The sequence below is a fragment of the Ambystoma mexicanum genome, chromosome 11 (genome assembly GCF_040938575.1).
Source record: "Ambystoma mexicanum isolate Mex_15411 chromosome 11, UKY_AmexF1_1, whole genome shotgun sequence".
Classification (NCBI taxonomy): domain Eukaryota; kingdom Metazoa; phylum Chordata; class Amphibia; order Caudata; family Ambystomatidae; genus Ambystoma; species Ambystoma mexicanum.
In genome coordinates this window covers 1243178035-1244331467 of record NC_090934.1, presented here as the reverse complement: position 1 = coordinate 1244331467, position 1153433 = coordinate 1243178035, and the positions used below count along the sequence as shown (strand labels likewise).

General features: G+C 46.8%; 1 protein-coding gene across 4 annotated transcripts; it reads left to right on the top strand.

The window, feature by feature from the left end:
- Window positions 1–390684: 390684 nt before the first annotated feature.
- On the top strand, window positions 390685–1018841 carry PARP6 (poly(ADP-ribose) polymerase family member 6). 4 transcript variants are annotated; one of them, XM_069624644.1, is made up of 25 exons: window positions 390691–390891; window positions 447489–447663; window positions 531582–531659; window positions 562855–562949; window positions 592518–592578; window positions 598528–598618; window positions 637380–637446; window positions 639935–640084; window positions 641116–641293; window positions 686726–686779; window positions 720650–720745; window positions 721143–721235; window positions 804404–804529; window positions 804639–804704; window positions 805423–805490; window positions 824968–825016; window positions 832807–832916; window positions 865132–865204; window positions 865961–866030; window positions 901051–901130; window positions 906092–906151; window positions 940876–940962; window positions 946864–946927; window positions 959634–959718; window positions 1018263–1018841. In XM_069624644.1, the coding sequence occupies exons 2-25, from the start codon at window positions 447661–447663 to the stop codon at window positions 1018363–1018365; spliced, it is 2007 nt and encodes a 668-aa protein (XP_069480745.1). In that variant the 5' UTR covers window positions 390691–390891; window positions 447489–447660; the 3' UTR covers window positions 1018366–1018841. The 4 variants fall into 4 exon arrangements, with proteins under 4 accessions (XP_069480747.1, XP_069480745.1, XP_069480744.1 ...); XM_069624643.1 differs by having other exon boundaries at window positions 390732–390891; window positions 832804–832916; window positions 1018263–1018502; XM_069624646.1 differs by lacking the exon at window positions 940876–940962 and having other exon boundaries at window positions 390685–390915.
- Window positions 1018842–1153433: the final 134592 nt, after the last annotated feature.

The following is a 1153433-nucleotide window of genomic DNA, read 5'->3' as shown; positions in this document are numbered from 1 at the left end:
GTCTAGCTCCTTCATACTACCCATAACGTGGGAATGATGTGTATCATTTGAAAGATTTTATGTCTATTGGGGTGGAGATTGTTATCACTGTGAAAGGGTGCCTCCATCCCGCATAACAAAACAGGTTCTAGGGGGCGTGGCTTGGCAGCCATGCAGTAGGAGACACGATTGAGAAGCTCCTTCGAGATCCTGAAGCAGATCCAGTCAAACTGGTGCATAACTATTGAAATAACATTTAAATTAATAGAAGCAGACGTCGGAACATCTGTGGAACACTCGCTGAGTCTCCCGACAAAAATCGGAACCAGGATTGGGGAGAAAAAGATAAACGAAGACGCAGCAGGAAACAAAATGGCGGGCGCGAGCGCCCGAACCGCTGGAGAGAATGCCGGCACTTCGTGACCTGGGAGTGAGGAGACCACAGGTGAAGAGTCAACACCCAGCATAGCAAGGGACCCTCCGGAGAGGCGGCCGAAGCCGAACAGTGACGATCCAGGAAGGGGAGCCCAGGGTGCTGATACGGACACAGCGGAGGGACGGGGAGTGGAAAAAAAACAGCAGCCCAGCGGCACAGCACAACAGCCCAGCGGGGAGAGCGCGCCTGGGCTCCGCTCCGACACAGGCGTGGCGGCCCACGGGACCATCCCTCCCCGGAGCCGCCCCACCCGCCAGAATAACAAAGCACACGAGCATAATCGGCCAGAAGCGCCCACGGCTGGCAAAGAAGCTTACCCAGAGGAGACACAAGAAGGGGAGCCCGTGGCACTGACAGGGACGCTGCAGAGGGACAGAGCTAGAAGAAGCCCAGCAGCCCAGCTGCCCAGCCCAGCAGAGAGAGCGCAACCGGGCCCCACTCCAACAAAGGCGCAGCGGGCCACAGACCCATCCCTCTCCAGGGCCACCCTGTCTGAAAGGAAATAAAGCACACGAGGGCCACGAAAATCAGCCAGAAGCCCCCATGGCTGGCAGAGGAAACATACCCAGAAGTTGGAGGAGGCAGCAGGAGGAGAGAGAGGCAGACAACATAAAGGGAAGCATACCCTGCCGTGCCGGTGACCTGCGGCTAACTGAAGGCACACGGGGAGAAGACCACACAGTGCCAGATGAGGAGAGCAGATAAACCTGGGAGAAGGAGGGTACACAGGGGACGAGAGTCAGTGCACACTGAACAATATTGAACACAGGGCAATTCACGCAAATAATTAGTGAAACGGGACTGCTACTCGCCCTGTAGGCCTGAGAGGTTTGTGCCGCAGGAAGAACTATGAAGGCACACGGAAGTGCACTAGAGAAGGGACAGCACAATAAGCTCCCCCAGTAGATAAAGAGGGCGCACAACAACCCACAGAAAAGCTAGAACCTACAGCTGAGAAGCCCAGGAATCGAATCCAGGACATTCAGAATCCGATAGGGCTGGGACACGGACGAACCCAGACCCACTGACTATCGAGCAGTATCAAAGAGGGCTCCACAGAGATAATGCCAAATCGGAAAACAGAGGGAAAATCTAAGCAAACCAGCATAGAAGCCTTCACTAAAACACCCGGAAATAAACAACCTGCTCAGCCTAATACAGCAATGGCTACCTCAGGCGCAACACTACAAGCGGGAAACACAAATGAAGGACCGATCCTAGAAGCAATAGCTGCCCTGAAAGCGTCCCTTGAAGCCAAAATGGACACAACGATAGGCGCCCTCAAGACATCCTTGGAAAATAAACTTGATACGATCATGGTAGACGTGGGCCTCCTTCGCCAGGATGTCAGAAACTTGACAGGCAGAGTAACAACAACGGAACAACAAGTGCGGCAAAACACCATGGACGTCTCTGTCACACAAACACAAATGTCGGAGGTGATGCAGAAGATCAAGATCCTTGAACAAAGGGCGGAAGAAAGGGCACGAAGGAATAATATCCGCATAGTCGGGCTTCCAGAGGGCGAAGAGGGCAGGGATCCTACAGAATATGTCGAAACCATGCTCCAGGAGATAGGGACTGGAACACTGTCCCAGGGTTTCGCGGTGGAGAGGGCGCACAGAGCACTGACTAAAAGACCTCAGCCAGGTGCCCCCCGAGAGCGAAGATCGCCAGGATCATGAATTTCAAGGACAGGGAGAAGATACTATCAATCTCAAGAGAAGGGGGAGTGATTACAAGAAACTCCTCCAAGATCACCATCTACCCAGATTATATAGTCATGGTCCAAAAACAGAGAGCAAGATTCGGCCCGACCAAAGAGCGCCTCAGGACTGCAGGAGTGCGATACATGCTCCTATACCCGCCAAACTTAAGGTAATACATCAAGGGAAATCGTGCTTCTTTGACTCAACCGAAGAAGAAAGTAATGCCACTCTCTGGGACGCATTTAAGATAGTGATAAGGGGGGCAGCAATTGGGAAAAGAGGAGGGTTGAAAGGAGCTATCATGGAAGAACTGGACAAACTCGAAAGGGAGATAAAAACGGAGGAACATAGAGCAGAGAGGGTGGGCGAGGAACCCAGGGAAATACTGGAGTTAAGAACAAGATGCATAGAACTCTGGGAAAAACTAGGAAAGCTGAATTAAGGGAAATATTTACAGAGATTGCATGCAGAAGGGGATAAACCTAGTAGACTCCTAGCATGGCTTACTAAACAGGAAAACAAGAGAGACCCCATAGTTGTACTAAAAGATGGAAAAGGGACAGAGGTCAGGAATCAGGAAGATATAAACAATCTATTCGCCAGCTTTTATGAGCGGCTCTATGCCCCTAATCCAGAAGTGGAGCCGGAGGACATCGTAGATGCCATAGCAGAGACTAGGCTAATGAAACTAACAGTAGAACAGGCCCAACTATTGGATGCCCCTATTATGGTGGATGAAATCAAGACAGTTATTTCCAAGCTTCCCTCGGGCAAATCTCCGGGCCCAGACGGGCTCACGGGCGAGTTTTATAAGACATATAAGGGCACTATCGCCACAAAATTGCTAGAAACATACCAGGAGGCATATGAGAAAGCACAACTACCACACAGCATGTTGGAAACGATAATTGTACCGATCCTCAAACCAGGGAAGTCCCCGGTAGAGTGCGCCTCCTACAGGCCTATCTCCCTCATCAACCAAGACACTAAAATGCTCACAGCGGTCCTAGCTAACCGTCTGAAATTAGTAATCCCCACATTGATCCACTCAGACCAAACGGGCTACGTCCAAGGACGCAACATGTCATGGAACCTCCACAGATTTCATCATGTCATTGATCAGACGAATCAGAGGCAGGGCGAATGCGCAGTAGTGTCATTAGACGCCATTAAAGCCTTTGACTCTGTGAGCTGGAAGTGGTTGCTGAGTGTCTTGGCACACTTTGGTATAGGGGAAGGGTTTCTTAGATGGATCCGGCTGCTATACAGAGACCCCAGAGCAAGAGTGAAAACGGGAAGACATATTTTGAAAGCCTGGAGAATATACAGGGGAACCAAACAGGGCGCCCACTGTCACCAATGTTATACATAATGTCTCTGGAACCGTGGGCGGTCTTACTCAGGGCAGAATACGGGTACACAGGGATAGATATAAATGGAGTGGTGCATCAGATGTCGCTGTATGCAGACGACATCCTTCTCTTCGTAGAGAACCTGCGCACTAACCTACCTTGCCTCCTAAAAGCAGCTGATGCATACACCAGACTCTCAGGGATAGCCATCAATAAAGAGAAGGCCGTCCTATTCCCCCTGGCTGACTTGAAGCAAGTCCCCCGAGACAAACTTCCAGATATGGGTCTAGCATGGGCACCGCGCTCCTTCCGATATTTGGGAATAGAGATACATCACAACACCGCCGAGTCACACTAACGCAACACACAGGCGGCCCTACATAAAATACAAAAGGCCATGGGCTTTTGGGAGACGCTCCCACTGGGGATGATGGGAAGAGCAGCCATTCCGAAGATGGTGGTACTCCCACGGCTGTTATATTACTTTACGAACATTCCGCACGCCATACTCAGAAACTTCTTCATGAAGCTGAACACAATAACACGGAAATTCCTGTGGGGAGGGGGGAGGTGTAGGATCGCTATGACAACCCTGCAGAGGGAGTATGAGGAAGGAGGCATCAGATTGCCAGATTTCAAAAAATACTACCTAGCAGGGCAACTGCAATTTTTGGTCAAATGGCTAGGGGAAGATGAATCAATAGACAAAATACTCTTTCAGCCAGCACTGAAACTATATTACCTATGAGAATTACCATGGATTGACAAATCCTTGCACAGGACCCTGCCAAACATGCTCAAGCTCGCAACAGACCTGTGGGTGAGGGTGTGGAGAATCCAGAGGGCAAAAGATCCCTGTTCAACACAGATCCCACTAGCGGGATTACTAGGCACAGACACAAATACATTAGCAATATACAGATCCCAATGGGAAGCCAAAGGGGTGGTGCAAATAGGAGATCTAAGGAAGGACGAGCAATGGGTGGAGTTCCAGGACATGGTGGATGAATATGACATACATGAAGGCCAATTCATCCTATATAACAGAATAATACTGACAATTAAGAAGAGGTGGCCGGAACGGCCAGAACAAGACGATATAGGAGGTGAACTAGATGATTGGTATGATATATCAGAAGGGGGACACACAACCTCCAGGCTATACGAACAAATGCTCAGACCCAATAACCAGCAGGAGCTACACATAACAGGACGCTGGGAAGAAGAACTTTGAAGACCCCTTAGCGACCAGGAATGGACCAGGGCGCTGAGATACCCTAAAAAAGTATCGAGGAACGCAAGGTTCAGGCAAGCACAATTATACACCACGCATAGGGCGTACCTCACGCCCAAAAGGATGAATAGAATGAAGCCGGGAGACCCCCGCACATACCCCCGCTGCCCTGATGAGGAAGCAGACATGATACACATGTTCTGCACCTGCCCAGTGATACAGATCTTTTGGGACAGTATCAAGCACAGAGAGACCGGAAGTGGACTCCAAATACAATTGGAGAACCCAGAACTGTACCTGCTAGGCCTCTTCCCGAGAGGAGGCCGACATAGGTCGCATCTTGCAAAAATGAAAGACCTAATATGCATACCAGCTAAACAGCGGATAGCAATGGCTTGGAACTCAAAGGAGGGCCCGACAGTAGACTCATGGTGGGCAGACCGCAAGAAGTGGGCAATGGCAGAAACGACGGTGTGGAAGAGAGCAGCGCAGAAAGGAGAAGGGGAAACAGGACAAAAAATAACAGCATGGAACTCCCTGATGCAGAACATATTCGAACAAAGAGAGGAAAGTGAAGAGGACGATCCTAGAAGGGAAGAGGAACAGTAGAGGAAGGACATAAAGACACTCGAGGAGCCCCCGGGAACAGGAGGGCATATACCGAAAAACTCTGAAACTACCACAGGGAAAGAGGCAGCCCGAAGCAACACGATCGCCTAATCACTCTGAGATGGAAGATATGAAGTGATACCCACGCACAGTGCCAAACAACCAATTATGTTATATGTTATATGTTTTTTTGTTTTTGTAATGTTATTATAAAATCAATAAAGAGTTTAAAAAAAAAACAGGTTCCCAACTGGGAAGTGCGTCCCTAAGCGTTATGTCATTCTTTAATACACTGTTATCATTATCTTGTGTCACAATACTTCCTACCACAACCTCTCCTCTCGCCCACAGAGTCCTCCTTTTCTGTGCATACTGACCACACCTGTACAAGGGATGTTTCGTCACACAGGCTTTTTGCACCATAAACCATCGTAACATCATGAGTAAAATTTTCCATTAGCGTCCATGCTATGGTGAGGTTTTTACTCCTAAAATGAGCACCTGCCCCTTCTAATATTGTGAAATTACACACATCACTGATTATTCCTTCCTTCTTTGCATTTCTTAACTAATCATCCAGTTTTGGTTTCTTTCTGTTAATATCCCAAAAATTGATTCTCATTATTTTGATGTTTTTCCTTTTTCCCAACTTCTACTTTACCTTTTGATTTTTATTTTCTTCTGTTAGTGTTCAACTCTCCCTTTCTAACAAGGTTTTCATTCAATACTGGTTCTTTACGCAAAGCTTCAATCTGAAAATCAGTAGGTGGATCCCTTATTTGTGCTTCTAGTGTACAGGTTTCTTTAGAATCTTCAAGTACCAACTTTGACCCCCATCTCAACCCAATGTTTATCCCTAGCTTGAGGGTTAACACTGCTGTTTCCATTATACACTCTATCACCCCAGATTTCCTTAAGGAAGAAGTAATACAGCAAGGATAATTTATATTTGAAATCACTTAACACGTGGTATGTAATCTTTTATCCTCAGCCAACATTTCATACAGCGACATTCAGGATTTCAACACTAAATGTAATGCCCCCCACCTTTGCGGTAGCCATACCAGAGGTATTATGATATTATTCTCCTTCCCAATACTTATTTCAAAGCCACTCACATTAGGTTACTTGTACAGGTCATTTTGTGAGGGCCTTTGAGTTGCGTACATACCTGTGCTATTGCTACTGGTTTTAGGCACTTTATTAAAGGTATGACACACACAAGCATTTCAAAATAAATCAGATCCTTATTTGTGGATCCAGTGTTTGTTCATACTTTCTCTGTCTCCTTCCTCGTCTGTTCTCTCTTGGTAAGTTGTTACTTTTTTTAAAGTTATTTTCTCCGGGTTACCCGGCGCAAATAAATCACTGATAGTCGTTTTTGCCACTAAAACTGGTAAAGGAGATTTTAAGCCACATACTGGCCTCATTACAAGTTTGCTGGTAGAAAATCGGAATTACCGGCATGCCGGTGCTACTGTGTCCATGTGGCACTGCTGCCGGTATCAACGGTTGATTCTGTGTCGGCGTGCACATGCATTCCGTCATGCCGGAAACGGTAGCACCGGCATGCCGGTAACACCACCAAACGGCCCCAAAAACCCCCATACCGGCAGCCTCGCTGCTGCTGACTCCGATTCTGGCTCTGCGCTCCAGGACCTACAGGCACAGTTGTTACCGGTACCAGTATTACCGTGATTGGAAATAACGTGATTGCCGGAACAGGAAATGTACCGGCAGCCATTAACAAAGCACAATCCATTGCAATCCTCAGTGCACAGGAGTCAGAGCCATATCCAAAGCACTAACAAAGTACCCCAGACATGTCCTCAAGGCAATCAGCTGCACAGAGGCGCAAGCCGAGTTTCAGCGAGGCTGAACTTAACATGTTGGCGGACACGTTAGCGGAGAATGCGGAAGAAGTCTTCAGCAGTGATCTACACCGGCAAACCCAATTGCGGAAAAAGGCCATCTGGTAGGAGTTGGCCCGGAATATGTCAGTGATCGGGAGAACCCCCATAACAGTCAAGGACTGCCGCAAGAGGTGGGACAATCTACATCGCCAGGTGCGGAACCTCCTTTCTGCACAGCACGCCCAGGGCACGGCCACAGGAGACAGACCTGCACCACCTATCAAACTCCAGGCCTGGGAAGAAACATGCAGCAGCATCATGGAACTGGAGGCTATTGAGGGAGTTGGAGATGCGGAGGCTGGAAGTGTCACGTATGATGAGGCTGGTGAGTCCCTGTAAGCCCAATGTCAGATCACACACTTTGTAGTCTCTATGCAAATGAGTAGGCCAACATGTCAAGTATGTTGAACCCAATGCCAGTCCAGCCCTGCTGCCAGACCACCCACCTTCAACCCGGTTGCACCCATCCACATAGAACTTGCCCACAACCCACATACATATACCACCCACACATAACACAGGTCCCCTGTATCACCCTCACAAGATGCACCTGCAGGCACTCAGTCACACATCCCCTGACACTGCTCAACTGCTGTTGTCACTGCCGTGCTACCACATGCCCAAAGCCACGTCAGTGTCAGAATCCGCCGGGTTGTTGACCCTGTAGTGTAGCCGACAAATTCTTTCTAGCAATAGAAACCCCTGTCTGTAAATACTAACAGAATATAAAGGGAAGGAGGGAGGCACTATCAAGTTTGATTTGGACTGTTTAATATTTTGAGAGACCAAGTTCAATTCATAAATATTAACTCTCAATTGGTCTTCAGGTGCACCGGGGCGGATGTCATGGGGCCACTCGGACTGCGCCCTATTCTGAGGTCCCTTTGCGGGTCCTCCCTTAACGCCTGGTTTTACCAGGCGTTATGGACGGGACCCGCAAAGGAACACTGGGGTCAATAATGGTAACGCAATTTGCGGTACCGTTATTGCCGCCTTCCCCCGTCCCATTGAGCCCTATGGGGGCTCAAATGGGAATGGGGAATGGCTCTGGTGAATGGGGAATTACCGGTCCCACCAACCTCGGACTGGACTGGTAATTGCTCCCTTCACTAGACCGGAGTCAGACCGATTTTGGAGGCGGCTACCTCCAAACTCAGAATGAGGGCCTATGTCTTCCTAAGGCACTCCGTGCTATAATCTTACACATTATCAATCTCAAATGTGAACGTTGGTTAATACACTTATTTCATACATTCCTTCCGTCATATACACTCAAAACTCCTTCAGGATCTTAGTTGACGTTCACAATCTAGGCCACTACAGGCTCGATAGTCCGCCCTTCACATTGGGCTTAAACCTCACACGTCAAATTCAGATACATCTTGAGTCAATTTCAGGTCCACATTACATCCAAATTTTAACACATCAAACATAGCACATTAGATCAAAGTCTACATTCATGCCCCTGGGGCTGAGACAGTCAAGTGAATCGATCCACATAATTTTCCTCTGTTGTAATGTTCTCACTTTGTCGCCACCTCTAGGGCTGAGTTTGACCTGTTCCAATATCACACATTTCAGTTGCGCTATTGAGTGTCTAGCTTCTGCAAAATGCATTGCAATTGGTGATTTCTGATTCTTTGTTCTGATATTCGATTTGTGCTCTGACCAACATATTTTTGCCTTTCTGATGGTCATGCCTACATAAAACGGGCCACAGGGGCATTTTAAACCATAGATAATGTTGGATGAATCATATGTACAGGAATGCTTAAGGGGGATGGTTTTCCCTGTGTGTGGGTGTCTGATAGTGTTTCCTTTTATTATATTGCTACAATGCTGACAGTTTAGACACAGGATAGTTCTTTTGTGGGTAGATACTCCAGTTCTTGTGGTAGTAATGTCCGCTCTAATCAAACTGTTGCGTAATGACTTGTTGTTTCTGTAAGCAAATGTCGGAGTATCCGGAAAGAGTTGTTGGAGTTTTGGATCCATTTGTAACATAGACCAATGTTTCTGAATTATTCTTTTTATTCTCTTACTCTGAGTTGAGTGTGTTGCCACATATACCAGTTTCTGATGTTCTTGGATAGGTTTAGGTGTCAAAAGGGTTTCTCTTTGGATAAAGTTCACTTTTTCTTTTACTTCAGAAATCAGACTCCTGTTGTATCCCCTTTCAATAAATTAAGTTTGTAGAGAGGATGATTGCCTTGAGTACTCTGTGGCTTCCGAGATGTTCCTTCTGTACCGTAGGAAATGGCTTAACGGTACGCTTTCCAACGTTCTTTGTGGGTGGAAGCTCGTTTCTAGGAGCAGGCTGTTCCTGTCTGTTTTCTTTGTAAAGATGCGTGTTTTCAGCCATTTTTCACATAAACTTCAACATCCAAAAAGTGCATTTTTGATTCACTGGTAGATGCCGTGAATCTAATTCTTGGATTCATTTGGTCCTTCATAGAGAAGAATTGCTGTAGTTCGTCCTTTGGACCAGTCCAGATCCCAAAGATTTTGTCGATATACCGTGTATAAAGTGACAAATGGCGTGACCATCTGGGAGATGTTAGTACGTGCTCGTGTTCTAAAAAGAACAAAGATGTTAGCGTAGCATGGGGCCATTGCTGCACCCATGCTGGTTCCCGGGATCTGCAGAAAGTACCGTTCCCCAAATTTGAAAAAGTTGTTCATTAACACTAATTTTAACAAAGTTAGGACAAAAACCTGATCCGCTTTACAATCTCCTGTTCTCAACAACATCCACTCCACCGCCTCTAGGCCTGTTTCATGGGTTATGTTAGTGTAAAGAGACATGAAGTCCATGATGAAGAGGACGTCACGACCCTCTACGAATTGAACATTTTGTAGTTTTCTCAGAAAATCTGTGGTGTCTTTTAAGTAAGTCTCTGTACCCTGAATCAATGGTTGCATGATGCAGTCTAAATATTGAGCCAGAGGTTCCAAAATACTGTTTGTTGCTGCAATGATTGGACGTCTCGGGGGTTTCAGTAGTCTCTTGTGGATCTTAGGCAGTATGTAGAGGACAGGCGTGATTGGATGCTTGTTATTTAGAAATCTGTGTGTTTTCTCTGAGATCTTCCCCATCTGTTCCGCTTCATCAAGGGTTTCCTCAATTAGTGTCATGATCTGATTAGTGGGGTTAAAGTGTATTTCCCTGTATGTTTCTGCAAATCTTGTGATGTTGATTTACTTTTCTTTCTTGTTTGAAAACATTTACAAAACAAACTGTTTGGTGCTTTAATTGATTAAAATAACCCGCGAAGGGTACTTTTCTTTTTACTAAAGTCTGTATCATAAAATTGCTTCATTGATAACATTGAAAAATGTATTGTACGGAGAAATCTTAAAATTCTAAATTGGATGATGTATAATATTTACCTGCTATAATAATACATTTGGGATTTTTTTGTCCCATTGGAGTGCACTGAGGGTTGACGTGTAGCAATACACGTCTTTTTCTCTAGTGTAAATACTAACAGAACAGGAGGATGGATTCCTTGAAAGAATGGAAGCCAGCAAACACCCGTTGACCTAGGACGCAAAAGGACACAATCAGTAACTTTAACCACAATTCGATAATCAAGAACCTAATGGATAAGGACTGACCTCTGCACGTGAGGTGGAGGAACCTTCCTCGTTGAGGGCCAATGGTGGAAGAATGTTTAACCCCGATATCACCAAGATCTGTAATAATGAACAGAAATAAGCTAAGTGTAACATACTGTATAATGAGGAATTTCTGAGTAAGGAAGTATATGGTGTGTAAGGTGACAAGACTTAACAAATAGATAGAGAGTGGCAGCTCTGTAGTTGGTACTGAAGAAGAGGGAGCAACCCAATGGAGCTATCCCGATGAAACGAGGATGCCTGAAACGGGAAGACAGTCTCTAGTCCCAACGACTATCCCGACGGCACGCGTACGCCTATAGGTCTACTGCTAATATGGGGTTCCAGTCCATGCAAGGCAGTTGGGCAGGGGTTTTATGCTCCACTTCACAGTACCAGTTTATCGCGGGAGAAATATCCAGATGAAATTGGGTGGTCCACTGGTGTTGGCAAAAGGATGCTGGCTCCGAGAGGAGAAACACAGAAGAAGTTCCAGAAACAGTCCGGGTCGAGTACCAGAGTGGCAAGGTATTCCACAATCACACGAGGCAGAGGAGTTCCAAAAAAACAGTCCGGGTCGAGTACCGGAGCGGCAAGATAATAGTTCCAAGGCGCAGGACAAATGGGCACAACGTAGCAATCTGTGGGGTGGTCCGATGATCAGGCAGGAGGTATGCAAGCAGTATCCAATCACGCCAAAACAGACTAGAGGCAGACAAGAAGGAATCCGGTAGCAGACAGAGTTCGTAAATAAGTAGACAAAGAGTATACAAGAACAAAACACTTCAGTAAATCAGAAGTGGCGCCGTCAGAGACGGAGTGGACTAAATAGGGCGAACCTTGTCATGTGATCGCAACGAGTGTCGGAGCATTGCAGCTTCTGCATGCAACCTTAGTCTCCACGGCAACTGCCAATCAGCACCATAGTGGCTCCTGGGGATAGAACGCCGGCATGTCTGAGAATTGTAGTGCGGGCTGAATGTTCTGATATTGCGATGCATGGAAGGAAAATGAACATTGCTGATGTTTACATGGATGCGTGTTGTACTGTTCTGTGGCATGTTGTAATCAGTGTGAGTAAAAGGGCGTGAATTAACCCTAAATGGAACCACAGGCCTGACAGTCAGTGTCAATCACCTCCACCACCAGAAAATGACAAGATGCACACATCAATGATACATGTAGCCCACTTGTCCCATCCACCATGTCCCATCGCGCTAAATCATCATCAACGCAGCAACTGCCATAGGCAGCAGTCACATGTGTAACACATCTGTGTCACAATCACACAAAACACCATGTCATACAGCTTGTGTGGCACACCCATTACACCCAAACCGGGAAACCCCAGTAACCCGGCAACATCCACTACACACACCATGTCAGCACACCACACATGCACCCACACAGCATCCCCGACACATGCATGTGTGCACCATGCCATGGCCACCACCATGTCCATGGCAACGGACATACATCTGAAAGTACTAGCACTTATGTCTGTTTGATGAATCCACACCCATCACTGATGCCCTGTCTTTCTGACCCACACAGGCACATCATCTGCAAATACAGATGAACAGCTGACCACATCCAGGAAAACCAGGCCACACCGCCGCCGGACAACCACCACCTCCACCCAGGATTCAAATGCATCCACCAGCAGACCGGAGCGGGCAACTACTCCTGCCACCCAGCCACCACCCAACCAGGAGGCAGATGCCACCCAGCCACCACCCGACCAGGCGGCACCTGTGGCACATCCAACACCCCAGCAGGAGGCACTTGTGGCACATCCACCACCCCAGCAGGTGGCACCTGCACCCCTTCGGCAAGGGGGTCTACCCAACAACATTGGGGACAACGGTGGAGTCGAAATTCTATCTAGCGACCAGAGCTATGTGGAGATTGAGGAATTGAGTCTTGTGGGCCCAATGAGCCCTCAACCCACACAACCACCACCCCTACGCAATGTTAGGGATACTGAGGGGCGCCTGTCTAGGATGGAGGCCCAACAGGAATCAATGGCCAGAATGGTGCAACAACACCTGCATGAGGTGCAGCTCATTCGTGAGACACTTCAGGCCACCTCCAGGAGGTCTGCACGGATGCAGAGCCTAGCCACAGCAGCCATCTGGCACGGCACATGAGGGATGGAAACAGGGTAATGAGATCCCTGGTGGAGTCCATATCCGTGTTGGTGCAGGCACTTGTGGACCAACGGCACATGCCCTTGCCACTGGCACCATGCACAAGTTCGACTACTGGAAGTTCCCTACCAAGCAGCCCAAGGAGTAGATCAGAGCTGCTGACTCGCCCTGCCGAAAGGCACACCCCTCAGCCTAAAAAGGGACGTAATTAGGACATAGATTGGGTGTGTGTAGGGAGGGATAGTGGGGAGAGGCTGTGGGGAAGGATAGTTGGGGAGGGGGCGTGGGGAGGCATAGCTGGGTGGGATGGTAGAGAGAGTTAAGGCCTTTTTCAATTGTAAATATTTCAAATCACAATATATTTGGTGTTGGTAAAAGAAATCATGACTGGACATTGATCTTTCAGTGTGAGTGCATTTATTCATGTACAGTGCCCAGGGCCCAGTGTGCTCAATGTCCTGTGCCGTGTGTGTAAAATGTGCTCAAAAGTAGTGATCAATAAGTTCCCCACATGTGGCAAGTCCATCCCTGCCATTGCGGCGCTGTCCAATAGCCGCCTCATCATCAGTGTTCTCATCAGCCTCTGGTGGCAGCATGTCCATGTCGGGGGAGGGGGACGGTGGCCTGATGCACATGTTATGCAACATGGCACATGTAAGCACAATCTTTCCAACCTTTTCAGGGCTGTACATCAGCACTGAATTGAAAAGTATCCGTAATGAAGACATGTATCCGGTTCTAATAATGCAAAATGTACCAGTCACGTGTGTTCAGCAAGATGATGTTTTGGGGGTGGTAGCCTATGCATTCTGTGGCTGTGCATCAATAGTGTGTTTGCAGGACTGCGTTTTTGCTTGTTGTTGTAGTCACAATGGTGAGGTGCATTCTGGTACATGTAGCTTTTAGGATGTTGCAGTACAGAATAGATGTAGTTATGAATGCACTGTATATTCATCATACGTGGTGGCACAGCTGCCAAGGCCTTCCACTCTGGCATGGTACTATTCTGTTGCTCCTTGACTTACACCTACACACTTGCACATTTCATGCATTCACAACACCGAGTAGGGTCCTGCGCACTTGAATGTTTGCGGTTTACTGGTTTGACAATTGTGGGCCTGATTTCACCTTGCTATTGTTCTTCATTTACCTTCCCCATTTAACACCCTGTGTGGCCTCTGTGCGCCTTCACAGAAGTTTGCTAATTGATTCAGAAGATTGCAGTAGGAGTAATGATGGTTTAATGCATGCAGTGTGCACATCCACTGGTCATGGGTGTCAAACTGGGACATGATTCAACACTGCACAGGGCCTAGTAGTTGGACTCACCCAGCAGCCATGTGTGCTATGCTAGTTACTGCCCCCTAACCCCCAATTCAACACTGCACAGGGCCTAGTAGTTGGAGTCACCCAGTAACCAGGTGTGCTATGCTGGTTACCGGACACCACCTTCACTCAATACTGCACAGGGCCTAGTAGTTGGACTCACCCAGCAGCCATCTACGCTGTCCAGCGTGTCGTGCCATGTACCGAGGCAGCGTGGAGTGTTAAAGACTCCAATCAAGCAGTCCCACTAAGTCAGTGCCTTGTCTGGGATTGCTCAAGGAAAGCCCTTAATTATATATTTGTATGTCCAGTTTGTGTACTCTGGATGACAACCCTTATATAACACCCCTCTCTTAGAATCCCCCTGACCCCACTGAGCCAATAAGTAAGTTTGTTTTGCAAATTTAAAAGGTTTATTTGAGAATTAAACAATATATATATATATCATACTTTTATAATAAATTAATAATTGATATCACACTTGTGAATATGAGCAGTAATCAGCAATAGGTAATCCTACAATAGCACAGTTCTGGTGACTTATGACTAGGAACAGAGGACTAAGGTAGCAGAGAATGCTTTATATGGTTCAAGGAAATGCCAGGTGAAAAAGAAGCAACACAGGAATAAACTGGATATGATTTCAGCAAAAACTAATATAATCACTTTTCCCCTTTTGGCAATTCACCCCCCCTCTATGCAATGTAAGGTGGCGGAAGTAACACACACAGTCTTCAGGAATACAATCCAAATTCAGTTACCCCCTAGCAAGCTTAGATCACAAGGCTGATTTTAAAGACAAAGACAGGACAAAGACTGATATGCAAATGGATATTTCCCATCTGTGAAAGGCACAGTGAGTAAAAGCAGTGGCTGCGAACTCTCAAATGGTTAATAACCACTGAACAGGTTATCATGTCTGTTCTTGCGAGAGAGGGGCGCCCGCTACCTTTGTAAAACTATTTTTTAAGGAACCTGGGATTGGTAACCCTAGGTCTCCTGGGGGCAACCAGACGTGGTCTCCCTCTCACTGTGCTTAGAGAGGCATCAGCTTCACCTCACTGATGATCCCCAACAAGGGTGAAACACGTGTATGGGGTTGCTGGTGGTACTCTCGTTCAGATTGAAATTGCCATTGTATTTCGGTGCTGGACTGCCCCTGGGCAGGACAAAGACTGATATGCAAATGGATATTTCCCATCTGTGAAAGGCACAGTGAGTAAAAGCAGTGGCTGCGAACTCTCAAATGGTTAATAACCACTGAACAGGTTATCATGTCTGTTCTTGCGAGAGAGGGGCGCCCGCTACCTTTGTAAAACTATTTTTTAAGGAACCTGGGATTGGTAACCCTAGGTCTCCTGGGGGCAACCAGACGTGGTCTCCCTCTCACTGTGCTTAGAGAGGCATCAGCTTCACCTCACTGATGATCCCCAACAAGGGTGAAACACGTGTATGGGGTTGCTGGTGGTACTCTCGTTCAGATTGAAATTGCCATTGTATTTCGGTGCTGGACTGCCCCTGGGCAGGACAAAGACTGATATGCAAATGGATATTTCCCATCTGTGAAAGGCACAGTGAGTAAAAGCAGTGGCTGCGAACTCTCAAATGGTTAATAACCACTGAACAGGTTATCATGTCTGTTCTTGCGAGAGAGGGGCGCCCGCTACCTTTGTAAAACTATTTTTTAAGGAACCTGGGATTGGTAACCCTAGGTCTCCTGGGGGCAACCAGACGTGGTCTCCCTCTCACTGTGCTTAGAGAGGCATCAGCTTCACCTCACTGATGATCCCCAACAAGGGTGAAACACGTGTATGGGGTTGCTGGTGGTACTCTCGTTCAGATTGAAATTGCCATTGTATTTCGGTGCTGGACTGCCCCTGGGCAGGACAAAGACTGATATGCAAATGGATATTTCCCATCTGTGAAAGGCACAGTGAGTAAAAGCAGTGGCTGCGAACTCTCAAATGGTTAATAACCACTGAACAGGTTATCATGTCTGTTCTTGCGAGAGAGGGGCGCCCGCTACCTTTGTAAAACTATTTTTTAAGGAACCTGGGATTGGTAACCCTAGGTCTCCTGGGGGCAACCAGACGTGGTCTCCCTCTCACTGTGCTTAGAGAGGCATCAGCTTCACCTCACTGATGATCCCCAACAAGGGTGAAACACGTGTATGGGGTTGCTGGTGGTACTCTCGTTCAGATTGAAATTGCCATTGTATTTCGGTGCTGGACTGCCCCTGGGCAGGACAAAGACTGATATGCAAATGGATATTTCCCATCTGTGAAAGGCACAGTGAGTAAAAGCAGTGGCTGCGAACTCTCAAATGGTTAATAACCACTGAACAGGTTATCATGTCTGTTCTTGCGAGAGAGGGGCGCCCGCTACCTTTGTAAAACTATGATTTTAAACACAGGCAAAGTACTTTAAAGGTGGTATGCAATGAAGTGAACAATATACTAAAATGATTTTTATTCCCTCTAGAGGTTCAGGGTGAGTGATGGCTACTTTAAATTAGTTCAGGATCACTTTAGCAATGCTCTACGAATGAGTGTCAGGTTGCAAACGAATTTCAGCAAAGGAAAGCAAGGGTGAATATTTTTACACGTGGCTGAAATGAAGCAAAATGTCAAATCGCGGCAATTTAGTCACGTGCGTCGAGCGCAATTACAGAGGCACTATAAGGGGTAGCAAGTCGGTTTTAGGCTCGTTGGAAAGCTTAGAATCTTAGCTGCAGAATGAAAGTTCGTTCCTAGGACAAACGGTTCCGGAGATACAGACGATTTTCTGAAGGTAGATTCTCAAAATAAAAGTAAAGCTCAGAATGACAGATGACAATTTTTCAGCTTTGAATCAAAAGGACACACAATGCTATGGTGTAGTTATAGATAGGTTAAATAGTTTGAATTATATTATTTTAAACTAAGAGATTGGTTTTGCACAGTCCTGGCTGAGTACTCACGCTATAATTTTGAAAGGAATGGGCCTCCATCACGGATCTGGTCAGGTTTGGACTGCTAGTGGTTCTGGATACAGCGCTGCTTTCTGGGTCTCTCTGGTCTCTGGAGATTGATGGATTTGAAGTCTGGAGTCTCCCTGCAAAGCGTCCCGCAAGAAAGTTGAAAGTGAATCTCCTGTCTGGCTTCCAGTGGCTCTTTTTATGTGTTTAGAAAGTGGGTGGGTCGGCTCATTTTGCATGCCCAACCCTCTCAACTTATCATTGGCCAGTTCCTCCTCTCTCCCTTGATTGGGGGAACTGGGTTGTGAGTCAGAGTGATGAGGTAGGTTTATGGTCAGAGGATCCTCCCCTTGTCAAATTGCACACAAATCTATTTCTGACCCAAATACATATTTATCTATGTACCATTTTTCTAATATTATACGTCCAGTTAACATATTTTCTGTAGCACCAAACCATCCGATCCCTGTCTTTGTAAGATATCGTGTCCACTTATGACAGAATTCTCCCCTTTTCATCCAGATAACGACCTCTAAACCTTTCCAGATTTTACACAAATGTGCACCAGGGATATGGGTTTCAGATGATAAAGTGTCAGATTTTTAACATGCATACATTTGGAGTAACAACCTTTTTTCCGCTACTATCCCCAAGAACACACCACAGAGTCCTAACACCTCTTAAAATGTGCACAGAAAAATTGCAAGAATGATGATGTTATTTATATAATTTTTACAAGTCCGCACAATGAACTATCCATCTTTTTAAAATTATGCTCTGGCCCCGAGGGGTGTGGTTTTCCAAAGCACATGGTGGAATTTCTGGTTTATCCACTTCCCCCAAGCTCAGCTGGCTCACAGATGCAGTGCCCTCCCCGATTCCTTCCAAGAGGAAGCCATTTACGACCCTCCTAATTTAACATTTGCCTGGGCCAAGGACAGTGCTTTGTTTAGTTTCCTGTAGTCCCCAGGTGCTCCTCCCCTAATTCAATCAGAGAGGTGTCATCTCCTGGCAGGGGTAGCAGAATGCAGCCAGGCCTGGGAACACAGCTGCTGATCAAGTTTCAACTCCTGTCGGGGGTGGTTTTCAGGCAGAATTCAATCTCCTTAAGCCAGGCTTCAGCTAAATGTCACTTTGGTACCCAGTTTTCTACATTCAAATCAAACTGACAATTTTTACACATGCAGCTAGAACGCTGATTCTAAGTTCAAAACTATGACATTTCAACAGTTGCAAACTATGTGACACTCAACAGTAGGTCACTCATTTATTTTAAACATTTAGATTTTAGTGTCTTTCAGTCCACTTTCACTTCAGCTGCTGACATCCACAGCTCAGCCAGTTTTGTTATGAACATTGTTTTGGGCTCTTTCTCTTTCCAGATTTTGTATGCACACAAGACTACATTCTGCCAAATGTCTGCTGGTGTTCATTGAGATTTTTGAATATCTTGCAATGTTTAAAATAGGCATTTTTAGCTTGCATTTCAGAGAAACAAAGGTGAATTCAAAGCGCTTTTTTTTGTATTCTAGCCACCGGCACTGCTGTTTTTCCTTTGGCACACATTTCACTCATGGCACTCCTGGCCCCTCACGCTCGCACTGGTGGGTGGCAGGTCAGGGGACCATTTTGCTGTGCGCAAGACTGCACGGTTCTCCAGGATTCTGGCGCAAATGTGGGCTTTTCTGCCCTCTTGGATTTCCTAAGCCCACAGCACCAAGTGTTGCATCATAATAACTTGAACGGGGGCTTGTTGCACCCAACAAGCCCCCCCGCCCGACTGCGCTTTGATTTCGAGTCGAGGAGGAGTCGGGTGCAAAGGATGTTTTGATCCACGCGTTGGTATGTTCGCATCCTCTTCTTCCAATTCCGCAGATGGCACAGTTCAGCATCTTTTCCTCCATCCGGTTGGATCGATCGGTTCTCCTCGCCTGTCCTGATGGGAATATTGGGTGGTACTATGGGCCCCTCGGATCTTTGCTCCCGGTCCCTGGGCCGTTCTCCTTGGTCAGTCTCCATGGTTTCATCTCTCCTAAAATGATAAAGCAAAAGCGGCAATACTTATTCGTAGACATTTCTCCCCCACTATTGATATAGTGGGGCGGCATATGCATTTTATAGTCAAAAACATTAACATATACATTATGTAAATCAGGAGGCAAGAACATGTTCAAGAATCATAGAATTTTATAGGCTATATGTGGAATATTTTAGGGTGGAACTGAATTAATCTGGAGCAGTCGCCTCTGGTATTGCAGAGGACTCTTCCAGTTGCTGCAGAGTGTGCCTGGGATGGCAACACTTTAGCTGATTTATATGTACCCACTTGTCTTCCCCTTCCGCCAGACTACCTTTGGGGATGCGGATCTTATACGCTACTGGGGAGACCTTGGCCCTCATTCCAACCCAGGCGTTAAGGGTTTAACGGCGCCGTCAGCGCCGTTAACCCTTAACGCCTGATTTCCACCTTAACGCCTGCTTTTAGCAGGCGTTAAGTACCAAGGCGCTAAGCGTCCTTGGTGCTAATTACGGCACCGTAATTTACGGTGCTGTAATTAGAGCCTTCCCCACTCCCATTATGCCCTATGGGGCAAAAATGGGAATGGGGAAGGGTAAACGGGGATTGGGGATTTACCGCCCCACTCACCTTGGAATGGGGCGGTAAATCCACCATCCACCATGGTGTAAACAGAGTTTACACCATGGTGGTAAAGTAGGGAACTTACCACCTGGGTTGGAATGAGGGCCTTTGTCTATAATTTCAAACGGTCCCTTCCATGTAGGCAAACATTTTCGCTGTTTGGCCTGGTTTCTGTGGAAAATGTACAGATAAACCCGGTCTCCCACATTATATTCCTTCCTGGTGGTCTTCAGGTCGTAGTGGGCCTTCATGCTATCAGCTGATCTTTGTAGATTCCGCTGAGCATAGGCAAAAGCATGTTGGAGGTTGGAGGTGTTTCCTTAAATTCTCCACATACTCATGAGTTGTGGAGGCATTTATCAACGTCTGCTCTTGGGTCCTGTAGAGGAAATGTTGGGGAAGCACCATTTTACGTCCAGTCATCAGCTCAAACGGTGACATGTTGGTTGCAGAATAAGGGTTCGATCTCATGGCCATTAGGACCAGAGGTAATCGGATATCCCAACTTGGCCCACAATTTGCCACAAACTTTTTTAAGATGCTCACAATGGTCCGGTTGTAGTGTTCTATTGACCCAGACGAAGCTGGCCGGTAAGCAATATGTAACTTCCTTTTGACCCCCAGTATCTCCCACATCTTTGTCATTACCTCGCTGGTGAAATGGCTACCTCTGTCTGACTCAATCCTTTGAGGTAGACCAAAAAAGGGAAAAGATGTGGTTAATCATCAGGGCAGCTGCTGTTTCTGCCTTGCAGTTTGGGGCCGGGAGACATTCCACCCACTTGGTAAACAAGCATGTGACGGTCAACATGTACTTGTTTCCTCTAGACGAGCGAATTACAGGGCCTACAAAGTCGATTTGCAAATCTGACCATGGCAGTGTCACCCCCCTCTTTTGGAGAGGCGCCCGGTGTGTGAGGGATGTTGGCTGAAATTGTGCACACACAAGACACCCCTTCAAGTATTGGTCGAGGTCCTGCCCCATGTGTGGCCAGTATGCAACCTCTCTTAAGATTTCCAGTGTTGTGTGAAACCCCCTATGACCGGCGGTGGCCGCATCATGGGCGTGACTTAACATCAGGCTTCGGAATGAGGTAGGGACCACCCACTGATCATGGCCAGCTTGGGATTTCCTTACCAACAAACCGTCTTGGATTCGGAACATCTTTGGACATTTCATCAACACTGTAAGGTCCTCCTTCCCAATGAAATCGGTATCCGTCAGGGGAAAGTTCTCAGGGTCCTCAATGTGTTGGTAAAATTTACCAATTATTGGATCCCCCTTTTGAGCCGTAATTAAATCAGCATCAGGGGTCTCCTTACTCCATTGTGCAGTTGAAAGATCATTGTGAGCATTTGTCTGGGACCTAGTGATAGCAGTGACCTGGATTTCCCCCAACAGGGACTCTATTTCTATTAGATCCCCTTGGATGGCCCCAGTTTTGGCCAGCTGATCAGCTAAGTCATTTCCAGTTTTGTCTGGTCCCTCTACTTTGGAATGGCCCTTGATCTTTTTCCAGTAGATGGTCATCCCATTCGAGGTGACCAGGTCATCAATGTTTTGGATTAACTTCCCATGTTTCAAGGGTTTTTTTATTAGCACATAACATGCCTCTGGTTTTCCAATTAACCAGGTGCTCCACGAACCCGTTCCGTACATAATCCGAATCTGTGATTATGACCAGTTTGTGGAGTTGCTGTTGGACAGCAGTGAGGATGGCTTGATGCACAGCCATCTACTCTGCTACCTGACTACTTCAGGGACCAATTTTGTACCCAGCGGAGGGTTCTGGGGACTCATTCACCCATGCATTCCCTACGCCGGCCACCAGTTCTTTTTCCCCGTTGTTGTCAACATGGTAAGAGCATCCATCCACATAGACAGTGGGCATTCCCTCACACTTGTCTTCTTCAAAGACTTTGTGGGGGGAATTAAGGTATGCCTCCATGTTGTCCTTGATTTTTAGACTTTCGTCCTTGAGACAGTTTTCTCTGGCACAATCATGCAAGTCAGCCAGACCTTGCGTGGGGGGGACTCTTCTTGTTTTGCCCATATCTGACCTCCACAGGAAAGCCTTGCATTGACAGAATCCAGGAAGTAATTCAGGAATTACTCACATTTCCGGCCCAGATTCTGTCACTTAGGAGATTTTGCAGAGGCTGGTGTGGAGTCTCCACTATGATGTGTTCCCACCTGGATGAACGGGCGGTAATTCTTCAATGCCCACACCATTGCCAGGAGTGCCTTCTCACAATCGTTGAATTTTTCCTCCACAGAGGATAAAGTTTTGCTCGCATAGGAGATTACTTTATTGACCTTGTCATGCTTTTGGTATAATACTGCCGTCAAACACGTATTAGAGAACCCCGTCTCCAGGAAGAACTCCTTGTTTCTGACAGGGTAAGCTAGGCAAGGCACTTGTGAGAGGCTTCTTTTGAGTTGTCTTACTGCCTCGGCTTGTTCTGGGCCCCATTCCCACTTGACCCCCCCCTTCAGGAGATGAATCAGGGGTCTGGTGATCTCTGCGTAGCCCTCAATGAACTTTCTGCTGTAATTAGTCAGTCCAAGGAGGCTCCTTAGTTCCCGCAGAGTTGTGGGGTCTTTCAGTTTCTGAAGTGCTTCCACTTTCTTTTCCTGGGGACAGAGACCCTGAGGAGTAATCTCATGCCCCAAGAAATTAACACGGGTTCTACACCACTGTGCTTTCTGAAAGGAAAGTTTTGCTCCGGCGGCCCTCAATTGTGTCAGAACATAACTGATCTCCGCTATGTGTTCCTCCGCAGATGAACCTTTGATGAAGACATCATCTACATAAGCCAGGTTACCCCTTGCACCCAGGTCGGGCATGGCCTTATGTAGGAAAATGTTGAATTCATTGCCGGAGTTGAGGTATCCGAAGGGAGTCTGGGTCCATGTGTATTGCTGGCCCCCAAAGGTGAAAGCCAGTTTGTATTGGTCCTCCCTACTGACAGGCATGGTCCAGTATCCATTGGTCAGGTCTATTGCAGTGAATACCTGTGACCCCTGAATCTGGGCCAGCCCTTGGTCAATGTAGGGCAGAGGCCATCGGGAAGTATGGACCCGTTTGTTGAGCTCCCTAAGGTCGGCACAGAGTCTCCACTGGCCGTTTGGCTTCAATATTCCCAGCACCGGATTATTGAAGGTGCTCTGTACTGGACGGATTATTCCCCGGGACTCAAGGTTCTTAATTATTTCAGTAAGGGACTCCAGGGATGCGAGAGGCAAGTGATATTGCTTCACAAACACTTGAGTCATGCCAGGGTCCGTGGGAATTGTTGTTGTGTGGATGTCGGTGCGACCACAGTCATATGAGTCTACCGCAAAGAGATCTTGGAAATCCAAGAAAACTTGTTTCAACTTTTGCTTCTATTCCAGAGTCACACAGGCATCAACTAGGTTGACTCTCTCTTCCACCATCTGCCTGAAGCCTGGAAAGACTTCTGGTTTTGCTATCTCAGCGGCCTCCTCCAGCTGGGTGGAGGAGTCCCTGGTCAGAGTGCTGATTTGGACTGGAGGCTTCAGGTGGGAAAGGCAGCCCTCATGGACCTGGAAAATCACCTCATCCCTTCTAAAGTCACAAGTCACATCTTCCTTACCATAAGGGCAAGAAGTGTACACCAGGAAGTTCCCCCCATGCCGGATAAAGATCCTGTCTGGTGTTGTATTGTCATCACTGTGACTGTCAAAACAGTCCTTGGGGAGTGGTCCTAACAGTTAATTTCCTAAATCAATGGAGAAATGTCGGTCATCAACCACCATTCCAATAATGGTGCCTGCGGCTAGAGTAATACTCTTTAAGTCGCTGTTATCCAGCTCTATTGGAATGGTGTCATGTTCTATGTTGACTAATGGTGTTGGGTTTACCCCTAACCCTTGCTGTTGGAGAGAAGCATTTAGATGAATATAGGCATCAGGGTTTTTCAATTTTTGTCCTCTTTTAACTTTCACTTCCAGGGAGAATTGTCGGGTCCTTTCTGGGATGGTGACTTCCTCTTTAATCTGAATTTCAACTGCATAAGGTAGCAATTGAGCTGACCTAAATGCTTTTTCTGGATCATCAAAGCCCATGGGATTATCCGCTAATTGGGACCAAGCTTTGAAGTTTAATAGGTCCAAACTAATGGCAAAGCGATTGAGAATGTCACTGCCTAAGTAAAAGGCGGCAGTGACGTCTCGCATGACCCAACAATTATGGACTATGCTCTTGTTGCCAATGGAGATTTTGAGCATACACCTGCTTGGCAGGAGATGTTTCGAATTGGGTGTTTCCAGATCCATTTCCCATTTGTCTATCAGTTTGAATGTGGGAATGGCTGGATCTTTTGGGAGTTGGCGGAACATGGCTTCGCTGATGAAGCTCTTACCGTTGTTCACACACACTCGAGCGAGAACAGAGTCCTTCCCATCATTTAACTGAACAGGGATGAACAACTGCTCTCCAATTTGCTGAATATCAGCCAGGCTCTGAGCTGATTTCACATCTTTCTGGACTATAGGAGTGGGAGTGTTTGATTGTGGATTGGTAAAGAATTTCAGAGTGTTTCCTTCCAGTGTGGAATACCACCTTAAACTGGAAGGAAGGTTGATTTTCAGAAATAGAGAGGACCCCCCATCACCAGTCTGTTGTCCTACTGCTATTACTGTCACGTCTGGAATTTGGTTGTTCTGGAAGTGAAATTCTACTTGGTCAGATTTTTGTTCAACCATGTGGCAGGTGCCATTTAAACTAACATGGTTGACACTCTGTTTTAATTTTATTGGTCGGCTAGTCTGGGTCCAGAGGACCTTGTTTACACAATCTATTAGGGGTGACAACCTTCTCAGGAGGTCATTCCCTAGTAAACAAGGGGTGCCCTCTGGGGTCACTACTATGACCGGGTGTTTCACCTTGTGTCGCCCAATTTTGATGTCCAAATCTGCAGTCGCCTCGACAGGAATTTCCTTTCCGTCAAAGTTCTGCAGTTGTCCAGGAAGAGAGGTGAGAGGAATACGGTAATTATCCCCCCTTCCTACATTTAGTGCATCAAAGGCCCTTCTGGACAGAACGGTAGCTTGGCATCCAGTGTCCAACAGCGCCAAAATTGTACCCTGCCCCGGTACTTGTACCGGGGCATAATATCTTCCCTCCTTCACCTCAAGGGGGCACAGATAATGCACATTTTTGGACAACTGGTGGGCTAACTTTCTGGTTTTGGACATGGGGAGAGAAGAGATTTGGGCAGAATTCTGTGGAGAGCCTGGGGAATCTGAAAGAAAAAGTTGGCAACTGGAAATGGTTTCGGGTTCTGGGCCGCCCCCCCCTTTTTGGATGCAGTCATCAGGATGGGTTTGACCCATGGGATTTGGGTATTGTTGGTTCTGGGATAGAATGATGGGCGGCGACAGCTCAATCCCGACATCTACCCAGTCTATTGATTCGGTTTTAGGTTCCGCTGGTTCCGGTTCTGGGCCGTCCCCCGCTCTTTGGAGGCAGTCACCCGGATGGGTTTGAACCAGGGAAGTTTGGTTTTGTTGGTTCTGGGATAGGATGATGGGCAGCGACAGCTCAATCCCCACATCTACCCATTCTGGATTGGAATCTCTTGGGACCCATTTTTCCTTGGGAGGAGTTCCCCCATCTCTGAAGGAGAAGATCCTTTTCCCAGGATTCTCTGAGGATCCCTCTCCCTCAAATTGGAAGACCTGTACCTTCTCCACAAAATGGGTCTGTTTGGGTCCTTTGTTTCTCCTACCTCCTCTCTGCTCCTTGGGTGGCAGACTTTCAGGTGTAGGAGATTTTGTTTCCGGTTCCTGGTTTTCCAGGGGCTGTTTACAAATTGGGAAGGAAGCTTCCTCCAAGGCTTTACACCCCCCTTCCCCTTGTGCCTCCTCCCTGGGAACCGGTGGGTTATCGGGGTGCTGCCCCCGTCATTGTTCTGGAGCACCAGGCCCAGGGTTTGGGGCATTCTGCGGTGGCATGCTCATCTGAGGTGTAACGCTCACCTGATTCCCACGGAGGCGCTGATCCTGGCTGGGCTGCTATCGTTTCTTCAATTGAGAAGCGTAGAGCTCGGACGACTCTCAGGACTGGGCTTCCTCTTATCGAATGTCTGACTTGCAGGGTAAGTTTTCTGCAGGTGGAAGAAAAAGGGTTAATCACTGTTTAATGGGATTCCTTCTCCCACCAATCGCCAGTTTCTCCCACAGCCTAGCTTTCTACTTGTCTCGGCGAGCTCTCACCTTAGGCGTATAAATGCTGAGCTCTCCATCCTGCGTCTGGTGCAGGGGTGCGTGGATTCCAGTTACGTCACTGGATGAGTTCAGTGTTGAGGCTCAAGTCTTTTGCGGCCTTAGTTGTGGCACTGGTGCTGGGATGCCGAAGAGCGATGCCGCCGTTACTGCACGAGCGGATGCCTGTAAGTATACTGTAGTCTTTAGGCTTTAAAAGATGGGCACCTCAATAATGTCCCTTTTCCTTTGTTTCAGGCCTCGGGATGCTGTGGGCGTAGTTTTCCGTTGCCACTGCACGTGCCGATGCACGTAAGTATAATGATCGTTGGCCGCTTTTAATGGCACCTCTAATAATGTACTTTTTCTAGTTTTCAGGTGCCGGGATGCTGCGGTTGATGCGGCCGCTTCTGCGCGTGCAAAAACTGGTAAGTTAAGATGAATGCGACTGCCTTCACCCGAACCCCTTTTTAATTATGTCCTTTGCCTTTCAGGTGCAGAGAAGCTGCCGAAGAGAAGACCGCGGTTAGCTACGTTGCAATCACGGATGGATCAGGTAAGCGGGCGCGGCTGCGAGCGAGTTGCACTTTTCTAACCTTATGTTTATTCTTTGCAGGTTTTGCCGGTGACTGGATTCCGGGATCTGGTAAGTATTGTTCTGTGTCTTTCTTCATCCACAGTTTGCTGCGCGGAAGCTGAAGATGACTCTGGACCTGGAATGCAGGAGCCGACTCGGTGAGCGTCCTGCTGCTGCTGCAGAATAACGCAAAGCACGTGTTTTCCATCGGGCGTGGTTTAAATAGCAGAGAAGTGCTTCCAGTGTGTGTTCTTCCACCGGTTCCACCCAGGGAAGAAAAGAGTTCCTGAATGGAGGGAATAGTTCCTCCCAGCCCTGATGGCTGGGGACTTCAACCAGACTGGATTGTTCTGGGTAAATATGCAGCATGGTCTGCCTCAGGTAAGTCCACCCAAGCATTATTACACTGTTTATCAATATGAGCCCGGCGCCTATGGCGCCGGGACTGAAACCCTTCATGAGCCTGGCGCCAAAGGCGCCAGGACACGGTCCAAAGGGCCCCTGTAGGGGACTGCTGGGTCCGGAGTAGTGGAAGACGGGTCTGCTTCCGAGGGCGCTGGGCCAGTCTTGGCCCCTCGGGAGTAGCGCCCATGACAGCACCCCCCCCTCAAGGCCCCTCCCAAACTTGTCCTCCCCGGGGGTTTTGGTTTATCGGGAAAGGTTCGGTGAAATATCTGGACTAGACAAGGAGCATGGACGTGGTCATAGGGTTTGTTTGTTTGTTTGTTTATTTATTTGTATGGCGCACCTTACCCAGGGGCAACAGGGCGCAGGCAGAAGATAATTCGAAGCTTACAATGTTGCAGAAATATACACATTGAGGTAGTGATAGAGATAATCAGAATTACAGAATAAGAAATGTACAAATCTTCATACATACAAAGTCAATATCTATGCAGGGGTAAATATACAAATATACAAATATGTACAGGGCTGTTAGAGGCGGGTACTCCTGAGAAAAAATATTCAGGATTACAGGAATAGGAGGTATGGAAATGTATACAAATCTTCATACATAAAAGGTCAGTATCTATACAGGAGGTAAGTGTATAGATGTGTGCTGTAAGGGCTGTTAGAGGCGAAGGCGAGGTCGCGAACAAGGTATCACTATCTATGCTTATAGAAAGTGCAGCTACATACAAGGGTTATTGGAGTTAAGGTGACTGATGAGGTGTCTTCTAAAGTGTAAGTATGGTTGGTCAGCTCTTAGGTTGTGTGGCAGCGAATTCCAGAGCATGGCAGCTTTCACCGGGAAACTGTTCCCACCAATGGTGGAGAGTTTGAATCTGGGAATTATCAGGCGGTTGGAATTGATAGTTCTTGTTTGTCGGATGGAGGACTTTCTCTTTACCTTGTCCATCAGGTAGCTGGGGGCGGCATTGTTGAGGGCTTTATGGGTTAGGGAGGCCAACTTTAGTTTGATTTTGTTGTCTGTGGAGAGCCATTTCTGTTGGCGTCTGGTGGTAGAGATATGATCTCTCTTATTAATGCCGAGGGCAGCTCTCAAGGCATTGTTTTGTAGGATTTGAAGCCTGTGGATAATGGCTTTGTTAGCGCCACTATAGAGGGCATTACAATAATCGAGCCTAGATAGTATGAGTGCTCTTGCCAGGATCAAGCAGCTGTCATTGGATAGGAATGGTCTGCCTGCCCTTATTAATTTGCAGGTGTACGCAGTGGTAGATGCTAGTGAGTTGACCTGTTTAGTGAATGACATAGTGGCATCTAGATAAAAGCTGAGGGTTTTTACTTCCCTGGATACTCTAATGAGATTGCCATCTATGTTGAATTCGGCATATTCAAGGCCTAGTTTGTTGATATTAGCGGGGGAACCTAAGATGATGAGCTCTGTCTTGTCATCATTCAGGCATAGACCATTCAATGCCATCCATGCCTGAATGATGAGATATACCCTATTCACCAACTCTCTGTCCTTACTGTGATCCCCTGAAAGTGGGAGGAGAATCTGAGTGTCATCAGCATAGTTAGTGTAGGTGACACCCAGATGGTCCAGATCATCGAACAGGGGTTTGGTGAAGATGTTATATAGTGTGGGGGAGACGCATGAGCCCTGCGGGACTCCACAAGTAATAGGAGAGGGGTCTGCTGCTGCTGAAGGGGAGAAGACTCTCATGGTTCTCTCGCTCAGAAAGGATTCAATCCATTTGATAGCTTCTGGGGAGAAGTGAGCAGCTGAGTCAAGGTGTTTGCAGAGGACCTTGTGGTCGACGAGGTCGAAAGCCGCGGAGAGGTCGAGTAAGAGGAGGAGTGCTTCTTGCCATGACCTTTCCTGAGGTCCGTAGCCTTTCCAGTCGATTAGGTAGAATAGCTTCGATCTGATGATTTTAGAGTCCAAAATGTCTTTTACTTCAAATTCGGGCTCCCTATTCACTTGAATGGGCTCTGGAGGATTGGTCAATCTGGTTCCAGGTTGCATGGGTTTCAAAAGAGATACGTGAAATACAGGATGTATTCTCATATGGGTTGGCAATTCTAATTTAACGGCCACTGGATTAATTATGGCCATAATTGGATATGGTCCCAGGTATTTGGGGTTGAAGGTGCGAGGCCCTTTAAGCGATAAATGTTTGGTGGACAGCCAGACTTGATCCCCAACCTGGTTTTGAGGAGCATTGCTTCGGTGTTGATCTGCTCCTTTTTTGTACCTCTCTTTAGCTTGTTGTAGATGTGCAGTCGCTTCCATAAAATCTTGGGTAATAACGGTGTGCAATTGATCCACGGCGGGTGTTCCAAGATCTTGAGGTGGATCAAGGTTGGAGGTTTGAGGATGAATCCCATACAAGATGTAGAAGGGACTCTTCCCGGTACCCGAATGAACTGAATTGTTGTAAGCATATTCAGCTATCCAAAGGATGTCCTTCCAGTTACTCTCCGACTGTTGTAGCATGCATCGTAAATATTGCTCGAGAGTCTGGTTTGTTCTCTCGGTTTGCCCGTCGGTCTGGGGATGATGGCTGGTCGAAAGTCTTACATCGATTTGAGCTAATCGACAACAGCTACGCCAAAAGTGGGAAATAAACTGGCTCCCCTTATCTGAGATTAGTACTGACGGGAAGCCGTGTAGCCGGACGATGTTTTCAAGAAATACTTTGGCTAGGACTGATGCTGAAGGTAAGCCTTTTAGCGGAATGAAGTGGGCCATTTTAGAAAACAGGTCCACAATAACAAGAATGGTGTTGTACCCGGAACAGGAGGGTAAGTCTGTGATGAAGTCCATGGAAAGGGTATGCCAGGGACACGGTGGGATGTCTAATGGTTGCAGAAGACCAGCCGGCCTCTTCTTCTGACCCTTGTTTTGAGCGCACACACCGCAGGACATCACAAATTCCTTTATGTCTTTTCTCCACGAAGGCCACCAGAAGTGTCTCTTCACCTTTTCTGTGGTTTTGGCAATGCCAGGGTGACCCTCAATTAATGAATCATGATAGCAGGAGATTACCTGTCTTTGTAAATCGGCGTGTGGTAGGAACAATCGTCCTTGGAAATAAGGCAAGTCATTGCTTACGGTGAAATCTTTTCCTTTTTGTAACCAGTTCAGTAAGTCTGGTGAGGTTACAAGTTGTTTAGTTTTTTCTTCAATATCCTCAATGGATTGTGAAGAAATCAGACCCACGATCCTTTGTTCAGGAATTATTGGTACAGGTTCTGGATTGGCAATGTTATCTCCCATTCCAATTCTGGAAAGAGCATCCGCTTTGCCGTTCTTGTTGCCGGGGCGATAAGTGATCACAAAGTCAAATTCAACAAAGAATAGAGCCCAGCGAAGCTGTCTGGAGGATTGAGCCTTGGCGGTTTTCAGATACTGCAGATTTCGATGATCGGTGATCACTGTGACGGTGTGTCTGGCCCCGAGGAGATAATGCTGCCATGCCTTAAAGGCTGATTTAATCGCTAGAAGCTCTTTGTCTGTGATGGTGTAGTTGATCTCAGGCGCCGAGAACTTCCGAGACCAGAATGCTACAGTATGCAGTTGGTTAGTCTCTGGATCTCTTTGTGATAGGACTGCTCCCATTGCTAAGCTGAAGGCGTCGGTTTCAACGATGTAAGGGAGGTCCGGGCGTGGGTGTTTCAGCATTGGCGCCGAGGTGAATTTAGCCTTTAGCTCTTGGAAGGCTTGTTCTGCTTCTGCGGACCATTCAAAGCGTTTATTTTTTCTTAAGAGGGCGGTGATGGGTTGTACCACTCGTGAAAACTCTGGAATAAATCTACGGTAAAAATTGGCAATGCCTAGCATGCTTTCAACGCCTTTCACAGAAGTAGGAGACGGCCATTTGAGGATAGCGTCTACTTTTCTCGAGTCCATTTGGACTCCTTTGGGTGTCAGAATAAATCCCAAAAATTCGACCTCAGTGACATGAAAAACACATTTTTCGAGCTTGGCAAAAAGTTTATGTTGGCAAAGTTTTTCAAGGACCGCCCTAACATGATTTCAATGGTCAGCTTCTGAAGATGAGTACACAAGAATGTCATCTATGTAGACGACAACGCAGACATCAATGAGCTCTCTGAGGACATCATTCATAAAATATTGGAAGGCGGCCGGTGCATTGCATAGTCCAAAGGGCATCACTTGGTATTCAAATAGCCCATACTTAGTGCGAAAGGCCGTCTTCCATTCATCTCCTTCCTTGACCCGTACCAAGTGATAAGCTCCCCGGAGATCAAGCTTAGTATAAATACAGGCGTTTTTTACCTGGTCAAGGAGTTCCGGGATCAGAGGTAAGGGGTACCGGTTTTTTACTGTTATCTGGTTCAGAGCACGATAATCTATACAGGTTCTGAGGTCACCTTCTTTTTTTGGTACGAAGAACAGAGCCGAGGATGCAGGGGACTTCGACAGACGGATAAAGCCATTGGCCAGGTACTGGTCTAAATACTGTCGCAGATGAAGGTTCTCAGGCTCGGTAAGGGCGTAAATCCTACTGCAAGGGGGAGTTGCACCGGGTAGCAAATCTATCTGACAATCGTATGATCTGTGGGGTGGCAAGGTGTTAGCCTGTTCCTTTTGAAAAACATCTTGGAACTCTTGATACTCTAGAGGTAATTGTGGACCGTCAGCCGTTACTGACGCTAGGCCAATGTTGGGTCGTGGATAACAAGTTGGTGTGCACTCTGGGAACTTTATCGTCTTTGCTCGCCAATCAATCTGAGGATTGTGTTTCTCCAACCAAGGAATCCCTAGAATTACTTGGAATTGAGGAGCCTTGATCACGTCGAACACAATTACCTCCTGATGCCCGTCTTGGCCTAGTATCGTCACATCAGTAGTGGTATGGGTCACTGGTCCGGAGGCGATTTCCGTGCCATCCACCGTGGTAATGACGTCTTTAACCACCTTTGGACAAAGAGGTAAGTTCATCCTGGAAGCCAATTCGCGGTCCACATAATTTCCAACTGCTCCGCTATCAATGTATGCCTTAATTGCATGCAAACGATCCGGTTGCTCTGGGTTTACGAGGACCATTGGCATTATGAAGTGCGAGGTCAAAGAACTGGTTTTTACGCTCGGCAAGCGGACCTCTACACTTGTCGGGCGAGGTCGTTTCCCGGCTCAGGCTTTTCAGAACTCTTATCAGAAGCTCCCACTGTCTTCTTAGGTGGTTTCACCGGGCAATCTCGAAGAAAATGTCCTGAATTTCCACAATAGAGACATAGTTGCATTTGTCGTCTCCTGTCGCGTTCTTTCTGGGTTAGGGGACCCTTTACAACCCCAATTTGCATAGGTTCGACGGCTTCAACTCCTTTGGTGTGACTTTGAGGCTTAGGGAACACTTGTGTTTCAAACCTGGATCGATCCGCCTTTCTGTTTTGTAGTCTGTGATCCAATTGGACCACCAAATCAATGTACTCTGAACAATCCTGAGGAGGATTCACTACCTGGGCAAGGACGTCTTTGAGTTCGCCACGCATACCCCTGTGAAAAAGCGTGATTCTTTTGTCCTCAGGCCATCTGGTTTCCACGATTAGCCTATTGAATGATGCAATGTAGGCCAAAAGATCTTGATTGCCCTGTCGTAGGGAAAGGAGTTCGTTGTCCACGGCCTGCCCCTGGGAATGCCTTGCAAAAAGACTTTCCATATTTGCCTGGAAGGGCGGGAAATCACAAAGGATCGGGTCATCCTGTGTAACCAGAGGGATCGACCAATCAGCGGCACTGCCTCTAAGATACGAAAGCACAAAGGCTACCTTAGTCTGGTCAGTTGGAAAGGCTGCAGGTCTACAAAGAAAGTGCAATCGGCATTGATTTATAAACACTGCAAACCTTTTAGGGTCACCAGAGAAGCGTTCAGGCGGTGCCAATGGCACATTTCCGGGTAGGTTGATTTGAACAGGATTGGCTGAAGCTGCTGGGATATAGCTCCCTCCTGAATTAGGTAGCGGGGTTTGCCCCGCTTGTGTCTGTAATAACTGTCTGGCGAGATCATCAGTTCGTTCTTTTGATATTATCAATTCCCTCCTAAGGGCATTCGTTTTCTGGCGGGCAGCATGAACTTCAGCTCTTAATTCCCCTAATAACTGGGCCGGTTGGTCTGTGTCGGAAGTTTCCATAGCGCCTGGGTAGGAGGTTATTGGTGGGCTTCGCGTTCTGTAACGCTCACCTGATTCCCACGGAGGCGCTGATCCCGGCTGGGCTGCTATCGTTTCTTCAATTGAGAAGCGTAGAGCTCGGACGACTCTCAGGACTGGGCTTCCTCTTATCGAATGTCTGACTTGCAGGGTAAGTTTTCTGCAGGTGGAAGAAAAAGGGTTAATCACCGTTTGATGGGATTCCTTCTCCCACCAATCGCCAGTTTCTCCCACAGCCTAGCTTTCTACTTCTCTCGGCGAGCTCTCACCTTAGGCGTATAAATGCTGTGCTCTCCATCCTGCGTCTGGTGCAGGGGTGCGTGGATTCCAGTTACGTCACTGGATGAGTTCAGTGTTGAGGCTCAAGTCTTTTGCGGCCTTAGTTGTGGCACTGGTGCTGGGATGCCGAAGAGCAATGCCGCCGTTACTGCACGAGCGGATGCCTGTAAGTATACTGTAGTCTTTAGGCTTTAAAAGATGGGCACCTCAATAATGTCCCTTTTCCTTTGTTTCAGGCCTCGGGATGCTGTGGGCGTAGTTTTCCGTTGCCGCTGCACGTGCCGATGCACGTAAGTATAATGTTCGTTGGCTGCTTTTAATGGCACCTCTAATAATGTCCTTTTTCTAGTTTTCAGGTGCCGGGATGCTGCGGGCTTTATATCCGTTTCCACTGCACGTGCCGATGCACGTAAGTATAATGATAGTTGGCCGCTTTTAATGGCACCTCTAATAATGTCCTTTTTCTAGTTTTCAGGTGCCGGGATGCTGCGGTTGATGCGGCCGCTTCTGCGCATGCAAAAACTGGTAAGTTAAGATGAATGCGTCTGCCTTCACCCGAACCCCTTTTTAATTATGTCCTTTGCCTTTCAGGTGCAGAGAAGCTGCCGAAGAGAAGGCCGCGGTTAGCTCCGTTGCAATCACGGATGGATCAGGTAAGCGGGCGCGGCTGCGAGCGAGTTGCACTTTTCTAACCTTATGTTTATTCTTTGCAGGTTTTGCCGGTGACTGGATTCCGGGATCTGGTAAGTATTGTTCTGTGTCTTTCTTCATCCACAGTTTGCTGCGCGGAAGCTGAAGATGACTCTGGACCTGGAATGCAGGAGCCGACTCGGTGAGCGTCCTGCTGCTGCTGCAGAATAACGTGAAGCACGTGTTTTCCATCGGGCGTGGTTTAAATAGCAGAGAAGTGCTTCCAGTGTGTGTTCTTCCACCGGTTCCACCCAGGGAAGAAAAGAGTTCCTGAATGGAGGGAATAGTTCCTCCCAGCCCTGATGGCTGGGGACTTCAACCAGACTGGATTGTTCTGGGTAAATATGCAGCATGGTCTGCCTCAGGTAAGTCCACCCAAGCATTATTACACTGTTTATCAATATGAGCCCGGCGCCTATGGCGCCGGGACTGAAACCCTTCATGAGCCTGGCACCAAAGGCGCCAGGACACGGTCCAAAGGGCCCCTGTAGGGGTCTGCTGGGTCCGGAGTAGTGGAAGACGGATCTGCTTCTGAGGGCGCTGGGCCAGTCTTGGCCCCTCGGGAGTAGCGCCCATGACATGAGGGTTCTGTTGAGCCCTCAGTATGTGACCCAGATCCCGTGCCATATTTTGGACCTGGCACTCTAACTGTGAAACCCGCTCAGGCTGATACGGGGTCCTGTTTTCTCCCCTGGGCTGATCCCGGGAAGGGTAGCTATCCCTTCTCTGGTAATACCCTGGGTTGGGAAGATTTGGGTACCCCTCCACCCTTGGCCTCCCCTCTCCCGGATTAGGTTGTCTGGGCTCAGGGAATTGGGGAAAGAAGGATGGATGGTTTTGGGGTTGGAAATTGGGTGGATACCTGGGGAAAAAGTTCTGCCCAGTGTTTGGGGAATTTCTGCCCTCCTGTGGGAAGTTAGGAGGGAAGTTCCCTGGGTCAGGTGCTTGGCTGGATCCCCCCCCTTGGGCTGGAGGAGTCCACACATAACCCAGGATTGGTCTGTTTCCCTTGTAGCGGGGACTTACATAGTCAGGGGAGCGGGGGACCCCATTTGTGGGACTACCTCCTCGACTCCCTGTCTGTGACTGGCCCGAGGGCCTTCTGGGCTGTGAATTATTTGGTGCAGGCAGGTTTTTAGGTCCCCCCATCTCCAAATCTAAAACGGGGGCAACCTTTACCTCTGCCACCTTGGCAGCAGCAGGGGTGCTGTTGGTTTGGTATTTTTGGGCTGATTCTTATTTTCCTCCGGTTTCTGCACCTCATAGATGCAGGTGGCTTGCTCAATGACCCAGTCTAAAGATCTTTTCTCGTGAAAATCTCTCACGAGCTGGGTCATTATGTATTTGGGGAGAGCATGGAAAAATGTGTTGATGAATTCTCTGCTGTCTGTGCGCACCCTTATGGTGGTCTGCACAAAGGTACGCTTCAATTCTTGCACACATTCTTGTGGGGCCTGATCCTCCCCACATTGCAAATTGTAGGCTGCATTGCGAGCCTCTTGAGGATTCCGGTGAACAGAAAAATGTTTCAAGATGGCCCCCCTATACGTGGACCATCTTGAATGGTTTTGGTCCTCCAGCCCCGCAAAGAAACTGGAGTATTCTGGGGAGAATGTCCATTTGACGTACTGGATGCAGCTACTGCTGTCCTTCAAATGGAAGGTCTCCATCATTTGCTCAAAAAGCTCCAAGTGTTCCCACACAGAATGCTTGGAGTTCTTGTGATAAGGCGTATGACACTCCTGATTGCCTTAATCTGTTTTAAGGGGTCCTTAAGCAAGGCCCTTTTTGCCTTATTGGCCTTTTTGGTTCGGGTAACCCTGGTCCATTCATCCTCCGACTCAGAAGCACTGCTCCCAGAGGTGCCCGTCTGATCTTCCAGGTTTTCCTGGATTCTGCGAGCCTGGGAATGGCTGGCAGAATGTGGGGACCTGGTCTCCTGTGTCCTGTGATGCTCAGAGGAGTCTTCAGATCCCTCCTTGCTACCAGGATTTGCTGGGTACCCCCCCTCCCCCACTGATCTAACTGGGCAGAGGTTTTCAGGATGCCCTTAGTGGGCCTACTCTCCTGGGGTTCCCCACTAAATTGCACTGTGCTTGGGTGCCCATACCCGGATGCCCGCCCCTCCATTCCTGGGTGGTACTGGCCTATGAGCCCCATCCTTTTCGCTGGATAGTAATCTGCCCTCCTGTGGCCCCATGCTCATGTGCGCCAGGGGACATGAGGGTGGCAGATTCCAGGGACTGGGAGAGATGAAGGCCTCTGGTACTAGGGCTCCTGAGGTTATGCTCAGGTGTTTCCCTTTCCCAGCGAACTTCATCTCTATCGGCCCCTACTCCTGGTTGCAATGCAAGAGCCTGGGCTTTCAGTTCCTCAACCAAGGCCTTACTAGACTCTATCAGTCTCTCCTGCATGGCTACCTGTTGCTGGAGCCTATCATTGTGCTGACAGAGAGCCTCATTCTCTCTCTGTGCCTCCTGATTGGTCCTGGAGTACTGAGCCAGCCTTTGCTGCAGGAGGGTTACCTCCTGAGTCCCATCCCTACTGGCCTGCTCCTTTCTTGCCAGAGCATCTTCCACCCTCCTGGTGTGCTCTAGCAAGTCGTGATGCTCTTTTTGGAGGTCACCCAGCCCCTGGAGGGCCAGGTGATTTCCTTCAATTTTTTCTTTTAATTGGCAGACTTCCTGGCCTAAGGTGTCCCTTTCCTGACTAAGAGCCTGCCTCTGTGCCTCCAGGTCGTCCCTCTGCTGTTGAAGGGCACCAGCTTTCTGGTGCTCTTCATCAAACTCTGCCTGGGTATCCAGGTCTTTCAAAATCATTTTATTGTTTTCCTCTTTCTCTCTGTCTAGTTGGATTTGCAGGGTGGCTACCTGCTCTGTGCATGCCCTGTTGAAATTGATCTGTTGCTCCAGCTTTTTCTGGCACTGCAGTAAGGAGTCCAAATTGTCTTGGTACTCCTTCTGCAAAGCCAGGATTCTGGTATCCTGGTCAGCCTTTTCCTGTTGCAGGATATCCATATCCTCCTTTATTTTAATGATGTACTGTCTACTCTCGTTTTCTGACTCCTGGCTCCTGTGCAGCCTCTGCTCAGAAGAGACCAGGTCAGATTGGGCCTTTTCTAACGCCATCTGTTGCCTATTTGCCATATCTTGGCCTTCAGCACATTTGTCCTGCATGGCTCCCATATATAGATACAAATATGCCGCTATCCTGGCAATCTTATTGTGTTCATCTTTGGCCTTAGGGGCCATATATAGTTCACTCAGGGCCACATGTAAGGGACCCTGATCTCTCCACGTATCTGACCCAGTGGTAGTGACCTGTTGTGTGATCGCCTGCAACCATACATTTTGGTCCTGTTCAGACCATCCACCTCTCACAAACAGTTTATGTAAGAGGTGCTCCCTAGCTATCTTCATATCTATCAAGGTCGTCATTCTGGAGATTGATTTCCTTCCTGATTTACAGAAGTTTGTATTTTATTTTGCAAAACAGACCGTTTCCTCAGAGCGTTCCTTTGAGGAGTGCTTTACAGCGTGACACAGCGTGGTGATCTAACCGGATATGTATCCTGTCAGCTGGCACACTGTATTAATCTGCACAAGTGATAGATCTAATCCAGAATCCCGGACGAGTCCCCACTTTGTTAAAGACTCCAATCAAGCAGTCCAACTAAGTCAGTGCCTTGTCTGGGATTGCTCAAGGGAAGCCCTTAATTATATATTTTTATGTCCAGTTCGTGTACTCTGGATGACAACCCTTATAACACCCCTCTCTTAGAATCCCCCTGACCGCACTGAGCCAAGAAGTAAGTTTGTTTTGCAAATTTAAAAGGTTTATTTGAGAACAATCTATGTATCACACTTTTATAATAAATTAATAATTGATATCACACTTGTGAATATGAGCAGTAATCAGCAATAGGTAATCCTACAATAGCACATTTCTGGTGACTTATGACTAGGAACAGAGGACTAAGGTAGCAGAGAATGCTTTATATGGTTCAAGGAAATGCAAGGTGAAAAAGAAGCAACACAGGTATAAACTTGATATGATTTCAGCAAAACATAATATAATCACTTTTCCCCTTTTGGCAATTCACCCCCCTCTATGCAATGTAAGGAGGCGGAAGTAACACACACAGTCTTCAGGAATACAATCACCGTACAATCTGAATTCAGTTACCCCCTAGCAAGCTTAGATCACAAGTCTGATTTTAAACACAGGCAAAGTACTTTAAAGGTGGTATGCAATGAAGTGAAAAATATACTAAAATGATTTTTATTCCCCCTAGAGGTTCAGGGTGAGTGATGGCTACTTTAAATTAGTTCAGGATCACTTTAGCAATGCTCTACGAATGAGTGTCAGGTTGCAAACGAATTTCAGCAAAGGAAAGCAAGGACGAATATTTTTACACGTGGCTGAAATGAAGCAAAAAGTCAAATCGCAGCAATTTAGTCGCGTGCGTCGAGCGCAATTACGGAGGCACTATAAGGGGTAGCAAGTCGTTTTTAGGCTCGTTGGAAAGCTTAGAATCTTAGCTGCAGAATGAAAGTTGAATTTCGGTTCCGGAGATGCGGACGATTTTGTGAAGGTAGATTCTCAAAATAAAAGTAAAGCTCAGAATGACAGATGACAATTTTTCAGCTTTGAATCAAAAGGACACACAATGCTATGGTGTAGTTCTAGATAGGTGAAATAGGTTGAATTAGATTATTTTAAACTAAGAGATTGGTTTTGCACAGTCCTGGCTGAGTACTCACACTATAATTTTGAAAGGAATGGGCCTCCGTCACGGATCTGGTCAGGTTTGGACTGCTAGTGGTTCTGGATACAGCGCTGCTTTCTGGGTCTCTCTGGTCTCTGGAGATTGATGGATTTGAAGTCTGGAGTCTCCCGGCAAAGCGTCCCGCAAGAAAGTTGAAAGTGAATCTCCTGTCTGGCTTCCAGTGGCTCTTTTTATGTGTTTAGAAAGTGGGTGGGTCGGCTCATTCTGCATGCCCAACCCTCTCAACTTATCATTGGCCAGTTCCTCCTCTCTCCCTTGATTGGGGGAACTGGGTTGTGAGTCAGAGTGATGAGGTAGGTTTATGGTCAGAGGATCCTCCCCTTGTCAAATTGCACAGAAATATATTTCTGATCCAAATACATATTTATCTATGTACCATTTTTCTAATATTATACGTCCAGTTAACATATTTTCTGTAGCACCAAACCATCCGATCCCTGTCTTTGTAAGATATCGTGTCCACTTATGACAGAATTCTCCCCTTTTCATCCAGATAACGACCTCTAAACCTTTCCAGATTTTACACAAATGTGCACCAGGAATATGGGTTTCAGATGATAAAGTGTCAGATTTTTAACATGCATACATTTGGAGTAACAACCTTTTTTCCGCTACTATCCCCAAGAACACACCACAGGGTCCTAAAACCTCTTAAAATGTGCACAGAAAAATAGCAAGAATGATGATGTTATTTATATAATTTTTACAAGTTCGCACTTGTCAGGAATGGCACTGTGTCAAGAGTGGCACAGGGTACCCAAGTAGGGTTTGGGTGGCTGTGTTGAGGTAAGGTAGCAGATAAGCACACACAGCAGGAAGTTCAACAAGAAAGAAGAGTAGGAAACAGTAGCTGTGAGCCAAAAGGGGCAAAAGATACAAAGGTACAAACAAAATGGATTCCCTCTTGGGGTGTATGCTGAAATGGGAAAGAGTGTTCCACGAACCTTAGGAAACTCCAGCCTTCTGCATAGATTGCTATAACAGAGGCCCACGCTGTATGCTCATGGCTGGGAACAACAGCAGTGGGTGTCTGTAACACTAAAACGCGACAAAGGAAGGGGCAGAGGTTGCCTGCCGGAAACCAGCAGGCAACCTCTGTACAAAGGGATTACATAAGACACATGAGAAGACAAGAACAGAAATATCCAGCAAAAAAGGAAGTCAATGAGCAATCTAGCAGAAGGAAAAGAAGGAAAGGCAGTTAGACTGAAATAGATAACCTAAGGTGGAGTACAGAGGGCTCAAGGAAGAGAACAAGGAGCAGCAGTCAGGAAAACAGAAGGCTGCAAAGTAGGAAGCAGGTCTGCAGTCAAGAGTGGGACTAGGTGCAGGCAAACTGTATTGGACTGCAGAGGACTGTAGTAGGCTGAAAGGCAGGGGGTCCAGAAGAACAGGACAGAGAGAGATTAGTAGTAGGCGACAGACAGAGAGCCCAAAAGAATAGGGCCGCTAGGTAGGGAGCCCGGAGGAGCAGGGCTGTAGGCAGCGAAGAGGTGCAGGCTGCAAGGTAGGGAGCCCAGGGAACAAGGGCTTGGAGACAGCAGAAGGTTGCAAGCTGCACGGTAGGGAGCCCAGAGGACAAGGGCTGTAGGCAGCCGGAGTGAGGCAGGCTGCAGGGCAGGGAGCCCAGAGGACAAGGACGGTAGGCAGCCGGAGTGAGGCAGGCTGCAGGGCAGGGAGCCCAGAGAACAAGGATTGTAGGCAGCCGGAGTGAGGCAGGCTGCAAGGCGGGCAGCAGAGGACTAGGACTGTAGGCAGCCGGAGTGAAGCAGGCTGCCGAGCAGGGAGCCCAGAGGACAAGGACGGTAGGCAGCCGGAGTGAGGCAGGCTGCAGGGCAGGGAGCCCAGAGGACAAGGATTGTAGGCAGCCGGAGTGAGGTAGGCTGCAGGGCAGGGAGCCCAGAGGAGCAGGGCAGCAAGGAGTGAGCCCAGAGGAGCAGGGCCGCTGACTGTAGAGGGCTGCAGGGGACTGTAATAGGCTGCAAGGCAGGAAGCCCAGAGGACAAGGGCTGTAGGTAGAAAGCAGCGGAGCGTGATCGGCTGCAAGGCAGGGAGCCCGGAAAGGGCACTGGAACAAGACAGGATAATGCAGCGACAGGAACAGCATACAAAGTAAAGGGTCAAGGCAAACAGGAGCGGGGAGAACTTAAGATGCAAGACACTGTGCTCCTGCAGGAAGCTGCTTATGTACAGCCCTGCCCTGTTCTGAGGCAGGCTAATTGACAGCACCTGTAGCAGCACACCTGAAGACAATCTGCCTCCTCCCTCTCTGGTCCTGAGCAGGTGGAAGCAGCACTGGCCGCTAGGGCTTCTGGGGATTGTGATCCCAATAACGATGAATGAGAATAGCCAGGAATTGAGGACTGCAGCCAGGTGCATTATGGTAAATGTAGTTAATTGAATAAAATAAGAAAGAACCAAAGTTGAGCAAATGGAAATAAAAGACCCAGGCGTGAAAAGGAGTTGTTCATGGAGTATTAGGAGGATAAATGAGTACCAGGTAGTCCATGATGGTTGCCAATGCGTGCGCCAGCGGCGCGGGCATGACAGTATGCCCCTCTCCATGCCCCTCTCCAGGCCCCCTGAAGACTGACCAACAAGAAGAGCACATCCAAGGCCTGTCACACCGCGAGAGAGTCTTATACCAAAAAGGCACATCATGAAGCACCAAAAACTGTTTAATGCTGCAAGGTGAGAGTCTTGAAGGGAGGAGACATTACCAATGTTTCGAACCTTTGAGGTATATTTCAGAAAAGACAACTTCTTAGGGACCAAAAACCCAACAGTGCGTTCATGAACTGAGGAACTGTGGAGATGTGCTGCAGACTCCATGGCATATATTGCTTTGAAAGAAGTGGTCTTCCTTAGGACTGGCAATGGTACAGTGCTGAAAGGTGGAACCAGAGATTCAGCTGAATTGGTTGCTCTAGGACGGTCGTCCAAATAGTCAGAAGCAGCAATGGCAACATGATGGTTTGCGACAGAGATTTCAGGATTAACAAATGTTGCAGGAACACCATGAGTTGCAGGAAGATCAGGAATGGCAGTAGGAAGTTCAGATGCTGTAACAGCTGGGAGTATAGGTGTCACAAGAGCACCAGCCGGCAGGGACGCAACTGAGACTGATGGTTTTGTGACTGGTAGTTTAGGTGCTGCAGAGGCACCAACAGGATCTACCGGAGCGGTAGCCTTAATAGGAGAACTTTTAACTGGCTTAGCAACAGGTACTGTCCTTGCAGGCAGAGAGGAAGGGGGTGCTTCGACTGCAGTAGGAGTGATCTGAGATGAGGCATCAGTAGCAGATTCAGGAGTACTAACAGGGGGAGCAGCAGAGATAGGACTAGCAGATCTTGTAACAAGTAGCATGGTGGATGTAGGGCCAGGAAATGGTAAGCCTTCCGAAGGCTGGCCTGCAAAGTCTTGTGTGCCCAAGTTGATACATGGATCTGGGGTATTGACAGTAGGCAAAGTTGGATTCCAGACAGGTACTGGGTATGTTTCAGGATCTGACTCCTGGTCAGGAGTGCCAATGTTCATAGAAGCAGAATACATCTCAGATCTGGTCACTTCAGTAGAGGCTGTAAGTGGGAGTAAAGGACTGACATCAAGGGCAAGAATGGAACAATCCTTTGACTCAGCGGAATGTCCAGTCAGATGATTACACTTGATCTTTGGTGCAATGGCCGTTAGAGCGATCTGGCCCACTGGAGGAGTCCATTCTTCACTATCTGAACGGCAGCCTGTGTTACTGTGGCTAGTAAGTGAATGAGCAGTGTCAAGCTTTAACTGGTATGTATATGCCAAGTTCAGGTCTTCCAACTGCTCTGTATAAGTCTGTATCCTTTTCTGTGTTACCAGTACAGGCCTTAATCTGTTAAACTCTAAAGACAGAATGTCGGGTGTTGGACATAGTGTCAGATGGTCTGGTAAATTGTGTCCCTTAGCTAGATTCTTATAATGCAGATAGACAAATTCATCATAGAGGTCTTCGGTTTGTCTTTTAAGGCTTAAGAGTTGTTCTTGTAACGGGTATGTTCCATTAGCCTGTTCTACAGCTTCAGAATCTGGTGCAGCAGACAATTCGGGTGTTGCAATAGGAAGACTGACCTTAGAGTTATCATGGTTATTAGTTACTGGGGAAGCATTAAGACAACCGATGGTCAGTATTGGTCTTTTGTACGCAGGACCAGCTGCACTAACCTCAGGATACTGAATGCCTTGTGCGGTTAAATGAGTGTTTACAGCAGTCAGGGGAGGTTGTGTAGCTTGCCAAGCTAATCTTGAGCATATTACTTTGGCAACAGCATACTCTGGTTGAGAGTCAGCCACAATGAGTGCAATATCCTTGGCTGTAGCAGTGTTACGACATTGGTCCTGAGACCGGGTAGCCTGGGATAAAGGAATACAAGGTTCGTGTAACGGCTGAATGTCGAATGTAGTGTCAGAAGAAATGCCAGAAACCGCATGAGTGTTTTCCACTGGTTGGGCTAACAAAATCTGCAGGAATTCATTTTCTTGCTGGAGCTCTTCTATAGATAGAGACTGCGGATCATAGTTGCAAATGTCATAGTAGTTACACATGGAAGGGTCAGCGAGCCAGTGAGTGTAGTACTGTGCTTGTAAACCTTTGTTTACTAGGGCAAGTCTGTCTTTTAAACTATGGTTTCTGTTTGCAGTCCTTAAGAAAACTTTAGATTTTTGCAGAGGTTTCTTGAACCGAAAAGAAAGCATCTTTGGTCTGTGTGTGCCCTTCCTGCCTATGGAACAAGAATCTTTTTGGTCTTGCATTCTGTCAGGAATGGCACTCTGTCAAGAGTGGCACAGGGTACCCAAGTAGGGTTTGGGTGGCTGTGCTGAGGTAAGGTAGCAGATAAGCACACACAGCAGGAAGTTCAACAAGAAAGAAGAGTAGGAAACAGTAGCTGTGAGCCAAAAGGGACAAAAGATACAAAGGTACAAACAAACTGGATTCCCTCTTGGGGTTTATGCTGAAATGGGAAAGAGTGTTCCACGAACCTTAGGAAACTCCAGTCTTCTGCACAGATTGCTATAACAGAGGCCCACGCTGTATGCTCATGGCTGGGAATAACAGCAGTGGGTGTCTGTAACACTGAAAACGCGACAAAGGAAGGGGCAGAGGTTCCCTGCCGGAAACCAACAGGCAAGCTCTGTACAAAGGGATTACATAAGACACATGAGAAGACAAGAACAGAAATATCCAGCGAAAAGGAAGTCAATGAGCAATCTAGCAGAAGGAAATGAAGGAAAGGCAGTTAGACTGAAATAGATAACCTAAGGTGGAGTACAGAGGACTCAAGGAAGAGAACAAGGAGCAGCAGTCAGGAAAACAGAAGGCTGCAAAGTAGGAAGCAGGTCTGCAGTCAAGAGTGGCACTAGGTGCAGGCAAACTGTATTGGACTGCGGAGGACTGTAGTAGGCTGAAAGGCAGGGAGTCCAGAAGAACAGGACAGAGAGAGATTAGTAGTAGGCAACAGAGATCCCAAAAGAATAGGGCCGCTAGGTAGGGAGCCCGGAGGAGCAGGGCTGTAGGCAGCGAAGAGGTGCAGGCTGCAAGGTAGGGAGCCCAGGGAACAAGGGCTTGGAGACAGCAGAAGGTTGCAAGCTGCACGGTAGGGAGCCCAAAGGACAAGGGCTGTAGGCAGCCGGAGTGAGGCAGGCTGCAGGGCAGGGAGCCCAGAGGACAAGGACGGTAGGCAGTCAGAGTGAGGCAGGCTGCAGGGCAGGGAGCCCAGAGGACAAGGATTGTAGGCAGCCGGAGTGAGGCAGGCTGCAAGGTGGGCAGCAGAGGACTAGGACTGTAGGCAGCCGGAGTGAAGCAGGCTGCAGAGAAGGGAGCCCAGAGGACAAGGACGGTAGGCAGCCGGAGTGAGGCAGGCTGCAGAGCAGGGAGCCCAGAGGACAAGGACGGTAGGCAGCCGGAGTGAGGTAGGCTGCAGGGCAGGGAGCCCAGAGGACAAGGATTGTAGGCAGCCGGAGTGAGGCAGGCTGCAAGGCGGGCTGCAGAGGACTAGGACTGTGGGCAGCCGGAGTGAGGTAGGCTGCAGGGCAGTGAGCCCAGAGGAGCAGGGCAGCAAGGAGTGAGCCCAGAGGAGCAGGGCCGCTGACTGTAGAGGGCTGCAGAGGACTGTAATAGGCTGCAAGGCAGGAAGCCCAGAGGACAAGGGCTGTAGGTAGAAGGCAGCGGAGCATGATCGGCTGCAAGGCAGGGAGCCCGGAAAGAGCACTGGAACACAACAGGATAATGCAGCAACAGGAACAGCATACAAAGTAAAGGGTCAAGGCAAACAGGAGCAGGGAGAACTCAAGATGCAAGCCACTGTGCTCCTGCAGGAAGCTGCTTATATACAGCCCTGCCCTGTTCTGAGGCAGGCTAATTGACAGCACCTGTAGCAGCACACCTGAAGACAATCTGCCTCCTCCCTCTCTGGTCCTGAGCAGGTGGAAGCAGCACTGGCCGCTAGGGCTTCTGGGGATTGTGGTCCCAATAACGATGAATGAGAATAGCCAGGAATTGAGGACTGCAGCCAGGTGCATTATGGTAAATGTAGTTAATTGAATAAAATAAGAAAGAACCAAAGTTGAGCAAATGGAAATAAAAGACCCAGGCGTGAAAAGGAGTTGTTCAAGGAGTATTAGGAGGATAAATGAGTACCAAGTAGTCCATGATGGTTGCCAATGCGTGCGCCAGCGGCGCGGGCATGACAGCACTATGAATTATCCATCTTTTCAAAATTATGCTCTGGCCCCGAGGGGTGTGGTTTTCCAAAGCACATGGTGGAATTTCTGGTTTATCCACTTCCCCCAAGCTCAGCTGGCTCACAGATGCAGTGCCCCTCCCCAATTCCTTCCAAGAGGAAGCCATTTACGACCCCCCTAATTTAACATTTGCCTGGGCCAAGGACAGTGCTTTGTTTAGTTTCCGGTAGTCCCCAGGTGCTCCTCCCCTAATTCAATCAGAGAGGTGTCATCTCCTTTTGGCAGGGGCAGCAGAATGCAGCCAGGCCTGGGAACACAGCTGCTGATCAAGTTTCAACTCCTGTCGGGGGTGGTTGTCAGGAAGAATTCAATCTCCTTAAGACAGGCTTCAGCTAAATGTCACTTTGGTACCCAGTTTTCTACATTCAAATCAAACTGACAATTTTTACACATGCAGCTAGAACGCTGATTCTAAGTTCAAAACTATGACATTTCAACAGTTGCAAACTATGTGACACTCAACAGTAGGTCACTCATTTATTTTAAACATTTAGATTTTAGTGTCTTTCAGTCCAATTTCCCTTCAGCTGCTGACATCCACAGCTCAGCCAGTTTTGTTATGAACATTGTTTTGGGCTCTTTCTCTTTCCAGATTTTGTATGCACACAAGACTACATCCTGCCAAATGTCTGCTGGTGTTCATTGAGATTTTTGAATATCTTGCAATGTTTAAAATAGGCATTTTTAGCTTGCTTTTCAGAGAAACAAAGGTGATTTCAAAGTGCTTTTTTTTTATTTTAGCCACCGGCACTGCTGTTTTTCCTTTGGCACACATTTCACTCATGGCACTCCTGGCCCCTCACGCTCGCACTGGTGGGTGGCAGGTCAGAGGACCATTTTGCTGTGTGCAAGACTGCACGGTTCTCCAGGATTCTGGCGCAAATGTGGGCTTTTCTGCCCTCTTGGATTTCCTAAGCCCACAGCACCAAGTGTTGCAGCATAATAACTTGAACGTGGGCCAAGACACCCAACAGGAGTTCCACAGCACCATGGAGTCATGTGTTGAGCCGCGGAATCTTGCACAGCAATGGGTGATGATGTGGTGGGCATCACACACCTATACACACTTGGAGGGAAATCAGGTATACTAGAGGTAGTCGGGGAGCAAACCTGACATATCTAATTAGAAAACAATAGACCATAAAGGCTCCCGTACCTAATAGGGGTTTGGACACTCAATTTTCTGGTTGAACACGAATTATCACACTAAAACATGATTCAGAACAGTGACGCTTAGAAGTGCATGGAAGATACAACCTAACTTCATTGCTAATTCTGTTAAAAACAATTTTAATACAAAGCATATAAAGTTAAAAAAACATACACATAAAATTTAGTCAATAAAATGACTAACAAAGTGACCAGTGCTGTCGAATAAAGTGCTGTTTGCTAATCACCAAAAAGTGCAAATGGAGTACAAAATACATACTATAACTGTATCTAACTTCCAAGTACATGTGAATTCTAAATTGACAGGTACTTGTTTACAATTTTGATATAGAAACTTTAAGAAAAGGCAATCTTTGACTTGTTTTAGTAAACAAAAAAGCCACACAAAATACAACAAATGAGACCTATCCTTTTCGAATGTCTCAAAACATGGTGCTTTGGTTACAAAATACCTAAAATACACCTTGGCGGGTTTTTAATCCTTATTCAGGTACTTGATATTAGTATCTACAGTAACCCCACACACACATCACACACCATCTGTACGTTCAGTGAATGGAACAGCTTCCTGTTGCGGTACACTACCTCCACAGCATGCCTGGCCACAAACTTAACATGCGTGCAGTCCACCACACTAATGACATTAGGCATGCCTGCAAGGGCATGGAAGGGTATTCTTGTGTTCACCTCGTAGGCAGTCTGGGGTAGGTGGTGTGCTCTCGTACATAGCTGAAAAGAGCACCAAGCACCTGGAAAAACACACGGGAGAAACAGGGTTGTGAGATACCATGCAGCTGCCCAACTGTGTGCTGGTATGTGCCTGTGGCAAGGAAGTGTAGCACAGACACTACCTTTAGCAAGGGGGGAGGGGTGGCTGTGCGGATATTAATGAGGCTCACATGGCCATCATGTATCAGGCCCACTATTGTGGTGATGGTGTCCCTGTGGGCTGCAACCTGCTGGACATTGGGGATTTGCCGGGCCATGATAACCCTCCTTCTCCTCAAACGCCTCTACTGCATCCTCCGCCTCAGTGCCTCTTGAATTAATAGCTCCAGCAACTGCTACCATTGTTGTGTTGGAAGAGGTGTGGGGTGTGGGAGTGGTCCTTTTGTGCTGTGCAACAGCCCTTTGGGTCCACCTGTGCTGATTTTCAGCACCTGTGGCATGTTTCTACACACCAGAGTCCACTTATCGTCTGGCCCGCGATGCCAGTGTTTCCAGCATCGTTTTCACATTGTTACCGGCATGTATATGCCGGGTATTGCGTGTCAATGCACCTCGGAATAACCACTTACTTACGCCATGCCGGTATCTCTGGCACGACTGCCGCGTGTATCCGCTGATACAGGCAATGATATTGCCAGTCACGGTGCGTCACTTGTGATACCTGGTGTACTTGAGTAACGCTGTTACCAGCATCGCAACTCGGAGTACGCCGGTCTGGAAAAAGGTGCCAGTACGGATATACCGGCACTGCTATTTCCGGAACGGCATACTTGTAATGAGGCCCACTGCCTCTGAGGAACGGATATTAAGAAAGCCAATGGTCTCCCTTTGAAGCTTTTTCACTGCAGTCCTCCTGCTCAATATTCTGAAGGAACAGTCTTTGCAGTTCAAGTACATTCTGATAATGCTGCGACTCATTCATAACGGTTGAGACCTTACACAGCCCTTTATTGCTGCATACGTTATGAGCCCTCTTGTACGCTTTCTTAAGGGCAGGGGCGTCCCCCCAATTTTTAAAGTAATAATGATGCAAATCAGGCTCACCTTCCAGCAGACCAAGGCGGTGATACCTAAGGCTCAATAAAGGGAGAGGTGGCGCTTACACCACTTCAGTAAACTACCATGGAAGTGTTTCCAGCAATTTGCTGCCGGTACTGCCCCTACTTGGCCCACACTTTGCACTCCCACTTTGCATGAGCACTGAGCTTTTATCCACCTCTGGGGTCAATGTGGGGAAAGGCACGTTCCCAGTTCCCTGAGCCCAATTGTACCAAAAACAATTATCTGGAATCAGCCTGTTTTATTTAGATCAAATAGTTATTTTTAATTTGTAATATAAAATCAAGAGCAAATCATCAAACAGTTATGAAAAGAAACACAACTAGAACTGCAAATACAAAAAATGCATCAATGAAATGTCACTTATACGTGTTCACCCATGCCATCATTTGTATCATCATTTAATAAAAAATTCTATCACTCCAAATATATAGATAAAAAAAGAAAGCAGATATATCTAATTTTGCATACTTGACATATGGATGGTAATATGAGTGTTGCCCCTTATCTGTATTTTCTTATAGGTTATTTAGTGCCTAAAATTTATTGCAAAGGCAGCTGCACACAAATCTACCTGTGACATGAGCCCCGTAAGTGAGGGTCTAATTCGAAGAAAAGGTGCAATTCCTTCCAGGTAAGTATAGTGCGTTTTTGTTTTTGAGTGCATGTAGTTAATTTACTTATACAAAATCAAACAAAATAAAATTAATTGAAAGTTTTGTGGAACCACCTCCGGGGTCAGGGTAAAAGTTGGGCAGAGATGGAGAAGTCCGGCACGAAATGCGGGCATCTACATGCAGATTCTGCTTGCGTTCCTGGCCTCTCCTGCAGGTGGTAACATATAAGGTAATCGTAGAGCAAAGCGAGCTTTGGAGGCTGTAAGGAAGGCATGGTATCAAACAGTGAAGACAGACACACGTGATCACAGTTCAAGGGTGTTTATTGAACTTCAATGGGTTGGTTGAACACCTATCTAAGGAAGCTACAACCATCCAATAATAATAACGCAGTTCTAGTGGAGTCGCTGTCAAAATAAAGGGGCCTATACTAATAAACGTATTGCCAATCCTTACTTCTAAATACAAAATGGTGTGGGACAATAGTGTATGCAAAAAGAAAAGTGAAATAATATGTCAGGATGGTTGAGCAGTTAGCTTCCCTTACCCATGTTTTCAGCCCTGGGCAAGGCGGCACGGTCGAGCTTCGTATACACTCTGGCTTCTGTGCCACAAGGATACAGTTCAAAGCATAGTTATCAGGGCCTTCTGCCACAGCCTCTTCTGCAATAACAGTCTCTTACTGTAGAGGGCCTGTCGTAAAAAAAACCAGCACCACATTTTCACAGGCACACGTTTTCACGTCCAGTGTTCATCATGGGTCTCCTTCCTTCAAGCCTGGACCCCTTTTTACTACAATGTTTACAATCGGTCTCCCTTGTTCGGGTTCGGACCATGGATCTCCCTCGTTTGGGCTCAGGTCCCTTTCCCACAATTTTCACATTTGGTCTCCCCCGTTCAGGCTCTGACCACGTAATCTCACTCTCTAAATTTTCTTCTTGATATCAAAAATCGAAGACCTTCAAATGTGTGATGGGTTTTGCTTTAACCATCGCAGGACCACTTTGATTCACTTCACACAATGTTCTTATCAATTTTCTACTTTTGTTTCTGCCACTTCTTGGTGGGATACCTTACAGAGGCCTTCGATTGAGCAGACTCGCAGTGCCGTACCACTCTATCACAGGTGTTGTATCTTTCTTCTATTCACAGTTCAAACATCCATTAGCAATTCAGCTTTCCTCATGTCTTTCATCATATGTGTTACAAATCTTCCTTCTTGCACTCTTCATACAATGTTGCCGCTTGCAACCTTGACTTCAACACAGACCGGTCTTGTATCAGTCTTCCCATCTCACCGGCTGTGTTAGTCTTACTGGCGCTGCTTTAATCTTGGAGCCAAGGACGGTACCAGAGCGGCTGCTGCTCCTCCCTGAGTCGATCAGTCATGCAGGATGGCCTTGTGTATCTGCAACACACAATGCAGGGTTCTTCAGTCTTCTTTCCTGGCCTTGCGCATTTCGATCCGAGTAACGGTTTACTGACGGGAAGGTCAGGGGAATCTCCCTCCTAGTGCACCCTGCTTGGTGTGTCATCTTTCTCCCCTCGTTCAGGTGCGTTGTGAAAACACTGTTCCTTTGTGTGCTTTGCCTCGCTCAGAGTGTGCTCTCGTGCTCTGCCTTTTATGCGTGTGGGGAAGTTTAATGGAAGTCAGATGTTGCCTGACCATAGTAGTGGGACATGACAGGTACAATGCTTGTGTGTGAGTCTGTTTTCTCCCAGAGCAGGCTGTTCGTGTGAAAGTGTTTGTGTAGGGAAGGGGGGTAGAGTTCCTAAATATCCTACCGGGTAGGATGGGGTTTAGGTGTTACAGGGAAGGGCAAAATGCGTCTCACCATCAGGTGTCCTACTCCCTGAAGAGCCCTCACCGAAGTGATCCTCCCGCACCAGTCCACCCCCAGGGTCTGGATCCGAAGACGATGGCAGTGCCCTGGCCACATGATGGAGAGACCCCCGGGGACTAACTGGTGAGAGACCTTCTGGTTTCTCACAAGGCTAACTACGGTGCATAGAATTACAATAGATCTGTAGATGTACAGACTGGATGGAACTATTGATCATCTAGTTAGCTCTGCATATTCATTATGTAGGAGGAAAGAAAGTAAGGGACTAAGCACAGTGGATGGCGTAACATGCATAGAACTGGGCAAACAAGGTGGAATATTGTAGTTTGCGGCCATCTTACTTTCAGTGTAGCTGGTATAAAGCAACGGGCGATAAGATAGAATGTCAAGGAGTTTGAGATCAGCTCATGGGTTGAGCACCTGTTGCACAGATGAATGCAGCCAGCAGGTCACAGAATTAGATTTGCCATCAAAAGCTTTTGTCAGTGTGATCATGTACCTTTTCAAAAGTGTTCATTCTTCAATATGATGCACCTTCCCCAACAAAATGAAATATAGTTGACAGTATGAGATTTAGATACACTAACCTAAACTTTATTTGAAAACAGAGACAATACATTGTTTTACTGTATGAATACTGTAATTAAGCAATAGGCATCAACATACATTTTTAGCAATGGAATTACAGGACTGTCTTTTAAAAAAATAAAGTAAACACATACTGGTCTTTGCCAAACAGGATATAGTTCCCTTAATAAAAATATCATGCCAATTACTTCTGTTTTGCACTTATTTGAAAAAGAAAGAACTTTACTTGCCTAGGATTCTCACGCAAGCCTTTGACACTAAGAGTGGAGGAGAGGATTACTTTGGGCACTCTCTCCGGTAGCCCCTTTGAACTTGCGGTCAACAGAGAAATGAGGGCGAAAAGAGCCCTAAGGGCAAGAGCAGAATGCAGGGTGAGCTTTGCTTTCATTGAACATGTAATTTAAATAGCTAGCTATGCTACACAAGTGTCAATTTAATTAGCAAACCTACAGAATTGCATAGCAAAGTGCTATGCAACACTGCTTAGTGTATGCCTTGAATAGCGTTAACACTTATGGCTGCTACCCTTAAAAAGTTACAAGAAGTGGAAAGACCTAACCCTGATAAAGTGAACTACATGTCCCAGAATCTCATAGGGACTAAGATGAAGAAGAGGGCTGAAGAGGCATGTAGAAGTAGAGGACATGCAATTAGTCCTGACAGCCTTTGCTAGGGTCAGGACATTAACAATAATAGCCTGCACCTGAAATCAATTGCCCCACCTAAGAGGCATAAAAGGATGTAGCAGGATGGGGAAGAGAGAAGAACCTGGGAGAGGAGTTGGAGATGGAAGGCTGGCAGTAGTAGTAGAAAGAGAAGAGCATGGAGCTGACAGTGCATGAGGAAGTGTGATCACTTAAGGAGCGCCGGGACGTGGAGCGAGCAGATTTGAACTGCAAGTTCTGAGAGGGTCCCGTGTTCACAAATCCTTCCTTGCCGTGGCTGCACTGAGAGAGACATGCTGAAAGTGAAGGTCTTCAGGGGTGCGCCTAGTGGCTGTAATTGCAGAGCTGTGCTGAAGCCCAGGGTCCGTAGCAAGAATCAAGCCAAGGGACAGAGGAGTGCAGGATACTCCCAGCTAGCGTGGTCAGACAGGAGACAACCATGCTGCAGAGAGGTGTGGGTCCAGAGGGGGACATAAGCCACAGAAGAAGAAGCAGAAGTCGGGAAGTTGAAGCAGCCCGCAACCGCATTGTTCCTGGATCCGGTGAGTGGCGCTTGGCGTTCAAGTTCACTCTTAGGGCCTCATCACAAGTTGGACAGTAGCCCTTAAATGCAGCGGTAACAGTGGTACCGCTGCATTTACTGGTCCGCCCAATCTCAAGTCTGGCGTGTTTACCCCCAGCACACAGCTGGGAGTAAACACTCCAGAAAAGGCCAATTTTCAACACAATTACCGCCGACAGTATTATCGCACTGTAATTGTGCCAATAATTCCCCACTGGGTCCAATGGACCCAATGGGGAGTAACAGTTAGCACCCAACCCGTGATCCACCGGTAATACCGCCTGATGGGTGAGCCGACCCAACTCATGATGATGCCCTTAAACTCTTGCCGGTAACTGTTACCACTTCTAATGTGGCTCGCATATGAGTGGAACTAGTAGAAGTTGTTAGTCGTTGTGAGAGCTGTTCTTTTCTTCTTCTTTTTTTAAAATAGTATTTTATTGATTTTGTAACCAACATTAGTTCAACAATTAACACGTAAGTACAGCTACATCAGATATCACATACACTTTAGAACATTACAAGGTCTGAACAAAATTTCTTGAAATGAAACTGATCTAGAAACTTGGCATTTGTAGGACGTGACCCTGATGGATTTTTAACTTTTGGTAACCAAGGAGAAGAAGATTTCCCCTCCCACCCCAACAACCCACCCTTCAAGTATTGTTCATTTCACAACACAACTTGCTCTTCTGATCTAGCTATGTACATTTCAAGGAGAAGACTCACTGGTACACCTTTTTGTACAACCAAGGATCACGTATCTAAATGGATAGTCTGATCTTTCATACATTTTTGGGTCACCTTTCACATATTACAGCGCTGCCTGCATGTGTGCGTCTTTATGTGCATTGTGATATTCCAGGAAGGGGAGCCATGCCATAGCTATATCGGAGTGTGATTCCAGCAATGCAGCTGTGATGCTCTCCATCTGGTATATCTTGTAAGCTTTGCTCAACCATTCATTTTTTGGGGGTAGCATGTTGCGTTTCCTGTGAATTGTGAGGCAGACTCTTGTCGCCAGAGGCAGGTTTCTAGGGTATCAGGTAATAAAATTGCGCAAAAATGTCACCAGTAAAAGAAATTGCGGCAAAAATGCTGTGGTTTGACCCGGTAAAGGTGTTCCCCATTATACCATTTAAGGGGAGCGGGGGTTGCGGGGGTGTCCCCCCACATCCTTTACATGATTGTGGTGCAAAAAACCATAGCATTTCTGCCGTGAATATTTTGTATTCACGGCCATTTTTGCAGCGATTTTAAGACATGGAACCGTTTCTAGGCACTGTGCTTGCCCCCTCTGCATCCGTTTCTATCCCGAATAACATTAATAACAGGGATACGTTTCTATGAATCCCATTGATGGCTCGCATCCAACCCAAAATTTCCTTTGAATATGTCTGAACTTTCTGACAGCTCCACCACTGGTGCCAGTAATCACAGACTTCAGGGCAACATCTGCAACAATATAGGGTAACACCTGGATACATTTTTGCTAATCTTTGCGGGGTTAGGTGCTATTGCATTAATAACCCCCCATATGCATCTTGTACTGCATGGAAATCGAAGTGGACCAAACCGCTCTGTATATCACTGCCGAGGTGTCTCGGCTGTCTTGTAAACCCAACTCTCCCTCCCATCTGGTTTGTGTGCCTGGTGTCAGCAAATCAAGGAGGAGTATAGCTTTGCAGTGAACCTTCTTGAGCCGTGGCGTTTGTTCAGAGCGCGTTCCACATGAGTGAGTGACCGTCGGAGTGACTCGCCCCAACGCGGGTCCAGTAATGCACTCCTCATTTGTAAGTAATGTAACACAAGACTGCAAGTACTGGGTGTTCACAGATTCTGTGAGGCATGGAACCGCGAGGGACCCATAACCATTTGTCCAGGGTGACCGGGGGGAACAACCCATTTTCAAGGCCTACCCACTGCTTTTATATATTTTCCCACAGGTGGTATGGAAGTTTGCATAATTGTGATGCTCTATAGTATTCAAAGATATCTGGGTAGCCCATACCCCCTTATCTTTAGGTTTTATCAATGGGCTGTATGATATCCAAACATTCTGGTCTGTCCACAGAAATTTGAGTAATGTTCGCTTTACCTCTACGTGAAATGGTTCTGGGATTACCACTGGGAGCGATTGGAAGAGAAACAACAACCTTGGTAGTATATTCATCTTGATAAATGTGAATTTGGAGGTCGAACAGAACGCTATTTTGTACCACCTTTGCAAATCCACTTTAATGGTTTCCCACAGGGGTAGGACGTTTGCATGGAACAAATGTATTTACTCTTTAGTGATCACAACTCCCAATCCCCAATCTGCCACCAAATGACCTGGAAGGGCAGAGGTTTGCTTCAACGTGAGCGCTTCTGTTTTGTTTTTTAAAAGTTAGCACAAAACCCTGATAGTGTGCCGTATTCTGCAAGAGTTGTGAAGAGGGCTGGAATAGACACTGTTGGTTGGGTTATGTATGTCATAATGTAATCAGCAAATAATGCAAGTTTATATTCACGCCCAAACCTAACTAACCCTCTTATCTGGACATTTGCACAGATAGTCCGATCTATGAAACTCATCAAAACAGGTTCATACCTGTTCCTCCAAAACCATCAAGGACCACATTGACTCCTTGGCTCCTGCACTGGCCGACTTCTGCAATCATTCCTTCGCCACTGGAGTCTTCCCATCCCCCTGAAGCAGTCCCTTGTGCACCCTCTTCTTAAGAATCCCTCTGCCGACCCGTCATGCCCGGCTAACTATTGCCCAATCTCCATCACTCCCTTCCTGGGCAAACTCCTGGAAAAGCTGGCCATCTCCCAACCTAATATCCACAACAAATCTGTTGGTTGTCTTCATGACCATGAGTCTGGCTTCAGAGCTGCCAGAAGCACGGAAACTACTCTCCTGAACATCCGTGAAGACCTGCTCTCGAACCTTGATTCCAACACCCTGTGTCCTCAACTTACTTGATCTCTCTTCTGCCTGTGACACGGTCAACCATGCCATCCTGCTCAACCGTCTCCGTGATAACCTGGGTATCACCGGTCACGCCCTGGTGTGGGTAACTTCTTTCCTCTCTGATCAACCCTCCCAGGTCAAGTTGGGTCCTTCCTCTCCTCTATCTTTATCTCTACCTATGGTGTTCCCCAGGGGTCTAACCTCTCTCCCTGGCTGTTCAACCAATACCTGGCACTTCTTGCCCACTGCATTGCCATTCTCTGCCCCAACTTTCAGTGCTATGCAGATGACACTCAGCTCATTTTCAGGCTGCCTTCGGCCACCTCTTCTCTTTCGCACCCGCTCCCTCCTTTCCTGTCACTCTCTGGCCGGCCTCTCTTGGCCCTCTTCCTGCTCGCACCTGCGAGGCTAAAAACCTTAGGGTCATCTTCGACTCCACACTCTCCGTCTCTCCTCACATCTCTGACTAAGAAGTCACACTACCAGATCCACCTCCTCAGAGGTATTCTTCCTTTCCTCTCCTTCCCCCAGAAGCTCACTGTCTCCAGAGCTCTGGTTCTCTCTAGGTTGGACTATTGCAACAGCCTCTTTCTAAATCTGCCTGTCTCTACTCTCCGCCCTTTGCAACTCAACCAGAACAGGACTGCAAGACTTGACCTTGGCCTCAAGCCCAGGGATCGTATCTCTCCAGGACTGAAATCTCTGCACTGGCTCCCAGTGGCTGAGAGGATTAAGTTCAAAACCCTCTGCATTGTCCGCAAGGCCATCTGGGACCTAGGGCCTCTATACCCTCAACTCTCTCTTCCTAAATATCTTCCTTCTCAAGCTCTTTGCTCATCCACCTCCAACTCCCTCAGGGTCAGTCGCTTCTACAAGCAATGAGTTGGTGGTAGATCTCTTTTTTCGGCTGGAGCCTCCCTCTAGAACAGCCGCCCTGCCTCCCCGAAACTTGAGGAGAGCCATCTCCGGTTCCAGAAGCACCTCAAAACCTTCCTCTTTGCTTCTGCTTTTTCTCCTCCCTGTTGAATTCCTGGCAGAAACTGTACTGGTTACCTGGCCACCCTCTGAACTTGGGGACTGTTATCTGTAATTCTACATACCCCACCAGCACTTGATACCTGATGTCTGCACGTACCCTTGCACTTCCCACCAGCTGGCCATACTTCTATTATTGTTTTTTTTAAATGTATTCTATTATCCCATGTACTGCACTGTCCCCACCCCCTTCCCATTCCGTACTTTTCCCCTTCCTGCTTCCCCTGCACTTGCGCGATCTGAATGACACTTGGCCTAGTAGGATCGCTGTGTCTGTCTTCCCTCTGTTCCCCCTCCCTTGCTGCATCACGCCTTGAAACACTTGTTTATAGGCACGTTATGATATGATATGATATGTTATTTATAACGCGCTTAATACCCAGAGGTTTCTAAGTGCGGAACCGGGGATCGAACCCGTGGTGCTCAGTGTCGTCTTGCTTCCAAGGCAAGCATGCTGCCCCTGAGCTATCCTCCCGAGACAAATGCCATATCATATATCATATCACAGCCTAGGACTAGGACAAACAAGACTAGGGCAAGCAAAAGGGATGACCGGGGACATCCCTGGCACATGCCTCGAGTCAAAGCAAAGGTCCCTGATGAGATACCATTAACCATTACTTTAGCTTTGGCGTCTTGATATAGCACCTGATCCCCCGGTATCCCTTGTTGGCCCAACCCTACCCGTTGCATAACTATGCAAAGAAAAGGCCATTCCACCCTATCATATGCCTTCTCTGCATCAATCGACAGCAGAGTAGGACAATCATGGAGGTTATTAATGGAGGCTATCAGATCCAGGGATTTGCAAATATCGGTACCCTGCCTGCCCTTAACATATCCAACCTGGTCTGTATGTACTAATTGGGGTAAGACCTGGGAGAGCTGCCCGCCAAAACACTTGCATAGATCTTGGCATCTACGTTTATTAGTGATATGGAACGACATGAGGCGCATTCCGTGCCATCCTTACCCTCCTTCAGAATAACTATAATTCGAGACTCTGTAAATGGCACTGGGGCTTGACTGGTTTCTAAAATGTTATTGAAGAGTTTCACTAAAAAAGGAGCTAAAGAGTTACTATTGGCTTTATAAAAGGCCGACATGAACCCACCCTGCCCTTGTGCCGGGCCAGCTTTAAGCTTAGATACCATATTTTCGACTTCTCTAATCATTATTGGGGCATTTAGTAATACTAGATTATCATTAGCTAGCGGAAAGCAAGGAAATTTTGATAGGTATCGCACCATGTCTTCTTCTGAGCTTCTCCCTCAGTGGTGTATAGCGAAGCATAAAATCGGGGAAGCGTTTAGTGATCTCAACCAGATGAATCAGTTGTCTCCAATTCTCATCTTTAACCTTATGTACAGCCCTGTCTGCTCTCTGATTTCGCAGGCGTGCAGCCAGCATGGTATGTGCTTTGTCACCACTTTCATAACATTTTTGCTTCAGGAACCGAAACTGGATTAACGCTTTGTTGTGCCATATGTTGCTCAATTTTTTCAGGAGCGTTCTAATATTTGTGAGAGTTTCCTCTTTGAGGGCGGTTTGAGTTTGAAGGAGCTGTTCCTTCTGTTTGATTTTTTTTTTAATGCTGATTCCTTCAACATCCTGGTTCTGTTTCTAAACGTCAGATATCAGGACACCCCGAAAAGTGGCTTTAGCCGCTTCCCATACTATAACTAATGTGAGTTCACCCGTGTCATTGTTTATAAAATAACTTTTCATTTATTCAGTGAGGGTGCCTCTGAAGATCATGTCTTTGTAGAGAGTGTCATTGCAAATCCATCTACAATCTGTCTGTGGAGGCGGCCCTAAATCAAGTTCCGATAGAGACATTTCATGATCAGACCAACCCACAGTCTCAATAGTAGCTGTGAGCATGGCATATTCGTATGCGGCTTCTAATAAGATGTAATCGATTCGTGAAAATGTCAAGGGTGGCAGTGTCACAAATCAGCCGTGGAGACTTTGGAACCATTGGAGGCTTCATTGATCACCCAACACATTGCCTGTATCTTGTCCATCGGTCTAGACTCCTCCCAACATGGCCACCGCCATGTGTATCCCGAGAACAGTGCATCACGCATGTGCATTGAAACCCTGCTCTGGCTTGGTCATACACTCCGAAGTAGCGCTATGTCCTCTCAACTTGTGTGTGTTTTTCCTCCTGCATTTCCACAGTCCCGGCTCCTCTGGTACTGACTCTCTCGCTCTCCCTTGGTTTTCTCCATGCCCTCTGCACCGCTGTGCCTTCCCCTTTTCAGCAGCTGCCACGGTCCGTATCCAGTGCTTTCTCCACCCTCTCCCAGCGTCCTTCTGCTGACCCAGGTGGTTTACTTACTTTGTGCTTTCTCCTCTGTTTGTATCTTCTCCCTCCTATCTCTCTCGTCTGGCTTTCCATTACCTTGTTTGCTCGATCTCCTGTTTCTATACTTACCAGTCTCATACCTGGTATTGTGGTTCCCGCCTGCTGCATCTTGGGTATTGTAGTCCTGCTTCCAATCCTCCATCTGTGCGAACCTAAATAAGTCACTAACCTGGAACCCTTACTTCAATGGTATTGGTTTCCTACGTTTCTTAGAATCCTCCTTTTGGATTACAAGCCTGCAAGTCACTTTCTCTGCTCAAGACCGACGACACCAGTGTTTTTCCAGCTGTCTAAATAAATAAAGAGTTCTCTTCTGAAGGCTAATTTCTTTGATTGGGTGCATATGTTTAGCAAAATGTACCTCCATCCTAGTTTCTGTGAATCTGTGTTACCTGGAGACTTAAGGAGTTCCTGTATATGATAACCACCCCTCCTCTTTTGTGTTGACCTGACGCCCACAGTACCCCTTCCAATTCCTTCTCAGCCACTTTAAACTCTTCTCCCCTTTAGAATTTAGTTTTTGAAGAAACAACACGTCTAATTTGGAGAGTTTGAATTCCCTCATTAGCATAGAGCACTTTTGCGGCGAGTTCAAGCCTTTAACGTTAAGGGACCCAAACTTTATCCCGTCAGCCGGCGCCATGATCACATGTCAGTTACTTCCTTTCTGCCTTGGTCAATCGAATGATTCTCCCAGTGATCGCATAGGGAGGTGCACAGTGCTTGAGGAGTATATGTTTACAAGGCTGTTTCTTTTCCACCAAATGTGTGTTGCTGGGAACGATCTTTGTAACCCAACGTGAATTACCCCCTCCCCAAACCTAACCTCTCTAAACAAAAAGTGCCTCCATGACAGACACTTCTCTCCTGACAGAGACGGCCTAAAATAATAAGGGCCACACTTCAGGAGCTCCTCACTGGGCTATGTACAACATGAGTCTACCTATTTATAGAATGGTAGGAACATACCACCACTGCAATTTAAGGTTTCACAAACAAACATAACTTTATGAGGACTGAAATAAGGAGCGTGCATTGAAAGGTTTCTTTTGCTTATTTTGAACCCCTCCCCTCTCCTTCCATGCCTTCCATGACTATCTTAACAGTTTAAACTCCTTCCTAAAAGTGTTAGGCCTGACCCCTAAGGCGGACTGGGAGACAAAAAGAAAAAAAGAGGGTATAATCTTGGTCATTCAAGCGTTCATTGCATGTGTAGTCTTCATGCAGTAGTGAAACGTGTGTACTTCCTGGAGCCTTGTACATGGCCTCTCCGTGGTGAAGAGGTCTTTGCTCTGTCAATTGGACCCGGAGGAATACCAGAGCCTTCCTGGGTTGTTGCTTGTGTGCCTGATCGCAGACCCTCCAGGACCCCTCGAGCTTCGTCCTCCGAACTGATGCGATATTCTTCTCCGCCATGTTTAGAGTTTAATGAAAAGGTGAACCCCCATCTATACCGCACTCCTTGCTCTTGCAGCCAAGTTGTGAGCTGCGCTAGCCTATTTGCTTGAAGAGTATGGTCGCTGACAGGTCTTGGAATATTCTGATGCTTGATCCATCAACATAGCTCTCAACCATTTGTGTTGCAAAGGCGGGTGAAATGACCTGATTTTGTTTTTGGCGGGTGAGACGTCCATTGAAATGAATGGGAGTGCTGGAGGCTTGGCAGGTGAGTCAGCCTTTTACAAGGCGGGTGACACCCGCCAAAAGCGTGTGAGTTGAGAGCTATGCATCAAATTCGATAGATTCTTTTTCCCTTTCTTTTTGTAGCATGGCCATTTTTTTGTTTAAAGTAGTGGCACTTGGCAAGGATAGACCTCGGGCCATTTGCTGGACCCCCAGCCCTGAGAAATCTATCAAACTCTGTGGACATGGGGGTGTCAAAAAGCGAACCAATCTGGGCCTTCACTCGTTTCTCCAGGGAAGATGTGGACTCGCCTGGTTTTTCGTTTAGGCCCGTTATGCAAATATTTGATCGCCACTTCCTATTTTCCAAATCATCAATTTTCAGTGCTAAGTCTCTCTCTTTTTGTTCCAGATCTTGGAGACGTGTTTCATTATGGTAAGGTCTCCGGATAGCTGATTATTTTCAAAAGCCTCTATCTGATCCTCAGCTTTAACCATTCTAGATTGCAGGTCAGTAACCTTTTCAGTTAAGCTAGATTTAATCGATCGTATTTCTCCTAGATGAATTCGTATGTCTGCTTTGGTTAAACTATCGGGATCTGCCCCTGGGATGTACGGTGGGTTCGCTGTCTGTTCTGATTCCATTTCTGTCGACTTGCAGTGGAAACTCTGCAGCCTGAGTTCTGTGCGTGGGTCCAGGTTGGGAGTAGATGTGCACGTTAGTAATTTCCTGCAAGGCCAGTGGTCATTGCTATGCTGATAGCGTTTGCTGTGCTGTCCAGTTGGTTTGCTAAGAGGCCACCTCAACCATGCAAACAATATACTCTATATTCCAGTATTGGTGCACCGCTTTTCAAAGCAGTTCTGCAGACTGACTGATTTTGTTCATGAGAGAATTGTCGGAGATCTGCGCAGGGACCTATTTCCTCCCAAATCTGAAAGAGTACTTTTTTTAACATAGGGTGCCAAAGTTCTTAGCAATTGTCAGGTTTAAAGGGCTGACTCTGGGTGTTATGCGTCTTGTCAGTTGCCGCTGCGCTCCGGTGGGTTCATAACTTAATAGGCTTACATGATCTTGCAGCGACGAGGTCTCAACATTCCCTGCTGTGTGCTAGCGAGTCGAGCCACTTCCTCCACATTCTCGTCGCAGCATCAGCCATTCATGCCTTGTCATCTCAGGCCACATCTCACTCCGGGCAGCATTCAGAAGGTTAGAGGGCACTGTTGTGGCTCTGGTTCGACCGTTATGTACCTGAGGGATTTCAATTTCATTATTTAATGGCTGTTTGTGCAAGGCAGTGAGATTTATAGGTTATTCCACCATTGTTCTGCGCTCAGTGAGGGAGAGGACGGCTCAAGCTGCCACACAGTCTGCAAAGCTGTTCTTTTTAATAGAAATGTATCACGCACAGACTTTGAGTAAAAGCTATAGTGCTCATGTATGACGAAAAAACTTTAATTTCCCATTGTTGACCGTTTAAATATTACCTGAGTGGCCACGTCTATCCAATTACGTTGTAGAAAGACTCAAACTCTGATTTTAACATTTATTGCAAGACCTTACGACATCAAAGGAAGGTCACGTGTGACCAATTACGATTCCCGACCGGAGTAGAAAGTATCTCCATGTTAATATGTGAGAATACAAGCCCTTACAGACAATTAAAGTTGAAGATCTATCTGAAAGAGTGGTTGCGTATACCTAAAATACCTAGAACCTTGTAACTCTAAGAACTAATGTTCTTTTAAAGCAGAGGTTGTTGTATTAATAAGGAGAACACACATTACACAAGCCAAGAGGTAAACCCTTTCTACAGTGAAGAAAGCTCTGTTTAACCCCTTAACTGCTATGTGTTTTCGCTCCCAGTGCTAAGCCCTTTTTTGAACATTTCGGTATGTCATAACGCCACCAAGAATTGGTCGTTTGCTCTAAGGGTGTATTTTTTTCAGAAAATGTCAATAAATGTTGCGCCACTCACTTGATGGACCCGCCACATCCCTCTTCCGTGTCATGTCCGATGGTGACTCCGGCATGGTCGTTCCTTCTTCCTGGGGACCACCATAATAGGCACAGTGCGCATGTGCCAGGGCCGAGCTGCTGCTTTCCGCGTGTTGCAGAAAACTTGGTCCGTAGCTAATGTGGACCGCGAACATGCACACAGCCTGCCTTTCTTCCCTGCAAAATCATTACGATCACCAGCATCAATGCGTCGCAATCACATCTGGTTGTGGGTTCACGCTGCTGAGTTCTTCTCAGTTTTCTTTCCTTGTTCCAATGCTGTTTCTCTGCTGCCTTTCCAATTGACAGCCCTAGCATTTCTTGCAGCTGGCCATCCTGGTACCTGTTCTCTTTTGTTCCTGAATCCTGTTAACTGCTAATAACAGTAATGCCCTCCCTTTTTTCCTTCTGCTGTTTCATTTCTTTTTCTCTCTAGCTCCCACGTTCAGTGTTTACACTGCCTGGCACCATGTTAATTATGGGGAGATTCTTTTTCGTGGTGCTTTTTCCTGCTACCCGTTAGTCAGGTGGTGGACTCCCACACTGCACTACCTACGAGACCTGATGGACACCACTTCCCAGCATTATCCTGGACCGGCAACCACGCCGAACAGCCGGTACGCAGCAGTCATGTGGGGCACACCTTGACAGATTGCGATACCTAACTGATTTGCTTGATCCATTGCTAGAATTAAGAGATGAGCTACAAGACCTGTGTTCTGAAGTGGCAGCATTATGGTCTGGAACGTCACATTACGAGGGGCATTATCTACAGCAACTTCAACTACATGTACGGCAAGTTTAGTCGGCCAAACCGGTGCTATGAAATACGATGGGGACCCCCAAAAGTTACAGTGTTTTGCAACCACTGTACCATCCAGTTCATGCTCCGGCCTACCCATTTTTCTACTGATAAGCCAAAATAGGGTGTATAATTAGTCATCTTGTCAGAAATGCATTAGCCTGGGCTGTTCCATATGCTTCTTCCCATAGCCATATACTGGATGACTTTGCAGGATTCAAGAATGAATTTTTCTATGTGTTTAAATCCCCCAATCAAGCCACCTCAGCACAGAACCATCTCCTGGAACTCCAACAAGGCGCTCAAGACATCATATCCTACGTCCGAAGGTTCAAGCAGCTAGCCACCAAACCTTGTGGCCTGAAATTACCCAACTCACACTGTTCCAGAGGAGATGACGTTATGAATACAAGGATGAGCTGATACATATACCTGAGGCTACTACTTTACAGAGTATGATCAATCAAGTCATCAGAATCGACCATCGGCTGAATGAAAGAAGAACTGAACGTAGACAGACAGATCGTCTTTCCTCCCGTGTTGGTGCAAACCTGCCATTAACATTTGCTCCCACGCCTCAGAGTAAGTCGACAGGCGAGCCCATGCAGATTGGTGCCTTACGTGGTCCACTGACTGAAGCAGAAAGACGATGTTGCAGAGTCAACCGTCTCTGTATGTACTGTGGAAGATCGGAGCACTTTCTGGATACATGCCGGTATGTCCATCCAGAAGTTCGGAAACCTAACAGCCCCACCACACTACGGGAAGCTTAGGGTGGGCCTGACTAAAACTGAGAAATATCTTCCCAATGTGTCAGGATATCTGAGGTACCCATCTTCTTTTTGTGTCCTTCTGGTACGTCTGTCATGGGGCACCAAACCCACTGAATCGGTTCTTGTATCAACATTATTGGATTCCGTGGCAACTGCCAATTACTTGAACAAAAATGTTGTCCTATCCTCTTCCATTCCTCAGAAGCTCAAAGAATATAACACTGAAGAACAATTTATCGATGGGACTCCGTTGACATCTGGACCCACAGACCATCAAACTCTATTGCTGCAATTGGACATAAACCAGCACCACGAAATACTTGCGTTTGATATCATCAAATCCCCTGCATATCCAGTAGTATTTGGACTACCTTGACTCATGAGGAAAAAAGAGGGGAACACAAACTGCCTCCTACTCCTGCATTGTGTGCAAAGAGACATACATTTCGAGCTCGCGCTGTCACGACCCTCGCCCAAAACCCCCTCTGGCAAACCCATTGGCCAGGTGGAGTCAGGACTCGGGCCTCTAGAGCCTGGCATCCTTTTCAAAAGCCCTCATGGGGCCAGTGCTGGCGCCTATGGCGCCAGGCTCATACACCATGAACAACAATGTGCTTGGGAACTACTTTATTGTATTGTCAGCCAACATGGAGGCATCCACATAGCTTGGTTCCTAAGAACCAAGCTATGCGGTCTAGTGTTTTGGGTGTGGCAGGCCTGGAACTACTTTCCCTGGTACTACTTTACCTGGGCTATATAAACCACACCCTGACTGCAGAACATGCTTTGTGTTACTTTGCAGCTTGCAACGTGACGCTCACTGTGTCCAGCTATTCCCTCGAACCTCGGAGAAGCAGAACCTGCAAGCAGACAAAAGGAACATCATTAGCAGCAGCATCTTACCTGCAGTCTTCATCTTTAAACACTTGCAGCTACTGAGAACAGCTTCCTCGAATCTACACGCCTCCCGGACAGAACGACCTGAAAGAGGAAGATAGAGGCAACATTAAAGAAAGCTGTAGAGACATTTACAAATTACGAACTGCTCAAAAGGCTTACGTGGCTGGTCGCCTCTTGGCTGGCACCACTCCGGACATTCCACTCACGCTGAAGAGCACTGCGACCTACAAGGAAGGAAAACACAGGTTAGTAAAGGCAAGACTTCGCAGCGCTGCGCATAGCGCTTACTTACCGCATCATAGCGCTCTTAATGCGCCATCATTTACCAGCGGGGCTCAACCAAGCCAGTTCGCCGCGCTGAAGCTCGGCATACCTAAGGGAAAAAAATGAGACATTTTAAACAAAGAAAGGCATGCAGGATAGCAACAAAACTAAAGAACAGCAATAAGACCTACCTGAACAATATCAAACGGGCCGGCGTCAGTGAAGTAACTGGACTGCACTCGCCCATGAAAGACAATGCGCCCCTGCAAAGAAGGCAGGATGCAGAGCACGCCTAATTCTACCACAAGGTGAGGAGAGGGCGCCAGAGGGACTGAAAGCATACGGGGGTGGAGGGAGGATACTTACCCCAGTCGGTCAGTCTTGAACACAGTCCTCCTGTATTTTCAGGCAGAACCTTCCCCGCAGACCACATCAGGGCAAAGCTGAGAAGCATACAAGCGAGTAACCCAGCTGGGTTGCATCCCTGTGGATACCAGGTGAGCGTAACACGCGCAGACCGAGGACAAACACGGCTGAGAGAATAGGAAGCGGCCGAAAGGAATGAGGCACGAGATACATGAGCTGTATGAGGAGCTCCTCCAAAAACGAGACCTGAGTGATAAATCCCTCAGGTTGATCAACAACACCTGCCTGATACTTAGCAAGAATTGACTTTCTGGGTATCAGGATTTCAAGAGGCCATCAGAGTCAGCTGCAATCAACAAGTGACTTTCCTCTGTCCCTGCTTTGCTCATCATATTAAGAAAGAAGAGAAGTATCAGATGGGTTAAAAAACTACAGAAGCCCGATAGATAACTAACTCCCCGTCCTGATGAAGGCCCGGCACCACTAAAGGAGAAGACCACGGATGGATGCGGTCTATCTCATGCCGTAGGGGCCGAAACACACCGCCTTGACACAATAATCTTGCAGCTTCATCCACTGCCCAGTAGTATCCCTGAGAGGAGATAGGTTAAGAAAAAAAAATAAAAAAAACATGAATTCTGAAAGTAGTCACAAATGTGAGTAATATAGAAAGAATGATATGTGATTTAAGTGGCATCTCACCTACCCAATGTTGTGATACATTTTAAAATTGTATATACATAGGTATATGTCCTGACTAGATGGTATATGTTACACTTGTTTTGTATGTGAAGTGGTGTCTCAAATAGTGAGCCACTTTTTATACTTTGATGAATAGGAAACTAATGAAGACAGGTTAATAAAAATGTTGTGTACCCTGCAGGCTCCTATGATTCACATCAGCTCTCTTTTTTGAAAAAGGCCTGGTTTTGTTTAAAGAAGTTGTTTTTTGCCCGCAACTCCTGTGGGTTCCAGCTTGGTTTAGAGATTGAGTGATGTATGTCTCTTTGCACACAATGCAGGAGTAGGAGGCAGTTTGTGTTCCCCTCTTTTTTCCTCATAGCCACGTTCACCCAACTGTAACACAAACCTCTCATTATAAATAAAGTTTGGGTTGACCTGTTGTATAAGATACTTTGGCTCATGACACATAATTTGTGCATTAACTGGTCCACTTGTGTCTTGATATTTTCCTCTGACTACTGTACCACCCATTGCTGCACTACCGACTGTACTCCATCTGCTTTAAATACTGTCCTGCCACTACCTGATCGTGATTCGAGCCAACGGATTTCATGCCTTTTTCTGTCAGCAATATTTAGATGTATTTCGTGAACCTGCCGCTATTTGCTTGCCTCCACATAGAGACTACGACTGTAAGATAAATCTGGAACCCAACCATGTCTTGCCCAATGGACGACTTTATTCCTTGTCAGATGCAGAAAAAAGAAATTGAAGAAATACTTGTCTGAGTGTCTTGATCATGGTTATATATCACTTTCAAATTCTTCTCTTAGCTCTTCTAACATCACGATTAAAGACTGTTATTCGCTGCCCTTGATCTCGGATATACTTGAATCATTACGGGATGCTAAGAACTTCTCCAATTGGATCTTCGTGGGGCTTACCACCTGGTCAGGATAAAGGCATAACACAAGTGTTTAATGGCATTTAAGACTCCTTTTGGGCATTTTGAATAAAAGGTGATGCTGTTTGGTCTCAGCAATGCCCCAACGATCTTCCAACGGTTCATGGATTCCGTGTTTTCTGACTTGATTGGTCTATCCGTTTGGGGGTACTTGGACGATATATTGTTTTTTTCTGCAACCCCAGAACAACATGTCACTCAAGTAACAGACGTATTGAGACACTTACGACAAGACCATCTCTTTGCCATATTCAACAAATGCCAGTTCCATGTAACCACTATGGACTTCATGGGCTATGTTATCTGCACGGAGGGAGTACAGATGGATCCACAAAAAATACAAGCCATACTTCAGTGGTCCTCTTCCTTAAATCATAAGGCTTTACAGCGATTCATTGGATTCGCTAACTATTATAGGGGCTTTATCTCCAATTTTGCCCATAAAACATTGGATTTAACAAGACTTATGAGTACCAAACAACCCTTCAAATGGAATCAGAAAGCTGAAAAAGCATTTCGTGACCTCAAGTGTGCCTTCACTCGAGCCCCCATCCTACAACATCCCCACAACAACTGCCCATACATCATAGGAACAAAGGCGTCATAGCAAGCAGTGTGCACCGTTCTTCTTCAGATGGATCGGAGAACTCAAACTGAATTACCAGTGGCTTTTTCCAGGAAGTTGACACCCTGTGAGCAGAACTGCACGATTATCGAGAAAGAACTATTGGTCATCAAAGTGGCATTTGAGTAAAGGCGGCAGCATCCTTTCGGTGGACAGTTTCAGGTTGAAGTCCGCACTGATCACCAAAACCTGCAGTATTTACGATCTTAACAGTATCGGTATGGAAGACAGGCAAGATGGGCTTTCTTGCCCATACAATACAGCTTTTTTGTGACTTACCTGAACACTGAAGCCGACGCTCTGTCTCGCTCCTTACAAACCTCCAAGAGTCCTGAACATCATGGTTCCATCTTATTTCCTTTTTCACATTTCTTAGCAGCTGTACAACCCCTGCTGGATCAAGTATTGCATCAAACCACCATCGACCCTAACGTACCAGTCTTACTTGGACAATGTTGTAGCACAATGAAAAATGGTCTGCTCTTCCATGACAACTGCCTTTAAATACTCACTTCAGATCTTTCTCAGATGCATGACTCTACCCTGGTTGGCCAAAGGAGCATTCGGGCCACTGCTGAACTAACCAGCCGTTAATTCTGGTGGCCAGGATTACTTGAACAGGTATGGCAATATGTATCCTCTTGTCCTACTTGTTCCCAAGCAAAGTCCGAACACAAGAGAACAGTAGGACTCCTGCATCCCTTGGACATACCTCGCCATCCCTGGCATACCATCGCCACAGATATTATTGTGGATCTGCCTCCTTCAGATGAGTTCACTTGTATTATGGTGGTTATAGACTGTTTGTTTTTCCAAAATGGCACATTTTATTCCATTACCTGGTCTGCCCTCCGCTCCACAGATGGCAGGAGTCTTCTCCAGCCATCACCTCTTGTGTTTTGCTATAGTCACCACAAGTGGGATGGGTATTCCTAGACGTGGGTCCCGTGCGCTGCTGGGATTAGAGACCCAAACTACTCCTCCCTGATGAGGTCCAACGAGGCTGAAACATGTCTGGGGATGCTTGTGCTCTTGTGCAGAAATGATGTTGTGGCCTAGCAGTTCAGGCTGGACTGCCCCTTCGGGGGTGAGACCAAGTCTGATTTGCATATGGTCTTTCCCCTTCTGTAATGGCTTGGCAGGTGAAGAACAATGGTCTGGGGGGTTGCCCTGAGCAATGCCAGGGGTTAAGATTCATTCTAAACCTTCCAGACATCACCCCTTGTGTTTTGCAGGAGTCTTCTTTAACCATATTTTTCATTTACATGGCCTCCCCGACAAAATCATCTCCGATAGGGGCACTCAATATACATCTCGCTTTTGGACATCTTTATGCAACCTCATTGGCATTTCCACTGCTTTCAGTTCAGGATACATGCCCTAATCAATGGGCAGACAGAGCGTATAAATCAGACTCTTGAGCAATATCTACTTTGTTTCACTTGTGGCATGCAATCGGATTGCAGGTCGGGCAACAACTATGTACCTAAAATTCCCATAGTTTGGGGAAAAATTGGAAAAGTGACAGAAAAAAGTATGTGCTGGCCATGTTTGCACTTGTAAGGTAATGGCTTCTGTGAATATTGAGAAAAGCAATGCACTGCTACATTCCTGTTACGCTCACCTGGTATTCACGGGGACGCCACCCAGTCGTATGGACCCTGGTATCCTTCTCAGTGGTTCCCAGATGTGGCCAGTGGGGAAGGTTATGCCTGAAATACAGGAGGGCTATGTTCAAGACTGGCCAACGGGGTGATTAGCCTCCCACCACCCTGTATGATTTCAGCCCCTGAGGGGCCTCTCCTAACCTTATTGTTGATTCAGGTGTGCTCTCCTTCCTGCCTTCTTGGCAGGGGCGCGTTGTCTTTTGTGGGCAGATGCGATCTAGTTACTTCACTGATGCCGGCCTGTTTGATGTCTTTCAGATAGGTCTTATTGCTGTCAAATAGTGCTGTTATTCCTGCATGCCTTTTTTGGTTTAATAATGTCTCTTTATCCTCCTTAGATATGCGGAAGTTCAGTGGGGTGCATTGGCTGAATTGGGTCGCGTCGGTAAATGATGGCGCGTAATGAGCGCTATGAAGCGGTAAGTAGGCGCTATGAGCAGTGCAGTGATGTCTTGCCTTTGCTAACCTGTTTTCTTTTCTTTTCCCAAAGATTGCGGTGTTCACCCAGGGTGTAGGATTCCGAGACGATACTGGTCGAGGGGCGACCTGCCAGGTATGCCTTTCGGCGCAGTTTGTGATATTGTAATGTCTCTAATACCTTGTTTCTTTCCTTTTTTCAGATCCGTCGGTCCGGGAAATGCGCTGATCCTAGGAAGCTGTTCGCAGGAGCCGTGGGCAGCTAAAGATGAAAATTGCAGGTAAGAGGCTGCTGCTGACAATGTTCCTTTTGTCTCCTTACAGGTGCTGCTTCTCTGAGATTCGCGGGTATATCAGGACACAGTGAGCGTCACATTGCAAGACTGCAAAGTAACGCAAAGCGTGTTATCCAAGTCGGGTGTGATTTAAATAGTTTCAAGAAAGTAGTCCAGGTAAAGTTGTTCCTGGGCTACCACACCCAAAACACTCTACTGCATAGCTTGGTTCCTAGGAGCCAAGCTATGTGGATGCCTCCATGTTGGCTGGCCGCTTCAAAATAAAGTAGTTCCCCAAACACATGTCTTCACTATGTATAAACCTGGCTCCAAGAGGGCCTAGGCAGTGGATGCCAAGGTTTATTGGAGACCCAAGCCAAGACCTCTCCTGGCCCATGGGCTTGCCAGAGGGGTTTTTGGATGTGGGTCGTGACAGCACCCCCCCCCCCAAGGCCCCTCTCATAGTGTTTCTTCTGTCCGGCCCAGGTTTAGTTGGAAGGTTTTGATGATATTTTTTGATCAGGCGTGGTGCATGAATGTTCTCACAGGGTTCCCAGGATCTATCTTGGGGTCCAAATCCCTTCCAATCGATTAGATAGTATAACTTGCCCCTAGAATACTTAGAATCCAGGATACCTCTGACTTCGAATTCTGGTTTTCCGTCAACAAGTATGGGCTTTGGTAGTGTCCCAATCCGTGTACCGGGCTGCATTGGTTTTAAAAGGGACACATGAAATACGGGATGGATTTGTACGTTAGGTGGTAAATCTAGTTTGACGGCCACTGGATTGATAATTGCCTTGATGGTATAAGGCCCTAGGTACCTGGGTTGAAAGGTCCGGGGTCCCTTGATGGGTACGAATCTAGCGGCCAACCAAACCTTGTCTCCTACCTGATAGTCAGGGGCTTTCTTCCGGTGTTGATCAGCAAATTTCTTTTGCTTTTCCTTGGCAAGAATAAGATGTTCTTTGGCCTTTTTGAAAGCCTGAGTGATGGTGGTGTGAAGAGTTTTCACTGCTGGCATTTCCAAACTGGCTGGGAGATCCAGTTCAGAGGTACATGGGTGTCTACCATAAAGGGTATAAAAGGGTGTTTTTCCCGTACTTGAATGCAAGGAATTGTTATATGCATACTCGGCTATCTATAGTCTTTTCAGTTTCTTTGTTCATGGTGTAACATGCACCTTAAATACTGCTCGAGAGTCTGATTGGTCCTCTCGGTTTGACCGTCCGTTTGGGGGTGATGACTGGTAGATAGCCAGACGTCAATCTGTGCCATTGGACAACACATTCTCCAGAAGTTGGAGACAAACTGGCTACCTCGATCGGAGATCAGGGCTGATGGGAAGCCATGTAGTTTAACAATACCTTCCAGGAATACTTTGGCTAGAGTGGATGCGTCTGGGAGGCCTTTGAGCGGAATAAAGTGTGCCATCTTTGAGAATAAGTCCACGACTACAAGAATGGTGTTAAACCCTTGACTGGGAGGTAGGTCAGTGGTGAAGTCAAGGGAAAGAGTGTGCCAAGCAGTGGGTGGAATGTCTAAAGGTTGTAGAAGACCGGATGGTTTTTGTTTTTGCGACTTATTTTGTGTGCAGACTCCACAGGACTGAATATATTGGATGATGTTTTTACGCCAGGCAGGCCACCAGAAGTTCTGTTTTACCTTAGCTAGAGTCTTGGTGATCCCAGGGTGCCCTTCGATCAGTGAATCGTGATAATATGAAATTATATGTTGTTGTAATTCCTTGGTGGGTACATACAGACGATTCTTAAAAAAGGGTAAGTGGTCTTTGATGGAATATTGTTCCCCTTGCGCTTGCCATGCCAGGAAAGCCTCAGGATTCATGGTCCGTTGAATCTCGTTTCTCAGGTCTACTTGAGTTAAGGCTGTTGTGAGGCCCAAGAGTTTGTCTTCAGGTATAATGGGTACTGGGTCTGGAGTCGTATATACTATATCATCAGTGCCCATACGAGATAGTGCATCAGCTTTTCCATTCCTGACCCCTGGTCGAAACGTGATGACATAATCATATTCGGCAAAGAAAAGGGCCCACCGCAATTGACGTAATGACTGGGCTTTAGCTGTTTTAAGATATTGCAGGTTTCGGTGGTCTGTGATAACTGTAACGGTGTGTCTGGCCCCCAGAAGGTAGTGCCGCCATGCCTTAAAGGCGGACTTGATAGCCAAGAGTTCTTTGTCAGTGATGGCGTAATTAATCTCCGGAGGTGAGAATCTTTTTGACCAGAAGTCCACTGGGTGTAGCTGGCTGGTTTCTGGATCTCTCTGTGAGAGGACAGCTCCCATTGCCATACTGGAGGCATCAGTTTCTACGATATCATGGAGATCTGCGGGAGGATTTCGCAGCGCCTTCAGACCATACCAATGGTATATAAGGCGCTACATAAATGCAAAATAACATAACATAACATAACATAACAGGATTGGTGCGGAGGTGAACCTTTTCTTGAGTTCCTGAAAAGCTTTTTCTGCTTCTTCGGTCCAGGCAAATTTTGTATTGCTTTTTCGTAACAATGCTGTGATTGGGTGTACAACCTGAGAGAAGTCTGGTATGAACCGGCGATAGAAGTTCGCAAAGCCCAACATACTTTGTACCACTTTCAATGAAATTGGTGATGGCCATTTCAAAATGGCGTCTACTTTATGCACGTCCATCCTGATGCCTCCTGGAGTAAGGATAAAACCAAGAAACTCAACTTCAGTGACGTGAAAAAAACACTTTTCAAGCTTTGCATATAAACAATGTTCACGGAGCTTGGTGAGGACTGAACGAACGTGCGTGATATGATCTTGTTTCGAGGTTGAGTACATTAAGATATTAATGAGAGCCCGCATCCAAACCCGCATCTCTGCGGCATCTAACAATTCGACCGAACTCTTTAAAATCTGCAAGGAGCTGGCCAACCCTGCTGCAGTCTCTACCGCTCCTGTCCTGTCCCAGGCCCTCTGCACGGCACTGGCCTCTCACTTCATTTCAAAAACTCAGGACATGCTGTCCTCACTCTCCTCCTATCACCTCCCCCCCTCTATTCCCTGCTCTTCCTCTGGCCCTTCTGCAGCCACCCCTCCTCCCTCCTTCTCTGCCTTGCCCCTTTTTTCTGCTGACAAGGTTTCCAGACAAGTCCGATCCATGAAAGTCTCGTCAAAACAGGTCCACCCATGCTCCTCCAAAACTATCAAGGACCACATCGACTCCTTGGCTCCTGCCCTGGCTGACCTCTGCAATCACTCCTTCGCCTCTGGAGTCTTCCCATCCCCTCTCAAGCACTCCCTTGTCCTCCCCCTTCTTAAGAAACCCTCTTCCGACCCTCCTGCCCGGCTAACTATCACCCAATCTCTATCACTCCCTTCCTGGGCAAGCTCCTGGATCTCGCAGCTTAATCTCCATGCTTAATCTGTTGGTAGTCTTCACGACCATCAGTCTGGCTTCAGAGCTGCCAAAAGCACGGAAACTGCTCTCCTGAACATCCGTGAGGACCTGCTCTCGAACCTTGACTCTAACACTCCATGTGTTCTCATTTTGCTTGATCTCTCTTCTGCCTTTGATACTGGCAACCATACCATCCTGCTCAACCGTCTCCGTGATAACCTGGGTATCACTGGTCAGGCTCTGGCGTGGCTGACCTCTTTACTCTCCAATAGAACCTCCCAGGTCCAACTGTGGTACTTCCTCTCTGACATCTTTTTCTCTACCTGCGGTGTCCCCCAGGGATCTAACCTCTCTCCCTGGCTGTTCAACCACTACCTTGCACTTCTTGCCCACCGCATCGCCGCTCTCTGCCCCAACTTTCAGTGCTATGCGGATGATACCCAGCTCATTTTCAGGCTACCCTCGGCCTCCTCTTCTCCTTCCCTCATCTCTGACTGTCTTTCTGCTACCCATGAATGGTGTGCCGCCAATGACCTCTGTCTTAATGCCAGTAAGACTGAGATTCTACTCATCGGCACACCCACTCCCTCCTTCCCTGCAGTTCTCTGGCCGACCTCTCTTGGCCCTCTTCCTGCTCCTACCTGCAAGGCAAAAAACGTCGGGGTCATCTTCGACTCCACACTCTCTTTCTCTCCTCACATATATGACGTCTCTAAGAAGTCACACTACCAGCTACACCTCCTCAGAAGTATCCTTCCTTTCCTCTCCTTCCCCCAGAAGCTCACTGTCTCTAGAGCCCTGGTTCTCTCAAAGCTGGACTACTGTAACAGCCTCTATCTAAATCTGCCTTCCTCTACTCTCCGCCCTTTGCAACTCATCCAGAACAGGACTGCGAGACTTGTCCTTGGCCTCAATCCCAGGGACCGTATCTCTTCAGGACTGAAATCGCTACACTGGCTCCCAGTGGCTGCGAGGATTAAGTTCAAAACCCTCTGCATTGTCCACAAGGCCTTCTGGGGCCTTGGGCCAAAATACCTTCAACTCTCTCTTCCTAAATATCTTCCTTCTCGAGCTCTTCGCTCATCCGCCTCCAACTGCCTCAGTATCAGCTGCTTCTCCAAGCAACAAGTTGGGGGTAGATCTCTCTCCGCAGCAGGAGCCTCCCTCTGGAACAGCCTTCCTGCCTCCCTGAAACTTGAGGAGAACCATCTCCGGTTCCGGAAGCACCTCAAAACCTTCCTCTTTGCCTCCGCTTTCTCTCCCCCTGTCCCCTGCTAAAATGACTGAAACTGCACTGAATCTGCATTTGGGCCACTCACCGAACTCAGTCTTTGGCCCAGCCAATCTCCCCTGCACTGCCTCCCTGGCAACCCCTGCACTGTGGGACTGTCTCTGTATCCCTACAGCCCCCCTCCCCAGCACTTCTCTGCACTTACCTTGCACTTGCCACCAGCTGGCCCTTATTATTTATCTTGTTATTTTACTAACCCTGTACTGCACTTCCCCTCTCCCTTTCCCCCTTGCACTTTTCCCCTCCCCTCTACCCTTACACTTGCGCGATCTGAATGACACCTGGCCTAGTAGGATTGTTGTCTGTCTCCCCTTGTTCCCCCCGCCTCGTCGCGCCTTGAAACACTTGTGTATAGGCGCTTTATAAATGCCATATCATATCATAGCATATCTATGTACACTAGGGCACAGACATCAATTAATTCTCTCAAGACGTCATTCATGAAATATTGAAATGCTGCAGGAGCGTTGCATAACCCAAAGGGCATGACTTGATATTCGTACAAACCGTATTCGGTACGGAAAGCAGTTTTCCATGCATCCCCGCTTCTGACTCAGACCAGGTGGTACGCTCCTCGAAGGTCCAATTTGGTGTAAATCTGGGCATCTTTGACCTGGTCCAGCATTTCAGGGATAAGTGGCAAGGGATAACGGTTGTTCATGGTGATCTGGTTTAATGCGCGGTAGTCAATACAGGTTCTCAAGTCCCCTTCTTTTTTCGGTACCAAGAACAAAGGACTGGCTGCAGGGGACTTCGATGGACGGATAAATCCGTTTGCAAGGTACTGGTCTAAATAAGACTTCAGATGAAGGTTTTCAGGTTCTGTAAGAGCATAGATTCTGCCGCAAGGGACTTGTGCACCTGGAATAAGGTCAATCTGACAGTCATAGGGCCTGTGCGACAGCAGCATGTTTGCTTGGTCCTTCTGGAATACAGCCTGGAAATCATGGTATTCCTTAGGCAAGGTAGTAGTTACTCCCAGGGTTGATGCCATCGCTCCGGGAGTCGTAGAAATACTGAAGGCAGGTTTCTGTTCTTGATAATAACAGGCTGGGGAGCAGTCGCTAGGGAAGGTTAATTTTCGTGTCCGCCAGTCAATCAAAGGGTTGTGAGCAACTAACCATGGCATCCCTAGTATTAGCCAGAATTGAGGTACCTTGATGAGATCAAACGAAATAAGTTCCCGATGTCCGTCCTGGCACAGCAAAATTACCTCGGCTGTGCATTGGGTTACAGGTCCGGAAGCGATTTCTGTCCCATCCACTGTGGTTACCTTGTCCATAGTTGGCTTGGAACATAGGGGAAGCCCCATCTCTGCTGCCAGGTCTTGATCTATATAATTCCCAACTGCTCCGCTGTCGATGTATGCTTCAACGGCATGCATTCTTGACGACCGTTAGTTGTTAATTAAGATCACTGGTATTGCAAAGTGTGAGGTCAGTGACTCTTTCCTCTCACTCGACAAACTGACCTCTACGTTTGCCGAGCTGGGTAAATTTCCGACTTCGATTCCTTCTCTTCATCTTTTTCTGTGGCCCCGACGATCTTCCTTGGGGGTTTTACTGGGCAGTCCTTCAGGAAATGTCCTGGTTTTCCGCAATACAGACATAGTTGTTGTTGTCTTCTTTTATCTCGCTCTCGTTTTGTTAGTGGAGGTCGTACCCCTCCGATTTGCATGGGCTCCACAGTGTTCTCTTGCAATCAAGTTACGTTGTCTCTTGGTCGAATATGCTGTCATGATGCCTACCCCCGGGGACCCAGACCAAGTCCAGCAACCCCAGAAGCAGGCATCAAGTTATTCCAAGCAAGCCCAACAACCCCTGCTAGGGGCTTTTTGGGTGCAGTTCTGGCGTCTATGGCACCAGGCTCATATGGAGAGTCAGTCCTGGCACCATAGGCATCAGGCTCATAGATTAAAACTTACCTGATGCAGACCATGCTGCAAACTTACCTGATGCAGACCATGCTGCAAGAGCTCCAAGCTAAAAGAGGCTTGGAAGGGACTACTTTACCTAGGGACTATTTTCTTACTCGGGTGTGGCTGGGGAGGAATACTTACCTGGGACTACTTTGGAGGCTATTTAAACCACACCCGAAGAGCAGCATACGCTTCACGTTATTCTGCATCCAGCAGCGTAACGCTCACCGTGCCTGCAAGTCTGCATCCAGTCTTCTGCCACGCCCGCCTCGAGTCTGGAGCTCCTAGAAAAAGGGAGAAAGAAAGAGAAAAGGTTAGAACAAGAGCAATACCTTTGATCCTTACCTGAATTCCCGATCCATTGCGCCTTCGAGCTGGAAGAAAGAATTTATTTAATGCGTGACGCCTCGCCTGCTGCAGCGCCGCGCTGAACTCACCAGCCTTCGCAGCATCTTCACATTCCACCGCATCCTTCTGCATGTTCCGGCCGCACTCCGGCACCTAAGGGGAAGACAAGAACAGCAAGGTGAGCCAAGGGAATACACAGAGGCAATATTAGTTACCCCCCATAGACTTACCTGATTTTACCACCGGGGGTACTATTCCTCTTCACGGGTCGGCGCAGCTTCCACTGCATCCTCGCCGAACCCCGCCCCTAAGGAGAAACAAAAGGACAGCAAGGTGAAACAAAGGAACAAACAAGGGGAAACCTCCTCACCACAATAGACTTACCTGATTTTACCGCCGGAGGCATTATTCCCCGAGACTTCATACTTTCTCTCAGCGCCTGAATAAGGGAGAAAGCAACAGGTTACATATTGACATTATTTTATCGAACTGTGTTGGATAATACAAATCCTTACCTGAATATTACCGGTTGCCAGAAGGAACTCTTCGCTAGGGTCAAGCTGCAACCTGCAAGGAATCGGACAGAGTGAAAGTCAGACATTTGAACTCTTACGACCTACATACTTACGGCGTCTTGCAGGGAATCTCAGAGTCAATATTGTTCTGGAACTCACCAATTCCTTCGAGCCAGTGAAGCAACTGGTTATCTACGCGCCCTTGCGCTCAATGCAGGATGGAGAGCTCATCTTTCCAAACCATCAGGTGAGACTATAAGAGGGGACATCAAAGGTGATTAGTGGGGAGAACAGCGGGAGTGGGGGGGGGTTAACGCTCAACTCCACGGGTGGTTAATTCCCTTTCTCCATTTGCAGAAGAATATTCCTACGGGCCAAGCAAACGAAGCTAGGTGGGCCAGTCCAGTCCGTCATCTCGGCACTACGTGTCACATTGGTGGAGACCGCAGCTGTCCAGTTCAGATCGACGCCCCTGTAGGAGCCAGGTGAGCGTAACACATACACGGCCCGAGGGTCCATTTTGGAATGGTCTGCTTTTCAGTCTTGCAACCGGTGGTCTAGTTGCACAACCAAATTTATGAATTCAGAACAGTCTGTGGGAGGATCAACCATCTGGGCAGTACGTCTTTCAATTTGCCTCGTAAGCCCTGATGAAACAACGTGGTTCTTTTGTTTTCAGGCCACCTGGCTTCGGCAACCAATCTGTTGAAATTGGCAATGCACGTTAACAAGTCCTGATTACCCTGTCGGAGGGAAAGGAGTTAAATGTCTACTGCTTGTTCTCGGGTATGGCGAGCAAAAAGCTTTTCCATTTCTCTCTGAAACCCCACAAAGTCCTGTAATAAAGGATCATCATGTGTCACCAACTGCACCAATCAATCTGCTGCACTACCACTCAGGTATGATAAAACAAAGGCTACCCGAGCTAGGTCATTTGGGAATGCTTCAGGCCTGCAAAGAAAGTAAAGGTGACACTGATTCATGAAGGTTGCATACTTCCGTGGGTCGCCTGCAAACCACTCCGGTGGTGCCAGAGGAACTGTTCCCGGTAGCATGATCTGTACCGGAGTGGAGGTAGTGGATGGTATGTGGGGTTTTGCATTGTTGGATTGCTTCCAGGTAGAGGCGTCTGTCCTGCCTGTGATTGCAAGTATTGCCTGCTAATCTCTTCAGTGCGTTCTTTAGTCACTATTAGGTCTCTCCGGAGGGCATTAGTCTCTTGTCGGGCGGAATGAACCTCAGCATGGAGTTCCCCTAACAATTGGGCCAATTGGTTTAATTCTGATATCTCCATGGCGCCCTGATGGATTGGTTTTGGAAGCTTTGCGTTCTGTTACGCTCACCTGGTATCCACCGGGACGCCACCCAGCCGTATGGACCCTGGTATCCTTCTCAGCGGTTCCCAGATGTGGCCAGTGGGGAAGGTTCTGCCTGAAATACAGGAGGGCTATGTTCAAGACTGGCCAACGGGGTTATTAGCCTCCCACCACCCCGTATGCTTTCAGCCCCTCAGGGGCCTCTCCTCACCTTATTGTTGATTCAGATGTGCTCTCCGTCCTGCCTTCTTGGCAGGGGCGCGTTGTCTTTTGTGGGCGGATGCGATCTAGTTACTTCACTGATGCCGGCCCGTTTGATGTCTTTCAGGTAGGTCTTATTGCTGTTGTATAGTGCAGTTATTCCTGCATGCCTTTCTTGGTTTAATAACGTCTCTTTATCCTCCTTAGATATGCGGAAGTTCAGTGGGGTGCATTGGCTGAATTGGGTCTCGCCGGTAAATGATGGCGCGTAATGAGCGCTATGAAGCGGTATGTAGGTGCTATGCGCAGTGCAGTGATGTCTTGCCTTTGCTAACCTGTTTTCTTTTCTTTTCCCACAGATCGCGGTGTTCAACCAGGGTGTGGGATTCTGAGACGATACTGGTCGAGGGGCGACCTGCCAGGTAAGCCTTTCGGCGCAGTTCGTGATATTGTAATGTCTCTCATACCTTGTTTCTTTCCTTTTTTCAGATCTGTCGGTCCGGGAGACGCGCTGATCCTAGGAAGCTGTTCGCAGGAGCTGTGGGCAGCTAAAGATGCAAATTGCAGGTAAGAGGCTGCTGCTGACAATGTTCCTTTTGTCTCCTTACAGGTGCTGCTTCATGAGGTTCGCGGGTATTGCTGGACACGGTGAGCGTCACGTTGCAAGATTGCAAAGTAACGCGAAGCGTGTTATCCAAGACGGGTGTGGTTTAAATAGTTTCAAGAAAGTAGTCCAGGTAAAGTAGTTCCTGGGCTACCACACCGAAAACACTATACCGCATAGCTTGGTTCCTAGGAGCCAAGCTATGTGGATGCCTCCATGTTGGCTGGCAGCATCAAAATAAAGTAGTTTCCCAAACACATGTCTTCACTATGTATGCGCCTGGCGCCATAGGTGCCATGACTGGCTCCAAGAGGGCCTAGGCAGTGGATGCCAAGGTTTATTGGAGACCCGAGCCAAGACCTCTTCTGGCCCATGGGCTTGCCAGAGGGGTTTTTGGATGTGGGTCGTGACAATTCCCCCGATTCTTCTAATTAGGAAATCACACACTTTTCTTAATGTTTCACAAAACAAGCAACGAGCCAAAAACTGAGCCATGGTACACAGGATTATTATGCTGACGCCCTAAACAGACACACTTAGCATTTGAAAATAAGGAAATCAATGTTCCAAACGAGTCAGGTTACAAAAGAGTACAGTGCCTAAAGCAGCAATGAAATGTAGGTCACATTTCGGAAATGAAAGGGTTGTGTAACAAAGTTCAGTCGTAAATGTATGAAAACGTTATCAAAACCAAGAGAAAACAACAAATGTCTGACCTTCCCATATTCACACACGTGTCCCTATAAAAATGGTACCTCACATCAGTGGGTACACTGACCGGGCGCAAACGGAAAAGGCTAAACCAATGGTACATCAAACGCCCTGGGGAAGACTGGATTTGGCTTTGTGGACATCCCACAGATTTGGGCCTCGGGTGTCGCAGCCACCAAGGAAAACAGGGAACCACATGCATTTCTGAAAAGAAGACACCTGTGGGAATCCAAAGAGTTCTGACTTGCGCAAATCGCCCTAGAATGTATTACCCACAACGCCTGGCAAAGTCCAAACTGTAGGGAAGAATCCTTAATTTTCAGACATTTGGCTCTAGGAAACCATTGAAACATGCCGGCAACAACACATGTCATACCTTCCCACATTCCCACAGGTGTCCCGACAAAAACAGTATCTCACATGTGTGGGTGCACTGACCTGGGCACAAAGGTAAAAGGCTAAACTACTGGTACAGCAAACGCCCTGGGAAGACCACATTATTAATGTATTTGGTCTTGTGGACAACCCACAGATTTGGCATGGGGTGTCGCAGCCCCCAAGGAAAACGGGAAACCCCATGCATTTCTGAAAAGAAGACACCCGTGAGAATCCAAAAAGGTCTGACTTGCGTGAACTGCCCCAGATTTTATTACCCACAAGGCCTGGCAAAGTCCAAAATGTAACGGGAAAAAACTAAACTTTCAGACATTTGCCACCAGGAAACCACTAAAACACGCAGGCAACAACACATGTCTTACCTTCCCACGTTCCCACAGGTGTCCCGACGAAAGCGGCCCCTCAAATGCATGTTTGCGCTTCCCTGGGTGGAAAAGAAAAACGGTTGACTGACCCCCAAGTCCAGCAGAAGTCCCAGGGAGCCCCGGCAGGGTCACCACCCCTCCCCAGAGGGAAAAGCTATACCGCAGCCCAGCTAGAGGTCCAGGATGGCCGGGGCCACTGCCTCTGGCACCTTTCTCCCATGTGGGTCGACCATCCCCAATTCTGGCGGCGGTCCCAGGGAGCCCTGACAGGGTCCCCATCCCTTCTTGGGGAGAAAACACGTAACGCAGCCAGGCCAAAGCTCCAGGATAGTCAGGTGTGATGTCTCCAGCCTTGGGCACCTTTCTGCAACGTCCACAAGTCCAGCCGCGGTCCCTGGGAGCCCGGCAGGATCATCATCCCTCCCCAGAGGGAAAAGGCATAACATGGCACGGTTACAGACTCCAGGACGGCCTGAGGTGCTGCCCCGGCCTTGGACGCCTGTCTACAATGTGGGACGACCATCCACAAGTCCAGCCGCAGTCCCAGGGAGCCCCAGCAGGGTCCCCATCCCTCCCCAGAGGGAAACTCTGTAACTCTGTACAGCCAGAGCACCAGGCCGGTCATGGGTGATGTCACCAGCCATGGGTGCCTGTCTCCCATGTGGGTCGATTGTCCCCAAGTCCAGCGGCGGTCTCAGGGAGCCCCGGCATGGTCCCCCATCCCTAACTGGAGGGGAAAGCTGTAATGCAGTCCAGTCAGAGGTCCAGGACAGCCAGTGGGTGCTGCCCCTGGCCTTGGGTGCCTGTCTCCCATGTGGGCTGACCATCCCCAAGCCCAGCAGCAGTCCCAGGGAGTCCAGGCAAGGTCCACATCACTCCCCGGATGGAATAGCTGTAATGCAGCACAGACAGAGCCCCAGGACGGCGGGGGTTCTTCCCCCAACTTTGAGCGCCTGTCTCCAATGTGGGTCAACCATCCACAAGTCCAGCGGCAGTCCCAGGGAGCCACGGCAAGGCCCCTATCCCTCCCTGGAAGGAAAACCTGTAACACAGATGACAAGAGCTCCAGGATGGTCGGTGGTGGTGTTCCTAGCCATGGGCACCTGTCCCATGTGGGTCGACCGTCCCCAAGTCCAGCAGCAGTCCCAGGGATCACCGGCAGGATCCCCATCCCTCACTGGAGGGTAAAGCTGTAATGCAGCCCAGCCAGAGCTCTAGGATGGATGGGACTGATATCCCCGGCCTTGGGAGCCTGTCTCCCATATGTGTCGACTGTCCCAAGTCCAGCGGCAGTCCCAGCGCGCCCTGGCAGGGTCAGCATACCTCCCCTGAGGGAAGACCTGTAACATGGCACGGCAAGAGCTCCAGAATGATCAGGGGTGATGTCCCCAGCTATGGGCGCCTGTCTCCCATGTGGGTCAATCATCCCTAAATCCAGCGGCGGTCCCAGGGAGCCCGGCAGGGATCCCATCCCTCATTGGAGGGAAAACCTGTAGCGCAGCCACACCAGAGCTCCAGGATGGTCGGGGTGATGTCCCTGGCCTTGGCTGCCTGTCTCCCATGTAGTTCGACCACCCCCAAGTCCAGCGGCAGTCCCGGGGAGCCCTGGCGGGGTCACCATCCCTCCCCATTGGGAAAAGCTGCAACGCGGCACAGCAAGAGATACAGGACGGCTGGGGGTGCTGCCCCCGACCATCGGCACCTGTCTCCAATGTGGGTCAACCATCCACAAGTCCAGCGGCGGTACCAGGGAGCCCTGGTAGGGTCCCCATCCCTCCCCGGGGTGGAAAGCTGTAACACAGACCAACTAGAGCTCCAGGACAGCCGGGATGCTGCCCCTCGCCTGGGGTGCCTATCTCCAGTGTGGGTCGACCGTCCGCAAGTCCAGCGATGGTCCAAGGGAGCCCCAGCAAGGTCCACAAACCTCCCCTCTGAGAAACGCTGTAATGCTCCATGGCCAGAGCTCCAGGACAGCCAGGGGTGCTGCCCCGCCCATGGGCATCTGCCTTGCACATGGGTAGACCACCCCCAGACCACCCCCAGTCCAGCAGAGGTCATTGGATGACCTGGCAGGGTCCCTGTCCCTCCCCAGAGGGAAAAGCTGTAATGCGGCATGGCCAGAGCTCCAGGACAGCCGAGGTTACTGCCCCAAGCCTTGGGCGCCTATCTTCCATGTGGGCCACGTGTCCCCAGGCCTAGCTGTGGTCCCAGGGAGCCCTGGCAGGGTCCCCATCCCTCGCCAGAGAGAAAAGCTGCAATGCGGCATGGCCAGAGCTCCAGGACAGCTGAGGGTACTGCCGCCAGCCTTGGGTGTCTGCCTTGCACATGGGTCAACCACCCTCCAGCTCAGCGGCAGACGCAAGGAGCCCGGCAGGGTCCACATCTCTCCCTAGAGGGAAAAGCTGTAACGCAGACCAGCCAAAGCTCTAGGACAGCCAGGAGTGCTGCCCCCAGACTTGGTCGTCTGCCTCGCACATGGATCGACCGTCCCCCAGTCCACTAGGGGTCATGGGACGTCCCAGCAGGGTTTCCATCCCTCCCTAGAGGGAAAAGCTGTAACATGGCTTGGCCAGAGCTCCAGGATGGTTGTGGGTGCTGCCACCTTGCTTGGGCAACTGTTAATCATGTGGGTTGACCGTCCCAAAGCCCAGTGATGGTCCTAGGGAGCCTCGGCAGAGTCGTAACGCAGCCCAGCCAGAGCTCTAGGACGGCCCTGTGGTGCTGCCCCAGGCCGTGGACGTCTGCCTCGCACGTGGTTGCCCACCCCACAGCCTAGCAGCTGTCTGAAAGATCTCCTGCAGGGTCTCCATCCCTCCCTGGAGAGAAAAGCTCTAACATGGCCCGGTCAGAGATCCAGGACGGTGGGGGTTCTGCGACGGGCAACGGGCAAAACAGCCCCCCAACCCCAAAATCTTTTCCCTGGTGTCTTAGTGCGCCTTACTTCTTCCCAGGGTTGGCAAATTGGAACTAGACCCTCAATTCCCCCCCCCACCCCGCCAGGGAAGCATGGAGGATCTATGGGAGGATTCCTGAGGGGGCTGTCAGTCCCCTGATGCCCCCAAGTGTGCCTCTGGCAAAACTGCTCTATTTAGTTGTACCTTCCTTGGGGGCAAATTGGTGGACTGGGAACTAAAAGAGGCCCTGGAAATAATTACTGGGGACCGAAAGAGGCCCTGGAAAAATGTTCAAAGTGCCCACATACGACACATTTCCAGCAAGCCCAACCCTTTTCCTATGGGAATATTTGGAAATACCACTCAAAAGAGGCCAAAAGTGCAGAGGCCCACTGGGAAATCTCCAGAGTTCCCTATAGGCCAGTCCACCCCTGATATAAAATGTTTAATTCTGAGAAACATACAAGCAGTTGTCTGCCTCGCATTACTGGCCCCTCACAGAGGGAACTGCCAAGGGGAGGTGAGCGAGGTACAGCCCATAGTAAGCCTCTTCTCAAATCATTTAAATAAAAACCTTTGAACTGTCTTTGAGAGTTAGTGTGTTCCTGAGGCCATCTGTGACATGTGGCGTCATCATGGAATTCATCAAGTCCCGATACAGAGGCAGCCCACGTGAGAACAAATCAGATGATAAAATAGAGATAGGAGACTCCTGGTGGCTGAACCCTGTCACAAGACTCCTGGGAATCAGCCTGGTTGGGCAGATAGAGTCTCGAAGGCTCAGAGCCAGCCATCTCCAGCTTGATTCCTGTTCCTGGAGGCTCTCTGGCTCTTTTTTTTTACTCTGTTCCCCCAAATAACCTGAGCGAGGGAGATCATATTGGCTAGGTCCTTCTTGCTGTTGAGAACCTTCGCCAAAAATCAGTATATCGAATCCTCTCTTGTTAAACTGATCCAATTCCCCTAAAATGCTCTGGAATACCAGCTTAGAGTGAAAGACTATTCTCACATGGTCAAAACACTGGGGATGAATAAAATCCACCCTTTTAATATCCGCCAAGCTCAAATTTGCCAAGGCCGGAATATCACTGAAGAGTGACAAAGGCCTATATCTGTTCATTGCCAGTTGCATACCACACTCAAATAAAGGGTAGAGTAAAATACTTGGGAAATTTGGAAGACACGGTTTCCTCCATGGGATATGTTTAAATTCTGTGTCCAGATACATTTTGGGAGGCCTTGTCTCTTCCTCCCCTAGAGAGACTCTCGGCAAGGGCAATGTAGGATCAATAGATGACGGCATGTCAGCTAGGAGGGCTTTATCCAAAGCTACAACATTGGGTGGGCTGACTACAGCTCCCGCCATCTCTTGTTGATCTTTGGGCCTTGCTGCGGTGGGGTCACTGGAGGGCCGGCATAACATTTTGTCCTCCAATGGAAGCCTACCCCTCAGTGCCTCCTCCACTGCTGTGCGAATCATCATAGCCACATCATTGTTACTCAATGCAGTTTTATCCTTCAACCCAGTTGATGGCTCACTCAACATATCTATGTCCGCTGAGGGGTCCACTGTCTTTCGAGAGCCCCCCTCCTGCTGCTGAATTAAATTTGATTTTCCAGTCCCCAATGAATTCACGTTTGGTTAAAAACAGTTTTTCTAAACAACTCAATATAACAGGCACTTTTCCTTGATCAGAGAGGGTTGGCCTCGACAAGAGGCCATAACTTTCCTTCTGTCCCACTGTCTGGGCGGGTTTATCCCTTAATGGTTGTTTGTCATTTAGGCCCTTATTCATTTTGGTAGAGGATGATTTATGAGTCATTTCTTCTGAGAGGGAGTTGGTCGGAAGGCTATATGCATCCCCCTTAAAATTGTCCCCCAAATCCGCAGGCTCTATTATTTCAACCTCTGCGTCGGAGCATTGCGCCTTTTCCTCTCTAATAACATTTCTCCAGTTATTTTTAGAATGTTTATCCTTTTGATTAACAGAGATAAATTCCTGGTTTTCCTATTTTTCTTATTTTTTTGGTTATTTTTGTTTTTTTGTTCATTTGTCCCCCTTTTTCCTGTCAATATTTTATTCCATGCCGGTGCCTCCTGGATTGTTTTATTTTGTACAGGAATGATTGCGGGAGATATAGGACTCACTTCTGGGTCCGATTTTTCCTCCGTAGCCCTCGATATGGGCATACCCACAGCCAGCAATCTAGTAACCATTTTTGTAGGGAAAAGTGCTTCTATAAAAGTTTTGGATAGGGAATTCTGCATTTCCATCAATATTCTTACTTCCATGAACCCAGTAGAGTGTACTTTTAATTCTTGTAAGATTGAGGAGAGCAGCCCCCCAATATCTGAAGTCTGACCATATTGCTGGGATGGTTGGAAAATGGGGGTATCGTGCATATGTTGCGACAAATCCCACAAATCCGCCTCTGCAGAAAAGAAGTCCGGCGATGTGTCCGACATGGACATCTCTGGCAACATCGGCATACCCTTCTTGGGTAGCGAGCCAAACATACATGAGCTGGAAGTTTCCTCCTGCAATGCTTGCGCAATGCCACCCGTTGATATCATAGAGGAATGCGCCATTGTCTCAGACTCTAGTAATAGCGAGTCGCTAAGTTCTGGTGGAGAGGGTGGCAAAGGCAGATTCATTGCCATTCTTAACATGTTTTTTACCGGTTTAAAGGTCAGAGGGGCAGACAGTATGTCGTCATACAACCTTAAGCCCTGTGTTGTAACACTCCTTGTTGCAGGGCCTGCGAAATTCGGCCGATTATATACATATTCAATGCTGTTTCGTCGTCTCGATGTAACAGCCACTGAATAGGTTTCGATGTGCACGCTTACTATGATAGCCTCCAATCTTTCGATGTGCACGCTTACTATGACAGCCTCCGATCTTGGGCAGCTATTCCACTGTGATAGGATCAGGTACTGTACACTCAGGCAATGCTATTAACTTGATTCGCGTGGAGTGTTCCGACCCTACCAAGAATCAATGCGTCAAATACTGGTTTAGGCTCAAACCGAATCCCGTGCTTGCTGATATCCGATAAAGACTAGATATGTCAGAATTTCCACGACACTGCATCACACCCAGTTAACCCTTCTAGTATCAACATGCAGGGTAAAAACAAGAACCTCAGTTCCACTGCACCTCCTTTCACACTTCAATACAATTAACTTAGCAGCGTAACTTTCACATACGCTAATAATGACCACGCAATGGCCAGGAATTTCAGCGCAAACAAGTACAGGCTTTATCTCTCAGAGGACCATCCCATTAAGAGTACAGTGAATGACAGGCATAAATAGACGAAATTATGTCATCCCATACAGGTGATACGCCCATGTCAATCTTGTTGTATACTCCTCCTCACCTGCCTCCTCTATGGCACAGGCTAGAAAGCCAGTACAAAGCTTCAATACAGCTCCATTACCAACTCATGACAGGCCCCGTGCATCCGCCGCACACCCGAACAGCCAAACAGCTTCACTTGGCGTCCACTTGGGTGCGCGCACGGGTGCGCGAGCCTGCTACAATTGTAGAACGTCAGAGCAGGAGGGGGCGGAGCCCTGTAGCAGTAAGACGCTACAACAAAGGGAGAAAGGACAAGTTGAGTGCATGCAGTTTGAGTGAAAACACCCACCTCTGGCACCTTACAAACAGTAGGAGAGATCAAGGTCCCGTAAAAGTCCAACTAAAGGGAGGAAACAGAGTTTGTAATTATTTCAGTGTGTCCCTTCAAAGTTTCGCTGCATTCACCTTCCTCTTGCCGACTAGCAGTGGCAGTAATCCATGAGGGTCACGCTGTTCAGGAAGCAAGGCGAAGGACAAAAATAGCAGCGAGGACATCCAAACAGCTCCACTTGGCGTCCACTTGGGTGCCATGGATGTTAAACGCTTACCTCAAACTGAACCTCCAAGACCGAGGTTGTCCCCATCGGTTCCACAACCAAAAACCACTTGTGCAACAATGGCTGGATGACAGGTACCTGCAAGGATTTACCTCTCTGCTGTCAAACTCAGTCAAATTCTTGGGCTTCATTGTTGACAGTAACCTTTCCTTCAAAAGCACATAGCCAAAAAGGCACAAACTGCATGGCTACAGATCCATACATGCTGCAAAATCAACCCTTAATTGCCCCGAACAAATTCCGTATGGTGCTCCAAGCCCTTGTTATTTTGCACAACAATGAGGGAAATGCACTCCTTAATGTGTTTACAGCAGCACACCTGGCTCCCCTCAAAGCAGCCCACCACGCTGCAACCCGCCTCATTACAGGTGCCTGCAAATTTGACTGTATCGCTCTAAGACTGTGCATGCTTCATTGGCTCCCACTCCCCAAAAGAATCATATTAAAAACTGCTTGTTCAAACATAAAAAAGCAGTCTCAAACAGAACACCAACATACTTGGTGGCTAACTTCCACACATCTGGAGGCTCTCGCGCCTCACGTAGCAAAACTATAAAAAGGTTGGAGACAAAGCTAGCCCGCAAAGAGAAGACATGCAAGCAATCCTTCTCCTGCTATGCCCTGACGATCTGGAACTCAATCCCGGTACAGGTTTGAAATGCCTCTGCCATCACACAGTTCTACAAAACACTAAGAATGAGGCTCTTTCAGCAATACCTGTCGGACGAATAAAAATCCCCCTCTCCCTCCACCAACAGTACTACACTACTGTATAAAATGCAAAGGCCAATTCTGGCACCTGCACGCTGCACTAGAGCTAGGTTTGCGCTATAAGCAATAAAATAAAAATAACGTAATCCTAAATTGTTGCAGATAACCTCACAATGTACGCTGTGAAGTTCTACACACAACCTCAGTTTTTGTGTCTAAATGTGACAGAATGCCATCTAGTGAGGAAGGGGTAGCCTGAACTTTTTTGATTTTTAATAATAAATGTATGCACATATTTCTATTTCTGGAAGTGGGCTCTGCCAATCAGACCCCATTTTCATAATGCGGCATGACAAAAAGCATAGTGCATCCATATACCTTTGCTGTGACTTTCTACTGATATCCCCTGCAGCTGCCTTGCAGTGGCAACAGGGCAAGTTTAAAGGCCACACATGCATTCCTGAGCACAGCTTTTAGAAGCCAGTAAGTTCCAACAGACAGAGGTGGCTTTTGAATTGTATGCACCTCTATATTTAAAATATATTTTAAATGTATTTCAGACTTTTATTCAGTTTTACATACCTTTAAGTCAATGCATACATTTTAAAATTACATCATAATTCATTTGATTAGAAAAAAGAGAAAAGAGAAACCATAGAAGACATGTTTAAAATCATTTCTCATAACCTCAAATTATCGTTTACTTTCAATTACAATTAGATGGAAATTAATTGATCAATATACTTTGTTCTTAGCAGCCATGACCTATAATTGTGTGTATCCCAGCAACCTGTTGGCTTATGTTTAGTTTTTACCAACTGCCAACTCTGGTTTTGATATGCTGGTACCTGAGATTACACAAAGATACCAGTACAAGCACTTGATGTAATTCTATTGTCAGCATGGTGAACAGTGACTCATTTATGAAAGGGCCTGGTGTGTATTGAGCGGTCCGGGCTGGCTGTACCCACAACAACCATGTGGGTCCCACACAGTAAGCCTCCCTTTTGATCCCCCAAGAAGGCTTTTCATCTTGAGGGAACAGGAACAATTCCTAGAGGTTCCGCTGGGAAGCGGTACTTCAAAGGCAATCCCTCCATTACAATGACCATCTCTCACCAAGTTGCTATTTACTGGAGTGATTTTGATGTAGGCAGACAGAGGGAGAGGTAGAGTTAGAGTAGTCCAGGAGGGAGAATCAGTCCACAGAGAGTTCTCAACATCTTTGGTTTTGCCAGGAACTCCCAAACTTTCTGTCCGCCTCTCGACTTCTGGAGAGATACCACTGTGGTTACGACATCAGAAGGCAGATGATATTTGTTACAGCAGCCTGGCTTGGACCCTTCACTACAGGCTTGCCATACACCAAATCAATGTGGCATTCAGCCTATGTTAGTGGGGAGGACCCTCTACTTAGTTGATTAATTTCTGGACTGTTCTTGAAGGATTCATCTGGAACTCTATTGGGGGTACTATCTGCTCGATAGTCATCTGCCATAACAGTGTAGACAGGAAGCTATAAGGAAGTGGCAAGCTTTTCTCCCTACCCATCCTAAGGACCTATTTGGGATGACTAGCTGGCTTAACAAGGGCTCGTGCAACTGACACATTGGTACCCAGGTCCCTGTCACTGGAGGTGGCAGAACCCCACAAGTACTCTCCAGAAAAGTCCTGGTTGGGAAAGGCCTTGCCCATAACATCCTGGACTGGGCCTCCCATCAACTGCAAAGCCAAGAAAGCATGTCAAAGCTGGTATACTGCTTCAAGACACCCTTTCAGACTGTTTGACCGCGTTCACCTCACTTCAAGCTACTACATGACCTGGGGTGCTGCCTGTGGCACTCCAGTATTTTGGACCGCTTACCTGGCTTTCGAGTCATCTAGATTCTGACTCGACTCACTTAAGCGCATCGTCCTAACTCAACTTCACCACCAGCTCGGCTCTGTGGAAGCACCTGACGTGCTGTGTCTTGACCACCAACTCAACCCCCTAGAAGACATTGACTCACCTGTCTCAAATGCTGTCATTACCAACTGCCAACTCTGGTTTTGACATGCTGGTACCTGAGATTACACAAAGATACCAGTACAAGCACTTGATGTAATTCTATTGTCAGCATGGTGAACAGTGACTCATTTATGAAAGGGCCTGGTGTGTATTGAGCGGTCCGGGCTGGCTGTACCCACAACAACCATGTGGGTCCCACACAGGAAGCCTCCCTTTTGATCCCCCAAGAAGGCTTTTCATCTTGAGGGAACAGGAACACTTCCTAGGGGTTCCGCTGGGAAGTGGTACTTCAAAGGCAATCCCGCCATTACAATGACCATCTCTCACCAAGTTGCTATTTACTGGAGTGATTTTGATGTAGGCAGACAGAGGGAGAGGTAGAGTTAGAGTAGTCCAGGAGGGAGCTTCAGTCCACAGAGAGTTCTCAACATCTTTGGTTTTGCCAGGAACTCCCAAACTTTCTGTCCGCCTCTCGACTTTCTGGAGACATACCACTGTGGTTACGACATCAGAAGGCAGATGATATTTGTTACAGCAGCCTGGCTTGGACCCTTCACTACAGGCTTGCCATACACCAAATCAATGTAGCATTCAGCCTATGTTAGTGGGGAGGACCCTCTACTTAGTTGATTAATTTCTGGACTGTTCTTGAAGGATTCATCTGGAACTCTATTGGGGGTACTATCTGCTCGATAGTCATCTGCCATAACAGTGTAGACACGAAGCTATAAGGAAGTGGCAAGCTTTTCTCCCTACCCATCCTAAGGACCTATTTGGGATGACTAGCTGGCTTAACAAGGGCTCGTGCAACTGAGACATTGGTACCCAGGTCCCTGTCACTGGAGGTGGCAGAACCCCACAAGTACTCTCCAGAAAAGTCCTGGTTGGGAAAGGCCTTGCCCATAACATCCTGGACTGGGCCTCCCATCAACTGCAAAGCCAAGAAAGCATGTCAAAGCTGGTCTACTGCTTCAAGACACCCTTTCAGACTGTTTGACCGCGTTCACCTCACTTCAAGCTACTACATGACCTGGGGTGCTGCCTGTGGCACTCCAGTATTTTGGACCGCTTACCTGGCTTTCGAGTCATCTAGATTCTGACTCGACTCACTTAAGCGCATCGTCCTAACTCAACTTCACCACCAGCTCGGCTCTGTGGAAGCACCTGACGTGCTGTGTCTTGACCACCAACTCAACCCCCTAGAAGACATTGACTCACCTGTCTCAAATGCTGTCATTACCAACTGCCAACTCTGGTTTTGACATGCTGGTACCTGAGATTACACAAAGATAGCAGTACAAGCACTTGATGTAATTCTATTGTCAGCATGGTGAACAGTGACTCATTTATGAAAGGGCCTGGTGTGTATTGAGCGGTCCGGGCTGGCTGTACCCACAACAACCATGTGGGTCCCACACAGGAAGCCTCCCTTTTGATCCCCCAAGAAGGCTTTTCATCTTGAGGGAACAGGAACACTTCCTAGGGGTTCCGCTGGGAAGTGGTACTTCAAAGGCAATCCCGCCATTACAATGACCATCTCTCACCAAGTTGCTATTTACTGGAGTGATTTTGATGTAGGCAGACAGAGGGAGAGGTAGAGTTAGAGTAGTCCAGGAGGGAGCTTCAGTCCACAAAGAGTTCTCAACATCTTTGGTTTTGCCAGGAACTCCCAAACTTTCTGTCCGCCTCTCGACTTTCTGGAGACATACCACTGTGGTTACGACATCAGAAGGCAGATGATATTTGTTACAGCAGCCTGGCTTGGACCCTTCACTACAGGCTTGCCATACACCAAATCAATGTAGCATTCAGCCTATGTTAGTGGGGAGGACCCTCTACTTAGTTGATTAATTTCTGGACTGTTCTTGAAGGATTCATCTGGAACTCTATTGGGGGTACTATCTGCTCGATAGTCATCTGCCATAACAGTGTAGACAGGAAGCTATAAGGAAGTGGCAAGCTTTTCTCCCTACCCATCCTAAGGACCTATTTGGGATGACTAGCTGGCTTAACAAGGGCTCGTGCAACTGAGACATTGGTACCCAGGTCCCTGTCACTGGAGGTGGCAGAACCCCACAAGTACTCTCCAGAAAAGTCCTGGTTGGGAAAGGCCTTGCCCATAACATCCTGGACTGGGCCTCCCATCAACTGCAAAGCCAAGAAAGCATGTCAAAGCTGGTCTACTGCTTCAAGACACCCTTTCAGATTGTTTGACCGCGTTCACCTCACTTCAAGCTACTACATGACCTGGGGTGCTGCCTGTGGCACTCCAGTATTTTGGACCGCTTACCTGGCTTTCGAGTCATCTAGATTCTGACTCGACTCACTTAAGCGCATCGTCCTAACTCAACTTCACCACCAGCTCGGCTCTGTGGAAGCACCTGACGTGCTGTGTCTTGACCACCAACTCAACCCCCTAGAAGACATTGACTCACCTGTCTCAAATGCTGTCATTGCCAACTGCCAACTCTGGTTTTGATATGCTGGTACCTGAGATTACACAAAGATACCAGTACAAGCACTTGATGTAATTCTATTGTCAGCATGGTGAACAGTGACTCATTTATGAAAGGGCCTGGTGTGTATTGAGCGGTCCGGGCTGGCTGTACCCACAACAACCATGTGGGTCCCACACAGGAAGCCTCCCTTTTGATCCCCCAAGAAGGCTTTTCATCTCCAGGGAACAGGAACACTTCCTTGGGGTTCCGCTGGGAATTGGTACTTCAAATGCAATCCCGCCATTACAATGACCATCTCTCACCAAGTTGCTATTTACTGGAGTGATTTTGATGTAGGCAGAGGGAGAGGTAGAGTTAGAGTAGTCCAGGAGGGAGCATCAGGCCACAGAGAGTTCTCAACATCTTTGGTTTTGCCAGGAACTCCCAGACTTTCTATCCTCCTCTCGACTTTCTGGAGACATACCACTGTGGTTACGACATCAGAAGGCAGATGATATTTGTTATAGCAGCCTGGCTTGGACCCTTCACTACAGGCTTGCCATACACCAAATCAATGTGGCATTCAGCCTATGTTAGTGGGGAGGACCCTCTACTTAGTTGATTAATTTCTGGACTGTTCTTGAAGGATTCATCTGGAACTCTATTGGGGGTATTATCTGCTCGATAGTCATCTGCCATAACAGTGTAGACAGGAAGCTATAAGGAAGTGGCAAGCTTTTCTCCCTACCCATCCTAAGGACCTATTTGGGATGACTAGCTGGCTTAACAAGGGCTAGTGCAACTAAGACATTGGTACCCAGGTCCCTGTCACTGGAGGTGGCAGAACCCCACAAGTACTCTCCAGAAAAGTCCTGGTTGGGAAAGGCCTTGCCCATAACATCCTGGACTGGGCCTCCCATCAACTGCAAAGCCAAGAAAGCATGTCAAAGCTGGTCTACTGCTTCAAGACACCCTTTCAGACTGTTTGACCGCGTTCACCTCACTTCAAGCTACTACATGACCTGGGGTGCTGCCTGTGGCACTCCAGTATTTTGGACCGCTTACCTGGCTTTCGAGTCATCTAGATTCTGACTCGACTCACTTAAGCGCATCGTCCTAACTCAACTTCACCACCAGCTCGGCTCTGTGGAAGCACCTGACGTGCTGTGTCTTGACCACCAACTCAACCCCCTAGAAGACATTGACTCACCTGTCTCAAATGCTGTCATTACCAACTGCCAACTCTGGTTTTGATATGCTGGTACCTGAGATTACACAAAGATACCAGTACAAGCACTTGATGTAATTCTATTGTCAGCATGGTGAACAGTGACTCATTTATGAAAGGGCCTGGTGTGTATTGAGCGGTCCGGGCTGGCTGTACCCACAACAACCATGTGGGTCCCACACAGGAAGCCTCCCTTTTGATCCCCCAAGAAGGCTTTTCATCTCCAGGGAACAGGAACACTTCCTTGGGGTTCCGCTGGGAATTGGTACTTCAAATGCAATCCCGCCATTACAATGACCATCTCTCACCAAGTTGCTATTTACTGGAGTGATTTTGATGTAGGCAGACAGAGGGAGAGGTAGAGTTAGAGTAGTCCAGGAGGGAGCATCAGGCCACAGAGAGTTCTCAACATCTTTGGTTTTGCCAGGAACTCCCAAACTTTCTATCCTCCTCTCGACTTTCTGGAGACATACCACTGTGGTTACGACATCAGAAGGCAGATGATATTTGTTATAGCAGCCTGGCTTGGACCCTTCACTACAGGCTTGCCATACACCAAATCAATGTGGCATTCAGCCTATGTTAGTGGGGAGGACCCTCTACTTAGTTGATTAATTTCTGGACTGTTCTTGAAGGATTCATCTGGAACTCTATTGGGGGTATTATCTGCTCGATAGTCATCTGCCATAACAGTGTAGACAGGAAGCTATAAGGAAGTGGCAAGCTTTTCTCCCTACCCATCCTAAGGACCTATTTGGGATGACTAGCTGGCTTAACAAGGGCTAGTGCAACTAAGACATTGGTACCCAGGTCCCTGTCACTGGAGGTGGCAGAACCCCACAAGTACTCTCCAGAAAAGTCCTGGTTGGGAAAGGCCTTGCCCATAACATCCTGGACTGGGCCTCCCATCAACTGCAAAGCCAAGAAAGCATGTCAAAGCTGGTCTACTCCTTCAAGACACCCTTTCAGACTGTTTGACCGCGTTCACCTCACTTCAAGCTACTACATGACCTGGGGTGCTGCCTGTGGCACTCCAGTATTTTGGACCGCTTACCTGGCTTTCGAGTCATCTAGATTCTGACTCGACTCACTTAAGCGCATCGTCCTAACTCAACTTCACCACCAGCTCGGCTCTGTGGAAGCACTTGACGTGTTGTGTCTTGACCACCAACTCAACCCCCTAGAAGCCATTGACTCACCTGTCTCAAATGCTGACTCAACCCAGCGGAAGGATCTTCTCGACCTGTTGAGAGCCATTGACTCAACCCGTTGTCACGATTCCTGCCCCCATTCCCCTGGCATATCAGGCTGGAGCCAGGTCACGATTACCTAGTCGGCCCCTAAGGGCCTCTCCATCTCCCCTGAGACCTACTTGACTCAGACTTGGCACTTTTGGCACCAAGCTCACACACAGTCCTTAGATCCACTTAGCATTGGATTTGCAATGTATTTTGGGCCAATGGGTGCCTCCATGTAATTCAGTTCCTTGAACTGGATGAGCAGTCTAGTCTTTCGGGTGTGGCTCAGCCCAGGGATACCTGGGATACCTACAGACTATTTAAACCACGCCTGGCCTGAGAAACATGCTTTGCATTTCTCTGCACCTGCAGCGTGACACTCACTGTGCTCAGATGTCCTAAAGAGGCCCACTTCTTTCTTCAGCGCCAGCGCACCTGCAAGAGCAAGAACATTGTTACCAATACTCACCTTGAAGAGCATCCAACTTCTGTCCGGCTCTTCCCAGTCTTGCGGATTCCTACGGCAGAGTCATCTCCATCTCGGCACGCCGCGGTCTACGAAAAGGGGAGAAGAATAGAAGAAAAGACGTTAGTAAGCATTCAGCAATACTTAGCTCTCTCGAATTTGCAAAGAGAGTTTGATCCTTACCTGAACTCCAGTCGATCGGACAAATTCTGCTCCGGAGCATCCCGCCGATCTGAAAAAGGGGAAAAGACACATCAGGTTAGCGCAAAAACATTTAAGAGGCGCCGCACATCGCACTTACTCACCGCCACTCATATCCTCAACTCGCTTCCATGCTGGGTTACTGCGGCACCTAAAAGGACACGGAAAAGGCGAACATTGGTTAGTGCGAAGGAAGCCAATAAGCATCACGCTCCGCACTCCTACTTACCTCAGCAGCGCGTTGCCATCCTCAAGACCTTCACCACCTAAGGAAAGAAAGACACAGTATTAAAGGGACTAGAGCCATCAGAACTTTCGTAAGGCTCATTCCACTTAACGGCCGGGCTGAAGTCGCAGCAAGCCCCATCTGCCGGGCCCGTGAAGCAACTAGGCACCCTCCAGCCCACATCACCCAACGCACCCCTGCACCGAAGGCAGGACGGAGAGCGCCCCACATCAAAAAACAAGATGAGGAGAGAACCGGGGTAAGGTTGGGACCCACGGAAGAAGGGGGCCAGACAAGCACGACCAATAGGGAATTGACCTCTGCTAATCCTGTGTTTCAGGCCCAGTGCTTGGTTGAACAAAGTCCATTGAAGGGTTCGAAGTGGTCGGAAGTCCGGACCGGCTCAGTAGCGTCCCTGTGGATATCAGGTGAGCGTTACACCTGTCTGGAATGCCAACTCGATCCATTGAGAACGCAATCTTAAAATCGTCTTGATGCCACTTCGCCATTGCGACAGCAAGATTCCACCACCTTGAATCCGGCTCGACCTCAAAAAAGCACCTATCTAAAAGCTTGATGCTATTGGAACGTGGAAAGAGAAGAAATAAAGGTATTTGAGGAGGCTGACATCTTTGCGTGAGCTCGCCTGTCTACAAACCCAGAAAACCCTTTATTTTAAAGTATGCTTTCTCTGTGCTTACCCTTACAGGGTTGGACCAGAAGTGTTTTAATTAGATGTGTGCATTTTTGTTAGCTGAATTAAAGATCCTATTTGTACAGACCCTTGGTTGGCCATTCCTTTGATTAGTACCACTCTAAGATTGTTTAGTTTGCTTCTGTACCAGCTCACATCTCTTCTCCAGGTTTACAGTGTGAGGGGTCAGAAATGAAAGCCGGACACTAAGTTGTCATGTTTTTGGTTAAAGACTTTTAGTAACATAAACGGGTTGGGAAAAGGCCTCTGTGACCATGCTCTAAGAGGAGTTTCTCTACCTATAACCAAAAACGAAGGTTCTGTCTGTGCTAGAATGTCAGAAACGGAAACCGTCCTTGTGTCCAAAAGTTGTATCCTGTCCTTTTGTGAGGAACTCATTGTGGCAACAGTAAAGACAGACACGAGTGATCACAGTTCAAGGTTTATTAAACTGTTTGCAGGTTGGTAAAACGCCTACTCTAAACCTAAATCTAAGATGGGAGAAAGCGTCGACCATCAAATGAAAATAAGGCAGTCCTTGTGGCGTTGTGTCAAAATAAAGGGCCTATACTAAGAACATTTTAGCTTTTGGGGGTCCAATCAATCAAGACGACACAAATAGATCATTGAAGAACCAAATGATTGTTGTGCAGGTGTTCCACTTTTGTCACAGTAAGATATTTGTCGCGTCTTGCTGAGTTGTGGTTAAAAAGCCAAGTTAAACCACTGTAAAAGAATTATATTGTGAAAAATACTCAGCTGACAGACAGCGCCAATGTCATGTTCACACATCATGTTTATTCATGATTGCCCTTGATGATGACACGTGTTTCATAAGCCTTTATCAAATCTGGGCTTATTGCGTCGTATAAATCAATCTTCAGGGTATAAGTCCCCGACGCGCACAGATTCTAACCATCACAGAAGGAAACACGGGATTGAACCCATTTATAATGCATTTTCCAACAACACAATACAACAGGGACTTATACCCTGAAGATTGATTTATACGACGCAATAAACCCAGATTTGATAAAGCCTTATGAATAAGCCGAAACACGTGTCATTACCAAGGGAAATCATGAGTAAACATTATGTGTGAACATGACATTGGCGCTGTCTGTCAGCTGAGTATTTTTCCCACTATAATAAGAAAAACCTATTGCCAATTTCTTATGCTAAATACAAAAGAGTGTGGGATAGTTTTGAAGAAAAAAAGTGTTCGCAAAATAATATGTCAGGATACAGTAGTCAGGGTTTTCCTTCCCCACGTTTTGAGCATGGGATAGGTGGAACCTCTGAGCACAGCACACTTCTCGAGCTTTGCTAACGCAAGAATACATTTCACTTCTTATCTCTCAGGAGCCTCGATAGCCAATTCTCTTTTTCAATAAAAGTCTCTTGCCTTCGAGGATCAGAAAATAACAAACCAAAAAGTTCCTTTCATACAATGTTTTTGGGTGATAGTCGCTCACCCCTGGGTCCCCCTCTTCCGGGCGCTGACCCATCTCAATTCTCAGTGCCCGTCCACTGGATTCAATATGGCTCTCGATTTGGGTGATTACAGTTCACCCCTGGGCCCCCCTCTTCTGCGCGCTGACCCTTTGTTCCTTGTGATGTTGGGCGATAGTTTTTCACCCTCTGGATCTCCCTCATCCGGGCTTGAATCCCAAAACAGTTCTTCCCGATATCAGGGCCTTCAGTGGTTGCTTCTCCTGGTTCCGAGGGCCTGATAGGTTTAAGAAGAACAACAAACAAAAGTTCCTTTCGGATTGCGCTTGAGGTGATGGTTCCACCCCTGGGTCTCCCTCTTCTGGCTTCAGACCCCTCGCAAGTCGAGTTCAACAACTTTATCCAAAAAATATATTTTCTCAATGAGCTTTGGGTGGTGACTTTCCACCCCTGGATCTCACTCGGTCAGGCTCGGACCCCAAATGCAATGCTTCTTGCTTGCACACATCTTCACCAACAATTCCTCATGGGCCTTTTAGACTTCGCTCCTTTCCATTAGCATCCCTTGGCCGGGATCACTCTTGCTAATCTCCATGAACCACAGTTCATGTGCTATTTTCCTACATGCGGGATTCACTTCCCTTAGCTTTCTTCCACACTTCTCTGTCGGTCAAAGACTTTTGAAGGTACATAAGATTTTACCAGACCCCTGTATGACCACTTTGACCTTTCTTCACCTCTTCCCAAGGCCTTCTCGTTACAGTAGTCTTTTACTGTTGGGTAATAGCCTAGAGATTCTTGAGTGAGCACCCACGTGGTGCCAGACTCCTCTACTGCTGGTCTTCCCCCTTCCACAATATTAACAGTTCTTTGCTTGTTCATAGTTCAAATAGTCACTTTGCTACTTTTTGTTCAACACAGTTCCGTTTGTTATCGACTCACTGGCTGTGATGAACCTTTTGGCTTTCCTTTTCCTTGCAGTCAAGGTTGGTACCATCGAGACATCTCCCCTCGGCTTGGCAATTAGCAGAGGAGGGTCTCATGTACTGTACAAATCTGCTGCAAAACTCGTTGGCTATTGTTCGCAGACATATCATTTGCTTGATGGAGGCTTCACCGGCCTTGGTCGAAAAGGACAAGGTCAACTCTCCCCTTGTCACCGTCTCCGTCTGTGCCGTCTTTCTCCTCCTCATGCTTAGTTGGCTCTTACGTCATGCTGTCTGCCTTTGCTATTTTTCTCCACCTCATATCCCTGTGGCTAAAGAAAAGAGCCTTCAGGGGTGTCCGATTTTGGCCAATTGTCTGACTTTGCCTGACCCTTGTATTGGGACACGTCAGGTGAACGGCTCTGGTGTTAGTCCATTGTCTTTCGTAATTGTTACGCTCACCTGGTCTCTGCAGGGACGTTGGGGCACGGTTGCAGCCCTCCCGGGAAGTAGGACCCCTGATCTGCTTCCTCCCGCTGCAAATAGGCTGTGGGCTGCTGCAATGAATTGGAATTGTGCTCCTGCGTAGATATGAGAGGACATAAGTTTACTGGTCTGCGAGTGAATTCCCTCTCAAACCCTTCCTCCCAAAGCGAGGTGAGCATGCATCGTCCCATTAAGGCTCACCTGTAGATTATTAAGGGTGAACTCTCCATCCTGCTACTTCTGGCAGAGGCGCATGTAGATTGAGGACCGAGTTCCTTCACTGGTCCTTTTTATACGTGGTTTCGAGTCCAGCTGCGACGATTCCACGCCTTTCTGGTAAGTGTCTTTCTGTTTTCTGTTTGTCTTGAAGTATTAGTATTAGTATTGTCTTGTTCTCAGCCTGTTGTCAGCTCTGTAACAATGTCTATCTTTCTTCCCAAATAGGTGTGATTGCGGACCAGCAGAGCAACAGAGCCCGAGGTGGCTCCAGATGAGGAGCAGAGGATTTCACAGCGTTCCGGCAGCAGGCAAGTGAGCTTTCAAGGACAAGCGCAAAGAATTTTGCAAGCGCGACCTTAAACAGCAGGTTCGTATGTCTAACCTTGCCTTTTGTCTATTTACAGGGTCCGCCTTTGTGGAAGAAGAAGATGTCGTGCTGCGGAGCCCTGATCCGAAGTTCCGCGTGTCGGAGATGAAGAAGATGTCATACCGCGGTGCCGGGAGCTCGAGTTCTGCGTGCCGGAGATGAAGAAGATGTCGTGCCCAGAGCTGAAGATCTGTGATCCGGAGGATGAAGAATGGATGCCAGGCTCAGCGGTAATGAATACAGATGTAAACTGACTCCAGGAGGTAAGAGTATGGATAGGAGACTGGATTCCCAAGGTAAGTGCTACTTAACCCAGGCGTGCACCTTGGGGTTGGGCTGGCTTTTATAGCTGATCTCTTAAGGCCATGCCCACTAGCTCAGTTCTGCTTGCCACACCCTGCCACTCCTCGAAGTTGCACATGCAGCAGAAGATCAAAAGCCACACCCGGGCTCATTGCACACAAGTGGAAAGTTCTTGAAAGCACTCCTGCCCATAATAAAAGAGTCTTGATTATGTTTTTCCATGAGCCTGGCGCCAAAGGCGCCAGGACTGAGTCCAACCGGGCCCCCAGTGTATAAACGTCCCATAGGGACGTGGGTGAACGATGGTGCCCCATGCTCCCTCCACCTGATGGTGCAGCTCCTGTGATCCTGGGCAAGTAGCCGTGACAGTATTGTGCGAAAGTGTTCCTGTAAGGAAAGGTGGGGGGCAGTGTTATTGAATGTCCTACGGAAGAGGATGGGGAAAAGGTTTGGAAAGAAGGGGAATACCGCGTCTCACCAGTCAGTGTCCCACCTGCACTCCCAGAAGACCCCCCCAATCCAGGTGATCTTCCCTCACTGGTCCACCCCCAGGAACTGGATCCAATAGCGATGCCCGTGTCCTGGTCACCTGGATGACAGATCTCCGGGGTTTATCCAGGGAGACACCTTCAGGTTTCTCACACCTTCACACTACATAGTAAATAATAAAGGTAAATGTCTTTAACCTGGTATTTGCAAAAAGTGTTCATACATGAAAATAGAACAGCTCCAACATGAAAGTTCCCAAAGGTAACAGTACTTGGTTCCAGAGGGTGGTTCCCTTCCCCTGGATTCTTCAATGGTATGGCAAAGTGTCTTGTTCTAACAGTTCTTTGTGTCTTCCTTGGCCCACAACAACCCTGTTAAGTACAAAGCTTGCATAGCCTTATAATTTCCTCTTAAAAAAATTCCTTCTTTATTCAACAAACACCGTCCCTTCTTTGGACTCGTTGTAGGTTTTCAATTGCTGGTATACTCCCCTGCCAGCACTTCTTATGCACTTCCAGCTGTCTGGTTTACTCCCCTGCTAGGACTTCTCACATACTTGTATCTGTCTGGTTTACTCGCCTGCCAGGATTTCCTACTGCCATACATATATAACAGTTTCTCTTTACATCCAAAAATTGTATATATCTTCATTGGTTCGATATCGCTAGTATTTTCAATATTTGCCTTAAGTTTTCCCCATATATCCGCATTCCATGCTTTCATATCTTATTCGGGGTCGTGTTTGTATTCTGCCTTTTTGACTCACATACAGCGTTCTTGTTGTTTCTGTCTCTGCAGCTTTACAATGTTCAAACTGTGTTTGGCTGACTCACTGGCTTTGTGTGGTGTCTTTGGTCACGTTTGCACTTACACAGCGTAGCTTTGCTGCCTGCTTTCCACTCTGGACTACTTTGACATTTCTCTGGCTTCTCTCGCGGCTCTGCTCCTGCATGCCTGCTTTCCTTCAGGTCCCAGTGAGGGTAACATTGCTTCCTCCAGCTGCTGAACATCCATGAATCGTCTTGTGGTTCCTGTCGTCCCTGCAGCAGGTCCTGTTTGTGCAACATTACTGTCCCTCTTTGCTGACGAGCTCCTTGGCTTTGCCACACCGGCTCGTCCCTCCAGCTTCCACACGCATACGAGGGGGATGCAACGTCTTCTCCTGAACAGCCTCTCTCAATAGTTTTGTTTCCATTTTTTATTTTCCTATGCAAAGATGCCTCCTCAAAACAACTAGCATAATAATTGTTCTTGAGGCTCCTTCTGCTCTGCATCCTTTCCTTCATCCTCCTTGTCCCAGTACTTATGTGGTTGTGGGAATTGGAGTCCATTGATGTCAACTGATGCATAGTACTTGGAAAATATCTCTCAAAGGTTCCAGATGAAAAAACAGTTCTATATGAAGGGGAATTACAACTGAAAAGGGTATTATTGGAGCTTTTATATTTTAGACCAGGTATGGGGTTTTGGCCTAAAGGGTGTTGGGAAAAGGTTGTTCTATTTTCCCTAAAGGGGGGAACAGATGCATGGCAGTAGGCCATTAGGGTATTGGGTACCAGGGGGTCTTTTCCATGGGCTGATGGGGAGACCATGTCTCATCCAATGAAGCAATGACATCTCCCTAGTGGTTGTTTCCTCCCATGTGATCCTCCATCATATAGCCACCCGCAGGGTCAGGATCAGGTAGTGGCTGCCATCCCCTGGCCACATGGGAGGAGGTCACCGCCAGGGGAAATCTGTGATTACTCCATTGGATTAATCACAACAGCCTGCTTCCAGACTGAGCTACCTTAAAAGGTGATGGAGGTATACCTGTTGGGCTTCGTCTGCTTCACCTTTATGATTGGCCAGTTTGGTAGTAGTGTGGGGCTGAGTAGGAGTTTTATTCAATACTCATCCCTGCACTCCTGCAGAGCAGTAGTCATTTTGACACACTCAGTCACACTCAGCTTTCCTTGTGGTTATTGTCAGTCTGAGCAATCCAGTCTGTTCATCGCAGTTGTACTGACATTTTCTCACTCTGCCACAGTTCTTAGAGGATGCCCATTGATATGATGGTGAAATTGGCACCTGAACTACCCAACATTTGCCCTCTTGTCCCTCCTGAGTGTAATTTCCACATTGGTTTGACTACCAGAACTCCTCTGCCTTGTTTCTTGGATTACGTTGATCTGCTGGAGCCCTCTTGTCGATGGGCAATCATCGTTACATGTTGGGTCTAGCAGACTTTGACAAATGTCTGAACGTAGAGCATTTGGTGCATTTTGCATATTTGGCTGTACAATTTGTGTTGCTGGCAATGCATTATTTTTTTCTGCACAAGAAGTGATCTTTCTTGGCTTTTTGACTGGCATCTGGCAAACAGTGTTAAAGATCATTTATACCGCATACTATAACCACTGGAGTGGTCCCTTGGCGCCCTGGCGGATCTGAAAAGGATGGAGTCTGGGGTGGGTTAGTAGGGCAAAGTGGAAAGCGGTAGAGTGAGAGTTGTCATGTCCTGTTGACAGATTCAGTACGGTTTGCACCATTCACTGGGCTTGGGTTGCGATTTACAGCTCGGTAAAATCTCCCATGTGCTGTTGTGCAGGACTATGTGTGGTTTGGTTTGTTGTTACAGTGTAGTGAAGTGAGTTTGGATTGCTGTACAGAGAAGGGGTTGTGTTTGTTTAGTGTTTAAGAGGTGTGTGTGGAACTTGAGGTGTTATGGTTGGGCTACTGGAGCTTTTCTTACCTCGTTGGTTCGGACTTCTGTGCTCAGCGTCTCTGCCTGTGCTGTGCGTTTGTAGCGGTTCATTAGCCGGGTTCTGCGCATGGTGGTGGCTTTCCTCTCTGTCTAGTGGTCTATGGTCATGAGGTGGTGAAGGTCTCCCCCCATCCATGGGCGGAGATGGGTATGGTTGAAGGGTTTGCTCTTAGGTTGCCAAGGGTGTACCTACCCTTGCCTCCTCCCAGCCCTTGGTGCGTGGTCCCAAGCCCTGATGAAGGCACTTTGGGCTTGCAGAGGTGTTAGATAATTGCGTAATGCTCCTCCCTCTGCAGCCATGGTGCGCGTCCATGGGGTGATGTCTAGAGTGGAGTTATTGTTTGGGAGTGGGTCTTTTTTTAGTGTCCCTCCCTTGCTTCTTCCATGTGAGCTTGCGGCGGGGTGTTCTGTTTCCAGTGGTGTCTTTGCCATTCCTAGTCATTCCTCTCTGATTCTGAGGTGAAAAGTTAGGTTTTAAGTCGTTTTCTGAATTTTTGGTGATCCTTGGTATTGCGTATTTCTATTGCGTATTTCTTTTCGGGAGGGAGTTCCACGTTTTTGCTGCCAGGCAGGAGAAAGATGACCCCCCACACCCACCCCAAGTTTTTTTCTTGTGTAGGGTTTTAGTTCCAGGCGAATGTTGTTGCTTGATCGGAGTGGTCTTGTTGGTCAGTAGATAGTTATTTTCTTTTGTAAGAATTCTGCTCATTGGCAATGTATTGCTCTGTGCATTATGCACATTGTTTTGAACGGGATTCGTTGTTTGATCAGCAGCCAATGTGGCATTTTATAGTGCTGGGATGGTGTGTTCCCTTAGCGGTAGTCTGAGGAGAAGTCTGGCTGCTGCATTTTGGATATGTTATAGTTTCTTTAGCATCCGTTCCGGCATTCCGAATTATAGGCTATTGGCATAGTCTATTCTGGACATGATGCGGGAGATGATGGCGAGTGTTTTATGGGTGAAGGGGAGGAATGGTAGGATCCTTTTTACTGTGTGCAGGAGGAAGAAGTATTTGTTGATTATTGTGTTTATTTGTGGTTCTAATGTTAGTTTGTTGTCCATCAGGACCCCAAGGTTTTTGACTGTTTTCAATGGCATCAGTGCTGTTCCTAGTTCTCTGGGCCATGGGATGTAGTGGATGTTTTCCTGGTTTTTGGGTATAACCATTATTTCTGGGTTGGGTTTGAGGCTGTTTGTGTTAATCAATTCAAAGATTTTTTGTAGATAGTCTTCCAGTGTTGTTTTCTTCTTGTGCGTCTTTGATTTTGTAGATGATTTGCGTGTCGTCTGTATAGTTGTAGCATGTGATGTAGTGTCTTTTTATGAGATTGATTAATGGGGTCAGTTAGATATTGAAGAGCAGTGGTGATAGTGACGATCCCTGTGGTACTCCATAGTTGGTTTTCCTTGGAGTGGATTTAAAAGATGTATCCAGATGGTTTCCGTTCTGTCGGTTAGGAATGATTTTATCCAGAGTTGGGGTAAATCAGTGATTCCTATTTCTTGTAGTCTTTTGATGAGGATGTCGTAGCTGACTGTGTCGAGCGCTGCAGAGAGGTCCAGCAGTATCAGAGCCGAGTTTGTGTCAGTGTCCGCGCATGTCTTTAGATCATCCCAGATTGAGGGGAGTGCCGTCTCTGTCCCTCTCTTAGGCTTAAAGCCGACTTGAGCCTTGTTTAGCAGCAGGTGTTTTTCTATGTGTTCCTGTGTTAGTCCGTAGACATAGGTTTCGAGTAGTTTTGCTGGTTAGGGAATGTTTGATATAGGTCTGTCATCAGAGAGGTCTTCCACGTTGCCTGTTGTGTTGTTGAGGAGTGGTTTGATGTACAATGATTTGAACGATCGCAATGTTTTCCCTGTTGCGAATGATAGGTTAAAGAGGTTGCTGAAGCATTCAGAGGTGTGCCAGTGCCATGATTGTCTTGTAGATATCTGGAGGGCTGGAGAATATGGGGGAGCCTGCTTTGTTGCTCTTTCTTACCAGCTTGATGCATGTCTCTACTGGTATTTGGGGGAATTTTTTTATTGACATTCCACGATTGGGGGTGTGGGTTGAATTTTATGTTTGACTGGTCTGCTTTGTATGATTCCGTGGATGCTGCTGATTTTATTTTTGAAGTGGTGTAATCTTTAGACTATCAATGTACTAAGTTAGTTTCACTTAGATCTGATTCTTGTTTTATTGGGGTAGTGTGGGGAGGGGCGTGAATGCAGCAAAAGAAAAAAAAAAGAAAAAAAAAGAGGTCTGTGAAATGGACACAGGCATGAATCCTAATGGCTGAATCGATGTAACATTGCAAAAAAACAACACAAATACCCACAGTCCAAAAAGCCTATCGCAACAGTTGACAAAGTAAAAGTATCACCTTCTATATTATCAAGGCCCTATTCCAGCAGAACTAGCACAGATATGGCCTCATGTTCATCAGTGGGCAAAATGGCCCAGATGCGGGTACGTATGGATCGCCTTCATAAGGATTTTCTTATGCGTCTAAAATGAGGATGATCGTCTGAGGTGCCACTTTAGGAAAATAAACGGCTCCACCCAAATTCTCCATCCTCACAAGAGGTAAGCTACTGTTTCCTTTTATACAGATTTTATTGCATTTTAGGAAGTGGATTTGCATACAAAGGCACACAAAAATAACAGTGTGCAACATTATATATCTGTGCCATATATACAGTTAAGCTATAGAAATATGGCAATTTTCAAATCCAGTTTTAGAATTTATGATCATTGGTTTTCTCCTAGGAATGACCTGTTCCCCTAATGCTGACATCTTGGGTAGATAATCATCCTACCATTGAGTGGGGGTGGTGGTTAATAAGCATGACTGGTTACAGGAAGGAAGTTTGGTGCAACTCTTTCCTGCCTTTGTATGATTCCTCCTTCTCGGCTATGGTTCTCAGCTATGGTTCCTCAATCTCTTAGGCTATATACTTTCATTGTTACGAGGGGTTGAATTATGTCATTGGATATTTCCCCTATTGTAGACAATTTAAAGGAAGCAGGTTGTATTCATTTGAACAATGCGGAAAGATAGTTGTGACCGATATTGCCTAACATGGCCAAGGGCACCAGAGTCACAGGACCAAATAATCACCAAACAAAAATCCACCCTCCGGCGAGCAACAATCTTCTTTCCTTAAGGTGAGCCTTGGTTCATAGTGGAAAAGAAACAAGACAGGGGCCTGGCTCCTGCAAAGGAACCACTCCCTCCTCTGGAGCAGGCACAGTTACAATGAAGAAACATGATAAAAAACTCAAAGCAATCTAAGTGTGCGAACCTGCTCTTGCCTTCAGCTTGGACATTAATGCTCAAGGATGTCCAAACAGACTAGCTGCCAATGTACCATAATGTATATGTCTATAGACTAGAACACCATTGACTTATGCAGTAGGTCAGAAGGAGGAGACAAACTATCATGTGCCACTTTCAACTTGTTTTTATTTTATTAATAATAATAAAAAGGAAATGTCTCACTAACCCTAATCTATGGGATGCCATACCTAACAAAACTAAACTCGGGTGCTGGTCGTCAAATGTGAGGTCCAAACTTAATAGTCTGTCCTCTGTCAAAACCGGCCCATGTCAGGAATCAGGGATGGCAAAGGCGTGGTGTGCTAAAATATGCCTAGTAAGACAATAAGGACTTGGAAACTACAGTTACCAGCATTCTTAGTGCTTTTCTGTAGTTCTGCACGCACGCGCCCTGCCAGCTGTCTTGAATTAAGAACAGCTTATTAGCAGGCAACGGCAGCGTGGAGGTGTGGCTTATTTTGGATTGTAGTCGGAGGCAGGCGGGCCGTGTGTGGAGCGGAGCGATGTACGCAGGAACTCTGGAATTATACACAGTCGCGGTCCGGAGCAGGAAGGCTCGAGGTTGCCGATAGAATCATCGCATTACACTCGTTGTCTGGGAAGTCCTGCGGGGCTCCCCAGACCAAAGATAAGTATTTGGGGAACGCATGGTGATTACATGCCTACATGGAATGGTGGCGGGAGTGAGTTACCACTGGTCATTTACTGTCTGGGAAGTCTTGAGGGGCTCCCAAACCTAAGTTAAGTGTAGCAAATTAATTTCATGTACTGCTGGGAAAATCCTGTGTGTGTGTCAAGTTACCCTTACAATTCATTCTGAATATGGCATATCTCGTAATTTGGGGCATCCTAGTATACGGCTGTGCAAAGGAATATCCACGGACAAAAAGAAACACTATATGCCACATGGAAATGTTGTTAATCTTCACTAGTGCAGCGAACTAGTGGAAAAGTATCATTTATGTTTGTATGTTGCTTCTGCTGCCCGAAGGGCCATGCGTACTGTCTAATCATGATGGGAATGTTGCCGTATGTGTGTCTTCATCATATTGCTTGCTTATATGTGTGCTGTTGAACCGGCAGGGTGTGGTACACGTTTTAAGGTGTGCTATTTTAGGAGTTTGGCAAAACTAGTAGCGCAAGTTGTATCTCTGGTGGGTACATGTTAGATAGGGTAGGGCTCTTTCCTGGTGTTTCCCCGTTCCCATCCAACTTAGGAGCTCCTTACCCTCTCTCCGGTGTTCCTAAATTCCCCTTCCTATCCACAAGTGGGACAAAAGTACTACTGCAGTGCCCTATATCTGGGCTGTACAAAAAAAGATATTTCTCAATTATCACTGCTTCTGAAAAATTGCTCTTATAGTAGGAAATGCTTCTTTGTTTGCCCATTTCAGGCCCATTCCACATACATTGCACTGGCTCCTGAGTCAGACCCATATTCCGATTAAAATGGCTACTTTAACACATAAATGGCTTTTCTTTTTACACCTAAATACAAGTCTACTCCAATTAAGTTTCACCATCATAATCTAACCATTAGGTGTGCCCATGCTTAGCATTTAACAACTTCCGTTCTTAAGTTCAAATATGGTGACTGTAAAACGTTAGTGATACAAGTTCCTCTTTGCTGAAAGGCACTTTTGATCAGACCTTTATGTTAATAAAAGCTACCAAATTTAAAAATATCTAAAAACATATTTGTTTCTTCAATATCTGAGTTGCTGACTATGGTTTAAGTTTGCTATAGTTGACTAAACAGGGTTCCGCAGAAAAACGCTTTCAATTCTTCTACAATAGACAAAATACTCAAACGCAAAAATACACATGCAGACCCTGCTATAGCTTCCAAATGAGCTTCGCATTGCTACCGTCAGACTCCAATAAAGCTCCCAGAAGACATTCATATATTCATCAAGAGACCCTCATAAAGCTACTTTACCTGGCCTTAAGTAATTCCTAGTACTGAAATTCAACTGGCATTGTGCTGCTTCAATACCCTAGACTAACAACCCATAGAAGACTGTAAGAGCATTTTGATGGTAAATGAGCTTTAAAGTAAATTATTAATATAGCATATTCCCTGACAGACTCTCACATAAATAGCAGCACACCTGTATAAAGCTGTACCTTTAGAGAGTACAATGGCCTGCAGCTTGCCCACAACAGGCTTTCACATATCTCCCAGTGACCCTGTGAGAAACCAAAGGGTGTCTCACTAGTCACTCAGGTGGCCAGGGCATGGCCATCGCCTTTGGAACCAGTCCCTGGAGGTGGACCAGTGCGGGAGGATCACCTGAGTGAGCGGTCCTCGGGGAGTGGTGTGGGGACACCCAGTGGTGAGACGGTGTATTCCCCCCTTGCCAACACTTCTGTCCCATCCTATTATGTAAGATATGATGACTTCCCAACACCTCCCACCTTTTATTTTACACACACACTGAGACGAGGAAGAAAGGGACTGAGAGGATGAGGAATACTGACAAAACACACACTAAAACACGGAGGACAGACTCTTCCATCTGAACAACAGACTGTCCTGTTAACAAGGACAGGCAAGGTCATGCAGGCCCAACCCTAACCACACACCTGCAACACAATAACCTTTCACAGGTGTTTAAAAGGAGACTGCCAGGGAAGAGAAGGCAGTTGCTCTTGGGAAGACAGGAGGTAGGCTGCAAGGCTGAGTCCGGCAGAGGATCCATACCAAACACCCAAGCACTCAGCCAGAAGGACTGGGTACAAGAGAGGACAGCTCTTCCTGGGCTGATGCAAGCCGGGCTAAGGAAATTAATTTACCCAGAGACTGAGCAAAAGCTAATGAGAGAGAGCCAATCGAAGGGAACTACATTTGCAAGATGCCACAAGGTTTTCAAGAGTAGAGACCCACAGAGTGGAGGAAGTCCCTCCTTGCAAGTGTCACAGAGATGCCTGCTTTTCCCTCCCGGGTGAACGGCAGAGTTGGGGAGGACGGACAACCAAAGATAAATACAGTCAGTGAGTTGCCCAGAATACGGCTGATATGGAGAAAGTGAAACAAATTGTAAAATGAATGAGGCTTGCGCCTGAGAGAGGGAAGCCTATGCAAGTTGTTGAAGAGGACTCAAAGTACCATTCGGGTAAGAGAGAGTGAAGGTGACACATATAACAGATAGGCGCGAATGAAGGGGAACTAATGGGGTGTGAAGAAAAGAGATTAAACTCCCAGAGAAGGGGGAAAGCGAAAGTTGAACTGTGTTAGAAAGTCAAAGTGGTCATGCGAAGGTCTTTGTAAAAATCCAACGCACATTCAAAAGTCTCCAACATCCAAATAGAGGTCCAAGCCTGGCAGAGGGAGACCCGAAGGGAGATAAACTTGGGGAAGGGAACCCACAGGCTTGTTTTGTGAACATTGTGCTAAAGGGGTCCGAACCCGAATGAGGGAGATCCATGGTCTGAGCCCGATCGAGTGAGACCAATTGTGAACATTGTGGTAAAAAGGGGTTTGAGCCTGACGTAGGGAGACCCATGATGAACACTGGAAGCAAGAACCTCTGAATGTGAAAATCCTGATAAGAAAGACACTTTGTTGCTTGAGTAAGAGACTCTTATTGGGAAAGAGGCTTTGGCAGAAGGCCCCAATACATGTGCTTCGAACTGTATCCTTGTGGCAGAGAAACCATAGTGTGTGACACCTTGCCCCGTGCTGAAAACGTGGGGAAGGGAAGCCAACTGCTCAACTATCCTGACATAGTATTTCTTGAACACTTTCCTTTTTGCATACATTATTGTCCCACACTGTTTGTATTTAGAAGTAAGGATTGCCAATAGGTTTATTAGTATAGGCCCTTTTATTTTGATAGAGTCTCCACTAGGACTGTGTTATTATTTTTTGATGGTCGTAGCTTGCTCCCATCCTTAGATTTCGGCTTATATAGGCGTTCAACCAACCCATTGAAGTTCAATAAACACCCTTGAACTGTGATAATTTCTGTCTGTCTTCACTGTTTGATACCATGCCTTCCTTACAACCCTCACATAGCTACTAGTAGCGTTCCACATCTGACTCCCTTTTGCGTTCTTCTAAGGGGTTCCCTGTCCAGCTACTCCCCTGATCAGCTTGTAAATGAAGATTAATGTTCTGCCTGCACCGGCTCCCAGCCCCTTTCTCTCCTTTCACATACTCTCGCTCTGTCATTTCCTTGATGTTCTTACATTACACTCTATCCTGCTCTTGCTCTCTCCCTCCCACTCTCTACTTCCCAATTCCTTTTGTGGTGGAAAATATATTTGTGCTGCTTTTCATGATTATGTTCTCAATATTTTATTTGCTGAGTTGAGCTTCATCCATGTGTGCCATCTAAGCTTACGCTGTGGTGCCTCTTGCCTGCCTAACCCAGAGTTCTTATGCGCATGTCCAAACCAAATGTACACTAGGTACTGTGGCGGTAAGGAATGAAGAGACTGACCGAGTGGTGCACTAGTGATGTAGACTTTTAGTAAATGAAAACCAAACCTATCTATCCCCAACTCTAAGGAGGTTTCCCTACCTAAACTAAAGAAACTTGGGTGCTCGTCAGGAAGTCTGTGCGAGTTAAAACAAAAATGCACCGTCCCGGTCATAAAGGCACTGAACCCTGTCACTACAACAAAACACCATAAAGTCCAGCTACTGTTCATAATCAATCCAGGAGAATGACTCCCTTCTCCTGGCTCAAAGCATCCAAACGCCTCTCAGGTTGTTCAAAGAAAAAGTGCTGGGTTTTCCGTGACCCAACAAAAAAAGTACACATTCGTATCAAGTTCTTGTGGGGCTAGCTGGTTCCCCAATGTCTTTCGCGATTCTTGATCTGCCCCACTGGGATGATGAAGCTGTTCCCGGAGTTCTTCTCGACTCCCCAGTACTACCCTCCTTTGGGACTGGCCAAGGAACTGTATCACACAAAATGGTTTTACTGTTTTCTCTGTTTCTCTATAGTTTATTTTGAAAGGGTTTTTGCTTCTTCCTGTTTTTATTATCCAAGCGCGCAAAAAATAACAACAAAAAGGTTTTCTTTGTATATTCAGGTAGGCAAGGTTTAGGCATGCGTTGCAAGAACGGGACTCTTGGCAGGACCTGGTTTTGAAAAATCGTCAAGGTGTCACAGACTGATGACAGAAGATGTTTGGTTTGGCTCACTGGTCCAGCCCTAGATGATTCTGGATTGTGTACAGTGCTTCTCTCCTTTGACACGAGTTCCCCCCAGCTATTAGATGTTAGCATAGCAAAGGAGAGCATAAACTATCCCTGGGCCTCCAACCCTTTTAGGCCCCTCAGTTGTATTTTCCTGGGTCGATAAGATAACCCCCTTTTATGGCGTTTTCGGGGATTTGGGATTTTGGATTCAACGACCACGTGTCTTCTCAATCGTTAAAGTAGGTACTCTCTGTTCATAATATTCACTGTTCTACCTTGTTGCCTTAAGTTTCATGAAACGTCTAAAGAGTTTCTTAAACAGCTTGTCCGTTCCCTCCTGGACTTTTGTTAACTGCCATTACTTGTACTTGGTTCAGGATGCCTGTTAGGAAACGCTGTGTCAGTGCTAAACTGTTACCAAGTGGCACTTCTAGTAAAGTCAAAATGGCACATACTTTGTCTGCCAAAACATGTTTTCCTCTGAATCACGGCTGCTGGGTCAATGGGTCTTTCTGACTACCAGTACTCGTGTTTTGGAACGTTGTAGGTTGCCATGGCAACTGGGAAGGCGTCCACACGTGACCATAGACACATAAGCAATCCTGGAACTGTGCCGTGGCGCTCCTGATTGTTGAGCTGTTACGTTCCTTGATACCTTGTTTAGCATTCTGTTTTTGTGGACTTCGTTTTGTGACAAGGACTTGTTCTGCCCGCCCCTCGTCTGTTTGCCAATTGCTCTCTTGGCTTTTCGACCTCTGGCTTGTTTCCTGGAATGTCTGGGCTAATCCTTCTGTGCCTCTGGATTCTGCCCATATGTTACCGAACCCTTGCTTTTGTCCTCACTTTCTGACTACAGTCTTGTCCTCTCCTGCTCCGATGCTTCGGGTGCAGGCATTTGTTCTCGCTTCCTCCACGAACTGCCATCTTCAAGTACTGTGCATCTCGAGCACACAAGCACGACAGGAACATTCTTTGCCCAACGGATTCCGGTGTTTAACGCTTGTCTGTCCTGAATTCCATCTCCCATTAGAAGGATACATCGGTGCAACACTGTGATTTCCTGCTGACCCTCCACTGCTAACCAGGTGAACACTTCGGGGGAGTTATACTACGGACTCTAAGACTTTTTCACTCCAATCCTCTGGTCTATCAACAAGGTCCGCCGTATTTCAGGCGTCCTCGTGTTGTCGTGTCCGGTTGTCTTGTGGGGACTAGAAACTGACCACCTTAGGGTTAGGCGTCCTTGTGCCGTCGGTCTCAGTGGCATTATGGACTAGAGACTTGCCACGATTAGTTACTCTTGGACTCCTGAATCGAGATCCTACGGTGGACATGGGGTAACGGCCTTCGACAACTAGGATAGTGGTAAGTTCATTCCCACTCCATTGGCAGGAATATCTCTTTCATATGCTTTCTGTGTTTCCCTGTTTCTTCTTATTCACTCATTCCACGATTCTTGCGTTATAGGAGAGATTGTGATCTGGAGTCTAAGCTTCTGTCTCTGTCGTTTTGTCTACTCCCCTAAAGTACAGGTTAGTCCACTTACACCCTATTAACATTCTGTGGAGATTGTGTTGCTGCGGTTTTGGTGGTAATTGTACCTCTTGTTCTACAGGTACTCCACATCGCCTGCGTGTGTGTGTGTTTTGGATGATTCTGGGACAGTCCTCCTCCGCGTCCACTGGTCTCCATCTTCTGGACAATATCTTTCTCAGTGTGTACAGTATTCGTCCTCACACAGGAGATATATTGCCTTCAGGAATACTACACTACACTATATGTACAAGGCCGTCCAGTTTCTTAACAATGCCTCACCGGGTTGATAGGTTTTCAGATGACATCAGCATTCTCTGTTGCAGGGCGACATTTCTTCGAGCCTCGCGCTGCTGATTGCTATGATATTGATAGTGGCTTTGACCATCCTTTTTATATATAGGCACGAGCGCCACCAGCAGACTCCCTACTTCTCCCCGGCTAGTTCTCACTTCTCTGTAGCAAGCCTCCGGTAGCGGTCTTGCTGTAGTTATCAGACCTGATGGTCCACCCACTACAGGTGATGCCACCACTGTACACTCTCTGTATTCTGTCGGACCCTCTGCCGGCCTTCTGAGAAGACTCTTTCCACACATCGGGGGAATTCGTTCTTGGCTGCAATCTTAATTTCACCTGCCAGCCACCAAGTGCAATTCTGATAACGTTTGGCGTCCTATCTTCATACAGAATACATGCTCCAGTTTCCGCTTGTACTTCACATCACAATACCGGAGGGGCCTACTGGGTGTCCTTCTGCGTTCTCCTAAACCACACCCTCTACGCCCTTCCTACTGAGATGAAGAAGAGGGAAGGAGGAGCAGAGATCAACCTACAAAGACAAACAAAAGACTCTGCTGTCACACTGGGAAGGGACTAGCAGCACTTGAATAAAAGAAAGGACTAACCCTCAGTGTAGAAGGAGCCTGGGAGATTCGAATGAAGAGCAGCATTGAAGCCAGAAGTGAGAACCCGGAGAATGACAGCTGGGACGGTGAGTGGCACATCCCGACCACGCGATTAACGGGAAAGCAAGCTGCCAACCCCGACCGAAGAACAGCTCCAGGCAGCGGCATGACCCAAGGAGGGTAGGCCGGCTGGTCCATAAACAACACAGATACTGCCAACGCCTCAAGCGAGAGGAAAACCACCAGGAAGGAGACGCAGAATTGCTGCTGTGGAGAGAAGTGGCCTGGACCCCACAGGAAGAACCAGTGATGCTTGCCTGCAACATTGAAGGTAAAGGGCCTAGCAGGAGACCCGGGAGAGGGCCAGGATATAACTGCATCAAGGTTGCACATCCTCACCTGTGTTCATGCCTGTGCATCTCAATGTAGAAGAGGAGGTGCTCGATTTCAAGGTTAGTGGCTGCTAGTGGCAGCATGGGGTTGGAAAGTGTGCTTGGGGAAGGTGTGGGCCTTATGTACCCTTTATGAGTCACTGGGTGTGGCTGTGGCTTCCTAGGACTCAAGTGCTTGCATTTAACTCCTCCTTTTAGGTTAAGGTAACTGCACTGTGGTTTTCTTCGAAGGTATTTCGGTGCTATTTTAACTTTTAATACTGCATGTTTATCATTATGGTGTTAAGTCTGCTGACGGAATTACTACTGTGCCTATTCCGCCAATTTGCAGCGGTAATTCCACTGGCGGTAATTCTGCTGGTGGAATTAACACCCAGTTACTGGAAATCCCTAATTTGGCAGAGTGGTAACAGTGGCAGTGATTCTATTACCGCCATTTTTACCACTTACCGCCCAACTCGCAATGAGGCCCATTGTTTTTCCAAGGGTGGGCAGAAACGGAGATACTTGCTGAAGCTGTGTCTGAAGCCATAGTGACCTCATCAAGCCAAGCCACCCAATCCATGTGCCTGTCCCTCATAGTTTTTCTGGACAAACTTTGACAGATGTTGCAGGCCTGCATCCATGGTTCGAATACAAGCAATACAGGGATTTATCTTGCCTGTCCTCAATACAAACATTCTTAGGGTGACATGTCACATGTTATTAAACAGGCTTTGCCTTGACTTGTCCTCAGATATCATGAGTACAGTGTTATTATAGCACTGGAGTTCACACCCTGAGGGGTAGAAGTAGATCTTCTTTCCGCTGCTTTGAGAACACCCAGTTTAGCAAAGAAAGTACCCACAAGATCTGTAGCTGGTACAGCTCTTCAAAGGTTTTCATAAATTGGCACTGTGGATAAATATTATGAAAGAAGATGGGATAAAATGTCTAATGAATGTAGAGCTTTCCTCAGGACACCCAACTGCCAAATGTGTGGGTAAAGAATCTGAAGATAGCCTCCAAAAGCAAAGATAAGGATTCTTGTAACCTGTTGGATGAGGGTCAAAAGGCCAAAAATGAAGAAAGAACACTAAAGCGGAAGAGGTACTTGGTTTATGAGCTTGTACACTGCAGTGCTAATAAAGATACCAATTCTGGAGAACTTTAGTTACACTTAAGTGACTTTTTCTCTTCTTTCTTTGTTACTTGTGCAAAGTTCAAAGGTTCAACAATACTCAATAACAGAATTACTTGTCCAAGTATAACAATCACCACACCTTATAAATTAACATACAGAAACAAACATAAGAAATCTAAGCTTATTACATTACACAAAAAATATTCAATCTAATAAACCTTCTAAACTTGATTTTGCAAATTGGAGTACAGCTAAAATCAATGGTGCTTGATTTCCTTCTAAGATACGATACCAAAAAGAAATCTTGTTCATTTTTTCTGAATGATAACCACTTTTTTTTTAATTCGTTTTTGTAAATGATATTCTCTTAAACATTCTAAAAAATTACATTGACTACAGTTGAGTTACAAAATCGGCATAAAGGATTCAATCCGCTTGTTCATGACTGACGTCAGGTTCTGAATTTCTCTTGTAGGAAGTACATTTAACCTCAGTCTTAGAAATGCGCTCCTCTCAATAAAGCAGGGGAATTTAAATAAATATTGGGGAAGTTCTTTCAACTTTTTTTCTTCCCTAGCAAGATCTCTAAATAGTTTATATGTCATCACATGCTCCACTCATATTAATCCAAACAAATTCCCTAACATTTTTCTTCTCTTTCTTTTGGTCAAAGATTAGTAACTCTGTAAATATCCCAGCAGTCTCCATTAGCAATTTACGGTCCTGTATGAAATCATTGAGGACCCTAGAGGACGTTTTTCCTACTTCCACTGCCAGCATCTCATACAGAGAGGCTTTGACCGGATTTAATATCTTAGAAAAAAATCTGCAATTTTTTCCACCTGAGGTTGATCATCCAAGGCACTAAATCCAACTCATATCTGATTATACTAATAGGAACACAATTGGGGAGACATAATATTTGCAGCCAGAGAAATTCTTCTAAAATATTTAATTTCTGTAAGTAATTTTCTCCCACCATCTCTAAGCCGCACAGCATTGCTGGTAAAACATTTGGCTTATAAAATGTTATAACAGCAAGCAAAAATAACTTTCCAAAATTCATATGAACTCTTTTCATTTGGGCCAATAATTTTAAAACTTTTGCTTTTAGCCTTACAAATTCCCATTTTATAGTACAAGGACTAGAGAGTGGAATACCCAAGTATAGCAGTTGTCCAACTTGATTCAGTCTATAGGTATCAATAAACCAGGTGAATGTAACCAATCTTCCTGTTTTATTGAATACAAACACATTCAATTTATCTAAATTTATTTCCAGCTTATTCCTCAGTGCACACTACTGGAATCTGTTAACTGCTCTTTGGAGACCAATCGGGGTATAGTTTAAAATTATTAGATCATTAGATCATCTGCATAGCTAATCCATGGAATTTTAATGTCACATACACAGGGGATCTCTATCCTCCAAATCTAAATCCACATCTGATATCAATAGATTGAATAGACCTAGAGCTAGAACTCAACCCCGTCTAAGTCCACGATTGGTGGCAATAAGTAATGACAAAGTCCCCCGATTATCCAGTCTGATCTGGATCTTTGTTTTAGTATCTAAAGCTAATGCCATTTGCAATAGAGCATGGGGAATACCCCAATTTGATAGATTTTCCTAGAGAATTCTTCAGTCGAAACAATCAATTGCTGCCTTAAGATTCATACTTGCAGCAAACACTGGTATGCTATGGTCTAATTGTGTTTGTCTTTGCACATAAATCATGAGAAACTATGTGTAACATACCTCACAGCATTATGCCATACTCAGCAGCTTGCACCTTTGCAAACAAAATTGAGATGTTGCTAATTGTTTGTATGGGAACAAAACAAATAGGTTTTCGCCAATTCATATCGCCAAGATTTTTGCCTTTTTGCATTAGAGCAGACACATTTCGTGTTGTATTTGTGGCTTATGGGAGACAGTAACTGTTTTTGCCTCAAATATAGTGCCATCTTTCACATTTGAAAAGCGGAGTCATGTTTATTCATAAAACTAACAGTAAAAAAGAGGAAACTCAAGTTGCTCGAATTGTGGTCCAATGCCAACCCCCATGTAATATACTTTGGACTAAACTGTGAGGAAAATATTATTTTCACCCTTTTACGAAAGCAGTAGAAAATGTGCAAAATTGAGTCGCATGAACTAAATTCCATCTGCATTGTAGAAAACGTAATATTGTTCTGTACATTTGAACTTTTACACTTTAAAAAGTTCACTAAAGCCACAAATGAAATCTTTGTACCCTTTTGGTGACATTAAAGATCACCTCTGTATTCACCTGTGTATAAGCGCTGTACAAATAAGCAATAAATAAAGATGAAGAGAAAAAAGGAAATGAAAAGAGGTCTTTGTATATCTTGTAAAGAATGATGTGAACAAAGGAGTCTTCATTTTCTTTTTGAAAAGGGGAACATTTGTATTTTCGCTGTCACTCAATGGAATAGAGCTCCGAGGAAGAGGTACTAGAAAATGGAAGGACCTACCACTGACTCGCATTTTGGGGTAAGAAGATAGAGGGAGGATGATGACTTAAGTTCCCTACCAGGCAAATATTTAATTTCTCTAGAATTAAGCTATTGATGTCCTTATAGACTGCATGGTGAGCAGTGGAGAGCACCTTAAACTTGACTCTGGAAGTTACTAGAAGCCAGTGCAGGAAACAGAGTGTGAAGGTGCCAGTGTCTAGGTTTGAGTAGAGAGATCATCAAAGCGCAGCTTTCTTAAGTGGACAAAGGAGATAGACTAGTGGAATTGTGGATTTTAAATCGTACCAGAGCAACAATAGCTTTAACCCTTTGATAGAGTTCCTCAGAGGAAGAATATATGGTTTAGAGTCCATCAGTGGAAGAACCCCTTTTGAACTACTGCAGTAATCTGGTGGGGTACTTCCAGAAATCCGTCCCAGGACTTTTAATGGGGAGCATTTGTGCGAGAATCTAAATCGAAAATATGAGGGGTTTAAAGCACAACCTTGGGGTAATTCGCATTCCAAAGAGGGCGAAAATTGTTTTAAAGTGAGTGCATTTTTTTATTTTGTTTATTTGGGGTTTTTGGGAAGCCTCTTTTGGCCACTTCACAATGCTACGAGGTGCACTTGGTGGAGAGGAACCAAGGTTAAATGTGGGATCGGGTAGCTCAGCATCTAGTAGGAGCATTCACCCACTGGTGTCCAGGTGCAGGTGGGGTGGGAGGGTTTTGTTTTTATGTGCTAAGTTCCGCTCTGAGCAGTCGAGGTGTCGGTCACTTGGAGTTTCCTCAATGATGGGAGAGTCGACGGAGTAACAGAGCATGGTGCATGGGTGGTGCATTCAATCGGCTCATCCTCTGCTGACCCTCTTCTGTGGAAGGAAATACCTGCTCTCTTAAACATCTGAGCTAGATGCAAGCCGGGGAGTTCCCAGCTATGTGTACCTATTATTAGCAGTGTCTGTACAGTTTCCAAAGGGCAGTATGTGTAGGGCGGGGTTTTGGTAAAGTTATACCGGGTGTAGACCTGATCCTTTTAAAAGCATAAGCGGGGAATGTGGAGCGCGACTTATTTTACACTGACAGTAAAATGACATATCCTGCAAAGATGAGTTTGTTTAGGCTCACTCGTATTTTTGTCTGTTAGCTTTGAAGACCACTTATGTCTCTGACATTAGGCCTCATCACAAGATAGGCGGTATCCCAGCGGTAATTGCGCTGTGATACTGCCAACGCAAATAGCGTTACTGCTACTCGGTCCGGCGCTATTAGCACCGGATCATGAGTAGCGGTATTGAGATTAAGCCCCATTCCCCATTGGGACCATTGGACCCAATGGGGTTTCTCAGTGCAATTAGCGCCACGCTAATAGCGCTGAAAACGGGCGGAAAGTGGAGATTTTTACCTCCAGCCAAAAGTTGGAGTAGAGACTCTAAACCTTTCCGCCCAACTCATGACTGGGACAACCCTTAAATGCAGCGTTAATAGCGTTACTACTGTATTTCAGGGCTACCGCTCAACTCGTGATGAGGCCCAAAAATTGGCTAATACAACCCTAATACACCTCAAACCAGGTCTGTAGTTTCTGTCTGATATTCCAGTACAGGGAAATCTAGCACAGTTGTATCCACCAATGCACCTTAACCCTGGTATGCAGTACTTCCTGATTGTACCGTACAAGAACGCTTGGAATGCCTGGATTATTTACCGTAATTTGTATTACCACTTCATAAAACAGCAGTACAGCAGCATCACAATACTGCCCTGAATTAGACTGCTAGTCCTGGGAGGAATGTCCTGATAGCTCCAATCGGCCTTTGTAGCTCTTTCCCAGCAGCCCAGTGCTGGCACCACAAGTATAGAGGGGTACACATATCGGGATATGTTCCACTGAGGGGTTCTGAGTGACGTCTCATACACACCAAGATCAAAGCTCGTGTTCCCAGTGAAGTCACTCTGAACTCTGGGGTGGAATACACCCCAAAAGTTAAAAGCCACCCATCTATAATTGTATGCTGTGGATGCCCCCCGCCCCCCTTGAATAACTTTGCCAAACCATAGGCTGTCCCAATGGAACAGCTTTGCAGGGGGGGTGTAGAAGTTGAAGCATGAGGAAACGATCCATAAAATAGAACGTTCCAGCAGGTGCCCTCTCCCCTCACAACCCAGAAAGGAGACACATATCTGGCAGAGAAAGTACTGCATAGCCCTATTAAGATTTCCATGATCCTCCGCCATGACATTACATTAGAAGGTCGGGTAAAACATTCACAAAGGGAAGACGTTAACAATACAAAGCTCTACCAACGCACCCAGGTCCGAATCTGTACCCCTGCCCCCTTGTTATTCAAGCAATGCCACCCCACGTATCTCTGCCAAGGCACCTGCTATTCCAGCGTTGACACTTCAACACAGCGCCTCCAATTCACCTCAACCCAAACCCTCATCACAATGGATTCCTTCAGTCAGTAACCAGAACAACTGGCTCTGCCAATGCACCTCCGTTTTATTCTGCCGCCCTCACCTCGCTTCTACCGTGTAATACTCTCTGCGATAACCACACACACTGCTTCTCTCTTTAAGCTGCACTACATCCAGCGGCTCCCATTTCAGAAGCCCTCCTCCCTCTCCCGCCCTGGCCGGTGCTCCAGTCTTGACCTTCTGCGCCCTTGCTCGCACGTAGCCGTTTGCCCTTCATATCCAACCTGCGCATCTCCTCCAGCTATTCTGGCCCTCTGACCCACGCACTGCATGACCTGCGCCCCTCTCGTTGTACTATTTCTGTACTGGAGCTGGCTTTGCGGCCCTGTCTCTGGTTCCTCTGCCAGCTGTCGCCTGGATAAATACTTGCATGCCAGCCCTTTATGGAAAGGTCCCTGCTGCTGCCCTACATGCGTCTACCGGCGCTCACAGAGCGGCCCAGGCCCGGTGCAGGGCTCCCACAATGCCACGCGTATGCACTTCCAGGCAGGCCGGGAAAAACAAATGGAACGCGTGGACCATATTTCGTCTCTTTTGATACTCCACGACCGTTGAGTCCAACACGTCCTATTAAATGTGTGCTCGAATGGGTATTTCTCTTGGTGGCTCCGTTGCCAAGCATTTTGCGTGTGATGCTGGTGTACATCACAATAAATAAACAATTCACGCCTTCAAACAACAAAGCGCAGCACTACACTTATTACTTTTTCTTTAATTTATTTGAGTGTGCATCGTTTAATTGTTAACCTTTCACACAGATACAAAACCTATAATAATAATGTACACGTGTACATTATTTAAAAACAACATGCTTATTTCCAGTGCATACCAGTTCTAACTTAGATTATTATAGTTAAAAAGTTAATCTTTTGATTACAACATGCCATAAACCTCTCAGTGCATTTGTAAGCGAAATGGATGTATCGGAAATACCAAACGGCCAACACATGGTTGTGGTGATAAAACCTACTCGATATGCATGTTTCCCCAGGATTTCCTCTGAGGCAAGGCTAGAGCATTGCATAAGTTGGTGTTGTGTACGTTCCAATATTGCCTTAAAACCACCGTAGCCGCAAATCCCTTGATCCCTGCGTCGCCCTATTTAGCTCCTTTCACAAGGAGTCATGTTAAGAGGTTAAGCCCCAATAACACGAGGAATGTTCGTAATTCCGGTCCTGCATACACACTGATATATTTCTGAGCTTGTGTTATAGGAAATGATTCCGTCGCATATTCCCCTAATCATTATTGGACCAATCCCATCTCCAGGCCTGCCCCTGGGTTTTAATTGTGCATTTAGATGCTTAAAATCCAAATTCCAATCGATAGTCCATCCAATTCTATCATGAAAATGTCCATAAGCCTTTACATATTGTCTTAAAGTTTTACCCATATTATTATGGGTAGAATCCCCAAACATGCTAAGTATGCAGTTACCATTGGCTTTATATAATCTGAAAAAGAACAGTTCTCTATTCTACCATAGTTTAGAGTGAAATTGGGCCTATTCTAAACGTATAGCCTGCATAGGTGCACAAGAAGGCAAGCACAGGATCGGGCACCGTAGCCTGCCTTCTAGCTTTGTAAGCCAGTCCAGATTTCCCTGGAAACGAGTTTCCTGGGCATAAAGTATTTCATGAACGACATTAGCTGTATACATTGTAAGTAGACCTTCTAATGATGTTCAATAAAGGTATTGATATAGAAGAACGTCTCTACAGCTCTGGTATTGATATTTTCCAGGACATCCGGCTTCCTACACCTCTGCTTACTCGGACGCATCTTCCCTTGCCTCTCCTACCCCCACAGAGTGACTGCAATCATGTCCGTTGTCCTCTCCCAACTAGACTATGCCAACTCTGTTTACCTGGGTGCTCCTGCCTACCAACTCGGAAAGCTCCAAAGGGTCCAGAACTGAGCTGCTATGCTCCTCCTCGCCCTCGGTCCCAAAGAGCATATCACCCCCACCCTATGTGTCCTCCACTGGCTCCCCATCGGATGACGGGTCACTTTCAAAGCCATATGCATCACTCAATCAGCCCTAAACAAGACAGTCCCAAAATACCGTCAACACAAAATCACCCACTACTATCCAAATAAAACCGGCGGTCTTCTCTGTCCAGGCCCCCACTATCTGGAACTCTATGTAGCTTAGCATTCAATGCATAGAGCATAGATGACCACATGGCCTTCTGGAGGGCCCTCAAGACATGGCTACTCCCACCAGCACCATGACTATCCCTGTCCTCATGAGCTAACCCTTTCAACCCAGGATGATCGGGACAGGAACAAACTCCCATACTTTCACCAAAGGACATTAAGATCTTCAAGAACGAACCTGATTAACAATGTCCAGTAGAAAACAGGAGGAATTCCACCCTGTAGATATGAATCCAAGATGCCAGCAAGAACAGACGGGTATGTATCGCACACACTACTTATGAAAGTTAGCCCAAGGCAAAGCAACTCCCCTGCACACATCTATTACCATACACCTTTCCCAAAGACTTACTGCACAACACCACTGCCACTAGAACGCAGCTATCCCCATGACAAAAATTCAGTGTAGCTGGACACATAATGCACCTCTTCTACTGGCACATGCTCTCGTATCATCTTCAAAACATCCATCCACGTGCCTGCTTAACATGGAGCTAGTAGGGACCTGGACACCCTTACCCAACTTAATTTTAGCTAAAATGCACACACGCATTCTAAACTCCTCTGATGAATTTCCCATACCTGCCATTCGACCTACAGCGCGTTGGGACCATACCAATGGTGAAAGGCACTATACACACATTTTAAAGTGTTCTGCTTGCTGTATGGTGATGTTGTTTATTGACACATTTTTTAAGTTTCAGGACATTCTTTTACCACACATCATGATTTTTGTTTTGTCGTAATTTATTTTAAATCATTTAGTGCATAATATTGAATTAATCCAGAAATTGATCATCTAAGCCGTACGGGAGTGTCTTCCATATGTCATTCGCATATCCCACCCAAGTGATATGCGTGGGACCAACCTTGGGTGGAAAATTATTTACTTTATTGATGGCTTATTGGATGTCAGCTGTATATCGATTAAAAAGCAGGGGGGACAATACACAGCGCTGCTTAAGGCTAACATTCTATGTCAAGACCGGAGGCAAGCATTATGCCTGACTCTTTAATGCCACTTTTCACAGCAGCCTTTTTTTTTTTTATTTCTTTTATTTTCTTTTTCTTTTTTAAACGATAATTAACCAAAACAACAAAACTTCCATTTATCGTGAGGGACTACCACTCCCCAGACGTCCCTAGTGTTCCTGTCGTTTTGTGCTTCTCCAAACAACCAATCCTGGCGCAGCACACTAGGCATTTCTTGTCCTGTCCATAACTCCTCCTCTTTCTTTGCTGCTCTTCCAAGCAGATAAGTATTATTTGCAGTGCTCTCATGTTTTTTCCCCATTAGCATGTTTTGATAAATTCTACTTTGGGTGGGTTAGTGATTGACTGAAATCATTTGGTAGCTGCTAGTTTAGCCTACAGTACGGCGCAGCAGGAGAGCACGAGCGTCAGCATAAGCTTGACAGACCTGTGCTCTGGGCAAAGGAGGCGCGGACTAGGCTTCTGGAGACGGTGCTCCTCCACCCACCATAGCAGGGTGTGAGAGTAGGCGTGGCCACCAGTGCAACGACTGCTTAATAAGCAGTTGGCTGAGGAACACTAAGCAGCGCTCGCTTTTGGTGACAGGTGCGCTCCCCAGGGAAGCGTCACGAATTACATGAAGGCAGAAAGGACCATCTCTCCCTTCGGCGCACATAGGCGCAAGCAATACTGGCAGTGATAGCAGATGCCTAATGGGATACGGGCACTAGAGGAAAGGACGTAGGTTTTCAATATGCGCACATGCACAGTAGTAGTTAACACGACCAAAATCTCAAAAAGTTGTCAGCTGGTCACTCCCAAGATGGCCGCCGGCAGGAGAGGTCGCGACTGAATCGCGCTCCCGCCGGGCCCAGACAATAAAGCACGCCAAACGAGGATTACCATGTAGTTCTGCACAGGACTGGTGCCGGAGACTTTCCCTGGACACCGGGGACAGAGCTGACCCTAACTCTGTCCAGGAGACCCGTATTGGGGAGTGCAGCACTCGCGCGAAGCGACCAGTCCATCCCCCACCGTTAGAAACCCCGCCAGGAAGACAGAGACTGCGGGCTGTGCCGGACGGGGAGAAGGCGCACACAGAGGACGGCAGGCGCCCAAAGGAACGGATTGTGCGCCTCCGGGCGATTGGGCAGCGGCTGCGCCGTCGGCGACCCCCAGCGCACCGGCTGGGGACAGGCTGGAGACCGCCTCCCCGGATCCGGGCGGGGAGGAGGGGCGCAGCGTCTCCCCTTCGGACGAAGAGCCTGCGCATCGCTGCCGTTGAGGGGCAGAGGGCAGTGAAACTCTGACTTGTCCTCTCACACGGGGACGGGCACAACAGGGAGACGCCGTGGCGGGCTGCTGGGCTGCTGCCCCCCCCGGACTCCGCGGCGGCGGGAAGGAAACAGGAGAAAGAGGTGAGTGCGCCGGCGATGGCGCTCCTCCTACCCCCGCGCGCGAGTCCAGGGGGGCACGACTAATTGTAAAAACACTGCTCCATAATCTAAAGAACCGCGCCCCCCCTCGCCTTCTCCTTCAACAACAAAGGGGCACTCAGCAAGGGGGGGCAGGGGCACCAAGGGAGGAGGAATAGGCCCCCACATGAACAGTGGCCTCCGGACACAGGGGAAAACATAGGGGACACAGCACAGTGTTTCCCCTCATCGCGGCAGTCATAACTCCGACGCGAGGGAAGCAGAGCAGGGAGAAACAGAACCTCACGTTTTCAACAAGCACAGGGGAGACACCCGGGGGCTTGGCAGGCCCTCCCCCACTAACAAGAGATGTCAAAGGCGAGGGGGAAGGGTGGGGCATCCCAGTCCGCAGCGCAGACACCCCGCCAGGACACAAGTCTACTACAAATGTGGTCGGCAGATACCCACACGATCACAAAAGACCGGCTAGGTGAAGAACATGCCAGTCATAACACCCTTCCACCGACAAAGGACGAAATGAGGGCATGGTTTGTGGAGCTTCAAGACAAATTTATGTCCACGGTGCAAGAACAATTTACCTCACTGAGGAGCGACATGAAGCAGGCTGTCCAGGAGCTGAAGATAGATGTGGCCAAGTTAGAGGAAAGAACAGATACTCTAGAAAGAGTTGTGCAGAATGTGGAAGAGGAAGCGACACAGAGCAGTGAAACACAGGAGCATCTGGTCCGGTTAACCCATAACCTGGAAATCCAATGCGAGGACCTCGAAAACCGCTCCCGAAGGTCCAATATCCGCATATATGCCCGAATCAGTGATGGATAAGGATCTAAAGAGTGCGGTACAAGAGGTCTTCAGGGACATAATTGAGGAGCAGGAAGCGGAGAGTATCGGGATTGACAGAGTCCATAGGGTAGGCCCGAGAAGAACAGGAGCCCCAGGAGAAAGACCAAGGGATGTCCTAGCGGCCTTTTCATCATATCCGCAAAAGAAGCAGATTCTAAGGAAGGCGAGACAGCTCGACCACATTAGGAGGAATGGGGTGGAAATCCAACTTTATCAGGATCTGGCCTCAGCAACACTTCTAAAAAGAAGGGAGATGGCCCCACTGGTGAAAGTGTTGGTTGCGAAAGAAATTAGGTAGAAGTGGACGTTTCCTTTTGGTCTTCTATTCGAGTGGGAAGGCAAACAGAGAAGGGTGACCACCAGTGAAGAAGGACTCAACATAATGGGCCTGCAGGCGGAGGAGGTTGGCACAAGAGGGGACAGGACAAGGTCAGACCCGAACAAGAGGCAGCAAGGCTGGGAAGTGGATCGTCACAATAAGAGGCAAAATGGCCGGGGGAAAGCAGGACAACCAGCGGGAGACTAATAGGAAACTCACTGAGGATAGGGATGGGATAGAATCATAATTGGAGAGGGCGGGAGATGAATAGTTTGAAGAAACACAGTATTACAAATATTCCGCGGCCAGGCAGGGGAGCCGGAAGGGACACCATCTAGGCTTGGGGGTGATGTGGGGTTTAGGAGCCCCCACAAAGTTAATCCCGAGTCATGAGAGGGCCAGGAGCGATAGGCGCAACGCCCTAGCAACCGTAGGAGCCTGAGCCCCCCTCGGGATCAAAGTTGAGTTACGATTAACGGTTGGGGATAAATTGAATAGTTGGGGTGGTAATTGGGGGAGGAGAGACTCTGGAAGAGGGAGGAGATCTCATATAGCGGGAAAGAAGGCGTTAGCAACAGACTAGACGAGATGGGCAAAGTTAGAATCTTCTCACTAAACGTAAGGGGGCTGAACTCGCCGGTGAAGAGGAAAAAAGTGGAGGCGTTGGCTAGAAGGGAGAAGGCAGACTTCTTGCTCCTCCAGGAGACTCATATTAAGGCACAAGATAAAAAAAAGATACATCTGAGAGGGTACACGATCTGGGCGCAGGCGAATGCAGGGGAAAAAAGAGCTGGAGTGATGATTGCGGCAAGGGGGGACTAGGGGCAATCCTCAGTGATACGCAGGTGGACAGGGAGGGGAGGTTCGCCTTTGCAAACCTCACATTAGATGGGTCCCGGTTTACCCTAGCGGCAATTTACTCGCCGAACACGGGACAAGACGGTTTTCTCAGAGACACCATAGGGAAACTAGAGGGATTTGCAAAGGGAGAGATAATACTGGGAGGAGACCTAAACTTAGCCTGGCTTCCCAAGTTGGATAGGAGCGCGGGGGGAGATCATTTTCAGGGGGCCCCTTCCAAACAACTTAAGCAAAAGATGGAAGATATGGCGCTACACGATGTCTGGAGGGAAAAAAGGGGCAGGCCAGCGGATACACGTACCATTCGCACGTGCATAACACGATGTCGAGTATAGACTACTTCTGGGTGTCGGTGGGACTGCTGGGGAAGATCCAGGATATTGAACTGGGCGCTATTGCTCTATCAGATCACGCGCCGCTATGCCTAGACATCCAGATTCCAGGTAGAGGAAGGGGTCTCTGGAGTTGGAGATTGCCTCCAGATATTCTTGCGGACCAGGTGTTGGGAGCGACAGTGGGGGACAAAATTAAAGAATATTTTGATCTGAATGACAATGGAGAAGTACCATTGGGGTCAGTTTGGGATGCATTCAAGGCAGTAATCCGGGGACATATAATAGCAGTAAAAGCCGCCAAAGATAAGCAAAGCCACGAATGGGAGAGAACTTTAGAAAAGAAAATAGCGGACATTCGAGGCGAGATGGTAGTTCATCCTACAAGAAGCCTCAAGAAGGCTCTGAAGCACGTGCAAGGACAGCTCGATATTGTTAGGCGATCCTCTGCACACCAGTCCGCTACACACCAGAACACTGCTCACATTTCCCCAACATCTCCTCCCACGGTTCGAGGCTCAGGTGATTCGGTGAACCCAAAGGACCGGAAACTCCGTACCAGCTATGGTGTACGGGCTGGATTGCAACCCTTTCTGCATTGGCAATTGCCTTGGAGAACGTACAGCAGAAGGGGCGGTGTTACGTCTCCACGTCGATCACGTGATCCAGAGTGGCGTTCCTAACGTGACCTTGGTGGACGTCACGTGACCCAGAGACGTCACATGACCCAGAGACGCACAGTATAAAGATCTGAGAGACAGAACACTTATTGCTTCTCAGCTGTCTTCAGACTCTGTTTGGCGTTACGCATTGCTCCACTGTTGCCTTTGATCAAGGAACTCTACCTCGGACTCCTTCGGATACCCCTTGTACCTTTGCTTGGAACTGTTTACCTGTTGCCGGACTTTGGACTACTTCCTGACTTGTCTTTGGATCATCCTTTGGTACTTCACTGAACTCCTACGCCATTTCCCTTCTGGGAATTCAAGTCACACCTTCACTCCTACAGGTGGCTGTTCCTACATCCACGCTATCTTGCGGTCCTACTATTTCAGGGACTGCCGCATCATCAGAGTCTCGAACCTCTACAAGGTTTCCTGGGTTTTCCTAACACCCGATAGGTAAGACCTTTTAGATTCTTGGTTTACTGTATATGTATTGTAGTTGCCTGGTACTTAACCTCGTTCGTTTTTTACAGCAGCATCAGTGTTCCAGAGGTTCCATGGATCTGGGAAGTCATCTCCCACCTGTGGCCTCAAAGGTCATACAGCTGGTTTCTTTAGTTCCCCTGTACGTCACTTGGGGACGGAGGTCTCATTGGTCTACACGACACTCAAGTCAGAACAGACTGAGAAGCCATATAGTCGTGTCAGACAATGCAGGGATCCACGGAAGAACCCATAGCTGCTTTAGTCCAGGCGATTACAGTATTAAGGGCAGATATGGCCGCCGCGAATACGGTGATCCACCAAAGGTTAGACTCCATACAGAGTGTTCAGCATTCCCTTCCTGCAGACCCTGAGTTCGGAGACGCTAGTTCCTCAACCACACCTCCTCCCTTGACTAATACTACAGTCCCAACTCCGGTGATCCTCCCAACCCCTTCCCCCCTGGCCGCTCCTGAACGTTTTCAAGGTGACCCCAAGAAATTCAGGACCTTCATTAACCAGTGCAAGTTACATTTTTTGTGCAGACCTTTGTCCTTTCCTACTTCCACTGCTAAAGCCGCCTTTGCCCTTTCCCATTTAGCCGGGACAGCTGCCGCTTGGGCTAATCCTCTGTTGGAGAATAATAACCCAGTCCTTTATGACTTTGATCTGTTGGTTCTAGAAATGTCTCGAGTATTTGATACCCGACACAAGGCACCGTCTAGGGATTTGGAGTTGTTAGAACTAACCCAGGGTAGAAGGACCTTGATAGAATACATCACCCGGTTCAATCAATTAGTAGCTGAAACATCATGGCCAGAAAACAAGCGGGCAGTTGTCTTTTATAGAGGGTTGAGTAACATAATGAAAGACGCTTTAGCAGTGATCCCTTCTATGCCCACTCAGTATCAGGAACTAGTTGATCTTGCACTACAAGTAGATGCACGGCGATCGCAGCGTAGAGCCGAGTTGGGGGTTTCTTCCCATCCTACACTTGCCAGTACTCCTGCTTCCAGTATGGAAGAACCTATGCAAGTGGGAGGTTTACGTAGCCCTATTACAACATCGGAGAGGGAACGTAGAAGGGTGGATAATGCCTGCTTTTATTGTGGCACCACGGGACATTATGTGAAAGAGTGTCCTCGACGTCCCAAGAAGAGTCAGGTTTTTCGGACAGCTCGACCTTAGATCCGGAGAGCAGGTCGAGTGTTCAGTCTCCATCTCCGGGTACCTCTCTTGCCTTTGCTCGGGTTCAACCCGTCTCTGTAAACGCTACTCTGTGTCCCTCTACAGGTCTTCTTCATGCAGTCACAATCATCATTGATTCAGGTGCCACTGGAAATTACATAGACATTGCGTTAGCCCATTCCCTCAATCTACCTTTAGTGGTAAAAACCCGACCTGAACCTGTTCAAGCCGTAGATGGTTCTGAGTTAGTTTCTGGTCCTGTTAGACACCAAACTGCACCTCTCTTGTTGACCATACAAGATATTCACACAGAGACCTTAAGTTTTGACTTAATCACCACACCTCAATTCGGTATCATATTAGGGATACCATGGTTACGTGAACACAATCCATTGATTAATTGGCAATCAGGCACTGTGCTCTTCGAATCCGAGATCTGTCAGAATTATTGTCTCCCGACCCATCAAACAACTGATACTCCTTCTCGGGCTTTGGGAGCCTTAGCTCAACTCACGCTGAGTGTTGATGGATCTGAGTTGGGGGGTTGGTGTCTGGGATACCATCGGAGTACAAAGCATTCGAATCAGTTTTTGATCGTGGCTCTGCTGAGGTACTACCTCCGCATAGACCATACGACTGCCCAATCGAATTAATCCCTGATTCCTCTATTCCTTCGGGCAGGATTTATTCTTTATCTCCTTCGGAGGAACTATCATTGAAAGAGTATGTACAGAACGCCCTTCGTTTAGGACACATCCGCCCCTCTACTTCATCAGCGGCAAGCCCTATATTTTTTGTACCTAAGAAAGAGGGGGATTTACGTCCTTGTGTGGATTATCGACGTCTTAATGCCATCACAAAGAAGGATAGGCATCCAATTCCGTTAATCACACCCCTTCTGGACCACTTATCACATGCTTCTGTTTTCACCAAGCTTGATCTGCGCGGCGCATACAATCTAGTACGCGTTCGCGAGGGCGATGAGTGGAAAACTGCTTTCTGTACTCGTTACGGCTTGTATGAATACCTAGTCATGCCCTTTGGTCTGTGTAATGCCCCGGCCACATTCCAACGCTTTATGAATGACATATTCAGGGATATTTTGGATGTATACATGGTTGTGTACCTGGACGACATCTTGATCTTTTCTCGTAATCTTGATGACCATGTAAAACATGTCCGAGAGGTATTATCCCGTCTCAGAGAACATTCCTTATTTGCCAAACCTGAGAAATGTCAGTTTCATAAAACGTCTGTTGAGTTTCTGGGATTTCACATTACTCCGGGAGCATTATCCATGAACGATTCCAAGGTCAGAGCAGTCTTAGAGTGGCCAGTACCTCAAACACTCAAGTCATTGCAGTCCTTTTTGGGCTGCACCAATTTCTATAGGCGTTTCATTTCCTCCTTTTCCACAATCGTTGCCCCGCTCACGGCCCTGACCAGCCCTCAGGTACCCTACCGTTGGCAAAGAGAACATCAGGAGGCTTTTGAGGCTTTGAAAAACGCTTTCACTACCGCACCGGTGCTCCAACACCCCAATCCTGATCTTCCATTCATAGTTGAGGCGGATGCCTCTTCTTTTGCTCTCGGTGCGGTATTGTCCCAATCATGTCCTACAACAGGCAAATTACACCCAGTGGCATACCATTCCCGTAAGTTCTCCAGTACTGAGACACACTACACCGTTACGGAGAAGGAACTCCTGGCTGTCATGGACGCCTTTCGTGTTTGGCGCCATCATCTTCTGGGGGCTAAACATCCCATCACTGTATACTCAGATCATCGTAATTTACAGGATCTGGCTTCATTGAAGTGCATTAATAGTAGACAGGTTCGGTGGCATCTTTTCTTTTCCTCTTTTGATTTTCATATTACGCATCGTCCTGGAACTTCACATGGTAAAGCAGACGCCTTGTTACGTTCCCCGGGTGCGGTCCAGTTGCCAACATTCCCCGACACTGTTCTCGGAAAGAGTCATGTAATTTGCCTCTGTACACCCTCATTGTCATTATTAGACTCGATCCGATCCTGGACTAGCATTCATTCCGAACAGTTGCGAGAATGGGACCCCGTGTATTCTGATGGTTTGCCTTTCGTGCATGAACGTCTGTTCCTTCCCACACCTGACACTCGTAATCTGGCCCTTGAGTGGTCTCATGATGCTCCTTTTAATGCCCATCCCGGTCAGGAGCGCACTTTAGATCTTCTCAAGCGCTGGTGTTGGTGGCCCTCTATGAAGCGCGACGTGGAGTGTTATGTCAATTCGTGCGCAGTGTGTGCTCAGGCTAAACATCGGAGAGGCCGACCGGTTGGGTTGCTACTTCCGCTTCCGGTACCTCCCAGACCTTGGCATACACTGTCTATGGATTTCGTTACCGACCTCCCCAAGTCACAAGGTTTTGACTCCATCTGGGTAGTGGTGGACACGTTCACTAAAATGGCTCGTTTTGTTCCTTGTAAGGGTATTCCTTCGGCTCCGGTCTTGGCGGACTTGTTTTTTGAACACGTGTTCATGTTATTTGGACTCCCTTCGGTCATTATATCCGATCGGGGATCACAGTTCACCTCTCGTTTTTGGAGGTCGTTGACTAAATTGTTGGGCATTGATACCAGGTATTCTTCGGCCTATCATCCTGAGACTGATGGGCAGACTGAAAGGACGAATCAATCCATGGAGCAGTATCTTCGCTGCCTTATATTGCAACACCAGACCTCCTGGTTGGCCGTTATACGGCTTGCTGAGTTCGCATACAATAACGCGGCTCATTCAGCTACAGGTTATTCGCCTTTCTACGCCCTCTACGGCCAACATCCCAAGGTCTTGCCGGTCCCCGATGCTTCTCTTTCTTCGAATCCTGCGGCCACGACATGTCTTAGGGATCTGTCTGCTATACATGCTAGTACTGTGGTCCATCTCACTGAAGCAAAGGCTTCTATGAAGGCCCGTGTGGATGGAAAACGTCTAGCTGCTCCTCCTTTGGTGGTGGGTTCTCGGGTATGGTTGTCTTCACGTCATCTTCGCCTAGTGGGTTGCCGGAAATTGCTGCCTCGTTTTGTCGGCCCATATGTGATTTCTCAGGTTGTTAACCCGGTGGCGTTTCGTCTAGTGCTTCCTAGTTCTTGGCGTATCCATCCTGTATTTCATGTCTCCCTCCTCAAGCCTTGTCCCGACTCTGTCCGTCTCCGTACCCCTGTTGCGCCGGTGTCCCTAGCCTCTCCTGATGTCTTTGAGGTGTCGGCCATTTTGGGGTCCCGATGGTTTAGGGGTAGGCTCCAGTATCTAGTGGATTGGAAGGGTTACGGCCCGGAGGAGCGTTCTTGGGTTTCCACCTTGGATCTAGACGCCCCTCGGTTAGTGGCCCGCTTCCATAGGGATCATCCGTCCTGCCCACGGGGTCGTGGGCCGTTGGGGAGGGGCTATGTTAGGCGATCCTCTGCACACCAGTCCACTACACACCAGAACACTGCTCACATTTCCCCAACATCTCCTCCCACGGTTCGAGGCTCAGGTGATTCGGTGAACCCAAAGGACCGGAAACTCCGTACCAGCTATGGTGTACGGGCTCGATTGCAACCCTTTCTGCATTGGCAATTGCCTTGGAGAACATACAGCAGAAGGGGCGGTGTTACGTCTCCACGTCGATCACGTGATCCAGAGTGGCGTTCCTCACGTGACCTTGGTGGACGTCACGTGACCCAGAGACGTCACATGACCCAGAGACGCACAGTATAAAGATCTGAGAGACAGAACACTTATTGCTTCTCAGCTGTCTTCAGACTCTGTTTGGCGTTACGCATTGCTCCACTGTTGCCTTTGATCACGGAACTTACCTCGGACTCCTTCGGATACCCCTTGTACCTTTGCTTGGAACTGTTTACCTGTTGCCGGACTTTGGACTACTTCCTGACTTGTCTTTGGATCATCCTTTGGTACTTCACTGAACTCTTACGCCATTTCCCTTCTGGGAATTCAAGTCACGCCTTCACTCCTACAGGTGGCTGTTCCTACATCCACGCTATCTTGCGGTCCTACTATTTCAGGGACTGCCGCATCATCAGAGTCTCGAACCTCTACTAGGTTTCCTGGGTTTTCCTAACACCCGATAGGTAAGACCTTTTAGATTCTTGGTTTACTGTATATGTATTGTAGTTGCCTGGTACTTAACCTCGTTCCTTTTTGACAGCAGCATCGGTGTTCCAGAGGTTCCGTGGATCTGGGAAGTCATCTCCCACCTGTGGCCTCAAAGGCCGTACAGCGGGTTTCTTTAGTTCCCCTGTACGTCACTTGGGGACGGAGGTCTCATCGGTCTACACGACACTCAAGTCAGAACAGATATGCTCCGTAACAAAAAAGCAGAAAGGTCACTACTATACCTTAAGCAACGACTCTACATCAAGGCCAACAAGGCAGACAAATATCTTGCAAGACAACTCAGAGGGAAACAAAACTCCTTGGCAATCCTGAATGTTAAGGATGCTAACGGGGAGACTCAAACAAGCAATAGGGGCATAGGAGCGGCCTTTAAAGCCTTCTACCAAGATCTATACGCGACGGAGCACCCGGACGAAGAAGAGCAGGACAGGTTCCTACACTCTCTCCCCATTCCAACAATACCAGAGGAGGTCAGAATGTTACTGGACTCCAGGATTACAGAAGAAGAAGTCCATAGGGCAATAAAGGACCTCCCGAACAACAAGGCTCCAGGTCCAGATGGCTTTACGGCCCCCTTCTACAAACAGTATGCAGACACTCTAGTCCCCGTGCTAACAAGGCTGCTCAATTCATTCAGAGATGGTGGAAATGTAACCCCATCCATGAACGAGGCGAAGGTCCTGGTTTTCCATAAAACTGGTAAAGATCCCACTCTCCCTGGCTCATACCGCCCAATAGCCCTGATTAATTTAGATGCGAAAATTTATACCAAAGTACTCGCCGCCAGGCTCTCACCACTCCTCCCGTCCCTAATTAACACGGATCAATCAGGCTTCATCCAAGGCAGACAAACACATGATAACCTAAGAAGAATAATTCATCTGGTAGAAAAAATAGGTTTCACCCATACACCAGCAGTTCTCCTCTCCCTAGACGCCGAAAAGGCCTTTGACCGGGTAGAGTGGTCCATCTTATTCAAAACATTAAAACGCATGGGATTTGGAGACCAGTTTATCAACATGCTCAAAGCCAACTATAACTCTCCATCGATACGAATATCAATAAACGGGGTTGTAACGGATAGGGTAGAGATTTCAAGAGGTACGAAGCAGGGTTGCCCTCTGTCCCCTCTTCTATATGCGATCTTCCTAGAACCTCTCCTAATTAATATCAGGGAAGCAGTAGGGATTAAGGGGATTGAGATGGCGGGTAGCCAACATAAAGTCATTGCATACGCAGATGATATGCTACTGGCCATGGAGGACCCAGAGAATTCCCTAGTACAAATATTAAAAGAGCTGGAGGTGTTCGGGGGGATATCAGGTTTGAAAATAAACAGGAAAAAGTCAGAAATTATGCTCCTAGCGGGAGACAAAGGGGCGCTGGGTAAAGTGGCGGGCAAATTAGATCTAAAAATAGCAGAGGAAGGTATAAAGTACCTAGGGGTGACACTCACATGTACGGTGGACTTGCTCTATAAAAATAACTATCCTCACTTGCTGGATGGGATAAAAAGGGACCTTGACAGATGGTCCCCCCTTAGGGTCTCCTGGTGGGGCAGAATTCAATCAGTAAAAATGACCATACTTCCCCGGTTACTTTACTATTTCCATGCCCTTCCAGTGTCCATCCCAAACTCTTTCTTTAAAGCCCTGTCCAAGACCATTTCACTATTCGTCTGGAACAGGAAGCCTCCCAGAGTAGCCAAGGCCATCCTTACTGCACCAATCAAGGTAGGGGGTCTGTCACTTCCGCACTTCAAGAGATATTATCATGCCGCCCAACTCTGGGTCTTGAGGGAATGGCTGGGGGAGGACCAACGTACCGTGTGGGTATCTCAAGACAGGGCGGTAGCTAGGACCCCACTGGAGGAATTACTGTGGAAACATAAACGACACAGACACCTGAATCTTCGTATCAGTGAGGTCTTGAAAACCACCATTAGCGCATAGGATGATCTAACTAGGAAAGGGATTATGACCACCCCGTTGGGCCCCTTCACACCTATATGCCGTAACCCACTGTTCCCTCCGGGATGCGAAGCCGGAAGATTTGATAAATGGGAAGATGCAGGGTGTAGGAAAATTGGAGAATTGATCCTAGACAAAGAAATTAGGACATTTACGGAATGCGAAAATATGTGGAAGTTGACAGATGGTGATAGATACAAATATGAGCAATTAAAGCACTGGCTCACAACTCCGGAGATTTTCCAGGCAGCTACAAGGGATCTCACACCTTTTGAAAAATACATAATAACCAATTCTGGCGACAGGAAACTGGTGTCAACATTGTACCACTTCATTAATACACCAGAAGAGATATGCAAGTGGACCTGCATGAAACGTTGGGAGGGCACGTTGGGGGCAGAAATAACCAGACAACAATGGGAGGATCTGTGGGTCGGAGTCTCAAAACTCACCAGGGCAGTTCAAACCAAGGAAATGTGGCTCAAAATCATCATGCAATGGCACTACACTCCAGAGAGGCTCAAATCAATGTATCCGGAATTGTCAGACCGCTGTTGGAGAGGGTGCCCGGATACGGGCACATGGAGGCATATCTGGTGGGACTGTCAGGGTGTGAAGGGCTTCTGGGGGGAAGTACAAGCGGAAATGACAAAAATATTCCCAGCGGCAGCCCAAATGGGGGAGAGAGTGTGGATGGGCGGATTCACAGATCAACAGGCCAAAAGACTCCATAAAGTACAAAGGAGAAGTTTCATGGGCCTAGTTATTGCAGCATGGGCCACAATAGCCCAAAATTGGAAAAAACAAGAACCACCATTAGTATTTACCTGGCTACAGAAGGTCTGGTCGCAAATGACAATGGAAAAGATAACACATCGCCTTCAGACTCAGAAGAACTCTTTCACGAAGGAGTGGGGGGCAGTGCTGGATTATTTGAAGTCGGACTATATGGAACAATGGTGCCCACATAATATTAAAATCTCAGACATTTTTGGCACATAAACTTTCCCAGAAAGCACACCTGCATGGGTTCCTACTCTTCCAGGGGGGGGTGAGGGGGGGGGGGAGTTAGTGGAATTGTGGAATTGCTGTTATGTTAATGAAAACAATAAAAATATGTTTAAAAAAAAAAGTTGTCAGCTAAGTGCTATGGTCCACAGGGACGATTAAGAGTGCCTGCTCTCCTTTTAGCCTGCAGCATCCAGGCGTAGATTGCCACGTGGCACCAGTTCCACAGAAGGAAAAAAAAAAACGTGCCCAATAGTAAAATGGCGCACATGGAGCCAGACAGCTCTCCCCCTGAGTACATTAAGGAGGAGCTGGATGTGGATCAGGATTTGTCTCTGAGTTTCAAGAGGATGCTGGGGGACTCACTGGCCATGGCCGTGTCACAAGGAGTACAGCCCATCCAAGAGCGCCTGCAGGCGCTCAAATCCCTCATTGTGACAAACAACATGGCTCTAAAGAAGAGAAAGAGAGCTCAGCCCAGGTGAAGGGACCTCAGCATCGTACCCCAGAGGAAAAGGGGTGTCAAGGGGGAGTCAAAGACCCGGAAGACCGCCCCATATTCTACCCCCGGCTCACCAGACTGGGGGCCTTCAGCCACCCCAGGAGGAAGCCGACATTCAGTAAGGGAAAATCCACTTTTCTTGGGAAATCGGCAGTGCCAGTCCTTTTACCCCCTAACACAGGGGCAAAAAATACAGGGAACGCCAATGATGGCGAGACTCCCTCAGAGGAGGAGGATGTCGACAGCTATCAGGACGATAGCAGTATGGTGGACCTTACTAGCACAGGCAAAGTACTGAAGTTGTCCAAGGCCACGCCGGAAGTAGGGGACGACATGTTTGATCATGACAGCATACCACACCCTAATTTGACAGAATGGCTACCCTTGCTGAGGGTGGCCCAATATATAGCACAGCGCATTAGGAAGCCCTTGGAGAAGGAATTGCGCTTTCGAATGAGGGCCGAGTGCCCGTGGCCAGATTTGCCCAGCAAAGTAATGGACACACCAGAATTGGATGCAAAAATTGTCACATTTGTGGCAAAGGCAATTAAGGACGTCAGACGAGGGGTGGGCCGAGCTTGGAAGAATTGCCAAAACTAGGTCTTGGACATAACCGGACCCCTGACAATGATTATGGACGAGGCGGAGAGAGCCATGGATATGGGCAAGCCTGTAGATGCGGCAACACTAGCGATCTGGGCGCAGAGGGCAGTATGCCTGCTGGGCAATGCAAACTGCGCTCTGTCTTCAGAAAGGCAGCGCAGTCTGCTGCTTAAAATTGACAGGAAGCTGGGTGATCTGGCGAATTACGAACCAGGCGAAGCTGCACAAGGCATTCTATTTGGGTAAACTGTCACCAAAGAGATGTCCCGCTTTGTAGGGACTTACACAGTGCTAGAGAAGGCACAGTCATCTATTTGCAAAAACTTTCCAGGACGTGTTTTCGCTGGGACCGGTCGACATAGGGGTCGATCGACCGGTCGGTTTGGCTTCATGAAAAGGCCCCAAGGCCCAAGAGCCTAATACTGAGAAAACCGGCAAAAGGACCCCTTCCTCCCATCCAGAGGGAGAGGAACCTGTGGGCGGAGAGGTCATGGCAGATACAGACAACAGAGCGCCTCCAGTGGTAAGTGCGCATGGCAATGGTTATCGCAGAGTGGGAGGAAGGATGCAGATGCGTATAGACAAATTGCAGGAGCTATAAAGCGATGCTTGGGTCTTGCAGACCGTCACAGGATTCAGGCTAGAATTTATGTTTCCCACACAGCAAGAACGATTCCCAGCAAAGCTCAGAATGACGAAGGAGGAGGAAGTTACAGAATATGGCGGCCCAGAACGGCAGAGCCATATTTGGAGACGTACCAGAGTTAGTGATAGACTCAGATGCCAGCAGAGCAGGCTGGGGCGCAAGGTGTGCAAGCCTGCAGACAGGGGGAAATGGTCCCGGCAGGAGCTGCGGATGCACATAAACTGTTTGGAGCTGTTGGTGGGCTCATTTGCAGTAAACGCCTTTGCCTGAAAAAGAGTGAGCTGCTGCATCCTGTTGAAGATGGACAACATCTCAGCAGGGAGATACATAAACAGACTGGGGGAAACCGTTCGAAGATGCTAGTAGAGCTGGCAAAAGACTTCTGGCATTGTTGCCTAGAGAAGGGGATAGCGATCACAGCAGAATATCTTCATGGGAAGCAGAATTTAGTTGCGGATACGAACCACAGATACCTGGAGACACGAGCGACTGGAGGTTGCACAAGCCAGTGTTCTTACAATTACAGGATCTCTGGGGGCAGGTAGACATAGACCTTTTCACCTCCAGGTTGAACATGCAGACGCCCAGGTATTTTAGCTGGAGGCTAGACCCAGGAGCGTAGGGGACAGATGCGTTGCTCCACAGTTGGGTGGGGGAGCTGCACTAAGCCTTTCCCTCGTTCATTATGTTGACGAGGACCCTGGTGGAGCTGGTGATAATTTGTCCATTGTGGAAGTCGCAAGCATGGTATCCGATTCTGATGGAACTTTCTTTGGATTTTCCCAGAGTGATTCCATATCAGCCGAACCTGCTTACCAACCCAGGGGTCAGGAGCTCCTGCTGATATTGGCAGGGACACTACGACTAATAGCGTGCAGAATTTCAGGCAACGCTGGTCCTTGCCTGGCATTTTGCTGATCGCTGTAGACTGTATCAGAGACTCCTGTGCGCCTTCTACCCTTAGGAGCTATGACACCGCTTGGGCCAAGTGAGAAGAGTGGTGTGCGGCACAGCATATTTATCTTGTTTCTGCCCCTTTAGTGCAGGTACTGAACTTCTTAGCGAGCTTGGAGCAGGATGGTAGAACCTTCCGCACCATAGGGGTTTATAGGTCGGCTATTTCCGCAGGTCATGAGACGTGACTGAGCGCCCATAGGGGAAAACCCAGTGGTAGTTAAGCTCTTACGAGGTATTAAGATGCAAAAACCTCCCACAGCCAAGTATTCGGTGCTTTGGTACGTGGAGGTGGTATTCTGCCTTTTTAAGTAATGGCTGGAGAATGAGTTCTTATCTATACATCGTCTCTCTAGTAAGCTAGCGATGTTGCTGTGCCTGGTATTGTGTAGGTGAGTTTCTGACGTGAAGACACTAGAGATCAGCAGGAAGATCTTTTATCCGGAAGGGGTGCCTTTCACATTACTAAAAGGACTGAAAGCGGGTTCTCCGTCATCTTGTATCTTTATTTTCTGGAGGAGCCCAAGTTGTGTGTAGCCCGATCCATTAAGGTCTACAAAGAGGCTACTCCGTGGAGTGGATCAGCTATTGATCGGACAAAGGAAACCTTTTCATGTGGTAGCCTCCGCTAATATTGCTAGGTGGGTGTGAGAAGTGATGCACATGGCAGGTGTAGAGTTGTCTGGAGCACATTCAGTTAGAGGGGCGATTGCATCTAAGGCCTTTGCAACAGGCGCTTTGCTGCAATACATTATGAAGTCGGCTGAAGGGTCCTCGGAAGGGACATTTAAGACCTTTTATTTCAAGCCTGTATCCTCTGTGGCGGCAATAGTGATAGACAGTTTTGAACAAGGATAATGGTTGCCTCCGGTCTTGACATAGAATGAAGATTACCCAGGCTTATAGCGCCAGGTAGTCTTGATTCTATTAATGACATGGAAGCGAGCATTATCCCACCCTGAATACGCAGGAGGGATTGGCTGGGACACATATGTATGAAGAACTATGTGGTGGTATGATTTGATTGATTTATTATGTGCATATGGATCGAAGTAAAGAAGTATGATTTGCATACGTATCTTAGTGTAGAAGTATTAATTCTGGATGTGTTACCTGAGCTGCGTATTCCCTCCCTAATAATGCTCCTTTTTTTGGTTCTTATAGGAAGACCATAAGAGCAGTTGAGCGGAGTCGATGGAGGTAATGGAGGAGAGTCCAGGAGTTAAACCATGGTTCAAGGTGGAGCGAGTTCCTGCGTTCGTGTGGAGTTCACGTGATGGGTCCGCACTGGTTGGAGTGGTTGGACTGTTTTTGTTGGATCATCAAAGAACGAGGAGTTAGGGACAGGACATGACATGGTTAATGTGCTGGGCCAGGAATGGTTGTTTCGCAAAGCACACAACTACAGGAACACTAGGGACTGCTGGGAAGTGATAGTCCCTAACGTTAAATTGAAGTTTTGTTGTTTTGGTTAATTACTGTTTAAAAAATAAAATTACGAAAAAGTGAAATTCGTTTTAAAAAGAACAAAGTTGCTGTGAAGAGTGGCATTAAAGAGATAAGCATGATGTTTGCCTCCGTGTCTTTAATAGAATCAAGGCTACCTGGCACTATACGCCTGGGTGTCCGAATATCTAGTGCGAGAACCAGAGCCATCCAAATGGACTGTCACACTTTTTTCTGTGTAAAGCTGTTGATCATATTGAGCAATCCTTGTGGGAACTCCCACGAAGCATGCAATTGATGCCATCAAAGCAGTGCTGAAATCAAATGACAGCAATATGCAGCGGAGGGAATGCATCTGTTTTTGGCTATTTGTATGAAATACTGCATAACAAGTTTATTGGGTGAAGTGCTAGAGCCAGATCCGAAGCCGATCTGTGATATGTGGAGCAGCTTTTTCTCAGTTGCCCATCTCGTTAGGGCTTTCAAAAGAAGATCCACAAACATTTTATTATTTGAGTATATCATTGTAAGTAGTAGATAATTTGTTGGATTAGTCCTGTCTCCATTTTTAAATACTGATACCAACTTGCAATTTTTCCAAGATGATGATATATATCCTTCTTCAGCAGTTTTAAGAAATAATGAATGTAAAATCTGTGCCGACATGATTGGGTCCTTTTTTCCTTATGATATTCGCTGGACCATCAAGGCCCGGAGCTCAAGAGGGTTTTATTCTTTGAATAATTTCATAACTGTCACCTTCCGTTTCTTTATAATGGCATGTGTGACTAATCATATTATTTCACCCATGCTCCTGATGAATTCTGCAATGCAGTGCTTGTGTTTCGGTCCTCCATGTGTCTTCCAATATCAGGTTACTTTTTTAGTAATTTGCCAATCATTTTTTTAAATCTTTTGCTAATAGGATATTAAGAATGATTTGCCAGCACGTGTTTTCATAGAATTTTATAGTACCTAAGCCTATTTTTAGATTTCGTTCTTGCTTTTCATTTTAAAACAATGATCTCACCATCATTTGCCATATCATGTTTATTATAATGACGTTTGGTCCGATGCAGTTGTCGCTTAAATTTGACGATTTCTGCATCATATGCTGGATTACTCTCTCCCTTTATGTTCAATATGTACTATTCTTAATACAGTAACACAGAATCAGCAAGCAGGTGCTTAGAAGAAATATGGGTTTGTGTATTTTCCTTAATGTCACCCTTTATTTATTTATTGGGTAATTATAATGCGCCTATGCAGCAAATGGTGTTTCAAGGTGCCACAAGACAAATAAGGAGGGGATGGGGACAGGGATGAAGAATAACAAAAATGGTCCTACTAGACCTTGTGTCAATCACACCGTGCAAGTGCAGTAACAAGACGTGCGAGGACAGGGCTATATTGGGCTCAGTAGGGGGTGTAGGCCTTGCCATATTACAGGGGGAGGGAGCCCGGTAGGGCAAGTGCAGTTTTGAGGCGGTCGGGGGGGGGTTCAGGGGGGGGGGGGGTTCAGGGGAAAACAAAGTGCTTGGGTAGACTTGGCGAGGAGGGACTGGTGCCCTGTAAGACTCAGAAGGCCCCAGTCAGCCAGTGAAAATACAGTAGAGGGGGACATTAGCAGAGGAGGGGGAGAGAGAAGTAAGAAGACAAAAGTAGGGTCTTGAGAAGCTTCTGGAACTTAAGGAGATGCGGCTCAAGCCTGAGAGTGGCAGGGAGGCATTCCAGAGGGAGGCTCCTGCGGAACAGAGAGCTCTACCCCCCACTCTCTGCTTGGAAAAGTGTCTGATCTGCAGAGAGTTGGAGCTAGCAAGGAGGTATTTAGGGAGAGAGAGTTCGAGGTAGCAGGTTCTTTAGATTTTAGAACCAGAGAGATGCTGTCCCTGGGCTTGAGGCCAAGGATAAGTCTCACAGTCTTATTCTGGATTAGTTGAAGGGGGCGAATGGAGGATTTAGGCAGATTGAGGAAGAGGATGTTGCAGTAGTGCAGCCTAGAGAGGACCAGAGCTCTGGAGACAATGAGTTTCTGGGGGAAGGTGAGGAAAGTGAGAATGCCTCTGAGGAGATGCAGCTGAAAGTGGGCCTTCTTGACAAGATCTGTGATGTGAGGAGAGAAGAAGAGAGAGGAGTCGAAGATGACACCTAGGTTTTTTGCCTCACAAGAGTGTGAGGGGAGGGGGCCCATGGAGGGTGGCCAGAGAGTAGGAGGGAAGGAGGAAGCAGGGGTCCGAATGAGAAGGATCTCAGTCTTACTGGCATTAAGGCAGAGATCGTTAGCAGCACACCATGCCTGAATATCAGTCAGACAGTCAGGAATGAGAGATGAAGAAGAGGAGGAACTGGAGGGAAGCTTGAAGGAGAGCTGCGTATCGTCTGCATAACACTTGAAGTGAGGAGACAAGGCAGAGATAAAATGGGCTAGAGGGGCAAGGTAGATGTTGAAGAGCCACGGCGACAGGATAGAGCCCTGAGGGACACCACAGGTGAAGAGTGTGATGGGGGAGAGAAAAGGGCCCAGTTGAACCTGGGAAGGTTGGTCAGAGAGAAAGGAGGTCAACCAGTCCAGTGCCAGGTCCATGATGCCAAGGTATCATGGAGCCGATTTATAAGGGTGGCATGATTGACCGTATCAAAGGCAGAGAAAAGGTCAAGAAGGATGAGAACGGAAGGAGATTTGGTATCGAGATTTCAGAGCAAGTTTTCACTGGTGTTCAGGAGTGCAGTTTCTAGGCCTCTGGCTGCTCTGAAGCCAGACAGGTGGTTGAAGAGACGACCAACAGATTCAATGTGGTGGATCAGCTGGGAGATGGCCAGCTTCTCCAAGAGCTTGCCCAGGAAGGGGGTAGTGGAGATTGGGCGATAGTTAGCTGGGCAGGAGGTGTCGGCAGATGGCCTTTATGAGGATAGGTTGCCCAAGGGAGTGCTTGAGAGGTTGCAGAAAGGAGCCAGTGGCAAAGGAGTGATTGCAGAAATCAGCCAAGGCTGGAGCAAGGGATGCTATGTTGTACTTGATAGTTCTGGAGGAGCGATGGGAGCACATGTTTGGAGAAGACTTTCATAGAGAGGACGTGTCTAGAGATCTCATCCAGTGGTGTGGGCGAGAAAGGGGAGAGGAAGAGGGAAGAGGAGAGGGGGGCCAAGGGAGGCCTGAGAGCAGGTGAGGGAGAAGGGATGGGTGAAGCGGAGGGTGAGGACAGGATGTCCTGAGTTTTGGTTATGACGGGAGAGGACAGTGCAGTGCAGAGGGTCAGGGATGGCAGAGGAGAGGTGGAGACTGCAATAGGATTGGCGAGTTCCTTGCAGATTTTGAACAGATCAACCATGTTGTTAGTGGCCCCAGTGTAACGCTCACCTGGTATCCACTGGGACGTCACTCAGCCTGTTCTGACTTCTTACGACCTCAAACCCTTCCCTGGAGGATATTCGACTGGAGACTGGGCCTGAAACACAGGATTGGTAGAGTTTAACTCCCTATTGTCTCTGTGTGCTTGAACCCCTTCTTCCCGTGGTCCAACCCATCCCTTTGATCCACAGCTCACCTTGTTTTCTTGGATAGTGTGCTCTCCGTCCTGCTTTCAGCGCAGGGGCACGTTGATTAATGCGGGCTTGTTGCTGCCTAGTTACTTCACTGGCAAGAGTCCGACAGGTAAGTATAATGAGTCTTTTGAACACTTCTCTAACTTCATTCCTTTCCTTCCTTAGATGATGTCGGGCGTCCGGGGATGGCGGCGTGCTGCTGAGATGAGTAGCGCTGAAGGTGAGCGAGAGAGCGATGCGTGATGCACCCCTTTCGTATTTGCATTGAACAGAGTTCTTTTTCTGTGTCTTTTAGGTGCCGCGACGTTTTCAGCGTGGATGCCGATTATGAAGAACAAATGGAGTGGGTAAGCGCGGTATGTGGCGCCTCTAGATGTTTCCATGCTAACCTGGAGTGTCTTTTCCCTCTTGCAGATGGAGGAGAAGTTCCGGAGACCGAGTTCCCCCAGAGCGGCTGGGATTCAGGTAAGCATCTGAAGCTCGTAGAGTATTTAAAAATAAGCGAAGATTTGCAGAATGCTTACTAATGCCTTTTTTCTGTTCTTTTCCCTTTTCCTTAGGAAGCGGCGTGCCGGGATGGGAATGACTCCGCCGAAGATGCCTGCAGAACAGAAGGAGCGATGAATGATGGGCAGAAGCGCCGCAAGGTAAGGCTGTTCCTAACAGTGTTCTTGTTCTTGCAGGAGCTGAGCACAGAAGAAAGATGCAGGCCTACTGGAGACCGATCTGAAAACAGTGAGTGTCACGCTGCAAGCATGTTTCTCAGCCTGGGTGTGGCTTAAATAGTATCTGGGTATCCCATGTGTCTCTGGGCTGAACCACACCCAAAAGACTAGACCGCACATGCAGTTCTGGGAACCGAAATATGTGGGGGCATCCATCTTGTCCCCATTAATGCACTACCACTGTACTCAGGGATACGTCAGCCAAAGAGTTATGTGATATGTCTGATGGTTTGGTTGGCACATCACTTTTTATTTTCCCTCCCATTATACTCAATTAGCATTCTATTCTGTCCCCAATGTTATCCTATGGGAGTGAGTGAGTCTGGTGCCACAAGCTCCAAGTCTGACTCCAAGTGGGTCTTTGGAGGGATGGAGAGGCCCTTGAGGGCCATGTAGGTGATCGTGGCCTGGCTCCAGCCTGACATCTTGGAGGGTTGGGGACATGAGGGGCAGGAATCATGACACCCAGAGATGCAGACTTAGATATAGGCCTTCTTTTTCAAGCAGATGGAGAGTTTGTATTGCCTTTGGCTCAGGCCAGTCTGTCAAGAGGGTGTGCTTGAGGCCAGTCACTTCTGCTCAGCAACACTGCACTTGCGTTTTAGAGAGGCTAGATCGGAATCATGTCAGGCATTGTGCTTGGAGGCAGGCTTCATGCAGATCCTCATGACAGGGTCAAGGATGTCCAGAGTGTTGGAGATGGAGAAGTGAAGGTTAGCAAGAGCTGTGTCAGTGTGAGAGTCAGTGGCTGGAGTGGGAAGGGGAATGAAAGTGGTGGCAAAAGCAGCAGCTGGCACATGCTTCATCAGTCAAATGGCAGAGAAGGAGACTGGATGTGCGGGCAGAGGCTTAGCCGGAGGGATCCAATAGATCGAAGTGAGAGGATAGGAGATCATGGTCAGACCAGGAGAAGGGTGTAATGAGAGGGTTGGAGATGGGGATCTTTGCTGAGATGAGGGCATCCAAGGTGTGTCTGGCTGAGTGGGTCGGACCAGAGGGAAGAATGGTGAGGGAAAGAGAGTCACAGAGGATGCGGAAAAGTCTAGAGCCTGCATCAGGAGAGTTGAGGTGAATATTGAAATCTCTGAGGAAGAGAAACTTGGAGGTGAATACCAGGAGAGAAGAGGTGAGGTCCGACCAACATGAAAGGAAGAGGGGGACAGGACATTTCCAAGAATGAACAATTTATCAGGTGTGAGAAGTTAAGCACAGGGAGCTAAAGCAATTAGCCCACAATCACAGAATATTTGAGTAAAGCTCAGGTCTTCCTGTGCGATTTATTGAATGGAATGACAAGAGCGAATCATGGAATGGAAAGCCAATGGAATATAATGGGTAAGAACATTTAAAAGTGCCACACAGACAGAATCCTGAAACAAATTTTGCATGTTGTAAGATTGAGATTAACTGGCAGATGGAATCTATGTGTTCACTGCTCCGCCGGTAACTGCGCTGACGAAAATGTCGACGCCAATTACGGCGCGGCGCAGTGATCAAATAAATCACTTTACCCACATCCCCCACCCTGCATTCCCCTACCCGACCTCCCCACCCCACTTAACTTTTACGGCGGCACACTTCTGTGTGTGCCACCGACTCCCCGCTTTCCCTGCAGCGTTGGTTCCTCCCACTTACGTGGGTCGGAGCTGACAGCACAGGGTGCTTTTTCTTTAACTTTCTTGTCCCCCATTTACCACAATGGTAGGTGGGGGACACCCCAGCAACCCCCGACTACAGTCACTGCCCCCAAGGAGAGCAGGGGACACCACTGCAACCCCCGCTCTGCTTTGGCGCAGTAATGGGAGTCAGTAAATGTAAATGCACCAAAGTCACTGTAACTACGTAGTCGCAGTTACGAGGCCAACATTTTGGTGCATTTCCGGCAGATGTGTCACACAGAAGACAGGGGAGAATGACAGAATAGAATACCCATAGATTTTAATGAGAGGGAAAATAAAAAGTGATTTTGCAGACAAAACTCCGAGACATATTACATAGATCTGTGGCAGTGTTGCTCTCGGAGTGCAGGCACAGGTTCTAAGATTGAGAGTAACTAGAATTAGAGCTGTGTTCCATATGATAACAAGAATAACAGACTATGCCAATTGAGTATAATGGAACGAAAAGGGCGTGAGATTAAATGGAATCAGTGCTGTGTTCTACAGAATAACATGGAGAATGGAATGCAAGTTGAGTATAATGCGATGGAAAAGTGACTTGCACCTAAAACCTAAACAAATGTAGTACGCATCTATGTGTCAATGGTACTCCCAGAGTACAGTGGCAGGGTCTAAGCGTGGGATCCACTTGCATTACCGAGGTGTTCTTTGGAAGGTCAAGGCTGAAGGACTGGATAGAATGCCCATAGATTATAATGGGCTAGAAAATAAAAAGTGACTTCCAGACAAAACCATGAGACATATCACATAGCTCTTTGGCAGAGGATCCATGAGTACAGTGGCACGTTTTAAGAGTGAGATTACCTGAAATTACAGCAGTTTCCAGAGAAGGACAAGGGAGAATGACAGAAGAGAATGTCAATTGGTTCTAATGGGAACAACAAACGTGACTTCCAGATACATCCCTGAGACTTTTCACCTATATCTATGGCAGAGGGACTCTCTGATTACAGAGCATTTGTAACGGAGTGCTCAAATGGAATTACAGCTGTGTTCTATGGAATGACAGAATAAAATACCAATAGGTTATAGGAGAGACTGTCACGATTTGCTCCCGTTCTGGCTACTTGGGAGCCTGATTTAGGTTTAGTTTGCATAGGTTTACCTTTCGACACAGTGCTGTAGGGAATTGGGATCGCTTAAAACATATTTTCCATTTCACTTCCCTTTCAGATCCGTTCTGGAATTTTAGCAGCCAGTATGCTTCTTGATTCAAAAGTCTATGCTTCCCAGAATTCCTTGCCCACTGCTTCATCCCCAGCCTAGTAGAACAAGGACCTTGTAGTAGAACAAGCCTCAGTTTGCTTGAGTCCAGGATTGGTCATTGTTGCAGTGTTCCTGTTTGCGGTCAGTCCCTTGTCTCTGGTTCTTTTTGCTTAGTTTCTAGTTCCCTTTTTCTTGTTCCTGTAAAACTAGATTTCGAATTTTGTGTGCCTGGATTCCCTTTCTGTTTTCCTCGGTTTTGCACTCTTTACTTCCCAGTGATTTCCTTTTCCTGTGTAGGCCAGTTTTTCTGTTTTGTACATATCTTTGACCCTGCTCTGTTATGCAGTGTAAAGATGACCGTTTATGCACTCCTCATTGAGATATTCCTATTTTTGTACCCTTTTTCTTTCCTTCCGGAGGAGGGGGGAGGTTTTGGGCTTGCATTTCATTTTCCCTGCTCCTGTTCCTTGCCTTCCTCTTGGAGTCTGTTCCTGGTTTTCCCTTGCACGTCCTTCTGGGTTCCCTATTGATTGTTAGGTGTTGGTCGCTGTTGTGTCCATCTTCTGTGTGAATGCATATGCTTTCCTCACTATCCTGTAAGCACTATTCCTATGTGTCCCTTGTCAGGAGTCTTATATATTAAGTTATCTTCTCTGCTTTTTTAGCCTTCCTGGCTCTCTGTTTGATAAACAGGATTTGTGGGCTTCACTGGCTTTCCAGGTGGTGTTTTTCCTCTGTGCGAATATTGTCTTTAAGTTACCTTCTACAATACCGTCAAAGGTGTCAGTTCACAAACCTTGTGATTGCTTGTCCTGTAAGTGAGCTTTGCACTGACAGTACCTGTAACAGTAATTGTGGGTGAGGAGCTTGCTGACTTTCGTGGTAATCATAAGAAGTGTCTATATTTGTATCACATTCAGCTTGAACATCTTGGGTTCCTGAGTGCATGTTGTTTGATACATAATACACACTGCGTGATCTTGTGCACAGCTTCCTAGCCATGCCCACTGTCCTATGTCTTCCCATGACAGGGACATTAAAAAGAGGCTTGTACACAGACCCCTGAAATATATTGTATAGCTATTTGGCAGAAATACTCTGAAAGTACAGTAGAACCCTTTAAGAGTTAAATTAACTGGATTGACAGCTCTGTTACAAATAATGGCCAGGGGAAATGACAGAATAGAATGCTAATTGAGTGTAATGGGAGGGAAAATAAAAAGTGATGTGCCAACCAAACCATCAGACATATCACATAACTCTTTCGCTGACGTATCCCTGAGTACAGTGGTAAATTCTAAGAGTGAGATTACCTGGAATTCGACCTTTGTTCCTTGACATATAACTACAGAATAGAAGGCCAATTGAGCATAATGGAAGGGGAAAAAAGTACTGCGATAAAACCCTGAGAAATAGTATATAGATCTTTGGTAGAGTTATGGTAGAGTTCAGTGGCAGGTTCTAAGAGTAAAATTAACTGGAATTACAGATGTGTTCCACAGAATGACAAGGGCAAATGACAGATTAGAATGCCCATAGATTCTCATGGCATGAAAGAAAAGTGACTTGTGCAACTTGCAGCTGGGTAGGGACAGCCACCACGCGTCAGTGGTTGGAGTTCGAGGCCATGGGCAGCCTCACAATTGTGCAGGAGAGGTTCCTGGAGCTCTTACTGGGACATACTTGCGACACCCCTCCAAAGAAATCAGGGACACCTCTCAGGCTCATGGAAATTGGAATTGGTTAAGGAAAGCCCCCCTGCATCACTGACAGGAACCCTAGTTTAAGGGCAGCAACCCAAGTGTGCTGGTGGGCCTCTTGGAACATTGACTGGGACACATTATTGGTTACTCCTCCACAGAAGGCTGGGCCTCCTCCCGAGGCTCGGGGAACTCGCAATCAGGTACGGACAAACACGCTACATCAGCGGCTGGATTCTAAGGCCAGGGGTAGCACCCCAATTGTGCTCATGGGATGCCTGGAGCTCTGACTGTGACTTGGATTTTACCCCCGATGAGACTGAGGCTCTTGGGCTTTTGGAACTCATGACTGTGGAGAGACAAGAAACTTGGTGGGTAGTTGGACCTCAGGACGATGGGTAAGGACCTAAGTGCATCTCTGGTGCCCTGGAGCACAAACACAGCCTAGTCAGAGCTTGGATCCCCGGAGGAGGCTGGCAATCCTCCCAGAAATCATGCAACTCTGTCCTGGGTAGGGCTGTTGTGGAACCAGTAACACGGGGTAGCAGTCGAAGTGTGCCTTTAGACCTACTGGAGCTCTAATTTTGGTTAAGTCAGAGAGCTGCAAATCCTTCTGTGGCTTACAGACTCTGTAGTGGGTAGCAAAAGCTTCCGCCTGTTAGTGGCTGGAAGCTGGATGCAGGGCAGAAGCCCAGATGAGTTTATGGGGCTTTCTGGAGCTCCAACTCGTACATGCTTGTGTCCAATAGGTGGCTAGGACTTCTCCCAGAGATGACGCAGCTCTGCCCTGGGTATGAACAGCCAACTCACGTCAGTGGCTGGATGCCAATCCAGCGGCATCACCATGAAAGGGCTTGTCGGCTTGCAGGAATTGAAACATGCTCCTAGGAAGACAACTGGCCGCCTTTGGGTTTCATTGTACATTGCTATTATGAATTTGGAGGGTGGTGACCGGGCTTTTGTGTAGGCTGCTTACCCTAGGAGACAAAAGAGAATGTGTCTTGTCAATGTGCAATGTGTCCAATCTCCTTATGGACCTTCCTGGGGATACATGTCAGATGAGCCCCCTTTGGGACGTCTCAGGTGGCTTTGCCCACTGGTTGTACCACTCTTTCAAATGATAACTCGGCCTGGAGGTACTGCTTGCATTTCTTATGTTTTCCTTTCTCTGCCTGGGTGTCTTTTTTTTTTTTTATCAATTTGTATTGATTTTTCAAAACACATAAACAAATCAGGACAAAAAATTACACTGCGATATTTCATCATGAGCAAGGCAGTAAATTACATTTCCCAATTATAGCGAACAAAGAATTGTAGGAACACACATCACTTATGGTGGTAGGGAAACCGCCCATCGCCACCACTGTATATTCAATTGGCTCAACTCATTTATTCCAGATCTTTCCGAAATTATCGGGGCAGCCCCTAGCCCTGTACAACCGTTCCTCCATCACCATGCAGCTGTCCATAACCAGCAACAATTTGGACACTTTAGAGGCCTCATTTGCCCCCCAATACATAGCAGTATTCCTTTGTCATATCTCGAATAGGCTGTCCAACACCCAATTTCCAAGCAGTAGTAGTTTCGGTTCCAACGGAACCGGAGGCAACACTACTTCTAATACTTTCCTTGAAATCTTCTACCAGAAGTTTTGAATTTTCAAACACAACCATATAGTGTGGTAGAATGACTCCATGTGGTACGGCAGCGTAAACAATTAGAATCATCTGCCCAATCGTAGCCAAATAGTGCTTCCCTGGTGTAATATATTCAATACAGTATTTTCAGTTGGATCAATCTGAGTCTGGCTGGCATCGCTATTTCTCAGGGCTCCATAGGGGCTTCCTGCCATTCCTCTGCCTCTAAGTGACCAGTGCACGCCTCCCATCTAGTTTGAAGACTCATTAGGGGGCGTCTCGTAAAACTACAGAGCACCTGGTATAGGGTTGAAATTACCCTCCCAACCAGAAGTTCAACGATTATATTGGCCTCCAGTGCAGATTGTGACAGGCAGCCATAGGTCCTGCAGAATTGGGACCACATGGCATGACCAAACCAGATGTTCTGGTAAATATCCTGGCAATAGTGAGGCCCACTAATCATTTTTAGGTCTGGGAGACAGATCCCACCATCCCACACCAAACCAGAGAACCAAGAGCTATTCTTGGTTGAGACTCCCGCCATAACAGTTTCAGCAGCATTTTTTCAATGATCTGAAATTCTTCGTCTGGAATCCTAACTGGGGTGTTATGTAAAATGTATACAAATCTGGGCAATGTAATTTTAAACATTGCAGCTCTCCCCGGTATAGAAAGGGGCAGGGCCAACCAGAATCAGGGATCTGCTGCAAATCTTTTAGTTATAGATTCCAAGTTATGATCAAAAAAGGCAGCAGGGTCCAGACCCACATGGATACTCAGACACTTAAACAAGTCTCTCACCACTCTAAAAGCAGTACATTCTAGGATCATCGCCCTTCACCGGGAATACGTCCGATTTTGACTGGTTGATCTAGAGGCCGCCATGTCACCCATACATCTCTAGGATTTCGGTTATCCTCAGAATCGACCACTGGGGCTCGTCTACATACAACAGCAGATCGTCCACATAGAGGGCTACTCTGTCTTCACATCCTGATGGCCACACAAAACCTTTCACGAGAGGGTCTTCTCTAACTCAAATTGCCAGGGGCTCCATTTCCAGAATGAACAGGGCCAGGGAAAGGGGTCAGCCCTGTCATGTGCCTCTCTTCATTGGGAAAGGACTAGACAGCACTGCGTTGACCCAGACCAACGCCCGGGGGCACACATATGACAATTCAACACAGAAGTCAGTATTCTTGTGCAAAGCCCATGCGCAACGTTGTTTCCCAGACAAAGCCCCAGTAGACTGAGTCAAAAGCTTTCTCAAAATCTATGGCCAACTGTGCCAGTGGACCAGAGATATTGTTGGCCATGTCCAGGGCAGCGTGAAGCTGCCGTGTATTAATATGAGTTGCCCTGTTTGGCAGAAAACAGTTTTTGATCTGGGTCGATCAATGCTGGCAATACCGCAAGCAATCTTGTCTCCAGGACTTTCTCCAATATTTTGGATTTCATATTGAGGAGTGATATGGGCCTATACGAGGCACAATCCTCCGGTGGTTTATCCTTTTTAGAAATGACTACGACTGTCGCATGGCACAGGTCCGGTGGGAACACCCCCACCCACAAGCTGTCGCGAAACATTGCCAACATAGGTCCCGTCTCCTCATTGCTGAGACGTTTCCATAACTCCACTGGGAACCCATTGGGTCCAGCCACCTTCCCGGTTTGGAGTGCTGACACTGCCACCGACACTTCTTCTCTTGTGATCTCCTTCTCTAACTCCTCTGCTTGTCGAGTCGTAATTTGTGAAAGAGGAATCTCTTCCATGGGGTCTGTGTATGACCGAGTTCCCTGGCCCACCGGAACAGCATAAAGTTTCTTGTAGTATTCTGTGAATGCCTCAGAGATCTGGCTATCATCACTGACCATTTGGCCCAATTTGTTGATGACTCCCTGCCCGTATCTGGTGGGCTTGTCTCGCCGCTCCGGCAATGTCAGTAACTTCCCAGCTTTGTCCCCCACTTCATATACCCTAGCTTGAGATGGCAAGTAAGCCTGTTTTGTTGTGTCAGTTGTAATAGTATGGTAAGAGTTCCTTGCTTGTAACAGTAGGCGTTGCGTATGCCAAGAGCAGTCCGTCAGGATATAACGTTGAAGGCGCAATACCAACAATACCGACAATTCAGCATTAATCACCATTATTCGCCTCTCCTTCTCCCCAGCTGCCAAAACCGAAATTGCCCCCCCCCCCCCGCCGCCTTCCATATAACCGCCTTGTATCCTTGTATCTCTCCCAGAGTGTTCCGGACAACAGTTTCTGGAAACCCCAGATAGTACACGTTTAAGTGCCCATAAGAACGGCCCCTTCCTATATCCGATCCCATCGAAATCCGCAGGGGAGAGTGGTCAGAAATACCCCTCACCAGGAGCTGTGCATCAGCCACTTTATGGATATCTGAGTGAAACACAAACAAATAGTCAATCCTTGAAAGAGAGAGGTGTACCCCAGAATGAAAAGAACAGCCTGACTCATGCAGGTGTCGATCAGCCCATTAGCAATTACAAACTCATTTAATGGTATTTGCCTCATCCGCGTCCCTTTCAGGCCCGGAATCTGTCCTTGCTACTGTCCATTACTTCATTAAGATCGTCCATTACTTCATTAAGATCTCCGCCGACCAGCCATCTGTCAACTTCATGTTGAATGAACAATCCCTGGATGTCATGTAAAAGATCCCTATTCAGGGGGGGTGGGGCATAGACATTCAGCAGTCCCCTAATCTCTCCTCTGCGTGACCCTATCTATCACCAACCGGTATCGTCCCTTTCCCCTCAATTCCTTTTAATCATTCCACTATAGTACTAGGACGAAGAAGAGGCGACTAGGAGTAATTCACACTAACAGATCCTTTCACAATTCTAGTACTGAGACGAGGAAGAGGCCTACAGAGTGGTGTAAGGTTCAGGCATGTCCAGAATGCTTCACTAATAGTGGTCATGCAAATGGGCCTGAAGACTCACACCTGCAACCTGTGAAACAGTTGCAGGTGTATAAAAGGTGGAGTTGGGGAAAACAGAGGGAGAAATCCAGAGGGAGAAATCCTGCGGCGTACAAGGCAGCCAAGGGTGTTCCTGTCGGGAAACTAGGACGCTGGCAAAAACTGGAAGAAACTGTGACGCTCGGGCCAGGAAGGGCAGTGCGAAGGACACAGTATTGGGAGCCTCATTGATTGGTGCCTGCAGCAGGAGCTGCAGCCCAGAAAAGAAATCTAATTGTAGTAAGTCACTGCCAGCCTCTGCAGGACGTGAGCATAGCTGTCGGCAACCAACAGAGAGAGAGAGAGAGAGAGAGAGAGAGAGAGAGAGAGAGAGAGAGAGAGAAAGAGAGAGAGAGAGAGAGAGAGAGAAGAGCGAACTACGAGCGGGGCTCGCCGTCCACCGTAGGAACCAAAGTAAATGGTTTTTGATGATTACTGCAAAGAGTGAGAAAATAAGAACTTGAAACTATTGAATACCGAACTGAATGAAAGCTTTTGATGAGCATAAGAGAGCTTTTTAAAAAACAATGTTCAAACGACAAGTTAGTGTGAAGAGCGAATGCCATATATTGCAAGTTAAGAACAAATCTGCTGAAATGCAAAAATAAATAAAGCAAGTATGGAACTTTGCTAAGGAGTGTGAGAACAACGTGGTGAAGGGAAAAGAGCACCACAAAGTGAACTGTATAACTAAACTCATGATGGCAAAGCCCAGAGACTGGCAAAAAGTGAAACACGTTGCGGCAAAGCCAAAAGGCTGGCAAAGAGATAGCCAAGTGAGTGTGAATCAGAACACAGGGGCAGCTACAATAGAACCTGTGTGGGCAAGCAAGCCCAGGGTGACCGGTTGCGTGACCTGTGATGGGTGGACCGTGTGGTCCAACAACTGCGCCTAGACCGGGTATACCCTATCTGTAAAGCCAAACAAATATACAGAAAGCAATTACAAGTGCCTGAAAGAGATTGCTGAAGTGAAGCGGAAAAAAGCAATCTGCATGAACTATCAATAACTAGAAGTACAAGGTTAACCTGGAACTGGTTTTGAATATTGAGAGACTGACCTTAAGTACACGTTGGCAAGCTGAGCAAGCTGGGAAGGAGAATCCTGAGACTCATTTTGTAAGTGTGTTGTCTTCTTGGGGAAGGGAACCCTGAGATTCCTATTTGAGACTTTGTGGAACTGTTGAACTTTCAGAGGGGAGCTGGAAAGTAAGCCCAGAGTTGGAAGAAGCTCAGAACTTTATTTGCAACACAATTTCTTTTGATGCTGACATCCCTACACATTGTTTAGCTTTAGTTGTGAGGGCAATTATAGGTTTTGGCCACAGACAGACTTTTAAGTTGAACTTACTGACTCAGACTATCCTTAGTTTCTTTAGTTGAGGAAGTCCCACCTCAGCATAAGGCAAGTTAGGCCTTCTACCATCCTGACATTTAAGTTAATAAATCATTTTATTTGAACGTTGAAGCTGTTGTCTGTGTCTTGCTTCATGATGCCTTCACAGTGTGCAAACCTGAAGGTCTTGAGGTCGGGAAATTTGTGGATTTACCCTCTAACATTATGTTGTCCTGTTGTAACACAATAAACACTCCCCTAAACCAAACAATGTCCGTTTGTTGCACCCAACACCTCCCACCCCAAAACAAAACCCCTCTCATCCCAAGAAACACCACTCACCCCATACAATCGTTGTACTAGGTCTATCTGTCACCCAACGTAAAACATTTGACTCTGACTTCAAAGTCGTGGACCACTTCAACAATGCTGGTCTGCTCGGACCCACGTCCCTCCCCCCTCTGACGCACCTCCATCCTCTCCTGCAACTGCCCAGCGACCTCAGCTCCCCACTATGTGTTGCCAACCACCCCGCCCGGCAAGCATAGGTCCTAATAATGAGCTCATATTTCCAATAACTCTTCCACTACGAGCACCTCTGCCCGTGCTGGCAGTTCTGACCCAAGTCACCATCCCATTTCTCTCATGACCCTCCAGAACATTCCACTAACTCTGGACCAGTCACAGTTTACGTGTCTGTGACCCCCAAACTTCCTTCCATCTCTTGCCGCATAACCAATGATCCGTCCTGTCTCTTCTGGGGATCCCAGGCCATTGTCCATGTTCCTCTCTTCTCCTGGCCTGACTTCCCATCTCCTTTTGTCTGCCTCTATCATTGTGTTGGCTGCCCATTTTGTCTTTCCAGTCCCACACCTCCTCCGAATTGTTGAAAAAGAAGGATCTTTCGTTTGTTAGGACCTTGAGCTTGGCTGGATAGAATATCATATATCTGAGATTCATGTCCCTAAATTTCCTTTTCGCCGCTTCATAGAACTTTCTTTGCTGTTGTACTTCTTGGGTGAATTCGGGAAATATTAGGAGTCTGGTGCAGTCGATCCCATTCACCCCTCTTCTCTTGGCATCCTGAAGTATTACATCTCGATCTCAGAAATTGAAGAGCTAAGTGATTAGTGCCTGAGGTGGAGCACCTACCGCCGATTTCCTGCTAGGAATTCGGTGCGCCCTCTCAATTGTGAATCTTTTAGACACACCTTTAATTCCCATTATTCTACTATGAGCTTCTCCAGGTAGAGTTCCATGCTGCACCGTTCCTTCCCTTCGGCGATTCCCAAGATTTGAATGTTGCATCTTCTGGAGCGGCCTTCTGCATCCTCCTCCTTTGCTTACAGGGCCCTTGTTGCTGCCACCAACACATTTATTCAAGCTTGCAGGGTTGTGACGGCCTCTTCCGTGTCTCCAAACCATTACTCCTCTTCCGCGACTCTCTCATTGACTTTGTTAAGATCTGCATGCACCAGGGACACTTCCACCCCTACTTACTGAATCTTGGTCTCTAATGAGCAGCGCAAGTCCTGTTTAGCAGCCATGATTTGCGCCAGCATCATTGGGTTAGTTTCTGGCATGTCTGTTACTGGCTCGCCTTGCATTTGTTGGGGTGTTCCAGCTTTTTTATTCTTCCCTCCCATGAAGCGGTCTAGGCTTTGCTGCTGACCTTTCACCATGTTTTGGGGCTATCTGCTATAGGCACTGCATTCCACTCCATCTGTTGGCACTTCAATGCATGTGGGACCTCCGCATGTGACCACAAATCATACTGCCACACGGGGGCAGGGGCTTCTCCCCAGCCACACACACAGCATCGCTTCCACTGCTCCCTTTAACAGTTGTCACTGTATAGCTCACCCCAGAGGCCTGTTACTCGTCTCAGTGTGTGATCTGCTCCCATGTGCTGTGCAGTCTACACCTTCCAGATAATCCAGTCACAGGGCTTCGCCGTACTCCTATGTGCCCCTAGGCGTAGGCGCCTTACAGTTTATAGCAGGCCGTCGCAGCACTACTCCTTATTGCAATGTCACTTTGCCGCCTCCACCTTCCTCAATGGAACCCGCACTACGATCCTTGCTGCGAGGGAGGTCCTCCTCACCTGCCCTGAAGCTGCTCTTCATCTTCTTCTCCTTGGGGCCTGATTGCCCAGTGAGAACAGTGCCATGGGGTTCCTTGGCATTGGTGCCCCGCCTGAGGGAGCGCAGTGGACTGTCCCCTCTCCCAGCACCCGGGCTGCTCCTCACATTGGCAGCAGTTGCCGTCCCGATGCAGCACATCCACACTGGATCAAGCATAGCCCTCGCTGATCACCAATGCTGTAGTTAGGGCAGGTAGGGTGGTTACGGGGCTGCACCCGCCCTGCACAGCTCGTCTTCCGTCGACTGAGCCATTCCTCTCACCCACAGTCCTCCAAGATGGTGGCTGTACACGGGAGACCGTCAGTGTCTTGATCTCCCATCTCTGCCGCACCTGCGGACTCTGGGAATGCTCTCCGGATAGCTAGCTGTTATCTCGGTCACTAGCAGCAATGGGGAGCCCTAACGGGGGGTGTTTCTCAGCATTTACATGTGCCGACAGAGTGCAGCTTGGAGATTCACACTCAACACTCAGCCATGCCTCCTCCTTGATCCATCCTGCCCCGAGTGTCTTGGTCACCTTTCTAAATCCCCTGCTCTGACCCTAGGCACGTTGGGTCAGCCAACTCTCAACACTTGCCTGGCATGTGGACACAGAGGAAGATGTAGAGCCCTAAATCGGCCTGATACTTTCCTTCTGATCCATGGGCATGTCTTTTGCTTTACTTGGTCAGCCTTGTCCTATGCGTTGGCGCTTTGGGCTAGTCGAAGATAACCACCTGCAATGTGGGGTGCCATTCTGGATGTCCCTGTGTACCTCATGGAGCCCTGAGTTGGCCTTGGACTCCAGCCCCAGCCTCACAGAGTGCCTGCTGCCACTTTGTACCCGTCAGAAACCTGGAATTCTCTTGCAAGCCCCTGGCACAGGAAGGTATCTTCTACTGGAATTTGTCAGCCTTGCCCTCCACTCTGACACTATTTGCCAGTTGGCGATGAACAACTTCTCTACGGATGCCAACATGGAGTCCCCGCCCACCTTGTAAAGCCCTGACTCAGCCTAGCACTCGCCCCTTTCCCTCAGGTGCACAGGCGGCCTTCCAGTAGCCCTTGTCTGAGTATTGAAGACTTTTAATTCCCCTGCGTAATCCACTTCTCCCACAGTAGGCCATTTTTTATCAACAAGTTAAGGAACCTGGCTGGAAACAAATGTTGACGTCGGCCTTGCTGGATGAGACTCAGGCCATCTATTCTGACAGTCACAACCAGATGGGCTGGGGGCCTAATCCAACAAGATGTACTATCATGTTAGCAGGCATGCCACTTGCTCACCTGCTGTCTGATACAAGGTGGTCCTGGAGTACTCAACCAGGGGACCTAGCTTCCTGCCACCTACAGACAGGGTGGTTCACGCTCTCTTTATCTCATAGCTTGGTGACCCGCCGAATATGTGTCTCTGCTATCACTTGCTGGGCGGTGGCTATCTAGTTACCATAATTGACCAAAGTAAGCGGCATTCCCGTCACAACCCATGGTGCATCCAGGTTTGTGGTTGGTTCCTGTGTGCCCTGGAGTACAGCAGGAAAGCAGATACTTTTGAACCACTACCTGTGTTTGAGGGACAGAAATCACCATGAGATAGCGGTTCTGCTACTTATTAAACCCTGACGTAAAATCAGTTTGTCTACAAATTAATTTTCAGCAGGTCCCCCATGGAGATGCAGAAGCAGCCCACTTCTGCCTACACTCAAGTCCAGAGAGGAGCAGCTTGATGCACCGGCCAAGAGTATGACTATCAAAGGCCAATTTAGGATTTAGGTTTTGTTACGGTTTAGTAGGGTGTCACAAAGACAAGAGACCCCCACAAAGGAATCAACTTGTATGTATACTTCAGAAATGCTTATTTGGGTCTATACACAATGTATGGGCAACTTAAATGGAATCACAATGGCAAAACACAGAAGTCTTCTTGTTTCAAAAGGGTTTCTCCAGTAAGTATTGTCCCAACATGACTCACGGTCTTAGATAAGAAAGGTTGCTCTGACACATTTGGCTGGTCACTGGTTGGCATCCTGGTATGCCACAGATATTTGATGATTCCACCGGTGTTCTAGGTATTCGTGCTGAAGGTCCAAGGTGTATTGCAATACGTTACACAGAGTCTCCCAGATCTAAGGGAGATCAGAAGGGTTTCTAGGTGATTGGCCAGGTTTGGCCCCACTCCCTATTTTAGGGACCTGAACCTCATGCCCACACTTAACCAACTAGCCTCCTCATTGGACTGACACCCATTCGTACCTGGGGGCATGCCACTGGGCATTTCCACTAGTCCTTGCGCAGACTGACATCTGACTTCCTCAATGTGTTGCCCTGGTCTCGTTCTTCCTTCTGTGTCCCCCAGACAACGGGTTGAATGGTGTTGTCTTCCTCTTTGCCTTTTAGTGTCCCTGCTCTGTCAAGTGACCTTCTGCTTTCCACCTTTCCTACTTCCACTCAACTCCTCCATACAACATCCCCACTCATTCACCTCTGCCAATCTCTTCTGTTCTCTCCCCTCCTCCTACATAATCTCTTTCACCACCTCATTCTGATATCGACTTCCCCAAAACACTTCTGTTCCCTCTGTGAGAAACCAGAAGGCGTCTCACCCACTAGTCCTCGGGGATCTGTCATCCTGGTTGCCAGGACACGGCCATCGCTTTTGGATCCTGTTCCTGGGATTGGACCAGTGCAGGAGGATCACCTGGATGAGGGGTCTTTGGGGAGTGGGAGTGGGACACCGGATGGTGAGACGCGGTATCCCCTTTCCTGTAACACCTTTTCCCCATCCTACCAGGTAGGATACCTAGGAACCGAACCCCCCTGCCCTTTCCCGACATGAACACTTTCTCACGGACAGTTCACCATGAGCAAAAACAGACTAACACCAGAGCTGTATACCTGACATGTCCCAATACAATAGTAAGGCAAGGTCAGGCAATTACTGATCATTACACACACACACCTGACTTCCATCACATTTCCCCACACGGATAAAAGGCGTAGTACGAAAGCACACTCTGAGCAAGGCAAAACACACGAGGAAACAACAATTCCAAGATGGCAGTTTAATACGAAGACAAAAGACGGCGAGACCAGAAAGGATTGAAAGGTGGGGAGTGCCCTTGACCTTTTCAGACCGTTACTTTCGTGAACCTTGGAAAATAAGAAACCTAAAACCTGGCACTAAAGCTGAAGAAACCTGCATTGTGTGTCAAAGGTACCCAGGGCTTTCCTGCGTCGATAACCAAGGCGGGGAAGAGCTTTTGCCGCTGTGTTACTGTCCGAGGCTCCTACAGCAAAGCAGAGCCAGTAAAGACACACTGCCGGTGAGTCGGAGAGACTGATACCAGACCAGCCTGTGTTAACACTGAGGTTGCAAGTGGCAACAATGTATGATGGAATCTAAAGAGAACAGTGTGTGAAATGTTTTTGACGAGCAGCGCGAATATGATTGAAAACCAGATGAGTGACTGAACTTTGGAGTCCAAGAGACATACCGTAGACAGAGTGGTCCGACGCCATGTGAGTGCTCATTCGAAGGTCGCTGTTAGGTATCCAATGGTTGGCAACTGTCAAAAAGGGAATTTTGAGAGTTTGAGGAGCTGACGATGCGGACGCCTCACTGAGAGCTCCGTGGGACGCCCGGTATTTGTGGCCATAGAATGCCCGTTTAGCAACATCATCCCCGGCATGAAGATAGCCTGAGGTGCGGTGGAACACCCCAGGAGCCTGTAGCCCGATCCCGAAATGAAATCGGAACAGGGAAGCCCCCCGTTCACCTACTCAAAGAGCCCACCCCGGGGCATGAGATTATTTCCTAAAATGGCGGCTCCTGCAGGCCCGCACTGAAGCCTCCAGGCCAGCCAACCAGACCAGCATGGACCTCAGTGGCTGAGGTCCCAGACATCCAGACTGAGAGTGACGAGGCGGCCGCAGCACTTGTCTCAGCCCTGCACCCCGCACCCAGCGACAGAGGAGGAGGTTGGTGCCTGGTGCGGTGGGGAGCCGGGGCTTGGCGCCTGCTACCCCCCGGGACCCAGCAGGCAGAACAGCGGTCACCCCCCCACCCATGGTCTGTGGGGCGCTGCAGGGGGTCCCCAAGGCCCGCCTGCCTTTCACTGCGCCTTACTTGGACCCGCCGCCTGACCAGCAAAGGTGATCCACGGCGGCTCCCTCCTCACGACTACGGCACCTGCTCCAGCTCACCATTCCGCGACGGACGGCTTCAGCAAGGAGCCAAGTACAGGGAAGCGGGAACCGGGCCATGACACCACCTAGTAGCCCAAGCAATATCACGCGCCTCCCCCACACCCAGGCAGTTCTCCAGAACTAGAACAGTACCTATACGTCAGGACCAGGCCCACACTCTAAAATGGGGCCTGCTACCATAACATCACACTCCCTCGTGATCCCAGTGGAACCAACTGCCTCCCCCCCTATGCACACCACCTGGGGGCTACAGTGGCAAGGCGCCGGCCCTTCCTCACCGCGTTCGGCAGCCTGGCAGTGGGATCCCGACCACGCTCCTGACACATATGATCCTTCGTCAACACAGACAATACTGGAGAATCTGCCTTGACAGTATTGTCCCACCACACTACAAGCAGTACAACATTGAAAACAGCAGGCAAACGAAATTGGCAAAGCAGCAGAAAACGTCCCAGTCAGTGCAGTAAGCTGCAGCAAACACCAGTCTGCGGAGGATCCTGAGGGGTCTGGGGAACTGAGGGACGCGGCCTAGGATCCAACCCTTGGCGCCAATAACCCTCTGGGGCTGCCCTGCATCAGGCGTCCCTCTCCCCTGTCGGATGCCAGTAGAAGTTTGCAGTGGCGTGGTCCCAGCTCTAACCCGTCGCGCCAGCCTGGACCATTCGGACCTTGAAGAGGATCTGGACCCCATCGCCCACCTGGCGATCTGACAAAAGGAAACCTGACACACACTGCAGCCAGCCATACAGCTCTTCCAGGACCTAGCCGCCTCCACAGTCCAACGCCGGAGAACCCTTCGACCTTTGACAACCCTACTGCAGGATCGGAAAATCAAATATCGATGGCTCTACCCAGCCTCGCTCCAGTTCACACTTGAGGGCCAAACAAGGATAATCCACGCCCTTGAGGAAGCATGCCGTATCATGGGGCGGAGCCCTCGACAACCGAGGAAGATACAGCTACCTCCCCGACCGATAAGCCATGCAGCTCAACACCGAAACCCCAGCACAGCCGCTGGATGAAAGTCCCAAAAGGAGGAAAACCTCCCGCCGCACACGATCAGTAACCATTCACCAACGCTTCATGCCGGAACCTGCACTCTTGGCACCCGGGCGTCCCACGCAATGCCCCAGCCGAGGGATGGACAGCCACTTACCGGGCCTCGGTTGGCCGTGATTTGGACAAAGTTAAAACTCGGTTGCAGCTGACTCACGTCAACACCGGCTCCCCGGTGGACTCCCCTGAGCACATGATTAACCTGTTACGCTCACCTGGCTCCCACAGGGGCGTTGATCGGAACTGGACAGCTGCGGTCTCCACCAACGTGACGCGTAGTGCAGAAATAACAGACTGGACTGGCCCACCTACTTTCATCTGCTTGATCCGTAGAAGTATTCTCCTGAAAGTGGAGAAAGGGAATTAGCCACCCGTGGATTTGAGTGATAACACCCCACTGTTCTTCCCACTAATCACCTCCGATATCTCCTTTCATAGTCTCACCTTATGTTTATAAAAGACGAGCTCTCCATCCTGCATGGAATGCAGGGGCGTGTAGATAACCAGTTACTTCACTGATCCGAAGGAATTGGGAGAGTTCCAGACCAATATTGACTCTGAGGTCCCTGGCGAGGAACCGTAAGTATGTAGTTCGTAAGAGTTCAAAATGTCTGATATTCACTCTTGTCCGATTCCTTTTGTCTTGCAGCTTGACCCTAGAGAAGATTGCCTCGTGGCAGCTGGTAGCATTCAGGTAAGAGTCTGTATTACCCAACACTGTCCGGTAAATGATACCTGTGTTTAATCTGTTGCTTTCCCTCCTTTTACAGGTGCGGTGTGAGAAATTATGACGTCTTGATGAATAATGCCTCCGGTGGTAAAATCAGGTACGTCTATGGTGGTAAAAGAGATTGTCTTTGTTTATTCTCTCGGTTCACCTTGCTGTTCTTTTGTTCCCCTTAGGTGCCGAAGTTCGGCGAAGATGAGATGGAGACTGCGCCGGAACGTGGAGATGAAAAATGCCTCTGGCGGTAAAATCAGGTAACTCTATGGTGGTAACAGAGATTGCCTTTGTTTATTCTCTCGGTTCACCTTGCTGTTCTTTTGTCCCCCTTAGGTGCCGTAGTTCGGCGAAGATGTGATGGAGACTGCGGCGGATCGTGGAGGTGCTGCACAGGCTGGTGAGAATAGCGCAGCGCTACAGCGGGCGATGCAACGCGTATCAAATTAATGTCTCTTTCCTTGTTTGAAGGCGCGATGGATCCGGAATCAGGTGAGGAATAGAAGTAATGTTCTTGTTCTAACCTTTCCTCCTTCTTCCCCTTTTCTCTAGGAGCTCCAGACTCGAGGCGGGTGTGGCAGAATGCTGGATGCTGACTTGCAGGCACGGTGAGCGTTACGCTGCTGGATGCAGAATAACGCGAAGCGTGTGCTGCTCTTCGGGCGTGGTTTAAATAGCCTTCAAAGTAGTCCCAGGTAAGAAGTTCCCCGAAGACCACACCCGAGTAAGAAAATAGTCCCTGAAGTAAAGTAGTCCCCTTCAGGCTTCACGTTGGCTTGGATTCTTAGCAGCATGGTCTGCATGAGGTAAGTGTAAGCATATGAGCCTGGCTCCTATGGCGCCAGGACTGACCCCTTCTATGAGCCTGGTGCCTACGGCGCCAGGACTGTACCCAGATAGCCCCTAGACAGGGCTGCTGGGCTTTTTCTAAGCATCTGGATGCATGTTCCCGGAATTGATGGGCCTGGTCCGGATGCCCGGGGGTAGGCATCATGACAGCACTCCCCCCAAAGGCCCCTCCTAAGGTCGTTCTTCCTCTTGGCCCTGGTTTGTCTGGGAAGTTCCGATGTAATATTTTCACCAATCGAGGTGCATGAACGTGGTCACTAGGCTCCCAATACCTTTCTTGTGGTCCGTAACCTTTCCAGTCAATTAAATAAAAAAGTCTTGAGTTCACTATCTTAGAGTCCAGAATATTTTTAACTTCAAATTCGGGTTCCCCATCTATTAGGATGGGGTCAGGTGGTTTGGTTAATCTTGTCCCGGGTTGAACTGGTTTCAGAAGTGAAACGTGAAAAACGGTATGGATTTGCACGTTAGAAGGTAATTCCAATTTGACGGCCACCGGGTTGATAATGGCCTTAATAGTGTAAGGTCCCAAATATCTAGGGTTAAAGGTCCGAGTTCCTTTTAGGGGTATGTGTTTTGTAGCTAGCCAAACTTGATCCCCAATCTGGTATTGTGGAGCATCACTCCTATGTTGGTCAGCATTTTTTTGTATTTTTCTTTTGCTTGTCTTAAATGTTCTGTTGCCTCCTTGAAGGCTTGTGTAATAGTAGAGTGCAGATGATTCACCGCTGGCATTTCTAGGTGTTGGGGCAAATCAAGTTCTGAAGTTCAAGGATGATGCCCATATATGGTATAAAAGGGGCTTTGTCTGGTTCCTGAATGTACAGAGTTGTATGCGTATTCGGAAATCCACAAAATATCCTTCCAATTGCCTTCGGTTTGGTGTAGCATGCAACGTAGGTATTGCTCAAGAGTCTGGTTGGTTCTCTCCGTCTGACCATCGGTCTGGGGATGGTGACTGGTAGATAACCTTACGTCGATATGCGCCAATTGACAGCATTTCCTCCAAAATTGCAAAATGAATTGACTACCTCGGTCTGAGACCAATATGGAAGGGAATCCATGTAGTCGAACAATATTTTCAAGAAATTCCTTGGCCAAAATCGAAGCGGAAGGTAATCCCTTCAAAGGAATAAAGTGGGCCATCTTGGAAAAAAGATCCACTACAACTAGAATGGTGTTAAATCCACTACATGGAGGCAGATCAGTAATGAAGTCTAGGGACAAAGTGTGCCATGGTGTAGGTGGAATATCCAAAGGTTGTAAAAGACCGGCTGGTCTTTTCTTTAGGCTTTTGTTTTGGGCACAGATCCCACAAGATAGCACAAATGACTTTACGTCTTTTCGCCAGGTGGGCCACCAAAATTGTCTCTTAATTTTAGCTTCAGTTTTTGCGACTCCTGGATGTCCTTCAATCAGCGCATCGTGATAATTGGAGATAACCAATTCTTGTAGTTCCTTGTGTGGTATGAATAGACAACCTTGATAGTAAGGTAGGTCATTGGTGACTGAATAATCTTGGCCTTTCTTTATCCACTTTTCCCCCTTCCCCCAGGGGTGTCTAGTACTCAGCTGTCCAAATTAGTTGTGAGCTAGACATCTTAGTGGGATCGTGGGACTCAGCAGCTCCTGCGTTGGATTAGAATATTATCAGCCCTGACAGAATGAAAGGCCCAAGTAATTAAATTCGCCTGAGCTGCTGAGACCACTTCCCAGAATAATTATGGAAGCCTTGGGGGATATGATTAAGGAGTTGAGGGAAGAATTAAGGGTTTCTATTAATGAGAATGTCCTTTTAAATAAAAAGATTGAGGAGTTAAATATTAAGGTGACTCATATTCAAGAAATGTCAGAAGAAAGGTTGGTAGGTAGGAGAGAAGAACTGATTTTGGAACCTCCAGTTTTGGAGAGAGAAGGTTCTAGACAGAGAGGAGATTCTGGGTTAGGAGCAGTTGGAGGTTTGAAATCTTTGATTTTACCAGTGCCTCTGGCACCACCTGAATGTTTTTCTGGTGAGGCTAAAAGATTTAAAACTTTTATCACTCAATGTGAATTACATTTTTTAAGTAGACCGGAAGTGTTATCTTCTGATATGTCAAAGATAACATTTATGATATCTTATCTTTCAGGGGAGGCTGCTAGTTGGGCAGGAGTGTTGGTTAAACAAAAAGATTTAGCATTGTATGATTTCAAATTATTTAAGGAGGAATTCAGTAAGTTATTTGACAAACGTCAGGAATCTTTACAGGTAGATAGTGAACTACTTGAGTTAAAACAGGGGAATCGAGAGTTAGTAAGTTATATTACTCAATTTAAGACTCTAGTTGTTGAAAGTAATTGGCCTGAAGGGAAGAGAGCATCCCTTTTTTACAGAGGTTTAAGGGATGAATTGAAAGACGCTTTGTCTGGGGTGGTTAATAGATCAACTTCTTGTGACGCCTTGATGGATTTCGTCATTCAGTTAGATTTTCATCTCTATGAAAGAAGATTGGAGCGTAGGAGGGGAGACAATAAACAAGAGAATAAATCAAATCCTCGATTTGATAGAGCTAGGCTGGAGTTTGTAAATAGAGACTAAAGGTCAAAAAATTCAGAAAATTCAGGAAGAATTAGAGGGCCTCTTTCTAAGGAGGAAAGAGATAGGCGAAGAAGTAATAATCTTTGTCTTTATTGTGGAAGGAGTGGACACTTTCTTGGGAACTGCCCTTAGACTCCAAAGAAGGAACAAACTTTCGACAGCAAGAATCATCAAGTAGCCAATACTCTTCAGGCGGCAGTTCCTCACATAACAATTAATGTATCCTTGATTTTTGAAAAGAAATTGGTGGGTAGTGGTCCAGTGGTTATTGATTCCGAGGCTACTGGGAATTTTATGGATTGGGGAGTAGCAAAGAGTTTAGGTATTCCCTTAGTGAAGAAGGCTTTAATTGATCAGGTTAGTTCTGTGGATGGATCAGAATTAACTTCAGGACCTATCACACATGAAACTTCTCCCTTATTTATGATTATGGCAGAGAACCATGGAGAGGAGTTGATTTTTGAGATTATTGATGTTCCACAATTGAAGATTATTTTAGGCATGCCCTGGCTTACGCATCATAATCCTTTGATTGATTGGGGAAGAAGGGTGATTGAATTAAATTCCAGTTTTTGTAAGGAGCATTGTTTTGAAGTTAAATCATTTGATGATATGCAGATTTTGGATTTTAAAGGTGCAAGGTTTTTAGGAGAGGTTGGAGCTCTTTTTCATTCTCATACTATTGGAGCTGTTATGGGAGAGTTACCAGATTGTTACAAATAATATAGTGATGTTTTTGATGAGGTAGTGGCAGGTTGTAAAATAGAACTTGAACCAGGAGCCATTTTACCTTGTAGCAGGGTGTATGCACTTACTGAAAAGGAACATGATTACCTTAAGGAGTATTTAACTGAAAATTTAGCGAAGGGGTTCATTAGACATTCCAAGTCCCCGGTGGCATCTCCTTTATTTTTTGTACCTAAGAAAGAGGGAACGTTAAGAACTTGTATTGATTATAGAGCGTTAAATAAGGTAACCATCAAAAACAGATATCCACTTCCTTTAATTTCAGTTATGCTAGATCAAATACAAGGAGCTGACATTTTTTCCAAATTGGATCTGAGAGGTGCTTATCATCTTGTTAGAGTAAAAGAAGGAGATGAGTGGAAAACAGCTTTTAAGACTAAGTATGGATTATTTGAATATTTAGTAATGCCTTTTGGCTTATGTAATGCTCCAGCTTCATTTCAGTTTTTTATTAATGAAGTTCTACGTGAGTTTTTGGACATTTTTGTTGTAGTCTACATCGATGATATTTTGATATATTCACAAGATTTGAAACAACATCAAAATCATGTAAAATTGGGAGAAAACCACTTATTTGCAAGATTGGAAAAAAGCCAATTTCATACTTCTTCTGTTGGATTCCTTGGTTTTGTGATGACTCCTGGTGGGTTGGAGATGGTTTCTAAGAAGATTCAAGCTGTCAGAGACTGGCCATCTCCCACTAAGGTTAAGGAGGTGCAGAGTTTTTTGGGCTTTGCCAATTTTTATAGGAGATTTATTGAAGGATTCTCTCAAATAATTACTCCTATTACTAAACTATTAAAGAAAGGAGTAAAATTCATTTGGAGCAAAGAAGCTGAAGAGGCTTTTCAGCTTTTGAAAGATCACTTCATTACAGAACCTGTGCTTTTACATCCTAACCCCTCTAAGCCTTCTTTTGTTGTGGCAGACGCCTCCAGTCTGGGTATCGGAGCGGTTTTATCTCAAAGGGATGAAACCACTGGACAATTGCATCCAGTTCCTTATTTTTCCAAGAAGTTTTCTTCAGCAGAAGTAAATTATACTATTATGGATCGAGAGCTTTTAGCCATCAAGGCAGCTTTTGAGCAATGGCGCCATTATTTAAAAGGAGCTAGACACACTGTGACAGTTTTGGCTGATCACCGAAATCTTTTATTTTTAAAATCAGCTAAAACTTTAACACCCAGACAATTAAGATGGTCATTGTTCTTTTCAGATTATGATTTTGTAATTACTTTTAAACCTGGAAGTCAAAATGGAAAGGCAGACGCTTTGTCTCGTCAGTTTCCAGGTAGTGAACAATTGAAGGAGATTGATCAACAACCTGTGATTTCTTCTGAACGTTTTTTTGTGGCTGGAGTTTTTGATGAAGGAAGTTTTTCTAAAGGGATTCAAGACTGTATGACTTCTGAGCAAATGGATGAATGGGTTAGACAGGACCCAGTGAGAAAAATTAAAGATGGTTTACCATATTTTGACACTAGATTATATCTTCCTTCAGAGAAGCTCCGTGAAAATGTTTTTATTGATTGTCATGAATCTAAACTCTCAGGTCATCCTAGGTTTAGAAAAACTTTAGAGTTGGTCAGGAGGAAATTTTGGTGGGATACAATGAGAAGTGACATTTTAAACTTTGTTAAGACTTGTGAGACCTGTATTCGAGCTAAGTCACATGTGGGTAAGCCAATGGGTTTATTAGAACCTCTTCCAATTCCGCCGCATCCATGGCATACTATTTCCATGGATTTTATAGTTGATCTCCCTAAAGATCAGGGTTGTTCTACAATTTTAGTTGTTGTTGATTTACTTACTAAAGAAAGTCATTTTATTCCAATAAAAGTGGAAGTTACTGCAGAAAGATTGGCACAGCATTTTTCTCAAGGCATTGTTAGATTGCATGGATTACCTAGTCAGGTGATTTCCGATAGAGGTTCTCAGTTTATTTCTAAATGTTGGAGGGCCTTTTGTAGAAGTCTTGGGGTTGAAGTAAAATTAACATCTGGATATCATCCTGAGACGAATGGTCAAGTTGAACGTGTAAATCAAGAGTTGGAAAAGTACTTAAGATGTTATTTGCAAGCAGGAGACAGTTGGGTAGATCTAATTTGGATAGCAGAATTTGCATATAATAATTCTATGAAGGACTCTACTTCTATGTCACCTTTTTTCTGTAGTCGTGGTTTCCATCCTTGTTTCCATAGGGAACAGATTGGGAAAGACATTAGTAGTCCAGCAGTTGAGACTAGATTACAGTTAATGAAGGAAAATTTGGTACGAGCAGTTAAGGCACTTCAATTGAGTAAGGCTAGTTATAAGAAATTTGCTGATGTAAAACGCAAGTCTGGGCCAGAATTTTGTGTAGGAGATAATGTCTGGTTGTCTACGAAGAGTCTGAAAATCAAGGGTCGAACTAAATTTAGTCCAAAATGTGTAGGACCTTTTGAGGTAGAGACTGTGATTAATCCTGTTGCAGTTAGATTGAAACTTCCCGAAAATTTTAAAGTGCATCCAACATTTCACATTAGTCAGTTAAAACCATTTTTGTAGGTACAAGATTATGAGTACCTCCTAGTCCAGTTTTAGTTGAGAATCAATATGAAGAATTTGAAGTCAGAGCAATTTTGGTCTCTAGAAGAAGTCGTGGAAAATTACAGTATTTAATAGACTGGAAAGGTTTTGGGCTGAGGAACGCTCTTGGGAATTTGCTAGTGATATCCATGCTCAAATTTTAGTTGCCAAATTTCATAGAAAGTATCCTTTCAAGCCTGGTTCAGGAGGGAGGGCTTGGAGAGGGGGTACTGTCAGGTTCCAGAGTATTTAGGTGGGTAATTAAAGAATTATCATCATAATGTTCTTTGTTTATTTTTTGTTAAATTTTAAAACTAAGTATAGTCCTTTTCACTTTAAAACTGGTTGGGCCTTAACTTTCATATTCAGAATACTGCAGATACCCCAAGCCAAGATGGAGGGCAGAGGCAGAAGTTCTGATTGGGTGACAGGATGACAGTGTGGTGACTCTCAACATTCTAAACTGCCATTAGTTTTGTCTCCAGAGCTGGTCATGTTTCTGCTTTTCTCCTGCGTTTTGGGCCTTGGAGAACTCTCAAGAAAATATTTCCAAGAAGAAAAGAAAACCACACCTTCAAGTTTTCATCTATTCCGATGAAATAATCTTTCTATGAGGAAGAATACGCTGTGACATCTTCAATTGCCCAAAATAAGCTAAGTACTGTTAAGTAAACAATCTTATGAACGTTTCAGGTTAGCCTTTTCTCTGCTGTTGATTTTTTCTTTTCCCTGAAGTGCAAGGGTTAATGCTTCGAGTATTTTATGTGATAACATCAGTAACTCGGAAAGCTCAGGTTTATACGTGGTTCGTGCGCGCGCATGATGGAAAGCTCAAGTTCAAACGTTGCTTGCGCATGATAAACTGTTTATTTTAACTCTTCACTTACCTTGTCAGAGTCTTCGTGTCCGGGTTCCTGTGGAAACCAGCTGCAGCTGCGTCACGTTTCGTTTCCTTCGGAAGAAAAGGAAGTTCCCGCGGTGACCGTTGTTCCTCGCGTCGGCTGTAACAAAAGACCGAGACTTTACCGTCACGTTCCAGAGGAAGAAAAAAGGTTAACACTTAATTTCTTTAAGAAAACAAGGTAAGATTGCACGTTTATTTTTATTTAAAAAAAGACGTTGTGTTGTGAATTCTGTGTTCTTTCATGACAGACTCTTCAATAAGAGACTGGGTCATGAAAACAGCAAACTCAAAAGCAAATAAGTCAGAGCCTTCACAAGCAAGAATATTTTAACTGCAACGCAAATAAAGATCTGTATTGGGAGCAAAGGATTGTTTTAAAAGAAGAAGGGAAAATGTATTAAGACTTTGAGTCATTTTAAAACGGAGAATCTTCTCAATACATGTCATTACAAACAAAAACATTATTGAGGCAAAACGTTCAAGTTAAGAGACAGCAACACAATTTTTTTTGTGTAGAATTTACCTGCTCAATTTATCTAATTAACCACAAGGTTAAACTATTCTGTGTCTTCAACTATTTATTTTAAGTGTGCATCAAAAAGACTCATCTTATAAAGATATTTATGGAGTTTAAGTTCACTGTATACAACGGCATTGTTTAAAAACTCATATTGATTTCTTCAAGTTCATTTATTTCTACAAACCAACTTCTATAAGTTTAGTCATTGGATATGACTCCCAGTTCATTGATTCTCAGCAGCACAGTTGTAAAACATGAACATCAAAGTTTGCTTTTTTGGGTAAAAGAGAAAGGAGTCTTATTTAAAACCACAGTAAAATATATAAGAATAATTCATCATCTTCTCGGCTAGTAGCAGAGGATATTCAGGTAGGAAAGTTGAAGTTTATTTATAATTAATTATCTAAGTTTTGTGATTTATATTTAATGTTTAACAATTTTCATTCATACAGAGACCGGATGAAGATAGAAGATCCAGTGTCTGATTTTTTTATTTTATCCACTTTTCCCCCTTCCCCGAGGGGTGTCTAGTACTCAGCTGTCCAAATTAGTTGTGAGCTAGACATCTTAGTGGGATCGTGGGACTCAGCAGCTCCTGCATTGGATTAGAATATTATCAGCCCTGATAGCGCATTGTGATAATTGGAGATAACCAATTCTTGTAGTTCTTTGTGTGATATGAATAGACGACCTTGATAGTAAGGTAGGTCATTGGTGACTGAATAATCTTGGCCTTTCTTAACCCAGTCCTGTAGGGCTTCTGGATCGAGAAATTGCTTGATTTTTAGATGAATATCTTCTAGAGTCTGTAAAGTAGTTATGCCAAGAATTCTTTCTTCTGAAATTATAGGTACCGGTTCTGGGTTCGAGTATGCTTCTCCCATTCCTATTCGGGATAAGGCATCTGCCTTGCCATTTTTACAACCTGGTCGATAAGTGATCACGAAATCGAATTCTGCAAAGAATAATGCCCACCTACGTTGACGTGATGATTGGGCCTTGGCTGTCTTCAAATATTGCAAATTCCTGTGATCAGTGATTACAGTGATGGTATGCCTGGCGCCGAGAAGATAATGCTGCCAAGCCTTGAAGGCAGATTTGATGGCCAATAACTCTTTATCAGTAACTGCATAGTTTAATTCGGGTGCCGAGAATTTTCTGGACCAGAATGCTACTGGATGAAGTCGGCCGGTTTCAGGATCCTTCTGAGACAGGACAGCTCCCATGGCTAAACTGGAAGCATCCGTTTCAACTACGTATGGAAGCTCGGGGTGTGGGTGCTTTAAGACAGGTGCAGATGTGAATTTCAATTTTAGATCTTGTAAGGCTCTTTCAGCTTCTTCGGTCCACAAGAAGCGCTTGTTCTTTTGCAAGAGCGCTGTGATGGGATGTACAATATGTGAGAATTCAGGGATAAATCTTCGGTAGAAATTAGCGAAGCCAAGCATGCTTTGTACTCCTTTGACTGAACTGGGTGATGGCCATTTGAGAATGGCGTCCACCTTCCGAGAGTCCATTCGGACTCCTTTTGGGGTCAGGATAAATCCAAGAAATTCGACTTCTGTAGAGTGAAAGACACATTTTTCCAATTTTGCATATAACTTGTGCTGGCGTAATTTCTCAAGGTCTGCACGAATGTGCTTAACATGGTCTGATTTTGAGGAGGAGTACACTAGAATATCGTCTATGTATACGACAACACAGACGTCAATGAGTTCACGAAATACATTGTTCATAAAATACTGGAAGGCTGCAGGTGCATTGCACAACCCGAAAGGCATCACCTGATATTCGAATAATCCGTACTTGGTGCGAAAGGCAGTCTTCCATTCATCGCCTTTCTTCACACGTACCAGATGATATGCCCCTCGGAGATCTAACTTAGTGTAGATACAAGCATCCTTAACTTGGTCCAGTAATTCAGGGATCAGAGGCAATGGGTATCGGTTTTTTACCGTAATTTGGTTTAATGCGCGTAATCTATACGCGTTCTAAGGTCACCTTCCTTTTTAGGCACGAAGAATAGAGCTGAGGATGCAGGAGACTTGGATGGGCGAATGAAGCCATTAGCAAGGTATTGGTCCAAGTATTGCCGTAGGTGAAGGTTTTCGGGCTCCGTAAGGGCGTAGATCCTGCTGCATGGGGGTTGTGCACCGGGTAAGAGATCGATTTGACAATCGTAAGATCTGTGAGGTGGTAAGGTGTTTGCCTGTTCTTTCTGAAAAACATCCTGGAATTCTTGATATTCCTGAGGTAACTGCACGACTGGATTAGTGACTTTGGCCAGGCCTTTGTTCAAGGTTTTTTCCGGGTAACAGGTGTGTGCACAATCTGGGAAGGTCACTCTCTTCTCTCGCCATTCGATACTAGGATTATGTGTTTCCAACCATGGCATTCCCAGAATTATTTGGAATTGCGGAGCCTTGATTAGGTCAAACACAATGCTTTCTCGATGCCCATCTTGACCCAACAGTGTCATCTCTGTAGTGGAATGAGTTACTGGCCCAGAGGCAATTTCAGTTCCATCGACGGTAGTGATGATGTTTGTAGTGGTCCTTTTGCAAAGAGATAGGTTCATTCTTGAAGCCAGTTCATGGTCCATGTAGTTTCCTATGCCCCGACTATCGATGTACGCTCTTACTGCGTGCATAAGTGAAGGCTGCCTTGGATCAATAAGGACCATTGGTATGATTAGGTGCAAGGTCTGAGTGTCCTTCTTTAAGCTCGGCAAGCGGACCTCTACGCTTGTCGGGCGTGGTCGTTTCCCTAATCAGACTCTGTATGGCTTTTGTCCGCAACTCCTACCACCTTTTTGGGTGGTTTTACCGGGCAATCCCGTAGAAAATGTCCCGAGGTTCCACAGTACAGACACAAGTGCAATTGCCGTCTCTTTTCTCTTTCCTTCTGAGTTAAAGGTCCTTTAACCCCCCGATCTGCATGGGTTCTGGTGCATCTGTTCCTTTGGGGGTAACGTTGGGTTTAACCAACACTCGATTCTCGAACCTAGCTTGATCAGCCTTTCTATTCTGAAGTCGGTGATCCGACTAGTGGCCACTAAGTCTATATATTCAGCGCAATCCTGAGGTGGGTTCACAACTTGAGCCAAAACATCTTTGAGTTCTTCTCGCAGCCCACGATGGAATAATGTAATTCGTTTTACCTCGGGCCATCCGGTTTCCACCACCAACCTATTGAAGGTAGCGATATAGGTTAGCAGATCCTGGTTACCCTGTCGCAGGGACAAAAGTTTGTTATCCAGGGCCTGACCCTGTGAATGTCGGGCGAATAGTCTTTCCATGCTCATTTGAAAACCCTGAAAATCCCGAAGAAGAGGGTCATCCTGGTTGACTAGTGGAATTGCCCAATCAGCTGTGCTGCCACTGAGGTATGATAGTACAAAGGCTACTTTGGCTTGATCGTTTGGAAAGGCTCCAGGTCTGCATAAAAAGTGCAGGCGGCATTGGTTCATAAACACGGCGAATCTTTTGGGGTCCACAGCAAAGCGTTCGGGTGGAGCTAAAGGAATAGTTCCTGGTAGAATTACTTGCACAGGGTTGCTTGATGAAACAGGAGTTGGGTTTCCCCCGAGTCCAGGTAGGGGTGTTTGCCCAGCCTGGCTTTGCAGTAGTTGTCTAGCAAGGTCATCAGTGTGCTCTTTTGATACAATCAGTTCTCTCCGGAGGGCATTAGTTTCTTGGCGGGCGGAATGTACTTCAGCCCTAAGTTCCCCTACTAATTGGGCCAGTTGGTCAGTTTCAGAGAGCTCCATAACGCCTGGGTGGGAAATTGTAGGGAGGCTTTGCATTCTGTTACGCTCACCTGGCTCCCACAGGGGCGTTGATCGGAACTGGACAGCTGCGGTCTCCACCAACGTGACGCGTAGTGCAGAGATGACAGACTGGACTGGCCCGCCTACTTTCGTCTGCTTGATCCGTAGAAGTATTCTCCTGAAAGTGGAGAAAGGGAATTAGCCACCCGTGGATTTGAGTGATAACACCCCACTGTTCTTCCCACTAATCACCTCCGATATCTCCTTTCATAGTCTCACCTTATGTTTATAAAAGACAAGCTCTCCATCCTGCGTGGAATGCAGGGGCGCGTAGATAACCAGTTACTTCACTGGTCCGAAGGAATTGGGAGAGTTCCAGACCAATATTGACTCTGAGGTCCCTGGCGAGGAACCATAAGTATATAGTTCGTAAGAGTTCAAAATGTCTGATAGTCACTCTTGTCCGATCCCTTTTGTCTTGCAGCTTGACCCTAGAGAAGATTGCCTCATGGCAGCTGGTAGCGTTCAAGTAAGAGTCTGTATTACCCAACACTGTCCGGTAAATGATACCTGTGTTTAATCTGTTGCTTTCCCTCCTTTTACAGGTGCGGCGTGAGGAATCATGACGTCTTGATGAATAATGCCTCCGGTGGTAAAATCAGGTAAGTCTATGGTGGTAAAAGAGATTGTCTTTGTTTATTCTCTCGGTTCACCTTGCTGTTCTTTTTTTCCCCTGAGGTGCGGAAGTTCGGCGAAGATGAGATGGAGACTACGCCAGACCGTGGAGATGAAAAATGCCTCCGGCGGTAAAATCAGGTAAGTCTATGGTGGTAACAGAGATTGCCTTTGTTTATTCTCTGGCTCACCTTGCTGTTCTTTGGTCCCCCTTAGGTGCCGGAGTTCGGCGAAGATGTGATGGAGACTGCAGCGAATCGTGGAGGTGCTACGAAGGCTGGTGAGAATAGCGCGGCACTACAGCGGGCAATGCGACGAGTATCAAATTAACATCTCTTTCCTTGTTTGAAGGCGCGATGGATCCGGAATCAGGTGAGGAATAGAAGTAATGTTCTTGTTCTAACCTTTCCTCCTTCTTCCCCTTTTCTCTAGGAGCTCCAGACTCGAGGCGGGCGTGGCAGAAGGCTGGATGCTGACTAGCAGGCAGGGTGAGCGTTACGCTGCTGGATGCAGAATAACGCGAAGCGTGTGCTGCTCTTCGGGCGTGGTTTAAATAGCCTTCAAAGTAGTCCCAGGTAAGAAGTTCCCCCAAGACCACACCCGAGTAAGAAAATAGTCCCTGAAGTAAAGTAGTCCCGTTCAGGCTTCACATTGGCTTGGATTCTTAGCAGCATGGTCTGCATGAGGTAAGTGTAAGCATATGAGCCTGGCGCCTATGGCGCCAGGACTGACCCCTTCTATGAGCCTGGTGCCTATGGCACCAGGACTGTACCCAGATAGCCCCTATCCGGGGCTGCTGGGCTTTTTCTAAGCATCTGGATGCCTTTTCCCAGGATTGATGGGCCTGGTCCGGATGCCCGTGGGTAGGCATCATGACATAACCCAGCTCCACCACCCACTTGATTACTAAAGGCACCCCGCAGACCTCCCCCCAGCACACACTAAGCTACGCTACATCTCACTGAACGTTGGGGGCCTGAACTCTCCCACAAAACGTAAGTCCATCCTTCAACGCCTGCAGGACCTTCAGACGACCTCAGTGGGGTTCCTTCAAGAGACCCACCTCCTGGCCGAGGACTTCGCTAGACTGAGATGCCAAGTGTTCCCAACACAATACCTGGCCTCTGGCCCCAGCAAGAAAGGGGGCACAGCGATCCTGCTGGCGAAAGGCAGCCCCTTTAAGGAGAAGGAAACTCTGCGGAGCCCAGATGGCAGATTCGTAGCAATTAAGGGGGATTTCAATGGTCAACTCCACACGATGATCGCGATCTACGCACCGAACGACGGCCAGGAGGCCTTCTACACAGCCCTGGAAGCCACTCTCCTCTGCTTCCTCGAGGGACAGGTGGTCCTGGGCTTGGGACTTCAATGGGGTGCCCAACTCCCCACTGGACAAGACAAGCGTCCCATCCACCAGGGACTTCAGGTTAGCTCTGGGCCTCTGCCATCTATTCAAAATGCTGGGCGTGGTGGACACTTGAAGAGTCCTTCACCCGGATACAGCGAACTACTCATTCTTCTCCCACGTCCACCGCTCCTCTTCCCGAATCGATCTGATTTTGGCTGGCCCGCAGCTCCTGCAGTTCACAGATGAAGTGGAAATCGGCACGAGGGTGCTGTCGGACCATGCCCTGTTTCTCCTCACCACAAGGATCTTTGACCCAGACCCCCCAGAAAGACGCAGATGGTCCCTATATGAATCAATGTTGCACGACATGGCGGTGCGTGATGCCATAGCCACAGCGATTAGCAATTATTTTAAGGAAAACCCCCCCAACCTCACCTCCACAGCAACGAGATGGGAAGCCATGAAGGCCGTAATCAGGGGGGAACTGATAGCTCAGGCTGCCCCATATACGAGGAGGCGAACTTCAAACAGAAACAAGCTAGAGAAGGAAATGGCGGAGGCAGATGCAACCCTAAAAATAAGTGGTCACCCAAAGCGGCCAAAATGGTGCGGCTAGCTCGCACGAAATTGGATGCTCACTATGCCGAGGACACAGCCCAGACCCTGCTCCGGACCAAACAGAGCTACTATGTGAATGGCAACAAAGCTTATAAATATTTGGTGAGCAAACTAGCCAAAACCCGCCGTCGGAACCATATCATCGCACTGAAAGACCCGAAAGGTAAAACCATATACGGAGAAGAGGCAAAACTACAAGTGGCAGCAGCCCATCTGGCCAACACCCTGACCTCAGGCCCCCACCGACAGGCCCTCCCAATTTATAGCAGACACCCGGCTACCACACCTCTCAGAAACGGACAGATCCACCCTGGAAGCCCCTATTAGAACCGAAGAGGTGGAAGAAATACTCAAAACTCTGAAACCCAGGGCCCTGGGCCCAGACGGCTTTCCACCAAAATTCCACAAACTCTTTCACCCCTGCTGCTGCGCCCGATGACAGAGCTCTTTAACTCCTTTCGGGACATGGGCACCATAGCGCCCTCTATGCAAAAGTCTACCACAATCATGCTCCTGAAACCCGGCAAGAACCCAAAGGAGTGCTCTTCGTATAGGCCGATATCACTGCTTAATGTGGACGCTAATGCATACTCAAAGGTCTTGGCGAACAGGTTGGCGTTAATCCTACCGTCCATCACAGATCAGGACCAGGCAGGTTTTATCAGAGGGAGAAGCACTGAGGACAACATCCGTCGAGTGCTCAATCTCATCGAAATTGCAACCCAAGAACGACAGGGCATGGCAGTCTTAACCCTGGACGCCACCAAAGCCTTTGACAGGGTGGACTGGAACTTCATGCACCTCACACTGGAGGCATTCCGGTTCGGCCCGATATTCCAAAAAATGGTGTTGGCAAACTACAAAGCCCTGAATACATCACTCCGGCTGAACCGGAAGAACTCGACCCCGATCCAGCTCTCGTGCGGGACAAGACAAGGATGTCCGCTCTCCCCACTGATCTTTGCCCTGGTCATGGAACCATTTGCCCAAAGGACACGAGCCAACGATAACATCGCTGGGCTAGAAATAAACGGGGAACGATTCAAGATCTCCCTGTATGCTAACGACGTGATGATCTCCATCACCAACTGTCAATCCTCCCTGCCCGCTGTCCTAACTGAGTTGGAGGCGTTTGAAAGAGTGGCGGGATTCCAGGTGAACTACTCCAAATCAGAGGCACTGGGCATCAACCTGTGCGCCCCCCCCTTATAGCCACTCTTCAGGCACTGTGCCCGCTAACATGGAGCACCTCCTCATCGGCCTACCTGGGTATAGGCCTCACAGCGGACCCGAAACAGCTGTGTTCCGCTAACTTCCCGCCGTTATTCAAGGAACTGGTGAAGGACCTCAAACGATGGGACAACCAAGAAATATCTCTGCTGGTACGGGTTACAGCATGCAAAATGAACCTCCTCCCTAGACTTCTGTACTTGTGTTCCGCTCTCCCGGTCCCCCCCCCTCAAAACAGGCCTTGGAACAACTACAGAGAAAGCTTGCAAAATTCATATGGAGGGGACGCAGAGCCAGAATACCTATTAGGGTCATGACCGGGGCTGCAAAATGGGGTGGCTTCGGGCTGCCCAACCTGATGAACTATTTCCTGGCTACCCAACTAGCGAGCATGGCTGCCTGGGCGAGCCTGGAAGCCCCCAAAAATGGTTCTGCATTGAGCAAACCAGATGCCAGCCACAACTATGCTCCCTACCACATATCCCAGGGCCCCACCGGAGCTACGGACCACAGATGTTATCGTCCACCTAAGCGACCCTCGAGGCATGGTTGTGGGCCCTACGAAGGAGGAAGGTGCCCAGGGGCCTGAGCCTGCTCTCCCCGGTCATCTGGAACCCTGACTTCAGGCCAGGAATGGAGGCAGCTTGTTTCAACCAATGGACTGCACGGGGCCTCCGAACTTTCTCTCAACTCTACGAGAGCAACAATCCGCTCAGCTTCGAGGAATGCAAAAAGCGCTTTCACATGACAGAAAGAGAGATGTTCGCATACGCCCAGCTACGCCACTGGATCTCGCAGCCCATGGTCCGCCTGGGTTCTACCCGTGACCTCCACCCACTTCAACAGGCGCCGGGGGAAGGCACATGCCGTTGTTGGATCACCAAAATGTATCGCCTTCTCCAGGAGGACATGTTGAAAGTTAGACCTCCATTTATGCCCGGATGGGAGGCAGACCTGGGACATCGCATCGAAGACCAGAAATGATTGGAGATATGGTCTACGATCAACTCAACATCCAGATGTGTTACAAACAAGGAATGCGCCCTAAAGCTTCTTCACTACTGGTACTATTCCCCAGTTCGCCTGCACCACTGCAAAACGGAGATGGATCCGAGTTGCTGGAGGCGATGCAGCGAGCGGGGATCCTTTTTCCACATGTGGTGGGGGTGCCCGAGAGTGCAATCCTTCTGGAGGGAGGTTCTGCGGATCATGGAGGACATCACCCAGCGTAAACTACTGATGGACCCAGAGGTGATCCTTCTCGGGGTAGCAAGCCCATACTGCTATCCCAAAACAGGTTGATCCGCCAAACTGCTTACACACCTACTGCTAGCAGCAAAAATCACATTGGCATGGAAATGGAAAGCGCAGGAAGGTCCTCTTTTGGCCCTCTGGTCGATAAAGGTTTGGGAGATCTTGGTGGCGGAGAAGGTCACAGCGGCTAGGGAGGGGGCTCTCCACCGCTTCACCAACTGCTGGGCCCCAGTACTGGACTATCATTCCCGATTCCCGGCATTAACATTTCAATCCCACCTGGTGTCGAACTTTCTGGGCCCCCAAGGGCCTGATGGGTCCCCATCCCATCAGAATATCACAGACTAAAGGGCAGACAGGGGAGGGAAAAATGGGAGGGGGTATTGGGCAGATCGTACATATACGGAATGTAAGGGGAACCACGATAAGAAATGTAATGTATGACCTCGCTGTAGCCGAAATAAATAAAGTTGTTTTTTAAAAAAAGGGAATTTTGAGATCACAGTGGTCCTGCAACGGGTCAAGCTAAACCCTGCACACATTCGAAAGTCTTCCATAGTTTAATGCGAACGAAAATTGGTCTGAGTCCGGTTGAGGGAGACTAATTGTGTGAGAGGAAGGATCTGAGTCCGGCTGAGGGGGATCCGGAGTGACTTGGTGGGAGGAGAACAACTTAAGAGGCTGGTATTTCAAACGGTCAGGTTCGAGAGTGTCTGAAAGGAGAGAGCGTGACGCTGGGTGGAAGAAGGCACCATATGTTACTCCCCAAGACTACTAAACGGAGATAGGTGAGGGGCAGTTAGAAAATCCTTCGGGAGTCAGTTAGACATTGTATTAGGGCTACCAACACCAGCCTTAGATATAGAAAATACAGCTAGGTCTTACCGTTGGCAAGCACCAACATGCCTGATAAGGGTGCCAGGGCAGCGGAGGAGGAAAACCAGGGGAAAGTTGAGCCAGAGAGGGACAGCCCTAGCGCCAAAACCCCCAAGCCCTGAGAACCATAGAAAATATTCTCATTGAATATCAAACCAGTCTGTAAATCAAAACTAAACAGCCTTGGACTTGCCATCAGAGTCGGCGTGGTTCTTTGTAGTGGCCTACCCTGTCCAATGTGGTGTCAGAAGTGGGATGCTTCAGGCCCTAATACAGAGGTCAACCCACATCCAAATGTTGTGAGTCCAAGGAGTAACCACTACCGCTCAAGTCTCCACACGGGTATCCTTGTGGGCTGCCGAGGTAGGGGCAGGAGTGATTGATCGGGACTATCGTGGGGTGATCAATGTCCTTCTGCAGAACTTTTGGAATACAGATCATCAAACAAGGACAACTCATAGCACACAAATTTGTGAACTCTTGCTTCTCACAGAAATTGAGGGGGTCGAAACATTGGATAGCTCTGAACGTGGAGAAGCTGGATTTGATGAAATGGTCAAGCTGCAAGAGGCCGCTGATAGGTCCAAGACCACGGGACCTGCTTCTGTCCAATTCGCAGAAGCACAAAGAACACGACCACTCTTGGAACAAGCACAACGAAACCTGGTATCCCAGCAGTAGAGTCGTTCTCTCACTTCATAGACAAGAATGGGCTCTTATATAGAGTCAATGTTACCCCCTAAGGGATTGATATTAATTACCATCAACTCCTGATACCATGCCAGTTTTGGAAAGCAGTGTTAGAATTGGCGCATTCAAATTTGATAGCGGGACATTTGGGACTGGAGAAGACACTGAAAACACTTCTTAGCTGGTTCTACTGGCCCGGGGTCTATGCAGAAGTCAAACAATTCTGTGCCTGTTGTCCAGTGTCTCAAAAGACCTCAAGACAATGTACTCAAAGCCCCACTACAACCGCTACCTGGTATACAGTCTTTATAACAAAAATGTAATAACGAATGATTTTATAACAAAAATTAAATAACAAAATAAATTACAAAAATGTATGTGGGGTGGGGCAAAGTGTTAAATATTGTGGAGAAGTGGTTGGGGTGGGTTTTTAGCCAGGGTAAGTGGGGGTTTGAGGGTGCCCCCCGCCCCAAATTTTTTTTAAAAAAACATTTATGTTTTGTCGCTGTTTATTTTCCGTTATATGTGCATTAGTTATTAAATGGTTCATTATAAAGACATGTAACCCTGCTACCTATCATTGAGGTACCTTTTCAGCATGTTGGCATGGATCTGATCGGTCCATTGGAACCCTCAAAATCAGGGCATTCCTACATCTTGGTACTCATCGACTATGCCACTCGATACCCAGAGGCCTTTCCACTAAGGGCCAATACGACTAAGGCAATCCTGAGGGTAATCATCCTGTTTTTAGGTACTGGGTCTGGAGTTGTATATACTATTTCATCTATGCCCATGCGAGATATGGCATCCGCCTTTCCGTTTCTGACTCCTGGTCGAAATGTGATTACATAATTGCCTTGGAAGCAAGATGACGTGGAACAACACAGGTTCGATCCCCGGGTCCACGCTTAGAAACCTCTGGAATTAGGCGCATTATAATTAACCAATTACAATTAGAAAAGAAAAGGGGGTCTAACAAAATAAGTCCAAATGTTGTGAAACGTGTTACCCCTACTTGTACAGCATTGGGTAGATGTTGGTATAAACTCACATTGCCAAAGCCAAGAGGGAGGCAGGGTCCTATGCTTGTCAATATTTGGTTACCTATGCAGTGGGAAACAGAAACTGCCCTTCTGGGAAGGATATTCAGGAAAGGAGCATTATTTACAGAAGAGTATTAAAGAGCACACATGTGAATCTTGTTTTCTCTAAAGAGTTGTCAAAATGTTAAAGGTTTTGAAGATGCAAATTGTTGAATATTGCAAAGCTGTTGTGGACCTCTTTTAAATTGACCTTAACCACAAGAGCAGTTGTTGTCGTGAAACACTGTTCGGGCAGGGGAGTATGCTGTCACGACCCTCGCCCAAAACCCCCTCTGGCAAACCCATTGGCCATGTGGAGTCAGGACTCGGGCCTCTAGAACCTGGCATCCTCTTCAAAAGCCCTCATGGGGCCAGTCCTGGCGCCTATGGTGCCAGGCTCATACACCATGAAAAACAATGTGCTTGGGAACTACTTTATTGTATTGTCAGCCAACATGGAGGCATCCACATAGCTTGGTTGCTAAGAACCAAGCTATGCGGTCTAGTGTTTTGGGTGTGGTAGCCTAGGGACTACTTTACCTGGACTATTTTGTTGGGGCTATTTAAACCACACCCGAGCAAGACAACACGCTTCGCGTTACTTTGTAGCTTGCAACATGACGCTCACCGTGTCCAGCTATTCCCTCAAACCTCAGAGAAGCAGAACCTGCAAGGAGACAAAAGGAACATCATTAGCAGCAGCATCTTCCTGCAGTCTTCATCTTTAAACACTTGCAGCTACTGAGAAAGAGCTTCCACGAATCTGCATGCATCCCAGAGAGAACGACCTGAAAGAGGAAGATAGAGGCAACATTAAAGAAAGCAGTAGAGACATTAACAAATTAAGAACTGCTCAAAAGGCTTACCTGGCTGATCGCCTCTCGGCTGGCACCACTCCGGACATTCCACTTGCGCTGAAGAACACTGCGACCTACAAGGAAGGAAAACACGGGTTAGAAAAGGCAAGACTTCTCAGCGCTGCGCATAGCGCTTGCTTACCGCATCATAGTGCTCTTAATGTGCCATCATTTACCAGTGGGGCTCAACCAAGCCAGTTCGCCACGCTGAAGATCCGCCTACCTAAGGGAGAAAAAAGAGACATTTTAAACAAAGAAAGGCATGCAGCAGAGCAACAAAACTAAAGAACAGCAATAAGACCTACCTGAACAATATCAAATGGGCCGGCGTCAGTGAAGTAACTGGACTGCACTCGCCCATGAAAGGCAACGCGCCCCTGCAAAGAAGGCAGGACAGAGAGTACGCCTAATTCGACCACAAGGTGAGGAGAGGGCACCAGTGGGACTGAAATCATACGGGGGTGGAGGGAGGATACTTACCCCAGTCGGTCAGTCTTGAACACAGTCCTCCTGTATTTTCAGGCAGAACCTTCCCCGCAGACCACATCAGGGCAAAGCTGAGAAGCATACCAGCGAGTAACCCGGCTGGGTGGCGTCCCTGTGGATACCAGGTGAGCGTAACATATACCCGGATGGCAAACATTTGGAGGTAGTAGGCCTATCATGTATAAACCAGGTGGAAGTTGAAGAAATGCTACACAGTGGTCTTGACAGAGACAATGTATGTGCTTGTGCTACTGAACAGTTGTGGCAAATCATCCTGACCAAGACAACTATTGTTGCTATTAATGAACTGCAAAGTTATCCTTTATCTAAGGAGGATACATTGTATAAGGAGGAGTCTATTTTCTTTGTTAATACATCAGAGTATTGGAACTTTCTGTTGATCAATTGAACTGGCAAAGAACTGCATTGGAACTTTGTTGCAAACCAGGATTTCCTTATTTTCTTTTCTTGAACTGTGAAGCAGAATTCTGTTTAACATCTGGGGAATGGGAATTCTCCCAGGTTCTAAGAAGAGACTGTTGTTGTTATACAAACTCAATTGTTCTTGTTTTGAACTGCCATGCATTTCCTTATTTATTTGTTGTATGTATAAGTGTGAGGGACATATATCATTTGTTAGAGTGTTTCCTTTAGTTTATTTTAGATGGGAAAATCCTCGTTGGGGTAGGGCTAGTAATGCGTTCATCCAACCTTCTAATTTAATAAAATGGCATTTGTTGAGAAACCTTCACAAAGTTCTCCACCTCACATTTCTGACCATTTCTGACCCCTCACAAGAGACATTAAAACACACTACCACTGGCAAGAATTTCTTACCATTGCCATGAAACACTACTATCAGTAAGAATTTCATCCCTATTGCCTAGGACGTTTATCAGGCTGTGACATTCTCATCTACCATCTACGTGTTGACCTTCTGGGCAAAAGTTTTAATTTTTACCAGGTTCGTACATTTCCTATTTATCTTCTTGCAGCCCCTTTTTCTTCTTGAGCTATAGTCTCAGCCATTCTCTGATATACTGCTCCCAGATAGATTGCAGTACGCTGTTCTCCTTGAGCTCTGGTCTCATCCAGTTTCTGAGACACAACCCTCATTAAGTATAAGCCTGTCTCTTCCATTTCACCTTCCCCTTCTCAAACTCTCTCCTGGTTTACCACGGACTGCACCAAACTGAGCATTGGGCTTATGATCTACCATGATCCCTCAATAAGTCACCTGATTGCTTACTCTTTTTCTGATCACTGATTGGTGCTGCTCTGATCACCTGTGGTTTATTTCAGGTGTTTCCCTTGCTCCAATTGCTTCCTGGGAGCCGGTATTCACTTGTCGGATGGTGTGATTGGTTGAATTCATTCCTCTGTTGACAGTGACTCTTGGTTTAAAACTCTGTTATTATGAAATCACACAAAAGTGCCTCAGTGACAAAACCGCTCCACAGTATGGTGGTCTACCATTGTAGAAGCGCCCGCCTCTTTGGCCCGCGTTAATTTTACTTCAGCAAAAGAGTCTTTGCAAGCACACATAAGAACCAGCTTCTTTCTCTCACTGAGACTGGAGAGTCTCTGTGTGAGTGCTCACTGCTGGTGATCCTAGAATCGTGCAAACTTGTGAGTGTGTATATGAATGGAACTGTGCTTGCTATAAGCATGATACCAGTGTGGGATTCAAAGAGGGGGGATGTCCAATGTGTTGAATCTGAAAGAAAGCACTGTAATCCCCTTCCGTCCTTTCTGGTACATGACGCAGAGCTTCAGGGTGTTTTTCATGGATTCCTAGTCTCATGATGCATAAAGTATGTGAAGTTTGAAGGCTCCTGAGGGACCCCCATTGACTGGCTCCAAGTAATACATCACCAAGCCTGAGGGCTATCTTGCCCCTCACAATTCCTCTTACTCGTGCATATTGGTTATGTATTGTGACTTTGTCACACAAGCTTGTATGCAGGATCATCCGAGGAACCTAGTGTGAACAAAAACAAAGTTATACAGTAGCTAGTAGGCATGTGCAATGGAAATCTGGTTAATGTTTTCATAAGTGGCTCATTCTGGATTTCTAGTACTGCTCATCAGCATCAATTCAGAGTTATGGCACCTAACATGTGAAGAAATATCTGAAAGGACACAGTGGCTTAGTGAAATTCAAGGTACGAGACAGGGCATATGGAAAAATAGAATACACCAATCAATATTTTTCCAACTTTATTTTACAATACAAAACACATTCATATACTAACTTAAGTAAACTAACTACCCATGCTGAATACTATCCTAAACTATACACATTACTATTTTATCTAAGCACACATAACCTCCTGATAACAAATCACCCAAATATATTGTGGATATTACTATTGCTATTTACAGTGATGACATCCCCTGCCTATCTAGTGGATGCTTGCCCCAGAGAGGCATACAGTCCCATCAATCGACATCTTTCATAATATGGTTATGACTGACCTCAAACAACTGAAAACTGGGAAAGCCAAGCACTCTAACCTCAACAGAGGAGAAATATCTCAGATTAAATCACTATAGACAGACCCCAACATCACTATATTCCCGGTTGACAAGGTTGGAGCATTAGTCATACAGAACACCAGCGATTACAACCTTGAATGCATGAGACAATTTAGCCACCAGAGGGTGTACTCTCCTATCGAGGACGATCCGACTCCAGATGTCAAATCCAATATAGATATCATATTACACAAAGCGAAGACGCTTGAATGGATCACACACATAACCAAAGCATTCTTGACAACCACACATCCATCTGCATCCATTTTTTACTTGCTACCCAAGATTCACAAGGGACGTGTCGACCCCCCCAGGGGAGACCCGTCGTTGCTGCCACAGGTGGTCTCTTGGAACCTTTGGGCACCTATGTAGACAATTTTCTACAACCGTTGATCCAAAATACCCCCACATATGTAAAAGACATGTGAGGAACCTGAGGGCGTTCTCACTGCTTTTCCCCCTGTACCCTCCTTTTGGGTGGCCAGGGAAAGGCAATCGTTCTTGGATCCTGACCCTGGGGGTGAATATGCAAGGCAGGATCACCTGGTTGGAGGAGACTTGGAGAGTGGGGAGAGGACGTCCTTAGGTGAGACATGCTATCCCCCATTTCCATTTCATAATGAACCCTCTATCCCTCAAGCCTTTGTAGGTTTTTTGACAGCGCTTTCCCTGTTCTTCCTTCTGAGCTTTCCCCAAGAAACATCAGCTCAACACTGGGATGGGGAAGAGACCAACTAGGAAGACACATCCTCATTTTGTTGAGACAAACACATATCAGTTTCATTTTGTGTACACACACATCGACCTCTGCAAAGTACTGGGACGAGGAGGAGGACTACAAGGGCAAGACCAGACTACCGTTCTAATGGTGAGTGGTCTAGTCTTTTCTGGACTAATTAGGGTGGCAGGAACTTTAAAAACCAACATCCTTTGGTAAATGGTGTGAGCTGTGAAGGCGGAGTCGGCTGTGGAAGGAGAGGCAGCTGTGGAGGAATCTCGGTGCAGGCAGCAGTGGTGTGGCAAGTGGAGTGCTCGAGACCTGAAAAAGAATGCAGAGTTCATGCAGCGGGAAGCAGAGCTGAAAGACGCTGGAGGCAGACCAAAGGAAGGAGACCGCGTGACCGAGTAAAGCAGTCGAGCAAGTCCTGAGCTGCAGGAGGAGCATCGCCAGGTGCGCAGAGCCACAGAGAGCTACTGGAAGAAGAGACAGGGACAATGCAACAAAGCCGTAAGCTCAGACCAGTGAGTGGATCAAGACGGGGGGAACACCGGGTTGGCATGGGAATATGAAAGGCAAGCAAAGGACATTGATTTAAGTTGAATCAAGGATATGTATGAATACCGAATGAAGTGAAGGTAAATATAAGTAAGCAACAAATATTGATTTATGTGGAATCAAGAATTTCCATGAATGCCGGATGAAGTGAAAGTAAATATAAGTAAGCAGCGAACATTGATTTAAATGGAATCAAGCATTTCTATGAATGCCGAATGAAGTGAAAGTAAATCTAAGCATTTGTGAATGCCGAACAATGTGAAAGGGAAGGGGACCCCGCTTTCTAATAAGATTGTGAACTGTGGAAAAAGGCAAGTGTGAACCCGACAGAGGTATGCCGAAAGAAAGCTAGGAGAAGGAACACCCTGCTTTGTGGTGAAAAAGAGCAAAACATGAACTGTGTTAATATTACATGAACTGTGTTAAAGAAAGGCCATATTGAACCCGACGGAAGGAGGCCCATTTTTGCAAGGAGGATCTGAGCCGGGTGGAGGGAACTCCTGGGGGCAAAGAGCAATTGCCCAAGGTGCAAGAGCACAGAGAGAACTCTTGTTTGTTTGTTGTTTGTGAATCAAGAGTAATACACCCGTGAACATTGTGCTAACAAGCGTAAACACGGTCGAGGGTTGTCCGCAGTGGGAAGTTGTTAAAAAGGACATTTGAATATTGCAAGCAATATATGAAAGGCTGTAGTGAACCCGACAGAGGGAGGCCCAAGCTGCAAGAGAGATCTGAGCCTGGCGTAGGGAGATCCAAGGGGAGAAGAGCAGTCGCCCAAGATACAGGAGTACAGAAGGAACTTTTTATGTGTTAGTTTGTTACTTTGAATCAGCAGGCCTTCTAAGGCAAGAGACTCTCGGCAAGAAGGAGACTTAGCCTCTGAAGGTTTTGATATCATTTAACTTAATCTAAACCTTGTGTTGGCGAGGCCAAGCAGTGTGCAAACGTGGAGAAGGGAGACCCAGCCATACAATACTGACTTATCATTTTATGAACACTTCTTTCTTTTCTGGTGAACATTATCCCAAGTACTGCTTGGCAATATTTCTTTTTTTAGTATAGGCCCTTTTTATTTGAAAAGATGCCACTAGGACTGCCTTATTATTATTTGATGGTCGTAGCTTGCTCCCATCCTAGATTTATGTTTAGGTTCTCCCGTTTACCTCACCCATTATAAAGTTCAATAAACACCCTTGAACTGTGATCACGTGTGAATGTCTTTACTGTTGCCACCATTAGTTCCTTACAGTCATCAACAACATCATCTCTAACACATTGTACACCAAGACCATCTACTCCACGGTATGAGCTTCCACCCACCGAACAGTCTTAGGAACCTTCCTTGTGGTCAACTGCTTTGGAACCAAAGGATTGTTAGCGATCCGATGAATGCAGGGCAGAGTTCAGGAAACTCGCACACAAATTCCGACAAAGGGGTTACCGAGCAGAAGAATTTGAGGCTGCCAACACCAAAACGACCACGCACCGAACTCTTGTTGACGAGACCTAAGAGGACGACTCCCCCGCTGGTCTGTCTCTAAATTCTCGCTACAGAGCAACAAAGTGAAGCAAAGTATATACAGACACTGGAACATCCTGATTAGTGATGAGAGAACTAAGCACCTGTTCCCTGAACCACCTGTCTTCGCTTACCAGAGAAGTGAGAACTTAAGAGACATGCTAGTGAGCACCAGGGAACCTAAATCCAAAGCTACCAGTATAGGAAGGCAGGGCACCTACCCTTGTATTAATTATGAGAATTGCAATAACATCACGAAAGGCCCAGAAGTCTCTCACCCATGCACAGGGGAACGCATCAAACTCGGAGATGTTGCCGCTTGCACTTCTGAGAATGTTATATACTGCATTAGGTGTCCCTGTGGAAGCCACTATGTTGGAGAAACCAAGAGACTAGCACGAATCAGATGGAATGAGCACAAATCGAACATACGCACTAAGAACGCAAACCCGTCCGTAACTGACATTTCAATGAGAAAGGACACACCATTGCGCAAATGAGATTCCGAGTGCTAGAAGTGATAAGCACCAAAGGATATCGAGGAGACATTGTCAAGAAAAGAGTGCAGAGAGAAGCTTTCTGGGTGCACAGGCTTCAGTCCTTGGCACCTGAGGGCATGAATGAAGAATTGAACCTACACTGTTGTCTGTAATATGCATCTTTTATCCGGGGATACATTTGCTGATTGTCACCGTCCTCACGCAAAAGTACTGCATGCATGTTTGGATAGTTAGTGCTCTGTACCTGTCACACAGAATCTGTTTATTTAGGTTGACATTCTGCCTCCTTACCATCTAGTGGTGAGCGGACCTTGTGCTAACTAGACATCACCTTCAAAAACTGCACTCTTAAGTCTACATGATCCTGGTACTTTGTAGTTTTACCACATGCCCTCACCACTATTAACTCCACCTCCGGCGAGTTAGGTTACCCACCCTTGCACCTTCAAGCAGCACTTGAGTCTGCATATGAGGCACTAACATACCAAGCTAATTCTAAGACAAGGCACCTTTTGACTCATTTAGATACCTTAGCAGTTGATTGGGCATGTAATTGCACTAATACAAGTAAATTTGCACTGGCATTCTGACTAGTTCACTCCTATCTGCAGTTCTAACCATTGTGGTATCCACATATCCTCTTATGCGTTGTATTTTCCATGAACATAGTTTTACACACACGGGACAGGCACTTCTGAGGACACCCTCTTGGGGGCCTCGCAGCTTCTACCAATTCATCTTCATTATTACATGCACACACAAGACAGGCACTGCTGAGAACATCCTCAAGGAGGTCTCACAGCCACTAGACTTAAAGCAGGTTACAGGTGAGGCACTTCTCTCTAGGCGAGTCGGATGACACATCCCCACTGCTTTCACAGGTAAGGCTATGACATGCAGGTTGAACTGTAGTGATAAAAACGTAGCATTCTGTTACCTCAGTTGCAACAGTAGAAGCAGTTGGTTGTGACACACGCTTTGATTCACTTTTTGCTTTCATTGGCAAGCACATGCCACTGGGTGCGCAGCAAGATGGGCAGCTGATTATTGTGACACATTGGGACACCCTGACCACCACGTGCATTCTATGTGCCAGGTAGATGGGATTTTGCAATAGATGTGTTATTGAGAAACATTACCCACAGTTATGGTGCATTTCATTTCAAGTCAGTTACAACACGGTACTGTACTGTTCATTGCTTAATTCCAGTCTGTTTATTTTTTCTCCCTTCTCATTTCCTTCCCTTTTCCATTGTTCTCATGGTTTTGATTTATTGGTGCCCATTAAACAATGATATTGTCTTATTGGACCGTTTGATCACTGACATTTTCGAAACGTTTTGTCTCCTTTTACCCATGCTTTTTGACATATCGAATATGTAATTGCAGTGGCAGGATGTAACCACTAGATGCAATTTACGACATTTCAACACAGTTTACCATTTATGTATCTTTCTGTTATCGGCCAGGGGTTTGCCTTGCTCCACAGATTGTTGATGGCACGTAAAGCTATATGCACCGATGATGGACCACTGGTCCGAAACTGCATAGGCTTTGTAGCTTTTTGGCATTGGCTGCAGTATAGTGGTCAAAGCATTGAATACAACATTGTTTTGTCTCAATAAGAATCTGAAGTCATGTACCTCTTTCAACAGGATCACTGACACCATTAACGTAAATTGCACTGGCTCTTTAGCTAGACTAAGGGTGTGCACCTCACACTGCTGGCTTTCACTAGCCAAGGTCCACAGTTCTGCCATTATCTTGATTGCCCCATGCAGAGGCATTTTCCAATGGTTATGCACCCGTCACTTTGGCATTAACCAGAATAACCAATAAGCAATTGAGAATACCGAACCTGCCTATAGCGGCACCCGCTTACACCTAGAATTTGTGCTCATCCGGATGTCACACAACATTTCTGTCATCCATCCAAACTAAGGTTCGCTCCCTCTTTACTTGGCTGTGGGTGGCTGGTTTCCGACCCCCACCCAAAGGTGTTGTTGTCTCTCGCTCTCTCTCTCTCTCTCTCTCTCTCTCTCTCTCTCTTTCTCTTTCTCTCTCTCTCTCTCTCTCTGTCCCTCCTTCTCTCTTTCTCTCAAGCTTCCGCCTGCTGTTACAGTTCAAAGTGGGGTCCTTTACATCTTCCTGTCTTCTTAGAGAAGGTTGCTTAGAACTGCCATGCAAATGTTCTTATCAGTTCAAAATGTTCATCTCCACATTGGAGTAGCTGTTCTCTAAACCTGATCCTTGTTTGCAAGAACAATATTGATGAGTCCGATTGTTTTGATTTTATATTCAGTCTCTTGTTCACCCCTATCTTTTAAGTTTCTCTGGCTTTTCACATCTTTTAGTCCCGTTTGGACTATCTGACCCTCCAGGTTGTCTGGATACGGGATAGCGTTCATCTACTCATGAGGTATTCTTTGGCTATGCCTCTCATGGGCTATCCAACCTCTCAGGTTGTCTGGTTATCGTATGGCTTTCACCCCGTTGCGGGATATTTTCTGAGTCAGCCCCTTGTTGGCTAATCTCTGAGTCAGCCCCTCATGGGCTTTCTGTGTGCCTAACGGCCCTCCTCCCGTGTATTCCAATCAGCCACGCACCTGCTCGTCTGTGGCGGTGCTCGGGCGGGAAGGCGGCTTTTCCCTTCATTGCTTTGATGTCTTTGCAGTCTGGTCTTTTCCTTCGGTGCCTCCTGCAGGCAAACAACAGGACTTCGGCACCAAGGCGGCTGACTCTCTCCACTTCTGCATGGCTCCTGTGTCTTTTAACTTCCTTCCTGGAATGAGAGAGGAGACCCCATTGGTGTTGTTCTTCAGAGATGGGAGTTAACAGAACCGGGTCAGAAACCAAGCCAGTCACCTTTAAAGGGCCCTCCACATTATGGATATGTCCAACAAATACTTGGGACTCAAAGTTAAAGGAGAGTGTGGTAACAGCTTTACTTGGAGATTCGTTGTCCCCTAAGGGGGTTCCCCCCAGTGAGATCCTACTTGCCATGTCCCCTATGGGGTGTTAAACTGAGCGGGTTCATCACCTTAGTTCCAAAGGGGGGCTCCTCCTTGGGAGGAAGGGACGAATTCCCTGGATTCGCCACAGTTCACTGATAAACTCTCAAAATCCCCATTTAAACTTGCTGAGGGACACAGGATGACTGCATAAAGGAAATTATGAGCAGATAGGTGCATAACTTAGCTTCAAACCTGATCAACTTAATTAGTTTTTCTGCAGACTTTTAGATGTGTAGCTTGGCTTCAAAATTGATCATCCAAAAGTAGATATGCAGATGTTACTGAGCGTAACATACCACACCTGCTCCTTGGCTTGAAGGGGGTAATTTTCTTTCCTTTGCTAATTGCAGAGAGAGGACCACTCTCCTTAAACTGGCGTGTTAACAGTCCCTCCATGCAATTTTGATTGCTTGCACCATGATTGACAAAATTTGTAGTGCAATCATAAATGCTTCCTGCTGTGTAGTAGCATGACATGAGGCATGTCTATGAATTCCTATAGAATCCGTCAGCTTGTACCATTTGCTAAAAGCTGGTGGAGTCCATAGGAGTATTATACATATCTGCCATCACCAGAATCAGATGCTGATGGATATCCATTCGTTTTTGAAAGATGGAGCAGGACAGGTGGTGGGCAAGTACGTTTTATAATGGGTACTCACCCGGGCCAGTCAAAACCTTAAAAATCAATTGGAGTGAGAAATGGAGTAAAAAAACAAGTGTAAATCTTGAACAAATGTTTTTACTCTTCATTTACCACTCCGGGAGATTGCACAAGGACCCCCTAAATCTGGCCCAATGTTGGGAGGATTTGTATCTCTCAAGACTCCTAATTTTTGCAGATAAGGCACAGTGAGAATAAGTGATTTGCCCAGGAACACACACTTTTCTCAAGTGGTGAAACCAGGATTTGAACCCAGTTGGTGATTTAAGCAGTTGGCCACATATCTTCCCATCTTTATTTAACGTAAGCAATGTGATCATGTTTGTGTTTGAAAAGCTTGAATAAAAGGTTTATAGCAATGCATTTAAAAGTACAGACATTACACAAACCACTAACATGACATTATATACATCATTTCAGAAACATGTCCAGCAAAAAGATGATTATAGCTTTATTTTACCCATCCTGAATAGATCCCATAAAAGCCTACACAAGTGGGCATGTTCTTAAAACTGTATTCACAGTGAAAGAAAATGCCACACGGTGTAAGGCCATCTGCTGCAGTCTTTATTTCACACAGAATGCAACGTTACTCGCCCGACCCATTCATTATCACTCCCCCATTCATACCTTTAAATGGACACTAGACCTTCCCCCAGACACCCCAGTGAATTGGCTAACAACCTCAAATCACCCTTATTGTAATGCTTTGTTGACACAAAGCGAAACATCAGTGCTGTGCTTTCCTGCACTTTGACGTTTCATGGACAAAGTATGAATGCCTAGCTGGGAAGGCGTGGGACGTTTGGCATGATTATTATTGAGTACTGGTACTCTCTTCAAGCATGAAGATGTCCCGGTCCTAGATACGGCCAAAAATACTAAGTACAGGTACTCAGAGCCAGTTAAAGCGCTGAGTGGCCCCGATAGCTTTCTTTAAATTAACAATGTTTCCTAGTTCCTAGTCTCCATTTCTTATCGATCCTCCAGGTTTTCCTAGTTCCCCAGTGCATATATCTGACAGAGGGAAGATCTAGAAAGGGAAATGTGGCTATTGACCCCTTCTAGCAAGAAACACAAGACCTATTTTCTTGTGTACATTTTCGTGGATTTTCACCTAGCTCAGTGAAACATTCATTAAGAACCATTAACGGGCAATGGGAATGGCGAAACATTGGGGGATTGGGGGATTTCATTTAACTTCTCAACTTTGGCCCAATCATGGAGAGGCTCAGAATTGTTGACTCCTCTGGGGTATTTCAGGATGGCAACCAGGAATCAAAAGACAAACCAAACTCAAAAGTAATGTGTAATAAGGTTTTTTTTCAGTGATTGTGGACAGGTTAGGCAACATAATAAACATGATTGAATAAAGACATCTGAAAGTCTTTGTCCTTGATGTGCCCTCCAGCCCCCACCTTCGAGTCTTCTATCTATCCATACGGGAGCCTCTACTCTTGTTAGTCTCTTGAGTAGTCTTCCCTCGAAAACAAGTTTCCCCACTTACAGACTTTTCGTTAGCCCCCTTTTGACTTTGGTAATATCTGTTTGATTGTATTTGCCTTATTTCTAGTTGCTTTTGGCTGAGGTAATACTTGCAGTTCGTAATTCTCAACTCTTTCGTCCCATTAGGTTGTTGGTGTTTCCATGAACTCACGGGTTTAGAGTTACAGTCATTTGATTTCGTTATACAAGACTTTTGCTGCTGCTTAATAGTTCGGTATTCAATTTCACTCGCACGTGAGTGCTGCGTTCACTGCTTTCCAATAGTTTTGTATTCAAAATTACTTTCAGGGCTGCTTTCACTCATACATGGGTGTGGCTCTCTTGCTCAATGCTTATTGTGCGCAGTGCTCCAGGGTCGCTACCAGCATGTCAACTCACGGGTAAAATGTGCACCTCCTGTCCCCTCGCCGCTCGCAGGACTTCTTCTGTGGCTCCTCGCGACCTGGCAAACTACTTCTTGAAGTCCGCCTTTGCCCACGCCACATGCAACTGGAGCCCTGTCACTCATGGCTCCCTCTGGTGCACGCCGGCCACCAGAGGCAGCCTTGCTGTTGCTCTTGAGGCCCTCTGATGCACACCTGCCACCAGAGACCGCCTCAAGGCCCTCGGGTGCACCCCAGCCACCTGGGAAAGAAATATTCCCTCGCCTTTGCTTCTAAATGTGTAGCCTCTGCACTTCTGGATTCGAGAGGCACAGACCCTCTCAGGACCGGCAGACACTTTCTGTCGCACAGTGGTTCCTGGCGTCTTCTCTTTCTTTAAGCTTTTGGTTTGGCTGCAAGCACATACCCCTCTGCTTCTGCTGCTTGCTTTCTCTGCTACTCTGCTTCTCTGGTTTCTCTTGTTTTTGCTTGGCCTGCAACTGAGCTTGCCTTTTAAGCCTTGCTGTCTTCCTCAGGTGTAGGTCATTTGAATTAATGGTATGACCCCCTCCTGCAACATTGTACCCTTTCAGCTCTCTTTCTCGTCCCAGTACTGCGGAATTATGGGACTTGAAGAAGTCCCTAATGGCAAAGTCAGTTTTTCGAGTTTGAATTTTACTTTTCAGCACAAGTCTGTTTTTATCATACGGATTAGTTACTATGTCGTAAATCTCCCCCCCCGTCTCACCTGAGATCGCTTCTTGCTCTGTTCTGCGGGAGGATTCCTCTTGTGGACGATCGGGTCTTGTATAGGCTCGCTCGAGTCTCGTCCGGCTGCAGAGCGCGTTCAGAGTTCCGGGAAGGCTGCTGTTCCAGGATGTCCAGAAAAAAGGTAGCGGTCGCTAGGAATCAGGATTCCGGGAGCAAATTAGAGGGAAGGGGTGAAAGGAAGGAAGAAGGAACCAGGAACAAGGAATAGTGGATTCGCCGAACAGCACACACACGTCAAGTCACTACCTAATGATAGCGTTGAGACGCGCGGGGCCGCGGGGCGTGGCCAATTTATAGAAAGTGCCGTGTGCGACGTGAAGGCTGGTGCGAGGCAAGAATACAAGCCCCTTTGGGATAAGGACCAGGAAGTCCAGAAAGGGCAAGTTCTATGGTTCATGACATACTAGGCTTGATTGAAAAGTGGAAGGCAGTTCTTTTAGGTCATTGTTATTCACAGATTTTCTTTCACAATACATATGGACGTTACAGTGGTTATTAGCTTTACAAGTCTCTAGGATTTTGGATTGTTGTTTATTTCTCCTAAGGCCTAGCAGTTGATTGCGTTCACCCCTATTTATATGTGTACCTTGTGGAACAAAAAGCTGATTATTATAACAAGCCATTACATACATTTGCAATAAGGAGACATCCTCCCTAGAGGAAGACAAATACTATGTCTCATCCCACAGAGTCCTCTCATTCACCGGGCCTTTTTACCTCCCTGGTGATCCTCCCGCAGAACACCACCCCCAAGGTCAGGATCAGAACGTGACTGCCTTTCCCTGGCCACCTGGGAGGAGACCTAAGGCAGGGAATTAGTGAGGAGTCTGTAGGATTCATCACACTTGCCACCGGCTTGTTCCTCCTCCTACCTCTAAATCCTGCCTTGGTTCATTCAGACCCTCTCACACCTTTTTATGGTATCTAGGTACTGGGCCTTCCCTAACAATTTCCTTTAACTTCTCAGTGTGGGTCTTCCACTCTTTATTCTCTCCCACTGTTTCTTTTGGGCATCTGATAACCTTGTCTCAAAAAAAATCTTTAGGGCTCTTAATTTCTAACCTCAATAGGTCCTTCCTCTTCAACTCCTTCCCCTTCTGAGCTTCAATTCCTCAGCACCTTCCAATACCGAACCCGCTTTAGCTGCTTCCTCTCCTATCTCTACATCAACCTCTTTCTCTGAATAAACAGCATTCTCCCCTCTTCAGGTTGCACTTTACCTCCTCTCCCTCACTCTCTTCTTCTAGCTATGAGATGCCTTCTTCAATCTTCTCCCTCAGCTCTGCTACTTGCTTGATATCTTCTATATTCACCCTCCATGTCACTGCATACATCAACTTCCAAGATCTTTCTGCCAACCATAACATTATTGCTCTTCTCTACGGTCTCATACATTTTTCCTCCTTCCACCTCCTTGTAACTCTCCTCCTCCCATTCTCGATCTCTACTGCACTCTCCTGTGTCTCTCTCCTAACCACCTCCTCTGCCAAGTCTCCAATCTCATCCTGCTTGTGCCCAAACTCCTCAGATGACTCTCCGACCTTTTCCAACAACAACAAACTTCCAGTCCCATGCTTTTAACTTTTACTGCCAACCTCTTCTCTTAACGCAACCTCACCAATGCTCTCCTGATTTCTCACATCCTCCTCCAAAACAGCTTTTACCTCCACATCCTTACTCTCACCAATCTCTATCAAGGCTGCCTCCTCCTCTGGCCTTCCAGCACCATCTTTCCTGTCTCCTTCTCCAACCTCTATCCAGCTCTGTCTGTAATCTTTCCTCCTGCTCTCTCCACATTCCTTGTTCCTACTCCTACTCCAACATTAGGGGCCAAGGCATTAACAAGTAGAGATGTCAATCTACCTCCCTGTTATACTGCCTCCCAAGCATTCATCGGATGTATGGCAATTGAGTAATGTTATGATGTGCAGAGCCCTTTTAACAGGTTCGGATTGGGTTCTGACTTTGTGTTGTTGACACACCCAGCTGCAAATGAGAACCAATGGATTCTCTTTTCTCATTCAGGGAGGAACTGAAAAGACTCAGCACCTGTGAGAGAGCGGGACGAGTAAGCCAGCCGGAAAAGGCCAGCAATCTGTGCTGCAGCACAGTGGAGGATTCGCCTCCCTTGCTGGAGCCTGGACACAGGACCACAATGGAAGTGTAGTGGGCAGAGAGCCACTGGAATACTGCTAAGTCCAGGAAGCAAGCATAGACCTGAGGACCACCTCCCAGACCAGTAAACAGTCACAGCTGAAGCAATGTGCCGGCGTCTAGACACCCCGATGCCAGAGTACTGTCACTGGCAACAGGAGGAACAGAGGAAGAAGACCCAAGCGTGGGGAAGATGGGGCTGTCGTTCCACAGTGCCTGAAGATGCCACTTCCCCAATACACACCACCCCTGAACACAGACAGACAGCTGGAGAGATGGAGTTTAAGGACGGCGGAGAGGCATTGAAAAAGCCCTAGAGCAGGGGAAACTGAACTGAGAAACCCACAAGGGGTGAAAGCTGAGAATATCCCGCAAATGGGTGAACGCGAATCACAAAGTCAAAGTCCTGAGAGGCCAACGAGCAGACAACGGGCTGGAACACAAAACAAGAAACAGGTGGCCTTAAGGGTCAGATAGCTCAGGTCAAACTAAGAATGTCAAGAACAGCAGTAGTTTTGTTAAGGAGAACATAGAGATTTATTGTGTTGCTCAACGACAACATAGTCCAGAACATAGTCCAGAACAACTACTATGAGTTTGAGAAGAACTTTGCACATGGGGTCCATGTAACCTTTCCAGGCGTTAAATTAACCCATCTTTAAAAACATCAACAGGCCAGGGCCTAAGAGATATATTGGAGACTAAAGACAGAAGTGGGTGGAGGTCAGAACCTAGCCACCCAAAACCAAAGTATGGTGAATCCTTACTGAGTTGGGCCACGTTATTTCATTTAGCTTTATTGGTAAGCCAAGTATAGGTTAGAATAGGTTTTAGGTCAGTGGACAGTTATGGGAGACATCCTGACAAATACCAGTTTGCTATTTTCTTTTCTTTTTTCTTTTTTAGTTTCTTCATAGTGTGAGAAACCTGAGGCTATTCTCCTAAGTAGACCTCAAGAATCCTTTATTCAGGTGGCCAGGGAAGGGCTGGTGCTCCCAGATCCCAATACTGGGGGTGGACGAGTGAGGATCATCTGGGTAGGGGAGCCAGGGGTTATGCTTGGGGAATATCCAAGGTGAGACACTGTTTTATACCTGGTAAGAAGGTGAGGTTGACGAAGTCCCTATGGCTTTTGTAGGCTGCTCTACAACTACCTCGCTTCTGCCCAATGAATCTCCCTTATTAGAATCCATCAAAAACCACATCCCCCAGAATCCCTGCTATCCTGTCTTCTACCCGGATATTCCCAATCATTCTTCTCCACATCCCTATAATTATTCTTTCCTGAATACCCTTGACAAAACCCCACCAATCCCATCCCTCTGATTATCATTTCCAACCTGCTCAGATAAAACACTACCATTCCCACAAACTCCCTTGTTTATTTTGTGATAATAATCCTGATCATTCTGGTTTGCTTCGCAAACCCTACCAATCCCACCCTTCTGAATTTACCAACCCCCCTAGGACGAAAAATATAATTTAGTCATGACAAAAAAAACCTTTTGATACAAACCCCTTTTTACCCTGTGGAAGACGGCAGACTAACCCAGGAGCTGTTTACCTGACATATCCCGACACAAGGGTCAGGCCGAGTGAGGTAATTAACCAGAATCATCCACACCTGGTGGTTATTTCCTTTCCCCACAGGGTTAAATGGTGGAGCACAAGAGCACAGGACGAGCAAGGCAGACAGCACGACGTGAGAGCTAACTCAGCACTGCAGCTCAAAAGGAGGAGAAAGACGGCACAGACAAAGAGGGTGACAAGGTGAGAAGCGAGCTTGCCCTTTTCAACCAAGGCCTGTGAAACTTCAGAAGAAAATATAAGAACGTGAACAATAGCCAATGTGTGTTGCAGCAGATGTCTACGGTACACAAGACCCTCCCCGCTTATAACTAAGCCGGGGAAGGACGCTGGTCTTGGAGGTACCGACCGTAACTCCAAGGATAAAGAAAGGCAAGCATTTCATCACAGCCAGTGAGTTGAGGGGTGAATGGATAAGAAACTGAACTGTCTTGAACGAAAAGTAGCCAACGGCTAATTTGAACTTTAAAATTGTAAAGATACGATTGAAAAAAGAGGGGGAAGGCCAGAAGCAACAGAGGAGGCTGGTACCACGTGGGCGCTCAAGCATGAAACTCTGGCCGATTAACTGATGGTAGAAACTACTGTATCCAGAAGCCCGTTGGAAGAGGCGAAAGAGGTCAAAGTGGGCATACATGAGGTCTAGCAAAATCCCTGTAGAATCGAAAGTCTTTGACCGGCAAACTGTTGAGAGGGCAAGGGAAGTGAATCCTGCACCAAGGGAAAGCAAGGGGAGTGAATTCTGCAATCATAAAAAGTAAAAGGATATTCAGAAGAGTGAACCCGCTGAAGGGATGCCAATCGAGAGGAGCAAAGTCTAAAGCCCCAAGAAACAGTGTGTGGACAAAATTAAACCCGGCAGAGGAATGTCCACGAGAATTGTTTGAAAAGACATTAAGACTGCTGAAAATTAAAAGGTGAACTGTCTTTGTGCAAAGCCACAGTGAACCTGGAAGAGGGATGCTGAGAACCGAGACAAATATTCGAAAGGGGTCTGTGCCCGGAAGAGGAGGACCCAGGGGGTGACGAATCCTCACCTCGAGGGCAATCCGAAAAGAACTTTTGTTTGTTATTTTGTTTTGTTTCTTCTGGAACTATCAGACCCTCGGAAGCAGTGGACTCAGCCACCGAATGTTCTGATATCGATAAAGAACTCTTTGAGGGGTCTACCCCCGTAAGAGGGGGACCCAGAGGTGAAACCGTCACCGAACGTGAACAGTGGAATAGAACTTTTTGTTTGTTTGTTTGTTGGATACATTAGGCCTCAAAGGCAAGAGACTTTTTAATGAAAAGAGACTTTAACATCGAAGAACCTGATTGCTGGAATGGGACTGTCAGCTCGTGCTAATGAAGCTCGAGCGTATTCTGTGCTTCAAGGTCCCACCTTGTCCAGTGCTGAAAACGTGGGGAAGGGAGACCCCTGGCAATCACATCCTGACTAATTATTTGGAACACTTGTTTTCTTAATTGAAACCCTATCCCACACTCTATCTATAATTAGTTGTGAGGAATTGGCAATAAGTTTTTCTTTAGTACAGGCCCTTTTTATTTTGACACAATGGCACTAGGACTGCATTATTTTTCATTTGATGGCCGAAGCTTGCTCCCATCTTAGATTAAGGTTAGGCGTTTTTCCACCCTGCATTCATTGCTCAATAAACACCCTTGAACTGTGATCACTTGTGTCTGTCTTTACTGTTGCCACCATGAGTTCCTTACACTATACATAGGGCTAGTTCAGACTTATTTTCTTTTAATAAAGACTGTTGAATGATGTCTTATTGTTGGTATCCTACATCTGACCTACCAAGCAATTATCTTTCTTTATCAAGGTTCAATGTTTTCTCTCGTGTCTCTGTGACATTTCTGCACTATGCTGTGTCTCCCACAGTGCAGCACTTTCTGTACTGTATTCTCTCTATATCTCTACAAGAGAGTTCAGTCTCTCAATATTCCTTCCATTATTAGTTTTGACTATAAGGTGTTGCTTTAGCGCCACCTATAAGCCAAAACGAATGCATTGGAGTCCAACTAGGGGGAGATGGCATATGAGGAGGGACACAATGCTTGTAGGTGTTGTTTAGTTATTTACACATCCATTGACTGCCCATGCGCATGTTAATCCCTATGGCCATTCCGACCCATGTTCTGCCGCTCCCTGCCCAAAACACACCCTCCTGGGATCTCTTTTAGCTAACATTATCAGGCCTTCCAATCAGAATGTGTTTAAAGTGCCTGCTAGGAATTTCTCAAAGCAGTCTCCTGAGAACTAATGGTTTAACCAGATCTGCCTTCAGCCACTCAATTTCACAGGAGTATGCGTGTCCTTCACTGAAGTCCTGGTACAAACAAGCATTAGCAAAGCCAACAGTTTCGGCTTGTGTATAGATATTAGATAGGCTTTTGGCACAAACTAATTGTGGTCCGTCCATCCCAAAGATGGACATGTAAAAAGTGATCCAATGCAGCGGTCTTCAAACCTTGTATGCTGAATCCCCCCCCTCCTTGAGTAAAAACAGTTCGAAGACCACTGACATAATGTGCAAGGGTTAGTCATTGTAGTAAATGATGTTAGAGGATTAGGTGTGTTAGAGTTAGAGGCTGGGATGTGAATGTTGAGGTTAGGGTTTGCAGTTAGGTCTCGAGGTTACAGTTTGGGGCTGTAGATTGCGGAATGGTATTATAGATGTTACATGTTGGGGTTACCTGTTAGAAGTTGTGATTACGGGCTTGGGTTACAGGATAAGTGCTAGGTTACAGGTTGCCACCTTGGACAAGATGTAGACAGACCAGTAAACACGACATTACTCGGAAGGATAGCTCAGGAGCAACGTGCTCGCGTTGGAAGCAAGACAACACAGAGCAACACAGGTTAGATCCCCGGGTCCGCGCTTAGAAACCTCTAGGTATTAAGCGTGTTATAAATAACCTATCATATCATACCTCTGTTTAGAAGCCACTCACCTTTCCCTCGCTGCATTCAACTCAATGAGTGTTCAATCCTTGCCTGTTCGTCTGCAAATCCCTTTGTGTAGGATTCCATTTACAGAAAGCTCCCTGAAGGGGATGACAGATAATGCGTCTCTATGTAGAGCGCACTCACATATGAAATTGCCACACCGTTAGTCTGCCCCTCTGCAGACTGCTGGTGTCTAAAAGCTCTGCCAAATAGTCTTTTTAACACACAGCTGTAAAATGGAACCTGTGTGCTCCCGCCACAAACATCCCAGGAGTGTGGGAAGCTCAGCCAAACAGGGAATCCTCTGAGGGAACAAGAACGTTTGTCAGTGAATGCTTCGCATATACTATGGGCGTGCCCTTGAATGTGTGCCTCACTCGTGAAGGCCAAATGACTCCAACGCCAAACTTCCATGGCCTCGGGGCCGGGGAGTGTCTTCTTAACTACCTCTGTGTTGGCTGGAGTCCGCAGCTGTCAGCATCACGCAGGCGGCGAGCAGAAAGAACAGCTCCGAGCTAGAAGCCAGTGTGATGCGGTGGATGATTTTCGGCCCAGGTAGTTTGTGCAGGTGTGGTACTTTGCCTTTAAAGGTGTGCCACGAGTCTTATAGGCTACCTTAACGTAATGTCGAACATTTGTCCTCAGGGGATTTCGACACTTAAAATGTAGGTCTTTTGCATTAAAAACAGGAAAATTACCCTCCGTCCAATAACAAAAACACTGTATTTTACTGCCTACTTTTGGAAGTGAGTAAAAAAGTAGGTGTCTTTTTTTTTTCTTTTAGTCAAGTAAATGTACATTTCATAAAGACATATATAGAGTTTTCTTGTAACCCATACTAGCTTTGTGTCCAGTAACCACCATAAATGAAACTATTTTGAAGGCCCTCTTCATATCAGTTAGCACAATAGTTGAGCTCCTTCGTGTGCCACCCGCTGCTGATGCAGCAAGGAGCAGACAGCTGCCTCTTTTTCCCTGTTTTTTTTTTGTTTAATATTCACCTTATTTTAGGGAGCAAAACAGACAGGTGTGCAGATTGTACAGGGAGGCAGGCTGCAAGCATCATAGGAGGAATCACATTAACTCATGCAATGGCAGATTTATCCCCATCTGCCTAGGGACTATGACAAGGAAATCCAGACTCACATATGTTATGTTTCTATGTTTTCATACTGCGCCATATCGCCTCCGTATCTGAGTACCTTGGCTTGTCCCTGGAGTTGTGTACTTTACCCCCACCAGGGATAGCCAGAACTTAGTCTTCTGGGTGAAAAAAATGAATGGTGAGAAGATAAGAGGATGTAAAAGCAGTAAAAATGTCCACAATATCTTGTTAATGTTAAAGTCATTTGTACCACGCCCTATCACCACCTGGGTGGTCCCCTGGTGCTCTGGCAGATCTGAAAAGGAAAGGGGGTGGGTGAGTGGGACCGAGCGGGAAAAGTGAAAGAGACCAGGGATGTGCTGTTGGCAGCTTCAGTTCGGTTTGCACCGTTCGCTGAGCTTAGGTGTGCTTTTAGGTTGGTAGCCGTTGTGTTCTGTTGTGCAAGACCATGTGTGATTTGTTTTGTTGCTGCGGGCAGTGCAGTTTGTGCGGTTTGCTGTGCTTTAGGGGTGTGACTGTGTTTGGTTAGAGTCTGAGAGGTTTATGCAGAAGGGTGTGATTGTTAGTGGGTTGGTTAGTGGCCTCGCTATCTAGATATGATACATGCTAATTTCCAAATTCTTTCTAGATGTGGCGTGTAAATATCTCCACATTTCTATCTAGATGCAGCACTGGCTAACATTCACAATCCTGTCTAGACGTGATGCAAGCCAACATTCACAATCCTGCCTAGATGTGACGCAGGCCGATAATCACAGTTCTATCTAAATGTGGCATAGGCTACTATTCACAATCCTGCCAAATGTGACACAAGCTGATGTTCACAATTCTATCTAAATGTGACGCAGGCTAATACTCACAGTTCTTTCTGGAGTAGCATATACAGTTAGGGTACAGGTCATCTAGATGTGAGAGATGGCTAGGCAATTCAGTGGACAGCCTAGTAGATATACATAGGTTGACAGTTGATAAAAGAAGAGTGGTGCCACATGCAGGCCTCCAGCTAGTGGGTGGCAGGGATACTAAGGTAGGAGAGAGGTTGGTGGGGCACAGTGCTGGCTGAACCCCCTTTTCCCACCACACCTACTTTGTCTGTTGCTGCTGGTTGATGGCGCCTGCTTCCCCTGCTGACACCGGCAGACACCAACTCTAGCTGCTTCTGTAGTAGCTGCCCTTTGCCTTGGGGCCCTTAGCCGAAGGGCTGCCCAGGCAAGGCTGCCCTGTTAGTGCCTTTGAAATACAGCTCTTCCAGTCACAGGTGTGGCACGGACAAATGAGATTGAAATGGGCAAATAGACAAGTGAATGTTCAAGCCTATTCCAAGGAGGAGGGTGGGGAGAGGAAGAGAGCCAGAAACGACCAACAAAGGGCTACACCACAAGGACAGCACAGCCTAGATGCACACCACCTCAGAAAACAGGTTGGGAGTCCACTAAAAATTAAAAATAAACCTCACAGAAAAGCACAAATAAGGCAGAAAACTACTGCAAAACCACACAATTCCCTCCATAAAATTACCTGAAAAAAGACTAAAAACGGATTGAAATCAATTCAAAACCACTCACTGATCATCAAACAGCCCCTAAGACTGCGTTTAAAGTGGTTTCCTTGCAGTATGCTTCATGGGTACAGATACTCTCCAATAATCCATGCGCACTACATACATCCTTGAAGAACAGTCTAGGTGCTCTCTCCTGGGAGCCAGCGCATAACTTCTATGCACTCAGTTAGCTGAAAATCATTGCATGCTACCAACACATTCTACCTAAAAGCATCCTAACAGACATTGCCTGTATCACTTTCACAGCTGATGTAAAACCCTGCGCTCTACTGCTGATAGTCTACTAAGATAGCATAGCAATTACCTGCACATTTAAGGTCATGCTGATTTCGACAGTCTTTCCACCAGGGCCTTCCTGATTGTCGGTGTCTATGGATGGGCACGCAGCAGTCAGCATATGGGCCACACTTGTACACTAGCTCATCCTGAAAATGCCTGACTACCGACTCTCTTGGCAGCCATGCATGACTGTACACATCCGCTATGTTCCATTCTGATTGTCACTGCAAGGGGATAGATTTGCAAAAGTCAACTCATGGCCACATTTATATGCAGGTTCATGCTAATGTGTACTGCCAATGAATTGATGCACCCCCTCATATGCACTTTGAGTTCTATGTAGAAATTGACCAATGTAGCATTTGCATTTCTATTTCCGCCCCAGGTCTTCTCATAGGCTGTCCACCATCTTGGATTTTCAGACTATGAGTGTGATGAGGAATTGTCTGGCTGTCGGCAGGCCCTGTGTGATGCTCCTGTCTCTTCTGAGCCTGAGTGATAAGAGTGAGGGGGACTCCAGTATAATTCCAGTACATTTTCATAAGTTACTGAGTGGCATAATATAATTATAATGAGATTCCAGTATTCCAATCACTACCTTGATGGTGGATCAAGGATCTTGTACACTGTACCTGCCTTGGGAAAGCTCATATAGAGCGAAACAGGTGTAGGCAGAAAGTGGACTTTTCCTAATTCCTTTGGAGGTAATGGTAAATGTATTGGAAATAGGTGAAAGGGAAATCAGTGTGTTCCTAAGGGATAGTGTTGATGTAGAGTTTGATAACAGCTTTTCGGAAGCTCTTCAGTAAAATTAAGTCATTTTCTTATTTTAATTAAGAATCAGGCTAAATCAGTTTGGGCAAGAATTCACGCAGGCTGGTTCTCTCCCTCCTTTAAGTTAGACAAGTAACATCTTTTTTGTGCTTCCAGGACATGGCTGAGGGACAGGGCAGCGATTGACTTAAACCACACATTATAAAACGGTCTGCAATCAGGCACAGAATGCCTGGGAGAGACTAGAGATGACCACAGGATCGAATGATTGCCAAGCTTCCTGGACTGAATAGGCCTGTGGCTTCTCATTAATGCCCACTAGGTATACTGAGCAACATGTAACAGCAGCTGCATGGGTTAATTTTTTCCACAGAGATATATGATATGCAGTGATTATGACGAATAACAAAATAACTAATCCCAATACAACAAACCAAAAATAACAAATTCCAAAATAACGTATTTGGAAAAAAACAAAAAAGGTGTTGGGATTGGGAATAGTGGTTTTGGGGGTCGGGGAAAAGTATTAGGAACAAAAAAAGTGGGGTTTAGCGGTGGGAGGCGTACCCCCCCAAAAACAACGAAAATTAATTTAGTATTTTGGAATTCGTTATTATGGTATTAGTTGTAATGGGATTACTTATTTTGGATTCGTTAAAATCACATGTAACCAGATATACAATCCTGGTTATAGCAGCTCCAAAATGGTTACGCCTGAGACTTTGGTAAGCAATTACATTGACCAGCGTTGTGTGGGGTATGGATGGCTCTCCATTAGAGGAATCTATGCATATAATCAAATCCTAGCCCTCTAACACGAACCCTGGTCCAAATGCTGTTCCATTGGACTTATTCAAAGCGACTTGTAAGTTCTGGTCTCTTTTACATATGCAACTTTAACAAAATCTGGTGCATTGGCCATATTCCAGCTAGTTGAGATAGGGCCCTGAGAGAGACAATCTTTAGGAACTCATCTCAATTATATCGACCAGTCTCCCTTCTTGATTCCATCTCAGAACTCTCAGTGAGATTGTTATGTTCAAGACTGGGAGCATGGGCCCATGACAATAGAAGCATGACTGTTGCAATGGGCAGCTGGCCAATTTCTACACGCTGCCTTTGACCAGGTTAACTTGTCAAGGCTGTCTGAGAACCATGAATATATCTGCTGTAAGAAGCCCAAAGGTGTCTCACCCGCTAGTCCCCGGGAACCTGTCATCTAGGTGGCCAGGACACAGCCATCGCTATTGAATCCGGTTCCTGGGGGTGGACCCGTGCGGGAGGATCACCTAGATGGGGGTCTTTGGGGAGTGGAAGTGGGACACCGAAGGGCGAGACAGGGTATCTCCTTTCCTGTAACACCTTTTTTTTCCCATCCTACAAGGTAGGATACTTGGAAGCCCAACTCCCCCTCCCCCTCATCCGACACAAACACATTCTCAAGGACTGTTCATCGTGAGCAACAATGGACTAACACCAGAGCAGTATGCCTGACATGTCCCAACACCTTAATCAGGCAAGATCAGGCAATTACTAATCATTACACACCTGGCTCCTATCACACTTCCCCACACGGATAAAAGGCAGAACACGAAAGCACACTCAGAGCGAGAAAAAGCACACGAGGAAGCAGCAGTTCCAAGGTGGTGATTTGACACGAGGAGAAAGGCAGCTAGACCAGAAAGGATTGCAAGGAGGGAAGTACCCTTGACCTCTAGAACCCGCTCTTTATACGAGCCCTGGAAAGTGAGAAGCCTAAGACAAGGAACAAAAGCTGAGCAGACCTACGCTGTGCATCAAAGGTATCCGGGCGCTGCCGTGTCGATAAACCAGGCCGGGAGGAGCTATTGCCACCGTGGTACTGTCCTTGGCTCCTGAGTCAGAGAAACCGATACAACATCACCCTATGTTTGAACCAAGGTTGCAAGCAGCAACATTGTATGAAGAATTCTACACATGACTGTGTTTGAAGCGCATGTGTTAAAGGGTGCAAACAAGTGGAAACTAAAGGATTGAATGATCTGTTGAAAGCTAAAGTAGATACTGTATACAGAGTGGTGAGGCATCAAGGGGGTGCTCATTCAAAGGTATCTGTTGAGTATCTCACTGTAGGGAAACTGCGTTGTCAGAAAAGAACTTTAAATCAAAGTGGTCCTACAGCGGGTCAAACTAAAACCTGTACACAATCAAAAGTCTTCATTACGTATAATTGAATTACAATTGGTCCGAACCCGACTGAGGGAGGCTAGTTGAATGTGAAGAGGGATCTCAGCCCGGCTGAGGGAGATCTGGGGTGAACCGTGAGTCACCTGAGAAGGAACAGTTTTGGAATTAATACAAGGAAAAGGGATCTGAGCCCAGCTGTGGGAGATCCAGGGAGAAACATCCAAGATTGTTTAGTTACAAGAAGAAAGGAACTTTCTATGTTTTAATATTTATATATCAGGCCCTCTGAAACAAGAGACTTTGATGAAACAAGGGACTTGAGCACGGAAGGCCCTGATACTGGAACTGCCATTATAGCCTTGCACTGCAGATGCCAGGATGTGTGCTTTGCTCAGAGTGAACTGCCTTGCCCGTGCTGAAAACGTGGGGAAGGGAGGCCATCGTCCCAAATATCTTGATTATTATTTTGTGAACACTTCTTTCTTTTTCTGAATTACACCCCACATAATTTTCTGAGTATAGGCCCCTTTTATTTGACAAGACTCCAACAGGACTGTGTTCTTTATTATTTGATGGCCATAGCTTGCTCTCATCTTGGACTTGGGTTTTATCACCCCTCTTTGAAAGTTCAATAAGTATCCTTGAACTGTAGTCACTTGTGTCTGTCTTACCTTGCTACCATGCCTTTCTTACAATGGTCACCTGCTAAAAGTTCTTCTACTTCTCCATCATAATACCATGGCATGTATCAGGTCTGGGGGTAGGAGGGAGGTGTACTGAGGATTTCTCATTGACTAAGGGCATGTGGCAGTGGTGTGTTCTGGCTGCCCTCCTGTTTAACCTGTATACCAATGCTCTTAAAAAAAAAGGGGAACTGATTGACAGGTCTTTTGACGTACCATCTGCACAGAGGGTGCCTTGTTCTGCTGCTTAGCTATGCAGATGACACATTCATGTTAGTAAGGACCAGAAGAGATCTTCAGGCTTAATGAACCCTTATGGAAGAGTTCATTAAAGAGCTAAATGTCACAAAATATAAATGCCTGGTGTGGTAAGTCATACTCATATTCATACAGCAAGCTTTGTTCAATAAAGAAAGTGAGGTCTATTTTGTCGCGATCTCTAAGAAGGTTTTTTATACTACTCTAGGACGATAATAATGAAGGGTGCTTTGATCAACACAACATGGTCCTCTGTCCAAAGCCTAGTCTATGCTGAATCCTTTCCCTACCACTAATAAAAAGGATAGCAAAAACATACCCAAACTAGGTCGGGTCAGGATGTTCTACTGAATGTAGGAAGCGGTGGCTGGCTTCTGATCCACACCCAAATGTCTCTGTAATTTCTGCTGGGTCACTTTTCCAGTGAGATGATTAAAAGTTCAGGTTTGCCCAATGTCCCTTTATGCTTCCTCTCTTCCTGGGGTAACAGTCTCTGGGCATCATTACAAGTGTGGCAGACTTTCCGGGCTTTTTACGCTACAAGTTTGCCTGCATGGGCCGTTGTGCCCGGCAGGTCTAACCTGCCAGGCGCAACGGTCACGGTAGGCAGACTTGTCATGGAAGCACCGGCAGCATAAGCAATGGCGCTGGTTCTTCCTTCTCCCACACTCCCATGGAGTCCTATGAGTCTCCACGGGAATGGGGAAAACATTTTCCGGCGCCTGACTTCTCGATCCGCCGGGACTTGTTATGTCCCAGTGGCAATGGGATATTAGGTGCTGGAAAAGTGTTCCGAGTCCGGCAATAACCTGTCGGTAGCCCTGGAGGGTTACCGCCAGACTCGAAATGAGGCTGTCTTTTTGGGTCGACTCGTAATTACGCAGTCCTGAAATACAGTATCTCTCGCCCCACATTGGGGTATTTCTTCCTTTTCCCCACCTTGGAGGTTTATCCCTATGGGGGCTCAAATGGGAATGGGGAATGGTTTGTTCAATGGGGACTTACCGGTCCCTCCAGGGTTGGAATGCACCGGTAAGTCCCCATTGAACAAGACCGGTGCCGGACTCGGTATTGGAGGCAGCCATGGCGCAAATAGCGCCATGGCTACCTCCAATCTCGGAATGAGGCACAAGGTATCCCCCCTTTCCTAATACTGACTTACCCTCCCTTCCCACAGCCTTTATGGGATACTTTCACTCAGCACTATCTCTCCTTATTGGAAGAATTGGAGAGAAAGGGCCGGATGGCGAGATATGGTATACCCCCTTTCCTAATACTGACTTACCCTCCCTTCCCTCAGCCTTTATGGGATACTTTCACCCAGCCCTGTTTCTCCTTATAAATGCTTATAAATGCCACCAAGTACTGAGAAGAAGAAGAGGCAACTAGGTACAATGCACACTTCCTATGACCAACAACACTGTAGTACTGAGACGAAGAAGAGAGGTGTAAGAGCATGCAGTACTGAAGGTCATGCATGTCCCACTAATTGGGCTCATTATAGTCAGGCAATTCAGTTTAACAAAACACATCTGCAGGCCCTTAATAGGGTTCAGGTGTATAAAGGAAGGAGAGGCAACTGTGTGCATGAAGAAGGAGAAAGAGAAGGAAAACCTCCGGATTGGAGCAAGACTAGGCTGTCTGACCTGCAGGACCCGAGGAGAATGAGTAGCATGGCGTTTGCAGGAGCCTTTAAAGGAGAGTTCCGGGACTTTTTTTTTATTGTCCCTACGGTTCGGCCATGTGTTTTTAAGCATAACTCGGTAGATCGTGGAAAACTTTCCTATGGACCTTACCCGACTTTTCGTCCATTAACGCACTCGAAATCAGCCGCCATTTTATGATAATCCTATCACTTGCCGCATCGCCCTGGCTCACCTGCTTTTGCGGCACTAAATCAAATCCCCCGCCCCTGAAACAGACTTGATCAAAACATTCATATTCCCCGCCTCTATCCGTGACGTGACTGTGCTGCGTAGGCAAACGCGCCCAGGCGTCTTCTACGCGACTCCACACAGAACCAGGAAATCAACACAGATGAGCTCAAACAACACAGCGCGCCACAATTGGGAATATGAAACTGTACTTTTAAATTAAACCGCAAGATTGTAAATTTGGTAAAGTACATTTATTTGACATCAAATGTTTTGAGAATATTCAGCGATTAGCATTTTTATTTGCACATGTTCCAAAAAGTTCGTTTCGAGGCACACGATGTTCCTTTGCTGTACACAGGGTCTTAGATCATCTCACAATACAGCGCCACAATTCGGAATATGAAACAGTGGTTTAAAAGCAAACGGCAAGATTGTACATTTGGCAAAGTACATTTATTTGACATCAAATGTTTTGAGAATATTCAGCGATTTGCATTTTTATTTGTTCACGTTCCGAAAAGTTCGTTTCGAGGCACACGATGTTCCTTTGCTGTACACAGGGTCTTAGATAAATGAATTTTTATTTGCTCTCGATCCAAAATATTTCGTCTTGAGGCAAGCGATGTTTGTGTGCAGTAGACATGGTGTTGGTTTACGATAAAATAAGCTCTTCGGTCGCACTGATAATCGCATGGCTATTCCAACAACGAGGCACTAGGGCACCACAACGGTCTGTATGTTGCATCTAGCCGTTAGTACCGCGTAAGGGCATACTTGTACTTGGCGATCGTCCCACAAAATGGTCAGGGTGCTAACGTTGTTCACGCGGAGAAGCAACTGGCGATTATAGAAGCCATCCGCCGGTGTCTGGTACTCGTGACACAGACAATAATGGACGATGTATCTATTTGAAAAACATAAAAAAAGGAAATTAGTCTCACCATCAGATCTTTATTAAAATTATTCATTTTATATATTAGGTCTGGAAATTATTTCATAGCTAGGACAGTGCAACTGGGTTTTAAACGTCAAGGGGGGCTGTAGGATACTGAGACAGTCCCCCAGTGCAGGGGTTGACAGGGAGTGCAGGTGGAGAGTGGAAGGGCCCAGGACCGAGATCGCAGACAGTGGACCAGTTGTAGCAGGGGAGAGGGAGAGAGAAAGCAGAAGCAAAGGTTTTGAGGTGCTTCCGTAAAAGTATGATATGATATGATATGATATGGTATTTGTAACGCGCCTATACACAAGTGTTTCAAGGCGCGACGAGGCAGGGAGGGAGGGGAACAAGGGGAAGACAGACAAACGATCCTACTAGGCCAGGTGTCATTCAGATCGCGCAAGTGCAGAGGTAAGGGGAAAAGGAGAAAGTGCAAGGAGAGGAGGTGGGGGGGAAGTGCAGTACAAGGTAAGTAGCGTAATAAAATAATAAATAATAAATAATAAATAAAAAGGGCCCGCTTGAGGCCAAGGACAAGTCTCGCAGTTCTGTTCTGGATAAGTTGCAGAGGGCGGAGAGTGGAGGCAGGCAGATTAAGATAGAGGCTGTTACAGTAGTCCAGCCTAGAGAGAACCAGGGCTCGGGAGACAGTGAGCTTCTGGGGAAAGGAGAGGAAGGGAAGAATACCTCTGAGGAGGTGCAGCTGGTAGTGTGACTTCTTAGAGACGTCAGATATATGAGGAGAGAAGGAGAGTGTGGAGTCGAAGATGACCCCGAGGTTTTTAGCCTTGCAGGTAGGGGCGGGAAGGGGGCCAAGTAGACGGTTCTCCCCAAGATAGTGCGCGGTACAAAACAACATGCCACATAGAACGAACAAGTACAACTTAACCCGTCTTTAAAGCAACTGTATAGTAATTAAATTGCGGTATAAACTCATCTAAAGAGTTACTTACATTATATTTGCATTTTCCATTGCGTCTGTGCGTAGGGCAGCCCCGAAATACCACTCCTTCTATGCCGACGTTATTTCTTCTAATGAACGAACATGAAATGGCTTTCGTTTCTGAAATTATATTCATTATCGTTTCTTACGTGGTCCAGGCCTGTCAAGGTCAAAATACAATAGAACCTTATTCTGAGTCGTGGGCCATTCTGGCACCCGAGAAAAAATCAAAGTAGCTGACCTTCACTTCGAACGAGCACACATTCCAAGTTAGCTACATTCAGTGTAAGGCATTCTCACAGGACTTGAAATTTACACTCCATCTTTGCATTTTGTCTGCGTGCTTTGCAGCCACACAGAACCATAAATACGGAGAGATTCTATATTTATTGAAAAATTATTTATATTACTGTTTGGTTTAATTTAATGCGCAAATGAACAAGGTTGGCTAGATACACATATTCAATGGGCCTGCGACATGAGGAGACTTGAGAGAACAGACAATCAAATTACAATCATTTAAACCGTGATGTGTATTTCTCAATGAGTTCTTCTTTAGGTGGACATGGAACAGATGCAATGTTGGGTGGCAATGCAGTTGTCCCCTGCACAGGTTCGTTCACAACTCCATTTATGTGCCTATCTAGGACGTCAACAATAAGTTTCTCAATAAACTCATATTGCATATCCTCAAACACTGGTTTGATCACCCATTGTTTACTTCTTTTAGTGAAGGCCTTATTGTAGCGAAGCGTCCCTAAAGTTCCGGTCGTCCTACTTTGTTGACGGCCAACATTATGGTTATGTGCCAAGACCGCTAAAAGAGTCCGATTTATCATGCCCTCCATGCCAAAATGCAATCGTTTTGGCCTGTACTTTAGGCACATATTGTGGAACACCTCCAAATCTCCTGTGTGACAGAATTCCGTCAGTCCTCTCAAATCTCTTGATAGAGTTTTGTCGAATACAATCTTTTCAATGGCTTTGTGAGTGGGTGATGAAGGAATCAACCACTTCTTCTTCCGTGCCTCCTCTGTGGACAAATGGCCATGTTCACAATTGTGGAAATGTTGGTTCGTGTTCCATCGGTGAACGTTCGTACAGTGTGGCATTACTGACCGCCATTTTTCCAGTAGAATTTCCAACGACCCTCCACATGTTTTTGAGCTCCACCAAAGATGGTTGCTGATTGACTTGGACCACTGTGAAATACCTTGCAATTCTTTTTTTTTACCTGCAGCCGACAATTTTTTATTGATTGATTTTGCAAGATGCCAAACGTCAAATTGGTGATTTATATTTTTGTACTGTTCTCTCATTGTCTTGGCAATTGAAACGTGTCTGTCCGTGGCTATCAGGTCGATCACCATTCCCCGCGATTGTAGTTCTTGCAATGATGCTACAAAGCCAACTTTCTCCATGGCCACTGAGGATGTACTTTGTGACACCTGCACGACCACCGAACTCACAATTTTCTTACTTTCCATGTCCTGAAAGTGGTAGGTGCAGTACTTGGCTGAAAATCCTGGGCTGTCGCACTGTCCATCACCGGCTAGCCTGAACCGTTTGCCCGCGAATGTACTATCAATAGACATTTTTTCCATTCTCCAAGCTTCGCTAATGGCTGGAAATAGATAATCGGTTTGGTATTTGTAGAACTGAGTTTTCGCAATGAAACGGATTCCCACAAACTGAAAGAAAGACTCTAATTTTTTAAAACTTGAACCACTAAAAAGTGCAGCCGCTGCACAAAGTAGATTGCCTGCTGGCAGTTGTCCCAGCATAGGTTGTGCAGACCATGTGAAAGGATGATATTTTGTACAGGTGGCATGTATTTTAAGGTTAGTGCCTCGAATTGCACGAGTCACATTAATCAACGGCTCCCCACATACTTCCCCACCTACCAAATGCCCACATTTAATCCGAATAATAATATCAATCAAACAACTATCGAATACAATGAATTTGGCCTCTTTCCTTATACTGTCACTCTGCATCCCAGCTGGTTCGGCCTGTAACGTTGAGGACATGTCACTCACATGAAAGGTAGAATCTCTGATATCGTCTTCCGCTATGTTCAGTGATATTGATGGTGTTTCATTGTCGTCTACTTCATTCTCTTCCATTGCAACATCTGTTCCTTCTCCGGCGATGGGTGAATAAAACAATTTCTTCAACTTTCTCGCCGTCTTAGTTTTTGCGGGTGTGGATTCTGTGAATTGATCTCCGACTGCATCCGAACTACCAGGAGGACATTCACTATCAATGGCTGGTGGTGGTATAGCTCCGTTGTCAATCACTTCATATTCTTCCCATTGGCACGATGCTTCTCCAGTCTCAAGTCCCTGCCAAAAGGTTTGACAAGCAACATCTCTCGTTCGCTTCACTGTCTGTGTAGATCTAGTTCGTACACCCACTCGCAACTAGAGGACAGATTGGAAAAGGGTTGTTCAGTTTAAACACAACTTACAGTATTGAACTATTAACAGTGAAAAACAACATAATATAGTGACCAGGACACTAACCTTCTTTTGCTTTCTTTTCTTCGAAACTTTCTTGCCTCGAACTTCAACATCAGGACGCTGTTGCTCCGACTCGTGTGTGCATGTCTCCACTTCCTCTTGCGCTGCAACGACTATGTTTTCCTGATAAGCACATCCATCACGCACTGACGCTCCATGGACTCCCTGAAACATAGAACTTTCATTAGTATGTATAATAATATCGAAAACACAAAATGTACTTGGGGACCAATACCCACGTACTTCTCAATAGCAAAACACGAATGAACGCTTTGTGTAGAACATTCAAACGACAATTATTCACGCATTGTTGATCTAGTTAGATGGAACTGTCAAGATCCATACCTCGGGCTCCTCATAGACTTCCATTGATGATATTATTGAAGATGATGCTTCAGTGACTCCCTGAAACACAGTAATTGCATTAGTATGGTTTTCTATTTTGATAAAAAGAACAGAAAGTTTGTGCAGGCGTGAACGGCTCATCTAAATAGACCTGCACAAATGATCAGTTGTCTAAAATAAATAATGGATATCTAAATATGATTCGATTTGCTCGATCGTTGGAAGTGTCACCACCCAGAAATCTGCATCAACTACTAGGTGTGATGTTCTTGTAGAAGAAGCTCCGTCATCTCCCTGAAACATAGTACTTGCGTTAATAAAGAAGGAAGTATAGCGGATGTAATCACGTCATATGATTTCGCTTCATCGAACTGTCAGTATCCATACCTCGAAATGCATAAGAACATCAAGGGACGATGTAACTGCGGTGCACACTTCTGCAAGCTGTTGCGCCGACCCGTAACTGCACGCTCCCCCTTCTTCTTGGACTAATGCTCCATCGACTCCCTGAAACATAGGACTTTCATTAGTAATGAACACAATATTGAAAAAAGAAGACACATAGGAGGGCGACGACAGAAGGACATATCAATGGCTAAAAACGAAAGAAACATTGTGTGTAACAATCACGCTACAAGAATGCAAGATCTGATGATCTCCATCGATGGAACTGTCCTGAAACGTACCTCGAGCATCTGAGTGACATCAACGGTAGTCGTCAATACGTTGGACTCCTCAGCATCTCCCTGAAAGACAGTACTTGAATTATTTTGGATAACAATAATTATAACTGAAAACAAAGACTAGAGGACGAGTACAAGGGTGTACCATTAGGTAAAATAATTACACGATAAATTAAAACTATTGATTTACATGCCTAAAACAAGTCAGTGGCAGAATAGCCAAGTAAGATTACCCGATAGGCGCTTGAAGTGGCTGATGACTGCAATAACGACACGGATGGAGAATCTTCCGCCTTCATATTGAGTGGATACATAAATGGGGAAATTATTGTTAGCTAATGCTACACACTACCGGAAGGCCGAGAGATAAATACGTAAACTTGACTCACCAGTGGAGGGATGTGGACGAATAGAGTGGGAATAGCGGTTGAGAGCAATTTTCGCCTCGCTCGCGGTGTGTTCTTCTTTATTAGCAATGATGTGGAGTACATGTCAGAGGTAAAGTGCCTGCTGCAGATGCGGTATCGATCACCCCTCTTGTCCGCAAAGACTTCTAGGACTCTACTTTCAAGCTCAGAGGGTGGATATCCGCAATATCGGACCCATTCTCTTATCTGATCTATTGTCTTAGGGAAAACATGCATTATAGTACCTTCAGATTTATTATGGGTCTTCGAAGGACAACCGCCAATGGAACAGGCAGGCATTGTGGAAAGTTCTGAAAAGTAAAGATCAACAATTCTCTATGAATACCAATGTGTTAAAAAATTAAATACATAAAAGGTTCAATGCAAGGTATGTTTTGGTTCTTGGAACGATACACGTTATTCACATGCGGATAAGTATTTGAATAACTTTAAAAAAATACAAAAATAATTTGACTAAACTCAGAACATGTGACTAGTTCCTTGCATGTACTGTCTTGAACGAAAAGAAATTGGACGCAAAATGAGTATGGTACATGGCCTTACCTTGAAGAGCAAACAGTTAGATGCAGGGATCAGAGTAGTTTCTTGTCGTAGAACAGGGAGCAGTTCACAGGTTGCAAACTGATGAGTTTGCTCAAAGTGGTCACGGAAGTTCACAGAGACGAAGAGCAGACAACCAGCACCTTCACGGGTTGACTAGCAAAGCGCAAAGAAGTTCTCATTAGAAATATGAAGTGGGTTATAAAGAATTCGAAACAGGGGTGTGTTTGTGAATGAATGACGTGTATATGTCGTGGCATTATGCGGTTTGCAGGGGGGCGTCCCGCGTGAGGGGAGATGCTTGGCAGGAGACACGGGGTCTGGCGGTAGACATGGGAACAACAACCCATGCTCTATAGACCACTTTGAAGTGTACATGGTCTTTGGCACCTCTTGGCCTTTATCGCTCCCTGACAGCTCCACTTGCCAGCGCAAGTACCCCGGTGCGAACTGCCTTTGATAGGGCGGGGGGTGGATTGGGGCGGTGGTCGTGCAGACAAGACACAGGAAGACTCGTGAATGGAGACACACTTATGTGGATTGCAGGGGGCCGTCCAGCGTGAGGGGAGATGCTTGGCAGGAGACACGGGGTCTGGCGGTAGACATGGGAACAACAACCCATGCTCTATAGACCACTTTGAAGTGTACATGGTCTTTGGCACCTCTTGGCCTTTATCGCTCCCTGACAGCTCCACTTGCCAGCGCAAGTACCCCGGTGCGAACTGCCTTTGATAGGGCGGGGGTGGATTGGGGCGGTGGTCGTGCAGACAAGACACAGGAAGACTCGTGAATGGAGACACACTTATGTGGATTGCAGGGGGCCGTCCAGCGTGAGGGGAGATGCTTGGCAGGAGACACGGGGTCTGGCGGTAGACATGGGAACAACAACCCATGCTCTATAGACCACTTTGAAGTGTACATGGTCTTTGGCACCTCTTGGCCTTTATCGCTCCCTGACAGCTCCACTTGCCAGCGCAAGTATCCCGGTGCGAACTGCCTTTGATAGGGCGGGGGGTGGATTGGGGCGGTGGTCGTGCAGACAAGACTCGTTTGCCGTAGGGCCTCACCAAGGAGAGGCCATCTAACTGCATGTAAGAGGCAGGCTGCAGGATCTAGTACATGGAAGGCAGGGGGGTGAGTTTATAAATACCTCAGCCTCCCAGGAGAATATATGGGTGCAGTTCACCCTGGAGACCCTGAACAAAGTGGTGTGGTAAGTATTTTTGGGGGAGGAAGCAAGGCCGGGAGGCTTGATGCCAACCCGCAAAATAACATATGTATGTCTGCTGCATATGGGTTCAACGGTTATGTGGATTGAAGGTGGGCGGCCAGCGTGAGGGAGGATGCTGGCCGGAGACATGTGGTGTGACAAGACAAGGCACAGGAAGACTATTCAATGGAGACACACTAGATTCATTTAAAAAATCAAAACAACCATTGTTAAAATATATGTTGGGTTTTATTTTAGATCTTAATTTCAATTGAACATAAATAATAAACATTACACATTGTAAAGTTGCGGTTGCAGCACATCCCGGGAAAAGCCGCGGTATTGTCCACTGCCGCTGGGGAAATGTTGTCTAATGGCAAGTACCGCACAGGCAGGTATTACTCTCCGAACGCGGTGTCCGAGCCTCCCGTGAAGCCACCAAGTGAAGCAACGATAGGCCACCAGCCTGTACCACCTGTGAAAATGAAAGATGCAAACTGTATTAAAATGACAACTTTCTTATCACTGTCGATTCAGGTAAAAAATGTCATTCTGCTTTGAAAAAAATTCTATCTAGAAAATGCACAACATGGAACCAATTTACATGCATTCGAATGATATGTAGATGTAGTTTTATATGTGGGAGACGACCATGAAATAGTAGTGGCATCACTGACATCACAACCAGAGTATACTTACTCGTTACTCGGATTACGCGGACGAACAGTGCCGCAAAGTTCGTGCATAAGCACCATCATCATCCTCAACACGGTCCGTGAGAGGCAGGCTTCCCTGAACTCTGGCAGCTCGGTGATGCATTGCGGACTTGGCTCGCCTTCCGAAATGTAGGCCAAGCACCCAGAATTTTCACGGCAGCAGCAGTTCTCCTCCTCAGTTGGCATTAGCTCGCACCGATTGCACGTGCACCAGGTGGAGACGCCGTCCATGCGACATGGTCCAGGCTCTTCATCCGTTGACTGGTCCTACCAACTGCCGTCCGAATCCCCATCGTTTTCGCGTGCTTGCCTTTCCAGTAGTTCTTCCTCGGTGTACTCGGGCTCGTACATATACGGCATTATTGTAGCCATTGTGTGGTAAAGAAAGTAAAATAATTTATAGCGGTGGTACTGGTATCTGTTCACACGGGCTACAATCAACGAAGGTAGCTGACCAGAGCACAGAAACGAGTCACAGAATACTCAAAGTAACACAGCGAGAGTAATGGAATCGAAAATCTGCTGCTGTGTGTTGTGAAACGGTGTGTTTATACTTATTGAGGAAAGAGGCGTCCTGCCGTTTCCATGGCGACACTTCATTAGCTGAGGCGCAGCGATTGTTGACACGAAACGTGCTTTGGCGTTAGGAAATGGGCGGTACGCGTCTGCTGATGTCAGCCTCGGGGGCGGGGGATTTGATTTAGTGCCGCAAAAGCAGGTGAGCCAGGGCGATGCGGCAAGTGATAGGATTATCATAAAATGGCGGCTGATTTCGAGTGCGTTAATGGACGAAAAGTCGGGTAAGGTCCATAGGAAAGTTTACCACGATCTACCGAGTTATGCTTAAAAACACATGGCCGAACCGTAGGGACAATAAAAAAAAAGTCCCGGAACTCTCCTTTAAATTGGAAGGCAGGCAGACACAGCTGCCAAACAGCTGACTTGCTGCAGAAAGAAGCAGGGAGAAGAGAGAACACGGTTTGCGTTAGTTGTGAGGGCCTGGGAAGCCGGCATGTGCGAGGATGTGCCCAGCGAGTGAGTAGAACCAACGCGGTCTGCTTCCCAACTACGGTAGAGGTGATCGGGAGCAGTTGGGACTGCTGCTGGGGAGAAACAAACTTCCGGTGAGTGTCAGAGGACACAGGAAGAATGAAGCACTCCCATACGACCGCAGACAAGTAACAGCCCATAAGCATAAGTAAATGGGAATTATATTGTATGCCAAACTGAATGGAAATGGCTATTTGATTTAGAACCAATAATTGTGAATACCAAACTGTTATGTTCGGGCCATGGAAGGTCTGGCATAGATGGTCCCTTTCCCGACTTAGGTGATCGATCTATGGCTAGAACCGTTACGTACGGTCTAGTCTTCTTCCAAGATGGCCGCTTCATGCGGCGTTTCTATAACAACGCACTGAAACCTACGTTCAGTGCGTTGTATCGCTCCCACTTCCTGTTTTTGCTTCGGAACTCTCGTTCACGTTGCCAGCTGTTCGCTCTTGGTCCTTGTCCTGCTTGCGGGAGTTTCTCCGGCTTCCGCCCCTCCTCGCTCTGTACCTCTCTGCCCGGCTCCTTCCCTTGCCTTCTCTCCTCGCTCCCGCTCTCTCATCCGGCTTCGGTTCAGTGCGCTCCTTCTGCTCGCCTCCAGCTTCCAGTGTCATCTCTGTTCGGGCCGCAGGATTTCCTTTTCTGTGCCTCTGCACACACTACAGCCCCTTTAGGCGTTCATCCCTATACCTCGCTCTGTTCTGTCTTCCTCCTCACTTTCTCTCTGCCTTTTCCTATCTACAATTACCTTTCAAGGAGCTTCCCCTTTAAATTGGATAAATTCTACTGCTTGCTGGATCTCTACCGCCAGTCCGATCAAGCTCCACATACAGCCTGTGTGCTTCAGGGTTTTTTGGTGCCGCAGAAGCTTTTTCCCTGGATTTTTGGATGGGCTTACTGGGGGTCCCTCTTGGCGGTGAGTTCCTCAGTTGCCAAGGTGGCCTCCAGCGGAGCCCGTCCCTACCTCCACGATAAGAAGGTAAAGGGCCAAAGAAAGAAGACCCAGAAGGCTACTACTAGAGGAAGTAGAGAGACCTCACGGATACTGAGCACGTCTTCAGGAACCTCAGGTGAGGAGGGGTCACGGGAGAGAAACCTAGCCGTTAGCAATCACGACACAAACAAACATTTGGATGTTAGATCAACATAGTGAAGGTCAAATTGGTTATCAGCAACATTGTGAACAAAAGTACAGCAAGTGGCAATTTGAATACAAATGTGAGGAAAATGTATGAATTTGTGGCAAAGCAAAGACTGGTGCAGAAAAGGGTTGCACTAGGCAAAAGGAAAGCCAAGTGTGGAAAACCCCAAGCGCAAGGCAGAAGAGCCTGTGAGGGGCAAAACAAACACAAGGGGGAGACTTATAACCTGAAATGGGTGGACCGTGCAGGCCAACAACTGTGCCTAGGCCAAAGAGCTCTCTAATGTGAAGACCACAGGCATCCTGAAGCAAGCCAAGCAGAAGCCTGGGGTTCCTGGTTGCATGACCTGTGATGGGTGGACTGTGTGGTCTGATAACTGCACGTAGACCAGGGAGCCCTAAATGATGACCAGCAAAGAACATTGTAGGTAAGCCACTGAGAACTGTGAACTAATTGGTAAAGCAAGACAGAAGGCAAATCAAGTGAACCTGTTTTCTTGCATTGAACATTGAACAAGTGACTTTAGAATATTTACTACATTAACATCTTGGGGAAGGGAACCCTGAGAACCAAAGGAACTGAGAAGCGTTGTCTTGGGGATTGGAACCTCAAGATTTTCTTTTTGTGTGAACTGTACCATATTGAACTTGGGGAAGAGAACCTCAAGGCCTGGTTTAACATTGGTGAAACAAACAGCTATTGGAACTGTATTGAGCTTGAAATAAAAATCCCACGAAAGATATAAGCTGAAAGCAGCTGCAACTTTACTTTTCAACACTATATTGGTTAAGAAGAATCCCACCCTTTGTGTATTTTCATACGTGAAGGCAAGCATAGGTTTTGGGCACAGACAACTTTGATGTGGACTTATAAATACCGACTTTCCTTGGTTTTCTTTGGGCAAGAGAAATCCATACCTTAGTTATAGGGCAATTTAGGACTGACACCATCCTGACATTTTAATAAAGTTCTTTGAAACTTGAGTTCTGTTGTCTGTTATATCTCTATTGATACCGTGCCTGTCTCACACCACACACAAAAGTAAAAGCACGAGGGAAGAGGACAAGCTGTTGGAGAAAACAAATCAGTTACATTTTTCAATCATACTATATGCTCAGTTAGAAGATTATTTAGTATGGGTTACAGAAGTCATGCTACTCAACTTCCTATTACTTCTCTTGTTCTCTCCCGACTGGATTATTGTCTAGATCTCCTGGGTGGCCTTCCTGCCTGTCAGCTCACACCATTATGGTTCATCTTTAATTCAACTATTTGTATTCTTTTCCAGCTTTCACCCAATATCTGTATTTCCTCTTATCTTCTTTCTATTTTTTTACTTTCTTTTGAGTCCCGTCTTCTCTATAATTTTCTTAATATCGTTTCAAATGCGTACATGGTCTTGCCCCTTCTTACTTGTCATCTCTTATATCTCTTTATATTCCTCCTTGTACTTCACATTGTCGAAATCAATTTCTTCTTGTTGTTCAAACCCTCCCACCCTCCTGTGCTGAATCCTGGTTGTGTTCTTTTTCTCTATTGGCCCTCAAACATTAAAATTCTCTGAGAACATTGGAGCACTAGACATTTTGAAACACAAGTTCCTGAAACAATTGTTATTACTCCCACAGAGTGCTCCATCTGCACTGGTCCATCTGGATCTTGGTGTACTCCCTGTTGGTGAGCAGGTCACCCTGAAGCCAGTCCTGTATTGGATTAGATTATGGCTGAAGGCCTGTAATTATTGGGTGGCCCTGATACACCTTATGAGTCTGGAAGGGGGTAAGAGTATACAATGGGTTTCACATGTGAAGAGCACCTTACTTGCTCTGGAGGAGAGAGGTCCTTGGGATAACCCCCAAGGACTAAATGGCCTGGCACTCACGAAGTTGAAACAAAACGCTACTACCAGATCGATAGAACATTTGATGGAGAAAGACACCAGATTAAAATTGGGACTAGTTTACCTTTTATACAAAATGGGGCCTGGGTATGAATAATATCTTGACTTAATTGTGCTGCCATTTGAAAGGTCATTTTTTTCCAACTCAGGTTGGGGCTACTGCCCCTAGGATCTTTCACAAGAATATGGAGTGGTTCAGGAAAAGGGGAATGCCTGCTATGCGGGGCACAGAGTGAAACAGTGGGCCTCATTATAAAGTTTCCCTGAAAAGAATTGCTATTACCGGCATGTCAGTGCTACCGTGTCTGTGTGGCACAGCTGCTGCATTCTACGGTTGATTCCGTGTCAGCATTCACGGTTGCACCGGCATGCCGGTAATACCACTAAACCCCCCAAAGAAAACCCACACTGGCACCCTCGCTGCCGCTGACTCTGATTCAGGCTCCGCGCTCCCAGACGTACCGGCACCGTTGTTACCGGTATTACCGTGACCGGAAATAACATGATCACCGGAACAGGAAATGGACTGGCGGACATTAACAAAACACAATCCATTGCAATCCTCAGTGCATAGGAGTCACAGCCACATCCAAAGCAGTGACAACCAACCACAGACATGTCCTCAAGGCTACATCAGCACAGAGGCGCAAGCCGCGGTTCAGCGAGGCTGAACTAAACATGTTGGCCGACACGCTAGTAGAAAACGCTGATGAAGTGTTCAGCAGTGACCTGCGGCGGAAACCACAATTGTGCAAAAAGGCCCTCTGGGAGGAGGTGGCCTAGAAGGTCACAGCGGTCGGGACAACCCCCATAATAGTCCGGGAATGCCGCAAGAGCTGGGGCGATCTACGTCTCAGGGTGCAGAACCTCCTGACAGCACAGTGCACCCAGGGCACGGCCACAGGAGGCGGACCTGCATCTCCTATCCAACTCCAGCCCTGTGAGGAAACATGCAGCAGCGTCATGCACCTGGAGGCCATTGAGGGAGTAGGAGCAGCGGAAGCTGGAGGTGTAACATCTGAAGAGGCCGGTGAGTACCTGTAAGCCCAATGTCAGATCACACACCTTGTACCCTGTTTGAAATTGAATAGGCCAACATGTTAAGTATGTCGTACCCAACGGCAGTACAGCCCTGCTGGTGGCCCACCCCCTTCAACCTGGTTGCACACATCTACATAAAACCTCCTCGCAAACCATATCCATACACCAATCACACATCACACAGGCCCCCGGTATCGCCTTCACAAGATGCACCTGCAAGCACTCAGACACACATCCGCCTGACACAGCACAACTGCTGTTGTCTCCGCCGTGCTACCACATGCCCAAAGTCACGTCAGTGTCAAGCACCTCCACCACCAGCAAATGACAAGATGCACACATCAATGATACATGTGTCCCACTCGTCCCATCCAGCATGGCCCATCACGCTAAATCATCACCAACGCAACAACTGTCACAACCAGCCACAACACCTTGTCATACAGCTTGTGTGGCATACCCATAACACCCAAACCGGGAACCACCAGTAACCCAAGCAACAGCCACTGCACACACCATGTCCTCACACCACACATGCACCCACACAGCATCCCCGCACATGCATGTGTGCACTATGCCATGGCCACCACCGTGTCCATGACAACGCACTTACATCGGAAAGTACTAGCACTTATGTCTGTCTGATGAATCCACACCCATCACTGATGTCTTGCCTTTCTGACCTCCAAAGGCACATCCTCTGCCAATGAGGCTGAACAGCCTAGCACATCCAGGACCACCAGGCCATGCCGCCGCTGGACCACCACCATGTCCACCCAGTACTCTAGTGCATCCTCCAGCAGACAAGAACGGGCAACAATTCCTGCACCCCAGCCACCCAAATCCAGGAGGCACCTGCGCCCAGCCACCCACAGCCCAGGAGGCACCTGCCACCCAGCATCACCCGACCAAGTGGCACATGCCCTCCAGCCACCACCCGACCACGTGGCACATGCGCCCCAACCACCACCCGAGCAGGTGGCACATGCCCCCCCAGCCATCAACCAACCAGGAGCCACCTGCACCCCTCCTGCTGTCATGATTCCTGCCCCTCATGTTCCCAGCCCTCCAAGATGTCAGGCTGGAGCCAGGCCATGATCACCTACATGGCCCCCAAGGGCCTCTCCAAGCCTCCAAAGACCCACTTGGAGTCAGACTTGGTGCTTGTGGCACCAGACTCACTCACTCCCATAGGATAACATTGGGGATTGGACTTCATGGGCATTGATGGGGACAAGATGGATGCCCCCACATATTTCGGTTCCCAGAACTGCATGTGCAGTCTAGTCTTTTGGGTGTGGTTCAGCCCAGAGACACCTAGGATACCCAGAGACTATTTAAGCCACGCCCAGGCTGAGAAACATGCTTTGTGTTTTCTGCACCTGCAGCGTGACACTCACCGTGCTCGGATCGGTCTTCAGTAGGCCTGCATCTTTCTTCTGCGCTCAGCTCCTGCAAGAACAAGAACACTGTTAGGAACAGCCTTACCTTGCGGCGCTTCTGCCCATCATTCATCGCTTCTTCTGTTCGGCAGTGTCATTCCCATCCCGCACGCCGCTTCCTAAGGAAAAGGGAAAAGAACAGAAAAAAGGCATTAGTGAGCATTCAGCAAATCTTCGCTTATTTTTGAAGACTGTACGAGCTTCAAACGCTTACCTGAATCCCAGCCGCTCTGGGGGAACTCTGTCTCCGGAACTTCTCATCCATCTGCAAGAGGGAAAAGACACTCCAGGTTAGCGTGGAAACATCTAGAGGCGCCGCATACCGCGCTTACTCACCGCATTTCTTCTTCATAACCGGCAACCACGCTGAAAACATCACAGCACCTAAAAGACACAGAAAAATAACTCAGTTCAATACAAATACGAAAGGGTCACATCGCACATCACGCTCTCACTCAACTTCAGCGCTACTCATCTCAGCAGCAGGTCGCCATCCCTGGACGCCGGCCATCATCTAAGGAAGGAAAGGAACGAAGTTAGAGAAGTGTTCAAAAGACTCATTATACTTACCTGTCGGACTCTTGCCAGTGAAGTAACTAGGCAGCAACGAGCCTGCATCAATCAACATGCCCCTGCGCTGAAAGCAAGAGAAAACTTTCCAAGAAAACAAGGCCCAGTCTCCAGTCGAGTAGACTCCAGGGAAGGGTAGGAAGTCGTAAGAGGTCAGAACAGGCTGAGTGACGTCCCCGTGGATACCAGGTGAGTGTTACACCTGCAAGGGGGTCCAGCTGACAACATTGGGTACGACGGTGGAGTCGGAAGTGTTGATAGCGACCACAGGTATGCAGAGGCAGAGAGCTTCAGTACTGAGGGCCTAATGAGCCCCCAACCCACAGAACCACAACCCCTGCACAATGTCAGGAATTTTGAGGGACGCCTGTCCAGAATTGAGGAACAACAGGAATCCCTGGCCTCAATGGTACAACAACACCTGCATGAGGTCCAGCTCATGTAGGAGGGACTTCAGGCCAGCTACAGGAGGTCTGCAAGGTCACAGGGCAGAGCCACAAGTGCCATCTTGCATTTGGCATGACGTGTGAGGGAGGGGACAGTGTCATGCCCACCCTTGTAGAGTCAATATCCGTGTTGGTGCAGTCTCTTGCGGACCAAAGGCACACGCCCATGCCGCTGGCTCCCTTCACAAGTTCGACTACAGGGAGTTCCCTTCCAAGCAGCCCAAGGCGTCGATCTGAGCAGCTGACTTGCCCAGCAGAAGGGTGCACCCCTTAGCCTAAAACGGGACAGAAATAGGACACTGATTGGGTGTGTGTGGGGAGGGATAGTTGGGGAGGGAGTGTAGGGATAGTTGAGGAGGGGGAGTGGGAAAGGATAGTTGGGTGGGATAGTAGAAGGAGTTAAGGTTTTTCACTAGTGTAAATAATTGTTTTTGGCACAATGTATTTGGTGTGGAAAAAGAAATCATGACTGGGCATTGATTTTTCAGTGTGAGTGCATTTATTCATGTACAGTGCCCAGTGTGCTCAATGTCCTGTGCCGTGTGTGTAAGAGGTGCTCATAAGTCATGGTCTATAAGGTCCCCACGTGTGACATGTCCATCCCTGCCATCGCGATGCTGTGCAATAGCCTCCTCCTCATCAGTGTCCTCCTCAGCCTCTGGTAGCAGCATGTCCATCTCAGAGGGCAGGGGGACATTGCGCCTGATGCACATGTTGTGCAACATTGCACATGCAAGCACAATCTTCCCAAGCTTCTCAGGGGTGTACATCAGCACACTCCCCGATCTGCGGAGGCAGCGGAACCTGGTCTTCAAAAGGCCAAAAGTCTGCACAGTGGAGTACATACATGGGCACAGTTGTACGCCTGCTCGTGGATGTTGTTGGGTTGTCTGCCGGGGATCTTTAACCATGGCATCAGGGGATACCCAGCATCACCTGCACAGGAGAAACAGAAAGTTTACATGTGAATTCCCTGGTCATGTCATGTAAGGCACAGTCTGTATAGTGTTCGTTTCAGAAGACTAACATGTACAAACAAAATTGAGTTTAGATAGCATATGGTCAATTGCGTGCACCAGAAGGGCACTTTGTCAGGATGTGTGTGGGGTGTGTGCTGTGCAGTTGCCTTCACATGGACCATTCACAAACAACATGACCTCTAACACTTTACGTACAACTGACACACATGGAATGGATGTAAATGTCACTAATGTGTTACAAATGAAAACTATATGTCCATGTACCATGGTACATTTAGCATTTAGATCATATGCATTTGTGATATTGTGGTAGTAACGGTATGCAGTCTTTATTACAAATTCTTTATATAGACATGCTTTTATGTTGTATCTCATATGTTAAAAAAGACATATTGATAATATATGTGTGTGTGGGGTGAATGTTTAAATCTTTTCAAAAAGGGTGGAGAGGGTATTTAGGGTGGGAAACCTAAAAACCATACATTAATGGGAAATAAATAGTTACGTGTTTTTTCATTTTGCAAGTTTCGGTCTAAAAGCATTCCATTTAAAAGGTTTAGTTCTAAAGACATGTAACCGGTACTAACAGGCAGTGTACCTGTCAAATGTGTGTGCAGGCCAAAATTGTTTTGGGGTGGTAGCTGCTGGATTTGCTGGCTGTGCATCATGAGTTATGGGTTTGCTTCACTGTGTTTTTGCTGGTTGTTGTCACTATGGTGTGGTGCATTCTGGTACATGTAGTTTTCACTTTACCGCTGTATGGAAAAGATGTAGTTATGTATGCACTGTATATTTTTCATACATGGAGACACGGCTGTCAAGGTCTTGCACTCTGGCATGCTACTACTGTGTTGCACATTGAGTTACACCTACACACTTGCACATTTAATGCACTCACAACGCTGCGTAGGGTCATGTCCCCTTCAATGTTTGAGGTTTACTAGTCTTACAATTGTGGGTAATGATGTTCCTTGCTCTTATATTCATCTACCTTTGCTTTTTAACACCCTATCCGGCCTCTGTGCACTTTCAAGGAGGTTTGGTAATTGTTTCAGGAAATTGCAGTAGGGATAATGATGGATTAATGCATGCAGTGTGCACATTCAGCAGCCAGTTATGCTATGCTGATTACTGCCCGCCCCCCCATTTCAACACTGCACATGGCCTTGTAGTTAGACTCACCCAGCAGCCATGTACGATGTCCAGCGTACCGTGCCATGTACCGAGGAAGCGTGGAGTTCCGCAGCACCATGGAGTCATGTGTTGAGCCAGGAAATCTTGCACAGCAATGGGCGATGAGGTGGCAGGCATCACACACCATCTGTAAGTTGAGTGAATGGAACAGCTTCTTTTTGCGGTACACTACCTCCACAGCATGCCTGGCCACCAGCTCCACATTTGTGCAGCCCATCGCACCAATGACATGAGGCATGCCTGCAAGGGCATGGAATGCTATTTTTGTGGCAGCAGTCCAGGGTAATCTGATGTGGTCCCGTACGTGACACAGGAGTTTATCAAGCACCTGGAAGAGCACACAGGAGAAACAGGGTTGGGAAATACCATGCAGCTGCCCAACTGTGTGCTGGTATGTGCCTGTGGCAAGAAAATGTAGCACAGACACTACCTTCAGCGAGGGGGGGGGATGGCTGTGCGGCTATTAATGAGGCTCACCAAGTCATCATGTATCAGGTCCACCATAGAGGTGATGGTGTCCCTGTCTAGCCGGTACAGGGTGTGGATCTGACCGGGGGTGAGGTTGAATGGGGTGGCCCTTAGGCGAGGGATTGGTGGCTGCCTGCAGGCTACAACCTGCTACACATTGGGGATTTGATGGGCCATGATAGCCCTCCTTCTCCTCATTCGCCTCCGCTGCATCCTCCTCCTCACTGCCTCTTCACTCAATAGATCTGTAGGCAAGGCCTACAGCTCCAGTACTGCTACAGCTACTGCTAGCATTGTGGTGTTGGAAGGTGTGTGTAGTGTGAGAGTGGTCATTTTGTGCCGTGGGTCAACCTGTGCTGATTTTGAGCACCTGTGGCATGTTTCTACAAACCAAAATCCACTTAACGCCTGGTCCGCGATGCTGGTGTTTCCGGCATCGTTTTCACATTGTTACCGGCATGTCCGTGCCGGTGATTGTGTGTCCGTGCACCTCGGAATGTGCATTTACTTACGCCATGACGGTATTTCAAGCACGGCTGCAGCATATCTCTGCAGATACTGGCAACAGCGTTGCCGGATGCAGTGGGCCACTTGCGATGCCGGTGTTATGCAACTCGGACTACACTGGTCCGGAAAAGGGTGCCGGTTTGGATATACCATACAAATACTGCAATTATCTATAGAATAGTGCACCCCCCCATTCATTTATGAGACAATTCATGCGTGAAGACGCTGACAAACATCCTTTCCAAAAGGATAGCCATACTCAAAAGGCATGTGTTATAGACAAATCACAGTAAGTATGTTTGAAGTTCATATCTTGCATTTATTTCTCAAAATTCATTATAAAACGTCCATTTATAGAAAGGCCACACATAGCACATATCAAATCAAAACCAGTGATCACATTTCACCCATTCTTACTCACATACACTTTCATCCACATTCATACCATCCACCATTCGTACTGTGCAAAAAAACGCTGTTCTAATCACTCTGTTCTAGAAGTAGAACACCTATCTATTAGGGCTCCAATATTGTTGTGTAATTGCAAAGACCTATTTGACACTGAATTTTTCCTTTCACAAAGTTAACAAGACAAATGTTCAAAAATAGCTTCCTCATGAACATGTATCAATTGCCTATATATTTTACAGAAACTCAAAGTGGCCCAAGTCAGCAAAGTGGGCTCTATAGTGTTGTCTACTCGAGTTTCGGGCACCACAATAGACATAATATTTCTATCTGGTCCACCTCATCAGGACATATACATTGTTAGATACCAAAGAACCAGTTCATATTAGCGTAGTTCAGTTCGATATGTAACGCGTGTCATCTAGGTGTTCAAAATATGATTTCTTTCCATTTTCAAACAGAGTTTCATGCTTCTGTAGGTCAAACAGTGTTTCTGTGAAGGCCTCCAAAAAGGGAGATAGGCTGGAGGGAACCTGAGCACACTCAGGTCCAAGGCGTTCTCAATTGGATGTACTTCATGTGATGGGTCTGTGTTGGCTGTCAATACCTGCCGAGACTGCCCTCTGGACAATTTGTTTCCGTCTTCTGGCAGTAGCCTCTTCCTTTCAAGTTGATGTCACCCTGCCACATTTGTTAGTTCAACACGGCTACTAACTCCATGAGGTGTTGATCTCATTTGCTGTATTCCTCCAAACGGGTCACACACTCGCATTTGTGGATCCATATTGCGTGTGTCCCCAGAATTTACCCTCAGTCCTGGTCCAAGAGGTGCCCCTGCCACGCGTACAAAGTTCTTCCTCAGATTCTGCCGATCTCCCTTCACGGTACAGATATACCGGCAATGCTATTTCCAGACCGGCATAATTGTAATGAGGCCCAGTGACCCATTTCTTCCTGATATATGCCTTGACTCTCAAAATAAGATGCATCTACCTGAGACTGGTTATTAGTGTAGCCGGAATGTGCACTACAGGAGACGCTATGAATTTCCTTATATATTCTCTGGTGCCCCACATTGTTTTTGCAACGGTATGATATTTACATAGAGCCTGGATGTAAAGAACTAATGCCCTAAAACAGGTGACCCTAGAAATGTGGAACAGGAAGGTACATGACCATACTACGCCCATACATACATATGGGCAGCCTGTTTAGACATTGCCAACTTTGCAAGGCTGCGAGCATGCTCTCCTCACAATTTGTTCTCATTGGCACAACTGCATACCTGTGTTTCCCAGGATCTTTGTTTGTACTGAAGAAATGCTGTATTCTCTTTTAACATTAATCATTGGACCGCAATTGTGTATTGTTCTTATTTTTATAATTAAATAGGGAAACACGTTTTTAGAAACTGTACAATATCTATTTTAGTATGTTTTATCAAGTCATCTGGCCTCATTACAAGCCTGGCGGTCTGGAAATAAGGGTGCCGGTAGCATCGTACAGACACCCTTTCTGGACTGCCAGACTACAAGAATGCCTGCAGGGGCCGGTCCCAGTCCCTGCAGGCATGGTTTTCGCTGAACCACCGGCACCGTTAGCATGGGTGCCGGTGCGTCCATGTCCCCATCCCTGTGAGTTTTATGGGACTCCAAGGGATTGGGGCTTACACTTTCCGCCGCCTGACATCCCGGCCCGACGCTACCTGGAATTTCCCGGTAGCACCGAGATATCAGGCGGCAGAATGGTGTTACGAGGTCAGCAGCAACACGCCGATAGCACCGGCGGGTTACCGCCAACCTCGTAATGAAGCCCATTATCATACCATTAACTTTCGTCAGCAATCTTTTTTTTTATCTCCATGTTCCTAGTGGAAATTAATATTTATTTTTATGTGCGTTTTGTACTTGATGATTTTTATGCCGAATTTGTTCTTCCTGTTCCATTATTATGTACCTTTTCTTCACATCTGTACAGCGCTTTGGTGAAAGTGCTTTATAAATCATTAAATACAAATACAAATGGAGAATGGTAAAGGACTAGATTGCTAATGTTTTATTTCAAATGGATTGTATCCTCCCACGTATTCCTCATCTTTGATATTCTCTGATATCCTGCTTGCAGCTCAGAAACTTTTCACAGCAGAGGGTGCCGTGCATCGTCGTCACCGACTTTGTGGACGGTCTCTGTCGGTCTCAGTTATGACATCAGTGTCAGTTCAGGTGAGCGGGCTCTGATCAGCCAATTGTCAAGGTAGGGGTGGATGTGAATCCCTCCCGTGCTGTTCCCTCCTTAGATTTGCTGCCATCACTGCAGTCAACTTGGTGAACACCCTTGGGGCGGAGGTCAGCCTGAATGGCAGTACTGGAATTTGATAATGATAACTGCCAATGGTGAATCTCAGGTACTTCCTGTGCTTGTGATGTATTGGCACATGGAAATAAGCATCCTGAAGATCCAATAGCACCATTCAATCCTGGAGCTGAAGGGCCTGGAGGATCTGAGAACGAGTGACCATCTTGAACTTGTCCTTCCTGAGGAACTTGTTCAAGCATCTCAAGTCCAAGATGGGTCGCAATTCCAACTCCTTTTACAGGGTCAGAAAGTAAAGAGAGTACCAGCCTTAATTCCTTTCCACTGCAGGTACCTGTTCGATTGCACCTTTCTGTAACAGGGTTAATACCTCCTGGAAGAGGAGTGGGTCTGTTTGTTTCAAGGACTGGCCTCTTGGGGGACAGTTTGGAGGTCTTTTCAGAAAAGGGAGGCAGTATCCATGGGCAACTGTTTACAGTGCCCAGGCATCAGAAGTAATACTTCGCCACTCTTCAAGGTGCTGGGTTAACCTGCCCCCTACCACAGTTTTGTGACTTAAGGTCTCAAAGTGGTTTTGGAGTCGCAGAGGTTGTGGATGTCAGAGAGGCAGCACTTCTCCCTCCACGTCCTCGTGAGGTCCAAGGCTGTCTCCTTTGTTCCCTCTGAGAAAACAGTCCTCTCGTTCTTTCCGACAGAGGAATAGAAACAAAATGACTGACCCCTCCAACCTCGAGAGGAACAAGAGGAAGATCGACCCTATTGTGGCTGCTGAATTGCAGTACTTAGAGATTTAGTGTCCCCCTTAGGGGTCTGCAGTTTCTCTAGACTTTTAGCTGCCCTGGATCCAAAAAGTTGTGAGACCCCGAAAGGCATGTCCAAAAGCCTGATTTTCTCAACCAAGCAAACCGTCTCAGAACAGTACTGGCAGCAATGGTGTGACTCACACAGTCTGCTGTGTCTAAACCCGATTGTAGTGACTGACACATGGCATCCTTCCCATCCTGTACGATCTCTCTCCTCGCTCTCAGCGACATGTGTCGCCATAGCAGCCACCTCCCACAGAGTATACGTGAACTTGGCCAAGGCACAGGTGAAGTTGACCGCTTTACGAGCCATGCTTCCTGCCGAGAAGGCTCTCTTTCCCAGTGTGTCCACTTTTTTATCATCTGTCTGGTGGATTTGTAGGATGGCCCTCCCCCTTGGAAGTAGAGGGGGCTGACTGCACCACCATGCTCTCCGGGCTTCGGTGTTTAGAGAGAAAATCTGGGTTAATGGAGGAAGGCCTTTTTTGTGTGAAATTCTTATTCACTGCAGGGGTGGAGTCTGGTTTCCTACAATTTTCCAGCACTCTATTCTTGACTGTTAAAAGGGAGTATGGAATCTTTTGGCAGCCCCTTATCCAGGATATCAATTAAATCATCCTGCTCAAACTCCACATCAGCTCTACCCCATCCCAGATAATCTATGACCTTTGATATCACAGATTTGTATGATGCATCAGCATGCCCAGACCCTCAGGTGTGCCAAATTCCACTTCACGGGAAGTGTCTAGCCGACTAGCATCCCTAAGTGTGTCAACCAGGTCTTTCATCTAAGATTCCTCTGAGATGAGCTCTTCTGGTACACCAGAAGTGCTGTAATCCAGGCCAAACCAAAATACAGGGTGTTCGTTCATATATTGAGCTCATAGATTTAAAGAAGTCTTTTTTCATTAGCGGTTGAAATACCCTCGACAGGCTGTATGAGGATGTCAAAGGTTTCGACAACGTTGACTTCGAGCGACTCAACGTCACAACCGTCAAAGGGACAGACTGGAGTGCAGACAGAGTATTTACTTGAGGCGTCGAGACTACAAGTGTGCTCGAGGGGCCATTGATGCCTTTCCGTCTGGGCTGCTTGAACAGTGGCTTTTGTCAACACCCTATTGGCCTGACGTGGCACAATGGGGTCGGAAGTCTTCTTGAACTTCTCCAAAGGGGTAAGTGTTGCCACCTTCACAAATACCTCCAACATTTTCTGTCGAATTCCTCCAAATGGGCCTTAGAAGCCATATCTTTAGGGAAGCTTACCCATTTTCCCTCGGGCAAAGAATCCAAAGAGGTTGATCGAGAATTATGGTGTCTCTTTCTCTACTTCCTTGAGGAGGACAATGAAGAGTGACGAGACGTCGACCTGGAACGTTTTGCATGTTTGTTGCATTTTTTGGATCGGTGAGGAGAAACTGCTTGGATTCCTTATCGGACCAGGAAACCAGATTTGGAAAGGCTGTGTTACACATCGTAAATCTAAAATAAACTCTCCTTTTCCCACCCCTACAGGGTCCTGCTATGGGAGTCTACCAAAGATAGGGAATACGTGCGAGGACACAACCCATTCGAAGAACAAATTACTCACCCCTGGCCATGTTATTTTGACTGGATGTTTCCCCCACGTATTCCCCATCGCCCCCCGCCATCCTACCCCTCTATCAGGAGAGAATTTCCGTGATTTACAACTGAGGCAATGGGCGCAATGCGTACCTTTTATACTGACACCAATGTCATTACCGAGACTGACACAGGTAAGGCAACAAAGGCGCCGGTATCACTACCAGCACTGTTGCTACTGTACCGCCATAATAGGGAATGGGGACGTATCGGCTCCGGCACCCGCTCAAGGGGAATTACCGGGTTTGCCGAGGTCGGAATGGCCCGGTGATTCCCCTTTTGCGGGTGCCAGAGCCGGATGCAAGTTTGGGAGTAGCCTTGCCGGTAAGACCGGCAAGGCACCTCCAACCTCATAATGAGGACCACTATCCCCATCCCCATCTAGAATCGGTAAACAGTTAAATGGTGTCATGTCCCGTGACCATCGCTTCCCCCCCTCTCACACCTCAGTGAAATCCTTACCATGTTGGCGACTGGGACAGGGATGAGAGCAACAGGTGAAATCCCTAGTAATCCGCCTTGCACGGACACCGACATTGTGATGGGACACGCATGCACAGAGGCCCAGCTCCACACATGTGTGTATGCCCCTACTGGTGGGCATCCCAGTTTCCATGGACAACCCGGAAGCAGGCGAAATCCTTGATTCCATGACGGCTGGGTATTTAACCCAGTGTTTCCTTCAGCCAAGCGCATCTCAATGCGCTCCATATCTGTGCCTTGGTTAGCCTGCTAACCCTGTTTTCTCAGTACTGTGAGAAACTCATGCTGACAACAACTAAGACAGACACAAGTTATCACAGTTCAAGGGTGTTTATTGAACAATGAATGCTGTATGCAGGTTAGAAAAAATGCCTAATCTAAGCCTACATCTAAGATGGGAGCAAGCGTCGACCATCAAATGAAAAATAAGGCAGTACTAGTGGCGTTGTGTCAAAATAAAAAGGGCCTATACTAAGAAACCTATTGCCAAACCTCACAGCTAATACAAAAAGGGGTGTGAGATAATTCTCAAGAAAAGAAAGGAAGTGTTCTCAAATAATATGTCAGGATATGGTAGCCTAGGTCTCCCTTATCCATGTTTTGGACACAGGGTGAGACGGGAGCTTCGAGCACAGTGACGACAGTTCTAATGGCAGCTCTCAGTGCACACTCTTGAGCTTTCAGCTATCAGGGCCGTCGATGGCCAAGTCTCGTTTCACTTGAAAGTCTCTTGCCTTCAAGGACATGACGTGTTCAAATAACAAAACAAAAGTTCTGTTAACAAATAAAAAGTTTGTTACCAATATTCGCTGGGTGATGGCTTCACCCGTGAGCCCCCCTCTTCTGGGCGCTAACACTTCTCGTATCGTATTTCACAAATCTTTGTCTTTTTAAATAATTCCAAAACACACTGTTTCTTGGGACTTTAGACTTTGCCCCTCTCGAGATTTGCTTCCCTTGTTTCTACTTACTGCAGGATTCACTTCCCTTTCTTTCACTTAGTTTGTAGATCAAAGTCTTTCGATTGTACAGGGATTTTGCTTGACCCTCAGTATGACCACTTTGATCTATTCCGCTGGCTCTCTCACGGCCTGCTGGTAACTGTAATTTCTCTCATACAGGGCTTGACCAAAGTCTCTTGACTTAGCACCCACATGGTGCTCGTTTTCCCCCCTTTAACACTTGTTACAATTCTTTCACAGTTCATGGAACTTGGTTCAAACTTGCCACTTTGCGATTTTCATTCAACACAGCCCGGTTCTTATTGTTTTCCCTTTCGACTCACCGGCTGTGATGAACTGCTTGGCTTTTCTTCTTCATTGGAGTCAAGGCCGATACCATGGTCACTGGAGCTTCCCTCGCTCCTGCTTATCGGCATAGGCTTGCCCCATGTATCGTTGAGATCTTTGTCAAGACACTTGCGCTATTGTTTGCGGTCATAGGCTCTCTTCAATGAAGATTCTGCAGGTCTGTGACAAAATTGGCAAGGTCCCTTCTCTCCTCGCCTCCCTCTCGACTCCTGCTGCCTTTCTCATTCTGTTGAACTGCTGCGCTTTGTTAGCTATGTCGTTGTGATGCCTGCTGTGCTTGTACTGTTCTCTCTGGCTCCACCTTTTATCCCTGTGGGGAAGGGAAAGAGCCGTCCGGTGTGTTCAATTCTGATCAATTGCCTGACTTTGCTTGACCCTTGTATTGAGACATGTTAGGTAAACGGCTTGGGTGTTAGTCTATTGTCCTTTGTGTTGTGCGAAAGTGGTCATATTGGAAAAGGGGGGTAGGCAGTGGTTTAGAATGTCCTAAGTTAGAGGAGGGGAAAAAGGTGTCAAAGGAAGGGGATTACCGTGTCTCAGCCGTCGATGTCCCATTCCCGAGGACCCCCCCCTCCAGGTGATTCTGCCTCACTGGATGACAGATCCCTGGGGACTATCCAGGGAGGCACCTTCAGGTTTCTCACAGTACGTTCGCTTTTCCTTGCTTGGTCCTGCCTTCCCTTTAGCCCTCCTGTTCCTGCATCTGTTCTCTTCCGCCAGCTCTCGCTTGCTTGTTTTCCACTTTAGTCCTCTTGATCCTGCTTTGCCTTGCACCAGCCAGCTCCATGGTTCAGCGCACATTGCTGTCCCTGCTCCTTGTTGATCACTGTGGAAGCTGTTCTGTGGTGCAGGGAGCGGATTTTTAGGTGCTGCGACGAATCTGATGATCTTGCCTCTTTTATGGATGGTAAAAACCCTTCTTATATGAGGAAAATAGGACATTGTTATGAAGGTTCCACAAATCTTACCCATTCTTTCCCTAGTAAACTGGTGACCATTATCCATATGGGCATGACTATGACGAGGAAGAGCAGGGAAGGTCTCATGAGAAGTAATGTTGCAACAGCTGAGACAAGGAGGCCCTGCAGGAAGGTGAGCAATGAGCAGGAGAACTACGTTCAATGGTTTAGTTGTCCTCTTGTATATTAAAGCAGTTGAGGGATAAAAAGGGAAAAGGGACAAAGACAAAGCATTAGTAGCAGTAGTGGATCAGGGTTGAAAGCCAGCGATCCACATATTCGAGGGAGAAAAGACCGAAGATTATTTTTCTTAAATAATCTTTGGTCTTTTCTCCCCCGAACATTTACAACTTGCACCCCAGCCACCCCCCCGAACTTACCTTGTGTCCCTGCAATGCTTGTACCCTTTCACTTCGGTGACCAGGAATCAGCAGCGCAGGGTCCTTTTCTTTTTTTGGGGGGGGGGTGGCTGCGGGGGACACCCCCGCAACCCCTGCTCACAATATAGTGAGCAAGGGTGTGGGGGACATACCCGCAGCCCTCTTTTTTTGGGTGCATTTTCAGGATCTACTGTGGGGGTCAACCCTGCAGCTCCTGCTCACAATATAGTGAACAAGGGTGCGGGGGACACCCCTGCAGCCCCCAGCACCGAATGCGCAATCTGGTGATACTTTTCAGCCGTTTGGAATTTCTGAACGGCCGAAATTCGGCCAAATCACATATTCGGTCATTTAATTTTGGTCATTTTGGCTGATTCTGCAGTAGTAGCAGTGGTAGCAGTGGTCCAAAATGTAGAAGCAGTAGATACCGACGAAAGTAAGGTAACAGTTGAAGAAGTAGTCCAAAGTGTAGTGGACGGCAGAATGGGCGAACAACGGCAAGAAGAGGAGAACGTGAGAGAAGTGATAATCAAGCCATGGCCACTAAAACAAACGAAAGGCCAGTGGGGGAATATCGGTTTGTTCCAAAGGAAGGTTTGCTGGACTGGAGGTACCGCAAAAGCAAGGTGGGATACCGTAGTGCAGCCAGCGCTGTGTTTTCAAACACTCACGGCAGGAAGACAAACAGCCCAAAGAAACCGACGGGCTTATATCCAAACAGCCCAAAGAATTTGACAAGCTTATATCAACCGGGGTCGCAGGAGAGATACTAAGTCGCAAGCTCATACCCTCATGATAGGAAGGCAGATAGTTCAGAGAAACCGACATGCTTATATCCGCAAAAGCCATCAGCACACCACACAGGAGACACAGAGGCTTGATGGGGAGAACTAGGGTAAGGAAAGTCTCCCACCCACAACAATAACTTGGGAACTTTAAAGAGCAACAAGGTAGTGCTGGGCAGGGGAATAAACCCAATCTATCTAAAAGAGCCAAGGTAGTAAATGGGCTTATTGTGAATTGCACATTAATCCTCATTACCTCTCTTCCACATCGCAGTCTTCTGAAAAGGGGAGGACACACTTGGCACGTTTGTAAACCAAGTGATTCTGAATATGAGGGATAGCCAATAGAGGACACCATTCTTTTGGCACTGTGAGAAACCTGAGGGTATTCTCACTCCTGAACCCCTTAGATCCTCTGCATATGTGGCCAGGGAAAGGCCATGGGGCAGCAGAAGCGATGGAGGAGTGGGTGGAGGATCCTTGGAACGGGGAGTGAGGTGCCCTTGGGCAAGACATGGTATCCCCCTTTCCCTATTGACAACCAACACAACCCCTTCCCAACCTTTATAGGCTATTATAAGTCAGCTCCCTTCATTTCTCCACCGTTGACACATGACAGTACTGGGACAAAGAAGAAGCAACTGAGAGCAATGACGACTGTGCTCTTGTACCACTCTAGTACTCGGAAAGAGGCAAATGCCTGCTAGCAGTAGTGAAGGTCAAGCATGTCCCTTTAATGGGAATCAGGCAGGACTGGATAATCATTGAAACCTGCAGCCTGTCAGGGGGCTGTAGGCATATTAGTGGAGCCCAACCCAGTGGCAGAGGGAATCAACAGGAGAAGGACCAGGAGGCCGGTGCATGCAGCAGAGCACCAATCTGCATGGAATAGGAAGGTGGACTCCCTGGAGCGGACCAAGACAGACGAAGGGAGCCGTACTCGAAGACAATCCCATTCCATTCTTTTTAAAGTGCTTGTTCCTCTGCGGTGGAGGACCACGCCAGGAGTGTGTGAGGGTCAGAGAATGGAACCCCAGCAGTAGAGGAAGAAGGCTGTGTGGTCTGTGCTGCAGCTCAACCATCGACTGGTAAGTTTCTGGGGCTTCAGAAACCAGTGCGCGTGTGTGTGAACTGAAGCATTTCATGAAATACATTGTATCGGAGTAGTCGCATGAGGCAGAAAGCACATCTTTGAAGGTCTCCGAACAGTGAACTCCTTAATTAGAGTGAAACAAACATTTATACCTGTTAAGTATACAAGCAAGGGAAATACTTTGTATCAGATTGATCCCGGTAACAGCAAACTCGTTCTCGAAAATCTCTGAACACGGAACTAGCCAATTAAAGCAAAACTAACAGTTATATTTTTCTATCAGTAAACAAAGGAGAATATCTTGCATTGGAGGGTTTGTGTGTAATGCGAAGCACGTTTTCGAAGGGCTCTGCACATTGAATTATAAACTTAAAGTGAAATTAACAATTATTGAACTCCATATAAAAGGAAAACAAGCCTTAAGGCAGAGGTTTAATTTTTGAACACCAAATTGAATTAAGGCTTTGTTGCTAAACAGAACCAAAGCTTTAAAACCAAAAGGTGACAAGAACAGGCAGACAAAGGACACTGCAGCCTGATACACGGAGACAATTTCCACCTGTGCGAAAACTACAAAATCATTTGAATCGTGCATTTGAAAACAACATTAACCAAACGGTATAAGATAAGACAATTTTGTGTTTCTTTGTTATTGTGATTTGGAACTTGGGGAAGGGAATCCCGAGTCCTAACTTGGGGAAGGAAACCCTGACACCTGAAGAGACTTCTTTGCATTATAATTCTAAATAAGGGGATTTTGAGACTTTACCTTGTTGAACTGTTTTATACTTTCTGAAGCAAGTGAGCTGAAAAGAAGCTGGGAGCTGGAAGAAGCTCAGGACTTTTTGTTGAAAACTGTTTTCTATTGGTTGCTGACATCACTACACGTTATATAGTTATAGTTGTGAGGGCAAGCATAGGTTTTGGACACATACAGATGCCTAAATTGAACTGTTTGACTCGCCTTAGTTTTATTTAGGTAGGGATATGCCACTTTATCATAGGGTAAGTTGGGCCTTATTCCATCCTGACATTTTAGTTAATAAAAGATGATTGTTTGAATTTGGAATCTGTTGTCTCTGTCCTTCTTCATGATGCCTTCACAGCACACACAGGAGCAGGAATTGACCAGGAAGAGGAAGAGGAAGTTATTTGTTTTATCATGATCCTGGAAATTGGAACTTTATTTGGGGAAGCCACAATCATAATTGGACTTCAAATTTGCCCTATTGAAAGTTACTTATGGGTTACATCAGGATCATTGTTTGAGCAATACTAAAGAAACTGTTAAAAAGGGAAATAACGCCTTTTGAACTGTGTGGAGCTATTTGTTTGGAACACTACTGTGTTGGAACTTCTGTTTTGGAAATTGCCAGGCTGCAGTTGGTCAGCCATGAGACATTTTTCCCCATCACTTTTTATTGAGTTTAAAGTGTGAGGGTCAGATTAGGATTTTGGACACAGGACAGAGAACTTTACTATTTTGGGACAGTTCAATAGTTCGTTTTGTTGAGGCATGCAACCCCCTCAAAGAGATAAGATAAGTTAGAACTTTTCTCCCAAACCCTGTTTTTGATTTACTTATTAAAAGACTTTGTCAATCATTATATGATCCTTGCGTCCGAGTCATAACCCTGCACCTTTACAGTGCTCTTCTGTGCCCTGTCACGGTGGTGTTCTGGGGTCTCCTTCCTCACTACTCTCTGGCACTCTGGACATCCGAAGCAGCAAAGAGCTGAACTATCAACACAAGATAATATCAGCTTCGCAACAATGTCATATTGCTTGACAAATGGTATCTTAGAACATGGACATTTCAGCCTGACAAGGGAGAAGAGGGGTAGATGACCTAAGATCAGCATGCACGTTTTGAGTTTTGGCTCACAGGTGATGTATTAGCGCCACCTAGTGGAGCAGAAATGATTGGGGTGGATACTGGTAGATGGCAAATACATATGCATAAAGTGATTGTATGTGGTGTGAGGAACCGGAGGGCATCCTCCCATCTACTCCCCTTGGGTCATTCTCTCAGGTGGCCAGGGAAAGGCCATCACTTTTGGATCCCGACCCTGGGGATGGATATGCGAGGGAGGATCACCTGGGTGGAGGGGCCTTGTGGAGTGGGAAGAGGATGTCTTTATATGAGGCATGGTATCCCCCTTTCCCTTGTCAGAATACATCCTACCCTCCCCCTGCCCTTGTAGGTTATTGTTATTCTTTCCCTCTTTCACACACACAAAATGTCCCACATTCATATTCCTTTAAGACTGGGATGAGGAAGAGGCAACTGGGAGTTATACATACTTCAATTCAGGCACACCACTTTGGTACTGAGACGAAGTAGATGACTATGGAGCACCACTAAAAAGGTCAGGCATGTCCCAATAGCAATGTAATCTATGGCCAGGCAAATGACTTGCACCTGCAGCCAATTGAGAGGCTACAGGTGATAAAAAGGAGAGACTGTCAGGAGGAAAGGGGAAACCTGCCTGGGAAGACGGAGTCGGCAACCTGACGTGGAGCAGGCTGGAGGGGAGCCGGTGAAAAGGACGCTGAATGGTGCAGAGGGTTGAATAAGACGCAGAGGCCTGAGCGGCCCATGAGAGCCCTGCATTCCCCTGTGCCGTGTGTCCACAGCCAGAAGACTCCAGTGTACCGCAGAGTGCAGCAGCAAGATTCGGAAGAGGCAAGCGCTACTCGCCGGAGCTACAAACAAGTGAAGGGGGAGCGAGAGAAAGCCATAGAAGAAACCGATGGCACCCAGAGGAGCGGCTGTGCACCTGTGAGTGACAGAGAGCGAACAATCATGCTGGGACGCTCCAGGGGCTGGATTTCCGCAGAGGAGAATGCTGATCGAATGAGAACCTATAATGAATGGGTCTGGAGACCGAATGGAAGAATTTTGAATACCAAGCAAGCTGCAAAGTACTTTTAAGTTACAAACAGTATTAATACCGAACTGAAAGAAAGATATGCAACGCATGAGTGAAAAGAAAGTAATGTGAAATTTTGAAAAAAGCGAAAAACTAGTGATCCACACTTATGGAGTAAGTGAAAGCAAGATATACACTGATGGATAATGTGAAAGTATGAATAAAAGTGAAAGCCTGTAACGAGTACTTATGAAATAAGTGAAAAGCAAGTGAGGAACAGTTAGGGACAATATGAAAGCAAGGTGGTGAAAAAGAATACACACTGTTAAGCAGTTGTGTGAAAGTCACATTGTGGCAGAATTAAGAGACTGCCAAGGAGAAACATAATTACACAAGTTCAGAGAAAAAGCTTGTGTTGGTAAGAAAGTTAAATGAGAACATGTGAATATAACAAAGTGCCAAGGGTTATCGGTTGCGTGACCTGTAATGGGTCGGCTGTGTGGTCTGACAATTGCGCCTAGTCCGAGTAGCCCCTATATGCAAAGAACCAAGGAAAGTTAGGATACTGAAGCTGTTTTACCTAACAAGTGTTGAAGTGATGAATGAAAGATGAACTCTATGTGAACTGTTGAAAAGCCTGAAAGGTTATAAAGTTGAACCATGATTGAAGCTGGATAAGCTTCCTTCTTGGGGAAGGGAACCCCAATACTTTGTGAACTGTGTTGAACTTGGGGAAGGGAATCACAAGACCTTTTGGAACTGTGTTGAACTTTGTGAAGGGAACCCTGAGGTCTTTTTGTGGAACTGTTTTGAATTTGAGAAAGGGGGAGCTGAAAAGCAAGGAACTGGAAGAAGTTCAGAACTTTATGTTAGAACACTGTACCCTTTTTTGTTGCTGACATCCCTACAAACTGGTTATCTCTAGTTGTGAGGGCAAGTATAGGTTTTGGACACAGACAGACCTTTGAATTGAACTTTATGACACAGACTATCCTAAATTTGTTTAGGTAGGTAAAATCCCACATTAAATCTCAACATAAAGATAGCTTGTGATGTAGCGCCAGGACCCATAGTAAAGATTATAATTGCGGCAACCATTTGAGAGAGATCTGCATGAATGGTGGAGGCGGGGTGTTGAATGAAGCTGGCCAGAGAGGAGTAGACCCTAGTGGCCTGATTGAGCCACATTCTCAGGGAAGGCCAGATAAGCAGGCCTGGGGCAAACAACTGGGCAATCCAGCTGTATCAACCATAGAAGCTCACGCTGATAAACCTCATCAGAACAAAGAAAAACATGCCTTTTTTAACAACTTAAAGCCTATTTGGGGAATGGCCCACGATGGAAGAATGACCATTCAAACTAAAAATGGTTCATTTGGACCTGCGTACAAAGACGACAGGGACCAAGGGGGGAAAACAATACCAGCGAAAGAGTCTGCACCTGAGAATAGGTTTACCCTCAATGGTCAGCTGTACCACAAAGACTCCACAGTTTAAGAATCTTCTAATGTTGAAATATGTTCTTGATCCTAGATTGTGTCCAGGCTTGGTTCTGAAATGCAGCAATATATTAACGTTAATCAAAGAAGTTGCAGAGTTATGCTTGTTTTCGAGTAAAGATATTGCTCAAGTAAAATTGCATGACAACAAAAGGCTGGACACAGCGGTGATAAAGGTACCATCTAATGGTGTTTACTCTATGTTATTAAATGTAAGTGCACAACTTGAAGGGCTAGGATTTAGAATCACTCCCAGCCAAATCCTAATAGGAGACTTTTTCAGGGAAACCGGGAAGAATGACTTATTGGGAAAATTGAGTTATGGAGTGAGGAGTCAAGGGCATTATTCTGACTTTAGACTTGTGGCCCACGGCAGTCCTGCTTCCTGGAGTAGGTCCCCACATACACTCGCGAGTTGACGTCGCTACTGGTAATATTACAAATAAGGAGATGGTGAAGGGAAACTCAATTAGCCATGATATAACGCTGGCATCTTGGAATGTAAGGGGATTTGGGAATCTAATGACCCACTCATCCCTATTGGAAGTTTTGGGTACCTATGCCATAGTGTGTCTACAATAAACAAATGCTATGATGCCATTGGTATGGGATGGATAGCTAAGCATCTGTCAGGGGCAACAAGATTAAATGGAGGTAGACCCTCGGAGGGGACTTTGCATTGCATTAAAACATTCCTTGGGCAATAATGGAGCTTTATTCAATGATATTACTATAGGGCTTTTGGCAACTGAAATGGAATTGGAAGTTGGTCAATCTACCAGACACATGCTGCTAATTAACATCTACTGGAATCTTGGCCACCCAACGCTAGTGAACTGTCTGGAAGCTCTAGAAGATATCATTGAAATGTATGAATTAAAATACCCTGTTTCTGAAATAATGTTGATGGGAGACCTGAACTCCCATTGCCTAGATCCGAAAGTTGCCTCAGGATGGTATGGGTGAATCAAAGTGAATATCGGACTCGACAAATCACATTGGGCCAAAAATAGATAGGATTCTGTGAGGGATGGGGGTTACAAGTACTGAATGGTCAGAATTTGGGGGATGTTCCACCTAAATCGACTTGGCATAGAGATGAACTTAGATCCAGGATTGACTACATAGCAGTATCAGAGACAGTCTTTAAAGAGTCAATCTATTTTGAGAGAAAGAGCTCCGACCTTAGTGATCACGATATTCTAATTTTACATCTCGATCTAATAGCCAAAACCCAGGGAAGGCCGATCTGTAAAAACTTAGTGGTAAATGCCCCAAAAAAACGGCTTAGTTGGAATCCCACAAAAGTCTTGACCATTTCAATAAATCCATCAAGCGTTTCTAGTCTGAAACCACTGTGTTAGACAAACTAGGGACGCTTGAAGTGAGTAATATTCCCTTCCTTCTTGATAGAGGAATGTCAGAACAGCCCACAAATGGAATTAATCATTATAAACCGGCCCGCCCCCACCCCTTTGACAGAGAAGTCAGGTAAGGAAGACCTCTATGCGAAAGAGTATAAGAGCACTTAAAACCCTAAATGGCCTAAGTGTACATGACAAAATCACATTGATTAAGAACGAGAAACAATGTTACAAGAACTGGATCATAGCAAATAGACACTTAGTAATGCATAAAGAGGGGGACAAATGCTGGAGGCTATATTGAATCCCTCTAGTCAGAACTTCTGGTAAATACCCAACACAGAGAAAATGCTGTGGAAATGACTCATACAATCTCAGGGGCGAATTGGGTATCCTATTTTGGGGACCTATTTCAGAAGACTAATGGTGCATGCTTTACTCTTGAGTATAATGGGAAATGGGACTTCGACATTTCTTTGGAAACACTCACAGGAATAATAAAGGCAGGATCAAACTCTCGGGCTCCAGGACCTAATGGTCTCTGTAATGTAATCATGAAACAAGACCCAGACCTATGGGCTGCTGTTTGTCAAGACTTGATTGTTGTGAAGATTAGAGGGGACTCCGTCCCCAAGTACCACACAGGGAGAGATAAAATTACTCTCTATGCGATCCTTGAGGCCACAGGTGGGAGATGCTGGAATGCCGGAACCACGTAACAATGGAAACCCCAAGGCCGTTGTAAGACAAACAATCATCAATACAAACAATCACAGTAACGGTATACAAAATGGGCTAGTAATGTCAGGGAAAAGGCTTACCTAAGTGTAGTAGTAAGGTCACTGCTAACCACACAGGGGCCTGAGATACAGCTACGTGGGGGCGCGTGAGCAGAACCCTCAGTTGATGATAATGGTGACTTGGAAAGGTGATTGGAGTGGTCACCGCTGTGTATGTGGAACACCAGTTACTGGGCACACCTGCAGTTGTTGGTGTGATCCTTGATGAAACAAAATAAACAACCAGATGACTGATCCGAGCAAAAGACGTGGATTCTAGTTAGTTCGTGAGAAGAGCAGATCAATCCAGGGTAGAGCAAAAGAGGTCCGGTAAGACAGTCCTGAGGTCAAAACAGCCAGGTATCCACAAGAAAAAGCGCCAGTTCCAAAGGAAGAGCCAAAAGAAGTCTGTAGTTTGAGATCCGAGGTCGAGTTATCCAAGAATCAAGGTTGAATTACAAACGCCAAACAGAGTCGTGAAGAAACAGCTGTGAAGCAATGTGTGATCGCGGGAACTCTGCTTTTATCCCGTTTGTTTCCTTGCCACGTGACCCAAACAGGATCACATGATCGGGATCTCCTTGTCACGTGGTCCGGAAACGAACGTGACCACCTGACTCTGCCTGACCCAATGCGCCACAGCAGTTGCCAATGCAGAAATGGATACAAACGGGACCGAATGTGACCTCTGCTGTGATGTAAGGTACCATACCATAATCGAGGATTACGGGCCCCAAGCTGCTCACGCGGCCCCCGACCTGCATGTGTACTAGAGGTGGTAGATGTTGGGATTGGGCGTGCTGCGGGGAACCTAGCAGGCGTGGGGACATGATGAATGACAGAGCCCCCCCCAAAGGCCCACGAACCCGTGGGCAGGACGGATGCTCAAGGTGGAAACGGAAACGAGGAGAGGGGCATGGATTTTTTTTTTAAAAATATATTTTTATTTTATCTCAACCAAACAACATTACAACGAAACATAAATAAAACACTTCAAACAACAAAACCAAACAAACAAAAAATAAGGCACTGCAATCCCCATCCCTCCCCCCTATGAGCCTGTAGAGTGTCCGCCATCAGTGTCCTTTCCGTGCGGTGGGGCCACATCGCTCTCAAGTCCAGCCGAGGCCGATCCCGCTCCGAACAGCTCAGCTAACAATAACTTCCATGCCGTGAGAGAGCCTATTTCTTCCTCATCCCCTGCCATACTGCCATCTTGCCACGCTGTCGTTTTGGCATCCGCCCATTTTTGGAGATCCTGCCACCAGACCTCCACTCGCGGCTTGTGACATTTCTTCCACTCCATGGCTATCCTACGTTTGGCAAGCACATAGGCCAGATCTTTAAGTTTCTCAACATGTCGAAGCTTACGCGCTCTGGGATACCCTCCCAGCAGACAAGCCCAAGCCGAATCCACCTTAAGTGTGATACCCCTCCCTGCCAGCCTCCGCGCCACTTCACCCCAGTAAGTTGCAATCACTGGGCACGCCCAGAACATATGTATCATGTCCGCATTCTCTTCGTTACACTTGGGGCACGCCTGGCGCCCACTACCTAGGAATTTGGAAATTCTAAGGGGGGTCATATATGCCCTGTGCGTAATATAGAGCTGTATCTGCTTGAACCTGGCGTTCCTCGATACCTTTTTGTGATACCCCAGGGCGCGCTCCCACATCCCATCCGACATCGCGGCCCCCATCTCTGCTTCCCACTCCAGTCTCAGGTGCCCCAAATCCTTCCCAACCTTTGTCATCAACATCTCGTACAACCTAGAGACCTCGTGCCCACCCTCTGATGCGTCATACATTATTTCCAGCGTGGCATCCGGTTCATCGGCCAAAGTAGTTTCGGGCCACGTGCTCTGGACCTCCCGGACCACCCTATGATATGTTACATATTGATCCCTGTGTAGCCCCGACCCTGCCTCCAGTTCATCGAACTCCATCAGGGTCCCATCCTGCCAGATGTCGCCCATAGTGATCAATCCCACTGACTCCCAATACGTCCGGATAATAGTTCTCAGCTGCCCGTCCTCCTTTGCCAGGGCGATCAGAGGCAACTGCGACATACACGGCAAGGGGTCACCCATCATCCGACAGGCACGCCGCCATATATTCCTGCCAAGGGCTAGCATCTTAGGACGCTCTCTCATCCATGAGCCAGTCACCCAAATCACCTCCCGCAATAGAAGGGGGAACAGTCTCTCCCTAGCAGCCTATGTTCGGGGTCTCTTCATCTGAAAGCCACCTGGCCACATATTGCAGTTGCGCCGCAATATAATAGGCCTCAAAGTTCGGCAGCTTCACGCCACCTTTCTCGTAAGAGTTCTGCAATTTCCATAATGCGACCCTGTTCCGCGTGCCGTGCCACAGGAAATTCCTACACACACTATGTAACTTAGCGACAAACTTCCTAGGTATCATATACGGGATGTTATTAAAGTAATGCAGGAGCCTGGGCAGCACCACCATTTTAAGCATAGCTCCGCGACCCATCATAGCTAAAGGCAATCTTTCCCAGAACCTCATACACCTCTCAATCTTTCCCACAGCTAGTTCAGTATTATACCTGTGTTCTTCCTCGGTCGTGTGATACACGTCAATGCCCAAGTACTGGAAGGAGCTCGTTGCCCACGGAATCCGCAGCACTGGCAACCTCTCCGCCGGTATCCCCACATAACTGCCTAGCGGGAATAGTACGGATTTCTGAGGGTTAACCGCTATGCCGGACAACCAGGCGTACCTCTCCAATACCTCCAAGATATACTGCAAATTCTCTTCCGGATGTTTCAGGTATAACAGCATATCGTCTGCATACAGGGATATAAGATGGCACTCTCCTCCCACCTCTATGCCCACCGGATCAGACTGCTGCCGGAGGTAAACTGCTAAGGGTTCGAGGGCCAGTATGTACAACATTGGGGACCAAGGACACCCTTGCCTGGTGCCTCTGCCTAACTGCCATCTATCTGACACCACTGCACCCGTACGGACCATAGCCAGAGGCGCACTATATAATAGCTCGGCCCACCTCATGTAGCATGGTCCCAGTCCGAACTGCCCCAAAGCCGCCAGCAGCCATGGCCATCGAACAGAGTCGAACGCTTTAACCGCGTCCAGCGCCACTATCGCCATTTCGCTGTCCTCACTGCCCCCCCATTCCACCACCCTGTGATGGCGTCTGTGATTGTGAGTAATATTCCTGTTCGGGACATAGCCCGTCTGGTCAGGATGGATCATCTTGCCTATTACCCTCCGCATTCTGGCCGCCAGGACAGCTGTCAGGATCTTGCTGTCCTGGTTCAGCATCGACAGGGGCCGGTAGGAGCCACAATCATGCCCCGGTTTATTGGGTTTGGGGAGCGGTACTATAATCGCCTCCCTGAGTGATTCCGGCAGCCGCCCCACCTCGAACGCTTCATTAAACATCGCCAGCATGGGCGGGAGCACCTCCTCCCCATAAGCTTTATAAAACTCACTGGGGAACCCGTCCGCTCCTGGGGCCTTGCAAGTGGGTAGCTGCCGCACAATCTCCTGCAGCTCCTCCAGAGTGATCGGAGCATCCATCTCCTCTCGCTCTTCGTCACTTATCTTGGGCAGGCCTATGTCTTCAAGTACTACCTCTATCTCCTCCCGGCTTCCCCCCTCTCGATCCTCATATAATGCTTGATAATATTCCGCGAATGCTCCATTCACCCCTTCCTGGGTGTCCTCCTCCACTCCCTTTTCAGTGATAACTGATCGGATCGGGGATCTTGGGGTCTCACTCTTATACAGCCAAGCAAGAAGCCTGCCCGTCTTGTCTCCCCCGGCATGCAACCTCTCAATGTAATTCCTGTAATTCAGATTACAAAGCCTGTCCCAATGTTCTGCGCACCTCTGTTGCAGATTAATTACCTCCTCCGTGTCCGTCCCCGCCTCCCCCAGCTCTCTCTCCAACTCAATCTCGGCTCTACGCAGATCTGCCAGGACTCCTCCCATTAATCCCTTGGATTTAGCAATGGCAACCCCCCTCATTACAACCTTAAAGGCCTCCCACAAAGTACCCGCCGACTTGACGCTGCCTGTGTTCGCTTCAAAGTAAGCAACTATCTCCTCCCTCACTTCCTCTCTGAAGACTGGGTCCCTGAGCGCTTCCGCCCTAAGGCGCCATGTTGGAATTCGCGCTCGTGGGGGACAAAGCTGCCAACGTATGACCAGGGGCGAGTGGTCCGAAAGGACTCTCGCCCTGTAGTCTATCTGGTCACACTCCGCGACGACGTCCGGCGTGGCGAAAAAGTAATCTATCCTTGTGTGTAACTGGTGCGGGGCCGAGTAATGCGAATATTGCCTCACGCCAGGGTGTCTCGTCCTCCACACGTCTGCCAGGCCAAGGTCTACCAGCAGCGCCTGCAGTACCCTAGCCGCCGGGCTGGGCCTGTCCACCCTGTCATCCGACCTGTCCTCTTTGGGGTTTAGTACACAATTAAAGTCCCCTCCCCAAATCACAGGACCCCCCATCCCTTCACCCAGTCTTGTGGTCAGTGTCCTAAAGTATGTCGCCGTGTCACGGTTGGGAGCATAAGTATTTATAATGCACACTACTTTATTTTCCACAAGCCCCCTTACCATGACCAGCCTCCCATCAGACTCCACAACCTCCCCAAGTAGCTTAAACGGGACATGTGGTGCAACCCAAATCAGCACACCTCTAGCATAGGCAGAATATGTAGATCCAACTACTGTCCCTCTCCACTTTCTCCCCACCAGTTCCAGTTTATCCCGTGTCCGATGTGTCTCCTGTAACAAGGCGATATCTATCTTTTGTCTTTTTAGGTACAACATGACCTTGTTACGCTTAAGGTAGCTGTTAAGCCCTCTAACGTTCCACGTTAGTATCCTAAGGTCCCCCATGATGTATCAGTAGCTCCCATCCCTCTCCCAGGTCCACTCGCCTCCCCCCTACCGCAAGGGCCCCCATCCCCAGTTTCTCTCCAAGGCTCATATAAAAAACTGACCCACCCCACCCCCCTAACCCAACCAACTGCCCAGCTCCATCCCTGGATCTCAGGCATCCCTGTGTTCGGTTCTCTCTGGAACCCAAGTAGAGAACCCGACAGGGTGTCACCCCACACACCGTGACTAACCTAAACTCAAACTGGGGTATAAAGAACAGCCCCCGGAGGCTCCCCTCCCACACTTCCGTATCCGCGCACACGGACCATGTTTCAAAGTCCTAACGCATACACTTCCATAACAAAGTCCCACCGACTATATTCCAGTCCCAATATTCATAGCCCAACCGGGCCCGCAGCGTCACTTATCTCTTCCCGTTCCATCCGCCATCCGCTCATCTGGCTCTTGAGGACAATTTTGTGCATCGAGCCATTCCATGGCCTCCTCCGGAGTGTCAAAAAACAGTGTCTTAGGGCCTCATTACGACCCAGGCGGTAAGTTACCGCCTGGGCCGTGACTTTACCACCATGGCGTAAACTACGTTTACGCCATGGTGGTTGGCGTACTTACCGCCCCATTCCAACCTTGGCGGGGCGGTAAATCCCCAATCCCCATTTACCCTTCCCCATTCCCATTTTTGCCCCATAGGGCATAATGGGAGTGGGAAAGGCGTTAATTACGCCACCGTAAATTACGGTGGCGTAATTAACTCCATGGTCCCTTAGCGCCATGGATTTTAACACCTGTTAAAAGCTCCATGGCGCTAAGGGACCTCGTACTCAGGCGGTAAGGGTCGGCGCTGTTTACGGCGCCGTAAACCCCTTACCGCCTGAGTTGTAATGAGGCCCTTAGTCTTGAAGAATATCTTCAATCTGGCCGGGTAAAGCAACATATACTTGTACCCCGCTGCCCGCAATCGCCTCTTGACCGCCCCAAAGTTCATGCGACTACGCTGCACTTGCAGGGTGTAATCGGGGTAAGCAGTAATGGTCGCCTCTCCTCGCTGTATGGTGCCCCCCTTACGAAAGTGCTCAAGGATCCTTTCCCGATCCCGATAGTTAAGGATCTTGGCGATCACAGGCCTAGGTGGGTTCCCCGGCGGTGGTCTCCTGTTCAAGGCCCTATGCGCCCTCTCCACCGCAAACCCCTGCGACAGGGCTCCCCCAGTGATCTCCTGCAGCAGCAAGTTCTCAATAAACTCCGTGGGATTCTGGCCTTCAGCCCCCTCCGGCAGGCCCACGATGCGAACGTTATTTCTCTGAGCGCGTCCTTCCGCCTCTTCAGCCCTACTTTCCAAGTTACCCACCCGCTGCACTAGGGCATGGATATCGCGCTTATATGCAGTGCAGTCCGCCACAGTAGGGCCCATCTCCTTTTCCAGAGTTTCCGTGCGCTCAGCCAGGGCTCGTACATCCTGCCTCAGGAGGTTCACGTCCTCCTGCACCGCCCCGACCTGTAGTTCCAACGCAGTCTTCAATTCGAACACAGCAAGTTGGAGCTTGGTCTCCCACGTCGCCTTCAGGTCCGCGATCGCAGCGAGGACCTCCTGGTTCGCACCCCCGGCGGCCATCTCCTTGGTCTGAGTCTTATCCTTGCTCCTGGCACCTTCCAGGCCGGGCGACGTCTTGGCGTATTCGTCGAGCGTAGGCTGTTTATTCTTCGCCCTCAGAGGTTTGTTCGACATATCTCCAGTCAGGAGCGTCCTTCTGGCCGCGCTCCGGTCCAGGCCCGGGAGGCACCGTGCCCATACACCACGACTCAGTTGAGAGTCCCAGCTCGCCCGACAGCCTCAGGCACCGCTGTTGTACGGCGCTCCCCCCAGATAGGCAGGGTCGCGCTGCCCCCTTCGTTCCGCTGAGAGGGCGCACGTATGCTGTGGTCCCGATCTACCGCTCCTTTGTCCCCTCGTCAAGCGGCGGCGGCCATTTTGTCGTCCGTCGAGATCTCGCCACCAGTGCTTCATTCGGCTCTTAAGTACACGTGGGCACCACGAACCCGTGTAAAAATGTGTCCTCGCATGCAGCCGGACTTCATGTTCACAGTCTTCCCACTTTCCGCCAAATCACAGCGGTCCTTGCGCGGTATCAGTCGGATTATGTACGGATCAGCGGAAGCTCCCGTACAGGCACGTCCTTTCACTTGGCTTCCAAGCCATGCCGAGAGGGGCATGGATGTCCCCAGCAGGGACCCAGGAACGCTCCTCCGGGCCATACCCCAACCAATCCACCAGGTACTGCAACCTACCCCTAAAAAAACGGGAACCCAGGATACCAGAGACCTCGTATACATCAGGGGCGTTCAGAGAAACAGGGGCAGGAGGAGCATTGAGGCGGGTAGGACCAGGGCAAGGCTTGAGCAGGGAGGTGTGAAAGACAGGATGGACACGCCAAGCAGCAGGAATCGAAAGTCGGTAAGCCACGGCGTTAATCACCCTAGACACCACATAAGGCCCAACAAACCGGGGCATAAGCTTGCGACAACCCGGCAAGCGGAGGTGACGAGTGGACAACCACAACCTATCCCCCACGGAATAGTCAGGAGCTGCCAAACCCTTCCTGTCAGCCGCGGAATTCAGGGACACCTGGGCTTCCTAGAGATGAACAAGGGTCTGGGAATGGACAGTGGACATATTCCGGACACAGGCGGCAGCAGCCGGATTGCCAGAAGAGAGATATCAGGGAAAGACAAGGTGCGTGGGTGCTGACCGTAAAGGGCATAGAAAGGGGAATAACCCGTGGAGGAGTGCAATGCGTTGTTGTAGCCGAATACGGCAAGGTGCACTACGCGGAACCAGGACTGTTGATGTTGCAATGTTAAACTAGGCAGGTATTGTTCCATAGTCTGGTTCACTCGCTCGGTCTGTCCATCTGTCTCTGGGTGGTAGGCAGAGGAGTAACGTGTGTCTACACCAAGCAGTTTAGTCAAAGCCTGCCAGAAACGGGACGTGAACTGTGATCCTCTATAAGAAACCAGTATGGAGGGCAACACAAACAAACAAAAAACGGACTTGAAAAATAACCCAGCTAAAACAGGGGCGGAAGGGATGCCTGAGCATGGAATGAAGCGGGCCATTTTTGTGAATGAGTCTACCACTACCCATATTGTGTCGAACCACTGTACTCGGGGTAGGTCAGTCACGAAGTCCATGGTAAGCGTGTGCAATGGTTTTGGGGGTACGGGTAAAGATTGTAGTAGGCCTACAGGTCACCCCCTATAGTGTTTGCACTGGGCACACCCTGAACAGGTGCTCATATAGCAGTCGACGTCCCGCTTCATAGACGGCCACCAGCACCAGTGCTTCAACAGAGCCAGTGTCCGTCTCTGACCGGGATGTCCATTGATGGCGGTATCATGGGACCATTCTAATGCAAGGTTGCGAATGTCGGTAGTGGGTAGTACTAGTCTGTTCTGCACAAAGGGAAGACCGTCGTGGTACACAGGATCCCATTCAGACAAATGATCAGGGTGCTGAGCCACCTAGGTTCGGATAGAGGTCAACATGGACAGGAGTGTGGTGCAAAGGCAAATGACATTCTTCCGTTCCAGGAAGGTCTCGGGAAACACTGGTAGGGAAACACTCCAGGGGAACGGGACAATGCATCGGCTTTCGCATGTGCTAATCCAGATCGATGTCTGATTTGGAAGTCATAGGCTGCAAAAAACAGATGCCAACGGACCTGGCGGCTATTGACACATTTGAGAGAGGCCAGGCCTTGGAGGTTGCGGTGATCCGTGAACACGGTTATCTGATGTTTAGCACCCAGGAGGTGGTGTTGCCAGACCTGGAAAGCATCTTTTACTGCCATTAACTCTTTTTCTGTGACTGTGTGGTTTCTGTGGGGGTAAATTTACTGGCCTAAAGCAAAGGAGGAAGCATCCGCTTCCACTACAAAAGGCAATTCCGGGTCAGGATATTTGAGGACCGGAGCAGTGGTAAAGGCGGTTTTCAAAGATTCAAAGGCTTGCTGGTGCTCATCTAACCCGAGATACTGGACATGAGGACTAGTCAAAGCCGTGAGAGGGGCTACGATAGATGAAAACCCATAGATGAAGCGTCTATAAAAATTTGCAAAGCCTAACAATGATTGTAGGGTTTTAAGATTGACTGGTGTTGGCCAGTCTAACACTGCTCTGACTTTTTAATGGTTCATAGCTAATCCCCATGCTATGATGTGGAAACCCAGGAATTCGACATTGTCGACGTGAAATTGGCATTTTTCTGGTTTAGCAAAGAGTGAGTGCTTACGTAGTCGAGAAAGTATTTCGCGAACATGTGCTACGTGTTCCTCCATGTTGTGGGAAAATATGAGGATGTCCTCTAAGTACACAACCACGTACACATCCAATATATCGCTAAATACCTTGTTTATGAAACGTTGGAAAGTTGCCGGCGCGCTGCAAAATCCGAATGGCATGACCGTATACTCGAATAATCCATAGCGGGTACAAAAGACGGTTTTCCATTTGTCCCCCTTGCGGATCCGAACCTCTGAGGTCAAGCTTTAAATACACAGAGGCATGTGTTAGTCGGTCGAGCAAGGGAGTGATGAGGGGTATTGGGTAGCGGTTTTTATAGTGATAGCGTTTTGATGACGATAGTCCACTGATGGGCGGAGATCGCCCTCTTTCTTGGGGACGAAGAATATCGGACTGGCTGCAGGTGATGTGGAAGGACGTATGTGTCCTAGCCGTAATTACTTCTGAATGTATGTTTTCAAGGCTTGCTCTTCAGAATGGGACAGGGAGTATATGCGGCCAGTGGGTATGGTGGAATCGGGAAGCAAATCTATAGGGCAATCGTAAGAGCGATGCGGAGGGAGGATCTCAGATGTCCCCTGGTCAAAAACCTCCTGGAAGTCATGGTAGACCATAGGGATGCCCACAACGACCTCCCTACCACATGAGAACTGGATGTAGAAACCCCAGCATCATCCAAAGTGAGTTGTGCGAAAGCACCCAAAATCTGTGCTGGTGTCTCCATTCCTTCAGGCAAAGTGGGACAGACATTTTGGCATAATTTGGATTCAAAGTGCACTTGCCCTGATTTCCAATCAATAAGCGGATTGTGTTCCTTTAACCATGGGATACCCATGATGAGACTGAACTGTGGCATGGAGATCAAGTCAAAACATATGGTCTCTTTATGGATGGTTTGGATGATCAAGGTGAGGGGAGCGCTCTGTTGTTTGATACGGCCAGACGCTAAGGCAGTACCGTCTACAGCTTGGACAGGTTCCGGATATGGTTTATTCACCAATGGGAGATTTAAGGACAAAGTCAATGTGATGTCGATGTAGTTCCCCATGGCCCCAGAATCGATGACGATGGCGACATGGTGTGTGATTTCTGGAGTTGGTTTTAGAATGGCTTGTACAACAACAGGTCTTATGCAACCAAAAGCGGGCACTGAGTCTGAGTAAAAACAAGGTGTGCTCGATCCAGTCTCCGGATCTAAGATCGAGCTGTCCGAAAAACCTGGTTCTTCAACTTTGGGCGACAAGGACATTCTTTGACGAAATGTCAGTTCAGGCCACAATAGAAACAGGCGTTGTCTGCCCTTCTACGTTCCCTTTCGGTGGGAGAGATAGGACTACGGATCCCTCCAACCTGCATGGGTTCCCCCGAAGACTCAGAAGACGAAGTGGCAGGGTGTGTACCAGAAAACCCAGCTTCGGCCCTTCGTTCAGTTCATCGGGCATCTACTTGCAGGGCCAAATCCACTAGGTTGGGGTATTGTGCTGGTAAGGAAGGAATGACTGAAAGGGGGTCTTTCATAGAGTTGCTCAGTCCTCTATAAAACACCACCGCTTTCTTACTTTCAGGCCATGAAGTTTCAACTGATAATTGATTGAAACGAGTGATGTACTCTAAGAGTGTGCCTTTTCCTTGACTTAAATCTAACAGTTCCAGGTCACGTGATTGGCCTTATGTTTAGTATCAAAAATCTGGGTCATCTCTGTCACTAGCAAATCAAAATCATACAAGGTAGGGCTGTCGTTTTCCAACAGAGGGTTGGCCCAGGCAGCTGCAGTACCTGCCAAATGAGACAGAGTAAATGCTGCTTTAGTGGTGGAGTCTGGGAAGGCCAATGTTCTGCACAAGAAATGTAATTTGCATTGATTAAGGAAAGTGCGGAACTTCCTAGGGTCATCATGGAATCTCTCTGGAGCTGCTAATGAAAATGGAGTGGGAACCACCACGGGGACGTCCGGTGGGACATTGGGTGCGGGGGGCTGTGGTGCAACGTCCCTGAATTCTGGGTCTGTGGGAGGGATGTTGGACACTTTGTGTGGAATCAAGGTGTTGGTGGATGGCGGTGGTGGCAGCTGCCATATCAGCCCGTAAAACTTTGATTGCTTGAACCAAAGCGGCCACGGGGTCATCAGCGGAACCCTCCATTATCTAAACGACAAATGGCTTCGCAGTCTGTCAAGATTTGATTGTCGTGAAGATTAGAGGGGCCTCCGTCCCCAAGTACCACACAGGGAGAGATAAAATTACTCTCTATGCGATCCTTGAGGCCACAGGTGGCAGATGCTGGAATGCCGGAACCACGTACACTGGAAACCCCAAGGCCGCTGTAAGGCAAACAATTATCAGTACAAACAATCACAGTAACAGTATACAAAATGGGATAGTAATGTCAGGGAAAAGGCTTACCTAAGTGTAGTAGTAAGGTCACTGCTAACCACGCAGGGGCCTGAGATACAGCTACGTGGGGGCGCGTGAGCAGCACTCTCAGTTGATGATAATGGTGACTTGAAAAGGTGATTGGAGTGGTCACCGCTGTGTATGTGGAACACCAGTTACTGGGCACACCTGCAGTTGTTGGCGTGATCCTTGATGAAACAAAATAAACAACCAGATGACTGATCCGAGTAAAAGACGTGGATTCAGGTAAGTGCGTGAGAAGAGCAGATCAATCCAGGGTAGAGCAAAAGAGGTCCGGTAAGACAGTCCTGAGGTCAAAACAGCCAGGTATCCACAAGAAAAAGCACCAGATCCGAAGGAAGAGCCAAAAGAAGTCCGTAGTTCGAGGTCCGAGGTTGAGTTATCCAAGAATCAAGGTTGAATTGCAAAAGCCAAACAGAGTCGTGAAGAAACAGCTGTGAAGCAATGTGTAATCGTTGGAACTCTGCTTTTATCCCGTTTGTTTCCTTGTCACGTGACCCAAAACAGGATCACGTGATCGGGATCTCCTTGTCACGTGGTCCGGAAACGAACGTGACCGCCTGACTCTGCCTGACCCAATGCGCCACGGCAGTTGCCAATGCAGAAACAGATACAAGCAGGACCAAATGTGACTTCCGCTGTGATGTTAAGGTACCATACCATAACCGAGGATTACGGGCCCCAAGCTGCTCACGCGGCCCCCGACCTGCATGTGTACTAGAGGTGGTAGATGTTGGCATTGGGCATGCTGCGGGGAACATAGCGGGCGTGGGGACATGATGCATGACACTATTCTACAAACATTGTTTCAGGGCATATTGAAAGGGAAAACATTCCCAGATTCATGGGAGACTGCCATAATTATACCTATTCATAAACAAGGCAATTGCATGGATCCTGAGAATTATCACCCAATGGCTCTCTTGGACGTGGACGTTGAAAGCAAAATCTTCACCAAGAGTGTACTAAAAAGTCTAGAAGAATGGATATTCTTAACAGGGAGAGTCTCGAAATTCCAAACAGGTTTTAGGAGAGCTATTGGAACTGACACGAGCAGCCTACTTATACAGGCATTAATTGATCAAGCTTGTGGCAAAGGAAAGAGTTCTCTTTATATGGCTTGAGTTGATTTGTCTCAAGTCTTTGACACGGTGGACAGGGGGAGGCGATGGTTCAAATTGTTGGATGGGGCATACTTAGAGGCCTCTTAGACATAATAGTCCAGCTACACGGCAACACCCCTGTGCACATGAGGCTGAGCAACAATGGTGAAGTGACCAACTCTATAACTGCTGCTCATTGTCTAAGGCAGGGGTGTTCCCTTGCAGCAGGCTATTCAACCTCTATTTGGCCGATGTGGGAAATACTCTGGGGAAAACAGGTTTAGTGTCCCCTAAGATCCAGGGTGAGCCATGTTTCTGGGTTGCATCCGCAGATGATTTTATATTATTGGATAGGACGTCCATAGGTGTCCAGAACCTTCTGACAGGCTTTGAGGCATATATGGCCTTGAATAGACTAGCAGTAAGCTTGTTTAAGTCTACGATTTTGTGTTTTAATGGTAGAAAAAATAACATAGGTTTCACCTGAAGACTAGGACGAATGAAGCTTAACGTCCTCTCTTTGGCAAAACATCTAGGAGTAACCTTAGTAAGACCATCAGGTCTATGAGTTAAAAGAGAGGTATTATGGGCTCCAGGGCTACAGTTCGCAGCCCAAATTAAACATTTGAAGAACAAGTATTGTTGGTTGAATTTTTGAAGAGCAAAGTTGTCCCGGCATATGGTCTGGAAATGGGGGTGGAGAATGAAAATATTGGTTTGAGCAAATTGGAAGGGTTAATTTGGAGAAGAGCCATAGGCCTCCCAATTGTGTCCTGGTAACCATCCTGCGTTTCGAATTAGGACTAAGCTCCATGAGGTATGCAGTACACATAAAGAAACTAATGCTTTATTAGAAACTATTAATTAGTGATAAGAATTCCTTGTATGCCCTAATGGGAAAAAACATCGAACAACTAAGAGAAGGGCCGATGGTGCCATTTAGGGACAACTGCACCAACATTATGGAGCTTTATGGGATCAGTCTAGAGGCCCTGTTAGAGAATGCCAGTAAAGCTGAACTCAAAAAGCTAGAAGCTGGCTGGATAAAAACTGCTGAAGCAAGAACAGAATACCCATCACATGCAGATATTCATCTGGGGTCAAAGAAACGGGGAAGCCTGTTGAAAGATCTTAGACAATGCCCAGATGGCCGTCCCAGAGACACCATCATGAGAATGAGGTTTATATCTGTTGCCAACCAAAGAAATTATGTTTAAAAGAGGCCAAAGTGAAAACTCTTGTTTGGCGTTACTGTGGAAGAGAAGTGGAGTCAATTAGACATTTGGTAAATGTATGTCCTGTCCTTCAAGAAGTGAGGGTATAGGCCTTTGGCTCATTTGTACATAAGCTTGCATCATTAAATGAGGAAATATGTTGGCATTATGTTCTGGAATGCACTACTACTCCACTTCTGATTAGAACTGGTACATTTTTAAAAAAATGTGGAGCTGAATCCTTGATACTATGAATGTTATGATATGAATTATCAACTGATTTTATATATATATATATATATATATATATATATATATATATATATATATATATATATATATATATATATATATATGTTACTATGTGTACCAATGTACTATGCATTCATGTTTCTACTGATTGTATTGTATGAGATTTAAGTAAACCATGTACAAATAAAAAGAAAATAAAATAGTGCAAGTTAGGTCTTACACCATCCTGACAAAAATAAATAAACCATTTAATTTTAGAAAAGTGAATCTGTTGTCTGTATCTTACTTCATGATGCCTTCACAGTGGGCAACCCTCTTTATATTGTAGTCTATTCCTTATTAATTAGTACCAAGTGTTAACCCATTCATCCACATTCTTCGGAACACAATGGTATAAAAAGCCCTTGGCACAAGGGTATTAAATTCAAAAGAAGGTTCCAGGGTTGCCCTTTGAACAACCGCGTGCTCACGTTATACTCCGTTAAGAGAATATATTATTATTCTTCCATGTCAAACCAATTCATTTTAACATATATTGTGCTCAAACCATATAATACGCATCAACGTCCATTAGCTCAGTTCTTTTTAATCCATCATGAGAGGCAGTTTTTATATAGATCTTGGGCCTCATTATGAGATCGGCGGTAGCAAGCAGACCTCGTAGTTTGCGGGTCCGGTAACAACGTTACCGGCAAGCTTACCGGTACCGTTGTGACTGTACCAGCAAACTCATAATGAGGCGCACTGTGTAGCCAATGCATTTTGGAATTCAGTCCGTCTTGAGGGCTAAAACACTGCACTCCACAGTGTGCCTCATTACAAGTCCGGCGATAACCCTGCCAGTGCTACTGGCAGGTTGCCGCTGGACTTGCTATTTTTATCGGCGCCTGGCTTGCTGGTAACACCGGGGTATTACAACCCTGGTGTTCTGGGAAGTCAGGCACTGGTACATTGTTAATCCCCATTCCCATTAGAGTCCCATAGGACTCAATGGGAATGGGGACCATGGAAGCACCAGCACAGTTTATAACTGTGCTGGTGCTTCCGTGTAACTCTACGCGTGGGTGCCGTTCCGCCTGCCAGGTCTGACGGCACTGAACCGCAGACTCGTAGTGTGGCGGTCCGGTAACAATGGTGCCGGTATTCTTATCGGCAGTGTTGTTACCGGACCGGTACACTTGTAATAAAGCCCAGTATCTCTGGATAAACACTACCTCTCATGATGGATTAAAAAGAACTGAGCTAGGGGCCCACAACCATTCAACCATTCTGCCAACGGCACCTGTGACAAAACCACATTGTCTTATGTGAGGTGTCAGAAATGCGAGGTAGACCTTGAATTAATCTATACCACAGACAACATGCACACAACTAAATGCAATCTCCCTCCAGAAAATCAACAAAAAGCCCTTCATAACCTATCAAACCATTCAGGACTAGTTATCAAGCAAGAAAGCCAAAGAGGCAATGTAGTCATCAAACAAATCACACTACAATACCATAACAATCAATCATTTATCAACAACAGGGCATATGACAGTTCCCTCATTGAAGATTTAGAATCAGTTTTAGGATATTGAAATGTTTTAATCAAATGTACTGATTTGTTATTCTATAATAGAAGTATCTTCTTTTGACTTTACGCTTATTCAAATGATGTTTTGTTAAAAGGTTTGCACTGCTTGCCACAGTGACTTTTTAAAATAATTTTATTGTAATTTTTGCAAATTGGAAATGTTTCCATCAAAACATCCTGACATGTTAACATTTGGAACAAAAAGAGAAAACAGCACCCAATTGACATTTTATCCCCCCACCCAAAACCAATCCCCCCCTACATGCATCCCCCAACTAATAGTATAATCCCAGTATTTGTAGTAAAAGCCATCTGCCCTCAAACTGACTCTTGTGCTTGAGAGGTTACCCCCTGTACTTATTAAAGAATGGAATCCATGGCCCTTCAATATTTGTCCTTGACTCATCCAAGATGTGTCAGGAATCCAATGTTGTATATTGCCTGTACTTTCTGAACCTATTCTTTTTCTTTTTCCATGGGGGCTCTGCGCCTTTTCCATAACTGGCCAAGACAGCTCCTGGCAGCTACCAGGGGAATCCTCGTCATGTGTCCCAGTTCTTCCACTCCATCCCTCTCTTGTACCCCAAAAAAGCGCCATCAGGGTTGTGGGTTCTCTATTGATTCCGTCTATCCCCCTAATCCATGAAAATACCTCCATCCAATAGCGCTGAACATGTGGGCATTCCCACCACAGGTGGTAGTAGTCTCCCTTTGCTGTTTGAAACTTCCAACATTGAGGGTCAAACCTTGCATACATCTTCGCTAGCTTATCAGGGGAATAGTGTCACCTATGCAAGAACTTCAGTGCTTGCATCTTGTATTGTAATGAGAGCGTTTAGTGGGATACCCTCCTACACATTTTTGTCCATAGCCCATATGTGATTTGCATGCTCATGTCTTTAGCCCATCTATCCATGGCTGTTAGATTGTCTGTCGGCTCCGCAATCATCAATTCTATATATGGCCTTGCAATGAGCCCCTTAGGCCCCCCCATTCCAGATTAACAGCGTCTCAAATTTCATCAGGGTTCTACCCAGATTTTCTACCCAACTCTGGTCCGTGAGGCCCTCTTTAAGCTGTAGGTATTGGAACAGTGAGAACTTCCCTATCGTGCGGCATTCTTCAAGCCTCTCCAGCAATATGTATCTGCCCTCTTTCCACATCTGACCAGCTCTGCAGAGTCCTGCCTCATACCAGAGATGAAATTGGAGCAGTTCTGCAACCATGTTTCTCAGCTGGGGGCCCATATGCAGGTGAGGGCAGTGGGAAAGGACGTCAACCAGCTAGTGCTGCCATCATCTTTCCATATAGACCAAAACACATATAAATCTGGGTGTTGCAAGACCCTTCTTGGAATTTCTTTCTGGGGAACCCACAACCATTCTGCCAACGGCACCAGTGTCGGAATCACATTGTCCTATGTGAGAGGTCAGAAATGCAAGGCGGACAACTTGGTAAAGGTTTTTCACAAGTAGCCATTTTACTAACTCAAAAGGGTGTGACAAATGCCTCACTATCCCTAACCTAAAGAGGATTTCCCTGCCTATCAAAATAACTAAAGGAAACTGAATCTGTCCCTCACACTTGTACATACATCAAACTCATAAATGTAATTAATGGCAATTTCAAATGTAACAGAAATAACAGTTATATTCAACTTGAACTTAATAACTGTATAGCCTTGTTGTCTTGGTTGATTCCCCTTCCCCAGATTCAAATAGGAATTTCAAGTAAATGTTCAAATAATAAAGTTCCTTCTTGTAACCAGGTTTTAAGTGAAAAGTGAATCTTGCTTCCAAAAAGTCTTCCACTTATACTTTCAACAAAGGTTCAATCAGAAAAGGACTTGATCTCTGCAAGTATAAAACATCAGTTAGTCTTTCACTTGGACTTTCAACAAAAGTTAAATCAGATGAAAAGGATTTAATCTCTTCAAATATAAACATCTGTTCAATATAGTTTCTTCTTCTTAAGAAAGCACTTTAACTGTCAGAATTCTTCAACACATAGAGGTTTGTAATGATGATTCGACAACACTTCACAAAACATTGTACAGGTCTTGCCATATATTCTTCTTCACACAACCTTCAACCACAATGTAGGACTTCATTGATTTCTTCCTGGTCCACTCACTACTACTAAAAGATCCCTATCCTGGTATACACTCCTGCAAGGACAAAAACTCACCTAACTCTACTGCAAGTACTTTGTCGGTTACTTCAAAACCTTTTTGCAGGTCTTTGACTTTCATGAACATCAAAATTCACTTCTTCTAAGAATACATGAGACACATTTGTGTTGTTTGTTCCATAGTTATATTTGCCACAGGCAATTCAGGTTATTCTCTCTTCTCCTTGACACTGTTTAACAGAAGGGATTCTCTCCTCACATTTCTGTTTTCCCACTTCTACATCAAGCAACTACTGATAATGATTATGCGTTATACCTGCTCCTTCTTGTCTTAGGAAATGCCTGTTGATGTCTTCGTCAACTATTGCCTCTTCTTTACTCAAGACATAATGGTTACAATTATCTGACTTCAGTATTGCCCTCTCTTGGCTTTGGCCATGGTAGTTAGGCTTAGATTGTTTCAATATTGCCTTTTCTTGCCTTTGGCAACAGTGGTTTCTATTTTGTTTCAATGTTACTCTCTTTCGGTTTTGGCCACATTTTATGCTTGGGTAATAGTCATTCTAACCTTTCATTTCTTGCTCTTTATCAACGTTGTTATAACACACATTCAATTCTCTTTCATTAGTTTGGTATTCAAAAAAAGGAAAAACAGAAAGCAGTTGACTATGTAGTGTTCTGCGGTTACCTGGCAACAGTAAACTCACCTGATTCCTTCTATGCATCCACTCATTCCGCTGCTGCATCTAACTCTGCTTCTTCTGCTGCTGCCAGTATGACCGACAGCTTCAGTCAACTTCCTGAGGCTGGCATACCCCGTGAAAGGAGCTCTTCTTGCTCTAAAAATGCTTTGGAGCTCATGGGCCAGCAGAGCAAGATACGCACAGAGGAGAATCTCTCTCTCCACTGAGAAAGCCTTCTTTAACAGCACTTTCCTCTGCGCGACCTCTGCAATGGTGATTTAGATGTGGCTCTGTTGTCTTCGATACTTTCACCCTTCTGCTGATTCTCCTGCCTCTCCACCTTCTTCTTCTTCTTCTTGTTCTTCTAATGGCCTTCACCTGCAGGGACTTTATGTATTCAGAAGTCCTGCTCAGCTGTGGGTCATTAGCACCCCCTAGACTGCGTTTTGTAGATGAGAAGTCTGAGTCCCTCCTCCTTGTCCCAGTACTCATGGCATTGCGGGACCTGAAGTCCCCAATGTGTTGATTACTCTTTTCTTCATTAAAAGCCTCAATTTCTACTTTATGTGATTTGCTCTTTTCACTGAGTACAATTTTAGGGAGGATAGTTAAAGGAGGTAAGGTTTTATTCTGATCTTAATAACCCAAACCTAAGGGAGCATTATAGGTATCTGACACTGAAGAGTTACTGCAGGGATTTTTATGTATATGACTCCCATGTTGGTCTACGTGGTTTTCATTATTGACAAGGGGTATTATTTTGGGAGGAGAGACCTTGCTTTGACAGCAAGCTATTGAAGATTCTAGTATCACTGAAAGTTCGTCTTCTGAAGAATGTAAATGCTGCGTCCCTCCTGTCTGAACCCTCCTATTCCCTTGGGGCCTTTCTCCTCCCAGGTGATCCACCTGGCTAATACCACCCCCTGGGTTAGGATCAGGTAACAGCTGTCTTCTCCTGGCCACCTGGGAGGTGACTTTAGGCAGGGTTTTTGTGAGGATTCCGTTGAATTCATCACACCATCCACAGTGATTTGTATCCTTTCGATGGGCAGTGTAGCAGGCGATGTAGACGTCCCTGTGTCACATGTGAATAGGACATCCAACTATGCCTTCTTTTCTAGCATTCTGTAACTTACAGCTTAGCATTTTGTCAAAGATGCCTCAAAGAGCACTCCAGCCCCCAGAGAAAGTTCAAGGGCGTTTATTGATTTCTTTGGCAGGCTGCTAGGGTTGTCTGTGGGATATAAGGGCGTCTCACTACTTTACCCAAAATATACTCCCCCAGGTGGCCAAGGAAAGGCCATCACTCTTGGATCCTGAGACTTGGAAAGTATTGTGTTAAAAAAACATCTCCCAATATATACCACTCTGATACTGAGACAAGGAAGAGACCCCAGAGGAACTTACCTTCATCTTTTATTAACGCAAATACACACACACACACACCACTTTGGTACTGGGACGAGTAAGAGGGATGCTGGGTACCAAGACCGTAGTGAATCAAATGTGAAAGTACTGCACCTGGAGCCAAAGGCCCGCTCAGGTGAGGTTAATGGAGACGAGTTAGGTGAAGAGTCAGCAGGAGAAGAAGAAGCAGAGAAGGTGCTTGCAGACGGAGAAGCTGGTGAGAAAAGGCAGGGAGACGCGTATCCTAAACGCTGAGGTGCTGCAGAGTTGCTGCAGTGGAAGCAGAGCATGGCTGGCATTGTCTAAAAGTCTGCGGTAGCAGGGTTTGGCTGCCGACCTCCTGGTGTCACGAGGACTCCTGCTCCAGTAACCCAGAGGCCTTGGACAAGGGGCCTGCCGAGCTGGGAAAGGCTGCAGCAGTGAAGGACCGACCGAAGTGGAGAAGGACCCATGAAGACAGTGTACTTGGTGAGTCAAGTGAGGCTGAGTGACTCCAGGACACTGTGGCGCAAACCACGTGGTGAAGGAAAGTCATAGTGCTCTCAAGTGAGTGAGCGACAGTGGAGGCAATGTGTTTGCCAGTAGGGAAATTGTGAAACTCTGATGCTTAACAGCTATGATAATGTGATGAAAGGAACGGTTAGTGAATACCGAACTGTAGCAAAATTAAGAAGGCCGCAGAGAAAACTAGTAAACTTGAAAACTGGAAAGTGAATAAGAAGCCCATATGCAGGGTGCAAATTCCCAGCAGGAGAATGAACTGGGAATTTGCAATTACATTGTTTTGGATATGAACAAGATGCAATTTTGAATACAAACTAAAGGAAAGTAATAATGAATGCCACATGAGTCGAAGCAGGAGAAAAGCATTCCCTGATACAAAGGAACTGCAAATTATAGTAGCTAAAGACAGCAGCATTAGTAGTAATGAACTGTGAATTGTACAGGTTGAAAGATAGAAAGCATTGGCAAGAGCCATAAGGAAAGAGGAACTGTAGAAGTTGCAAGTTGAAACTGAGGCAATAATATGAGAAAGCTTGATAATCTAACAAGTGAATGATGATCAAACAAGTACTGAAAAGAACTGTGAGAATCAAAATCCAAGACCACAGTTGAGTTGAAGCAGTGGGGGTGCAATTGTGGAAAAGAAGCCAATCAGGTGTGTCGGTTGTGTGACCTGTAATGGGTGAACCGTGTGGTCCGATAAGTGCACCTAGACCGAGCACACCCCACTAAAGAGAGGGCACGTGACTCATCTAGAAGTGCATGGTTGATTATCCAGAGACGCTTGCATATTATTAACTGATAGAGTTGAACTTTATGATATTGATGAAAAGACTGAAAGCTGGGAAGAATCCTGAGGAACTGTGTTGTTGTGAAAACAGAGAGAGGCTTGACAGCTTGGGGAAGGGAACCCTGTTGTAATTGAAAGTAAACTGTTTGGATTCCTGGGGAAGGGAGAGCCTCTTTCCAATCGAGAGCTGGAAGAAGCTCTGAACGTTCGTTTGAACACATTTTCATTTTTTTTAAAAACTTTTATTTATTCATTCAGCTTGGCAACACAGATACAGGTGAGTAACAATAGAGCATTTGGAATCAAGACAGTGCAATCGACACAAATTCATACAGTACATATAAACGGGGTACATAAAGGAAAGGGGATCGACATATGCACCCGGGGGACCCATAGAAGGTCGGAGCGAAGGTAGATGAAAGACAGCTCAGGGATCAACTAAGGTTGAGTTGGGAGAGGGAGCTGGGGATGCAGGATCTGAGTCGGTGTCAGTGGAGGACATGAATGAGCGGAACTTCAGCCAGATATCTCTAGGTCTGGAGCAGGCGGGTTGTTGAACTGCCCAGGACTCTTCGGTGTCGGAGGCCCACGTAACTGCTCTGAGCCACTGCGTGTGGGTGGGGGTGATAGGTCGTAGCCAGCAAAGTAGAATTGTACGCACAGCTAGTAGCATACAGAGGCCAGCCAGTTTTCTGGAGTCACGGTGGAGCTCGGGGAAATCGTGGAATAGGCATTGCATTGGGGATGGAGAGATGGGGGATTCGAGAATGGACGATGTAGTGGAGCACACTGAGATCCAGAATTGAGTGAGACGGGGACATGACCAGATCATGTGGATGTAATCGGCATCCTCATAGCCGCATCTAGGGCACCTAGGGGAGGAGTCGCCCGAGATGCGATGTAGCCTGGTCGGGGTGTAGTGGTACCTGTGGAGCACCTTGAATTGGATTAGTTTGAACCGGGAGTTGAAGGAAACCCCATGGATCCGTGCACACATGTGGGTCCAACGCTCATCGGTCATCTCGAGGCCGAGATCTGTCTCCCAGGAGCGCCGTAGTTTGGAGAATGTAGGGGGTGTTCTGGTTTCAAGCAAGGTGTATAGTCTGGAAATTTTGCCCCTCATAGGGTCAGGTGAGGACAGTTCGGCTATTGCAGGTTCATCAGGTGGCAGTGTTGGGAAGCATGTGTACTTGTGCTTGAGTACTCTACGGAGGGATGAATATTGAAGCCAGACGGAGGGTCTTCGTCTAAGGGGGGCCGGGAGGTCAGGCCATTCTATAAAATTACCCTGTTCGAATACATCACGCAGCAATTCATAACCCGCCTCGGCCCATGTGTGAACCACGGAGGGAGGGACTCGTGGGACCCCGGGAAGGAAATTCCAAATTGGGAAGTTACCGTGAAAGGGATGGGCGGTGCCCAATATTTGCCAAGATTTGGATAAGGCCAAGGATGTGCATGTCGCTGGATCCAGTGAGTCCGATACCACTGGCATTGGCGAGAACACCAGAGATCGGATGTCGCGATCACTAACTGACAGCCTTTCCAGTCTGACATGGGGTGGGGGGTCCGATCTATTGAACCAATGTGCAGTGTGTTGGAGTTGAGCCGCCAGCCAGTACTTGAGGAAGTCTGGTGCCCCAAAGCCGCCAGCTTCCATTGGGGCAGAGAGGGTCTTGAGCTTAAGGCGGACCGCACCAGAGTGCCAGAGGAAGGAGTTAAGGGTGCGTGTCAATGCCTGAAAGAAGTCAGCTCCCGGCCACAACGGAATTTTAGCAAATCTGTACAGGAGTTGGGGAAGTACCACCATCTTCAGTACCCCTATCCGACCCGCCAGTGAAATCGGAAGTTTGTTCCAGCCCTGTATTTTTATCATAAGGTTTGTGAGGTATGTCTGATAATTATCTTCCAGGACCCGTTCAGTATGACGTGACACCACTACGCCCAGATAGGTGAATCTAGATTGGGCCCATGCGAATCCCATGGTATCTGGAGGGGGGAGTGTGCTGGGCGTGAGCGGAAAGAGGGTTGATTTAGAGCAGTTCACCGTGAGACCAGAGATCCGTCCGAAGAGAGCAATATCTCCCAGTATTGGGGCTAGATTAATTTCGGGGGAGCGAATATAGAGAAGAGCATCATCAGCATATAGAGAGACTATATCTGAGGAACCGGCAGTGCGTAGACCCCTATGCGCATGGTTTTGGCGAAGCATATCCGCAAACGGTTCCATTGCTACAGCGAAGATTAAGGGCGAGAAGGGGCAGCCTTGTCTGGTGCCCCTAGCTATATGGAACAGGGGGGAGCAACGGTCCTCAGTACGAACTCTGGCAACGGGGTTGGAGTAAAGTAGCCTGACCCAGGATACAAAGGAGGGGCCGAATTTGCATTTGTCGAGTACCCGCCAAAGGTAGCTCCACGAGACCGAATCAAAAGCTTTTTGCATGTCTAGTGTCGCGGTCACCGCGTGCACACCCGGGTTCACTCTACTTATAATATTAAAAAGGCGTCTCAAGTTCAAGGAGGTGGAGCGGCCCGGGATGAACCCCGCCTGGTCAGGGTGGATGATATGTGGCATGTAGGGGACCAGTCGTAGAGCGAGTGATTTTGCGTAAATCTTAACGTCGCAATTGATCAATGAGAGCGGGCGGTAAGAGCCGCATTGAGTGGGGGGTTTATTAGGTTTTAGTAGGACTGTTATGGTGGCTTCGCGGAGTGAGGGGGGAAACTGGCCCGCCTCCACCGACTCCTCCCAGAGAGCAACCAGACGAGGGAGTAGGAGTGATTTGAAATGTTTATAAAACTCGACAGGAATACCATCCGAACCTGGGGCTTTACCCAAAGATAGAGAGTCTATAGCATCCGAGAACTCCTCAGGGGTGAATGGATTCTCGAGGGATCCGATGGTGTCAGGAGAGAGGACCGAGAGGGGGAGTTTATCAAGAAAAGCATCGATCTCTGCAGCAGTGGCGCTGTCAGAGTGTGCATATAGGGATTGATAGAAGGATAGGAATTCCGCATTGACATCTCCAGGGGAGGTGGCCAGGGATCCATCAGGTCTCTGAATTCCGGGAAGGGGAACCAAACTCATGGCGGAGGAGTCTAGCTAGGAGACGGCCAGGGCGTTCACCCTCACCATACCTCCTCGCCCGCCCGGGATTATCGAGAAACCTCAGCTCGCGGTCCGCGAGGGCGCGGAAGGTGTCCAATTCCGTGCCAATTAGCGCGAGGGTTACAGGGGTTGGGTCTAGAGAATACTGGGCCTCCAGCGAGGATAACGTGGCCTCGCTCTCTGCGATTTCCCTACGAATAGTTTTAAGGATACCATTTTCCTTGGAGAGGGCAATGCCTCTGATGTAGACCTTAAAGGACTCCCAGAGAGTGGCCTGTGAAGACACGGAGTTGGTGTTGATCTCGAAGAACTCCTCGATCGCCGACTCCATCTCAGAGCTAAAGACCGGATCGAGGAGGGAATGTGGCTTCATTTTCCAGTATCTGGTTCGATCCCGATCTGCTCCCCAGCATAGGGTAACAGTCACAGGGGAGTGATCTGATAGGGTCCTGGGGAGGATTGCCATACCAGATATGTTCCTTATTAGCCCATCGTAGACCAGCCATCTGTCAATCCGAGAGAAGGAATCGTGAACCGAGGAATAGAAGGAATAAGAGCGGGAATCAGGGTAGAGAAGCCTCCATGCGTCAAACAAGGCCAAGCGGGGAAGAGAGGAGAGTGTAGTGTAAGCAGCTCTGGAGAGTTGACGGGGTCTGGAGCCAGATCTGTCAAGATCCACGTCGAATATCGTGTTGAAATCGCCTCCCCAGAGAATCGGTATCAGAGGGAAGCCATCTAAGAGAGTTAAGAGGTCAGAGTAAAATTCGGGATCATCAATGTTGGGACCGTATATATTTAGCAGGACAACTTCCCTATTCTGTAGGGTACCATGGAGTAGCACGTATCTGCCCAGGGGGTCAATAATCGTAGCAATGGGGGTGAATCTAAGGCTTCTGTGAATAAGGGTCATAACCCCGCGGCTCTGGGTAGAATAGGTGGTAAAGTACCTTTGGGGACCCCATGTTTTAGCAAATTTTTCACAGTACTCTGTGCATGCATGCGTCTCCTGAAGGAAAAGGATTTTAGTTCCATGTCGCTCGGCCTGAAGTTGTAGTAGCCTCATTTTCTTGTAATTACCCAGTCCCCGTACATTCCAGCTCATAAATGTCAGGGTCTCCTCACACAAACCTCCAGGGATAGCCATAGAAAAATACGGGTGGGTGGAAATGTGCCCCCCATGGACGGTGCCCAGTGCAGACTGAACTAAATCGCCGACGGGACCATGATGCTTCGGACTCTGCCCTTTCTGCGAATACCAAGCTGTTTTTAACATATAACTCCAATCCCCCCTCCCCCTCCCACATCCCTCCCCCAAACAAAGGGATGATCAACCTACACCCAAACAACCAGAACCAACACAATGGCATCAAAGCCTGGGGGGCCTGTGTACCGGCCTGGCGGCGATGCTCCGAACCATAAGGCAATTTTAGGATAAACATAATGCCCAACAATAATACCTGTTCCCACCCAGGGGAGGTCCCATGCGGGAAGGGGCGGGCATGGTCAACAGGTAATGAACCAAAAGAACGGGAGTGAAAATGTATATATCCGATCCACTGGACCGAGATAGCGTATTAGCTCAACTACAGGAACTGAGAAAGAACCCTAAAGACAAATGAGCAAGGGGGAAAAAAGCATGTAGCGGGTATCCAGAGCCCATCAAGGGGGGGGTCGGGCCGAGCAAGCGATTGCCCAGCGGCCCGGCCATATTGTGATAGGTCAGTGAGTCAGGGGGCAACAACAACAGTGAGAAACAGCAATGACAATAACATTTTCGTTACAGGTGCGACCAAGACATTACATAGGAACCACATCAGGTAGTGTCGGAGTGACGGAAGACCAGATAAGATCTAAGGCAGGATAAGGCGGCGTCCATTCAACAGTTAGTACAAGCTGTGGCGAGCCAGTGTCAGTGACTGTTACAAGTACATTTCAGCCGGGAAAGTGTTCATCTATGAACCTGGATGCCTCTTCAGGCAGCGTGAAGAAGTAAACCCGGTTTGTATGCTCGATACGCAGCTTAGCGGGATACAACATGGCATATTTAACCTGAAGGTCGCGTAGTCTCCTCTTCACCGCCAGGAAGGTTTTGCGCTCACGCTGAACCATCACCGAGAAATCTGGATATAGGTGGATCCTGGCTGCGCCTAAGAGAAGGTCCCCCTTGGCCCTCGCCGCCCTAAGGAGGGCATCTCGGTCGCGAAAATTCAAGACCCTGGCTATAATCGGGCGTGGGGGTGCTCCAGGTTTGGGTTTCGCCGTGAGTGAACGGTGGGCCCTCTCGATCGCAAACTGCGGGGAGAGTTTAGGGGAGTCAAGGAGTTGGAGTAGCATGCCCTCCACGTAATCCTCCATGGGTTCATGTATACCATCCTCTGGCACCCCGATTATGCAGAGGTAGTTGCGCCTCGAGCGGGATTCGAGGTCCTCATTCTTCCTCTCCACTTCAGTAACGCGGGCGGATAGCGTGGAGACCTCCGCACCAAGGGAACCCAGACCGTCCTCGGCGGTGCTCACCCGTGTCTCAATCTCGGCAACACGACCATCAGTTCTCTCCATATGTGCTTTAATGGAGGATATTGTGCCGTTCATGTCATCCAGTTTACTATGAATTGCGGTGAACCCCTCTCGGATAAACTCCATCATTTTCTGGGAGTCGGATGGTTCCAGCACCAGTGAGGGGGAAGGTTCCTGTGAAGATGCCTCCGCTCCGGGCCCCCCCGAGGGTTTCGTGAAAATATTGATAGAGGATTGTTTCTTGCCGGTGCGTGTCGACATGTTGCCGGTGGGGGGGGAAACTTAAGTCCAGAAGCCCAGGCAGGAGAGAGGGTAGGGCCACAAGGGGGGACACCAGGATCGACAAGGAAGCGTATGAGCGGGGCTCGAGCAGAGCACCAGGAAGGAAGGAGTATGGCGTCTCCGATGGGGGGCCCCACGGCCCAGCCAGACCCCGCAGGAGCCAGTGAACACCAAGCGATCCCAAACAATGCACTGGAAATTCCGTAGGGGGGTCCGGGCCCAAGTGGCAATGACCAGCGGTAGAGGCAGAAATAGCCGGGGTCGTAAATGTTGATATAGTACAGGAGACCACCACCATATGAGGCAGTGAGACGGGTGGCTCACGGTGCAGGTCGTTGAGGGCAAGTGGAGGGACTCGAGACCCCAGAGCAACCTTGGCAATAGGACCACCAGTCGGGAGGTTCGGTGGGAGACAGTTGAGTCTGTCTCCGTGTCAGAACAGTGGATAGACGTGCCGACTACCACATCCAGAAGGCTTGAGGGGGAGTCGGTGGCTGGGGGAGAGACCAGTGGAAAGGAATATCCCTGTATGAGGCAGTAAAGCGGTCGGTAGGAGGAGGACGTCAAGGGTAACTGGGGCCCAGGAGCAATGGCACGTGGAACGTTGGTGGTCGGTAGCCACAGCGCACACAGGTGCGGAAGGAGATCCAACCGATGGGTGGCTTGGCAAGGGTAGGCTCCCCAGGTTGTCCCAGAGTCAATTTATCGGGCCGGCGAGACCCCCAACCGCAGGCCAAGGATCCGGGGAAAACGTTAGTGGTGCAGCAACGTTGGCATGAGGAGGACCCGAAGGGGGGGGACCCCCGGGCCGGCACACAATTAGCCGCGAGGGCAAGGGTCCAGTATAGGTGGCGGGTCACATCAGCACTCACCGCGTAACAGGGGGCTCGGGCGAATCTCGCGGCCTCAGGGATAGAGGAAGCGTAGGACCGGAGATCGGGGCCCGGGGCAACTCACCGCCCGGAGCCGGAGCAATGGAGGCTCAATGACGTGCAGCACGCCGCCCAGGATGGGGCAGCGGAGCGGAGCGCTCTGGAGTCCAGTGTAGGTGCCGTCCAGAAGCGAAGGACGAGGCTAGCCGCCCTCGTAACAGGCGGGGGAGGGCGATCACACAGAGCGAGTAGAGCGCCCCTCCCCCACAGTAGGCCGCAAGCCGCGGACCACCGGCGCGATCCCTCGGAACCAAGAGCGAGGCCGGGGAAGCACTCGCTCCCGCCCAGCCCACGATCGGTTGTAGCTCCGCAGCAGGAGCGGCTCCGTGGGCGGCGCTCGGACAGCAGGCGCCCGGTCTCACCAGCAGCCCCTCCGATGGGTTGGGTGGTCATGTCGCAGGGGCAAACAGGAGGATTGCAGAAGGAACGGTGCCTCACAGAACGGAGCAGAAGATCAGGCGGCCATCTTCTCTGAGCGCAACAGCGCCCCCCATTTTCATTTAATTTTGACATCCCTACACAGTTTGAACAGATAGATGTGAGGGCAAGTATAGGTTTTGGACAGAGACGGACACATACTTTGGATTATCTGACACAGACTATCCTTAGTTTCAGTTATGTAGGGACATCCCACCTTATCATAGGGCAAGGTAGGCCTTACCCCAACCTCTTTGTGATTTTAATAAAGGTTTGTAGCCCAAACTTTAATCTTTTGTCTGTGTCTACTTCATGATGCCTTCACACGTCCCTCGCTCACTAGTCTAAAAGCAGCATTTTCCACCCTCGCTCAGGTGTCCCTAGTTCCTGGGTTAGTAAAAAGGGAATGTTATCCCCTACTACCTCATTTCTAGGTAGCTGTCAGGGATAACCTAAAGGCAACCACCTTCCGGGACTTTCTAGAAATATCCCTACAGTACCAATGTTTTTAGTGGCTAAAAGGATTATAGGGTTGTGCCTTTCAGACACTCTACCTGCCTCAATCTGCCCCTCTCATTCCCTGATGTTCCTCTCCATGCCTCTGACTGCTTTTCTCCTCTCGCAAATCTCCTGCCTTCAACTCCACCCATCTTCTCTCCTCAGACACCCTTGGGACTGTAACACATCCCAAGGGAACAAGCAGTTTGCCAAACGCCACCAGCAGGTTACAGGCTGCCTTACAGGCTGCCTTACTACGCTCCTTGGAGGCACGGCTCCCTAGCCACTCTGCAGCCCCTCAAAAACACCGGGCCAGCGTCTCGGCATGCTGTTCTTCTCCAGGCTTTAACTCCTGCTGCTCTCTGCTCCTTGGCTTCGCAGGTCATGACAGCATCCCCAGCTCGCGCTCCTCCTTGTTAAAAACCACATCTTTTATAGTCAAGTGGAGTCAGGTGTGCGATGACATTATTAAATGCCTGGCCCTACCTGACTCTATTAGTGGGACAACTTGAGTTCTTTCTATAGTAGTGTTTGTGCCCTCCCTGACTTACATGTGTAAAATGAATAAAACGGACACTCCCTGGACAGGGAATAAGGCACAAAGAGCAGGCTGCGAGAGTTCAAGGAAAACTTTATCTAGATCTCTGAGAGCGCTCTGCCCACATCAAGGAAACACCACATTATATAAGCACATTGACATATCTAACATATGATGCTACGTTGGACCCGGATTGGTCAGCCAGGGTGGTGTCTTAGGTGTGGGCATCATCTCTTCCTCCAGGTTGGTTGCTTGGTTGGCGGGAGGATTGGCGTCAGACATCTGTGCTCCGGATGGGTGAAGGTCAGGTCGCTGTAAAACACGGTGGTCACTGTCTAAGATAAGAAAATACATTCTAAATAATGCATGCACTAAATAATGGTTGATCACAAAGATACTCAGTAGTTTATCATGTCACTATACAAATCACACAGGTATCTATATCATCTGTAACATTTGGGTTATACACATCACAGGTTTATGGGTCTTGACCACTATAATACTCTCATTGAACTGTGGGGTTAGTCTCACAAGAATCTCAGGTATGTGGCATTTGTTAGTATTAGGCACGATATACTGCAGCAGGGGTCTAATGTTAGTTGGGGGTCTGTTGGGTGGGCTTCATGGCATGGTCAGCGGTCTGGTACATGAAAGGAATATCTTGCAGGGACACAGGGTTAGAATGGTAATAAGTTTCAACAGGTGAGGGTAAGAGGGCAAGGACACTTTTGTGGAGATGGACGAGCTATGTGCTTGGCTCATGTTGGTTCACATGCAGGACAGTGATCTCAGAGGAAAAGAGATGTGTTACATTTATTATTTGTTGCAAGCATCTCTGGCTTCAGCGTGAGAATGGAGCTGTGGAGTTTTCCAGTCAGAGTGGGAACGAGGGTGGGGGCCATGTGCTCCGAGCTGCTGCGGCGGGGAAAGGGAGAGAGGCATTTTGTACTATCGCAGTGAGGCCTGGTCACCAAGATGGAGTCGAAAGGGGGTACAAAAAATGGATGCCTTGTGTCCTGCTCAGTGGTCCCATCTACGCAAATGTATCCCAAGTTAACATCGCATAAGGGCGAGGGGCGTACCCACCACTGGAGGCACTTGGTCCGAGTTTTGTACTGAGAAGTGATGGCAGAGAGGAGCCCGTTGGCCCCTCGCTCCCACACATTCCCCCCTTTCGTTACATCTAAAGTAACAAATATTTTTATTTTTTATTCTTTTCATTCTCCCTTCGGTAGTACTCAGCTTCCGCCACAGCCTCGTCCCACGCGGTGGTGCCTTTTATTGGCATCCACGCTCTGCATACACTTCTTAAGCTATTTCCTCTCCTGGCATATTCGTCTGGTGTACACATTAAGGAAATTCCTCCATCCCCATCTAGATCCACCCATACTTCTTGGTACCATTGCAATTCCCTTGGTTCATTTATCGTTGTATGATGCAAATTATCAACTATATCCCCATATTGCCTGTAAATTGCTGTCATCCTGTATTGTGGTGCAGTGTACTCCCCTGTTTGTATTTGTGCATCTATCATGGTAGCTACCATTGTTGGTCGGCCCATTGTTACCATCATCATAGCTGAAGTTGGCATACTTTTCTCACAACACCCGAGTCCCAGTTGGCACACACAGAAGAACAGGTGCACAAAGATGATGATGGGGACCAGTATTTTCATTGCCACATATACCCATAATGGTATTCAACTGAACATATTGTCGAACCACATGCTTTCCTCTGCGCCTCCTTCTGTTCTCATCCTCTCTCCTAGATTGTGTACTGTTGTTATCACATGTGAGAGTGTCCCGTTATCAGCATCTTCAGTTGGCGCGAATGTGCAACACGCCCCCCAATTTTTCGGCAAACACCACCATCCATCGCTGTGAGGAGATCTAGGACATATCTGTTTTGCGTTGTCATTAGGCGTAGTGCGCGGCGCTCTATTTTTATCACGTTGAACCCTTCTTCAGTGTCGTTAGCCAGTTGGATGAGCTCCCAGCGCACTATCTGCAACCATTTGGCGTTCGTTCGTGCTTGCAGTCCCGGGACAAGGAGTGAGGCGAAAAATGTCTCTGCTGATGAAGAGCTTGTATTTCTGTGGTATCTCAGCAAGGAGCTTCGATGATTCGGATGAAATGTAATTGGAGGATCTTTTACTTTGTGTCAATCTTCTCTTTAGTTCATATTCTGACAATAGTTCATACGCTGGAGCTTCTGTTATCGTTAGTTGGGGCGCTGTCGATGGTTCAACCGATTGCCCTGCTGCCGATATACCAGCCGATTGCCCTGCTGACCCTTGGATATGGTTCTCTGGTATTACCATCCGGGCTGTGTGGAGGGTGGCTAGAGCACAAGTTCCTTTCCACGATGCAGGGAGGTGCAGGTAGGCTTGTTTGCCGCAAATCCAGTTCATATCCATTAGTGCAGCGGTGCCTTTCTTCATGTCAGGTATGATTACCGTCTTGTTACATTTCCTTGTCTCCCCCATGTTCACTCTTCCTTCCCCATGGAAACACAGTTCATGTGGCACTTCTTTCTGTATTTTGATAGGTTTTTCTAATGCTGTGACCCACGTTAGCTTTGTGACATGTTGCGACCAGATGGGGTCACATACCTCTTATATCCATTGGAAAGTGTCATTGGATAGGCCTCGAAGTGCTTCTGCTTTGCATTCGATAGTTTCTTCGTGCCACTTATTTTCTGCATATCGCGTCCCCTTGATGACAAGAAATGGTTCCTTAAGGCAAATTACTCCTTGGCGTCTGCTTGTGCACGTTCTCTCATTCTCCAGTTTTTTCAATGTGACGGTGTGCACTTGGAACATGCTCTTTATTCTGCACAAAACCAGATGAATTAAACATTGGGCCTCCGACAAGGGCACTTCCTGCGGTACTAACATTGTCGGTGTTCCTGAATCATGCGGAATGAGTGAACAGATGTAGCAGCTTTCATTTGTTGCTTGCTTCGCCGTGGCACTCATGTCGGAATACCATTTATTTGATTGATCTGGGTGGCGGGGATCTTCTATTTCGTCTAACCCCAGGTCATGATAAATGTCATATCTTTTCCCTCCCGCCCCCCTTTTTCTCCTCCTTCGCCCTTCCTTGTCATTGTTTTTCACCTTTTTGTAATGTATTGGAAACATTCCAGCCCAGGTTGTATCATTGTTATTCAATATGACATGTGTATCTTCACCAGTAGCAGCAATGTCGCGTGAGGTAGGATGTGTGGTTGTCTGCGAATGTGTACTGGTGTTAGTTAAATCATTTGGCCAATAATAATCTCCATCGTATTTGTTATATTCATAAGCATCACTCATATTTATGTTCAGACGTAACAATGATACACTTGTTGGTCCTACAGTGGCGTGCTCCGAAGGTTGCATCACATCTGTATCGTTAATGTTAATCTCATGTGATTCTTTCCACATAGTCTTCACCCCAGTCCATATCAAGTACGACCCTTCTCGTATCATATTAGCCCCGCTCCCCCCCTTGTGCATGTCATTAACCAAAGACAGAAGGGTATAATACCAAGCCATAAAAAACAACATTACTGACAACAAAACTGCAGCACATTATAAGACACATTCAACATTACTGGACCTATTAGCCCTAATGGCATCCCTATCACTATCTAGCATTAATTGGTTTGCCGCGATTGTGGTTCGTTGGGCCATTTGTCACCTGGAGGGGCAATATAAATTCGATAAGTCACTACAATATATACATGTATTTACATTTCTTGTTCATCTTCACATTTAATCATCATTTTTAGTCACGTTTGCTCGTTTTCTCTATTACACATTGCTTTTACTATGGAGAGGAGGAGAGTGAAAGAGTGATGCAGAAAAGCGTGGAACAATAATCGAAAGGAAGGAGAGAGAGAGAGAGAAAGAGACAAAGAGAGAGAGAGAGATAGAGAGAGAGAGAGAGAGAGAGAGAGAGAGAGAGAGAGAGAGAGAGTAGAGAGAGTAGAGAGGGTAGAGAGGTATGGAGAGGATATCAAACAACCAAAAAGGAAAAAAAGGAAAAATGGAAAAGAAGGGAGTAGGAGATACGTCGTGCAGAACAAGATGCATTTCATAACTTTTATCTCTGCATGTTCTCTCTACCGACAATTTTGTTATCCCTTTTCAACCTCATTTGTGGTACCAGTGGCACCATCTTGCTCCTCCTGGGGGATTGTACTATCGCGTGCCCTCCTCACATCTGATAAGTGCACCCAATACTTCAATCCTTTCACCTTAACTGCAGTGGGTGTACTATAGATGACCTCATAAGGGCAATGAAACCTAGGTGAATTCCACCTCCTTACAAAGCTGCAGACGTACACTTGTGCTCCTGGCATCAGTGGGCCGCTTGGGCTGTCTGTGGCTGGTGTGGTAGTATCAGTCGCCACATTTTCAGTAAGCGGTGCTATTTGTCTCACTATGCTGCGTACTGCGCGTGTCAACTGGGTTAGGTATTTCTTGAACTCTTCCCCCAGCACTGTGGCAGCGTCCGATGCTCTTCTAATCGGGGATACTGGCGTGTGTATTCGCCTCCCAGTTAAAATTTCATGGGGGCTCAGATGGTGGTCTTTACATGGTTCCGTCCTGAGTTGGAACAGTGCTAGGGGTAAGCAATACACCCAGTTCTTCTTCAGTGTATTACACAACTTGGATAACTTACTCTTCAGCAATCCGTTGATCTTTTCTACCACTCCATTTGCCATCGGATGCTAAATTGAGCATAGTTTGTGTTTTACCCCCAAGAGTGATGTCACTTCCTTAAAGATGTCATTCACGAAGTGCATACCGTTGTCTGATCTTATCACATCACATATTCCCCATCGGGAAAACACTTCCCGAACAAGGAACCTTGCTGCACACTTCACGTCTGGGTGGGGACATGGGCCCGCTTCCACCCATCTCGAAAAGGGGCATACCACCACAATCAAATATCTTGCTCCATTACACCGCTCTCCCATATCAGCATAGTCTATATGGAGCTCTCTAAATGGTCCTGTTGGTCAGGGCAGGGTACCGCGCAGTGTTCTCAATGTCATCCCTAAATTATATGTTTGGCATATTATGCATTCTACGATGAATTTTGACAGGTGCTCTTGCAAATTGGGGACGAACCAATGTTCCTGGATGTCTGCAGCAATGTGTTGTTTTGCTACATGGCCGGGGAAATGTAGCTGTTGAAATGCTATTTCTAGTTATTCTACGGGCATTACTACCTTTCCTGTTGTCTCCTGCCTCCAGATGAGGTCTGTGGCTGATTGTTTACATCCCCGCATGTTCCACAATTCTTGCTCCTCCTGTGGTGCTCTTCTTTGTAACTCTATTATCTGCGCTATTGGTGTATTACTGTAGGCTTCTTCTAGTGGGTCTGTAATGGATGCCTTTACAATGCATTCGAGTGTTGGTGTTACATTGAAATACGAGGCCTCTTTCGCCGCTGCGTCGGCTGCCGCGTTTCCCAATGAGATTGCACCTTTGTTGTTGGTATGGGCTTGGCATTTCACCACTGCCACTACCGGTGGTACTGCTAATGCATCTATTAACTCATTCAACAATGTTGCATGCTGTACTGGAGAACCATCTGCCCTCCTGAATCCCCGTCTACGCCACCGTGACAACCCTGAGTGGACTGTGGTAATTTCATATGCTGAGTCTGAGTATATTGTGACTGCACATCCCTTAGCTGTGTGCAGTGCTTCGATCAGCGCAGTTAGTTTGGCTGCCTGTGCAGAGTAATGGGATGGGAGGCGCTTCTGCACAATCGTCTCATAGTCATCTTCCTCCATGCGCACTACCGCCATCCCTACGTGTTTTTCCCCTGTTTCGGGGTTTATTGATGCTGACCCATCTATGAAATATATTTCTCCCTCCTTTAGGGCATTTTCACTTGCTTTTGGGATGTCATCACCTTCCCCCTCATATGTGGCACAATCGTGTTCCTGTATGTCCTCTGTCGTGCATGGCTCTGTGATGAATGTTGCTGGGTTTACTGTTTTGCACCTTACAACGTGTACGTTGGGGCTCGAAATTATTATTTCATATGCTGTTGCTCTCTGTGTTGTTAGTTTTGATTTTGATCGCTCAAGAATGGCGAATAGGGAATGCTCCGCATATAGAGTTACTGAACATCCCATGACAATGACGGCGCTTTTTTCAATTGCGAAGGCCGCAGCTGCGAGAGTCTGTTTGCACGCGAAATGGCCTTGCATTACTGGATCTAGTGTCCCACTGTAATAAGCCAATGGTTTGTGACCTAGTAATGTTTTCTGTGTCAGTACTGCCGTCATCAGTGTTCCATTACAGTGTGAAGAAAAATTCCCTCTCATAATCTGGGTTCGCGAGAACTGGGGCATCAGCAATGAGGTCTTTTAATTTAAAATACTGTGGCCCTCATTACGACCCTTGCGGAAAGCGACTGACCGGAGCGCCACAGCGTAAATAGCGTTTCCGCCATTGTACGAAGGAGCAAAGTGCGGCCCATTCCGACCCATCGGGCACGAGCACCACGCCACGGCGGAAGTGCAAAGTCCGCGATGGCGGAAATGACCCCAAAACGGCCCACACCGCCGCCGTACGGCGCCCTAGGTGCAATACCGCCACCCCTCTTAGCGGTCACCGCAGTGTGCGCCTACCGGAAAGTACGGTGCCCGGAAATATACGGAAACGGAAGTTAAAACATGGGCCCGGAACGGGAAACATCCCGGCGTACACCTATAAAAACACCAAAACCACACAACCACTAAAATCACTACCCTGAAACACACCCCAACCCGTCAACCACCCTAGCGAAACCACGAAAAATGGGAAAAGTAGCGAAGAAAGCGTGCGACCGCAAGCGGCAGGTCCACTTCTCCCGTGAGGAACTCACCGTGCTAACAGAGACCCTCCAGGAGAATGCAGCCGTCGTCTTCTCCACGCAAATGACCAGGACGGCACTTGCAAACAAGAAGGCCATATGGGCTCTGGTGGCACAGCGGGTAAGTGCGGTGGGGACCGCACCCCGCACCCCACAGCAATGCCGCAAGCGATGGGACGACCTGCGGATACGCGTCCGCAGCATACTCTCTGCCAACCGCAACATTGCCACAGCCACCAGGGGAGGTCCTGAATCACCCATCAAGTTGACCCCCTGGGAAGAAATCTGTGCCTCCACCATCGGAATGGAGAGCATAGAGGGAGTCGGAGGGATGGAGAAAGGAGTGCAGACATCCGAAGATTCAGGTAGGTGGGCCAGATAAAACAATGCCAAATCCACAAAGTCCAACCATGTGAAGTACCATGCGTCCACATAGTGCAACAGAAACACATGTCCAGGAGAACGTCCACACACATCGGCCTGAAAGCGCACGTCAAAACCCACAATAAATACATAAATAATTAAAAACCCCTAATACACGCACTACACGTGCAGCAGGCACACCCTAACTGCAGGCTGCCAAACAACTGCACCCTCACTCCACACACAAATCAAAGCACCTCCAAGACCCCGACCCAAATCACCCTCAGATACCACCCCAATGCATGTGATACAATGCCATTCCAATTCCCACTGACCCATCAATAACCCTCGCCCTCCTTTACTCCACCACAGGGTCCGATCCAAACGACGAGCTACAGGACACCCCTACCAGCACACCTGCAAAGAGGGCCAAGACCAACGGCCAGAGACCCTCCACCTCAGCTGCACGCATCAAGACACGGCAGCAGCACAAATCAGGTGGCAGCACAGAGGAGGGAACATCAACAGGCACCCCAGCAGCCAGCATGGCCACAACACCACCACCACAGGTCCCCCCAATGGATGCCACAGAAGGCACTGCCTCTGGTGGCAGCAGCACCATAGGTGACACCCCATTGATGGCAGCATGCTCGGACACAGAAGACGGGGATGTCGAGGTCAGATCCATCCATGACCTGTCCCAATCCCCCTGTCTGTCCCATCCCGTACAACATGAGGATACCACGCAGGTGCAGCCACAAGACGACGACTGGCCATCCCCCACTAGCCCTGTGGCAAGGCAACATGAGGACAACAGCCCCTCTGTGACACCACCGCAAATGGCCATGGCCCAGCAGAGGCAACAGTCCCTCGACAAGTTAATCGTCCAACAGCAGCAAATGGCCACACTCCTCAAGGGCCATGCCGATGAATGTGGGGGCACCAAGGCAGACATAGAAACATCAACAGAGACACTTAGGGCAGAAATGGAGAGAGGTACAGAGACGCTAAGGGCACAAATTGAGAGTAGCACCGAGAGCCTGAGAGTCCAAATGGAGAGTAGCACCGAGAGCCTGAGGGGGGAACTGCATGCGACGTCCAAAGACGTATGTGCCGAACTTGCCGCAGTGCGCCGTGTGCTCACTGAGCTCTCGCAAACCCTTAGGGACATGCATGGACGTGAGCAGGCAGACACATCATCCGTTGCAAGTTCCGTCCAGGGCAGCCCCCAACGTAGATCAGGAAGGAACCTGCGCTCCACAGGCAGGGGTGCCCCTGATACCCGCAGAGGGGGCATGCAATAGCGACAGCCCACTGACAATGAGCATCTTTGGACACTGGTGTTCGGGGGGGAGGTAGGAGGGTGGAGGGGGTGTGTTGGGCTCACTTGGGTGGCGGGTCGATAGGGTGTTCAACATGATATCACATATGCCATAAAAAGTGCACGATCAACCAATGAGAAGTGTGGACATTGATCTTTGTGTACTAGGCCATCATAGGCGTACAGTCCATATTGTGCATGTCCCAGACACACGCAGTGCCACGAGTCCCGTGTCCATGTATCAGCCACCAGGCGTGAGTGCTAGAAGCATACATCAATGAGATGCTGACGAATGTCACGGCCCTCCGGTGCCTCGCAGACTCCATGAGGTGCTGCCACATCCCCACCCTCATCATGACCATCATCAGGTGCTTGCAGTTCTGCGTCAGGGGGCATGGGCACATTTCTACGTACGCACATGTTGTGGAGCATGACACATGCCATGACCATCTTTGCAACCTTCTCATGGCGGTACAGGAGTGCCCCGCCAGACCTGCTGAGGCAGCGGAAACGGGTCTTCAGTAGGCCGAATGCCTGTTCTATGACTACACGGGTACGTGAGTGGGCATGGTTGTAGTCCTCCTCATGCTGGTCCCGTGGGTTCCGGACTGGTGTGAGGAGCCATCTCTTCAGTGGATATCCAGCATCACCTGTATGTGGACGAGAAACGTATGATGTGGAATGCCATTGATACGTACGCACACCCCCCCCCCCCTTCCTGGCAGGTCATTGACAATTCACATACCCCACATCATCATGCATGTAATGAGACTCACCGAGTAGCCAGGATCTGTTCCCTGCGTGTCGTTCCATGTAGCGTGGTATTGTAGAGTTCCTCAAGACCATAGAATCATGGGTTGATCCAGGGAATCGGGCACAACAATGTGTAATGATCCTGTTGGAGTCACACACCATCTGTACATTCAGGGAATGAAATTGTTTTCGGTTGCGGTACTGGGCCTCCATGGCATGTGGGACGACCAATTCAACATGGGTGCAGTCGATGGCACCAATGCAACCCGGTATGCCGGCAAGTGCATGGAATCCCACTTTTGTGTTGGTAATTTCCTGCTCCGAGCGTGGTAGAGAGATGTAGTCGTCTGCGTGCTTCAGGAGGGCATCGAGCACTTGCAATAGTGTCCGTGAGAACAGTGGCTGAGAAATGCCATGCAACTGTCCGACTGTGTGCTGGTAGGTGCCTGTGGCCAGGAAGTGTAGTACAGACACCACCTTCAGTAGGGGTGGGATGGCGGTTGGGCTATCTATCATGCTGACAAGGTCAGCCTGTGTCATGTCCACAATGGCGGCTATGGTGTCCCGGTCCAGACGGTAGAGGGTGTGGATCTGCTCATCAGTGAGGTTGAACGGATGTGCTCGGAGGCGTTGAATTGCGGGCTGCCTGCGTGGTGGTAGTGGCTGTGCTGGTGGGCCTTGCTGGCCCTGCCTTGGCCTCCTCCTCCTCCTGCGTCTCCTCCGTGCGGCTGGTTGTAGTTGGTGTTCGTCTACTTCTTGGAGTCGGAGCACTTGCAGTGCTATCAGGTCCCCCAGGGCCAACATCGCGAGTCCTGCCGGTAGCATTTCGGTGTGGTTGTGGGAGGAGACTGGCTGTGCAATTTATGTGTTTTCAGGCTGTATGGCCTCCACCTGTGGTGATTGATTCCACCTGTGCAAACTGCTTTCCCCTTTGGCCGAGCACGTCCCGCGCACAACGCTGCAATTCGGGGAATTGTATCTTGCTATTGCAATCATGTATTTGTACCCGATGGCCGTGTAAGATTGGTTGATATGTTCATTCTGCTGTGGTCCCATTGTTTCACATCCTATCTGTGCAGTCGCGAACAGACTTGTGAAGGGTCAGTGGAACGTAGTACTCGAGTGACGGTGGGCCCTCATGCATCACTGTACCGAGTTGCAACGACGGGCGGGGCGTCCCATTCGTGGGTGAAGGCAGTTGCCATTTTCACACACAGCCGCACTCGATGGGATAATTAGTGATTTCAAACGGCCACAGATGCCTTTTCGACGTGATGTTGCAAATGAGGAATTCGAAGGGCGGCGCTTTCGGTTTCCAGCTAGCGGCGAGGAGATGCCCACAGGTCTGACTGCAAATGTAACGTTCTATTGTTCTATGTCCTTGAGACAGGGCCCATGGCGAGGGAGCAATGATTGATATGAATAGTTTGGGATGCGCAATAGCTACGTGGGCGATGAGGCCGTCCGTTCCCAAATACATGTTACTTCACAACACTGGAATTACGGGCTGGGGCACTGTGGATTTAGCAGGCTGCATAACGCACAGACTCAATGGATGTTTCTAATGTCATGTGAGTAATTATTCAGGCATTTTGATCCCGGGATGAGGGAATGATGGATGGATGCATGGGCAGGTGATTTGATACAGAGTTTGCCATGTACAGGGCTTCTTGGGATCTATCCGCCTCCCCTACGCTATGTGATGCAGGGCTGCCATAGTGGGACCATCGTCCATCTGGCCTTGTTGAGCCCTCCCTGTCTCGAGGCGCCCTCAGACACTCGTTTGTGATGGTGTTTGCACCTCGATATAGATGGTTATGAGTCGCAAGTGGTTTTGGGGTGGTGATGTTCCTTTGGAGTGGGCTAGCATGCATATGGCTGTGGATTTCGTGTGATCATTGAAGTGAGTTGTTGGTATGTAGTTCTGATGGCCATTCTGTTCTTTTTCTTTTCTTTTGGTTGACAGGTATCTCCTCCCCTTTTGCCACTGCCATCTGTATGCCACTCCTGCAGATGGATTTTACTCCCGACACCTGCTGCTTCGTGTTAATCAGTGGAGCAGCATTACGATCTTATGGGACGATCGCCAATGGGCCACATGCCCTTACGCAGTACTGGTGGCTCGGAGCAACATTTCGGCCTTTCAGCTGGACTAGTGCCTCCCCATTGGGACGGCCCTGCGGTTCTGTGCGCTTCCATGTTGCCTTTTCGTACGTGAATGTGGCTCTGTGTACCATGGGGGAACAGGGCGACACACAGGTAGTGGCTGGTCATTTCTTGCGGAAGCAGCCCACAATGGTGATTGGTGTTTTGGATTTCAAGGCCTGATGGCTGTATGTGCTTGGTGATTTTGATGTGCATAAATTTCTATTCTGATTTGGCCCGTGTAGCGTTTTTCTTTGCAAGTGATGTGGCATATGCCTATTTGGGGGGCGATGTATTGTGAGGAGATCTGCATTGGGTTCCAGCTTCGGGGTTTAGTTGCGTGGTACTGTGCTGTGCGCGTTTGCCTACGAAGCCCAGTGAGGTCAGGGATGGGGGCTGCCAATATGCCAGTTTGAATGTTGTCATGCTCAGGGGCGGGGGATTGGGTTTTGTGTAACAGATGCCGGTCAGCCAGGTGGACTGGTTGAATGATGTGGTTTTCGGAATATTGCTGGTCACAGGTGCCTGTGTTTGCGTGCGTTTCTTGGTGGGGGACTGTGGTCATGTCCATTGGGATGGCTTCTGTATTCGTGCCATCTGTGCCCTGCAGCTCCCATTGGCCCCTGTTGTGTTTCTTTTGTTCGTTGGCATGCATGGGTGACTTGTACATTTCAATGGTTGCATTGTGGCTTCATTGCACCTACGGGGAGTTGTACTTTGTGGGCAGGGAGCGGTGTACAGGCACTCAGTGGGGCCGTTTACGGTTGATTCGCGATGCCGTACTTCTCGCCATGGCGGAATGGTACATTCCGCCATGCCTGATGGCGTTAGGTACATGTCCGCTAGGGTCGGAATTGGCGTACTGTTGCACCATGGTGGTGTTTGCGGTTTGGCATGGCGCGCGCGCGCGTGCTTGGTGCAGTTAGCGTTGGCGTTCACTACGGTGTCGCTAATGGCTTCGTACTTTGCGGTGACGGGTCATAGTCGCACCGAGCGCTATTCGATGGCGGTATTGCATTTCCGCCATCGTTTTTCGATTTCCGCCAGGGTCGTAATGAGGGCCTGTGTCATCATTTCATGCGTCCATTTTATTGCGGCTCTATTTTTCTGTGCTTTTTTAATGCTTGTAGTAAGGGACGTGTGTATGCCGCGTAATCAAGGATCCAGGCTCGGCAATAGTTACAAATGCCAAGAAAATTTTGCATGTCTTTCACAGTTTTTGGGATTATTATGTTGCATATAGCAGCTGCTCTGTCTGGGAGTATTCGCTTCCCATCTTTTGATATTAACTGTCCGAGGTATACAACTTCGGCGAGGCAGTATTGCAATGTTCCTTTGTCCACCTTGTACCCCTTGGTATCTAGCACATTCAGTAGTGCTATCGAGTCTTCTCTGCACTTTTCTTCTGTATGGCTGCAGACGAGTAAATCGTCTAGGTATTGAATAATGGTGCTCTCTCCATCTATGTTTCCAATGTCTTCACGTAGGGCCCTGTTAAAAATGCTGGGGCTCTCGCAATACCCTTGTGGGAGTCTGTGATGTTCATACCTGTTGTTCCCTAATGTGAACGCTGTCAGGTATTGGGATCCCGGGTCAAGTGGTATGGAGAAGAAAGCATTCTTCAAATCAATGACAGTAAAACATGTTGATTCTTTGGGTACGCTGCACAATATAGATGCCGGGTTAGGCACTAATGGGAACTCTTTTTGAATGACGTCATTGAGTGGGTGGAGATCTTGGATCATCCTCCACGCCCCTCCTTTTGCTTTTTTGATCGGGAAATTTGCCGTATTACACGGGGAGTTTGATGGCAGTATGATACCTTGTTTTAGGAGTGCATTTATGGTTTCCCTAATTCCCTCCTCTGCTTCTCTCGATATGGGATATTGTTTTACCCTCTGCGGTATTGCACCTGGCTTGAGTTTTATTTTTATTGGTGTCACCTCATGCAGTAATCCTACATCGTGGGGCCCTGTGGTCCAAATTTCAGGTGTTACCTTTGCCATGTCTTCCTCAAATATAGTCAGTGGGGCATTAACGCTAGCCATGAGTGGGTTGTGTACCTCTCTGTACTGGATCATAATATCACATGGTATACTTATTTCCATTATTATTTCTCCGTCATCTTCACCATCAGTGAATAATTCCTCATCAGTTATGTCTCTTAGCATTATGTTTGGGTCTATGCATAACACAGTTCTCCACTCGCACCCATGCGCGTCCAGTCCTATGACCACAATACGTTTGCTGGATACCTGAACTGCCTCGATGTCTATGGACATTATCGTGCCTGGTACGACATCTGTGTGTGCAATTGGGCCGAATATGAAATCTTATGGTGTTCTCCATTCTTTTCTCGTTATCTCTGGCACCACTCGTCCTAATACCTTGATGCCATAAATAAACATGCTTATATCAATGCGTATTCCTCGCACCACAACTTCATTCATCACTGTGCTGATCAACAACATGGCTCGTACTGGGCACACTCCTGGGGTTGAACATACTATTCCTCGTTCTGTAAACGAGATGGTCATATTTAATTTACTTAACAAATCTCTCCCCAGCAAATTGATTGGCGTGTCTTCGTGGTACAGTAAGGGTGCGCGCACCGTTTTTCCCTCCACCGTTATATCAAGGTCTTTAGTGTAAGGAACTTTCAAAATAGCCCCAGAGAACCCCCGCGTCTCCAAATTCCTGCCTGAGAGCGGAAACCGCCCTTCCATAAGACATGACTTCTCTGCTCCTGAGTCTACCATAAAGATAAACTGCTTATTTCCTATCTCTGCCCCCACTAGTGGTTCCTCTTCTGCACATAGGGTGGTGGATAGGACTGGACACGCAAGTGTTCCCTGTGGGCTGTCTTAATCTGAATGTCTTTCTTGCCCTGGCACTGAAAAGACATTGTCTCCAACCACGGTCACGCCACGGTATGGTGCGGGTGCACCGTTTGCGGCTGTTGCAAAACAGTTATTGTTTGCGTTTCCTAACGCGTTTTGTCTTGCCATAGGTTGTGGCGGTGGCTGCTGTCCTTGCTGCATTTGAGGTTTGTTATAGTACTGGTCCTGCTGTCTGCCTCCTCCCATCGGTAGTCCATAGGGGCTACCTGGGTGTGGGCACCCCCAGCCTTGTTCGTTCTCCATGGGCTGTTGCCTCTGGAAATACTCTGAAGGCCGCATTCTGCAATCTCTGGAATAGTGTCCCCATCTCCCACAGTTCCAGCATGACCCTTGTGGTCTGCCTCCCATTCCTTGACCACCAAATCCTCTAGTCCCCATAGCTCCAAACCCCCCACTCTGGCCACGGTACCCACCTCTTCCTCTTGCTGGTGTTTCTTGCCACAGTTGTCCGCCGTATTGTTCTTCTCCGTTCCACGGTCCTTGTCCTCAGTACTGCCGTCATCAGTGTTCCATTACAGTGTGAAAACAAGAAAAATTCCCTCTCATAATCTGGGTTCGCGAGAACTGGGGCATCAGCAATGAGGTCTTTTAATTTAAAATACTGTGTCATCATTTCATGCGTCCATTTTATTGCGGCTCTATTTTTCTGTGCTTTTTTAATGCTTGTAGTAAGGGACGTGTGTATGCCGCGTAATCAAGGATCCAGGCTCGGCAATAGTTACAAATGCCAAGAAAATTTTGCATGTCTTTCACAGTTTTTGGGATTATTATGTTGCATATAGCAGCTGCTCTGTCTGGGAGTATTCGCTTCCCATCTTTTGATATTAACTGTCCGAGGTATACAACTTCGGCGAGGCAGTATTGCAATGTTCCTTTGTCCACCTTCTACCCCTTGGTATCTAGCACATTCAGTAGTGCTATCGAGTCTTCTCTGCACTTTTCTTCTGTATGGCTGCAGACGAGTAAATCGGCTAGGTATTGAATAATGGTGCTCTCTCCATCTATGTTTCCAATGTCTTCACGTAGGGCCCTGTTAAAAATGCTGGGGCTCTCGCAATACCCTTGTGGGAGTCTGTGATGTTCATACCTGTTGTTCCCTAATGTGAACGCTGTCAGGTATTGGGATCCCGGGTCAAGTGGTATGGAGAAGAAAGCATTCTTCAAATCAATGACAGTAAAACATGTTGATTCTTTGGGTACGCTGCACAATATAGATGCCGGGTTAGGCACTAATGGGAACTCTTTTTGAATGACGTCATTGAGTGGGTGGAGATCTTGGATCATCCTCCACGCCCCTCCTTTTGCTTTTTTGATCGGGAAATTTGCCGTATTACACGGGGAGTTTGATGGCAGTATGATACCTTGTTTTAGGAGTGCATTTATGGTTTCCCTAATTCCCTCCTCTGCTTCTCTCGATATGGGATATTGTTTTACCCTCTGCGGTATTGCACCTGGCTTGAGTTTTATTTTTATTGGTGTCACCTCATGCAGTAATCCTACATCGTGGGGCCCTGTAGTCCAAATTTCAGGTGTTACCTTTGCCATGTCTTCCTCAAATATAGTCAGTGGGGCATTAACGCTAGCCATGAGTGGGTTGTGTACCTCTCTGTACTGGATCATAATATCACATGGTATACTTATTTCCATTATTATTTCTCCGTCATCTTCACTATCAGTGAATAATTCCTCATCAGTTATGTCTCTTAGCATTATGTTTGGGTCTATGCATAACACAGTTCTCCACTCGCACCCATGCGCGTCCAGTCCTATGACCACAATACGTTTGCTGGATACCTGAACTGCCTCGATGTCTATGGACATTATCGTGCCTGGCACGACATCTGTGTGTGCAATTGGGCCGAATATGAAATCTGATGGTGTTCTCCATTCTTTTCTCGTTATCTCTGGCACCACTCGTCCTAATACCTTGATGCCATAAATAAACATGCTTATATCAATGGGTATTCCTCGCACCACAACTTCATTCATCACTGTGCTGATCAACAACATGGCTCGTACTGGGCACACTCCTGGGGTTGAACATACTATTCCTCGTTCTGTAAACGAGATGGTCATATTTAATTTACTTAACAAATCTCTCCCCAGCAAATTGATTGGCGCGTCTTCGTGGTACAGTAAGGGTGCGCGCACGGTTTTTCCCTCCACCGTTATATCAAGGTCTTTAGTGTAAGGAACTTTCAAAATAGCCCCAGAGAACCCCCGCGTCTCCAAATTCCTGCCTGAGAGCGGAAACCGCCCTTCCATAAGACATGACTTCTCTGCTCCTGAGTCTACCATAAAGATAAACTGCTTATTTCCTATCTCTGCCCCCACTAGTGGTTCCTCTTCTGCACGTAGGGTGGTGGATAGGACTGGACATGCAAGTGTTCCCTGTGGGCTGTCTTAATCTGAATGTCTTTCTTGCCCTGGCACTGAAAAGACATTGGGCCTCATTACGAGTCCGGCGTTAACCGAGGCGGTAAAACCGCCTGGTTAACGCCGGACTCGTATTACCATTCCGCCTCCGTGATTCCCGGAATTACCGGGGCATCACAACCCCGGTTTTCCGGGAATCACAGAGGCGGAATGGTGTAAATCCCCATTCCCATTGAATCCTATGGGACTCAATGGGAATCGGGATCATGGAAACACCGGCAGCATCTTGTAATGCTGCCGGTGTTTCCTCGTCCGCCTGCAGGCGGGCGGTGTTAAACCCGCCAGGTCAGACCTGGCGGGAACATCACCTCCCGCCTGCAGGGGTCGGGATCAGGCGGTCCGGAAACAACGGTGGCGGCGGGTTTACCGCCACCGTTATTTCCGGACCGCCACGGTCGTAATGAGGCCCATTGTCTCCAACCACGGTCACGCCACGGTATGGTGCGGGTGCACCGTTTGCGGCTGTTGCAAAACAGTTATTGTTTGCGTTTCCTAACGCGTTTTGTCTTGCCATAGGTTGTGGCGGTGGCTGCTGTCCTTGCTGCATTTGAGGTTTGTTATAGTACTGGTCCTGCTGTCTGCCTCCTCCCATCAGTAGTCCATAGGGGCTACCTGGGTGTGGGCACCCCCAGCCTTGTTCATTCTCCATGGGCTGTTGCCTCTGGAAATACTCTGAAGGCCGCATTCTGCAATCTCTGGAATAGTGTCCCCATCTCCCACAGTTCCAGCATGACCCTTGTGGTCTGCCTCCCATTCCTTGACCACCAAATCCTCTATTCCCCATAGCTCCAAACCCCCCACTCTGGCCACGGTACCCACCTCTTCCTCTTGCTGGTGTTTCTTGCCACAGTTGTCCGCCGTATTGTTCTTCTCCGTTCCACGGTCCTTGTCCTCCTGTTGCCCGCAGTGCCGCTATTGTGACTGGTCTGTTTCCCACTCCTTCATCCCCCTCGTTTTCTCTATCTGTGGCTACGCTGGTGTTGATGGCGGTGACCTTCACTAATTTGTTCTGTACCAGCTTCGCCTCGTCTGCCAACCTTTTTTGTGCTATCTCCTTTTCTCTATCTTTGATCCTCCTGCAGTGGTGCACAATTATACTCTGTATTTCAGGCCAATCCTTGGCTTCTATCCCAGCTATTTTGTCCAAGGCCTTCTGTACCTCCTTCGGGAGCCCCTTTTTGATGATAAAATAGAACAAGGCGGTGGACTGGTTCCACGCCGTGCCAGTTTCGCTTCTCCATAAATCCTGCACCTGCAGTATGAATTGCGTAGGATCCTCATTCTCCTCCATTGTACACTGCATCACTAAATGTAAATCTGGAATATCTGGAAACGTGTGCCGCAATGCATCCCACACTTGTGCCCGAACATTGTTGAACGCTGACCCATCGTGGCGGTCACAACTCATCGTTACCCCAGGGAATACAGCTTTTTCCCATACTGCGTCTGCTTGGTCACCAATTGCTGACACTGATAAACTTTTCACATCCCCTATTGCTAGTGGCAATCCTGCCGTGTTTTTCTCAAAGGCGTGTATCCATTTCCCAGCCCCTCCCGATAGTGGGGGGAGGACCTTCAGCAAGTTGTTTTTATCCATTTGAGCCCATGGAATGTAGTGTGGCCTACCTGCTCCTTTATGTATCAATGGCATTTGTAACTTGTCTTTCTTTCCTACCTTACTTACCGCACCTTTCTTTATTTTACTTACCATCATATTCCCCCCTCGCTGTCTTAGCCTACCCTGCCATAGTGGTGGCGATGGTGTATCTGGGTAACGGCAGTTTGGCAGTGGGGACCCGGCCTCAGCAGCTGCCTCTTCATATTCGTCTAAGTCACTCAATACCTCTTCTATTTCTGATTCTTGCTCATTGTTTTCTTCATGTCCTTCTCCTTTCTCACTTTCTGGGGTGGGCGGGCGTATAATCCTCACGGGTTTGTCATTTAGATGAAACAGGAACTCCCCTGACTGCCACTCTTTCTCTCGCCCTTGTGGTATGCGTGTTCCTTGTGATAATATTGATCGCGCTGGCTCTGAGATTGCTTGCGCCACTTCCCCTGCTGTGCTTAATGTTGGCGTTAGATCTGCCATGGATAACGGTGGCACCTCTCCTCCCCCTGGCAGCATTTGGCCTCTATCGCACAATGCCCTTAGCCGCGTTATTTCCATCTGTGCATGCGCTAGCTGGCGGTCTAATTCTCCAGTTAAGTGTGCCAAATTCACAGGGGTGCACTAGTCGGACCATACAAACCTCCTTTATCATAGGGCGGCGGTGCCGTGGCGACTGCTCCGGTTGAGGGTGTGGGGATGGGACATGCTGGTGTGTACAGAGGCTCGCTGTATCCTACTGCTGGCCTTGACATTAAAGGATATATTTTCGTTGTATCGCCTTCAGCTGTAGTGGTTGTGCACTCGCCCTTTGGCGTTCCGCTTAACTCTTCTGGCGTTTTCTGGTTTTCGTTCATTCTTTCTTTACCTACCTCTGCTGTAGGCGTAACTTCTTCAAACATTTGCCACAGGTCTAGTACTTCTCTTCTATTCTGTAGCTGTTTCTCCTTATACCTTGCCAACAAGTGTGTGGACACTAAATCTAACAATGACCCACCTTCTGGCCAAATTGGTGTCACACTGTCTCCTTTTATCTCCGTCAACCACTGATCGTGGTATTTTTGTATCTTCTGACTGTATAATGGAAGGTGCTGACAAATATGAGCTAGTGGTGTTATTCCCCCATTACGTAATTTTTTTTTCCTTTGTCTGTACTTGCCCTTCAGTCTCTCTTTCCCTCTTATCACTTCTCCACTTGCCTTTCTTTCCTTCTAGCTGGACAATATACCACGAATCTTCTCAATTACTTGCAGTTTGTATGCACATATATGTGTCAATATATATATAAATCAATTTTCAATGTTACCATTATAATTGTTGCATGTTCAAATTCAACAGTTCATTTTTGCATATTTTGCCACTTTACCCACAAATCAACCACAGTTCTTGGATATCCTTGACAAAAATGGACAGAACACAAAAGACATATAACATATATCATGCACATGCACTACCTGCGCGCTTTTTCTTCCCGTTTGTTCTTTTTACCACCCCTTCCCTGTTTCGCCTACTCTTCTCATTCACTCCCCACCTCTTACACCCTCTTACCCTTTTCCAAGAATTCTTTCGTACCCAGAAAAATAATGTTCTAAATAACTACTCTGAGTCTACTCAATATATACGAGACTCCTGCTATTTTCTCTGTATCTTCATTTATTTATTCTGCACTGGACGAGACAATGCTACGCGGCGCCGCCTTCTACCCCATTCGGGCTAGGATACCACTTCTCTTTTTTTTTCTTCACTTCTCACAAACACCTAATGGCCATATAAAGGACAGATCAGAAAAGCCTCATCATCACTCACACAGGCCCTACTCTTCCCTATAACCCATTACCACCTGTCCCCCCTATTTCCCCCTTACCTTTCCTTAGTAACCTTCACAACCGGCACTCACGTGTTCAGTCAGGTGACTCGAGGGTCACCGCTCGCAGTCTGACCCCAGTCAGGTCCGCACCCCAGTCAGGTCCGCACCCCAACCAAGCCGTGGCCTGCCTCGGAGAGCAGCTTTTCAGTCGGGTATTCGTCAACTGGGAACCCTTGACCCTTCTTTGTAGTGCGCACAGGCTGGTCGGCCGCGGTGGCGATGGTTTCGCTGGGGGGCATCCCGGATCTCGCCGCATGGCACCGGCCTCGAGGCACCTCTCCGATCACGTCAAAGGGGGTCACCAAATGTTTGTGCCCTCCCTGACTTACACGTGTAAAATGAATAAAACGGACACTCCCTGGACAGGGAATAAGGCACAAAGAGCAGGCTGCGAGAGTTCAAGGAAAAGTTTATCTAGATCTCTGAGAGCGCTCTGCCCACATCAAGGTTACACCACATTATATAAGCACATTGACATATCTAACATATGATGCTATGTTGGACCTGGATTGGTCAGCCAGGGTGGTGTCTTAGGTGTGGGCATCATCTCTTCCTCCGGGTTGGTTGCTTGGTTGGCGGGAGGATTGATGTCAGACATCTGTGCTCCGGATGGGTGAAGGTCAGGTTGCTGTGAAACACGGTGGTCACTGTCTAAGCTAAGAAAATACATTCTAAATAATGCATGCACTAAATAATGGTTGATCACAAAAACACTCAGTAGTTTATCATGTCACTATACAAATTACACAGGTATCTATATCATCTGTAACATTTGGGTTATACAGATCACAGGTTTATGGGTCTTGACCACTATAATACTCTCATTGAACTGTGGGGTTAGTCTCACAAGAATCTCAGGTATGTGGCATTTGTTAGTATTAGGCACAATATACTGCAGCAGGGGTCTAATGTTAGTTGCGGGTCTGTTGGGTGGGCTCATGGCATGGTCAGCGGTCTGGCACATGAAAGGAATATCTTGCAGGGACACAGGGTTAGAATGGCAATAAGTTTCAACTGGCGAGGGTAAGAGGGCAAGGACACTTTTGTGGAGATGGACCAGCTATGTGCTTGGCTCATGTTGGTTCACATGCAGGACAGTGATCTCAGAGGAAAAGAGATGTGTTACATTTTATTTTTTGCAAGCATCTCCGGCTTCAGCGTGAGAATGGAGCTGCAGAGTTTTCAGTCAGAGTGGGAACGAGGGAGGGGGCCATGTGCTCCGAGCTGCTGCGGCGGGGAAAGGGAGAGAGGCATTTTGTACTATCGCAGTGAGGCCTGGTCACCAAGATGGAGTCGAAAGGGGATACAAAAAATGGATGCCCCGTGTCCTGCTCAGTGGTCCCATCTACGCGAATGTAACCCAAGTTAACATTGCTTAAGGGCGAGGGGCGTACCTACCACTGGAGGCACTTGGTCCGAGTTTTGTACTGAGAAGTGATGGCAGAGAGGGGCCCATTGGCCCCTCGCTCCCACACAGTAGGTTTCCCTTACTTACCCCATGTTGTTTCTATGAGTAATCTTTACTGCTCTTAGTTGCCTCCTCCTCGCAGTATTTGTTGGAAATGGGGAGGGTCAGATGGTGTGAGATTTAAAATACCCCATGAAGGCTGAGGGAGATCTGGCTGGGGTATTATTGGGACTAGGGGAATACCATGTCTTGCCCTTGGGTATCCTCCTCCCAACCCCTTGTGACTCTCCACTCAGGTGATCCTCCCTCGCTTGTCCACCCCCATGGTCGGGATCCAATAGCGATGACCCTTCCTTGGCCACCTGAATGGAAAAAACGGAGGGAATAGGTGGGAAAATAGCATCAGGTTTTTCACAACAGGAACAGAATGTTTATAAGACAATTAGGTAATGTATTCCAGTTAGAACATAACATGGGTACATGTACAGTCGAACACTGCTATATTGGACACAGGCATGAGAAGGAACTCCATGTGAGTTTATTTGGAATAAGCAATGCTTCCACAAAAGCGCTTTCCTCACCTCAAACCGCCCTCCCTTCTAGAATAACCTTCTTGCCTCATAGTTTGGAACTCTGTGGTAGGTCCCACCCCAAACTACTAAGCTACTGTGAGGAGTCAGAAAAGTGAGGCGGACAACTTGGTAAAGGTTTTCACAAGAAGCCATTTTATTAACTTATAAGGATGTGACAAACGCCTCACTCTCCCTAACCTAAAGAGGATTTCCCCACCTATCCAAATAAAACTAAAGGAAAACACTCTAATAAAAGGATTCTTTTCCTCACACTTATAGATACATTAAACACATAAAGGTAGGATATGGCAATTCATGTTTAACAGAAATAACAGTTATGCTCAACATAAACCTGCTAACTGCGTACCCTGGGAACCTGGGTTGGATCCCCTTCCCCAGATTCAAAGCAGGATTTTCAACCAAAGTTCTAAATAACAAATGTCCTTTTATTGCCAAGTTCTGATCACAAGGTTCCTCTTACTCCGAAAGTCTTTCACTTGGTATATGACAAAAGTTCAACCAAATGGAAACATCTTTATCTTTCCACTTGTGGTAAGTAGTTCAACACAACTTCTGTCTGAGAAATAAATGCTTTCACAATTCTTCTATATTAACAACAATGTTTAGTCAGGATGATTTCACCATAATTCATTAAACACATTAGCGTTCTTGCCACTTACTCTTCTCCACAACTTCCAACCACAATGTAGTACTTCAATGATTTCTTCCTGATCCACTAACCTGCCAGGACTACCACTAATAATCCCTTTCCTGGTATACTTGCCTGCCAGGACAAAACTCCTAACACTACTACAAGTACTCCGTGGTAATGCTTGCTTCAACCTTTTTAGAAAAGTCTTTGGGCCTCATTATAACTCAGGCGGTCCGGAAATAACGGTGACGGTAAACCCGCCGCCACCGTTGTTTCCGGACCGCCTGATCCCGACTCCTGCAGGCGGGAGGTGATGTTCCCGCCAGGTCTGACCTGGCGGGTTTAACACCGCCCACCTGCAGGCGGCCGAGGAAACACCGGCAGCATTACGAGATGCTGCCGGTGTTTCCATGATCCCAATTCCCATTGAGTCCTATAGGACTCAATGGGAATGGGGATTAACACCATTCCGCCTCCGTGATTCCCGGAAAACCGGGGTTGTAATGCCCCGGTAATTCCGGTAATCACGGAGGCGGAATGGTAATACGAGTCTGGCGGTAACCAGGTGGTTTTACCGCCGCGGTTACCGCCGGACTCGTAATGAGGCCCTTTGACTTTCAACAACAACATCAGAATTCACAACTTCTTCTGGGAAGACATAATACACATTGGTGCTGTTTGTTCCACTGTTTTATTTGCCACTTTAAATGCAGGTTATGCTCCTCTCCTCCTTGATACTTCCTACCAGGAGGGCTTCTCGCCTCCCACTCTTGACTTCCCACTTTTACATTAAGTAACTGCTGACAATGGGCCTCATCACGAGTTGGTGGTAGCCCTTAAATGCAGTGGTAATTGTATTAGCGCTGCATCTAAGGGCTGGCCCTATTATGAGTTGGCCGGTAAGTTTGGAGTTTTACTTCCAGCTTTTTGCTGGAGGTAAAAATCCTGCTTTCCGCCCATTTTGGGTGCCATTAGCACAGCGCTAATTACGCCGGTGGTAATAGCGCCATAAAAACCCCACCGGGTCCAATGGACCCAATGGGGAATGGGCAATAACCGGCCAACCATTACTCATGATCTGGTGCTATTAGTGCCAAGTAGTGGTAACGCTATGTGCGCTGGTGGTATCCCAGCGGTATTACTGCTGCTATACCGCCAGACTCGTGATGAGGCCCAATGTCTCTTTATTACACTTGCCTCTCTTTGGCTTAGCCAATGGTTGTTGATGTCTTTCTCAACTATTTCCTCTTCCTTACTCTAAGAATAATGGTTACAATCTTTTTCCAATATGGTTCTCTTGTTATTTTGCCAGTGTGGGTTAAATGCTCTCTGAAGTATTGTCACCTTTTTGCTTTGGCAATGGTGGTTATAGTTTCTTTTCAGTATTGTCCCCTTTTTACTTTGAAAATGCGGGTTGTGATCTTGCTTCACAACAGCAGCCAGCGGTCGACTACAGAGCTTTCCGGGAAAACCTAACTAAGGTAAAATCACTGGTTCCTTTATACGCATCCACTCAATCCGCTGCTGCTGGAAGTTGTGCTTCCTCTGATGCTTACTGCACAGCCAAATGCTCCGGACGTTTTTCCGCGGCCCGCACCGATCGGGAAAGGAGTGTTCCTCCCGCCTCGTGCACTCTGGTGCTCGCCAGCCACCGGGACCAGGCACAAAATAAGGAGAGCCTCTCTCCAAGGGGAAAGCCTTTCAAAACACTTCTTCTGCTGTGCAATCTCTGTACTTCAGATTATCAATCTAAAAGACCCTCTCAGGACCGACATCCGCTTCAAAGACAGCAGGGGCTGTTTCTCTGCTTCTGCTGCTGCAACTGGCAGCTCCTACTGCTCCACCTTCTTGTTCTAATGGGCTGCACCTGAGGGGATCTTAAATACTCAAAAGTCCCACTCAATTCTCCTGACCTGAGTCCCCTCTCATGTGATCCTCCTGCAGAACAAGACCCCCAGGGTCAGGAAGCTTCTGCCTTTCCCTGGCCACACAAGAAGGTCCGAGGGCAGGGTTCTTGGTATAATCACATCTGATTCATCACAATACTCACTTGTGGTGACTGCCCCTTTAAGGGCACACACATGGGGCGGAGTGACGTAACTTTGCCGCGTGTGCCTAGAATAAACGGGGCGTTCCACAGCTGCGTCAGAGTGACCATGGAGCCCAGACAGCAAGCATGTCTCCAAGTGTGCTCTGTGGCTGGGGGGGGGGTACACAGGGGCCAGAGGGGCAATCTAGCCACATACAACCAATTTACAAGATACAGCCTCTCCAGACAACTACGCTCAGCAGATAAAGGACTACTAAATGTGCCAAGATACAAGCTCAAAGCAGGCATGGGCAGATCCTTCACTGTTTGTGCGGTGCAACAGTGGAACAAATTAACACCTAAATTACGGCTAGAAAAGAACTATCAAACGTTTAGAAAAGCTTGAAGGCTTACTGTGAAAAGCCAGAGGAAGATGGGGAAATTCAGAGCCAATTTAATAAATAAATCTCCTTTTGTTCATAAACAAGGCAGTATCAGTATGAGTGAGCTGATGATATCATAGAGTATCAAGAAGGGAGGGCCTTCTGCTAGATGGACTTATAGCTGGGCGCTTGGGATATAAAGGATTGTCCTGATAGGTGCCTTAATTTAATACTGGACTTCTGTTGTTGTTATTGTTCAGGGTTTTGAAAAGGTTGAAGAGGACAGGGCCTGCCCCGAAGAAGAGATCGCCTATGAATGGGCGTATTAAATTGCTGGACCCAAGAATAGTCCAAGTTACGCTCCGGTTGAGCATCGCATGAAGATTTTTAGAAACAGCATACAGATTTAAGCAAGTTAAGAAGTTTCAGAGAATGGCGAGGTGAGGGGTGACCTGGGAAGTCGTCCCAACTGCCGGGAGGCGGTGGAGAAGCAGGCAAGGCCAGCTGTGAGACTGTCCAAAACAGCGGGCCCCTCCGTGCTGAAGGGAGAAGAGCCAGAGCAGCTGAGAGCGTCGATGCTCATTTCCTCCGGCCCCCACCGTCGTGGAGGAGGAGCCATCGAGCGAGCCTCCAACAGCTGACAGACAAGCGAGGAAGTGAACGAAGCATCACGCCAGCCCTTCCGTGTGGGGAAAAGAAGTGACCTGAAGCTGACAAAGGATTCAACCCGATGCCAGAACGAAGACGCAGAGGCTACAGTTGGACAGGGGACGCCGTACAGCTGATTTCAGGACCGCGGAAGATGCGGAGGGAGACGAGACTCCCGCAGGTGAGAGAGTCTCCATAAAAGAAGGTGGGGTCTTCTATGACATGTTTAGACATTGAGAAAAGGTAAAATAAAGTGAAAGAGAGTGAAGATAAAGAAGGAGGGGAGTTGAAGCTGGCAAAGTGCCAAGAGAACTTTATGGGACTGTATATCATGGGGTCAAGGATGGCATGGTATGAAATCTAATGGGCGCCTACTTTTAACTCTTCTCTACCACACAAGCTCATCTAACTGTGGCGTTAAAAGGGAAAGATTCCACAAAGAGTCCAAGCATTGAAGGAACAGCCTGCCAGTTATCTGATAACGGCCTAAAGACTCATTAAAGGCAGCAAGTTTAACTCACACATGCAATGTTCCAGGAAGTGAAAGTTTGTCTATTGAAATAGGCAAACAGGACAATAATACATATAGTTAAGCCATATGCTTTCTTTTTAACTACGAAGTTAAAAAAATAAACATCGTTTAAGTCAATCCCTGTGTTGAGTGGTCTATTCCTACCCGCTTCTTTACATTTGGTGGCAGCGGTCGGATAGACCGGAACACGATGGAGGAGTTGATAAAAACTCTGAGTGAGGGCCAACAGCTCTTACAACAAGCCTTACAGCTTCAAAGCCAACAGGCACAGGCGGACAGACAAGCCTTCCAGCAGGCTCTCCAAGTTCAGCAGGCCCAGCTATTAGAAGCCACAAGCATGAGGAGTCACACACCCGTACCAACCTCGGTCCTTCAAAAGTTTTCCAGCGGCGAAGATCCCACTCACTTCTTTGTCAACTTTGAAAGGGGCGCTAGATATGCCCAGTGGCCAGCCGAGAGGTGGTGTCACTACATCGCTCCTCTCATGACCAGAGAGATGCAGAGCGCCTACCAGGCATCTATCCCGGCAGGAGACACCAGCTATCCGGACATGAAAAGGGTGGTGCTGGAGCGCCTTGGACATGACGAAGAAGCTTATAGGATTAAGTTCAGAGATGCAAAACTTATGTCAGAAGAAACTCCCAGACAACTATTTTACAGAATAAAGGAGTTGGGCGAGAAGTAGTTGCAGACCAGCTCTTCAACTACCCATGAGATCGCCGAGAGAGTAATATTGGAGCAATTTGTGGAGGCCTTACCCCTACCAATGCAGAGGTGGGTCAGATAACACCATAGACCCATTTTGGTCGAGGCAGTCAACATCGCCTCAGCCTACCAGAAAGCCGGGCAGGCGAAGCTGATGTTCTACCCCGCTGCTCCCAAGACAGGGGGAAATCATGCGGTTGTGGGAAGCCGGCCCGTGTCTACTTCTCGATGGCCAAATTCAATGATCCGGAAGCCAGAATGGGATGGGGCAAGATTTCGGCCTAACAGTGAAGGAACTGGAACACCACAGGTGACCCGACCTCCTAGCCTCGGTGCACGAGGTCCACAATGTTTCGAGTGTGGGGAGTGGGGCCACCTGGCAAGATTGTGTCCAAGAAAAGCCAAGGCAGAACCGATGGATGTAGGATCTCTCGAGCCGATCAGGAATGTCAACCAGAGTGGAGTTTCCTCGACCCACAAACCTACATATCCGTATATATGTGAAGCAGAAGTAGAGGGTCGTCCTACCAGAGCGATGCTTGATTCGGGGAGCTTGCAGACGGCTGTAATCCCCGACCTGGTAGGTGAGGTGGAGAAATTGAGTGAAAGTATTCCCATCCGATGTGCACATGGGGACGTTAAAGTGTATCCAGTCGGGGATATAAGGATAAAGCTGGCTGGGGAACAAATAGAAGTAAAAGCGGCAATAATGCCAGCGCTGCCTGAACCTTTGCTAATTGGCTCTGATGTACCTGATCTTCCTCGGCTTATCCAGAAAGTGAAAGAAGCCCCGTTTATAGCCAGGAGGTCTTGTCACAAACTTCTAAGGAGAGGAAGAGTAAAAGTGTGAAGAGGTTGGAGAAACACACCTGGCTCGAACAGAATATGTATCCAGTGGCTGTACACTGGAAGATAGACAATCAAGTGGATAGTTTCCGCATGGCCCAAGAACTCAATCCTTTGCTGAAACATGGCACAGACTCGATAGAAGATGATCCACAAGACAAAAATCCTCATTTCATTAAAGACAATGGATTATACTATCGAGTGACTAAGGAGCCTGGTAAGGAAGCAATACGCAAGTTGTTGGTACCCAGCAAGTACTATCGCCCCGTACTTGAATTCGCTCATCTTCAAGTGGGGGAGGGCCATATTGGTGTTGAGAAGACCACGCAAAAGATCCTGGCAAGGTTTTATTGGCCGGGAGTATATGGCCAAGTGGCCCGTTTTTGTCAACAATGTGGCAAATGCCAAAAAAAGAATCAACCGAATGTACCTAAGGCCCCTCTCCAGTCTATGGCATTGATATTGGAACCCTTCCAACGAATAGGAATGGATATCGTAGGGCTGTTGGATTCTACAAGTAGAGGCCATAAATATTTGCTTGTGATTGTGGATTACGCAACCAGATATCCAGAGGCTTTTCCCTTACGCACCACGACGGCACAGCAAATATGTGATGTCTTAGTTCCTTTTATATCAAGAGTGGGCATACCTAAGGAGATAGTGACAGATAGGGGTACCAATTTCATGTCAGCTGTCTTAAAGCAGGTGTGTGAAACCCTGCACATCAGCCAACTCAGGACTGCTGTTTATCACCCACAAATGGATGGTCTGGTTGAGAGATATAACCAGACCCTTAAACAGATGCTGCAGAAAACAGTCCAGCCAGGAGAACAAAATTGGAATAGAGTGTTACCGTGGATCTTAATGACATTGATGTATACCCCTCAGTCTTCTACAGGTTTTGCCCCATTTGAGCTCTTGTTCGGAAGACCGGTGAGAACTCTTTTAGACATTCTGAAGGAGAGTTGGGAGGAGCAGCCGAATACCGAAATTACCTTAATTGAGTACGCTTCAGAACTAAAATCAAGAGTGGAAAGACTACAATCAGTGGCACAGTCACATCTTCAACAAGCTCTGGGTAAACAGGAGCAGTATTACAACCAGAAGTCAAGAGTATGTAGTTTTCAAGTGGGAGATCAAGTCCTTGTGCTACTCCCTACATCTGAAAATGAAATGCTGGCATTATGGAAAGGACCTTATTCTATCGAAGAAGTGTTAGGACCAGTAACTTATAGAGTTAGGCAACCTGAGAATAAAATTCCCCTTCAGACTTATCATGTTAATCTACTGAAAAAATGGACAGAACCGGAAGTTACTATGGCTATGATTAACGTGGAAGAAGGGTCGGCGGAATATCTACCGACGTTGGAAGCGCCAATAGGTAGAGAAGCTCTGAACGTCAACCCAAAGTTAGATCCCATGCAGAAGGCAGGGCTTTCCAGGTTGCTGGAGCAATACACTAAGATATTCTCTTCGATACCAGGGAGAACTACGTTGACATGCCACCACATTCAGAGCAACCAAGGGGCTAAATTAAGAATGCGACCATATAGAATTCCCGAAGCCAGACTGCAAGCTGCAGAGAAGGAAGTACAGGCGATGCTTCGCTTAGCGGTGATCGAGCCCTCACATAGTGACTGGTGTTCTCCTCTCGTGATGGTACCGAAACCAGATGGTAGCATTCGCTTTTGCATGGACTTCAGAAGACTGAATGAGGTATCTAAATTTGATGCCTATCCTATGCCTAGGATTGATGACCTTCTGGAAAAACTTGGGAAGGCAAGATTCCTATCAACGATTGATTTGACCAAAGGTTATTTGCAAATTTGACTGTTTTCTGCAGACAAGGAAAAAACTGCTTTTGCGACCCCTGGTGGATTATTCCAATTTGCTGTCCTGCCATTTGGTCTGCATGGTGCACCAGCAACTTTTCAAAAAGGTCATGAAAGTTATGTAGGTGCATATTTGGATGACATTGTGGTGTACAGCCAGAATTGGGAGGATCATTTAAAACATCTGGCTGCAATGTTTCAAACCTTGGAAAAGGCTGGGTTATACATAAACCCCAAAAAGACAAACTTGGCTAATTCCTATACCAAGTACCTGGGGTATTTTGTTGGTCAGGGTACCATCAGACCACAACGGGAAAAGATGGAGGCAATACATCAACTACAGTTCCCAGCCACTACCAGGCAAGTCAGGGCCTTCCTTGGTTTTGTGGGGTATTATCGTTGATTTATATCACATTTTTCAACTATTGCAACACCTCTGACAAACATTCTGAAGTCTAATGCTCCACCTAAAAAGGAATGGAGGAATCCCAGAACGGAAGAGGCGTTTAACGCCCTCAATGCAGCCCTTTCTGAGAGGGCCATTCTTCATTGCCCTGACTTCAAAATGCCTTTTTATCTATGCACGGATGCATCAGGGTCAGGTCTGGTGGCTGTGCTTTTTCAGAATAAAGGAGAGGAGGAAAAGCCTATCTTATTCATTAGCAGGAAGTTGATGCCTCACGAGATGAAATATGCTACGATTGAGAAGGAGTGCTTGGCAGTAAAGTGGGCGGTGGAGTCCCTGAGATACTACTTGTTGGGCAGAAGGTTCACACTGGTTACTGATCATGCCCCTTTGGTATGGTTGTCACGGAACAAGGAGACGAATCCCAGAGTATTGAGATGGTTCCTGTCATTACAGCCATATTAATTCCTGACCATCCATCAACCTGGAAGCAAAATGACTCAAACGGACTTCCTGTCTAGGATACATGTCCTTCCCAAACGTAAGGGCTTAAGGGGGAGGGTATGTGGTAAACCAGAGGAAGATGGGGAAATACAGAGCCAATTTAATAAACAAATCTCCTTTTGTTCATCAACAAGGCAGTATGAGTGAGCTGATGATGTCATAGAGTATCAAGAAGGGAGGGCCTTCGGCTAGATGGACTTATAGCTGGGCCAATGGAATATAAAGGATTGTCCTGATAGGTGCCTTACTTTAATACTGGACTTCGTTGTTGTTATTTTCCAGGGTTTTGAAAAGGTTGAAGAAGATAGGGCCTGCCTCGAAGAAGAGATCGCCTATGAATGGGCGTATTAAATTGCTGGACCCAAGAATAATCTAAGTTACGGTCCGGTTGAGCATCGCATGAAGATTTTTAGAAACAACATATAGATTTAAGCAAGTTAAGAAGTTTCAGAGAATGGCGAGGTGAGGGGTGACCTAGGATGTCATCCCAATGGCCAGGAGGCGGTGGAGAAGCAGACAAGGTCAGCTGTGAGACTGTCCAAAACAGCAGGCACCTCCGTGCTGAAGGGAGAAGAGCCAGAGCAACTGAGAGCATCGCTGCTCATTTCCTCCGGCCCCCTCTGTCGTGGAGGAGGAGCCATCGAGCGAGCCTCCAACAACTGACAGACAAGCGAGGAATTGAACGAAGCATCACGCCAGCCCTTCCGTGCGGGGAAAAGAAGTGAACTGAAGCCGACGAAGGATTCAACCCGATGCCAGAACAAAGACACAGAGGCTACAGTCCCGGGGATGCCGGACAACTGATTTCAGGACCACGGAAGACACGGAGGGAGACGAGACTTCCGCAGGTGAGGGAGTCTCCATAAAAGAAGGTGGGGTCTTCTATGACATGTCTAGACATTGAGAAAAGGTAAAACTAAGTGAAAGAGAGTGAAGATAAAGAAGGAGGGGAGTTGAAGCTGGCAAAGTGCCAAGAGAACTTTATGAGACTGTATATCATGGGGTCAAGGATGGCATGGTAGGAAATCTAATGGCCGCCTACTTTTAACTCTTCTCTACCACACAAGCTCAGCTAACTGAGGCGTTAAAAGGGAAAGATTCCACAGAGAGTCCAAGCATTGAAGGAACAGCCTGCCAGTTATCTGATAACGGCCTAAAGACTCATTAAAGGCAGCAAGTTTAACTCACACATGCAATGTTCCAGGAAGTGAAAGTTTGTCTCTTGAACTAGGGAAACAGGACAATAATACATATAGTTAAGCCATATGCTTTCTTTTTAACTACAAAGTTAAAGAAATAAACAACGTTTAAGTCAATCCCTGTGTTGAGTGGTCTATTCCTACCCGCTTCTTTACACTTACCTATTCAAGTAATCTTTAAATGCTTAGCAAAATAAGAACCCTGTGAGACACACCGTAAATGCCAAACGTGACCATTACATGTTTTCTGGTTTCAGCGCCTTGATGCCTATGGGCTGCCGGTGCTTTATAAGTACCCATAACATAACAATAACAACAGTGGCGACGAGTCGGGGGACTGATCCGACACAGACCGGGCAAAGACAGTGAAAAGGAACGTGGAAGCGTTTTCTCCAGTTTTTCATGCCGCAGAGTCCACGCAGTCGGCCGCCATCTTGTCACATGGTTGTGAGGGTTGCGGCTCCTGTACTGCTAAGAGTGCTTGTGCACCCCCCCATGTGGAATTTTTGGAACCCCTGTACAGTGGACAGCATTGTGCTGCACACCCTTCATTTCTGGAGTGTTTTCAACACTTTTCAAGTGTTGAGTGTGAGGTGAGGAGCTATGGGAGGCCTATAGTCTATTGTTCTTGTCCCCTGGGCCCACCCTATTCAATTTTTGGGAACTCTAGTCTTTGGACCAGGAGGACTGTCCCATTTTTCATGGCTGTTTGGACATTGATGGAAGGGGCTACTGTGATTGTAGGCTGTAGGGTGGAATAGTGGCAAGTGGCTGCACGCCCTATTTGTGGACATTTTGGACTGGTGCCAGTCACAGCATTTGGTGACTGTGTAGTGGTGGAGAGCAATCATCAAAAGTGGCTGCAAGGGGAGTGTTTGGCCAGCATCATCACGCTCAATATATTGGTGCAGTTTGCCTGGAGGAGGCCATCGGTAAGTTGCGGCCTCAGTGCTCTGGTGGGGTGCTTGTGCACTCACTGTCATGGATGACTAGGGTGCCAGGGAAGGAGCCCAAGCACCAGTGCCAGGACCAGCTGGCCCAGTGGCGGCGCGCGCACCGAGACAGCAGGGGGCGTTCACACCAATGCCCGAGTTTGATATCTTAGGGGCCCCGTCAAGCCTTGGCCCAAGGTGGAAACTCTGGATTGATCGGCTCAACATGTACTTCCGGGCCACTGGTGAGATTTATGAAGACAGTAAAGTGGCCACACTTCTCTACTCAGCAGGACCAGCGGTGCATGAAGTTTTTCAGTCCCAGACACCTGCTGAGTCATCGTACATGGCAGCCAAGAACGCACTGTGCGAGCATTTCATGCCGCTGGCCAACGCGGATTATGACCGCTTTGTGATGTGCAGTGCCAGTTGGAAGGACGATGAGTCTCTTTCACTTCAGACACTTTCTATGGACGGCTGCGCCGGATGTCCCTGTTATGTGCCTGGGAGAATCCCCAAACAATTATCAGAAACCAACTCATACATGGCTGTTCTTCTTGAAAACTGCACATACAGGTGCTGCGGGAACCGCGACTCATGCTGCCCCGCATATTGGAGCTCGGCCGCTGCCAGGAGGTGTCGAAGGTGCGTGCTTCAAGAATGGATGCAGCAGTGCGTCCAGGGAAGATGGAGGAGGTATGTGCTGTGGGCCGCGGTCAAGGCAGAAGAGGAGCCTGACGTCCCGGCGGTGGCCAACGGGACCGAGGTGCTAGACCCCTCGAATCCTGCACAAAGTGTGGGTATGATCTCCTGCACCCCGCAGAGTGCCCGGTGCAGGGGAAAGCCTGTGGATGTTGCAGGTCATTTGACCATTATGCCCGTATGTGCAGGGCTCCGTTGCCGGTGGTGTTACCAAGGGGGCCAGTGCGGGCAGGATTCTTTAGACCACAGCACCCGCCCATTGTCTCCCAAGTAGACCAAGGGGAGGATGGTGCACCTCACGAGGAAGAAGTGGAAGATGAAGAGGCAAACATCCAGAATACACCAACGGTGCCTCGTGAAAGTCAATGAGTCGACGGTACCGGTGCTGGTGGACACAGGGGTATAAGTTAAAGTAATGGCCAGGGAGCACTATGACGCCATGGTGTCACCACCCAAGTTACAGAAGCCGAGGGTGCGCATATTCACCTTTGGTGGCGAGCAGCCGATCCTGTTGGACGGGGCATTTGTGGCCAACGGTGAGCATGGAGGGTCGTCCATCAAGGCCCGATTTTATGTCACAAGCATCAGCAGGAATACCCTCTTGAGTTGTGCGGCAGCAGAAGTGCTGGGCATCGTGAGTTCTGCATACTCGGTATACGTGGAAGGCGTACAGGGGCTGCTGGCGAAGTACAGCCAGCTCTTCACGGGAATAGGTTGCATGGCTGGTGAACCAGTGAGGCTGTATATTGACGAATAAATACAACGAATTGCGCTCCAGCACCACCGAATCCCATTCCATCTTTGGGATTTCATTGACAAAGAGCTGGACAGTCTGGTGGCACTAGATATTATTGAGAAAGTGGATGGACCGACCCCGTGGGTGTCTCCAATCGTCATTGCAAGGAAGCCCAAGCAACCTGACTCTGTGAGAATTTGTGTGTTAAGGAGTTCCCCCCTTCTCATCTGGATCCGATGTTTGCCGGTGTCTTCGATCGCTGCTTTCTTGCGAACGCTCCTGGTCTTGAACAGCGCTGCTCGAGTCTCGCCTGGTTCCAGGTTGCGTTTAGTTCCGGGATCGCGGAGTCCAGGAATCCGGGAGACTGGAAAGGCTAGAAATGCTCGGAACCAGGGAGGGGGAAAGGGACAGGAGTGGGAAATAGCACTGGGACAAAGGAAACAATACCGCAAGCTACGAACACACGTCTGGGCTACTCTGCAATAGCATTGAGACGCGCGGAGCCGCGGAAGCGTGGTCTATAAGTAGATCACGCCGCGTTCAGCGCATGGAGCGAGCAAGGGCTTCAGGTCTGGACGGCCATGTTGGGAGTAGTACGGAATGTAAACCCCGTTGAGACAAGGACCAGGAGTTCCAAAAGGGGTGTGATCTGAAGTTCATGACAGCATGCCTCCTCCGAAGGCCTTTCCCTCCAGGTTTGCCCGGGTGTATTAGGTGAAATCTTCTGAGCAACCGAGGAGCCTTGATATTTGAAATAGGTTCCGAGGTCCTTTCGCTGGGAGGATATCCTTTCCACTCCACTAGGTATTGAAGATGGCCCCGCTTATACCTGGAGTCACAAATCCGGGACACCTCATATTCCAGTTGGTTGTCAACCAGTAGAGGAGGGGGTCTACTGGATGTTCGAGACGATTGGATTTAGGGTTTCAATAGGGATGTGTGAAAAACTGGATGATTTCTTTTCCAGGAGTCAGGTAGCTTGATTCGATATGAGACAGGATTGATAATCTCCTTGATGGGAAATGGACCATAGTAGCGGGGAGCCAGCTTGTTTGGTCGTAAGTGTCGGGGAAGTAGTTTTGATGACAACCACACTCGGTCACCGACCGTATAGGAAGGACCTGAACTTCTCTTGGAATCCACATACCTTTTGGTCAGTAATCTGGCTTTCTCTAAGTGTTCTTTAGCCTCCCGGTGAATGTTGATAAGAGTTTCGATCCAGGAGTCAACTGTATGTACTGGTGTAGGGTAAGGAAGAACCGAGGGTAAGACCGATGGATGGAAGCCCTGGCTACAATAAAAGGGGCTGGTTGTAGCGGTGAGTGTTCGGAGTTGTTGTAAGCGAATTCCCTAACGGGTATCAGGAGAGACCAATCATCCTGGACCTTGGTGGCAAAACATCAGAGATATTGTTCCAGGGTCTGATTTGCACGTTCAGTGGCTCCGTTGGTTTGGGGGTGATATCCTGAAGAGAGGGCCAGTTGGATTCCTAATACCCGACAGAGGTGTTTCCAGAATTGTGAAATGTATTGGGGACCCCGGTCAGATATGATCTTGGAAGGAAGCCCATGTAGTCGGAATATGTGTTCCAGAAATATTCCTGCTAGCTCTGAAGAGGAGGGTAGTTTCGTCAGTGACGTAAAATGGGCCATATGGGTAAACAAATCTATGGTGACCATGATGGTAGTATATCCTCGGGAAGGTGGTAACTCCACTATGAAGTCTGTAGCGATGATTTCCCATGGTTGAAGGGTAGAGTGGGCTGCAGAAGAAGACCCGCCAGTCTCTTGTTATCATGTTTATTTTGGGCACAGGTTATACAAGCCTGGATGTATTGCTGCACGTCAGACTTCATTTTAGGCCACCAGAACTGTCTCTGTATAAGACGGAGGGTGTTGGTGATACCTCGATGCCCGGAATGGAGTGTGTCATGACAAAGGTTTATTATTTTTTGCTGTAACTTCCGTGTAGGAATGAGTAGTGCATTGTCCTTGAATAAGTAGCCTTCCTTGGCTCTTAATTTCCAGAGATTTTGTGTTGAAATGTCCTTCCATAGTTCCGAGGATTGAGTTTGCGATCAGACTTCTTCCAGGAGATCAACTGCTTGGGCTACGAAGATCGTGGGAGAGAACATTTTAGGAAATGCCCCATCTTCAGTGGTCACGTAGTCAGGACGGCGAGACAAGGCGTCAGCGATCAGGTTCTGTGATCCAGGGACATGGGTAATGTGGAACTGATACTGGGCAAAAAAGTAGGCCCAACGTGCCTGACGACTGTTCCTGCACTCCAGTGACTGTAGAATCTGAAGGTTTCGATGATCAGTACGGACTTGGACAGGATGTCTGGCTCCCAGAAGTAGGTGTCGCCATTCAGTGAAGGCTTGGCGAATGGCTAAGAGTTCCTTTTCCAGGACGGAGTAGTGCGTTTCACTAGGAGGTAAGGTTCTTGACAGATAAGCAACGGGGTGTTCCAAATCGTCCTCCATCTTCTGCTTCATCACTGCTCCTATAGCGTAATTAGAGGCATCCGTTTCCACTAAAAAGGGTCGACTTGTATCGGGTTGAGCCAAAATGGGAGCTTATGTGAACTCAGTCTTTAAACGCTGGAATGCAGTTTCTTGTAATGTTGACCAGACAAATGGGGTGTCCTTCTTTAGCAGAGCCACTATGGGTAGTACAATCTCGGAAAAGGTGGCTATGAACTTCCGGTAGAAATTGGCTAGTCCTAGGAAGGATTGGATTTGTTTCACGGACGTGGGAGTAGGCCAGGCGAGAATGGCCTTTACTTTTGAAGGGTCCATGCCAATCCCCTCTGGACTAAGGATAAATTCCAGATAGTGCACAGAGGAAACGTGAAACAAACATTTTTCAGGCTTGGCTAAGAGGTGATGTTCCCGGAGTCTTTGTAGAACTGCCTTAACATGTCCTTCATGCTTCAGAGGGTCCTTGGAAAAAATCAATGGCCCTCATTCCGAGCTAGGAGGTAAGTACCGGTACTTTCCGGCATGGCAGAAAGTACAACACCGGGCTGGCGTCAGACCGCTAATTGCGGCCCATTCCCAGCTCGCGTACATGCGCTTTTCGCCATGCCGGAAAAGAACCGAGCGTCCTGCCGCAAAACGACCCGAAAAACCCCTACCAGTATGCTGCAACACGTAAATAACAACACCGCCTTGGAAGCTGTAGCGTCAGTACATAACGGTGACCGTAGTTTACGGAGACCGTAAATTACGACCACTGCTAAAAAAAGGAACCGGAAATTAAGTCATCGCACAGGAACGGGAAGGAGAGCGGCGGCCATCTTTAAAAACACAATCCATTGCCATCCTCATCCGCTAGCACCCTTGTGAGCTAACTAAAGTCGGGAACAGGACCAGACAACTCACAACATGCCCAAAGCACCAAAGAAGGCTGCGGATCGCATCAGCAAGAGGAGATTCTGCCCCGAGGAACTCCAGGCCATGGTTGACTTCCTGGCTGAGCATGCCGATGTCGTTTTCAGCAACGACATGCGGAGGGAGTCCATTCTCCGCAAGAAGAACATCTGGGCCAAACTTGCACAGAGGGTGAGCGCCGTAGGCAACACCCCCCGCGCCCCCAGGGACTGCCGCAAGCGGTGGGATGACCTGCAGGTGCGGGGCCTCCTCTCCAGCAACCGCAGTCAGGCCATGCAGACGGGAGGCGGACCAAGTACCCCTGTCCAACTGGAGCCGTGGGAGGAGACCTGTGCGGCTCTCATTGGCACAGAATGTATCGAGGGTGTGGGGAACATGGAGTGCGGGGCAACGACTTCTGCCGAAGGAGGTAAGTGTCCACAGTGTACACTGGCAATGTCCATTGCATGATTCAAAATGACCCAAGGAATATGAGGAAAGTGTAGTTCCTATTGGTAATAGGAACTCCCGTCCCCTGCACACCATTCAAGAGTGGAAAAACAATTTTCCAAACAAATCTCAGTATTATTTAGTAATTTTCAAATAATCATTCTATCACTCTTTCAAGAAATTGTTTAACCACCATCAACGTCAAGACACTTTAAAATTAGAATTCAGTCGACAACTTTACACCTTATAAGTGATTGTTTTTTACTGATAATGTATACCATGATTATATAACATAAATTTGTTATTTTCTTTCGAGTTCACTTCACTCAAACAGCTTCAGTTATACAAATAACAAAAGATAGTTATTTTCAACAGCTCAACAAAATTAAGAAATAGCTCAACGCGTTTCGAGAGACTTAACTCTCTTCTTCAGGAGCAATAATTCACTTTTCTTATAACCTTAATCACTCATTTTTATAATTCTAGTTATTCATAGCAATATCCGAAAATGATGTTTTAATTTTGGAATGAGAACACCATCTCCCTTTAACAAATGAACACTTCTTCAGCATTTTCCTGTGGCAACTATTCCATTGTGAAATGATGGAAACGTCATCTTTCTGTGCTGCCCAATTCGTTTTTGGTTATCTGTAAATAATATGATATATATATATATATTATCATCAATGTAATGAGATGATGAGTAATTGTATTTAGAACTGTATAGTATCTAATCGTACCTGTGTATTCCTTTCTTCTCCACTTCAGGATGGATAAAGCCTCTTCCCAATTTTTCAATTGCCAATCCTATTTTCATGCAAAGTTCTGGCGTGGTGTTGTGCTGAATGTCAAATCACCTTCACGGTATTTGGACCTAACCCTTCGTATGTGTCCGTTTCCTCCCTGTGTATTAACAATAGTTTTAATCAATGCACTCTTTAGCTTGCCCATATTTACGTATTTAAAAAAGTAACTTCCTCTTTTTACCTGAAACAGTAATTGTGTGCAGCCGTAAACGTTCCTTTACTCAACGCTGCTTTTCTCTCCTGTAGCTGTATCTCCGTGAACGTCTCTGCCTGTTTAGAATGTTCACTATTAGTATATTATTAAGCATCCTGTGAATGTAGCGCTCAGCATGTCAATAATACAATAGCAAATAGTTTCTATTTTACCTGAAATGGCTGTTCCACCGTTACCGCACTGGTTCTTCTTCCTTGCAAGTTAACCCAGTTACCTAGCAACTGATTCCTTTGTACTCATGTGATCCAGTCACATGTTTCTTGGGAATTATGGGAATCGTAGTTTAGCTTTTCATGTTTTAATGGGGTGTATTATCTTTATGGCATGATTACATAATATATTGCTGTATTTGAATGCATATGAATCATACTAACACCACAGTCTTGCCTTGAAAAGGACCCGTTGTTCTGGGTCGAAACACGTGTCGGCAGTCTTGTTTTTGCATCATTTCATAAAATCTGTTTCTACAGCGTATTTTGACTGAAGAATCTACTTGCTTTGGACTCTTTGTTTCACCGTATCTGTTGTCCGGTTACACACTCAATTTGAATAGGACATTTTCCATTTGCTCAGGGCTGCGCAATCATTTAGAGGTGACAATTTCAAGTGTTTGTATCTATTAGCAGTTTATGAGGTGACTGCTGGTCCCTCTTTCGTGCAGCAACCCAATCTTATTTGGTTTGTAAGGGTCTCATTGACTTTAGTTTGTCTTCTCAAATTTAGTTCTAACCCAGCGCCTCATCACACCGGCACACCTCAATTTTGTTTTTCAACAACAGGAGTACCCTCGACATCGGGAATTACAACAGTATCTATAACTCCAACACCAGAAAATCAGAGTAGTCTACCGGTTCCTTTTTTAGAAGACGCCGAGCGCGAAGAGGAAAGAAGAAACCTAAGAAGCAAAAAGAAAACCCAAAGTTGATTATAAATATCTCAAGCAAAACATTCACGAAACAACAACTGGATCTCCTGGGATTAGGTTTATCCTTTGTACCAACGAATCAAACGAATCTTTTCAACGAAGAGGTAAATCTTTTTAAGTTTGTCAGAAAGATGAAACTGAAGTTATTTTTTGATTCAATACCACCGATGCAGGAAAGATCAGTAACTTTTGATAGCCTAGAAATGAAGGCCAAAAGTACATTTAGTCCAAATGTCAAAAATACCACATTTGATCTTTTTGAAATGAAGATGAAAAAGGAACTTAAATCAATCAACTACATGGACATAAGAGGCCAAAATCTCCGGAAACATCAATTGAGAATTCTGAGGGAACTAGCAAATGACAGGAAAATTGAAATTAAACCTGCAGATAAAGGCGGTGCAATTGTGATAATGGATGTAAATCTATACAAACAAGGATGTCTAACTCTTCTTGAGGATAATAATACATACATGATCTTGGATCACGATCCCACATCTGAAATTCAACGGATGGTAGAAGAAATAGTGAGTAAGGCTGCTACAGAGGAGTGGATAACAGAAAAAACAAAAGACTTTTTGATTAATAAAAATCATATTTTGCCAGTTTTTTACGGACTTCCCAAAGTTCATAAAAATCTTGAGAATCCTCCATTTAGGCCAATTGTGGCAGCCACAGAGAGCGTGTTCGACCCATTATCAAGATATTTGGACAAACTACTCCAGCCAATTGTGCAAACCACTTCCACATACTTGAGAGACATGACACATTTCTTGAATGTCTTAAACAACATCAATCAGATTGAGGACAATTGGATTCTATTGACATTAGATGTTCAATCGCTATATACATCGATCCCACATGAAGAAGGCCTGGAAGCCTTGGAATGGATATTACTGCAACAAGAGTTTTTTCCGGCGAATAAAGTATTTGCCATAGAATTAGCAAAAATAATATTGATGAACAACTACTTCAGATTTCAAGACAAATACTACTTACAGACATCCGGTACATCAATGGGGTCAGCAATGGCCCCAGCATATGCTAATATTTTCATGTTTCACTTTGAAACTCAATATATACTGGAGCACTCCACATGGTCAAATCATCTGGCCATGTGAAGACGGTATATAGACGATATATTTGCCATCTGGAAAGGAACCAAGCAGGAGTTAGAATCATTTTTTGAATACCTAAATGCATGCAATAACCGCATTAAGTTTACCCTAGAAATAGGCAATCCATCAATTCACTTTCTGGATGTGGAGATATATCCAGAACAAAGAAAATTACACACAACAGTGTTCAGGAAACCTACAGATGTGAATAACAGTTTGTTCTTTACAAGTCACCATCCACATCATCTGAAAAAGAACTTACCATTGAGTCAACTTCAAAGAATTAAACAGATTATTTCTAAAGAAGACACATATGAAGATATAGAGAAGGAACAGATCGAGAGATTCAAAGAGAGGGGATTTCCAGAAATGATCTTATCCCAAGCTAAAGAGAAATGTCGACTGAAGAAAAGGACAGAACTCCTAAAACAACAACGGAAGGAAGATAGGAATAATCCTCCATTGATTTACCTCACAAGATATTCAACGAAGAGTGCACATATCAAAAGGATATTACAGAAAAACTGGAAAATTACAAGGTTAGATCCACAACTTTGCAGTCTTTTCCCAGAATCACCACTAATGGCATATAACAGAGGAAAGAACATACGAGACTCACTAGTAAAAGCGGAAAGGGTCAATAAGATACAACAAAGATTTCTTGGTAAACAGCAAAAGGGAACGTTCCCCTGCCTGAATTGCAGTCAATGCAATAACGTACAAAAAGGTCCGACAATAAGACATCCATATACAGGACAAAAAATAAACCTACAACATTATGCAACATGTGAAAATAAATGTGTCATATATGGATTAATCTGTCCTTGTGGCAAATATTACGTTGGGCAAACTATTAGACGTGCTAAAGATCGCATTTCAGAACACAAATCCAACATCAGAATTGGAAACATAAAATCACCGGTGGCAAGACACTTCAAAGAGCAACACCACACAATCTCACAATTGAAATTTATAATTTTGGAAATAATTATGAGACCACCTAGAGGAGGCAATCTAGAACAAATATTAACACGAAGAGAAATGTTCTGGATTCATAAGCTAGATGCTCTTGAACCGAGAGGAATGAATGAGGAATACAGCCTAAGTTCATTTCTATGAAGAGAGGTATATAGGATTTTGGCATTTAGTAGCACTACAAACAACAACAAGGAATGGGGGCAGCAGTAGAGAGATCATGCAAAAATAAGTAATATGATTGAAGGGAGGAGCAACAAAAATGTAAATTACATTGTGACTTGATGGAAAGATGATCTAGAACACATATTGTGGATAAATGTAATATCATGAACTAAACATACAGCTATTGGTTTCATGTTAAAACATAACCGTATACAGGTTAATAAGACAACTATCCACAGGGACTTCGATCTCCAGAATGCACCATCGCACACAAACACGACCATTCTCGTTGTTTCGTGTAATATTGTATAGATGCAGTAAATGCATGAACAGTCACTCTTTATACAACGCTCAATTGTTAAAGGAAAAGGATTGTATCCCACGGGAAAATAAAAGGAAAAAAAGGGAGGGTGAAAAGCAAAACTACGACTCCCATAATTCACAAGAATCATGTGACTAGATCACATGAATATAAAAGACAATCATGAACAGTGACATAGATTTTTATAATCTTATCGTTTTTGTGTAAAATCTAACAGATGCAGTCAATACATGGACAGTTACCTTTTTTCACAACGTTCATTTCTTTCATAACGTTCATTTTTTTCCACAACGTTTAGTTGTCAGAGTAAAAAATTGCACCCCATTAAAACATGAAAAGCTAAACTACGATTCCCATAATTCCCAAGAAACATGTGACTGGATCACATGAGTACAAAGGAATCAGTTGCTAGGTAACTGGGTTAACTTGCAAGGAAGAAGAACCAGTGTGGTAACGGTGGAACAGCCATTTCAGGTAAAATAGAAACTATTTGCTATTGTATTATTGACATGCTGAGCGCTACATTCACAGGATGCTTAATAATATACTAATAGTGAACATTCTAAACAGGCAGAGACATTCACGGAGATACAGCTACAGGAGAGAAAAGCAGCGTTGAGTAAAGGAACGTTTACGGCTGCACACAATTACTGTTTCAGGTAAAAAGAGGAAGTTACTTTTTTAAATACGTAAATATGGGCAAGCTAAAGAGTGCATTGATTAAAACTATTGTTAATACACAGGGAGGAAACTGACACATACGAAGGGTTAGGTCCAAATACCGTGAAGGTGATTTGACATTCAGCACAACACCACGCCAGAACTTTGCATGAAAATAGGATTGGCAATTGAAAAATTGGGAAGAGGCTTTATCCATCCTGAAGTGGAGAAGAAAGGAATACACAGGTACGATTAGATACTATACAGTTCTAAATACAATTACTCATCATCTCATTACATTGATGATAATATATATATATATATATCATATTATTTACAGATAACCAAAAACGAATTGGGCAGCACAGAAAGATGACGTTTCCATCATTTCACAATGGAATAGTTGCCACAGGAAAATGCTGAAGAAGTGTTCATTTGTTAAAGGGAGATGGTGTTCTCATTCCAAAATTAAAACATCATTTTCGGATATTGCTATGAATAACTAGTATTATAAAAATGAGTGATTAACGTTATAAGAAAAGTGAATTATTGCTCCTGAAGAAGAGAGTTAAGTCTCTCGAAACGCGTTGAGCTATTTCTTAATTTTGTTGAGCTGTTGAAAATAACTATCTTTTGTTATTGGTATACCTGAAGCTGTTTGAGTGAAGTGAACTCGAAAGAAAATAACAAATTTATGTTATATAATCATGGTATACATTATCAGTAAAAAACAATCACTTATAAGGTGTAAAGTTGTCGACTGAATTCTAATTTTAAAGTGTCTTGACGTTGATGGTGGTTAAACAATTTCTTGAAAGAGTGATAGAATGATTATTTGAAAATTACTAAATAATACTGAGATTTGTTTGGAAAATTGTTTTTCCACTCTTGAATGGTGTGCAGGGGACGGGAGTTCCTATTACCAATAGGAACTACACTTTCCTCATATTCCTTCTTGACTTGTTGATACCAGAGTCATATTTTTTCTCCCCGGCACCCAGAAAAAACTGTTTTGTATAAGAGTCAATGTGACTGAAATAAAAAAAAACACAAAAAACTTTCTATATAAAAAATACACAAAAGGGGTGTGCTTTCCTCACTCTATTTTTCTTTGGTTCAAAATGACCCAAGGGCCATCGAAGGCACCCTCTCGTGTTGCCCTCCCCCCATCCAACGCATCCCCCCATCCAACTAATGCTGAGGCAAGTGCCACGCAATGAAGGTCCAAGTGCGAGTACATAACGCACATCAACCATAGTGCATTAACTTGCACAGCCCATCATGCACACTGTGCAGCCGGCTCGGCATTGTACTAGCCAAAATGCACATAACCAGGCCACCATGAGTCACTCCCAAACATGCGTACATGACATAACCATGCACATGTACCACTGCCATAGCTACCCCCAAAATGCCACAAACCTTAATTGACCGAAATGTGTATGCAGCCATGTATGCAAATAGGACATTGCACATTCACTCATGTTGTTCCTCTCTTCTACCCCCACAGGCACTGACCATGACAGCGCAGAGCCCCAATCAAGCCGGCCAAGCACCTCCACAGGTAGTGGCAGGGTCAGGCGAATGCCAGCACCTAAAAGAACCGCCCCTCCGGCTCCGGAAAGGCCACTGGATGCTGCCAAACCACAATCCATCCCAGCATCGCAGCCAACCACTGTGCCAACCCCTAACTCGGCACAGTCGAGCATCTCTGGGGAGGCTGCTGCTACCGGCCCTGATGAGTGTGTGGACAGCCCGTCACCCATCTGTGGGGCGTCTGAGGAGGAGGGCCAAAACACAGTGCACACCCAGAGCCCTGAATTGTACCCCTGGCCTCATGCAGTGACTGTGGGGATGCACCTACACCTGTCCACAGTCCTCAACTCGTCCCGCAGGGGTATGAGGATGATCTCCCGAGTCCACCTGTACAGCCCTCTCCCGAGCATGCTGGGGCAAGTGGTTTCGCTGATGGTTTCCCATCATTTGGCACGCGTCGAGTGAATCAGTTGGCAGACCTCATTGCAGAATTCATGGAGGACAACCGCCAGGCCAGGGTTCAATGGCATGATGGAGTTATAGAAATGCGGCAGTCCCTCACCAACTGCACCAACCGGTTGTGTGACACTCTGACAGACAGCACGACCCGTCTCTGTCATATCCTTGGCCACATAGAGAATGCCCTTGAGGCAGGCCCTTCCAATACCCAGCCAGAGCGGCGGACACGGCTGCATCCAGTGAGGCCACACAAGGCAGCCCAGAGAGACGCACTCGGCATTCCATGCGTCGCAGGGATATGCCTCCCCCGGGCAAGGGGAGCAAGAAACAATAGGCATTTCTGCCACATGTGGGCTTCACGTCCTACATGGGACCACTGCTGTGGAGTTGGGGGGGAGGCGGGTGGGGCGTGTGGGTTTGTTGTGGAGTTGGGGTTTAGGGGGGTGATGGTTTGTTGTTGAGTTTGGGGGGAGCGGGGGCTGCTGATGATGTTTTCACTAAATCTTTTTTTTCACAATACACTATTGGTGTCGCAAAGTTCAACCGTTGTGGACATTCATCATTGAGCATGTGTTTATTGACGTCTGCCAGTTCATGGTGTACAAGTATACACACGTCCAGTGCCCTGTGTGCCCATGTCATGCCACCCTCTGCTGACTTGTGTCCTGGACATCTTGTCCACTGTTAGTTTGGCGCATTACATGTCCCTCAAGTGCACTGCCTCCATGATGCTTTCTTGCCACTTCCCCCTCCACCTTCACCGCATCGTCATGTGATCGTAGCAGTACCATGTCAGGGGTGATAGACGCTAATCTAGCGATGCATTTTTTGTTCAGCTACACATATGACATGGGCTTATTGGACACCAGATATCAGTGGATGTGTCACCCATCAGTCCTGCTTCGCCAACTCATATGTGCTTTACGCAAGCCAGGTGACTGCTTCATCTACACGCATGCAAGGGTATGGCCATTGTTTGAGTGCTCCCTGGGCCTGTTCAGGGGGTTACTGACAGGGGTCATGTACCATGTTTTCAAGGGACAGCCACCAACAGCTGCATGACTAGCCAAATAAGGTGAGTGTTTGGACTGTCATGGTGGAGAACAGTACTTGGCTGTCATGGCAGGGTTTCATTGATGGCCATATGCACATGTCCATGGATGCATTCCGCACGATCATGGACACAATATGTGTCCAATACAATGGAATGCTGTGGGGGGTTGCGTCTTCAAGATGGTCCATGAACAATGGCATGGACATCTCGTGGTACATGTTTTGTTGTTGCATGCTGCTGTCCTGATGTTAGATCCATGTGGTGCTGTGTACTGTGTAGATTCGTATTTGGGTGTGATGGCTGTAGTCCGTGGCTCATGGTCATCATCCCGCTCAAATACATACTATGGTGAATCCCAACACTCCTATGGGTGTGCCATGCCGGTGACGTGGTGTGGTATCCCTGCTGCCCTCTGTTCAATCCACTCCCAGGGATGGGTCTCCGATGTGGTGCCATGCTGGGGGCTGCCACATTGTGCATATGCAGTGTGTCTTCCGATATGCGCTTACGGTTGTGGTGGCCGCCAATGAGTGGTGCAAGTGTAGTGTGATTAGCCCTTGTCAGATGGTGGAGATGGAGTGTATTGTGAGTGCCTTATTCCATCAAAGTGGGAATCTGTTCGTATGTGCCGTTGCACTGGTTCTGTGACAGGTTTGTTGTTGGGGTGAACACTGTACGATGGCTACATCATTTCGACCCAGTTGGTTCATGCAGGCACCCACCTCATGGCACCAATGCACTTGCATGACACAGTCAGATGACTCAACAGCCAGCCAGGCACGTCATCCTGCATGTTGGACCATGTGGCACGGTAGCGTGGTGAACTGCTGGCCCTTTGAGTCATGTGTAGTTCTTTGGTGTCGGGCCCACCCATGTGTGCGGTTCTTGGTTGCGTTGCATTCCATTTGCACGTAGGGGGAGTGGTATTGTTTGCAGTTGCTATCCGCCGCCTGCATGGCATGCTGGTCCACATACGACCCGTGGGTGCTGTCAGAGGCACCATTGTCATTTGGCATGCCTCCATTTGCATGAGGTCCAGCTTTATTGTTGTGTATCTCCTGGGTGGTCCATGTTGGGGATTGGTAGGCCCTTGTGTGCTTGGGGAGATGTAACAGCACTTGTTTATGTGGCCGTCTAATGGACGGTTGTGACATGCCATGCATGGGCGCCACTGTGTGCTGGTAGGTGTCTGTGGCATGGGTGTTGGGCACAGGCAACACCGTCACTTGTGCCAGGTTAGCACTGTATATTTGTATGCTGCTCGCTTATCTCTTTGTGTCTCTGGCGAAATATGATGGTGACGGTGTCACAGTCAAGGTGGTCAGGGGTGTCTATCTGCTAAGGGTTTTCCTTGAGTGGCCGGACATGCTGCGTGTGCATGGGGGCTGCTGGGGTGGTGACGGAGGCTGCACTGGTGCTGCATGCAGGGCCTGTCTCCCCCTCCTTCTACCCCTATGTCTCCTCAGAGGGGGGGGGGGCTGGTGTTGTTGCAGACGTTTTTGTGGTTGTGGCCTTACTGGTTCTATTGGTGTCATCTTGGTGTGGGAGGGGGGTGGTGTGTGGGTGTGTTCCTTTTCTGCTGTGGCAGACTCCATATCCTCCATCTGTGATGAATGTGTGCACCTGTGGCTCTGGGAACCACTGCTCAGGGTTTTTACTCCTTCTCTGAGATGCCTGTATGTACTCCATGCCGGTAAGGTACTTTACCGCATTGGGGAGGCCGTTATTTATGTGTGCTCCTCACTTGCGATCAGCTCCCGTTTACGCCATGCCGCTAATTTCGGCATGGTCGGGCGCGCGCAAGACCCAAGACCGATAATTACGGCATTGTAGTTTACGGTGCCGTAATTAGCGGTCTGAGGGGTCAGAATAGCATGGAGCGGTAAACCATGCCGGTAAATCATTACCGGCATGGTTTTTACCTTACCTCCATGCTCGGAATGACCCCCAATATGTCGTCCAGATAGACAATGACGAAGAGAAACAAAATATCAGAGAACACCCTATCCATAAAATGTTGGAATACTGCTGGGGCATTGGCTAGTCCAAAGCGCATGACCAGGTACTCATAGTGGCCAAAGGGTGTTCTAAAGGCGGTATTCCACTCGTCTCCTTCCCGGATACGGATCAAATGGTAGGCACCCCAGAGATCCATTTTGGTGAATATTACGGCTCCTCTCGCAGCTTCCAGGATATCCGAGATCAGGGGCAGTGGGTACCGATCCTTGAGGGTGCATTGATTTAAGCCTCTGTAGTCGAGGCAAGGTCTGAGTTCCTTGGTATCCTTCTTGGGAACGAAGAACAATGAAGCACCCGCTGGAGATTTCGAGGGTCTTATGGTGCCGTTTTCAAGATTAGTGTCTAGGTATTCCCGAAGGGCCTTTTTCTCGGGTTCGGAAAGAATGAACATTCTGCCGAAAGGAATTACAGCTGAGGGATCTGTATCTATGGCACAGTCTTCAGGCCTGTGAGGGGGTAAGGCCTGGACTATGGCAGTAGAAAATACATCAGCATATCCCTGATAGGCCTCTGGAACTTGTATGATATTGGAAACCATGAGTGGTGTTTCTCGGTCTCTTGGTGGTTCTTTAGGAGTTACCGAGGAGGGATCCAGGGATAGACAGTGGGACATACAGAACTCTGAGCCCAGGAATAATGATCCTGCTGTCCAATTGATATACGGATTGTGCTTTTGTAACCAGGGCATACCCAAAACCATGGGGTAATGGGCTGACTTAATGATGTTGAATGTAATCCGCTCTTGATGATGGCTTATGGAAAGTTGGATCTCTTTAGTCTGCAGGCTTATGGGTCCTGAAGAGAGGGGTCTTCCGTCAATTGCTTCCACCGGCTGCATGGTGTTTCGGGTCTCGTACGGAATATGATGACTAACAACCCAGTCATGATCAATGAAAATTCCCATAGCTCCGCAGTCCACCAAGGCCAGAAAGGGATAGGTCTTGTCTTTGGAGGGCGACAGGATAGCCTGTAGTATCACCAAACTGTTTTGTCCAGGAGAGTTCAAGGATGGAATTGATGTGGAACAAACCTCTCTCTCCCGAATCTCTGCTCCATTTAAGATCGGGAGCTGGCATTTCCCGAACGCCGAGAAGGTGCCAGAGGACATTCTCTGACCAAATGTTTGTCTGAAGCACAATACATACACAAACCCGTATGGATCCTTCTCAATCTTTCATGAGGTGATATGGGTCCACGAAAGGCTCCAATTTGCATGGGTTCAGGTTCTGGGGCTGGACTTGGGTTTGCGTCCGTTCTGGCTGTGCTCTCAAAGGACGTCCTGGGTGGGTTTCCCTTGGATTTCTTCCTTTCAGCCTTCCTTTCCTGGATGTGAAAGTCCATTTGCGAGGCCAGGTCCATTAGTGCTTGGAATGAATTTGGTCTGGCCACCCTGGCCAGTTCATCCTTGATCTCATCATTTAGGCCTCTCCTGAACAGGGTAAAACTAGCCTCAGAGGACCAGTCTGCTTCCTTAGCCAATTGTTTAAATCTGGTCACATAAGTGAGCATGTCTTGGGAGCCCTGTTGAAAGTCCAGCAAGCGTTCTTGGGCAGTATGGACCTGCTCTGGACGGTCTAACATGCCTTTAAGGGCCTGTGTGAACCCATCGTAGTCATCTAGGAGGGCATCGCCGGAGTTAACAAGGGGTGTTGCCCAAGTTAAGGCGTTGCCGGAAAGGTGGGATATGATGAAGCCCACCTTAACCCTAGGAGTCGAGAAATAATAGGGCTTAAAGGTAAAGTGGACCAGGCATGAATCCAGGAATCCGCGAAGTGTTTTTGCCGAACCATCAAACTTGTCAACAATACCGCCCAACAGGGCATCCTCCTTTGTAGCAGAATCCCGGGATAACAATTGTTTGAGCGCAGCGTTTTCCGCCTTAAGATTTTGAACCTCGGTTGATAATTCTTGCATGCGTCGCATTAAGTCCTGCACAGCGGCTTCCATCTCCTTTTTAGGTTCGATCGGGTGGCGTCTCAAACTGTCAAGGAGTTCCTCCTTCTCACCTGGATCCGATGTTTGCCAGTGTCTTCGATCGCTGCTTTCTTGCGAACTCTCCTGGTCTTGAACAGCGCTGCTCGAGTCTTGTCTGGTTCCAGGTTGCGTTTAGTTCCGGAATCGCAGAGTCCAGGAATCCGGGAGACTGGAAAGGCTAGAAATGCTCAGAACCAGGAAGGGGGAAAGGGACAGGAGTGGGAAATAGCACTGGGACAAAGGAAACAATACCGCGAGCTACGAACACACGTCTGGGCTACTCTGCAATAGCATTGAGACGCGCAGAGCCGCGGAAGGCGTGGTCTATAAGTAGATTACACCGCGTTCAGCGCATGGAGCGAGCAAGGGCTTCAGGTCTGGACGGCCATGTTGGAAGTAGTACGGAATGTAAGCCCCATTGAGACAAGGACCAGGAGGACCAAAAGGGGCGTGATCTGAAGTTCATGACATTGTGTGGACATGAGGCTCCAGAACAAGGCCATTAAGCGTGAACGACACATCACCCCCACAACCGATGACATCATTGCAGAATTGCAAGGGGCGCGTTTCTTTTCAGAGGTTGACCTTCGGGCGGGATTCCATCAAGTGGTGTTGCATCCGGACTCCAGGTACATTACCACCTTTATTTTATGTATTAATAATATACATATGGCTGTGAATCCTTGTATATATAGCATAAAACATTTCATACATAAAGACATTGAAATCGTAAAACAGTTAAATGGTAAAAATACATACATGAAAAAAGAAAAAAGACACAGAAAAGGTCAAGACATTAGCATAAGACAGACATAAAACACAATGTCAGTCACAATTTGCATCACAGGTCGAGAAAATCTATCTTGAGTACTGGAGATACGAGTCATAAAAGTCTAAATAAAACAGATCTAACAGGGTTTAAAATATTCTTGACATTTCGGTAAATTTCCAATAAAATGTAGTCATTTTCATTGTTACCTTCCATAAATATTAGCCATAGGTGTGACAGGTCAGTACAATCCAATTGATTGTTGTACATTTTCATTAGCTTATTTCTAAGTGGATCTAATACTTCACACAATAATAAAATATGTTTTATGCTTTCAATTACTTCTGTGCCACATAAACGACAATATCGATTGTCATGAGAAATGCCCATTTGGCTACCCATCGCTTCCAATGAGTCACAAGTATTAAATTTCAAAAGAAGATAGTGACGCAAAATTCCACTATTAGGGTATGCAGACAAATAAGCAGGTATATGCTATCGCTCATTGATATAATTAAATAAACAGCCTGTGTTTCTATTTGAGGCGAGTCATACAATTTGACACTCACGAAGAAAGAGTTTAGCTTTTGTTTTAACATAAATTTGATTGATGGAACTGAGATGGTATTTAGTGGAAGATCAGTATCAGTCCGCCAACTGTCATAGACTTTAATAATGTTGCCAATTGTGCCCAAGTTCTTATGGTTATCCAGTTTAAGAAATTACTAGATATACTTAACTATGCATGTGCCATTTTCTAGTCTGATCAATTTGACCCAATTCATAAACGTTCTTTGAATTACAGTAGATGCTATTCTTGTTAGGTCTAATTCTAAGTAAAGGAACTTGACTGGGAGCGCATGCAGCATGCGTAATAACTTGTGTAATAGTTTGGCCTTAAACTTAATTAATTTTGCTCCATAGGCATGCCCCATATGTCTATTCCATAAGCTAGAACTGGCACTATTTGGGCAGTATATAACAATAGGACGGTCTGCACAGATATTCCCATGTTTTTTTCTAATAAAATTGCTTAAAACATTAGCCATAATCATGCATTTCAATTTTGTTTCTAGCCATTGTTCATTCCATTCCAGCAAAGAGTATATGGCTAAACCAAGATACTTATAGCAGGATACTCTTTCTAAAGGAGTGCCATCCAGTTGCCATACAGTGTTACACCTCAACTTCTTCTTAGGAAGAAAGGTTATCGTTTTACTCTTGGAGATGTTCACACTTAGGCCATTACAGGCAGCATAGGTTACTAATGCAGTAATCATAGCTTGAAGGCCCTTGGGCGAGAGAGCAAGTAAAATCAAGTCATCCGCGTAGGCAAGCCAACAAATAAATTCACTGCTGACTTTAACGAGCTAGTGGGGAATAGTCTCAAATTCTTTGTGCAGATCAGATAAGTAGAGGGTAAACAAAGTCACAGCTAACATGCATCCTTGTTTAACTCCTCAGTTAGAGCTCATCGATCTGGACATTTTTGCCTCTTCCATCTAGTCAGACCCTCACTGTAGCATCAATATGAAGTAACATTAACATCCTTAAGAGACCTGTAGGGATCTTCAGCTTGATTAATTTAGACCACAGGCGACTTCTCATAATAGTCCAAAGCAGCGCTGAAGTCAATGAACGCACAATGCACTGCTGTCTCACGTCTGACCCTGGAGAACTCTACAGCGGATATCAATATTAAAATGTTATGGCTAGTAGAGGACTTCTGACAAAAGCCAGTTTGGTGAGGGCTCATAATATTATTGGTGTCAATGCAAGCATTCAATTTTGCAAGGATAACACAGGCAAAGACCTTTGCTGGGACATCAAGCATTGCAAGCATGCGATAGTTGGCTGGGTTGTTACGTGGGCCTGCGATGCGAGATCCATTAAGACGCTCAATTACAATAATGATGTCCAGGGGAGAGATATTGCATTCCCACTCATCAAACAGGACAGAGACTGGCTCCTCGTTGAGAGGTGCCGACCCGAGTGTTAGCCTAATATGCTCCTCCCAACCCAACCACATTTACCACACACTGAGTTTTGGGTGTACTCTGCGGCAGGGGTATTCCAGAACATCATTTGTGGGGCCCTGGCTGATTTGGATGGAGTTCTCAACATCAGTGACGACATCCTAGTGTTTGCGAAGACAGAGGCGAAACACCTGGAGAGGCTAGTGAAGACCCTGGAATTGCTGCAGGTGCTCAGACTGACATTGCATATGAACAAATGTGAGTGTCATGAACCATAGCAGAGCACCAAGCATTCACTCATATAGCCACCAGGGACATTCAAGCAACACTGGTAGGCAATGGCCAATGAGGGTGGCTGGCTGCAAACTGTAATTGCCCCAGCCAAGATGGCTGCCAAGTTAGGACTCAGCCTGGAACCCAAGATGGCCTCCCAAGCGGCCCATACTGCAAGTATCCTTTGTGGTCTAGTGGGAAGGTGTAGCCCAGGGCTATAAAAACCCCACCCTGGGCCACACCCAGTGCTTAGCGTGTTTTCCCCAGCAGTTGCACGTGGTCTAACGCTTGCTGTGACTCTGAATCCACGTTCCAGAGGATTTCTGTCTTTCTGCAGCTCCGTGCAACTTACCTGGTTCCAGATCCTCGGTTGCTCTCCTGACCCTCTGCTGGCTTCCAAACTTACTCGGATTGAACGCTTCCTGGAATCCCCTGCAGGAACTCCAGCTTTCACTTATTTATACATGCATTGGAGTTGAATGCCCATTTAAGTCCACTACAGGGTTCCTCTGCATCCTAGGAGAAAAGACAATACAGTAACTCTGGAGATAAAACATTTACTTCCCCCTGGAACCCAGAGAACTCTGCTTACCTGAAGTCGGTCTTCCGCTCTTGGACAGCTGACGGCACGCTTCAAATTCAGTGCGGCTGAAACCACCATTCCGCTCCCACACAGCGGATGGCTCTCTCCACCATTAGCCGTAACTGAAAGATAAAACCACAAAGGGGCATCGATTTGCAACAGCGCATAACGCGCACACCGCACAACAGCAGCAACATTCTCTACAAACATCAAAGGACATTAAAGACAGTACGAACATTTAAAAGACATTAAGGAAACTCTGCATTGCTGCAGAGCTATGCAGCAAAGGACATTACTGTTTAGAAGCTTACCTTCAGGAAACAGCTTGTGCGCCGCAGCCAGACTGTGCCACTGCCATCCAGTGAAGCAACTGGACCGGATGGTGTCCTGACCATTTGGGAAGATTATCAGCAATAGTAAGGTGAGCCCTGGTTCCCACAATCAATCAACCCAAGGGGATAGTGAAGGGAGGCGGGGGAAAAGGTTAGGTAGCAGGAACTAACGCATTGCACTTGTTTGCCCCTAGGCTGCACTAGAAGCCCCACCTTCCTTCCTTATAACATTGAGCGGTCCAGCTAAATCACTCCCAACCGAACTGCACGCTGCGCAATAGCCTTTCAGCGAAACAGTGGGGAAGGAGTGGTTTGGATTTGCATCTTGTTCCAGAAACCCATCACCTCAACTGGCAAATACACTCCCGACAATCCGGACCTGGCACTCCTGCAGGGCACCAGAGGTAAGCGTTACAGAACGCTAAGCCCACACATATTAACCGTGCCCGAGGGCCATGGCCTCAGAAGTTGATCAGTTTGTAGCCTTACTAGGCGAATTGCGGGCGGAAGTCCACGCCGCCCGTTCAGAGACTAATGCCGTGAGAAAAGAGTTGGTGGTGAACCGGGAAAGAACAGAGGAATTAGCAAAATGCCTAACTAGGACCCAAGCGGGTCAGGCTCCTTTACCAGGCCCGTCGGATGGCGCTGCAGCAGCGTCTGCGCAGATACAAGCTACAACCCATGTCACCGCCGCTTTGGCACCACCTGAACGATTCTTGGGAGATCCCCAGAGATACGCCTTCTTCATGAATCCATTTTTTATTTTTATTTAAATGTTTTGGTTTGTCTTTCAAACCTTTCATTTTGTCTGTTTTTCATTGTTCACTCTCTTTCTTTCATTTGTTTTTTATGGAGTTCGGGCATTGTGTCCAACCAATACTGTTGCCCTTTAAAGGTTCTTTTCTTTCTTTCTTGTTTCTTAGCCCATTTGAGCATGCTCCATGATGTTGTTTCAGTATGCGACAACCGCATTTATCCATTTTTTTTCTTTTCCAGATAAAATTGATGCCCATCGATCTTCTTGCGAGAGCGATGTGTGGTTTTGTATAAACCATCCTACCGCTAAGTCTCTTTTCTTGCTTAGAGCGGGGCATATCCTTATTATGTGGTGCAAGGTTATTTATTATCGCTCCGTCTCCACAGAACCTGCAGAATTTTTCTTGGACAGATATTATTTCCATGGCAGCCATCATTTCTCGTGTGTGGAGGATGTTCAATCTCATTCGCATAAAAGTGTCTCTGATTTTCGCTGACGGGAAACACTTAAGGTATTCTGGTAATTTGTTGATTTGTCTGATGTCTAGTGTACAGGGGACGTCCAATGCATATGTAGACTTGATCTCATTTGTCTTTATCCAGTCATTTTCTATCAGTCTCTTTTTTGCCCTCTGAGGTTTATTCATGAGCTGGTCTCTAGATATACCTTCCGCTTCGCATTTTGCTTTGATGCATTTTCTCCAGATTTCTAGTGGTTGAGCTTTCATCCTGCTTGTTATTTTTTGAAAAATTTCCAGCGGCGGAGCGTAGTTTTCACTCGTGATCTTTCTGTATAGATCCATTTGTTTCCAGTTGACAAGAGATTGTAGTGATTGTAACACAAGTTCTGCTCATAAACGTGGCATGGGAAATGATGTTGGTAAGTTTAAAACTTTCCTCCAGAACTGTCCTTCAATCTGTTGCCATATGTTGTTTTCTATGTTTAGCAGAGCTACTGAGCCATATGTGAGTATTGCCGTCACTTTCTGCTTATAGAAAGTTATGACTGGTATCATAGAAAGTTTCCGTATTTTGCGTGTAGCACCTTTGCTTGCGTGCTAGTGCCAGTGCTTAATCTTTAAGGGGCAGTGTCGAGTCTGTCTCGACTGCAGATTAGTTCAGCCATATTCCAAGGTATTTGACTCTGGCTACTTCCTCGATTTTTTCTTTTCCAATCTGTAAGTTGTTGGCAGGCCCTTTCTTACGTCTTTGCTTCTTCAGTGTCATGATTTTAGTTTTCTTTACATTTATTTTGAGTTGGTTTTTGTCTGTATATTTTCTAGAGCTATCTTCAAACCTGTGGTGTTTTTGCGAGTACGACAATGTCGTCTGCATACATAATGCATGTCAATATTGTACCATTCAGTTTTGGTGGGTTGATCTGGGGTGTGTATACGCATTCTTTTAAATCGGCTGTGTAAAGGTGGAATAGCGTGGCAGCTAAAGGGCATCCCTGTTTCAGGCCTTTGGTTGTTTTTATCATATCTGATAGTGTGCCTCCTTTGAACATTCTTATCCTTATGGTGATATTTTGGTACAATAGCACTATCGGTTTCAGGATGTTACTTGGGCAATCCCAATCTCTGAGTTTCTTCCAAAGGAGGTCTCTGTTGACTGAGTCGATTGCTAGTTTAAGGTCTATGAATCCTGCATAGATTTGTGTCTTTGATTGTATTGCTTGATGTTTTAGCAAGCTCAGAATGAAAATGTTGATATTCGTTCCTATGTTTTTTATAAATCCGTCTGCCTCCTGGCATATTTTTTTTCCTTAGTAGCCCAGTTGTTCAAGCTCCTTAATAGGATTTTCGCGAATACTTTCCCCTAACGGGTCCAATAAGGCCAGTGGGCGGTAGTTGCTTGGTTCTTCGGTTTTCCCACTTTTGTATATAGGGATAATTGTGGCTTGGTGCCACGTTTCTGGTATATTTTTCGTTTTCTGTATAAGGTCAAAAATGCTGTTGCATATTAGGCTCCAGGGCTCCGGGTTTTGTTTAATGATCATGTTGGTCAGTCCATCAGGCCCTGGTGCTCTTGACGCATTCAAGCTCTTTATTGCATCAGTAATATCATCTAAATCCCACTTGAGGTGCCATGAAGGAACATTTGTGCACTTTTTGTTCTCCTTCCGCCATGTCTTTTCACCATATAGATCCATGAAGTATTTTGTCCAGCTTGCTTCCGGGACATTTGCTGTCATGGCATCTTGTCTCTGTGGCTTTGCGTTCAACAGTGACCATAACTGCCTTGTGTTCTGGTTTCTTGTGGCATGTAGCATGCTCTCAGCGTCGTCTTGCAGTATCATAGCTTTGTTGTTTTTCATCCAGTTTCTGTGTTGCTGCTTGGCACACTTCACTTTTTTTACCAAATCTCGTGAGTTCTCTTTCTTTAATGCGTTTATTGCGTGTCTCAGAACTTTCTTCTTTTGTACTACTTTGTAATTGTACGCATGTTGATGTCTCTGCATTGTTTTTTGGGTTCTTTTCATCTCTTTCCTCTATGGGAGTAGGAGCCACGCATAGTTCAGTTTTTGTTTGTCCTCCAAATTTGATTTGGACATTATGCTTGGTAGCTTTCCCACTTTGTGTTGGCTGATCCTTAGTCTGTTCATTCCTTCGTTTATCTCCATATCAGGAAGGGAGCAGATGGCTTTCTTCATGGACACAATATTCAGAACTCCTTTCAATATGTAGTGGTCACTGTTTGGGTTTTTGAGATTGGTAGCAAACTTTGTCTCTTCACGTAGCTCTTTGGACATGTAAATATAGTCTATTATTGCAGTTTTGTTACCGTTTGCCCAGGTTTCAATCATTCGGTTTCCTGTAGTATCCTTGCAGTCTGATCTAAGCAGTTGTCTATTTGCTATCTCTTTGTTCCATTTTCTCACACGATTTTCTAGTGCAAGATCGTTTAGTTCGTTACCTTCTTTATTGTATAAATTTATGTTTAAGTCGCCACAGATGATACATTCTGAGTCTGGGTGTCTGATTTTGGCTTGGTCAATTTTTGTGAACACATTGTCTATGAAAGTTTCTTCTTTTATTGAGATAGGGCTCTGATAAATGTTGAGAATGCACCATATGTGGTCTTTCTCAGCGTCTTTGTTGGAATTGGTCCCAGCTTGTGTATTGCTTAATTTAAGCTTAGTTGCTTGGACCCAGGGAGTTATGTTTTCAGACTCAATTATTTCTATGTTTGCTATGCACTTTATCATAGTCAAGAGTCCTGCTGATGACCGGCCCTTTCTCCTTTTTATCGCTGGGTTCATCAGTGCAATGTATCCGTCACATATGGGTTGGTCTATTAGCCAGGATTCCTGTATGCAAACAATGTCGCCGATGTGTAGAATTTGACCTGTTTCTCTAAAAAGATGGCTGTGGCCGCGGGTGTTCCAGGAGCATATTGAGAGTGATTTCGTCTTCACATTCTTTAGTTGTTATCTTTGGTTGGTATAATAGTCCTGTTCACTTATGTCTGAATCTTTGAGTTGTCGCAATATTCCTTGTTTACTCCGCGATTCCTGCCACTTTCGCTGTATTTCTTTCTCTGTCGGTTCCTGCCGCTGTGCTTCTTTCTCTAGTCTTCTGCCCTATGTCTCTCTTGATGTATGCACCATCTCCTTGGGTGTATTTTGAATTTCATTTCCATTATTGCAATCTTTGTTTTTCTGTTGTGTCATTTCTTGAATGTCGGACTTCGATCTTTGTTCTTTATTCCTTGTTTCTTCAGGGTCTGGAGACGCTAGGCTGAATCCCAGTTGTTTTAAAATCGTCATGTTTTCAGTCATCCTTGGTAGTGCTTCTTTGTTGGTAAATTCAATCCAGACTTGATCTGTTGTTACTTCGTCCAAGAATTCTATGGTATTGATATATTTTGTCATTATTTCTTTCATATCCGGTATCGCATGTAGCAGTCTTAGTACATTTGTTCGATTCAGTATCAAGTTATCGTTTTGCTTCATTATTCTTTGCAGTTTTATCTTGTATTGCTGTCTTTTTACTTTTTCAAGTGGGTCGATGAATATTGGCAGTTGTAGTTTTGTTTTCGATCCTAGTTCCGTCAATTCTTGCTGTTCTTTTTTCTTTCTATTTTTCTCAGTCAAGGTTTCGTGTTCCTTGGGTCTGCTTTTTCTATAGGATTTTTCGTTCCTTTCATCTGTTCTGTATTCTTCTTCAGAATCTTCTTGGGTGCATGTTGTATCTTGTGTTTCTTCATTTGATATGTCTTCGAGTGAAAAATCATATCCTGTGGAATCCTGCAAATGGATTTCCTCATAATGATCTAAGGTAATCATAGAGGCTTGGCTCATTTGGATTTGTGCCTCTTCTGATAGATCAATAATTTCATCTTTTTGTACTGACATCTCCATCAGTTCTCTTCCATTAATCTTTCTTCTGAATCTCCTTCACATCTTGGGGGTTCTATTTTTTCCTTATTTTTGCCCTTTGAGGAGATTACGGGCATTTTTGCCTTCTGCGCTTTATTTTTGTTTTTTTCTGCACTTTCTTTTTCTGGAATTTTTAGATTTCTCAGAAATGCTCGTGAACCAGTTTTTCTTTTGTTTTTCCCATTGATGCCATTTTTTTGTTTCGCTTCTTCGGCCTTCATTTTATTTCCTTTGCTAAAGATGTCATAATTTTCTGTTTTTTCTAAGTTCTTTTTGTCGGAATCACCGGTGGATTCAAAGGCTCATTAAATTGTCCACTGGTGTCACGCTCACCTGAATCTCTGCAGGAGCGATGGATTCCTTCGACCTCTGCTCTGCTCTCCCCTCACCCGAAAACCAACTCCTTCTCCCTTCACCGTGGTTCTATCTGTGAGACAAAGAATGGGCTTAGAATAGTGCCCAGACCCAGAGACCCTCCCTTGAGACTCCTCGTTGGTTCAAGTGCAGTGTCTAAAGGGGGGGCTCACCTCTTGTTTTAGGAAGGTGGGCTCTCTGTCCTGGCTCTGCAGGGGCGCTATGGTGCGGGCCGGACGGTTGCCTTGCTGGCTAGAAGCTGTTCTCCTTGCTTGTTTTGGTGATGCTGCTGAGAAGAATGGCACAGCCGTTCCCCTTATGTGTGGCTGGAAAACGTTCAAAAGTCCCAAATAAAGTTCCAGGGCCAGTTACTTCACTGACCCTTAGTGCGTATAATGTCCAATGTCCTCGGATTTCCCAGTTGCTTCACTGGGTTTGAAAGGAAGATGTGCAGGTTTGTATTGTCTTTGTGGATCTTGCTCACCGAGTGTCTATAAAGACTAACCTGTCTTTCTCTTGTGTTTTCCTTTCCTTGCAAATTGCCAAAGGAAGGTCCAACGGGCGGTGAAGATCAGAAGACCTGTAACTCGGATGGGCGGTGATGATAAGAAGGACCCCGAGTGAAGAATGAAGCTGACGACGCCGTCGGAAAGCCGCGGAACGGTGAGTAGAGTCTGGCGCTGTACTAATGCTTCTGTTCTTTTCTCGTTCAGATGCGGAGCTCGTAGTAGCGAAGATGGAGGCCCAGCTGGGCACCAGAACTGCAGGTAAGCCGTAGAAGACTCCAGGGATTGGGATCAAGTAAGCGCGTGCTCGATGCAACAGAGGAATACACAAAGCAAGTCTTGTTCTTTGGGCGTGGCTTTTATAGGGAGCCTCGCCCAAAGACTAGAGCGTTGCATTAGTTCTGGATTGGCCAAAAAGGGGTCCATGCTAGTGGAACAGGAAGTCTCATGTTATTCTATGGCCGCAGGGGTTTTCATTGGCTGACATGGATATTAACCCTGTTTTTGCTCTGCATGCTTTCACCCACAATGCACATGCCAGTCTTCCCTTCTGCCTACCCTGAACTGGATATGAGGGCAACTTGATAATGTCCCCTAGTCTGGTGCCCATGACAACTGGGGTGTTATATATTTTACAGCCTGTTCCACTTCTTCAGCAGCATCGTTCTCTGTCCCTTTTTCTCTTTGTTGCTCGACTGATTGTTTATTTTACCTTTTGTCATATCTGTCTTGGGCTGGTTTCTCTGATAGTTTCTTTCAGTCATCATCGTGATCAGCGCTTGCGTTAGATCTGATTTTTCAGCACATTCGCTCCTTGCAATGTCAATCAGTCGAAATTGCCATAGATGGCTGGCGGTTGCTTCTATGTCGAGACGTTCCTGCAGTTTTTTCATATGTGCATCTTGGTAAGTTTGTTTTGAGTGTATTAGTGCTAATAAGGTGGCTTGATCTTTTATTGTTTCGGTTAGAGCTTCTTGCAATTTCATATATGGAATGAGAGATTGTGATGTTGTCATGATTAACATGTTTTGAAGATCCAGCATTGATGTTGGTATTGATGCCATTTCATGATTAATCCCTTCTCACATCCACATATGTTTGGCGTTGATGATTCTTCTGGATAAAATGATATGTTGTTTTTTTTGCTGATTCATCTACAAAAGAGTTGCCTTTGATTGACCTTTTCTGTCTTTCTTTGTATTCTCTCTCGATTACTTTTTGGCTTTCTGCTGCTGGGTTAGTTCCTTTTCTTCATCCTCGTATGCTATCTGGTATTGTTTATCGCTTTTTGTGTCCATTTCGGCCGCATTGCTTTTTGTCGTTGGCTTGTTTTGTTTGTCAGTTGTTCTGGGGGTCGTGTTATTCTAAATTTTCTTGTATTCTGTCGCTATTTCCTCTCTCATCTCTTTTCTGTCGCTTCTTTCCTCGGTATTTACTGAATCCTGTCCATCGTCCTTCGTTTTTTGATCATTTGAAACACTGTCATTTTTTTCTGGTGATGCAGGTAAAGGGAGAGTTTTCTCTGCATTATAATGTGTGCTGTTATCTTCGTATTCCTTTGATGGGTCCTTTTCCAACTCCTTGCCACATAATTTCTGTGGTTCACTTCGATTCATGTCTATGCTTCCCCCTTCCTTTTGAGTTTTGCCATTATCTGTTGTTAAATGACCGCTTTCTACTGAGATGTTTATGCCCAGCTTCTTTGGGCCTTTGTTCTTGATATTGGGAGTGCCCATGTTCTTTGTCTGAAGTCTTGTTTGTGGTGGGGTCATTTCCGAGTTTGGCGTTAGTCGATATGCTGTATTGGATGCTCCTAATGTTATTCGTGGTGGATCAAAGGCCAAAAGGCCCGCAGTCTCCACCAGTATGCAGGCGTAGATCTTAGCAGCCTAAGTCAGTGCTAGCACGCACTATTAGTAGGTCCCGCTTGGAGTGCGGTGGATCAAAGGCCGGGGGGCCCGCAGTCTCCACCGGTGTGCAGGTGTATTTCTTGGCTAGTTGGGATGGAAATTGTCCACACGTAATAGTGTGCGCCGTTAGGGGTGTTGTGGATCAAAGGCCAGACGGGCCCGCAGTCTCCGCCGATGTATTGGTGTATTTTTTTGTTTATAGAGGCGGGGTTCGTCTGCTCGTTGGTATCTAACCTGCAATGGATCAAGGCCAGGTAAGCCCGCAGTCTCTTTATTGATTTATTGAGTGCGAATTGCGCATTAACTTCAGAGCAGCTTGGTAGGTGGTGAGTCGAAAATGACTGGCGGACGCTCGGCGAACCCTAGATTGTTGTCGTACTATGTGGCCGTGTTCATCATAGATGTGCTTACACGTTTAAATTGTTACTGTTAGAGGGCAGTAGATCGAGTAGATCCTTAGTCTATGCCCGTCTGCTTTCTCCACTTCGGAATAAGTTGGTGTTTTTTTTTGTTTTTTTTAAACTATTTAGCAAGTGGGGAGAATTGAGGACAGCTGAAAGGCATCAGTCCAGCCAGTGTTGGTGATCTCAGAGGGGCAGTCTCTACGTTTCTGCAATAATGTTTCACACATACCTTTGCGCTTTGTATCTTGTTGTCGTGAGTTCGAGCCAGTGCACTCGATTCTGGCACTCGTCGGAATCAGCAGCGCAAGGGCGTACAGCACATGTGCGGTTCAAGAGGGTGATGATGGAGCCTCTTCAGATGTATTTCAGACCATCTCTTGGGTAAGCCTGGGTGGTTCTCAAGAAGTGTGTATTTTCCTTCCTCCGGCGCTGGCCTCCAGGCAAACAGCAAAAACAGCAGCGTGCCCTTCACTTGCTGTGGGTTTAACTTCATGAATCAATGCAGGCTCCACTTTCTGTGTCAGCCAGGGGCATTCCCGACAAGTCAGACCAAGGTCGCCTACGTTTTATCATATCTGAATGGACATGTGGCTAGTGCCACTAGTCAACCGAGATGACCCCATTCTATACAATTTTACAGAGTTCCAACAAGAGTTAGACAAACTCTTTGCTCGCCAGACACAAGGGCAGGCCTTGGATGGAGAACTGTTGACTCTTCGGCAAGGACCTTTTAATATATATCACAACCTTCAATAGGTTAGTGGCAGAAACAAATTGGCCAGAAGAAAAGCGGACCACCCTGTTTTATTGAGGTCTTTGTAGCGAACTGTCACGCCGAAAACCTCTGCGATGTCTATGGGTACCTCCGTCCCCAAGCACCAGTGAAGGAGAGATATAGTATTCTCCTTCACCAATTATTGAGGCCACAGGTGCGAAGGGTCAGGAACACGGGTACCAGGTGCTGTAAGTAAAAAGCGGGTAAGTATGAGTGCAAGACAAGAGACTGGAGATGACCAACAATCAAGAAAATGGAGTGGGACCTACTTAGCATGTAAGATGAACCAGGATGGGGAGATATCAGGAGGCACTGCAGCCAGACCCCCTTACTAGGCACTTGACGTGATACACAGCTGAGGTCCAAAACAAACTTGAGACAAAAGGAGTTTCCATAAGCAGTTCCAAAATGTCCGAAGCAGAAAAGGTCCAAGATCCGTGGAAGGCAAAACCCAAAAGTTCAAGAAGCCAGAAGTCTGAAATCCGTAGGGAGCAAGTCCAAAGGTGCAAGCCAAAAGTCCAAAGTCCGAGAAACTGAGTCCGTGCAACAAATCCAAGGAGCAGGCAAGGCAATCCACAATCACCAGAAACCAAGGTCCAAAAAGCCGGAATATCAGGATCCGAAAAAACACAACGCCACTCGAGATGCTGAGAACAGCTGAGAAGCGCGGAAGATCGGCTTCAGTGTGCTTTTGAGCCGGTGCTTGGGTCACGTGATCGCTTTCTCATTGGGCCACGCGAGCGGTGTTGCGTGTCACGTGACCCTCGCAACCGGGAAACAGCAACAGGATTAGCTGGGTGGGCCGCCCCTTTAGTATCATGTGAGCGCTGCACACGTGACCAGGAAGCCGGGTCAGTGGAGACCGATCCTCCCCAGCGCCACCGCGGCCATAGTTTCCACGACGCTGCACGCCGCCTACCCCATGCGGGGACCACGGCGCCATGGACTCTGAAGGGGCGCGCCCGGGAAGGTTTACTGCCACAGGTATGGTGCTGCTGGGAAGTGGTTGGTGTTGTGTGGGTTGTGCGTCTCATGACACAAACTTAGGGATGTGCTGGCCCAAGTAGTCAATCTACCAGAGCGTTGTTATGAGTATATAGACTTAGTGGTGCAGTTGGACCATCGATTGCAAATGAGACGATCCGATAGGTCTCATTCTAGGGGTGTCCCTTGTATTTACAACCACGTAAGACCGCATCTCGTCCCACAGAAGATCCGCCAAAACCTATGCAACTGGCCAGTGTTAGAAGTCCACTGACCAAGGAGGAAAGAGAGAGGCGCAGGCGACAACAACTCTGCTTATACTTTGGCAAGGCTGGACACTTCGGTTTATAGTTAATATTTTGAAATTCATAATTTCGAATGCTAAAATGTCAAAAAAATAATACCGAAAAAAAAATGTTGAATGTCTATTTTTTGTTATTTTTTGTTTGAAATGGGAGGGTTCCCCCCAAGGCCCCCTTTTTTTTTATCAAACCCTTTTTTTTACTCGAGAAACCCCAAAAAAACATGTCATTTAAAAAATAAAATTCAATTTTTTTTTTCAGTATTTTCTTTTGACATTTTTGTCATTCGACATTTTAATTTTGACATATTAACTGGATACCGGCCACTTCTTAAAAGATTTCCCGAGCAAACTACCCCGGATGTCTTTAGGGGCAATTGACTCCATATTGATGGAAACAAGTAACCCTCGGAAACTGCATGGCTCGACAAGAGTAGGGATCGGTTTGTCGAGACAGGGAAAGGCGTCAAAGATCTCACGACACCAATAATCCTCATCTGCCCAGAGCATCCACATGTCATGATGCCTACCACCGGGGAACCAGACCAGGTCCAGCAACCCCGGAAGCAGGCATCAAGTTGCTTTGAGGAAGCCCAAAAGCCCCTGCTAGGGGCTGTTTGGGTGCAGTACTAGTACTTACCTGATGCAGACCATGCTGCAAGCTTACCTGGTGCAGACCATGCTGCAGAGCTCCAAGCCAAATGAGGCTTGGAAGGGACTATTTTACCTAGGGACTATTTTTTACTCCGGTGTGATTGAAAGGGGCCCCTAGGGATCCCTCGTGCTATGGAAACAAGGCAATGACCATACACGAAAAGATGCGCCAGACACAAGGTTTCAAATTCCCAATGCTAGGGTTTATTGCAAGCAAAAGATAGTATCAATTGGCCAATTCTGATCTCACGCCCCGCAACGTGAGTTTCCTAGACCTCGAGGGACGCAAGAGAGCGAATTACGTACATCAGTTACATATATACAAAATGCATATCATACAATCAGCAAAGTCATGTTCAACACCCCTCTGTATTAAGTTCCTTTGAACTCGGGATGATGATGGACATATCCGACGAGTATGACGATTATAATGATTTCGATGTCTATTCTAGTAACAATGTGCAATTTAGAAAGTGCGGAGGCATCTTTTAGAACACAGTGGTTCTGTTCTTGGAAGCAATCTGTACACGGGGGAAGAGCCACATTCCAAGCTTTGCTATCTATGAGGTACTATTCGTGTCCGGGTTGCCGGCATGTTCTAAAGGGTTTTGCGAAGGGGGGCCGTAAGAGAAGCATAATTCAAGCCTTTAACTGTATTATTCTAACATATTCTACCATCGTACGAGACTGGCTGGCAGCTGTGAAGTGATTAAATGCCCTGCAGCTTCCTCCCAAGCCTACAGAGAGGGAGCGTGGGCATTCCTCTCTGGGCTACTCATGAGGAGTTTCAACAAACTCTTCAGTCCCGCGACCTTGTCCTTTCATATTCAGACAACAATGTTAACAGTTGAACAGAGTAAGCAGAATCCGTAAGAATTGCAAGCTGCAAAGCAGTTTTTAGACAAAAAGCAATGAGCAATGGTTAACAAACAAAATGGCGATTCTTACTACATTTAAAATGGCCGCTCGTCGGTCAAGCATAGTAGTTCATATTTCTCCAATTCGGTGCATAAAACGGTTGGCCCACGGCCATCAAGTTACGTCTATCGTTCAAATGAAGGGTATTCATTTTTCCAGATTGACAAACCCTCCTTTTGGCTGTGTGCCAAATGTCTTATTTATTCATTGTATCCTCCTCTTCTGAGGAGGAGTCTGGGGTATCTGCATCTGAATCATCTCCATCATTAATGTCTATCGCCATGAATTGTTTTACTATTTTTGTTTCCTCAGTGTCTCTGTTGTTCCGGCCATGCGTTTGTTTTCCTCTCAACACCATGTGCATACATCCCTTAGTACATCCATCAGTTATTTCAGTGCATATTATTGGTAAGCATTGTATGAAACAGCAGCATGTTATGAATATCCAGAGTACCATCATTAGTATCGAAATTAACTTCCATCCCCAAGACCGCAATAATCCCCATAACCAGGATTCTATCCCCCAGCCCCCTGCTTCAGTAGAGAGTGTGGAACTTATGACATGTAATTTCCGGATCGCTTTAAATATCGTAGGGGAGTAGTCATCTATATACACACAGCATGCAGTTTTTACGAGCTTGCAAACTCCCCCACGATCAACTAATATTATATCGAGAGCCATCCTGTTTTGAAGTGCCATCAGTCTTATTCCTTTTTCTTCTAATGTCATATTCAATAAAATATCCGTTGTGGAATCTATTGTTTTTTGTAATATTCCAGACAGTTTTCTTATATTGTAAGAGTTTTCTATTTGGGACAAGAACGGTATAAATGATTTGGCTATCTACATTGCTATCATTCCATCCTCACTACTCCTTTGAGTTCTACCTTTTGTTCGTCTGGCTACTTCTGCTGTCTCCAAGAGGAACACTCCTGGAAACAGTAGACCTAGGTAGCATGTACCTCCCCAGTTCCTAGGTAACCATGGATATGCTTTTTCTCCACATATAAAATAAACAGGGTCTCCCACGTACACGGGTTCTATTTCATGTTTTAAAACCACTATGTTCAGGCAGTTGCTAAACATTCCTACTTTATAGGAACCCTTTTTCTGTAGTCATAGGGGAGCAGTTTTGGGGCTGTGATCCACTGCATAGGCAGGGGGCACAGCATCTTTGTTCCATTCATCCCTCATCCGAAATGTTATTACTGATGTTCTTTCTGCTGGCGGGGTTGGTCTATTCTGCCTATGTAATCTATCTAGTCTTGTTATTTTTCGTGTATTCTTTCTCACGGGTTCTAGTGCAAATACGCACGTTTTTTGGAATATGGAACAACCCACAGGTCTCATGATTACTTCCTCAAATTCATTCATATTGGTCTCATCTAGTTGACCCGTATTACTCTTGTTCCATTTGCCAAAGAATATTGCACTTAACGTTACTTCACAGGAATAAATCAATGGCAATGGTTGTGCATACCAGCCTATCCCTTTCCCACCGTGCTGTGGTAAATGGGCGCAAACCCAGCAATCTTTTTTCTTTAACACCGCATGGGTCATGTTCATGATGAGCAACAATGTATTGTTGCCGTAACCTTCTCTATGTCTTTCTTCCATTGGGGGCAAAGTACCAGTGATTACATGAACCGGGCTTTCAGTAGCCGTTTTTGGCAAAAGTGTTTCTAATGGGTGTACGTACTCCAGGAACCATAGTGTAATAGCTGTTATTGTTGGTACTATCATACTTAAGAAACATAGGACCAATGTCCAAATCAGTACCTTATTCCTTTTACCATGCTTTTTCCCTAAATTTACAGTCTCTATTTTTTTAGCAGGAGTGCAGGAGGAGGCTGAAACCGGTCTTGACTTGTTCTTCATCGTCCTTCTTCTTGCTGGCGAAGTTCGCCGTGAATGTCTCTCGTTCTTGATGCCAGAAAAGTTCAACGAAAAATGTCACAGTTCAATTCTCCCAGCCTTTTCACAGCCTGGATCATTTATCCACTCCCGAGCAAGCTTAGTTGTTCTTTCTCCCACTGCTCAGACGATTTCTGAACAGTTCTTTATTGATAGAGTACCATGTGCATCCAGCTTGTCCCGCTCTGGCTTAGGACACATGTACTCTATCAGCCTTAGTACTTATATGCGTCCAGCTTGTCCTGCTCTGGCTCCTGACACATGTACTTTATAAGCGCACCGAGGAGCCGTGAGTTTTTAATTGTCCGACTTGCACAATTCTCACACTTCTCTCCTCTACGCCCCTGGTTTCTACTCCGTCCGTGAGTAGAACCAAAGGCCAAAAAGAAAAGCACCAAAGATCTGTAGATCACTTTGCCTGTCGAGGCCGCAGATTATATCGATTCACTACTGCTATTGTATGATCTGTGAATAGTGCCCTTGCATTTCCAGTATCAGGCTCAGTGTCAGCCTGTGGCACAATGATGGGCAGCGATGGGCGTCGTGGCAATGATGTAGTTTCTTTCTCTGGCTTTGGTGCATTTGCGAGAACTGGTGGGCGCCAAAGGGGTGCACGCGTTGTTTCTGCTCGTGTTTGCAATGCAGGGTTTGTGTCGTTCGGCAGTGATGTTGTTTCTGCTGAGCAACGTTGGGGCACTTTTCGCCCTTCCCCCTTACTGGCAGCCCCCTCAGGCTCTGTTTCGAGTTTCACTTCTCGTTTGCGCTTGGTTTTAACTGTCACTTCTCGCTCAGGCTCATGCTGTGGCACTGGACTGGCAACAGTTTCTTTAGTTTCCGAGACCGTTGTCTTTTTCTCGTCGTCTGGATCAGGCAAAGTTTTCAGTGATGCTGGGAACCTTTTGTCATGGGTAGCATGGATCCATGCCTTGCGTCCGTCCACTCGGATGGCCGTCTGTGTTGCCAAAAGTACTTGATAGGAGCTGCGCCACCTAGGTGCTAATGCTGTCTTCCGTTCAAAGTTTCTGATTAGTACCCAGCTCCCAGGCTCCAGTGAGTGCCCCGGTCCTGTACATCGCATCTGCAACGCCTCCTGCACCTGCTGCTGAATCAAACGCAACTTTTGTATTAAAAGTCCACAGTAAGTGCTTAACATAGGATGCTCGACCTCACATAATTTTCTGGGCTGCGGTGCGCACCATACATTTGCTGGTCTCCCCATTATGATCTCATAAGGGGAGAGCCCAGTCTTAGCCTGCACAGACGTGCGCATACACAACAGCGCTAGGGGTAATGCATCCACCCAACTCAACTTGCTCCCAGCGCAAATTTTCGCTATCTTTGACTTCAGGATTCCGTTGCGTCTCTCCACAAGCCCGGCAGAACTGGGATGCCTGAAACTGTGGAATCGCTTCTCTATTTGCAGACCTGCACAGATCTGTAGCACTACTGTGCCCACAAAGTGGGGGCCGTTGTCTGACCACAGGACATGAGGCAACCCAAACCGGGAGAAATACTCCTTCAGCATTACTTTTGCTGTGGACATGGCAGTACAGTCTTTTAAAGGATATGCCTCCACCCACTTGCTGAATGCACAGATTACCACTAACACGTACTTGTAGTTCTGGCACCTTTCCATTTCTATGAAATCAAAATGGACCACCTCAAACGGCATAGAGGGTGGGCCGAAACTACCTGCTGGAGTCACGGTTATCTTTCCTACATTGTGTTGCAGGCACGTGATACAATTCTGCACTAGCCTTTCTGCACTCTTTTTATGTGCTCATTCTTCCATACTGTGGATAAATGCTGTACCATTTTCTTTGCGCAAATGTGGGTAGGGCTATGCGCCATTATAACCATTGCAGTTACGTAACAATTTGGCAACATCCAGTTCTTTGTTTCCTTGTCCACCCAACATCCTTCCGAATCTAACTCACAGAGCCCTTAGCCCACCCCTGAATCCCTTCGGTCGCGGCCTCAGCCTACATTTCTTTGACTGTGGCAACTCCATTCTCTATCATACAAGGTACTTCCTCAGTCTGTACTGTCATCATTTTATTCCCCAAATCTGTGGCTGTTTGCTTTGCAATCCTGTCTGCAAACGCGTTTCCCTCTCCCACTCTGCATGTTACTTTCTTTACTTTACTATAGCTAGGTGCTTTGGAAACGTGAGCGCAGACAACAATCGCACAATCAAAGGGCCATGCTGAATCCTGGCTCCATGTGATGTCAAGAAACCCCTCTCAGCCCAAAGTCGTCCAAAATTGTGAACCACGCCAAAGGCGTACTGGCTGTCAGTATAAATATTTACGTTCAGATTCTCAGAGAGTTCCCAGGCTCGGGTCAGTGCTATTATTTCTGCGGCTTGTGCCGAATTGTAGGGGATCCTTCTGCTCTCTACAACTCTCTTTAGGGTAGTAATTGCATATGCAGCCGTTGATGTGCCATCAGGTAATTTAAAACAAGAGCCATCGCAAAATAACTCCCCATCTGGCTCTTGTTGTGAGATATCGCTCAAATCAATCCTTCCCTTTGTTTCTTCTTCAGTGATCATTAAACAATCATGGGGTGGTGATTCATCGTCACCAATTTCTGCTATGGGCAGTGGCATTAATTCTGCAGGATTCAATGCGCTACACCTCATAATTTGGATGTGGGGTGCAAACAAGATGAGCTCATATCTTGCCAGTCTAGCTGAGGTGAGGTGTTGCGTCTGCGTCCTATTTAATAGAACGTCTATAGCATGTGGCACCATCAGAATTAAAGTGTGCCCCAATACCATTCCTTCCGTTTGTTTCACTGATGCAGCCGCCGCTGCGACGGATCGCAAACATTGTAGAAGTTCGCACGCTACAGGGTCCAACGCGCAAGAAAAATAGCTGCACGGCCTATTTCTTCGACCTTGTTCCTGTGTCAAAACCGCCAATGCACATCCTTCACTCTCACTCACAAATAGTCTGAAGATCTTTTTATAGTTGGGAGTGCCTAAAACTGGTGCAGCACACAATGCAACTTTCAATTGCTCAAACGCTTTCTGACATTCCTCATCCCACTGCAAAGGCATCTCTGCATCCTTTTTAGTCAATTTTATCATCGGCTTCACAATCAACGCAAAATTACTGATCCACTGCCGACAATAAGAGGCCATGCCTATTACAGCTCTCACTCCTTTTTGAGTTTTTGGAATAAGCATACTTGAAATACTTTTTATGCGTTCTGGTGTTAATCTTCTCCCTTCTTTCGAAAGTAGGTATCCCAAATAAGACACCTCCTTTTGATTATACTGGAATTTCTTCAAACTTGCCTTATGACCATGGGTCGCTAAATGTGTCAAGAGTAATACAGTACTTTCTTTACAGATCTCTTTCGTGTCAACAGCTAATAACAAGTCATCTATGTACTGCAAGAGTACACAACCTTCGGGTAGTTCTAGCATGTCTAGCTGCTCTTTTAGCGCTCTGCTGTAAATGCTCGGGCTTTCTGTGTATGCTTGTGGAATGCGTGTGAATGTGAATGATCGACCTCCTAGAGTGAACGCGAACAGATATCTACTGCTTTTATCCACTGGGATGCTAAAGAATGCGTTCTTCAAATCAGCTACACTAAAGTATTCTGCAGTGGCCGGTATCATTGTCAGTATTGTTGTGACATCTGGGACCAAAGGGAATTGTGGGTCTACTTTTTTGTTTAATGCGCGCAGATCAATTATGAAAGGATAGGGTACTTCATTGCCTCCTTTCTTGTAAACTGGAAGAATCGGGCTGTTGCACGTGCTCCCTGCAATTTCCTCAACCACCCCCAATCTCACCAGGTCAGTAAAAACGCTTTTCAACCCCTTCTCACCTTCAACAGAAATTTTATACTGGGGAATTCGTGGTAGTGTTACACCTTCTTTCAAAGTTATTTTTGCTGGCTCTATCTTCAAGCATCCTACATCATTATCATGCATTGCCCACAGACAGGTTGGTACTCCACTTAACTCTTCTGGCAACTCTTTTGACATGAATTCCGTCACCGGTGCATCGTGAGGCCACATCGTGAGGAACACCCCGTCTGCCGTACAATGTATGACTGCCCCCAATTTTCTCAACAAATTTAATCCTAGCAAGTTCTCTCCACAATTCTCTGTCAAAAGAAATGGACACTGCTCCATAAATGGTCCTATTGTAATTGGGACAGCTTCGGACATGGGGTTAATTACTGGTGTACCTGCGAACCCTACAGAAACATTCTTCTGCCCCGACAGTGGTATCTCCGGAACCAAGTGGTGGTCTATCGAACACTTCTGTGCCCCTGTATCTACAAGGAAACGGTGCTCCTTATTCCCGACTCTCATTTCTACGAAGGGTCCTCTCTGATTCACGGGAATAGACACTGGTTCCGACCCCTGTCGTGGGCTGTCCTATCGCGAAAATAACACATCATCCGATGTGTAGTCACCGCTACTGCTATAATACGTGTTTGGTTGTGTATCAGAAATATTCCCATTTCCCCCTCGATGTCCTCCACTCTGATCATTTCTCTGTTGGCCCTGCCCGCCCTGATTTTGGTTCGAAACACTTTGGTTCAATGTCTGGTTCTGTTGTGCTTGGTTTTGGCCATATGATTGGGTTTGAGTACCTCCATTGGTATATCCCTGCTGCTGCTGCATTGGGCCGTTCGACGCCTGATGTCCTCTATGAGGCCTTCTCTGACCAAACCCACCTCTATTCTGTAGGTGCGGGCATTGCGCTCGCCAGTGTCCTTCCTCCTTACAGTACGCACATTGATTTAATCCCAATGACACCCCATACATATTATTCAAATTTCCCCAGCCTTGTGCATTACCTCTACCTCTATTGTATCCAATGACCTGCTGCAGTAACACCCCTACTATTGTTTGCATCGCTTCCTTTCTCATCTCCAATGGGTACCCATTACATATCTCACTTACTTCTTTTACTGACGTTCTTTTGTTCGACATCCATCGCATTTTTTCCCCTACCCATACCTGCAATCTTTGTTTATCGCCTATCCGTCCTGGTACCGGCAAATGCTTTGTACCACCTGGAAAAACTCTCGGCCATGATTTTTTTATACTCAACCTTGACGGCTCTTTCCTACCTTTCTTAATAAACTCTCTACTATACTCAGGTGTAGCAAACATTTCAGCATATCTGTCTTCCATTTCAATTTTTACTTCAATCAGTTTGTGCACATGTTTTCTTACATCCTCATCTCTTTGCTCTCTGCGTGCTAACTTATTCAAATCTAACAACCGCTGTGGCGGTAAATTCCCAAGTATCTTTTTCCATTCTCCCACCAGAATTTCCCCCATGCATTCCAACACTACCTGTCTCTCGTCTCTTCTTCGGTACCCATACAATGAGGCCAATCCTGCCGTCTCATCATTTCCTTCTATGTACATTTCTGCCTCTTGTCGTAATTCAATCTTTCTCTCTTTGCTGATTGCGCTTCGAGTTACCCATCCAAATCCTGTTCCTTCAGCCCTGCCTTTCGCCTCCCCAGTCTCAATCTCGACTTCGGGAGGGGCGGATGGTGCTGAATCTGTCTCTGGAGCGGGAGGTGCGGATGGGACAAGTGACACAGGTGGCATCTGTGAAGGGCCTTCCTGGGTGCTGGGAAATTGTGTGTCCGCGGTCTGCGCTTGTGGGAGTGCTCGTGCTGTGGGCGGTGCTTGGGTTAACGCTTGCGTGAGGGGAAGTGCTAGGGCTATGGGAGGGGGTATGAGAGCTACTGGTTGGGCCCGCGCAGTCACTGCTGGTGTGTTTGGTTTCGATTCTGGTTTTGGGCCTTGACCCGTGTTAGTTAACAAATGTTCCATTAATTCATCTGCTATGTCTAGTTCCCGCTGTGGGTATATTCTGTCTATGTTCATCTGGTCCCGTCTCCCTTCCCGTCTTAGACTCTCAGTCCACTCATCCTCTTCCTTCTCTTCTGCTATCTCAAGCTTCGTTTTATGCCTACGCGCATGCTTCTCTCTACTCCTTAGTCGGAGCATCGCTTCCCTCCTCCAATCTTTGACGGTCTCAAAAGCTGCAGGTCGCACTTTCTTTCTAATCAGCACCCTCTCTAGGTTATCTATCCTCCCCATCTCAAAACTACCATTAATCGGCTACTGATGGTCAGGTTGCTTTCTAGTTTGCCTATGCCAAATTTCACAAAATATTATCGCACCCACACCATATTTCGCATACATATCATAAGCCGGCGTTCCCCCAGGCGATGCACTTTGGCCATATTCCAAGGACTGTCTACCGCAGCTGAAAAGCCCCGCTAAAGTGGACAGTACTCCAGGCATGTTTCTTTAACCTTCCCCTTTGGTTAGCCACTTTTACCTGGACGTTTGAGATTGCAAAATCAACACTCTACCAAAAATCAGGTTTCTCTTTGAATCGGGGAATGACTCACCTGATAAAACAAGTCGCCTGTTCTAACGCAACCTCTCCCAACGTCGTATCTGTGCTTCTCTGGCTTCTGGGACCCTCGCCTCCTTTGCCCTCTGGCCCGGTACGTCGATCAGGGATCAGATGTGTGCAGATCTGCGGAAGGAATCTCTCCTCTCTTCTACAGGGTGCCCCGTACACTTCTTGATCCCGGCTCGACCGTCCCGTCTTTGCCGTTCTTCCGCCTTTACTCCGTTACATCGTATACGATGGGGCAAGTGGGGGAGGGTCCCTATTCGGGCGCCATCTTGAAAGGGGCCCCTAGGGGTCCCTTGTGCTGTGGAAACAAGGCAATGACCATACACGAAAAGATGCGTCAGACACGAGGTTTCAAATTCCCAATGCTAGGGATTATTGCAAGCAAAAGATAGTATCAATTGACCAATTCTGATATCACGCCCCGCGACGTGAGTTTCCTAGACCTCGAGGGACGCAAGAGAGCGAATTCCGTACATCAGTTACATATATACAAAATGCATATCATACAATCAGCAAAGTCATGTTCAACTCTCTGTATTAAGTTCCTTTGAACTCGGGATGACGATGAACATATCCGACGAGTATGACGATTATAATGCTTTCGATGTCTATTCTAGTAACAATGTGCAATTTAGAAAGTGCTGAGGCATCTTTTAGAACACGGTGGTTCTGTTCTTGGAAGCAATCTGTACACGGGGGAAGAGCCACATTCCAAGCTTTGCTATCTATGAGGTACTATTCGTGTCCTGGGAGCCGACACGTTATAAAGGGTTTTGCGAAGGGGGGGCCGTAAGAAAAGCATAATTCAAGCCTTTAACTGTATTATTCTAACATATTCTACCATTGTACGAGACTGGCTGGCAGCTGTGAAGTGATTAAATGCCCTGCAGCTTCCTCCCAAGGCTACTGAGAGGGAGCGTGGGCATTCCTCTCTGGGCTACTCATGAGGAGTTTCAGCAAACTCTTCAGTCCCGCGACCTTGTCCTTTCATATTCAGACAACAATGTTAACAGTTGAGCAGAGTAAGCAGAAACCTCAAGAATTGCAAGCTGCAAAGCAGTTTTTAGACACAAAGCAATGAGCAATGGTTAACAAGCAAAATGGCGATTCTTACTACATTTAAAATGGCCGCTCGTCGGTCAAGCATAGTAGTTCATTTTCTCCAATTCGGTGCATAAGACGGTTGGCCCACGGCCATCAAGTTACGTCTATCATTCAAATGAAGGGTATTCATTTTTCCAGATTGACAGGGTTGGGGAAGAATACTTACCTGGGACTACTTTGGAGGCTATTTAAACCACGCCCAAAGAGCAGCACACGCTTTGCGTTATTCTGCATCTAGCAGCGTAACGCTCACTGTGTCTGCAAGCCTGCATCCAGCCTTCTGCCACGCCCGCCTCGAGTCTGCAGCTCCTAGAAAAAGGGAGGAACAGAAGGAGAAAAGGTTAGAATAAGAGCAAACCTTCGATCCTTACCTGAATTCCGGATCCACCGCACCTTCGAGCTGGAAGAAAGAAGCATTTACGCGCGCCTCCTCGCCTGCTGCAGCGCCGAACTCACCGGCCTTCGCAGCATCCTCACGATCCACCGCATCCTTCTGCACGTTCCCGCCACATTCTGGCACCTAAGGGGAACACAAGAACAGCAAAGGTGAGCCAAGGAAATAAACAGAGGAAATAGTAACTACCCCCATAGACTTACCTGATTACCGCCGGGGGTACTATTCCTCTTCACAGGTCGGCGCAGCCTCCAGTGCATCCTCACCGCACCCCGGTCCCTAAGGGGAACAAAAGGACGACAAGGTGAGACAACAGGACAAATAAGGGGAACTAGAAAATAAGGGGAACTAGGGAAATAAGGGGCAATAGACTTACCTAATTTTACCGCTGGAGGCATAATTCCCCGAACTTCATATTTTCTCGCCACACCTGACTAAGGGAACAAGCAGCTTACATTCTGGCCTTATTTTATTGAACTGTGTAGGATAAGCCAAATCCTTACCTGAACTTCGTCAGCTACCACGAGGAACTCTTCGCTGGGGTCAATCTGCAAACTGCAAGGAATCGGACAAGAGTGAAAGTCAGACTGTGAACTCTTACGAACTACATATTTTTCAGAGTCAATATTGTTCTGGAACTCACCAATTCCTTCGAGCCAGTGAAGCAACTGGTTATCAAGGCGCCCCGGCACTCAATGCAGGATGGAGAGCTTATCTTTTCAAACCATCAGGTGAGACTATAAGAGAGGACATCAAAGGTGATCTGTGGGAAGAACAGCGGGGGTGGAGGGAATTTACGCTCAACTCCACGGGTGGTTAATTCCCTTTCTCCATTTGCAGAAGAATATTCCTACGGGCCAAGCAAACAAAGCTAGGTGGGCCAGTCCAGTCCGTCATCTCGGCCCTACGCATCACATTGGTGGAGCCGCAGCTGTCCAGTTCAGATCTACGCCTCTGTGGGAGCCAGGTGAGCGTAACAGAACGCAAAGCCTACCCACAAATTCCCCCCCGGGCGTTATGGATACCTCAGAGACTGACCAATTGGCCCAATTACTAGGGGAACTGAGGGCCGAAGTGCATTCAGCCCATCAAGAAACTAATGCTCTTAGGAGAGAACTGATTTTGTCAAAGGAGCGAACTGATGACCTTGCTAGGCAACTATTGCAAAGCCAGGCTGGACAAGCACACCTACCTGGTTCTGGGGGTAATCCAGCTCCTGTGTTACCGAGTAACCCTGTGCAAATAAACCTACCAGGAAATATTCCATTAGCTCCACCCGAACGCTTTGCCGGAGATCCCAAAAGGTTCGCCGTGTTTATGAACCAATGCCGCCTGCACTTTTTATGCAGACCTGGAGCCTTCCCAAACGACCAAGCCAAGGGAGCCTTTGTATTGTCATATCTCAGCGGCAGTGCTCAGGATGACCCAATTCTTCGGGATTTTCAGGGCTTTCAAACTATCATGGATAGACTATTTGCCCGGCACTCCCAAGGACAGGCCCTGAATAACAAACTTTTGTCCCTACGACAGGGTAACCAGGACCTGCTATCCTACATCGCGACCTTTAATAGGTTGATAGTGGAAACTGGATGGCCTGAGGTAAAACGAATCACGTTATTTCATCGTGGGCTTCGAGGAGAACTCAAGGATGTCTTGGCTCAAGTCGTGAACCCACCTCAAGACTGCGCTGAATATATAGACTTAGCGGTCCAGTTAGATCACAGACTTCAGAACAGAAAGGCTGATCGAGCCAAGTTTGAGAATCGGGTGTTGGTCAAAACCCACGCTAACCCCAAAGGAGCAGATGCTTCAGAACCCATGCAAATTGGAGGGGTTAAAGGACCCTTAACCCAGAAGGAAAGGGAAAGGAGACAACAAATCCAATTGTGTCTATATTGTGGAACTTCTGGGCATATTCTACGGGATTGCCCTGTAAAACCACCCAAGAAGGTGGTAGGAGCTGCTGATAAAAGCCATATGGAGTCAGACTCGAGAAACGACCACGCCCGACAAGCGTAGAGGTCCGCTTGCCGAGCTTGAAGAAGGATACTCAGACCTCGCATTTCGTCATACCAATGGTTCTCGTAGATCCAGGGCAGCCATCGCATATGCACGCAGTAAGGGCATACATTGATAGCGGGGCCATAGGAAACTATGTGGACTATGAATTGGCTTCCAGGATGAATCTACCTCTCTGCCGAAAAACCACCTCAGATGTCATCACCACAGTCGATGGAACTGAAATTGCCTCTGGGCCTGTAACTCATTCCACCGCAGAGATGACACTATTGGGTCAGGATGGGCATCGAGAGACTATTGTGTTTGATCTAATCAAAGCCCCACAGTTCCAAATAATACTGGGGATACCTTGGTTGGAAACACATAATCCTTGTATTGATTGGCGAGAGAAGAGAATAACCTTCCCGGATTGTGCACAAACCTGTTACCCACAGAAAAATCAGAACATAGGCCTGGCCACAGTAACCACAGCACTCATGCAACTACCTCCAGAATACCAAGAATTCCAGGATGTCTTCCAAAAGGAACAGGCAAACACCTTACCTCCTCACAGATCGTACGATTGTCAAATCAATCTCATACCCGGTGCACAACCCCCTTGTAGCAGGATCTATGCCCTTACGGAACCTGAGAACCTTCACCTATGACAGTATTTAGACCAGTAGCTTGCCAATGGCTTTATTCGCCCATCCAAGTCCCCTGCCTCTTCAGCTTTGTTTTCGTGCCCAAAAAGGAAGGTGACCTCAGAACGTGTATAGACTACCGCGCATTGAACCAGATAACTGTTAAGAACCAATACCCATTGCCACTGATCCCTGAACTATTAGACCAAGTGAAGGACGCTTGTATATACACTAAATTAGATCTCCGGGGGGCATACCATCTGGTACATGTAAAAGAGGGCGACGAATGGAAGACTGCTTTCCGCACTAAGTATGGGTTATTCGAGTATCAGGTGATGCCTTTCGGGTTGTGCAATGCACCAGCAGCCTTCCAATAATTCATGAACTATGTCCTTCGTGAACTCATTGACGTTTGTGTTGTCATGTATATCGATGATATTCTAGTATACTCCTCTTCAGAATCTGACCATGTGAAGCACGTCCAAGCAGTCCTTGAGAAATTGCGCCAGCACAAACTATATACAAAACTAGAAAAATGCGTTTTTCATATCACAGAAGTTGAATTCCTTGGGTTTATCCTGACCCCAAAGGGAGTCCGAATGGACTCACGAAAGGTGGACGCAATCCTTAAGTGGCCATCACCAAGTTCAGTTAAAGGAGTATAAAGCATACTCGGCTTTGCCAATTTCTACCGCAGATTTATCCCAGGTTTTTCACGTCGTACATCCCATCACAGTACTCTTGCGAAAAAATAAACGCTTTATATGGACTGAAGAAGCTGAAAAAGCCTTCCAAGAGCTAAAAGCGAAATTCAAGTCTGCACCTGTGTTAAAGCACCCGCGCCCTGAACTTCCATACATAGTAGAAACTGAAGCATCCAGTCTAGCCATGGGAGCTGTCCTGTCTCAAAAGGACCCTGAAACTGGCCAGCTTCACCCAGTAGCATTTTGGTCCAGAAACTTCTCGGCACCCGAGTTAAACTATGCGGTTACCGACAAGGAGTTATTAGCCATTAAATCCGCCTTCAAGGCTTGGCGGCACTATCTTCACGGTGCCAGGCATACCATTACTGTGATCACTGATCACCGGAACTTACAGTATTTAAAAACAGCCAAGGCCCAATCGTCACGTCAACTGTGATGGGCATTGTTCTTTGCCGAGTTTGATTTCGTGATAACCTATCGATCAGGTGGTAAGAATGGTAAAGCAGACGCCTTATCCCGAATAGGGATGGGAGAGGCAGAAGTGAATCCAGAACCAGTACCTATAATTTCCGAACAAAGGATCCTTGGCATGACAACTCTACAGACACTAGAAGACATTCAGGTAAAGATCCAGCAACTCTTTGATCCTACAGCCCTGCAGGACTGGGTAAAGAAAGGCCCGGACTATTCTGTCACCATTGATCTGCCTTATTACCAAGTGCAACTGTTTCTGCCACAGAAGGAACTACAAGAGCAAGTCATTTCCTGTTATCATGATGCCCTAATGGAGGGCACCCAGGTATTGCAAAAACTGAAGCTAAGATTAAAAGACAATTCTGGTGGCCCACCTGGCGAAAGGATATTAAATCATTTGTGATGTCTTGTGGCATTTGCGCCCAAAACAAAAGTCAAAAGAAAAAACCAGCTGGACTCTTACAACCTTTAGACATTCCGCCTACACCATAGCACACCTTATTGTTAGACTTTATTACTGATATACCTCCTTGTAATGGGTTTAACACCATTCTAGTTATTGTGGATCTTTTTTCCAAGATGGCCCACTTTATTCCTTTAAAAGGACTACCTTCAGCCTTAATCCTGGCCAAAGAATTCCTCGAAAACATTGTTCGCTTACATGGATTTCCGTCCGTGTTGGTCTCTTACCGGGGCAGTCAATTCATTTCACATTTTTGGAAGAAATGTTGTCAATTGCGCAAATCGACGTGAGATTATCAACCAGTCACCACCCCCAGACCGATGGTCAAACGGAGAGGACCAACCAGACTCTTGAACAATACCTGCGTTGTATGTTACATCAAACTGCGAGTAATTGGAAGGACATCCTTTGGATTGCCGAATATGCATACAATAATTCAGTACATTCTGGAACTGGACAAAGTCCCTTTTATACCCTATATGGGCACCACCCTCGAACCTCAGACCTTGACTCACCCCAACACTTAGAAATGCCTGCAGTGGACCATCTACACGCTACGATTACACAAGCCTTTAAGGAGGCAACTGCCCATTTGAAACAGGCGAAGGAGAAATATAAAAAAGATGCTGATCGGCATAGAAGTGATACTCCACAGTACCAGATAGGGGACCAAGTATGGTTGGCCACAAAACACATACCTCTAAAGGGAACGCGGACCTTTAACCCTAGATATTTGGGACCTTACTCTATTGAGGCCATTATCAACCCGGTGGCCGTCAAGTTGGACTTACCTGCTAATATGCGAATTCATCCCGTCTTTCATGTGTCACTTTTGAAGCCAGTGCAACCAGGGACAAGACTAACCAAGCCACCAGACTCCGTCCTTGTAGACGGGGAACCTGAATTTGAAGTTCAGAACATCCTGGATTCCAAGATGGTGAAGTCAAAACTTGTTTATTTAATCGACTGGAAAGGGTACGGACCACAGGAAAGGTCTTGGGAACCTAGTGACTACGTGCATGCACCTCGATTGGTGAAAAGATTCCACCGAAATTTCCCAGACAAACCAAAGCCACCGGGAAGAACGACTTTAGGAGGGGACTTGGGGGGGGGGGTGCTGTCATGATGCCTACCCCCGGGGAACCATACCAGGTCCAGCAACCCCGGAAGCAGGCATAAAGTTGTTTTGAGCAAGCCCAAAAGCCCCTGATAGGGGCTGTTTGGGTGCGGTCCTGGTGCCTATGGCGCCAGGCTCATATGGAGAGTCAGTCCTGGTACCATAGGCGCCAGTCTCATAGAGTAGTACTTACCTGATGCAGACCATGCTGCAAGCTTACCTGGTGCAGACCATGCTGCAGAGCTCCAAGCCAAATGAAGCTTGGAAGGGACTATTTTACCTAGGGACTATTTTTTACTTGTGTGGGGCTGGGGAAGAATACTTACCTGGGACTACTTTGGAGGCTATTTAAACCACGCCCGAAGAGCAGCACACGCTTCGCATTATTCTGCATCCAGCACCGTAACGCTCACCGTGTCTGCAAGCCTGCATCCATTCTTCTGCCACGCCCGTCTCGAATCTGCAGCTCCTAGAAAAAGGGAGGAACAGAAGGAGAAAAGGTTACAATAAGAGCACACCTTCGATCCATACCTGAATTCCGGATCCACCGCACCTTCGAGCTGGAAGAAAGAAGCATTTACGCGCGCCACCTCGCCTGCTGCAGTGCCGCGCCTAACTCAACCGGCTCTTCGCAGCATCCTCACGATCCACCGCATCCTTCTGCACGTTCCCGCCGCATTCTGGCACCTAAGGGGAACACAAGAACAGCAAAGGTGAGCCAAGGAAATAAACAGAGGCAATAGTAACTACCCCCATAGACTTACCTGATTACCGCCGGGGGTACTATTCCTCTTCACGGGTCGGCGCAGCCTCCAGTGCATCCTCGCCACACCCCGGCCCCTAAGGGGAACAAAAGGACGACAAGGTGAGACAACGGGACATATAAGGGGAACTCTTCTCACCGCAATAGACTTACCTAATTTTACCGCCGGAGGCATAATTCCCTGAACTTCATATTTTCTCGCCACACCTGAATAAGGGAACAAGCAGCTTACATTCTGACCTTATTTTATTGAACTGCTACCACGAGGAACTCTTCGCTGGGGTCAAGCTGCAAACTGCAAGGAATCGGACAAGAGTGAAAGTCAGAAATGTGAACTCTTACGAACTACATATTTTTCGTAGTCAATATTGTTCTAGAACTCACCAATTCCTTCGAGCCAGTGAAGCAACTGGTGATCAACGCGCCCTTGCACTCAATGCAGGATGGAGAGCTCATCTTTTCAAACCATCAGGTGAGACTATAAGAGGGGACATCAAAGGTGATCTGTGGGGAGAACAGCGGGGGTGGGGGCAATTTATGCTCAACTCCACGGGTGGTTAATTCCCTTTCTCCATTTGCAGAAGAATATTCCTACGGGCCAAGCAAACGAAGCTAGGTGGGCCAGTCCAGTCCGTCATCTCGGCCCTACGCGTCACACTGGTGGAGACCGCAGCTGTCCAGTTCAGATTGACGCCTCTGTGGGAGCCAGGTGAGCATAACACCACAATGAATACACGCCCTTGAGGCCCTACATAGACCACAGAGAAGTAGGTAACTACATGGACATCACAGTGGCCCAGCGGATAGGCATCCCCATACAGCAGAGGCAAAGGTGGATAGCCTAGTCTCAGTCTACGGTACGCAAATATCATCTGGACCAGCGACCAAGTGTACGGGTGAAATGGAACTATTATGTCATGATGGCCATCGAGAGAGCATTGTTTTATTTATTTTTTTTAATCTTTATTTTTGGTATTTAACACACCATACAAATACACACCCATATTAGGGTGGACTTTAACTTTGCGCCGTCGACTTGAACTCTCCAATCAACCCCCGTGCTGCCCGTCTCCGAAGCACTAGCTGCGGAGGCTTCCGCTTCACTCATCAAGAATATTATCAACGGGCCCCATATGTCAGGCGGGCGGGCGTGTAGAGGTAGAAGTTTTATAAAGTCTGATTCTATATCCTGGTAGTAGAGTAAGTCTTTACGCCAAGCTGCATAAGAAGGAGGGGGGCCCCGGCCCCATGCCATGGCAACTCTCCTACGAGCCAGTGTCAGTAGAACGCCAGTCAACTTCCTTGATGGAGTGGAAATCAGCCTTGTCATACCTAGCAGCGCTGCTGTATGCCTCGGGTGTATTGCTTCTCCTACGATCGCCGTCGTTGTGTCCAGCACACGGTTCCAGAAAGGGGCTATTTCAGGACATTCCCAGGACAGATGGACAAAGTTCGCAGATAAGATTCCGCACCTCTTGCACTCTGCCTGCGTGTCAGGGTGATGTTTGTTGATTTTTTCAGGTGTGTAGTAGGTTTGGTGGAGGAAATTGAAGTGGATAAGTTTGAGACGTGAATTTAGTGCGATTTTCTGAGTCTGATTCAGGATGTAGCCCCAATCCTCATCTGAAATGGCTGTCTTTAGTGCTCTTTCCCATCTGGTTTTTGCACCTATGTTGGCGGGGGTCGTGCTAGAGATTAATGCTTTGTAAATTTGCGACACCAACCTGCCGTCACCCTGTGACAAGGGAAGTCTGGCAAAAGGGACTGTAGGGTGTAACGAGTCCGGAAATAGAGGTACACGTCCAGTGCAGTGTTGCCCCCTTTCATTTTTGCTTGATCTGGTGATAGGAAGCCTTCCTCTGTAAAAAGGTCCCCTAGAGTTTGTATGTGAAGCTTATCGACCCATTGGTGAAAGACTTTCTCTGAAGTTAGGGGGATTCCAGGAATAAACTTGACTGGCAAGAGAGGAGAGTACCTTGTTTGCACCCTGAGCTTATGGGCTAAAGTCTGCCAGACCTTGTACGTCGTGAGCATCACATTCATCGTGGGGCAAGGCACAGGGATCTGGCTAAAGACCACTGCAGTCAGAAAATTGGGCGTTGCCAGGGCTCGTTCCACTTGTACATGAGGGCGGATTGTTTGCGTCGCATACCAATGGCTGAGATATTGAGCCTGAGCTGCCCAGAAGTATTTCTCCATGTCTGGTGGGGCTAGCCCCCCGTTGGACACGGGAAGTGAAGTGTCAATATTGAATGCGCCACTCTGGCTGGTTTGCCCACCCAAAGCAACTCAAGGACCAAGCTTTTCAGCCTTTTCAGGAAGGATTGCGGTAGTAGCAGAGGAATATTGTTAAAGAGGTACAGTAATTTAGGCAGGACCACCATCTTGACCAAGGAGGCCCTACCCCAGAGCGTTAGTGGAAGCGTCTTCCAGCGTGAAACCTTGTCTTGTATGGACTTGACCACTTCCTCGTAATTATCTCGAAACACCTCGTGCTGGTCCAGCGATAGTTGTATCCCCAGGTACCGAACCTTGGTGGTTTTCCATGTGAGTTTGAATTCATCTGCAAACTGCTTTGTGGCTCGAGTCAGTGGAAAGACGATGGATTTAGAATGATTGATTTTTAATCCCGAAGTCGCTACGAATTTGATGACTTCCCTCATGACCGGGTTCAGGTTAACGTCAGGGTTGCGTATGAACAGAGCCACGTCGTCGGCGTATAGCGAGACGATGAGCCTGTGTGGGCCGATGATGAGTCCCCTCTGTTGTCGGAGTTCCCGAAGGTTGGAGGCTAATGGCTCCATTACCAGGGCGAAGATTAAAGCTGAAAGCGGGCAGCCTTGTCTCGTACCTCGCTGCAGGTTTATTGAAGCTGATTTTGCGGTGCCTACAATGATATTAGCTTGTGGCTTAGTGTACAGGAGAGAGACAAGCTTGATGAAACGAGCACCCAGTCCCATCCTGGTGAGAACCATGAACATAAACGGCCACTCCACCGAATCAAATGCTTTTTCGGCGTCTAGGAGGACCGCAATTGCCTGATTTGTGGGGTCTAGTGCCTCGATGATTCCGAACATTCTCCGGATGCCGAAGGTCGTATTGCGGCCTGGTACAAAACCGGCTTGGTCCGCTAGTACAAGAGCAGGCATCAAGGGCATCAACCTTTTGGCTAGAACCTTGGCGAGTATTTTATTGTCTAGGTTGAGCAGGGAGATAGGGCGGTACAAAGCACATTCTTCTGGTGGTTTGCCTGGTTTGTGCAAAAGGATGACATTGGCTTCACAGGAGGAGTGAGGGAGAGACCCCACTTCTAACGCTTCTTTGTACACAGCCGCCAGGAGAGGAGCCAGGGTGTCTGCAAAGGCTTTGTAGAATTCTCCCGTTAGGCCGTCGGGGCCTGGCGCCTTGGAAGAGGGTAGGGTCTTCATGGCAGCTCTAATCTCTTCCTGCAAGATCATCTCATTCAGAGGTTCACGCAGATGTTGTTCGACCCAGTAGAGCTCTGTGTCTTCTAGATATTCCAGTGGGACGTTTGAATCTTTTGGGAGTTTAGCACTGTAAAGATCTTGGTAGAATAGGCTGAATTCCTCTGCAATCTTTTCTTCTGTATAGACCACCTCGCCTTGCTTGGTTCGAATCCTCTCGATTTGGGACTGTTTATTGTCGGCTCTGATTAGGTTCGCCAGAAGGGCCCCTGGTTTTTGGCCCACGCCGTATTGACAGACTTGGCTGGTGCGGCTTAAGAATTTGACCTCTCGCTCAGCCGCGGCATTGAATTTTTGCAGTTCCATTTCCAGAGCTGCAGCTGACTCTGGGTCGGCCGTGTTCGTGATCTGGGTCTAAAGAAGCTTTAATTTGTCTTTGCTGGTTTTAAGCTTGCTCCTAATGAGCTTGAGGATACCATTTTCGTTGGCGTGGCAAACTGCTCTAATGAAACATTTCAAAGACTCCCATATTGTGCCTGCTGAGGGGACCGAGCCTAAGTTGGCTTCAAGAAACACGTCTATCTCCTCCCTTAATTCAGAGATGAAGACTTCATCGCGTAGCGCGCCCATTTTGAAGCGCCAGCGCTGTAATGGCGGTGTGGAGTTGGATGGCTTGAGATTAAGAAAAAGTGATGAGTGGTCTGAGAGCGTTCTCGGATGAATACAACACCGGCCACACGACAGGGGGCCATTTGTTGAGATGAAGAAATAGTCGATGCGGGAACTTGTGTTGTGGGCTGCAGAATGAAAGGTGAAATCTCGCAGCTCCCCATTAGATACTCTCCAAACGTCTTGAAGATCAAACGCTTTGCAAATTTCCTTTATTTGAAGACTAGCCTTAGAGGGCGGCTGCTGTGTGGCCTTTGACCTGTCTCTTATAGGGTCCAGAGTCATGTTCATGTCCCCACCCCAAATAATTGTTGCAGGGTCGTGAGTGGAGAGCTGAGACAACACCCAACCGAAATTGTCAGGGCCATCCACATTCGGCGCATATGAATTAATTAACGTCATTTTCTGACCTGCGATGATGCCGCACACCAAGATCGCTCTTCCTTCGGTGTCTTTTGCCGCATGCAGTAGACGGAAACTGAGTCTCCTGTGTATGAGAATAGCGACTCCTCTCGAGTATGTAGAGTAGGATGAGAAGTATCTGTGGCATCCCCAGCTCTTAGCCCACTGGTGGTCTTTCCCTGGGGTGAGGTGAGTCTCTTGGATCAAGGCCACGTCCACTTCGTGGCGTCTGAGGTAATGCAACATTTTTCTGGTTTTGGCTGGGATATTGCTGCCTCTTATATTCCACATTAAGACATTGAATGGGGCGAGTTAGCTTTTATATAGGACCCTTTACCATTCCAGTGGACAGCGATGGACTGGTTGTACTTGGGCTAGTTCCAGGGTCAGTGCACAGAGGATGGGAGCCTGGCTGAGGCGACGGCACTGACAGTGGGCAGGGCGCAGGTGGGGAACAGTACGGTCAGGGACAAGCGGCGCTGAACATTCCCAATGAACTCTGAGGGCTCGGTCTACGGGCTAACCCCAACAGGCCCAAGACGTTACTCTCCAAAGGGTGGGCAACCCCCAACTGGCCCACCAAGAGGTCCCTCATTAACCAACAAACAACCCAAATGGTCCATGGAGTTACCATACCGAGGAATGAACCTCCACCTCGGCGGAAAAAACTCAACTTAGGAAAAAAAACAACTTAACAGAAGCTGTGCTAGGGGCGCACGAGGCCTCCCAAGTGTCCCAGCCCCGTCTTTCGCTAGGTGTGTACGTTTTGGCTTACTCTGTGCTGCAAGATAGATTCAGAGTCGCTGCCCTGAATTACCATTTATGGAGGAGTCCTGGGGTTTCTATCCCTCTGAGGTCTGGGGCGAGCCTGGTTCTGATCTGGGCATCCCAATCGGTCTAAGAATAGATTTGCTTCATCCGGGGTTTGGAAGAACTGGACCTTCCCCTCGTGCTGAACTCTAAGGCGCGCTGGATAGAGCATTGAGTACATCAGTTGACTGTTACGGAGTCTCTGCTTGACCCTGGCAAATGTTTTCCATTGTGTTTGCACTGAAGGGAAGAAGTCGGGAAAGAAGTGTATTTTGTCCCTATCGTGACTTAGATCGCCTTTTTCTCTGGCAAGCCGGAGTATGGAGTCCCGATCTCTGTAATTCAATAGCCTCGCTATTATAGGCCTGGGCGGGGAGCCCGGTGCTGGTCTCGACGCGGGAACTCTGTGAGCCCTCTCAATTATGAAAAGTGGGACTCAATTATGAAAAGTGGGACAGAGCATTGCGTCCGAATAGGTTGATGCAAAGGGACTCAACGAAGTCTTCCATTTTCTCCTGCGTTTGATGTTCTCTCACTCCCACTATCCGTAGGTTATTCCTTCTTGAACGGCTTTCTAAATCCTCACATTTGGCAATGGTTGTTTTAATTTGTGATTCCAGTTGAGAGACTTTGTTGGTTAGAATTGTTGAACTGTCATCGAGATTGGACACTCTGTGCTCCATATCCTTCATGCGTTCAGCATGAGAGTCCATACGATGTTGCAGGAGGTCGACTTTAGACGCCAGACCATCCATTTTATTGCTCAGATTGCCAATGCCAGCCTTCAAGTCAAGGAGGATTTCTTTGATTTCGGCGGAGCTGCCAATAGTATCATCTTGTTGAGACACTGAAGCTACGTCCTCCTGGGAGAGGGGTGCCCTGGGGGTCGAGCCGCTTTCAAAGTTTAATTTCCTCTGGGACTTGTCAGTCTTCCCCATCGTGACAGCGGGAATGGGAATGTCTGTTGTCGGCTGCTTGTGACCAGACTATGACTAGGGCACCTCGAGGGCCTTTCACTGGACTGGACTGAATGCTGCTTGCTTTGGATGGCGGTCTTGCTGGTTTATGAGGGGAGAGGCTTCGCAATCCAATATTTGTGGGTAGTGGGGATGGATTCTGTGGACTTCAATGGGGGTGGGGTACTCTTTCCGGCGTTGTTGGCTCTCCTGAACCAGGATGAAGTTGCCCACCTTAGTGAGGTGAGGCCCAATGTGCCCTGTTTGCGTGTTTGTCGCAAGGCACAAGTCACAGATAGAGCAGGGTCAAGTTGGACATCCTCAGGGATTCTGTGCCGTCTTTGTGAAGGAGGGCCTCCTCCGTCACTCATCAGCCCACTGTTAAACTCGGCTTGCTTGTGGGAGGCAGGAGGGGGGGGTGGCCATATGCGGGACCAGCTCCCTGCGGGGAGAGATGTAGACTCCCCCCCCCACTCCTTACCTCTGTGCTCGCACGGCCTTTCCTTCTTCGAGGCCTGTGTCGCCTTGGGTGCTTATGAGACTTGGAGGGGGCTCCCAGCACCCAGCTCGGCTCCCGCTGCTGGGCCGACGGTGTCCACTGCGGGCTCGGAAGAGTGTGGGCGAAGCCGGGGGGAGGTGGACGTGGTGCCATCGTTGGAGTCGGCCCCTGTCCGCCGGACCGTATAAGCCCCCCACTTGTAAGTTGGCTCAGAGCAGGGGAGGGAGAGGTAGTTTGCCCCCCACCGCCGCTGTGCTTCCCGCTCGACGGCCCACAGCCTTGGAGCTGGATGCCGGAGCCGGCGCGATGGAAGCGGGCGGAGACGAAGTGAGGGAGCAGCTGATCTTTTCTCGGAGCGCCGTCTCCTCCGAGGTCGGCGACGGCTGCCTGGATAACTCGTGGCCACGATCTCCGCTCGAGCGCTGGCATCCGATGGGGGAGGGAGGAGGAGGCCTCGAACCCTCGCCGAAACGCTGTCTGCCTGCGGACGCCACTGGTGCTGATTTGTCGTCGGCCCCCGTGGTGCCCCCGTTGCAGCTCTGCTTCGGGGGGAGGATCAGGTTAGCTCTGGAGAGGGGGAATTGGCTCAGGATGGCTGTCGTCCCGCAAGCCAGCTACGCGGGGCACGGAGGCAGAGCCGCGCGGGCCGGGACTTGGCTTGAGGGCACCGATTCGGCTCCAAAATTCACAGATATGTCGCTGGGGAGCCCAGAAAGACAAGGATCTGCGGGCTGGCACACAGATTCACCGGGAACTGGAGGATTCTGAAGGAATAATACGGGGCGATGCGGGAGCCTTAGACCAAGTCAGCCATCTTGGATGGCCCTCTAGCGCCCTCTCGAGAGAGCATTGTTTTTTATTTGATTAATGTACCTCAGTTCCAGCTCATATTAGGCATGCCTTGGTTGGAAAGTCATAAACCAGTCATCAACTGGTGGACACACATGTTCACCTTTTCTGCTGAGTGCTTACAGACTTGCTACTCATCCTCACTCTCACCCTGATTCATGGAATTATTTGCACGTAAAATGCACATTTGCGCGCTATTCTTCCTGAAAATCCCCATACCTCAAACAGGGATTTTCGCGCAGAAAGGCGCGCAAATGTGCATTTTATGTGCAAATAATTCCATGAATCAGGCTGTCTGTGTTACTCCAGCTACTACAAAGACATTACATGACAGCCACCAGGTAACAATTGGTATCATCAGACAGCTGCCTTCCAAATACAAGGAATACCAAGATGTTTTTTAAAAGGAACAGGCCAATACCCTGCGCCACGTCAGCTTTATGACTACCAGATAGATCTAATCCCAGGTTCCCAAGCGCCATGCAGTCGAATATATGTGCTTACAGAAAAAGAAAATCAGCACTTAACGCAGTTATATTGATCAGTATATGGCTAACTGATTCATTCGGCCTTCCATTTCCCCTGCCTCCTCGACTCTTTTGCATAGGCTATAGAGGGCTTAACAAAATCACGATTAAGAACCGGTACCCTTTAGCGCTGATCGTGTTACTGCTGGACCAAGTAAAAGGAGAAAATATCTACACCAAGCTTGACCTCAGGGGGGCATACCACTTGGTTTGCATAAAAGCAGGCGACGTGTGGAAGACGGCCTTCCGTACCAAGTTCGGATTGTTCGAATACACTGTCATGCCTTTCGGCTTATGCAGCACGCCAGCAGCCTTTCAATACTTCATGACTGATCTCCTCCGAGAGCTGCTGGACGTTTGTGCAATGGTTTAATATTAATGATATTTTGATCTATTCATCGACACTGGAGGAACATGTGCAACATGTCAAGGCGGTATTAGAGAAGCTACGACAACATTGGCTATACGCCAAACTGGAAAAGTGTGCTTTCCATGTAACCACCATTAGACCCTACCACCCCCACCAACTACAGGCCCATCACCACAGTGCCCTTCTTCCTCAAAATAATAGATAAAATCGCATACACACAAATCCAAGCCCACCTTGAAAGCAACCAGCTACTAGGAGAAAGACAATCAGATTTTCGCCCTAATCATAGCACAGAGACTGCTCTACTGGATCTAAATAACAGATGGATGCCATCAGGGACTCAGGTCAACTATGCATCCTGCTATTATTAGACCTATCCACGGCTTTTGACTTAGTAGACCACAATAAACTCTGTCTCACACTCGCCAATAACTTCCACTTCTCTGAAGAGGCCACTGCCTGGATCAAGTCATTCCTCGCCGACCGCACTTCAAGAGTTGCAATAGGCGATGTGACTGATGACCCAATCACAGTCCCACTGGCAGTCCCTCAAGGCTCCTGTCTCTCCCCGACACTCTATAACGCATACACAAAATTACTCTTCGTAGCACTTGATGCTATGGGAGCAATATATACCAATTTCGTGGATGACACACAAGTACTCATCCCCATCTCTGGCAATCACGAACAGGACACCATCGCTATAAACAAAATGTACTCCATCATACAGAATTGGGTGGCAACAAATAGCGTCTACCTTAATGGAGAAAAAACAGAGATTCTGATAGTAGGGTCACCAGCCCAACTAAATCAACTACCATCACAATACGCAACCATAGCTATCGACGACACACAAATAAAGATGTTCAAACAGGTTAAGACACTTGTGGTCTATTTAGATTCTAGTCTTACCGTGTGTAAACACATTAGTGCGCTGCCATCCTCCTCGGGCCTACACGGCCAAACTCATCTCTCTAAGCAGAACCTTCCTCACACCCCAAAACTGCACCACCCTTGCCAGAGCCCTTATACTGTCAGAAATGTACTACTGTAACATACTCCTACTAGGGACTTAAAAAAAGAAAACCTGAACAAAATGCAACTAATTCCGAATAAAGCCCTCTGAGCAGCCCTGGGTATAAAAAAGAGAGACCATATTTCCCAACACAGGAGAGAAGCCCATTGGCTACCCATACAAGCTAGGACACTCACCATAGCACACACATGCGTAACAGGCTCAGCACCTAGCTACCTTAATCAATGCCTAACCCACAAAACCTCCTCCAGAACACTGAGATCCAACATTAACACACTTCTCTGCATCCCCCGATTCAAAAATATGAGAAAAGGGAGCTTCAGCTTTCCAGTAGCAGCCCCCAGAATTTGGAATTCGCTTCCACCAGCCATCTCCAATGAATCGTCCCTTCCCAAATTTAAGAAATCCCTCAAACCCTGGCTATTTAACAAATTCTAAAAGTATAATAACTAAGCCAAATGGATAGATTACTGTAAGTCTGTAAAATTTTACCAATGTACCATTACAGCTAAGCGGACTCTGCAACACCACATAAATGTATTGTACTGTACTCTGTAACACTATGAAAATGTATAGTACAACTCATATGTTTAACTATATCTTCTAATTACCAAGCAATCCTACACCAACTAAGCACCAAGTATTCTTGTAACCTACGCCGTGATACCCTAGGGTTTGGGCGTATAACCAAATGTAATAAATAAATAAATGAAATAAAAACCGAGGTGGAGTTTCTGGGATTTATCCTGACCTCTGCAAGGAATCCAAATGGATAAACTTAAGGTAGAAACTTCAGTGGCCATCACCTACCTCGGTAAAAGCAGTCCAGAGCTTCCTGGAATTCGCCAATTTTTATCGGCGATTCATCTCTGACTTCTCAAACATAGCCAATTACTTTGTTGCTCCGGAAGAACAAAACCTTTACCTGGACTATTGAGACCGAGCAGGCTTTTACTCAGCTCAAGCACTAGCTTACCACTGCAACGATAATCAGGCACCCAGATCTTACATACCTGGTGGAGACAGACGCATCTAGCGTTGCCATGGGTGCTGTCTTATCTCAACGGAACCCTAAGACCAACCAGTTGCACCCTGTAGCGTTCTGGTCTAAGAAGTTTACTCCGGCTGAACTGAACTATGCAATAACTGACAAAGAGCTGCTCGCCATCAAAGCCACCTTTAAAGAATGTAGCATCAAACCATTACAGTACTTACTGATCATCGTAACTTACAATACTTAAGAACAGCCAAGGCGCAGTCCCCTCGCCAGTTAAGATGGGCACAGTTTTTCACAGAATTTGACTTCACAGTAACATACCGCCCTGGAGTACGGAAGAGGAAGGCTGATGACCTCTCACGCATGGGCTGGGATGCGAAAGGAGAAGATGTATACACAATTCCCACACCTGTTGCCATAATCCCAGAAGATATGCTGCTGGGAGTGCTAGGTATTTGTCCTTCTGAAGACTCTCTGCAGGAAGAAATCACAGGTGTCAGGACTCCTGCTCAATTACATCTGTGGGTTTCTCAAGACCAGGTGCGAACTGAAGGCTCAGGGCTCCCGTATCACCAGAAGCATTTATCTCTGCCAACTTCGGTTATACAAAACAAGGTTCTCCACGCCTACCCTGATACACTTACAGCAGGACATCCTGCAATCACGAAAACCATGGCCAAGATTAGACAAAACTTCTGGTGGCCTACATGGCGAAAGGATACTGTACAGTACATTAAAACTTCTGATACCTGTGCAAGAAATAAAATATTAAAAAACAAGCCACAGGGCTTACTTCGCTCACTATCGGTCCCATCTGCTCCATGGCACACCATATCACTAGACTTTATTACAGAATTTCCTCCATGTCAAGGGTACAACACTATACTTGTGGTTTTTGATCTTCTGACCAAGATGGTTCACTTCATCATGCTGAAAGGACTACCAAATGCAGGAACACTGGTGCAAGTATTTCTGGCCAATATAGTCAAGTTACATGGGTTTCCATCATTGGTGATATTCGGTCGAGGAAGTCAGTTTGTCTCCAAATTCTGGAAGAGCTGTTGTGCCAATGCCCAAATTGAAATCCGATTATCAACCAGTTATCATCCACAGACCGATGGCCAGACCTAGAGGACCAACCAAGCCCTCGAGCAATACCTGCGTTGCAGGTTCCTTCAGAGAGACAAAAGTTGGGTTGACCTCTTATGGGCAGCGGAATACGCTTATAACAACTCTGTCCATAGCTCTACTGGTTTTTCACCTTTCTTTTTCTTGCATGGGAGTGTTATGGCTTGAAGGCACTGATGGGCCTTCTGGCGGCGATGGCGGCGGATCAATAAGGTTTACTGTAAGCCTCTCACCATGGCGCCTTTGTTCGGGAGCAGCGTTGCAGCCTTTCTCCCTGAGTCACATCAAGCTCCGCCCTCTGTTCCGAGCAGGAACAGTTATGAGGCTGTGTTGCCAGCAGGGCTTTGCTTCACTTCTCTCCTTAGATGACGCATCATGAGTACACTCCATGGAGACTTATATCCTTTGATCCTCTGCAACATATGTTTAATCTATCTGCCTTCTCTCTATTCTAGTCCCCCCATTTGAAACCACACTGCATTCCCGTTGATTCCCCTGTGACGGCTTCACTTCCTGGAACACGAGTGCATTGCCAGGCAATTATACAGATGCCATTTACCTTGGAGTGTGCACAGACAGTTATGCGGCCCCGTTCTCTTTCTCTCACTAACGCTAGTAACATTCTTCTACATTGCAGGCTGATCAGAGTATTACTCAGGAAGATCTCAGATGTCATCCACAGCGTACAATCTTACACGTAATTCTAGCCGCTACAGATTCGCGTCTTGGTGCTTAGCAACGGTAGTGTTCCGTTTTCTCTCTCTTACGCCCAACCTCGACTGAACTCTGTATGTTGACTCCTGTTGGTTCCTTTCAGACTGCAGAACGCACACAGCACAGAACCATGTCCAGTTTACCTCTCTGTAGTCTTCCCATGATTCTCGTATCTGCAATCGCTTCGGGGTATGAAACTATTTCTGCTTGTTTTCTTTCGTATGCTCAGAATAAGGAGCAACACATGTGAACTCTCTTCCTTTGCTATGCAGCCTTTCTCCTTCAGTCCACAGGCTTGCTACACATACTATCCTGAAAGTTACAGTCTGATTCTAGGTAACCAGGGGAAATACTCTTTGTCTGTATCATGTCAAAACACATCTTTATTCTAAAACCTCTCTTTATACCTAATAGGCCATTCACATTGAGAAGACACTCCAGCGGGTAATTCTATGCTACAGCCCGTACACCTTGCCAGAAGACGGATGACATCTGGGGTTTTCTTCCCCAGGAGGGTTTCCCTGAGGGTATTGCAACTCCCTTCGCTGTCATCCAGCACAGTGGGGTCTAGGGCCTAGGGGGATACTTCTCAAGTTCAGCTCTCCTCATCTTCTGATCCAGGTTAGTGCAAGCACTGTGTACTGATCTAGTGTGTTAGCCTTAACAGTTAGAGAGCCTCGTACTACTACTTTTGACCCACCAGCACCCTTAGAAATGCTGGCTATAACTTCCCTGCACACGAGTATTAAGGAAACCCTGGCAAAGGCCACCAAGACGATTTCATGACTCAAAAGCAGCTCATAAACACTTTGCAGATAAACGGAGAGTGGGGGCACCTGTTTACCATGTAGGGGATAAGGTTTGGCTCGCTACAAAACATATTCAGGTAGGGTATATGGTTTGGCTCGCTACAAAACATATTCAGTTCAAAGGTCCCAAAAGATTCCATCCAATATATGTTGGCCCATATCCCATTGTTTCCATTATCAATCCAGTTGCAGTAAGATTGGAGTTACCATCCTCCTTACGTATGCACCCGGTTTTCCACGTATCATTGCTGAAACCGGAGCAACCTGGTACTAGGGACTCTACAAAGAGACCAATTCCTGTAGAGGCACAGGGAGAAGAGATTGACTAGGAAGTCAGAGACATTCTAGATTGCAAGAGCATAAGAAGAAAGCTTTATTACCTTGTCAACTGGAAAGGGTATGGTGTATTGGATAGGACCTGGGAACCAGCAGGTAACATACATGCATCGTGCCGAACAGACCAGGAACGGGGAAAGCCATCCTTGGGGGGTCTTTGGAGGGGAGTGCTACCATGGACCATAGCAGAGCACCAAGCATTCACTCATATAGCCACCAAGGACATTCAGGCAACACTGGTAGGCAATGGACAATGACGGTGGCTGGCTGACATGAGCGCCTGTATGCAAACTGTAATTGCCCCTGCCAAGATGGCTGCCAAGTTAGGACCCACGATGGCACCTAAGTGGCCCATACTGCAAGTATACTTGGTGGTCTAGTGGGAAGGTGTAGCCCAGGGCTATAAAAACCCCACCCTGGGCCACACCCAGTGCTTAGCGTTTTTTCCCCAGCAGTTGCAAGTGGTGTAATGCTTGCCGTGACTCTGCATCTACGTGCCAGAGGATTTCTGTCTTTATGGTTCCAGAACCTCGATACGTCGCTTGCTCTCCTGAGCCTCTGCTGGCTTCCAAACTTACTCGGACTGAACGTTTCCTGGAATCCACTGCAGGAACTCCGGCTTTCACTTACTTGTACACACGTTGGAGTTGAACGCCCATTTAAGTCCACTGCAGGGTTCCTCTGCATCCTAGGAGAAAAGACTATACAGTAAGTCTGGAGATAAAACATCCTTAGACCCTTAGAACTCTGCTTACCTGTAGTCGGTCTTCCGCTCTTGCACAGCTGAGGGCCCGCTTCAACTCCAGTGCAGCTGAAACCATCATTCCGCTCCCGCACAGCTGATGGCTCTCTCCAGCAGTCGCCGTAGCTGAAAGACAAAACCACAAAGGGGTATCAGTTTACAACAGCGCATAATGCGCGCACCGCGCAACAGCAGCAACATTCTCTACAAACATTACATTAACAGGACATTAAAGACAGAGCAAAAATGTTAAAGCCATTAAGGAAACTCTGCATTGCCGCAGAGCAACGCAGCAAAGGACCTTATTATAAGAAGCTTACCTTCAGCAAACATATTGTGCGCCGCAGCCAGACTGGGCCACTGTCATCCAGTGAAGCAAGTGGACCGGATGTTGTCCTGACCATTTGGGAAGATTATCAGCAATAGTAAGGTGAGCCCTAGTTCCCACAGTCAATCAACCCAAGGGGATAGTGAAGGGAGGCGGGGGAAAAAGTTAGGTAGCAGGAAATAACACATTTTACCTGTTTGTCCCTAGACTCCACTAAAAGCCCCACTATCCTTCCTTATAACATTGAGAGGTCCAGCCAAATCACTCCCAACTGCACTACACGCTGAGCAATAGCCTTTCAGCGAAACAGTGGGGAAGGAGTAGTTTGGATTTACATCTTGTTCGAGAAACCCATCACCTGAACTGATGAATACACTCCTGACGATTCGGAACCTGGCACACCTGCAGGGCACCAGAGGTAAGCATTAGAGGGAGTTCCTCAAGAAAAAGATTGCATTCTTCATATTCGTATTCAAGGAGGGAGGCGTATTACCTGATCCCCGAAAGGTCAAAGACATTGTGGAGGCAACGCCACCGGAGAATATGTCTGAGGTCTGGAGTTTCCTGGAGATGGTCACTTACTGCGGCCGGTTCATCCGGAACCTAGCATCCAGGTACGAGCCCCTGAGGAGCCTCACCAAGAAAGAGGTAACGTGGCAGTGGGGTCCCCTCAAGCAGGCTGCATTCGAAGACATGAAGGGAGCGCTGACGGCGGAGGATACCATGGCGTTTTGCGTTCCATCCCTGTCATCAGAGATCATGGTGGACGCCAGTCTGTTTAGTCTGCGTGCAGTCCTCACCCAGACGGATGCAAATGGGGAGATCCGTCCGATTACCTACGCGAGTAAGGCACTCTCTGAGACAGAGCAGCGATACTCCCAGATCGAGAGAGAGGCCCCGGCAGTCCTATGGGGGGTGTCGGCACTTTCGCCTGTGTGTGCTGGGATGGCTGGTGATGGTGGTAACTGACCATAACCCACTTCTACCGATCATGGCTGGCTTGTCTTCCAAGCCTCCAGCCCGGATTGAGAGGTGGATGCTGGCACTACTCGGATCAGGGGCTTGTTGGTGTATCGGCCGGGCAGTAACAACGCTGTAGACTATCTGTCTAGGCACCTCAGAGGCGAGGCAGAAGGACGTGGAAACATCAGTGAAGAGGAGATAGATGAAGCAGACGAACATGTGAGGCTGATTGTAGAAGCGGCAACCCCAAACTCTGTGCCTTTACAGGAGCTGGAAAAAGTGGCGGCCGAGGACGAGTGCTTCACAATTCTAAAGGCGGCCCTTCAGCAAGGATCGTGGAGGTCGGTGGTGGAAACGCTTGCCCAAAGGACCCAGGAGGCAAGGTCGGCGCTGGAACAACTGTGGAGAGTCAGAGATAAACTGGCATTTGTTGAGTCAGGACTTTTGCTTTGGGGTGACCGCATAGTGATACTGATATGCAAGGTCCCCAAAGTCATCGAGTTGGCGCACCAGGGCCATCAAGGAATTGCCAAGACTAGGGCCCGGCTACGACAGAAGGTATAGTTCCCAGACCTCAAGAGACAGGTTGAGGAGTTTGTGTTGTCCTGTGTGTGTTGCCAGGCGGCGGCCCCAGCAGACAGAGGGAGCCCCTGATTGAGACCATGCGCCGAGGAAAGAGGCCTTGGGAGAATGTCCATGCTGACTTTGGGTCCACAGGCGACACTTACTTCCTGGTAGTGGTGGATGAATGGTCACGGTACCCTGAGGTTGAGTTCATCGACTCTGTCACTTTTGACAAGGTGGCTCTGGTCCTAGAGAAGATCTTTGCCACTCACAGCCTGCCTCAGACCCAGTGTTCAGATAATGGACTGCCATTCCAGGGGGACAGTTTCACCCAGCTGATGGGGGACTACAGGATTCAACATCGGAAGATCACACTAATTTGGCCCCGTGCAAATGGCGAAGCTGAAAGGTTTATGAGGACTTTAAGCAAAGTGTTTCATATCGCCCACGGCCAAGGACACTGCCTGCAACGGGCTCTATATCAGTTCCTGAGGGAATACAGGGCCACCCCTCATCTGTCCACTGGAGTGGCACCAGGGGAAGTGATGTTCCGACGATGTCTGAGGGGTCTGATCCCTGAAGTGCAGGAGCGGAACCGGCAGTCATTGACGATGCTCAGGTGGAGCATGAGAGGAGACTAATGATGGAGGAAGAGAACATGAGGAGAGGGCCCCGGCCGCAGCAGTTAGCTCATGGGGATGAAGTGAATGTGAAGAACCGGCATCCTCAAGGCTAGCTTTCACTAACCTATGAGCCCGGTCTAAAGGACGTGGTGACAGTGCGTGGCTCGATGGTGACTGCATCGTATGGGAAGGTGGGAGAGACCAGGCCGGAGGCAACTCTAAGAGACTGTGGTGAGGTACCGGATGAGGGCGGTGGCCTGGTCCATCTGCTGCATCCCCCAGGTCCAGGGGACATAGGTGAGAAGGGTCCGATCCGGGAGGCGGGCAGGAGGTATCCCCAAAAGGTCAGGAGGGGGAAGCCTGCCCATCTTAATGACTTTGTTTTAGACCCCTGAACTGGTGGGCCCAGCCCATGGGCTGAAGAGTGACTTGTGCAACTTGGAGGAATGTGATTAAAGGGGTGTTCATTTTGGGTGCAGTGCAATGTTTTGAAGTGTTTGTAGTTTACCTTCTTTTGTTGGTTGATATGAAAAAGGAGTGTCAATCTGGAAAAGTGAATACCCTTCATTTGAATGACAGACGTAACTTGATGGCCGTAGGCCAACCGTCTTATGCACCGAAATGTAGAAATATAGACAGATATGCTTGACCAACAAGCGGCCATTTTAAATGTAGCAAGAATCGCCATTTTGCTTGTTAACCATTGCTCATTGCTTTCTGTCTAAAACTGCTTTGCAGCTTGCAATTCTTGCAGATTCTGCTTACTCTGCTCAACTGTTAACATTGTTGTCTGAATATGAAAGGGCAAGGTCGCGGGACTGAGGAGTTCGTTGAAAACTCCTCATGAGTAGCCCAGAAAGGAATGCCCATGCTCCCTCTCTGTAGCCTTGAGGGAGAGCTGCAGGGCATTTAATCACTTCACAGCTGCCAGCCAGTCTCGTACGATGGTAGAATATGTTAGAATAAAACAGCTAAAGGCTTGAATTATGCTCTTCCTACAGCCCCCCTTCGCAAAACCCTTTAGAGCGTGTCGACTCCCAGGACACGAATAGTACCTCATAGATAGCAAAGCGTGGAATGTGGCTGTTCCCCTGTGTGCAGCTTGCTTCCAAGAACAGAACCACCGTGTTCTGTTCAACAACTAAAAGATGCCTCCGCACTTTCTAAATTGCACATTGTTACTAGAATAGACGTCGAAAGTGTCATAATTGTCATACCCGTCAGAAATGTCCATCGTCATCCCGAGTTCAAAGAAACTTAATAAAGGAGGGTGTTAAACATGACATAGCTGATTGTATGATATGCATTTTGTATATATGTAACTGATGTACGTAATTCGCTCTCTTGCGTCCCTCGAGGTCTAGGAAACTCACGTCGCGGGGCGTGAGACCAGAATTGGCCAATTGGGACTATTTTTGCTTGCAATAAACCCTAGCATTGGGAATTTGAACCTCGTTTCTGGCGCATCTTTTCGTGTATGGCTATTGCCTTGTTTCCATATCACGAGGGACCCCTAGGGGCCCCTTTCAAGATGGAGCCCGAATAGGGACCCTCCCCCACTTGCCCCATCGTATACGTTGTAACGGAGTAAAGGCGGAAGAACGGCGAGGACAGGACGATCGAGCCGGGATCAAGAGGTGTACGGGGCGCCCTGTAGAAGTGAGGAGAGATTCCTTCCGCAGATCTGCACACATCTGATCCCTTATCGACGTACCGGGCCAGAGGGCAAAGGAGTCGAGGGTCCCGAGACGAGGCAGAAGCCAGAGAAGCGCAGATATGACGTTGGGAGAGGTTGCGTTAGGACAGGCGACTTGTTTTATCAGATGAGTCATTCCCCGATTCAAATAAAAACCTGATTTTTGGTAGAGTGTTTATTTTGCAAATTCAAACGTCCAGGTAAAGGTTAGCTAACCAAAGGGGAAGGTTAAAGAAACATGCCTGGAGTACTGTCCACTTTAGCGGGGCTTTTCAGCTGCGGTAGACAGTCCTTGGAATATAGCCAAAGTGCACCGCCTGGGGGAACGCCGGCTTATGACATGTATGCAAAATATGGTGTGGGTGCGATAATATTTTGTGAAATTTGGCATAGGCAAACTAGAAAGAAACCCGACCATCAGTGGCCGATTAATGGTAGCTTTGAGATTGCGAGGATAGATAACCTAGAAAGGGTGCTGATTAGGAAAAAAGCGCGACCCGCAGCTTTTGAGACTGTCAAAGATTGGAGGAGGAAAGCAACACTCCGACTAGAGAGAAGCATGCGCGTAGGCACAAAACGAAGCTTGAGGTAGCAGAAGAAAAGGAGGAGGAGGAGTGGACGGCAAGTCTAAGACGGGAAGGGAGACGTGAGCAAATGAACATAGAAGGAGTATACCCGCAGCGGGAACTACACATAGCAGATGAATTAATGGAACATTTGTTAACTAATACGGGTCGAGGCCCAAAACCAGAATCGAAACCAAACACGCCAGTAGTGACTGCGCAGGCCCAACCAGTAGCTCTCATACCCCCTCCCGTAGCCCAAGCACTTCCCCTCACGCAAGCATTAACCCAAGCCCCACCCACAGCTCGAGCCCTCCCACAAGCGCAGACCGCAGACATGCAATTTCCCAGCACCCAGGAAGGCCCTTCACAGATGCCACCTGTGTCACTTGTCCCATCCGCACCTCCCGCTCCAGAGACAGATTCAGCACCATCCGCCCCTCCCGAAGTCGAAATTGAGACCGGGGAGGCGAGAGGCGGGGCTGAAGGAACAGGATTTGGACGGGTAACTCGAAGCGCGATCAGCAAAGAAAGAAAGACTGAATTACGGCAAGAGGCAGAAATGTACATAGAAGGAAACGATGGGACGGCAGCATTGGCCTCATTGTATGGGTACCGAAGAAGCGACGCGAGACAGGTAGTGTTGGAATGCATGGGGGAAATTTTGGTGGGAGAATGGAAAAAGATACTTGGGAATTTACCGCCACAGCGATTGTTAGATTTGAATAAGTTAGCACGCAGTGAGCAAAGAGATGAGGATGTAAGAAAACATGTGCACAAACTCATTGAACTGAAAAATGAAATGGAAGACAGATATGCTGAAATGTTTGCTACACCTGAATATAGTAGTGAGTGTTTTAAGAAAGGTAGGAAGGAGGCGTCGAGGTTGTACATGCAAAAATCGTGGCCGAGAGTTTTTTCAGGTGGTACAAAGTATTTGCCGGTACCGGGACAAATAGGTGATAAACAAAGATTGCAGGTATGGGTGGGGGAAACAATGCGATGGATGTCGAACAAAAGAACGTCAGTGAAGGAAGTAAGTGAGATTTGTAATGGGTACCCATTGGAGATGAGAAAAGAAGCGATGTGAACGATAGTAGGGGTGTTACTGCAGCAGGTCATTGGATACAATAGAGGTAGAGGAAATGCAAAAGGCAGAGGAAATTTGAATAATATGCACGGGGTGTCATTGGGAGTAAATCAATGAGCGTACTGTAAGGAGGAAGGACACTGGCGAGCGCAATGCCCGCACCTACAGAATAGAGGTGGGTTTGGTCAGAGAAGGCCTCATAGAGGACAACAGGGGTCAAATGGCCCAAGCAGAAATAGCATGCAGCAGCAGCAGGGATATGCCAATGGAGGTACTTAAAACCAATCATATGGTCAAAATCAAGCGCAACAGAACCAGGCATTGAACCAAAGTGTTTCGAACCAAAATCAGGGTGGGCAGGGCCAACAGAGAAATGATCAGAGTGGAGGACACCGAGGGGGAAATGGGAGTATTTTTGATACACAGCCAAACACGCATTATAGCAGCAGCGGTGACTACACATCGGACGATGTGTTATTTTCGCGATAGGACAGCCCACGGCAGGGGTCGGAACCAGTGTCTATTCCCGTGAATCAGAGAGGACCCTACGTAGAAATGAGACTTGGGAATAAGGAGCACCGTTTCCTTGTAGATACAGGGGCACAGAAGTTTTCGATAGACCACCACTTGGTTCCGGAGATCCCACTGTCGGCACAAAAGAATGTTTCTGTAGGGTTCACAGGTACACCAGTAATGAACCCCATGTCCGAAGCTGTCCCAATTACAATAGGACCATTTACGGAACAGTGTCCATTTCTTTTGACAGAACATTGTGGAGAGAACTTGCTAGGAATAAATTTGTTGAGAAAATTGGGGGCAGTCATACATTGTACGGCAGATGGGGTGTTCCTCACGATGTGGCCTCACGATGCACCGGTGACGGAATTTATGTCAAAAGTGTTACCAGATGAGCTAAGTAGAGTACCAACCTGTCTGTGGGCAATGCATGATAACGATGTAGGATGCTTGAAAATAGAGCCAGCAAAAATAACTTTGAAAGAAGGTGTTACACTACCACAAATTCCCCAGTATAAAATTTCTGTTGAAGGTGAGAAGGGATTAAAAAGTATTGTTACTGACCTGGTGAGATTGGGGGTGGTTGAAGAAATTGCAGGTAGCACGTGTAACAGTCCGATTCTTCCAGTTTACAAGAAAGGAGGCAATGAAGTACCCTATCGTTTCATAATTGATCTGCACGCATTAAACAAAGTGGTAGACCCACAATTCCCTTTGGTCCCAGATGTCACAACGATACTGACAATGATACCGACCACTGCAGAATACTTTAGTGTAGTTGATCTGAAGAACGCGCTCTTTAGCATTCCAGCGGATAAAAGGAGTAGATATCTGTTCGCGTTCACTGTAGGAGGTCGATCATTCACATTCACACGCATTCCACAAGGATACACAGAAAGCCCGAGCATTTACAGCAGAGCGCTAAAAGACAGCTAGACATGCTAGACTTACCCGAAGGTTGCGTACTCTTGCAGTACATAGATGACTTTTAGCTGCTGACACGAAAGAGATCTGCAAAGAAAGTACTATATTACTATTGACACACTTAGCGACCCATGGTCACAAGGCAAGTTTGAAGAAATTCCAGTATAATCAGAAGGAGGTGACTTATTTGTGTTACCTACTTTCGAAAGAAGGGAGAAGATTAACACCAGAACGCATAGAAAGTATTTCTAGTATGCCTATTCCAAAAACTCAAAAAGGAGTGAGAGCTGTAATAGGCATGGCCTCTTATTGTCGGCAGTGGATCAGTAATTTTGCGTTGATTGTGAAGCCGATGAAAAAGTTAACTAAAAAGGATGCAGTGATGCCTTTACAGTGGGATGAGGAATGTCAGAAAGCGTTTGAGCAATTGAAAGCTGCATTGTGTGCTGCACCAGTTTTAGGCACTCCTAACTATATAAAGATCTTTAGACTATTTGTGAGTGAGAGTGAAGGATGTGCATTGGCGGTTTTGACACAGGAACAAGGTGGAAGAAATAGGCCGTGCAGCTATTATTCTTCCGCGCTGGACCCTGTAGCACGCGCACTACCACGATGTTTGCGATCCGTCGCAGCGGCTGCTGCGTCAGTGAAACAAACGGAAGGAATGGTATTGGGGCACACTTTAATTCTGATGGTGCCACATGCTATAGACGTTCTATTAAATAGGACACAGACGCAACACCTCACCTCAGCTAGACTGACAAGATATGAGCTCATCTTGTTCGGACCCCACATCCAAATTATGAGGTGTAGCACATTGAATCCTGCAGAATTAATGCCACTGCCCATAACAGAAATTGGTGACAACAAATCACCACCCCATGATTGTTTAATGGTCACTGAAGAAGAAACAAAGGGAAGAATTGGCTTGAGCAACATCCCACAGAAAGATCCAGATGGGAAGTTATTTTGTGACAGCTCTTGTTTTAAATTACCTGATGGCACATCAACGGCCGCATATGCAATTACTACCCTAGAGAGTGTTGTAGAAAGCAAAAGAATCCCCTACAATTCGGCAGAAGCCGCAGAAATAATAGCACTGACCCGAGCCTGTGAACTCTCTGAGAATTTGAACGTGAATATTTATACTGACAGCCAGTACGCCTTTGGCGTAGTTCATAACTTTGGCCGACTTTGGGCTGAGAGGGGTTTCTTGACATCACATGGGGCCAGGATTCAGCATGACCCTTTGATTGTGCGATTGTTGTCTGCACTCACATTTCCAAAGCGCCTAGCTATAGTGAAATGCGAGGCGCATAAAAAGGTAACATGTAAAGTGGGAGAGGGAAACGCATTTGCAGACAGGATTGCGAAGCAAACAGCCACAGATTTGGGAAATAAAATGACAGTACAGACGGAGGAAGTATCTTGTATGATAGAAAATGGAGTTGCCACAGTCAAAGAAATGCAGGCTGAGGCCATGACCGAAGAGATTCAGGGGTCGGCTGAGGGCTCTGCTGAGTTAGATTTGGAGGGATGTTGGGTGGACAAAGAGACCAAGAACTGGATGTTGCCAAATTGTTACGTAACCGCAATGGTTACAATGGCGCATAGCCCAACCCACATTTGCGCGAAGAAAATGGTACAGCATTTATCCACAGTATGGAAAAATGAGCACATAAAAAAGAATGCAGAAAGGCTAGTGCAGAATTGTATTACGTGCCTGCAACACAATGTAGGGAAAGGAACCATGACTTCAGTAGGTAGTTTTGGCCCACCCTCTATGCCATTTGAGGTGATCCATTTTGATTTCATAGAAATGGAAAGGTGCCAGAACTGCAAATATGTGTTAGTGGTGATTTGTGCATTCAGCAAGTGGGTGGAGGCTTATCCTTTAAAAGACTGTACTGCCATGTCAACGGCAAAAGTAATGTTGAAGGAGTATTTCTCCCGGTTTGGGTTGCCCCGTGTCCTGTGGTCAGACAACGGCCCACACTTTGTGGGCACAGTAGTACTACATATCTGTGCAGGTCTGCAGATAGAGAAACCATTTCACAGTTCCAGGCATCCCAGTTCTGCCGGGCTTGTTGAGAGACATAACGGTATCTTAAAGTCAAAGATAGCTAAAATCTGTGCTGGGAGCAAGTTGAGTTGGGTGGATGCATTACCCCTAGCGCTATTGTGCATGCGCACGTCTGTTCAGGCTGAAACTGGGCTCTCCCCCTATGAAATTATAATGGGGAGACCGGCAAATGTATGGTGCACACCGCAGCCCGAAAGATTATGTGAGGTCGAGCATCCTATGTTAAGCACGTACTGTGGCCTTTTAATGCAGAAGTTGCGTTTGATTCATCAGCAGGTGCAGGAGGTGTTACCAGTGCGATACACCGGACCGGGGCACTCGTTGGAGCCTGGAAGTTGGGTCTTAATAAAGAACTTTGAGCGGAAGACAGCATTAGCACCCAGGTGGCGCGGCCCCTACCAAGTACTTTTGGCGACGCAAACGGCCATTCGAGTGGACGGACGGAAGGCATGGATCCATGCGACACATGCCAAAAGATTCCCAGGACTGCTGACAACTTCCGACGACCAGAGAAAGAAAACGGTTTCGGAAACGAAAGAAACTGTTGCCAGCCCATTGCCACAGCATCAGCCTGAGCGAGAAGTGAAAGTTGAAACAAAGCCCAAGCGAGAAGTGAAACTCGAAACAGAGCCTGAGGAGGCTGCCAGTAAGGGGAGAGGGAGAAAAGTGCCCCAACGTTGCTCAGCAGAAACAACATCACTGCCGAGCGACACAAACCCTGCATTGCAAACACGAGCAGAAACAACGCGTGTACCCCTTTGGCACCCACCAGTTTCTGCAAATGCACCAAAGCCATAGAAAGAAACTACATCATTGCCACGGCGCTCATTGCTACCCATCATTGTGCCACAGGCTGACACTGAGCCTGATACTGGAAGTGCAACTGCACTATTCACGGATCATGGAATACCAGGAGTGAAACGGTATAATTTGCAGCCTCGACAGGCAAAGTGATCCACAGATCTTTGGTGCTTTTCTTTTGCCTTTGGTTCCACTCACGGACGAAGTAGGAGCCAGGGGCGTAGAGGAGAGAAGTGTGAGAGTTGTGCAAGTCGGACAATTCAAGACTGACGGCTCCTCGGTGCGCTTATAAAAAGTACATGTGTCAGGAGCCAGAGCAGGACAAGCTGGACGCACATAAGTACTAACACTGATAGAGTGCACGTGTCCTAAGCCAGAGCGGGAAAAGCTGGATGCACATAGTACTCTATCAATAAAAAACTGTTCAGAAATCGTCTGAGCAGTGGGAGGAAGAACAACTAATCTTGCTCGGAGTGGATAGGTGATCTAGGCTGTGAAAGGGCTGGCAGAATTGAACTGTGACCTTTTTCGTTGAACTTTTCTGGCATCAAGAACGAGAGACATTTGTGACGAACTTTGCCAGCAAGAAGAAGGACGATGAAGAACAAATCAAGACCGGTTTCAGCCTCCTCCTGCACCCCTGCTGAAAAGATGATAGATTTAGAGACTGTAAATTTAGGGAAAAAGCATGGTAAAGGAATAAGGTACTGATTTGGACATTGGTCCTGTGTTTCTTAAGTATGGTAGTACCAACAATAACAGCTATTACACTATGGTTCCTGGAGTCTGTGCACCCATTAGAAACACTTTTTCCAAAAGCAGCTACTGAAAGCCTGGTTCATGTAATCACTGGTACTTTGCCCCCAATGGAAGAAAGACATAGAGAAGGATACAGCAACAATACATTGTTGCTCATCATGAACATGACCCATGTGGTTTTAAAGAAAAAAGATTGCTGGGTTTGTGCCCATTTACCACAGCATGGTGGGAAAGGGATAGGCTGGTATGTACAACTGTTACCGTTGGTTTATTCATGTGAAGTATCATTGAGTGCAATGTTCTTTGCTAAATGGAACAAGAGTAATACGGGTCAGCTAGATGAGACCAATATGAATGAATTTGAGGAAGTGATCATGAGACCTGTGGGTTGTTCCATATTCCACAAAGCTTGCGTGTTTTCACCAGATCCCATGAGGAAGAATACACGAAAGACAACAAGACTAGATAGATTACATAGGCAAAATAGGCCAACCCCGCCAGCAGAAGAAACATCAGTAATGACATTTCGAATGAGGGATGAATGGAATAAAGATGCTGTGCCCTCTGCCTATACAGTGGAACACAGCCCTGAAACTGCTCCCCTATGTTTACAGAAAAAGGGTTCCTATAAAGTAGGAACGTTCAGCAACTGCCTGAACACAGTGGTTTTAAAGCACGAAATAGAACCCGTGTACGTAGGGTACCCTGTTTACTTTATATGTGGGAAAAAAGCATATCCATGGTTACCTAGGAACTGGGGAGGTACATGCTACCTAGGTCTATTGTTTCCAGGAGTGTTCCTCTTGGAGACAGCAGAAGTAGTCAGACGAACAAAAGGTAGAACTCAAAGGAGTAGCGAGGATGGAATGATAGCAATAGATATAGCCAAATCATTTATACCATTCTTGTCCCAAATAGAAAATTCCTACAATATAAGAAAACTGTCTAGAATATTAAAAAATACAATAGATTCAACAATGGATATTTTATTGAATATGACGTTAGAAGAAAAAGGAATAATACTAATGGCACTCCAAAACAGGATGGCTCTCGATATAATATTAGTTGATTGTGGAGGAGTTTGCAAACTCGTAAAAACTGCATGCTGTGTGTATATAGATGATTACTCCCCTACGATATTTAAAGCAATCCAGAAATTACATGTCCTAAGTTCCACACACTCTACTGAAGAAGGGGGTTGGGGGATAGGATCCTGGTTTTGTGGATTATTGCGGTCTTGGGGATGGAAGTTAATTTCGATACTAATGATGGTACTTGGTATATTCATAGCATGTTGCTGTTGCATACAATGCTTACCAATAGTTTGCACTGAAATAACTGATGGATGTACTAAGGGATGTATGCACATGGTGTTGAGAGGAAAACAAACGCATGGCCAAAATAACAGACACTGATGAAACAAAAACAGTAAAATAATTCATGGCTATAGACATTAATGATGAAGATGATGCTCATAACAGAATGAAAGGTTCAGACATAGATACCCCAGACTTATCCTCATCGGAGGAGGATGCAATGAATGAATAAGACGTTTGGCATACGGCCAAAAGGAGGGTTTGTCAATCTGGAAAAGTGAATACCCTTCATTTGAATGACAGAAGTAACTTGATGGCTGTAGGCCAACCATCTTATGCACCGAATTATAGAAATATAGACTGATATGCTTGACCAACAAGCGGCCATTTTAAACGTAGCAAGAATCGCCATTTTGCTTGTTAACCATTGCTCATTGCTTTCTGTCTAAAACTGCTTTGCAGCTTGCAATTCTTGCGGATTCTGCTTACTCTGCTCAACTGTTAACATTGTTGTCTGAATATGAAATGGCAAGGTCGTGGGACCGAGGAGTTTGTTGAAAACTCCTCATGAGTAGCCCAGAAAGGAATGCCCACGCTCCCTCTCTGTAGCCTTCAGGGAGAGCTGCAGGGCATTTAATCACTTCACAGCTGCCAGCCAATCTCGTACGATGGTAGAATATGTTAGAATAAACCAGCTAAAGGCTTGAATTATGCTATTCCTACGGCCCCCCTTCGCAAAACACTTTAGAGCGTGTCGGCTCCCAGGACACGAATAGTACCTCATAGATAGCAAAGCATGGAATGTGGCTCTTCCCCCGTGTGCAGCTTGCTTCCAAGAACAGAACCACCGTGTTCTGTTCAACAACTAAAAGATGCCTCCGCACTTTCTAAATTGCACATTGTTACTAGAATAGACATCGAAAGTGTCATAATTGTCATACCCGTCGGAAATGTCCATCGTCATCCCGAGTTCAAAGAAACTTAATAAAGGATGGTGTTAAACATGAGATAGCTGATTGTATGATATGCATTTTGTATATATGTAACTGATGTACGTAATTCGCTCTCTTGCGTCCCTCGAGGTCTAGGAAACTCACGTCGCGGGGCGTGAGACCAGAATTGGCCAATTGGGACTATTTTTGCTTGCAATAAACCCTAGCATTGGGAATTTGAACCTCGTGTCTGGCGCATCGTTTCGTGTATGGTTATTGCCTTGTTTCCATATCACGAGGGACCCCTAGGGGCCCCTTTCAAGAGGAGTGTGTTGACTGCCCTTTTGGGGGCACACACACACACGCGGCAGAGTGACGTAACTCTGCCGCGTGTGCTTGGAATAAACGGGTTGTTCCACGCCGCGTCAGAGCGACTGTGGAGCCAGGACCGCAAGCACGTCTCTGAGTGTGCTCCGTGGCTGGGGGGGTTCTCAGGGTCCAGAGGGGCAATCTGTCCACATACAACAGCACTTACAACAAACACGTATGAACATTTACTTAAACATATTTACATTTCTACGTACAAATAACAAAGTGTGTTTATACATGCACAAGATGTGTCTTTATTTGAGTAAACAAGGGAAACACAGCCGACGTTATGCCCTTAGTTGTCATTCTGTTTACTAAATCAGAGGACTGATCAGCCTAGAGCCCCCTAAATTCTATGTGGGGTTACACGATTCAGTCAGAGGTTTGAGTTCTATTAAAAAAATAGTCGCACATACGTCACAGGAAGGTTCCAGGCAATGTATTTCGTATCACAGCTGTGCAAACCAGTTGCCCCACACACGTAACAGTAAGATTATGATGTCACTAAGTTCCAAACTTTTGAAGTTCGGTCGAATGGTCAGATTGTGAAACCTGGAGCTGTATCTTGCGGAGTGTAGACCCCATCTGCTGTAAGAAGATCGCTAGCGAAATACTACTGAATAGTAACACCGTTTTCCACCGAACTACTCTGTAAGGGAGCGAAAATGCGTAAGGAGGCACATTTGTAGAACCATGCTTGGAAAACTGCTTTCATTTTGCTTTACATGTTTTATGAAATCTCTCTCCGGCTCTATATTTCCACATCTCCTTCCAGCTATCCCCCATTTTCGTGAAGATAAATGCCCCCCACCCCCTCCACAAGGCGAGTGCCCTTTAAATATGCGTTTTCATTGGCTGAGGTGACCATTACATCACTCAGGTACCGTGTTGTCAGTAGTCTCCGACGGCGTTCTCGCATCCCCTCTCCCTCGCTATGCTCTGTACAAGAGGCTCAGCTGAGACCAGATCACGTGACCACCATTTCTGACAGCCCGGAGCATGCGCAAAGAGGCCTGCCTCCTATGGGCTGCTCTCTGACAGCAATAACAAAGGGAGAACCAGCCTGCCTAAACTGGGGACTGGCCTGCAGAGTGCTACCTGCTGCCGCCTCTCACCCCTGCATAGGAGACAGAGCGCCCCTCCCTGGGAGATGCTCTCTCCTCTAGTCGGGCCCAGCTGCCTCTTCAGGTAACCGGGACCGGGCCCTGACAAGTGGGTATCTGCTCTGTATATCCATTTATTTTTTTCGAGGATTATATTAAAGCGCCTGCGACTCCCCAAGCAAAGGACTTCCTTTAAGGCAGTCGCGGGGAGGTACAAGGCTTCTCGCTGTATGAGCCCTCCGAGATCAGCCATCCCACCCAGAATCCCGGCCATTGCCAGCGCGTAAGGAAGGGAGTGGGCACGGAGGGATGATGGTGACAACCTGTGGCAGAGGCTTGGGGCAATGAGCTGATAAGGCGAGGCTGTGAGTGGCGGAGAGTGCATGGTAATGTACATAGGGTTGGGTGCCTGGGTGCGATGCATAAGGGCTATAATGGACGGCGGGTCCGAACAGGGATGGAGAGTGAGTGGGCGGCTGGTGGGGTGATACGCTCTATATTGTTGTGCTTATATAGGTCTTAAAATGTGTTTGCAATAAAAATCAGAAGATATCCGGCATTGCTCTTGAGGTGCCACTAACAGATGGTGTGTTATGCATTTTTAGTTTGTCATACATCGATAACGGAGCATTATGCTTACCTTACCGGGTGTAGCGCATCACAGATGTCTCAGTCAGGGATGCCTGGCTGAACAATACAATTTGGTAAAATGACAAGCTTCGATGGTAGTTATACATACATTGTGAAGTAGTATCTGTAGGGTGTAGATAATTAAACGGCAGGCATTGGTGTGGTGCACCATGCATAGATATGGTTTTTCATGTATAGGTAGGTATATAGGTAATAGCATTCCATGCAATGAATACGGGGCATCGTACACACATCAATGGTGTTGCACTTATATGTTAGGACAACTCTTATGTGGATGGTGTCATGCCAAGAGGGTGAGTTATCGTGCTTAGAGCGTGAGGTGACATGCAACGTTTATTGTGTGTCATATATAGATTGAAAGGACAGGGTGTCCTACTCAAAGGTTGTGGTGCCATGCTCACATGGCCATGTGTCATGTTTAGATAGCGATCTACCATGTTTAGGTAGTGCGTTTGCATGCTTACATGGTGGATATTAATTCATCCTACGGTCAAGAGACCACCTTTTGGTGTGCAGCTTCCCCACTGCTCTTCCTTCCTGCACTTGCCCGTTCTGAATACTCACAAGGCATAGTAGGTTTGGCCGTCCCTTCATTCTCTGTATTTTTTGTATTTAATTGTACTGCTATCCGATGTTCCCTCCCTGCTGCTCTGTGGGCACTTTAAAACGGAATGTATTTCTTGTATAAGCATCTAACAAGCAAACAATAAATAAATATAAATGATCAACTAAATCAATGACAGAGTATCATGCGTGCAGCATTAATTGTCATGTCTAACTGGGGGAGGAGGTGTCGGGCAAGGATAATGGTGTCAAAGGAAAACAAAGAGGTGATGGCTGGAACGTTTAGAATTAATCTAAAACGTCTGGCAATCGCTATAGACAACCCTCCAGACCATTGTGCTTTGCCTGCCAAGCCATTACAGAAAGGGGAAAGACCATATGCAAATCAGGCTTAGTCCCATCCCCAAAGGGACAGTATAGCCCTAATTGCTACGTCAAATTCCTTCTGCATGAGACCACAAGCAACCTCGGACATGTTTTGGCCTCATTGGGCATCATCAGTGAGGTGTATCGTGGGTTTCTGAGCCTTTTGTTTTGTCTAAGTCACCCTGAGTGGGACGGGTATGCCCAGACGTAGGTCCCAAGCCTGCTGGGCCTAGAAAACCAAGCCACTCCTCACTCATGATGCCCAACAAGGCCGAAACATGTCTGGGGATGCTTGTGGTCTCGGGCAGAAGGGATGTGACATAGAAGTTCGGGTTGGACTGTCCCTTCTAGGGTGGTATCAAGCCTGATTTGCACATGGTCTTTCCCCTTTCTGTAATGGCTTCGCAGGCTAAAGAACGATGGTTTGGAGGGTTGCAAAGAGCCCTGTTAGACGTTAAGATTAATTCTAAACCTTCCAGCCATCCCCTTTTCGTTTTATCGAAGGATAATGGTTTGCCATGCATGGATGATGCGGCTCCATGCACAGACCGTGGATGACTTGCCTAAATGATGGGTCCACAAGCAGGGGTGATGGGGCTGTCCTATATCTGTGATGCAGTAGTGCGTATAGCGGGTGGGCAATTGTGTATCCTTTGCCACCTATATCTATAACCTCACATGTTCTGAGTCAATATAATGTCCTAGGAAAAGAACCGCCAAGGCTACTGTTCTATGAATGCCCATACTGAACCACAAAGGGGAGACCTACACAGTGCCCCCTTCACTGTATCTCTTCAGTGATAAAGAAGCACAGGGAGCCGGCACACATGCCTAACATTGATAACTTTGTTGGTCCACAGGTGTTATTACCAATTCAGAAGTTACACCACCAGCTATACTGCTCTAATGCATGCAACATTCAGGTGTTTCTCTCTTCAAAACATATGATACATTTTTTAAGTATATGGATCACAATAAAGGTTAAATGAGCCAGAGCCGAAGTAGCTCTGGGGTGTCAAGCTTCACCCAGTGAACAGGAGCTACCTCTGGGTTACAAGGAGCTGATTATAGAGTACCACAAATCTTAAATTTTGCCTAAAACACAAACTATAACTTTTTGCCTTAGATATAAGACCCTTAATTCTTTCAATATTGTCAAGATGTGTCCTAGTGCTCACGTATACATATTCCCAAACACGCAGAGTTAATGTTGTGTAGTTATGTTTGTATTCAGCGGCCCAGGGGAGTCAACAGAAGCTCCTTTTAGCTGTTGGTTGCAAGGTAGCCCGACTCCTCTAGGCTACAAGAAGGAACTAAATACCTCCAGCAATTTTGATGGCTTAAATGCATGGTTTATATTGATTATCAGTTAATCATTTGGACCATGTTGCTAATTGACAAGATTTGCAAAACATCTTAGGCTGAGGTAGGCTTCCCTTCTGATGTGTGAACTGGGTCATCTCTAACTTACTTCAGGGTGACCTCAAGTAAGTATTTAATAGTTCTGGGTTCCTCGATTTCCCCAACCGGCTTGCAGTATGCAACACCATCAACCATCACAAATCAGTAAACCAGCAAAATAATCTGGGAATTCAAAAATCTACCTTAGTTTGGATTTCCACATTTGTTATGGAAAGATTACAAATAATGCAGTTTATACACTATGCCTTCTAGCATAGATTCAACACATGTTGTGTTCCCCCATGAGCTGGTACCGACCCCCTACTTATTTGTTTCAGGCATGCCAATCTTCATCTCAGTGATTCATTCTTTTGCTGTGAACTGCTTCAATTACATGGTTAATGCTCAGATTAACTTAATTTTACAGTCCCCCAACCACTAACACACCGAGCCTAGTAGGTTGCCTTCTCAAAATCAACACATTACCAAGAACCCCCTCAAACACAACCTTGATAAAAACCAAAATAATAGTCTGTGAAACCTGTCCTGTATACCACACCCTTTGCTCTGCCCTTCAAGTTACATGCCCCTCCTCTTTCAAGGTTTCAAAATACATAGACGTAATCATGGATATGGACTTCTCCTTGGAACCCAATACAATGAGATAGACCAGTCCTACTTTTTTTCACCTACACAAATTTTGCAGCATTATGCCCTACTTAATCTAACCATAGCAAATATTATCTCTCGTTATCCTTGGTCTTTTGACACATGGACTACACCAGAGGTCTATAACCTGCGGATCTCCAGATGTTTTGGACGATGACTCCCTTGATGCCTCACCATTAACTATGCTGGCAAGAGCTGATAGTAGTTTTAGTCCAAAATATCTGGAGAGTCAAAGGATTCAGATTGCTGGACTACGCCAGTGGCCTATACTTAAACCAACGGTAAGCAACATGCAGGTCCCCAGATGTTTTAACCTAAAGTTCCCATCAACTTTAGCCAGTATTGTAAATAGTGGGGGATTAGATGCCTCATAGCCCAAAATGGCTGTATATCTGCAGATTGCCTACATCTGCCTTCAATCTATAAGGCAGGACTCTAAATAAGAACTTGAGGACAGAGTATTTTGCTCTATATTTTTGGGGACGTACGAGTAAAAGGATGTTTTATTGAGAAAAAAGCAGTTCTAATTTTTAGGTAAATAAAAGTATATTTTAATAAAATATGTTTTTATTGTATTTTAAACTTTCTTTGCAACTAGTGTTTTCCATAAATGAAGACAAGCTTGTTTTACCTAAGTCGTATTCACATCAGGCAGCACCATTCCAGAGGCCCTTTTCATTGAACGTTTTGCTCACACACCATATGAAAACATCACCTGCGCTGAATAGGTGATATAAAGGGACAGACACATGAGTATCTACAGAAAACCTTCCCAATACCATGCATGGCAAAGTCATCCAGTCCTGTTTTTTTTTCTTGGAAATTTGAGGCTTGTAGTTTTGTCTTTTCCATTTTTAATGTATGGCTTCAAATCCCAGAATTCCAAGAAGAAACGAGACTGGATGCATTTCTCACTCTTGGAATGGTGGAACTTGAGAGCCATGGCATGTGACAAGGACAGCCAGCTGGCCTTGTCAAAGGGGAATGGGAATCCCCCTTTTTTTCAGAGGGCTGGATAGAGAGGAATCCAGACCCAGCCACGAGGATCCCGATTGCTGCCGCCCCTCCCCGCGTTTGTGTCAAAATGCTTGTTTGCAGACCCTTATCTACAGACTTGCCTCGTGTCAGAAACAGGCCAGTGTCTTTTTCATAATTGCAGAGCTCCCGTCACATAAGGAAGATCTGAATGGGAACCAGCCAGTAGCAAAAATGAAACGGAGAGAGAGAGAGTCCCACAGTAAACCGGCACCAAAGATGGCAGAGTCCCAAGATGGAAAGAGAGAAAGCTGCACAGCGAAACCAACACTGGAGATCGCAGGATTTCACAACGGGGAGCACCAGCTGCACCAGACAAACACCCGGCGCAGAGATAACCAGAGGACCTCACACTGCCACCAGGCTACAGTGCCACGCTCACATAGCACCAAAGAGGCCCTATAGACCACTAGGGTATGAAAAGGAAGTCAGAACCAAACTCCCTAAACAAGACTTAACCGGGAGACCCCATGAAACAGGTCCCTACAAAATGGACACAACGCTTGACCCTCGTAGTTCACTGACTCAGTACACAGCTAGCCTGCACAGAGTGGGCAGGACTTGGAAGAGGAGTGGAGAAGAGGACCAGTGAAGCAGAGTGGGAGGGGAAGTAACATCAAGGGGTGAAGGAAAGATCAGGAGGAGTGAAACTACGAGGAGTGCTCAGAGTAGAGAAGGGGAGCCGGGTGTGGATATGCAAGGATCCTCAAACCAGGGTAAGTGTAAGGCACTACCCCAGTTCCCATTAGAACACTAACCCTTGGATAGTGTAGGTGGAGTTAGGAAGTCCCGGAAGGAGATTAGACAGCCAGACTTTGGGGAACACTACATAGAATAAAACAATGTTTAGACAGTTGGGGTCAACATTTAGTAGCACTTATCAGGGATTTAAGGATGCCTGAGTTAGGGAGAAGGATATTAACAAGCCGAGGGAGAGTGAGAGAGAGTGGGAAGGCCCTAGGCCCCACAAAGAATATATAAAAACCTTTGAACTGTCTCTAAGACCTGGAATGATTTCTGTGTCATCTGTGATACGTGGCGTCAGAAGTAGGATTACATCCAGACCCCGACACAGAGGTTGTCCTACTCTAAGGGAACACAGACAAGACATCAGAAGCCAGGAATTACTGATCCATGGGCCAGAGAGATCTGGGTTATAGGAGTAGAATTAGAATTTCTAAACCTGGATTCAGTACTGGAAGATGCAGAGGGACCCGCAGGGAAGATCGGAGAAGGCATCCACCCAGTCCTAATCACCCCTTCTGAGAAAAAGACCATCCTGGTGGAAGCATCCAACAGGAGCCTGTTGGGATAGATACGAGAGGCCCAGGAGAACACCAGCCAGTATAGAAGAACCCAAACTAGTTGAAGCGGGTTACCAGATCTTCACAGAGACAATATTTTATGACTTAATACAGATTCCTGTAGGAATGTGACTCCAAAATCCAATGCAAAGAAAAAAAACCTCTCCAACAGAGAGTAAATGCACTCTGTCAGTAAAGCAAGTTTATTGCATGCTGTCGGCCGGAAGCAGTCAGTCAGCCTTGCGAAGCTGAAATTGACAGTTCCTCAAAAAAATTGCAGTTTTTATACATATTTGAACAATTTACACAATCACACATATTCTATTATAAAGTCATCCCTCAAAATCCCATTGGTTAACCTTGTACAAGGAAATCTAATTCCCCCTACGTTCTAAAACCCCATTAGACACAATGACAAAACACAAAACCCTTCCCCACATGCTTTCTTACCATAATCAGACATGACATTCTAAACATAATCTCCTTATTATCTAAAAACAATTCAATGTATGACTTGGCTCATTTGGTAGGAAGCCTTTTAACCCAGTATGTGATGTGCAAGACTTTTACCAGAACACTTCAAACAAGAGGAGGGAGAGAAAAAAACAACCATGTTTTTGATCAGGCATTAAACATCTTATAGTCCCAGACATGCTAGTGTATCATGTTTACCCCTTCTGCATTCCTTCAAGTTACCTTATTTGCGACTACCATCTCAGATCATACACCCTCCAGCACACATCCTGCTTATCTTCCCAATAGCCCAAACAAAACCAATAAAACACTGGCAAATTCTGCCCCATGCCCCCTTCCATGTGTTTTATTAACTAACCCCAATTCGGCTCACCATTTGGCCGGACTTACAAAGACTCTGTGCTCCCAGGAAGATTTATTTCCCCATATCCACGAACTCATCTAGTCGTAAAACCCACGACCCAATGGTACTTCATTTAATCTTCGCTTCAAGTAAACTTTTGATGCTATCGCCAGCTGCCCAAATGTGCTTTGCTTCATTCCTCCTTCCTTGACCTGGTCATTCAACCCTTCAGGCCATGTTTGCCCTCCTGAAACCAAACTCTCAGCGGCCCACACAAAACCCAGCTGTGGGGCGAAAGGTGATCTGCGATATTTCCATGTACTCGCAACAAACTCCATATTCTTCTAATATCCCAGAACATGTCACCCATCTAAACCATTATTGATTCCCACATGTACATTGTTCAGTACTACTGCACCCCTCACAGTGGCTTTCCCCTCACAGACTTTTCTTTCTCGCATGCATAAAGCTACTCGCTTCCCACTCTGAGCACTACACGTTGTACATTGCAAAATTACATTGTGTTCCCCCGACTTCTATTATGTTGCTACATGATGCAAATCTCAAGTGTATCCAAACTGAACACAAAATAACACTTATAGTAACATTTATCCCAATCCATTTACCTACACGGAACACATACTAAATTGCAACATTGCATGTAACCTAGCCACAACATTGTTGTAATATGGCATGCGCAATGTGAACCTCTTCCCGACGTTGGCACATAAAATGTGCATTCAAACATCACGCTAACTCAGACAAGGAAGAAGAAATAATACTACCCCCTCCAATAGTTAAGGGAAAATCAACCACTCCTCGAGGACACAATTGGACAAAGATGGAAGACCTCTTTCAGGCCCTGGTTGAAGGCGAACTAAATATCTGGCGCCAACAACAAGAGACCTCGTCCGCAAAAAGTGTGAGCATTCTATTTTACTCCAGACTATCCTACAAAAACGTATCACTGGAGAAGATCCATCCACCTTTTTTTTTGGATCAACTTCTAGAGAATTGGCGAGATTATAGGGTGGCATCATGACCACTGTACTAAATACGTCACCCGCCTGTTAATGGGAGAAGCACAGAAAGCATTCCAAGCCTTAATCCTGGATGGCAAGATCTTGCAGGAAGAGCTGAAGAGGAGCACATTGGAACATCTAGGACATGGCTGAGTGCATTATCGGTGTTGACATCTTCGCCTCGGTCAAGGCTAAAACTCCTGACCAGCAGTCATACTGAGTGTGAGACTTACTCAATAAGTGGCTAAAGGAGAAGACCTATGAAGAGGTAAAGGAGTTGCTGGTGTTGGAACACATCATATACTCTCTTCCCTAGCAAATCCCAAATGTCATGTGGCAGTTGCACAAGCCTACTCTAGAGTAGGCTATTCAAACCGTTAACTCTCACCAGTGGGTCATGTTTTCCCAGGAAACCAGCGGGGGACTAAAAAGCCTTGTAGATGTAAAACCGTCCAGGCAGGTAAAAGAGGAAAGTCAGACTATCAGGCGACCTGGACCTAGTACCGTGACTCCATCTGAAAGTAAAGCAAAGACACCCACTCTTACAGATGTCCGGAAACCAGCATCTCCCACCCGGCCGGAGTTTGTCCGGTGTTATGGCTGTGGGAAGCCAGGAAACCTAGACAGATTTACGCAGAAAACCAAAGGATGAGCCTATGGAGATTGGTCTCTTCCCACAAAGAGATCTTTTACTAAGAAGCAGAAGATTCCGTCCGGTGGACAGATGCAGAACCAGACCCAGAATATCATGCTGAGCTGTTCCCAGAAGAAGAGGGGGAGCCAGACCCCAGAGTCTGGGTACTATGTACCATGGGAGAGACTGACCACAAATTCCATCTAACCATGGAAATCCAAGTTCTCCTGGCAAAAGCTCTCAGAGTCTCTTTGAGCAAAAAGACAGGTGGGCAAGCAGACATAATAGGCGTAGAAGAGCTAAGCCCTGGGAGTCTGGTCCAATTCTCCTGTGTCCTTGGAGATATCGATCACTAGCCCCAAGGCACTTTAACCCTTTGAGTGCTGGACCATGAGGTCCAGATGTCCATGATAGTGATGCCTGGTATACCAAAGGAAGTATTCATAAGCACTTATTTCTCACTCTTTGACGTTTGTCTTCAGATGGTTCAGGGGACATGAAAATCCAATCCGGGGTGGGGGATCAGTCAGCCAGTCACCATGGACAGGGTGAGGAGGAGAACCTTGGAGAAAGGGTGGAGGTGTGTGACAAGACCAGTTATCTGGCCTTGTCAAAGGGCGATGGGAGTCCCCATTTTCTGGGGGTTGGTGTCCGGATCTGTCCGGTTCTTAGTTGTGTGAAGGGTCCTTGGGAACCATGAGAAACAGGCAGCTCTTTTACAATGGAAACCCCCCGATTCCTGCAATAACACACAGGAAAAAAGGTGGGTTGACACTGTGCAGGGGCGTCTTGGTGGCTGCGTCCCCTTTCTTAGTGGTACCCTGGATCCCTGACTCAGGACCTACAGTGGTGACAAAGGTATGTGATTTAGGAACCTGTTTGAGGACTCTCACAGTTGCAGCATACACACCAAACTGAGATGCAAAAAGGGTAGTATACCTGATCTCCTGGTTGGTCAGATAGGAACCATCCAGAGTGCCAGTTCTGTTACTCCACAGAACCAAAATCTGATTAGGAAAATCTCTCCTCACTTGTCTCACTAAGGCACAACTGAGCACTGAACATAATTCTCAATCAAGGGAGAAACATGGACTTGGGAACTCCAAGCCAAGCTGTACCAAGACACATAAAGGCCTCTTTTGGTTGACACGTGGATCCCTATATTACAAAGGGGACATCATCACTGAACACAGACTTGGGAATTGTAAGCCTTTACAAGGGACAGAAACACTAGTCCGTCCTTACCGGGCTAAATACCTAAGTTATACCTGAAAACGGGTACTGCAGGCTCCAATATGCCATTTGAGCAATTTGCGAGACAATGCGCTCTGCCTCTCCGTACATTAGCACAGGACGCTCAGCTGCCATCTTGGGAAAGTACACTTCCCCGCATTAGGCAACGCTACAGCGGTGACCATCTTATGAGGGGGAACAAAACATCAAGGCATACAGACATGGGAAGATGCAGTTTATATCCCACATGAAGGCTAAGCCTACTCTTCTTCCCTTCTGTGGGAATGCATGCTTAAAGGCACCTTGGTACCGACGTGTCCACATCCGTTGCCATAAGCGACCTGGAAGTAGGGGCGCAGTCTGAGGGCAGACACTAACAGTTGAAAGGGAAAGAAGGAATCCAGAACCATCCCTAGTCCTGATGACAGGCACAGCCACAAGTGTCCCAATTCCTGCCCCATCCCCTTGTGTTGAAATGCTTGTTTGCAGACCTTTATCTTCAGCCTTTCCTCATATCTCAGAAAATGGCAAGTGTCAATCTCTTAATTGCATAGCTCCTGAAGCACAAGAAAGATCTGAATGGTTAGCAGACAGCTGCAAAAATCAAACCGAGAGAGAGCCACACATCGAAACCAGCATGAAGATGGTAGAAGAGAGAACGCCACACAGCAAAACCAACACCGAAGGTCATGGCTTTTCACAATGAGGAATGATGCTGCCACTTCAGATAACCACCCTGGTACGGGAAAACCCTGAGGACCTCGCACGGCTGCCATGCTACACTAGCAAGCCTGCACAGCACCCAAATGGCTGCCTAGATCACAGGGGAATGAAAAGGGAGCCCGACCCACCATACCTAAAAAGACTTACTGAGAGACACAACTTGGACATGAACAGTGGCCTTCCCAGGTATACGGCCAGCCTGCTTGGAGAAAGTGTGTGCAACCTATCCCCCGCTTGACAACTTTTGGCTGAACATACACACCCCAGGTGGGGAAGAATGGTGCAGATTGGCCAGGTGTAGTTGTCCAATCCTCACAAGAGGAGGTGGATTTAAGCAGGGGATGGGAAGCAGGAATTGTATATTTGTTTGGATGAGGTCAAAGGTGGAGGATGGCAAACCGACCCAGCGGGAGGAAGATGGAAGCAGTGGCTTGTGGAGGAGATTTGTGCAGTAATTGAGGTATTGGCTTAGGAATGGAAATGGTTCTGCAGTATGAGTGTGCATGTTTCTGTGATGAGAGAGTAGAGAGGTTAGTGTGCTATGACCTTGATATCATTGGCCAGAAACGCTGAACAGTGGGTAAACCTCAGTAGGTTACTCTCTCCATCCATTTGTCTCTCCTGAGAAGTTTAAATAACATAATGGTGTAAAAATAAATGAACAGGCCTATACACTTAAAGGTAGACTGACAACTACATCACAGGACAACACTGACACCTCTGCTGCTCAACAAACTGAAGATCGTGCTGACACTCTAAAGATACAATGCTCTATTTTGCAGACGCCGATTATCAGGCATTACCCAGTAAGCAGGAGCTACCTCTCGAGAAAGAGAAGTTCATACATAGCCTGCCACAAATCTAACTTCCATATGAAATGCAACCTATACCTTTTTGCCCACTACATATGACCCATTATGCTTCAACTGTTGTTGAGAGGTATCCTAATGCATCTTTATACAAGTTACCAAACATTCAGAGTTTATGTCCAGGCCTTGAATAATCTTTAAAATACTGCTAGACCTGCAGGTCGAGTAACCTATTTTATTTATTTGACCTAAGAAAAATGAACTTGGCCCATGAACTTGATGGCATAATATATTTTGGATTTAAAAAACTTTGTGACACATAAAGAAACATTACCATCAACATCAGTGTGTCTTTCTAATATTCTCTTCTTCCTAGATATGCTGGAACACAATTTTCTATAGACTGAAGGGAATAGAAGATCCCCCTACATTTGAAGTACTATTAGGGTAGGCTAATGTGAGGGTTATAATACATTTGGTGAGAAGCTTAGAGTTTGCATTAGCTTGTTGGTTCGAGTTAGGTTTAGAATAAGTGTAAAAGTTAAGGTTTGAGTTAGGAGCACAATGGACCATAAGCCGAGGTGTAGGATAGGGTTAGAATGTGAATAAGTGTTTGAAGTTAGTAAACAAATGAAGCACTAAGTAATGCAGAATGTTACCAGAACGAAAATGGTTGGCGGAAAACTGATGCAGAATCATATTAATATAAGTAACAGAGCATGTGTTTACTTAAAGAGTCAATCTTTTGTACCCCTACAACGCATACACTAATCAATGATCTGTGTCTTATTGAACAAACAACTGCATTGGTAGGAGTGCTCAGAACACTACAGCTTAGGCTACCAGGCCTGCCACACTCTTGAGTTCTGTGGTTTGTGAGAAACCTGAAGGTGTCTCCCTGACTAGTCCGCGGGGATCTGTCATCCAGGTGGCCAGGACACGACGATCGCTATTGGATGCAGTTCCTGGGGTGGACCAGTACAGGAGGATCACCTGGATGGGGGGGGGCTTTCTTTGGGGAGTGGAAGTGGGACACTGACGGGTGAGACGCAATATCCCCTTTCTTATAACACCTTTTCCCCATCCTACCTCGTAGGATACTCATAAGTTCTACCCCGCCCCTTTTTCCAACACAAACACTTTCTTACACCACGAAAGACAATGGACTAACACCAGAGCCGTTTACCTGACACGTGCCAAGTCAAGGGTCAGGCAGAGTCAGGCAATTAAAAATAACCGCACACACCTGACAACTCTTTCCCTTCCCCACAGGGATAAAAGGTGGAGCACGAGAGCACACTACGAGCAAGGAAGGCCGCATGACGAGGCAGCTATTCCCAGGACGGCAGTTCCAGTTGAGTTGAAATGTGGTGAGAAACGAAGGGATGACAAAGAGAGAAGTGCCCTTGCCGTTTTTGACCCAGACCCGCGAAGGCTCTGTGAAAGGAATCATAAGACCGCGAACAATAGCCAGCGTGTGCTGTAGCAGATGTCAACGGTGCACAGAGCCCTCTTACACTGATAACCAAGGCAGGGAGAGATGCCTGCTACCGTGGTACCATCCTTGACTCCAGGGACAAGAAAAGCTAAGCGGTTCATCAAAGCCGGTGAGTTGGAGGGAGAACCGATAAGAAACCGAACTGTGCTAAGCGAAGGTTGCAAATGGCAACATAAGGTGAAACAAAGAACTGCTAAAATGCAGGGGAAAGACCAGCTGCAGAGTGGTCCGGTGCCACGTGGGTGCTCACTCGAAAGACTCTGGCTAGTCCCACTTTTTGTTCAAACTACAAATACCAGAATGCTCTAGGAGAGCCCCACAGAAAAGGTGAAAGTGGTCATACAAGGGTCAAGTAAAACCCCTTGTACAGTTGAAAGTCTTTGACCCGTAAACAGAAGGAAAGGTAAGGGAAGTAAATCCTGTATCATGATAAAGCAGAAGGAACTGTGTATTCGGCAAACATGAACCTGGCCGAGGAATGCCTATGAATCAAGGTGAATAGGAAAACACTTGTGATGATTGTGTCGACAAATGTGAATGATTGTTTAAAAAGACATTAAGAATCTCAAATCTTAAAAATGGTGATACTGTGAAAAGAAGGCCGTAGTGAACCCGACTGAGGGAGGCCCACGTGGCAAGAAGGATTGTAGCCTGGCAGAGGGGGATCCTTAGGCGAAGAGTAATCGCCCCGTGAAGAGTTATTGAACTTTTTGTTTGTTGTTTATGACGCATCAGGTCCTCTGTGGCAAGAGACTTTGTGTGAAAGAGACTTGGCCATAGAAGGCCCTCATATTTTGGAAACAAACTGTAACCTCGTGTTGGAGAGGCCCAGGAGAGTGCTGTGCTCAAAGGTCCTGCCTTGCCCATTCCTTTTTTTATTATAGGCCCTTTTTATGTTGACAAGACACCACTAGGACTGCTTTATTATTATTTGATGGTCATAGCTTGCTCCCATCTTAGATGTAAGTTTAGATTAGGTGGTTTTCTCATCCATTATACAGTTTAATAAACACCCATAACTGTGATTATTTGTGTCTGTCTTTACTGTTGCCACCATGAGTTCCTTACAGGTAGGAAACACATAGGAGATGGACAAGAGGACATGTGTGTAGCAGGTTTCTTTATTTAAAATACATAAGGCCTCTTCTAAACTCTACTTCTAAGATGGGTTCCGTGCTCTAGAAAATAATAAACTGGTGCTTGTCAAGACGTCATGCTAAGAAACTCTGTCCTCGGTCTAAACTACAACACCCTAATGTCTGTCCTGCAACTATGAAAAAAAGAAAAGATAACATAAGTTTCAGTTGGGAAAGGGTTACTTCCCCTTTGAGGTGGATCAGTGTTGTCTGGTTGTCTGTGCACCACCGAGATAATTCTTAATGTCTTTTCTGGCCCGAAGCCTGTTGTTGTAGTTCAAAACCAAACAAAACAAATGTCTCTCAGCTTTCCTCCTAACAAAAAGGCCTCATTATGCAGTCCAGACAGTTCTATGCCTATTCGGTCTTCCAGGATATATTCTCCTCTGTGGAAATGACAGGCCCTCCTGGCCTGGGTTGGTCGGTATTCACACACCTAATATGGCTCTAATGCCAACTTACGACTTGTGGTAATTGTGTTGCTCACTCATACTTAATTGGTGGAACTTGTTTCTCTTTGTGGAATATTCAATGTCTTGGTCCGGCCTGGTTTCCTCAGCTCTTCAGCCTCTTTATGTAAATTGCTTTTCTCACCCCCTCATGAGGTCTTTGGACTATCAGCCCTGCCTAGTCTACAAGCCTACTCAGCCTTCCTTTGTTTATACGTTTCTTCACACCCTCGTCAGGCACTTGTATTTTCAGCTTGGTGCGGTTTGCAGCTTTCCCAGCATGACTGTTTTTGTCAGTTAATTTCCCCCCTCGTGGGGTATACAAATTCTCAGCCCAGCATGTGCTAGGGGCTTTCTCGTTCAGACTCCAAGTGCTTGTTCATTCACCCCTTCATGGGATATACAGATTCTCAGCCTAGCATGAGCTCTGCTATGGCCTCACCACCCTCCACTCGCTCTTTGCACAAGACTGCGCACCTTCTTTCCAGCGGTGGTTCTCGTCAGGGGGTGCATTTTCTCTGCCCAGTTTGGTTCCTTGCTCCCGCTCTTGCTTTGGTCTGCGCAGTCTGGCTTCTCTCATCAGTTCCTCCCTTTCGGGCCTGACCGGGTTTTGGCATCGCTGCTTCTGGCTTGGCTTCACTTCCTTCGACCGCAGCGCCTTTGTGCTCTCCTGGCTCCTCGCCTTCGACCAAGTGGCAGTGTTCTGCAGGCTCCTTTTACTCTCCGCCAACCACATTGATAGCATGGTTTCTGCTCCAGGCACCTCCTGCGCGGGAGCGCTCCCTCCTCTGCAGGGCTGCACAAGCCGGCATTTCTCGCTCTCCGGCTGGTTCTCACTCTGTGTTCCAATACAGGGACATTTATTTATGTTTCTCCCTGGAACAAAATGAGAGAATCCATTGTTTCTGCTCTCCATGAAAGTGCAGCAACAAGTTTGAGTCTGAGACCAAGCCATCTGCTTTTAAAGGACCCTTTACCTTACTGCCCTGTTCAATCCCCATATAATAAAAAATACTTGGGACTCTGAAGTAAAGAGAGGCAGAGTAAAACCCTTACTTGGGGATTCCTTGTCCCCTAAAGGGGGGAGTCACCCCAGTGGGATCCCCCTTGCCGTGTCTCCTAGGGAGGTTGCTGCGTAGCATGTTCACATCCCTAGTACCAAAGGGGGTGGGCTCCCCTTGAGGAGAATGAACGAATTCTATGGATTTATCACATACCCCTCCAGTTGGTTTGGAGCTCTCCTCAGTCTCCTTATGGGGAATTGACTTGAGAAAATCCAAATGTTCTTGTTCTTTTCCTTTCGGGTGTTCCACAGTGAAGCAGAAAGGCTGTAGTTCTAGGAACCACCTCATTAACCTGTCATTGGAATATTTTCCATGTGAGAGTGCAATAGTCGGTAATAAGACAACATTTTATCCCCGTCAAGTAACCACCCCTTTAATAGCTACGGCCTCCAACTCCCCAGTTTCATATTCTTGTTCACGAGCTAACAGCTTCCTACTGATATACAGAACTGGATGTTCTTGGCCATCATGCAACTGTGAGAGGATGGCTTCCAGTCCTACTTTGGACTCGTCCATCTGCAAGATGAGTTCTTGATTGATATTGGGCATCTTCAGGGTTGTTAAGGAGGATCTGTTTTAGCCCATCAAAACCTTTCTGATCGTGACAAGTCCAGATAAGCTTATTTGGTTTGGGGTTTTTAGTTTAGTTTAGTTTAGTTTATTTATTTGTACCGCGCACCGAACCCTGGGGTAGCTGGGCGCCGGAGACTTAGAAACAGTTACAGCATGGCAAAAATATACAATACAGACTGTGATAAAACAACAACGGTGTAGCAGACCGGGTTACAGGTGGTCAACAGAGGCATGCAGAGAGGAAGTGCATTAAGCAGCGTTTTTGTTGGAAAGCCATGTTTTTGTTTTGGCTCTAAAAGTCCAAAATGAGGGTTCTGCTCTAAGGTATGGTGGCATAGCGTTCCATAGTTTGGCAGCTAGGACCGGGAAGCTGGCGCCACCTGCTTTTTTTAGGGAAAATTTGGGAACGGAAAGGCAATGTGCGTATGGTGTTCTAGTTGGTCTAGTTGAGGTGTGGTTGTGGAACTTGTCTGCCAGGTATTTGGGTGCGTCATTAGAGCGGCATTTATGGACGATGACGAGGGATCTGAGGGTGATTCTGTCTCGTACTGGGAGCCAGTGAGCATCTTGTCTGAAGCTGGAGATGTGGGCGTTTCGTGGGATACTGAAGGCGGCTCTGATGGCATTATTTTGAAGTACCTGTAGTTTGTTCAGGTTGTGTTCTGATGAGCCAAGAAAGAGGGTATTGCAGTAATCAATTTTTGAGAGCACTAACGCTCTGGCTAGTGTAATGCAGCTGGAAGGTGATAGGAAAGGTTTGCAGGCGTTGATGAGCTTATTGGTGTAAGCTGTTGAAGAGGCAGTTGCGTTCACCTGTCTTTTGAGCGAGAGAGTAGAGTCTAGATAAACCCCAAGGGTTTTAATTTCTTTGGCTACTGTGATTAGGTTACCGTCTATGTTGATGGACGCGTAACGGGGGTCTAGTTTGTTTAGTCGATGTTGGGAGCCGACAATGAGGAGCTCAGTTTTCTCGTCGTTGAGGCATAGGCCGTGCTCTGCCATCCAGGCTTGGATCTCTAAATAAAGGTTGTTGATTCTGGTGGAGTCCTCGTCGTAGCACCCTGATAGGGTGATGAGAACCTGGGTATCGTCAGCATAGTTTGTGTAAGTGACACCTAGGTTATCTAGGCGGTCAAACAATAGCTTTGTGAAGATTTTCAGCCTATCTGTCTCAGATTCCGGCAAAGCAAGTTACCAAAAGGGGTTGTTTGCAGGGTCTAGGGTCATACAGAGAAAGTATTTGGTTGGGGTATGAGTAAGAGCATGAGGCTTGGTAAGAGTCATTTTTTCCTTAACTAGATTCCTTCAGGGTGGTGGGCCAGTTCCTCTACAAGATGGTGGAGAATCATCACAGAGCTGATTGGATGAAGAGTCTTGGAATTTTGAGAAAAGTTATAAACTGTCTTTCACCCAGAACAGTGTTTAAGTAGGTCACAGTTTTCCAAGCTCCGGAGAAAGAAAAGTCACAACGATTTTCAAGCTAGGGACGAATTGACGAGCCAAGCAATGCAGGGACACTTAGCAACAAGTGAGAGAAGTTAATCAAACCATCCATGTCACTTTAAAGACCTAAGGCCTCATTACAAGTTGAAAAACTGTTTAGAGTTTTTTTTTGTTGGTGTACAACTCTTTATCCTGCAACCTATTTACTCTTCATGTTCAAAAAGTGTTGCGTTGGTGTGAAATGGTTCGGAAGAAACAAGTGCCCCTTCCTCCGTGGATAAGTATAAGAGTTCTTGTTTTCACACAATAACTGCACACCACAATATTGTTTTTTAGAAATTTGTATTGGAGAGTTTTGTGCAAATTACTTAAGTGCCATTTATATTGTGACACATGTTTCGGCTTCACAAGAGCCTTTTTCAAACAATTGGGCATATGTTCAAATCACATTTCTTCACATATATTCACAGTATATGACGTAATCATACATGCATGCATGTAATCATTTACATACGTACAGACAGAAAGGAGAGGAGGGCTAAGGGGTTGGATCAATTAGGTTATACATGAATGAAAAGGGAGGACAAAAAATTAAAAATGATTTTGTTGTAATGATTGTATCTAATTAGCCGTAACTTTTTGACTATAAATCTATGACTTGCACATAGTCCATTCTTGTAAAGTTAGTCAATTAGATTTCCTTGATTTAACACTGTATGAACTCGCAGTTGGTATTTAAAACAACCTTCCAAATATAGGCATAACTGTGCATTCAACTCAGATGAATTACGAGAATCTTTTTGCTCATAGTACTTGCTCATACATAAAGGAATGAATGTCCTCTTACCCGGTCTGGTAGTTAATCATATGTGGCTATGGTCCACCATGCTGTTTAATGAGTCACGGGTTAATCCCACCTAAAACATATTATCTCTGTGTCAAACATAATGGAATGGTATTGTCACCCATTTAAAAGAGATGTTTTTTTTTTAAACTGTGTTGGCCGATGCTTAATATCATGCTTTGCATAATGGCCATGCTGTCCTTCTTAATGCGCACCTATAGTAGTAATTCTGACAAGATCATAACTTGCTATATAGGCATAAATTGGCTGATGGGTCCCCAGGGGTTACATTGTAGTAGCGTTAGACTATACTTTTTCAGTTGTGTTTTTTGATATACATGTTAGTCTATAAATTGGATGTCTCTATTGGTTAGCGCTCAGTATCATCGTTAGTGAAAGTCTATGGGTGGTGTGAGACGATTGGCGTCTCCTGTCTAACACCATTCCCCATGCAGTTAAAAATCTCCCCTCTGAGAGTGCTTACCGTGGAAGCCTACAATCCAGTCTCCGCGCGTCGGCTGTGTGTTCCAGACGTTGGCGCGGTAGATCGGTCTGAGTATATGCTGTCATTGCCATAGCAACCCGGGAAGTCCTTCCTCTCTTTCTCTGGTACATTTGCGGCCACCAGCTTGGAACGGCCAAGTGTGCATCACACCCCATTCAAAGTGATAATGCTCGGTCATATAATGTAGAAGTTTGTAGTGACCTGATCACATAAATGTAATATTTTGAAAATAGTAGTTACCTAACATTAATCTTTGTTTTAAAATAACAGTGGCATGACTTATCAATTACTGATCATTGCAACTATGTCCTGGATAAAAATGGCACTCTAATTTAGCAGATTATTATTATTTTTTAATAATATTCTTACTGTTACAGTGTATTCAATTAGGTACAACTTAAAACAGACTCATCAGACAGTGTTAAGGGGTGTTAACCGGCAATAAGGTAGAAATGTTCCATGGTTACAGGGGAACACATTAGGTACAGTCTAGTTGAATAGGTTGGTTTTTTGCGCCTTTCTGAACGCTATGAGGGAGTTTTCCTTTCTGAGTATGAGTGGAAGGGCGTTCCAGGCTTTTGAGGCTAACACTTCGAAGCTGGTGCTGCCGGCTTTGGCTCTATTGAACGCAGGGACTGCGAGTTGGTGTGAATATTGGTCTTGTTTTGGTCTGTGGGGGTGCACCTGATGTATTCGTTCCACTAGGTAAGAAGGGGCAGATTGAGAGAGGCATCTGTGTGTGATGGTGAGAGCCTTGAACAACATGCGCTCTTTGATCGGGATCCAGTGGGTGTCTCTTCTAGCCTGAGAGATATGCTCTCTCCTAGGGATGCTTAGAGCTGCTCTGAGAGCATTATTTTGCATGAGTTGCAATTTGATAATGTTATTGGCAGATGTACCTAGGAGAAGGACGTTACAGTAGTCCAGCTTCGCGCCAATGGTGGCTCTTGCAAAGATGAGGCAGTTTTTTGGCAATAGATGAGGTTTCACTGCATTAATGATTTTTGTCGTGAGGGCTGCTGATGATGATAGCGCTGACTTGTCTTTCCATTGACAAGGTGGAATCCAAGTATACGCCCAAGGTATTTACTGCAGCAGAGACTGTGATTACAGTATTCTCAATGCTGAAGGAGCTGTATTTGTTGTCTATTTATTCAGTGACTCTTTGGGGCCTACCAATAGAATTTCTGTTTTTTCCCCGTTGAGACACAGGCCATTAGCCGCCATCCAGGCCTGGATGAGGGCATATGTCTTCTGGAGGGTGTTGAGATCTTGCTCATAGTCACCTAATAGCGGGAGAAGAATTTGTGTGTCGTCGGCATAGTTGGTAAAAGCTATGCCGAATTCTTCTAAGTCATTAAACAGGGGTAGAGTGAAAAGATTATAGAGAGTAGGGGATGTGCAGGACCCTTGTGGGACTCCACAACCAGTGGGCGATGGAGTGGCTGATGCTTGGTCAGAAAAGACCCTCGTGGCTCAACCCCTCCATGAAGGATGTTATCCAGGTACTGGCTTCTTGGGAAAAGTGTGCGGGATTCGAAAGGTGTTTCCACAGGATCTTGTGGTTGACCAGGTCGAAGGCAGCCAAGAGAGAGAGGAGTAGGAGAAGCGAGGACTTGCCCTTATCCATGGATTCAAGTATCTGATTTTTAAGATCTAGCAGAGCTGACTCTGTGCTGTGACATGGACTAAAGCCAGATTGTTTTTTACCGAGAATATCATGTGCTTCCAGGTAGGACTGGATCTGCAGATACGTAGCCTTGTCCAGAATTTTCAACAAGAACAGAACGGTAGTGATTGGTCGTTAGTTGTTGGGGGAGTCTGGGTCAAGGGTAAGTTTCTTTAGCAGTGGCCAAACCCAGGCTTCCTTGAGGGAAGGTGTGACGATACCCGAGGCAAAGGAGGGATTTATAGAGGCACTGACGAAGGGGGCCAGTGCTACCGCACAGTCTTTAACTAAGCTTGCTGGGCAAATGTCACCCTTACAAAGCGATGGCTTAATACGCTTCATAATCAGTAGGACTTCAGGTATGGTTACTTCCCTGAAGGCAAAGGGTTTTGGTTTGTTTGTGCCATGTGAACCACCTGAGGCTGGCCTGGTGGCAAAAGGCTTTGATTGGGGTGGCGTGACCTTGGGCAAGTTGTTGAATTGTGTGTTGATATTTTCCTGGAGTGTTTTGATTTTGTCTAGCATGGCATGTTGAATGTTATTACACCATGTTTCATCTTTCACTGTTTGTTGTGTTGTGGTGGGGGTGATGAGATAGTAAACAGCTCTTTGGACTGGGAATTAACTTTCTCAATTCTAAGGTTGTAAGCAGAAGCTTTGGCTGTAGAGATAGCCTTTTTGTATTGTTTAGCAACTGCCAAGTAGGTATCTCATCTGGACACGGAGGGACATGATTGCCATTCGGTCAGTGCTGCCCGTTTGGATGCTCTTAAATCTAGAAGTTCTTGGTTGAACAATGAGTTAGCATGTTTAATATGCTTGGCTATTTTTTTCTCCAGTGGGGCCACAGCGTCTACTTCTTCTTTAAGAGTGGCGTTGTAGAGCTCTACTAATTCTGTAGGGCTTTTTGTGATGGGATGTGCTAGAACTAAGGCTTCAAGGATGGGGTGAATTCTGTCTTTGGTGAGTAGTTTTTTTTAACATGGCCATAGCAGCGGGTACAGATGGGCTAAGTTTACCTCTAATTTTAGAGGGTATAAGGAAGTGCAATAGATGGTAATCGGTCCAGGGACGTGGAGTGTTGGAACTGATGTCAGCAGCACAATTGTGATCAGCTATCCAGTCCAATATGCCGCCTTTGATGTGGGTTGGATTGTTGACTAGTTGGCTAAAGCCTAGTTCAAGGAGGGCTTTGGCGAGAGCTTTGCTTTTCTTGTCTTAAGGATCTTTGATGCCAAGATTTAGGGCTCCTAAGAGGCTGGCTTTTGTGTTGGTTTTTGGGTTGTCACCCAGGAGGTGGGTGATGTTGTCTTGGAAATCGAGAAGGGGTCCTGGACAACATGTAGTGTTATAGTGTCATTTGGTGAGAAATATATTTTCACTGATAGGGCATCAGAATTGTCTGTATTAGTAGATTTTATTTGTCTGGAGTTGAGGGTTTCCTTGAGAATTAGGGCGACACCTCCTCCTTTGTTGGACGTTCTATCTTGGCAGAAGATTGTGTAACCTGGTGGTAGGGTTTGGCAGATGGCTGGTCTGGAGGCTTCATGTAACCAGGTCTCTGTGATGGCTAGTCCGTCTAGATCCAAGTCCGTGATGAGGTCATGAATCTCTGTGGAATGGGCTGTCATGGATCGTGCATTGATGAGTGCACATTGGATTTGGGTGGTGAGGTTTTTACCTAATTTTGTTTTAGTGGAAACGTTGTTTTTACTGGCAGTGATACCTGGGGTTTTTAGCATAAGGGTGGTGGCAGGTGGTGGCGAATGATAGGGTTGCTTTCCTAGGTGCTTTTTGCGAGTAGAAGAGATTTGGACAGAGCGGGTACCTAACCTTTGGTTTCTCATGTGGAGGGGTATAGGGTGTGCAAGGGCTTGTACTTCCAGTGGTGACTTGGGCGCTGTGATGTTGCGGCTGGGTGCAGAGATGGGGGCTAATGTGGTCATCGTGTTATGTAGGATTGGAATGCCTGTGGGAAGTGCAGGTAAGAAAAGTGTAGGTGGAATAGCGTGAGAACAGGGCAGTTTAAGCGACATGTCACGGGATTGGTGCTGCATTATAAAGCGTACACTAGTTAGGAGTATGTAGTTATCGAATATGAAGTGTCGTTCACCCATCAGTGTTCAATTAAGCACATGTATTAAGTATGCATGAGAGTTAGATCACATAATCAAGATCTGCTTTCATCATAGTAGTGATATTTCGGTATGAATGTAAAAGTCTGGTAACCATCATATAATTACAAGTCGAATATTACTCGTGATCTCCACTAATCCTGTTCATGAGAGTCATATGTAGAGTATGGCTTAGAGCAATTATACTTACAGGGTCCCTCACTGGAGTCCCCGGCTCCCCATTACAGAGTGTATTTCTTCACATAGCGTACTTGTTCAGTCATCTGCGACCTAGTATTAAATGCATTCATTACCTGTAGGCAGCCAAGTACATATTGATAATGCAAGAGTAACACATAGTATATAAGGAGGAGCCCAGAATTCTCCCTTCACAGTAATATTAAAACACATTCATTGCCATTTTGTGGAGATCACGAGTAATATTCGACTTTGTGTGCTTTTACATTCATACCGAAATATCACTACTATGATGAAAGCAGCTCTTGATTATGTGATCTAACTCTCATGCATACTTAATAGATGCACTTAATTGAACACTGATGGGTAAACGGCACTTCATATTCTATAACTACATACTTCTAACTAATGTGCGCTTTATAATCTGCTAAATGAGCTGAGTGCCATTTGATCCAGTACATAGGTGCAATGATCGGTAATTGATAAGTCATGCCACTGTTATTTTGAAACAAAGATTAATGTTAGGTAACTACTATTTTCAAATTATTACATTTATGTGATCGGGTCACTACAAACATCTACATTATATGACCGAGCATTATTACTTTGTATGGGACGTGATGCACACTTGGCCGTTCCAAGATGGGGGCCGCAATTGTACCAGAGCAAAAGAGGAAGGACTTCCCGGGTTGCTATGGCAGTGACAGCAAATACTCAGACCGATCTACCGTGCCGGCGCCTGGAACACACAGCCGACGCGCAGAGATTAGATCGAAGGCTTCCAAGGTAAGCACTCTCAGAGGGGACATTTTTAACTGCATGGGGGACGGTGTTAGACGGACGACGCCAATCGTCTCACACCGCACATAGACTTTCACTAATGATGATTCTGAGCGCTAACCAATGGAGACATCGAATTTATAGACTAACATGTATATCAAAAAACACAATTGAAAAAATATAGTCTAATGCTACTACAATGTAACCCCTGGGGAACCATATGCCAATTTATGCCTATATAGCAAGTAATGATCTTGTCAGAAATACTACTATAAGTGCGCATTAAGAACGGACAGCATAGCCATTCTGGAAAGCATGATATTAAGGATCGGCCAACACAGCTTTTAAAAAACCCATCTCTTTTAAATGGGTCCCAATACCATTCCATTATGTTTGACACAGAGATAACATGTTTTAGGTGGGATTTACCCGTGACTCATTAAACAGCAAGGTGGACCATAGCCACATATGATTACCTACCAGACCGGGTAAGAGGACATTCATTTCTTTATGTATTAGCATGTACTATGAGCAAAAAGATTCTCGTAATTCATCTCAGTTGAATGCACAGTTATGCCTATATTTGGAAGGTTGTTTTAAATATCAACTGCGAGTTCATAGTGTTAAATCAAGGAAATCTAATTGACTAACTTTACAAGAATGGACCATGTGCAAGTCATGGATTTATAGTCAAAAAGTTACGGCTAATCAGATACAATCATTACAACAAATCATTTTTAAATTCATTTTTATTTTTTATTTTCTCCCTTTTCATTCATGTATAACCTAATTGATCCAACCCCTTGCCCCTCCTTTCCTTTCTGTCTGTACGTATATATAAATGATTACATACATGCATGTCTGATTACTTCAAATACTGTGAACATATGTGAAGAAATGTGATTTGAACGTATGCCCTATTGTTTGAAAAAGGCTCTTGTGAAGCCAAAACACATGTCACAATATAAAGGGCACTTTAGTAATTTGCACAAAACTCTACATTACAAATTTAAAAAGAAAACAATATTGTGTGGCGCAGTTATTGTGTGAAAACGAGAACTCTTATAATCATTACAAGTTGGGCGGTGCGGGTAAAATCTGCGTAATGTAACAGTAACTGCGCTACTGCTGCATTACTGCAGCGCCCAACTATGGTTTTGTCAGTGGGGTGGAGGAAAAACCTCCCGCAAAATGCTGGAGGTAACTTCACCACCTTATGCGGCCACTTCAGCGGAATTACCGCTGGTGGTAATTCCACCAAAATACCCATAGTGTGTGATGAACTCCATACATAGGGACTAACACTGCCATACCTCCAATCGGGCTGTAATTCTCCCAGATCAAGTGGTGGTATGTGAAGGCATCATGAAGTAAGACACAGACAACAGATTCACGTTTCAAAAACAAAATGATTTATTTCTTAAATGACAGGATGCAGATAGGCCTAACATGCCCTATGCTAAGGTGGGATTTCCCTACCTATAGAGTCTATGTCATTAAGTTCAACTCAAAAGTCTGTCTGTGTCCAAAACCTATACTTGCCCTCACAACTAAAGATATACAGTGAGTAGAAAGGTCAGCAACCAAAGAAACAGTACTCAAAATAAAGTTCCAAGCTTCTTCCAGCTCCTTGACTAGCTTTTCAGCTTCCCCTTAAGTTCTAAATAGTTCCACACAAAGACCTCAGGGTTCCCTTCCCCAAGTTCAACACAGTTCCAAAAGGCCTCGGGGTTCCCTTCCCCAAGTTCAATACAGTTCACAAAATCTCTGGGTTCCCTTCTCCACAAAGGCAGCTCTTCTAGCTTTAAATTCACAGTCAATTCAACTTTCTTGGCTCTCAATATTGATTCCAAATCCACTTTGTAGCCCTTCAGGCTTTTCACCAGTTCATTTAGCTTGCATATCTCTTTAATCACTTTAACACTTGTTAGGCAAAACAGCTTCAGTCTATTGACTTTCCTTGGTTCTTTCCAAGTAGGGGTCACTCGGTCTTAGTGCAGTTGTCGGACCACACGGTGCACCCATCACAGGTCACGCAACCAATAACTCTTGGCACTTTATGATGCTCATTGATTCTCACTGGACTTCCTTGCCAACACAGGCTTCCTCTCTGAACCTGTGTCATTAGTCCATATTCAAAACAGCTTCTCCTTGGCAGCCTCTTGACTCAGCCAACACGTGACTTTCACACAACTCACTTTGTGGTGTTTATTCCTTGTCACCACCTTGCTTTCACACTATCCATTAGTGCTTATCACTTGCTTTTCACTTGGTTCACAAACTCTCTTTACTGGCTTTCACTTGGTTTATACTTTCACATTGCCCATTAAGGTTTTCTACTTGTTTTCACTTTGTTCATAAATGCACATGACTTTCTTTTCACTCGTGCAGTAGTTTCATGTGTTTCGCATATCCTTTCCTAAGTTCAGTATTCATTAACTCATTAAGTACTTTGCAGCTTGTTCAGTATTCAATATCTTCCATTCGGTCTCCAAACCCATTCATTACATGGTTTCATTCGATCTGCATTTTCCTCTGCCCAAACCAAACCCATAGAGCGCCCCGGCATGAGTGTTCCAACTCTGTCACACACCGGTGTATGCCCACTCCTCCGGTTGTTTTTGCTTTCCTCTCCGGCTTTCTCTCGCTCCCCTTTCACGCATAAGGAGCTCCAGCGTGCAGCACTCGCCTCTTCTGAGCCTTCTTGTTGCTGTCTGTGGCATCTTGGAATCTTTTGTGTCCCCCAGCTTGGGACATGCCGCTCAGGGATCTGCAGTGCTCTTGACTCTCTCGTGGCCCATGCTGACCTCAGCATCCTTCTCGCTCTCCTGCAACGCTCAGCGTCCTTTTCACCAGCCCCTCTCCAGCCTGCTCCACGTCAGATTGCCACTTCCTTCCTTCCCAGGCCGCTCCTTCCTTCTGGCGGGTCTCTTCCGCTTATATGCACCTGTAGCCTCTCAATTGGCTGCAGGTGCAAGTCCTTTGCCTGACCATAATTACCTTTGCCAATGGGACATACCTGCCCATTATAGTGGTGTTCCACAGTCCTCTTCCTCGTCCCAGTACCAAGTGCCATAGCAACCCGGGAAGTCCTTCCTCTGTTGCTCTGGTGCAAAGATGGAAGTGTGCATTACTCCTAGTTGCCTGTTCCTTGCCCCAGTCTTAAAGGAACATGAATGGGGATAGTTTGTGTGTATAAAAGAGGGGATGATTGATAATAACCTACAAAGGCAGGGGGAGAGTAGAGTGTATTCTGACAAGGAAAAGGGAGATACCATGCCTCACCTAAAGGCACCTTTCCTACGCTCCCCAAGGCCCCTCCACCCAGGTGATTCTCCCTCGCATATCCATCCCCAGGGTCAATTTATTTATTTATTTATTGTGTTTTACAGTACAAAAATATACTTTTAACACACAGCATTAACATCATACATTATTTCATCATCGTTAAGATCATCATTTTAGAGGTCAATATCCAAAAGCGATGGCCCTTCCTTGGCCACCTGAGAGGAAGACCCAAGGGATGTAGATGGGAGGATGCCCTCGGGTTCCTCAGAGATAATAGTTAATCCGTTTGGTAGTATTTCAGTGGATTTACCTCCGAAATACCACCAAACTTGTAATGAGGCCCTTAATTCCTTGTATATAGTTCAGTTGTCAGCAGAAGTTTTTAATGTTATAAATGTAACATATATAGTTCAAGTACAGAAATCTGAGCAAAAAAGAAGGTAGCAATTTTTGGGAAAACACAGATCAAAGAAATGGGTACATACATTGTAACCAAAACACTCACACCCTGCTGTAAGGAAGGCATGATATCGAAGTAAAACAGACACAAGTGACCACAGTTCAAGGGTGTTTATTGAACTTTCACAAGGGGGTGATTAACGCCTATCTAAACTTAAATCTACAGATGGGAGCAAGCTACGATCATCAAATAATAATGATGCAGTCCTAGTGGAGTCTTGTCAAAATAAAATGGGCTATACTAAAAAATCTATTGCTAATACTTACTGCTAATGTACAAATAGTGTGGGGTAATGTTCATGAAAAAGAAAGAAGTGTTCACCAAATGAAAAGTCAGGATGTTCGGGCCGTTGGCCTCCCTTGCCCATGTTTTTAGCACAGGGCAAGGCAATTCACTCGAGCCAAGAACACACTCTGGCTTCTCCGACACAAGGATACAGTTGTATTTTCAGCATCAGGGCCTTCTGTGCCCAAGTCTCTTTTCCCATCAAGGTCTCTTGATTCAGAGGGCCTGATGTACAAAACAGAAAGTTCTTTCCTTCTTAAAGTTTGCTAATTTGGGTGTCTCACCCTGGAAGCCCCTCAGCTGGGCTCAAATCCCTTTCAAAAACAAAAGTTCAACATTGGATCGCCCTCTTCCAGGGTCAGATCCCCTTATTACAATGTTCAGAGAATATTCTTTCTCTGGTGACTCACGTTTCACACCGGATTCCCCTCTGCCGGGACCAGAACCCTGTTTTGTATTCAATTAGTCTCCCTCAGCCAGGCTTGGACCAATTGCAGTTCACTTTACACTTATTGAAGACTTTGAATGTGCTCATGGTTTAGCTTGACCTGTCGCAGGACCACTTTGATATAAAGTTCCTTTTTGCAATATATTTGCCATTCAGTTGGATACCTAACAGAGACCTTCGAATGAGTGCCCACTTTGCGCCGGACCACTCTGTACACGGTATCTTACTTGGCCTTTCAAAGTACATTCACTCCTTTGGTTTCCACTTGGTTGTGCCGCTCATCACATGCGCTTCAAACACTGTCCTTTGTGGATTTCTTCATATAATGTTGCTGCTTGTAACCTTGGTTCAAACTTAAACTGATTTCGTATCAGCCTTTCCGACTCACTGGCTGTGCTGCTTTTACTGGTGTGGCTTTGTTGTAGGAGCCAAGGAGAGTACCAAAGCGGAAATCGCTCCTCCCTGCCTGGGTTATCGACACAGGCCTGCACCGGATTCCTTCGATGCACATTGAAGGCTTGTTCAGCCTCAGTTCCCGGCCTTAGGCTTCTCACTTTCCAAGGCTCGTGAAAGTAACAGTTGTTAGAAGTCAAGGGCACTTCCCCCCCCTTGCAACCCTCTGCAGTCTCGCTGCCTTTCTTCTTATATTAAACTGTCACCTTGGAACTGCTGCTTCCTCGTGTGCTTTTCCTCGCTCAGAGTGTGCTTTCGTGCTCTGCCTTTTATCCGTGTGGGGAAGGTGGTGGGAGTCCGGTGTGTGTAATGATCAGTAATTGCCTATCCTTGCCTGACCATGGTGTTGGGACATTTCAGGTATACGCTTCTGGTGTTAGTCTGTTGTCGCTCACGATTAACTGTCCGTGAGAATGTGTTTGTGTCCAGAAAGGCAGGGTGGTTGAGCTTTTAGGTATCCTACCTGGTAGGACAGGGATAAGGTTTTACAGGGAAGGGGATGCCGTGTCTCACCCTTCGGTGTTCTACTTCCACTCTGGGAAGACCCCCTCATCCAGGTGATCCTGCAGCACTGGTCCATCCCCAGGAACTGGATCCAAAAGCAAAGACTGTGTCCTGGCCACCTGGATGACAGATCCCTGGGGACTCGTGGGTGAGACACCTTCAGGTTTCTCACACTGCCCACGATGCATTCAGACTAGACAGATCTAAAGCTCTGCCTCTCCTGGTTGCTTGGATATTTCCTGTGAAATTTAGCAATTGGTTGTGGAGCATGCACATCAGATGTTGCCTGCAAAGAGTGCTCCTCAGGACCATACCTAGGTATCACTGGTCAGGCTCTTTCGTGGCTGACCTCTTTCCTCTCTGACCGACCCTCCCAGGACCAACTTGGGTCCTTCCTCTCCTCTTTCTTCTACTCTACCAGGGGTCTAACCTCTCTCCATGGCTGTTCAACCAATATCTGGCACTCCTTGCCCACCGCATCGCCACTCTCTGCCCCAACTTCCAGTGCTATGCGGATGACACCCAGCTAATTTTTTAGGCTACCCTCTGCCTCCTCCTCCCTGTCCCTCATCTCTGACTGTCTGCTATCCAGGAGTGGTGTGCGGCCAATGACCTCTGCCTTAATGCCAGCAAGACTGAAATTCTCCTCATCGGCACACCGGCTCCCTCCTTCCCTGTAGCTCTCTGGCCGGCCTCTCTTGGCCCTCCTCCTGCTCCCACCTTTGAGGCTAAAAACCTCGGGGTCATCTTCGACTCCACACTCTCCTTCTCTCCTCACATATCTGACGTCTCTAAGAAGTCACACTATCAGCTGCACCTCCTCAGAGGTATTCTTCCTTTCCTCTCCTTCCCCCAGAAGCTCACTGTCTCCAGAGCCCTGGTTCTCTCTAGGCTGGACTATTGTAACAGCCTCTAGCTAAACCTGCCTGCCTCTACCCTCCGCCCTCTGCAACTTATCCAGAACAGAACTGTGAGACTTGTCCTTGGCCTCAAGCCCAGGGATTGTATCTCTCCAGGTCTGAAATCTCTGCACTGGCTCCCAGTGACTGCGAGGATTAAGTTCAAAACCCTCCTCATTGTCCACAAGGCCTTCTGGCAACCGGAAATGTTTGGGAGGGCAGGCTGAACCAGCCAACTGTACCAACACTGGGGAGTGGTCCGATATAGTCCTTGGTAATATCTGGACCCGCTGAGTCACCTGGGCGAGCTAGGTGGATAACATAACGTAATTGATACGGGAAGAGCTACCAAGAACACCAGAGTAAAACGTGTATTCCCTACTGAGGGGGTGAAGGAGATGCCATGAATCTATGAGGTTGAAGGAACTTGCTATGGCGGCCCATTTCTGGGCAGCCCTGGAAAGAGAGGACTGAGTGAAATGTGATCTATCCAAGTCGAGAGAGAGAGCCATAATAAAATCCCCGCCCCATATCACCTCATATTCCGGAAAAGTGCATAAGTGGTCCGCTCAAGCCTGAAGGAACTCCGGGTCATCATAATTGGGTGCATACACAGTAATGATTAGGAGCCGCCACCCCGCCATCTCCCTCCGGCCACCAAGAGATGCCTCCCTCCCTCATCCCCAATTTGTGCATGGAGTTTCAACTCCAGAGAGCGATTTATATAGGTCGCCACCCCACAGGAAAGTTTGGTGAAAGATGAGCAATACCTGTGGACACCCCATTCCCCAAGATACAGGAGTTTCCCACCCACTCCCAGGTGAGTTTCCTGTAAGCACAGAATATTAACTTTATCGTTCCTGGCATAATTAGCAGTCATGCGCGCATTTTTCCCATTTGTGAATCCCTGTGTAATCCAAGTCAACAGCGTAAGATCATTGACCCTACCCCTGTCCTTCCTTGAGTGTGAGTCATGGGCATTCAGGGTAACAAATCTGTGACTTGAGTAGAAACAAGAGGCTAAAACCCGTCCAGATAACAAAATACACAAGCAAATATCTAAAACAATACCAGCATTGCCCGACCATTGTTCCAAGTAAACTCGTGGCATTTAGGATATGGATAGGACATATATACCAATGGATACCCCACATCCGTGACCCCTACCCTTGAACACTAGCATAACCGAGACAACCCCCTTCCGCTCCACTCACAACCCAGGCCAGAAACATAAACCTACCGGCCATCCCATCCCACCCTAGAAATTACTAGCAACAACCCCAACCAAATCATCTTGTGCCACTGGGCATGGGGGCCGGCGGCGGCAGAGGGAACTCCAGGTGACAGGAGGCCTAAGCCACATTTGGTGCTAAAGTACACTTTATGACCTGCAATGCTCATAATAAGCATTTGTCAGAGTGAGAACACCCGACCAGCTGCACCACAGTACGACTAGAATATTACACCAAACTTTAAGGACACAGCAGGAGAGTTAAGAGGAACCGCGGGGTGCAGCCAGAAGGTCCCTGGCAAAGCATTCAGCAGATTCCGGGGATGTGAAAAAGGTGACCCTGCCCTCGTGAACCACCCTTAGCTTAGCAGGGAACAACATTGAGTACTGTATTTCCTTCTTTCTCTGGATGTTCTTCACAGACTGGAAGGATTTACTCTGGTCTGGACCTGTTGACTGAAGTCTGGGAAGAGGCGTACAGTCGCAGAGCCCCACTGCAGGAGCCCCCTCTCCCTGGCTGTACGAAGGCGTACGTCCCGGTCTCTGTAGTTAAAGATGTGTGCTATGATGGCCCCCTCTTGGGCTCCGGGGGGAGGCCTCGAAGCCAAGGAGCGGTGAGCATGCGCTATCAGAAACATGCTTGAAACAGGCGGGATGCAAGGACCTCAATCAGCAATTTCTCTACAAATTGTTCCATGTTTTCTATCGGAGTGGACTCCTCCACCCCCATTATCCTTATGTTGTTCCTTCTTGATCTCCCCTCGAGGTCATCATTCTTAGCTACCACTTTTCTAATTATCTGTTATAAGGTAGCCACCTTGCAACCTTATCCTCCCTCTCTCCAATCCTCTGTTCGGCTTCCGTCCTCCGACCACAATTCTTGTCTATCTGGATCGCTGACGCATCTACTTTACAGGTGAGTGCATCAATTTTGGCTCCCCGATTATATGTGCTGTTCTTCAGCGCTAGCAATGTATGGTTCAGCGCGAATACATCAAGATGGGATGGGCCAGGGATCTCTGCCGGGGTTGCGGGGACCTGATCGGCCCTAGCAAACGGATCAATGTTTGCCTGTTTCTTGGGGTTCCCCATCGCATGTTGGCAGAATGTTGTTGGGCCAGATGTGCCTGGAGGGCCCTCTCACCTCAGATTCCACACACCACCAAGCCCATCAAGGGCCCTCAGCAGGTCCCTCTCGCTGCATACGCCGATGTGTGGGGAAGCCTGTGGCTGGACGACGTGTACCAGAGCTTGCGCAGGGTTTAACCACGATGACCGTAGGGCACAGGGGCCACCAGGGTAAAAGGCAACTGGAGGGTTAGTCGTCAATGTTCAGGAAGAGTGGCTCCCAAATGTCCCAGCAGAGCCAGCCAGGGCAGCCCCCACCTAGCAGTACAAGCCCAATTCAAAGATGCAGCGGGGAGTGTGCCAGGATATGGGGAGTATCGTGGCGCCGCAGTGCAGCTGTAGAGAAAACCAGCTCGTCCGTGACCCCCAACGTTCCCTGGTGTTGCTCCACTGTCGCCAGGGGATTGCGGGCAGTCGGGGCACCCCCTCGCCCCTTGTGAAAGTGGGAACGGTGAGTATCCTCCCTCTACTATTATCCACTGTATGCCAGGAGAAGTGGGGGGGGGGGGCCAGCATGCCTCACCTTGTCCAGTGCGATAAGTCAGGAGAAAGGCGGGCGCCCACCCCGACAGCGAGCTGGGGCTGCAGAAGCAGAGTCGGTGCACCCCCCAACCAGGCCATCCAGTCGGAGCCGGGTACAGCCGCGGCTGAAGGTCCAGTGCCATACACAACCCGCCCGGCTAGAACGCTTGGTCCATCCGGGCAAAGTATGGTCACCGACAGTCACTGTGTGCCGACAGGGCAACGTCCAAGCTGTATGCCCCCCAGCCGCAGGGGCCCTTCTTCCGATCACGAGTCAGCCAACGTCTTTAGATCCCGGCCCCTAGGTGCGGGGGCTGTGTTGTTTGCCTCGCGATATGCAGCCGGAAGCTCCAGTGGGCCTGGATCACGGGGGCCGCAGCCCAAACCACCCAAGGCCACAGGCAAAGCGCACCCCGCTCCACAACAGGATCTCGAAGGGCACAGTCCACGCCCGCGGACAGCCGGCCACATGCCCAGACACTGCTTGCAGAGACGGTGCTCTGCCATCAGTTATGCTGCGCCACGCGGCCCTCAGGGCTTTCAGCCCTTCTCCGAAAACGCATCAGCAGCAGGCAGCGAGTGTCTGGGCTGCTGCACCCACCAGAGGGGTCGTTCGATCAGCAAACTTGCAGGCAGTGGTCACGGGAGATTCCGGGGTGCTGGGCACCGCTTTATACACTCTGCAGGGCTCGCTAGGCAGGATATTTCAATCAGGATATGCTGGCCTCCGTCGGAGCCTTCTCAGGCGGTGGCCATATTTTGGCTGCGCAAAAGCCCCCCTCCAGAAATAATGTCTCCTCTACACACTACTTCTAAGATGGTTTCCCTACTCTAATAAACTGGTGCTCGTCAGTATGTCATACCAAGAATCTCTGTCCTCGGTCCAAACCTAAACTACCCTAATGTCTGTCTTACCACAAAGAAAACAAGAAAGATAACATAACATAAGCTTCAGTTGTGATAGGGTTACTTGCCCTTTGAGGCGGATTAGTGGTAACTGGTTGTCTGAGCCCTACCCAAAGAGTTCTTAATGTCTTTTCTGGCCCTAATTCTGTTGTCGTAGTTCAAAACCAAAACAAAGAAATGTCTCTCAGCTTTCCTCTGAACAAAAAGGCCTTGTTCAGCAGTTTGAATAGTTCCATGTCTATCCAATCTTCCTGGATGAATTTTCCACTGTGGAAATTACAGGTCCTCCTGACCTGGGTTGGTTGGTATTCACAGCACCTAATACGGCTCTCATGCCAGCTTAAAGTACTTTGCGACTTGTGGTAATTTCCTTGCCCACCCATGCTTAAATGGTGGGACTTCCTATCCCCTTGTGGAATATTCAATGTCTTGGCCTGGCTTTTCTGCCTCTCTTTGTAAATTTATTTTCTCACCCCCTTGTGGAGTTTTTGGACTCTCAGCTCTGCATGGGCTATAGGCCTGCTCAGCCTTCCTTTCTTCACCCCCTCGTGGGGCACTTGTATTTTCAGCCCAAAGTGGGTTTGCAGCTTTCTCATCTCACTATGTTTGCCAATTTGTTTCCCCACTCGTGGCGTATACAAATTCTCAGCCAAGAATGGGCTATGAGCCTTCTCTGTCTGATGAGGATTATCAGCTTCACCCCTTGTGGGGATACAGATTCTCAGTCCAGCATGGGCTCTGCTGTGGCCACACCGCCATCCACACGCTCTTTGCATGAGGCTGAATACCTTCTTTCTTGCAGCAAAGCTTGTCAGGGGGGGCGGTTTCTCTGGCCAGTGTGGTTCTGTACTCATGATCTTGCTCTGGTCTGCGTGGTTGGGCTTCTCTCGTTGATTCCTCCCATCGAGGATGGGCAGGGTTTTGGCGTCACTGAGACTGGACGTTGGCACACTGTTTCTGGCTTGGCTTAGCTTCCATCGACCATGGCAACTCTGAGCTTTCTGGGTTTCCTGCCTTCTATCAGGCAGCAGGGTTCTGGGGGCTTCCTTGACTCTCGGCCAATCACGTCAACAGCGTGGTTTCTACTCCAGGCTCCACCTGTGAGGAAGAACTTCCTCCTAAGTGTGGCTGCATAAACTGGCATTTCTCACTCTGTCTGGTTGTGTTTCCTGTGTTTGAGTCAAGGGACATTTAGGCTCCTCCCTGGAACAAAAGGGGCAAATCCATTAGTTCCGCTCTACGTGAAAGGGCAGCAACAAGTTTTAGTCCGAGACTAAGCCATTCACTCTTAAAAAGCCCTCTACATTACTGCTTTGTTGAATCCCACATAACCAAGAAATACTTGGGATTCTGAAGTAAAGGGAGGTTCACTCCAGGTGGGATCTTGTTTGCCTTGTCGACTACAGAGGGTCTTGTGAAGTGGGCTCGCCTCCCTAATGTCATAAGGTATGACTCCCCCTTGGGGAGAAGGGACGAATTCCCTGCATTTGTCACAGTTCACAAATAATACTTGGTTTCCCAATAACTGTTTACTTATAGTTAAGTTATTTTCATTAAAAAACTCTTGGGTTCAAGTTTATAAACTCATAATATGCACAGACTTGTTATCAATGCTATAACAAGACACATTTACAAACCCAAATTAATCCCATGCAGGGCTGCTGGTGCATGTAGCCAGAAACCTCATCCAGCAAGTTGCAGTGTGGACAATAGGTCAGGTGTCTGCAACCTTTGATTCTCCAGATGTTTTGGACTACAACTCCCATCATTCCTAACCAGCCTAGTCAATAGCCAGATACCATGGGAATTGTAGTCTGAAACATCTGGAGTGCCAAAGGTTGCAGACCCCTGCAATAGGGGTTCTGATGTGGAGTGTTTTGACATGCTGACTAGTGTAATGTAATATCTTTTTCGTACCATACAAATTCTAGACCACATGGATACTTTCTTGTGCTAAACAATGGCAGGGCTCAGTCAACATTCTTCTGTGATCTCTTCTTAAGGAAAGCAGAAGTATGCTGAACCCCTGGAAGGCAGACACCTTGGCTCTCAGTACACATCCACATCTGAGATGCTCCATATGGACCCCACCCCAAACCACCATCATCAACAGGCTTATATGGCTGACTGTCACAGATTAAATTCCAGGTAATTAGGATTAACCTGGTGCACTGATGCCATCTAAAGGACAACAGTGGACAGTGCAATTAGCACATAAAACATTTCAGAAGGGACACCCAACCACAGGGTCAAGTACTATGATAATAGTACTCAACCCACCTAAACAGTACTTGACTATGCTAGTGGTCAAGTGGATTTTGCATGCCCTGAAGTCAAATAGATATATTTGTGTGGAGCCAGATAGCTGGGGGAGACAACATTCGCTCTTGGCAGTACTTTGTGTTTAAACAGAGGACCTCCTAGGCAACAAATAGGAGCTAACTAGGTCCTAGCAATTTTTAATCTGCATAAAAAATAAAGAATGATTGTGCGGGTGCTCAAAAAGGCACACTTAAACCTTCTCCTCCAATTTACTATACTGACAAGTCTCACCATAGACTCCTACTTATGTACTCTCTCATGTTGCCATGTGAAAGCCACAAAGTCCAGACAGGAAAATTGGATATAAAAAAATAAAATGGGCTCTGGTATCACGCGTCATGCTGAAGTCCAGCCTCTAAGCCAGGACCGGGTACTGAACCCACACTGCTCAGTGTTCACTTGCTTTCAAGAAAAGCACTTTGCTCCTGAGATATCCTTCTGGCTCAATATATATTCAAGTGTTGGGTGCCCTCTACCAGTTATCTGTGTTTCTTCAATGTTTTTTTGACAACTCAACATCTAATATTTCAGGATCTATTGTAACCAAATCATATCCTGACGACTGGTGTTTTTGTTTAAGCTTCAGTGTTCGCCTTTCTCTCTGTAGAAGTCCACTCCAGCACACTTTATTCCACCGGACACCAGGCCTTCTTTGGATTCCTTCTACTACCATAGATGATCCAAAGGCTAAGAAGAGGCTTTTCAAGGCGAGCCCCACCTGCCCTTTGAAATTTTTTTATGTGGAAGCCTTCCATGAGCTCTGCCTATATCCAAAGCATGACATGAACGCATGCTCCATATGTTACTCCTTCTCCAGCAAGACCCTCGGTGCCATTCATTGACCCTCAAGGGGAGATATCGAAGGTTAGTGACGTGGCTGGACGAGGGCACTATGGCTTCGGACACGGCTTCCACACAGAGTCTGCCTTCCCTTCGCCATAGACCCCAAGAGCATACTCCCTCTTCCAGGAGGTCAAGGGCACATGGGGATATTCCTTATGACAAAAGGGCGAAGAAGGACCATCTTCCCACACTCATGCAGTACCATGGAACAGGGCAAAACAAACAAAAAACACACATACATTACCAGTATCCACACAAAAAGGGGATCTCCTAACTTCAGAAACTCAGAGTTTATCAAAGGCTTTCCCGCCCTGGGTGATGACTTTACGAAACAGCATGTTATTAAAACGTTCATAATGTTTTTTGGCGTAACTTAACAACACTCAGAATCTCTTGAAAGCCTGGCTCCCAAAAATGACCTGCTGGTTGTCTCTCCTGGTGTTTTTGGGAGGTTACTATCTCTAATTCTTGTAGCTGCCGCATCTTCTCAGCCACAAAGTGCAGCAGAGGCTGTCGCTTGTTGCCCACAAGCATGGAAAGCCACTGTAGCCACCTGGCTCCAGTTTCCACAGTGGAGTCTTTGAGAGTCTTATCACGCCTTCTGCCCTGTGGCCCTAATGTCTGCCCTCAGCTTTGCTTCTCTGATCCTGCACTGGTCCTGGCTTCTCTCCTCCTTTGAACGAACAGCCTGGTATAGGTGCACACCTTATTATGAAGTTATCTCTTGGAGATCAGGATAAACGGTCAAGAAGTTTTAGGGTGCGGGGGAGAGATCACAACCCTGGTACAAGGTTGAATACAAATAAACAAATAAGAGCCCTAAAGTTAAGGACCCTCATGCCCCCTGCACAACACTGTACTGTGTAACAGTCAATGATTCAATCATTACGAATAAGTATAAAGAAGTATTGGGAACATAACATGGTCAAAGAGCAAAGTGTATTTAATACAAAAAGAGCTAAAAAATAAATTCAGCTCAACACCCTTTGCCAGGAGCAAATATCATAGAATAATTATTCAGAATCTTAATATAGTGATCTACAAAACAAAATTCAGAAATGGTAGAAACACATTAGATAATGGATCTATATAGCACCTAAGAAAAACAAATTAATTAACCACAGTGTAAAGTTATCATTCACCTGGATGGCCTGCATTGTTAATCAAAGGTCTAGGGATAGTCACCTGATCTGTTGAGGTAGATCAATATATACATTGATAGGACTTTTTCAGACCTAGCAATCAATAAAAAGTAAAAAGATAGATCTAATATACAGAATTATATTACCAACACAAAGAAGGAAGTGGAGTGATTAATTCAACAAACCTCGTATATCGACAATTGCTTGGTAGCCATTAAACTCATTCCATACTTCCATAGATTGAATCTGGTCTTTAATATTCAAATGAATGCTCCAGTATTATCACCAAATATGTCTAAAAGGGATAAGCAACACACCATAAAAAACAACTAATTACCACCAAGCTTAGTGTTCTAAGTCAAATAATATATAAACAGTTAAATAAAGTCCAAGAAAATCACGTGGGGAGTGTGAGGAACCTGAGGGTATTGTCACTTCCTTCTCCCCAATATCCTCTGCTCATGTGGCCAGGGAATGGCCATTGCTTTTAGATCCCGACCCTGAGGGTGGCTATGCGAGGGAGGATCACCTGGGTAGAGGAGACTCGGGGAATGGATGAGGGATGTCCTTGGGTGAGACGCAGTATTCCCCATTTCCATTCCATGATGAGCCTTCAGTCCCAGCAGCCTTTATGGGATGTTGTTACCCTATTCCCTTTTCTTCCTTCCAGGATAACCCTGGAAAAGGTCATCAATATAATAACATGAGGAAGAGGGTGAATAAGAGGGTGTCTAGGAGGCAGGGTACCCCCACTTCCCTTGTGAGAGCAAACATTACTGTCCCCCTGCCTTTATGGGTTGTTGCCAATCACTTCCCCTAATTTACCCTCATTCATACCACTTTATTCCTGGGACGAGGAAGAAGCGACTATGAGTCGTACACACTAGCATGTCATTTCACCAATCTGCTGAGACGAGGAAGAGGCCTGAAGACTGTTGTAAGGGCCAGACATGTCCAGAGAACACCAGTAACTATGGTCAGGCAAATGGGCTTGGGACTCAGACCTGCAACCTGGTAAGTGGCTGCAGGGGCATCAGAGGTGGAGGCGACAACCAGGAGGGGGAGACCAGCAGGAGAGAAGCTGGGCCGGGTGTTTCGGTCCTGCGAGTAGAGAAATCCTGTCACAAGGGAGGCTGTCAAGGAGGGTCGAGTCTGGAGGTCAGGATGCCGGTGAATACCCAGGCGACACTGCGGCGCCAAAGCCCGAGTGGGCCGTGAGAAGGTCACAGCGGTTAGAGGCGCCTTGGTCTGGTGCACACAGCAGGAGCTGTGGGGCACGGAAGAGACCCCAGTGCTGCAAGCTACTAGCGTGGCATCCACGATTGGCAAGCGGAGCAACCGGTAACCCACAGAGAGAATTCAAAAGTGCGATTGCGACTCGCAACGCTGCAAAGACATGTATGCAGAGCTGAGAGCGAGAAAAGAAGATGCCCGGAGGAGCCGCCAGGGACCGGTGAGTGAATCAAAGAGAGCACTCTTAGCGGGGCACTCCTGGGACTACTACAGGGCTAATACAGGGCAAATGTAATTGCTGGATAACCGTAAATAGATATGCAAACAAACGTGAACCCAAAGGGAGGGGTTGTATTGAACAATACGAGCAAGTTGAACTGTAAGTGACAGAACATGAATTAAGAATGATTGAATGCCAAACTAAAGGAAAGCTTTGATAAGCTAACGAAGGAAAGCGAGCCTGTTTGAAACATATGTAGTAAATACTGAAAAGCAAAGAAACCCATTTTATGAATTAAAGTGAAAGCAAGTAATGAACTTTACTGAAGAGTGTGAAAGTAATGTGGTGAAGTGAGCACCACTGAGTGAATTGTATGAAAGAACACACTGTGGCAAAGCCAATAGACTGGCAAGAAGAAACCAAAGCCAATGTAAACCAACACACAAGTGCAGTGGCTGAAAAACCTGTGTGGGCAAGAAAGCCTAGGGTTATTGGTGCATGACCTGTAATGGGTGGACCGTGTGGTCCGACAACTGCACCTAGACTGAGGATACCCTGTCTGTGAAAGCTAAGGAAACATACAGATTACAAATCTGCACGTATGAAAGAGATTGCTGAAGTGAAAGCAGAAGAGAGCAATCTGTGTAAACTACTAAGGAATCAGAAGGAGTGTAAATTTAACATGGAGCTGGTTTTGAGGATTAAGGGAATCCAAGTGTGAGTTGGAAAGCTGAAAAGCTGGACAAGCTGATGTCTTGGGGGAGGAAAACCTAAGACCTTGTGAACTTTGTTGTTGCCTTGGGGAAAGGAACCTCGAAGCCCTTTTTGGAACTGTGTTGCCTTCTCAGGGAAGGGAAACCCGAGATCCTTTTGAATTGTGTTGTCCTCTTGGGGAAGGGAACCCAGAGCCTTTGTGAAACTGCCTTAAACCTGGGGAAGGGGAGTTGGAAAGTAAGCCAAGAGCTGGAGGAAGCTCAGAACTTTATTTTGGAACACTACTGATGTTGTTGACATCCCTCCATATTGTTTAGCTTTAGTTGTGAGGGCAAGTATAGGTTTTGGACACAGGCCGATTTTTAAGGTGAACGTACTGACTCAGATTATCCTTAGTATCACTCTTCACTTCTTGCTTGCGGGAATCCTTTCCCCATGCAAAAACCAGTGTGTTATGTGGAGAACCTCATGGCGATATTGAGACTCAAAGAAAAATGCCTGTCTTAAATAATACATTGTCATGACCCACTACAGGCAGTGGTCGATTTGGCAACAGTGGAGGCCGGTCCATTGTGCGCTTTGTTATGTCTGCATGGCTTTAGGATGTCACTGCAGGGGTCTAGTTTCTGTGACGCAGCATGCTGACATCATTGGGAGCCGGCTCCCAAGCAAGGACATCTTCAAAGGCAGTGAAACCATGGATACCAGTGCATCGGTGCATTTTCTTTAGCATTGGCGCTTCGTGAGTTCGCTTCTAGCTATATTCTGCTTTCTCCGTTTTTTGATGTTGTTTTCTGTCTCTCTCTTAGCGCGCCCTTCTGTGTTAACCATTTCACTTTGGATTAGCAGCATCCCAGTGAGCACCCTCACGATCCTGCCTTCTCCTCTTTTGCCCGATACAATCCGTGCTTCTTCTCGATCCCGCCTTCTCTGCTGCTACCTGCGTCTACCTGCTTTCCTTGACTTTGCAGCTTTCTGACATAGACCTGACTCTGTGATACATCAAAGCTGCTACCTGCATAACCCCGCTGTGTACCTCCTGCAGTATTCCTACTACAGTGCTCTTCTGCCACCCACCGGATTCAACCTCCTCTAATTTCCCGATACTGGACCCGACTCCACCAATGTTTTCGGCCTTGCTGACAAGGGTGTTTTGTCCTAGAGGGTGTCCTTTGGCCTCTGTGCTCCTGATTGAGTAATAACAGGAACAACAGAGGTTGTAGGGTATCCCTTGCTGCCATCTACCATCTGCTGTCTTCTGATCAGGTTTCTGTCTTAACTCGTACAGTGCAACAGATAGCGACGTCTGTATCATAATGGATCAGATGCAGCAATTGATGGCAGCAGGCCAAAACCTGACTGTGGAGTTTCAGACATTGAAACATACAAATGTAACTTTCCACCAACAAGTGCCACGTACTCAAGGGCCAGCTGACATTCTGCCAGTGCCATTACCAGGAGGAAAATACGATGGAAACCTGCATATGTTAAAGGAGTTTGTGGATGCTTGCATGGTCCAGTTTACGTTCAAATATGCCTTTTTTCCTTCTGAACAGGATAAGGTGGGCATTATGATTTCTCAATTTACTGGTGGGGCCTTTGGGTTGGCTACCCCCCCTGTCACTACCAAAATCTGATACTAGATTCTTATCAAGCCTTTGTGAGCAGTATCCGGCCCATGTTTGGAAGGCAAGAGGTTACTGTGCTGGCTCAGGAACAGTTTCTGGACTTCAAACGGGGATCTGTGGATGTATTGGCCTATGTGACCCTTTTCAAACAGATGGCCCCCAAAACAGCTTTCCGGAAGATGCCTTAATAACCCTATTTAAGAGAGGTCCCTCTGAAGAACATCCGACAGCCCATTGATCAGCCTCGGATGATAGTTAAAATCCCTGATCAGGAAGAACTGATGCAACTGGCTGTAGCCCAAGGTCCTCTTTCTGTGGATGAAAGGGCTAGAAGACGTTCCTTGGGGCTATGCATGGGAAAGTTGCAAGTACTGCGCACACCGCATCTACTGTCCACTGCCTGACTAGATTGAATATTGTATCTATTGCCCATTGAGTTTCATATCTACCACCTGACTAGATTGAATATTGTATCTGTTGCCCATTGAGTATCATATCTACTGCCTGACTAGATTGAATATTGTATCTGTTGCCCATTGAGTATCATATCTACTGCCTGACTAGATTGAATATTGTATCTATTGCCCATTGAGTTTCGTATCTACTGCCTGACTAGATTGAATATTGTATCTGTTGCCCATTGAGTATCATATCTACTGCCTGACTAGATTGAATATTGTATCTGTTGTCCATTGAGTTTCTTATCTACTGGTTGACTAGATTGAATATTGTATCTACTGCCTATTGCTTGACCAGATCGAGTACTGTATCTAATGTACCACCCTGCTTATCTGTAGAAAATTGCTGCATCTACCCAATTGCCTGATTAGACGGAATACTGCACCTACTGCAGCCCTCTTGAGATACATAATAATGCACCCGCCCAGTGCCCTGCAAATCATGGTCACAACTAGCCTAATACCAATACTAATCATGGCCACATTCAGCCTAAGGGGTCTGCCCTGTTCATCTGGTTCTTTTACCTATGTAGAGAACGGCCTTGCCGGACTATACTGTGCACGTCACTATCCCCTCTCGTGCCCAACCCCGTTCCTTCCCAAAGTGAGCCGCTTTCCTGCATCTACACCCCCTCCCCAGACCACCAACCCAATACACACCAGTGAGATATTAGGTCCCATTGCCTCTATCAGAGCCCAACCCACACAACCTATCATTGGTCCCATAAGGAAACGTAGACTATTTTCTCGAACTGGTCATCACTATACTCACAGGAATATTACTGCCCACACACTGCCTACTAGACTAACTACCTGTCAAACATCCCTAAAACACCAGATTTTGGACGCTCCAGCACTACTGCTGCCTATGCAAACCAATAGAACATCCCCTCCCACAAGGCTGTCCCCTCCCGTCCTAACACCCTGACAACTGCCAAACCTATCTAGAAATAAGTTTTTAAAAAAACATGACCCATAACACTCGCACTAAAAAACTAGAGGACATCGACTCAGCGATATTCTTGAAAGGTGCCCTTATCAATGCAAGATCAATTACAGCCCACGCCCAGACATAGAAGACCTCATCAAAGTCCATGACCTAGACATACTGGCAATCACGGAAACCTGGCTCCAGATGGTCTCAGGTCCCTCCCTGTCACTAGCTATCCCTGAGGGATACACCATATATAGGAAGGACAGAACAACCTCCAAAGGAGGCGGAGTAGCTCTTATAGCTATAAATACCTTCAACATTAGAATATCCTGAGAACCATCCATCACCTCGGGCGAAGTATTCACCTTGAAAGTCGAACTCACCCACACCTGTACTTGCACTTTACACATTGTGTATAGATCCCCAGGTCCCCTATCCACCTTCGAAGATGACATTACCGCTCTCCAAGCTCTCAACATGAAACCACAATCCAAAGCTATCATCCTAGGTGACTTTAACCTTGGCCTGAACGATCCTTCTGATACTCACGCAGGCTTCCTTGCCGACTTCATGAAAGCCCAAGGCTTCTCCCATCGCATCAGCACACCCACCCACGATAAAGGTTGCACCTTAGATTGGATTGCTGACATTAACTGCGTCACGGACATCATATCTAATACCCCATCACCATGGTCCGACAACACCACCATAATTTTCTCCACCACCATAACATCCAAACGTAGCAAAGCACCCTTACCCACACCTACACCAACATCCAGAAGCTCAAAAAACATCAATCGTGACAACATGCTCCCCCTCCTAGCACCCTTAACAAATTCCACCAACTTGGAAGATGACCCATCCTCACTAGTCAATCTATATAATAAAACTATGCTAACAGCCATGGACAAAGTTGCGCCTCTGAAATCTAAGAAAATGAAACCTAAAGCTCATACTAGTACATGGTTCACACATGGTTCACCTCAGACTTACAAACGTTGTGCGCGACCAAAAGGTCCGCCGAATGTAACTGGCGGAAACTGCCAACACCGACAAACAAAGCCATCTTCCAGTCTCTAGCTAGCAATTATAAGCAAGCCATCACCAAAGCTAAAAGCCATCTATACAATGCTAGAATCCGGAATGCCCAATCACGTCCTAGGGAATTATTCGCCATCCTCAGCGAGCTGGAATTACCTGCCCCAGCCCCTGACCACTCTATCAAAGACCAGCTATGGTCTGCTAATGTTCAAAAAGCACTAGCAGACAAAATCGCCCTCCTGCAAAGTAAAATTGAAATAAAAAATCCAAACTCAACCTTGACCCTGTCCACCAATCTGCCCGCGACTCTAGAACCACCTATGTCTAACACATTTTCGTTTAGGTCAGTGACCACAGCTAAAACCGTCAAGATGCAAAGGCGACATTTGCCCTGCCACACTGATAAAAGAATGTGCATGCGAATTAGCTCCACTAATCACGGCCGTCATTAACAGTTCATTCACCTCCAGTTCCATACCTGACGACCTAAAAGAAGCCTGGGTACTACCGTTGCAAAAAAAAAAAAACACCTTGGACCCTAACATCCCAACTCATTTTTGACCTATTACCACAGTACCATTCTTATCAAAATCCTCGGCCATGCAGCTTACCTGCAGACCCAACCATTTCTGGAAGTTAACAAACTTCTAGGATTAAGGCAATCGGGGTTCAGACCAGCTATGGTACAGAGACAGCCTTACTGGATCTAAAAATACAGATGGACCAATTCAAAGACAGAGAATACCTTTGCACCCTTCTACTAGACCTCTTTGCAGCTTTTGACTTGGTCAACCACAGAATCCTATGCTACCACCTTGAAACTGCAGTCCACTTCTCCCCCAAAGCCATCAAATGGATCAAATAATTTCTTTCCAACTGCACAATGAGAGTTTTTTCAGCCTCTTCAGCAGCCTCCCCAATCCCTGTAACATGTGGTATACCACAAGGCTCCTGTGTATCACCAACATTGTACAACGCCTTCACAAAGCTCCTATTCGACAAACTAGACAACATGGGTATTACATATGCCAATAACGTGGATGATACACAAATACTAATACCGATATCAGGGTGACACCTACATCAACAAAATATTCCTTGCCATCCAGGCCTGGATGGCCCAAAATGAATAATGCCTTAACGATGGCAAGACAGAGTTAATCCTAATAGGAAATACATCTAAATTAGGTAATCTGCCAAAACAGTATGAATCCTTTAATATTGATGGCAACAAAGAAATAAAAACACTGAGGGGGTCTACATTGACTCATCCCTCTCCTTTACCAGACAGGTCAATGCCATTGTCTCGTCGGCAGCCTACACATCCAAACTTATTAGATCCAGCAGACCCTTCCTCTCAACACACAACAGTGTTACACTAGAAAGAGCTTTGATCCTCTCGAGGATAGATCATTGTAACTCACTATTCGCAGGCACTAGCACCAGAAATATCAAAAAACTCCAGGTAGTACAAAATAATGCTATCAGAGCAGCATTGAATATACCTAAGAATTATAATATCTCATCTACCAGACGACTCATAAATTGGCTCCCCGTCCATGACAGGATCAAATTTAAAATTCTCACTCTAACCCACAAATGCCTTGCCAGCAATGCACCACCCTATCTGAGTAACCAAATTATCAGAACCCAATCCAACAGACCCACGCAAACCTTATACTCTAACCTTATCACCATCCCAAGATTCAAGAGAGTGAAAGCAGGTGGGTCCACTTTCCCGGTAGTAGCGCCAAACTATGGAACTCCCTACCACCACACTTAAGAAAATACCCTTCCTTGTGGCCATTCCAAAAAAAGTCTGAAAGCTAGACTATTCAACCTAGACTCATAATAATGATACACTAGCTATAGGTGAACTAGCCTTTCGCGTATTCCTTAAGAATTCCTTAAGAATGCTGAACTATACCGGAACAGAAATGTCATTATTGCTTTACCTGTATACCTGTTTGTACCTGTCTTGCTGAATGCACCTGTATTAAGTAACATGTACGCTGTCAGGTTCTTTAGAGCGGTCACTACCATGCATGAATCACTCCATTGTCGTCATCAGTATGTCTGTTTTCCTTTCGGAACATGAATTAATCAATATACCCGCTTTAGTTGACTGGAGAGCAGCAGGCCTGTTCATTGGCGACCAATGGGCCAGAACAAATGGGATTCCCAGAGTACAAAAAGATATTTTCATGCCAGTGAAAGAGATGGACAGTACTCCATTGGTCTCGGGTCCCATCAAAGAGCAGACCGTTCGTTTAAATCTGCACATTGCCACACACTAAGAACTGGTTTCCTTTTGATATCATTAAGGCTGCCCACTATCCCATCATTTTAGGGTTGTGGTGGTTGCATTGTCCCCATCCCTTCATTAACTGGACAGAAGGTTCAATGATCTTTGGATCAGATTGTAATATTGTGTTTCTCACTGCCTGGCTGATGAATCTGTGGGTTTACACTACTCAACTTCAACAAACCCTCAGCTTGCTCTTAAACCGTAGTTGAAAACATTCAAGACATTCCAGAGTCCTATCTATCGATCATATCGAGATGTGTTCTCAGATCTCCAGTATAAAGAATTACCTCGTCATCGGCAAGATGACTGTGCTCTTGAACTTTTACCAGGCAAACTAGTTCCCTTTGGTCAAATGTATACATTCTCAGATAAGGAAAAGGAGGTACTAAACCTTCTGCAGTGCTATCCCCCCCCTATACATCAGACCATGTCCTTCCTTCTCACGGCCCTCTTTTTTCAGATGTAACCTGTAAAAAGGCTTTAGCCAACAACGGGTTGTTCCTTTGGGAAAAGCCTAAGTCGGGAAGGGTTTCAGTTTCTTCTTCTCTGACTCTTCTAGCCTCAGGTTCTGTAGGGGTGTCAGGTGTATCATCTGCCTCCCCAAAACCCTGAGTACCTCTAACTGTTTTCTCTTTCCCGGCCTCTTCCTTGACCCTAGGGAACATTGCCCTGTCAAGCACCCCTTGAATAATGTTATCCCTTCGTGGTTTTGGAAGGGATCTTTTCCATGGTTCTGTAACAACACTTTAACACCACCTCTGAAATCTGGGTCTATAACCCCAGCTACCACTTCAATTCCAAACCTCCATGGCAATTGTGATTTGGGAGCGAGTCTAATATAAGTTTCATGGGGTGGAATTAGGATCAGATCAGTGGGTATCAGCCTTCTTTCACCTGGGGGACTCCTATCCCTGCTGCTACAAACGTCAAACCCAATAGAGCCCTTAATGGCTACTGAGGGGTCTGATGCTCTGGTACTCAATTTTTCATACTTAAGGGTTCCCCAACTTGCATCAGTTTAGCCGCATCCCACACCTAACACCATCTGTGACGGCATCATGAAGTAAGATACTGACAACAAATTCTTTTTTTCCAAAATCAATGATTCATTTCATGAATGTCAGAATGGAGTAAGGGCTAATTTGCCCTCTGCTAAGGTGGGATTTCCCTACCTAAAGAAACTAGAATAGTCTGTGTCATTAAGTTCAACCCAAAAGTCTGTATGTGTCCAAAACCTATACTTGCCCTCACAACTAAAGATGTACCATGTGTAGGGATGTCAGCAACAAAAGAAACAGTGTTCAAAATAAAGTTCTGAACTTCTTTCATCTCCTGGCCTGTTCTCAGCTTCCTCTTCCCCGAGTTTAATACATTTCCACAGAAAGACCTCAGGGTTCTCTTCCCCAAGCTCAACACAGTTCCAAAAAGTCCTCGGGTTTCCCTTCCCCAAGTTCAATACAGTTCCAAAATCTCGGGGTTCCCATCCCCAAGGCAGCTCTCTTGTCAATTAAACTTGCTTAATGCTCAATACTGATTTCACATCCACTTTGTAACATTTCAGGCTTTTCAACACTTCACTTAACTTGCCTTTTCCTTTTGTCACTTGAATACTTGTTGGGTAAAACAGCTTCAGCCTCTTGACCTTCCTTGGTTCACTCCAAGCAGGGGTTTCTCGGTCTTGGGGCAGTTGTCGGACCACATGGTACACCCATCACAGGTCACACAACCGATAACTCTTGGCCCTTTGTAAAGTTATTTTACTTCTCATTGGACTTTCTTTCTAACATAGGTTTCCTTTCTGTATCTGTATCATTGGTCCATATGCACTTTGACAGTCTTTTGACTTTGCCAACATATGCCTTTCTGAAGTGTGGTATTTTTCCTTGTTACCAGCTTGCTTTCACACAAGCCAATACTGCTTATTTGCTTTTCACTAGCTTCACTAACTCTCATTACTGGTTTTCACTTGACTTTGTACTTTCACATCAATCATAAATGCGTTTCCTTCAAATTCACTTCATTTGTAAATACACATCACCTTCTTTTCACTCGTGCAATATTTTCATATCTTTTTCATATCTTTTTCATATCTTTTCCTTAGTTCAGTATTCAATAAATCATTAAGTACTTTGCAGCTTGTTCGGTATTCAATATAGGGTATTCAGTATATAATCATGATTTGGGAGGATAGCTCACGGACAATGCGCTCGCCTTGGAAGCAAGACGATGCAGAGCAACACAGGTTTGATCCCTGGGTCACGCTTAGAAACCTGTTGGTATTAAGCGCGTTATAAATAACAAATTATAATTATAATGATAGTCCATTTGGTCTCCAGACGCTCCATTACACGCTTTCACTCGATCAGCATCTTCCTTTGCCCATACTAAGCCCGTGGAGAGCCCCGGTATGAGTGGTCTCTCTCTATCACTCACCGGTGTTCGGCTGCTCGTCTGGGTGCTTTCACTTTCCTCTCTGGTGAGTAGCGCTCGCTTCTTCCGAACCTTCCTGCTGCTTTTGGCAGCTTCCTGGAGACTTCTGTGTCCCCCAGCTTCAGCGGGGGACACGCGTCTCAGGGCTCTGCAGCGCTCTCGACCCTCTTGAGGCACGTCCTAGCCTCAGTGTCTTTCTTGCTGTCCTGAAGCTGTCAGTGTCCTTTTCACCGGCCCCTCTCCGGCCTGCTCCACATCGGGTTGTCGCGTCCTCCTTCCCAGGTGGATCTCCACTTTCACACAGCTCTCTCTTCCATTTATGCACCTGTAGTTGCTCAATTGGCTGCAGGTACAAGTTCTTTGCCTGACCATAATTACTTCTGTCAGTGGAACAAGCCTGACCCTTAGTGTGGTGTTCCACAGTCCTCTTCCTTGTCCCAGTACCAAAGTGGTGTGCACAGATGGATGTGTGTATTCCTCTTAGTTGCCTCTTCCTTGTCCCAGTCTTAAAGGGATATGAATATGGGACAGTTTGTGTGTGTGACAGTGGGGGGAGATTGGTAATAACCTACAAAGGTTGAGGGAGGGTATGGTGTATTCTGACAAGGGAACGGTGGATACCATGCCTCACCTAAAGGCACATTTCCTCCTCTCCCCAAAGACCCTCCACCCAGGTGATCCTCCCACGCATATCCACCCCAAGGGTCGGGATCCAAGAGCCCTCCCCTGGCCACGTGCGAGGAATACCCAAAGGGAGTAGATGGGAGGTTGCCCTCCTCTTACTTACATTATTGACTTCAGAGGTCTCAATAAGATCACCGTGCCGATCGATATCCCGGGGCCTCTCATCCAGATATTCTGGAAGCCTTTCGAGGTGCCTTGGTTTACTTGATTTCAGGGGTACCTGTCATTTTCTTTGCATTGACTCAGGGGACAAATGGAACACAGCTTTTCATACCCCCTTCGGCCACTATGAGTATTGACTTATGCCGTTCAGCCTATTTGATGCCTCTGCAGTGTTTCAGCGTTTTATGGATCATGTTTTTGCTGTCCTCCTTCTCCATTCCGTCATTGTGTACTTAGATGATTTTCTGGTTTACTCTCAGCATTACCGACCATGTTCTGCATGTACAGAGCATGTTACAACGTCTTAGAGATAATCATCAAAAGGGTGAGTTTCATCGATCAGAGGTCACTTACCTTGGTCACGTGCTTTCAGCTGGAGGAACAGCAATGGATCCCAAAAAAGTGGGTGCAATATTGGACTGGCCACCAACCACATCTCTGAAGGAACTGCAGCGATTCCTGGGATTCACAGACTTCTACAGCCGGTTCATCTCTCATTACTCCCAAACAATACTCCCTCTGACTGCCCTGCTTAAAAAAGGAGTCCTGTTTGAATGGACACCCAAAGCCCGTGGAACACCCCCACTACAGTCCATACTGGGGTGTGGGGCCCCGGGCCCCTTATTGCGCCAGTACCCTTGTCCCTTGGATGTTTAGGAATCCCGGCTGCCTGCTCCTGAGCCACTTTCCTGTGGGACACCCGCTGCGGAAATCGCGCGGCTCCTTTCGATGCGCCTATGTCCCTGTCCGTTTGGGAATCCTCGCTAACCGCTCCTGTTACCCCCGACTGCGGCCCACGACATAGAGAGCCCTAGACACTAAACCCTGGGCCTATACCAATCCTTGCTCCTGTCTAATATGCCTGCATTCTGTAGAGCTGCTGCTGTGCTTGCCAGAAATTGTAGTGGGTGACGCTGACGGTGCTCCACAGCCCACTTCTCCTCCCCTTTGCCCCTCCACACTTCATCAGCTGTATTGCAAGGTCAAAATGATTAAGGAAGCAGGGAAGTAACAGAGCTCAATTAACATGTACGCCAAAGCTACATCCAAGACTGTGGAGGGGGGCAGACGGCCCTGCGGGTGCCGCACCTGAACCGGGAGAACCGAGCGAACTCCATCGCATGATGGAGTATATGCGTGAGGGGTTTACTGCCATCCACACTAAATTGGACGACATGAGCGGTACAATTAGTTCAATAAAATCCCAGATGGAGAAGACCGATGCCCGCATTACGGAGGTGGATACTAGATTGGGAACAACTGAGGATGAGGTTCTGGCCCTCAGAGCTGATGTCACCTCACTCTCGAAACAAGTGTCATCCATCAGCAGGAAGAATGATGACTTGAGTCCCGATTACAACGCAACAGCCTGAGGATAATAGGTGTACCAGAGGAAAGTATTGACGGATCAATGGAGGACTTTCTGGAACGTACTCTAATGACCTTACTGGATGCCCCCAAACTATGACCGCAATTCGCAATAGAGCGTGCTCACTGTGCACTTGCCCCCAACCCCGGGACTCCTCCCTGCCCGATAATAGCCTGTGTGCTCAACCACTGCGGCAGAGATACGCTGCTGCGAGCTGCATGGGCCAAGGGCGAACTATTGCTGGGCTCCAGTAGAATTCGCTTGTATCCCGATTTTTCAATTGCAATGCAACAGGAGCGCAAGTCCTCCCTGGCCACAAAAAAGAGACTCTGTGATCTTAATGTCAAATACACCATGTTTTACCCTGCCAAATTGAGAATTGAACATGGCAACAGGACGTACTTATTCATTATAACTGAGGAGGCCATGAAGTTCATGGATGAATTTTTCCATGGGTGAACCTTGACTGTATGGCTCCGTAGCCTAGAAGTCCTTGCCAATTGATCCTTGATGTGTCCCTAAAAGTAAGCCTGTGTGCTAACACTACTTTTCCTAGCAAGACTGTTGTTATTCTTTGCCTTGATACCGTTCACAATGATATACGCACCCGTAACTAGTTTTGAAGAAGTCATGTTATGGCAGTATTGATGCCAGGATGTAGTTGGCGAACAGCCCCTCATGCAACGTTGCAAGCCTTGTTGGGTTGTTGGGTGCGGGATGTTCATTCCTCTGATTGGGAGAGGCATGAGGGTGGGGGTTTGGGAGTTTCGGGTGGTTATACAAAATGTGTTTGACATGTACGTTTCTGTTGATAGTACGCAGCGATGTTTGACAACACTCCCATTGTAATGCAGAACATCTGCCAGATGTGAGCCTAGGATCTATGCTATATGTATTGGCCCGATGGTGGTTGAGGCAGTGCGATTCATGAGCTGGAATATGCGAGGATTGGGCAATCCGACAAAAATGCAGCGACTCCAGTTATATATAGAGTGACACAAGGCACGTGTTCTGTTTCTGCAGGAAACGCATGGACTGGCAGTGGGCTGCGAGAGGTTTGCTAAAAGCTGGGGCACACAACAATATTTTACATCATACTCCACTCAATGTAAATTACCCTCATTCACAAGTCCATACAATATGTCAATAAAAAGGCACACTTGGACCCGCTGCGACAATATGTGTTGTTACATGGTGTGCTGATGGGTCAGGAGGCAGTATATGGGCCAAATATTGACAATCCCGAGTTCTGCTCAGAATTTATTGATCTACTGGCATTATACCCCCTAGTGCCTGTTCTGTGGGGAGGTGACTTTAACACGATAATGGACACAGACCTTGACATGTCTGGATGTAAGGCCTGACAATTGACTAGAGGTGCCTGTGTGCTACAGGAGGTCCTGATTGAGCTGGGGGTGGTAGACGGCTGGAGATTGCTCAATACGACATCACAAACATATTCTTTGTAGCCCACGGTGCATGATTTCCATTCACGTAAATTGATATGTGGTTAATATCCAATGCCCTCATCAGCCACGTTAATGATGTGGATATATTGCCCAGAACCTTCTCAGATCACTCCCTGATCACATTGCCATTGACACTGGGGGATACACTGATAGGGAAAAAGGTGTGGAGATTCAAACCACGAGCATTGCTAGACCCTGTGTTTGAAGCTGAAATGGAGAGGTGTATTGAGGAATACTTTAGGATAAACATGGGCTCTGTTGACAAACATGCAACCCTGTGGGAAGCTTTTAAAACGTACGTTTGCGGCATGGCCCTGGCCACCGAATCAGGGTTAATCAAGACAATACGTCGACACATCGAAACCAGTGAAACTAAGTTGCATCGGCTTGAAATGCAATATGCCTCGGCACACGTCTCCACTAACCTGCGGGACATTAAGGTCGAACTCGACAGGTTTTGGTCACATGCGGATAGGGAGCTGAAATTCCTCGATAACCCAGGCTTGGCAAGGAAATATGGCAAGGGGGAACGCCTCGCTAGGCTGTTGGCCAGGATGGTGCAGCAGGCGGGAGGCAGCTGCCATGTCTCATTTATACAAGACACGTCAGGGACGTTGGTCCACACTACGCCAGAGGTGAATCATGTGTTCTGCTCCTTCTACACTACGCTCTATGCCAACTCGGATGTAGCGCCCTTTCTTGATATAGATGCATACTTAGATGACCTACCGTTGTCTGTATTGTCGAACGAGGCTAGGGAGATTCTTGATCGCCCCATGTCCACGGAAGAGATACCCTGCGCTATCGATACCCTCCCATCTGGAAAGGCCCCTAGCCCCGATGCCCTGACAATGGAATTCTTTAAACATTTCAAGCCCTGTCTTGTTCCCCAACTGGCTGCCCTTTGGGAAGAATACGGGAATACTCCCTCGTCCCCCCACACTGCGTGAAGTCATGATTATGGTGCTCTTGAAACCTGCTGACAAACCTGCTGAGCAATGTGGTTCGTACCATCCCCTTATAAATTCGGATATTAAAATATTTGCAAAAGTACTAACTCTCTGATTAGCCCCTTACATGGAATATATTATTCACATCGATCAATCTGGCTTCGTTCCCTGCCGTTGTACGTCTCTTAACTTAAGGCGCCTTTTTAATATCCTTGCCCAGATAGACCAAGGTACTCAGGCAGTCACTGCGACACTTGACATCAAGAAGGCCTTCGACTCGGTATCCTGGCAGTTTATGTGGCCGGTACTGGGGAAATTTAACTTTGGACCTAGGTTCATATCATGGGTGTGGTTACTTTACGCGTCACCTACTGCGAGAGTCGGTGTGAATGGACTACTCTCGACTCCTTTCGACATCTGCAGGGGGACCGACAGGGTTGTCCTCTATTGCCCCTGTTGTTCGCCATCGTGTTGAAGCCATAGGCTGACACTATACGACATAGGCACGCATAGAGAGGGGTCAGACTCTCGGGAGAACCAGAGAACATCTCACTGTACGCCAATGATTCACTTTTATTTGTGCGGGATCCAGAGCTGCATCTGGCCCCAATCATGCACAATGTCCTCTCCTTCGGTGCCCCGTCCGGGTTTTGGGTAAACTGTGCCAAGTCTGAGTTATTTCCACTTACTGACACGACCTTCGCGCCACTGGACCTCTTGGGATTCACCTGGTCCCCCCTGGAAATTAAATACCTGGCGGTTGTTGTGAAGCAACACCCATCCCCACTCTACGCCCGCAACTATGGTGCTTATATACCCAAACTCACCTGCAAGCTTCGCAATTGGGCGAAATTCCCACTCACGATAACGAGTCGCATGGCGCTCCTCAAAATGATTATTCTCCCAAAACGACTATAAAACTTTTTAAATATACTGCTATGGACAGGAACTGTGTTTTTTGACACACTGAAAGTGGTGGCTAATAACTTTGTGTCGCATGCCGGTGCGGTCAGACTAAAATGGGACACGTTGACCAGACCTTTTGTGAAAAGAGACCTCGCTGCCCCCGACTTCGAGAAATACTGGATTGCTGCATAGTCACACTATGCATCCTATTGGTTCGACAGAGATACTCACCACCCACACGTTAAAATTGAACGTCTTGCGGCTGGCGCTCGTGATGTGCGTTCACTTGTACTGCCACTGTTATGGAGAGACCCAGAAGTCAGTGACGCCATTGCAGCGACAGCGTTGGCTTGGGGCAAGATATGGAATATACTACATAACCCTCGTCCATTCCACAGGGATTCACTACTATGGAACTTCTTTCCATCATTCCCTAAAGTTAGCAAAACTGCTGAGCGGAAGTGGGCGAAAGATGGATACGGAACTGCAAGAGATGTTTATGACATGAGTTCCTTTATGACATTCCAAGATCTACCAGGGTCTACACGAGGCAGTCCTCACGATGGCTACAATGCGCCGTGCTACTAAGGACCCCTGGACGGAGTTCCCTGTACTGTCACCCGACGAACCTCTGTTGGGAGTTATCATTGAGGTAGCCTCGGCCCGTGGCAAGGTGGCTAGACTATACGATCTATTGCAGAACCGCGGTAACAAACCTCTAGTAAAGCTCTGCGAGACCTGGGATAGAGATTTAGACACAGACATCACTGATGAGATCTTGTAGGCCATTGCCTGCAAACCTATGCTGTGTCTTTTAACAGATTTCGTCTAATACAATTTAAAATGTTACACAGATTCCACTACACTCCGGCTAGATTGCACCTCTTTTCACACACACACACACACACTCTAATCTGTGCCCTAGATGTCACTCAGACGGTGCGGAAATATCCACATGCTATGGGACTTTCCGAAAATGAGAGACTTCTGGAATGGGGTATGTGACATCATGTCTGCGATATTCGATTGCACCATTGAGCCCAACCCCTTGGACTGTCTGTTCCATAAATTTGAATCACTGAAAAGTGGTTTTCACAGCTTGGCGAGCCTCTGTATGCTACTGGCAGTCCTATGCATATTGTTGTTGTGGTTGAACCCCATCAGCACGTCTGTGACCCACTGGCTGCGAGCTGTGACATGGGCCTCCGATCAAGAAAAGCGATGGTCCTCATTGCAACCTGCGTCCTGCAAACCAACAGATATATGGCCTCCTTTCCGCATTTACTTGATGTCTCTACAAACGAATGAACTCAACACTGAGAACTAACCGGTCAATTTGTGATTTTCCCTTTCTCCACTCTCTCTGTGTTGCTACAGTTGGTTCTAAATTGTTGTCCACCTTGTACCATGTCTTGATCACTGTAAAGCCAATGTGTGTAATGCAAACAGAAGAATATTACTCTTGTTAATGCTGCTACTTTTTTCTTCTGTTGTAATGTCAAGCACTTTATAAATAAAGGTTTTTTTTAATAAAAAAAGGGAATTACCCCAGTCATGAAAGAACATATCGAACCTTTTCATTTTGATAGTAGGAGGAGGGATTCATCCTCCTAGAAACCCTTTTCTGTTTCTGTACAGTAATGACAGGGTGGGAGTAGGGGTTTGGACAGAGGACAGTGACATTACTTTGGACATCCTAATGACATGCACCGGGTATTCTTTCTTTGGTAGGGATCACTGCACAGCGATAGGAAGACCTTTTTAACATTGTTTAGTAAAACACTAGTTAACATGTCACCTTTGTGTCCGTCTTCTACACCTGATGCTGTGTCATTGCCCACTGTGCCCTTTTCTGTGCATTTCCTCTGCAACCACCACACTCAGAATGATGCCATGACTGTCTCCATACCATTGCATCTCTTCCTCCCTCTCATCCATTTTCTTTTTCCACCTCACCTTTCTCCCATTCCTCCCGCACTCCAGCATCTCTCTCTTCCTCGCCATCTCTCCCAAAAGTACCTTCTGTGTATCAATTTCTCCTTTCTCCATTTTGGTGACACATTCTTTGTCCTTGCCCTACTTCCAGACATATACTTTCTTTTGTCCCTTTGTATAATGTTCTATTCTGACGCGTTTGTGAATTATAATCTTCATTCTGAAAAGGAGGGCAAATGATTTCTGAGTAAATGGCCAAGAGCCGCTCCTGGAAATGGTGCTGTAACTAGAATCTTGTCTTCTTTACAGGTTATCGCTTGGTTGCCAGGGAGACGGAGGACATAACCGAAGCCTGATTTGCCCCTGAATAACCAGGGACTGGAGCTGCCGGATGCCTGCCTCAGCCTTGTCAGCCTTGCTGGTAGCATGGAGGCAAGAGGCCTAGCCTTGTCCAAAGAGTGCCTCTAATTCTGCAGGGCCAATGGTGAGTGTGCATAGCAGTGTTTATTGCAGCTCTTACCACCTGGAGCCCCATGATCTGACACTCATCCCCCACTTCCTTCTTACAATGATGCCTCCTTACCTTCTGTGTAGTCATAATCCCCAACTCTCAACAACCAAATCTGCTCCTCTGTCACTATCAACCGTACCTCCCTTCCTCTTAAGTGTCAAGTCTTTCTCTTTCTATCTTTTTGGATCCTCAAATGCTTCCCTTAACAACTAGCCCTCTATCATTCCCTCTCAGAGTTAGCCCTCTCTCTTCCCCTGCAAACTTCACTCCTTTCTGTTCACGCTCATTTCTTCCCCTTTTACATCATCTCACATACAGCTTCCCCTTTAAAAATTATTTATCTCCCTTTTTGCTGCACTCATTCTTCTCTCCACCTTTTCAAATGTAGCCCACCTACACCCTTTCACGCAACTATCTCTCTCCTTCCATCTTTTACTCTGCCTATTCACCACTCTCAAAACGGAACCTTTCTATTTCCCTCTCAAACTCAGCTCCTTCGCCCTTCATGGATCGCTCTCTCACCTTTCTGCTCGCTTTCAGTCCTTTCGCCTTCTTTGCTCCTTTCCTGTTTAGCTCACACTCAGCTCTTATTCTTCTATTCTGACAAGTCCCACATGCTCCTTTTACCTCACAATCAGCACTCGCTTCTTCCACCTCACACTCACTCCTCACTTCTTCGATTGCACAATGTCGGGTCTTAAACAGAGGATGATCTTTGATGTGCTCGGGACTAAGAGCTACTGGAGGAAGCAACAGTTTCAAAGCAAGCCTCTGCTGCTATGGAAATGCTGTTATCAAAGGACTAACAGATGAGAGATGGTTATGGACAAAGGTTACAGAAAGAGAGAAAGATAGAAGGAAGTGTTGTGAACCTTGCACATCCTCAGGAATGTCTCTTGATTGTTTCTCATACTATGAATAAAGACCAAATGGTCTCTATTTATATTATCAGGAATTCTTGGGAGGAGTGCTTCTACAGATATCTTGAAGTGTGCTTTTTGGTAGTGCCTGTTTGTTGAAATACATTTAGTTCACTGAGCTACGCAAGGCCCCAAGAGTAGAACAGATAAGGTATGGTAACAAGACTTAACCACAGTGCCAGTGGGCATCCACAGTCAGCAAGCAAGATATAAATATAAGGCTTTGGAATGGAACATCATGATCTTCTATCCAAAACATGACAGAAACAAATTAACTTTTAACTTAATCTGTGCAGCTACAATAGGAAGATAGAATGATTTAGCGAACAATTTAACATTGATTAAAACTGCCAGCACATAGACTTGAGCGAGTCAGGAAGGATAACTCAAAGTTGGGACAAGCTTTATTTGTAAAATTTGATCCCTGGCAAGGTGGACTCCGTCCAATTATTAATTAATAACTACTATTTCAGAGCTTAGAAGCAGGATTCTTGTACGCAGCACTATGAAGATATTAAGGGGGACACCCAAATATATCCTGCCACAGAACATGGTGATATGAGTACAGCTCCATCCTTTACCTCTATTTTTTTAAACCCAGACGTGTCATTGTGTTTGGGCTATCGGGAAACCTCTGAATGCCAGGGAGCAACTAGAATTACGCAACCAATGCCAGGAGACCGATCACTGAACGTCCTAAGCACGGAAGGTAGAGCAGTGCCCATACCAGGCACAAATTCCCAGAGCAGTAGGGCAGCACAGTGAGAGCAGCAACAGAGGACATTAGAAGACCACATGCATCTGTTGGGAAGACTCACCTGTCTAGGAAGCAGTACGTTCTCTTCATTTGTTTTTGTTTGTATTACACTCATGTATCAGTTAGTGGCTTTGTGAGAGCTGGCTGATCTCAAGTAGAAGTAACAGAGCCAAGAATGGTACCGGGAGACAGACAATTCTTTAGGGCACCCTAGGCCAAGCAGGAGTGGTTAGTTGTCAATGTTCTTTTGACCTTTCATGTTATGCGGTTCCAGTTTGAGGTCCCTCAGCAGGTTGTTCAGGAGCGTAGAGCCTTGGGAATGGAGTGTTGTTACCTGAAAGGTTTTTTCTACACATTCTGAAAGGATGCTCCAAGGCATCCAGTCAGCAACTAATGAGGAAGCTCTCTGGTGAGATACCTCGGACAAAGCCAGAGTAAGCTATGTGCAAGAGGCAGAGTCTTGAACTCGATATAAGTCTTCTTCGGGAGCCAGTGGAGGACTTTCTAGCATGGGAGAGCTGTTCCCATCGCTTGAGACCAAAGAAGAGGTGTACTGCCTGGTTTTGAATTCTTAGTTTGGGCTATTGGGTGTCGCCTTCGACACCCATAAGCTGAAACTATTGCATTAGAGATTGCAGTAGAGTACAGATAGGGACGAATGGCATATGAGGAGGGGCACATAACATGTAGGTGTTGTTTGGTTATTTGCCAATTTATTGCCCATGGCCATGCTCATTCCTATGGCCATTCCCACCCAGTTCCTGCCCTTCGCCAGCCAAAACACCTCCTTGTGGGAACTCTTTGAGCTTGCTTTAATTAAGCTTTACCATCAAACTTTGCACTCAATGTGCCTGCCAGTGTTTTTTCAAAGCCGTCTTCTGAGAGCTAATGACCTAATTGGAGTTGTTAAGCTACTACTGGTGTAATAAAATTGTTTAACCAGGTCTCTATGCGCATCCTTCACTGAAGTCCTGTTAAAAACAAGCACCAGGCCCTCGCACCATTTTGCACCTGCTACCATCAATGGCCAGTTACTGTGTAGTAGCAAAGGCAGGACCTTCCCTCTGCAACGCCAATGCGACCCAGTGATTCATAAGTATGAGTGAGACGTGTGACGAATCGAGGGAATTCGTCCATCTCTCCCCAAGGGAGAGCCACCTCCTTTAGGACTAGGGTAAATGAGCCTGCTTAGCTGAAAGCCCCTATGGGACAGGGGAAGCAGTTTCCTACTGGGGTGACGCCCCCTTTGAGAACCGGAGATCCCGTAGAAGGGTTATCAGTAATCCTCCCTATCCCCAAGATACCAATAGTTTTGTTGTTTGTATGGGACTTACCTTTTGTCATAACATATAGCTTCCTGTGAGTATGATTGGTGTGGCTTCTAACCCTCGATGTGTGTCGCATTTATCTGGATTGAAGGAGCACTAGCCCGGCCCACCGCCTTTTAGAAAGAGAGATAAAGGACCAATCCAGTCTGGATAGGGAGAAAACAGCCCACATTGCCGTAGAGCGCGAAGGACCTCCTCCTGGGAGGTGTGTCAGGATAAGCGTGAGCATGCGCCAGGCTGGGCGAGAAGGTCTGCAGCAGAGCACTACGAGTCCTGTCGAAGCCAGAAGTGGCCAGCCTTCACAGCAATGCAGAACATCGGCCTCAGGGAAGGCAGTCTAGAGGCATATTGAGATGTCGAAATCCAAGGCTTGAAAGGAGCCTGAAGAGCCAGAGGGCAAGGTCCACCCGGGCCATGACGACAGAAGGGAACCGAAGGAGAGAAGCAGCGGCGACACAAGTCGAACTCCAGATCGAGATGAAGACACTGAAAGCTCTAGCTGGGCTAAGAAAAACCGAGCCCCAAGGCGGGGAACAGAAGCTAAAAGCCCAAGACCGGCTGAGAGTAATCAAAACCCAGGATGGGGTAGAAAACATGGATGTCCAAAATGCCGGAGAAAGAGATACCAAAACCCTAGGCTGGGTGGGCAAATAGGGCCCTGGTCCAGAGGTCCACAAGTAAGAGACTCTTAATATATTGAGACAAACATTTGCCGTCTAAGAGACATTGAGAATGCAAGCTTAAACTGTGTATCGGGGCAGGGAAAAAGTCCTAGTAAACGGGCCAAAGAATGAGGCGTCAGAAGCCAACCACCATTCAGTTAAAAAGGGAAGGTCCAAAATGTATTGTTGCTGACTTTTTTGGGGTATTTAATATTGGTATGATCAGCGTTTAGGCAAGTATAGGTTTTGGACAGGGGACTGTTTATGTTGTGTTGCAGGAGACATCCTGGTGAGCACCTGTTCACACCTTTTTGCTGTATAATAGGTCAAGTTCCCAAGACTTAAGGATAGCATAGGTCTCGTTTTAGTTGAGATAATAAACAGTAGTTTTGCAACACAGTTGAGCCCATTTTATATAAATATGTAATTTGACAGCGGTTCCTGGTATGTTTGCACTCGGGCGTAGCCAGGTCGCCAGGTCCCTTCTGCAAAATGTTAGTAATTTGCACGGTGGAGTGTATGCCGCCTTTTGCTCTGCACATTTGCACTTCGACATGCAAATGAGTAAATACTGCCTACCATGCTCGCATGGTAGGAAGTGTTTCATTGTAATCGCTGCCTCTCACAAGGTAGGCAGCATTTACAATGTGTCCCTGTAAGATCTACCTGCAGGCGGACCCCATAGGGATCCACAGCATTTGGGCTGGCATGAAAATGCATGCCAGTGCAAATGCTGGATGATTTGTATGGCGGAGAGGAAGGGGGGCGGCGGAAACACAAGTTGCGTTCTGCCCCTCCTCTCCACCATACAAATCCCTGAAAAGGCTTTTACGCATTCTATTAATGTTAAGCCGCTGAGCAACATGCACCCCAATGCCTACTGGTCCGCCCCCTAATTCTGATCTACCACAGATGCCACGTCAAAGTTTCAGATAAAACAAGGCTAACTTTGGACTGTGTTGATCTGGGGCATAGATGGCATGGTTTTCTCACAGGTGACTTTCATATAATGGATGTGGCTCTTGGGAATCTGAGAGTGCCCATGAAAAAAGATTATGGAAGGGTTCTTGCTACAGAGAGAGGCAATGGGCCCACATGTACAACCATGGTTGATATAATAAGGCAGATTCAGAGCTATTGCTGTCAATTCAGTAACTAGAAGCTAGGCAACAGCGTCACCATGTTTGTTGACCTGAGTATTGTCACATTAGGTCTCTTTGGTCCTTCAGAAATATAAAATAACATGAGTTTTGTTCTCCTCTTGCTCTCTGACCCTGTCAATGTGGAGTTAGCCACAGGGTGTTCTCTCTGCCTGCTAATGCAGCCCTCTGGGTGACTTCTGCAGTAGAGGTACGATGTGAATAGTCCTCCTTACATTGAATATGGAGGATGGTACCAACACCAAAAGTGGTTGCCACCTTCTAGTGAATTGAACAATGAAAGGGTGAGAACAAGGGAACGTTTCCCATAAAGGCAATCATGCGTGCCATCAATCAAGGCAGCCCTAGAGGTCGTTTCCATCGCATATAGGGGTAAAAGAAGATTTTGGTGCTTTGTATACTAGCTAGCATTCATGGCGTGCCAGATAGGTATGCAATACACTTCCAATTTGAAGAGCAATTTGCTGTGCTGAGTTACATCCATGTTGATCGTAGACACTAAGAATGTGTTGGATATACAATAACCATCCATGTCTGAAGTGGAAACAAAGAAGAAACCCCAGAGGACCCGATTTCTTTCCTGGAAGAGGCAAGTACTTTTCAAATGTAAACTGTGACCTCAGTCCTTAGCTCTGCTTCATAGAGCCCCGTTTTCACCCCATGTATGATGTGGGCTTATCTTGTATTTGTGGATGTACTCTGCTGTGAGTGGTCCAATTACATATTTTTCCAGGCACCAATTTGGTATAAAAGATGATACAACCTTCACTGGATTAAATAGAACAACTCGCTCACAGAGTTAGTGTTGCACTGCAAGGCAAAGCCCCCCAGAAGCCTTGCCACCCTGACTGAACAGCAGAGTCAAGCCTTTGCCATCCCAGCAGGGACCCCTGGACTTCAAAGCTTGCAGTATGCTGCACGCAGAGGAGAAAGGTTCTTGCCGGCAGCGACCTTGAAACCCCTTGAAGATGCTTTCTGTGGGGCTAATAATGGTGACCAGATATTGCTGCTGTGGCAGATGACCTGCCCCCAAACGATATTACCCTAAAGAAAATAGTTTACCAAATAAAAATCCCTCCTGCACCAAAAGCAATGCTACAATCTCTTCCCTTTTCCACTTTCACCACAGAAGCAGTCAAGACCCTCTCTGGCTGCATCAATTCTACCATAACCATATACAATGCTGGAGCAGCCTATTGGGTGCTATCTTGAAAAGCTTGTTTGTCCCCCAAATGATGTAAGGTGTTCTATGGCATCTCCTCAGATTATCCAGCCATTCTTGGATCACCGTTTGAACCCTCCTGTGTCATGGTGTGTGACCACACTGAACCAGCTATGTAATGGGGCACACACCTGGACACAGAGACAATGTAAGTTGATGGGTTTTCACTCAGAATTGTGTTCATGCTGAAGGTTCCCATCCTAGATTAGGCCTCTATTGTGAATTTCACTGGTACGATGATACAGCTCTTCCACCGGCTTTAACAACCTTAAAATAAGACTGCTAGAATAGTTTGTACTTTAGAAGTGTCGGCCATAACACTGGACTGCCATTGCATAGCATAGCAATTTGCATGGATGTTCAGTTGTGTTGGCTTTAGCATCAACCATAGAGAATGTGTTTTTTCTTTGTAAAATGTTTTTGATGAGATGTTCCTACTGTCCGGCTTCACCCCAGTGTACCTCGGGAAAGGTTTTTGGTAGAGAATTTGGGATTGAATCTTGCATAATTCATAGTGATTGTAGTGTTGTTTGAAGTGGAGAAATATGTGTAAGTACTTGACATATCTGCCCTGTACTTACTATAAACTTTATATACTGATGTATACTATATTTTTTTGTTTCCTGGACTTTGGAATGGACACCATGTTCTGCACCTATGTGCGTTTACAGTTCATGGATTAGTTATTGCAGAAACGATTATTGATGCAACCAGGAAATAACCATTGCTATCTAAAAGCTGTTTGCACACACTCACACTGCAGAACCACTAGCGCTCTCAAGCCAATACCTCACCTGCTCAAACGCTCTCCTCCACATGCTGGCGCTCTTCTTCCTGTTGGTCTCTTAGTTTTTTAACATGTCCCTGGTGGTTTAGTGGGTATGAGCGGGAACACCTGGAAACATGTCCTAAAGGGACCACACTGTTGCCTCTTATTGCTTGCGGTGTCCCTTCCTGGTTCCCGTACTCCAGGCAGCTTTGCAGTAGTTCGGGCTGGCGATAGTCACTCGTCAGTGTTGTGGTTACCCCCCTTGTGCTGACAAACTCTTGGTTCAGTGAGGTGTCTCCTTCAGCATTGCAGTGAAGAAAAGAATGCTGACGAGTATCTGCCAGAAGAGGTATGTTAGGAGAGAGCGGTCTGCAAACAAGCTTTCTGGCACATGGAGAAAAGTCAGGACTTGGGCCACCCATTTCCATTGTTTTCCAGTTCCGATCTAAGGCTAGGATTAGATTCCACTTTTGTAGCTGATAGGATCCCCTCCTCCGCTTGACATGTCCATGTTGTTGGCCTTATTAGACAGGCAACAATCCAACTATCAAAATACCTAGAAAAAGGTAACTTGCTGGCTAGATCTCAATCTGGTTTTCGCAGTCAACTTATGAATTTCCCAGGGGTGCCCAGATTTTAGGGAAGTGACATCACTGGAAATATCAACGAAAGTGACATCACCAGAACACTATCGCTGTTGCAAAAGAGGTAAAAACACTAGGAGTGTACCTCGATTCATCCCTCTCCCTAAAAAGGCAAGTAAATTAATCAATGCAAGCAGACCCTTCCTGACCACAAATAACTGCATCACCCTCGCTAGAGCCCTCATTCTGTCCGGGATTGAATATTGCAACTCCTTCTTTACAGGCTCCAGCTCCTGGAATATAAGCAAACTACAAATTATCCAGAATAACGCGGTTAGAGCTGCACTTAACATCTCAAAAAAAGAACACATTTCCTCAGCTAGACTAAAGATCCACTGGCTCCCTGTCCGTGAACGCATCACATTCAAAACCCTGTCTCCGACACACAAATGTCTATCTAACAGCGCCCAACTCTATCTAGCTAGACAAATATCCAAATCCCAATCCAACAGTCCACCCAGATCTGCATATCCCTGTCACCTTGACATCCCCAGATACAGATGTCAAAAAGCTGGAGGCTGCAGCTTCCCTGTAGTCACTGCCAAACAATGGAACTCACTGCCCTTAACACTAAGATCAGATCCCTCACCATGGTCCTTCCATAAAGGCCTCAACACCTGGCTCTTTTCCCAAGACTCGTAGGAATCTCAAGCCCACAGCGACCTGCTACTCTCCTTACGTGCAACGATCAGCACCTACTAAGCCCTAATTCAATGATATCCTTCCTCGCAGTGCACAATGTTATGTTATTCTCCCAATCAATGTACTGCCTGCCATACATTCTCTGCACGATTTGATGCTACACCCTGCATAATGTAATGCTACCTTGCTTGTATTGTATATATTGCATTTGTATGTATTGCTTGCCATACAACCTGTGCCAGCCACGATCTGTAACTAGCATGCCTTCATCTCAATGCTGTTTGTTCGCCCACCGTATTTGCTGCCACACATGTAACATGTAACTATTTGTAACTCAACATCTGTAATTCCTTCCTATGCAACCAGCTCCCTGATGCCTTTGTAACTACTTGTAACACAACATCAGTAACTCAATGCTTCATGTAACTAAGAGAACCAAGCTTCTTATGTAACCAGCGCCCAGATGCCTCCAGGTTAGGTGTGCTATACAAATGTCAAAATAAATAAATACATAAATAGGAGTGACATCACATTTGTGCATAGGTGCTTTATAAATGCCATATCATGTATCATATGAGCCACCTGCTTGGGGGAGATGGGTGGGGGCAGAGGAGTTGGCGAACAATCAGTTTTTTGCACTTTATTCGAGTAAGATAGGGTTTTAAAACCATGGGTGTAAGGCCCAGGGCCTCGCAAATCCAACACTTACAGCACACTGTCCCTGACTGGGCTCGACTGGGAGGAGGCAAGTGGGACACCTTTTGATTTTCCCTAGACAGGCATCATTTCCCTCGCCCTGAATATAAATGAGGAACCAAATGAATCTAAGGAGCGTGGCCCCTACCAAGATCGAAACGGTGCATTTTATAGCACATTTCGTAGAAGGAATTGAAAGCCCAAGATTCTGCAGGCATCACTGAACATAGAACATCTCAGCAACAGTTACTTAACTTGCTGCGCTATCTTTGCAGCTTTCTGGTTTGCACTTGTTACTCAACATTCATAGAACTCAGGCTTTGGATTCCTGATCCTGCGTACTGCTGAACATCACTGCATAAAATACTATTGGCTTTAAAGTCATATACATGATGCAGTTCATGTATATGACTTTAAAGACAATATTATTTTATTCCTACCAAAATTGGTGCTGCACACAGATGAACATCATTTGTATAGCCAGAAACTGAAAATTTGTAAACATCTCTGAGGTCCAAACTGAGGTACCTGCCCTCATTTCTAAAGAGCTAAGAGAGCAGTTGTCCCCGTCGACCCCATGTTCTCAGTGGTTTATAGTGATTCCCTCAAAAACATTTTTGTGTAACTTTAAAACGTTACATGGTGCTGTACAGTGCTGACATTTCAGCACTAGCCAGCCCCTTGTAATGTTTTAATCCCCCCATCCTCACCAAACCCTACGCCTACCCCCAACCCTAACCCAAGCCCCAACCCTAACCCTAGCCCTGGCCCCAACCCTAACCCTAATGTAACCCTTAAACTAACCCAAGCCCCAACCCTAGCCCCAGCCCTAACCCTCATTTAACCCTTAAACTAACCCAAGCCCCAACCCTAATACTTACCATTACATGTCGATGGAACCATCTAATTTTTTTCAACGAAATGGCCATTCAATGAACTGGTATTTCGATGAAAAAAATTCAATGGTTTGACATTCGATGGTTTGGGTTTAGATGGAATGACCGAATACCGTTCTCAGTGCCTATGCCAGAGGGAAGTCAGACTCAATGGGAGCGAGGGGTCGAGGGGGCAAGATAAGACTAAAAAACCCAATGGTGGTGGGAGAAAGGATAAAAAACAGGACTGTGGTGAGGGAAAGAAGAGAAAAAGGAGGGGCAGCTGGGCCATAAGGGCTGGAAAACATATTCAGACGGAAAATTGTCATCTTTTACCTGTGCACTGGAAAATTAATCCTCAACCACTCTCCTGTGACGGGTGATCACGCCAGCCACTTACTGTGCTGCTGCCTCTCAGCTGCTCCCAGGAGTCCAAGCCGGGCTGGCTCCTTGTAGGTTGGGCCTGGCAAAGTGCTACAGCATAGGCAAGGCATTGCTGGAGGCAGAGCTGCAGCTGCAAGTCTTCTTGTTTCCCTCAAGTGTTAGTGCTGGTCTGGATTTTCCACCTACTCCTCTTCCCGTGGGTTGGATTTGGTCTGTCACCAAGCCTGTAATGCCTTTAGAACCTCTGTACTGTTCTATGTTCCAAACTCAGCCTTAGCAAATTCACTTGCAGTATCATGTGCAATTCCCTTGCTTGCTTCTTTTCCTGGCTCTCGGTCTCATGGCAGTTAATCCTTTCCCTTCTCATGTATTCATAATTGCAAGTGTTCCCCCTTTCTCAGAATCGCTTCCTCTCTCTCTTTCCCCCAGTTTCCTCCTCTCAGCTCTTTCCTTAAATCTGCTCCTTCCTTTCCCTCTCTTAACTACTTTCTTACAGGTATTCTATTGACCCCTGCTTCTCCTCTCTTTTTCCACCTTCCTCCTTTCCTCTGTTTCCTTATAGACACTCTATTTATTTCCCTCTTCTGACATCCTTCCTTCTTCTGGATGCCTGTTATTCTCTGCTTATCCTATTTTCACTTCCCTTCCTCATCCTTTCTGTTGGTTCTCACTCACTCTTGCCTCCTCCCTCTCCACACTTCTTTCTTGATTCCTCCTTGCTTCCCCTCTCTGTTCGTAATTTCATCTCCTCTTTTCCCCCTCTGCTTACCTCTGTTCTTTACTTTCTCTCTCTCGCCTTCTAGCTCTTATTTTTCTCCCTTATCTCTTCTTTGCCCCATTCTCCCCCTGTTCAACTTTTCCTCCTCCCTCCTCGTCTCTGCGCTTTCATCTCTTCACCCCACAATCTGCCTCCCAACTCCCACACCAGTGCCAGTACTACTGTCCTTTTCTATCTATGCTCTCTAAGCAATTGGGCTGATGTGTACCGCATTGGGAACACCTAGTTGTTCCTGGTATTTTTGTGTGTCGGAATTGGATATTTTTTCAGGGTCCCGCCTCCAAATCAGGTGAAATGACTACACTGTGTAAGCCTGTTAGTCAGCCCATTGCTCTGAAACCATAGCTTTGAGGGGTAGTCCCCAGGCTAGAAAGCTATGTTACTCATTCTCTTTGCAGGGCTATGGATGTGGTGAGGCTGTGGGTGATCCCCTGTGCACCTCATCCAGGCCCAGCATCACATAGTAGATGGCAGTTTCTGGCTTCCAAGGTCTCCAGAGACACATAACCTCACATTCCCTTGATCACTCTGTCACAGGGTGCTATATCCGGAAGACCCAGAGGGATGAAAGCCTAGAAACATGGTTGGGGTTCACCCTAATTTGTCAGGACCTGACCTTCAACTAGGCCAAGAGAACCCTAGAAATAGTTCCCAGGTATGGAGGGTGAGACATTTTTACTCCAACCAACCCAGCGGGAGAGAGGGATAATAGACTTCAACCCAACCATTGCATATAAAGATAACCTTAGGATCAAAAAGATCACCCACACTGCAGGGGCAAGAATAAATAAGGAAAAAAGTGAGGCATTAAGAGATTCTTCTTTCATTTGTTTAAGGGTGGACAAGGCAGCCCTATTCAGATCGTTCTCTCTGACAAGGTCACCTTGGAGGAGCATAGACGAACCAGGAGGCTCTGAGCAACAAGGGAATCTACCTGCTATGTGATGCAACCAATTCATATGGCGCACAGTAGAGCCCACAAAGCCACTCTCCCTCTCACAATTTGATGTGTAAGAAAGCCCCAATGGAAGTGACAGATCTTGGGTGGGGACACAGTGAAGGTATTTTCAGGTCCAGCCAGTGGTTTGCTGTCTGCAGTAACAAAGACACACTGGGCCTCATTACGACCCTGGCGCTAAGTGTTTAACGGCGCCGTAAAAGGCTGCGGCTCCGTTAAACACTTAGCGCCTTACTACGAGGTCCCTTTGTGGGACCCGACCTGAACGGCTGGTCTACACTAGCCGTTAAAGTAGGGACCCGCAAAGGGACCTTGGTGCTAAGTACGGTACCGCAATTTGCAGTACCTTACTTAGCGCTACCCCCATTCCTAGAGCCCTATGGGGCGAAAATGGGAATGGGGAAGGGCCATGGTTCAATGGGGAATTACCGCCCGCCAACCTTGGAATGGGGTTGTAATTCCCCATTGAACCATGGCAGACCCGTTACAACACCGGCACCAACCATGGTACTAATAGCGCCATGGTTTAGTGCCGGTGTTGTAATGAGGGCCACTGTACAGTACCAGCAAGCTAGTGCGAGGCTTGCAAGCTCTCTCACACTGGGTGTTGTGAAGGCATCATGAAGAAGGACACAGATAATAGATTCCAAATTCAAAATAACCAGGTTTATTAACTTAAATGTCAGGGGGTGAGGGGTGGGGGTAGTCCTAACTTGCCCTATACTAAGGTGGGATTTCCGTGCCTAAATAAAACTAAGGAAAGTCTGAGTCAAAGAGTTCAATTTAGGAATCCGTCTGTGTCCAAAACCTATGCTTGTCCTCATAACTAAGCTAAACAATGTGTTGGGATGTCAGCAACCAAAAGAAACTGTGTTCACTATAAAGTTCTGAGCTTCTTCCAGCTCGTAGCTCCCTTTCAGCTCCCTTCCCCAAGTATAAAACAGTTCCACCCAGAAAAGGTCTCAGGATTCCCTTTCTTGGATTTAAGATGCAATCGTTTTTTCGGGTCTCGCAGTCTCCTTCCCCAAGTCAGGACTCGGGATTCCCTTCACCAAGTTCAAAGTCACACAATTCAAATGAACTTTACAAATGCTAAATAAATAAATAAATAAACTTGAAATGGAACACTCCTGGTCAGAACTCAGGGTTCCCTTCCCAGAGTTTCAAATCACATACTTCAAACAATCTTGAGATGAAAGGTTTCTAGTCAGGACTCGGGGTTCCCTTCTCCAAGTTCCCAGTGCCACAATTCTAAAAGAAACACAAAATGGGCATCATTAAGAGTCCGGCGGTAACCGTGCTGGAAATTCCAGCAGGTTACTGCAGGACTGGTATTACCATTCCGCCTCCGTGATTGCTGGAATCACCGGGGCATTACAACCCCAGTGACCCGGTAATTCCGGAGGCGGAAATCAGTAAATCCCCATTCCCATGCAGTCCCATAGGACTCCATGGGGATGTGGACCATGGAAACACTGGCTCCGTCTATGACAGAGCCGGTGTTTCCATGTCCGAGTGACACATCCCGCCTGCAGGACTCTTAATCAGCCGGTCCGGAAAGAACGGCGGTGGTGGATTTACCACCACCGTTCTTTCCAGACCGGCAGGGTCGTAATGAGGCCCAATGTCCTTGTATTCCACAGTTTGTTTTCAAGTGCACAGTTCAGATAATTGTGTAGCTTTTACACATGTTGAAAATGTCACTGTAAATCAGGTTTCTGTATCCTTTGTTTGCCAGTTCTTTTCAAATCATATTACATTCAGCATACTGTGGTTGGTATATAATTATATTAATTTTTGCACTTCAATGTATGATGGTTTGCATGGATTTAAACTTTCTTTCCTCTTTCGATTTCAACTGTTTCATTCTTTTTAGTAGAAAAGTTTTATTTAAATTCGGCATTCAATAATTAGATCTCTGGCTGAGGGTTCGTTTCCCTTCATATATAGGTTAATAGTTGTTTGTTTCATTTTAAGTGTATAGTTCAATGTTCGGAAACCTTCGAAAACATGTTTCTTGCCACACGCGACCGCTCTGATGTAAAATATCCCCCTTTTGTTTAATAGTTGATGAATATAACTGTTTGTTTCACTTTAATTGAATAGCTCAGTGTTCAGAGACTTTCGAAAAGGTGTTTCTTGCCACAAGCGACCACTCAGATACAAAGTATTTCAGGAAATGCTCATGTTCACACACACGCACCGGGTATCCCAATCACCAGAAGCTCACTGATCGCTTTAAATGTTTGTGCTGCAGTGTGGATCACACAGCCTTCTTCCTTTAGTGTCGGGGCTCCACTTCCTGCCCTTCACTTACTCCTGTGGTGGTCCTCCACCACAGGGGAACAGCCTTCCAGTTAGGGCCAGGTCAAAGGCCTTAAAACCTTATCCAAGACTCTCTTGGAGTCAGTCTTGGCACTTTTGGCGCCAGGCTCATAACCATCATGAAGACCAACATTAGAATGGGACTATTTACTTGAGACTATTTTACTTGGGGGGGGTTCAGCCAACATGGAGGCACACACGTAGCTCAGTTACAAGGAACTGAGCTATGCAGTCTAGTCTTTTGGGTGTGGCGGGCCTTGGACTACTTTACCTGGACTACTTTGGGTGTGGCAGGCCTTGGGCTATTTTACCTGGACTACTTTACATGAGACTATTTAAACCACACACAAACAGCAGAACACGCTTTGTGTTATTCTGCTGTGGGCAGCGTAACGCTCACCGTGCCCAGTTCTTTGATGCCAGTTTACCTGAAACCAATGACATGCAGAGAGAGAAAGAAAACTACGAAACTTACCTGGAATAGTATCCTGTCTTCAATCCATCGCCGACTTCAGTTCCACTCACCTGAAGGTACGAACTCCATCATCCGGCACCGCATGCATCCTGGAATACCATAACCTGGAAAGAGGAGGAAGTAAGACAGCATTAATAAGCGTTTACTCACGTTTCCTCCCGAACGAAGAAAGCCACACAATTCTTACCTCGGTAGTCCTCTCCTGGTCAGTATCATTGCAGGAACATCACGGCGCTCGGCGAGGAACATCGTGACCTGCAAGGGGAGGAAAGACACAGGTTAGCAATATAAAAGGCGAAACAGCGCTGCGCATCGCGCATTACTCACCGGACAGCATCGCGCACACCGCGCTTTCGCCTACCAGCCCATGCTCATCTTCAAACTGCATGACAACACCAAAATACCTTTCCATACCTAAAAGGAAAGAAGCAAGACATTATTATTCGAACTAAGAGGAACATAAGAACTGCATATAAAGACTGTAAAGCAGCAAACCTACGGAGTCCCAACAGGCCTGGATTCTCACAGGGGGCTTGCACCAGTGAAGTAACTTGGTCGCTGCTCGCCCCCCCACATCTACGCGCCCCTGCCACGATGAGCAGGATGAGAATCCACCTTTTACAATATTAAGGTGAGGAGAAGGCCCAAGGGGGAGGAAGGAGATGAGGCCAAGGGAGGTGGGAAAACATAAAGACAATCTAGTATTGAATCCAGCTCTCCTATGTTGCAGACCCATCTTTAACCAGAGGCCTTACCAAGGGACCAGGAGAGGGTTTGATTCTCCCTCACTTTGCCACTCCTAAGGTCGGGATCCAACATAGATGGCCTTTCCCTGGCCACCTGCGCAGAGGATTCAAGGGGTCTAGGAGTGAGAATACCCTCAGGTTTCTCACAGTGTGCATTGTGAACCAGATGAGAAGATCGTAAACCAGCTCCCACTTCACTACGTACACTTACCGTTGGTGGGAGACGGCTGAGGGAAGAGGATGCTCACTGGCTGCACAAAGACAGCAATGCTGAGTGGCAGTGAGCTAGCCAGGTAGTGTAGCTGCGCAACCACCATGACCACAAGAGAGCAACAGAGAGTTGTAAGCACGGAGGCACATGGAGTATCAAGTGGTCTGCAGTGGGCATTCACAGCAAAAACTCTTCACTTTCTATTGTTAGAGGCGGTCCCTTCCTGCATCTACCTCTGAGTGACTGCATAAAGCTGGCAGTCTAGCGCGGGGCGCTGAGCGGAGGCAAGTGCAGTATCAAGTGATCTGCAGTGAGTCAGTGGTATCAGCAGTAGACCTACTCATAACGTGATTAGTGTAGCAGTGTGTAGAAGGAAGGATGTGGCGTTAAGCCCGTAACGGTAGGACTTAATCTAATCTCGAATTTTCTTCTTTCACTAATTTTCACGTGGTACCCTCTATGATTTGTGTCCTAAGAAGCAACACAAACCAAACTACAGAAAACACGATGTCCGCTACTTTAGCCTGATGTATCAGGCGATGTCAAGGGGCAAGTACAAATTGCTGCTGCTACCACATCAACCGCTACCACTAACATACTAATTAACGAGCATGGATTGGCCCGTGATAATACGGGAGAGAGTGTCTCCGACATACCCCCAGGTGGCAGCTCAACTGATCCTCGGTCGTATGCCCCAGTTGCTGCTTTCGGCAGCACAGGGGTTCAATTGGTGACGAAAGACTTAGCTGCTCTGCCAGACCTTTCTTCTTACCTGGAGTTGGCTGCCAAGGGAATGGACTGCAGTCATGTTACAAACATCGAAAACATGAATATAGAAGGACACGCAGGCTTGGTTTCCGATGTTTCAATGTGAGTGCCCTTAATTTCACACAAACTAGGTAAACGGGTGCGCTTATCTTTGGATTTTAAAAACTAATAACTGGAATCAATTGGATGACATTACTGAAGTGTTGCTGCACCGTCCCGATGCCCAAACTGATTTCTCATCTGTAATTGACATAAGCTCTGAAAGTGAAAAGGGTGGTAATGTAAACAGCGTGGAAGTCCTGAGGATTTAGATGCTTCCTGATGCTTTTTAAACAGGTTGCCACGAGCTGAGTAACTGACTGCAGAAGAGATTGGACATGTTCATAATCATGCCATGTCTGGATTGGATCGCAAATATCAACTGCATATCCTGCATAACGACCACTGAACCATGTGTGTGGACAGATCACCACCTGATCTCATTCACCATTCAAGACAATCCACAAACTAACTCGATTAGGTCTATGGCCTCAAAGGCCCTAACAAGAAATAAAAAAAAAAAATACAGTTCCCAACCTCCTACCTCTGATCCAATCTATCACTAATCCAGTGAACCTACCCTCTGATCCAACAGATTTGGTTGACCTGTATAATAATTCCATCAATTCTGCTATTGAATCCATTGCACCACTTAAACTCAGCAAAGAGAAACCTATTGCTCACTTGAACTCTTGGTTTACTGCTAGCCTGAAAGTTCTGCACAATGCGAAAAGACATGCTGAAGCCAGATGGAAAAATAACCTGTCTGATGAGAAGAAGAATTATCTCACCTCCCTGGCAGACAGGTACAAAAAGGAAATCATTCAAACTAAAAAAGATACTTTCAATGAAAGAATTAAAAAAGCTAGCTCGAGTACCAGAGAAATCTTCTCCATCCTAAGGGAATTAGAATCCCCCGTCACTCCCAACGATTCTTGTATCAAAAACAAAACTTGGTGTACTGACATCCAAGATGCCCTTTGTAATAAAATATCCATGCTTCAAGAGAAAATTGTAGCCAAGAAAACTACCTTACACAAGATTGCACTAGAATCATAAGAAGCCATATTGCAAGAAATCGCCAACAAACAAATTAAACCTTGTCACCAATTCAAATTAACTCAATTTCAACTATTGAGGCTGAAAATATCATCACCTCTCTCAAACCCTCCAGGTGCCTTGGGGACACTTACACCTACTATTAAAGAAGCTGTCAAGGACCTAGCTCCTTTCATCACCACATACTCCTACGTCCCGTCCCCTTTCCTCCATACTTATGGGACATCTCTCCGTCCTGTGGGACGGGACCGGAGCACTTTGTAAAAAGCAACAAATTTTTTTTCAAAAATGTGTCCCTCCTCTCTTTCCCATCAGTCTTTTTCTCCGCACGATCGGGGCCGGACGCACTTGCATCCTCGGAAGATTTTCTTCCCTTTTTCCCTCTCTGGCTCTCGCTAGCGTTCATTTACTAGTCTGTCTATGTCTTTTAAACTAGATTTTCCAGACTGTTCATCGTGTCAACGTCGCTTTGCGAGGGTTGATCCCCTATCCTCTTTGTTTAGAGTGTTTGGGTCCGGAACACCATTGGGACTCCTGTTTTTACTGTGACTCCCTTTCGGTCCGGGCACTTCAACGTCGGTTGGAGCGGTGGGAGGAGGTGTTCGGACGGACTCCTCCTTTGCATTTTCAGGCGTTCATCGACGAGAAGAATAAATGCCTGGTAAGTTCTTTACTTTTCAGAGCACCCCGGCCGGGGGATACCTTTCCGGGTTCCTCTCGAGCCGGGAGGGGTGTTGATCGCTCTGTCACCGGGGTTCGCCCTGAGGTGCCTGTCGGGCCTAATAATTCTACCAGAGTTTTCTCCGAGGGTCTCCGTAAGGGGCCTGTGTCCACCGGAGTACGCTCCGAGGCCCCTCCTGTGGGGGCTGTTTGTAGACCCAGTTCTACTGAGTCGTGGGGTACCGGAGCTTGCTCTGAGGCCGCTCTTTCGGCTTCCCTCAAAAACAAAACCGGGGTGCGCCCCGAGGTCTTGGCTGGGCTTAAGGTTACCGAACGGATGTTCAAGGCCCGTGCCGATAAGGCTTTTACCGGGCCTACGTCCGAGGTCTCTCGTACAGAGGCTAAGGATACCAACCGTTCCGAGGGGCCGGGCAAGGCCCTGTCGGCGCACCGTTCCCGCTCTTGTGGTGACACCAGATCTGTTGAGGGGGCAAAGAAGAAAGTTTCTTCTTTTACCGGCAGTGCCGAGGCCCTTCCTTCGAAGGCTCAGTTGGCGGTTGGTATGTCGCAGAAACATTCCAGGCCTCATAGTACCGGCTCTGCCGAGGTTCCTTACGTTAAGGCTAAAATTAAGACCCATGACTCATCGACGGGGACCCCTGCCTCACGTGCCGCAGTTCCCCTCAGATGAGGACAAAATGGCGGCCGTTCCCGCCACGACCATGGGTGCCATTTTAGGTACTACCCCTACAACTACGCCATCGGCCCCTGGTGTAGGGTTCGGTCCTTCGGGTAGACCTAAGGTCCCTTGTGCGCATCCTTACCGGCCGGTTTATGATTGGAACGCCCGGATGCCTCTTCCGCACAATGTTTCGTTGCCCGCGGGGGCGGCTCCCTTGATTTGTGTGGATTCGTCGGTGGAGGGGCCGGTGTGGCACCCTTCTCCGTTACGTCCCTGGATTTGACCACCTCATGAGAGGCCTCCTCAGGTTCCGAAACAATCTCCTGAGGACGCTTTTTTCGGTAAATTTCAAGCGCTTATTCGCACCGACCCCATGAGGGAATATTCAAGGAGACATATCCACCCGCGCCTCCGGCTCCACCCGTTCCGACGGTGGTCCTGCCGGCGCCTCCGTTGCCCGTGCTGCCTCCCCCTGCGCTTATGCCTGTGCCACCATTGTCCCCAGTGGACAAGGCAGTGCCTGACACGGCTCAGCAGGATCCTGACCTGTCAGATGACCCTCAAGGCGATCAGGACAACGAGGACCTTCCCCGCTCTATCAGAGCTTTCCATGACCGGTTGCTGGACATGATGAGTTTCTTAGATGTTCCCGTGCCCAAGGCACCTGCTCTGCAGGAGGGCGTGCTTTATGGGGCGTTCACCTTGTATCCTTTGGAGCGTACCGGCCTGTTCTTGCAGAAAGACGTTCTGGCCGAGGTCCGTAGAGTTTGGGAAAAGCCACACTCGGGACGTTTTGTCAATAAAAAGATTGATGCGAGGTACAGGCTGCATTCTTCGGAAGAAGTGGCCTTGTCGTCTTGTCTGCCCCCTCCTCCACAGTGGTGGCTGCGGCTACGTTGCAATCCAGGCCTGCTACATCCTCCCCAGCGACGGCTACTCAGGTCTTGGGAAAGGAGGACAAGCTCCTGGACTGTCATGATCTCTGCTTCCAAAAGGTCAGGGTTTTCCCAACTCCCTTGGAAGCAGATCCATAACCCAGGTTCCGAGTGCCAACCAGTCCCAATTGGGACCTTTTGGACCCAGTCCTGGCGCCAGTGGCACCAGGCTCATAAATATGCCCAGTCCCAGCGCTGGAAGCGCCGGGCTCATAATGCTTGGGTGGACTTACCTTCAGCAGACCATGCTGCTTACTTGCCTGCCAGTTGAGCCTCTGATCCTCTTCTGTTTGGAACTACTTTTCCTGTTGGGTGGGGCTGGAGCCACTCCCTAGATTCAGAACACTGGAACTCTTCTGGAAGGCAGGAACTCTTTTCTTACCAGGAACTCTTTTCTTACTTAGGCGTGGCTGTGGAAGGAGACACTTAAGCACTACAGGAGGCTATTTAAACCACACCAGGTGGATGAATCTTGCTTTGCGTTATTCTGCAACCTCTGCAGCAGAACGCTCATCGTGTCTTCTGCATCCGGTCCTGGGCCTAAGGAAAAAGGCTTACCATCCTGAATCCAGTCTTCAGCAACACCTATAAAGACAAGAAAGAACAGGTTAGCATTCCGGCATCTGAAAGGCAAAGGCTTACCATCCTGAATCCAGTCTTCAGCAACACCTATAAAGACAAGAAAGAACAGGTTAGCATTCCGGCATCTGAAAGACAAAAGTTTACCAACTCTTTGCACGCTCCGGAGGCCTTCGGCGCTGCATCCCGCATCTGAAAGACAAAACAAGGTGCGTTTAAAGACATTGGGGAACTTTAATACTCACGTGCCATTACTCCTTTCCACATCTAATCCAGTGGGTATTCCGGCACCCTGCAGCCGCTCCGAACTCGTACCTGCAAAATAAAAAGACAGTTAGAGCGCATAGTGAAGCAGGCAACAAGCGCTTACTTACGTGCTTCCAGGCGCTTCTATTCATCACACGGGCTCCATCTTCAACTCACTTCAGCCCGTCATCCGCCATCGCCGGAACCCTGCAAAACAAGAGACATCATTACTAAAGACTTTAAAGACATTTGAATGACTCGAAACTTACCGTTCGTGCAGTAAACAACGGACAGCAGTCCTCTGAAGTCAAGAGGCCTGCGCTACCTATCCAGTGAAGAAACTGGTTACAGCACCCTGCCCCGAGGCAGATGGAGAGCTCGGCATTCACTTACCTAAGGTGAGAGCGTTAACCTTTGGGGGTCTACAGGAGAGGAGAAGAGGAAAGAGATAGGGACACCCCAATAACCCCAGTTCATTAACCCCATATTTTCTATCTGCAGACATCTTACTCTACACGTCACGCATACAGTGCACAGAGGTCCAGCCCAAAGAGCCAACCGGGTGCTACACATCACCTTTGAAGATACGGTAGTCGCCCAGTCAAGACCGGCGCCTCTGCGAGAATCAGGTGAGCGTTACAGAACGCAAAGCCTACCGCAAAACTCTCGCCCAGGCGCTATGGAAACCTCGGATACTGACCCCCTAGCCCGGTTACTTGGGGAACTAAGGGCAGAAGTGCATGCAGCTCGTCAGGAAACGGATGCTCTAAGAAGGGAACTAATTATTTCCAAAGAGAGAACAGACAATCTTGCTAGACAAGTGCTACAGTCACAAGCCGGACAGACCCCGTTACCCGCATCAGGGGCAAATCTTCCTTCAACATCCTCTATGAATCCAGTGCAGATCAACCTACCTGGGAATGTACCTCTGGCTCCGCCCGAACGATTTTCTGGTGACCCAAAGAGGTTTGCAGTATTTATCAATCAGTGCCGGTTGCACTTCTTATGCCGGCCAGCAGCCTTTCCAACTGATCAAGCAAAAGTAGCTTTTGTACTTTCGTACCTTAGTGGCAATGCGGCAGACTGGTCGATCCCTCTAGTTAATCAAGATGATCCGGTTCTCCATGATTTTCAAGCCTTTCAGCTTAGTATGGAAAAACTGTTCGCAAGACATTCACAGGGGCAGGCCTTGGACAATGAGCTTCTTTCGTTGCGACAGGGTAATCAAGACCTTTTGGCTTATATTGCATCTTTCAATAGACTAATAGTGGAAACTCAATGGCCTGAGGACAAAAGGATTATGCTGTTTTATAGAGGTCTACGTGGAGAGCTCAAAGACGTTTTAGCCCAAGTAGTGAATCCCCCACAAGACTGTTCAGATTATATAGACTTGGTCGTTCAAATAGATCACAGGCTGCAGAACAGGAAGGCCGATCGTTCCAAGTTTGATGCTCGAGTATTTTCCAAACCGCCAACTCCTTCCAAAGGAGTAGACTCCGGGGAACCCATGCAAATAGGGGGTCTGAAAGGTCCTCTAACACAAAGGGAGCGGGAAAGGAGGAAACAGTTGCAATTATGCCTATATTGCGGAAACTCAGGGCACTTTCTTCGAGACTGTCCGGTGAAACCTGCCAAGAAGGCAGTAGGAGCTGCAGTTACCAAAGTTACAAACTCTGAGCAGGGAAACGACCTCGCCCGACAAGAATAGAGGTCCTCTTGCCGAGCGTGAAAACCAGTTCCGTGACCTCGCATTTCGTGATACCTATGGTCCTCATTAGCCCTGATAATCCGGATCGATTACATGCAATTGAAGCTTACGTCGACAGCGGTGCCATCGGCAATTATGTGGATCATGAAATGGTTTTGAGGATGAATCTAACTCTTTGTCCCAAGGCTGTAAAGGACGTCATTACTACGGTGGATGGTACGGAGATAGCCTCCGGGCCAGTAACGCATACCACTCAAGAGGTGACGCTAGTAAGTCAAGATGGACACCATGAGAAGATCGTGTTCGATGTGATCAAGGCCCCTCAGTTTCAGATTATTCTAGGAATACCTTGGTTAGAGAAACACAATCCTCTGATCGATTGGCGAGCAAGAACGGTCCAGTTTCCAGAATGTGTCTCTACTTGTCACCCTCCACCTGGTGTTGCACTGGCCGCAATTTCTTCAGAGACTCCCCAGTTACCTCCTGAATACCTAGAATACCAAGATGTTTTCCGGAAGGATCAGGCTAACTCTCTACCTCCTCATAGGTCTTATGACTGCCAGATAGACCTGATACCTGGATCTACTCCTCCTTGTAGTAGAATTTATGCCCTCACCGAGCCTGAGAACCTTCACCTTCGACAATACCTGGATCAATACCTGGCAAATGGGTTTATTCGTCCTTCCAAGTCCCCTGCTTCTTCAGCTTTGTTCTTCGTTCCAAAAAAGGAAGGAGACCTTAGAACTTGTATCGATTATCGCTCCCTGAACCAGATCACCGTTAAGAATAGATATCCGTTACCTTTGATCCCTGAACTCCTGGACCAAGTCAGAAAAGCATGCATATATACAAAGCTGGATCTTAGAGGAGCTTACCACTTGGTACGAGTAAAAGAGGGCGATGAATGGAAGACGGCCTTCCGCACCAAGTATGGGCTATTTGAATATCAGGTCATGCCCTTCGGACTTTGCAATGCCCCGGCCGCCTTTCAATATTTTATGAACGATGTCCTCAGAGAGCTCATAGATGTATGTGTTGTTGTTTACATTGACGACATCCTCGTTTATTCTTCATCGGAATCTGAACATCGGAAACACGTGAAAATGGTCCTCGAAAGATTGCGTCAACACAAACTTTTCGCTAAGTTGGAAAAATGTGTTTTCAACGTGACTGAAGTTGAATTCTTGGGATTCATATTATCACCTGGCGGAGTGCGTATGGATTCAAAGAAGGTCGATGCAGTTCTCAAATGGCCATCACCATCCTCCGTAAAAGGTGTGCAAAGCATGTTAGGCTTCGCTAACTTTTACCGCAGGTTTATCCCCAAATTCTCTCGAATAGTCCAGCCCATCACTGCCTTGTTAAAGAAAAACAAACGTTTTGAATGGTCTACCGAGGCGGAACAAGCTTTCCAGGATTTGAAGACTAAATTTATCTCTGCACCAATCTTAAAACACCCTCGCCCCGAACTCCCCTACATCGTGGAAACTGATGCTTCAAGCCTTGCCATGGGGGCAGTTCTATCACAAAAGGACCCGGTAACCAATCAGTTGCATCCCGTGGCATTTTGGTCCCGCAAATTCTCGCCTCCTGAAATCAATTACACGATTACTGACAAGGAACTTCTGGCTATCAAGTCTGCCTTTAAGGCTTGGCGGCATTATCTGCTGGGGGCCCGACACACCGTTACTGTGATTACGGATCACCGAAACCTGCAATATTTGAAGACCGCAAAAGCCCAATCCTCTAGACAACTCCGTTGGGCATTATTCTTTGCCGAGTTTGACTTCATAATTACCTATCGACCTGGTACAAAGAACGGTAAAGCCGATGCCCTTTCTCGGATGGGAGTGGAAGAACACTTGGTCAACCCTAAACCTGTACCAATCATTCCCGAACAAAGAATTCTGGGTGTAATCGCCACAGAATCCATAGAGGAAGTTAAGGATAAAGCCAGGCAACTTGTAACTCCAGCAGACATACAGAATTGGCATCTGCAGGGAAAGGACTTTGCAGTAAAGGACAACTTATTGTATTTCCAAGAACGATTATACCTACCCAGCACAGATTTACAGAAAAAAGTAATCTCTTGTTATCACGACTCTTTAATGGAAGGTCATCCCGGGATAGTCAAGACCTCAGAAAAGATCAAGCGCTACTTCTGGTGGCCGTCTTGGAAAAAAGATATCAGAGACTTTATAATGTCCTGTGGAGTATGCGCCCAAAACAAGAGTCAAAAGGAAAGACCAGCAGGCCTCTTACGCCCTATTGACATCCCACCTCGCCCTTGGCATACGCTTTCTATGGACTTCATCACCGATCTACCTCCATGCTCCGGATACAATACGATTCTAGTAATCGTGGACTTATTCTCCAAGATGGCGCATTTCATTCCGCTCAAAGGCTTGCCAACAGCAGCAACTCTGGCCCGAGAATTTCTCGAAAACCTCGTCCGACTGCACGGTTTTCCTTCGGTTCTAATTTCGGATCGAGGTAGTCAATTTATTTCTCATTTTTGGCGAAGTTGCTGTCGGTCGGCTCAAATTGATGTGAGACTATCGACCAGTCACCACCCTCAGACCGACGGACAAACCGAGAGGACCAATCAAACTCTGGAACAGTATTTACGCTGCATGCTGCAACAAACTGAAAAAACTTGGAAAGATATCCTTTGGATAGCCGAGTATGCCTACAATAACTCTGTCCATTCGGGAACTGGGAAAACCCTGTTTTTTCTTTTGTACGGCAGTCACCCTCGAACCTCGGAGTTGGATCCCCTCCAAGATCTTGAAACACCAGCAGTAGACTACCTGCATTCTACAATCACCCAAGCCTTTAAGGAAGCTGTTTCTCACCTTCAAAGGGCTAAAGAACAATACAAGAAAGGAGCAGATCAACATCGGAAGGAAGCCCCTCACTATCAAGTAGGGGATCAAGTCTGGTTATCCACCAAATATCTATCTCTAAAGGGGCCACGCACATTCAACCCAAGATACCTTGGTCCCTATTCCATCACTACCATAGTAAACCCAGTAGCGGTCAAGTTGGACTTGCCCCCGCACATGAAGATACATCCGGTCTTCCACGTCTCTCTATTAAAACCCGTGCAACCTCAAACCCGACTAACCAAATCTCCAAAACCTATCCTAGTGGATGGAGAACTCGAGTTTGAAGTCAAAAGCATTCTGGACTCCAAGATCTCCAAATCTAAACTATTCTACCTAATTGACTGGAAAGGCTACGGCCCCCAAGAGAGATCCTGGGAACCTGCTGAATATGTCCACGCTCCTCGCCTAATCAAAAGATTTCACCGAACATTTCCTGACAAGCCAAAACCCCCGGAGAAGCCCGGTTTGGGAGGGGCCTTGAGGGGGGGTACTGTCATGATCTCTGCTTCCAAAAGGTCAGGGTTTTCCCAACTCCCTTGGAAGCAGATCCATAACCCAGGTTCCGAGTGCCAACCAGTCCCAATTGGGACCTTTTGGACCCAGTCCTGGTGCCAGTGGCACCAGGCTCATAAATATGCCCAGTCCCAGCGCTGGAAGCGCCGGGCTCATAATGCTTGGGTGGACTTACCTTCAGCAGACCATGCTGCTTACTTGCCTGCCAGTTGAGCCTCTGATCCTCTTCTGTTTGGAACTACTTTTCCTGTTGGGTGGGGCTGGAGCCACTCCCTAGATTCAGAACACTGGAACTCTTCTGGAAGGCAGGAACTCTTTTCTTACCAGGAACTCTTTTCTTACTTAGGCGTGGCTGTGGAAGGAGACACCTAAGCACTACAGGAGGCTATTTAAACCACACCCGGTGGATGAATCTTGCTTTGCGTTATTCTGCAACCTCTGCAGCAGAACGCTCATCGTGTCTTCTGCATCCGGTCCTGGGCCTAAGGAAAAAGGCTTACCATCCTGAATCCAGTCTTCAGCAACACCTATAAAGACAAGAAAGAACAGGTTAGCATTCCGGCATCTGAAAGACAAAGGCTTACCATCCTGAATCCAGTCTTCAGCAACACCTATAAAGACAAGAAAGAACAGGTTAGCATTCCGGCATCTGAAAGACAAAAGTTTACCAACTCTTTGCACGCTCCGGAGGCCTTCGGCGCTGCATCCCGCATCTGAAAGACAAAACAAGGTGCGTTTAAAGACATTGGGGAACTTTAATACTCACGTGCCATTACTCCTTTCCACATCTAATCCAGTGGGTATTCCGGCACCCTGCAGCCGCTCCGAACTCGTACCTGCAAAATAAAAAGACAGTTAGAGCGCATAGTGAAGCAGGCAACAAGCTCTTACTTACGTGCTTCCAGGCGCTTCTATTCATCACACGGGCTCCATCTTCAACTCACTTCAGCCCGTCATCCGCCATCGCCGGAACCCTGCAAAACAAGAGACATCATTACTAAAGACTTTAAAGACATTTGAATGACTCGAAACTTACCGTTCGTGCAGTAAACGACGGACAGCAGTCCTCTGAAGTCAAGAGGCCTGCGCTACCTATCCAGTGAAGAAACTGGTTACAGCACCCTGCCCCGAGGCAGATGGAGAGCTCGGCATTCACTTACCTAAGGTGAGAGCGTTAACCTTTGGGGGTCTACAGGAGAGGAGAAGAGGAAAGAGATAGGGACACCCCAATAACCCCAGTTCATTAACCCCATATTTTCTATCTGCAGACATCTTACTCTACACGTCAGGCATACAGTGCACAGAGGTCCAGCCCAAAGAGCCAACCGGGTGCTACACATCACCTTTGAAGATACGGTAGTCGCCCAGTCAAGACCGGCACCTCTGCGAGAATCAGGTGAGCGTTACATGGACTCCCTAGGTAGGAAAATCTTTGCCAGTTCGGCCTTACAGCTCAGGCAGGCCAATGCAGAATTGATTTTGGCGGGAGCTAACATGCGGATGTGGAGAGGTCTGTCGGACTTTGAGGAGCACATTCCGGTCGAGAAGTTGGAGGATTTCAGAGGAGGCCTTTCCGATGCCAGGGTCTTGGCCCAGGATCTCCTGGAGGCTGCGGCTCATCACGTAGACACCTCAGCTCGGGGTCTGATGCTTGGGGTTGATACCTCGCGGCAAGCGTGGCTGCATGCCACTAAGTTCTCGAAGGAGGTGCAAGACAAGGTTCTGGACCTTCCATTTGATGGTAAGGAGCTTTTTCACTCTTCTACTGATGTCGAGCTCACCAAAACCAAAGACAGCACTCAGACGGCTAAATCATAGTCTGTTCTGGTTAAAGCTCCCTTCAAGGCTCAAAGGCCGTTGTCGCAAGGTCGACCTTCCTCTGGTTTTAGGGGCTACCTGGACCGCAAATTTCGCAGAGTGGATAGTCCTGCGGGGAATAACCGACGTAGACAACAGCGTACGCGGTATTTCTCCCGCTCCTCAGCCTCCTCATCAGGTTCAGGTGGCACCGCCACCGATAAGCCTGCCAAATGAGGGTTTTCCGCGCTCGCACGAGACCCCGGTGGGAGGACGCATTGCGTCTCATTGGGAGGCGTGGCAGGCCATCACAGAAGACAGATGGGTCTTGTCAGTCGCTTGAGGGCTTCCGCTTACCTTTACCCCCTACCCCACCCCTCAACCCTCCTTTTCAGCTGTCGGGCTCACCCTCCCTCAAGGCCGAGGTTTAGAAGCTTCTGCACCTCAGAGCTGTGGAACCCGTTCCCCTTGGGGAGCAACGGGAGGGCTTCTACTCCCGGCTGTTTACGGTGCTCAAACCCAACCAGGCTGGCCTGTGCACCATCCTAGACCTTTCCCAGTTCAATATTTTCCTACCTCAAGAGAAATTCAAGATGATCACGCCCAGCCAGATACGCTCCTCCTTGCAGATGGGCGATAGGCTCAGCATTGTGGATCTTCAGGATGCGTACATGCATATCCTGATTTGGAACCCACAAAGGAGATATCTCCGCTTCTCTTTGGGAGAGGAGCACTTCCAGTTTCGAGTGCTTCCTTTTGGCCTCAGCTCGGCGCCGCGTGTCTTCACGAAGATGATATCGGTGATTGCGGCCTAACTTCGTCTCCAGGGTATCCATGAGTATCCGTATTTGGATGACTGGCTCTTATGCCGGGATGCGCCCCGAGGCCTTGGTGGGGCTTGGTGCTACCGAACGGATGTTCGAGGCCCGCGCGAGTAAGGCTGTTACCGGACCTGGGTCCGAGGTCCCTCATACAGAGGCTAAAGCTACCAACATTTCTGAGGGTCTGGCAAGGCCTTATCGGTGAAGGTTGTTTCTCACCGTTCCTGCTCTTGCGGCGACACCAGATCTGTTGAGGGGGCAAAGAAGGGAAATTCTTCTTTTACCGGCAGCGCCGAGGTCCTTCCTGAGAAGGCTAATTTGGTGGTTGGTATGTCTCAGAAACATTCCAGGCCTCATAGTACCGGCTCTGCCGAGGTTCCTTATGTTAAGGCTAAAGTTAAGACCCCTGATCCATCGACGGGGACCCCTGCCTCACTTCCTCACGTGCCGCAGTTCCCCTCAGGTGATGACAAAATGGCGCCCGTTCCCGCCACGACCGCTGCGTCCATTTTGAACGCTACCCCTGCAGCTGCGCCATCGGCCTCATGTGTAGGGCTGGTTTCTCAGTCTTGTGTGCATCCTTATCGGTCAGTTTATGACCGGAATGCTCGGATACCCCTTCCGCACAATGTTTTGTTGCCTGCAGGGTGGGCACCTTTGGTCGATCTGTCCATCCAGATATAGGAGTGGGCCATGCTTCATGGCGTCTGGCTGCTTGCGGTGCACATCCCGGGCCAGCTGAATGTCACAGCGGATGCCCTCAGCCGGCGGACAGTGGTCAGCTACGAGTGGGAGTTGAAGGCAGAGGTCCTCTCATGGACTTTCTTGCTTTGGGGCACACCGGAGGTGGACCTCTTTGCTACGGTGGTAAACAAGAAGCTTCCTCTGTATGCCTCCTCTCTGGGGGATGCTCTCGAGATTCCATGGCACAACATGAGAGCTTACGCCTTCCCGCCTCTGCCTCTAGTTCATCGAGCAATTGGGAAGTGGAAGAACTCTGTGAACTGTTCCCTTCTGCTCATGGCCCCGTGGTGGCCGGCCAGTTTTTGGTTCTCAGAACTTCAAAACCTGCCATTTTTTCCGCTGATCAGGTTACCAGTAACCCCAGATCTTCTTCATCAAGGGGAACAGCATATGTGGTACCCCTCCCCACAATCGCCCAGCTTGGCGGCATGGTGCCTGAGTTCAAGTCTTAGAGCATTTTAACTTGTCTACGGATAACATGCGTATTATTCAGGCAGCCAGGGAACCCTCGACCAGATCCCAATACAGGAGTAAATGGCTCAAGTTCTGTTGTTGGTGTTTGGAAAAGCAGTTGGATCCAAGGGTGGCTACGATTGATACGGTGCTGTCCTTCGTGTCCTCCCTAGCAGAGTCGGGTGTTTACGTTCTGTCATGCAGAACTTACCTTTCAGCGGTTTCTGCTTATCTTGCTATAGACCAATGCTCTTATTCTCTGAGTAACCCAGTGGTTAAGAGGCATTTTGCAGGCTTGACACGCCTCTACCCTCTGGTTCCTAGTCTGCACCCGCCTGGGGACCTAAATGTAGTCCTGACTGAGCTGTGCCATAAACCCTTTGATTCAATGGCTATGGTTGACCTCAAGTACGTGTCCTGGAAAGTGTCCTTTCTGGTAGCCGTTACGTCAGCGAGGAGAGTGAGTGAGCTCCAGGCATTGTCGGTGGAGCACCCTTTCTTGGTCTTTCACAAGGACAAGGTAGTCCTTCGGACGAACCCAGCTTTCCTACCAAAGGTAGTGACCGAATTCCATCTGAATCAGTTGATTTCCCTTCCGGTCTTTTTTCCAAACCCTGCCTCGGAGGCGGAAAGGGTTCTACACTGCCTGGATGTCCGAAGAGCTCTTATGTTGTAACTGGACAGGACTTCCGAGCTTCGGAGCTCTTCCCAACTGTTTGTGACCTTCGGTAAGCCTCAGGGCAGGCCGGCGTCTAAGGCATCTATTTCCAGATGGATTACCGCCTGTATCACGGAATCTTTCACTGTCCAAAAGCTGAAACCTATTAAAGGTATCCATGCACACCAGGTGCGAGGCAAGGCAGCTGCGTTTGCTTTTCAGAAGTATGTTCCCTGAGAGTCCATCGCTAAAGCGGCTTCTTGGGCCTCCCCATCTGCTTTCTGTAAGCATTACTGCCTCGATATGAGCTCTAGAGCTGGCGCTCAGTTCAGCCAGGCTGTGCTGAAGAACCTGTTTCAGTAAGGGGTATTTCGATCCACCCATAGTTCCTGTAAGGAGTGCTTGGGAATCTCCCATAAGTATGGAGGAAAGGGGATGGGACGTAGGAGTATTACCAGGTTACTCACCGTAGTGACCACCTTACTCCTAGTCCATAGTCCCCTTTCCTCCATATGCCCGCCCGCCGTCCCCTCTAATAAGGTTCCTCTGTTATTGCTAATGGGTCTTTGACCCTGCGATAGAAAAGGACTGATGGGCGATGCGCGGGGCGGAGCCAAGGTGGCCGGGGTTACGGCCGCGTGCCGGGCCCCGCGCAGGAAAGAGAGGAGGGACACATTTTTGAAAAAAAATGTGATGCTTTTTACAAAGTGCTCCGGTCCCGTCCCACAGGACGGAGAGATGTCCCATAAGTATGGAGGAAAGGGGACTATGGACTAGGAGTAAGGTGGTCACTACGGTGAGTAACCTGGTAATTCATCAACTCCTCCTTCAAATCATGTTCAGTTCCCATTAATCTTACAAACGCTTGGGTACTACCCTTACTCAAAAAACCGAACTTAGACCCCAGCATTCCCACCAATAACAGGCCAATCATAACTGTACCGTTCCTCCTCAAAATCCTTGATAAGGCTGCTTATCTCCAGATTCAATCCTACCTGGAGATTAACAACGTATTGGGCACCTGTCAATCAGGCTTCAGACCTAGACACGGGACAGAGACCACCCTTATTGACCTGAAGAACCAATTGGATGACCGGAAAGACAAAGGAGAAGCTTCCCCTCTTCTCCTTCTGGACTTATCCGCCGTGTTCAACCTGGTGGACCACAAAGTCCTGTGCAACCACCTAAAATCAGCTGCCCACTTCTCCAAGGAAGCTACTACTTGGATAATTTCATTTCTGGATAACAGATCCATGAGAGTATTCTCACCTTCCTCCGCAGCAGACCCAGTTCCTATTACATGTGGAGTTTCACAGGGTTCCTATGTCTCTCCAACCATGTATAATATATTTACCAAGTCCCTCTTTGATATACTTGACAATCTGGGTGTCTCATACAACAACTATGCTGACGACACCCAGATTCTCATCCCTATCCAAGGAGACTATGACAACGATGTAGCATTGATCAATAAAATGTACTTAATCATACAAACTTGGATGGCCACTCATGGATTATGCCTCAATGACGAAAAGACTGAGCTCTTAATCGTTGGATCAACTAATAGACTGAATAAACTCTCTCCCCAATATAACTCTCATCATTGATGGAATTAAGATCAAAGGGGGTCATTCCGAGTAGGGCGGTAAGGTTTAACGGTCACCGGTAACGAGACCGGTGCCGTTAAACCCTTACCGCCCTATTCCGAGTTCCCTTTGCGGGTTGGTACTTAACGCCTGCTTTTTGCAGGCGTTAAAAAACCAACCCGCAAAGGGACCTAGGAGCTAATTACGGCACCGTAATTTACAGTGCCGTAATTAGCGCCTTCCCCATTCCCATTGAGCCCTATGGGGCAAAAATGGGAATGGGGAAGGGCCCATGGTGAATGGGGAATTACCGACCCCGCCAACCTTGGAATGGGGCGGTAATTCCGCCATTCACCATGGCGGAGTCGGAAAAATAACGGCGTCAACCAAGGCGCTAATAGCGCCTTGGTTAACGCCAGGGTCGGAATGAGGCCCAAAGTCTCCAAGGAAGTAAAGACCTTAGGTTTCTATTTGGACTCTGCACTTAACCTCAATAAACAAGTCAACACTACAGTCTCTGCCACCAGTTACACTTGTAAACTGATCCACACATGCAAACCATTCCTGTCCACGGAAAGCTGCATTACGGTTGCTCGGGCACTGATCCTATCTAAACTGGATTACTGCAATGCCCTATATTTGGGCACCAGCAAACACAACACTCCAAAATAACGCCTTAAGATCTGCCTTAGGCATCCCAAAATCTCAGCATATCTCCCACGGGAGACGCTCCACCAACTGGCTCTCCATAAACGACAGAATGAAGCTTAAATCACTAAACCGTACTCACAAATGTCTAACTAACAAGGCCCCACTATACCTTGCTGATAGATTTACCAAACACACTTCAGAACGACCCATCAGAAAGGTGCAATCCATTAGCCTTAGAATCCCCAATTTCAAACTAAACAAACAGGAGGCTCTAGCTTTCCAGTCATGGCGGCACAACTATGGAACTCCATCCCTGATTCCTTAAGAGCCACATCTCCCTTCCACTCCGTTAAGGTTCATGCTAAGCGGTGGTTGCAATCCTGTGACCTGTGACTGCATGTGTCCAATTAACCCAATCCTGCCTACAACGTCACAACAAAAGAATATGTAATTAACGTATCTAATGTAAAAAAAAGTATACTTCTGTAATAATTTATATATGTTTGTAAATGTTCTTTTTTTATGTGCATATCATCTGTAACCTACGAAACCTGTAATGCGCCCAGATGCCTAAGGGCCTGGTGCGCTTTATAAATGAATAAACAATACAATACAATACAATGCATGTAATAGGTCACCGGAGCAAATTGCGGACGTAATGTAATTCCTGGTATTATCACGTTTACTAAGCTCAATGGACAGGGGCAATGATATTCTTAATTTTGAAATGCACGAGGTTCGTGTGGTGTTAAAAGACTTGCTAAAATTAATTTTTAGTATGTTTTATTACTGCTGTTAGTTGGGACCTTAAGGGGCATGCCAAATCTAATGAGGAAGCCTGTAGGGATGATTTTAAATTAATGGGCTCCGACCAGCTTGTGCAGGCTGTGCCTAATAAGACCATAGGCAATATAGATTGGACATCAGCCCCCAAACCTGAGGATGCGTATCCCTTCATATTTAGGCATGTGTATGTGGCTGTTTGTGGGGAGTGGGATAACAGGATTATGGATGAAGAGCTGTTACTGACTGTGTCTGAATTGGATAATGGAAACGAGAAGGTTGTGCTGAATTTTCTAAATAGCAGCATAGTTGAACCAGGTTGTTCTAAGAGCAATGCTGTTAGAGGTAAAACCCCCCAAAAATCTAAAAACGGTAAGGTTCCTTCAAAGCAACATAATGAAGTTTCCCATAAGTTTTTACGAAAACTAATGCTAAACTTAGTGAATGTTAAGGAAAATCAGAGCTGAGGTTGAAAGGCCCAAAAGTCTGGTAAATACGCATTGTAAACCATTAAAAGCTAAGGGAAAGACTAAACACATTGGGCCTCATTACGAGGTTGGAGGTAGCCATGGCGCTATTAGTGCCATGGCTGCCTCCAAAATGGTTCCGACTACGGTCTGGTGGATGGAGCAATTACCGGTCCATTCCGAGGTCGGCGGGACCGGTAATTCCCCATTCACTAGAGCCATTGCCCATTTGAGCCCCCATAGGGCTCAATGGGAAGGGGGAAGGCGGCAATAACGGTACCGCAAATTGTGGTACCGTTATTGACCCCGGTATCCCTTTGTGGGTCCCGTCCTTAACGCCTGGTAAAACCAGGTGTTGAGGAAGGACCCGCAAAGGGAACTCATAGTAGGGCGATAAGGGAATACCGGCACCAGTGCCCTTACCGGTGCCGATAATCCCTTAACGCCCACCTCGTAATGAGGCCCATTGTCCCAGCATTGGGCAAGAGTGCAGTTATTCACTTCCTCTGGCCTGTGCAAGGCGGCGACCAGTCGTTACTGAGTCGTTACTGAGCAATATTTCCATGTACCTTGACTCTGGGGATTTGTTGTTAAGGGAAAAACAAGATGAAATACTGCTGGATCAAGAGGTTATCATGGTAGCTGTTGGTGAGGCCAAGTACTGTAGATTGAGTGCCCTCCTGGCTTACAGGGAAGGTTGGCTCTGTGCTACGGCCATCTGCACCCGCATTTAGCCCTAAAGAAGAGTCACAAAAAATACCCAGACAAATGTTCCCTATCTTTTGAACTTTAGAGGAGAACTGTAAGGGTATGTAATGGCCAGTGAACAACGTAGTTACCTAGAAACTAATGGGAAAACTGTGAGTGGGGTCCAGATGTCTTGCTGAACCAAGGTGTACCTGGGTTAGTGAACAAGGTGTAGACAGACCCAAGGGCTATTCCATCCAGACCCTCACTCTGTATTTCTTGGCTGCCTATTTGGGAAAATGGAAGAAAGTCCTTTAAACCGACAATGTATTATGTCCTTGCTCTTTGAGATTCCTAGCCTGCATCTAGTCACATCGCAAGACTTGTCTCAGCTTAAGTTTTTTAATGATACCTGTGTGGGCGTGGTCAAAATTCACTTCCACTCACAAATTGTGAGAAATGTGATCTTCGCCGAACACCAGGCGTTTCTAATGCTCGGGTATGAAGTGTTTGAACACATGGGTTTGAATGTCTCTACAGTTTGTGATCCACATTCTAGAGTTAACTTTTGTGATGTGGACCCACATCCAAGCATTAATGGTAAGACTGGAGACAGGTCACGAACGCCTAGATGAGGGCAATGGTTGCGTCTCAAAAGTAAAGTATGACTGGTCTGCAATCATTAATACATTACATGGAGAGTCAAGAGGTGACGGACTGTGTGAATGAGGCCTCCGGCATATTCTACTGTCTTGGAATACCAGGGGCTTCAGCCAAGCACCATTTGAGAACTAAACTGTCCTTTGACTTCAAGAAACCTAGATACTTGATCCCCCTATTATCGAAGGATTTCATGTATGCTATATTAAGGCAAATAGGGGGGAAAAGGGCAGACCGTTTGGAGGCTTGTTGGAGGCAGAGATTTGGCATTGCTATGGCACCCTAGGCTGGCCTCTGGCTTTAACACACTTGTGCAAGTCCTCTTCGAGGCAGGCAACCAAAAACTCTTCAAAGCTACCAGTTTTGTTTCAAGAATACAATGGGCTTGAAAAAAGGTACCGGTGCCTGACTTCCTGGTGCCACCGGGCTATTCCCAGTTCTAGTGGCCGGAAAGTCGGGCACTGGTAATTTAGTAAGTCCCCATTCCCATGGAGTCCTTTAGGACAAGGGGGCACCGGCACTGGTAACCATGGTCCAGTGCTTCTGTGAGAACTCTGCGAGCGGGAGCCGTCCCATCAGGCAGGTCTGACCCACCAAGTTGTACTGTGCCGGTCCGGAAACAATGGTGCCGGTATGCTTACTGGCACGATTGTTTCCGGGCCGGCACAGTTGTAATGAGGCCCAATGTCTTTTGAGGGGGTTAGTAACACAGCAATGCTTAAATAAAGGGTCAGTTGGGTGTTCCCACGCCCACTCGTTTGACCTATGTATTCAGGAACAGCAGCGAGAATTGCGTGGGAATATTAAGCGGTTACGGAAGGTTAAGCCAAAGTCAGTAAAGGCCATAGTTACATTGAAATGTAGCTATAGAAACTGGCAAAGGAGCCACAGATTTCTGATGGCCACTAAAGATGCTGGAATGTGTTTTACGCAAAGATGTGCAGTCTTTTTGGCTACTCAGCAAGCCTCCTAACTCTGACTCTTATTTGCAAGTGCAGCCCCTGAGTGAAGAAATATGGACAGAACATTTCACTAATCTGTATTTAATGACGATGGTGGATGCAATAGTAATACAGAATGGTATAAACTGGATGGAGGTAATACAACTAGATATATATCAAATCTCTGCCTGGATAAGAAGTAAAAGATCGAATTTGACTTTGAAATCTGACATGAGTTTGTGGTCCAACATTGAGTTGGTTTTATTTGACAATATTTTAACAACCCTAGTCATTCCAAGTTCTTGGAAAGTAGCCGTGCTGATGTTGATTTTTAAGTGAGGGGGTAGATTCCAGCCATCCAGCTACAGGCCAATTTCCTTGTTGGATTCGTCAAACAAGATTTTTTTGCAAACCTAATTTTGCTGGAATTACAATGTTGGGCAGGTATTTTTGGTTGCCTTGATGCTCACCATACCAGCTTTAGGAATGGTGTGGGGTCGGCCCAAAATAATGTTATAGTTGTCTTGCTAGATAAGCATTCGAGGGCATGTGGAATATCAACTTATCTAGATTTTCTCAATATATCAAAAGCTTTTGATTGCGTTAATCAGGCCAAACTCTGGAAGAAAATGTTGTTTTATGGTTGCCCGCCTGGTCTGGTTAGTATTTTGATCGCTTTACATGAAGACACAAATATCAAGATTAGACTGAACAGGAAGTTGGGTTGTACAAAGTGGATTAACACAAATTGTGTATTATGCCAGGGGTGCGTCCTTACACCTATTTAGTTTGTATATTTCTGACAAGGGTCAGAGTTTGGAGAAGGTGCGGGCTAATCCCCCAAGTATTGGTCGAACTAAGATCCAATAATTAAACTATGCAGACAATATGATAATGTGTAACTTGACACCAATAGGGTTATACAAATCTTTGGATTGTTAAAGCACATATTTGTTGGATTTGGATCTACATTTGAATATTGTTCAATCAAAAGTTGAAATGGAATATTTAAATTAGACGTATTGGAAGGCTTTAAATATTTGGGGAGTTATGTATGCGAGAAGGGGAAAACAATCTATGTATAAAACTTTCAGAGCTTCGTTTTTAGCAGCAGCTAGATAACTGTGCCAATTGTATTCTAAATTTGATTGTTTTACTATTTTATCTGTTCTTAGATTTTATTATCAAAAACTGGTGCCACGCTTAATCTTTGGGGCAGAAACATTAGATAAAGAAATAGAATGGTCTAAATTAGAAGCTTCAGTTTTGTGGAAACTGCTCTCTTTGCCTATGTCAGTCCCTATGGCTGGAGTAAGACATAAGATGGGCATGGTACCTCTCCAAGCTTGCGTGGACTGTAAAGTTTTACAAATTTATGAACACATCTTGTCTCCTCTGCAGGCTTCATTATTTATTAACTTACAGGCAGAACTAGTAGATAATACAAGTAGGTCGCTGATGACCTGGAAAGAAAACTGTGACGAACTTCTTATGAATATTAGAACACCCTAGTGGTGTTTCTGGGAAGCTGATTGGTCAATCTGCGCGCTATACGCACTAGTATAGCCCGCAGATTGATTACAGCCTGTAGTTCGAGTTGCATTCACTTACGTGAGCAATCAGGACTGTCCGCAGGCAGGGAAGGCAGCACAAGTGAACATGTTGGTCGGTGTGTCATTTCGGAACGGAAAGAGTTAACTTTCCATTCCGAAATGCACGTTGCGAAACCAACGTGTCCAAGGAGAGACGCCATTGTGTTGGGATGAAAGAGCAACCCGCTTCGCAATGGGTGTGCTGCAATGGGTGTGCTTTTATCTTTGCTGACTTCTTTCCTGGCCGATTTCATTCACCTTTCCAACAACCAAGGTAATCCAAACCATGTGAGGGTTAGAAGTTTGATTTATCACATGCTAGACTTTTACAGTGTTTAGGATGGATCCAGAAAGTGCTGTGTGTAAACGGGTGTGTTAGTGCAAGGAGTACACCTCATCATTTTGCCTTAATTATGATGCATTTGTGTGTTTTAAGAATACACCGTGGGTTGTAGACCAGCCCCAATCGCACATGCATGTCAGAAAACAGGCTTTGATCCTAAATAATAATCATTTAAACTAATATAATAAGACATACAACGGGAGAGACCATTTAGTGATATGAATCACTAAACGAATGCAACGCTTTCGGTTTAAATGTATATATTGAAACCTTTAGATAGATGGAAAAGGGGCAAACATCTGCACCAGTGTGCAACGTGAAAGAGTGGAAAAGCTTTGGAGCTGACGACGGAAAAAGCAGCTCAAAATGGAGGAGGCAGCAGGGTAACCCCTGCGGGGTCATGCCGCCAGGACCTGGGACCCTCCCCTGGGGGTCAAAAGGCGAGGGGCGGAACGGCGCCAAAGAGGCGAGGGGCGGAACGGCGCCAAAGGCCTGATGGCCCAAAAGCCCGCGAAGGGCTGAACAAAGGAAATGGGGCGGGGCCATCAGGATTTAAGCAGGCGGGACCGGGGTGCCAGGCATCTCGCTCCTGCACTGGGACCCGGTTGCCGCCTCGCAGGTGGAAGAAATTTCGTTTGAGTGCCCTTCGTTCGTGTTGCTGTCTGGGTCGCGTTCCAGAGTCGGAAGAAGTGTTCCAGCCAGAGAAGAAGGGCTCCGGCTCTCGTGGGTTCCAGCCAAGCAGCAGCATGTTGCAGCCAGGAGGCCGGGTGCGGCGGGTAAGGAGCAGGGTAATGCTGGAGGTTGAAAGCGGGACCGTGCACAGGGGTGCCGGTCTCGGCTGAGAGCAAGATGCGTGCGGTGGCGACAGACACACAAGATTGCAATATGGGGGGTCGTGGCAGTGCAGGGCATGAGGGAAGCGCATTGCATGGGACAAGTTGTTGTGAAGCAAGCAACGGGAAAGTGCGGTCGTGTCTGTTTTCCCTGGGTGGTTCACACGCTGCGGGTGTGTGGTTTGGCAGGCGGGAGGTAGGGACGTGGTTTGCATTTTTGACCACGTTGTTGGCGTGGATGTCCATCGATGGACAAGTTCGAAGTTGTCGGATGGCCGACTGGGGCACCGGGTGTGCGTTGGGCAGTTTAAAACAGGCAAATTTTATTAAAAGATTAATGCGGGCACGGGGCCGCGCATGAAATATACATGAAGTAGCTTGCCTGCGTTTTCCACGCTTTTGGTCCGCCGGGCGCAGACCCAGGAAGTGTAATACGAGGGTGCTGTGGTCGCATCCAAGCTTGGTGTGGTAATTAGGAAAATATATTGGTGCCGTAATTGCTTAATGTCCTAGGGGTACGGGTTTAAGGAAGTCTTTGGCCGTGTATTTGTGAGAAAGGGGCATGGGGCATGAAGGTGGACCTGCGCCACACACGAGGTGTTTCAAGGTCGGCAGGCGACGATGGAGGGAACATGCATCTTGGGGGATTATGTGAAGGAGAACCAAGAGGCCGGTCCACGTGGGGCCAGGCAGTTTCAGAAGTCGGTTAGGAGGAAACACGGATGGGGATGATTGTGTGGATTTGAAGCAAAAATGTCAGTGACCTCAAGTGTTGATTTTAACAGAACGTACGGCTCGGGTCAGGAGAGAAAATGTGTCGCGCTCATTTGGTGCATTTATAATGCGGATTGGTACAATTAGGGAATTATTTCTATAAATTCATCTTGGGGTAGCGGACGGTTGTTGTGGTGTTGTGAAAGGACGCCGCTATGATGTACACACCATGTTCCCTTTGTGATTAGGGCACTTTACTATTTCATTCCCAGTGCGGTCGTGGGGCTAAACTGTCGTCTATATGGCGCTAGGCTGTGCCTTAGGTATGCAGGGGAAAAGAAGTTCCTCGAGGTTGCGCACAACGGGGTGGAGGCCCCCTTTCTTTTTGTTTAACTAACACACGGTATCTAGGGCACTGATGTGCTTAAGAAATGTCATAGGGATAAGGGAAGTGTGCACGCTAAAAATGATTATTATGACTGATGCCGTTTGGAGATAAAACAGACGGGTGGATTGGCACTCCTGGATAGGAAGGTCAAATACATGTCACCATTCAGCAACTGCGAGTTTAATAGAGGAACAGTCTTATTGCATGGTAGCGCGTAGAGGTATGTGCAAACGTAAGGGGGAAAGGGTAACCAAGGTGCCCCGAGCGGTTACACTTAAATAGGGACACAGGTGTGTTAAATCCAGCTGGGGGAAGCGGACGGTTGTTGGGTTGCCACGTTTTATTCAAGATGTCAGGCTTCACCTGGCGGGGCAGTTAAGGTGCTGTAACCTGCGTGGTGGGCCAGGCAATGTCTTTCGCCACGTTTGGTGTGGAGGCGCATAGCAGGTTCCCTACGAGGGGGCCAGTGTGGCCATGGGGGAGTTATGACCGTAAAAACCGAGGGTTCAGTATGTTGCACGTGGCGGTTAATGGTTCTTGCGATGGGGTTAATCATGGCCGTTCAAGGGAGTCCCGCTTGAGCAGGGCGGTTGCGCAGAAATATGGGGGGAAATATGGGACCCAGCAATCAGTAATTATGGGTAAAGTTGCTCGGGATTGGCTGATGAATGATGGCTGGGCTGGCGAGGATCGGGGTGATAAGCTGGCTGCATTACAAATGCGATACGGGGTCACGCTCTTTCGCAGGAGGCCAGCACCTAAATAGAGCTGCATGACAGGAGCGAGCACTCACTTTGCATCTGGGCAGAACCCGGGGACACAGGTTCGAATCCCGGCAGGTCCAAACCCAACATTTCAATAATAATAAGCAGCGCACAGATACCGGAGGGTTCATAGCGCTATATAAAGGCAGAATTAGTGTCATCTCGTCTGGAGAGCCGGACGACTCGAAGCAGATCAGGTTCGAGCACTGGGTCCGCCCGGAGAAACCTCTGGCCATTAAGCATGTGATATGATATTTAACAGACAGGCGGGTCCACGCCAGGGACTTCATGTGGGCTCCAGGGTCGCTATTGTAATGTGTTCACAATGGTTTTGTACTTAAGATGTAGAAGCGCGCCGATTAACATAACCCGATCGGGTATGGCTTGGGCAGCCTTTACAACGAATTAGGGGACACGGCCTACAGTTTAGGAAGGTACCAGGTGTGCTTAATTGTCTTAGGTCGGAGCAAGGAATTTCAAAGGAGGGCCCAGTGGCAAGGTGCAAGCACGGACAGCTTTGCGTGTGATCCCAGCAGACTTATGTGGGGTAGGGCCGGGGTGTAGGACCGGTGGTACATGCATGTCTTATGTCAGATACATAGTCCCCAGAACAGACAGGAGCGGCTGTGGGATTACATGGTACAGCAGCCAGGTCGCTTGAGGCTAGGGGTCTGGGGGTTGAATTAAAAATGCTCAATGGAAACGCGGAGTGGGAGTGTTCTTGGGTCAAAAAATGTGATCGCCAAAACATTGAGGATATTATGGAATAAAGGCCTCAGTGGACAAGGAAGGCGCGAGGTGTTCAGCGGGTATAATATGCACGTTCTCACTACTAATACAGTTGTTCAACAGGGGAAGCACGCAGACGCCCACGAGGGCCAAGTTGATTGGGTGTGCAAGTACCTGGGTTGACGATTGAGCGGGCGCAGGTGCCGCTTGAAATGGAACAACATAGCGCCAAGGGTTGAGGACAAAAGGTTGGAGGATGAGGAGTTTCGATTGATAGTAGCAGCGAAAATTACTTAACGGGCCATGCTGTGCACACAGTGGCTCGCTATTTGGAGCAATATAACGCCATGGGGATAGGGCAGTAGGTTGGATACGATTAATAAAAGGGGTTAAGCCGGGTGCAAGGGAACGGGGGTTGAGATTAGGTCAGCAGGCTGTGGGGGTTGTATAGCCTTAATGATATCAACCCGCTACTAAAGTAAAACAAGGGCTTTTGGCCTGGCGCTGGGGTCAGCAAGATTTTGGAAGGTACGATTGGGGTCATTTAGCAGGCGTTACAGGCTACAGGGAGAAACGGGAGAGGTCCCACTCGCTAAAACAAGGGTTAAGCAAGGCGCCGGGGACAGGGTTGTCAGTGGTATCAGGGTTTTTTGAACAGCTCAGCAAGGCCAAGCCAACCTTCATCCTTCCGGGGCGGGGATCAAGTAACAGGGGGATTGATGCTGGAGAGAGGTAACGGGTCTGCTAACTTTTGGGTCCACGACAGGGGAGCCCTGTCGTGCTAGAGGGACGGAAGAAGGAAAAGTGGCCTAGGTAAAAAGGAGAATGGCTCAGCCCCTTCCGGTCATGATGAGAGCTCAGCGAAGTTCTGCAAGGGCAAGCAATCCGCAGAGGATTTCATGGGGATGATGGACAGCTAATGGGTAACAAAAGGTACAGTTCAACTTCACTCGGCAGGAACGGCGCTCTCCTAACATGGTAAATCCTGCAGGGGCAGGCAGAGCGAGGATAAATTGGGTGGGGAGCTCTGGCCCTCGGCCCAGGAACACCTGCAGATTTGAAGGGTTGGGGGAGTGGTGAGACTCAAAGAGTGGTTTACGAAGGTGGCTCCAAAGCGAGATCATTCCAAAGCGAGAATGAAGGGTTGCAGGGACAAAAGTGGTTACACAGCATGTACGCCCTGGTGAAAAGGGAGCAAGATGGAAAGGTGACGGGGACAAGTGTCCCGTAGCAGGCCCATCCTGGTTAAGGTGGAACAGGATGGAAAGGTGGCAGGGGCAGAGGTGGTCCGTAGCAGGCCCACCCTGGTTAAGGTGGAGCAAAATGGAAAGGTGGTAGGGGCAGAAGTGTCCCAGAGCAGGCCCGCCCTGGTTAAGGCGGAGCAAGGTGGCAGGGGCAGAAGTGTCCCTGAGCTGGCCCACCCTGGTTAAGGTGGAGCAAGATGGAAAGGTGGCAGGGGCAGAGGTGTTCCGTAGCAGGCCCACCCTGGTTAAGGTAGAGCAAGATGGAAAGGTGGTAGGGGCAGAAGTGTCCCAGAGCAGGCCCGCCCTGGTTAAGGCGGAGCAAGGTGGAAAGGTGGCAGGGGCAGAAGTGTCCCAGGGCTGGCCCACCCTGGTTAAGGTGGAGCAAGATGGAAAGGTGGCAGGGGCAGAGGTGTTCCGTAGCAGGCCCACCCTGGTTAAGGTAGAGCAAGATGGAAAGGTGGTAGGGGCAGAAGTGTCCCAGGGCTGGCCCACCCTGGTTAAGGTGGAGCAAGATGGAAAGGTGGTGGGCGCAGAAGTGTCCCGGAGCAGGCCCGCCCTGGTCAAGGCGGAGCAAGGTGGAAAGGTGGCAGGGGCAGAAGTGGCCCCGAGCTGGCATGGCCGGAAGACATCAAAAAATTGGGGAGATGGTCTTCAGGATGTTACAAACGATATATCAGGCCCGCAAGAATATAAGTTAACAATGCCGTTCCCTCCTTTTTGTCATTTCCCAGCAACACAAGGAAGGAGGAAACGTACCGTGTAGGTAGTGGGGCACTCATGCACCTCAAAGGCTAATGCGAGCTGGACTCAGCAGCAGGAGGCGCTGACGGCCGGCGAATTCAAGAGTGAGTGGCACGGGGTGCCAGGGATGAAGTGGGCTCAGCTAGAGGGGCAACTATGGAAATTGCGGAGTAGGCGGCAGAAGCCAGAGGTGTTGGTAATACACTTGGGAGGGAACGACCTGACCAGCCTGGGGAGGGGTGTCCGGCTGAGGGACATTACGAGCTCATTGCAAGAAATAGCAGCGCAGTTGGGCGAAACTGAAATTGGTTGGTCGAAAGGTATTCCCCGGGCGCAATGGAGGGGGGCAGAGAGCCATGCAGCAGTGGAGAAGTCAAGGAGGAAGCTGAACAGGGCCGTTGCAAAATTCTGCAGGGGCAGGGGTTTCCATCAGACCAGGCATGGCTTGATTGATGGGAAAACACCTGAGTGCTTCCTAACGGACGGATGAAAACTTGTCCACGAAGGAAACGGGGCTCTTTTCTGGGACATCTCTACCAAATTACTGGAATGGGGGAAGGAGACAGGAAGAAGGGGAGCCACAGTGGGCGAGAACCCACTCAGTGGCGTGGCGGTGTTTGGGCAACCAAGCACAAATGATAGACTCCGGACGAGCCAGAAGGAAACGGAATGGGTCTTCGCTCTTCCGGACCAGCGCCTCTTGGGGGCCTAAACGGCGGGGGCGTCTGGTAGGGACAAATAAGGCTCAGCTTCCCCCAAAAACAAACGGCGCTCTCCCCATCCACGGACACCTGCACGGGCAGGATTGGAACAGGTACAATGGGTCGGGGGAGTTGGGGGCCTACTATACCAAGTATAGGGGGAAGCAAAGGAAATCCGGCAAGCAAGCGCCACACGGACAGAATGAAGTTCACAAATGTGTACAAATAATTCTGTTGTCATGGAAATAAAACTGCGGCCAAGTTTGCCATTTGAAATGCTGTGTCATGCCAATTTGTGGGGATAAGGAGTAATGCATTGGGGTGCATGCGCAAAGAATAATTGGCAGTAAAGGCAAATGGACGGCTGCAGGGGTTATGGAGCTGACGACGGAAAAAGCAGCTCAAAATGGAGGAGGCAGCAGGGTAACCCCTGCGGGGTCATGCCGCCAGGACCTGGGACCCTCCCCTGGGGGTCAAAAGGCGAGGGGCGGAACGGCGCCAAAGAGGCGAGGGGCGGAACGGCGCCAAAGGCCTGATGGCCCAAAAGCCCACAAAGGGCTGAACAAAGGAAATGGGGCGGGGCCATCAGGATTTAAGCAGGCGGGACCGGGGTGCCAGGTATCTCGCTCCTGCACTGGGACCCGGTTGCCGCCTCGCAGGTGGAAGAAATTTCGTTTGACACCCACCCACCCACGAAATACAAGCAAGAAGCAGGAGACCGGGGGCGTTGCTGTCGCAGGACACCCAGGCCAGGATATGACAAGTTGGCGGTGTTTGGGCAACCAAGCACAAATGATTAGACTCCGGACAAGCCAGAAGGAAACGGAATGGGTCTTCGCTCTTCCGGACCAGCGCCTCTTGGGGGCCTAAACGGCGGGGGCGTCTGGTAGGGACAAATAAGGCTCAGCTTCCCCCAAAAACAAACGGCGCTCTCCCCATCCACGGACACCTGCACGGGCAGGATTGGAACAGGTACAATGGGTCGGGGGAGTTTGGGGCCTACTATACCAAGTATAGGGGGAAGCAAAGGAAATCCGGCAAGCAAGCGCCACACGGACAGAATGAAGTTCACAAATGTGTACAAATAATTCTGTTGTCATGGAAATAAAACTGCGGCCAAGTTTGCCATTTGAAATACTGTGTCATGCCAATTTGTGGGGATAAGGAGTAATGCATTGGGGTGCATGCGCAAAGAATAATTGGCAGTAAAGGCAAATGGACGGCTGCAGGGGTTATGTGTTTGCGAAGAAAATTAAAAGGAATTTTGCATGCACCTCGGAACCTTTAATAAAGCATGGAAATTGCAATATAAAAGAAAGGCACAGAAAGGTAAGTGAAGTGCCTGTTTATTGAATGTATGTACAGATGCAGCTTGCAGATTTATAGTGACCGCATGTTTGTGTAGAGTGATTTTTTTAAGCACACCTGAATAAAACATAATTAAAGGAGGGAGCAGGCATACACACTCCTGATTACACTTTGGTAGCATACTCTTCCCACCCTAGCACCTTCCACCACCCTATACAAAAAATGAGACATGTTTAATTGAAGTACAAAACATGTCTGCAACATTTATTTACCATTTAGCACTTTTTTGTACTTCAATTAAACATCTCATTTATTCAACTTTTTTTTTTTTAAACATTTTTTTCATTTTGTCTTGACAACTCACGGAAAAACACAGGGAGCCACATGACTCCAGCAGCGATGACAATACATATACATCATTACCAGAATACCTTGAACATCTTATGGAAGATTCAGACAGCACATAAAGCTTTGGCACTCGAGATAAAGAGACCAAGATCACAGAGTGGTCACATTATGGGGAACAACCCGGAGAGGAATGAACGGAGTTTGACGGAGAAGCCATGGCAGACATGTACTCACGAAAACCTTCGCCAGGTGTCTCTCGGCCTTGTGTGTGGGTGCTGCATTGCACAACAGGCTTCTTCCATGTCGTGTACCCATGTAATTGCTCTAAGCCACTGTGCGTATGTGGGTGCCTTAGGCCGGAGCCAACATAACAATATACAGCGGACCGCCAGCAACATACAGAGCCCCGCCAGTTTCTTCGAGTCACATCCCAACTGGGGGAAGTCATGGAAGAGACAATGTAGTGGGGTGGGGGTAATGGTGTGCTCTAATACATCCGATAATGTGGAACAGATATCAGACGAGAATTGGGTCAGGTATTGGCAGTGCCAGAGCATATGAATGTAAGTTGCCTAATCTGAGCCGCACCTGGGGAAGTAGAGAGGGGATTCGCTGAACATACGATGTAGTCTCTTAGGTGTATGATGATACCTTTGCAGTACCTTGAATTCTATTAGCTTAAATTTCGAGTTGTAAGACACATCATAGGTGCGAGCGCACATTCGGGACCATCTCTCGTCAGTGATCTCAACCTCATTTATTCAACTTTAATTAAACAGTGAGGGTGTACTAATAGCTTTATAGACCTGTAGCGAGGGCCGTACCGGGCGTTGTGGTCCCTCAGACCTCGTTAAAGGCCCTCACTTCGCTCGGGCCATTAACTCGGTCTTCAGGGCCCATAACGCCCGGTACGGCCCTCGCTGCAGGTCTGTAAAGCTATATTAATTCCACAGTGAAAGAATTATGTACTGAAAACAAAGCAAAACCTGTTTAGGATGGGAAATTTTACAAAATTATAGATGTTTTAATGATCATTTTAGCTGGTCGATAAGACATTTTAACGCACTAGCATTTTACCTCACAAAGTACCCCTCGCATGAGTTTAGGAACTCCACCTTGAGATTTAAATTAAATTTGCACTTAGCAAGGGATGTGATAGGAGCCAGAGTGAATATCGTAAAGGAAATGAGTTTGTGTCGTCATTGCAATATGAAAGTAGAAACACTTAAACTCCTATGTACTGAATGCTCTGGTTTAACTGTATATCATATAGAAACGTTTAGCAGATTTCTGCACACCCCTGATGATACCTCTTCTGTCTGGTTCTGGATTTGTATATTGAATGCAAATGAGATTTTGTTAACAATTGCTTTACTGGATATTCTTAATGTAATTTTATTATCTTGACATAATTAATGTTTATAATTATATTGTTGTATTATGTGTGAAAGGTTTTAATTTTAAACTGTATTGCACAATAAATAAATACAAAGTAAGCCCTAGACCAACGCTACCTATTCTTAACCCAAGAACTAGAGAGCGTGGCAGTACAGGAAACCTACATCACATGAGCACATTGATAAGAAGAGATAAAAACATAGGGAGGAGGCAGCATTAGAGATCCCCAAACAGTATTATGACAGAGAGTTTATAGGTAAGCAGCCCCAACAATTCAGAGACATTGGGCCACATTACGAGTTTGGAGGCAGCCATGGTGCTATTAGCACCATGGCTGCCTCCAATCAGGGCTCCATTACCGGGTTCCTGCAATGGGGACTAAGTGGTCATTCTGACATAGGAGGACCTGGTAATTCCTCCTTGCAGGAACCATTTCCCATTCCCATTTGAGCCCCCATAGGGCTCAATGGGAATGGGGAGGGAGGTAATAATGGGCAGATTTCAACTGGCCCGTTATTAGCTCCCTCTTCCCCTCGCAGGACCCGGAAAGGACATCTGGTTTTACGAGACCGTCCCCCTTCATTACGGGAGCGCCAGGGTCGTAATGAGGCCCATTGTTTGGGCAATTAGAACTACGTGTCACAGAGCCGAGGGAACATGCAACTACTGACACCAGAATAGGTTGAACATTTCTTTTTTAAGTTAAACATAACACTATTGCATGGACATTTCTTCATGATGGCTGTAACATAAATATTCTAGGGAGCCATAATCCTTGAATCTGGGATTATAAATGAAGGACAGCCAGCAAAAAGGCATTCAGAAAGTTCTGGACAGGAAGATCTTTTATTTAGGTAATTCTAGCATTCAGTCTTTGTCACTTCTTCTGGGGACTCCAAGGCCTCTCAGCCTCTTAGGATTGGGCACTTTCTCCTGTTGCCAGGGAGCGATTGGGGGCTTCCTCCCTTTGCCAAGTGTCCAAAAAGTCCTCCCCTTCACTAGTGCTCTTCTCCTCTCTGTCATTTACTGTCCTTTTCCAGGGTAAAGGGACTCTCCCCTCTGTTCTTTCACTAAGGAATATGGTTGCCTTCTCACCCCTCCATACCCAGGCATATAGTGCCCTGCTCCCTAATCTGCACCCAGGGATATAGTTTCCTGCTCACTCTCCCTGGGATATAGTGCCATGCTCACTTGCTCACTCTCTCTTCACAGTAGCACTCTCCTCTTCTGCTACACAACCCCTCTTCTGGGGCTGAACTTGTTCTCTCTTGCTACTTCTCGCTCCTCCTCTTCAACTCCCAGCCCAAAAGGCACTGTCTGTGTTTCTTAGCCTCTATTATAAAGCCCTCACCGTTCTCCTATTGGCTACGGCAAATTTTTGAATTGATTTGATAATTAAGCAATATGCCCCGAGCGCCGGGGCATTATCGACTCAGGTAATGCCCCCGCCACAAGGGGCATATTGCTATTAGTACCCTGGCCCGCAATATTTGCCTGACCGGGGCACTAAAAGCAAAGCAAAAAGAAACGACCAAGTAAATGGCCGCCGGGAAAGGGAAAATGAAGTCTGTTTTCCCTTTCCATGGCGGCCATCGGGAGCGAACTCGCTGGGAACAGAAGTGATCCCTGTTCCCAGGGCGTCTGCTCCCGGAAAAAAAGGAGCAGAAGGTAAGTGGGGTTAGGGGGGGCGGGAGGGGAAGAAAAAAAGTATTGAAAAAAAAAACGGACCTGCTCTGAGTCTCCACACGGCTGGAGGCTGCCATCGTCCCCCACCAGGGACGAAGGAGCAAGAAGGTAAGTGGGTTGGGGAGGGCAGGGAGGAGGAAGGAAAGGGAAAAAAATTAAATTATTTAAAAAAGCCTTACCCGAGTCCCCGGCAGGGGCAAAGGTAGCCTCTCAGCATTGGGGAGGCTCGGAGCTGCCACCCGCCCCCTACCCCTCCAAGGACAAGGCGGCTGGTGGCCAGGTAACGACCTGGCGAGAGCCAATCAGAATGTGTGTTGTATTCTGCTTGACTCTCGCCGGGTACTAATTACATTTCCATTCCAAACCAGGTGAAAGAAGTTTTTTAACAGGCTTTATGCTATCTTGTATTTCTTTCAGTCGGTTCCTAGTACTATTGCTGATTGTTATCTGCTCTGTTCGTGCCTTGCCTTCATCGAAGTTCATTTTGTGGGTTTCTAATGTAATAAAGGCCATCAAAATGGACAGACAACCCTCTAGTAAGTGCCCACCAGTGCAAAAACCATATTTCCTTTGGGGGGCGGGAAACAGGTATTTCTCTCTTTAAATGATGCAGCTGCAGGGGAGGGAGAAAACCGTTCTCCTTTACACGCGCTGCTGCTGGCGGGGCATAAGTTAGGCTTTTCCTTTAGAGGATCCACACGTTGACTAACGCGTCTCTCTCGAAATCTGATGCATCTTGGGAGTTGCAGTCCCGGCTGCCCTGTTTCTTTGGGACCTGGTAGTTCCTGACTAGGTTCTCTCTCATGGGTGTTTGGGATTAGTTGATCGCTGGTCCTGTCAGTCCTACCCTCAGGCGGACAGGGCTTTTAGTGTGATGTTGGCACTGTGACTTTGCTAGATATGCAATTGTTATAAAAAGAGGGAGACTGAGTCATGAACTGTTGTTATACAAGTGATCTGGAGAGGTGGTGAAGGACAGAAGAAAACAAGAGGTGTATAAAGGAGCAGTTTGTGGAGCAAAGCAACTTAATTCCTTTCAAGACTTGCACAGGAAGTAATGCCAGTTGCCTCTGGTACAGATACTGACAAGGGCCAGAGGAAAACTGAAGGAATGATACGTTGTTTACAAGCTGGAACCAGAGAACCTGAAGTTGTGCATTCTTGCCTAGGAAGACGGCCATTCATTGGTAGACTAGAATCATTTCAGACTGAAAACACCCAAGCTGGTGGGGTCAGGCAAGTTAGAAATTCTTGCTCTTAATTATTTTGGTTATCCCTAAAGGCTAGGGGTAATCATAAGCACTTGCTAGTAGGCATATGCCGTGTCTACATCCGAGAAGTTTAAGACGCATCCTAAGAAGAATATCCTCACCCTTTAAGTGTAGCAGCTGTTATGGAACCCCTCCCATGCATCACACATGCATGTCCCCATTTCCAGCCCCCTATACGAGCCCAAACTTGATCTACAAGTGTGTAAGGCTCACAGTCCTGCACAGTGCATTGCATCAGTGTGTGGAACTCATGGAACTACACACTCTCACAACATGCACAGAGAATCCCCAAGCTCACACAGATTTGCTGACCTACCCATAACCAGCGTGGACTCGCCCCCATTGCCTTTGAACGCAAGATGTATACACAGAACATCCAGAGAGTTTGACAACACCTAGGAACAAACCAGACTCCCCAGGAACATTGTTACTGTGAAGGCAGCATGAAGGAGGACACAGACAACAGATTCACAATTCAAAATAAACACTTTTATTAACTTAAATGTCAGGATGGAAAAGGGCCTAAATTGCCCTATGCTAAGGTGGGATTTCCCTACCTAAAGAAAACTAAGGAAAGTCAAAGAGTTCAACTGAAGAATCTGTCTGTGTCCAAAACCTATACTTGCCTTCATATATCATTCTGTACAATGTGTAGGAATGTCAGCAACCAAAAAGAAACAGTGTTTAACCCAAGGTTCTGAGCTTCTTCCAGCTTCCTTTCAGCCCCCTTCCCCAAGTGTGTCACAGATTTCCCCCCTTCTCACCTGTCTATGTTGCCTGATGTCCTCCTTGGGCAGAGTCTTCTTTCGTATGGTTCGGGACTTAAATAAGCCAGCTCGGCCGCCCTCGGCTTCCAGATTACGTTCAGCTTCGATGTCCAGGATCACAGGAAACTCCAGGAGATGAAGGTGTTGGGGGCGTGCGGAAGCGGCACAGAGATTCCGGGAAGTAGAAAAGAGGGAAGAAGTCGAAAGAAGGGGATCCAGGAGCCAGGGAATAGCAAGTAGCGCTAGAGAAGTTTGGAACACACGTCCGATCACAGCTAGTAGCAGCATTGAGACGTGCGGGGGTGTGGCTTCTTTATAGAGGACGCTGCGTAGAACGTGAAGACTGGCGAGCAGTGTACTGAGCTTGCCGCCATGTTGGTAGTATTATGGAGTGTAAGGCCCGACGTGACAGGGACCAGGAAGCCCAGAAGGGACGAGTTTGATGGTTCATGACAGCATGCCTCCTCCGGAAACTCGTTCCACCGGGTTTGCCCGGGTATATGAGATGGAACCTTCTGAGTAGTCTGGGGATATTTAGATTTGAGATAGGTTCCCAAGTGCGTTCACTAGGGGGATATCCTTTCCACTCCACTAGGTACTGGAGTTTGCCACGTCTATATCTAGAATCGCAAATCCTGGAGACCTCATACTCCAGTTGATCATTGATGATTACTGGTTTGGGCCGAAGGTTAGTTCGAGAGGTCTGAACATATGGCTTTATTAAGGACGTGTGAAAGACTGGGTGGATTTTCTTCCAGGAGTCTGGAAGCTTGCGCCGGTAGGCCCCTGGGTTGATGATTTCCTTTATAAGGAATGGCCCATAATATAGAGGAGCCAATTTATTTGGTCGCAAATGCTGTGGTAGTAGTTTCGAGGACAGCCAAACCTTATCCCCTATTGTGTAGGAGGGGCTTAGTCTTTGTTTGGAATCCGCATTTAGTTTGGTCTGAGTCGTGGCCTTTTCTAATTGTTCTTTGGCTTCACTTTGGACATTAATGAGCATTTCAATCCAGGAATCGACTGTTGGAACTGGTGTAGGATGAGGAAGGATGGAAGGTAGAACCGAAGGGTGGAATCCTTGGCTACAGAAAAAAGGACTGGTCTTAATAGCAGAGTGGTCTCAATTATTATAGGTGAATTCTGCCACTGGTATTAAGAGGGACCAATCGTCCTGGACCTTGGTAGCGAAGCAACGGAGGTATTGTTCCAAGGTTTGGTTCACGCGCTCTGTGGCTCCGTTGGTTTGGGGATGATATCCTGAGGAAAGAGCGCGTTGGATACCTAATATTTGGCAAAGATGTTTCCAGAACTGGGAAATGTATTGGGGCCCTCTGTCTGATATGATCTTGGAAGGGAGTCCATGCAGTCGGAAAATGTGTTGCAGGAAAATTCCAGCAAGTTCTGACGAGGATGGTAGTTTAAACAGAGGTGTAAAATGGGCCACATGGGTGAACAAATCAGTGGTGACCATGATGGTTGTGTATCCCCTGGAAGGTGGTAATTCCACAATGAAGTCTGTTGCTATGAATTCCCAAGGCCTTGTTGGAAGTGGAGGTTGCTGCAATAAACCCGCTGGTCTCTTATTGTCATGTTTGTTTTGATTACAGACAGAGCATGCCTGGATATACCTTTGTACATCAGTTTTCACTCCAGGCCACCAAAATTGCCTTTGTATTAATCGGAGGGTATTGGTAATACCACGGTTCCCAGAGTAAAGAGTATCGTGACAGAGATTTATTATCCTTTGCTGTAGTTTTTGTGTTGGGATGACCAAGGCATTGTCTTTGAACAAGTATCCATCTTTGGTCTTCAGTGTCCACTGGTTCCTGTCCGAGATACCTTTCCAGAGTTCCGAGGATTGAGTCTGACTGCAGACTTCTTCTAGGAGGCTGGTTGCCTGGGCTACAATTATTGTGTGGGGAAACATCTTGGGAAATGCTCGGTCATCAGGAGGTTCATAGTCAGGGCGCCGAGACAAGGCGTCAGCAATTACGTTTTGTGTTCCAGTACATGGGTAATTTGGAACTGGTATTGAGCAAAGAAGAACGCCCACCGGGCCTGACGGCTGTTCCTGCATTCCAGGGCCTGTAACACTTGGAGATTTCGGTGGTCCGTCCGAACCTGGACAGGATGTTTAGCTCCTAGAAGTAAATAACGCCACTCGGTGAAGGCTTGGCGGGTGGCTAAAAGTTCCTTTTCTAAGAGTGAGTAATGAGTTTCACTGGAGGTCAATGTCCGTGAAAGATTGGCAATAGGATCTTCCAGCCCGTCATCTAGTTCTTGTTTCAGAACTGCTCTGATGGCATAGTTAGAGGCATCTGTTTCCACTAAGAATGGTCGATTTATATCAGGTTGATCCAGGATGGGGGCTTTTGTAAATTCTGTTTTTAGGCGTTGGAAAGCCTTCTCCTGGGCTGCTGTCCATCGATAGGGAGTATCTTTTTTCAACAAGGAGATGATCGGTTGAACAATCTCGGAGAAGGATGGTATGAACTTCCGATAGAAATTGGCCAAGCCCAGGAAAGATTGGATCTGTTTTACAGAGGTCGGAGTTGGCCAGGATAGTATGGCTTTAACCTTGGATTGATCCATGCCTATGCCATCTGGACTAAGGACAAATCCTAGATAGTGAACAGTGGAAACATGAAAAATGCATTTCTCGGGTTTTGCTAAAAGCTTGTGTTCGCGTAGCCGTTGTAACACTGGTTTAACATGTTCTTCATGCTTGAGAGGATCCTTAGAGAATATCAAAATATCGTCCAAGTAGACGATGACGAAAAGAAATGGCATATCCGAAAACACCCTGTCCATGAAGCGTTGGAAGATTGCCGGAGCATTAGAGAGTCCAAAGGGCATGACCAAGTATTCGTAATGACCGAAGGGTGTTCTGAAGGCTGTCTTCCATTTGTCACCTTCTCTAATACGAATCAAGTGATAAGCACCCCTAAGATCCAATTTGGTGAATATTACGGCTTCTCTTACGGCTTCCAGGATATCCAAGATCAAGGGTAATGGATAACGATCCTTAAGGGTGCACTGATTAAGACCTCGATAATCAAGACAAGGTCTGAGTTCCTTGGTGTCTTTTTTAGGAACAAAGAATAATGAAGCTCCAGCCGGAGACTTGGATGGGCGTATGGTGCCATTTTTTAGGTTAGTATGTAGGTATTCACGAAGGGCCTTTTTCTCTGGTTCAGACAGGATGAACATCCTTCCAAAGGGAATCACGGCTGAAGGTTCAGTCTCAATAGCACAGTCCTCAGGCCTATGGGGTGGCGGGGCTTGGACAATAGCAGAAGAGAACACATCGGCGTATTCCTGGTAGGTTTTAGGAACCTGGATGATGTTGGAGACCATAAGAGGATCTTGCGGAGTTGTTGAATGTTCTTCTGATGTAGTCGGTGAAGGATCCTGGAGCAGACAATGGGACATACAAAACTCGGAACCTAAGAACAGGGAACCAGCTGTCCAATTGATGTATGGGTTGTGTTTCTGCAGCCAGGGCATTCCCAAAACCATTGGGTAATGGGCAGATTTTATGATGTCAATTTCCTTAGTCTGAAGGGTTATGGGTCCAGAAGAAAGAGGTCTTCCATCAATTGCTTCCACTGGTTGCTGGACGTTCCGGGATTCGTAAGGAATATGGTGTTTAAGGACCCATTCCTGATCTATGAATATTCCCATGGCCCCACAGTCCACTAGTGCCAGAATGGGGTAGGATTCCTTCTCAGATGACGGTCGAAAAGCCTGTAAGACTACTAGGGAGTTTTGTCCAGGAGAGTTCAAGGATGGTATGGATGTGGAGCCTGCATCTCTCTCCCGAAACTGAGCTCCATCTAGGATCGGGAGCTGGCGTTTCCCGAATGCCGTGGAGGGGCTAAGGGACATTCTCTGACTAAATGCTTGTCCGAGGCACAGTACATGCATAAGCCAGTATGGATCCTTCTCAGCCTTTCTTGGGGGGATATGGATCCACGGAAGGCCCCTAGCTGCATGGGTTCGGGTTCATTTGTAGGAGCAGGAGAATCTTCGGATTTCGAAGGGCTTGCAAGAGGATTTTTTTGGATGGTTGACTTGGTCTTCCTTTTCTCTGCCTTTCTTTCTTGGATTCGGAAATCAATTTGTAGAGCAAGATCCAAAAGTGCCTGGTAAGAACTAGGATGTGCTACCCTGGCTAATTCGTCCTTAACATCTTCATTTAGCCCTCTTCGAAAAAGGGTGAAGCAAGCTTCAGAAGGCCAACCCGCTTCGTTAGCCAATTGCTTGAATCGAGTTACGTAGGTGAGCATGTCCTGAGAGCCTTGCTGGAAATCGAGTAAACGTTCTTGAGCACTAAAGACCTGTTCTGGGCGGTCAAACATAGTTTTTAGTGCTTGAATGAATCCATCATAATCATCCAAAAGAGAATCTCCGGTGTTTACTAATGGTGTGGCCCAGGCTAAGGCATTCCCGTAGAGGTGAGAAATAATAAAGCCCACTTTAGCCCTGGGGGTGGAAAAATAATAAGGTTTAAAGGTGAAGTGGACCAAACAAGAATACAGGAATCCTCGGAGGGTTTTTGCACAGCCGTCATATTTGTCAACAATGCCGCCCAATAGCACGCTGTCCCTTGAGGCAGAGTCGCGTGAGTGTACCAATTGTTTCAGCGCAGCGTTCTCCGCTTTTAAGTTCTGTACTTCGGTCGATAGTTCTTGCATGCCACGCATAAGATCCTGGATGGCCTCCTCCATGTCTGTATCGACTTTGGTCAGGTGGCGTCTCAATCTGTCACAGGTTTCCCCCCTTCTCACCTGTCTATGTTGCCTGATGTCCTCCTTGGGTGGAGTCTTCTTTCGTATGGTTCGGGACTTAAATAAGCCCGCTCGGCCACCCTCGGCTTCTAGATTACGTTCAGCTTCGATGTCCAGGATCACAGGAAACTCCAGGAGATGAAGGTGTTTGGGGCGCGCAGAAGCGGCACAGAGATTCCGGGAAGTAGGAAAGAGGGAAGAAGTCGAAAGAAGGGGATCCAGGAGCCAGGGAATAGCAAGTAGCGCTAGAGAAGTTTGGAACACACGTCCGATCACAGCTAGTAGAAGCGTTGAGACGCATGGGGCCGCGGGGGTGTGGCTTCTTTATAGAGGACGCTGCGTAGAATGTGAAGACTGGCGAGCAGCGTACTGAGCTTGCTGCCATGTTGGTAGTATTATGGAGTGTAAGGCCCGACGTGACAGGGACCAGGAAGCCCAGAAGGGGCGAGTTCGATGGTTCATGACAAAGTGTGAAACATGTCCACAAAAAAGTCTCAAAATTATCCTCTCTAGACTGAAATAGTCTGAATCAGGACCTGGGGTTCTAGTCTGAATCAGGACCCGGCGTTCCCTTCCCCAAGTTTACAGTACAAAAAGCAAGGTATGCTTATTAAAGTTCCAAAAGTTCAAGTTTTCCAATATTAGTAATCCTCTTGTTTTTGGTTTCTTAAAGTCACTTTCAATTTAGAACTCAACCTGTTATGGCTTAGTTGTTCTTTAAATTTGTATTAATTCCAGTAATTTTATCTACCTTATGTCGTTTGAATTTGAGGTGTGGTTCTCTATTTGGCTGCAAAATTAGTTATTTCTGATTTGTAACAAGGTTTTGATTCAGTTAGGTATTCAATATTCATTAGTTTTGCTTATTCTTCCTTTGCACTTTATCTGTTATTCAGTAAGCATTTATTTCCCTTTAATTTGATGGCCCGGTGTTCGGAGACCTTCGAAAACGTGTTTCTTTTCCCTGCTCTTCGGTAGTTGACAATTTAGGATCAGAATCATTCGAAAATGCCCTTATTAAAGGCACAAAACAACTCTGATACAAAGTATTCAACGTATTGCAAAGTTCACACACTTGTGCACCGGTTTCCCATTCATAAGACACTCACTGGTTGCTTTCCCAGTTCTTATCGGAGCGCGGATCACACAGCCTTCTGCTCACAGCTCTTCTTGTAGCTTGGATCACACAGCCGTATGGTTTTAGTTTTAGGGCTTCAACTTTTAGGGCTTCAACTCCTGCCCTTAATATTCCTTAAGTTCTCTCACACAGGAGAACGAGCACCTCAAGCAATGAGAAAAGGGGCAGCTTTCCTGCACGGCTCCCCTCACCGAGCTCAGTCCGCTCCACGGAGTCCTAGCTCCCCCGCCACGCTTCCATGGACAGCCTTACTCCTTGGTCCACAGCGTGTCAGCGTCCCATTCCTGCTGCTTGCACCAGCCTCCTTGCGGCTCCTCCTGTTGCTCTGGTTGAAGCTGTTGCTCTCACTTCCACTGGACAGGTCTCCTTTTATACACCTAGCACCGGGATACTGTGCATGCTCCAAGTCAGTGGGCTGATTCCTTGTGCATGCCTCTTATAGGCAAGATGGTGGCACTACACTGCTGCTTCAGACCGTCTAGTGTCCACAGTCCAACTGCCTGAGAAATGCTGCCGCGCTGGGAGGATGCCGTTGTCATATGGCATGCCAACAGAGGTACTGCTTCCAGGCCCCAGGCAGGGGCCCTACAGGGGCTGATGTAACGGGTAGTAGGAGGTGGTGGTGAGACGTTAGAGGCTAAAGAGAAGGCAACAGGTAAGCCAGAGAAAGAGAAGGTGGTTGACAGAAAAGGGGGGGTTGGAGGAAGGTTTGACTGGAGGTGAGGTGGTAAAATTGGAAGTGGAGGTCAGAGCCAAAAGGAGTGAAGCACCTAGAAAGTCTACGAAGGAACGATGAGGCTCGGTTATTCCAAGGAAGACTGAAGAGGTGTAAGGAGGCACAAAACCCAGGCAGGATGGTCAGAGTAGCGCTATCCACACAGATGACGGGTTTGAGAAGCTGTGAAGAGGCTAGACATATCGTAGCACAGGCCCTCCAATGTCCCAAAGTCCCAATACTACCTGCACCTGACAGAACTGTCCTAGAGTATCCTCTCAAAGAGACTCAGAAGTCAACTCCCCCCTCCATTTGGGCCTGAGGGACAAGCCACCAATAGATAGAGGGTACAGGAAACCTGAAACATGCAGCTAGGTAGCTGACCCGGAGGACTTAGCACACGTGAAAAGCTAGACATTCCTGAACAGCCAGTAACGTGCCTTCATTGGTCCCGGTGGACCCAGTTGCATTATAATGCAGACAATGTGTTTTGCAAAAGACGACTAAAGTACAACTTTGTTGTCTGGTCACTTGTCTCTCCCACCTGGCCTTACTGACAGTGCATAGAGAGGTGAAGAAGACATGAGAGTCCTAGGAGTAGTGGGAGTGGACTAGTCGATCAGGTGACAAGAGTATGTGTCATCCCTTCTGAACTTCCTGCCTCTTTGCCTATGAGCCTTTGCTTTACTGTGTCCTGCTTCTTGTCTGTGTGTACCCATTATTGCTTCCTCTGAGTTTCACCCTCCCTATGAACCTCTGATGCTATCTCTTCCTTTCCCTCCTATTTCTCTCTTTACTCTCCTCTGCTCAGAACCATCTCAACTCTCTTCCCCTCCCTAGCATATCTTCTCCTCAATGCCACCTCTCTTCTCGCTCCATTAGTCTCCCTTTTCACAAAACCTACACCAACCCTAAATTCCATTCCACTTCCTCTTCTGGCATCTACACCTAGCGACTTTCTATTTCTCAGACTCAATGTCGCTATACTTCTACATCTCACTCTCTTACTATGGCTCCGTGGAATGCACCGTCTGTCTGAAATAAAACCTGAGACTTTCATTCTCCTTTTCTTGACCTCATTACCCTTGCTGAAATCTGGATCTCTCTCTCTCTGACTCTGTAACGCTTGCTGCCCTTCATGACCCTGCCTACACCTTCACTCACTCTCCCCGCCCTACTGGCAGTAGTTGTGGTGTAGGACTGTTTTCACCCTCCAAACTTCCTATCTCCCCTCCCCTTTCTGCCGCTAATTCTCTCTCATTCGAATACACTAACTCCACAATCACTGCCCACTATGGTATACATAATATCTCTCTCTACTAGCCACATGGTCCGGTAGGTCAATTCATCGACCACATCTCCCAACTAATTGACTCTCTCCCTTCTGATCACATTCTCATTGTCATTGATGACTTCAACTTTCCCTCTCTGATGCTGTAGCCACTTCTAACTCTCTTTAACTCTCTTCTACTTAAGCACTCACTCTTGTATGTCACCCATTGAAATGGAAACTCCCTTGACCTTACTCTCATCTCCTCTCAATTCTCTGCCTCTAATATCTCCACTGCTCCTTCTCCCTCTGATCACTCTATTGTCTTTGCCTCAGTCTCCACTCCTGCTTCTTTCTCACTCTCTCCATCTACTACAACTATTACTTATGTGATGAAGTGAAGGAATGTGTCACTTCTCCCCAAGGGGGAGCCCATCCCTGTGAGGCTAGGGAGGTGAGCCCATTCTGCAACACCCTCCCCAGGGGTCGAGGCAAGTGGGACCTCATCAGGAGAGACTCCCCTTTGGCGACACAAACACCCGTACCCGGGAGGAACTCCCTGATGCCCTACACATGATGGCCTATATGGAACCAACTAATATACAAAATAAGTAAAAGTTCCAAGACCAGGATGGAGATAAAGTGAGGGTATGTTGTTAGGAGAAAGAAGAGCACTTGTCTCTTTAAATCCAAGACTTAAATTGACTGGGACGAGTACATTGAAGAGAGAGGACACACAAAGCGAGAGGGAGAGTGAACGAGAGAGAGAAGACAGCAGATACACACAGGGGAAGGCCCCCTGTGAGAAGAACACTTGAATCAGATGGAACGAATGGGGAACACAAAGCTGCGAGATTCAAAACTACTTCGAGTCAGAAAAGGAGGTGCTGGATGCCTGGCGTGTAGGAAGCCGAGACAGCTGGGGCAGAAAGCTCGGTGGTGGCATGGCCACAAATTGATTTGTGGTGGGTAGACTGCCTGTTTATCTACGCCGACACCACCTGATGGAGGACACAATTAACGGTCCAGTCGACTGTGCTGGCATTGAGAAGCTGAAGTGGAGGGCTAAACCTGCACGCAGAAAGCAAACCAAGAAGCCACGAGAAGGAAGGGGAGGGTCCCAAGTACCTGCCATCACCAGAGATGTTCTCCCGCAAAGCTGAGGGTAATGGGAAGAACGGGGATACTGGGAAGCTGAAGGGCACTCAATATAGCCTCAGAGAAACTTGCCCCAGTACCTATGACGAAACTGGGAAAACCAAGTTGATAAAGTTGAACTGTGTCAAAGGGATAAAGAGAAGCATAGAAATTCCAAAGAGTGAGAGAAATCGAAATGGAATATCTTTACCTTGGGAACAAGGAAAAAGGAAACCCTTTTGCAAGACACCATGGGCTTCATCACAAATCGGGCAGTAACCCTTAAAAGTGGTGGTAACAGAATTTGTGCCCTCAATACCGCTCCGCCAGATCCTGAGCCGGCGCAAATACTGTAGACTGTAAATTCATCCAGTGAAATTACAGCCGGCCACACATGGTACAAGTGCAGCAGCATCTCAATTCCATGTTTGGCGGTATTAGCACCAAAACCCTGCGCTAATATCACTGAAAACACGGCGCAGTTACCTCCAGCTTCGAGCTGGAGTTAAATAAACACAAGTGCCTGAAATGAAGCCACATGTGATCCTAATCCACCCCAGAGTGCAACATAAGGCACACCTCTACCCCAAACACTGTTTCCAACACCATGCTGCCACTGTGAGCTGGGACAGGCAGCTGCTCATGCTGTGGCTGGAAGTAAAGAGGCAGGACAACCAGGCCAGGGCACAGGGAGCAAAGGGGGACTTGGGGGTGGGGAGAGCATGGAGGAGGAGGAGAACCCAGGCAAGGCGTGCACCAATCCCCAGGGTTAGGCCTACAACCTGGACCCTCACTGACAGCCAGTTGTCACCCTGTACCGCAGGGAGACCATAACAGAGCTCCCCGCCACAATACAGGATGACATAGGGAGCAGGATCAACATCTGGAAAGCTGTGCCGCTACTGCTAAAGTTAGTGTCTGTCCTACAATTCCTCAGAACTGCTACCTTCCAGCACTCCATGCCATTCTGCGCAGTGTTGGGCTAGGTGCTTGAAGCCCTCCTGCGGCAAGTGCAAAGTCACATCTGACTGCCTACGACCCCAGCCCAGGTCAATGCCATGAAGGCAGAATGCTATGCAGTTGACCAAATGCCAAATGTGATTGCTGCACTGGACTGTACCCATGTTGCATTGGTGGCCTCCCAGGGGCACAAAGCAGTGTGCCGAAACCGTAAGCAATACCACTCCCTGAATGTGCAGGTGACCTGCGACCACAACCTGTACATCACCCACTGCTGTGCCCGCTATCCTGGTTCCACCCACGATGCCATGGTCCTACAGAACAACACACTGCCAGGATAAATGGAGGGGCACAGAGGACAGCAGACCTGGATAGTGGGTGATTAGAATAGCCAGAACACATGCACCGCAAAGCACATGGCCAAATAGGGGGTAGGCAGGAGGGGCGAAAGACTACACAACGGATGGCATGACAAATTAATGGTACATCTGTACTTCACCTTCTCCTGCACCATCGTCACAGTACAGGCCGGGGGCATGCACGTGTCAGACTTACCTGCATGGAGAAGCAGCAGAACACATACAGCAGAAACCCTATATACCAACATGACTACAGGTACCACAATGCAACATGCATTTACCAAAGCAATGCGGACAAATAGCCACATTGCCTCACACAACAATCCTGCCAGTACTACAGCCATGCACCCATGTGCGGCTAGCCCACGATGCCCACCCGTTGGCACCAGGTGCCCATCGAGGGCTCATGGGAAACCCAGCATGCCACATGCACAGAGGAAATTCACTGCCACATGACAGCCACCATGTCCGCTGCAAATGTGACTGACAGACACCTCACGCAACATATGTTGCAAGAGAACAGGGTGCATGTGAAGCACCAAAAATGCATGGCACGAGTGACACTGCATGCACAGATATAGAATAGTCACATGTTGTGAAAAGAAGGTCCATGTGCATGCACAAGTAGTGCATTGAACTGATATGGGGAAGTCCTCCTCCACACCTTACACTGTGTCTAATGCCTTTGTCTCCCCCATTCAGGTGACTCGGGAACCCACTGCTGCCCTGGCTATTGACCCCTGTGCATGAGCATGATCCACAAATGCTGCAAGATATTCCCTACAACCATGCTTACAGCAGGGCCCATGTGTGTATCGAGCGTACCTTTCGCATCCTGAAGGCACATTTCCACTGCCTCGACCATACTGGTGGAGCCCTGATGTGCGCACCAGAGAAAGTGGGTTTCTCCAGCATGGGGTCTGGCATGGATTCACATGCTCATGAATATTCCTCGTCGTCCGGCCGGGAATCCTCGGTAAAGAAAAAATCATTATCAGTTTCGTTTCTGATCTGTCTTTCTCAGTAGTAACCAATCACTGGTCTCTGGGTCATACTGCCCCCAGCCAATGACTGCCCTCTCCCTAAACCCCGCCCCTGGCAGCCATCCTCAGATTTTTACCGCACGCTCAAGTGTTGGGAGTCCTCGTGTTTAGCTCTCAAGCTTTTGCTGCATTTTCGCGCTTTTTTCAAAGAGAATTTCTCATTTTTCGGTCGAATAGAGCCTCAAGCTCCACCGTCTCTACATCCGATTAACGGGGATCTGTGTCGGATTTTTCTACGCCCCTCAAGGGTGAAGATTTCGTCGAATTACGCTTCTTCGAGGAGTCCAGGAGTTTCTGCGGCCTACCCGAACATGGCCCAGGAGAAAGGAAGCTCGACGCCCGGAAAGCTGTTCAGGGTTTGCCCTGGATGCCAGCTGCAGACTGTGTTCAAGGAGGACGAGCACTCGAAATGTTTCTACTGCCTTCATGAGGACAAAACGCACGTGGAGAAGGACTGTGCGTTTTGCAGGAACATGTCGGAACGGACCATCAGGGACTGACACCTTCGTCTCTCCAACTGGCTGGAAGGAAAGAGCCCGTCAGGTGAGAAGAGCGGTCTTCTAAGTCCTGTGAGGGCACCCCGGCGATGGGGGCCCAACAGAAGGCAAAGCACTGCGAGTCCGCGGGCACCGGGAGCGCCGAACGGTCAGGCTCCTCGGCTGCCAGGCAGGGCGCATCCTCTCCAGGGCCATCAACCACGAGCCAACGCTCTGGCTCAGGGAAGAGGAAGGCCGAGAACCCAGCAAAGCTTCTGGAGAGGCCCCGATCGAGCTCGAAGGATCCAGCCGAGGGGGAGCGAGGCGGTGACCCTCCCCCCAAGGTGAAGGCCACAGGCCCAGATAAGGTGGTAAAGGCCTTGATTCACCCGGCCAAGGCCTCTATCGAGGAAGTTGAGGCGGCCCTGGCGCAGCCTGTGGAGGCTACACCAGTGGAGGCGACCTCTGGGCCCAGAGTCTCCCTGCCTCCGCGGAGGGAAGCCTCTTTCAGACCCATCGAAAAGACCCCCGTGAAGACCCCGGCAGAAAAAGAGGGGGGGCGGTGGCCATTGTGGACACGGACACAGCATATGAGGAGGAGCTGGTAGAAGTCTAAGAGGGCCTCGACGAGGGCGTCGAAGAGGCCCGTTCCCACGGGATGGATCCTGACGAAGGTGACGACGAGAGCGACGGCGGCACCAGCGAGGGTCCTAGTCACCCGTCGCTCCCGTCGCTTCCGGAGCCGCAGGACAACTCGGCGGCCATTTTGTTGGCAATACAATCCTTATGTTCGGAGATAAGGACGAGATTGCCCTTACCACCGATGGAGGAACCAGAACCAGGCTCGACGGAGGAGCCAGAGCCAGGCCCGGCGGGAAGTCCCCCGAACAAGAGAAGACGGATCCATCCAGCCCCGCCTTTCAGCCCTCGTGGCCTACTCAACCTTTGCCCACGTCCCCCGTCCCTGGGGATGACACGGGAACGGACACGGCCACAACGGGTACTGACGACGCCGGCGGTGACGACGGGACAGAGCTCCCATCGCCCCAAGCCCGGGACTCCCCACCCGACGAGATCGGATCTTTCCATGCAATGATCGCCAGGGCATCCAAGCTTTTTCAGCTCTGCCCCGAAGAGAAGAAGAAGGAAGGTTTCCTTTACCAACGGCGCGAGGCCAAGAGGAAAACAGTCCTTGCCGTGGCTCTGCTGGATGACATCTGGGACGAGGGTCTCACCCTTCTCAAGAACCCGTCTACGATGCCTGCCGAGAGGGATCGATACGAGAAGAAGTACCAGGTCCCCGACGCGGCCCCTTTGTGCCTTAGGGCACAACCGACCCCTGACTCGGTCGTCTCAGCGGCGGCCAAGAAGAAAGCGGGGGGGGGGCATTGGCCTCAACGTCAACTTCCCCGCCGGACGGCGAAGGAAAGAAGCTGGACGCAATGGGACGATGAGTTATCTCGTCGGCGGCAACAACGATTAAGGCGGCCAACGCCCTCGTGATTGTGGCCCGCTACGACAGGGAGTTATGGTACAAGATCGCCCCCCTGTTGGACTTCCTACCGGACGACAAGAGGGCCGAGGCCCTGGAGATCTTGCAAGAAGGCGAAGTGGCATCGGACCACGCCATTACGGTGGCAACGGACATTGCCGACACCGGTTTCCGCCAGCTAGGCAACGGCGTTTGCCTTAGACGACGAGGGTGGCTCAAGGCAACGGATTTCTGCCAGGACGTACAAGCCAAGGTTTTGGACATGCCGTTCGACGGGAACAATCTGTTTGGGAAAACAGTGGATGAGTCCCTCCAAGCCATCAAGGCGGACACGGAGACAGCTAAGGCCCTAGGCGTTCTCCGGCAACGAAGGCCGCCCTTTCGGAGCACCAGAGGCAAGCAGGGTGCCTCCAAGGAATTCGGCGGTGGCTCCTCTACGTACCACCAAGCGGCCCGCTCCTCGTTGCAGGAAGCCTATAGAGGACGAGGCAAGTCGGGTGGACCCCGCCGTCGTCGCCAGGGAGGCCAAGGCGGCAAGGCGTCCTCCAAGCAAGATTGAACCGACCGTGGTGTCGGGCCCCCACGAAGCACCCCGGTAGGAGGCCGGCTGGCGAAGTTCGTCAGCGTGTGGGAGTCCATCTCCACCGACCGTTGGGTGCTGGATGCCCTGGCCCAGGGGCACGCCCTCGAATTTCTAAAAAAGTGCCCCCGCATTCCACCCGTGGCCAGGAAGGAAAATCATGTCCCTGAACTGCTATTGGAGGTAAGGGCGATGCTCGTCCCGAAGAGGCTCCGGGGCTCCGGAGTATACTCAAGGTACTTCCTTCTGAAAAAGAAGACAGGAGGATGGCGACCCATCCTGGACCTGCGACGACTGAACAAGTACATCAAGGCACAGAAGTTCCGGATGGTCACCCTCAAGCACGTGCTGGGACAGCTGGAGGAGGGCGATTGCCTGTCGTCGTTGGATTTGGAGGATGCATACTTTCACATCCCCATTTTAAAAGGACACCGAAAGTTCCTCAGGTTCGTGGTCCAAGGGCGGCACTACCAGTTCAAGGCCCTCCCGTTCGGACTGAAATCGGCACCCAGGGTTTTCACCAAGTGCCTCGCTCCAGTGGCGGTGCGGCTGCACCTACAGGGGATCCACGTCTACCCCTACCAAGACGATTGGCTCATCCACGCAAGGACAAGGGAGCTCGCCGTGGAACACATAGCGAAGACCGTCCTGCTACTCACGGACCTGGGGTTCTCCATCAACTTCCCCAAGTCCCACCTGGTCCCCTCACAAGTCGCACGGTTTCTGGGAGCCAAGCTCGACACTGGTGCGCGTCTGGCCTCACCATCGGAGGAAAGGACAAAGGCCATCCTAGGCAAGGTGCAGCGTCTGCTGGCCACGGACGTGGCCAAGGTGAGGTACATCAAGTCCCTCCTCGGGATGATGTCCTCTTGCATATATCTTGTGCGCCTGTGCAGGCTTTGGATGCGCCCTCTACAGGAGTTCCTCGACGCCCGCTGGGTACAAGAAAAGGGCAGCTTCGAAGACAGGATCCCTCTCAACGAGACCTTCCGTCGAGCGATCCGGTGGTGGGGCACCCATGCTCATCTGGCAGCAGGCACAGATTTTCAGACCCCCGCCCACCAGGTGACGGTGACGACGGATGCCTCCCTGGAGGGGTGGGGAGCGCACACCGGAGATCTTCACGCAAGATGCCTTTGGCTCCCGGAGGAGAAGCCGCTCCACGTCAACATCCTGGAGCTCCGGGCAGTGTTCTGGGCCCTCAGGTCCTTTCTCCCGTCCCTCAAGGGCAAGGTTGTGAGGATCTTCACCGACAACACCACCACGATGTTTTACATCCGGAAGCAGGGCGGAACCAGGTCCCCAGCCCTATCCAAGGAAGCCCAGGATCTGTGGCATTGGGCCGTTGCTCAAGGGATGTTTCTGGTGCCGTTTCATCTGGCAGGGATAAAAAACACCATTGCCGACTCACTCAGCAGAGAGCTGTGCTCGTGCCACGAGTGGGAACTACGCCAGGACCAAGTGGACCGACTCTTTCAGCGATGGGGCAAACCCCACATCGACCTGTTCGCGACGTCGACGAACTCCAAGTGCCAGAGGTTCGCCAGCAGGTTTCCCCAATCGAGGAGCATGTGCGATGCTTTCTCTTTCCCCTGGGACGGCCTGTTCCTATATGCGTTCCCTCCTTTGCCGTTCCTGCTCCGACTCGTCAACCAGCTCAAGAAGTCCCGGTGCAGAATGATCCTCGTCGCACCACCGTGGCCGAGACAGATCTGGTTCCCGGACCTTCTGGACTTGTCAGCGTCCCCACCAGTCAAGCTGTCGACGGACGCAGATCTTCTCTCCAGAGAAGGAGGCGCCATTTTTCATCACTACCCAGAGTCGCTGAACTTGCAGGCCTGGCTCCTGCAGCACTAGTCTTTGGAGGATACGATATCCCGGCCGACTGCAGAGAGGTTCTTGCAAAGCCAGGGCATCCTCAACTCTCAAGTGCTACGGACATAAGTGGAAGAGGTTCTCTATCTGGTGCCGGGCACAGAAGATTAACCCTCTACGGATTACGGCCCCTCAAGTATTGCCGTACCTACTGTCGCTAGCCAAAGCTGGATTATCTCACGCTCCAATCAAGATACACCTTGCAACGATTTCCCGATACACCAGGACTACAGGGCGGTCATCCCTGTGGTCTCATCGCCTGGTTAAGGAATTTATGAAAGGACTGTTTCGATCATTCCCACCGGTGAAGGCACCAGCCCCGGCAATGGAGCTCAACATGGTGCTGACCAGGCTCATGGGTCTGCCATTCGAGCCGTTGCATTCGGCCCCGTTGAAGTTTCTGTCGTGGAAAACAGCGTTCCTGGTAACCATCACCTCCGCACGACGCGTGGGAGAGATCCAGGCGGTATCCTGCAAGCCTCCATACCTGACCTTTCACGATACGAGGGTAGTGCTGAGGACGCACCACTCCTTCAGGCCCAAGGTGCCGTCGGACTTCTATCTCAACGAGCCCTTGGTGTTACCAGCCTTTTTCCCGTCGCCTTCGTCGCCGGCCGAAAGGACTTTGCACTCGCTGGATGTAGCTAGAGCGCTGAAGTTCTACGTGGACCAAACGAAGAGTTTTCGGAGGACATCACAGCTGTTTGTGAACTTTGGACCTGTGAACCAAGGGAAGGCTCTCTCGAAGGCTTCCATTTCAGATGGCTCTCCGGCTGCATCATGCACTGTCATCGTTTGGCAAACCGACCGTTTCCTGGCCGTCCGAGAGCCCATTCGACCAGAGCTATCGCTGCTGCCACGGCGTTCTTGTCTGGTGTGCCCCTTGTGGACATCTGCAGGGCTGCTACGTGGAGGTCGACGCACACCTTCACAAGATTCTACTGCGTCGACCGGGATTCCAGGGAGGAGTCCAGGGTCGGCCAAGCAGTGCTCTGCAACCTGTTTGACTAAGGTGAGCCTGGTGAGGAGGTAAGAAATGCTTAATGTTGAGCCTTGCCACATCCCGTGGTTGTGCATGTGTATACTGCTATGTATTCTCATATTCATGAGCATGTGAATCCATGCCAGACCCCATGCTGGAGAAGGAACAAGTTACTTACCTGTAACTGTTGTTCTCCAGCATGGGTCTGGCATGGATTCACATGCAAACCCTCCCTCCTACCCCTCTGTGGCTCTTCACTTGGTCATACTGCCACTTTACGTGCTACCAAATCTGAGGATGGCTGCCAGGGGCGGGGCTTAGGGAGAGGGCAGTCATTGGCTGGGGGCAGTATGACCCAGAGACCAGTGATTGGTTACTACTGAGAAAGACAGATCAGAAACGAAACTGATACTGATTCTTTCTTTACCGAGGATTCCCGGCCTGACGACGGGGAATATTCATGAGCATGTGAATCCATGCCAGACCCATGCTGGAGAACAACAGTTACAGGTCGTGTTCCTAAATTGTGGTTGTGTGTGCCATGCTGCAAAATATCTGCCTGAGGGGAAATGTCCCACTACCCTCTGACGTGGACATGCCACCCCAGAGGATGAGGAAGCAGTGCCTGTGGCTGAAGCAAATGCACGCATTGCAACAGATGACGTGAGGGATGGGAGGTTGGCATGCCAGGGAGTGATAGAAAATCTCTTTTGACACTTTCACATTTTCACATGGCACAAGCCAATCACGACGTGTGACACCACCCAAACAATAAACATGACAAAGACACAATCCGGAAGGTCCTCGCAATGATGAAGTTCAACGGTTTTTATGTAATGAAGTGCCCCAAATATCTCCCTCCACACAATCCTCTTTCCCCCACCAACTCCCCATCACACAACCCCCCTTCCACCAAATCCACATCACACAATCCCCCCCTTCTGCCTTCCACCACCAACTCCTCAGCATCAGTGTCACAGAGTCCTTTACAACTGTGACCTCTTTTCCCCCTGCCGGTACTCGGTGATTTTGGGCGCAGAAGGCGCAGTGCCTGTCACTGCAGCGTACCCTGCTGTGACCCCTTTGTGTGTGTGGTGGAGGTGGATGGGATGGAGCCTGTCCCCAGGTTCTGCTGCCGTTGCACCTCTGTGCTCTGCCGGATGGATTCTGCTAGTGAAAATACGCCTTCAGTCATTTCTGTGACCCGTTGTGCATACATTGTTGGGGCGAAATTGTTGACTGTCGTCTCTGGCCTGTTCTGCGCCATAGCCAACTGGTTAATCTCCCGAATGGCCTGCAAGGGTGCGCAGTGAGTGTGGCCTATCTGCTCCATCTCCCGCTGTCTGCACTTCATGCCCTCGAGCCTCCGCAGCAGCATGCTGCATGTTGGACTGCACTGTGTGGGTGAGGGACTCAGCACTGGCCCAGGGCTGAATGCAGGAGAGCCATTTGACAGAGTGTCCGCATCCGGCTCTGGTGTCCGTGTGCATTGACGGCATGGAGGGCTCTCTGGTGAGTCTGGCCCTACGGCAGGTGGTGACATTGGGCTGGTGTCTCCCTCCGGCTCCTCAGTTGCCCTTCCAGTAGGTGTGGTCTCAGTGTCCGTGAGTACAGCTGTGGGTGTGGGTGCAGTGTGCCTAGCACTGCTCCTTTTGGCCTGTGGCGTGGGCGTTGACTTGGCCCTGCTCTGCTGCGGTGTTACATGCCGGGCAATCCGCCTTTGTGTGGCCTGTGTCGGCCTTTGTGGGGGGTGGTGGCGGCAGACCTGGAGGGCCTGTATGCGCTACTCCCTGATGGGCCTGCATCATCATCCTCCTCCTCATCTGAAGGCTCTGGCAATGTGTGAGTGCCTGTAGGGGACATAGGAAATGTTGTCAGGTATGGTTCCTCCATGTGTGTTGACATGCAAGACACAATTGCTATGGTACAGAGGGTGACATCAAACATATGGGCATGGTTGGTCATTGGAGGATACATGTGAGCCCAGCATCATGGGGTTGCTTGCAGCTATGGGTGTGTGACCCATGGCCTGTTGGTCATTGGCCTGTGTTTGGGTAGAGCAGGGTGTCCATGCTAAGGCAGTTTATGTCTAACATGTATGCTTGTGGTCCTTCATGGCCCCATATCCCCTCCTCGGTGTCACTCACATGGTGGGGGGATGACTTGTTCCATGGCACTGTCATGGCTCTAAGGGCCACTGCTGTGCAGCCAGCAGGGCTGTACTGTCGTGCACAGTGATTGGCAGGCTGCTCATATGTCGGTGTGGGGGACATGTACTTCCCTGTGGCTTATCTGCCATGCTGTCATGGGGCAGGCCTGCTGGGCCCGCAGCATGATGGTGTAACTGCTGTACAGTGCTGTGGACGCTCATGCACCTCAATCCCGCTGGTATAGGATGTGCCAGTAGGCGTGTGGTGCGCATGGCATTTGTTTGGTTCACTTGACTGCCATTGCAGCTGCTGTGATGCTCAGGGGTGCCCTTGGTGCTCTGCCCCACGGCTTCTGTGGAGGGTGGCTGATGTGCCACCCCATCACTCTGCCCTGTTGGCAGGCCCAGCTTCTGGGTTTGCTGACTTGTATCCCTGTCCATTGGAGCAACTTATGCTGGGCTATCATTTGTGCATGCATTTGTTTGGGGCAAAAAACAAAATCCCCATAAGAGAAGGCATTAGACAAGCATACTCAGAATCCTGTAACCCATAACAAAGGATCCAAATAAGGGGAAATAAAACCCCTCATAAAAGAGGAGAGAAAGACTATCAGTCTCATAAGGGAACTACAGGAGCTGCTGCAAATAATAACAAGAGACTATTTAAAAATTGTATGATAACCAGGACTCTAAAAGAAATGAAGGTTTAAAAGCACAACCTTCAGGACAAGGGATTCATTCTTCTGACCTTAGTTCATTAAACTAGTGGTAGGGTCAGATAGGTTCGTTTTGGACAGCTTGACTTATTCCTTTTGACATTGACTCATGACTGAAAAGCACCTTAGTAAAATAGTTTGTAAACACTCTATAGTGATAGGGAAAGCCATATTCTTATTTCTTTATTAAAGACCAGGTTAAAATGTCCTCAGTGGCTGCGTCCTCATTCTGATCCGCTACACTAAGCACACGTTTGATCCCTTCAAACTCCCTGACTCCCTTTCTGACGTACACTACTCTCCCTCATCCTACGCTGAACTCACCTTTCCATCCACTGAAGAAGCCTTCACTAAATTTAACACTGCTTTTTATGCTCTCTTCTCCTCTCACTACCCTTACTACACTCACTCCTAAATCCTCCCCTGCACGGCCCTGGATTACACCTCTCATCGCACTCTGAAAACAGTAATGATGAAAAAGCTTTGGACTTGGCAAAGGTCTAGACACTCCTCTGATCGCCAACTCTTATCTCACTGCTTGCTATACCTTGACAACCAGGAAGTCACAATGGCACGGAATTGTAACAGTCTATAAGAAAAGGAACTTGCCTGCTCTTCTTTGAAGCCTTGGATGGGTGAAAGGATTTAAATGATTCAAGGCCCAGAAGCCCCTCCAGAGTCCTGGTATGAGAAAAAGAACTCTCAAGGAAACCCTTGGGCCAAGCCCAAACAAAAAGGGGAAAAGACCCTTGAAAGGGAAAGAACCTATGCAGGTGTTCTTGCTTCTCAAGATGAGTAGAACCGTAGAAATATAAGGCTGATATATCCGTGATACTGTCTCCATATGGAAGATACACAGTCTGTGGAATCTCAGCTCGGACAGGTGAAGGCTCTGTGATATTGGTTGCAAAAATCAGGGGCTGCGAGTGAATGCAGCGGGAGCCAAAAGGAGAGAGAATGGCAGCCAAACCTGCGGAAACCGTGAGAATGAGAAACTGCTGTCGGAGGCAACAATTAGCAAAGGGAGGAGAGAGCGGCTGCCGAACAGTGGAAGCCGAGAATGAGAGGAGCTGCAGTCGGAGACTAAAGGACCTGTAGGCAACATACAGACTCCAAAATCCTAGGGCGAGTAGTATTCAATCGACTGACTGATTTCCTCGATGCTCACAACCTCAAGGACCTTCAATCTGGCTGACGACTTTTTCATTCTACCGAGACATCTCTCTTCAATGTCAGCACCTTCATCTCTTCCGCTCGCCATGCAAATGTTTCATCTATACTTATTCTTCTCGACCTCTCTGCTTTCTTCAATACTGTCAACTATTCTGACATTCTCTCTACATTATGTCTCCTTGGCATCAGAGATAAGGCCCTCGCTTGGTTTGTTTCATACCTTGACCCCAGACACTTTCAGGTGTCCTGGAACATCCTTACCTCCTCACCTATCCCCTTACTGTTGGAGTTACCCATGGGTCTGTCTTTGGTCGACTTCTCTTTGCTCTATATACTTTAGCTCTTAGTGTCTTGATCTCCTCTTATGGCTTCTCCTATCAACTCTCCACTGATGACACTCAGATATTCTCCTTATCCGACAAGCTGTTGCCAAAAATGTCAAACTGTTTCTCTGCCATCAAATATTGGATGGCGTCTCACTCACTGATGCTCCACTCCACTAAGACTGAAGTTCTCTACTTGCCATTCAAACAGGTTATCTTTTCCACTCCCCCTCTTCTTCTCTTCTCTCCCAACTACCTTCCTTACTCTGCTTCCGCTTGTAACCCTGGTGGCATCTTTGACTCTTCACACAACTTGACACTCTTCATCTACAAATCTGCTACTGCATCCAGACTCAACGTCCTCAATATCAGAAAAATCCATCATCATCTTCCTTTCAATACTGCTAAACAGCTAATCTCCTCCTTAGTCATTTTAGGGTATCCTGTCATTTTAACTAACATAAAAGTTTCAAATGGCAAACTTTCAAATTTGTTTTGTCGAAATGCCATTCTTTCGAATGACAATTTCTTTGAAAAAAATTCAAAAGTGCCGTCGACATGGGTTAGGGTTAGGGTTGGGGTTGGTGCTTGGATTAGGGTTGGGGGGTGGGAGGGTGACGTGGGAGTTGGTGGAGCTGGGGGGCGGGAACCACCCCAGTATACACTAAAGCCTTGAAACGTTACATGGAGCTGTCCAGTGCTGAGATTACAGTACTGGACAGCTCCATCTAACGTTTCAAAGTTACAAAAAAAAGCATTGAAATGCTACTTTTAACATGTAAAAGTGCATTTCAATTGAAACCAGTCCATGACTATTGTCGACAGATTGGTTTAGAAAGAAATGCACTTCGCATGTTAAAAATAGGATGTCACAGCTTTTTTTTTAGAAACTTTGTTTTCGAAACTTTTGCTTTTCGAAACTTTTTTTTTAAATTATCACTATAAACCATTTTTAGATCTTACTACTGTGCCAGTCTCCTCCGTGGCCTTCCCAACTATGCTTTTTCACCTCTGGACAAAGTACTTTACTTTGTGGTCCGCACACTTTTCAACCTTTCTCGCTTTACATCTACCTCATATCCCCGCCGTCAGATTTGAACGCTATCTTTGAAACAAAGGGATACGTTTAAACTTCTTCTCATCATTTTCCAAGCTATCCATGGACTCGCCCCACCCTACTTATACGCTCAGCTCTCTCCCTATTCTCCTCCTCACTTGTTATGATCATCCAGGGCTCGCCTCCTTGTCACTTCTTGAACACCTGTGCTCCCTCTTGCTTCTGCCCTATCACTCCTCGCCCCTCTACTCTGGAATGTTCTCTCTCTCTGTACTACTCCAACTCTACCACTACTTAAATCCAACCTAAAAGCTCTCCTTCTTTCTGAAGAACCTGTTTCCTGAGACTACTGCATCACCCTGTTTTTTTCTCTCCATACCCCTCATAGACAACGCTACTGCACTTTTCCATCACCCCTCCATCCTTAATTCAGCTCTTCCTCCACCATCCCATTTATATGTCATTCTGTCCAGTCCCCTTCCCTGGTTTGTTTCCACCTTCCCCTGCAACATCGGGTCTTCAAGTCATATTCTCTCACCCCATTGTAAAGGAACCATGTCGACCGTTCTGTTATCAATGGTACATTTTGTAAGTGTTTATGTGCCAAAAATACATTGTTTTCCCTGTGATTTTTATAAATAAATCTAAAGTGACAGCAGAAGGAAGGAGTTTAGTGCCCAGAGGAGTGAAAGTGCCCATGGGGTAAAGAAGACAAGAGAAACTTATGAGCAGTGAAGAATTTGACAGTGTGATCACTGGAAGTTGAAGGTCTGGGGCACCAAGGGTTGAAGAATGTGACAGAAACTGGTGCGGTTTTGACAATATTGCCTGTCACAGGTGTGAGGCCTAAAGCAGTGAAGAGGTTGATATTTAGATTAGGCAGGATGAAGGAGGTATCCAAAGGTGTGAATAAGATGCAAAAATCATAAGAACACCCGTGACAGGATAGGTTGTGTCCCAAGTGGGGAAGAAGGATGTAGTTCGAAGGACGATGTCCAAAGGGGTCAATCAAGTGAGACTGTGAGTATAAACGTGGCAGAAGATTACCAAAATCTCAAGTGGTTATAAAGGGAGAAAGAACTGGAAGACAGGGGAGAAGTTTGGAGCAAGAGATGATAAAGGAGAGGAGTGGAAAACAAAAATCCAGCTAGGTAAATCGGAGGCGGAAACACTACAGGGGTTTGTAGGAAAACTAGAGGAGTGAAATTTAAACAGCGCTTTGAGGATATACCAATGGCAGGAGGTGCTATACAAATGGCATATAACATCACATTACAGGAGGGCAGTCTGCAGAGAGCACCATCTTGGGCCGACGCGCAAGCACGTTGAGACAGGAAATGGGATTCAGAGTAGTTGGCCACCCTTGCATCCTGCTAACCTTGTCCAGCTCATGTCCAAGCCTTTGGGTCTGGCTATATTCTTTACCAGTGACCCTGCTTCCCTCGCCACAGGATTACGAGTACCTCGAGGAGGATCACCTTGTCTGGAATCAGACTCCTGAGGTCTGTGAAAGAGTGAACAGACAGAGGACTGGAAAGACCAAGTGCCAGAGACAAAGAAGGATGAAAGGGGAGGCGTGCCCATCATTACAGTGCTGGGTTATGGTCTCCAAGAATCCAGAAGGAGACTAGAACTAGGCACAGAGAAGTGAGAGTGACGTGCGGTATCAGAGAAGAACAGGTGCGAACAAGCCTGAAACCTGGAGTTGTAAATATAAGGGAAACCCCAGAGCTTATGAAATCTCTGAAACTGATTGTGTACCCTTTATCCTGGGGCTTGGTCCAAGAAGGCATACCTGGGACAAGCCCAGAGTTAGGAAAAGCCATCCTGAACTTTCAGTTTGTTTTTGGACTTTTCCCATGATAAAACGCTTGAACTTGAGTTATGTTGTTCATGTCGTTCTTCGATCCCGGTGATCCATGTGTCTCAGAATTCGTCAAGCAAACATCTAAAACCCCAAGCCAATTGGGTAACAGTAACACGTATAATGAGTATGCGAATGCTGGCTACGATGTATCTAGTTCAGTCCACAGACTGAGAATCATTCTCCAAACTGATGTTTTGTTCCTGCCATCCTTACTATTTTCATACAGCAGCAGTTTTTACTGTCTTCCTAAGATACATGAAACCCTTAGAAATCCACCAGGCAGGCCGATTTTTGCAGGAATCAACTCCATCTTGGAACAGCTTTCAAATTGTTCTGATCACTACCTAAAAGGGTATGTTTCTACTATGAAATCTTACTTAAAAGACACACAAGATGTGATCAACAAGTTTGAGGACATGGAATACAATTGAGATACCGAATTAATGTTAACTCTCGATATAGTGTCCCTGTACACTAATATACCACAACAAGACACTTTGGACAAAATAGAAGAAATATTCCTGACCAGAATAGATTCATATCCGGTCCCGACTTCTTTCATAATGTGGTGTATCACTCTTGCTCTAACTAAAAATGTCTTTGAATTTGCGGGTACTTTTTACCAACAAATAGAAGTCACTGCCATGGGGGCCACCATGGCCCCTAGTTTGGCAAACCTCTATGTTGAATTTTTTGAGAAACAGTTTGTTTTTGCGGCTAACCCTTTTAGCAACAACATTAAAGCTTGGTCACGCTACATTGACGATGTGCTGGTCATATGGGAGGGCACACGAGAGACCGTATTAGAATTTCTGAACTGGTTGAACAGTCTAAATAGACATCTTCAATTCACCCTAACTATAGAGCGAGAGGCGACTCATTTTCTTGACCTGACCCTATACCATGAAAATGGCAGAATTGGCGTTAAACCTTTTCATAAAGACACTGAGAAAAATTCTCTCTTGCATTACCAATCGCATCATATCAAACACCCGAGAGATAACTTGCCTTTCGGGCAATTTTTAAGGCCAAAACAGAATAGCTCTAGTGAAGAATCTTATGAAAAAGAAGCTCAACATCTGAAGGCTAAACTCCTGAACAGAGGCTACCCAAAGAGACTCATTAGAAAGGCGGCAAAGTGCACTTTTAACAATAATAGACAAGCCCTGTTAGAAGATAAACCCAAAAAAGGTTGGAAGACAGAATAGTGTGTGTAAACACATTCACTAATCATAGTCTGGCCATTCAAAAGATCATTTCCAAACAATGGAAAGTGCTAAAATCTACTAAGTCTGATCCCATTGTACCCCTGTTTGCCTATACTAAATCTGCCTCTATAGGTAATCGAGTCAGTCAAAGTAGATTTCGCAACCCTGTAGTGCCAATGACTAGTATTACTAGTCAATGGGGCTTACCACCTGTAACTGGCCATCACCCATGTGTGAACAGTGTGTAGCTTGTAAATTGACTTCTAGATCTCATGAAGTCACCATAGGTTGCAATCAAGTTTGGACCCAGAAATTGTTCTCGCTAATTGTAACACGGACCATGTAGTTTACATGGTGACGTGTCCTTGTGGTCTCCACTACATTGGGAAGACTAACTGAAAAATAAAAATTTGGATCAATGAACATAAGAGCTGTCTTAAGAATAAAATACTTCAAGCTATGATGGTAAAACATTTTGTTGACAAAGCACATAGCTTTGAGAGTTTTAGCTGGACAGTGCTTCTTGTGGTGAAAGCAGACACTCTGGCAATCCAAAACCAAAAACTCATACAAAAGGAACAACAACTTATTTTTCAAACATGCAGCAAACTTTATGGCCTAAAAGATGCCATTGAGTGGCACAAAATCAAATAAACGAGAAGCTATGATCTCCCCTTAGGGGAATTGTCTCATATATGACCCACTGTGCTCTGATTATTTTCTCTTTGATTATTTTCTCTTCTTTTAGGATCATTGGTTAGTTCATTTAATTAATGTCCATCTTCTGTAACAACAATTTTTTCTACATTCACACGCGGAAGGTTTGGGCCTTTCTACTGGTTAACATTCTCAATTGCACTTCTTCATTTCACCACTAGAGAGCACTCTCACTAGTAGAGACACAATCCTACATAGACAACAACAAGGGACTTATTTACTTTTTTGCCCTTGTTTTAAATCCCCTCAAGATGGCCAACAGCGTTTTTCTGACACTCCTCCCCGGCACCGAGGGAAGTTGGGAGTGCTTTTTTGAATTAGATGCGCGCACTGCTATTTTAGCAAAGGGACACGTTAACAGTGCCCAGCAACTTTCATAGCAATTGAAGTCGCGGCGCCCGCCAGATGTGCATTCTACAAGCACCGTTGTAGGTAAGCTGATTAACTTGTGGGCATGTACAAGACGATCTTGCCGTGACAGAAATGTGTCACTGACACTTGTTATGCCCGTCGCAACTCCTCGATTACTTAGATGGCATTCCCTTTTATTTTTTAGCGGACATATGCTTCAACTTTGGTGTATTCATTACCTTTTGCACTGATTGACCGAGCCCTTTCGAATCTGCTCAGCCGCAACGCATATCGTGACCATAACCTTTGGGTTGCACTACATTGATTTAAAATTAAGAGGTAAATGACCTAATACCTCATTTTTTGATACCATCTAGATGAATTGTCAGCGAGTTGCCACATTACTGTGTGTTCTCTCTCTAGTAGCACTATTTAGAGATGATGAAATGACACCATTTTGGCGTTTTTATACTAAATTATAGCTTTAAGCAAGATGAATAATGTGAATCTTGACACTGGTACACTTTCAAGTTTAACAGTCAGCTTTTCCAAGCTCCAAATAGTAGTTTGATACTATTTATATGTATCTACACAGATATTGTAACCTGTTAAGGGGGCATGAACAGTTTGAAGACGAAATATTATCCAGCCTTCCCCTGTACTACTTCCACCCTGATGCTAGGTAAAAGATATATTAGTTTTTCTTTTCCTATGCAATACCAGATTTAATCTGTTTACCCTGTAGTGAATAGTTAGACTCACAGAATGTTTTTTAAAATGTTTTTCAGCAGCACCAATGTGGCTTGAGCACTTTAATAATAATATTGATGTGCGACAGTGAATGATAAAGAAAAAGTGACGGATCAAAACATTCTCCTGATGAAAGCTCAAATGAAAATATATGAAGTGAAACATGTCGAGGCATAACACCAGTTATTAGCTTTACTGGTCTGTGTATTTGGGTCTCCTTTGACCAATAATTTCCCTCTCCTGTATGTGTCATACTGGGGTGTAAATAGGAGTGTTTGTCTTAGTCTATTTAAATACTAGGCATGAACTGTCACAATTCAATTGTGAGCATTTTCCTAGGTGTCACTTGCACTTTATTTTTTATTATGTTTTAGCATTTGTAAAACTTTTTATGATGTTTTTTAAGATTATCAATAAAATATATATGTTATGACATGAATTAAACGAGCTTGGCGTAGCTGATTGTTCTCTCTACTCTATAATTATGTATTTTGTCCCTTTAATCCCTTTCTGAAGTTAGGGATTGTTCTACTACCCTTGGGAGTAGTTTTTCTGAATGGTTTCCTCCCTTAGTATATTTTGTACAGAGCAAGAGACATGTCCCCACTGCACGTCTATGTTGGGGCATGCCACGACAAACAGGTAGCAACCCACAGCATTCAAGTCAAACTGGCCTATTCAACAAAAACACCCAGATCAGTCAATAGGTTGGAAACCAGGAGTCCAGTTACTCAAAAGGCGAGTATCCAGGGCAGCAGGAATCCTTCTGGGGTTTTTCTCAGGTCTTTTGGGCAGGAAATTCTTCTCCTGTTAACAGGTTACTAAAAGACTCCACTTCCCACACCACCATTGTTTCAAGAGGATACCCTCAGTGTTCCGCAAACCCTTTCCTTAGATTAGCATGGGGTCTGCTGCCCTCTCTCCTGTTGTGTCCCATTGAACCAGTGTGTGAATTTTTCTCATAAAGAGGATGCTGGTGGATGAAGCGTGTGATGGGCATTTCAGTTCCCCTGCTTCTGTTTTCCTCAGGGGAGATCCATCCTTCTCTATGGGCAGGAAGGCAGTGGGAAGCTAACAGGCCGGCAGTGAGAGCCTTACAGAGACTATAGGAAGATCAAGATGCTCAGACCATCAGGGTAAGCTGCAGAGTAGCCTTAGAGCACGTTGTAATAATGACGTTCTGCTGCAGAGTCGGTTCATCCTGTTCCACTCTGAAGTAAATCTCCTAGGGGTCCTGGTATTGTATGGCATCAGACCCTGGTGTGTTGGGGAAACTGTTGTGGCCCATCTCAGCCGTTGGGGAACAATCGGCGTCAGTTCACCAAAAAACTGGGGAGGGTCTGGGATTACAGGCGCTGGGTCAATGCTGGGTCAATGCGAGTGATAGTTTTTAATAGCAGTACTGTGCTGCCTTCCCCCTTACCTTTCTATGCTGTGGGAAAGAAATGATCATCTGAGCCACTCTGGACAGGAAGTCTGCCATGGTGTTCTGGGCGAACACTAAAGGAATACGACTGAAGGAGCAGGAACAACAGCAATACTCTCAGATGAGTGTCGTTTTGATGGGCTAACCACACCATGGGAGCATGCGATTATAGGGCCTCACAGTAAGTAATATTTGGGAGACTTGCCCATTTGATAGCAAACGTTATTTTTGTAGAGGGGCATATGTGGCTGTATGGCAGCATGTTTCTACTAAAAAACATAAAAGGTGTTTGTACTTCTTCTTTTGTCTGGTATAGCACTGTACCTAGGCACATATCTGAGATTTCTATTAAAGTAATGGCTTGTTGAAATTTGAGGTGGCCAGAGTGGATTCCTCACACATTGCTGTCTTTAGGTCATAAAGACATGGGATTGCACTCACACATTGCTGTCTTTAGGTCATAAAGACAAGGGTTTCATGGGATTCAGTCCATTTCGCTCAATTCAGTTTGGATTTCTTTAAACAATCCCTCAATTTGTCAGAATAGTCAGACAGTGCAATACAACCTTCTCTGATGATGTCTTTTGCTTGGCTATCAGTGTTGGCAGTGTGAGGGGTTTTAGGAACCTGCAACCCCCTTACTGCTTGATTGCGGCCCCTTTTGCCTTGTTTTTTGTAGTCCCAGAAAGTTGTTTCAAGGATGCTGAGATTAGTGACTTGTGTAAGCAGAGTGGTGGTAAACTTAGTGCTTATTCCAATGAGTAACCCGGTCCGGAAAAAATACGGGTAAAACGGCTGGTACTACCGCCTCCAGCATTTTTTCCAGACCGGGTTACTCCGAGTCTGCCAGTATGGGCAGTGAACTACCAGCAGGGCCAGTAGTTCAGGTCCCTACCGGCAGAAATATCACTGAAGCACCGGCACCATTAACAGTGCCAGTTCTTCAGTGGTTCCCATTCCATGGGAAATTACCGCTGTTGCCGGCGCCCGTAATATCCGGGCAACACCGGGATATCCGTTGGCAGTTACGTTAAGGTGAGATTGCCGGTAACCCGCCAGTAGTACCGGCGGGTTACCGGCAGTCTCGTAATCAGGGCTTTTTTCTTAACTTTGGGGTCATTACGAGTTGGGCGATATTACCGCCGGATTACAAGTGGTGGTGGCGGTGGTCTAAGTACCCATTTTGTTTGAGTCCATAGGACTCAATGGGACATTTTCGGCAGATTTACTGCACCATTAATTCTGCTGCAGTAATTCTGGTGCAATAATTCTGCCAAAAATGGGTGGGGTGAATCCTTCAACTTTCCGCCTAACTTATAGTTGGGCAGTGCGGTAATGCGGCTGTGTATGGTAACACCACTGCATTTCATCTGCACTGCCCAACTCGTAATATCCCCCTTTGTGTCTATTTAGGAGGACTGTTTTATCGCAAATTTTGGTGGTGAAGCATGCCTGGCTCAGCCAATCACTTGTTCCAGGCAGGTTCTCTGTTCTCCAAGACCATATATCGGGATGATCAAATGCAAACACAGGAATCATTGTAAAGGTTGGAGACTAAAGCCACTGGAAGATCTACCCCCTGTTGTGATTCACCAGACCCCAGTTTGGGTTACATAGGGGTGACCACATCTGGTCACAAAACAATTACATAAATAGGGCCTCATTACACGGAAGGCGGTAATGGTTAACGGCCACCGTTAATGGTAACGGTGACCGTTAACCATTACCGCCTTACTACGAGGTCCCTTAGCGGGTTGGTGCTTTAACGCCTGCTTTTTGCAGGCGTTAAAAACCAACCCGCTAAGGGACCTCGTAGCTAATTACGGCACCGCAAAATTGTGGTGCCGTAATTAGCGCCTTCCCGATTCCCATAGAGCCCTATGGGGCAGAAATGGGAATGGGGAAGGGCAATGGCGGAAGGGGGATTTACCGCCCCACCAACCTTGGAATGGGGCGGTAAATCCCCTTTCCGCCAAGGCGGTGCCGGTAATTTACCGGCATGGCCCAGGGTGCTAATAACACCCTGGATCACCGCCTTCCGTGTAATGAGGCCCATAGTATTTGGAAGCTCTGCCCAGCGGGGACTATGTTACCACAAGTAATTGGGTCCGACAGAGGTACACTACTACAGCCTAGTAAGCACATCTCAGCACCAGGACACCAGAACAATTGACCAGAGGGTAAAAAAGAGCTTTCTTTGAATACAAAAGTATCCCAAATTACAAACGGCTCAAGACGGGACAGAGAGTCTAGGGAATAATGCTAGGCAAGGTAAGTACTACCCTAATCATTAAAAAGCCCATATGGAGGGGCCCACATCGAAAATCTCTAATTGTATTTGTTAGGAGGAATGATACCAAATACATAGCTCTAGCCATAACATTTTAATAATTCAACAATGGTGGGGTATAGATTGTGCCATTGACACAATCACACTGTCCCATATGGCTCAAGAAACACTCCAGCTCGCAGAGAAGGTTCAAGGGTTTTTACTGAGTTTTTATTAGCAGCACGCTAGGGACGTCATTCTCTCACTCGCCTAAGTGCGACAATCCCTCCCTAGCCCAGGTGTGCCTATTCCCCGGCTTAGTATATATACTTTACTACTTATCACGTATGTCTAAGTTCTGACATTTCTATAAATGAGGCCCTAGAGGCAAAGACCATATCTCCCCAAGCTGCCTCTGTGACTTCCTAGACTGGACCTGCACTAGCAATGATGTTGGCTCTAAAGGAATCGTAGGGTTGTGCCTTAAAAACGCTTAAGGCCCACTCTGTCTTTTTCCTCTCACATCCTGATGTTCCTCCCCCTGTATCTATCGCTCTCCCTTATCACCTCCTGACTCCTCCCTCCTACTCCATCCACCATCCCTCCTTCTCTCTAAGTCTTCCTCCCCTGTCCCTCTGATCTCTCGCCTGCCTACACCTTTCAATGTTATAACTCCCTCCTCCACACTACTACTGCCTTGCCTCCCCCCTGCCTCTCAGTCACACTCCTTCACTCTCACAGCCACTTTCCACATTACTACTCCCTCCTTCACTGCTGATGCCTCCTCCATACTACTTACTACTACACTACTCACTCCTACACGCTACTAGTAGCTCTCCTGCCCACTGTCTCCCCAGTTGCACTCCTTTCACTCTCACAACCACTTTCCACTGACTCCCTACACTCCCTCTATCACGCCCACTCACCTCTCAGCAGCACTTGCTCTCACCAACCAATACCTCACCTTTTCCACAAATCGCCTCCCTACTCCAATCCACTGGCCTTCCTCCTGCTGGTCTCTTGGTCTGCCAACTCCACCTCCTCCTCCTCTAACCTCACCCGAACAACCCACAACTTCCTTCTTCCTGTGGCCCCTGTTATCCTCCCCCTTTTTCTCCCATTGGATTACTGGCCCTGATCAATCAGGCCGGATCTTATCCGCCCGGGAAGGGTTACAATCATGAAAGGTTATAAATAGCGGTTTAAACCCTGCCCCTTTTCTTCCTGTGGGGCTGGAGTGTTGTAATAATAGCAGCCTGTGACGCAAAGTGTCTGAGACATGGTGCAGTCACCCCCAAGGTAAAGGGAGTCTCACTGAGCGATTGTTGCTCTGTTCTACGTCCTTGCTGGTGTAGATTGCTTACAGTGTTTTAGCTGCTGCGTGTGTGTTGCAGAGCGCTGGGTAAAGCTATGTAAGGCATTTGGCTCTCTTTTTGCTGATGTTCACTCTTCTTCTTGGATCTGCTGTTTGGGTAGCTGTAGGCAGGTTGTGCAGGATGCTGATGTGTTGCCTTCCGGCATACCTCTTAACTCACACATTTTTGGCAGGTGTCACCCGCCCTGCAAGCAGCCCTCTCACCCGCCAAGCTCCCTACCCATATAAGTCACTGCGCGCTCACCCACCAAAAACAAATTCGAGAGTTTTCATCTCCCCGGGGCCACAAAACATTGAGAGCTATGCCTGGAGGCGATTCTTCGATTCTTCGCTGGCTCTAGAAAAAATAAAGAAAACTTGGCAGGCACTTTCTTCAAGTGGTATGGGGTGATGCAAGTCGGTACTGCACATATATAAGCAGGCACTTGCAGAGGCGACGACAGGAAATGGGGCCCTCTCAACTGCCACCATCCTTCCCTGAGGTAGGACTGGCTATGGGTCGACCCTGGTAGACATCCCACCTAGGCTGAGTGGGCCTCCTAGTCGCGTGGCAAAGTCAGATTAGTGATTACAGATTACGTCCATGTCTCTCAACACATTCACCTCCCCCTTTAGCCTATCCTACCTCCATCTAATACTCTCCTTTCCTTTAACATTCAGTCATCAAACTCGCGCTTACATGCAATCTGCTCTTCTTCCATGTCTTTCCTTCAATCTTGCACACTTTCTATTCTTCTCACTCACTCATTTGATTTCACATTCAGCTCTTGCTCCTTTCATAGTCTGGCCTTATCCTTCCGTCTTACTGACTGCTTGCTCCTTCCATCGCAGACTCTTCTCTCTTCTTCCATTTTACAAAAACTGCATTATCAACCTCCCTCTATGTACAGCACACCCTTTCCTGCTAATCTAGGTATGTGACACTTCATTTCATTCAGACAGTGTGGAATAACAGTGAAAATATGACTTGGTACTTGCTTTATTTGCAGGACATCAAAGGCCAGTGCTGGACTGATGATGATTCTGAAGGAGAAAATGAATCTGAAGAATTTCTATACGGTGTCCAGGTAAGTCTTTGTTGCTCTGTTTTTTTTTATATTGTCCTCTTTTGATAGTTACCAATTTTAAATTTTGTCTAGATTATCCCAGTTATCTTTGCTGGCAGATGGTTTCATGTTATAGCCTTGCATTCTTTCACTGATAAACAAAGGCAAATGTGGCGTTAAATTTTAACATAATTGTGGCAGGGCTAAAACAAGGCGGTATAATTGAAAGGGCCTAATACATGCAAGGAATTCTAGTGCAGAGCACTGTCACTGGCTGCTTCTTTCTCTGAGTGAATAGCACACAGTGGTGCATGTGCTCTTTACTCTCTCATTACGACCCAGGCGCTAATGGGTTAACGGCGCCGCAAAAGGCTGCAGCGCCGTTAACCTATTAGCGCCTAATTACGAGGTTCCTTTGCGGGACCCGACCTTAAAGGCTGGTTTTACCGGCCGTTAAAGTAGGGACCCGCAAAGGGACCTTGGTGCTAAGTACGGTGCCACAATTTGCGGCACCGTACTTAGCGCCTTCCCCATTCCCATTGAGCCCTATGGGGCAAAAATGGGAATGGGGAAGGACCATGGCAGCATGGGGAATTACCGCCCCGTCAACCTCGGAATGGGGTGGTAATTCCCCATTCCGCCATGGCGAAGTCGGTAAGTTACCGGCATGGACCATGGTGCTATTAGCACCATGGTCCAAAATAGCACCATGGTCCAACGCCTGGGTCGTAATGAGGCCCATGAGTGTAAAGCTCCTCTGAGATTAGAGCTGCAACCTTTGTCAGGAGCACAATCCTTACACTAATTGTATGCCAAGGGGCTAGACAAGCGCATCTTTGTGCTACTACAAGATGTTCTATATCATTGGGCTAGTACTTTTCTCCTTTCACCAAAGGAAGTAGCATCTGGCATAACCATGCCAGATGCTACTTCATTTGGTGTTGTTTTTATTCTGCCAATCAGTGCCTAATGGTGGCCATTTTATTTAAGTGTGTATGCACACTCCTACTAGTTGTGGTCTCAAAGATTTGTGCTCGATCTACACTGCAGATTTTTAGGACTTAGTTTAACTGTGCCCTACAGCACCGCTACATTTGTGAAACTTTATAGCTTTGACAAATTGCCTCCTCCTTGGTGATAGCTGGGATTTTCTCAGCATAGATGGATTCTTGAAATTATATTTTGAGTTTGTGATTTATCCCCAAATGTACCTGCTCTTTTTACATTTCCCAGAAGTCACAAGTGGGTGGGTAACCACCAGGCAGTACCTAAAATAAAAATTTTTTTTTAAAAAGTGACATTTTTGACATTAGTACATTCGTTTGGTTACTTTTCCCCCAATGTGCATTCAAGTTGGGTTATTCTGAAGGGCGCCATCCCACTTTCGAGCTATACCCACATTGCTACTATCACTGAACTTACTTATTGGCTGTAATCTGGATGGGAGAAGATTTTCCTGTTGAATTATCTGAGCTGAAATCGCGAAAGAATTTGGGAACTTAGTGTGACCATGCTTCCTGTCTGACTACGGGTTCATTGGGGACTCATGGGGGAAGATGACCATTGGCATTCAGGGGGCACAACTCATTCTGTGATGCAGGACATAGGGGTAGTGTGGGGAGGATACCCCAGTCACTCATGCCCACAGCCTGATCAGGAGACATGGTCTCACTACATACACTACAGTAAAACAAATGGCCCTTTAAGCAAGATCCAAAGTCGGCTAGTGTGAGAAACCAGAAGGTGTCTCATCCTCTAGTCCTCAGGGATCTGTCATCCAGGGGACCAGGACACGGCCATTGCTTTTGGATCCAGTTCCTGGTGGTGGACCAGTGCGGGAGGATCACCTGGATGAGGGGTCTTCAGGGAGTGGAAGTGGGACACCGGATGGTGAAACACAGTATCCCCTTCCCTGTAACATAATAATAATTTTATTGTGAATTAGTCCAAAATCTGGACTTTATGCAATCAAATCAAAACAATATCACATAGATTAATCAATTAATGAAGTAGAAATAAGATTAGATACATAAAATAGATAAAAGATAAATTTATCGTACATACATGATACAATACAATTCAGTTTAGCACAATAACTAACAGAATACCTAATCTATCTGGTCTCCTTTACATGTGTCCTCTATAGGTTTCACAGTAAATAATACATAGACTCAAAGGTAGACCAGGCAATACACAATGCCACTGGGACACTACTCAACAGCAGTATGAAATTAAACATAGAAAGACAAAGTCACACGTAGCCTTCCCTTCACTAGTATAATGCATATTATAGGGACAAGTCATTCCATATATCATGTCCTGCCCCGTAGGCTGTTTATTCATGATGCAGAAGAAAAAAAATACTGATATATATTACCCAACTCGAAATACCGAATAGACCTCCTCCAAACGGAATACGAGACAAAATCTCAAAAGGGTGTCTAATCCGGTACAATAAATTCCTGACGTGGGACCATACCCTAAATAAAGCAAGTTGGGTCAAGATAGTATCTGAGTTGAGACAGTAATCCCAAAAGGAATCCTCGATTATAGATTTGTAGCTGTGCACCAATCTGCCCAGCATGCACATGTACAACGGGCCCAGTCTGGCGCACTGTGTTTGGACATGTCTGGTTCACTCCAAGTGGCCCATTATCTTACAAATACGACATGTCCTATCTTCCCTTGCAACCCACAAGCGTGGGCCCATGGCCGCAAGAACCTGTAGTTGATTGGTACGCAGCCTTAACAAAAAATTGCCTAACCTCAGGGTATGTACAAACAATTTTTTCAGATGGGCATATCGCATTGGTTCTCTTCCTGGAGTAGGACCAGTCAATCTCCAGGAAAAGAGATTAATTTAGTTGCTTATAATTACACCACGTGGTACCTTTTCAGTTTCAAAATTGCTGCCCGCTAGGGCAAGTAGTTTACAAACCGCGGAGGTACACGCTTTCAAATAGAATGCTCCTCGGGCACACAATGCCATTCTCCTCAAAGAGGTTAAACCAAGTTCCAGCCTCAAGTATTGAATAGGGCAAGATGATCCCAAGCCTTCCCCGTAACACCTTTCCCCCATCCTACCAAGTAGGATACCTAGGAACCCAACCCGCCTCCCCTTCCCGACACAAACACTTTCTCATGGACAGCTGACCATGAGTGAAAACTGACTAACACCAGAGCCGTATGCCTGACATGTCCCAATACAGTGGTCAGGCAATGTCAGGAAATTACTGATCATTACACACACCTGACTTCCATCACACTTACCAACATGGATAAAAGGTGGAGCACGCAAGCACACACCACGAGCAAGGCAAAGCCCACAAGGAAACAGCAGTTCCAAGATGGCAGTTTAATACGAGGAGAAAGATGGCGAGACCAGAGAGGGTTGCAAGGAGGGAAGTGCCCTTTACCTTTTCAGACCGTTACTTTCGTGAATCTTACAAAGTAAGAAACCTAAGACCGAGAACTGAAGCTGAACAAACCTGCATTGTGTGTCAGAGGTACCCGTGGCTCTCCTGCATTGATAACCAAGGCAGGAAGGAGCGGTTGCTGACGTGGTACTGTCCTTGGCTCCTACAACAAAGCAGCGCCAGTGAAGACAGCACAGCCGGTGAATCGGAGTGACTGATAGCAGACCGGTCTGTCTTAGAACCAAGATTCCAAGCTGCAACATTGTATGAAGAAATCTACAGAAAGCAGTGTGTGAAACGTATGTGGCGAGCAACGCAAATATAATTGAAAATCAGAGGAGTGATTGAACTTTGGCAGGTCAAGCAAGATACCGTAGACAGAGTAGTCCGGCGTCACATGGGTGCTCATTCGAAGGTCTCTGTTAGGTATCCAGCTGATTGGCAACTGTGGAAAAGGGAATTTTGAGATTGAAGTGGTCCGGCAAAGGGTCAAGCTAAATCTTGTGCACATTCAAAATGATAGATTAATGTGAACTGAAATTGGTCTGAGCCCAGCTGAGGGAAAGTAATTATATAGGAGGAAGGATCTGAGCCCGGCTGAGGGAGATCCGGGGTGAACCGCGAGTCATCTGAGAAAGAACATTATCTGAACATTGTAAAAAGTACGATCTGAGCCAGAAGAGGGGGATCCACAATAACGACGCTGATATAAAAAAAAAAGGGATCTGAGCCCGGCTTAGGGGGATCCAGGGTGAGTCACCCGAAAAGAATACCTATAAAAGGAAAGGAACTTCGTGTTTTGTTCTTGTACATAAGGCCCTATGATTCAAGAGACTTTTTGAGAGTAAAGAGACTTGAACCCCAGAAGGCCCTGATGCTGGTAATGGAACTGTATCCTCATGCTGAAGAAGCCAGAGTATGTGCTTTGCTCGAGTGAACCGCCTTGTCACATGCTGAAAACATGGGCAAGGGAGGCCAACGGCCTGAACATCCTTACATCATTTTGGGAACGCTTCAGCTGCTTCCGAAATTCTTTCCAGCAGAGGGTGCTGCACGTCGATGCCTGTCGACATGATGTCTCTCGGAGGCCTCCGTCTCGATGTCGACATAATCGATGGTATAAAGCGCACAACAACCGTTTGCTTCAGTTCCATTTTCTGCGAAAGCTATTGCTTCGGATACAGTGCGCTTCGATTTCCTACGAGAATCTTTGAGTAAAAATCATTAGAATAGCATTGGCGTCTTCGACTCCGAGATCGGGGTTTAAGAAGTGCCAGGATTGTGGGGCGAAGATGTCCCTTACGCACCCCCATCGGGTGTGTCTGTGGTGCCTTAGTTCCTCTCACGCTACCTTCGACTGTAAGGCCTGCCTATCGATGACGGTGAAAGCCCTGAAGGAGCGAAGGCGAAAACTAGTGGCAAGTATGTCTAAATCCCCATCGATGACTCTGTTGAAAAGCCAGTCTTCAGAATAGTCGAGAAATATTTCTCCTAGTCAAAAGACGACAAAAAGATTGAGCTTACACATCTTCACGGCGTTTGAAGAAAAGGCACCATAGGTCGCCATCTTCGTCGTCGTCAAGTTCCTCCCAGAACGGGTTAAGTGCCTGACGAAATCAGCCTCCCTGGCTGAGTGGGAGAATTTCAGAGTAAAAATGATGAAATGATTCAAGAATGCAGCCTTGACCCCCTCGAAGACTTATGAAAGCCATGCCCAGGTTGAAAAACTCGACAAGAAAAAAAATAAGGGCAAAACTGGTGCGCCCTCAGGCCCAGGAGGCAATGAAAAATCTCCTTGAGAGCGGTCGAAGGATCCCTCGAGTCGAGACAAATCTTCTTTGAGGAAGAAGTCATCGATGCCATCGGCACCGAAAGACTCCTCGTCATTGCCTAACAGGTCCTCGACACTGAAAACGTCAAAGCCCTCAACTTCGACAGTGTCGAAAATTTCTGCAACACCATCGAGGATTACAGAGAAATTATATACACCACTACCAAGAAAGGATTTTTTAAAATCATTTTCTGCTAGATGATTCACTTCCCTTTGGCCTACAATATGGAAGGGCGGCACAACACCAACAAAGGGGCGCAACCCGGTGAGATTTTGGGGAACGGATAGTGAATATCCCAATGAGTGAGTAGTCACATCAATAAAGTGTTTATGTTATGGTTACGGGTTGCTTACTTGGATACCTAGGTGCTTATATAGTTTTGAAGTTTTGTGTATTGTATGAATCCTGAGCAAGTCGTTTTACGTCGGGGTGACACTTTATTACAATACGTAGAAGGGCAGTGTTGTTTTGGTGTTGACAAGTCCCCATGGAGGCTGTTGTTTTTGTCACCTCCACTGGGAGGGTCAATGTGTCGATATCTTCCCACATGGAATTGTAGTGAGATAAAATACTCTGGTTGGATGTGAGGACTGTTCAATAGATAAGCATGAAGTAATATGAGAGTATTTGGCACTGGCTAAATGAGTGAAGACCCTTGGGTCTTATATCTATGTAAATCAAATCGCTTTTGCAGAGTTGTAACCGAGTGGCATTCGACTGCACATGGCGTTTACCACCACAGAGGGCTGTTTTACTTTAAAGACGTGCCTACTACGCCGTGGACAACATTATTCATTAAAGCTACCACGGTAAGCATACCACAAGAGACTTGAAGTTCTATTGTTGGTCAGTTGTGAAAATTAGTACTTACGGCTGTTTTTTTTATGCTGTTCCTTATAGGGTCATGGATGAACATTATTAACTAGAAGAGCGAAAGAAAAAGAAAACCCGCATGTCGAATTTGTTTCCCCTGAAGAAGTTCTAGTATTGATTTAAATGAATGGTGTAGAACGAAACATGTTGGGCAAGGTTGTTGCCACATCATAAGGCAACATTTATGAATCAATTATTTAGTTAATCAGAACCTTGAGTAGCAATGATTTGCTTAATCAGGACATTAGGGGTCGGGAGAGAGCAAGAGTTTTGAGAGCTTTCTGGAGTGTTCTATTCGACGTTTGTATGGATTTTAGTGTATGGTGAATTGTGTATGTGTCAGCAAGCGAACGCATGGTGTGCTGTTTGAAAGTAGGCACTTTTTGTGTGTTTTATTATATTGTAATATGAATTGTAGGCAGCTTTCAGTCTGCAGTGAGTTTTTTTATTGAGGATGATTTAATATATTTAAAAAAAAATACATTGGGCCTCATTATAACCTGCCAATCTGGGACCGTGCAAAATCTGTGACGGTAAAAACGTTTCCGTGTCCGCAAGGTTGTGGAAAAACCGTCCGATTACACGCTGTCGGTTGCGCGCACCACACGGACTCGGAAACGTTGTTACCGCCGCCACGGAAAACCCCACGGAAATGGAAATAACGCATCCACAAGTGGCGCAAAACCCGTTTCCGCCTCCGCCGCCACGGACACGGAACCGGAAATACCATGATTGCCAAAACAGGAAACAGAGAGGCGGCCACCATATAAAAGCACAATCCATTGCCATCCAGAGCCAGCACAATCCTAACTCTGAGAAGCCAAAAGGGACCACCAGCATGTCTGCCAGGATTCCTGCTCAGAGGCAGCGCAAACAGCGCTTCAGCGAGGCGGAGCTAACCGTCTTGGTGGAGCACATTGTGGACAATGCGGAGATGCTGTTTAGCGCCGACCAACGGCGTGCCACACAGCAGCGGAGGAAGGAGGTGTGGGCCGAAGCTGCACGCAAGTGCACCTCTGTGGGCGTGGCAGTGAGGAGCGTGAAGGACTGCCACAAGTGGTGGGACGACCTGAGGCTGAGGGTACGCAACCTCATTTCCACGCACTGCCAACACAGTAGTGGGACAGGCGGAGGACCCCCTTCCCCACTGAGGCTGCAAGCATGGGAGGAGCGTTGCAGCAGCATCCTCCACCTAGAGGGAATCCATGGGATCGGGGAGGCTGAGGCAGGAGTGAGCCCACCTGCAGATGCCGGTAAGTGCCCAAACATGAATGCCACAGGTAAATATGCAGTTGTGAGTACTGGGCCAAAGGACCCATTAACAAACTCCCCCCCCCCCCCCCACCAGGGAGTGCATGTGTGGGCCAAAGGACCCATTAACAACCCCCCCCAGGCAGTGCATGTGTGGGCCAAAGGACCCATTAACAACCCCCCCCAGGCAGTGCATGTGTGGGCCAAAGGACCCATTAACAAACCCCCTCCCCAGGCAGTGCATGTGTGGGCCAAAGGACCCATCATGATCCGCATGGCAACCAATATCACAGAATGCATACACCAGCAATCAGATGCATGTGACTAACACTATTCAATGTCCAATCTTAATGACGCATGTGATGTACCCATCTGCCACCACAACAACACTAATCGCATGCCCTTTGTGTCCCCTCAGCCGTTTCAAGTGACAGTGATACTGCACAACAGGCCAGCCAATCTGCACCGGCAAGTACACAAGCCACCGCCACCACACAGTAGGATGCTGCCGGCAGTTCTGCACCTCTGGCCACATTACCAGCCACTACAGATGTGCGGGCCACCATCACCACCGACGTCCCCACCGTCTCCACACTGCCTGAGTCTAGACAGGTGCTACGGGAACCTATCATGGCCACCCAACACAACACCGAAGGCAGCGGCCTGCAGTGATAACAGTGCCCCGCAAGAGCACTCGGAAACGGGCCCACAGGGGGAGATGCCCACATTTGAAGACCTGGGCTCCTTCCATGAGCTGGGGTTCAGCCCCACATCACTGGGGAGTCCCATGAGGTCGCCCACCCCATCCATGGCCGAACTGAATACCCGCATGCAGCGGATGGAGGACCAGCAGGCTACCCTCACCCAGCTGGTGGAGAAGCAGCTAGAGGAATCCAGGCTGCAGAGGGAGAGCTACAGCGCCTCAGTGCGTCGCCTGTCGAGGTCCATCGGACGCTTTGCGAGCACTATAGTGACCCTTGCACGCCATGTGCGGGAGGGCAACGACCACACCTCCAGGCTTGTAGAGGCCATGTTGGTTGGCCAACAGGCAAATCTGGCACAGATGCCCTCAATCCCAGATTCTGTGCAATCAAACACAACCACCCCATCCAGCTCCACTACTGCCAGTCCAAGGAGGCGCTCGGGTAGGCTAACGGGTCCCTCGGGCAAGGTTGCACAGGCACAGAAGCGCACACGGAAGTGATGGCATGTGTGTGGGGCAGTGCAGGACACATGTGGACTACAAGGGTGTGAGAGGGGTGGGCACGTTTGGGTGGTGGGTGGGCCCGGGTGTACAGCTTCCCTAACCAATGCACCTCCTTCCCTGTTGTTATTACATCAATACATCACCATTTCGAATCAAGACATACATGTGTGGACATTGATCATTTATTTTGCAGTGCAACTATAAATTCATTTTCGTCACCATGTTCGTGCATTTCTGTGAATGTGCTGTGACTCAAAAGTAAATGCGAATCAGGGCATCCCGTGCTCTCTGGCCATCATGTGGACCCCCAGGGGGAGGTGGTGCCATCCCATCCCCATCTCCATCTCCATCCCCGTCCTCATCCCCATCCCCGTCCCCATGCTCATCCCCATCTTCCTCATCTGCGTCTGGTGGCATTGGGATGTTCCTGCGCAGGCATATATTGTGCAGCATGGCACATACGAGCGTGATTTTACCCGTCTTCACTGGGCTGTACAGCAGTGATCCGCCAGATCTGCTCAGACAGCGGAAACGGGCATTCAGCAGTCCAAATGGCCTCTCAATCATTCCACGTGTGCGGATATGTGCCCTATTGTATGCCTCTTCATGCCTATTCCTTGGTCTCCGTACAGGTGTCATCATCCATGGTGTGAGTGCATATCCCGCATTACCTACATGGGATGTAGATGGGGGGAACATATCAGTGTTTGTGGAATCATGTCCTCATCTGCTGCTGTGCATTCTTGTGTCATCATTCATTCATGCATATGTACCATGCAGTGTATGGAGGTATGTTTTGGGCATCACGATGTATGTCGCTAACTGGATATGGGCCTACACATTTACTTGCATGTTTACCGTGCCCTGCGGGTGACATATGATTGTGTGCATGTCACGGTGCAGTGCTGTCCACACATGGCAGAGTGACTCCACTGTACGTAAGTAGTAAATACACGTCGTCTCATTTACACACCTCTCGTGCCTTTTGAGGCAGTGTTTCAATTTAGGGTGGGTGTCTGCAGTGGCACAAGGTTCATGGGACAGTGACGGGATTGGCTGTGCCAGCGTGTGCACGGGCACATTGGGGTGCCCTGTCATGTCTTCCTTCATGATGTTTGGCATCCGCTGTGTATTTGGTAGATGGAAGGGGGGTGATGCATGTGCGGTCACAGCGGCACACTCACAATGCCCATTGGCCTGGACACACACACACCACTTCGACAGAGTTGTAGCATCGTCAGCTGTACTCACCCAATAGCCATGTGCTTTGTCCGGCATAGCGTTCCATGTACCGTGGCAACGTGGAATTCCGCAGTACCATTGAGTCATGTGATGAGCCTGGGAAACGTGCGCAGCAGTGTGTAATCAGTTGCATGGCATCACATACCATCTGGACATTCAAAGAGTGATACTGTTTCCTGTTGCGGAACACCGCCTCAATTGCACGTGGTACTGTCAGCTCAATGTGGGTGCAGTCAACTGCGCCTATGCAATTTGGCATGCCTGCTATGGCATGGAAGGCCAACTTGGTGGCAATGACCTCGGGGAGGGTGCGGGGTAGGGCTATGTGTTCCGACACATGGCGCAACAGGGCATCCAGTACCTGTACCAGGATTTTTGAGAAACAGGGTTGTGATATGCCGTGCAGCTCACCAACCGTGTGTTGATAGGTGCCAGTGCCAAGAAAATGCAGTACTGAGACAACCTTCAGGAGGGGGGGGGGTGGCGGTGGGGGTGTCAATTTGGCTGCTGATGTTGTCCTCAATCATGGCGGTGATGTGCAGGATTGTTGCACGGTCCAGCCGGTATAGTGTGTGGATCTGTCCTGGGGTGAGGTTCCAGGGTGAGGCCCTGATGCGTGGTATTGGTGGCTGGCGGCGGGGTCGGGCAGGCTGGGCAATGGGGTTTGCTATAGCAGCAGGGTTGGCTGGTTGCCGCCTGCACCTCCTCCACCTACGCCTCCTCCTCTGCGCCATTACTGCCACCATGTGCAGTGCTGCCTGTTGGTTGAGTAGGCCCAGTCCCAGTGCTACTAGACCTGTTGCCTGCATGGTTCTGTGTTGTGTTGGGCTGGGTGTGGCCCTTTTGTGGGCTCCCAGTGGCCTGCTAGGTCCAGCTGGGCTGATTTGGTGCACCTGTGCCCTGATTCAGTTCAGCAGGCAGTGTATAACGCCATGTTCGCGGTGGCGGCAGTTCCGCCACTGTGATCACGGTTTTTACGCCATTTTTTTGCCGGAATTTCCGTGTCCGTGCTAGTTGTGATGCTCACGGTGTTTCGTGTTGACCGTAACGGAGGTGTTTCCGTGCAGACGGACTTAACGGGACCCCTATTTCCGCGGTGGCGGTTGAGGGTGGTGCTATTACCGGGGCCGCGGGTCATGATTGGGCGGACATGGAAACGGTGCCGGTATGGTTTTACCAGCAGTGTTAATTCCGGACCGGAGTACTTGTAATGAGGCCCATTGGGCCTCATTACGAGTCCGGCGGTATCCGCGGCGGTAAAACCGCCTGGTTACCGCCGGACTCGTATTACCATTCCGCCTCCGTGATTCCCGGAATTACCAGGGCATTACAACCCCGGTTTTCCGGGAATCACGGAGGCGGAATGGTGTAAATCCCCATTCCCATTGAGTCCTGTGGGACTCAATGGGAATCAGGATCATGGAAACACCGGCAGCATCTCGTAATGCTGCCGGTGTTTCCTCGTCCGCCTGCATGCGGGAGGTGTTAAACCCGGCAGGTCAGACCTGGCGGGAACATCACCTCCCGCCTGCAGCGGTCGGGATCAGGCGGTCCGGAAACAACAGTGGCGGCGGGTGTACCGCCACCGTTATTTCCGGACCGCCAAGGTTGTAATGAGGCCCATTGTCTTAATAAAATAATTTTTGTATTGTACAAGTAAATATTTCTAGTGGTCAAGTGCTATTTGGTAATGTTTGTGGGTATTTGAATCCAATGGTGTTTGTCGTCTCTTTTATAAGGTTCAGCATAAAGAGAACGAGGTTCCTAAGTTAAGTAGCTTTCGCTAGTTGTTCAGAGGGGATGAATCACGAGGCTGGTAAATAATTCCCCTCAATCCTTCGATTGTATATGTGTCTACAATATGGAACACCTGGGGTCCCTGAACCCTTCGTCTCAGAGAAAACCAGGTTGAAAAATGTACAGGAGTCCCTGCAAAATGCAAGTGGACTAGATACGTCCCAAGAATTAGTATTTGGGACACCTGATCCTACTGACCACGGAGAAGTGTCTTACAGACATTTAATGTCCAGGGTGGTGGAATACATGGGGTGGAAAAGACCCACACCAATATATGTGCAGGATGATCTTACAGATATCTTAGATAAAGGACTCCAGGAGGATCCTATTCTTCCTTTTCATGTGGCTCTGCAAAGGCGAGTAAATACAAATTAGGAGACGCCAGAATTAATTCCGGCAGTAAATAAAAAACTGACCAGTAGTGACCCCAGTTATCTGAAGAAGCATCCCACTCCTGAAAGTTTGGTGGTACAGGCTGCCACATCCACCTCAAAACAAAACGCATACCCGACTATTCCCCCAGACAGAAATGACAAGCATTACAATGCTTTGGCCAAGAATGTTTTCTCTGCGGGGAGTATGGTGCATGTTGGCCAGGTTCACTTACACTATTTGGCAATGTTATAGCAATGGCGGCTGAGCATATCCCTGAAAGGGACGAAAGAGACAGATTTTTAAATCTAGTAAAGGATAGGAAGGACGCGATGTACGAATCCCTCCAGAGAGGTCTCGACACTCCTGACAGTATCAGCAGGTCAATGGGGCTAGTACAGTAATGTGCAGATTTGCCTGGTTAAGAAAGTCCGGTTTTGCTCCAGATGTGCAATCCAGACTTCTTAAAATGCCCTTTGATGACACACATTTATTTGGTAGCAAGACTGACGAGAGCCTGGAGAAACTGCAGACCTCCAAAGCAGCAGAAAAATCCCTTGATGCTGTTATTAGACAGCCACAAAACCGCCCCACCGGAACACCTTGGCGGGATAGGTCCTTTCGCTTTTATTCCTCAGTTGGAAGGGGGAGAGGACTGTCCAGTCAAAGAGGTCAAAAAAGATACTCCTGTGGTAGACGGGGAAGTGGTACTAAGACCTCCCTGGCAGTGGCTATTTAACCTCTCTGAGGCCTTAGTTCACAAGACCACGGTGGGAGGCGTACTCTCACTGCATCTGAAAGAATGGCAAGGCATTACTTCGGATGCATGGGCATTGGAAACAATAGCCAAGGGTTAATGCCTTCCCTTTCTAAAAAAAGCCTCAGAGTCATCCACCGGGGAATAGTTCTTTCAAAGTCCCAGATACCCGCCTTATGCACGAAATCTTGAACCTGCTAGAGAAAGGTGCTATAGAACCAGTACCTGTAGCGGAGAGGAACAAGGGTTGTTACTCCCCATACTTTCTAATTCCCAAGAAGGACAGAGGATTGAAACCCATTTTGGACTTAAGAGAATTAAATTCCTCAGGTAGGACAAGTTCACAATGGTTAGCCTTTCTCAGATCCTTCAGACCCTCCAGCTTCAGGACTGGATAGTATCATTGGACCTTCAGGATACTTACTTTCATGTGCCAATCCATCACAAGCACAGACAGTACCTGGGGTTCGCTGTTGCCGGTTCTCATTATCAGTTTCGAGTTCTGCCATTTAGGCTGACCTCAGCCCGAGGGTTTTCACCAAGCTGATGGTGGTGGTGGCAGCGACTCTCAGGAGAGGGGGGAATTCACGTCTACCCCTACCTGGACGATTGTCTGATCAGTACCAGTTCCACCAAACAGGCCCTGGAACATCTCAGCTACACCTTTCATTCTCTCCACAGACTGGGCTTCTCCCTCAACTTCAAGAGGTCCCACATGATACCATCTCAAAGGCTCCAATTCATTGGAGCAGTCCTAGATGCATCCACGGGAAAAGCCTCACCACCTGTAGTGAGGGCTCAAGACATTCTGCAGATGGTCACCAAATTCCAAAGTGCCCAGCATCTCCCGGCCTTTGAGTTTCTGAGGTCGCTTGGCCTCATGGCATGCTGCATTCTTCTGGTGCCAGAGGCGCACCTGAGAATTAAATCTCTCCAGTGGGCTCTCAGGACTCAATGATCTCAATTCTCAGGCAGAATGTCAGATCTCCTTCAGGTTCCAAGCAAGGTCGCACAGGATCTCCTGTGGTGGGTCTGCGAGGGCAACATTCTGAAAGGAGAACCTTGTGGTAGCCATGGCCGGAGATAAAGGTAGTAACGGATGCTTCACTCAAAGGGTGAGGAGCACATACCAATGATCTGACAATCAGAGGTTGTTGGTCTCCATCGGAGTCCAAACTACATATCAACCTTCTGTAGCTGAGGGCAATCAGGCTAGCGCTGAAGCCCCTATGTGCGGGGAAAGAATGTCCTGATAATGCAGGTTTTTCCCTGGCAAAATTACGGCGCAACACCAGGGTTGGAATTGTGCAAGACAGCATCCATGACCAGAGCTCCTCTAATAACTATAATTGCCTGATCCAACGTTAATATCGTGTGACTAGTGTAGAAAATTAGACATCTGACTCCAGCCACAAAGAATTTAGTGGCATCCAATTGCAGCAATAACCAATGGATTCCAAATGCAAGGTAGCCATGGGCGCCTGACTATTAGACCATGAATGCATAGCGGTCAAAGTCTGTATTTCTCAACATCCCTAATTTAATGGTTTGAACACCAGATCGAAATTGAAGATTCACCAAATGGGGGATGAATTGAATTCCTTGAAAAATTGCTTTGTCTTGAAGATGGCCTAAATAACAAACTGTCTGACTGCACTTGAGATGCGGCAAGATGTGCTAGATAGGCCGAAACATATGTCGACGTGAAAGGAAGCATTGATCAAGTTGTTTTCTTTATCTCATTGACAACATATAATATTGATAGCCAACACTGTACTACATCTGACCATTATCAAACAGAAGAAGAGCAAACATAGGGAAGTTAGGAAAGATTGTAAACCATCCTAATCCCTTTTACACTAATCCAACAGAAATGATAGTGTTATGCTATTTGGTTATTCTAAGTGCCCCTTAAAAGGTTTCTTCAAAAGAAGTCTTCTTATGAAATTATTGTGAATAAGTTGAATATGTTTGTCACATGCGAAAACCCGCCTCTATGTATCTCAGAATAGAATGGGTTGCTGTTTTACTGTTTATATACATGATACAAGTGGTCACATGTTTTTTTGTTTTTTTAAAGAAAAACAAAATTGATTTAATAAAATTGTTGAGTAGGATATATAGAAGAGTTGTTTCTTTGAAAGGAGCTGGTTTATCTGCTAAAAGAAAAAGTAGATACATGTTTTCACAGTCTTTTCACCTGAGGTCTTTGTTTTCTGTGCTGATAATGACGGACAACACAGTGGCCATGTACTACCTCAACAAGAGAGGAGGTGTAGGGTCCCTACCAATGCTCAGAGAGGAAATGCAGGTCTGATACTGGGCAATTCAAGAAGGAATCTCCCTATCGGCAGTTCACCTAGCCGGAGTGAAGAATACGGTGGCGGACGCTCTGAGAAGGCAGAGCACAGTCACACACGAGTGGGAACTAGCTCAGGAAGTCCTTTAAGAGACCTTCACCCTTTTGGGAACCCCTCAAGTGGATCCGTTTGCAACCGGTGTCAACTGGAAGTGCGAGCGGTACTGCTCAAGAGAATTTCCACTAAGAGGAGCTCTAGGGGATGCGTTCATAGAGAACCGGGCGTTTCCACTCCTGTACGTGTTTCCTCCAATCCCTGTTATTCCTCGCATCATCATTCAGGAAATCTATGATCCTAATCTAATTTCTCCAGATTGGGCTAGGAGGACGTGGTACCTGGACCTTCTGGACATGTCCACCTGCCCTCCAATATGTCTTCCACAAAGAGAGGACCTTCTCTCTCTCTCTCTCTCTCTCTCTCTCTCTCTCTCTCTCTCTCTCTCTCTCTCTCTCTCTCTCTCTCTCTTTCTCTCTCTTTCTCTCTCTCTCTCTCTCTCTCTCTCTCTCTCTTTATACAATCTTCTATAAGGACCTTAAGGTTAAACCTACCTTCTTACCTAAAATTGTGTCTGAGTTCCATTTAACTCAGAAAATAGTTTTACCTTCATTCTATCCAACTCCTCGTCCAGGAAAGGAAGAGGAGACGTTACACAGGCTTTATCCAATGCATACACTGGGTTTCTACACCTCCCGGATGTCTAAACTAAGACACGATGACCACATTTTTTACGGCTACACAGGCCACAAGTTGGGTGTGGTAATTTCGAAACAAACTTTATCAAGATGGATCATTTTAGGAATATCTGAATGCTACAGATTAGCAGCAAAGGATCCTCTGGAGGGTCTTGGAGCGCATTTGACCAGGGGCATGGCTACCTCCTCTGCATTACAGAAGGGTGTCCCAATTAAAGATATTTGTGTGGTACGGCAGCCAAATGGTCATCCGTGCACACTTTTACCAAACACTATAATCTGAACTCCTCCTCAAGCCCGGAAGGTTTATTTGGAAAGGCAGTGCTACATTCTGTGCACACGGACCTATAAAGGAACTCCTAAATTATCATGAGTCTGAAACTACTGACTCCCTCCTACAGGAATACATACAGTGCTTTGGGAGGTTATCATAAGAAGAGGAATACATGGGAGGACACAATCCATTCGAAGAACAAGTAATTTACCCATGGTAATGTTCTTTCGACTTGATGTTCCTCCCACGCACCCCTCGCCCCTCCCAACCTGTCCCGCAGTAGGATTTTCCATGTGATTACAGCCTTCGCTCTTTTAGTAGGACTGTCGGGTGTAGATTATCCTATACATGTTAAAAACGGAACTGAAGCCAGCGGTCGCTGCACACACTTTATACCATCGATGATGTCGACATCAAGACGGAGGCCTCAGAGGGACATCGAGTGGACAGGCATTGACACGCAGCGCCCTCTGCTGGAAAAAAGTTCCAAAGCAGCTGAAGTTGGATATGGAAATATCATAAAATGAGGAATGCGTGAGAGGAACATACAGTTGAAAGAACGTTACCATCGGTAAGTAACTTGTTCTTCTTTTTCATGAACACTATCCCACACTATGTGTATTTAGCGGTAAGGATTGGCAATGTATTTTGTTTTTTTTAGCATAGGCCCTTTTATTTTGCCGAGACTCCACTAGAACTGCATTATTATTATGTGATGGTCGTAGCTTTCTCCCATCTGTAGATTTAGGATTAGACAGGCGTTTATCACACCCTTTTGGTCACTTGTTTCTGTCTTACTGTTGATACCATGCCTTCCTTACACTAGTAAGTGGTAGCGAGGATGCATACTCTGCAGGGTTTTGAATACATGCCCTGCGGTGTAGAAACATTCTTCGTTCTAATCCTGTAAAATGTGATTTTCCTTGGGCAGTAGGTCAGCAGAACAGAGTTGCATATCAAATTCGGTTCACCATAGATGCCGCTGCCGCAATGGTGCTGAGTGCTGAAGACCATCAGGGAGCCTTAGTGCTTGCGCACATGCCCAAGACATTGATTAAACTCCAATTTAGCGGATCCGTTTTTTATGCTGGTGTCTGCAGAATGAGCAAACACTGTCCTCCTCAGTTAGTCACCTGTAGTACAACACAGGTTTGAAAGCTGCCAATTCCGTAGTAGTGAAACAAATTGCACAGAGCTGCAAAACCTCATGGGGAGCCAGGCCCAGTAGGAGAGAAGCAGGGAATATGCACGGAGGATCCATTAGTGCAGAGGTGCGGGTGTATGGCGAAACAGACACGCAAGTTTGCTGCGCTTGGAGAAGAAAGAGACTGGAGGAGCAGTAGGGCTGGAGCAGGGTGTAAGATCTGGGGAAGAGGTGGTGATGACAGAGGAGCAGTAAATGGAGTAATATCTAAGGAGGTGGTGGTAAAAGGAGGAGCAAAAAAGCAGGAGCAGAGACGAAGAGTTGATGGTGTGAGGAGATGCACAGGCGAGGGGCAAGGAGTAAGAACTGAGATGCTGGTGGTTTAAGGAGGAGCAGAGGAACAAGAGGACAGAGTAAGACTTGACGGAGAGATGGTGGCAAAAGGAGAAGCTGGGAAACAGTATTAAGACGTGAGGAGGTGGCAACAGAAAGGACCAATTGCTGTCGTGAAGCTTGGAAGAAGGCATGAAGAGGACACTCTTAGCTCAAACCTACCGCTCAAATCTACAATTGCTAGGAGGACGAGCAAGCTCACAGTAAAATGTTTGAGGCTGTGGTTAAGGACCCATGGGAATCTAGGGTAGAGACAATCTTCCGGCAAGGAGTAGATTTGGGGGGGCCAGAAGGCCCATCTACATAAGGCCCTTTGAAAGTAAAGTTTACCAATCAGCCAGTCAAACCCTGGAGCTCAGCCTCCCTCCTGGTGTATATCACTTAGATCAGTGACGTTCTAACTGTGGTGGTTCAAATTCTGACTTTTCGTCAGAAGCATTATCCACAGGTACCCAACGCTCAAGAGAAGCTATAGTGCAAAGCCACAAATGATGTTGCAAGAGGTTCCAGACTACCGGCTGTGGAAAGAGCCAGCAATCAACCTCTTGTCGGTGCCAGATCCCACTACATCCAGAGACTGTGAGCAACGCAGAAGAATACCCAGAGAGTGTTTGAAAAGAACTTTAGTTAAATGGAGAAAGAACCTTTCCTTTCACCTTGCCCACAAAGCTCCATTCATCTGTTTTAGTCAGTAGTCCTTTTGTTTGCAATGTCTGGACTTCAACGACTTTCAGCGCGGGCAGATGTTTTTGACAGTTTTCCCTCTTTTTCATTTATTTCATTCTCAATTCTGATGCCCCTCAGCTATGACTTCTCTTTACTTCCACCTATGCTGCATAAAAATATGTTTCTCCCAGGACATGTGAGTGTCATTTCCCAGCCTCAAATACACACGCCTACTGCTTTGAATGTTTGCACCCATAATTTCTATGCTCTCACTTTGAGAACATCTTCAGTTTTCCTCACAGCAAAATGCACAAGTGACAGGTGTCCAAGTGTTACCATCAGCAAGAAGGACCTATTCACTTCTGGAGCGATAAGCTACTGTAAGGTGTGACGGGTTGGAAGAAGGAGTCGGACACATTGAGGACATTCAGAATTATCTTTAATGAAATTCTAGAAATACAGCTTGCCTTTCCCTGTTGCTAGGGGGAATACCCTGCCTATCTAAAGGAATTTAAGGTGCTTGTCAGTTGTCAGGAAGTCCAAAGTAAACATGTCGTCCATCCAAACTAACTCTGCCTAATCATAGCACGATATATAACTAAATTAAATAGTCCAAGAGAATGTTCTTCTCTTCTGATAGTCTCTTTATATACAAGTTTATAGTTGATATTGATATTTCTCAGCATAATCTTCTCGGATATTCTCTTTGATCAACTCTTGTAGCTCTTCCAAAATACTCTGAGGTTTTGTGCTTTCTGTGTTATTATACTTGTAATATCTTTCCTTCAGCATTCTCACAATCTTGCCTAAACTTGCAGACTCTTAACAGTCTTTTAATTCAGACTTTCCTAATTTGGGTTTGTCTTGATCCCTTTTTATGCATTTCTTGTCTTGGATTCTCTTTCTGAGGTTGTCTCCTCTTTTGTCTTGTTCACTTGACAATCTTATTTCCTGTCTCTCATTTCATGACTCTGTGTTGGGATTTCTCCAGTCTTCAACACTGAAGGAATAGGGTAACTTCTCTTCTTCCCAGTGGACTTGTTTCTAGTCTCTGTTTGTTCCCCAGCCGAGATGGTTAGAACCCTCTTTCATAGGTTTTTCACATCTCTTGTTAACTGATCTTTCTAGGGACAACTCGTCTTCAGAACTGGGACAAGTTTTTCTATTAATATAAAATCAGTCTTCCTCGACCGGGTTATTCGTTACTTGCTTTCTCTGATTTTCACCATTCAAGTTATACAGTCTTAGGTATAATGGTTCGTCTTTAGGACTGCAAGGAGTTTCTTCATACATATAATGATGCCCTGGCGGCATCCTGCATCTCCCTGTTTCCCCGGCACCTCTCTGTATCCAGGGGTAGGTTGTATCGTCCGTCTCTCGCTCGGGCGACTCTCTTCGGTATCTGGCTTCTCACTCCTCATTCTTGCCGACATCCTGTTTTCGACTTCTCATGTACACGGGCACTGGCGACAGGACGCTGTTCACACTTCCAGCAATCGTGGTCTCTGCATTTGTGTTGTTCGGGCATCCTCCCCACCACGCTGAAGACCACCGGGTATGCAGTTCCTCTCTTCCTCTTCACAATGATTTCTTCGCTGTTGCATACGCCAGGACTCGAGCATTATGCACTGGAGTTGTTAGTCCCTTCGAAAAGGCGTGGGCTTTGCATCCTGTCTCGGAGGCTTCACCTCCAGCAGGCGTGAGGATGTCAGGGGAATTCCCCTGCGTACAATACTCTCCTTCTTCGACTCATCCCAGCTAAATCCACGTCTCTCATTAAAAAGACATCTCCTTTTTCATATTGGTTTCTTGTAGCATTGCCTTCAGTCAAATGTAAAGATACCACATTGTTCCTTGTAGCAGACTGCCCATATATGTGGCTGTGGTAGGTGGTTTTAGGAGTTGCTCAAAGGATCAGGTTCTTGCCCATTCACGGGTGCCAGAAAAAAATGCAACTCCGGCGGCAGCCGTGCCGTTTTTAATGGCACGGCTACCGCCAGAGTTGTAATGAGGGCCATTGTGTAGAATTTAGAAAGCTAAGTTCTATCTCTGTCTTTGACGACTACCCTAGGCCTCGAATTGAAAAGCTTATCGAAAAGCTAGGGTTATCAAAGTATATCTCCATGCTAGACTTAACCAAAGGCTATTGGCAGGTGCCTCTAAATCGCACGGATAGGGAAAAAACAGTCTATTCTACCCCTCAAGGTGCTGCCTTTTTGGTTGCATGGTGCTCCTGCCACATTCCAAAGATTGATGGACCTTATTGTAGCTTCTCCAGAGCTTATTTGGATGACATAGTAAAACCTGGCCCAAACATATGCACCATCTTTATGTGATCGCAAGAGCTCTCTGAAGAGCAGATTTGACAGCTAACCCAAAGAAATGCCATCTGGCCCAGTCAGCTGTAAAGTATATGGTTTATTTTGTTGGAAACAGATTGATTAGACTGCAGTCAGAAAAGGTCAAAGCGGTACAAGCAGTACCTATACCAAAGACCAAAAGGGAACTTTGCGCTTTCCTTGGATTGGCTGGCTACTATAAAAGGTTCATACCCAAGTATTCCACCTTGGCTGCCAATCCTACTGACAATTCCAAGAATTACCATCTACAAAAGCTTGTCTGGGAGAGTGAAGACCAACAAAGTTTTGAAGCCCTCAAACAAATCCTATGCCAAGAGCCTGTGCTAAAAATGCCTGTTTTCAACAGCGAATTCATCCTGCAGACAGACGCCTCTAAGTCGGAATAGGAGCTGCATTATCACAAGAACATGACAGCTTGGAACATCCAGTCCTATATATCAGCCTGAAATTATTCCCATAGAACAGACATATGCGACAGTGAAACTTGAAGCCCTGGCCATCAAGTGGGGCAATCCTATACTCATGGTATTACCTCACCGGAAGAAGATTCTGGCTTGTGACTGACCATTCTCCACTAACATGGATGAGTCTGAGAAAAGAGTTCCAACGCCCAAGTCGAGATGGTTTTTTGATCTACAACAATTTTGTTTCCAGGTCAAACATAGAAAGTGAAAAAAACTAGGCAACATGTATTTTTTAAGTAGTTTACAACATCCTAACCAAGGGGGAGCCTCTAATTTAACGGGAGAGGTATGTGTTAGGTAAAATTTCACTTACTGCTATTTTACCTCCATATTGGTGGACACCCCAAACCTTTTGCTTTTGTTTCAGCCTCCTGTCCTGACTTTCTCCAGTGGAGCACAGCCTTCAGCTGCATTACACTGGGCTTTTAATTAGTGTGTGCTTTGGCAGTGATATTACTGTGTTTTCCATTATTCACTTGTGTTTGTTCTGGGCCTAATAAATGGTATATTTTTGATGTACTACTGTCTAAGGGTAATTCCTGTTGTCCTACTGTGGGTGCTCATCCAAGACCTCAGATCACCCCGCCACTACTCATGAGACTTAACCTTGGCTGCTCTCCAAGCTACCCTGCATTATTCTGGTTAACTTCACTTAAGTGTTCCCCGTTTCACTAACAAGGGTGGCCTCCTAAACATTGGTTTACCAAAGCAGAGTTTAGAAATCCATTCTAATAGTATGTGTCAACTCTGGACAAGTCATCTCTTCTCCCCAGAGGGCAGCCTCCCCTTTGAGGCTAGGGAGTTGAGCCCGCCTTGCCAAACACTCCCTAGTGGTCTATGCAAGTGGGCCCTCACTGGGTGTGACTTCCCTCTTGGGAACAAGGACTCCCATTCCAAAATGGAAATCCCAACCCAAACCACTATGTCTGCATACATGGATATGGAAAAGACTTTTAGATCTCCCACAACAACTGGATTTCACAAGAGTCCTTCTTTACCTCATGGCTGCAGGCAATGCTGAATACAGCCTGAATGTCCTGGGCAACAAAGAAAGACACTGGGCCTCATTATAAGTGTGCTGGTCCGGAATGAACGATGCCGGTAAGATTACCGGCACCGTTGTTTCCAGACCGGCACACTACAACTCTGTCAGACCTGCCTGGCAGGACGGCACCCGCCCGCAGAGTTTTCACGGGAGCACCGGCACCGTTAACAATGATGCCAGTGCTCCGAGTCCCGATTCCCATAGAGTCCTTTAGGACTCTATGGGAATGGGGACTAACGAAATTACCAGCGCCTGACTTCCCGGCTGCCGGACGTGGAATAGCCCGGTGGCACTGGGAAGTCAGGTGCAGGTAATTCCTTACGGGTCAGGCAGCAAATTTGCCACTAGCACCAGCAGGGTTACCGCCGGACCCGTAATGAGGCCAACTGTTTCAGCTGTCCCTGTGACGTGCATGCAAAGAGGACGGATTGTAACGCAGGAGGGAACTCCTACGGCGGCAGGTGAAATGTTACGCAGAGGCGAGCCTCCACAGTATTGACATCATGCAGGGGCAGAGCCACGTTGGGCTGCAGAGCCAGTGGAAGCAACGCGGAGGAAGAAGACCCTAACGGAATGCCTACGGATTGGTGTTCTAAGCAACACGAGCTTGAGAACTCGCTATGAAAAGGGAAGTGAGAGTAAGACAAATACTGTGAAAACACGCTGGAAAAGCTATTCACGTTACGGGAGCCTGCTAAAAAAGAGAGTAAAAACCCTATGAAACGGGGAATGAGAGATGTAGCAACACTGTGAATAATGGCTGGGAAGCTAGCTAGGTTCTTGTAGCCTGAGAAACCAGAGTGAACAAATACCCTCGAAAGGGGGAAGAAAAGGAATAAAAAGACTTTTGAAGTAAGGCCAAGAAAGCCAGAGTCGAACTTTGAACAACCCAGAGTGGACCACCACCCTATTCATATTGTGACGATTCATAGGATCTTGCCACTTCTCCCCAGCGGAGGCTAGGAAGGTGAAGCTGCTACCCAGTAGCCCCCTTAGGGGTGGTGGAAAGTGGGACCTCACAGTGAGAGATTCCCCTCATGGGGATAAGGACTCCTGTTCCGTAAAGGAACTACCTGACCCCTTTTCCTTTGGGACCAAGTCCTCATCAGAAATCCCTGAAAACACTACTGTCTGTTATGGCAATGTCTCTTTTGCCTTTGATCCACAAATTAATATGATTGAGATGAAGAAAAGCCAAAGAAACACGTAGAGTAATAACAGGTTGCCTTACCATAGGACTGAGAAGAATTGGCCTCAAGGAGGCACAACAATTATCTTAACAGCAGTAAAGAAGGACTTTGACTTTAAGCTGAGGAGGATCCAGCCACAGGGAGTAAAGTTTGAGAAAGGACTGGCAAATAGAGAGCAGCCGGCATGAATCCAACCCACCCCGGGATGTTTGAACCTGGGGACACAAAGCTGCAAGAACACTGATCCCCAGTGGCGGAGATATCCAAGAATGGTTGGCGGAGTGCTGCAGAGGAAGCCAACCTCCTGACCAGTGGATGAGTGGGAAAGAAGCCAGCGGTGGTATGACCTCATTGAGGTGGGCGGTGTGGTTCTGTAACTGTGCGGGAGCCGTGTGGCCCAAGTCTCTGTGCAGCCACAAGGACGAAGCAGGGAGTGGGGTGAAGGAAGCAAGAAGCGCTAAAGCAATGCAAGTCATCCCAGCACCCCAGGAAGAACCTGTGACTCTGTCCTGACACGTAACAGTTAACTGCAGTGGTGGGAGATGCGGCAGGGGTTTGGGGGCAGCTCCAAGTGATCCTCAGGAGTGATCTCCCTTGTCACAGCAGTGGCACCCAGAGAACTGAGGGTAAACCAAGCTTCAGGAGTAATCTCCCTTGTCACAGTAGCGATACACAGAGAACCGAGAATCAAGGGAGCCTCGAGAGTAAGCTCCCTCGTCACAGCAGTGATACAGAGAGAACCCAGTGTCAAAGAGTCTTGAGAGTACTCCCTCATCTCGGTAGTGAAATCCAAAGATCCAAGAGTGCATCGGGAGGAATCTCCCTTGTCACAGTGGTAATCCAAGTAAGAGTCCAGCGGATACTAGACAACAAGAGCTGCCTGTAAGTAATCTTCATAGTGTCATAAGACAGGGAGGAATTGCTGGAACTGCAAAGCAAGCTTTCAGGAGCCCCTGGGAAGAAGTGAAGAAACTTTTGAGGACTATTGCAAAAGACTATCCTAAGCCAGGACTCAAGGCTGTGCAAGGTTAGGTGGGCCAGGAGAAGGGAGTCATTCGCCTGTCCATACTCTTTTTGTTGAATCAGAAACTAAAGCAAAGGATTGTTGGAAAAGAGATCAAGACTGAGCCCGTTCACCAGGAGAAGGGACTCATTCTCCTGGTACTATATTCATTTGTATACTGAACCCTTTTGTAGATTACTGGTGGGGCTAGAGTAGGTTTATGGACAGAGGACAGACACTTTTTTATTTGGACAAACACCCTGAGGACGAGCACCCGAGTTGATATTTGTTTAGGAAGGGATAACAGTTTAGAGATAGGGAGAGGTAGGGTCTTTTCTTTATTTCTTAAATAGAACTTTGTTGAAACATGCCACCCCTTTGTCCGACACCCTACTCCACCACACCACAATATATATTTTAAATCCTTTGTGCAAAAGAATGCAAGTGGTCTGGGGATTGTGGAACATTGGGGAGTCTTAGTGCTTCAAAGGAAGAAAAGTCAGAAATGTTTTATTTTCTCAGCAAACCTCGAGGAATGGGATTGTTTGCTTCAAGAAACAGTTTTCGTTAATAAAGGAGAGACTGAAATCCTTAACCTAGTAGTGAGGCTGGGAAGAATACCCTGCTGTGAAAAAGGTCATTTGAAGACTAAGAACAAGTCAAGTCTAAACTGGGCCATACAGAAACCTTGGTGAGGCTAGTGTACAAAGTGTCCCCTTTTCATTTTAGTCAGGTATTTTCTAATGTGATAGGGCCAGATAGTTTAATAGGATTTGGGTTATAGGACTTTATTTTGGACTCTAACCTGCATCCTTATTTTTTGTTCTGCTAGGTAGGGAACTTCCCTCATATAACTAGGGCAAGTAAGGCATTTGGATCTGTTTATTTTGAATAACACCCTTGAATCATCAGTCACAATCGTGCGAGTCCTTCTTCTGGTTCGCCACAATTCCTATTCTTCGTTCACCTGCCACAGAACTGAGGAGGCTCCTCTCGCTCCCATTCCACCAAATCCATTTAACCTACACGCTTCCCTTCATCTACTCTAGGAACTACCTCCTCTACTTCTGTTTTCTATTGACCTTACCATGGGTCTCTGGAATGCACAATCCCTTTCCAACAAAACCTTTTCACATTAATCATTTTGAGTCCCATCACCCCAAACTCTTAGTGATGGTAATCACCGAAACATGGATTCCCGCCCATGACACCACTATCCTGGAAGTGCTTCACAGTGACTTGTTCTTTACTCCCTACATCCCTCCAAAAAAAAATGCAGGTCTCATGATCAGTAATGACACCATCAGCACCTGTTTCCCTCTCTGATTTTACTCACTCCTCCTCTGAGCATTTCTCGATCTAAGACCTCGCTCCTTGTCTCCAATATGGCAAAGGCCCCACATCTCCCACATGACTCCACTCTTTATGACAGCTCACTAGTCAACCTACATAACCAAAGGCAACTCTCTGAATCTCATACTCCAATCCTACGCCATGGTCTCCTCTGCTCCTACAATTTACCCCTCCCCCTCTGATCACATTCTTATAAACTTCATTCCCCCTATTCCTCCTACACCCTCCTATCCCCTGCTCTCATCTTTGACCACACATAAATTCAAGCAAGAGTCCATTTCTCTCTCCTCCACTTGCTCACTCCACCAAACTCTGCTTTACCAAGTTCAATTATGTACTGTCTACCCTCTTCAATGATCAGTATCCTGCCTGCTACTGCACCCCCATCCTCCACCATGGATCTTTCCAGCCTTCCAGTTTCTGAGGACAACAATGCGTCGCTGCTTATGCCATTGTCGCAAATACCACTCGCCCATTCTTCTCGTTGCTTCCAAGTACTCTCTACTGACCCTCACCCCAGCTCTCTAAATTTCCAAATCTGCCTTTCCACACTACTCTTGTTTCCTTAAGTGCACAACCTTGCAATCCATTAATGATCCTCCAGGCCATGTTTCCACTCATAGGAACCAGCAATTTCCTCCTCTCTCTCTCTCTCTCTCTGCTGATGATGTTCCTCCTACTTCTCCACTAAATTCACCAAATTAATGGGACACATGGTCCACCCTTCTATCTTTCTGAGCCCTCTTTTATTCTCCCCTCCACTCATCTTAACTCTGTCCTCTCTATCTCACTTCTTTCCCACCTCTCCCACTAAAGTTCTACCCATCCTTCACTCTGCCAACTCATCCTATACTCCAATTGACCCCTTTGCACCGCAAATTGTTAAGGAAAGTTCACCCATCGCCTCAGCTGACTTCCCAGCCTTTTTTGATCTAACTCTCGACTGGCATCTTCCGAGCCTGCTCCAAAACAGCTACAGTAATACTTCTCATAAAGAAACCAACTGTTGGCCACAACAACCTCTAATTATATAATCCTGTCCCTTTCCTTCAGTACCACTCTAAAATCCTTGAGAATGCTGTCTTCAACATCAAAATCACCTATCTGGACGTGCACTTACTTGATGAAACGCTCTACCAAGACTGCGCTCACCCACATCACCAATAATCTTACCACTGCCCATCTCTTTCATCTCTGCTCTATTCTCATTGTTCTGGACTTTAAGCTGCCTTTGACAATGTTGCTCATCCCTCCACCCTTCAAATTATTTTCCTCCTTGATATCAAGGACGCTGTACTCGACTGGTCGTTGTAAGGAAGGCATGGTATCAACAGTAAGACTGACACAAGTGACTACAGTTCAAGGGTGTTTATTGAAATTTCTCAAGGGTGTGATAAACTCCTATCTAAACCTAAATCTACAGATGGGAGCAAGCTATGACCATCAAATAATAATAATGCAGTCCTAGTGGAGTCTTGTCAACATAAAAGGTCCTATACTAAAAAAGCTATTGCCAATCCTTACCACTAATTAACAGTTTATTAAACTAGTGCGGGTTAGTATTCATGAAAAAGAAAGAAGTGTTCATAAAATGATATGTCAGGATGTTCTGTCATTGGCCTCCCTTCCCCACATTTTCAGCACGGGACAAGGCGGTTCACTCGAGAAAAGCACACACTCTTGCTTCTGCGGCACGAGGATACAGTTCCGTTACCAGCATCAGGACCTTCTGTGTCCAAGTCTCTTTACTTCTTAAAAGTCCCTTGCTTCAGAAAGCCTGATGTACAAAAACAAGATGCAAAAGTTATTTCCTTTTTACAAATATTCAATTTTGAGTGTTCTCACTGGATCCCCCTCAGCCGGGCTGGGATCCATTTCAAAAGGTTCAACATTGGATCCCACTTTTCCGGGCTCAGATTCCATTATTACAATGTTCCGAGAATATTCTTTCTCGGGTGACTCGCAGTACACCTCGGATCCCCCTCAGCCAGGCTCAGATCCTTTTTGGTTACACAATTAATCTCCCTCAGCCGGGCTCGGACCAATTGCAATGTATATTAAACCTTTGAAGGCTTTTGAATGTGTACCCGTTGCAGGACTACTTCGATCAAGATTCCCTTTTCGCACACATAGCTTCAGTTGGATATCTAACAAAGACTTTCGAAGGAGCACCCATGTGGCGCCGGACCACTCTGTCTACGGTATCTTTTCTTGGCCTCCCAAAGTTCAGTCACTCCTTTGGTTTCCAATTATGTTCGCGTTGCTCGTCACATACGTCTCACACACTGTTCTCTTAAGATTTCTTCACACAATGTTGCCGCTTGCAACCTTAGTGCAAAACATAGGCTGGTTTGTTATCAAGCTCTCTGACTCACCGGCTGTGCTGCCTTTACTGACGCTTCTTTGTTGTTGGAGCCAAGGACAGTAGCACAGTGGCAATCGCTCCTCCCCGCCTTGGTTATCGACGCGGGAGAGCTCTGGGTACCTCCGACACACCGTGGAGGTTTGATCAGCTTTGGTTCCTGATCTTAGGTTTCTTACTTCCCAAGGTTCATGAAGTTAATGGTCCTTAAAGGTCAAGGGCACTTCCCTCCTTGCAACCTTCTCTGGTCTCTCCACCTTTCCCCTTGTATTAACCAGCCATCTTGAACTGCTGTTTCCTCGTGTGCTTTGCCTCGCTCAGAGTGTCCTTCAGTGCTCGGTCTTTTATCCGTGTGGGGAAGTGTGATGGAAGTCAGGTGTGTATAATGATCAGTAATTGCCTGACCTTGCCTGACCATTGTATTGGGACATGTCAGGTATTCGACTCTGGTGTTAGTCCGTTGTCGCTCACGGTGAGCTGTCCGTGAGAAAGTGTTTGTGTTGGGAAAGGGGGTGGGGGTTGAGTTCCTTGGTATCCTACCTGGTAGGATGGGGAAAAGGTGTTATAGGGAAAGGGATACCTCGCCTCACCATCCGGTGTCCCTCATCCACTCCCCGAAGATCCCTCATCCAGGTGATCCTCCTGCACTGGTCCACCCCTAGGAACTGTATCCAAAACCGATGGCCATGTCCTGGCCACCTGGATGGCAGATCCCTGGGGACTAGCGGGTGAGACACCTTCGGGTTTCTAACAGTGTCCTCCTATCTCTCACACCCCTGTTTCTCCATCCTATTGGTCTCCAGCACACCCTCCCCAAAACCCCTTTCCTCTGGTGTTCTTCAAGGATCAGTCGTAGGCCCTCTTGCCTTCACTCTATACACATTCTCCCTCTGCAAACTCATTTCCTCCTTTGGCTTTAACTGTCACCTCTTTGCTAGTGATAATTAGATATTCTTCTCCTCCCCTCCTAACCCATATGCTCTTACAATGCATAACCTCTGTTTTCCACTTGTTGGCTCTATGCTGCCTCATGTTAAATACTTCAAAGACAGAAGTCATTTTTCTTCCTGCTTCCGACAGCAACCCTCAGCCTAGTAGAGAACACCCTTTTCATCAAATCCAGCTCCTACCTCTACCTACCGACACCAGGCTGAATGGCTTGCCATGCAAAATCTCTCTTTTTTTCAAATTCCTGCTACTCGTCTATAAATCCATCCATGGGATTTTCCCTACTAGCACATTGAATGCATTTCAAATACTCTTCCTCTCAAACTCTCCGCCTGTTTCTGTTTTCGAGCCTTTTCCCTACTTGCCTCACTCCACTGTAATGGGCTCCTGCTGGTCATCAAAGCTATCTCTTCTGTGGAACGTTTCATAACAAGGCCCAAGCTCCACCTCCTAGCAATGGAAGGAGCCTTGCAACTTCCACAGTGCACACTGCTATCTAAACTAACTACCCATTTCACCACTCCTGCATTTTGTTCTCAGGATTCCTCTATTTAATTGGAAAATATAAAAATACTAGTCTCAGGCTCTCATTGTTAAAAATGTTGTACTATAGACTTAGGCCTGTGTCCCTTGGCGAATGGCTATGGGCGCCGGAGAAAGCCTTTCCCAAAAGCGTGCTAAATCATGTGGCAATGGGCCCCCTCATGAAGATCTGGTGGAATTTAAGGGAAATGAGAGGTCTGACAACTTGGCCATCCCCGTTGAGTTGCATCTGGGCCCCACCAGTCAGAGACAAAATACATAACCCGAGCAGATACCAGGAATGGTATGTGGGTGCCCTAGAAAGAATGGGGCAACTTGTAAAAGGGGGGGATGCATAACGATCCAGGAGTTAGAAGCGGCACTCCAACAGTTCCCTCTGAACGTCTTTATGTTCCTCCAACTAAAAGGAGTCCTATCCGCTCAGATATGGAAAGATAAGCTGCAAAAAAATCTCCCTGCCTTTCAACGAATACTCAACAAGGCCTATTCAAGCAAAGGACTCGCTGCACGTATTTACAGTGCATTGATTGCAGAAAAGATAAACAACCTTGAGGGCCTTAAGAATAGATGGGAGAAGGACCCGGGCCAGTAATGACTGAGCAGCTCTGGGGAAGGATGTGTATGGCAGCACAAAAAACATCAACATCAGCGCAATATAAACTGCATGGTATCAAGCTGTTGCATAGGTGGCAGTACGATCCACTGAGACTCTCCAAAATGTACGACCGGACAAGCCCTCTATGTTGTAGGGAGTGCGGGAGTTCTGCAGATTATTGGCACATGTGGTGGTCCTGCCCGAAAACCCAGACTTACTGGAGCAAGTTTCTGGCATGGATAAGGAGCATAGAGGGGGTTCCTTGGTCCCTCGACCTAAGGCTGGTGCTTTTTGGTCTGGAGGACGACGAAGGGAGTCTGCAGAAAGTCCCGCACATGACTTGATTCCTATTGCTGGCTGCCAGGGTCTGCCTCACAATAAGCTGGAAGGCCAAACGCCTCCCCTCGGAACAGACATGGGCCAGGAAAGCTAGAGAGCTCTGTGAAATGGAAAACATTACAGGGGGCCTCCACGGATTATCTCAAAGTAGAGAATTGGAATGGACTCCTTTTCTGGACGCATATAAGAGTCCTGACACTGTAGGGGCTGCATGCATCCCCCAGGTTCCGTAAAGCCCGTAGACTGAGTTCTCATATTGGGGCCCGCACTGTCTCACAGGGGAGGGTGGGGGGAGATGGAAGGGGTTACAACTGTTATGATTGTTTAATTGGTGTTATCTAAACATGGGTGGACTCTGGTACAAGACGAGATATGTGTTGCATTCTTATTTGTCTGCTCTGGCATTAAAATGTTTAATAGAGAGAATTTTGAAAAAAAAAAATAACGTTGTAATGTCTTCCAGACCCTGTTTCCTAAGTTATGTTGATATTAGTACCCGTTCATCGCCCAGTATATATCATTAAATCCAAAAATGCTCTTTAGTAAAGGCACCTTACACTACAACTGCCTCTGTGCTCTGTAATTGGCTGTTTTTGGGGTCACCTCCACATCACTCACTTTTTTCTAAATCTTGTTCACTATATAATATTCTCTCTGCATGCCACATTTTCTTTCACTGCTCCCATTCGTGCACCTCCCACCAACCTTGCTTTTGCTTTGTCCTACCTATTTTTTTAGGGTACGTGTGCTGCTGATTTATACAGACATCCCCAACTTGATGCAGATATCGATGCAGTGAAAGAACTCTACAGTGAAAATTCTGTGTCCGTCAGGTAAATCCATCTCATCAGCATTTGGGGAGATATCAGCACTATTATAGACAGAGAACCCTGGGCTGCTGGGAGGGAAGATTCATAGGGGGTGTACACAGTAATCAAGTGGGTACTAAGGGTCGATTTTCAGCATGTGTATCTACTCTGGTGTGTGTGTGTGTGTGTGTGTGTGTGTGTGTGTGGGTGTGTGTGTGTGTGTGTGTGTGTGTATATATATACATATATATATATATATATATATATATATATATATATATATATATTGGTTGTAGGAGGGTATGGGAGTTGTATTAATCAGCATAGTTATAGACAGGAATAGCCTGAGCTGCAGGTCTATAAAGCTATTAATGAGAAATGTTTAATTAAAGTAGAAAAAAATGGAAAATGATACATAAATGTTGCAGACATTAAGGCCCTCATCACGAGTTGGGCGGTATCCCCGGCGGTAGCGTTACGCCAAACCCCCCAGCACTATTAGCACCGGATCACGGGTTGGGCGGAACAGTAAGTCCTCATTCCCCATTGGGCCCATTCGGGACTTCGGTGGTATTAGCACGGCGGTAATTGCGCCAAAAATTGTCAAAATCGCAGCGGATTTGCCACCAGCTCAGAGCTGGAGGTAAGTCCTGCCAAACCAGTGATTTGGTGGACCCTTAAATGCGGAGGTTATAGTGTTACTGCCACATTTAAGGGTTACTGCCAAATTCGTGGTGAGGCAGCAAGTATTAATTTCGAAAAGGGTCATAGGTTGGAAAGGGCGTTTCCTAATGAAAAGTTTCTATTTCAAAATTATTCACATGTCATTTATAAATCAAATCTGTCTAATACAGCTTTTTTACCCATATTTACTATGGGCCTCATTACGACCCTGGTTGTAGCCATGCCCTTATTAAGGGCACGGCTGCCGCCGGTAATTATTTTTTACCGGGTCCAAGAAAAGGGCAATAACCGGGTTATGCCGACCTTGGCGGACCCAGTAATTGCCCTTTTCTTGGACCCGGTAAAAATCAATCTCCATACCCATAGGGCTCAATGGGAATGGGGAGGATGCTAACAACCGGCCCGTTAATGACGGGCCCGTTGTTAGCATCCTGGCCTGCTAGCAGGACCCGCTTTTCACGTCTGGGCAAACCAGACGAGAAAAGCAGGACCCGCTAGCAGGCCTCGTAATAGGGCATCCCGTAATGAACGTTGCTGGCCCCGTACCGGCACCGTTCATTAGGGGAGCGCCAGGGTCCTGAGGCCCTATGTAGCTGTAGCTTTTATTACTAACTGTGAGGTACTTACGTTTCTCCCATGCCTTTATAGCATTCTACTGCAGCTCAACGTGTCTTTTTCCATAACATGTTTTTTTCAGTGCACTGCAGCCCAACATGTCTTTTCACATAATGTGGGTGTTTCAGTGCACTGCAGCCCAAAGTGTCTTTTCGGCAAGTCAAAACTAAAGGAAGTTTGTTTCCTTGATGGGGTGCTTTTGTCTCAGGAAGGTGTCACTTTCTGCTTGAGGAACTGACGTACAGAAGGATCTCAAAGGACTGTGCCTTGAAATTACATATGAAGGAAGGATGCTATTTAGGGAGACTTTAGGTGATAAAGTACACAATGTTTTTAAAGTACCTAAACATGCTGATAAAAAGATAAATAAGAGCAGTGTCTCCTACAAGCCCAATCATCCAGGTCTAGGGTGCATGGAAGGAGTTCGTTCCAGGCCAGGCCTGTTTTGGTCATAAAAGGAGAGACCGATTCCTGCCTAGCATGTCGAAAAGCTAGTCACTGGCAAAAAACAGAGAAGTCTGGACAGTTGCAAGTGAAAGCCGGTGGGTAACAGGCTCGGGCACACCAGGCATGCTTCGAAGGCAACACAGCACACAGAACTTTAATAGTTCCAGTACTGTAAGCTGCAAGTGAATCTGTTTGGGCGGCGGCCGCAACATAATTAATTAAATTACGCTCGTCGGTGCCGCCGCCTTGTAGGTAAGCTTTGCTTTGCTTACTTTTTTCCGGTCTTTAGTCAATCTGCGTGCTATACCAGATTCACGTTACTGCAAACACCGCTAGGGTGTTCTAATGTTTTTTAAACAATTCACTGTGGCCATCCCTCCATCGGGTTCACTCTTGTCACCACAGTGTTCATTGGGGCCTCATCCTTTGCCCCTTTCTGTAGGCATCCCTCCGTCGGGTTCACTCCTGCTAATACAATGTTCCTTCTCCTTTATCACTATGCGGGATTCATCTCCCTTAGCTTTCCAATTGTTTGTCAATCAAAGACTTTCGACCGTACAGAGAATTTTGCTAGACCCCTGTATGACCCATGCATGCTGCTCTGATAACACAGAGAGTAGAGCGCTCGCTTTGACATCTGTGCAGAGCCTGCTGACGCAGGTTCGAATCCTGGCCGTGCCAAACTCAGCCTTTCATCCTTCCGAGGTTGAAAAATGAGCATCACACACCGTGGGTATAAGCAGTGCTCAGATACCTGAGGGTTCATAGCGCTATATAAATGCTAAATTATTATTATTAATTATTATTATTATGACCACTTTGACCTTTTCTTGCAGCTTTCCCACAGCCTTCTGGTATCGGTAGTTTCAACACTGGGGAAATTAACCAGAGTCTTTCGAATGAGCACCCACGTGGTGCTGGACCCCTCTCCAGTTGCTTTTCCCCTTAGAAGTTAAGTTCTCTGATTTTCCCTCAATTTGCCATTTGCAACTTTCGTTCAACACAGTTCGGTTTCTTATCGGTTCTCCCCTCGACTCACCGGCTGTGATGAACCGCTTGACTTTTCCTGTCTCTGCAGTCAAGGACAGTACCACAGTAGCAAGCGTCTCTCCCTGTCCTGATTATCAGTGCTGTGTAGGAGATGCCTAAGTCGTTTAAGATATTAAATATGGGTTTGGTGAATACATGATACAGGTTGGGAGGGACACAGGAGCCTTGGGGGACGCTCCAAGAGATGGGGGGGTAGGTAGGTCTGAGTCAGTATCTGAGAAAGCTCTGAAGGGTATCACTACATATTATCTCCACCAAAAATATTGCCGTAATATATGGTCGTCTGGAACGGGCATAGGCAATATTTTTGCGGGGGATCATTTTTGGGTTTTTGGGAGCGGGAGTTGCAGGGGTGTCCTCGCTCCTTTAAAAATAATGCAGGGGTTGCGGGGGTATCCACGCAAGTTCCATGCCTTTAATATTGCAGCAAAAATATGGCGATATTTTTGCGGGGATATTAACGCATGGAACCCTCTGAAGGATCTGTTTGATAGGAAGGAGGAGGTCCAGGCAGAGGACTGTTCTGATAAGTGAGCTGCTGATGAAAGGTGTCAACACAGGATTTGGTGGTCATCGAGGTCAAAGGCTTCTGACAGGTCCAGTAGGAGTAGCATGGATGCTTTGCCAGAATCTTTGATTTCATCCATTTGATTGATGTAGTCTAAAAGGGCTATTTCTGTGCCCTGGCCCAGTCTGAAGCCTGATTGCCATAAGCCTAGGAGATTGTTCGACTCCAGAAATGAATGGATTTGGATGTATGCTGCTCTGTCAAGAATTTTAAGGAGAAAAGGGACGGTAGTAATGGGGCGATAGTTAGAGTATCTGGGTCAATAGTCTGTTTTTTTAAGAAGGGGAAGATCCAGGCATCCTTTAAGTTAGTTGGGACAGTGCTGGTGGCGAACAAGGCATTAATCAGCGAGGTGACAAAGGGAGCAAGTGATCCAGCGCAGTCTTTAATCACTGCTGCTAGGCAAATGTCCCCTTGGCATCTCAAGGGCTTTAGGCTGTTGATAATTTGTACAGTCTCTGTTTCGGAGACGAGTTTGAAGTTAAATTCAAGAGATGCAGGAAGTGCGGGACTGCTTTGGCAGTAGGGGTTGGAACAAGCACATTTATTTTTAGAAGTATTTTGTTTGGGCGCACAGCAAGTTTGTCTAGCAAGGCGTTTTGGATATTGGCACACCATGTGCGGTCTTTAGTACAGCTAGATGTGGGGGGCGTGGGTATTTCTAGTTCCCGTAGAATAGAAAATGGTTCACAGGAACTGAAGCTAGCATTGGCAACTTTAACGTTGTAGACAGATTTTTTAGCTGTTAGGGGTGCTTTTGTATATGCCTATGCTGTGGTGTCGAAGTGGTCTTTGTTCGACTCTAGCGGGGCATTTATCCACTTGGTTCCTAACTCTTGTTTTTTTAGGCATAAGGCTTTCAGGTCCACAGTGAACCACGAGTTGGAGTGTGATAGGAGTTTGGTTTTACGCTAAGCGGCTTTGGTCACAGTCGTGTTGTAAATATCAACCAGTGCAGCTGGGTCATCTGCTAGTGTCACAGGGGATACAATCACGTCCAGCAGAGGTAGAATATTGGTAGCAGTGCTGTTTTTTTAGCTCTGTGCTAGTCTGGGGAGCCTGTAGGCAGAACAGTAGGTGTTGTCTTAGGCCTAGGTATGGTGAAGGAAATAATGTTGTGGTCGGACAGGGGCAGGCGTATTTGACTTGACTGAGATGTTGAAGTTCAGGTCAGCTTACCAGTCAAGTATACATCCGTTGGCATGCGTAGGGCTAAGGATGTGTTGTTTAAAGCCTAAAGCTGTCAGGGCGTTGGCTAATGATTGAGTGTTACCATCCTTTGCATCAATAAAGCCTAGGTGTAGGTCTCCCAAAAGGATAGTCTTTGATGATGGTTTGTAGTTAGTTGATATAGCCTGCAAGATATCCTTTTCGAAAGAGATTAGTGGTCCAGGCGCCCTGTAGATCAGATGTATCGCCTTTGTTCTAGTATGAGTGAGGGTTAGTTTGGTAGAGAGTAATTCCCCCTGTACTCCATGCAGTGTTGCTGATTCCTCTGATGGCTAGGGAGCCCTGGCGAGCGAGGCCACCCCACCTCCTCTGAGGTCAGGTCTGTCTTTCCTGTGGATTATATAGTTAAGAGGAATGGCTATGGACAGAGCTGGGCCAAGGGTCACGTGCAGCCATGTTTCCTTGTTGGCTAATAATGTAAGCTTCTGTGAAGAGATGAGGTCGGATATATCCAGCGAATGTGCTGTAATGGATCCGCATTGATTAGGGCTCCTTTTTAAGAGTATTGGCTGTGGGGTCCAAAGGTGGTTCCCACTTTCATTCTTCCAGAGACTGTGATAAAGAAGCAGTGTGTCAGTCTTTGAGTATAGGAGGGCATAGGGTATCTACATCCTCTTGTTTGTGCATGGTGTGGGTCACACTAATATGACCTGGGGTGTGTTAGGAGCGAGTTTTTTGGGGACCTGCAGGTGGTTACGGTGTCGGGTGTCTAAGGGTAGAGCTGGCAGGAGTGGTTGATGGTAAATGATCAAGCCTCTTAGTGCGAGGAGGCACCACAGGCTTTGGCTGGATGGAGGGGGTCGGCTCAGGGCGGTTAGGTGTGAGTTTGAAGTAGCCGAGGGTACGGGACCTGAGGCGCTCATTTCTCAACGTGAGCGGTGGTGTACTGCTGGTAGACGCATAGTGGATCGCAGAGTGTGCTGTGCAGCAAGCTTGCGTAAGAATGTTGAGGCAGGGATGGGTGGTGATGGTTGTAGTACTGGTGGGCCGGGGTGGGGACCCGCCAGTAAGTATGTGATTGCATGTGATTGCTCTGGGCATCTTTCCTAGAGCAAAGGCCAGAACAGCAGGTGGAAGATACACAGAAGGTGTGATGTTAAGCGAGTCGGGTTCAGGGCCACATAGTTAACCTGACTTTGCTGCCAGTGGTACATATGACGACATACCTTGGTAGAGGTAGGGTGGGTAGGGTCATCCATGGACATACAGGGCCAGACAGGCATTAGCCTTTCCTGTCGGCCTTCGCTGCAGGGCGCCAGCTACGCCTGCTGGCTTCTCAGTTGCAGGCTGACTTTTCTTCTCTCATTTCACCCAAGTAGGCATAAATGAGGAAGGCATGTCAAGGGTGAAGGTCGGGGAGATAGGCAGGAACAGTGGGCATTTCACACAGCCTGTAGAAAAAACACCCAGACAACAGATCAAACGCACACTTCGCTGTGCAGAAGGGGAAGGATATGTGGACAGGCAAATGCATCTCTAGAGATGGGCACAGTGCCCCCATATAGATGATTACACCACAACTACAGGGAATCCGTGGCGACATACCCCCATGTTTCAAGGCACAGGACAAAATATTGCAGAACGCTTTCTAAGTTGCAGAGGCCTTAGAAAGGCTTGATGTGTTTGTGAAGAGACACCCAGGCGTCGCACAATAAGGGCAGAAGTATAATACAAATGTCCATTTCAAGGCCAGCAACTGCCGTCCCTCTTATGATCAGACCGAGTGTCACTTGTGAGGTACCAGAAGTAAGGCTTGGACACAAGCGTGACATGTTTTTGGGTATAGACTTTTATTGATCAAGAACGGTTGGGAAAAAGGCCTTTCTCTCCCTAAATCTAAAGTGGTGTCCCTACCTAAAATTAACTAATGAAAGGGAGGTCCAAAGTATAAAGTCTGTCCCAGTCACTTCTCCAAAACCTACTTCTGTCCCTCACACTATAAACTAACAAAACGGTGCAAGGGTGATCTCACTCTAAAACAAATAGTGTTCATCAAAACAACATAAATGTTCTTAGCTAGCCAGCTTCCGAAGGATTCAAAACAATGTTCAAGAAAATAACGTTCCAATATTAGGTGTTTTCTCCTTTCCCCTAGATTTCAAAAAGGGATAAATGTCTCTTCAGACTCTTCTCAGATAAAACACAAAACAATGTTCAATATTGTTCTAGTTTTAGGGGTTTGCTCCTTTCCCCTAGACTGCAAATAGACAAAGGTCTTTCCAGTTCCTTCTCATAGAGCACAAAACTTTTCCCAAAGGATTCACCACGTTTCTCAGTCCTAGGGTTTTAAAACCCTTTTGGTTCCAGCCTTCTATTTGGGTCCGAATCCCAGACTCTCAATACTTGAGGTGTCTGTGTGTACTCTTCTGCCAAGACCCAATTATCACATATATTCTTTCTTTCTTGTATAGAGCATGAGCCCCTGTTATTTCTGATGGGTGCGAATCCCAGACTTGCAAAAATTGAGAGGACTTGGTGTACACTCCTGCCAAGACCCAGTTCCTTTCTTCCAAACTTGTTTTCCGTTAGAGTCTCTGTCTCCCTTATGTGCTCTACTTCAATTCATTGCAGGTCCCAGACTCACAATTATTGTCCAAAATAGCCTGATTCACTCTTCTGCCAAGCTTATGTTCCTTTTTCCTTGCGTTGACTGATTAAACATTAATTTGTCATGCATTCATATTAAACTGGGGTAACTACCCCCCTGCTTCTTCATATTTCTCTGTGTTTTAAACCAAAATGTCCTCTGACCCTTATGCGGCTCTTTCTGTGCTTTCCTCAGCTACCCGAACCTCCTCTTACTTTCCACCAGCCCACATACGTTTGTTCTCGGTTTGCGTCCTCTGGGCTGTGGGATTCCGTCCTGAGCCTCTGGTAGCCCATGGGCTTGTTCTCGCTTTGGTTTCTTGTTCGCAGCATTCTGCGTCCCTTTTCGGGGTCACTCTCGTCTCGGCGTTGCTGTGGACATGGCAAGATGCTCCCGTGTCTATTCGGTAAGTGAGCTTCAGTGTAGCCACCTTTCGGGCTACATTTGTTGTCTCGCCTTTCCTGGCCAAAGGCGTCTGGTTTCCGTGTCAGTTTCGTGTCTCTGTGCTCCGCTCTACAGCTGACAGTTTCGGTTCCCCGGTCACAGCGACCCAGAGGGATTCCCTTTAGGCTCTGAACTGAACTGAATAAGCTGTTCTATGTTTAAACTCCTGCATTGGGAAAAGGTGGTGCTTGCAACCAATCAGATTTGAACGAGACTGCTCACTTCGGTTCACCTGAGTACATGATTTTGGATGTAATTAATTATAGTCATTCTCAGTTAGATTGTCGGCCTGAATAAATGAATGAGATGGTTTGATATTACAAAAGAACATATCCGTACCATCAGAACAGGTGGAAGTGGAATTTAATAAATGAAAAGGGATTCAAGGACTTTCAGGATCTCGGCGTGGCCCATGCATGGAGGACGCAGCTGGCTTGTGCTCCCATTGCGATTCCGAAACAATCCTGTTAGTGGTAGCCAATAAAACCTGAAACTGCGCATATACATAGCTTTGTGTTGGGGAATCTGTCACCTGCCTGATCGCTTTTTGTCCAACATGAATCGGAGCAGCAAATGAGGAGAAAACCACGCCGGAGTACGGCCCACCCCATCCAAGATGGCGGCCGCCGCAGGGCTGTGAAGTCAAGCGGAGTGAAATGACTAGACCAAGCACGAAACACGGATCTGCCCCTTTGACCAGTGGACCGAGCATCTGGCCCGACAAGGGGTGGACCTGTTGGTCGGAGTATAAGTAAAGGTGAGCAGCCTGTCCTCCCGCCTCGAGTTGCTGCATAGCAAAGTAGATATGGAACGGTCCTAATCACTGCAGGCAGCATGCCACAGGCTGATTGCCGGGTGCCGATGCCGCTTGATCCATCTGAGTCTGCCTGCAGCTGTGCAAGGCACTGTCCGGACCCACGGGCATAGGCTCGACTGCTGTGCTTGGGTCCCGCCTAGGGCCCGTTGCGCCTCCTGCTCGAGGCACCCATTCCGGCCAGAGTGCAACAGAGTGCACCAGTGGGGAGGCACTGGCAATTTCGCTGGCCATCTTGTGGAGACTGTGGGAAACATCACCCAGGGCCCACTGCTGCTATTTAACCTGAACCAACCATACCAACGCTAGTACCTGCAGTGTTGCCTCTTCACCACCACTATAAATTGGCTCCACATAGCAACACAGTCTTGGCGCACTCACCCATCCTCCTCCTTTACATTGCCCTACTGCAGCAACTGGTGACCCCACTACTGTTAAACTTGAGTGTCATCCCCTGCACCAATAGGGCTTCATTGGAGGAGTTGGGGGAGCGAAACTGCGACTGAGCTCCGTGCTCCATCAGCTATTACGTCCAGCTTATCTTATTATACGACGAGGAGCCAATGGGCCTCATTCCGAGTACGGCGCTAACCAATGGCGCTATTAACGCCTTGGTTGACGCCGTACCCGGACCGGCAGCGCCTTGGTGGTTGGCGGAATTACCGCCCCATTCCAAGGTTGGCGGGGCGGTAATTCCCCAATCCCCATTTACCCTTCCCCATTCCCATTCTTGCCCCATAGGGCATAATGGGAGTGGGGAAGGCGTCAATTACGCCACCGTAAATTACGGTGGCGTAATTAACATCAAGGTCCCTTAGCGCCATGGTATTTAACGCCTGCTAAAAGCAGGTGTTAAAAGCACCATGGCGCTAAGGGAACTCGGAGTATGGCGGTAAGGGATTACCGCCACCGCTCTCGTTAGCGGTGGCCGCTATCCCTTACCGCCATACTCGGAATGAGGCCCAATGTGCTATCACAATCATCCACTGCTAATGTCTCCTTCCAACCATAAAGGGAAAACTAATGCCATGGAACCGTTTGTTAATAGGAACAAGCCTGCTGGGACACTTCAGGAGTCAAATAGTGCTCAGGCGATGCCATCGGTTCCTACACAAGACTCCCAAGACAACCAGATACTAGCAGCAATCGCTTCCCTCCGGACATCCCTCGAGACCAGAATAGACGAAATTAAAGTGGACGTGCAGCTACTCCGACAAGATGTCGGTCAACCATCTGAGCGGGTCACAGTTGCTGAATCTACTCTACAAACCACTGCCGCCACTACTACAGACCTGAAGGGGGAGGGTTAAAGATCTGGAGAGACGGGGGGCGCTGTTGCGCACAGAGGAAGATGGCCGCTTCTGTGTGAGCTCCGGAGTGAACCAGGGCCGAGCTCCAAATATATCCGCACAACGGGTCCGGTTACACCCGGGCGACGCACGGAGGGTGCGGTGGTGACTGGGCTACCCGGAGGTGAAATTCTGGGCCGAACGCCTGCTGCTATCCTGACTTATCGCGGCTCTGGAGAGCGCCCGCGCCTGGGGCCTTTACGCGGCCGCCTGGAAGAGGGGAGGAGCCCGGGAGAAAGCGAGCGCAATCCGCGGCCTGCTCGCGGAGGAACCTTCATTACTGGCCTCTCCCCACCGCGCTGCTTAACCCGGTTGGATACTGTGGCCCTCATCTCGGCCCCTCGGCATCGCCCCACCATCCATCGACTGCTACGGCGGAACACGGGAACCTTGCCTGCCTGGCGGGAGCCGACGGCTACACTTCCTAACTGCTAATCGGGCCCCCGACGGCCCTCGCTCCAGAGGCTTGAGGTCTCCTCTACGGCACGGTCTCTTGACCCCCCCCCCTCCCGTGGCTTGACAACGCACGACCTGAACATTGGGGGCCCAGAGTTGGTCCGCTGGGGGTTGCCGAGGAGGGACGACACTCGATCACGCGACCCTGCGCACCGGAGGCATCGGGGACGCCTGTCGGCGGGTGTGCTGAGGGTCGTGGTGGCCTGGGGCGATCAGTCCATACAAATAACAGCGGATAATGCCCAAGAGCCTGGGATCCAAGAAGACTAGGGGGGCCATCGACAAGTACACCACAAATATCCAGAAGGAAACCACCTCGCAGATGGAGCCCCCGGCGCCCACCCCAGATCAACAAACGACACCGCAAGCTCAGATGGACCCCCAAGCGGTGTTCCTCGCTATGCAGCAGGGGTTCGGCGCCCTGAACGACAAACTCGACGGGATCACTGCAAATGTGGCATCCATTAAGGCTAAACTGGATAAAACTACGACGCGCATAGCCGAAGCGGAAACCAGAATATCAGGCGCGGAGGAGGCGCTCGAAAACCTGAAAAGCACGGTGTCCACAATGGCGATTGAACTGGGAACTGTTAAATCTAAATGCGAGGACTTGGAGGCGAGATCAAGACGCAACAACATCCGTATTGTAGGGGTGCCTGAAGATGCGACGAAGGGCTCTATGGAGAAAGGAGTTGAGGCCCTCCTCCGCGACCTGCTGGGCGACCCAGGGTGGTCCCCCATGTTCCTAATAGAGCGTGCACACAGATCTATGGCTCCAAAGCCGAAACCCGGTGCGTACCCGAGACCAATAATCGCACGTGTGCTTAACTACAGGGACAGGGACTTGATATTACGTACGGCAAGAGAGAAGCAGGAGCTGAGATGGAAGGCTAGCGTGATACGGATCTTCCCTGACTTTACACTGGCGGTACAACAAGAAAGGAAACAATTCACGGGTGTCAAGAAACTGCTAAGGGAACGACAGGTCCAATATGCAATGCTCTACCCGGCGAGACTGAAGATCCTGTACAAGAACAAAGTCCATTTCTTCACCTTCCCTGAGGAGGCCGCCAACTTTGTGGAGACGCACATCCCTACGGTCGTGGGGAGCGCCGAGGACGCTAATCAAGAATGACTTCCCTGGGGAGGGCCCGGAGAGGTACGGCAATGCATGCCCGCTCCACTTACTTCAACAGTTCTCCCCGGAGGGGGACACTCATTAAGGTGGGAAATCAGTGTCTACGGTTTGTGCTACGTGGGGACTGTCCTTGCCGCCATTAATATGTGTGAGAGTAATGCCGGACCCGATTAAGTGTTTTGTTTTTTTCTAAGTCTGAAAGAGCATCGGCCCTGGGGATCTCCGCAGGCCCCCCAATTGCAGGTGCATATGCTAAAAGTTAGTGGGGGGGAGGGGGTTTCTTTAAGCACAGTAGAAGTTCGGGGTGCTGTGAGGGTGGGGGGAGGTGGAATCGGGACGGAAGTGGGGATGTGTTATTGTTATGGGGAGAAAGTTAAAAGCACGAGGTTACAACATACTTGCACGAATGGGAACTATATGAGACACTCTTCTACAGATTCACAATGCATTCACACTGAACGGGATGGCGGGTAGGAGCTCTGAGAATATCAGAATCATGAGTTGGAATGTTCGGGGCCTGGGTTCCAAGGTTGAGAAAAGGAAAATCATGGCCTACATTAACAGACATGCCCCACAAATCCTATTCTTACAGGAGACACACATTGGCCCGCAACACGGGGAACAACTGGCGCCGAAGTGGGGAACCCATCAATACTTCACAACCTACTCGAATAGGGCCAGGGGAGTAGCAATACTGTTACACAGAACCCTCCGATTTACGTGCAAGGAGGTGAGGTGTGATCCAGGGGGCAGGTATGTCTTGGTACATGGCAATTTGCAAGATAGAGAGGTGGTCCTCCTCAATATCTACGGTCCCAACCTGGATGACCCGGTGTTTTACACCGAACTCTTCGGGTTGCTGGCCCACTATCCAACTGCTCACCTGATTTGCGGGGGGGACTTCAATACCATTTTGAATGTGGACATGGATCGCACCTCAACACAGGTGAGAACTTTGACTAAGGCCGCCCAAGCGATAATGGCTCATATGGCAGACCTGGGGCTAAAAGATGCATGGAGGACATTACACCCATCCGAGAGGGGATACACCTATTACTCCACGGTGCACGACATGCATTCCAGGATAGACATGTGGCTACTAGACAACGTAGTGTTGGCCTGGGTACTCGCAGCACAGATACTGCCCAGGACGTTCTCTGACCACTCACCGATAGTGCTGGACCTCCGAATACCGGGCGAAGCAGTGAATAGACCCCCTTGGAGGTTTAAACCTGCAGCGCTGCGTGACCTGGTCTATAGGAACACGCTGGAACAGCACATACTGGAGTATTTTGCATTTAATGATAATTCTGTGTCTCGCCAGGCGACTTTGTGGCAAGCATTCAAGGTGTGTATTAGAGGCGCCTCTATATCGAGTGAGAGTGGCATCCTCAAAGATATAAGGAATAGGATGCAGCGCCTCGAAACACAAATAGCTGCTACACAGTCACAATATGAGCTTCAACCGACGCCTCAGTTAGCCTTAGACCTAAAAAACGCACTGGACGAATTCAATGAGGCGGCGGATCAAGAGATCCGCTACTTTGACAGACCGGCGGCCGCTCGCCGCTATGGTGAGAGCGAGCGACCGGGGAGGCTGTTGGCCAGAGCAGTAAGGGGGGAGAGGGGTCCGACCGACATTCCATGTATAACAACGGCGGAGGGCACGGTTACTACAGATCAGGGCAGTATACGCTCCACGTTTCATAAATTCTACGAGGAGCTATACTCACCCCAGTCAGACGCCACTGAAGGTGAGATCGAGCAGTATCTATCCCGTATCCCGACGACCCTGCTGGCTGCAAACACGAGAGAGGTGTTGGAAAGCCCGATAACTGAGGCGGAAGTGATAAGGGCCATCGAAGCTCTCCCGAACGGGAAGGCCCTGGGTACAGATGGCCTAAGCGCAGAATTTTATAAAGCATTTAAGCTCCTACTGGCACCCAGGTTACTGGCTATGTGGACCGAGGCCCTGGAGGGAGGGGAGCTCCCAGCGTCCACGAGGGAAGCGGTGATAACACTGTTGCTTAAGACTGGTAAACCCCCAGAGGACTGCGGGTCTTATAGACCTCTATCACTAATTAACACAGATGCCAAATTGTTAGCAAAGATACTGGCCACAAGACTGACACCGTGGATGCCATTCATGGTCCACGAAGATCAGGCCGGATTCATCCCCGGCAGGTCAGCAGCTACTAATATTAGGAAATGCCATGAGGTCCTAACCACGACCCCCCCGGATCAGCAGGCGATAGCAGTGTCGCTGGATATGCGCAAAGCATTCGACACGGTGTCCTGGCCATTCCTGTTTGGGGTATTGCGAAATTACGGATTTGGCCCGAACTTCCTGAGATGGGTAAAGTTACTGTACACGTCCCCACAGGCCAGGATTAGAATTAACGGCACCCTAACAGAGCAGATTGAGCTCCGGGGGGGCACGAGACAAGGTTGCCCGCTCTCGCCATTGCTGTTTGCTCTGATAATTGAACCATTAGCAGACGAACTGAGGGCTCTCGCCGGCATCTGTGGGCTAAAAATAGGGGCAACAATGCACATTATAAACCTGTACGCAGACGACATTCTGCTATATTTGAGAGATCCAGACAGAACACTGGGGAGGGTCCTGGCGGTGGTGGAGAGGTTTGGTGGACTCTCGGGACTCAGACTTAACATTAATAAATCAGAAGTGTTCCCTATCACAGGGGCCACAGAGAAGCCACGGGGCCTGCATGGGCTACAGTGGTGCCCGACGCATGTTCTATATCTGGGAGCATGGATTGCTCGGACTGCTCAGCTATCCCGAGCATTGAACTACAACCTGCTTGTGGACTCGTTGTGCCTGAAACTAAAGCGCTGGGGGGCCCTCCCGGTATCCATGATGGGTAAGATCGCACTGGTGAAAATGATAATCCTTCCTAAGCTATTTTACCTATTTAGCACGGTGCCGGTGTGGCCGGGGCGTGTTTTATTCACTAAAATTGCGGGCGCGTGCTCCTCATTTGTATGGGATGGCCATCCGAGAGTGGGCTGGGGGACACTTACAAACGACTACATGTACGGTGGCTTGTTGGCCCCAGACTTTGAACTCTACTACCTGAGCGCGCAGGCACAACATGCGAACCAATGGGCGACGACATTTATCAACCCAGCGGGCCCAGTACCTAACCAACTGGAAAAAGAGGCCACACTAGCACTCCACCAAATTACACGGTCAGGTGTTAAGCATTATAACTCCCTGAGACCTTCTAAAGTGGTGATCACTGCGTGGTCCAGGATTGTTGAAATGTACAATACTGAAAGGATATACCACCCTAGTATGCCGCTCTGGGGTATGCCGCAGACTCCTTTTACGTCAGAGGGAGAGACGGCCCGCCACTGGTCTGCTAAGGGCATAACACAATGGGGGCAGATATTTGTGGACGGGCAGTTCATTCGATGGGAGGATATCAGGGAGGAGGTGGGTAACACACCTACGGCTAGGCGACAATACTCTGGTCTGCGGGCAGCTACACAAAATATATGGCCAACCTTCCCTGATGAACCCCCAGTCAACATGGGACTGGGATACATGTTTATGGGGGGACGCCAAAAAATAACAGCTTCCACACTGTACAAGACCATACTCCACACACGCCCACAAGAGCAGCGTCCGGCAAGGGCAAAATGGGAACAGGACCTTGGAGAAGAGGTGGGGGAAGAGGAGTGGTCTCAATACTGTGCACTCGTGAAACAGATATCCTGCAATTCCAAATACAGGCTAATCCACTATAAAATTCTTCAGAGAACACATTACACCCCAGAGAAACTCAAACGCATATACCCAACCATGACAGGGGAATGCCCGAGATGCCATGCGGACAATGCTGGCATTTATCACATGCTTTGGGGGTGCAGTGCACTGAGGGGATACTGGGAAGCTGTATGTCAGACGATAGACGAGATGGCAGACCACCCACTAGAGTGGACCCCACGATTATGCCTGTTGGGGTCAATTGAGAAAATAAGCCCGAGTTGGCGAAAGCTTCTGAATGTAAGTCTGCTCCTCGCCAAAAGGGCGATCCTCCTCAGATGGAAGAGTGCGCACTCCCCTACTAAGGCGGACTGGGAAAGGGACATGGCATGGGCGAACGACATGGAGGAACTGTATATTGATACTGTGCTCCCAGCCTCGCGCCCGAAAAACATTTGGGGCAGGTACAAACAGTATCTCGCCGAGAAAAGCGGACTTGAACAACTTGATGCTGTAATGTGATTCATATTGTAAAATGTAATGTCTATAATTATGATGTCTCTGTAACCAAGTGAAAGTAGTGACCAAGTGCAACAAAAATAAAGGTTTTAAAAAAAAAAAAAAAAAGATCTGGAGAGACTAAACGCCCCGCTGGAGTCACGAGGCAAGGCAGTGGTGGGCGGCTCACGCAGAAACAATATACATGTTTTGGGAGTAGCAGAGGGCACTGAAGGTCCGGACCTGACCTCCTATGTCGAGAACCTCCTACTACAAGAAATCGGTCATGGTAAACTATCAGAGGGCTTTGCGATTGAAAGAGCCCATTGCTCCCTCCATAAGAAGCCACCCCCAGGATCCCACTCTAGGCCACTGATAGCCGAAGTCCTTAACTTCAGTTGAGAGATAGGGTGGTGATCCTTCGATTTTCCAGGGAAGAGGTGAGATACTCGGAGATAACTATAAAATGACCATCTATCCGGACAACACACCTACCATGGAGAGGGCCAGAAAAACATTGGTGCCCATCAAAGCAAGGCTCAGGTAACTGAGGCTCAAATATATGCTTATCTACCCCACCAGGCTGAAAATCTTGCACATTGACAGATCATACTTCCTGGACAGCCCAGAGGCGGCCAACATGTGGATGGAGCACAATAACCTTGCGGACAAAAGCAATCCTGATCCCCAACTAAGTGCATGACCCGTGGGGTGTTCCCACACCTTTGACACTGTACTGCAGCGGTGACTCTTATGATAACAGTACACCCCTGCACACAGAGTGAAGAAAGAGCCGTCAACACAATGCAGACCGGTCCACCAGATGATGCATATCTGCTCTTTGGTTCATCCTAAGGGCCATAGCCAGCAATACTGAACAGATACTTAACCATTGACTGCTATTAATGTTCTTATTTTAACAGTGGGGGTGAGGATCAGTTGCCCACTGCAGAACTTAGTTGTCTGCCCATAGGTTCACACTGGGCACTGGCCTGTTGCTAGTCCCACCAGCTGGCATAATAAGGCCGTCCTAACCCTTTCAGATACCAGGATGCCTGAATGACACAGATCTGTTGGGCAGTGTTATAAATTTAGACTGTTTGAGTTACTTTTTTGTTTATTCCATACATTGGGCCTCATTACAAGGTTGGAGGTAGGCTACCTCCAAACTTGCAAGAAAGTCCAGCACCCGCAAATGGGCAGTTACCGGGAAATTCCGGCCCCGCCGGACCCAGTAATTGCCCTTTCGCAGGTGCCGGAATTGGGTGATCCCCATTCCCATTGAGCCCCATAGGGCTCAATGGGAATGGGGATGCCTGTAGCTCCGGCACTGTTCATAACGTTGCCTGTGTTACAGGCATGCTGTGCTCGCGGGTGCCTTTCATTCTGCCAGGTCAGAGCTGGTGGTATGAAATGCACCCGCGAGCACAACTAGGAGTTTGCCAGTCCGGATCGGCAAGCTCGTAACGAGGCCCATTGCCACCAACGAGGGTAAAAGTGCAGTACGTAAAATGGATGGCAAAGAGGCGACTGTCTACCATTTGGGACATCACTCCCTTCCTAACAGGCCGTCAATTTCAACCCTACGCGTGGCAGGAGCTGGGGCTTGGCATGGTAAACAACCTGATCAATGGGAGCACCCTCATGGCCTAACAGACACTATTCATACCGGAACAATACCATGGCCACAGTTAAAATACTGACTTGGAATGAGCATGGTCTGAATTCTTACCTTTGTAGGAATCGAGGGAAATCATACCTCCAAGGCAAGAAGATTTCTATTGCATTACTCCAAAAGACGCATTTAATAGCTGAAGATCAGTAGGCACTTTTAAATCGATGAGGCAGAACTTTCTATGGAGTCACATACTCTAGATTCGCTAGAGGCGTGCTGATCTGAATTAGTGGCTCACTGCCCTTCCGACTGCTGGAAGTGGAGAGGGATGTGAAGGGAAGATAGCTGATCATAGGTGGTTATATAAATCACACTGAAATCTGTATTGTGAACTCATATTTTCCAAATCATGCTATCTCGCCTCATGTACGCAAACTTTGTACTCTCATTGCCCCTAGGTGGGAGGGCATCATCCTATGGGGATGCGATTTTAACTGTGTGAGTAATGGAACATTGGATCGTTCCTCTGCCACCCGCGTCCTTATCCTCCGGGCAGTATTTGCCTTAAACACTGCTTTAGATGACCTTTACCTGGTTGATATCTGGAGGTAGCTGCATCCGGGAATCAGAGGGTACTCCTACTATCCCCTCCTCCCACAAAATACACACTAGGATTGACAACCTCCTTACTGGGTCGGGATACTTACTTGAATTCCATAATGCGGAAATACCTGGGCCACATGGTGTCAGACCACTCCCCCTTATGGTAGAGTGAAATCTTGCCACCCCTAGACCCCCCGTCCCGACGTGGCGTCTACCCACAAGTGCACTGACCGATGAGCCCTTTCGGAATGAATTGCTAAAATATCTTACCGACTTTTTTGACTATGACACAGGAAGTGTTGATTGCTGGGGTACTGTTTGAAAACAATGAAAGTGGTCGTAAGAGGGGAGGCTATAGCAAAAGCTGGCGCCATTCGGCAGAACCTGTGGGAGAGTTTGGAAACTGCTGAAGAAGAAATCAGAAACCCATGGTCCACAATGCTGAGCGACAGAAGAGAAGTTATTGAAATTCGCTCTAGATGCCATGAGGCATGGGGACGATGAGCCAAGTTTGACTATGCTACGCACACGCCCAGGTCCCATGTGGAGGGTGACAAGCCTGGGAGACTACTGTCATGGGTCTGTAAACGTGAACATCCTAAATCCCAGACTACACTGCTCCTAGACTAATGCAGGGCACTGTGGAGATCCCAATTAGCAATCAATGACATTTTCACCACATATTATGAACGACTATATGCTCATGATCACCCAGTTCCCAGGGAAGATATATTGGAAGCTCTTTCATGGATTCAGCTCCCAAAAATTCAATAATTCATCAAAAAAAGAATTCACCAAAAACAACCCCAACTGGTCCAACAGGATGACTGCCTCTGGCTGCCTAAGAGTGCCCAGGTACAAACTAAAAAAAGCATGGGGTAGCAGCTTCCCATTTATGGCTGCGCAGCTTTATAACTCCCTACCCACTACATTAAAAATGGACCAGTCCTTCTACAAATTCAGGAAAGACACCAAACTGTGGCTCATCTCCAAAGATGCTCCCCAGTAGACCATGCTAGCCTAACTCAAACTATGCATAGTAACACTATCCCTAGCAGCGTCCTCTTCCTGGATTTGGTAGACCAGCCCTTACTTCATTATTATATTGCACAATACTGTATGCACATGTTATTCCTTTATTGCATGGACCTATTGTGTTTTCCCTATCGTGTAACTAACTGTATATATATATTCCTTTTTTTTTACTGTGTACTCCTTACACTGTATATTTCCTATTGTCCATCTAATTGTATATATTCTTTTTTAGTGTAATGACTTATTGTGTACAGACCATTGTGTAACTATGATAATGCATATCCTTGTAATGTGCCCAGATACCTCTGGGTTCGGAGCATACTATAAATAAATAAACAAACAAACAAACAAAACTTGCCCCTGACCAACAAGACACACCAGACAGACCCATTACTGTGGATGAAATAATGGAGGCTATTATCTCCCTAGCTACTTGTAAGACGCCTGGACTGGACGGACTTCCCCTAGAGTTTTACACAACATAGTGCTCTACCATAGCCCTGACACCTCTAAAGGTCTTTGAAAAAGCATACAGCAAGGGCATACTACCGGCCAGCATGAGGGAAACCTTGGTATTACCCATTCCCAAACCAGGGAAACCTATGCACAAATGTGATTCATACCACCCCCTAGCCATGTTATACTATGACATCGAAATACTCACAACTATACTGGCAGCGTGCCTCAGCTCACACATTTGCTCCCTAATACATTTGGACAAAACCGGCTTTGTACCAGGCCGCAACACCACTCCAAACCTCTGCAGACTCAAACAAATAATAGACCAAACAAATGCCTGTAAGGAGCCCTGCATAGTGGTGTCCCTGGACGCTATCAAGGAATTTGATTCGGTTTACTGGGAGTGGTTGCTGGCTTCACTGCTGAGCTTCGGGCTGGGGGAAGCTTTGTCCGATGGGTGGTGCTGCAGTACACCTTGCCAACGGCACGGGTACGGGTAAAGTCAGGCCGTCAAATTTCTAGGGAGTGGAACATATGTCCGGGCACTCGTCAAGGATGCCCACTCGCCCATGCTGTATGCACTAGCCATGGAACCGCTGGCAGCATTCCTGCGCCAGGAGTACCTAGAGGCGGGCATTGAGATCGGTGGAATCAGACACTTAGTGTCACTCTATGCAGATGATGCACTTCTCTACCTGTGCAAACCACACCACAGTCTCTCTTTGCTCCTTGATGTTTTAGATAGATTTGCAGAATTATACGGAATTTCCTTTAGTAGACCAAAATCCTGTATTTTTCCTCTGGGTGGACTTCGGGAACTGGACAGGGACGCTCTGCCTGACTTGGGTCTTCCATGGGAGATAAGTTCTTTTAGATACCTGGGGGTCCAGATCACACATACACCGGAAGGCACGCATGAACACATTACGCTTAAAGTAGTTGGGAATCTAAAGAAATCCCTGTCCTTTTGGTCACAGCTAACACTCTCACTTGCGGGCAGAATCTCGATTGTAAAATGATTGTCCTCCCCAGATTCCTCTATTATTTTACAAATGCTCATTACTACATAGAGAAGTCCTTATTTCACCTGTTGGAAACATTGATTAGAGACTTTCTGTGGGGATCGGGCCATCATAGACTCTCGCAGTGCTATATTAGCCTTATAAAGATGGGAGTGTACAGCTACCAAAGCTCGAATTGTACTAATGGCCGCCCAGCTGAGCTTTGTTATTAAGTGGCTATCTGATTATTCTTCACATGAGTCAGTGTTGTTGCAAGGTTTAATCGCACCAGCCAAACTCGGAGAAGTACTGTGGCTCCTGGAAGCTCACATGTGTCCCCCCTACCCCTACTTGTCAAGGTAGGATGTTGTATTTGGTCTAGGACCCTTAAGGTACTAGGATCACCTTGCCCTCATTCCCCCAACGTACCAATTGTGGCTGACACATGCATGTCCAGCGAAGACCTGAGCGCCTCCTGGCACTGGGAAGACTATGGCATATACACTCGGGGTGACCTATATGGGCAGGGAAAGTTTAAAGAATTGACAGACCTGGCATAACAGACAGGCCTACCTAAAGGTCAATTTCTCAGATACATGAAAGTAAAAAGGGTGGCAAGTCGTAGATGGCAAGGGTGGTCTGAGGAACCCAAATAATCAACATTTCTACCCCTGTTGTACATGCTAGAAGATGGCTGGAGACCGGTGTTGAGATTATATACTTACTTGATCGCACTAGTATCAGAAATCCCAGCCCGAAACATAAATGGGAAACCGACATGGGAATCAATATGAGTGATGAGCAATGGGAACGCGCGCTTGGTTTCAAGAAAAAAGTATCATGTAACGCCAGATTTAGGCTGATACAGACCAATGTTCTTCACTGCACGTACATGATCCCTACTAGAGTCGCCAGTTTTAATAAAAACACACTGTCCACATGCCTATGGTGCCAACGGGAACTTGCCAACCTGATACACATGTTTTGGACATGCGTTAAAGAGCAGTACTTCTAGTACCACATTGAACAAACCTGTAAAGCCGCAGGGCTCACCAGATGCATTGGTCCCCGAAGGAGTGTGTTGGGCATGTATGCTAGACAAAGCAAATATAAACATGTAATTAGATGTATTGATCTTGCATGCATACTTGCGAAGAGAAGAATTGCAATGTCCTGGAAGTCCGCAAAAGACCCCCAATTTAAACTATGGCTACACGAGCAAGAAACCTGGTGCAAGGCTGAAACAAGAGCATGGGCTACTGCACTACATTCACACAAGGGCGACTCAAATGACACCTTTGTAGCATGGAAATCTTTGGTCCATAGTGTATTTCACCCATCAGACGAAAAACCACTGTGAGCTCTCTGACTAACTGCAATGCTGTGTACTTATCTGTGAACTCAGAAGCCCGGCAACCCCACCCTACCTTTACCTATGTTTAGAAATATGCACCCCTCTGGACCACCATATGGTTTCCCTAAATACGGCACCATTATCTCCTGCACGTCCTGAACTCACCCTGCATTATATAAACTAGTTTATGTATGGAAGTTTGTTGTCCCCCCCCTCCAATCCCCCTTTTTTAGAATAATCCCACCTCCCAGTTTAAGTTTAGCTACTATTGTAAAATGCATAGATTGAACAATGCTGTATTTGTGTCCATAGCAACTGTATTGATCTTATTGCATTGCCACTCATTGCTAAATAAAGACATTTAAAAATAAATAAGAGGGTCTAGGCCTCGCCCATTCGGGGATCGAAATTATTATTGGATAAGCAGGAGCTAAACGCAGCTCCTGGAGCTAACACTGATGAACTAGGAGCTTGTACATATTATCCGCAACTCTAACTTCAACATAAAATACAACACACTTTCCAATAGGGAGCCGTTGCTCCCCTTTTCCATGGCCCATGGCCCTCTGTAGGCATTTTCTCATTGTGAAAATCCCTGATGGGGTAGAGGGGTTGTAGGGCCTTCCTGGAGGCCCTTTTCCAGCCTAGCCATCCCTGGTGGGGTAGTACGTGGGATTTCCCTCATACATGGGCTCCAGCCGGCACACTCCACCAGGACTGTGTCTTTTTTCAGCTACGGGTCCCGGCGGAGGCTCTCTGCCAGGGATGTGCTCGTCTCCAGCCAAGCTACACTGATACATCGATTTCCTGTGGAGTCGTCCTCACCAGCACTGCCTCTTCTCCTTTCTCCACAGGCGGTCCCGAAGGCTGCAGCACCCAGTATCCTGCTGGCTGGCTCGCCGGACCGCCTCACCTGATTTCTCCCTGCATCTCACACCACGCCCGTGCTGCTTTTTTCTCCACGGCATCTCACACTGGCACTGCCCTCTATGTAATCGCAGGACCCACTGTTCCTCCTGCGACTGCACTGCCTTCTCCTCCACAGGTACGGGGACCTGGGAGTGAGCCTGCCTGCATACACTCTGGCACCTTTGAGGGGTGTTTTGGATTTAGCTCCCTCCCCTAACTGGGCCTGGATGCAGCCCTGTCACATATGATAAAGTTATGATGTCTTCTGCCTATCTGCTTTTTTAACTTTATATGTAAGGGATGCGATGACCTTGATGATAATGTGAGCCACATGCCATCTTGCCAATAACTTGCATTGAGTGGTGGCCAGTAAGACACTTGCCTCTGACCTGGAATGCACTGGAATGTGCATCATTTTGCAACTTTATTATAGGCCTTCAGTTGTCTTGACGGGGCAGCTTGGAGATGGGTCTTGACGAGGCTCTGTACCTTTTCCATATATTCTCTTGTATGTTGCCCCATTGGATAGGTGGCTGTCTGGTGACTGCCTGGCCCTTCTCACTCTTCCCTCATGATGTCAAGTGCATCATAGGTGTTCTGGTGGTTATAAACAAGTTCAAATGTGGAAAACCCCTCAAAGGACTGAGAAATCTTTTGAATTGAGTATTACCTTGTCCCAGTTCCTTCCATCCTCAGTATCCAGCTTTCTTAGGATGCTCTTAAAAGTCTGGTTAAATCATTCTACTAGGCCGTCCTACTGAGAGTGGTAGATGGATGTGCTGATCGACTTGTTGTTCATCGGGTCCTTCATGTCTCCCATCAGTCTGGAAATTAAACTGGTACCATGGTCTGTAAGAATTTCTGTAGGAAAGCCCATTCTGGTGAAAAACAGTATCAACACTTGGAGGATGGCCTTAGGGTTGTTACTTATTAAAGGGAATGCCTCCGGATATCTGGTAGCATAGTCAAGTATGACCAGGATATATTTATTATATGATCTAGATGACTCCAAGCACCCCACAATAGTCTGTGTTAGTCACACTATCCTTACCATCTCCGTTAGCTGTGGGTGACCTCTTTATCGGGGCCTAAATGATCCCATGATGACACCATGTGTCACTCAGAACCTATCATGAACACACCAAATGGTTTTAGGGTTTTTATTAGATATTGTATGGGGTCCAACTAAAGGCCATCCTTCACTCACATGTCTACCATTGTTCTCCGTTCACGCTAGCCCAAACTATCCTAAATGCCAAAGTAGTCCTAAGATGGTGGCAAACCCTACTGTCTAAAATTTGGTTGGCTATGGGTGAGGGACTAAAGGCAACCACCATATCTTTCTTGCTTCTTCTGCTTTTTCTAGATTAATCTTAACCTGGGGTCCCACAAGAAGAATGATATCAGAAAGGCGTGCCTTTCGACCACTGAAGTCTCACTCAATCTTTGCGTCTCGCACTCTCCTACTCCTCACTCTGATGTCCATAATTTCCTTTCCCTCCTTCTACTCTCCTTCCTTCTCTTCCTCGCACTCTCCTTATTCTATCCCTCTCTCTGTCCCTTCTGATTTTCTTCTGTCTCACGTCTACTGCTATTCTCCTTCTCGCTCTACTACTTCTCTCCACCCTCCTCTCACTACGCTCTCCTCCCACTACTCTCTTCTACACTCTCCCCCCACTACTGTCTACACTGCACTCCACCCCTCTTTCTCTCACAAACACCCTCATTTCACTTTCATCCATCTTTCTCACCCACTCTCACTTATTCCCCCTAGTCTTGCACTTAACCTTAGTCAATCACTTATTTTACCATACATGCACTCACACCCAAGTACCACTTTCTCTCACCAAACTTTACCTCACTTTGCACACATTTTCTGTAATTCTCTTCCACACTCCCCTTCACTGCTGTCCTTCCTCTGCCTGGTTTCTCTGTCCACCTTCATCTCCAATGACCTCACCGAAACAACCCACACTCCCCAATTCTTCCTGTCCCCTTTTCCCCTGTTACCCTCTTTGTCCCATTACACTGGCTTTCAGCCTAAGCTGATTCCCCTGGCCAAGCTCTACTTTACTCTCCCACAGGAGCCGGCTTACTGTGATGGGAAGCCATAAACCCATACCCCCGTTTCGAATGTGGGTCTACCGGTATCCCGCAACGGTGGTCAATACAGCAAAAGTCCATCTCAAAGTTCATATTCTTCATTGGATGAGCGATTGGTTTGCCAGCCTGCCGTGAGCGACATTCCGCCAGCTTGCTGATCGCCACCGCCTCCCTCACTGTTGGGCTACATGTTTGGTTCCCCACTGTAAGAATTTTTGGTCTCGACAGCCCTGAAAGGCAAGAGAGATAACACTGGCAACATGTGGTATGGTAGGTATGGGATGATCAAAAGAGTTACTATGCATTTGTTGCCACGCACATATAGAGGGGACAGAGACTGGGGCCCTCCCAAATCCCTCACCCTGCCTCTGGGCCAGGACTGGCTCTGACAAACACCCTGGTAGGCTTTCTACTCTAGATTGAAACAGTTTCTCAATCCCCCTTGACAGGATCAGGTTCCCAACCCTGTCACATGGGAGGTTTCTATCTCCACCCTCTGGGGTATTGCTTTCCCCAATCACTGCAATCTCTGCCGCATCTTTCTCACCAACCTTTTGGTTACCTCTCTCCCCAACCTTTGCGTTATTTCACTCATCAATCTCTAGGATATCTCTCTCCCCAGTTCTGGGCTGTCCCCCTAACTTCTAGGGTATCTCCCTCTTCAACCTCTGGGTACCTATCTCCCCAACCTCTGGGGTATCTCCCCCTTTCACTTCCCTCTGATGTTTTACCCTGTTCTCAACTGCATCCAGGCTACTACCTCCTAGGCTGTCCTCCAGGTCTTCATCTCCTCTCCTCTACCAATCACCTTTACACTTCTCCCCCAGCCATCGCCAACACATTATTTTCTTCTCAGCCAACACACTTCTTCTCCTGGTCACCACTCACTTCTAACTCCTATGCTACCTGGTTTCTCGAAACACTTCTTAGAAACTCCCAGCATGCCCCCCAGGGTAGCTTTTAGGAATATGGGTTACATGTGTGCAAAGTCCGGACCCTGGCCCTATGACTGGTCAGAGTTTCCTCCAGGGCACCGTTTTCCGCTTTGGGCACAGGGCTCACTAGCGAAAACCATGGCATTGCACCCTTGAGAATCTCTGTTCTGTAGGATTGGGATTTGTGTATGTATTCTTCCTACCTCTCTCAGAAATGTTACCATCGGCATTAAGCTTCTTAAAGGTGTCATGTTGGATATGCTGTCCTTGTGACAATTCTCCCTGCCAATCTCACATTTACAGGTGGAGTAAACAAGGCAATCATCCCCATGCAGCCTCACGCCCAGCACCATACAGCGGGTGGCAGCATCCGGCCACTTTGGTCACCTCACCCTCAACCTTTTGAGCAAGGCAGGACACTTTGTCACAGTGGTTGGAAGTGTCAACAGCCGCACAGAGGTTGCACAGGATTTCCATGGCCAGTTTGAGCAATCTTTCGAACATATCCCAATCTGACAATAGGGCAGACTCATTGCTGTGGCACTGGCCTATAACACGATTGTATAAAGTGGTCTAATAAGTTCACAGTAAACTGTTGAACAGTGCTATGGTTGAGCATGAGAGAATATAGGCATAACGGGTGGGGGCAGGGGATATCAGCGTTACGTGCTATGACACAGGATTCAGTCACTTCTCCCCAGACGGGAGCCTTTCCTTGTGAAGCTACGTAGATGAGCGAGCTACGCAATATTCCCCCTGGGGTTGGTTGTAAGCAGGACCTCTCAGGGGGAGAGACTGACCCCATGGGGACAAGGACTCCCTTTCTGATAAATAACTCCCTTTCCAGCTCACTCAAAGATATATCAAGAGCCAACCTGATGACATAAACCCTGAAGAAACCTCTTACATTTGTTATTGTTATGTGTCAACAGGAGCCAAATACATTTCTGGTACTGAGACAAGCCAAACTTCAGGAGTAATGAAGAATAAGTACCTGTTAGGTACTGAGATGAAGAAACCCAAAGAGCCATAACGAGTATGACTCAGACACAAAGAAAGGACTCTGAGGAAAAGCTGACGAAGCCCCAGAACATCATCATAAAAGTAGGAGGGACAAAAGGGTGTCAGCGAGAGACCCAGTAGTTTCAAACCAGCTGGAATAGGGAAGTTGGCAACACAGAGAGAACGCTGCTTTGCATGCTCGTGAGCAGCTGTGAGGAACAAGCGTTCCAATTAGTCTGCAGGGGATACACTCTAACAAACCGTTGCACAGAAGAAAGTCCTAAGAGGGACATTCAAGAAAGCCTGATCGAAGGAGGTCAGTATGGTGGAGTGTGCAAGTTGCATTGTACCTCGAGAGAGAGATCCGTGGAGTGGTGTCCTGTTATGAGAAATCCCAGGATGTGGACGCAGAAGAAAGTGGTGGCCAGGTGGGGAAGAAGGGGAAACTCCCTTTCCATACCAATACCACGCTGGAAGAAAGATACCGCAGCACAAGCACGGAAGAGAGCCGTTCTGACAAGACACATAGAACCGAAGAGAGTGGACGCCGACCCGGTGATGAACCCTATTGTGGTGAATGGAACGGTGATGAACCCTATTGTGGTGAATGGAACTGGGAAAGCGGGTGACCAGGGAACACATCACTTGTAACGTGTGGCCTGACTATACTTGTATTAGTACAGAAAAAACAGATATAAAGATTCAGGCAACCAGCCTACTCGTCCCAGTGAAGGGCAAACCCATAAAAAGAGTGGGAAACATACAGGCAACCAGTCTACTTGTCCCAGTGAAGGGCAAAATCATAAGAAGAGTGAGAGATATTCATGCAATCGGCCTACTCGTCCCAGTGAAGGACCATATACTACAAAGGGGAATCAATCAGGGACTCAGCCTACTCGTCCCAGTGAACGCCTACATTATATAGAGTGAAACTCATTACTGGGTACATTACAAAGATCCTAGTGAGAAGAAAAGAAAAATAATAATAAGTGAGACAAGAGGAAATAAACACTGGGTGAAACTGATATAAGAAGGATAATAATTACCCACTTCAATTGGAAAGAATAGAGTGGAAAACTATTCAGGTGCCAAGATACATAGAGCGAGGACTTTGAGAAACCAAGGGAAAACAAATAAACGGAAGTGGAAAAGTCCCATAAAATAATTGAATAAATTGATAGAAGGAATAGCTAGAATCTCTTTGAAGATTCTGTACGAACAAGGACTTGCTGGAAAACATCCCAGGAGAAGGGAGCCATTATCTTGGTCTTTAGTTATTTAGTATAAGTGGGAGGGTCAGCATAGACTCGTTTTTGGACGAAGGACAGACTTTTGCTTTGGACTTTAAAACGGACAAGCACCCTAGTTTAGTTGTGTCAGGGAGGAAACCCTTAGATTAGGGAAAGAAGGGCATTTTTCTTATTATTTATAATAAATACTTCTTGAAATGGGGAACCCTAGTCTGTCTCCTTCTTCTGACCTACCGCAGTGCATTGTTATTGTACCGATCTTTGAGTAACATGTACAATGAGTCCTCAGTCATGCTGGAAGTCAAATGTAGAAGTGGTTCGAGTATCAGGTGCTTAAAGAACTGGTAATGGTTAGTTGTTTGAATGGTTCTGAGCAACACCCTCTTCTTTTACCTCACTTTATATTGACAAATTAGGAGAGGGAGTTAAAAGAAATCATGTGAGTGTGGGATTGTTGAGGTAGAGCAGCATGGGAGGGTTGAACTACTTTGAAGGGCTTGTGGGATTTGCTGCCATGTGCACTCTGGCTCAATAGAACGCCATTTTGTCTTCAAAGATTGCTTTGTGGTAAGTGATGCACGATTCAGACGCAGCTTGTTTTGCTCACATCGCCTTGATCATCGGCTTGTGCATAGGTATGGCCACAAATCTCTTTGGTAATAGTAGCTTATGCGCTTGGGAATACACTGTCACCTCTTGGGTGTTGATAGAGTGATGGTCATGGTTGCATAATATGTGATTTTTTTTCTATATAGGTTCAGATGTTATGGTATGTGCAAAGTCCTTTATACTGTGCCAGTTCGCCACTGTAGTGGTCTAACAGTATTGAGGCTTTCCTAATAACTGTCCTAGTGAGGGGTCTCCAGACCTTGGACTGCAAAGGGGAGGAAGTGGTTCTAGGAGGAAAGAAAAGGTGGCCAGGATATAGGCAAACATGAGCCAGTTGTACTTACAAGGGATGGATAAAGGGTAGGGACTGAGTTTCCTATAGTATGCATGTGTGTGGAGTCAGTGCAGAAAGATCAGGGCAAATGGGTTTGCATGAAACAGGCTCACTCATGAAGCTTCTATGAATGAGTGTCAACCCATGAGGGCCGTTTCTAGTACTTTTTGAAAGCACCAAAATTAACCAGTGATTGGCTGCTTGTATTCCGATGGAGAAATTACACTGGGTTATCCAGCACTCTTTTGAACAAAAACAGGAGAGTAAACATTTGACTATCTAGAACCCCATTGTACAAGGACAGCACAATGCCATGGAATATCTCATACCTCATTGTAATAGCACAGACAAATAAAAAATGAAACAGTAGAACATTGCAGGGGGGAGTGACTTGAGGCTATCGCTCAAGGAATACGATAGTGGGTCATCTAGACCCCCTTTGCATTGGGCAGAGCAATAGATTTGGGAATATCTATGAATCTGTCAAATGTTGACTAGGCATTGGACAATGTAGTACCTTTGAATACCTCAGACGTGAACATGGCAACTGCAATGGGGATATATCGATGTACAGAAATGGGCACTTCACTTCCATGGAATATAGGTGTGGAGATAATCGGTTGGGTTTGATCTGCATGCGCTGTACATCTGAAGTTTATTTTGCTTCGCAAATGTAACAGTTTGTTCATTGTGCACTTTTAAGTACGAGTACTTTTCATCCTTCCAAATATCCATTGCCTCTCATCTCTCAAAATCACATTTTCTCCCCTTAGGGAGTATGGCACCATCGACGATGCCGACATCGACCTACATATCAATATCAGCTTCCTCGATGTGAGTAACAAGTTTGACTCTTCTAAGCAAAAGTATGGATGTGTCACTGTACCATTTATCAATTATCATTTGGATATCCTGCAGCTAAAAAACATGCCATCAGTAGTGAGTATTATATGATAATCCAGCATTTAATTATAAAATACAGCAAGGTTTGCTAGCAAGGAATCCTGCCTAGAATACTAAAGTTTATACCCTGTAATCCCATACCTACGGCCACTGTACTATTACACTAAATCCATTTTATGTACCAGGGTAGGCCTGATCAGTATTACATGCTAAAACTTCATACAGTACCCAAGGCATGACACATGGGTTATTATCAATTCTGCATCCAGTACCATGTCATAACTGAAGCAGTGGTGGCTGGTGAATTTCTAAAGTTCAGGGGCATACATGTTTTCCCCAAATTGGCCTGGGCCCATGAGCATAGCAGGCAAGCGTGAACTATCTCTGAGGGATTTGGAAAGGAACGTCCTCCTCATCACAAGAAATGTTTAAAATAATGAAGCAAAATGATGCATTTTACAGAGAAATAGGTTAGAAAAGCCATAAAATGTACAATCGGTTCTGTGGGGGAGCTCACAAAACCACCAATAGATGCCAGGTCACCAACAGTACACAGGAGTGTTTTGCGAAACACATTTCATGCTGCCTCAAAAATATATGCCAAATGGCAAAAGGGGTAGCTGTATTCTCAAAGAGGGTTTGCCTGCTGACTATTACTAATGAGTTTTTAAATTACAACTTTTTAAAATACATAATGGCTTGTCAGCCATGCATTTTATGTTTTTGTTTCAGATTCAAAAGGGTTTTTATCAAACAATGTAAACGATATTAACACACTCTATAAAGAAATTATATATTTGTATTTTTTTCATTGCCAAATCCATAAAAAAGGAAGCATTCAACAATTCAAAGATACAGAAATTCATTCACAAAGACATGAAATTGTGGCGTGGTGGAGTAAGAGGTCGGACAACAGGGGTAACATGTTTCAACAGGTTTTATTTGAAATATAAGGAAAAGGTCCTATACCTGTAGAGGGTTATCCCTACCTAAACAAATATCAACTCAGTTTCTCATCGTCAGTATGTTTGTCCAAATGGAAAGGTCAGTCCTCTGTCCAAAAACCTACTTTAACCCTACCACTAGTGTACAAAAAGGTTCAGCATCTAAATGAGAATAATATCAGGAGAATTTCTCTCTTCTCCTGGTAAACTAGCTCAGTCTTTCTCTCTATCTCATCAATCTTTTGCTCTAGTTTCTGATTCAACATAGAAAGTGTGGTCAGGAGAATGACTCCCTGTTCCTGACCAACCTTGCACAATTTTGAAGGCTGCCTTAGGATATTCTTGGACGATAATCATTAAAAGTCTCTTTGCTTCTTCCCAAGGGCTTCTGAAAGCTTGCTTTGCAGTTGCAGCAATTTTTCCACTGACATAGGACGTTATAAAGATTATCTCCAGATAGCTCTTGTTGTCTAGAATCCTCTTCAGTATTACTTGGATTATCACTGTGCCGAGGGAGATTCCTCCTGAACTACTATTGATTTTCAGACCGTTGTATATTAATACTGTGACGAGGGAGATCACTCCCGAGATTCTCTTGACTCTTGATTCTCTGAATATCACTACTGTGACTCCTGAAGCTTACTTGACTCTTGCGTCTCTGGGTGTCAACACAGGGAGATTAATCCAGAGTCTTTCTTGTCTCTTTGGTCTCTCTGGACCCAACTTGAGTTTCCTGCAGTTCCCGTACCCTGGTTTGTGCTGGGAATGCGTGTCCGGTTCTTCCCGGGGTTGTGGGTGGTTTGCTATTCGCTCGCAGCTTCTTTCTATTTCTCCTGCGCAGCTCTGCGAAGGTCTGGGGCAGGCGGTCTCTGCATCATTGTCGGACCGAGCGGTACACCTCCTAGAGGTCACACCACCCCCTTGACTTTCCCAGCACTGGAGTGAGTCGGCTCTCTGCTGGCATATGGGATTCTTCTGGGACTCCCACTCTCCAGGGTCATCTCTTCTGAGGATCAGCTTCTCTGCACAGATGACGGGTTCCCAGGTTCGAACTTCCCGGGCTTTGCTGGCTCCTTGCCGGCGTCTCTCTTCTTTCTGTCCTTCCTCTGTTTTTCTCTCTCCTAGCTGGGCCTACCCCAGCGTCAGAGTCTTTTGTTTCTTTCCATTAGGTACTCTTCATGCTTCCTCGTGGCCAGGTATGTCATAATTCTTACTCTTATTTGTCTAAGTGATGTCAGGTCTCAAAGAAGGAAGGAAGGGAGGGAGTGTTAAACTAACACACAGTAGTACTTTCAGTGGCATTCTCTTCAGAGATTACTGTTTTTATAGATGCAAAGTCAAGAGGGTTAGGGAGTTGCTTCATGGAATGGTAATCCTTATCCCCAGGAGGGGAGTCTCTCCCAGTGAGGCCCCGCTTTTCCCCACCCCTAGGGGGAATATTGGGTAGCGGCCTCAACTCCCTAGCCTCAGAGAGAAGGGCTCCCGCCTGGGGAGAAGTGGCGAGATCCTGTGAATCATCCCAGCAAAGATATCAGCCAAAATTGACAAAGTGCTAAAAATATTACTTAAAAGTAAATACCTATAGTAGTAATTCATTACAAACACATACATAACAATACAAAACACTTGTCAAAAGTTTAAATTAACATATTGAGAAAAGACAAAAAGCAAAAGAAAGTAATCTGAAAAGAAGAAGAAAATCATATGATCTTAAGTGAGGTTAGTGAAAATCAAGCGTTTATTACATAATCTTATGTCATGGGCAACAAAATCAATATATGCCTACATTGCGACTGTACAACATTGTCCTGCTGCCTCATGAGGAATGTCAACAATATGTGCTTGGGCTGCCCCACTTTCATAATGCTTGTCCCTAAAGCAAATCATGAGGCCTGTGATTTTATGCCCAGGTGGATCCCCCTGTCATTCTGCTTGTTCCCAGCACATGTGGCCCATCAAAATCTGGCTGTGCTGCATCACCTCATCCCTTTAATGCTGTCTTTGCTAATGTATATCATGTGACTTGTTAATATTTAGCTGTGGTGCTAACATACTGTATGCAGCGGTCCCCAAGAGAATCTACGTTATACCCACTTGAATGGATCATGTGAAAAGATTACCCTAACTACATTAGTTGCTAGTGGCAGCTGAAAGGAGTTGAGGGGCTGCCCTCTCCACCCTAATGAGCAAGCCGCCACTGACTGGAATATTATTACTGACAATCCGGCATCCAGGTCTATGGTATTACAGAAGAGTTCATATTTTGCAGACTTGCCCGAGGGATATGTTTAAACTGGAGTCTATCATGATATGATATGATATGATTGGTTATTTATAACGCTCTTAATACCCAGAGGTTTCTAAGCGCGGACCCGGGGATCGAACCCGTGTTGCTGCGTGTCGTCTTGCTTTCAGCGTGAGCACGTCACCCCTGAGCTATCCTCCCGAGACGTTGTTATGGTTAGCTAATGGATTGCCTGTGAGTCCCGCATCTAATACTGTGAAATATCTGATAAATATGACTTGGCAGTCACGTATCCAGTAACATGGTATAACAGATAGGAATAACCTGGCAGTCCTGCATACAGCAATTTGGCATAACTAATTTTTCATCACCACATAATCGTTTCTTGTGTGCCATTGTATTACCAAGGTATAATATATAGCTGAGGAGGAGCAAATGCTTGTTTCAAATCCTTTTAATAACCAGTAGGATATCACTTTGTGATAAATGATGTTGAAGTGATAAATTCTCTTTCAATGAGTTGGTGGGATTCTGTCATGAGGGGGCAAAATTAGAGGGGGGGTCCTAAAATAATGTAAAGGCTTATAAATGAGGTGCCATTTGACAAACCTACACTTCATTTGGCAAACTGATAAGAGATCAAGATGTACATGTTTTTGCGAAGTTTGGTGGGATTCCATCGAGAGGGAACAAAATTAGAGTGGGGGGTCCCAAAATATTGTAAAGGCTTATATATGTGGTGCAATTTGACAAATCTACCCAAAGGTTTGCAAAAAGATTATAGATCTAGATTTAGATGTTTTCGTAAAGTCTGAATGGATTTTGTCAAGTAGGGGCTAGGTTATATGGCGATTGTATGTGCATACATTTGACACTTTTGAAAAAATAAAACATGGGTGGATTTCCAGCAAACTTGCGTAAGGAGCACTGGCAAGGACATACAAGCATGGTTTTGCAAATGTGCCAGTGTTTTATTATTTGACAAGTGTCATAATGTAGCTACAAAAAATAGCGGTATACCTTTAGTGACTGGGGGGTAGCCTGTGGCCATGGGCAGTGGCCAGATTGTCCGGGTCATGGAATAAGGTCATGATCCAGACAATCTGGCTACTGGCCATGACCACAAGGGACAAAACATAGGATTAAAGTGGCCATGTCCACCTGGGTTTGGCTTTGTGGTAAAGTTATTCGAAATTAGGAAAGATTTGAAAGGGAAGAAAAATGTGCTTGTGGTAATATGGTCATAGGGTTCTCTTGTTGCCTTCTGCAGGCTGCTATGGAAAGCGAAGAGGGGCCCTGTATGGAACCCTCACCTTCCCTTTCCATGGTGGCCATCCTGGAAAAGGACTTTCCTTCCTACACCTGGATGCCGCAGGCATCCCGGTGTTGGAAGAAAAATCCTATTTTTTAGCACCCCGAGTTCCCGCTTTGGGAACCTAGGGTGCTAATGGCCTTCATCCCCCATTTCAGGGGCTGGAATGGGGGATAATGGTCCAGAGACCTCGTTATCCACCCTCGCTTCACTTGGGCTGATAACTTGGGCTGCTGGGCCGGTATCCACCGTTCCAGTCCCTGGAACAGAGGATGAACGCCACAATATTCCCATTAGCATAGCACAAAATGCAAATGGAAATGTTGGAAAATCTTATTTAGTCTATGTACTTTACTGAGAAATATAAAGTAGATGGAGTGAATACATTTTTATTTTTAGTTCTATTTTTTAACTGTGAAAAGTGGTTCCTAAAGGAATATGTCGTTTGTTGTTTTTGGATGTATTTCTTTTGGCAGGAGAGCTGAGAACGAAAGGTGGGGAGGGAAATGAGGGAAGAGCAACCAAACAGTAATATGGAGGGGTAGGTGGACAAGGGAAAATGTTGCGTGTGTGTTATTGGAAATTGTTATTGACATTCTCTCAGCCAATAAAAATGTTTTGGTATTGACTGAATTCTGAACATTCTGACTTCAAAAGCAAACTGGAAATCAGTAATGCAATTTGTAGGCAAGATGTCTTTCAACAATGCACTCCAAGAGAACGTTTTTTTCACTGCAACATTTTATGTAGCACACGACCAAAAAAGTTAAAATATGGGAAAATACTTTCACTTTCTTATCGAGAAACCGTTTACTTTTACACGATCCACAACTCATGCTCATGTTAAGCCTGCCCCAGGTTACCAAGTTTGCAATTGAAATGCTTAATGTATGAAGATAAGCTTACTATTTACATACTAAAAAACAAACCACATTTAATTAACCCAGTTTGTCGATTTACATTCTTATTATTAAACTAAAATGTTTTACTGCAGCACCACATCTCCAAAACATGTATTGCTAATACTCCTATGTGCTAATAGCCTTATAGACCATCTGAAAAGGGTCATTATCACTTTGGATAAGGACCCTTGCCCAACCTATGGCCCTCGGCCTCGCCTCAGATTATAACTTAGTGGTGGGTCAATATCCTACGTTAATCACCCCTCCGTCGGTCTGTAAGGCTATATTATGCATACATGGTTTGTCAAGCTAAGGCTACTGGGCCAGGCTATATGATGTTCTCAGATATGAAACAGAGAAAACATGTCCACCATTGTCCCTTGCAAAGTTTGTCTGGGGGTACGCCCTGAAGTCTGCCCTTCTCCTGCTTCTTAACCTACTCTTCCTCTCATGCCCTTCCTTTCTGCCTCTTCACAGGAGGAGGTCTCTACGGCCTGGAAGGTGCTACGGACGGAGACCATAGTACTCAGGCTTCGCTTCTCCCTCTCCCAGTACCTGGATGGACCTGGTAAGTCTTGTCCTCAGACTGCACTTTCATGAAAGACAATACCCCACAGCCAGGACATAGGGCACACTGCTAGGCTGCTTCTCAGTCGTACAGGACATTGGGGCATGTGCCTCTGCTGCGGGATAGCAAAGAATCTTTCAAAAAGGGCCATTTTTGTTGGCTTCAGCCAACAACTATGGTACCTATCATGAAATGGAGAATAGAAGATGCCCTTGTATGCCTACAAGGAAAAGTACATGGGGATGCCTCTGCGTCTTAGCCCAATCTGCAAGGGTTTTAGCTCATTGATGAAAGTATGAGAGGTAAGTTGCTACTGCCGTTGCTAGCAGCAACAGTGAAAGCTCATTGATGAACGTATGAGAGGTAAGTTGCTGCCGCCCATACTAGCAGCAACTGCGAAAGAGCAGCGATGAAAGTATGAGAGGTTAGTTGCTGCCGCCCATGGTAAGCTCATTGATGAAAGTATGGGAGGTAAGTTGCTGCCGCCCATACTAGCAGCAACTGCGAAAGAGCACTGATGAAAGTATGAGGGGTAAGTTGCTGCCCATGCAAGCAGCAACAGTGAAAGCTCATTGATGAAACAGGGTACGAGCAGCTTTCAGTGCCACTCGCTAATGAATGGTTCAAACGCTCTGCATCTTCATAAGACCCATAATGTTGTGTAACTGCACACCACGTATGGAAGGAACAGTCCCCTCCAGCGAGTATACCATCTACTGTCCATCTCAGGCCTGTGTACGAAATGGGAAGTACATTCTTAGTGGACTTACATAAAAGGAACAGTATTGTTCAAACCGCCCAGAGCAGTGTACAGGGCACATGGTCACATTCCAGGGTCACAGTGCACAGGTTAGGGTTCATAAGTAAATTCTCTTGGCTTTTATAGGCTGCCAAATCGCCATTGTAGTAGTGGTCACGGTGCACCCTGGCTTGTCTGAAGGTTGTCATTTTGTGCCAAGGCTATTTGAACATGCAATCTCAATAGTTAGTATCTTTGGCCACAGTGAAATTCTGCATATAGGTTTTGGTTTATATGCCTTTGTGAGTTTTATTGCAGTATGTTGATTGTCCTAGTGTGAGAGCCACAAGAAAGTAACTGGTCTTAATGGAAAAGGTTGCATTTATTTCATAGTTATAATGTGCAATGTACATTTCCAGCTACTAGAACACAGTAGAATGATATAATATTGAACTATATAGCAAGGAAGCAAGGAGTGATAACCTGCTAGGTAAAATATCATTAATGACATGCATCAAGTATAGCAAACAGTGATAACACGCCAACACAGGTTAATGTGTTCACTGAAAGACTACTGTGCAAATGTTCTAACCCTGTCAACACACTTTTGCAGAAGCAGAAAGTAAATAGTACAGACTTTTAAGTCATTGAGGAACATGTCTTGTTGCGGAAAGACACAGGTTTGTATGTTTTTTGAAGAAGCATAGTTTAGTAATGTCTCTCGTTGAACTGGACATGAAGTTGCAGATGTGAGCTCCTAGGCTAGAGGGGGACGTATCCCCCAATCTGCATGTCGCAACACCATGGAACTGCCACGACTAGATGAGCTGATGATCTCACGTTTCCTTGCTGGGAGGTGTTGTTTTATTTTGGGATGTAAGGAAAGAATAGCTTTGGTTGTGATACAGAACACCCTGAAGGCTATTCTACATCGGATCGGACTGAAAGGAAATCAATGATGGTAGGATATGATTCCAGCCTCAGTAATAGTTGTGCTTCTAGGTTTGGCACCTAAATTTACATTTAGTTTTTGCCTCATTACACCTCCCTCTAGAGTCCGCGAGCAAACACAACACCGAAGTACCTGCATGCATTTTTTGAGAGATCATGCTGCCCAAGGTCTTTTTGGAACTCAGGCACATTGTGCTCTCCCCAGAACCTGACCAGGTGCGGGGAAAGACGTGCAGATCTGAAGCAGGTCGACACATATCTAATTGTGAATCTCTGTCAGATCTGCCCCTGCATGAATGTTGCTCTTGTAGTGTCTTTTTGTTTGGAAAGATTCACTTTAGTGAAACAACACAAGTGCAAAATGAAGGTGTTTTGTCTACAGGTGCTGTGTGCCTGCAAGTGGACAAAATGGACTTGTGAATCAGTGGCGTAACACAACATTTGGGGGCCCTCGTGCGAGCCATGCTGAGGCCCTCCCGCCCCCAACTCAGCAACAAATCACGTGTCGCGCCACACTCTGGGCCGGCCTAGATTACCACGCTTGCGCAATACGCACAAAATTTCTAGACTGTTTGCACCAAAATGCCTCTCCAGCCACTAATACCACATCGCAAGCTTGCTTAGCCTGGACATGGATAACCATTACGATTTATCACACAATCCCCATCCCACTGCACCCCCCACACATCCCCTCTCCCTCCCACCCCCTGCCCCAACCCTCAAAATCAGCTTAACGGCCCAGAATTACCTCCACGTCCCTTTTCCTTTTTCCAGTGCTTACGTTTGAGGCTCCTTGCCTCATAGGTAAGTACTGGGATGAGGAAGAGTGAGACTAGGAGTAATGAAGATTACATGTAACTAAGCCAGGCATTACCTCCATGTCCCTCTACGTCATCGCAGTACTTGTGTATGAGTCAAAGTGCCTCGTACACAAGGACTGAGACGAGGAAGAATAGGACTATGAGTAATGAAGATTGCCAATAAGTAACCAAGGGATTAAACACAAGTAGTGGCGCAACAGCATTGAGCTGGCTGGGCTTCAGCCCTCACCCACCACCCCTCCTTCACATTTTTGGCTATGTTGACTTGACCTGGTGGATCTACAGAGCTGTTGCCGGACAGAACAGGACACAGATGTTAAACGGCACCTGGTGCTGCTGTTCACAAAGGCCCAGCAATTACTAACGTAAAGCATTTCACTGTTAGTACCTGCATTCAAATGCATAATTCTTTAGGCAATTGAAAACTTGATGTGGGTTAAGTACTTACATGCCAGGGAAGTGAATGGAAGGGTAGAGAGGGGACAGGAGACCGCTTATTCTCACAGCCGTCCATAAGTTGGTGCTTTCGGACTTAAATGAGAGAGTTAACTGCTTATAACATTGAAGCTGCACTAGAATAGTCTTATCAGAATGCATACTCTCTCTCTCTCTCTCTCTCTCTCTCTCTCTCTCTCTCTCTCTCTCTCTCTCTCTCTCTCTAATGGAAATAATGTCTTTATGAAGGCAGAGTGACTTCAAAAAGAAACTATTTCTTTTTGAAGTCATAGAGCTTCACCACCTCATGACATGGAGGCCTCCAGCCTAGAGGCTTTCATGTCACGGGATGTGGAGAGGCCTCGGACTTATAAAAGAAATCGTTTCTTTTTGTAGTCACTCTGCCTTCATAAAGAAATGATTTCTGTTATACCGTAACAGAAATAATTTCTTTATGAAGGCAGAGTGACTAAAAAAAAGAAATGTTGTGTTTGTGTTTTAGTCCAAGGAGGCCCCTCCCAGTACATGTGTTGGTGAGGAACCCTGCGCCGCAGGAGGTGCGGAGCCCCCTGTTATCACAGGTTTCCCCCTTTCTCACCTGTTTACGTTGCATGATGACTTGTTTAGGAGAAGTCTTTTTTCGTATGGTTCGGGTCTTATACAAACCCGCTCGGCTGTCCTTGGCTTCCAGATTTCGTTCAGCTTGGATGTCCGGGATCAAGGGAAAACTCCAGGAATTTCAGAAAAAAGGAGAAGGAGCACGCAGAGGCGGTGCAGGGATTTGGGGAAAGGCTGGATAAGAAGGAGGGAAGGTAGTTTGGACAAAGGGGGTTCCAGGAACCAGGGAACAACAGAATAGTACAAGGAGAGTACGGAGCACGTCCGGTCACAGCTAGCAGGAGCGTTGAGATGCGCAGGGCCGCGGGGGTGTGGCCTCTTTATAGAGCACGCTGCGCAGAACGGAAGACTGGTGAGCAGCGTTCTGAGCTTGCAGCCATGTTGGTGGTATTATGGAGTGTAATCCCCGACGTGTCAGGGACCAGGAGGACCAGAAAGGGCGAGTTCGATGGTTCATGACAGCATGCCTCCTCCGAAAACCCGTCCCACCGGGTTTGCCTGGGTGTATGAGATGGAACCTTCTGAGTAATCTGGGGGTATTTAAGGTTCCCAAGTGCGTTCACTGGGGGGATATCCTTTCCATTCCACCAGGTACTGGAGTTGGCCTCGTCTATATCTGGAATCACAAATTCTGGAGACCTCATACTCCAGTTGGTCATTGACAAGCACTGGCTTAGGCCGGAGGTTAGTTCGAGAGGTCTGGGCGTATGGCTTCATTAAGGATGTATGAAAGACTGGGTGGATTTTCTTCCAAGTGTCTGGTAATTTGAGTAGAAAGGCCACTGGGTTGATGATTTCCTTTATAGGGAAAGGCCCACAATACCGGAGAGCCAATTTATTTGGTCGCAGATGTCATGGCAGCTGCTTCGAGGATAGCCATACTTTATCCCCTATTGTGTAGGAAGGGCTCGGTCTTCTTGTTGGAGTTCGCATACAGTTTGGTCTAGGTCCTGGCCTTCTCTAATTGTTCTTTGGCTTCTCTTTGTACATTAATGAGTGTTTCAATCCAGGAGTCGACTGTAGGAACTTGTCACGCTCACCTGATTCCCACGGAGGCGCAGGTCTGGCTTCGAGTGCTGATGCTTCTTCTATGGTGAAGCGCAGGACTGTGAAGATGGACTCACTGGCTCGCAGGAATATTCCCCTGTGCGTGAAAAGGGAGTATTACCTACTGACGGAATAATGCTCAAGCCTCCCACTCCCTTCCAACCCTCCACGATACCCTTCCTCGATTCCCCGTGAAGTCTCACCTTAGGGTCTGGAAGGATGAGTTCTCCATCCTGCTTCTGATGCAGGGGCGCGTTGAAACCCAGTTACTTCACTGGTTTGAGGTTTGATGGGAGTTCACATAAGCTTGACTATTCAGGTAAGGCGCTGTAAGAGTTCTGTAGCAAGTTCAAAAGTTCAAGCTTAATAATAATGTTCATTGTCTTTTTGCAGCAAGCGCTAACGCTTATGTCTTTTTCCCCTTAGGGGCCGGGGTTCGGAATGCCGGAGATATGGCGCCGACCCGAATTGAAACGTGCAGTTCCAGTAAATAACAGGTAAGTTCTGGATGAGCGTTCGGGTAATGTCTTTGCATTCGCTCATTCAATGTCTTTGTCTTTTTTCCCCATAGGGGCCAGGGTCCGGAATGCCAGGAAGCGGCAGGACCCGAAATGAAATGGGAATGACCCAACAGGTAAGTCTTAGAAGGAAACTGAGCTTTTCCTATTCCCTTCCTTCTCTCACCTTGTTTTCTTGTCTTTTTCTCTCTAGACTCTGGGAAGTGGCTGCGGATCCGGATGATCGCTGCTGAAGATGGAGGTGCCCAAGAAAGGTGAGTGAAATGCAGCGCTGCAGCGATCGAAGCGAAATGCTTTTAAAATGATGTCTTCCCTTTCAGGATTGTCGGTGTGAAGTCTCCGTGATGCAGCTTTAGCAGGTAAGGTCTTCTTTCTTTCCAATTCTCTCTTAGCAGGTGACCCAGGATGCTGACAGGCGTGGCTGAAGTCCAGATGTAGGAGCTGACACGGTGAGCGTCCAGCTGCGAGGAGCAGAACAACGCGAAGCTTGAGTTGCTGATCGGGCGTGGTTTAAATAGCTTTGGAAGAAGTTCCAGGTATGTATCCTTCCATCGATCAGGTATGTATCCTTCCCCGACCACACCCAGGGGAAAGTAGTTCCACAGGTAAAGTAGTTCCATTCAGGCCTCAAGAGGGCCTGGATGTAGCAGCATGGTCTGCATCAGGTAAGTGCACCTTAAAACACTTGAACACATGTCTAGCTTTATGAGCCTGGCGCCTAAGGCGCCAGGACAGGGTTCCAACATGAGCCTGGCACCTAAGGCGCCAGGACTGTGTCCAAAGGGCCCCAGCTTGGGCCCGCTGGCACTTCCCTGGGGGAAATGATGCCTGCCTCTGGGGTTGCTGGGTCGGACCTGGCTCCTTGGAGGTAGGCATCATGACAGAACTGGTGTAGGATGTGAAAGGACAGAAGGTAGAACCGAAGGGTGGAATCCTTGGCTACAGAAAAAAGGGCTGGTCTTAACAGCCGAGTGATCCGTATTATTATAAGCGAATTCAGCTACTGGTATTAAAAGGGACCAATCGTCCTGGACCTTGGTAGTGAAGCAACCGAGATATTGTTCCAAGGTTTGGTTTACACGCTCTATAGCTCCGTTGGTTTGGAGATGGTAACCTGAGGAGAGGGCACGTTGAATTCCTAGTATACGGCAAAGGTGTTTCCAGAACTGAGAAATGTATTGAGGCCCTCTGTCCGATATGATCTTGGAAGGGAGTCCATGTAGTCGGAATATGTGTTCCAGGAAAATTCCAGCAAGTTCTGACAAGGATGGCATTTTATACAGGGGTGTAAAATGAGCCATATGAGTGAACAAGTCAGTGGTGACCATGATGGTTGTGTATCCCCTGGAAGGTGGTAATTCCACAATGAAGTCTGTAGCTATGAATTCCCAAGGCCTTGTTGGTAGTGGGGGCTGCTGTAGTAGGCCCGCCAGTCTTTGGTTGTCGTGTATGTTTTGATTACAGACAGAGCATGCCTGAACGTACTGTTGTACGTCAGCTTTCATTCCGGGCCACCAAAATTGCCTTTGTATTAGACGGAGGGTATTGGTAATACCACGATGTCCGGAGTAAAGGGTATCGTGACGGAGATTTATTATCCTTTGTTATAGTTTTTGTGTTGGGATGACAAAGGCGTTACCTTTGAACAAGTATCCATGCTTAGTCTTCAAATTCCACTGGTTCTTGCTCGAGATGTCCTTCCAGAACTCAGAGGATTGAGTTTGCATGCGGACTTCATCTAGAAGACTGGTTGCCTGGGCTACAAATATTGTATGGGGAAACATCTTAGGAAATGTTCGGTCTTCAGGGGGTCCATAGTCAGGACGCCGAGACAGGGCATCAGCGATTATATTTTGTGTTCCAGGAACATGGTGAACTTGGAACTGGTATTGGGCAAAGAAGAAGGCCCAACGGGCCTGAGGGCTGTTCCTGCATTCCAGGGCCTTTAATACTTGGAGATTTCTATAGTCCGTGCGAACTTGGACAGGATGTTTAGCTCCTAGAAGTAAATGACGCCACTCAGTGAAGGCTTGACGGATGGCTAGCAATTCCTTTTCTAAAACCGAGTAATGAGTTTCACTGGGGGTCAATGTCCTTGAAAGATAGGCAATAGGATGTTCCAGTCCTTCGAGTTCCTGTTTCAGAACTGCTCCGATGGCATAGTTAGAGGCGTCTGTTTCCACTAGGAAGGGTCGATTTATATCAGGTTGAGCCAGGATGGGGGCTTGTGTAAACTCTGTTTTCAAGCATTGGAAGGCCTTCTCCTGGACTGATGTCCAATGAAAGGGAGTATCTTTCTTCAATAAGGCAATAATCGGTTGAACAATCTCAGAGAAGGATGGTATGAACTTCCGATAGAAATTGGCTAAGCCCAGGAAAGACTGGATCTGTTTTACAGTGGTCTGAGTTGGCCAGGATAGTATGGCCTTAACCTTGGATTGATCCATTCCTATGCCGTGTGGGCTAAGGACAAATCCTAGATAGTGAACAGTGGAAACATGAAAAAGGCACTTCTCGGGTTTTGCTAGAAGCTTGTGCTCACGTAGCCGTTGTAATACTGCCTTAACATGTCCTTCAGGCTTGAGAGGATCCTTAGAGAATATCAAAATATCGTCCAGGTAGACAATGACGAAAAGAAACAGCATATCCGAAAATACCCGATCCATAAAGCGCTGGAAGATCGCCGGAGCATTAGCGAGTCCACAGGGCATGACCAAGTATTCATAATGACCAAAGGGTGTTCTGAAGGCTGTCTTCCATTCGTCTCCTTCCCTGATACAGATCAGATGATAGGCACCCCTGAGATCCAATTTGGTGAATATTACGGCTCTTCTTACGGCTTCCAGGATATCTAAAATCAAGGGTAATTGATAACAATCTTTAAGGGTGCACTGATTTAGACCTCGATAATCAAGACAAGGTCTGAGCTCTTTGGTGTCTTTCTTAGGAACAAAAATAGTGAAGCTCCGGCTGGGGACTTGGATGGGCGTATGGTGCCGTTTTCTAGATTGGTATCTAGATATTCATGAAGGGCCTCTTTCTCGGGTTCAGACAGAATAAACATCCTTCCAAAGGGAATTACAGCTGAAGGTTTGGTTTTGCTAGCACAGTCTTCTGGCCTACGGGGTGGTAAGGCTTGGACAATAGCAGAAGAGAACACATCGACGTATTCCTGGTAAGCTTTAGGAACCTGGACGATGTTGGAGACCGTGAGAGGACCTTGCTGGGTTGTTGAACGTCCTTCCGATGGTGTCGGAGAGGGATCCAGGAGTAGACAATGAGACATGCAAAATTCGGAACCTAGGAACAGGGAACCTGCTGTCCAATTGATGTATGGGTTGTGTTTTTGTAGCCAAGGCATTCCCAATACCATTGGGTAATGGGCAGATTTTATGATGTCAAACTTTATCTTCTCTCGATGATGGTTTATTGCAAGCTCGATTTCCTTGGTCTGAAGGGTTCTAGGTCCAGAAGAGAGAGGTCTCCCATCAATTGCTTCTGTGGGTTGCAAGACATTTCGGGATTCGTAGGGAATATGATGTTTAAGGACCCATTCTTGATCTATGAATATTCCCATGGCCCCACAGTTTTGTCCAGGAGAATTCAAGGATGGTGTAGCTGTGGAGCCTACATCTCTCTCCTGAAACTGAGCTCCATCTAGGATCGGGATCTGGCATTTCCCGAACGCCGCGGAGGGGCTATTGGACATTCTCTGACTAAATGCTTGTCCGAGGCACGGTATACATACATAAGCCAGTATGGATCCTTCGCAACCTTTCTTGGGGGGATATGGGTCCACGGAAGGCCCCTAGTTGCATGGGTTTGGGTTCGTTTGCAAGAACAGAAGGATCTTCGGATTTCGAGGAGGTCTCTAATGGGTTCTTCTGGAGGGGTGACTTGGTGTTCCTTTTCTCTGACTTCCTTTCCTGGATGCGAAAATCAATCTGTAGAGCAAGATCCATAAGTGCCTGGTAAGAACTTGGACGTGCCACCCTGGCTAATTCATCCTTGATATCTTCATTTAGCCCTCATTTAGCCCTCTTCGAAAGAGAGTGAAGCAAGCTTCAGAAGGCCAACCCGCTTCTTTAGCCAGTTGCTTGAATCGAGTCAAATAAGTGAGCATGTCCTGAGAGCCTTGCTGGAAATCGAGCAAACGTTCTTGAGCACTAAAGACCTGTTCTGGGCGGTCAAACATGGTTTTAAGTGCTTGAATGAATCCGTCATAATCATCCAAAAGGGCATCTCCGGAATTAACTAATGGTGTGGCCCAGGCTAATGCATTCCCGTAAAGGTGTGAAATAATAAAGCCCACTTTAGCCCTGGGGGTGGAGAAATAATAAGGTTTAAAGGTAAAGTGGACCAAACAAGAATCCAGGAATCCACGGAGGGTTTTGGTAGAGCCATTATATTTGTCAACAATACCGCCCAATAGCACACTGTCCTTTGTGGCAGAGTCGTGGGATAGTACCAATTGTTTTAACGCAGCGTTCTCAGCTTTCAGGTTCTGTACTTCGGTCGTTAGTTGCATGCTGCGCATAAGATCCTGAATGGCCGCCTCCATACCTGTATCGACTTCGGTCAGCTGGCGTCTCAATCTGTCACAGGTTTCCCCCTTTCTCACCTTTTTACGTTGCCTGATGACTTCTTTAGGAGGAGTCTTCTTTTGTATGGTTCGGGTCTTATACAAGCCCGCTCGGCTGTCCTCGGCTTCCAGTTTTTGTTCAGCTTCGATGTCTGGGATCAAGGGAAAACTCCAGAAATTTCAGAAAGAAGGATAAGGAGCATGCGGAGGCGGTGCAGGGATTTGGGGAAAGGCTGGATAAGAAGGAGGGAAGGTAGTTTCGTTGAAGGGGTTCCAGGAACCAGGGAACAACAGAATAGTACAAGGAGAGTACGGAGCACACGTCCGGTCACAGCTAGCAGCAGTGTTGAGACGCGCAGGGCTGCGGGGGTGTGGCCTCTTTATAGAGCATGCTGCGCAGAACGTGAAGACTGGTGAGCAGCGTTCTGAGCTTGCAGCCATGTTGGTAGTATTATGGAGTGTAATCCCCGACGTGTCAGGGACCAGGAGGCCCAGAAAGGGCGAGTTTGATGGTTCATGATACCTGTTATGCCAGTGCTGTGAATCGAGCCATATGTTTCTACAAACGAGTACAACTTGTTGGCCGATGTGATGCAGCTGGTATAGCAACTTTTCAAACAAAATTAGCAGTAAGGTATGATGACGGCTATAACTGCAGCACTGCTCATAACAGTCGCACTATATTTGCAGAAGCAGCGTGCAGTTCAATAACAAATCGGATTGTCTTCTTGATATGTGTGTGTGTGTACATATTTACACATACACACATATACCTACAGTGAAACAACTTTAGTTAAGAGACTTTATAAGTTAGAGGGTAATAAGTTCAGTGCAACGAAACCCTTGGAATTAGTAAAAAAACAATTTGACCTGAAATGATGGTAGGCAACAAACCCATGAAATTCAGGTTTTGGAAGCTACACTACCTTAACTATGAGCACACCATTGCGCAGCCTATGCCACAGTCCCAACAAAGCCCCCCAAGTAGCCTGTGGGTTTGGTATTTGGGCAACCCCAGTGGCCACTTGACCCCATAGCGGGTCTATGCGCCACTGGTCTTGGCCTGTGACCACTGGCCACACAGCCCTGGGCATGGCCTTCTGCCATGACCCATGCCCTGTCAGACCACCCAAAGTAGCTTAGCCACTGGGCCGCAGCCCCACTGACAACTTTACCTCCATAACGTGCCCCAAAGTACCCTCACTCTGTTATGTGGCTAGGCTTATGGATGCTTTTCCGCCTAGGTAAAATGGTTCCACGTGGTTGGGTCCTTTTTAAAAATGGAAGTTGTTTTTGTGTTCCTCTCAGATCGAAGAACTGTGGGGTGAGGGGGTCATATGACTACCTGTGTATCAAAGAAGAAGTGTCCATCTTTGGCCACTGCTTGTGTATGTCCCATGACTGGGGGCTGTAATCAGCCTGAAATCATTTTTGACTGGCATATGCAGATGCCTGTCTGGGGCACTGCGGATTCACTCCTTTGTGTGAGAGACCCTTCCAGAATGCATGTGTGTGCTTGGAAGGATGGTCTGCCTCTTTTTGAATGATGCTTGGTGTGTGATTTGGTGCTGTGTTCACTCACCGCCTCCCAACAGGATATATTTTTTTATTTTTTTTTATTTTATGGTTGGGAGAACTCAAACTTTAATACAACTTACTATAGAAACACATACACATTTGAAACATTAAAATCAGCTTTAATGTCAATACATAATAATACAGTAGTACACTCAAAAGATCAATAATCTTAAAATAAAATCATTATACTTCAGTTCATTTCATTCTTTACATTATCATTCAATGCATGTGTTAAAACTTCATTCTGCTAAAAACTCATCTAAATTCAATGCTCTAATAAAGGATACAATTCCAATTACAAGTGACATAGTTCTACCAGCCAGACATCTATTCCAACATTCGTGCGTGTCGTAGTCCAAAGCCAAGGAAGCCCACTTGTCCAAGTAAAGTTTACATAGGGTGCTTAGCTCAGGACAATTTGTTGCGCAATGTTTAGAGGTTTTAACAATGCCTGCTGTCTGGCAGATCCTGCATAATACTAGATTGGCAGAAATCTTGTTATGTTTTAACATAATTTGTTTAAAATTAAGCCGGTTCCAAAGAAAGCAGTTAAAGATCGCTTGGGTCACTTCATTTGGGTATATATTAAGAAAAGAGGCCAAGACTCCCCTCTTTTCATGATCTTCTCTCAGATGGACCAAAGATGGGTGTTAACGTAGTAGTTCTATTGTCATCATCCAATCATATTGGTATAATTATGAGTTTACCTTACTTGGGTAGTCTACCAAGTCCTGACGGAACAACCAATCCTGTCCACAATCGAGTTGCACATAACTTTCAAGGCTTGCATTCTAGTGCAGCACTGTGCCGCATAAAATATCTTAGTCTATGCATAGAGAACCCTCTACCAGGATTAGGATTTTTCTCAATAGGGACAAGACTTTCCATTGTGCACGCGCTTTAAGGGAAACTAAACCCAAATCATATGGCTACTACAGGGAGACTCATTGGTGTATTTACTATACATTTCCAAATTCTCCCCTCCTGTGCAGAAAGGTATTCCAGAAGAGCAAATGGATGCGTTTCAATTCCATAAAGAAGTTTTGTTATACGTTTGGCTTTGTAATATCTAAGCGCGGGTTTAAGGGAGAATCCGCCAAACTTAGTATCGATCATTTTTATACGACTGATCAATTTTCCTGTGATTTCATTCAGCCAAACAATACTATTCTTCAAAGAGGACCTCCCGAATACTGAAAAGCCCAAATGAACCAATGTGTCTACACATTGGATCCAAGAGTTACCCATACTCCACCTCAATGCGTATTCTTTTGTGCTATTAGAGAACCTAATGTTTTCTCATGTATTCTACAAAGGAGATGATTAAACGTTTTACTTGCAGCAAATAAGAAAAAATCGTCTGCATACGTGAGACATTGAAAGTGAAGATGCAACAATATAGGGGAGATCAATGAGGCTTGTGCAAAAGCCTCCATTATGTCAGCCAGATATAAGTTAAATGTACAGGGAGCAACAACACATCCCTGTCTGACCCCTTCAGCATTGGAATCTCCCGGGATAAAGCCCCATCGTTATTAAGACAAATTTGTATGACGGTATTGGAGTGTAAACAAATAAGTAGTTTAAGAAGACCTGCCAGAATACTCCAGCTGGCTAGTTTCTTCTACAGTAACCCTCGATCCGGGGCATCAAAGGCGGCGGTTAGATCTATGGAAGCTGCATATACTGCTTCATACCTGCCACTCCATACCAGCTGCTGGATTGTATTAATTACCAGGTCATTGAGTGAAGTTCCCATTTGTCTCCTAAAACCTACGTGCCTCTTAGAGAGTCTGCCCGTCCCGGTGGCCCAGGCTTCTAGATGTGTAACATGATAGAGGGAAAGCTCTTGCTATGCGCGTCAAGGAGTGATATAGGTTGATAGCTAGAAGGATTACATCTGTCGCCTCTTTTAAATATTGGAACAATATGAGCACTGGACCACGTGGACGGGAAGCCTCCAGTAGCAAGTATATTAGCAAACAGTATGGAGAGTATGTTCGCCCAAGCATAGTCAATCCTTTTGGGCCTGGAGACCTAGAGGAACTGATGGTATTCATTACTATAGAAATTGCATCTTTACCAAAATCCATCTGTGAGATCAAATTAACATCCAACTCAGGAGGCACCGCCGCTCCACTCGACCCAGGAATATCTGCAAAAACGTTTCCAAAATACAGAACCCAATCTGACTCAGATACTCCATTTATTTGAAGTAAAGATTGAGGAGCCTCGCTGTTGTTGATTATTTGCCAAAAGGCCGTACAATTCTTGTCCCTCAAACATAATAACATTGCTTCTCCGTCCCTCTGTTCTCTAATTACCTTAGATTGTTTTATCCAGTTTCGATGCACCTGTTGGATTTTTCTGATTTGTTCGTATATTTCGATAGCAGAACCCTGTCAACTTTTTTAAAGTGGACTATCTTCCGCCGCAACTCTAATTTCCTTATAGCCACCTCTTTATTGTAGAAATGCTTGTGATTTGCCCTATGACCATTCCCGTCCCCCCACGACTACCCCACTCACTTTTAAGAGGTGGCCTATAAAGTTTCCAAATTCATTAGGTTTAAGGGTTTTATACTTCCAAGACTGGTCCATTAAATTCAAATAGGCGTTAATAACAGAGTTCACCTTTGTGACCTTGCCTGCGTATCTGGGTACCTGAACCATTGGCTGTCAGATCTGAGGCACATGTGGATTTAGAGGCAGCCCCTCCAGGTCTCTCAGTAGTGCTGCAAGTGATGTTAAAGTCAGCTTCTATAAGTGCTTGGTCACTATATGGGGTAATATTAGCACTACATTTTGTGCATAAAGTACCTAACGCATCATCCACAAATATATAATCAAGTGTCGAACTTGCAACACCATTTGTCCATGTGTGGCGGGCAAAGGCTTTGTAACAAAAAGCCTCATTCAAGAACCAGAGCCCTATATCCCCCATGTTCAAAAGCCATCTTGCACCGTCATTCCTCTTAGGAGTGGTCATGGCATCCAAACCTCTTATCTCCGATCCGCTTGCAGAACGGATACAGTCAGAGTTCATATACCCCACCAACACAATATTGCTTCCTGGAGCCATCTCACGCCCTTGTAGCATTCGGGATGATATTTAGGTGAGAAATGTTTCCAAATCACCAATCCCTTTACGCCAATAGGTGTTCACCACCCGCAGATCCATTGGGGTGACCCGTCCTAACATGATATGGGTTGCTAACACTCGTCTGATAATATTAAAAGTATCCTTTACTGTAACCTCTACTGAAGATCGAATCAGGGTTACAAGTCCCCCAGAAGGGCGACCCATGGTACCTTGCACTGCAGATTGACTTGTAACTACAAAGCCGTCTAATATAGGTGGGTGTGTCAGACAAGTTTCTTGTAGATTAATTATGTGAGTTTACTGTAATGTGGCCCCTAAGGCTGGTTCTGAGAACAAGTGCCTATGACCCAGAGTATTCCATGTTATTAGGGTTAATTGGTTACCCATTCTACACTCAGCTGTTTGTGCAACCTCATTTCTTAGTTTATGCAGTAAATAGCCACGGCCAATTATTAGTGGCTTCAGAATGTTGCGTTTTTAGTTTTAGGTATACGATCTCAGGCTGTGGGATCGGGTTACCCACTTTCTTGGCTACAATCTTGTAACTGGTAACATCAAACACCAGGATTCATAGATTATCACTTTCTTTTTTAATTGAGTAGTGGACAAATCTAGAATTTAATACGGTTGCGCTATACGTCTGGCCATGTTCAACAAAGTCAACCCTTTTTAAATCGCTTGAACAGATACCCATCAAGTTTGGGATCTCTGCAAAGAAATGCAAAATCGTTGTGCGCCCCAGAATAATTTCCTTATCCTCTGAAAAGTTACACTCAAGCATAATGGCCAGGGGAATGTCAACTCTCTCCGGGGAGTGCGTCTTAGCTATTTCTGTGGCTATATGCAATATCGTTTGAATAATCATATTCACCCCACCCTGGAGGAGCGGCGGACCCTTTGGGAGCCTATCCTGTTGTTCCTTGGATAACGATTACCAATATTCCTTTGACTGGGGCGGCCCTGGAAAATCAGTTGTGGAGCCTTCCACTGACTCACATCCGTGCCAGTCATTCCAATCGTATCCTGCACGGACATAGGTCACGCCCCACAGCTGCGCTGGTCAGTTGATTCTACACCCAGTCCGAGCTGATCATTTCCAATCTTAAGGGGAGGGATATGCTTCATCAAGGATAATTTCAGTTCAAATGGATACATTTTTATCCTGAAATCCCGTTGGGGAATTTTGACCCATTTGACAGTCCCACTTCGCGTCAAGCAATCCTCTTGGGAGCAATTAGAGCTCCCAGGGCGAATTCCTGACTTCGCCCCAGTGAATAATTCCGTATTCTTTGCACACTTTTCTAAGGTTAATATTGCCTCTGATCGCACCACCTGATGTTGTTTTAAACCTATATCTGTCCAATAGGAAACCGGGATCCTTAGTGGGACCTCCAGGTACTCCGACTTGTCAGCCCCCCCACCCCCCAGTTTTACCCTCAGGCGGGATGGCAAAAAGGTTCAAACTCTTGGTCGGTTGTTTTTTCATTAATGTTCCTGAAAGCATATCTCTAACAAGGGGCTGCTTAAACAATGTAGTTAAAAACTGTTTAGATTGCTTAGTATGGTTTGTTCCCACCAGATTGATCTTTGTGAGAATCTACTTTTTCTTGCTTTACCCCTTTTGATACCATGGAGGTAACTACTGATGGGAGTCCCAGCTTCCTGTTTCTATTTTCGGCCTGTGTTGCAGTCTGCGTAGGCATTTGCGGCATCAGGGGGACTATTTCTTTTACAAAAATGTACATCATCCTCAATGTCCCTTTCAGGCACCCCCAGCATTACACAAGTGTTCTCTCTATGCTCTGATTCAGGGCTCAAAGTAATAGATTACCTGTCTAAGTTAGTTATTGACACAGGTATTTGGCAGCGTCGAGGCTCTAAAGAAACACCACACAATTCTCCCTTAGTTACACTACTCCGCGAAGTTGTTAATTCGACCAATTTCCCAAATACCACATTTGTATTATTGGTGACATCTGCTTTCAAACATTCATACAATTTCACCATAATGCATAAAACTTGATTAATCTCTATCAAAGTTTCATCCGAGGGCACCTTTCAACATAAGTTGGTCCCAGGAGTGGATAAAGGTCTACGAAGGGAGTCCAATGTAGGGGGAGATGCACACACAAAACAAAACCTGTGTCCCGATTCTTTGAATCATTATAGTCAGAAGCAACATCATGTGTAGTTAAAATAAACAAATCAGAGGACTCACCAAAAGGGATTGGAGCGCCTCGATTCGAAAAGGGAGTGTTATTGGACTGTTCGAAATGCAGTTTCATATTTAATGGTTCCAGCACCTTTGATGGGCTTTTTGGTGGTTCTGTTAGCCTAGAGGGTGAGTCTTTAGAGAAAAAGGTAGTTATTAGAGTGCTTCCTGGGTGTTTGTCCTTGTTCGGACCCTTTGAGGCACTTCGAGAAGTTGTCCGCACCTGGCTGCTTCTTGCACTTGTTATTAGGGTCACTTTAGGAGATGGCGGCAAGGGTAAGTTAGTCGCTTTCAACAAAGAAAGGTTGAAAAGTAGCAAGACAGAAAAAACACCTACTTTATCAAAGGAGATGGGGAGTAGTGGGAATAAAGTGTGCAAGTCCCAGGTTATTAGACAACTGGTTGGCTCCAAGGTACCAGGATCACAATCGCCATCCAAGGCACACAAATTCAATGTGCAAAGCAGATGAAAAATGGCACATAAAACCCAAAGTGACTTTAATTAGTTTTAAAAGGGCAGCTCCAAAACAGCAGGCCCGCAATCACCATCCAAAGAGTGCCAAATTTAAAAGTTAAAAAAACAATAAATACAACAATAAATGTATTTATTTATTTATTTTTGGTATATGGTTGATTTCAAACCTTTACTATACATCAAAATGTATAAAGCAATTTGATTTTTTTTAAGAACAGATAAAAGAAAATAGCACAACAAGATATGTTAAAAAACATGAAAAAACATCAGAGTTTTCTGATCAGTTCGATTGAATGTTCGACAGCCATATTCATCATGGTGTAAAATTTTACATAGAGTTCAAAGGGGATTGCTGATTTATCACACACTACAGCCAATTTGTGGCCATGCTGTCTCTTAAAAAATTCTTTTTGCATCTTGATCAGTGCTAATGTGAGACGAAGATTGTCTCCTGCACAGAAGTCTTGCCACCAATCCTCAGCATTCTTAGATCGAAAAGTATTCACAAATGCACACAAGTAAGTTGTTCTCAAAGATTTTAAATGGGGACATAAGAGAACCATGTGTTTTAATGTTTCCTTGGTTTCACTACAAAAGCGGCATGCATCAGTGCCTTCTCCTAGTTGTTTGCGTGCTTCGAGAACTTGTTTGGTGCGAAATATATTAAATCTGAATCTCAAGAATAGGGTTCGATTTAGAGAACTACGGAATTTGGTTAAATATTTCGGAATTTTATTCAGAGCTTTGGTTTTCGAATGCAATACGGAATAGAGGCTACCTTTTGATTTTTCTGATTGCGTTGTAATCCAGTTTTTTACCCAAATTCTCTTCCTTGCTGCCTCTGGATTGGTTTTGAGCATATCGTTCGATATTTCTGCATTTGAAAGGAGGTCAGCACATCGTGGGAACCATAACTTTGTGTCAACCATAACTTCACTGCCCAATCCATATTCTTATTCTTTTCATTGCTTAGGATGTCAAATTGACTCGGTGAGTCTTCCATCAAGAGTTTCTGGTACAGTGCTAGTGAGTTCCGAACAGCTATGCTATACAAGGATCGTAAGCCCAACTCATGTTTTATGATACTCACTGGGACACATTGAGGCAGTTGTAAGATTTATTTCCAGAAGGTCGCCTCTAGAGTGGTCCAGATTTTCCATGACATGCATAATGAGGTCTCTGCTCCGTATGTTAAAACGGGGCACACTTTCTGCTTGTAGAAATTAGGAGTAGAGAATATTTGCCAAATTTACGGTGAATTATTCTTCCCTGAGATGTGAGGGTCTTCACTTTAGATTTTTTACAAAAATGTAAAAGGAAAAACAATAAAGTTTCAGAGCGCAAGTCTAAAATAGTTTGAGTTAATCGGATGGCTCCAAGGAATGAGGCCCGCAGTCGCTGTTCGAAAGCTCCCAATTTGCATTTAGAATCTGGCAATAAAAGCACAAGTTCCGTTATGAGCGGGCTGAATGAGTTTGGCCAACCTGCAGACTCCAGACTGCTCACACTTGTGTCCACACTTCGCGGCCCGCTTTGCGGTGTCTGCTGTTGATATTGTGTTGCACCCACGGAGTGGGAGGTACTCAAACTGCAACCACGGAAAAAAGACCAAAGGCAAGGTAGTTCACACTGCCGGTACTGCAGACTGCTCACACTTGTGTCCACACTTCGCCTGATATGCAGATCCCCATTCCTACTCACCTTGTCAACAGCTGGAAGTCTGAATCTGCACTCTGGAAGGCCTGCTTCTCGAGTAAGGACCAAAGCTCTGAGGTACACTTTGATGCGCCGAGCAATATAACAGTGAAGCTCTGTCTCTCCATGCCGACCAGAAGAAACCCCCAGTGTTGCTCCTTTCCCCTGATCTGGTGGTGACAACTGGAGCACATCTCCCTGAAGCACCTGACCACGCCTGCATTGCCAGACACAGAAGTGGGTGCCACTTTGCTGCCAGGACTCATAAGACTCCCTATGCTGAACCAACCAGAGAATCTTTATCCCACCTCTGCAACTGGGAAGAGCCCCAAAGCATGTGCTGCCACACTTCCTGTGACTGCACCGCAGAAGTCGCTTTCCCATTCCTTCTCCAGTGACTGACTTCTCTCTGGTGCGACCCTTCAAGTGACCCTTAAAGCAAATCACAATGAAATGCTCTTCATTGGGGTCTCCTCTTCAGCACCTCAGCTTAAGAATATGGATCCTTAGCTCTAGGGCAACGTGGGAACCCAGCATTGATGACTACCGCCAACCACATCTTGTTCAGGCTTTAGCTCATCTTGCCTGACTGCTGACCATTGTATCACTGGCCTGAGAATAATCGTTCTTCCTAAGGGTCTTTGGGTCCCTCCTGCACTCGGGGCTAATAGCTGGATTCTGCAGTGGTCATTGAACAATGTGCACGGCAACCGTATCTGGAGACTGCCGACTGCCTGCTCAGAACAGCGTTTTCAGTCCCAGTGTATTGCTTTCCTGATCCTCAGGCACTGCTGGCAGGTCTTTTCTTTGTTCTTTTCTTCTTCATCCCTTGCCCCTTCTTCCAATTCAAGTGACTCTTGATGGCTTCCCTCCAATGGATGTCCAGGAACAGCTCCTCTGTATACTTTTGCACAAATGTATCTCTTCCTGGCAAAGACTGCTCCCATTTGCAGTACTGGTCCCTCTCTGTCTCTCTTTAACTTGCCAGTCTAGAAATAAAAGCGTTTTACTTACCTATCACTGCTGTTTCTTTTTCAGCCAGGGCACTTTATTGAAAAAGAACATTTATCTAAAGCTGTTTACTTACCTAATAGTTTGTGGCATCTTCTGTTTTTGTAGGTTTTACTTACCTGAATGTGTATTGTTTTTTCTTTACCATATTCAAATATAAACATTCTATTTTTATAAACAAAATCGTGCATGGACCTTTTTGGCACAAACGAAAAATGTGTGAACTGTACCAGTGAACCCCTCACTCCATCTCCAGAGATTTAGGAATGGACTGCTCTGTCACAACTACCACTTGGAGTCTGGGGAGCCTGGTGCGCTTGAGGGAATCACTGATAGTAATGGAAAAATCTTACTTACAACCCCATAATGAGGGACCCTCAGTAAGACTCTGTGGGTTTGAGTTTTCCTCAGCTCATGATATAGTGTGCTCTATGCACAAAAAATTGGCAGAACCCTCTTAGATAATCTGGGGGCAGGAACATTTGAGAAAAGTTGATTCTATTCCACCATTGACTATTGTATTATTAATAGATACAACGGGAATCTGGTTAAGGATTTGGTGGTTATTGAGCACCTTGAGCGTGCTCACGACTCGATGGCATTAAAGTTGTAATCGGGAGGTTCTGCCAGAACAATATTCGACTCGACCCAAGCTACTTTAATGAATGGTTTTCTAACAATTGTTTGGTTGATCAGATTCGGTTCACTTGATCAGATTCTGTTTGCTTATACCAGGATAAGGTCTTGCAGAAATAACGAGATTAGCATCTAAGGAACTAAAAATCTGTTTGAATCTCGCTTAACATTTCAATTCCCTTTGACGCTTTTGGGAGCTACTGAAGAAAAGAAATGAGAAAAAAATTAGACCTCTTTGTATTGTCCAACAGAAAGCCATAAGGGCCATTAGGACCGAGACACCAGACACATGACGGCACTTGTTAACACATTGAAGTCTGAACCTATATATCTTGCAACAAGTGGATTGGGTCTAGTAGCCTATATAGATAATTGCAATGTAGCAAAGAAAGAACCGGGCCATCAGGCATCGGAGAACTTAGTAAAGTAGCTGATAATAAAGATTGTTAGATTCTGGAGGTTAATGACCGGGGTATTTTTGTTGCTGCCTAGTGTCCAGATCCCAAGCGCCCTATAAGGTAGGAGATTCACACTGCACCTAATATCTGGGTGGAGTATTTCTTAGGTATTTACAAACCAGAACACATTCTCCCTGATATTCTTTTAATTGAGAGAACTCCTACATCTTTCAGTGCTAGATCTAAAGTAGAATATTTATTGGAGGATGTCACCCTGGCCATTAAAGCACACGTATCGGGTAAAAGTGCAGGGCCAGACACTGTACCGATGGATTTGTCTAAGGATAATTTAGAGTTGTATGGCTCCTATCTAGACCAGAATTTTTAATTGTATCTGTTTTTTTCAGTTTTGCCTTGATTGTGCCCATTTTTAAGACAGGAGATAAGGGCAGTCCTAAATCTTATCAAACCATCTCGCTCTTGGTTTCTACTTCCAAGCTCTTTGGGAAATCAGTCTACTTTTCTCTTGCTGTTTGGGTGGAGGACGCGTGGATTTTTTTGGCTGCTGAGGGGGATTCAGGAAGGGCACAGAACTTCACAAGATGTTTTCAGCCTTTACCTTCTAAGCCAAACACTACTATTTTTCCGTAATGCCATAAGTGGCATTCATGGACTCTTCTGCTGCTTTTAACCAAGAGAACAGAGGTGGGCTCTGGGGAATATTGGAGACAATGGTTGTTCCATTGGATATTTTAATACTTTTGAAATGACTACATAAGGAAACTATGCCGTGCATCTGCTTTCGTTTAGGGGATGAGTTCTTACCGGATGTGAAAGGGGTTAGACCGAGGTGTGTGCTCTCCCCTTTCCTTTTTTATCTTTATAATGATGACCAGAAAAGGAAATTTGTTGAGAAGACTCTTGATATTCCGTGAGGGGCATAAGGTTGCCCCTGTTTATTTATGTGGATGTGACAGTATTTATAGCAAGAAGCCCCATTGTGCGACAGAGCCAATTGATAGTTACGCAATGCTCATGAAAGAAAGGTAGTTTCCATTTAATACTGATAATTCAAATGTGCTAATAGTTGGGGCAAGGAGCTCTGGGTCCTGTAGATGTACCCTCAATGGTGCTGAATTGTAGCAGGTTACATTTTTTTGCCTATTTAGGTATCGTCTTTTCAGATAGTTTAAATGTGCTGCTGCACTTTAAGCATTGTGCCACTGCATCAGCACAGGTCAATGGCACAACAATAAGATTTGCCAATTTTTCCAGGTACGAACGCATTAAATTCATCTTTTCTTTTGTATATGGCTAGATCTTGGGCTACAGGTCTTTTTGCTGCTGACATTTGGGGCTGCAAGTCCTTGAGACAGTACAAAGGGTAGACCTGTTCCTTAAATGTATTTTGGGTCTCCCGAAATCAGCACTTAACTGGGCCGTACTTAATGATTTGGGCCATTCTTTGATTGGAGATGAAGCATTACTGAGGCCAATCTTACTATAATGCTCTATCTGGATTAACCTGCAGGCTACCCTGACCGAGATGATCCTGGGAGATCTTATGAGCAGGGACTGGGTATCCAGAATACCTCGGCTTGAACATGTCCCTGCCTACTAGCGATTGTACAATGTTCCTTTTTTCTTGGCAGTCCTTTAATGATCGCAAAGAGTGATAAGAATCTTATTGCCTCTAGCTTAAGAGGCGTTCAGCAACACAAGAGAGGAAAGTGGGATGTTAAGGCCAAAAATAAGGAAATCTCACCATAGCCTCAGTAGGCCTGCCAGAGGAATATCTACATAACCTCATAACCTCAATAGGCCTGCCAGAGGAATATCTACATAACCTCAGTAGGCCTGCCAGAGGAATATCTACATAACCTCAGTAGGCCTGCCAGAGGAATATCTACATAACCTCAGTAGGCCTGCCAGAGGAATATCTACATAACCTCAATAGGCCTGCCAGAGGAATATCTACATAACCTCAGTGGGCCTGCCAGAGGAATATCTACATAACCTCAATAGGCCTGCCAGAGGAATATCTAAATAACCTCATAACCTCAATAGGCCTGCCAGAGGAATAGCTACATAACCTCAGTAGGCCTGCCAGAGGAATAGCTACATAACCTCAGTAGGCCTGCCAGAGGAATATCTACATAACCTCAGTAGGCCTGCCAGAGGAATATCTACATAACCTCAGTAGGCCTTCCAGAGGAATATCTACATAACCTCAGTAGGCCTGCCAGAGGAATATCTACATAACCTCAGTAGGCCTGCCAGAGGAATAGCTACATAACCTCAGTAGGCCTGCCAGAGGAATATCTACATAACCTCAGTAGGCCTGCCAGAGGAATATCTACATAACCTCAATAGGCCTGCCAGAGGAATAGCTACATAACCTCAGTAGGCCTGCCAGAGGAATATCTACATAACCTCAGTAGGCCTGCCAGAGGAATATCTACATAACCTCAGTAGGCCTGCCAGATGAATATCTACATAACCTCAGTAGGCCTGCCAGAGGAATAGTTACATAACCTCAGTAGGCCTGCCAGAGGAATAGCTACATAACCTTAGTAGGCCTGCCAGAGGTCCGACGTCTGCACTTCCTTGCACTTGCCATCAGCTGGCCATTATTTTTACTTTTGTTATTATTCTATCACCATGTATTGCACTGTCGCCTCCCCCCACACTTTTCCCCTTCCCCCATCCCATGCACTTGCGCGATCTGAATGACACCTGGCCTAGTAGGATCGGTGTCTGTCTCCCTTTGTTCCCCCTTCCTTGCCATGTCGCGCCTTGATACACTTGTGTATAGGCGCATTATAAATGCCATATAATATCATATCATATCTACATAACCTCAGTAGGCCTGCCAAGGGAATATCTAAAATGGATACCAAAACATGAGGGTCAGACATTGAATACCTCATCTGCTTTGAGGCCTACTTTCGAATGGCGTTTCTTTAGCACAGTGGCAGGATGGTAAAGAAACCGTTCCTGTGTGCCCATTTAGTACTGGCTTGGAAGCGACTGTCCTAGATATGCAGACGTGTTTTGACTTTACTTTATTTTCTATACTTAGGGATAAAGGTTTATTCATTGCCATCCTACTTTTTTATTTTTAACCTTAGCCCCATAAACTACTGTAGCCAGGGCACTCTGTTTTCCTCTGGCCAGCGTTGCGGATCAGGAAACACGCATGGAGACCTCAGAGCCATGACGATAATACGAGCGTTTCATGTTTTATCCTTCAGGATTCTGTCATGCAATACCTTAGGCTTAATGTTATGGAGCTGGGGTGAGAATTGGACTGATGGGTAGGTTATTTATTTCCTTTCATAATTAGCGTTTGATGCATGCTACTGTTTTTTTTATTATTTTACCTTTATTTCATGTTTTTTTAGTACTGAATGTTTGTTTTAGCTATGTATATGTTCAGTGGGAACAGTGGAAGCACCCGAAAAAAACCTAAACTTGTGACTTGCATCAACGTCTTCAGATATTTTTTGTTAGACATTAAAAGCTACATATGAAGTGTTTCTTTTCCTGCAGCATTAATTATATGTAGTAGCAACTGAAATATCTCGTGCATTACGGTATGACGCTGCAGCCCTGCATTATAAGGAATAAGATACCATACACCATAAACAAAAAGAATATTGCAAGTCATCTTAGAGTCCCGTGACCTTAAAAGGGAACTCAGCCCTAAGCACTGCTCCTCTATTTGGTTATAAAACGTCCAGGTGACTGGTGACTTCTAACGTACTCTTTGTTCTTTAATTACACACATGGACTGATATAAAGTTTGGCTAGCCTGGAAACGTATATGTTCTGTCGAGATGCACAATTAAGCTTCAGGCACCCACACCTTTTCCATCCCACTTAAAACTCATCCACTCACCGCCTAATGTTAGCACCTTCCCTAAATTTGAGCAGGCGAGGGGATTTGAAGAAAGTTGTGCTGAAATATATTTCGTTTGAACTCATTAAGAGTTTGGCGTTAATTTCCGGTTGAAATACTGGCAAATTTACCGGTAGTTGCTACTGCAGGTTTAGTTTGGGATTATGAATGGTCATAGGGCGGTGTTAGTCCCCAGTTTTGGGGGGTCATAGGACTCCACAGGGGTTTCATTAGATTTACCATGAGTGGTAATTCCGATGCAGTTGATCTGATGATTTTTGAAGGTAAATTGGAGGATGGACATCTAGCAACATGCTTGAGGTAAGTCCTGCACTTCATCACCAAAGTCAGAATTCGGCGGTGCTGTAAAACTAGCAGTAATTCCTTTACCGCCAAGAAATAGGTAGTGTTGTGGGTGACCCTCCCATGTGCATTGCCCCTTTAAGGGGATGTGTCCCTCCCACGTGCATTGCCCCTTTAAGATGGGCCATGATGGCCCAAGCTAATAAAAGGAGCTCCTGCAGGCACGTGCATCAGAACGGCTGCAGACTCTGTGGAAGGTTGGTCTGAGTCCGTGTCTCATTGATGATGTAGGCCGCAGGCCTACATGTGGGAGGTACAGGCCTGCAGGCCCTGTTGCCATGGGACCCTCGTGCCAGGACGGTGGCCGAGGTCCGCATGGTCAGGACCCTGGCAGGCTGTGCCCCCACCCCGATGGCACTGATGTCCCCTAGTGCCACGGGGCCTGCCGGATGGACATGGCAGGCCCCAAACTCCCACAGGCGCTGGGCCTGTTTGGTGCTGTGAGGAAGCAGCACCCCGGGGGCGCCTGCCGGATGGACATGGCAGGCGACCCCCCAACACTGGCGATGAGGAAGTCGCCTCCTTTCACAAGGAAGGCGAGGAGGCGATGAGCCCGCGGAATCCAATCCATCCAGTGACGTGCGTGGAAAGGGGGAGTGATGGAAGGAGCGCATGACCCCTCGCCGCAAGTTAGGACTGGCCTGCACCCACCGCCTGCGACGCAGTGTATGCCCGGGCCGCCCTGCGGTGAGGTGCGCCCCACGGCACCCTGCCACAAAGCAGAACTGGGCGGCCCCAAAAGTAGTAAGAAGCTGTGCGGTCACCATCACAAAGAATATGGCGGCTCCTGCGGGCGAGTGAGTGTCACTCCCCTCTCACGCGATAGCCGCCGCAAAAGGAGGAGTTGGGCTAGCCCACAGGTGAGGGCCTGGTGCAGCCGTAGCCGCATGGAAGGAGCGCATGACCCCTCGCCGCAAGTTAGGACTGGCCTGCGCCCACCGCCTGCGACGCGGTGTAGGCCCGGGCTGCCCCGCGGTGAGATGCTCCCCCCGCGGCGTTCGGCCACAAAGAGAAGATATGTTCGGCGAGGGAGGAAGTGAAGCAGTTCCCGCCCCGAAGGAGGCAGGTTCTGGTGCGGCCGCCTGCGGTTGTGCCGCTGCCCGATGCAGATGAGGGAGCAACCGCCCCTCCTGCGACAAGGAGGGAGCGGCTGTGAGATCGGACCCTCCCTGGCCGCGGCCCTGTATAAAGAGGGTGCTCGTGCGGCCACGGGAGGGTCGGCCAGTGGCCATACCTTGCCCGCGGCGGTATTTTCAGTGACTTCGGGGGCGCCGTCCAAAAAAAAAAAAAGGGAATAGAACGGAGCGCCGGCTGCCGCACACTATGAGGTCCGCAAGGGATGAGTGACGTCCTGCCCTGCTCCCCCACCTCCCGCAGCAATCGGGTGCGGGCAGAGGAGCCAGGCGTACCCCAGGGGAGGGGGAGTGGAGCGGCTGCAGCTGCAAAATTAGCAACACCTCCCCACCCAGGGGTGAGTTGTGCTGCATTCCTCACCGCGGCACTCCCGCTGCAAAGAAAGTAACTGTGCCGCCTCAAACCCCGTCAAGAAAGGCAGCTGCCGTAAAACAAAGGGACAGTGATTCTGATCCCCACCAAGAAGGGAGAGGGCAGCCTCTGAGTGGAGTATTCCGGCCATATCCATGCCAGGAGCACGTGGAAGTTGGGAAATCAGGCTGGTGACAAAATCTGTTGGAAACAATGACCAAGCTGTTTGTGGCGAGCAGGCAATGACTGAAGGAAGCTCTCCATTGCGAGCGCAATACCAACAAATCTATAATGCCCCTTGCAGATCCCATGTTCGTCGGATGTAAATTGGAAGAGGTGTAAGGCTGGTGTTGTCCCGTGCGTTAACCATAGGGTTCTAGATCAGAACAAACTGAAGTAAACATCCTCCAGTGTGGGACCCCTAGAAAGCAGCGCCCCACATAGAAGAGGTCCCGGGCGATAGGCAGTGAATATCCTGATTAGTCCGTTGTTGGAGCGATGGCAAGCCCACAGGAAACTGCCCGGGCCAAGCAGGTGGTGACGATCAAGGCGCTCTGTACCGCTATCCACACTTGGGAAAGCTGTGGGTTTGCGTGCTGAATACGTCTGAGAACAAAGAAACGATAAAATGAGCATTTCTCTGGGTTGGCAAAAGTAAAGACTCTTGTGAAAGTGCCTGGGCACCAAGCTACAAGCTGAACCACCTCTGATATTGAAACAGTGCTGTGTGAACGTCTACAACACAGAGCTGAGGTGCCCTGACATGGAAAGCAGCTCTGGTTACCGGGGGCTGTATATCGATACAGTGGAAGCAGCCCCACCCGTGCTCCCTGAGTGTTCAACAATGGAAAAGGGTGACAACCGCCAGCCTAATGGCAGTCCATATACTAACCAAAAGCAAACCATCAGAAGCGAATCAGCATACTGGCAGAACAAGGTGGGTTGCCAGCTAGAACAGAATGACAGGTTCACAACATTCACAGAACAGACAGACAGGTTCACAACATTCACAGAACCCCACTATTGGCGTCACCCAGTCACGAGGGTTGCACTACCACAGGTGCGCTCACCCGCCTGAAGCAGTGACCTGGGGCACAATGGGGAGCAACTGGTTGTTCGAGTGCGGCAGTACACCAACACCAACACGAGCCATGCTGTGTTGAACGGGGACTTACACCTTATGCTCACCAGAACCCCGAGCCAGGGCATTCCAGCATCAGAACCCCGAGCTGCGACATTTCAGCATCCTAAGCCCATGGCACTGTACACCTGAATAACAGTGCCATGGGGGAAACAGGACACCCTAACATGGAAGACACTTGCCAGCCCTACAAGTGGCTTCGACACACTGCCATGAAGGTCCCCTACTAGACCACCTGAGGACCAAGGAGGTGGTGACTCTGCCTGCCTGCCGACATCACCCGGCGTGACATCAGGTCAAAGTACCAGGTCAGCGTGGGTTTGGGGAGATGCATACCGCCCCCTGAATCCGACCATCATGGGGTCTGACCAGCAAGCACGGGTGACCCTGACACTCCCATGAAGAAGCGGTGCACTGGGCAGGTCGGGATGAGTCCGCTCAACCCAGAGAGATGTGAGGGATCACATACGCGATGTCGACACTGGCCGCAGGGCAGAGTCAATCCACCAACACCACAGCATTGCTCCAAGTACAGTGCACCTGAGTGTGCTGCACGCTGCGCATCATGTACCTCACCACTAGTGCAGTGCCCAGGGTGCTGCAAGGAAGTCCAACCAGCAGAGAGGTGGTCATCTCCCGGCCTAGTACGAGTAGAACATGAGCCACCCAGCCTGCCAGAGTGGTGCCCCATTGGCGGGTCACCAGTGACATCATGCATGCCACACCATCGACCGACCAGACTAAGCAGGATTTGGGGGGGGTAGGGAAATACCTGCAGGACTCCAGATTTCGGACAACGTGGGTCTGACCAATGAACCAGGCAGCCCTGGACCCCAACCCCAGGAATCGGCACCAGGCTGAAAATGAGTTGCAGCGGTTGCAGCTCCGTAGGAGTGCTTGTGCGCCCTCTTGCGCTCCTGATGGAGTGGGACACTCCGGACTAGGGAACATCGCTGGAGAGGGGACAAGTGATGTCCTGCCATCCCGTGCCCGATTAACAGCACCATGCCCCGCCAACAGCACTTGGAGAAGCATGGAGGCCAGGTGACCGGTGTCCCGCTGCCCTGCTCTGAACATCAAGGAACTATGCTGATGTGGCCCCTGGCACCCACCAGGTGCGGCTTTGCCGGCCAGGAACTGCACCATCACTGGACCTGGACCCGGGAGGTGACTCCTGAATAGACTCTTGATAGAAGACGGTCTGATATTCTGCGGTCCTGCAATTGCTTTAAGAGGACTCTGTAATCCTGTGTGTTTGTTGCTGTGAACCTGTATAGTAGTCGCATGCCTAGAGTGGTCTCAGGAAAGAGCCATAAGGTGAAACGGTGGCCCCGCAGTTGTGGGGTGTGGGTAGAGCCAGCCGCCGACCATGGCGTTTTGTCAGCAGTTGTAGTTCTGAACCCCAGGTTAATAAAGGGTCCTGTGAATTGGGAGAGCTGCCCACATTCCATCGGCAGCTCACCCACCGCGACTGTCACCCGCAGAGCGTGTTTATAATTGCGTAGCATGTGTTATGGTTGTAACTATTTTCAGTTAGCTAGGTGTTGTGTCAGTGCTATGTTGGGTATCTGGTTGCCCCGCAAGGTTTGAAGTGATAACTAGTTTGCCGTTCTGTAATAGATGGGACGCATAATTGTGTTAGCCATGTTTGTTTGTTTGTTATGAAAAAGGAGGAGTGTTGTGGGTGACCCTCCCATGTGCATTGCCCCTTTAACGGGATGTGTCCCTCCAACGGGCATTGCCCCTTTAAGATGGGCCATGACTGTGTCATGGCCTAAGCTAATAAAAGGAGCTCCTGCAGGCACGTGCATCAGAACGGCTGCAGACTCCGTGGAAGGTTGGTCTGAGTCCGTGTCTCATTGATGATGTAGGCCGCAGGCCTACATGTGGGAGGTACAGGCCTGCAGGCCCTGTTGCCATGGGACCCTCGTGCCAGGACGGTGGCCGAGGTCCGCATGGTCAGGACCCTGGAAGGCTGTGCCCCCACCCCGATGGCACTGATGTCCCCTAGTGCCACGGGGCCTGCCGGATGGACATGGCAGGCCCCAAACTCCCACAGGCGCTGGGCCTGTTTGGTGCTGTGAGGAAGCAGTACCCCGGGGGCGCCTGCCGGATGGACATGGCAGGCGACCCCCCCAACAGGCAGGGACGGAATTTCCAACATAAATGTACTGCAGCACTGGACTTGTTTTGTCTTCAGTGGGTTTATGAAAGGAGGGAGAAGATATTGTAAGGTTGCTCAGCCCTCCCATCACATGCTCCCCACTATCGGTCTCAATGTCGGCAGAGGGCAAGCCGCTGCGCACCGCAGGGCACTTCCGGGGCGTTCACCATTCTCTGCGCAGGTCGCACACGCGTTGCCTCAGAACTGTCAGCAACTCTGGGTATTTTCCAGTGAGTCACTTCAGCTTCCCTCTCAGTGGATCAAAGTCTTTTGTTCTTTAAGATTCAGGACGTTTCCCACTCGTCGTTCATTCACCATTTCTCATTTCCTGCGTGTTTCTGTACATAAAGCCTTTATGTGCTACGTACATAACAATTTCCTGTCTGCTGCGGTCACCGCCTGCAGAATGTGATCCAGCTCTCGTCGACGCTCTCAGCCCCTGCATATCCCTTAAAAATCCGTCCCGTGGATTATTACTAAAGCGTCCATTATCGCGACTAGTTCACTCTGCTCCCTTAGCGCCACTGTCGTGAAATAAAGACACCTGGTGGGAGGTTAGGTGTTGAATGACTTTGTTAGGGAGGTGGTTAGGTGTTGAATGACTTTGTTAGGGAGGTGGTTAGGTGTTGAATGACTTTGTTAAACAGTAGAACTGCATTATTCTGAAGCAGTCGCATAATTGTCAGAAGAAAACAACGGACGATGGGAGGGGGGTCTCATGAGCATCTGTCATGGCTAACCACGGGGGTGTTGGAGACTAACACTTCACATAACAATTTATGGAGACCGGCATATTTTTTTTAAACATTTTTTTCAAGATCGACGGGGTTCCTATGGCGGCCTAGAGCACCTATGCAGGTCATGGCGCCATTAACTTTTAACTGCGAGTCTTGCTTAAAGTGCCCTTTTGCCCCCATAAAGTGCATTTTTCCTCTCTCAAAAGTAAAACAAAATGCCCTGCACTCTTAACATCTTGGGCAGATCACTGATGACCCTGTCGCAAAGGCTCACTCTGGACCAGGAAAGCAGGGCCAGCAGTGCTGTGAGCTACCCAGAGAAGGACAGTATTCGAATTTGCAGAGTCCTTAACCAAATCCATGCAAGACCCTGACCTATAGATGAGTTATTCCCCTTACTGGCCAAAGAGAGGTTTCCTTCCCTCTCTACCAGAGTCTCGTTCCCCACAACTTTATCAGGCCAGTCGCAGCCCCCTTGACCGTCATGGGATTGTGGCAATACCTGTGAGATACAAGCAATTGCCAAGTTTCACCACCACCACGCATAGGCCCAGTGTGATAGTGATTTCACTGTGTGGGCACCTAGAGCTGTGGGGCAACACGTCCCCCTTCTTGAGCCAGCTCACAGGATGAGTCAGGGGACTTTGTGGAGCAATGACCCTGGGAAACTTGGGAGCCCCCGAAGCCATGCAGGCATGGACATAAAGCCGGTGTACAGGTGGTGGGACTTTGGTCCTATCCTCAAATTGAAGCCTCATGGGCGTTCATCGAGCCTGCAGATGAACCCAGTGCCGAACCAAGCCTGCAGATGAACCCAGTGCCGAACCAGAAGGACTGAAAGAAAGGTCAACAGGGCATAGCCAACACCAAGCCTTGTTAGTAAAATAAAGCCACGTAGATACCTATGAAAGACTCAACTAGACCAGGTGTGGTAGTTGGCCGGAACAAGCAGACCGCAAGACACCAGCAGGAGAGGAGAAAACCACAAAAGGCAAATCAAATTGACACTGAAGGGCCGGCGATCTTTTCACGGTACACCGACTGATAAATCTGCACGAGGGGCTAGAACATGGCAAGCTACTGTAAGAAGTCAGAGGAGGCTAATGGAGAATATCCAGCTGGAGAAGCTTGGAGACATCCCACGGCCTCGGAAAGTTACACTCCCAGAGGAACTAGAGGGACCTGGATCTTCTGGGAAGGTGCACGCCAGAGTGTTGGCCAAGGCATAGCAACTCAACCCTGAGGGGGGGAAATGAGGGTGACTGCAAGAACTAGCAGCCCACGATATCCTTGAAGGCATAGTGTGTAGAGCGGTCACTATATTCCTATCGGACTATATTCCTAACAGCCTGATTATGAGTTTGGCTGTGTTACCTATGGTAATACTGCCAAACCCTTTTACCATTACTTCCTTCTGTAAAATTCCAGTAACCAAAAGGGTCTGCATAATTTCAAGTTATGCCGCTCCTTCATTTATTCTCCATTGTGGAGCCCTATTGGACTCGATGGAGATTTCTAATGACAGCATGTGGTAACAACCGCATGTGGTAATTACCTCATGCAATAATGCTTTGGCGAAGAGGTAGTTACCTCCATACAGAAGCAGGCATAAAACAAGAGTTTTGGTAAGGAAGCTCTCTTGGTTTGGCGGCGTGGTAAAATATCCAGTATTCAAAAATACTAGGGGACTCATGTGCAATAGAGCCAGAACGTTAATGAAAGGAGTAAAAGCCTTGGCGTAAGGCTTTTACTCCTTCCAATAACGTTACGGCTCATTTTCAAGAATTTGTATGGTGGAGAGGAGAGGCGGAAACACAGCTTGCGTTTTCACCGCCAAATGCTGAAGATCCCTATGGGGTCCACCAGCTTTATGCACCAGAGTAAAGCAGGCGGACCCTTTAGGGATCCATTGTTAATGCTGTCTACCATGCTTGCATGTCAGACAGCGTTTACCATTACAAATTAACGCTGTCCGACAGCGTTTATTTTTCATTGTGAACACTGCTTACCATGCGCGTATATGGTAAGCAGTGCTTACAAATACAAATGAAACGCTCTCCGACATGGTGTCGGAGAGAGTTTAATTGTGCATGCCGCTTGCCATGCAAGCTGCGCTCACAATCAAAAGTAAACGCTACCTAGTATGCCAGGCAGCCTTTACTCACTTTGCACTGCAGAGTGCAAATGTGAAGGGCAAAAGGCAGCGAACATGCTTGTACGCCACCTTTTGCGCTTTGCATTTGCACCCCGTAGTGCAAATGAGGACAATTTGGCAGTGGGGACCTGCTTCCTTAAAGTGTAAACGTAACAGGTGCCTGCCGCCAAACTAAAAAATAATGGATCATGAGCTGCCAGATGTTTTACTGCTACTGCCAAACTTATAATCAGGCCCGATTGTTAAGGAGTGAGCTGGGCACTATATCACTGGGAATTTACAAATATCGAGCCGGGCGTTAGGGTCAAGAGACACGTAATGTCAGGAAGCGTGCTGGGTGCTAGGTCCCTGAGACTGCCCAAAAGGTTTGTGGACAAACACAAAGGGGGAAATAAGCCAAAGAACCAGTAACGCTGCCAAAGAGGAACATATTTAGACACTGTTTAGGATCGATTTCCTACACCTTTTGTTTTAGCTGCTTACAGAGAAAACACTGTGTTCCTTTTTATAGAAACCCCGGGGACCTATAGGCGTCTATCCCATTACCCGTTCTGACAAGAATAAAGACTTTTGAAGCATATCATGTCGTCTGGTGAGCTGATAACAACATAGTAAGGAATTTTTCAAAAGTGTCTAAGTAATATATTCTAATAAAATATTGAAATAAACAAATCGTACTCAACTCAAAATAGGTAAATGCAGGTTCCAATCCCTGTAAGAACGCCAAGCATGTTAAGGTAGGTGCTGAAAACCGAAATGCTAAGGAAAGAAAAAAAGGACTGCATGAGCTAATCGTGCATGCAAAGGGACAAGCTGAGATCCCCATGCCTTACTTTGATATACTCTGCTCCCGGCTCCCAACGGAGACATGAAGGCTAAGTGAAGTCGGGAACTGTTATCAAGTGAGTTGACTTTGCTTCATCTTAATACGCCCACTGCCTTAATTAAAAGTGGGATGGTTGGGCATGGGGGACATTCCATGGTGGGTCCCGAGCCTGTCATTCCATACATAGAGTGACACACATCAGGAAGACCGGAATGGGTTTGAGTCACATGCTCTCTAGAGAAGAAAGATTTAAGACCTGCACGGAACTTGACAAAGTCAGATTCGAGGTGGAGGTAAAGCTGGAGGTAGTTTGATCGGGTAGAGCCCTATTATTTAAGAGTCTCTGTCATGCCAACTCTCCAAACACCACATACACAACCTGCATTCATTTGTCGAGCCTATGCATAGCATCATCCCTCTGACATCCAGTTTCATGGTTGCTGAAGGCGCCCACTCCCCGACACAATATCCAAAAATCAGAATAATGGACACACCCCGGTAGGGAATGAGACAGGAGATATATTGTAAGTAGAACAAAGATATATTGTAAGTAGAACAAAGTTTATATAAGATAAATTGTGCACGTAGAGAACTCTGCTGCCCATAGAGTGCTCTGCCAAGCATTACACGGGCAGCACATTATAAGGGAAAGAATAGTCACCAATGACATAATGTTACAAATACACAATTATGCAATACAATTGGGTCGAGTTGTCAATACTGTGTAGAAGTGTAGGTGCTGACCAAGTAGGATTGGTTGATGCTTGGGTGTCACTCCCACATCACGTGGGTCAGCTGGGCTCATCTCTGTGAGGTGAAGGTCAGGCCAGCAAAAATGACACTTTCCCTGACTAACTGAGCTTACAATAACAGGATCTGAGAGCATGAGACAAATGACAATCATAAAGTCTGGTATGGAATGTGAGTGCTTCCCAGAGTTCATAGACAAGTTATAGGCATGCATTGTACCCTCTGCACCCTAGAGTCCCCGACCCAGGTGCCCACCTTGGAAGTTTTGATCTACTTGATGCCTCATGACACAAATAGACATGTGTTAGGATTAGAAAGAATATATGAGTGTCTGGGGTCAGGGCTCTCGGGTGGGGGGGAATTTGGGGGTTCGGGGGGTGTCATCGTTTGGCCACTACGGGAGGTCAGATGTGTATCTGTATCAAAGAGCAGAGTGGCATGGGCCTGGTGAATTACAGCTTAGCAGGGTGGGGGTCAGAAGGGGCACAAGCAGGTTAGTGGGGATGGATGGGCACTCAGGTGGGGGCCTGTTCTGTTCTCACAGAGTGCAGTGAGCTCATCTGTTCTGGGGGCACTAAAGGTTGCAACAATGAATAGCTGAATTTCTGTGAGAACAGGGTTTGTGCGAAGTTGGCAGGAGGCAGCAGGGTGGGGGCCTGGGCTGGTGGTGTGAAGTGCGGGGCAGAGGGAGGGACAGGCTTTTAGAGATCATTTTCAGGCCTAGTAAAATATGGCGTTTGGCGAATTACCTAAAATTGAGTCTTTGCATGTTAATAAGGCTTAGTTACATGCTTTCCTTGTTAGTAATTAGTAGGTGATTAACACAGATAACAGTTGTGGGCAAGGGGGGACGTCTCCCCACTTCAGCACAAGTGAGATCTGTGCATGCGGGAGTGGTGAGAGGGGCAGGATAGACCTCCTCTCCCCCAACATTGCCAACCGGCCCCATGCCATGCCCTAGCTTTGTAGCAGGCAGCACTTTCCGTACTTGGAATTGCAGTTATGCATTATTCTATTTCAAGTAATGGGCATAGAAGGTCCTGCAGGCAAAGTGACATTTAATAACAATTCAGCACTGAATGAAGATGCTCCTGACTGACCTGCATAATCTGATGTGCAATAAGAGCAGTTATCAATAGAAAAATGTCCTGCTTTCAGTCTTTTATTGTCGACAAGTGAGTGAAATTATTGCGGTAACTAAGGACAAAGGGCACCTATTAAATACTAGTCCTAACATATGTAGTTCTTGAAACCTTAGCTCTATCTTACTACTAATTGCAGACTGGCGGGCCTCATTTTAAAGTGAGCATCCCAGATTTGTCTGGCAACCTTAACAGTGCGCTGCAGCCCAGTGGGCCTGTAAAGGACAAACTATTCCTATTGCGATGTATTGCATCAACTGTTTGTGAATTGTGTTTTCTGATTGAAGTGCAATTATCAAGCTGGAATTATATGGTGGTGCTTCAATCAGGTGATTCTGTTCGATCGATATCGAATAGTTTTTTGTACGAAATAATAGAATTATGTTATTAAAATAATGACGTGCTGGTGCAGGCCTCTTTGAAGTTTATGCAATGCTGAGGGAGCAGTTGAAAAGTGAACAGAGGTAAAAAGTGGGCATAATGTGACTGAGGGTCAAAGTATTCCCGAACAATTGTGTGTGTTATGTTAAAAGCACTTATAAAGCGCAACGTACGCCCGGAGGCATCTTGGCGCTACAACCTGCGGAAAATGAATGAGTCCAACAATCCGCTGCTACCTCTGTCTGTTTAAAAAGAAAAGTCTTCATGGAGCGCCGAAAGGAGAGATGCTCAACAATGACACAAAGAGATAAAGGACGCAAATTCCAGAGCCTAGCTGCTGCAACAGAGAAGGCACGACCACCAACACGTGACAATCTCACACTGGGCACCTGAATAGTATATGACTCTTGAGAGTGAAGGGGACGGTTCGGCACATAGAGGCGGAATTTAAACTGAATATACTCGACCTCTGTGCCATAAAGAGCACGGTGCACTATATACATGTGCTTGATCTAAACCCTACAGATAATCGGGAGCCAGTGTAACTGGGACAGAACAGGAGGAATGTGCATAAAAAGAGGAGTCCGAGTAATGGTTCTGGCTGCAGCATTCTGCAACATTTGCAGACAACATGTCAAATATAGAGGCGGAGCTAGAAAAAGGGAATTGCAATAGTCCACCATACTCAAAACCACAGAGGCAACAGGGGCATGGAACTGAGGTGGTATAAAAGTCAACACTTTGCGCAGCATGCTGAGCTTCTAATACCCAGATTGACAAGATATAAGGTCCTCTGAGGAATTTTATAACAATGCAGCACGTATGATATCTAAGTTAGATAATTGAAATCTAGTACTTATGAGACATACTAAAGACGCCCTTGTAATGTGATGAGAAATCAGAGTATGACAAATCGTCTGCTGTGCGTAGACCCCACCACCATTATATTGAAGGCACTGGGTCTCATTTATAAATTGGCGGTGTAGGACAAATGCAGCGGTATTATCATATACTGCCGCATTCTCGCACCGCTCAACTATGAGGTTGGCAGAAAGTTGGAGGATTCACCTCCAGATGAGCTGGAGTTAAACCCAATGACTTTCTGCCCATTTTCGACGGAATTACCGCTGCGGAATGTCACGGTTAATTCAGGAATGCTTCAAGACATCATTTCAACATGTCCTCTTCTTTTCGCAGACTCCTTATCCCTCATTCCTCCCATTTTCATGAACTCGGAGAAGAGTGTTGTGGTTGTGGGGGTTGTTAAAGCCTTGCTGACTTTTCTCAGAAGTTGTGGAAGAGCAGTCTGACCCATATCCTCTCACATTCTACAAATACCTAAAGACTCACCTCTTCACCACTTCCTAACCTGACTCTGGTTTCCTTGTTTCCTTGTGCTCTAAAGCACACATGACAATGAATGAATACATGACAAATGAGATCAAGGAGCACAGGCAAATGAACTACATCTCTAAATGATAGTACTGAGAATAGATAAACCTAACAAAAATATATAGATAGTATCAAAACAGTCAAACCAGTACATGTGAAAAGGAACCCAAATTAACCATTGCAAAGCAGCAGAACATTGTGGAAACGTATAGGATGATTTATCAAAACTGAATGGGATACTTCATAACAAATGAACTGACCAAAGAAATGTAAAACAATGTAATCTAATGATAATGTTAATTCCAAAGTCCTAGTTGTACACAGTCCAAAAAGGATTTACTCTGAGTCAACTGCATAACAGACATAAAATGGAAAAGAGTTCCACCAGACGGATCAAAACACATCGGTTTTACAAACACAACAGGACAAGACCAAAATGGGCTTAACTCAGCATCGGACATTTCAATATAGAAAGTAATTGCTTCCACAACCTACTATTAGGTATACATATTGGCTAGTGGAAGTATTAAATCAACTTATCAGAAACTAATAATGTTAAATAAATAGCTTTAAAAAATCCTTATTGTTATCTCTGCACCCATCACAACGAAGTCCTGCATCTGCTTGCCTCATTGACACGTTCACATGCAATTGAGGCTGCAAAGAAATGCCAACCTTTGCAACACAAAATACAAATAGTCAAGAGCTCCATCTGCAGCAAGACCGCCAAGAAGGTCAGGCACAGCACCCTGGTTTGCTGTAGCAACCAATGGGATTGCTCGGATCGTGGGCTACAAGCACTGGTACAGACTGCAGTCCGGGCAGTCTCCTTGCCGGCTCCACCCACTCCTTTTTTTCACAATTCCGCCAGCACCCTCTCTCTTAATGCCACCTGCTTGCTCCCGTTTTACATCTCATGCCCTCATTTTCTATCTTCCCTTTTTCCAGAGGATCTTCCACTTGTGTCCAGCAACTGTGATGGTGATGGAAACGGAGCTCCATATGAAGCGCTGTATTCTATATTCTAGGGTAACTATCCTTGTTTGGGATAGGTTTTCTCTGATGCATGTATGCTCGCCTGCCAGCATAGTTTCATCAAAGAAAATTTTTATGTACGCCTCTATTAGCTGCCCACTTTTTGGGGGGTGCTAATCGCAATAAGGGCCCTCGATAATGACCCTTGCTTTGCTAAGGCTGTTAACTCGGACTGGCAGGCCAACAAGCCAATAATGCCCATCTACTTTTGTTTGATTAGAGCCTTGCAGTCATTTTTCTTCACGTAAGAAAGATGTGGCATTTCTATCTCTCAAAGATTCATGCATTGATCATACTACCAAAGGCTTGCACCCATAAGCTGAAGGTGGTATCCATTTCATTGCAAAACCTTGACCTAGATCTCAAACAAATGGGCACTGAAAGGGTTACCTAAATATAACCAAAATAATCCTAAATGTGTGTTAAATCAGTCTCTGCTGATAAGTCTGTCTTCTCTCCCCCTGTTTCTAGAACCTACCATTGAGGTTTTCCAGCCATCCAATAAGGAGGGGTTTGGACTGGGCCTTCAGCTGAAAAAGTAAGTACATGGGTTAAAGCTTACAACAGATTTCATTTGAATTATTATTACTTATAAACAATGTTGCCGTCAACATATAACAGTGTCCTACTGCTAAGAGGGTGGTCAGTCAAAATCTCAAAAAAATAATCTCGAATAACAATAAGGTCGAAAAAAAAAAGACCGAAAAAAAAGTTGCATTTTTTTTAAAATTATATATTTATTTTGGGGTCCGGGATTAAAAAAAAAAATGGTAAAAAAAGGGGGGGTTTGGGGGGACCCCCCCATTTCGAATAAAAAACGTCATAAAAAAAAATCAGTTTTTTTTTTTTTTTCGGCCTTTTTTTTTCGAGATTTATTTTTTCGAGATTTGTAAATTCGGTATTATGACCATAAACCTGCTAAGAGATGTGCGCGGGTGACTGCCTCCTTGACTCTTCCTTTACAAACAAAATACTTTGAGTTTGTCCTCATATGGCAGGTTACTGTGTTTCTGGAATCATCTTCCATAACACCCTCTCATGGATGGCTGCTGGCCCTTGTGCTGTACTTGGGTTGAAGGTCCAGTGAAGTTCTGGGGATAGGCAGTAGAACCCAAGGAACTGTGCAGCAGTGTAAAGACATGATGGCTGAGCTTCAGAGATGTCTATTCATCTCCTTGATGCTCAGTAATGGGGACAAAGTCGCAGTCTAATAGAACACTTATTATTAAAGAGAATGATTCTAGGATATTTCCTCATAGTTAGGAAGCTGGATTTCAGTACTGAAATATGAGGAAACTCTTCTTTCTCATCTCCTTTTCCAGTGCCAAATTTCACCCCAAATGGAAGATAATGAAACTTGTGAAGTCCATGATGCATAATGAGGACCATTTTATGCTTCCCTGTTGAACTTGGTCTCCCTACTGGACACAGAAAAGTCAAATCGATCCTGAGTGGGATGGGGAACTGGCATAACTGATAACAGTAGTGAAAGTGACAATGTTTGACACATATTAGATTAGCGAATCTTTATTCTTGGATGCAGTAATGGAAGAAAAATTAAAACTAAAGGTCTTTAAGATGTGATTTTGTGTACAGACAGATAGCGATTTGCCTCTGACTACATGTTTTAGCTTTGGTGTCAGTATTCGTTTGCCTATCCTTTTGTGAACAATAGTCATCACATTCACATTATGGTATGAACTTGGGTGCAGTGGGGGTCAGAATCAGTGAATGCGAGCAATCAAGTGGTAATGTCATGTCAAGCTGGCTTGGGAGGATAGATATCAGAAGCTATCAGTGGTGCGAGAGATGTTTGTAGAGGAGCCGGGCTGTTTACCAAGAAGCCAATACCTAGCCAATGTGGGAAAATAAAAAAAAAAATGTTTCTCACACCTCTATGCTGTTTTCCTACAGAGATGCCAGTTTCCAAGCTATTGTTTTGTAGGTTGTATGGTTTATTCAAGATTAAAGCAATGGTCAACTATCCAAGCAAACTACTGCATGTCTTCTGCTCAGGGCGTCCCACTCCTGGCCTATTTCCAGTTAGTGTGCACCACTCCTAGCCTGTCCACATCTCAAGGTACCCACAACCAGCATATTCCTTGCTTTGTGCAACCCACTCCCATTGTGTCCCAATCTCCAGGTGTCCCACTCTTGGCCTATCTTCTACTTAGAACATCACACTCTTGATCTGTCTCAATCTTAGGATACTTCATTCTTCGCCTGCTTGCCTCTCAGTCCACACAGCTGCCCAGCCCCCTTCTCGCATTCTCATGAAACTCTGAACCTAGCCTGTTCTCCGAGGCATCCCTTTCCCTTGACAGCCTGCTCCTGGTATGCCTCATCTGCCTGGTACCCCATACCGGGCTACTGCTCTGCTCAGGGCTTCCTACTTTTTAAATGTCCTAAGATGAGGACAACATATTTCCTGGCCTGACTACCTACATGTTTCCTTATCCTGATACCAAATGGAGAAAACTGGTCTTGCCCTAACTCGTATTATATAAAAGCATTTGCACTGGGTCCAAAATAAATTATACTTTTTTGATGTGTTTTTCAGCGTAACATTAAAATAATTGTTTACAACATTATTTTTTTCAGTTAAAAATCAAAAATTGCTTTACAAAATAGTCTGCTTCATTTTTGCCATACTGAAAACATTTTCAGATAATACTGATTGGGCCAACCCCTGTTTGCTCTATCCCATGTTGTACATGCCGCAAAACTGATGCTAAATTAATGTTCTCAATTTTTTGCACAAGGGCAAAGTTTAAATAGTCTGGCCCCTAGACTGTTCTCTTATCAGGTACTCCCCCCAATACCCTGGCATTAGCCCTTGTTTTTACACCGGCTCAGTGTACATTGCTCCTCACCAGGACCTCTCATAGACAAACTCACTTCTCGGCTTTTCTCACACCCCGGCCAGTATGCTGCTTGGCGCACCTCGCTTTTTGCTTGTACAGAAATCTATCACAGTCTGGCATGGACTCCATATTTAAACAGTCTCCCCTTTCATCCCGCTGTAGGATCTTGGGCATGTTCACGTCCCAGCAATGGAAACACCTCAGCAACGATGTCCTGAAGACCCAGCAGGAGAAGCGGCACAGCTGGTACAAGGCAAGCGGCACCATCAAGAAGTTCAGAGCTGGCCTCAACCTCTTCTCTCCTATCCCAAAGTAAGATGTCTTTCTTTTTTCATTCTCTCAATCTGGCTCCCACTCTCTTGCCCATTCCAACTTCCTTTTTCCTTCTCACTCAGTATGATTCCTCAGCTCTCATTTGCTTTTATTCCTGGGCCCTCCCCTCATCCAGAATTGAGTACTCTTCCTCTGCTCGCTCTCTCATTTTCTGTCCGTTGCTTAATTCCCAAATGAGGACTCTCCCTAGTTCTATCTCTCTGTCATTCTCTGCACCACAAAGTGAAGACTGTCCATTCGCTCCTGATCTACTTGCATCTGATGTCGAAGACCTCTTCCAGTTGTCACTCTTCTTTCCCCATCTCAAACAGGTGACTTCACAAACTGTCTTTTCCGTAGCTCTTTCCCACAGTGACAACTCTCTTGCACCAGTTTTCTTTGTTCCACATCATATATTGCAAACCCTTACTTCATTCTTCCAATCTATAGCTTCCTTGTGACTCTTAATGCCAGGTGAGCACCCATATTCATTCCTTTCCTTCTTCAATATCCCACAGTGAACATGGTTCTGAGCCTACTCTGCCTGTGTCTTCACACTCCAGCTGTCTCGCACCCTCTTTGTGCTCCCATTCCAATGTGAGATGTCTCCCCAATCTTTCTTGCTCCCCTTTCACAATGTCATAATGAACACTCTCTTCTACATGTGCCATACTTAGTCTTCTTATTTTAAAAGAAGGACCCTTCACTAGCCCAGTCTTTATCCACCTCTGAATGAGGCTTCACCTTTTCTCCTCTTCTTTTCCTGCATCTCAAAAAAACGGCATTCCACATGCTCTCCCACTCTACGATTCCATCCCAACAATGATGGCCCTTCTCCTGCTCTATCTCCCTACTTTTCACCCAAAGTCAGTACTTTAACTAGTTATACACCGGATCTCCCCATTTCCCTCTCTGCAGATTTCAGAGTTGTATTGGAGGTGTCACACTCCCAGAGAGAGTCCTGTCATTTTTCATTGAGTGCTTCTTCCTGAGAAAGATATCCTGATTGCTACTTTCTTGTCTGTTTGTAGGTCCCCCAGTTTCCCAGTCATCCAGGACTCCATGCTGAAGAGCAAGATAGGGGTACCAGACCTGCGAGGGAATCGATTGATGAACCGCTCTGTTTCCTGCACTATGAAGAACCCCAAAGTGGAGATTTTCGGCTACCCACAGAGTGCTCAGGTGTCTGCACCGCCCCCCAGGACACAGGTGCTGTAACCTTTCCTTTAGGTTTGGCCCTTGACACCTAGGCAATAATCTAATACTCATGGCTTAGCTATTCCACCACCTCCAAGTCAGTACACACTCACTTGACAAAAGCAATTCCATGCATGTCGATCGTGGGCCAGCAGTGCCCCTGCTGTTGCTCCACCACTGACACATTATACACAATCCTGCTCACATAACCTGATCCTGAGTCATAGTGCCCCCTGCTGATCCACTACTTGGACTTTACAGACAGTGCTGCACATACACCTAGATCTTGATATGCAGTGCCCCTACCTGGACATAATACACAGCACTGCACATGCACCTTGATTTCGATATGCACCAGCTCCAGCTGCTTCACTATGAAAACATTATGCACTGCCCCCATTTGTACCTCACCCCTGAGCTGCAGCAACCCCTACTGCTTCAACACTTCAACCCCTGCTGCTCCATTAAGGGGGATTATGCAATAAATACGTTGTGTTTCTCCAGCATTGCATCTTTCATAGATTCACATGCTGGGAATATTCCCCGGCGTCAAGCTGGGAATCCTCCAATACCCTTTTGTTTGACTTTTCCCCCAAAAAGATTAGTAGTCTATTTTGTATGCTATCCTCCTTATGGTTGCTTTAGGCCCCATCCAATGGGATATCGAATAGTAAACTCCTCCTCTCCAGCCCTTCCTCAGATTCTAATCTCACAAGTCACAGTGGAAGGAGTCCTCCAATTGTTTCTCCAGTGAGAAAACCTTTTTTCTATGAAAGTTGTGTGAATTTTTCTTCAAAACCCGAAATAACACCAAGAAGGGAATCCTCTCAATATCTTCAGGGAGGAGGACAAGGCTTTTAGTGTTGTGGAAGATAACACCAAATGAAAGCCGCGGCCAGGAAGTCGTTATTTAAGGCCTGTGACACCTGTGGCCATAAAAACGTTTTTGAAGGCAACAAGCATGGTGAGTGCAATTACTGCCTCTACCCAAACCACTCAGTAGATCACTGATATTTGCAAGGGGTTTAGTGCCAAAACCTGTAAAGATAAGCACAGATGACTCGTATGTTGGCTTCAGGAGGGAAACTATCCCCTTCAGAGTCAGAATCCGTGAGGAGCATGGCTGTGCCAAGGGAAAAAAGACCACCCTCTAAGGAAAGGGGCGAGATCTGAGGAGAGCCCTCTAAAAAGCATAAGCACCCATGGCCATGGGCCGTTGTCGACTAAGAACATGAAAGGGCAGAAAACCGTGTTGTTGACCATGCAGGGGGAAAAACCTAGGAAGAGTCTGGCGATGGCCTTGTTGTCATTGTACTCAAAGAAACAGACGAAGAGTCAGTCGAATACCGCTCGACGACAGACCTGCATTCCAACAAGGCAGCCAAGACCTCATCCATGGCATCTCCATCACCGACAAGGCCCATGGTATCTCCCCCCACCAGTAAGAAACACACCAGTAAAAAGCCCCCAATGACTAAATATTTGTCGGTGACAGACCCGTCGATGAATAAGGGCTTGTTGATGACAACAACGTCAACCGGTGGACAACGGTCACCAAATAAAAGCTAGTTGACAACTACTTCGTCGACCAGTAGACGACGATCACTAATTAAGCCGTTGTCTATGCCAACCAATAAACCCTCATCCACGACATCCCCGTTGACGAATAAACAATTGTCAGGGGTAAAATCCCTGCAGGAATCAGTGAGGAATCCCCACACTCGTCCACAGGCATTCCAAGACTGCACCGGAGGCAAAAGTAACACCTAAAGCCACAAAAGCCCCCCTGAACCGAGGAAGCCGCAGTAGAAAACAAAACTGCAGGAGGCAAAGCAAATGCATGTGATTTCTTCACCAGTATCACCTAATACTTTCTAGGAGCTCATGCCAGAGGATATTTTGCAACACGTAATTGATACAGATTTCGAGGCACAACCGGCCGAATCGTCACAGTTTTCAGATTTGTAAGACTCTGTAATCATTAAGCCACACTCTCCTAAGTTACCTCCTATGCCAGGTCGGGGTCAACCAAATGTTACCCCTTTAGAGCTGCTTTGGCCTCCCGTTCCAGTGGAGTCAGGCCAGCCAATGCCAGGAACCAGTTACCCCTTGGGGACAGGCCAACCAATACTAGGGCCCAGTTACCTGGTCTCAGAGCAATCCTTAATAAACATGCATGCTTTATTGTCAAACCCCCAGGCGTTGCTGTCCCTACAGGTCCTAACGTCATTGCAGTCTATATTAGTGCAAACGCATGCTAGGTTACCGCCTCTACAACTGCACAACCGGGGATACCACCTACGGGGAGACTACGGGCAGGTGGACAGCGAAATATTTCACTCTTGAGATCTCTAACCAGGTCTAGATCTAGGTCGAGATCACCCATACGACACACATCACCTACTAGGGTCGAGGTCACGCTCACAACATAGATGATCTACCAGATTGAGGTCTTCATTAGGATCCATGAACCCCCAACAGCACTGAAAATCTAAGTTCAAGCGTGGGAACCCAAGACCGCACAGGTCTCCATTACCTTCAACAGTGCCTCCACTACCTTTAAAAGAGCCACCACCCATAGCGGGTGGAAGAACAGGAGGAAGGGGAGCTTCCGGATATAGAGGGCGATGATCCGCAGGACACCAGTTCTATGACAACAGCGTCTACAGGGACGATGATTGGGATACAGACACTTCAGTAGATAAACCTCTGGAGGAAGTGCCTAAGCCCTTGCCGCCAGATGGCATATGGGCGTTGCATGCCAGTTTGGCCTTATCTCTTTGGAAGACAAAAAAGAGTGTTTTGTCTTCAATCATATGGGCAAGAGGAGGACCAGCTGGTATCCTTCCTAATCTCAGATCACGTATGGGATGAGGGGTTACACACATTGAAACACCCTTTTTTACAGAACCTGCCATTAATGGTAGATTAGAAAAGAAATTCAAGCCTCCAGACTTGACACTAAAGTGCCTCACGTCGCAACCCACACCAGAATCGGTAGTTTCAGCAACATCAGGCAAAAAAGCCCATTTCCACACGCAAAAGTGTATGTCCCCCAGAGAATGAAGGATGCAAGCTGTACAACTTCGGTAAGAAAGTAATAACAATTGAGGCAACAACGGTCCAAGTGGCTAATTCCGTGGCCATTATGGCAAGGTACGACCGTGAAATGTGGTACAGGATTGCCCCGTCCTCGAACACCTGCCAGCGGACAAATGAAAAGAGGCAATGTCCATCTTGAAAGAGAGCGAAGAAGCATCACACCACAGCATTAATGTAGATGTGGACCTGGCTGAGACAGGTTTTAAACAGATTGGCAATGGTGTGGTAATGAGACAGAAAGTTTGGCTACATTGCACGGATTTCAGACCCGACGTACAACACAAACTCATTCACATTCCCTTTCAAGGAGAGGATCTTTTTGGCCCGAAGATAGACGATGCCCTCAAGGCAACAAAAACAGATACCGACATGGCCTGGTAACTCATGTCTTTACAAAGCAGAAAAACTTTCCGTCCCTTTAGGGCGTCTCAGGGAGAGCCTGACCTTCCACCTTCACACGAGAGAGTCGCTCATATGCAAAAGGGACATACTACCCCCAAGGATACAGGAGGTCCTATCAGGGTTATCAGAAGCCCAAGCACTTTAGACAGCCACAGAGGGGCAAGCAAGCCCCAGGTAGTCTTGCGAATTACTGCATTATAAAACTCCAATATTAATTTGCCATTAAAGGATTTTAAGAAGACAAATATGCTCAACCTATTCTGCTTTAACATTGCTAATGTTACCCTATAAGCAGAGAGCAACATTCCAACATCATGTACTTGGCATTACTCATACAACCCATTAGGGCAAATAATATTCAAACAGCTACATTGCTTTACACACAACCTCCAATTTTTCAGAGTTCCATCGGCCATAGACCTTAAATGCAAAGGTCATTCATTCTCTGTTGCAAAAAAATGGTTTCACTGAGCACATTTATAATCCTACCCAACAATATTAGGGGATGTTGCAAACAATCTGGTTTGCGCTACAAACTAATTGTCTGTATGCACGTTCAAGACACTTTCTTAAACTGCCCATGATATTATGGTGAGACTTTAAATATATTTTGCTTTCAAAGTATTGTGGATATGCAAAATCCCAGGGGGCATTTTATGGTATCAGCAGAAGAAAAATAAATAAAAGAAAAATAAACTGCATGCACAAAAATGCAGAATTCGGCCGTGCAAAGAATTACGAAAACCCATAATGATGATCAAGGGGAGCAGGTGTAGCAGAGGTTGCAGGGGTGTCCCCTGCACCCTATGATCGACATTATGGGTATTCGGGGATGGCAGGGTGTCCCCCGCTTCCATACAAAGGAAAGCAGGGGACAAAGAGTTAAAAGAAAAAAGAAAAGGTCCCTGCAGTGGATGTTCTGCCTCTCAATGGGGAGGCAGAACTCACGTGGCAGGGTCCACGTAGCAATGAAGGAGTACAGGTAAGTTGGGCGCTGGAGGTAAGTATGGGTGTTTTAAGGGTTAGGGAGGTGGAGGGAGCGGGGATGACGGGCGGTGGTAATGTGTGTGATTATTTCCATTGCGAAAACTTCCAATTCGTAATTTTCGGATTCAAAATGTTTGTAATCGAAATAACGTATAACCTATTATATTGCTACATTCCATCACTTTTTACAGAGCTCAATCAACTTTTATTGGAGGCCAGTACAGGACCCAGGGGTGAGGAGTGAGGGGCACCGGGGAGCACTCCTGGAGTGTGAAGGACAAATGAGCAACTTTAAAAAACCAAGTTAGATGTTTGGGCAGTACAGTACTGTGAAGGGAATGTGCATTTTATTTGCATTAAAGGATGGTAAACTCTAGTAACAGTCTAGGAAACTGCACCTTTTGTTTCTCTCTATGCTCAGCTGCTGAGGGCTTTTTAATATAATCAAGTTTTCTGTGTTTATTTTAGTGACTCCTGCATCCTCATGCATCTTGTTTAACTGTTAACCGTGTATTGCAGAAGATGGCCCCCTAGTTTCACGGAGAAGGCCTCCATCTGTTGTACCACTGAGCATTGCTGCTTTTAAATGAAAAGGCAAATGTATGTGATTTTGTTGAAAGGGGTTCCATAAATAATTCAGCGAGGTTCTTACTAAATTTCGCCCAGCGAGGTTCTTACTGAATTCCGCCTAGGCTGGTGCGAGGAAGGGTGAGGAAAGCAACTATAGGCTATATTATGTGCCCAGTCATTTCACTTCTTATGTACTGGTTACACACATTGATCTGATTAGATTTTAATCCCTACTTGGAATTAAATGATCTTTTAGGGAGTTAAAAAGCAATTAGCTTTTGAAGGGCAGTAATAATATTAAAGCTCCTTCCTAAGGTAAACTGCAGGTCACTGATTTGAAACTATTAGAGGAACTTCATGGGTAGAAGCAGGGGATAGGCTTTGATTTGTTTATTGTTGGGCCTATTTGTACTCCCTATTTTCTTTTGTTGGGCAAATGTGCCTGTCTTTAGGGAGTACAATGGGGTAGTATGCGTCAGTAGGGCTAGCTTGGAATAAGCATTTTCACTGCTCTGTTCACAGGACAACGTAATGTTGATGGTAAGGAGTGGTACCTAAATTCCGATTGTCATAGTCTGTGGTGAAGTTATTCTGATGCAATTATCATCCTGACACACATTACGAGAGGCATGCTCTCCTGGTCCATGAATTACTTCATTAAAGTGGCACACAAACTCTTATTTGCATGTTTTATGGCACAATCCCTTTAGCTGCCATTGTTTCATCTTGTAAATAATGTACATGTCTACATTTCTTGCCAGCCATATCAGTTGTGATGATATTTGCTTTTTATAATACGAGTATTTTTTCCCCCAGTGGCATAAAACATGTTCTGCATTGTCTGAGCAATTTTAACAAATTAATAGCCACAACTAATACGATCATTTATATTTTTTTAATGTATTTAATTGATTTATCTGAACTAAGTCAACTTTTCAAATAACCAATACGATTCATATTACACATGTAAGAGAACTGGAAGAAACATTAGAATATGTAAAAAGTGAAAAACATAAAGCTTAAATTAAATTAATAGGCATTATAGACCAATGTAAAACATTACACATGTTGACATGTGGACATCACCTGTAATTACCATGTTTGGGTTTATGCGATTTGACTCTTTACAATGGTAATTCATGGTTCTGGTATATGAGCTTGTGGAGTTTTATGTGCAAAATGTGAACCAACGCCCCTGTTGGACGGATATTGAAATCAAAGTTAGGGAGTTGCATAATTCTGTAAACATACGTGTTCCTGAAATCATACAATTTAAAAGGATGAATTGTGCAAGATAGTGGGTTTAATTCTTTATGTTTCACCCCTGGTGCTGAAACTCATAACTTTAGTATCACGTGACCTAACAGTTTGCAATAATAATTAAACTCTAAATATTCACAATAAATTCACTCATTAAGTTGATAATACAGTTGTTACAAGAAGACATTATTTGAAGGCCAATTAGATAGATCACAGTCGAAGCATAGATTAGTTGACAGAGGTGTTCAAGTTAAATACTTTCAGGTTTGATTAAAGTGCAGTGAATTTAGATACGTAATTGTTGCAATTGCTAATGATACTTTTTCCATGCAAAAGATAATATGCCATAGAGTTTCAGCATCAAGATTTCTGAGGTGATCAAAATATTTTTTAAGGTGATAGGTACGTTTATCTTTCAGTTTTAAGCAGTCAATTATCAGATGCTTGATGGTTTTGGGTTGATTTGCTTGTTTGCAGAAGCAGCAGATGTTTTCATCTGCAATTATCATCTTCCATCTAGATAGAACGTCTTTGGTGGGCCATAGATTGAATCTTGTGTTCAGTATTGCATTTCTGATGGTATTGGATGGACATTTTTGTAGATATGATTCCAGCGTGTGGGAGCTTTTCACATTACAGGATTATTTGAAAAATCCTTGTATCCTGTGCAAGTCTTCTGAATTTTGATCTAGTCAATCTGGAAGAGTTTTTGTTTTGCACGTGTGGGGTTCTCGAGTAGTAAATCCGTTGAAATGTCTGCATCCAGGAGTATATTCAAGACAGCCAATTTCCATGTTTTTATGAATTTGTGGTTAGTCATGTGAATATATCAAGCTAGTATATACAGGAGTTGTTTAGATTCTGTAGCCAGTAAACATTTCCTGTGTAATGTACACTTTTTCCAGGAGTACATAGAGTAGAGGGAAATAAGACTCATCTCGTGCCTGATGATGGCAATTGGTACAGATTGAGGTAGGCGCAAAAGATGTTTCCAGAATGTTCCTTCTATTTTTGCCCAGAAGGCCTATTATTTATATTGAGCATACAATATTTGTTATGCATACACTTATTTTTCTATGTATACGAGTACTTTTGCTAGCTACTGTTGCCGACCTTGAAGTCTTGGACTGGTTGATGAGCTCTCTTTATAATCACAAATAAAACTTTTTTTTAACCTATGTCTTTGGAAAAACTGCCTTGTAAGGAATTGCAGAGGTTTGGGAGAGGGAAATTCTCCAAATTCATGCTCGCAAAATGGCTTTCCTCATTAGTGAGTTGTGCACATAGTAAATAATGGACGCACGAAAGGCAACCACTTCCGCACTTCGAGAAAAACAATTACAGTGAACATTGCCCACAACCAGTTTCGAGTGCTATCATTCAGCCTCACGTGTGCCACTCAAACCATTACAAAATGCCTAGTGCCCATTGCCGCAAGCCTACAAAAGAAGGGCCACCACGTCTACCTTTATTTGGACAACTGGCTCATGAGGGCGTCAACAAGCGCTGGGGCGCAGGAATCCATGTCGGAGATTGTGCATACACTCCAGAGCCTAGGCTTCTCGATAAACTACAAGAAGTCCTTTGTGCAGCCATCCAAGAAATTAATCTTTATTGGGGCACAATTCTCAACATGGGAGCTGCAAGTAAGACCGTCAGTGGACAGAGTGAACACACTAACTTCACTGGTTCCCACCTTCGCACCGCGAAACTGGACATCGGTGCGCACATGCATGCGCCTTCTCGTGCATTCCACTGATGCCCAACTGCAGGCTCTCCATGCGGCCCCTGCAGGAGTTCATAGCCGCAAATTGGTCCCAAGTGGCAGGAAGATAGGAAGACAAGGTCTTCATTGCCCCCAAGCTGGTACACAAGCTGCAATGGTGGGCCAACAAGGACAGCCTCACAAAAGGGAATCTGTTTCAATAACTTTGTCCCCACAAGACTCTCATCATGGATGCATTCATGTCTGGTTAGGGAGCCCATGCCGACCAGCTGCATGTCAAGAGGCTCTGGACAGCCAAGGAGGGGACACGCCACATCAAAGTACGCTCAGCAGTGAGATGAGCCCTCAAATCCTTCCTGCTGTTGCTAAAAGGATGCACGGTCAGGATACTGACAGACAATACCACCACAATGTTTTACATCAGGAAGCAGAGAGAAACGATATGTACGACCCTGTCCCAGGAGGCCCAGCAGATGTAGCACTGGGCCATCTCCGACCACATGCTCTTACAAGTGTTCCACCTCCCAGGAGTCCAGAACAAGGTGGTGGACAGCCTCAGCAGGCAATTCACTCAGTCTCATGAGTGGGAGCTCGACAACAGTCAACTTCAGAGAGTGTTTCAGCGATGGGGGCATCCCTCCATAGGCCTCTTTGCCAACAACTGCAACAAAAAGTGCCTGCTTTTTGCCATCAAAAGTCCACAGCAGGGATTGAAAGGAGATGCTTTCTCCTTTCCGTGGACAAACCTGTATACTTTTGCATTCCCGCCAATTCCAGTCATACATCAGGCAATACAAATGATAAGGTCACATCCGTGTCGACTCATCCTGATCGCTTCCAACTGGCTACGCCAGAGATGGTGCTCAGACCTTCTCCAAGTTTCGGCGGACCAGCCGATAAGGCTGCTCAATCGACATCATAGCCCAAGACCACGCCAAGGTCCTGCACCACGACCCGCAGTCCCTAAAGTTGACAGAGTGGCTACTGATTTTGCAGAATTCGGATGACTAGGCATTTCATAAGATTTCAAAGACATCCGTGCAGTGGCCAAAACGCCCTCCACAAACCGTTTGTATTGTCTTAAGTGTAAAGGGTTCTGTGAATGGTGTGCGAAACAGAAATCGGTACACCCGCTCACCGTTCAGCCGGAATAGCTTCTCCTGTATCTGCTGTTTCTGGAAAAGGAAGGGCTCAGTCACTCATCCATCTAGCTGCCATCTCCAGATACAAAAGAAGAAGGGGACACAAACACCTGTTCAGTGACGGATTGATTAAGCATTTCCTAAATGTTTTTTTCACCCTTCCCTCCAGCACAGAAAACTCTGCCAGACTGAAGCCTGATGAGGAAACCTTTTGAGTCACTGGCCACATCGAACATAAAATATGTGTCTTGGAAGGTCGCATTCCTAGTGGCTATCATATCGGCCATGAGGGTGTCAGAGCTGCAGGCGCTGGCTGTCAATGAGCCTTACTTAAGTTTCTGTAAAGATAAATCCATGGTTCATTCCCAAAGTTACCACTGATGTTCATAAGAACGCAACCATTACATTGCCGGTTTTCTTTCAAAATGCCACTTCCCCAGCGAAGGTTGCATTACATTCTTTGGATGTTAAAAGAGCCATCAAGTACTACAAGGTGTGAGGGCATCTTGGAGTAAGACACAGATAACAGATTCAGAGTTCAAAGTAAACACTTTTATTAATTTAAATGTCAGGATGGAAAAACGCCTATCTTGCGCTATACTATGGTGGGATTTCCCTACCAATCCAAAACTAAGGAAAGTTCAATTTAGGAATCTGTGTCCGAAAAAACTATCCTTGCCCTCACAACTAATCTCATACAACGTGTCGGCATGCCAGCAACCAACAAAATAGTGTTCAGAATACAGTTCGGAGTTTGGTCCAGATCGCAGCTTTCTTTCAGCTCCCTTCCCCAAGTATAATGCAGTTTTAACAAATTCTTAAGATTGCCTGATGTTCCAAAACAATAATGGATTGACCAATCCTCGGGGGTTCCCTTCCCCAAGTTCCAAAAACACGCCAATCTTCTGAGTTCCCTTTCCCAAGTTACAAAGCACAGTTCAAACACAGATTCCAAAACAATAAAGGATTGACCAATCCTCGGGGTTCCCTTCCCCAAGTTAAAAGAACACACCAATCCTCAGGGGTCCCTTCCTCAAGTTCAAAAACACAGTTCAAACACAAACTGTCCTTAGGCTTTGTCCTCAAGCCACCAAGTCATTCATGCCTATGGGATACCTTCTACAAGATATAATTCCAATGATGTTTTGTTTTTATAGAGTTTCCCCATTTTCTTAATGTTCTGTGCCACACTTGCACCCTCTCTGTATAGCTATTGCTTGCACCACAAAATGTCTTGTTTGAAAATGATAGTTCAGTTAAAATCACCTTTTAAAGTTAACTTTCCAAAGCTCCATTTACTTTGGGTTACAATACACATTGGGTTTGCTGGCCTGGTTAAAGTTCAATTCATCTTAGAGTTCATTATGTATTGGTTCTTTTGAATTAAAACATAATTGCTCTGTAAAATAATATATAGGAATGTTGCTTGCAATCTAAATTTCATGTAAGTAACTCTGTAATATTGTTCTTCATTCAGCATTCAATAATGCTTAAAGGTTTTCATGTAAATAATTCTGTTGTTATTTTCAATGCGCCTTGTTGTAATATATCTTAGTACTTTTCCTTTAATATGCCCACCGTTCGGAAACTTTTGAATACATGCTTTTATCTGCATGCGACCACTCCGTAATAAGGTATTCACTCTTTTCCCAGAGTTAACATGTCCTATTGTTCGCTGCTTTGCAAGGATTCAAGTAGAAGACCTTAAAAAAAATGTGTCCTACCATTCACGCGACCACTCTGATACAAAATATCCTTGCACGTAGGATCAAACACTCGCATACTGGGTTTCTGATTGCTTAGAAACTCACTGGTTGCCTTGATGCGAGTTCCTGCAGCGCAGATCTCCCGCCTCCTGGTCTGTTCTTTAGGGCTCCACCTCCTGCCCCTCAGGCACTCCTGGGTCAGCTTCCGGCCTCAGGAGAATGAGCACCTTGAGCAGTAGAAGAAGGGGCAGCCTTCTGTCACAGCTCCCCTTTCACGCCTGCTTTGGTTCCACAGAGCCCCATCTCCCGGGCTGCTCTTCCCTGAACCATAAACATGCTCAACACAAACAGCTTCTCATTGTTCCTCTTGGCCTCTCTGCTGCTGCAAATTCACCACCACTGCTCCTGTCACTGTTTCCTCTCTCACTCTTATTTGGTGGGGCTTTTATACATGTGCAGACCTTTAACATGCTGTAGGTTCAAGTTCACAGTTAGCCCCGCATGACTATCATTAAGGGGACATGCCTGATCTCTGCTGCTCTCAGCAGGCCTCTTCCTCGTTCCAGTACCCAAGTGGTGAAAGCAACTAGTCTTCATTACTCCCGGTTGTCTCTTCCTTGTCTCAGTACTTCTTGTAGTTATGTATGAAGAAGTCAGGGGAGTTGGTTTATAATAACCCATGACGATGGGGGATGGGTTGAGTGGGTCATTTTTAGAGAAAGGGGGTACCATGTCTCTCCCAAGGGCATCCCACTCCTAGTCCCCACAGACTCCGCACCCAGGTAATCCTCCCTCGCTTGCCCACCTGCAGGGTTGGGATCCAAGAGCAATGGCCTTTCGCTGGCCACCTGTGCAGAGGATCCATGGGGATTAGAAGTGAGAATACCCTCAGGTTTCACACAATGGACAGAACCAAGTTTTTCAGAGCCTCAACACAGCTCTTCCTAGCGTTTGGACCTACCAACAGAGGCAAAGCGATAACCAAACAAGGAATCTCCAGGTAGATCAAGTCTGCTATTTCTTTCTGCCATACAAAAGCAGGCAGGTTGTTTGCTAAGCCGCCAATGCTCATTCTACAAGAGCTACGGCAGAGTCGGTGGCCTTATGGGCGGGAGTCCCACTCAGACATTTGGCATGCTACAACATAGATGGTACCTCAGGTTTATAAGGCACTAATGCCTAGAAGGACAACACTTTGCAAATGTTCAGACAGGGAAAGCTGTCCTGCAGCATCGGTGCCAATACGTTTAGCATTTTACCTGCTTATAACCACCCAGTTATTCTACTACTACATATTGTATTCACGGCATGTGAATCTATGAAAGATCCAATGCTGGAGAAGGAGTGGGTTGCTTGCCTGTAACTCCTGTTCTCCAGCATTGATATCTTTCATAGATTCAAATGCACCCACCATCCACCCCTACAAGGTAAAAGCCTCATAGCTCAATTTATAGGTAACCAGCATGACTGGTCAGAATCTGAGGAAGAGCTGTAGAGGGGAGGGCTTACTACTCGATGTCCCATTGGATGGAGCCTAAAGCACCCATAAGGAGGGGGATTGCATACAAAATAGACTGAAGTTTTTCTTTGGAAAAACAAACAAAAGGGTAACTTTAAGCCGGGGATATTCACAGCAACTTACTTCTTGTGGTAGTTCACAAAACCATGCAAACATACTTTTAAAATACTAGAGAAATACAATTCAAAATACCAATTAAAAACGACCTTAGTCAGTTCAAAAACACAGGATCAAAATATAGTACATCTCCAAAAGGTGTAACAATATTACAGCCCAAATGAATTAAATTAGGCCTCATCGCACCTGTGTCCATTGTATGGTGTTTTCAGTACAAGTTACTCACTGTGGTAACTTTTGTACTCATGGTCCAAATCCTCCTTCCAACTGACTCCTAAGATAGGCATTCTCTCAGAACCAATATCGGGTCATTTCTTGCAAACCATTAGAAAGCAATGAAATCCTATGTGGGAATGAATGTAATTATTAGTTACTCAGAAAACACTAGGGATCTACCCCTGGATAACCGCCCCCTGAATATCTATTTAGGGGAAGACATTCATTCACATAGAACCCAACCAATACTCTGTTCTGTTGGACAAGTTTACTCACTTTCGAATTTCTCTGGGTTTGGTGGTCAGGAAAAGTCATCAAGGCTCCTGGATCATCTCAGGGGAAACATAGGGACTTGGTTAGACAGCCTGTTCAGGTTCAGTTATGGAGAACTTCCACAATCATCCCTCTATTTGCCTCTCCAGGTTCCCTCCAGATTTGAGTGTCCCTTCTCGTCTAATCCACCTCGTTCTGTCTTTCTTCCAATTATATTATGGTGCTCCAGTCAGCTTAGACCGCTCAGATCATTTCAGATAGCTCTCCTCTTTTTAGCCAGCTCTTCATTCTGAACAGACAATCCCCATTTTGGCAAGAGACCCCCTTTTCCCATTGTGTGTCTCCTTTTTAACCCCTAATTACACCCCACAATATCTAAATTATCAGGTGATAGCTTATTGCCTTATGATTTGGATTAGACATCTATTTGTCCTTCCTCTAAAACAAAGCATAGCCTCTTGCGGCTGATTGGTCCTGAGGTTTCGACATTCCATTTCTGGGAAGAATAAATCCACCCATTTGCAATTATCTTTCATAGCAATTTTACAGTTGAAGCTAAAATCTACAACTTGACATTTCTTTTCAATTTACAGCTAAAAGTCATAAACTATATATTTCTGAATTGGCCTGATCATGCCAGCGCACTGCAATGTGTCCCATCTCGGCACATGGTTGCAGCTGTGAATAGCATTAATTAGATGTGAATAGTTAATTTTTCTAAAGAGGGGTGTAAAAAGAGTTGTTAAGCATTTATGTTTACATATAATTTCCCCTGGCAATCATTGCAGAATTAGACAATTTTCAATCACAGACAATATTCATTGACACTCCCGGATCATAGATGACAATTTTAAGTTAGTTACTCACAGGTTATATATTTTTGTTTCCATCCAGGGATTTGATCTTACCTTTCATTCCTCAGGTGGTTCCTTGGCTCTAACTTCAGTGGGTTCCTCAATCACTCACAAAGCTAGTCTAGGATGACAGGTTGTTAACTGATTGATATGAACCCATTTTCTTCCATTTCTTCTCACTTTGGGGTGCGATTCTTGTAGGCAACAGGGGTTATTTTATCTACAAACACAAAACTGCTGCGCCAAGATAGAAGAAACTTCTGTTCCTTTGATTTCTCTGAAAATTGTACAGATAATCCTTGCCACCTACCTCATACTCCTCTTTCGTGGTCTTCAAATCATAGTATGATTTCAGCCCTTCAGCTGACTACTCCCAAGTTGCGCTGGGCATTGGCAAAAGAGTCCTGGAGGTGCTTTCTTACGTTCTGAGTGTACTCATGAGTAATGGATGCATTAATCAGCATCTGCTCCTTAGTTCTATAGAGCAGATGCTGCGGTAACATCATTTTAACAATCATAAGTTAAAACTGAGACATTTTAGTTGCAGAAGATGGTGTAAACCTAATAGCCATCAGTACAAGCGGTAATCAAATGCCCCAACCAGGCCCCAAGTCAGCCACACATTTCTTCAGTATGCTCACAATGGTCTTGTTGTATCTGTCAAGCCCTATGCTTAATGCTGGGCGGTAGGCGATGTGGAGTTTTCTTTTTACCCCTAGAATCTCCTACATCTTGGTCATCACCTCACTGGTAAAATAACTACCTCGGTCCAACTCTTCCCTTTGCAGGAGGCTGAAACAAGAGAAGATGTGCTTGATCATTAGCACGGCTGCTGTCTCTGCCTTACAATTTGGGGCAGGAAGACATTCTACCCACTTTGTAAGCAAGCATTTTACAGTCAACATGTACTTGTTTCCTCTAGAGGATCAAATAACTGGCCCGATAAAATCGACCTGCAAATCTGACCAATGCACTGTCATTCCCATTTGCTCGAGGGTAGCTGTGTGTGTGGAGGAATTTGGCTGAACTTGAGCACACAAGACACCCCTTTTGATAAAAGAACACCTATGACCGGCCGTGAATGTGTCATGGGCGTGATTCAACATCAGGCTCCGGAATGAGATAGGAACCACCCACTGGTCACAACCAGATTGGGACAACCAGCAAACCGTCTTGGATTTGAAAGATTTGGGAAAACTTCATCAACACCCGGAGATCCTCTTTACCAGTATAATCTGATTCTGTTGGAGGAAAACTCACTGGGTCTTCAATGTGTTGATAGAATTTTCCAATAATAGGCCCTCTTTTTGTGCAGTGATCAAATTTGCTTCCAGGGCAACTTTACTTCACTGTACAGTTGAAAGCTCAATGTTGGCACCAGTTTGAGACCTGGTCACAGCTGTGACCTGGATTTCACCCAGCAGGGATTTTGTATCTATGAAATCCCCCTGCAGGGGTCCAGTTTTGGCCAGCTGGTCAGCCAAGTCGTTCCCAGTCTTATCCGGGAAATCTATTTTGGAATGACCTCTAATCTTATTCCAATAGCTGGTCATCCCATTAAAGGTCACCAGATTATCAATAGCCTGGATCAAGTTTCCATGTTTTAATGGTTTGTTGTTGGCATAAACCCATTGCTGACATAGAGCCATGATTATTGTTAGAATGGATTTCTAAACTCTGCTCTGGTGAACATATGTTTAGGAGACCACCCTTGTTAGTGAAATGGGGAACGCTTCTGGGAAGATAGCCAGATCAATTCACAGTAGGTTGGAGAGCAGTCATGGCTAAGTCACAGGAGGAGTTAGGGTGATTTGAGGTCATGGATGAGCACACACAGCAAGACAGTAACAATCATCCTTAGACAGTAGCATACAAAAATATACAATTTATTAGGCCCAAGAATAACACAAGTGAATAATGAAATGCACAGTAAAATTACCACTCAAACAACACACTTTGTAAAATATATACAGTCACTTTGGTCAACGAGGTAAAGTGCAGAATCCCGCCAAAACCTGAAAGGGAAAATGACAGGCAAACTTTATAGCATAGACAGTCTTCAGAGCTGGATAACCCTAACTTTATAAGTCCAGCCCTACGATGACTGGAGCCTTGTGCTCAATGTTCGATGCACGCATAAAAGTGCTCAGTCATGCGTAAAGTCAAAAGTACACATTCTAAGGAGCTGGCAAAGTTAGAGGAAGGATTCTGAAGGGTGAAAACAGGTATGAAGAGTCGAGGGAGGGTCTGCTGCAATGAACAAAGCTATTCCCAACTTTCAGAGGACTTTAGGAAGTGGATGCTACCCAAGCTAAAGAGAGGACCACAAGGGATCCTCTGTGCATAAAAATGCAATGGATGAACAAGGGGCCACTGGTAAGTGGTTTCGGAACTAACCACCCGTAGCTCGGTTCGGTTCCAAGCTTGGCCTTCTGGAGAGGGTTGCCAGAGGTACAATTTCCCACCCTTGATTCTGCTTCAAAGTGCACAGGCACTGCGGGTGCAGATGTGGGTCTGGGTTATACCAGGAGCTGTATCTCGCATCTTGGTTGCAGGACAAAGGAAGCACCGATGCAGCTGGTCTCAGGGCACTTGAACAGATGCATGAAAACCGCCTTAAGTGACCGTCACTACCGCACAGTGACGCAGGGGCACCCAACTCTTACAGTCTGATGCACGCCTCTCTCGCGGCCCAAAGCAGCTAGGACGACAAAATTCGGCAAGCATGTGGTTTGCAGCGCGAGTTAGGATTCCCCAAAAAGTTGAGGAAAAACTTGATAAGACAACGATCCTGCACAGATGCCAAGATTCGAGCTGGACAGTCCACTGGATGGCCCAGGGACACTTCCGAACAACCTCCTTTGCAGGGCAATCAGGAGGCATCGACAGTGATTGGTCCCACCACTCCAGGGGGGTTTAAGCACCTCTGCAGGTCTTCCGAGATGCAACGCAAAGCAGGGCTCTATGGGGACAACAGCGGGCTCGGGGTGCCAACCTTCTGCGCAGTTCCGGATAGTCCTTGGGTCTGCTCGGCACTTCTGGATACTTGGCACTGTCACAGGTTGATTCGGACCTGTTGCTGATCTGCGGTTTTGCATTCAGTACCCCTCCTCATATCCACAAGTCTGGTGTGTACTCGCACCCAGCTGGCCAATGAGATCTGTCGTACTCATGCACGCCAGCAGTGGTCCAGTCAGGGAACACTGTAGCTCTCATGCCCTCGTGCACACCAGACATCCTGGCACCAGTAGTGTGGATTGGGACCAGAGAGTCCCAGCCCACTTCCTGGGTACCCACACACGTGACCTGCAGTTGCCTGCGAAAGATGTGGCTTTCGCGGGCAACTGCATGGGCAAATAAGGAATTCACAGTTCACAAAGACCATGGGCAAGGCCAACGGGCAAAATGGCCAAAGGTGTAGACAAAAACCCTGTGGCACGGCCATGACGGACACTAGCCACAATCATGAGCCTAACGCAGTAAGCGCATTATGGCCCATTTAAAAGGTATAAAAGTATATGAATAAGCTTCTGCTGCCATCAGTCCACTCCTAAGCACATTGTCCAGTCACCAAAAAAGCCTTAGTGTATGACTAGGGCCCAAAAACACAAGGACCCCATTGGGCGGTACAGTAATGTACTTTGTGCAATGATACAATGTGACGAAAAGAGTCAAAATAGTTGAAAGACCAAGAGAAACAAAGTTTCTCAATTCTGACAGCCTGAAGGACGTGTCAGTTTCCCCATAACGATGAGCGAAAGCCAAGTGGAGTGCAACTGAAGGCTGGCTCCATTGGCAAAAATAGAGTCAAGATGCTGCAACAAAAGCAAAAAGTTTGGGGGATCCACAAATATAGAGGTAAATTAGTTGTTAGAGAAATGTTCCCTAACAATTATCACCAGTTCTTTGAGTTGGTGATGTACTGCAGTGAGGGTGGCTTGATGTACGGCCATCAACTCTGCCACCGGACTACTTTGGGGTCCTATTTTGTATCCAGCAGAGGGCTCTGTGGTATCATTCACGCAGGCATTGCCAATGCCAGCCCCAGTTCTTTTTCCCCATAATTGGCACTATGGTAAGAGCACCTGTCCACATAAACTATGGGTATCCCCTGACAAGTGTTTTCTTCATTGTCCTTGTGTGGGGGAAGTTAGGTCTTCAACTGGGCCAGAACACAGCGAATCTCTGCAATATTTTTTTCCACCGTTGAGCTCTTGATCAGTACATCATCCACATAGGCTAGGTTTCCCCTTTCGCCCAAGTTGGACATAGCCTTATGAACGAATATATTGAACTCATTATTTCAACCACCTAATAGGTGGAGGGACAAACCTCTGGTGAAGTCCACTGGCCGGTGGCGAGTAGTCATGGAACTGTCCCTCATTTCTTCCAATGAGCCCCGTAGTGTTAAAGGGGCAGCAGAGGAAACAATAAGGGCCAAGCCCCTGAAGCGGGACAAACCCCAGTGAAGGGGAAAAATCCCACAGGTCTTTGTAGTTGATGATCCACGTCCAGATGAAATCGGAATGAGAAGGAAATCCGCAGGTAAAGTAGATTCACAAAGCTTTCCTCAGAGGCGGTCGGAGCCGCGAAGATCTTCTCAGAGAGCTGGACGAGGATAGAACGCTGCGCGAACTGCAGCAAGCAGTCATCAAGGGCACAGCTGATCAGTGCCAGAAGGGTAAGTATAGTCGTGAGCGAGCTCATGGATAAAGATGCAGCAAGGCAGAAAGGGAGGCAATGAACGGGAATGCTGTGGGGAAAAGGCAGGACGGCAGAGCCGCAAGAAAGGAGGCAGGGGCAAGCCGTTAGGCAAAACAGAGAGAGCGGCAGCTCCGCGAGGAAGGAGGGAGGTCCCAAGGAGCGGAACATACTATTTGAATTAAACGTGTATCAAAGGCAAGGAATAAGCATCAGGCTACAGGAGGAAAGTAGCGATGCAGTTTGCTTACCAATGCTGAGTCCTAAGTAAGGAGTGACGATGACGCATCAGGAATTACAGGCACCATCTTGGGGGAGAACTAGAGCTATGCATACAGTACAGGAAAAGAGAACCAACTTGTGGCCATCTTGGGTGTCTTACAACACCATGTGGATGATCCCTTCTCCATTTATGCCAAATAGACCAGGAGTTGGTCATGGACCTAGCACTCATTTCCTGATTTTATATATCCAAAGGGTGTTCGGATCTGCATGTATTGCTGCCCCCAAAAGGTAAGGGCAAGCTTGTTACTGGTCTTCCCTACTCACAGGTACCGTCCAGTAACCGTTGGTCAAACAAATGCCTGTGTACACTTTTGACCCTTGAATCCGGGCCACCCCTTGATCGATGTAGGGAAGTGCCATCTAGACATGTGGACCTGTTTGTTTAACTCCCTCAGAACTGCACAGAGTCTCCATTTCCCATTAGGTTTTAGTATCCACAGTAACAGGTTGTTAAAGGTACTGTGGATTGGACAATTATACCCCAGTATTCCAAGTTCTCCAAGTTCTTGATAATCTCTGTGAGTGACTCCATGGATGCGAGAGGTAACCGGTATTGTTTCACAAATACTGGAATCATCTTTGGGTCCGTGGGTATGGTTGTTGAATGAAGAGATGAACGTCCATAGTTATTAGAAGTTCAGGAATACCTGTTTCAGCTGTTGTCTTTGCTCCTCAGTCTCACAGGCATTGGCTAGATCGATCCGTTACTCGACCATCTGCCGGAAACCTGGAAAGGCCTCGGGATTGAAAATTTCAGCAGTATCCTCCAGAGAGATCTCTTTTTATGGTGTTCACCTGGACATGAGGTTCCATGGATTTAAGATAGATGTAGTTGACTTTAAATACCACCTCATCCATCTTGATGTCCCAAGTTACCTCGTCAACCTCACAAAGCCATGAAGAGAACACCAAAAAATTCCCCTCATGGTAGCTAAAAATCTTTTTTGAACAGTCGATAGGAATGGGCCCTATAGTTTAATTCCCTAAATCAATAAAATTGTGTTGGGCATCGTCTGCCATTCCACTAGAGGTGTCCCCGCCCAATGTGATACTTTGAGGGTCTCTGTTATCCACCAATATTCAAATGGTGTCGTCTTTTAGATCCACTAGGGGTGTCGGATATAAATAAAGACCTTGTTGTTGGAGGGGAGAGTTCAAAGTTATGTAAGCGTCCTTATGTTTGAGGTTCTGCCCTCGCTTCATTTTGTTGGGAATCATGAATTATCGCACCTGTCCTGGGATGGTGACCTCTTCTTCCACTTGAACTTCAACCTCATAAGGCAGCACTTGAGCTGACCAAAATGCCCTCTTTGCGTTGTCAAAGCCCATGGGGTTACCCCATAAGGCAGCACTTGAGCTGACCAAAATGCCCTCTTTCTGTTGTCAAAGCCCATGGGGTTACCCCTCAGTCGTGACCATGCTTTGTTGTTAATCAGATCTAGGCTAATTGCGAATCGATTGAGAATGTCACTAACCAAATAAAAGTCAGTAGGGGCATCTCTAATGACACAACAATTATGTTCTATAGTTTTATCACGTGCTTGGCAGGAAATGCTTAGAATTTGCTGTTTCCAAACCCACACAATTTGATTTGTTTAAAAAATATTCCATTCCAGTGTGGAGTACCACCTAGAACTGGGGGTGGTTGATTTTTAGTAGTTAAGAAGGGTCCCCATAGCCAGTTTGTTCTCCTGCAGAGATGAGGGTGATTTCTGGCACTTGATTGTTCTGGAAGTGAAATTCCACTTGCGTGGTACGTCTTTCAATTAAATGGCAGCTGCCATTCAGGCTCACATAATTTGTACTTCTCTTTAGTTTGATGGGCCAGTTAGTCTGGGTCCAGAAGACCTGGTTCACGCAGTCAATCAGAGGTAATAACCTCAGAAGGAAATTGTTCCCCAGCGAACATGGAGTTCCCTCTGGAGTTACAACTATCGCTGGGTGTTTCAAACGGTGTTGCACAATTTTATTTCTATATCCGCTGCCCCTTTGACGGAAATATCATTCCCATCAAAGTTGTGGAGTTTTCTGGGAAGCAGCATGAGGGGAATCTGGTGACTCTCCCCCTTCCTAGATTCAGTTAATTGAAAGCCCCTTTGGACATGAGAGTAGCTTGGGATCCAGTATCCACCAGAGCTGAGAATTCACACTGACCCTGTACCTTGACCGGGACATAAAATCTGCCCTCTTTTTCCTCAATTGGACAAAGAAAGTGTGAGTTATTTACCAGCTTGGCAGTCATTTTCCTAATGTTCAACTCTGTCACTGTGTGATATTGGGTGGTTTCCAGTGTCGAAAATTGGGGATCTGTAGGAATAAATCTGCATTTTCCAATGAATGCTCTTAGTAGTAAGGGAACCCTCTTTATCCCCAGGTTCTTTGATGTGCCCCTGTATCTGATGTAATATACAGTGGAGACAGACTACCCCACCCTTCCTCACGTCAGCAGGTGGGCTCAATACTGATCTGAAGACAGTTCTTAGAGCCTGTTGGTGGAGAGGATACCTCTTCGGTCTTTGGATTATCTAGTTTGTGCGGTTGAGGTCTAGGGATATCTCAATCTGGGTCGGTCTCCATTCCAACCCCGTTGGACTCAGGGTCCCTTGGGACCCATTTTTCTTTCTGAGGTATCCCCCCTTCCTGAACAAGAAGTTTTCCTTATCTGAATCCTCTGTGGATTATTCTCTTTCAAAGGAGATTATCTTGTTTTCCTTCTCCTCAAAGTGGGGTTTTCTTTGTCCTATTCTACTTACCCTCATTTCTTTGGGTTCTAGCTTCAAGTGGTAAAAAATTCACTTTCAGGCTGAGAGGGTTCCAGGAGTTCTGTTCTGGTAAGAAAGGAAGATTCCTCCCTTGATCCAAGGCCCCATCCTCAAGAACCTTTTGATTGTCTGTACTTTCTTCCAGTCATTTCCTCCCCCACGGCATCAGTTGGGGCATTCTGAGGAACATGGTTGGTCTGAGGGTTTAACTGATCCCTCAGCATGCACCCCATGTCTTCAGCCAATTGTTGGACCTGTTGATCCAGTTGTGTAACTTCTTCCCTGCCTTCAAGGGAATTTTTTAAAAATAAGGGTTTGGAGGTTACCTGTTTGTGAAATCATTTTGGGAGGTGGCGTGTTAATCGTTTCCTGCTGGAAATTCAAAGAGAATTCCCCGGGGAAGTACTTACCTGAGTTGACCCCCCACCCCCTTTGCGCCGGGGGAGTGTGCACATAACCTAGGATCGGCTTTGTACCCTTGTATCAAGGACTTATATAGGGGCAGGGTCAGAGGGGCCATTGTTCTGATACCCTGTTTGACTACCATTCGATTGGGCCTGGGCGGAGGGCCTCCTCTGCCTCTCATTCTTCTTATCAGCTGTAGGAGGATTTTTAGGCCCTCCCGTTTCCAGGTACAAATGAGGGTCATTTTCCCCTCCCCCACCTTTGCAGCGGCAGGTGTGGTAGTTGACATTGTGGTTTTAGGGTTGTTTCTACTGTTGGTTGGTTTCTGTACCTCATAAATCCGGGTAGCTTGCACTATTACCCAATCCATTGTCCTGCATTCATGGAAATCGCAACTTAGTGGGGTAATTATATATTTGGGGAATGGGTGGAAGTGTGTGGTCACAAATTCCCTGCTATTCGGATTCACCCACCTGGAAGTCTGTGCAAAGGCACCTTATAACTCTTGTGCAAACTCCCTAGGTCACCCACATTTTAAGCTATAGGGAGCCGTGCATGCTTCTTGTGGGTTCCTGTGAGTTGAAAAGTGTTCTCAAATGGTCGCCTTATAGGTGGACCATTTATAATGATCCTGGTCCCGCAAAGAAACTGGAGTACTCAATGGAAAACGTTGAACTAATGAATTTGTGTAAAGTTGTAATGGTTTTTAAAGCTGAAAGCACAATAAAAGTTTTTTTCTTTTTAAATGTCCATTTTGCAAACTCAATGCAATTGACATGGTTTTTAATTTCAAATGGTGACATCATTTGTTCGTACAATTCCAAGTGCTCCCACACCAAATATTTAGTATTCTTGTGGTATGGGATCATGAAGCTTTTTATAGCTTTAATTTGTCTAATGTGGTCCTTAACCAAACCTTTTCTATGTTGGATATACTTTACAAAGCTTTGTCAAAGCTCTTTCTGCAAAGTGGGAGGAGACCCTCCCGTGAGGCACAAGGGGTTCCACCAAGGAGAAGCCTTTCCCACCTACAAGGAAAGCACAACAAGTCAACCTGTACTTTGGCGGATTCAGCAAGAGTCCCAATAGGAATAGGAGATCTAAAAGAAATGAAGCGAGGCTGCAGTCTGCTGCTGCAAAGAAGCCTGGACCAACCATTTTCCTATGTAGCGGTAAATGTAGAGACCTTGCAAACATGCGCGAGCCGCCACCAGAGACTTCACCTCCTGAAAGACCTGCAGAGCCATGCACAGCTAGAATAGAATCCCTTTTTTAATGGAAGTGGCCTATTGTCACATTGTACTTGGTCTCAAGATTCTTATTTGTGACTGGTGTTCTGGGGGTACGTGCATCTGCATTGCATAGCAAAGCAAAGGCCAGGTCTTCCATCTGGGACCACATGGATTCGTCCAGTGTCAGGCCATTGATATAATGATAGAAAAAAAGCTTTTGGCCTTAAACAAGGCCTCCTCATCACACTCATTTGTCAACACATACTGATACATGTCCGTGTCCACCTGGTGCAGAGACTAAGCAGCTCAGGTGCCAAGGCAGAAAGTAGGGAAGGTTGTGCCAGGTTGCCCGTCAGAGATGGTACCATGTCAAGAAAGACCAAAGTCATTGCTTTCGGACAAGTTAGTAGTACATTCCTGATCAGCATGTTGAAGTAGTCCTTCGTTCTTTCTGTAGTTATGATCTATTAGGGCATGTTCATCCATCTGTGCCACCTGTGACACTGGTGTCACAAAGACACTCGGAAAAACTCACCTGACACTCCAGTACATTCAGAAACTGTGTTTATTAAAGGATAGTTCCGGGACTTTTTTTTTATTGTCCCTACGGGTCGGCCATGTGTTTGTAAGCATAAATCGGTAGATCGTAGGAAACTTTCCTATGGACCTTACCCGACTTTTCGCCCATTATCGCACTCGAAATCAGCCTCCATTTTGTGATAATCCTATCATTCCGCCGCATCGACCTGGCTCACCTGCCTTTGCGGCACTAAATCAAATCCCCCGCCCCTGAGCCTGACATCAGCAGACGCGTACTGCCCATTTCAAGCACGTCTCGTGTCAACAATCGCTGCGCCTCAGCTATTGACGTGTTGCCATGGAAATGGCAGGACGCCTCTTTCCCCAATAAGTATAAACAGACCGTTTCACAACACACAGCAGCAGATTTTCGATTCCATTCCTCTCTCTGTGTTACTTTGAGTATTCTGTGACTCGTTTCAGTGCTCTGGTCAGCTACCTTCGCCGCTTGTAGCCCGTGTGAACACCTGTACCATCTCTGTAAATTATTTTACTATCTTTACCGCACAATGGCCACAATAATGCCGTATATGTACGAGCCCGAGTACACCGAGGAAGAACTACTGGAAAGTCAAGCACGCGAAAACGATGGGGATTCGGACGGCAGTTGGGAGGACCAGTCAACGGATGAAGAGCCTGGACCATGTCGCATGGACGGCGTCTCCACCTGGTGCACGTGCAATCGGTGCGAGCTAATGCCAACTGAGGAGGAGAACTGCTGCTGCCGTGAAAATTCCGGGTGCTTGGCCTACATTTCGGAAAGCGAGCAAAGTCTGCAGGAAGGCGAGCAAAGTCCGCAATGCATCACCGAGCTGCCAGAGTTCAGGGAAGCCTGCCTCTCACGGACCGTGTTGAGGATGATGATGGTGCTTATGCACGAACTTCGCTGCACTGTTCGTCCGTGTAATCCGAGTAACGAGTAAGTATACTCTGTTTGTGATGTCAGTGATGCCACCACTATTTCATGGTCGTCTCCCACATATAAAATTACATTTACATATCATTCGAACGCATGTAAATTTGTTCCATATAGTGCATTTTCTAGATATAATTTTTTTCTAAGAAAAATGACATGTGTTACCTGAATCGACATTGATAAGAAAGTTTGGTCAGTTTAATACAGTTTGCATCTTTTTTTTTCACAGGTGGTACAGGCTGGTGGCCTATCGTTGCTTCACTTGGTGGCTTCACGGGAGGCTCGGACACCGCGTTCGGAGAGTAATACCTGCCTGTGCGGTACTTGCCATTAGACAACATTTCCCCAGTGACAGTGGACAATACCGCGGATTTTCCCTCGATGTGCTGCAACCTCAACTTTACAATGTGTAATGTTTATTATTTATGTTTAATTAAAATCTAAAATAAAGCCCAACATATATTTTAACAATGGTTTTTTTGATTTTTTAAATGAATCTAGTGTATATTCTCCTGGGAGGGTGAGGTATTTATAAACTCACCCCCCTGCATTCCATGTAGTAGATCCTGCAGCCATCCTCTTACATTCAGTTAGATGGCCTCTCCTTGGTGAGGCCCTGCGGCAAACGGGTCTTGTCTGCACGACCACCGCCCCGATCCACCCCCCGCCCTATCAAAGGCAGTTCGCACCGGGGTGCTTGTGCTGGCAAGTGGAGCTGTCAGGGAGCGATAAAGGCCAAGAGGTGCCAAAGACCATGTACACTTCAAAGTGGTCTATAGAGCATGGGTTGTTGTTCCCATGTCTACCTCCAGACCCCGTGTCTCCTGCCAAGCATCCCCCCTCACGCTGGACGGCCCCCTGCAATCCACATAAGTGTGTCTCCATTCACGAGTCTTCCTGTGTCTTGTCTGCACGACCACCGCCCCGATCCACCCCCCGCCCTATCAAAGGCAGTTCGCACCGGGGTACTTGTGCTGGCAAGTGGAGCTGTCAGGGAGCGATAAAGGCCAAGAGGTGCCAAAGACCATGTACACTTCAAAGTGGTCTATAGAGCATGGGTTGTTGTTCCCATGTCTACCTCCAGACCCCGTGTCTCCTGCCAAGCATCCCCGCTCACGCTGGACGGCCCCCTGCAGACCGCATAATGCCACGACATATACACGTCATTCATTCACAAACACACCCCTGTTTCGAATTCTTTATAACCCACTTCATATTTCTAATGAGAACTTCTTTGCGCTTTGCTAGTCAACCCGTGAAGGTGCTGGTTATCTGCTCTTCGTCTCTGTGAACTTCCGTGACCACTTTGAGCAAACTCGTCAGTTTGCAACCTGTGAACTGCTCCCTGTTCTACGACAAGAAACTACTCTGATCCCTGCATCTAACTGTTTGTTCGTCAAGGTAAGTCCATGTACCATAATCATTTTGCGTCCAATTTTTTAATTTATATCTATTTGCTAGTAGTCATCAAATTGCATCCATGTTTTCTTTTCGTTCACGACAGTACATGCAAGGAACTAGTCACATGTTCTGAGTTTAGTCAAATTACTTTTTCTATTTTTTGAAAGTTATTGAAATACTTATCCGCATGTGAATAACGTGTATAGTTCCAAGAACCAAAACGGACCTTGCATTGAACCTTTTATGTGTCATTTAATGTTTTAACACATTGGTATTCATAGAGAATTGTTGATCTTTACTTTTCAGAACTTTCCATAATGCCTGCCTGTTCCATTGGCGGTTGCCCTTCGAAGACCCATAACAAATCTGAAGGTACTATAATGCATGTTTTCCCTAAGACAATAGATCAGATAAGAGAATGGGTCCGATATTGCGGATATCCAGCCTCTGAGATAGAAAGTAGAGTCCTAGAAGTCTTTGCGGACAAGAGGGGTGATCGATACCGCATCTGCAGCAGGCACTTTAGCCCAGACATGTACTCCACATCATTGCTAATAAGGACGAAAACACCGCGAGCGAGGCGAAAATTGCTCTCAACCGCTATTCCCACTCTATTCGTCCACATCCCTCCACTGGTGAGTCAAGTTTACGTATTTATCTCTCGGCATTGCGGTAGTGTGTAGCATTAGCTAACAATAATTTCCCCATTTATGTATCCACTCAATATGAAGGCTGAAGATTCTCCATCCGTGTCGTTATTGCAGTCATCAGCCACTTCAAGCGCCTATCGGGTAATCTTACTTAGCTATTCTGACACTGACTTGTTTTAGGCATGTAAATCAATAGTTTTAATTGATCGTGTAATTATTTTACCTAATGGTACACCACAGTACTCGTCCTCTAGTCTTTGTTTTCAGTTATAATTATTGTTATCCAAAATAATGCAAGTACTGTCTTTCAGGGAGATGCTGAGGAGTCCAACGCATTGACGACAACCGTAGATGTCACTCAGATGCTCGAGGTACGTTTCCGGACAGTTCCATCGATGGAGATCATCAGATCTTGCATTCTTGTAGCGTGATTGTTACACACAATGTTTCTTTCGTTTTTAGCCATTGGTATGTCCTTCTGTCGTCGCCCTCCTATGTGTCTTCTTTTTTCAATATTGTGTTCATTACTAATGAAAGTCCTATGTTTCAGGGAGTCGATGGAGCATTAGTCCAAGAGGAAGGGGGAGCATGCAGTTACGGGTCGGCGCAACAGCTTGCAGAAGTGTGCACCGCAGTTACAGCGTCCCTTGATGTTCTTATGCATTTCGAGGTATGGATACTGACAGATCAATCATGCGAGATCAAATGACGTGATTACATCCGCTATACTTCCTTCTTTATTAACGCAAGTACTATGTTTCAGGGAGCTGACGGAGCTTCTTCAACAAGAACATCACCCCTAGTAGTTGATGCAGATCTCTGGGTGGTGACACTTCCAACGATGGAGCAAATCGAATCATATTTAGATATCCATTATTTATTTTAGACAACTGATCATTTGTGCAGGTCTATTTAGATGAGCCGTTGACGCCTGCAGAAAGTTTATGTTCTTTTAAACAAAATAGAAAACCATACTAATGCAATTACTGTGTTTCAGGGAGTTGCTGAAGCGTCATCTTCAATAATATCATCAATGGAAGTCTATGCGGAGCCCGAGGTATGGATCTTGACAGTTCAATCTAACTAGATCAACAATGCGTGAACTATTGTCGTTTGAATGTTCTACACAATGCGTTCATTCGTGTTTTGCTATTGAGATGTACGTATGGGTATTGGTCCCCAAGTACATTTTGTGTTTTCAATATTATTATACATACTAATGAAAGTTCTATGTTTCAGCGAGTCGATGGAGCCTCAGTGAGTGATGGATGTGCTTATCATGAAAGTATAGTCGTTGCAGCGCGAGAGGAAGTGGAGACATGCACACACGAGTCGGAGCAACAGCGTCCAGATGTTGAAGTTCGAGGAAAGAAAGTTTCAAAGAAAAGAAAGCAAAAGAAGGTTAGTGTCCTGTTCACTATATTATGTTGTCTTTCACTGTCAATAGTTCAATACTGTAAGTTGTGTTTAAACTGAACATCCCTTTTCTAATCTGTCCTCTAGTTGCGAGTGGGTGTAAGAACTAGATCTACACAGACAGTGAAGCGAACGAGAGATGTTGCTTGTCAAACCTTTTGGCAGGGACTTGAGACTGGAGATGCATCGTGCCAATGGGAAGAATATGAAGTGATTGACAACGGAGCTATACCACCACCAGCCATTGATAGTGAATGTCCTCCTGGTAGTTTGGATGCAGTCGTAGATCAATTCACAGAATCCACACCCGCAAAAAATAAGAGCACGCGAAAGTTGAAGACATTGTTTTTTTCTCCCATCTCCGGACAAGGAACAGATGTTGCAATGGAAGAGAATGAAGTGGACGACAATGAAACACCATCAATATCACTCAGCATAGCGGAAGACGATATCAGAGATTGTACCTTTCATGCGAGTGACATGTCCTCAACGTTACAGGCCGAACCAGCTGGGATGCAGAGTGACAGTATAAGGAAAGAGGCCAAATTCATTGTATTCGATAGCTGTTTGATGGATATTATTATGATGATGAAATGTGGGCATTGGGTTGGTGGGGAAGTATGTGGGGAGCCATTGATTAATGTGACTCGTGCAATTCGAGGCACTAACCTTAAAATACATGCCACCTGTACACAATATCATCCGTTCGCATGGTCTGCACAACCCATGCTGGGGCAACTGCCAGCAGGCAATCTACTTTGTGCAGCGGCCGCACTTTTTAGTGGTTCAAGTTTTAAAAAGTTACAGTATTTCTTTCAGTTTGTGGGAATCCATTTCATTGCGAAAAGTCAGTTCTACAAATACCAAACCGATTATCTATTTCCAGCCATCAGCGAAGCTTGGAGAATGGAAAAAATGTCAATGGAAAGTACATTCGCGGGCAAACGCTTCAGGCTAGCCGGTGATGGACAATGCGACAGTCCAGGATTTTCAGCCAAGTACTGCACCTACCACTTTCAGGACATGGAAAGTAAGAAAATTGTGAGTTCGGTGGTCGTGCAGGTGTCACAAAGTACATCCTCAGTGGCCATGGAGAAAGTTGGCTTTGTAGCATCATTGCAAGAACTACAATCGCGGGGAATGGTGATCGACCTGATAGCCACGGACAGACACGTTTCAATTGCCAAGACAATGAGAGAACAGTACAAAAATATAAATCACCAATTTGACGTTTGGCATCTTGCAAAATCAATCAATAAAAAATTGTCGGCTGCAGGAAAAAAAAAAGATATGCAAGGTATTTCACAGTGGTCCAAGTCAATCAGCAACCATCTTTGGTGGAGCTCAAAAACATGTGAAGGGTCGTTGGAAATTCTACTGGAAAAATGGCGGTCAGTAATGTTGCACTGTAGCAACGTACATCGATGGTCGACAAATGAGCATTTCCACAAATGTGAACATGGCCATTTGTCCACAGAGGAGGCACGGAAGAAGAAGTGGTTGATTCCTTCATCACCCACTCACAAGGCCATTGAAAAGATTGTATTTGATAAAACTATAACAAGAGATTTGAGGGGACTCACGGAATTCTGCCACACAGGAGATTTGGAGGTGTTCCACAATATGTGCCTAAAGTACAGGCCCAAAAGATTGCATTTTGGCATGGAAGGCATGATAAATCGGACTCTTCTAGCGGTCTTGGCACATAACCATAATGTTGGCCGTCAACAAAGTAGGACGACCGGAACTTTAGGGACGCTTCGCTACAATAAGGCCTTCACTAAAAGAAGTAAACAATGGGTGATCAAACCAGTGTTTGAGGATATGCAATATGAGTTTATTGAGAGACTTATCGTAGATGTCCTCGATAGGCACATACATGGAGTGGTGAACGAACCTATGCAGGGGACAACTGCATTGCCACCCAACATTGCCTCTGTTCCATGTCCACCTAAAGCAGAGCTCATTGAGAAATACACATCACGGTTTAAATGATTGTAATTCGATTGTCTGTTCTCTCGAGTCTCCTCATGTTGCAGGCCCATTGCAATTAAACCAAACAGTAATATAAATCATTTTTACAAAAATTATAGAATGTTTCCGTATTACAAACACATGGCCGACCCATAGGGACAATAAAAAAAAAGGCACGCAGACAAGATGCCCTTACACTAACTGGAGCTAACTAGAAATGTGTGCTCGCTCAAAGTGAAGGTCAGCTGCTTTGATGTTTTGCTCGGGTGGCGGAACGGCCCACGACCCAATATAAGGTTCTATTGTGATTTGACCTTGACAGGCCGGGACCATCCTGAAAGACTAAGAAAAGATAATGAATAAAATTTCAGAAACGAAACGATGAGCCACGTTCATTAGAAGAAGTAACGTCGGCAAAGAAGGAGTGGTGTTTCGGGTCTGCCCTACACAGAGACACAATGGAAAATGCAAATATAATGTAAGTAACTTTTGATGAGTTTATACCGCAATTTCATTACTATACAGTGGCTTTAAAGACGGGTTCAGTTGTACTTGTTCGTTCTATGTGGCATAGTGTTTTCTACCGCGCACTATCTGGAGGAGAAACATCTGCTTTTACTGAAGCACCTCAAAACCTTCCTCTTTGCTTCTGCTTTCTCTCTCCCTCTCCCCTGCTACAACTGGTCCACTGTCTGCGACCTCGGTCCTGGGCCCTTCCACTCTCCACCTGCACTGCCTCCCTGTCAACCCCTGCACTGGGGGACTGTCTCAGTATCCTACAGCCCCCCCTTCCCAGCACTTGTTCTGCACTTACCTTGCACTTGCCACCAGCTGGCCCTATTTATTTATTATTTTATGCTACTTACCTTGTACTCCACTCCCCCCCCCCCATGCCTCGCCACGCCTTTAAACACTTGTGTACACCCAGTAGCGCTGTCCTCGCTATGAAATGAATAATTTTAATAAGAATCTGATGGTGAGACTAATTTCATTTTTTATGTTTTTAGGTACATCATTCACTACTGTCTGTGTCACGAGTACCAGACACCGGCGGACGGCTTCTACAGCCGCCAGTTGCTTCTCCGCGTGAACAACGTTACCACCCTGACCATTTTATGGGACGATCGCCAAGTACAAGTATGCCCTTACGCGGTACTAACGGTTAGATGCAACATACCTACCGTTGTGGTGGCCTAGTGCCTCGTTGTTGGAACAGCCATGCGATTATCAGTGCGACCGAAGAGCTTATTTTTATCGTAAACCAACACCCTGTGTACTGCACACGAACATCGCTTCCCTCAAGACGAACTAATTTGGATCGAGAGCAAAGAAAAATGCAAATCGCTGAATATTCTCTAAACATTTGATGTCCAATAAACGTACTTTGCCAAATGTACAATCTTGCCGTTTGCTTTTAAACCACGGTTTCACATTCCGAATTGTGGTGCTGTATTGTGAGATGCTCTAAGACCCTGTGTACAGCAAAGGACCATCGCGTTCCTCAATACGAACTTTTTGGAACATGAGCAAATAAAAATGCAAATCGCTGAATATTCTCTAAACATTTGATGTCAAATAAATGTACTTTACCACATTTACAATCTTGCGGTTTGATTTCAAAGTACAGTTTCATATTCCGAATTGTGGTGCGCTGTATTGTGAGCTGATCTGTGTTGATTTCCGGGGTCTGTGTGGAGTCGCGTAGAAGACGCCTGGGCGCGTTTGCCTACGCAGCTCAGTCACGTCACGGATAGAGGCGGGGAATATGAATGTTTTGATAAAGTCTGTTTCAGGGGCGGGGGATTTGATTTAGTGCCGCAAAGGCAGGTGAGCCAGGTCGATGCGGCGGAATGATAGGATTATCACAAAATGGAGGCTGATTTCGAGTGCGATAATGGGCGAAAAGTCGGGTAAGGTCCATAGGAAAGTTTCCTACGATCTACCGATTTATGCTTACAAACACATGGCCGACCCGTAGGGACAATAAAAAAAAAGTCCCGGAACTATCCTTTAAGGGGTTGTATAAGGGTTCAACCAACTGATAAAGGAATGACCTCTCGAACGTAGCGTTCTCTCTGTGTTTCCTAAGTCCCCCCTCAACGTCGACTTTCCAAGTATCTGAGCTTTCTTATCATGGTAGAGTAGTCTTTAACAGTCTTTCCCTGGTTGTCCCCTCCTGGGTTGGGGTAATTGGTCATTATCAGTTGTTGGGAGTTACTTATGGACCCTGAACAAAAGGTGTCTTTGTGGCAATAGGTACCATGCCTCTCCATCCAAGTCTCTACTAATCCTCTCCGGGCAGTCCTCTCGGAAAGATATTCTCAACTTCAGATTAGACTATGTACAATTTTGGGCAACACAAAGGAGTCAGAATGGCAAAAGGGAGTCTTCTCAAATCAAGAATTATCTTTAAAAAAGTCTCTCTGGGTCTCTCACCGGCATCACTCAGTTTCTTGTCTCAGCTTGTTCTGGGAATTATGTTTCGGTGGGTGCTTGGCTCTACCAGGTATCCACTGCTTCGTTTACATCGTCAAGACTTTTTCAGATGCTCTTGTTTTAGAGTCAGGCTTTGGCTGAGAAGGCTTCCGAGCATCTTCAGGAATTAAGTCAGGGTAGGAAGGTTTCTAGGATCTTGGTCGCCTCTTGGTTCATCTCCCTCCTGGGAGTTCTGAAACTACCATCCAACCCCATCTTACTACCCTCCTCACCAACATGCTGTTAGCTCGAAACCTTCAGGCCCCTCATTGCTTCCAGTGTCTTGCCCTCCAGCTGGCTGTTGTCTACCTCGTCATGACTCCTTCACGGCCTGTGTTTGTGCACTGCAACACCCACCTCAGAGGACACATCACATCCCTCATTGCCAACAGTACAGGAATTGACTGAAAAAGGAAATCATCCATTAGACCGAGCCACTCCCCCTGCCGGTTCTGAAGGGGCACAAACAAACACCAATGGAGGACCCCCAAGGGTCTCAGCGTAGGGGCCTAAATGTTAAAGGAAAAGGAGCTGGCACAGGTATCAAAAGGGCAGCTGAGTTTGTGAGCCTGAAGTTATGTCCAGATGTATTCACCTGGGCCAGGCAACCGACCAGCTGACACCCCTTAAAGGGGCTCAGAGCACTATGGAGTTTACAACCTCCAAAATGATCTCAGGATTGTTCCCATTGATGTGGCAGGTTAGAGCATGTTTCTGTGTCATGGTTGGATGGTGTAGCAGCTAGGAAGGACTTGGGGAGACTTTGGAGTGGTTACAGAGAGCGGAGATATGGTGCTGGTGTGAGAAATTGGTACCAATTGGGTGCGAATGATATAGTGCTTGGAGGTAATTTTGGAATAAGAGTAGGAGACGGGTTGAATGTAAGTGGGAGTGTATTTGAAGGTAGTTTTGGAATGAGAAGAGTAATAAGACCGATAGTTATAGGGAGAGGAAGGGGAAGGACAATAAAGGCATGGTAGTGTTGGGAGGAGTGAGATATGGAGGAAAGCAGATAGGATTAGAAGGGAGCTGGCGAGTGGTGACAGGAGACAGGGTAAAGAGAGATAAAAACAGAAAACAGATTGTGGTGAGAATGGAGAAACTAGGAAAGATCAGTTGGATGGTGGTGACAGGGGAAGGGGGAGTGAGCAGTAAGACCAGGGTATGGCGTGTGGAGAGACAGAGACAGTGAGGAGGGTGGAGAAAGGCGAGTGAGAAGAAGGTTATGATATGGCCATGAGGAGGAAAAGGGCACCAGAATAAACAGACTACCCTGCTTGGTTTCATAGGAAATCTGTGAGGGAGTTAGATACTTAAGGCTACAGCCTGAAGGCCTCCCTAAGACGGGAAAAGATTAGACAGTACCCTGCAGTGGTCGAAGTGAGCAGGAGTGGTTGGGAGCGGTGCTCCTCTACTTTTTTAAATTAGGTTTTACTGTTCCTATACTTTTATTTTAAAAGGAAACCGTTCTGGAATGGTTTAGTTCTAAAATAAAAGTGTAGGAAGCAGTTGAACTTGCACTCTTGCACTGCACTGAGCAGTCTCTTATACAGCAGGTGCATTTGTTTGCGGGATTGCATTGTGCATGGAAGGGGGCCTGGCGATGGGGTTTGTGGGCAGCGGGGCAGGCCAGCAGGGAACATAGTTCCACTACTTCTTTTCATACACTTCGAACACTGGTACCCCGGCTGTAGTGAACCAATCTTTTTATCTATGTGAAGCCGCTTTGCAATAACGAGCCTGGGCTATGAAGGTGGGAGCCTCCCTTATGGGTAAGAGAATGTGTGCAGGGACCATCCCTAGACTGGGTACCCCAATTGTTTTGTGCACATATTTCTTCAACTTTTGACGACATGTGATCACAAATTTCAACATCAACATATTTGAACATTTAGGACCTCATTATGAGCATGGCGGTCTGGGAAGCACGGTACCGGTAAGCATGCCGGTACCGTACTTCCCGGACTGCCATACTGCAGGCTCCGCTCGCGGGAACCGTTTCACCCACCAGATTTTTCCTGGCAGGTGTAACGGCACCCGCAAGCAGAGCACGTCGGATGCACCGGCACATGCAGAGTTGTACCGGTGCATCCGACGTCCCCATCCCCATCCCCATTCAGCCCATTTGGGCAGAATGGGGATGAGGAGGCCCTTGATTCCGGCACCCGAAAATGGGCAAGTATGGGTCCGCCTAACTCGGCATGACCCGGATCTTGCCCATTCACAGGTGCCGGAAAAAATGCAACTCCGGCGGCATCCGTGCTGTTTTTAACGGCATGGCTACCACCAGTTGTAATGAGGTTCTTAATCTGAGAAGAAGCGTATCTCATGTAAACTTTCACTAGAACTTTGATGAAGCCCCTGGTTGAGCAGGTTTCGCTCATTATTTTCTCAAAGAGAGTGAGGTTCCTCTGGAGTTTCTCCTTCCATTTTGGTGTCAAGAGTACACCTTTCAGTTGCAGGAACATAAACACCCCCAGTGAGCGAATTTGTAGGCCTGCTTCCAAGTCTTGAATAGATAGGCATCTGTTGGGCTTTATGATTTGACCCACTCTTTCCAGGCCTGCTTCATACCATTTTTGATAGCAGTTTGGTTCTTGGATTTCGTTCCTGATGGGGGGGGGGGCACACACAGCTCATGGAGGAAGGCCATGTTGTGAGACCTTTCATTTCTCCTTTACTCCACCATATTTTCAGGAGTGGACCCAGTGCAAAGTGGTTGATTTCGCTGGTGGGGAATGCATTTTTGGGGGCCCACAGCCTTTCTCCGAACGTCACCGGTCGTAGTAGATTGTTCTCGATAGCCACCCATTGCTTCTGCATGTCTCCTCTCGGGTGTGGCCCATTGTGTGAAATTGGGTCGCTCGAAAGTATGTATAAGGGTCCGGGAGCCCTGTCCCTCCCTCCTCCTTTGGTTGGATAAGGGTGCTGTAGGCGATGCACTGTTTTTTTCCTCTGCCATAGAAATTTTACAAACATGGCCTTTATTTCTGCGAAGTGATTTTGGTGGATGGCAATTGAGAGCATCTGATATTAGTACTGAATTTTGGGCAGTACTACATTTTAATGGCGTTTAGGCGGCCCAGCCACTACATTGTGAGTTTGCTCCATCTTTTGAGGTCTTTTGTTATTTCAAGTAGCAGCGGGGGAGATTTGCTTAGTATAGGTCTACTGTTTTTTTTGTCATTTTGATCCCAAGGTACTTTAAGTGCTGGTGTGTGGTGGTTATTACACCTGTGATCGTGTCTACCATGTCTGGTTGAGTTGGTGACTTGTATGGGAAGAGCGTGGACTTTTCCACGTTGATTTTCAATCCTGTCCATTTCCCAAATTCGTTTATAGTTCGTAACACTATTAGTATTGCTGTGTTGGAGTCCGTTAGATAGAGTAGTATGTCGTCGGCAAACATAGCCAGTTTGTACTCTGTGTCACCAACCGCATTCCCCTTTATTGCACAGTCTTTTCTGATTCCATTGCCAAGGGGCTCGATGGACAGGGCAGAGAGGAGAGGGGAGAGGGGCACCCCTGTCTGGTTCCCCTGGTTATGACAAATTCTTCTGAAAGATTGCTATTTACAGCCACTCTGCCCTTTGGATTTTTGTAGATTGCTTGTATCCCCCTTATGAATCGTTCACCGAAGCCCATATTTCTCAGCATGGCCCAGAGAAACCCCCTATCGACCCGGTCGAACACCTTATCCAAGTCCATACTAAGGAGAGCATAGTCTCTGTCCATTCCTTTGGAGTGTTCCATGACATCTGAAGTCTTCTGCATAGCGTCTGCACCTTGTCTTCCTTTTATGAAACCCACCTGGTCTGGGTGGATCAGACGAGGCATTAGGTCTTCCATGCGAGTGGCCAGGAATCTCGCGTAAACCTTGGCATCCGTATTTAGTACAGAAATCGGACGGTAGGATTTGCAAGATATGGGATCTTTTTCTGCCTTGGGGATTACCAAAACTTGTGCCACAGAGAAGGATGGGGGAGCTGTGGGAAGACGGTCTCGGCAAAGTGCCCGTAGAAGCCCATGGTGTACCATCCTCTCTGGGGGTTCCTCCGGGTGGGAGCCTTCTTATTTCCGCTTTCACTTCGTCTGAGGATATGGAGGAGTCCATGAGTAATTGCTCAGAGCTAGTTAGATGGGTTAGTCCTGCCCTCTCGATGTATTCCTCCATCTCCCTCTTTGCCTTGTCTCCCTCTGGGATGTACAAGCTTGTGTAGTAGCTGGCAAATTGGTTGGCTATGTCCTTTGGTGATCGTGCCCAGCCACCATCCTCTGTTTTTATCTTTTCCACCCATCTCTCTGCTCTTTGGGCTCTTAGTCTTGTGGCTAGCATTTTGTCGGCCTTATTGCACTTTTCATAAAATTTCTGTTTTAATAGAGTTAATTTCCTAAGAACGTCCCCCTTTCCCAGTGCTTTCAGCTCTTCCCTTTTCTGTTTAAGAGTCTTTAGATGTTCGCTTCAGTAAGACTCCAGGGTATGCATTTTGCCTTCCAGAGTTGAGATTTATTTTCCCAGCTTCTCTTCCTGCAACTTCCTTTCTCTCTTTCGCTTGGCTCCTTGCCTCATCAGGTTACCCCTCCAGACTGCTTTTCCGGCTTCCCAGACTATTGTAATTCCCACCTCTCCATTGTCATTAATCTGTAAGTATTCTTGTATTGCCTTTTCAAGTTCTCGCGAGTAGAGTTTATCCTTCCACAAGAATTTATTGCAACACCATTTGGCATCTCGCCGGTTAAGCCCTTCCACATCCAGCATTGCTGTGACCATGTCGTGGTCTGACCAGCCTATGGGGTGAATATCACTATGCCTAATTCTGGAGCTGGTGTCTCTATTGACCAACAAATAATCAATTCTGGTGAACGTTTCATGGACACTAGATCTAAAAGTGTATCACTTCTTTCCTGGGTTGGCTGTCCTCCAGACATCCACCAGGCCCGCATCAGCGAGGGTGGTCCGGAATTTGCTCCCTTCCTCCCTCGAGGTGTCCCAGGTCAGTACCCTTGTAGTTTGTCTGTCCATCTGGGGGTCTGCACACGTGTTAATGTCTCCCCCAATCAATATGGGACCTTTGCTATTTGCTGTTATTGTGGAGAGGGCCCTCTCGTTAAACGCCCCTTGTCCTTGATTGGGTGTGTACACCCCCGCAAAGGTGATTTGTGTGTTGTCCCATTCTCCCCGAACCACCCGGAGCCTGCCTCCCATTAACGCCTGTACCACTGGGCTTGCGAGTCTGATTCTCTTAGTCCCCATTTCTTATAGTCTGATGAGGCCCAGTATGTTTGAACAATCCCTTTTCCTCTCAGTGGTTTCTCTTCCCCTGCTTTGAGCCTAGTTTCTTGGATAAAAAGCATGTCTAGGTCAGCTCCATCAAATTCCCTTGTCACTAGGGTTCTCTTAGTAGGTGAATTAAGCCCCTTAACATTGAGTGTGGCCATCATCCGCAGGGTTGCTTTCCCTGGCCCTGTTTTATTTAGCACTGCCATCAAGATGGCGGGTCCCATTTGCTTCGCAAGTTCCGTCCCTATTTGCCCCTTTCTTTTAAGTGATAGCTTGTTCCCAATGACTCTTGCTTTCCAGTACCCGTCTGTGATTCCCTCTCCCCCAGGCGCCCCTTGAACTGATAACGAAACTAAACCCACTAACTGGACCACGGCCATTATGCGTGTCCTAGGCCCTTGGGCTATGGACGCTCACCTAGAATTGAGGGCCACTAGGTTTGAAACTCGTCTCTCATGGGGGAGTTCCTTTATTAATCCCGGTCCTTGCTACTTGTGTGTGTTCCTGGTGCTTGTCATCCCCGGCCCCCCTATTAGCTTATCATGGCGGTTTTGTGGGTGACGCTGGACTCAGTTTGGGGTATTTCCTCCCTGCCTTGGTTTTCTTTCGCCATTGGGGGGGTCCCTCTGTCGTTTGAACCTTGGGTTCTTGAGCCCCACTGGGTCTGGTGGGGGCTCTGTCCTCAATTAGATCTGTTTAAGCACTTGTCTAGCTTCCTCAGGAGTGATGATTCTATATTCCTCTCCTTTGAATTCAAAGGTTAAGTCAAAGGGGTACGCCCAACTATATCAGATAGCTTTCTCTGTCAGCCATGCTGTGAGTGGCCTGAATGCTCTCCTTCTGCCCAGTGTGAAGTTTGATAAGTCTTGAAATATCTTGATCTTGGAGTCGTGAAAGTCAAGGTCTTGTGCCTGCTTGGCTTTGAGGAGGATCTCCGATTTCTCTTTGTAACTAAGAAACTTCACTACTATTGAGCGAGGTCCTTCTGCAAATGCTCGTCCTGCTCTCTGGGCCCCTTCGATGTGCACATTTTTGAAACCTTCAGCTGCAAATAATTGGTTTATTATTTCCTGGACCTTTCTCTCGACGTGGGCTGGTGTTTCTCCATCTTTCTCTTCTAAGCCCAGTATTCTTACGTTAGACCTTCTTTCTCTATTTTCCATATCATTCATTTTGAGCATGAGTTCTTCCTCTCTCAATTCTAGGTCTGTCATTCTTGCATTTAACTTAATCTCTATTAGGCCCATGTTAACCTGATTGTGCTCTAAGTTCTCCACTTTACCTATGATGTGTTCCACTTTTCCTCTTATTTCCGAGATGGATGTCTGAATGTCCGACCGTAGGGCTCGGATTTCTGCCATAATCCCTGCAATGTCTTCTTTGTGGATGCACTACTCATCTTGGTGGTCTTTGTTTCTGAGGTCTTCTCTCTTCTATACTGTTAGAGTCTGTCTAGGCTTCTTGTAGGTGAGGGCCTTGCTACTTTTCTTCCGCCCCCTCTGAGGGCTTGCGGCGGCAGCATCGGGGGCTTCCCCTAGCACCTCTATTCTGTATTCCAGGATTGTTCCTGTCTCGTTTTGTTTTGGTGGATTTGGCCCCACCCCACAAAGGTTCTGCACACTCTTTTATAACTGGAGGCGCCTGGAGGGTATCCCTTGTAAGACTTACCAAGTGTCTCTTGTACACGGGTCTGTGACCTATCTTCCTCCCTGGTTATCGGACTGCTTGGAGCTCTTTGGAAGGGCTCCTCTCGGGGCCATTCACTTACGTGGGTCTTTCTCCAATTCTCAGCAATTTGGTGCGGGACTGGCTGGCAGCCGTTTCTTTTCATTTATTTGACGCTATCTCTCACCTTTGTATGAATACGCCCTTGCCCCGTGCCTTCTGTGGGCTTCACTGTGCCATATGGGCCGGGGTAAGAGCTGGCCCCCACTAAGGTCACGCAGGAGCTATGGTTTTCCCCCTCGCGGACAGTCCTTCATACTTTGCAGGGGGAGGAGGGGAAACAGCTTTCACCTTTGCTCCTGTCTGTGCTGCAACCGTCTCCCCCTTCTTCCTCTGTCATTCCGTGGTGCAGCCTTTATGTTGGTGGTCCGGATCTCATTCCTACTCATGGCGGGGTCACTGATGAGCGCGGGCGGAACCGCTGGGGGCTGTCGGGTGCCCGTTCGGGTCCTGTTTCCTTACTCCGCAGCTTGCTCAGTGCAACCTGACTCATTTTTTTCAGTATTCCCCTGTGAGCGAGCTCAGTTCAGTTGAGGGAGCTGGCTGCACGTCTTCGTGCGCTCGCTGCCCCACAGTGGAGCAATTGTCTTTTTAGAGGCGGATCACAACAGGGTTTTTAGCTGACCTTGTGGCAGGGTGCTGTTGAGTCCAGCCAGGGTGTGTGTCTTTGATTTTGGTGTGCCGTCTATCCGGCTGCCCGCCTTCACGATCCTACGCAACTCCTCCGGACTGTTCTTCCCTGGGGTTATATTCCTTCTCGCAGGGTCCCTGTGCCGGGCCTCCGTTTCGGGACACATCACAGTTCTTGCCGTTCTTGTCAGGGATCGGAACGGGCCGTGGGGGTGGAGCCGCACAGCAGTGGGTTCTCTCCTGCCATCTTCCTCCTTAATCCGGACCCCACGTTGTGCAGCCTGCCTCCTCTCCACTCACTCTTTGCGGGCGTTCAGGTTCAGTTGGGTCTGCCGAGGATGCGTCCTTGGAAGCTGGCGTTTCTGTGAGGGAAGCCTGCTTAAGTCGGATCTGGGTCTTCAGCGAGGCTCTTTGCTGCTCCGGGCCTTCTTTATCATTTTGGTGCTGAGTCTCTCAGCCGCAGTGTTCGGAGCTCAGTGGGGGAGGGGCTCTTCTTTCTTTTCTCTCTGTGATTTCTCAGTAATTTCTCTCCCTCGCCAAACGTTTGTGGTATCTCCAGGTGCTCCTGTGTGTCAGCACTTCAGTTCTATATTTTTTGTCGGGTTTTGGACCGGGATTATCTCTGTCGTCCCCGTTGAGGCGGGAGCCGAGGTTCAGGCGACCGTTCGCTTCTGCGCCCACTAGTTGTCTCCTTTGTGTACATCTTTTAAGAATAAAACTTTAAACCTGTTTGTTTTAATCTTATGACTCATTGAGCACTGTCACAGGGTGCACCGTGAATGAGCTAGTGTGCATGTTATGTGGCTGGCTTGTGAATGTGATTGTATGCAAGTTGTATAGGTTTTTGCATGAATGTGTATGCAGGCATCTGACGGGGGCTCATTGGTGCAGGCAGAATGCACTTTTTGTCTGACAGTGTAATGATTTTTCTTACTGTTATTATACTGACATAGTCAACTTGATGAATGTTATTAACATACTGGTGTTATATCCCATACTGGCCTACATTGGTGTAGCTACTACAGACATGTTTTCTGACATTGACATGGCATTTTTTTACTGGAATTTTTGGAAATGTGAGAAACCAGAAGGTGTCTCACCCACTAGTCACGGGGATCTGTCATCCAGGTGGCCAGGACACGCCCATCGCTTTTGGATCCAGTTCCTCGGGGTGAACTAGTGCAGGAGGATCACCTGGGTGAGGGGTCTTCGAGGAGTGGGAGCAGGACACCGGATGGTGAGACACGGTATCCCCCTCCTTGTATCACCTTTACTCCATCCTACCAGGTAGGATATTTAGGAATTCTACCACCCGGCCTTTACAACACAAACACTTTCTCACTGACAGACCGCTATGAGAGAAAACAGACTAATGCCCGAGCAGTATACCTGACGTGTCCCAATACAATGGTCAGGCGAGGTCAGGTATTACTGACCATCACAGACACCTGACTTCCATTACACTTCCCCACATGGATAAAAGGTGGAGCACGAGAGCACACTCTGAGTGAGGCAAAGCACACGATGAAACAGCAGTTTCGAGACAGCTCCTGAGCAAGAGAGGAAAGACGGCAAAACCGAAGGGGATAGAATGGAGGGAAATTCCTTGACCTTTTTCACCAAGGAACTGTCCCTTTCCAGAGACCTCGAGAATAGAAAGCATAAGACCAGGAAACCAGGCTGAAGAATCCTGCATTGTGTGTCAGAGATACCCAGGGCCCTCCCGTGTCAATGATCAAGGCAGGGAGAATCACCAGCCGCCGTGGTACTGTCCTTGGCGCCAAGAACAAAGCAGCTTCAGTGAAGTCAACACAGCCAGTGTGTTGGGGAGACTGATACAAGACCGGTCTGTGTTAAAGCCAAGGTTGCAAGCAGCAACATTGTATGGTGAGTGCTGGAACAAACATTGTTAAAACGTGTGTGATAAAAGACGCAAGTGAAGTTGAACTGCTCATGAGTGATTGAACTTTAAAGCAAGGTACAATACCTATGACAGAGTGGTCCGGCACCGCATGGGTGCTCAATGGAAGGTCTTTGTAAGGTATCCAGCTGAGAAGTGACAAAAGTAGATACATTTGGTCCAAGCCCGACAGAGGGAGACCGATTGAGAGAGAGCGAATAAATGTGAATCAAAGTGATACTGCGACGGGTCAATCAAAATCCTGTGCACCGTCGAAAGTCTTCCATTTTGATGAAGTAGAAAAAAGTTTGGAAAAGTACATGAATTTGGTCTGAGCCTGGCAGAGGGAGACCAATTGAAGGTTTTGTGTTAAAGTGGGTCTGAGGCTGGGAGAGGGGGACCCGGGGTGAACAATAAATCACCCAACCAGGTGTATAAGTGAAAATCTTTAGAAGAAAGTAACTTTAATGTTTTGTCGTGTTGCATCCCGCCCTCCGAAATAAGAGACTTTGAATGGCAAAGAGACTTTGGCACAGAAAGCCCTGATGTTGAAGTTTTGAACTGCGTCCTCATGCTAGAGAAGCTAGAAAGTGTGCTAAGCTCGAGTGTGCCGCCTTGTCCCGTGCTGAAAACAGGGGAAAGGGAAACCAACGGCTTGAATATACTGACATATCATTTCTTGAACACTTTTCTTTTGCATAATATTGTTTCCCACTCTATTTGTATTTAGAAGTAAGGATTGGCTATAGGTTTATTAGTATAGGCTCTTTTATTTTGACAGACTAGACTAGGACTGCGTTATTATTATTTGATGGTCGTAGCTTGCTCCCATCTTTAGATTTAGGATTAGGTAGGCGTTTTTCAAACCCAATTGTAGTGCAATAAACACCCTTGAACTGTGATCAATTGTGACTGTCTTACTGTTTGATACAATGCCCTCCTTACAGAAGCCAACATGATTTGTGCCCTTATGCAGGTGAGGCTGCGGGGGTCATTGGTGCGGGCAGCATGTACATGATATTTTCTGTGGGAATAGCATGTATGATGGTCAAGGTCTACATGATGCTGAGGGTTCTTATTTGGGGGATTAATTGCTGCAGGCAGTGTAAACATGATTTCTCACAGTGGACATAATATTTGTACTGATATTATGAGCAAATTCAACATGATGATGAGTGCTCCTCTTTGGGGGGGGGTTCATTGTTGTTCTGCAGGCAGCAAGCACATGTTTCCCAACATTTTTACTGTATTATGGGAAAATCCAACATGATGGGTTTTCTTATGTAGCGAATGGGCTTATCGATGCAGGCATCATGTACATGTTTTCTTTCTGTGGCAAGGTTTTATTTTACTGGCATTATGGACAAAACTAGCATGATGAGTGTTCTTATGTGGCCATACCGGCCTACACTGGTGTAGCCAGTCTCGAGATGTTATCTTACAGTATAATTAACTTTTTACTGGTATTATTAGCAAAGGCAACAGGAGTATTTTCTTACATGGGAATTGTGGCATATTCGGGCAGAGCCAGCATGGACATGTTTTCATATAGCATTACTGTGTTGTGGGCAAAACAAAGATGAGTATGTTTTCATATGGGAATACTGGCATACATTGGTGCAGCCAGCATGGACATGTATGTGCACAGCCAACATGAAAATGTTTTTTACACTAGCAGAATACTACCATATATTGTGGGAAAAACCGGCATGGAAATGCTTTGGATAATTGTCCAATCAATGCTCCTTTGCACTATTGGGGACTTGGCATCTACTGGATTTTATCATGGATTACCCTACAAAACACATTGTAAACTGTGTGTTTTTTTACCCAATTTTTTACGGAAAGCATGCTATTAAAATGCCCCTTTTTAACCTTTTATTTTAAAAATGTCCTAAGGGGAGAACGCTGCTTGGTTGGTTCGGGCATCCTTGCTACACTCATTTGCTCATGCATATTTATGGGAAATGAATATGCCCCCCAATTAAAGAAAATCATGAGCTGCCACTGCATCACTAAATAATATTGATTGATGTATATTTTTTTGTTTACTGATAGCCAGTGTAGGGCGTTGAGGACTGCAGAGTCGTGCATGCAAGGACTGCTCCACTTTGCATTAAGAATCTGACTTCTGCATTCAGAACATGCTGGCAATGCTCTAACTGGCGCTGCTCGAGACTCACCTAGAGGTTGTTGCTGTAGTCAAGAATGCAAAAGATGTGGGAATTTAGAACTTTTGCTCTGTCTAGAAAGGTGAGAAAAGAAATAATGCATTGAAGTAGTTCCAGGTGATAGGAGAATGAGGTGTCGGCTGCTCTCTTCTGGACAATGATGGAGAGATCTTAGTTTCGTAAAATTCCACTGTCTTTCAGTGATATGATTTGTCTGAGATGGGATGGAAAAAGATGTCCAAAGAAGCTCGGCCGAAGTCTGACTCGTTAAGTAGGACCTCCATTTATCAGAAATTCAGCTAAAGCCAGTGGGAACACATCCACATGTTAGACCACAGGCAGGTAGCAAAAGGAGGCTTGAACTGGCAGTGTTTTTGTAGGCAAAGAGTCCAATTCAGGTGTCATCTGTGTACATACAGTTTGTAAGCACTGGGGAGTGAACTGTGCCAGCTAGTGAGCGAAAGTAGAGGCTGAAGAGGCTTAGGGAAAAGCCTTGATGCATGCCACGTTTGATGAGGGAGGAGGGGAGAAAAGGGGATGGAGTATGTTTTCTGATTTGTTTGACAGTTTGGATGATAGCCATTTCAGGGCAGGTTCAAATTGTTGAATGCAGCCAAAAGGAAATAGAAAATAGACACCATTTACCATCCACTGTTATCCTGCAATTGTTCAAGTGTCGATTCTGTTCCAGAGCATTGTGGGAAGGGGAGGTTACAGATTGGTCAATAGTTGCAAAGGCCAATATGACCCAGACCTGATTTTCATGCCTCTCTTCTTAAGAGCCAGACGTCACCCAGCATATGACAGTCCCTACGGGATTCAATTGCACCCAACTCCTGGTTCAGGAAATGTCACAAGTGCAAGCAGATCTGCTTTATTCATCTAGTATCTCGCCCCCTTCCTTCAAACTTGGCTATTTAAAGAATTAATGCATTGGGCAGAAGGGTTTTCAGATCAGCAAACTTAACTGCATTTAATACCAACTCCACTGCGTTCATCACAAGTTTTGACACATCTGGATTTCTTTTTTGGTGCACTTGATTCATGATATTCTGCTCTTGTTGTAGGTGAGCGGACACTGCAAGAACATCCCAACTTTGGAATATGGATTCCTCGTCCAGGTGAGCGATAATTTAGAGGTGAACGTGTAGCTGTGATGCATCTGTAAGGACAGGGGCTTTGGATTTATAATTGCATGTAGCGTAGGCGAGAGCTGCATGATGATGTGATTACTGGTGGGAAGGATGGCCTGGGATAGGGCTGCATGAAATCCAATGACAGGGAGAAAAGAAAAGGGCTGTGGCAGTAATGGAGATGGGCCCAGTGACCTGGACTCGTTAGTAGGGAGTCCAGTGAGAGGCCTAAGTATAGGTGTGGGAATGTGTGCTGATAGGACCAAAGGTTTTGTGCTGTGAAGAGTATAACATGAAGAACCAGTGAGAGAATATGATGTTGCAACAGGTGACCTGTGGTCAGGGATGTGTGAATCCAGTGATAATGGGTGTGAGACTAATATCTGAGACATGCCTGAGAAGGCGATGATCTAGGACACTGGTCTTGTTGAGGTGGTGAGGATGAGACTTCGTGCAAAGACTGTAAGAAGCCTGTGATCATTGCAACTGGGCTAAGGTTTGGTCCTTGGAATGGTGCTCTGATGATGGATACTTTAGACAGGAGCTATGAGACAGTGATCTACATGTGGGGTGGCTGGGAAAATGCTGCCCGGACACAGTAGGAATAGCCCACCTGCCCAAGGGAACTTGTGGACTGAAACCTAGAGCGTGCTGGGAAGGTAATGACCAAGGGCATGGATTTTTGGATGCTATTTGTGTAGGGACCTGGGACAAGGATGTAGGGGTTGGAAGGGCAAGTCATTGCAATAAGGTAGTCTCTTAATGGACCTTCCACAAGCACGGTTGGGAGGCGATAAGGAGAGTGTTGGGTGTCAAGACGCTGCACAATTTGTGCCCCTCTCAGAATTCGTTGGAGCAAGGGCCACATATACACAAGCACATGCATGGTTCATGATGTTGTCACATCACAACTTGTGCTGCCTGCACACTCAAGCAGGAGTATGAGGAGGGAAGCCAGTCAGCAAAGAAGGCTTCCCACGTCTTAGTCCCGATGCTACCACACAACAATTAGAACAGAGCCACGAGAAATTACCTATTTCTACCAGAAATATTGCAAAGGAAAACTGGCATATATTTAATTTTGGCATAGTGTTGCTGGGCAATACTGGGCCTCTGGGTCTCAGCACACCAGCCCCTGGCCAATGCAAGAGAGAGAGCGAGGTTTGAATAAAGACTGGCCTGGAGATGTCCATCTCGCAACAGGTGCAGGAGTCCCTCTGATGAGTGAACCCACAGTGTATGTTATGGCTTGCACACCTCGTCAGCTATTTCCACGTAACAAGAGGAATCGATTTGAAGGCCAAACTCTCAATGCTACTTCACCTTTTTGCTTAGGAAGAGCATGAACAGTTCACTTCACTACTGAGCTTGTGTGATGAAGACTAGTACAAAGCAGTAACATTTGCACGTTGCACGTACAGGCCCTTTCAACCCTCAGGTTAATCTCGACTTCCAGAGTTTCAACATGAGCTAGCCAAGAGAGTTTAAGGGGGAATTCTTTGGGAGCTTTAAAGGGATGGTCTAGTAAAAATTTTTATTTAACAAATAGATAGGCAACATAAAAAAAAATACTAGCATTCTCCGTTTTAAAACTTCCTATGTAAAATTTTGAGCTATTCAAGCTCAAAATTCGCAAAAGCAAGCACATGGGCGCATCCATTTTGTGAAATGGAGGCCCTCCTGTGCTGGCTTTTGCTTTTGCGGCACTAATGAAGGAAAAGCCAGCCAGCTGTAGTAAACAAAGGGTACCGCTGGGTGGCTTTCCCTTCATTAGTGCTGTAGGCGGAGGACGGGGACCGGAGACCAGAGCAGGAAAGCTGCAGCTGAATCTCGGTAAGTGCTATTTATTTTTTTTAAAAAATAAGCACTAGCTGCGTTTCTTTTTCTAAGTTTTTCGGGCTGGAGAAGCCCGGAAAACTTAGAAATAAAACCGCAGCTTTAAAAACGTATTTATGTTTGCGGTCGCTTTTGAAGCGACCGCAAACATAAATACAACATTGTGTTGGAAAACGCTGCAGTTTTTCTTTCCAAGTTTCTCAGGCTCCTCCGGCTCGGAGGAGCCTGAGAAACTCGGAAAGAAAAACCGCAGCGTTTTCCAACACAACCGCGTTGTTTCTGCCTGAATCTGCTTTACCATTTGGGGCTCTCGGGCTCCCGGGGAGCCCGAGAGCCCCAAATGGTAAAGCAGATTCAGGCAGAAACAACGCGGCATTGCGGAAAACAACCGCGTTGTTTCTACCTGAATCTGCTTTCCCATTTGGGGCTCTTGGGCTCCCCACGGGGAGCCCGAGAGCCCCAAATGGTAAAGCAGATTCAGGCAGAAACAACGCGGCATTGCGGAAAACAACCGCGTTGTTTCTACCTGAATCTGCTTTCCCATTTGGGGCTCTCGGGCTCCCCACGGGGAGCCCGAGAGCCCCAAATGGGAAAGCAGATTTAGGCAGACAACGCAGCATTTAGCATTTCCCATTTGGGTCTCTCGGGCTCCCCATGGGGAGCCCGAGAGCCCCAAATGGGAAATCAGCTGCAGGTAGAAACACTACGCGGCATGTAAACATAACCGCGTGTGTTTCTGCCTGCTGTGGCTTTCACTTTGGGTCTCCGGTGCTCCCCTGGGAGCACCGGAAACCCAAAGTGATAGCCACAGCAGGCAGAAACACACGCGGCTGTGTTAGAAAACGCTACGGTTTTCTTTCCAAGTTTCTCAGGCTCCTCCGGCTCGGAGGAGCCTGAGAAACTTGGAAAGAAAAACCGCAGCGTTTTCCAACACAATAACGTTGTATTTATGTTTGCGGTCGCTTCAAAAGCGACCGCAAACATAAATACAACGTTTTTAAAGCTGCGGTTTTATTTCTAAATTTTCCAGGCGTCTCCAGCCCGGCAAACTTAGAAAAAAAAACGCAGCTAGTGCTTATTTTTTAAAAAAAAATAAATAGCACTTACCGAGATTCAGCTGCAGCTTTCCTGCTCTGGTCTCCGGTCCCCATCCTCCGCCTACAGCACTAATGAAGGGAAAGCCACCCAGCGGTAGCCTTTGTTTACTACAGCTGGCTGGCTTTTCCTTCATTAGTGCCGCAAAAGCAAAAGCCAGCACAGGAGGGCCTCCATTTCACAAAATGGATGCGCCCATGTGCTTGCTTTTGCGAATTTTGAGCTTGAATAGCTCCAAATTTTACTTAGGAAGTTTTAAAACGGAGAATGCTAGTATTTTTTTTTATGTTGCCTATCTATTTTTTAAATAAAAATTTTTACTAGACCATCCCTTTTAAAATATCTCTTCAGCTCATGTGATGTGGCTGACGCAGCACCTAAAATAAAGGCACCAGTGATACAAGCCTGTGGGTCCACACGACTAAAAGCACACCCTTAGGTAACCCAGTATCTCATTGCGTACGACACTGTAGATGGTGCTGAACCGCAAACTGATGGACTCCTAAGCCTGTATTATAAAACTGGCAACAGGCAACCTGAATATGGACATAACCCACACAATTTGAAGTCCAACGTCAGGGTTTACCATACCGAAAATCACCCAGATAGGGTATGAGAAGCTCCTGTGGTGTGTAAGGGACTGAAAGATCAACAGTCTGTGGATACTGCGAGGGAAAGAGAATCCATGAGCAGAGTACACTTGCATGGAATGTAACTACTAGTCCTGTGCGAAGGCCAACCACTTTGTAAAGATATGTCAGCCAAAGTTATTGCTTCAAGGTTAACTCTTGCAATCCGCACCCTGTGTGGAGGGTGATCGATGCTGCAAAGGCTGTTAATGCAGCTACCATCCCTGAATCAGCGAGTGATGTAGAGGCGCTCTACGTCTAAGTAATCAAAAGTCTACATGGGAAAGTCTTAGTTACTTACCTGTAACTGTTTTTCTCCAGCATTGGTATCTTTCATAGATTCACATGCTTTAATATTCCCCGTCGTCAGACTGGGAATTCTCGGTAATTTAAATAATTATACACTATATTAAAACGTTTCCTTCAGGAAATGCTACACACCCAGCCCTATAGTGCCTGTGTAGCCTCTCCCTTGTGCGGTCCCTTCAGCTCCTTTGGTCCTTTTAGACCCTAACCAATTAGGTGGCAGGGCTTAAGCTTCACCCCAGTCAGCCACCTTCAGATTTTGAACTGTGTAGGCTATCAGTTGATGAATGACTGGAGAAGAAGGAGCAGCCACTCCCCAGGGGAGGAGGGCGCGCACATGTGAATCTATGAAAGATACCAGTGCTGGAGAAATACAGTTACAGGTAAGTAAGACTTTTCCAGCATTGGATCTTTCATAGATTCACATGCTTGAATAGAATACCAAGCAGTTAAAGTAGTATGAACGTGTCTGATAGCAATACGGTTGTGTGTGTGTGTGTAAGTATATATGTATGTATATATAATATAGCATATAACCCGTCTATTATTGTAGAGCTACTCATAACTGTCGAAGAACTCCCTTTAGAGAAAATGAGCCTAGTACAGTACACGTAACAAGTACAACAGCAACGGGAAGGCGGGGTGACGAGAGAACATATAAAGATCATTAGACTGCTCCTACCTTAAGCAAATAGGCACTGAAGCACTGCCTGTCCTACTGCCATTCCCCTTCTGCTGTCCTCTTCCAAGCTGTAATGCCGGGGAACGTGTGAAGTGTACTCCATGTGGCCGCACAACATTTGTCTTTTAGAGATACCCCTGCTTGGCACGCTGCCGAAGCTGCTTTCGCTCTGGTGGAGTGTGCTGTTGTTGTGCCGGTAGCAGGTTGTTTCTTATTTGGTGGCAGTGAGGAATGCAGCTGGAGACCCAACATGCCAGACTCTGTTTGGAGATGCATCGACCCTTGGTACGTCCATAAAAAGCACTGAAAAGACTCTTGGAGGCCCTCAAGTCTTTTGTCCTTTCTATATAGAACCTCAGTGAGCTAGCCACGTTCAGTGAATACAGTTTTTGCTCGGCTTTAGTTGTATGGGTGCAAAAGATTGTAGGTAATAAAATCCACTTCGGCAGAATAGACTCAGTGGCCCTCATTACGACCCTGGCGGAAATCGAAAAACGATGGCGGAAATGCAATACCGCCATCGAATAGCGCTCGGTGCGATTATGACCCGTCACCGTAAAGTACGATGCCATTAGCGACACCGTAGTGAACGCCAACGCTAACTGCACCAAGTACGCGCACGCGCGCCATGCCAAACCGTAATTACCACCATGGCGCAACGGTACGCAAATTCTGACCCTAGCGGACATGTACCTAACGCCATCAAGCATGGCGGAAAGTACCATTCCGCCATGGTGAGAAGTACGGCATCGCGAATCAACCGTAAACGGCCCTACTGAGTGCCTGTACACCACTCCCTGGCCACATTGCACAACTCCTCGTAGGTGCAATGAAGTCACACAATGCAACCAGTGAAATGTACAAGTCACCCATGCATGCCAACGAACAAATGAATCCAGGGGCTCCAAGTGCCTTGTGAGTGGGCATCCATATTTGCCATGGCACCATTGCCGCAATGATGCAGCACAGGCATGTGAAGGTTCAAGTACAGCAACATGAGCAGAAAAATGAGACAAACAAAAACAGGCCCCCCCATCGACTGACACCAGTGTAAGGCAACATTCAAAGCAGTATCCTGAGTGAGACTGCACCAGCCCTGTACTCCTGCCAGTAAACAAACCAACCATCAGCATAAGCATGTACCACACAAGTTGGCAGAGTGACAGAGCAGCCAGGCTCATCTCAAGAGGGGCCAATGGGAGCTGCAGGGCACAGATGGCACGAATACAGAAGCTATTCCAATGGACATGACCTCAGTCTCCCTCCAAGAAACGCACGCAAACACAGGCACCTGTGACCAGCCATAGTCTGATAATCACATCATTCCACCAATCCACCTGGCTGACCGGCATCTGTTACACAAAAGCTAATCCCCCGCCCCTGAGCATAACATCATTAAAACAGTCATAATGGCAGGCCCCATCCCTGACCTTACTGGGCTTTGTAGGCAAACGCGGCCAGTACAGTACCACGCAACTATACTCAGAAGCCGGAACCCAATGCAGATCTCCTCACAATACACCGCTCCACAAATAGGAATATGCTACATTACTTGCAAAGAATAACGCTACACGGTTAACATCAGAATACAAATTTAATGCACCACAAAATCACCAAGCCCATACAGCCATTAGGTCATGAACTCCAAAATACATTTCAGTATTGTGGGCTGCATCCGCAATAAATGACCAGCTTCTGCTTGTGTGACGCCCTGTTCCTTCATGGTACACAGGGGCTACATTCACGTTCAAAAAGGCAACATGGAAGCGCCTAGAACCGCAGGGCCGTCCCATTAGGTAGGCACTAGTCCAGCTGAAAGGTCGAAATGTTGCTCCTAGCCACTAGTACTGCGTAAGGGCATGTGGCCCATTGGCGATCGTCCCATAAGATCGTAATGGTGCTCCACTGATTAACTCTAAGCAGCAGGTGTCGGGAGTAAAAGCCATCTGCAGGAGTGGCATACAGATGGCAGCGGCAAAAGGGGAGGAGATACCTGTCACCCAAATGAAATGAAAAAGAATAGTATGGCCATCAGAACTTGATTTGTATTACTCACTTCAATGATCACACTAAATCTACAGCCATATGCATGCTAGCCCACTCAAAAGGATTATTCCCACCCAAAATATCACTTGCGAATCACAACTATAAAAATCGAGGTGAAAACACTATTACAAACGAGTGTTTGTGTGCATGCGTCTGTTAAGACAGAATCCATTAGATGGGATTAGTAACGTGCATAGACACAAGTGTTTGAAGGCGCGTCGAGACAGGGAGGGTTCAACAAGGGCAGAAAGATGATGGTCCCACTATGGCAGCTCTGCATCACATAGCGCAGGGGAGGTGGATAGATTCCAAAAAGCCCTGTACATGGCAAACTCTCCATGAAATCATCTGTCCATGCATCCATACATCATTCCCTCATCCCGGTATGAAAACGCCTGATTATTTACTCACATAACATGTGAAATTTCCATTGAGTCTGTGCGTAATGCAGTCTGCAAAATCCACTGTGCTCCAGCCCGGAATTCTAGTGTTGTGAAGTAACATGTATTTGGGAACGTCCGGCCTTATCGTCCACTACGCTATTGCGCATCCCATACTATTCATATCAATCATAGCATTCTCGCCATGGCCCCTGTCCCAAGGACATTAAACAATAGAACCTTATATCTGCAGTCAGACCTGTGGGCGTCTCCTCGCCGCTAGCTGAAAACCGAAAGCGCTGTCCTTCGAATTCCTCATTTGCAACATCACGTCGAAAAGGCATCTGTGACCGCTTGAAATCACAAATTCATCCATGTAGTGCGGCAGTGTGTGAAAATGGCAACTGGCTTCACTCACAAATGGGACGCCCCGCCCGTCGGTGAACCTCGGTACAGTGCTGCATGAGGGTCCAGCGTTAATCGAGTACTACATTCCACTGACCCTTCACAAGTTTGTTCGCGACTGTAAAGATAGTATGTGAAACAATGGGACCATAGCAGAATGAACATATGAACCAATATTTCACTGCCATCGGGATTAAATACATGATTGTAATAGCAAGATGCCATGCGTCGAATTGCAGCGTTGTGTGCGGGACGTGCTCGCCCAAAGGGGATTGCAGCTTGCACAGGTGGAATGAATCACCACAGGTGGAGGCAATACAGCTTGAAAACACATAAATTGCACACCCAACCCCCTCCCACAACCACACCCACTCCAAAATGCTACCGGCAGGACTAGCGATGTTGGCCCTGGGGGACCTGATAGCACTGCAAGTACTCCAACTTCAAGAAGAAGACGAACACCAACTACTACAACAACCGGCCGCACAGAGGAGACGCAGGAGGAGGAGGAGGGCAAGGCAGGGCCAGCAAGGCCCGCCAGCACAGCCACTACCACCACGCAGGCAGCCCGCAATCCCACGCCTCCGAGCACATCCGTTCAACCTCACGGATGAGCAGATCCACACCCTCTACCGTTTGGACCGGGACACCATAACCGCCATTGTGGACATGACACAGGCTGACCTTGTCTGCATGATAGATAGCCCAACCGCCATCCCACCCCTACTGAAGGTGGTGTCTGTACTCCACTTCCTGGCCACAGGCACCTACCAGCACACAGTCGGACAGTTGCATGGCATTTCACAGCCAGTGTTCTCACGGACACTATTGCAAGTGCTCGATGCCCTCCTGAAGCACGCAGACGACTACATCTCTCTACCACGCTCGGAGCAGGAAATTACGAACACAAAAGTGGGATTCCATGCACTTGCCGGCATACCGGGTTGCATTGGTGCCATCGACTGCACCCATGTGGAACTGGTCGTCCCACATGCCATGGAGGCCCAGTACCGCAACCGAAAACAATTTCATTCTCTTAATGTACAAATGGTGTGTGACTCCAACAGGATCATTACACATTGTTGTGCCCGATTTCCTGGATCAACCCATGATTCTATGGTCTTGAGGAACTCTACAATACCACGCTACATGGAGCGACACGCAGGGAACAGATCCTGGCTACTCGGTGAGTCTCATTTCATGCATGATAATGTGGGGTATGTGATGCGGCAATGACCTGGCAGGAAGGGGGGGGGTGCGTACGTAGCAATGTCATTCCACAAACATCCTTTATTGTCCACATACAGGTGATGCCGGGTATCCACTGAAGAGATGGCTCCTTACACCACTCCGGAACCCACAGAACCAGCATGAGGAGGACTACAACCATGCCCACTCACGTACCCGTGTAGTCATAGAACAGGCATTCGGCCTACTGAAGACTCGTTTCCGCTGCCTCAGCAGGTCTGGCGGGGCACTCCTGTACCGCCATGAGAAGGTTGCAAAGATGGTCATGGCATGTGTCATGCTACACAACTTGTGCATACGTAGAAATGTGCCCATGCCCCCTGACGCAGAACTGCAAGCACCTGAAGATGGTCATGATGAGGGTGGGGATGTGGCAGCACCTCAAGGAGTCTGCGAGGCACAGGAGGGTCGTGACATTCGTCAGATTCTCATTGATTCATGCTTCTAGCACTCACGCCTGGTGGCTGATACATGGACACGGGACTTGTGGCACTGTGTGTGTCTGGAACATGCACAATATGGACTGTACGCCTATGAAGGCCTCGTACACAAAGATCAATGTCCACACATCTCATTGGATGATCGTGCATTGTTTATAGCATATGTGAAATTGTTACACACCCCATCGACCCGCCACCCAAGTGAGCCCAACACACCCCCTCCACCCTCCTACCTCCCCCCCGAACACCAGTGTCCGAAGATGCTCATTGTCAGTGGGCAGACGCTAATGCAAGCCCCCTCTCCGGGTATCAGGGGCACCCCTGCCTGTGGAGCGCAGGTTCCTCCCAGATCTACGTTGGGGGCTGCCCTGGACGGAACTTGCAACGGATGATGTCTCTGCCTGCTCACGTCCATGCATGTCCCTAAGGGTTTGTGAGAGCTCAGTGAGCACATGGCGCACAGCGGCAAGTTCAGCACATACGTCTTTGGACGTCGCATGTAGTTCCCCCCTCAGGCTCTCGGTGCTTCTCTCCATTTGTACTCTCAGGCTCTCGGTGCTTCTCTCCATTTGTACTCTCAGGCTCTCGGTGCTTCTCTCCATTTCTGCCCTAAGTGTCTCAGTTGATGTTTCTATGGCTGCCTTAGTACCCCCACATTCATCAGCATGGTCCTTGAGGAGCGTGGCCAGTTGCTGCTGTTGCACGATCACCTGGTCGAGGGACTGTTGCCTCTGCTGTGCCATGGCCATTTGCGGTGGTGTCACAGAGGGGCTGGTCACCTCATGTTGCCTTGCCACAGGGCTTGTGGGGGATGGCCAGTCGTCGTCTTGTGGGTGCCCCTGCGTGGTATCCTCATGGTGTACGGGATGAAACAAACAGGGGGATTGAGACAGGTCATGGATGGATCTTACTTCGACATCCCCGTTTTCTGTGTCGGAGCATGCTGCCATTAATGCAGTGTCACCTATGGTGCTGCTGCCACCAGAAGCAGTGCCTTCTGTGGCATCCATTGGGGGGACCTGTGGTGGTGCTGTTGTGGGCATGCTGGCTGCTGGGGTGCCTGTTGAAGTTCCCTCCTGTGTGCTGCCACTTGATTTGTGCTGCTGCCGTGTCTTGATGCGTGCAGCTGAGGTGGAGGGTCTTTGGCCGTTGGTCTTGGCCCTCTTTGCAGGTGTGCTGGTAGGGGTGTCCTGGAGCTCGTCGTTTGAATCGGACCCTGTGGTGGAGTAAAGGAGGGCGAGCGTTATTAATGGGTCTGTTGAAATTGGAATGGCAATGTATCACATGCATTGGGGTGGTACCTGAGGGTGATTTGGGTCGGGGCCTTGGAGGTGGTTTCATTTTTGTGTGGATTGAGGATGCAGTTGTTTTGCAGCCTGCAGTTAGGGTGTGCCTGCTGCACGTGTAGAGGGTGTTTTTAGGATTTTTAATTATTTATGTATTTAATGTGAGTTTTAAAGTGCGCTATCAGGCCAATGTATGTGGACGTTCTCCTGGACATGTGTTACTGTTGCACTATGTGGACACATGGTACTTCACATGATTGGACATTGTGGATTTAGCATTGTTTTATTTGGCCCACCTTCCGGATTCTTCGGATGTCTGCACTCCTTTCTCCATCCCTCCGACTCCCTCTATACTCTCCATTCCAATGGTGGAGGCACAGATTTCTTCCCAGGGGGTCAACTTGATGGGTGATTCCGATCCTCCCCCGGTAGCTGTGGCAATGTTTCGGTTGGCAGAAAGTATGCTCCGGACGCGTATCCGCAAGTCGTCCCATCGCTTTCTGCATTGCTGTGGGTTGCGGGGTGCGGTCCCCACCGCACTTACCCGCTGTGCCACCAGGGCCCATATGGCCTTCTTGTTCGCAAGTGCCGTCCTGGTCATTTGCGTCGAGAAGACGACGGCAGCATTCTCCTGGACGGTCTCTGTGAGCACGGTGAGTTCCTCACGGGAGAAGTGGACCTGCCGCTTGCGGTCGCACGCTTTTTTCGCTACTTTTCCCATTTCTGTTGCTTTCACTAGGGTGGATGACGGGTTGGGATGTGTCTCAGGGTAGTATTTTTAATGGTTGTGTGGGAATTCTGATTTTATAGGTGTACGGCGTGTTGTTTCCCGTTCCGGGACCATGTTTTTACTTCCGTTTCCGTATATTTACGGTCACCGTACTTTCCGATTGCCGCTCATTACGGTGACCGCTAAGATGGGTGGCGGAATTGCACCTAGGGCGCCGTACGACGGCGGTGAGGGGCGTTTTGGGGACATTTCCGCCATCGCGGACTTTGCTCTTCCGCCATGGCGTAGTGCTCGTGCCCGATGGGTCGGAATTAGCCGCACTTTGCTCCGTCGTGCAATGGCGGAAACGCTATTTACGCTATGGCGGTCAGGTCAGTCACTTTCCGCCAGGGTCGTAATGAGGGCCAGTGAATTTAGGTTGAGGTCGAAGAATGAATTTATCATTTTGAAAGATGGTAAATGGTGTTTTGATTGAGATTCTCTCTAGTTCCCCAATGTGTCTGGCTGACATGATGGCCACTAAAAAGGCTGCCTTCCAAGAAAGGAACTTTGTCACATCTGTGGATAGGCTTGTATAGCGCTCTCATCAGCGCTGCCAGAACCATGTTAAGATCCCAGTAAGGGATAGTTTTTCTTTCTCTGGGGAAGATGTATATCGAACCTTTTAGGAAGGCTTTGACTGCCATATCCGAGACGAGAGCCTTGTTGAGGTTTAGCGGTATTAGTTCGGAGATTAAACTTAATGGATGCAAGCGCTAAATCACTTTTTGCCAAATGTAACTTATAAGGTAAGATTTGCTCAACTGATGCCGAGAGGGCATCTGTACTCGTCCCTGCGCACCACATATTGAAGCACTTCCACTTTTTGGCACATGCTCGCCTTGCGGGCGGAGCCCTGGCTGCTCGGAGTATGCCCCAGCACTCAGAGTCTAGTGCGAGGTTGTGGAATTTTCGCTGCTGAGGAGCCAGCCTCTGCAAGACAGACTGGCTGGGTTGTGGTGGAGCAACCTGTCCTTGTGCTGCAACAGTAGGTGTGAATGAGGTTGGAGACAGGTGGGTTTCTCCCGTGCTAGTTGAAGGAGTGCAGTGTACCATATCTGACGTGCCCATGTCAGGGCTATCATGATCCTGGTGTAAGGTTGTTCATTAATTCTGTGGAGCACACACCGGATTAAAGGTGTTGGAGGGAAGCTGTAAAGGAACTTCCGGTCCAGTCTACTGAGAATGCGTCCCCCAGGGAGCATGTCTATGGGTACCTGCAAGCAAACTGATTGCCTTTTCTGTTTTCGAATGTTGCGAATAGATCCATCTCGGTTTTCCCCCACCTGCGGAACAGTTTGTCCAGTTCCCAGTTGCTTGGTTCCCATTCGTGGGAATGTGAGAATTGCCTGCTGAGCTTGTCTGCCACTATGTTGTCCTTCCCGGGAAGATGTTCTGCCCTCGTGTGAATCCTGTGCAGCAATGGCCCATTACATAGTCTTTGTGCTTCTAGTGACAAGATGCTGGATTTCGTGCTTTCTTGTTTTTGTGTAGTGCATCAACGTGGTGTTGTCCGTCTTGCACCGTCACCATCTGCCCAGTGAGTACTGGCAGGAAAGATCTCAGCGCCCACCGGATGGCCCTGAGTTCCAGCACATTTATGTACAGGCAGGGTTCTGCTTGTGACCACACCCTGCTAGCCTTTAGATCGCCTAAATGGGCTCCCCACCATTTTAAGGCCTTGTGGAAAATTGGTGTGAGGTGCACAATGTCCTCCCATGATCCGCATGTTGGACCCATTGCTTGTCCAGCTCCTCCTGAAGCGGTCTCATTTTCAGCCTGGAATTGGGCTCAATGAAGATACAGGGGGATATCAAGCCCAGGAGGTATTTGTATTGTTTACAGTGGAGCTTGTCTTCCTTTGTTATCATGCGATGAGAATTTGCATTGTCGTCACCCTGTCTGGAGAAGACAAACCCTTGGGACACGAGTATCTAGATCTGCCCCAAGGGAGATGGCTGTTTGAGCTGCTACGTGTAATGCTGGCCCACAGAATACAACCAGATACAATGAGAATGTAGCAAAAGGCTTACCGGGACGTCAGGAATCCTGGTTTGAGTTGCAGTACCCGGCTGTGAATGAAGATCCTGTGAAGTAGTAAGACCTTCCTAATGATCAACCCCACTAGCCTAGAGGAGCCTAAAGCCAGTGCTGTGAATCACCAGAAAGGGCGGGGCATTCCCTACTACGGGGAAAGCCAGTGTTGTATTGCTGCAGGTTCTACTGGATTGGATCTTCTCCTAAAAGAATAGGAATGGACTTTGTAAAGACTCTAACCATTTAAACCCTGACTTTCTCTGAATAATTGAACAATTAGGTGAAGATTTCTCCTACCTTAGCCTGAAGGAACTGGACCTCGATGAAATTGATACATCCAAGGAAACGAGTTAGGAAGGAAGGTTAGTTAGGGAATAGAACCCGGAGGGCACGAGGGACGCGCTAGTGTCGGGCTGGTGCACTAAATATCTGCAAAGCGTCTATGAGTCCAGTGCACGGGTAGATTGGAAAGCAAGAAGTGAAGTCCAGGTAGTAGCAAGACCAAGTAATCCTGAATGTTCAAATGGAAGGAGTTTCCAGTAGGAAATGAAATGCACCAAGAGATGCAGTGTAATACACTGTAATAGTAACTAATACTGCAATGAGCGTGCTCCCAAAAAGAACCCAGATAGAAAATCCATACCATAAATTCTCACTTGATGGGATGCAGTAACAGCAGGGGTTGTTGCAGTGGAGCATGAACAGTAGCTGGTGTTAAGAGCAACCGCTGATGCCGTGCAGGTGATATCGCCCTTTAGGTTTGTGATACAGTGGGAAACAGCAGAGCTGAAAACAAGCGGATAGGAGTTCACCTCGTAAGTCAAGCTACTGTAGTTGTCCATGTTGTTATTCCTGCAGGAAATAGCTGTTAACAGGTAAGGCAGCCGTGGAAGACAGGCGGCCGATAGCAGAACGCTGAGATTAACCGTGTGCTCCGTGCGGTGGCTCAATGAACAGCTGATGCAGGGACACACAGACACGGAGGCGCTGCGTAGCAAGCAGGTAATGAGCCTCAGCCTGTTATGATGAACCAAATGCCGAATAATACGGCCAAATCTTCTCCTAAGAGTAGAAGAAAGCAACTGCAACCAAGTTGCTAAACTGACGTGGACAAAACCAGAGCTTCAAATGGAAAACACGAATCAGAAGCACCAGGCTCCCATCACTGCAGTGCTTATGTGGAAGACACCACGCCCCCAGACATGTGATACAATTCACGTAACGTGCAAGTCTTTGTGAATCAAAAACCAACATTGAGGGCGGCGTCCCAACACCTAGCACCGTCTCCATGGGAACCTCCCAGAGAGTTTATAACATGAATGGCGCGGTCTGGCAGCCGTTCTCTGTGCAAAGTGCAGTATGGAACGGGCAGGAGAACGTACAAAAGCCATTGGAGCTGATCTGGCAAGCATGACAGTACCATCCCCCAAACGCCCTGCCACTCCTCTAGAGGCATGAAAGGGGACACAGGAGCTTCTGGGTAAACCGGCACATGGAACAAACAAAGACATCTTTGTGAAATAATCAACAATTATCCAGATGGTATCGTAACCATGGTCAGTAGACAATTCCACAACAAAATCCATAGAAACCATGTGCCACAGTTTGTGAGGTAAAGGTAACGGATGGAGAAGAACCATAGGTTTTCCTGGAGTGGTCTTACATTGTGCACAGACAGAACAAGAAACCACATAATGAACTACGTCACGAGACATGGAAGGCCACCAACACCAACTGTGAAGCAACTCAAGCGTTTTCTTCTGACCCAGGTGTGCAGCAACCAAAGAATCATGGCCTCACTTCAAAGCCTGAATCCGGCTTTGTTCCATAGGCAAAAATGACACACCTTGTATGAAAAGCAGACCGTTGATTATGTCAAGCTTGTACTCTTGTATTTCTTTCGGGCGCTGAGCTACCCAGTCTTGCAGTTCTTTTTTCAACATGGGTTTGACCGTATAACTGCAGACTGCATGATCAGAAAGGACATGGATTTGACCTGGTGTATCTAGAGGAGTACCCGAGTCCACACGGGACAGAGCATCAGCTTTAGCGACTTGACGTGCAGGCCTGTAGGTGATATGGAAATTGAACTGAGCAAAAAATGCATGCCATCTAGCTTGACATGCCGTCAAACACTTCATGATTCTGAAAGCCTGCAAGTTGCGATGATCAGAGTATACAACCACCGGATGTAGAGCTCCCAAAAGATGATGCAGCCATTCCAAGAATGCATCCTTGACAGCAAGTAACTCCCGCTTGGTGACTATTTAATTTCTCTCATATGGCGTGAGTTGCTGTGAGAAAAATGCAACAGGATCTACCATCTTTGTATTTGGGAATTCTTGAGACAGTATAGCACCCACTGCGATACTAGAGGCATCTGCCTCAACCAGAAATGGCAAGACTGAATTAGGATGTTGTAGTATGGGCGCAGTTGTGAAGGCTTTTTTCAGAAAAGCAAAAGCCGACTGTACAGCGTTGTTGCAACAAAAGGGTGTTTTAGTGCTGGTCAGTGCAGTAAGAGGAGCTACCATAGCCGAAAAGGAGCAGATGAAACGCCGATAAAAATTAGCAAATCCCAAAAATTACTGTACTGCTTTGATTGAAGTAGGTGTAGGCCACTCCAAGATAGCTTTAACCTTGGAGTGATTCATTCGTACCCCATGGTTGGTGATGTCGTAGCCCAGAAATTCCACCTCTTGTGAATTGAAAACACATTTCTCAGCCTTGACATAGAGATGATGATCACACAACCATTGAAGTATTGTTGTGCCATGGACTACATGTTGATACAAAGGAGAATAGATCAATATGTCATCCAGATAAATTATGACGTATTGGTCTAGTATGTCACTAAAGATATTCATGAAGAACTGAAATGTGGCGGGAGCATTACAAATGCCAAACAGAATAACTAAATATTCAAAAAGGCCATATTGTGTCTTAAATGCTGTTTTCCATTTGTCTCCTTGATGGATCCGAACTAGATTAAAGGCTCCACGAAGATCCAACTTGGTGAACACAGCTGAGGAGCCCAACTGATCCAAAAGGACTGAAATCAATGGCAAAGGATGTTGATTCTTTACTGTGATGGAGTTAAGAGCTTTATAATCGATACAAGGACACAGGTCCCCTTCCTTCTTGGGAACGAAGAACAAGGGAGACGCTGCAGGTGACCTGGATGAGCGGATGAATCCCATTTCCAATGCCTTGTTGATGTATTGCTTGAGAACCAAGTCCTCCTTCTGTGTTAGTGAATAGACTCGGCCTGCAGGCACTTTGGCACCCGGAACCAGCTCAATAGGGCAGTCATATGGTCTGTGCGGAGGTAGCTGTTCAGCCATACTCTTGTCAAATACATCTGCAAAGGAAGCATACTCAGGTGGTACCAGAGCCTCTTTGCTTGATACAGAACCAACAACAGAAGCCAAACTTGTCAATGCAAGACAAGGCGACTTCCATGTCACTCCTTTAATCCAAAAAACAGTGTTTGTTGCAATACGAAGAAGGAAACTGTAAATCCTGTTTCACGCAGTCAACAATGGGGTTATGTAATGTTAACCCCAAAATCACCTTATACTGCGGAGCAGCAATGACATCGAAGACCATATCTTCTGTGTGCCCTTCTTGGGTAACCATGCGTAACGGAATGGTTTCTTCCGTGACCAAGCCAGAAGCAAGAGCCATACCATCAACAGCATTCACAGTCTCAGGACTCTCCTTAGTCTGTAAAGGAATCCCTAATGAACTGGCGTAATGTTGGTACATGTAATTCAATAACATGAATAGCACAGTCTGGCAGCCGTTCTCTGTGCAAAGTGCTGTTTGGAACGGGCAGGAGAGCATACTAAAGCAGATGGGGCCGATCTGGCAGGCATGACATTACGACAGAGGACTTGTCTTCATTGATCGAGAAGTCTAGGTTTTGAAATAGAATTGTCTTCCCTTCCACCGTCTCTGACGCTGCTCTCAGGGAAACCCCCTTTATGATCCAGTCGTCTAGGTATGTAAAAACGTGTACACTCGATCATCGGAGATGGACAGCAACTGGAGCGAGACATTTTGTGGAGACTCTAGGTGCCGACTTGAGGCCGAAGGGGAGCACCTTGAATTGCAAGTGTTGCTTGCCAATAGCGTACCGAAAGAAGTGCCTGTGGGAGGGATGGATGGGAACATGAAAGTAGGCATCTTCTAGATCTAATTTGGCCAGGAAGTCACCCTTTTTGAGCCATGGGAGGACCAGCTGGAGAGATGTCATTTTGAATTTGAGGCGACAAATACATTTGTTGAGGGCCCTTAGATCCAGTATCGGGTGCCACTGCCCATTCTTTTTCCTTATCAGGAAGAAGTGTGAGTAAAAACCCTTCCCTTTTTGTTGGGGCGGGGCCCACTCTATTGCAGCCTTTTACATTAGCTTGTTGATCCCTGCCCGCAGTTGTTGCAGCAGGTGTGTGTTCCTTGTTGGAGGAGGTTGCGACAGAGTTCACTGTATGACGTCTGTAGTGTGGCCCCCTTTTACCACCCGTAGTACTCACTTGTCTGAAGTGATAGTGTCCCATTGTCCCAGGTATTTGGATATGCGCCCTCCCACCAGGGAACAATTTTTCTTGGCCTGGCTTCTGCCCTGGCCAGACCCCCTCTTGCCCCTTTGGTTGTGATCCCTATTGGAACTCTGTTGGTATCTGCCTCATGTTTGGTAGGAGCCTAAAGATGCTGCCTGTCTCTTGAAGGACCTGCTGTACAATCTCTATTTGGGACTAGAGCCTCGAAAGAAGCGAAAAGGGTGGTTCTCCTTCTCTTTGGGAACTGATGCAATAGTGATGTCTGTGTCCAACATGAAGCCTTTCAAGTGGACATCAATTTTCTTTCCCAAATAGTTCCTGGCCGTCGAACAGCATGTCTAAAATTTTAGCCTGCACTTCCAATCTAAAGCTAGTGGCTTTCTTCCAGGCCTGACTTTGCACGACAGTGCCTTGTGCCATTTGTCTAAAGCCGCAATGGCCTGTGTCCACTGAGGTGTCTATCATGTGATCTGAGACAGCCTCACCATCTGTGATTGTGGCCTTAGCCTCCTCCTGGAACTCGTCTGGCAGGTGCTTCACTAGGCGCGACATGCAGAGCCAAAGTTCTCTGTCCAACCTGGCCATCATTGCCACGGTGTTACTAGCCCTTAAGGCCAATGAAGCTGTTGCTGATACCTTTCTCCCCATTGCCTCTAGTTTTCATCCCTCCTTATCAGGCAGAGCTTTGAGAGGAGAGGCCGGGTTTTGCAGTCTTTTTCTTGCTGCAACCATGACTATGGAGTCAGGCTTAGGGTGACCTTTTAGGCACAATGGTGCTGAATTGGGAGCATTATATTTCTTCTGTGGCCTTGCCACCAGTGGTGGCGTTGAGAGAAGGGTGGCCAGAATCGTTTCCCCTGCTTCCCAAAGTATATCCAATATTTGGATTATGGTTACTGTGCGATATCTCTTGTCCCTATGTTCATAGAGGTCAGATGCCTTTTCTTCTGAAGCTACCTGAATTTTGAAAATGTCTGCCGACTTTGCAATAGTAGAGTAAAACGAGACAATATCGTCTGGAGTGGAGGCTCCCCCTGGGGGAGTCGAGCTTCTTCTTTGCAGTGATGATCGATTCCCAATCTTCGGTGTCCGTGTCAGGCATATCTTGTGTTAATTCACCCCATTCTGGTTCTTTGCCATGTGTGTCTGTATCGGAAAATTCCCTGAATGGATCATCCGGTTCCGTCGGCTCTTCCGTGAGGGCCATCAGGCCATTCAGAGGTTGTGATGATAGATGGTGCTATGGGTTCTCTAGTCCTTTGAGGTGAGGACCATGGTGGGTAGAGAGAATTTGAGGTTTGGGAGACCCACTGTATTGCGATCGCTGTCTCTGGTGACTACTGACAGACAATGCTGCTGTCTAGGTGGTGAATGGTGTGGAATGCTGGCCTTGGGAACCTGCTTCTAGCGCGCCCTGCTGGAGAGCTGCTTTGTGAGGGTCTGCCCTCTTGACCTGGTTTGGTAGCAAGCAGCCTTACTCTCTGTCTCCTCTGATACTTCTCCATCATTCTGTGCATAGATTGCATCCTCTGGCTGTATTACTTGCACCAGAGGCTCCTCGACGACGTCCGTGCACGATGGAGTGCCCATTGACGGGCCCTTTTTCTGTTGTTTTTGGTTGCCCATCGACGGGTTTCCGTCGACGATGATGTATTTGTCGACAAGTGCTTTGTTCATGACTCATTCGACAATCACTCATTCGACAACAACTCCTTCGATGAATCCTTCGATGATGATGGATTTCTTGGTCGACGATGATTTTTCCGTCGATGATGCAGGCGTTTTGGACAGCAGAAGGCCACTCATAGACGGTGAAGAGTGTCTAGGCGTGGACGGTCCCCCCCGTGGACGACTGCTCTGGCGACGAAGAGAAAGATTTAAAATCTTTACCTTTTTATGAGGATCTTCCTTTTGCAGGCACTTGGAAACCTTTTCTAACCCCAGAATGGATGTTTCAGTCCTCTTCTTTGCCTTGGGGGGGGGGGGGAAGGGGTGGAGATACTGCCATGTCCACTGATGAAGCTCTCCTCTTTGGAGCTTGCTTCTCAGTATGCCTGGTGGAAGCTAAAGGTGCGGTTTTTGAAGATTCTTCATCAGAAGATATTTGCCCGTTTCTAGGTGTAGCAGGAATCTTCTATGTCTGTTTCCAGAGTCTTCTTGGAGAAGGTCTGACACTTTTTGCAGGACTGAATTTCGTGACAGTATAGGCAAAAAGTGAGGGTATAGGCAATAAATACAAAATTTGTGAGGGTCTCTAATAAAGATTACCCTCTTGCCACATTTGCTGCAGTCCCAGAAGAGGGAGGTTTTCTCCTTGGCAGCCTGCATTTCAGTCTCTGCCATGAGATGACAGCCAGGCAGACCAACACTCAACGTTTTGGATAGGAAAAAATTGTGACCTGAGTGCAGGAACACCAAGCCAGTGAAGGCACAGTCCCAATGAAGGGAACACAGTACTCTAAGTAGGGTAAATACGATTTTATGTGGTAAAGAGGGAAAAAAGCGCAGGTAGCGGAAGATGATTCCCCTGTTCAATAAGACCACAGTGAAAAATCTGAAGATGGCTGACTGGGGTGGAGATTAAGCCCTGCCACGTCATTGGTTAGGGTCTAGAAGGACCAAAGGGGTTGGAGGGACAGCACAAGTGAGAGGCTACACAGGCCCTATTGGGCTGGGTATGTAGTATTTCCTGAAGGGAAAGTTTTATAATAGTGTATCATTATTTAAATTACAGAGGATTCCCAGTCTGACGACGGGGGAATATTCAAGCATGTGAATATATGAAAGATCCAGTGCTGGAGAAGTTAAGAACACCTCACACGGTGCAAAATTCTGAGTGAAGGCATAGGGACTCTTCCAATTATAGCTAGAGGAGCATAAGTAAATGTCTTTCCAGAATAAAGAAATTGAGTCTGTACAGGGGATATTCACCCTGCACCTTGTGAAGAAGAGCATGTTTGAGAAGATGCTTATAGAAATGATCGGATCAGAAGTGCTGCTAAACTGCAATCCAGCAGAACAATTGTACCTTATTTTGTTTAATTTCTGCAGCATCGCCACAAAGCTTAGAAGACCTACTTGATGAGTACCAGTCAACTTTGACCAGTATTGGTTGTCTGCACCAGTCATTTAAGCTTCACGTCAACAAGTCTGTATAACCAAAGGCACAAGGCACACTATGGGTGCCATTCCAGATGTAGATAAAAGCACAGGAGGATTTGTTGGCACTGTGGAAATGGGCATCATGAAAAAAGTAAAAAGGTCCCACTCCATGGGTCTCGCCAATAGTGGTCACAAAGAAGCCCATACAACCCATCTGACCTGGATTAATGTGGGCATGCTCCAGCCAAATAAGGACATGTAGCTTGAAAGGCACATAATCCCCAGCATTAATGACTTGACTGCATATTTGAAGGGTGCCAAAGTATTCTCTTAATTGTGGACCTGAAAGCAGAGTACCATCAGGCCAGAGAAGGTGAAGCACGTTAATGAAGTCCTTTCACCACAATCCATATCAGAGGCGAGAAACTTCCGTGGACGGAAAACTACTGTGGCCCGTTTGCAGTGCCTTAAGTGGCACTACAAATCGAGCCGGGGCTCATCGAGGGGGCGTGGCCTAACAGCGGGGGCCTTGATGGCCCGTTAGGCCACGCCCCCTTGATGAGCCCCGGCTCAATGGGCTCCTAGCACCCCTGCCAGGCAGCCTTTTGTAGAGATTAGCACCCTCTCCCCTTTGGGGGAGAGGGTGCTGATCTCTGCATTTATATTCTATAGGCTTGCCTGGCAGGGGACAGCGCCTCCCTATTCAGCCTTAATGGTGGTGCTGCCCCTCGCCAGCTGGGCAGGGGCAGCGTCACCATCAAGGCTGAAAGGGTGAGGCCACTGGAAGGAGAGGCCTTTTTCCTAAAGACTGAAACTCCCGCGAATCCGTGGGAGCTTCAGTATTTAGAAAGCAAGGCCTCTGCTTCCAGCGGCCTCACGTTTTCTCCATAATGGTGGCGCCGGCCCACGTGCATCACTTGATTAAAGGGATGCCTCGTAGGTGCGGCGCCACCATTATGGCTGAAAGGCATTTTTTTCTGAAGCCTGAAGCTCTCGCACACGAGCGAGAGCTTCAGGCTGTAGAAAAAAATGGCTTTTCGTGTAGTGGGCGGGGCTGCCAGGGGAGATTAGTGGGCCCCGGCCGGGCCCCGCCTCAAAACGAAATTTCGGAGCCTGCCGGGGCCCAGCCCCGGCAGGCCCCGGCCCACTTAAAGCCCTGCCCGTTTGTCCCGAGGGTGAACCCCACCACTGAACTTCAGTGAGATAACTACAGCTGACACAACTACGTGGGTGTAGGTCAAGCAGAATCAAACTGCCTCCCAAAGTACCAAAGATCCACTGCTGCCGAAGCCCACAACAACTGTCAACAAGAACACCTAGATAGTGGTGAATGCCATCTCCTGTGGTTTTGGGGAGTGCTAGCCCAGATTGACCAGCACAGCAAGTCCCGGACAGTGACAGCAAAAGGCTCATATTTACAGAACAGAGGCACACATTGAAAAGAAGCATTTGCCTGCTGTGCGGTATGAAAAACTCATGTATGTAGGTACAAACAGCAGTTTAATCATCATCACCACCACGCCAGCATAGAGTAAGAAATTAATACTGCAGAGGAATAGTGCAAGGGGCTATTTGAGACAGTAGCGACAATATATAGGCAGGCTATATAGCATCAGTAAAGATGGAACATGAAACAGATAGGAGAGTATGGGTTTATGGAGAGCTTTGATGTCATGAAATGGTTGTGGGAATGCTCATTTGGTGATTGTAGCTTGACAGCACTTGTATGAACAACAATAAAGTAAAAAAGGTGAAAACGAATTCAACTATAATTCCGAAATGCGCGGAGCCGTTCTCATTGGACATTCTGAAGGCTATATGAACTGGTATAACCTGCTGGTGCATATAGCCCTCAAATAGTTCGGAAAGCTGTGTTCTAATGCTACTAGCAGCATGGGAGTGCCCACAGACAATTTCCTGGAACCACCTGGGCAGATTTATTTACACACTTGTATCTATATATCTATGTATCATGATTACTTAAGGTATGGCCCTCCATGTTTTTGGACTACAACTCCCTTGATCCTTCACCATTGACTATGCTGGCTAGGGATCATGGTAGTTGAAGTACAAGAAGTCTATAGGGCCCCATAATGAGTAGCCATGCTTTATAGCATGAAGCGCAACACAGGTTTTTATAACTTTATAAACCGTACCCATGGGCTTTACCCGGCGTTATGGGCCCGCAAACTTGTGTACACACAGTGCCACAGTGAGATGACAAGTTATGCTGCAGGGCGGTGGTTTAGATGAATAAACTGTGGTGCGCTCTGGAAGGATGTCACTCTCCAAGCATAGACAAGCAGGGCTGGCCTTAGTTGTGGCATTGGACCAGCAAAACAAAAATGTGGCGCCTCTCCCCCTGTGCGCCCGTTGGCATGCGATGGGAGGGAGTCACCACATTTTTCAATAGTTGTGTATGAGAAATCATCAGCGCCCTATTGTTATTAAATGCGTCCTGCTCCTGAGAGCAGGGCCCATTTTATTTCGATAGGGCGCCTGCCGCGCCTTTTCCCACCACACCATTTCAGGCGAGACCTTGAAAGACTCCCTCCAGCTGGCATGGCGGGGGCGAGGGGTCTAATGGCGCCCCTGTAGACAAGGCAGCGCGTGCTTCATTTATACGCTCTTGAGTCATATTTACATCTTAACAAATTGGCAGCGAGGGTGGCTGCCTTTGCCACTGGCTCCAGGCTAGAGCCGCGCGTGACGTATTCACTGCGGAGACACGCATGCGCTGCAGAGTTTCTTTGCGGGTGCCGCACTCTGTATCTCCGCCAGTTGTGCTCTTACTGCCCCCTACTGGCAATATCCTCGAGTCGATCTTCTCAGGCCTGCCGCTCTGCCCGTGCCTCCTAGAGCCAGTGTTCCTGAACTCTGCTCTGGCACAATTGTTACACTTAAGAGGGCCCTGTGTATACTTTCCGTTACTAGGCTTCCTGAGCTGTTAGGGGTTGGCGTCAACATGTCGGGTGACGAAGACACCAGCATATGCTCATCCTCTTCACATCAGTAAAATAAACAAGAAGTGCGCCCAACTGGTGGCAGGTGCAAGTGCAGACATGATGGGCACTATTGTAGCTTTAGGCCCCAGGTGGATCATGATAATATGATAGTTATTTATAACACGCTTAATACCCAGAGGTTTCTAAGCGCGGACCAGGGATCGAACCTGTGGTGCTCCGTGACGTTTTTCTTCCAAGGCGATCACGTAGCCCCTGAGCTATCCTCCCAAGACATCATGTGGCTGGAGCACTGTCTCTAGGGAAACTCGTAGCGTAGCCTGTAAATACACGTCTTTTTTTAATGCAGGTGCTTCTGTACGCATACACTATTCAAGACTCATAGTCCAACAGATGACTCTTTTGGTGATGCTAAACTGGCCCACAGGAACTGTTTAACTCCTTTCGTCAATACTGATTACGAACGATTCGGCAGGTAATACAAAAATGCCAAGAACCCAGTGATTCGTGTCATGCCCAGTTTTGACATCTTGATGTGCATTACCGAATAAGGAGGACAAAACAAGTGCCATGGTCATACACAACTGCCATCCCGCGTGTCTTGGCAAGCAAATACTACATAACGCACATTCTGGAGCTGGGTCGGTCCCATGAAATCCCATGAGCATGCAGGTGTCCCAGCTAAGAACATGGAAGGAGCCCCCCCGCTCACCATGCCTGGAAGGGGCAAAAGCACCAGGCACCTCTCAACTCACACGCGTTTGGTGGTTGTCACCCACCTTGTAACCAGCAGACTCACCCGCCAATCTACCCTACACGCCCATACACTTCAATGGACGTTCACCTGCCAAAATCAAAATCATAATAAAGTGTTTGCATTATTTTGACATGCTTGTGTATTCTGCCACCTCGTGGTTGTACTTGGAACATGTAAAAAACAGCGTTTCGACAAGAGCAGTCCATTGTGTTGTCATCAGGAGACCTGAAATCCTGGGGCGCTAACAGTATGCAAACAGATCACATGTTTTTTTTGGTTATGCGTTTAACTTTAGGGTTTCAGCTTTGGTGTTTAGGATGCAAAAGGAATCTGCTTCATGTTTTCTGTGCATGGAAGAATGCATCCAATAACTGACAGCAGTGCGGTCCTGCTATGGCCTAGAAGAGCATGAGTTAGCTTGACACCACCAACTCTTAGGAGGTGCTTGGCTCCCCAAGCCAGCTGGCATCATAACAACATACCTATCTGATATCATGTCTGCTGCGTGATCGGAAATGGATATAGAGGAGCCGCCAGAGGATAATGAAAGCGTCATCGGTTGTATTTAACGAACACAAAGTTACAGTTTACATCTCATATGCAAGTTATACTTGTATCGGGCTATATACTAGCTCCTTGTCTCTAAAAGTTCGTTCTCACTGGGTGATTGATATTCGATACTTACTAATCACGGACCAGGTCACACTGAAAAATAACCCAAATCATGTTAAGAAAAAGCTGTGGGAACAGGATTGGTGCTCGACAGTAGATGATCGAAATCGCCATAAGCTCATGGAAGATGCGGCTATCGAAGCTAAAGATCGAAAGAAAATGCTGCAATACCTGAAGAGGACAGTCAATGCAAAACATTGAGAGATTTACATGAACCTAGATTGAACCTATTCAACACAAGAGTAATCCAAGCCATAAAAGCTCGGAAAATGACAGTGATACTTAGCTGTCGCTTCTGCAATAAACAGCAAGAGACCCTCAAACATCTCACACTGTATTGTGAAAGCCTGAAAGACCTAAGATCCTTGCACTTAGGAAACTTAGTTCGACAATATTCCACCCTATGCGGTGAAGACCTATGGCGAAAATTCCACAACCCATGTGAAAAAGACATTTTTGGGCTAACAAATTTGTTACAAAATCTTGAATGTCTGCTAAAGACAGATAAATAGGACAGAGCCTGTATAGAAGTAAGATGTTGGTGTGTTGGGGAAGCCGAGATTAGAACATGGGGCAAAGAGTAATCCCAGAAATCCTGGCACGAAAGAAACTAGTCCTCTTAACAGAACTTTGAATGGAAAACTGGGAATCATAAGTCTGATAAGAGGTGGACATCTGCAGCAAAGCAGTGGACTTAGTGCATTGAGACTCGGCAGCAACTTGTTCTGACTCGGCTCCCTTGACACACTGTAAGAGGGGGATGGGAATTCTTTTCAAAAAGTTTTGTATAAACTAAATGAAATAATAATTTAAAAAAAAGATATTCGATACCTAGGAGCTGCCCTGCTCATCACATATTTACACCACTGCAAGAAAAGTGTACGTTACCTTTATTCAGACCAGGAACTTGGCACTTGACACACGTGTTTATACATCAAACTAAAAACATAGAATTAGAAGGAAGCAGGCAGACCCGAGTGAGAAGATGAGAGCAAAAATGCCCTTCTAGCCGTCGAATCTTGAAAACGAGGAAACCTGCGGTGCCTGCTGGGCACCGCCTCAAGGTTGCCCAACTGAGTCCATATCAATGTGGAGTCTCTGCCAGGAACTCCCAAAGAATGGAATTTTGTGTCTGAAGCTACAGAGGTGAAACTAAGTCTTTGTGACAGGAATTTTGAGTCGCAACTTCTGCATTGGTCACTCCGCAACCTGTGTGGCCCATGTCAGTGGCATCAAGCACACAACAGGATAAACACAACTCAACATAATCTGTGCCCAGTAGCTGTGTTAGTCTGCAAATAGATGCTTGCTCATGGGAGCAAGGAGACACCATCGAGCAGTTTTAAGGCATAGCTCTACAGTCATTTGGTATTGCAGCCTCCCCCCTCCCTGGTAGGCTGTGAATATTGAGAGCTCTCTATTTGCCATTTTGATCATGAGGCATAAGGTAGTGAAATTAACGAGCACTAAAAGTCCAGCGGTAGCCGTGCCGGTAAAACCGACAGGCTGCTGCCGGACCCGTAGGAATTGACTGGCCCCGGACTTGCCGGAATTACCAGGGGATTACAGCCCCGGTGATCTGGTAAATCCGGAGCTGGCATTCTGTAAATCCCCATTCCTGTGGAGCCACGTAGGACTCCATAGGAATGGGGAAGTGGAAACACCGGCACCATGTGGTAATGGTGCTAGTGTTTCCGTGTCCGTCTGCGGCTGGTCGTCTTACGCCCGCCTGGTTAGACCTGGTGAGTGTAACACCACACGGCCACAGAACTTGTAGTTAGCCGGTCTTGAAAACGGTGATGGTACGGTTCTACTGTCACTGTTATATCCGGACCGGCTAACTTGTAATGAGGCCTTTTGATCCTAGTAGAGCATTGGACGTTACCTGACTGCGTTTAGTGAAAGAACTTCTAAAATAAAAAAAAATATTTGGAGGCTTCCTGTGACTATATCCACTGAGCTTCATGGGAATAAAAGATAGCAACTGGAAGAGATAGAATGAAAGTACTGTTAGGTCTATGAAGGCTCTCCCACCTTCTTAACTCTGCCTTTGCTGCATTAAGGGAGCAATAGAATTTAGAATAAATAATACGTTCATACCCTCTGTTACCCAGTGCAGTACCCAAGCTCGCCTATCAAAGAGTCCTTGGCCCCTCAACCGCCAGTGGCTCTTTTTCAGTTTAGTGGCCTGGGAGCTGCTCTCTTCTCCATCCTTTATGTCTGTGGTCATTTTCCTTATTTTCGGCCCCTTTCTGTCATAATGGAAACAAATGGGGATTATTTATTTTACGAGAAGCTTTGCTTTTTGTAGTAATCCTTTAAAAAAAACAGATTCGATTGTTTTAAAAAAAATTGATTAAACATTTTGTTATACCTTTTTACAAATAGATCCTTGTCACCTGCGTGCATGGCAGATGTCACTGGGTTATTTGGCGTGCGTGTGACACATGCACCCTTTATCAGATGGTGATCCTCATAAGGCCTATGTTATGTGCCTTGAGAACATACATCCAGTACAGTCTTGTACTTTCTGTGCTGGATTCGCACCGAATTTCCTCCTGAGCCACTTCCAACATAAGCAGGCCAAGGGAAGATGCCCAGTGTTGGAGTCCAGTGTCCCATTGCCCCTAAACCAATGCCAGGCATATGCAGTTAAGTGGGTGTCTGTGCCATCTTTATTAGAGGTGGGGAAGGGTGCTGTACACTCCGGGTAAGACTCTCCTCAACCCTGAAAAGCAACAGCTGAACGGTAGTGAATGAATCGAGAATCACTGGCAAATCTCTGGGCATCCCTCCAGACCATTGCTTTTCAGCTTGCCATACCACTACAGAAGGGTAAAAACGATATGAAAGTCAGACTTGGTCCCACACTAAAAAGGGGCAGTCCAACACCAACTGCTAGGTCAGGTCCCTTTTGCACAAGCCCACAAGCAACCACAGACATGCTTCAGCCTCATTCTAAGTTGTCAGTGAGGTGTAGTTTGGGTCTGTAGGAATGGCACGATCAGGGCCCACATCTGTGCACATCCACTCGGGTGACAAATGCAACACTGAAGAGTGATGCCCGTTAGATTCTGGGGCAGTGTTTGGGGTCAGAAATGGGAGGCGGGCAACTTTTGGAGGATTTCTCATAATACGCCATTTCATTAAATCATAGATTTCATCAAATGTCTCACTATCCCTACACTGGTGAGGATTTCCTTGCCTATCAGAACTAAAGGAAAACACTGTAACACAGGATATCCGGCCCTCACACTTAAACATAAAATACACAAAGAATATATGGCAATTCACAACAATATCCACAGTTATACTTCTGATTTATTCACAGTCTCTCTTAGTAACCTGAGCAAACGCCTCTTCCCCAGGTTTCAAGTTAAATTCAGTTCCGATGTTGAACAAAAAGAAACAAGGAAATCCGTATTTTAAACAGAGTCTCATTTCAGTTCTTGGTTCCTTCACAATGTCAAAATAACTGTTTGTTAAACACAGCTCAACCGACAGAAAGGTTCCACTTCTTCTTTGAATAATGAATTTCCACTTCATCAAATAGCATCAATGTCATTTCGGGGTGAGATGCTTTGACACAACTTCTGATTAGGTTAATGAAACACAGCTTCAAGTTAAGTTATTGAAACACAATTTATATCTTGGTCAGGATGACTTCACAGCACTTCTACTTCACATGAATCACTCATATCAGGGTACCTTCTGTTAGACTTTATTATGTGGGTCTACACCTATGCCCTATAGAGCTCCACCTTCTACTCTGCTTCTGAAGCTTGAAATCAGCTGACAACCAAAAGTAATACCACAGCTTCAACAATTGGTTTCTTTGTGACAATAAGCAGATAAAGACAAGATTTGTTTTAGTGCACCTCAACACCTTCAGGTAAGCAAGGCACTCTTCTTCTGTCATTCACCTTGCAGAAGGGCAGCCTCTTTGCCATTCTTGTCTGCAACAACAACAACCAAAATGCCTCTATGATGCAATTCCCCCTTTCTCCTCTTGGCTATGGCCCTGTGAGTTAGAGAACAATCATAAGCAGTAAACATCCCTCTTCCCAACCTTGTCTTTGACTCTTTGTATCTTTGCCAACCAGAGTATTCTAGTCATATAACTTTTTGTCAGTCTCTTTTGTTCTTTAGCCAATGCTTGTACACTCTTGGCTTGGGGAGTGCTTATATCCTTCTCAACCTAGGACAATGCTTGCACCACTCTGTATCTTTGGGAAAGGTTTCATTCACTCTTGTTTGGGCAATGCGTGTTTCCGTCTTTGCTTGAGCGATGCTTGTTCTCCTCCACTCACAATTATCAATGTTTTAGTCACTTCATTTCAGAGTAACATTGTATTCAACTACTTTATGATTGACTCAGAGGCTAACCTTTGACCCATAATCTCTTTTAGTTATACGTGACCAGTCTTTCATCTGTTTTCTGATCTTTAAATATTCAATTAACGGTGCGTTATGCTTTTATGCGTGGAAAAGGGAATACAGTTTACTTACACGCAAGTGCTACTTTTAATTATTTCCCATTGTTCAGTCGTCAATGGTCGCATCATAACAGCTTTCACTCATACACGAATGATCCTACGGGATACTGTTCCCTGCCTGTATTTGCGCAAAGGTTCAGATCGCTCGGTTTCACTCACCAGCTTCTGTGTTACATTCTGTGGGATATTTTGACCCACTCAGATGTGCTATGTTACACCACTTTGCTGCATTGATGCCAGAAACAGCAGAAATTGGCTGCGCTGACCCCTGTGTGTGCCAAGATCCCTAAACTGCGCTTTGCAATGACCAGAAAATGGCTGCACCACCCTACCAACCCCATTTCAGGTGGGGTAAAACAGAGTACTCACTGCAGGAATGTGCCAGTGTGCTCTGCAACATTGTACATGGAGCAAAGGAAAGAAGCAGCATTACTTTTCTGTAAACCCAAAAGGCCTCTTTAAAATGTCAGCTTTTCAACCTTAAAAAGTGCTGTTTTGGCGCTAAATCCATAATTTCTACTGAACCACTGTGATTAAAGGGCCCTGTAATGCCCAGGATGAGTCTTGAGTCTCAGAGGAACCCGGCCTCTTTGAATGACAGCTCATACCAAAAGTATCTTTCAAGAAGCAACCCAGGCACTTTGTTTTTCATTTTCCACGGGGAAACGCGGCTATTTCTTTGCAACAGTATCTAAAGAATCAGCTGTCCAGAGAAAGACTCTAAACAAATGCTTGATACATTTATCCATGCTGCAAACAATTCCAGCACTCAAGGGAAGGACTAGAGCTGACTAAAATGTGTATTTGCTGTAGATGAAAACCGAATTTAAAGAAATAAGTTTAATGTGCTCTTTCCTGAATGAAGAGCAAAATCGCCTATTTGTAAAGTATATTATTGTGTAAAGGCTTGATTATTTAAGTATGTAAAAGGATTGCTACTGTTAACAATCCACCTATAAACTGTTTAATTCCATTTATTCCATAGGTTTAAAGTAAAGATTCAAAAGGTGAAACTCAAAGCAAACCCAGTCTGAGTTGGTAAACTGTATTAAAAAAACCTGCTCTGCCCGTTGCTAGCCCTGAGAAAGGGTGACACCTCAACTGCTGGAACAGGAAAGGGCTAATTGCTAGATTGGAGGCTTTGAATCCCCAGGACACTCTCCCCCGCCTTTTAGTAAATTGTTCTACATATTGTTCTAATGACTTGTTTGATGTTTGCAAATATGCTTCTCTCACTATTGTACCTGTTGTTAAACTGTAAAGTGCTTTGGCTTAAAGCGCTATATAAATTCAATAAACATAAATATAACATTAACATAAGTATCTCACCATTGGTCCAGACGATCATTAGAATATCGGCTTTCGAACATACTAAACTAATTAACCATCGAAGGCTGCAGATGCTTTTTTTGCATCTGATATCCGGGAGATCTTTTTTGACATATGCAGAATCCGGAAAAATCCAGCCAAAAGACCAGCACAACTTTAACATTGACTGAAGGCCTTTTTATTTTGCGTCATCCTTTCTCCTCCTGATCATTCACCTTTCTTGTGATTATTATATCTTCTTATTTTGTGGCCCTTTCTCTATTTTTTCATTCAGTCTGCTCTTTTATCACATGTTAATTTTTGCTCTCTTTTTCTGTAAACTATCACTTTATCTCCCTCCCTAACATTTGTTCTCCTTTTGGGCTATGACATCTCTTTCTGCAGTCTCCCTTTTAACTAACACAAAGCAAAACACAAAAGCAAACATCCACACGTTGCACTGTTTAAGTAGAAAATCAGCAGCAGGCCCAGAACTCAGAAGGCAGCTGCCCCACTCTGTTTTCAAGAGGGCACCATATGCATTGCAGAGGACGCCATTTTAGGTTATGGAGAAAGGAGCATGGTATCCAGCCCTCGGATTGCTATGGTCTCACTGTGTATTGAGGAGTGCTCCACTGCACAGTTGTAACTGCTCCATCTAAGTTAGCGATCTACAGAGAAATCTTGAAAGGGTCATCCAAATCATGCTTGCTTAAACAGTCCAAATATTTTTTATGTACCTTGTCAAACATTGGCTAGCTGTGTTCAAGGAAAGCCTGGTATGGTGTTTTGTGTTCTGCAGCCCCAGCCCCAGCCAACATAGCTCCTAACACATGGGATGATGGGGCAAGCCTAAGCTAGCGAGGTGAGTAGTAAGCAGGTGGAAGGGAGAGGAATCATGAAGGAAGCACAGAGCAAGCACCCGGATTTATATAGGGCTCTGTATTTGTACCTCTGCTTATAGGCCCAGTGCTTCTTATGAGAGCAGTGTTTCCTGCTTCCCTGTTACGAATAAGGTAGAGTTGACCCTTCTGTTCCTTAGAGCGAGTTTGGTATCCATGATTCCTTTCTGAGATCCTTTGCATCTCAGCCTTCCTTCTTGGAGTTATCAGTGATACAACAGCAACCACCCAACACACTGAGGAGCTCATGTTGGTTGGGGGTGTAACGTGAATAAAAGGTGTAAAAGCCTCGAGTAAGGCTTTATCACCTTTCATTCACAAAACTCTACATTTTCAATCCTTGGTATGGTGGAGAGGAGGGGGAATCACAACTTGGATTTCCACTGCTCCCTTCCTCTCCACGTTACAAATGCTCCAGCATCTGTGCCGGTATGGAGTTTCATGTCGATGCAAATACTGTAGATACCTATGGGGTCCGCCTGCTTATGCCAAAGCCTAAAGCAGGCGGTTCCCGTAGAGATCCATTGTAATCTCTCCCTGCCATGCCAGCATGGCAGGGAGAGAGTACAATTACCATTAAATCCTCTCTGATATGATTGCATGTCGGGGAGGTTTTAATTTCAATTGGGAACACTGCTTGCCATTCCCACAGTGGCGTCGCCAGGAATCAAATTTAGGAGCGGCACAGAGGGGGCCAAAGATAAAAGTAAGGGGGGCACAGACAAAAGTGGGGGGCCGCCTATGAAAGGTAATGTGTGACGTCACAAGCACTCCTGCAGAGAGGCTTTTGTGCACACCAACTACCGTCACCCCACTGCGCACCCCCCCCATCAGAATGCAGACACGAAACCATTCAGTTACTAATGGCCCATCATGAGCAATTTTATGCACTACATCCTGATGGGAGGGGCTGCAAGCTGCTCTGCACAATATGGAGGTCGCTCTACAGAAGCTGGGCAGGGACACCTGAGAAGTGGCTCATGCTCATGTTCATACCGATGCCAGAATGCATACCAAGATCACTGCTAGCCTTGAGACAAAAGGAGAGTATTTGCTGTGTGATCTGCAGACATTTGGCAGCGGGGTCCCGCTTACATTAAAGCATAAAAATAACGGGTCTCTGCCGCAAAATTGCTAATTTAAACAAAATGAGCTCCTGAGTAAAAGAGTATATTTATTCAAGTAGTGCACAGGAGCCTAGTAAAGAACCAGAAACCTATTTTAAACCTCGTGGAACTGTAACAAATGGAATAACTAATATCCGGGAGCCTTGTAAGTTAAGGGCTGTGGGAGTGTGCCAGGGTCTCTCACAAAAACACTCAAGAGGGCACCAGAGATAGTCTGTGGCAAGCGGGATATGTCTAATGATCTTGTGTTGGACAATGTCTAAGGACCTTCTGTTTATGTTATGTCAGTGAATTGTTTTTGTCAGGGGGTTGGGTTACCTAGGAAGTTTAAGTGATTCATGGGAGATGGCATATTCAGATCTTGTTTCAGTTATGTGAAGGATTTTATGTGGATTTCTACAGAGAATTACAAATCTGTTCTCAACTAATCATCAAAGGAAGTGTTTCTGTAGCTCTTGCAGTGGGCGTGTATTTGGAATCTACTGCGAGGAGGAGGGGTTCTGGCGATCTTGTGAAAAACGGAGGCATGGATGTTGGTAGAATGTGTATGGATTGGGCATCTGCAGGTCTTCTTAGGCTATACCTTGGCAGCACAGGCATTTTGCTGGGCTTTGGAAGATGGTTTCCTTGTAATATGGCATAGAGTGTGTGTAAGAGTATGAAGGGTGGACTGTGGTGTTTAAGGGTCTTGTGAAAGAAACTGGCGTTTATGGTTCAGATGGGGCAGAGTGAGGTTCAGGGGAGTCAGAGGGCTCGAATTGTTGTACTTATGTTGTCCATCTATACCAGACCTTTTTTCTCTTTCATCAGATCATGAAGTACGCGGAGCAGCGGATACCCACCCTGAACGAGTACTGCGTAGTGTGCGATGAGCAGCACGTATTTCAGAATGCATCTATGCTGAAGGTAAAGAGTTCAAAAGGCTTTCTAACCCAGATTAACACGTTCCTAATCCTGTACTATTTGCCCCACAACTTCGGACCAGCATGAAACTGAGTTCCCCTCTTTCAATCAGGGTCAATTATAAGCTCACTCCTTTGTCAGGGTTCCTCTCTGAACCAGAGCGCAGAATCCACTCAATAGCATCTGTTCATCGAGTTCTCTCTCTTAAGACTGATCTCTCTCAGGCTCTGACCCATACCACCTCTGAGACTATTCGTAATAGTGGACCCTTCTTCTCATTGTACACATTTAACTGTGTCATACCCACATTTCCTTATGGGATACAATAGGACAGAACAAATCAGTCAGACACTACCAAGAACTCATCCATTTAAATTGTTCTTTATCCATTTTTCCACAGCCAGCTGTGTGCACCCGGGAACTATGTGTCTTCTCCTTCTACACACTAGGAGTGATGTCGGGGGCTGCAGAAGAAGTGGCCACAGGAGCAGAGGTAAGCACAAGCCTTCTTAACCACACATGCACACTAACGTAAGTGTTCACTAAATCATTAAGCTTTCATAAGCACACAAAGCCTACACACTTCCATTAAATCTCTAAACACCCATACCTAAGCCTTCAAACCAACACTAAATAATCTGTACCCAACTTAAACCATTACACGCACATTAACACCCACACTAAAGCCGCCCCCCACACTAAAGCCTTCACAAAAGGGCATAGATATTAAGTTCCTCTGTAAAATACACCATGCTTTTTACAGGAGATGCCCTCATTTTTCTCAAACATAAAAAAAAGTTTTAATTTAAATTATTTGGTGTTTTGGGACAGGCTAGATTGCAATAAAAATTGCTTTAAAGTGGAAGTGGGATGGTAGAGAATATTCACAGGTAGACCCGGGCGATGCAATCCATATTTTGACAAAGTGGGACAGGTAGAGACGGGAAGAGAAGGCAAGACCAGGGGAGGCAGTGAGTGGACAATCACAGGTAAGTCCTGAGGCTGCATTCAAGCTCCTGGCTGGGGCAAGGATCAATACCGCTAGGCCCTATTTAGGTGCTCATCATGTTGGTTGGTTGCGGGTAAAAACAACTTTTCTTTTACTGAATATTATGATGCAAATGGGTAGATTGGTGGGTTGGGTTTAGGTATATGGAAAGTGGGGTGAGGGTAGGAAGGAGCAGGGGGTCCCCTCTGCTTTTTACAGTAAAACAACAGCATTAATAGCAGTGGTAGCAGTCTAAATCCACATATTCCAGTGCCCTGTGGAATGGAGTTCCTTCCAAATGGATGTGGGAACTGTCAAAAAGGCAACTGGGATCAACACAAGGGAAAAACCCAAATGTAAGTTTAAACAAAGGTTGTTTGTGATATTTCAAAAAGTGGGCCAAAATAAATAAATATAAGACAAATCTTCAACAATAAAACGACAGTAAGGATTTTCCTCAAATTAAATATTTTAAATCCTAACCCAGTTCTCGCCGGGCAGGTGATTAATTTACAATACTCACAGTCCCAGGGTTTTTGAGTGACCCGAGCACTTTGTGGTGCCCTGATACAAATAATGTTGATAGTCTGCTTCCTGCTGCGACACAGGGAAGGCCTGCTTGCTCTTGGGTCTCTGCGTCCACGTGTATCCGCAGAATGTTGATGCTGAGGCTGGGTAATATCTGGGAAGCCCCAAATGTTCTCTCGAGAGGCTTGCAATGTGAGCTGATTTAGGAGGCCACCCTCTGATGACTTGGTACTTACCACTCTCAGGGGCCTGGCCATATCTTTACTCTCCTCCTTGATTGACTGTTATGATCTCCTCCCTAAGGGAATCTCCTCTTCACCTACTGATCTATTCATTACAGACTGTTTCTCCTCCTGTAACTCGTCAAGCACTTTGCCACTTGCCCAAACATCTACCCATCCAGTTATTGGATATATCTACTTTAACCCCCCACCCCCTTCTGACATTCTCCACCCCTTAGTGTTCTACCTTTCTCTGGAATGACCTCCAACTTCCTTTCTGTTTCCCCACCCACCTACCTCCTTGATGTTTGTGACCCTCTCCTCCTGAATGTCTCTTTCAATTACCGTTTCTCCAGGCATGTCCTTGCTTCCCTTCGCCTCCTTCCATTCTCTACACTTCCCCACCTTCTTTTTACTGTCTCTATTTGGCTGCACTCTTCCAGTAACCTCCAGTACCAACTCCCCTTTGTTAGAGGAGCCGGGACACGATTGGGCCACAGTGCTAACTTCAATTGACTGTGAATGATATTCGCAGTGACAGATGTGATGAATCACAGGGATTCGCCCCTACAGCCCAAAAGGCAGCCCCTCCCCTGTGAGGCTAGAGATGTGAGCCTGCTCCTCAAAACCCTCCCCAGAGATCGAGACAAGTAGGACCTCACCAGGAGAGACTCCCACTTTGGGGACAATTCCCTAGACCAACTACAATAGCCGCATACATGGCACTGCCTTTATCTTTGGCTGAAGGCAATGCAAAAAGAAATCCAACTATACAAGAAAAGGAAGATGTCTCTTTAACAAGAGATACATATTTAACTAGAGAGCAAAGAGAGAGCCTTGTGAGCAGGGGAAGCCCCCTGACATCCTTATGCGTTGTGGAGTGAAAGCAAGTTGCGGAGCCCGCGACTTTCAACGGGGCAGAGAATGCCAGTATGAGACGCAGCCGGCCCTGCGTATGCAAATGCAAGGAGAGCGATGTGAGTAAAGAACGATGAAGGAACTACCCGGTTGTTGCGTCACGACAACAGTGACCTAGTGGGCAGGACGCTCCAAGAACGGCGCTGAGATTACCGGTGTGGGAAGCATGTACCGCTTCCAATCACCAGCACCCATGAAGAGCAGGAACCTGGGATGTGACAAGAGCAAGAAAGCAATCCCAAGCGAGAGCCATGCCCTGGCACGGTCCCCAGGATAGAGAGAGGTACCGGGAGAAGAGGGAGGCCACCAGGACACCAATACAGATGGGAAGAAACGGGTCCCAGTCCTAAGGATGAGAAAATAGAACTAAAATTGTGTAATTGGAATTGTAAAAAGAATAACAATTAACCTTGCCAAGGAGGGGTTTATTATATGAAGGGAGAAACTCGTCCAAGTCCACAGAACAAGTTATAAATGACAAAACCAAGTAAGATAAGATGCAGAAAGCCTAGAAAAGAGGGGGGTTTCGCAACCCACCTGGGAAACTAACAGAGACTGGAAACAAGTTCCCTGGGAGGAAGGCAAGAAACCACCTTCCTTTCAAGTTCAAGACTGGAGGAAGTCTAACAGAGAATCATATAATGAGAAACAGGATATAAAAGGCCTTAATGAGCAATCACACCAAAGAGACACTGTAAGACAGAGAAGTTGTCACAATGGATGTTTAAAGAGGTACCAAGAGAAGCCCACCTCAGGAAATAATGGAAAGAAAGACAGGGAAGAATATAGAAGTGAAAATCACAGTGTGAAGAAATGTCTGAGAAGAAGATATTCTGAACATAGGACCTGTAATGGTGCAGAAGTACGAGACTGACACAAGGGTGGCATGCTGATTGCTATAAACCTTTATTGTAATAAAAAGAAAGGAAAAACCTAACTAACCCTAACTACTAAGAGGGATTTCTCAGCCTCAACGAAAATAATGAGGGTTGTGTCAGAATGTCCAACTAACTAAAGAAATAATGTCTCTCCTTGGTCCAGAACAATGTCACCCTTCTTCTGGACTATAGATCAGAGTTCCTGGTTAAAATGTCTTTAGTTGAAAAACAAAGTTCACAAATTACAAAATGTCTGACTTGAAACACCATTCCTTATTGCCCATAGTTAGTGTCTGTATTGGGTTCCCCGGAGAATGACTCCCTTCTTCAGGATTCCAGAATTGCCATTTCTCAACACCAGGGGATATGCTGCTCTTCCCCTAGTCTTCCTTAGACATCACAATGGTAGCAGGAATGTCTCCCTTCCCCTGGTTACTTTTAGCTTTCATAGTTATTAAGGCTACGGGGGATACATCCATTACCCTGGCCTTCTTTAGACTTGTCTGTATGTGCCATCGACCCGGATTTGGCTTCCTCTTGACTTTGGCAAACCTGGTTCACTATCCTGCCAGGTCTTGCTTTTCATGCAACAACTCTTCCTGATTTGCTTTACTGGATGGGGGTCCCAGCCCTGTACTTGGTTTCCTCTTGGCTTTCGCTAACCTAGTTCACTATCCTGCCAGGTCTTGTTCTGTATGCAACAATTCTTCTGTATTGTTTTTACTGGATGTGGGCCCCAGACCTGTTTTTCCCCTTCTTGGGAACTTGGCAGCCCTGGCGCACTATACTCCCAGGTACTGCTACGAAGTAGATTACTCTGAATGCCACTTTGCATGGGGTGCGGGTCACAGACCCATATTATTTTATATCTCTGCGTTTTGGGGCCCCTGCAACCGTGGTCTTCCCACCCTCTTCCGGCCCCTTACTGGTATTTCTCAGCTGTCTGTGGGCTTCTTCTCCCCTCTCTGGTGTCTTCTGAACCTCCCAGGGGCTGCAGCGACTCACTGCTGCTGGGCTGTATGACCTAGTTGTGTCTCTCTCCAGCCTTCTAGCCCGGCTGGATGCTCCATTTAAAGTCTCCGGGTCCAGCCTAACCACGGCAGACCTTCCTGGGACATCTCGGCAGACGGGTACTCTTTCCGTCCTCTGCTGTTTCTTCCTTCTTTCCAAGGGATTCAAAACCCCCAGTTCCTCCATGGAGGGTCCCTCCTATTAATGAGTCTTTCGTCCCTTTTTATGTTGTTGTGTCGATCAGATTGTCTAGTCTGCTCTGTGTGAATGGGAGCACTGATTTGCACTGATCCGCGCCTCTTCTTCGTCATAGTCATGGGGCATATGGACTCCCTTGGGTAGTTACTCTCCCTCATCTCAGTCATATCAGGTAGGAATATACACATGTGGGTTTGGGTAATTGGTGGTCCCTTTATAGGGGAGGAGGATGAGGGGGGTTGGGATATATCAAGAACATACCGTGTTCTCCTCGGATGGTCCTCACTCGTCCCATGGGGGGGTTAACCCCCCTTGTGATCCTTGCGCACTACACCCCCACCAGGGGGACTATTGGGTAGTGTCTGCACCAACCTGCCCCCATGGGAAGGGTCTCACCCTAGGAGAGAAGGGATGCCATTTGAGGATTTGTGACAGACCACAGAAACTACATAGCCATAACAGTACTTTTGAAGAGCTGCAAGAATCAAATCAAATACTATCCAAGGAGATTATATCAAGAAATATCTGCATCACAGAGAAAATCTATGAATACAGATACTATTAAAGGAACTGAAGAGACCAGGCGAAGACAAGTCATTCCCTTGGTCTATTTAAGTTAGTTGAATATAGTGGTAGGGTCGGATAGGGTTAGTTTGGACAGGGGACATTATTACTTTGACTTCCTGACTACTGACAAGCACCTACAGTTTCTTTAGATAGTGTGATGAACCGTGGGAATTTGTAACTTCTCAAGGAGGAGCCCTTACCCTGTGAGGCTATGAAGGTGAGCCTGCTTCGCAATACCCTCCCTAGGGGTAGAGGCAAGCGGGACCTCACTGGGAGAGACTATGCCTTTGGGGACAAGGTCTCCCGTTCCTGTGAGGAACTACCAAAAGGACATACCAATTTTGCCTCTTCAGACATATGCTATGGACATTTCTGTGAAGAAAATACCAGTATGTGCTATTGTAAACCAGAGACTATGAATGATCCTTCAATAACTGAGATGAGGAGGGTCACCTATGGAGGAGAAGAGAAGTCCTGGAGACAGAGAAGAAGGAATACAATGTTATGCTTGGGAAGGCCCACGGTTGCATAGCATATAAAAGGGGAGGAGCCTGGAGACAAATGAGAGAAACCTGTGAGTTACGAAAGGGTTTGCACTCTAGCTCATGAACAGAGGCTGAAAGCTCCATGTCCTGTACTGGAGAGAAACCTGGAATTGGTCATACATGCAGTGTCTTGCAGCGACGGGAGGGCAAGAAAAATCAGACACAGGACGTCCTAAAAACTGGGAAGAGAGTAAGGTGGAGAGGGGTGTTGTGACCACAACAACCGAGTGGTGGACCAGGGATCCTGGAAACAACGCTGAGACTGCTCCATCTCCACAGAACCAGCCGGTAACTGAAAGACTGGAGTATCTTAGTGTCTAGCAGTACTGAGAGGAAGACCCAAAGGAAACCGCAGAAGCCAACCTGACAAGAAGAAGAAAAGACCCAGAGAGAACCAAGAACCTGCTGACTTTATTCCTACTAACCAAAGTTAACAACGAAGACGGGAGACCCGGGAGGGGGGGGTGAAGAACCATCATTGGAAAGCTCACAATTATCCAAGTACAGATCAAGGGAACATAATATTGAAATCCCCTGCAGCAGATGAGAATCATTATCAGAATGTTTATACTCGACCCAGTAAAGATAAAGGGACTATAGCACTGAAACCTAAAGAAGCAGATGATAATCATTATTGGAATGCTCATACTCGTCCCAGCATAGGAAAAGGTACTACAGTATTGAACCCAAAGAAAATGAGAATGGCTATTGGAATGCTCATACTCGTCTGAGTAGGGAAAAAGGGGCAATCCAAGAAGCAGATGAGAAAGAGTATTGGAAGGCTCATCTCAGTGCCGATAAAAAAAACTCTAATAATAAAACCCAGTGAAGCTGATAAGAATCATTATTTTGAGGATCATACTCGTCCCAGTGACAGAGAAGGAAGTATAAATAAAGAGAGAAGGCAAAGAATAAGAGAAAAAGCTGAAGAAAAGATTGGAATAAAGTATAGAGATAAATGACCTATTCAGAAGTGTAAACTGTGTGCAGAAAGACCAACAGGAAAAGGGGAGGTTTGCAAATGTTTGATAACCCTAACAAGAGAAAAGAGAAAACATAATGGTAACAAAGAAAATTAGAAGGAAACCAAAAAAAGAATTTAAATCTCTAGCCAAAGAGGAAAGGGAGTAAAGCCCAAGAAAGTGTTAAATGAATTATATGAAATGATAAAGGCAGTCACAAGAGACTACTTGAAGTTAACCTATCGAGCTGAAAGCTTGCAAGAAGTGTGAGGGTGTAGAAGAAGGAAACTGACAAGGAGGGGTCATGTATGGGCTATACATTTTTATTATATAAATAAAGAAACCTATCTTTCCCTATTTCTACAGGGCTTACCACACCTCATTCTAAGAAAACGTAGTGTTCCGTCAGAATGTCCGTCAAAAGAATTGTTCTTCCCGTACTCAGTCAGAAAACCATCTAATCTAACCCTAACACTAGAAACATACTCTTTTAACTAAAGTAAAGTTTGTGTTTCCTTCACCAGGAGAATGACTCCCTTTTTCTGGTTAACACTTCAGTCTTATAGCAATGTAGGAGTAATTCCTTCAATGTTTAAGGGGAATGGCTCCCTTATCCTTGCCCTTCTGTAAACACTCCACAAAGTGTGCCTCATTACAACCTTGCCGGTATCCTGGTGGTAGAGTCGACAGGATACCGGCAAAGGCTATTACTGTTTCCGACACTCAGTGCCGCCGGATTACGAGTGCCGGCGATGCAGTATAAATCCCCATTCATGGAGTCCCATTGGACCTGATGAGGGGATTCGCCATTAATGAGGGCTTTTATTGCTGGTAGGGCACCTGGGTTACCTCCAGCTTTTAGCTGGTGGTGAGCCAAGGTGCCCCACCAGCAAACCCGTAGTTGGGCGGTCTGGTAAAATGCCAGTATCCATGGATACCGACTCTTTTTTACCGGACCGCCCGACTCAGAATGAGCCCCAGTTTTCTTTAATTCCTTCCAGGAACCATTGAAGCTCACAGCCGTTCTTGGCTTACACTTGACATTCTGGTGAGGGATACTTTTATCAGGGTTCTCTGTATTTCTCCCTTATGTCTCCTTACTGTTTTGTCCAAAAGTAGTATCTTGATGAGGGAGATGTCTGCTGAAACACTCCGGTTTTCCAGCTGTATTTGATGTACCAGTTCCTTTAGGGAGAGGGCTCCCATTACACTCAGTCTTATTAGTGGTATTAGATGAACCACTGCGACGAGGGAGATAACTCCTGAGGCACTCTGTTGGAACAGTGGTATTAGGTAGACCACTGCGACGAGGGAGATACCACTGCTAAAGCAGAGTGCATCAGGAGTTATTTGTTGGGCCACTGCGCCGAGGGAGATGACTCCCACTGTGATCTGTTCTATTTGGGCCACTTTGCGGACGCCACCCAGTCTTCCAGCCGTTCCTGTCACCTACGGTATCCTTAGGAGACGGCTCTGGTTCTTCACGGGCAACGTGCGCCTCTCTTCCTTCTTCCTAAGTGGCTCTGCGGCAGGTTGGTGATCTTGGCGTCGTTTCCGGACCCGACGGTCCACCTCTATGCGGTCACGCCACAACCAAGTGAGTCGGCTCCCTGCCGGCTCCCAGGATGATTCAGCAGCATCCTATCGTTCTGGGGAGATGCTTCTGCTACACCTTTGGTCTTCCCAGTTTGAACTTCCCGGATTTGGTTTGCGTACTACATGCTTCCGCGATGAGAATCTTATGGTACTTTCTTGCTTTCTGCTTTATATTGTTGACTCTGCCCTTGCGTAACGTCAACATCATTCACTAAATTCTCTTTAGTGTTCTTCATGCCTCCATTGGGCCACCTCGTTACAGTACTTGTTTGTATTTGCATACTGCTATTCCATACGCTTCCCTTGCTCGTCGTCGTCCCGTTATATTTTACACTTGGCACAGTCAAGGCTGTACAATAACACATGGTTCCAATATCAATGGTGGGAGAAAAGGGTGATGATGAGTGTAGGTGGTTATGTGACAGAGATTTAGGGAGGCTTTTCCCCAGGTGGATGTCCTTGTGCCTCCCTATAAGGTCCTCCTGCATATAACTACCCTTAGGAGGACTATTGGGTTGCAACCTTACCTCCGTAGCCTCATAGGAAAGTGATGAGACCTAGTGTATCGTCACAGAAGCCAATACATCAGGTGAAGGGAGTTTTTAGTTATTAGGTTAGTGATAGGGTCAGACAGGGTTAGTTTGGACGGTGCACAGATCCTTTTGGAGACATTCACTGATGACTGACGAGCACCTTAGTTTGTTAGGTAGAGAAGCCTCATAGAATAGGAAAATAAAGGCCTTTACCTTTTTCTTTAGTCAATGATTTTTAATAAATTATTTTTATCCTGTCTTCTGAGTGGCTGTCTCCTACTTCCGAACTGCCACACAATCCATTCAACAGACCGTGCCAATTTCAGGCTTGCTTGCTATTTTGTTATTGTGATGAATCCGTTGGAGTACTCACTGATTCCCGGGCAGTAAGCTCCTCCCATGTGGCCAGGGGATGGCAGCCACTACCTGATCCCGACACTGGTGGCGACTATATGAGTGAGGATCACATGGGAGGAGACAGCCTCCGGCAAGATGTTGTGGCTCCACCGGACGAGACATGACATCCCCCATTTTCCCTTGAAAATAACATCCCCATGTCTGAAACCCTTAAGGCCTATTGTCATGTATCCACTGTCCGGTCCTGTCTCCAAAGTTCCTCGGAAGCTGCTGAACTCCACAGACCCACAAAGGTGCCCAGTGCACAACTGTTTGTAAATACAGTGTAGTTCAAAATACCCCTGGGGCAAAGGGGAATGGGACAAAATAACAAAACTCAGACAATGGATCTTCTTCCTTAGGATAGATATCTGCATTAAATAGAAAAGACACAAGGTAAGCTTCTATTCTGCTTAATTTCACCTCTCGCTCTCTAACCCCAAAGATGTGTAACAGTACCTGAGATTCCTCTGCAGCAAGCCTAGAGGATTAGTTTCACTTTGACATTAGTGAAATGGAAATTGAAGTAATGGTTCTGCAGTTTATACAGAATTAACTTGAGTTTATTTCACCAAAACTCTTGCCTGCATCTTAACCTGGGTACAACTAAAGAAGCCCAATTGCTTGTAGTCTTTTTAAAACTCTTCTGAGTTCATGTATAAAAAAGGCACAAAATACTGTTCGAAGGGATTGTGTCCTCCGACGTATTCCTCATCTTAGATATATATCCTTCCAGCTCTGCTGGCCTCGGAAAATTTTTTCTCCAGAGGGCGCTGCGCGCCGACGTCCCTCGAGTCGGTGACCCTCGACAGCCGCCGTATCGACGCTCGACGTCATCCTGCCCATAAAGGCCGCGCGCAGCGTCCGTTGCTCAGTTCCGTTTTTCCGCGCTACTCGGTGCCTCGGAATACCGTTGCTCAGTTCTTAGTACTATTTACCTCGAGTTATTCGATACCGTACTCGATGGCTTCCTCGTCGGAACCGACAACTCCTCGATCCGGCTTCAAAAAATGTCGAGATTGTGGGGAAAAAGATGTCGTTAACCGATCCTCACAGAAATTGTCTGTGGTGCTTGGGAGCCGAACACCATTGTTCGGAGTGCGAGGACTGTATGTCCATGACAGCTAAGGCCCTGAAGGAGCGTAGGGGGAAGCTGGAGAAAGGTAAGACTTTTAAAGCTTCTTCTTCTTCGACGAAGTCGAGACATTCGTCTCCTCGTCACCATTCACGCTCCAGGTCTCGGAGTGGGTCTCATCACTCCTCGAGATCGAAACACTCGAAGAGGAGACGTCGAAGATCCCCTTCTCCGTCTTCCTCTTCCTCTGTTTCGCCAAAAAGAATCCCTTGCCCCACGAAACATAGTTCCCGGGCTGAATGGGAGGAATTCAGAAAAAATATGATGAGCGTCTTCGAGAAAGCGGCCTCGACCCCCTCGAAGACTGCCGAGAGCGATGCTCTGGTCGAAAGACCCGAAGGTCAAAAACGCCGCGAGTCGCAGTACCCGGCAAAAGAAACCTCTCGAGCGCGTCTCGAACCCTCGAGTAGGACTATGACCTCCAAACCTTCCTCGAAGGTTCCGTCGACGCCGTCGACGAAGGTTCCGTCGACGTCGAGGTCGTCGACGCCGTTGTCGAAGGGACCTTCGACACACAGGTCTGTCGACTCGACGCCGGCCTCGACACCGGCGTCGACGCTGAGAAAAGTCACGGTGACCACACATCCAGTGACGATCCCCAGGCCCTCGACGTCGATGGCGTCGATATTGTCGAGTAAAATTCCAATTCTGTCGAGGTCCTCGAGGCCTCCACCTCTGTTTTCGACGCCACGCTCGAAGCCTTCGACGACATCGACGTTTTCGAGGCCAATAATGACAAGTTCAGCACCCTCTGCCTTGGAAATGGGATTTACTCCCTTTATTAGTTCAGAACAATTGAGAACTATATCCTCAATTTTAGAAGAGGGTGATTTGTCCGAACAAGACACATTTGAGTTACAGGGACCTGTAACCCCAGTTAGAGAGGAATTTTCCTCTGAAGAGCGCAGATTAAAGGATCTTCATGATTCTTTACATGAGGCAAGTGGTTTAGACACTTCCCCTGAGGTGGATTTTGCTAAGCCAGACCCGGGGGAGCATGCTGAAACCCCCTACAGAGCCTTAATGGCCAGGATTACAGAGTTCATGGGGTGGTCTACACCTTCACAATCTTTCCAGCAAGATGACCTCACGGATATTCTTGACAAAGGCCCACAAGAGGATCCAGTGGTGCCCTTTCATAAAGCTCTTCAGAGAAAGATCATGACAAACCTGGAAACCCCAGATGTAATACCAGCAGTAAATAAAAAACTGTCTGCAAAGTACAGGGTATCTTCCACAGACCCAGAGTTCTTGTCTAAACATCCATCCCCAGAAAGTCTGGTGGTACAAGCAGCATCCTCTACCGACGTCAAGACGGCTTATCCTACTGTCCCACAGGACAGGGACGATAAAAAATATGATGCTATGGCTAAGAAAGTCTTTTCAGCATGTAGCATGGCGTTAAAGTCTGTTAATGCTACTTGCACCCTTGCTAGGTTCAGCCATACACTTTGGGAGTGTGCTTCTACAGCGGCTGACTGCATCCCGGAGGGAGAAGAAAGGGATGCGTTCCTGAATATTATACAGGACGGTAAAGACGCTATGTGCGAATCCCTCCAGACGGGCATTGATTCGGCTGACAGTATCAGCAGAGCAATGGCGGCAAGTACATCAACCAGGCGGTTCGCTTGGTTGAGAAAGTCGGGTTTTGCCCCAGATGTGCAAGCCAGGCTCTTGAACATGCCATTTGATGGCTCTTCTTTGTTCGGGAAAAAGGCGGATGACAGTTTAGAGAAACTGCAAACTTCAAAAGCAGCAGCAAAATCCCTAGGAGCTGCAATCCGTCAGACTCCTTTTCGTCCCACAGGAACCTCTGCGAGGGGCAAGTCCTTTCGCTTCTACTCCTCATTCGGAAGAGGTAGAGGACGACCGGCTCAAAGGGGTCAAAGAAGAACTACCCGAGGTGGACGGGGTAGATATTCTAAAGCCGCAGCAACAGCAGGTGCCTCTTTACCATCGGCATCTGCATCAGCCGCCCCAAAACCACTCTGAGGACTTCCCTCACAGGACACCTGTAGGAGGCAGGTTGACTCAACATCTGGCGGAATGGCAGGCTATCACGTCAGATGCTTGGGCATTGGAAACAGTTGCCCAAGGTTACTGCCTACCTTTCCTACGTATACCTCAGAGTCATCCACCGGGGATCAGCTCTCAGAAAGCTCCAGATCCGCTCCTCTTGCAGGAAATTATAGACCTGCTAGAGAAAGGTGCCATAGAACCGGTACCTGTAGCGGAGAGGAACAAGGGCTGGTACTCCCCTTACTTTCTCATTCCAAAGAAAGACGGAGGACTGAGACCCATCTTGGACTTGCGAGAATTGAACAAATTCCTCAGGAAAGACAAATTCAAGATGGTCACTCTTTCTCAGATCCTCCAGGCCCTTCAGTTTCAGGATTGGTTGGTATCTCTGGACCTTCAGGACGCTTATTTCCATGTGCCTATCCATCTCAAACACAGGAAATACCTGAGGTTCGCAATTGGCAACTCTCACTATCAATTTCGAGTACTGCCTTTTGGGCTGACCTCCGCCCCGAGGGTCTTCACCAAGTTAATGTCGGTAGTGGCTGCAAGTCTAAGGAGGGAAGGGATTCACGTCTACCCCTACCTGGACGATTGGCTGATCAGAGCTGTTTCTCCGGAGCAAGCTCAGATCCAGCTAAATCACGTGTGCTACTCCCTTCACAAGCTGGGCTTCTCCCTCAATTTAAAGAAGTCTCAAATGATACCATCGCAGAGACTCCAGTTCATAGGAGCGATCCTGGATACTTCCCTGGGAAAAGCCTCGCCACCAGAGGTGAGGGCTCAAGATATTCTACAGATGGTTACCAAGTTCCAACATGCCCAACGTCTCCCAGCTTTCGACTTTTTGAGGTTGCTAGGCCTCATGGCATCCTGCATTTTCCTTGTGCCAGAGGCTCGCCTGAGAATGAGATCCCTCCAGTGGGCACTGAGGACTCAGTGGTCACAATTCTCAGGGAGAATGACAGATCTTCTTCAGGTTCCCGGCAGGGTGGCTCGAGACCTTCAGTGGTGGGCCTGTCAGGAGAACATTCTGAAAGGAGAACAGTTTTGGCAACCCTGGCCGGAGATAACAGTAGTCACGGATGCCTCACTCACGGGGCGGGGAGCCCACGCCAACGACTTGACCATCAGCGGTCGTTGGTCTCCATCGGAGTCCAGACTACACATCAACCTGTTAGAGCTGAGAGCCATCAAACTTGCGTTGAAGGCTTTCCTGCCAGTTGTACAAGGGAAGAACGTCCTGATAATGACGGACAACACGGTGGGCATGCATTACCTCAACAAAAGAGGAGACGTAGGATCACTACCCCTGTGCAGAGAGGCGATGCAGCTCTGGTTTTGGGCAATCCAAGAAGGAATCTCTCTATCGGCAGTTCACCTAGCCGGAGAGAAGAACTTGACAGCGGACGCTCTGAGCAGCCAGAACACAGTCTCCCACGAGTGGGAGCTAGCTCAGGAAGTCCTTCAAGAGATCTTCGCCCTTTGGGGAACCCCTCAGGTAGATCTGTTCGCCACCAGCCTAAACAGGAAATGCGACCTGTTCTGCTCAAGGGAATTTCCTCCGAGAGGAGCTCTGGGAGACGCGTTCATAGTGGACTGGGAGTTTCCGCTTCTGTACGCGTTCCCACCGGTCCCTGTCATTCCTCAAATGATCAGGAGGTTGAGATGATTCCGGCGAACCATGATCCTAATTGCCCCGGATTGGGCCAGGAGAACGTGGTACCCGGACCTTCTAGACTTGTCCATCTGCCCTCCAATTCGACTTCCTCTCAGAGAGAACCTACTCTCACAGAAGGGGGAGGTCAGGTTCTCCATCCAGACATCAAAACCCTCAACCTTCACGCTTGGCTTCTGAACGGCTGAGGTACAAGGATTGGGACCTCCCTGATGATGTTATGGAGGTGTTGCTTTCGGCAAGGAGGCCAGCAACAAAGTCTTTATACCGCTGCCGTTGGAACAGATTTTGCAGCTGGTGTAGAGAACAGAATATCGACCCATTTTCATGTGGTACACCAATGGTTTTGTCCTTCCTACTATATTTAGCAAATTCAGGCCTTCAAGTTGGCACCATTAAGGGCTATCTCGCAGCGCTATCTATCTTTAAGCGTACTGCGGAGGAACCATCCTATTTCAAATTACCCTTGGTAATACAGTTTCTAAAGGGGTTAACCAATGTTTATCCCCCAAGACCATTCCAAGTTCCCCTATGGGATTTAAACTTAGTATTAACTTTCCTGATGGGTACACCTTTCGAACCTCTCCATTCTTGTTCGTTAAGATTCCTTACCCTTAAGACTGTTTTATTAATAGCACTTACATCTGCTAGAAGGGTGAGCGAATTACAAGCTCTTTCTTGTAAACCCCCTCATACAATCTTTCACAAAGACAAAGTTGTCCTGCAAGTGAAGCCAAATTTCCTCCCAAAGGTAGTCTCTGAATTCCATATCTCTCAGAAGATTACCCTACCATCTTTCTATCCTCCTCCTCACCCGGGGAAAGAGGAAGAGAGGTTACACAGACTAGACCCTAGGAGGGTTTTAAGTTTTTACATCAGTAGACTAGCCAGGATAAGACAGGCAGACCAGCTGTTTGTAGGCTACGCAGGTCACAAGCTGGGGTTACCAATAACTAAGCAGACCATTTCCAGATGGATCATTCTAGCCATTCTGGAATGTTATAAACTGGCAGGGAAAGAGCCCCCTCAAAACCTTAGGGCTCATTCGACCAGAGGTATTGCAGCTTCATCGGCCCTCAAAAGAGGCGTGCCGATTAAAGACATATGTGCGGCCGCTACATGGTCGTCTGTCCATACCTTTACACGTTTTTACAATCTGGATTCCTCCTCTAGTCAAGAGACTAGGTTTGGAAGGGCTGTACTACATTCTATTCATCAATAGAAGACAGCGTGAAGTCAGTACTCCCTCCTCCGAACATAGAATACTGCTATGGGAGCCTATCTAAGATGAGGAATACGTCGGAGGACACAATCCCTTCGAAGAACAAGTTACTTCTTACCTTGTAACGTTCTTTCGACGGGATGTTCCTCCGACGTATTCCTCATCGACCCTCCCATCCATCCCCGCAGTTCTACTTCCCCTGTTGTTGCAGTTTACGCTCCTTCATGGTGATTAGTCTAGTCCAGACAGTAATACTGTGGGCTACAAAACGGAACTGAGCAACGGACGCTGCACGCAGCCTTTATGGGCAGGATGACGTCGAGCGTCGATACGGCGGCTGTCGAGGGTCATCGACTCGAGGGACGTCGGCGCGCAGCGCCCTCTGGAGAAAAAATTTTCCGAGGCCAGCAGAGCTGGAAGGATATATATCTAAGATGAGGAATACGTCGGAGGAACATCCCGTCGAAAGAACGTTACAAGGTAAGAAGTAACTTGTTCTTCTTGCTGTATAAATGCCATGCTGAAAAGTAACATCAAGTAAATACAGACAGTGTGCTAGCAAAGAAATGCTAACAGCGTGTGCCGTGCTTAAAAGTGAATAAGTAATTACAGTTGCCGCGCTTGTCATTCAATACTTACAGCGAGAGCTGCACTGAAAATAACACACAGACAAACCAGTTGCTGCGCTGGTCAAACAAAGCTTACTGAGTGAGCAGCACTAAGGTAAGGTTCCTTCCTCCATCTTGGCTTGGGATAACCTCTGTACTCTAGAATGAATATGTTAAGGCCCAAACTACCTTGATTTAAAAAGAACAGGAAATGTATATAATCAAAATTAAACAAGTGAGTATCACGAATAAAACATTATTGGCCACAACTGCCTGGACACCTGACATCCACTCCCTTTCCTATTAGGAGCAGGGAAAACCCTTATACCAAAACTACTGACCAACCTTCCAACTTGGTCTAATTTGCCAATGTGATGAAATCACCTCTTTAGTTCCACTAGTCAATCAATCAGAACTCACTTGCCATCAAAACCTCCATAAGTCAATCATTCACAGTATTTGTATTTATTTGTATTTATTTATTTATAAAGCGCAGCCAGGCCCAGGGGCATACGGGCGCATAAATTAGATCTGGTTACAGTTACAATTGAAAGCAGTCAATAAGGGTTACGTTACATTGCAGTTACAGGTGGGTACAAACTTAGTCATGCAAATGCTTATATACATAGTCTAGTATAAGTACATTAATTACAAAAGTGTGCCAGTGACAGTCAATCATGCTGGGATCAGGCGGTTAGGCTGTCATAGAGTCCATGTCGTGTTATGTTTAAATAGGTTAAATGAAGGTTCTGCTCGCAAAAGCGCAGGTATTGTGTTGCATAATTTAGAGGCTTGTAAAGGGAAGCTAGCACCACCCGAGTTATGAAGTTGAAATCTCGGTATGGACATAGTGTTAGCTTGTGCTGCTCTAAGTGGTCTTGAAGAATTGTGAGGTGTAAGTTGGTTGGTGAGGTAGGCTGGTGCAAGGTTGGCCCTGGCTTTATGTGTAAGGGCCAGAGTTTTAAGGGATATTCTGTGCTTGACTGGAAGCCAACGTAGTTTGCGTCTGGTCTCCGAGATGTGCATCTTTTTGGGGATGTTGAGGGCAGCTCTGATGGCATTATTTTGAATTAGTTGAAGTTTGTTGATATTTTTGTAGCTAGTGCCTAAGTAAAGGGCATTACAATAGTCTATCTTGGATAGGACTAATGCTCTAGCAAGAGTAATACAATTGGGTGAGGAGATGAACAGCCTACATGCAGTGATCAGCTTACAGGTGTAAGCAGCTGATGATGCTACTGCATTAGTTTGTTTGGAGAAGGATAAGGTGGCATCGATGTAAGCTCCAAGGGTTTTGGTGTTATTTGACACGGGGATGAGATTGCCATCTATGGTGAAGGATTTAAATGTGGGATTGAGATTTTTGAGTTTGGCGTGAGTGCCAAGGATGATCAACTCAGTTTTTTCGTCATTGAGACAGAGTCCATGATGTGCCATCCATGCTTGAATTACTGAGTAGATTTCATTAAGGGTTTTGCTGTCTGTTTCATAGTTCCCCGAGATAGGAATGAGTATCTGGGTGTCGTCCGCGTAATTGGTATACGTTACACCCAGATAGTCAAGGATACCAAAGAGGGGCTTTGTGAATATATTATAGAGTGTCAAGGACACGCAAGAGCCTTGCGGGACTCCACAGGGTACTGGTGAAGGTTCAGCAGAATCAGTGGGAGAGAAAACCCTCATGGTTCTGTTCGCCAAGAAGGAACTGATCCAGGCTGTGGCTGCGTCTGAGAAGTGTGCTGCAGTTTTCAAGTGGTGACAGAGTGTTTGATGGTTGACCAGGTCAAAAGCTGCTGACAGGTCAAGCAATAAGAGGAGTGCAGGTTTACCATTGTCTTTCAGGATTTGGATCTTGGTAGTGAGATCTATTAATGCAGTTTCCGTACCGTGTCTCGGTCGGAAACCTGACTGCCTAAGTCCTAGGAGATTGTTTGATTCTAAGTAGGCCTGTATTTGTAAATAGGCTGCTCTATCCAGTATTTTTAATAAGAAAGGTACAGTTGTTAGACGAGTTGGCTGGATCAAGAGTAGGTTTTTTAAGGAGTGGGATGACCCACGCATCTTTTAGGTTATCAGGTACTACTCCAGTTTTGAAGGAGGCATTGATGAGGTTGGTTATGAATGGTGCCAGGTCGTGCGCAGCAGCTTTGATGATCGGGGCAGGGCAGGCATCACCTTGGCAATTTGAAAGTTTAAGTTTCCTGATGATGTTTTCTACTTCCCAGATTGAGAGGGGTGAGAAGCTGAAAGGTTTACAAGTTGACTTAAAGGTAGGTGATTTGTTAGGTAATTGTTTGTAGTCCGGGTCAGCAAGTAGCAGGGATTTTTTTGCATTGATTTTAGATTGTAGGCGAGCTATTTTATCTAATAAAGCCTTCTGAATATTACTATACCATAGTGCATCTGTAACACATTTGTCTATGGGGGCAATGGGGGATTCTAGTTCTTTCAAAATCTTAAAGAGTTCCTTTGTGTTCCTTTGGATTCCGCTTGTGTAATCCTTTTGTTATATGTGTCTTTTTTAGCAAGAAAGATGGCTTCTTTGTGACTAGAGGAGGCTAGGGTTAGCTCAGTCTTATTGGATGCTGTGGGATGTTTTTTCCAATGTGACTCTGCGGTTCGCTTAGCTTTGCATAATTCTCTTAGCTGCGGCGTGAACTAAGTGTTAAGGTGACGCAGTGGACTTCTGTTCCCAGAACTCACAAAATACTGGGACGAAGAAAAAAGATCAAGCAATGTGGAGCAAAATAGACTGTAAACCTAGCAAGTGGTCTAGTATTTGCTGGCGCTCACCTGTGCCTGAGAAATGTAAGCAGCCCAAACAGAGAATGGAAGGCAGCGGCTGTGGCGACTGAAGTGAGGGGGCTTAACCACGCCACGAGAAGCAGGGAGCGAGAAGCCAGGACCGGCGTGGTGGAGTCAGGCGGCTCACCACCAGAGGAAGAAGGAACTGCTGAACCGAGGGTCACTGTGGGAACGCGAGGAGCCAGAGGATAACTCCTGGGCATTTGCGGGAGCAGGGGAACAGCATTTCACTTACCAGAGCCAAGAGGATCGCAGGCATGTCGAGAGGAAGCAGCCGAGGACCGGCGGTGAAGAAAAGAAGACTGCAAGAGGGAAGCAGACACAAATCCTTACCAGGCTGACCGTGGAAGACATGCATGGTATCAAGAGATGACACAGATAACAGATTGAACAGTTTTGAAAACCTTTATTTAAATGTCAGGATGGATGTAACCCATAATTTGCCCTATAGTTATGGTGGGGATTGCCCTACCTAACAAAACTAAGGAACGTCTACGTCCAAAAGTCCAAAACAAAAGTATGTCTGTGTCAAAACCTATGCTTGCCCTCACGCCTAATACCTAAATGTAGTGCATGGATGTTCTAACTCAAAATAGTGTCCAAATTTAAGTCTGGAACAATCTCTATCTCCCTTGCCCAAGTTCAGGATACAGTTCAAAAAGACAATGTTATCCAAACAGAGCTCAGGGTTCCCTTCCCCAAGCTTTAAGCATGGATTCACAACCCAATGTTCGAAAGATAGTGTTCTGAAGAAGCTCAGGATTCCCTTCCCCTAGCTTCAAGCACTGGCCATAACACAATGTTCCAAAAAAGGGCTTGGGGTTCCTCCCCCAAGCTTGTAGTCTTCCTTCACCAATATTCTAATGGCTCAGGGTTCCTCCCGCAAGTTTGTAGTCTTGCTTCACCAATAATCTCACAGTATTCAGTAGGAGCTTAGGTTTCTTTTTTTAAACATGGATTTGCAACACAATGTTCACCAGGTAGTGTTCTCAAGAAGCTCAGGATTCCCTTCCCCAAGCTTCAAGCCCTGTTCACAACACAATGTTTCAAAAAGGGCTAAGGATTCCTCCCCCAAGCTTTTTGCATTGATTTGGAACCAATATGCCACTCGTTATATTTTGTCTGCTGCGTGTACAGTTCCTTTTATTTGGTTGGGGCTCCCTTGTCTAGGCGCAGTTGACAGACCGCATGGTCCACCCACTACATGTCGCGCAACCAGTTGCCCTTACCCAAGCACTTTATCCGTAACTTTGGATTGTTATTCACACTTGGAAGATTCAGATGCAGCTAAAACTTTCAATTCAGTATTTTGCTCACACTACACTGCTCCCTCGGCTGTCACTTGCAAAAAACTCTTATGATTTATTAATTTGCTTTACTTTAGAATTGTCCTTTAACTGTTGAGTCCTTTGAACACTTATTCTTCCTTAAACGTGACCACTCTGAAACATTGTTATTCATTAGCCAACTGTTGGCCTTGCATTTGTCTATTTCACCATTCAGTTTTATCGGTCGCGACCACTCTGATACAATGTAGCTTCACTACTCTTCAAATACGCACTGGGTTTCTTTCATTCATTGACACTCACCGGTTGCATAACGTTTCTTTCCCAGCTTCTTGGTTTGCACAATCAGGATCTTTTTGCCTGCCCCACAGACACCATTAGACTGTTGCCACCAGTTAGGGAACAAGCACCTTTCGCCAACATCGTTGGGACAACCTGCTTCGATGGCTCCCCTTCTCTTGCTTTCCTGGCTCCTTGGAGACATGACTCCCTCGCCATGCAATGACACCCTACTTTACTGTGGCTTTCTCCAGCGTCTCAGCATTCTGTTCTCCTCTGGTTTCTCGCAGGCTGTGCTGACCTTCCTACTGCTCCCTCACTCCACAAGCTTCTTGCTATCTCCTTGCACCAGCTTCTCCTTCCTCTTGCTGTTTTTGGACCCAACCTGTTATACACCTGTGAGTCTTTGAACAGGCTTCAGGTTTCAAGTCCCAGGTTCAATTGCCTGACCACAATCCGCCCAATTAACAGGACAAATGTTGGCTTCAGTTCTATAGCCTTCAGGCTCCCTCTTCATCTCAGCACTAGGTTTGACTTCAGGGGGAAAAGTAGGATCTGAATAGCAGTATCCTACAAAGGCGTAAGATGAATCACTGTCATTAAATGGGGGCTGCTGTGTCTCGCCCTCTGGCACCCTCTCCCCAATCTCCAAGGACCCTGTGCCCAGGTAATCCTCCCTCGCTAGTCCACCCCCAGGGTCGGGATTCAAAAGCGATAGCCCTTCCATGGCCACCTACACAGAAGATCCCTGGGGAGTAGGTGTGAGAGTGCCTTTAGGTTTCTCACAACCACGAGAGAAGATGCCAACACTTACAGAAACTGGCACATCCCCTGAAAAGCAACGGGAACAACGGGGGGTATCTTCAAATATGGCAAGAGCGAACAATTGAAAGTTAGTTAAATGGGCAATAGAAAAAAGATGGGCATTTTAAAGAAGGGAATTTGAGTCACAAACCCCTTTCTAACGTGCAAGTGTACACAGTGTCAATATGAAGAAAGCAGAAAGAAGATACTATATCAGGAAGATACATTATCGAATTCTATATACAAACAACTTTGGTAGTGGTCGATAAACCCAAATGAACAGAAGTATTGGCAGGGTAGTCTAGTACCAGGCAGCAGTCAAAAGTGTGTGGAGTGAATCAGAAGGCCTGGCAGGAGAGTACACCAGTCAACCTCAAGTGTATGAAGCAGAGGTCCTAGTAGGACAGTACACCAGGCAGTCTCAAGAAGGGTAAATCAGAAGTCCTTATCAGGAGAGTACACAAGGCATTTTCAAGTGTGCTGGCAGAGGATTGTGTTAAACAAGCTTTATGTGCAAGTGTTGCACTTGCCAAGAAAGGCCCAAAGAATTGTTCTTGAAAGAAACTGTGAAGTCATGCAAGTTTTGTGTAGAAGTGTTGCATTTGGCCAAGAGAGGCCCAAAGAACTATGGTGTATGAAAAGGTCAAGGAGTAAAAAAGAATCAAGGGGAAGGGAGCTCCCCTCTGGAACCAAGAGCTTTATCACTGACTAAACTTTTGTTTAAGTCATTTATCCTTCCTTTATGAACACTTTTTCCAAACCACTCAAGGTTAAAGGCACTTCCCTTTTTTTGGGAAGCAAGGTGGCTCTTTACCAAGATGGTAGCTCCATCTTGAGCTTCGTGCAGTGTGGGGAGACGACCCAGGCCTCTGCACACTCTGGGCGAACAAGACTACCCCCCGTCCCCGTAGCTGTTGGATCCTGGTCGGGAAAGTTGGTGGCAGCGGACGAAGTCTGACTGTGGTGGTCCCTCCAGGAGCAGAGTACGACTCCCTGCTAAGTGTGAACTCTGAGCTTAGCTAAAGCGGGTGCTGTCGGCGGACTCAAATATAGTGGCAGAGGTGCGGTAGCATTAGACCTGGATGTGGCGGCAGCCGCTGAGTGGAGAGACTGAGTCGGAAGCGCGACAAGCTCGGGGTTGTGGGAGCACTCTGCCGTGCACACTGGGCAGAGTGGTAAGAGTGTAGCAGTGCTCACCCAGACAAGCACTGGTCCTGAGAGTGCTGACCCCGAGGCAGTGCAGTGGCCGAGGCCCTCTGGAACTGCTGGTGTGGCGGAGAGAAGCATATTGGTGGCCTGCTGCCTGTACATAAGGCGAGGCTGTGCTGAACTGGGGGCCATTGAGAGGAAGCACCATTCTACTGAGTCTGGCTAGCCTGCTTTGCTGCTGGAGTTGGAATTTGCTGGATGCCAAGGGCCTAATGCAGAGTTGCTGCTTGCTGTGGGCCTGGCTCTGTGACAACTGTGCAGGGGTGAGGAGCATTGGTCACCTATTACCTTTTCATACAAGCTGAGCTGGAAGTGTGCCACCAGAGCGGTGGTGGAAGGGCCATGCTGATGAGCTTGGTGGGCCTACGGGCTGCTCGTGTATAATATTGCTGGGTGCCATGGGCCTATCGCAGGCCGAACACTTGATATGTGCAGGGATCGTGGACTGCTGTGTTGGAGTACAGGTTGTGGATGCCATTGTTGTGGGGAGACAGCAGCCTTTGTTCCCCTGAGTGCTGCGTCTCCCACTTGAGTGAATTGCTGAGGGGCTATTAGGGCAGTCAGATTCACTGAATGGCTGGATTGCATCAATGGTGAAAGGGGCCAAGAAGCAAGCAAAGCGCGCCCAAACAATGAGGCGCCGGGGAAGCCAAAACCCAGGTCCTCACGCTCTCCCCGCATCCCAAGAAGATCGATGTGGCGAGGTGGCTGACAATGCGGAGACGTGCCCGAGCTGTGTTTCTCCGCATCCCCACATAGATATGGTGATGTTCATGGAGCGGATGTAGTCAGGCTTTGAATCAGTGACTGCGAAGTTGGACAGCCTGGTTTTCAAGGTTGAAAAGGAGAGTGGCAAAATCTGTGAGGCCGAGCAGCGGATCAGGACACTTGAAGACACCAGTATGGAGATGGGTCGGGTTATTAGGGCTCTGCAGCAGGAGGTGGCCGGGGTACGGGCCAAGAACAAAGATTTGGAAGCCTGATCACTTCATAATAATGTGTGCATATTGGGTATCCCAAAATCCATAAAGCCGCAAAATATAGACACATTTGTTAAATCCTTTATTAACGAGGTTTTGGCCACCCCACCCCTCTCTCAGCAGTTCATAGTGGAGCGAGTGCATCGGATGTCATTGCAGGCCCCAAGGCTGGGCCAGAATCCTAGGCCAGTGATTGTCCAGCTCTTAAACTATAGAGACAAGGATACCATCTTGAGGAAGGCGGGAGAGGTAGATGAGCTGCAATATTAGGCATCCAGGATTTCAATTTACCCAGACTTTACAACGTCTGTGCAGAAAGCCTGCATTACTTTTGTGGCGTTAAACCGCCAGCTGTGTGAGCAGGGGCAGCAGTACTCCATGCTGTATCAATCTAAGCTGCGTGAAAACCATGATAATAAAACACACTATTTTATGGAGTTGGCAGAAGTGTGATCCTTTTTGGTCTCTCCCCCCAAATGCTGACGATCTATGGTGATGGACGTGTCGTGGTATTTGCTACTGGCCGCAGTTGAAGGAACATTCTCCGAGTATCCCGTTTGATTATTGGTGACTGGGGGATTCCTTGCATAGTATTAGAGTTGTGGGGTTGTTTCTTTAAATATAGCTTAGGAATGTGACGAGTCTGTTCCATCCTTGGTTCGAGTTGGTCTGGTATTGGCCGGATTGTTTTCCCTGCGTACATGGTGTGGGAGTGTGAGGCGACGGTCCTGGCATCCCTGTGATGGTTCCCACAGTTGTTGGTGGAGGGATGGGCCCACAGTTGTTGGTGGAGGGATGGTTGGATGGGGATTTCACTGCAGGTGAGGGGTTGGCAGTGGGGGTGGGCAGTTGGGTGGAGGGCTTTAAGTGTTAAAATCGGTTCACATTGGGTAGGAGGAGTGAGGGATGTATTGGATAGTGCACCACATGTCCAGGTTACTCTATTGTGGAACCTTTCATGGCGAGGACTGGAGAAGAAGTGGGGGAAAGGAATAGGTGCACAATCATTAGCTGGAATGTGCAGGGCCTAAATAATCCCACTAAGATGAGGACAGTGGTTGCGTATTGTGAGTGTCATCAGGCAAAGGTACTTAATGCTTCAGGAAACGCATCTGGTTGGGACTGCGAATGATGTACTTGCGAGATCCTGGGGGAAAGTGAGAGGGTATACATATTATTACAGATTATCTAGAGAGGTCTTGATCCTTATGCACAGATCCATGCGGTTTAGGGTGTTGGCACAGGAGAGTGATCCTGAGGGGCGTTATTTTTATTGTCTCAGTGGTGCTGGAGCGTAGACTTTTGACCTTTGTTAACATTTAAGACCCCACTGTCGATGATCCAGAGTTTTTCTAGTGTATCCTTAATAAGTGTCACTTGTACTCGCATACTCAGTTGATACTGGCTGGGGATCTGAATACAGTTCTGGATCCGGTGCTGGACAGATCTGGGAGCTGAGTAATGCAACCATCTCTGGCTGCTAGAATGGTGACGCATGGTATGACTGAGTTGTGGCTGCATGACGTCTGGCGAACATTCCATCCCGACACCTTAGATTTCACCTTTTACTCATCCGTACACAATATGAGATTGCGCATAGATTACATTTTGGTTCCTTTTTCATTGGTACACCAGACGGTAGACAGTTATTTCCTCCCGAAAACTTTCTCGGATTACTCATCAGTGGTGTGGATGCATGCGTTGCTGGATGAGACTGTGGGACGGCCCTTTTTAAAGCACAGGCGTTGCATGATGTAGTGTTTAAGGGTGCTGTTTTGGATATGATCACCACATTTTTCAAAACAAACATTGAATCAGTTGCCTTTGAGGGTACCGTTTGGGAGACGTTTAAAGTTTACCTTCAGGGGGGTGCTTGGCCCTGGAAAATTGGGTGCTAAAATCGATTCAGCGGAGGTTAGGCTTGCTTGAAAGTGAACTGAAGGAGCTGCAAGCTAACACGATTGGTCAGACGATGACGGGTTCCAGTCCTCTATTAGAACTGCGCTGGATCAGTTTAAGGCAGAAGCAGACAGGAAGGTTCGGTATCTGGCATTGCCTCGTCGGGCTCGACGATGTGGAGAGGAGGGTAGGCCAGGACATCATTTTGCTAATATATTGATGGTCGGGGGTGGACAGACTTCAGTGCATATAGCTGTAGTCAAAGACGATGAGGGGCGATTGATTGCTGGCCCAGAGCTTATTCTAACGGTTTTCAGCAGGTTTTACAAATCCTTGTACGGGGAAAGGCAGGAGAAGGTTCAAGCACTGCTCCGTGCTTTTGTGAATGAGACTCTGTGACCTAGGCTTGATGAGGATGCAAGGCTGAACCTCAGGGCACCAATAACACTTGAGATCATGGCCGCTATTAATACTGTGCCTGGTTCCGATGGGATCACTGCTGAATTTTATAAGGAGTTTGGTTCGAATGTAGCCCCATATTTGCTTCAGGTGTGGCAGGAGGTGTTGCAGATGGGCATTCTCGTTTCCACTATGAGGGAGGGTATAATTTATCTACTTCTCAAACCAGTCAAGGATGAATCCTAGTGCGCATCGTACAGGCAGATCTCTTTGATCAATTTGGATACCAAGCTCTTTTCCAAAATTCTTGCAGACAGACATCTTCCATCTCTCTCCTCGCTGGCTCATATAGACCAGTCTAGGTTTATCCTGAGGCGCTCAACTGCAGAGATTTTTTGCTATCATGGCACAGTTAGGTCCACAGGTGCAGGCCGTTGAGGCCGTATTAGATATGTAAAAGGAATTTGAATCAGTCACCTGAGACTATCTGTTTGCAGTATTAGAATCAATGGGGCTTCTGCAGTACTTCTTGCAATGTGTGTGTCTGCTCTACACAGATTTCATGGTGAGGATTGGGTTGATGGTCTGTCGTTCGGCAGCACTTAGACTAGGGTGGGGAACTAGGCAGGGCTGCCCGCTTGTCGCTGCTTCTATTTGCACTGGCGATGGAGCCAATGGCTCGCGAGTTGATCTCGCTATATGTCAATGATATTATTCTCTATGTTAAAGACCCAGCAATTAATTTGCCTCCACTTACGGATGAGATTCAGTGCTTTGGGAGGGTGTCTGAGCTGAAAACTAATTGGAAGAAATCAGTGTTGTTCCCGTTGATGGACAGAACTCATAGACCAGATGGTTTGGAAGACTACAGATGGGAACAGGAGAGGGTGAGATACTTGTGGGTGATCGCTAGAAGCAAGCATATGTCTTTGTTGAAGGATAATCATTTAGCATATTTGTACATACTAGTTAAGAAGATTGACCGATGTGTGATTCTCCCACTGATGCTGTTGGATCGGATTGCCGTGATGAAAATGGTTATTTTGCCCAAATTCCTGTACTACTTGTTGCATATTCCTGTCTGGCCCGAGTGTCTCGTTTTTCAAGACCGTCATATTGATGTTGATAAAATTGGTGTGATTCCCAAAACAGCCTAGAATTAAGTGGGAAACTGTGTGCAGACCGTATGAACACTAGGGGCTGAATGCTCCCAACCTGGAGGCGTATTTCTTAGCTGCTCAAGTATCTTTTGTGTCATATTGGATGCTGGGTGCTCTGGTGTATCCTCAGTTCATCCATATTCCTTGCAAGGGACATTAATCCGCATGCGAGTGGACGAGAAGTGCCTGTTGGACCTGGTGGCATGCATTGTTGGGGCATGGAGGTGACTGATGAGGATGGTGCAGGTCAGGTTCCCATACATGCCTGAGTTGAGGGTTTGGGATATCCAGGGTGTAGCCCCTGTTTGGGAGGCAGCTCTTACATCCACCTGGTCTATTATGGGTGTGAATGTCATGTTTGATTATTACCCGTAGGGGTGGTTTGTAACCTGGGAATATGTCCAAGGGAAATTTGGCAGTGATTTCAGACTCGCATTTCAATACTTCCGATTAAGGGCAGTGGAAGTGGACACCGAATGTCCCCTCTCAGCCTGATACGACCCCTCTAGTGAAATATATGGTGAAATTGTCAGGAATGCGAGGCATTGGGCCTCATTACGACCCTGGCGCTCACATAATGAAGGGTGCCGGTACGGGACTGGCACCCTTCATTACGGGAGCGCTGATTACGAGGTTCCCTTTGTGGGATTCGGAACAGACGTCTGGTAAAACCAGACATCCTTTCCGGTTCCCGCTAGGGGAAGAGGGAGGTAATAACGAGCCATTTGTAATGTGCCCGTTATTACCTCCCTCCCCATTCCTATTGAGCCCTATGGGGGCTCAAATGGGAATGGGGAATGGTTTCTTCAAGGAGGAATTACCGGGTCCTCCAATGTTAGAATGACCCGGTTATTCCTCATTGAAGGAACCCGGTAATGGAGCCCGGTTTGGAGGCAGCCATGGTGCTAACAGCCAAGCTACAAAACCATTATATTAAAAAAAGACAGTCACAAGGGATTGCTGCCTCCAAACTCGTAATGAGGCCCATAGTCTCCAGTGTGTATTGTCAGGTAGAGGATGCTACGCCCAGGGTGGACCTTCAGTGCAGAGCGGGCTGGGCGGATAAGTTGGGGACTGAGTTGGATGATAAAATGTGGATGTATATGTGTAGGTATAATCGATATGTGGCCTTGAATGCAAGATTCAAATTGATCCAATATAAAGTGCTAGATCGTGTGTATATATATCTGCATATGATGTTGCTGTGCCCCCGTCTGATGGACCAGGTGCTAGACAGGATAGGACTGATGATACAAGTTGAGATCTTCAGAGGAATAATGTGCTGTATATTTGGGTGGTTCCTGGAATTGCGTAGGAATGCTCAGAAGCTTTTTTCAATTTGCTTGTTGCTGGCCAAACAGTGCATTTTGATGTCTTGGACTAGTTGTGAGCCCCCGGAGGTTAGTAAATGGATGTTGGATCTGATTTGGTGTAATGACACTGAGACTGAATTTTGTAGGACGGCTCCTGCCCGTTCGAGACCGGTGGATATATGGGAGCCATTTAGCCGCTGGAGGAAGATGCAGTGTGTATAGGGTGATCATTGATGAGAACAAGGCACTGAGTAAAAAATGCCCTATTGAGGCGACATATGTTGCTCTGGCAGTATTAGGTGTTTGCATGAGTGAGGGGTGGGGGCACAATGTGAGATGACATACATGTTCTTTGGGCAGTGATATACTCCTATGCATGCAATATCCCGGTAACTCGCTGTTGGTGTATGCTTCTATTGTTGTTGGATCTGTGGTATCAATCAATAATTATGACTCACTGTTGTGAACCAAATGAAATACACTTTTTTTAAAGAAGACACTTACCCTTTTCACAGTAGAGATACGTTTTTTAGTGTGAGGCTCAGAACAGAATATTGGACACAGGACAGTTTTTGTTTTTGACATCCTGACACGGACAGAGCCTTATTTGTTATTTAGGTAGGAGCATTCCTCTAGAGCAGGATCAGAGAGACCTTTTCCCAAATCCTTTTATTTTCAATAAAAGTCTTTAGTCAAAATCATGGCAAACTTGTGTCTGACTCTCATGTCTGACTCCTCACACTATGCACATTCAGGATACTGCCAAGAGGAACACCCTCACGTTTTATCCTACAAAATGAAAGGGGCTGCAGCACTTCTGCTACAAGGGCCTCCAGCATATTGTTGTAAGAGTTGTTAGTCCTTATGAAGCTGTCTAACTTAGTTTCTTCTCTTACTGGCCACCGAGGGAGACCATTGCAGGCAAGGTCACTAGGGTTTTGACTCGCACATGACATGGGGAAACCCATTAAATACATATTATATGCTTATTAGGTACTCCCCTTATATCCCCCTCCCAGCCATGATCCTCACCCCACCTGGTGTAAGGCGAAAACATTGCCTTCCCTGGGGAGGTTGTATCTGCAACCCCATAGGTTTGACTTCAGTAGGTTCTGTCTGTCCTTTGACCTTTTCGTGAAAGTGTTGTGTAGCTAATAAAACGTCTACCAAACACTTTCCTTACCATCGTATGAGTACTACTTTAATTCCTTCTGATAACTTAGGTCACAAACCCATAATGAACTTAGCCACCACAGCTTGAGACGCTGTTACGGCTGCATCAACAATCCTAGAGTTTTGTTCAAAACAGTGGTTCAAACATTCGAGATATTTCACAGGATTTTCACCCTAGGCCTGCTTGCATGCCTTCACTTTAAACCAATCAGTTTTTCGAGGACATTTCAGGGTTATTCCAATTGCAACCAGTTCTGGAAATTCAACGAACGCAGTAGCAAATATTTATCCTGGTTTGCAAATTCTTTTTCATGAGCTTTTGAGACCTATCAATATCCTCAATTTACTTCCGACAGTCTTTCTATATGTAATCTCTAACACTTCCTTTTAAATTGAGTCCTTCATACTCTTTACACTCGACTCTGTCTCTGTTGGGGTTCAGTATACCCTTGTTAAAGGTGTAGCACCTCCACCCCTGTGGCCTCTCCCCTGGTTTCCCTTTACATTCTCTGGAGTTGGTCCTTGTGCTTAATTCAGAGGGTTCTCAAAGTCTCTTAGTAATAGATTCCGGTATTCATAAGGTGTAGTACCATCACTCCTGGGGCCTCTTCCCTGGTTTCCCTTTTCTTTCTGAGTGATTGGTAATTGAACTTAATTAGGAGGGGTTCTCAACGTTTCTTAATAATAGATTCCAGTGTTCATCACCAGTTATATTTGTCAACTTTCTTGGTGCTACACAATCCATAGATGTGTGCTTTCTCCATGACCCACAGTGAATATTTCAGTTCCTTTCATGTAATACTTATAGGGCCTCATTACAGGTCTGGCGGTCCGAAATTAACAGTGGCTGTAAACCCGCCGCCACTGTTAATTCCAGACCGCCCGATCCCGAGTCCTGCAGGCGGGAAGTGATCTTCCCGCCAGGTCTGACCTGGCGGGTTGAACACCTCCCGCCTGCAGGCGGACGTGGAAACACCAGCACCATCACAAGATGGTGCCGGTGTTTCCACTTCCCCATTCCCATTGAGTCCTATGGGACTATGGGACTCAATGGGAATGTGGATTTACCGAATTCCGCCTCTGGAATTCCCAGGACACCAGGGCTGTAATGCCCTGGTAATTCCGGGAGTCACGGAGGCGGATTGGTAATACGAGTCTGGCGGTAACCAGGCGGTTTTACCGCCGGACTCGTAATGAGGCCCATAGTCCCTGTTGCATCTCCCTCTCCTTATCCACCTTGGCCTTTAGTTGACATGGATGGATTTTCTCAGCTGCAGGGCGGAGTCGCTTTCAGCGTCTTGTTATGTCTGCATGCTCTGCGTAGGTCTGCCGATGGGAGGTTTAATTCCTCTACCTCCTTTTGGTTTCAGCATTGTTGTTTGCACCCTGGGCCTACCACGACTTTTCCCATGGTCCTGCCACCACGTAGGATGGTCTCCGGGACTTTGTCCTGACAGCGGTTTCCCCACTCTTCATTACGCCAGACCTCCAGCGTCCTTCTCTGGCGTTCTCTTCCTCATGGGTTGCCGCAGGCCCACGACTCCACACTGCACCACCCTTCCAAGACGTGACTTTGTCAGAGAGCTTCCCCTGCGTTCTTCTCGATCGGTTTGTCGCTGTTACATACAAGACCCTGTTCAAAGGGACGCTCCGTTTTCCTTCAAGTGTCGTATTTGACCCAGCATTACCTGAAGCCAATGGAGAGGAAGGCACATTACATGTTATTACAAGCAATCCCATATAAGCAGATAGTGTTGCTTGCAGAGGGAGTTCCATGTGGGGCTTGTCCCCTAGAGGGGAGTTACTCCCAGTGAGGTCCCACTTGCCCAGACCCCTAGGGAGGGTCTTGCTAAGTGGGCTCCCCTCCCTAGCCTCACAAGAGATGGCTGTCCCCTGGGGAGAAGGGACAAATATTCTTGATTCGTTACACAGCCTATCAGTAAAGATGTTTAGAGTGCTAACAGTGGCCACTTGGCATGCACTTTCAGCAGAGTAAAGGCATCAGTGGGCAGCAGTGCACCTAACAGTTGATTCAATTCAACACACGTAGGGTGATAACAGCACATAGAGTGATAATAGTCTATTATAACCTGGAGCTCCTCTTGAAACTTCACAGGATCTTCTCGTATCTTTGGAAATCTCTGAACGATCTTAAACAAATCAGTAGCGCTCCAGGGAGCATGTACAGTAACTAAAGTTTCAGCTCCAGTAACTGTCTGAGCGGCAATGCACCAGCACTGTCATTGGGTATTTCCTTTGGGAACCCTTCAATCATAGCAGGAGAGGGCAAAACAAGTTTAGAAATCTGTGCTTCTATTTAAGGAGTAAATGGGCCAAAGATAGGGTTTATTGGAGTGGATTGATGATAGGTTGGCAGTTGTGTGGAGTTTGGCTAGTCGGTTGAGGATCATACACAACATATAAAATAGCAGGGTTGTAAGTGTCCAGGATATCTTCGGGACTTTCCTTTAGCGGGTTCTCCCTTTGGATTAAAGGGTATTATCGTTTGTATCCGGTTTTATGAGCCGGGGCCTGCAGGTTGGTGTAGTCAGTTTTCGGTGACTTAACTTAGTCCTGAGCTTTTCTTGGGTATCTTTCAGTGCCCGGCTCTTGGACTCAGTCTGTCTCTTAGTAGCTTTGGTATACCAATCTAGATAACTGTCCCATTGCCGTTGTTGTAAGTGTGCAACTTTCTTTTCTCACGCCCAACCTAAGTTTGTTATCTTGTCTAAGTCAAATGTACCTTCCTAATGATGTCTAGGTGACTCACTCTGTGTATATTCGTGTCATTTATCCAGGTACTTTGAAGGCATCATGAAGAATGACACATGCAACAGATTCCAAATTTAAAAAAAAACATTTTATTAACTTAAATGTCAGGATGGAAAAAGGCCTAAATTGCCCTATGCTAAGGTGAGATTTCCCTACCTAAATTAAACTAAGGGGAGTCCGAGTCAAAGAGTTCAATTTAGTAATCTGTCTGTGTCCAAACCCTATACTTGCCCTCACAAGTATGTCTGTACAATGTGTAGGGATATCAGCAACCAAAAGAAAACAGTGTTCACCACAAAGTTCTGAACTTTTTCTAGCTCTCAAGTTTCCTTTCAGCTACCTTCCCCAAATATAAAACAGTTCCACAAAGAAAAGTGTACAAATTCCCTTTCTTGAATTTAGGATGCAATAGTCTTATTCAGGTCTAAGGGTTTCCTTCCCCAAGTCAGGACTCTGGTTTCCCTTCTCCAAGTTCCAAGTCACACAGTTCAAACAACCTTGAAATGAAATGCTCCTGGTCAGAACTCAGGGTTCCCTTCCCCAAGTTCCAAATTACACAGATAAAAACCCACAAAGTATCCTTGGCTCCACAGTTCAGTTAATGTTGTTTTCAAATATTTGTTCAGACAATTTGCAGCTTTCACACAAGATGATAATGTCACTGTAAATCAAGCTTCAGTATCCTTTGTTTGCCTGTTCTTTAAAGTCACATTAGATTTCAGAATGCTGTGGTTTATTTAGAGTTATATTAATTTTAGCAGGGATTTCTTGAGCAAAACAGGGCTAAATCTCTGTGCCAGCTAGCACAAATTATCACGTAGGTGTGAAAGAAGAAAATAAGGGGTTCAAATTGTAGTGTTAAAGCACTCTCAGGTTTCTTTTCGTAGTCTCAATTGTAAACATGTAATGTTTTTGCAAGGATTTATTCTGTGGCTGTCTGAATTCCATTGATTCAGAGTGTTATCTGCATACACACTTGATTCAATTGTGCTTCTCAATTGTTGGTACACTAGTATATTCTAGTTCTTCTAAAATGTCAGTATATGGAAGTCTTCTGATGTTGTCTGAATTATCTTCATTCAGATTTGGTTCAATTTATCCTTCTCAATACTTAGTAAATTGTTGGTAAATTAGTGTCCTCTACACGTGTTTTCGCTCTGCCATTGAGGAATTGTCTTGTCTAATTAGAGGATCATGCTTGTAAAAATACCAAGCTAAATTGTTATCTGCTGGAGTTCTTGATTTGGAACACTGTTGGTGAAATGTTAGGATTCTCTTTATAAGATGGAATACTCTGGATAGAAGCTGGATATCCTTTTATCCACCTGGTTGAAATGAGTAGAGCGCCAATTCTGATGGATCGCCAGAGGTCTGTACTATGTCTGCAGCTTTGTGATTAACATTCATTTTAGCACTTCAACATATAATGGTTTGCTTAGATTTAACGTTCCTTTCCCCTTTTGGGTTCTAAAATGTTTTAATTCTGTTTGGTAGCAAGGTTTTAATTCAGTTTGGTATTCAATAATTATATGTCGTGCTTATGGTTCATTTTCGCTTCATCTGTAGTTCAGTATTTAATTGTTTCACTTTAATTGTATGGCTCAGTGTTCAGAGACCTTTGAAAATGTGTTTCTTGACCCACGCAACCACTCCCCATCTGTTTGATAATGAACAATGAATGGATCAGAGACTTTCGGAAACATGGTCATCCAAAGCACGCGACCATTCTGATACAAAGTATTCAGCAAATAATAAAGGTTGCACACACACGCGCTGGGTTTCTCATCCACCAGAATCTCACTGGTCGTTGTAAGAGTTTGTGCTACTGTACAGATCGCACAGCCTTCTGCTCTTAGTGTCAGGGCTCCAGTTCCTGCCACTCAGACACTTCTGTAATGGTCCTCCAACACAGGCGAACAAGCACTTAGAGTAAAAAGGAAAAGGGCAGCCTTCCCGCATGGCTCCCTTCAACTTTTTCAGTCTGCTCCAGGGAGTACCAACGCCCATGCCAGGCTGTGGGGTTCTCTGCTGAATGCACCGGCCTCCTAGTCAATCGCCTGTCACTCCAGTCGCTCCCCTGTCCCTCTGGGCTGGGCTCCATTTATACACCTACAGCCCATTGACAGGCTGCAGGTGTGAATGACCAATCAGCCTTGTCTGACGACAATTAAAGGGACATGTCTGACCTTCACCGCTCTTAGCAGGCATCTTTCTCGTCCCAGTACCAGAGTGGTAAAAGAGCATAGTCTCCACTGCTTTTAGTTGCCTCTTCTTCATCTCAGTACTGTCAGGTGTCAATTGTGGAGAAATTAGGAGACCTGGCGTATAACATCAAATGAAGGTTGGGGAAGGGTTGGGTTGGCTGTCACTAGAGAAAGGGGGATAACATATCTCGCCCAAGGACCCTTCACCCAGGTGATTCCCCCCTCTATTCTCCGCTTCCATGGTCAGGATCCAATAGTGATGGCCTTTTCCTGGCCACCTGCGCAGAGAATTCGAGGGGTCTAGGAGTGAGAATACCCTTAGGTTTCTCATAGTACTTACATGCTGTGGGCGAATAGTGAGTAAACATGAAGTGTGCTGAACTTCCTTTAGGAGGAAGTGGCACTTGTCTATTCTGCCCCAAACCCATGCTAAAAGGGGTAAGACAAGGTATGACTTATTACAGATCCAGGTCCATTCCTGACTTCATCTGTCACGTGACAATACCGTCTCCCGTGGCTGGCAGAGTTGGTACATCTCATAGCTGACCACTCTGGCATATCTGTCTGGAGGCTCAGATGTCACCACCTGACCTCCGTTTCTCCCACCATACAGAAATTTCAATTACACCTACAGGTGTTGGTCGGATTCAGATGATGCTGGTTCACAGCCTATATCCCCCCTTACACTACCCACAATGCAGAGCGGTATTTCAGCTTGTTTCAGAGATTTTACTAGGTGAAAGTCAAAGACAAAACACATAATCGGTAGAAACAAAGCCTGTTACAGCTCCTGTACTGGGATAAATGAGGGTATGAAATATAAAACAGGGTCGCAACTGAGATACACATTTAGAGTTTCAAGTATTAACGTACGGGTTAAAACTGCACAGTTAATGGGGCTCTCATCCAAAGTATGTTCTTCACACAGATACATAACGGATCCATCCTAATCCCTGATCGATACTACACTACTCTGACCGGCAGAGCGGTCTCATGTTCTCTTAAGTCAGGAGGGAGCATGAATGTGCTGCTTTCTATTCTAAACTGCGGCGGCCAACCGCTTTTACTTTTTGTTAATTGAATAAACAGTTCTGTAGGCAGTATTTATTGTTAAAGAACCGGTCAAAAAGAAAGGCTCAAGTCCTAGGCGAATCTGCCTCTTTTTTTATGCGTAATTGTCGACACAATAGATGCCTATATTATGACCGTTGAAATATATCATTAGCTACTGTATTCTCTCAAACAATATCTTTACCTGTGCGCCAATTACTGTATTTATTAGATTATAGGGTGATTACTTCCATTTTTGACAAAAAAAAACAATATCCAGGCAGGGTAACTTCCCTCTGTATCCTTGGATTATCACAACACATTTTTTAGAATTTCAATTTATTTAACCAGAGACAAACATTTACTCTGACCTGTTTCAGACAATACTATACAAAACGTGACAATACACTAATGCCAGTTCTCCAGATAAGGTTTGGAAGTGGGAGTATTTTGCTCCCTATTTTTTTAAAGTTGGGTGCAAAATGATTTTTTAGGGTGTAAAAATGTAAGTCCAATTCCCAATGAGAGTATTTTATAAGCAAGTAAAAATATGTTTTAACTGAAAAACAAAAATGTTTTTGTAATGTTAACCTCTTACAATCAGGCAGTTAAAATGGTAGTGTCTTCCTGTGGACTTCGTGCTGAACTGATCCAAACAAATCCATAGAGCTGTGAGGGTGAAAGCAGGGATGCTATTTTTTGTTGGAAGTATTTTTACTCCCTATTTTTATTTTTTGGGAGTATTTGCCAATTTTGAGGGAGTAAAAGTGGCTGATACACCCCTTATCTGTAGGGCTGGCCGATGCAATTACCTTGTGTTCACCAACCAACGATTTGCAGTTGGCTTCTCAACCACATCTGCTCTGTCCACCTTCTCTGAGTCTCTGGGTGCTCAGGCCAGCACTTCCCTCTGACAAAATCATCTCTCATGGCCCCAGGGGCATAACCAGGAGGTCCACCGGTGACCCTTGACCGCAGCACAGTGGGAATCTGACGTTGCAGGCATCAAACTTGCTGTGTAAAACAATTACAACTGACTATTCTAGTGGATTGGTTATGTTATGTTATGTTACTTGCAATTTATATAGCGCCTTATGTATCATTGGTATGACCTCAAAGCGCTGGTAGGTTGAAAGCCCTCGGGAACTGCAGTTCAAGTCAGTAGAGAGTGTTGTATGGTGCATGGGTGCACTGGATATGTGTGCAGCTGGTGTGCTTGTTGCATGATAGCTGCTTCTTAGCGGTAGGGGTGGTGATGAGGAATCAGTTGGATGTGTTCAGTCTGGAGGGTGGACACTCAGACTGAGTTCTGGCTGCGTTAGGCCTGAGGAGTCACCTAAGCTAGCCGAAATGTTCTCAGCTAGCTGTGTTTTATTAGGATGATGAGGTGTTCGTGGGCTCATGTTAGTATGAGAACAGCTAGGCCGAATGCATCATAGCATAGCTGTGTTCTAGTTGAATGATGGTGTATAGGAGAGAGTAGGCATAGTAGTGTGATATGGTGGTTTATCAGTGAAGAGTTTGCGGCCAGGCACGAGAGCAGGACAGGGGGCCTACATACATATATAAAGCGACAGGATGGATAGGGCAACATGGGGATACAGGTGAATACAGGTATACACCAGTTGTTCCATCTGCTTCATCCATTTCATCCGCTCCATCCACTTACATTTGTTCCATCCACTTACATTTGTTCCATCCACTTATATCTGTTCCATTCACTTACATCCGTTCCATCTGCTTCATCCGTTCTATCAACCTCATCCGTTCCATCCGTTTCAACCGTTGCATCCGCTTCAGTCGTTCTATCCGCTTCAACTGTTCCATACGCTTCATCCATTCTGTTTCACCCGCTTCATCCGTTCCATCCGCTTCATCCATTCCATCCGCATCATCCGTTCCATCCATTTGCATCTGTTCTATCTGCTTCGTTCGTTCCATCCACTTTGACCGTTCTATCTTCTTCAACCATTCTATCCTCTTCAACCGTTCCATCCGTTCCATCCGCTCCTTCCATTCTATCCACTCCATCCGTTCCATCCACTTCAACCGTTCCATTCACTCCATCCATTCCATTCATTCCATCTGTTACATCAACTCTATCCGTTTGATCTACTTCATCCACTCTATCCACTTCATCTGCTCTATCCACTGTGGTCACTTCTTCTGCTTCATCCACTCCATCCATTCCATCCATCTACCTTCTTCATCCATCTATCCACATCCATACTTTCGAACCGTTCCATCCACTTCATCCGTTTCATCTACTTCATCTGTTACGTCCATTCCATCCATCCGTCTATTCCATCCATCCGTCCATTCCATCCATACACTTCATCCATTTATCCACTTCATCCTTTCAAGCCGTTCCATCCACTTCATCCGTTCCATCCACTTCATCCGTTCCATCCACTTCATCCATTTATCCACTTCATCCTTTCAAGCCGTTCCATCCACTTCATCCGTTCCATCCACTTCATCCGTTCCATCCACTTCGTCCGTTCCATCCACTTCGTCCGTTCCATCCACTTCGTCCGTTCCATCCACTTCGTCCGTTCCATCCACTTCGTCCGTTCCATTCTCTTCGTCCGTTCCATTCTCTTCGTCCGTTCCATTCTCTTCGTCCGTTCCATTCTCTTCGTCCGTTCCATTCTCTTTGTCCGTTCCATTCTCTTTGTCCGTTCCATTCTCTTTGTCCGTTCCATTCTCTTTGTCCGTTCCATTCTCTTCGTCCGTTCCATTCTCTTTGTCCGTTCCATTCTCTTTGTCCGTTCCATTCTCTTTGTCCGTTCCATTCTCTTTGTCCGTTCCATTCTCTTTGTCCGTTCCATTCTCTTTGTCCGTTCCATTCTCTTTGTCCGTTCCATTCTCTTTGTCCGTTCCATACTCTTAATCCGTTCCATACTCTATCTACTCTGTCCACTTCATCTGCTCCATCCACTCCATCCCCTCCGTCCACTTCATCCATTGCATCCACTTCATCAGTTCAATCCACTTCATCTGTTCCATCCGGTTCCATCTATTCCATCCGTTTCGTCTGCTCCATCCGTTCCATCTACTCCATCCATTCCATCTACTCCATCCGTTCCATCCACTCCATCCGTTCCATCCACTCCATACGTTCCACTCAGGCTATCCGTTTTAGTTGCACTATCCGTTTTAGTCTTTCGATCTGTTAGATCGATTCCCTTTGCTCTTTGTTTTCTTTGTTTGACGACCGTTGGTTTATGTTTATTGTGACTATTTATTCTGTTTGTTCTAAGCGTCGGTTCTTTAATGGAAGAGCCACATTTTTAGTAGTTTGCGGAAAGACATGTAGTCTTCGGTGAGTCGAATGTGGAGTGGAAGCGAGTTCCACAGAGTCGGGGCCAAGGTTCAGAATGATGATCCTCCTAACCTCACTGAGTTGGTGTTTGGTATCACTAGGAGGAGGGCAGAGCTTGATCTTAGAGTGCACAGTGGGTGGTAGGGTTTTAGCTTGTCCTGCAGGTAATGAGGTACGGTTTTATGCATTGCTCTGTGGAAGATGCATAAGGTTTTGAAAGTCACCCTTCGTCCAACCGGGAGAGCCAGTGGAGAGTTTTGAGAGCTGGAGAGGTGTGATCTCTTGGGCCAAGTGCTGGAAGCAATTTGGCTGCAGCGTTTTGTGCTCTTTGTAGTTTAATGAGGTGGTATGCTTGACCCCTGAGGTAGAGGGAGTTGGCATAGTCCAGTCTTGACTTTACAATAGATTGGACAGTGGCAAGTCTGTTGGGAAAGGAGAGGTACGGAAAAATGCATCTAAGAATTTTGAAGTGGTAATGGCAGGACTTAGAGATGTTGATTTGGCGAGAGAGGGTTAGGTCAGCTTCGAGAGTGCATCCAAGTTTTTTTTTTACTGTGGTTGAGGTGGTCAGTGGATTGCCCATGGATGATGGCCAGGGTAGAGGGTAGGGAGAAGCTTGGTGTTGCCGCACACCATGATTTCAGTTTTGGTGGGGTTTAAGAGGAGGTGGTTTGTGGTCATCCAGCCATCAATGTCAAGGAGGCAGGCAGCGAGGTCGGGCTGACAGTTGGGGTTTGAGTTGAGGAGTTTTAGGATTAATTGGGTGTCGTTGGTGTAGTTGTAGCCCAGGATATTGTGCGAGCGGATTACTCTTGGGAGGGTGGACATATAGAGGTTGAACAGGAGGGCTGAAAAGCATGCTCCTTGTGGAACTCCGGTATTGACAAGGAGGGCGGTGGAAGCAAAGGAGGAGAGGAGGGTTATTTGGTTCCTATTGTTGAGGAAGGATGCTACCCACTTGAGAACGTTTCCACGGATTCCTATGGAGTGGAGGCGGTCGAGGAGGTTTGAGTGGTTGATTGTGTCAAAGGCGGCGGATAAGTCTAGAAGGATTAGTGCTGCGCATCCTGCAGAGTCTGCAGTGATCTTAAGGTCATTCCAGATTGAGGTCAGAGTTGTTTTGGTTCTGTGTCGAGGTCTGAAGTCTGATTGTGCAGGGTCTAGAAGATTGTTAGCTTCGACAAATGCATTTAGTTGGGAGTATGTGGTTCGATCAATGAGTTTAGCAAGGAACCTGGTGTTTGAGATGGGGAGGTAGTCTTTGGGGTCGAGAGGGTCGAGGGAAGGTTTTTTAGAAGAGGCGCTTGACATGAGCAGTTTTGACGGCGTCTGGGAAAATTCCAAAGGAGAGGGAGTCATTTATGATGGTTCTCGTGTACTCTCCTGCGCAGGTAGATGCTAATATTTCTTTGAGGGTTGAGGCTGGCCAAGGGTCTAGGGGGGAGCCGGATGGTTTCCGGGCGGAAAGAAGTTTGAGAAATTGGTCTGTTGATATTGGTGTGAACGAGTCAAAGGTGGGATGGGTTAGTGAACAATTGATTAGTAAAAAACAAGCACCAGGATGAAAATAAACCAATGACAGTAGAAAACCTTGACGCAAATGAGAAAGCCCACCTCACTCAAAGCACTGTTCTCTTATACTCAAAGGAACACATGCATTTCAACGGAAGGGGAGGTCCAGACAGGTCAAGGAATCGTACTGAAACAATGTTACGAATGGGGAACAAAGGCCCTCTATCCAAGTCTTTGATACCAGCTGTTTTCTTACATGTAAGCAGTGTTATCAGGGAGAACAGCATAAAGTGATACATTTATTGGGGCTGAAAATACTTTTCAAAGATTCAAACACAACCTAAGGCAGGCGTGCACGCTTATAGTATGATGCCTTCCATCTACTAAAGCTGCTTTTCCTAGGAAAGCGGGAGCCTAAAACACGCTTACATTGCCAAAAGGGAAACACGTCAGAAGCGAGAGATGTTAAGGCGATGTGAGGAGTCAGAAATGAAAGCCGGACACAAAGTTGTCATGTTTTTGGTTAGACATTTATTAAATAACAATGGGTTGGGAAAATGAACTTTCCTACCTAGAAACCCAAGGATCTGTCTTTAACTGAAAAGCCATCGTTATGTCCAAAACGTCCTAGCCTGACCATCACACTACAAACAAAACAACAAAAGGGGTGCAAGGCAATGGGCCTCATTACGACCTTGGCGCTAAGTGAAAAACGATGGCGGTAAATGGTTACCGCCATCGTTTACCGCCAGGGACGATTATGACCCGTGACCGTTAACTACGATGCCATTAGCGCCATCGTAGTTAACGCTGCCGCTAACTGCACCAAGGGAGCGCGCACGCGACCTCCCACACCGTACTTAGCGCCATGGCGGTAAGGTACGCGAATGCCGACCCGAGCGGACATGCACCTAACTCCATCACCCAGGCCGTTAAGTACCTTACCGCCATGGTGCTAATTACGCCATCGCGAACCAACCGTAAAGGGACATGTAACGTGAATGCAGCTGCCACAGGTGCACAGAAACAGCACAGGTGAAGGCAATACAGACTCAGGAAGTACAAAAAGTGCACACCCTACCCCTTCCCACACCCAGTCACACTCCACAATGATACCAATACGACTAGCAATGTTGGGGCTGGAGGACCTGATAGCAATGCGAGTGCTACAACTGCAGCAACAACAACAACAACAACAACAACAGGCTGCACGGAGGAGACGCAGGAGGAGAAGGAGGGCAAGGCAGGGCCAGCTAGCCCCACCAGCACAGCCAGTGGCACCACGCAGGCAGCCCCCAATCCCACGCATCAGAGCCAGTCCATTCAACCTCACTGCAGAGCAGATCCATACCCTGTACCGTTTGGACGGGGACACCATTACCGCCATCGTAGACATGACACACAACGACATCGTCAGCATGATAGAAAGTCCAACCGCCATCCCACCCCTACTGAAGGTAGTGTCTGTACTCCACTTCCTGGCCACAGGCACCTATCAGCACACAGTGGGGCACTTGCATGGAATCTCACAACCATTATTCTCACGTACGCTCATCCAAGTGCTCGATGCCCTCCTCAAGCACACAGATGACCACATCTCATTACCACGGACTGCCCAGGAGATTGCAAACACCAAAGTGGGATTCCATGCACTAGCAGGCATACCTGGTTGCATTGGTGCCATCGACTGCACCCATGTGGAATTGGTTGTTCCACGTGCCATGGAGGTACCGTACCGCAACCGGAAACAGTACCACTCAATTAACGTGCAAATGGTCTGTGACTCCAACAAGATCATCACACATTGTTGTGTCCGATTCCCCGGATCAACCCATGACGCAATGGACCAGAGGAACTCCACAATACCACGCTACATGGAGCGACATGCAGGCCCAAGATCCTGGCTACTCGGTGAGTCCAATGTCATGACCATGGAAATGTGAAGTGGGTAGGTGAATGACGTACCGATGCATACTCCACCTGGCTGAAAGGGGGGGGAGAATGATGCATACTCCACCTGGCTGTGAGTAGCAGAGAGAACGGAGATAGATGATACCCTAGAGCAACCCAGACTCCACCCAACGCCAGTAAAGCCAATACCCAATGTATGCAGCCCTCCCCTGTGAATGAGGTCGTGCCCCAACCATGACACAACCATCTGCATGTGCATTTTACCAAATCAGACCCCATTGCCAACAATGAAGAACACCTAAATGCACCAAACACCATCAACCGACAGGCCTGTCCCCCACAACTGACCACGAAGGAGGCACATGACGGACAGAAACATCAACACACCATTACACAGACAGCAGGGCCCCCAAAATGGCCCTGTCCACATCACCATCGCTCACTGGGGCCATGATGAGGCGCACAGAAATGTTGCAATGATGTGCGCATTGCCATTACACTACATGTGCCAGGCCAACTAACCAAACGGCATGAACGGACACAGTGGATGGGCACTCACAATGCACTCCACCCCACTGCATACATTGGGTGATGGCATGCAAGACAGGCCATGGGAGACATGAGCATATACTTGTTGCATTGTGTGAATTGATCAGTGCATGTAGGAGTGATCCAAAGTAACAGTTGGATACAAGCCATGGTGGCACATCATGTTTTTTGTCATACGTCATGACTGACACATACAATCTCGCCCAAATACAGGTGATGCAGGCTATCCCCTGAAGAGGTGGCTCCTTACACCAGTCCGGAACCCGCAGAACCAGCACGAGGAGGACTTCAACCGTGCACATACACGTACCCGTGTGGTCATAGAGCAAACATTTGGCCTATTGAAGGCACGGTTCCGATGCCTCAGCAGGTCTGGTGGTGCACTCCTGTACCGCCATGAGAAGGTGGCAAAGATCGTCATGTCATGTGTCATGCTACACAATATGTGCGTCAGACGGAATGTGCCCCTGCCCCCTGACGCAGAACTGCAACCACCTGACGATGAGGATGAGGAGGGTGCAGATGGGGCGGCACCCTATGGAGGAGGCGATGCCCAGGAGGGGCGTGCAATGCGCCAAACTATCATCGACCACTGCTTCTAACACACACGGCTGGTGTGTACCACATGGAGACTGCACTTGGGCCACTGTGTGTTCCTGGGACATGCACACTGTGGACTGTACACCAATAAAGCACACATATGCAATGAAAAAGTCGACACAATTCATTTTGGAGAAGCAAAAAGTGTATTTCGGAGATAACATGTCGTGGCACACCCCCTCCCCCCTCCCCCCTGAATACCCCAACACACCCACTCCCCCCTCCCCCCTGAATACCCCAACACACCCCCTCCCCCCTCCCCCCTGAATACCCCAACACACCCCCTCCCCCCTCCCCCCTGAATACCCCAACACACCCCCTCCCCCCTCCCCCCTGAATACCCCAACACACCCACTCCCCCCTCCCCCCTGAATACCCCAACACACCCACTCCCCCCTCCCCCCTGAATACCCCAACACACCCACTCCCCCCTCCCCCCTGAATACCCCAACACACCCACTCCCCCCTCCCCCCTCCCCCCTGAATACCCCAACACACCCACTCCCCCCTCCCCCCTCCCCCCTGAATACCCCAACACCCCCTGTGAACAAGTGGCTGATGTATTATTGCACCGGGCAGGCACTATTGGCAGCCCCCTCTCCCAGACCCCGGGGCACCCCTGCCTGTGCTCCGCAGGTTCCTGCCTGATCGGCGGACGGGGCTGCTCGGGGTGGAACTGGCAGCGGAGGATGTGCTTGGCTGCTCAGTTGGATGCATGTCCCGAATTGAGCGTGCAAGCTCAGACAGCACGCACCGCATGGCAGCAAGTTCGGCACAAATGTCCTTTGTGGAGGACTGCATGTCAGCCCTCAGGGTCTCGGAGGTTTGCACCATCGCTGCCCTCAGGGTCTCGGTGCTTTGCACCATCGCTGCCCTCAGGGTCTCGGTGCAGTGTTCCATTGATGCCCTTGCATCCCCACATTCCGTGACATGCTCATTAAGGAGCAAGGAGAGTTGCTGCTGGCAAGTTATGGTCTCCTCCAGGCTCTGTCGTTCCCTCTGTGCCATGCCTATTGCCTGTGGTGTGTCCATGGGGCTGCTCCCCTCCTGCAGACTTACAACAGGGCTTGGGGGGGATGGCCAATCGTCATCATCGATTTGCACCTGTGTGGCATCCTCATGTGGGCTGCTTTGGGACAGGGTGGGGGATTGGAGGTGGGCAGTGGGGGGTCCCACATCAGTATCCTCTGCATCCCCTGCATCACTGTCTGAGCAAGCTGGCATGGCAGCAGTTACCCCCATAGTGCTGCTTCCTGCTGAACCTGTCCCCTCTGTGGGAACCATTTGTGGGATGTTTACTGCTTCTGCTGCAGCTACCTTGCTACCTGCTGGGGTGCCGGTCAGTGGCCTGTCCTGTTGTCTGGCACCGGCTTTTGGCTGCTGTGGTGTTTCTTTAGCTGCAGCAGAGGTGGAGGGTTGTAGTGTTGGCCCTGTGGTCCTGGCCCTCTTGACAGGTGTGGTGTCAGGTGTGTCCTCATCATCGGGTTCTGAGTTTGAGCCTGTGGTGGAGCAAAGGAGGAAGAGTGTTATTGATGGGTCTGCGTACATTGCGCGTGCATCGTGATGGATGACATCATTTGGGTTACTAGATGCGGCACATTTGAGGCAGGGGCATACAGGTTGTCTCACTTTTGCGTGGAAGTAGCATGGAGGTATGTGGGTGCCTGCAGTTAGGGTGTGCATACTGCATGCGTACTGGGTGGAGGTCAGATGTGGCTCTAGGCAGTGCCCTGCTGATGTGTTGCATTTACACTATAGGGTAACATTGGGCTTCACATGAATGGACTTCAGTGACTCTAGCATGGCTTCATTTGAGGCACCTACCTGCATCGCCTGATGCCGGTGCTCCTCGCTCCATCCCTCCTACCCCTTCAATGGACTCCATCCCGATTGTTGAGGCGCATATTTCTTCCCAGGGCTGTAGTTTGATTGGGGACTCAGATCCTCCCCCGGTCGCCATGCCCATGTTGCGGTTCGCCGAGAGGATGCTCCTGACGCGGAGCCGGAGATCGTCCCAGCGCTTCCGGCACTGCCTTGCGTTGCGGGGGACGGTCCCTACCGCACTAACCCGCTGGGCAACTAAGGCCCATATGGCCTTCTTCTTCACAATAGCCGGCCGGGTCATCTGTGTGGAAAAGACCACAGCGGAATTCTCCTGTAGGGTCTCAGCAAGTATGTTGAGCTCCTCCCTTGTGAACCGGTCTTGCCGCTGCCGGTCACAGGCTTTTCGGACAGATTTAGGCATTTTCGAGCAGGGAAATGGGTGGGTATTGGTTTTTGCAGGGTCTCAGGGTCAGATGTCGAGTGGTTGCGGAGGATGCCGATGGATTGTGTTTTTCAAGATGGCCGCCGTGCTCTTTCCCGTTCCGGCGCGATGGCGCTACTTCCGGTTCCGCTTATTTACGGTGACCGTAAAGTACGTTGACCGCTAATTACGGTCACCGCTAAGTACGGTGACCGCTAAGATGGATGGCGGAAGTGTACCTAGCGCGGCGGACGACGCCGGTGAGTGCCGTTTTGGGGTCATTTCCGCCATCGCGTACTTTACATTACCGCCATGGCGTAATGCTCGTGCCCGATGGGTCGGAATGAGCCGCACTTTACGCCATCGGGCAAAGCCGTAAACGCTATTTACGCCATGGCGGTAATGTCCGATACTTACCGCCAAGGTCGTAATGAGGCCCAATGTCTTTAACTTGATGTTGGCAAAAGTGTTCAAAACCAAAAGTTTAAGAATTACTCCAACCAAAATGTAAACTTAAAGACTGTTGAATCCAGAGGGTGAACCCCTTCCCCTGGATTCTTTAATAGGGTGGCAACAATGTCTCTTTAGCTAACAGTTCCTTTGTGTCTTCATTGGACTCACAAAGTTTTTGTTTAAGCAATATGTTCTCTAACAGTCTTTCTGTAGAATTCCTTGTAACTTCGCAGATTGCCTGGTATACTTCCTGCCAGGAATCTTTATACAATTTCTGCTCCCTGGTGTACTTGCCTGCCAGGACTTCTTGTATGGGTTTTCAGACCTCCTGGTATACTCTCCTGCCAGGAATCTTTATACAATTTCAGGTGTCTGGTGTATTCGCCTGCCAGGACTTTGTATGCGTTTCACAGTTCTTTGGCTATACCACAATAGCATATACCGTGAGGTGTTTGGTATATCTGTCTAAGGTAACATTTGCTCAAACCTTTCCCCCACACTGGCATCTCATGCATCTGTACATGATTGGGATTTGCCTTTGTACTTTGCTTTATCTGCATACAAACATTCTTCTTATTGGGTGTTGAATTTGAACTTTGCCTTGACTGCATTCAAACAAACTTTGGGTATTTTCTGCATCAGCAATTTCGTATTAGTCAAACATTTGTTGGCGTGCTTGTTGGCATGCCCTCGGGTCCCCAGCTGCTTTGGGCAGACTCACTGGTTCCTTCCACCATCTTTGAATCTGCTTGCGCCTCTGTAGTGTGGTTCCTTCACTCACTTTCCACTTTGGAGTGTGCAGAAGTTCTTCCAGCGTCCTGCGCGGTTCCGCGGTCACATACCGGCTTTACTTTACGTCCTTGACTGGAGAACGCAGTCTCTTTAAGCGGCCCAACCTCCAGGAGCTCCTGCACGGCGCCCAGTGTCTCCACGGCCTTCTTGCTTGCACGCAGCGTTTCTCCTCCTGTCATGACGGCCTTCTCCCTTCCACCACACTTGTCTATGAGCCTCACGTTCGTGAGCCTTAGCATGGGATTCAGCGTCTTCTCCGGCACTGCTCGATCCAATAGTGCATTTGTCATCTTTAAATGTCCCGAACACTGAAGACTTGGAAAAACAACTAGCCTGCATGTTGTACTTCAAGCTCCTGTCACTTTGTACAAACTCGCTCATCCTCCTCGTCTCAGTACCTGGGTGGTTATGGAAGTTGGAGTCCATGGATGTTATTGGACTTTGAACTCTTACATTTCTTTTCGCAGTGATCTCACATAAAGGCACATCAGAAACAAATGGTTTAATGTGTGAGTTGTGGGTGTCTGGGTCAAAGGTGGGGGCCGGACCAGAATGACAATAGGCCCTTAAGAACCTGGTTATTTTATATATATATATATATACCCCATACACGTGTTTCAGCCTTGTTGGTAGAGTCTCTCCCAGGGGTTATTCACCCAAGAACAGATCATTGGGCTGTGTTTGTGCTGGTAGAGAGATTCCCAGACCCCCCTTTGTTTGCATACATTAACTTTGGGTTTCACCCTAAGTTAACAGGGCAATCCAGACGTGGACCCCTTGCTCACTGTTCTTAGAGAGGCAACAGTTTCACCTCACTGATGATGCCCAACAAGGCTGAAACACGTGTATGGGGTTACTGATGGTACTCTTGTTCAGAGGAGAATTGCCTAGCATTTCGGCGCTGGACTGCCCCTGGGCAGGACAAAGGCTGATATGCGGGGAAATTTCTTCTCTGTGAAAAGGACAGTGAGCTAAAGACTTGGTAGAGTCTCTCCCAGGGGTTATTCACCCAAGAACAGATCATTGGGCTGTGTTCGTGCTGGTAGAGAGATTCCCAGCCCCCCCTTTGTTTGCATACATTAACTTTGGGTTTCACCCTAAGTTAACAGGGCAATCCAGACGTGGACCCCTTGCTCACTGTTCTTAGAGAGGCAACAGTTTCACCTCACTGATGATGCCCAACAAGGCTGAAACACGTGTATGGGGTTACTAATGGTACTCTTGTTCAGAGGAGAATTGCCTAGCATTTCGGCGCTGGACTGCCCCTGGGCAGGACAAAGGCTGATATGCGAGGAAATTTCTTCTCTGTGAAAAGGACAGTGAGCTAAAGACTTGGTAGAGCCTCTCCCAGGGGTTATTCACCCAAGAACAGATCATTGGGCTGTGTTCGTGCTGGTAGAGAGATTCCCAGACCCCCCTTTGTTTGCATACATTAACTTTGGGTTTCACCCTAAGTTAACAGGGCAATCCAGACGTGGACCCCTTGCTCACTGTTCTTAGAGAGGAAACAGTTTCACCTCACTGATGATGCCCAACAAGGCTGAAACACGTGTATGGGCTTACTGATGGTACTCTTGTTCAGAGGAGAATTGCCTAGCATTTCGGCGCTGGACTGCCCCTGGGCAGGACAAAGGCTGATATGCGGGGACATTTCTTCTCTGTGAAAAGGACAGTGAGCTAAAGACGTGGTAGAGTCTCTCCCAGGGGTTATTCACCCAAGAACAGATCATTGGGCTGTGTTCGTGCTGGTAGAGAGATTCCCAGAGCCCCCCTTTGTTTTTGTTATCTACCTTATGTTGGCAGACTATCAGTTATAACAATCTGGGTAATAGATTCATTTTTATATCCATTTCCGGCAGTCCTGATACGAAACTCAAATGAGAAAATTACGAAAGGCCAAACGATGATTTCGGAATTCATATGGCTATGAAAGAAACCTTGGATAAGCAAAAACCCCATGTATACGAATAGTGAAAAGGGAGTTGGGATGCCTGCCTCTGTGAGGATAAGAATAATTGTAAAATTGATGCAAAAGAAACATGAAAAACACTTTTTCTATTGAACATACTGGGGTTGGTAGTATACTTGAACACAACCTTGGCTCCCCAAACACTATACAGACAAATCTTTTTGTAAATCGGATAACAAAAGCTACATTGGATGATTGGGACGTGATACAAAAATATTCAGGGCTCCTCCAAACCTTCCCATCTTCTTTTACACCAATAGGGGGCAACCCCAGTTTTTCAGCGGGGTGGATGGAAAAAATGTCAAGTACTTAGAATAGGGGGAATGCAAGAAAGTAAGGAACCTCTGCAATCAGAGAGTGTTTAAAAATTGTCGACAGTGTAAGAAAGAATATCATATCTGAGAAAAGAACCACTTTCTATATTGACACCAGATGCATTGATATTGGCACCAGAGGCATTGGCCAGATAAGAAGCAATATTACCATAGCCATGACGCTAGAGAAGATTTGGTGAGAAGTCAATTCAATTACAGGATTAATCTCGGGAATATATAAGGTGTTTAGAATTTAGTGGAGAAAAGTGATTCGGTGCGCAGAAGAAGGTGACATGAAGACTTATAGGGGGAAACACCTGAGAGTTTGTATAAAATTAGAAAAGAGATTACATAAAGGGGCCGATTCATGGAATTAATGTGCGCTAAAATTTTCAGCGCAAGCGTGCTAAAGCGTGCAAAGCGTGCAAATCGCAGTGCCAGTGCGAAAATCGCAGCGAAACCCGCACACAGCAATTCATGGAAGTCCGTGCGCGTGTAAATCCCAGGATGTGCGCCAAAATTCTGCATGGCGCACACTGGCGCACATGTCTCCAAACAGCGTGCGCTACGCACACAGTGAAATCGCACATAGCGCGGCGCACACAACAAAAGTTGGAGGAACAGAGGGCATGACACGCAGAATGGGGAACAACGCGTGAAAATGTGGGCGTCACGGGGGAAGTACAGGAGGCAAATGCGCGGAACGCCCACACGCACATTCAAAACACGTATTCATGGATTCGAACGGGGCCAACGTGTGTGCCAAAAAAGACGCGCTAATCCGGGAACATGCACGCCAGCAGGAAGCAGGCGTACGTGGACCCACGCAGCATAAATGTGCGTGCAAACAACAAACAAGCTCAGACACCAGGATGAATATACCATTCCTAGCAGCAGTGGTCGTGGGATACCACAGGAGGAGGAGGAGGAGGAGGAGGAGGAGGATAGTCAGGCCCAGAATTTTCACACCCAGAACCAGCCTTTTTGGGATGCCTGATGACCAGGTGTATGGGAGGTACAGGTTTCCACCTCACATAATACTCGACCTAGTCACTGAGTGGGAGGATGACCTCACATCACCCACCCTGTGCTCCCAAGCACTCAGCCCCCTGGAGATGGTCCTCAATGTACTACACTTCTTGGCCACTGGATCATTTCAGCGGACAAGTGCTATAGTGGGGGGGTGTCACAGGCCACGCAGTCACGCTGCCTACACCAGGTCTTGGCCATCATGACTGCACGGCCATCCGTCCGCAGGCACATATACCTGCCCAGAACACCTGCAGAAAGGCAAGCTGCCGTCCAGGATTTCTACTGGGTGGCACAATTCCCCAAAGTCCTAGGTGCCATTGATTGCACCCATGTGGCTCTACGTCCCCCCAGGGCATCAGAGCACATCTATAGAAACCGCAAGCACTGTCATTCCATCAACGTCCAGGTAGTATGTGATGCCAAGGGAATCATCACCTCAGTATATGCCAACTATCCAGGGTCCACCCACGACAGTTTTATTTACAGAATGTCAACCCTAAACCGGGACCTAGAAGCTGGGCGGCATGGCGATACATGGCTGCTCGGTGAGTATAAATGCCACAGCACATGCATGCATGTCAGATACTGAGTAATGTCACAACCCCACTAATGATACCCATCACCACCTCCCCAGGGGACAGTGCCTACCCTCTGAGCACCCACATGATGACGCCAATTCGGAACCCCACCACGCCACCCGAGGTAAGATACAACACAGCCCACATTGCAACCCGGGGCATAGTGGAGCGTACATTCGGAGTGCTCAAGTCACACTTTCGCTCCCTTGACCGTTCTGGCGGACAGCTGTTATACGCTCCCCCAGTAGTGTGCAGGATCATAGTGGCAGCATGTGTCCTGCACAACGTTGCAACACGCCGGTGCCTGCCCGTGGACATGGTGGTGCCCCCACATACCCAACCACATGCACGCCCGCTGCGCATGGGAGGGGAAAGGGCACGGGTTGAGGCAGCCCGTACGCAGCTGGTGGATAATTACTTCACCTAAAATCACACCCCTGTGGAGTGCACACAGCCCTGGCACATACCATCTGACAATCAATGATGATGACATAAGGGACAGTCAACTGTCACAACCATACCAGCCTGAGATTGGTCACCTGGAAGTGTTACATTGTGTGCATCCCTACCTACACAAACACCACCAATACTGTGTCATCAAAAGACACACTTCTATGCTGCTAAATTCATTACCCCCTTGCAAAATACAACATGACAACAGTGCCATGTCACCCAACCCCTCCCAAGCACCGCCACCCAACACACCATGGCATGTCATGCTATGTGAGAGCAAACAAAGCAATCCCCAAAACATGCCACAAGTGTCACAAAGTACAGTGTCCCTAATGGAAACTGGCCACACACAAAATGCTCCCAGTAATGTAGAACTAACAACACACATGACCAAATACTTACAAACAATACAATGCAGCTACACAACCTCAAACATAGCATAAACATGACAGTACTAAGTTAAAGTAGTGGTAGTCTTACAACCTGATTATGCCAGCACATTGACCACTTCCAACTGTACAGTGTTGCTGCCACACAAATGTGTAAGTGCACTGCTTACAACATGAACTCCATCTCCAAAGTAGACGGCCTTGTGAAGACATGAGGAATGAACCTGCAAATTAGGAGGAAGACATGGATGCACAAGCACATATCAATACACCATGCAGTGTACAATACAACAACAATATCCACTAGGAATGTATACACAGTATTGACTACAGACTGCCCACACAGCTCATGGGAGTCCAACGTCACTGTGTAAGTCACTGTCACTTGGGCACACCCTTTGCAAGCCTGTGGAAACGGGAAGCAGGAGGGGTGTGTGCCTCATGAACCCAAGCATCTAACCCAACCTCAGGACAAGCCTGCATGTGCCCAGCCGGAATACAGTGGATGCCCACGGGAGCCACACAAGGCAGCACACTGTAAAAAAAATAAAAAATAAAAAATGGCCATGTGGGGGACAGGGGGGGGGCACCCAGGAGGTCCGAGGACAGGGTGTGCACCAACAGCCACCTGTGTGGATGTTGGGGAAAAAAAAAACACCTCCATGGGCTCATGGCATGCACGGCTATGCCAATGTGGGAGAACTGCTGCTGTCGATCTCCTCACCCTCAGCTGCTGCCACAGGAGGTGGTGGTGCTATGGGAGGCAGCCCACGCAAAGCCCTGGTATGGTCCTCCATGGCAGCAAGCATGCGGGTGTGGAAGGTCTCGTTCTGGAGGATTATAGTGCGGAGATCCCCATGCACCACCTGACGTGATGCCCGGATCTCCTCCCGAGTTGCCTGCATCTCAGCTGAGAGCGAACGTGTGAGCCGCTCCAGCTGCTGTTCTGTCCTTAAGTTAGTGGGAGCCTCAAGGTCAACAAGAGTCTCCCTGAGGTGATGGAGTTCTACCCTCAGAGCTTCCCTGTGGCCCTGGGACTCTATTGATATAGATTGGCGTAGAGTCTCCAGTGCCGCCCGTCTGTCCCTGTTGGACGCCAACATGTCCTCCCTGTGTGATTGGCAAATGGAGTCTGTTGCTGCTGTAGTTGCTCCATCTGCCTTTCAGTGGGGACAATGGAAGTGGCCACCCTCTCCATTGCTTGAGCCATCATCTCAACTGATGCTGCCTGTTGGGTTGCCATACCCTACATGGATTGTTCCCATGCGGTATTGCCTGGTGGTGTACGGCCACCGTGTCGGCGGGCACCACACCTGTTTGGGGCAAGGCGATCTGCGCCTTGCTGTGCTGGCACTGCCTGAGGCTGCAGGACTGCATCCCCCCTCTGATCTGCTGGCCCAGGAACAGGATCAGATGTTGTGGAGTGTGACCCTGCATCCGTAACCGCCAAAGGCAGACTTACCAACACTGACATCCCCATAGAGGGTTCTACCCCTGGTGCAGGTGGGTTGGACAGAACAGAATCCCTGCCAGAAACACTTACCTGCGACGCCACATAGGTCTTATCATCCGAATCAGCACCTGAATAGAGGTCTGGGGAGGTGCACCCAGAGGCACCCCTGGACAGAATGGTCTGCAGCAAGATTGGGTTCTCACCCAGCACCACACCACGTCCCCCACTGGTGCCCGGTCGTGCCTGAGATCCCTCCTGGGTCTGCACCATCTCCTCAATCTCAACAGCATCAAGTGCGTCATCCCCTGCAAAAACATGAAAGACAAAAAATGGAAACAGGCATTAGCACCATAGCACACAAATAGGCCTGACAAGCTACAGAACCAGTACATGATTTACACATGTCCCACATGACTATAACCCTCCCATGCATGCACTGTCACTGAGTTGGAAGGGGAGGCAAAAGGCAGACACTGATGACACCAAGATGGAAGAGCAACACATTTGCTGCATGCTGGGTAGCACTGCCATCACACATTGGCCTGTGAGTGGCATGTCCAATACACATACATGACACATGCCATCACACAGATGGCATGTACCATAGCCATGGTACATTCCACAAGTACATCCATGTGTCAGTGAATGAATACTGTCAGCCATCCATGTGAGATGGACATGATGAGATGAAAAATGCTACATAGTGTGACAAAATAGGCATGTGCCACACACTGCAACACATCCAGTGTACAAAAATACAGTGATTGCAGGCCGATGTACACATCAATGGTTGTGCACTTCAACATGACAGGAAACAACTATCATGTTCCACATTCAAACAGGCCCCAAAAATGTATGTGATCAGGCCAATACTCAATCAGCCTGAATGGTCAAATCATTCACCTAACAAGGTAACACATGTGGGCCAATGTGGGGTTCATCAATGACAGAAGCATGTCACAAATGTAACAGTAGGGCTGAGGAATGTGTAGCAAAAGTGGGAGAATTGAAACAATCAGCATGAACGAACACTGAAAAATACAAACATTGTTGTTGCAAGATGCCACTTCAAGGGCAACTGCTGTAATGTTGCGCTAAATTACTACTGTGGGCAGAAGGGATACTGTCACACCCAAATCCAAGGCCGCTGAATGTTTTGGATGAAGCACATGGGTGACCCATACCACTCAGGCACACACACCCTCACCTGGGACTCAATCAGAACCCGTCACTCAAACAACATACACATGCATTACACACACATGCATGGGCACTCACCGGACAATGCATCATAATCAGGTAGTTCTCCCACACATTGGATCTGTTCCTCTGTGACGAAGGCCCCAGCAACAGACTCTTGTTCAGTGAGTTCGTTGTTCTCTTGTGGAGACCCACTGCCAGTCACCAGAGTAGCGGCATGATTTGAGGCCAGCTTGTTCTTTGCTCTGCGTTTCAGGTCATTCCACCGCTTGTAGCAATCATCAGCTGTGCGCCTCACAAATCCAAGGGCACTTATGCGGTCGGCGATGATCTGCCAGTGTGCCTTACGTTGACCAGTTGTGGTCTTGGACCCTGCAGTCACCAGCATTTCGTGGCTATGTGCCGACACATAGGCCATAAGTGCATCAAGTTCCGGATCATTAAAGCAAGGCTTCCTTGAGGTACCGGAGTGTGTAGAGGTGTCTGGGGTCTCAGCCTGTCGTGCCAGAGCACCCTTCTTCCTCTTCTTTAAAGGTGGAGCAGAGCCAGAGTGGCTTACGCCGCTCTGGTTAGTAGGGGCAGATTCACCGGTGGAATGGGTAGTAGGAGTGTGGGAATGCACAATGACCATAGGTCTTGATGCAGGCATTGGTTGCAGGGTAATGTTGGCAGCGGGAACGTCAGTTTGATGGACCTGTACTGACACTGTCCTGGCTGGGAGAGTCAGAGCTGGGCCGGATGGAGCTGCAGCTGCCCCTGCAGCCTCCCCACCCTGCATACTTGGGGCAGCAGATGACATAGCTGCCCCAGATCCACGTGGCTTGGTGACAACAACTTGTACCGCCACACGTGGCCTAGACTTGCTGACCTGGAAGTCAGCCAGGGAGTCATCATGTGCCAGGTCAGGTGCCACAATGGGCTGGTCCAACAGGGGCTGAGCTGGGATGGTGTCAGCCACGTTTCCCTCAACCATGGGGGGGTGCATGGGTGTCCCTGATTGTTCCTCCACACATGGGGGTATAGGGGCACCCTGCAAATCCCGGCCACGTCCCCTACCGCGCCCACCACGCCCACCTTTTGCAGGTCGGCCACCTTTGCCTCCCTTAGCGCTTGGTCGCCTCCCAACCATGGCACTGATGTTGTTGTGCATATGGGAGTTGCAGTAAACTATTGTCCTGGGCAATTGGGAGTCAAAGGGGTAGGATAACAGATGGAATTCGTACCCTAGTGCTCTAACAAGGCTGTCTGTGACCCCTGGGGGAAGATGACTGGTCACGCAATGCACAGGCAGCCCAAAATCAAAAATTACCGTGCACGCAACCCCTCGTGAAAAAATTAACCCGCACTACGCTGTGGCACCCAGAAACACAAAACTAAGCGTATGCGTAATACACGCAGCCTACAATGACCTCTGAAGGGGAACGCAACACACGGGGCAAGCACAGTTGCTAAGTACGTGCGGAACTCACCGTCTGCCTGGAAAAATAACGTGAAAAATACGCGCGTGTGCGCGTTGGCAACACCCCCGCCAAAAGAAGAATTGTACGCTGTCTGAGGAGACAGGACAAAAGAAGAAGTGAACTCTGTTTGAGGAAACGGGCCCAACAAAAATTCATAAAAAAGCTGTCAGAGGTAACAGGGAGTACGAACTAGAAACGCTGTGAAGTAATCGCGTGTGAACCGACAAGAAGTACAGATTTCACCCACTTGCTCTCCACGAAAAGCACGTACAAGGAAATGGCGTCCTACACGTAGCTTTTAAACCGGCCCACACGTACACGTCAGATACGCGTGTACGTGGGCGCTTTGCTCCAATTACACGCGATGACACTCGGACTTCCGTTTTTTCCACGTGTGCTTTGTCATCACGTGCTATGAGGGAAACGCCCGCGCGTGTAATGTAACTTACGCGCTTATGTGCTAAGGGCCTTTGGTCCAATGGAATCGCGTGCGTGTGCTGACGCACTTACGCGCTAAGGCCCTTTCCTCGAATTACACGCTGACGTGCAATTTTTTCACGTGCCAAATCACTCCGTATGAAGCTGGCCACGCGAAAACACACGGAAGACCACGCTCCTGCCCAGAAGGCCAAATTACTGCCCCCCAGAGCCCTGAGCACGCTCCCACCTTCCATCTGCTGCTGCCTGACTGCCTGCTGCCCACGTGCCCTGACATTTGCTGCCTGCACGTGAGCCAGGGGTGTAGTTGCTGTGACCACCCCTGCTGGAACCGAAGACTCCCGACTGGGATTCCATCACTCCACAGCCCAGCCCCAGGACCCAGTTGCCCACCCACTCCTGCCTCTGGGGTTGCCATGTCTGGCACAACACCATCTGGCAGCACTGGCAACCCCCAGCCAGAGAGGCAGAGGGCCACCAGCTCCACTGCCACCGAAGTTGGTGTCCTGGTGGAGCAAGTCCTGGGGCAGTATGATGCCCTCTTTGGAAGTTTGCACGCCGACAATGAAGGATGGACCAGGATCTGGATGGACATCGTGACTGCCATCAACGCGGAGGGGGTGGCAGTCCGCGACTTACATCATGTCAAGAAGCGCTGGGAGGACTTCAGGTCCAGGACCCTCAACAAGGCCCGGCGCCTCGATAAGGCAGCGGATGCCAAGGGGCGCCGGGGCCAGCTGTCGAACCATCAAATGAGGGTCCTGGAACGCATATGCCCAGCGCTCTACGTCCAGATCCTTGAGAGGCAGACCCGTCTGGAGTCGAGCGGTAAGTGTACATGCATGTTGATAGTACGCTGTGCATGTCGTGGCGTGCCAGTAGTATGCAGGTTGCACATGTGTTTATGTAGGGCCATGTAGGGATGTGTATGAACATGGGCGTGAGGCTGCCACATGTGAGTCCTCTCAGTTGTGAGACACATTGATGGGGTATGTGATGGTAAGCATGCTGGGCAAATGCAGGTGTGGGAGCACACATGTTTGAATTTCTGTGTATGTACATTGGCATGGTTGTGGCATGGATGGTGGTTCATAATGCATGTATGTGCACTGTGTACATGTGCATGTATGTGTATCTGACAAGTGTGCAACTGTGATGCAACATGGATGCACGTGACACTGATATGTAGAAGGATGAATGGCAGATGTGACATGTATGGCAATCTCATCACTGCAACAGTTGGAGGAGATGTAGACATGCATGTAAGTGTGGTGGTGTGTGTGCATGTCTAGTGCACTCCTTGTGTTTCATGTGATGTCAGGCTTACCTTTGGCTGTTCATGCTGTTGTATGTGTATGGATGGTGCTGCCTGGTGCAATATTGCTGTTGAAATGTTCATGTGTGTGAGTTAAAATGACATTGTACAGTGCCCAGATGCCTGTGTTCTATCTCTCCCTGTCTGCAGCGTGAACTGAAGAAGAGGGCGGAGAGGGTGCTGTGGAGCACAGCGGCAGGGATCATCCCGCCAGCCGGAGACGCAAGGCCCGGCTCCCCTCCCAGGTTGTCATCTTGTCGGGGAGTGAGGAGTCCGGTACCGCCTCCCAGGCTGCAGCTGCCGAGGGAAGGTCCAAGAGGCGGAGGTCCGAGTTGGACTCCTCGGCAGCAGAAGGGGCAGCTGAGACCCCACAGGGTGCGACGGAGGAAGATGGCACGGAGTCATCCAGGTTGGTGGGGGGTTTGGTGGAGGAGGAGGCCGTGCAAGGGACAGACACAGGGTCTGGAGGTGGGGATTCCGCTGGTGCTAGTGGTGCAGTGCAGGGGCAGGGACAGGAGGCAGCACAGGCCACCGCGCAGGTGCCTGTGTGTAATCCTGTCCTCGATCCTGTGACTGCATCATCCAGCACCAGCAGGGATGCCTACGTCCAGACCCGTTTTCAGGGAGGGGATCCGCTCACAGCAACTGGCCTTCCTCTCCTTGCGGACGTGGCTATCCGGGACCGGGTTGAGCCTGTCCTGGGTGGGGTGGCGTTGCGTCAACGGGCCATGCAAGGTGACCTGCAGTCTTTTCATGAGGAGACTGCACGTCTTCTCGAATGGCTCGTTGACCGCGTTGACCTTCTGGGACAGCTCACCAGGGCCGGATTCCTCCGTTTTCTGGACCTTGTTCCGACCCCCTCCTCAACTGAACCCCCTATGCCCCAGTTGTCCTCCATGCCATCTTCCCACCCATGTATCACCTGGGTACCCTGTGGAGCTGCCTCTGACCCTGCGGCCAGGCTGGTGGAGGACACATCCCTGCCACAGTCGGAAGTCGGACGTCCAGCAGGGGTGGCCACCTCAACAACTGCACCCCAGCCGGAGGAGGATGTGCAGGCAGCAAGAGCCAGGGCACAGGCAGAGGAACAGCAGCAGCAGCAACAAGGTGGGAGCCATCATGGCTCGGGGCCTTCGACATCGGAGGGGCAGGCATCGGCCAGAGGGCAGGAGGACCCAGGGCTGGAAGTGTCTTCCGTGTAGCAGCGGTTAGGCCATGCTATGGATGCGGAGCGGCAGCGGGCAGAAGAGGCACGGCTCATGATGGTCAGGGCGGAGAACTCCATGCGTAGGGGCCCTGAGGCGGGCCGAGTGTCTCGAGGCAATTCGCAGGAAGTTGGAGGAGAACATGTCGTCGTCCCTGCGAACCCTCGGGGCCATGGAAGAGGACCACCTCCAGGACATTGAGCAGGAGTTTGATGATGCCCTGGCCTGGGACATCCAAAAGTGAGCCGTCGGACTAGCCCGCTGCCCTTGTAAATAGTTTTTAGAGTTAGGTTTCCTTTTCGTTTTCCTTTTATTTGTGGTCAATGGACAATGCCACACAAATTTGTATATAGTTATATTTTTAGGTAGTTAGGTAGGTTTCATTTGTTTGGTTGGGATCATGGACCCTTTACTTCCTTGGACAATGGATTGTATATAGTTTCATCATGTATTCATTTTTGGGTTTTTTTGCATTATGGACATGGAGCAATGGATTTATTTTTTCCGGACAATGGATTGTAAATAGTTGGACTATGGATTGATTTCTCTTTTTTTTAAATTATGAAAATGAAGCAATGGAGATTTTTTTTTACCTTTCCTTTGGATTTGCGTTGTTGGAGGGTGACTTTGGACTGTTTTTCTTTAAGATTTTTTTGGATTGGTTATCATTTTCATTCAGTCATCTTTTTTCACATGCTTTTCATTTCATGTTTCATATTTGGTATGCTTTCCTTTCATTTTTGATTTCATGTACATAATACATTTTCATTTTTTAGTTCCATGTGTGGGATTCGCTCATTGGGTTGATGCATGTGAAAATGTGGGTTTACACAAGCAATGCCAACCAGTGTATGTGTGTGACGGACATGTGTTTATGTACATAGCTGACTTTTGGTTTTTGTCATGAGATCAGCATTTCACTGCTGGGGGGTGGGGGTGCAAGGAGACATGAGGGGGGGCCTGCTGGCAGGTGCCCCGCACTGCTGGGGGTGCAAGGGGACATGAGTGGGACATGAGTGTGGGCCTGCTGGCAGGTGCCCTGCACTGCTGGGGGGTGGGGTTGCAAGGGGACATGAGTGGGGGCCTGCTGGCAGGTGCCCTGCACTGCTGGGGGATGGGGGTGCAAGGGGACATGAGTGGGGGCCTGCTGGCAGGTGCCCTGCACTGCTGGGGGTGGGGGTGCAAGGGGACATGAGTGGGACATGAGTGGGGGCCTGCTGGCAGGTGCCCTGCACTGCTGGGGGGTGGGGGTGAAAGGGGACATGAGTGGGGGCTTGCTGGCAGGCTGGGGGGTGGGGGTGCAAGGGGACATGAGTGGGGGCCTGCTGGTAGGTGCCCTGCACTGCTGGGGGTGGGGGGTGTAAGGGGATATGAGTGGGACATGAGTGGGGGCCTGCTGGCAGGTGCCCTGCTCTGCTGGGGGGTGGGGGTGCAAGGGGACATGAGTGGGGGCCTGCTGGCAGGTGCCCTGCACTGCTGGGGGGTGGGGGTGTAAGGGGACATGAGTGGGACATGAGTGGGGGCCTGCTGGCAGGTGCCCTGCACTGCTGGGGGGTGGGGGTGCAAGGGGACATGAGTGGGACATGAGTGGGGGCCTGCTGGCAGGTGCCCTGCACTGCTGGGGGGTGGGGGTACAAGGGGACATGAGTTGGTGATCAGTAGTGCAAGGTGACATGTGGCTTGGCTGTGGGCCATGCCAATGGTGGATGGGCTGCCTGTGGGACATGACCAGGGGTGCAGGGTAATCCCCTGTGGTGTGGGCTGCCTGCAGGGGCCGTGGAGGGTGTAGAGGGAACACGTGGGAGGATCCACACTGCCAATTCACGCGTAGGAGTCCCCGGCACCCCCGAAATACACGTACCCTGCTGAAATCGCGTGTGAGACTTCCCGCGAACCCCAGGAATACACGTACCCCGCTCGCACAGGGCCCTTTTGCGTGTGAAACTTCCCACGAAACCGTAATACACGTACCCTGCTGAAATCGCATGTGAGACTTCCCGCGAACCCCAGGAATACACGTACCCCGCTCGCACAGGGCCCTTTCGCGTGTAAAACTTCCCGCGAACCCCAGGAATACACGTACCCGGATCCAGTCGCGTGTGTGACTTCCCGCGAACCCCCGTAATACACATAACCTGCTGAAATCACGTGTGAAACTTCCCGCGAACCCCAGTTATACACGTACCCCACTGGCACAGGCCCTTTCACGTGTGAGACTTCCCGCGCACCCCCGAAATACACATACCCGGATCCAATCGCGTGTGCGACTTCCCACGAACCCCCGTAATACACGTACCCTGCTGAAATCGCGTGTGAAACTTCCCGCGAACCCCAGTTATACAGGTACCCCACTCGCACAGGCCCTTTCGCGTGTGAAACTTCCCGCAAACCCCGTAATACACATACCCTGCTCCAATCGCATGTGAAACTTCACGCGAACCCCAGTTATACACGTACCCCACTCGCACAGGCCCTTTCGCATGTGAAACTTCACGCGAACCCCACGTTCCCCGCTTGGCTTTGCTGTTTGGCAGCCCTGTAAACTGGTCCAGGGTTAGCGTAGCCCTTTGCACTGGATTGGGGATTTTGATGGCTTTTCCTTGCGCGAGGGTGTTCTTGGGGGCGTAACTGGCGCTGCTGCAGGGTCGCTGCGCCACTCTGCGCCACGGCTGGTTTTGGAGGCTAAAATCCATGAATACGCTGTGCGCGGAAATCGATTTTGGCGCACGCGGCTGGCGCAGACATTCGCACGTGCACACTGTGCGCCAGCCGCGTGCGCCACTTTTGTGCGAAATTCTATGAATTACCCTGAAAATCTTTATTTACTCCATATATACAGAGACATGAATGAACATTTTGTTTATAAGTTGTTTGACCCCCGACTGATGTCACTATATAGACCCAAATAATACTGACCGATGTTGGAGAGGATGTGGGATAAAGGATAATTTATTGCACATTTTAAGTAGATCTCCTAACATCAGAGGCTTTTGGCTAGATATATGTTCTAAAATAATGGAAATTATGGGTATTTGTATTCCTGATGATCTGGGATAATTAGGAGGAATGGATGATGTACCCTACTCTTTTGACCACGATGTGGGCTATCTAATTACATCGCTATTTCTTCCAGCTAAATTAGTGATTTATGCATCATGGAGAACTACAGTACCAGTGGTGCAAATATGGATGACCAAGGTATAGCCTATAATCACCATGGATAAGTTAACGGTGCCAAGATGCCTCTTTGGCGAACGCACGCTATGCAAATAAAATTAACATAATATAACTGCGATGATTCATGACTCCAAGGAAATATATTTCGGAGACTGGCACCACTTATTCTTTTTATATCTGGAGACTTGCAAGTATTATCTTGCCCATAAAGATTGTCACTTTTACGAGATGTCAACCTGTTTATTTTCAATGCCACGCATTGAGTGACCCTATTGTATATATCACAGTTAGAAGTTCTGAATTGAGAAATCGTATTGATGGCAGGGGAAGGGGGTCGGGGGGTTTTAATATTGCAGACATGTGGATATTTTATTTAGATGTTTGCTACATGCATTTGTCTTTCAATAAACTCATAAAATTGGTTAAAATAAACCTGCACTTGCAGGAGTGAAACATTTCAAATACAAGAATTGGGTTAAAGGGGTTCAACAGCCTTTTGCTTTTTTGACTGAAACAATATATTCTATCTCAACAGTTCATTGTCACTTTTATTGGTCAAAGGCATCCCTTCTGTATGAAGACATTTTGCTTACAGGGGGCACAACACTGGAATTCCCTCTTCATTGCTATCATAGCATTGTTAACCTTTTGTTTTTCCATAAGCAATTGAAGACTTGGTTGTTCACTAAATATGTCCACTCGACTCCATGCTCAACTGCAACCAGCGCAAAGTAGCCAATTTGTTGATGTTATCGTGCTTAACAAAAACAGAAAACACAACAGAGTTTGAAAAAGAGTAACGTATACAGGAAAATAGCTTTTTGACAAGGATGCTGGTATCGCCGATTGTCACATCACTAGTAGAAACAGAAGTAAATCGCTGTACAGGCTTGTGACCAAACACAATTAGGAGTCTGTTCTATATACAAAGAGCTTTGGGCTCCATCACTGTGACTGGTTTTGAACACTGGTTATGATGGATTAGTCCCTTCTAGTGCATAATTAGCTTTTTGAGCAAATATTACTCAACAGAGTAACGTTTTAACAGTTTGAAATACTAAAAGAACTTGCATTATTGCCAAAATATGACTCTTATATAGGACTATGCTATGAAAATGACTGCCTTCTACATAATTAAATAATGTGCTACATTTAGTTAAATAGTGTCTCATTTCCACTTATGGTTTCAACCATTTGGAAGATGGGATAGGAGAACCCAGACGATAACAGAGGCACCATAGCTAGTCCTACATTCCCATCATTCTTCAGCATGGAATATTGGATATCTTTTTTTTCGACTTTTATTTCATTCAGATGGTTTTCATTTAGCTCACAGTTAATTGCCTGGTTCTCCTCGACGATTTAGCCGCATTCGAAATAGTATAGCACCAGACGCTAACCAACATTTTTATGGAGCTATGTGACTTTAACAAAAACGAAAATAATGAAAACATTTACAGTGAAGCAATTTGGTTGAAAAAATCCTCAATCCACAATCCCCTCCCCAACCATTTTAACCCCTTATCACACCCTCATATATATATTTAAATACATTTCTGTATTTTTTCCGACCAAATTGTTTCTCTGTAATTGTTTTTCATTCTTTTTTATTCATTATAATCACTGGATACCCATTTTACATCTCCCCGTCGAAATCAGGAAGGCTGTCCGCAGCTGGTTCAAATCTTACCTTGCGAACAGCCACCAATTTGTCCAAATGGATTCCTCCAGATAACCAAAGCTACTCAATACCTGTGGAATATCTCAAGGATCCATCCTCCCTCTCTTTATCTTCAGCCTTTACATGGGACTACTCAGAGCACTCCTGGCTCCAAGTAACACCCACCATTAAGCAGATGACATGCAGCAATATCTCACAATCTCCTCCATCGAAGGTATCCACAGGCTCAAGACGTTTTGATCCAGGTTTGGTTACATGAAGTTCAACCCCTCTAAGACTGAATTCCTATTGCTTACCAACAACACAAACACCTCAACATTCAATTCTGGATTGCCACTATGAACCTTGAGGGCTTCACAATCCAGTTGACCACCTGTGCCAAGTCCCTCGACAAACACCTCTCCTTCATGGAGTACATAGCAGGGAAGACACACACGTCTTGGTATCAGATTTCCCTCCTCTGGAAAATCAAGCCCTTCATCCTCCCAAACAACTCCAGAACTCTGTCTTAACCTTGGTCCTGACCCACCTGGATGGTGGCAATGCCCTCTTGGAAGGTCTTCTATCAACCACCTAATTGCCCGCCACCCACCTGCCCTGTTGTTAGTTCCCTGCTCTTTTGTATTGATCCCTTTCAACATGCTTCCCTCAACATGTACTTCCCCCCCCAATGACTTGTAAAGCACTCAATTGCTTCTCCAAGCTAGATCTGCACTCAATAAATACCATAATCGTAATAATTATAATTACTTTTTCAGATGCTCTGTACAGGGGAAAGCCCGAACGCACAGCCAGTGCCACCACATTTCCTTCTAAGTTCTGTCATAGGCCACACTTTATCCAAGAATCAGGGTTGGAGGGGGTCCTTTCCTATTAATCTGTTACTTGCTCTGGGTTTTGCTGATTTTCCACCCACAGCTATCTAGATCATGTCTTGTCTTGCAGGTCTCCAAATCACTCTAACTCTGTTGCATTGAACATTTTCCATTTGTCCTTTTTCTGAAGGATGCAACTCGCAGCCAGGAAGAGGATGATGGTATTTTGTGAAAAGTCTCCTCTTTTTCTTATTGAAGCGAAGAGCTAGTCTCCCCCTAGGGCAGGGGTCTGCAACTATCCATCTACACTGTGGGGGGCCACCTTCATCCATATACGCGCTGTACATTTATTGTAGTCTGCGGTTATTAGCTGTATTATGTAAGCAGTGATAAGATTCGCTTATGTGGTGTACCCGAATAATAGTGGGAATGGGACCAGTGGGATGTTTTGTCCTGTACATTTCCCTATGTGCTTCTTATATTCTTAGTATCAAATTCTTTAGAAAAATTCCCTTCTCAAGGGTGACAACCATAACCCCCTCTCCCTGTTATTTGAGACCAGTTACAGTCTTTTAGCCAATAAAGACAAAAAAGGATGAGCTGTAGACTGCATGGCAAGTGGCTACTTTCCTTACTTCTGGGACCAGTTTGAATGACATTACACTTTGTTTTCATTAGGCAACATGTCTAGACTGTGGTGGGGGATGCTCTACCTTAGCAGGGCAGGGTGGTGTCTAGTGTCTGTATAACAGGGGACCCATTGGTATGGGAGAGAACAGTGACAACAGACAGGACCAATGACAGATTATACAGTTAAGATCTTGACAGTTGGTGCCAGAGAGGAGAAGGTGACTGGAGATTTAGTGAGAAGGTTTTATGATTTAAATACCTACAAAACTATAATTTTGACACATGGTGTAAGTGTGAGCACTAGTGTGGTTTACCATTCAGCACTGTTGGTGTCCACATGTAAGGCCTATTTGTGATCCTTGTATGGGAAGTGGCCTGCAGTGAAGAGTTGCTGTTATTGGGACTTCCACCTTCCCCATCCCCTTAGGTAAGTGGAGGCAATAGAGTATTACTCTTCAGGAAATTCGGTACTGAAGTGTGGGAAGATGGTAAAGGACATTTGGTGGCTTACAGTTGACCTCCTCTCCTATTTATCAACAGGTAGCACTATACTTATACCCTGTGAGAGCATTAAAAAAAGAGGAATGCCATAGAAGTGTTACATGACACTGGAATGATTGTTCAGCCTAGTGTGCTTAGTTTGCTTAGTGTGCTGCAGGTACCAATCACCATTCCACATCTCTCTTACAGCACCAGGTGCCTCCAACTTCATTTTAATTAATTCCCGTTTAAGAAAAAGAATCCCCAGTGGGGCTCATTTTCAGTGGGCGTAAGGTACACAAAATGCGTAAAAGCCGTGTGTAAAGGCTTTAATGCATTGTGCTTACTATACGCCCCATTTTCCCACATTTGTATGGTGGAGAAGAGTGGGGTAACACAACTTGCGATTCTGCCACTCTCTTATTAACCATCATACAAATATTGCAGCATTGGCACCCGCATGCATTTCACTTTTCTGAAATCCTATGTTCTAACTTAACCCTATCCCCTGCTTGAAATCTTGTCATTTTCGACAGTGTGCATTATTCTATTGTGAAAGTTCTTTTAGTTTAAAGCTATATTGGGGTGTGGGAGCCAAGAGGACCAGGGAGAAAATAAGATTAACACTGCTAGGTATAACGTGAGCCTAGGAAACTGCAGCATCACAGGACATTGCCTGCCATTCTGTCTTGGTGCCTTGGAGATGCTCACGTTACCACTGATGAGGAGACAACTCGCTGTAAGGACTGGGCCAGACCTGATAGGACGCAAAGCGATAATGGAGCATACCACCCCAGGCAGCCACGTGGCATGCAAAAGGCTGCGGGACAGACTGTAAATGGATCTGCTAAGGGCAGCGCTCTTTGGCTGTCCCAGCACATTATCTTCCTGCAGGTCATCTTGCATAGCCTGGAACCTCCATATGCACACACTAAAGCTTCCAAGCCAACATGAAAGCCTGTAGTCTTATGCATGCAAATACAGCGCAGCCCATGCCAACTGACTGTAGGAATCCAGCCTGCTCAGCCCCAATGAAGAGGCGGATTTAAGGGCATCCACCTGGGCATTTGTGTGCCCATCAAACAAGAGGAATTTAGACTCAACACTGCACATCCCTGTATTATTTTAGGAGTAAAATGTGGTCATGTAATGTGGAACGTTATGATTCCGAATGGTCTACAAATGTTGGTTACTGCTAGCTGAAGACTTGGTCACAAAGGTGTTGGATGTCTGCAGGGGTTTATATAATTAAGCTCCTCCCAGATTTCTGAGCACTTTCATTCTTCAGTGCCAGGTTCACCTCCATGACATCAAGCTTGCCACTTTGCTCTCACTGCTGCACAACCATTTCAGGGTTCTAGAAGATGCCAGCACTTTATCGTACCGCAAAGGGAACAGAGTTAGCGTCCAACTGATAGTGTTATAAACATTTCCTATGAAATTAAGTGCCAATTTGTACCATTTAGACCTTGACCATCTGAAGGCTTTTAAAACTGTCTGGTTTGCTTGATTTTACTAAAAGGGCTTGATATGTCAATCAGTAATGTACCCGCCCTGAGCAAATAAAGTCGTATTGTTCACATGTTCTTTGTTTCATATTATCTATTCTTCATGTGGCATGGCCAATTGCCATAAGATATAGTCAGCCTATGTTCCCATGAAGTAACAAAGGAGCAGAGATAAGGAGCCTCGAGTCCTTGTAGACGGCAAGGGCAGATGAGATTCAGGGTTGTGCAGCCATTTTGCTGCTTACTAAATGCAGAATAAGGAAAACCCATGTCCCTGTGCCTCAATATGCAGACTTCAGCATTTAAGGACTCACAGTCACGAGGGCCATGGTAAAGCGCATGCAGTAGTTGCTGATGCAACCCAGGCCTTCTGGATGGCTCTGTATGCTCCTGTTCACTGCTCTTTTCTCTCTCCACTGCTCCTTCCGACTACCCAAAATCTTCAGCCTTCTACATGCTTTCACCATGCGCTTCTTTTGTATTTCTGAAAGAAGAGGGGGGTTTTCTTGTTGCTTCATTTTGCAGCCTTCTTCAGGCCTTTTCCAGTTATCTTAGCAATACTAGTTTGTTAGACATGCATCGCATCGTTTCGCCAATTGTCATTTTATTGTTTACTTTTCTTCTGTGGTGACTTTTCCCTTTACCGACAAAGAATGGCAAGCAGAACAAAATGGGCAATATGAAAGCAATCACATTCTTTAAGCAATTAAGTTCTTTTGTGGGCAAGCTCTCTGGCAATAGTAACTGCTAATTTGCCTTTTCTTTCATGGCAATGGCAACCATGCCAAATGTTGAGACAAATATGAGACAATCGCACCACTATGCTGAAGGATAAATAGGGCTGTACATTCACGAGCCTAGCAGAGGAGGGAAAAAGACTGGCAACTGTAACTCGAATGGAAACAGTGGCACCATGGCTTATGACTGAGCACCTAGCTAAGCCAGGTAGGTGATGGGGCCTACACAGTAAGACCCAATTATTTTAGGGTGAAACTGCCACACACGCCCTCTTACATAACTCCCTCCCACCCAAGTTCCTTATTGTTAACATGTCAAAGCCTTCACTTAAAAGTAGCATTATGCCCCTTGACAGGGTCTCTTAAACCATTGATGTTTGTGATCCTGCTTTCTCCCAGTATACGTTATCCTGTTCTTTCAGATACCAAGAAAGAGTTTATCACCATGACACACTAGTATTAACAGACCCGAAAGGATGGATACGGCTTTTTATCCTTTAATATACTGCCAAGTTCTTAGTCCCTTTTCCACCATACTCTTGGATATTGTCCATGGGAAGAGGACAGGATTGAAGCGGATGTGGCACAGCATCAAGAATGAACAACTGTTGTGCAGACGCATAAACGCAGGCATGCCCCTTCTCCTTCGGACCTGCTCTGGACCCTGATCAACAATGTTTTTCTCCAGGAGCAAGAGAGGCAGGAGCATGAGAAGCAGTTGCACAGCTTATGCGTTCAATTCTTCTTATTCTTTTTTCCTCCCTATCGTCTATACCCTGGCAATGGGGTTTAGACTCTGCTATTGTGAGAGAGCATAGGTAACAGCAAACCCTCAAACCTTCTGCTTAGCGTTTTTGAGTCCGGACCCTTTTTGGCCTGACTCTACGTTATGTGATGCACTTTCAAATTAGACTCTTTCTTACAGACTATGTCACTGGAAACTCTCTCCAGATGGCAATCTCAGCAGGAATTTGCTGAACTGGAAGTTAAGAACTCGTTTATTTTCAAAGATACCCCAACAAGGGGACACGTTCCTGGTATGTCGCAGAGTTGAGAGGCATTCTTCTAATCCTGTCACCTGAAGTTATTCTAGGTGCCGCAAACATGTAACACCAGCTGCAGTGTTCAGAGGCCGGTCTGATCTAAATCGAGACCTTCCCCATGGTACCACTTTGGTGGTCTGGAAATGGTGCTCGAGATTAAGTTTCGGGTTGAACTACCTCAAGGTCTAGGCATTTACCCAGAGTTGTTGTGGAAGGCAACAAACAGCCTATAATTAAGCCTCTTAATACCACAACTAGATCCCTAAGGTAACAAATGCAACATGGAGAGACGTGAGAGTTGCTTCAATTGCCCAGAACAAGAATCAAATGAACAAAAGGTTACTCTCTCCTTTAAAAAGCAATAGCACATTTCTGTAAAGGAACCCCCATCAGTGCTTGAACTCATCCCCTGCAGTCAGCAGTAAGTGCATACGCATGTTAAGAAAATTGCAGATAACCAAGACACACTATCTCATCCACTACTGTGGAGGAAATCCAAGCAGTCTTCCACAGCACTTGGCAAGGCACCAAGTTCAATTGTTTTACCACTTCAGTTGAGCAGAAAAAATGAGCCCCAGTGCACAAATGTTAGGGATACTGTGCACATCATAGTCCACGATGTACAGGATACTGCAACCTTTGCTCTACGGTATAGCTCACGCACAATCCCTTCCTTCAACCTTTAAGGGCCAATCCCTTTGACAAGAGCACATTCTCGTCAACAGGAGTAGTAAATGTTTCAAAAATGCACACTTCATGAATGCACACTCAATAAGGGAATTATGTACAAAAATAATTCAGGAGGTCGCATAGCAAGACTGCGCAACCGGTGGCACCTCCCTGGTTGACTTCTTCACTTGTGGATCCTCCTCCATGGACTCCACCTCCTGAGAAAAGGTTACTGGGGAAAGGCTAAGGCCTCAGTACTGGGAGAACATGTGGGCTGGGAACCATCAAACACTGAGCGCGGCGTACCTAGGAGGCGATACATATGTGATTCCCTCAGGCCTCTGTCCCATTCCTAGCCTCATATGTCAGTTACCTCCTACTACTCAAATAACACCGCCCAGGTCAGACTGTCAAGTCTCTCATGCTCCTCGGCCCTCATTGTGGCCAAAGATGCAAATCCTGGGTTTGAAAATAATAGCCAGAAAAATTCAGAATGTGGCGCTAGCAGGCCATCAATCACGCGGTTCGACGTGCCATGTGTTGACATTAGTGAGTGACAATTAGAGGTCAGAGCAGAGGAAGAGAGAGAGAGGAAGGAGTGGAGGAGGCAGAGCGGAGGAGGTAGTGGAGGAACCTTTAAGGATAAAGGTGGGGAAGGAGAAGGAAAAAAAATCACAAAGATGAGAAATGAGGGCTGATAACAAGTCTGTAGAGACAGTGATGAAGTAGACAGAGAAGAAAACGTAGTGAAGAACAAATCCCAAAGGAAAGAGGAGATGGGACATCTCATGGGATTGAAAGGATTGCAGGTGAAAGTTACCTGCCAATAGAGTAAGGTGAGGAGAAAATGGGGAGAAGGCAAGGCCGTTGTGTACAGCAGAGCAGTGGGAGAGTGAAGAGAGAGGAAGGAAGTGGGGAGAAGGAGAGACCGAGAAAGAGAGGCCTACAATCAACTTAAGGAGGATGAAGACAACATTGTGAAGGAGAGCAGGGGAGCAGCCAAAGTAGACGAGCATATTGACACTTAGGCCCAGAGGGTGCTCATAATATGGTGAAGAGACGCAGTAATAGGGGTTAAAGTTGAGCCAGAGGGAAGAGCCAATGAGATGTGACCTCTAGTACAGACTAAGGTGGGAGGCTTTGTTGTGAGTCAAAGGAGGAGAAAGATTAAAGTAACCTGGTTTCCAACTGTGTGTGCCCTGTCTGATACCTTACCCATATTGGACGACCAAAGATTGTCAGAGGGTGGTGCCTGGTAGCAGAGTCGCAGAGGACCACCGTGAGAACCCGATGACCCCTCTACCAGCCAAGATAACACAGCAAGAAAAGATTTTTTGTGACAAAATAAAATCTTATATACTGTGAGTGAGTGTTTGAAGTACCTGGGAGGTGCTTTTGAACAGGGAGAAGGGAGAGCAAAGAGATGGAGAGAGAGAACGACTTGGGACCAATTTCTACCATTGTTGATTCAGTAAAGCCCAATCCCATTTATGATCAGAATAAAATAAGCAAAGGGCTTCAAATTGGTTTCAAATTATTTGTTGATCTCTCAGCCATTACACTTCACCTCAACCGGTCGAATCAAGGGCATCATACAATCACTGCGCCTACAAACATTCAGAATATGAAAATGCCTAACCTTTTGCTTTGCATTTCACCGCAAGTGTATGTGGGTGGGAGGAGGGGTGGATTAAGGTAATAAATAAAGTAAGGGGACTATGGGGGAGGGACTGCAGGGATCTCCCTGCATATACTTGCGTTGAAAGGAAAAACATTTTTAGACATTTTCGTATCCACATTTATTTTTCTCGCAGTGATCAGATAGATACGAATCAAGACTGCCCCCCCTCCTACCTTCAAGTCAGCACCAACTTGGTCTCGCTCAGGCCTCAAGTTTGTAAAACACCTTCCTGTGCATGAGGAGGAAACACTGTATACAGGATTTATATGAGAGAAGTATGGAAGTTGGGCAGTATCTGCAACAACGACTCCTCTTTGCCGCTCACAACAGAAGAAGCAGGAGTGATAGCAGCAATCCGTATACAGATGCCGCATTACAATGCTATTGTTATCCATTCAGATGGTTTTAAAGAGGCCAGAAGAGTATGTTAAGCTCCGCCCACTGAGGCAGCAACAAATAACGCTAGAAGTGAAATGTGGTTGGTTGTTGGATGAGAAACAATGTATACTGAGCAAAGCCCAGGTCTATCAGCAGCTTTGGGAGTATTTTTGGCCCAAAGCAAGAGGCAAGCGAGATTGCTCTCCAGACATAGTTTTTCATCCTGTAACGACATGAATTTTACTTTTAGCTGTTTGTTTGTTGCCGCAATAGTGTAAAGTCCTTTATATTCTCCTGGTTTGTCAGACATACTTCACAGACAACAGCACCTCCCACATACTCATCCAATAAGTGACCCTGTGGTTTAGGTGGTATAGCTCTGCGATTCCCTTCTTACAATTTGATATGATTGTGAGTCATAGGCCAGTCAACAGACCTCCAGCAATGAGGGCAAGTATCTGAAAAGGTAAGAAGGGGTAATAGCTGTAAGGACGGCATTGTATCACACAGTAAGACAGACACAAGTGATCACAGTTCAAGGGTGTTTATTGAACTTCAACTGGGTTTGAAAAACGCCTATCGAATCCTAAATCTAAAGATGGGAGCAAGCTACGACCATCAAATAATTATAATGCCATCCTAGTGATGTCTTGTCACAATAAAAGGCCCTATACTTATAAACCTATTGCCAATCCTAACCTCTAAATACAAATAGTGTGGGAAACAATGTTAAGCAAAAGAAAAGTGTTAAAGACATTATATGTCAGGATAATTAAGCCATTGGCTTCCCTTCCCCATGTTTTTAGCAAGTGACAAGGCAGCACATTCAAACTTAGCACACTCCCTGGCTTCTCTAGCATGAGGATGCAGTTCAAGACTTCAACATCAGGATCTTCTGTGCCAAAGTCTCTTTGTCATTTTCAAGTCTCTTAGTTCAGAGGGCCTGAGGCAACAGGACAAAACAGTACAATTCCCTTCTTCTTAGGATTTTCACTCATACAACTTCTTGGGTGATTTTCTGTTCACCCTAAGTCCCCCCTCTGCCAGGCTCAGATCCACTTTAACACAAAACCTTCAATTAGTCTCCTTCTGCCGGGCTCGGACCAAATTCATGTACTTTTCCAAACTTTCTCTATTTCATCAAAATTGAAGACTTTCCACTGTGTGCAGGATTTTGCTTGACCCATTGCAGGACCACTTAGATACACATTTATTGATTCTCTTTCAATTGGTCTCCCTCTGCCGGGCTTGGACCAAATGTATCTACTCTTATTACTTCTCAGCTAGATACATTAAAGAGACCTTCGATTGAGCACCCACGCGGTGCCGGACCACTACATCAGTGGTATTGTAGCTTGCTTTAAAGCTCGATCACTCATCAGCAGTTTAACTTCACCTGCATCTCTTATCACACGCATTTGAACAATGTTTGTTCCAGTTCATGCCATACAATGTTGCTGCTTGCACCCTTGGCTTCAAAACACAGACCAGTCTTGTATCGGTCACCCCAACTCACTGGCTGTGTTGCTTTTACTGAAGCGGCTTTGTTCTTGGAGCCAAGGACAGTAGCATGGTGCCTGGTGATTCTCCCCGCCTTGATTATTGACGCGGGAGGGCCCTGGATATCTCTGATACACAATGCAGGATTCTTCAGCCTGGTTTCCTAGTCTTACGCTATCTCTCTAGGTTTCGGCAAAGTAACGGTTCCTTGTCGAAAAGGTCCAGGGAATTTCCCTCCTTCCGATCCCCTTCGGTTTTGCCGCCTTTCTTCTCTTGCTCAGCTGCAATCTCGAAACTGCTGTTTCCTTGTGTGCTTTGCCTCACTCAGAGTCTGCTCTTGTGCTCCGCCTTTTATCCATGTGGGGAAGTGTAATGGAAGTCGGGTGTGAGTGATTGTCGATAATTGCCTGGCCTCGCCTGACCATAGTATTGGGATATGTCAGGTACACGGCTCAGGTGTTAGTCTGTTTTCTCTGGATCTATGTGATTTTACCGAACCGAAAAGTTCGACTCCCAAAAGTCTGTTTTGATCTCCAATTTTCTGCAACTATATATGTGGGGGGAGACCCCCCACAGCCATCCCACCTTACCCCTATACATTTTTTATTCACTTTACCCCCCCCACATGTATATATGCGGAAAATTGGGGGTCAGACTTTTGGAGCTCGAACTTTTGGGAGTAGGTCATTTTGTACAATACCGTTTTCCCTTACAGCGGCTGTCAGTGAGAAAGTGTTCATGTTGTAAAATGTGGGTGGGGGTAGAGGACCTAAATATCCTACTGGGTAGGATGGGGTAAAGGTGTTATAGGGAAGGGGATACCGCGTCTCATCATCTGGTGTCCCACTCCCCGAAGACCCCTCACCCAGGTGATCCTCCCGCACTGGTCCACCCCCAGGAACCGACAAGCTCGTAATGAGGCCCACAATCTTTTATTTCATGTATATACTTTGTTGACACGTGTCCCAGTGTCAAGAAGAATGTACCAATAGTTGGACAGACTGAAAGTGCATTAAGTCTAATTAAATGAGTGCTTCAAATTTCAGGGAGGTGATAACATGTATAATTACATTTGATTGCAGCTTATGTCAGGTTTACAAATATGTTAACTCTACTGCAATTATTTATATAATTCCTCACAATGGCAGTTAGCTTATTTTTAAGCGTGTATTATTATTTAACCAATGGATACATGAAGCACATTGCCACAAAGTGTGGTGAGACAAAGATGAAAACCCAGTTTCCCTCTATCCGTAGTCGACAATTTACCTTCTAGCCAACATCGTACCCCTAAAATGCCTGACTGGCAGAAGGGCCCATGATGGTAATGCTTAAGCTTAGTTTGACTGGTGTTCATACTGCCTCCAGTTATACTAGCCCTCTGAGTTACTCTCAAATCTCTGTCCATCGTATTTCCAAGCTTTTGATAGTGGTTTCAATCCTCTCTAGAGTGGACAGGGCCAAGTCACACTTAAGATGTTTTGGGCTTCCACAGTACCCATACCTTGGAGAGATACCCGTGGGCAGAGCGGGAAACACACCTGTTCTTCTGCCAATAGGTTTGTCCCCCAGTGAGGAGAGTAATCATTATTATAATATATTTTTTAATGTGAACCTCAGGAGCATGGAACCGCTGTACATTTAACAGAGCAAAACATTGGTAAAGAGAATTCAACAAAGTCACCAATGTGGTGAACGAGAAGAAGGAGTCGGATGAGTTACTTCCATGTGCAAAGGCTTTATTTAAATTAAAAGAAAAACGCCTAGCTATCCCTATCGCTCTGAGGGAAGGTCCCTACCTAATAAACTAAAAAGAAGGGTGTACGTTAAAGTCCAAACTAAAAAGTCTGAATCCTAACCAAATAACTGGCCCTACTACTTTAGGAAACTTGGGATTCTTCTTGCAATCAGGTTTTACAAGTTATTCTTCCTTTTCTTAGGAAGCAGGGTTTGATAAAGTTCGCCAAAGTTCAAGGTTTATTAATATAGTAAGACAGTTCCCAACTTACTTGCAGATGTTGTTGGTCAACAGAAAATATCCTCCATATTTCTCAAAACCTCGCCAGGCTCTCCTTTAACACAGTTCTCTTTATAATAAGTATGTGGCTCTTGGACTTCCCAAAGTCTTACAACCCCTTGGTGGACTTGCATTCTCTTAATGTAATTCACATAGGGCGCTTGCCAACTTGGGTTTCTCAGGCTCCCGCAACCTTATCGACTTTATCAACCTCGGTGCAAAGTGTTCTTATCTCCTTTATTAGAACTCACTTGGTGCACTTGCCCGTTCGTGTTTCTCACGGCCCTGTTAACTTATCTGCTTTCTCAGCTTTGGATGCAAAGTATTTGTAACTATTTAAATTTCACATAGGGTGCTTGCCCCTTTGGGTTTCTCAATGTTCTTTGGCCCTCTGTCAGGTTTACTCAAGCAGGGCCGCTGTATGGCGTCCGCTTGTTTGGATTTTACGGGTTTGGTTGTGGCTTTTCCAGCCGGGACTATTACTATCGTTTGGCTTCTCAGGGCTTCCCAACGTCCTTATCCCCACTGATATACTTGCTGTGTCTCTGCTCGGGTTTATCAGGCTCCCGTAACCTTGTTGGTTTCCCCAGCGTTGGCTATCAATCCTTGTGCCTTTCAATAGCTTTCCCTCTTCAGCAGCGTTTGCTTCCCTTCTTTTGCTTGCTTCAGTGGTAAATGCACTTCAAATGGATTATGTCCTCCCACGTAGTCCATATCTTTGATATTCGATATCCAGCTCCAGCTGCTTCTGAAAATTATTTTCTGCAGAGTGCGCTGTGCGTCGATGCCATTGACTCGATGTCCGTCGAGGGCTTCCGTCTCGAGGATGATGTAATCGAAGGTATATATAGCACGCGCTGCACCCGTTGGCTTCAGTTCAGTTTTTCTGCGAATGCTATCGCTTTGAGAAATACAGCACCCTTCATTGTATTACTCATGAGTATGTCTTCTTCATCGACACCGACTACCCCGAAGACCGGGTTTAAGAATTGTCGAGACCACAGATCCACACCGTATATGTCTGTGGTGCCTCGGGTGGAGCATAAGACAGCGGCCTGCTCCAAGTGCCAGTCGATGACCAGAAAGGCCCTGAAGGAGTGAAAGGAGAAATTTGTGGTAGGTCGAAACCCCGAAGAATTCCTATTTACCCCGACCAAGAAAACTTCAACCAATGAGTCGAGAGGCGACTCTCCTCGGGGGAAGAAAGTTAAAAGATTGAGGTTGAGGAGTGGCTCACTTCGAGGAAGTCCAAAAAGAGGTACCGTAGGGCACCTTCTTCGACTTCATCATCGGACACCTCAATGAAGAGGGTATCTTGCCCCACATAAAAACTCCACACCAGCCGAATGGGAAGCTTTTAGAGCACAAATGCTTAAAATATTTGAAAAGCAAAAACCCACAAGCCATGCTCCTACCGTGCCTTCCAAAGAAGCCGAGAAAGGAAAGGGTTAGAGATCAAACTTTGCACGCCCTCGAGGCCGGGACGAAGGCCTGATCCACATCGAGAGCTGTCTATGCCTCAAGTCAATGACAAGTCATTGAAGGATCCTTCGAGCCGATAACACGAGTCAAGGTCGTCGACGCCATCGACACCTGCTGCGCCCTCGAAGCCAGCAAAGCCCTCAACTTTGGCCTCACCTTCGGCGGCGCCATCGATGCCAGCTGTGCCACCAATGCCAGCTGCGCTATCGACGCCAGCAGCATCGACGCCGGCTGCACCCTCGATGCCAGCTGTACCGTTGGCGGCGAGCGCCCCATTTAAATCTATGACGGCATTGAAAGCATTGGCGATCCCTCGAGTGTCAAGCCATTGATACCTGATAAAACATACGTTCCTTTGCCAAGGAAAGAATATTTTAAATCTCTCACCTTAATATATGAGGAGAATGAAACATCTGACAACAATGCACTCTTTGGTCTCCAATTTGGTACGCCAAATGTACCTGAACGCTTCTTTTCAGAGGAATCAAGGTTGAAAGACTTTTATGTTATGTTATGTTACTTTGCATTTATATAGCGCCTTATGTATCATTAGTATGATCTCAAAGCGCTGGTAGGTTGAACGCCCTTGGGAACCGCAGTTCAAGTCAGTAGAGAGAGAGAGACAGAGAGAGAGAGAGAGAGAGAGAGAGAGAAGGTGCATGGGTGCACCGGATATGTGTGCAGCTGGTGTGGCACTTGTATGATAGCTGCTTCTTAGCGGTAGGTGTGGTGGTTGGGAGGTCAGGAATATGTGTTCATTCTGGTGCGTTGATACCAGACTGATTTCTGGCTGCGTTAGGCCTGAGGAGATGCTTAGGCTAGCGGTGTGTGCTCAGCTAGCTGTGTTTAATTAGGATGATGAGGAGTATGTGGCGGGTGTAAGTATGAGAACAGCTATGAATGTGTCATAGTATCGCTGTGCTCTAGTTGAATGGTGGTGTATAGGAGAGAGTAAGCGTGGTGGTGTTATATGCTGGTTTTCAGTAAGGTGCTTGTGATCGAGCGCTCATCTGTACCATCTATTCCATCAGTTTTATTCACTCTGTCCGTTTATTCAGCTTCGTCTGTTTATACATTTCGTCTGGTTCATCATTTAGTTTACTAGACCTCCATTCATTCCATCATTCGATCCTTCCTCTACATAAACTACTCCATCCAATCTGTTGATCCATTTCATCCTTCCCATCTGTTTAGTGTGTTTTTTTAATTCGATCTGTTCCATGTGTTTTACTCACTTCATCCGTTCCATCCGTTCCATTCACTCCATCCGTTCCATTCACTCCATCCGTTCCATCCACTCCACCCGTTCCATCCACTCGATCCTTTCCATCCACTCCATCGGTTCTATCCACTCCATCCGTTCCGTGCGCTCCATCTGTTCCATGCACTCATCCGTTCCATGCACTCCATCCGTTCCATGCACTCCAGCTGTTCCATGCACTCCAACCGTTCCATGCACTCCAACTGTTCCATCCACTCTATCCGTTCCATCCACTCTATCCGTTCCATTCACTCTATCCGTTCCATCCACTCCATGCGTTCCATCCATTCCACCCATTCCTTTCGCTCCATCCATTCCATCCACTCCATCCGCTCCATCCACTCATCCACTCCCTCCAAAATGTACAGACGGCCAGTGGAGTGGATACCTCACCTGAGCTAGATTTTGGAAGACCAGAGACTGGGAAACACGCTGATGCTTCGTATAGACAGTTTATGTCCAAGGTGGTAGACTACATGGGGTGGAGTAGGCCTCCTTTACCATTTGAGCTGGATGACCTGATGGATATCCTGGATAAGGGTCCACAGATGGATCCTATACTGCCTTTCCATATTGCTCTCCAAAAAAAGGGTGGCAGCAAATTGGGAGACGCCAGAGACAAATCCAGCTGTGAATAAGAATCTGACCAAAAAATACTGCCCTTCCAGTAGTGACTCCGACTACCTGTCTAAACACCCCACTTCAGAGAGTCTGGTGGTACAGGCAGCTACCCCATCAACCAAACAGGCAGCTTATCCTACTATCCTTCCAGATAGAGACGACAAGGAAAGTATTTTCTGCATGGTTGGCACTTAAGTCCGCCAACTCCACATGTGCCCTTCCAACATTCTCATTCACTTTATGGGACTTCATTTCCATGGCAGCAGAGCACATCCCAGAGGAGGAAGAGAGAGACAGATTCTTGGCAATAGTTAGAAATGACAAAGAAGCCATGTGTGCGTCTCTTCAGTCGGGTCTGGATTCTGCTGACCGCATCAGCAGAGTGATGGCTACTAGAACCGTTATACGCAGATTTGCGTGGTTGAGGAAGTTTGGGTTTTCACCAGATGTGCAATCCAGACTTCTAAACATGTCCTTTGACGGGTCTAACCTTTTTGGCAACAAGGCTGACGAGAGCCTTTAGAAGTTGCAGACCTCAAAGGCGGCAGCCACATCTTTAGGTGCCGCTATTAGGCAGCCTCAGCTCTTTCGTTCCAGTGGACAACCTTGGCGGGGTAGATCTTTTCGCTACTACTCCTCAGTGGGAAGAGCGAGAGGAATGGCTGGTCAAAGAGGCCAAAGGAGATTCCCTCGTGGTGGATGAGGGACAGGGTGAAGGCTGCTCAGGCAGGGGCAAACTTACCATCAGCCTCTGCATCAGCTGCCTTAAAACCCCTCTGAGGTCTTGAGTCACAGTTCACCAGTGGGAGGCAGACTGTCTTAACATCTAGAAGAATGGCGAGGCATTACTTCGGATGCTTGTGCATTGGAAACCATAGCCCATGGGTACTGCCTTCCTTTCATTGAGAGACCTCAGAACAATCCACTGGGGAGCCACTCTTTGAGGATTCTGGATCCGCTCCTTGTGCAGGAAATTTTAACCCTGCTAGAAAAAGGCGCCATAGAGCCAGTGCCTGTAGCAGAGAGGAACCAGGGATGGTAATCTCAATATTTTCTAATACCCAGGAAGGATGGAGGACTGAGACCCATCTTGGACTTGAGATACCTGAACAAGTTCCTCAGGAAGGAAAAGTTCAAGATGGTCACACTTTCTCAGATCCTTCAGGCCCTCCGACTCCAGGATTAGATGGTGTCATTGGACCTTCAGGATGCTCATTTTCATGTGCCAATCCATCTCAAGCACAGAAAATACCTGAGGTTCGCCGTTGGCGGTTATCATTATCAGTTTCGACTTTTCCATTCGGGCTGACCTCTGCCCGAGGATTGTCACCAGACTGTTGGCAGTGGTGGCAGCGAGTCTCAGGAGAGGGGGGATTCACGTCTACCCCTACCTGGACGATTGGCTGATCAGGGCGAGTTCTCCCGAGCAAGTCCTGCATCATCTCAACATCACCTGCCACTCTCTTCACAGGCTGGGCTTCTCCCTCAATTACAAGAAGTCCCATATGACACCTTCTCAAAAGCTCCAGTTCATCCGAGCTGTACTGGATACTTCCCTGAGGAAGAGCTCGCCACCCGAGCTGAGGCCTCTAGACATTCTGCAGATGTTCAAAAAGTTTCAGAGGGCCCAGCATATCCCACCCCTTGATTTTTTTGAGGGTGCTCGGCATCAGGGCCTCCTGCATTTTTCTGGTGCCAGAGGCCCGCCTGAGAATGAGATCCCTTCAATGGGACCTCAGAACTCAATGGTCCCAGTTCTCAGGAAAGATGTCGGACCTACGTCAGGTTCCAAGCAGGGTCTCACAGGATCTTCTGTGGTGGGCCTGCGAGAACAATATTGTGAAGGAAGAACTCTTTGGCAACCATGGTCAGAAACTTAAAAATAGTGACGGACGCCTCCCTCGAGGTGGGGCGCCCATACCAACGATCTGACAGTCAGCGGTTGTTGGTCTCCATTGGAGTCCAAACTACATATCAATCTATTGGAGCTAAGGGCAATCTGACTAGCGCTGAAGGCCTTCCTGCCCTCTGTACAGTGAAAGAATGTCCTGATAATGACGGACAACACAGTGGCCATGTACTACCTCAACAAGAGAGGAGGTGTAGGGTCACTACCACTGTGCAGAGAGGCAATGCAGCTCTGGTTCTGGGCAATTCAAGAAGGAATCTCTCTATCAGAGGTTCACTGAGCTGCAGAAGAGAACACGGCGGCGGACGCTCTGAGCAGGCATAGCACAGTCTCCCACGAGTGGGTACTAGCTCTCTTCAAGAGATGTTCACCCTTTGGGGAACCCCTCAAGTGGATCTGTTAGTAACCAGTGTCAACCGGAAGTGTGAACTGTACTGCTCCAGGGAATTCCCCCCAAGAGGAGCTCTGGAGACGCGTTCGTAGTGGACTGGGAGTTTCCATGACTGGACGTGTTTCCTCCAGTCCCCATCATTCCTCACGTGATCAGGAGGTTGAGAAAGTTCAGGAAACACATAATCCTAATTGCCCCGGATTGGGCAAGGAGGACGTGGTACCCGGACCTTCTGGACATGTCCATCTGCCCTCCAATGCATCTTCTGCAAAGAGGGGACCTTCTGTCGCGAGAGGAGTGTCAGGTTCTCCATCCAGAGGTCAAGACACTCAGCCTTCACGCATGGTTTCTAAGACGCTGACATACAAGGATTGGGACCTCCCGGATGACTTAATGGAGATTTTGCTTTCGGCCAGAAGGCCAGCAAAAAAGTACTTGTACTGTTGCCGTTGGAACAAATTCTGCAGCTGGTGCAAAGATAAGAATGTAGAACGTTTTCTGTGCAAAACACTGAATGTTTTATTCTTTCTACCATCCTTAGCCAATCTGGGGCTCCATGTTGGAACTATTGAAGGCTATTTGATGGCGCTGTCCATCTTTAAGCGCTCGTCCGAGGAATGTTCATATTTCAAAATACCACTGGTGACACATATTCTATAGGGCCTCACCAATGTGTCCCCCCATCTCCTTTCCAGGTTCCATTTTGGGACCTTGATCTGGTACTAAAAGTTCTAATGGGTGCACCCTTTGAACCTTTACACTCATGTCCATTATGGTTGTTAACTTCTGAGGGTTAAGCCTTCACTCTTAGCCAATATCATTTCTGATTTCATGTAGGACAGAACATTGTTTTACCTTCTTTCTATCCCTCACCTCATCCTGGCAAATAGGCGGAGAGGTTACATAGGCTGGACCTTCACAGAGCTCTGTGCTTTTATATATCCAGACTATCAAAACTCTGGATGGACGATCAGCTTTTCATTGGCTATACAGGCCACAAACTGGGTCAGGCTGTTACAAAACAGACCTTATCCAGGTGGATCATTCTGGCAATTTCAGAATGTTACAGACTGGCAGGGAAGGATTATCCTGAAGGATTAAGGGCCCATTCCACCAGGGGCATGGCTACCTCTACAGCCCTACAAAGTGGTGTACCAATAAAAAGTATTTGTGAGGCAGCAACGTGGTCTACTATTCACATGTTCACAAAACATTACTGCCTGGAGTCTTCCCTCGGTCTGGATGGGAGCTTTGGAAAAGCTGTCCTCCATTTGGTTCATTAAAACCATTCAAATCTAAATTCTACTCCCTCCACAAACTCTAATACAGCTTTGGGAGTCTATCAAAGATGAGGAATATGTGGAAAGACACAATCCATTAGAAGAACAAGTTACTTACCCCTGGTAACATTCTTTCGACTGGATGTTCCTACCACATATTGCTCATCGCCCTCCCAACCTACTCCACATTAGAATTTCCCATGCTATTACAGCTTTCGGTCCTTCAAAGCTGAGTAGGGTCAAACCTGAAGCCAATGGGCGCTGCGCGTGCTATATATACCTTCGATGACATCCTCGAGACGGAGGCCCTCAACAGACATTGGGCCTCATTATGACCCTGGCGGTCCGGAAAGAACGGTGGCGGTAAAACCTCTGCCATGGTTGTTTCAGGACCGGCTGATTCAGAGTCCTGCAGGCGGGAGGTGTCACTCCCGCCAGGTCTGATCTGGCGGGATTAACACCACCCGCCTGCGGCCGCACATGGAAACACTGGCTCTGTCATAGACGGAACCAATGTTTCATGGTCCCCATCCCCATGGAGTCCTATTGGACTCCATGGGAATGGGGATTTACAGAATTCCGTCTCCGGAATTACCGGGTCACCGGGTTGTAATGCCCCAGTGATTCCGGCAATCACGGAGGCGGAATGGTATTACGGGTCCGGCAGCAGCCTGCCGTTACTTCCGGCAAGGCTACCGCCGGACTCGTAATGAGGCCCATTGAGTCGACTGCAGCAATGCAGAGCGCCCTCTGCCGAATTCTTTTTCCCGAAGCAGCTGAAGCTGGATATCGAATATCAAAAGATGAGGAATACGTGGGAGGAACATCCTGTCTAAAGAACGTAACCAGGGAAGTAACTTGTTCTTCTGGTGCAGAGCTCAGTGTTCCGGGCTCCCCTCTACAGTCTGGTATCGGCATTGGTTGTCGGGCCCCGGGCCCACCACGGCTTTCTTGTGGTCACACTACCAGATGAGATGGTTGCTTTCCCGTCCCCCGTCTCCCTTCCGACCTTGTGTTCCTGGTCGATTAGAATGCCAGCCTCCGCGGTCTAGCATGGCCTCGCCCCTCCAGGACGTCTTTCTGTAACAGGATTGCCTCTGCATAGGATCCTCTTCCCACTGCATAGGAGCTTCTCAGACTTGTGCTTTTATACACGCAAGCACAAATAAATGGGTTGTGTCCGTCTGTGACTGTGAGGTGAGATCCAGCATTACCTGAAACCAAAGAGGTTGAAGAAATGTCACTGTTTGGTGGAGTCAAAACAGAAGTAACAGTCTTTCCAATTCTAATGTAGGCAGACAATGCATTCCGGACTGGGGATTCCTTATCCCCAAGAGGGGAGTCACTCCTAGTGAAGTCCCACTTGCCCAGACCTCTAGGAAGGGTCTTGCCAAGCAGGTTCATCTCCCTAGCCTCAAAGGGGTTGGCTCCCCCTGAGGAGAAGGGACGAAAATCCTGGATTTGTCACACCACTTACTCTTAGTGATTTGATTTGAACACAGACACATGGGCTTTTCCTCAAGCCTTCTGGAATCACTGCTGGATCTGAGATGGACAGTTGTTAGGACTGATTTTCTATAATCAGGCCTGGTGGACAGATGTATAGAAGGCCAACCCATATTGTGACAGGAACAACTCTGGGAAGCTGTAGCCAAACCAGTTTAGGTAGCATTCACCGGCGGTCTAGGCTAAGTTCTTCAGAGGTGGTGAGCTATTTGTATTTACCGTTGGTTATGTTTTTTTTTATAACACATCAACATAGCCTCTGCCATCTTCTGTCTACAAAGCTCATAGTATGTTCTTTTAAAGTGTGGTGAATTTCAGTTTCTGGTGCTTGTGTACTGAGCAACACTTTCTGTTTATCTTCTTCAGGTGGTAGATCTACTTGTGGCAATGTGCCGAGCAGCACTGGAGTCCCCAAGAAAAAGTATCATCTTTGAACCCTATCCCTCAGTCGTGGACCCAAATGATCCTAAAACACTTGCCTTTAACCCCAAGGTAATGGTCCCATTGCATTTCTGAGGAAGTGCCAAAACCTCTGGAATTCTGAGGACCTAATTGGTTATGCTTTAAATCCTGTTTACATTTTCTCTTATTTTTGGAGCAGAAGAAAAACTATGAGAGATTGCAGAAGGCCTTGGACAGTGTGATGTCCATCCGTGAGATGACACAGGTACAGCATACAGAAGAGTTAATCACATAGCTTTCCTTTCATGCCCCACTCCATGCCTGAGGGATCACACATCTAGATCACACACCTACAAGTGTTTTCTGAAGCCTACCTTGAAAAGGATCAATGCATGTGAGAGGTACAGCAACTAGCAACACCATTCACTTCAAACCACCACAGTAGAGGAAGGGGAGAAAAGGACAAAATCACTGAATAACAAACCAATGGCACTTATAGTGGCTAGGAACATGTTTTGAAGCACTCAAAGAGGAATACCAAACCCTTGGTTGAGGATTGGTTAGATAGCTTAATTACTCTTTCAGCCAGGGAGAACGTTTCATTTCAGACTAAGAGCAAGTCTAAGGATGAGGCATTGCCTCACTGCCACGTTACAGGAGAGTGTTGAGGCACAGCACCCACTGCTACCTGTTGCACTATGGTACAAAAGAGTACCCCCATGAGTGACTGCTATCACTCTAGGGAGTGGGGAAATACCACCAAATGTCACCTATCACATCAAAGAGATAGAGGGCGGTCATCATCCACCACCAACTCTCTTTATAGCAGATAGTAAAATAACATCACCCACTTAACTATCACGCTGAAGGAGAAACATTGCTTAGTGCTAACCATCACAGGAACTTATTTCGCAGATCAAGTGATCATATTGTATTTAAATGACAGCCTCTATTTGAGTGTAATTATGTGCTCTCTCTTCCAGGGCTCTTACTTGGAAATCAAGAAGCAGATGGACAAGCTGGACCCACTTGCACACCCCCTGCTACAGTGGTACAAAATAATGTTTATTATCAGATATGATCATCGGATTTGATCAGACCTTACTTAATTCATGACAATGTTTTGACACCTATGTTTATCAGAATGTGTTTTTAAACAGACTCTCACTGGTTGTTTAAGTTTTATTGCTTCAGCCCTCTCAGTGCCTTCCTGTTGCTAAAATCACAGTTGATAAGGAAAACAAGCCCTCAGACCTCCTCCATTCCCAGCCAGAAACAGATTTACCCAGAGAGATTTCAAACTTCATATAGTTATGTGTTCTTACCTGTGTAGCATCTGAGATGATTAGGAAGCGACTTTGATCTGTAATAAGACAGATACAGATAAAACATGTTTATCTAGTGTGTTTATCGGTGTCCAGTCAACTGGTCGAAAAAAAACTGGTCGACTGCAATTTGGTCGACGCAATTTGGTCGAAAACCAAATGGTCGAATTTTTTTTTAATTTATATATTTATTTTTCGGGTTTTCGTTTAATATAAAAAGGGGTTTTTAGAGAAAAAAAGGGGGTTGGGGGGGGGACGCCCCCAAAAAAAATAAAAAAAAAAATTCGACCATTCGGTTTTCGATCAAATTGGTTCGACCATTTGTCTGGTCGACCAATTTTTTTCGACCAAATGTCTGGCAACCGTGTTTATCTTGCTGCTCAAATTGCCAAGTGCTTTCATTTGATATTTTGCTGGACAAAATGTACCAGGGTAAAATTAAAACTCAGGGGAGGACATTTTCCACTAATAAGATAAGCGATTCACAGTAGATTAGGGTCATCCATTTGAAATCATTTTGATAAAGTAATTGTGAAGTAAAAAAAGTGACTAAAACAGTTGCCAAAATACACACTTCACCTAACACAAATGTAGACCAAATATGTTTTTTTCATAAATACTTTTGCTTTCACAATATATAAAATAGGTTTTAAATATGACTCTTTATTAAGCACCCGCTTGGTTGAATTCCTCAGTATAACAATCCAAAAGGAGGCAAGAGAGTTAAGGGAGGTGTGAGCCAAGAGAGTTAAGGGGGGGTCCCTGTTTTAAGTGAGATTCATGTAGTCTAGTGAACAAGTGCGAAACTGGGTTGATAAAAGTGTTAGAGCTCCAATGTTTGCAATCAGTTTAGTTTCATTTAAATAGAAAAAGGATAGAATGGACTTAGGTTTATGAAAGCTTTAAGAAAATAAAATTTTAGTAACTCACATTTTTAGCAAAGATGCTTTCATACTGGCATATGCGGATTGACTAACGTGTGTGCAAACAAGTGTCCCTTTACATCAAACATAGTAAACTTAGAGAAATGTACGATGCAGTGATGCAGTGTAAGACAGTGTCATAAAAAATGATGTGAAGTTAAAGCAGACGAAAGGGAGAACAAATTGTATCATTTAAACATCTGCTCTTATATGTATTTGTAGGTCTTTTCAAAGCAAACACTTTTATAGGTACACACACAGCAAGCAACAAATGAAATCAAACTGTTTATCTGGTTACATTAAATAATTCACTTTTACTAATGTGAGAACGTTGTACAGAACATAAACACAGGAGCACAAGTACAGTCCTTCATATTCCAGAAACAACTTTGTACATTTTGACTTCTGTTTTGTTGCAGTATTAACCTCCTCTCTCAATAAACCTACCAGTTTAAGTAGGTATCAATGAAATGATCCTGCACTTGAACACACAGACTACATATTGAAACATTGCAAAACTACCTGGTTTCACCTTCCCAGGACCATGAATAAGGCTTGTGACAGGCTTGTGACAGAAATACCTGTGCTCTGGCTCAAAGCTTGGACCATCATAACTGTGACAAATCCTAGGATGACGTTGTTAGGAAAGATTTCCCTTAGGTGCAATTTTCCCTCCATTTATGGACCCCCAAACCTTTTGCTTTTGTTTTGCTTACCTAACCTGACTTTTCCCAGTGGAGCACAGCCTTCAGCTGCACTCCTAGGCTTTCGCTCATTTGTTATGGGGAAACGGACACGTCCTTCAGGCTGTCAGTACTGGGAAACTATGTCTTCCTTAGGCTTCGACTATGTTGCCATTCCTTGGTAACTTTATATCTATGTGCAATGTACCTTGCCGTACCGCGCATAGGGGTCCTTTTGTTTTATGGCCTTAGCCACACTCTAAGGATTTGTTGGTGTTTGTACAAGTGTGTCTAGGAAGAACTGGTGGTAGGAGTTTACTTTTAAAGTATGTTTACTTTGTTTTTATGGACCATAGCGCGTTTACTGCGTTTGACCAAAACTGTGGCCAGTGCCGAAAATTGCTGTGCCACAATGGGCCTCATTACGACCCGGTCGGTAAGGGATTACCGGTACCAGTAAGGGCACTGGTGCCGGTAATCCCTTACCGCCCAATTCCGAGGTCCCTTTGCGGGTCCCCCCTTAACGGCTGGTTTTACCAGCCGTTAAGGACTAGACCCACAAAGGGACCTTGGAGGTAATTACGGTACCACAATTTGCGGAACCGTAATTACCGCCTTCCCCATTTCCATTGAGCCCTATGGGGGCAAAAATGGGAATGGGGAAGGGCCAATGGTGAATGGGGAATTACCGCCCCGCCAACCTTGGAATGGGGCGGTAATTCCGCCATTCACCATGGCGGAATCGGTAAGGTACCGGCGTCAACCATGGCGCTAATAGCGCCATGGTTAACGCCTAGGTCGTAATGAGGCCCAATGTCTTTTGGCCATTTTGTCCCTTTGCCTTCCCCAGGTAGAGAGACCCGGGTATTCCTTATTTGGGCTTGCAGCCACCCGCAAAAACTGCATCTTTCGCAGGCTCCTGCATGTCACATATGCTAGTGCCCAGGAAGAGGGTTGGGTCTGTCTGGTTCCAATCCACACTACTGGTGCCAGTATGTCTGGTAGGCCTGAATGATTGGAACCACCGTGGGCCATGATTGGCCCACGCCTGGCGTGCATGCAAGAGAGCAGATCTTCCATTGGTTATCTGAGATTTGGGGCGTGAAACGAATCTTGGATAAGAGAAGGCGCTCTGCGTCCATTCCAGGTCGATCACCTGAAGTTCACACCAAACTACAGCAGGAGCCAAGTGTCTTGAACGAAAGAGCAAACTCGTGGAACCACCAGAGACGTGCTGGAAGGTTTGGCACCCTGACCCCGCTGTTGTCCCGTAGGACCCCTGCTTTTGCATTGTACCAAGAAGGCCTGCAAGGGTGCTTTGCCCCTTTGGAGTAGTGGGACCAACTACTCTCAGCACCTCCTGCTTACCCTCGCAAAGAGCCTCTTCCAAAGTGTTCCTGCGCCATCTAGTGAACTGACCAGCTCGAACCCGGGATATTGCACAGGAGTGGTGCCATCCCAAGTTGAGACGTGAGACTTTGGGCGTCACTTACTTGTGGTCCTGGACGCACTCCTGCCAAAACTCATTCTCCTAGTTCCTCTGGGTCGTAATTGACGAGGGTGTGCCCAGACCAGTCCCTGTGTCGCCCTGCTGTGGTGACTCTCACTGTAAGTGCCTGCAGACCTGCCCCACTGTGTCCTGAGACGTGCTGCACCGGAACTATCCTTCTCCTTTCTTCGAGAGCTGAGAAAAGGCTACTGTCCCACCATGGACGATCGTCCCGCAGTCGCTGAGAGCCAGCGCGTCCTGTAACTGCAAGGGTGAAACCTACTAGTGAAGTGGACTAGACAAGCAAAGTTTGGTCTGGACTGTCCCGAGGGTCGGTGAGTACTTTCATCACTTACCAGTAGCGCCCTGGCACATTCATCTGGTTTTATCCCTTAAAATATACTCACCTTGGGTGGGCGAGCTTGCGCTCCCCAGCTATTCCCGAACTCCAAAAGTCGCACTGTCTGCAAGGTTAGACCCTCCCCAAGGAGTAGGACTTTATTCTTCATCGCCTCAACACTCTTCCTGAACAGCTACAGCTCCCTGAAGAGAACAAGCTTTTCGCTTTACGCATGACTGCATGTTATTAACACACTGCTATACTTTGAGCATAAGGCTTCTCACTTCTTAAATGCTGAAATGCATAAGATAGGGATTGACTTTGAAGAACTGCCTAATGCGATATCTGTGTTGAACGTACCCCTTTCTGTTACAGGTTGTGGTTATTTTCTCCCCTTTCCTCAGCATTAGGCTAAACACATTTTGTATATATGTTACATAGTGAAAACCGTGTGTGGTAACTGTTTTATTATTACTGTGGTTTAATCGTGTTTTGTTATAAAGCCCTATAATAAATGTATTGTTGATAAACATCTGTCTAAGAGTAATCTGTGGAGTTTTACTGTGTGTGCTCATTGTGGGCTTCCGATCACTATCACCCCTCCTGAGACTTAGTATTGACCGCCTGCCAAGCTTCCGTAGATTGGTTTGGTTTGTCCAGAAGGTTCTCCTGTTCCACTAAACTAGGGTGGCCTCCTCATCTTCTGCCCACTAGGTCAGAGTTTAGAAATCCACCTAACAAATTGGTGGCAGCGGTGGGATAAGATTAGAGGTTTCCAGCGTTGCGCACTGGTGAAATACCCAAGTTATACTTACACAGAAAACACAGTGACCTTAGTTTAAATTTAACTGTGAGCCACCGGCCTCACTTATAGCATGGAAGCAATTGCTAACACGACTTTGAGTGCTTTCAAATCAGAAACACTAAGGAAGACCTGTGCAGAAAGAGGCTTGTCAACCTCTGGCACAAATGCTGAGATGATCCAAAATATAATGGAATGGCAGACAAACCAGATCAAAGCTGGTCCCTCAGATGACAGTGCAGAAGGTACTGGGGCTACTAGGGCTGTTGCTGCCGTCATTGAGGAGACAGATGATGATAGGAATGATGTAGAGTCCCATGCTTCTTTTGCTGGCTCTGAGGCTGATGCCCTGCTGGATTTCAAAAGACAAGAGCTGCTGTTTGAGCAGAAGGAGCTTGAATTCTGCATGGCTAAGCTAGAACTGGAGAGAGCTGAGAAACAGAAGGACAGTGATCACCAGTTGGAGCTTGCCAAGGTACAAGCTGGCAGTGGCTCCTCTAGAGGATCTGGTAATGGGTCAAGCTCCACCTCTCATCCAAGGTTCCCAAAAGATCTGCTTAGTATGTTTGATGACAAGGAGGACATCATGGATAGGTTGACTGCATTTGAGTATGCATGTGAAGTACAAGAAGTTGTGGATACTGGTAAGATTGCATGGTTGCTCAGTCGACTACCCCATTCTGGCTGCAGTGTCATTATGGAGATGTCAAAGGCATCTTAACAGTTGTCTTTTCTCCCCGAGGGGGATCCCTTTATCATGAGGCAAGTGAGGTGAGGCCACTATCCGATAGTCCCCCTGGGGGTGGTACTCAGCGGGAAGATCTCATGGGGAGAGACTCCCCCTCTAGGGACAAAGAGGAACATCCAAGGTAGACGAAAGTATAATAATCCTCACCCATCATCCTATACACCTCCCTACCTGGTAAATCCCAGTAGTATACCTAACCAACCTATGTATTTATGTAGTAATAATGATAAACCAGCCTTTGATTGGAGTGGACTAGGCGAGTTGTAGGAAGTTTTATTTCTGACTTTTGGGACGCTTGCTTGTAATTGGTGCTGCCTGGTCTGGGTTTTGTAGCTCCCAGGGCTGTCGAGAGCTTGACATTAAGTTACCAAAAGAAAATCCAAAACACTATGGTGACTGGCGCTCCAATGTAAATTTTATTCAGTTTGTGCTTTGCTTTATGTCTTCTACACGTGTTTCACCACCTGCTTTTACAGTGGCTCATCAGGATGTAAGCTTTATATTTGAAATACAATTGAGCGAACAAGAATAAAAGAAAAAGAAACAAAGAAATACATTTAAATCATGTGTTGGAGATTATGATTCATCTCATATGTTCATACATTTGTTATCTATAGTTATTGTAAAAGGTCCTTTCATATATACCAGATACATTGATCTCAAGTGTTATTAAAGATTTCATTTGCAGAATGTTTAGCCCAAACAATTTTTTTAAATGCAAAAGAAGAGAGCTTACTTTCGTTCAACTTGTTTCTAAAATCCTTCTTTTTTTGGCAAAAAATAAGTTTCCTGTGCTGTTTTTGGTTAAATTCTATTGTTTCAGAAAGGGTGCTGAAGTCTTTACTTCTAATATTCCTTTATATGCAGTCCCTACAAATAAGGACAAAGTTATTTTCTTTAGAAAGTTGCATGGAACTAACTTTCTTAAATTAAACCACCCAGTTTAAAATGTGGCTGTTTTTTTGTTAAAAGATAAAAGTCTACTTTTATAGACTCAGGGCTTCCTGGTCTTACCTCTTGGTTTTTGGCTCTTGAATTGCATGTAGTTCTGGTCTGGATCCCGGGCTGCTACTGACTGTGAAAAATTGCCCGCTTTTTATACGTTGAAAAACAGCGTGCTGACGTCACGCGTTTTGAGCGTGATGACGTCACGTGTTTCAACGTGATGACGTCACGCGTTACGGCGATAGATGCCATTTTGGATTAGATGCTATGGCATCATGATGGCGTAACTCCTCCCCTCATCTATTGGCCATATAGATGTGGGGGCGCCATCTTGGAGTCATGTTTACTCCAAAGTTACTTATGCGAATAGTTCTTTTGATAGGTGAATTCCCTCTTTTGTTTCCACATTCATGTAGATTGACAATTCTGATGATAATCGTACTTTAACTGGGATACATAATTGTTCCAATATTTCAAATTTTTTTTTTGCATAACTGCCATAAAAATTTGTTATAAAAATCACGCTTATGTAATCATGTTTTCATATTAATTAAGTTAAAGCGGGCGATCAATTCAGTCTAATAAGATAAACAATTGTTTACATTGGACTGGAAATGAGTTTTTAAGGAATTTGTGTTATTAATGTTGCTCATGGAGTCTGGAAGTTAAATTCTCTAGACTCGAGCCTTTTGCTCGATATTCGTCTTTCGATGCCTATTTTCCAAAAAATGAAGTTATTAATTAAAGTAACCTTTGGTAAGGTCTGAGGTCAAATAGATTAAATCTTGTTTCAGAAATAGGAGGAGATACATTGCAGATGACACAGTCACATAAAACATAGATACAATACAATATTACAAAAAATGGTGCAATTAATGGTCCACGTTGAGACCCCCATTGATACTGTCCATGGAGAATATCCAAAATGCTTCACGTTTTCGTAATTGCTTTTCTCTATTTCCTCTTCTCTCATGACTGTTGATTTGTTCAATTCCATAAAATCTAATCATATCGATATCTGCTGTTTTGTGATTGTCCAAAAAATGTTTACTCAATGGGTAACGTGTATCCTGTAATTTGATTGTTCTTATATGTTCATAAATTCTTGTTTTAATAGGTCTGATTGTACTACCTATGTAGGTTTTCGTGCATGCGCATTTAATGGCGTATATCGCAAAGTTTGTATTGCAGCTCAAAAATTCTTTAATTTTGTATTGCGTGCCATTGGCTTTGGTGCACTCTTTTAGTCCATTGATGGCATAGTTGCACATCTTGCATGTGCCGCATTTGTAGAACCCTTTTAGCTTATCTCCAGTCCATAGTTGTTGTAAACGTTTCTGTATCTTGTGTTCAGAGAAGTGTGAAGGGCAAAGTTTGTTTTTAAGATTAGGCGCTCTCCTGAACGTAAGGCATGGAGTTGTTGGTAGAAATGGTTTGAGATCTTCATCTGTGGTCAGAATATTCCAATGTTTGTTAAGGATCTGTCTTAGCTTGCTCGCCTCCATGTTATAAGTTGCAATGAATCTTAAGGATTTTGATTTCTCCGTAACCTCCTTTTTCTTTGTTTTGTCGCTTAATAGATCCATTCTTTTACGTGCTTCACTTTGATTTTGGGCTTTTGTCAGGAGATCTTTTTTGTATCCTCTGGCTAGGAATTTGGTTTTGCTTCTTGAGAGTGTTTTTTAACTTCCTCTTCATCTGTGCAGTTTCGTTTAATCCTTAAGAATTCTCCATATGGTATATTGTTCTTAATGTGCAGTGGATGATGGCTTGCAGCATGTAATATGCTATTTCCTGCTGTTGGTTTGGTAAAAAGAGTCGTTTTTATATGATTGTTACAGATATAAAGTTGAAGGTCCAAGAAATGAATTTGGTTTACACTTTCTTCCATTGTCAATTTCAGATTAAATGAATTGTTGTTGAGATACCGATGATATTCATTGAGCGATTGTTTGTTATCTTTCCATATAACAAGAATGTCATCTATGAATCGACTCCAATATACAATCTGACTGGATTCGGTAGACGCTTTGTGTTTCCATGCATGGTGTAATTCAAAAGCTCCCATGTAAAGATTAGCGTATGCTGGTGCAAATTTTGCCCCCATTGCAGTTCCTCTTTTTTGCCTGAAAATGTGTTTGTTAAATAGAAAAATGTTGTTCATAAGTGTAAAGTTTAGCATTTCTAATACCATTTCATTATGATTTCTAAATTAGATGGATCTTGTTTCAAAAAATTCTCTTGTTGTTTCCATGCCTTTAAGGTGTAAAATGCTTGTGTAGAGACTTGTCACGTCGAATGTGACCAATCTGTAGTCCTCTTCCCATTCTATAGAGTCCAATTGCTTGATAACATCAGTTGTGTCTTTAATAAATGAGGCGAGATTTGCTGCCAGAGGTTGTAAAAACTTATCAATGTAGGCTTAAATTGGCTCTGTTAGGGAGCCTATACTGTTTATTATGGGTCTACTTGCTGGAATCCGATCAAATTTTTTTATGGATTTTCGGTAAGAAGTAGATAGTCCCTAAAGTTGGAAAGGGATTGTTCATGAATTGATATTCGTCTTCAGTGATTAATTCTTCTGCCAAGTAGTGCTTAATAAGATTAGACCATTCTGTAATTAGATTTGGCAATGGATTGTTAGCCAATTTTTCATAAGTATCTTCATCCTCCAAATGTTTTGCAGCCATTATAAGGTAGTCTGATGTATTGAGCAGCACAATTTCTCCTCCTTTATCAGCTGATTTTGTTGTGACAGATTCATCTTTTTGTAGTTCATCTAGCGCTTTTCTTTCCTCATTTGTAAGGTTGAGATGAATATTTTTAGATCTTAGTGATTTCCGGTATAGTTCTTTTAGATCTTCTGATACTGCTTTCTCAAATAGATCAATCACATTTTCGCTATATAATTACGGATAAAAGGTTGATTTTTGTTTAAGTTTGGTTGGTTCAATTTGATCCATTGTGATTCCCAAATCTTCTGTGAAAGTGTCCAAAGTGTATATATTTGCTTTTTCTGGTAGATTTAACAGATTAACTGTTTGTAAGGAATGGGTAATTGAAAGTTCTGAAGGTGCTCGTGTGTCTTTTATTCTCCGTTTGTATATTTTGGTGCTGGTTGCAAAATATTTTTTGAGTTTAAGATTTCTACTGAATTTAAACAGATCTATTCTTGTTTAAAAATGATCCATTTGATTAGTTGGACAGAAAGAGAGACCTTTACTTAAGGCAGAGTAGAGTTGTGTTGAATATGTTTTGTCCGATAGATTAAGGATCAAATTTTCCTTTTGCATTGTTCTTTTGACCTTGTTTTTACTCTGTCGGATGGCTCTTCTTCGTTTGATGCTTCCTCTGCCCCGTCTCCCTCTTTTGTTTGGTCTCCACTTTGTGAAGCATTTAGTTTGTTTGATGGATATTTTGCATTTCTTTTTTTGTGTTGACAATATTCCTCTAAAAAAGAATAGGGTCTGGCTGAGGCTGTCTCTGATTCGCTTGATGTAGCTGGTAAATTTTGTTCACCTTCACTGCTGGGTTCACTTTCAGAGGTTTGTGAAGATTCAGGATTTTTGCTTTTCTGAGTAATATCTTTTTTCGCTCCTTGAGGGGAGAATCCTTTCGATTTACGGTTAAATTGTTTTGGAAATGTATACACTCTTTTAAATTTATAATCCATTTCATCTCGGTGAAAGGTTTGTTGTTTGCGTATTTTTATGTCTTGTTCCACTTTTTCAAGGTATTCATCTAGAATCTGATAATTTTTAAAAGTTGCTTCTGGCAAATTTAGTTCTTCAATTTTGCTTTTGATCTCGTCAATTTCTTGTGTTAATATATCATGTGACCTTTTTGTGTAGTTGATTAGTTTCATCATCATTTCTTTTGAAGTGTTTTTTAATAGATCTTCCCAATCTTTGAGATCTTCCAAGTCCTCCTCTTCAAATGAGGGAAAAATACAGATTCGTAGTCCTCTTGGGATTCTTCCCACTTCTAGATAGTTCTCTAGGGTTGTAAATTCCCACCACTTCGCAAGTTCCTTTCTGCAGAGATTTTCAAGTTTTTCAAATAGTTGTTTGAGAGATCTACTGTTAGAATTAGAATCGTTTTTTTGTTGATGATTTTTTTGTTGATTCGAGATGCCTGAATAGATTTGTTTGGCTTCTTGTTCGCGAATTTTGTATTTGTCCGTCATCTTTAAAGATCAGTCCTTTAATAATTATTTGAGTTCCGCAAGGTTTTCCTTCTCAGCCTAATCTAAATACTCCTTTATCCTAATCCGTAATAATGATAAACCAGCCTTTGATTGGAGTGGACTAGGCGAGTTGTAGGAAGTTTTATTTCTGACTTTTGGGACGCTTGCTTGTAATTGGTGCTGCCTGGTCTGTGTTTCGTAGCTCCCAGGGCTGTCGAGAGCTTGACATTAAGTTACCAAAAGAAAATCCAAAACACTATGGTGACTGGCGCTCCAATGTAAATTTTATTCAGTTTGTGCTTTGCTTTATGTCCTCTACACGTGTTTCACCACCTTCTTTTACAGTGGCTCATCAGGAGGTAAGCTTCATATTTGAAATACAATTAAGCGAACAAGAATAAAAGAAACAAAGAAATACATTTAAATCATGTGTTGGAGATTATGATTCATCTCATATGTTCATACATTTGTTATCTATAGTTATTGTAAAAGGTCCTTTCATATATACCAGATACATTGATCTCAAGTGTTATTAAAGATTTCATTTGCAGAATGTTTAGCCCAAACGATTTTTTTAATTGCAAAAGAAGAGAGCTTACTTTCGTTCAACTTGTTTCTAGAATCCTTCTTTTTTTGGCAAAAAATAAGTTTCCTGTGTTGTTTTTGGTTAAATTCTATTGTTTCAGAAAGGGTGCTGAAGTCTTTCCCTCTAATGTTCCTTTATATGCAGTCCCTACAAATAAGGACAAAGTTATTTTCTTTAGAAAGTTGCATGGAACTAACTTTCTTAAATTAAACCACCCAGTTTAAAATGTGGCTGTTTTTTTGTTAAAAGATAAAAGTCTACTTTTATAGACTCAGGGCTTCCTGGTCTTACCTCTTGGTTTTTGGCTCTTGAATTGCATATAGTTCTGGTCTGAATCCCGGGCTGCTAGTGACTGTGAAAAATTGCCCACTTTTTATACGTTGAAAAACAGCGTGCTGACGTCACGCGTTACGGCGATAGATGCCATTTTGGATTAGATGCTATGGCATCATGATGGCGTAACTTCTCCCCTCATCTATTGGCCATATAGATGTGGGGGCGCCATCTTTGAGTCATGTTTACTCCAAAGTTACTTATGCGAATAGTTCTTTTGATAGGTGAATTCCCTCTTTTGTTTCCACATTCATGTAGATTGACGATTCTGATGATAATCGTAATTTAACTGGGATACATAATTGTTCCAATATTTCAATTTTTTTTGCATAACTGCCATAAAAATTTGTTATAAAAATCACGCTTATGTAATCATGTTTTGATATTAATTAAGTTAAAGCGGGCAATCAATTCAGTCTAATAAGATAAACAATTGTTTACATTGGACTGGAAATGAGTTTTTAAGGAACTTGTGTTATTAATGTTGCTCATGGAGTCTGGAAGTTAAATTCTCTAGACTCGAGCCTTTTGCTCGATATTCGTCTTTCGATGCCTATTTTCCAAAAAATGAAGTTATTAATTAAAGTAACCTTTGGTAAGTCTGAGGTCAAATAGATTAAATCTTGTTTCAGAAATAGGAGGAGATACATTGCAGATGACACAGTCACATAAAACATAGATACAATACAATATTGCAAAAAATGGTGCAATTCATGGTCCGCGTTGAGCCCCCATTGATACTGTCCATGGAGAATATCCAAAATGCTTCACGTTTTCGTAATTGCTTTTCTCTATTTCTTCCTCTCTCATGACTGTTGATTTGTTCAATTCCATAAAATCTAATCATATCGATATCTGCTGTTTTGTGATTGTCCAAAAAATGTTTACTCAATGGGTAACGTGTATCCTGTAATTTGATTGTTCTTATATGTTCATAAATTCTTGTTTTAATAGGTCTGATTGTACTACCTATGTAGGTTTTCGTGCATGCGCATTTAATGGCGTATATCGCAAAGTTTGTATTGCAGTTCAAAAATTCTTTAATTTTGTATTGCGTGCCATTGGCTTTGGTGCACTCTTTTAGTCCATTGATGGCATAGTTGCACATCTTGCATGTGCCGCATTTGTAGAACCCTTTTAGCTTATCTCCAGTCCATAGTTGTTGTAAACCTTTCTGTTTCTTGTGTTCAGAGAAGTGTGAAGGGCAAAGTTTGTTTTTAAGATTAGGCGCTCTCCTGAACGTAAGGCATTGAGTTGTTGGTAGAAATGGTTTGAGATCTTCATCTGTGGTCAGAATATTCCAGTGTTTGTTAAGGATCTGACTTAGCTTGCTATGTAGGTCTAGAGACTTGAATTCTTCTGAGACGAGGAAGAACATGGACTACCCAAGGGAGAGTTACAATAGAAGTGTTGGGACGAGGAGGAGGCATAGAGGAATAAAGATTGAAGGACCAAAGACAGTGACAAGGGACTTAAAATATATTGCCAACCAGCCAGTGTAAAAATAGAGAAAGGACTCAATAAAGAGAGCGAGCCAAACAGCAGCAGTGGCAGTCCAGAACCAGGAAGCTCAACAAGAGAACTGTCAAAACTAACAACTTCCCCTTTCTTTGTGCCCAACTCCTCCTCACCTGAATCTCCAGTGGATCCCGTAGAAGTCGACCAATCCTGTCTTCTTCGATACCTTCTAGATTCCGTCTTCTTCTTGGTTTTCTTTTGACGTAAATAAGGACGTGGCTCCTCGGAGGCCACCCTGACCGGATGGGAACCAAGTCTGGTGATCCCCCAGGAGCCAGTCCCAAAACTTCAGGGAAAAAGCCGTTTGGCAAAAAACCCTGTGTAGAAGGTCTTCTCTACTGTCAGAAAGGTGTATCCGATCTATTAATTGTGAATTCCGCTGTGGTAAAAAAGGACTTTAAAGGTGGATATATTCTGAAGACTTTGAGGCAATCAAAGGACAAGAACAGATATGTAGTCTGGAGAAACTACAAGTTCCAGCAGGCACCACAGGAGACAGGCAACCTTTTGAAGAGTACTGATATCCAGAAGACGCCGTAGAAGGCAGACGTTGTCTGGGAAAACCGCAAGATCCTAACGGCACCGCAGAAGGTAGAAGATGCGTAGGACCAGCGGCTCCGTGGAGGTTGCGGTAACCGGGGCTTCGGCACAGAACTATAATTATAGCGGTGAAAGAGTGCAGCGGAAAAAAAAGAACTGGAAGCAGACAGAGTATCGGAAAGGCGAGAAGGGAGCAGAATATGTGAAGGTAGGAACAGACAACCGAAGAAAAAGTGAAAAGAAACTCCTGTGAACTTACCAGAGTAAACCGCTGTTGAGTATACACCTGAGAGGAGTAACACCGCGAGTGAAAGCAGAAGGAAAGAAAAAGGCTAAGGCAAGGATAAGGAGGTAAGGTCTTTCTGTAAAACAGAGTAGTACGAGCAAGGGGCAATGAACAAAGTTAGAATACAACGATGATACAACGCACCGTTGTTACTGTGCGTGATTCGTATATACGCTCCGGCCGCCATCTTGGTGGAAGGCTAGACCGTTAATTAGACATAGAAGGCAACCATGCTAGGTGTATCTCCACCTATACCATAACTTCCATGGCTGGTGCATAACAGTATGCCCCTTTTTATGCCGGAACCCTCCCGGCTTACCGGGAAACAATCTGTGGAACTTCTTGATTAGTTCTGGGGCATGTAGATGCGATCTAGGTTCCCAAGTTCTTTTGGAATCGAAACTCAGTCGGTTGGTACTCCAGTTGATGCACGGGTTGTGAAGTCTCAACCAAGGTATTCCCAGTATGAGAGGAAAGTGTGCTGCTCTAATCACATCGAAAATAATCTCTTCGTGATGGTTACCCATAGATACTCGCATGGGTAGCGTTTCCATGGTGATAGGTCCAGAGGATAAAGGACAGCCATCTACTCCCTCTACCGGTATTGCCTTCTTCTTGGGTTGGAGGATGATCATATTGTTCTTAGCCCAGGCAATGTCAATAGAGTTGCCTGCTGCTCCGCAGTCCAACATGGGTAGAACCGAAATACAACTTCCAGTTGTTGTGGTTAGTGATACTTGGAAAATCATTAGACTGTTGTTCTCTACTCCTTTCCCAGATCCTGTGGGGTTGCAAGGACTTGTGCTACTCTCCCCGTTACCTCCCTTGCAGAGGGACGAGGTTGAGCGTTTCCCAAACCTCGGGAAGGAGTCTCGGTACAATCCTTCAATTGACGTTTGGGAGAACCACAGTACATACATAAGTTCAGTTCTCGCCTGCGTCTTCTTTTGTCTGATGTCAAAGGTCCACGAGTAGCACCTATCTGCATTGGTTCCTCGGTGGAGGATCTTTCCCTTGAAATTGAAGGAGGGTTATAGTTCAGCTGGCCTCCTCGTGCTCTCTTCCTCTCATGGCGTCTCTCATTAATTCTGTATTCGATCCGTAGAACCAAGGTTACTAGTTCCGCAAAAGTGTCTGGTCTGGCTACTCGAGCTAATTCATCCTTTATCTCATCTTGGAGACCTCTACGGAATATTGTCTGCTGAGCCGTTTCCGGCCATCCAGCCAAGGTAGCCAACCCTTGGAATTGAGATACGTAGGATTGTACATCTTGATTCCCTTGTCTAACATCCAACAGTGCCTCATACGTTGAGTACTGGACTTCTGGTCTCTCAAAACGTGTCTGTAAATTGCGAACAAATAAGGCATAGTCGTTCACTGACGGATCGTCAGCCGTCACCAAAGGTGTTGCCCATCTTAAGGCATTGCCTGTCAGGTTGGAAATCAAGAACCCTACCCGGGCTCTTCCGGACTCGAAGGTTCTTCTTCTAAAAGAAAAATACACAGAGCAAGAGTCCAGGAAATCCTTTATACCCTTTGGGTTTCCGTCGTACTTGGGCATGGAAAAAGGCATTGCCGGTAATTCACCTCTTCCTTCATCCCTGATTGCGGCTTGGTTACGCAATGTTTGGTTCTCAGCCTGGAGTGCTTGCATATCGACTCGTAGGTTTTGGATGGCATTACACATCTCCTGTATCTGTTCTGGAGTAGCCATCTGGGTTCTTTCTTGGCGTTGTATACTGTCAAAACTAACAACTTCCCCTTTCTTTGTGCCCAACTCCTCCTCACCTGAATCTCCAGTGGATCCCGTAGAAGTCGATCAATCCTGTCTTCTTCAATACCTTCTAGATTCCGTCTTCTTCTTGGTTTTCTTTTGACGTAAATAAGGACGTGGCTCCTCGGAGGCCACCCTGACCGGATGGGAACCAAGTCCGGTGATCCCCCAGGAGCCAGTCCCAAAACTTCAGGGAAAAAGCCGTTTGGCAAAAAACCCTGTGTAGCAAGTCTTCTCTACTGTCAGAAAGGTGTATCCGATCTATTAATTGTGAATTCCGCTGTGGTAAAAAAGGACTTTAAAGGTGGATATATTCTGAAGACTTTGAGGCAATCAAAGGACAAGAACAGATATGTAGTCTGGAGAAACTACAAGTTCCAGCAGGCACCACAGGAGACAGGCAACCTTTTGAAGAGTACTGATATCCAGAAGACGCCGTAGAAGGCAGATGTTGTCTGGGAAAACCGCAAGATCCTAACGGCACCGCAGAAGGTAGAAGATGCGTAGGACCAGCGGCTCCGTGGAGGTTGCGGTAACCGGGGCTTCGGCACAGAACTATAATTATAGCGGTGAAAGAGTGCAGCGGAAAAAAAAGAACTGGAAGCAGACAGAGTATCGGAAAGGCGAGAAGGGAGCAGAATATGTGAAGGTAGGAACAGACAACCGAAGAAAAAGTGAAAAGAAACTCCTGTGAACTTACCAGAGTAAACCGCTGTTGAGTATACACCTGAGAGGAGTAACACCGCGAGTGAAAGCAGAAGGAAAGAAAAAGGCTAAGGCAAGGATAAGGAGGTAAGGTCTTTCTGTAAAACAGAGTAGTACGAGCAAGGGGCAATGAACAAAGTTAGAATACAACGATGATACAACGCACCGTTGTTACTGTGCGTGATTCGTATATACGCTCCGGCCGCCATCTTGGTGGAAGGCTAGACCGTTAATTAGACATAGAAGGCAACCATGCTAGGTTTATCTCCACCTATACCATAACTTCCTTGGCTGGTGCATAACAAGAACACCAAGGCAGCCGCGAGCAACCCGCTCCCCAAGCCTGGAGGCTGGAGAGGAGAACCTTGTCCCCGTGGCGTGGAGCCACTCCAAGGCAGATCTGGAGGCTGGAGGGCGGCGGTGTGACCTGGGTGGGTGAAGGGGGTGGACCAGGAGTCCAGAGAACAACGCCATGGCCGCTCATGGTATCCTGCAGCAGCGACATGCATGATCACCCAGAGCAGAGAAGCGCAGCACGAACCAGGACCCACTGCCCGCAGATATCTGGTGAAGAGTTCAGAGGAAACAGGTAATGGGAGAGAAAGGAAGTCTGGATGGGGACCGGGTGTGAGAGCCATAGTTAAGAGTGAGAAAGAGTGCAACAGGAATCATTTTTCTTGGCACAGTGGTTGGTCGCAGACCACTATTGAGAATAAGAGTGAGAAAGAGTGCAATAGGAATCATCTTCCTCAGCACTGTCGCTGGTTGCAGACCACTATTGAGAACAAGAGTGAGAAAGAGTGTATATGAATCATCTTCCTCAGCACAGTGGCTGGTTGCAGACCACTATTGAGAACAAGAGTGAGAAAGAGTGTATAGGAAGTTGTCTTCCTCGGCACAATGGCTGGTCACAAAATACACCCAAAGTAAAGAGTGAAAGAGAGCACATTGGACGTTTGTTTTCTTCGTGGCAGTACATGGCAGGAGAGTGAACCAGGTCTGCCAAAAACAAGCCATAGAGAAATACGGGTCTGGGACCCGCACCCATAAGAAAAGGTTACAAACCCCTTTTCGCATTACAGTACTTGGCAGGAGAGTACACCAAGTACACCAAGAGAAAGAAGATAAACCAGGGTCAAGGACCTTTACCACAATGGGGTCTTTGCTTCATAAGAAAGTCCACGGGAAGGGAGTAATTCCCCCTGGTGTTGTGAACTGTGAAATGAAGACTAAGAAAAGCCAGGGGAAGGGAGTCATTCCCTCTGGTGTTGGGAACCAGGAAAGCAAAACTAATGAGGGCCAGTAGAAGGCAGTCATTCTTCCGGCAAACCAACCACAAGGAGGATCAAATCAGGAATCCTGGGGAAGGGAGACATTCACCCTGGGATATAAAGTATTTGAACTTTGTGACACAGAGTGTTGGAGGATCTGCATCCTTTTTTTTTGCTTGTGAAGTACAAGAATCAGGCAAAGGAGCCATTCTCCTTTCTGGAGAACTTTCAGCCAGAGCTGTACCACCTTCTCCAGGAGGAGGGAGTCATTCTCCTGGGTCAGTAACTTTGGTACAACTGTTTAGTGTAGGTCCAAGTGTAAGTGACAAAGATACAGATATTTCTGACACAGGACGGTGGACTCTTTTCAGTTTGTAAGACATCCTGACAGACCCGTTAGTATTTTAGTTGAGGCAGGGAAACCCCTCATAGATATAGGGAGAGGTAGGTTATTTCTTTACTTTCATTTCAAATAAAGGTCTATCAAAATTGCCATGCTACCTGTGTGTCAGTCTCCTCCTTCTGCACCCTTACCTGACTTAATATCTTAGTATGTCATCCGCTTATCCAAAGAAAATGCCTTAACTGTATGTTATCGTGGGAGATGTGGACCAGTGGCTAAATATGTCCTGGCTACTCTTCTTGCCCAAAGTTGTGTGATCTTAGGAAGACTGCTTTATGTGCCTCCATCTCAATCCTCCTATCGGTTAAGAATAAGCAGTAGTGATGAAGTCACCTGCCTCGCTCTACGGGTTTATGGTGGGGTTTCGAAGGGGACTAGGGGCTGCCAAAAGCCTGGGAGAGGCGTGGGGAAGATCTCCTGGCTATCCCAACCATGCCTCAAGCGGAAGGATCACCAAATCAAAACACTTGGTGTTATTGTCTCTTTAGGGCACAGAGTAAGCCAGATAGAAAATGTGAAAACCCCTTCCCAGGAATCGGTGTTGCTAAAAGTAGTACTGTGTTAACAAGCTCAGTCATTCATACAAAACATGCACAAAGAAACTGAGTGAGAGCAAGGTCCCGCTTGCTCTGTCACGTTGCAGCAGACCGCTTGTGGAGGAGGTACTCCTAGCACCAGGTGGGGGTGATTAAAGAAAACACAACAGGCAGGGGCAAAGCCAACGTGAGCGACCTGCTCCATGTAGTAGAAGGTGGAAAGAGTAAATCCAGGATAGCAAGCCACATATTTAACTTCTCACGTTGTGGACCGCTTAAGGGAAAGTCCACAGAGCCGCAGACACTTGAAAGGAATAACAGTCCCTCTTAGCCAACCTAAAGGTCCTATACTGGAAAACACGACCCTTATTAACGTTTTCAAAATATTACCCTTATTAAAGTGTCAATTACCGGCCATTCAGAACTTTGAAAGGGGGAAGGGAAATCAATGCAGTGTTTGCTTAGTTTGGAGACTGAGCAGGGGAGAGGTGGTGGAGAGTTGCAGGTTGGGAGTGGAGTTGAAGGAGCAAGAGGCTAAAGAGGGATGAAGAGAGGATAATGTAGGACAAAAGATGGAGGTGGTACTCAACTCTTCTGAGGCCTGTATACCAGGGCCTAATTGAACACATCCTATAATTAGTAGAACATTAGTTTAAATAACTGACCTTTTTCTTGCTTCTTTAAAATGTTTCTGTGGAACATGATTTGTTTGGCGATGTGTCACATTGAACCTTTACATGTCCAGTGTTTACCATGATTAATGGAGATTGCTGCTGATTTGGTCTGAATGAATTCAATCATAAATTAATGTGAACAACTTCACAGTAATTCTAAACTTCAGCATCTGGTCAGTTGTAATTCTGCTCTATATGAATATTCTTCGGAAAACACATAATCAACAGCTTTTATCTAAGCGGTGAGATTCAGAGCCTACTATGGAAAATAAAAGTTTGGAATTATCTAATGCTTTTGTTGTTTTATATTTGATACGCAATGATCCTATGCCCTTCTAGGTCTCTTCCCAGTCTCCTTACATTATGGGGTACTGAGTGAGTTTCGGCCTGCCAATGATCATTTCACTAAATGTGTTTCTTGTTTTCTTTTCCAATTCATCACTTTTTCTTCATTTGTGTAGGATAATATCCAGCAACCGGTCTCATATCGTCAAGTTGCCGCTCAGCAGGGTAAGTGTGTCTCTGATTAACCACTCCTTAACCCCTGCACCCACAGGAGCCATTGTACAACTTTACCTTCCCTTACTTTTCACCTTTCTTCATTAATTTATTCACTTATCCACAAGGTCTGGCCAGCTCCTGTGCCCATTCTTAATCGTTCCACATGCTGCCTATTGCACAAACACCCCATCCTTCCACATCACTTACCACTTTGAAACACACACCTGGCCCCATGGTAGACCCTCCCCAAGGACACACTCTTCTCCATTATACATCCTTCCTCTTATTTACTGTTCTCATCACCTACCCCACCACATTTCTTTAAAGTCCCCCATTGCATCATTACCTTTATCCCTTCACCTATAGACTAATGTTTATATTAACCTACACTTCTTCCCAACTCAATAAAATAGCCTTCTTCATGGCACACCATGCCACTTGAATGACATTTCCCAGTTACACATTCTGCCTTATCACACTGCACTGACCTCTACACACTTAACCAGAGCAAACATCTGTTTCCAAAGCAACCATGTCCGATCACATATTCCCCACCAAACTGATAACCTTCTGCCTCAGCCTCCAAATTAGAAACAAATTGGACAGCATTGAGGAAGGTGGATGGACAACACAACCTTTCTCACTGCATAACCTGTCCCCACCCATCACATTTGCTTGCTCGCCACATACCCTATCTTCAAATGTGAGTTGTATCTATCCACCACCATGCCCCTCAATGGATTCTGCTTGATTACAAACCTTTTCAGTTACACAGACACTTCATTTCTACACATTTAAGCACAAAACATGTTGCATTATCATTTACTCTTTCATATCACATACCTGCACCAATCACACACATTCGGGGTCAATTTAAATCAAATGTTAATTGCAGTTTTAGACATTTGCAAGGTGGAGGGGAGAAGTCAGAGTAAAAGCGAGGAAAACTAGCTTTTATTCTTTAATTTTCCCCTCCGTCTTGCAAAAAACAAAACCTCGCCTGCAAATACGATTTGCAGGCAGTGTTTACTAATGGATTCATATTTATTATGTAATCTGCCTAGTTTTGACCTGGTGCAAACCCAAGGCGGATTCCACAGAAATCCATTTGTTTCATGGCTGCATGAAAATGTCATGCAGGCATGAAACAAAACTCACAGACAAGATGGAGATGGAATGCAATGTGTAGATCTTCTCTCCACTTGGTGACCCACCTCTGCCTTTACCACTGCATCAAAATGGGTTGGAAAGGTACATCAAGGTGTAAGGGCATTCATTACACAATGCTTTTACGATCTGATTTACCACACCGCCCCAGTTAAAATGGAGCTGAATGTTTCATCATAGTCTGCCCTATAAGACCCTGCTTCATAACGCATTGTGCCCCCCCATACACACACACCACTAGGATTCCTTTTGTCCCCATATGGGAAGGAAATTAGCCACATTCTTGTGACGCCAATACATTAAAAGGGAAGCTGCTTTTAGAGACCACAGATTGTCATGTAACAAAAATACAACAAGAGGAGTCACAATCAGAGGCAGCAAAATAACCATATGGCTCTAACAAAGATAAAGTAGTTAACAAAGGCCACATTCAGTATGCAGCCACATTCAGTATGTAACCATTACAAATAAGACAGTCAAGGGTAGAGATGTTTTCTTTACCTTTTTCATACACACTGCTAGAAGGGCTTAATAGTGCTTGTGGAAGCAACTATACACAAAATTGAGAGATAATTACAAACAAAGGTCGGGGTGACTTAGTGTGAATCACTTTCTACACTGATAGAAGTGTGGCATTGGGAGCTTGTGGGGAGGTTCCCATCTCTGAAATGGGAGTTTCCAAGTTTCTTTCTGGATTGAAAGTGATTTTGTTCAATTACCAAGTAGAACATTTACCTGGAGTGTCGCTGTAGCCTTTATATTTCTCTCCTGTACCTTTAAAACCCTAAAGTTGTTTGTGTATGGTTAGGTGGAGCCTCACATTTGAAGAAGAGGCCGGCTCCTAGTTGGTTTTAAAGATATTAGATATTTTCAGTGCCATTGGGTCCTTGTTTGAAGTCGACTCTATGATTGAGACTTTACATTTTGTGGGGCATCCATTGGCAATCGGCGCATGTGTTTCAGGATTATTGTGTCATACTCCTTTGTGTGCAGCCCAAAGGTCAGCTTGACTGGATGGTTTTAAAGAGTCTGCTGTTTCTTTGGGGAGTGTGATGTTGCTGTTTTGAAGTCTGGGATGGACTAAATATTGTTTATGTGGATGTGGGTCAAAGATGAAATATCTGTGTCAATTGATGGTTGTACTCTGTTTCCCACTGCATGTATATCCCTGATAAAAGAGGGAAAGATGTTTAAGAGCCTTCCAAGATTATGGCGGTCTTCACTATGAAAACATTTGTACCCAGGCTGACTAACTAAAAATAGGGATGTGGTAATAGTTAGGGGGTTGCAGGGGATCCAAAGTTTAAATACAGGTAGTTTGCTTGCATCCAGATCCATATCTGCGAGTGTCTAGCTGCTAACTATTTCAGGGTTATCAGATATTTGCTGAACAAGCATTAGCAGTTCATCAGAGTACATCTAAAGCTCATAGGCCGTAACTCTTGATGAAGGATGGGCCTGTGGGGTCTGATACATATTCAAGAGTTTAGATGGAAATAGTGAATTCTGTGGCATCTCTCAGGTTTGGTGCGCTTTATCAGAGTGGAATCACATCTTTAGCAGCTGGCCCTGCAATGGCCATGGTGTCCAGCTGCACTGTCTGGACTCTCACAGAGGGGCAATTGGGATGCAAGGCATAAATTAGTTTTCAAAAATTGATTAGCAGAGTTTGCTAATTAAAATATTTTTGATTAGCAAACAGGCCCATTTGACTAGCAATTTTGTACTAATATTGTTAATGTCACCAGAAGTTATGTGTTCCAAAGACATGAAATTAGCAGCAATACAGCAGTTTTGCGTACCGCTGAAATAAGACATTAGTGAGAGGAGTTAGGCATTGCAAATTCTTTAAACTTCTGCTAAACCTGCAAGTCGGGTAACTTAGTTTACATAGGGCCTCATTACGACCCAGGCGGATTTCGCGGTGCTAAATGCACCGCGAAGCATGGCGGAAAGCCGCCGATAGCGCCATGGGGGTTGGCGGATTTACCGCCCCATTCCGACCTTGGCGGGGCGGTAAATCCCCAATCCCCATTCTGCCCTTCCCCATTCCCATTTTTGCCCCATAGGGTATAATGGGAGTGGGGAAGGAGTTAATTACGCCACCGTAAAATACGGTGGCGTAATTAACAACGAGGTCCCGTAGCGCCATGGTTTTCTCCGCCTGGTAAAACCAGGCGGAAAAGGCCGCCATGGCGCTACGGGAACTCGTAGTATGGCGGAGAGGTACGCCATGCACTACGCTGGCGTAAAACCCTCTCCGCCAGGGTCCTAATGAGGCCCATAGTCAACCTAAGAGAAATTCATTCAACCCATAGCAACGAGGGACAACACATTTAAAATGAGATTTATGTAAAATGGTGCATGTCACTACAAACACGCTTTATGTATGTCACGCTGTTGCCACTCAGAGGCCAGCCATGCATAAGGAAACTTTTTACTGCAAACAAAGTAAATGTTAAATAAAAGTTTCAAACATCTCTTGTAATTGCTACTCGCCCTTCATAAAATCTACTCGACGGTGTGAAAATACTTTGCGAGCCATAGATGAGTGGTGTCTGTAAAATGTAAAAGGTTAGCTGCATGAATGGACACAAATAAATAAATATGATAAAAAAGGCTCTGAAAACAGTTTGGCCAGCTGTCTCCTGCAGGTGGTTATCTATAATACAATACAAAAACAGAGCGAGCACTAGAGGCTAACTACAGTGTTTGGTATTGCAGTAGATCTGTAGATGTACAGACTGGATGGAACTATTGATCACTACTTTGCATAAGTATTTAGTTTGCTTTGTGTATTCATTAAGTGAGAGGAAAGAAAGACTAAGTCGAATGGATTGCGTAGCAGGCAGAGAACTGGCCAAACTAGGTAAAATATTGTAGTTTGTGGTCATCTCAACCAGGGTACTCAACAGGGTGATAATGTAGAATGTCAGTGGTTTGGTCATGGGGTTAGCACTAGTTGCAAGATGTATACAACCTGCAGGTTACAGAACTAGCTAGGTTTGTCATCAAAAGCATTTGATCATGAACTTTTTCAAAAGTTCACTAGTCAACATCATGCATCTTACCCAACAAAATGAAATATAGTTGACACTATGAAATTCAGATACGCTAACTTAAACTTTACTGTAAAGCATGAAGATGATGCAGTGTTTTACAGTATCAATACTGTAATTATGCATCACGTAACAACTTTTTTAGGAATGGAATTGCATGACTGTCTTTTTAAAAAGATATCAAGTTGACATATACTGGTCTTTGCCAGACAGTATATAGAAAGCTTCATACAAGTATCATCCCAATTACTTCTTCTTTGCAATTAAAAAAAAAGAAATTCTTGCCCAGCACTTTAATGCATGCATGCCTTCGACACTTTAGTGGAGGAGATGATTACTGGTGCACCGAAGGCAAGAGGAATGTGGGGCGAACTGTGCATTCATTGAAGAGGGCAACTTAAATAGCTAACTTTGCTACACAATTGTTCATTTGATTAGCAAACCTACAGAATTGCATAGCAAATTGCTATGCAACACTGCTTATTTTATGCTTTGGGATGCACAGACAGCTATTTAGCAGAAGTTGGGTTTATGTTTTTCTATTTTCTCCAGTATGGCAAAAGTCTGACACCAAAGCTCTAGATACGTCTTTTGAATATCCAAATAAAATTACACACTTATCCCAGGTGTTGGTCACTCCTACTCGTTTAGTTACATGTGGGATTTACTTATTCCTCTACCCTCTATCTAGTCCCAAAAGTCCCCACAAGTCGGAATCCAAATTGATTCCGTGACATCTCTCATGGATATAACTTTCTGTCATCACCAGTGTAGGTGCTGGTCTAGTTTCTTGATGTTTTGGAGTTGGAGCCATGAGTCTCTGCTAGCACCCTCTGTTCTCCAGATCCTTCCACCACCTTCACTTTCAGACCTACACCCCTGGTCACCTTTCTTCTATAATCCTCACTAATCTGAGTTCCTTCCATTGGCTTTGTGCTTGCTCCTACCACTGACACCTGGCTTGGGCCAAGCTGACCTCCTTGTTATTCCTAGTCTTGCTGTTTCCACCACTAACTTCTTCAGTTGGTACCGTCTCCTCCTAAGGTCACCACATTCACCTGTGACTAGCTCTTTCAATTCTTTACCACCCCCTCCTGATATAATCATCTTCTACAATTCCCCTTGATGTAACCACCTCCCCCAAATTCACCCTCTGGACCTGTCCAACCACCTACCATAACCTGCTCCACACTCTGAATGAGAGTCCTGGTTTAAGTAGGGGAGAAGCCCCTCCCCATGGGCAGGCCGTCCCTTTATTTACTGTCTGCCTCTGTCTAGCATTGGCTGGGATAAAGCGAGATTGGGCCATGCAGCAGTGATCATTTGGGCTGATAAGAGGCTGGCCTAAGGCTTTATCAAGACTAGCCAGCATATTGGATCTTAGCTCTGTGCATGTTTCATCCCCCACCTTCCAACTTACTCAGTGCTGCCTGCTTGAAACTGGGTCCCTGTCTCCGCAGCACATGAACAAGAATCCCACGGTAAGCAAGGGTAGCTGTTTGATGTGATGAAAACTCTTCCATTCATGAAAAAAAACAGTAACATTTGTATATTCAGTGAGCAGACAAGGCTGAAGAAAATTGTCTTTTGTGTAGGAACTTCTGCAGTCAGCAAATGCAAGTTTGAATATTGATCATGCTCCATGATTGCAACTTTGTAATCACAGAACTTTTGTAATCGGCATCTGTGTTTTTAACTTCATAGACAGTTTTCCCCAATAGTTGTACAGATCAAGAAAAAGTATCACAGCCCTTGATGGCAGTCTCACCAGATTGAAACTCGTTTTACCTTAAAGAATTACATATCTCTTCCTACCTGAATGTGTGGGTCTGCCTATGCAGTTGGAATAATGCTCTGCGGACTACTGCTATAGAGCAGCAATGAGGGAAAAGGGCTTTCATTACTAAGCTGCTCTAGTCTACTTAGGTCTTGGGAAGGGTGCCGACCCAGAACACTGGCCTGAGCTGGGGCCTTGTGACTGGCTCCTGCCAAGCGACCGGGACCGCTGGATAGTGACCCAGGGATTACCATTTCACTCCAGGGCCCATCATCCACAGGCTTGGAGAGGCAGCCAGCTTCTTGAGCCACTCTACTGGTGGTCCGCAGAGGCATGCAGGGGACTTCATCACAGCTATAATTTTCTAAACCTCATTGATAGTGCTAGCACATGAGGGCACTGCTTCGTATTTAACTTTCTGCATTTCCTGTCTCGCTAGCATCATGTTGGATTCATTGATTTGTTAAAGTTACAGTGCTACTATGGTCTTGGTCAGTAGTTGGTTCTTTTCTATGCAGTTTCATATCAGTTTTGTGACCACTCTTTTTGCAATTTCTGCCAGGCTAGAGAAGTTGGCTATCACAAGACAGTAGTTGGAGACAGCCCCCGAGACTGAAGATGGGCATGGCCCTTCCTAATGTAATGGTTTGGAGATTGGGTGCTGTCTGACAGGGTCATCCATGATAATGAAAATAATCAGATATATGAACGGTAATCTTTACTTGACTAGAGAGGCTTCAATTGGTTTTGCTCGCAAGGATGAGGCTTTAAAAACCATAACTGTTTTGCAAATCCCCCACATATGTAGGAGATTAGTGTATTGCCATGAACCTAGCACAACAAAGAAACTCACAAACTGATACCACATGATCACCTAGTAATTGTAGCATATTAATGGGTATCACTGGCAAATATCACATATAATCACAGTATGACTCTAAAACAACAAGGGTTGTCAATAGAAAAGACCCTAGGATCCCCATATGACCAAAACAGCAAGGAATCTCGCAGTTAGAGACCATATAATTACTGTATGGCTTTCAAGCTACAGGGGGTGTCAAATGTAGAGACTGCATGATTATCATCTAACCGTTACGTAACCAAGACTGCCAGACAAAAACATAGGATTATCATGTTGCTGCAGACATATCATGGGCAGTCATTAGCATTCATCACAGTTCCTGGTATGGCTCAGGGGCTGTAACAAGAAGAGGCCATAAGTTCACTGTGTGATCGTAACATACAAGGTCTGTCCCAGGAAAGGTCTGGTCATCATGTGACTAGACCACCTTGGAACGAGCACAGAAAGGGAAGTCACCAGTAGAAATCAAAGTTTAAATATGGGATTTCAGTATATAAGGATAGTTTGTGCATGTGTCTGCCTTTTATATACTGGAGTGAATTGTTTTCACTGTTGTGTTTTGAATTAAATGTTTGTACCAATACAGGATTAATGCTGCATGTATCGCTCTTCTCTCTTTTCCTTTTCCACCCCTTCTTTCATGTCATTGTTTTTCTTTTACTACCTATCCATTTGTTGCCATGCTCTCTTCATCCATCTCCTCCTTCCTGTCTTTGTCTCTCTTTGATTTTGCTCTTGTTCCTTGCCTTTACTTTTCCGGGCTTTTCTCTTCCTTTCTGCATATTCCTTCCTTTGGTTTGTAATTGCCTCCTTGTGTCTACTTTACCCTTTCCTGCCGTTATTCTCACCTATTTTCTACCTCACATCGCTCAACTCCCCTTTCCCACCTGTTTTTGCCCCCTGCCCTTTGCCCCTGTGCTTCCATTGGTAGCAGTTGAAGTTTATGCACACCTCACACCAGTTTCTTCTGCTGAGCAGCCCTCCTGCCAAGGAAGCCAGGTTCCGAACAGCCAAGAAGCTCTACGGAAGCACCTTTGCCTTTCAGTAAGCATTGAAATTGAGAATGTACAGTGCCTCTCCACACATGGTTGATGATATGTTTCATTCAATACCGGCCGATTTCCACACTCACTGGTGGAATAGGTGGTGGGTTGGCCTTCAAGTGTCTGGTGGCAGTAATAAGGACAGTGAAAGGCTGAGGAAAGATTTGTATTGCCTAGAAGTAAATCATTTAATTCTCATGGGCAATAGCAAAAAACAGTCTACTTGTGCCCCTTTCAGATTTCAAAAAACTGAAAAGTTTCCCTGCCTCTGACTTTGATGATAATTGTCCCTGCCACCTTTGGGGACAAAACCTGAACCCAGGGGTCCTTAAAATGCATGGATGGGATGCAGAATAACTCTTATACAAAATAAAAAGACTGACTCAGGAAGTTGGCAAAAAGTCTCATCCGACTGTTTTATTATCAATTGTCTAAAACAGGGAGTTACAATGGACATCAACAGACGTTCACTGGAGTTTATTCAAACATTTTGCATAAAAAACACATTTTATATACTAAATAGTCATCATATTGCATGGCAAATAAGAGGAACCTATAGGGTGTTGTGATACGCTCAAGGGGAACATCTAAGTATACTTTCTAAATAGAGATGGGTTGTGATTGGGTCTCTACTGTCAGGTGGACAATTTATGCCCACCCCTAGTGCAAGTCATCTTCATCAGTTATTAGATACACGGTATACCATTGCCTCTCAAAATATAAGGCCCTTCGTTATATTGTCCTCTATAATTGGTTGGCACGCTTAGACCCTTCTGGAACAGTCAGCTCACTAGCAGCATGTAAGCTAGTGCCCCAGATGCTAATGGGTGGACTTTGACCATGTCTCCCCACCCATTTAGCCCAACATCTCTCATCACTCCTGCTTTCTGCCATTCAGATTGTCTTGGAACTTGGCCTTGCAAAGTATCCTTGCTCCTGGGAATAAAATGGAGTGCAAGCACATGCTATGTGAAGTCTAGAGCAGCATACCCACCTTCTATTTCTATCCATAGCCCACGTGAAAGGAGACTGTATTTCGGCCTGTTTTGAGCATTTAATTGTCTTTAATTAACAAACTTGGCACTCATGGTGTTCTTTTGGACCTTAACACCACATGATTCAGCGCCTTGCAGTTACTGTTCGTCAAGGATAGATAACCAGTTCCTGGCCGCTCCTCGCAGTTCCTGGCCGCTCCATCCGTTGACACCAGGCCAGACAGCTCCTCCAGGCTTTTCCATGTTCTTAGCTTCATGTTGCTGCGTCATAGCTTTCCGATCCCTCTTTCTCTGTGGGTCTGAGCTTACTAAATATGTGACACCGATGTTCAGCTTCTATATAATGGCGGCACCTCATGCAGTCTATTCACTATGTATAGCTAGCCTTTAAGATTACTTAGTCTACTTGCGTTGCAGCATCTGTACAGTTATTAAATGGCTTGCATTTTCGGCAGTGCTCTTCACATGTGCAATCTTCATTCCGCATATGAAAGTTTACTCGATTCTTTATTTCGTTAGCAGATTCCATAAAGCCTATACATCCTCTTCTTTAGCCACTCTTCTTAGTGTGTCACAATTGCTTCTTATGATGTCACCAACTTCTCTTTCTCTCATCTTCATATTCCTTCAAGGATTTCCTCCAAGAGATTGGCATCTCTACGAGGATAAATCATATAGAGTTTTCTCAATGGATACCTTTTCTCGAAGGCTCTTCGTGGAATTGTCATAATCACTGGTGTCGTGCATGGCACGATTTCTGGTTTTCAGCTTATAGGAAGTATGGGGGCGGGACTTCCTGAAAAGGCATTCAGCTGCTCCTCTACACTCCCCCCTCTGGTTGATTCATCGACCACTCCTTCATCAGTTTAAACATCTTGGTATCCTCTCTTGAAGAAGTGCCTCTTTGGAGTAGGCCATCAAGTCTCTCACATATCCCGTTTGCTTGCGGGTGATAAGCAGAAGAAAACTTGTGCTTTACATTCAATAATAGTTCTGTCTGTTCAAATACTTCATTAACAAAATGTGACCCATTATCGAATCTCAGCACTTCACACACTCCCCATTTAGGAAAGACACGTACTAGAAACTTTGACCATTCGGCTGAGGAATTACTCCTCTGAGTGTACGCAGTGTATGACCAGTGGTAAACCTTTGACATACGATGCAGTTTAGTACATAAAATGCAACGTGTGCTGACACATTTGGAATAAACCATTCTTCCGCAATCGTTGTAGCAAAACTTTCCCAAGTTACATGCGCTGGGTAGTGCAGCTGTTCAAGCGCTGCTTTTAACAATGCTACTGGCATCACCGGCTTTCTAGTGCTATCCTGTCGCCATAATGCTTTAGTGGGGGATAAAGAACACCCCATTTGCTTCTATAAATCCTGCTCTTCCTGTGATTCACTGCCTTGAATCTCCAATAATTGGGTTTTTGGCAAACGATTAAATCCTTCTTTCACTACCATAATCATGACTACCTTCTCCTTGACACCTAGAGTACCAAATCCTAAAATATCTGGTGAATATGCAACCCCTTTGGCTTCTACGTCTTTTGTTCCTGCAAGAAATAAAGTCTGTGCGCTTAGTGTGAGCGGTGCATTTAACGACTGCTATGGCTACTGGGAGCTGTAGTGCCTTAATAAGCCTGTCCAATAAAGATGCGTGCAGCACTGGAGTGCGGTCCGCATGAAGGTAGCCCCTTCTTTTCCAACGTGCTAGTCCTACATGTACGGTTGACGTCACATAGGCAGAGTCACTGTACACCGCCACTTCCTGTCCTTCATGATTCTCAAGTGCGACAATAAGCGCTACTAACTCTGCCGCTTGAGCTGAAAAATTAGATGGTAGCCTGGCACTTGCTACAAACTAAAACTTGCCATTTGCTCAATGCCTCACTACAGCTGCACCAGAATGCCTTTCTTCAATAATATGATCAATTTTCGAAGAGCCATCAATAAAGAGAATTTCCCCTCCTGGCAATGCATTCTCTTTGATGCAAGGTATATCATCATAAAATTCAACATAGTTTGCGCAGTCATGCACATGCTCGCCCTCTGCCACTGGCTCAGCTACAAATGTGGCATGGTTCATTATTTTACATTCAACAATTTTAATCGCTGGTTCTGAAATAATTACTTCATAAACCGAAGATCTCTGGGATGTCAATGTGCCTTTGGGGTTCTCTAAAACGGCAAACAAAGCATGTTCCACAAAAAGTGGAATAGAGCGGCCCATTACTATACCTGTAGATTTATCAATTGCAAACGTGGCAGCTCCAAGTGACTGTTCGCAAGGAAAAGTGTCATTTCATGGCTGGGTCTAAAATCCCACTATAATACGCTAGGGGTTTATAGCCCAATGTAGTCCCCTGTCTAAGTACTGCTTTCATGACTGTCCCATTTGTGTGCGAGAATAAGTAAAACTCCTCAGCATAATTGGGGATTCCTAAACCAGGAGCTGTACAAATTGCTTTCTTCAACTCTTCAATCCCTTCCTCCATCTCTTCAGTCCACTCTATTTTAACACCATTCACCTGTGCTTTCCTTACAGCCTGCAAAAGGGGTCTTGTATATGAACTATAGTCAACCACCCAGGCTCTTACATAATTGCATAAGCCCAAAGATTGTTGCATTTGTCTCACTGTATGCGTTTTTCATAATCGCCTCAGCCCTTTCAGGTGTCATCTTTTTTCCTTCATGTGAAATCAATTGCCCTATGTATAACACCTCTTCTTGGCAGTATTGTAACTTCTCTTTTTCTACTTTGTATCCTGTGTCTGCTAAAATAGTCATCAATTGAATCGAATCCTGTCTGCACTCATCTTCTGTAGTGCTACAAATTAAAATATCTGTGTACCGTATCACAACACTCTTCAAATCAATATTACTTAAGTACATCTGTAGGACTCTATTAAAGGTTGATGGAGACTCACAGTACCCTTGGGCCAGCCTAGTATGCTTCAGATGAGTCTGACGGAACGTAAATGTGCAATGGGATTGAGAAAAATGCATTTTTCAAATCAATCACCGTGAAATATCGTGCTTCTACTGGGATACTGCATATTATCATCGCCGGATTAGGAACTAAAGGAAACTCTGCCTCTACAATCTGGTTAATCAGTCTAATGTCCTGTATAAATCTCCTCGACCCTCCCTTTGATTTTTTCACAGGATACACTGCAGTGTTGCACAATGATTCTGACAACAGCACCAGAATACCTTGTTCCATCAGTGCTGAAATAGTCTTAAAAATACCCTCATCAGCCTCTCGAGACATGGGGTATTGTCTCGCCCGAGGTAAAATCGCTCCGGGTTTCAGCTTCATCTTGACTTCCCCTATCCCTTTTAACAGTCCTATGTCATAAGGGCCTGTAGTCCATAAGACGTTTGGCACCTTCTCCAAGTCTTCGTCAAAAAATGCTGGACACTGCCGCATTATTGCCATTCCCTGTGGGATCTCCCTTTTCTCTATTTTTATCCAATATGTAATGCTCCCAAATAACAGTACTTCATCATCTGTCTGATCGTCTCTAAACAGGTAATCGCCAGTAATGTCAGTCAACCTGTACCCTTCTTCAATAGCTATCACTTCTCCATGGTCTACCCTTGTCACCCGTTTCTTTGAGCATTGCCATTCCCCCCGCTCCCCGTCCGATGGCTGCATCTAATTCTATAGGGATGGTCTGTCCCCCTTCCTCGTCCATGGATATGTGGGGTCTAAGTAAAAATTCATCAGGTATTCTCATAGTCTTTCCCACTAAGCCAGGTAGCCATGTCAGTAGAATGCTCACCCCATAAAGAAAAACCTCTGGCTCTACTGGAACACCTCAGAGGGCCACTTGCCCCATGAATGCCAATTTACATTCGCCCACATTCATATAATGTATTCCAGGAGTGGAACACACTATTCCTTTGTCAGTAAAAGAAATCGTCATGTTGAGTTTTGTCATCAAATTTCTTCCCAAAATGTTAATTGGTGTCTGCCGAGAATACAACAATGCAACAGACATATCACACTCTCCTATAGAGACTTGTAATTCATCAGTAAAAGGAACTTGACTCGTAGCTCCAGAGAACCCTTGAGCATTCATGGGAATTCCCGACATTGGATATTTTCCCTCTCGTATGCATGAAAGAGTAGCCCCAGTGTCTACTAGAAAAGAAAAAGATTTGCCTCCTATCGTCACATTAACCCTTGGTCCCTCTTGGGGGTCTGGTGTCACTAATAGTACTGAACACATCAAGTCGCCCTGTAAGCTGTCCTATTGTGGATACATGCATACCCCTGTACCTGTGAAAGGATTTCCTCCCACCACAGTGACGCCCCCTATTCTTGGCGTCAACAATTGTCCTGTCTTCGCATACTGCTGTGTTTGCATGTGGGTGTACTGCGACTGCCCTTGCAGTGGATTCATTTGCGCTTGCTGTGGTTGTTTTGCCTGTTGCATTTTCGGCGCCTGTGTTTGATGCACTGTCTGATCTTAGGCAAACCCTTCCCTAGCTTGTGAGCAATATGCTGGAGGATAGGTTGTCCCTCCTCTTGAAAATTGCCCATTCTGTACATTCCCTTGGCTCCGCAATATGCGTGCAATGTGTCCTGTCATCCCACAAGCCTAACACACAGGAGGAGCCCGTCTGACTAGTCCCCCTTGGTTAAATCCTTCTTGCGCATTTTCATTCCCATTCTTCAGACCCCCTGTTCTGGACCTATTTGACGACAGTCTGACTGACCTTCAACTCTGCCAACATGTTAATAGCCCTACTCACAAACTGGGCAACACTTTGGATTTGATCTTTTCAAAGAAATCTTTATTAACGATGCAGTCAGTGGAACCTATACTATGGTCAGACAATTTCTTAATCTCGTGAAGACTGGAAGATTTGACAAAACCCGCAAAAATGTCAGCAGAGAAAGTCTTTCAGCGCTCTTTGCGAGCGGTCGATAACCATACACTAGTTACTTTGATTCGAGAAAAGTGCTGCACTGAATCAGTGCCATCACTATCGCTTCTGTTTCAGTCATTCTTAGAGGCTGCTAATAAAGCTGCCCCCCCCCCCTATGATTGATTCAACCTCGCAGACTACCGCCAGAACCTTGGTTTACAAACCTCTTAAAAGAGGCCCGCCTTGAACTACGGCAGGCTGAACGCAAATGGCGAAAAACATATGATCCTGCCCTTAAACTACAATACAAGCATGCTCTGCCACGTACTCTGCTAAAATCAAAGCTGCAAAAACTCTTTCATACCAATAATATTGAGTCATCCCTATCTCAGCCAAGGGCTCTTTTCTCAGCTGTTAAGGCTCTCGCCTCTTCAGAGAGACTGGTCCCCACTGTCACTCCTACTCAAGAGCTATGCAATGCCTTATCGCAATATTTCATTAGCAAGATCGATACCATTCGGCACAACATCTCCACAATAGTTACGGCAGGCTTACCTACCGACAAGGCCTTGGCCACCCATCCCCGGCTACCACTGCTCCTTCCGGGGCTAAGAACTGGTCCACTTTTCCCAGTTTCTCAGAAAAAGCAGTCCTGGCAGCAATTCTTAAAATTAAATCTTGTTCCCCTTTGGATTCCATTCCACTATGAATCATGAAAAATATTGCACCTAATCTTCTTTCAGAGATTACGGGGGCTATCAATGACTAGCTCCAGTCGGGACTGGTCCCGCGGTAATTGAAGGCAGCCAGGGTAATTTCACTCCTGAAGAAACCATCTCTTGATCCCACTATACTATCTAATTTCCGTCCTATTTCACTTCTGCCTCTTCTGTCTAAACTTTTAGAATCACTGGTGTCTGCCTTTCTGTCTACATTTCTTGAATCTTCCAATCTCCTTGACACTGCTCAATCTGGCTTTCTTCCCGATTGAGGCACGGAGAGTGTTCTGGTCGCCGTCCAGGATGACATGGCCAGGCTGGTGGATGCAAGTGGAGTGGGTCCCCTGATTTTGTTAGATCTCTCAACAGCCTTTGACACGGTCCACCACTCCATCCTGTTATCCTGTCTTGCCCAGTTTGGTATATCAGGGCAGGTGCTAGCCTGGTTCACGTCATTCCTGGCAGATCGCACCCAGACCCTCTCCATGCCCCCCTTTCTCTCTACTCCTTGTCACCCCAGCTGTGGAGTGCCGCAAGGATCTTCCTTATATCCTATTATGTTTAACATCTATATTTGGGCCCTTGTTTGTCTCGTCCGTTCCTTCGGCATCAGATGCTACTCGTACGCGGATGACACTCAGATTCTGATCCGATTAGACCTTGATCCGGCTTATGTGTTGTCATGCCTACGGGAGTGTCTGACAGCTGTTGGAGATTGGATGAACTGCAATTGGCTCAAATTAAATGGAGATAAAACTGAGGTTATGGTGGTGGGTTGCCCTCCCGATCCCACGCTCTGGGTGTCCTCCTTTTGGCCCTCATCTCTCGGTTCTCTTCCTGCCCCGATTAATAGTGACAAATCTGGGGGTTGTGCTATCTGCATCACTCTCTATGGACAAACCGGTCACGCCAGTGTGTCAGGCTGGTCACCTTTCAGCTGAAAATTCTGAGGTAGGTGCTACCCTTGATCCCTGCTTCACTACGTCCGCCGGTAGTAGCAGCCATGGTTACGTCACGGCTAGACTACTGTAATTCCTTGTATCTAGCCCAACCTAAGGGCTTGACCCAATGGCAGCAGCGGCTTCAGAACCTAGCCGCTCGGGTGGCAACTGGCACACCCTTTGGTGCACACATCTCCCCTGTGCTTCGGACTCTCCACTGGCTTCCTGTGGCCCAGCGGGTCGAATTTAAGGCACTATGTTTAGTGCATTGCACCCTTCATAATCAGGGCGCAGAATATTTCCAAGGCAAATTCGCCCGCTATTACCCTACTTGTAGTCTTCGCTCTGCCACAGCCGAACAACTGGTAGTGCCAAGATACAAACGGTCTCGGGTTGGTGGCCGGGCCTTTTCCATTGCCGCACGAACTTTATGGAATGACCTTCCGCTTTTCATAAAGAAAACTTCCAATTATCCAGCCTTCAGAAAGCTCGGTAAAACCCACTTATTCTAGGTGTGTTTTGTAGTGACCTTTATCTCCTCTACCTAAGCGCCAAGATACTTTCGGGTGACCGTGCGCACTAGTAATTATAATAACATAACAACTTGTCAATACCACCCCTTCTATGGCATATTTTGACTATTTCTTCTGAACTAATTTAGCTTCATCAAGTTTCCTAGCCTCATCCTTCTTATTTTTCTCCTGTAACAGCCGACAGTGATGCACTTGCGCATGGCTTTGCTTCCATTCCCACTTGCTTTTCCATCTGCCTCTGTACTTTTTCGGGCAATCCCAGACATAAAATGTGGTAAAATAATGCCAGCGTTTTTTCCCACAGTTCCCTCATTTCAAGAGTCCAGCGCTCTTGAATGTCCTAAATGTAATCAATGGGGTCTTCATCTTCTTTCGTCTTACATGTCATGATTGCACCCATGTCTGACTTGTCGGGATACTGTACCCTGAGAGCCCTCAAGACATCTGCTCTGCAATGATTGAACGATGCCTCATCATGTGCAGTGTTCTGTGCTGTTAAACTTGAATAGCCTGCTCTCCTCCATATATCATCAGCTTTTCCCCCAAGAATAGCTGCCAAGAGACTTTGATGTCTCCTATGGCTTGATGTCTCCTATGGTAGCTTGTTTCCTCCTGTCACTTTTTTCCAGTTTTTAAATCCATTTTCCCACACCTGATGTCAAACTCAGGCACTTGCATCTTAAATTATCCTTATCTATCTGTGGCCATGGAATATACTGTGGTCTTGCTCCCCCTTTCTCCAATAAGGGAAACTGCGTAAACCCTGTCCCGCAATCGGCTCCCATCGTCTGCCTATCCATGGCAGGGACAAAGGTCCCTGACCATCTCCTCCCTGGTAATGATCTTAACCTGCTCACATATGGTGGTGATTCTCCCTTCTTACTATATGATTGTCCTCTGGGATGCTCTGGATATGCTATGGGATCTGGCGTCCTATCCTTAGGTTGCTCTAGATCAGACAATCTTACTTCCTTGTCCGCCTGCAGGCTTCCCTCAAGGGCACATGCACCTCCTTCCTCTTCCCCACAGAAGTATTCCCTCTCCTCATCTGACATGTGTAGTCCCCAACTAGTGTGACTCCCGTCACTTTCACCCTTATCTAATGTCAGTCTGCTTAAGGATAAGGCTCTGTGCTTGAGACTGAATGGATGTTCCTCTTCGCTTCGTGATTGGAAGACTAGAGATTGATCTTCCTTCCCTCGGCTTCCTATTTGGTACCTTCCTTTAACTCTTGATAGGCCTTATCAATCCTATCTCTGATACTTCCTATATCAAAGATCTCTTGTAGGGCCACTCTAGATGGTCCTGACATCGCTCCCTTTAAAGTCCCATCGTATTGTAGGACGTGGCTCCATTAGCTCTCGCTTCCCATCTAACTCTCTCCTCTTCTCCCCTTACCCCTGCTCTCCTTTCTCCCTCTTCTTTCAGTCTCTGTATGTGCCTTAATTTTGCCACTTCCTCCTCCTCTTTTCTCTTCCTTTCTTGTTTATACCGTTCCTCTATTGCTCTCTGCCTGTTGTCATGCTTTCTCTGCTCTTCTGCCCTTTCTTCTTTCTTTTGTTACTTCTCCTGATACATCTGTTCTCGCCGCTGTCTGCTCTTTCTTTTATACTCGTCTTCCTTTAATTTGTTTTCTCGTTCCCTGTCTTTCCTATCCTGTACGTCCTGGTCTTCTTTTTGCTTTAATTCCTCAATGCTTTTCCCTTCTAGCTTGAGTAATATTTGTCCCCCCATTCATTTGTTCTGTACGAGCGTTACCTCGTCAGCTTTATCTCTTTCTCCTTTCCATCACTTAATCTCTTGTTCTATCTCTGTTGATACATTCGATCGCTCATTTTCATCTTCCCTGTTTTGTATGATCTTAAAGATCTCTTCTTTTCTCTTACTCTCCTCTGGACTATCGTTACTGCTATAAGCGGGCAGTTCATATATCGGGTTACTATACCCTGTCGCCGCTTTCAGTTTCTTTAAAGGATACAATCCTATTTCTTCTGTACTATTGCCTTTTATTTCAAGCGAGGTAAGGGGAGCTGAGGGCTCAACACCTTCCTCCTTACACTGGTTAAGCATCCACTCTTCAGGTGGCAGATTTTCTCTCTCTTCCGGATACATTTTCCAAAGCTCTTAAATAGCTAACCTTTTTTGTAACTTCTTTCCCGTGTACGCAGCGTGCAAGTATGCAGTCATGTGTTGCAATACCCCTTTTGATAAGTATCCCCCTTGCAGCCATGGCATGAATATGTTATCTGCTGTGCCTTTCACCCATTCCGCACTATACTGTTTGAGCTTAGGCATGTGCTTTGGTAATGTCTTACAGTGATATCTCCCATTGTGACAAGTCTCAATTGACTGTCAATACTTACCAGAATCTATAAAATATCTTTGTCGCTTTTTTAATTCTTAAAAACAATAAATATGTGTGCGCTCCAACAATTGCAGCTCAAAACCTCTATTTCTCCAATTTTCTATGTCTACCTCTGGATAGATAGTATAACTTCTTGACTTTATCCTGATTTCTTCACAACTATTTGTGTCGCTCTTCGACACCTTACTTCAACACAAACACATAAACAGACAAACCAGTCGATTTGTCACATAAAAACCATGGTGATCACCCTTATTCCTCTCTCCCCTAATTAATACTCTGATCACAGAGTAAATCCCCTTGAGTCAGGCTTCTGGGCGCTACTCTCTCTTTATACAATATTTCCTGTTACTCTTGTTACTTTTTAAATTATCACAACCCCGTCCCCTTAGTTTGCCATTCCTGTCAGTCTACTCACCATTCGCCCGTTTGGCTCAAGGCCTTCGCTATCGTATCCTCCTCAATCGACCACTTTCACCTTCTGTCCACAAAGCGCCTGTGGAAACCAGGTAGGGATTTCGTCAAAGAGGGACCCTGCCCACAGTCTCGATTTTCCTGCAAGATTTCTCTTGGCCGCTCTCCACACGAAACTCGCTATCTTCCGGATAGATGGCGGAGGATGTCCGATCATCTGAAATACAAGAGTTTTAACAGGTCGATGGGTCTTTATCAACCATCCGACATTGCTACCACATGAACCCAGGGGTCCTTAAATAAATAACATGTCATGCATGGATGGGATGCAGAATAACTCTTACACCAAATAATAAGACCGACTCAGGAAGTTGCCAAAAAGTCTCATCCGACTGTTTTATTATTTATTTATTTATTTCATTTATTTGTTTAGTTTTAAAAGAAAAAGTGTACACATTTTTTGTCGTTAAAATTACATAAAATTAGAGTTACAAATGTTTACAAGCAAACTAAAACTAAAATTATGATAATTACATAAGATAGAATTACAGAATCATACACATTATATCTTACATTACATTAGTATAAAATACATTCTCAAATCCTTGTCACTAAATACACTTTTCATTCTTACATGATATTAATAAAACATTGTCATTATCAATTGTCTAAAACAGGGAGTTACAACGGACATCAACGGACGTTCGCTGGAGTTCTCTCAAACATTTTGCATAAAAAAAACATTAATATACTAAAGATACTACGTGGCAAATAAGAGAAACCTATGGGCTGTTGTGATACGCTCAAGGGGAACACCTAAGTATACTTTCTATATAAGGAAAGGTTGTGATTGGATCTCAACTGTCAGGTGGACAACTTATACCCACCCCTAGTGCAAGTTATCTTCATCAGTTATTAGATACACAGTATATCATTGGCTCTCAAAATATAAGGCCCTTTGTCATATTGTCCTCTTTTGTTGTTTTGCACGCTTGTACCCTTCTAGAACATTCGGCTCACTAACAGCACGCAAACTAGTGCCCCAGATGTCAGTGGGTGGACTTTGACCATGTCTCCCCAACTAATTAGCCCAACACCTCTCATCGCTCATGCCTTCTGCCATTCAGATTGTCTTTGAACTTGGCCTTGAAAAGTATCCTTGCTCCTGGGAATAAAAGGGAGTGCAAGCACATGCTATCTGAAGTCTAGAGCAGCATGCCCACCTTCTATTTCTAACTCTAGCCCACGTGACAGGAGACTGTATTTAGGCCTGTTTTGCTGCATTTCATTGTCTTTATTAAACTTGCCATTCATGGTGTTCTTTCTTTATACGTTAGCACAAGATGATTCAGCGTCTCACAGTTACTGTTCTTCAAGGATAGATAACCAGTTCTTGGCTGCTCTATCCTTTGACACCAGGCCAGACAGCTCTTCCAGGCTTTTCCATGCTCTTAGCTTCATGTTGCTGCGACACAGCTTTCCAACCCATCTTTATCTGGGGGCCTGAGATTACTAAATATGTGACACTTATGTCCAGCTTCTATATAGTGGCAGCACCGCCTGCAGTCTATTCACTTTGTATAGCTAGCCTTTAAGATTACTAAGTCTACTTGCATTGCTGCGTCTGTACAGTTATTAAATAGCTTGCATTTTCTGCAGTGCTCTTCACACGTGCAATCTTCATTCTGCATATAAAAGTTTACTCGATTCTTTATTTCGTCATCAGATTCCATAAAGTCTATGCATCCTCTTATTTAGCCACTCTTCTCAGTGCGGCACGCTTGCTTCTTGTGACATCACCAACTTTTCTTTCTCTCATCTTCATATTCCTTCAGGGATTTCCTCTAAGAGATTGTCATCTATACAAGGATACATCATATAGGGTTTTCACAATGAATACCTTTCTCGAAGGATCTTCGTGGAATTGACACAATCACTGGTGTCGTGCATGGTGCAATTTCTGGTTTCCAGCATATAGGAAGTTTGGGGGCGGGACTTGCAGAAGAGGCATTACGCTGCTCTTCTACATACCAAATAACTATCTCATGTCACTACCTTGAGCAACGTCTGTTATTGTCTCCTGTTACTGCCCTTGGATATGACTAAGTATTATCTTGTGTCACTTCCTTGGGATATGCATATCGACCTGTCCTGTCACTAATCTAGGATCTGACTTTTCTCTGATCTCTTCCAGTGATTTGCCTTGTGCAACTCCCTTGTGATATGCCTGAAGATAGTCTACTGTGCTACCTTCGTAGTATGTCACACTCTCAGAATATGCATAAGGATTATGTTGGGTCACTACAAGTGCATAAGGATTTTGTTCTGCCACTTGAGGATTGTCTCCTGTCACTCACCTCAGTTATCCAGAGGATTGTCTTTTGTCACTCCACTAGAAGATGAAATTCTTTCTTAGCCTGTCATTTTTTAGTTTGTCACCCCAACTGAGAGAGGGTAGGCTCAGATGGGTGTCCTGTGCTTTCTGCACTACAGGGAACCAAGCAGTACCTCAATTATGAGTCAGGAAATGGCTGCAATATCTCTGAGCTTCCTTGCACAGGGAACTTGGCCTAGCAGTTTCAGCTGAACTACTCCTATTGGTTACAGTACCAAGACTGATTTACACACAGCTGGACCCCTTCTGTAAGGACATAAATGGACTAAAAATGATGGTATGGGAAGATCTCCAAAACAACGCCAGTGCTTATGATTAATTCAAAACATTTCATCACTTTTTCGTTTTACTCCCCTGGAATATGACTAAGGATGTTTTTCTGCTGGGACATACTTAAGTACTCCTTCGTCTCCGACCCTCATCCTCGATAGACATAGCAGGACACCCCAGATAGGGATGGGAACCAATACCCATTTTGCATAGCACAAAGCCAATTTTCAAAATAGAATGTGTGGTGCATGTGGGACCCTCTTTACACACAGTCCCTACCCCCAACACATCTGCCAGTTTCTACAGATTTCAATTAATTCTCTTGGCTGTTGGGGATTGCACTTCCATTGGCACATCATGCTCAGTCTCCTCATGCTTTAAGGGTTTCTCACTACCTCAGTTCTTATCTTGATGGGCTGGATTTTTTTTTACCATTAGTTCTCAATTTCTAAGTCCTTTGATCAAATTATTTAAGGAATATAAGACCTCTGGATTTTTAGGATCTTTGCAACACAGGATTTCCAGGAATTTGCACAATGGAAGAAGGTGAGTAGACCTATTTTTGTGGGTCCTAGGCATTGGTCATTTCTGGGCAGAGCTTCCAACATCTTGGCAAGGAGAGTGCTATCAATGTTCAGAGGGCATCCCCGTCCTGTGAAAATTTCACCCAGAACGACTGAAATGCCATCACATACAATGGCTCAGTCCCAAGGTGGCAATGTGTCCTAAGTCTGGGCTTGTGCCAAGGTGTCGCTGTAGCCTTACACCAGGGTTCAGCCTTAGGTGCCTACTTAGCCTAGCAGTTTGGTTGAACAATAGAACCTGCTACAGAAATACATCAACCCTGTATTGTTTCCTCTGAGCTGCTTCACAATCTTAAAACTTCAGTTTGGTCCAGACACTAGCATCTTGCTCCACCAAATCAGGTTAAGCCTCAATGTGGTCGAGATACACAACTGTACTCATCCATGCAATTATGCTGTATACCTGCAATGTTTCCTCCCTAAAACAGGCAAATATTCCCAACAAAATCAAAACTGGGAGAAAACATACTCCCAAAACAAAAGGAGAAACAAACATCTAAACCTGCCTCTTACTTCCACCAATACCGTTCCACGTATGTATTTGGATCTGTGGTACTAGGAACACAATACCACAAGAAGGCTCTCTAATTCTATAACAACCTCATTTGAAGAGAAATCAAGTTAAAAATGCACCTTTTACTTTGTATGACTTACTTCGTGAAATGTTACCTGCCACGCCCTCCCTTTGGTTTCACAGGCTCCTAAAGGTATTCAGGAGGGGCCATTTCAGAATGTTTCTCCTGTCCAATAAGGTGGCCCCATTTTGGAAATTGAACACTGTACTTGCAAACTTAATGGGGGCTCCATTTGAGCCCATGCGCAGCACACATGTCAAACTTTCTATCTGAAAAGAAGCTTTCTAATTTGCCATTACCTCCGCCAACGTCATTTCATCTAAATGAACCCCTGGTATTGCCTGCATTCTTCAATGTTCCTACCACACGCTCAGAGAGGTAGTTGCCTTCATTGGATGCAAAGAGGGCCCTCAAGTACTATATTGTTCGCACTGAGGGTTTCTGCTAGTCAACTCAACTGTTCATAGTGTTTAGACCAAATGGTACTTTTAAAGTGTGTCAATGGCTTCCATCTCTGTATGGTTATCATCATGCATTGCCTTTTGCCATGTGAAGGTGGATAGATCTCTTCCTGGATTGTCGAAGGCACACTCTATACAAGCCGTTCTACAACAGCTTTTTGTGGTGTGGCGTGGGGGGGCACTTTCAGACACTTGTTGAGTGTCAACTTGCGGGTCCCTGAATACCTAAACAAGATGTTACTGCATCGACAAAAGACGGTGGAGGAATTCAGGGTCAGTCAGGCAGATTTGCAGAGTCTGTTGCCTTGAGAAGAGTCCTTTTTTTCTCTTCCTTCCTGACTGTAGGTGGTAATTACTGCTTTGTAGTTTATTCAACAGTATATAAATCTGTCATGATGCCTACCCCCAGGCATCCGGACCAAGCCCATCAGCCCCGGGAGCAGGCATCTAGACATTTAGTAAAACCTCAGCAGCCCCGGCTAGGGCCTATCTGGGTTCAGTCCTGGCGCCTTAGGCGCCAGGCTCATAGTAGGAATCAGTCCTGGCGCCTAAGGCGCCAGGCTCAGTCATTACTTACCTCAGGCAGACCATGCTGCAAATGACTCCAATCCAACATGAAGCCTGAAAGGGACTATTTTTCTACAGGGACTATTTTTTACTCGGGTGTGGTTCTAGGGACTTCTTACCTGGGACTACTTATGAGGCTATTTAAACCACACCCGACCAGCAACACACGCTTCGCGTTATTCTGCATCCAGCAGTGTAACACTCACCGTGCCTGCGTGCCTGCATCCAGTCTTCTGCCATGCCCGCCTCGAATCCGGAGCTCCTAAAACAAAGAGGAAAGAAAGGGACATGGTTAGAAAACAAACTTATTTCTATTCCACACCTGATTCTGGATCCATCTTGTCTCCGGACCTGTAAAGAACATCATTTCTGCACGCGCCGCACCTCCAGCTGCAGCGCCACGCCATACTCACCAGTCTTCACAGCATCCTTCGGGTCGGCGATGCCTTCATCATTTCGGCACCTAGGAGACAAAAGAAAACCACAAGGTGAGCCGAGGGAACCAACAAATGTAATTCTTACCACCATAGACTTACCTGATTTACCACCGGAGGCATCCTTTTGTGACTCTCCATATTTTCACGTGCCACATCTGTAAAGAGAGACAAAACAACACGTTTTCCTCGTGCAACATTTACCGGACAGCGCCGGATAATACAGACTCTTACCTGAGCGCCACCAGCTGCCACAAGAGCATCTTTTCACGAGCCACCTGCAAGACAAGAAAGGAAGGGGGGAACAAGAGTGAACATCGGACATATTGAACTCTATGAACTTAATACTTACTGGTCCTCACCAGGAACCTCAGAGTCAATACTCTCCGCAACTCTCCCGAGCCTTCAAACCAGTGAAGTAACTGGAATCGACGCGCCCCTGCAAATCCACGCAGGATGGAGAGCTCATCTTTCAAGAATATAAGGAGAATATTTCTACGGGTTAAGCAGACAAGATTAGGAGGGCAGATCCAGTCAGTCATCGCTGCACTACGCACCACGTGGGTGGAGACCACAGCTGTCTGGGTCCGACGGACGCCCCTGTGGGAGCCAGGTGAGCGTAACAGAATCTATGAAAGATCCAATGCTGGAGAAGGAAAAAGTTACTTACCTCTAACTATGCAGCTTTGTATTTTTCAGAGATGTAAATGCAAACCGATCTCCAATTTCACATGAGGCTCTCTACAACACTTTTCCATGTGTTACAAACATCTGAGGATAATCCTCAGGGGGTTCCTAGTGATAGTTTTGAATGCCATAGTTTCGAATGGCAAAGTTTCGTACAAAAATGCATTGAAAAAATTATTTTTCTTTAACATTTATTTTAATGGGGTGGGGCGTCCCCCCAAACCCGTGTTTTTTTACCCCTTAATACCCATTTTAGTTAAACAAAAAAAAACCTTTACCAACAAAAAAATGCATTTTTTCGATGCATTTTTAAAAAACTTTTGTCATTCGAAACTGTTTTCGAAGCTATGCCTGGATACCCCCTCAGGGGTGGAGCTAAGACAGCAAATGGCCCAAAATGCAGTTTGATAGAACACAAATTTGACAGCAGTTTCTTGTCTTTCTATTGAAACTGCTGTATCAATGAAACATCCAAAACTGGAGAAGAATCCATTATTTAAAGGGTCTATTTTAGAGTTTAAATACATACTGCTACGTCTGTCCACTTTCCTTCATACTTATGGGTGATTACATCCTTCACGTAATTAGGTACCTTTTCTTTCCGGCCCCCTGGTGTGGCAGCTTTTCCAGTGGCTCGTCATCCCAGTATGAATCATTCCAGTCCTCCAAGGTGTTGCAAAGTGCAGGTTTCTGGCGCATACACTGAAAGAATGTGAAGGCGTACCTCCCGGTCCCAACCTAAGCTGCTGCTTCGGTAGCCTACCCTCAGCCGTAGGGCATTGCTTTGGTGTCCTGAAGCACCTATTAAGCTTCTTTTACAATGGTCAGCTGGGGCAATGAGGTTCAGAGAGTTCTCAGTGTGCTAACAGACTCCCTGCCCTCGGGTGCAAAACTCTGGGATGCCACCTCTCTGATCACACCTAGGATAAGCTCCCAGACTGCTACTAAGATTGCACCATCTTCTCCCACCGGTTCTATATTCCACCCTGGATCGACCTAGTCCAACCAAGCCGACCTTATCTTTCTTTTTTTTTTGTTTTTAATTAAGTTTTTAGTGATTTTAAGGATATTGACGTAACCACTAATGTGAGTAAGACATCCACTCCAGAGCCACAAACTACTGTATTTTTGTAATACAGTTGTAGATGGTTGGCACCTGGCTATTTTTCCAGTTTTGTGCACTGAGGAGCCAGGCTGCTACCAGTAGGATTACCACAGCTTTCCTCTCTGCTTTTGAAATCTGAATTTGCTCTGGGACTCACATAGCCAGCAGGTAAAAAGTGATTGTGTTTGCCAGCAGGAACCCCAAAATCCTTTGCAGTGCCGATCGTAATGCTGCCCAGTAATCCTGAATCTTTGGATAAGACTACCATATGTGCTGCCAGTCCCCATGTTCCCTGCATCCCCTGCAACAATTGGCCGAAGTGTGAGTGTACATTTCATTAATTCTGGTAGGTGTGTAATGCCACTGCACCAACATTTTGTACCACATTTCCATGATTTTGATGGCTGTGGCTAATTTCGGAATGTTTCTCCATATTCCCTGCCATTGGCCATTCGTTATGCCCCTGTGTAGATTGAAAACCCATTTGCTAGTGTATTGTAATATGCCTTATTGAGGATAAGGCTTACTTTAAACCTGTTTTATTGGACCAGGTTATGCCAGTGTTATTGTGAGGCCCTTGCCCACATGATGGATTTAGAATCTATCTTGGATAACCCAAGTGAAGAATATTCTCTATATTCTTGACAAGCCCGCCCTGTGGTCAACACTAGCCACAATTGACACCTCAGCCTCTAACAGACTTAAGGAGGCTTAAGAAGGCTGTGTTGGCATATTCTAGAAGGAGAATTGAGGATACATGCAACGCTCTGCGACTAGGACAAACGGTATCTTCCAACCAAGTTAGATTTTGGCTATGAAAAGTATCTTGGTGATATCACCTCCCCCCGGAGCCCTTGCACATGCATTAAACCTACAATTTAGGATGGGAACTATTAGGCTAATGATGTTTACAAGATTGTTGCGGTCGGAGGGGGGCCCAAGAACCTGTTCTATATGTGGAGTGGCAAACAAAACTAGTGTATTTTATGGTTTTATGTTTCGCGGTGACTATTTTAGGGTCTGTTTTTAAGGAAACTGCTGATGGAGTTGGAAGTATTAGATCTGCTGTGCAGGCCTTATCATACTGCAAAATCTCATCAGATCCTTCTGCTATGCACCTTGTTTCCATGCAATGGTAGCCAGGCCTACTTTGGTTGCCTCTGTAAATAACATTGTTTTACCCTTGCACAACTTAAAAGAATTTTAATCATGCAGAGATATGTCTTCGATAAATGTTTAACTATTGGCGTGTATCCACACCTCATCTTCATCATTTTGATTTTTTAAAGTATTTTATGAGTTGCTATAAACTGCTATTTAATGTACTGTGTAGATTTAAAGATTTTTTAGGATATTTCTGATTCATGAATTATGTATTGGGATGATTGTATGTTTTTTACCCATGTATGTTTTCATGACTTTATAGCTGAATAAAATAAAAATGAACTATTGTAATTGGGTGTCTGTGGCGCACTCTACCAGTATATTGTATAGAGATGAGATCAGATGTTTGGAACCTGATTGAGTTAAGATGAATTTCTCTAGAGGTGTAAAGTCCCTGGTGGCTGTTGCCTTGATATCATGGTTGGACACCAAATGCCAGAGCTGCTTATAGCCATGGCGCTCCCTTTCCATTTGTTGAAAGGCTACTTTACTGTTTACAAACAATCTTGTGGTATGGCCAGTGTAGAGATCCCTAACCTGTTTACATTCTGCCTCCCGCCACTTGGTAAAGGCTAATTCCTCTAGTCCCAGGGTGAATTGGGGGTTCGCGAACAGGGGTGTGAATGGGGAGGGAAAGGTGGCTATTCGGTATTTCCAGACAAGGTCGTCCCATGTGTCTCCCACTAATTCTGTAATCTGGCTAATATGCATGTTTTGGGGCCTACCCCTTTAGGGAGCCACAATACGTCCTCTAAGTGGATACCCACTATTGCCCTGTCCATCTTAACTGAGGTTTTGTTGTGGGTTAGAGAAGGCCATTCTCTGATAACCTGGATTTGTGCCGCCTCATAGTAAGACCTAAAGTTTGGGAAGGACAGGCCCCCTCTGTTTCTGAGTGTCATTAAGATTGCGTGTGATATTCTAGGCCTCTTATTGTTCCAGACAAAGTTACTGGTCCCCTGTATTAGTTCTTTGAAAAAAGTGGTACAGACTTGAATCGGGAGGGCCTACAAGTAATAAAGTAATGTTGGGAGGATCGACATCTTGATCATCGCTATCCTACCTAGCCAGGAGATGGACAAGTTCCTCCATCAAGGCAGATCGTTTTCAATATCTCAGAGGAGTGACAGATAAATGGCTGCGTACAGGGAGACCAGGGAATTTGTGAGAGTGACCCCCAAGTACCAGATCCCATTTTGTGGCGACCTGAAATTGGAACTCTCCCTCGCTTCCTGAAGTTCACGTACTTGGAGGATTAAGTTAAGGATTTCGGACTTTCAAAGTTGATCTTTAGGCCTGCCACTTTCTGAAAGTATTCCATTTCTCTCTGGGCCGCTGTTGAAGAGGTGGGTGGGTTTGTTAGAGCTAGGAGGATATACTCTACAAATGCCATTATTATATGTTCTCTCCCACTAAATGGGATCCCTTTGACATCTTTAGCATCCCTCAGTCGGATCAAAAGGGGTTCGAGAAATATAGAAAACAGTATAGGGGGAAAGGGGCAACCCTGTATCATGCCTCTTTGGAGTTTGAATCCATATGAGAGAGTGTCATTTACTGGCAGTCAGTCTCTTGGGGTGACGTAATTGGTTGTTACCATTTTAAGAACCTCTCCCCAAATCCCATATTCCTGAGAGTGGCAAACAGAAATTACCACTCAACTCGTTCAAACGCCTTTTCGGCATCTAAGGAGAGCAGAATCCCTGGGGTGTTTACCTTACTGGACTTTTCAATGAGATAGGCGGCTCTCATGATGTTGTCGAACGTTTGCCACCTGCTCACAAAGCCAGATTGGTATTCCTCTGTGAGACCTGGTAGAAGGCCCTCTATCCTTTTGGCAAGGATTTTGGTGTACATTTAGGCGCCTGTTTATCACAGCTATAGGTCTATAGGAGCCACATTTCATTGGTTCTTTATGTGGTTTTGGAATCAATATAATGTTCGCTTCCTCCGTTGAAGGGGTGATTTGATCTTGGGTCTGAAATTAGTTCAAAAGATTTGTTAAGAAGCGGACTAGGGTTGTCTTAAAGACTTTATAAAATATGCCTGGAAAGCCATCTGGGCCTGGGGATTTATTCATAGGCAGGTCGACTATAAACTGAAGTACCCCCTGTTGTGTAAATTCAGCTTTCAGCCCTTCTACTGCACATATCTGTTGGAGGGGCGAAGAGTTTAAATAGGTTGTTTGGGATTTGCTCGAAGGGGAGTCAGAGGTGTACAGTGCTGTGTAACATTTCAGAAAAGTCTCTGTTATCTTCCACCAGCTGCACAATTATCCTAGGGGGTCATCCAAAATATAGTCGATTATGGAGAAAGTATGATGAACTCCAGAGAAAAAGGTATACTCTTGCTCCTGTCCATGAAGTGCTCTCCAAGAGTCCCTAAGGTACATCTTATCCATAACCTTGACAAAACTTTTAGTCGCGGCCCAGTGCCTCCTGCTTTGACTCCATTTCTGTCGACGGTTGTAGAGTAGGCAAGGTTGAAGAAATTCATGAGGATCACTCCCCTCTCTGCAAAGTTCCCCAACTCAGCAAGGACCCCAATTATAAATCGGTCTTGGCCAGTGTTAGGAGCATATAATGAGGCAATAGTGATTAGTAGGTTGCCCAATCGTCCACAGACAAACCAGAAGTGGCCCTCACCGTCTTCCTTCACCTTCAATTCAATATTGTCTCTGAGGGCTATCAGTACCACGCTAGTCTTGCTGGTGGCGTTGGCTTGAAGAATGCAGGAGTCGCATACGATTGTTACCTTGTGCCTGTCCCTCTTGCAAATGTGTGTTTGCTGTAGAGCTATCAAATCGGGTTTTCTACCCCTGAGGTAGCGTTCCACCTTTTTGCTCTTCACCAGGGAGTTAAGTCCCCTGATGTTTTGTGTTAAAGTGTGCAGCTTGAAGGTTCTCCCACCGTAATTATCTGCATACTCTGATCTTCCTGGACGACTACTCCTGGTAGCTCCATCTCATCTCCCAACACCTTAGTCCGTGCATATGTTACTGTTATTACATAACTATTACAGCGGCGTTCATCGAATGCCATACCCACCCCACAGACCCTCCAAATACTTATCTGTAACACAACATTCATCCGAACTACAACCTGTCGAGTCACAGTTCTCTCTTATGGGCCCAGGACAACTAACGCTTGGGTATAAACCAATTGACTTCGATAAAGACCAAAGTGGTGCAGACCCTATGGCCCACTACTGTATTCAAGACAATGCGGTTTGTTCTCAGTACCCTTCGGCTCCCCTTTGGGGCTATTATAATGGTTGTACATACTGTCCCCCCCTTTGCCACCCATAGTTGGGGTTACTAATGACTCGCCCCCCCCCCCGCCCCAATAATAACCAGCCATTGCTGTGCCGATTGTTCAACCGGTGTGAAGGCCTGCTCCTGGGGATTTGTATCGCAGTGGGATCTTTCTCGCCAGCCGTTCTGCCTTCTCTTTTCTCTGCTGGCCTTTTACTTTTCGCAAACATTTCCATTGGGTGTCTTCTGTGCCTTTTGCACGGGTGTCGATGTGATCATGTCTAGGTCGTCCTGCAGCTGCTAAAAAGTTAAAGCTTCCCTGGCGGTGGTAATGCTATGCTGGGTGCTGTCAAGCTGGAATAGCAGTCCAAAAGGAAAAGTCCATCGATAACAGATCACCCTCCTATTGAGCTCTGTCGTTACAGGTCCCAGTTCTCTAGCGCTAGGTCTTGGTATAGTTGGATCCCTGTCCCTGTCACCAGAACAAGGCCTTTTATCCTTGCTTTTGCTAGTAATGCTTCTTTTTGCGAGCAGGAGCGCCAGGCCGCTAGAACGTCTCTAGGTCTGGGATTCTGTCCTCTTCTCTTTGGGCCCGTTCGGTGTCTTCCGCTGGTGTCTCCCAAAAGGTTACTAAAATGGTTTGGCTACATCGCTGGAGGTCAATGTCCACCCCTTCCTCTGACAGGTTCCTTATTCGGATGTTGGATTGTCTGGAGCGGTTCTCCAGGTCTTCACACTGCAGCTCCAGGTTGGTGGTTGTTCTGTGAAGGCATTATTTCTCCAATGGATCTGATGTCTTTTGCAACCTCTTTGATTGCCCTTTTATTGGTTTCGGTCCTTGGCCCCAGTTGCACAAGATCCCCTTTAATGGACTGCTGGAGATCCTGCTTCCGCAAGTTGAACTGCTCTTGCATCGTCTTCATGAAAGTCTCTTGGAAGGATGTGAAGCTTTGCATTAGTTCTTTCTTTGTTTGGAATTCTGGATTTACTGCTCCTCAGGTACTCCCTTTGGTGTCCATTCTGCCGTCCTGTGTATTGGCTCTCATACTCCAGCACTGTTGCAGACTCTCTTTCAACAGTAAGGTCTGTGTCCTCCTCCTTGTTCTTGGGCTTAGGCATCTGGGTGGTTCTTCTGGTAAAACACTGCCTGCAGCATTCTTTTCCCACCTTCGACAGTTGCCGTTGCCATCCAATCCCTCCTGTTGGCAGTGGAGCCACCACCTTGGGTCCAAGATCATCGAAGAGGCGGGATAACTGCTTCACCGCTGCCCTTCATTCACCATAGATCGGATTCAACTGTGGATTGACCCTTTCTGTCCCTGGCATCGCCTCACTTTTATGCCATCAGGCCACCGTCCGGCCTGGAATGGGGTGCAGGGGAGTGGGCCCAGCGATAGCCCCGGTGGACCTGTGGTCCGCTCTGCCTTTGTAGCTGACTCCCTAGGACTGCCTTCCAGGTGCGCACAATCAGGCTCAGGTCACTGGGCGCCCCTTGTTCCCCTTCCGGGGGCTGGAGCACATGCGCCGTGCTGCATCCTACCTCCCGGGACTGACACTATGTGGAGAAGCTCCACCGGCTTCGCTGCTGCCGATCCGCGCCATCTCCCAGCGTTGGCTAGTGGTTCTGAGGCAGTCTGTTGTATTGCGGTACCCTGCTCTAACTCACAGCCAGCTGCAACACTTAACGTTGGTCGGGGTGGCCGCTGGTTAACTCCATTGCCCTATTTTACGGGGTCCCCAAGCACCCCCCAGCATGCTAGATCACTTAGCGCCTATGGTCTTTGTACGCTCCATAAAAAGAGCCATCTTGAATCGATCTTTCTTTCTAGTGGGGTTCTCCTCTTACTTCATCAGGTATTGTGCTTACAGATGTTAAGGCCTTTATTCCTTCCCCCGTTCTGGGTGGTTTCTATTCTCCAACCTCTCCACACTCTATTGACTCTCCTCACAACTCTTTTACTCCTAATGACATCTCCCCTTTTCCTAGAGGTAAATCTCTTATTCAAAACTCCCTTCCAACATCACACCCCGATGATACTCCTTCCTCCAAAGTTCTCACAACTCTGTCTCACATGGCCCGCCTCCGCCACTCTTCAAAAACTCTTGGCCTCTTGATGACACCTCTCTCTTCCTTCATCCTCCTAATTATCTTTTTTTTCTGATGGTCTACTGCCTCCCTTCTCCTCCTGAGGAAACCTATTATTGTCCCCAACCTCCTCCAGACTCTCCATCTAACCTCCAGCTCTCTCCTCCTACCATGCTTTCTCCCACCACTCTCTGCTAAACCCCTTCCTCCAATTCCTACTCAAACTCCCCACTCTGCCAGAATGAACAGACTCATTTTTATAGTGGAGTTTCCCTTACCCTTGGGTAGCCCTTAAGGACATTGAGGACACCTCTGTGCTGGTTGTTGTGCTCTCCTGTGATTGGACCATGTGGTGGTGGTCGGGTGGCTGGCCTGTGATTACATAAATCCATGCAGTCATCATGGAATTTAGTGAGGCAATGAATGTATGTGGTATTTCCTTCACTCTTCCGTGGATACCAGCCGTCCTTGCCTGTTTCAATCTAGGTCCCTCAGTTCTGGCAGTGTGTGTGTTTAGGAAATCCTCTGATACTGATGCATAAGGGAAGCTACCAGCTACCATTACAATGTTCATGGGGAATGTGCTGGTTTGGAATCCTGTGATGTTAGCGGTAGAATGAGAGGGGGGTTGTGCCTGTTTACTTTTTCGATTGCGCAGTGCGCGTAAACCATTTCTGAATCACAGGGCTTCTGCAAACCACGCAAGTACACATCTCATTGCGAAAGGCGTCCCTTTGCATCAGCGCTGCAGAAGAAAAAGTATTCTTCACTTGTCAAGTGCCTTGAACTGATGTAGCATGAGTCTATCAAAAGGAGAGGCTCTAATTTTCATGCTGCATGTGTGGGTCTGGATAGGGGGCTGAAAAAGCTCAGTTGTGCGTTTGCCTTGTGTAAAGGAGTCTGCCTAAGGATTTTAGGCATCCCTGTTCCCTTGGGTGGGGGTCTGGCATGAGTAGCGTTGGTGGGGGCTGGCATGAGAGCAGTGGTGGGGGTATTAATGCCCATGTATCTACCTCCTTGATGGTCCAATGTATCAGTACGGTTGGTAGTGGTGTTAGCATTCTTATAAATACCAGTTAAATGTTCCTATGGGACTCTGAGGTGTAAGGTTGGGTGTACTCCTGTGACTGCTCCTTAGAGGGTCTTGAATGTATTCCACTGGGGGAAGGATCTAGGTTCTCCTGTCACCGGACCCTGCTTAAGCATGGTGACTCTGAGAAATTGGTATAGTGAGATAGTGAGCCCTGTAGCCCCCCTTCGGGTCCAGCTTCCACTAGTTTGGGGTGGCCGCCACCCCTTTGAACACCACCACATTGTCAGTCCCCAAAGTCAGGCAGGGGACTTTGTCACACAGTTCTTATGGAAGATGCAATCGTCTCACCTCTAGCCTCCATTTCTGTGAACCTTCCATGATCAAAACAAAGGACTGCTGTTCCCATTCTGGAAGATGTTCTGAAATAGGTTTTGACAATTTGTTAATTGCCCTGCTCATTAAGGTTTTTGATTTTGTCTTTTTAAGTGCACAAGGTATTCAGGGAACAAACTGATAAAGCTATGCACTTTGTTTGCATCTATGAAAATTCCTTGCATTTATTTTGTCTAATGGCAATTTCACAGAATTTATTTTTGCTGATTGTACCACTTTTTTCTTCAGAAAAAGCAGAGAGCGAACCCCCACGCTCCCCTCATCCACTCCACGCCCCTATTTTTGTATACCTTACCCACACTTACCATCTATATGTTTGTGGTAAAAAGGCAGCAAACCCGATTTGGAAAAAATCATCTAAAGTGGGTAATACCCTCTAGCTGTGCTGTACCAGCTGATTTCAACACCAACAGAATATTGTGCCTTTCCTTCTACTGATACCTCCTCTGGACAAAGATGCCCTTCATTGCCTTGCCAGTGAAGTAACAGTACCAGAAGACATCCCCCTATGTGCATCAAGATTACACAGACAGTTTAGCAGATTAAACTTCAATTATGCAAGCATTGTCAGGGGCATGTGTGTTCCCGTAAGAAGGAAACTATTTCCCACCTTGGCCAGTCTTATTTGTGAGACACATGGAAGGGTTTTACATTTACTTTAAAGGGAAAGGTGTTACTGGCTTCATCGTTGCACAAAGTAGTTGATCAGGGCAATATCAGTATTGTGGCAGTAAAATCAGTCAGTAATCTCTGCCAGGCCTGCACCATAAACGATCCTCAGGGTAAAGAAATTGCTACCTTTACTGACATGGCCTAGCTTTAAAGACTCATAATTACCACTATAAGTAGGACTGATTGCCTTGTGACCAAAGGAGGAAAAACATTAAATCCACCAAGAGTTTTTTTCACTAATGAAAGCTCCTTACAGCAAAAATGGGTAAACATGACAGCCCACCAACAATGTTACAAAGTATTCCAGTCTGATAAGGGCTAGACGTTCACATGTACAGGTAGCCATCCATCCAGAAATAGACAGCAACTGTGGGTTCTGTCAGGTAATTTATCAGGCTCCCCTCTTCTTTCTGAGCTGCCTTTTCTCATTGCTATCTTCATTTGATCTCTCTGAAGTTCTTCCTTGCAGTTCAGCTCCTCCTGGAATTGCTAGCCATAGAACCTTTGCATAAAAAATACATTTACCATGTGTCTAATGTGTTTCACATGGACAATGAATTCACTAGATAGTGAGGATGGCCCAAATCCTTCGGGAACTGACCATTTGCCGTAGACTCAAAGGATGCCTTTTTTTCCATATTCCAATGTGGCAACTGGAGTGTATATTTTCAAGTTATCCGTAGTAGGACTACATTATCAATATATAGGTTGGGATGTAAGACCATGCCCCCCGTTGCGAAGGCAGGTCTACCCACTCAGGCATTTGCCATGCGTCCTGACATTTGAATGTTTGCATTTCCGACACCAAATCCTCCTTGGCCAGACTGGCGCTATTAGAAAAATGTGACACATTTTGTTCTTTGCAATTTGTGAAGCACCATGCTCAACAGTGGGAGTGGTGGGAAGGCTTAAAAGGTCTGTCCATCCCACGGAAGTAGAAAAGCATCCCCCAGAAAGTCTTTCCCCTTCCAAGAGGCGTAGAGTGCACATTTGTAGTTCTCCTTGTTTGCAAAAATGTCCACCATTGGTGTGCCCCAAGCCTGAAAAACTGGTAACAGCGCTCTGCTCTTGATTTTCCCATTCGTGCGGTGCGTGGGTCATCTGACTTTGCTCTGATATTCTTCACGCCTGGAAGGTGGAAAGTCACTAGCCAGAAGGCACTTTTCCTTGTGCCAAAGCAGCAGAGTCCACAGCTGAGTCTGCAAGCGCCGTGGTGTATAGGCATTGAGCTTCTGCCGGGTCCTGTCTGTACCGCAAGTCCAGTTTCTTTTTGACTGGTTGAATGTTTTATGACTTTTGCCAGATCTTTTCACTTTCGCCAGAATGTCATGCTGCAACGGTATTCCGGCATGCTCTGCTTTTTTGCAAGGACGTCTGCAAGGACTCGAGGTTCCACTGGAGGTGATTCTGGAATTGGCAGTTGCAAAAGCTCCACTGCATTCCAGATCCTGTCATGGAACATCCTCGTAGAGGAAGTTTCTTCGATATGCTTGTCGCCCTCTTCAGTTTCTGCCTCCTTAATGAGGGTTGACACAGCCTGCCATACCCCCTCAGTGAGTTTTGGCGCCATTGTTGCCTGCATCTTGGCTTTCTGGTGCGGGTGCTGGTCCTCGCCCAGTTGGAGTTGGCTGGGCATAGGGGGCATTACCTCCTTGAAGAGGTCCTTAAAGAATTCCCACATGTCATGTCCCTGGAGGAAATGTTTCAACCTCGTCATAAGGGATTTGTCCCTGTAGGGGGTCAGCAATGAGAGGCGGACACAACGTGTTCATGTTTTCAAACAAAGACATTTCTTAAATGAAAAAGAGGTTGGGGAAATGCTTTTCTAGCCCTATAATAAAGAGGAATTTCCCTACCTAGAAAGCAAAACTAAGGATGTTTGTTTGTCAAGACGTCTGTAAATTAGTAATTTGTCCTTGTGTCCAAAACGTCCTATCATGGCCCTCACACTATATACACAATAACAGAGAGTGGAAGGAAATATCTTCGTCTTGATGATGGCAAAAATGTTCAAAACCAAAATAACTCCACCGAAAATGTTCTCCAAGGTAAAAGACCGTTGGACCCAGAGGATGTTCCCCTTCCCCTAGATTCTTCAAATATAATTGCAAAGGTGTTCCTTTAGACCTGCTTTGGTATCGCAAAGTACTTCTCTAAGCAATAATGTTCTGTATAAGTCTTTCTGTGAAACTTCTTGTAGCTTTGTAGACTGCCTGGTATTCTCCCCTGCCATGAATCTTGGTCCAATCTCAATTGCCTGGTGTACTCGCCTGCCAGGACTTCTTGTATGTTAGTTAGATCAAAATAGCATATAGGTTAGGTGCTTGGTATATCTATTTTTGGCAATGCTTGTTCAAACCTCTCCTCCCACATTGGCATCTCACGCATCTGTATTGGGTTGGGGTTTGCCTTTGAACTTTGTCTTGACTGCATTCAAACATTCTTCTTATTGGTTATTGATTTGGTAAGCTTTGGGTTTTGCCAACATTAGCAATCTCGTACAATTCAAACAATCTGTGTTCTTGCACTTGTCGGAATGCCCTGGGGTCCCCAGCAGCTTTTGGTAGGCCTACCAGTCTTTTCCTGCATTTCCGATACTTGCTGCGCCTCTGTGGGATGACTCCTTCCTCCACTTTCAATTATGTACTGTGTAGACGTTCTCCCAGTGTCTTTCGCGGTTCCACAGTGACTCACCAGCTTTCCTGTTCGTTCAGGAGCGAAGCGTACTGCTTCAACGAGTGGTCTGACCTCCAGGAGCCCCAGCATGGATCCTCTCGTCTCCACGACTATTGCCTTGTGCGCGCTTTCTCTTCCTCCGTTCCAGCAGCCTTCTCCATGTTCATGAGTCCCGACGTGGGGCTTAACGTCCTCTCCTGCATGGCTCACTTCCATAGTGCTCTTTCCATCTTTAAATATCCCATGCACTGACTGTACGGCAAAACAACTAGTCTGCATATAAGACTTCGAGTTCCTGCTCTTTTGCACAAACTCCTTTCTCCTCTTCCTCATCCCAGTACCTGAGTGGTTATGGGAGTTGGAGTCCATGGATGACATTGGATTTTCAACTCTTGTTTGGTTTTCCATCGGTATTTCACATAAGGGCATATGAGAAAAAGATGTTGACCGTTATGTGTTTTTTCTTAGGGATTTTACACAAGGGTATACCTGAAACAAATGGTACCATATATGGGTTGTAGGTGTTTGTTTCAAAAGTGGAGTTCAGGCCAGAGAAGTTTAGAGAAGGGTTTTCTTCACTTCCTCTACAAGGGAGAACTGTTAGCGGACAAGAGGCCATTAAGGTCTCTGATGTCAGCTGGTCTTCTTCATGGGGAAGTGGGAAATACTGCATCTTCTCCAATGGAGTCAAAACGTCTCCCTGGTAGTTGTCCTCTCCCATGTGATCCTCCCTCATATATCCACCCCCTTGGTCAGGATCAGCTAGCGGCTGCCGTCCCCATGCCACATGGGAGAGGGTCTCCGGCAGGGAATTTGTGATGACTCCACTGAATTAATCATAACAAACCCTTGACTATTCCGATAGCACAGTAGGGGATGGTGTGGCAATGCCTAAGTCGTATGGCTCCCAAAGAGAACAAAATGTGGACCCACATGCCATGGCTGTGTGTCCACATATGGTTCTCAATGTCCTTCTGACCAAGTGACCCTTGGTTTATAACTCTTTGCTCTTGCCTGCTGGGAGGTCTCGGCATTCTGCTGCGCCACCTGTGCGCTCGACTTGCAGACCCGTGTGTCTGTGGTCAGTGACCATAGGGGCCTGTGCTGGCTTGGTGGCAATTTGCCTAGGATGCCCTGCACAGGCAATAGGACCTTTGGCCCTCACATGCAGCTTTGAACGAGCACATGGTGCTTCTCAATCCTGAGAGTATTTAACCCTCTCACAAATGAGTTTCTTTGCCTCTGCATGGGGTGCCAGTGTTTTGGCTTTAGGGGGGTGACCCCTCCCAGTGTGGTGCACTTAGGCACTATGTGGGGTTTTTGCCTTGTTCCCGTGATGATCTTGGGTCCGTGCCCAGTTAGACCCGCAGATGCGGTCGTGGGTGAGGTGTCACCCTAGTTGCCGTAAAGACCTTGGGCCCGTGCCCGCCATGCCCTGCGATTGTGGGTGGAAGATGGATGGAGGGTCACTGAGACCCCTCTCATGCGTGGAGAGACTTGGTAGGGTGTCCCTCACATGGGGTGCCCTTGAAAACAAAGCTATTTCACTTACCTTTACTCTTCACACAAAGAATTACTGGTTCTCAAAGGCACTGACCATTAGGCGTAGTGCATGGGGGTCAGTACCGCGTGGGGCATGCCAGGGTTGGTACTGCGCGGGGCATGCCAGGACATGCACACGTAGTAAAACTATTCTATTTTTGCTGCTTATCAACACACACCTGTCTGTCCCCCATTCCGTGGGACATCGCAACCATTTTTAGCTTTGCCAAGCTAAAAACCCTTAGAAAGATTCTCCCTTTTTGTCCTCCCAATTCCAGAGCTCAGGTGGTCATCTCATCCTTTATGGGGTTGCTTGACTGCTGTAATGGCATATACTTTGGTCAGCCGGCATTCCAGATTCAGTGAAAATACTGCAGCGCGACTGGCGTTTGATGCCTATCGCTTCACCTCATCACAGGCCATGCTCCATCAGTTCCAGTGGTTCCCGGGGAACTCCCGGATATAATTCAAGACTCTTTACATTACTCATGATGCAGTACATAATGTAGGCGCAAAGTATCTACAAAATAAGGTGACTTGCTACCAGCCTGCTAGGTGTCTATGTTCGGCCTCTCAAAACCTATTAAGAATTCCACATCAGCATAGAGTGCGTCTAGGTGTTTTGTCCTTTTCAGTTTTGGCCCTCACTTGTGGAGCGCTCTGCCCCCGATGTTGTGTGAGCTCACTGATCATGCCCGGTTTTGCAGGTCTTTAAAAACCCATTTGTTCTAGTTTCTTTTTGTGGACTTGCCGGTCTCTGCCTCTCAGCGCCTCAATGCCTCTGGTCCTTGGTTGCGCTTTATAAATAGCATAAATAAATAAATAAATAAATGGAGGAAAGGGGACTACAGCCTCAGAGTGAGAGTGTCACTATGGGGAGTGACGTTTCCGTATCTCTGGGAACTGGGCCTTATGAAGCTTTTCAGACATCATCATGCTGGTCTGTTTTTAATAATGTAAAGAGATCGACGTCTTCTGTTAAATAAGACCGTCAGAATGACAATGGGATGGTACAGCAAACAGCATATTCCATGAAGAAGACACATGTTGAGACTGGAGAATAAAAGGACCACTTCAGCTTTGTCTAGGAGGATGAGCAGAGAAGATGGTTCCAATGCCTGGTCAATTTGAGGAATGTTTAGTGAAAGCGGGCGGTCGGAGAAAAAAGCATTTTGATTCAATAAGGAGCAACATGGAAAAGTTCTAATTGAATTACTAGGCCACACAATTAAGCACTGCTTTTAGGTGATGAGAGTGATCTAAGACTGCTGTTTTGGTGGCAGGTAAAGCTTTCTGATTTGATTAATGTACTTTAAGTAATGGAAAGGATGGGAAAGCTGCGATTTGGTAAGGGTAGGAGAATTGAATGCTTTGACTGGCCAATAGACCGGGAACTTATGTGATTGGATAACGTAACAAGTGTAATATATTTTCAGTTCACATGGCTGTTTTTTTGTTTGATTTACAGTGGATCTCATATTGAGAACTGGCATTCTATTCTACGTAATGGGCTGGTCAACGCCTCCTACACAAAACTGCAGGTAAGAGTTAACTAATCCTATGGGCATAATTGTTGCAGCAATGGGACATAGTCATGTCTTGTTCCAATCACTACAAGGATACCTCAGACTGTGGCAGAGGATGGCTTTCGGTGGGACAGTTTGATCTACATGTGGAGGATGGGAGACTAAAGAGCAACACAAAAATGTCTCCATGGAAAGTTAGTTAAAATCAAGTACTTTTTTACAACCATACGCAGTAGAACAAGAACTCTCCTAGTGTTACAAGCTCAGAGAAAGAGGTGAGAGACTGAAATGTGCATCAGAGCAAATGTCACTTTAAAGCTCAAATAGGATGTAAAAGGCCCAAGCTAAAGAGCACATTGACCTTGTAATGTATCTGCGATCTTCTCCGTTATCAACAACATTGTTCACTCACAAGTTCCTTGTTTTCTTCTCACATTTCCTCATCATGGACAATTCAAGATAGCATGTATAGTACAAAGTGAAACCAGTGAAAACCTTTCTTTAAGGGTTTGTGTCTGTGTGTGTGACAGAGATGCATGTAATGTGTGTGATTTTCCCCCTCTTCCAATGGATATCAGCTCATAGAAAATGGCATGGACTGTCAAAGAATGTGTAGGGTTCATCAGTCACCATTATCTGTTCAGAATCTGTCCCCCCTGCCCACTGTTGTCATGCCTATCCATTGAGCATCAAGCAGGCCAGATTAGCTGTAGTGATCAAGCAGAAAGCTTAGCTATATCTGTGTTGCTCATCCTGCTGTTTTCCTGCAAGCTGCATGGAGCAGCCTATGGCAAAGGCATCTACCTGAGCCCCATCTCGAGTATTTCCTTTGGATACTCAGGTAAGATATGCTGTTCTTTTTGCATGTTTACCCATCATCTCCTTTGAAAAGGAGTGCTCCCGTCCCCTATCTTCATCTAGCTTTATAATTTCTAATCTACTTCTGTTTTATTGCCTTTCATTTATATGTGATCCCCCATCTTGGTTACCAACCGCTGCTTATTCTCTTCCTTAAATCGCCCATCTGTTTAAGGTGTTCACTTCCAGCCCAGTCTCGCTTCCTGCATGGCTCAGTCTGTCAAATCAAGAATCCAGCACTACTTTGACCAAGCCACTTCTAAATCCAAAATTACACTGCATGCCTTTTTGTGATGTTCTCAGTCCTTAAAAATGCTGCTTCCTCACTGTTTCTGTTTTGCCGGTCCAACCCTTTTTACTTAACATGATTTTTACCTTTCACATCTTTGCACGATGGACTGCGTTGTTGAATTTAAAGTGCGGGTCCTCTGCTAGCTCTTGTGCTTAACACCCTGAAAGTTGATGAATGTGTTAAGGTTTGCTCATTTGTGTCCCTGCATGGCTGATGGCTGTCCTTTTCTTGATAGGTGGTACCATTATACCTGAATGATGTGTTATGTTATTTTTGGTGGGACCTTTATGGCTGATCACTGTTCTTCCTCCTGAACCATTTCCGTTATAGGTTTTTCAAATTGAATGTATTTCTATTGGCAGAGATAGATATTGTGCAATTTTTATTATTTAACTGATTCCTATGTTAGTTCTTCTGTTAGATGTATTATAACTAATGTCTGTACTAGCGCTTCCCTATTTGTTAAGTAGTATTGATTTGTTATCTCTTCTCTTGTTTGTTGATTTGACTTCATATCATAAGTCTAGGCACCTTAGTAAACCTGGCCAGAGAGTTCAAGATTGATATGGTTTGGTGTGTTAAAGCTACTTTTGTTAAAAGTAAAATACATTTTCATTTACATCACCTGCTGGATTAAAAAGCACTGGTAGGTGTCATCTTCACTTTGTTTCCAAAAGCACCTTGTTTCACTGGTTCCCTTGATTTATATTGTTATTTTGCAGGTGTGTTGGAACAAATACCCCAGGCAGCATTCCGACCTTTGTGCAGAATCCCATCGAGCTAGCTACTTCTGATCAAGAATTGGCCAAATTATTTGCTGTTGAACCCCTCCTGCTTATTCTTAACTCGCATAGCATGGGCAGATTACATCTTCTGAATCTAAACAATCTTTCATTTTGAGGTCATCTCCCTCCCTTAGTAACAATTCATTGTGCTACAGGTCAATATGCCTTGTTCTTTGTTTCTTTGGGGTCAGCAGCCAGGGTGCTCGTCTATGTCTCTCTACTGGGAGTTCTCAGTCACATGTCAGAATCAAATTAGCCAGATGTACATGGTTCTGGTTCTCCTGGTTTGCATAATTGTCCCCCCTTTCCACAGAGGTGCCTTGTTCTGAGTCTTCCGGTTTTCACGTCTGTCTCCCTACTTTCTAGAAGATACAGGGTATACTATTTTTCACAGTCACAGTTCTGTCTTCTTTCTACAAGGGATGCACGTAATTTGAGGAATTTTGGGTCAAAGACCAATTTCTCTCCTTCCTGCGGGGTGCCTATCCACGGTCATCTAGGCAAAGGCCATTTGCTTGCTTCTTCGAGAAAGTAATATTGGATTTCTTCTCTGGGCGTCTTGGTCGAAGCCCACCAAGTGTTGATTTCTTTATAGTGGATTTAGTGGGTTTCTCATCTTTCTACAGCGACGATCCTAGAAATGCAATGGCAGGTAGATAATAAAATTGTGAAAAAATCAAATGCATCCAGCTTGTTCCGTACAGCCTAAGATCTAGTGGTGATCCACACTGTGTGTATTAACATATTGTGTCGAATCCCGGGACGTCGTCCTCTCTCCCCAAGGGGGAACCACCCCCTTTGGGACCAGAGAGGTGAACCCACTAAGCTTAACACCCCTTAGGAAACAAGACAAGCGGGATCCCGCAGGGGTGATCCCCCCCTTAGAGGACAGGCAATCGCTAAAGGGGGATATGTGTTATCCTGCCTTGTCGTAATTATCCCATAGGTTTGTGTCATATGGGAATTTTACCCTCTTCAGGTACAGTACCCGAGTACATATGGAGACTGAGATATAAGTACTCCTCCTCGCTACTAAGGAGGAGGAGAATCCACCCACATTGTTAGGAGGCCTGGGAAAGGCCTGCAGAGCCAAACGGGAGAATCATGCTCCTGGCCTAGTGGCCTAGATGCTGGCACCTGACGTGGCGCACAGAGCCGTGGTGTAGCCTGCAGAATTCCCGCTTGACGAACCACAACAGAAGTGACCTAAAGTCGGTGCAGGTGGCCCAGCAAAGGGAGTCCTGCTAGGAGCTGGTGGGAATGGAGCACCCGCTCCAACAACTCAAAAGGAAGTTGAAGGGAGTAACCCCTTTGCAAGAAAGAAACCAAACACTGGATCAGAAGCCAACCAACAGTAAAGCCAAACATTGTGTACATTTTGTTAGTTTCTTTTTGTATTAGTGATAGGACAGAAATAGGGGCAGATCATGCATTCTGGACAATGGACGAATATTGTGTTGTTGGACATTGTTAGGGGTCAGAAATGCAAGGTGGACAACTGCTTGTAGTATTTTGAAGATAAACATGTTATTAAAGTAAATGTTTGCAAAGTAAGCCTTGCTTGCCCTACTCAATCAGAGAATTCCCTACCTAGTCTAAATGCAAAGGCAACTGGCCCTCACACTAAAAAAAACTTTCAAAGCAAATAATAAAACAACATAAGATATTAAACAAGAATTGTACAATATCTGGATGATCTTCACCTGTCCTGGGAAAATCCCTTCCCCAGGTTTTTTAAAGTCAACTTCTCAAACGTTCAAAAGAAAATAAAAATATTGAACCAGTTATTGTGAGTTCTAAGTTCAAACACACGTTCATCAAACAAAATTCCACTGGTAACAATTCTCTGCTTTCTGTTGAAAAGATCCCCTTCCAATTTCAGCCAAGAAAATAGCACCAATGGTAATTCTGGATTTTTTATTTCCAAGATTATTTGCCATGGTTCAAAGAATAGGTATGAAACTTCTTCTTCTACAAATTTACACTTAATTGGAACCTCTGCAGTACAATCAGTGTAATTGTCAGGATGCTTCTCTTTGGGTTGCTGCTTTCCTCTTAACAATCACCCTTTAATTAATATTACTGTGAGAAAAGTCATCATTGTATCATACCAAACCACTACTCCAAACAACTTAAATGTGACATCCACTGACAGTTTTACACCACCACAGTTCAGGTACTTCTACTTCAGTTTTATACTTTAGATTTGTTAGGCATACAAAGACAAGACACTTCTACCTCTATTGGTAGGCAATACACTCTTCCTTTCTAAACTCCAAGAAAAGGGCAGCCTCTTTGCCTCAGCTATCTGTCTCACTGCCACATGGATAACCTGTCTCTGCCCCAAGAATTACTTCTTCTCAGCTTGAGCAGTCTTCAGCATTACAGGTTACCTTCTTAATGTTCTTCTACAAGCACACAGTTACCTTCCTGAGCTTCACGCACACCTTCTTTGTTCAAATACCTGTCCAGAAGCTGTAGTGCCACTCATTCAGCTTCAGACAACAGTGTCATTCTTGTATCAGGGGACACTGGACTGTTAACTTCACAGAGTAGGTGGATGGGTTTAAACAGACTTTGTTTCACTATGGAAAGGGTAAGCGTACTGGCTTGGGTAATGCTTGTTATTCCTGTCAGTACAACAACATCTGGTAATAAAGAATGACAGTTTGGGATACTGCATGGTTCAATAATCAAAGCAAACCTTAATTGGGCACACACAACCACTCTTTAAGATAAATCTGTAACCTTAAAGAGTTGCAAGTAATTGTATTCCCATATATTCTCACAGAGATGATTTCAGACTTCTCTCAGGAAACACAATTGACTACACGCATCCTTCCTTTGATGCTGTATTCTTTTGTAACTCTTTTAGAAATTAATGTTAGGTTTTCAGAATGATTTTTAACCAGCGGTTCCTTTTTCATTAAGGACACATGACCACTTCGGCAATAGGAAAAAGTGTTCAACAATGGATTAAAGCGTCTGTACTTCGCACGTGAACACTACGGCTTTCACTATTGGTGCGCGTGCTACATGTTGTTAGGGAGAATTCTCTGTTTAGCTTTGCTGGATTTCTGGAGTTTGTTTTTTTCTCCTGCCAAGAGTGAGTCTCTGTTCCTCACACTCTTGGACATGATTTGAGGGGTTCCTTTGACTGTTAATGTGTTTTATGGGCTATGGGATCTTTTACTCCATAGGGTCTCATGTGTTTTTACTATGTGTGTTACACAGCACCCTCAGTGCAGTGACACAGGGGTGTCATAGTGACACCCCACCATAGACTCCATACCCTGGGACTGACTACTGTCTCCCAGGGCATGTAAAGTCACCATTGGCTTTACTAGTCCCAAATTATGAACAGAAACCAGTACAAACCATCATATTGTGGACGTACTAGTCGGGGCAATTCGATTGCCCCGGGGTCTGTTATTCGAGGGGGCACGTCTCCGTCCCCCCTGATCGAGTTTTGGCTGGTGGCAGTGGATACTACTTTTTATATTTGACTGCGAATATATCTCTATGGTATTTTCCCATTGTTCGAGGCTACCAACTTAAATGATTTAATTCTCATAGCCTCGAACATACCGCCGGTTTATTTATTTAATATTAATTTGCCGGTTGGTATTTTTTGTCAGAACTCGATTCTAAAATGGCGTTTGCGTTCTCTTCTGTGACTCCAACCCAAGTCGAGCCCTTTGTTCCACTTTTTGGCGGGCTTCTCCACAGAAGCCTCCAAAAGTGGTGCCACTCTGTCTGGGTACCACAGGGGGTGTGGGAGGGGTTTAGGCACCCTGGACTGAGTTACCTTGGTAACTCAAGTCGCACGCTTGTGTGATTGGCCCAAGTGGTGAGCCGGCCGCCTCACCACTTAGCATGTTTGATTGACAGCTAGGCTGAGTGAATGGGGGTGTGCTGCATAAAAGCAGGGCTTTTGGGACTGGAACTTTAGAAGTCGCCACAGGACCTGAAAATCCGACGAGGGAGAAGCTGAGCCAACCTGCTACGACGACACCACCGGTGGAGCCCTGCTGAACCGACTCACCACTTCCCAACGACAGAGAAGATCTCCCGGCTGGAGAGTCTTCTTCCCCTGACTGGTGGGCACAACCAGTTTACCTTCTTTTTCTCGCATCCCGGACGTCTTGTGGTCGAATTGCCTGTGCCAAGCACCCCGGCAACCGGATAGCCACTTACCACTGGACCGCGAATAAAAGGACCGCTCCTTTTAACTGAGAACTCTGCGGCTGGTTTATTCCCTATCAGTGCAACGGACTCCTGTCTTCCTCCCCGACGAGATCCTCTCTTCCCCCGGACGAAGCACCGACTTTCATCCGCTGCCAGGAACAACTGCCTCCGCTGGAGTATTCTCACCACTTTAAGGTACTGTGTCCGCCAGGCCTCCCTTTCTAAAGATTGCTACAAGGTAATAATAATCCCTTAACCTTCTGGACTGGGCTGGCCGCCTTGACCATCTAACCGGTCCCTTTTTTTTGGTCCAACTCTTTCTGAACTGATTGCGAGACTTTTGGGCACTTTGAACCGTGTGACCTTGGACACATTTCGACCGGAGCCTCTTAAAGTGGGTCGGGCCTTGTTAACTTTGACTTTACGGTTTTAACCTGCCTTCTTCTCCTACTGTGTTCTTCCGAAAGTGTTGGGATCTGTTTCTATCTTTGCTCTGCCTTTCTCTCCCTTTTAAACCGATTGATTAGAGTGCCATCTTCGTTAAGCGCTCACCGCTGTCTGAAAATAAGTGTTGCATTACTTAAGACTTGTCTAACTAATCGTTGAAGGGAGTGTATATCTTTTAGTGACCGTGTTTTTGAACTGCTTGATATTAGTGCCAGTGTGTTTTATTAGATGTGGTTTTAAATAAATAATTATATCTCTTTTACACCAAGCTCTGGTCAGTGTTTGCTTGTTCTACTGTGTTCTTTTGACCTATTGTGAATACTCTGTATACTGTCTAACTCTTCTTGGGGAACGTCTGACTGCTCAGCCACAGCTACCAAGTGAATCTGTGTGGTACAGACTGCTACCAAGTGGGTTTACTGCCAAACACCTGTAGTCTTAAATCTTTTGCAGTGGTCCCAAAGGGAACTGCACAGGTGTCTGCCTAACACATGTCCATTGTTAAAAAGTAATTTCAGATCAACTAACAGTTTACTCGCTTTCAAGCACACGCAAGTTGCTATAGAGCTGGATACAATTACCAGCAAGACTTGCTGAGTGAACTTGAACACAGAGCTTCACTCACCGGTTTCAGGAGCACTGTGGTTGCAGGTTGCTTCGCTTTCCCAACTTCTTCGACTTCTACTGCTGCTTTGGGCACACTTTGGACCCACACCCTTCTCCTGCACGGGTGTCTCAGATCTGGCCACACTGATTAGGAATCTCCTTCACTCCTCAGTCCCTACGCCTGCCTCCAGCACGGTCACGGTCACGGCTCTGCAATCACAACAACTCAGCACACAAGGGGAAATCTTTACCCTCTGCACGTCTTCCTCTGTGCAGCCACAGAAATGCAGGTTTTGACACTCCAGACCCTCTAAGAACTTGCAGATGAAATCTGCTGTCTGCATGTTCTGGCGTCCTTTCTGTGTTCCCACTTCCTTGTTAATTGCCAGCCTCATGCTTCTCCTCTACTACTACTATTGCCAGCCTTCCAGCTCCTGCTCCTTCCTTCTCTCTTTTCCTTCTGGGGTCTTTTATGCCACAAAGGTTTGGCAATTGGCAGTTGCCTGACCTTTGCACAGGCTATTGGGCCTAATTGCCTGACTACTACATCTATATGCCTCTTCAGCCCTCTTCCACGTTTTAGTCCCTCTAGGATTCTGGGACATGGAGTTTGTTACATCAAAGTTAGGTTTTTCCACTTGTTTATTTCTTCTAAGGGTAGATTTAATTCCCTTCGTAATTTTAACAGAGGGGCTGTAGGTTTTAACTTGTCTGAAGGACGATGGTGTAGAGAATACAACATTTCCACAATCTCTTGCAGTGTACTCTTGGAATTGAGGAGGGCATTTAATTTTAGAGACCAAAGAGAGTCTTTCTTTTGGTGTAGTATGCTTTGGTGTTGCAACCTTAGGTTTTACCACTTTAGAATGAATGGGAGGTTGAGAGCCATTACAATGACAATAAGCCGTAACCTCTTCTGGCACAGTGGTACAAGTCTCCCTGTCAGAGGAAAAATACTGTATCTTGTCCCACAAAATCTCCTCACTACTCTGGGCCTTGTCTCCACCCAGGTGATCCCCCCTGCAGTACACCACCCCCAGGTTTGGGGATCAGCAAGGGTCTGCCTTCCCCTGGCCAGCTGGGAGGAGACTTTAAGCAAGGTTTCAGTGAGGGATCCGCAGGATTCTTCACAACATACTGTAAAGCACTTTTTTGACTTATTTCTTTTCTTTAGAATAGGGACAAGACAATCAGGGATAAATACGTTTATCTGGCATAAGCAGACCAACCGTTCAAAATGTCACCATGTCCGTCTCATGATTCTGACTTACCACAATATAGTATTATGCTGCATGTTTAAGAGAAAAAGGGCCACCTTTAAGGGATGGAACTTCATGCAAATCCTTGTTACATGGGTATTAGCCATACTTAATGCCAACACGAGGATGTGCTCAGCAGAGTAGTCATTAAAAACCTTTTCACTTGATGTTTTCCCATGTTTCATATCCGCAGACTGTGCTGGGCTAATGCAGTCTAAAGGATATTTTGTATTAATCTTCTGTATGCTGGATAAACCTTAGCATATTGAAAAGGTCTGTTCAGCTTTGCAATGTAACCCCACATTTCTTAAGGAAGTCCAGTGTTCAAAGTGGCAACATGCCCACTCATCTTGCCTGCACCATTGAAAGCAATTTTTCCAGGTCATAATTACAATGACAGAATATCTGTTAACAGCCACTAGATCAGATGTGCTTATTAATTGCATGAAGGAGAGGTCATGGGGCCATACAAACTCTGTTAAATTGTGTTCCTTGTGTTGCTGCTTCTGATGGTGTAGAAGGGATTCTCCACCATAGCAAGTTGTTGTGCAAGTTCTTGTGTATAGGTTCTCTGCAAGCTCGTAGATGTGTTGTGTTTTATGCATTGGCTCTGGCAAAGCCAGTGGCAGAGAAAACTCTGAATTACTTTGGTTCACTCATACCCATTGTCAGTGTTCTTGAGCTTTTACTCACTTGGAGCTAATTGTAGTGCCTGCCTCTGTGCATTGGTTCCCTCACAGTCAGTGTCAATGCTAGCTCTTATGCATTTATTCGTTTACAGCTAGTGGCAGTGCTCCTTTTTGTGCCCTTGTTCACTCATATCTAATGGTGGACCTCTTTTCTTGCCTTTGTTGCTGCATATCCAAGGAATAGCTTGCACATTCAAATTGACTTATAGCAGAATGTGCCTATCTACTAACCCAAAGCACAACAATATACAAATAGTAATAATTCTAGATCTTGTGCATGGTTTCCAAAAACACAGAGGTTCCCTCACAGCATATTGGTTGCACTAGCTCTTGTGAATATCTTGCTCCCTGTTCTTTCACTATGCTGTCCCGTGCATCTTCTGTGAGAACCAGCCGTTTCTGCGCTTGGTCTTGGGACCGTTAGGGTTGCTCGCATTTGTGACTCTTCTTTTACAGTTTTAAGCAGTACGTGTATAAGATTTCCACCCTCAGAGGGCAACAAATCCCTTGTGTTCCTGCAATTCAAATCACCCTACTTTATCTTTACTCTATCAATCAAACACACAAAGACCTCTGCGCACGCGCTGTATACAGGAACATTTCTTTCCACAAGATAGATGTCTTTGTGTAATAAGAACAAGTTTAAAACTTAAGGCTCATTCATATCAAAAGTGTATTTTTTGCATTGGGTCCTAAATTAATAGGAATAAAACAAAGCGATTTCAATTTCTGTCTTATTTTTGTAGTGTGAACTTTAAATCTTTATCCACACAGGATAACACAGCTTAAGAGCAGAGTCTTCATAGAGTTCCCATGATGCACCTCTGAGGCATTTGGCTGTTATATTTTCTACTAGTCTGCTCAGATTCTAGACTTGGGCAAAAACCGTTTTCCTCCTTTGTCATCATTTAACATCTACTTGCAGGATTACACGTTTGCTAACAGGATGACAGATTTATTTCTGTCACATTTGTTCTTGTTTTACTTCCTTTGTGCAAGCAAATTTATTCCCACAACGCTATCCCTGTCAGTAAGGTGTCCAAAGTGTGGTAGTAAGATGCCAAAAAGAACAGGACAGCATGCATGCTGTGTGCATGTACTGCTTACTGAAGGATGACTGCATAAATGGGCCTACAGGATATGAAATGGTAAAAGATGAAGGAGATGGACAGCAATGGGAATAGGCTATGCTAGGCCGGCTGGGGTGCTCTGCTAGATACAGAGATCTAGCTCTTCAAGATATTAGGTGTCTAAAAGGCAGAGGATGGAGCCTAGTCCTACATCAGGCCCGCTCCACCAATGTGCGACACCTTGAGTTAGCAGCGTCCCACCTCAGGGCCATCTTACTCATTGTTGGACCTTATTGTAGGACCACATGAAATCTACCTCAACATCGAGTGACTAGTGGTTGAAGCACCTAAATTGCAAGGCACTTGCCATCAAGAAAATCTCTGTCAAGACATTGTGTCAAGAAGCAAGTGAAGGTGGACATTGGCAGGTATAAACCCACTGGCTTCGACAACAAAGAAGTCTGGATCTCCTTTACAGAGGGGCTCATTTCACAGACCACTATGACTAAGGTCGCCATCTTCTGGTTCACCACCATTGTCACCTCCTCTGCATGTTGAACCTGTCTCTCTTCTGGACCTACCGCAATAACAGTTCCAGAGAAGAAAAAAGCACTTCCACTCAAAAAGGCCCAGAAGCACAATACCATCTAGGCCTTATGCTCTTGCTCTTCCAAGACCCACAGCTGCTTCTAGGCATTTGACTCCAAGTCCGGCCACCCTTGATAGCACCAACCTCACATTGAACATACTGCTCAAAATCTCCTACATCTTCCCCAAGATCCAGTTTGACATATTCACTTCTAGGAATAGTAAGGGCAGCTAATACGCTGAATATTCCCACTGCAGAGGCCATGTTTGTGACATCTGTCATCTTTAAGACCCTAGGTTTCAAGCATCCACAGACATCTGATTCCGCTAGCTCAAGGAATGGTAGAACAGGTCTTTGAAGCTTTTCACACACCAGATTAACTTTTGCAACTAGACTCCCAGAAAGACAAGACGTCAAGAGCACTATCTATAAAGATCAGGCTTGTGGCAGGATGAACCTACCTTCTGACTTGGAGTGAGTGAAATTATTTGTATAGCCCTCACTGTCACAAAGGGGGCCTCTTGGTGCTGACTCAGTCATTGTGTGATTGGTTATATAAAACAAATTCCACTGATGTTGTTTTCTTCCTCTATCTACCATGCAACTAGATAAAAAAAGCAAGACACAGGGCACTGGAGGGAGGAAGCTAGTGCTGCTGCTCCCTGTGGTGAAATGGCTGATCCAGTGGGACTCTATCAAGCACCATGCACAGTTTATGCATACTAGCAAAGAAAAGCCCTCCTGGAAGTAATGGGGTACGCTAGGATTGTAATAAACCAGGTTGTGCGTACTGTGGGCGTTATGGTTGATCTATCACAAAAAAGCTACTTCCACAGTCTGTGCCTCAGAAGAACTAAATCTCTTAAGGGTAATCACCTTCAGAAAATCTAGGACCGTTTTTGCTCAATCAGTTCTTTATTTGCAGACCATGCCAATGACATGGTCCCAAAAAAGAAAATCAACTCTACGGAAATGGAATAAGGAGGTCTTGCCCAAAAACTCTAGTCTAGAAGGCAGCCAGAGTGAACACTTGAAAGCCTGAAGTTTTAATTTCACCAGAAGCCCCAGCAGAGGAGCTGAGATATAGCAACAATCCCCCACCCATTGCACCAGCCAGAAACTAGGATGCTCTCATTCTCTCCTAACAAAAAATACTCCAGTAGAAACAAACATTATGGGGTTCACAGAGCAAAGGAGATACATTTCTAAGAATAAAGATATGCTCACTATCATCAGGAAATGATAAGTCATTGAGTTGATGTCTTCTCCAACCAGTATTTTTGCAGAAAACACGAGTCAGCCATGATAACTGACCTGGTAAAAGCAAGTAGTGGACACTCTTCTCTAAAAGAACACCTTTAAAGTGATTCCTCCAAATTGCCAGGAGACGTTAAAAAGGTCTTGATACTTCGATATACATAGGGTGGCATTTGGATCTATTTCAGTTTTATAAACACAAAGTAAATGAGTAAAGAGAGAGATATCCCAGTCCCTGTAGAAGTCTGAATGGATGGCAGCAACAGACCAAGATTACTACTTTTAAATAACCATCAGGAAAGTTCACATGGGGTTTCTGTGGTTCATCGTCAACAGAAAAATACTTCCAGAACTCAATCCTTCCTTTTCATCTGAAGTTAGCCATTCATGCCTTGTCCAAGTATATGAAAGAAGTGTCAGTATTCCTATGAAAGAAAAGATACTTTCGAATGGATTGTGTCCTCAAACGTATTCCTCATCTTTGATATATCTCTTCAGCTTTTCTGCTTCGGAAAAAAAATATTCTTGGCAGAGGGCGCTGTGTGCAATGTCGTCACGTCGATGTCCCTCGAGGGCCTCCATCGAGCGTCAGTACAAATAGCGCATGCAGCCCCCATTGGCTTCAGTTCAGTTTTTTCGAAAGCTTTTGCTTCGGGTCTTTAACGGCATGCATCAGTTTTCCTCACAGAAAATGTCTTCATCCTCGACTCCTTGGACTCCAAAGACTAGATTTAAGAAATGTTATGGCTGCGGGTTGAAGATGTCCATTACTGATCCTCACTGTTTCTGCCTGTGGTGTCTGGGCTCCGGACACTGTACCGATGACTTCGGGTCCTGTCAGGCCATGACAGAAAAAGCTCACAAGGAGCACAGAGGTTAACTGGCGGTGGGGAGGGCGGCTTCGAAGTCTTCTTCGAAAAAAGATAAAAAGTCTGGTTAATCTTCTTCCCGGCATAAAAAAATCGAAGAGGTCCCAGTCGAAGAAGTGGATCGAGGAAGTCTTCATAGTCTTCCTCGAAGAAGGCGTAGAAGAGACGCCATAGGTCTTCCTCTTCATCTTCTGATTCCTCTACTGAGGTAATCTGATACCTTACTAAATCTTATTCCCCTAGAAAATGGAATGCGTTCAAATCAGAAATTATGAGAATTTTCGAGAATGCGGCCTCAACCCCCTCGAAAGAGTCGCGCAAGAGCAATGCCCCGGTCGCTCCTTCAGACGACTTAGGGAAGTCGAAGGCTGCTACTTCGAAGCCGAGCATTAAGCCGGCAATACGTCAAGAAAGTTCTCGACCCGACAACAAGTCATTGAGGGTGTCGACTCAGGAACCAAGTCCTTCTTCGATACCTTCGAAGAAACACAAGTCGTCGAAGAAATCAGCGTTTTTGTCGACTCCTTCGGAGTCAAACATCTCGACACTGAAGTCGAGGACAGTGCTCAGTAAGCCGGCACCATTGCCGAAGCCGTTGTCAACACCTTCGACGGTCACTTCGACTTTGTCAAGGCCTTTGCCTATTCCAAACAATGTTACAGACCTATTCCGAAGAAAGACTTTTTTAAGTCTATGTCCTCAATATATGAGGAGGAACAGCCCTCTGAAGAGGATTCCCCTCCTTATGGATTGCAATTTTGGCACTAGGAATGCTCCAGAGGAGCTCCTAAATGAAGAATCCAAAATAAGAGATCTTTATGACTCTCTACAGTCGGCTAGTGGCCCCATCACCTCGCCAGATGCTTTAATTTGGCAGTCCTGACCGTTCTGAACATGCAGATTCCACCTATAGGGATCTCATGAATAGGGTTAGAGAGTATATGGGTTGGAGCACAGCTTCTCCTACCCATGAACAGGATGATATGACCAATATCCTGGACCAAGGCCCTCAGAAGGACCCAATTTTGCCCTTCTACAAAGCCCTTCAGAGGAAAGTCACTGCAAATTGGGAAGCCCCGGAATCTGGACCTGCTGTTAACAGGAACTTTGCTAGGAAGTACAGACCTTCCAGCAGCGATCCTGAGTATCTCACCAAGCACCCCACACCTGAGAGCTTGGTCGTTCAGGCCGACACTTCATCCAGATAGAGATGACAAGAGGGTAGATGCCTGGGCACGCAAGATTTTCACATGAGGCAGCATGGCCTTGAAATCTACTAATGTCACCTGTAATCTCTCAAGGTTCACTTATACCCTGTGGGACTGTATTGCTATGGTGGCTGATCACATCCCGAAGGCGAAGAAAGGGGCGGCTTCCTGGCTATTGTTAAGGGTGCAAAGGCGGCAATGGGAGAATTTCTCCAGTCAGGATTGGATACTGCTGACAGCATCAGCAGATCCATGGCTGTTAGCACTGTAATGCGTTGATTTGCATGGTTGAGAAAGACGGGGTTTGGATCGGATGTGCAAGCCAGACTACTCAACATGCCCTTTGATGGCTCGAGGTTGTTCGGCAGCAAGGCGGATGAGAGTCTGCAAAAGCTGTAGACGTCCAAAGCGGTAGCTAAATCCCTTAGAGCCTCCATTCGACAACCTCAACAATATCCCTATTCAGGGTCATCTTCCTAGAGGGGTCGTCCTTTTCGTTTCTATTCCTCATTGGTAATGGGAAGAGGACAGGCTGGACAAAGGGGACAAAAACGATTCCCTTGTGGTGGACGAGGAAGGGGTGCTAAATCAGCCCCTGCAGCAGCAACTTTACCCTCAGCTGCTGCTAAGCCACTCTGAGGCCTTGACCCACAAGACACCGGTGGGAGGCAGAATTCCTCAGCATCTGAACGAATGGCGGGGCATTACTTCAGATGCTTGGTAACTGGAAACAGTAGCCCAAGGTTACTGCCTTCTTTTTCAAAAAAGGCCACAAGATCATCCACCGGAATCCATCTCTGTCAAAATTACGGATCCGCTCCTTGTTCAGGAAATTTTAATCCTGCTAGAGAAATGTGCAATAGAACATGTACCTGTAGCGCAGAGGAACAAGGGTTGGTATTCTCTCTACTTTCTCATTCCCAAGAAGGACGGAAGATTGAGACCCATCTTGGACTTAAGAAACTTGAACATGTTCCTCAGAAAGGACAAGTTCAAGATGGTTACCCTTTCTCGGATCCTTCAGGATAGCCAACTCCAAGACTGGTTGTTATCATTGGACCTCAGGATGCTTACTTTTATGTGCCAATCCATCTCAAGCACAGAATGTACCTGAGGTTCGTGATTGGCGGTTCCCATTATCAGTTTCAAGTTCTGCTATTTGGGCTGACCTGCGCCATAGGGTTTTCACCAAGTTGATGGCAGCAGTGGCAGCAAGTCTAAGAAGAGGGGGGATTTACGTCTACCCCTACCTGGACGATTGGCTGATCAGGACTTGTTGGCCTCTCCCTCAATTACAATAAGTCCCATTTGATACCATTCAAAAACTCCAATTCATCAGAGCAGTCCTGGATACTTCCTTGGGGAAAGCCTCGCCTCCCGAGGTGAGAGCTCAACACATTCAACAGATGGTAACAAAATTCCAGAATGCCCAGGATCTACCGGCCTTCAATTTTCTGAGGTTGCTCGGCTCATGGCATCGTGCATTTTTTTGGTGACAGAGGCCCGATTGAGAATGTGATCCTTTCAGTGGACAATCAGGACTCAGTGGTCCCAATTTTCAGGAAATATGTCAGACAAACTGCAAGTTCCGAGCAGAGTTGCTCAAGACCTTCTATGGTGGGCTTGCAAAGACAACATTCTCAACATTTTGGCAAACATAGTCAGAGATAACGGTAGTGACGGATACCTCACTCACAGGGTGGGGAGCCCACACCAACAAACTGACAATCAGCGGTTGTTGGTCTCCATCAGAGTTCAATCTACATATAAACCTGTTGGAGCTGAGGGCAATCAGACTAGCACTGAAGGCCTTTCTGCCATCTGTACGGGGAAAGAACGTCCTGATAATGATGGACAACACAGTGGCCATGTACTACCTCAACAAGAGAGGAGGTGTATGGTCACGACCACTTTGCAGAGAGGCAATGGTTCTGGGGAATACAAGAAGGATCTCTATCAGCATTTCAGCTAGCCGGAGAGCAGAACACGGCGGCGGACGCTCTAAGCAGGCAGAGCACAGTCTGCCACGAGTGGAACTAGCTCAGGAAGTCCTTCAAGAGAACCTCATCCTTTGAGGAACCCCCCAAATGGATCTGTTTGCAACCGGTTCCAACCGAAATTGCTCTAGGGAATTTCCCCCAAGAGGAGCTCTAAGGGATGCCTTCATAGTGGACTGGGAATTTCCACTCCTGTACGCTTTTCCCCCAGTCTCCGTCATTCCTCATGAGATCAGGAGGTTGAGAAAGTTCGGGAGATCCATGATCCTAATTGGTCCGGGCTAGGAGGACGTGCTACCCGGACCTTCTGGACATGTCCATCTGCCCTCCAAAACGTCTTCCATAAAGAGAGGATCTTCTCTTGCAAGAGGAAGGTTGGATTCTCCATCCAGAGGTCAAAACATACAGCCTTCACGCATGGTTTCTGAGAGGCTGAGATACAAGGATTGGGACCTCCCGAATGACGTAATGGAGAATTTGCTTTCGGCCAAAAGGCCAGCAACCAAATCCTTCTACCAGTGCCGTTGAAATACATTCAATAACTGGTGCAAGGATAAGAATGTGGATCCATTTCAATCTGGTACACCTATGGTGCTTTCTTTCCTGTTGCATTTAGCCAATCTGGGGCTCCAAATTGGAACCATAAAAGGATACCTGGCAGTGCTTTCCCCTTTTAACCGCTCCTCTGAAGAGGTTTCCCATTTCAAAATCCCCTTGATTGTACAATTTCTGAAGGGACTCAGTAATGTGTACCCTCCAGTCCCATTTGATGTACCTGTTTGGGACCTAAACCTTGTTTTAAAATTCCTGTAATGTATCCCATTTGAGCCTTTGCATTCATGTCCTTTAAGGCTCCCAACCTTGAAAACAGTCCTACTTATTGCAATGACATCGGCCCGCAGGGTAAGTGAGTTGCAGGCTCTTTCTTGCAAGCCTCCTCATACCATTTTCCATAAGGATCCTTAGAGCAAAACCTCTCTGCAGCTTTTGACACGGTTAGCCATTAAATCCTCCTTGACTGCCTTCACTCCCTCATATGATATGGCATTTATAATGATATGATATGGCATTTATAACGTGCCTATACACTAGGAATCCGTGGCACTGCTCTCAAACGGATAGACTCCTTCCTCAGCAACAGGAAACAAAGAACCCTCCTCTCCCCTTTTGTTTCAACTGCTCGCTCGGTGAACACTGGAGTACCCCAAGGCGCATGCCTATCTGCTCTCCTGTTCAACCTCTATATGACAACTCTACCAGGAATCATCCGCATGCACAACATCTCCTGTTACAACTACGCTGACAATACCCAAATTATCCTAAGAATTCCCAAGTCAGGCACCAACCCCCTTCCCGACCTTGAAGTCTGTCTGACCAATGGATGACAATAAACTACCTCCTTTTGCACCTGATAAAACTGAAATCATGGTGTGCAGCAATACTGCCCTTCTACCACATCCGCTCTCATGGCCCCATCCCTCTACCCCCTCCCACCTCGCTCGATATAGTGAAAAACCTATGCTGCACTATGGACTCGGTCCTAACCCTCTCCCGTCAGATCAACAAAATGTCAAAATGTTGTCACTAACACCTCAAACTTCTCAGATGCATTTTTCCCTACCTCTCCAGCCCGAACAGACTTTCCGCAGTTATGTCTATTGTGATGCTGAGACTGGACTATGCCAATTCCCTATACCTAGAAGCTCCGGCATACCAAATCAACAAGCTCCAAAGAGCCCAAAACGCTGCCACAAAACTGCTCCTTGCACTGGGTCTAAGAGACCACATCTCACCAGCTCTCTGAACCCTACACTGGCTCCCAGTCAGACGAAGGGCCACTTTCAAGACCCTATGCAGCACAAGACCGCCCGTTGTACCTACAAGAAGAGATAAAACCGTACCTCCCATCCCACACCCTAAGATCAAGCACTGCCCTCCTTCCAATGATTCCAATCTCTAAATCTGGCAGGATCGGAGGATCCGCCTTCTCAACCTTGGCCCCAACTCTGTGGAACTTGCGACACACCCAAGACTGTTTGACGTTCCGCAAAGCTCTAAAAAGGTGGCTCTTTCCGTAATGTCAACCACGACCACCTGAAGCGATTGAACCTTGCATCCCGATGACTAATGCTCTATGAGGCCCGAGCAATGACGCCATTGAATACGCTTATTAAGTCGCCATTAAGCAAGCGCATGCCTGAAATCTGGAATAGCGAACTACTTAGATCATAACTCCACCCAAACACTCCCCTCCCATATCACTATGCTTACTGTCTACTCTACACCAATTAGAGTGCAGCTACACCCCTCAATCAATTTCTGCCTAGCTGCTTATATACGAACATTACCCAATGAACACCTCATAATTCAAATAAAACGCAGCTACATCTCATGACAAACCGGCCTAGCTGCACACACACGCATCCTACACAGGACTAACACAGCCGGAACCCAGTCTTGGTGTCCTCCCTCCAGACTCCACACATTCAACTGATATCAATACCACCACCCCTAATGCTAGGATTCAGCTACCATCAGGCATAACTTCAGCTGCACACGTAACTGGTGCATCCAAGCACCCGATGACACCTTACTCTCTCAAATGACCTGGACTACGGTCTCCGAAGGCGTTCAACCTACCAGCGCTTTGAGGTCATACCAATGATATATAGAGCGCTATATAAATGCCAAATAACATAACATAACATTCCTACCGAAGCAAATCTGAAAAGGTACTTTTACAAGCCTCTCCTCCCCCATTGGAATGCCCATCCTGGTGGATGCTTTCTTCAGAGGTTGGTAGTATCACATGGGTCATTTACCTGCATAAGGGGGGTCATTCCGAGTTTGGAGGTAGCCATGGTGCTATTAGCACCATGGCTCCCTCCCTCCAAACCCGGGTCTGGTGTCTCTGAATGGGGACTTAACAGGTCATTCCAACCATGGAGGACCCGGTAAACCCTCATTCAGAAAACCATTCCCCATTCCCATTTGAGCCCCCACAAATGGGAATGGGGAATGAGCTAATAACGGGCCTGCAAATTGCGGGCCTGTTATTAGCTCCAAGGTCCCTTAACGGGTCCCACTAAGAACAGCTGGTCAGACCAGCCGTTCCTGGTGGAACCCGCTAAGGGACCTCGGAATAGGGCGCTAGGGGGTTAACGGCACCAGCATCCTTACCAGTGCCGTTAACCCCCTACCGCCCAACTCAGAATGACCCCCAAGGTCTGTAGCTGTACACAGAGGGCTTATATTCTTGAATAGTCTAGAGCTGTGGGTGGTTCACCTTTCCCTGAAGGTGTTTTTACCATTCATTCAACGCAATCAAATCTTAATTATTATGAACAAAATCACAGCTGTGTGCTATCTCAACAAATGGAGGACCAAGGACAAGGAGCAATTTGGAGGAGGCTCATTAGAGTTTGCCTTGGATACCAATGAAAAAGAGGCACCTTCAGGTGATCCATTTACCAGGTGCAGAAAATCGAGTGCTCTCATAATAGCATGAATAGGTGCTAAACAATGAGATGCTTGCCAACATTGTCAATGCATGGGTAGAGCCAGATATAAATCTTTTTGCAGCATATCAGAATGCAGGACACTTGCACCAAGGTTTCCACTGCACGTCTCTCTCAGGAATGCTGTTGTGAATCCTAGTTTCGAATGGATTGTGTCCTCCCACGTATTCCTCATCTTGTGATAATTCGTTATCTCCAGCTTGGCTGCTTCGGAAAAAAAATTCTCGGCAGAGGGCGCTGTGCTCGAGGTCGTGGTGTCGATTGTCCCTCGACGTACTCCGTACTCTGTCGACGTCACCAATGGTATAAATAGCTCGAGCCGCACCCCTTGGCTACAGTTCTGTTTTTCCGATCGCTTCGCTATCGAGAACGGCACGCTTCTATTTTCTGTGAAGAAAATGTCGTCATCTTCAACTCCTTCGACACCCAAGACGGGGTTCAAGAAGTGTGTAGATTGTGGATCTAAAATGTCGATCACCGATCCCCACCGGATTTGTCCCTGGTGCCTCGGTTCCAGTCACCGAACTGACGACTGCGGGTCCTGTCAATCCATGACCGAGAAAACTCTTTGTGAGAGGAGAGGTAAACTGTCGGTGGGGAGGGAAGCCTCTAAGAAGGCTATGTCAAAAAGACATAAGAAAGCGACTGATTCCAAGGCACTCTTCGTCATCTAAAAAAATGAAGAGGAGACATAGATCTCCCTCATCATCTTCTTCAGAGTCGACTGAAGAAATTCGATGTCCGACTAAATCGGATTCTCCCAGTAAGTGGGAAGATTCTGCAAAAAGATGATGGAGGTTTTTGAGAACGCGGCCCCGACCCCCTCGAAAGACCCTCGAAAAAGCCATACCCCTAAAGTCGCCCCATTGGACGACAAAGGGAAGTCCAAGACTACCATGGCAAAGACCGGTAGCGTCGAGGAATCTAAAAGAACTCGAGTCGACGTAAATCCGTCGAAGACTCTTCGAGAGTCGAGCACTTCTCCAGTGCCATGCAAAAAACTCAAGTCGTCGAAGACTTCGACGACTTCGTCGACGCCCTCAGCGTCGATAATTTCCACTCCAAAACCAAAAACATCCTCGACGCCAGTATCGAAGTCATCTTCAAAGTCTTCGAAGTCTTCGAAGATCCCTTCGACAATTTCAAAGGATTTATCAATTCCTTCGATGCAGACAGTAGAGGAAGAAAGGAGATTCACTCCATTGCCCAGATCAGACTTTTTTCAAGTCTATGTCAGCAATTTATGAAGAATCTGCTTCAGAAGAGAACAAAGTTACTCCTTTTGGAGTTGCTTATGGTACAAGACAAGTTCCTGAGGAACTTATTGATCAGGAATCTAGAATGAGAGACCTTAGTGATACTCTACATTCTGCCAGTGGAATTGACACATCCCCAGAATTAGAGTTCGCCAGACCTGATCCTGCAGAGCATGCAGATGCTGGGTACAGGGGTCTTATGACCAGGGTAATTGAGTATATGGGTTGGGGTAATACTTCACCCATTTTTGAACAAGATGACGTGACGGATATAATCATCAAGGGACATCAGAAAGATCATGTTCTCCCTTTCCACAAGGCCCTTCAAAGGACTGTGGAGAAAAACTGGGAGAAACCAAAGAGTATTGCTGCTGCAGATAGCACTTTTCCAAAAAAATATAGACCAGCTGGAACGGATCCTGAATATTTGAATAAACATCCAACTCCAGAGAGTTTAGTCATTCAGGCAGCATCCACTTCAAAACAAACTGCTTATCCAACTATCCCTCCAGATAGAGAGGATAAAAAAGTTGATGCCTGGGCACGTAAAGTTTTCACGTTAGGCAGTATGGCACTTAAGTCGGCAAATGTCACCTGTACCCTAGCCAGGTTTACCCATACCCTGTGGGACTGTATTTCGGCGGTGGCTGATCATATTCCGGAAGGCGAGGAAAGGGAAGGCTTCCTGAATATAGTTAAAGACGGGAAGGAGGCAATGGGGGAATGTCTCCAGTCTGAACTGGATACTGTTGATAGTATCAGCAGATCCATGGCTGCAAGCGTTGTGCTACGCAGATTTGCGTGGTTGAGGAAGTCGGGGTTTGCACCAGACGTGCAAGCTAGACTCCTCAACATGCCCTTTGATGGCTCGAGGCTCTTTGGCAGAAAGGCTGATGAAAGCCTAGAAAAACTTCAGACCTCGAAAGCGGCAGCTAAATCACTTAGCGCCTCTTTGCGCCAGCCTCTAAAACCCTATTCCGGCTCATGTTCCTGGAGGGGATGTTCTTTTCGATAATACTCCTCTTTTGGTAGAGGAAGAGGACAGGCTTCACAAAGGAGCAAAAGAAAGTTCCCTTGTGGAGCACGAGGAAGAGGTGCAAAATCAGCCTCAGGAGCGGCATCTGTACCCTCAGCCACTCCTGCAGCCGCCTCCAAATCCCTCTGTTGCACAAAACACCAGTGGGAGGCAGGATCTCTCAACATCTGAAGGAATGGCGGGGCATTACCTCAGATGCTTGGGCACTGGAAACAGTAGCCCAAGGTTTCTGTCTCCCTTTTCTAAAAAGGCCTCAGAATCATCCACCAGGAGTCAACTCCGCCAAAATTCCGGATCCGCTCCTGTTGCAGGAAATTTTAACCCTGCTAGAGAAAGGTGCCATAGAACTGGTACCTGTCGCGGAGAGGAACAGGGGTTGGTACTCCCCATATTTTCTCATCCCACAAAAGGACGGAGGACTGAGACCCATCTTGGACTTGAGAAACATGAACAAGTTCCTCAGGAAGGACAAGTTCAAGATGGTGACTCTTTCTCAGATCCTTCAGGCTCTCCAACTCCAAGATTGGTTGGTATCATTGGACCTTCAGGATGCTTACTTTCATGTGCCAATCCATCCAAACACAGAAAGTACCTGAGGTTCGCGATTGGCAATTCTCATTATCAATTTCGAGTTCTGCCATTCGGGTTGACCTCTGCCCCGAGGGTTTTCACCAAACTGTTGGCAGTTGTGGCAGCAATTCTCAGGAGAGGGGGCATTCACATCTACCCCTACCTGGACGATTGGTTGATCAGAGCAACTTCTCCAGAACAAGCTCAGGAATATCTTTCGGTCACCTGCCACTTCCTCCACAAATTGGGCTTCTCCCTCAATTTCAAGAAGTCCCACATGATACCATCCCAGAAGCTTCAGTTTATCGGAGCAGTCTTGGACACTTCCTCGGGAAAAGCCACGCCTCCCGAGGTGAGAGCTCTCCACATCCAGCAGATGGTAACAAAATTCCAGAATGCCCAACGTCTACCGGCCTTCGATTTTCTCAGGTTGCTCGGCTTCATGGCATACTGCGTTTTCCTAGTACCAGAGGCCAGGTTAAGAATGAGATCCCTTCAATGGGCACTCAGAACTCAGTGGTCCCAGTTCTCAGGGAATATGTCGGATCTTTTGCAAGTCCCAAGCGCAGTTGCTCAGGATCTTCTATGGTGGGCTTGCGACAACAACATTCTCAAGGGAAAGTCTTTTTGGCAACCATGGACGGAGATAACAGTAGTGACGGACGCCTCACTCACGGGGTGGGGAGCACACACCAACGATCTGACAATCAGCGGTCGTTGGTCTCCATCGGAGTCCAAACTACACATGAACCTTTTGGAGCTGAGGGCAATCAGACTAGCTCTGAAGGCCTTTCTGCCCTCTGTACCGGGAAAGAATGTCCTGATAATGACGAACAACACGGTGGCCATGTACTACCTCAACAAAAGAGGAGGAGTAGGGTCACTACCACTGTGCAGAGAGGCAATGCAGCTATGGTTCTGGGCAATACAAGAAGGAATCTCTCTATCTGCAATTCACCTAGCCGGAGAGAAGAACACGGCGGCGGACGCTCTGAGCAGGCAGAGCACGGTCTCTCACAAGTGGGAGATAGCTCAGGAAGTCCTTCTGGAGATCTTCGCCCTTTGGGGAACCCCTCAAGTGGATCTGTTCGCCACCGCGATCAACCGGAAGTGCGATCAGTACTGCTCAAGGGAATTTCCTCAAAGAGGAGCTCTGGGAGATGCATTCGTAGTGGAGTGGAAGTTTCCACTGCTGTACACGTTTCCCCCAGTCCCCGTGATTCCTCAAGTAATCAGGAGGTTGAGAAAGTTCAGGAAAATCATGATCCTAATTGCCCCGGATTGGGCCAGGAGGACGTGGTACCCAGACCTTCTGGACATGTCCATCTGCCCTCCAATACGTCTTCCGCAAAGAGAGGATCTTCTCTCGCAAGAGTAATGTCGGGTTCTCCATCCAGAGATCAAGACACTCAACCTTCACGCATGGTTTCTGAGAGGTTGAGATACAAGGATTGGGATCTTCCGGATGATGTAATGGAAATCTTGCTTTCGGCCAGAAGACCAGCAACAAAATCTTTGTACCGATGTCGCTGGATCAGGTTTAGTAACTGGTGCAAAGACAAGGATGTGGACCCTTTTCAGTGTGGCACCCCAATGGTCCTTTCTTTTCTATTACATCTAGCTAATCTGGAGCTCCAGATAGGAACAATCAAAGGATACCTTGCTGCGCTGTCCATTTTCAAGCGCTCCTCGGAAGAGGTTTCATATTTCAAAATACCGTTAATCATTCAATTCTTAAAAGGGCTTACTAATGTATACCCTCCAGTACCCTTTCATGTACCAACTTGGGATTTAAATTTAGTACTAAAATTCTTGACTTGCATACCTTTTGAGCCTCTGCATTCATGTCCATTGAGGCTTTTAACTCTAAAAACTGTCCTTCTTGTGGCCCTATCATCAGCCCGCATGGTTAGTGAACTTCAGGCTCTCTCATGCAAACCACCATGTACTATTTTTTATAAGAATAAGGTAGTCCTTAAAGTTAAACCTTCGTTCTTACCAAAAGTAATCTCGGACTTCCATTTGTCACAAAAAATAGTACTACCAACTTTTTATCCTCCTCCTCATGTGGGCAAGGAAGAGGAGAGATTACACAGACTAGATCCCAAGAGGGCTCTTAGTTTTTACATCTCAAGGATGGCTAAATTAAGACAAGATGACCAACTATTCATGGGTTATACTGGTTATAAATAGGCTTATCTGTAACAAAACAGACCACTTCCCGCTGGATCATATTAGCCATAGTTGAATGCTACAGATTAGCGGGAAAAGAACCACCAGATGGGCTTCGTGCCCATTCTACAAGGGGAATGACTACTTCTTCGGCTCTAAAGAGGGGAGTCCCGGCAGCAGATATTTGTGCAGCTTCAACCTGGAAAACAATGCATACTTTTGTTAAACATTATTGTTTGGATACTGCCTCCTCTAATGAGGGTTTATTTGCTAAGGCAGTTCTGCATTCTGTCAACGAAAACTGAAATTAGTACTCCCGCCTCCAAAATTGCTACTGCTATGGGAGCCTATCACAAGATGAGGAATATGTGGGAGGACACAATCCATTCGAAGAACAAGTTACTTACCAACTGTAACGTTCTTTCGACTGGATGTTCCTCCCACGTATTCCTCATCGACCCTCCCATCCTACCCCACAGTACAGTTTACGTTTTCTTACACTTTCCTCTCGCAAAGAATGTATCGGTCATGGGGCACGCCTGGGTGTTCCTCCTATATGTTTAATCGAAAAAACAGAACTGAAGCAACGGGCGCGGCTCGAGCTATTTATACCATTGGTGACGTCGACAGAGTACGGAGTCAGTCGAGGGACAATCGACGCCACGACCTCGAGCACAGCGCCCTCTGCAGAGAAACCATTTTTCTGAAGCAGCGAAGCTGGAGATAACGAATTATCACAAGATGAGGAATACGTGGGAGGAACATCCAGTCGAAAGAACATCACAGTTGGTAAGTAACTTGTTCTTCTAAATGCCTGCATTCCTATCTCTATAATTCCATGCCTAATGCTGAAGCTAAAAGAAGTCCAACTCCAAGATAATTATGGTAAGTGTTGTCTTGCTCCTGCCAGTTGCGGTTTCCAAATCTGCTTCAACTATCAGTGGTCCCACACAAGAGGCATCATCCAGGCCAGACCTACCCTGGCCTGGATGATACCTTACATCATTTCCATCTTCCATACTAGCCTTTAATTTTTTACTTAACTTATAATGGATGTGTAAGTACCTACATCACGACATTTAAGTCTTTCACAAGAGTGCATGGTCATTCTACAAGTGAAAGGTCCTTCTATGTGGTGATCATATGCCTTCAAATTAAGTCGTTTGCATATGGCGTCGGGATAAAGGGACTGAGCAAAGCACCAGCCAAGGGGGCACAGTATTGCCTTATGTTTTGTATGTAGCAAATTCCAACTTCAAGTGGTTCATTGTATGTGTTTACTACTTGGCCATCATAGTGTATATGGGATGTCATGCTCGGCGGCATCATGCTGTCTCATCCCAAGATTTTATGAAGGGTCTTAAAAAGGTTTCCCAGACAGTAAAAAAGACAACACACTCCGTGGGACATAAATATTGGCTCTCATTACAGTTTTTTCAGTATCCCACTGGTAATTCCGGAGGGATACTGGTAAAACTGCCTTACCGTTTCCACCGCCTGATATCCTGTTATTAGCAGGATATTACGAGCTGCAGAGACGCCAGTAAGTTCCCATTCCATGGACTCCATGGGATTGTGCCATTTATTTCCCATTAGGTGCCTAAATTCCTAGCAGGTCAGGCCTGCCAATAGATCACTGCCCCCACCGGCAAACTTGAGTTTCCCTGGTCTGGAGAAAATGTGGTACCGGAATTACTGACATTGTTTCCTGCATTTTCTCCGGACCGAGGAACTTACAAGGAGCCCCTTTTAGAAGTAGACTGTCCCTCCCTTTCACAAAATTCATTTACAGCACTTTTCCTGGGTAACTATAACTTTAGCCAAAAAAGGTAGTGAATTACAGGCAGTGTGATTTCACTTGCTCTATTTAGGATTTTATGAGGATACTATTTCTCTAAAAACATGTTCCATGCCTTAATATTTCTGCGGCAATATTAAGGCCTGGAACCTTCGGGGCACACCTCCGCAACCCCTGCATTATTTTGAAAGGAGCGGGGACTCCCCCACTCCCCAAAACACCCAAAAAGATCCCCCCCCAAAAATATTGCTTATGGCCGTTCCAACGACCATGTATACGGCGATATTTTTGGTGGGGGTAATATTACCTGATACCCTTAAAAACTGCTCATCTCATTATAAAGTGATCTCAAATTTCCATGATTAAAAGACCATCTTCCTTACAGATTTTCTCTCCAGAGAAAAGGGCACCCGAGTACCATTTGGAGAAATTACATTGGAAAATCCAAACATTGTTCCATAATTACACCCACTTTAACACAGGTTTTCCAGCTACAAAAGAAGTCGAATATTAAATGGGTAATATCCTGTTTCAATCGTCGCTACCGAAACTAGCAGGACCATTTCAAGTTCGCCTATTGGACATTCTTCCAGTTAGCTATATACCATTGCACTATAAGAAAATATGCAGTTCACTCTAAGATGATGGTCTGTACTTCTAACCTGGCTTCTTTTCCAGGTTCTTGCATTATGGGTTGCCCGAGTCAGCAAGGCTTCCGCACACGTTTTTCTTGTGCCATGGTCTTTTGGGATTCTGTAAGGCCTGCCGATGTAGGAAGAAGATGTGTCATAACTCTTCTTTTCCTCTTGCTTGCTATTTGCTTCCATGAGTGCTGCCAGACCTTGGGATACTTGGTCCTCACTCGTCAAGTGTCCAAAGTCTGATCCTAAAGACGAATACCAGCTCAGGTTATTTATTGCCGGGTGCTTTCGCCACAAGAAGTGGGTGTTGGTGGTGGGCAGCATCACCTACTTCTGATTTCAATACAGAGGTGGTGCTTTTGCACCAGTGATGGTTCAACCGTATCTTTATGTGAAGAAGACAAAGTGCTTTGAGATTGATCTGTACCTGAAATTAATGGAAAAAACATACTCCATCTTTTTGATCATACTAATGTGAATGATTAATATTAATTTATGGCCATTTGTTGAGCACTTGTACCGTCAGGATGCTGATTCAGCGCACCAAGTTAATGCCAAAGGAAGGCTTTATGGATGAATGATTAGCTGAAAGAGGTCAGAGAAGTGGCTCTACGAGCCTGTGGTCCATAGGCATAGTAGAACAGGTATGACCTCTCTCAGTGCCCTTCTGAAAATCTGTCAACAAGTTCAGAGGTGGAGTAGAAGAGATTTCCAACAAGTGTGTTCATATTATTGCATACTGTCTAGTTGGTCTATTTAAAATGACCTTTTATTTAGATGAATTAACACAACACTGTTATGCATATACCGGTGGGAATGATAGATTCCTAAATGTTGATATCCAAACCTATATCAGTTTGTAGGATGTGCAGGTGCTTCATTATGCTCCTCCTCATGTAACAGCAACAGATATTGTATCAGGATAATTCTGAGACTGACGGTCCTGGTAAATATCCAGTTAAAAACACTTTGCCCAGATATTTCCTGTGACCCCACTTTCTGGCCACTATGATCTTCAGTGGCATTGCACCCCTGATAGATACACTATGCCTGCATGACATTGACTCATATTCTTATGTGCATGGCGTCGTGGAAATTCCACTTATCGTGCCTAGTTTAAACGCGCCTGCAAAATTATGGATAATCCGTGGAAATGCATTGGAGAGAGGGAGAAGTTGCAGTGGGATGCGGTCATTGCAAATCTCTGAGTATTCACTGCTTGCAGCAACTGCCTGTTCCTCACCTGTGGTAGACTAAGAGGGATTGGAAAAGCCCAGAAAAAGAGAGACCACTGCTTGCAGCGGAGTTGCTTCCCACAGCCATTCAGACCGCAGAGGCACGAGACCCGCGACACATGTTATCGATGCCAACTCGGCAGTGATGGTCTTTGCTTGCAGGAGTTGCACTTTATTCTAAACCGTAGCTCTGTCGTTAGCTTTGACTAGGAAATTGCTGTTTATTTAGCCAATAGGTCGGCATTTCCATCTTAGATACCCATAGTGAAGGTCTTGAGAAATATAAAGAGCAGAAAAATATCCTTTAAAATGGTCTTTTAAACATTCTCACACATATCCCCAAGGGAGAAACAAGAACCAAGGTTCACTGGAAGGGAGTATAGAAGGCTGTGGAGAAAGTTGTTGAATAAAAAGAAACATGCATAAAGTAAGTTATATTTTTTCGGTTTTCTAAGGCAAAATGGGTGTAAACATTTATTTTTTTACATCACTTGCATTGAAAGACTTCAGCCAGTCCCTCAAAGTACAAAGTGTTAATCCTCCATAGTTTAAGACTATTCATTCAGAAAAAGCATCTCATCAGGTTACATTCTTTTTTGTAGTTTTAAGATACGAGTTTTTAAGTTCCAAATGTTTTCAGAACTTAATTCAAGCCTATGGCCTTGATTATGGTCAGAGAGCTATAACTGTACGCTTTCAGGTAGGTTGCATTGTACAATGCTTTTTGGGGTCTAGTGTCTTAAGTCCATGGCCCTCATTCCGAGGTTGATGCTAGTCATGGCGCTATTAGCGCCATGACTATCACCAAATCCGGTACTGCCACCGACTTGGTGATATGGGGACTTCCAGTCTATTCCGACCTTCAAGGGACTAGTAAGACCCGATTTGAAAAGCCATTAGCCATTGCCCATTTCCATTTGAGTCGCCATTGGGCTCAATGGGAAGGCGTCAATAACGGTACCGCAAATTGCTGTACCCTTATTGACCACAGTATCCCTTTGTGGGTCCTGTCCATAACGCCTGGTAAAACCAGGCGTTAAGGGAGGACCCGCAAAGGGACCTTGCAATAGGGCGCAAAGGGATTACCGGCACCGGTGTCATTACCGGTGCTCGGTATCCCTTTGCGCCCAGGTCGTAATGACCCCCCATGTGTTACAAAGCAGCTGGTGGGTGACGTGCAGCAGGACTATAAAACTATACAATACAGTGGAAATATGGGAGGCCTTTTAAATATTCAAGAAGGTTTGCTCAAAGCATCAGGTCTAAAATAAGTTTCACAACAAGAACATATGAATGCTATTTTTTCCAGGTCCTAAAATTAGAAATAGGGAAATGAGTGCGGCTTTCTCTGCATTGTCCCAGTCACAAACCTGAGCAAACAAGTGTGGCATCTCCATTGCTTCAACATGATTGCTAGGATTTACTCCTCAGTTTAGCAAGTATTAGTTGTGCCTGGCTTGACCTGAACTACCATTTCCGTCATCCTTAGGGTGACGGGCTTGGCTCAGATGATCCTCATTTCATTGTGACGTTTGTACTGACTATGATTCGGTAAAAGAAGAGTGATTTGCTCCTCCCATTATGGCATATGATCAAACTTCTAGCTGGTACTGCCACCTTTGGAAGCAAATATCACTGGTGTAATAAGCTCCTCATAAGACATATCTGTGTCCTGCAGAGAGGCTCGAAAAGTGATATTGTTGCAGTGTTTAGGATACACAATGGCTAATATAATTTGACAGTGAACAGCAAGCCAAGTAACTAACATCTTGCATTGTAGCACAGCAATATTTGACTACACAATTTTGTTGTGGCAAGTGTATACAACTATTCATATGGACACTCAGCAACACTATTGTGGAGATATAGACAATAAATCGTTGATGGTCCCAAAAAAAAGCCTCTCTTCCATGTTCTCTCATATTAGGAAACAGCTATGCTCAGGGTTCTCCAAAGTGCATCTTGTGGTTTTTAACTACCTGGTGACTTGGCATTTGAATCCAGATACCTGCTAGCCAGGTATCTAGCACAGAGGAATGATGGTAGTTTCACGGCTGAGTTACATAGGGGTGGCTACCACAAACAGCAGCACATTTCCTATTCTTTGGACTTTTCAGTCATCCTCATCACAGCCTAGTGCATACATTGTCTGGTGGTATAACTTGTCAATGACGAACTGTTAAGGTTTCCTAAAGTGTTTTGTGGGGGCCATGCAGGTCAAGGGATCCTGTTGTGGAGGTTAGTAGTGAGCCCAATAAGAGTTACTGAGAGTAATGACACTTAGAATGGGTATAATCCCTGGCGATAGCATTCTCTTGATTAAAGAGTCTCCACTATAGGAGTGTGGGTAGGTGGAGTGTCCTCAGCTATGTTTAGGGATTACATTTACCTACTCAAGTTAATTAATATTTTCTGAGACATTTCCAAGTTGGCAGACATTTTGGGATCTTAATTGTGCCATGGCCAGGTCCATGGGAGCAGTGTAGTTGCATTGGGGAGAATGTGTGCCCTTGATACAGAATCATGGAGTCATATGTTGACCTTTTACATATTGCAGGCTCGATTACATTACGTTTCCTTGCCAGCAATTTGTGCCACTGCATATAATACAGCTCGTTTTGTACAATCTTATTTTACTCAAGCTAAATCTTGCATAGTTTTTCTGCGACCTACAGTTTCAGGTTTCAAATCATGAGAACCACGAATAATAGGCAAAAATAAATACAAGCATAAAATATAGCCTTAGCAAAAGAAAAGTGGTCAATGCAGCTCTACTACAATGCAGTGCAGATTTCAGCAAATCAAACCATTTGCACCGGACAACAATATCCATGTCATCTCACCCCCAGTTCAACCAGCACCAGCACCAGCTTGTTTGCCACATAATTTCTAAGTACTTTTGTACTTACCAGCTCCCCATTCAGTAATTTATATGTCATCACTTTGTGTTTTCTTTTGTATTTCTATGTCCAGTCTCTGGCACACAGTTGCTGATGGCACACCTACAAGCTGTGTGGAGAACCACTATTATTTTTTTTTATTTTAATTTTTTATTGTTCATTAATAACACGCCTCATACCAGCGAGTGGTTTCTAAGCGCCAGATCGGGATTCAAACCTGTGTTGTGCAGCGTTGCCTTGCTTCCAATACAAACACTTTGCCCCTGAGCTAAAATTCACTTGCAGGGAGGACACTGCTCAAGAATTTTGGAAACCTGATCATCATAAATGACTCCCTCCAGTGAAGGAAACTCATGTTCACAGAAACTAAATATTATGCACAATTGAAAACATGTTTCAAGAGAATAGCTAAAAAGTTGCTGGGAGTAACCTACAATCAAATGGGCTCTGCAACATTACAAGACCCTCAGACTGTCAGCCACCATCGAGCCATCCACCCTAAGCTGCCCTGAAGTGAAATGCTCCTTTAAATTAACTTTTCTTCTGAGCTATGTTGACTGTAAAATCAGGAAGGACACATCAGCAAAAAGAAACTAAGGAACAAATGGAATGGCTTAGACCAGGTAAAACATTCCACCTTTGGGCATTCACTGTAAGGAACGCATGGTGGCAACAGTAAAGACAGACAGTTGAAGGGTGTTTATTAAACTGTATAATGGGTGAGAGAAACGCCTAATCTAAACCTAAATCTAAGATGGGAGCAAGCTACGACAATCAAATAATAATAAGGCAGTCCTAGTGGCATCTTGTCAAATAAAAAGGGCCTATACTAAAAAAAACTATTGCCAATCCTTACAACTAAATTACCAAGTAGTGTGGGATAATGTTCACAAGAAAAGAAAGAAGTGTTCACTAAATCATAAGTCAGGATGGTGGGACTGGTTTTTAGCATGGGACAAGGCGGGACTCCTGAGCACAGCAAACTCCTGGGCCTCTCCAGCACAAGTCCACATTTCATTTTCGAGATTTCAGGGCCTTCTTTCAGCAAGTCTCTTTCACAGAAAGTCTCTTGCCTCAGAAGACCTGAAGTGCCAAAACAACAAACAAAAAGTTCCTTCAATGATGTCAGGCTCTTCCTAGGGCCAAGTCTCTTTCCTGAAAAGTCACTTGCCTTAGAAGGCCTGCTGATCAATGAACAATAAAAAAAAAGTTCCTTCAAAAAATCTTTCAATGTTGGGCGAATACCCTGCACCTTAGTATCCCCCTCTGTCGGGCTCTGATCCTTCTCTCAGTGCTGGCCTCCCTCTGTCGGGTTCACTCTTGTCAACACAATGTTCTCGGGTGTATTATGCTTCACCCCAAATCGCAGGCATCCCTTAGCCGGGTTCACGTTTGCCAGCTACACAGTTCACTTTGTTTTATCACAGTACAGGATTCGCTCTTGTTAGTTTTTCCCTTGGCATCCCTCTGTCGGGTTCAAATAGCTATTCTATCACAATGTTCACAATCTCATCAGAAAGCAGGGGGGTTCCCTTCGCCTAGTTTTCTCTTCACAATCTCCTCAGAAAGCGGGGGGGTTCCCTTCCACTAGCTTTCTCTTCACAATGGGTTAGAGACTTTCGATTGTACGAGGGATTTGACGTGACCCTTGTAAGAACACTCTGCTGGTACTTGTAGTTGCACAACAATGGGGCCAGCCAGAGTCCTTTGAGTGAGAACTCCTGCAGCGCCTGACCACTCTGCAGCTGGCCCTTCACTGGGCTTTCTTAAAGTTCAATTACACACAAGTTCTTTGAAGTCATTTATTGTTGCCGCTTGCAACCTTCGGCTCAACACAGCCTGGCTTACTATCAGCTCTCACCGGCTGTGCTGAACTCATTGGCATTTCTTGTCTTTTGAGTCAAGGACGATACCACGATAGCAGGCACGTCTCCCCGCCTTGGCTATCAGTGCGGGAGGGCCTCGTGCACCACTGACATCTGTTGCACCGCACGTCAGTTATAATTCGCAGTCTTATAAATCCTTTCACTGAGCCTTTGCGGGTCTGAGTTGAAAAGGGCAAGGGTCTGAGTTAAAAAGGGCAAGGGTACTTCCCTCCCCGTCGTCCTTTCTGGTCTGGCCCTCTTTCTTCTCCATTTGAACTGCCGTCATGGAATAGCTGTTTCCTCGTCCGGTTGGCCTTGCTCAATGTGTGCTTTTGTGTTCCGCCTTTTACCCCTGTGGGGAAGAGAAAGGGGCGTCAGGTATGTGTAATTATTGTCAATCACCTGACTCTGCCTGACCCTTGTGTTGGGACATGTCAGGTAAATGGCTCTGGTGTTACTCTGTTGTCTTTCATGGTGTAAAAAAGTGTTTGTGCCTAAAAGGGGGCGGGGTGCATTAGAGTTTGGTAGGGGGGATTATGGGCACGGTAATGTTTTGTCAAAGTAGATTGGGAGTCCAGAAAATAATAATCAGAGGGACGTGGAGAAGAATGACAGAGTACTCGTGTAGGCAATAGGAAACAGCTCTGAAATCCCTTCATTGGCTCCCAGTGGATGCAAGGATTACATTTAAAACCCTCTGCATTGTCCACAAGGCTTTCTGGGGCCTGGGTCCAAATTACCTTCAACTATCCCTCTATAAATACCTCCCCTCTCGAGCCCTTCGCCCATCTACTTCTAACTCCCTTAGGATCAGTTGTTTTTCAAGGAAACGAGCTGGGGACAGATCTCTGTCTTCGGCTGGGCCTCCCTTTGGAACAGCCTCCCGGCCACCTTGAAACTTGAGGAGAATCATCTCTGGTTCCGGAAGCACCTCAAGACCTTCCTCTTCGCTTCTGCCTTTGCCCCTCCTCTCCCCTGCTGATCTGTTTTCTCTCTTGGCACCGTGCACCTGGCCACCCTCTGTCCTTCGGGCCCAGGTACCTGCTCACCCTGCCTCCCTCCTGCACTGCCTCCGGGCCATCCCTTGCACTGGGATCTGTATCTGTACCCATACAGTCCACCCACTTCTTCTGCATTTATCAGATATACCCAATCTGACTAATTCATGCACTTGCCACTTGCTGGCTGCGCTACCACTTTTTCATTATTTATTTCACTTATTATTTATTCTTTTCTCTCCTCTGTTCGGCACTTTCAACTTCTCCCCCTTACACGCACTTTCCCCTTTTTCCCTTTTCCATGCACTTGCACGTTCTTAATGTCAGTGGGCCTAGTAAGATCGTTTTTGTCCTCCCTTGTTCCCCCCCATTGCTTGGTCACACTCTGAAACACTTGTGTGCTAGTGCGATATAAATAAAATATCTTATCATATCATATTATATAGTTTCCCACGGCATTGGGATTTGAGTTCCTAATGAATTTACCATATGCGGAGGGCTTGTTGGCTTCTGGTAAGGGAGATTCATTAGGTGGAAGGGTGGTTGATTTAAAACAGCCTACAAAAGCCTCATGGGCTTCGTCCTTCTCATTTTCTCCCTTGATGTAATACTGTGTCTCACCTGGGGCATTCCCGAGAGCATAACACTGGGTTCCCCTACCCAGGGGGTCCTCCGTCTCTCGTCCACACGCAGGGTTGGGATCTGACAGTGCCACCCTTCCCTGGCCACCTGAATAAGAGATTCTCGAGGTCTACTTATAGGTTTCTCACATCACATAATACTTCATATCCTGTTAGAATGCTTACAGCAATGGGGCATTCTTAGTTCAATACAAATAAACAGTAACCAATTTAGATTTGTGAAGCCATCCAGCCCTGCTGCAATTGTCCTACAATAAAATGTAGCCAAGCCTCTGCTGATTTGCCATTTAAACTGGCATAGTTCTCTGCAGGAAGACCCTTCACCTACTCTAACCGGACACAGCCTTAAATATAATCTGCAAGTACCACGCCCACCTCAGGGCACTTCACAGTAACACATGTTGTCCACAGCTACTCATTAGTCGCCTATTTCAAATATTTTTTTCTGTAAAAGTGCCTGTGCAATGTAGGGGTTTCTAATAAACATTATATTATTTCAATATATTTACGTCTATCCTTAATTACCCATCCAGTACTTTCCAGATATCCCCGTTTTAATCCGTCTGCAATTCCCTGTCAGAGATCTTGTCTGTTGTTACCAAATAATAATTTTTCTTAAAGCGGAGTTTAGGTTTAAAGGCTTAATTGCAGATGGTTGGACCTTGCGATCCATACGCTAATCCCAGCAACCTGGTTGATCCTGATCAAATCACATGATCTTGTGTTTCAGTTCCTTTTCACTGACAAATCACTTGCCATTTTATTTCTAGATCTCCATACTTAAATCATTGTGTTGAGTTGTTTTACCAGCCCTTTCTATATTACCAGTCCTCCCTGTACTGTTCTGTTAAGTATGTTTGCTCTGTGGTATTACCACATCTTGTTTCTAAATTCCACATTTGATTACCAGATCATTTGGTCTCATCTAGCACTGTTGTTGCTCATCATCACTTTTTGGAAATGGTTATCACATGATGGCAATTGAGAAATCCACCCCTTGCCTCATCAGTTTCATTATGGTGTGATGCATCTTTGAAAGTATTTGAACTTTTATTTAGAAAACAGGAAGCTTTTTTTCAACCACTGACATGACCTTTGGCTTCTTCTTTTGTGACAGGAATGGGAAAGGGACAGCACCGAATGCCTTCAAAGGACGAGTTAGTCTTGAGATACAATCGCATGAACAGCATTCCTCAGGTAACTAAGGGCAAATGGTCCCCAGTGGGTTGGCCTACAAGAGCAATACTGTAACCTCACGACTACCATTCTTTTGGGATATGGTGGAGGTCTGTTAGATGTACCTTTCCGAACAGTTAACATCATTTGAACATTGGAATAGGCAGCATGATGGATCAAATCCTAGTTAACCATTAATTGCTAGATGTAGAATCACTAACTGATTTATTCTGATAAGAACCTTCTGATTCCATTGTATGTGACAGTCAGATGGACTTAAAGACACAGATTTGACAGACAGTGTGGGGTTGTGTGTGTCTGTGTGTCTACTGTGACCAACTGACCATAGAGAGGCTGCCTTCCCCACACAATGCTGGACTCAGAGGTGGTACCCCCAGTGCCTCCATCCCTTCCCCTTCCCTAGCACTGCGCAAGACCACCTGAGACCCCTCACATGGTCCCCGAGCTCTGGTAGACGTTAAACATCTGTAGCTCTGCAACTCACAACCCCATTTTTGTGGGGCTCCAAGAACCACGGATAAGCTTGGTTCACTGGAAAACCCCAGTACGCTGTCTTTGGGAACAGTCCTTTTGCACCAGGATGCTACTTATTGTGTAAATATATTGTCACTCTAAGCACTAACAAATGCAGTGCTTTGGATGACAGTATATTTAAGCCAAACATTACGTGCTCAGTACAAGGAACCGTTCATGTGCCGGCATGTGCCAATATTATCAACCGTAGCAAACAAGTTAGGACCATGCACCATGCACCAGTTTCTACTTTTGCATATGGCCAGATCAGTTTCATCGCTGATCGTTGCAACATGATTCATTCAGTGGCTCTGTAGTGCAGTGACCGAAAGATACCAGTGACTGTTGTCTGGCAGGATTTGTTTCACTATTTAACCAGAAAGGGGTTTACGGACTCAATAGTCCTCCCCATCTTGGCCGCCACCTAAGGTAGGGAATAACACTATAGGACTTTAAAAAGAGGCCTATTTACCTGCAGGAGTCTCCACTCAATCTTCCCTGATCAAGCTTCCCTCCCAATAACCTCTTCAGACCACTGTTAAAAGGTTTGCTTCCTTTCTCTTTCCTTTCCTCTTGTCCAAATGGCTGTGTTTTTACCAAGCTCCTTCCATCTTCCATCCGATCTGTAATTGGCAGATGTGGCTCCCTGAGGCCTTTGCCCCCGCCCTATTTTGAAGTCTCATGCAGTGTCTTTGAGGCTGAGTCTATTCCAACTACTGCATTTTTAGAAGCTGTTCAGGAGGAGTGAGGAGTTTGTAAAGGTTTCCTTATACTGGAGCAAGTGTTCTGTTGCTTGTTTCTCTGTCCTTCTTGTGATTTTTCGTTTATATGGGCTGGAGCAGGTTTCACTGTGACATATGCCCCTTTAACATCTCACCCCAATGCATTAACTGCAAACTTTCTTGGGCAATTTGCCAAGGACTGTAAACCCTGGGTCATCCAAGATCTGTATGGACTGTGATCAAGTTGTAGCACTCCTCTGTTGCACTGCTAATTCCTTAACACATGCCATGCTTTAAAATACGTTGTAGTATCACATGGATGTCAACCTTGCAAATAAAGGCTTCTCTGTGGGCTGTGAATGGCAAAATGCCAAACCCTCAGGAAAGGGCCCCTTGAATGGGTGGTTGAATTCCAAGGAGCAGAGGTTTCCGCTTTAACACAGTTACTGAAAGGATTTAACAATGCTCTTTCAGCACTCCATGGGGACCCCTCTCGACCTGGTGCGGGAGACCTATTTTAATCGGAGCCAGGCTAGCCCCAGAGATGGGGTGTGGCAGCGGGAGGCCCCCAGTCCCCCAGTCTAGGTCCCTGATACATGTGCCCCATGCCTTTTATGCGCCTGGATGGCCAATTATCTTTCTTTTTTTTCCTGTAGAACTACAATTCCCATAAGCCCTGACGATTGAGGGGAGAGAGAGCAAGCCAACCGGGAGGAAGGCTGTAAGGAACGGCAAGACTGTGGAGCAAGCCCCACACCAAACTAGAAATCTCTAAGTGATACAGACTGACACTAATTCTACCTTCAGCTGGGGTCCGCAGATCTGTCAGCCTATCAAGCTGGCACTCCAGACACTCCTTTTGGCCGTGTTACAAACTTTGAAAGTAACTGCATTGTAAGCGGGCTACCATTACTGAATGTCTGCAGACCTGTGAAGCAGAAGGGGGCAGGGCTTAAAGCCTATTATATGTGTTTTCTTACTTGTAACCCAACCTCTGAGGATAAAGGACACAGTGGTTTGCCCTGGGAACCATCTAAGGGAAAGAACCAATGGAAGGGGATAGGGAGGATAAAAGGGGCCCTGGGAGTCAAGGTGGTGGTTGTTGTTCGGGTGAGGTCAAGGGAGAAGGAGAATGACCAAAAGACCAAGCAGATGAAGGACAGTGCACCGGGACGGTGAGGAAGATTATTGAAAGTGTGTCCAAAATGAGGTATCGGATGGTGGGAGAAAGTGATACTTGGGTATGAGAGTGCATGCAAGGAGACTATCAAAGGGAGAGTGGGTACTGAATGAGAGGGTGACTGGAAGAGGGAAAGGCGGTGACTGTAGGAGAAGGTGTGGGAAGAGTTTAGAGTGGAAAGGTGAGAGTATTATAGTGGAGGGGGGTGCTTAGTAGTGCAGGGAGGGGACAGTAGGAGAGCAGAGGCAGAGAGCAGAAGACAAGTAGAAGTCGAAAGGAGAACATCAGAGGGATAGTGAGAGGGAAGACAGTGGGAGAGAGGAGAGCAGGAGAAAGGGAAGGGAGAGTGTGGGAGACGGGGAAAGGAAGGATAGATTATCAGGGCGAGGAGTAGAAAAGAAGTTAAGGAAGGGATACAGTGACACCTGGGGTAAGTCCAAGGCACCTTTCCTGGATAATATTCCTATGGTGAGACCTGGATTAGGAGTCACCGAGATGGTTCCCAGAGGGAGAGAAGGGTTGTTTGCCCTTAGGCCATCATGACCAGCCTGTTGGTTTTTAGACAGTTGGGATACCGATCTCTAGTGACCATCTGGAGGTTTAGGGACACCTGGGCCAGGGAGGGAACCATGGGCTTTGGACAGTCCCTCTTCTTTTCATGCTCCGAAGCAGTCATATGTAACTTGAAGAGTAGGTCTTCCACTTTTCTCTTGCACAAGAGCAAGACTGTTTCTGTGAGACGTTCGTGTGATGGCACCACTGAAAGAGCAGGAAATACCTAAAAGGTTCTCCAGGCAAGCGGCCCAGGCTACAAATATGCCAATTGCCAACAACTGTCCATGACAGTTGATGCATCGCTTAATCCTGTGATAATAGGAATCTAAGAAGTTAATTACAAAGAGATGGGTGCTGTAGGAGATATAAAAAGGTTGTTGCTTTTCTTTGGAAGCATTTACAGAAGGAAGGACCCTTTACAGAAACATAGAGAAAATGCTGAATGAATTGGAGTAAAAAGCCAAATGTCAACAAAAGGCTGAAAACCCTTGCAATTGAGACACAGCGCAGCAGTGCCCCCTCTGCCCCTGCCCAGATGCATGGTGGAAAACCATTACGGAGTGCAACCTTTGAGGTCTCTTGTGGGAAGTAAGTGTGTGTGTCTGTCTAAGTACACAACGGGTAGTTTCCATACTGCAAAACTGAAGAGTGAGAGCTGGAAGGATTTGAATTAATCATAAACTCTGGCATTGCCCTGCGTACCCTTCCAGACAATTGTTTTTGAGCCTGCCATGCCATTAGAAAAGGGAAAGACCACAAGCAAATCAGGCATAGTTCCACCCAAAGGGGGGGATTTGAATATGGTCATTCTACTTCTGTAATTCCATTGCAAAAGCCTAACAGACAATAAGAGAACTTGATTATTTGCAAGGGCACAAAGTCCCACAACTAAACACATTTTAATAAAGACAGAGAACAAAGAAAAACATTTACTGCATGTAATGCAAGGCAGCCCCATTCTATAGAGAGAAGGGTGACTCATTGACTGCATACTGGAAAACATAGTTTTGACACTAGCCCAAGTTTAAGAAAGGCCGGAAAGTGAATTCTTTGTTATACACTGGGAAAGGAAAATACATCTCCACCCCCAACATAAGTGCATGACAGACAGAGAGGAGTTAAAACCTTCTATATGAAAGGAAAAGAAGAAATTAACGAACTAATTAGCAGACGAAGAAGAATGTGACTTGGAGAAGGTCTACAATGTGGCAATAAGGCCCTAGGTGGCGGGCCAAACCTGTTGGTAACGGGCCGCCGACCCCAAGCTAAGGGCCTGAGTGAAGCGAGATTCCCTTAACGAGAGCGATGGTGCCGTTACCCACTTGGTCGGCCCGCTGCCTCAGGCAATATTGCACAATTGTGACGTTTAAACAAAAAAAACATACCTTTGCTTTGCGTCCCGGCGCCACACTGTGGTTCCTAAGTCTGTTTTCAGTGTTGATTAATGTAACATTATCAACATTGAAAATGGACTCAGGGAAACCACTGCGCGCCCCGTCGCAGCTCTGCAAAAGTAAGTTGCTTTAAAAAAAATACACACTCTTAGCACCCACGTAGGTAACTGCACAGGCGCACGAAGGTGGGGCAAAGGGGCAGGTAGGTGGTGGTTAGCAGCTGGGAATGCTGGGAATGCAGGTTTGTACCTGACAATCCAGCCTGCTTTCTGAGCATCCTGATTGGCCAGCGTCCCTTCCAGGGTCCTAATTAAGATAAGGGAACAATGGTGGAGGTGGAAGTAATCTCTTTGATACCAAGTAAACGGAAAGAAAAATCCTACCATGTCTACTTCAATCTGTATTAATTCATTAGTTTTCATCAAGTTTTTTGCACATGGACATAGTAAAATCTTTGCATAACAGGCCTTTTAGGAGATTTGCATTATTCAGTATTGTATCTGTTTGATAAGACTGTTCCCTTCCTTCATTTTCAATGAACACTGTGGACTGATAATGCAAGCATTGTTTGTATTTATTTATTTTGTTTTTGCTTAGGTGCTGGTCCAGTCTCCTCACATAACCCTCTGCCCACGCGCAGGAATTTACCAAGCCTCTGTGAGTTTTGCTCATCACTAGAGCTAATGTATTCTTTGGTGTAAGATAAACTTTCATCTAACTTATTGCCTAATTTGAATTTTACTTTGTTCTGTTTTATTGTAAATATGTGAACATTGTATTACAGTAATATCCAACAGGAAGCATACTATGCATATATTTATTTGGTGGCCATGTAAACAACATGCAGGAAGGCATTAATAAAATGATGGCCTCCCACTGTTGTTTCCATTTGCAGCCATCTTGTTAAGAGTGCCACTGTTGTTGTTTCAAACTAATAGTTTAAGAACAATTATGTTATTTCCCTATACCAAAGAAAGGTCTCCTTACTTACACTCTATAGGGACTTAAATGATTTGTGTTAAAAAAATATAAATGTAAGATTTGGGGCCTCATCACGAACCCAGTGGTAAGCCTTAAAAGTGGCTTTAATGTATTTACCGCCGTAAAGACTGCTCCACTGGATCACTGGTAAATCCACTGGTTTTACCATCCCGGCGTGTTCAGGTGAGCGTGGTGAGGTCCCGACCCTCCTGGGCATTGTTATTTGGGCATTGTTTTGATATTTGAGCCCCCCGGGCCCTGCCCGCAGCGTTGTCCGCCCCGTGTCCCTGCTTCCCCTCTCCTTCCTCATCCCGCCTCCCAGCCATCCCCTGTGGTCTGATTGGCTGCTCTATAATGCAGCCGGTGAACCATAATATTAGCATGCCCGCACTTAGATAGAATTGTGAATGTTAGCATGCTCACACTTAGATAGAATTGTGAATATTAGCCTGCGTCGCATCTAGATAGGACTTTGAATGTTAGCATGTCCGTACTTAGTTAAAACCTGAATGTAAACATGTCCACACTTAGATAGCATTGTGAATATTAGCATGTCCACACTAAGATAGAATTGTGAATATTAGCCTGCGTCGCATCTAGATAGGACTTTGAATGTTAGCATGCCCGCACTTAGATAGAATTGTGACTATTAGCCTGCGTCTTATCTAGATAGGACTTTGAATGTTAGCATGCCCGCACCTAGGCGAAACCGGAAGACTAGCATATGCCACACTTAGAATTGTGAACGTTAGCCTGCGTCGCATTTAGATAGGATTTTGATTGAAGGATAGCATGCCCGCGCCTATATGAAACTTGAATGTTAGCATGTGCCACACATTTGTGAACACCAGCCTGCGTAGCATCCAGATAAAATTGTGAATGTTAGCATGCCCACACCTAGATAGAATTCTAAACATTAGCCTGCGCCGCATCTAGATAAGATTGTGAATGTTAGTATGCCCACACCTAGATAGAATTCTAAACATTAGCCTGTGCCGCATCTAGATAGGATTGTGAAGACCAACAAGGGCCATACTTAGACAAACTGTGAATGTTAGCATGCTAAAGGTCAGGTAACCCACTAACCAATATAAACTCAAACTCTGCATACTTATCTCACTCAAAAAACTCACACAACCATCTCTCGCACAAGCCGCACGCACTTCATAACACTGCAACAACACATAAACCGGAGCAACAGCACATGCAGACTGACACAGATCCAATACCTGCACCAAAGCTCAGCACCCGGTGTATACCGAGTTGAAGCTGCCAACAGAACACCACTCCTCTCACTATCCTACTCCCTCTTCACCTTACTAACGCCTCCCACCTTATCCTTTACAGATCCGCCAGAGCGCCTGGGGACCGATTCCGTTGGTGACTGTGCGCGGTACAAATACCTTTAACATTTAACATAAGCAGGCGCAATTACAGCTGGAGCTGTTGCAGCCGGCGGAATCTGTGCCGATACAAAGAAGCACAATTACTGCTGCATCACCCAACCTGGCAGTATCAGCGCTGAAATACTTTGCTAATACCACCAAAACACGGCACAATTTCCTCCAGCCTCCAGGTGGCGGTAAAAGCATACAGGTGACATAAATGAAGCCACAGGTGAACCCAATCCACTCAAGAGGGCTACATAAGGCATACGCTTTCCCCAAACACAGTTCCAACACCATGCTGCCAGTACAAATTGCAAGATGGGACATGCAGCTGCTCATGCTGTGCCTGGAAGTACAGAGGCAGGACACCAGCCCAGGGCACAGGGTGCAGAGAGGAGGAAGATGAGCAGGAGGAGGAGGAGGAGAGACCAATCAAGGCATGCACCAATACCCAGGGTCAGGCCCCCACCCTGGACCCTCACTGACAGTCAGTTGGTTACCCTGTACCGCCTCAACAGGGAGACCATAAGTGAGCTGCTCAACACAATCCAGGTTTATATAGAGAGCAGGATCAACATCAGGACAACTGTGTCCCCACAGCTAAAGCTAGTGTCAGTTCTGCAATTCCTATGAACAGCCACCATCCAGCACTCCGTGGCCATGCTGCATGGCATTGCACAGCCAACATTTTGTGCACTGTTAGTCCATGTGCTGGATGCCTTCTTGCGGCATGTCTCACGCTACATCTCACCGCCCACCACTCCAGCACAGGTGCACGCCATGAAGTCACAGTTCCATGCCGTTGCACAAATGCCAAATGTCATTGCAGCCTTGGACTGCACCCATGTGTTGTTGATGGCCCCCCTTGGCCTTAAAGCGGTGAACCGCAACAGGAAGCACTACCACTAGCACTACCACTCACTGAACGTGCAGGTGACCTGCGATCCCAACTGTCAGGAACTCATAGTGGCAACAGTTAAGACAGACACAAGTGATCACAGTTCAAGGGTGTTTATTAAAACTGTATAGAAGGTTGGAAAAACGCCTAATCTAAACCTAAATCTAAAATGGGAGCAAGCTACGACCATCAAATGATAATAAGGTAGTACTAGTGGCGTTGTGTCAAAATAAAATGGCCTATACTAAGAAAAACCTAATGCCAATCCTTATGCTAAATACAAAAAAAGAGTGTGGATAATGTTCACAAGAAAGAAAGAAGTGTTCACAAATAATAAGTCAGGATGCAGTAGTCTGGGTCTCCCTTCTCCACATTTTGAGCACGGAACAAGGCAGGACTCCAGAACACAGCACACGCTTGAGCTTTCCCAGCACGAGCAAACAGTTCCGCTCTCAGCTATCCGAGCCTTCAGTGGTTAAGTTTCTTTTCTACAAAAACTGTCTTGTCTCTGGGGATCTGATGTGTTCCAAAAAATAATAAACAAAGTTTCTTTGTGCTTGCACGTTGAGTGATGCCTTTCACCCATGGATCCCCCTCATCTGGGTTCAGACCCTTCTCAATATCAGCCTCCCTCTGTCGGGGTCACTACAGTTTTCACCACAATCTCATCTGTGACATTCACAAATCTTATTGTCTTTTTAAACAGTTCACTGTCGACAGCCCTCTAACGGGTTCACTCTTGTCAACACTCAATTCATTGGAACTTATGGCTTCGGCCCCTCCGCCGGGTTCCCACTTGGCAATTTAGCCAGTTTAGGCAATTTGTTGATCAGTTCTTAGGATGTAGGACTCACTTCCCTTAGCTTCACAATCATCTGCCGGTCAAAGACTTTCGACTGTACAGAGAATTTTACTAGACCCCTGTATGACCACTTTGACCCCTTTTCTCACGTTTTCCCAAGGCGTTCTGGTAACAGTAGTTTTAATCATAGGGTAATCGCCCAGTGTTTCCTGAGTGAGCACCCACGTGGTGCCTGACTATTCTGTAGCTGGTTCTTTGTACTTTCTTCAATTAGCCGTTTCTACTTTTGTTCAACACAGTTCGGTTTCTTGCCGGCTCTCCCCTCGACTCACCAGCTTTGATGAACCACTTAGCTTTGCTTGTCTCTGGAGTCAAGGTCGGTACCACTGTGGCAAACATCTCTCCCCAGCCTGGTTATCAGCAGAGGATGGCCCTGTGAAACATTGACATCTGCTGCAACACACGCTGGCTATTGTTCGCGGTCTTACAGTTCCTTCTGCCCGAGGTTTCACGGGCCTTGGTCGGAAAGGGCAAGGTCACTTTTCTCCTTGTCACCCTCTCGATTCGCGCCGTCTTTCTCCTCTTCTTGAACTCCCATGCTGAGTTAGCTCTCTCATTGTGCGGTCTGCCTTGCTCGTATTGTGCTCTCGTGCTCCACCTTAGATCCCTGTGGGGAAGGGAAAAGGCAATCAGGTGTGTGTGATTCTGGTCAATTGCCTGACTTTGCCTGACTCTTGTGGTGGGACATGTCAGGTAAACGGCTCTGGTGTTTGTCAGTTGTCTTTCGTGATGTGCGAAAGTGTTTGTGTCAAAAAAGGGGGCCAGGGGGTACAGTGTTTAAGTATCCTACGGGGTAGGATGGGTAAAACGTGTTCTAAGAAGGGGGATACCGTGTCTCACCCGTGGTTGTCCCACTTCTACTCCCCAAGGACCCTCCATCCAGGTGATCCTCACTGGTCCACCCCCAGGAACTGGATCCAATAACGATGGCTGTGTCCTGGCCACCTGGATGACAGATCCCTGGGGACTAGTCAGGGAGTCACCTTCAGGTTTCTCACCCAACCGGTACATCACCCACTGTTGTGCCTGCTACCCTGGTTCCACCCACTGCGCCATGGTCCTACAGAACAGTACACTGCCTATATACATGGAGAGGTACAGAGGACAACGGACGTGGATAGGGGGTGAGTAAAAGTGTGAGCACACAGGCGCTGCAGTGCATCTGACCACATGTGGGCGCTGCATGTGCATATCTGCACAATGCATGCCATGACAAGTCAATGTACAAGTCGGACCTGCCCACCCCCCGCAACAACGTCACAGTACAGTCCACAGAACATGTACAAGTCAGACCTACCTGAATGGATACGCTGATGCACACAAACAGAAGTGACTACCAACTGTGAGAAACCTGAGGGTATTCTAGTGAGCCAACCATGAGAATCCCTTATTCAGGTGGCTTGGGAAAGGCCAATGCTTTCAGATCCCAACCCTAGGGGTGGATGTAACAGAGAATATCACCTGGAAGGGGGAACACCAGGCGAGGTGCAGTATTATACCGAGAAAGAGGGAGAGGAAAATTAGACCTCTGAAGCCTTTATAGGATATATGACATCTACCTCCCTTCCTCTTAGTAAATCCCTCCAGCAGGGATCCAATGATCCCTCCATGTCCAGCAAATTCCCCAGGAACCCAAGGCCCATTGCACCCAGAAACCATCTTTCCTAGAATCCCTGTTACTCTGTTCCCTGCTTAAATGGTCCCAATCGTTTTTCTTCACATCCCTCTAGTTATTCTTTCCCGAACACACCATCTATGCAGATGAAATGCTACCAAGCCTCCTTGTTTTATTTCTGAGACAAATCCAGGTCATGCCCGCTTGCGTTCCAAACCCTATCAATCTCACCTGTTTGACTGTATCAACACCCCTAGGACAAAGAACATAATTTCCCATGACAAATCCTTTCTTGTTGACGCAAACACTTTCTCACCCCATGGAGGACATTCAAAACCACTGCTCCCTCCCCTTTTCCGACACAAACACTTTTGCATGACACAACAGAGAACGGACTAACACCAGAGCCTTTTACCTGACATGTCCCAATACAAGGGTCAGGCATAGTCAGGCAATTGATCAGAATCACACACACCTGACAGCCCTTTCCCTTACCCACAGGGATAAAAGGTGGAGCAAGCTAGCACAGTATGAGCTAGGCAGACTGCACGACAAGACAGCTATCCAGGTCCGGCAGTTCAAGAGGAGGAGAAAAGCAGCAAATATAGAGAGGCAGACTAGGAGAGATACAACCTTGCCCTTTTCGACAAAAGCCTGTGAACCCTCATCTGACAGAAACGTAAGACCAAGGACAATAGCCCACATGTGCTGCAGCAGATGTCAACGGTACACGGAGCGTAGCAACGTCGATAAGCCGCAGCGAGGGAGTCTCCTGCTTCTGTGGTACCTACCTTGACTCCAGTGAAAAGGAGAGCCAAGCGGTTCATCACAGCTGGTGAGTCGAGGGGAGAGCCGATAAGAACCGGGCTGTGGTGAATGAAAGTTGCAAAGTGAGAAACTTCTAAGAACCGTAAAATTGTAAAGGGGAGACCAGCTGCAGAAGTGGATCAGCACCACGTGAGTGCTGCTCCGAAAATATTCTGGTCGATCCCCATCTGAGTAAAACTACAGAAACCATAAGCCGTAGGAGAGCCACCAAGATAGGTCAAATTGGTCATACAGGAGGTCAAGCAAAATCCCTGTACAGTCGAAAGCCTTTGATCTACCAATTATAAACAAAGCAAGGGAAGTAAATCCCACAAACCTTGAAAGTGAATGTGAAGATGAAGTTGGCAAGTGTGAACTCGACCGAGGGATGCTCACAAGAAGGGAGCAAGTCTGAAGTCCCAAGAAATAGTGTGTTCACAAGAGTGAACCCAACCATGGGATGTCCACTGGAACTGTTTAAAAGGACATTGATATTTGAGAAGGGTCTGAGCCTGAATGAGGGATATGCAGTGGTGAATCTATCACCCGAGAAATACGTAGAACAGAACTTTTTTTTTTTAAAATAATTTTATTAATTTTAATCAAACAAAACAAAACCAAAATACAACCAAACACGCAGTGCATGTTACAAAAAAAAATAATCATATTAATGCTTAATCTTGGCCACTGCTTCCCCCCCTCCCACCTCCCATCATGAGCCTGTCTGTTTATCGTTCTCCGTGTCCGCCGCATGCGGCGGGGTCTCGCTTCCTGTAGATTCAGTCAGATCTTGTATTGCTTCAAACAATTCAGCTATGAGTGATTTCCATGCCATCAGGGTCCCTATCTCTTCTTCCCCCCTACAGTGTTCGACTCTTGCCATACTATCGTTTCTGCCTCTGCCCATTTCTGTAACTCCTTCCACCATACCTCCACCCGTGGCTTGTGACAAGTTTTCCAGCCCATGGCGATCCTCCGTTTAGCAAGCACATATGCTAGGTCTTTCAATTTATTAACATGCTTAAGTTTTGATGGTCTGGGGTACCCTCCCAACAGACAAGCCCAAGCTGTGTCTATAATCAGCGTGACCACTTTCTCAGCTAACTTTTGTGCCACTTCTCCCCAGAAACGCTCAATCACCGGGCATGACCAGAACATATGTGTCATATTCGCGTTCTCCTCGTCACATTTGGGACATGCTTGTCGTCCAGCGTTTTCAAACTTGGATATCCTCAAGGGCGTCATATATGCTCTGTGCGTTATAAATAGTTGTATTTGTTTAAGTCTAGCATTCCTTGACACCTTCTCATGGTGTCCGAGTGCCCATTCCCACATCCCATCCTCTATCGGGGTTCCCACCTCTGCCTCCCAGTCTAGCCTCAGCTGCGTCAGATCCTTCCCAACTTTAGACATCACCATCTCATGTAGCCTGGAAATCTCATGCCCCCATCTGATATATCATATATTATTTCTATGATGGCATCGGGTTCTTCTCCTAACACAGTTTCAGGCCACATCTCCCGGATTCTCTGAACAATTCTGTGGTATGTAATGTATTGGCCCGCATGCAATCCTGTCTCCTCCCAAAGGACCTCAAAATCCAAAATGGCCCCTATCTGCCAGACATCTCCTAGCGTCACCAGCCCCACAGATTCCCAATGAGTCCCGAGTATAGCTCTCAATTGCATATCTTCCCCTGCCAACGCCACCAGTGGCACCTGCGGGGAGCAAGGAAATGGGTTCTCCATCATCCGGCACGCCCTGCGCCACATCTGCCACCCAAGCAGCATCATCATCCTGGGGCGCTCTCTCATTTCGGCCTTGGGCAACCAGATCATTTCCCTCAAGTGAAATGGGGTACAGTCATGTCCAAATAACCTAGATTCAGGGGTCGCCTCGTCTGAAAGCCACTGAGCCACATACTGCAGCTGACTTGCTACATAATACACCTCAAAATTGGGCAGTCTTATCCCCCCTTTTTCGTAAAAGTTCTGCAGCTTCCACAGCGCCACTCTGTTCCGGGTACCATGCCACAAGAAATCCCTGCACATACTGTTAAGCTTAGCAAAGAACTCCTTGGGTATCATGTATGGGACATTGCTAAAGTAATGCAAAAGCCTCGGCAGGACCACCATTTTCAGCATTGCACCCCGTCCCATCATAGCTAAGGGCAACTTAACCCAAAACTGCATACACTTCTCAATTTTCCTGAATGCCACCTCAGTATTATGCTTGTGCTCCTCCTCCACCGTATGGTACACATATATCCCTAGATACCGGAAAGAGCTAACCTCCCACGGTATTTGTAACACCGGTAACCTCGTCTCAGGGGTTCCCTTCTAGTCGCCTAGTGGAAACATGCTGGATTTTTTGGGGTTTATTGCTATGCCGGACAGTTCTGCATACCTCGCCATCACCTCCAGTATGTACTGAAGATTTTCCTCTGGGTATCTTAAGTATAGCAACAAGTCATCTGCATATAAGGAGATCAGATGTCGTTCTCCTCCCACTTCAATACCTATCGTGTTGTATTGCTGTCTGAGGTATATCGCTAGGGGCTCTAGGGCTAATATGTAGAGCATCGGGGACCAGTGACACCCCTGCCTAGTGCCTCTACTCAATTGCCACCTCTCAGATATTACTGCACCCGTTCTAACTCTGGCCAGTGGCTCACTATATAGCATCGTCACCCACCTCGTATAACCGGGCCCCATGCCATACTTCTCCAAGGCCGCCAACAACCACGGCCATTTGACCGAGTCAAAAGCTTTGACCGCGTCCAAGGACACGATCGCCATTTCACCCTCAGCAGTATTACCCCATTCAATCACCTGTCGGAGTCTCCTGTGGTTATGGGTTATATTCCTATTCGGGACATAGCCCGTCTGGTCTGGGTGTATCAGCTTGCTGATCACTCTCTGTAATATGTCTGCCAGGACCACCGTCAATAACTTGCTGTCCTGGTTTAACATTGAGAGAGGTCTGTAGGAGCCGCAGCTGTGTGCAGGTTTATTAGGCTTAGGGAGCGGTATTATGACCGCCTCTCTGAGTGTTTCCGGCAACCGTCCCACCTCAAATGCTTCGTTGAGCATGTCCAACATCGGGGGGAGCACCTCTGCCTTGTTGTCTTATAGAATTTACTCGGGAACCCATCCGCCCCTGGGGTCTTGCAGGAAGGTAATTGCCACACCACTTCCTCCAGCTCCTCCAGGGTGATCGGTGCATCTAGCTCCTCCTTTTCCTCCTTGCTTATCATGGGTAGTCCTATATCTCCTAATGTTTCCAATATTTCCTCTCGGCTACTCCCCATCTCATCCGCATACAACGCTTTATAATATTCTGCAAACTCCTCATTGACACCCTCTTGGGTGTCCACCACGCTACCATCTTCCCTCATTATTGATCTTTTCGGGGGCCTTGGCGCCTCGCTCTTATATAGCCACGCTGACAACCGTCCTGTCTTATCCCCACCCGCATGCTGTCTCTCAATGTACTTCTTATAATTAAGGTTGCTGAGCCTTTCCCAGTGTTCCGCACATTTCTGTTGCAGCCCCAGTACTCGCTCCATGTCTTCGCATCCACCCTTCAATATTCCCTCTAGTTCCTCTTCAGTCCGTCGTAGATCAGTTAGAACCCCACCCTGCAGGCCCTTTGATTTTGCTATTGCAAACCCCCGCATCACTACCTTGAAGGCTTCCCATAATGTACCTGCCGAGTCAACGCTGCCCGTATTCTCCTCAAAGTAATTTGCAATCTCCTCCCTCATGTCCTCTCTAAAGACTGGATCCTTGAGCGCTTCAGCACGAAGGCGCCACGTCGGGATCCTTGCCCTCGGGGGGCAGTACTGCCACCCCAGAACCAATCGCGAGTGATCAGAGAGGACCCTTGCCTTATATTCTACCTGGGCAACCTCCACCATCACATCCGACGTGGCAAAGATATAGTCCAGCCTCGTATGTAGCTGATGAGGGGCGAAATAATGAGAGTACTGCCTTTCTTGGGGGTATCTGGTTCTCCACACGTCCACCAGGTGAAAATCGTCTAACAGTGTCTGCAATGCTTTCGCCGCTGGGGAGGACCTATCAACCCTGCCATCCGATCTGTCTACGTTGGGATTAAGTACACAGTTAAAATCACCACCCCAGATCACTGCGCAACCCATAAATATGCCGAGGTTGGCACTCAGAGTCCTGAAATAGGCCGCTGTGTCCCGATTGGGGGCATATGTGTTTATAATGCTGATCTCTTTATTCTCCACCAATCCTCTCAACATGACCATCCTCCCATCCGTCTCCGCCAACTCCTGCAATGGTTGGAACGGAACATGCGGCGCCACCCAGATTAGTACTCCCCTAGCATACGCAGAGTATGTCGAGCCCACCACCACCCCTTTCCATTTCTTAACAATCAGCTCCATCTCCTCCCGTGTCTGGTGTGTTTCCTGCAGCAGCGCGATATCTATCCTCTGCCTCCTCAAATACAACATGACCTTGTTCCTTTTCATGTAGCTCTTAAGTCCCCTGACATTCCACGTAATTATTTTGAGGTCCCCCATAGCTCATTCCCGTCCTCCATTTCTACCTCCAGCAAATCCCACCCTCCTGCGCGACACGGATCCAACCATACAATCCTGCTATATGGGCTCATGTTGAAACTAAAACTCAAACTCCCCAAAACTATATACATATCAAACTCCCCGCCTCCCTCCCCTCCCCCCTCCCATCCCTTGCCCAACAACACCCTTCCTAACTGTTGCCCAGCTCCATCCCTGGATCTCAGGCACCCCCACATCTAGCCCCGACTAATATACTCAGAGCTCAGTAGGGTGAAGTGGCCCTAATGGCCACTTAACAATTAATACTAAATGGGAGTGTTAAGACTAGCTCTGCTAGGCTCCTTAAGAAGCACCAGTTTCAGTGCGCACGACACATTATCTAACCTAGTCTGGTCTCATCCACTAACAGGTCATATGAATGACTATAGTCAAGTCCCATGGTCTTAAACCGCTCCCTCTCCCAGTGTTCTCGGTGCTCATTACTAATCTCTTCCGTCTCCTTCTTCCGTCTGGATACCGGGCTCCTGGGGGGAACCCTGCATGTCAAGCCATCCCATAGCATCTTCTGGAGTGTCGAAAAACAAAGTCTTGTTCCTGTGAAAAACTTTCAATTTCGCCAGGTAAAGTAGCATGTATTTATGACCTGCTTCCCTCAGCCTTCTTTTGACCGCCCCGAAGTTCATCCGGCTCCGCTGCACCATCTGGGTATAGTCTGGGTAGGCCGTTATGCTTGCCTCCCCCCGCTTAATTGTTCCACCTTTGCGGAATTGTTCCAATATCCTCTCTCGGTCTCGGTAGTTAAGGATCTTGGCGATAACTGGCCTAGGCGGGTTGCCCGGCGGCGGCCTTCTCGTTAGAGTCCTATGCGCACGTTCCACAGCAAATCCCTGAGACAGGGCTCCTCGGGGTATCTCCTGCAGCAACATGTTCTCCACAAACTCCGTGGGGTTGTGGCCCTCCGTCCCCTCAGGCAGACCCACAATGCGGATGTTGTTCCTTCGGGCGCGTCCTTCCGCTTCCTGTGCCCTACTCTCCAGATTGCCCACTCTCTGTATCAGGATATGCAGTTCCGACTTGTGTGAGGCACAATCCGCTGTGTTCGAGCTTGTCTCTTTCTCAAAGTTCTCTGTGCGCTCCGCCAGAGACCTTACGTCCTGTCGGAGTAGATTCACTTCTTCCTGCACTTCCCCGACCTTAAGGTCCAATGCAGTTTTCAGCTCAGACACCACTATTTCGAGCTTGGCCTCCCAGGCCGCTTTCAAGTCCGCTTTCAAGTCTGCAATCGCAGCTAGGACCTCCTGATTCGTGCCCGAGGCAGCCATGCCGCCTGCGGGGGGCTTTTCTTTGCTCCTGGCGCTTTCCGGGCCCAGCGGTGTCCTGGCAAATTTGTCCAGCGTGGGTTGCTTTGCTTTTAGTCTTGAAGGCTTGCTGGACATGGCGCTGCAGCCGTATGCTGTGGTGCACCAGTGGGGGAGGCACCCACTCAGTTTCAATATCTTAGGCCTTGCCCAGGCTTGGAGGCATCAGCTCCACACCAGCTCATCCGGCCTCTCCCCTTGCACATCCGGATCAGGCTGCAGTACCCAACAAATCCACTCAAACGCACCCACTGCTCTCACTGAGTGCCCTCTTGCCACGGATACCGTGTAACGGAGTCTCTGTACCTCCTTGTGTAGTGGCAGCTGTGTTTGCCTTAAATCATAGTTTGGTTGGGCAATGGTTTGTTCTGGCCGCCTTGCGTTCACTTAGTGATGTGGTCCTGCGGTGATTCCCATGCCTCCTGTCTTGGCCCCTCTTTCCGTCATTTCACCACACCGTGTGCGTACCACGTTCCGTCTCCTTGGAACCCCGGAACCCTTAGTCCATGCTATGCCCTGCACCAAATGGGTTGTGGCCCCCCATGTATGTAGCTATTGCGATGTGTCCTGGCATGCCCTCTCCGGCTCCTACCAGGGCCTTCTGGCACCCATGTGTATCAGTTGCGCAGACCACGTTACAATTTATCCTCTGGCACCCTTTACCGTATAATCTAGGCGCACCAGGGCATGCAAAGTATGTTGTCTCTCAGCGTCTCCCTCTTTACACCTTGGTTCTGGTTTATGTTTGTGTTGTACTTGCTTTTCAGAGCTGTCTATTTGTGAGCCCTGCAAGCATCCATCATGATCACATAATGTACTCCATTGTTTTAGTACATACAGAGCTTCCCAGTGTCACGTTCAGGTGCTGATGCTACTGGCAATTGCTTTTTAGCTTGCAGCTCCCCACCGCTCCTTTCTCGCACTACCTCAGCACTTATCTCAGAGACGACGGAACATCCGATGCCCTCAGGTCTGCCCAATACCTCCGTGTGCATGAGGGGCCGCTCCCCGCTCGGGTTCTGGGCTTGTCTCCCGGGCCCGACCTCTCCACAGTAGCACCGCGCGCCAGCTCTCGATGTCTGTGCTCCTACGCCCCTCCTCGCTGGGGAGGGAATCCGCGGTCTCCACTATCTCCGCTCAGCTGATCCTCCGACCGGCGTCTGATCAGTGCGCCGCCATGTCTCACCGCACAAAATCCAGCTATGGGTCGTAGGCGTACATCGTGGGGCCGCACGCTCCTCTTTTCTCATTATTGCGCCACTATCAAGCCATTGACAGGCTTCCAGCCTGCTGCGTGCCAGATTTGAGCATTCGCTCACCAACGCCTCCTTTGTTCGTTAAGCCGCCATTTTGTTATTATTGTTTCGTCGCTCCGGCTCCCGATACAAACTTGCAGATCGTCTGCTACTCTGCCTCTGGCATTCTGTCGATCCTTCCGTGTTGTGCCCGGGCTGTTCACACGTTTATTCTTGCGCTCTGAGGTCGGAATAAACCGCCAGACCGCGCACTGCGCATAGGATCTTCTTGTCGGATCACGGAGCCCACAGACAGTGCAGCCTACTCCATGGCTGCCTAGCCACGCCCCCCTAGAACAGAACTTTGTGTTTATTTGTTGTTTTGATTATTTGAGAATCTATTAGGCCCTACGAAATAGGGGAAGCAACCACCAAGGCCCTGATATTGAGAAGAAGAGGGGTTAGCGCCCGGAATAGGGGGACCCAGAGGTGAAAAATCCTCGCCCAAAGTGAAATCAGGAAACAAACTTTCATTTTTGTTTTAGGACCTTTTGATTGTTATTTACCTCAGGTCCTCGAAGGCAAGAGATTTTCAAGAGAAACAAGACTTGACCGTCGAGGCTCCTGATAAGCTGGAATGGGACTGTCGACTCGTGCTGGGGAAGCTTGAGTGTGTACTGTACTCCAAGATCCCAACTTACCGCATGCTTAAAACATGGGGAAGAAAAAACCAAGCTACCGCATCCTGACATACTATTTAAGAACACTTCTTTCTTTCCTTGAAAACGATCCCACACACTTTTTGTATTAGTTGTAAGGTTTGGCAATAGGTTTCTTAGTATATGCCCTTTTTATTTTGACACAACGCCCCAATGATTGCCTAATTTTCATTTGATGGTCGACGCTTGCTCCCATCTTAGATTTAGGTTTAGATTAGGCATTTTTCCAACCTGCATATAGTTTAATAAACACCCTTCAACAGTGATCATTTGTGTCTGTCTTTACTGTTGCCACCACGAGTTCCTTACACAACACACACATGAATACAGCTACCACAATGCTACATGTTTGATCCACAATCAATGTCACACAAAGTGCCACATCACATCCCACAACAATAACCCTGCTAGTACCACAGCCAGGTACACATGTACACTCAGCCTTCAATGCAGACCCACTTCCCACAGAAGCCTATGGAGGGCTGATAGTTAATCCATCAGGCCACATGCATGAGAGAAAACTACAGACACATGGTGATACATCAGCTGCAAGGGAAAGGGGTGCCTGTTGAGAAAATACAATGCATGAGGAGAGTGATACAACATGCACAAGCATAGATTAAGACACGTCACGCAATGATATGTTATTTTATTTGTATCGCGCTCATACACAAGTGTTTCAGAGCGCGATTAGGCAAGGGAGGGGAACAAGGGAGAACACAAAAGAACAACGATCTTACTAGACCCAGTGACATTGAAAACGTGCAAGTACATGGGAAAGGGAAAAGGGAAAAAGTGCAAGGAACTGGGAGAGTGGAAAATGCAGAGCAGAGGGGAGCAGATAAATAAATAATAAATACAAATAAATAGAAAATGGAGGTAAAGAAGCCCCATATGCATTTACATGATGCACTTTGCCCTGATGCCATAAAAGGCCACCCGCCCACACAATACACTGGGACTCATGACTCTGCCCCTCTCCATGCAGGTAATTCCAGATACCCGTAGCTGCCCTGGCTCATGACACCTGTGCGGAATCCACAGACACCAAAGGAGTTGGCCCTACAATCCCACTCACAGCAGGACTTGTGCCTGTATAGAGTGTACCTTTGGCCTCATGAAGGGCAGTTTCCGGTGCCTGCACCGTACAGGAGGTGCCCTAATGTATAAACCAGGAAAAGTGGGGAAAATCGTGCTGGTGTGTGCATTGCTGCACAATATCTGCCTACAGAGGAATGGCCCTCTACCCCCCGATGTGGACATGCCACCCCAAGAGGATGAGGAAGCAGTGCCTTTGGCAGAGGCGCCCATACGCATTGCCAGAGACGACGTCAGGGATGGACGAGTGGCTCACCAGAAACTGATGGTCAATTGTTCCTAAGACATTCACATGGCACATACCATGCACCACTGTCCCACACAAATTAATGAATAAAAACAATTCCACAATGAGGAATGTCCTTGCATTGATGAAGTTTAACTATGTTTTATTTTTGTAGTCCCCAAACTATCCTCCCTGCCCCACCCCCCAACACCACCCCAGCACACCACCCCCTCCCCCAACATCGCCCCAACAAACCATCCCCTCTCTCTGTACCCCTCACCACCACTCCAACACACTAACACCCTCCACCAAATCCCCAACACACCATCCCCCCACCCCCAGCACCACCCCAACACATTGACCCCTCCCTCCCACCCAACACCACCCCAGCATGCACACTTTGGGCAACAGGTGGGACACTGTCACTTGCATGGCCTCTTCTCCCTCGGGCTACCCCAAATTACTTTGGGCCCAGGTGGCGCTCAGACTGGCGCCTTGGTGTGCTGGGCAATGAACCCTCAGTAGGTGTGGCAGAACTTGAGAGTATGGACTCTTGCCCCTAGTTGTGCTGCAGAGTCTGTTCCAGACTCTGCTGTATGGACTCTTCTAAGGCAGAGATGCCCTTCGTCAGCTCTCTGACACGCTGGTCATACACCGTCAGTAAGGCAGTTGTTGAAGCCGCCTGTGCCCGGTTGAGCGCCATTGATCGGACCATCCTGCGGGTGGCTCCCTGCATACAGTCACGTATGGCCTGGAGGCGGAAGGAGCAAGTGTTAGCAATTTCCTCCATCTTAGGTTGCTGCCTTTTCATGCCGTCCAGCCTCTGAAGGATGGAGCCGCTCAGTGTTGGGTGCGCAATGGGTTGGGGGCTCTGCAGTCAGGACTTTAGCATGGAGAGCCATATGATGGGGTGTTCATGTCACCTTCGGGTGTCTGGGCCCGCTGGTGGTGATGCATGGTGTCATAGCTGTCTGACTTAGAGCACCCTGTGGCTGTTGGCTGGTTCCCTCCTGGGTGACATTGGCATTCCTGCCAGCAGGTGTTTCCTCGATCACAGCTACTGCAGCTGTCTGTTTGAGTGCACTTGATGTGGTGGTGCTTCCAGTGGCAAGTGGGGTTGATGCAGGGCCTGCACTGCCCAGCAGGCTTGGTCTTGCTGGAGCCATGGGCTCGGGTGACAAGGCAGGAGCGGGCAACGGAGCTTAGAGGAAAAATAAAACAGACACAGGAATTTCAATACCTCTTTGGGATCCAACAAGTACACCCGTGTAACCCTGAGACAACCCCACTCTTACCTATTGTGCTGCAATGCCAAGCAGAGAACCTACTTGCACAGAACTCCAGCCAGCGAGGGGTTAAAGAACCAGGAGTAGATGGAGAGGGTGAGGGGCCTGGCCAGGGGTTGCAGGATTTTTAGCACAAGCTAGCTACCCTAACCCGGGCGGCACAAGGGCGCAATCCGCATGGAGAGATAAAGTCACCAAAAGTTCCAAAAGAAAGTTCCAAACGCGCAGTTCTCAGCCAGCAAGGTCCGTTGAAGTAGTCCCAAAAACAAAGTTCCAAATCGAAAAACCAATCCAAAAATGAGGAAGCTGAGAAACCCTTCTTGTAACAGCAGAGCGTCCAAAAGAAAAGAATACTGTTCAAGGTCATTGAAACTGATGCATTGTAGAGCGAGAGGAAATCCACTACGCGTTAGCCAAGGTCCGTGGGGAGCCAGATAATCAGAATAGGAGGGGTTGAGCGCCGGACACAGAACTAGGCCAAAGCGTGATGCAGTAGCCGGAGAGGAGAATGCCAGGTCGGGTAACCAGGTAAGCAGTCCAAAGGAAAGACAGCGCCGCAGACAGATTGAGGGACAAAGTCACGAAGCAGTACCAAAGCCGGAAGCCGGGTCAGGCGAGGTCAGGAAGCAGAATTGCAAGAACCAAGCTACATAGAAGCAACCGTACCGTAAGAGAAACGCAACGGTTTAGGAGCGATCGCGTGCGGTTCAAGGAAGCATTACTGCTGTACTTCCTGATGAAGCTCCAGAACGCACAGGCTGCCGCACGTCACGTGATCCGGAGGCGCTCGGAATTGTGAGGATTGCAGTCTGTTGCGTGCATCGAGGTGTCCTGTGCATTAGGCGCCACAGCAGGAACCACTGCACATGCGAGGCAATATTCCAGGGACGACGGGATGTGACAGTCACGCATATAGTGACATGCTCTCATGGTCATGGGCTGGCGTACAGGCACAGCCTTTGTTTTTGCAGCACGTGGGACGTCGTATGTGTTCATGCCCCCACAGCCCCTCCCCTGGCGACGCACACCTTGTGAATGTGGTTTTAGTGGCTTCATCTATGGCACTGCCATGGCTCAATGGGACGTTTCTGTGCAGCAAGCAGCGGCGATCTGTCTTGTTTTGTGTTTGGCTTGCTGCATCCATATAGGGGGAGGGTCATATACTGCCATGGGGCTCGTCTGCCATGCCAGCATGGGGCTGGCCAATTGGGCCTGCAATATGTTGGTGCAACAACTGCGCAGTGTTGTTTATACTCACGCAACACTCCTGCTGGCACGGAAAGCACCAGCAGGGGAGTGGGGTGCATTGCACTTGGATTGGCTGCATGCCGCACCTTCACACACCACAACCGCTCAGGGTGCACTTGGTGCCCTGCACCCAGGCTGCTGTGGAGGGGGGCTGGCTGATGTGGCACCCCATCAGTTCACCTTGATTGCCCAGGACAGCTGCTGGCATGTTTCCCTGTCCATTACTGCATTTTATGCTAAGGCTAACATTTATGGTTTGTCATTTGATGAGTGAATAGGAGGGGGTGGGGGAGTGACTCACTTCCTGCCTCCTGGCTGCTGGCACCCACCTCTGCTCTGCCAACTCCCTCAATACCCTCCATGTCTAGGATGCTGCTCCACTTCTCCTCCCATGGTGTGAGTACAAGGGGCTCGTGGATCTGCCTCCTTTCGCCACTGGTCTCCTGACAGTGTTGGGAAGGCGTCCCCGCACCCTGACCCTTAGGTCATTCCATCTTTTGCGGCAGTCTTCTGCCTCCCGGGGGACCTGGCCAACTGCTGCACCTTTTGGCTTATACGCTGGTCTGAGGTCTTCCTCTGCCTGCTCCCGTATAGCTTCCCACAGTGTCCAACCATCTCATCTGTGAGCACTTTCAACTCCCCCTCACTAAATTTCAGCTTCTGGAGCCGTTTTCAGGCACCTTTCTTTGGGTCCGCTCCCGTGACATGTTACCAGTGCCTTGAGTCGGATGGCTGAAGAAGTGGGGGATTCAGTGTGGATTCTGTTTTTAAAGATGGCCGCAGCCATGCTTCCCATTCCAGCGATGATGCTATTTGCGCTTGCGCTATTATCGCCGACGGGGGATCAGAGGTAGCGCTATTTGCGCTGGGGTTTTGTCGGAGTGGCTTGTTTCGCCACTAATTTTGCAAGATGGAATTAGCGTTACCGCCGAAGTGGTGCGCACGTTCACGCCAGATTGTAATGCGGTGCTAATTGCGCTGCGCGTTCCGGCGGTAACACTAATTCCGCTCTGCAAAATTTCCGCCGGGATACTTCCAGACTCCTGATGAGGCCCAAGTTCTGTAAACATTTACAGCACCAAATAGGACTGAAGTCTTTATGGTATTTTTGTATGGTGCCCAAGTGCCTCCCATCATTGAATGTTTTTACAAGACTACACTGTTGCAAGGGATATAGAATCACCTAAGTGGCTGCCTGACGGATTTTACAGACTGGGATATTATCGGAACGAGGGCAGGCTGCAGAGTCCGGTGTTGGCATGCACTGTTGCTGGCTGGTGTAATGATCAGCACGTTATACACAATATTGTCCCCGAATCCATTGTGTTTATACATTTCGAAAACTCTATACAGTCAACTCATGTTTCGACATAAAACTGGCATAATTAGGACTTTAATGTTAACAACGAGCACAAGCTTACATCGCTTGTAAGCGAAGATATTAATCGGGCTGTGAGGTGGAAGTTCTCAGAACAGTGAGCATCATAATTGCCTCATTCGTTTTCCCCCAAACTAGGCATTCCCATGAAGCTGCCAGTCCCAGGCTGGCATAGGCATCTGGAAAGCCAAAGTATTACCTCGTGGCTCTTGTTGAGTGTACATGAATACCTTCTGGAGAAAAAGTTATTTTAATTTCTTAACATCTGTGCTGCAGTGGATGCCTGGCAGCCTTGATTCTCAAACATTCCATTTGCAGGTGCAAAGTGTGGCAGACACACTTTGCGGCCACGACCACACTCAAAAGCAGCTGATTCTCCCAAAAAGTGAAAATAATTGTTGCACGCTCCTAGAACAGAACAGTAAAACAATCTGTGAAAGGGGAAACTATAATAAAAATTCGGCTATATATTTAGCTCAAAGTGGTGTCAAACTTTAGGGGGTGAAAAGTGTGACAAAGGCAGCCATTTAACTTCATCACCAGGCCTGGAGAGGTGTTCATTGCTCAGGAAATCCATCCCGCAAGGATTGTTCAGTCAAAGCTGTAAGCAACATGGAGGCAGCACAGGGTGGGCAGGACAGACTCCTCACTCTGAGACAGTTCTACTGACTTGAGTGCTACTGCCTCTGGCTCCAAAGGGAGTGATCAACCTTTACTCTGCGACAAACAACCCCACCGTATCGCTCATAAGTGGATACTGAGACCTGTAGTCCTTTGTCACAGTACTATTGTCTTTCTTAAAGCTGGCTTGAGAAGTCACACTAGAGCACACACACAATTAAAGCCTACGACCGATGACAGCAGTGCCATCTGCCCCAGAATATGCTCCCTGCACAAGAACCATACAGGACCACGACTGCCAGATAGGTCCCCTGCTAGATGAAGGAGGGAGAACGTTTAATTCTAACACTCGCTCACAGGGTCTTAACCGAATGGCATATGGCATATGATAATCGAAAGCTGAATACAAGGAAGGAAAGTCAGAGTGTCTGGTGAAAGTGGACAACTCGTTGAACTAGAGAGATGGGGCCACAACTAGTCGAACTAGAGAAAAAAGGCCTGCACGGGTTAGAGGCAGGACTACTGCTTGGCCCCTACATGGCTGCCGGCCCCTTTATCAGTTCATCTCCCAGCGGATCCACTGAAACAGGGTAGACACTGACACACAGCCCAGCCAATCAGATGGGCCTTCACAAGTAGGCTGTAAGGTGGGTCAATAAGCAACTGGGACACAACAAGGAACCTTACTAGAAGCCTATTTAAAGCCTGCTGCTCAAAATGAACAGTGTGGGTGAAGTACGTTTTAGATCAGTGGGCTCCATCACCCCAATTCCATCCTCCTACGTCATTCGCACTGGAGCCGGAGTTCGAGCCGGAGTTCGAGCCGGGACAAGACACTACTGGGAGAAGCTGGAGAATGCCAAAGAACAGCAGCAAAGGAAACATTGTGAAATGTGACTGCTGGTGGGTCAGAGAGCCTGTTCATGGGCTGGAAGGAGATCTGAAGGTGTCTGCAGGTGAGGACCAAGGCTGCTTGGGGATACCACAGTGAAACTCCCTGGAGGTGGAGACCACTAAGAACCCTGACCAAGGCTATCAGAACAAAGTAGTCTTGATTCCCATGCAAACGGTGTGGGTAAATGCTCTACATCCCTCGTGGGTAATAAGGGCACCATATTCCTTAAAATAAAAAGAAAGAGAGACAAATAATAAAAGAGAAAAGGCAGAGGAGAAGGAAGGGGAGTGGAGAAAAGGGGAGAGAAGTGCCTTACATGGTGAAAAGGTCACCAATCACCTTGGAGTGCACAGAGGCACTATAATGTTGTGCTGGCAACTAGTGTACCAAGCACTAAACTCCTGGTGTGGATTCTAAATAATGTTGCTGTCTAATGGCCAATTGGACAATCTTGGATGCTCATATCGGGTCTTGGTAGAGTCCTTTGTGGATGCTCACAACGTGCGTATTGGATTGCAAGATATGCCTGGCAAATGGCTTGTTCCTTGCAAATTAGGCTTTCAAGTTCAGAATTGTTTATAAAGGGTGGTCAGTTGCACCACTTATGTGACAGGACATTACAGCCCTCCACAATGTTGAATGTTCTGTACTAGTTTCAGAAGATGTCAAAAGAAAACTGAAGTGGCTTGGTTGTGACAAACGGATAAAGGACATGTTGTGAAGTCTCACAGAGTTTTGGCAAGCTGTGTGGATTACAGGAAAGGGGGGGGGGGCATGCCCAAATGACATATGCAGATCAGTGGACAAAGCATGCATATATTGCCTGACGGTTCATGAGTTGACGCTGTGACATTTAGTGTTGCCCTAATTGCAAAGGAAGCATCCTTACGTGTTAAATGTACATTGGTAAACAAGATTGTTAAGGCCTTTAAATTGGGTTATGTTGAAGCATCAAGCAAGATATTGGTCTCATTTACAGAATTCTAATGCCAGCATGCATAGAGGATGGGAGATGGAGGAGCAGGGGCGGGGGTTGGGCGAAGTACTACTGTCTTAGATCTTAGGCAAGCCAGTAAGATAGCTCAGCAAGTTGAGTGCGATCTGCAGTTCGCAGGTTTGAATCCTGGCAAAGGCCAACTCAGCCTTTCATCCTTCCGAGGGCGATAAATGTGTACCAACTTCGGTTGGGCGATATGGTATGTATATATGTTCTCTGTAAAGTGCTTAAGCATACGCACTATATAAATGACACAGCATCACCATTATATGGCAGTTGTGTTGATTGGGTAGGCAGGTACTGCTTTTCCAGAGGGCTGAGAGGAAAGATTTTGACAACAGGAAAATAGTCTTCATCTCTAGAACAGGGGTCTGCAATCTGCAGCTCTCCAGATGTTTTGATCTGTGACTCCCATAATCGCTCACCATTGATTATGGTGGCAAAGGCAGTTTGGAGTATAGCTCAAAACATCTGTAGAGCAAATTGATGCCGACCTCTGCTCTAAAAGGTCAATGTGCTCAGTTGTGCCCTCCTCCGGGAACAATCTATTCACATTCTGTACCCCAACGACCTTCCAAACAGATTCACTGAATGGGGGCCTGAAGGACTGAATTCTGAAAGGTACACTTACAAAAAATGTGAATGCATGGCCCAGGAGACATTGTTGGCAACATAGTTGTAAGGATCAAAGGTTCTGTCTCGTGTGGATCTGAATTAATTTTGTTAGTCTATTGTAAGGGGCTACATGTACACAAGGCAATATGGCACTGTCAAACCAGCATGCCAAAGCTATATCCGCTTTGTTTAACAATAATTGATTTTAGTACTGACAGCTTCAACTTTCCCTTGATCAAGGGAATCCATGGCCGCAGTAGTTTGTAACTCTGTACAAAAGATATTCAATCTGAGAGTGACAGACTGCAGCTTGTGTTTATTTATGTTGTAGTGGAAGATAATGCTACATGGAACCAGCATATATTGCTACACTTAGGCTCTGCCACTGTGTGTGCCAGTAGCACTCGCTGCACATGGGCCAGGAATGGTAGGTCTTTGTTTCTGGTGCACCTATCTGCTAGGATCTGATCTACATTTTAGACTTGCAAACCTTTCAATTACCTGAGGTTCAAAACGTCCTCAACAAAATGTAGAACCTCTGTGTCTTTATGTACGATAGAAAAAGCAAGAGGAGAAAAAGCGAGAGGAGATAGCCTGGCACAGAGTAATTCTCGTACCACACCATTAGCACACATAGGTGCATGATATTTTGGACCCTTTTGATAATAATCATACCTCAGGAGTCTTGAAATATAGCGCCGAGCCATGGTGAAAGCTTAAAGGAATAGTTCACTCTAAAATGTTATTGTCCCAAAAGATGGGCATTAATCAAAAACATATATTAAACATCTTTTTTTTAAACTGTTTATTGACTTTTACTCAGTAAACAAAGCAAGAAAAGGAAAAAACAACAACACCATAACATGAGGCAGAAAACCTCTGATCCCCCCACTCCCACTTCTTTCGTGCTGACAGTTAATTATTTGCACCCAAAACACCAGAGTTTTGACGAAGACCCTGGTTTGCACCACTACCAACACCATAACCATGATCACTTTCTCAGTTTACAACCCCTTCAAATGACGTCGACGTGGCCAGGCCCAGAAGGTGGTCTGCCAGGGTTGGGCGTCAGCCAGGTGACTGCCCTGTGACACGTTGTCAACCGGGGAAGAGTCTTGTGTATCCTTCATGGATATATAGCTCCTAAAGGGCCCCCAGTAGTCCATAGGTCTGCTATTAGACGGAAGTGTAAGGTTATATTGAGCTTCTCTGCGTTCACAATGCGACATGAGGTTAAGCCAATGTTGAAACGTAGGAGCTGCAGTTGCCCCCCATGTACGGGCCACTAGGGCCCTGGCGGCAGCGGAAGCCATGCCCAGTAGCCGTTTCTCCCTGTGGGATCCGGATTCAAACAGGGCCAGCAGCCAAACCTCAAGGGTAGATTGGGCAGGGGAGTCGAGCATATTCGACATGGCTTCTATATTACTCGACCAAAAGGAATGGACTTGAGGGCAAAGCCAGGCTACAGGGTAAAAGTCTGCTGGGGACAGGTGACATCTTTTACACTTCGGAGATTTAAGAGGGAACAGTTTATGTAACCCGAGAGGGGAGTAATATATTTGATGAAGGAATTTAAAGTGGATTAGGCGAAATCAATTGCTGGATGAAATGGATTTGGTCTGGGTGCAAATCAATGAGCAGTGGTCGTCTAACGTTTTACCCAAGGCACCCTCCCATCTGACCCTGTATTGGGCTGGGGGTGGGGGTGGGGCCCTAAGCGCCCGAACCATACCGTACAGTGTAGAGATAAGCTTCTTGGTGGCAGTAGGTGCAGTAGTGTATATTAGAAATGGGGATGTAGAGGGCGCCCTTGGGAAGTCCGGCCAACTGGCCCTCATTACCTCTCGCAATCGGAAATAGAGAAGCTGTGTAATGGGGGACCAGTCCCCTCTGGATTTAAGCTCATCACAGGATATGAATTGGCCAGCAGGGGCTATATCGCCTAATGTGTGAATCTGTAAATTAACAAAGTGTTGTTTGAAAAGAGCCTTGTGCGTGAGTGCTTTACCTTGGACGTGGCATATGGCCATAGTGGGGGAGTACCATTTTTCCTGCCCGGACCATTTCGCCAGGTGATCCCAAGCCCTGAGGGTGCTGTCCAGGGGTTGTATTTCTGCCTTCGAGTGTTTCTCCCTAGCGGCCCACAAGAGGCCCCTAAGATCATCCGGACGGGTTATAGCTCTCTCAAGGCGCACCTGGGGCAGATCATCCGAGGGGGTCCACGACCAGACGGCGTATTGAGAGCCTGGGCAACTAAGTAGTACAAAAAGAGATCAGGTACGTCTAGACCCCTCTGGGTATATGGACGACACAGAGTCTAGGGAGACGCGAGAGCGTTTACCGGCCCAGATACGTTTGAGCATCATGCTCCGCACCCGTTTCCAGAAGGAAGCAGGGGGTCATATCGGGACATTATTAAATATGTATAACAATTTTGGAAGAATCACCATCTTTTAGAAAGCGATATACAGGCAGCCTGGGAGATAGGAAGATGCGCCTAAGTGTCCACCCTGTGCTCTGAGTGTTGTAGGGCTGCTACGTAATTCTCCTTGTATAGCCTATGAGGGTATGTGGACACACGGATGCCTAGAGAGAGAATTCCCTGCGGGGACCACCTGGAGGCCTCTCTGATGTCTCACAGAGAGATCCCTGTAGTGAGTGGGAGAACCTCGGACTTAGTCCAGTTAATTCGGAGGCCGGATAGAGCACCAAATTCAGTGGTCTCTTCCACCACAGGAACGAGGTTGGTTTTGGGGTGTTTGACATAGATTAACAGATCAGCAGTGTATATTGAAACTATAGACATGTATGAACGGAGTGTTACCCCTCTGTGGGTGTGGTATTCCCTCAGGGCGCATGCCACCGGTTCGATGCCAAGGGCAAATAGGACTGGGGAGAAGGGGCAGCCCTGTCTAGTACCTTGAGACGGGTGAATAGGCTCAAATTCTATACCATTAGTATATTCCAGAGCGCATGGGGCTGTGTAGAACAGGCGGATTCAGTGAAGGTACGTGGTCCCGCCGGAGGACTTCAAACAGAAAAGGCCATTCGACCGAGGCGAACGCCTTTTTGGCATCCAACGCTGCCACTGCAATTGGGACCTCAGGGAGAACCAGAGCGGGCATGTGGGGGAGGAGCCTATCAGCCAGAAGCTTTGCCAGGATCTTGTTGTTGGTATTTACCAATGACAAGGGCCTGTAGGATGAGCATTGTCTTTGGATTCTTGACGGATTTAAGCAGAACCGTCACCAGAGCAGTCCTAGTGGACTCAGGGAGTACCCCTGCCGAGCTAGCCGCCTCGAACATACCACGTAGGTGGGGATTAAGAAGGGCCGGAAATGCTTTGTACAGCTCGGCAGTAATGCCATCCGTGCCCGGGGCCTTACTGGTGGGAATGGATTGAATTGTTTTTAAAAACTCCTCATCTGTGGGGGTTCATTTAGCAACGATCCGATAGCCGGGTCCAGCCAAACCCAAGGCAATCCTATTTAGGTAACACACTATGTCATCAAGTCCTGCTGTGGACGGGGACGAATATAGCACCTCGTATTAAACATCTTTTTAAAGAAAAGTTCCTATGTAAACTTTTGAGCAAACGAGGCTCAAAGTGTTTACATGGGAGCATCCATTATGTCATTTCAAGCAGCCGCCTCTGTTCATGTTAATCTCTGCCCTGGCGGCACTAATCAAGCAGCAAAAGTCCCTTACTGGTAGCTTTTGCTTACTGCAGCTAGAGCAGAGCTGAACATGGAGGAGGCTGCCTTCACATTCATTTTACGTTTTCGGTGCGCCCCAAGCCCAGGGAAGCACAGAAAACGTAAAATGAAAGGTATGGCAATTATAAAAACTTCGCCGGCTGCCGGCAGAGTTTTCATAATTGCTGCCACTTTCTTTTCTAGTTTCCCATACAGGAAACTAGAAAAGAAAGTCACAGCAATTATGAAAACTCTGCCGGGTGCCAGCAAAGTATTCATAATTGCCTGCACTTGCCTACAAGCAAAGGCGCTGCAATTATAAATACAACGTTGTTGTATTTATGATTGCCGTGGCTTCAGCTTTGAGTCTCCTGGGCTCCCCCGGTCGGGGAGCCCAGGCGACTCAAATCGAAAGCCGGCACAGTCATAAGTACAACGTTGTTGTATTTATAAATGCCGCAGTTTTCTTTTCTAAATTTCACAGGCTCCTCCTGCTCGGAGGAGCCTGGAAAACTTAGAAAAGAAAACTGCAGCTTTTATAAATACAACCACATTGTATTTATGTTTACAGTGGTTCCAGCTTTGGGGGAGCCCAGGAGACTCAAAGCGAAAGTTGCCGCAGTCATAAATACAACGTGCTTGTATTTATAATTGCAGTGGTTTTCTTTTCTAAGTTTCCCGGGCTTCATATATATTCAGTGTTAAGAAAAAAGAAATAAACACTTGCCTGCATGCAGCCTTCCTGCCTGCATTCTATGCTCTCCAGCAATAATGAAGCAAAAGCCACCCAGTGGTAGCTTTTGTTTATTACAGCTGGCTGGCTTTTGCTTCATTAGTGCCGCAAGGGCAGAGCTTAACAGAAGCACAGGAGGCTCATTCATTTCACAAAATGGATGCCTCATAGTGCTTGAAATGTTTGAGTTTGAGCCTCATTTGCTCAAAACTTAACATATGAACTTTGTTTAAAAATATTTTTTATATATATTTTTGATTATGGGCCATCTTTCTAGACAATAACATTTTAGAGGGAACTATCCCTTTAATACTCTTCCACTTACACAGTAGTCGCACTCCTTGACATGAACGGCTGTGGGTGTGACAGAGCCTGAAAAGTTACAAGCCCCTTATGAGTTTTGCAGTGCAGTAACAAAAGTGGCAGTTATTCAGTCAAAGACACTTTTTTTGGTGGTAACAGAATTACCGCTGTTTTGGCTGCAAAATCTGTAATTCTGTCAAAATCCCAATCGAGTCCTATGGACTCCCAAACTGGGGATTTACACCATCCTTCCACCACTTGTAATACAGTGATAAATTCACGGGATCGAGTGGTGGCAACGTTGAACGAGTTCAGCGTTAATTCAGCAGATTTACAGCCGAATTACATCCAAACCCATAATGAGGCTGCAGTCCTGGCTGGAGGGGGGTCTTAGACAGTATGATTTTCTCCTTGGAAAAGCCCCCCCCTCCCCAAGATTTCTGGCCTTTTAGAATCATAAATGTTCTGGCGGACTGAAAAAGCCAGAACGGCATTAATGAGGAGTGACAATGGTGCAGAAGATATTTACTCTGACTACCCCCTTTTTACACTGCTAAGAATGTACTAGTGGATGGAGAAATATATTTATTCAAATGAAGGGCTGGTCAATTACATTTTCTTCTATGTCGTGTGTGTGAACCCTGAAGGTGTCTCCCCGCTAGTCCCCGAGGATCTGTCATCCATGTGACCACGACAGGGCCATCGCTATTGGATCCAGTTCCTGGGGTGAACCAGTACGGGAGGACCACCTGGATGAGGGGACATCAGGCAGTGGAAGTGGGACACCGGATGGCGAGACATGTTTTCCTCCACCTGTAGCACCTTTACCCCATCCTACCAGGAAGGATACTTAGGGATTCAACCCCCCCCCCCTTTTCCATCACGAACACTTTCTCACTGACATCTCAATGTGAGGGGAAAATGGACTAACACCCGGGTGGTATACCTGACATGTCCCAGTACAATGGTCAGGCAGGTTCAGGCAATTACTGATTATTACACACACCCGACTTCCATCACACTTCCCCACATGGATAAAAGGTGGAGAACGAAAGCACCCTCTGAGCGAGGCATAGCACACGAGGAAGCAGCAGTTCCAAGGTGGCAGTGTAATACAAGGGGTAAAACGGCGAGAACGAAGAGAATTGCACTGAGGGAAGTGCCCTTGACCTTTTCACCGAAAGACTAACTTTCATGAGCCTTCGAGAGTAGAAAACTTAAGACCTAGAATCAAAGCTGAAGAGTCCTGCATTGTGTGTCGGAGGTAACTGGGGCTCTCCGGCGTCGATAATCAAGGCACAGAAAATAGTTTGCTGATGTGGTACTGTGCTTGGCTCCTACAGCAAAGCAGCATCAGTGAAGTCAGCAGAGCCGGTGAGTTGGGGAGACTGATACCAGCCCAGTCTGTCTGGAAACCAAAGTTGCAAGCAGCAACATTGTGTAAAGGAGATTGAAGAGAACAGTGCATGAAGCGTATGTGGCAAGTGATGCAAATATAATGAATGCACTAAATGAGTGACTGAAATTTGAAGCTAAAGACAGATTTCGTAAACAGAGTGATTCGGCACCATGTGCGTGCTCACTCGGAAGTCTCTGTTAGGTATCCAGCCAAAAGGGGACAAATGTAAAGAGAAGGAATTGTTATAATCAAAGTGGTCCTTCGACGGGTCAAGCAAAGCCCTGTGCACATTCCAAAGTCTTTGATATTTGAGTGAAATTGGTCCGAGCCCGGCTGAGGGTAACTAATTGTGCAGAGAGGATAAGAGCCAGGCTGAGGGGGATTCAAGGTGAATAGTCTTGTGTTAAGAGGATCTGAGCCCGGCTGAGTGGGATCCGGGGTGGACCGCGAGTCACTCAAAGAATACCCTACGATCATTGTGAAAGAAAGGGATCTGAACCCGGTTGAGGGGGATCCGGGTTGGACCGTGAGCCACCCGAAAAGAATATCCTGCAAACATTCTGAGAGAAAGGGATCTGAGCCTGACTGACGGGGATCTGGGTGAATAGTGAATCACCTAAAAGTGAATACTTGTGAAATTCCAAAGAGGAAAAGAAGTTGTTGTTTTTTTGGTTGCATCAGGCCCTCTGAATGAAGAGACTTTGGGAAGCAAAGAGACTTGCATACAGAAGGTCCTGATGCTAATGATCGAACTGTATCCTCTTGCTAAAGAAGCCAGAGACTGTGCTACGCTCGAGTGAACTGCCCTATCTCGTTCTGAAAACGTGGGGAAGGGAGGCCCACAGCCTGAACATCGTGACATATCATTTTGAACACTTCTTTCTTTATAAACACTAACCCCACACTATTTGTATTTAGAGGTAAGGATTGGAAATAGTTTTTTTTTAGTATAGGCCCTTTTATTTTGACAAAGACACCACTAGGGCTGCCTTATTACTATTTGATGGTCGTAGCTTGCCCCCATCTCTAGATTTAGGATTAGATAGGCGTTTATCATACCCTTGTTGAAGTTAAATAAACACCCTTGAACTGTGGTCACTTGGGTCTGTCTTACTATTGACACCATGCCTTGCTTACACTTGGTTTACAAACGATCACTGTAGCCTAGCATTGGGTTGCAACCATCTCTAGTCTGATGATTTAGCCAAGCTCAGCTGTTTAGCAGCAACATCCTTGCTGTAACCAAACACATGAAGTAGGATTCCTCTCCCTTTTCCTGCGTGAACTAGTGCCCATCTTATGCATAACGCGAGAGAATTTGTTTGTGCCTCTAAATCTCATTCTCTTAAACAGACTGTATATTGCCGTCATTACAGTGCCATTTTGTTAAGTTCTCCTGCTCTTTGATCTGAGCTTCAGATTGTTCATCCAGTCATTATGAGGAAGTGCTGTCAGGCCCTAAACCTTGACCGAGTACATAAAAAACCGTTTACCGAACACTGGGCCTCGTTATGACCTTGGTGATAAATTCAGTGGTAAATCCACAGAATTACTGCCATACTCGCTTAACGTTACCGCCATTTCTTTCCGTGGGTCAGTGTGGATTCTCTTTTCGGAGTTCATAGGACTCCATAATGATTTAGGTGGAATTACTGTGAGTGATTTTTGACATTAAAGTTTCAAATTTACCTCCACAGTGATGTTGGTGGAAAATCCTACACTGTAAGGTCATATCTGTAGTTCGGCAGTACTTTAAAAATGGCAGTAATTTCATTACCACCAAAAAAGTGGTGGTAATGGAATTATTGTCTATTTTTTTGACACAGCGCCAGGCTACAGACTTATTGTGCTGGGTTTTCCACCACGTTTGGTTGATATACTGCAATAATTAGATCTTAGGTTCCTATTAAACTAATGTTGCATTTGAGTGCTAATGCCTTTACCCGAACATCAATGGGGATAAATCCTCCACACGTTACTGTTACGTACATGCCCTCCTCCACATTAGGAAGGAAGGGGAGAGTTTAATGGATTACATGAGGCTGGGAAATATTATTTTGAGGGAATCAGGCAACCTAATACTCCAAATCAGAGTGGACAGAATTCAGTGCAGTTTTAAATGTATTGGTGGTTAGCTGCAGATTTTGGGCCTGATCACGACTTTGGCGGTATTAGCCCTACCGCCGAACTCCCCGGCGCTAATAGTGTCAGATCACGAGTTTGGCGGTAATGTAATTCCCCATTGAGCCCATTCGGGAATGCCCCATTCCCCATTGGGCTCAATGGGGAAAATTTGCGCTCTTACGGATTTCCCGCCGGCGGTAATAGCGAAAATTTTCGGCGGATTTCCCCCCAGCTAAGAGCTGGGTTGAAATCTGCCGAAGTCCTGATTTGGCGGACCCTTAAATCCGGCGGTAATAGCGCGACCACCGGATTTAAGGGTTACCGCCAAAGTCGTGATGAGGCCCATAGTAGGGTCACCAGTGTATGCCCAACATTGGGTTACTGTGGAAAAGGCAATTGGGTAAAGCTGCCTAAGCAATTCTTGAGGGCTCTAACATGTGATCAGGCACGACTTCAGGTTGTTTGTGCAACTCCTTATAGAGGCTGCAGCGAAAAACAACTTAAGTGACCTTCCATTTCTGAAGATGCTGGTAATATCGCAGCTGTATCTGTGGTGGAATAACCGCATAAATAGTTGCTCTGTGGGTCCTTAAATGTCATCATCAGGAAACTCTTTGTCTAAGTGTAGAATATATGAGTAAGAGTGCCCACAGGTCCTAACAGGGGAACTGAACTAGGTTAAAAAAAATTCCCCTCCGAGGAGCCACTAAAGAGAAGAAGCAAGGTCAATTACCACGTGCTTGGGGAACTGTGGCTGATTGATGAAGGTAAACCAGGTTGAGTTGGTCGAACATTGCTTGCAGAATTCATCTAAGTGGGGGTCATAATCTGGTAACACCTGAAGCAGAATTTCTGGGTCTGTTGAACATCAATTGGGACTATTTATTACTTTAAAAAGCCTGTTCTGGAGGAGCACTCCCTGAAAGGACACTAGAACACATCAGTGGTGGCTTGAAATAGATTCACTGCTTAAGTAAAACATATTTTCAACAATCTGCATAGCTTTTAGAGACCAATGACCATACTACATGAGGAAACTGACTCCCATTACAATCCTCACCAAATGCTGCAATCATACGCTGTTAAACTCAATGCAGTTTGAAACACAAATGCCCAGAATGAAAACCCTTAAAGTGTGCAGCCTGCATCTCTGAAATGCTTAGCCTCCACCGAAGGACCGCCCTAACCTACTATCCTTCAAGAGAGCCTAAAAAGGCTTTTTGACAATATGTCGGACATAAGCGGACAAACTGACCACCTCACAACTAAGAAGAGACAGGGCAACACTAACCGGGCAAAGTTGCAGACATACACAAACACAATTGAAAACCTGATTCTAATGGATTCTTTACTCCCACAGATTGCTCGTCTTTGATATCTCTATCCCAGCACAGCTGCTCTCTGGAAACATTTCTGCCACCAGCGGGTGCCGCAAGACCCCGCCTCGGCTCCGTCCAACACCTCTACATGCCCCATGCAAAATATGACATTGGGCCAGTATATATAGTGGCGCTACGTCCTGTGACCTCAGTTCCTCTTTTACGCACACTCTGTTTGCTAATTGGGAACACACTGGTCGAGCTTACACTTTTTTCCTCTGACGTCATCTCTACCCCGTCAAAGGCCTCAGGTTTCAAGCCGTGTGCCATTTGCGGCCGACAGATGTCGGTCTTGGATCCATACCGGATTTGCTTATATTGCTTCGGTGAGGACTACGACACCCAGGATAGAGGGTCGTCTCAGTCCATGCACCGAAGGCCCACTGGAAAAGCAGAGCAAATATTTTCACATTCGTCTACAAGGCGAAGGGTGAGGCGCTTGGTAAAGGTCGCACAGCGTGGATCAGCGCTCTGAAGAACAGGCAGCTCTGCAAGGAGAAGAGGAAGTAGAAGGATCGGAAGAGGTCCCGCTCACTGAGTGAGTCCTTGCAGCAACATTCATCTTCCTCTTCGAAGAAAAAGAGCCACCGCTCCAGGGATACCACTGCGTGGCCCAGGGGTTACCTTTTCCAACCCAATACTCCATGCCAGAGGGATGGGAGACTTTCCGCCTGAAGATGTTGGACTTCTTCATCAAGGCGCCGGAGGCAGGGTCCCACTGCTTCAGTTGTGATCAGCAGGGTACCCTCAGGGGACCACTTCCGTACGCCTCAGGCCTGGCCCAGACAGAGAGGAAGGTCTCTCTGCGGTGACAGGCCCAACCTTCGGGTGTTGTGGCCTTGGCGGCCGGCGTTAGCAGCAGCAACGGCCAGCACCGTAGACACTTCGGCTCCGGAGCAATATGCTCCACTCCCTAGAGTCGTCTTCTTGTCAAAGATGTGTGACATTTATGATAAGGATGGTGACCAAATCCCTTTTGGGCTTGAACCTATGGGTTATCGGGAGATGAGGGATTTCCGGGAAGAATTCTATGGGGAAGGTGAGGGCATGCTGGGTCTGACAGAGAACCTGCAGGAGGCCAGTGGCCTTGACACTTTCCCAGAAATTTAATTGTTTGCAGCTCCCACCCCAGGGAAGCCTCAGGCAGCCCTCCAGCGCTTGATGGCTAAGGTGACCATTGGGGTTATCTGCTCTGTCCACGTCCTAAGATTAGTACAAGCTTTGTGACATTCCGGACAATGCCTCCAAGAAAGGGCGTTTCAGCCCTTCAATGTGGCAGTGGTGGCCCCCGTTTCGGAGGTGTGGGAGAAAACTGCCTCTCTTCCCAACAGTGATCTGGTGAGGAAACACCATCCCACACTATCTGATCCAACCTTCCTCTCGTCCCATGCTTCATCTTAGTGCTTGGTGGTACAGGTTGTGATGGCAAACTTGAAGACCTCTATCTACCCTTCCACTGGACAGTGAGAATAAGAGGTTTGACTCAACGGGGCAATAATGTGTTTGCGTTATGCAGTCTTGCACTGCATGCCGTGAATGCCTCTTGCGCCATTGCCATTGGACGGCGGTGGGCAATGAAACCAAGTACGTCCCCCAGGGCAAGAAGAGGGACGTTTTCCAGTTCTTGGGCTCTGATGGCACAGAGGCAGCACATCAGATACTGCAGTCAGGGATGGACATGACAGACTATGTGAGGAAGGCCATGGCCACTAGCACGGTGGTCAGGTACTTCTCGTGGCTGAAGACGTTAGGCTTTGCAGCAGATATCCAGTCCAGACTGTTGGGTATGCCATTTGAGCGAAGGCTAAAGAAGCCCTCCAGATGGTCGAGTCATCCAAGGCAACTTCTAAGTCTTTGGGGCTAGCAGTGCAACAGCCTTCCACACAGACGTTGTCTCGGGCAGGGTTATTTGTCCCTTTCCCACCTTCACCCCAAGAGGGCGTGGTCAGTCTGCCATGGGAAGAGGCTAATGCAGGTGCTTCCCAAGAGATAAAGGAAGGAGTGTCCAGTGCAGTTGCGTTGCAGCAGACGCTGTCCCCGCCGCGCCACAGGGCACCAAGCCTCAGTGACAGGCTTTGCCATTCATCACTGCTGGGGGGAACATCCATCACAAAGAACATTACTGAAAGTTAAAGAAGTTGTTCTTTAAATAGACAATAAAGGATTTGCTTTGATGTTTCCCTTCCCCAAGCACAACTGACAGACCCACTATGTGCAGCACAAACAGAACCATACATGCACATAAGTGAGAGGAGAACATTACAAGGAATTTGGTCACAGACTAATGGCGAGTAGGGTGAACAAATCTTAATGAGGTGCTGGGAGCAGGATCCATGCAGCAGTGGAACTGTACTTCATGAGTGAGCGTTTTTGTTCTTAACCGCTATACAAACTATTTTGCTGTGAATCATGGATAGTCAGGTTACAAGAATATGTAGACGATCCATCCTAGACATCCAATAGCACTACAAGGCCGTGCCAAATGGCAAATATGTACTATACGATTAACCTTAATGTATCAAAACACTTTTGTCTACACAAACCATTGATCATCAGAGAGTCCAGCCACAGAAACATTTTATTTTTTAGTTACCAAGCTTCCAAATCATGAGTTCACTCAATTTCTAAATTGTTCTGGAATGTCAGGTTGGATAAATGTATTTGAAATAGAATGTTTTAATTTATTAGTAATGCTTTCACTCACTAATACAGAAGGTACATTATTTTGCAGGTATTTTATTCAATGCAACCTGGTTCAGAGTTACCCTAACAGTTGGTGCATGTGCAAAACTTGAGAGTCAGTCTCAAGTCATGTTTCACATCTGGCGTTTTCCTTATTGTCAACAATATATGGGCGCATGTTGATAGAACCTAGACTGAATCTTTTTTGTATGACTTTAAATTCTGTTAGAAATGTGTACTTTCAGATGATTAAAATACATCCCACTACTTTTTTTCTGCCATAGAAGGCACATTTTTCAGCAGGGGGACGCTCTACGGCAGAGGATCCTTTCTGTGGCTCCCTGCAGAAGGGAAGAAAACTATTGTGTATGGTAAATACTTTTACCAGTTTGGTAATTTCTATGTTCTACCGCTTGGTAAATGAGGCCCTGCTTTGCTGGCATTTTGAGGCTGACACAAATGCCATGGACTAATCCTTCCTCATATATCCACTTGCACCTTCTGTATCGTCTTCCCGGAGTATTCTTACTTTGATCTCTGCTTTCCGGTGCACCTTATTTTTCTTGCATGTTCCTTTGATTCCCGACCCTCTGTACACTTCCATGTATATCTCCCTTAATACCTGTGCTCCGGTATGTCTCTCACCATCCTATCCTGCCCCTCCCTGTGCGCCCTGGTATGTTTTCCCCAGCCTATCCCTACTCCTCCATGAGCCCTGGTATGTTGTTTCCCAGCCTATCCTGTAGAGATTTGTGCAGATTGCTTACCCTCCCTGTGCCCTGTGCTATTTTCTGCTAGCCTAGTTCAATGATCCTGGTGCTCCATAAATTTAACATTGTGTTAAGGCCCCTTAATTCCTAAGATTGGCATGTCATGCAATTGAACGTTATGGTTCCAGTTATCCTACCATTTTTATAGAGCTTACAGGCCTACATGTATAAGAATGCCATTGATTTGTTTGCCCTCTGCTAAGTTTAGACCCCTTCAACTCCTCCAGCTTCTCTTAGATTATGCATTTCTTTCTCTGTCACAGTGGGATGGCTGTGCAAGAACTCTGTCTTGAGCAGGTTGCCTTAGCCTGAAATCCTTTGGATTGAAGCTGTTTTATGTGACTTTTCTAATTTTAATTTCTCAATTTATCTTAATTTAGCTTTTTTAAAAAGTTTTGGACAGCTTTTCACATATGAATTAATGATACCTTTGTGCCTCTCTTGACTCTACTCACCTTCAAGCATTTTTCAAGCATTTTTCAAGTCAATCACCTGGCCTTAATAGGACTTAGGAGGCATAGCTATAAAAAGAGCATTTTTTTCTGAGCCTTCCGTTTGTTGCATCAGTATTTGATTCCAGCTTGCCTTTTAAAAAGTAACATTCCTCTGTAAAGAACGGCTTCCTTCTAAGACTAAATCCAGGTGTTTATCCAATGTATTCAAACATTCAAAAACTGGAAGGAGAATGGGTAAAAGAAGTTACAGATTAAAGTCTGAGGTGTCCTAAAAACATGAGGAACACTTGCCTCCCTGTAATAGTCTTGGAGTTGAGTCTCAGAAATCCTGTACAATTACTTCTATTCCCATAGGCTTCATGTTAGCGAATCCCTTTCAAATTTGCTATGGGAGGGGCTGCAGGTGATTTCTGCGCCACTCCGCATATGAGTCAAAATGTGTTTCACACATGCCTTGAAACAAAACCTATGCTCCGATAATCGTAAGCTGATCTGATTCCTTTGAGGTTAGATGCAATAAATTGTTGGTGAGTTCACATGTTGATATTTAGATAGAGTGCCTTTATTTCGATAACTTGAACATATGCAATACAAGTTTGACACATGCTGCGCTTTCTCAAGAGCGAAAAGATGCTGCGGAGGCTTAAAGCTCCTCTGGTTGCATTGCGCTGAGTGCGTTTATCTGGTATGTTGGTGTAGGTGGTTTAAGATAATCAGTTAGAGTATATAGAATCTTTTGCTGCACCAATGTTTCAGGTACAATGTCAATCCTGACTTTTTAGCAGAATTCTGCCTGTCTTGCGTGGTCCTCATCTGATCCATCCCCTCCCCTTTTCCCCACAGGTGAGGACCACACGTGCTAATCGGAATACTGCCAAAAAGTGAAAATTGACATTGCACCTGAAACACTTGTGCAGCAAGTTATTCCTATGTAGTCTAACCGATAATCTTAAACCACCATTTATACCAACAGGGTAAACTGCACTCAGCACAAGACATTAGTAGGGGCCCTAAGCCCCAAGAGCAACTCTGAGGCCTTGAGAAAATGCAGGATGCTCGAAACACTTGTCAGCAAAGATTTAGGTTATCGGAAAACAAGTAGGGAATGTTGTATATGCTGAAGTGGTTACTAAAATCCTAAGAAATACTGGAACATACATCAGTGAGGAGCAAGAAAAATGGGTCCCTAATAGAATCACCTCAAGAACAGTTTATCTGAATTATGCCGGTCAACAAAAGCGAACATTGGATGATCCCACCTCATTGAACAATCCATTTTATTGAGTAGGGATATTTCCTGTCACGGTTGCTTCTTTTTAAGCAATACTACTTTACCCTACAATTTACCGCTTGGCTTAAATGTACGTTCATACTAAGATAACTGCCAAATACAAAAGAGAAACCTGTACTGGAAACTTGATTCAAACCAATGCAATGTTTATCCACCAACAGAGAGACTAGTGGTTCTGAAATTTGTAGTACAACACTTCAGAAGAAACAACTTGACGATTCCAGAAGCTTCTGGGCCTCATGACCTTCTGCAGTCTAGTGGTGTTCCTCGCCAGATTACCTGTGAGGAAAATGCAGTGTCATTTTGCTGAGAATTGAGATCAAAACTTTAAGAATTAATTTACAAAACGTTCAATTCTAATCACGTTAAGCTGAAAAAAAAAGAATTTTCACTTCTTCAGGGTGCATCTTTCTAGGCTCCAATCTAAGTTTTACTGTTCGATTTGTTAGACGATAATTGGGTGCAGCCATCTAAGTCTCAATGTAACGAGGGACCGGTGTACTCCACAAGAAACTACCATGCACTTCAATATGGTTAAATTTAAGGCACTATTTTAAGGTGTAAAGGCCGTTCTTCCATCAGTTCAGGGCACAAGAGAACTCCTCCATCTGTGAACCCCACAAGTATGTTTTGCATTAACATAAAAGACATGACTCATTCAAGAGACATGAATCTTGTCCCCTGATATCTGGACCTGGACTGGGCCTGTTAAGGGATGTGTGTGAAAGCTGCACATGTTGCAGGGAAGCTCAGTCTGGGAGTTCTTAGGTTGCTCTGTCCAAAATCCCTATCGGCAAAAGAGGAGAACACACATTCGAGGTAATTTTTTAAAAAAAATCCAAATTGCATGCATAGGAACACCAATATTTGCACTTATTGGTTCTCTTACATGTAACTTTTTCAGCCTTTATAAAGCGTAGTGCAAAACTGAATAAAACCAGATGCATTTGCCTTGACTCTTCAGTTTTCCCCTCCACTTTGTAAAAATGTAAATAACACCTGCAAATTATGCTTGGCAGGCGGCGTTTACTAATGGGTATCTGCTCATTAGCAGTCGCTAACATAAGGCGGATTGCATAGGGATGGATTTTTGTTAAGTCTGCATGAAAATCTTATGCAGGTGTACAACACAGTGTTCTTCCAAGACAGTGGAGACACACAGCAGAGATGCAAACTCCATTTCATGCCCATCCTACACCTTGGAAGGTGACGAAAGTGAGCTGGAGCGCAAAATGAAGGCTTTAAAACAATACGTTTGTTTACGCTTTCATTTTACACTCCAATTCATTTGAAAATTACCCCCAATGTGTCTCTTCGAGATGCTCCTCTCATATGCGCTAACACGTTTCTGTACTATTTCCCTTTGTTCCCTCTAATTCACAGAGTGGCTCTAAAATGAAGTAAAGGCCTCTGGCTACAATAATCCTTGTTGCCGCTTTTGGGCCAATCACATTTGTTTTTGGACCTTCGAAACATGGTCGACTTTCCTGAAAACTGGTTCAAAATTCAGGCCAAGTTCTTCAGCGCCTGCAACAGTCACTAAGAGTTTTTGTGCAGTTCTTAAAAATATGAGTTCTTTCTGAACCGTCATGCTTCCATTTTAAAGCAAAACAAGCTCCTGCAATATCCTCTACAAAAACACGCACGCTTCTTTTATTGGGCATCTCACAGGAAGATCAGTCCTCTCGCTATGTTCTCTTTTGTCGTGCACCGTCTCTTTAACTTCTTGAGGAGATCAAGTATCTTCTTTCAAGTCTTATTTAATAATCATAGAGTTTTCATACCTAATACAGATAAATGCTACAAATTACATAGTGAGTTGCCAAAAGACTCCTAGTGGTTTCATCTGGACGTTTTTATCCTTCTGATAACACAAAGGTAGGATCTGTATGTGGTGTTGAACACATTAGTTCACACATGTGTTGAGCTGATGGCATCCTAAGAAGTTAAACTAATAACTCTGAATACTGTTTTATAGTGGTCATTACCTTAGTTACAATGTTGAATTGCAAGCTCCCTGATACAAAGAGCCTGAATTATATACCTTTTTAAGTAAAAATAAGACACTTGTATGACAAATTCCATCTCTTCTTGATGAAGATAGTTTTTCATTTCAATCAAAATCAGGAAATAGCTCTTCCAATAACTATTGTTAATGGAACAACTAAAGCTGAACAAACACTTCTTAAACTGAATGTCAGGAGGGCACTTTGCTCTTACTTGTATAGATAGAACGTTTTTAGAAATTGCTAAATTGCTTAAGACTGTTTGTTAAATAAGGTGATGTTCCATGGGAAGGAAACTACTGAGGATTCAGACGCACAACAGATAATCGATTGTATTTTAGAGACCGATTCACTCCAATCCCATTCTACTACTTAGGTTATTCAAACGTATACTTTGAGAGCCAGTGCATTTTTAAAACACTTGCCTATTGATTTGATGTGAGTGATATGAAAGGCCTTTTTGTGCATTATGCTTTGGATGTCAGTTGCAGAGCATATGCTGTGTTCATCCACGCTATGTTGAAGAATATTTTTGGCAAGGTTGTCCTAAAAGTAATTCTTTCAACCTCTGCATTTAATTCATGCTTTGCAATGATCCCACCTATAGGAATAAAGGGGGGCAGGACATAAAAAAGGATAAAGATTACTAACCATAGTAACTCCTGCACTCTTTTCTCGACAGCCCCTTCTTTCACATGACCCACTTGACACCTCCCTATCACATTATAATTTCCACAGGCAGGAAGAGAAATTAGCACTCACATGAGCTTAATGGGTAAGATGGGTGCAGAGCTTGAACATGAGGACCTCCAACACCTACAAGCATCTAAGCTTTGCTTTTAAACTCTACAAAAGTGCTAAGGCACCTGCTTCACTACTGTTCTATGCCCAAACACCTCAATAACGCAAATGTAGTGGTTGAATTATTAAGAATGCAGATGTTACTACAGTAAATAATGTACACTCTTTACAGAATCTTCTTTTTTGATCTTGCCCAATCAGTTTCTTTACCCCAGCTTTTTCTATATACCTCTGTACCTTTCTACCAATATTTCCCAGCTTGGATCTGTCCCTTCTGTTGATGAGCTCTGCTCCTTCCCAGAGTATCCTCCTTGTGTTCCATATATAACCTTTCACAAACGCCTTCCAAGAGCCTAAACCTGTTCTTCTTCCTTTCTGTTGTGTTCTTCCCAACCCACCCTCACTCATTTCAGGCATAAGCTTTCTCATCGTCTTTTACCAGAATCGTTCCCATTGATCTAGTCTGCCTGCCTCTGCATGTGTTCTCATTTTTTTCACTTGTGTGCCTTACTTTATTCATTATATACTAAACCAACCTTTTCTAAATGTCTAACCCCATTGAACTTTGCCTTTTCTGTTCCCACTTTCGCACTACTCTTCCGATGTAATAGTCTGAATATTTCTTCTACGCCTATTTTACCCTTCTTGTTACCTTGTTCCATTACACCCCAACCTGAACTATTCCAAGCACAACTCTTATCAATATTGCATCAGAGATTGATATGTGATAAGCTGAAGCTTGGACCCTGGATCATATGCAGAGTTGGAATCTATGCCTATGTTTTAAGGGTGATCACTACAAATTTGATGAAAAATTGGCAAGACCAACTGTCCCAAGTTCAATAATTGAAAGTGCCCTTAATTATTTCAGAAATGTCCCTCCAATCGCATATGTCTGAAGACTGATTATGTGTTTAAGACATTACCATGAGCTTTTCTTTTCTTCCAGACTCGGTCAGTCCAGTCCAGGTTTTTGCAGAGTCGAAACTTAAACTGTATAGCACTTTGTGAAGGTAAGAGAAATTCCAGTTCAAAGGGGTTGTTTGTGGTAAGTTTATTAGATATTCATCCAGCCAACAGGCATTGTATATCACAAGACATACAACATTTACATATAAAGTACATATTAAATACACCAAATGAATAAAAACTCCAAAACATTATCTAAACATATTATTCAATACTTTTTAAAATTTCCACAACTTTTATATAAAATACTATAAAATATATCAGGTTAATATAATTTCCTCTCATAAAAACCATCCATAATTCCATGATTTCATTCATATCAATCACATTATTATAAGATTTAAAATACTTGTTTCTCATTTGCATTAGACTTTCACAATCCATGATCAAGTGATATCATGACTCAATAACCTGATTGCCACATAATCAACATTTCCTGCACTCATATGATATTCCTAGTCTGTCACCTTTAGTCTCCAAAACCTCAGACACATTCAAATTAAGTAATAGGTAAGTACGAAACGTTCTTGTGCTTGGGTAAGCGTTTATGTACATTGGAGACATGACTCTAGTGGATCTTTCTTCACAAAATGCTCCACTGTGTGCTTTCGATGCAACATTTATCATATTTTGGTCATAGCCAAATTCATACAATTTCTTTTTTAGCCACGATTTCAAGTCCACTGTTATACTTCGAAGATCCCTCCCCAACATCCATTTCCTGTGTGTCTTTTGCAGAATACCCATCATCCCAATTAACTCATTGCCTTCTAACCTTAAAAATGACTTTACATATGGGACAATAATCGTGTCTATTTGCAGTTTACACGCATTCTCATAGCACATTAGGCATTGGCTAATGTAGGGATACAAAATGTCCTTTATATTAAACTCTAAATACAATTCGTTTTACAAATTTGTGGCCCCAAATCGCAACAGTATACAGTAGCATTGCCTTTACTTGTGCAATGTAGATAGTCAAAACTGCCGTTGTGTCTTTATATATATATATATATATATATATATATATATATATATATATATATATAGTGCATTAGCAGAGGTAAGACACCGTAATTTCAGGGCACACCAATGTGATTCCCAGTTTAGTTTCTCATTAATTATTATGCCATGGTACTTATATGTTGGGACTTGTTCAATCTTTTTAGACTTCACTTTCCATATATATTTCTTTGGTCTATCTTTTTTAGAAAAGACCATTATTTTACTTTTGTCAGTGTTGATTGTCAAACCATTGACCTCGGAGTAAGCTACTAGGGAGTCAAGCATTCGCTGCAGTCCTGCTGGTGTATAATCTAAAATTAACAAATCGTCTACATATGCAAGCCATCCAATGGTAACACTATTAATCTTCACTGGATTGGCTTCCGGTAGGTTGAATGCATCTTTCATGTCTGCCAAATATAAATGAAATAAGAAGGCCACGATCATACACCCTTGTTTTACACCACAACATGTAGCCATGAATTTAGAGAGTCTTCCCACTGCATTCAATCTTATACGTACAATAGTATCTGTGTGTAATAACATGAGCATTCTTAATAGGCCCTGTGGAATTCCCCATGAGTTTAATTTCTGCCATAGTCGGTTTCGTAACACTGTATCCAAAGCAGCCGAGAAATCGGTATATGCACAGTAAACATCTAGATTGCGTTTTCCCCATGCATGCTCAACTGCGGAAGATAACATCAACAGATTATATGGGGTGCTAGATTTCTCCCTGAAGCCTATTTGATTTAATGGTAGGATTTTTTTCTCAACTATCCATGCATTCAATTCACGTAGTAAAACCCTTGTAAAGATCTTAGAGGAGATATCTAAAATCGCTAGCATGCGAAAGTTTGCGGCTTATCCCACGCCCTTTTGTTGTGTACTGTTAAAATATGACTGGTTTTCCATGAGCTGGAAATTACTCCAAGTTTACCTATTTGTTTGAATAATAAGTGTAGAGCTGCTCCTCAAAGCTCAGGTTGTTTTTGGATCACTAGATTACAAACCCTGTCGGGACCTGCCACACATGAATGCTATAAGTTTTAAATTATCACAATTATGTCCAATTCAGACGCTTTACAATCCCAGGTTTCATTTGGAATTGGGAGGACATCCTCAGTTGATTCTACTCTACCCAAGGTATCATTTATATATTTTCCGCAGTTTTCCTCTGTGATACAGTTAATTTTCAGTTCGCGTTTTTTGTTGTTACTGTACACACTGCAAGCGGCTTCAGAGCCAGATAGCTATCTGCTTTCATATTTGTATCTGTACAGAATAAAAGTTATAGTAACTTTGACTTCGTGACTGGGAGATTTCATCTTTGGTGGTACTAAGCCTCGATATTCCTTGCTGATCTATCGGCTAAGCAAATGCCATATCCCATTGATATCATTAGATAATGCTAGACTTGAAATTTTTTGCCATTGCCTAATCTCACATTCGTTTTTGTGTGTTTAGCTAACGTTTATAATTCCTTTTAATCATTTTGATGTGGCATGCAACTGAGTACTCTGACATTGTGATATTGCTTCGTCTTAGTACACTCCTAATCTCTAGGCGAAGGTTCTTTTTTGCTTCGTTTATCATTTTATCATTACCATGCCTTAGGGGTAGAGCTATATTTGATCTTTCACCTGCAGATTTATAAGTTCTCCTCTCTACTACTTGTTTTTGGATATTTTGCATTAGTTGTGCGAAATTAGACATCATAAATTTGTTTTTATTCTTTCCCGACATGCCCTCTTGTATAAACCCGCGTAATAAGGCAGTCACTACTAGATTTGCATTCTCTGTATTACGGTGATGCCATAGTATGCGATTTTGGCCCTCACTTAAGTGAACCAGCCCATTTCCATCATATTCAGGACCATTGTTCCTTAGTCTAGGAAGGACGAGCAAGAGACATAATGGTAGATGATAGCTCTCTTTCCACTCTACGATACCCATATCACTTATATACTGAATTACCATTTTATTTGAGAAGATGTAGTAAAGAGTCGCCACAGATCTACCCTCAATTCTAGTAAAGGCCATATTACCATCTACTGGTGTATCTATCATTTAATTTCACTAGTTTATGTCCATATAATACGTTATGCCATTTTATGCCCTGCCTATTTGAGGTCAATTGGTTGATATCAGATGTTTGCAATTTAGCAGACCAATCTTCATTTAATGAGAGATCTCCGATCTTTGCATTAAAGTCGCCAATCAGCCATATTGGATGGCAATGGTTATACAACTGTAACACAGTATCAACTGTCTTCACATTCTCTTTCGTCATTACCATATTAGGGGATCATACACATTAATCACTATGATAATAAGAGTTAGCCATGTTAAGTTTGTAGCCAATACATTCTGTGTCGACTGAGGTATTTTCTGTATCTTCCATGGGGATTAGACAGATACCAACAGCCCTCCTTTTGGCCTCCCAAGGTGGCCTTTCGTGGCAACCTGATGTACAGTACTTCTGTCATCAAACTGTACTTCAGCAGTTAACCACGTTTCTTGGAGTGCCACAATTTTAAACATTTCCAAATTGGCTACTAAACCCTCCTCTTCAAACAAGTGTGAATGCGCTCTAGTGGTCCATGAGTACAACAGTTCTCCAGCATTGGATCTTTCATGGATTCACATGCTTAGAATATTCCCAGTCGTCAGGCTGGGAACCCTCTGATGACGGGGAATATTTTAAGCATGTGAATCCATGAAAGATACCAATGCTGGAGAAATAGAGTTACAGGTAAGAAACTATTCCCTTCTCCAGCATTGGATCTTTCATGGATTCACATGCTTAGAATATTCCCCGTCATCAGAGGGTTCCCAGCCTGACGACAGGGAATATTCTAAGCATGTGAATCCATGAAAGATACCAATGCTGGAGAAATGGAGTTACAGGTAAGAAACTATTCCCTTCTATTGCATTCGGTCATTGCCGTGCATCAGCAAAGTGTGACTTGAAAGTCAGTGGCAACCATTGCCAATACCCTTCTGTTATGTCTTTTGGGCTTCCTTATGCGTTATTAGGAACCTGATTGTTTACTACCTTCTCAACACCCCGTGCCTCGGGTCTATTCTGAGTGTTTAGAGGCACCTCAGCTACCTTGCTTATTATATTTCGCCCATTAAGGACAGGATTGAAACCACCTGGAACTACTTTCGCTGGTATCATTTGCATCTGTAATGACAACTCATGTCGCGGTTTCACAACCGGAGGAATCTCCACTCTTTGAGCAGCATAACCCAGGCGCAGGTGATCTACTTCGAATCCCATAGTGTAATTCAGTGTTGCCTCCGCTTCAAAACACACATTCGTAATATATTGGTTCATACGTTCTAACAGATGGACCAGTCTTACATCATTGGAAGTAATTACCCGCAGGGCACAATTGATTTAAAAATGCACAATACAGCCGCCCGGTTTAAGGGTTGTAGGGGCTTATCCTGATGAACTTGAGTGATTTGCAGGGCGGCCATCATACCATTATCTACTTTCCCTTTTGCACTTATATTTTGTGTATTAGCTACCTTTACACTGCAATTTTTATTTGCCCATACATTGGGTATGGTCATTTGTACCTTTTCAACAAAGCTACTAATGGGTTGTGTAGAATCCACATTTATTTGCAGCTTTCTGGCAATAGTTGTTTTATTAGAGGGGGCGATATAATATTCACTGCCTCATGGACACATACGATTTCCACCCCAGTATTATCTTTTAATGGTTCCCCCCGATGGAGGGTTCATATCAAGAGTTCCCACTTCATTGCTTACAATAGGAACTGGGACAGTTTCCTTACCCACACAATTGATATAGCTCATAGGTGTATTATTTTTTACCACAACATGGGGACCCTTTTTCCTCTTCACAGTTCTATTGCTGTACATAAACGCATGATGTACACGAGATAATTTCCATTTTGCTGGTCTTCCCTCCCAGACTCATCTTCTTTACTTTCTCATGTGATCCTTCATTTCGCTTCACAAGTTCTAAACCATTCTTACTTGTACATACATCACAACGTCTCCCCCTAATATTGGAATGAATTAAGAGTGATTGAATATCTATCTTTGTTTCAAGATGAATACATTTCACAAGCAACATGGTCAACAAGTTTTCTAATGCATTAAACATATCGTCTGAGTTCATACTGTTGTCCTCATCCCTCTCAAATTTATCTTCACTGGATCCCTTATCACTTTTGTAATAGGTGCCTTAATGTTGTTCTTTTCTATCAAGGCATTAGATTTAAAACTGGATATAGAATGGTACTATTCTCCACACCAGTAACCCTGAGCTCTGGTTTTAGAACGGGTAATTCATCAATCACATTTGGCAGAGCCATCCTATTGGGTGGGGTAAAATACATCGGAGTTGTTACTGCCTCAGTAAGCGACATTTCAAGGTAATTTCCCATGAACTCAATATCCAACTCCTCCAACTTAGAGTTGGGTAGGTCAATGTCACTTTTTACATTATTACAGGGGTCACTGTGGAGCATTACTTCAGTGCAGCCCGTTACTTTTATATAGCCATCAAATACCTCACTACCCTCGCCACCCGCAGTTACAATCCCATTAACCACTTTTGTTACAAATATTGTGGCGTTGGGGTCAAGTTTACTTGAGATTACACTTTCTTCAACATCTAAAATGCAGTCATCGTTGATCTCAAATGTATGACTTATTTTTTTTTGGGATGCCCACATAACACATCACTCAAAAGTTTGGCACCCATGCATCCTAAGTCGTTTGTCAAATCTGAAACCAGCTCTTCGGTCGCATTAGTTAGTGTGTTTAAATTAGCATCAGACTTTGATGAATTCACAGATGGAATTTTACTAAAATATTCGGTAATCGGTTTAATGTGGGCTAGAACTTTATTTGGTTGCCAGATAATCTTTGGGACACAATTGCGTCTATCTCTCAGGTTGTTATGCATTGCTATTTCTTTCTCATAGTCATCCATATTATCCACCCGTATAGAATAATTGATATCACTCGTACATGGTTTATAACAAATAATAGTATCTGTTGCGTCTGACAAACAGTAAGACTACTTCGCGAACAACCACTCGAATAACACAGTGTGCACATCCAGGTATTTTACGTGCCAATTCAACGGCAAGTAGGGTGGGACAGACTGTACAGACCGCACAGTATCAGTGAGAGTCACCCACTCACCTCACGTTTCGTGTTAATACACTCTTTACAGTTAATAACTATCCTGTTCGCTTACCGTCTATGAACACGTCAGGAGCGGGACAGAATAGAACAGAATAGTGGTGTCCGGCTGGCTCGCGTGCTCCGCTGCGAGCAGAACAGCCACTTCCGAGCCACTTCTCATAGCGCGCGTGCAGGAGCGCGTGGTGGCTACTTTTAATGACTTGCAAAAAGGGGGCGTGGCTACCACCTAAAATGAAATAAATACAGATTTAGGGACTATAATTCTGCTTGAACTTAGATAAATAATTTGGAAGGTCCAAAGCAGTCTTCAAAGTAATTCCAGATGGATAGATGGCGTACCAAAACACAATCTTCTCCCAGTTCAAAAGGTCGGTGAACGTAGGGTCCAGCCGAACAACCAAACAGCCACTTCCGAGCCACTTCTCGGAGCGCGCGTGCAGGAAAGCACGGGTGGCAACTTTTAAAGTCTTCTCCCAGTTCAAAAGGTCAGTGAACGTAGACTCCAGCTGAACAGCCACTTCCGAGCCACTTCTCGGAAATAGTAATGGTTTGTGGTAATGGTCCTGAAAAAACATCTGTTATTTGGTAAACCTTAACTTATAGGCTCCATTTGGGCAGACTTCAGTAAAAAATGCAGACACTTTTTACCAGAACATTGCAACGCATTTTATATATATTAATTAGAAAATGCAGTAAAATGTCTGGTAAAACTGGCTCTGAGTTTTTTCACCAAATACCGTCTGACTAATTGAGGCCCGTAATGTTTTGCTGACCCGGATAGAACAGAACTCCAAGAAAATCTAGATCCTCATAAGAGGGTCAACGGTTTCATAAGAGCATTGTTTATATTGAAAGTTTTGCCAGGAAGTGCTATTATGGTGTCATTTATTGTTGTAGCTTTGAAAGCCACAGTATGTAAAACAAACATAAGTAGGGGTAATGCAATTCAAAGTGCAGACAATGGACAGCGACTTTTGACTTGTACTGCAGGCTATTGCTCAAGCGGGAATGTACATCCTTCTGCATAGAGAAAACAGCTGCCTTTGGGGTGAAAGACATTACTATATACAGAATGCAGAAGAAAAGAAAAGATCAGATGCTAGAAATGACTAAAGGAAAGCAGAAGCAGCCCAACCCAAAAAGGCACAATCAGACCTGTGAAGTAAAACCAATTTGCTCTAAACAAGGTTAGTAGAACCTTCGACGTCACCTGGAAGTATCAAGAAGACCCGAATTAAACAAGATTTAAGAATGAAGTGTGCCAAACAATAACGTTGCACATGGGTTTACTATGCTAAATAGTGCAATCAACGCCTAAGACTTCAGTTGAGAAGATAAGATGCCTTGCCTTATTTCAAGGAAAAGGTCTGCATAAGAGTTATGATTGTATTACCCATTCACATTGAGACAATAGTGCTTGATCAACCTATGCAGCATTCCTCATGTTACAGCCTTGCAGATATATTGTAAAAGAACTCCTTATTGGATGGTGCAGTTGCTCTTCTACTCGTAGAATGGACCATAACATCCCATGATTTGACTTTCCTGTAGCTGGATGACAATAGGTGATGCAAGAGATAAACCATTGGCTGCTATCCTTTTTATAAGGGTGGACCTTTCATCAAGTGGCCAAAGGCTACAATAATGGGGGTGCCAATGTGCCTGCATGCCCCTTGGATTGTGTGCAGGGACCACTCAGGGAAGCAGAGTCCACCACCCGCTACATGATGTGGGGGCTAGATTTGGTATGGGGAGGATCCCTCTTTATCTCCCCACAATACCATAGACAAGGGGTATGGGTGTGTTGCATGGATTTCCCAGAGGGTGGTATCTTTTTAAAGAAAGCGCAATATACTGAATGGAACTCTGCTGGTCCTGGGCGCTGTAGTACCATGGAAACTTAAGCTGTGTCATGATTACAGCACAACATATTAATGTCCCTCACCCGCGAGTGAGCGGAAACCAGTGTTTGGATACCTTTTAAGAAGCATTTAAATCCCTCAGAAACGACTTAACAAGTTAGTCTGGAATAAGGTCTGAAAAAAGGGATCTTGCACTGTGCAACTGAAGAGAACAGGGGTGTAGGGTATTATGGTTAGAGGATAACTTCACATTAGGGTTGTCTAACGTCTGGCCAGTATCCGAGGCACCAGCAGGAATTGAAGAGAAAGTGTACAGTAACTTCCTTGTCCAACAGATCTAGAAAATGTCCCCACTGAGAATATGCTTGCAAAACAGAAGCATTGGAGTTGGGGTTTATTGCAGACAGATCGATGCTGGATGTGGCCCCACATATGAATGATGGCCTATCTCCTGCAAGTCAAATCAAGTCTCTGCTAAGCTTTTCCACAAGGACATTGGGGGTTCCCAGTTGGAGTCTGCCATTAATGTAATCTTTGATGGCACACGTCTGTAGTTACTGTGTATCTTTGGATAGAGGGGCCAACCTTATTCTGCTTGCTTGTTGAAGCATGCATTGAGGGTGTGTTGTGTGTTTGAACATAGATTATCACCTTCTTGATGATGACAAACAAAGATTTGAGGGCTCATCCCATAGCTTGAATTTCCAATATAATTTATATCTGGATGCCTTTCTTCTATTATACAAAATTATTTAATAGTCATCTGCTTTAAGTTTGCCCCACACCCCAACAAGGATGCTTCTGTTTGGAGGATAAGTTTACCTTGCGATGTATGGCTTGGCAGTACCTTGAGAAGATTTGCTGACTTTATCTACCACTTCAAAGTGGATCTGAATTCTAGGCTCAGAGAGATATTTCCACCCTGCGATCCAAGACTTGCGTATACTTACTGTCGATTCTGTCCCCACACGATGCATGATTAAGAATTATTTGATGGCTTCAGAACACAGAGCCTCATTGATCAAGGCAGTAAGGAATAAGCTGAGGTGCTAGGCTGTATGTGAACATTTTAATGTTACTGCTTTGTCATTTTCTGATTGTGCACGAGAAACCCTGCTTGACTGTGGGGTCTGCAGAGAAGGTGGCTCAGCCAACCCGAGCTTATGGATGTTGGGCACACAGGACACTTTAGCTTGGTTTCTGACACCAGGAAGGGAACAGTCACATTGTCACATGGCGGTCCATTCCTAAGGGCCCAATTATTCTTCAGCACACTAGCCCATCATGGCAGAATGGCCCTAGTAGCTTAGCACCTGACCTACTCTCTTTCAAGTCTGTGCAGGCTAAGAGAAAGGTGCCCACTTTGCAAGTGAAAGAAATCCTGACAATTATATCAGCCGGATCCAAGTCCCAACATCAAAACGAGAGGCTTTGCCTATAAAGGCAACATTTTCCACTAGTTTAACAAAGGTAGCATGCAAAGTGATACTGCTGCTGGCGCATCAATGCTTCGAAATACTTTGAGTTAGCAGAACGCGCAACAAACCCCATGGGTTTGCAGATACATGTTTCCAATTATGACCTTCAAAATGTGGATGAGCAGGTTCAGGAAGCATTGCAACTTCTGTATTTCCCAAAAGCCAATATCCAAGAAACAAAGTATCACGATCCCCACTCACAAACTGTTATTCATAAATCAGAGAGAGAAGAAAGCTTACACAGCGTCTTTCCAACCCACCCTGGAAGCATCATAGCCATAGGCTTCTTACACTGAGCCTTGTGGAGGCTTAGAGAGACATATCCGATACTCAAGATGGCGGACACGCCAGATCAGCTGATCACACTCTGAAATCAAATCACTCCCAGGAGCTCCTGCAGTAGCTAGCAAATCCCAGGCCATACCCAACTATGCCTCACAGGTGCAGATCCTCAAAGAAAGATCCATCTTGGGAAGGGAAGAAGAGGCTACTGAGAGTTTGGTGGAATTGACAACATCTGGAGGTGAGAGGCAGTGGGGAGGAGCTGGAGGACGTGGAAACATAAGACAAAGTTGATGCTGAAGAAAAAATGTCTAGGAACGTTTTGGCAGGCCAGGTCGGCAAGGGCAAGACCCGCAATTTGGGGGAGGAATAAGACAGTGACTGAAAGGTTACTGCCAGTTCCGAGAGGGGAAAGTAAGGGATGCCATGAAGGTGGTGCTGAGGTAACCCAGGTCGTCCTTCACTTGGAGGGGCTATGAATTTAATAGCTTCTAGTTTTTGCAAGTGCATGATGGAGCCTTGCAAGTGAATGATGGAAACAGGTTACAATTCAACCCCAGCAAGCCGAAAATGTTTGTGCGCAGGGATGCAAAGAACAGATGGAACAATAGGTGTGGCCTTCTTCGGTGCACTTGCCCTAAACCGTATCCGAGGTCAGATACCTGTGTATTCTGTTTGATGATAAATTGGCTTTGGGTCCAAGAAAGCAGCTGTGAGTGAAACATGATTTTTAACAGATATGCTTGCTCAGAAAGATGCTTATTCTTCTTTATTTCACACTATATAGTAGTGATCAATGTCTTTATATCATCCATGCTTTACTACTGTAACACAATATATTTCAGCCCACCCAAAATACGAAACAAGGTGGCTGCAGCCCATTCAAAATGCTGTCTTCCATATTTTGGAGGGAACCATTGCACTACCCTCACTTGTACCTCCTCATTGATTGGAAGGGTCATGGTCTGACAGATTATTCTTGGGAGCCAGCCTTCAGTATATCCGCTCCCTTTGTGGCCCACCATTACTTCTCCCTTGCTGCGCCTTTTCTCAGCTTTCTGTTTGAAGGAATGCTGTTATAAAGCATTTGTGGTTTTCTCTTGTGTACCAGATATCCTTGGTGTCTAACCTCTTTCTTTCACTTGAGACGTTGCCCACCTCCTGACACTCTGTTGTGGGTTCCTGGACCAGCATGGCCCCATTCCCGGAGCCCATTCCAACATGGCCCCAACAGGGAAGTTCCTGACACTTGCACATCACTTCAGTTTTCTCCGCTCAATCGAAGACGTCTGGCTCTGATGCCCTCACTCCTTTGGATTTACTAAGGGGCTTCACTGATACAGTGTGTTGCAGTGTTTTGTGTCTGTTCCCTGAACCGTTGAGTTCTTGCTCTGCCTCCTGCTATCCTCATTCTAAGTAACTTACTTGCCTTCTCCCCTTTCTCTGTGTTCTCTTACTCTCATTATCTAGGCAACTTCTTGCCTATTTTGCTGCCAACCCCATTTCCTCCTGCCTCCTGGCCTTCCACATTGCTATCCGGGAGCCTCCTTTTAAGCTTGCACCATCCTGCCAAGACTTTTTTGGATCAACTGGAACCAGAGTATTTTTCAGCTATATTATTTCCTCTGTTGGAGTCGTCCTCCAGCGCAACTCGCCTGGTTGTAATCCCAAGGCAACATGGCTGCTCAGAAGGAATGTCCTTACTTGCAAGAGACACTGCCACAAAGTGTGTTGTATAACATTCACCCAGGCGTAACAATGACTGAGTAATCTCAGGTTCTGATCCTTTAGTTCAAGGAGTATTGGACAATAACATAGGTTTCCCGCACTTCAATCACACTTATACTTTTATTGAACACAGGTTTAAAAAAGGACTGTTCCTGACATGAGGTGTGGAAAGGAGGAGTGGTGAGGGGAAAAGGTGAGCTTTGTGGCAGAACCACGAAAAGGCCTGAAAAGGGGAAGGAGGAAGTCAACGTGTGATTGGAGAGAACAAGACAAAAAAGAAGAATGACGAGGAGCAAAAGGGTGCAGGAAAAGTAGAAAAGCAATAAGAGAAGACCTCAGAGGCTCAATCGTAAACCTAGTCAAACCGTGGTGGAGAAGAACCGGGTGGTAGTATAATGTCTGGGTGACAAAGCAGCGAATTCAGGCCTGCATCAATGAAAGGGGGGAGGGAAGCCTATTAGTCCCTGAAACCAACACGAGTTAAATATTCTGATGCTCAGCCCCTATTAATATGATCCGAGGTACAAGGGATGGTGGTGCCAGGTACTCCAGATGTCCAAGTGTACCAATGTAACATCCTTATAAGACCAGCTGAGGCAAGAAAGGTTCTTCTAGGTGTTGAGAAAGAATTTCTGGGCACTCAAAATCTCAACATAAATGTTTTTCTTCTGGGAAGACAGATTTATTCAGGTGAGAGATGGAAAGACTAATGTCCATGACCCTAATGATTTTCTTTTCTAATTTTTTGGTAGTCCCAAACCCAAATTCTGGGCTTACTTTGGGTTGTCTGTTGATTCCCTAACCATGATAGTTCATACATACATACAAACAACATGGTCCATATTACACTTATGTTGGGCTGAGAAGGAAAGCCACCTTGAAATGACTAGAAGTTACAGTCAAGTAGTTTGCATGTGGAAATATTTGCTGAAGCTGGTCTTTGTTTTTGCTGTGTCTCCCAAAATGGATTTTATGAGCTAGGGATCTCAATCATTCAGCAACAGATGGGAAGTACTTAAGACCACCCTCATGCATGTCATCCTTCAGTTTCCTTGAATTCTTTTTGTATTTAATGGATCTGAAAAGTCACACTTGGGAGGGACCTCTGGGTTTCTAGTACCGCTTCCAGGAGCAACTAGGGCTTTACTTAATTCCCTGGTCTATGACATTGTTCTTATTTTAATGTTTTTTTTCAGTAATCACTTCAAAGGACCTCCAGAAGCACGGAAACATCTGGGTATGCCCGGTGTCAGACCACGTCTGTACTCGCTTCTTCTTTGTGTAAGTAATAAGTACACATTTACATTATATATATAAATGTGCCTTTTCTATAAGAGTATTTGTGTTTCAAGGATATCCACATGACAAGAGTGCTTCCAGTCTTAGTGTTTGTGTGGCAGAAATTTTGGAAACACACCGAAAGTTCTGACTGAGGTACATTCCCACTAGAAACACATTCAGAGAGCGTCATGACTTAAGTGCTTGCCCTGAGACAGATTCTTCCCGACATGGCATTTTACCCTTCTGAGATCAATAAATTGAGTAACGGAGGATGGGCAGGCACTATTAATCAACCGGAAATAGCTTAAGACCTGCCACTAAACAGAACTAATACCAACACTCAACCCTCTGCACACACCTCTCACATACTGCACTACAGACAACAAGAACTCCTTAGCGCAGCAAACCGCACATACTTCACAACACCGCAACAACAAAACCCAGCACACACAAACTCACACATCCCTACATGACGGCCGCCTCCCGAATCTCGCACCCAGGCTCAGTGAACGGTCCATCCGAACTGAAGCTGCTAACAGCACATCGCAGCTCCCTTCCTCTTTTTTTCCCGCTCCTCCCACTAACCTTTAACCCCTCCTTATTTTCACAGAGCCGCCAGAGCACAGAGAGACTACGCAAGTGGCACCTGTGCACGGTATAAAAACCTCTAACATTAAACATTAACAGTAGTATTACATTGGTTACTAATGAACACCTACTATTACAGCACTTAGATGAGGGAGGAATCAAGCTTAAAACATTATATAAAGCATGGTACTATTATCATACTCATCTCACATATGGGTCTCTCAACACCTTATTGGGACATTGCGCTTGTTTCTTTGAGTACCCTAAAGAATGTCCAGGTCTTAGCCAAAAAGAGAGCATTGGCTGTTTATAGTAAGCATAGGAAAATCAAGTAAAAACATAGTATAAAAAGAGAATGGAAAACAGGAACAACTTCACCTCCCTTTTAAAGTCATAAACCACTGTCAAGGCCAGGTCACTCCATGCTCACGTGTTGGATATTGCAGACTTCATCTCAGTCCAAGATTTAGATTTCCTAGCCATTACGGAGACCTGGTTACTAACCAATCCAAAGGAGGAGGTGTCGCCTTTATTTATTTATAGAAGACTCATACCTAATCAGCATAAGCCTTCAACAGAGTTATTATCTGTCAAATTGCCTATCTCACCCAACCAAACCATCACCTTGCACCTTATAAATAGGCCCCCAGGACCAGCCTCCACCATTGCAGATGACATCACATCCCTCCTGGCTACGAACACCAAGCCTAATTCCTAAATTATCCTACTAGGGGATTTCAATTTTGGTCACCAAGATCCCAACGACCTTAAAGCCCTGGACATTGCTAGTACACTAACTGATATGGGCTTTGTACTTCGCATCCTGGAACCTACTCAAAACAAAGGGAGAACCCTTGATTGGTTAGTCGATCTGAATTGCAACTTCAACATAGTGTCTAACACCCCTTGCGTCTGGTCAGATCACCATACGATAACCTTCTATATCAAAGCAAATAACCAATGCTCTAAACAGAACATTGCACCTTCCATCAGCACTAGAAACAAAAGAGACACTACTAAGGGGAAACTGCTCCCTTTAATCCTACCTATACTGAACAATGCCTCAGTGTTGTGCGCAGACCCCACAGTCCTAATCGACACCTTCAATCAAACCATTCTTAAAGGCTTGAATACCATCGCCCCTATCAAACTGCAGAAACCTAAACCTCGTGCACACCTCAACTCGTGGTTCACACCACACCTGGAAGCACTCTGAAAGGAAAAGAGAAACTCTGAGGCCCGTTGGAAAAGCCATCCTTCAGATGCGAATAAGGACAGCCTTTTTATAACCTCCCTCAACTACAAAGAGGCAATTTTCCAAGTTAGAACAAGCGTATCCTGCAAGCGGAATCAAATAATAAAAAGCTGTTTAAGATACTTAAAGAACTAGAATCACCAGCCGTCCCACCTGATACCGGTAGCAATGATACCATATGGTGCTCCAATATACAAAAAGCGCTTCTTGATAAAATCTCCACACTACAAACTAAAATTGATGCCAAAAAAGCAGTTTACAGACTGACTCGCAGTACAGTAGTCCCACTCGCAAAACCAGCCCGCCCTTACACACCCACAAACCTTTTAGCTTTACACCAGTATCCATTAATGAGGTGGAAAACATCATCCGTAATTTAAACCATCAAATTGTGAAGGTGACACATGCCCAGCCCCCATCATCAAGGCGGCTACCTACGAATTAGCACTGTTCATCACTGCCTTCATAAAATCGTCCTTCAACACAGGCATCGTCCCGGATAACCTTAAGGATGCTTTGGTCATCCCCTACTCAAAAAACCCTCCTTGGACCCAAGCAACCCAACCAATTACAGGCCCATCACCAACGTCCCTGTTCTACTTAAAATACTGGACCAAGCCGCCTATCAGGATTATCTAGAATCTAATAAACTCCTAGGCCTCAGACAATCTGGCTTCCGACCAAGGCACGGAACAGAAACCGCCCTTATCAACTTAAAAACTCAAGTAGGTGACCTTAAAGATAAGGGCAAGTTGGCCCTCTTACTATTGCTGGACTTATCGGCAGCATTTGATCTGGTTAACCATCAAATTCTTTGCTATCATCTTAAATCTGCAGCCCACTTCTCTGACAAAGCCACAACATGGATTAGATCCTTTCTGGCGAATAGATCCATGAGGGTCTTCTGCTCTTCGGCCTCCGCTGAACCCTCCCCAGTCCCGTGGGGGGGTCCCTCAAGGATCCTGCATTTCACCTACACTCTATAACGTGTTCACAAAGCCACTCTTCGATATTTTTGACTATTTGGGTGTCACCAACACTACGCAGATGACACCCAAATAATAATTCCTATCACTGGTGACCACACAGCCAATTCTAAAGCCCTCAACAATGTCTATCTGGTCATCCAGGCTTGGATGGCATAGCACAGCCTTTGCCTCAACGATGAGAAGACAGAGCTTCTCATCCTAGGCTCCCACCACAGACTCAATAGATAAGATCCAGCATTCAAATCCTTCATCGTTGATGGCAATACGATCAAGGTATCCAAAGACACAAAAACTCTAGGCATTTATCTCAACGCAACCCTGTCTCTCACTAGACAAACCAACACGGTTATCTCCTCATCAGCCTACACACGTAAACTCATCACAGCATATCGACCCTTCCTTACCACAGCCAATTGCACCATCCTTGCCAGAATCCTCATCATGGTGAAGCTTGACTATTACAATGCCCTTTATCTAGGGGCTAGTCAAATGAATTTAAGCAAGTTACAGGTAACACAGAACAATGCTATTAGGGCAGCACTAAATATCCCTAGGAACCAGCATATATCTGACTCCAGACGCACGCTACACTGGCTCTCGGTCTCCCAAAGAATCTCCCTCAAAACACTTGCACTCACGCATAAATGTCTGACCAACCAAGCCCCAGAATACCTGGTGAAACGCTTCACACCACACACCTCCATCCGCCCACAGAGGACAGCCCAAGCACACTCTCACTATCGAGGTTCAAGCTTCAGAAAGCAGGGGGGGTGGCCAGCTTCCCAGTCCTTGCTGCTAAATTGTGGAACTCACTTCCCAATCCACTCAGATCTGAACCCTCCTGCCACACATTTAAGAGCAAAGCTAAATTGTGGCTTATAGCACTGGACTTGCAAAGCCGCCACCGTTCTCAGTGATCTCATCTATCACTACTGCTCTCTGTCCGTCCCGTGAGCTCAGATGTACCGTTCTGACCAACACCTGTAATTATCTTGTATATTATCTGGTAAATATCTTTTAAGTACTGTTCGTATATATATTTTTATATATAATGTTCTCTGTTCTTGCATACCATGCCTCTGTAACCTCAAGAAATGCGCCCAGATGCCTTTGGGCCAGGCACGCTATATAAATAAATAAAATACAAATACCAGCTTGATGCATTCCAAGACGTAAAGAACATGGCTTCTCCATCATGGATTTTCATTATACTTCACAAACACAGAATATCTCCACTGCTGTGCACATTTTTTATTTTTTTTTTATTTTATTTGTAACAATTAGTTTGCATTTCAAACTTCAATTACAATCAAGAAAACCAAGATAGTTCACATGAATCATAAATTCACAGTATTGTTGTTTCCAGTATAATTATTTCCAACGTAACACAGCATCCAATGTATTGATTTCAAGAAGTTGGTTATCATACAACACTGGTATTTGCTGAAATGAGGAAATCATCCTTCAGGTTGTGCTCTAGAAAGTCACATACTGCACATGTAAGTGGTACATTATTACTCGAAAGTATCCTGTACCACCAACCTTCAGTGTCACCATCAACAGGCGCGTAGCTCCCGAGATAACTAGTTCGCGAATGCGTGAGATGTGGGCATTTCGTGATCAGATGTTTCAATGATTCTGTCGAAAGTTCACAAAACCTACACAAATTATTGGAGACGTGTGTGTCGCGTCTAAACCATAAGATCTCCTTGGTTCTAAGTGCATTTAATCAAACTCTCAAGAATTGATTTCGATGTTTCCTTGATGGAAATGTTCGCAGATATTTTGGTAATCCATCTAAGCTGTTGACTGCTAGTCCTAGATCAATTGAGGTTTTCAGAACATTTCTTCGTTCCAAATTTTGGATCCAGTTCAATTCTCTGTTTTTTTTTGGCAATTTGCGGTGTTGCTAGTAATGTTTCCCATTTTATGTCTGCATATTCGAGTATCCTGTTTAATCTGGTTATCCATTCTAACAGAATGCCATGGTATGAATTAGAGGGGTCTAAGGATAAGATTTGATACGCGGGAACCGGATCTTCTAGTGACATCTTCCGTAGCATGGCCATAGATTTCCATACAACAATATTGTGCATGGAATCAATTCCCAGCTCGTGTCTTATGGAGATCATCGATACACTCGTTGGCAGTTTGAAAATACGTCTCCAAAACGTTCCCTCGAAGGAAGACCACATTTTGTAACTTAAATTCCAGGCAGCTTCAGCTCCAAATGTGATCGATGGAATCACTTTTTGGGAGTAAAAGGTTAATACAGGGTTCAATGTAAATTTTCCGTATTCGGCGTGTAACTTTGCCCCTTGCAGTGAAAAAGTTATCATGCGTTGTTTTAGGTCTTCCATCCATTCGACTTCTCTAATTGAGGTGTTAAATTGGATGCCTAGATAGCGGACCACTGGGACGTGTTTTATCTGCACGTCTGCAAGTTTCCATTTAAATTTTCTGATTAGTCTTTTGGATGAGTCACCGATCGCCACGATCTTAGACTTCTCTACATTAATTTCTAGATCGTTGTCTATTAGGTAGCTATTAAGAGCTACTAACAGTCTTTGAAGGCCAATGGGGGTTGAGTCTATTAGAACAATGTCATCAGCGTAGATGGTCCAACTGATATTCTGATTATTTTTGGTGGAAAACATTGCACCGATGGAAAAGCTTCAGAGACATCAGATATAAATTGTTTAAAGAGGAGGGCCGCCAAGAGGCATCCCTGCTCAACTCCCTTGTTAGTTATTATCTCCTCAGACAGGTCCCCTACCTCATTTATTCATACTTTGATAGAAGTGTCTTTGTGAGCCATTATTGGTTGCAATAATTGTGGTGGACAGGACCATTTCTTTAATTTTGTCCATGATTTATGTCGATTTAATGAGTCGAACGCTTGTTTCATATCTATAAATGCAATAAACAGGTTTTTACCATTTTTCAGGGCTTCTAGTTTGAGCACGTTTAGTATCTTCAGATTTAATTCTGTGCCAACACGCTTGGTGAAGCCAGTTTGACGTATATCAAAGTGACCAGTGGCTGAGGCCCATTTCGAAAGCTTCTGCTGTAGAAAGGTTGCAAAAATCTTGCCCACAATGTCCAAGAGGGCAATGGGACGATAGTTTGCCGGGTCGTCCCGATTTCCCTTTTTGAATATGGGAACTATGATGGCAGAGTTCCACGAGTGAGGCAAGGTCTTCGTCGTGGCTATTGCTCGAAACAAGTGTACGATAAATGTTGCCCAAAGCTCGTTGTTTGCTTTTAGCATCACATTTGTGAGGCCATCTGGCCCAGCAGCTCTTGAATTTTTTAGGTGTTTAATAGCTGTTATGATGTCTTCTTTGGATTCGTTTGTGTCCCAAAATTGAGCAATTGTTGGAATATCATTGACCTTGGTATTTTCTTTGATTGTGAAAACCTTTTCAAAGTGTTGTTGCCAGATTACTTTTGATATACTATGATGCATTTTAGCATTCTGAAATACATCTTTGTTGTTTATGATGCTCCATAATTCCTTAGTTTTGTGACAGATAATCATCCTTAGAATTTTCTCACCTCGCTCTTGGTCTCTCATAATTGCGAAGCATTTCAACCAATTACGGTATTTCATTTTGCGTTGTTTCATTAGCGCAAGCTTGTTGAAATCTGGTCCTTTTTTCAATTTTCGAAGATCTTGATGTAATTGTCTCTTTTTTTGAGCTACTAAGGTACTAAATTCATATTTCTTTATATAGTTACAATTGGTTCCATGTGTAACGCTCACCTAATTCTCGCAGAGGCGCCGGTCTTGACTGGGCGACTACCGTATCTTCAAAGGTGATGTGTAGCACCCGGTTGGCTCTTTGGGCTGGACCTCTGTGCACTGTATGCCTGACTTCAAGAGTAAGATGTCTGCAGACAGAAAATATGGGATTAATGAACTGGGGTTATTGGGGGTGTCCCTATCTCTTCCCTTTTTGCTCTCCTGTAGACCCCCAAAGGTTAACGCTCTCACCTTAGGTAAGTGAATGCCGAGCTCTCCATCTGCCTCGGGGCAGGGTGCTGTAATCAGTTTCTTCACTGGATCGGTAGCGCAGGCCTCTTGACTTCAGAGGACTGCTGTCCGTCGTTTACTGCACGAACGGTAAGTTTCGAGTAATTCTATTGTCTTTAAAGTCTTTAGCAATGATGTCTCTTATTTTGCAGGTTCCGGCGATGGCGGATGACGGGCTGAAGTGAGTTGAAGATGGAGTCCGTATGATGAATAGAAGCGCCTGGAAGCACGTAAGTAAGCGCTTGTTGCCTGCTTCACGATGCGCTCTGTCTTTTATTTTGCAGGTACGAGTTCGGAGCGGCTGCAGGGTGCCGGAATACCCACTGGGGTTGATGTGGAAAGGAGTAATGGCACGTGAGTATTAAAGTTCCCCAATGTCTTTAAACGCACCTTGTTTTGTCTTTCAGATGCAGGATGCAGCGCCGAAGGCCTCCGGAGAGTGCGAAGAGTCGGTAAGCTTTTGTCTTTCAGATGCCGGAATGCAGTGTGAAGACCTCCGGAGCGCACGAAGAGTAGGTAAGCCTTTGTCTTTCAGATGCCGGAATGCTAACCTGTTCTTTCTTGTCTTTATAGGTGTTGCTGAAGACTGGATTCAGGATGGTAAGCCTTTTTCCTTAGGCCCAGGATCCGATGCAGAAGACACGATGAGCGTTCTGCTGCAGAGGATGCAGAATAACGCAAAGCAAGATTCATCCACCGGGTGTGGTTTAAATAGCCTCCTGTAGTGCTTAGGTGTCTCCTTCCACAGCCACGCCTAAGTAAGAAAAGAGTTCCTGGTAAGAAAAGAGTTCCTGCCTTCCAGAAGAGTTCCAGTGTTCTGAATCTAGGGAGTGGCGGAGTTGGGAAAACCCTGACCTTTTGGAAGCAGAGATCATGACAGTACCCCCCCCTCAAGGCCCCTCCCAAACCGGGCTTCTCCGGGGGTTTTGGCTTGTCAGGAAATGTTCGGTGAAATCTTTTCATTAGGCGAGGAGCGTGGACATATTCAGCAGGTTCCCAGGATCTCTCTTGGGGGCCGTAGCCTTTCCAGTCAATTAGGTAAAATAGTTTAGATTTGGAGATCTTGGAGTCCAGAATGCTTTTGACTTCAAACTCGAGTTCTCCATCAACTAGGATAGGTTTTGGAGATTTAGTTAGTCGGGTTTGAGGTTGCACGGGTTTTAATAGAGAGACGTGGAAGACCGGATGTATCTTCATGTGCGGAGGCAAGTCCAACTTGACCGCTACTGGGTTTACTATGGTAGTGATGGAATAGGGACCAAGGTATCTTGGGTTGAATGTGCGTGGCCCTTTTAGGGGTAGATATTTGGTGGATAACCAGACTTGATCCCCTACTTGATATTGAGGGTCTTCCTTCCGATGTTGATCTGCTCCTTTCTTGTATTGTTCTTTAGCCCTTTGAAGGTGAGAAACAGCTTCCTTAAAGGCTTGGGTGATTGTAGAATGCAGGTAGTCTACTGCTGGTGTTTCAAGATCTTGGAGGGGATCCAACTCCGAGGTTCGAGGGTGACTGCCGTACAAAAGAAAAAACGGGGTTTTCCCAGTTTCCGAATGGACAGAGTTATTGTAGGCATATTCGGCTATCCAAAGGATGTCTTTCCAAGTTTTTTCAGTTTGTTGCACCATGCAGCGTAAATACTGTTCCAGAGTTTGATTGGTCCTCTCGGTTTGTCCGTCGGTCTGAGGGTGGTGACTGGTCGATAGTCTCACATCAATTTGAGCCGACCGACAGCAACTTCGCCAAAAATGAGAAATAAATTGACTACCTCGATCCGAAATTAGAACCGAAGGAAAACCGTGCAGTCGGACGATGTTTTCGAGAAATTCTCGGGCCAGAAGTGCTACTGTTGGCAAGCCTTTGAGCGGAATGAAATGCGCCATCTTGGAGAATAAGTCCACGATTACTAGAATCGTATTGTATCCGGAGCATGGAGGTAGATCGGTGGTGAAGTCCATAGAAAGCGTATGCCAAGGGCGAGGTGGGATGTCAATAGGGCGTAAGAGGCCTGCTGGTCTTTCCTTTTGACTCTTGTTTTGGACGCATACTCCACAGGACATTATAAAGTCTCTGATATCTTTTTTCCAAGACGGCCACCAGAAGTAGCGCTTGATCTTTTCTGAGGTCTTGGCCATACCGGGATGACCTTCCATTAAAGAATCGTGATAACAAGAGATTACTTTTTTCTGTAAATCTGTGCTGGGTAGGTATAATCGTTCTTGGAAATATAATAAGTTGTCCTTTACTGCAAAGTCCTTTCCCTGCAGATGCCAATTCTGTATGTCAGCTGGAGTTACAAGTTGCCTGGCTTTATCCTTAACTTCCTCTATGGATTCTGTGGCGATTACACCCAGAATTCTTTGTTCGGGAATGATTGGTACAGGTTTAGGGTTGATCAAGTGTTCTTCCACTCCCATCCGAGAAAGGGCATCAGCTTTACCGTTCTTTGTACCAGGTCGATAGGTAATTATGAAGTCAAACTCGGCAAAGAATAATGCCCAACGGAGTTGTCTAGAGGATTGGGCTTTTGCGGTTTTCAAATATTGCAGGTTTCGGTGATCCGTAATCACAGTAACGGTGTGTCGGGCCCCCAGCAGATAATGCCGCCAAGCCTTAAAGGCAGACTTGATAGCCAGAAGTTCCTTGTCAGTAATCGTGTAATTGATTTCAGGAGGCGAGAATTTGCGGGACCAAAATGCCACGGGATGCAACTGATTGGTTACCGGGTCCTTTTGTGATAGAACTGCCCCCATGGCAAGGCTTGAAGCATCAGTTTCCACGATGTAGGGGAGTTCGGGGCGAGGGTGTTTTAAGATTGGTGCAGAGATAAATTTAGTCTTCAAATCCTGGAAAGCTTGTTCCGCCTCGGTAGACCATTCAAAACGTTTGTTTTTCTTTAACAAGGCAGTGATGGGCTGGACTATTCGAGAGAATTCGGGGATAAACCTGCGGTAAAAGTTAGCAAAGCCTAACATGCTTTGCACACCTTTTACGGAGGATGGTGTTGGCCATTTGAGAACTGCATCGACCTTCTTTGAATCCATACGTACTCCTCCAGGTGATATGAACCCCAAGAATTCAACTTCAGTCACGTTGAAAACACATTTTTCCAACTTAGCGAAAAGCTTGTGTTGACGCAATCTTTAGAGGACCATTTTCACGTGTTTCCGATGTTCAGATTCCGATGAAGAATAAACGAGGATGTCGTCGATGTAAACAACAACACACACATCTATGAGCTCTCTGAGGACATCGTTCATAAAATATTGAAAGGCGGCCGGGGCATTGCAAAGTCCGAAGGGCATGACCTGATATTCAAATAGCCCATACTTGGTGCGGAAGGCAGTCTTCCATTCATCGCCCTCTTTTACTCGTACCAAGTGGTAAGCTCCTCTAAGATCCAGCTTTGTATATATGCATGCTTTTCTGACTTGGTCCAGGAGTTCAGGGATCAAAGGTAACGGATATCTATTCTTAACGGTGATCTGGTTTAGGGAGCGATAATCGATACAAGTTCTAAGGTCTCCTTCCTTTTTTGGAACGAAGAACAAAGCTGAAGAAGCAGGGGACTTGGAAGGACGAATAAACCCATTCGCCAGGTATTGATCCAGGTATTGTCGAAGGTGAAGGTTCTCAGGCTCGGTGAGAGCATAAATTCTACTACAAAGAGGAGTAGATCCAGGTATCAGGTCTATCTGGCAGTCATAAGACCTATGAGGAGGTAGAGTGTTAGCCTGATCCTTCCGGAAAACATCTTGGTATTCAAGGTATTCGGAAGGTAACTGGGGAGTCTCTGAAGAAATTGCTGCCAGTGCAACACCAGGTGGAAGGTGACAAGTAGAGACACATTCTGGAAACTGGACTGTTCTTGCTCGCCAATCGATCAGAGGATTGTGTTTCTCTAACCAAGGTATTCCTAGAATAATCTGAAACTGAGGGGCCTTGATCACATCGAACACGATCTTCTCATGGTGTCCATCTTGACTTACTAGCGTCACTTCTTGAGTGGTATGCGTTACTGGCCCGGAGGCTATCTCCGTACCATCCACTGTAGTAATGACATCCTTTACAGCCTTGGGACAAAGAGTTAGATTCATCCTCAAAACCATTTCATGATCCACATAATTGCCGATGGCACCGCTGTCGACGTAAGCTTCAATTGCATGTAATCGATCCGGATTATCAGGGCTAATGAGGACCATAGGTATCACGAAATGCGAGGTCACGGAACTGGTTTTCACGCTCGGCAAGAGGACCTCTATTCTTGTCGGGCGAGGTTGTTTCCCTGCTCAGAGTTTGTAACTTTGGTAACTGCAGCTCCTACTGCCTTCTTGGCAGGTTTCACCGGACAGTCTCGAAGAAAGTGCCCTGAGTTTCCGCAATATAGGCATAATTGCAACTGTTTTCTCCTTTCCCGCTCCTTTTGTGTTAGAGGACCTTTCAGACCCCCTATTTGCATGGGTTCCCGGGAGTCTACTCCTTTGGAAGGAGTTGGCGGTTTGGAAAATACTCGAGCATCAAACTTGGAACGGTCGGCCTTCCTGTTCTGCAGTCTATGATCTATTTGAACGACCAAGTCTATATAATCCGAACAGTCTTGTGGGGGATTCACTACTTGGGCTAAACGTCTTTGAGCTCTCCACGTAGACCTCTGTAAAACAGCGTAATCCTTTTGTCCTCAGGCGATTGAGTTTCCACTATTAGTCTATTGAAAGATGCAATATAAGCCAAAAGGTCTTGATTACCCTGTCGCAACGAAAGAAGCTCATTGTCCAAGGCCTGCCCCTGTGAATGTCTTGCGAACAGTTTTTCCATACTAAGCTGAAAGGCTTGAAAATCATGGAGAACCGGATCATCTTGATTAACTAGAGGGATCGACCAGTCTGCCGCATTGCCACTAAGGTACGAAAGTACAAAAGCTACTTTAGCTTGATCAGTTGGAAAGGCTGCTGGCCGGCATAAGAAGTGCAACCGGCACTGATTGATAAATACTGCAAACCTCTTTGGGTCACCAGAAAATCGTTCGGGCGGAGCCAGAGGTACATTCCCAGGTAGGTTGATCTGCACTGGATTCATAGAGGATGTTGAAGGAAGATTTGCCCCTGATGCGGGTAACGGGGTTTGTCCGGCTTGTGACTGTAGCAATTGTCTAGCAAGACCGTCTGTTCTCTCCTTGGAAATAATTAGTTCCCTTCTTAGAGCATTCGTTTCCTGACGAGCTGCATGCACTTCTGCCCTTAGTTCCCCAAGTAACCGGGCTAGGTGGTCAGTATCCGAGGTTCCATAGCGCCTGGGCGAGTGTTTTGCGGTAGGCTTTGCGTTCTGTAACGCTCACCTGATTCTCGCAGAGGCGCCGGTCTTGACTGGGTGAATGCCGTATCTTCAAAGGTGATGTGTAGCACCCGGTTGGCTCTTTGGGCTGGACCTCTGTGCACTGTATGCCTGACTTCAAGAGTAAGATGTCTGCAGACAGAAAATATGGGATTAATGAACTGGGGTTATTGGGGGTGTCCCTATCTCTTCCCTTTTTGCTCTCCTGTAGACCCCCAAAGGTTAACGCTCTCACCTTAGGTAAGTGAATGCCGAGCTCTCCATCTGCCTCGGGGCAGGGTGCTGTAATCAGTTTCTTCACTGGATCGGTAGCGCAGGCCTCTTGACTTCAGAGGACTGCTGTCCGTCGTTTACTGCACGAACGGTAAGTTTCGAGTAATTCTATTGTCTTTAAAGTCTTTAGCAATGATGTCTCTTATTTTGCAGGTTCCGGCGATGGCGGATGACGGGCTGAAGTGAGTTGAAGATGGAGTCCGTATGATGAATAGAAGCGCCTGGAAGCACGTAAGTAAGCGCTTGTTGCCTGCTTCACGATGCGCTCTAACTGTCTTTTATTTTGCAGGTACGAGTTCGGAGCGGCTGCAGGGTGCCGGAATACCCACTGGGGTTGATGTGGAAAGGAGTAATGGCACGTGAGTATTAAAGTTCCCCAATGTCTTTAAACGCACCTTGTTTTGTCTTTCAGATGCAGGATGCAGCGCCGAAGGCCTCCGGAGAGTGCGAAGAGTCGGTAAGCTTTTGTCTTTCAGATGCCGGAATGCAGTGTGAAGACCTCCGGAGCGCACGAAGAGTAGGTAAGCCTTTGTCTTTCAGATGCCGGAATGCTAACCTGTTCTTTCTTGTCTTTGTAGGTGTTGCTGAAGACTGGATTCAGGATGGTAAGCCTTTTTCCTTAGGCCCAGGATCCGATGCAGAAGACACGATGAGCGTTCTGCTGCAGAGGATGCAGAATAACGCAAAGCAAGATTCATCCACCGGGTGTGGTTTAAATAGCCTCCTGTAGTGCTTAGGTGTCTCCTTCCACAGCCACGCCTAAGTAAGAAAAGAGTTCCTGGTAAGAAAAGAGTTCCTGCCTTCCAGAAGAGTTCCAGTGTTCTGAATCTAGGGAGTGGCTCCAGCCCCACCCAACAGGAAAAGTAGTTCCAAACAGAAGAGGATCAGAGGCTCAACTGGCAGGCAAGTAAGCAGCATGGTCTGCTGCAGGTAAGTCCACCCAAGCATTATGAGCCCGGCGCTTCCAGCGCTGGGACTGGGCATATTTATGAGCCTGGTGCCACTGGCGCCAGGACTGGGTCCAAAAGGTCCCAATTGGGACTGGTTGGCACTCGGAACCTGGGTTATGGATCTGCTTCCAAGGGAGTTGGGAAAACCCTGACCTTTTGGAAGCAGAGATCATGACACCATGATTGTACTTGGTTTGGAACTGTGCCAGCAGTGCCGTATAATTTAATTTGTCCTTCGCAGCAACAGTTGTTGAAGACATGTTTTTAGTTAGACTCTCAATTTGTCGACTATTTATTTTGAGTCTGTTGCCTCTTTGATTTACTTCCATCGACTGAGTAAATTTACTCATCGCTGTTTTTGGTAGCGCTTTCCAAGTTAATTGTAGCGGATTATGGTCGCTGAGTGACGAATCCAAAATCTTCAGATGTTTTATCATGACACATCGTTTTAGAGGCCCAGATGTAATCAATTATTTTTTTGCACCCGTCCCGGTGCCACGTGTGATTTGGAGGGATGTCTCCTCTTGTTTGACCATTCAACATCATACAGTTTGTGGTGATCAGTGCTTGTTGGAATTGGTAGCCTCTACCGGTTACATTGGTTTGGTGTTTATGCTTTGTGAGGATCTTGCCATCTTCGAACCAGGAGAAATTTAAGTCTCCACCTAGGATCACATTCAAGTTGATGTAGCTTTCCATGCTGTCATCAATGATTTTTGTTATTGACTGTATGAATCGACGAGTAGAGATCATCGTTATATTCCAATATGTATTAAGTAGGAGCAGGTGATTTGATTTTACACCCACGCCCAGTTTGTTTTGCAGTATTGTTCCTTGAACAAATAGATTTGGGGAGAAAGACTGCAAAATCTCCCAACCATTTGCATTGTTTATCATGGTCAGCAGACCTGAGAAAGGGCGACCGAGTTGATTTTTCCCTGCGGGATTGAGCAACATAGAGTAGCCATCCCTTAATGGTACCTCCCGCAGCCACGTCTCCTGTAAACAGACAGCAAAATTGTTTTCCAGGGAGATCTCAAAGTTCTGAAACAAGTGTCGGAAGCCTCTGGTATTCCATGATATTAATACATTTGTGTCATCACTGATGGTTTCCAATAGCTAGGTTCTTTGGGTTTTGTTTTGTGAAATGTAATTTGAGGAAGCTTTTTGTGTAGAGGGTTGTGAGTGTCTTTCATTTTCTGCTCTTTCTTTTACGTTGAATCGTTTTCTGAGAGCTTCTCGTCTTTGTTCATGTGTAGACTCACGATCTTCAGTAGGTCTTTTTTCAGGACATTTTTTAGTTTTTTTGGTCTCTAAAGTTAGATCAAAGCCATACAACATCAATTCATCTTTGGCGGAGATTAGTGTATTTTCTACAGCTTGAGAGTTGATGTGTAAATAGACTTTGTCTAATGAGTCTTCATTGATGTATTCGACGATTGCAATGTCATTTGAATTTATCGTTCTTAGTGTGGGGAAATTATGTAGAAGACATCACATTTTTGCGATTTAAATTTACCACGTCATCAGAAAATATGTTCTCAAGCCTGACCTTCCAATGATTATGATGTTTGGTCTGCAGTGCATTCAATGGTTCTTTTAATTTAGTTAGATTTTGTTTTCGCCACTGTGCAGCCGTTATCTTTGGATTTAGCGTTGTCGTGCTTGCCTTTGTGTTTCGGTCAGATACCCTTTTATTCTTCTCGTTTTGACTTGAGTCGGGACCAGAAGAGCGACTTTGAGTAGAGCGCGTCGCTTTTACATTTGGAAATTGATCTTTTTTTGTTTTTTCTTGCTGTGATTTCTTCACAGCTGGACAAGGACTCATCACGCTAGGGTGTGAGTTGTCTAGATCTTGTGTGGGCGACGTTGTTTCATCGGATTCAACTGAATATGTTGAGAGGTCACATAGGTCGGTAACACTTAAGTCATTTCTATCTGCCTCTGATCCGGATTCCAAACGTCTTCTTTTGTTTGGGTTCGGTTTTTCCACCACCGTTGGATTAGCGATTGCGCTTCACACTGATTTAGCTGAGGTCACTGACGCAATGCTGTCCAATTTAGTGTTGTGTGGACAGCGAGAAAAAAGACTCAGCTTTTGAGGGGTGGAAAGATTTCTTACGAATTGTTTAGTTTTAGATCGGTTTTTGCTCACATTAAGTTTTCTCTTTCTTAGATTCTGTTTGGAAAGCGATACTTTTGTTACCTTTTCACCAGGTTTTGATTGTTGTGAAAATTCAAGCGTCTTTGCAGGCCCCATGAAAATTCCTAAGGTGTTGAGCTTCCCTGTTATGGGAACTACACCATCAGTGTTTTGCTGTTCGACTAGTGGGACTGCACTGGGTAAATTATTAGTTGGTGCTGAGTTGCAATTAGGTACTTGATTTGCGGACGCAGTTGCGCCTTCGTCAGGGTCTTGAACAGAGACAGCGGCCGTTGGGTCGAGTATTGTGGAGGGCACTCTATCTCACTAGTTTGGGAGGGGCCGTCGTTGTTATTTTGGACGATAGTTTTCCTAGTTTTAGTCTTTCCACAGGGTGCCAAAATGTTTTGTGTTACATTTGTTATTGGGTTTTCACTTCCACATCTTGCTTTCTGTGAGTGTCTTCTGTCTTGATCATTTCCGACAGCCACAGATCTCACTGCATCGGCATGTCGGACCCATTTCAGTGTTTCTAACATCGCTTCCATTAGATCAGTTTTGTCAGTATGGTCTCTCATGGCAAGGTCGCCTAGCCGGTTTTGCCATTGGAAGGAAATCTCGGCTTCGCGATCAACTCTTGCCATAAGGTAAGCATTGTTTTCTTGGAGAGTCACGATTTTGGTTACCAGATTTTGCAGCAATACGTTTTGATCTTTTGATGTTTCACTTAGGGTTTCATATAGCTTAGTAAATGGTATCAAAGCTAATGATGTAGCTGCTAGTACGTTGTTGTGGATCTGTATACCGGCTGCCACTGGTAAATTCTCTTTATTAACTGTGTCTGAATTTATGTCTTGACTGGACGGCTCTTCTAGTTGGCTTGCTCTACTTTCGTTTGTAGCATGTTGGTAAGTTGCTGTTTTATTTCGTTCGATGATGAAGAGAACTGGAATAATCCCTTACTGATTTTGAGTTGATATTTGCTAACATGTTTGACTGGAGATGGACTTCTTTTTGGGAGGGTGTACTGGTGCGAGCTTTAAAGGTGTCGTTCCTTGACTGCTGCAGTCTATTTGCAAGGTTAGAAGGTATTTTTTCTTTTGCAGTCGAATTAGATGAGGCATTTGTAAAGCTATTGATCAGTTTCTCTTTCACCATTTGATAGTCTGCTGTGAGCCGTGCTTCTCGCCCTGCCAGGTCAACTCGAAGGCTATTCTTCTGAGCTTGAGTCGACAAAAAGTGATGGCATACTGGGTTATGTGAGAGGCGACTCGACTCTGCCGTGGTGGCGTTGGGAACAGCCTTAGAAACAGCCACAGCACTTCTAGTTGCGGTTACCGCTGTAATTGCTTCATTATTTGCAGGTAGAGCCATTTCATTGCAATTGGTGTTTCGGGCGGCTTCATTTTGTGGCATGCGAGAGATTTCCGGTCGCCCTCTGCCCATTTCTATTACTGGCATCTGTATTTCCATAGATGGATTTAAGTTTGGGCACTCAATGGACAGCCTGGAAATGATATTGTCAGTAGTTAGTGACGGAACAAATGTAAAATTTGTGTGGTCGCCTATTCCATTTGGTAGTTTTAATGCCAGAAGTTCGATGTCAGTGACATCAAAGGGGGATTGGAAAGAGGCAGTGTCAATTTCCCCCATTTCACTTACTTCCAGCGTCTGAGCTGATTTATTTTCATTGACCGTATGCACGTCAATTGGTAGAGGCAACAGATTTTGTTCTGCCTCTTTTCGAAGATCTTTCACAGCATTTATAGAGTCCTCTTCTCTCTCATTTAGTGCTAACAAGCGTTCATTATCCAGCGCAGTTGCAGCTTTGGAGTCGAGTACATCGTGTTTGATTAGAGCCGTACATATTGATTCTTTGCACGCTGCCTTTATCAAGGCTGGATTTGCTGTGTTAGGCAAGCACTTTTCGGTTGGATGGTTAGCTGTCTCAACAGCTGGTAAGGCATTGGGAGTTGTGTTGTCTTCGCTGTCTGTATCGGCTGTCCTCATTTTAGACGAGCTGTCGGCTTTTCGAGCCAGAGCATGGGCGAGGGCAGGAGAAGGAGAGGGCAGGAGGGAAAGGGAACAGTGGGTAGGAGTTATGGACGAAGGGGGGGAAGGGGTGGAAGAGGAAGGCAAGAGGGCGGACGGCGGAGAGGAGGGAAGGGAAGGCAGCAGCTCGATTTGTGCCTTTATTACTGGCGCCGCCGTGGGCTCAATGTTTACCGACATTTCCCCACGGCTACGAGCGCTCAACGTTCTTAAACGAGTTTGTGGTCACGTGTCAATTATCATTACCATGTCTTACCAGAGGATGGCAACTAGACACGTTTTTCTACCGCTTCTTCGACTTCTGCAGCGGAGCGCGGCGGTGTACGGCGGACTGGAGGCAGACTGGACTCTGCACCGGACTCCGCGCTCTGGAAAGGTATTTGAAGTGGAAGCCAGGCGAAATAGAAACAGGACTGACCACGTAGTGCAGCTCCTCACACCACAGGTAACAACAGAGGACTGGAGGCAGACTGGACTCTGCACCAGACTCCGCGCCGTGCACATTTACCATCTTTGTAAAAATTTAAAATAATGAGGAGAGGAGGGTGTGGCTTGGAGCCAACTTGAGCAGCATGGCTCTATAAAGCTCCTGGCTGGCGGACCGCCAAAGGTATGCAGAGCCGGCGGGGGTGAGGGAAGCCCCCTCCCTCCAACACCCAAGCAACGGTCGCTCGCGGGGTACACTGAAGCAGGCGGAGGGGGATCATCGGAACCCTGCCCAAGAACTCCTGGAAACAGAAAGTTCTCTACAAGAGCAGAACCTCCCCTCTGTCGGAACGGAGAGGAGAAGTGCTCTGCAGCCCCGAGAGGACACATAGCAGTGCGGCAGGCGAAGGGAGACAGACTTCAGCTCCCCCGGGGACCCCGGGCAGAAAGCGGACTCCTCATTGTGGCCTCCCCGCAATAACGTCTTCGCCCCCCCTCTCCGGACTTACCCTAGGGGAGGACGAGAACACTATGCCGCCTCGTACACCTGCGCCGCACCACCTAGACAGTCAGTCCATCTCTCGGATACCCTGCAGCGCCAATTAAATCACCCCCCAGTAATGCAGCAAGCCAGGGATTATCTTGGACCCCTCCAGAGTGTGCGCTGCACCATCCAAACCCCGCCGGGCCCACCGGAGCCCAGAGTACTGCCCTCCACCCATCTGGAAACAACACCTCCCCTGCCAAGAAGTGAGAACACTCTCTTAATTCACAGTCAAGGACACAAATGCTAGGCAGGGGTGCCCATGCTTAACGCCAGAGCGCGGCTGCCGGGAGGTCCCGGAGGTGGAAGCCTCCCCACGGTGAAGCCTACAGCGAGGGGGTAGGGTCGACAAACAGAGCAGGCTTCAGACGTCGGGGGCAGGCATTGCTCCCCTGTGGTCGCTTGACACAACCCCACTCAGAACACATCCTACAGGGGGAGGATAAGGCCCCCCACAGCACAACCAGCTAAAGAACTGCGGGCCACCGATGCATAGCACATCCCGCTACCCAGGGCAAGCCCCAGGACCGCCTCCAGCCCCCCACCCGCCTCGGACCAGACTCTGGCACCTACATCATTCTCCAGGCCCCACTGGGGCACAGGAACCTCCCAGCACCCTTTCAGGAGAGGGTGCACCATCCAGCATGTAGGGATCGCTCGCTCAGCCCCAGAAGAGGGGGGGGCAGACACACTCGTCTTCAACCAGTATACTCGCACAGAAAGGCAGCGACGGGAACCCACGGCCATACTCCCCGGCCCAAACATAAGGGTGAAAGCAAATGTGCTGGGAAACGCTGCATCCTGTGCTTCCTCGTAGGACGGAACATTAGGGAGGAGCAAGACCTAGGAAACAAGAGGCCCCATCTCCACTGCGCCCAATCCTGAACCCCTCATCGGAAAATATGGCAAATAGTGGGAAATCAATGAAGCAAACGGACATTGCAATACTTATGAGCAACTCTAACCAGGAGAAACCGAAGAAAAGCTAACACAACGTGGCACTTCCAGCAGAGGTAACTACCTCCCATGACGCCTCAGAACTATCCTAATCCGCCACAAAATCAGATCTGAAAGACCTACTGTCAGCCTTAACAAAGGAAATCCAGAGAGGAACGGATGAAGTCATGAGGAAGATCACGACCCTAGACAAGAGGTTGGAAGAGGTAGAGAAACGCACAGGCGACATTGAAAACAACCTGTGTGACCAAGCGTTTGAGGTGGAAAGGGGTCTAGATAGGATGGCTGCTCTGGAAGCCAAATGTGAAGCTCTGGAGGCAAAGCAGGAAGATGCGGAAAACAGATCACGGAGAAACAATATTAGTCTCCGAGGCATCCCTACAGCAATCACAGACCCTGAGCTTGAGGCCTTCACAGGGTATCTATTCAGATTTATCCTGACTCTCCCAGACATCCCCCCCCCCCTGGAAATTGACTGAGTCCACCGAATGGTCCAGAGGCAGTCATCCGCATTCCCACCAGATGTCCTAGCCAAGATTAGCTTCTTCAGAGTTAAAGAAGAAATAATGAGAGAAGCCAGGTCCTCTAAACAGATCCTATTTAGAGGGGCGAATATCCTATTATACCAAGATCTAGCTAACTCCACCCTGCAGAAGAGGAAAGCGTTAAGAAATCTCACAGAATGGCTTCGGGAAAGGAAAGTACAGTACCGCTGGGGCTCTCCGACCACCCTGAATTTTACCTGGGAAGGAACCCGAAGGCAAATCCACACACCAAAAGAAGCCGAGAAATTCATGGGAGCAGGAGCGGAAAGCGGAGACTCAGAAACGGAAGCGCCATCACAGGAACAGATTAAAAACCACTGGCTAACACCTGGACAAGAGTCAACAGAAGACAGAGGTTCCGGGGCCCCCGGAAAAACACCAATCCAGTCTGAACGGGAATAGTGTTCCCCTGCTCCCTGCTGAATGTTAGTCGACCACCAATGGCCCTCTCCCAGTTCTAGTCATCTGAAGCCTTATCTACTGAACATCTTGGTGTGATGGGCCAAATGTGGAGGGAACTCTCAGTAGTGGGAGGGGCACAACCATAAAATCCCAATAACAAACACAAGAAGGTGCAGACCGAGAATAATTAATATGTTGACACTAGTGACCCTTTCCCATCGTGCTGTCCCGCTGGCAGCGTGCTACGCCCTGTTGGCCTCAATATGTTCGGTGATGGGGCACAGCTGGTTACTATGTTGGGTGAGGCTGGTCCCACACCTAAAAGTTATAGGAGGGAGGGGGGAGATTGGGGGAAAGTGGAGATGGCAAGGAAACACGATCCTAGCCTCCCGAGAATCTGAGACTAATACAACACAGACATCTACAGACATGGCATTCACACACTATCCGATGTGGGTACATTGGGACCTGCAGGAAGGGCTTTTCTTGAAGCCATTTGCAGCTATCTCCATCCTGGAGCCCCATGGGGTCAGATAACGATAGTGAAATCCGAATGCTCACGTGGAACGTCCAGGGCCTCAATTTCCCGGGAAAGCGCAGATCAGTAGAAAGCAGGCTTAATACGCTGGTAGGGGACATAATAATTCTCCAGGAGACTCACCTGCTTCCAGTGGACGAGCGGCGCATTAGATCCAAAAGTTTTAAAAGTTATACTTTGCTACTTCGTGGGAGAAAAAGAGGGGGGTAGCCATCCTAATAAAGTACCATTAACGAAAACCACAGTAAAAAGAGACCCCGAGGGCAGGTATCTTCTACTAAAAGGACATCTCCTGGAGAAACCGATCACCATTGCCATGATTTACAGCCCTAATACCGCCCAAGAAAAATTCCTGCTAGACTTAATCCCGACCCTACTAGCATTCTCAACAGGATACCTATTCATAGGGGGAGACTTTAATCTGGTCCCAGACCCATTAAAAGATAAAACTCTTCCCCCATCTAAATCAGATTTTGCCCAAGCCCTATGCTTAGCTAAACTCCTCAGGGAAACTGAAACTGTAGATGCATGGAGACTAAGTAATATGGGGATGAGAGAATACACCTTTTACTCTAACGCACACAAAGGCTTCTCATGGATCGACCTAATTCTGGTCACTGGCACACTATTCCCATCTCTAGGGAAAATTGAAATCCATACACGTATGATATCTGACCATGCCCCAGTATCAGCAGATCTAAGAATAAGAGGGTCCCCTTCCTCCCCTTCGAGATATTGGAAGCTAAATGATGCCATCTTGCTAGACGAAATTATCAAGGCAGAGGTAGGGGAGTCACTATCCAATTATTTTAAGGAAAACACAACAATATACACGGCCATAGAGACAATCTGGGATGCCATGAAACCAGTAGTTAGGGGGACACTCATCAGTGCCAGCGCCAAACAGAATCGGGTCTCGAAAATGCAAGCATCAAACTTGGAGACAAAAGTAGCGGCACTAGAGAGGGAGCTAAAAACCTGTCGAACTAGAAATAATGAAAGAGAACTGTAAAAAGCCAAAATAGCCCTTGAAATCCAATGGGCGGATCGCTCAGCTAAATCCTTAGCATATACGAAACAGTTTTATTAGGGTAAGAGCAACAAAGCTAAACGAATTCTGGCATACAAACTCCAGAAGGTGTATAAAAGGAATAATATAGCTCAGCTCGTGGAGGAGGTCGGTAAACCTCGATACACTGACAAGGAAAAGATGGAAACACTAGTAACCCGCCAAAGCAAAATCATGGCAGGCCCACCAATACCCCCTGGAAATCAGTCACAATACCTAAGGTACATCAGAACTCCCCACCACAAAACCCCAATAGAACCCCTAGAGGGCCCAATATCAGCAGAAGAAGTATCTGAAGCTATCAAATCCCTGAAAAACGCGGCCCCAAGCCCTGATGGGCTCACATCCAAATTTTACAAAACATATGCACACATACTGACCCCACAACTCACGTCCTTATTCAGCTCCTTTTTTATCAACTGGAAGGGTCACCAATTCAATGGCGGAATCACTCACCATTCTAGTGCACAAGCCAGGGAAAGACTGTGAACAATTGGCCTCTTATAGGCCTATAACACCGATGAACTATGATGGAAAGATTTACTCTAAGGTCCTGATCTCCAGACTGAAAAAACATCTCCCAGACATTATAGATAGGGATCAGATGGGTTTCATACCAGAACGAGGGACATTTGACAACATCAGACGCACGCTCAACCTCATTGAACGTGCCAACAGGATGGCGGAGAAGCTATTGGTCATCTCACTGGATGCTCACAAAGCATTCGATCTAGTGGACTGGGGCTACATCAGACATGAACTTACACACCTGGGACTGGGCGCAAATTTTGTGAAATGGACAATGGCAAACTATCAAAACCCAGCCACTCAACTCCGGGTGAACCGTATCAGATTGGAGCAGATTCAAATCTCCAGAGGTACGCGACAGGGCTGCCCACTATCTCCCCTGATGTTTGCACTGTCCATGGAACCTTCCGCTGAGCGGATCCGACAAAACCCAAGAGTAAGGGGACTTAAAGAAGGAGGAAGGGAATATAAAGCTGCAATGTACACTGATGATGCACTGTTATCTATATCCTAACCAGGCACATCTCTGGATCCCCTGTGGGAAGAGATGGATGAGTTCGGGAGAGCCTCAGGATTCACAGTAAATTACGACAAAACGTCAGCGTTAGCAATTAATTTCACGAAGAATCAGAGGGAAGCCCTTAGCCCCTACTCCCGCTTCCCTGGGCGGAGACCACGATCGGATATCTGGGGGTCCACATCCCCAAAAACCCCACACGCATTTACCAAAGTAACTTCCCACAACTATTTAGGGACTTTCAGAATGACCTGGGGCTCTGGAAAAAAATGGAGATTTCTTGGCTGGGCAGAATAGCAGCTGTAGAAATGAATCTGTTAACTAGACTAATTTATCAATGCGCAGCAGTCCCGACACATATCTCAGAAGTTGAACTGAACTCCCTGCAGATAGCCATATTAAAATTCATCAGGGGGGAAAGGAACCCCGAATAGCAAGGAGGGTCATGCTCCGCAGGTGGGGCTCAGGGGCACTGAGAGTTCCAGACGTGTTCATATATGGCGGGCAGCACAAATAGCTCACGCATTTACATGGACCCAGATCATAGACCATAGACCAACCATACTGGAAACTGATAGAGGAAGCCTGGTGCAAGCCCCCCCAGCAGACCTCCCACACACCACATCACGGTGAACCCAAACAAACCTGGGCCCTCTCCAAGCAACGCAAAACACGGTGACAAACGGGAAAGCAGCGGCCCGTAAATGCGGGTGTAGACGGACACTAGCCCCACTCCCACCAATTTGGAACAACCCAGAGTTTTCACTGGGAATCCACCCGCAGAATTTCGCCTCCTGGACAACAGAGGGTCTCTGGAAAATATCTGGCTTCTTGGAGGGGGCATCCCACTCTCTTTTCAAAGACTGCAAAAGAAAATTTAAAATTGCAGAGGGGGAGAGGTTTCATTAAGCGCAACTCCATCACTGGATCTCACAAAGGATAATTAGGGAAGGGGGTGCCAGGGACCGAACACCATTAGAACTGACACCAACATCTGCCCTCCCCATGGGGCAAAGTCTCCACTCTGTACCGCCTCCTGGACAGACCCTGCTGCCAAAGAAAAATATATGCTGAACCGGGAGAGGGACCTGGAGCACACAACCGAGATGGAAGACTGGGGCAAGATTTGGAACAGACTACATAAAAGCACCCAGTGTGTCACAAACCGATAGGGAGGGTACAAAGTTTGTTATAGATATTGCATCACTCCAGAACAGCTACACATATCCAACCCAGACCTACCATCGGGCTGCTGGAGGGGTTGCACCACCGGGGGAACGTTGTTCCACCTCCTATGGACCTGCCCGAAGGCGAAAGACTACTGGCTGGGGGTGCTATGACAGATAAAATCAATCGCAGGGCTGGCAAGCCCATGGGATCAAAGGATCATCCTGCTGGGAGACACCGGCGGAGGGAAATTTCCACTCACAGGCCAAATAGCATGCCTATGCACTCACCTCCTGACAGCAGCCAAGATTGCCCTGGCCAGGCTTTGAAAAAATCTGCAGGGCCCCTCAATTCCAATATGGTGGTCAAAATGTTGGGACATTGTAGTGGCTGAAAAGATCACAGTGATCCACTCAGGAAATCTGAACTCCTTCGAAATACGTGAGCCCTGTTCATGGACTATGCAGAAAAGTTCCCGGAACTTACCCGAAGGCCCCCACTAACCCACTGGCTACAATGAGAACTGAGTGGGTGGTGATAGACGCCACCCCAGAGACCCGATCCTCCAGAGAATATTAGAGTACCACTGGATTGTTCCCCAGAGAGTGACCCTTCTTTGAATGTACTAATGTTGTTAACTGTATGCCTATATAATGATATTCTGATGTCTGTGTCAAATCTTTGAAAATGCCTAATAAAATAATGAAATGTTAGTTTGAGAATAATAATAATAATAATGAGGAGGTACAGATGCTATATTAAATTAAACAAATGAAAACTGCTCCTTTAAGGTCCTTGCCTGCGGCAGCCACCCATCATGCATCCAATTGTCAGTTGAAGCTTAGTTCTCTTTTCCAATCTGCACAGTTATGATCCTGGAACACTTCTCAAGATTGAAGGATTTTCTGTACTTGCAGTAATCCATTTCCAAAAAGTTTTTTAGTCTTTGGCAGATTGGGTCATCTGCCTGTGGATGTCATTTTTTGTGGTGGTAAAAGACATTTTTCTATTTTCTTCTCCACTGGATTTTCTTTCCTTACTGTCCATATGTCAGCATTATTTGTCAAATGGTCTACCTGTGGTGATAAAAAGTCCTGAAAATGACCTTGACAACTCTCTTGGTTATCTGTCAAGTGATTAAACTGTAGAAACGTGTAACATTTGTCAGAGGACATACAGATAACTACAAAACAGGAGGGAATTCGGCTGGGGCAGTTGACGGCCTAAGAGTGACAGGAACCTTATCCTCCAGATTATCAGTGACACATTATGATACCTCCCCAGGGACCCCCTCAACTCTGATTTAAACACCAAATCACTGCAACTATTGACAGATGACCAGTAGTGCCTTGCTGGTGACACATTTTTCATCAAGTGACCATTTACCATTGAGAACTTCAGCACACTCAACATCAAGAATCTCAACATCGAGATCTTCGATACTGAGGGCAGTCTTGTCAGCAGCAGAGTCAACAGAAGATGCAGAGAAGGTGGTGATACTCCAAAGGCCAGCAGATGAAAATTTGAGCTCTTAGGAGCCTATTACAGAACCTCCTCCAAAGTCCTTAGCCCCAAGAGTGAGAAGCAAACACTATGCTAAGTCCCAAAGGACAGAATTCCTCCAAGCAGGCCACATTCTCCAGAAAGGACTTCCTCACCCCCCCTCAACGAAAACACCTACCTCCCCTTTGGGGCAGATCTCTGATGTCTTCACTTTGAAGGTGGGGGTTTCTGAATTGGACTGGGGCACATACCCTCCAGAATGTCTAGACCCCATCCTAGTGAGGATTACCCAGGCAGATGTCCTACCTGGTTGCATTTTCTCTGTTGTCTCAGATAGCTTTGTAAAAGTTGGTGATATCTACATCAATCTCACAACTGTAAACATCAGTGACTTTCGAGATGTTGCAGCTTAAAGTGTCTACTTGGCGAGGATTTCCATTGGCACCAGAATCATGGGGAGCCTATTATGGACATGTGGGGCCACAAAAATCAGAACTTTTGTACATGTACAAGGATCTTCCCGCTCACTCTCATATAGATTAACCAGTGAAGAATTATTCCCAGCCACCCCTCCCTAGCGACGAGGGCGCTAACAAGCCCAACCAAAATGTCTGTGAGCCTGTGAACTCCCTAGCCACCCCAGCAATCCGGTCGAAATCCTGACATCTACCGCAGCACTCACACCGAAAATGGCTGATAAATAGATGGCTCAACAAAAGGAGCACATACTTGGCAAGTTTGGAGGCTCGATATGGTGTGAATCAGGTTTCGGAGTAGAGTGGCAAATGTGAGACCTTATGATGGAACCGACACAGGGAACCTTGTGTAGACATCGGTGTGACTCCCTGGAAGCCGACAAGGTTGATGGGATCCGGTGGTCCCCTTTTTGAGCTGCGACTGTCTGGAGCAGAAATGTGCATTCCCGCTGCCTGGGCGCTGCGCAGTGTGAGTGGAGTAAAGGCACAGGGGCTGCAGTACAGCGGACTGACAGTGCGACCCTAAGGAGACCAGTATTCCCTGGAGCAACGCTGTGGCGGAGGGGTAGAGTGATCCCTGGTGTCTTGGTTGCTGTTCGCTGAATGGTGGTGCACCCGCTGAGCAAGGGAGCAAATAGGAAGCAGCCGAGGTGACTGGCTGTGCTGTCCTTACATCCCAGATGAGTTGAGACTGGGACGCGGCAAGATAATTGAGGGTTGGACCGCCCCGCCCTACCCCCCCCTGCCCTGAATGCAGCAGGAATCACTACTGCAACAGTGAGATTCGGAGAGGGCAGTGCTGGGGCGGTGCATGCCACCCCTCTTTCCCCCCTCTTTTCAAGTAAGGGGTGCCTTGGTACCAAGACAGAGGGTGGCCGACAACATCCTCGGGAGCCCACGCAGGCAGGACGGGGCAGAGAGAAGCCTACTGGTGACAAGCGCAAAGAACATCCGCTTTGGAGGCTCTCTGATTGATGGAGCGGAGGGCCGCCTTGTACAAACACTCTGATCTGCTTCCAGGGTTGGGGCCACAGTGCTGCATGGGCAGCCATCCTTGCAATAGTGGTGCCTGGGTCCCATAATACATGTGGAAGAGTGCACTGTCACTGGGCCTAACGTGGAGAAGTGCACTCTGTGGACCGGTTCGTTGCATATGAGATTTTGAGGAATAATTGCGCAACCTACATGGATTGAAAAACCCTGCTGGATGGGAGATGCTCTTAATATCAAAGAACTTCGAGACTGGTGGGGCCAGGGCAGTAATAGAGGTAACATTTGTGGTGAATAATTAAAAAGGCCTGGGCGGCAGAGATTGGGGAGGAAGGTAGGCGCATTAGGGGTGCGTGAGGAGGAAGAAAGACACACCTCCTAGATTTACACTGATGTTTGGGGGCATTAGAAGAACACACCGGCACCCCCTCTGGCATAGGAGGAGTGAGGACAGCATCTGCATGAGTGGTAGCTGAGCTACAGAACCATAATTGCCTGTGCGCCAGCCACTGCTGGGTGGGCACTACCTAATCAGGATCCCCCTTGTGGGAGAGGAGTACCATTGGACTTGAATAGTCATTATTTGGGCCTGCTGTGCTGCAGAGGTGAGGCAATGACTTACGTGGGGTGGATATTTTGGCATCAGCACAGGAGTGCACTCTAGAAGGGTGAGAGATCAATTTGGGATCAAGACCTACATCACAGCAGTATGTCTAAATCATCAAAAGGTGGGAACCAACATTCGAAATTGCAATTTGAGACTCCTAATCAAAATAGGCATAGTAAAGTGATGTAGAAAGCTTCCAGTTGCAGTTGTCAATCTTCATCCCTGGACCCCAGTGGTGTGTTTAATGACATTAAGGCCACGTTTGACCAGCTACAAGCTGGTATACAATCGTTAGACGGAAAGATTCACACCTTAACATGTAAAGTGGACCACATGCAGGTGCATTTGGACAAGCACGGGGAGAGGCTAGATGAGGTTGAAGGCCGATTTTTGACTGTGGAGGATGTATCTTCATCCATGTCACATGACCTCATCCAGATTCAGAAGGTGCTTAAGGAATTGGCTGCAAAGCAGGAGGACCTGCAGTCTCACTCCAGGAGGAACAACCCGAGGATAGTCGGTGTCTCGGAATACGTGGACCAGAGGCTTATGGAACCCCTGGTTGGGTCCATGCTTCGTGAGGCACTCAGGGGTGAGGCCTTCTCAGCCGTTTTTATTGTAGAGAGGGCAAACCAAATACCTAGTGGAAGGAACCTGATCCTTGGAGCGCCAGCCAGGCCAATTATAGCCCGAATGTTAAATTATCGGGACAGAGACCTTGCCCTATGGAAAGCCAGAGAGAAAGGACCATTGACATATAAAGGAGGCTCAAACCAGCTTTTTCCAGACTTTTCTGATAAAGTGCAAGCATCCAGGCAGCCGTACATCGATTTTAAGAAGCGATTGATGCAGAGGGGCATGAAGTATGCCAAGCTCTTTCCGGTCTAAACTCTGAGTGGAGCATGAGGAGCGAGTACTGTTTTTTCACAGCCCGGCCGATGCCAACAGCTTCCTTGAAACACTGCAGTGGGGCAGAGAGACAGGGGAAATAATGAGGATGGGGGACTTCCAGTGAAATCTGAATGTGAGCCGACACTGGATGTTGGTCATGTGATATATGGGTTGATGATTGCAAGGGAGATTTGTTTATCGTTGTTGGGGGTTGGGACGATTGGGTGCTGAAGCAGGCCTCATGCGAAAAAATATGAAAATTATGGCGTCAGAGTGGGGGGGGCGAACTGGCATGTTGGGGTTGCTGGTGGGGCGGGGGGTTGGGGAAGGATGGTGGTGCGGGGGATCGCCCTTGATCAGTTTCTGGTTTTCCATTGTTGTGCACGGAAGAGGTACTGGATACCGGCGAGAATATCTGGAGACTAATGTGTGTGACGTTGCTGACTATGGGTAAAACACTCAGAAGTATGACATGGGATGTTAGGGGTTTATACTGCCCGTAAAGTATTAATATACATGAAACGGCATCAGATTGACATAGCTTTTCTTCAGGAGATGCACCTAACAACATCAAGTGAGACAGGGTTCGGGCAAGGGTGGGGCAGTTACCGTTATTTCAGCTCATATTCCTCCTATTCCAGGGGGAGGTATGTACATTGATACGTAACTCAGTCAGTTTCCGATTGACAGAGGTGGTCTGGGATCAGGTGGGGCAGGCGTTACTGGTAAAGGGGGCTCTGTGTGGTCAACCAATCACCTTGATTAACTACTATGGCCCTAATCTGGATACAGTGAATGCAGTGCAATGGATAGTGCGGCAATTTCACAAAAGTCCCAACGGAACGATTATATGGTGGGGGACTTCAACGCAGTGCTGGATCCAGACGTGGACAGAACTGGGGTAGGAGGCTTAGATAGTACTCCAAATCAACTCATACATTGCAATATTTATGTGAGATGTGGGGGCTGATGGACATTTGGAGGGTCAGGCATGTGGCGGAGAAGGACTACCCATTCACCTCCATGGTCCACCCATCCGCATCTAGACTGGATTATTTTCTTCTCTCGGACAGGGTAGCGGGCTGTGTTACAGAGGTCACTATTTTAGCACATACACTGTCGCATCACGCACCAGTGGTGTTGGCTCTGGAGATACAGGGGCACCGGAGAGAACACCCGGCATGGGTGTTCAAGAGCGAAGGTCTAACAGACAAGGTGTTCTGTAGTGAGATAACCCAGGTGATTGATGCATGCAGGTTCTGTGGCTTCCTACTCCACAGTGTGGGAAAACTTTTAAATGTGTGATAAGAGGGGAATGTATTTCGAGGCAATCAAGGATACTAAAACGGATTTGGAGGAAACTAACTGATAGTGAAGTTGGTATTCAAGGCCTACAGGCCTCTGACGAGTGTATGTTGGATCCTACAATACAGAGGGAGATTAGGGAGGAGTTGGATACATTTAAAATGGAAGCCCAGCGGGAAGTGAAGTTTCTACGGGGAAATATGGGGACGGTCAATGCCCTGGTAGGTTACTTGTGTGGGCCGCCAGAGCTGGAACACCCATTGCACGTATCGTGACGGTTGAAAATGCACAAGGGGAATTGAACATTGCGGATGGGGATATCCTTCAGGAGTTTAGTGTATTCTATATACACCTTTACACCATACAGGCTCACGTCTCGCGATCGAAGATGGATAGTTTTCTTGATGCGTGGCATTGTACTGGTGTAAGGATGAAGAGAGGGAATGGTTGTTTCAGCCTATCACGGAACAGGAGATCCTTCGGGCGATTAAATCACTATCATGAGGGAGAGCTCCAGGAATGTATGGCCTCACGGCTGAGTTCTATACGTTTCTGCAGGGAAACTGGCACCACACCTTTTAGAGGTATATCAGCAAGCTCTGTGCTATGGGCGACTGCCGGGCTCCATGAGGGAGGCAGTGGTAACGGTATTATTGAAACCCGAGAAAAGAAGCTGAAGAGTGTTAGTCATATCAACCCATTTCCCTTCTCAACTTGGATAACCACATTTTAGCTAAATTGTTAGTGCTGCGATTGGCACCGCTGATGCATAACTGTGTGAAATCTGACCAATCTGGATTTATCCCTGGACGGTCCACCTCTTATGGTTAACGGCAAAAATTTGGATTGATGTCGGATGTCCGTCTGGAGGATCCATAGTGGCGGTGTTGTTAGACGCTGAAAAGGCCTTTGATTCAATAGAATGGCCCTATCTGTTCAGGGTGTTGCGCAGAGTGGGGATGGGAGAGGAGTTTATCTTGTTAGTCTCACTGTTATACACGTTACCCAGCGCACGGATCAGGATTAATGGTCAACTCACACTGCTCATCCCGCTATAGAGAGGTACCAGGCAGGGGTGCCCACTGTCACCCCTGTTGTTTGCTTTAGCGATAGAGCCATTGGCGGAGACAATCAGAGACAGACGCAGAGGGATACGATTGTATAGACACAGAGCAGGGATCTCCCTATATGCAGATAATATGGTGATATATATCAGTAACCTGCAAGTTAATCTAGGGCCGATCATGAAGGATGTGTTGGAATTTGGGGATTTCTCTGGGTTGCAAATCAATATTGTGAAATCAGTGCTTTTCCCACTCACAGATAGCATGGGGCAATTCCATGATGAGTTTGGGTTCCAGTGGCATATGTGTTATACTGGGGATAGATATAGCACGCTCCCCTGCAGTTTTGTATCAGCGAAATTATGAGAAGCTACTAGAACACACGAATAGTGCTGAGAAGATGGATGACTCTCCCGCTTAATTAATACAGAAGAATATCACTAGTAAAAATGGTTCTACTCTCCCGATTTTTCTATGTGTTTTTAAATGTACCTATTGCAGTATCAAGGTCATATTTTTGTGAAGTGCAGTCTGAGGTCTCCGGGTTTATCTGGGTGGGCAAGCAGGCACATATATCATGGAAGAAGCTAGTGGCGCCATTGGATACAGGGGGCTTAGCACTGCTGGACTTTGCAGTGTACTATGAGGTGGCTCAAGTAGGATTTTTGGTATATTGGTTTGAGGGAGGAGCAGAAAGGAGACATGTGGAAATGAAAAGGGTTCTCGCAGCACCATCCTTGTCAAGGGCGGTAATACCGACGCCCCGGGGAAGGTATCTAAAGCGACGAATATGTTGAAGTTGTGCTCTAGATCGTGGGTTTGCATATAGAGAAAGGGGAAGGGTGAGGTCCTTTACTCTCCCCAGCTCCCATGTCACTCTCATCCCAGGGATATCACTGACCAGTCAGCCCGGATATGTGCTCAGCAGGACGCTGTTGGGTATTACATGTTTTCCATCATCTTCTCCCACATGGTCAGTTTCTAACTGTGGATGGTCTGCAGAACAGGGAGGTAATTTCACCTTTGGAGTTGTTTCTGTATTTTAGGTAAAGAGTCTCTGAAAAGCCTATTGTCCACCTTTCCGGGGGAACCTGAGATAGCTGCTACATTGGTTGAAACGGTAGACAGAGTAGACACCAATACAATTGTATCTAACCTATATAGTAAAACACAGGAAGTTAAACGGGGTGGGCATAATCATCCTGATAGCTCTGGAAGGTCTATGTGGGTGGTAGTGTGTCTATGGAAATTTGGTAATCCTGCTGTGCGCAGACTAGGAAGATTGCCATTAATAGTAGATTTAAGTTAATTAATTTTAAAAACATCCATCAATTCTACTCTACCCAGGCAAAATTACACAAACTGTTTCCTGTCACCCCAGATGAATGTGTCCGATGTGCCATGTCACCAGCAGATTTCATGCCCGTAGCATGAAGATGTCCTTCAATATTTCAGTATTGGGAGGGGGTTTTTGAAATATTGAGTGATATTATGGGGAAAAGGGTGGACCCAGACCCAAGGGTGGCACAACTAGGATACACCAAGCAGGTTGCTGAGCGGGAGCGGAATTGGCTGGGTTATTGCTGCTCTTGGCCAAGCGGAGGATGGCAATGGTGTGGGGTAGGGCACAGACTCCTACACTGGCACAGTGGAAAGAAGATATTTTTATTGTAATGAGATGGAAATGGAATATGGGAGAATGTCAAACAGACAGATATCCGGGGCCCCTCTAAACAATATCTCATTCAGCAAGCAGGCCCGAGAGGATGAGCCCTACCCTGAGAAGGAGGGTCCTTGAAGATATATTAACAGTGGTTGAGAAGGGATTGGGTGCACATTTGTTATATAGGAGAGAGTGATCATCTATTAGGGTGAATACATCTGTGTATATTGCATAGTCGGGTAGTAATAATGTGATGATTACCAAGCCCAATGTATGATTACAAGGGAGACCATGCTCATAATATGGTATAGAGAAGCGGTTTGGAGGGAGGGGGTTGATAAACTATACCACGGTCACTGTTGCTGTTTTTGTTATTTAACAATAAAATGTTTTAAAAAATACATCTCTAGCCACAGCAGGCAAGGAGAATAGAAGGATGGCATCCATAGCGATGGAGATCTCAGGTGTTCTCTTTGGAAGGTATGATAGATCATTGTGCGAGTCAGTGCAGAGGTTTTGGGCATTAATTTCAAATGGCAAATAGGAAGACCTGTTGAGGGTTGTTGAAGGTTGTAAACCTGAAGTGCCTGGCCTCAAACAACATAATGATCAACTCCTACGATGTAGCATTCCTTTCATACAATGATAAATGCCATAAGCTCAGTAAGCTCAGGGAACGTAAATTGAGATTTGATGAGCAGGAGCTAAAAACCATGTACTGGGCAACAACCGATAGGAAGGAGCGACCTCTGGGGTATCAGGAGGCAGTATTATAGTGTGTCACAATTTTAACGTTCACATGAGAGAAAATGTCCATTCTGTATGGTCTATTTTGTTTGAAAGTGCTCTATGTGCTCTGAAGCTTGTTTATGAACATTGCCAAATAAACAAAGTTAATGTCAGATAGGTATCGTTGTATGTCACCAGGTGGCCTGGGGAGCTAAAAGTAGCTCCTGGTAGCTGTTGGTGTCAAGGTAACCAGGCTCTACTAGTCTAGAAACAGGAGCGGAATAGCTCCTAGCTCCCAGCAATTTCGAACCCTTTTAAAGCTGATAAATACAAAATAACAATGGGTGAGGTTAATCACCTAAACTCTGAACGCCAGCAAAGGGATCATGGGCTAATTCTTTGGTATCCCTTATTCGGCTCACTTGCAGATGACTAGGTGGCAAGGTTGAAGACGGATGTCGAGACGGTGTTGGCAGTAGAATTGAATGAAAAAAGGATGTGAAAAAGTATATCCCCCAAAAAGGGCACATGACCTCTTGTATCACAAGCAAGGGCCTCAGCAACAGTACCATTATTACCAACGCAGGCCTTACCAGCAGAGGTGAAGCAGCGAGCGGGAGCAGCAGGCAAGCAGCTAGGTCCTTAGAAACAATGGCTTGTCCAGATTTCTTCTCTTTCTGTTCACCCAGGAGGAAGTATGCATGTCAAATTACCAGCAATTAGTTGCTAAACAAAGAACAGAATGACTATTTTCTTCATGGATAAGAATGAACAGTTCTGACTTTCCATTAGTTTAACGCAAAGCTGAAAAAGGGAGACGGAAGGTGTACCAGAGATTTACAGGACTTCTATTTTCATATTATGTTGGCCTGAACACACAGCAGGTTTCTTGGGCTACTGGTGAATGTTGTCCTCTATAAATACAATGTAAGAACATTTTGTCTGTTGGCTGAACAGAGTATTTCTAAAATGCATGGTGGTGATGGCAGTCCAACTCAGGAAGGCTGATGAGGTTTTCCTCAACACATACTTGGATGACTGTCTGATCAACTCAACTTAGTATCAACAGACTCTCCAAATCATGCCATTGTTTATCAGCAAAGTGGGTCTATGTTAGAGTTGAGTGGAGTCCATATGGCACTGAAGGCATTTCTTTCAACCTTAATAGAGACCCTCATACAAGTGCAGACAGACAATACCACCCCATATTTTACCAGCTATGTATGGGATTTATAAAGCTCAAACACAAAACCCAGCTCAGAAGCAGCAAGACTGTACACAGGAAACACACTCATATGGTTACAGGGAGGGTACAGAGCTAATAGTAGCTGTTGGGATGGATAGGATTACCAAGAGGAGTTCTGGATGGGCCCAAATAGGGTTGAGTGAAGCAATCAGCAAGATAAATGGGATCGGAATGTCAAAAGTTCTAAGAGAAGTATTCTCTAGATAGGCCTTGCCATGGGCAGACCTTTTTTCCTCGGCTAATAATACAAAATGCCTAAACTTTGCATCTGGATACCCAGAACCGATCTCAACTGGAAATGGCCTTTTCATGGATGAAACGGTCAGACACATTTCTTTAAGTTTTTCATCCTATCCCCCTTCCTCCTAGAGCAGGGGTCTGCTGGCTTTGGCTCTCCACATTTTTCAGACTACAATTGCCATTACATCCGGCTATTGACTATGCTGTTCAGAGATGATAGAAGTTGTAGTCCAAAACATCTGGAGAGCCAAAGTTTACAGACCCCTATCCTAGAGTGTTCCAGAATGTAAAAGAACCCAGAGCAACCATGATTTTGATTGCCTTAGCAAGGCCTCGCCAGTGTTAGTATCCCAGTTTGGGGATGGAACGTTAAGAACAAAAAGGCCCACATTGGGGATCCCAGGTTGAGAAAGACGCACCCTAGCATGTCCTTCCGCCATCCCCACCCAGTACCCGTCCCCCCGCCCCCAACACACTTACCCGCTGCAGACTCCAGCCTCTGGCTGCCTCCTTTGTGTCTCGGGCTTCTGAGATTGCAGTATCTAGATCACAAACGAAAATCACAATTTCCTTTACCTATCGCGCAATCAACATCAGACCTCCATACAATCTCCCTTTCAGGATGAAAAAGTTCCACCATAACCTAACGTTACAGAACTTGATCACATAGATCCAGGCTGCAGTATAACCTTTTTATATCTGTCTTCAGACTTCATGTCTGTTTGGAAGGAAGGGTTGTGATCTTCCATGTGCATTTCGTATGTTTTCAAGTGAAAAAGCTTCTTCCTGTGCTACCTGGATATGGGCAGCTACCCGATGATATGTCAAGAAGAAACAGTGCTGCCTTATCCTGTTTGGCTTGCATTGTACCTCCACAAAAGTTCATTTGAAAGATTTTACAGTTTATGGAGAATGCCTTCTCAGAATTCATTTTACACATCTCCAGTGATTGAAGATTTTTGAGAAGGGTTTAAAAAAGATAATTCACCCAGTGAGCTGTCCCTCTCCTCTGTGGGAGCTAAATTGATGGGACCACTCCTTTGAGTCTATGCACAAAGCTGCTTTGCTGCATTTGTCTTGGAAGGTGGCTTTTTCAGTAACCATCACATCAGCTAGAAAGATTAGCAAGATACAGGTCTTGTGTATTAACAAGCCATACATGGTTTTACACAATAAGGTGACACTGAGAACACATGGTTACTTCTTTCCAAAGTTTGTGTCAAATTTCCATATAAACCATACTATGTTTTTGACATCCTTCTTTGCAAACAATTCTACACCGGGCCGAAAGCTCCTCAGACACCTGACGTAAAAAAGGCCCTGAAATATTATCTAAAAAGAGATTAACAGACAGCAAACAGGCCTCTGCTCGGCAAGCCAAACTTGCGTTCAACTAGCAGGAAAGGAAACTACTGACCCTATTCTGAGAACGACTGCAAGATCACCATAAGGAGGTTGTTTCACATTTTTGCGACGATTATTATTTGGACTAAGATGCTAGAACTGATGCAGAAGTGGGTCACGCATCACAACTTATCTGTTTGGCTAGAGTTTTACTTGTTTGCCTTTTCCTGTCTTCTTCCTCCTCTTGTCTGGTATCTCTTCCTGTCAGAGGTTAGGGATAAGCTTGCTAGTCTTTTCAATGTTTATGAATGATAATGAAGTTCCTATGATGGTGAAGGAATAATTAGTTGTAAATCCAGATCTCTGTCATGGGTATCTTCATTATATTCATATACAACCCTCCCACCTCCCAGAATAGACCAGCCACGGGAATACGGTGGACAAAAAGTAATATATCCTTCCTATCCACCTTGTAAAACAGAACTAAACTGCAGCTTCCAGAAAGGTAAATGGTGGGAGGATGCAGCAGTCCGGCACATTAAAGGGACAGTGATCATTAGTATACTTTAACATGGAACCATTTCTTCCTTGTTGCTATCATTTGTAAGGTGTCTGTAAATGGTGTGCATGTTGTAGTTTTCAGAGATGAACTGCAATTACAATCAAGTCACTTTTTAAATTGTTCAGGTAACTTAAAGAAAATTAAGACAACACAGTAAAATCTTCAACCATGTTCATTCAATGAAACAAACACGCACACACATACACACACGCACACACCTTATTTTAGACAGCTTATCAGACCAACAGATTGATTTTTGTTCTCTTTTTCAGTATGTTGCTCCGTTGTAGTTTTTGGATTTTCATTTTTATTACATTTGTGCTCTGTTTCTCCATATACTTTGACCTTTTCAAGCTATTGCCCTGTGTACAATATATCTTAGGGCCTATGAGAAATCATTGCAGCCCAACAGTTCCTAAACTTGTATGCAGCTGCCTTCAGCTCCCACCCTTCATTTGGTCTTTCCAAGGATTAAAGAGATTTCTAAACTCATGATTTCGCACACACACAAACACCAATGATAACCAGAGTAAGGGAGCCGGGTACAATACCCATGAGGATCATCTTACCCCTAGCACTGGTACTCCTGGAGAACAATTCCGCCCCTTCTTGCCAGAACCAAACCTCGAGCATATGAATTAATGGCTAGAGGGAGACGGTGTGTAAAGAGCTGAGGAGGTGGGAGTAGAGGAGCCTCCCTTACTAAATAGGGAGACTAGGTAGGTATCAATCAGGCTAGCATGGCCCAGAGATGAGTTTAAAGTGGGGATGAGGAGTTATCAAAAGGTACACTCTTACCGAGGGATAGGAAGGCTGTGACAGGGGTAGCAAATAAGGGGGGGTGCAAAAGGGCTGAGGGAAGTCCCAGGGACCCAGGGACCAGAACCCTTGAACAGAGAGTTGGTCAGGTAAGAGTGAACTCCCCCAAGATTAACACTAAAACCCTGAGAGGGGACTGAAATAGAAAAAGGTGCACTTATGTCTCCGACGTCTGGAATGAGACTCTAGACTCCGAAGCCCATGAGGTGTCAGCCTCAAAGGACCCTTTACCACTGACTCTGTGGAAGTCGATCCGGGAACCCCAAAAACCTGAAGACATTGAAGCAGAGCCACGATGAGCTCCAGCTAGCAATATTGGAAGGGGCCTTTGTTTTGCTCATGATTCATGCTTGCAGATTTGCTGGCTTCTTTGGGTTTATTGGGAGAACATTGCCTCAGCTGTACTGAAGCCTACTTTTAGTTGCATAGCCCCCGTTCCTCACACCCCCCGCCCAACCCGCTGCTAACAGTTAGTTATTTTTCTCATTTTCCCCCTCCTGAACCACATCATTCTTTGGTTAACTAATGAAACACTTGTGTTGGTCCAAACAACTTGTATTGCATGGTGTCCCTACTCCGCACACTCCATGACAAGGGATATTGTATTTTGTTCCAGATTGGATGGTGGGCCTTGACTTCTCTACCCAAAGTGTTACTGCTAATGTTTTAGTAATGTGTGTTCTATAAAATATCACACCGCCCTTTTGGAATCGGACAGCCCATCCTCCAGGCTGCCTGATTCCTCCATGATGCTCCCATTCAATGTGTAAGCTGCTAGCTTATCACCATGCTGTTCACAGGTGATAACAGTTTTTCCTAATCAATCCGCAGCTGTGAAATCTGGTATGGTTGCACCAGCGATGCTCTTTTCGGATGGTGTGCAGGCATATGTCTTTTTCCTCTCTATGATCGCCCACAACACTCTTACTGCAATTGCGGCAAGACTCTTCCTTTACCTGAAGTACTGTCATGACTTATCTGGGCGCATAACAGTTGCCTGACCATTGATGTTTAGCATCACAATGGGGTGGATTTCCCTAGCCTCCATCTTCTCCCCCCCCCCATTCACGGCTTCAATGATGAGACTTCAGGCCTCATTACGAGGACGGCAAGTCCTGGTAGCCCGGGATATCAGGCGGAGGATTCGGGAAGTCCCCATTCCCCTGGAGTCCAATTGGACTCCACAGGAATGAGTTCGCAGAAGCACCTGCACTGTTACTAACGGTGCCTCTGTGACAACTCTGCTTTCCGGGGTCGTTGCGCCTGGAAGGTCAGACCTGCCGGGCGCTACGGCCCTGGCAGGCAAAGTTGCAGTTTGCCAGTCCGGAAAGGGTGCCTGTAAGTTGCAACCAGCACGCTTATTTCTGAACCGGCAGACTCGTAATGAGGCCCTTAATCACCTAGAATAAACATTCATGATATGACACTCCTCCACATTAAAATTGGGACATATATTTTAAATAAGAAATCTTGAGGACCCATTAGACTCAACTTGTGAACTAAAAAGCAATCAGGAACTTTGAAAAATGTGTAGGGAAATATGGAACATATGCCTTTACTGTCATGCTCGTGCATCTGGCATGACATGCGAGAGATCTCATCTATTATTATTATCATAAAATTTATAAAGCACAAAACTAAGGCCGTAGGGAATCTAGGTGCTAAAAATCTAAAGAAATATTGGTAATGGTAGCTCACATTGATATATTTAACACGGTCTGTATGATCAATTTCCCTTTCATATAGCATGAGGGATGAGGCTAAGCAGTGTTCTAGTATTTAAGATCGTAATGGTCTGAAAGAGCCATGAGAGAAACTTTAGAAGATCAACAAGGAGGGACTACTATGCACCTGGTAGGCAATCTGAGTAAAGTGCAAACATTTATAAACATTGGAAAGTGTGGGAAAAGAAGGGAAAAGGCCAAGGAGGGAATTAAACAGAAGCATGTGTTTGTACAATCATGTTTTAAACAGGTTTTGGAGAACATAAAAGTAAAATGACTCAAACCTTCAAGTAAAATAATGTTTTTTTTTTTTAAAGAAAATATTTGGTGCCATAAGTTAGGAACTTCCTTTCTCCCTCTAGTTTACCTTCTACCTGGTGCCACATAAATATGTATGGGTTGCAAACTCACTTATGTTGGCTCAGAGGTATACTCAAAACGGAAATCCAAAGAAAGAGGGACTTGTGCATAATAATCCACGCCATATTTTCAAGATTGTACAGTGAATAGCTATTATTGTTTATGTATGTATTTTCCTAATAAATTTGCTGATTTCACAAATTAAAAAAATCCTGAACAGAACCTTCTACTACATTTTTCTTTTACAAGTATCACTTTATCTGTACCATCTCTGTAAATTCCTCAAAAGTGAATTAATATAAAATACTTTACTTATTTCTCCTCTGAGCAGTACCGTTCTCAGCTGTGGGAAGGGGATGGTGGTCAGTATCATTGCAATGACTACATTTGAGTTTACATTCTGTCACACATGATTGTATAAACTCCTAGACTTCATGGTTTGATTCAAGGATCTTTATTTTTGAACAATAAAAGATGTTCCGTTTTCTCAATATAGTGTGCCGGGCGCTTGGGGTAGACTAGTGGGCGCCCCTCTCTGGTCCTTCCATGGGCTCCCGCCTTCCTAGCCCAGACATCCCTACATCCCCAGTGTGGTGACTAGTGATAGGTAACCCTTACTATCTAAAAGCTTTCTGACGTGAGGGCCTTAAGGCTGTAGCTTTCTCTATCTTACCCCTTCTGTAGTTCTTCTAAGGTGTTCGCTAGCAGACTACTCCCTTGATCAGCTTGCAAAGATCCTCGAGGAAGGGTCAGTCCACCCCAGGCAGTTTCCGGGGCGAGACGCTTCTCAAGAGGGAGAGGCAGAGGCACCCTTTAGAAGTGGCTTTACAGCTGCAGCCACTGTCCCCTCAGCCGCTCAGGTTAGAAAACCCATGTGAGATAGAATTCTCTCACGAGTCTCCAGTGGGGGAAGAATTTCCATGTTCAGCATGAAATGGTTTCGGACCAAGTCTGACACTTGGGTCTTGCAGGTTGTTCAACAAGGATAGTGCCTCCCATTTCTCCAGCGTCGTCTGGACCACTTTCTTCATGCAGCTCAACCTCCGGACCCGTCCTTTTGGAAGAGGTCCGTCAGCTTCTCTCAAAGAATACAGTAGAACTGGTACCACACTCGGAATGAGGAAAACGATGGTATTAAACTTTTTTTTCTTATTCTGACGGATAGGGCCTTTTGCCCTATCCTGGATCCTGGGCTTCTCAACAATTATTTACTGGTACAGAAGCAAAGTGATTAACCCATATCAATTATACACCATATCGTATGTACCACACATGTTTTCCACCAAACAAATTACTTACAGGATTACCTGCCACAATTAGTTTTCATAAATGGGGCACATCATTCACAAGCGTACTTGTAAGCGTGGTGTGAAGATCGTCTGACCCATATCTAATCAAATGTAAAGGGCACATAACAGAAAAAATGCACTTTGCATAAATACCTGTTATGACTGTTTGTACTGAATGTTATGAAATATCAATGCTCCTAAACACCATTATTATTCACATTATAAGTATCACAGTTATAATTCACAAAAAATGTATCATCTCATTGTCTTTGTTTAAGCCGAACTCAGTTGTGAGAAATCTGCAAATTAGTCATGCTTCAGCTTGAAGTAGTAAAACTTCTCTATTTCCTCCTTTGTTTCCCAATATTACTTGTTTCAGTCCAATTAACTTAAGATTTTTCTTTTCCTCCATTCGAATTTGAATTCATATATCTAACAAACTTAGGTAAGGCCTGTCCTAAGCCTCATTTACCTGTAACATGCCTACGCGCTAGCATTGTAACCAAATGATTACATTTATATGAAGCTGCAACTGACTTTATGTTCATCTATTTTCTGTTTCCGCAAACCCTGCACCCTCAACCCCTACCCCTCCTCCCTTGATGTCTGTTATTTTTTATTATTTAACTCTGTGTGAATGATATTTGTATAATGTTTAGCCAAATCTTGCCCTGATTTGATAAAGACACTGTCGTGTTGAAACACGTGTAATCCTATAGGGCACTGTTTTTTCATTTACTTGTGACTTCAAACACTAAATAAGCATTATTCCACAAAAAAATCAGTGTGGCGCAGTTCTTTGTGTGAGGCCAACTGGTTTCAACATCATCACTTTGAAAGTGTGCCCTTCCTTCCTTCCAAAAGTGGTCTCAGATTTCCGTCTCGCTCAGAAGATCCATCCTGCATGTTTTCCTCTGCCTCACTCTTCCAAGACAGAGGAACAATTCAATCGGCTGGCCTCAGTGTGGGCCTTCAGCTACTACGTCTCTAGGACAAGGGACAGGAAGGATCACTAGCTATTATTGGGTAATGCTGGTGCCTGTGCTGGCAGGGCTGTGACTAAACAGACACTGTCAAGGTAGACCATTCTCTACATTTTGGAATCTGGCTGAAAAAGGATGTGCCTGATTGCCTCACAGCTCATTTTACTAGAGTAGTGGCTGCCACCTCTGCTCCTGTAGAGGGAAGTCCTCCTGTCTTAGACATATGCCAAGCCGCAACGTGGGCATCACTGCACACATTTGCAAAGTATTACTGCTTGGATTCCTTTTCAGACCAAGACACCTGTTTTGGCAGAGCGGTCCTCCAGAATGTTCTGGTCAAGGTGTGTCCTTGCTGTCCTCCCTCCTCCAGATCCACGTCCTGCTTTGGGAGCCTTTCATAGATGAGGAATCTGCATGAGGAGGAAATCCATTAGAAGAACATACATCTTGGTAATGTTCTTTCTGGAGTATATTTCTCTCACAGGTACCACATCACCCTCCCTAACTGCTTTTTGGCAGATAGTTAGTACACCTTGGTTGTTCGGTCCTTTACCATCAGAGTGCTATGGAAAAAGGGTAAAACTTGAATGTCACTGTGCTTTCTGATGGATGTTCCTCCCATGGATTCCCTATTGCCCTCCATAAATGGCCCTCTTGACGGATAGCTAGTACACCATTGATTCCGCTGTCCCTCAGTGTCAGAGTGCTAGCGAAAAAGGGTGGAACTAAGGTCACGGGACTCGATTTTATATATATATATTTCTGAGGCTTGTGGAATCTGCTTAGATCACATGCTGTGCATAGGCCGACATCTAGTGGAAGCTGCGGAGTATTACAGTTTGTTTTTCGAAAACTCGAAAATGGGTGTCGACACAGGCGTGCCAGTAATACTATGCCTAGTGTGACGTCCACTGTACCCAAGATCCCTCACTCGTCTAGGATCCTCGGATTGTTTTTTTCCGCCATACTGGTCGGAAGCATTTTGCGGAGTCCCCTGGCCTTAGCCATACTTTTGGCCTTAGCCATTCTTTTGCTAAAATATCGATAAATTTACATCCTTTCCCCACCCCAACGTCGAACTTTGACACTCGACGCCGGATTGGAGAAGAATTCGACCGTCGGCTGCTGCACGACTAATTTGGGCCTCGGAAGGCCTCTGGCTTTGGCCCAGGCCTTGGAAGGCCTCTGGCCTCGGCCCTGCAAGTAGGTAGAGTGGGGGGTTGGACATACTCTACACTCTTTGTATATAGGTACATCTTATACATTTCCTACACTTACCAGCCCGCTGCCTCAAGGTGCGTATGGAGGGTACCCCTTTTCAATTCTGCCCCAAGTGCAATCGCAAATACCCTTGGGTCGACAGGCACGCCACGTGCAATCTCTGCTTGCCGAGGCACCACCCCGAGGCGAACTGCAGAGCGTGTTTAAACCTAAGACACTTAAGGACCGTTCGACAAAGCGTTGGGCCCACCACGCCAGGCAGGCGGCCAAGGCGGCGAAGGGCGCCTTCAGCGATGGCAGCGACGCCGTGCTTTCGGATGGCGAGGGCATTACGGCGTCTAAACACAGCCGAGCGCAAGTCCCCGACCTCGGAAGGTCGTCCGACAGGGCGGCTATGGGGAAGACCCCCGGCAACACAAGCCCTTCACACACCACTCACACAAAACACACGAAGTCCAACCGAGACTCGACGACATAGAGTTCTCGGAAAGAGGCACATAGAGAACGGTCCGAATCGGTGTCCTCTGGGCGTTCTCGATCGAGATCGCCGCATGACTCCAGGCAATCATCCACTCTTGCCAAGAGTGCCTCGCTCCCTAAACTAACGGAAGTTCGATCGTCGGCGGACGAAGACGACTTCCACCCCCAGGCCGCTCTCCAGGAGTCGGAGCCCGCAGACAAGATCAGGGTGGCCCCACGTTCGAAGGACAGGGACTCTACCCCCGATCCTCGACGCCAGGCTTTGAAAATCTCCGGAACCACAAAGGGACAGGGAAAACACTCTTCCACTCACGGGGAGGGGGGGAAAACAGCAGAAGAAGCAGCCACTGCACTCTTCCACACCTGTAAAACACTCCACTCCCCTTAAACAGACAGACAAGCCCAAGTCTGCAACTATTTCTAAAACCAGCAAGTCTACTCAGGATAAGTCTCTTAGACTTTCTGAGAGAGTCATTCCCAGTTCCAAAGAATAGTCGAGTGATGACATAGATAGGGTCATGTCAAGGATGTCTTCTTTGGCAGACTTTTATGATAAAAATCAAGACCATTTCCTTTCATATAATCCACAAGGGTCTACACCCTCAGGCTCTAATGTTCCTATCCCCCGAGTAAGAAGCCCCGGTTTGAGACACCTATGAGGTCTTCGGACCCCTTCGATGTACAACCATACTCACGGCCATACTCACAGTATCAAGGAGAGACTTCCTTTGGTGAGGACCAAGAATTTGGCATGGTAGAAGAGCAAACTGGGACTGGCTACTATGGGGATGATGAGGACCAAGAAGAGGAAGAGGAAGACCCTGAAACCTACACAGTACATTCCCCAGTAGAGAAGGAAGCCCCGGTTACCGACTCTCCTGTCGATAACCAACCCCTCCTGAACGAGGTTCTCGCACGAGCAGCAGAACATTTCCATATTGACACCCACGGTGTCCAGGAGATGGACTTCGATGAGGAGTTAGTGGGAGAAAGGAGGCCTGTTGCCCAGACCATCCCTATCCTTAAGTCTATTCAGCGAAGAGTAGACCCGTCCCTGGTGAACTCGAACCTCACCAGAGCAGTCAATCCCAGAGTTGAAAAACTTTTCAGGGCAGCCCAGTCTGACCCTCTCTATATAAGAGGACATCTGAAGCCAGACTCCCTGGTTGTCACTAACAATCGTAAGAGGGCTGGAACACCCTTGTCATCGTCCGAAGCTCCTCCAGACAAGGAGAGCAAAAAACTATATGGTTTCGGCAGGAAAGTAGCCTCAACGTCCGCCTATCAGGCAAGGATTGCAAACTCCACCACCCTGTTGGCCAGCTACAACTGCCATCAGTGGGAAGAAGTTGCGGCACTCATAGCCTCTGCACCAGAACCCTTAAAGGGCCAGTTAGCACAAATTTCAGCAGAGGGTAGAGCCGTGTCTGGTTGCATTTTAAAAGCAACTTTTGACGCTGCGGACAACGCAGGCAGATTGATAGCAGAAGGTACTGTTATCAAGAGACATGCGTGGTTACGGCAGTCTGGTTTTAAGGCAGAAACCCAGGCATCACTGTTGGACAAACCGGTGGAAGCCGATCTGTTGTTTGGTAAGGCGGTCGAGGACGTGCTGAAGAATGCCAAGGACGAATACGAGACACTCAAGTCCCTTGGCCAACTAACCAATAAACCCACTAACCAGAGAGGGAATGGACATTTTCGTCGCCCACGCGGCCAAAATTCCCAGAGAGGATCAAACTATTCCCAGGGGCAGGGTACACAGTGGAACAACAACAGCCAACAGTCTACTCAGGGTTACGGCAGGGGTAATAGGAGAGGACGTGGTAAAGGCAGAGGCAGCCCCCGTAGAGGAGGCGGCACGCCTCCACCAAAGCAGTGACGCTCAGTTCAGGGTCTTTTCTCACGCAACCCCAGGAGGGGGACGCATTTCCAACTTCACCCAGGCTTGGGAAGGGATCACATCAGACAGATGGGTGCTGTCAACAGTATCCGCAGGGTACTGTATAGAACTACTGCAACGTCCCCGGAACCATCCTCCACGACAAAGAGTAAACTCTTTAGAACATCAGAAGATTCTCCTCGAGGAGATCGCCAATCTGCTAGCAAAGGACGCAATAGAACTCGTCCCGGGACACCAGGTAAACAAGGGTTTTTATTCATCTTACTTCCTTGTGCCAAAAAAATATTTGACAATGCGCCCAGTATTGGACTTACGGCCTGCCAACAAGTATGTCAAGCCCCAAAAGTTTCGAATGACTTCGCTACAAGAGGTAATCCCCCTCCTAAAAAAGGGGGATTACATGGCAACCTTGGATATGAAAGATGCCTATTTTCATATTTCCATGTTCCCAGCGCACAGAAGGTACTTGCGCTTCAAGATGGACAGTCGGCACTACCAGTTCAAGGTACTGCCTTTCGGGATAGCTTCGGCACCAAGGGTATTCACCAAGGTACTGGCGGTGGCGGCTGCACACCTACGCAGGGAGGCAATCCCGGTGCACCCTTATCTGGACGACTGGCTCATAACGGGGGAAACCCCAGTAATTTGCAGGACAAACATTCAAAGGACTATCGACCTCCTCCACGAATTAGGCTTCTCAATCAACGAGAAAAAGTCAAGCCTGGTGCCAAGCACCTCCAAACAGTTCCTAGGAGCAATCCTAGATACTCAAGAGGGGTTGACATTTCCTTCAGAGGAAAGAATTCGGAATATACTACTGCAAATTCCGCAATATCAGTCCGGTCACCAAATAACGGTACGCAAAGCAATGCGTTTGCTGGGCATGATGGCGTCATGTATTTACCTGGTCCCCCACGCGCGCCTGCGCATGCGTCCCATGCAGGAATGGTTGGCGAAACAGTGGTCTCAGGCAAGTGGTCAGTGGGACGATCTAGTGGTCGTTTCGCCAACACTGGTACAAAGCCTTCACTGGTGGACAAGAGAGAACCTTGCACAGGGGAACCCCTTTTACGATCCCGAAGTACAGGCAGTAGTCACTACCGATGCATGCCTGACGGGGTGGGGAGCTCACCATCTCCACCACACAGCTCAGGGTCTCTGGTCTCCCTCAGTGGCCAAGAACCACATCAACCTGCTAGAGCTTCTGGCAGTATTCAGAGCACTTCAAGCGTTCAAGCCCTACCTACTAAACCTGTCAGTGCAAATCCGGACGGACAGCACGACAGCCATGTTCTACCTGAACAAGCAAGGAGGGACTCGTTCGCCAAATCTGTCCAAGCTTGCCCAGAAAATCTGGAAATGGGCACTCAGATGGAACATCTTCCTGTCATCACAACATGTTCCAGGGGAGCTCAATTCCCTAGCGGATGCTCTGAGCAGAGACTCCCTCCCAGAGGAACACGAATGGGTTCTACACAGAGAGGTCGTAGAAGATATCTTCTCTCAGTGGGGTTTCCCCACTATAGACTTATTCGCCACAAGCGAAAAACAGACGATGCCCAGGATTTGCATCCAGGTTCCCCCAACCAGACTCCCAAGGGAACGCCCTGTGGATGAACTGGTCATGGATGTTTGCGTACGCTTTTCCACCAACTCCTCTCATCAGGAAGGTGGTCAACAAGATGAACAGAGAGTCGTTGACGCTCGTCCTAGTTGCTCCCATGTGGGCAAGACAACCGTGGTTCCCACACTTACGCAGGATGGCGGTGTGCGAGCCCATCAAACTTCCGGCCTGGTACAACCTACTGTCCCAGCACCAAGGTCAAACAGTGCATCAGCAACCCAACTCAATGAACCTTGCAGCATGGCTCCTGAGGTCATAGAGTTTGGACATCTCAATTTACCACAGAGGTGTATGGACATCCTAAAGGAATCTAGGAAACCAAACACAAGGCACTGCTACTTTGACAAGTGGAAGAGATTCGTTATCTGGTGCCAGAGTAAACAAATCAACCCAGTTGATTGCACTCCTTCCACTATTGTTACATACATGCTCCACCTGATGGATGCAGGACAGGTTTTTAACTCACTGAAAGTACACCTGGCAGCCCTGTGGCATACACCACTTCCCATAACAAGGTCTCGTGGTGGAAAGTACCAGTAGTTAAAGCCTTCATGGAAGGAGTAAAGAGACTTCACCCTCCTATTTCAAACCCACCACCAGGGTGGGACCTTAATGTGGTGCTATCTAAGCTCATGGGCCCCCCTTTCGAGCCCATGCATAAAAGCAGTCTCAAACACCTGACTTATAAAACGGCCTTCTTAGTAGCTATTACTTCTATAAGAAGGGTCAGTGAAATTCAGGCTCTGTCAGTGCAGGATCCCTTCTTTACTGTCCATAAAGACAAACTGGTTTTACGCACACATCCTAGGTCCTCACCTAAGTTTATATCTAAATTCCACGTAAACCAGTCCATCGAGCTTCCGGCTTTCTTCCAGGACCCTCAAAGCTCAGCTGAGGTGAAACTACACACCCTAGATGTGCGTAGGGCGGTCCTCTACTATGTAAATAAAACCAGACCGCTAAGGAAAACAGATCAGCTGTTTGTCTCCGTAGCTACAGGCAGAGAAGGGGATCGCATCTCTAAAGGTGCCATCTCGAAGTGGATTATTAACTGTATCCAGCTGTGTTACTCACTCTCTGAAAAGACTCTGCCTTTCACGCCAAGAGCCCACTCTACAAGAGGCATTGGGGCCACTATGGCTTTCATTGCAAATGTACCCTTTGACACCATTTGCAAAGCAGCTACTTGGAGCTCTATTCACACTTTTACTCAGCATTACTGCATTGACACCCATTCCAAGGCAGATACACAAGTGGGACAAGCGGTTCTAAGACAGTTATTTGCTCATGACCCTTCTCACATCCCACCTCCTTCTTCAGGTACTGCTCGCTAATCTATGCACAGCATGTGATCTAAGCAGATTCCACAAGCCTCGGAAGGGATACATTACTCACCGTAATCGTATTTCTGATGCTTGTATCTGCTTAGATTCACATGTGACCCACCCTTCCTCCCCGCTGAGAGAAGGCGCATGGTTGCTTGTAGTCTTACCTTTCTACCTATCTGCTTGGATTATCTGTACTCATGCTACCTCATGTCACCTCATGTCAGAAATCCTAGACGCGTGAGGGATCTTGAGTACAGTGGACGTCACACTAGGGATAGTATTACTGGCATGCCCTGTGTCGACGCCTATTTTTGAGTTTCGAAAAACAAACTGTAATACTCCGCAGCTTCCACTAGATGTCGGTCTATGCACAGCATGTGAATCTAAGCAGATACAAGCATCAGAAATACGATTACGGTGAGTAATGTATCATATATATATATATATATATATATATATATATATACTGACCCCAAACTCCTGTCTGGCGTGGGTCGCGTGGAGGCAATAGGCGGAGCCGTGCTTCTCCCCCAAGTGGTGGAAGAACAGCTGGCTCTGAAAATACTATCTCATAGTTGAGGAATCCATGGGAGGAAAATCCATCAAAAAGAACACCATATTTATTCAACATAGCACATGAAGGGAGAGCAGAGACTGGGGCCCTGACAACTCTCTCTCACCACTTCTGGGGCAGGACAGGGTCCCTGTTCTCCCCTTTCACAGTTCTCAAGTCAATAAAGATAGTCATTGGAAAGCTTTCCTTGACAGTTTGTCTATAATGACACTTTGTGGCACAGATATTTCCCTGGATCAGATGGGGTATGAGCTTTCAGATTATAGCACCTTTATGCCAGAGGACCCAGAAATTAGCAAACAATACCAAGAAACGCTGTTTAGAAATGCACAGCTAGTTATCATCGGGAGTAGGGGTCTGCAACGTTTGGCTCTACAGATGTTTTGGACTACAACTACCATCGGTCAGAGCCAGCATAGTCAACTGTGAGGGATCGTCAGAGTCCCATTCCAATGCATCTGGAGAGCCGCAGTTTGCAAACACCTCATTTACAGTTAAAATAAAGGGGCTTCCTCACTAAGCAGTCTAAAGAGGATATGCATTGTTTGCTGTCAGCCACGTAACTTCTCTTGAATGAAGACTGTGGAGAGGTTAGTTTTAACAAGAGATTGCTTGACCATTTAATAGGTATTCCCCTATGAAAGGTGGCCTTGAGGCTGATGGAAGTGTATTGATGGCGGGATTAGAAGACAAACTGATTAAGTAAAATATTATTGTTATTGATTCTACTGTTCCATTGACTAATAGATTTATAGCTTTGAGTCACCAGAGTGCTCATAATGTAGACGGTGTAGAAAATGGGACTTACAGAATAAGCGATAGCAATTGCGCCAGCTTACCCCCAGTGCGGTAGTTAAAAAAAACACAGAGTAAAAAAATGAAGGGAACAGCAAGCATATTAGTCAAAAACGTAAGCAAAAAGAGGCAGGCTGTGGAGGAGAGAGACAGCCTGACCTCGACATAAAGCTGCAGCAACATGGTGGGCTGCAAAGGGTTGACTTGCATGGGTATTGTCTACGGGGAGATATATTGGAACAGATAGTAACCCTACTACAGGATTTGTTGTTAGAGTTTAAAGCCCTGAATGGTAGTATAAATGAACTGTGCAGGAAGATAGCACATAGATGCGGGACCGATACCATTGAATCTCCAGCAAGGGGAAATAATGTAGAGGGTTCGAGCAATAAGGCTAAAAGCAGCCTAGTACTGAATCATGCTCCCAGACAAAACTGGATGTATGATCACTAACGCCAAATTTATAAATCACTTAGAAGGCAAGGGTGCAGCGGCGGCTGCTGCACCAGCTGGATAAATGTGACCAACATGCACTGAGGCCAATTATTGATGTAATAGATGCTCACGTAGATTGGAACATCAAACAGGATAGACCACAGAATATTTATGATGTCACAAGAGATAATGCGGCTGCGGGGCAGGTAGGACCTAAAAGATTTGAGGAGGATTGGCCCTATGTGGTAATGCACAATGTGCTGAGGTTACACCCCGGAGCATATGAAAACCAGGATTCTTCAGAAATAAATGTATTTATTGCATAAGGAGTGTCAACAGGTGTACCTCGATAATTTGTGAAGACATTGGGCCTCATTATAAGCTTGCCGGTACCGTAGTTACCGGACCGGCAAACTACGAGGTGTGCCCTCAAGACCTACCCGGTAGCGGCAGCACCGTTATTGACAGTGCAGGCCCTACCGGCCTCCCCATTCCAATTGAGCCCTATGGGCAATTACCGGGCCTGGTGGGGCCAGAATGCCCCGGTAATTGCCCATTGCCAGGTGCCGGAAAAAAAAATTCTCCGGCGGCAGCCGTGCCGGTAATTACCATCACGGCTACCGCAATACTCGTAATGAGGCCCATTGTAAATTGTACCCGGTTGGGAGGCTCAAATCACAGGATTAACTGCATCAAAATATTTCTAATCCGCCAATATTTGATGGAAGGCCACTGGTCCATTTATTACAGAATCTACCCACCACAGGGAACAGCAATAACTCTCAGGGCATACCCTCCAGGAAATGGAAGACCAGAGAGTAGTAGGGGCGAGCCTGGGGGGGGGGGGGTGTCTAATGCAACCCAACTAAGTACAGGTATAATGTTCGGGAGGACAAGGGGAGCATGCGTTACTCCTAGGGATGAAGGTCTGGAGGGTGTTGATTGGCCATTATTATATAACACGAGAGAAGATGCTGCTGCTTTATTTAGAATGCTCTCTTGGAATATAGCAGGCCTCCTCAAACATATGTCCGATGCTGGATGGACTGCCTTTTTTGGGCAATTCCAGGTAGTTTTATTGCAGGAAATATGGGCCCTGACCAAGTTGATCTGCAGGGCTATCAGACATACCATAATCCTGCAGAGAAAGGCCCTAGTTTCTGTGGCATATTGATCTGGATATATTCTACCTGAATTGGAAGGTAGAAAACCGTGACACCAAGACCTCAGATTTACAATATCTGGCAATAACAAACCAGAATGGGGCTGGTATATCTATCCTCAATGTTTGTAACTGTCATTACAGAGATAAATGATCTGCGCCAGTTGAGATGGGGTTTGAGTATCAGAAATGGCCTAACTGTTGTAGATGGGGACTTTAATATGCAGTTGGAGCCACACTTGGAACGAGAGGGCATCTGGGTCGACAAGGTTGAGGCATGGAATATCCCATCATTGTTAGCCCTGCACCCTATGAAAACTCATGCAATGGCAATTAATGTAACTAGGTCAATGTATGAGCTGGAGTTGAGAGCATGTAATGGTCGCTTTGTGAGTGACCAACCTGCAAATATGACTTACGCAGGACCTAGCGGCTCATCACTGATAGATTACATATTTATATCAGTTGGGACATGGTCAAAAATTGTAATATTTGAAGTTTTAAATAATTTTGATGGTGATCACAAACCCCTCTTGATAACATTTGAGTTTGTGTATGCCCCTATTCAGAACCAAGGGAATAAAGCATTAAACCAAGCTATGGCCAAAGGAGTATTAAGTGGGCCAAGTTAGATCAGACTAACTTGAAGCCTGGCCTCCAAGATGCGATTCTACCCCACGTTGAAAAAGTGTGTCTAAATGGAATAGGTGGGGTGGATGTCATTGACCAATTTGGGAAATTAGCTGATGAGATCCTCCCTTTTGTTACAAACACTAGATGTCAAATAAAACATAACACCACAACGAGGGCCCGATGGTATGATCAAGATTGAATAATGGCAAAGGAAGAACTTCTAGGAGCTTTAGCTGAAGGGCCCCATGTTGACAGATAGCTAGTGAGTTTAAAAAGGTCTAAATACAGGTCATTTAGTAAGATGAAAAAGGAATTATTCCTCGGGGCCAAATGAAAAGCTTTTGCTTCTGCCCGGGACTATTTCACATTCTGGAAACTGGTGTCGGGAGTAGAGGTAAGAGGGGTCGTGGACATTCAGTGCACCAGCAAGACTTATCCTTGGCCTTAAGCCCAGGAACCGCATCTCTCCTGTCCTAAAAAGTCTTCACTGGCTCCCGGTTGCTGCACGGATTATTCAAAAACTTTTGCATCAACCGCAAGGCTGTCTGGGCCCGGGGATCACACTATCTTCAACTTTATCTTACTAAATACTACGTTCCTCTAGCACCAACTCTTTGTGTGTAAAGCGCTTTGGTAAACAGAGGGTACGTGGTTGATTGCTTTCCTCAGCTTGCTCCCTCCTATGGAACAGCCTCCCCTTGCCTCTGCGCCTTGAGCAAGACTTTCTTAAATTCCAGAAGCTCCTCAAGACTTTCCTCTTTACTTCCTCCTGCCCTTCTTATCTCGTCTGCTAATCCCACATTTGCTGTGATTGGTGTCCCGGGCCCTTATGCATCCTCGGAGCTCCTGACCATCCGTACCTAATCGGCACAGCTCCTGTCTACCCTCAGCACTTGCCTTTGCATGCTCCGCCCTGGAGGTTCGCACTTACACCTAATGTGGCTCCAGGCTGTGTAGCACTCAACAACCCAAGCGCTTAATCTGCGGCTTACCCATGAGCTCGGACTCCACAGCACTTACCCCTCTGCCCTCTTCCTTGCTGCACTTGCACGTTCTGAATACTCACAAGGTATAGTCCTTTCTTCCTTTTTTTCCCCTTGCACTGCTCTTGTTAAATATTGTGTTTTGTAATTTATTTCACTCCCTTGTTCCCTCCCCTTGCCCTATGGGTGCTTTTAACAGTATTTTACTTGCTGTCTACGCGCTAAACAAGCAAACAATAAATAAATACATCATAACCGCTAGAGAACAGTTGAAATATTTTTCATCCTTTTTATGCAGGAGGAGGGGACACTGACACATTGTCAGAGGCTATTACAAACAGGAAGGGGGAAGAGAGTGAGATTCTTTTTAGTATTCAAGAAGTGGCATCTGCCATTAACTCCCAGAAAGCAGGGAAGGTGGCAGGCCTTGACAGTTTCAGTTGATATTTATACGGATGAGATTTCCATCTGGGCTCCAACTCTCTGGAAACTAGTTGAAGCATGCGTTATAACTAACTGTGACCTCATCTCATAGCGCTTGGCAGAAATAGCGGCAATCTATAAAAAGGGAAGGAAGGAGTACCCAGCAAATTATCGCCCAATATCACTGTTTGACAGCTTGGGTAAAGTTTTTGCCAAAGTAATTTTAGGGCAAGCCCAGACTTGGGCTTCTGAAAATGACATCATTAGCACACTTCAGGCGGATTTCCAGAGAGGGGAGGCCACCGTGGACCAGAGCCTCTGACTTTTTAATATCATCCAAAAATATACAGTCCTAAGAAAATTGAAACTGTATGCCACATGTCTAGAACTTAGGACGGCCTTTGACTGCGGATGTAGGGATCTCCTTTGGTCAGTACTGGAAAAAAGGAGCATGCCCCGTGGTTTAATAATTATAATCCAGGTGTTGTACAGTGAAAATAAGGCAGTTGTTAGAGGTGGCTTGTGGGGAGAAGTTACTGATCAATTCAGCATCATGAAAGGTGTCGGGCAGGGATGTGTCCTGGCCCCACTATTGTTTTGTATATTCATGGAGGAGGTCACTGTTGCTAGTTGAAGGAAAGACCCGCCAAAGATGGGCCATAGACAATATCCTGGTCTTTTTTTCACGGATGATGCCTTGATATTTTCCACTACCACACAGGGACCGAGATTGTTCTTATTGTCCTTCACAGGAAAATGTGAAGACTTAAAGTTGAGCCTGAACACAGAGAAAACAAAGACGCTGGTGTTCAGGCCCAGCTTTGGTAAACATCAGAAGCTTGATGCCAGAGCAGGGTGTGCACAATTGGAACAACTAAAGACATGCGACTGAACTTGGTACACGATTCCCTGATAAGTGAGCATTGGACAAGCCAATTAGTTAAGTCTGCGGTGGCCCTGGATAAATATAGTGGTGGGGAAAGTTTTTTTTAATAGGCACGGGAGAGGAGCCTTCTCTCCGGTCCTGAACCAATACAGGAAACAGGCTATATCAGCTGCCCTTTATGGGGCAGAGCTCTGGGGGGAGGAGAACCCAAAGTCACTGTCCGTGGTAGAAAATCAATTTTTTAAGATCCTTTCATGGCTCGCCCAAAGCACGCCCAATGCTCTACTGCATCTCGAAACTGATATATGTCCCATAAATGTGATTGCTGCCTTGTGTACTGGCTATGGCTATGGCATACCCCACAATTTGTAGCATTTAAGGATGATCTGCCAAACCTGCTATGTCTAGAAGGAGCAATGAGCCTGCCCTGGGTGGCACATGTTAAGAAGGGCCTCATTGATTTGAATGAACAGGAAGCCGGGTCATATCAGATGATGATTAATAAGACAAAGTCGATAAGTATTAAATGTAAACTGCACAATGAAACTCATACAGAGAAAATGTTGGAAGCCTTCAGGAGCTTAAAGTTGGCACCCGATTACATAAGTGCAAATACATGGACATCATCAACCCTCCGTATGTCTGTAGGTTAACTTTAGACTAGGCACTATGAAAGTGGCAAACTTTACCAAGTCATGGGGCAACGAAAACGTGGGTAGATGCCCCCTATGCAACACGTGAAGAGTCTGTAAATAATGTTTTGTTCCTCTGCTGCCCAAAAACCTGTGAACTAAGATCTCTGTATCCTAGACCATTCTTGAGATCTCGGGCATCCGTACTATAAGCGAGGCAGTAGAGTTGTGTAAATGTTCTCAAGACCTAGAAAGTGTTTACAGAGTGGCTAAATATATTCACTGTGCGTGGCTTCTTAGCCCAAAGCCGCAACTAGGGTTCTAATGTATTTATTGTTCACCCCTCATTCAGTTAGAATCTGCACTTGTCTTATCATCCCATCATGTTGATATAATTTCTGGGGTCTGTAAGTGTTTTTCTACTCTCACCCAAATACCTTTTTAATTCATTGTATTTTTATGTCAATCTCGTTTTATGTGTTTTTAAGATGTGCTTAGTATCTTCTTATTTGCGATGTTCTTTTATAGACCTGTGCTGAATAAAGGTTATATTGAATTGAATTAATAGGTATAGACAGACACAGTAACATTTTAATTTGTCTTTCCGAGAACTGTCAGCAAGTGACTTATGTTTATAGAAATAAACAGGTGCAGTCTGGGCCGTTCAAGGAGTGGATTTCTATCACTTCCAAAGAACATATAAACATAGGCAAAAGGCTCACTTCATTCCATGTGTATAATATGTGAACAGCCGTAGTTTCTATGAATGTAATTATTGTGTGGTACATTTGGGATAAATGAGCAAACGGGAGAAAAGGGCTGCTGTCTCTAAGATTGTATCAGTTTCCACACTTTGAAGCTTTTTCAGAGCTAATTAGATTGAAATTATGAAAAGCATAATGAAGATATTTTAGTACCTAAACGGTCCAAGATGAAGGTGCAAAAGAAAACAAATCAGAAAGACTATGGAGTGTCTTATTACACTATTGATCTGCAAATAAGGACATATTCTCAGAATGAAAAATTAGGAAAAAAAGCGACATGTTAGGAACAGCGGGAAGCCATTATGGATATAGCAATGCCTTTAAAGCCTTGAACTGTAATGATGAGTATGCTAAGGCCTATTTCAATGTATAATTGGTTATACGGTCAATTGATTCCTGGAAGCCAACTACAGGCAGATGGAGGGGGATACACTTTTGCTCTTGACCCATCCTCAGCCACAATAACCTCTCTGTGGAAAGTGCATTTAGAAGTGTACCCAATAATCTCTCTGTGAAAGTGCATTCAGAAGTGTACCCAATAGCCCCTCTGTGAAAAATGCATTCAGAAGTGTGCCCATTGCCTCTCTGTGAAAGTTAAATTTGAAATGCATTTAGAAGCTGAATTTAAAAGTGTGCCCAATAGCCTCTCTGTGAAAAGTTGAATTTAGAAGTGTACCCAATAATCTCTGTGAAAAGTGCATTCAGAAGTGTGCCCAATAGCCTCTCTGTGAAAAGTGCACTTAGAAGTGTGCCCAATAGCCTCTCTCTGAAAGTTAAATTTGAAGTGCATTTGAAGCTGAATTTAAAAGTATGCCCAATAGCCACTGTGTGAAAAGTTGAATTTAGAAGTGTGCCAAATAGCCTCTCTGTGAAAGTTGAATTTAGAAGTTGAATTTAGAAGTGTGCCCAATAGCCTCTCTCTGGAAATTGCAGTAAGAAGTGTGCCCAATAGCCTCTCTGTGAAAAGGACATTTAGAAGTGTACCCAATAGCATCTCTGTGAAAAGTGCATTTAGAAGTATGCCCAATAGCCTCTAGGTGTGGAGGGGATGAATGGTGGAAGGGATGAGTGCGTAGAGGGGGTGAATGCATAGTGCGTGTGAGGACATAAAACGGACGAATGCGTAGAGCGGGTGAGTGAGCAAAATAGATGAATGCATGGTGCGTGACGTACATAATATGGTTTGGTTGAAAGAGCATATAACCCATCATATTTCACCACCACGCTTACTCTCTTCTTTACACCACCACTCAACTAGAACACAGAGATACTATGACACCATTCGGTATAACTGTTCTCATACCAACATCTGCCGCTCACTCCACATCATTCTAAGTAAACACTGCTGGTTACACACCCCCATCCAGGCGTTCTCCTCAGCTTAACGCAGCCACATTCGGTCTGGATAAACCCTGCCAGAACGATCACATACTACTGATCTCTCAACCACCACACCTACCGCTAAAAAGCAGCTATTAGATGAATACCGCACAAGCTGCACACATACCCGGTGCTCACATGCACCTTGACTCTCTCTACTCCCTCTACTGACCTGAACTTCGGTTCCCAATGGCGTTCAACCTACCAGCGCCTTCAGACCATACCAATGGTATATAAGGCGCTATATAAATGCAAAATAACATAACATATCTAGAGTAATGATCGTTTTCAGCACTCACAGTACATACAAGTAAACGAGATCCAAAGAGGGTGAATTCTTTTGAGTTTTACATAGTCATCCAAAACAGGTTTGTTATGCTACTTGCAGTAGTTAATACTTACCTTTACAATTTTTGTTGATTTGCTCATTGACACAATTTAATTTATTAAAACGGTTTTGAACTAAAGTTGAAAATACCAACAATCCAATTAACATAACCTGTTTTAATTTCACTGTTATCAAGGGGGATTAAAGCATCTCTATCCCTCTCTGTCCCGAAAACAGAGATGGATGCCTAATTCAACAATATAGATTAGAAGTTGAAATATGATAATAATGTCTTTATTATGAAACATTCCATGCAGTTTTATAATTACTACCCTCCTCAGCCAAGACAAAGAATGTACTCTTGGAAATTGCAATTAGCGAATGAGATCCCTACTTTGGGTTGAGCTGAATCTTGGGAATACTTACATGATTTAATATTGAAATGAAATGTTGACAAAGAACCTTATTTATACAGGGCACAAGGCTGAACTCAGTAATTTCCCCAAAATATTGTTTCTCGAATGTGCATGCTCTGCCCTGACTTGCATACATTTGACTGCCTGAAATAAAAGATGTGCATAGCTGGAGCATTTGTCTTTCTTATCGAAGTTATTTAGGATAAATATAACTCCAACATCGATTTTTAGCATCTTTCTACTGTCAGATAGAAGTAAAAAATAAACTTGAATTTTCATTGTGCCAACTTGGGCTTTTCTTGTGCAATCATCTTGTTCATCTTTTGTTAACAAGTAGCATTTAAAAGGTGCCTTTTGTGTGTGGCTTCTGGGTGGAAAGGGAGATGTGAATGTGACGGGAAAGAGAAACTGAAAGGGTCGAGTAAGTCTTCATTCAAAAGCAGATTTTAACAATTTTCTTCTTTTTTATCTCAGGTACGAAGACGGTCAGGTCGGAGATGCCAATATAAATACCCAGGATCCCAAGATTCAGAAGGAGATAATGCGCGTCATTGGAACTCAGGTCTACACAAACTGAGGAGAAGAAACTGATGTCTGCGTCCAACTCAGAAAGGTGCAATGTGGCTGTCTAGTGCCTGTCAGTTTCTGCCCAACTCGTGCTGGCAGAATGGAGCCAATGCCTGAGGTGGCCGAGGAATGGATGAAGCCTGTCATTTTCCAATGAGAGTCGACTGAGATTTACCACTCGCTCGTCCATCTCAGTTCAAGTGGAGAAGCATTCGTTTTTGCGATAGAGGCCCGGACATTGGGCAGGGTCTTACTTGCTGATTTCTCCTGCATTTGTAAAAAGATGTGGAAGTCCTTGAACCCTTTGGCATTTCCACCTCTCTCAAATCCGTTTCCTTGAATCGGAAGATGGTGGATGCTGTCACTCCTGTGTCTTGTCATGGACTGACCATCCTTTCTAAAGTTTACAGTGTTGGCGTTTTTAGAAAAAAAAAATAACTGATTTTGTTTTAACTTATTAAAATTCGTAAAAAATCCTTTAACCTACCCATGTGGTTGAACTGTCATTATTCTTGATTTGACTTGCGTAGTGGTCTGGCAAACCTTGAATGTTTCTTATTCTGTGCGTGGAGGAGGGATAGCAAGACGATAGGCCGGTGAGATCTTCATCCTCAAGTGTTTGGTTAAGTACACTTTTTCACTCATTTTTTCCATGTGCAACCATTTTCTAGGTTACACAATTCCTTGGGGGTTGCTGTGAGAGGATCAACCAGCTATTGCCAATACCAGTTATGGGGTTGAGGCAATGGAAAGGGGGTGTTTACGTAGATACTGTGTAGGAGTTTATCAGAGAACCCTTAAAAACCTTTCTCTTTTTTCCATAGCAAATATGATCAGCATCCAGACTTCTTCCAATGAATTGTGAGATGCATTAAAGTGAACATTGTGTACTCTGCACCTGTAAAGGGTATTTGACCTTTTCCTACTCATCAGTTCTTCTCGACTTCAAATCTTGCTGCTTTTTTCCAACTCAAGAAGCATGACCTCTATAAGCATGATAAACTTAGTGCTGCAAAGCTGTTAACTTGATCTCTTAATCTTCTGGGCAGGGACTCATTCCCATTGTAGTACCCTGCGAAATCGGCACACCATGACCATGCTGGGTTTCCTCTCTTGGCAGAACTTATGGCAATCCTATAGAAGATGGGTTATGTGGTAGCTGTGTGATCCCATAGCTACCATTTAACACTGGGGTATTCCTGATAACATTGGGCTGTAGAGCTTTCAGTGCACCCATAATACCACCATGTATGTCATGTCCATTGGGTTTCTTAGTTAGCTCTGCATAATGTGGCAGATCAACATGTGACAAATAGGGATACGTTTGAAGAGTTTTTATTTGGTTATCAGTGTGGGGTTTGATATAAGTGCCTGTAAGGGCCAAGGGCTAGTCTAGAAAGAAAGAGGATATTTCTATCTCTGAACAATCTAACCATATGGTGAATCAGGGTGACAAATGATAGTGCATACCGGAATCCTGTCTAATAGGTATCCGGTAATATTATCCCCACAAATAATATCGCCATATATATGGTCACTGGGAAAGGCCATAGGCAACATTATTTGTGGGGACAATTTATGGGGTAAATGGGAGCGGGGGTTGCACGGGTGTCCCCTGCTCCCTTTAAAAAATGTGCGGGGGTGTCCATTCTTGTATGGATATATTTTTGTGAGGATATTAACACATTGAACCATCTAATAGGGGTTCGGGCCCTCCTCCGGAACTATGATCGAGCACAGCCCCACGTCTATAGCACCCAGAATGCTTATTTTCGGACAGTCTCGGGTACATTGCACCCAGATCACGATTTGTAACCCACCCAGGTTAAAGTGTCTTGCTCACTTTTCTTTCAAACCCATTCTCATAGCTTTAGATCCAACTCACATCTTTAGGGATATATTCCCTACCTCGTTGGATGAATATAGAGCCCATCTCACTTTGGTGAGGATATAGTGCTCAGCTCACTGTTATTGGGATATAGGGTACAGCTCACTGTTTAGTGTTATGATCCCCAGGTCAGGTTTGTAGGGACATAGTGCCCTGCTCTCTTGGTAGCAGTTTTAGTGGATCAGCCCCTCAGCCCTCACAGCTCCTGTGGCAACTTTCAGGATCAGAATCTTTCCTTGGTCGTGTACCCAAACCCACCATACTATTCTCCCAGTTTCCGCCAGTGGACTGCTACCATGCCATTGACTTCTCGCTGGCTTTCATCATCTCCGTCAAGTGGCCTTTCCTTCAGGTGTAGAGATTGGTTAAACTGTCTTCCAGATTGCATTATGCTTGCTAGTAGGCTAACACACTTTCCCCAGTTTTCTTTGGCTACCTGCCAATACCCCAAGGCTTCAAACTCCCTGTTCACCATCTTGGGGCAAGGCAGAAATTCCATCCCTTTCCCTGGGTTCTGTGGCGGGCCAGCACCTTTGTGCACCCCCAGATGCCCTCTCTGCTCCTGCAACTTAAGCAATTTCAAAGTCACTCCACCCAGTACACCTCAATGTGGGCCCCTTTTGGCATTCAATGGCCCGATGATGAGGGCTAAGCAGATAACCCAGAGTCATCTCTCCTTCCATCTGCCCGCTAAGCACCTGTGAGGGTCTTATCTGGCATACAGATTCCTGCAGTGTTGGGGACGCCTCAGGTTCTCTTTGGTTCATGCTGGTAGCCTTTGCAGTTGAGTGTGTGTTTGTAAGGGCCATTGCTGGCATATGGGCCCTCTGGAATATGTAGATTATATGAATCTTTCCTGGCAGTATTCCTTCTCTCTGGAGTTGAATGACTAACCATGCGGTTCCCATCTAGCATGCATGGCCATTTGGGATAAGATAGACAGTGGTGTTTTCTCTATGCCTCATTCTAGCTTTGGCGTGTCTTACTGCTGTGCGCCAGCTTCCTCCCTTTCTGCTCTGGGGTGCCTAACGCCAACCTATTGGACAGCTGGGCTTCAAGCATCAGCGACACATGTTGTGTGCTATGACTCTTGTAATTTTCTTCATGTTTTCTTGGGCCTGAGAGGCGGTATGGACTAGGAGGGATAGGACTCTGAAACTCATACTGTGAAACCTGCTCAGAGTAACACAGGGCTATGGTCTGAAGGCCTGCTAGGCCAGCTTTCCCAGGTCGAAGAGTCACCTCTTTGTCCTGATACATCATCAAGACCCAGATTGTATCACAGTGGGGACCAATTCTCTGACTCTCCAAATCTTATATGCTGTTTTCTGGGCTTTGTTCAGAGTGATCTAGCTTGTTTGACCTACATACAGCCCTGAGGTGAGAAATGTTGCCATGAACACTCAGTATGAGCTCCTCACTACGGAAGACATAGGGCCTCATTCCGAGATTGGAGGTAGTCATGGCGCTATTAACGGTACTGGCACCAGTCTCGTTCAATGGGGATTTACCGGTGTAGTCTTACTTTTGCAGGACCGGTAAGTCCCCATTGAAAAAAACATTCCCCATTCCCATTTGAGCCCCCATAGGTCTCAATGGGAATGGGGAAGTAGCAAATAACGGTACCGCAATTTGCTCTGAAGTCCCTTAGCAGGTGAAACCAGGAGTTGGAGGAGGGACACGCTAAGGTAACTCGTAGTAGGGCGGTAAGGGATTACCGGCACTGGTCTCCTTAACGGTGCCCGGTATCCCTTACCCCCCCTGCTCGTATACTCCTGACATGGGAACTACCTGGAAATGATTTAATTCATACCATCATCGTATGCTTTCATATTACTGTCCATCTTCTGGAAGTTTCCAGAAAGTCACATGAACATTCCTTGTCCACAACTCCAAAATAGCTGATGTCACAGTGCTAGCTTACTGTTTCAGTCAGACATATTCCAATTACTAAATTAAAAGTGATCATATTTACATCTCCACACACGTTCCCAGAATAGACCAGTCAAATTTCCTCTGGCGGTGCCTTTTAGGTCCCACTGCCAAATAAGTTTCAGATGTGATCTTTGTTTAGTTGTAAAGAGCTTAATTAATAAGGAAGCACTAAAATGTGTGTCTGAATGAAGAGCTCATCTTTTATTTACATTGTCAATTTCTCACCACCTTCAGAAATATCACTTTATTTGGTTGCTTTTTTAGTAAAGCTCTGGTATATGGCGTCTGAGTAATTTTGAAAAACTAAGAAAACGTATTTTTCTTTTTTTTTTTAAATCACACACCTCAACACAGACTTTCCTGAAGTACCTTGTGGGTTTCAGGGCTTTTTATTAACTAACCGTGTATAATTGCGAACATTTTGCAATGTGGTATGTTTGTGTGATGTAGCAAGAAATGCTGGAATGTTCTGGGTGCTTGCTAAATGTGTTTCAGGTATGATGTACAGGCAGAAGAAAGAGGCTGCTCTAAAAGAGTACTCAGATTTCTGTGGGTAATGTATGCTTCATGTGATTCTCTGTAAATTGGTGCATGTTGTGTTATGTGCTGGTGGAAAACTGGAAGTGGGAAGCTTTGCATCACTGAGGTGTAACTAAACACCCATTTATCTACATACCACTTTTGAAAGAGAGGAAGCGTTTATAGCTCTGCTAAAACTGTAAACGTAAACTGTACATGGTCACAGACGAGGCCTCAAAAGAAAACTGGGTGCCAGATTTCGAGAATCAAGGGACTTTGTTACAAGAACAAAACAGTAAGGGATTATGGTTTAATACCTAATCCCCCACACTAGCGTGAGAAAGGGGTTTAGATTCTATAAAAGACAAGGAGGTGAGTATTATGCATTCACAATCTTTACTCTGAACCACAGCAGCAAAGAAGTATAACTTTGTAATAACGAATTTTTTTGTAAAACAAACACAACGTTATCTGAACAATGCAAAGGGAAACATCCCAGTCCAAAATGGTGGGCAGGTCATGCCCTGGAGGTAGCCAATGGGCTGCGAGCCAGCCCCATATAGGTCCATTCCTCTAGTACCACCTCCTCTTTCTGTCGCTGATCTTCCCACGTCCACCAAACACTTCCTCCACGCAGAAGGAAGAACACATTCCCATGGAAAACGGCGGAAGCTGAAACCTTCTGCAACTTGTAATAGAGCATCACGCTTCCTCCTGAGTCAAACGTCTCAACCGAAAGCTGAAACAACAACCAAACACCAGTAAGGGTGGGTGGGAGGGATAATACTCACCTCCTTGTCTTTTATATAATCTAAACCCCCTTCTCACACTAGTGCGGGGGATTAGGTATTCTATGGCAAGACAGGAGGCTCATATTATGCAGGTTCAAAGTCGTTGCATTACATTCACAGCAACATGAGCGATACGTTTATGATAAAATGTTTTGAAAGTAGACTCCCTTGACCAGTCAGCTGATTTTAAAATCTGTTCCAAACTACCCCCAGGAAGGCTGCTTTAGAGGCCATAGCGCCTCGGACTAAGTGGGTACCAAAAGAGGACGTGTCAACTCCCGCTTCCCGCATAACCCACTTGATCCATCTGGCCAAAGTAGAAGGGGAGACTGGCTTATGGGGTTTCCTGTAGGAAATCAGCAGCTGAGAGGTATTTGGAGGCCTAAAACCTTCAGTTTTAAACTCAAAACATTTCAAACAGTTGACCACACATAATTTACAATCTTCAGGAAAAGCTGGATAGGATATTGAGGAAGTCGAGCATTTAGTCCTTTGTGAGATAAAGAAAGTAACCCCTTGAGGGGTGAACATTTTATTATCCACATCCAGAGCCCTGATATCAGACACCCTCTTAATAGACACCAGGCATAGTAACATAGCCAGTTTGGAAAATAACTGTTGCAAGGACAGAACTTCATTAGGAGGCCAGGACCGGAAGAGCTGAAGTACCATATTAACGTCCCAAAGAACCGAATACTTCAGTTTTGGTGGAACCTTAATACGAATAGATTTGAGGGCCCTACGCACCAAAAAGTGCCTACCCACCGGTTCCTCTTTAACCAAAAGGTGACCCGCTGAAATAGCCGACCTAAAACCATTAATGGTCCTGTAAGCTTTCCCCTCCTTAAACAACTCCACTAGAAAATTAACCACCTCTACAGGAGGGGCAGAAATGGGATTGAGGTGCCTAGCCACACACCAGCTAACCCAGCGGTTCCATGCTGAGGAATAGCAAGACTTGGTAGAGGGCGCCCAGGAGTCCCTGATGACCGACAGAGTCTTGCAAAAGTCCTCTGAAGCACCAGGAAGAGCTGAAATCTTCCAAGCCATAAGGGCAAGGTGTCCCTGCAGGACCAACTCGTGAGGGAGACCCCACGGATTCACCAGCAACTGGGGATTGAGAGGGAGAAGACGGGGAACATCTACCGACAATTCCAGAAGGTTCGGGAACCAAACCTGAGAAGGCCAAAAGGGGGTAACCAGAACCAGAGACACCGCTTGTCTGCGAACCTGAACCAGAACCCGAGCTATCATGGCAAAAGGAGGGAAGGCATACCCCAACTGACCCGACCAATCATGCAGGAAAGCGTTGGTGGCCAGAGCCAACGGATCTGGTCTCCAACTGTAAAACCTGGGAACCTGACAATTTAGTCTCGAGGCAAACAGGTCTATTGCAAGCAGACCCCAGAGGGACGTTATGCGGGCAAAAAGAACCCTGTTCAACATCCAATCGCTCCTGTCTTGCAGGTGCCTGGAGTTCCAATCTGCAACCTCGTTGCTGACTCCCGGGAGATATTCTGCTTTCAAAAGAATATCCCTGTCGAGGCAAAAGTGCCAAAACTCTCTTGCCAAATCCTCCAGGGCTTTGGACCTGGTGCCCCCCAGATGATTGATGTACCTCACTGCAGAGATGTTGTCCATGCAGAGGAGAACACAACAATTTCCCTGATCCTTGAGGAGACTTCGAACTACAAAGGACCCCGCTAACAACTCTAGACAATTGATATGTAGTTGTTTCTCTGAATCCGACCACTTCCCTCCTGTGGAAACTTGACCCAATCTGGCTCCCCAACCCGCTCTGCTTGCATCTCACTCCAGAATGACGTCCGGAGATGGACCAAATATTGCTTTGCCATTCCAGGGCTCCATGTGCCTGAACCACCACAGGAGTTGTAACCTGGCCTCGGGAGACAATTCCACCATCTGCGAGTAAGAGAGACACTTTCGCAATGGCTTGGCCTTCAGATGCTGTAGCGCTCTGTAATGTAGGGAGCAGGGAAGATAGCCTGAATGGATGCCGACAGCATTCCCACTACCCTGGCTAACTGCCTGAGAGAGATCCTCCCTCTCCTGAGGAGCAGACAAATCTCCTTCTTTATCTTGGAAAGTCTGCTGTCCGGGAGAAGAAGGATGCAAAGCTTTGAATCTATATTGAAGCCCAGAAACTGGATACATTGCATAGGCTTCAATATGGATTTTTTTTGACATTTATCACAAAACCTAGATCCTGTAAAAGGGTCACATTGAATTTCAGATGAGAGCACAAAGTTTGATAATTCTGGGCTAGCAGAAGCATGTCATCCAGATAAATTATGATCCGAATCCCTCTGGATCTGAGGAGAACCATCACAGGTCTCATGAACTTGGTGAAACACCATGGTGCCAAGGACAGACCGAACAGAAGGGATGCAAACTGTCACACTCGACCCCTCCATTGAAACTGAAGAAACACCTGATGCGGGGGAAACACGGGAACCACTAGGTAAGCGTCCTTGAGGTCTAATTTGACCATCCAGTCCGCCGGCAGAAGGGTGTCCCTGAGCAAATGAATCCCTTCCATCTTGAAGTGGTGAAATACCACAAAAGAGTTGAGGGCTTTTAGATTGATTACCGGGCGAAACCCCTGGTCCGGTTTCGGGACTAGGAAAATGGTACTCAGAAACTGAGAGGCCCTGTAAGAGGCCGGGACTACCGCACCCTTGGAGATGAGATCCCTGACTTCCACATCTATGAGGGATTGTTTGACCCCGTCGAACACCAAAGGAAGGGGATAAGACAACTGGCAAGGAGGGGCGTAAAATTCTATCCGATAACCTTGAACAGTTTGTAACACCCAAGGATCCGAAGTGAGAGCCTCCCACTGTGGAAGAAACCTGGCTGGTCTGCCCCTAGACTTTTGAGGGAAAAAACTTTCAACACCTGAGAAAGTACCTGATGCCCCTCTTGATCTTCCGGCGCCTCTGCCGGCACGTCCTCTCCAACTCGAACTTTGTTGAAGGTAAAACTGGTTGTGTGCTCCTCAAGCAGAGGAGGGATTGTATGCGCCACGAGGCGCTAACTGGCGGGGACGGGAGGAGCCCGGGGTAAACTGGCCAGAGGAGCAGGCCCTACCTCGTCCAGCCTTGTTAAAAACCTTTGGGGCAAATACCTTTTTTATATTAGTTTGCGCTTTGTCCAGCGCCTTAATTGTAGGAACATATGCTGATAGATCCTTGAGGAAAGTATCCCCAAACAAATTACCTTGAGCCAAAAGGCCCCCTTCGCTCTCTGACATGTCCGCCAGTTTTGAATCCAACCTCATTAATAATGATTTTCTCCTCTCCTTAGATATGGAGGCATTAGCGTTGCCGAGCAGGCAAACCGTGCGTTGGATCCACCCCCTTAATGTGTTAACATCCACTGGGGTATTAGAGGACGCCGCCTCTTCTGCCATTTCAAAAATCTGCGTGACTGGACCTAGGATATCCAGCAGTCTATCTTGACAGCTACGCCACGCTTTGTCAACCCCCATCTTGGGGTCTTTCGCCTTCTGGGAAAGAAAAGCCGCCATAGACTGGCCTATTTCTGGCGTTAAAGCCACCTTGTCGGCGAGCATAGGCCTGGGACATTCTTACCTTAACTTATTACGCTCCTCTCTGGGCATAGGGCGTCTGATCCAGAACTTGAGGAAAGAGGAAACCTCTTCAGAGGGCTGCCACTCAGCTGACCTGGGGTGTTGTATCAGGGCAGGATCAAAGAATGGGACCCCACTAACATCAAGAAGGGGACCCTCCTGAGGGGCAACTGGGGTTACCTTCCTTTTCCGCCTCTTAGGGGGCGAATCAGAATCATCTGAACTCTCTGAGGATGTGACAGCAATAGGGGGCTCCACTGCAGCGAAAAGCGCGGGGGCTGGCCATGGGGTGGAAGAGATAGGTTGACGAGGCTCTTCCCACCCGCGCTTTAGGTTTCTCCTAGGGGAAGACACAGGTGATATGGCAAGGGGGGGACTGAGTTGTCCCTGGATATGTTTAGTTTTGGCCGTGCACTTTTTAAGGGCCTGGACTGAAACAGATGGGTCAGCATCTTGGGAGGGATGAAAATCCGCAATGCGAGTAATTCATCTGTCAAACGCTGACGCCAAGGTGTTATTTAAAACTGTTAAGGCTGTGTCCAAAGAGGACTGAATAGCTTGCGCCACTGAAGGCTGGGAATGACAGGATTGATCCCCCATATTGTCTCCCAACTTATCACTTTTTTTGGCAGTGCGTATTTGAGTGCTGGCATCTGCAGAGGAGGGAAGCACCCCCTTATCCATGACAGCACTTAAACAATATTCCACTTGGTAAAATATATATATATTTTTTATATTAATAAACAGCAGGATCAATTGCTGTACCAACTCAAAGCCGAGCAGGCTGAAACCCCTCAATCCAAAAGGGTGCAAAACTTTCAGGGAAGGTCCACCTAGGCAGTACACAGGCAATGCCTGTAGTCTAGCAGACAAAATCACGCGAGCAGCGTGAGAGGGCAATAAAATATCAAAACATTGTTAAGAACAAAAATATAATGTAATTATTTTTTAAACATAAAATACAATGTAATTAATTTCCACACATAAATGAACAAGGCGGATAGCAGGCTTTAACCGCTAACCTTGTACAGAGAAAGCTGCACGCTTACTGCGCGTGTGCCAGAGAGCTCCGTATGGAGAAACGCGCAGCCAGTTGGAAGGTAAACTTCCTGACACTGGCCGACGCACGCAACACAAAGGAGAACGCCGCGGCCCTGAACAGGGACGCGAGTCTGAGAGGAACGCCTAAAGCGTTCACAAACAATATATTCACAGAACACTTCAAAGCATACGAAAGCACAACGCCCTCAGGCGGCACACAACAAATCACAGAAGCGAAGCGGGCCTAAATAAACCAACACAATTATGCAACTAAAGCAATACAAGAGGGAAACGCGCTCTCAAGCGAACGCTGCCACCATTATAATAAAATGTATCACGCAATGATACAATGTAACAGTGTACACAATTCACGCTAAGCAAAACTGGAGGTGTGACTTAGCTGTGGCACAGCAGCAAAGAAAGAGGAGGTGGTACTAGAGGAATGGACCTATATGGGGCTGGCTCGCAGCCCATTGGCTACCTCCAGGGCATGACCTGCCCACCATGTTGGACTGGGATGTTTCCCTCTGCATTGTTCAGATAACGTTGTGTTTGTTTTACAAAAAATGTTGTTTTTACAAAGTTAGACTTCTTTGCTGCTGTGGTTCAGAGTAAAGATTGTGACTGCATAATATGAGCCTCCTGTCTTGCCATAGAATCGTGGTCAGCAAGTTAGAATTCACACTAAAGAATGAAGTAGGCTTCTCTTTAGCACCATAGTCCTAGGTGCGTCCTTATCTCTCTTAGTCTCTTCTTCCTAGAGGGAAACAAAACGTTCCCCTGTTTCATAAAAGGCTTGCCTTTTGTACATGTCAGAGTGTTGCAGCTTAATTTTGGGAAACACTGACACCACCACCCCATGTGCCTTGGGTCATCTAGACAGGAGCCATGTTTCAGACTCTTTAGTATCCTCATCAGGATCGTGGTGAATCCTGGGGTTAAGTTTAACCCTTTGGCAGGCTGCCAGAGAACTTCTTTGGTCTTACTCCCATACCAGGCTAGGAGCTTCCCCAGCGACTTGTTTCTTGACCCACCCTCTCCCGCCTTGCTGTTCTCCCTGGTCACTTGACTTCCTTGTTGCACCTCCTACTCACCTCAGTGACTTTCTTCACCTCCTATATTTCACTCCCTTCCCTCGTTCCCTTCTCAACAGCTTGCAAAGCTCAGTTCTTTCTTTCCTCCTCCCCTCTCACCTTTTCTTTGATCTCCTACTCCTCCAACTTTTTCTTGCTCTATGTGTCACTCCTGTTCCATCTATTTCCACTCTGCTTCTCTGGCGGCTCTCTCCACTGCTGAATTCCCCTTGTCCATGTCTGTCACCTCATCTCTTGCTCTCCACACTCATGGGTGGTCCACGCATGGATGGTCTATCATCCTCTAAACTGCTCCTATTCACCCCTCCTGTCACCTCCTATCCTCTAAGGTGGTGGCCTCACCTCCTTGACCTCTGCATCCTCTTCTCTATTGCACTTTTTGCCACTGCGCCATGCACTGCCCTTCTCTTGCCTCCAACTCGATTCCCACACCGCTCCTTGCCACTTTTGATCCAACCACGGAACGCTAAAAGGTTCAATAATTAGGAACTGGTTGCATTTCATGAGCGAGCACTGTGATTGGCAGTCACATTGGACTACAAACCTCCCACATATGTTGGATTTCAGAGTGGTGCCCTGCACAGGTGCCATTCTGACCAGATGGCCCTTGTGTGAGTTCTTCAGCTACCACTGCTGCTTCTGACAATGTGCATTCCCAGTCAGGCAAGTGTGTATCTCTTTGGTCAGTTTACTGATCCAAGCATTGTTCAAACCATGTTTCTGCATTTTGTTTCTGATGTGCGTAACGCCTGTGAAAGCAGGTCAGCAAAGCCTAGCAGCCCCTCTTGGTTTACATCCAAGTTTCATGCAAAAGGTGCAATATTATGGGCCTCATTACGACCCAGGCGGTAATCTGCCGTCATTACCGCCATGGCGTAATGAGCGTTAACGCCGTGGGCCGATGGCGTAAAGAGCGCCACATTACGACCCATCGCGCACGAGCATTACGCCATGGCGGTAATGCAATTAAAGCCATGGCGGAAAAGGCCCCTACCGGCATTGTAAGTCGAGCAAGGTGCACTTCCGCCACCGTAAGTAGCGGCCACCGTAATTAGCGGCCACCGTAATTAGCGGTGGCCGCAATTAGCGGTCACCGTAAAAAGCAGAACCGGAAATAGCGTCATTGCGGCGGAACGGGAAACAGCACGTCGGCCATCTTTAAAAACACAATCCATTGCCATCCTACCGAACAACACCAGATCCAACCCAGACACCTGTCCCAACCAATCACCCACCCATCCAACTACCCAAAAATGCCTAAAGTTGTTAAGAAGGCATGTGACCGCCAGCGCCAGGAAAGATTTAGCCGGGAGGAACTCTGCATGCTTGCGGAGACCCTGCAAGACAACGCAGCTGTCGTTTTCTCCCCGGAAATGACCAGGACAGCGATAGCGAAAAAGAAGGCCATCTGGGCCCTGGTGGCCGAGTGCGTAAGCGCGGTGGGGACCATACCCCGCACCCCACAGCAGTGCAGGAAGCGCTGGGATGACCTTCGCATACGGGTCAGAGCCGTCATCTCTGCGAACCGCAACCTTGCCCTGGGTACCGGTGGAGGTTCGGAATCCCCACTAAAACTCCAACCGTGGAAGGAGATTTGTGCAACCACGATTGGCATGGAAGGCATTGAAGGCGTCGGAGGGATGGAAAGGGGAGCTCCGACATCAGGCGATGAAGGTAGGTGCCTCAAACAATACATGTCATAGTCACTGCAGTCCATTCATGTGTAGCACAAGGTTGCCCTAGAGTGTAAATGCAACACATTAGCTCCACACTGCCCATAGCCACATGCGAGCACCACCCTGTATACACTGCTGGCACCCACATACCTGCATCCACATTCCACACAAAAAGGAGACAACCTGCATGGCCCTGCCTGAAATCTGCCTCATCTACTGACCAGAATCATGTCAATCATTGTCATTCCAAAGTCCGCAGACCCATCAATAACGCCCTCCCTCCTTTGCTCCACCACAGGCACAGATTCACACCCCGAGGACCAGGACACCCCTGCGACGAAGAGAGCCAAGAAGGCCAATAATACCATCCCCGCACCCTCAACCTCAGCTGCAGTGAGGCAGACCCCACAACAAGCAGAATCCACTGCAAGCAAACCGGACGGGCCACCGGCAAGCACCCCTGTAGGCAGCAGGCCAGCAGCAGCAGCTCCACCTGTACCAACATTGCCTGCCACAGAAGGCACCGGGTCTGCGGCCAGCAGCAACATGGGAGAAACAGCTGCAATTGCTGCATGTTCAGACTCTGACATTGAGGAGCACGAAGTCAGAAGCCCCACTGACCTACTACATTCCCCCTGTTTGTCAGACGCCAGCCCCCATGAGGATCACACACAGGGGCACACAGAGGTAGAGGAGTGGCCTTCTACCCCATGCCCAGTCCTCAGTCCACAGGGAGCAGCCCCTCCATCACACCACCAGCACTGGGCATGGCCCAGCAGGGGCAGCAGTCCCTCGAGGACATCATAGAACGGCAGCAACAACTGTCCACAATGCTGACTGAGCATGCCGCGGAATGTGTGGGGGCTAGAGCAACCATTGAACAGGCCACGGAGACCCTAAGGGCCGAAGTAGCGCAGAGCACTGCCACCCTGAGGGATGCCATGCAGGCCATGTCCAGGGACATCTGTGGTGAACTTGCCGGCTTGCGTCGTGCGCTCACTGAGCTCACCCACACCCTACAGGACGTGCATGCACGGGGGCAGGCAAGGACATCCTCCGCTGCCAGGTCTGCACAGAGCAGCCCCGTCCGACGTTCCGGACGTAACCTGCGCTCCACAGCCAGGGGTGCCCTGGGGGCCGGGAGAGGGGGCTTGTAACAGCCTGTGGCCACTGTCACAGGCATCTGTTGACACCTACATGGGGTGTGTTGGGGTGTGCAGGGGGGAGGTGGGAGGGGGTGTGTTGGGGTGTGCAGGGGGAGGGGGGAGGGGGTGTGTTGGGGTTTGCAGGGGGGAGGGGGTGTGTTGGGGTGTGCAGGGGGGAGGGGGAAGGGGGGAGTGGTTGTGTCACAACGTTTTATGATTGAAATACGCTTTTTGCCATCCCGAAATGAAATGTGTGGACATTTTCATTGCATATGTGTGCTTTATTGGTGTACAGTCCACAGTGTGCATGTCCCAGAGACACACAGTGCCCCAAGTGCAGTCTCCATGTGATACACACCAGCCGTGTGTGCTAGAAGCAGTGGTCAATGATACTTTGGCGCATTGCACGCCCCTCCTGTGCATCGCCTCCTCCATGGGGTGCCGCCCCATCTGCACCCTCCTCATCCTCAGGTGGTTGCAGTTCTGCGTCAGGGGCACATTCCGTCTGACGCACATATTGTGTAGCATGACACATGCCATGACGATCTTTGCCACCTTCTCATGGCGGTACAGGAGTGCCCCACCAGACCTGCTGAGGCTTCGGAACCGTGCCTTCAATAGGCCGAATGTCTGCTCTATGACCACACGAGTACGTGTATGTGCACGGTTGAAGTCCTCCTCGTGCTGGTTCTGCGGGTTCCGGACTGGTGTAAGGAGCCACCTCTTCAGGGGATAGCCTGCATCACCTGTATGTAGGCGAGAATGTATGCGTCAGTCATGTCGTCTGATCAAGAACATGATGTGCCACCATGGCTTGCATCCAACTGTTACTTTGGCTCACTTCTACATGCACTAATTGATTCACGCAATGCAACCAACATATGCTCATGGCTCCCATGGCCTGTTTTGCATGCCATCACCCAATGTATGCAGAGGGGTTGAGTGCATTGTGAGTGCCCATCCACTGTGTCCGTTCATGCCGTTTGGTTAGTTGGCCCGGCACATGTCCTGTGATGGCAACGCGCACATCATTGCAACATTGCTGTGGGCCTCATCATGACCCCAGTGAGCAATGCTGATGTAGACAGGGACATTGTGGGGGCCCTGCTGTCTGTGTAATGGTGTGTTGATGTTTCTGTCCGTCATGTGCCTCCTTCGTGGGCAGTTATGGGGGACAGGCCTATCGGTTGATGGTGTTTGGTGACGTGCATGTAGGTGCTTTTCATTGTCGACAATGTGGTCTGATTTGGTAGAATGCACTTGCAGATGGTTGTGTCATGGTTGGGACACAACCTCATTCACATGGTAGGGCTGCATGCATTGGCTATTGGCTTTACTGGTGTTGGGTGGAGTATGGGTTGCTTCAGGGTATCCTCTGTCTCCGTTCTCTCTGCTACTCACAGCCAGGTGGAGTATGCATCATTCCCCCCCCTTTCAGCCAGGTGGAGTATGCATCATCCCCCCCCCCTTTCAGCCAGGTGGAGTATGCATCATCCCCCCCCCCCTTTCAGCCAGGTGGAGTATGCATCATCCCCCCCTTTTCAGCCAGGTGGAGTATGCATCGGTACGTCATTCACCTGCCCACTTCCATGACATTGGACTCACCGAGTAGCCAGGATCTTGGGCCTGCATGTAGCGTGGTATTGTGGAGTTCCTCAGGACCACGGAATCATGGGTTGATCCGGGGAATCGGGCACAACAATGTGTGATGATCTTGTTGGAGTCACAGACCATTTGCACGTTGATTGAGTGGAACTGTTTCCGGTTGCGGTACGGTACCTCCATGGCACGTGGAACCATCAATTCCACATGGGTGCAGTCGATGGCACCGATGCAACCGGGTATGCCGGCTAGTGCATGGAAACCCACTTTGGTGTTTGCAATCTCCTGGGCAGTCCGTGGTAATGAGATGTGGTCGTCTGTGTGCTTGAGGAGGGCATCGAGCACTTGGATGAGTGTTCGTGAAAATAATGGTTGTGAAATGCCATGCAAGTGCCCCACCGTGTGCTGGTAGGTGCCTGTGGCCAGGAAGTGTAGTACAGACATTACCTTCAGTAGGGGTGGGATGGCGTTTGGAGTTTCTATCATGCTGACGATGTCGTTGTGTGTCATGTCTACGATGGCGGTGATGGTGTCCCGGTCCAAACGGTACAGGGTGTGGATCTGCTCAGCAGTGAGGTTGAATGGATTGGCTCTGATGCGTGGGATTGGGGGCTGCCTGCGTGGTGGCACTGGCTGTGCTGGTGGGGCTTGCTAGGCCTGCCTTGCCCTCTTTCTCCTCTTGCGTCTCCTCTGTGCTGCCTGTTGTTGTTGTTGCTGTTGTAGCACTTGCATTGCTATCAGGTCCTCCAGCCCCAACATTGCTAGTCGTATTGGTATCATTGTGGAGTGTGACTGGGTGTGGGAAGGGGTGGGGTGTGCTCTTTTTGTACTTCCTGAGTCTGTATTGCCTTCACCTGTGCGGTTTCTGTGCACCTGTGGCAGCTGCATTCACTTTACATGGCCCTTTACGGTTGGTTCGCGATGGCGGAATTAGCACCATGACGGTAAGGTACTTAACGGGCTGGGTGATGGCGTTAGGTGCATGTCCGCTTGGGTCGGCATTTGCGTACCTTTCCGCCATGGCGCTAAGTACGGTGTGGGAGGTCGCGTGCGCGCGCCCTTGGCGCAGTTAGCGGCAGCGTTAACTACGATGCCGCTAATGGCATCGTAGTTAACGGTCACGGGTCATGATCGGACCTGGCGGAAAACGATGGCGGTAACCATTTACCGCCATTGTTTTTCACTTAGCGCCAGGGTCGTAATGAGGCCCTATGTGTTTAGTTTGGGCTATTAGGTGTCGCTTGCTTGTTGTTTGCCTATTTGCTACCGGCGTCTTGCCTCCGACCTCGTAACACTGTTCTGCCACCTGAGATCCCGGTGCCACCGGGACATTACAAGTCCCAGCCTCCCGGGATGTCAGGTGGCAGAAAGTGTAAGTCCCCATTCCCATGGAGAACAATGGGACCCCATGGGAAGTGGGACATGGAAGCACCAGCACCGTTGCTAACGGTGGCAGTGCTTCTGTGAAAACCATGCCTGCAGGGGCCAGTGCTCCTTGCAGGTCAGACCTGTCGTGAGCACCGGCCCCTGCAGGCATTCTGGTAGTCTGGCGGTCTGGAAAGGGAGCTGGTACTTTGCTACCGGCACCCTTATTTCCAGACCACCAGGCTTTTAATGAGGCCCAGTGTTTTCTCAAAGTAGACTTCTCAAAGTGAATGACTTAATTGGAGCTGTAAACCGGCTACTGGTGTAATAAACATTTCAACAAGGTCTGCCTTCAGCCACTCAATTTATAATGTGTGTCCTTCACTGTCGTCCTGTTAAAAACAAGCATTGGCAACACCAACAGTTTTTACTTGTGTGTAAGTATTAAGCATTTGCCAAGAACTCCTATTAGATGTCCATGTGAGTGCACCCGTTTGCACCTTCTATCATCAATGGCCAGTCAATACCACTACGGCAGTGCTGACAAGTGCCTTTTCCATCCCTACACAAATGCCCAAACTGTTGGCATTGACAATGCTTGTTATAAAATGTAGCATGACTTTGCAACTTAACTCTGAGGGTTCTATGAATTACAAGGTACCCTGAATCTGTTATAACATTCACAAGGGTCGGCTTCACTAACCAGGAAGTGGTTCATTGAGGGGTCATGGGCTGCGGGGCCTGGCGGATCCTCCAAGACCCGTCCAATCCCCAGGGAAACACTTCACTGAGAAGGTGGCGGTCCCCGGCCCCCATGGTCACCCAAACCTAAGACAGTAGACTTTGTCACAACATCCATCTTAGTCTTTGAAAGGGATCATCCTGCCCAGTGGACTTGAATATCACACAGAACAAAATAATCCATTGTTTGATTGTCAAGCATAAATAAAAATACGAATTTATAGAAAAGTCCTGGTTACCTTGCAGTTAGAGTATGCCAATATGACCCTTCTTTGTATAAAAGGGTCTTAAGCGTTCTGTAGTGATTTTCACAAGTGTTATTTTATTGGAAAATGGTCCATATACATTGTCTGTGAAAGGTCTTCAGCCGACACGTGTTTCAATCTCGGAGGGTCTTTATCAAGGCAAAATGGTAAGGGTCATGGGAGCGATTTCCCATTGGTTCATAATCGCCAGTTGCAGAAGTGTCTTCCAAAACTGATTATGTCATAGGCTGTTGCCTGTTCGAGGTCTCTTGTAATACGATTTAGATAAAAGAATTAGAGGCCGATTCATGGAATAATTAGCGCGGCGCAAGTGGCCAAAAACGTGCGAATCGCAGTGGAATAGCGAAAATCGCAGTGCAAGTGCGAAAATCGCACGAAAAGCAGCGCACATCGATTCATGGAAGGCCGTGCGCGAGAAGACCATCGGATGTGCGATAAGAAAGTGCGCGCCGCACGTTGGCGCACAGGCCATCTAACGGCGTGCGCCAGGTTACAGCGAAATTCGCACAGGCCACAGCGAAAATCGCACATAGCGCGGCGCACGCAACAAAAGTAGGCGTAACACGGGGCGTAACACTCGGAATGGGGAACAACTTGCCAAAAAGTGGGCGTCACGGGGGAAGCACAGGGTACAAGTGCGCGGAACGCCCACACGCTCGCCTCCAATACGTATTCATGGAATAGAATAGGGCAAAAAAGCGCACGCTCAAACCAGCGCACAGGCACAAACACGACCGCCACAAGAAAGCAGGCGGTAGCGTCTCTGCGCCTGGAAGAAATGTGCGCCAAAAGGTGCGCCAACAAATAGCACCCATATACAGCCATGATGAATGGCCAATGCTGTGGCCCTCCAGGACAAATGACGTGCAAAGGGGTACCCACAAACACAGACAGGCGCTGACAGAAAAAAAAACGTGTGCGTGTATACCGGGGTGCGCGGGAAGTCTCACACGCGATTAGGCAGGGTACGTGGATTTCAGGGGTGCGCGGGAAGTTCCACACGCGACATGGCCGGGTACGTGGATTTCAGGGGTGCGCGGGAAGTTCCACACGCGACATGGCCGGGTACATGGATTTCAGGGGTGCGCGGGAAGTTCCACACGCGACTAGGCAGGGTACGTGGATTTCAGGGGTGCGCGGGAAGTTCCACACGCGACATGGCCCGGGTACGTGGATTTCAGGGGTGCGCGGGAATTTCCACACGCGATTAGGCAGGGTACGTGTATTTCAGGGGTGCGCGGGAAGTTCCACACGCGACATGGCCGGGTACGTGGATTTCAGGGGTGCGCGGGAAGTTCCACACGCGACATGGCCGGGTACGTGGATTTCAGGGGTGCGCGGGAAGTTCCACACGCGATTAGGCAGGGTACGTGGATTTCAGGGGTGCGCGGGAAGTTCCACACGCGACATGGCCGGGTACGTGGATTTCAGGGGTGCGCGGGAAGTTCCACACGCGATTAGGCAGGGTACATGGATTTCAGGGTTGCGCGGGAAGTTCCACACGCGATTAGGCAGGGTACGTGGATTTCAGGGTTGCGCGGGAAGTTCCACACGCGATTAGGCAGGGTACGTGGATTTCAGGGGTGCGCGGGAAGTTCCACACGCGATTAGGCAGGGTACGTGGATTTCAGGGGTGCGCGGGAAGTTCCACACGCGATTAGGCAGGGTACGTGGATTTCAGGGGTGCGCGGGAAGTTCCACACGCGACATGGCCGGGTACGTGGATTTCAGGGGTGCGCGGGAAGTTCCACACGCGATTAGGCAGGGTACGTGGATTTCAGGGGTGCGCGGGAAGTTCCACACGCGATTAGGCAGGGTACGTGGATTTCAGGGGTGCGCGGGAAGTTCCACACGCGATTAGTCATGGTACGTGGATTTCAGGGGTGCGCGGGAAGTTCCACACGCGATTAGGCAGGGTACGTGGATTTCAGGGGTGCGCGGGAAGTTCCACACGCGATTTGGCCGTGTACGTGGATTGCAGGGGTGCGCAGGAAGTTCCACACGCGATTTGGCTGTGTGCTCCCAGGCATTACCTGTACACCCTCCACGGCCCCTGCAGGCAGCACACACCACAGGGGACTACCCTGCACACCTGCTCATGTCTCCCACCACCCCCACCCCCCAGGGGCAGCCTCCACCAGGCCCCCACTCATGTCCCCTATCACCCCCAGCCACCAGGGGCAGCCTCCACCAGGCCCCCACCCATGTCACCCACCACCCTCACCCCCCAGCACTGTGGGGCACCTGCCAGCAGGCCCCCACCCATGTCACCCACCACCCCCACCCCCAGCATTGCAGGGGCACCCACCACCAGGCCCCCACCCATGTCTCCCACCACCCCCAGCCACCAGGGGCACCCTCCAACAGGCCCCCACCCATGTCACCCACCCCCCAGCACTGTGGGGCACCTGCCAGCAGGCCCCCACCCATGTCACCCACCACCCCCACCACTGTGGGGCACCTGCCAGCAGGCCCCCACCCATGTCACCCACCACCCCCACCCCCCAGCCACCAGGGGCACCCTCCACCAGGCCCCCACCCATGTCACCCACCACCCGCACCCCCCAGCACTGTGGGGCACCTGCCAGCAGGCCCCCACCCATGTCACCCACCACCCCCACCCCCCAGCAGTGCAGGGGCACCCACCACCAGGCCCCCACCCATGTCTCCCACCACCCCCACCCCCCAGCCACCAGGGGCACCCTCCAACAGGCCCCCACTTATGTCACCCACCACCCCCACCCCCCAGCACTGTGGGGCACCTGCCAGCAGGCCCCCACCCATGTCACCCACCACCCCACCCCCCAGCCACCAGGGGCACCCTCCACCAGGCCCCCACCCATGTCACCCACCACCCCCACCCCCCAGCACTGTGGAGCACCTGCCAGCAGGCCCCCACCCATGTCACCCACCACCCCCACCACCCAGCCACCAGGGGCACCCTCCACCAGGCCCCCACCCATGTCACCCACCACCCCCACCCCCAAGCACTGTGGGGCACCTGCCAGCAGGCCCCCACCCATGTCACCCACCACCCCCACCAGTGCAGGGGCACCCACCACCAGGCCCCCACCCATGTCTCCCACCACCCCCACCCCCACCCCCCAGCCACCAGGGGCACCCTCCACCAGGCCCCCACCCATGTCTCCCCCCACCTCCCAGCCACCAGGGGCACCCTCCAACAGGCCCCCACCCATGTCACCCACCACCCCCACCCCCCAGCACTGTGGGGCACCTGCCAGCAGGCCCCCACCCATGTCACCCACCACCCCCACCCCCCAGCCACCAGGGGCACCCTCCACCAGGCCCCCACCCATGTCACCCACCACCCCCACCCCCCAGCAGTGCAGGGGCACCCACCACCAGGCCCCCACCCATGTCTCCCACCACCCCCACCCCCCAGCCACCAGGGGCACCGTCCAACAGGCCCCCACCCATGTCACCCACCACCCCCACCCCCCAGCACTGTGGGGCACCTGCCAGCAGGCCCCCACCCATGTCACCCACCACCCCCACCCCCCAGCCACCAGGGGCACCCTCCACCAGGCCCCCACCCATGTCACCCACCTCCCCCACCCCCCAGCACTGTGGGGCACCTGCCAGCAGGCCCCCACCCATGTCACCCACCACCCCCACCCCCCAGCAGTGCAGGGGTACCCACCACCAGGCCCCCACCCATGTCTCCCACCACCCCCACCCCCCCAGCCACCAGGGGCACCCTCCAACAGGCCCCCACCCATGTCACCCACCACCCCCACCCCCCAGCACTGTGGGGCACCTGCCAACAGGCCCCCACCCATGTCACCCACCACCCCCACCCCCCAGCCACCAGGGGCACCCTCCACCAGGCCCCCACCCATGTCACCCACCACCCCCACCCCCCAGCACTGTGGGGCACCTGCCAGCAGGCCCCCACCCATGTCACCCACCACCCCCACGCCCCAGCAGTGCAGGGGCACCCACCACCAGGCCCCCACCCATGTCTCCCACCACCCCCACCCCCCCAGCCACCAGGGGCACCCTCCAACAGGCCCCCACTCATGTCACCCACCACCCCCACCCCCCAGCACTGTGGGGCACCTGCCAGCAGGCCCCCACCCATGTCACCCACCACCCCCAGCCACCAGGGGCACCCTCCACCAGGCCCCCACCCATGTCACCCACCACCCCCACCCCCCAGCACTGTGGGGCACCTGCCAGCAGGCCCCCACCCATGTCACCCACCACCCCCACCCCCAGCCACCAGGGGCACCCTCCACCAGGCCCCCACCCATGTCACCCACCACCCCCACCCCCAGCATCCAGGGGCAGCCTCCACCAGGCCCACACTCATGTCCCCTTGCACCCCCACCCCCCAGCAACCAGGGGCAGCCTCCACCAGGCCCCCACCCATGTCTCCCACCCCCCACCCCCCCACCCCCAGCAACCAGGGGCAGCCTCCACCAGGCCCCCACCCATGTCACCCACCACCCCCACCCCCCAGCAGTGCAGGGGCACCCTCCACCAGGCCCCCACTCATGTCCCCTTGCACCCCCACCCCCCAGCAACCAGGGGCAGCCTCCACCAGGCCCCCATCCATGTCACCCACCACCCCCACCCCCCAGCCACCAGGGGCACCCTCCACCAGGCCCCCACCCATGTCACCCACCACCCCCACCCCCCAGCATCCAGGGGCAGCCTCCACCAGGCCCCCACTCATGTCCCCTTGCACCCCCACCCCCCAGCCACCAGGGGCACCCTCCACCAGGCCCCCACCCATGTCACCCACCACCCCCACCCCCCAGCCACCAGGGGCACCCTCCACCAGGCCCCCACCCATGTCACCCACCACTCCCACCCCCCAGCATCCAGGGGCAGCCTCCACCAGGCCCCCACTCATGTCCCCTTGCACCCCCACCCTCCAGCCACCAGGGGCACCCTCCACCAGGCCCCCACCCATGTCACCCACCACCCCCACCCCCCAGCAGTGCAGGGGCACCCTCCACCAGGCCCCCACCCATGTCCCCCTGCCCCCAGGTCCTGACGATACACAATCATGGCAGTAATGGGCAGCATACCCAGCACAAACACCCAGGCAAGGATTGCATCCACCCACATAGTGAATGCAATTACATGACACAACCCCAATGGCAAGTATGTAAATGAACACATGTCCGTCACACACACATACACAATGGCTGCAAGTGAATGTCAAAACCCATATCATGACATGTATGAAACCAAAGACAAAATAACACAAGTGGAAGTAAAAATAAAAAATGTATTAAAGATGAAAAATAAGTAAACAAATCAAACATACAACTATGTGGATAACAAAATAAATGGTCCATGTCGGAGAACAAAAGTAAAAATCAAAAAAAAAAAGGAATACAAAAACAAATGTTGACCAAAGCAATATCAAGTAGAAGGAAAAGAATGAAAAACCATTTCCACATGGTGAACACAATAACGAAAAAAAGAAAATGTTGCTTCAAAAAACAAACTATATACAGGAATGTACCAGGGTCCATGAGCCCAACACCATAAAGGAAACCTACTACCTAATGAAAAAAATATATACAAAAAAGTGGCCATTGTCCGAGCGGTCCAAAATAATAAAAACAAATAAAGGAAACCTAACACTAACTAACTATATAACTATATACAAAGGCAGCGGGCAAGTCCTGCGGCTCACTTGTTGATGTTGCTGGCCAGGGCATCATCGAACTCCATGTCGATGTCCTGGAGGCGGGACTCTGTCCTGGCCCCGAGGTCTCGCAGGGATAACCCCATGTTCAGCTCAAACTCCCTGCGAGCTTCCTCGAGGCACTCAGCCCGCCTCAACGCCCGACGCATGGAGAACTCCGCCCTGACCATGGCGAGCCGCTCCTCTTCCGCCCGCTGCCGCTCCGCACCTATCCGCTGGACCAACTGCTCCCACACGGAAGACACCACCATCCCAGGGTTGCCCTGCCCTCCGGCCGATGCCTGCCCCTCTGATCTTGATGGCCCCGAGCCATGATGCCTCCCACGTCGAGCCCGCTGCTGCCTCCGACGCCACTGCCTCTGCCAGCACGACGGCATCCAGGCTGATGGAAACCACCGACGCCGTCGTGCACGTGCCCTGACTGATGATGCTGTCACATCTTCCATCTGCTGGGGTCCAGTTGCTGTGTTGTCCACCCCTGCTGGACCTCCGACTCCCAACTGTGGCAGGGATGGGATCCCCACCGAGCTGGCTGCATTGGTCGGGGCAGGTCCACAGGGGGCCCTGGTGGCATCTGGGCTGGAAGACGGCAAGGAGAACGACTGGTGTATAGCCTGCACAGAGGAGGAGAGGGCCGCCACATTGGCCAACACATGCAGGAAACCCCCGAACATGGCCGATCCCAATTGGGCCACGTCGGCAAGGTGCACTTCGTGATGACGTGCGTGCTCCTCCCGGGAAGCACGCACGGCATCACGAATCACAGCCGTGCGCATCGCGACCCCAATCAGGACCTTCTCCACACGGCCAGGGGTTCCCACGTCCGCAGGTGGAGGGGAGTCAGGTGACATGGACATCCCCTCTACCTGCGGACGGGCCTGGGACGGGGCATCCCTGCTGGTGCATGGTGGTGCACTCACAGGGTCAGGGACAGCGACATGCACAGGCCCCTCCACGGTGACCTGTGCTGCCTCCTGCCCCTGGCCCTGGACTGCACCACTTGCACCAGCAGGGATGCCCCCACCAGGCCCCATGTGTGCCCCAGTGGCGGCCTCCTCCTCCTCTGTGCAAACCATCAACCTGGATGGCTCCTCACCGTCTCCCACCGTAGCAGGCCCCTGTGGGGGCTCACCCACCCCTTCCGCTGCAGCCGTGGGGGCATCCCCGCCGCCTTGCTCCACAGCGCCGTCTCCGCCCTCTTCTTCACTAGCCGCTGCGTAGAGGGAGACAAAGAACACACGCATCAGGGCACTGTACAATGGTCCCCTAGACAGGAAGCAATAGCAGATGAGCACCACTGTCAAAGTACACTTCCATCATGTCCCTCCACAACACATGGGTCAGTCCAGGCAAAACACACACAGTAACAGGCATGCTGCATGCCATGGACATTTCCATGCATGTCCAATGGACTCTTGAAACATTCAATGACATGGAACTCACATGCATCATGGCTCATGCCTTTCACATGCACACACTTCACCTCAGTCACATCCATCTGGCCCCAAACACAACAAACACAGCGGATACAAGGGCAATTTGGCTGCTTCACTGAATCTGTGCATTGTCACACACATGTGCATGCCATGGATGCATGACACAAGTCACAGACACGCAGGTCAGCCACACAGACATGGCTACCACATATGTACCTGGCATCAGCACCCATCCCTCACCCCCACCCATGTCCCGGTACAGAGACTGGCATGCTCTCATGTTCAAAATCTGCATAGGGCTCCCCATGCGGCATTTGAACACATGCAACAACCATGTGGGTCACACATGCATTACCATGATGTCCATGCACACATACATGCATACATGGCCTATGGCACACATACAGGCAAGTATCATAGACCCAGCACACAGCAACATGCCCTGTCTCACACAGTAATGCTTGGACACTTACCGCTCAACTCCAGACGGGCCTCCCTCTCAAGGATCTGGGCGTGGAGCGCTGGGCGTACGCGTTCCAGGACCCTCATCTGGATGGAACTCATGCGGCCCCGGCCCCCCTCCACGAGGCGCCGGGCCTTCACAAGGGTCCTGGACCTCAAGTCCTCCCAGCGCTTCTTGATCTTCTGGACGTTGCGGGTTGCCACCCCCTCCGCGTTGATGGCAACCACACAGTCGGCCCAGATCCTCTCCCGTCCATCCTTGCTGGCGCGGGACGATCCAAAGAGGGCATCATACTGCCCCAGGACTCCACCAGGACACCAACTTCGGTGGCAGTGAAGCTGGTGCCCCTCTGCCCCTCTGGCCTGGGGTTGCCACTGGTGCCAGATGTGGAAGTGGCAACCCCAGAGGCAGGTGTGGGTGGGCAACTGGGTCCTGGGGCTGGGCTGTGGAGCGATGTAATCCCAGTCGGGAGTCTTCAGTTCCAGCAGGGGTGGACACAGCAACTGGACCCCTGCAGATGGCTGATGTGCAGGCACCAAATGGCAGGGCACGGTGGCAGCAGGCAGGCAGCAGCAGATGGCACGTGGGAGGCTGCTCGGGGCACTGGGGGGCAGTAACTCGGCCTTCTGGGCAGGAGCGTGGTCTTCCGTGTGTTTTCGCGTGGCCAGCTTGATACGGAGTGATTTGGCACGTGAAAATTCGGCACGTCAGCGTGAAATCCGAAGAAAGGCCCTTAGCGCGTAAGCGCGTAATCACGCATACGCGATTCTATTGGTCCAGAGTCCCTCAGCGCGTAAGCGCGTATGTGACGTGACCCGCACGGGTGTTCCCCACCCAGCACGTGATGACGGAGCACACGTGTAAATACTGCACGTCAGAGTGTCATTGCGTGTAATTGGACAAAAGTGCGCGTACACGCGATTGGCCTATGTACGTGTATTTCAGGGGTGCGCGGGCACTTACACACGCAAGTACGTCAGCGCACCTGTATCCCGTTGTGCGTGTGAATTTCCACACGCTATTGGACTGGGAACTGGATTCCAGGGGTGCGCGGGTCACACGCTCGCCTAGAACACGCGCAAAGCATGAATTTGCGCACTTTTACAATAACAAGCCAGACGCCAGGATGAACATACCGTTCCTAGCAGCAGTGGCAGTGGGCTACCAAAGGAGGAGGAGGAGGATAGTCAGGGCCAGAATATTCACACCCAGAACCAGCCTTTTCGGGATGCCTGATGACCAGGTGTATGGAAGGTACAGGTTTCCACCACACATAATACTGGACCTGGTGAGTGAGTGGGAGGATGACCTCACATCACCCACCCTGTGCTCCCAAGCACTCAGCCCCCTGGAGAAGGTCCTCAATGTACTGCACTTCTTAGCCACTGGATCATTTCAGCGGACAAGTGCCATAGTGGGTGGGGTGTCACAGGCCACCCAGTCACGCTGCCTACACCAGGTCTTGAACATCATCACTGCACGCCCATCAGTCCGCAGGCACATATACCTGCCCAGGACACCTGCAGAAAGGCACGCTGCCGCCCTGGATTTTTACGGTGTGGCACGATTCCCCAAAGTGCTAGGTGCCATCGACTGCACCCATGTGGCTCTACGTCCCCCCAGGGCATCTGAGCACATCTATAGGAACCGCAAGCACTGGCATTCCATCAACGTGCAGGTAGTATGTAATGCCAAGGGAATCATCACCTCAGTATATGCCAACTATCCCGGCTCCACCCACGACAGCTTCATTTACCGAATGTCCACCCTATGCCGGGACCTAGATGCTGGGCGGCATGGCGATACATGGCTGCTTGGTGAGTATGTATGCCACTGCACATGCATGCATGTTGGATACTGAGCAAGGTCACAACCCCACCAATGATACCAATCACCACCTCCACAGGGGACAGTGCCTACCCTCTCAGCCCCCACATGATGACGCCAATTCGGAACCCCACCACGCCACCCGAGGTAAGATATAACACAGCCCACATTACAACCCGGGGCATAGTGGAGCGCACATTCGGAGTGCTAAAGTCACGCTTTCGCTCCCTTGACCGTTCTGGCGGGCAGCTGTTTACGCTCCCCAGTAGTGTGCAGGATCATAGTGGCAGCATGTGTCCTGCACAACGTTGCAACACGCCGGGGCCTGGCCGTGGACATGGTGGTGGCCCCACATCCCCAACCACATGCACAGCCGCTGCGCATGGGAGGGGAAAGGGCACGGGGGAGGCAGCCCGTACACAGCTAGTGGCTAATTACTTCACATAGTAATCACACCCCTGTGGACTGCACACTGGCCTGGCACATTCCATCTGACAGTCAATGATGACTCAACCTGACACTGATCCTGAATGTCTGGAGATTCAACCGTGAAAAGCATATCAGCCTGAGATTGTTCACCTGGAAGTGTCACAATGTGTGCATCCCTACCCACACACACCACCAATGCAGTGTTGTGAAGAAACACATTCAAGCAGCTAAAATGAATACCCACTTGCTAAATGCAACAAGAGGACAGTGCCATGTCACCCAACCCATCCCCAGCACCGCCACACAACACACCGTGCCATGTCATGCTATGTGCAGGTAAACAAAGTAATCCCCACAACATGACAAGTGTTGCGATGTACAGTGTCCCCAATTGAAACTTGCTACACCTGAAATACTCACTGTAATGCAGGACCAACAACAAACTTGAGCAGGTACTACCATTGACATGACTTCACTAATGTGATAAATCAGTAGTCTCACCACCTGGAAATGCCTGCACTCCCACCACTTCCAACTGAACAGTGTTGGCGCCATGTAGAGTTGTAGGTGCACTGCTGCCAACAAGGACCCCATCTCCAGACTAGAGGGCCTTGTGTAGACATGAGGTAGGGACCTGCAAATTGGGAGGCAGACACAGATGATGAGTTACACATCAATGCAACATGCAGTGTACAACACAACAGCAATATGCACTAGGAATGTATACACAGTATTGACTAGACTACCCACACATGTAGTGGGAGTCCAATGTCACCATGTACTTCAATGTCACTTGGGCACGCCCTTTGCAAGCCCATGGAAACGGGAAGCAGGAGGGGTGTGTGACTCAAACCCAGGCATCTGAACCTAATACATGACAAGCCTGCATGTGCCCAGCCACAATGCAGCGTATGCCCACAGGAACCACGGAAGCCAACAAATTGTCCCAAAAAAATTGGGAAAAATATAAAAATCAAAATTAAAAAAAATCAAAAATGGCCATTAAAGGGCCCAGGGGGGTTGGGGGGGCCACCCAGGAGGTCCGAGGTCAGGGTGCACACCAAAACCCACCTGTGTGGATCCTGGGAAAAAAAAACACCTCCATGTGCTCATGGCCCACACGGCTACCCTATTGTGGGAGTATCACTGCTGTCGCTATTATCACCCTGTGCAGCTGCATCCGGAGGTGGTTGCACTATGGGAGGCAGCCCACGCAAGGCCCTACTCTGTTCCTCCATGGCTGCAAGCATGCGGGTGTGGTAGGTCTCGTTCTGGAGGATGAGGGTGCGGAGGTCCCCATGCAACAACTCACGGAATGCCCGGACCTCCGCCCTCGTTGCTTGCATCTCAGCTGAGAGCGTACGGGTGAGACCCTCCAGCTGCTGTTCTGTCCTTTGGTGTGTTGAAGCCTCAAGCTCAACAAGAGTCGTCCTGAGTTGATGTAGCTCCTGCCTCAGGGCTTCCCTGTGGCCCTGGGACTCTATGGAGATGGCCTCCTGCAGAGTCGCCAGTGCCGCCCGCCTGTCCCTGTTGGACGCCAACATGTCCTCCCTGTGTGAATGGCAGATGGAGTCGGTTGCCTGCTCTAGTCGCTCCATCAGCCTTTCAGGGGGGACAATGGAAGTGGCCACCCTATCCATGGCCTGAGCCATCATCTCGGATGATGCTGCCTGTTGGGTAGCCATACCGTAAATGGATTGCTCCCATGCGGTATTGCCAGGTGGCGTACGGCCTCCACGTCGGCGGGCACCACACCTGTCTGGGGCAAGGCGGACTGCGCCTTGCTGTGCCGGCACTGCCTGAGGCTGCAGGACTGCATTCCCCCTCTGATCTGCTGGCCCAGGAACAGGATCAGATGTCGCGGAGTGTGACCCTGCATCCGTAACCACCAAAGGCCTAGCTGCCAACACTGACATCCCCATTGAGGGTTCTGACCCTGGTGCAGGTGGGTGGGACAGAACAGAATCCCTCCCTGGAACACTCACCTGCGACGGCACGTAGGTCTCATCATCCGAGTCAACAGCTGAGTACAGCTCGGGGGAGGTGCAGCCACAGACACCCCTTGAGAGCACGACCTGCAGCACTTGTGGGTTCTCACCCACCAGCACACCACGTCCCTCACTGGTGGTTGGTCGGCCCTCGGACCCCTCCTGGCTCTGCACCATCTCCACAACCCCAGCAGTATCAGGTGCGTCTTCCCCTGCAATGACATAATGACAAAGAAATGGAAACACGCATTAGCACCATGGCACACAATGAGGGCTGAGAAGCAAGAGAACCAGTACTTGATTGACACATGTCCCACATGACTAAGACCCTCCCATGCATGCACCCTCACTGCGTATGAAGGGCAGGCAAATGGCACACACTCATGACACAAAGATGGAAGATGAACACATTTTCTACCTGCTGCCTGGCAGTGGCATCACACATTGGCCTGTGATTGCCAGGTGACACACACATGCCATCACACAGCTGGCATGTACCATTGCTATTGAGTGTAGATGGAGAGGAGGGCAGCACTTATTCATTCAGTCCAGTTCCCGCATGCAATAGCTTTTCTATTTCAAACAGGTCTGATTTTTCACCTGGAGCTGCCAGTCCAATATGGTCCAATTACACAGGGACATGTGTGAACATATGATATCCAGGTAACAAAGTCACTCCACTTTACCATAGCCATGCCAGAAATGTGACCAGAGGAATGAGGAATGCCTAGTATAAGTGGTGGAATGCAAACAATCTGTCTGATTGAACATAGAAAAATAAGCAACAATGTTGTGGCAAGGTGACACTACAAGGGCAACTGGGGTGCTGTTGGGCTAGATGTCTACTGTTGGCAGAAGGGATACTGCAATGGCCAAATGCAGCTGCGCAGGATGTATTGCATGAAGCACATGGCTGACCCATACGACTCAGGCGCACACACTCTCACCTGGCACACAAACAGATGCCCTCACACACACACCATGCACATGGATGACACACACATGCATGTGCACTCACCGGACAATGCCTCGCAATCAGGCACATCTCCCACGCCTTGGATCTGTTCCTCCGTGACGTAGGTCCCAGCGACTGACTCATGTGGAGTGAGTTCCATGTCTAATACTGGAGACCCACCTCCAGTCACTAGAGTTGCGGCATGACATGAGGCCAGCTTCTTCTTTGCCCTGCGCTTTAGGTCATTCCAGCGCTTATAGCAATCATTGGCTGTGCGCCTCACGATTCCAAGGGCACTTACGATGTCCGCAACCGTCTGCCAGTGTGCCTGGCGTTGTGCAGGTGTGGTCTTGGATCCTGCAACAATGACCATCTCGTTATCATGTCCGGACACATACTCGACAAGTGCATTCAGTTCGTCATCCGTGAAGCTGGGCTTCCTGGACGGGCCGGACTGTGTAGCCGTGTCTGGGGCATCAGCCTGTGCCGGACGAGCACTCTTCCTCTTCCGCTTGGAAGGTGGTGGTGATCCTGAGTGTCCTGCGCCGCTCTGGACACTAGGGGCAGGAGCCCTGGTGGGCTCTGTATCAGGTGTGTGGGATTGCACACTCAGCATGGGAGTTGGTGCAGGCATTGGCTCTAGTGTAATGGTGTCAGGGGGAATGTCAGCAGGATGGACTAGGACCGACACTGTCCTGGCTGGGTGTGTGAGAGCTGGGGTGGATGGAGCCGCAGCTGCCCCTGCAGCCTCTCCGCCCTGCCTACTTGGGGCAGCAGATGACCTTGCTGCCCCAGATCCACCTGGCATGATGGCATCAACGTGCACCAGCGCACGTGTCGTAGCCCTGCTGACCTGGAAGTCAGCCATGGAGTCAGCCAGGTCTGGTGCCACAATGGGCTGGTCCAACAAGGGCTGAGCATGGATGGTGTCAGCCACATCAGCCTCAACAGGAGGGGAGGAGGGGGGGGATTATGGGTGCCCTTGACTGGTCCTCCACACATGGGGGGACAGGCTCACCCTGCAAGTTACGACCACGTCCCCTACCGGATCCACCACGGCCACCACTTGTGGCTCTTCCACCTTTGCCACCCTTACGGAACCCTCGCCTCCCAGCCATGGCACTGATATTAATGTGCGTATGGGAGTGGATGTAGACTATTGTCCTGGGCAATTGGGGGTCAAAGGGGTTGGGTACCAGATGGTAATTGTACCCTAGTGCTCTAGCAAGGCTGAATGTAACCCCTGGGGAAAGATGACGGGTCACGCAACGCACAGGAGGCCCAAAAAAGGGAGATGACGTGCACGCAACCCCTCCTAGACCACGTGTGCAGAAAGAAAAACCTGCACTACGCTGTGGCACCCAGTAACACAAGAATGAACGTATGCGTGTCACACGCAGCCTAGAATGACCTCTGAAGGGGTAGGCTACACACGGGGCAAGCACAGAAGTTAGATACGTGCGTGACTCACCGTCTGCCAGGTAAAAGAGCGTGAAAAATGAGCGCGTTTGGTTGGCAACACCCCCGCCAAAAGAAGATTTGTACGCTGTCTGAGGAGACAGGACAACAGTAGAAGGGGAAACTGTTTGAGGGAACAGGCCCAGGTAAACCAGTACAAGAGAAAAAAGAGAAAAAGCTGTCAGAGGTAACAGGGAGTACGAACTGGAAACGCCGTGAAGTAAATCGCGTGTGAAACGACAAGAAGTACAGAATTCACCCACTCGCTCTCCACGAAAAGCACGTACAAGGAAATGGTGTTCTACACGTACCTTATATACAGGCCCACACGTACAGCGTCACTTACGCGGCGTGTACGTGCTAGACCCATTGCCACCAATCACACGCTTTGTCACTTCTGCGTGTAGGTCCTTTTTCACCAATCACACGCTTTGTCACTTCTGCGTGTAGGTCCTTTTTCACCAATCACACGCTTTGTCACTTCTGCGTGTAGGTCCTTTTTCACCAATCACACGCTTTGACACTCGGACGTGTCACGCAACATTTTCCTACGCGTGCACGTCGATTTACACGCAGACGTGTTTGATTTTCGCGTGCCAAATCACTCTATCAAGCTGGCCACGCATTCACACACGGAAGACCACGCTCCTGCCCAGGGGGCCAAATTACTGCCCCCAGAGCCCTGAGCACGCTCCCACCTGCCATCTGCTGCTGCCTGACTGCCTGCTGGCCACGTGCCCTGCCATTTGCTGCCTGCACATCAGCCAGGGGTGCTGTTGCTGTGACCACCCCTGCTGGAACCAAAGGCTCCCGACTGCTTTTCCGTCGCCCCACAGCCCTGCCCCAGGACCCAGTTGCCCACCCACTCCTGCCTCTGGGGTTGCCATGTCGGCCACTACAACAGGTGGCACCAGTGCCAACCCCCGGCCAAGGAGGCAGAGGGGCACCAGCTTCAGTGCCAGGGAAGTTGGTGTCGTGGTGGAGGCTGCCCCTGGTGGCTGGGGGGTGGGGGTGGTGGAGACATGGGTGGGGGTCTGGTGGAGGCTGCCCCTGGTGGCTGGGGGGTTGGGGTGCAAGGGGACATGAGTGGGGGCCTGGTGGAGGCTGCCCCTGCACTGCTGGGGGGTGGGGGTGGTGGGAGACATGGGTGGGGGCCTGGTGGAGGCTGCTCCTGCACTGCTGGGGGGTGGAGGTGGTGGGAGACATGGGTGGGGGCCAGGTGGAGGCTGCCCCTGCACTGCTGGGGGTGGGGGGGTGGGAGACATGAGTGGGGGCCTGGTGGAGGCTGCCCCTGGTGGCTGGGGGGTGGTGGGAGACATGAGTGGGGGCCTGGTGGAGGCTGCCCCTGGTTGCTGGGGGGTGGGGGTGCAAGGGGACATGAGTGGGGGCCTGGTGGAGGCTGCCCCTGGTTGCTGGGGGGTGGGGGTGCAAGGGGACATGAGTGGGAGCCTGGTGGAGGCTGCCCCTGGTTGCTGGGGGTGGGGGTGCAAGGGGACATGAGTGGGGGCCTGGTGGAGGGTGCCCCTGCACTGCTGGGGGTGGGGGTGGTGGGAGACATGGGTGGGGGCCTGGTGGAGGCTGCCCCTGGTGGCTGGGGGGTGGGGGTGGTGGGAGACATGGGTGGGGGCCTGGTGGAGGCTGCCCCTGCACTGCTGGGGGGTTGGGGTGCAAGGGGACATGAGTGGGGGCCTGGTGGAGGCTGCCCCTGCACTGCTGGGGGGTGGGGGTGGTGGGAGACATGGGTGGGGGCCTGGTGGAGGCTGCCCCTGCACTGCTGGGGGTGGGGGGGGTGGGAGACATGGGTGGGGGCCTGGTGGAGGCTGCCCCTGGTTGCTGGGGGGTGGGGGTGCAAGGGGACATGAGTGGGGGCCTGGTGGCGACTGCCCCTGGTTGCTGGGGGGTGGGGTTGCAAGGGGACATGAGTGGGGGCCTGGTGGAGGCTGCCCCTGCACTGCTGGGGGGTGGGGGTGGTGGGAGACATGGGTGGGGGCCTGGTGGAGGCTGCCCCTGCACTGCTGGGGGTGGGGGGGGTGGGAGACATGGGTGGGGGCCTGGTGGAGGCTGCCCCTGGTGGCTGGGGGGTGGGGGTGGTGGGAGACATGAGTGGGGGCCTGGTGGCGACTGCCCCTGGTTGCTGGGGGGTGGGGTTGCAAGGGGACATGAGTGGGGGCCTGGTGGAGGCTGCCCCTGGTTGCTGGGGGGTGGGGGTGCAAGGGGACATGAGTGGGGGCCTGGTGGAGGCTGCCCCTGGTTGCTGGGGGGTGGGGGTGCAAGGGGACATGAGTGGGGGCCTGGTGGAGGCTGCCCCTGCACTGCTGGGGGTGGGGGGGGTGGGAGACATGGGTGGGGGCCTGGTGGAGGCTGCCCCTGCACTGCTGGGGGTGGGGGTGGTGGGAGACATGGGTGGGGGCCTGGTGGAGGCTGCCCCTGGTTGCTGGGGGGTGGGGGTGCAAGGGGACATGAGTGGGGGCCCGGTGGAGGGTGCCCCTGCACTGCTGGGGGTGGGGGGGGTGGGAGACATGGGTGGGGGCCTGGTGGAGGCTGCCCCTGCACTGCTGGGGGGTGGGGGTGGTGGGAGACATGGGTGGGGGCCTGGTGGAGGCTGCCCCTGGTTGCTGGGGGGTGGGGGTGCAAGGGGACATGAGTGGGGCCTGGTGGAGGCTGCCCCTGCACTGCTGGGGGTGGGGGGGGGTGGGAGACATGGGTGGGGGCCTGGTGGAGGGTGCACCTGGTGGCTGGGGGGTGGGGGTGGTGGGAGACATGGGTGGGGGCCTGGTGGAGGGTGCCCCTGGTGGCTGGGGGGTGGGGGTGGTGGGAGACATCGGTGGGGGCCTGGTGGAGGCTGCCCCTGCACTGCTGGGGGGTGGGGGTGGTGGGAGACATGGGTGGGGGCCTGGTGGAGGCTGCCCCTGCACTGCTGGGGGGTGGGGGTGGTGGGAGACATGGGTGGGGGCCTGGTGGAGGCTGCCCCTGGATGCTGGGGGGTGGGGGTGGTGGGAGACATGGGTGGGGGCCTGGTGGAGGCTGCCCCTGGTGGCTGGGGGGTGGGGGTGGTGGGAGACATGGGTGGGGGCCTGGTGGAGGCTGCCCCTGGTGGCTGGGGGGTGGGGGTGGTGGGAGACGTGGGAGACATGGGTGGGGGCCTGGTGGAAGCTGCCCCTGCACTGCTGGGGGGTGGGGGTGGTGGGAGACATGGGTGGGGGCCTGGTGGAGGCTGCCCCTGGTTGCTGGGGGGTGGGGGTGCAAGGGGACATGAGTGGGGGCCTGGTGGAGGGTGCCCCTGCACTGCTGGGGGTGGGGGGGTGGTAGACATGGGTGGGGCCCTGGTGGAGGCTGCCCCTGGTGGCTGGGGGGTGGGGGTGGTGGGAGACATGGGTGGGGGCCTGGTGGAGGCTGCCCCTGGCGGCTGGGGGGTGGGGGTGCAAGGGGACATGAGTGGGGGCCTGGTGGAGGGTGCCCCTGCACTGCTGGGGGTGGGGGGGTGGGAGACATGGGTGGGGGCCTGGTGGAGGCTGCCCCTGCACTGCTGGGGGGTGGGGGTGGTGGGAGACATGGGTGGGGGCCTGGTGGAGGCTGCCCCTGGTTGCTGGGGGGGTGGGGGTGCAAGGGGACATGGGTGGGGGCCTGGTGGAGGCTGCCCCTGGTGGCTGGGGGGTGGGGGTGGTGGGAGACATGGGTGGGGGCCTGGTGGAGGCTGCCCCTGCACTGCTGGGGGGTGGGGTGGTGGGAGACATGGGTGGGGGCCTGCTGGAGGGTGCCCCTGGTGGCTGGGGGTGGTGGGAGACATGGGTTGGACATGGGTGGGGGCCTGGTGGAGGCTGCCCCTGCACTGCTGGGGGGTGGGGGTGGTGGGAGACATGGGTGGGGGCCTGGTGGAGGCTGCCCCTGCACTGCTGGGGGGTGGGGGTGGTGGGAGACATGGGTGGGGGCCTGGTGGAGGCTGCCCCTGCACGGCTGGGGGGTGGGGGTGGTGGGAGACATGGGTGGGGGCCTGGTGGAGGCTGCCCCTGGTTGCTGGGGGGTGGGGGTGCAAGGGGACATGAGCAGGTGTGCAGGGTAGTCCCCTGTTTTGTGGGCTGCCTGCAGGGGCCGTGGAGGGTGTACAGGGAACACCTGTGAGGACCCACCCAGCCTAATCACGTGTGTAACTTCCCACGCACCCCTGTAATACACGTACCCAGCCAAATCGCGTGTGATAATTCCCGCGCACCCCTGTAATACACGTACCTGGCCAAATCGCGTGTGATAATTCCCGCGCACCCCTGTTATACACGTACCCAGACAAATCGCGTGTAGAACTTCCTGTGTACCCCTGTAATACACGTACCCAGCCAAATCGCGTTTGATAATTCCCGCGTACCCCTGTAATACACGTGCCCTGGCTAATCGTGTGTGAGACTTCACGTGTACCCCTGTAATACACGTACCCTGGGCAATCTCGTGTAAAACTGCCCGCGTACCCCTGTAATACACGTACTCTGGCTAATCGCGTGTAAAACTTCCCCCGTACCCCTGATATGAACGTTACCCGCTTTGCGTTCCTTGTTTGGCAGCCCTGTAAACTGGTCCAGGGTTAGCGCAGCCCTTTGCGATGATTTAGCGATTTTGATGGCTTTTCCTTGCGCGAGGGCGTTCTTGGGGGCGTTACTGGCGCTGCTGCAGGGTCGCTGCGATACTCTGCGCCACGGCTGGTTTGGGAGCCTAAATTCCATGAATACGCTGTGCGCGGAAATCGGTTTTAGCGCACGTGCCTGGCGCAGACAATCGCACGCGGACATTCTGCGCCAGCCGCTTGCGACACTTTTCTGCGAAATTCTATGAATTACCCTGTTAGTTTCTAAATTATTAACAATTAATTTGTATCTTTGGTTTTTCCTTTTATCATGAAAACTTCAAATCCAAGACCCCAATTAAGATCTTCAAATAGTTCCTTTGAAATCGCAATGTTTCATTGACTGACGGCCAAATCCATATTGCGCAAACATTTTCGTTCACATTGTACTTGAAGGGCAGTTCTTAGGAAGCACATGGCGCACCAGTGAGCTAAATATTTTGCGATTAACACCCGATAAAAGGCTTGTTTGTTGACTTCTATTTAACATCTTGTTAGGCAAATCTTTCAATAGCCGCACTGGCTCATAACATTGTATTTGTATTATTCACATGCTGACTATATAGACTGTTGTATGGAATATAAATTCGGAGGCAGAAACATATCTGCAGATCGATAAATTAAAATTGTATTATTGGGCCACTTTCAATATATGTTACAAAACGTTCTCTATTCTGACTATGCCAGAGCTATTCAAAATGTAATTTCTATGGGGTGGGTGATGGGGTGGAGAGTCTCCTTGATAAGGCATTGTTTTGGCTACTTCAAATAGAAAAAAAAACAGTAGTTTTAGCTTGTTTAGGGTGCTGTCACCTATAATTATGCTCACGTGGGGTTAATAATTTAAAATAAATAGGATTACACTTTTAATACTAATGCAGGTCTAATCATCATTTCTGTTTTTCCACTTATTTCATACATAAATCTTAAATTATATGAAATTTACAAGGCAGTTGCAGCTTCCATTTTCGATGTGGCGGGCTGATTGCTCTCGAATAAGTGTGACATGTTTTTTGAGAGTAACTCTAAATAGTATATTATGAACACCCGAGCGGTTAATAGAAGTTTCTAGCAGGCTAAACTTATTATTATATCAGAAGGAAAGCAAAACTCCCTAAAATTGTCATGGATTCTATCGTGAGAGAATTGCGCATTCGGAAAGAACGTATCAAGGTCAGCGTTTTTTAACATCTGCGCCAACACTTTGTCTTTTCATGGTCTTATTTTACAAGCAGGCACTCTCAAATAAACACAGAAACGTGGGAATATTATAGACTACTGTGTGAATACATAAAGTTAAATATGGACACAATGGCCCTCATTACAAGTCAGGCGTTAAGGGGTTAACAGCGCCGTTAAAGGCGTTAAAGTCCAAGGCGCTAAGCGACCTTGGTGCTAATTACGGCACCGTAATTTACGGTGCCGTAATTAGCGCCTTCCCCATCCCCATTATGCCCTATGGGGCAAAAATGGGAATGGGGAAGGGCAAATGGTGAATGGGGAATTACTGCCCCACTCACCTTGGAATAGGGCGGTAATTCCGCCATGGCGGAATCTGGCATGGACCATGGTGCTAATAGCACCATGGTCCACCGCCTGACTTGTAATGAGGGCCAATAAATAAAACAATCACACTATATATAATTAATTTTACATTTCATTCATTCAATTGTTTTTTAAACATTTTATAATTAGTGGTTTGCAAGCTACCAATTCGAATTAACCTTTGCATGCCACAATTAAGAATCCAGACCTGTGTATCAATAATATCCCTTATGGGGAATTTGTGGGGCTTTGTTGCGATTGTTCGGACTTGGAGAGTAATGCCAAGGAATGTGTACGGTGGCCGCCTCCAGCTTCATATCACAAAGTTATTACAGAAATGTCATTGAGAGAGCTTTCCTTAATGCTCGTGGCCTTAATGGAGACACATTACTCAGTAAACCTAAAAAAGGTGTCACAGAAGTTGAGCAGGGCATCAGACTTGTTATTACTTTTGGGCCACAGTCACGCTTGATAAGTGACATTGGGCCTCATTACATGTTGTCCGGTAAAAATCGGAATTTTACGGCATGGCGCTATTAGCGTGACCGCCCTCGCAAGAGGCAGCTAATAGCGTCCCATTACGAGTTCGCGGACACGAGCATAGCGCCATGTCGTAAAAGTCCATACCGCCATGCCGCAAAAGTCCCCAAAATGCCCCTTACCGGCTTCGACCAAAAGTGCTGATAGCACCTCCGCCCCCATGCTACATGCAAATAGCGGTCCCCACTATTAGCGGTCACCGCTATTAGCGGTCACCGCTATTAGCGGTCACCGTAAAAAAGCAGAACCGGAAATAGCGTCATCGCACAGGAACGGGAAAGAGCACGGCGGCCATCTTTAAAAACACAATCCATTGCCATCCTCTGCATCCAGGACCTCTTTCCGGAGAACTCCGACAAGAAATCATCCAGGGAAGCCCGAAGATGCCCAAGGCGCTAATAAAATCTTCAGATCGTCAGCGGAAAGAAAAATTCTCAAATGAGGAGCTGATCATGTTGACCGGGACACTTGCAGCTAATGCTGAAGTTGTTTTCGCCAATGATATGCGGCGGGAGGCCATCAATAAGAGAAAGGCCATCTGGGCCGAAGTTGCCCGCAAAGTCAGTGCGGTGGGCACTACCACCCGCAGTATCAAGGACTGCCGCAAGAGGTGGGACGACCTCCGGGTCCGTGTGCGGAACATACTAACGGCCAACCGTAACCTGGCAATGGCCACAGGAGGTTGGGCAGATTCCCCGTTGAAGCTGAAGGAGTGGGAGGAGACATGTGCCTCCACAATTGGACTCGAAACCAAAGAGGGAGTCGGAGATATGGAGCATGGTATGGCCATTTCATCCGATGGAGGTGAGTGTATACATCAAACAATGCACAGTGAAGGGTGAGGGGTCCCCCAAATATGTGTCCATGACCAGGCCATTGATCCAGCCACACACATACATGCATCACCATATGCACGTGCAACAGAGACCCATCCATGCATGACCAACCCGACATCCCCATTACTAGAATCAATGATAAAGAGGCCCCAATGCATAGAGCAGCATGACGTGAACATTCTGCATAATGCACCTAGAACCATTAACGTTGATATACCCTATTTTTCTCCTCTACAGGATCACCGACAGACACTGAAGGCACATGCACTGCTACACGTACCCCCCCAGCAGCCAAAAAGGCCAGGATGAATGAGAAAGGTGATACCGCCACCACCTCTAGGGGAACTGGGAGTAGTGTCCATCAGCAGAGGCCCAAAGGCAGCAGGAGCACCAGTTCCACACAGCCTGAGGGCACGGCTGCTGTTATTGCTGAATCCACGCCAGTGTGCCCCATCATAGGTGAAATGCGCACGGAGGGCACGCACTCCGCTGCCACCAGTTCTACTGGTGAGGCAGCAGCCACCGCACTGCTCACTGACGAGGAAGACGCTATTGACATTCTAGAACAAAGCCATTCCCCCCAGCCGGACACATTCCATTGTGGAAAGTCCAAGGGCAACGTCCAGATCAGGTAGCCATGGAGCACATGACACCCACACTGTTCAAGGGGCATGGAGCCCCCATGTGTCCCCACCTGACGCCGGAGGCACGGACCAGGACGCAGCAGCCAGCCCAACATCACATACCACCCAACCTGACCTTGCAACCATCAGCCGGAGGCAGGCAGATATTACTGCGCTGGTCGCCCAGCATGTGGCCGAGACAGGCCGTCTGAGGGATGACCTCAGCAAATATGCAGGCCAAACAAGGGAGGCCATTGAGGCCTGCACTGACAGGATCTGCCAGGAAATGGGCCAACTCCGCCAGGCCATTAACCGTATTGGGGACATCATGGAGTGGCAATACCAACCCCCAACACGGGATCAACCGGGCACCTCCTCCTCCTCGGGTTCCCAGCATACAAGCAAGCCCCCTGCGCCGCTCTCTGCGCAACCTGAGGCGCCCCACGTCACAACCACCCAATGGTGGAGGAGGCCGTGTGGCTTAGGTCCAGCTAGAACTAGGTGGCACATGTTGAGCAGGACACATAGGGCCTCATTACGAGTCAGGCGTTAAGGGTTTTACGGCGCCGTAAACAGCGCCGACCCTTAATGCCTGATTACAAGGTCCCTTTGCGGGATGGTGATTTTAACGCCTGCTTTTTGCAGGCGTTAAAAACCATGCCGCAAAGGGACCTTGGTGCTAAGTACGGTGCCGCAATTTGCGGCACCGTACTTAGCGCCTTCCCCATTCCCATTATGCCCTATGGGGCAAAAATGGGAATGGGGAAGGGCCATGGCGGAAGGGGGAATTACCACTCCGCCAACCTCGGAATGGGGTGGTAATTCCCCATTCCGCCATGGCGGAGTCGGAGAGTTACCAGCATGGACCATGCTGCTATTGGCACCATGGTCCATCCGCCAGGGTCGTAATGAGGCCCATAGACACTATAAGGCTCACTGGGGGTGTTGTGGGGGGAGGGGGGAAGAGGGTGTTCTTGGGGGTGTTGTGGGGGGAGGGGGGAGAGGGTGTTTTTGGGGGTGTTGTGGGGGAGGGAGCAGAGGGTGTTCTTGGGAGTGTTGTGGGGGTAGGGGGGAGAGGGTGTTTTTGGGGGTGTTGTGGGGGAGGGGGGAGAGGGTGTTCTTGGGGGTGTTGTAGGGGGAGGGGGAAGGGGCGTTTGTAAAGTTGGGGTCATGCACATTTTTATCACATTATGTTCACAATACACTGTTCTGAAGTTGAAAACCAGGCATCGTCTCCATCATTGTGTATGTGTCATTTATTGTGGACAGGGTCCTTTGTGGGCCTCATAACATGCACCAGGGCAACAATACCCATCTCCATCCATGTAATTTTACCTTTGTACCTGATGAAATTCCTGATTCAGATGCTGACGCACATCGTGTGCCTCCTTGACATCGCCTCTTGCATGTCCTGCCGGAGCATTTCACCCATACTCAGCCCCATCCACATCATCCTCATCTGGTGGTTGCATGTCAATGTCAAGTGGCATAGGCACATTCCATCAGATGCACATTTTGTTATGCTCTACACATGCCATGGTTGTCTTTGCCACTTTGTCACGGCCGTACAGGAGAGCCTCACCCAGGCCGCTTAGGCACCAGCGCACTGTCATTGGAAGGCTGAATGACGGCTCTATGACGACGCGGGTACGGGTATGTGCAATATTGTAGTCCTCTTCCTACTGGTTCTGTGGGTTCCGTACAGGGGTTAGGAGCCACCTCTTCAGTGGATAGCTGGCATCGCCTGTATGGTGTGAGGAATGGGTACCTGTTACGGGTCACCTCTGGTGCAGCCTGTTGTTGTTGGTGCTGCACTGCAATCATGTACTGAAGCCCATGTCATGATGGTGGTATTGGGACCATCTTGGTGTGGGAAGGGGTGTGGTGTGCTCTTTTGTGCTGCGTGTCTCCATTGCCTCCACCTGTGCTGATTGTGTCCATCTGTGACAGATGGGAACACTGCTCAGGTCTCTTAACGGGTGCTTTTAGATGCCGTTATTTGCGCCATGCCGGTAAGGGGTTTTGGGGTCTTTTCCATGCCGCTAATGCCATGTCCGCATGGCTTGTGATGGCGTGATATTAGCGCCATGGCGCTATTTCCGGTATGGGGGTCGCGCGCCCACGGCCTTGCCGCTATTAGTGGCACCGTACTTACCGGGTACGCTAATAGCGGTGGGTCAGGGTCGTGATTGGCTTGGGAAATTACCGGTACCGGTAATTCTTTACCGGTACCGGTATTCCCTTACCGGACAACGTGTAATGAGGCCCATTGTTTGTTAAAATTGGCATGTGATTAAAGCAGATCAGTATCTGTCAAGTATCTTGCCTTGGTGAATCCCTAAGTGAGGAGGCTCTTCGGAAAGGAAGGCAAAAGCCTTCCTTTCCGTAGGGATTCACTTGTTTCAATCTTTTGGCCCTCTGTTAAACCAGTTTAATGCCTTGCACAACATTGAAAGGGTTTTGTTAAATGCCTTAAATATAAGGTAATTCAGTATGCTACTCCATTATCTACATTTAAACATCCTGTTGTTGGTACTACCTATAGCATACGTTTCAACATCAATTGCAACATGGAATTTGACGTTTATGCTCTTGTAGCAAGTGGTACCTTGGCAGTACTGCTTGCAAACCGAAGAATATGATTTTGCAGCCTATTCGAGCAATATATGTAATCTGGGACTAGTGCTATCATTTAGTGATTTTAGCAATGGTGGAGTTTCTGGTATTAATTTGAATCTTTGGTGGTTCTGGCACTATGCACTTCATAACTGAGCATTGAGCTATTATCATGCATATTTACGCGTAATATTTTCGGGAAACTTCAATACAACTGATTATATTTTTCATTTCTTGTTTTGGAATTGTTAATGTGTTTTTGCAATTATATCTTAGGGCCTCATTACACGGATGGCGGTAAGGATTTACCGGTACCGGTAAAATACCGGTACCGGTAAATCCTTACCGCCTTACTACGAGGTCCCTTTGCGGGTTGGAGGATTTAACGCATGCTTTTTGCAGGCGTTAAAAACCAACCGGCAAAGGGACCCAGGGAGCTAATTACGGTACCGCAATTTGCGGTACCGTAATTAGCGCCTTCCCCATTCCCATTGAGCCCTATGGGCCAAAAATGGGAATGGGGAAGGGCAATGGTGGAAGGGAGAATTACCGCCCGCCAACCTTGGAATGGGGCGGTAATTCCCCTTTCCGCCAAGGCGGTGCCGGTATTTTACCGGCATGAACCATGGCGCTAATAGCGCCATGGTTCTCCGCCATCCGTGTAATGAGGCCCTTAGTGTATAGATTTTTGCAAACTGTCATTCAGAACAATATGTATGTTTTGAACAATTGCAATGTTGAGATTTCATGTTTGTCCTTCATAAGATTGTTCACTTTGCACTTTGTTAGTGTCTTCTTGCAAATGAACAATTACCCCCAGTCGGTTTGTTTCTAAACTTTTGAGTATACTACTCCCGTTCAAAGATGGCCACCAAGTTGTGCCATTGATTACATTGCCATTTGAAAGAGTTGCAGGAGTTGTCACAAAGAGGAGTGTGCATTCAAACATAAATGAATTGGCGTTTGCTGTATGCTTTGTGTGAACAAACACCGAGTTGGGGTGCAAAACACATCACCTTCTTTGTTTTTCTCCCTCGTGGCGGTTGGAAAGATTCCTGATAAACTTTATGTGGACTTTTCATATTTAGTCCTGTGTATAATTACACATCGCAGTGGAGTGCGATCCTGGCACTTCTTGTGCCATTTTTGGTGTTATATATATTTCTCTAGCATTGGATCTTTCATGGATTCACATGCTTAGAATATTCCCCGTCGTCAGACTGGGACCCTCGGTACACATATAGCCTTTTCCTATAAGAAAACTTCCGACACTTTTGTGTCCTATCTACGTCCTTTTAGGACCCGCCTACGCACGTTTCGTAGGCCGTCCCAGTATAAGAGGCCCGTCCCCGCGGCTCCCCTTCAGATTTCAACCGTCTCCAAAGTAGTGGGATTTCCTCGTGTCGTCTTACTATTTTGTACAAGGTTGTGTACCTGGAGTTGGAGTTCGAGGAAATTTTTCCTCCATGTCAGGAAAAGCTCTGTTCCGTCCATGTGCGACGTTCGGCTTGAAAAAAGTTTACGAGGGGGACGGACATATGGATTGTATATACTGCCTCCACCCTCATTCGATGGATAACTGCGACATATGCAAAGGGTTTTCTCAAAAGACCCTCAAAGACCGAAATCGACGGCTGGTGGCATGGCTGAATGATGGAGCGGGGGCATACCCCCCTTTGGAGGTAGGCTCCACACAATCGGCGAAAACATCACACCGCGCTGCCTCGTCGGAACCACCGTCGAAGAAATCTCGACCGACGGAAAAAGAGTCATCTCGGAGTCATTCAGCTAGAGAGTCCTCGTCGAAAAAATCGTCATCTTCATCAAAAAAGCAGGACAAGGAAAGGCCGAAATCCCCCTCGGGCGATCACCATAGATCGACTTCGAGTCGAGAGTCGAGTAAAGGCAGGCCAAGTGTGGAAAAGGGGGGACCGCCTAAACCACCTGCTAAGTCACCGTCGTCGACGGCGGTCCAGTCATCGGCCTCCACCCTGCCACTGACGCATGTGGTATCCACCGTCCCACCGACAACGACTGCGACGGTGGCCTCGTCAACGGGGGTTCTACAGGAAGCATGGAGGCCTGAAGTTTTTGATCCGATCCCCCCGGATACTTTACTGCAAGAACAGGCTGTGTCGCTGTCCCCGGGGGAGGACGAGAGCGGGAGAATAGCTGGCCCGGCAGACCTAGGGCTACGAGTGGTTGACAAGTCGTTGACGAGGGGATCCGGTATACCGGTATCTGCCCCTCTTCTCAATCCTCAATCTGTTTTGTCGTTGGAAATTCTGTCCACGCTTCAGTCTTTGGTACAGTCGTTGGACCAGAGACTACCTCAGGCAAACCTGCCAGTGTCACCCGTCGACGAGCCGGGCCCGTCCCGTCCACCGACGCACTTACGCACGCCAATCTCAGCACTGGCACCCCAAGAGGAAGGTGAGCTGCCAGATTCGGAGTCTGACAGGGCAGCCATGTCGGATATCTCCTCATCCCCCTCCAGGGATCCAACCTGGGAGTCAGAGGTGGAGTTAGAAACCCCAAGAAGCCCAGCTCACCCGTCCTCTCCGGACGACATTGCATCATTCCATTCGATGATGGAGAAGGCGTGTAAGGAATTTAGTTTGTCCCAGGAAGAACAGAAAAAGGACTGTTTTTTGTTCGACCACAGGGGTAAGAGAAGGAGGTCTGTGTTCTCAATACCAATACTAGACCACGTGTGGAAGGAGGGGTTGCAGACAATGCGTCACCCCTTTTCGGAGCCGGCAGTGAAAGGACGCCTCGAGAAAAATTTTAAGGCTCCAGAGTCTACCCCCAAGTGTTTATCCTCCCAACCAACGCCAGAATCGGTGGTGTTGGCGGCAGTGGCGAGGAAGGCGAAGGCCCAGCACAAGTGCATGACTCCGCCTGAAAACGAAGCAAGACGCCAGGATGCCTTTGGCAAAAAAGTGCTATCCATGGGAGCAACCACAGTAAAGGCCGCAAACTCTCTGGCTATTGTAGCCAGATACGACAGAGAGATGTGGCACAGGCTAGCGCCGTTACTGGATCATCTTCCGGAGGAGCATAGGAAGGCAGCGATGTTACTTGTCCGAGAGGGTGAGGAAGCCTCCAATCACGCAATAAACATTGCGGTGGACCTCGCTGAGTCAGGCTTCAAGCAAGTCAATAATGGGGTCGTATTACGACGACAGTCATGGCTTAAGTGTACCTACTTCAGACCAGAGGTACAATACAAAGTATTCGATATGCCTTTTGAGGGAGACCTTCTATTCGGAGAGAAGGTAGACGAGGCACTAAAGGGAATGAAAGAGAACTCGGACACGGCACGTTCATTGGGTGCCCTCCAGAGTGGCCGAAGCTACAAGTCTTTTCGTCCTTTTAGAGGGGCTTCAGGTAATTCCAGATTCTCTGCGTATGGAGACAGATCCTTTGGTAGGTCGGCTTACCCCTCCCAGGGATACAGGCGTGCTTCCCAAACGGCAAACCGACGCCGGAACTTCCAGACGTCCAGGAAGAGACCATCCCATCCGTCGTCGTCGAGAGACAAGCAAAATAAAGATCAGCAGTGACAGACAACACACCGTTCTGGGGGAAAGAGTGTCAGCATATGTCGACGAATGGGAATGAATAACGACGGATCAATGGGTGCTGGACACTATAAGGAACGGGCACTCTCTACAATTCAAGCACAGCCCTCCGCACATTCCACCTGCGTTCACCACTCATTCCCATCTGAGGATACTGCAACAAGAGGTAACACTCATGTTAGCGAAGGGCGTGATAGAATTAGTTCCAACATCACAGAGAGGTCAAGGAGTCTACTCAAGATACTTCGTCGTAAAAAAGCCGAACGGCAAATGGCGTCCTATTTTAGACTTACACGATCTCAACAAGTCTTTAAAGAGCCTAAAATTCAAAATGCTCATGCTGCAGGAAGTGATCCGCGCCGTTCAAGAAGGGGATTTTCTAGCGTCCCTGGATTTACAGGACGCGTACTTCCATATTCTTATGTGTCGGAAACACAGGAAATTCCTGAGATTTGTAATACGGCGGACTCACTACCAGTTCACGTTTCTTCCCTTTGGGGTCAAGACCTCCCCCAGAACGTTCACAAAATGCCTGGCCCCAGTAGCGGCCTGGCTAAGGAAGCAAGGCCACCACGTATGCCCATACCTCGACGACTGGCTGGTAAGGGGATCCTCCCCAGCGTCTAGCAACACAAGCTTGCAAGCCACCATGCAGCTTCTACAACAGCTGGGATTTGCCATAAACTTCGAAAAATCCTCTCTGCGGCCATCGAGAACGTTGGTGTCCCTGGGGGCACAGTTCGAGACCCAGTTAGGGCTAGTGAAGCCTTCTCTCGACAGAACCTCAAAACTCAATCAGCTGGCGAGCCGACTACGACAAACCACCAGGCTCTCAGTGAGGAAATACGTTTCGGTCCTAGGGGCCATGGCATCCTGCATCCATCTGGTGGCAAACTGTCGCCTATTCATGAGGCCAGTCCAGGAATTCCTTGCGGACCGATGGACGCAGGCCCAAGGATCATGGTCAGACAAGATAACCGTCGACGACGACAAGCTGCTTCGGACCCTTCATTGGTGGCAGAGTTTCCACAATCTGAACAACGGTGTACCCCTACAGGAACCGGAGTTTCAGCGAATCATAGTCACGGATGCGTCCCTAACCGGTGGAGAGCTCACATGGGTACTCTTCAAACGCAAGATCGCTGGTCTCCAACGGAGTCACTCCTACACATAAACGTGTTAGAGCTCAGAGCAGTACGATGGGCCCTGAAGGCATTCCTGCCACACATCAAGGGATCGCGAGTACGAGTACTGACTGACAATACGACGGCCATGTTTTATTTGAGAAAACAAGGAGGGACGCGATCAAGAACTCTTTCCATGGAGGCCCAGAAAACATGGCATTGGGCATTAAAGCACGAGATTTCCATCGTGGCTCACCATCTCCCGGGAGTGAGGAATTCGCAAGCAGATTCCCTCAGCAGAGGCATGGCCCAGATACACGAATGGGAACTGGACACAGTTCAGCTGATGAAAGTGTTCGAGAAATGGGGTCACCCCCCTCTGGACGCTTTTGCAACCAAGGACAACAAGAAATGCGAGCAATTCGCAAGCAGATGGCCTCAGGAGGGTTCCATGGGGGAGGCATTCTCCTTCCCATGGACGGACATGTTCCTTTATGCTTTTCCTCCGTTCCCCCTCATACGGAGGACAGCACAGTGGATACGCAGATACAGTTGCCGGGTAATTCTAGTGGCACCGTACTGGCCGCGGCAACCGTGGTTCTCCGACCTGCTTCACCTGTCGCTGGAACATCCAATAGTGTTTCCGAGAGTCCCGAACCTACTATCCCGGGACAAAGGCACGGTGTGGCATCACGACCCGTACATGCTCAACCTTGCAGCCTGGCTCCTGACTTTTCGGAGTTCGGTGCTTTAGACGTTTCGGAGGATTGTCAAAAAATTCTGCAGGCGGCTCGAGCCCTTTCTACCAACAAATCTTACACCTATAAGTGGCGGAGGTTCTGTGAATGGTGTCGAGGACAGCAAGGCCTACAACCGTTGACGGTGACGCCGGAACAAGTTCTACCTTACCTGCTTCTCTTGGCGGAGAGGGGCTTATCCTTCACATTGATAAAGGTGCACCTGGCGGCCATCTCGAGGTTCACGAGGAAGAGACAGTCGTCTCCTCTATTCAGCGACAGACTTGTGAAACACTTCATGAGGGGTATATTTCGAACGTTTCCCCCGGTAAAACATTTCCCTCCAACTTGGAGTCTCAACACAGTGTTGGCAGGCTTAATGAAACCGCCCTTTGAGCCTATGGCCACGTCAGACATGAAATTCATATTGTGGAAGTTGGCATTCTTAATTGCTATCACATCAGCTAGGAGAATCTCGGAACTGCAAGCGTTGGTCGTAGACCCGCCATACTTAAGATTCTTTAAGGACAAGGTGGTCCTGGCAACTAATCCTACGTTCGTCCCAAAAGTTCCGACAGTGTACCACAAACACTCGTCCATTGTTCTCCCTACTTTCTTCGCGACCCCATCATCGGCAGCAGAAAAAGCTCTTCATACCTTGGACGTTAAGAGGGCTCTGAAATTTTACCTACATCGTACACAGGAACTCAGGTCTACTCGACAACTGTTCATCGCATATGGTCCGTCGACGAGGGGAAAAGCAATCTCTAAACAAGGATTGGCTCGATGGGTCTCATCGACGATTGCGTTTTGCCACTCCAAGGCCGGAAGGCCGCTGCAAGGGCATCCTAGAGCCCATTCTACAAGATCAACGTCCTCCTCAGCAGCATTATGGGCAGGAATTCCGCTAACAGACATATGCCAGGCTGCGGCATGGTCAGTGCCCCACACGTTTACCCGCCACTACTGCCTTGCCAGGCAGCATGCGGACGAGGTGCAGATGGGAAGAGCTGTCCTGCGCCATCTGTTTCAGTAAGGTAAGCTCCACGCTGTGGAGAGTCTGTTTTCTACCTTTTGATGACAGTATACTTTATGTGGGTAAGGTTATATGAGTAAACTTATTCCTGCTGTACATATGCATTGTGTATTATGGTGAGGGTATATTACATTACATTCTCACCGCCGTTTCAGGTGTTACTGCTATACAATCTATTCTAAGCATGTGAATCCATGAAAGATCCAATGCTGGAGAAGGGAATAGTTTCTTACCTGTAACTCCATTTCTCCAGCATTGGTATCTTTCATGGATTCACATGCGCCCGCCAGCCTCCCCAGAATGCAATGTATTTGCTTGATAAGTTTAACCCTTCCTACTTTGGAGGGGCCGAAATCTGAAGGGGAGCCGCGGGGGTGGGCCTCTTATACTGGGACGGCCTACGGAGCGTGCGTAGGCGGGTCCTAAAAGGACGTAGATAGGACACAAAAGTGTCGGAAGTTTTCCTATAGGAAAAGGCTATATATGTGTACCGAGGGTCCCAGTCTGACGACAGGGAATATTCTAAGCATGTGAATCCATGAAAGATAGCAATGCTGGAGAAATTGAGTTACAGGTAAGAAACTATTCCCATATATATATATATATATATACACAGATACAGATATGTATGTGTGTATATATATATATATATATATATATATATATTTAAAAAAAATAAAAAAAAGTAAGCAGGTCGTGCCTATAGGCGTCCTGCCTCTGTTTGTTTGCTGTTTCCCCAGCCGTTTGTTTTGCACATTTTGTGCTGTTTTTCATTAAAATGGGTGTTCCAATAACCTCCTTCGCTTTCTTTTCCTTTTGGATTGATGGATTTTATTGGGTCCGCGGAGAGTGCGGTCTCTCCTTTTTCCTCCCTTTCTTTCAATATATATATATATATATACACATGTGTTCCGATTTACAGAGGCCAGAAAGATAGAGAAGAAGGTAGCAGGCGAGAGAGAGACACAGGGCCTCATTACAAATGTGGTGCTATTTCAGCTGTGGTAGGAAGCGTTACTCCCCCATTTATTTGCATTAATAGGACTCTATGGGGATTTTGATGGAATTGTCACCAACGGTAATTCGGGCGATTTTGCCGATTTTCGGTTGATTTATCTCTAGCTTTTTGCTGGAGGTAAATTCTCTACTTTACCACCGAAATTGTGGTGGACAATGCGGCAGTAACAGAGTTACCTCTATTTTACTGCTGTTATTTACTGTACCACTGTACTTGTAATGAGGCCCATAGTCTGGAGAGTGTGATACACTGAGGAGGTAGAGTGGAGGGATAGAGAGAAAAAATAAGAGAAAGAGAATAGAGCAAGAGGAGGGATATTTGAGAAGAGTAGGAGAGGGGGGGGCGAAAGAGGGATCGAGAAGGGATAGAGAAAGACTGGGAGAGAAAGAAAGCGAAGAAGAGAGAGAAGGAGACAAAAAAGGGATACAGAGAAAAAGAATACGATGGGGTGAATGAGAGAGACAGACGAGGCATATTGAAGAAAAGAAAGCGGGTGAGAAAGAGTAGGGAAAGAAAAGAAGAGAGAGAGAGAAGGGGAGGCAGGAGAAGAGGATGGCTAGAGAGAAAAATGATAAAGCTAGGGAGAGCTAGAGACAGAGGAGAGAAATTGAAGTGAAAGGGAGAGAGGATGGATATTGAGGGAGAGAAAGAGGGGACATCACAACAGTGAAAGAGGAGGGATACAGCGAAGAAAGTAGAAAGATGGGGAGGAAGAGAAAGGCAAGAGAGTGAGGGGAATAGAAAGAAACGGAGAGAAAAAACTTAGTGAGACAGAGAGGGGGAGACAGAGAGGAGAGAACAAGAAAGAAAGATAGGGAGAGAAAGAATGAGGGATACTGAGGAAGAGATAGAGAGGAAGAGAGGCCGAGAGAGAAGAGACAGAGAGAAAGGAAGGTAGAGAAAGATAGGAAGAGAGACAGGATAGTGAGAAAAAGAGAGCTATACAAAAGATACAGAGTAAGAGAGAGAAGAGGGTTGGAGAGAGGGAAATGCATAGTAAGACAGAGAGAGAGGGAGACAGAGGAGAGAACAAAAAAGAGAAAGATAGTGAGAGAAAGAAGGAGAGATACTGAGGAACAGATAGAAAGAGGTAGAGAGAGAGAGGAGGAATAGAGAGAAGAAAAAGTTACTTGCCCGTGGTAACGTTCCTTCGATTGGATGTTTATTTATTTAATTGTTTTTTTATAACACGCCTAATACCGTACCTGAGTTTGGTTTCTAAGCGCGGATCCGGGATTTGAACCTCTGTTGGACTGCGTTGTCTTACTTTCAAGACCAGCGTGTTGCTCCTGTGCAATCCTCGGTTCCTCTCAAGTATTCCTAATTTTATGATATCTCCATATCCAGCTTTAGCTGCTTTGGAAATTGTTTCCAGTAGGGGGCACTGCACGTCAATGCATGTTGAATCGATGTCCGTTGAGGGCCTCCGTCTCGATATCAACGTCATCACTGGTATATAGCGTGCGCAGCGACCGCTGGCTTTAGTTCTGTTTTTTATGCATATTTCCAATTTACTTGTGGATGTACCTTACGTCACACAGTTACTCACCCTGAAAGAGCCTAAACTGCAATAACAAGGAAATTCTACTGTGGGGTAGGCTGCGAGGGGTTCTTCAAATGGATTGTGTCCTATCATGTATTCCTCGTCTTATGATAGACTCCCAAAGCAGTGTTTGCATTTTGCAGAGTGTTCAGTTTCAAACAAGAATTTAGGAGTTCCTGATTGGCTTGTGTGTACAGAATGTAACACTGCCTTCCCAAAACCACCTTCCCAGCCTGAGGAAGAGTCCAGACTATAATGCTCAGTGAATGTGTGGATGGAGGACCAAGTGGCCGCTGCACAAATATCCTGAATTGGGACTCCCCACTGTAAGGCTGTAACGCTCACCTGGTATCCACAGGGACGTCACTCAGCCTGTTCTGACCTCTTACGACCTCGAACTCTTCCCTGGAGTCTACTCGACTGGAGACTGGGCCTGAAACACAGGATTGGTAGAGTTGAACTTCCTATTCTCTGTGTGCTTGAACCCCTTCTTCCCCGGGGTCCAACCTTTCCCTTTGATCCACAGCTCACCTTGTTTTCTTGGAAAATGTGCTCTCCGTCCTGCTTTCAGCGCAGGGGCGCGTTGATTGATGTGGGCTTGTTGCTGCCTAGTTACTTCACTGGCAAGAGTCCGACAGGTAAGTATAATGAGTCTTTTGAACAGTTCTCTAACTTCGTTCCTTTCCTTCCTTAGATGATGGCCGGCGTCCGGGGATGGCGACGTGCTGCTGAGATGAGTAGCGCTGAAGGTGAGTGAGAGCGTGATGTATTGTATTGAACTGAGTTCTTTTTCTGTGTCTTTTAAGTGCCACAACGTTTTCAGCGTGGATGCCGGTTATGAAGAAGAAATGCGGTGAGTAAGCACGGTATGCAGCGCCTCTAGATGTTCCCACGCTAACCTGGAGTGTCTTTTCCCTCTTGCAGATGGATGAGAAGTTCTGGAGACAGAGTTCCTCCAGAACGGCTGGGATTCAGGTAAGCGTTTGAAGCTCGTACAGTCTTTAAAAATAAGCAAAGATTTGCTAAATGCTTACTAATGCCTTTTTTCTGTTCTTTTCCCTTAGGAAGCGGCGTGCTGGGATGGGAATGACACCGCCGAAGATGCCCGCAGGACAGAAGGAGCGATGCATGATGGGCAGAAGCGCCGCAAGGTAAGGCTGTTCCTAACGGTGTTCTTGTTCTTGCAGGAGCTGAGCGCAGAAGAAAGATGCAAGCCTACTGGAGACCGATCCGAACACGGTGAGTGTCAAGCTGCAGGTGCAGAAAACACAAAGCATGTTTCTCAGCCTGGGCGTGGCTTAAATAGTCTCTGGGTATCCCAGGCGTCTCTGGGCTGAACCACACCCAAAAGACTAGACTGCACATGCAGTTCTAGGAACCGAAATATGTGGGGGCATCCATCCTGTCCCCATCAATGCACTACAAGTCCAATCCCCAATGTTATCCTATGTGAGTGAGTCTGGTGCCACAAGCGCCAAGTCTGACTCCAAGTGGGTCTTTGGAGGGATGGAGAGGCCCTTGTGGGCCATGTAGGTGATCGTGGCCTGGCCTGGCTCCAGCCTGACATCTTGGAGGGCTGGGGACATGAGGGGCAGGAATCATGAAAGCACCATCCCCCCGCCCCCACCAAGGCCCCTCTCAAGGTGGCTCTTCTGTCTGGTCCTGGTTTGTTTGGATGGTTTTGATGAAATCGTCTAAGCAAGCAAGGTGCATGGATGTACTCACAAGGCTCCCATGTCCTGTCTTGTGGACCATACCCCTTCCGGTCTACTAAGTAGTATAATTTGGATCTGACGTACTTTGAATCCAGGATGTCCTTGACTTTGAATTCTGGCTCCCCGGCGACTACTACTGGCTGCGGTGGCTTTGCTACCCGGGTCCCAGGTTGAAGAGGTTTAAGGAGAGACACGTGGAACACAGGATGAATCTGCATGTTTGACGGCAAAGCTAGTCTGACCGCCACAGGATTTATCAGGGAGGTGACGGTGAATGGACCCAGGTATTTTGGACAGAAAGTTCGGGTTCCTTTAATGGACACGTGTTTAGACGCCAGCCAGACTTTGTCTCCCACTTGGTAGTTGGGGGCCTTTGCTCGGTGTTGATCAGCAAACTTCTTTTGGCGATTCTTAGCTTGAAGTAGGTGTTCAGCTGCCGTTTTAAAGGTTTGAGAAATGGTTGTGTGCAAGGTTTTGACTGCTGGCATTTCCAGGGTTGTAGGAACGTCCAACTCAGAAGTACGTGGGTGCCTGCCATACATGGTATAAAAGGGTGTCTGCCCATTGCTGGTGTGTAGGGAAATATTATAAGCATATTCAGCTATCCATAATAGGTCGAACCAGCTTCCTTCAGTTTGGTGTAACATGCAACGCAGATACTGCTCGAGCGTCTGATTTGTCCTCTCAGTTTCACCATCCCTTTGGGGATGGTGACTGGTGGATAGCCAGATGTAGATCTGGGCCATAGAGCAGCATTTTCTCCAGAAGTTAGATACAAATTTAGTACCTCGGTCTGAGACTAAAACTGAAGAAACCCATGGAGTCGTACGATGCCTTCAAGAAATACCTTTGCCAGAGTGGAAGCATTTGGGAGCCCCTTAAGAGGAATGAAATGTGCCATTTTTGAAAATAGGTCCACGACCACAAGAATAGTGTTAAACCCTTGACTGGGTGGTAAATCAGTAATAAAATCGAGGGACAACGTGTGTCAGGGTGCTGGTGGGATTTCCAATGGTTGTAATAGCCCAGCCGGTTTCTGCTTGGATGACTTGTTTTGAGCACACACTCCACAAGATGGGATGAATTGGATAATGTCTTTACGCCACGTGGGCCACCAATAATATCGTTTTACATTGGCTAGGGTTTTAGCGATTCCGGGGTGGCCCTCGATCAAGGAAACATGATAACTGGACATGACTTGTTCTCGTAGTTCTTGGTTTGGTAAGAATAAACGATTCCTGAAGTAGGGCAACTGATCTTTCATCATGTAATGTTCTCCTTGTGCACTCCACGCTTGTAATTGCTCCGGACTCATCAGGTTTTGGATTTCTTCATGTAATTCTTTCTGAGTTATGGTTGCTGTGATTCCTAGGAGCTTGTCACTCAGGATGATTGCTATGGGGTCAGGGGTCTGATACCCTTGCTCTTCGACCCCCATACAGGAAAGTGCATCGGCCTTCCTGTTTTTTACCCCTGGTCAAAATGTAATCACTTAGTCATATTCAGCAAAAAAAGAGCCCAACGTAGTTGTCGTGAGGATTGGGCCTTTGCCGTTTTTAGGTACTGGAGGTTCCGGTGGTCAGTTATTACGGTGATTGTGTGTCTGGCACCCAAGAGGTAGTGCCGCCATGCCTTAAAGGCTGACTTAATGGCTAGGAGTTCTTTGTCTGTGATAGCGTAATTGAGTTCAGGGGGGATGAATTTACGCGACCAGAAGGCAACAGGGTTTAACTGGCCCGTTTCGGGGTCCTTTTGTGAGAGGACGGCTCCCATAGCCACGCTTGAGGCATCCGTTTCCACCAGGTATGGGAGATCAGGGCGAGGTTGGCGTAAGATTGGGGCAGATGCGAATCTTGCTTTGAGTTCCTGGAAAGCTTCCTCGGCTTCTGTTGTCCACTGGAACTTTTTGTTGCTTTTCCTTAGCAGTGACGTGATGGGATGCACGATTTGCGAAAATCCTGGGATGAACCGGCGGTAGAAGTTTGCAAAACACAGCATACTTTGAACCACCTTGAATGAATTTGGGGATGGCCAGTTCAGGATAGCATCTACCTTGTGTACATCCATTCGGATTCCATTCGGGTTGAGAATAAAGCCCAGGAATTCCACCTCGGAGACGTGGAATGAGCACTTTTCAAGCTTGGTGTAGAGCTGGTGTTGACAGTTTCTCCAATACGGATTGGACATGTTTAACGTGGTCCTGCTTTGATGCGGAATATACTAGAATATCGTCGATGTACACTAGAGCACAGACATCAATCAATTCCCGTAGGACATCGTTCATGAAGAATTGAAATGCTGCAGGCGCGTTGCAAAGGCCAAAGGGCATTACTTGATATTCGTACAAGCCGTATTTGGTGCGAAAAGCGGTTTTCCCATTCGTCCCCCTGTTTTACGCGAACAAGGTGATATGCCCCCCTCAGGTCTAGTTTTGTGTAGATTTGGGCATCTTTGACTTTATCAAGCAATTCAGGGATCAGTGGCAGGGGGTAGCGGTTTTTTACGGTAATCTGGTTCAGTGCGCGATAGTCGATGCACGTTTTCAAGTCCCCCTCCTTTTTCGGTACGAAAACCAGAGGACTGGCTGCTGGAGACTTCGAGGGACGGATGAACCTGTTGGCCAGGTATTGGTCAAGATAGGCCTTCAGGTGCTGGTTTTCTGGTTCCGTGAGTGTGTACATGCGCCCACAAGGGATTTGTGTGGCGGGAATCAGGTTGATTTGGCAATCGTATGGTCTATGCGGTGGCAGGGTATTAGCCTGTTCTTTTTGAAAGACATCTTGAAAGTCCTGGTATTCACTTGGTAGGGTGCCGATTGCCTCAGTCGCAACCGTGGAGGTTCTGGTGTCTATTGGTTGTTTCTCTTGGCGATGACATGTGTGGGCGCAAGTCTTGGGAAAGGCCGATTCTTTTGCTCGCCAATCGATTCGAGGATTGTGAACTACCAACCATGGCATACCCAAAATCAACCAGAACTGTGGTGCCTTAATGAGGTCGAAAACGATAGATTCTTGGTGTCCATCCTGGCACAGAAGGGTCAAAGCTGCAGTGCATTGGGATACTGGACCAGAAGCTATTTCTGTGCCGTCAACAAACAGTGTCGGTGGTTGATTTAGGGCGTAACGGAAGCCCCATCTTTGCTGCAAGATCCTGGTCAATGTAATTCCCAATGGCTCCACTGTCAATGTACGCTCTTACTGCGTGCATCCGAGATGGTTGTTGGTGATTGATCAAGACCACAGATAGTGCAAATTGGGAGGTCTGTAGTTCACTTTCTTCGCTCGACAAGTGGATCCCTACACTTGCCGGGCTGGGGAGTTTTCTGATTCCTTGATGGTATCTTCCTTGTCCGTGGCCCCTACCGTCCTCCTCAGTGGCTTCACAGGGCACTCTTTAAGGAAATTACCTGACCTTCCACAGTACAGACATAACTGCTGCTGTCTCCTTTTATCTCTTTCCGCTTTAGTCAAGGGGGATCTGACCCCCCCGAATTGCATTGGTTATCCTGAACCTTCCGTTCAGGATAACCAATATTGTCAGGATATTGTCCTTTGCACGCACATACATAGGGCGAGGGTCCGGTCTGGTTCGATCTGCTCTTCGGTCCTGCAACCTATGATCCAGTTGAACAACAAGGTCGATGAATTCTGAGCAGTCTTTCGGGGGGGTTCACTACTTGTGCGAGAACATCCTTGAGCTCCCCCCGCAACCCCTTATGAAATAACGTGGTTCTCTTCTCCACTGGCCATTCTGCTTCAAAGATGAGTCTATTGAACGTGGCTATGTATGTTAATAGGTCTTGATTCACTTGGCGTAGGGACAGAAGTTCGTTGTCTAATGCCTGCCCATGAGTACGACGGGCGAACAGCTTTTCCATCTCCTGCTGAAAGCCCCTGAAGTCATGCAGCAAAGGATCGTCTTGGGCCACAAAGGATACAGAGCAGTCCGCTGCGCTACCACTCAGGTAGGATAGCACAAAAGCGACCCGTGATTGGTCATTCGGAAAGGCCCCTGGTCTACAAAGGAAGTGCAGGTGGCACTGGTTCATGAACGTTGCAAACCTCTTGGGATCCCCCGTAAATCGTTCGGGCGGGGCCAAGGGAACTGCCCCAGGAAGGGTTATCTGAACGGGATTGGCTGATGGTGCTAGCATCGAGGGCACGCTTCCCGGCAATGGTGCATGCCCTGCTTGTGACTGGAGAAGTTGCCGGCTTAAATCATCAGTGCGTTCTTTGGCTACTATCCGCTCTCTCCTCAGGGTGTTGGTCTCCTGCCTGGCTGCACGTACTTCGGAACGTAGCTGCCCCAACATGTGGGCTAACTGGTCGGTTTCTGACGTTTCCATGACGCCCTGGTGGATTTTGATGTGAGGCTTTGTGTTCTGTAATGCTCACCTGGTATCCACGGGGACGTCACTCAGCCTGTTCTGACCTCTTACGACCTCGAACCCTTCCCTGGAGTCTACTCGACTGGAGACTGGGCCTGAAACACAGGATTGGTAGAGTTGAACTCCCTATTGTCTCTGTGTACTTGAACCCTTTCTTCCCCGGGGTCCAACCCTTCCCTTTGATCCACAGCTCACCTTGTTTTCTTGGAAAGTGTGCTCTCCGTCCTGCCTTCAGCGCAGGTGCGCGTTAATTGATGCAGGCTCGTTGCTGCCTAGTTACTTCACTGGCAAGAGTCTGACAGGTAAGTATAATGAGTCTTTTGAGCAGTTCTCTAACTTCGTTCCTTTCCTTCCTTAGATGATGGCCGGCGTCCGGGGATGGCAACGTGCTGCTGAGATGAGTAGTGCTGAAGGTGAGTGAGAGCGCGATGCGACCCTTTCGTATTTGTATTGAACTGAGTTCTTTTTATGTGTCTTTTAGGTGCCTCAACGTTTTCAGCGTGTATGCCGGTTATGAATAAGAAATGCGGTGAGTAAGCGCGGTATGCTGACCTGGAGTGTCTTTTCCCTCTTGCAGATGGATGAGAAGTTCCGGAGACAGAGTTCCCCCAGAGCGGCTGGGATTCAGGTAAGTGTTTGAAGCTCATACAGTCTTTAAAAAATAAGCGAAGATTTGCTGAATGCTTACTAATGTCTTTTTCTGTTCTTTTCCCTTTTCCTTAGGAAGCGGCGTGCCGGGATGGGAATGACACCGCCGAAGATGCCCGCAGAACCGAAGGAGCGATGAATGATGGGCAGAAGCGCCGCAAGGCAAGGCTGGTCCTAACGGTGTTCTTGATCTTGCAGGAGCTGAGCACAGAAGAAAGATGCAAGCCTACTGGAGACCGATCCGAACACGGTGCGTGTCACGCTGCAGTTGCAGAAAACACAAAGCATGTTTCTCAGCCTGGGCGTGGCTTACATAGTCTCTGGGTATCCCAGGTGTCTATGGGCTGAACCACACCCAAAAGACTAGACTGCACATGCAGTTCTGGGAACCGAAATATGTGGGGGCATCCATCTTGTCCCCATCAATGCACTACAAGTCCAATCCCCAATGTTATCCTATGGGAGTGAGTGAGTCTGGTGCCACAAGCGCCAAGTCTGACTCCAAGTGGGTCTTTGGAGGGATGGAGAGGACTATGAGGGCCATGTAGGTGATCGTGGCCTGGCTCCAGCCTGACATCTTGGAGGGCTGGGGACATGAGGGGTAGGAATCATGACAAAGGCAGAGAAAGTAGCCATGCCCATGGTTGAATGAGCCCTGAGACCCTCAGGAGGATCCTTTCCTGCTAATCTGGAGCATTCAGAAATTCCTAAAGTGATCCACCTGGATAAGGTTTGTTTTGTGACCGCCATACCCAACTTAAGACCTGTGTAGCTACCAAAAAGTTGATCATCCTGTCTTAACTTATACATTCTGGATAAGTAGAAGCTAAGTGCACGTCTTGGGTCAAACCTGTGTAATCTCTCCTCTTCCTTTCAAGGATGAGGTGGAGGATAAAACGACAGAGGTATGATTTTTTGAGTTAAATGAAACTCAGACACAATTTTTGGGAAAAAAGTAGGTTTAATCTTAAAGTCTGTGTAAGGAGGCTTGCAGGACAAGGCTTGACGTTCACTCACCCTACCGGCTGATGTAAGTGCAACCAAAAGGATGTTCTTCAGAGTTAGTAATCTTAGAGGGCAGGAATGAATAGGCTTGAATGGAGCACTCATGAGAAATTTCAAAACCAAATTGAGATCCCAAACCGGGACTTAAAATGCGATCGGAGGGAATACATTTGTCAATCCCTTCAGAAATTGTATCACTAGTGGTATTTTGAAGAAAGATATCTCTTCACAGGAGCACTTAAAAATAGATAGCGCTGCCAGATACCCTTTCATTGTGCCAACCTGGAGCCCCAGATTAGCCAGGTGTAACAAGACCGATAACACCATAGGTGTGCAGCATGTAAAAGGGTCCACATTCTTATCCTGGGAAGGATTGGGCTGCAATTGGTGACTTTACGGTCCATGAGAGACCGGAGAGTGACCATTACCCCTTAGTAGCTACTCTTGGGGGAATTAATAAAGAGGTGACCAGTAATGAGGATCATCGCCTTTCTCTACCGCTGACCCATATTGTCTATGCCCATAAGGGGGTTAAGTGGATTAACTTATGGAAACAGGATTTGAAATAATCACCCATTCATGTGGCCTTCTTGAGGAACGTTGTTGCTATTTGTGGTACAGACTGCTCTGATTATACTGTATTACAGGAATTTGAATTTCTCAAAGAGAATCTGATCCTCCTTGTATCACTCCCAAGCCGTGTTTTACAAGAAGCACTCCTTGAGTAAGGTTGGCTCGTATGATGCGGCTTGTTATAGTGTTAAAAGGGAGATTGTGTCTTGTGTAAACAGTTCAGCAGGGACGGACAAATTGCTCCTACGATTCTTACGATCGAAATATAAGGAGTTAATAGAGAGGAAAAAACAAGAGTTTGCCATTGCACAATGGACCAAGTTGTATGATGCCTTACAATCAAGGGATGCTGGTTCTTTTTGGAGGTCGGTCACTGACAGGAATTCAAATGAGGAGAGTGCTTATCACTGTAATATTGGAGAGGTTGAATGGCGTACCTATTTCTCGAATTTGTATTGAGACGAGGTATCAGCATTGCCTTGTGAGTCAGTCCATAGACCACCAACTCCTGCCTCCTGTCGATTCTCTGTTGTTGATGTGGCAATAGCTTTTAAATCTTCGGAAAATAACAAGGCGGCAGGCCCGGATTTGATCCCTGTTGATTTGCTTAAAGATGGGGTAGTAGCATGGGCTCCGGTGTTGTCGAGGCTGTTTAATGCTATTTTGTCTAGTGGAGAAATGCCAGCCTCTTGAAGTAGGGTGATAATCGTACCTAAATATAAGAAAGGACGTATAGAATCCCCAACAAACTACCAGCCTATTTCCCTCCTTGATGTTTTGGGTAAATGTTTTGGGAAACTAATCCTCAACCTGCTTCAGGAGTGGGCCGAACCTGAAGAAGTCATTTGCTACCCCCATGCGGGATTTAGGCCCAACAGGGGAACAATTGATCATTGTTTTATTATTTTTCTGATCATTGTTAAATATGCTATCCTAAAGAGAATGCATCTATATGTGGTCTTTGTGAACCTAAAAACAGCGTTCGATACTGTTTAAGAGAAATATTATGGTGTATTTTGCGGAAACGTCGTGCCCCCCCCCCTGATTTGGTGCCCATTATTCCCTCATTATACTCTGCTAATAAGGCCAGAGTTAGATATGGGCTGGGGGGGGGGGTGAACAGACCCAGGAGTCTGGGGTCAGTATTGGTGTCAGGCAGGGCTTTGGCCTGGCTCCCCTTTTATTTAATGTATATATGCAAGAAATTATTGATGCATTAATGGGAGGGTGTTATGACTGCCCAAGGATGGACGCTGATAAATATCCTGCGCTATTTTGTCCTTTTGGCTACCACTCCCCAGGGTTTGAGACATGACCTGTCTATATTTGATATCAGTTCAGTTTTAACAGTTTATTCAGATCAAAGTCCATAAACCAAAACTCACATACAAATATGCACAGTCCAATATAAAAACACATTGTACACAATTAATATTACAACACACACATTTTAAAAATACACAGTCCCTACTGATACCCTGCAATGTCCAAGGCATAAAAAAAAGGCAGCCATGTAGCGTCCAGCATCTAGATTAGAGGGAGAATAATATCCTTAGAGAGAAGGCAGTTTATATTAAAATGTTCACAATGTGCGGCCTTCTATTCCATGCCTTCCTCAAATATTCTGACATGCCCCGGGCGAAAGTTAAAGGTTCTGCATGCAACAAGAACAAAAGTGCCGGGCGGCACTGAGTGAAATTCGCTTCTCTCAGGAGTGGGGTAATAGTTTGTGTCCTGATATCATACCGAGAACAAAACAAGACAAAATGTAAAAGGTCTTCCTTCACACCCCCACAACCCGGACAGGCCACACACTGCTCCTGCCCCTGCCATTTCTGCGCAATATCCCTCAGCAGGAGCAGATTGAGGTGTGCCCTAGTGAGTGCCCATCGGTCAACCTGTTTGTCGCTATCCTTCAAATAAGGTTGCAAGATATCCAATTGTGAAATAGATAGATGGAGCCTATTGGATTGTAGGGCAAGGCCAATGGATTCGCGTTTTGTTGTAATAAGCGAGCAGAGGCCCTCTTGTACAGACCCCTCTCGATTATTGTTAAAATTTGGGCTGGGCATTGTAAAGACCGGGCATTAACCAGAGACACACATTCAGATATGCGTTGAAGCCATGGTTTTTTTGCCAATGGGGGCCCTGCAACAAAGATCTAATAATGTCATATGTCAAGAGTGGCTCTCGGATTTGACCAGATCCCCAACCAATGCAACAAGGATGCTTCGTACCAATCATCGCCTATGTGGCTAATACCGAGTTCTCTGTGCACGGCGTAATTGTGGGCAGAACTTGGGAGTCCCAACCGTTTTTTCAGAAAATAAATCGCTATGACTTTGATGGCCATTGCATTTTTAATCCCCCACAATGTAGCCCCAGAGTTGGTCAGAGCCTTTGTGCATGAAACACTTCCATAGTAATACTTAGTGGTTTGCCCTGACACATTTTCATAAATATTGCTATGCCCCCCAACGCTTGTTTCATTTTTGTACTTTGTCTCTGAACATGGGCCATTCCCCTCCAGTGGACTGAGAAACAGATGCCTAGATAGTCGAACTTAGTTACCCTGGGGATAACAGACCCATTGCTCATCATCGTGCGCATTTTGACTGTTGTTCTTCTCCCGGCACTGCATCCCATCACTGTTGATTTGCTAGTGTTTATGGTGAGTTTTAAATCAGTCAGAAAGTCAGTGTAGGCATTAATCAGTTTTTGTAGGGCTTTTGTTGTCTGGGAAATGAGCATCCTGTCGTTGGCATGCGGAAGCAAAGGGAATGCTTTGTTACCCACCCACAGACAGTCTGCTTTTGTGGTCACTAGTGCTCTAAACAGACCATTTATGTAGAGAGTAAATAGGATGGCGCAAACACACAGCCCTGACGAATGCCAGTAACCACCTCAAAATAATCAGTGCATTAACCCTGTTCCCCAAAGTGAACACAGGCCCTGGTGTCCTCATGAAGCAATTGAAGGATCCGTAGCAGCTCAGGTGGACAGCCCATGGACCCGAGCACCCGCCAGAGAGAAGCTCTGTCCAGTTTATCAAATGCGGTGCTCAGCTCCATGAAGGCTAAATAAATCGGCTCTTCCCCTACCATAGACAGAGGAGGCCCCTACCAGATAGAGGTTCAAGGCCTGATCCCGGGTGCCCAAGCCAGGTCTAAAGCCATATTGGACCTCTGAAAGCACCCGACTAGTTGAGATCCAATCTTTGACCTGTTGCAAAATGACTGGCCAAAAACCTTGAAGGAGGTGCCCAGCAGTGAAATTGGCCTGTAAGCGAGAGGACTTCCAGAATCACCCTTTTTGTAGATAGTTTGAATTATGTCTTTTTCTAGGACTGCGGATAGATGCCTGTGACCAGATAGGAATTAAAGCGGGCTAACAGCACAGGACCCCAGAGGATCATCTCACCCGTATATAAATCAGCGGGGACTGCATCTGGTCCTGCTGCTCGATTACATGCCTGTTGGGTGACTGCCCTTTCCACCTCCTTCAAAGTTAACCGTAGCAATGAGCAACGCTCCCCATCCCTAAACTCACAGGCCTGTCCATGGTATAGAGTTGAGAAATGACCGAACCAGGATTTTGCTGCAACATGGTTTTTCCTGTGAGTTTTGACTCATTTGTATTGGGGGTCTCCCGCAACAAACTCCCAGAATTTGAGTCCCTTGCAGAGACAGCCATCAATAGGTCCTCCAATCAATGCTTTATTCTCCAGTTGAGCTTTTCTGTGTTATATAGTCCCTTTAAAGTCACTCCTTGCCTTGACAATATCTCTCCTAGAGCTTTTCACATTGCTCAAAGTCCTGAATAGGTTATTCTGTGCAGCCCTGCATTCCCCATCAAACCAGTTAACCAGCATACTGTGCCTTTTCTTGGACGCGTACTGAAAACAATACTTCATGGTCTTCCAGAGGACCTTAGACCAAATAATAATCTGATCAGAGGAAGCCTCTTGGTCAAGAATAGACAACATTTCACATAAGTTAGATGATACAACTTTACATTGGGCAACTTTAGGGTCACACCTAGCCCATTTTGTTCTCCGTTTACAGTGGGGGTTTATTGCACATTGTGATGGGGAACAGCCCCAGAGACTTGGAAGGCACCCTGTTTAAGGACCAGTTTAAGAGGAAAGTGGTCACTAAAAATGTCATGCACAACTCTGAAGTCCACTATGAGTTTCCAGTGTTGGACGTGCATGAGAAGATAGTCAATGGTCGATGAGCCATTAGTGTTAATGTATGTGAATTTACCTGACATATCAGAGTGAATGCGTCCATTAAGTGAGTGCATTCCCTGTTCTACTAACCGTATGCCCAATTGCCAGCCCGTGCAGCAGACTCGTTCGTCCCTTATCTGCGAGCGCTTAATCGCATTGACATGCTCCTCGGCAGGATTTACAAGTTTAGATAGGATCCCATTCCCTAGTTTGACATTAAAGTCCCCTTCCAGCACCAACACTGTTCAATCATCCAGGTGATCCAAAATTGAGCCCTCCAACATGTTTTTAAGTGCCCTAAAACAGTTGACATCCGAGACATGATCTCTATTGTAAACATGATACTGAACAGGCGGAAAGAGGGGGGCACCACCATAGAATTTTACATTGTATTCCTCGTAGAATTTCAAGTATTTATAAGTGGAGCAACTGGGCCATATGTTGGTCCTGTGACACCTGGACCCAAAAATACAAAAGTCTCCAAGAAGAAGCTGGATATTCCTATCCAGCTAAGTCCAGTGCTCTCACGATGGCTCAATGTGAGCGTTGTGCTTTTCAAAACAGATTTATAATGAAGTTTAGTTACAGTTCATTGATAATTCAACAAACATTTTGCCAGTTAAAACAAATACTTTGTTTAATTTGTTAAGTTTTAAAAAATTTCTTTAAAAAAATAATTATTGTAGGAAGCAATTCCTAAGACTGAGCGTGGTTTTAATCATATGCCTATGCATTTCAGAGTTATACTCCTTCTGTTGTAAACATGAACCAGTTATAGTGTGTTTCCAGGGTCCGATGTCACAGACAGATGTTGTATGCAAGTGTTGTGAGTATCCCTTGCTCTGATCTGATAATTCAAAGGTGACTTCAAAAGGATTCGTAGGCCCCCATAACAAAGACCTCTATTGTTTTTAGGTGCCGGGATGGAGAAGGACACAAACCCATCCAACAGCACAGGTTCCATTGACCAGGTTTGCTGTAGTAGAATAATGTCATGTTGTTTCATGTGGGCCACAACCTCTAATCTTGGCGGTTTTGCAGTATACCCTGCTATGTTCCAACTGAGCGGCGGGACTACATTCCCTGCCGGTTTAATGACCCCTTCATTGGTTCGCAAGGCGGGTACAACCGACCTTCCAAGCATTAGGGATCCCTCATTTGGGGCTCCTAGTCAAGTTCTTCGATTCCTGATAGTGACTCAAATTGATTTGATGTAATTATGGCACAGCGCTCCTTCCAGGTCACCCTCCCCCCTTGTATCCACACCAGGCCGGCAGCCCCCCTTTGCCTGCCCCTCGACCATCTCCCAATTCTCACGTTGTGTACCCAACTTACATTGGCCCAAATTTGCAGGAGTACTATGTTGTGGGTGAACAAATCTCAGAGGGACAAATGTACTCTGCCTACCGGGGTAGTGCCCATTGTTCCCACTAAGATCCAAAGCAGACATCAGATAATTTAATATGTACGGTGTTGCTGTTGTAACAATAACACAGTCTCCTTCCCCCATTTGGCCAACCCAGAATGCTCTTATGGCCATCAAGATATCACATGGTTTCATTTTTATACCGGATAGATGAGTGTTAATCCAGGGAGTTGTTTTGTTCATTAAAGAGACAGTTGACTCTTCCCCTCCTGCTGTTAGAACTGGAACCCCAGTAATGACGCACACCAAGGAGGCGGCTTTGGGCGGGAGATCAATGGTTGCCTGGTTTCCCTGCAATCTAGCCTGACGGCTGATGACCGTGTAATTAGAGTGTTGATTGTATGAGAGTCTGGTGCCTTTATCTGTGACATTCCAGAGCTTGGTACTGTGATGGGCACAGGATCTGCAGCCCTTAAGTGCAAATGAGTGCCCTGGGATTTGACCTGCGACTCCGTGACCATGCCAGTGACCACTCCCCTGCAAGTAGCCAATGTGCTTCCCACGACCCCCTGCTTGAGTTCCACAAGGTCATTCTTAATCCCTCTTATAAGGTCATCTAAAATGGAGAGCAAAGTATTTAGAGAGTGCTTAAGCTGGGAGATGCTATCCAATACCGGAGCCAATTTCCTGTCCTGGACCTCTTCCAGGGTTTTGAAATCCCTGGATACTGAGTCCTGGCTATCCTCCCCTCGTGGAAGCGATAAACTACTACTCTTGGTGTCCACCTGTGTAGGGACAATGCTACCAACCCTGCCATATCAGGCAGTGGCAGATCTGGCAGCAATTTTACACACATCGGGGTGGTTAACACCATGTTAATTGTGCCTGTGGCGCCCCAACGGTTGCCTGAGTAGTGTCACTAGGGGGCTATCAATGGGCCCTCCTGGTCCCCTGGGTGGTTGCCTGCTTCTTCGATGGCCCTTTCGGTGTTGAGGATGCGCTCTTCAATTTTCCCTGCCATCACTTTTAGGTATTCGTTTAGGGTTGATTGTTGGGCAATAGTGGCTCCCCGAGCCTTAACACCTTTCGCACCTGCTTACTTTTTTTGTTACTATTCTCTACAGGCAACTGGTCTGTAGCCTTACGTTTGGCCATAGAAGCAGTGAGGTGGCCAACTAATTAGTAATATTTTACAATAAACACCCAATTGTGCCAGACTAATTACTAATTAGTAATGTTTTACAATAAACACCCAATTGTACCAAACAGTACAACCAGGTGCAAACAGCAATTTGTGGAATATACAGAGCATGTGCAAAGTGTGCTACAATGTACAATACAGCTAGAAATCTGATGGAGCAGACACTAGCAGAGACGGATAGATGACTATTGACTATGGGCTCATAAAATACAAATAAATTAAACAAAAATAGACCTGACAGCAAAAATAACAGTGCAAGTTTAAGCTACAATTCCGAGAGAAATTGTCAAAGAGCTCCCACTAATGGAAGTTACAGTTCCGTTTAAATTCGCACACATTGACAGGGGTTTCAAGAGCACCCTGCAGGATAAAATGTCGCCTCTCATGGAAGAACCCACTTCCATGTGATTGAATCCTGTGTTGCCCACATATAGAACAACTGAATTCATTTTAAGTCCAATTAAAATAGTGTCCAATAATAAAAAGTTACAAGAATAAAATCAGAAAAAGTTTCTTTGGACCTGCGATGTCTATGAGAAGAACAATTTTGATATAAAAGAAATTCTGAATTACACTCGTCATTAAATATTGCCAAATGCAAACTGATGTTTAAACCCCTGCTTACGAATGGGAGATGACGAATATTGGATGGTTGAGGCTCTGTTATTGAGCAGGTTTCGATTATCTTGGAGTTCGTTTTGAGCATTCGGTAGCTGGGGGCCACAGGTGGCCTAATCAGCTTTATCCTTATCCAAGGATTGTGGAGGCATTTTCTCATTTTTTGTTACACATGGCAGGGGTGCAATCTCTTGGAATTGTACCACAAAAAAGCTATACCTGCGTCCACATATGGTTCAGAACTGTGGGGTCACGTTAATACTACTAAACTGTCCATTTGTGAATATTTTTCTGTGTCTGCGCCGACTGCCCTAGTACAGTTGGTTCTTGATAATATCCGAGTATCGGCCCAGGTTGCGTTTAAACCAATATTGTTCTGGGCGAGAGTTTGGACTGGAGAGGGCTTGGGAAATACAGGAATGTAAGTGGCTTTCCTGTATTTCCCAAGCACTCCCCAATCCAAACTCTCGCCCAGAACAATATTGGTTTAAACACAATCTGGGCCGATACTGGTCCCTTGTCATGAGTTTACATGGGGGTAGAAGTTTAAATTGGTTTTCATATGTCAAGACAGATCTTCTCCAGTGGACATGCCTGATTGCTGATGCTCTAAAGTTAAAATCTGGTGCAAATATTTTGAATGTACAATGTATCTGGGGTTCAAGGGCTATTTGGATGATATGCCTTTACCTTTTGAGAAATCCTTGTATGTACAATTCAGGCTTGGTTCTTTACCATTTGCCGGCAGAACCACGAGAAGGCAGACTAAAGAATCGGACCTTTGCCCAATGTGTGGACTTTATGTGGAAACTATGCTACATGTTCTGGTAAGGTGTTGTGAAACCCATAAACTGAGATGTATGCACTTCAGACCTATTTTGAATAATAAAGGCATTCGTTGTGTAACTCCTGCTATGAGTTTCTTAAGATAATGTTTGCATCCTCATGTAGTGTATGGGACAGCTCGTTTTATTTACAGGACATGGTCACATAAAAGTAAGGTCTTGTAGTCTGGACCCAGTAGTACAGTAACCTATGGATATGATATGATGTGGCATTTATAAAGCGCCTGTACACAAGTGTTTCTAGGTGCGATTGGATGACGTGTCCAGGTTTGCGAGAAAAATCTCTTCTTGGTTCTTATACATTCAAAATTCCAACAGTCTTGTATATGTCATTTTTATTATTGCTCATGTTCAGTTTTTAATTCCAGCGTTATTTTTATTTTTTGAAAATCAAATCTTTGTCATTTTTGCAATTTTAATCCATCAACAGTAATCCCAACTGATTTAACATGTGAATGTTGCAATTCTCCTACCACCCTCCTCCTCCCCCCTCCCTGTACGAAGTTTCGTTACATTCCATCATCACTTATCAACCACTGGTAGTCTTTCATGTATATATCGGTACTCCAATAAATATGGTCGGTAACCGGCCCATGGAGACTGAAGAAGGGCCGCCAAATCCCTTCTATGTCTGTTCCCGTCTTGTCTAGGAGATGTGTCAAGTACTCCTATCGTAGATTGACCTTGCCTTTTGGCCCCACTCTTTCTCTGTTGGCACAGTATCCCTCTTCCAGTGTTGGGCTATACAGCATTCCGCCGCTACCAGCAGGGTGCGGATCATATGGCCCTCCTCTACCCCTTCTTCCCCCTTCCTTGTCACTCCAAATAACAGCAGGATGGGGTCTCTGGGCCCATCTATTCCATCCAGTCCCTTTAACCACCCTAACACTTCCTTCTAGAACGTCTGGATTGGTGAGCATCTCCACCACGTGACAGTAGTCTGCCTTTGCCCCCCATAGAGCGCCAGTAATGGGCATTTACCGGTGGGTAAATGTTCGCTAGTGTTATAGGCGGGCAGTGGCGTCTATGCAGCAGTTTAAGAGCCTGCATTCTGTATTACAGGGAAAGTGTGGATTGTTTCACCCCTCTGCACATTTTACCCCGAGTTGGTCGGTCATTTCGATCCCCAAGACCTCCTCCCATTTTTCCTGTGCTGGCACTTTGTCTATGAGTTCCCCCCTCTGCATTTCCCTGTGCAGCCTGGATATCCTCCCCTTGGTATGGGTCTCTTGAAGTAGTACTTTTTCAAAGAGAGGTCTCGGGGTAGGTTGTCCCACCATCTGGGTTTTGTCAGGACACCCTTTAACTGTAGGTACTTGAAGGGTGAGAGTCCCCTCATTTCCAACCACTCCTCCAGTCTGTTTAGTGACATGAATTCACCCTCTCCCCAAAGATGCAGCTAAGAGTGGAGGGCCAGGTTGACAGCCAGCGGGTGGCACTTCCCTGGTGCCGGATTGACCAGAACACTTCCAAGACTGGGTGTGTTAGTACCTGTCTGAGGATTTCACTTTGTGGAACCCACATCCATTCTCCTAACGTTACACGGTTCAGAACAGCATTATCCATGTGTACCCACTGCTTCCTTGTGCTGGGGTGAAGGTGGTCCACCATGATCTGCAGCTGGGCCGCCTTATAGTATGCTACCAGATCTGGGAAACCCACCCCAACTTCATCTTTTGCCAACCTCAGTGCCTTACTTGCCACTCTAGGCTTTGCTCCCGCCCAAAGGAAACGCATGAGGGCTTTCTGGATTGTGGTCAGGAAGTGTGTCGGAACCCTAGTGGGGAGCATTTGGAATAGAAACAACAACTTGGGGAGAACCGTCATCTTAATGCAGTTTAGCCGTGCCATCCACGACAGGCCTATTCTATCCCATCACTGCAGGTCTCCCTTTATCTTTTCCCAGAGGGGGAGGGAGTTCCTCTCAAATAGGCTTTCAGGTTCTCTAGTTACCTCTATCCCCAGATAGCGGAATCCTTTCTGCTGTATCTGGAATCCCCATTTACCAACCCAGTTTATAACTGCCTTCTCCCAATTTCCCATCAGGAACACCACTGATTTGGAGAGGTTAACCTTGAACCCAGATAGTTCCCCATTTTCCCTTACCCTCTGTAGGAGAGCCAGTACTGACGCGGGTGGGTTGGTGAGGTAGAGCAGCACGTCATCGTTAAAGAGACTCGCCTTGTATTCTTTCCCACCTATATGGACTCCAGTTATGTTACTTGATTGTCGTAGGCTTATCACCAAGGGCTCCATCATCAGCACATATAACAATGGGGACAAGGGACAACCCTCTCTTGTTCCCCTACTTAGCCCTATTGCCCTGGATGTGTTCCCGTTAAATGATACTTGATACTTTAACGCTAAGGGTGTGATACAGGGCTTTAATCCAACCCATCCATCGTTCACCAATTCCTATCTTCTCCAGGACCCCTTCCATGAATGACCAGTTCACCCTGTCAAATGCCTTTTTGGCGTTAAGCTAGAGAATCAGGGTTGCCTCCCTCTGTGTCTTTGGATAGTATGGATATGCAGGGTCTTTCTCAGGTTGTCTGATCCTTGCCTGTTTAGGATGAACCCTGTCTGGTCTGGGTCTATAAGGCCTGGAAGATGGACTTCCAGGCGGGACGCCAAGACCCTTGTGAAGATATTTACATCTACGTTGAGCAATGAGATGGGTCTATATGAGGCGCAGTCCGTCCTATCCTCGCCCTGTTTGGGGATCATCGTTATCAGTGCCTTCCAAAAAGTTGGGGGCACATCCTCTGCCACTCTGATGGAGTTGAGGACGTTTGCTAGGGGCCTTGCTATACAGTCCTGAAACTGCTTATAAAAGCCTGCTGTATAGTCGTCCTCCCCCAGAGCTTTTCCCGCTTTCAACTGACCCATCGCCCTCCTGACCTCCTCCCTTGTTATCTCTGCTTACAACATGGATTTCCCCTCTGTGGTGAGGCTGGTGATTGGGAGCATGCTCAGGTATTCCTCAACCTCCTTTTCCTGCGGTCCAGTCTGTTGGGAGTAAAGTGTTTCGTAGAAGTCTGCGAAGTGGTCGGGATGTGGTCCTCAGTTCTCATTATTGTCCCATTCTCATCTCTTAGACGCTGGAACCTGCTATCTCCCCTGCTTTCCCTGATTCGGTTTGCTAACAGAGTCCCCGCCTTATCGCCCCCCTCATAAAACCTTTGTTTGGAATATCTTAGCTTTATTACCACTTCCCCTATCAGGGGCGAGTGCAGCTCTTGTCTTTTGTCCCTCATTGTGTCAAGTAGGGCCCCTCCATCTTCTCCCTGTCGCGTGAGCCTCACCCACATGTCCCTCAACTGGTCCCAAAAGCTCCCCTATCAGTGTTGTTTCCCTCTTTTTTTGTGCCCCTTCTGCAATGAGTAGGCCCCTTACCGTCGCCCTGGCCGCCTCCCATACCGCCATTGGGCTTTTCTCCTCTGTGTCGTTGGTTATGAAATATTGGGTGATCTCCGTCTGGAGGAAGTTTCTGAATACTGGGTCTTTAAGAAGGCCATTATTACACCTCCATCGCGGGCGTCCCTTCCTCCCTTTCGCTACCCATCACTCCGTTGTGACCATCTCATGGTCTGACCACATCACGGTTTCTACCCTCGGAGAGGACACTGTGGCTTCCTGTTAGTCTGGGAACAGTACGAGGTCTATCCTAGTGCATGTATGGTGCGGGGGAGGGACAAATGTGTACCCTCGCGCCTGGGGGAACCTGGACCTCCATACGTCTACCCAGAAGTGGTCCTCGAGCAGTTGGGCGAACGCTGCATTGTCTTTACCTTTTGTTTAAGTTTTGATCCCCTTTGCTAACCGCCAATCCACTACCGGGTCTGCTATTAGATTGAAGTCCCCTCCTACAATTATCATGCCTTCCCCCCCCACTCCTCCAACACCTGGAATACCTTTCACAGGAATGCCAACTGATTCGTGTTGGGCGCCAACAGGGATGCTAGGGTCATTAGGTGTCCCTCCAACCGCCCCTTAATTGCCACCAGCCTGCCGCTGAAGCCCCTCTTTAACTGTAAAGTCCCTTAATTGCATGGATCTCGACAGGATGATCCCCACCCCCTCTTTCTTAATTCCACGGCCGGTCCCTTGAGGGGACGCTCCTGCTCCATCTTGTAGTGTGTTTCCTGTAGGTACAGTACTGCTAGGTTGGCTTTATGGAGCATGTTTGATGTAGAGACCTCTTATTTGGTGAGTTTAGACCCTTTATGTTCAGAGTTGCTACTTTTTAATTAACCATCTCCCCGTCTTCGTTTTCCCCTTTACGCGCTGACCCATGGACAGATTTTCGCCTTGGTGTGCTTGTGTAGTTGTACTGCACCCCCCCTCCCCCCTTTGGAACACCCTCCCGTTTCAACCTCTGTTCCCTCCATGTTTCTATTTCTTTCCTGTGTCACCTTCCCCTTCCCCTCCTGTACCCGCTTCCCTTACCCCAAAGGGATGTTCGGCCTCCCATTGTCCCATACCCAGGCATTATGGCCGAAGCACCATGTCCCTGTCCCATTCTTTCTTAAGTCGTACTTTTCAGTTTCCCCCATTGCACCTCTTTTGCGGCTTTGGTTGCCTCTCCTGCCCCTCATCCTTTATGTCCCCCTGTCTTGTGCCCCATCTACCAATCCCCTCTGCACCCGTACTATAATTCCCCTTTGACTAACACCCATTGAACAGTTCAAAACGATAACAGGGCAACTGCCCATAACGTTATTCTCTCGCCTGTGCTCATTGTCCCCTCTCATGGTTAGCTCCCCGGCTTCTTTAGTAAATTCAACTTTTTAGGGGTATCTATGCGAGCCCCTGTGTTGTGGGCTTCCTGGTTTGAGTCAATGGCTTCAGAGCGAGCCCTCCTCCTTCAGGTCATCCCCTCCCTGGGTGGTGGGGTATTCAGCTTTTGATATTTTCTGGCCCCTTGTGTTTGCGTCTGGCATAGTCCTTCCTTGGCCCTCTAGGTTCCCGTCCCTTGGACTGCTTAGCAACTCATCCCTGCTCTGGTTGGTCTCGGGCCTGGCCTATCAAGTCCTCTGTGGCCTTCTTAATATGTTCCTCGTGTACCAAGGGGTGTCGGTCTCCTTCCAGTTCAAATATAAGAGTGAAAGGGTATCCCCATCTGTATCAGATCCCCTGTTCCTGGTGCCACCTTGTTAAGGGACCAAATGTTTTGCGCCTCAAGAGAGTCTGTGTTGACAGATCTTGGAAGATGGTCACCCTGGAATCCTCGTATTCAATCACCCCCATCCTTCTGGCTTTCTCCAGGATGTTCGCCTTGTCCCAATAGTATTAAAGTCTTGCGAGCACCGACCAGGGTCCGTTGGTACCGCCTCCCACCCTGTGGACCCGGTCTATTGCCACTCGCTCGCCTTCCTTGGCCCCCAAGACCATTCCCATTATTTCTTGTATTTTTCTTTCAAGTCCGGCCCCCGATTCCCCCTCCTTTTCTGCCAGGCCAAAGAAGTGGAGGTTGTTGTGTATTGTCCACTTTGAGCCCAAGGTCTTGCTCCTTTCTTTCAATGTCACAAAGGCAGACCTCTATTTGAGATTCTGGCACCTGAAGATGCTTGGTTTACTTCAACTTCCAAACGTTCTTCCTGGTTAGCCACCTTTGCGCATAAGTCCGCCACCTTCGCCCCAATGTCTGTACGCATTCCACAGATTTCTTCAAGAATCATTTGGATGTCGCTCTTTTTGGTTCCAATTTCCATTGCACATGGGTGAGGTCCCCCTTCCACCTTCACTGCTGCCATTGTCTTCTCGTCCAGGTAGTGGAACTTTGAGAGGTCTGCCTTCCAACTCATTCACTCGATGTGGGCCTGAGGTCGCTGGCTTCCCTCCTCTGTATTCTCCCTTTTTTTTCCTTTCTCTGGGTCTCTCGTCGCTTCCTTTTCCCCACGGTTTACGGCGGGGCTTGGCAAGGCCTGCTTCCTATTCACTGAGGCATGCATCCTCTGCCAGACTTTTCTTTGCTGGTTGTTGACCTGTGCGGTTCTCACTGCGTCTCACACTCTACCACCTTTGTGGTTGACGTTGCTCGCTTCCCTTTGGGGAGGACGTGGTGGGGGGTTTGGTCTACCCACTCCCCCATGTCCTCATTTGTCACTTGTGGCTGTCCCCTGGCCCCCCTGTTGCTAGGGTCTTGTGTGTTGCCAGTGACCCTCTTGTCCCTACTGGCTCGCTGTGGGCTGTTACCAGGCTGTGTATTTCCTTGCTATATTGTAGCTCTGGTGGTCCTGTGGTGGGCTCTTGCGTCCTTTTCACGTCTTCCTCACCCCTTAAGTGCGCTGCCTCGCTAGGCGCTCTGGGGCAGACCTTTCCTCTCTTGGGTCTTTGCGCCTTTCCTGTTCCGCCTCTCCTTCCTTGTAGAGATTCCTTTGCGCCTCTCTGTCCCATTCAATGGCTACTCCTCAATGTCCGGGCGGGGGCTGGGGGGTGTCACTGCCTTTGCCCTGACACGTTGCTGGGATCCCATTGTAGTCTTAATGCCTGGTAGGGGGTCATCGCCTGGTCTGTGTGCCCCTCCCCTTTCACTATTTCTTCTTTGCTCCTACCTCCTGTCTCTTATCAGTGCCTTGGCCGCTCTATGCGTGGCCTGCTGATGGGGCACTTGCCCCTTCTCGTCTGCCGGGGTGCTGGGGTTGATTGCCTTCAGTGGGCCCTTTCTTTCCCCTTCCAGATCCCCATGTGGGGGGGGGGCTCACCTTCTTCACAGTGGGCTGCTGTCCAAGTAATTTTCCTTCACTTCCCCCTCCTTCTCTGCACAGCGCCAGGGTTTCCCTTTTGTGGCATCTCTCTCCTCCCAGCCTGGGGCTCCCTCTCCTCACCTCTTTGGCTCCTGATGCTTCGTCTGGTCGGGGACTTCTCCATACGGCGCTCCTGGGGTTTCTTGTCCCTCAGTGTCTCTTACTGGGTTGGGGGGACATCAGCGTCTTCTCCGAAGTGCAGAGAACTCCTCACTTTCTCCCCTCGGCTAGCGGATGTTCCGCCTGCCTGGGGCACCCATGGGTTGTCTTCTTTGGAGTCACCAGGCACCCACAATGCTGGGGGACTGCTGGTGCCTTTCTGGGCTTAGTCAGTCTCCCCTCTTCTTCAACAACTCCACTCAGCCGTTGGGTTCTTCTCCACGACTGCAACCCTGAGTCGTCGCATCATTGCAGGGCCTGCACTCGGCCCCTCTCCCTCTCCGAATTGGCAGGCTCCCCCTTCGGGGTTGAATATCTCCACTCCTATGGGGTGTGATGCTTCCCGTTTTGGTCAGGGCATGCCGCACCTCATGTTTTCACTGGGACCTCGCTGGCGACGGTCCCGGAGCTGGGTGTACGTCATCAGCTCTCACTCTTGCGGGACAAGGACCGTGCTGTCGATTCAGGCATCCATCTTACATGCACCCCCTGGTGGCCTCCTCCCCGGCATTATTTTAATATGCAATTTTCTGTACTTTTAAAATGTTGTTATAATGATTTTTGGAACTTGAAGGTCAAAACTGAACAAATGTTTGTTTGACTGACTGACTTATCCATGCACCAGCGGTATAAGGATTTTGTTGCTAGCCTTCTGGCTGAAAGCAAAATCTCCATTACATCGTCCGGGGCGTCCCAATCCTTATATCTCAACCTCTCTGTCCTGTGGCAGACATATTGGAGGGCAGATGGACATGTCCAAAACGTCCGGGTACCACGTCCTCCTGGCCCAATCCAGAGCAATCAGGATCATGGCTTTCCTGACCTTTCTCAACCTCTGGATCACTTGAATGTCAGGGACTGGAGGAAACATGTACATGAGTGGAAACCCCCAGTCCACTACGAATGCATCCCCTAGAGCTCCTCTTGGGGGAAATTCCCTGGAGCAGTACAGCTTTCATTTCCGGTTGACAACAGTCGCAAACAGATCTACTTGCAGGGTTCCCCAAAGGGTGAATATCTCTTGAAGGACTTCCTGAGCTAGTTCCACTCATGGGAGACAGTGCTCTCCCTGCTCAGAGCATCTACTGCAGCGTTCTTCTCACCGGGTAGGTGAACTGCTGACAGGGAGATTCCTTCTTGAATTGGCTAGAACCAGAGCTGCATTGCTTCTCTGCACAGTGGTAGTGACCCTACGCCTCCTCTTGTTGAAGTAGTACATGGCCACTGTGTTGTCTGTCATTATCAGGACGTTCTTTCCCCGTACAGAGGGAAGAAAGGCCTTCAGCGCTAGTCTGATTGCCCTCAGCTCCAAAAGGTTGATGTGTAATTTGGACTGTGAAGGAGACCAATGACCACTGATTGTCAGATCATTGGCATGTGCTTCCCACCCCGTGAGTGAGGTCTCCGTAACTACCATTTTCTCTGGTCATGGTTGCCAAAAGGGTTCTCCGTTCAGAATGTTCTCCTCGCAGGCCCACCACAGAAGGTCCTGTGCAACTCTGCTTTGAACTTGAAGAAGGTCTGACATCCTGCCTAAGAGTTGGGACCATTGAGTCCTGAGAGCCCATTGGAGAGATATAATTCTCAGGTGAGCCTCTGGCACCAGGAACATGCAGGATACCATGAGGCCGAGCAACCTAAAAAAATCAAAGGCCGGAAGATGCTGGCTACTCTGGAATTTGGTGACCATCTGCAGAATGTCTTGAGCCCTCACCTCGGGCGGTGAGGCTTTGCCCAAGTATGCATCTAGGACTGCTCCAATGAATTGGAGCTTTTGAAATGGTATCATGTGTGACTTCCTGAAGTTGTGGGAGAAACCCAGTCTGTGGAGGGAGTGACAGGTGGATCTGAGATGTTCCAGGACCTGTTCGGAAGAACGTGCCCTAATCAGCCAATCGTCCAGGTAGGGGTAGATGTGAATCCCCCCCCTCTCCTGAGACTCACTGCCACCACCTCCATTAACTTGGTGAAAACCCTCGGGGCAGAGGTCAGCCTAAATGGCAGAACTCGAAAATGATAATGAGAACCGCTAACGGCGAACCTCAGGTACCGGCTGTGCTTGAGATGGATTGGCACATGAAAGTAAGCATCCTGAAGGTCCAATGATACCATCCAGTCCTGAAGTTGAAGGGCCTGAAGGATCTGAGAAATGGTAACCATCTTGAACTTGCCCTTCCTGAGGAACTTGTTCAAGTCTATTAAGTCCAAGATGGGTCTCAATCCTCCATCCTTCTTGGGGATTTGGAAGTAAGGGGAGTACCAACACGTGTTCCTCTCCACTACAGGTACTGGTTCTATAGCACCTTTCTCCAGCAGGGTCAAGATTTCCTGCACAAGGAACGGATCTGGAACTTCGAAAGAGTGGTTCCCCGTTGGATGATCCTGAGGCCTTTTTTAGAAAGAAGAGGCAGTAACCCTGGGCTCTCGTTTCCAATGCCCATGCATCTGATTTAATATCCCACCATTTTTGCAGATGCTGCGAGAGTCTGCTTCCCACCAGGGTTTTGTGGATTAAGGCCTCAGACAGGTTTTGAGGCGGCTGAAGCAGCGGTTGAGGGTAAAGCAGCCGTTACTTAGGCGGTCTTAGCACCTCTTGCCCGTTCACCACAGGGGAATCTTCTCTAACCTCTTTGATTCAACAGCCCTCTCCCTCTTCCAACTTGAGGAGCAGTAGCGAAAAGACCTGCTCCTCAAAGCTGTTTTTGTGGGGCGTATTTGTGGTTGTCTGTATCACCAAGGGATTTGTCTTCTGCCTTGGAAGTCTGCAGCTTCTCCAGGCTCTTGTCAGCCTTGCTGCCAAATAAATGTGTGCCATCAAAGGGCATGTTAAGAAGTCTGTATTGCACATCTGGAGCAAAACCAGACTTTCTCAACCAGGCAAATCTGTGCATTACAGTGCTAGCCGCCATAGCTCTGCTGATACTGTCAGCAGAGTCGAGACCAGTCTGAAGGTATTCGCACATTGCATCCTTAACACTATTTAGGAAACTCTCTTTCTTCCCCTTCAGGGATATGTTCAGATGCCATTGATATAGATTCCCATAGGGTAAAAGTGAATTTAGCCAGTGCACACGTGGCATTTGGTGACTTAGGGGCCATACTTCCCACAGGGAAGACCTTTTTTGCCATAGCATCATAGCGTTCGTCATCCCTGTCGGGGGGAATTGTTGGGTATGCATTCTGTTTAGATGTGGTGGCCTGTACCATCAAACCTTCCGGAGTTGGATGTTTACTTAGGTAATAGGGGTCACTGCTTGAAGCCCTGTATTTGTTTGTTAATTTTTTATTTATTGCTGGAAATAATTTCGGCATCTCCCAGTTGGCATTGACCCGCCTTTGTAAGGCTACATGAAAGGGAAGGATAGGGTCCTGCTGGGGTCCATTATCTAAAATATCCATGAGATCATCCTGCTAAAAATGTGGTGCAGGTCTACTCCATCCCACATATTCTAATACTCTAGACATTAGTTGTCTGTATGATCCCATCAGCATGGTCTGGGGGATCTGGTCTTTCCCACTTGCAGTTTTCAGAGTGTCATGGAGATCTTTTATCCTTGACTCCTCTGATATCAGGACCTCTGTAACACCTTATGTCCCATATTGCAATCCAAAAGGATGTGATTCATCAGAAGATGGCTAATTTTCCTCATAAATGGAAGAAAGTGACTTAAAAAAAGTCTTTCCTTAGCAGTGGGGTAAAAGAGTCTCTAGTTTTTTCAAATTCCTTGAAGGATTTTATTACATGCATCGACAATGGCATCAAAGTCTTCAACGCCATTGACGTCGAGGGCTTTGACAGCTGAGGTGTCAAAGATTTTTTGGACAATGGTATCGAATCCTTCGGGCAGATGACATCGAAGATTTTCCTTTTTAAGGAATTTTTTCTGGACTCAATGAAACCTCCGAAGGTTCCAAAGGAGTTTTCTCCTGGACACCCCGGCTCTAGGGCACACAGGTTTTGTCTTTTGTCTTCTCTCTGTTGGGTTTCTCAACATGGGCACGACTCTTTCTTTTCTTCGAGGGGGGTCGAGGCTGCATTCTAGAATACTTGAAGCATTTTTAGTCGGAATCTCTGCCATTCAGCTTGTGAGGCCAATTTTCTTTGGACGCCATGAGGACAATGACGAGTGGTGGGACCCACTCCTGAATCTAGATCTTTTAGCTTTCTTCCGGCAAGTAGAGTCGTCTCTCATCTCGTCGGAGGATCGCTTTTTCAACAGAATCATTGAAGAGGATTTATGTGACCTACCAACCTGCAGCTAACTTCCCTCTACAGGCTTTCGCTGTCATCGATAGGCAGGATCCACACTCTCCGATGTTATGAGTGGATCCCAAGCACCACAAACACACCTTATGGGGGTCCGTAAGGGACATTTTCGACCCGCAGTTGTGGCATTTTTAAAAACACGATCTTGGAGTCGATGATGCTGACGACAATGCCATTATTTTTCACAAAATTAGATAGGTTTCTCGAACGAACCGAAGCGCGCTGATCTTCTGAAGCGATAGCTCTCATGGAAAAATGGAACTGAAGCCAACGGTCACGGAACACGCTATATATCAGTGATGATGCCGACATTGAGGCGGAGGCCCTTGAGGGACATCAAGTCGACAGGCATCTAGGCACAGCACCCCCTGCTGTAAATGTATTCCGAAGCAGCTGAAGTTGGATATGGAGATATCATAAGGTGAGGAATACGTGGGAGGACAGAATCCATTCCAAAGAAAGGGAGAGAAAGATAGGAAGAGAGAGAGACTGGATAGTGAGGAAAAGAAAGGGAGACAAAAGATACAGAGTAAGAGAGAGAGAGAAGAGGGATGGAGAGCGAGAGAAAGAGAAAAGGATAGACGCAGGGAGAGAAGGAAAGACAGAAAGATAGAGGCGAGCCGAGGGAGAGGAGGGATAGAGAGAAAACGAAACAGCAAAAGACGGAAAGAAATAGAGAGGAATGATAGTGAGAAAGGGAGAGAAGGCGAGAAAGAGTAGGCACAGTGAGGAAGGGAGGGAGAGAGAACAAGAAAGAAAGGAGGAACAGTGACAGGGAGAGAAGGAGAGTGTGAAAGAGATAGAAGGAGTGATGGCGAGACAGTAAAAGATATAGAAAGAACAGGGATAGGGACAGAAAGCGAGAGAATGAGAGGATAGATTGTGCTAATAGGCCAGGTGTCACAACCGCGGGCGCCTGGCGTTGTGGAAGAGGTGGAAACATGGCAGCCGTCAGACAGTGCCGCCACGTTGTGCTCCCAAACGTCGATAGCGGTCTAGTCATTTCCATCATGGCCACCGCAAGTGTATTTACCAGCTTACGCTTGGAGGCTCGGCGCATTGCAACTTTCGTATTCTCCTTTGTTGCGTGCGCTCCTGTTTCAGCTCACTTGGCGGTGATCCCCCTCTGTCCACTTGTCCTCCCGTTTGCCTCGCTCTCTCCTAGTCTCTCCTCCCCTTTGCCACCGGCGTCTAATGGTGGCTCTGTTCCCTTCTCTCCTCGTCCTTTTGCTCTTCCGTTCTTCCATTTGTTTCCCTCTCGGGTTCTTCTGTCCTTGCCCCCTCCGGTTCCCGTATTTTTCATGCATTCTATTTTTGGCTCTGTTTTCGCTTACCTGCCCGAGTCTTGCCAGTCATCCACCTACTCGGATTGGATACCCTCTGCATTTGTTCCTACACATCGGATTCCTGCACTCTGAAGGGGTTTTTGTGTCGCTAGGCTTTTCCCCTTGTCTCGCTTGTCTGTCGCGGGGGAAGGTCACAGTTGATTCTTTCACAGAGTCACGGTGGCTTCCTTCTGAGGCTACACAAGAAAAAGGGAACTTCTACACGTCGATCCCGCGGAAGGAAGTTGGATTTATCATCATCATCAGGTGAGGAGGAAGGGGAGCTCGAAGACTCTCAGGGCTCGAGTGGGGTGGAAGATAAAACGGATACCCCAGTTGGTACGTCCACACAGTCAGACATCCCTGATACCAAGGGACCCTATTGAAAAATGTTGGGATATTGAGGAAGAGAGAAAAAGAGAGCCAGAAAGATAATAATAAGGAGGAGATAGGGGGAGACAAAGACAGAGAGAGGGGGAGAAAGAAAGAGAAAGAGAGAGGAGGGTATGACTAATCAAGGGACTTTGTTCCTTCTTCCCAATGGGGAGCCTCCCCCTATGAGGCTAGGATGTTAATCCGCTGCGCAAGACCATCCCTAGGGGTCTGGGCAAGTGGGACCTCACTTTTCTGAGGAACTCTTTAAGACATTGCCTGTGATAGCATACATGGGACAATCTGATATGCAAAACCGGACCACATTCAGAACATTGTTTGAAGACGAGAATGAAGTATGTCATTCTTATTGCGGGGAGAACGGGAGGACCAAGAGGCTGCAGGGGACTCCTTATGAACTGGAAGAAACTCGACCCAATGAAATTGACAAAAGCCTGAATATAAAATTGAGAGAAACTTGTCCCATTGTGGAAGTGCAGTTGTGAAGTGTGGTTGCTACTGTCTCGCTGTCCGCTACTCTGCTCGTTTTGATTTGGCAGCTGTTATTCCTGTGGATACGAACTTGCAATCCAACCCAGGTGAGGTACGAGAAAGTTTCGAAGGTTGCATTCTTATTGGCTGCCACAGCGGAACTATTGCCCGCCTCCCATCCCAACAAGCTTATCACTGCTACGCTGGCGCATTGGTGCGTGCGCATTGTGGAAGTGTGGTTGTGAAGTGTGGTTGCTACTGTCTCGCTGTCCGCTACTCTGCTTGTTTTGATTTGGGAGCCGTTATTCCTCTGGATACGAACTTGAAATCCAACCGTGGTGCTGTACAAGGAAGTTTGCAGGTACGAACTTTTGTGTGAATACTTGTGGGGTGGGTGCTAACCCCCAACGTTCCAACGTTGTGAACTGATACTAGCTACTTTCTCTATTTTTTTCGGAACTACAACTTGTTTCTCTTTTCTGTTGTAGAACTATTGCCTTGCCTCCCGTCCCAGCAAACTTATCACTGCTAGGCGCGCGCATTGTGGAAGTGCGGTTGTGAAGTGTGGTTGGCGGTGGCCTGCTGTCTTTCACAACAGTTTGTTAAAGATATTATTGTTGTATGTTTGCGAAAAGGTATACTTTGAAAACTGGTAGGCCACCTATTTTGGTTTTACGACCCAGATTGACAAAAACTGTCCCCGGAAATGACAATGTCATCACAAATGATGGTAACCAATGTAGGACATCGGAACTGCAGCAGCGCTTACCGCGTAAAACACTGCACCGGTCGGCGTCTGTGAGGTCTGACATTTTGCAGAGAGTATCGCAGTAGCAGTGATAAAGATAACTCTCTTGTGCATGAAGAAGGAAATGTAATCGCTGCGGGGAGTGTTGGGGAGACAGATGCTGCCACCTGGGAGGTAGTTGCAGCCGTAAACATTATTCTAAATCCCTGTATGAACAAAAGTGAAAAGGACCTAGAATCCGTTGGAGCCCCCCAAGCATACAACCTTAATAACTGCTTGTCTAGCAGAAGATTCACAACGTTGTTGGGCCCCCGGTAGTTTTGGATGGCACAATGAGGCCAATGCCGTGTACAGTTGTAGCGCAACAAAGATTGCTGCAAGCATATGATCAGTTGACTATGGCAGGTGCGATCGATGACGATGCCATTGATATTATGAATATGAACATTTCTAATAAATCATCTGATAGTGCCAACGATATACTCTACATCTGCTCCAATACTGGGGATCCAGCTGGAAGAAGAGCGAAGAGATGAAAGTATACCAAAGCATGGTTCCAATGTAGTGTCGTCTGGCCCTGTGAATAATCCAGGGCTAGGGGACCGTATTGAAAAAACACTGATTGGCACAGAAAGGTCACACATACATTGTGTGGATGAGTCTCCGTCCTTTATAGCACCTACGCCTAGGCGTTCTAGGTTTGATGAGGCGGCCCGGGAGTCAGAGTTTTTTATACATGTCAATCAACACAAGAGATTCTCCTTCCCGGAGGCCCCGGCCCTGAACAACACCCTAAGTGCCATGAACACTGCGTTGTTGGCAGTGGCAAAGTTGTATGAGATCTTGGATGGCAAGGTTACTAAACAAATTGGGCGAATTGAACAACTGTTGACACTGGCAGGGGTCTTGTTATATCTGGGTGATTATCCAGATTCAGGATCCAGCCAGAGCCAACAGATGGCATCCCGCCTAAATAACAGTGGTCCAGTACAACAGATACCAACTCGGGATGGTAATCAGGGCATAATCTGCCCTGTGGCAAAAAACCCAGAAACTACAGATGTGAAAGAACCAGATGATGTGCAGTTTGCTGGGGATGTTTTACCAATTGTGAGTGAAAGTACTTTTGCAAAGCAAGACTTATACACACCGCGGAGTAGGCCAGAGCCCATTACTAGTATGGGTGTTACAATCAATACTGATATCGACCAGGAAGCGATTGAGAAGGATGTGTTTGATGTTTTTATGAATGGTTTAAAAGAAAGTCAACAAAGATGGCCTCAAAAACAATGCTGCAGGGGAGAAAACAAAAAATAAGGCTGACAAAGGCAAAAACAAGTAGATTCATCAAAATCATTAACATCGCACAAAATACAGACAATACCCCCTCCGTATCTCATTCAGAAGATTTGTCCAAACCAAATAAGACTGCCCATCTGACGTACAAACCATTGGATGATTTAATAGCCTTGGCACAAAAGGTAGATTTGGGCAATAGCCCACCGTTGACATTAATAAAGAATGTGGCAAAAGTAATGGTTTCGGGACAGACCCAGATGGAGGTAGGACCTCGCAGTACTACTTCAATAGTAGGTCATCCAGGTTTGATGTCGAGCAATCTGCCCACAATGCACAATATATGGGAAGCGATCAAAGTATCTATTGAATAGTACATCAGCCAATCTGAAGCCATGCAATTAAAGACAAATACATGCCAAAATCAGCATATGATACCAAGGTTAGAGAACAAGTTACCAATACAAATGCGCAGGTTTTCTCTGATCGTAACTGTATAACATCTTTGATCCCATCGAATCAATCGTAGGAGACGTAGGATACCATGTCTGTCAGTAGTTAAGGACAGTTATGTGACCCAGCCAACCCCACCACTAATATCCAATTCAAGTGGACATACTAACGTTGTGGCGCCCTCTATGAAAGAGTTACGAGATGAAATTAGGTCATCGATTGATGACTATTTAACACAAAATCAAACTGCGAAATTGAGTGAAGTTAACCAGCAACAATCCCTGAGAATGTTTCCTGCAGTTAGTTCCCTCTTGAAGGGGCCTCTACAACCAATATGAGGTGTTGGTCTCCACCAGGATGTTAAACGATATGAAACCAACCAATCGGTCGGTAAGGAGTGAAGGTGGGATCCAATAAAAAAAATCAGGGCAACAAGTTTCTGAGAAAACTTCTAACATTCATGCAAATAAATGTAGAAACTACCATCGATTGCTTTTGAAATGTAGAGATCATCCATATCGAAACTATGATCTTAATAGAACGAGTATTCTAAATATATGTGCTGAGATACCCGATCTGGCAAGAATATCTACAGTGGACATTGATCTAGTGGAATTTGTTAATCATAATAATCTCTCAGAAGCACTAATCCACATTCAATCAGCATTAGTAGCAAGTACACTCTGGCAAGCTAGAATGGCGTTATTTGTTATGGGATTCATTTTGACACAAGAAACAGCACTGAATGAACGGTTGGAAAAGGGATGCACGTCACAAATATTTACTGCTAATAGCAAGGAAAATCAACGGCAAACAATCTGTGAGCCAACTCTCCAAAGGCAAGTGTCGAGATTTTAACAACTCACAAACAAGGAAGACATTAGCCTGATAGCTTGGAATACAAGAGGCTACAAACATTTTATCAATTCATTGACCAGTGGATTATTCAGTCATGGCATTATTGTCCTCCAAAGACGTGGCTCCTGGCATTACCTGTTTGGGAATCTCACACGATTATGACGATCCCAGCCACAAAGAAAATCATGGGACGTCCGAAGGGAGGGTTGTTGTTGGGAGTTAAAAAAAAGTAGGGGCTTTCAAAGTCATCTGTGCACCACTCCATCCCCCTGCTTTAAAGTAGTTAAGTTATCTAGAGGCCAACTGATGATTGCAATAGTTAATGTCTATTGGAGCATCCAAACATCAAAAGCTGAGGAATTTTTCGATCATCTCATGCCTATACTTGATGCTCTCATATTGGATGTGCGAAACACTCATACCATAGTATTAGGTGACCTCAATCTCCATCTACATCCATGTCTAGACATCGAGTTAACAGGTAATGAAGCCATGTGGACGACAATCATGGAAGAAAGAAATTACATAATGGTAAATGGAATTGTCCCAGGAGATACCAGCGCAGTATACATGATATAGGCACTCCCAGCAGGCAACGGTGGATTATATATATGTCAATCGGACCTTCTTGAATGAAATCAAATCTTTGAATGTCATTCACTCAGATTTGAGTGATCATAATAGATTGGGGTTGGTCTTCACACTCCCTTTACTATCAGAGAGAATGCAGACAAACCCCAATGTAACAAATATTGCAATAAACAATCAAGGTAACCGTTTGCATTGGACAAGATCGAAATTAGCACAATTTAATTCCAGATTAGAACAAATATTCCATATTTCGAGCCAAAACAAGGAGAGAGATTATGTTTATGCAATGCAAATGGTCAAACAGATCACTCGGTCAGATTATAGCTGTAAGCAGGAACATTGCCACACCTTCGATATCAATTTGAAGTACAGGAAAGCACAATTAAGACGGGAGAATCGTAATATACACATAGTAAAAGGCACAGAGAAATATGCCAAAGCCGAACCGTTCAAATCAGCCCATAAAAATTGGCTTAAAGAAAGAAAAGCCATTCAAAATCAAAGAGATGGAGAACAAATGTTAAGGCTAATTGTAAGTAAATCCACTGTCGGAATTTGGCCTCTCTTGAATAAGGCAACAGTCAGTACACGAGCGGCAGTGCTAGTCAACTCGATATCGAGCAAGGACTAGCAAAATTACTATCGGGATATCTATCGATTGCCCTTTCCCAATACGAACTTGAACTTTTTGATGGAGGATAATAACCACGGGTTCCCGGTGGAAGGAGGAGGACATAAAGCATTGCATAACCAAATTAAGTTGCTCTCGTGCTATGGGCCCAGATGGATTACATAATGGCGTGATTAAAAAATACCCAGATGAATGGGCCGAGATTTTGTAAGTTACTTGGTAAAATTTCTGAATCCGGGACATCGAGATGACTTCCTACGTCTTAGACTAAACCTTTGGGTAACCAGAGAAGTGTTATGTAAAAGACGGATTCCCGAGATTATAGATGCAAAATGTCGATTTTGTGATGAGAAGATAGAAACCCTTAAACATCTCTGTACGGAATGCAATGAACTAGTGGCACAGAGAACTCTTCATTTTAAATTTTAAGCATCTATTCGAGGACCATAATAACATAACAAGTGACAAATTATGGGATTTGCTGTTCCACACCACAAGGAAAGCTGTGAGATATGCCATATTCAATTTTGTACATCACCTGGGTTTAAAGGAAAAGAAAAACACTGACGTAAATGAGTCAATGATGATGGTGTGGTACACTGGACCCTAGCATAGGTGAAAAACATTCATGATATTGATATGATTATATGTAGAGAGAAAATAAGTGTATTGTATGATTTTAATATTTGATATTTATTTTATAATGAGTTGGCGCATAATTCGTTTTTAGGTTGGTTGTATTCATTCTTATGTTAAAATTTTATTGATCTTGTTAGTATGTTGATTTTTTAAGTTTGAATAGAAATGTATAATGAAATATGTATTATGATGTATGTTGAAAGGTCTCGATTTATCTTGACCAAACCAACAAATAATTAAAAAAAAAGAAGAAAAAAAGAGAGGGAACCATGAGATGTCTTAGACATGCTAAAAGAAACTTGGGAGGAAAAAGAGGAAGCGATCTTACCCATTTCTCAAACCACACAGAAGTTAAGATCCCACATGGCAGCAGTAAGGGAAACTGTAAAAAACATCTCAGGGAGGCACAAGAAAAACAAGAGTGCCTATAATAAGCATAAGGAACTACCCTATACTTTGTTCAGTCCTGGTTCTCCTACCCACTTCGGAAAACAAGATGATTTCCAAGTGGTTCGGTCCCTGGGAAGCCTTTGAAAAGAAAGGACCATTGAATAACCTCATACTCCAACCTGATAGATAGAAAACGCAAGTCTATCACATTAACTTGCTCAAGAAGTGGAGAATAGACCATAGTGAAGATACCACTGTTACTATGGCCACTCTCGTTACTGAATCTGTGACTAGCAATACCCCTTAGTTTTCCCCGATCCATCACCTTCCCTACAGAAAGATATGAATTACTTGTTGGCCCAGTTTCCACAGGTATTTTCAGAAAAACCATGCCGGGTTGATAATTTGTTTCTATTATATTCGGACTTCTGCAAGGAAAACCATTAATTTCAAACCCTACAGGATCACAGAGGCAGGAAAAAAATCATTGAGAATGAGGTGGAGGATGGGGCGCTGTTGTGCGGCTAACAAGATGGCCGCTGCCTGAAAAGCTCTGGCTACGGCACAAAAGTCCTCTTGAAAATCCTCCACTTTTCAGTCCCGATTACCACAAGGGGCTGAATTATATGTTCATGAATATAAAGGGCACCATTCGAGCCAGGCGGGTGCCTGGAGCGAAAGCCCTTCATGCAGCACGAGGTGTCCCTGCGTGACTCCTCTGGCCCGACCCCAGCAAGGCCTGCTGGAGGTGAGGACAACTGAATACCCACTCACAGGGGATCAGTGAACTACATTGGCTGGCGGTGGGGATACTGGCCGGGCGTGCCGGGACACCCGACCCTCATCCTTGCGGGCACCACGGGGGTGTGGGCTCTGTGCCCAAGAGTGCAGAGTGGACGCCATGCAATGGGCCACATCTGGCCCCCATCGGGGTGCTCGCGCTGCATCGGAGCGGAGACAGATGTGAGGCACGCTCCGGCGCGAAGCCTGACAGCCATCGAGGCAAGCGACATCTGCGAAACTCAAGGTGAGATCCGCCCGGCCTCTGCATGCACAACCGAGAAACGGGACGGAATACTGATCCCTCGAGAATACATGGAAGCCAGCCCTTCACAAGAATAAAAAAACATTCATAGCTAATGTTCACCCCTCCCTCTACTAATCTGTCTGCAACAGGGATTCATAGAATGAGATAACCGTCCACCACCAAGAATCCGGAACCTGCCGCAGTCGCACCGGCGCTCTACATACACCGATGCTACGCCACGCAGCCCTAGCTCACTGAGGGCCCTGAGTGTCAAGGCTGGTTTCTTTAAAAAAAAAAAACACAACCTACTTAATAACACACCTGAAATACTAGTGGTGTGTCAGACCTGGAACCTTGTCCACCTAGACCCCACCAAGGAGGGATTGAACAGACCACCTCCTGATACCCGGGATGGTCCGTACGGCCCCAGGCCCTCCACAGATTCTATTTCAGTAACACGCAACCCAGCACAGGATGGAGATTGCGAACTTGGGCGCCCCAGGCCTGCGGCCAACCTAACAAATACTGGAAGCGCCATTGGGGGTCATCCCGTAGGCACCCAGGTACCAAACACACAACAGGAAAAGCGTGATAGGGTGCAGGCAGAAACAAGCTTCAGGTGCATGCCACAAACTTGGAAGCACTAAATTGAGACCCCAGCACCACCATAGACGGAGATAGTGAACTCCTGCACCCCACAGGGCCCGCTGCCATACAACAAATACCTTCACAGTGATATCCTGAACGGCGCTATGAAGTACTTCATCTAGGTGCACTCCACCTAGACAACGATCGCACCCCTACCCACATAAGAGTTGTACTGGGCAAAGGATGTCAGACAATATTGATCCCTCGACAACTTCAGAGCGCTGACCTGGTGATCAGTCAGTCTCTCCTGCGAATTGAGTCCTCACGGAACCCACACCAAACTCTGGAACCGGACCCTCTAGGGTACCAGCCAGGAATGAGTCGGAGTGACTCAGAGAGCAGGCGAGGAGGGGTGGGACATCGGAAACTGCGCATGGCTGAGATTGCTGGCAAAGATGCAACCATTGCACCAAAGTCACCTCAGCTTGATTAAATTAAAGGCGTCCCCATACCCCTAACTAAATTGCTGCATTAGGGGTATACATCAGCGCTCCAGCTGTAAACGAGCATACTGATACTATCAAAATCATGCAACTGGCTAAAATAGATACACCATTACAACCAAGACCAAGCTGAGGCTGCTGCATGACCTGGAGGCAACACACACAACCCTGGAAAGAGGGAAAGGCTGGTACAGGTACCAACGGTCCTACATAACCATAATCTAGGTGGACATTGGCACCTACAGCAGGGGCAATATAGAAATGATACTTGTGACAACGCATGATACCACGAGAGCCTAACCTACCTCTATTACCAGCATGACCTGTACCTCACCCAATAATCTACGCTGGAGGAGCGGCTCAAGGACAGCAGTACAATGGTCAATCCCAAGAAGCCTTGAAGAGCAGCTCTGATAATCTGGGGGCCAAGATTGACACCCTCACATGCAAGGTTGATATCTCGGCCATACAAATCGATAAGCTGTGTGGTCGCATGATGGCAGCAGAACAAAGGATAGGAGAGGGAGGAGATAAGGTGGCTACCTTCCAACGAGAAGTAGCATAATTGCAGCAATCCGTTAAGAAAGTGATGGCTAAGAATGAGGATCTAGAGGGCAGCTCGAGACTAAACAATATTCGTATCCTGGGCATACCGGATTCAATTGCGATCGATAACATGGAGAAATTTGTGGACAAGCTGCTGGTGGAGATTCTAGGAGACCCCCCACTAACAAACATGTATAAGGTGGAACGAGTACACCGATCACTTGCAGCAAACCTCCCCCCCAGGCGCTCCTGAACTTCCTATTGCTAGAATCTTCAGCTATAGAGACAGAGACATCCTGCTCCGCTCAGCCAGAGATAAAAAGGAACTGTGGTGGAGCTCTTCCCGGAGTTTAGCCCGACGGTCCAGGAGCAGCGCAAGACCTTCCAAGCAGTTAAGAATATATTGCGCAAAAAAGAAGTACAGCATGCAGTGATGTATCCGACCAAACTTAGGGTACAGTACAACTGCTCGATGACCTTCACCTCACCGGAAGCAGTAGAACGATTCGCTATAAACCTCCTAGACCCAGGAAGATCGCCACGACACTCGCCCTGATGACTCCGACATATCTTAATGTGAAAGAGAATCGCTATACAGGGTCCTCTACAATGTATGAGTAAAGCCCTAGGGGAGGATGAGCGGGGCCAAGGAGCGACACACAGCAGCCACCACGAGCGAATTGGCTGCCCTTAGCGCTAGGTCACATGCAGACACTGCAGAATTATTGAGTTAAGTTAATGTGGGGAGTTAAGGGAAGGGGGGACACAAGAGCCGGTAGGTTTTTGATTTTGGTATGGGAGGGAAAGGGTGTATACAGGGGTTCGATATTGGGGAATTGCACCTACTCCAGTTGGCATGGGTATCAAGGAAAAAGGCTTGATGGTTTACGCATGGAATGGATTCCGCATGTACATGATGAAAAATTATGTTATAATATCAGTAGTCAACTGTGCGATACGACCTAGTAAAACCTATAATAAAGGGAACCCTGCCACACTACCTTATGGATGCACCGACCGTAGGGGAGGAATCAAGATAGTGTGCTGTCAATAATGTCATGGAATGTACGTGGGTTCACTAACCAGAAGAAAGCTTGCATAATAGAAAACTACAGTAAAAATTACAAAGTAAATATACTATGCTTGCAAGAGACACACCTAGCCCGGGAGGCTGTCCTCCCTAAACTGGCGGGATGGGGCATTCATAGATATGGCTCCTCTTACACCACACACGCCAGAGGGGTGGCGATCTATATACATGGCTCCTTGCAATACAGGCTACATGAACAGATTAGCGACGAGGAGGGGCGGTACATTGTGCTAGCAGGGGAGGGCAACTGAACGAAACTCCTACTTATAAACATATATGCGCCGAACACAGACACTTCCATCACTGCGCCAAACACATTATAGATTTCCAGAATACGACATCATCTCGGTAGGTGATTTTTACATGGCCCAATTAGATACGTCCTCCATGTCAAAGCAATCCCCATCCCACGCTGCCCAAGCATGGTCTGCCATTGCCGATTATCATGAACTGCACGATGTGTGGCAGGGATCACACCCGCTGAAAATCGAGTACACCTTCTTTTCCAGCGTCCATGGTAGCTCGTCCATGATAGACTATGTTATGGCCACCCCTCCCCTGGTCAGAGGCGTATCAGAAGCAACCATACTCCCCCAAACTCTTTCCGATCATTCACCAGTTCTTGTCCGCATAACTAGCCTAACAGGCCCCCATGGGCAACTGCGTTGGCGGTTCAGAGCCACGGCCCTGGAAGACGTGGCGTTCCTCTGGGAGATAAGCCAGGACATACAAACCAATTTCCTGGCCAATGTGGGATTGGTGCCCGACCCAGGCGTGATCTGTTAGACATTTAAAGTATATGTAAGGGGGTGCTATACATCTAAAGAAGGGGGGGTCTTAAAAGCCCTGCGTAGATCCATGCAGACGCTATAAAGAACCATAAAGGAACCAGAGAATAAACAAGGGGCCTCAGATATGGCTGAAGTGCGTAAAACCTTGAGAACACAGAGAGGAACTTCATCAAATAGCGATGGGGGGGGGTGGAGAGGTTTCTGGGCGATCCGATTGCGGTGACCAGATATGGAAAGGGTGACCGTCCCAGTAAAACGCTAGCATGGGCCATCAAGCGGGAACGCAAAGCAGCACCTATCATGGAGATTGAGGACTTCAATGGACACCTCATTAAAGACCTAGAGGGGATTAACAATGCCTTCCGAGAGTACTACGACCAACTGTACACGTCTCACCCTAGTGCACGGCACAACGTGATGATGCAGTACCTAGATGAGGTCGCTGTAGGGTGGTTAGATCAGGAACAAGGAAGTGCCTTGAACACTTCTGTGTCGGATGAGGATATCTGCAAATTAATACTATCCCCATGTACTGATAAGACCTGCGGTCTTGATGGAATAACAGCAGAATTTTATAAAACCTACTCAGACCATCTGCTTCCTAGCCTGCGTGATATGTACGACAACGCACTGTCGACGTGCACCCTCCCGGAATCCACTAGAAAAGCGTTAGTGACTGTACTTCTCAAACCTGAAAAAAGACTCCTGAAAATGTACATCGTACAAGCCACTGTCGTTAATTAATACTGACAATAAAATACACGCCAAAATACTTGCGGACCGTATCCTCCCGCACATGCCTGCACTAATTTTACCAGATCAAGCGGGAGTCATCCTGGCTGATCAACCTAGAACAATTAGAGGCGACTGTTCACTCTCATGCATAATGTGGACCCTGGAATCCCCATGGCGATTGCGGCCCTACATGCGGAAAAGGCCTTCGACTCGGTCGAGTGACCCTTTCTCTTTAAGGTTCTCCGCCGCTCCAGATTCAGCCTCATATTCCTCCGTTGGATCTGACTGTTATACACTGCCCCAAAAGCGGCGGTATCCACGAACGGGTTAGCCTCTGATTACATCTAACAAACGCGGGGAACCTGTCCCCAATCCTATTGGCTCTTGCAATGGAAATGCTGGCTTGCCACATCTGCAAATTACACGCACACTGGGGCATACGAATACACTCACACCTTTCCATTGTTTCACTATAAGCAGATGATATATTACTTTACATTAAACACCCTATGCTGAATCTCCCCCCATTGACACAGGAGATAACCAGATTCGGGGAGCTCTCAGGCTGAGAATTAATTGGAATAAGTCCGAAGTACTGCCTCTGACCCCAGAAGTGCAACAGGCAAATATAAGGGGAGACTTCTGTTGGGGTCCTCAAGGTATGCGTTACCTGGGCATCATGGTATCCACGATGGTGGGAGACCCATATAAGGACAACTATGTAAAAGCACTTGAGCTATTGGAACACAAAGTAGAATCGTGGCTCCTCCTGCCTATGTCACAGGCGCCCTGCATAGCATTAGCTAAAATGGTGGTCCTGCCCAAACTACTCTACATTTTTAATAACGTGCCGATCTGGCCCCCTATAGACTATTGGGCACAAGCCAAAAGTCTAATGATTCAACTGGTATGGGCCGGACGGCATCCAGGATATCCTACGACACCCTTACAATGCCATACGAAAAAGGCGGGCTGGAATACCCCGATCTATATTTGTACTTTTTAGCATGACAGGTCCAGTACATATCAGGATGGAAATCGCCCAACCCAGACACCCCTCACTCCCATCTGGCTAAAGCAGTCGTGAGCCCAAACGACCTATTGGGAATGATCTGGGGCAACCGGGATAGAACACCCCGGAATGACGTCCAACCTATCGCAGTGACATGTGGGGCATGGGGACAGACAGATCTCATGTTAGAAACTGAAACTTGCTATTTCCCTGACCTCCCACTATATAAAGGCTGTGGAATCCCACTAACACATGAGAGAGCATTCCAGATCCACTTCCAGAAATTAGGAGTCCAGGCTATAGGAGACCTGGTCCACAAAGAGCAGTTTATTAAATGGGAAGACTTTAAAACCGAGGGGTAATGTAATGCAGTGACCATGCTTTTGTACTTCAGGATTAGGGAGGTATTGAAAACTAGATGGCCCAGGTTTCCTCAGACCACTACCTCCCACCCAGTTCTTCAATATGTGATTAATCCCCTATCCACTAGGAAACTGGTGTCAACCACTTACAAAGTGTTGAGAGATGGGAGAGTGGGAAGGGGACAGTCTTATAGAGATGCCTGGGAGAGAACGCTGGGAATAGTGCTAAGTGAGGAACACTGGAAAATTATTTGTATGTGGATGTGTAACCTGTCTTTGAACTGTCAGTTCGGGCTAATAAAGTAGAACATTCCTACATCAAGTCTACTACTCCCCGATCAAACTAAACAGGTTTTACTCAGAGAGACCCCACTCATGTAAAAGATGTAAAGCTGACTCAGCAGATTGTTTATCATGTAGCCTGGGCATGTGCGCATATCAGACCCTTCTGGGTGAGGATTGAGGAGGCAATGACTGCAATGTTGCTGTCAACACAGATCTATACACCTGAGCTGCGGCTCCTATCGTTGATAAAAGAGGGTTCTTGTTCTGAGAAGAAACTATTGGGGATGGCCACGGTAACGGCTAGATACTTGGTTGCCAGGACATGGGGGGAAAAGTAACGCACCCAGGTTCACGAGATGGGTGGATTTTATTAATACTTGTGAGCAAAGGGAAACTCTCTATGCCCTAACACTCCCGGCCAGTAGCCGACCATTAGACTACTGGCCTCCCTTTCGACAATATTACTCAGAACTACAACAAGATACACAGATAACTGGGGAAAATCCTGTAATGAATGAAACTTAACTGGGGAAGGCAACCCGCCTCAGCATGTCCAAGGAAATACGATGTGTATAAGAGACCGATAACAAGTGGGAAACCAGCCAAGAAAGACTGTTAACCTGTGTGGGCAGACGTTAACATACCCCGAGGAGGTCGGATTAACGCCCAGAAGGGATCGTGCAACTGTAATGACACTGAAAGTAATAATATGATTAACAGACACATGTAACATCTTATGAGGTACGCCAAGAGCCGCAGGGGAGCGGGAAGGGAGGGGGGATGTTTCAGGGGCAATGAGTATGATGACTGTTGTTTAATTGTTAATGAAAATGAATAAAGAAAGATTTTCTTTTAAAAGAGAAGGAGGTGGAGGAAATGCTCAAGGCGGATATAATTGAGCGTTCTGAGAGTCCTTGATCCTCCCCCATTGTTTTAGTCACAAAACCGGATCAATCTTGACGTTTTTATATAGACATCAGAAAGTAAAATTCCATCTCACTATTTGATAACTATCCAATGCCAAGAATTGACGAACTGATCAAAAAGCAAGGCTCAACCAAATATAAATCGACCCTGGATCTAACACAGGGTTACTGGCAGGTCCCACCGAATCCAGCTGACTGAGAAAATAAATGCCTTTTCAACACTGCAAAGCCTATTCTGTTTGAAGGTCTTACCTTTCAGTCTACATGGAGCCTCAGCTACTTTTCAGAGACTAATGGAAAAACGACTAAAGCCCTACTCATTATTTTGTGGAGCATATCTCAATGATATAGTGGTACACATTGATAGTTGGCCCGAAAACCTCCATCAACTATATGACATCTTCGGGGCCCTGAGGAAAGATGGTTTATGAGCCAATCCCTGGAAATGTTATCTGGCACATCTGCAGTGAAATACCTCAGGTTTTTCATTGGAATCCGCCTGATACAACCCCAGGTCAACAAAGTAGAGCAGTCCAGCAAACGCCTTCTCCAAAGACCAAAAGAGAACTGCATGCCTTCTTAGGCTTAACCGACTATTATAGAAGGTTCATACCACATTACTCCACCACAGCCGCCACGATAAGCAATACATTAAAGAACGCTGAACCCCAGAAGTTACTCTGGATAAAAAAAAGATCAAAGAGCTTTCGGTCAACTGAAACACATACTTTGCCATAAACCCGTCCTTAAGAAGCCAGATTTCAGTAAATAATTTCTGTTGCAAACGGATGTATCAAAGGTGGGTTTAGGGGCAGTACTCTCACAAGAACATGACAGGAACAAACACCCTATGCTATATACCAGTTGGATGATCTTTCAAGGAAAACAATCTTGTGCTACGGTCGAACTTAAGGCAGTTTTGATAAAATGGGCTGTCATGCACTTAAGATATTTCTAACCGGAAGAAGATTCAGGTCAGTTACTGACCATTCACCATTGACCTGGATGAGTTTATGAAAGGACACCAAAGAACGGTCCCGAGCGACTGTGGGCCCCAGAGACATTCCCCTGTGAGGATAGAGGTAACGGGGAGAACGGGAGGCCACAAGGGACACGTTATGGACTGAAAGAAACTTGTCCCAGTGAAATTGATGAAACTCTGAATATAAAATTGAAGGAAACTCTTCCCAGTAAGAATGTAGAAATGCTGAAAATAAAATGGATAAACTTGAACTATAATAATCTGAGAAGGAGAATCCTGAATACACCAGGGAATGAGTACATTCAAACTGGGGTAATGCTCATGGGAAGAGAGGAAATACCATGAAGGCAAGAGCAGACTATGAGATCAAAAGTACTCAGGAGATACCACAGCTGAGAAGGGGGAATGTCAATTATCCTGAAAAGATACCCCACCTAAGACTATAACTTTCAAAAATACCCATGCCCCAATAGCCTGGATCAACGGATCAAACCAAGTTCAAGAAAGGACTTGTGGAGGACAGTCCAAAAAGATAGTGGGAAAGCCAAAATCCTTGTGAGAGAGTTAAAAGAGTTGGTACAGTATGTGGACAGACTATCTGAAAATTAGATATTGAGGAACTCTACATAGAAGACCAGTACACCATCAGGAGAAGGGAGTCATTCTCCTAATCTTAGTTTGTTAGATTAGTGGTAGAGTCAGTTAGGGTTACAGTTTCCGACAGCTGACTTTTCATTTGGACATTTTCTCACACTGACGAGCACCTTAGCTATTCATAGAGGTAGGGAACACCCCATAGTGCCAGGGAAAGATAGGCCTTTTTCCTGTTATTTAATAAACACTTATTGGAAATGTCAGAGTGAGAGGGAAAGCTAGGCAAAGAAAGAAAGATGGGGAGGTTGCTGGGCTGCAGTAGCAGCTGTACCCACTGGCAGATATGGATTTTTCCCAAACTAGCCTATTAGGGTTATTGTTTCTAATCCTGCCAGAGAATTATACATTTTGTGCGTAAAAGGAAGTGATTTGATTTCCCCTTGTTATGAAAAGGTGTTTTATAACATGATGGCAATTGGCAGCATGTGAACCCGGTGGGCAGGACATTCGTTAAGAGGTTCAATACACAATTGGGGTCAGGCGTTGCTATAGTCTGGACAACTGGGGTTGATGGGGGGTGTGCAGCAAAATTACATTTCGCCTACTTTGGCAAACATCCTTGCACTGGCCCAGTTTTTGATACTTTCGATTACTCCTTTCTCTCCAACCAGTGTAATTTCTTTAGAATAAATTGCCAAGCAGCGGACAGAATGCGTGACACGGCCAAACCCCACATGGCATATTCTGGAACTTGTAGTTCCCCATTTTCTCACAAATATGTAAAGCCTAGGAAGAGTAGAAATGTCAAAAGTGTAACACAAGCTTGCAGTAGATACTTACATGCACGTGCGCCACCTGACCATGTTGCATGCTACTCAGGAAATGCCAAACCCATACTGTTTTTTTGCATTTCGGTAAACTCTGTTTGGCTTTTCTCGTGATACATTCAGGATTAAATGTCACAGAACACAAATACGAAGACAGCACTGGGTAGGCATTTCCCGACTGTGATGTTGCACTGTAGCATGTGGTAATCTGTAATTCAGGCCAAAAAAGCATGAATACACTGATCAGTCACGAAGTAGAACATAAAAAGGAAAATGTACGTTACAACGTGACGTGAGGCCTGGTAACAGCTCTGCATGCGTGTGCGCAAACCTCCCTAGTACTACTAGCCGAGTTCCCTGATAAAGTATCGGGGCCACTCTCCCACCCCCTTCGCGTATTTGTGCCTATGCACTTTCCGTCCTACCCTTTTCAGTACCCTCGGTGCCCACCTTTTCGTATGCTGCATTGCTGCGACGGGACAAGTCACAAGGAGTGATACTCATATGACGCTCTTCGTTGTACGCAGGGTCAGAGGTGAGAAAGTAGCGGGAATGCCCTCAAGCCCGAACCCTGATCTCTGCACTCTCCTACCTCTGCCTCCGCTTAAAGCGGCAGTACGTGGTTCTGTTGCACCCTGCTAAGATCTACCGCCTAGCACAGAATTAATAACAGCTCAGTACGGCGTCAAGTTTTGCTAATCCTGCTTCCTTTAAGAAGGGGGGATTATGCAGAGGGGAGGGGGCTTATTTATTTATGTATTGGATATTTATAAGGCTGCTAAACAACAAGACAGTGTTTCAAAGTGCCACAAGGGAAAAAGGGAAGGGAACAAGGGTGTAAATAAATAAGGGAGTATAAAACGAGCATTAGGTTGCCAATACATGCCAAGATTTTTAATCGCTAGCAGTTGGGGGGGGGGAGATTTTGATAGAAAGAGGGAGATATGAATTTGCTCATTGAATTGCATTCGGATTATGACTAATTTAGGAGGAAGAAAGAAAAAATGCCAATACTGTTTTTAGGAAAATAGGAAGGGCTGGCATACATGGGTTTACATGTGGCAACATTCTGGATAGCCTGGGGGGGAGATTTATTTTTTACAGAAAGAGGGAGAATTAAAACATCCATTGAATTCCATGGGTTTAGGGATTTTTTAGAAGGCATAAAGTAAAATGTAGCAACATTTTTTACAGAAATATAGGGAGTCTCCCACCTAAATCTGCAGAGTTGGCATGCATGTGGTTTACCAGTCAAGCTTCGACTATGTGACCAGATGCCTCTTTGTATGGGAACACTACTTCCAAGTGCTAGGTGTTACTTTTCAAAACAAAATTAAAAAACGTTGCTTTCAGTGCCCAGTGCCATGGATTCATCATCTGGCCATCCCCTCTCTGGAACTGATGCCAGACACTCAAACTTAATTGACAAAATTAATCTTTAAAGATGTGACAATACTTCGAAGTCTGCAAGTGATACCAATTGAGCATTATTGATTTGGAGCATGATCTATTCGGTTGGAAACATGTTTCATGCCACAGAGCAACAGCTAGCAGCTCCTATGGAATGCTGTCCAAGAAAGGGGAAGTCAGATGTGTCGGAGAGTAGTCATATAGAGCTCAATGGAGGTTCTCAAGGCAGACATGATGTAAGATTCTTGAATATTTTTTCTGTGTCACCATGCCCCTTTCAAATCCTAGGAGGCTGTTTCTCTCTGAGGTATGAGCTTTGAATGCTTATTGGATGTCTGAAGATAGCAGAGGGCTGGGGTGGCCAAGGCACCATATAGCTGATCCTAGCAGGATGTGGTAAATATTTATTCTACAGCTAATTGGGGAGACTGGTAGGCATAGAGAATGGTGTTGCATCTCTGGGGTTAATGCTTTGGATAATATTCTAAGCAGACACCACCACGCATGTGTGCCACTTTAGAAGCATGTTTCTCTGAGTGCTCACAGCCATCATAGCACAGCTTCAGGGGATTAGAAACGCATCAACATTCTCTTAATTCTCCTGTAGTATGAGTAAACTGCAAGAAACTGATTAAAACACCTTTCTCGCAATACATAAGGCTGTTGCTTCTTCTGTTGATCCTAGCACAGGGGATTAACCTCCACCTGTGAGGAAACTGAATGTGTCTCCCTAGCTAGTCCCCGGGGATCTGTCATCCACGTGGCCAGGACATGGCCATCGCTATTGGATTCAGTTCCTGGAGGTGGACCAGTCAGGGAGGATCCCCTGTATGGGGGGTCTTTGGGGATTAGGAGTGGGACACCGGTGGGTGAGAATTGTTATCCCCCTGCTTTCAACACCTTTTCCCCATCCTACCACGTAGGATATTCCACAACACTTCCCCCTCCCCCCTTTTCCGGCATGAACACTTTCGCACAACACAAAGACAACAGACTAACAACAGAGCCGTTTACCTGACCTGTCCCAATACAAGGGTCAGGCAAAGTCAGGAAAATTGACCAGAATCACACACACCTGACAGCCTGTTCCCTTCCCCACAGGGATAAAAGCTGGAGCACAAGAGCGCGGGACGAACAAGGCAGACCGCACGATGAGAGAGCTAACTCAGCACAGCAGTTCAAGAGGAGGAGAAAGACGGCACATACAGAGAGAGTAACAAGGAAAGAAGCAACCTTATCCTTTTTGACCAAGGCCTGTGAAACCGCCACAGAAGAAATCATAAGACTGCGAACAACAGCCAGAGTGTGTTGCAGCAGATGTCAACGGTACACAAGACCCTCCTCTGCTGATTATCAAGCTGGGGAGAGATGCTTGTCTCTGTGGTACCAACCTTGATTCCAAAGAGAAAGAAAGCCAAGTGGTTCATCACAGCCGCTGAGTCGAGGGGAGAGTTGATAAGAAACCAAACTGTGTTGAACGAAAAGAAGCCAATGGCTATTTTGAACTTGGAAAGGCATAAAGAAGATACTGATGAAAAGGGGGAAAACCAGTAACAGAGGAGTCTGGCACCACGTGGGTGCTCACGCAGGAAACTCTGGGCGATTACCCGATGGTAGAAACAACTGAAAATAAGGGCCTTAATCAGTAACATGTCATGCATGGATGGGATGCAGAATAACTCTTACACCAAATAATCAGAGCGACTCAGGAAGTTGGCAAAAAGTCTCATCTGACTGTTTTAATATCAATGGTCTAAAACAGGGAGTTATAACAGACATCAACGTATGTTCGCTCGAGCTCTCAAAGTATTTCATGAAAATTAATCTCAAGTACTAAATATTCATCATAAGTGATGTCATACTACATGGCAAATTAGAGAAACCTACGGGGTGTTGTGGTTGGATCAAGGAGAACATCCAAGTATACTTTCTATATAGGAACGAGTTGTGATTGGGTCTCTACAGTCAGGTGGACAACGTATGCCCACCCCTAGTGCAAGTCATCTTCAACTCTTATTAAGTGCGCATAATACTATTGGCTCTTAAACTATAAGGCCCTTTGTTCTACTGTCTTCTATAACTGGTTGGCACGCTCGAGCCATGTCTGGAACATTTGGCTCTTTAGCAGCACATAAGTTCATACCCAGGTGCCAGGAGGTGTGCATGACTTTTGCTTCCCATCCAATTAGCCCCTCATCTCTCATTGTCCATGCTTTCTGCCATGCAGACTGTCTTTGAAATTGACCTCGCAGGAGATTATCTTCTCTTGGGAATAAAAGGGTATACAGGCACACGCTTATCACAGTTCTGGTCTGCGTGCCCAGCTCCTATTTTCATCTTTGGGTCACACGACAGGAGACCCTATTTCGGCCTGTTTTGCAGCATTTAATTGTCTTTAATTAATAAACTTGGCACTCACGGTGCTCCTTTTTTGCACCTTAGCACAAGATGATTTAACGTCTCAAGGTTTCTGTTCTTCATGGATAGATAACCAGTTCCTGGCTGCTTCAGCTTTAACACCAGGCCAAACAGCTTCACCCTTCAAGTCTGCGATCTCCAGCTAATTCTTTGCTGCGACACACACAGCTCTCTATCCTTCTTTCTCTGTGGATTTGAACTTACTAAAATTGTGGCACCGATGTCCAGACACTAAACAATGGCGGCTTCCCCTGAAGTCTATTCACTACGTAGAGCTAGCTTTTAAGAGTACTTGATCTACTTGCGTTGCTGCATCTGTACAGTTATTAAATGGCTTGCATTTTCTACAGTGCTTTTTACACGTCCAATCTTCATTCTGCATAAGGATGTTCACTCGATTCCTTATTTCGGCATCAGTTTCTATAAGGTCCATACATCCTCTTCTTCAGCCACTCTTCTCACTGCGTCGCTCTCATTTTTTGTGACGTTACCAGCTTCTCTTTCTTTTGTATTGATATTCCTTCAGGAATCTCCTCCAAGAGATTGTCAGCTCTACGGGGGTACATCAGGTATGGCTTTCTTAGTGGATGCTCTGATCATGTCCAGAGTAGACTATGCCAATAGCCTATACCTGGGCATGAATGAACGACTTCTAAAAAAAACTGCAACGCATACAAAATGCAGCAGCCAGACTCCTCCTCAAGCTACCCAGAAGAGAACACATCATACCCACGCTAAAAATACGACACTGGCTACCACTGAAACAACAAATAAAGTTCAAGGCCATGTGCATCACCCACAGAGCAATACACAAACAAGGCGCAGGATTCCTAAGCGACAAACTACGCCTACACCAACCGACAAGACCACTAAGATCAAGCACCGATTTACACCTGGAACCAAAACCCTACAACAGAAAAAAACTCAGAGGATCGTCCTTCTCTCACCAGGCACCCAAAACCTGGAATGACCTACCTAAGAATATACGGAATACAACAAACCACCTAGCATTCAGGAAACTCCTCAAATCATGGCTCTTCAAAGCGTAACCACAGCGGAGACGCACCAGAATGCCCAGACATTAAAACAATGACAAAAATAACTCCAACCTCGACCACTCTCAAATTGGACAAACACTCAAACCAAATAACCAACCACTCGACAGAGCATAAGACATCATGGAAAATAGCCACAAAGGAAGGCTGCAGAGACTGACCACATACCTAGACCCAGACGAAAGCCCCAAATGACTCTCCCACTCGTACGTACCGGACGAACATATCCAGACCGGCAGACGCATCTGGATAGACGTTGGCCTGCGTCGCATCTGGATAGGATCAATTGAAGGACAACATGCCCACGCCCAGAAAAAACGTGAATGCTAACATGTGCCACACCTAGAATTGTGAACACCGGCTGCCTGCGTGGCGCTCAGATGAAGTTGTGAATGTTAGCATGCCCACACCTGGACGGGTCTCTAGACACTAGCCTGCGCCGCATCTGGATGGGGGTGTGAGGGTTGGCATGACCACACCTGGATGGAGTCCTAATCATTGGCCGGCGCCGCATCTAGATGGGAATATGAAGGGCCAACAGGTGTCACACTCAGACAGAACTACGAATGTTAGCATGGTAAAGGTCAGGTAACCCACTAACCAATATAAGCTCAAACTCTGCATACTTATCTAACTCAAAAACTCACACAACCATCTCTCGCACAACAAGCCGCACGCACATCACAACACTGCAACAACACATAAGCCGGAACAACAGCACACGCGGACTGACTCCAATCCGATGCCCGCACCAAAGCTCAGCATCCGGTGTATACTGAGTTGAAGCTGCCAACAGAACACCACTCCTCTCACTATCCTACTCCCTTCTCACCTTACTAACCCATCCCACCTTTATAGTTTACAGATCCGCCTGAGCGCCTGGGGACCAATTCCGTTGGTGATGGTGCGCGGTACAAATACCTTTAACATTTAACATGCCTTTTCTCGAACACTCTACGGGTATGGTCATAAAAACTGGTGTCAAACATGGTGCCGTTTCAGCCGTGCAACATACAGGCAGTATGGGGGCGGGACTTCCTGCAGAGGCATTCGACTGCTCCTCTACACTACTGTAACCAGAAGGCATTGAGAAGAGGTGAAAAGAGGTCAAAGTGGTCATACAGGGGTCTTGTAAAATCCTCTGTACCGTCGAAAGTCTTTGGCCGACAGATGATTGCGAAGATTAGGGAAATTAATCCCACTTGGTGAAATGAGCTAATGAACAGTGAACTGTTTTGTAAAATGTTGGCAAGAGTGAATCCGGCAGAGGGATGCTAACAAGAAGGGGCGAAACCTGAAGTCCCATGAGCAGTGTGTTGATAAGAGTGAACCTGACCGAGGGATATCCACAGTGAATTGTTTAAAAAGACATTAAGATTAGTGAATGCAAGAAGTATTGTAAGACCAGGGGAAGTTAATTGTCCACCTTGTCATTTGGGTCCGAGCCCGACCGAGTGAGATCCAGGGGTGTAAAGTCATCACCCAAAGTCCATTTGGAAAATAACTGTTTGTTTGTTGTTGAATACATCAGGCCCTCGAAGGCAAGAGACCTTTTTATTGAAAAGAGACTTAACCATCGAAGAACCTGATAGCTGGTATGGGACTGTTGGCTAGTGCTGGGAAAGCTTGAGTGTGTGATGTGCTCAGGAGATCCATCTTGTTCAGTGCTCAAAACGTGGGGAAGGGAGACCCCTGGCAATCACCTGCTGACTTATTATTTGTGAACACTTCTTTCTTAATTGAAAACCACATCCACACTCTTTCTGTAATTAGTTCTAAGGATTTGGCAATAGTTTTCTTTTTTTTTTAGGCCTTTTTACTTTGACAAAACCCAACAAGGACTGCCTTATTTTTCATTTGATGGTCAAAGCTTGCTCCCATCTTATATTTAGGTTTAGGTTAGGTGTTTTTCCACCCTGCATTTACAGTTTAATAAACACCCCTGAACTGTGATCACTTGTGTCTGTCTTGACTGTTGCCGCCATGAGTTCCTTACACACCCCACCATGCAGTTGTGTAAGGATCAGACAAGAATTGTTAAGTAAAACTGTGGTGAAGGAGCAGAAAGTATGCATCCAGACTGGAGGCGGGCCGGGCAGAATGTCCAAAAGACCTTCATAGACATTGAAACAACTCATAACGATCTACAACTATAAGTGTTTCCATGTGCTAGCTCGAAAAAGGATGAAGCATATCCCTTTTATAAGATACAAAAATAAGTGCACCATATGTACAACAAAAGTTTAATACCACAACACCAAAAAAGTACAGCGTAGCATCAAGATACATCCCAAAGTGTACAGGAACAAAAGTGGTAGAATGCACTGTACTAGTACATCGAATAATCACAGAAACTCATTGAAATTGGCAGATTCCATGTGACCTGTTGGCTGGATTATTCTACACACACTGATTGGGAGATGGCTGCACAGAGCTTCCACATCCACCCAACCATCTGCCTCAAGACACCTGGCACCACGCATTTGAATATGGCATTCACTCCTAGGATTTCCAACCAACGGTGAGGCAATTTTTTGCAAGATGACAAATTCCACCATGACCAATCCTTCAGACAGGCACCATACCTGCTCACCACACAGCTTTCCTTGAGTAATAAAACTTGGAGAACCATTTGGCCACCTTACATATTTGTTCACCTTTATATAATCACCTACGCGCTTGTAGGCTTCACTTGTTTTCATTTGGCATCAGCGTAGGGTTTCTTCTTGGCCTACTTTTCCACAACCCATTCCTTCATCGTCTCGGTGCGTGAAGGACCATTGTTGTACTTGCGCCTCATGTTCCTCAGGAAAATGGATAGAAAAGCGTTGCACAGCAGACGCCCCTGCAAAAGCCCAAAGGGTATTATCCCAGTGGTGGAATGCGGTGCAGACCTGCACACTAACAAAATTGCTTGGAAAACTTGCTCCCGGTCACATCCCTTACACGCAACCAATTTCACATTATTTTTGTTGACCCAATTGAAACTAAACTTTCACTTGGGGTGATATAGTGGAGTATATATGGTCTCGATGCCCCTTGCATCTAGAAAAATGCCAAAAACCTTGTTGAGGACATTTTGGACGCCAGCAGTGTTCCGAATGGGCATACTTCCAACAAAGTGCGATTTGGGATAGTTAGACACCAAGAGTTAGATCCTATAACTAGGCTGAAGACTTGGGCTGCTAAAGGGACCCATGATGTCCAAGGTAATCTTGCATGGTCCTTTGGGTCATGTCAACTATTGTTAAAGGTGCAGACAAATCCTTGTCGCTAGTACAACACGGGAAATCAGTCTTCTCATATCCCCCTATCTCCCTATCCATGTCTGTCTAGTCTATTCACCTCTTCATTATGGACTTTGTACAGTGAGTCCCATGACCCGCTCCATAATTCTTTTCCTCACATCCAGAACGGGAATTCATTTGCCAACCATAAGAATATCATGATTCTTAACACAAATGTCTTCCTTCCACTTGTAAAAGGGATGTATACAGTTTAGGATACACTTCTCGAAGGGGCCATAACTCCAAAAAAGACCTCCTTACCTCTTCAAGTTCACAATCATCACAGCATGCTGCTTTCCATTCACCTTCACTTGTGATAAATGTGGCACTCCACTGTGGCAGGATGTGCCACAGTGGAGTGCCACATTTGTAGACTTCTTTCTTGTCAAGTACCCAATGGCTCACCCAAGCCACTTCACAAGCCTCTTCATCTTCAGGTTCTCCGTCATCAATTGGTAACGTGGACAAGAAATCAGCTCGAGCATTAGTTTTCCCGGGTAAACATTGTGCAGTGCATGACTAAGGTTGTAATTTTACCACCAATCTTGCTAGTTTTTAAGAAATGTTTTATTACCACCAACATGATTGTTACAATAGGCTTGCGGTCAGTCTGAATGTCTAATTTTCTAAGCAGCAACAACATGTGAAGGTTTTGCACCACCCACCAACTTGCAATGACTTCCCTTTCAGTAACAGAGTACATGCTTTCAGGCTTAGAATGTCTGCAGGGTGCTAGGGTTAGGGTGAACACTTTTTTCTTCGTTTTTTGCATTAAAACAGCACCTAAGCCCTAGGCGCTTGCATCAACACATTACATGTATTCTACAGGACACGTCAAATGGATTTAAAGCTGGTGCCTTAACAACTTCCTGTTTTATACCCATTAAACATTTCTCCCTTGCCTCGTTCCATACGAATGGTGAACATTTTCACAGGTGCCATTTCATCATCTTGGTATTCTCTGCAAAATTCTTTACAAATTTGGTATAAAATGTCATGGCCTCAAGAAACAACATCAATTGTTCATTGTTGATGGGGGCAGGCATATTCTGAAAGGCCTCAAGAAACAACATCAATTGTCCATTGTCAATGGGTGCAGGCATATTCTGAATGGCCTCAAGAAACAACATCAATTGTCCATTGTCGATGGGTGCAGGCATATTCTGAATGGCCTCAAGAAACAACATCAATTGTCCATTGTCGATGGGTGCAGGCATATTCTGAATGGCCTCAAGAAACAACATCAATTGTCCATTGTTCATGGGTGGAGGCATATTCTGAATGGCCGGCACCAGTTGAATCATGAGTTTGATTCCATTGCAAGATAACTTGTGTCTGAGATACTAAAAGGATTTCTTTTAGCAAAGTGCACGTTGGTAGAGTAACACCCAAGCATACCAACGTATTGAACACCATGTTGGGGATATGGCAGTGCTCCTCAAGAGAACTGGAAACACGTAAAGGGACATCTTGGAATTTGGTCCACTCCTTCGTCCCCTTAAATATGTGCACCCCTCTTGCATTGCATCTGCAGAGGGAGGTGGCAGGGCAAATTAGACTGTTTGCATGTCTTTGAGTGTGTCTGTGGTGAGGGTGAAGGCTATACTATGGGCGGGGAACTGAGGCATTGAGGGAGGTAACTCCCCTGAATTCTAAGTAAGGTAACAGCATGGAAGAGGGTGGGAGTGTGGGGTGAGGTGGGATGGCCCTCTTGGGGGTTTGGGTTCATCAGGGTAGGGGGCCAGTAGAATTTGATAATTCGACCTTTTGAAGACCACACAAATCGGCTGAAATAAATCGGTCTTTTTGTATTTCTTCTTCAAAATACAGAATTATCACATAGAGCCCAGTATGGACCTTGCCATACTGTTGACCTTGTTCAGTGTAATAGCATTCAATGGGACAGTACTTGCAGGGCCTAATGGTGCAGAGCTAATGGGCTTCTATATTTTTAAAGAGACAGTAACAGCACTTCTCAGCAGGGCTGTGTAATCTATTTTCTACTAGAGCTGCCAATGGGCAGTTGAAATGGGGCAATGCTGGTATTCCTCAGTTAGCTCGCTAAACAGGGCTTCTATAATTGTAATACTATGCTTTTGTTGAGGCAATGCTAGTTCATCTTAGTGGGGCTGCTATACTTTTGATAGGACAACATCAGCACTTCTCAGTTGAGCTGCTACACTCTTATTGACAAGGCCCCAGCACTTCTCAGCAGATTTATGTATTTTTATTTGTTATTTATAATGCGCGTAAAACCCAGAGGTTTCTAAGCGCGGACCGAGGGATCGAACCTGTGGTGCGCGGACCAAGGGATCGAACCTGTGTTGCTCCATGTCGTCTTGCTTCCAAGGCGAGCACGTTGCCCCTGAGCTATCCTCCCGAGACTCTGAAGATCTGAAGTACATTTAATGATACAGAACCAGAACTATTCAGCAAGTCTAACATCATATACATCATCATCAGAATAACTCAACACTGTTCTGGTTATACACGAGCTAATATATATGAAGGGATGGAATTACTCAGATTGTAGCAGCACTATGCAATAACCCAAAGTGCTTAAGCATAGTTAATGTGAAAATACTACAATTCTCACCATTGGGACAGTACTGCCACTTCTCACAGAGGCTTCTACACCTTTTATGGGGCAGCACTGATCCAGCCTACTTGGCAGCTTCACTTTTAATGTCACTTCTCAATAGGACTGCTATACTTCAATAGGAAATGACCAACACTACCCTCAGGGAATTGCATACTCTTGATGCCACCGAAGCAGCACTTCCACCCACCACAGCTGCTTTATTTTTAATGACACAATGCTTGTACTTTTCACCCACTCTGCTTTACATTTAAACAGACCGAATTGTCATTTCTCAGCAGGACTGCAACACTATACCATTGTGTTCTGTATGTTGAGTGCTTCTTCACCACCAATGTGGGTTCATGGCACTCTCCCAGTGTCTAAATAGTAGACCTGGCTACATTCAATTGGCAACAGGCATGTCCCGAGCTGCCTGCTGTACATAAGCTACCACTCAGAATGTTGGAAGCCGTGATGGGCCAGGGGATAGAAGGCTCGAGCCTGTAGGATAGCAGAATCAGCAGGGTCTTAAAACCTGCTCACTCATTCTGGAGTGAGGGGCCATGGGGCAAAATTAGCCTGATCCCACATACAGGGGGTTGTTACCCCTTTATCTCTACTGAATGAAAAAATGATCTCTCTCAGACACAAGTTAACACCCCTGCACACACAATTAATGAATAGTTATGGATCCGAGAAAACTTGAGTGAGAATTCAGAGTGTTTTAACAGAAATATAATTGTCTCCCCAGATGGGAGACTAACTCCATCAATTTACATTGGGGTCACTGAGATGACCAAGAGTGAAACTGTACGTTCAATTGTGAGATTACCAGCAAAGGGTATACTATGCTCCAAGGAGTGAGGTGCCGACTCAATATATCACACTGTTTAAAGGCGTGAGACCCATCCTGAATGCTTACCCAAAAAACCTTGGCCAGAGTTTCACACTGAAGAAGTGAGCATGTTATCCAGGGTCTGCAGCCCACACACACGGGATTCCCATGCACCCACTTGCGAGATTTGCACCAAATTAGTGAGATTGTGCTCCAAGGTAGGAGGCACAGGCACAGTCTTTGCTATGAGGTTTGACACATTCACAGGATGTGATGGTATTTCGTTCTCCCATCCTAGTTGTGTTGCTCTGCCTTTTGAGGGCTACTACAACCTGGATGATTATAGAGGGGTGGCGTAGGGGCAGTGTTGGCCTACTGGAATGCAACTGGAAGGTTTAAACCTCCTTCTTACTTGACTTTAGTATATGCAGTACATGCAAGCCAATGTTTCCACTGTTCTGCGCCCCCCATCCACCTCGCACCAAGTTGGCGACTACGTGCAAATGCGGTCATATAACTGCTGGTGATGTCACTTCCTCTAAATGGGTACCCCCCAGGAAATTCATAAGTCGGCTACCCTGGTTTAACCTAATTTTTTGTGCACACTGTAGAACTTTGGTGGTGGCTTTGCTTATGTGCATGTACTCTCTGTGGATATACTCCCTCCTGTTTATTTATTCAAGCCCATAGTCTCCAGGAGAGCTCAGCCCCATCCCACAGGTGCAGCACGTTCCATTGAACCCCAGCTCAGAGGTGGATCAGCTACCAAATAAAAGGCAGGCAGTCCAAGCATCCTTTGTCAGTCCTGTGAAGAACTTTGTGAAGGCAGATCCCGGAAGACCCCAAGCAGGGAGGATTGGCTAGAGAAGGAAGACTGAAATGGGGAGAGCTGACCATTGGGAAGCAGCACACCTTAGGTTGGTGGGTCAGAGACGGTCCCTTCTAGACTCCAATGGCAAATCAGTAAAGGAAGGAAGCCATAGGGAAAAGTAAAGTTGGAGAAGCGTGGGAGAGTTTAGAAGATTTGGTCAGTGTAGAGCAAGATTACCTAGAGAGGAAGGGCACCAGGTTGGTGAGCGAAACAAGGGACATCATTTGGGAAATAGAGGAGAATGAGAAGCCACAGAGAGTTTTTGAGGAGGCCGAGGGAAGGGAGGGATTACTGGGAAACCACATGAGAGGAACATGAATTTGGAAGGAGACAATAGATTTGTTTGTGAAATCGAAAGGCAAGTTTGGGCAGGGAAGGGGACAAGGGTTTACAGAAAGAATTGAAGAGATCATTTGGACAGGTATATGGGTAGACACAGGTTGTGAAAAGAGATGGAAGAGTACCCCTTTAGAGAAAGAAATGAGGGGTACCAGCAGAGAGACAGTAGGAGGAAATTGCAAAGAGATTAAGATCACACCAAACAGAGAGAGTGGTGAAGAGACAACAGAGGAAGATAGAGGCAAGTATAAGGAAGTGATGGATAGGAGAGACCAAGACAGGGAGGTTACAGTGGTCCACCTCAGTCCAGCAGAGAGTGTATTGGAGGCGAAGGCTCTACATAGTCACACCACACCAGGGCTCACGGAGGAAAGACTAGGAAGAGGACAGGGAAGAAAGGCAGCCATGAGAAGTGGTATGGGAAGAAGATGGTAGTTAGGGGCCGGGTCCCCCTTCTTCATCTGATCCGGCCAGGGCCAGTGAGACATCCCAGCAAGCAGAAGAAGAGACTCAGAAGGCAAAGGTCTGACCAATCTCCGAAGTACATCTCTGCCCGGAGGCCATGGAACTGAGGCACCAAACTGCTCACATGACAATGATGAGAGATCCGGAGAAGAGCACTCCTCCCGCCCCGTACAGATTCAGAAGGAGAACAGTAGAGGTCCTCCTTGAAAGACCAAAAGACCATATGTAAGATACTGTGGTTTTGACCATTGAGAATACTTTTGAACGTTGGACTTTTTGTTGCCTGGATTTTGTATGATTATTTTGACCACAAGTATCCTGACTTCACATCTATAGTACTTGAGTTGAGAAGCATCCTGACATTTTATGATTTAGTAACACACAGTTGTAAATAAAACCATTCAACCATGTGCTTGGTTGTAGGTCGTTCTTTCTGATGATATAAGTAACGAGCTGGCAAGAGTTCGGTCCACATGGTGGATACACATCACAATACACGCAGAGCACCCATTTCCATGCGGCAAAACCTCTGTGTCCTGAGGTATGCAGAAGCCCCTCTTTCTTTGCAATTCAGCCTGGAATATACCCCTCTTCAAGCAATGCGGTTTCAAATGATCATTCTGCAAATTATACATTCATTCGAAATGGTCCACACGCTCCATTTTATTTTGCCAGTCCTTAATCCGGCCTGGGAATGGGCCTTTCTAATTCTACCTAATCATTGATCTCATTAGGCAAGATAAATAAACATCCTCACTCTGGGGCGGTCTTCGGGGTGTTGTTGTCGTTGATCTTCAGAGATCAAACGCCAGGTATCCCATGTCACACAGTTGAACCTTTGTTTGGGGCGACAGTGCAATGTTTGTTGTGTGGATGATCCTGTGAAAGTTCATGGAAAAGTCTGGTGGCACATGGGGGATAGATGCACGGAAGATATTTTTGCATTTAAAAATGTAAACATTTAACATTCTGCAATTTAGTGGGTATTTTGGAATGTTTTACAGTGTAAAGTGATCCTTATATGTCATGCTTCTAACTGTAATAATTACCTGCTTTTCGTATGTACATGTCACACCTTGCCTGTGTTGATAAATCATTGCTTTCCTGAAAAATCACATGTAAACGCAGACACCATTTTAGAAACTCTCTCTTACCTGGTTGACATTTCCACCTAATGGCTGGCCTTGGCGTGTCCAGAGCAGCAGGACACCTGTCGCATTTCTCAGGTGAAATTTCTGGAAAGCCGTGGTCGGGGCTTGTGCTGTAGATCATTGGATGGCTTTATAATGAACGCACACTAGAATACTGGGAGAGTGCGGAGGAGACCTTGTCAAGAGGCCTACTATGCCCAGAAGTCCTCTGAGCCCAGTTGAGGACCTGTCGCAGATCTGTGACAACTCTGCTTCGCTAGCGAAGAGTTTGGCTGACCCGCTCTGGCCCATTGGATGAGCAGCATCCTTCATAGAACCATCTCTGCCACCTGGGGGGGAATGTTGTTAAGGGAAAATTGTGCTGGCTTTCTGCCCGCTCTGAGTGAAGAAACAGGTGGAGGGAAAGCAAAGGAAAATATCAATGGTGAGACCAAACCTGAAGGCTGCTTAGTACTGGCAAGTGCCGCCTAATACCTTCATGAATTCACACCAGAGGGAAGGCAGGTCACACCTCCATTCCTCGCCTTTGTGCCTTTCAGTCATTGAGAGAAAAGAAAGAGCACTGAGAGGGAGAAAGGTGGCACCATACCTCTCCAGGGCTGGGTTTGCTACTTGATGCTATGCCATGTGTATATGAAGTAAAACAAGACAATGGACTGACCTTCCACCATGGATCTTGGGGTGTGCGGCTCAGTCATGTTAGCGTTTGTGTGCTCCCCAGGACTGGGTACTGGTGCATGCCCTGTTTTGCTTGTGCAAGACCTGTGAAGACATGCGCGTGGCTGTTTGTTTCGTTGACTGACATTCTGCAGCAGGTGTGCACCCAGCATTTATATATTATTGAGATCCCCTACCCCTCTTCTCCTGCCTCTTGGATCCAAGCATTGAAGAGAACAGTTAAAGGCATGCCCACTACAAGTTTAGGCATTACAGCGTAGGCCCTTCCAAAATAAAAGAAAAGAAAGCTGGCCATCATTTTTCAACCTGTGTTCCACAGGCCTCTGACATATAGGAGAGGAAGAACATTGCATAACAGGATTCTCCAGCAGTGGGAGGGTTTTCTGTCAATCATCAAGTCAGGCAGACCCCTATATCTTACATAGAAATAAACTCAGGGCAAGGTTTTGCGGGTCCTCTGCAACTTAAACAGCGGTGCAGCAGTAGAAGAAAATAAGACACAGACCGCCATTCCTTGGTTGTACGTGGAGAAAGTGGAGCAATTGAATAGCCTAAGTATACCTCAGTCACATCCTAAGCTATGATTGGCAGTACACCGCAGCAGCATCGTAAGCTATGATTGTCTGTACACCTCAGCAACATCTTAAGCTACGATTGGCAAGGAGTAGACCCATCTTGTACATAACAACCAAAGGGGCCTGATGGCAAACGGCTATGTGCCTGTCTCAGCACTGCACCAGCTAGAGTAGGACTGTACAATACCAGAGATTGGGGGTCATTACGAGTTAGGAGGCTACCCCCTTACCGGGTACCGGGTCCGGGTTTCTCAAATGAGGAATTACCGGGCCATTCCAACCTTAGAGGACCCGGTAATTCCTCATTCAAGCAACCCGGACCCGGTACCTCCCCATGCGTTGTTAGCATGCTGGTGTCCTCGCGGAACCCGCTAAGGCCGCCTGGTAAAACCAGGCATCACTAACGGGTCCCGCGAGGAGACCTTGTAATAGGGCGGTAGGGGGTTAACGTCTCCGGCACCTTTACCGGCGCCATTAACCCCTTACTGGCCACCTTGTAATGCCTCATTCAGCCCCGCCTTCCTCCATCACAGCTTGCCTATAGCAACTCCAGTGGGCCAGTCCAGCATCCAAGAGCAGATATAGGGGGCCGGCCACATAGGCATGATTTTGCTTTCTGCTCTACTTTTATTTTTGGGGTGTCCTAAGGTTGCCTTTGGTTTTTGTAATTTTGAGGTATTTTTATTTTGGTATTTCATTGTTGACAGTCTGTAGCTACTGTTAGAAGTAATTCTTAGGACTAGTGTGAAGTCAGAAACCTAAAAGGATCTCATTACAAGTACGGAGGTAAAGGTACAAATGGCGGTAATGGGACAATAATTCCATTACTACAGCATTATGGCCACATTAGCATACCGCCTTACTACCGCCTTTACTGCACAAAATCAGTCAAATTGGCAGCAATACCGATGCCAGAATTACCGCCAGTGGTAATTCTGCTGAAATACCCAGGGAGTCCTATGGAACACCCACCTACCACTGCTTGTAATCCTGCGGAACCAAGCAGCGATAACAGTAATCAAGTATGGCAGTAATTTGGTGGATTTACTGCCAATTTACCACCAAACTCGCAATGAGGCCCATTGTTCAGGAAGTGCTTTGGATGGGAAAGTGAACCATGAGAATTAGGAAATGACCTTGAGTACAGAGACCAAATCACTTAGTAACATAAGCAACCTATTTTGTGGACAAGGTAAAGAATATTAATATTTTGTGGTTACTGTTCTTGCAATCACTCACATCGCGGTAATTTTATATGAAGTGGAAATGTAATGTTACTTATTATTCATGAATTGTGTTCTTGGTTCTATTCCAGAAAGGTATTGTTTGCTTATTTATACCAAGGAGCTATTTAAGAACAAGTTGGTGTATTTATTTATTTATCTGTTTAAAGGTTCACACTAAGGGGTGTTCTATGGGCAATTTTGTATGGAACTACTTTCTCTGAGTACTCTTTTACTCCAACTCTATGAATTTGTACGTGTAATTGAATGGTTGTATTATCTTTCCATAACAACTTCGGAATTTGGGATGAGTAGGACCCTCATTGTTAGGGAGAATTCTCATTTATGGCTAATTTCCCTTGCCTGGTGAGTCCCTCAGCAGCTTTGCTGGATTTCTGGGGTTTACTTTTTCCACCTGGTAAGAGTGTGAGCCATTTTCCCACTCTTACAGTGTATTTTTTGTGTATGTTGTACTTTTTGTGCTCATGGGCTATGGAGTGTCACCAACTCCCTTTGCATCATCTTTTTACTTGTGTGTCACACAGCACATTTAGTGCAGTGACACATGAATGTCTTTTAGACTTCCCTTGTGAACTCCATTTCTCGGGATGACTACTGTCCCCCAGAAACATGTAAAGTCACCATTGGCTTTACTAGTCCTTTTAAAATACAGATCCAGTACAAGCCATTTTACATTGGAGTACTGGAGAGGAATATCTTTCCCCTGGCCTTCTGTAACTAACTTTGTGTCCCCCCTTCCCGACTCGACATGGCTGGTGGCAGTGGTAATTATAATTTTTACATGGATTCCCGTGTTAGTGTTCTGGCTGTGGTGACAGACGTGAACATAAAACCTGCTATACCATATCGTTTTTATCGTGGGTCCTAGCGTGGTTTTTCACCATTTCGTGTTGGAAAGGTCTTTCTTGTTATTTGCTTTTCGCGCCAAACAAGGTTTGGTTTCTTTGTTCGCCGTCCTTTGGCGGGCTTCTGCAAAGAAGCCCTCCTTTGGCGTCTGGGTGTCTAGGTGGGCTGAATGTGAGGCAGGGGTTTAGTAACTCCCTGCACAGGGTCTCCTGGCTGGACAACCCCCCTGCTGTGTGATTGACAGCCAGGCTGTGTGAATGGGAGATTTGGCCATAAAAGGCAGGCCTCTTGGGCTGGAAGTCGGAGTCGCCACTGGAACTACAAGAACTGAAGAGAAGTGGAGAAGAAGACGGCTTCTGCAATTCCTGGATCCCGGTGAAGCCCTGCTGCAGTCCTGAGCTATCTACCCTTCAACGACAGAGAAGATCCAGTCCGGAGTCTTCTTCCCTTGAGCCTGGTGGGATCAACCAGCTCACCTTCTACAGCCAGAGAATCCTCTTCTGGGTCAAAATCGCTGCACTGCGCTGTAGTGGTCCGGATAGCCATCAGAAAAGCCCTCTCCTGTTTTTAAGGAGCGCACCTTTTATTCATCGTTGCTTTGCTGCTGCTGGCCTCATCCCTGGGTAGTGCAGATCGCTGCAGATGTCCTCCTTCTTGTCCCCACGACTGAAGCTTCAGGAACCGTGAGTCTGCAGGAACTACCAGGAACACGAAGCACCAGCTTTCTTCATCCGAATAAGGTACTGTGTCCATTCGGTCGTTCTCTCCGTCAGAGGTGAACCCTTTTCCTTTCCGAAGGCTTGTCCTTTCTTCCTTCCGTCTTATAACTTTTGCTTCCCTTTGAAAAGATCCAGTACTCCTGGAAACTTTAATCTTGAACTATTCTAACCGTGTGATCCTCGACAACAGAGCCCCTGCTCCATTTGACACTGGCGCAGGCTTATTGACTTTTATCTGCCTATTAGAAAACGTCCTCTGATTCTATTGCCTTGACAAAAGTATTGCCTATGATTGTTATCCACTATTCCCTTGTTTTAATTCTATGTGCTAAGTGTGTTTGACTTCGGGGGCATTTCTTATCGCGGGTATGCTTTATTTTCGTATTTCCTGGACTGATTTTATTTCAGCACACTCCACTTTATTCTGAACTTCTTTCATACATTTCTCACCTAGTTCTATAGATCTGGCAATTTCAATTGCCTGATCCAGTGTCGGATTCTTTGCCTGCCACAAACGATCTTGGATACGTGGATCTGCCACATGAAGAACCAGTTGATCCCTTAAATACTCATCTGCTACCCCCGTGAACTCACATATGGATAACAGACCTCTTAATGTAGCTATGTAGGTATCAATGCTCTCATTTTTATTCTGTTTCCTCGAGAAAAATCTGTACCTTTCTAAAACAATATTGGTTTTATTTCCAAAGTTCTTCTTTAGTTTTGCTATAGCCATTTCATATTTCCTAGCCCCACTCCAAGAGTCTCCTGAGCCTTCTTCTGTACCCTCTAATCAAGGTAATGTCCTAAAAATCCTCAGTGCTTCTGCACCCACGTAATTAAGTAGTGTGGGTCCCTTCAAGTCATCATTAAATTTGGCCCCTCCAATTGCTCTTAAATAAACTTGGAAATTGTCTTGCCATTGCTCCCAAGGGCATATTGGATTCCCAGGCATACTGGATTCCCAGTTTGTGGCAAACATTTAATTGGGACTGCAACGTTCTGCATTTTCACAAAAAGAGTTGGAAAAACTATGCATACAAGACATTATTGAACCAATTGAGAGTTCTGAATGGTTATCTCCAATTGTCATTGTGAAAAAACCAGATGGGTCGATCAGAATGTGTGTTGATTAAGAGACTTCAATGGTAACATTTGGGTGGATCGCAACCCACTACCAAATATCGGGGAAATGCTTACCACGATGAAACCAGCGAAATACTTCCCGACATTAGACTTAGCATCTGCATACCATCAGGTTGTTTTAGATGAGGAATCCAGGCATCTGACATCATTCATAACACCATTGGGAGCATTCAGGTATAAAAGGATGCCGTTTGGACTAGCATCACGGCTGCTGTTTTTCAGAGACTAATGCACCACTTGTTTAATGGGCCCAAGGAGTATATTATTTCCAAGACAATATCTTGGTGTCTGCCATGTCTGACGATGAGCATGATGCAAAGTTGTTAGGTGGGTTACAAGTTATCCAACAAAAAGGCAGGACACTCAAGATTGAGAAATGTAAAATAAAGAAGAACGAAGTAACCTACTTGGGCATTTGTATCAATACAGAGGCTATAAAACCTAAGGAATCATTAGTAGACACCATCCTTAAAATTCCTGATCGGGCCAACAAGGACCAACTCCAAAGTTTTTTGGGTTTAACAGAGTACTATTCTAAATTTGTTGATCATTATTCAGACAGAACCAAACAAATGAGAGATCTGATGTGCAAGGGTGCAAAATTGTATTGGTCGGAAGGGTGCAAGAAAGAATTTGAGATGATCAGGACCTTAATCAACAAAGCACCAGCTCTCAAAATGTTTGACTTCAGTGCCAAGACCATGATATCGGTAGACGCCAGCAACATAGGTTTGGGGGGCGTTTTAGAGCAAGTGCAAGGAGGAAATGTGGTTCCAATTGCTTTTGCCTCCAGAACATTGAGAGGGACTGAAAAAAACTATTCGACCATTGGCTAGGAGGCTTTGGGAGTCAAATGGATTTTGGAACACTTCAAAGGGCTCATTTAGGGCATACCCATTGATGTCAAGACTGATCACAAACCACTCATACACATATTGAATTCCAAAAATCCACATATGACATCTCCACGAATAAGGAGGTGGACGTTGATCATTGTGCAGTATAATGTTAACATAAAATATACTCCTGGAAGAACAAATGTAGTGGCTGATTGTTTTTCACACCTGCCATGTGACACTGACAGTGCTGATCATAATAACAGGGAGGAATTAAAAGAAGATCAGAATATGGATTGTATAATAGCACATATACATCCAGGTTTCTCAAAGGAAGAATGGAATGAAGCCAGGGAGCAAGATACAGAACAGGAACTGTTGAGAAAAGCGATTGGAAATGGTTGGAAAGATATTGATGAGAACATTAAATGTTGGGAGAAAATAAAAGATGAATTAGCGTGTGACAATGCATGTATTTAGCAAGGAGATCGGATAATACCCCCAGTAAGTATGAGGGAAAGAATTATGAAAATTGCACATGAAGGTCACGTGGGGAGAAACTTGATGAAGAGAAGAGGGAGAGAGGCTTACTGGTGGCCTAGCAAGTGGGGTGAGTTAGAAGACTTGGTCAAGGAATGTACTGCATGTGCAGTAAGCGATAAAGGAAAATCAATCCGGGTTACACCAGTACAACCTGTAGAGGTACCCAGTTCACTTTGGACAAAGCTAGCCATTGATATAACTGGACCATATGAAATACTTGGACCAGAGAAAGTTTTCTTCATTGTATTGGTAGATTATACGTCCAAATGGGTGGAATGTGGAATTATTGAGGAGTCGGTTTCAGCTGTGAAAGTCATAAAGTTCTTGGAGGAAATATTTAGCAGAGAAGGTGAACCACAAGAATTAATATCTGATAATGGAGTCCAATTTATGTCACAGGAAGTTCAGAACTTTTTGAAGGAGAGAGCCATTAAACACAATACAACAGCCTCATACCATCCTATGGGCAACGGTTTAGTAGAAAGGATGAATCGTTTTATAAAAGGTATTATTCAGTTGGCTGTTGTCAATAATTTGCTGTGGAAAGAGACACTTAAAGAAGCACTCAATCCATTCAAGGTCACTCTACACTCAGTAACTGAGGAAGAACCATTCACTTTAATGAGAGGGAGGATTGCCACAAATAGACTTAGACCTGCTTGGATGATAAAAAAAAAATAAAGAAATTCATTTGGAAGAAATAGTCAGTAAAGTGAAGAAAAGACAAGATGAATATAAAAAATATTTTGACAAACAGAAACATGTTCGAGAGAGCAATGTTGAGAAGGATGATTGGGTTAGAGTGAAAGAACCGAAGCGAGTAATGAAAGGGGAGTCAAGATTTCGTGCACACCAGAGAGTGTTGGATTGTTCAAAAAAGTCAGTACTTTTAGAGGGTGGCAAGAAGTGGTCTTGCAATGATATCATTCTTGCAAAGGAGGAAGAGGCATTGAGAAATGAAGGAAACCAAAATACAATTGGAGAAATGTTTAAAGACAAGTATACAGATTCAGGAACTGTAAGTAGTAGAAGTACACAAGAGAAGACAACAGATCAAGAATTTCCTGGAAAAATGAGCGAGAATAATCGCATATCTTCAAGATACAGGAAAAGTGTATGGAACTACAAGCAGGATTATGTATATTATTAAACATATTGGAAAAAGCAATAGAACAAGGACATACTGGAGGTGTTCCATTAAGTAACCTCTTAAGACTGTTGTCTGTATCCTTTTAAATTGATGATCATTATATTTATCAGAGGTTGTTCAAAGTGTTGATGCAAAACTGCATGGTAGCTTTGATACATTAATATATATATTATCTGTTGTTGTTGATCAAATGATTATAGAGGAGGAGATGTTATGATGTAGAATGCACATAGAACCTTATTATGTATATAGTTCCATGTTATGTATGCCGTAAATAGTTCTGTTGCCTTAGCTACAGCTTTGTGTATGGTTCAAGAATATCTGAGAGAACCATACACGAAGATGTCTGGTTGTTGAGGGCTGGCCTCTCGGGGACTCCTTCAAATAAACTTATGAAGTTACACATAACAAAGTGTGAGCTCCATCATTATAATTCGCAAGGCACTTTGTAACAGTACTGCATATGATTCTGCCTAACACTCATTACCACTCCAAGTGGAGGCACTACACGAGCACAGGTATAATAGGTGATACCAATTGCATTAGGCCCAGCCCCTGAGCCTAGAAGATAATTCAGGCACTCCCAGAGAATGTGCAGCTTGTCTCCTGTTAGTCCACCTGCAGGTTTCAAATATACCAAACAAATGGTCATGGCAGGCATTAGCCACACTAACTGGATCATCAGTGTATTACTTGCAAGGATTACACACTTTCCTAAATCCAATGCAATGGAAGATGTCACCCAACCCTTCTTACTTGTTACCGGGACAAAAATGAAGTAACTAGGATCAATTATACTTCTCCTTTCTCACCTCATCTGTGCCTTTGCTTCAATTCTTTCCACAGACCTTCTTACTTTGGAGTAGTGAGCACCTTGCAAACATACATCACACATTAAAAGTGGTACCTCTTAGCCATCCACAAGCCAAAGTGAAACGGCTATAGGGTCAGTATAAAATAACCTAATTGAGAAAATTGTACACAGAGTATTCCTGACACAGACATGTGTGTCCCTACTCCATTTGTATCTTAATCATCTCTTTCTCTACCAAGGGTTGCTGGGACTCGCAGGCACCGGCTAACAATTGTCTATCTTCTTTCTTCCTTAACTTGAATGTAGTTTACATTTCCAAGACACACTTAAGTGAAGGTAAGCTTCAGTTTTCAAGTTCACAGCCCAGAACTTTGCCCTGTACATGCTCTCGTGGTAGCCTTCAAACCCCACCCGCTACCTCTTAAGGTTCCTGCAACCTGCAGACACCTAGGCCCTCCTTGACTTTGCTTGGCTGCTCTGGCTGTCTTCAACATATACTACACATTCCTAAAACGCAGTGACCTACGAGGGGGCAGCACAGGGAACGCCAAATGTGTACATAATGGGCTACATCAGTGTGCTCAGAAACATGCGCTTGACACAAAAATTTAAAGCACTAAGGAGAATTTATGTCATCTTCGGAATGACAAGTAGATCTAAAGAAGAATGAATTGTTTGTTCAGAGAAAAAGCTGATAATGTGAATAGTGTCTAAGAGAGAGAGAGAGAGAGAGAGAGAGAGAGAGAGGGAGAGAGAGAGAGATTTGATTGAATGTGAGTTGCTTATATAGTACCTAACACTAGGCAAAGAAGGCGATGAGGCTATGCAAAAAAGGAGGAGTTGGGGTGAGGAAAAGGAGGCAATACCAAATTGTATTATGTATGATAGGCTGCTTGAATGGCAGCCAGTAGTGCCCTGAAGCGACTTTGCAATGCTATAGAGGAAGAAGTGGTAGGTATAAGGGATAGGAGGAGGGAAGTGGCAGAGTGAGAAGAAAGCTGCAGTAGAGAAAGCGAGCTGGCAGGGTAAGTCAGGGAGGACGCAGGCCAAAGGTTAGACACAGAGCTGTGTTTGGTTAGGCGTATTACTTAATGCCTCCCACCAGTGAGAGGTAGGGCAATCTCACCCTGACCCTCCGGCTTCTCTCCTTACTCGTTGAGCCTAACCTCGACTGCCCGTTCCGGGGTTCATGATCTGTGCGGAGACAGGCTGGCCATTAGCCGACCCCCTTGGTCCGAGCAACTCTGGGCCTCTTGATCTGTGCGGAGACAGGCTGGCCGTTAGCCAACCCCCTTGGCCCGAGCAACACTGCACTCTTGATTGTGCAATCGCTGCTCACTCTCTCGCTCTCCCACCCCTCATTCATGCTCCTAGTGGTGTGCACTTCTCTAGCACCATTCAGTCCATAGCCTGAGCCTCATGAGCCCCCTTACATATCTATCCCTCGCTTCCAGCCAATCAGATAGCTGCCGCTAAAAGTCCATAGAGCATCCTACAGCAGAGTCAGACACAGAGGCGTTGCTAAGGGGGGCTGAGGGGGCTATAGCCCGGGGTCTTTTGATTGTAGCACCGGATAGAAGCTCAGGGGCTTCAACCTACCTAGCTAGCCCCAAGTCCCGACCGCCCCGACATTAGCCTAGCCTCTGATCTTTTCCAACACCCATGGGCAGACAAACAGTTAACAAGTGACCTCTTACTCTGGAGATGTTGAGGTAGACCAACAAATCACCAATGTGCCCATGGCACCAACATGAAGTGCATTGACAAATAACCATGCAGCTCTTCTTGCCGTGGCTGAGCTGCACTGTTCTGACGCGCACTGCTACTCAGCAAGGCTCTCGACTCCCTCCTTTGGGGAATGAGGTCACCTGCTCCTCTGATGTAAACTAAGATGTCCTCCAAAGAGCCCCATCTGTAACCTTGGACTCCAATTAGGTGCACATAAGGAGCTCATGGGATGTTGTGAAACGGGGACAGAAGGGGTGGCCTCTACGGAGTGTTTTGGGAGGGGATAGAAGCACTCATCATCCACCAGTGTCCTTGGTTCACAAGACTAGCAGCAAACGGTTCAGGCTGGCACGACAATCTCACTTCTCCGGGTCTATTAGCCTCATCTCGCCTGTGAAAACTCATTGTTTGCTTGCACGGGAGAGGGTGAGAGACCCATATATGTGGTATGGAGTGGTGCTTCCTTGTAGAATAGTTGTGTCAGAGGCCCTGTTCACATGATACATAATCATACAGAAAATGGCATAATTTCGGGCCCACCTGAGACTAAATCGAGGTGTAAAAAAAATAATTAATCTGTGCAATCTGCTCAAGCTTCCAGTATGCTCCTAATGGTTTATCTTATGCTACAATATACACAACTCAGGGCCAGGACTTGAACCACACCTCCAGTCCCTGATGAGGACTACTTGATTTCACAATCTTTAGGATTGGGTGTAGCAGCATGTCATTTTCATTGTTTTTGACCCTGATGGGCCTCATCACGAGTTGGGCTGTAGCCCTCATATGAGGCGGTTACAGTATAACCCCCTCATTTAAGGGCTGGCCCTATCACAAGTTGGGCGCTATATGGGCTGTTTTACCGCCAGCTTTTTTCTGGAGGTGAAAATCCCATTTAGCGGCCTGTTGTCAGCGGTATTACCGTCGGCTATATTGGCACGCGGCATTAGCGCCAAAAATGCCCCATTGGATCCAATGGACCCAATGGGGAATGGGGATTTACCATTAACGCCCAATCCGTGATCCAGCAATAATAACACCAGACCGGTGGGTACTAACGCTATTACAGTTGGGTGGTATTACAGCTGGGATACCGCCCAACTCGTGATGAGGCCCTGGGTGTTTATGATGTTATCTAAGTTTTTGGGGCTTTTATGCCCTATATACCCTCAAACAAGCAAACAAAACAAATGGAAATCTAGTAAATAAGGTTTGTGCTGTGAATGAACAGCCGTTTGAATAAATGAAGGAAAACATGGTTCAAATTCACTTTTGGAATCCTTGCCAATTTGTGTGTACTATTTTGGCCTTTTATGAGTGCACAGGAACCCTCTGTTTTAATGTGCCTGGGGGCTATTGAAAATTATTATTTCACTCCACACTAAAACCATGATCCAAGTGAGATTATCTATGAACGGTCAGATTACTAGCTCCTTTACCCACGTATGTGGGCCTGAAGCAGGGATGTATATTAGCTCCCTCCCTTCCTACATCTAGTGTAATTAACACAATCTATTAACACTAATGAAGCATTTCCCCTAGACTGGGTTATTCTCATGTGCCGACGACTTGATTCTGCTTGACACCACGGCTAGAGGTTTACAACATCAACTTGATAATTTGGACCTGTAGTCTGAAATCAATGGCCTCTCTATAAATGTAAATATAACGTAGGTAATGACGTATAACCATAGTGCACATCCGCTGAGATGCAGCTTTGCCTGGAGGATTAGGCTGCCCCAACTTGAAATTTTGTCTAATCATGTTTACTTAGGTGTGACTGCAGACAATGAATTGACCTGGCAACCAAGATGGAAAAAAATAGAGAACAAATTACTACAGCTACTCTGGGGTTATTCCCTAGATTCTGTCATAAAAGTATACACAGCTAGAATACCTCCCATACTACTTTGTGGTGCTGAAGTTTGGGGACATAAACATGCTGCTAGACTTAAGAAAATTGAAGGTATGTGTTTAGAATTGGTTGCAAAAAGACCTAATTGTCTATCGGTAGAGTAGATCTATACAGAATTAGGTTGTAATAGTATATTAAGCCAACTCCACTTGCATCTTATGATCCTATTCTGGAAATTGGAGAATAGCATGAATCACACACTATTGAAACTCATCCTTAAGTCGAGTAGTAGCGGCTTTAGTGGCTCATGTCTGAAGACCTTAATTGACGATCCAAGCATGATGTGTCAAGAACATGCAATCGGCCCTAATCATACCATACTTTTACAAAATAGCTTATTGTTCAAGGGCATTGTCTATACAATGGATCATGAGTAAACTGAGATCGGTCTTACAAGTAAGTCTCATAGTGGAGAATATCTCTTGCAACAGCTTAAGCATCGTATTCACCCGTTGTATCTGGATGATTTTCCCAATAACTGAATTATACATGAATACTTACAATTTAAATTTAATTTGATCAACACACTAGAGATTACGGGTGCTAGGATGGGTCTAGAGCATAATGCTAGATCTTGTAGACTATGTGGGGGAACGATGCTAGCAACCTCCAAACACCTTACTCTCAAATGTGAACGTTTGAATATGATACGGAAAAGAATGATGAGAGGGGTTGGTGACGCAGGCTATATGGAAGGATCTATTGAACTGATCTGGGAGTCGTATTTCTGTGGCAATGACTTTGTACTAATGTATAACTTCACCAAAATGTGGTGCACTATTAAATCAATACTAGACATTGTGACTACGTATTGCCCCATCTTAGAGGTCATCCATATGATAGTCAAACAAACAAGACAGCACTCATCTCACATTATCGAGAAGGCCGGGAGGGGATTGGATGATTGGATGTACGTCATTGTACGCACTACTCTTGCTGATTGAAATTGTATGTATTTATAATGTGTATATGACTGTTAAAAAAGGTTTTCTTTTCTTAAGCATATTGGTGTATATAAATCCTAAATTAGTTGCTTTATGCTAAATAAATAAATACAAATTTGAATATACCCTTATGACCAGGAAGAATACTGACACAGCTCTCTGGAAAGAAAACAATTGTTTTAATCCATACATATCGTTGAATGACATTCCATAGGAACTTGCAAATTCTCCAACAGTCTCCATGCTACACAGGCCACCTGAGCATATGCTTTTCCCTTGTACTCTTTTCGTGTTACATACAAATCAGGTTCCTTAAGCACACATGTGATGCTCTTTCCTGCAACTATTCCGAAATATCATCCAATGAGACCTATGCACCAGCTATAACCAGAAGGTTTTGTGCTTACCCCCTCTTTCTTTGGAAACAGTTTAATATGCAATCCCCAGAGCCCTCCTGGATTCTTTCCCTTTTATTAAAGACAGATGCTGGTTTTTTCTATGATCCATGTTGTCTGTGTGTGCTTTCATCAGACTCGCCTTATGACTTTGGCATGATACTCCTTTCAAACGTCATAGAGGTGTAACGCCCACCAAGGAGATTATTTACCAGTTCTATTAATGGCCTTCATTGAATACTAATGCTGCAAATATGCATTTACCTGCATGGTTTGTGCCCAGCATAAAGTTTCTGGTGAAGAAGAGACTGGCCTATTAACACCTCTTCAAATCCCAACTGTCCAGTGGCATACGTAACTAGAGATCTCATTACCACCCTCCCTCATCCTGAAGGTGGTACTGTCATTATGTTATGTTACGTTACAATGATTTTCTACTTTGCCAAATCACCACCGTAGTGGTCTCAGAGGATCAGACTTGTCTGGAGTTTGGCATCGTTCCTACACATGGGGTACCCAGAACCTTAGTCTGTAGAGGCAAAGGAGTACAGAACAAAGGACAAGAAAGCAGGTGAAATGTCATAGACATAGGGATGGGGTGTTGTAGAAGGGGAGAAGAACAAGTTACTTATCAACTGAAACGTTCTTTCGATTGGATGTTCCTCCCACGTATTCCTCATTTTAGATATATCCTTACCTTCAGCTTTGCTTCTTCGGAAAAAATGTTCTCTCCACCAGAGGGCGCCCCACTCGAGGTTGCGGCGTGGATGTCCCTCAGCGGCATCCGTCGAGCGCCAACGTCATCCGCTCTATAAATGCCTTGAGCAAAGTATAGCAGAAAAGACAATATTGTGGGAATATTACACTGAAAAGGGTCCACATTCTTATCTCTGCACCAGTAACTGAACTTGTTCTAACGACACTGGTACAGAGATTTAGTTGCTGGCCTTCTGGCCAAAAGCAAAATCTCCATAACGTCATCTGGAAGGTCCCAATCCTTGTATCTCAGCCTCTCAGAAGCCATGCGTGAAGGTTGAGTGTTTTGACCACTGGATGGAGAACGCAACCTTCCTCTCCGAGAGCAGGTCCTCTCTTTGTGGAAGACATATTATAGGGCAGATGGACATGTCCAGAAGGTCTCCTGGCCCAACTGGGGGCAATTAGGATCATGGTTTTGCTGAACCTTCTTAGCTTCCTGATTACTTGAGGGATCACAGGGACTGGAGGAAACACGTACAGAAGTGGAAATTCCCAGTCCACCACAAACGCATCTCCTAGAGCTCCTCTTGGAGGAAATTCCCTTGAGCAATACAGTTCGCACTTCCGGTTGACCCTCGTCGCGAACAAATCCACTTGAGGGGTTCCCCAAAAGGCAAAGATCTCTTGAAGGACTTCCTGAGCTAGTTCCCATTTGTGGGAGACTGTGCTCTGCCTACTCAGAGCGTCCGCTGCTGTGTTTTGCTCTCTGGCTAGATGAACTGCCGACAGAGAGATCCCTTCTTGTATTGTCCAGAACCAGAGCTGCATTGCCTCTCTGCACAGTGGTAGTGACCCTACTCCTCCTCTCTTGTTGAGGTAGTACATGGCCACTGTATTGTCCGTCATTATCAGGACATTCTTTCCCCGAGCAGAGGGCAGAAAGGCCTTCATCGCTAGTCTGATTACCCTCAGCTCCAATAGGTTGATGTGCAGTTCGGACTCAGAGTCAAATCGTTGTCATGAGCTCCCAATCCTGTAAATGAGGCGTCCGTCACTACTGTTATCTCGGGCCATGGTTGCAAAAAAGATTCTCCCTTGAGGATATTGTTGTTGCAAGTCCACCATCGAAGATCCTGCGCCACTCTGGCCGGAACTTGCAAAAGATCTGACATTTTCCCTGAGAATTGGGACCATTGAGTCCTGAGGGCCCAGTGTAGGGATATCATCCTTAGTCTGGCTTCTGGCACCAGAAAAATGCAGGATGCCGTAAAACCGAGCAACCTCAGAAAATCTAAGGCCGGTAGATACTGGGCATACTGGAATTTTGTTACCATCTGCAGAATGTAGTGAGCTCTCTCTTCGGGAGGCAAGGCTTTCCCTGAGTAAGTATCCAGGACTGCTCTGATAAACTGGAGCTTCTGTGATGGTATCATGTTTGACTTTTTTAAGTTCAGTGAAAAGCCCAGTCTGTATAGGAATTGGCAGGTCTTGGTAAGATGCTCCTGGGCCTGTCGGGGGAGCGTGCCCTGATCCAATCGTCCAGGTAGGGGTAGACGTGAATTCCCCCTCTCCTGAGACTCGCTGCCACTACAGCCATTAACGAGGTGAAAACTCTTGGGGCGGAGGTCAACCTGAAAGGCAGAACTCTAACTGATAGTGAGAATTGCCAGTCGCGAACCTCAGGTACTTCCTGTGTTTCAGATGTATTGGCACATGAAAGTAAGCATACTGAAGGTCTAATGATACCAACCAGTCTTGGAGTTGGAGAGCCTGAAGGATCTAAGAGGGTGTGACGATCTTGAACTTGTCCTTCCTGGGGAACTTGTTCAAGTTTCTCAAGTCCAAGATGGGTCTCAATCCTGCGTCCTTCTTTGGTATGAGGAAATATGGGGAATACCAACCCTTGTTCCTCTCTGCTACAGGTATATGTTCTATGTCATGATGCCTACCTCCAAGGAGCCAAGTCCAACCCAGCAACCCCAGAGGCAGGCATTATTTCCCCCAGGGGAGTGCCAGCGGGCCCAAGCTGGGGCCCTTTGGACGCAGTCCTGGCGCCTTAGGCGCCAGGCTCATGTTGGACCCCTGTCCTGGCGCCTTAGGCGCCAGGCTCATAAAGATAGACATGTGTTCAAGTGTTTTAAGGTCCACTTACCTGATGCAGACCATGCTGCCACATCCAGGCCCTCTTGAGGCCTGAATGGAACTACTTTACCTGTGGGATTACTTTCCACCCGGGTGTGGTCGGGGAAGGATACATACCTGATCGGAGGAAGGATACACTTTTGGAACTTTTCCCAAAGCTATTTAAACCACACCCGATCAGCAACTCACGCTTCGCGTTGTTCTGCTCCTCGCAGCTGGACGCTCACCGTGTCAGCTCCTGCATCTGGACTTCAGCCACGCCTGTCAGCATCCTGGGTCACCTGCAAAGGGAGACAAGAGACCTTACCAGCTAAATCTGCACCACGGAGACATCACCGACGATCCTGAAAGGGAAGACATTATTTTTAAAAGCATTTCGTTACGATCGCTGCAGCGCTGCATTTCACTCACCTTTCCTGGGTTCCTCCATCTTCAGCAGCGATCATCCGGATACACAGTCACTTCCCAGAGCCTAGAGAAAAAGACAAGAATAAGAGGTGAGAGAAGGAAGGGAATAAGACTTACCTGTTGGGTCATTCCCATTTCATTTCGGGTCTTGCCGCTTCCAGGCATTTTCCGGACCCCGGCCCCTATGGGGAAAAAAGACAAAGACATTGAATGAGCATATGCAAAGACAGTTCCCGAGCGCTCATCCAGAACTAACCTGCCATTTACTGGAACTGGAACTGCACGTTTCACTTCGGGTCGGCGCCATATCTCCGGCATTCCGAACCCCGGCCCCTAAGGGGAAAAAAGACATAAGCATTAGCGCTTGCTGCAAAAAGACAATGAACATTATTATTAAGCTTGGACTTTTGAACTTGCAACTGAACTCTTACAGGCCTTACCTGAATAGTCAAGCTTACCTGAACTCCCATCAATCCTCAATCCAGTGAAGTAACTGGGTTTCAACGCGCCCCTGCATCAGAAGCAGGATGGAGAGCTCATCCTTCCTGACCCTAAGGTGAGACTTCACGGGGAATCGTGGAAGGGTATCGTGGAGGGTTGGAAGAGAGTGGGAGGCTTGAGCATAACTCAGTCAGTAGGTAATACTCCCTTTTCACGCACAGGGGAATATTCCTGCAAGCGGGAGAAGCCAGAGTAGAGGGCCCTTCCTGTCCATCTTCAGAGTCCTGCGCTTTACCATTGAAGAAGCATCAGCACTCGAAGCCAGACCTGCGCCTCCGTGGGAATCAGGTGAGCGTTACAGAACGCGAAGCCTACCCACAATTTCCCACCCGGGCGCTATGGAGACTTCCAAGACTGACCAGCTGGCCCAGCTTTTGGGGGAATTACGGGCAGAGGTGCGCTCAGCCCGCCAGGAGACTAACGCTCTCAAAAGAGAACTGATCTTATCCAAGGAAAGAACAGATGACCTAGCCAAAAGGTTATTACAGGCCCAGGCAGGGCACACTCCTTTACCTAATTCCGGGGACATTTCCACATCAATGGGTTTGAGTAACCCGGTACAAATTAATCTACCTGGACACATGCCTTTGGCCCCGCCTGAACGTTTTGCGGGGGATCCCAAGAAATATGCCGTCTTTATGAACCAATGTCGTTTACACTTTCTATGCAGACCCGGAGCCTTCCCTAACGACCAGACCAAGGTAGCCTTTATACTATCTTACCTCAGTGGCAGTGCTGCCGATTGGTCTATTCCATTGGTAAATCAGGATGATCCCATTCTCCAGAATTTTCAGGGCTTCCAGGCCAGCATGGAAAGATTGTTCGCTCGACACTCTCAAGGACAGGCCCTTGATAACGAACTGCTATCCTTACGACAAGGTAATCAGGATCTTCTGTCCTACATAGCCACCTTTAACAGACTGGTTGTGGAAACTGGATGGCCAGAAAGCAAAAGGATCACATTGTTTCATCGAGGCCTGCGCGGAGAGCTTAAGGATGTTCTAGCTCAGATAGTAAACCCACCCCAGGTCTGCGCAGACTACATTGACTTGGTGGTTCAACTTGATCACAGACTTCAAAATAGAAAAGCAGATCGGTTCAAGTATGAAAACCGAGCACCGATCAAAACCCACGCTAACTCCAAGAGTACCGACGTATCTGAACCTATGCAAATCGGTGGTGTTAAAGGACCATTAACGCAGAAAGAACGAGAGAGAAGGCGGCAAATGCAACTCTGTCTGTATTGCGGGACTTCCGGTCACTTTCTTCGAAATTGTCCAGTTAAACCACTTAAGAAGGTGGTTGGAGCTACTGATAACGAATTAGTGGCACCTGATTCGGGAAACGACCTAGCCCGGCAAGCGTAGGGGTCCGCTTGCCGAGCTTGAAAACTAACTCTTTGACCTCGCATTTTGTCATGCCAATGGTGCTCGTGGACCCAAAACAGCCTCAGCAGTTGCATGCTATAAAAGCATACATCGACAGTGGAGCTATTGGAAATTACATAGACCGTGAATTGGCTTCCAGGATTAAGCTTCCTCTCCGCCCGAAAGTAACCCAAGATGTCATTAATACAGTAGATGGAACCGAAATAGCCTCAGGGCCTGTAACGCATTCCACTGTTGAAGTGACACTGGTGGGTCAGGATGGACATCGGGAAGCAATCGTGTTTGATGTGATCAAGGCCCCACAATTTCAAGTAATTCTTGGAATTCCTTGGTTAGAAACACATAATCCCAGAATTGACTGGCGAGCAAAGAAGATAAGTTTTCCTGATTGTGAACCAACTTGTTATCCAAGAAATCCAGCTATGGGTCTAGCCTCAGCAACTTCCACCCCGTACAGCTACCGTCAGAATACCAAGAATTCCAAGACGTTTTTCAGAAAGAACAGGCTAACACGTTACCTCCCCATCGGTCTTATGATTGCCAAATCGATTTGGTACCCAATGCTCAACTACCTTGTAGTAGGATTTATGCTCTTACGGAACATGAGAACCTGCATTTGCGTCAGTATTTAGATCAGTACCTAGCCAATGGTTTTATTCGCCCGTCCAAGTCTCCTGTCTCTTCAGCTCTGTTCTTCGTGCCGAAAAAAGAAGGCGACCTTAGAACGTGTATAGACTATCGCTCCCTAAATCAAATAACGATTAAGAATCGTTATCCTCTGCCCTTGATCCCTGAGCTTATCGACCAGGTGAAAGACGCTTGTGTGTACACCAAGTTAGATCTCCGAGGAGCTTATCACCTGGTGCGCATAAAAGAAGGCGACGAATGGAAGACTGCATTCCGCACCAAGTTTGGGCTCTTCGAATATCAGGTGATGCCCTTCGGTTTGTGCAATGCACCTGCCGCCTTTCAGTACTTTATGAATGATGTTCTTCGGGAACTTATCGATGTCTGTGTCATTGTTTACATTGACGACATCCTGGTGTACTCTTCTTCAGAATCTGATCACAGAAAACATGTTAGGGCAGTTCTTGAGAAACTGTGCCAGCACAGACTATTTGCAAAACTCGAAAAATGCGTTTTTCATACCACAGAAGTTGAGTTTCTCGGATTAATCCTGACACCTCAAGGAGTCCGAATGGACTCGCGAAAGGTGGACGCCATCCTCAAATGGCCTTCTCCAAGCTCGGTGAAGGGAGTTCAGAGCATGCTCGGCTTTGTCAATTTCTATCGAAGATTCATCCCGGAATTTTCCCGAACAGTCCAACCCATCACCGCTCTCCTAAAGAAAAACAAACGCTTCGAATGGACTCTTGAGGCCGAACAAGCCTTCCAGGACCTGAAAACCAAATTCACCTCTGCACCTGTATTGAAGCACCCGCACCCAGATCTCCCGTACATAGTGGAAACCGATGCATCCAGTTTGGCCATGGGAGCTGTCATGTCGCAAAGAGACCCAAAAACTAACCAACTACACCCAGTGGCCTTTTGGTCCAGAAAATGTTCTCCTCCTGAAATCAACTACGCAATTACCGATAAAGAGTTACTGGCCATCAAATCTGCTTTCAAGGCTTGGCGTCACTACCTTCTCGGGGCAAGACACACCATCACCGTAATTACGGACCACAGAAACTTACAGTATTTAAAAACGGCCAAAGCTCAATCTTCACGACAACTCCGCTGGGCTCTATTCTTTGCGGAATTTGATTTTGTAATTACCTATCGCCCTGGCTGCAAGAATGGAAAAGCGGACGCCTTATCCCGGATTGGCATGGAAGAACCTAATTCGAGCTTAGAACCTGTGCCCATCATACCTGAGCAAAGAATCTTAGGCTTAACCTCATTGCACACTATTGAGGACATCCAAACGCAAGTAAAACAACTTCTAGACTCTTCAACCTTACTGGAATGGAGTCAGAAGGGTCCTCATTACACCGTTAAGGATGACTTACCCTACTTCCAGGAGCGGTTGTTTCTGCCAAGTAAAGAATTGCAAGAACTTGTTATTGCCCATCATCATGAATCTTTAATGGAAGGACATCCTGGTATCGCTAAAACGGAGGAAAAAATTAAACGTCACTTCTGGTGGCCTTCTTGGAGAAAAGACATAAAGTCTTTTGTTCTGTCTTGCAGACTTTGCGCCCAAAACAAGGCTCAAAAGAAAAGGCCAGCCGGCCTACTTCAACCCTTGGATATTCCACCGGCGCCATGGCACACCCTGTCAATGGACTTTATAACCAACCTGCCTCCTTGTGCTGGTTACAACACAATCCTTGTAATTGTGGACCTATTCACCAAAATGACCCACTTTATCCCTTTAAAGGGTTTGCCTTCTGCTTCCACCTTGGCCAAGGAATTCCTGGAGAATGTAGTTCGCATACATGGTTTCCCTTCCATATCAGTCTTGGATCGTGGAAGTCAATTTATCTCCCATTTTTGGAAGAAGTGTTGCCAACTAGCACAAATAGATGTGCGGTTATCCACCAGCCATCACCCCCAGACCGACGGACAAACCGAGAGAACCAATCAGACTCTCGAGCAATATCTTCGGTGCATGTTACACCAATCCGAGTTAAATTGGAAAGACATCCTTTGGATCGCAGAATATGCATACAACAATTCAGTGCATTCTGGAACCGGACAAACCCCCTTTTATACTTTGTATGGTCACCATCCTCGGACCTCTGACCTAGATCCACCTCTGACCCTGGAAATGCCCGCAGTAAATCATCTGCATTCCACAATAACCCGAGCCTTCAAAGAAGCTGCAACTCATTTACAGCAAGCCAAGAAAAAGTATAAAGAAAACGCAGATTTGCACCGGAGTAAAACTCCGCCTTACCAAGTAGGAGACCAGGTATGGCTAGCAACTAAACACTTATCCCTCAAGGGCCCGCGAACCTTCAATCCCACATTCATAGGACCTTATCCCATCAAGGCTATAATCAACCCAGTGGCCTTTAAACTGGATCTACCGTCCAACATGCGTATACATCCAGTTTTTCATGCATCACTTTTGAAGCCCGTACAACCAGGAACCCGATTGTCCAAGCCTCCAGATCCAGTTCAAATTGAAGGGGAATTAGAATTCGAAGTTAAAGACATTTTAGACTCCAAGGTAGTAAAGTCGAAACTCTTCTATCTTGTTGACTGGAAGGGATATGGACCTCAGGAGAGATCGTGGGAGCCTAGTAACCATGTCCACGCACCTCGATTAGTACAAATGTTTCACCGGAGATTTCCGAACAAGCCAAAACCCCCGGAGGGAAGAACCTTGGGAGGGGCCTTGAGGGGGGGTACTGTCATGATGCCTACCTCCAAGGAGCCAGGTCCGACCCAGCAACCCCAGAGGCAGGCATTATTTCCCCCAGGGGAGTGCCAGCGGGCCCAAGCTGGGGCCCTTTGGACGCAGTCCTGGCGCCTTAGGCGCCAGGCTCATGTTGGACCCCTGTCCTGGCGCCTTAGGCGCCAGGCTCATAAAGATAGACATGTGTTCAAGTGTTTTAATGTGCACTTACCTGATGCAGACCATGCTGCCACATCCAGGCCCTCTTGAGGCCTGAATGGAACTACTTTACCTGTGGGATTACTTTCCACCCGGGTGTGGTCGGGGAAGGATACATACCTGATCGGAGGAAGGATACACTTTTGGAACTTCTTCCAAAGCTATTTAAACCACACCCGATCAGCAGCTCACGCTTCGCGTTGTTCTGCTCCTCGCAGTTGCACGCTCACCGTGTCAGCTCCTGCATCTGGACTTCAGCCACGCCTGTCAGCATCCTGGGTCACCTGCAAAGGGAGACAAGAGACCTTACCAGCTAAATCTGCACCACGGAGACATCACCAACGATCCTGAAAGGGAAGACATTATTTTTAAAAGCATTTCGTTACGATCGCTGCAGCGCTGCATTTCACTCACCTTTCCTGGGTTCCTCCATCTTCAGCAGCGATCATCCGGATACACATCCACTTCCCAGAGCCTAGAGAAAAAGACAAGAATAAGAGGTGAGAGAAGGAAGGGAATAAAACTTACCGTTGGGTCATTCCCATTTCATTTCGGGTCTTGCCGCTTCCAGGCATTTTCCGGACCCCGGCCCCTATGGGGAAAAAAGACAAAGACATTGAATGAGCATATGCAAAGACAGTTCCCGAGCGCTCATCCAGAACTAACCTGCCATTTACTGGAACTGGAACTGCACGTTTCACTTCGGGTCGGCGCCATATCTCCGGCATTCCGAACCCCGGCCCCTAAGGGGAAAAAGACATAAGCATTAGCGCTTGCTGCAAAAAGACAATGAACATTATTATTAAGCTTGGACTTTTGAACTTGCAACTGAACTCTTACAGAGCCTTACCTGAATAGTCAAGCTTACCTG

What these genes read in the sequence shown, in the direction of transcription:
- PARP6 (XM_069624643.1), top strand. An exon ending in GGAAGCACCTTTGCCTTTCA is followed by an intron (nt 832,917 to 865,131) that starts GTAAGCATTGAA and finishes TTTGATTTACAG; the next exon opens with TGGATCTCATATTGAGAACT. An exon ending in TGTACTCGCTTCTTCTTTGT is followed by an intron (nt 959,719 to 1,018,262) that starts GTAAGTAATAAG and finishes TTTTTATCTCAG; the next exon opens with GTACGAAGACGGTCAGGTCG.